At 42.0% G+C, this 1,153,433-nt stretch overlaps 1 protein-coding gene across 5 annotated transcripts; it reads right to left on the reverse strand.

Moving 5' to 3' along the window:
* Positions 1-129,944: 129,944 nt before the first annotated feature.
* Positions 129,945-903,558, reverse strand: PTPRM (protein tyrosine phosphatase receptor type M). Of its 5 annotated transcripts, XM_045527889.1 has the most exons (33): positions 902,460-903,558; positions 734,705-734,827; positions 636,838-637,109; positions 621,482-621,560; positions 607,940-608,055; positions 586,226-586,400; positions 580,581-580,874; positions 449,236-449,544; positions 443,761-443,870; positions 434,786-434,987; positions 431,945-432,047; positions 398,997-399,270; positions 397,962-397,998; positions 369,052-369,184; positions 279,300-279,451; positions 275,326-275,400; positions 275,068-275,094; positions 271,089-271,100; positions 270,178-270,365; positions 231,491-231,578; positions 213,705-213,781; positions 209,707-209,743; positions 188,754-188,851; positions 162,425-162,541; positions 157,381-157,535; positions 156,996-157,131; positions 155,149-155,298; positions 154,108-154,281; positions 153,016-153,147; positions 149,493-149,618; positions 147,095-147,258; positions 141,062-141,197; positions 129,945-130,685 (listed from the first exon to the last, which is right to left on the reverse strand). In XM_045527889.1, the coding sequence occupies exons 1-33, from the start codon at positions 902,530-902,532 to the stop codon at positions 130,632-130,634; spliced, it is 4,398 nt and encodes a 1,465-aa protein (XP_045383845.1). In that variant the 5' UTR covers positions 902,533-903,558; the 3' UTR covers positions 129,945-130,631. The 5 variants fall into 5 exon arrangements, with proteins under 5 accessions (XP_045383845.1, XP_045383847.1, XP_045383846.1 ...); XM_045527891.1 differs by lacking the exon at positions 275,068-275,094 and having other exon boundaries at positions 902,460-902,934; XM_045527890.1 differs by lacking the exon at positions 271,089-271,100 and having other exon boundaries at positions 902,460-902,934.
* Positions 903,559-1,153,433: the final 249,875 nt, after the last annotated feature.

The following is a 1,153,433-nucleotide window of genomic DNA, read 5'->3' on the forward strand; positions in this document are numbered from 1 at the left end:
CGTGCCTCCCTGAGCACTGTTTGGAGGGGTGTGTCTTGGCCACAGGCCTCCCATACACTTGGCGTCCTGCCAGGTCCCTGCTCAGCGACCGTCCAGTTCCCAGCGGACTTCCCTGGCCAGTGTGCCCACGGGGAGAGGCTGGCCCGCTCAGGACGGCTGCAGACGTCAAGCCCCTGGGACTGTCCGCGTGCTAGTGAATAAATAGCATTTTGGCTTTCTCTGTCGACATTTGGTTTTACACCTAGTTAATCTGAGCCTGTCCTTGAGAGAGCGTGTTGTGCTTGGGGATCAGATAAATCAGGCTTCTGATGCTGCGAGGGAGCGCGCCAGTGCCCTGTGTTTGAGGGACGGCGAGTGCGGGGCTGCCAGCACTTCCCCCCGTCCACACATCTGCTTATCTCTGCCCGCCCTCCCCGAGCTGGGAACCTGGGCTGCTCTCCTTGCATTGATGTATCTGATGCTGCTGCGGCTTCCCACACCCATGTCCTTGGTGTCCCAGTCCCTCTGGGCCTGGTCCCTGGTTAGTCCTGGGCCTTGTCCTTCCTCCCACTCCTCCCTCTGATCTGAGCCTTTGCACATGCTAAGCCTTTGCCCGGAAGACTGTCCCCCCTCTCCCCTGCCCCACAACACCAAGCTTTCTATTTTACAAGCATAGACATAAGTGGATTTGAATTCTTAAGTGTTTTTTTTCCATATTAGAAATAAAATAATATTATTATCATCTTATAAATTGTGAACAAAAGCCTCTAGCTTCCAACAGTTTCTGCAGTGAAGGTGTCTTTGGCAATCCAAAACAGTTTTTGGAAATACAGTGGAGGAAACTTTGACAATATGCACGTGAATTCTGCAACAAGGAAAAATCTATTATTATCTGTATTGAGTACATAGTTCGAAGATCATGAAAACAAGACATAAAACAGCTTACTGCAGCATAAAGTGAAACACTCTGACATCAAAAGGCCCATAGACAGCCAACTTAATTAGCAGAGGGCAATGGGCTGTGGGCCCAGAAGAAATTAGGCCAAAGAAAGCCATGCTCTGGGAAAGTAAAAACAATTACTACAAACCAATTATGCCCAACTGCCTGAGCCATAATTAAGGCGTTAACTACACTCCCCCACCCTCGGCTGCAGCCTTTCCCACCAGGCCTGGTGCTGATGTGCACAGCAGCGGGGAAAATGTTGCAACTTACTGACAGTGTGACCTGAAGGTTTTCTTTTTTTCTTTCTTTATTTTATTTTATTTTTTGAGACAGAGTCTCACTCTGTTGCCCAGGCTAGAGTGCCGTGGTGTCAGCCTAGCTCACAGCAACCTCAAACTCCTGGGCTCAAGCAATCCTTCTGCCTCAGCCTCCCAAGTAGCTGGGACTGCAGGCATGCGCCACCATGCCTGGCTAATTTTTCATATATACTTTTAGTTTTCCAGTTAATTTCTTTCTATTTTTTTTTTTTTTTTAGTAGAAACAGAGTCTCGCTCTTGCTCAGGCTGGTCTCGAACTCCTGACCTCGAGCGATCCACTCGCCTCGGCCTTCCAGGGTGCTAGGATTACAGGCGTGAGCCACCGTGCCTGGCCAGTTTTCTTTTTTAAAACATATTTATAGGCCAGGATAAATTAATGAGGTCTCTTATATTTTCAGGACCGATGCCAAACTGAAAGGGTGACTCTTGTAAAAAATAAAAATCAGGAGGTTTGTATCGGTCGATTTAGATCTATTGCTGTTGTTCTTTCTGCAAAGCTCTGAGGCAGTCTAATGCTTTGGATGAGGAAACCTCGCAGGACTTTGAACATGAACTCAAGGCCCTCCTGGAACGGTGCTGGGAAGACGGCAGGCACTTGATAAATACATTGGTGGCTGACTGCAAGGACAACTGTGCTCCTGAAATACACACATTTGAGGACACGGGGTTGACACAGGCCACTCGTAGAGCTGGTGCAGTGCCACGGACTACAGAGGAATGGCTTCTAATGGGGTGGAGACTCTGCAAGTCCCCGGGCAGCCGAGGCATGCAGGCCCCTGGCGCTGTCTGAGTGGGCGTGGTGGAAACTCCTATCCAAGTGTGCTGCGCAGATTGGAAGCAAAGAGGTGAGAGGGGACAGAGACACTTTTTCTAGGCAGCACATTTTCAGGCCACATCAATTAGCAAACAAGTGGAAAAATGAACATGCAGAACCTTTGGAAAGTGGAGAGAATTTGCTGCTCAAATGGCCTCAAAGGTCCCCAGGTCACAGGCAGCTTCTTCCGTGGGTCAGGCTCTGCACTTGATGGTTTCAATTCTCCTCTTTTCCTCCTTTATTTCCTTTTTACTTTAAGTAAGTTTATTATTTTAATCAATGTAATGCATAGTTTTTGTAACAAATACTCAATGTTACAAATAACCAAAACTTTTTTTAATATTCTTAATGTAACAAATACTTAAAGTGATGGATCAAAAGAGAAGGAGAGATAGAGGCAGGGAGAGGGAAGAAAGAGGGGAGGGGTTGATTGCTTATTTAGACCGTCTGGATATACCAGCTGCAGGCAGTATCCATTAATTTCTTGTCTTTGAAGTGGGGATTTAGTGCTCTAACGTCACTTCTCTCCTCATCCTCTCATGCTACATTTTTGGGTTAAAATTACATTAACCGAATTTGGTTAAATTATACAATTTTGGTGTCACTGCCTCTCCTGTCCTGACTTTTTTGCACTCAGCCCTGAAACCCTTGGGCTCCCCACACTTGGTTCGGGTCTTTGTCATTTATTCACTAGTATTCAGCAGGCTTTCTGGGAAGTGTTTTTTCACATTGTATATCTGGGTGAATTTTTTAAATCCACTCAGTCATCGGTCTTTCATTTTTTTCTTCCAGTTGAAGAACAACACTAAACATCAGCATATGGAAACTGGCTTTCCCAAGCCATTTATATGACATTTTAGTCTTAACGGGGCTTCTTTATCACCCCCACCCCCTTGGAAATCATATGATCCAGCCCTGAAGTGGTTCAGAATATGTGAGGTTCTGTGTGTCTTGTTGAGCTATACCCCGTGATTAAACTGCTTAGAATCATAGAACTGCCTTTACTGGCATTATCAGCTCAGGAAGGAACTTAACAAAAATCTCATTCCTTTTTCTCAACCGCCAGCGAAGTCCAGACAGGAAAGGAAGAGCGGACAGTGTTGGTTTCGGTGCCTGAGATCCGCATGTTCCCCATGAAGGGTGGTCCCTGAGGAGCTGTGAAGGGGCCACACGTGGACTCCGCTGCTCCCAGGGCTGAGCTGGCCGGCACGGAGGGCGCCGGATGATGGCGTTGAGACTTTGATGCATATTTTCCACTCTATATCGCAACTCACATTACAATAGTTACCTAACCAAGAATGTCTGCTCTTGCTGCACAAATCTTCAGTGAGAAACAGAATAAGATGGCATCAAACAATTCTCCTGCGTGGAGGAGTCCTGCTGCAGATACTGGTGCTGGTTCAGCCTCTGCTCGTGCATGGCTTTGTCCCACTGTCAAGCACGGTGTGCTCTGCAGGGACACGTGATGGCCATTCCTTGTCCACACTATCTGCCATTGACACTAGGTCAACCTCTACTGCACCCTCCAATAAAGGGATTTTCCAAGTAGTTTTTCTTTCTTGTTCTGAGTATAACCTTTATCATCAACTTTAACACGACTTTTCCTAAGCGTCTCAAGAATCCTGTGACTTGTACCTACTTTTGCTATGGAGAATGTGACTTTAAATGTGATTTCAAAATGTCCTTTATGGTCTCTCTCTTTTTTTTCTTTCATAAACAACAGATTTTTTTTTTTACTGGAAATCATTGTTTTGAGCTTTTTCTAAGGGATTTCATTAAGTTTACCAAAGGGATCACAGAGCCCGAAAAGTGACATGACAGCTTCAGTGGTTTCAGACTTTCCTTTGGCAAAGTGTATGACAGCCCACCACCCAGTCACATTTTTCAGTGCTGGCATCTTAAGCAAAATCATCCAAGTTGGAGAGTCTCTCATTCCAGCACACACAGATTTACTGAAGCTGTGCTTGAATTTTGTGCAACATTGTTCTGAATTGTATCAGTGATGTTAGTTTCAATGTAGTTTTATACTTGATGGGCCACTTTCAGATCACTGCTTCACATTTGTGAACTGTACCTATGAGACATACAATAGAAAGAACAAAAGCTCCAATTTAATAAACAGAAAGAACCCAAATGATGTGAAATTCTGTTAGCAAAACAAGCCATGTATCCAACTATTATGTGCCCATAATAATTGAAAAAACAAAAACAAACAAACAAAAAATACAAGCCATAGACTGATCAGTGAGTTGGCCTGACCATCAATCCTTATAGCCAAGTGATTTTCTAGAATAAATGTGATTTCTTTGACAATTATTATTAATTTTACTTTTGAAATTTGAATATATATAAACAAATTATTTCTTCTATTTTGCTCTCTGAAACTGCCCAGCTGCCCATGGAGTCACTGTCAGCAATCAGAGGACCACATGTTCAGAAATACGCTCTGTGTTGTACAACGCATGTTGTACATGTCTGTCTAGCCCCAGAACCCTCTAAGTTCTGTTCTGCTATGAAGCCTGGAGTCCCCTTGACAATACAGGCCACTTTTTTGGCAGCTACCAAAGGCTCTGACAAGTCCGCTGAAGCATCAGTCAACCAGCAAGAACATATTCTCTCAAAAGAAGCCAGACCTTAGTCTGGGTCAGGAGAATGGACTATGAGCCAGGAGGACCTCACCAGAGACTTCAATCTCTCTGAGCATCAGTTCCCTCACAAAGAAAATGCACACAATAATGTCTCCCTTATTGGACTGTTGGGAAGAATATACTGATTGAGATGTCAACCATCACACACCAAATACAGAGACCAGCACAAAGTAGAGACTCAGTAATCAGTAGTTATAGCTACCTTCCATCTTTTTATGTCCCCATGGCATTTAGAAAGATGGGATATCAAAAGCTGACATACTTACCACAACAGTAATAAACTTAAACTTGGTAATTACAGTCCAGAAGGGCAGAGGAAATACTTAATATTGCCTCCTGAAACAATTCATAAAGGCCTGAGAAACAGCCGTGGCTCATAGGCCATTTGACGTAGAGGTCAAAGAAGTTGGTTCATTGCCTTCAGCTTCAGCATGTCTCTGGGCCTGACAGTTTCAGCATCACCAAAAAGGATGATTGTGCGAGGCCTCAGCTTCCTCATCTGCAGGTGACAAACCGATGTGGACAGCTGTTGCCCTTCCTGACCCACACCTTAAGGATTTGGGGCTGCTGGTTATTTATGGTGCTCATGAGGTTCATGAGTGGAGGGTCCATCAATGGGGAAGAAGGGAAGGATCTGGAAGCAGGAGGAAAGCTGGAGGTGGGAGAAGATGTGGGAGATCGAAGAGAGTCAGCATGGACTGGGAATTTGGGGGATCAGATAGAAATAAGGCTCTGGCAGTTGCTTTGAAATTTGGAATGATGGGGATTTGGATGGATTAAGATTTCTAGGAAATGTTGCTGTTGTGTGTTTTGCAATTTAACATCTCTTTTGGGGGAGTTGGACTTATGTTTGTTTTGGATGTGGCAGTGTGCTGAAACAGGCAGTATGGTAGATTGCAAACATTGCCACAAATTCTCCCCATTCATGCTTGAACACTTTGTAACATAACATTGTGCCTCCTCTATCAAGAGGTGAAGACCATTTTCCCACCTCTTGAAGCTGGGCTTGGCCACGTGAGTTGGTTTGGCCAAGCTTTGTGGAAACAGGAAGTGGATCTGGGGTGGAGTCAACTACTGTCCTCAAAATCAAATAGTGGGATGAATGGGCTTGTCATTCCTTCCTTCCTTTATTCATTCATCAAATATTTACTGAATACTAAGTTCTGGGGGTGCAGTGACCAAAATATGAAAAGTATCTGAACTCATGGAGCTTCTATTCCAGAGGGTGAAATGCCCCCTAGACAGGTTATTACATAACAGAATTTTGAGTGTGTAGGGCAGGGTGAGGGAAGGGAGAGGGTCTGATGCCTCCAGACAACATAGTCAGGGACGGCCTCCCTGAGGAGGCGTCGTTTGAACAGGATCCTGAGTTAAGGGAGGCGCCCTAGGGTGCTGGGTAGAGGATGGAGTCAGGCGGTGAAGGGACGGTCGTGGGCTGCTGTCACACGCAGGGCCTCCGAGGCCGTGGCAGGCACTTTCATTTGGTTTATGGTGAGTGGGGTGGGAAGAGCAGGGAAGTAGCTCGATCCGGTTTTCACCCCTACAGGGTCTTACGGCTGTTGCACGGGGGAGCCTTGGAAACAGAGCTACATCTGGGCACCAGAGCAGAGGCTGCACTACTGGGTGACCGTGACGTGTGGCTTAGCCTCTGTGAGTCTCCGAGTTCTTGTCCATACATTGGTGTCACTAATAATACCGCTTACCTCTTAGCATTGTTGAGGAATTTAACAACTAGTTTTCGAGGACGTGCAGTGAGGCACTGAGCGTGTGGAGGACAGAGTAAGTGACGTTTGGGGGCCCAGCATGCTCCTAACACACAGTAAGTTCAAGAACAGTGACCACACTAATGTCCTTATCATTAGTCAGTGAGTGTCCTGGCCCCGTGGAGGAGGCAGCTCTGGATCTCATGTCAAGAAACACGCCCCCAGGGCAGGGTCTGGCTGGGTCTCTGTCCCTCCTGGAGACTCCACCAAGAGCTACAGCAGCATCCCGCACGGTTCAGCTCATGCTCCTGGCTACCTGCCACCTCACCCCTGAAATTCTACGATTTCTTAAGCGACTTGAATTTATTTGCCTTGCTTTGGCATACCTTATCCTTTATCCCACTAATCTTTGAGTACTTCATTTAGACTTTGTTTTTGGTATAGTGATGATTCCACTGAGTTAAATCTGCTTCCCTGTAGCTTCAAATGTGCAGAAGTAACAGCTGGTCTGCCTTGGTCTCCTCAATGCAAGGGTTGCAAAGGGAGCGATTTGTGTTGCCTTATTGTTTATTGGTTTTGTTATTAACACAACCTCAAAGTCATGTTAAGGAACTCTAGCTTAGAAGGAATATAACTTTTATTTATTTATATTTTTATTTTTAACATGAAATACACACAACACAAAATTTACCATTTTACCCATTTTTAAGTGTACAGTTTAATGGCATTAAATACATTCACATTGTTGTGTAATCATCAACACCATCCATCTCCAGAACTCTATCACCATCTCTATGTACTCTGTACTCATTAAACAATAACTCCCCATTCCCCTCTCCCCAGCCCCTGGCAACCACCTCTCTACTTTCTGTCTGCATGAATCTGACTACTCTAGGTACCTCATATAAATGGAATCATTCAGTATTTGTCCTTTTGTATCTGGCTTCTTTTGCTTAGTATAATGTCCTCAAGGTTCATCCATGTTGTAGCATGTGTCAGAATTTCCTTCCTTTTTAAGGCGGAATACTATTCCATTGCATGTGTATGCCACGTTTTGCTTAGCCATCATTTGTACATTGATGGACACTGGGTTTCTTCCATTTCTTGGCTATTGTGAATAGTGCTGCTATGTCATGGGGATTCAAATATCTCTTCAAGACCCTGCTTTGACTTGTTTAGGAATATACCCAGAAGTGGAATTGCTGGGTCATGTGGTAATTATATTTTTAATTTTTTGAGGAACCACTATGCCATTTTCCATAGTGGCTGGACCATTTTACATTCCTACCAACAGTGCAAAAAGGTTCCAATTTCTCCACTTGTTCACCAACACCTGTTATTTTTTGCTTTGTTTTGTTGATAGTAGCCATCCTAATGGTGTGAGGTGATATCTCAGTGTGGTTTTGATTTGCATTTCCCTAATGGTTAAGGATGTTGAGCATCTTTTCATGTGCTTTTTGGCCATTTATATATCCTTTTTGGAGAAATTTCTATTCAGGTCCTTTGCCTATTTTCTAATTGAGTTGTTTTGTTGTTGTTGTTGTTGAGTTGTAGGTTTTCTTTACATATTCTGGATATTAATCCCTTATCAGATATATAATTTGCAAATATTTTCTATCATTCTATAGGCTGCCTTTCCACGCTGTTGATTGTGTTCTTTGGTGCACAGAACTTTTAAATTTTGATGTAGTCCCATTTCTCTGTTTTTGTTTTGTTGCCTGTATGTTGGTGTCATGGCCAAAAAAGTAGTTTTTAAATTGTTCAATGATGCTATGAGGTAAACGGTAAGATCCAATGTCATAAAAATTTTCTCATATGTTTTCTTCTAAGAACTTTGTAGTTTTAGATTTTACATTTAGGTCTTTGATCAATTTTGAGTTAATTTTTATATATGGTGTAAGGTAAAGGTTCAACTTCATTCTTCTGCATGTGGATATTTGGTTTTTCAGCACCATTTGTTGAAAGGAAATTTTAAACATTGAAAGGTCTTAGCACCCTGGTAGAAAATCATTTGACTTTATACTGTGTGAATTTACTTCTGGGCTCTTTATTTTGTCCCACTGCTCTCCTGTGTCTGTCTCTATGCTGGTAGCACACGGTTGTGATTACTGTAATTTTGTAGTAAAGTTCTGAAATTAGGAAGTGTGAGACCTCCAACTTTGTACTTCTTTTTCAAGATTGTTTTGTCTATTTAGGGTCCCTTGAGATTCTATCTGAATTTTAGGATGGATTTTTCTCTTTCTGCAAAAACCATCATTGGGATTTTCAGTAGAGATTGCATCAAATTTGTAGACTACTTAGTCATATTGGCATCTTAATATTAAGGCATGAACACGTGTTTTTCCATTTATCAGTGCCTTCTTTAATTTCCTTTAGCAACATTTTGTAGCTTTCAGGGTACAAATCATTTGTCTTCTTGGCTAAGTTTATTGCTGTTTTATTCCTCTTACTGCTCTTGTAAATGGAATTGTTTTCATTTCGTTTTTGGACTACTTATTGTTAGTGTATAGAGACACAACTGATTTTTGCATGTTGATTTTGTATTCTGCAACTTTGCTGGATTTGTTTTTTAGTTCTAAAAGGTGCATGTGTGTGTGTGATGGAATATTTTTTAAACACTTCCAAACCACCCTCTTTCCATCTACTAGGAGGCTGCGTGTGAATGCACTTTGCATCTAACGAATACTGAATGCAGGTGTATGGCGATCCCGGCCGCTGCGCACCGAGGCAGCGCAGTTAAGAAAGCAGGTCACGGTTGCTAGTGCGCGTTAAACCCGTCAGTCACACACATTCGAGTTAAGGGGTTGATATTCCAGATTGAAAATGTTGACAGAAGAGAGGAATATTCTATAGATCTTTTTAGATGTTTTCGATTTGCTTAGTGTTAAAATGTGACTTCTGAATAAATTTAAATTGTGCTTATTCCAGCATGTCAGAATTTTTACAGAAAATGTTAAATAACATTTAGTGGAAAATTGCTTTGATTTGTAGGATCTCCTACTACACTGTAGATGAGGTGTAAACAGTTTTCTAACTTAGGAACAACAGTGAGAAGACCTTCCTGCTTGAGAAAGGCAGTTTTACCTGCTCTCCAAGTATCTGAAGCGCCTGACTACAGGTCGGAATACAGAGGTCAGAGACTCTCCGCAATGTCAAATTAGAGCCGCAAGTGGAGGATGTGTGTGTCGGGGCCACGTGTAACTGCGAGGAAAAGGATGTGACTAAAACAGTGAAATAGCTTCAGCTGCTTCCACTGCTCAGGGGCCTTCCCTGGGGCCACTTCGCCCCTCTGCTGGGCCCTGTCCCCCGGGAGGGGACCCACGGAGCAGTGGCTGCCTGCGTGGCCCGGAGCCCAGGTCACCGTCGCCTGGACCCTGGGAGCCTGCGCTCCGTCCCTCTCCGAGACCGGCTTCCCTCGGGACGGGGAGGCCGGGGTCGGCGCAGAGGGGACCCCACGCCGGTGCGGCCCTGCGGCTCGTCACAGGCTGCGCAGGAGGCGTCGGGCTCACAGGTTTGGGAAGTCAAAGCTTTCCGCCCTCTCCTTTGCCCGAGGGACGAATTACCACTGACCTCCTCCCCAGACCCTGCGGCCCTGCCTGTAATTACTGTTCACTTCCATTTCTGGTGCGTCACCTCATTGTGGTCCATTAACATAGTGAGAGGGCCTCGTAGCCTGGCAACCGGGTGAGCAGGTCCCGGGTAGACTCTGACTCACTGTGTCCCCTTGGGTCAAACTCCGGCTGCGACTGCTCCTGGCTCCCCTCACCTCCGGGGCCCCAAGAGCGCAAACTACCGCACGGTTCGGCCCGTGACACTCCCGGCCTCGCGCCCCACCCCAAGCTCTGGCTGGCCTGGAAAGTCTTTCCCGAGCACACGGAAATATGAATGGCTCCTTCTGTAACGCTTGTCCTTCCGGATGACTTCCCCTCTCTTTAGGCAGCAGGTTCCCCTCCCATCAGCACCTCAGCGCTGCCCATTTGACGTCTCCCCCATTTATTTCAGAGCCTTTCTAAACTACCTTATCCCTAGGAAGGGCAACTGATAAATCGTTTCTTCCTGTCTGCTCATCTTGTTTCACTTCTTTTATATTATCATTTTACTTCTCCCTTGTATTATTCTATATCATAAGAAAAACATGGATACCACTTACTGTTATAATTCCCTATTTGAAACTACATAAAATATTAACTGTCCCAATCCCTTTTCCCAAACAAAAACATCCTGTTAATTACGCCAACTGATGCATCTGGAAAGATCATTTTTTGGCCACTTTAGATAACTCCGACTGGCTTCTTTATCCCATTGTTCTGAGTGTAACAAGTTGCTATTGCTATTTCCTAATGTGTTTCTTTTCTTTTGTTTTTTTAAAAAAGCGAAACTTTCAAACTTAAAGGAAAGTGGTAAGTACAGTACACAACTATTTTTTCCTAAACTGTTTGGAAGTTATTTACCCACGTGATGTCCCATCCCCCCACAAATTCTTCAGGTATGTTTTCTACAAGGCTGTCTCCTGCATAACCACACTACAGCCATTCAAATCAGGACGTTTACATGATACATCACAACCGTTTAATCCTCAACCCTGCTTACATTTTGCCAGTTGTCCTAAGCATGTCCTGTACAGCAAAACAACCCAGTCTGAAGTCTTGCACTGCATTCCGTTGTCCATCTCTTTAGTCTTCTTCAGCCTTGAATAATTTCACAGTCTTTCCTTGATTTTCATGTCCCTAACTTTTGAAAATTATAAGGTAATTATTTAGTAGAATGAGCCTCAAAGTTAGACTATGCCCCTTTGTAGGAATCTTACAGAGTGATGCTGTGTTCTCAGTGCGTCCCTTCATGTGGCACATCTCGGTTTGTCTCATTAGAGGTAATGTTCACTTTCACCACTTGGTTAAAGTGGTGTCTGCCAGCTCCCCCTCCGTAAGGTTACTCTTTCCTTCCCTTAGTAAATAACAAGTATTTGGGGGGAGATTCTCTGATACTGTGTAAACATCCCATTCCTCATGAAACTTACTAGTTATTTATTTTCTTATTTATGTCTTGCCTTGGAGAGGATGGTAGAGTTAAAGAAGAGTTAGATAATCCTGCATAATTAAGAACCAGGGAATGTCAATGTCCTCCTGGCAGGTGGGATCTGGGGACCCTGGCATGTGGAGCAGGGGAGAAATGGGAATGGGAGGTAAGAGGGGAGGGTGATACTGGGGGAGAAGGACATGGGGTAGACCTAAGTAAAGACCAACCAATGGACTTTAATGATGTTCCTCAAATAACAATGGCATTTATTAATATCTGTATGTTGCACCTCATAAGTAAAGATCGTCAAGATCATCTGAAAAATATTTGCCTTTCTGCAATAATATATGCTATTGTTATTTAAAAATTCTTACTTTTCAGGTTTTAAAAAAAGTGATTAACACCCGGCATTTATGTATTATTTTATACTTTATAAAAAGTTTTCACACTTAGTATGTCATGGAAAATTGAATTTCTGCATTACCTTTTAAAGTTAAAACAGTCACTTATTTATTTCACTTGAAAAATATCTTTTTTGTGTGTGTGTGGGGAGAGATCAGATAGGTTCCTAACTTTGACAATCTGTATAATGATTTATTCTCATTGTACTAATCATAGCAAGGTCTGTGAGGTCATTGTTGGCAAGGTAGCACCAAGTCATTAAGCATATTCTCATTTAAGTAGGTAAACATGTTCCTCCGTATCAAAATCTATGACTGGTATAGTTTCCCACAACAAATACCCATAGGCTCAAGTTTCCACACCAATAGTTCTAGGAATAATTTCAAGAAATGTTTCAATAAAACAGGAAAGCTCTTGATCTTTTAAGTAAACAAAACTCTTAATTTGATGACAAGATACAAAATCCACATAGATGTAATTTATATTTTACAGTGACTTGCCTGTGAATCCTTCCTAACCTTCTTTCTTATCCATCTTTCAAAATAAAAGATAACAGGTAATGCAGGGCTTTGCCTTCTTAGAATCACTTGTATCTATGGCTTTTCATCCTCTTAAAGTTCCTGCTTAAAGCCAACAAAGAAACAAAAACTTGTGGCTTTTTCCATCAGCTACCTTTTTCATCAAGGCTTGATAAAAACCTTTAGAAATGCTAGGTTGGGAACTCGCACCACAGGGTGAGAAAGAATTCTCCTCTCAAAGATTAGGATAGGTTTGAAGCAAGAAGCTTATTTTACTTTCCAAGAGAAAAAAGGGCACAGCATAAAAGAAGTGCCAGCCCCGAGGATGGGTATCTCGGGCTTTTATTAGGATAAAGGTGTTAGGTCTGGATCCGAGAGAGAGACACTCAAAGCTTCATGTGTAGCAAAACGCTGTTTATTTTGAGCATCTGGGTGCAGATGGGTGGAGGCCAAAAAAAGTGTCCACACTGAGGGAGGAGAGAGCCTGGGGTTTTATAGAGGGTTTTCCAGGGGCAGTGAGCAACTGGGTCAGAACAGCCACTGTAATAAATTCTTTTCAAACAACTGAGAGGGATAAGCCTCATCCTTATCAGGAGGTATAAGAAAAGTAAGTTCCCCTCTTGCATTCCATTCCTTTATCTCCCTAGGGGTCTGGCAAAGGGTACGTGCCTAATATACCCCTAGGAAGGGGACAGCAGTGGGTTTTACAAGAGGTTTGGATGGAAGTTTGGGGAGGATGAATTCTTTAAGCCTAACAAAAGGATAGAGTAGTTATTGTTGCAAAACAATAATAGGAGGTGGTTGTGTTTTTTTTTTCCTTCTCTGCTTTATTGGACTTTTCAGAATATAGTCTGGCAGATGTGGAGGAGTCTGTCTGCTCAGTATGGTTCCAGTTTTACAAAACAAGCTTTTAAAAAACAAGTTAAGCCACAGGTGGTGATGCAAACAAAGAAGTTCTGTGCAGTGATTTTTTCCCTGTTTTAAAAAATGCTAGGTCTGTACTAACAATCCTGTTTTTTCAATACCTCCTTCCTTTGGTTAGAATTGATATTTTTATCAATAGACTTGAAGACTGGGGTGTTTGGATAATGGCCACTTTCTTGGTAACTATTTTTTGTTGACTTAGGGATGTAGAGTTATCTCTGTCTGAGAGTTTAATTGAGATTGTTAAGAGGGAAGGGTTGAAATTAGTGTGGCCAGGCGAGAGTGGTGGGGATGGAGAAGAAGAAGGTGGGGAGAGGAAGGGGAAGTGAAGACAGTGGAGTTAAAGGGTCAGATGGTGGCACTGAAGGAGGTGGTGATATGGGGGCGGGGAATGGGGGAGCCAAAAGAGAAACATCACTTGGCTTAGAGGGGGGTGACAGGAGAGATGTAGAGGTAAGATATAACATATGGCAAGTGGAGCAAAGATACAGATGTCTAGCTCGTTCACAGGAAGTCTGAACGTGGGGAATTTTAGACCATTTGCCGAGCCAGCAACATAAAGTTCCAGTTGTAGAATGGAATTATGATTAAGAGATCCATTTTTGGGCCAAATTTCCTGGTCCTCTAATTTATCAATGTATTGTGGCCAGGCTGTATTGTAATAGAAGATGAAACATTTGGGTTGGAGATTGGTAAGTCCCACAGTTTTTAAATTCTTAAGGAGATATCCCAATGGAGAATCTTTAGGTGGGGACTACTGAACATTGCCTCTGGCAATAACTAGGAGAAAGAAATGAAAAGGAGTCTTTAGGGAAAGTCATACATCAAAGTGTAGAGTCTGAGAGGGGCATCTCTCACTCAGACAACCTTCAGAGTTCTGCTCAGACATCAGGTGTCCCCCAAATCAGAGTCAGACTGGAACCTAGAGATCTGGCCAGACAACAGTTGTCTGAATTTTGACCCAGACTGAAACCTTGAGATCTTTTGCAAAGCCAAGAATCCCTGGGTCTGGATGAAGACCTAGAGGGGTGGTGAGGTAGTCCTGGCACTGGGTTTTCCATACTAGACCAACCAAACAGCTACCACTCCTAGACTCGGGTGTATGACCATTTCCAAAGCCCATGGGACTCACCGAGTTCTGAATGGTATTGAGGGCACTAAGAAGGATGTCCCAGGGGCTGCACAGCAGAGGAGGGAGCAGTTTTGAGACAGAGGCAGAAAAGTGAGTTCCCCAAGACAGAGGTAGAAAAGTGAGTTCCCCATATGTGCCACCAAAATGTTGGGCTGCGATCACATACTGTAGGATGAGAAAGAACTCTGGACTCAAAGATTAGGATAGGTTTGAAGCAAGAAGTTTATTTTACTTTCCAAGAGAGGAAAAGGTGTGGCACAAAAGAAAGAAGTGCCAGCCCCAAGGATGAGTGGCTTGGACTTTTATTGGGATAAAGGATAGAGTCATTATTGTTACAAAATTATAAGAAGAGACAGTTATATGGGTTTTTTTTCCCCTTCTCTGCTCGACTGGCTTTATTGGACTCTCAGAATATGGTCTGACAGATGTAGAGGAGTCTGTCTGCTTAGTACTATTTCAGTTTTATAAAACAACCTCTTAAAAAAACAAGTTAAGCCACAGGTAGTTAAATAAACAAAGGGACAGAAGTGTACAGTGATTTTCCCCTTTTTTGTGCTAGATGACTCACTAACAATGCTGTCCTTTCAAGAAATTCTGTTTTTAATTTTTCCAAGTATCTCATTTAATCCCCACACTAGGGTTGTGTGGCCCGTGACAGAGTCATTACCCGCAAAGATAAGGTGAGGTTTGGTTTGGTCTGGGAAAATGTTGAGACCTAAGACATCTTGATAATGAGTTACTGCTCATTGTAATGAGGGTTGGAACCAGAAACCCATTCTCCTGGCTTTAGAGTCAAACTTCCAATTTTGATAAGTGTAAGCATTAACTGGTTATAATCCCAAAGGGCTGCTACATTGTTTTCATTAAATTTCTACAAATATTTTTTTTGTATTTACCTTCATATTAAACTCAATGTCTATAAAACCTTTTAATCCTAAATATAACTTTGAGAGAAATCAATTCATGGAAAAAATTTAGTTGACATTAATAATTCATAATATTATTTCTGAAATCACCCTGAATAAAATTAATAAGTGGACACAAGTTGGGAGCTGTAGTAGGGGCCTGAAGTCCACAAATCTATAGGCATCATTAAAAAAATAGCCAGCCATTGTTCCCCAGCTTGCTTTCCTATAATTGCTTACTACTCAGGAGTCATGTAACTGACTGTTATAAGATTTGTAGCTTTCTTAATCACTTTTATAAGTAACATTGCTATTGTAAAACCTAAGACTGATCTTTGAGATATTTTCCAGACTCTGCGTTTGGGTGGACTGACAGACACCAACTGGACCACACTTAGGAACTAACTCTACAGATTCTGTGACCCTCTACCTGGGAACTGACTCAGAGCAAGAAGAAAATTTCTGCTTCCCAACCCTATGAGTTCAGCCCCAGCCAATCAGCAGACCTAATTCCTTAACCCTTTGTCTGCCAAACTATCTTTAAAAATCCCAGCCCCCAAATTCTCATGGAGACAGATTTGGGAAATTTCTCCCATCTCCTCACTCAGTGCCCTGTGATATTAAACTCTTTCTCTGTTGCAACCCCTGCTGTCTCAGTGTATTGGCTTCCTTCCGTGCAGTGGGCAATATGACCTAGTTTGGTGGTACCAAATTTTGGGGGCTGATTCAGGATTGCCCTTGTGGGCATTTTCCCACAGTTTGGTGGCCTCTCACCACTGGGTTGGACTTGTAAATGTGCCCTAGTGGCCACTCAATTCTCTGGGACTGAGGGCCATCTCTGACACCGTTCCTACTGGTAGGATGTTGTCAACCCACAGTGCTTGGACCTGTTTGCAGTGGAGGAACAGTTTCTGGAACTAGAAAATGTCTTTGGTGAGTATTCTAAGTGCACCCATCACTCCCTTCCTTCTCCTGATTTGTTGGCCTCACTGGAGGCATTGTGGCTCCCTCACAGGTCTTGGTTGGCTCTCCCTGTATTATAGGAAGGGTCTCATCTTGGGGGGACTGCTCCCCAGCTGGGAGGAGAATAGGGGATCTGTCTGGAAGAACACTCTTGAACTTTTGGTTTGACTTCTTTTTGAAGGCCTTTTGTTCAACTTTTTTGTTTGATTTGATTAATTTAAAAAATATTTATAGGGCTAGTCTTGGGTTGTAGTGACTCTGGTATACTTTTGATATTTTGTGATATAAATTCATATTTTTTAATCCTTTTCCTCACAGAAGTAGTGTTACCCTATTTCTGGGAGAATGAGGGTATCTTTGAGATTGCTTCTTCTCCGGAGAGGCTATTGGACATCATTAAAAATTAATAGCCCTCCAAAATTGGATCCTTTAAATTAAAAAGACCCCTAAATTATTAAAAATGGATTTTAGAGCCCTCTTATTCTAAGAAATTTCTTTATTTGTATTTATGGGAAGATCAAATTAAAAGAAAGACACATAATAATGTCATGATTAGCCTTAAAAATTGTCTTGAAAAAATCGAAGAGCAAACATCTGATCTAAAACAAAAGTAAAAATCCTCTGTACACTGTGGGAATAGCTGCCCCTGTGGGAATGACAAGGCCAATTTACCTTGTGGTTTAATGGTTAAACATCTGTGCTTTCACTTCAGCAGCCTAGGTTTGATTCCTAGTCAGAGAATGAGTCTGTTTTGGCTTGATATTTATGCAACATTTGCCATTTATTGATTCTTTCCCCCTCCATGGACAGTTTTTGATTTCCTGTGCTCTGTGGGAGCACACAGGGCTTTTAAACAGTTACACATGAATGGTGGGGGAACAGCTGAGACCCCAGAGAATACGGGCGACAGAAATGTGGGTTGCACCTGCTTTATGGCTAGCAAAACGTTCCTTTCGTTGAGCTGTGCCTTTTCTGGATCTTGTGAAAATTGCTTTCCACCTTTTTGGGGATACCTCATGCAGCCTCTATTAAGTTCTAACCTTAGATAAAGCTTATTGATTTCACTTAGAAGGGTACCTTTGGGAAAAAAGATATTCAAAGGCAGAAATATTAGCTGTTTGTCCTGGCTAAAGTTTCAGCAAAGCCAATTTTGTAAAAAGCCTATATGGCTGATAATTATTCTTCCTGCACATTATTCAAACAATCAGGGCAAATATGAGACTGAAAATTATTTTGCAAATAAATTGGTCCTACCATGATTTGTCTTTGGCAAAAATGGGAAACTGTGGATAGAAAAAAATTGTTTCAGAAAAAAGTATAGTCTACCGGATAACTAGAGTCTAGCCTTGTCCGTTGTGTTTGAGTTTTTGTTATTTTCCTACAATTTGGGCTGAATCCTGAATTCTTTCCTGGCTATAAGTTTCCATCTCCAAATAATGTTTTCAAATTTTTCTTCCATTGTTCTGACTTGGACTCAATGAACTTGCCACTGCCTTTTCCTGAGGCACTACAAGCAAACCTTGTGATATGCAAACTCCAGGTGAGAAAAATCTGTCAGATTGCCATTGCCTGTGTCCACTGTAACTGAAGATGCTTCAAGTTTAACATCAAGACACTTCAGCTGGATGCCTTCCAGGCTCTAAGGAAACTGTTTTATGAAATGTTCCAAATATTAACCCTTGTTTTTCTGTTTTGAAGCTCATTGGCAATGCCACCTCCTGAAATGGGACACAGCTGTTTAACTAAACAGATTTACCCATAAGACTAAGAGACTGACTAAAAGATATGGGATGATGTATTTAAATTTACCCTTTCCCATTTATCCCAATTTGTTTATTTTTTCCCCACTCTTTTGTTGATCTACCTAATAATCTCTAACCCAAATTTTTCTAAAGCTATCAGCTTGGCTTTTAATATGTGAAACCTTTTTGTTTCAAAGCAGGGACTGAAGGAAATTAGAAATATTTTACCCCAAAATATATTTCTTTGACATATTTTGGGATGGCTTCCACAGAAGTAACCTGCAAAGCTTTTGTGAGGGGAAAATTTTCATCTGTAGACAATCTCTATTAATGCAGTCGAGTCTTTCCTTACCTGAGCTAGGAAAGAGGGTTGCCAGGAAGATACCAGGACACCTGGGGCAAAGCCTGCTGGGAGCACTAGCCCCGAGTTACAGAGTCTGTGCCAACAGAGACGTGATTAAACATCTGCCTGCCACTCTAGGACTGATCACAGAAGAAACTGCAGAGAGCCTTAGGGCTCAGCAAAGATCCTTCAACTCTCTAGCCCAGGTAGTCCCAGGTAATCAGGCAGCACTAGACCTCTTGTTGGCTGAAAAAGGAGGAGTCTGTGCAGTGTTCAACACTATCTGCTGTGTCTATATAAAATACTCCTGAAGTTGAAACCTGAATAGACAAAATTTCCCAGTAAGCTATGTGGCTACAACAAGGCTCTAGTAGTGACCCCATACCTGACTGGTTTGGGAGTTATTCACTTGGATCCCCTAGGACTTCAGGTCAGTTCTGCAGGAACTCCTGAAGCTGGGACTCTCACTCCTTGTTCTAAGGATTATTATTTATCTTATAGTCTGCTGCTCACTTAAGTACTGTGCTAAGACAGTAAATGAGAGTGCTAATGATCTTGTCATGCACACCTTAGGTCTGTAACCAGGCACCCATAAACACTTGCAGACAACTGAAAATGGTTTCATTCCTCTTACCTCAGGCTCAACCCTAATCATGCTCCTTGTCAGCAGGAAAAGCCAGATCGACCATCTGCCCTTTTCCGTCTCATTAGCCCATACCTCAGGGATGAGGTGGGATGAAGCCCAGGCGGAGACTGAAACCACCCTTTATAAAATTAGTAAAGGGCCACAAGGTGGGAACTATGGTAGGGGCCTAAACTCCAAAAAGCTATAGGCATAGTTAAAAAGATAACCAGCCATTGTTCCCTAGCTTGCTTTCCTATAATTGCTTACCACTCAGGAGTCATGTAACTGATTGTCATAAGATTCGTAGCTTTCTTAATTGCTTCCATAGATGTTATCACTACTGTAAAACCTAATACTGGTCTTTGAGATATTTTCCATACTCTGCATTTGGGTAGACTGACTGATGCCAACTGGACCACTGGACCACTGGCCACACTTGGGAACTGACTCAACTGGTCTTGTCAACCTCTACCTGGGACGTGACTCAGTGCAAGAAGACAATTTCTGCTTCCCAACACTACAAGTTCATCACTAGCCAATCAGCAGAGCCAATTCCTTACCCCTTTGTCCGCCAAACTATCTTTAAAAACCCTGGCCCAAAAATTCTCAGGGAGATGGATTTGAGAAATTTCTCCCACCTCCTCACTCAGTGCCTTGTGATATTAAACTCTTTCTCTGCTGCACCCCTGCTGTCTCAGTGTGTCGGCTTCCTTCCATGCAGCGGGTGATACAACCTGGTTGGGCAGTAACATTTCTAACAATATAATTTAAAATACTAATTACTTTAAAAAAACATCAGGGCCCAAATAATTATTTATAAGGAAATATGATTATTTCTAGAAAAAGAAATAAAAACTATTTCTATGCAAAGTTTTGCTAAAGAGGTAAAAGTAGAAACAGAAAAATAGATGTTTCTTCCAAACCCTTACAATATATTTATTCTCTTCGATTTAAAAAAGCATCTCAATTTTGTTGAGCAAATTGTAGTGCTGGAAAGTTGTAGGTAGTGGTGATTTGTATGGGTTTCACTGCCTGTGACCATTGTAGTTTCTTGAGGATAAATTTACCTGCCCTGTGCAAAGGAAGAGAATTGACCTCAATTAAAAAATTACAAGTTAGACAGCTGGGAACTCCCATAGCAAGACATGAATGGCAGTGGGTACCATTTAGGAATGACTATAAATAAGCAGTACCTGAAAGATATTTTGGTTGCTTGCAAAAGCCACCAAAGCGCAGTTAATTATCTTTGTGATAATTGTTAGGTCTGGAGCCAAGAGGGAGACACATGAAGCCTCATATGTAGCAAAATGCTGTTTATTTTGAGTATCTGGGTGCAGATGGGTGGAAGCCAAAGAGCATCCACCTCAAGGGAGGAGAAAGCCTTGTGTTTTATAAACGGTTTCTCCAGCGGGGAGTGAGTAACATCTGCAGAGATAGGGGAGAGGGGGAGGTTTGTCCTTATCAGGGGGGACAGGAATGCCAGAGTCACTGCAGCTGCCTGTGGTCAGAGTTAGATTTCCAACCTCTGGACTCTCCATACTCCTGTGGCTTTTGTCTCACAGGCTTTATGGTCACTACCTAAGTTTTCCATTAACCGCATTCCATCCTATACGACTTTTTGGGTTTGCACCCTAAGCCAACCTAACAATAATAAGGCTTCACTCTGGTTTCAATACATAACTGTTGATACGCTACATTTGAAACACATTATTGCAGTTGTGCTTAGAATTAGATATTTCATCTTCAATTTCATTTCATTAACCAAAAAATTTATAACTGACTGTAAGATTATATTAGTCTAATCAACAAGAAAAAAAGAGGCATGTCCCTCTTTTATTTCTATCTCCAATAGAGTTATAACTAATAAAAGGCATTAAATATGAATTTTCAAAAACTGCTTTCCCTGAATGACACATTGTCATGCTTTATAAATACATATGTCTGTCTTTGAGGGTGATTCCAGTGGTTATGCAGTAATGAAATTGGCTAATTTGTTTCATAGGACTTATTTTGTAAATTTAGAGATCACATATATAATGCCTGACATCTGTTGATTAACTTAATTTAGGAAAAACAAATCAAGCACTCCATCACCTTATAAACAGATTAAATTTCTTTCACATTAACCCATTGATTAGAAATGGGCACAATCTGTGTTCTGGTCCTAAATAAGTACGGCGTATTAGATTATGCAGGAAAAGGGGCTCACTTGTATCACTGTTTTCACTCATTTAATAAATATTTTGTCCATTTATGGTATTTTTTAATTGGAGCTTGACCCTAAATGTGCCTGAGCTGATCCCCCGCCACATTCTCCCCACCCCTCAAGGCAGACTCCTGGAGAACAGTCTACTCTGAGCTCCTGCCACTAACAAACCGTTGCAGGGACCAAGTCTCTCAGCCACTCAAAGTTGCACTGAAACATCACTGACATGAGGTAGATTGATTAATTAGAGAGAAAGGCAGACAAATTTTATTTTAATGTGTATCTGTGGGAGCCTTCAGAATGAAACTCAATCACCCAGTGGGGTTTAGAAGCTTATATGCCTTTCTGGTAAAATGGGTTATGGGAGGGGAAAGCAGGGATTACCAGGGAGGGTGAATGGATAGGAAACAGAGATTAACCGGTAAATAGTTGACTGAATCTGAGAGATGGGACATTGTTGTGCTAAAGAGGCTGTTCAGGTGTGGTTCACCTTCCTGGTCTTGCACGGAGGGGAAGGAAAGAACAATTGTTCTCCTTGGTGAGTCCTGATCTCGGGCAGTTAAAGGAACTTAAATTTTGGGGGGAGAGTTATGAGGGGAGGGAAGGTCAGAAAGACTTGAAGGCATCTTCAGTCAGTCCAGCATGTCAAAATGCCACATTTTGGGGTATTGGTTTCCAAGCCCCAACACCATTCAGTGGTAAAAGGCACCAACCAGTGGCACATGAAAAAGTGGCTGAACTGAATGGCATAGAAATTTCTAGGAGGATTCAGGACTTGTGGTGGACTTCAATCATTTGTCAAATGTCAAAGAAGAAAATATCAGGGGCCAATTCATGGAAGGATTAAGGTAAGGCAGGTGGCAACTGTGTGCGACCACTGTGGCCAGGGACATTAATGGTGTTGCATAAGAAATATGGATCTTCTCGATGTGAAATTCACTGTCAACTGGGTCCTGTATCAATTAGGATCAAATGTCACTATGGATGATAGAAAATTCCCAAATAAAAAATGGCTTAAAAAAGGGCAGAAGTTTGTTTTTGCTCTGGAGTTAGGTAAGCAGGGCCTTCTAAGTCATTATGAGTCAGAGGGTGTCCCACTGAAGGGAGGAAAGCCCCTGAACTCGCCAGCCAAGTGGGTTCTTGGCTTCGCGTGGGAAAGAATTCAAGAGTGAGCCAACTAAAGACGGAAAGCTTATTGAGAGAGAGACAGACAACAGCTCCTACTCCACAGACAGAGCAGGGGTCCTTTCTGGAGCAGGAGGTAATCTCTTATAGGGCAATGGTAACATTTTTAAATGGTCAAAAATCCTGTTGGGAAACAGCTGTACATGACCAACATTGTCTTGAGGTCAGGCCATAAAGGTTAATCATAAACTGCTGTCACAGAAAGGTAAGCACAATAGTTTGTAAGGCATTCAGTATAGTAATCTATCCATCTTGGGTGGTCCTGGGCTGGTGGCTTGCTGGCAACTTCTTTGTTCAGGGTGGTTGGGGTCTGGTATTGGTCACCATGGCTGTACTCAGGCTCTCTCGACCTTCCTTTTCCGCCCTATCCCTACATTAACTGGGGACCAGGTTCCATCTGGTTCTCCTTGAACTCCTGGTCCAAGATCGCTACTGGAGTCCAGCCATTGTATCAATAGTTTAGACAGCAAAAATGAGGAAGGGAGGCTCCCTTTTAAGAGGAGTTTCTGGAAGTCCTACACAACACACTCTCATATCTCAGTGACCCTTGGGCCATATCTCACTGCAAGGGAGGCTAGGAAATGTGGTGTTTTAGTTGGGTGCAAATTCACTCCTAGTGGTGTGCTGGCAAGGCAGCTCTTCTAGAAAGAGAGAGAGAGAGAGAGGGAGAGAGACACCTACTCATAGTATTTGCTAATTTCTGTGGTATAAATTCTACCACCATGGTCAATTTCAAGCTACCAATGGTTTAACAGTTGCTTTACACAATTCCTGAAAATCTAATAACTGGCTCTTGTGAACTGGTAAGAGCTGGCTCTTGTGAACTGGTAAGAGCTGGCTCTAGCAGACCACAGGACTGCAAACAGCATGAGAGTTCTGTTACTAAGGAGAAAGGGTAGAAGGAATGATGGGAAGACACCCAGAAGTCTCTGCCACAGACCCCAAACAGAAAGTAACTATGTATTCTGACCAGAAGTGGGGTTAGAAACACCTGCCCATGATTCTAGCAAAAACAGAACACTGATTTCTGATGAAAAAACCTAAAAGACAGGACAAAACATGGGCTGGCGAAGCTGTTGGTATTTACAGAGTGCTGTAGGGCCAGGAAAACCCATCCCTGCTGTAAACAGATGCCACAAGCAGAACATAATGGAATGAATCCCTTGTGAATGCAAAGACCCAAAATTAAATGATGAAGGAGAACTCCAAGGTGGAGTAACATGGAACAAGGCAGCTGGGATCTCCTGCAGAAGAGTAGAGAAACAGGGTGGTTTGTTTTGTTTAATGATGCATTTTCCCTTTGGACTGTGAGCTTTCTGGAGCTTGGGGCCATGTCTTTCCTGGTCATTGTTTCATTTTTGGTGTGTACCCCAATCCTTGACCCATTCATTCATTCAGCAAACACTTAATGTGCCTTCTCTGTGGCAGGCACTGCTCTGTGTGCTGAGGACATGTTAGTGAACACACCAACAGAAGTCCTTGCTCTCGTGGAGCTTACATTCCACTGGGAGGGCACAGGGAGCAAAGAAACAAAAGGATTTATACTGTGATAAACGCTATACTGTGATAAACAATATCTCTCCTAACTCCTCTTCCCAACAGGGAAAATCAGGCAGAGAAGGAGGATTGGGAGGGTTATAAATGCTCAATAATTTAAGAAAAATGTTTTTTAGCTAAATGGGGCTGTAGGTTGGGTTGCTGAGAAGCAGTCCCTGATTGAGAATTTGCGAGCCAGCGATTGATGAAGGACGTGCTCTGTGGCTCCACAACCTCAGGTTTGAGAGTGAGTATCAGTGATTATCTCAGCCAGGGTCCTCTCGAAAGCAGAGCCATGGCAAGAATTAGAGTTGTGATGTTTTATTTGGGAGGTTCAAGGCCAGAGTAGCGAGAGTGAGGAGAAAAGAGCGGGGGGAATGTGAGGTGGGGCGATGCCTTGCCACGTTGGACCACGTGGGCCGTGAGCTCCGCGGGCTCATCTGGGGTTTGCAGGGGAGACCACACGTGGAGCAGCCCACTGGGGCAGGGGTCTCTCTGCCTAGCTCTCTCCTAACTCCTGTTCCTAACTGGTCAAGACACACTCCGTGGGGAACCACTGCCCGGCCTTCTGAGGGCAGCACCAGCTCTTGCGGGCCTTCTCCAGAGGCCAGATGCCCTGCCTGGTGGAACAGCATTTTACTAGTGCCTGGAAGGGGAACAGCAACTCAGCCGGGGGCTGGAGGCCCCAGGGTTGCCTGCACCAAGAGGAGCAAGAAGAAGGCCGCAGAAGGCAGCGGGAAGGTGCCAAGTCCGTGTCCAGCACGGCAGGCGGGTGGTCCTGGCTTGGCTGCTGACCAGTCTCACAACCCTGGGCAAGTCACCTGGCCTCTCTGAGCGTCAGTCTCCTCAAGAGAGGGCGGGGCGGGGTGGGACAGTCTTCCCAATCCCTTCAGCTGAGACCGCCCGCCTTGCAGCAGCCAGCATCCTGCCACGTTCCTGCCAGCACCCTACCTGCCCTGCCACTTCCGGAAAGCCAGGCTTTCAGCTGCCCCTGCCAGCAGGGAGGAGGCTGCGGGATTTGAGCAGAGATTTTGAAAAAGGGTAGGAGGGAGCTTTCATCCCTCTTCCCAGCCCAGAGGAAGTACTGCTTTCTCCCTGGAGGAGGGGAAGGACGACTGGCTTCAATGATTTCTTCGTCCTCAGACAAATTTGCCACCAACATCTGTTTAGTACTCAGCCCACTCAAATGAGTTTAAGCAAAATTTACAAAATAAATAACTATAGCTAGTTACAAAAGAAATATAATCATATTCTTTAAGACTCCCTCGAGTCAAAATACTGTGATGTGTTCAGATCCGAATGCCAACAAAATATAAGCATGAACTGCACATGGGCATTAGAACAATGGTGACTTCGGGTGGGGTTGGGGAAAATGTGGTCCCGGAAGAAACTGAGTGGTCGCAGCTATTTGATGTGACTGTTCTTGAAGCTGGACTAGGAGAAAACTACTGAAGCGTCGAACCTGTGCATATGGTCTGGAATCACCCTCAGCTCCACCGGTGCCTGAAGGACGGATCCAGGCTGCTCTACAGCGAGTGCCAGTGACTGCCCTGGGCCACATGCCACCTTCCCCAGCAGGAGGCCTCCTTAGCAGTCCAGCCAAGGCGCTGCCTCTCACAACTCTGGGGACATGGTGCAGATGGTAACCAATGCAGGAATTTGTGTCTGCAGGGACAGGGGGCCGTTTGGTTTCCTTTTCCATGTGTGCTTGTGCCATCACATTAGATTTTTGAGAATAGAATACTAAACTGCGTATATGTCATCATCTCAAAGTAGGGTTGTCAGATTTAGCAAATATAAATACAAGTTGCCCAGTTAAGTTTGTATTTCAGATAAAAAGGAATACTTGTTTGTCCCAAATATTGCATGGAGTATATTGAAACATTATTCATTGTTTCTTTGAAATTAAAATTTAACTGAGCATCCTGAATTTTATCTGGCAGCCCTACCTCAAATAATGTATTTTCTGTATACACAAACATTTGTGTCTATAAATATACATATATTTAATTTTTTTCACATACATATCAGCATACTACACACACCATTCTGTGCCTTGATATTGTTATTTAATAATGTATCTTATCAATTATTCTTGTCAGTGTACACATACCTGCCTCATTCTTTTTAATAGCTGCTGAATGGAGGTACCATAGACACTCAGCCATCTATAAATACTTACCCCCAACTCAGCATTTTTGTGGTTGCCAAATGTTATAGAACTCTTTTATTCATGCTTGCTTCTCTGGGGCAAATCTAGGCCTTTGTTGTGCCATCCTATTACCGACAGAAATGTATTGTGGGACTTCGATGTGCATATTATTCGGCATACATTCAGCAGCAATCATAATTGCACACTCGGAGCCCTTCACATTCCGGCTTCGGCACGGACTGGTTGCTGTTCAGGCACAAACAGATAATATTCTGGGTCCTGTCTTCACTGCTACCCTGGGTTGGATCCGTTGTTTCCTGGATTCCATGTCTCCATCTCTCTTGGTTTACACCCTCATTTTATAGGAGGGCACTCTCTAGGAGTTTTCTCAGAATGACAGCTTAAGAAGTAGTATTACAAGTCTTTGCATGTTTGAAAATATTCTATTTTGCTCATGTGTTATTGATAGTTTGGCTGGTTATAGAAATCTAAGTTGCAAATATTTTTGTCTTAGAATTTTGAAGACCTCATTGTATTGCTTTCCAAATTCTAGTGTTACTATTAAGAATCCTGATGCCATTTTGACTTTTGTCCTTTTTAATGTAACTTATGTTTTATTTTGTTTTCCTCTTTGGAAGCTAATAGGATTATTCCTTTCTGGTGATGAGAAATTTTTCGAAAATGTGCCTATGTGTTGGGCTTTTTATTTATGGTTCCAGGTTGATGATGGATCCAGTTATTCCAGAGATTTATATCCTTTAATTAAGGCTCATACTTTGGTATATTTTCAGATAATTTCTTCCCCATAATTTTCTATAGTCTCTCATCTGGAACACCTATTATTAGGATATTAGCATTTTTTGGTTGAATCTGTAATCTTTTCATCTTCTTATCTATTCTACTTTCCAGGAGATTTTCTTCATTTTTATCTCTCAAAACTTTTAATGAATTTTTAAAGTGCTGAATATTTAAATGTTGTGTATTGTGTCAACCATCATAACCTAGGACCCTGAAATGACTCCAAAATCTTAGTGATTTCAAATAAAAAATGTTTGTTTTAGCTCATGCTGCACACTCTTGAGGGTCAACCATAGCTCTGCTTTGCCTTAGTGTCACACTGAGACCCAGGCTGTTGGAACAATTCATATCTGGAACATTGCTGGCCTCCCAGCAGAGGGAAAAAACAGAGCACATGGCAAACCACACTTTGACTCCTAAAGCTGCTGTCAGAACTGACACTCCTGCTATGTTCAATGGCTGAGGCAAGTCACGTGACCAGCTCTGCCATTTATAGGGTGGGGAAGTGTAATCTCGCCCCAGCCAGGGACAGGAAATGTTTGTGAGCAATATAATAGTGCCCCCTTGCCCCTGGGGGATATGTTCCAAGGCCCCCCAGTATCTGCCTGAAACCACAGATAGTACCAAACCCTGTATACACTGTTTTTTCTTATAAGTACATACCTATAATAAAGTTTAATTTATAAATTAGGCAGAGTAAAAGACTAACAGTAATAATAAAATAGAATAATTATAACAATATACTGTGATAAAAATTATGTGAATGTGGTCTCTCAATATTGCATTGTATTCAGCCTTTTCCCTTGTGATGATATGAGATGATAAAATTGCTATGTAATGAGACAAAGTGAGGTGAATGACGTAGGCATTGTGACGTAAATGGAAACATTCCAGAAGTAAACAATCCATAAGTTTTAAATTGCGTGCTATTCTGGGTTGTGTGATAAAATCTCGAGCTGTCAGCTCCTTCCCCCCTGGACTGTCTGTGGTCACTCAGTGGCCCTCCCGGTTCTCACACTGACGGTCTCAGGATCACTGTGCATGTGTTCAAGTGACCCTCATCTTACTTCATAAAGGCCCCAAAGTGCAGGAGCAGAGACGTAATATTTTCAGACCACGGTTGACTGCAGGTAACTGCGTGGAAAGCAAACTGCGGGGAGTGGGGGACTCCTGCAATGCATCCGACCACGTGTCATATTTTTAAATAGACTGTGTTCTTGTTTTTGATTCATCCACTTCTTGATTGATGTGTTCAATGTCCTCTTGTGCCTCTCTTGGGATATTATTTACATTCTAATTTATATTTTAAAAGATTTCTGCCTGCATAGTTTCCACTTCCCTGGTTCCCCTTTCCCCCATGGGCTGTCCCTGTACGTATCATACCCTTGGTTGTCCATTCAGATTGAGGAGTGAGTCACTTAGAAGCAGACTGGAATTGCCCAGAGGCCTCTCTTTTGAGCGGGTGGCAGGTCAATTATTGGTCAGTGGAGGTTGTGTCAGCCCCTGTCCATTCGAGAGATTGAAGGCGAGCTCGGGACAGGGCCCGAGAGAGTTAAATGATGGGACCAGAGCCAGGCTCGGGGCCCAGCATGCTCCATGATTGGCAAGAGTGGGGCCATTACCACCTGAGGCCTGAGACAAGGGAAATTAGAAGTTTCTAGACTCTATGAAAATTTCCTAGCTGTCTGTGGGATGGGGGTTCCTCAGCAGGAACCATTACCATAGTCAGGGGAAGGCAGCCATTGCCAAACTACAGCCTGGCACGAAGAAAAAGGAGGAGCCCAGCAGCACGCACTGCAAAGCCAGAGGGGGAGAGTGCAAGGGCACGGTGTGCTGGGGTCACCTTCTGGGACACAGAGGAGGGTAGAGCAGACCCCAGGGGCACAGGGGAGAATGACCAGCACGGATATCTTTCTCTAGGGGACAGGACACCATCTCCAGGAAGAGTCCTCTGAGGGCCTCTGGGCGTTCTGCAAACAGGGCGAGGGGGCTGTGAGGCCAGCTGCTCTGTGTGCAGCCTGTCACCTCCCCCCTGCCTTCTTCCCCACCCTGCGCCCCTTCTCCAGGGTGTCCGCCGTCCCAGCCTCTGACCATCCTGGGATGGGTACGACAGGCCAGTTCCTTTTCTGCGTGACTCCTGGGCACACACTTCACGCGTGGCTTCCTCTTCTCTGCTAAATCAGTTACCACTTCTCTTCAAGAACCCGTTAAAATTCTTTGGTTCTGTTTGCATTTCACTTTTTTCTTATTCCTCTACTTTATTTTACTAGGAAATAGAATTGCTTAACATTTTAATATGTATTTTAACAGAAGAACATAGATGAATTATTTATAGTTCTTTAACATTATCCATTATGTCCTGTATAGATATAAAATAATTAACTGAAGTAACTTAAAAGTAATACCTTGATATACACCCTCAGTGGAATATATTCTTTTTTTTTTTTTTTTTTTTGAGACAGAATCTTGCTTTATCATCTGAGCTACAGTGCAGTGGCATCATCATAGCTCACTGCAACCTCAAACTCCTGGGCTCAAGCGATCCTCCTGCCTCAGCCTCCCAAGTAGCTGGGACTACAGGCATCTGCCACAGTGCCTGGCTAATTTTTCTATTTTTTAGTAGAGACAGGGATCTTGCTCTTGTTCAGGCTGGTCTCAAACTCCTGACCTCAAGATATCCTCCCACCTCAGCCTCCCAGAGTGCTAGGGATTACAGGTGTGAGCCACTGTGCCCGGCCTCAGTAGAATATATTCTAAGGACAAAGGTTAAAAAAAAGAGGCAAATTTTAACCTTCATATTTGATGTGATCTTTCTAATGGTGTTGGGACTTTAAACTGAAACTGGGGCGGGAACTGTAGATTAGCGCAGGTGAGTGAATACACCCCCCTTTGGGGAGCAGGGCGCTCACTGTCTCACTGTGGCGCAAGGGGACAAGGGAGGCTGTGGAACAACCCTGTGGTGTTGGCCTTGGATCTGTGGCTTCAAATGCAATGACACTGTGTGTTCCTGTTTGGAGCAGTGAGGAGTCCAGAAATTCACCAGATAGTGTTCTCGCCGGAAATGCTTCATCTGAATGTAATCACAAGGAATGGGTCAGACAAACAAGGAAGTGGGATGTTTTGCAGGACTCTTCAAAGGACTCTTCCTCATGGGGAGCAGCGTGAGTGCTGGGATCGTTCTACGTTAGGGAAGAATCACAAGACAGGGCACCGAATGCAAATGTGTGAGCCCGGACTACCTTCCGAGCTAAAAGGAAACCTATAAAGGACACTGAGACAACTGGGGAAATCGTGTCCAGTTCTTTTACTGAATGCGTCTTGGTTTCCTGGCCGGGGACAGAAGTGCTGTGGCTGGTGTCTAGGGGGCCTGTCAGGACACAGGTCCCCACTTTCTGACAGTTCGGGAGAGGGGGGGCGTGTACAGAGAGACAACGCGGCCTGACAAGGCGTCAGCACTTGATAGGTTTGGGGCGAGTTCATTGTATTGTTATTTTGAAAATTCAAAATAAAAAAAATGAATAAAATTTTAAGATGTGTCAAAACCCTTCAAACTTTAGCATTTCAAAAACATTATTGCCAGGACATAACTGTCTTCTTTTATTTAAGTGCCACAACTGGGTTTTCTTTGTGAAATGAATGACCGAGGCTGAAAGATGGAAGGTAAGGAGAGCAAGCTAGAGAAATTGCTCTCGATGCACTCTCCTGCCCGGAGAACCTTTGCTCAAAATGAGAAATGCTTTTTCTCAAGTTTTTCTCAGACCACTTCCAATGGCCAAACACCAAACCCAACCCCTTTCCAGTCCTCAGAAAGATGGGGTTGTCACACTCTCCTCTCCAGGAAGAGGCAGGAATTCTGGGTCACTCCCTTCGTCAGTGGCACAGACCTATCGAGGTCCCATCTTGAGAAAATGCTGACTTGCAAAAACGAAAACTGTCCCCAGGTGCCTGGTGAAAGGCAGGAGCTAAAACCTGGATGACACGGCTTCTCCCCTGCTGGTCACTGAATGGCAGGGGACAGCAAGGCACTCGATCTCCATCTCACGTACGTTTTAGCAGGATCCCAGAGGGGGTGAGAGAAAACATAAGAAAGAGAAACAAGAAGAACCCCGTTAATGCGGGGGCTCTGTAGCTGCCGGGGTGCAAAGTGCAGCCTGCTTTTCTGCACTTACTGTAGCCACAGATTTTTCTTCTACCTGCCTGTGACCTCTCTGGTAAGAGGGCGCTCAGACACCTGGCGCTGCTGAGAATGTGGGACAGGTAGCTTCAAAGTGCCACGGCAGGGGGCAAAGTCACTGGCTTTACTCAGGGATCTAGAATACCCAGGTAGCAGCCAACCTAGGTTGCTTTCCCTTCTGGATAGGTTATAAATACGTACGTATCTGCCACCGAGAGGGAGGCAGTGTACATATACACACGCTAGTACACACAGGCAGGTCCCCTGGCACAGAGAAAGGGTTTGGGGGGGTTGCAGTTGCCCCGGCTCCCCGTGCTGAAGGTGTGCCCGGGCACCTGCCCGCTTGCTTCCTTAGAAGTGGTTGTGATGGGGCAGGTGTAGGCACATGTGCCAATTTGCAGACACAGATATGATTAAAATGTGTATGGTCATGTGTGCACACAGGCTGCATGCAGACAGACACATGTGCATGTGAGTATCATCTGGAACAGCACAGAAAAATACAAGTTCCTAGCTCTTAGGTCTTTGTCTCTTTCTGGGGTTATTTGACTCAGCACTTCCTCCTTCTGATGGTGACAGTCTCAGAGAGCTGCTCACCCTGTCTGAGGTTAGCGGGGAAGGAAGAGGAAATAGGAGAAACCAGAGAGGTAAACAGGAACCCAGGACAGAAGACGACAACTTGTGATTACTCTGCCCTATTGGAACGAGCAGTGGACTCAGTCAAGGCTGGGGGACAAGAGGAGCCAGTCTGAGAAGGGACAATGTGTCCTCCTTTTCTTCAGTTTTTCTTCAATGAGCAGGCCACCCCGGACCTTCTCCTTTGTTGTCTCAGAGTTGAGTCCTCCCAGGAGTCAGGGTGCAGAGCTGTGGGCAGGCACACAGAAGAACTGCTGTGGCTTCTCCTTCAGGAGTGGGTCCCCGCCGGATTCCTGCCACAGCGATTGGATGAGGCCCGTGGATGGGAGGGATGTCCTGGCCCCCAAATAGAAGCAGCACCAGTGATGGGAGTTGAGTGAGCATCAGCAAAGAGGTTTCAAACTGCCACCTGAGAAGAGCAGTGTCCCCTCATGGCTTCCTTCCACGTGCTGCGGGCGGGCTCGGAGTGGCAGGAGGCAACCCAGAACACCCTCCACATCCACGATGACCTTCCTTCATCTGACCAAGAAGGCAACGGGTGTGAAAAGACGGACATCAGAGAGTCCTCCTTGCTCAGAGCAGTCAACGTCCCACAGAGAGATGGGGGGACAAGGAGGGTGTGCCCTTGTAGCAAGGGGCTCCTCTGGAAGTTCATGTGGAAGCTTTGACTTCCTTCATCACTCCTGCTTGTGAAGGCATGAAATTATCCTGAACCTTGTCCTTAAAAAGTGGTCTGCTTCAATGCTTCAAAACATGTTCTGAAAACCTCGCATCCAAGTTCTTTACACACTCTTCCCACACGTTCTAAGAGGAGAAAATGCTGAACAGGGTGACTGACTTAGTACATCTCTGTCTGTAGCTACTGGCAGGGGATCAGACGGTTAAGTCCACAGGACTCCTGAGCAAGAAGTTGCCAGAACAATAGATAAGAGCATTTGTTCTGGATTGTTGACCTGGTCTTCTGTGGAAAACTTTGTTTTTTAGGGTCAAAATACTGCTTTGTCAAGATAGAATATTCTTCCTGCTTCTGCCGTAGCCATCTGCTCTTCTGTTCTCTGGGAGCTGTCTGGACAGGGGTCTTCATGTCATGTGTGCATGGCCCTGGCAGCTACACTTCCTCTGTCTGCAGCGCACGTCCGTGCTGGGCTGGGAGGAGATGTCACATTTCCCCAGGCGGGGACTCTCTTGCCATCTGATGTCTCAATCCTGAGGGAGCTAATGTTCAGAGTGGGAGTTTTTCTAATTTGAGAAGAGAGTTCCCCAGACATTTATGTCTAAGTTTTAAGATAGCTGGTCATTGCTGCTGCGTTTGTATCATAACTTCTTATTTGGCTGGCATATGACTTGCTAAAATTGGACATTTCGGTTTCGCCCTCAGCTTGCTGTGGTTTCTAGAGCTGAGCTGCAAAGGCCGAGCACACTTAAGATTAAAATGTGGAAGAAGAGGGAAAGTCTTCCTTTTAATCATAGCCAATATCTCAAGATTCATCAGGAAAAAACTCGAAATTTAGGGACTTTGTTTTTCAAGAAAGGGACCGCCTTGACTTCTAAGAATGCTTTAATGAAGTTTTTAACACCAGGGAATGCAGAGCAGATCTTGTTTTTTCACACAGGCTAGTCGGATAATTATTAGGCCTGGCTGTTTAGATTGGCCATGTCTAATACAGCAAGGGCCGCAGGCAAACATAGCACAACTCAGAAATGCAGATAAATCCCGCTGCGGTTTGAATATGTGCATCCCTGCAAAATTCATAAGTTGGAACTTAAAGCCCAATGTGATAGTATAAAAAGCTGGGGCCTTTAGGAGGTGATTAAGTCATGACGGCAAAGTCCTCATGAATGGGACTAGTGACTTCATAAAAGGGCTGGCTGGAACCAGCTAGGTCCTTTTTTGCCCTTCCTCCCTTCGCCCTATGAGGACACTGTATTCTTCCACTCTGGAGGACACAGCAACACGGCACTGCCCTGGGCCCTCACCAGACATCCAACTTGCGGCAGCTTGATCTTGGAGTCCCAACCACCAGAACTATGAGAAATGAATTTGTATATTTATAAGTTATCAAGTCTGTTGTATTTTGTTATAGCAGCATAAATGGACTAAGACAAATACATACTACCAAAATATACACCCTTGACGTTTGGAATATTTCCTCCAAAAAAGTCTTGCCTTACTTAGCCTGCATCGATAGCAAGACAGAGAAGTGTTCGGCTCCTGCTGTGGCTGTAACAAATTATGACAAAAGTAGTGGCTTCAAACAACACAAATTTACTCATTGTGTTTTGAGGCCAGAAGTTTGAAATCGGTTTCAGTGGGCTAAAGTCGTGGCATTGGCAGGGCTGGCTCCTTCTGAAGGCTTGAGGCGGGGGGTGGAGGGAATCTGTTTCCTTGACTTTTCCAGCTGCTAGTGACTTTTCCACCTGTATTCTTTAGCTGGTCCCCTTCCTCCATCTCAAAGTGCATCACTCCAAGCTGTGCTTTTACAGTCACAGCCTTCTCCTCTGCCCCTGCATCCTCTTATAAGGATCCGTAATCACATCAGGCACACGTGGATAGTCCAGAGTAACTCCAACATTTCAGGATCCTTCATTTAATCACGTCTGCAAAGCCCTCTTGCCATATAAGGTAACACTCTCAGGTTCCGGGAATCAGGACGCGGCCATGTGTGGAGGAGGGGCCGTTATCCAGCCACCACGGCAGGCAGGTAGGTGGGCAGGTCTATGGAGGACACTGAAAGATACGCCTAAGACTTCGTTACCAGAGGCCCAGCCAGGCTCCTTCCCTGTTGCTGGTCTTCCCACTCCCAGCTCTCGGGTACCATCTTGGATTTACATTATTACTTAATCCACATGTAAATATTCATCTTGTAAAAATGGAAACATTCTTGACAGAGCTGAGTCCTTCAGTCCTGACCTTCCCTCCACCTCCCCTGCCCTCCCCAAAGGTCAACACCACTGTTCCCTTAGTATACACCAGACGTGTCTGTGCATTTACATACATTTATGCCTTCCCATGGAGAGCATAGTCTTGCTTATGGCTTCCCTAAGTGTAAATAGTATTTTAACGGACGTACAATTCCTCCATGTGCTTTTTTCACTCACCAATGTCTTCGAGATCTTTCTATGACAGCACATATAGGTGGACCTCATCCTTCTCAACTGCTGCACAGTGCTCTGTGAAATGAGTATACCACAGTGTACTGGTCTTCTTGGGCTGCTGTAACAAAGCCAGAAACTTGGTGGCTTCAAACAACATAAATTTATCCTCATGCAGCTCTGGAGGCCAGAAGTCCAAAATCCAGGTGCTGGCAGGACTGTGCTTGCTGTGAAGGGCCCAGGGGATGTCCTTGCTTCTTCCTGCTTCTTGTGGCTGCTGGCATTCCTTGATTGTGGATGCATCACTCCAGTCTTTGCTTCCTTCTTCACGTGGTCTTCACCTCATGTGTGTCCCTTTCATCTTTTCCTCTCTTGCAAGGACATTGGCCATTGGAAAAGGACAAAAGTAGAGGGGTATGGTATGCTCCCTCCCTTTAAGGGAATGTCCTAAAAATGGCACCATCTCTTCTCATATCCCACTGGCAGAAACTTGGTCACATGGTCACACTTAGCTTTCGAGAGAGGCTGGGAAGTGTAGTCTTTAGCAGGGCAGTGAGAGATTCTGTTATTACAACGGCAATGGGGACAGACATGGAGATAACTGGTAGACTCTGCCACCATCGGTGTTTCTCTAGTCTAAGTACCTAGAGCAGAATGGCTGTCCCCGAAGGCAGGCTCTGTCTAACTGTGGTGCTGCCAAATCACCCTCCACTTCTGTCACGTAGATCTACGCTCCCACCAGCAGCACTGAGCATGTCCTTCCCCACTCCTTCACCAACCATTAACATAAACACACTTTAAGTTTTTTGTCATTTAAATGGGTAAAAATGGCATCTCCTTCTTTAATGTTTTCATTTCCATGATTCCTAGTGAACGTGAACATTATTTAACATATTTATGGGCCATTTCTAGTTCATCTTCTCTGATTTACCTTTTTCTTTCCCTTGTTCATTTTGTTTCAGCTAAATTGTTTGTCTTTCTTCCAATCGATTAGAAGGCGTTCTTTATAATACTCTCAGTATTGATATTTGTCTGTCATAACTGTTATAAATATTTCCCCCAATTTATCACTTGTCTTTCAATTTTGATTTAGGATGTATTTTGTTGTAACAGAAGTTTTAAATATGTTTTACTTTTATAGTCTAAAAAGTGTTAATTAAAAAAAAAGCCAATGTTATTTATAAGCTTTCTGTTTCTAGGAAGCTGGCAAATTCAGATATGATTGAAAAGAGTCCCATGCCCTCTTCTAAGGAATGGGGACATAAAAAGCCACCTCATAACTCATGGCACCTCCTCACACGTCTCCTTCACATCTGATCCTTCCAGGTTGTCCACCCAGGGCTATTGCCATTAGTCAAACGGCTGACAGAGCTTTCTGGCAACCATGTGCATGCTCTGGAGCCAGGGCAAGGGTGAGGATGAGGTAGATATCAAATGTCAATCAAGCATCATAGTGCAGGGCACACAGTAGGTGGTCAGTGGCTGGAGGTGACTACTGTCATTAGTAGACAATACTCCAGGGACCACGATGGGAGGGTCTGTGAGGTCCCCGAGGAGTGAGCGGGATTTGGGTGGCTGGGTGGAAAACAGAGCACTTCACACAGGAGTATGGCACGAGCAAAGGGTAGCCACGAACCCCAACAGAAGAGACTCGGGTACGTAATCCAGCCTCCTAGTCCCACGACACCGTCTGCAGGGGATGGCAGCTCAGAAGCACCTGCAGCCGCCGCACCTGAGCTCGCTTACTGAGCATGCATCTCCGGAGTCACTATGTAGTCTGTAGGCAGCGTTCCAAGTGCTTAATAAGTCATCTCGTTCAACTCGTACAACAATTATACACAATTTACAGGGAAGAGACCAAGGCTCCAGAGAGGTTACGTTGCCAGCGTGGATATTCCAAGCACGCTCTTCTAACTGCAGAACCTCGTTCTTACCCACTGTGAACGACAGTAGAGACTGAGCCAGCCCTGGGGTTCAGAGAAGGCATTCTGGAGGAAGTGACATCTACGGTGAGATAAGAGAATGAGCAGAAGTTATCCCTGGGAAGGCAGACACTTGCGCCCTGAGGTTCAAAAGCCTGCTAGGGGCGCCGGGGCCAGTGGGGGGGCACCAAGGTCAATGTGGGGGCGCCGGGGTCAGGGGGGGTAACCAGGGTCAGTGTGGGGGCGCCAGGGTCGGTGTGGGGGCACCGGGGTCAGTGTGGGGGCGCCGGGGTCGGTGTGGGGGCACCGGGGTCATTGTGGGGTCACCGGGGTCAATGTCGGTGCACTGGGGTCGGTGCGGGGGCGCTGGGGTCAGTGTGGGGGCGCCGGGGTCGGTGCGGGGGCCGCCGGGGTCGGTGGGGGGGGGTAACCAGGGTCAATGCGGGGGCGCCGGGGTCGGTGCGGGGGGGGGGGGTAACCAGGGTCAGTGTGGGGGCGCCGGGGTCGGTGCGGGAGGGTAACCAGGGTCAGTGTGGGGGCGCCGGGGTCGGTGCGGGGGCACCGGGGTCATTGTGGGGTCACCGGGGTCAATGTCGGTGCACCGGGGTCGGTGCGGGGGCGCCGGGGTCGGCGCGGTCTGGCTGCGGCAGGCGCTGCGGAAACAGGCCGGGAACGAGAGGAGTCAGAGGCTGGAGGGCGGCTGGGGAAGAGCCCTGGAAAGGAGGTTAAGGAGCCTGGAGTTTAGCCCAAGGCAGGGGAGAGCTAGTGAAGAGTTTTGCAGAGGAAGGAGTTCTGTCTTTCAGTTTAGAGTCTGAGACAGCCCTCCGGTCGGCGAGGAAACGGACCGGCCGGGCTGGAGAGAGGAGCCGAGCGCAGGCGGCGTCCCGGGCCGGGGAGCTGGGCGGGTGGACAAGCGAGTGACGCGGGCTGGAGAGAAGGCGGAGGCGAGAGAGAGCAGAGGTGGACTTGGCAGGACACGGGACGGGCTGGATGCGGTGAGGGAAGGGAGGGCGCCGCTGCCCGGGTCCGTCCCCGCGGGAGGAGGAGTGGGGAGCGCGCAGGGAGGCGGGAGGCACCGCCGCGGGCGGGCGCAGCAAACCAACGCGAGCCCCGGCGCTCCTCGCTCCTCCGTGCGTTTGTTGGGCGCCTACTGCCTGCCCCGCGCTGTTCAGAGCGAGGGCAGCTGGGAGGTGTGATTCCATGTCTGGGGCAGTCAGGGTGAAGCTTGGGCGCTGGTGACCCAGGAGTCCAGATCCAGCAAATCCTCCTGCTGAAAAATGTCATTTCACCTTAATTGAAGGAAGAGTTCTGTGGCCATGCCACGGCTGCTCTACACGCATATCAAGGAAAGAAATCTATCACCTAAAGATAACTTTTGGCAAACATACAAGGGTAAAAATGATAAGTAATTTTAGATATCTCTGATTCAATCTCTATTGACAGGCCGGGCTCCCATGTCCAGGGGCTGCTTCCATTCTCCCGCCACCCAAAGTATGCAGGTGCGGCACGTGCAGATGCTGTTTGCTGGGGAGAAGGCATAGCCAATGGCCACACTTTGGTGTTTTTTTTTTTTTTTTTAAAGTTTATTTTACCCTTTTAGGGGAGAGAGAGAGAGAAAGAGAGAGAGAGGATCACACTTTGTTTTAAGAGAAACTTCTGGGCTTTCAGAGGGCCTGACGGTGGACGGAGGAACAAGCACGTGATTACCAGACATCAGGGACTACTCTGCAGTTATCTCTTCTAGGTTCTAGAGAGCCAAATAGGCTTCCTGACATCTCTTGTCCATGAGGCTTCCACTACCAGCACCTCCGAGCTTATCTTCTCAACTGGGATCTCAAATGTGTCTTCTGGCAAGTTCAAGTATGTGTCTTCTGAAAAATCTGAGCATATATCTGCTAACGAAGTTTTGTCTTTATCTTTGTCTTTATTTGTTCAGTGATGACATTTTCAGCCCTCGAATCCTCAGTTCCATTCAGTGGGTCTTGGCCGTGGATGGACTGGCTGACCACGCTAACACGGCCTGGCAGTCCCCAGACTTTGCACGGTTCCTGCATGTTTTCCAGTCCTGAGTCCTCAACCAGTTCCAGGAGGTCTCCTTCTGCAAACAGGGAAGTGGGACTGTGGCTTTGGTGGTTATATTCTAGCACTTTAGGACTGCAACTTTGTGTAGCTGACTTTGAATTTCAGCAGAAACCACACTCTTCTTCCGAGCAAGGAAGTGTGAGTTGGCTGTGAACGATGCACATGGCTTTGTGTGGGAAGGACAGTCTCTGCAGGGCTGGAAACAGCCGTCCACGCCATGTAGCCACAGCAACATCAGAAACCAAGTAAAAATACCGACCTCTGAGGTCCATGCTCTGATAGGTATATGGAGTATATGGGATGAGAAAATGTCGCCTTTTCTTTCCTTGGGAAAGAAATCTTTGTGGCAACGAACTTTTCTACTTCTGTGGTCTGGAGGATGGTTAAGGGCTATCAAATGGGAAGGGCTGGCCTGTGCCTGTTCTAGTCTCTGCAAGGACCACACTCATTGTTTTAATTCTCAGCAGGAATTTGCTTTATTCCATGCTGTATATTTGCTTCATTGCCATGGTTTTGAGGAGCTGGCTTCCTAAACCTGTAATGTCCCTAACATGTATGTCCAAGTCGGAGGGGACGGCAGACTGGATTTCACCCAGGGACTTCAAAAGGGGACAATTAGCACAAGGCCTTCAAGAATGGAGTTGGTTTGAAAAGCACACTTGATGAGTTCAGATTTAATCCATATATTAGAGATCATCACAAAGTGTAAACCGTTAGAAAATTTCATGAGAGGCCAAAATAAAATAACCTAGCAACAGGATCGTTCAAGCCCTCCTTTCTTGTATCTCCTTTCAGTGAGTACTACAAAGGTAAATGGGAAGTATCAGAAATAATATTCTTTATAAAGGACATTAGGGTTCCAGGATCCACATTCTAGAAAGAAAAAATATCCTCAGTTGCACAACAATAATGCTGTACATTGTAAAGCTAAGCTTGTTACAGCTTAAAGGACATTCACCTCCGCAATCTTCATTGATCCTCACACTACCTGGGGGTGGTGAGGGAGCTGTCACCGTCCTCACTCTATAGATCAGACAGTACCTGGAGGAATCAGCTGGCACGTGCACACTCAAAACAGGTAGTTTGAGGAGAGTTTAATAAAGGGACTATTTTTAAATGCATGGGCAGGGTAGGGGGAAGCAACATATAGGAGCTGTTACCCTCCCCCAGCCCGAAGGTGCACAGGGAGGCAGTTAGCAACACCCTGGCTGATCAGAGCCTTCCGCAGAGGGACACAGCCAACCCAGCAATGTGGTCCAAAATATGTATTTTGTCTCCTCTCTGTCCTCTGACCGTGGGGACCCTCCTTTCTTGGCTGAACCTAATCTGAAGCCAGACAGCAAGGGAGTGGGGCACAGAGCAGACGGAGAAGGGGCAGAGGCTGGAGGCAAATGGAGGGTCCTGCACACGTAGGCTAAATGATTTATTTGCTGGGCCCGTGATGAAAACTCCGGTCTTTAGACTTGGTTCAATGCTCTCTCTACACCGATGTGGAGGCATGAATGAGAGCTCAGCAGAGTGTGAGTGCAGCAGAGATTTCTCTTGCTTAAATTCTCTATGAGATGAAAATTACAATGCATTGCTACTAAGGCAATGGTTTTAGGAGTATCTCGACATGGTCATTTAAGCCTCAAGAATTCTAGGTGGAAACTGGCTTTAAGCAAGAGATAAAGAGAATGAACATTTATGCAGCACAATGAGCAAGGAACTGGTCCATCATCTCCCGACCTTTCCTTTTTAGGTTGCCATTAAAAAATTAAAATTTTAGAATACTTAGAAGGAAGTGTTAACTGTATGTATCATTTTTATGGCCAATGGAGGCAATAATTCTGTTAGCTGGGCTTACATCTGTAGAATCTTCCTGCACATGTAAAGATATAATGAAGTCAAAGTCAGCTGCTGCAATTCTGACCTCACCTTAACTGGGGAGGAGGACTTACCCTGAAGTAAAATCTGGGAGTCTGACTATATTTGATTGGTTCCTGAAAACTGAAATTGAGGCCCCATTCTTTTTCAAGGGATTTCTATATATGAGCATATGTTACAAGCGAATGCTGTGCAATTGTCACACCCAGATCAAGGGTGCTCACTGAATGTTGTGTAATTGTCACACCCAGATCAAGGGTGCTCACTGTCAAAGGTTTTAGGAGTATCTGGACACCGTCGTTTAAACTCTTAGAGAAGGTGAGAAGTTGACAAGTGAGAATTTCCTTAATAAAACTCATATAGTATCAACTTAAACATAATTTCATGTAAGAAAAATAGTCAAACCATGAAACAGACATGGGGTATGGCAGACTGGATCCATGGTCCTTGGGAGGCAATTGAGCCATGGAAACAAAAACATAAACCACCAGGCTGAAGGGACGAATCTACTGGGAACTGAGACCAGTTTGGGGAAACCAAAGTCTCCAGGGCAGGAAAGTGAAGCCCATGAGTCCTGGTAACTGGACCTGCCACTGCCTAGCTGGGACATGTCAGGCATGTCATTTGACTAATCCAGGCTTTGTTCTTACCTGTAAAGTGAGGACAATAATTGCTTTTTTGCTTATCTCACTAGTAGTTGTGAAGATAAATGAAGTAATAGATGTGAGAGTGTTATGCAAATTGTTTGGGGCTTACAAAGCTAAGATATTATTTTTTGCTCAACTGAAAACATTTTCCCTAGAAGGTGTAGAAATATATGCTGTAAATCTGAAATATCCCCAAGTTTACTAGTGCGGGTGCAGTTCCAGGGGTGCCCTCAAATAAAAGGTTTCCTGTGATCACGTGTGGCTTAAGCACATGTTTTTGGCATTTAATGTGCAGTTCTTCCTAAATCTAAAATAAGCAGAGGCTTATTGTCTTTTAATGGCCAGTCATTGGGTACCATATTGGGAGCTAGGGTAGACGTCCCAACCCCAGTTCCAGATGACGAAGGAGGCAGAGTACCTTAGAGAGGCTGTTTGCACCCAGAACAGGCAAGGCCTGGAAATCTGGAAAGAAATCTAGACCCGCACATTGGGGTCCACAGTGAGGATTCCAGATGGAAGAGACGGCAGCCTTCACAGTAGATGTGGCTCCAATCTGGTGGACCTTGGATACTCAGCCTTCAGGCACCTTTCTAGCTACAGCCTGTCCTGCTTCCTGGACCAATGCCCCAGCCAGTCTGTTGCTCTGGTAACTGTGTCCCTCATCTGACCCTAACCAGGGACCGAGCCTCGTAGCTCCCGCCTTCACCAGACAGACTGTGTGCCTGAAATGCACACGTGCCCTGGCCTGCCTAGACCTTGGCTACCCACAGGGGACCTTGCTCTTTCTGCTCTTTTAGCCTTATCTTTATTTGAGGAATAGCAAATCTCTCAAACAGAAGCTGTCCCGGAGGTCAGCCCATGAAAAGGCTCAGTTCCAACTCTTTCCATATCTTCTTACATTCTTTCCTTCCCATTTTATTCCTGACACAAATCTTGTTAAGCTCCCAGATACCCTGACTGGCTCACCCTGTTCATCGTCACTTGTGCTTGGCCCTTGCACTCAGAAAACTGGAAAACTCGGGGTGACGCGGAGGTTTGAGTGTGTGGAGGGAGGGTGCTGGGGAGGGGCGGGCGGCTCTGCACCTGCCTCCTTCCTTCAGCAATGGGACAACAGCACAGTCTAAGGGGGGCGGGCAGGCTGGGAGGCTGCTGCCTTTGACCAGGGCAGGGCCAGCTGACACACTGGGATGACAGACTGTGTCCTGCAAGTTAGTTGTGTGGATTTTAAGGATTTAGGTGGCACTGTCTCATACCATGCCAATAATTTAACCCAAGATTTAAAAGGCTGGCTCAAGTGCAATATTATTAATATGCTTTACCTGTCAGTATCATTAATCTAGCACCATATTTTTTTTATTTCAGCATATTATGGGGGTACAAAAGTTTAGGTTATGTATATTGCCCTTGCCTCCCCCCACCGAGTCAGAGCTTCAAGCATGTCCGTCCCACAGACAGTGCACATCGCACTCATTATAAATGTATACACCAATCCCCTCCCTCCCCATCTGCCCGACACCCAATTAAAATTATTCCTATATATAGCACCATATTTTTAACAATAAGTATTATTCATTCTTCTTGGTACAGATTGTTTCAGCCCATGTGACATAAGCATCTGAAGCTGGAGAGCAAACCAAAGGAAAAACTGATCAACAAGACTAGATTAGGAGGAAGAAACAAAATTCAGTTTTTGGTTTATGTGCCTCTGCGCAGAGAGATGCCTCTGGAGTCAACATGCATATGCAAAGCACCTGTGTACACAGGGGGGTGATCCATTCCTCACCCTGAGGTGTCCTTGGAACTGTGGTGCATTGACTAATCACTTCTGCTATACTCATCACTGTTGTCACCATTATTCAAAAGATGGAGCAGAATGAGGGTGAAAAACAGACATGAGATATCGAGACACTGGAGTGAGGATTAGGGGATACTTGCTATTATAATTGGTCTAAATACAGACAATAAACAAAGACGTAACACAACAAATGAAAGCAAGGCTTCTACTAGAAACTCAACAATTGAAAATACTAAGACTCTTGTCCGGCCATGAGTCTGAATTTGTTTTTTACAAGCATTGCCTCCTGTAAGACATCATCCAGCAAGCTAAATTTTAAGCCTGCTATAAATTTACACCTAATATAATAAAACATTTCTTTTCTGCAAAGGAAAATAAAATGACTCAGTCCATGAGTAGATAGAAAAGTGAATTGGACTTTGGCATTCACGTGAACTGAAGTCATAAAATTAATGTGTGGTAGGAGACTGGCCTTTACGGCAGCATATAAGAAAATGCACCAGTAATAAATTTGCTCAAAGGATAAACTATTTTTTTTCTGCCTACAGCCCTTCCGGCTGTCACCTTGAAATGAATATTTATTAAGGGAATAAAATCAAAACATTTTAAGTCTACTAAAGGAATGTGTTTAAATATATATGATGACAAAAATATAATAATAGATGATGAGATGGACTAGATTTTTAAAATAATAGAATAAATCACATTCTTGAGGAAGAATGTGTTAGGAATATATTTTTGACATCTAATAGTTCTTCTTAAATCAAGATGTCAGTGAAGTCAGTGAAGTAAGAGATGAACAATTTCTGGAGATGGGATCTCTGCAGCTACTTCTGCATGACCTCAGCCCATCATCTGTAAATCCTGGTGCCCAGCAAGTTGCCTGGGCTGGAGCCCCGGCTGGGCGGTGTGTTGGAAGTTCCCAGCACAGGCACCATTGCATGTGTGCTGGAGGGCAGGGTCATCTCCCATGTTGCTGCGATACTTCTCCAAACCACTTTCCCTTACTCACTGGGCAGAAACGCCATCACCAGGAAGTAGGGGCACAGAGCTAGGTGACCACTAATGTGCTTTGGAACAAGGGGACTGAGACTCTTCATCTTGCACTTCCTCCCCGGGAGCAGCGTCCACCTCCCAACGCTGTTCATGGAGTAGAACTGGTCGTCCCTGCAGTCCATGGTGGGGGCAACGTTGGTCAGGGGGACCCTGCAGCTTAGGAGCCTCTTCCCTTAACTCTCTTCAACTCCAAATAAGGACAATTTTTCTCTTTTCCTGAGCACCACGGGCAGCTCTGCCATGGAGATGGGAAGTAAGTTCTGGAAGCAGGCAGGACTTCCGTGGGTCATGGGACCCTGGGCATCAGAGACAGAGTGGACCAAGTTGGCCACAGTTTCAAATGGAACTGGATCAGCAACCAGCTGGAACTTCCCCACAGAGAAAACAATGGGGGAAAAGTGTTCACATTATACCATTGGCAGGGACAGAGTAAGAGCCATGACTTCCAACCAAGCACCCCGCCATTTATAGGTCCAGTCACGCACTGCACTATGACGTTTCAGTCGATGATGCACCACACTTGCAATGGAGGCCCCATAAGATTATAACACCATGTTTTTACTGCACCTTCTCGAATTTTAGATATGTTTAGATACACAAATACTGACCATTATAATACAATTGCTACAGAACTCAGGACAGCAACATGCTGTACAGGTTTGTAGCACAGGAACAATAGACCATGCCGTGCAGCCTAGGTGTGAAGGTGCGTAGTAGGCTCTACCACCTAGCTCTGTGTCAGTGCACTCTGTGATGTTCACACAGTGACGAAATCCTTACTGCACACCTAGGCTACATGGCATGACCTGTGGCTCCTGGGCTACAATCACTGTGTGAGCATCATAGAACGTACCTGCACGGACCTAGATGTGTATCACCTAATGGCGAATTTCTCAGAATGCATCTACTTCGTCCAGCTACACGTGACTGTATGTATTTGTTGTTTTTCCAAATAACTCTCCCCTCATGCTGAATTCCAGGCAGCCACCAGGACCACGTGGGACTCCCTCAGACCCTTCTCCCTGCCCCAGTCCTGCCCTAAGTCAGGTCTCAGCCGCAAAATGGTCTCCATTCCTTCAGTCTCTTCCCCTTCTCAAAGACTGCCAGGAATCCCAGGCCACTCCTGTGTCCCACCCCGCACCGTGTGGCTCCCACTGGGCAGGGCACTGTGGACCACCTTCCTCCCCGTTCCCCGCTTGTCAGAAGTCTTAGGCCTGACGGGGCGCTCTCCCCTCGGGGGGAACTTCTCTGGACTTGGACATCATTCTCTTGACTTCTGTTTAGCACGTGTCAGTGAGACCTTTAGGGTTTCTGGGATCAGTTTCTGAACCCAAACCCGTGGTCCAAAGAGCACAGTGTTCCGGGACCTGCCCTGGAGAGTCCGAGGGACGTCACCACCCTGTGACTGTGCCACTCATGGGTTCATCCACCAAACTTGCCAGGAGCCCCGGAGGGCAGGGTGACAGCACCCAGCACCGTCAGGGCGCAGTGGCTGCTGGTGAAAACTTTGCAGGCCTTGCAGGGATATGGGAGCACAAACCAACATCTGTAACTGCTGGAAATTAGCTGACCTCATCGGCCCAGGGTGCACCTTTGTTACTCAGGAGGAACCTGGTCACTCATTTGTTTCTTCTACCATTGCCTGTCATCTTCAATAATTAAATTATTATCCTATAATGGACACCTGTTCACTGCCAGAACCCCTTCCCCTTCCTTCCTGACATCAGCATCTTAAGTTTTTGTTTGTTTTGCTATTTTAAACCACCCCTTCCTCCTTTCTCAGCCATGTGGCTTGGGTGGGACTGACCCCACCTTCAGGTCCAGGGGCCAGTGAGTGTGTTCCTGTCCACCAGCTACAGTGATTGGGAAAGAGCTCGGGGCAGGGTCCGACAGGTCACCCGGCCAGGGTGACTTGCGCAGGGTGGCCCATGATCTCAGCTTCTCTGTCCACAGAGAGCCTCAGGCCCACTCTGGGAACCCTGGTGCTGCTACAGTCTTGCTCGTGGGCTCGGCGCTGTGAGGACAGGAGGGGAGGCTCAGAACTGCTGCGGCCACGGGGCGCTGGGAACTGCGCTGGAGGTTCCCCACAAAGCCCTAGGAGGACGCGGGGCTCAGACATGGGTCCTGCAGGCATCCAGTCTTAGATCAAGCTGTGCCTGAAGCCAGGAATTTTTCCTGGACTCTTCAGTTATAGAAACCAAAAACTCCCCTCACAGGCCTAAGCCAGTTAGAACAAAGTGGTTCTCCATCACTTGCAGCCAGAAGGATCCTGAGTTCCCTCCTGGTAGCCACATCCGTGACTATTTCCCGCTGTCTCCTTGCTTTCTGGAAGGTGAGTCAGCAACGCGCAGCCTTTCTGCCTGGCTCTGTCGTCTCAGTGAGCTGTGCCCCTTCCCTGTGTGCGCACAGGTGCCTGTCTCCTGTCTGCAAAGTTGCTTATCCTCCAACCCAAAGATCCCCTCAAATGTCTCTTCCAATTGGAATCTTTCACAGGAATAAAGGATCTTTCCTTATTTTATGAAACCATAACGTTTCTATTCATACCCACAATAAATCCCACCAAATGAGAAAAACTGGGAGAAAGATATCAGTGAAAGAAAACCAGGAAACTAATTAGTAAACACTTGCCCACTATGTGGCAGGTATGCTCTGGTGCATCTATGTGGGTTCACTACATGGGTCCCCCCTTTAGGAAATCTCTGCCACTCCTGAGTCCCCACCCAAGCCACAGGGTAGAACCCATGACCCAGGCTGGCCAATGAGAATGCTGACATTTGGTTTTTTATTTACTAAGCTTGTGCACTAACACGACATACGCTATAGTGGCTCATGGCCATGCCCAGGTACATAAGGGGAGATATACACAGTAGGACAGAAAGAGGCCAGTGGGTAAAAGAAAGCCAAAGAGCAGAGCCAAGAAATTAAGAGAGAATGAAAGAGACAGACAGGAAGGGGTCTTCATCCATTCAGGCTGCTGTATTGAACACACCATAAACCAGCTGGGCACGGTGGCTCACACTAGTAATCCCAGCACTTTGGGAGGCTGAGACCAGAGGATCGATCACTTGAGGCCAGGAGATGGAGACCAGCCTGGGCAACGTAGCCAGACCAGGCCGTTACAAAATATAAAAAAAATTAGGCATGCATGATGCCTGTAGTCCCAGTTACTCAGGAGGCTGAGGCAGGAGGATGGTTTGAGCCCAGGAGTTTGAGACCAGCCTGGCTGGCAGAGTGAGACTTTGTCTCTAAAAGCAAAACAGACAAAAAACCCTATAAATTGGGTGCCTTATAGGCTTATAAACAGCAGAAATTTATTTCTCATAGTTCCGGAGGCTGGGAAGTCCACGATCAATGTGCTGACAGATTTGGTGTCTTCCTGGGCCCACTTCCTGCTTCTCAGATGGCCTTCTTCTCCCTGTAACGTCACATGGTGAAAGGGCAAGGCACCTCTCTGGGACCTCTCTTGAGGGCACTAATCACAATCGTGAGGACACCACCTTGGGGGCTAGGATTTCAGCATATGAGTTTGGGAGGGATGCAGACATTCAGACCACACACAGCAGGGAGGGAGAGAAAACGGGAGGCAGAAAAAGAAATAGAAATGATTGCTCTATAGCCTCTGGGTCTAGTTAAAACCTCAGTTCTTGCGTGGATTAGTAAAATGTGGTATATGTATACCATGGACTACTACTCAGCCATAAAAAGATGAATTAATACCTTTTGCAACAATCTGGATGGAACTGGAGACCATTCTCCTAAGTGAAGTATCTCAAGAATGGAAAAACAAACACCAGGTATACTCACTATTAAATTGAAACTAACCGATGAGCGCACACGTGCACAGAGGGGCGTAAAACTCAGTGGGAATCAACTGGGGGGAGGCAAGAGGGGCAGAGCAGAAACCAGCTAATGGGTAAGATTAACATTATTTGGGTGGTGGACACACCTTTAGCTGGGAGCCAAGGCATTAAAAAAGTCATCCATGTGATCTAAAACATTTGTATCCCCTTAATATTATGAAATTAAAAAAGTGTGAAAATAAGAAAAATTAAAATAAAAAAAGAACCTCTACACTCCTCAACATTTTTGTTACATGAGCCAGTGAATTTCCCTTTCCATCTAAGCCATTTTAAATCAGTTTTCTGTCACTTGCAACTGAAAGAGTGTTTGCTAATAAATATGCCTCTCATGTCACTTAGGATAGACAGCCCTGGAACTGACAGCTGCTTGTGTCTCAGCCTCTGATTGTGTCTGACGCATTGTCAGTGTGTGACAAATATTCAGTTATAGAAACAACTGTTGTTTAATCACATGCCAAGTCACATGGTTGAAACAACTGAATATTTGGGAGTTTTAACCTAAAAAAAAACCTATTTCTAGGGAAATGATAAGAATACCCGTTACAGCCCTGGCACAGTGGCTCACGCCTGTAGTCCTAGCTTCCTGGGAGGCCGAGGCAGGAGGATAGCTGCAGCTCAGGGGTTCGAGCACAGTGAGACCCCCATCTCTAAAAAAAAAAAAAAATTTTATAAAAAATAATAATAAAGAATACCTGTTATGGTAGCAAGCAACTTTGTTTTTCTGTTTAATTTTCAAAGGTAGGCTCTTTTTTTCTGTTTCATTTTTAAAAAGTAATAAGCAATGCTTCCCCCACCAAAGCACAGGCAACAAAAGACAAAATAGACAAATTGGACTTCGTCAAAACTGAAAACTTTTGTGCATCAGAGGACACCATCAAGAAAGTGAAAAGACACCACACAGAATGGTAGAAAATATTTTCAAATAATGTATTTGATAAGGCATTAATATCTAGAATACATATATTTTAAAAACTACAACCCAACGAAACAAAACCATCTTATCAGAAAATGGGCAAAGGATTTGATGTTCAACCGGTAAGCGTAATGCAAATATTCCAAAATCCAAAAAACTACAATATCTGAAACACTTATTGGCCCAAAGCATTTCAGATAAGGGATAATCAACCTGTCTATACACACAACAGACTTTTATTCAGCTTTAAAAAAATAAATTCTGATACATGCTACAATACAGATGAACCTTGAGGACATTATGCCGAATGAAATAAGCCAGTCACAAAAGGACAAATCCTACGTGATTGCACTCAGAGGAGTACACAGCATAATCAAATTTGTAGAGACAGAAAGTAAAACAGTGGTTGCCAGGGGCTCAGGAGGGGGCGAGTTATTGTTTAATGGATACAGAGTTTCAATTTGGGATGACAAAAAAGCTCTGGAGATAAATGATGGTGACGGTTGCACAACAATGTGAATGTATTTAATGTCCTTGAATTGCACACATAAAAATGGCTAAAATATCAAGTTTTATGTATATTTTACCATCAAATAAAAAGCAATGTTTCTTGAGGCAAATCTGCAGAGACACATAACAGGTTCTGGCTGCCTAGGGCCGGGGGGGTGGGACCGGGGTTAACAATCCGCGGGCACAGGGGTTTCATGGCGGTGATGAAAATGTCCTGAAACTGATTTAGGGTCATGACTGTACCACTTGGTAAATTTTCTAAAATATCATTGAATTCTACACTTGAAATGAGTGAATTATGTGATATGTAAAATATGCTTCAATAAAATTGAGAAAAACCCAGCAATATTTCTAGAAATATTTCTCAGAAGAATCCTAGTTCTACAATGTGTTAATAGGAGAGCCTCAAAGAAGGAGCTGTGCGGTCAGGCGGGGAAGCCTGCAGGTCTCCTGGGGGAGAGATCAAGGCGCGGGGCGCGGGTGTGGGAGTCAGGGGACCTGCTCACCTGTCCTCCGCGGGAGCCCCTGAGTGCGCTCTGCATGCATCCTCCCCTTCCACACCGCCCTGTTTACAGCCCTCCGCTCCCCCGTTCCATGCCACACACTTTAGCCAGTGCTAATCGGGAGTTTAGCAGAAATCACAGCGCTTGGCAGGCAGCTGCATAAGATCATTTTAATTGTTCTGTCTGGGTCGCTGAAGTTGTCTACCTGGTGTGGCCGTGGGTGTAACCAGCTCAGCGAGTGTGAGGAGCACCTGATGCCCACCAGATTGTGCCTGTCCGTGCGGCAAGGCCAGAGTCCACGCTTGTCCCTCCACGGGCAGCAGCAGGAAGAGGGGCACTGACCCGGTCACCACCCAGCGCCACCTCTCACTTCTCTGTCAGTAACGTTATAGCTCTTAGCAGGAAAATACAAATCTTTTTGATAGACGGATTGATGCAAAGTAAAATCCTAGACAGCAACTTCTAAAGGGTCTTGTAAAACTCACCAGGAAGTAAAGAGCACGTATTGAGCACTTACTGTATGCCAGGCACCACCTTCCTAGCATCTCATCTAGCCTCACTGCCAGCCCTTGCGGCAGGTACTATTCCACTCCTGTGCGGGTGGGGAGAATGAGACGCAGAGTTCAAGTGATGTCCTTGCTACCTGGGTCACACAGCGAAGCCGGTGTTCAAATCCAGATTAGGACTCTCTGTGGTCTGTGTTCTACCCATGACACCACAAGTTGGAAAATCTGGCCAAATGCAGCTCAAGAAAGTCATAGACAGTGGAAAACAAGGTGCCGAAGATTGCTTCAACAGGGCACAATTTGGCAGAAGATCCCAGGTAACGTTCACGCAGCCCATTGTGTAGTGAAGGCTGTGAACAGGGGGTTGCAGCCTGGGACACACAGAAACAGAAGGGCCAAGCGGGCAAGCCTACAGCCGGTGGCCTGAGAGCCTGGGCAAGTCCCCACATGAGTCCGGAAGAAGCTGAGAGGCGACTGCAGGCCCTTATCTCCTGGCTCAGTAACTCAGAAGCCAATGATTCACAGAATCATCCGGAACACCCAGAACAGAAAGCAGCGCAGACTGATGTCAGCGTGCACACAGGCCAGGGGAAGGGTGGGGTTTCCTGTTCTGTTCCCCAGGCCAGTCCAGCAGCTGCACTGCCCTGCCGAGGCAGGAGGCCATTAACTACCCACCCTCCCTCCAGGAGGCCGGTTCAAGGTGATCTCGAGACCTGAGTCCAAATGGACCATCCTGTCTCCTGGCTGGCCAAGGCGGCTGGGCTGGGAACCACAACGGCCAGCCCCTGCACAGTCATCCACCTGCACTTGGAGCTGGTCCCTGAGGATGTCCCCAGCCAGTCATGCCGTGATCATTGTCTTGTGACGCTCTGTAAATAATAAAGTCACTAGCACATCAGAGAAGCCACCTCATTTAAGGTAAGCATTGAAACAGCTTCAAAGTAGGTAGCATCGCTCCGTTTATGGAAGCAGAAATGGAAAACACACAGAGATCAAGCAACGTGTCCAAGTCTCAGAGCTAATGGGTGTGCAATTGAACCCAAGCCTCTGAGTGCAAAATCTGTGTTCTGAACAACTTACAGACAGGGCTCAACAAGATTGTGCATTTTTCTTTGTCAAGATGTTAACACAAAATCAAAGGCCAGAGCTCTTAAGTCAATTCTCATCTCTGTCTTGAGAACTGCCCATCCAGCTTTCTGCTTCTGCTTCTGTATGCCTGCTGCTCACCCTGCACGAAGAGGCTGGCTTGTCACCTCTGCGGGTGGGGCCACTTCTTCAGCCTCTTACCTGTCCAAAACCCAGATGCAGTGCTTGGCACATAGCAACTGCTTAATAAATACTTGTTAAATGTCATGTGCTCTCAAAAAGCATCCAAACAGATAAACCAGAAGCAGTAGGTAACTGTCACCAATTGCCACAACTACCTGTCACTAGGTACAAGGAAGCCGTATGGGTCATCTAGTCCTGGGCTGGTCCAGTTTCTCATACCCTTCTCCCTGCCTTGCGTTCTTGCTTTTAGCAGGGGCTCCTGGATGATCCTGCCCAGGGACATGGCTTTTCCACACATCAACAGACTGTTTTGAGGGTATGTAAAAAATACACATATACACATACAAAGTTGACCCTTGAACAGCATGGGTTTGAGCTGTGCAGGTCCACTCACATGCAGCTTTGTTTCAGTAAAAGTCACCCTGAACATGCCTGCCTCTCCTGCCTCCCTTCCACCTCCTCCACCTCTTCTGCCTCTACCACCCCTGAGACAGCAAGGCCAGCCCTCCTCTTCCTCCTCCTCCTCAGTCTGCTCAGTGTGAAAATCAGGGCACGGATGAAGACCTTTATGATGATCCACTTCCACTTAATAAATAAATGTATTTTCTGTTCCTTAGGATTTTCTGTATAACATTTTCTTTTCTCCAGCTTTATTGTAAAAACACAACATGCATACCTGTAACCTACAAAATACATGTCCATCGACTGTTTATGGTATTGGTAAGGCTTCTGGTCAGCAGTAGGTTATTGGTGGTTAAGTTTTTTGTGGAGTCAAGTTGTACTTGGATTTTCAACAGCATGGGGGGTTGGCTCCCCTAACCCCCTCATTGTTCAAGGGTCAACCATAAATATACACTGTATATATAAAACCTCACTATCTTTTTTTGTATTGGAAAAGTAATACCTAATGTTCATGGTTAGAAAAAAAAGAAAGGTAAGTACGAAGAAGAAAATTAATATCACCTGTAATACCACCACTGTGCAATAATTTCGGTTAACTTTGGCTTTATATGCTTAAGTGTTTTCTTAAGTGTTTACACGTAGTTACAAACATGAGCTCACATATTTGTTTTTTTACTTTCTAAATTTTTCATTGTTATGGGTACATAATAGTTGCATATATTTTTAGGGTACATGTGATGTTTTGATACAGGCATGCAATGTGACTTGATCAAATCAGTGTAAGTGGGGCATCCATCACCTCAAGCACTCATCATTTCTTTGTGTTAGGAACATTCCAATTTCATTCTTTTAGTTATTTTAAAGTATACCCTAACTTATTGCTGACTATAGTCACTTTGTTGTGCTGTTAAGTATTGTTCATTCTGTCTAACTATCTAACTATATTTTTGCACCCATTAACAATTCACACTTTATCTCTTCTCCCTACTACCCTTCCCAGCCTCTGGTAACCATCATTCTACTCTCTGTCTCCATGAGATCAATTGTTTTTAACATTTAGCTCCCGCATATGAGTGAGAACTTGCAAGATTTGTCTTTCTGTGCTTGGTTTATTTCACTTAACATAATGTTCTTCAGTTCCATCCACGTTGTTGCAAATGGCAGAATTGCATTCTTTTTTGTGGTTATACAATATTCCATTGCGTATATGTGCCACAATTTCTTTATCTGTTCATCCATTGATGGACACTTAGGTTGATTCCAAATCTTGCCTATTGTGAGTAGTGCTGCAATAAACACGAGAGTGCAGATATCTTTTTGATATACTGAATTCTTTTCTTTGGATGTATACCCAGCAGTGGGATTTCTGGGTCATATGGTATTTCTATTTGCACATAATGTTTTGTAGTCTTTTGTAAAACCTATCTACATACTGAACATTTTTTCATTATATGAAATATTCTTCAACAACCATAATTTTTAAGGTCTGCTTATATTTCACCATCGTAGGTAATCTTTTTTGATGTTTAGTTTGTTTTTACTTTTTCAGTATTATGAAAAATTATTTAATGAACATTCTTATAACAAAATCTGCATGTAAATTTGAATATTTTTAAATAATAAATTACCAAATGAGAAATTCTGGGCTTAAATTTCTTTTTTAAAGTACAATTTACAAAACTTTAAAAAATTATAAAAGCAACACACTCTCATTACATAAAATGTAGAAAATACATGAAAGTTGAAGAGTCACTATTGCCCATTGCGACATCTCTTCCAAAATGACCACAGATAATATTTTATTTCATTTTCTCCCAGTGTTTTGTCTATGCATTCATTTTAAGCAATCAATCGCTTTTTATACTTTTGTGTTCAGCGGTTCACACTTTATATTTTGTATCAGGATAATTCACGTTTGCTCAATATTTTCCCCCATTGTTTGTATATTCCAATTCTCAACCTCAAGGATTTTCCCAGAGGAAGAATGAGAGCTGCTTAAACACTATGGATATTTAAAATAGATAAACAACCTCCCCCCCTGCTCCCCACACTTCTGGGTAGCTTCTGCTGAGTGCTTCGAATGCTCAGGAGGAGGCTGGGCCTTGTGCCTTGGCGGGAGAGCAGGAGCCCTGCCCAGCCTGAAGGGGTCGGTACCCAGATCGCTCAGGCAGGCTGGAGGCTGGCCAGGGGCCTTCCCGCCTTCTCTACGCCTGAGTCCTGAGCCCAACATTGCACGGAGGCTGACAAGCCACGGGGACAGAGGGACAAAGCAGGCTGGGATCCTGAGCATACTGGAGGAAAATATTTACTCGAGAGACATTTCCTGGTGATATGTCCCAGGGGCTGCTCTGGGTGCTGGGAATTCAGTGGTAAACAGGAGGCACAAGGTCCCCTTTTCTCACTGAGCTTATAATCTAGTGGGGGAGACAGAGAATGAAGTGCATGAAAAAGAAACCTGTGACTTGACGAGTGCTCTGTCAGGAACAAAAATCAAGTGACCTCAGTAGAAGAGACTCCCAGGCTGAAGAGTCAGCCCTGGGATGACCCAGAGGAAGGCCATGCGAGACAGAGGCCCAGCTGGGACAAAGGCTAAGGTCTGGCTGAGCTTGGAACACTGGAAGAATAAAACAGAGACACCACCCCCCCCATGGAGAGGACAGTGAAGGGGAGGGGAGGGGAGGGGAGTGGGAGGAAGTTCCTGGGGTCCAGAGCCAGGAGGGCTGCATCAGCGGGGGGTGAGAGGCAGGATGTGCCCCTGGTGACAGGCAACCCTGGGAGGGACATTAGCAGGGATATGGCGCGTCCCGACTTAGTCTTTTAAAAGATGGTTCTGATGCTGTGTGGAGGCTCTGGGAGGCAGATGGAGCAGGAGGGGCTTCAGGAAGGCCAGCTGGGCAGTGGTCCAGGGCCGTGACCGTGAGGGCTCCGGTGGGATGCGGAGGACAAACAGGCTCGGTGGGCTGTGGGGCTCGCTGAGGAAGGGACAGAGGTCAAGGGACGTAGCCTGAGGTCAGACTTAGGCAACTACGTGGGTGGGAGTGTGATTTACTGAGCAGAGAAAAGCTGAGGGAAGAATAGATCATGCCTGGGATGAAATTTCCTGTTAGTCCAGGGAGATGAAGCCTAGATTTGTATTTAATTTCATTCAAGAACATAAAGAAATGGACATTTCTGCTTCCCCATCCCGGAGTTTGTGGAATGGTTCACTCCTCTCTAAGTGTGCAGTGAGCATGTTTGTCATCACCATTATTGTCCAACATACCAGTAAGGGGCTGGAATTGGTTTAAGCATTCTTTGGAATGAGACAAGGTGTAAATTATAAAATATATGACTACTGGACGTTTGATTACTAAACATTTTGATTGTCTTCAATTTTTCATAATAAATAATCACCAAATTGAACATATTTGTGTTCATTTCCTGTGATTCCTGTAATTAAACTTAAGGGTATGTACTCATATACATTGTTGTTTCCAAAGTAATCGAATCCTGTGGTCCCCGAGCCCTGGACCGTGGCCTGTTAGGAACCCGGCCGCACATCACCACCCGAGCACCACCTTCCCTGCTCCCCGCCCCACAGAAAAACTGTCTTCCATGAAACTGGTGCTACAAAGTTTGGGGACCACCGATCTAAACCATCAGCAGAGTACAGAGAATACGGCCCCACTTCTGCCCCCAGCAGCCTGTGGCCCAGGACTAAAGAGGTGGGGTGCAAACAGCCCTTCGCCTGCCTCGAGACCCTGGGCTGGAATCCGCGCTCCAGAGCAGGATCAAGGCCAAGCCACAGTCCTCTGGAGCCACCAGCCTGTGTGGCTCCTCTCCCTTGATACCCTGAGAACTCTCCCTCTGCTTCTGGAGAGTGCAGCCTAAGACAAAGCCTCTTCTCCTTTTCCTTTCTAAGCCTAGATGTCCTCAGAGTCCCGGGGTGAGAGCTCCTCTCTGGCCTCTGCCCAGACTTCCATGTCTGCTCTCACGATGCCCCGTGACATCTGGGGCTACGGCCCTGCGGGTTCCCAGACTCATGTGCTCGGGACAGAGCTCATCACCTTCCTCCCTTCTGGTTTCTTTCAGGCTCAGAACGATGAGGTCGGCCTTCATTCTTCTCTTATATTCCCTCTTTCCTCAGCCCATCAAATCCCTTTGCTCCTCCACTTGGAACAATCCAGTCATCCTATTTTTTCTTTTCTATTCCCACCCGCAGCCCCTACCACTCCACACCTGAGTGGGGATTTTAAAAAAGCCCATAATTCCCGATCCCCTGACCCCCAGCGGCTCCAGATCAGGCCGAGCGGGGGGCACACAGCGGTGGGCAGCCCCTACACCCCAGAGCCTGCTAAACTATCCAAACTAGCCAGTCCCGCCTGCTCACCCATTCCTTCCCACAGAAACCCCAAGAAAAGCTTTCTAGCAATTCTGTCCTTTTCTCTGCCTCCCGACTCGCGCTGGCGATTCCCTGCGTGGTGCTGCGTGGTGTGGCGCAGACCCTCTTCCGGGGAACTGCGAGTGACAAACGATCTTTCCCACAGCAGTCGTGCCCTGATCCCCTGGCCTCGCCATGCCCACATAGAACCAAAATCCCGCGTACATTTTAAAACAATCCATTAATATATTCCAGTCTCACGGTGGTCCTATAAAGGAAAGCATTATTATTCCCATCTTAATAAATGACAGGACAAGTAACCTTCCCAAGGTCACAGAGCTACTAAACGCTGCAGGCAGAATGGGAAGCCGAGGCTGTCTAACTCCACAGCTCGTATTTTCTAACAGCCATTATTGCACATATATAACACAAAGCTGCACTTAGTTAATTTGCTCTATGTGACTCTTAAAAGTGTTTTATGTATATTTGATAGCAAGACTTCAGAGGCAAGTAATACATTTTCTCAAGCCCTATATTTTCAACTTAAAATTAATTCAGCAGAGTAAGAACAAAAATTTCCCTTCTGTATCCATTTCCTATTACTGTGGTAACAAATGCCCGCAAATTTAGTGGTTTGGAACAACACAAATTTATTCTCGTACAGTTTTGAGGTCAGAAGTTCGACATGGGTCTTACTGGGCTAGAATCCAGGTGTTGCCAGGTGTGTGCCTTTCTGGCGGCTCTGGGGAAGCATCATCCCCTTGCCTTTTCCAGTTTTGAGAAACCACCAGCATCCTTTGGCTCGTGGCCCCTTCCTCTGTCTTCAAAGCCAGCAGCATAGTGTCTTCCAGTCTGTCTCAGACTCTGACCCCTGCTTCCCTTGTCACATCTTCTCTCACTCTGATCCTCTTCCTTTCCTCTTATAGGGATCCTATGGTGACATAATCTCCCCATCCCAAGACCCTTAATTTAATAACATTTGCAAAATCCCTTTCACCATGTAAGGTATTAATAATACCTTCACAGGCTCTGGGCATTAGGGCATGGATATCTTAGGGAACCATCATCCTGCCTGCCTACCACATCTTACAAGAAAATAGTTTTTGAACTCCACAATTCTTTCTTAAGCCTAAATTTATCTAGCTTCATTGTCCTGCTTCTTTTTAGTCTTAATCTCACTCCTTGGAAGTATTCTTCCAATAACTTCTTATGCACATCCAAGCATAATTATTTGTCTATTTCTACCAAATGACAGTATATGATACCCACTCTTCTTTAACTTTTTAAAAAATATTAATATATTTTAGAGATTTTTCCATGTCACCACATGTAGATTACCTAATTCTTTTTCACAGTATCCGAGTTTCCATTTCACGGATGCACCGTGGATAGATTTAATCAACCCGTTATTGGTGGATATTTGGGTCCTGTGGTGGGCACTGGTGGCTGCCTTCCTAACATCATTTCTCTCCTACTTTCATCCTGACTTAAGACCAAGTTTGTTCAGTTATTTATCCTCGCCCCTAGCTCCAGAAGGGGAAGCCCATCAGAAATTCACTCGATGTATTTTTGATAGCAGAACTTCAGAGGCAAGTAATATATTTTATCAAACTCTACATTTTCAACTTAAAATTAATTCAGCAGAATAAGAATGAAAATTTCCCTTCTGTATCTGGTGGCAGTTGTTGGTCTGGGAATGTTTACATAACTCAAGCTGATCTTAGACTGAAAGTTAGGGCTTGGAGCTCAGCTTGGGGGGAAGAGCTGTTTTCCCCCTTCTGTCTTCTTCTGCCCTCTGGACAGGCACAAGGGAACATGTGGCTGTCCTGACCCAAGACATGGCAGAGCTGAGCGAGGAAAGACCCAGCTCCTTGATGGCATCTTTGAGTTGCTTCTCATACCACACCTGGGCTTCTCACCTGGGACTCACAGTGACGTGAGACTAACTGTCTCATTTTCTTAAGCTAGTGGGAAGTGCAGTTTCTGAAACTTGTGTATCCTCGTTGATACAGGCTTGTTAGGAGGATGTAATCAGTTTATATTTGCAAAATGCTTAGAATGGTGCTTAGCACATAGTAAGAAACTAAAATAGGCTGAGTGTGTTGGCTCACACCTGTAACCCTAACACTCTGGGAGGCCAAGGCAGGAGGACTGCTTGAGGCCAGGAGTTCAGATCAGCCTGAGCAAGAGTGAGACCCCATCTCTACTAAAAATAGAAAAAATCAGGGGGGCGTGGTGGTGTGCACCTATAGTCCCAGCTACTCGGGAGGCTGAGGCAGGAGGATCACTTGAGCCTGGGGGTTGAAGGTTGCAGTGAGCTATGATGACTACACTGTAGCCAGGGTGACAGAGTGAGGCTCTGTGTCAAAAAAAAAAAAAAAAGAAAGACAGAAAGAAAGAAACTAAAATAATGCTAGTAAGATACTATGCAACAGAAATTGGATGTTATTTTTTTAAAAAGAATATCTGGGTTATTTGCATGAAAAGTATTCTTATTTATACTGGCTTCTGGTAGCTTGTGGGAAGGCCTGGTAATCCCCATTCTGGAGAGAGAGACCATGTATTATTCCGACGGACATAATATGGTGGAGGTTATTTTTGTACAAAGACTAGCAGCAGCACTTCACATCTGCAAAAAAAACCAATCTCAATTTTAAAGCTTCATTTTTCACAGTCACAAATGATTAGTTGAGACTCAGAGTGAGAGGACTTTCCAGAGCTGGAAGCTACTGCGTTGTGTTTTTTAGAGACATGTAATTTGAAAATTAAAATGGTCTTGTTCATTTTCGTTTAGGTAGCAGTTTCAGAAATTAAATTGTTTAGGATGAAAGTGCATGAGTAAGCACCATGTCTTCTTTTTAATCCTATTGTAGCTTCTAAATTTACTTCTAATATACAAAGAAGCTGGAAATTAGCCTGATATCCAATGGGGCAGAAAACTTACTTATCTTGATGAAAAAGAGAAAGAAGCTGGGGAAGCTGCCCAGTTTTACATGAAAAAATGACAGCAACTTGCTACTGTAGGGGTCACGCTGCTGTGGGCTGTGCTCCCTGTCGTTTGAGCTGCCTGCTTTTGTTCTCTGTCCCCACCGTCCCCTGCACACTGGCAAACGTGCCTGAGCTGCTGTTAGGGACCCGCTGAAGAGCTACGAGTAAACTTTTCTAATTCTCTCTTTCAGAAACAGTTGTTTTCTACCATTAACTCTTCCCTTTCGATTCCCAAACGCATTCCACCCCGGAATCAATGTCAAACTGTGTGAAATCGTGTCTACAGTTTCCAGTGGTTTTGCTAGAAAGAGTCTTTCTTTAGAAAACCCTTTCCTTGGGGTCTGGAGTGACTCTAGATCTAACTGGGTCACAGTCCTCGCAGAGGGAGGAATTGCACAGCTGCCTTCGAGCTGGCTTTTAGCTAATAGCTGCGGTGTTGGTTCCAAGGAGACACACTCCACAACTCGAGGGAAAACTCGAGTCGCTTAAGTTTTCACAGGTTTTCTTCTTACGTTGTCCACCCTCCTTTGGAAGAGCTAAGAGAATCGAAATTATCAAGGTCTTTCTTCCCTGCCTGACCACTTCATGTTGGGGCTCCTCAAGGCACAGGCAGCCCGGAATCATCTTCTATTTCCAAACTTTCTTCCCAGATGATCCCCTAAGCGCCCTAGAACTGAAGTACCGTCTTTATGCTGCTGTCTCCCAGATGCACGTATTCCCCCGGCTCTCTCCCCTGAGGTATCAATGGCCAGGTTCAACTTCTGCAGAGACACCATCCTAGACCAGAGAGTTGGGATGAGGCTGACGGGGTGCGGGTGGGGGGACATTTCCCAGAGGAGTAACTTGAGACCCCAAGGGTGTAGTGTCATGTCCATTGGCATTGTCAGACAACCTCCAGTTCTATTTCTCTAAAACACTGCAAAATTAACACGCCTTAAAGCTCTCTCACTGGGCGTGGTGGTGGGCAGCTATAGTCCCAGCTACTTGGGAGGTTGAGGCAGGAGGATCGTTTAAACCCAAGAGTTCAAGTCCAGCCTGGGCAACATTGTGGGACTCTGTCTCAAAAAAAAAATCTCTTGATTTCCTCCCAAACCAGCACTCCACTCCCCAGCTTTCCTCTGACAGGACACAGCACCACGATTCCCCCACTTACATAAGCCAGAAATGAGGAATCATCCTTCATTCCTTACTTCCATGACTAGTTGATCAGCAAGTCCTATCAGTTTTCCTTCTAAAATAAGTCTTGACTTTATCCACTTCCCTCTACAGCCACCACCTCCACCTTGTCCAGGCTACTGTTATCAAGTGCTGGGTGCTACAGCAGCCTCCTTTCAGTCTTGACTTGTTGCAGCCTACTTCCCAAAAGGCTGCAAAAGTGATCATCTTAAAATATAACTTGGAGCACTGTGGGAGGCCGAGGTGGGAGGACTGCTTGAGCTCAGGAGTTCAAGACCAGCCTGAGCAAGAGTGAGACCCCGTCTCTACTAAAAAATACAAAAAATTAGCCAGGAGACTAAAGATAGAAAAAAAATTATCCGGGCGTGGTGGCCCATGTCTGTAGTCCCAGCTACTTGGGAGGCTGAGGCAGGAGGATTGCTTGAGCCCAGGAGTTTGAGGTTGCTGACACCACAGCACTCTAGCCTGGGCAATAGAGTGAGACTCTGTCTCAAAAACAAACAAAAAAAAGGTAACCTGGAACCTGAGAGGACCTAAGAGAGCAGCACCTCAGAGGCTTGGAGCAGAGTTCCTGCTGAGGGAGTCGGCCAGCGCCCTGAGCGTGAAGCTGTGCGTGATGTTCCGTGGCACTGGCCAGCATGTGGGCAGTGGGTGCTGTCCCTCTGTGGTGGCACCAGTGCCGAGGCAGGGTGAGGCTCCTCTTAGCTAGGCAGTGGCCAGCACTACGTCCCTCCTCAGTTCTGTGACCCAAGGCGTAGCCCTGAAGCCCTGAACCTGGAATGACAGTGTAGGAGGGGTGATCACTATGGTCCCTTCCAGCTCTGTCACTCTGTCATCCTGTGACTCTAGACAAGATTCAGCCTGTGTCTTGCTGCACGTCATACCTGGGGCCTTTCCTGACAGCTAGAACATCTGTGAATTAATGCTGTTAGTCCCGCCGAGGCCCTGGCTGGCCTGACGCACACATTTGAGGAGGCGGTTTCTCTTTGACACTCCCTCTCCTTCCTTTTCTCCCCCTCTCCTCCCAGCAGCCTTCGTCCTCCGTGAAGCTGGGGTGTTCAGCCTGCTGCTTGGCTGCCAGAGACCCTGACTTCTGACACCGCTCCCTTACCCCAGGTGGGCAGGAACGAGCAGTGTATAGAGCTGTTGTTTATGAGCCACCCAGTCTACGGTGCTTTGTTACAGCTGCCAGAGCACACTAAGACATCTAGTCAAATTACCAGTCAAGAACACGGGTAGGGGAAAGGGATTTTAGATGCACAAGGTCTCCAATCCACTCTGCATGTACTCTTCAAAGAAAGCTACTGGAAGATGTCCTTCTCCAACATGAGAGAGTGTGCCAAGGTGAGGAAGAAGTGGGTCTACCCAGGGAGGGAGGTGCAGGGATGTCAGGGTGCCAGGGAAGGGGACCAGGTTAGTACAGGCTGGGCCCCCATTTTAAGTGAAAATATGAAACTGATAGATCGTCTGAGGCATTTGAACAGACGGAGAGGAGAGACTTTGGGGATAAATTAACAATAGCTACAAAGAAAACTAAGACAAAAAAAAGTTGTAGGAGAAGGGACATTTAACTATTGTATTAATACCATATATGGCTCAGTTGTGAATAATATTTAATAATAATAATATAAATGTTGCTGTTTGCATGTTTATGTGAGTTGTTTAAAAAATAAAGAGCAACATCTTCATCTTCTTTAACAGGAACCAATAAGCACTATCTAAAAGTTAAAAAAAAAAAAATCAAGAAACAGCAATTTCCACATTTTATTTGGAAATACGGAGGCAAACCCCAGAAGAAAATGCTAAAAGAGTAGCTGCTTTGTAAGGAGTCAGAACTGAGAGTGGGGCAGGTGGAAAGAGCTTTGTTTTTTGTTAAAAGCCTTATAAAACGATTTCAGCTTTTAAACTGCTTATATACGTAAATCTGCACGGGAGGGACGAGAGGAAGAAAGATAGAAGAGGGCGGGAGGGGGAGAGAGGGGGGCTGGAGGGACCTGACAGATGACTTCATATTAAGATAATTACAATCCATAACAGTTTAATGAGTTTCCTTTCCCAAGAGCACTCGCATTTGAAAAGGTGACAAGAAACACCATTTACACTTTAACCCAGAGAAATGATTCAGGCCTTGGAGCGGGTACAAGGGGCGCATGTGTGGAAACCACATCATCCGGGGAGATCCCCGCGCCTTGCAGATCACCCGTGGAAGAATGGGAAGAAGCTGGGGAGCTGGAGAGAAGAAGGGAAGTCATCCCAGAAGGCAGGAGAACAGCACGATGAGGACTGCCTTGTTCAGGGGGAGAATGTCGGAATATGGAGCTGCCCTTGAGCCTGGGAGCGCAGGGAAGGGCCGGGCCCACCAGGGAAGAGCAATGGGGCGCACACAGGAATAAAGTTGGAGACTCTGTGCGTGCTCATTTGTTTAGGGGTGGGAAGCACCTAGCGTGAAAGGCCTGGGATTCAAGCTCAGGACTCTAGCTGCAACACAGCCCTGCCAGAGGGTTTGCTTCCACAGAGGACAGTGCGGTGATTATGTGGTCGGGGGTAGTTCTGGACCCTTAAGGTCATGCACCTTATGTAATGGATATGGGTAGGATCAATCTTCTCAGGTATTGTGGATTGGGGACCTCCCTGTGGGAAGGAACGTGGGGATAGAGGCCTGTGAAAATGTTTATACCCTTTGATGTGGTCACTCTACTTCTGGGCCCAGATCCTTAAGTAAGAATTCTAAATCTAGACATATTCTTGCAGAAAGACTTGAAGTGTCATTTACAATGGCAAAGAATAAGAAACAATCCTAGTTTACATATTTGCTTCTCTTTTGTTTTTTTCAATAATAAGATAAATATATGTTTGTGTATAACTTTTTATCTATATTAGAATTGTGGTATTATTAAAATGATGTTTATAAAGAATTTGGTAACATGAAGATATTATGTTATAATGTTAGTGGGGAAATGAAACAATATATCCATTATTATCACAACCTATATTTTATTTTATTTTTTAATTTTTTTAATTTTAATTTTTTTTAATTTTTTTTTTTTTTGAGACAGAGTTTCACTTTGTTGCCTGGGCTAGAGTGAGTGCCCTGGCATCAGCCTAGCTCACAGCAACCTCAAACTCCTGGGCTTAAGCAATCCTACTGCCTCAGCCTCCTGAGTAGCTGGGACTACAGGCATGTGCCACCATGCCCAGCTAATTTTTTCTATATATATTTTTAGTTGTCCAGATAATTTATTTCTATTTTTAGTAGAGACGGGGTCTCGCTCAGGCTGGTCTCGAACTCCTGACCTCGAGCAATCCACCTGCCTCGGCCTCCCAGAGGGCTAGGATTACAGGCCTGAGCCACCGCGCCCGGCCTATTTTTTAATTTTTTTAAATCTTTAATTATTATGGGTACCTAATAGTTATATATTTAACAACCTATATTTTTAAAAATTACATAAGAAGACAAAAAGAAAACTGAAAATAATATATACGATATTAATAGCAATAAAAATATGAGTAATTTACCTTCTTTTAAAATCTATATGGTTTCAAATTTATATAATGTACATGTATTGCTTTTTAAGGGAAAGTATAATAAATACTTGTAATAAAAAATTCCTATAGGCTGGGCATGGTGGCTCAAGCCTGTAATCCTAGCACTCTGGGAGGCTGAGGTGGGAGGATGGCTTGAGCCCAGGAGTTGGAGGTTGCAGTGAGCTATGATGATACCACTGCAGTCTAGCTGGGGCAATAGAGCGAGACTCTGTTTCCAAAACAAAAACAAAAACAAAACTCCTATGGCATCAATAAACGTATATCACTGAAATCAAATTATTAATATACAGTCTCTTCAAAGATATCCCAAGATGCCAAGTCCCTTCTAAATATTTTGCTACTTTTGTTTCCAAGCACCTATATCAAATATTGAATTTTAAAAAATTAATCAGAAAAATTCAATCATCATAGTATCTATCTACAGAATTATCATGGATCTCCAGGTATCCTTCATATTCTCTGCCACAGATCTCCAGCTTATACCAGGTGTTTCGGAAGTTGCCATACTGTTCCTTTTAAACGATTTGATTTTCTCCAGGGTACCCAGCAGTCATAATTAACAAACCCAGCTGTCATTCAAACTGGAATACATCAAATCAAAAGGCCACAGAGCGTGTTCGCAGACAGCGCCGTGCATGTCTGTCTGAAAGCAAGATAATGCCAGGCGAGAGGGAGCCCTATAAATATTGCATCCTAGAACACTGACATTGACCTACACTGTTTGACAGAAACATTAAAACACGGAGAGATCTGACACATCCTCCTGAAATGTCTTTTCCCAAAGGTAGCCAGGCTGTGGCCTTGAGAATTGTTGAAAACTCCGAAAGGTCTCCTATCTATTGTTCCTGTTTCCTTGTCACATAGAAAAGGCTAGACAGCTTTTTCTCCAGGCCTAGCCAGTAAATTGGTTGTGTAGGACCATGGACAGATGAACATGTTATTCCTTAAGCTGCGGAGATTTCCCAGAGCTCAAGTTCTTGTCAGTTCTAAACCTGCCCTTCCCTTCACCTGTTCTTTCTGAATTACTCACATCCTGCCACCGAGAGGAGTTCTGCGAACACTGACACAGTGCGACCTGAGCACGGGTTTCACTGATTACAAGCAAGGATTTGTCCCCAGCCACGTTTCAGGCGCGCTGCTAGTCCCGCACCGGCCACCAGATGGCTCTGCAGCCCCAGCAAAGCGCGCGGCCGCCCCGGCCCGCCCGAGTGGCAGAGACGCGCCGGGCCTGCGGGGGGCGCTGTGGACGGCGACGACAGTAAGGCCCCATCCGGTCGTGTGCTAGAAGCCGACCTGCTATTTTTCTTTTTCTTTAATGGTTTCTTAATTTGTTACGAGGTGACTTTGCTGTGTTAACAAACAGGACATCAACACTACGGAAAAGGACGTCTGTAAACACATTCGCTACACGGCTAGTCTGAGCGCCACCATTTTTTTCTTATAAACTTTGTTTAAATGGGGAAAAAAATAAGCTGTGCTTAAAATCGTGGAACAATGTCTGTCTTAGAAATCCCCCAGGAGACATTTCTCAGTGCAGTTTTCAAAACGGGCTGGTCTCTGCTATTAGCAGGCGGGAAGCGCCCGCTCCCCGAGCCCGACCCGCGGAGAGCACTCAGGTCCGGCCTCGGGGCAGAGCCAGCCCGGCCCGCTCCGTCGCGTCCGGGGCCAACAGCGTCCCCGGCGCAAACTCGCACGGCGCCGCGGCAACGGAGCGGTCCCGTCCGTGTGCACACCTGGGCACACCTGCTGGGGTCTTCTCTCCACTCACCGCAGTGAGCGCTAACGCAGTCCACCTGGGCCCGGGAAACCCATCAGCGTTAGCAGGGCGTGAAGCATGTCCCTGGGGAGCTTCCGGACTGGGGCGGGAGTGGGTGGTCACCGCTGCAAGTGGGCAGGACGTGAGTTCTGCAAAGCCCCCACCTACCCTCCCCACGACACTGCCCTGGCCCCATCTTCCTCTGCAGGGAGCTGGGAACACATCAGAGTTGCAGCAAACGACTCTGATTTATAGATTCATGATCTGGGCTGAAGACAGATGGTGACAGGTTTGAAAACCCGCAGGTGATTACATCGTGCAGACAGGGTAGAGAGCTGTTGGGTCAATGAGCTAGTGGGAGAGAAAGTGCTAGAGTAAGAAACACACCTGTCACCCTCCCCCCGCACACACAAACTTAGCACCTTGACGGATTATTTGACAAATTGTGCCACAGCACCTTAGTCCCTCCGAAAGGCACCAAGAGCATGAGGATTTGCACTAGTGGCTGGGGCCACTGGAGACAGGGCAAGGGCACGGTAACCACTGGATGAAGTGTTGGCCACGACCAGCCCTGAATGTGGTGTGAAGGAGAGACAGAAACGAAGCCAGGAGTCAGGCGTGCATGTGCCAGGGGCTGCATTTGTGCTACTTCGTTTATTCTCACCACTGTCCTGCAAGGTATCGGCCCATTCATTATAGAGGAAGATACTGAGTGTCATAGTGGTTATCTGCTTTGCCCAGCATCACACAGGAAATAAGTCAAAGGGTAAGGGCTCCACACCATGGACAGCAAGCCCAGGAGGAAGGAAGGAGGAGAAAGTGGCCTGGAAGACAGACCAGGAGCCACCAAGACTGGCATGGACAGAGGGCTCCAGAGCCCAGAGGCACGCGGCATTAGGCTGCACTGCAGCAGAAGCAACTTGACCCTGGAGACCAGCGAGCCCCACCACACCTCACACCTGTGGCCTTTTTTATCATCTCACCTCCATGTCACAGGTGAAGAACCTGGGCTCAGAGAAGTTAAATAACTCTTCCAAGGCCTCATGGTGATAGTAGGGCTGCTGTGTGGCTCCTCCCTCTGAAGCTGTTCCATCTGCCCGCTGGAACCTCTGCTCCGGGCACACTCTCAGTGTGCTCCACCCCCTCCTGCGGCACTCTCTCCACCGCGACACCTGCCACCGTGCCTGGAACCAGGCTGCCCGCAAGGAACGCCCCCAGGATGGCAGGGGCAGCATTCTCCTGCTCCCCAGACCTGTTTCTGAGACATCACCCCCACCCTCACTCACAAACCACTGCTTGCAGCATCTACCATTCGATTTTCTTGTCCCTTGCCACCCCTTCCCTCCCACATGTCTATGCAAGACTGTGTCCCGGGCTTCCACTCCCACCCTCTCTGCCTGTCACAAGTCCCATATCACCTGAGACAGTGACAAGCCAGCTCTCCAGCTCCATGGCTCCCCACACCTCGAGCTCCACTGACCCAGGTCTCTATCCCATGTCGGCCCCCCACATCACCCTGGTCCTTTCTAACACCCCGGTGACTCCAGCTCCAAGTATCTGAAACTCCACTGTTCTCTCTCAGATCCTTTAAGTGAGTGGCTCTCAAACTGTAGGGTACATCAGACTCTCCCCGAGGGCCACACCCCAAAGGCTCTGGTTCAGTAGGTCTGGGTGTGGCCCAGGCATCTGCATTTCCAGGAAATCTGCGGTGCTGCTGCCGCCTCCGCTGTGGGACCGCACTTGGGAGGCTCTGCTCAGACTGCTTGTTCCAATCGGGTCCTCATCTCCTCTAAGGCTCCTCAGCCACGGGCCTGGCATCAGTCATGCCCCCCAGGTGACAGGACCTCCGAGCCTCAGGTGTCCTGTCTGTCAAAAGGGAATGCAGTAAGGATGAGAGACAGTCATATGCCCCGCAAACTCATCTACAGTCTTGTTATTGTTTTGTATTTTATCATTATTTTTTAAATTGGCAAATAAAAATTGTATATATTTGTGATGTACATGTCATTTTGAAATACGTACACATATGCATCACCTCACATACTTATATTTTGTGGTGAGAACACTTAACATCTACTCTCTTTGCAATTTTCAAGTATGTGTTGTCTAGTCACATTGTACAATAGCCCTCTTGAACTTGCTCCTCCTGTCCAGCTGCAATGTCGTGTCCTTTAACGTCTCATTGTGGCTGTGTGCTTGTTGGTTACTCACAGTAGATGTCCCCCTACCAGCTGCACAAATAGCCACCAACCCCTCAATTTCCTGTGTGCCTACCTCCAAGTGTTTATGAAAGTGTCAGGGGAAATATTATGTCCATTTCTCATTCCTGCCTGGGTCTATTAAATATGAACCCTTACCCTTCTGGAAAAATCCAGAAGCTGGGAAGAGGCTCTCTGTTCTCCCCGCCACCTCCCCCCTCGCTCCCATGGTGAGGATTGTTGGGCCCATCCCCTCCTCTCTCTCTCTGTGGTGTTGCTGTCCCTGGGGAACCGAGAGCCCCCTTGGCCACAGGAGCACGTGGCTTTCTCTGCAGCGTGTCCTGGGCCCCAGAGGGAGCTCCACGCTGGGGTCAGGGGAGTGCGCATCCCGGGGAGGGGTTGAGCCGCTCTCTCACCAGCTTCATGGATCTTGGTAAGTCAGGTTTCCAAACCTCTGCCTCCTTGCTTCCCTGTTGCTTCCAAAGAGGAAGGGAAGGAACACAGGGCTGTGATTAATTATCTTCCCCAGCCCCCAGTGGAAGTTGCCCCTTTAAGGCTAAATTCCGGGCTGCGCCCTGCCTCCCACAGCCTCTCTCCTCCATCAATTACCCCTTCTCCCCAAGGCTTGTTCAGCCTCCCTTTTTCTCCCGGCTCTTTCTTGACAGCATTTACGTACGCATTTATATATATATATATATTACATATACTATACTATAATATATATATTTGAGTATTTCCTTCTTGGAGGAAACCCCACCAAATCACAGCTCCTTCAGTAGCCCGTCCCCAGCCTCCTGGTGGCCTGGCAGAGTGCACCTGCTGTCTACACTGCCCCGCCCCCCGCTGCCCTCCCTCTCCATCTGCATCCTGCCGCAGCTCTGTCGTTCAGCTGGGACTGTCCTCCCCAAGGCCACCACTGGCCTCCTTGTAGGCAAGTTTGGTGCTTTTGGTGCTCAGCAATCTGTGGCACTTGACACTGCTGACCAAATCCATTTTCTTGAGTTTCTTCTCTTTTCTGGTTTTCCTTTGGAAGCCTTCTTTTCCTCTTGCTGCCCCTTAAATGCAGGTGTCCCCACGGTGGTGTCTGTCCCCTCTTCCACACACTCCTCACCCTTCCGTTACACAAGCTCAGCCCCTCCCAGGGCCTGATACCACAACTGACGGGCAGCCTGTAACCCCTCCTCCCAGAGAACATTCTGGAGTCCAGGATCCCTCATCCCTCTGCTCTGCGCAGCTCTGCCTGGGGCACTGGCCGAGTCGCAGCCCCCAACCAGCAAACCCCAGCAAGAAACAAAATGCTTCAGAGAGGCCCCACCACCCACATCAGCGTACAGCAGGACCTGAGTGTCCTCATCGCCTGCCATCTGACCAGCTGTGTGGCCTCCTCCAGCCACCCTCACGTGCGCCCTCCTGCCCCAGGAAGGGGGAACCCCTGAGGTTCCCCTACAGGCCGCTGAGCTCTTTGGGCCTGCCGTGCTGTGCTTACGTGGCTTGCTCTGCCTGGTCTGGCCTTCGTCACGCAGCCCAGAGACTCAGCTTGCCACCCACCACTTACTCTATGACGCTTCCCTGGGCCCAACCCTGGCTGGGTTAGGTGTCCCTTAGTATCCCAATAACCAAGGTGCGTGGGGCTAGCAGGTCACTTAAAGCATCCTGTCACAAACTGCTGTTCACAGTGCACTGTAAGCCCCCTGTCCCCACAGAGGCTGGAGGTCCTGGGGATCCTTGGCCTTGGTGGCCCTGCACCCCCCGAGCCCAGCACAGGTCTTGGTACCAGGAAGATGCTCAACAACTCTTTGGTCTCACAAAGGTTCCGGCTCCACTCAAGGGGTCTGATGGGAGTGGTGCACAACCCTGGCTCTGCAACCAGCCACCGGGAGGCCGCAGTCTTCACTTCTGTATCCATAAAACGGGATGGTGATTTTAAAGGAGTTAGTCCTGGTCAAGTGATTAACTGGTGGCCAGCACTCAGTGAACACTATTGTTGGCAGGGTGCAGTCTGCAGTCTGCGAGTAGGGGTGCGTTTGCGAAGCCCTGGTTTGCTCTGTGGGCGCCGGGACGGGAGAGCAAGGGACGAGAGAGGGGAGGGGATACGCTGAACTTCAGGAAAATGGGTGAATAACATATCTTTGTTTAATCAAGAAAAGCAGAAACTCCTGTTTCTTCTTCCCAGTGCCATTGTGTGTGCGTGTGTGTGCATGTGTGTGTGTGTGTGTGTGTGTGTAAATGGCAGTTTGCTCTCTGGGCTATTTGGTAATGGAAATTTGACCGTGAGTCTATACAAGGATATGGCTTGTTATTTAACCACTTTAAAATCTAGATTCCTCATTTATAAGTCTAGGATTATAATGCCTCTTTTATAGAGATACCATAAGAATTAAATTATGGTTTTAAAGATTTTTCTCAACCCCTTTTTGAAAGGTACTGTATAAGGATAAAGCATTACTGCAATACTATCATGAGGCTGCCCTGCAATCCCCCAGCTGTGCATTTTGGTGATTTTTTAATATACATTTTTAATCCTTTTTCTCACTAGCTATCATAGATGCCAAGAGAACTCTCAAACAGAATGAACATGATGAAAATAAAAAGTCATTACATATGGCTCTGCTACAAAATAGATCAGAGATAAAGGTGTGTGGAGTTTATATTTTATTTCATATAATGGTCACTTTGTGAATTATTTTTTTAGACTAAAAATTTCTCAGTCCAATATCAACAAAAAGTAAAAGCAATTTTTTCTCTCTTAGATCTGTTAGACTACCTTGCAACAGACTTGCCTGTCAGATTCAGGATGTAGTCATGGAAGTACTGGACATGTGGTGGCTCACTTCCCTTTGCTTCATGGGATGATTCTATCAGCCACATCCAGCTCCACTCCCTCCTCCATGAGGCCCCCACAGATGGGGCCACCCCCAGCGTCCCACGGGATGGCGTGTCCCATGTCCCCTAGAAAGGTGGGATTTAAGAAGCTGGACAGCTCACCACTCCCAGTAACCGCCCCTGAATCTTTCTCAGACATGACCAAATCTGTGGACTCCTTTGTTTCAATCACAATAGGCAAGACAAGAGTGGAGTGCAACACTGTTTCCAACTCCGTAGTATTTGTGTGTTCATCAGGGGAACACTGATGATGACATTGGCTTCCTTCTTAGGTCCTCAGGGCCATCCTCACTGACCAGGAGAGGAAGAAGTGGGAGTGTTTGGAGCAGAGTGACTTAAGTAAATGGCACAAAGATGCAAAGAGATGACAGGGAAAGAGGAGTGTCGGAGCAGCTCTGCGGTGGCCTGGGGCCAGACCCACGGCCCAGACCAGCTGGTGTGTTGGCCGAGCCAGGGCCCTGACCCAGGCCTTGGTCCCCTCGGGGGCTTCCCGGGTCTGTGCTGTCATCGGCAAAGTTCCCCAACAGTACACTTACCGTGTAGGGTGGGGTCCACCCAGGGAGGCGTTCACTGCCTGTCTGTTTACGCATTCATTCTGTCAACATGCCCGAGTTCTGCCCCACAGGAATTCGCTGGGAAAAAGTAAAATAAAATTCAAACTCTTTGGCTGTTCCAGATAAATCAAAACATACAAAAAAATATGTGTTTTTCCTGGGGCCGTTGGTTTTGTCCTCGCTGCTCTGGCTCTTGCCCTCCGAAGACTCAACCTGGTTTTCCAAGATGATGACAGTGGGCTTGGGGATGCAAGTTATCAAAGCCAGGTGACCCGGCTGCCTGGCCTGCCTAAGTGAAGCTATAACCTCCCATCTCTGAGGAGCTTAATGCTTCCCGTCTTCTGATGACTCTGAAGGAAAACGCCTTCCTGAGCACACGGCTTCACCAGGATTCATCACCTCCCGGAGGCCGGCGCCCGCCGAGGACGGCTGAGCCCGGCTGAAGAACTTGCCAATGAAGGAAGGAGGTTTAAATGGCCTGGCACCATCTTTGTCAGCAAAAACGCTACAAAAAACTCAACACATAGCCCCATCCTCAAAATAAGTGCCCCCTCCTTGCAAGGCCCCCGGGCAGTAGGTCACCGGCCTCCTTCTTTCCCACCCAGCCCACCACTGACGTGGCCCCACGCAGCCGTGTTTCAACAGACGCAAAGCACAAATATCATCTATTCTAAAATGAAGGCTAATTTCCTAATTTCCTATGGAGAAGTGTGTGGCTTTTGTAATTAGAAAAAAATGGCATTACATTTTAATGCAAAAAAACTGAAGAGAAGACTTGCTGACATATCAGAACAGACCAGGACATACTAATTCACCCAGGAACGTGAATGTCCCCTCTAAGAATCTTAAAATTAGCTCACGTTTTTTGGCCAGCTAGCGTCAGCAGACAGACTGTGGTGGCCCATGTGCGGGGCAGGCCTCGATGCCAGCGGGAGGAGAGTTGCGCCCACGCACGGCCCCTGGGGAGGGTGTCAGCTGAGCTGCCAGCAGCCCAGGCTTTTATAAAAGGGCACATTATAGGTTTTCCCTGTGGATCTTCTGGCCCTCAGCGGTGACTGGGCCTCCCGCGCCTTCAAAGTAGCAGTGACTCCTTGGCCCCTTCAGCTCTGCGGACGGGAACCCTCGGGCCTCCAGCGCTGGTCGTGTGAATTACCCGTGTGGTTTCTCCAGAGAGGGTGTGACTTTGCAAGCCTGGCAGGCCCTAGAAGATGGCACGGAGCCACCACAATAGCGATGTTTTTTCCTGTGGGGAAGAATGGGGTTTTTGAAAATCACTGTGGTCCCAATCAATGTTCTTTCAACGATGGGAAAGGGTGGATCTCTTCACACACGCAGACTAGCAGGACTCCCCCCGTGCCAGCCACCACACTGCCACGTGACTCTCCCAACACACCCAAGGAACCGATACCCTCATCTAGATCCACAGATGAGGAAACTGAGCCTTTGAGAAGCTAAGCAGCTGCCCAGTGTTGTGCTGGTGAACTGGAACACAAAAAACAACATAACCCTGATGTGCAGTGTCTGTGGATTTCTGTGGTGTCATCCTCCCTTCCCTGCCCGTTTCAGGCACCAACAGCTCAGCACAGGCTCACAAACTCACGCATATTGAACTGTCAGCTCTCCCAGGCTGACAAAGCCCAGATGGCCCTGGCAGAGGCACGAAGGCATTCAGATCGATCCTTGGACCCACGTACTGCCCTGTTCGTAAGTACACAGGAGCGCGGTGAGCACAGGCCAGTATTTAGAGCAGCTCCCCAGCGGCTGTATGCATGAAGCTTAGAGATTCACTAATTCATACAACAAATATTCATTCTGTTTCTGCAGGTTCACCTCATAACCAAGGCCCACAGGATTCTATTTCCTATGAAAGGGTTTTGTCTCATGGAAGAGTGATACATTTTACTGCCATTGGACAGCGAGTGTCCCACAGCCAGGGGGCTGTCAAGCACAGGGGAGCAGAGGAGACCCACTAAGAAGCCCTGTCTCCTCACTTGGTGTCTTTCCCACCTTCCATCCTGCCATCCCCGTATTCTTTTCTACTTCACCCCGCTAGTGTCATCTCCCAGTGTCTAGAGCTTATCCCTCTGGCTGATCTCCAGTTCTTTGACAGGACTCAGAGAATCAACCCTCTGAGCACCCAGCTCAGCACCCTGTACAAAATACAGGCTCCAAAAAATATTTATGGGCCAATCAAAGTACAGATACTTATTTCCACAAGTGCATTTCCAATTTTGATGGTGCCCCAGATGGTTTGTGATGTTCTCAATTTCCCAGCTAAGAAATATCATGCACAGACAAGCATCTCTTCGTTGTAATTGGAGGCAGATCACAGTGCACAGAGACAATCCTGGCCATAAAAGAGCTTGGGTAGAGGTGACTTTACCAATGTTTGGAGGTCCCCTGCCCAGGCTGGGCCTGGGGCTCAGATGTCCTTCCCTGGGAGCTTCCTGGCATGGCCATAGTCAGTCCCCAGATTAGAGTCGAAGAATTCCTCATTGCAACAGCAGGAAGCAGCATTCTGGAATTTGGGAGAAGGCTGGCACAATGAAGACTATAAAAGCTAGGGAAGAGCAGAGCTTTCTGGATCCTCTGCCAACTGCTAGATCTAATGAGCTTGGTGTCAAGGTGGGAGGCTGCTAAAAACACAATTGCCTGCAGCTGGTCTCCACCGAGATCCTGGAGGGCCCCTGCTGCTGGTGCAGAGGAGCGTGGGAAGAGGGGTGGGCTGATGGAATCGCAAACCCCAACATTGACTCAAGCCCTAATGTGCCTCAATTTCTGCAGCAGAGCCCACGGTGGTTGCATATTGTGGGGTTGATATGTTTCATATTTTGTCTTACATAGAAGATCACGTTCCTCCTTCTGCTCAAATGACAAGGCTGAACCCACTTTGTTCTGGTGGCAGCATCCAGAGTGGTGGCCAGTGGTGCAGAGCTGAGAGCACAGAGCCAAAGGCTCATCTCCATGAGACAGTATGATCTGGGGAAGGTCCCACATACCAGGTGAACTGCACCGCCAGGTAAAAGTGACAGTTCTCCAGACAGAACCTGGCCCTAGATTGGGTGAGGCCTACTCTCTCCCCAACATTTAATTTGCCTGGTAACCCAGCAGACAGAAATGTGAGAAAGACAGGTGTTCAGTTTGCCATTCACACTGAGTCTCCTGGAACTTTAGCACATAGAATGGAGACAGTAGTGTAGGTGAGTCTTCCTTAGAGGAGAGTTAGTGATTGAGGGCAAAGCAGAGCATTTCTTTTCTCCTGATTGTTCTATTTAATGTTTTTGGCCCACCCTGATCCCAACAGAGAGCTAGACTGGGATGAGAAGACTTGCCAAATCAAGTACGAAGGAAAACACAGCTGTGATTTAGTCATTTATCATGAGTATGACCCTCTCTCAAGGTAAGCAGCCTGCCTGTCTCTGTCAGGAAAACCGACTGTGTTTCTGGGACAGCCAACTGGGTGTTTGCTTCTGGAAGCTTCTAGTCCTTTCTGGAGACCTCTGTGAAGGTCAGTCTAAGCTCTTGTTACTCTACCTCTCCACTGGTCGGCATTTGGATCTCACAGAGAAACAAATCATTAGTGCCTTATTTCCAGTCTAGTTTATACCCTCCCTCCCCCTTTAACTTAAAAGAACAAGTTCAGTGAAGAGCACGTCACTTCCTACCAATCTGGACTCACCGCAGTAACACTAACGGCAACACTGGCCAGCCGCGCCAGACTCCTCACTGCTAAGAACAGAACACACTCTCTGCTCCCTGACACCGATCTGCAGGCCTGAAGCCTCGTGAATGGAAAGCTGCCTCACCCCAGGCCGGCGAAGGTGGCTTTCCCCTCCCGGTTCCAGCAGTGTGTGGTGTGTCCAATGTGCACCCTGAGCAGACAACCGCCCTGCGATCCCGAAGAGGCTAGTCCAGCGATAATGCGAGTATCTAGTGTGCTGGGAGGAACCATTTAGTCACTTCTCTGCAGGCTCTTCTTCCACCTGCTGTTCTATTTTACAGTCCACTTACATCCGATTGCAATCGGTACACACATCAGCATGTTCCGCCGCAACCAGGCACGTCGGCAATCCGGGAGGTGGGCTCCCAGAGGTCCCTGGCACGGCGAATGAGGCGGTGGGCCAGCGGGTTCCCATCCGAGGGAGCTCTCCATCTCATTAGCTTCTCCCTGTACGGCACAATGCATGGTCATCTAGGTTACAGCAATCAGGGCAGAATCGCTTGCAATTGTGATGGGAGATGCACTAGATTTCAGAGACTTTAGACAATGCTGTTCTGTGAACTGTGGCATTTTAAAGCAGGGCTACTGCAGAGACGGGAAGTAGGTTTATCCAGCTCAGAGGTTTTGGGTCTCAGTCCTTTGTTCTGAAGGGGAAGCTGAGAGACGCTTCCAGGTGTCAGCCTTAGATCACCAACAATCCCAAGGAAGCTATTCTCGCGGCTGAACAGCAAAACCATAGCACGCTCCAGGAATAAGCAGAAAATGTATTTTGCTCTGCTATGAATCCTAGTAGGGGCTTTAAAAGTCAAATAGGATTTGAAGAGAAGGGCAGTCTTTTTATCTGTGAAGTTAACAAACTGGGCCTGAGACTAAGACGTTGAAATGCGCGGTGTCTGGGCATACGTGCATGGGGAGGGATAAATCGCTTCGTGAGGCCATTATTGATCCTACCATTCATTCAATTTTCAGTAGATCATTCGTTTTCTTAATTGGAAGAAAGCTGGGGAACCAAATGGGTAGGTGACAGTCGGGCTTAGCCTTCACCAACACAGTAATTGAATTCTGTGAATCCCTCAGTTCAGGCCAACACGTTGCGAACGCACTGACTTTCAGCCCCCGTGCTGGGTTTGAGATTGGCCTGACGCTCTGGTGTATGAGTTGGTGGGGGGAAGGGCAGACAGACACTTACACATATAATTTCAGTGTATTATGAAATGTGATGGCAGCGTGCGCAGAGGGCTCCGCCAGCCCGTATTCTGGTCTGGGGACAAGGGAGCACCTCCTGGGTGAAGTGGGTCCTAAGCTGAGTTTCGATCTTTTTTTTTTTTTTTGAGACAGAGTCTCACTCTGTTGCCCGGGTTAGAGTGCTGTGGCGTCAGCCTAGCTCACAGCAACCTCCTGGGCACAAGCAATCCTCCTGCCTCAGCCTCCCGAGTAGCTGGGACTATAGGCACCTGCCACCACACCCGGCTAATTTTTTCTGTATATTTTTAGTTGTCCAGCTAATTTTCTTTCTATTGTTAGTAGAGACAGTGTCTCGCTCTTGCTCAGGCTGGTCTCAAACTCCTGAGCTCAAACGATTCACCTGCCTCGGCCTCCCAGAGTGCTAGGATTACAGGCGTGAGCCACCGCGCCTGGTCCGAGTTTTGATCTTTATCCAGTGCTCCCTGAAGCCTGCGGCTCGCTGTGGAGGGGTATGAACCTGAACAAAACTCAGCATGCACTGGGAAGGTTTTGTTCAGGCTCATACCCCTCCGCAGAGGGCCACAGGCTTCAGGGAGCACTGGCCTCGCTCGCCCAAGGGCCAGTGTGTGCCTCTTGACTGTGACTGGCTGGGACCCCAAGCCCCAGCTCATTGGTAAACAGCACCTCGGCCACAGGGTGACCAGTAAAACTCCAGAGCAAGTTTTCTGGGGCACTTAGGGAAAGGATCGTCCTTGCTCTTAAGGGGGAGCCACATTGACGATGAGCCTCACCCATCTTGTCACATGGGACGGGATTTCCTTCTTTTTAAAGACTGAGTAATATCCCCCGTATGTGTCTGTATCCATCCGTGGTTGGTGGCACGTGGGTGCTTTCCGAATTGTGGCCGGTGTGAACGACGCTGCTGCGGGCTCAGGAGTGCAGACACGGCTTTGGGATCCCAGTTTCAGTTCTCTCGGATGAAGAAGTGGGATTGCCGGTCACGTGGCCGTTCCATGCTGCGTGAAACGAGCCAGTCACAGAAAGACAAACACTGAGTGTTCCCACTGATAGGAGGCGTCTAAAGTGGCCAAACTCGTAGAAGCAGAGGGAAGGGTGAGGGCCTGGCTGGGGGAGGGAACAGGGATTGTTCAGTGGCTGCAAAGCCTCAGGTGAGCTCCGGGGGTCTGCACAGCCTGTGCCTGCAGTTACCCACATTGCCTGGTGCACTCACCTGTTTTTAAGAGGGTAGTTCTCATGTTAAGTGTTCTTACCGCACACCCCCAAAGCAAAACAAAACGAAGAACAATAACCTCCCCCTGAAAGGGGTATGAAGAAACTTTTGGAGGTGACAGATCTGTTTATTACCTTGACTGTGGTGACGGTTACATGGGTGTATTTGTATGTCCAAACTCATCAAATTGTACGCATTTAATACGCGCAGGGATTTTTTTTTTTTTTGGAAGGACAGAAGGAAGGAAGGGAGGGAGGCAGGGAGGAAAGTGAGCCTCAGGAAGGTGTCTTCCCTGGGTACAGGTGCAGGGGAGGGGTGGGGGACACTGAAAGGGCCCGTTGCGCACAGGTGAGGCCCCCACGGGAGGCAGAGCCGAGCCCGGCCCCACTAGACCAGCGCCTGAGCCTCTGCTGCCGGCCAGTAGATCCCAGCTGTTGTTTGAACTCATTTGATGGACTTTTTGCTTCTTGCCCCCGAAGGATCCTAACGGAAAGAAATCATCTTTCCCCTGTCAACAGGCGGGAGCTTCATTCAAGGTGTCACCACCCGACTTACCTGAACCGGCTCCAGGCCGGTCTCCCGGTGCAGCCTCCGCAGCCCCAGCAGGAGGCGCGACACACCCCGCAGGGCTCCCCCTCCGCAACCTCATAACCGTCCATCCGGGCGGGGCAGGCCTGGGCCTCCTTCCAGAGGCCTCTCAATCTGTCCCGGACCACACTAGCTTCCTGTCACCACCTGCTTCCCCCCATCTCTCCCCACCCGGGAAGGCTGGAGTTGAACAGTCTGCAGTTTGTGGTTCACTCATTGCTTTCCCTGGAATCCCCTTCCCACTCTGCCCCTTGTGGGGTAACCAACCATCCGCTTCCCTGGCCGGAGGGTGCTGCCTGGACAAGGAAACTGCAGCGCTTGCAGCCAGGAGAGCCCCGCACACTGGGCTGAGTTGGTCGCCCTGCCTCTGACCTCCCTAACTCCTTCACGGAGCAGACTCAGATGCCACCTCCTCCCTGTAGCCGGGACAGTGGCAGACCTAACATTCAAAAGCTTATCTCCCTGATGCCCCAACTCTTGCTCTGTTTACTGCGTCATGCAACAAATGCCTGGCTCAGCTCTCAGAGTAATGAGGATGAAAGGAGATGCTGGAAGTATATCTATGTTTAGAAAGGAAGATATTCAAAACTCCCTATCATAGACTTAACTGTTGTCTTGCTCAAAATGTTGGTATGATTTTAGCCATATGGTTAAACTTATCCATTTTCTGTTGTGCTAAGGAAAAATGCTATACATTAAAACTAGCAAGGGAACACTGTGGATGCTTTTCCAATTTATATACAGACAACTGTGTGCTTGGATTGAAAGCAGTGGTCTATCCCACAGCTCTAACATCCTTAATAAGCAGAATGGTCATGCCAGACTAGCAAGTGTCCCTTACTGTACCCCAAAATGTGACCCTGATGTAAGTAACAGGTCTATTAAAAAGTGCCATTTCTTAGCCAAGAAAACATAAGAGCATAAACCACGTGCTGCTTAACATGGGAATTGCATGTTAAAAATTTCATATCAAACATGCAAACCTTCCATGCAACCCTCCTCACTGCTCCCACCCCGTGGTGAGGAGAGTGTTTCTGCCTCCCAGCGTGGATCTGCGTCCCTTGGCAGGGGTTGGACATTTGTTTGTCCCGTCCCTCTAAGTGATATAAAAATAATAAAGCCAGTCAATAGTGATTGATTAATTTCAATAATGTAAATAATGGGAGTAATTGCAATTGAAAGGGAAGTGCTTTCCACTTTGATTAATCTGGCCCTCCGGGCTGCCATTAACAGAGGCGCATTAGAATGCTAATCAGGAAATAAACGCAGAGAGACAGACAACTGGCCAGGTGTCCAGCTCTGCCTAGTCTTTCTCAGCGATGGCCCCGGCTCTCCCAGCCAACTCTTCTCTCTTTTGCTCTGTAACCTGGAACATTCCTTTGTCGAATAGGAAACATCACACCTCATCTGCAAAACCTGCTGCTCTCCTGAAACTATTGCCACTAGAGAAACCTCCTGGCTGGGACTTGGAACACCGCCCTTGGTAGTTTTAGAGAACTGTGTGACCACTGTGTGACCATCAGTGGCTCTGTGAGTTGGCTCAGTGGCTAGTTCACTAGCCCCATTTTGCAGATTACTGGGCAGAGACACTGAGAGGTTAGTGTTGTTTCCAGCCAGCCGGCAGGCGGGAAGCAATAATAGAAGCACATGTGTTCCTCCAAATCCCCCGTTCCTGCTGTGTCTCTTGCATGAGCTACTGAAAGCCTGTTGGGTCACCTCCCCTGCTGACCTGCCCTGCTCCTCCGTCTTCCTGGGTCCCCCAGGGCTCCTGGGCCACTTGCTGCCTCCTCTCACCCTCTCCCTCGTCCCTCCTGCCACACCCGCGCCGACAGAGCCCCTGCTTCCGATCAGCCATTGAGATCTCTGCAGTTCCATGTTCCCTTTTCTGTTACAGCGGGCAGATCTTGGAGTCTCGGTGACAGGGACAGAGTCCAGGGCACTGACCGAGGCAAGCCATTCTGATTGCCTGTGGCCCTGGTGGAAACACAGTCACTCTGTCTCTGCTCCCCGTGAAGGCTGGGCCAAAGTGCAAGGTCTCAAGGGAAAGGAGAAGCGGGCAAAATGGGGGTGGGGGTACCTCCACTTGGGTGCCTCCCACCTGCCTCTGCAGCTGCTCTCAAACCCGTTCTCAGAGCTTCTGTCACCAGGCTCTGACAGTGTACTCAATGCCCTGTCCAAGTCCTGTGCTGAAGGGATAGATCTCTCAGTGAGAGCATTCTGGACTGAGCAGGGGAGGGGGCTGTGGAAAGAGAAAGGCAGGATTCTATTTTGAGCATGGAGGAGCAGACTGGGCACCTAGGCTGGCCGACAGGCAGGACTGGGGGACGTCCACTCTGGGGAACACTCCAGGGGCCTCCCGCCTTCCAGTGCCCCTGAGATCCCAGACCCAAACTGGCCTGATCCTGGAAATGCTTTTCCAGGATTTAAAAACACTCTCTGCATAGATTAATTATCAAAACGAGATGCTTAGCTTTTCTTTTTCCAGGAATCCATGCCTGCAACGTCCTCACTTGAGTTCCAGGACTGTTGGGAAACGTGTGGCTTCTTAATCTGTGCACAGAAACTGGGGCCTCTGGGTCCATTTTTAGAAGGATGCAGAGGCCACTGGAAAGCCGAAAAGATCCCTTGCCCAGACAATTGTCTTTACATTTATGCAGTAGTACTATTTCGTCACGTCAAACAAAATTCCTAGGAGGCCATTGGTTTGACGTGTGCTCAGTGCCAAAGTTCCTCGCCACCAAGCTAAAAGCGAGCTCCTCAGCCTTCCGAGAAATCAGGAGGGAGAGATGACAGCCAAGTCCCCAAACAGGCCAGTTTTAGCACCGTGACAAGGACATCCCTTCTGCTTTAACCTCTCCAAGAAAGTAACTGTGAAACAATCAACCCACTTTCTGTTCTCTGTTCCTGCTTTCCTCAGCCCTCTTCTGTCTACAAAACCAGCCTCCTCCGCTCAGTTCATCGGAACACTCACGCTATCTCACAGAATGAGGTGTTGCCATAAAAGCCAATTAAGATCTTTAAACTAAATTTGTTGTAATTTTGTCTTTTGACAGTAGCACTGTGTCAATGTCTAAGCACTCTGTCTTTTTATCAGCAGTCATTGAGAATGTCTTCTTGATCATTTGTTCAAAATTCAGCGCCTTATATGTTCTGGCACCGCCACTGCTGCAGGGAGGCAGACCCTCGCTCCACTCCAGAGGGGCTGGAGCTTTGAGAGCATGTTGCAAAAGGCGGGGCCTCGGAAAGGGCTTTACCCACGACACTGCGGCTGCCCAAGTGCCCCGTTAGGGTCACTCCTATCTTCCCATGCTGGAGAGAGACTTTTGCCACTTCTACGCTTTGAGCTTCAGGCATGAATTGAACGTTTGTTTGTTTTTTTAAACAATACATTCTGACAGTCCTTCTTATGTATGTGTCTGTCTCTGTCTTTCCCTGTCTGCGCCTGAGTGTCCCTCCGCACCTGGGCTCACCTTTTCTCTCTGTCCTTTCTCTTTATTTCCCTTTGTCACTATCCTCTTTTCAGTCACTCTGATCACGATGGAGATGTGAAATTCATTTAAACTTTTTAATTTTATTTCTTTTATTTATTCCTCTTAAGTTACAAAGATGAATGGAATGTTTTTATTCCTCTTTGTGTCTCAGAAAAACCAACCCCCACCCCTGTGACCCCATTACTGAGCTGCAGTGTCAACGACGCACATATGGCCCCTGAGTCTCTACTGGCAGCGAGGCAGTGGCTTTCTGACGCCAGACCCTCCACTTACGGGAGTCTTGAAAAGGTCTAAGATTTTCTCAGCCAACATTATCTTCACCAGGAAGGGAGGTGATGCATAAAGGAAGACGAGCGTGTGTGAGACATTTCCACATTTCGGAGTCGACGGCACCACCTCAGAGCCAGCACAGGACAGAGCGGTCTGCCTCTGGGCCCCGTCCCTGCAAAGTGCCCATTTGCTACCTGATTTCCACCTTTCCACTGAGCAGTTCCGGCCAGCGCTGTCCGCAGTTTACTCTCTTGACAACTGATGCCATTTGGCAAAACTAGGCAAGAATTAGCACCTCCTCCTCCATACTCACACTCCATACTCACACTCCATACTCACACTCCGTGGAGGTGCTGGCAAGCTGCAATGGCACGTTGTGTACTTAACCTTCATATCCAAGAATGTGCTGGCCAACCCCAGAGACTCTCACCGGCATTCACTTCTGCTCTGAGGCTGGAGCGTATTCGGTCAACGACCATTATGATGTCCCCTTTGGAGAATGACAGATGACAGTGACCCTGAGAGGGAGGAATGTGCATGGAAAAGTTTTCAAAGGCTGGAGTTATATTCAGAGATTTGTATCTAGTATTTCTACAGATAAATGAAAACTTTAACATAAAGTACAGTTATTCAAACTTGTTAAATATGGCTTAAGAATGAATGTTTCTGCTTAAAAACAAAACCAGAAAAAGACCCCCTTTTTTTATAATTGGGTAATTCTATCTGTACTTTTTATAAAGAGGCAGAATTTTAAGTATGTCAAGATATGTAATTTACTTTAAATTTAAAATGATTTGGAATCATTTTCTTGCGATAAGTGGCAATCGTGATTTGCCCTGCCCAGTGGGCAGAGTGGCGCCCCCATCAGTTCCTGTTACAAGGCAGAGAAAATGCTAGACCGTTTCCTGCTGCACAGCTGAATTCTCACTAACCGTGGGGAAATGCCTATAGCACTGACGTGATTTTTTTTTTCTTACCATCAAGCCAACAAAAGATAATTTTTCAGGATCACACTTATCTGTGCCTTAGATTTCATGTGTCAAATTGCAGTAATTTCTTAGCAGAGTGAAAAATATTCACTGTTCAAAAATAACATTTGGGAGAGGTTTTTTTCCCTTCCTTTCTAGGCAATCACTAAACTTCAAATAGCCACCAGTGAATAGCCTCCTTCCCTATCCTCCTGTCAGATTAAAAAAAAAAAACAAAAAAAAACCCACTTTCAACTAGCAGGAAATATGACAGCACACACTGCATTTAAATTCGAGGAAAGAGAAAATCTAGATTGTGTGTTTCATTCTGCCCAGGGCTAAGGAAGATACCTTAGCAAATAAATATGCCTTCCATAAACACAGCACTTTTTCTTTCTTTTCCAATATTCTACCCTCTTTGGAAAGGGAAAATGTTCTCCTAAAGTTACAGTATATTAAAAAGAAATAGGGCAGGATATTTTTTTAAGAGAAGTCATTGCAGTGAAAGGACACTCAATTCTTTAGAGCACGGCACTGCTTTGAGGTGATCTAGAACACAAGACGCCCCTCCCCTGCTCCCGTTCCCGAAGCCCTACAAGCAGGAATCTTGAGCAATCGCACATTTCTTACCTGAAAAATAGTTTCCACTGGTCACCTCCACTACCTTGGCAAGGCGTTCTGATTGAAGGAATTGAGGTAAGAATTGCAAGTCTGCTCCATGGCCCCTGAGACGTGTTTCTCCTCAAGGACATGTTCAATACCGCTCAAGGACATGAATGGAGAGGAGACGCCATCCCTTGAGGGCGACTGCTGATTTGGAGAATGCTCTCACTCAGCTCTCGTGGAGTCTTTTTTAGGTCAGAGTATCCCAAACTCTAATGTGCATACAATCGCCCAGGGATCTGATTAAAACGCAGACTCTGATTCCGTAGGTCTGGGGTGGGGTCCGATCATTTGCATTTATGGCAGGCTTCTGGTGATGGTGACGCTGCTGCTGCTGCTGCTGGTTCTCGGACCACTCTTTGAGGAACAAGGTGCTAGAGACGTGAGTGCTACGGGGCACTCCCCGAAGTGCGGTCCGCAGAAGCACTGGGTCAGTGTCACCTGGGAGCTGGTGAGAATGCAGGTGACTGAGCCCTGCCTAGACCTATGGAACTGAGGTCTCCGGGTGTGGGGCCCAGCAAGCCATGTCTCACAAACTATCCGGAGCATTCTCATGTGCGATAAACTTCGAGAAACTGCTCTAGAGCCATGCCACTCCGAGTGTGGTCCTCGGGAGGGCCATGTCTCTGTCCCCAAAAGCTTGCAAGGGATGCAGAATCTCAGGCTCTGCCCCGACATTCTGAATGCAAGCCTGCATTTTCCTAAGATCCCAGAAGACTGGTCTGCACATTCCAGTCTGAGAAGCGTGACCCCAGAGGACTGTTCTAGGAGAGTGAGGACAACCCACAGCATCTGGGGGGGAAACACCTTAAGCCTGAGTGGTGGCTACCATGACGGCGCTCTGACTCCCACCCGCTCAGAACTGGGCATCCCTGCTGGGCAGCGCCAGGCGCGAGAGAGCGCCTGCAGACGGGGCCACCCCCGCCCACCCTGCAGCCCGGGCCAGGGCTCCGTGCAGCTGGCTGGACACCGGGCCTTGCCCTTTGATGCTTTTCCCTCTTTATCTGATTAGAAGAGTAACATATGTCTGCTGTGGGAAATTAAAACGTAAAGAAAAACAGTCCCCCATAATCCCACAATCCAGAGAGCACCAGTATTTAACATTTTGACATATTTTCTTCCAGTCTTTTTTTCAGGTATTGTTAGAATTCCACTTTTTTTCCACTGGATATTGCTTTAGGCTTTAAAAGTGTGCCATAAACATAATTTTAATTCCTATAAATACTCAACTGAAATAGCATAAACTAATAAACTTTGTTGTACTAATGTTAGACATTTGGGTTATTTAGAAATTTTCTTTCTATACGTGCATGGAAGATCTTTATACTCATTTCTTATTTCCTTTGGCTAGAGTCCCACAACTGTAATTACAGTAATTACTGTGCTAAATGGTTTTAATATTTGTAAGGCTTTTGTTACCTATTGACAAGTTTCTTTCCAGAAAGTTTTAAACAGTTGAAGCTCTCACTTGTACATCAGGGGGCCTGTCTCTCCTTACCCTTGCTATCTTTGAGTGCTACTGTTTTCGGAATATTTTGCTAATGAAATGAAAAATAGTATATTGTTGCTTTCATGTTTCTTTATGTGGGCACGGACATTTGTTCACTTGCTTAGCCGATCCTCGCAGGAACAGAACTTGTAAGAGCCACGTCTCCTACGCAACTTGGCTTTTTTCCATGTCTGCTCCTGAAAATCTCTTTCCGCATCTGGGCCACATCCAGTCTTTTTCTGTGGGGTCCCCTGAACCCTTCAGGGCACGCCCTTGGGCAGTCTCAGCTAACCCCAGGCCAGACCCACATCTAGGCTGGCCCCGGTCACAGGCAACTCCTTCCCTGGCCCAGCTGGCTGCTGGCTGGCCCCGTCTCTGCAGCCCGCCACTTACCACTGGTCGTTCGTTTCAGGTGAGGTCAGCAGGGCCTCTGACAGTCCCATAAATCGCATGTGTGCACATTCCAGTGTGCGCACAAATTACAAAAACGTGTGGGGTGTGCGAGCCTTGGTGAGGGGAAAGGGCTTGATTTCAGCTCCCGCCTGCCTGCTGGCCAGGTGACCGCATACGGTGTCAACCCACGCCACTCTGTGAGGTGTCCCCGAGGAGCAAGCTCTCTCTGTGGGTTCTTCATGAAACCTCTCACTAGATCTGAGGAAGGCAAGTACCTCCTCTCTCCCCCAATGCCAGCAATGTCGCTCTACTGGAATCCTTTTCTCTACTCTTCACATTTCAACAACTTTTACCTTGAAGGGGGTATTGAGCTAAGCACCTTCTTTCGGAATGCGGAAGTTACCACACCAGACACTCAAACTCCCTGTTGCGTGTGTTTATTATCTAGTTGCTTGTTTCATTCTAAAGCTAGGTTCGTGACACTGTCTCTGAGTGTCCCCATCCCCTCCGTCCTCTTAGCTGTTGCTGGTGGCCTGGGAGGGGGGAAAGAAGAGGCTGCCCTCCACTCTGAGCCCGAGAGGCAGCACAAGGAGGTGGGGCCACGGGCTTAGGGAAAAGGACAAGTGGTGAAGAGAATCTACGTGTCCTAGAGTAACGACTAGAAAAACGGAGAAGTCACGGGCCATGAGGTCTAAATGACAGTCTCCTGGGAGAGGAATTCGATATCAGGGCTTCTTGCTGGTGTTCAAGATCATTAGACATAAGCAGAGATGACAGCAGTGTCCCTAATCCTGCTGCTGTCATACTGCAGTCTGAGAGGTGAGAGGCGTGCTCTGAGACCACAAGCACCTATCAGTGGTGAGACCTATTCTGCCACCGGTAGGTAAAAAAATGTATAGAAAATTGTTAGGATTATCCTTGGTTCTATAAATTTACTTTCTAAATGAATCACCATGCTGTTTATAATTGTCACCGAAAGTCATATCCTCTCAGTAGCAGCCTAACTTGTCTTCTGCAACGTGCCCCAAGGCAGGGTCCGCTGGACTCCAGCGTGAGAGAAGCTTCCTGGGGTGATCAGAGAACTCACTTCCCTGATCCATTTTGAGTGTTTGCTCCTGTCAGCTTCCTCCCAGAATGACACGAGGCTTAATGATCATATCAGAAGGCTACATGGGAAAAACACCTCTCCACAAACTTCTGCCACCAAACACGAGCAGCTGGCTCAAGCAGCCATGAGTGTGAAACACAAGCACGTGTCTGCAGGAGCTGCCCAGAACAATTCTTGATGACGGAAGGAGCTAAAAACACAACACAAAACAGAGATGCTCTTAATGGAAGTGGGTCAGGTAACAGGGTGATTATTTTGGTCACTGCATGCAAATTTCCTTCTTTACAGGGAGCAACTTGCAATCAAATAAAAAAGATTTGAAGAAACTAATAAAGGTAAACTTCAGGCCCTTTTAGTGGCTGAATCAGGCCTGGACCGGATTTGTGTAGGGTGGATTTCCCGCATAAACCAGCATTCTGTGCAGAGAAAACAGCACTCTAGGAGAGAACTGTTCTTACCAAAAGGTGTTTTCCTTGCAGTTATGTTGCTTTTTTTTTTTCCTTTTTCAAAATTGTCAACACAGTCTTATTTGTGTTTCACATATTGTCAAATTTATGCTTGACAATTGTAATTATTTTGAATCATTCTGTAATTCTCCCTCACCAAAAAAGGACACTAAATATAACACAGATTTATAGTAGAACATAGTAACGCAAACAAGGATGAGAGAGCTATAGGTCACCAAGCCATTTAAACCACCCTCGCTGAAGTGCTTCAGTGTGTGTGGAGGTGTTGGGTGGCCTTTTATGCAAAGCAAAGAGGCCTGGCTGGGAGGACAGGATGACCACCACCTCTGTCCTGAGCCGGTGAGCCCAAATTCACCCACATCAGGGGTATGTCCGGGGAGTTGTGACCTGCAGACCATCATGGCGAATGGGTGTGGAGAAAGGAAGGTGCAACATGCCCTGACAGTGCAGCTCTGCGCGCTGGCTGCAGCTGCACGTCCACCCACAGGGGTGGGAGGGATTTTACAAGGTTCTCCCATGACTGAAAGGACCAGAAATTGGACCCTGCTTTTCATTTGACACGAGGCCAAATTTCACCTATGCAATATGGAAGTCTCAACTGCAGAATGATCAAAGGAACGGGGTGGCAGGATACCCCAGAAGGAAATCACCACATCACAGGTGATATGCATTTCCACCTTGGCCAAATTTAATACCAAGGACTTACACAAAATGACTTTGGATTGTTCGGACATCTAAAGACATCAGCCAATCCTCAAGTCTCTCTGGAACCCTGGAGCAGGGAAGGGACCCTTTTTGGTCCCTAGGCCAACATCACCCCCACAGAGGGAATTTCTGCTGTTTTTTTTTTGGAATTATGGTTTATTGTTCTTACAGAAACCATGGTTGCCTAACACCACAGCCACTTCCTCTTCCTTTCCCTGAGCCACGTTGCTCACTGAAGGTAGAAAACCCCAATGCTTGCCTTTTTGGGTACTTTTGCAGCTAGGAGTGGCCATGTAACCCAGTTCTGGCCAATAGGATGACAGGGGAAGTCTGATGGGAAAGTTTGGTTTCCTCCTGAGTGATGGCTTCTTCCTCCCATCCTCCCACCCTGCATGTGCCTTGGGCAGCCACCTTGTGAACATGAGGCAACACAACATGAAGACAAAAATAAACCTAATGATGGCAGAGCCCAGAGATAGAAAAAGCCTCGGTCACAGTGGCATCATTGAGCACAAAAGCTTCCCATTTCCAATCTTCTTGTTAATGATCAAAATACATTCCTCTTTAACCAGCTGTTCATTAGGAATTCTATTGTTTTTGGTTAAATACACCTATCTAATTCAGTTATTAACCCTCTTGAAATGTGGCCTTTACTTTATATATGTATGTGTCTTTGTACATAGAGAAGTATGTAGAAAGACAGAAATCACGCCAATAATTTTTTAATTTTTAATTATTATGGATACATAATAGTTGTGTATCTTTATACGGTACACGTGATATTTTGATACAGGCATACAGTGTGAATTAATCAAATTGGGGTAATTGGGGCATCCACCACCTCAGGCATTATATCATTTTTTTGTGTTAGGAACATTCCAATTTTACTCTTTTAGTTATTGTTGTGCTATCAAATATTGCTCATTCTATCTAACTATATTTTTGTACCCATTAACCATCCCCACTTTATCCCCCCTCCCTGCTACCCTTCCCAACCTCTGGTAACCATTCTACTCTGTTTCCATGAGATCAGTTGTTTTCATATTTATCTCCCACATATGAGTGAGAACATGTCTTTCTGTGCTTGGCTTATTACACTTAATGTTCTCCGTTTCAATCCATGTTGGTGCAAGTGGCAAGATTTTATTCTTTTTGTGGCTATATAATATTGCATCATATATATGTAGCCCACTTCTTTATCCATTCATCCATTGATGGACACTTAGGTTGACTCCAAATGTTGGCTATTGTGAATAGTGCTGCAATAAACATGGGAGTGTAGATATCTTTTTGATATACTGAATTCTCATCCTTCAGTTATATACCCAGCAGTGGAATTGCTGGGTCATGTGGTAGTTCTAAGCCAAAAATTTGGTTGTATTGTAGGTATAGTGGGAGATCAAATAAGGAGGTGGAAGATAAAACAAAGAAAAAATTCAAACCAATTAAAAGTAAATTTAATAAAAAATTTAAAAAGAAAATAACTTAAAAGGTCATAATTTTGCATATATATGTATTTCATTGTTAACACCATTCATAATGATAAACATTTGGAAATAATTGTTCAGCTAACATGGCTTGATAACTTGCAAAAAATGAAAATCTCTAAAGTCATAAACAAATATTGATGTAAAGGAGTATGTGTGTGGTATACATCTATACATTTATATTTATACTATATATAAACAAATGTATTAGGACGCATCTATTTCTATGTCTGTGTACAGGAAAGCAGCCTGGTTGGATGGATTTGCGCCAAAAATGATTATAGTGGTATCTTGGGTCATTTTCCCCCATATTTATTGTATACTGAAATATTCTAGTTTTTCTGCTTTGACTTGTATTAATTCTATAATATAGGAAAATTAGGAATAAATCAAACACGACTCCCAGGAGAGAGCCTGCTCCCCCAGCAGGGCCAGAGCAGCTCAGGAGGGCGGGGGAGGGGTCGGAGGGGACCCTTCAGCGCTACAGACGTGGTCTCTGGGACACTTCATCACGCAGGTGAGCAGAGGGGGCCCCTGTGGAGACCCCACCCCTACCCAGCACCTACCTGTCAGGGATGGGATGAGATCAATCAGATTTTAAAATTGCCTGGTAAAACTCCATTAGTTCCTTAGAGATATGCGGGACGTAAATTTAAGGTGTTATTACATTATTACGGCTTTTCCATCCTGGCTGGGGCTGCAAAATCAAGACTATTAAATATTATAGGCCTTACGTTCTATTTTTACTATCGGAGTACCGGATAATAAATTTAAATGGGAGCGACAGAACAGTAAGATGACCTCTTTCCTGCCAATTGTTACAGCTGAGAATTCAGCTCTAAACTTTGAGAACCATGTCTCTTTTTCCAAGCGGGGAAAATGACTTAGAAACTTAGATTCATCTACAAAGGTTTCTGCAACCCCTTACAGCCTGTGTGTGGCTCTGATCCCTCCTTAGGAGATGTCACTGAATGAAATCTGAAGTAGGACTTTTTTCCTTGTCTCTTTCCATCAGGGCTAAGTACCTATCTGTCTTTCTCTCAATTATTTCAAAGCATGATTTTAAAATATTGAAGTAATATTGCTTTCCATTATAGATGCTCCTTTCAAGTGAAAACCTAAGGTTTTCTTCTCCTCCGGTATTTAATCCGTAATTTTGTAGGTTAGTCTTCTCATTTGCAGATTTTAGAAAGTGCCTTTTATTCTTCTCTAAGTGTTAAAGCAATTTAGATTAATGGGCTTTGGACTCTTTGATACCCATTTTTAAGGCATTTCAAAATCCGTAGAAGACGATACCCTTTCATATGTGGTAAGTAAAAATCTTGCCAGATGAAAGACTTTTTTTTTTTCTTTTTGTTTTTGCACAAAAGAAATCTTTGCAGCTGCAGAAAAACTGCAGAGGTGAGAGGAAAAATCTTCTTGTTGCAGTTACCCTTGGCAGCCGCTTGCAGGAAATGGGAAAGGACCTGGGTGAGGCCAGCGCCACAGACAGAGGACAAAGGAAGGCGAGGTCCTCATCCTGACCCATGACCGCTCTGCACCTGACGGTCACCACTTTTGCTCCTGAAACCAAATGTGTCCTGAGCCTAATATTCTATGTCATGATTCACCCATCAGCTCATGGCGACTCTGTGGGGACTAATGTTCCCTGACAAACATGGCGACTCTGGCTACGAGGGGCTGGGCCTCTGTGGCCCAGACTCAGGGCTGGAGCCATGAGCTGGGACAATAGTGAGCGGGCTGCTATGGGGCATCAGCTGCCGGTCACTCCTCTTTGACTGGGGACCCTTGAAAGAAAGGTGAGGGGGCCTCCCTAAGCTGCGGTGCATGGTGTCCGCGTGTGTCTGTGCATGTTTTGGCCGATGTGTCCGACTGGTAGAAAGGACGGTTATTAAGGATGATTATCAAGGATGAGGAGAAAAAGCGGTGAGGAAGTTGCGTGGTGTTTTCCTATACTTGACCACTTTCTTTCCCGTGACTGAGCAAATGCCAGGATGTGGTGAATTACAGTTGGGTGCCTACGTGAGGGGAACCCCCCAGCCAAGCACCCCAGGAGGGCTCCATTTAGCAGGGGGTGGGAGGCTTTATTCTGTGTGGCGGGTCTTCTGAGCGGCCATATTTACTTCCCTCGGCTTAGGGCCTGTGACATCCTCCGACAGCTTCACTGTGGTTGTGACCCGAGTCCTGGGATTCCAGAGTCAGAAAAGTGCACTCCAGAGGTTCCTGATATTCACATCACCAGGGACACATTTTATTGTTCTTCCCTCCAAGGGTATCACATTTTGAACGATTCTGTTTATCAAATTGCACATAGTTATACTAGAACTGAAGACAGCTTCCCAAACCCCCCAAAAGTGGAAATTAATTACAATGCATTTACTTTTGCTGGAAGGTTTTTGAATTTTAAAAATCAAGTAAGGCTGGGTGTGGCGGCTCATGTCCATAATCCCAGAACTTTGGGAGGCCAAGGCAGGAGGATCGCTTGAGGGCAGGAGTTTGAGACCAGCCTGAGCAACATAGCAAGACCACGTCTCCACAAAAAATAAAAAAGTAGCTGGGCATGGTGGCATGTGTCTGCAGTCCCAGCTACTCAGGAGGCTGAGGCAGGAGAATCTCTTGAACCCATGAGTTCGAGGCTGCAGTGAGCTGTCATTGAACCACTGCATCCAGCCTGAGTGATAGAGCAAGACACTATCTCTAAAATAAAAAATAAATAAATAAAATTAAAAATTTCTAAAAATCAAGTACATTTTTTCTTTTTATATTAGTAAAAAACATACCAAGCATTCTGGGGAGTTGAAGTCATAGCACCTACATAAACCTGAATCTCCCCACATATCCTCCAAAAATCAATAGAGAACAGGAAGAACAGATGAAGTGACATGAAGCCCATCTCTCAGTGTAACTGAAAGACAGAAAATGTGCAAACTTGAAGCTATTCTGTGAATGGAATAATAAACACCAACTTTCAGCAAGACATTTCTCGTGTCTCGAGACTTGGGAGAGCAAGGGCCGGCTGGGAAACACAGAACAGAGGGGAGAACAGGCCACCTGGCGGTCAGTCTAGGACTGCCCAAGATCACTGCCCACAGGAGAGCCCCCCATGTGCAAAAATACTTAGTGAGCGTGGCTGGAGGGGTGTCTCCAAAGGGCAGGCCTTCTGGAAGAGGAGCTATAATGGAAGGAAGATTCTCTGGAGGACGGGTAGTGAGGGGGGAGTTTTAGGGCTCTCAAGAGCAAGAGAGAAGCAAGAAAGTTCGCACAATCCCTCACCCATGCCCCTCCACAACAAGGTTTCCATAAATGAAACTACACTTCACTTTCCTACGCTGACAGAAGAGGTGCCCTTAAACTAGGAATCTTGTAAGCCATTCTGTACAATGAGTGGGGAAAGCAGACTAAATATGTTTGAAACCAGTGTAACCAAAAGAACCCCACAGCAATGACCACAGAGCAGAAGGAAACTGTAACGTAACACTCCAAATTTAATTAGATACCATCAAGCAAGCATTCTAAGATAGAAAATCCCATCTTGAATCAGAAATTCAAAAGTTAAAACCAGAAACAGACTAACATAGGAAGAAATGGAATAGGAGTAGATTAATCTCAGGAAAGAGAAAGAAGAACAAAATGATCTCAGAAATGAAAAATAAGTTCCAAGGTGCACAAAGGAAAGGAGACTCAAATGAAAATTTAATAAGGAGCATTGAGAAAGGTAGGGAATTCGCCAAAAGAATAAAAATGAGCTAAAGAAAGATGTAAAAAGGTTCAGAGAGAAAGCAATTGAAATGGAAGAGGAAGATGAAAAACAACACGTGTAACTGGAGACCCTGAAGAAGAAAAACAAAACAATGGAACAAAACTAATATATAAAATTACCATATTATAAGAAAACTTTCTGGAAATAAGAGAAAACTTGAAAGGGCCTATTTAGTACCTGGGAAAATTGACTAAGAACAATCAACTCTGAGACATATCCTAGTGAAACCATTAGAATTTAAAGACAAAAAAAAAAAATCCTTAAGGCTTGCAAGCAAAAAGATCAAATCATTTACAAGACAAGAGAATAAGACTGGCATCAGACTTCTCAAAAACAACATATAAATAAGGCAATGATTAAGAAGTATTTTTTTAAAAAGTCATGGAAAATATATGAATCAAAGATTTTATATCAAGCCAAGGTGTTCTTAAAGTGAAAAGGTTATAGAAAAGGAGTTTTAGGCCAGGCGCAATGGCTCACACTTACAATCCTAGCACTTTGGGAGGCTAAAGTGGGAGGATTGCTTGAGTCCAGGAGTTTGGGACCAGTCTGGGCAAAATAGCGAGATTCTGTCTCTTTAAAAGAAAAAATTAGCTGGTGCACACCTGTAGTCCCAGCTACTTGGGTGGCTGAGGTGGGAGGATTATTTGAGCCCAGGAGTTCAAGGTTACAGTGAGCTATGATTATACCATTGCACTCTAGTCTGGATGATAGAGCAAGATTCTGTCTCTAAATTTAAAAAAAAAAAAAAAAAAAAGGAAAGAAAAGAAAAGGCAAGAAAAAGAGTTTTAAACAAGCAAGAATGTAGGGAATTCTCTCTCTGTGAGCCCCTTCTTGAGGAATCAACTATAGGATGAACTTCATTCAACCAGCAACTGAGTGGAAAAACCTCAACAAAAGGACTACTAATGAGTGTTTAAAATATACAATTGTAAATTCATGAATAAAAATAATTCAGAACAAGGGCAGAAGACTATTATGTTACATGTCCTATATTCTATGAAATAATTAAAAATATGTGTATTATATATTGGTCTCTACCCCTGGTTATTGAGACATAGCTCCTAAAACTCTTCTTGGATAGGGGTGTTAGGAGAGTCTTTTGTTCTAATATTTGGTCTTTGACCTTGGTTCCTGACACAGAGCATCTAAATCTCTTGGAATTTCCTGGGTGATAGGAGCACATTTGTTCTACCCACCTGTCCACCAGGTGGCTCTTGGTGGACTCCTGGATGGAGGCTGGTCACCAGAAAGACCAAGCCACGATTGGAAGTGTGGACTTTTCAGTCCCACCTTCCAGCCACTGGGAAATGGAGAGGGGCTGAAGACTGAGTTAACAATCCATCCTGTCTACTCCAATGAAGCTTCCCTGAACAATGGGATTCAGAGAGCTTCAGGGTTGGTGAACACACCTGTATGAGGGAGGGTGTTGTTCTCCATCTACATGAGGACACAGAAGTGTTTAGGACCCTTCCAAACCTCACCCTATGCACCTGTTCATCTGTATCCTTTATCATATCTTTATTACTATAATAGACTGGCAAATATGGTTCTCTGAGTTCCCTGAGCCATCCTAGTACATTCATCAAACCCCAAGAGTAGGTCCCTGATGTACAGCTGGTCAGTCAGAAATATAGGTCACAACCTACTACTTGTGACTGGTGCCTGAAATGGCACCAAACACTCAGTTGGTGTCTGCCAGAGAACTGCTTGATATGTGGGGATCCCCTCTGCCCCAAGATTTTGGTGACCAGAGTGCTCTGTGCTGTGTTGGCTGTGTGAGAGAGGAAAGAGTATTTGTTTTTCTGATAAATATTCTTGCAAAGGATAAACAGTGCAACTAAAAGCAGGAGGAGAAAGGAGCAGAAAAATAAACCACAGTGATCTCACAGATTGCTATAGGGGCACTTGATGGGATAAAAGATACCGCTACAAACTAACAAGGCACAACAAATGGGATCAATCTTGTAGATTAATGTTGAATGGTACAACACACACATTTCAGTGCAGTATTAGATAATTTATAGGGGAAAAAAATCTAACAAGCCACATAATGAAAGATAAAAATAAAATAACAAGGGACTAGTGCATTTAAAAAGTTGTGAGTACACAGATAATCACTAGAACAAAACTTTAAACCTTCTTAAATACCCAAAGAAAATTAAAAACTAAAAAAGCAAAGAAAACTCATCACACAGAAAAATAAACATAGCATCTTCAATTAATATAAAATAATATGACATAGTTGAAACCAAACACAGACTTCCAGCCTCTGGAACTCTGAGAGAATAAATTTCTGTGGTCTTAAGCCACTTTGTGATGTTTTGTTATGGGAGCCCTAGGAAATTAACACAATAACCCATAATCCATAAATCAATATCTCTTTTAAAAAGTAACAAGGTAGACAAATCACCAGGTAACTTAAAATAGAAAAAAATGGGGGGGGGGTAATATATAACACAATATATAGCAATATATAGCACAAATATGTAAACTAACAAATGGCAAAGGGAAAATAACATGACAGAAAAAAATTAACAATCATGAGACCATTTTACAGGCTTCTCTACAAATATATTTGAAAGCTTAGTTGAAATGGATAATTTCCTAAAGAAATATAGTTTACCAAAATTTATTCCACTAGAAACAGAAAACACATAAATGGACCAATTTTTGTAGCAGAAAGAGAGAACGTTATCAAGTAACTCTTGCATAAAAAAGGAACCAGACCCATATGGTTTTATGGGATAATTCTACGAAACCTTCGAAGACCAAGTATTCCCAATGATCCTTAAATTGTTATAGATCATTAATAAAGAAGGAAGACTTTCTAATTCACTTTATGAAACAAGTATAACATTGACACCTAAATCTGATTTTTAAAATTCAAAAAAGAGAAAATAACAGACAAATGTCACTTACAAACATTGATGTGAATTTTTAGATAATATATTATTACAAATCTTATACCATGTTAAGACAATTATGACCAAGTGGGGTTTATTCCAGGAATGCAATGTTGGTTCAACATTAGAAACACATTAATGTAATATACATATTAATAGATCTAGGGAGAAAACCCATATGACGATTAACATAGATGTTGAAAAGTTCTTCAATAAAACTCAATATCCATTACTGATAAAAACATCAAAGAAAGTTGGATTTGATGGCTGCTTTCTTAACTACCAAAATTATGTCCTTAGTCCTAAAATTAGTATCTTAAAGGAGAAATGCTGGAGATATTTCCACTAAGATCGAGAACATTGCAAGGAAGCTTACTATAGCCACTACTTTTCAGCATTGTATTGGAAGCATTGTATTGTATAATTCATAAAATTATACAAAGGAAATAAATTAAAGGTATATGAATTGAAAAAGAAGAATTAAAACTATCTCTATTTTCAGATGACACAAAATATCTGGAAAATTTTAGAGAATCAATGATAAAACTAACAATAAAAAATTTGGTAAAGTAGTAAGATAAAAACTTGCCCTCCACCCGTTTATAAGATCTTCCTTTGTTCCTTCTTTGTGAGCAAACAGGTAAATATCCTTGCGGCCGAGGGCAGAATCCTGACCACAGCCGGGTGGGCTGACTATGGATCTCTGAGGTCTCTTTCAGATCCCAGATTTGTGACCTGTTCATTCTGGCTTTGAGTGGCCAATGTTTCAGAAAGACTGAGGACTCTTGGCAGTTTTCATGCTGAGTTTAATCTGTAAACCTAGCTGTACAGAGCCCATGTGCAATGTGTTTCCAATGTATCCACTTTTCTAACTGGATTATACAGACACATGTCACATGTGATGCTTGCTGGGAGGCCGGTGTGCAGGAGTCAGTCCTCGATTGCCCCCAAAGCATCACTGTCACAGCAGTGCAGGGAACCACAGCACTCAGGCAGGGTTTCTTCCAGGCAGTTCAGCTGGGCTGGGTAGGCCTACAGCTCTCCGGAGCTGGCAGAGCTAACTCTGGGAGGTCAGGCACAAAGGACCCTTGGCTTCAGAACTAAGTGACTCCCATAAGAACTGGGTATCAGTCAGGGTCTAACCAGGAGACAGAAACCATATAGTAATTTGAAAATTTAATATAAAAATTATTAACTACTACAAATACTTGCATAATAGGAGATTGGCTAGTAAGAAGTAAAGAAACTCCAAAGACTGCAGGAATCACAGACATAAGAAGTAGCTGCTACTCCAAGGGCTGAGATGGAACACCTAAGGAAGAGGCCCTCCACCCCTCAGGGCTGAGATCCAGACCTGTTGGGAGGGCACGGTAGTGACTCACTGGTGGACAGAGACGTCGATGTGGCACTGCCCCAACAGAACTTGATGGAAATCTGCCCTGTGAGAAATGGGGGAAGCTGTCCACAGGGAGGAGATGCATGTTAGAAACTTCTGCAAAGCTGCCCTCAGGCGTGCCAGGGAGAGCTCCTCCTGCTGGCCACTGGCCAAGGCCGAAGCCAGTGCTGGAGAAGCCGCACCCTGTGGCAGCCTGGTGAGAGACACACTCTAGGACCAGAGACAGAAAATACCTTCCTTAGCCACGGTCTCTCCGGTGCCCTCTACTGACAAGGGGTAACACTGTGCCAGCTGCAAAGGAGAATTATTTACAGGGCCCAGCTCCATTTTTGCAGAGCAGGCAATGGAATTTGAATTTGGAACTGAGAGGTAACACACTGATAACTGGCAAAACTAAGTTAATTGAGTTCCCATGATTTAAGAAAAGATAGATCATGGGAGAGGTTGAAGCCCCTTTCCTTCCTCTTCCCTCCAGGAACAAGCACCAAAAGAGGAGGCCAAGATTGGTAATGGTATCAGGGCTGCTGTGTGTGGCCACCCGGCAGAGTGCCCCGTAACTCCAGGTGGTCCATTCACAACATTCACCAAGACCTCGTTGTGAGTGCCCCTTGATGTGGTACAGCGCTGCCAGCCCTGATCTGGAGAGGTAATTTGTATATTGCAGATGATCACCAATTGTTCCTAAGGTGGGGATGGAGTTAGTGGCAGAGCATAAACTACAGACCTGGGTTCAACACCACCAGGCCTGCCGGTCGTGAGGACACAGGGGTCGCCTCACTCAGCCCTGGTAAGACTTACTGGCTGTGCGTTCTTGGGAACGTTACTCTCACCAGGCCTGGTTTCTATAACCATAAAAAAGGATGTAGGACTTGATAGTTTTTTAGTCCTTTAAGCTCTAAAATTATATAACTTTGTACCTCATTTATTCATTCACCTACTCATTTATATATTGACTCAGAGGCATATTTACCATGAAGCTAATGAAGTTGAAGCCTTAGGGTCCCTCACAGGGGCCCCTCTCAAAGCCCTGTCTCGTATGCGTCCATAAGTTCCAATGGCCCCCTACGTTGTATAAGCTTCAGGTCCCACAAAACCTGGGTCCCCCCGTGCCCTCCCTGAGCCTTTATGAAGCACCCCTGTTCAGACCCTGCGCTAGGCTCAGGGACGCCTGTGCTAGCTACTGCGTGAGCAGCGGCACCACCTTGAGCAACCGGCTTCTGTCTTTGCTGTCAAGCGCAGGTTGCGAGGATCCCAGGGCAAAGGCGCGAGGCCCTGTGCAGACCCTCCAGCAACCGGAGCTCCGGCTCCGTGCTCGGGGGAAGGGCAGGGCTGCAGGGCTGAGATGTCGAATCAGTGCCTGGCTAACGTGTGAAAGGGTCCTGGGATTAACAGAGGGTGAGAGAGGGTGGATATGGGGCTCTGGGTACCCTCAGTTGAGGGTAGCAGAAGATTTTGAGCAGGAAATTCTGCAGAAGCTAAGATTTGCTGCTGAGAGAGGGTGGAGGGAATTCTGGAGGGAGGAATAGAAGGTGGGAGATGGGACACCCTACTAAGGTGAAGAGTAACCCTGAATTGCAATCTCATTGACAACTAACGACAGCCCCACACCTGTCAGGAAAGGGAATGCAGGGAGGTGGTAACTAGAATGAAAAGGAGAGGTCAGGCCAGCAGCAGTTCTTTCTGGGCACAGGGTGGGTCCCAGGGCCATGCTCTTGGGTGTGAGAGGGCCTGAGGAAATTTTGGGGGGTCCTGTCTATATGGATAATTTGATTAAATGTATTTAAACATTCATGGACCCATGTGAGGTCTAGTAGTTGATTGATGATGACTTAGAATCATGGGTAGAGAAGTGGTACTTACCTATTTATTTATTGTCTGGTTGGTGCACATGCAGGTTCTCTGTGGTGTGCAGGTGCTGTCTGTCTGTGGTCTCTGTTGTCAAGTGCACTGTCCCTGGCCAAGGCTTTTCTCTCTGTGAGAGAAAAGCAGAAATGCACTCAGCACGCCCTGGCTCTTGGGAACCTGTCTGAACAGAAAGGCTATAGCCCTGGGACTGCTCAGGTAATGCTGGCTACCTCATCACTCCTGGGGCTGCAGCATCTGCCCACTGTCATGTGCTATGAGTTCAGTTGTGTCCCCGCAAAGATGTAACTTCTTTGAAGATAGGGTCTTTACCAAGCTAAAATGAAGTCATTAGGTTAGGCCCTAATCTACTAGGACTGGTGTCTTCATCAAAAGGGGAAATTTGGAGACAGACTGATATATAGGTAGAACATCAGGTGAACATGAAGATGTTCTACTTGTCTCTGTGACCTTGGGTAAGTTACTCAGTAATAAAGTTTGGATATTTGTCTCCTCCAAACCTCATGGTGAAATTTGATCCTCAGTGTTGGAGGTGGGGCCTAAATGGAGGTGTCTGGGTCATGGGTGGAGACCCCTCATGACTGGCTTGGCAACATCCTGGTGGGAGTAAGTGAGTTCCCATAAGAGCTGCTTGTTAAAAAGAGCCTGCACCTCCCCCGCCTTGCTTCCTCTCCCGCCGTGTGATCTCTGCACAGGCCAGCTCTCCTTCCCCTTCCGCCAGGGCTGGGCACAGCCAGAGGCTCTCACCAGGTGCCGGTGCCATCAGCCTGCAGAACTGCGAGATAAATAAATCTCTTTTCTTTGTGAATTACCCAGCCTCAGTTATTCCTTTAGAGCAACATGAACGTACCAAGACTCTCAGTCTCTCTGAACTTCAGCTTCCTAATGTGTAAAGCCAAGAGGAATCATCGAACCGTTTAGTACTACTGGGGGCTAAGAGTGCACCTCCTGAGTCTGAACTCTGCTGTCACCTGCGGTCTATGACATACTGACAGGTGACCTTGCCTTTCCATGTCTCAGTTTCCTCATCTATAAAGTGAGGATGACAATAGCACCTGTGTAATATGGGGTGTGAGGATTCAACAGTCAGTACGAGTGAAGAATCAGACGCATAGCACACAGCAAGCGCTCGCTCAGACGGGGTCAGCGATGGTTACTGTCACATTGGGTCATTGGTGGGGTGAGGACTCCAGGCTTTCTGCACCCAGGCACTGGATGTGGTGCCTGGACATGGTGGACACCCAAAGCTCAGCCTGAAAGGGCCTCTCAGCACCCCCCTGTCCAGCCCAGTCTACTTCCACATGGGCTGGAGGAAAGACCAGACCGGACTGTCCCCTCAGCTCAGCAGGGACCACGTGGGAGGCTGTGAGTGGCCACACATGGCCTCCCTTCCCAAACAGCCAGATGAGGACCACAAGGCCCCTTCTCATCCCAACATGCTACACTGTCTTTCGATTCCATCCTCCCACCGTGAATGCAAAAGCCAGACCCTGTTGGACAAGCCCCTCAAAAAACAACAGGTCTCCAAGCGAGCCTCCCAGGGAAGGCTATCGGAAAAGCCAGGAAAGACAAAACAAGTGGGGGAAAAGTAGGTGAAGAACAGAAATAGATGCCAGGAACGGCCACAGGAGGAAGAAGCATCTATAATGTGTCACACTAGTTAACAGAGCGGGAGGAGACAGACGAGGAGACAAAGAATGAAGAGGCGGGAAACCCAGAATGGCAGGAGCGAGGGAGCTGGGATAGGGAGGACAGGATCGCAGGGAGCAGTCGCCTGCCCACTGGGAAGGGGCTCCACACCCGAGTTCCATTTTCTGTCCTGTCTGGGAGCTTCTATTAAGGCCCCTTCTCCGGTGCCCTCCTGAGGCTCCAGGAGACAGGCCACCCAGCAACTGGCACTTCAGAGAGAACCTAGAAGGTTCCTGGGCTGGGCCCTGCCAGGAGGATATAGGATGCATATTCGTACATGCACATGGGGGAAAGTGAGGCTCTTCTTTCCTGGGAGTCACGGCAGGGAGGAGAAGGCTGGATGGAAACAGGGGTTGGCATTGCTCCTGACACCCAGGCCCACTCCAGAAGGAAAAGTATATTCCTGCTTCCTTCCTTCTTTTGTGTCATTTCCAATATAATAATATGAGCAAATACATAACGCCAGGCACAGTTCTAAACACTTTACACGTGTTAATCTGGTCAATCCCCTCAACCGTATGCAGTAGACGGTGGTCATCCGCCTGCCCAGAGGAACCCGCGGCACAGAGAGATATGTGCCTGGCCGAGGTCACCCAGTAGGTGGCAGAGCTAGAGTCCTGCGCCAGCCTACGGCGGGAGGCCATCCCAGGGCACCGGCCTTTGGCTTTGCTATTGCTGTTTTTAAAAAATTGTATTAGCAGTTAATTTATTTTATAATACAATAAACTTCCACTACTTGATGAGCAGGGAAAAGGGATTTCTGTACCTCTGCAGTTTAGAACGATTACTTGTTTGGTAGAGATTTAATGAGTAGAAATAAAAAACACTTCCAGTGTATATACATTATCAGGTAATATATATTCAAAACAGGGTATTCAAAGTTAAACATCTGCTAAGATACATTAATTTGTGTGGGCGCGTTACTGCCTCATTCTGATATAAATTTACTGACAAAATCCATCACTCCATATTTACAAATTGGCTTTGATGTTCTGGGCAGGGACCTCCCCTCGGAATTGATGAAATGTGTTATGTGGCATCAGTGGCCTAAAACGCCATTAACCACGAGGAAGATATGAATTGCAGCGGAGCCCTGGGTACAATGACAAAGTCGTAAGCACGTTTTCTGCTTGTTGATGGAAGAATTTATATTGGCAACCCGTCCTTCACAGCCAGCCCCGCTCCCTCTCTGCCAGCTGAAGCTCCCCCCACCCCTGCACCCCCCACTCCAGCTGCTCCCCCCACTCTGAGGAATTGGGTTTCAAGTCACACCGTTGTGACAACTTGGTGCATACAGAGCGTGCTGCTGTAATTGGTCTAGCAAATCAGCACATTCACGGTGGAGGAGGGGTCACCCTCTACACACCCCCAAGACTGCAGGCCCAGGCTGGGAGGGGGCCAGGTGACCCCTGTGCCCCAAAGGAAGCAGCCACACGCCCGGCCTGACTGGTGGAGACACAGAGCCCTCTGCCGTCCACGGCTTATCTCGACCTCGCAGGGAGCACGTGAAGCCATGGGAGGGTAAAGAAGGAAGCTTGGGGGCTGTTCCCATCTTCCTTCCAACAGAGCACCGCCAAGGCCAGAAAAGGAAGGCTCAGAAGTGGGTCCTCAGCCTCTGCTTTCATGGGGACACACTCCCCCAGGAAGATCGACTGGGCTGACAGCTCCTTGCTCTGGAACGTGAAGGCCCAGGCTCCTGCACCCACAGCGAGGGCGCGCGGCCCGGCTCGGAGTCTGGCAGGTTCCCTGGCACCACAGAGCTTTATGGAGGAACAGCAGCCTCGCTCCTCTTCCTCATACTTAATTAATTTAAGGTAGAGTGGAGAGATGTGGTTTGGAGTCAATACTTTACATTCCTAAAGGAATTTGCCCTGAGTTACTTGGAACATGGAAACAGGAAGTGTGGTTGGGGTTGGGGGGAAGCTATGGGTTATGTGGCAGTGACGTTCTGGCAAGGCCCCAGAACAAGGCACAGAGCCCCGTGTGCTGCTGCAGAGCAGGGTCCCTCTGAGTAACAGACATGTTGCTCCAGCAAACTCAGGAGGGAGGCGGGAGGGGGCCCAGCCTCCTTTATAGCATATAAACACTCGCGTTGATAACAATAGCTACTATTTATTGAGTACTTGTTAAGTGCTTTCCTTACTGGATTGGCGAGAATGCTTTGGGTTGCAAATGACAGAAAAGATGCTTGAAACATGTTTGAATCAAAGGAATTTCATGGCGCACATACGTGAGGCATTAGAGGGCTCGGATGTCTCATGGGGGTCCTGGCTCAGTCTTTCCCTCTCTCCCCCATCCTCCTCCGCGGTCAGCTCTTCTCCAGGCTGGCTTCTCAGCAGCCAAGAGCTCTCAGGGACTCAGGGCTACAGGCCTCACAGAGACAGTCGGCGCTCTGAGCTGCAGGTTCCACACCCGCAGATCCAACAGAGGATTGAAAATATTCAGAAAAAAATAACAATACTGCAATAAAAATAGTACAAATTAAAAACCAATGTGGTACAACAACTATTTACATAGCATTTACATTGCATTAGGTATTATAAGTAATATAGGAATGATTTTAAATATAGGGAAGGATGTTTGTAGATTATACGCCAGTACCGCACTGCCTTATATCACAGACTTGAGCACTGGCAGATTTAGGTATCTTTGGGCGTCCTGGAACCCATGCCCAGTGGATACTGAGGGATGACTGCACTATGTCACCAGGGCAAAAAGGAAGTTCTCTTCTCCAGAGCATCCTAGATAAGAACTGAGCTTTACTTTGATTGGATCAGCCTAGGTCACATGCCCAAGGTCACATGATTAGGATTAAGCCAATCAAGGCCTGACCTGGTCTGTCCCACCCAAGCTCCATAGTTGCAAAGGATGGCAGGAGGGCGACTATAATTAAGAGGGTCTGCAATGCACATATTGTCTTCATTTAATCCTCCAACAACCCCGAGATATAGTCATTTGTTTTCTTCCCTTCCAAGGCTGACAGGCAAAGCAAAGTAATATGTCCAAAGTCACCCGCTTACGAGTGAGAGATCGTGGCATGAACCCCTCTGTGACCCTCCAGCTCGTGCTTCCCAGTCCCTGTGTCTCTGCCTCCCAGGACTGAGACGAGCAAGTGCACGGCCAACTGGAACCAGAGCATCCACTTGGCAGTGTGTGGAGGAAACAGGCTGGACTTACGTGGAAAGAGGCTCTTCCAAAAACAGAAATGCAGAAGAGAGAATGAGGGTCGGCCCGGGAGAGGAGAACCGCAGGACCCCATCGGGGTGGGGTGGCGAGAAGGGCGGCCTCAGAGAACCTGTCAGTGAGCAGGGAGGGCTTGGGGAGAGGACAGAGCCCAGCTGGGCTCAGATGGCCACGCAGCTGAGTGCTGGGAATTAGACCTAGTGGCAAAACATATTCACAGAAACGAAGAAACCATCAATTCTGAGATGCACCCATTTTGTGGATCACTAGGTAAGAAAAGTGCTGCCAATAAAATTGGCATAATGCTTTTATATCACTCCAAATGTTTCTTTACATTTATTGAAGAGTATCTTCCGGACTTCGTAGGCATGGGTCTTACCCTAAGTCACTCTTGTGCTTACATGAAACTGAACAAATAACTGAGATACGCTGGTTAAGATATTTCTCCCATCCAAGTACCAATCAGGCCCGACCCTGCTTAGCTTCCGAGATCAGATGGTTAAGGTATTTCTGAAACTTCTCCTCATTCAGCATCTACATCCAACTATGTGGCATCCCTTTTGCGCTCAGAGTATGGGTCTGTGATTCCCGTGGTGACCAGACCACAAATGGCTGTAGCCACCTAACATCTCTTAGAAAGGTGTTTCTGGCATTTGGTGATTTCTTGGCCTTTGGGTTGCATTTCTAGGTGTGAGATGGCATTTATTTCCCATATATTACTATTTGTGGTGTCTTTGCCAGGTGCTATAAAGCACTTGGCTGTTACTTTGCAAAAAAGCCATGAAATTGCGGTGAGAAGTATTTGCTTCGCTGACATCAAATTCACACCCCAATGCTCTGTGTCCCTGCACATCACATACACAATATTTTTTCATTTCAAGGCCAAATCATAGTGTAATATTTTGGGGGAAATTTAAAAATAGCAATTAAACTCTCCATGTGTAGTACCAATAATGCCCGTTAAAGTGACAACCATATGAACTACTTTGATCGAATAAGCGCATGCATAGTTAACAGCAGCTGCGGCAGGTTGTCATACCTGTCACCTGCCTGACAGTGATTGTAAGAAACATCCCTATCAGAATCCTAAAATGTACATCTTACAATTGACTCAATATGGCAGTAACCGGCCTTGCATGTGATCAAGCACGTATTTACCAAGGACGGGAGGGGGCTCCATGGACGGGAAAGAGGAAGAGACCACCAGCAGGTCTAGCCTGCACACTGGAATCACTTGGGGACCAATGCCCAGGCCACGTCCCCAGAGATCCTTATAACAACAGGTCTGGAATGGGCTTCCCCGAGTCAGAATGTTTTAAAAGCTCCCCAGGTGATTTTAATGTGCCACAGAATTAGGCACCAGTGGGCCGTGAGGTTCCAAGGTTTTGGGAAGGGGAAGAGCGCCCCCATTGGGCTGCCCCTGACCGAGCACTGCGTCCCCACTCCCGTGCTGCAGCAAAACCTCGAAGGGAGCAAAGTGGCTGTGGCCCCTCAGGATTCCCTGACCAAGGAAGAAAGAAGATTGTCCCTGTACCTTGCTCTGTGGACCACCTGGGCATAGTGCCTGCCACAGGTGTCCCAGTGCAGAGGCCCCGGACAAGAGGGCTTTAGGTTTTGTTCTGAAGCCCTGCCCTCCAGGGGGACCAGATGGCAGGCATTGTGCAGTCCTGGTCTATTCCCCCCCCGCCCACTTCACCCCTCTACACACACACACGTGTGCACGTACACAACACAAGCCTCTACCCCCAGGTGTGCACACCTGAAAGCATGTGTCTCCCAGGTAAATCATTTACTGTAAAGATGCCTGGATGTCAGCGCACAATTCCTCCGCACACCACTGCTTATTGGCACCCCAGCTGAGGTTCAGCCACCAGTTACATCCAGTGTGACTTGTATTTAATATTTCCTGCTCAGACGTGGCAAATTGGTCCACACACTCCCCATCCTCAGTAGGCAATTCTGATTGATCCTGGTGCTCTCACAGCTGAGGTTGGGTGACAGCAGCCACCATGGCCTGTGCAATGGAACTGCCCTCAGGAAGAAGTGCAGGCCACACACATTGATGTGCAGTTACTTTGGGGACCAGGGCCTCCTGCCCACCGGCAGATCCCCTGTGCTGGGAGAGGGTGTGTGCTTAGGTGGTGGTCAGGGTGGGGTGGTGGCTGGATGCCAGCCGTCAGCCGGAGGAGGCAGGCACTGGGAGGGCCCCCGTTTCAAGCGAAGAGTCTCTGCCTGCTTCCCCGGCAAGCTCCCCCTGCACGTCTGCCCTGACTAATCCGCTCTGCGTCCAGAATGAGAATCACGCACTCAGCTCCTGACCTCCCCACTCCTTCCAGACCCTGCATGAATGCACAGAGCCATCTTCCCACTGTCATGTTCTGCCTTGGGCAGGTTCCAAACACGGACATCCAGCTTTATGTCATTGTCACACTGGAAGTGATTACGTGCTTTACTCGAGCATTTCAACCATGCTCTTATTTGAAGACTTTTGACTTACAACTTTTTGGGAAGAATTGAATTATCTAGAGCAGAGATAAACCTGTGGTCTAAGAATGGGCTTCAGGGATGTCCATGGAAACTGAAAATGTCACGTTTGTGTGACTGCAGGTACGTTGTTTAAATGAAAGAGAGTTCTCAGATTCTCAAACGGGTTGGTGATCACCCGAATGGTTAAGAACTCTTTCGTATGTAGAAAAGCTCATACTTGATTTTGGAATTTTGTCTCTCATGTTTATGTAGATCTCTTGCTTAGACAGCTTGACAGAATTCACTGAGGGGCCACAGTGGAGTCTAATGTCAATCACTGAGGAGCACAAATTAGAAGGAGATGAGAAAGAAAGAGGATTGGAATAGAAAACAAAACCAAGACACTTGAAGCCAATAGCAGCATTATTCACAGTAGCTCAAAGATGGAAACAACCCAAGTGACCACGGACAGATGAATGGATAAACAACATATCGTATATACACACATTGGAATGTGATTCAGCCTTAAAAAGGAAGGGAATTCTGACACCTGCTACAACACGTAGGAACCTTAGGGACATTATGCTAGGTGAAATAAGCCAGTCACAAAAGGACAAATAATGTATGATTCCACCAACATGAGGCACCTGGAATGGTCAGATTCATAGAGACAGAAAGCAGAGTGGTGGTTGCCAAGGGCTGGAGGGAGAGGGTATGGGGAGCTGTTGTTTATTGGGTGCAAAGTCTCAGTTTGGGAAGATGAAAAAGTTATGGAGACGGACGGTGGTGATAGTTATACAACAATGTGAGTGTACTTTGTGCCACGGAACTGTACACTTAAAATGGTATTTTTTTTCTTTTTCCTTTTATTTCAATAGATTTAGGGAGTACAAGTGTTTTTGTTACATGGATGAATTACATCATGCTGAAGTCAGGGCTTTCAGCGTACCCATTACTAGGCTAGTGCACATTGTACCTGACAGGAATTTTTTTAACCCTCCTCTCTCCCCCTCTCCCTTCTTAGTTTCCTGTGTCCACTACACCACTTTATGACCATATACACCCATCATTTAGCTCCCACTTATTAGTGAGAACATGTGATGTTTGGTTTTCCATTCCCAAGATACTTTACTCAGGATAATGGCCTCTGGTTCTATTCAAGTTGCTGCAAAACACATTATTTCATCCCTTTTTTATGGCTGACTAGTACTCTGTGGTATATATGCCACATTTTCTTTATCCACTCATCCGTTGATAGGCACTTAGGTTGGTTCCATATCTTTGCAACTGTGATAAACATTCGAGTGCAGGTGTCTTTTTGATATAATGACTTCTTTTCCTTTAAAACGGTAAATTTTATGTTGTGTATATTTTACCACAATAAAAAAAGAAAAGAAACGAGATTCCTGAGGCCCCTGTCAGAATAACAGAGCCCTGTCTCCGCGCTACCACAGGGCTCCAAATTAGGCTCTGGGTTTCCAGCAGCCGGGCCTCAGCTCTTTTCTTTGCAGAGCGAGGGGCTTACCTGACTTGCGAAGCAAAATGCTTTGTTACAACGGCCACTTAAGTACCGACAATTAAAACCAATACCTATTACACGGTCACTTAGACATGTGACAATTTGCTAATGCTTTTATCAGCTAATGAGATTGGAAAGAGAAGGTGAATTGCGTTTTAACTGATATATGTAATTTAAAATGAGGGTAATATCCGATAAATTGGTGTTTTATGAAATAGAGATGCTGAGATAGCGTGAGGAAGAGGGTGGGAGCTGGGTGGGTGGACACAGACCCTCATTAAATCACCAGATGAGCAGAAAGCCCAGCATTCCGCCCCGGGTTGCTCACACACGCCCCACATCCACTAGGTCTCCAGCACCAGGAACGTCTCGCTTGCTCAGGGAAGGCACTGCTAACCAGCCAGCAGCTGACCCGTGGCCTGGGAGGGCACAGCAGCCACACGCAGACCTTGAATTGCACCTTGTCTCGCCAGGCGGGAGGGGACCCCCAGGAAAGCCCGTGCGCTGTCCCTGCTGGCAGCGATCTCACAGGTGCCTGGCTCCAGCGCGGTGCCTGGAAGGTGTGAACCCTCTAGCACCTGGGTTGCTAGTACCGTAGTCCTGGCCTCCTGCTGGGGTCACCTTGGGGGGTGGGGGGCAGTTGTAAGTTGATTTCTAATGTTTCTGGCATACACTCCATGGAGGTGGCAGGTGGGCACGAGATACCCTCCCAATGCAGCAATCATCTGCTCCCCCAGGGAGGTCCCAGTTAGGACGATTAAAGGCTGGGTGCTCCCTCATGCCAGCTGCACCCCAGCCCCCACCTCCAGACTGGGCTCAGGCCCTGACTCCGTGGGTGTGTGGGGACAGCCTGTCACAAAACCTGTCCTCAGGTGCTGTGACCAATGCAGAGGAGCTGCATTCTGCTGCCTGTGGTGGCAGGTCCCACCTGTCATTCCTAGAGAGCGTGGGGCCCTCAAGGCATGAGTCAGCTGGAGGGGGCAGGTGAGGAGGGGCCACCCAGGAGGCCTCCTTCCCAGGACTCCCGCAGGGCCACCGCATCTCACCTTTGTCCATCCTTCTCCAAGGCCACGGCGGAGCACGGGGCGAGGAGGGTGCCCCGGCCGGGGTCCCGTGGGCGCAGGCGCGGCCTTCCAAGCCCCGAGGGGCCTCTGCTCTGGTGCTGGCACCGGAGAAGGCAAAGTCGAGTAGCAGGTGAAGCATCACCAGTCTCAGTGCTCCTTCCAGGTGGCCGGGGGCTGGCACCTGTGCCCGTCCCGCACGCGAGGGGCCGTGCTGGCCGCGAGAAGCCCAGGGCAGCTCTGACTGCACTTCCGCCTGGGACGCTGCTGAGTGTCAGGACGATGACGACGACGGTCAGTGTCCCAGGCTGGGAGCGCCAGTCCCTTCCTGCGGTGTCTAAGCTGCTGCCCACCCCCCGCCCCCGGGACCCCTCATCTCCTCCCGGGCTCGCCGACCTGCCCCGCCTGCTCCCCCGTCCTGTGGCTCAGCCGCCCACCTGCCGTCTACGCGAAGGGGTCGTCTCCGTGGAGAAGCCCAGCGCTAAGACCCCAGGGCCACACCAGGCACAAGAAAGACGACAGCAGCTCGTTTTCAATAAGGGGAGAAAAGAAGGAAAGAAAAGAAGCCAGGTACGTCCTCACGATGCGCAGCATGCCAAGAAGCACCTGGCTGAGTGGATCAGATGCAGAAACTGGGACGCAGAGATTACATCACTGATCAAGGCCAAACAGCCCAGGAGCCGCGTGGTGGCTGGGGGGGGGGCTGGGAAGTTGGCTGCAGAGTCCCAGCACCCCCAGGATGGGCCCGAGGGACGCGGGGGCAGCTGCCCTGAGTTCAAATCCTGCATCGGCCCTTTGCAATGGTGCGACCCGCCAGAAGCCACCCACCCCTCAGAAGGTCAGAGTCTTGTCTGTTTCGTGGGGTCATATTGGGGCAGTAAATGGCACAGTCTACCACCGGGCTGGTGACAAGTGGCTCCAAATCCAGTCTTTTCTATACCAGGAATCAGAAGTGTTGTCAGTTGGGTTAGCTGTGGTAATTACAGTTCATTCTATTATTTATATTAACACAGAGGGATAAAAGGCACCTCAATGCTGCTTTAATGAACCAGCAGAGAAACTCCCCAGACCACCACGCGGAGTGCTGGGCCCTGCTGTGGCACTGTCTTTGTCTACGGGGCCCAGCTGGCCATCCTCACCGCCTGGGGCTGGGCACCTGTCTTGCCCATGGAAACAGCCGGAGGTGGCCGAGTCTACACTGGCCTCACCGCCCAGACACAGCAATGACTAGCAGCATCTCCCTATGTCGGCCCATGAAGTCAGTTGTATCAGCTAATATTTCATTTACCACACTTTTTACATCCACATAAAAATCTTTTTATTTATTTATTTATTTATTTTTGAGACAGAGTCTCACTCTCTTGCCCTGGCTAGAGTGCCGTGGCATCAGCCTAGCTCACAGCAACCTCAAACTCTTGGGCTCAAGCAATCCTCCTGCCTCAGCCTCCTGAGTAGCTGAGACTACAGGCATGCGCCACCATGCCCGGCTAATTTTTTTATATTTTTAGTAGAGATGGAATCTCACTCTTGCTCAGGCTGGTCTCGAACTCCTGAGCTCTAGCAATCCCCCCACCTTGGCCTCCCAGAGTGCTAGGATTACAGACGTGAGCCACCGCACCCGGTCTGAAAATCTCTTGGTAGGTATAATTCCTTACATCCGATGCCCATACTGGCTGTACTTTACGTTTGTGTAGCTCTTAATTTTTAACACATCTTCCTACTTCATTTTTTCCCCTACACTACATCCTTGTGGCAGAAATAGAGAGACCTTGCCTTTGCACAGATAGGGAAACTGAGGCAGGGAAGTGACCCCCCCAGTTGGCTGCGTCTGGTTTGGTTTCATATCCATTTGACAGGCGGCCTCAGGGGTCTTTGGAATGTAGTCTGTGGTCTCTCACAGAAAGAGAAAGTGGAGTGAATCGCTCTCCTGTTCTTTTTCCAAATATACTTGTTAAGCACCAAGTGAAACTGAGTTTCCGGGGGTCACCCCATGACTTACATTGTGCACACGGATTCGTACAGCTAGAGAGGGTTGGGGCCAGTGCCATTTCTCCTGCAGCAAAAGGCAGGGGGGTTACAGGCTAGGTCCTCCCCATCACCAGCACACGAGGAGGCGATCGTATTATTAATAGAACTGCTGCCTTGACCCGGACCTTTTCTTTAGCGGGCTCCAGCTTGGCACTAGCACAGCAAACAGAGCTGGAAGTTCAAGGCAGGCTCGGGGACAGAGACCTGGTGCCAGTCCTTTGCTTGCAGAAGCCTCCCGCCCGCTTCTGAGAGACGAGATGGGAAGAGGAGGCTGGCAGAGATGGGAGGGCTGGGGTAGGAGCTCTCGCCCAGGCTCTTCCGGGCTGACGTTGACACGTGCCCCTGACACGGCTGTTTGCTGAAGGGTGAGTCCCACTGAGGCACGGTGTGGGCCAGGGGCGCTGGAGGCTGTGCTGAGATAGAAGGATCCAGAAGTGGTCAGAGGGGCTTAGAGGTTTACAGAGCAAACGCTCAGCCACTGTTCTATGAGTCCTCTGCAGTTACCTCTTCATGCTTCTTAGAAAAGAATACGCACTTCAAATCCTACACCGGCAAACCTAAAACCCAGGGCCGCTACATGCAGAGAGGAAATCCAAGGCTGGGGGTTTTGAACTGTTACCCCCAGAGCCCGAGGGCCCGCTGTGGGGGCACAGGCTGTGATTTGGAGCTGGGCCAGGAGGAGGAGGAGGAGGAGGAGGAGGAGGAGGAGGGATCCGAGAGGCAGCTTCCACCGGTGCAAAGGGCTGTAGGGGGCTGACAGCGAGGAGTGTTCCGTCTTACACTGTGCGGTAAAATACACACGCCAGAAAATGAACCATTTTAACCATTTTAAGTGTCTAGTTCAGTGGCATTAAGGACATTCTCACTGTGCAACCATCACCACCATCCGTCCCAGAACTTTTTCATCTTCCCCAACTGAAAGTCTGTCCCCACTAAATGCCCTAACTGTCCCCAGCCCCAGGCAGCCACCCTTCTACTTCCTCTCCCTAAGAAGTTGACTCCTCCTAGGTGCCTTAGGGAAGTGGGATCAGACAGTGTTTGCTCTTTTGTGTCTGGCGCACGTCACTGTCACTTAGCCTGGCTTCGGTGCTCACCCGAGTTATGGTAGCAGGTGTCAGAACTTCCTTCCTTTCTGAGGCTGGATGACACTGCACGTAGGTACGGACCACAGTCTTTAATCCACTCCCGCACTGACGGACACTCGGCTATTGTGAGTGATGCTGCTGTGAACTCAGTGTACAAACATCTGTTCGAGTCCCTGCTTCAGTTCTTTCGAGCACGTACCCAGGAGTGGTGTGGCTGGATCACACAGCAGTGCTAGGTCATTTTCAAGAGGAACCCGCCGTGTTTCCCACTGCGCCATTGTTCAGTCCCACGCAGCGCAGTTCCCCGACCCCAGCCCCTGCCCGGGCTGCTGCCCCCCAACCCTGCGGAGGCCTCGTCCAATCCCCTGTCTGAACCCGATCTCCGCCCTCCCACGTGCCCCAACCACGACGCTTTCCCCAAGACCCGGAATGCATTCGTTTCTGAGATTTTAGAACTTCTCCCTCAGTGAGTCAGTCTGACAATTCCCTGAGGACGGGGACTGAGACTGTTCGGCTCACGGCTCACTGCTATGTCCCCAGCGCTTAGCACCGACAGGAGCCTCAGATAAAACACAACACACAGGCCCATGATTGAATGAATCTCAGTTAGGAAACATTCAAGTGACCTTGAAAAATTATTCTATCCGAGTTTGTGTTTTGCTGTAAAAAATGGCGATAATATAGGTTTTGTGGGCTTATTGCAAAGGTTAGGGGACAACAAATATGCACAAGTAACCCAGTCTTGACTTTGGTACCAATAGTTGCACAAATGGTAAAAGAAAGAAAACCAGAGTGCTTGCGGGGCACGGCCTCCACGCTTCCTGCATGGGCTTGAGCTCACTCTGCAGAGTAAGGTTGGAAAACTTCCCAATTAGTGTAAGACCCTCATTTTATAGCTGAGGAAACTCTAAGTTAAAAATAAGATGATTCTTTCTTCTTCCAAACTCCTCCTCCACTCTCAGTTTTAATTCTGATCAACCAATCATCCTCTGGTTGAGATTCTGCCCTGATGGCCAAAGGAGGAAGCGGTGGCTCCTGCGGTCTGGTCCAGAGGCTGAAAGCGGGTTTGAGGCCTGTCGCATGAGCCTCAAGCCACACGAGCCAGGACAAGCATTGGTGCCTCCGGACTCCTGCAGCAGTGCTCCGCTGACCTTGATGGAGGGCGGGGCTCTGCTTCCCAATAGGCTTGCTGTCACGGGTTGGAATATGTCCCCTAAAAACGTACGTTGAAGAATAAGCCCAGTACCTGTGAATGTGACCTTATTTGGAAATAGTTAAGATGCGGTCATGCTGAAGTAGGGCGGGCCCTTAATCCAGTGTGACTGGTGTCCTTGCATCCTTGTAAGAAGAGAAGAGACACAGAAACACACAGACACAGGAGGGAAGACTGCCAGCCGTGTGACACAGAGGCAGAGATCGAAGTGCTGCCGCTGCAGACCAGGACTGCAGGGACCGGCTGGAAGCTGGGAAGAGGCAAGGAAGGAGTCTCTCTAGGGGCTTCAGGGAGCCTGGTCCTGTTGACACCCTGCCCTTGGACTTGAGCCTCCAGGGCGAGACAAGTGATCCTGTTGCTTTGAGCCCCCAGTCTCTGGGGCTTTGCTACGGCGGCCCCAGGAGCCTAATCCGTCTGGGTCACAGCCGAGGGCCTCACAGGGGGCAGTTTCCCGCCTTCCCTCGTGCGCTGTTCACACTCAGCACTGCCTGTACCACATTGTCCACAATGTATGTTTTAATTGTCTCACTCTTTAATGTTAAATAAACATATTTCAAAAGGAAGCTGCGTATGTCTTGGTGGGTGACGGATTCATGTTATTAGATAGATCAGGTAATACAATAATACACCAATTTTGAAATGTCAACGTGAATACACAACCTTCAGAGAAATATCATCGACAACTCTGATAGAAAAAACGTTCCAACAGCAACAGAAACAGCACTTTTCCAACATCAGACCAGATTTTAGTCCGTAACACCGTTCTCCAACTAAAAGAAAAAAAGACTTGATAGTTGATTGCATATTTTGGGGAGAGGAAAAAAACATCAGGACAGGTAACACTAAGTATTAAAAATGGAGTAATTAAAAGAAAGCATGAGTTGAACAGAATATGCCTCATTCTTGTTATTTTTAATAACGGAAGAGTGTTGTTCTCTATGGACATCTGGCTTCTTTGGTAAACAGAGTGTTGGGCCAGCGTGAGCAGGAAGGAGTCACTTGAAACCGAGTCAGCCAAAGTCATCCCCGTATGCACAGGAGCGGGGCCACGAGCAAGAATGCGCAAATGGCAAGTGGAAAGTGCCCTAGCTGTTGGCAAGCCTTGCTGATGTCACACAGTGACCAATTCAAGAACATCCAAATGTGTGCTCTGGAATGACAAATTAGCCAAATGTCCTTAAAAGAAGAAAGAGCCAAGCCCAGACTTACTCCCTCTTTTATCAAAGAATGAAATGTCTGGATAACTCTACTAACTATGGAGAGACACTAATAACACATATTCCATGAGCTTCCAATTATGCTGATAGACCAGAATAAAAAAATCAGAATTACTGGGCAATAAGGGGAGGCCACGTACAAATCATAACGACGATTTCATTCCTGGGAAAGATACCAAGTCTCAAAAGTTAACATCATTAAGGAAGACAGGCACTAGAAGCTCCAGGGTATGACAAGCGCAACGTCTTTGTAAGAAAAAGAAACCCTAGAACCAGCGGCTCAGGTGTGAATCAGCTCAGTGTGCACAGCCATGTCCTGATCGAAAGTCAACAGGTCACCAGCCCAACACGGGCCAACGCCTGTTGGGGTCCAGACAATATTCTCTTACTTTGGGGTCTGGTAAAATTTCTAAAGTTCCAGAACGGTATAAAATATCAGTTATTGAGCTTACAGTTACTGAAATCTTAGGACAATGTAAAGCATGTGACATGGGGGCTGTATAAGAATAAGATTGAGGCTCAGAAAAGGAAACAAACTGAACAGTGGTATCCACGTGCTTGTAAGCGCTTTGGGTGTAAGGGCGTTAATCAATTTTGCAATCTTTCATCTTCTTCTGTAGGACCAATTTGCATTTGAAGGGCCTTAGAACATTGAAGGGAATTAATATGTTAGAATTGAGGTTTTAATTAAATGCCTAAAAATACTGGGGTAAGTTTGTAATCTAGGTTTTTATTGATTGGGAAAATTTATATTGTTAAATCCTTAATTTTTTATTTATTAGTTGTAAGTAAGTGTAAACATTTAGGACAATGTTGATTATTTAATATCTCCAAGAATGCTAATTGCCTAATAAATTCCTAAGATTAATAATAGGATATTGCCTAGATTACAATTAGCGGTGAACATTTCTCCCCCCGCACAAATTCCCCTCAGACACGGAGAAATCCATTAGTACTGAAAGTGGAAACCAGCACTTTTCTAATACATAGTAAACTAAATTCAGGGGTGTTATAAAAATAAATATTCATCCATGCACCAGCTATAAGCATCTCATGAATCATACTTTGGGAAATACCCCCTGGGCAGAAGGTTCTAGAACCTAGAACATAATAAAGAGCTTTGACATGCCCTTTTAAATTTCTAGGTTGGAAGTACCTCTTTCTGGAATGTCTTAATGGAGACCAGAATTGGAGCCTAAGTCAGAGGTACAGAATTACCCCCAAATCTTGGCAGCTTAAGATAAAACAAACATGAATCATCTCACACAGTTTCTGAGGGCTGGGAATTGGCGAGGCTCAGGCCAGAGGGTCTGGCTCAGCGGGGCTCACGAGGTTGCAGGCCAGGCACAGGCTGGGGCTTGGGCCTGGGTTGGGGAATCTGCTTCCCAGATCCGCCTGGGACTGTGGTTCCTCACTGGCTGGTGGTCGGGGCCTCAGTTCCTCGTCTGCTGGGCCTCTCCAAAGGGGTGCTTGTCATGGCAGCCAGTCTCAGAGCCAGCGGTCCATGAGGGCCAGGGCGAGCGGGCCACCTCTCCTTTAGGGAGGCCTGCCAGAGAGTTTGTGGCCCTATTTTAGAGCCACCACAGCTCCCCGAAGCATGAGTGCTAGAGCAAGCGAGGGTTGTGATTGTGAACATGGGACACAAGGGACTGTGTAGTGGCTCCTCCCACACTTCAGCTTCCCTTTTTTTTAGAGATAGGGTCTCACTTTGACACTCAGGCTGCAGTGCAGTGACCTGATCAGAGCTCACTGCAGCCTCAAACTCCTGGGCTCAAGCCATCCTCCCACTTTAGCCTCCCAAGTAGCTGGGACTGCAGGCACATGCCACCACATCTGGCTAATTTTTAAATTTTTTTGTTGACTCGAGGTCTTGCTATGTTGCCCAGACTGGTCTCAAACTCCTGGACTCAAGTGATCCTCCCGCCTCATCCTCCCAAACTGCTGGGATTACAGGAGTGAGCTACCACACCCGGTACAGGCTTTTTAAAAAATGCACATGTCATCCAGGTAGGTCTGAGACACCGTATCAGCACAGCCATTTAAACACCATTAGTGAGAATAAAACCAGAGTGACAAGGACATGCTGTCTGCTGATTGCCTGTGTTTTAACTCCTGCTCCCTTAGATCAGGGACACCTCCTTTTGCTTTTGAAAATTTTTTCTTTCTGTCACGACTAAGACCAATATCTTCTTCTTCTTTTTTTTTTGCTTGGGCTTTATAGCAATTTCTCGAGTAAGAGCAAACATTTTTTTTTTCTGGGGTTTCTGAGTTTGCTAAGACCCAGAACAGCTTCTCCAAGTGCGTAGGCCTTGCCCGTGCATACAAAAGGGTTGGCAGCTCGATTATGAGTTGACTCCCGCCCTCCCTCAGTTGCTCTCCCTGTGCCAGTAAACGTGGAGTGGCAGGCGCTGGGCAGGGCTCCTGCCTGTGGAGCTCCCAGCCTGGCAGGTACAGGGACCCTGAGTGTTAGAAAGGAGAGGCAGGGACCTAAGAGACAGAGCCGTCTAGTCTGCAGTGCCGGGGAGGCTTTCTGGGATGAGGCAGGATAGGGTTCCCTTCCTGTTCCCATTGCCCTTTCCCCCTGGAAGCGGGAACTGCAGATGTCTACATCTGGGCCTCTGGGACATTTGTGGGTGGGAGAAGAGCAGAGGTTGCCTATGAGACCCCCCTATCCAGGCGGTTGTTGGGGGTGTCCTCAGTGGGGAGGGAGAGAGACTGGGAGAAGCTGTATGAGCAGGAAGCAGTGTCTAAGGACGGGGGGAGAGTGTGGGCAGGTGCTGTGCACCCATCTGTGGTTGCAACCCTGGGAGGTGGCCAGACCCCAGAGGCTGACCGTGCACTGCACCTGGAGCTCAGGGACCCAGCCACCTGGCCCCCCAGGCTCCCCAAGTGTCCTGTGGTTCAGGCAGCTCCAGGACACAGTGGAGCCTGCAGGTCTGATGACTATAGGGACTGGACAGGGGTTTCCTGCCCGTCACAGACAGAGGCAGACTGATGCACACGGACTGGGCAGTGGGGGCCCCTAACTACATAAGACCCCAGGATTCTGTATGATTTGAGGGCCGGGTAGAGTGAAACCCTCAGGAAACCGGGAGATCTCATAACTCCAGCCTGGCATGACAGGGGCTGGAGTCAGACATAGGTTGATTGGAAGAAGATTTTGAAATGGAGCTTCTCGCATCCTCAGAGTCATCCTGCTACAGGAGGGAGAGCCAGCTGAAGCTGGAGGGTGGGCATGAGGCGGAGGAGGAGAGAGGGCAGAGTTGTGTTCCAGGATGAGGGCAGAGCACGTGCGAGTGATTTGAGGGGGAAAGAGCTCAGATGCGGGGGAACCTGAGGAGGACTGTGGCCTGGAGGAGCAGGCAGGCTGGAGAGGGATGAGGTGACCAGCCATAGGAGGCCAGCTGAAGAGCCGGGGCTTTGTCTTGGAGGCAATGGGGAGGTAGGGAGGGGGCGCAGGGGGTGGCAGGCTCACGTTTGGCTTCCTGAAGGATCACTCTGGGTTCAGCCTGGAGGGTGGACAGGAAGGGCAGGATCACACACTAGGCCAGGTACAGACCAGAGGAATGGGGCATGGAAGTGCTGTCCCAGTCGGGAAGGAGAGAGGAGAATGGATCTGAGAGCTATTTAGGAGGTAGTCTGGAAGTGCTCAGGTTCCCTGATTAGGCACTTGGGGGAATGGGGTGTGACACACAGAGGCAGTGGGGACCTGGGAGTGGGGAGAGAAAGGAAACTCCTGCCCTCCATTTCTGTAGGGCCTCAGGGAAGGTTCCTGCCCTTAGGACCTGCATTTTGAAGGAGGGAAGTGATTATTATTTCTCTGAATTTGGGGAAAAGGAGGTAAGGATGAGTGTGGAGACAGATACATTTATAGATATGAAGATGAAGAGTTTATTTTTCCTATGAAGTAGGAAATAAAGCCATTTCTGTAGCATAGATAGCTTGACTTTGGAGAAGTCTTGGATTATTTGCCTTGAGGATTGGAAAAGGAAAGACGGGTACCATGAATTTACAGCAGCAATAATATATATGCCCATTTGTGTCATTTTTTTTCCTAGCAGCTCTTAGCAGTTTGGTGTATTAAAGAAAGCAGCAGGATGGATTTGTTTCTTTATGTGTAAAGTGGGTTTCTGGCAGGCAGCATACAGTGGGGTCTTGGTTTTTATCCAATCTAACAGTCTCTGACTTTTAATTGGTGTGTTTAGCCCATTTACATTTTAATGTGATTATTGATATAGTTGAGTTTAAATCTATCATCTTGCTCTTTGTTTTCTATTTGTCCCATCTGTTTTATATTCCATTTTCCCTTTTTTTTCTGCCTTCTTTTGGATTGAGTCTTTTTTCTATTCCATTTTATTTCCATTTGACTTAGGAACCATAACTCTTTGCTGTGCTATTGCAGTGGTTGTTCTAGCATGTATGCGCACATTTTCCACTTATAACTGTCTCCCATCTAGTGATAGTATATCATGTCATGTATAGTAGAAGAATCTTAAAACAGAATACTTCCATTTCTCCTTTTTTTCTATTGTTGTCATACCTTTTCCGTCTACATATGTTATAAACTACATACTATATTGTTATTTTTTATGTAAACAGCCAAATTATTTTTTAAAGATATTTAAATAAGAAAACATATTTTATATTTATCCATTTAATTACTCTTTTCAGTGGTCTTCATTCCTTTGTATAGAAGCAGATTTCCATTTGAGATAATTTCCTTTATTTCCTGTATCATGGGGATGAATTCTTTCAACTTTTGTATGTTTGAAAATTTCTTTATTTTTACCTTTGCTTTGGAAAGTTTTTTTTTCTGTATATAGAATTGTAGGTTGATGGCTTTTAAATTTAATTCAGTACGCTGTTGTTCTACTATCTTCTGGCTTTAACATATCTGAAAATAATGTCTGCTGTAATCCTTATCTTTCTCTGCATACAATGAGTCTTTTCTCTGGCTGCTTGTAATGTTTCGTCTTTATCATTGGTTTCAAGCAGTTTGATTATGATGCACCTTGGTATATAGTTTTCTTCATGTTTCTTGTGCTTCTTGGATATGTGGGTTTATAATTTCTACTCAGCTTGGAAAATTTTGGCCATTCTTTTAACAGCTATTTCTTCGGTCCCCTTCTCCCTCACTTTGGGGAGACTCTGACAGTTCACTCATGCTCTGTTCATTTTTTTTCTCAACATTTTCTCTCCGTGTTTAATTTTGGATATATAGTTTCTATTGATGTCTTTTTACTAATTTTTTCTTCTGCAAAGTCTAATCTATTAACCCCATCCTAGTGTATTTTTTTAATCTTAGGCTTTGCAGTTTTCATCTCTTGAAGTTATATTTGGGTCCTTTTTATATCTTCTATGTCTTTGCCAAACATGCCAAATCTTTTCTTTAACTTTGTGATCATCTGGAATACAGGTATAAAGCAACTGCTTGTCTACTAATTCTATAACATGTTATTTCTGGGTCACTTTCAATTGATTGATTTTCTCCTCATTATGTGTCATATTTTCCTGATTCTTTGTGTGCCTGGTAATTTTGTTTGTTTTTTTATTTTAGAATATTACAGGGTTACAAATGCTTTGGTTACATAAATTACCTTTGCATGCCCATGCTATAAGCATGCCCATCCCCCAGACGGTGCACACTGCACCTGTTATATATGCATTTACCCATCCCCTCCTCACTCCTCCCACCTGCCTGATACCCTATGAATGTTACTTCCATATGTTCACATAAGTTTTGATCAATTAGTACTGATTTAATGGTAAGTACATGTGGTGTTTGTTTTTCCATTCATGTGATACTTCACTTAGAATAATGGGCTCTAGCTCCATCCACGATAATACAAAAGGTAGTTCACCATTTTTTTTATGGCTGAGTAGTACTCTATGGTATACATATATTATATTTTATTCATCCACTCATGTATTGTTGGGCACTTGGATTGTTTACACATCTTTGCAATTGTGCTGCTACAAACATTCCAGTGCAGATGTCTTCTTAATAGAATGTCTTTTTTCTCCTGTGGGTAAATACCAGTAGTGGGATTGCTGGATTAAATGGTAGTTCTACTTTTAGTTCTTTGAGGTATCTCCATACTACTTTCCATAGAGGTTATAATATTAATAGTTTTCAGTCCCACCAGAAGTGTATGCGTGTTCCTCTCTCTCTCTGCATCCATGCCAACATTTGTTGTTTTGGGACTTTTTGATAAAAGCCATTCTAACTAGAGTTAAGTGGTATCTCAATGTGGTTTTGATTTGCATTTACCTGATGATTAGAGATGTTGATCATTTTTTCATATGTTTCTTGGCCATTAGTCTATCTTTTGTTGAAAATTTTCTGTTCATGTACTTTGCCCACTTTTTAATGGGGTTGTTTGATTTTTTCTTGTTGACTTTTCTGATTTCTATATAGATTCTAGTTATCAGGCCTTTATCAGATGTATAGCATGCAAATATTTTCTCCCATCATGTAGGTTGTCTATTCACTCTGATTCTTTCCTTGGCTGTGCAGAAGCTTTTTAACTTGATCAGCTCCCATTTATTTATTTTTGTTGATACTGTGATTGCTTTTGGGATCTTCTTCATAAATTCTTTGCCTAGGCTGATGGTTTCATGCCTTAGGTTTAAGTCTGTTATCCATTATGAGTTCATTTTTGTGAAAGGTGAGAGGTGCAGATTGTGTTTCAGTCTTCTACATGTGGCCATCCAATTTTCTAAGCACTATTTATTAAATAAGGATTCTTTCCCCCAGTGTATGTTTTTGTCTGCTTTGTCAAATATCAGATGGCAATATGAGGATGGTTTTATATCTGGGTTCTCAGTCCTGTTCCATTGGTCTATGTCTCTGTTCTTGTGCCAATGCCATGCTGTTTTGGTTACTATAGCCTTGTAGTATAGATTGAAGTCTGATAAATTGCTGCCTTCCAATTTGTTCTTTTTGCTTAAGGTTGCTTTTGGTATACAGGATCTTCTCTGGTTCCATACAAAGCATGGAATTATTTTTTCTAGATCTGCAAAAAGTGATGTTGGTATTTTAATAGGGATTTCTTTGAATCCGTACACCACTTTGGGTACCATAGACATTTTAACAGTGTTGATTCTGCTGATCCATGAGCATGGTATGGTTTTCCATCTGTTTATGTCCTCTGCTATTTCCTACCTTTGTAGTTGTCTCTGTAGAGGTCTTTCACCTCCTTAGTTAAATACATTCCTAGGTATTTACTTTGTTGCTATTGTGTAAGATATTGAGTCTTTGATTTGGTTTCAGCCTGACTGTTGTTGGTGTACATGAATGCTACTGATTTGTGTACACTGATTTTGTAACCGGACTTTGCTGAATTTGTTTCAATTCCACTAGTCTTTTGGCAGAATCCTTGGGTTTTTTTTTAGATATTAGATTATATTGTCAGCAAAGAGCAATAGTTTGACCTCTTCTGCCCCCATCTGGATACACTTGATTTCCTTCTCTTGTCTGATTGCTCTGGCTAGGACTTCTGACACTATGTTGAATAGAAGTGGTGATAGAGGGCAATCTTGTGTGGTTCCAGTTCTAAACGGGAATGCTTTCAATTTTTTCCCCATTCAGTATGATGTTGGCTGTGGGTTTATCATATATGGCTTTTATCGTTTTGAGGTAAGTCCCATCTATGCCTATTTTGTTAAGTGGTCTTATCATAAAAGAGTGCTGAATTTTTTCAAATGCTTTTCCTGTATCTATTGAGAGGACCATATGGTCTTTGTTTTTACCTCTATTTATGTGTTGAATTGCATTTATAGATCTATATATGTTGAATCATCCCTGCATCTCTGGGATGAAGCCCACTTGGTTGTGAGGGATTATTTTTTTGATGAGCAGTTGAATTTGGTTTGCTAGGATTTTACTGAGAATTTTTGCATCTATATTTATAAAGGATATTGGTCTGTAGTTTTCTTTTTTGTTGAGTCCTTTCTTGGCTTTGGTATCAAGGTAATGTTTGCTTCATAAAATGTGTTGGGGAGGATTCCTTCCTTCTTGATGTTGTGGATAATTTCTGTGGGATAGGTACCCGTTTCTCTTTGTAGATCTGGTAAAATTCAGGTGTGAAACCATCTGGTCTGGGACTTTTTTTTTTTTTTTTGGAAGATTTGTTATTGCTGCTTCAGTTTTGGTACTTGATATTCGTCTGTTCAAGAATTCTGTTTCTTCCTAATTGATCTTAGGGAGGCTGTGTGTTTCCAAGAATTTGTCCATTTCCTCCACATTTCCAAGTTTATGTGCATAGAGATTTATATAGCATTCAGAGATGATATTTTGTATTTCCATGGTATCAGTTGTAATTTCTCGTTTTTCATTCCTGATTGAGCTTATTAGAATCCTTTTCTTTTTTCCTGATTCTGGTTAATCTAGTGAGAGGCCTGCCAATTTTGTTTATCTTTTCACAGAACCAACTTTTTGTTTCTTTAATCTTCTGTATAGTTCTTTTATTATTGATTTCATTTAGTTCTACTCTAATCTTGGTTATTTCTTTTCTTCTGCTGGGTTTAGTTCCAGTTCTTTGAGATGATACATTAGATTGTTGATTTGTGATCTTTCTATCTTTTGGATGCCTACGCATTTATGGTTATGAATTTTCCTCTCAGTACTGCTTTAGCAAAGTATAGCAAAATCTGTATCCCACAGATTTTGATAATGTGTGTCCCTTTTATGATTTAGTTCAAAGAATCTTTGATTTCTATCTTAATTTCCTCCTTGACCTGACTATCATTCAGCAGTAGGTTGTTTAGTTTCTATGAGTTTGTGTAGAGATGAGTGTTTCTGTTGGAGTTGATTTCTAATTTTATTCCACTGTGGTCTGAGAAGATACACGGTATATTTCCATTTTTTTTTAGTTTGTTTAGACATGTTTTGTGGCCTACAATGCGGATGAGAAGAACGTATATTCAGTGGTGTGTGGATAGAATGTTCCATAAGTGTCTGTTAGGCCCATTTGTTCTAGTTCTGTTTAAGTCCATTGTTTCTTTCTTTATTTTCTGTTTGGAGGATCTGTCCAGTTCTGTTAGAGGGGTGTTGAAGTCCCTGGCTCTTATGGTGGTACTGTTTATCATTTTTGTTTAGATCAAGTAGGTTTTAATTTATGAATCTGGGCACATCTGTGTTAGATGCATATATATTTAGAATTATTATGTCTTCTTATTAAATTTTTTCCTTTTTCCATTATATAATGACCATCTTTATCTTTCATTACTTTTGTTGATTTGAAGACCATGTTATCTGATATGAGAACTACTACATCAGTTTTCTTTTATTTTCCATTTGCATGGAGTATTGTTTTCCATCCCTTGGCCTTGAGTCTGAATGCATCCTTGTGGGTTATATGTGTTTCCTGGAGATAGCAGATACTTGGCTTGTAGATTTTTATCCATTCAACCAGCCTATGTCCCTTCAGTGGGGAGTTTAAGCCATTCACATTTATTGAAGGAATTGATAGGGTGAATTTCTGTTCATCCTGCTGAGTAGAACTTTGTTGCTTTGTTTTATCTCTGGAGCTACTGTGGTATCTTGCCTTCGACCTTTAGCTTTTGGGTGATTTTACATGGGTGGGTATATAGTGTGCTGGTCCATTATAATGCAGTTCTAAGTACTTCCTGCAGGGCAGCTCTTGTCTTGACAAATTCCCTTAGGGTTTGCTTATATGAGAAAATCTTTATTTCTCCCTCATATATGAAACTTAATTTTGCAGGATACAAAATTCTAGCCTGGCCATTGTTCTGTTTGAGAAGACTGAGAATGGGGCCCAAATCTGCAGTTAGTCTGATAGGTTTTCCTTTGTAAGTTACCTGCTGCTTTCACTTTATGGCTTGTAGGAGCATCTCTTTTGTATTTATTTTGGCCAGTCCAATGACTATGTGTAATGGTGTTTGCCTCTTTGCGATGAATCTCCCAGGAGTCCTTTGAACTGCTTGTACCTGGATATGTAGATTTCTAGCAAGGCCAGGGAAATTTTCCTCAATTATTCCCTCCAGTAAGTTTCCAACCCTTGTGTATTTTCTTCTTCATTCTCAGGGATGCCTGTGATTCTTATGTTAGGCGTCTTTGCATAATTCCATATTTCTTGTAGGCTTTGCTCATTTCACGTATTTCTCTGCTCTATCTCTGTGACTGCTTTGTTTAATTGAAATGTGTTGTCTTCAAGCTCTGAGATTCTTTCTTCTGCCTGATCTAACCTATTCTTAAAACTTTCCACTGTGTTTTATAATTCAGTGAATGAATTTTTTATTTCCAGAGGTTCTGTTAGATTTTTCTTTAATAATTCAATTTCTTTCATGAATTTTTCATTCATTTCCTGCATTGTTTTTGTGGTTTCTTTGTGTTGGTTTTCTATTTTATCTTGTATTTCACTGAGCTTCCTTATAACTCATGTTCAAAATTCTTCATCTGTCATTTCAATATTCTGCATTTGGTTGGGATCCATTCCTAGAGAGCTGGTATTTCCTTTTGGGGATGTTCTTTTGCTCTGATTCTTCATGCTTCTGGAGTTCTTTCACTGATTCCCTCTCATCTGGAGCAGCTATTGCTTCTTACTTTTGGATTTTCTTTTGTTTAGATAATGACATGCCCAGTTTAGTCTCTGAGCCAGTTGTTGGTGGTTGTGGGTGAGAATTGGCCACACCCTGTATGATGAGTCAGTAAATGCAGTACAAGGGTGTGCAAATTGTCCTCCCTGTCATTAGGTGGTGCTTGCTGGAAGGAACAAGCTGCAGTGCTGTTTTTGGGTCCTGTGACTTGCCTGGTAATTTTGGACTGGATGCCAGACATTGTGATTTTTACTTTCTTGGGTGCTATTTTGTATTCCTATAAATATTCTTGACTTTTGTTCTTTGGTGCAGTCAAGTTACTTGGAAACAGTTTGATCCTTCAGTTGTTAGGCAGGACCACAGCTGTACTTAGCCTAGAGATAATTTTGCCCCAATTGCTGAGTTAAAACCCTTCTGGACTCTGTTCAGTGGAAACAGGAACTACTCTGGCCTGTGTGAACTCTAAATATTCTTCCTTCTAGTCTTTTTGGGTGGTTAGTTCTTTGGTCTCAGGTAATTTCCTTCCATGCTCATTCTGATCAGTACTTAGCTGAAGACTTGAAGGGAATATTCTGAAGATCTGTAGAACTCCTTCTGTCTGCAGGTCTCTCATCCCTGATACTCTTCCTTACAAATTTTAGCCACCTTGGCCTTTTTAAGCCCTCAGCTCCATCTCCTCAAATGAGGGAGACCAGTGGGCCCCACCTGGATTCCCCATTGCTACAGCCATCATCTGGAAATTCTCTCCAGGTCATAAGCTGAGGGGAACCCTAGGAGTCCCCTAATTTGTTTCCTGTTTCTTGGAGATCAATGTCCTTCATTGCCTGATGTCCAATATCTTGCATGCCATTTTTTAAAATACAGTTTTTCCAGTTTTTTAGATGTTTCACTGAGGAGGGTAAATCTAGGCTTTGTTACCCTAGACCGTCTGGGATTGAAAGTCCCAGAAGGATTTCTCTAAAGCTGACCATTTGTAGGGTGAATGTGATGGAACTTTAGGGTGTCAAGGGCTTCGAGGGTGTTGGTAAAATGTGGTTGAAGTGATACATTATGGGGCTTGGGTTGTTCTGGGGAGAATGTAAGAAGCAGGTAGCATGGCCTAGAGGTTTTCATAAATTCAAAGAACAAGGACGAAAGAATAAGAGAGAAAGCTAGCAGTTGAAGAGGTTGGGGTCAGAATTTGGCATGTTTATTAAAGGCTATATGCAGTGGCTCAGACCTGGAATCATAGCATTTTGGGAGGCCAAGGGGATGGATTCCTTGAGGCTAGGAGTTCAAGACCAACCTGGACGACATAGCAAGACCTCGTTTGTAAAAAAAAAAAAAAAAAGAAAGAAAAAGAAAGAAAATTAGCTGAGTGTAGTGGTGTGCACCTGTAGTCCCAGCTACTTCGAGGCTGAGGTGGGAGGATCGCTTGAGCCCAGGAATTTTAGGGTGCAATGAGCTATGATCACGCCACTACCACTCCAGCCTGGGTGACAGAGTAAGACCCTGTCTTTAACAAAAAAAAAAAAGAAAAGAAAAAAAGATTTCAGAGGTGAGGCAGTGGCAGTTTAAGGTGACGAGGTGACAAACTGCAGGGTACAGCCATCAGCTCAAGTGGAGTATGAAGGGCGGTTGTTGAAATTGAGGAAATATTTGGGATGTGGAAGAATGAGTTCTTTCTACTTGAGAGAGTTTCAGAGAAGGACATTTCCTTAGGATTTGGGGAAAGAGAGCCTTGTGTTAATCAAGGCTGTGTTAATCGAATTTGTTTACAACAAAATGAGGTTTCCTTAAGGCATACTGCAAATGGCTGGGAGTGTTGTCAGCAGTAGAAGCTGGCAGGACAGGGGAGGACAGTATGGGAGGCCTTGCTGGGCAGGCCAAACCCTCCAGGGACGAGACTTCCCCTGTCCCAGCTGACAGGCCCACACACGCTGAGGTGCAGGCCAATGCGGGAGGTCATGAGCTGCCTGGCAGGTGACAGGTGGCTCCTCCCAGATGGCTCCATGATCCTCTTGTCCTGGTATTTGTGCCCTCCCACATTGACTAGGGCTGACTTTGGAAACTATGAGATATTGTGGCAATGACAGAACATGACTTCCAAGGGTCCTAAGAGGAATTGCAGCTTTTGCCTTGCTACTTTTTGGATCAGTGGGAGAAGCCAGCAGCGTGCTGTGAGGACAGTTAAGCAGTGTGGAGAGGCCACGCGGGGAGAAACTGAGGCCTCCCGCCACAGCCAGTACCACTTTGCTAGGCGTGTGAGCTACCTTAGAAACGTGGTCCCAGCCTTTCAAGCTCTCAGATGGCTGCAGCCCTGACCCAGCACTGTCACAGCCATCTCATGAGTGACCTTTGAGCTGGAGTCACCCAGCTAAACCACGCCTGAATTTCTGACCCATAGAAACTGTGTGAGATAATAAACGTCTATTGTTGTTTTAAGCATCTAACTTTTGGGGCAATCTGCTGTTCAGCCGTAAGCAGCTAATGCACACTTTGGTACCTGGATCTAAGCTGCCTTAACAAAACCTAAAGATACAGGCGTGAGTTTGGAGCCTGTGAGCAGAGGCTGGAAGGACCCCGAGGAGAGTGCTGGGGGCAGCTCCCGCCCTGTCCGCCATCTCCTGGTTCTCCTGGGGGCACAGGGCAGCGGCTGGGCCCACAGCTGCTCCACCTCCCGAGTGTAAAGACAGCGCAGCTGCTGCCCCACAGCTGCCTCTGCATCTGGCACCATGTGAGCGCCGAGGCCCACCCTACCTGGGATATACAGAAGATGGAGCTCTGGAAATGCAGTTCGGTCTAGCCACGCTGGCATGTTATTAACACAAAAGCACCGTGAAGTGCTGTTACGGCGTCGTCTTTGAGAAGGACCCCGGCAGGGGGTCAGGGCAGGACCTTCTGGCTTTCATGGCGGGCAGAGGCATCGCAGTGTCTGGGAGGTTCAGGACGCCACAAGGGGGGCACAGAGCACTGGGAGAAGGCAGGAGGGACTCGTAGCCAAGAGGTTGGCCTCTGCGGTTCGTAAGGGGCAGGGACTTCCGCTGGGCACTGGAAGTTGCAGATCTCAAGCATGTGGCAAGGCCTCTCGGGAAATCAGAAAAAGCCACAAAATGTCCCTTCCCTCTAGCACTACTTCTGCTAAGAAATGAAACAGTGAAAGAAAGATAAAAATCCAAGAGATTCAAAAGTCTAGAGGAAACTACCGGCTTTACAGTGAGATAAGGGTTCGATAATGGAGGGATTGACTGGAAAATGGGTCCTGTCATTAGACTCACAAGTCTCGGATCACTTCAGTGACATACTAAGATGACTTCTCTTTTCACCCAGGCCAAGGCTCACCACACTCCCAGCCGAGGTCCAGCTCGCCCACAGAGAGTCCATGTGTGTTCATCCCGGTTCCCACGTCCTGGAGGAATCACTCGGAGGAGGCACGGACAGAAACAGCAGCGCCTAGCCCGTGGGAGCTTATTGGAAGGAACTGGGTGGGTGGCAAGGGCTGTCCCCTGGGAGGGGCCCCAGTGTGAGGGGCCCAGCGCAGACCCGGAGCCCTTCCTGAGGGGGACAGAGCCACACCCCTTTGAGGAGGGGCCTGGGGAAACTTGCACCAAGCAGGGGTGTGTGGATTGCTCAGAGCGCAGCAAAGTCGCGGAGGCCTACGGTGCAGATGTCCACTTCGGTCCTCTTGGTGACGGCCTCCACTCCTGTCATCCTCGGTCACCAAGATCCCCAGAGCAGGCAGGAATGATGCCCTCAAGCCCCCTCGGCTTTCCACGGTGGGTGGTGGGGCCAGCGTCCCCGTGTCAGCACGTGGGCCTCACTGCACCCCTCCGCTGGCATCGGGTCCAGGGAGGACGCTGGGCTGTCCCTCCACCTCTCGTGGGCTCTGAGGGCATGTGGCAGCCAGTAGCTGGTGCGACTCTGGACAACTTATTTAGTCTTTTCTAAGCTGAGTGTCTTCACTGGTCAGGCGGGATTACTAATTGTACCTGGCTCACACCGAGGACCTGCTGCTGCCCACGGGAAAGCGCCGCGCACCGTGTCTGGCGCGGAGCTGGGGCTCCACAAAGGCTCATCTCCATTAGCTCTTGGTGATCATTCAACGTAGCCTAAACCCTAGTTTAAATTTACACGGTAAGGCCACGGCGCGCCTGCCTTCTGCAACAGAGGCCGGAGCCCAGGGGCGCGGAGCGGCCGCCCCGCCGTGGTCTTTCCCCTATGGCGGGGCTCTCTGTCCTGCTTGCACGCACTCTAACCCTTTAAGAATTGCTCCCTCAGCAAGTGTTGGGTTTGAGTGAGGCAGGGGAAGACAGATACCATCTCCCAGTGACTGCGGTGACACAGGGAAATGAGGAGCTGCTCCCAGGCAGCGGGTCCCCCATGGTGCTTGTCCAGCCGCCACCCCGGCCAGGTCCACGGCAGCTCACGGCACGTTCCCCCAGCACCAGGGCAGGCGGCCGAGCTGGGCCTGGAGCTCTCACTGACTAAAGTTCTCTGTCAAAGATCCCAACTGTGCCTGTCCAGGCAAACGCCCCCGCTGCTCTCTCTCCCCCAGTGTCTGCGGCCTCCACACCTGCGTGCTGGGACGCCAGGAACACGCCACGACTGTCACCGGTCATCGTTTATTGAGTTGAGAATTCACACAAGGTAACATCGTACAGTAAATCATTTCCAGGGCTTCATAAAAATGATTGTCACTCACTGTGCTTCACAAAAATTTCTTTTAATGAATAAATAATTTGATGAAATCAAAAATATTTACAATATAAACAAATGGAAAAGCTTTGGATCCATGAATCTGATCACTGAATTTTGCATTTTTGTAACTGAGTCTTCCCAAGCTTTTCCTTTGGAAACAATACAAATCTGACAGGAACGACTCATACAGCGTATCTCTGTTCAATACACGTCATCTGTTAGTCCTGGAAAGCTACAGAAGCATATGTTATGCAACATATTAAAATACAAATATTACCTAAAATAATATATTATCATAATGCCAGGGAGCATTCTCCACAGAACAAAAACATACACTCAGCTGTGACAATAACGAAGGATCACAGGCCACAAAATAATTCCCCAAAGGTACAAATTCCTTCATAAGAATATAATTGTGCTCTTCGATTGACCAGATGTCTACGCTGCTCCAACAGGCCGGCGACAGGGACACACATCTGACGGCTGTGTGCTGCGCGAGTGGTTCTGCCAGGTGGCGGCATGGCTGGGAATTGGGCAGTGCAAGCAGTTCTAGAAACACTTTCTGGGGCTCTTAAAAAGAGCCAGTTATGCAAAGCAAAATAAGCATATTGAGAAGTCTTCATCTCTTCCGCACAAAGGCCATGGAGCCCTTGGCTCTGCGGGGTGACCGGGAGTGTACGTGGGGCTGTTGTGCCGTCAGCCAGAATTCAAGTATTCCAGGGCCACCTCGTAGCAGAACTTGTACTGATCCTGGGGACAGAAGCAGGGAAATGTCAGCTCTGTGACATCTAAATGCTGTTTCTATCAAAGCCACTATGGTAGATTAGGGTCTGAATGGGAAGGAATCAAACTGGTAAGGGTTTGAATTAGAAACAACTGAGGAAGTCACGGCTCTGAACCCCAATCTCAGCCACTGTGTGTGGATGCTCCCCCAAAAGGCCTGAGGAAAGGCATTCTGAAATCTACACTCATTAGAGTCCCAGGACCGTTCTGGACAGCCGGAACTTCTGTCTGTCCGCATACATTCACTGGTACGTGTCAGCACCCTGAGCTTTGCGCGGGGAAATCCAAAGGAAGAAGAAGGAGGAGGAGAGCCCGAGGGGACGCCTTTGTGACTCGCCCTTGGCACCTACGTGGGGCTCCACTCACGGCCCACTTTGCCTTTGACTTTCACTCTGCAGGATTTCCTCAATTCCATGAGGATTTAGTAAGCACCTCCTGCGTACCAAGCCCCTTGCCCTGGTCCCTGACTTTGAGAAGTCCACGACCCAGGGAGGAGGATGAGACAGGGAACCCGCTGACAACCCATGAGGCAGAATGGTCCCCTCACGTGTGTGGGCTCCGTGCAGGAGAGAGCAGATCTTTCTAGGGAGGACGGCAGCAGGGAGGGGGTAGACAGAACCTCCCCTGGAGGAGAGAACTGTGCGTGCGCTGGGGTAGGTGACTACACGCCTGGGTTTGTCCCAGCCGGTCCTGGCTTCTGCCAGTCGTCCTGGCATAGCTCTGAGTAACACCCTCTGCCACTCTCAAGACTGTCCCGGTTTGGGTGAGAAAGTACGTGGCCGTGCTAACTGGGTTAAACAGGCATTCCTGTAGAGGCAGAAGGACAGAGCAAGGTGGCGACGGGGACACGTTCAAAACCCTCTGGAGCCACAGAGCAGTTCTGAATCAGGCAGCCAATGCCTTTTCTTGAGTACAGCGTTCTCGGGTCAAGTGGCTTGGCCTGAGCAGGCCCCGCATGAGGTCCTGGCCTGGGTGTGGCCCCGGGCGGCAGAGGGGACATTCTGCACCTGAATGTTGTCCGCACGGAGCTGATGGAACCAAGCCTGGGGCGGCCTCTGACCAAGCAGAGTGCCAGGGGGCTTGAGCCCAGCCCCAGACAGGCCTCAGCAACTGTGAGGCTCTCTCCACACTCCAGGAGGGACGAGCTTTTACAACGTGTGACACTCAGCACCAAGGTCTCGCTGCCCACCAGAGCAGCCACAACCAAGGAAATGTACTTTTTGGTTTTGGTTTTACCAAATTAGTTGAAAACAAATTTCTCCTTTTTTTTTTTTTTAATTTGCCTCCTAATTTGTCACTGACATTTCCTTTTCTTCACCTACATTTTGTTCTCTAAATACCCTAGGTAGTCCAAGCTGTTTATTTGAAGACAAGTTTATCCCTCTTGGTATAACGCACCCGTCTGCAGCACAGAACCCCACACGTACTCAAGAGTCAAACGGTGCTGCGTGTATGAGCGATGGCAAACCGTGGGCTCAGCAGCATTTGACTCAACTCAGTAAATGTTTAAGGCTGGAGACGGGGAATTTTAAGACACAGCCTCAGTCCTCTGGGAGCTTACAATCTAGAGGTGAAGACCAAACAGAACATTTCAACACACTGACGGTGCCAGAGGATTGAGAGTCAGCAGCAGTAGCACCCCCTGGGAAAGCTCAGACAGACAGACAGACAGTAAGAAGCGTCAGAGAGGCTGTGCAGAGACCGGAACCCTCATATACTGCTCCTGGGGATGTAAAATGTGCAGCCACTTTGGAAAACAGTCTGGCACCTTCTCAAAAGGTTAAACACAGAGTTGCCATATGACCTAGCAATTCTACTACTAGGTATATACCCAAGAAAACCGAAAACAGATGTCTACACAAAAAGGTGTACAGAAACGTCCATGGTGCGTTATTCGTAATAGCCAAGAAGAATAAACAAATCTCCATGGATTGACATTGGATAAACAAAACGTAGTCTAGACACAAAATGGGACAGTACTTGGCTATGAAAAGGAATGACGTGCTAATACATGCTACAACATGGATGAATTTGAAGCATGAATGAATTTGCTGAGTGAAAGACGTCAGATTTAAAAGGTCACATATTGTATGATTTCATTTACATGAAATGCCCAGGACATGCAAATTTATAACGACCAAAAGTAGACGAACGGTCGCCAGGGGCTGACGAAGGGGGAACGGGGAGTAGCTGCTTAACAGGTCTTGGGTGTCTGCTGGGGCGATGGAAACGCCGTGAATTTAGATCGTGGTGACGGTTGCGGAAGTCTGTGAACGTTCTGAAAACCACTGAACTGGATACTTGAAAAGGCGAAATTTTATGGTATGTGAATTATATCTCAGTAAAACTGTTATTTAAAAAATCACTAGTAGAAAAATACGGCTCATTCCATCTGTGAATCCTGCCTTTAGTGTCAATCAGGGGCTCGCGGGGACTGGGACGGGGCAGATCTGAGACATGAAACAGGATCCCCGTGTTCTTGCTTCCTGTGGGGTCGTGGCCTGAGGGCTGCACACCGACCCAGGACCCTGTTAACTAGCCCGAGAGGTGGCTCCGGTGCCCCTCCAGTTAGGTCGTAGTCACGGTCCCCTCCCAGCTTTGCCAATCTAGGATTCTGTGATTTTAGGAACTAGTTGGCCTTTAAAGCCAGTCTGATGACATATAAGAAGGGATTCTTTTAACTATCTCATCCTGCAAGTAACAAGTACTCTACCAGCCCGCCACGTCCCTCGCCAGCCCACTCTTTCCGTATGCAAAGACGTGCCAGTGAGTGTGTAAGTGGCTTGTTTTTTTAAACTCTTGAACTGAAAAAACTATATACTTTCCCTAACAGAGTTATATTTCTGATGCATATTCTAGTATTTATTATTTCAGGATTTAATACTTTTATTTTCAGAGTATTTGAAAGAAATCATTTGAATTTCAAGATTCTAACAGGCCGTGCTCTCAGATCAGCAGGCTGATGCACTGGCTACGAAGTACTCTGATCACTTCTCCTGCTTGTGAATCAGAGGGACTAAGTTTTCTTTTCATGGAAATATAAGAGATCCAATCCCTTATGGAATAAAAATGATTTGTACAAACCTAATTGTGCAATTAATTTCAGTGACTACTACGAACCATGCTCCTAACACATCCACATTTGTCTAGCGGCTGCGAGGCCTCGGGCCACGGCACAGGCTGGAAACTCAGGAGGGATTTTTGGCTTTGCTATTAGGAGCTGCTACCTGGATGTCACCACAGCTGCCCTGTGTCTCAGGCACGACTGTAATTTTCAAAATGAATTCTCCCTCTTCCATCATATCGCTCCTAAGCAAGCTGCCAATCCCCAGAGATTCTGTGATGACTGGTTTCTGAATCAGAAAAATAAGGGGAAGGAGAAGGAAGACTGAAAATTGCCGTGTCCCCTCCCCCAGCACCTGGGTAAATGCCTGAAATCTTCCTACATTGGAAACTGATTACACTTGATCACCGGGTACAGGCCTGTCTTCTGCAGTTTCCTCTCTCAGCTCACTTGCTTTTGAACAGTATAATTAAGCCGCATGAGCCATCCTGTGCTTCAGGGAAAAAAAAGAGTTTGATGCCTTGGTCCCAAGCTCTCCCAATCTGGGTGACATTAAACTGGCTTCAGACACGAAAAGTACCATGGGCGGGGGCTCGGGTGGGGACCCAGCCTGTCCCCCTCACATCCTCCTGCAGGACCGTAACCAGGGCTACCTGCTAGCCCTGGCCGCGCCCCCTGACATTGTCCCCACTCTGGACCACGCTTCTGGTCCCTACGAAAAGGGAGAAAGCAAGTCCTGAAAGAGGACTTAACACTGAGGTTGCACGTTCAAAGTCCCCGGCCAGCCCAGGGACGGGCCACAGGCCAGCACACCAGGGGCCATGCCGGGAGTGTCCCCGCAGGCTGGGGCTCTGCGCTGTCGGCAGGGACACTTCACACACCCGTCGCCTGCTGGAGAAGATTCAAAGGGAATAGGCTACGCGCTGACCTGGGGCAAAGCCGCCCTCCCCCAAGCACCTGCTTTTTGAAACTGAGACAAGTTTCACAATTTCGGCTGGATCCTGCTTGACAGATCCTTAGGCTGGAAACATCCTCTCACTGATGCCCCGCCAGGAGGGCGGGTGGCCCCGTGTGCTAATCACTGCGGTGGGATCCTTCGGTCCGGTGTTCCCCAGGGTCATGGCAGGTGGCCAGCCACTCTGCGCCAAGGAGACCGATACATCCACATCGCCCCTCAGCCAGACAGCTGCGTGTTTCTGACAACCATGGAACAGTCATTACTTTCATCAGTATCTTTAAAAAATGTGTGTAGAACTTTCTTCACCTCCATGCCCACTTCCCTATTTAGACCCTGTCACACACAGCCACAGCCTTCCCTGGGCTGGAGAGAGCAGCAAGGGGCAGCTCAGCTGGGCCTGGGTCTGGCTGCAGAGAAATGTCCCATCACTCAGCACGTACTTGCGGGACATCCCCTGGGAGCTGGTGCTGAGGGTGGCAGGCAGGTGGGTGCCTCGCCACCCCCCCCCCCCCCCCCCGCCAAGGAGAGCAGAGTCTGGGGGTGGGTGTGGGGCATTAACAACTGTCACTCCAAACCTTCCCGGAGAGTGCAGGGACACTGACCGCAGAGGATGCCAGGTGCCTGGAGCGTGGCCGGCAGGGGCTGCCCGGGGACCCGAGCTCATGTGATTCCCCCCCTGACTCCTACACCCTCCGTCTCAGCACGTGCACACGCACAGCCCGTCCAACGGCCTGTCCACTCCGCATCACTGCACAGGGAGAGCTACAGAGGGGACAGTCCATGCACACAGTTAGCGGATTGTGTTGTCCGCACAAGGGAGATCCGTAGGCCACACACCACACGCCATTTTGCAGGCACATACATCGTGCAGTACGGTATTTTTGTATACTTAGGAGGGAAGTGAGGCCGAGCCTGGGTGGCCAGCTCTAAACCACAGAGGGGCACCTCAAGGCCATGTGGCAGGTCCAGACAGGGGCCTGGCCCTGGAGTGAGCGGGCAGAGGTTGTGGGGTGGTAGGCTGTGGACACAGCAGCAGGGGCAGTGCAGGGAAGGGACAGGCCTGCGGACCCTCTGATGCCAGTTTCTCAGCCCACCTGGCTTGGGCTCTGTGCCCAGAGCCTCTGGCTTAATTGGGCCAGGGCATGGCCTGGGCATCAGTATTTCGGGAAGCTCCTCAGGTGACCTTCATGTGCTACTCAGGTGCTCAGGTCTTACCCTTGCTGCACCTGGGAGTCACCCGGAGGCTTTCACACTCCGCAGCTGAAGCCGAGCCCTGATCAACTGAGTCAGAGTCTCAGGAGGGCCCAGGGACCAGAATGTTTTTCAAGCTCGCAGATGACTTCAGTGGGCAGCCAGGTTTGAGGGCCACTGAGGAGGATGTGCTTGTTTTCTTAATCTTACGAGGCCCGTGGTGGCGGGGCGGGACTGTTCCCACGAAGCCTGGTCTGGTTAAGCGCACACACACTGATCGGGTTTCTGCTCTGTCCCAGGTCCCCTGTGCCCTTTTCCTCCCGGCGTGCGCTCACACTGGCTCACGGCCGTTCCCTGGACTTCTCCCGGGAGCTCCGTGTGCCTGCCAGGCACCCAGGAGCAAACCATCCGGCGAGGATTCCCGGCCATAACCTCCCCATCCCTCCCTTCCCTTTCAGACTCCCACACATGTGATTACATGTGTGGCTACATTCTATTTTTATCATATGGTTTTGTGCCAGTTGTTGACTTTTTCTCCTTGCTTTTTCTACCCATGCCACACCCGAAGAGCCCTGTTCGTGTCCAGCCTCCAAGCTGGGACGACACCCTGGGGTGCTGCTTGTGGGGCGGGTGAAAATCAGTGGGCTCGGAGTTGGAGACGAGGACTCAGAGCTGGATGTGTCTCGCACTCACCACCAACCCCAGCCAGGGTCCCCTGTCTGGAAAGGGGGTGTGACAGCAGGACCTTCCGTCTCCTGTGAAGATGACTCAGCACAACACATGGGACCGTGTTTTGTAAACAGAAAGGCCCTGTAAGCATCGAGGGCCAGTCTGCTCTTTTGTTTTTGATATTACTTTTTAAAAAAACAACAGCTTTGTTGAGATATAATTTGTATACCATAAAATTGACCCTTTTCAAGGCTACAGTCGTTAAATAAAATTCATGGGAGACTGTTGTTTTGGACTGAGCTCCCGCACTAGGCCCAACAGGCCAGAATGGAATCACTCCTGCCAGGTGCCACGTCATCCAACTGAACTCGATGTGGGCAGTTTTCTAAAAAACAGGAGATGCACAGCAACCGACCCACGGGGTCCAGTTTACCTGAGCCAGGTCGATAAGGAAGTCCCTCTGCTTTAACCCTATAGTGGAAGTCACTTTGAAATGACCAATCCGCTTTTTGTTCCCTGTTCCTTCTTTCTCCAGCCTTTTCTGCCTACAAAGCCAAACCCCTCTGCGCAGCTCATTGAACACCCATTCTGTTTTATAGAATGAGTTGCTGCCTGATTCTAGGATCGCAAATAAAAGCCAATTATATCTTTCAACTTGTTGTAATTTTGTCTTTTGACACAGCTCAATGGTTTCCAGTATATTTACAGAACTGTGCACGATCTAAGTTTAGAACGTTCCCGTCACCCCGAAGAGGAACCCCGTGGCTGTCAGCAGGCACTGCCCCCGGCCCCCAGCCCTCGGCAACCACTACTCCACTTCCTGTCTCTGTGGACGCGTCTGTTCTGAACATTCCGTACGCGTGGACTCGTACGTGTGGCCTTTGTGACTGGCTTGATATTCTCATCCCCACTTTAGTGACAGGAAGACTGAGGTTCACGGAGGACTCATGTCTTGCACGCCCAGTGAGTTGCAAGCTCCGAGAGGCAGAGGCCGTGTCTTCTCTTGACCCACCACCACGCCCGCCAGGGCTGCGCGGAGCAGAGGCTGAGGGGTGCGCATGGAACGGAACGGGATGCAGACGCCGGCTGATCATGCCAGTGACATGTTAGTAGGTAAAATTTTAATCTCTTAGCAGCCGAGACCACCGTTTCTCTTAGGTGGGAAATGGTCTTTGCCTGGGAAACTAGCACCGGACTAAGTGGGCTTCGGGGAGGCTGAGATGTCCGAGGGCACGTGTGCTCGCAGCAATGTGTTTTGCTCCTGAGAACGAGCACACAGAGGAGGCGGGGAGGGGAGTCAGCGCGTGGGGAAGGCAGGGGGAGGGTGGCCAAAGGCCTGAGCAGCTGCCCCCGGGGAGGGTGGCCAAAGGGCACTGAAGATGGCGACGCGTGATGTTGCTTCAGGCGTGCCCCAGGGTGCAGACTGTGCCCTGCGTGAGTCGAGGTTTTGGGTGGCGGTGGTGTCTGGTGGGTGCAGGGCAAGGCGTGACTTTCAGGTGTGGGTTCCATGGAGCAGACGCAGGCGTCAATGACCGTGAGTTCCCAGGCCACTCACGGAAACCCTGAGAAGAGCCCTGGACTTCCGCACTGGGGGTTTGGGCCGATCTTACTGGGCCTGCAAGAACTGGGAGGCCCCAGTGGACATGCAGCTCAAAAGCAGAGGATTATTTAAAGTGTGGATTTGCCGGCACAGGCAGCTTTGCCAGACCTGCCGAGGGCATTTGGGTGAAGGAGGACACCAGGTGTCACTTCCTGGGCCAGGCGCTGGGCTGGCGGAGGGGACTCTTCCTGTTTCCAACACCTCCCAGGGGGCGCTACGTTTCTCCAGGCAAGATCCATCTCCAAAGGCCATTTCTCTGCTAAGACTGAGCCCTGGGAACTTCAAAGCCAAATGGGGAAGGCAGAGGTGGGGGCCGCGGGTGTGGAGCAGCCACTCTCTGGCAACCCTGATCGCTTCAAAGGTGCCCAGGCACAGGGGACGCCTGTGACCTGACCAGGCAAGTAGTGGCATCCAGACTGTGCCGTCCTTGTCCACCCTCTGGGGACCCAGCTCTCTGATGGGGACTTGAGGCTGGCTGAGAAGCCGGGCTAAGAAAGGGGTCGGAAATAGCACAGCTGCCCCTGCTGGATACAAAGACTCTAGTCTTGTGTTATGAATTATCTTGCCTCTTGGCAATCTGCTGGCTTTTCTCCAGAGCCCCTAAAACGAAAAATGTAAAGGAATAAATCTTTAGGGCCTCTGGATCTCCCTGGAGAGGGACCTGCTTCAGAATGAACAGATGAATTTTCAAACTCGGAAGCCGTTTAGAAAAAATCAGAGCTGCACAGGGACATGGAGACAGACGTGGCGCGTCCCTGTGCATCCCCCCACCGCGGCAGGGAGGGGACAGCGGTAGCATTTTCATGTTCTGCACAGAAGGAGCCACTGGGGGATTCAGCCTCCCATGTGACGTGTGAGGACTCCCAGCAGGGCCCAGGCCCGGACACGCGCCCCAGGCTGCCTGGCACATGCTCGCCGGGTTTGGAAGACACAGCTAAGACGACTCCATACCCTGCTCTTTCCAGCCGCTGGTACGACACGCTGTGCTTAGGTCTCAGACGGCCTGTTATGCCCAGTAAAACTGTACCAGACTTTATCACCCTGATCTAAGTTAATTAATTCCCTCAGCCAACACACACATGTATGAACACCAAACTAAATAGAAATTGTACTCACAGGCAAAAATAAACAAACCACAAGAGCTATTCAACTCTGGAAGCTTCAAACCCACTGAAAAGAGCACTGTGACATTTTTTCCTCTGGTCACCAGATATTATCCGTTACCATGACATATTTCTCAGACAGTTTTCTCAGGAAACTGCAAAAACTTTCCTACACATTTCTCAGCCACTGACCTTATCCTACAACTGCTGGTGATGTTTGGGGGTCTGGGCATCCAGGGATCTCGTCTTCTCCATTAGAATTTCATACAACCAGGGAGACTCCAAGTCATTACAGAACGGTGGGCTGGGACCTCACGCTGCCTCCTGGTCCAGCCACCTACACTTCCATTAATTTCATGAAAAATCACCCCTGTCCTGCAGTCTGCACCACTGATTTGGAAAAAACCCCATCGTTCCTGCCCATAAAAAATTGGTGAGTGATGGAAGCTGCAGCCAGAGCCATTAGAGGAAAGGCCTGGAAGGGTCTCTCTCTAACGATCTGCTTAATGCGGGCTGCAGCAACTGCGAAATGACATTTTCTATCAAGGTCAGCTTTGCCCAAATACCCACCAAGGGCTGCATATCCGTCCCTAAAACAGTGAAGTTAAGCACCACATGAAGCCACAGTCAGAGTGTTTTAATTTATGCATTTGTTTCCATCCTCTTCCTGGCAGGAGTGTGGGGAGCACAGTGCTTTTTGCTCCTCCCAGAAGCCAGCGTGCTAATGCTGATGGCTCTGAGCGAGTGTGCCTAGCCACGGGGGCGTTCTTCTGCCAAACTCCCAGACCAGCAGACATGCTTCTTGGAAATGGAACAGCTCATCATGCACAAGAGACCCCCAAGTGTGGCTTGTGCTAAGCAGGACTCGGCTGTGTCTAGGCGCTGGCTGACACTGCTGTTAGCAGCCGGCCCAGGGCACTGCTGTCACGACTCCTCAAACTGCAGGTGGGGACCAGGGCTACTTCCTCCACTGCAACATGTATCGTGACTCTCTCATTAGCCCCCTTAGTCTACCTTTTAACTTTAACCCTACCGCTGCGGTGCCGTGGCCCTGGGGTCACTGGCTTTCCGAGCTTGTCTGAATCGGCCGTCTCCTCCTCCCTGTTCCCACCCAGGACACTCTCCCAAGCCTGGGAGTCCTACTGTTCCATCCGGATCCTTCTTCCACGCACAGAGAAATGCAAAAACCTAATCTGAGAGCTTCCTTCTTTAAGCTATTCTACTATTCTTGAGTCATGGTGGTTGGCATTTTAAGAGCACCACATAAAAAGAGATTTCACGAAATACTCTAAGAAAATAATTGCACATAGTCCTTTGTTTCTCAACTGCTTTAATCCTTTTCTCAGATAGGGCCACCATAATTAAATGCAATATTCTGGATGTCAAACTAAAATTCACAGCTTTGATAAATATTAGGCGATTAAGCTATTTATAAAATCTATAATTTGAAAATCTGGCATTTCATGTGCTATGATTATTTCTTCTCTGTGAAGACTGCTTAGCCACGTGGAAGGCACTGCCAGGAAGGGAAATTAATAGGGATGTTCACTTGCGAGTCTCAACCGTTTCCACGTTTCAAATGAGCTGAGACCCAGCCTCCCTGTGAAAGGGCAGAGAGGAGGAGGGAGAAACACAAAGAAGGAAAAAGCCCTCCGGGCAGCGAGGAGATTACGCTTTGAAAGCGCGTCTCCCCGTCTACGCATCAGTCCCGCTCGGTCTGCGCTAAGGGCGGCCCTGGCGGCGCAGGCGGCGACCTACCAGGAGATCCACCATGTTGGGCTTGTTGTTCCGCAGCGTCTTCACAGCGTGGAACACGTCCACGGTCCTCTGGTGCCGCAGCATCTCGCACACGATGCTGATGGCGCAGAAAGTCCCACTGCGGCCTCCTCCGTTCCTGTCGGAGGAGAAACCAGACGGTCAGACCGTACCTCTCGCACGCGCTGTGGAACCCCCAGTGGACCGGTAGTGCCCAAGGCCTCTGGGGCCGGGAGAACCTCCCCCGGGGGCCGAGTCTTCTAATTAAAGCAACTGGAGCAGGTCGGCTGCTGCGTTTGGTCCACGGGGCACCCGAGTGGAGACCCCTTCCCTCAGCCTCAGCCCTCGACTGTGTCATCTGATGCAGAACCTCAGTGATGTTTACGGACAGGGCCCACAGCAGAGAGCGCTCCACCGGCACACCCCTCGCCTGGGGTCTGCCAGGAAAACCGGGGTGATGAGTGGGAATTATGTTCAAAGGCAGACGTGGCCTTTTAAAAAATTCTATTAGTATTTCATTATTCTCCTCCGAAACATAAAGGTTCTTTTTAAATAAAACTTTTTATTTTGAACTCGTTTTGGATGTGCAGAAATGTTGCAAAAATATCATAGAGAGCTCCCTTGTATATCCAACCTCCCTGATGTGAACGTCTCACATAACCACAGCACACTCTGAAAACCTGGAAAGTAACGCTTGGACGATACTCTTGTCCAAACCATCAACCTTACTCAGATCTCACCAGGTTCTCCACTAACGTCCTTTCCTTGGCCCAGGATCCGATCCTGGGAAGGGATTTAGCTGTCCCCTGCATTTAGCTGTCCTATCGCCTTGTTCTCCTCCAGCCTGCAGCAGTTCCTCAGTCGCGCTGGTCAGCATCTTAGAGAATATAAAGCACAGATGGCGGGATGCAGAGGCAGAGCAGCCATGGTCCTCAGCTACAATTTGAGAAGTCACTACGAAATACAGAAGTAGACTGGCCCTCCATTTGGGATTGTCTGATATTTTCTCATGATTGGAAATGAGGTCATACAATTCGGCAGGAAAACCACAGCAGGGGTTCATGGTGTCGATCTGTCTTATCCTGGTGATGTCAGCCTCGCTCACTTGTTAAGACAGGGTCTGCCAGATTTTCTCTGTAGAGTTATTATCTTGTTCTTTGTATTAACAGGTAATAAATATCTTGGGAGAAGATACTTTGGGACTATGCGAATATCTTGTTTCTTCTCAAAGTTTCGCCCACTGACGTTGCATCTGTTGGTGGATCTTGTCTGCAACAATTAATTATCCCTGTGGTGTTTGCCTAGTGGTGACTTTCTACTTCCTGTCTCCTTCAACATTCTGTGGTAAGAAAGAGCTGTGTCTTCCCCCACCCCGCACCATTAAACGACTTGCTTACTCATTTTAACTTATTATTTATTTATATCAGTGCGAACTTATACATATTAATTTTATTCTGTGATCTAAAATCTAATGGTATCAATATTTATCTTGTTGTTCAAATTGTTCCAGCTTTGGTCATTAGGATTTCCATCACGCTGGCTCCTATGCTCTTTTCTGACAAGCCTCTATCCTTTTTGGAGCATTTTCTTACTTTCTGGAACCACACGATATTCCAGGCTCATCCTGTATTTTCCATGCAGCAGGCTCTGCAATCACCCTCTTCTCCAAGGAGACCTTTTTATTTTTTTTTTAAAGTAAACACAGTATCACTATCACACCTAAAATAAATAAACATTACTATTTTAATATAATCAAATTTCTAGTCAGTGTTCCAATCCTAGATTATTTCTCACATTGTTTTTTATTAAAAATCCACATGTAAGCAAAGTCCACATGTTGCCTTTGGTTGGTACATCGTGCAAATTTAATCTCTTAAGTTCCTCTTTGGTTTGTCTTTTTTCTTGGGAATTTATTTGTTTAGGAAACAGGGCCATTTGTCTTGCAGAGAGTCCCACAGTCTAGATTTTTCTCATTCATTGCAACTCTGTGAGAGCATTTAACATGTTGCTCTCTAACCCTGTATTTCCTGTGCATTGGTAGTTAGATCCAGTGCTTGATATGACTTCCGGATTTATTTACTTATTTAGACAAGGATGCCTTATACGTGTACTTCCATTAGGAAAGTGCAAGATATTTGGTTGTCCCTTGTTTTGTGATTTTAATATTGATCATTGTATTCAGATGCCAGCTAGATTGGTCCATTATACAGTTCCAGATCAGCTTTTTAAATAAAGTATAACATACCTACAATAAAGTCCATGAATGGCAAGTAGATAGTTTAGTTTTTACAAATGCACACAGCTTGTAACCACCACTGGGCTCAAGATACAGACCGTGGTCAGCCCACCCAGAGGCCTCCCCGACACCCCTCCTCTAAAACACCATCAGTGCCACCAAAGGGCATCTGTTCTCACTTCTCGCTTCATAGATTTCTTTTGCCTGTTTTTGAACTTTGTATAACTGGAACCATACGACATATATGCTTTTGAGTCTGGCTTATTTCACTCAATATTATCTGTGTGAGAATCACCCATGTTGTTGTATCAGTAGTCTATTCTTTTATACTGCTCAGAAGAATTCTACTGAATGGATATGCTACGGTATAATTTATTTATCCAGTAGGTGACGGATGTTTGGGCTGTTTCTAGGTTTTAGTTACTATGAGTAAACCTGCTATAAGCATGTCTCTCGGTATATGATTCATTTCTGTAGTCATTACCTAAGAACAGGAGCACTCGGAGAGTACGTATATGTTTTGCTTTAGCAGATGCTGCCAAGCAGTTCCTGGCTGTATGACAGTTACTTCCCACCAACAATGTAAGAGAGTTCCAGTTACTACACAGCTCCACTAACGCTTGGTATTACCATTTGTTTGTTTGTTTGTCTTTAACATTTCAGCCATTCTGGTGAGTATGCACTGGCATCTGATACTGGTTTCAGTGTGTATTTTCCTAAAAACGAATGACACTGAGTACCTGTTTTATGCTTACTGGCCATCTTTTTTTTTTTTTTTTTTTTTTTTAATAAAGTACCTGTCTTGTTTTTTGCCCATTAAAAAAATTGGGTTGTCTTTTTCCTATTGACTTACAGTAGTTCTTAGACATTCTGGCTGAGTCCTTTGCCTGACAGATGTGTTGCAAAACTCTCTTCCCACAGTCTTGCTTTCTCCCTCTTGTTGGTGTCTTTTGATGACTAGAAGGGCTTCATTTGAATGAAATTAAATTTATCAATATTTTCCTTTATGGCTAGTTTTCTGTGTCCTGTTGAAAAAAATCTACCTTGAATTATGAAGATTTTCTCCTACATCTTCTAGAAGCTTTCTTGTTTCACTTTTCACCTTCTGGTCTATGACCCACCTGGGAAGGATTTCTGTCTATGGGGTATCCAGACAGCCTTCCCCACTGCCCTGCCAGAGTTGAGATCTTTGTTGTAAACCAGGTGGCACTGAGGTGTGGCTCTGTTCCTGGACAGTCTCTTCTGCGTCTTAGGCTGTTTCCTGTCCTTGCACTAGTGTTACTCCACTTTTCCCATCAGCCTTTCACCGATGCTTTCAGCAGCTGCTGATGACCAGTGTCTAATTCATCATTTCCATAAAGAGTTGCACAATGGTGATATCTTAATTCTATCCATTCAGTCTGGTTTTATTAGCTGGAAGATATGCATAAAGAATAACATTCCCTATTTGTGTACCTGTGGCTCTCAAGGAACCATTCAACTCATAGCACCTGCAGGTCTGGGTCTCGGGCAGGATCTCTGCCCACAGCCATTAGGTGGCGCTACACTATGCTGAATCTCATGCTCTTCCTGCAGAGGAATATCTCAGTGGTTTCAAAGCATCCTTTCCTGGCCAATACTGGAGGATGCCAATTTAAACTAACTTTGTTTCTTACAGCTAAAGAAAACCCTTAGATTTAGATTTATGAATTTAAACAAAAATAAACATGCTCACCAGGCCAGGGTCTCACACCCACCCTGGTGCCAAGAGAGCAAGAGGCAGCCCCATGGAAAGCACGGGGGCTTTGGAGGGCGGGAGAGTGGCTCCCAAGGAAAAGTCAAGTTCTCTCACCACAGAAAGGGGAAGAGATGCTGCACAGGCAGGAGGGAAGGAACAGATGCTCGCTGCGGCTAAAGGACGGCCCACTGCGTTAGCTACCACATGGAACAGCGAGGCAACTGTGCAGAGTCATAGCTGTCTCTTGGAAGAGTCTGTCTAAGGTGTGGTGATTTTGGGGGCCTTTGCGTCTTCCCCTAAGCCTGTCCTGGTGCCTCAACTTCCTCTAGTCACTAGTAATTTAGTCCTGTGGGTTAAAGCATTGGCCCTTGTTAGAAAGCTACTAATCCCAGGGGGTTAGACGCGTTATGTGTCTTGCTCCAGATGCTGGGGGTCTCCAGATGCAGGCAGGGGTATCTGTAAACTATTATTTACTATTTTAGAAAAACATGGCAGATCTAATACAAACTAATTAAAATGTCCATTTTCGGTGCTGGGAGTGCATCATCTCAGTGTGGTGAATCTCTGGTCCTATTCCGATCAGAGGTGGTATCTGGGCTTAGAGAAACGGAAGTGGGGATGTGAACTGTTAATTCTTTGTGGCATTGTCTCGGTAGAGACGTTTCTACTTCACTGGGTCCAGGAGAAGGAAGGAGGAAGTAGTAAGGGGGGAAAGGTTAGGTTAATAAAACACTTTTCAGAAGACAAAGGATTGGGACTTCTGGCTGAGGACAACTGTGAGTAGATTCCTAAGACTCTTCCCAAAGTAATACTAGATTCCTGCGGGATGAGACACCACCATGTTTTGATTTGGTGAGAAGCAGGGCAGAGTCCTGGGCTTCCAGGGAGGCCTTGCAGGCCCTGGGCAGGGGTGGCACTGAGCCAGAGCAGGGCACTCAGTGCAGTGTACCTGTGTCCTTAGCCAAGTTGGCCACTTTAACTAGGGTTGATCTGTCCAGAGTAAAACTTTACGTTGCCTTCAATTTGGGAGAGATTTCATTGTGTGCTTCTAATGACACTCCACTAAAAAGCGACATACGCTTATACTTTAAATTTCCACAAATTCTCTAAACATCCTTCCTAACTGCCATGACTTTTTAATTGTCTGTTCCATTAAGCCGATTCCAGCTGGTTGATTAGCTACATATCATTGCCAATGAGAAAATGCAGGTGATAGTGCTTTGGAAAGCACAGCATTCTCTGCTCAGTGGCTCTCAACTTTATTATCTCAACACATCGAAATCATCTAGGAGATTACAAAAGACGCCCATGTCTACGCCCCACTCCCAGAGATTCAGATTCAACTGGTTTGGGTGTGGCCTTTTTTAAAGCTCTCTAAATGACTGTCAATGTTCGGGTAGGGCTGGGAGCATCTGTAACGGGGGGTTCCCACGTTTCAGCATCTGCTAGAACTGCTGGCCTACAGGCCACACTCTGGGGACTCTGGCTCCAACCAAATCCTAATATACACATTCCCTGGCAAAAATCTCTCCTAAAAACCACAAAGAAAAAAAAAAAAAAAAAAAGACAGTTCCCTTGAAACCTCTGACGTGATTTCTAATAGAATAATCAAGCACCATGATGGTTATACCCAGATCCATCTGGCTGGGCGAGCGAGAGCCCTGATTTGTATTAACAGCATTTGCTGGATTTCATGGTGTAACTACTTCCACCGTGGATGATTTTAAGTTACCAACAGTTTAACATCCAGGTCAGAAAATTCCTGAAATTCACAATTGGCTCTCAAGAGCCAGTAGGAGCCCACTGAACCCACCCAGGTAGTTTTTTTGTTGTTTTTTGGGGGGGAGGAGTCCCAATCACAGGGTCAATGCATATTTTTACAGCAGTGACACACCATCGGAATGCCAAGTGTACACGTCTTGTTTCCTGAAAAGCCACCTAACCCCTGAGTGCACTGATGATCCCTTCACCCAGACCTACTGATTTCTTCCCCATTTATAGTGAAACAGAGACAGGGAAAGAGGAGGCAGGAGCTGAGCGTGGGGCCTGGCCATCCTGCAGCGGAGACCAGGCAAGCACTCACAAGCAGTGCACGACGGTGCGGCCTTCGCCGCCATTGTATTCCTCCTGCCACTTGTCCACTTGGCGAATGAGCTTCAGGAAGGAGCGCTTGGACACCGGTGTGTCCCTGTACATCGGCCAGCCCAGGAACTGGAACTGCTGCACCATCCGATATCCATCTTGGGGCTACAGAGAATCAGGTGACAGTCAGGCTTGGGAAGAAACAGGCATTATTCACTATTGCATCGCAGTCGGCTGATGCCACCTGTTTGACCTTCACGTTATTAAAGGAGAGTCCTGCCTACAAACCGCAAAGGTGGCTTCCACTGGCCTGGAGAGCTGCGATTTCTAATCTTGAGCTGCTACAGAAACGCACGTGTTTTAAATGGTAGGCCAGACAAGAGTGAAGCAGATGCTCGCCATTTTGCAAAAGCCAAGTGAAAAATAACACTGGAGCATTGACCACATTGTGCGTTAAGTGGTAAAACGGCTTCAATTACAGGTCAATTAAAGGTAAAGAATAATTTATAATCTGGAGATGTTTGTGAGCCCAGTGTGATAGATGACGCCGTGTTTCCTGTGAGTGTAATGTGGTTTTGCTTATTGATGTGACTCTTGCTTAGACATCAGTAGTTAATTAATCTTCAGTCATAATTAGATGGAATTGCAGAATTCTAAAGAGTGTTACTCGGCTTACGTTAAAAAAGTGACAACAGCTTTAATTTGGCCGCGGCTAAACCACCGGGGCTGACCCTTCCGTGGCCGTCAGCAGCATGTGACCCAGGTGACCACTTTCTTCTCGACACGTGTTCTCCACTGGCTGTTCCTGAGCCCTCACAGCCTGTCCCGCTCTGCCTCGGTCTCCCCATCCGCTAGAACTCCTGCCCATGGGAGCGCTGGGCTCAGTCTGGGCCCTCCCTCTTCTCTGTCCCCCTTCGACTTCGTTCAGTCCCTCTCTGAGTTTCACTCTCATATATTCAAAGGCTCACCTGATACCCTAACATTTACCCCAAACCCAGCGTGTCTAAAACTGCACTCCCGACCCTGTCTCCCCGCACGCCCTCACCCCAAACGGTCCTGTTACAGTCGCAGCCTTCACATCAGTGGCAGGACCGGCATCCTCGTCCTCAGGACACAAAGTGTGCCAGTCGCCCCGCCTCCCTGGGGTCCTCCTGGCTCTGCCTGCAGATGTCTCAGGCTCTCCCGTTCTCAGTCCTCCACCTGCCCTCCTGCCGACGGCCTCCTGCCGGATCTCTCTTGGAGTCTATTCTCGACACAGGGGTCAGAGTGCTGCTTTAACAATGTGGATTATACCATGTGATTCTACTCAAAACCCTGTAATGACTCCTTATTTCTTTCAAAGCAAAAGCCCAAATGCTAGCAGTGGCTGCGAGGCTCCTGGGAGCCCCCCGGTCCCACCCCTTTCCCTCCTGAACTACTTATGCCACCCTGGACTCGCGCCTTTGTTCTCTGCTCACTGTGCTCCAGCCACACCAGCCTCTGACTGTCCCTGGCGCTCACCAGGCAAGGCCCCCGTGCCGTGGCCCCTCTGCACTGGGTTACCCTGTGTGGGCAGCCGGCTCCCTTCCCCCAGGTCTCGGCTCCCAGGGCACCTCTACTTGGAAGGCAGCCACGCTTCCTCTCCTGTGCGTGGCCCTAGCACTTTCTAAACCCCGCCCCACTTTTCTTCCTATAGCATGTACCACTTTCTAACGTACATTTATTATTCTATCTGTTATATATATTTTTCACTGTCATCTGACAATGATTCTTTGCTTGACCAAACTTTGGTCAGGCCCCTGCACCTTCTCACCCATCGCCTATGCACTTCCTTGTGAAATCCGTTTCAGCGATCCCTGCCAGTCAGCTTAGCAATCCCCCCCGCTCCCCCCCCATATCTGATCACCCCAGAGATCCCATCAGGTTCCTCACACTCCCCACCCCAGGTGGCATCTGGTCACCCTGGCCCGTCTTCAGCAAGAATCCTGTTAGGTGGATTTAGCCAGAGTCCCCAACACCCCTGATGTTTCCTCCTAGTAATTTTCCTTCCGCTGACCCCACCCCACACTCCACAGCTGTAAGTCCCCACCTGCCGGTACTGCACCTGGAGTTGAGCCCAGTCTCTCCCCCTCACAGCAGGACGCTGTGGCAGTGACCCCCAGTCTCTGCACTTATCGGGATGGTCCTGGGTGAAGTCTGCCTTACGTGCTTTAGCAAGTATCACCAAATGATGCTAAAGAAACACGGCTCCCAATAGAAGAGTTGTAAGCTCCACAAGGGCAGGGATCTTTGGTTTTTTGTTCACTGAGGTATTCCAAACTCCTAGACCGGTGACTGACATACCACACGGGGCACTCCAAATATTCAACGAGTGAGAAACTCAGCGAAACCGGAACAAGCACTCCTGGCCCGACTCTTACCCTGGCCGCGTTATAAATACGGAATATCCTGCTGATGATGTCCTCCTCCAAATCGGCAGACACAAACTCCACCTGGATGGGGCCATGTCTGTGTACTCCGTTCTCTGGCCAGTACTGCGGACACAGCTGAATTCAAAACATGCAAACACAAGGTTAATTACAGGAGTAATGAATTTACTCCCACCAGTTTGGAGAAGGTCGGTGTCGACATTCATTAATTCCTAAGACTTCACTAATTTCCTTTGTTTTCTTTCTTTTCCTTGCAGTAAATAAACTTGGACTTTCTTGTTGTCTGGTTCCTCAACTCCACCTGTCCTCCTTCTAGGACTTTATTTTCTCAGAAAACATCTTTTGCCCACAAAAAATTCTGCTTTCCAAGGAGGCCATGCAGATGGCAGTCAACACATCCCTTTGTGAGGCCTCTTCTGCCTGCTGAAAGGAACTCCGCAGGCCCTGGGGAGAGGCAGTCGGTGCCAGCCCAAGAGGGAAGGTACTTAAGGTGGCACACGTACCTGTTAATGCCCAGATCTCTGCCCTCTGCTGGCTGGGCTGGCATGGTGCTTTATAATCACTATTGGGAATAAGGCTATTTGTGACAAGGTGATAATGGTGTTAGGTTGCATTTTCATGTTCTGATCCAACCTCTCCCAGCTCAGATCTAGAAAACCTGGTGCAATAATAAATGCTTTGCTGTTTTACCTGGAGGTGGCTTTAATTAAAATGCGGTTTCCTAGAGTCTAAAACTCCAGGCATTGGTGACACTGAGTAGCTAGAACTTTTGCATGAAAGTATCGCAGGACTCAGAGCGGCAAGAGTGGTGCTGGGTGTGGTGGCTTATGACGAGGCTCTTCCATTGCCACCGCCCCACAAAATTCCTACACCTGCAGATAGTCAGGCGGGAAGAACCCCTGAGATCTTTTCTCTTCAAAAACCATTTTAAAGCCCTGAAACCTTAGTAAGCATTTAAAGTTTGCAGTTAAGCTTCCTTTGGGACTTTGTATTCCAGTGGCTTTTTTTGGAGTACGTCTAACTTTTATCTTTCTGATTCACCTGAGGGCTTGCGGAGAGGCAGGAGGGGAATGACTTCATTATTTTATAGCCTGTTTCTACTGGACCAAGAGCAGATGAAGAACACATCATCCATTTTAAGTAGAATGATGTACCGCATAAGCAGAATCCACTAGTTAAGTTTTTTTTTTTTGGATGACTTTTATTTTACAAAGGATCTAAAATCTCATTGTCAAAGGTTGCAAAGGTTGATATATGTCCAAGATTGTAAGATGGTTTTCAGGTAACAGTGGGCCAACTGAAACAGCAACCTCTCTCTCTGTATTATGAAAAAGTTGAGGGTTAGGACTTCATGATTAAGAATGAAAGTAGGACAATTAAGGGTATGCTAGCTCAGCCAACATTTATAAAATGTATTTTATAAATTGCATTTATTTATTTTTAAATAATGCTCCCATGAAATTTTTCCTTCCTCACCAGCACTTCCTGGTGGCAAGTTATAAAACTGCCTTGTCAAATAATAACATGCCGATGTTTATTTTATTTTTTTTTGATACCCAAGGGTACCTACTGTTAACATTAATAGGCATTATGATGGGAAGCTAAGATGGTAATAAAAGCCGTAACATGAACATTTGAACCATTCTGCCCACTTTTCTACGGACTGAGCTAGCGTGGCTTTCCGCTTGCTCTCTCTGCTGAAGCCCCTGATTAAAAGCTTGTCATTTACACCAAAGAAATATGAACGGCACGGCTGGCGCCTGCCTCCTGGCACACTGCATTCTACACTCTGCCTGAGCAAACCATGTAGAAAATGGCTTAAATGGTGCATAACACGTCCATGAACCGGTCCTATAAATACTTAAAATAGTCGAGTGCTGTTCTTGTACAATTGCAGAACCTTTATGTCCAAATGCACAGTTTAGTGTTCGCTAAAAGACTGAATCCCAGGAGCCTCTTTTCTCTCACTCTGAAAATCAGCTCTGTCTGCTGAATAGAAGTGGAGTCTTTTTGTTCCCTACCACAGTCAGCCAAGGCTTGGTTGGGGTCCAGAGAGTTCGGGTTTAGAATGCAGCTTTAGAATTCAAATGTGGTTGTTCAAAAAGAACTCACTAGAATCAGTGATGTCTCTTGTTCACTAATATGAACAAAAATGGTCTATCACCACATTTCAAGATTCATATTAGGAAAAATACACAATGATTCTAAACAGGGAACAAGTCCCTTATCCTGGAACCGTCTGTGACTAAAGAATCTTGAATTAATGAAATTTCACCCCTGGCACTGGAAGTCAGAAAATCGGGATCCTTGGTTCTATTTTGAGCTGTGTCTTTGAAGCTCCCCAAGCCCCGGCGTCTGCTTGTCTTTATAAATGGCTGCAGCCTAACCTTCTGCGAGCGTCTATGGGGAAGAGCTCTAAAATATTTAAGCTTTTCAAGCCAAAAGGACTGGATGAGAACAAAGATTATCATTATCATTTCATTAATGAGCTTTCAGGCGAGAGCTTTGAAAATATAATGCAATGCTTCGAACATAATTAAAACGTTATAGAATTGAATTAAATGTCCAGGCCATTTATGGCAGATTGATGGCAACAAAACAGGTTTTAGGAAGGAAAATCTTGTCCAGTTTGGATGCTGACATACTTCAGGCCTTTTTTTTTTTTTTTTTAAAGAATTTGCCTCTACTACATAGGAAATTATTTCAGTGCCAGAACAAGTTTATTCTTAAAACACATTAAGTTCAGACTTCCTATAATGTGCCCTGTCAAGGTGGTTACGTCTGTGACTGGTATAGCCGTACCCCAAAACCCTAGAGGGCCACTGTGCTAACACCGCCTGACAACTCCCTTTAAGAAAATGTTTCTACCCCCATTACTGATACTGAGTTCATCACTGTCCAATTCTTCTCTTTCTATGTTTAAGAGGAGCTATGCAAAAGCCCCATTTATCATTCTGAGCTTCTCTTATCTCCAAGTCTCAGTTTTATTTCTTTCTAATATCTATACCCAAGAGTTGACAAGACTAATTGCTGTCCCTCAGAATTGCTTGCCTGTCTCCTCACCCACCAGATGACCATCTCTGCCTGCAGGCTCCAGGTGAGCGGTGCCAGGAGCACACAGCTGCCCCGGGGTGGGGTGGGGGCTGCGTCATGCTGACATCCCTTCTCCACCATCGTCTGGTTGGTTTCAGCTCTGCCGTGGTCAGGGACCTGCTGACCTCTGACTCTGTCTGTGACCTTGGAAACCTCCAGTGGGTATCTCCATCTTTTGGGAACACCCCAACTTCTGACGCTGTCTTGCCCTGTTACTTCTACCATCTATGATTTAGCCTGTCTGTTTGCTTTCAACCAACTTTCTGTTCTAACCCCTAATTCACCGGATTTCTAACATTTGTGTTTAGCGTCCCCAGTTCTCAATTTTCAACTGGCATTTGAGACCTGGCACTGAGGCCTGCACTTCTCAAGTGTGAACAAACTCTACCCAGCTCTAACTACAAGAATTCTTGGTTCTCACCTGGGCAGGATCCACATCATTTAGCATAACGACAGATGTGCAGTGATAATCCAGGACCAGTCTCCAGAAGTCTTTGACTGTGTTTGGCAAAGGATGCTGGGTGACTATAAAAGCTGAAGGCTGTTTATAGCTCTGCAAACACAAACAAGAAAGATCCAAATATACCCGGCAGAATGTGAAGGAAGGAAGTTATTTTGTGCACAAGGAAACTTGTGGCACAAAACACTGAACATATTTAACAGTTGTTGAATTCTATCATTGTCAACACTAAAACAGAGTAAATATAAATTTATCTGCAGAATAACAATGATACAATAGTCTCATTTTGCTACTAAGAAAACTTAATAAGTATCTTAACCAATTTTCTTTTACATTTCTGGTAGAAAAGCAGTATCAAATCTATATAGTTATTTTAATGCAAAAAATTTAACTTTTTAAAAATTATACATAATTAAAATAGTTCTGTGTTTTGTAAAGTGTGTTTGCTTGTCATTTGTACGCGTGACAGTGTTATTTATGCCTGCCATAAAGTGTGCACAAGCTTTTGACAGCTCTGGAGAGCTCTGAACAAGTTTCAGTACCTTTTATGATATCACGCCAATAGAACTGAAATTTCTATATTAGCAGTGAAAATACCCATTCACGTTTCCCATCACTTGAAGAGCAAGAAGTAAACAAACTGACAGTAAGTAATGAGTTGTATCTTTTCCCACGTTAATTACAGCCTAAAGCAGGAGGAAAGGGAACTATAAAAATGCTACAAACCACATTAACCCATTTTCCCGCCATGGTGACTTCATGGCTGTCTCTTGCTCTCCTGCCAGTAGGTTAAAACCAAACGCTCAGAGAGGAACTGCACCACGTTACGTTATCAACACTCCCGACCGCTAGTCTCTGAGAGACCAAGAATGTCGGCCCATGGCACAAAAGCATATGTAGAATCTGAAATCTATTTCTTGTTGAAAAAACAGTTTGCATCTTAAAAAAACGCAAGGGCAGATGCACAGAGCAAGCAGGCCCGTGGCGCGCTGGCCTGGAGGGACGCTTCCCGTCTCCTGCCCGTCTCCTTCGCGGGGAAGGGCAGGGGCTTACGTCCATCAGGGCGGCGTTGATGTAGTTGCTGCTCTCCCCGTCGATGGTGATGAGGAAGGGCAGGCAGCGGTCTGGGGGCAGGATGTCCATGCACCGGTTTTTCTCATGGTTCCTGGGCAGCAGCGCGATGCTGCAGTCTTCCACGCGCAGTGTCGGCGTCACCATGTTTAGGGTCTACATGACAAAAGGAAGGCACGTGGGGAACAGAACTGCTTGACGGTAAATCTGTCTCAAGGTCAGCATTTAAAAGGTGTGTATTTCCTGCAGCTGACTGCAAGATGGCGCCTCCCCCAACCTCCTGCCTCCCCCCACAGTTGGATTTTTATTTCTCTTTTCTCTCCTTAGATTTTGTCCACAGACAGTGCCTATCAGACAGCGGGGCCAGAGGCAGAGGCATAAGGGCCACTGCGGATCCCAAAGATTCAGAGTCATCAAGTCCCACTAGCTGGACACCTGGGGACATGGGAGGTAGGAGGTGGGGGAAGCGTTTGGCCCACAGTCAGATACCTTTAGATAAAACATGAATGTGAGGAATGCAATGAAAACTATGGCCCAGAAAATTTTCTTAATACACATTTCTGTGGCCTGACCACGCCTGTGGTTCCACTGTGGACAAGAAGCCATGGTGCTGGAAGCACATGGTGTCTGCCTTCGAAGGGGAGGGGCGGTGGAAATGGCTCTGTCAGACTAGCAGTCCTCAACCAGGTAATTTTGTCCCCTAAGGGACATCTGGCAACGTCTGCGCCTGCCTGGTGCGGTGGTGACACTACAGACATCCAGCGGGTGGAGCCCAGGAATGGTGCTAAGCATCCTACCGGACAGCCCGACCACAAGGAATTATCCAGCCAAAAATATTCCAAATGAGGAATCCTTGTTTACGGCCATACCACGTCTGATCTCAGAAGCTAAGCAGGGTCGGGCCTGGTTAGTACTTGGATGGGAGGAATCCTGTGTTGGTTCGAGGGTTCAAGCAGTAACTTCTGAGATACTTCTTAAGGAGCAAAGTCACAGTCAACTGCCTCTCCCTTGAGCATAACTTACCCGGAATTCCTCTTTAATCTGGCTTGAATTTGTTTGTGGATCCAGTTTGTTCATGTCATAATACAAAGACCTAACTTGGGAAGCAGGGACAGAGGTGTCTCCACAAAGACAGGCTTCTAGGATGGCGTCATGGATGAACACATACTGCTCCTGGAGAAGAAGGTGGAATTAGTCAGTCATAGAGAAATCAAGGTAATCTTAGAGAACTAGAGGAGGAGGTAAGACAGTATCAGTTTAAGCCCCATGTCAACAAGATACCCCTCCACAGAGAGAGACACATCTACAGACTTGGGCGCTAGGAGCCTGGTGCTCAATGCAGAATACTACACAGCTTGACTAGAACCCCCCAGACCCCGGGCAAAGCACAGCAAGCACTGCAACCCTGCAGCTGTGGCTAAAATACCTCTGCAATTCCCTTCCCACCAATTTGGACCCCAGTATTTCAGATGAGGAATGAGCAGAAGTTTATCTACCTATAATGAATACAGGATGTGCTGACCAAAACAGTAGTGCAGAGAAGGTCTGGGGAAACTTGATGTCACTAGGAAGACAAAGAGTTCTGAATACTGAGAACTTACCTCAAAACATTAATTCATGTGATAATTATGAAGACTCTTACACACAGAAGAGCTCTTGTACGTATGTACAGTAAGTCCATAGTTTTAAAAAATGGAGCCTCTAATTCTGATTTGGCACAGACTTTCCCTACAGTTAATTAGTAGAGTTTTACCATAATTATTATTGATCTTTAATTACATGAGATGTTAAAAAGTCTCTTATTACTGTTAATTTAATCTCTATAAATAACTAGGACTCTTAACTCCCCAAAACATCCTACTCCTACTAGACAACACCTCAAAAAAGAAGACTGAGTGAGAAAATGCGTGTGGCAACGCTGGATCAATTGTAAAATACATTAAAAAATAAATTACTATTATCTTTAAAACACAGTATCCCCTTTCTAAGGAAAAAAGACCATGAAAGCAGCATTTACAGTTTTTGTTATTTTTATGTGAGCTAAACAAAATGGGAGATTAGGTTTTGCAGAGGCTTTTGCAAACTTCCACGCACAACCTGGATGTGAGGGCTTCTTACTGCTCTGCGTGCTACTTCGTGAATCATTTTCCGGGGGTAGGCGTAACGCCTACTTGTGACAATCAGTATTAGTAAAAATATGAAGGCACTAAGAGCAAGATGTAATACTTTTTCTCAAAAAGTTAAATTCCTGATACACCTTGAATTTCAATTTGTGGAATTACCAGTTACCATGAAGTACTTCTACAAAATGGGCAAATTGCCAAGATGCCAGGTCACTGGGCAGAATGTTCAGGGACAGGAGGCTACTGTTCTTCCCAGCACGCTGGAGAAGGGCAGAGCGTACAGAGGTAATCCTAAAGCCGCCTGGCAAATGCCTGGCCGTTCCCAGGGGTGGTCTTGCTCTGGTTACCAGCTAGTTTAAACGCTAATAAAAAGGAATGACACTACACGGAGACTCTTCTTGGTCCCTTGACACAGAAAAACATGCAACTTGAGGCTCTTGGCTATAGATTCTGTTACCTAGAAAGCTCTTGGCTATTTGTTTATGAAATAAAAAGCAAAAAGGAGGGAAGAAGGAATGGAAGGAGAAAGGAAGGAAAGGGTGGAGAAGGTCGGAGGGGGGAGGGGAGGAAAGGGGAGGAGAGGAAGGAAGGGGGAAGGAATGGAAGGAGGGAGGGAGGAAACAGGGGCTTCCAGGTGCACCCCTTGAAGAGACAACTGCCTGGATTTCTTTTGCCCTGGGCTCTGGGCGGTGGGGCGGCAGGAGAGACAGGGGACCAAGGCCAGGGACGGGCGGCGAGCAGCAGTACCTCTGTTTGCACCATGTTCACCCTCCGTGACCGCAGCTCCCGGACGCAGTTGTAGATGTCCACCACCCCTTCCCTTTCGGCCATGTCCAGCATGATATCGATGACGATGAAGCAGCCGGTCCTGCCTGCGCCGGCACTGAATGAAAAGGGGTGTGTCAGTGAAGGAAAAAGGACCACTGTGCTGCTGCTGCTGCTTTTTACAGTTTTTATTAAGGTGAAATTCACATAATATAAAATTAACCCTCTTGAAAGTACGATTCAGTGGCATTTAGTGTGTTCACAATGCTGGGCAACCAAGTTCCAAGACGTGTTCATCGCAGCCTGAGGAGCCCCCGCACCCATGGCCCACGGTGTTTCCTTGGGGAGGGACGGGAGCCCTGCTTACCTGCAGTGCACCACCAACGGGCCCGCGCTGGGCGGGCTCTTGGACTTGACCTGCCGGACAAACCCCAGCAGGCCGGTGGCATGGTAGGGGACCCCATGATCCGGCCAGCCAGTGAAGTGAAACTGTCTGATCTCTCGGATTTCATGAACGCCTCTCTGCGTGAGTCGGTCAGCCACGACACAGAAGAGAACAAGGGAAAATAAGTTAAAAGTTAGAGCAGCCACAGGAGTGGAACGCACCCCTTGTGGTAAGTCTAGGGCCAGAAGCAGATTGCTGGGGAGGAAGGGCATCCTTAGACCCCACACACCATTTGGAAGGCGAAACCCACTCAGGAGGATGTGGGTGTGACAGGGGAGATGATGTTTGGGGGAAATGCTAATTTACATGGACACTTCCAGCAAATGGATGGATCTGTTGGGTTCTTTGAAATTCCTTTGTAAAAAGTAGACTATGTTAAAAGTGTGTGTTACTGGGACCATGAGGTGTGCTTATAAGGTGAGAGTCCACAGAAAAAGGCACAGAACAGGGACCTAAAGGTGTTCAAGGCCATCTGGGTGTCGGTACCAGCCACTGCAGTGAGGACCCTGGCTCTGGCTCCTCTGCATCCTGGTGCGTCTCTGCGCCAGGCACTCGAGCAGCACACACTGGCTGTGCGTGCTCAGATAGCGTGTGCTGGAAGAATGAATGAGGACTGAGGGCTGCTTCCCAACTCGATAGGTCAGAGCACTCGTTTTCATGCCCAGCTCATCTGTGAGGTTTCTCTTTCTGATGTGGGTAAACATTAAACCCATTCCTCCACCCACGAGCAGCCTGAGCGACCACAATGCTCCAGGCTTTGCGGGAGGTGCTGGGCTGCAGCGGCCACACGCCAGTGGCCACACGGGCTGCGGTGGGAACAGGCACGTCAGCCAGATCGACCGTCAGGATGCAGATATTCCTGCTGGATTCTAGGTCGGGGCAGGGAACTGAGGAGGGAGGGCTGCCAGCCCCTCAGCTGAAGGGAAGACGGAAGGAAAGATTTTAGGGTTGTTTTTGTTTTTAATTTACTGTTGTTTTGTGAATAATGAAGTTCATTTATACCCATCAATTTTGTTTTCTAACTATGAGCCTCTGTATTAAGACTGTGATTTAAACCAAAAGAGTGTTTTGAAAACAAAAATTACTTCCAGAATGAAGGCTGCATGTAAATCTGGGATCAGATGTGACTTTCTCCCCTCTCTCATTCCACGGCTGTTTTCTGAGCGCTGTCTCTGCATTACGTTAGGCCTGGGTTTGGTTTTATTATATCTTGAAAGTAAACACTCATTAACCTTATCACATTCCCCATCAATCATCGTTCACACATATTTAGTGAGCAAAGAAGAAATCCAGAATTTTTATGTGCTTTGAAAGACCAGAAGAGGCAAACAATTACAGGTTTAAAGATAAGACTTGTTTGCCATCAATGTGTTAATATGTCTTAGTTTAATAACCCACAAATGCTGAAGCTTTATTTCTCTTTGAAAATGCTATTCTTTACCGGAGTTTAAGCATTAAGAATTAAGCAGTCAGGGATTCACAAATGCAAATCAACATTGTCATCTGCTAAATAGGCTCTTCTGTGATCCTAGAATATTTTTAGGTGGTTAGGAGCCCGTTTCTTATCACTGAAACCACAGTAACATCTGGCTAGTCCCAAAGTCTCCACTGGAAAGACATACAGTGGAGCCTGTGTCCCCCTCCAGACCCCTAGAGAGTTCCCCTGGCTTGTGTGTGGCTACTCGGGCAGGCGTGGTCCCAATTTGGTGGTATGAATCTCATGAGCTGGGAAAGCTTACCAGCAAGAAATATTTATTTACTCCAAAAGGGACGAAAGGGCATTTCTTTCTGCCATATACTAGTCGGTTGTTTTTTATGGGGGGGGGGACTTCTCTTTCTAGCTTTGCTACATTTCCACTCCAGCATCCCCAAGCCCTGAACTAGTTTCTAGCTGATCTAAGAATAATTTTCTGAGCAAGGTAGATGTCAGTTTCTGGAATGCAGAAAACTTTTTCCTAAAATGAACCTCTGCCTCAAATATGTTCACTATTGACAAGATTAACAAAGGAAATTGCTTCTGATCCAATTTCCATTCTTGTTCACTGACATGCAGTTTCTTGTTTTGCTATTTTGTAATATAACACATTTGGGGACAAACATCCATAGATGTGATCAGTGATCATAGCCCCAATACTTCCCAATTTGATATTAATTATATTTTTTCTTTATTTTTATTATAGTAAGCATTAATGCCATATAAAAAAAGCAATAGCCACTTATTTTTCCTACATAATACAATGGGAAGGAAGATCCCATGTCATATGATAAACCTACAAGAAATGTTTACAAAAGTACTAATGATTTACTTTCCTTAAAGATTCTAAAGTAGGTGCTTAATAAATATCTGTGAAATGAATAATCACTAAGTACATGTTCTGTCTTTGAGACAGGAAGATCTTTTCATGCTGTCTCTGGGTCCTAGGCTCCTCCTGGGCAGAGAGGATTCAGTGGTCATTGTCAACTTCGTTTCTGCCAGGATACAGGGATAGATTCACCAAACAGCACAGATCTATGGATACTTTTGAGCTGTCTTTCTCCTGACACAATGGGCACTACACATTATTTAAAACCTGTTTAGTTTAGAATCATCAGAAACGTGGGAAAGGAAAGGCAACAATCCAATGCAAAATAGGAATTCATCAGTTTCAAAGTGCATTATTACAGCTGCTTGTTTTGCAGAGTGGAGCCCCAATCCATTTCACCTTTAGGTCCCTTGATGCAACACACTCTCAAAATAGAATTGGAATTGCAGGAATCTCAAAGTACATGCTTAATTGTTTTTTTTCTTTCCCTTCTAATGAGAAACTTTGAAACCTACAATAAATGTTCTATGAAAGGACTAATGATTTGTTTTCCTTAAAGATTCCAATTGCCCAGTTAGAAAATCACCAACATGTCATTTTGATTTCCCCAAATGCATTAACAAGCTCCTCTTCCTTCTCTTCCCTCCACCACCTCTTCACTGGTTGTCTGATGACTAAAATAACTGGGTATTTCAGAAATATTTCTGTGCAGCTGGGAATGCAGCAAAGTATAATAAGAGGTTAAAAAAATAGCAAAGAAACAAACAAACCCTTCCTCTAGCAACAGAGATGCATTTTCAGCTTATTAGAGAGCTGACTATTGTTCAAAGAACTCCATGTTTAAGTGATGGCTTTTGGATGATTTTTTTCCCAAAGGAAAAAAAAAATATTGCAGGTCTTTTATCACTATCTGTTTTAATGCAGCTATTCATGAGTGCTCTTGCCAAGAGCCATACAAAAATCCTCCATGTGGGTTTTTTTTTTTTTTCCAATCCTTCCTAAGGAGGAAAAAATCGACATCAAAGTATGAGGTTCAGAACTTGAAGAATTGAGTCAACTAGAACTCCACATTCTTTGAAGTCTCCAAGCTTCCTGCCTGCTTATTAAAAAAGACAGGCTAGGGAAAAAATGCTAAACAGTATGAGAAGCAGATTAAAATAAAGTCTTTTCAGACTTCTGATTCTATGACAAATTTGGATGTGCAAACCAGGAAAGGCAGTTCAAAACATCAGGGTCAATTAGCCAATAAGCAGATGCTGCAATTTCCTTGACTTCCTAAAACCGGTCTTGTTAATCTGAGAAGTGTTTGTAGGTGCAGTTAGACTACAAAGAGGAAGACCAAGAGCCACCTGCCCGGTAGTCCGCTTATAACCCATGTCCTCAAAGGGCAGCTGCTTTTTATTTTTGTTTCTAGAAACAAGGCTTTACTCTGTTGCCCAGGCTGGAGTGCAGTGGTGTCATCATAGCTCACTGCAGCCTTGAACTCCTGGGCTCAAGGGATCCTCCTCCCTCAGCCTCCCAAGTGGCTGAGACTATAGGTGTGTACTACCATGAGTGGCTAATTTTTTAATTTTGTGTAGAAACGAGGTCTTGCTATGCTGCCCAGGATGGTCTTGAAGCCTTGGTCTCAAGTGATCCTCCCACCTCAGCCTCCCAAAGTGCTATGATTATAGTTGTGAACCTGGCCTTGGGACCTGCTGTTAAATGAGTGTAAGCAGAACAAATTCACGGCAAAATTGCTAAGTCCAGTGCAGCTGTGCAGGCTCAGTTATGGAGAATCAGCTTTTGATAGGAAAGCCTGTGGACCTTTGGAAGGCAGGGCATTTCTCAGCCAGGTCACCTCCACTTTCCCCACAGCCTACCTGTGACACTTCTCTGGATGGACTGCAGTTTGCTTCACCTCCGGCCCCTCCCTATGTCAGCAGAAAGAGGGGGAATAAGGAAATTCCCTGTTATGCCCTACAGTGCTTTCCAGAGAAGAAGCCCCATCCATGCACATGGGATGAGGCGGAGTAGAACCAAAGCACAGCATTCACTGACCCAACACCAGCAACTACCAAAGGCTAACGTCAGGATGGGAGTGAGCATGAATGAATAACCAGCTTCATGCAAGAATGTCCCAGGACCAATGGACATCAGTCACTTAGGATTCCAGGTAGGTCACTTCCACCTGGAAAACCCATCAGTCCATATTAAACTGGAAGATTGGAAAGCCCCAAGGAAGTGAGGGATTCCAGGAGGAGTTAGGACCTGTGTCTCAACACTGATACTAACTCACTACCAGGAAACCCATATGGACATAAACCATGAAGGAAATTTATCAAACTGGAAGGACATTTATCAAAATTTAACAAACTTTGTTCTGTGAACAAAGAAAGCAAGATGGGCAGAACAATATTTATCAGGTTAACAAGAAAAAGACAATAAACAAATAGACATTATCTGTCGTTTAGTTTAGTTGCAAAATACAGATTCTTATGAAATGGGACTGATTTATTTTGAAGATGGAACTGAGCTATTACAGCATCAAAGGGCAAGATGAAATCTTTAGAAACCACCAGATAGAGCCTACCTGCATTTAGGTATGACCACATATAAATTTTCCTGGTACCTAGTACCACTGGTGTCTGACCATAGCCTTTAAAATTAGTATGAAAACTTACCTTTTCAACAGCAAATGTTCTTATCACATATTCTGCCAGTAGTTCTGTTTCTATTAGGGTAACTTTAATGTCTTTATATATCTCTGTGTCATCTGGCCAGTATTTGCAGCATTTGACCTTTAGAAAACACAAAGGAAATTATGGGTTTAGAATTGGGTTTTTGTTTTTTGGAGTTCTTCCAATAATAGGCCACACCATGATTTATAGGATAAAATTTGCACACAAAAACAACAGTTAACTGTATGTGCAAGAGCAAGGCTTTTTTTTTTTTTTTATATCACCTATGTTTTTTCTCTCCCCAGAACAAAATTTGAGTTATGAGAGAGGAAAAGCCTAAAAAAATGGTCTAAAGTTAACAAATTGTGTTTATACTACAAATATCTCAGTTACAGTAACCATTCATTTCCTGTGCATCTCTACTCAGGGAATGGCTGGAAAAATAAACTATGAAAGGAAGTTTGCAATATTTTAGTTCTTCTGAATTTTATTAGTTCTTTCTAAATTTCCTTCTAGTTTCAGAAATTGAAAAAAATTTGAGGAATGAGCAGAAAATCAGAATCAACACTAAAGAGTTATTTTTTCCTGAAGAAGGAAGTAGCTATGTGGTTTTCTCAAGTTAGAACCACAGATCCATTTTAATCTATGTAAATTCAGTAAACAAAGCTTCATAACATATGAACACTGTCTTTCCATATTATCTGAAGCCTCTAACCTAAGGATTTTTTCAGGTAGAAGCAATTTGTTAGACTTGGCTTCTCCTTGCAAATTGGTTTTCTTAAAAATCTAGTGGCTCTTCCGGACATCAGCGAAAGCGTGGGATGAGAGGAGAGCACGATCAGAGGCTGGGCAGGGACACGTGGACATCTCGAGCCCTGGTTCTTGGCCTCTTCTGCCTCTCTGGGATTCTTGGCAGTTTCATCCATTCCTATCCCTGCCCATCCATGGGTGAATTTCTATTCTGTAACTCTAGCCGTGTTTCTCCATGTGTTGAATTTGATTTTTCTTTCTTTCTTCTTCTTCTTCTTTTTTTTTTTTAGAAACAGGGTCTCATTCTGTCACCCAGGCTGGAGGATAGTGGCATCATCATAGCTTGCTGTATAGCCTTGAACTCCTGGGCTCAAGAGATTCTCCTGCCTCAGCCTCCTGAGTAGCCAGGCCTACAGGCCCGTGCCACCATGCCCAGCTAATTTGTTTGTATTTTGTACAGATGTCATGTTGCCCAGGCTGGTCTCAAACTCCTGGCCTCAGGCCTTCCTCCTGCCTCAGCTTCCCAGAGTGCTGGGATTACAGGCGTGAGCTACCACATGCAGCCTGAATTTGATTTCTAACTTTTTCTTATGGGGCATTACCTTGGAGGTAATGCCAGCACTTCAAAGGCCACATGTCTAGAAAAGAATTCTTTGCCCCACATCCATTGCTCTCTTCCTGACATCCCATGTTAATGCTACGGTTTCCTACAGAGATTTCCTCAGTCACCCAGGCACAAAAAGTGGTGATTCCTTCTCCAAAACCCAACCAGTTGCCACATCTAGGAATGTCTTTGAAATAGCTTTCAAATGTGTTTTCCAACTTTTTATTTCCCCTGCCACATCCTAGTTCAGGCTTTGGAGTCTTCCTGCCTGGGCAGTCTACACACTCCAATATCAGAAAGGCCTTTCCCGGGGTAATCTCTGTGTCGCTGAGCTGCTCTGCTCAAGCATCTCCTATTTCCAACTACTGTCTGTGAAATAAAATAGAAATTTTTTGGCCTGGAATGGAAGAACTTTTTTTTTTTTTTTTTAATATGGCCACAGCAAACATTTTCAGCCTTATCTTTTACTGTTGTCCTTTCTATCCACATAGATTTTACGTCAAGGACAAGTATTATTCCCAATCCCCAAACATACCCCATGATCCAAACTCCTATTCGTGCCATTCCTTCTGTTTAGAATGTTCTCCTCCCACCCATTTCTTCCCAGTTGAAGATTTTCTTCCTATTCTTCAAAGTGCATCTCAAATGGAGCAGCCCTCCTAAGTCTCCTCTGCAGATGTGAACTCTTTCTTTGCTTCCCTGCTGAAACATGCTTGTTCTGAGCCTAGTGTGATGCCCTTCTTACAATGCTTGATATTCATCACTGGCCAGCTTATGTCTGCAACCCCTGAAACACCTGGTCATTGTGTCCTGTACACACTAAATATGCAATAAATACATATAAAACTGAATTTCATGGAGAAAGTCACAGGATCAGTGTAGGAAGGAAAATCCGAGACTGGTAAAGTCACAAAAAGAAATATGAGCAAAGAAGACCAGTCGCACAAGGCCAAACCCCTGCAGTATACGAATGTTTCCAGTGTGGCATGTGGCTGGTCATTATTTCAGTTGCTACTTTATGAAACTTTCTGGCAGCTGATTCAGTGCAGTTCCAGGTAAGCCTCATTACCTTTAGTTGCAAGATGTACACCAGACGCGCTAGGAGTTGGAGATTCAGTGGAGCATGAGACAATGGTTCCTGCCCTCATTAAGTTTTTAGTTCCTCTGGGAATCTTTTTTTTCCCCATCATGGGAACATTATCTGTGACTTTATAAAGCGCTTATCTGTAATACCTCAGAAATTTACATCATCATACCTGTGCAGCATCTCAAATATCCCAGAGTAAGACAATAATTTCTCCTTTCCTAGATGTAAAATCAGCCTGAACATATCATGGATATTTGTAGAGATGTCCAATTTGATGGAAACCATAATTTCATTTATGAAATGTCTAACACTATACTTTCCCAATGCTAATTAGCAAAGATGCTTACATGGGAAATACTGTATTCACCTCTATATCGGGGAACTTACTTTTACCTTTTAGTGACTTCAATTATGCAAGCAGAAGGTAGTGGACAGATATAAAACTATAAATACAGCATGTATGTGCATTTTGAAAATAAAAATTCTCAATGGAATGAATACAATTTAAAAATTCACGTATTTCTCTGAAAATTACCATTGAACAAAACACACAGCCACACCTGCAACCTTTTTATACCAAGTTTATCTTACCTGATAAAAATACCTTGCCTAGATGTACCTTAATAAAAATGAATTTACTGACTATAGGATGCAATTGACGTACGGCATTTTGTATGGTCACTATTATCCTATTTAAACTCCTTTACTCTCTCCATCCTTGAACTTTCACTATGAGTAGGGGGTGCTTCAACGCCTTGAAATCAGGGAAGCCAGAGGCCCCTCGCATGTACAGAAGGCTCAGTTTCTTTTGGGGACTACTGAGAGATGAGCTCCCCCTTGGGCGAGTTTCATAGGGTCCCATCCCAAACCAGAGCCCACCGCGCCCACGCCCCTGCCAGCAGGCCTGATGCCTGGGGCGCCCAGCGGGTGGCCGAGGTCCAGCTGGGTCGCCCAGGCTGTGACCTTCAGCGTGCCCCTGCCCAACAGGTGTCGCCGCTCTCCGAGCCAAGCAAGTGAACAACCGCAAGAAAACTCAGTCTGCTGCCCACTGCTCGGCACGGTGCCTCCTGCTCCTACGAGGCGGGGATTAGGTGGACGGAAGCGGGGCTGGCTCCTTCCAGAATCCGAGCGGGGTGCAGCCCCCGCCCGCGCGGGCACCTGGCTGGGCGGCCCCGCAGAGGCAGCCGAGCCATTTCCAATCCGGTCCTCCCCATCTCATCTCCCAGAATATCCTGAAATGGTTTGTTACATCTGTTTCCAGCCTACTAAAAACCATTCTGAATTGGGTTTCTTTTAGTATCTTTTTAACTGCTTGGACTTGTGTCAAGTTATTATTTTGCATTAAAAAAAAAAAAAAAGGGAAAGGAAGAGAAAGTATGCTTTCTTCTCTCTGGATGAAGGCTTTCCAAGTCAGGAGAGTCTGGGGCTCGCAGCGCCCCCTGTCCCCTAAGGTCTGCGTTGGGAGATGCCAAAACCATTGGTTTTAGGCGCCTTGCTGGAGCCCAGGAGCCGAGAACCGGAAGCTGCCTCCTGCAGCCCAGCCCACCTGCGCGGCCTCCACAAGAGCCGGCACCTCCCACGCATTCTAACCGCGGAAGGCAGCAGCCTGCAGCCCAGAAAGCGAGGGCGACCGGGATCCGCTAATCACCCCAGTGCCCAGCCAGGTTCCACCAGGCCATCAATCAAACAGAGCCTGCCGCCTGCTCATTACCGCCCCAGGGCAGCAGGAGTAGATGATGTGGTCCCTGCTCCAAAGGGGTGATCTTTGTTGGCTTTCAAATTCACAGACATGAAACAGTACAGAAAGCGCTGTAAACGCCAGGATTTCTAACTTCCTGGGAAAAACAATCTTTGAGGTGAGCCATTTTTAACCAGCAGCCCAGATGATCCCGACGCACATTAAAGTCAGAGGATGGGCAGGGGGCTAGAGCCCTAGTTCCCCGGGTGGGCCGCACATTAATGTGACCTGCAGAACACCCTGACGTTGCTGCAGCAGCGGTTCTCAAACTGCAGCAGGCATCAGACTCCCCTGGAGGGATTCGGAACAAATTCAGCAGGTCTGGATTTGTGGGCCGGCCAATGTGCGCTTGGAACAAGCTCCCAGGTGATGCTGCTGGTCTGCGGGCCACACTCGGAGCAGCAAGGACTGAGTTACAACCGGGCTGCAGAGTGTGGCTGGGCCGGGGGGCTGATGTGAGCGTGGGGATGGCGACCTCAGGTGCTCCCTCTGTAAAGAGGGGACAATTATGGCTCCTCTGGCAGAGTGTTCTAAGAGCCAGTCAGCTGTTCCCAAATCTGCCTGCACAGCAGAATCACTTGGTTGCGGGGAGGGAGGTCTTAACAAATTCCAAAACCCAGGCCACACTCCGGGTCAATTCAGTCATGGCGTCTGGGGTGGGGCAGAGGCACCCCAGCAGTAGTTTCTTGAAGCTCTCCAGGAGGTTCCAAAGTGCTGACGAGTTTGAGAACCGCTGGATTAAGTGACATGATGTGATGACAACATTTGGCCATGTGCCCAGTTCATCATAAATGCTCAACGAATGGGAAATTCTTATTACTAAGTGAAAGTTTTGTGGTCTGGACCCTAGGTGACTACAGGGGCTCAGAGGGCCAGGAGCCCACGAAGAGGCAGGAGAGGAGAGGCAGGGCTTCCTGGAGGAGGAGGCACAGAGCCGAGCACTGACAACCTGTATGGTTTGTGAGGGCGGAGGGGAGGCAAAGGAAACTCCCTTGCTGCCTTTATTCCTCTGTCCCTCAACCTGTTCTGAGGACTGAGAGGACGTGAGAGAGGCTGGCACGTCCCCTTTCCCCTTAGTATGCTGTGATTAAGTCCCAACAGAAATTAGGAAATAAGTGCCGTGTTTGGGGGTGGAAGATTCAAGTCAAATAGAGCTGTGAGGAATCCCAGAGACCGTTTCCAAACACTCATTGTCAAGATCATGGCAACTTCCATCCTTACAGTCCCCTGCTGCTTTGAGCTGGACGCACTGGATGGCTCGTGTAGCCACTCAAGGGGGGCACAGGACCTGCCTGTGCAGACAGCCGGCAAGTGCCAGGGCTGGTCTCAGTCCTTTCATTTCTGCTACTTCCTCATGCTCTGAAACGGAGGAGCAAAAGGCTGGCCTAGGGAGGGCGAGGGGCTTGCTCTGGGCAATAAATTGGGTGGTGGCAAAGGAGAGGCCGGAGCCCAAGCCTGGCTCTGACCCCCGCTGCAGGGCTCTCGGGGAGGACGGAACTCGAGGTGCCCTATACTTTGCTCAGTCTTGCGAGGAGGCCTTGCTTCTGCAACAGAAACCAAGCGGGAAGCTTGACATGACTTCAGCCTTGCCTTTTGCAGGGCGGAAGAGGAGCTGGGGTTCGGGGGCTGGGGCAGGCAGAGCAGAACGCACACCCCGAAGGCATCATCAGCCTTTGGCCCTGACCACAAGCTGCTACGTTTCTGCTGGAACCGGAATCACCAACCCTCCCTGCGTCAGGGAGGAGCCTAGGGCAGAACCGAAGTTCTGTTGATGGACACGTGCTTGGGTACAAGGACTCATTTTGCTAAGAAACCCATGATTGGGAAGGATCCTCTTAAGTTGGGGGCACCATAGTATGATCCGATAAACACAACTTTACAGTGGTGGAAAGGAGGAAAAAGAAAAAGACAGCTGTAAGTTTCGACTTGTCAAGAGTTTTCAACAGACTTCTTTCTCTGTTTGTTTTGCTTTATTTTGAAAGAGACATCCCCAGAGAGAGTGACCACACTTCTATTAATAGTTGTGTTGGGGGCCTGCTGAGCACAGCTTTGGTGGAGATATTGGACCCCGAGAGCAAAGCACTGCTATGAAGCCAGTTTATACACACAGAGCCCCAGCCAGGAGCCACTGCCAGCTTTGTTTCCAAGAGAACAGATTTATTGTATCCAAAAACATTTTTTTCAGAGGTCTTACAGGAACAAAAATTTCTCTCATTTAAATATCCTGGAAACAGAGATAGTGCTAGCTAGTCTCAGGGTGACGGAGTAAGATGGACGTGCGTTTGCTTTTCTCCATCTAACTTGTTCTGTTGCCCCAAGTGACTTACATCCCCCCCAGCCTCAGTTTCTCATGCATAATATGGGATAATATCACTGATTTCTTAGGGAGGGTGTGAAGATTAAATGAGATAAAATGTTTACATAAAGGCTTTGTATAAGTACCTGGCTTATAATACGTTTCCTAGTTTCTTCCCTTCCAGACTGGCTTCATTGGTCTGGGGTGGAGGGGTTCCCTTGGGCAACGTCCTTGAACACTATGTCAACGCTGGCACTAAATCAAGAACTACTGGAGGTCTGGATGATTTGAGTTTGGGAAAAATAGCTTCATATCCTAAGTAAATCCCTCTTTCATGGCTTCAGGCTCCTGGCTTTCTGTGGTTTTACAATTGCATCTATTACTTAATATTATTACTTAATGGGCATGCAATAGTTCTAATAAGCACAAACTCACATCCATATCCCTAACACTTGTTTTCATCAGCTATAAAGAAACATGCAGCCTAATGTCTCTTGTGGAATTTTAAGTGTCGTCTTAACAAACCATACGAGAAATCTGTCTTGTTACTTTCCTCTCTTATCTCGTTTGGATGAAAACTTGATCGGAAAGCAACATCATCCCAATGGCAGCCAGACTTTCGGGAGTCACAGCTATTCAGACTGCTTGTTCCCACTTTATTCAAAAGATTCGGCTTTGACTTTTAGCCACTCCCCAAATTTAAGTCCTTCTGCCAAAAGAGGGAGATTTGCCACCATCAAGGGCAATAGAAAGACTGTGTCACATACTCTAAAGATTATTCTGAAATGAGAATTTCAGAAATCTCTTGAGCAATGACAACATTATTAGAATACATATATATGCCCCAGGATACATCAGACAGGATATTTCTGAGAGTGATACGTGATGTATCTGTTGAGAAAAGTCCTATTTTCTCTCATTGTCAGTCTTCACCTGTGCCAGGGTCACAGTGTAGACCTACGACTCTGCACGTCACAGAACCGTTCCAGCCCTCAGTTCCCTTGTGTGCCAAAGAGGATACCAGATTATGTGGTGGTTAAAATGATTCCAACTCCTAAAGTTATCTGATAACATGCCCCTTCATGTTAATTTTGTGGAATGCATATTATTATCCCTATTTTACAAATGTATAATGTGAAATTAGGAGACATAAGAGACAGAAGATTTAAGGAATCAACACCGTGGCAAAGCCTGTGCCTGAACTCAGAGCTGTGTGTCCAGGCTGTCCTGCCAGTCACTCAGACAGCCTCGAAAGCCTGTGACAAGCAGAACCCAGTCCAGGCATTGCTGGGGGTACAGGGAAGAATGAGATACGAGTCTAACATTCAAGAAGAGACAGATGCGTAAATAACAAAGCTAACTCAAGGCAGAATGAAAGGCAAGCCTAGTGGTCAAGAGCATACTCCCTGCAGCCACACTGTCTGGGTCCACAGCCAGGTCCCATTTATTAGCTGTGTGATCTTGGGCAAGTTACCTAACCTCTCTGTGGCTCTATTTTCCCATCTGTAAAATGGCATAATAAGAGAACTGTTATGAAGATTAACTAAATTCTTTTTTTTGTAAAGCACCTAGAATAGGCTTGGTACAAGTAAATATTCTTAACATTTTAAAAATGAAAACTGCTGTTGGAAGTCAGAAGAACGTTAATTCCAAAGGAAGAGATTCAAAACTTCATAAGGGAGACTACGTTACAAATGAGTCCAGAAGGATGAAATGCTGTTTCCATGGGTGGATAGAAGGGGGAGGACATTCCAGATTGAGGAAGTGGGCAGAGGGCATATCTGGGCAGCCTGAGTGGTCCTGAGTCCCTGTCAGTTGGGGGCCCAGAAGGGTGGGATCCTCCAATGGCAGGAAATAGTCCCTGTCTCGTGACACCAGCTACTTCTGATCTGTTCTGGCTGCACTTTTTGGTGCTATGCTTTGAAATAACAGGAATGGTGCTGGGATGGGAAGGATGTATTCAAGAGGAGGGGGAGGGCATGGGGATGGACTTCTGCAGGGCTAGCATTTTTAAAGGGTACCTAGTCCCTTTGTGTGAGTGCACGTAATCACTGGCACCACCCTGGGGCTCTCTGCAGCTGAGCCAGCTGCCCTGCCCAGATCGGCTGCTAAGCGCGAGGTGCAAACGAGCTGCAAGAAGGGATGTGTGAGTGGCTTGGGTATGGGGGGCTAGGAGCAGTGGGTAGTTCAGGTGACTGCTCATGACCGACCATGTGCTAGGCAACTCCATCCCCACTGCCTGCAGAGGGCAGCAGCTTCAGACCTGGGTGTTACCATAACGGATGGATACACTCTAGGTTCTTAGAACTGATGAGTCAGGGACTGGGTCTCCTGTGTCTCCCAAGTTGCAAGGACTTTGGCTTAGTCACAGACCTAGAATGTTCTGGAAACACATGCCTGCACAGGTACACACACACGCACACACACATGCACACACTGTTTTCTTCTAGAGGGATAGAATTTTATTTTTATGGGCCACTGATAATGAAAGTTTTTAGTCTCTCTTAAAAAGAACACTTAATGATGACACAGTGTGGTATAGCAGAAGGAAGACTGGCTGGCAGGCAGGAGGGCCTGGGGCTGTTACAATGTAGCCATGTGATCTTGCGTAAATCACCGAACCATCCCGGTCCTCAGTTTCCTTATTTGCAAAAGAGGATCCTAGACCACACGATTATTAAAAGCATTCTGAGTCCTACAATTATCTGATTATGTGACTCTAGAATGTTGCTCTGTGGAAGACAGAAGTTAGGCGTGTGGGTTCCAGAGTTCAAATCCCGGTCCAAATCAATGTGACCTTGGACCAGTTTCTTAATGTCTTTAAGTCTGTGTATTATCTGGGCTATGACAATGCTGACTATTCCACAGAGTCGCTGTGATGATCTAAAGACCTGCCACGTCAGTGGGCACATTAACAAACGTCCCGTTACTGTCAGCGGCCGTCGGCGTTGGCTGGCGCATCACGCCAGCACTCCTGTCACAGGGAAGGGAACAGCTCTCAGTGCAGAGCTCCGGGTGCCCTAGTTCTTATGACACCTGGTGCTTTGTGTTCTATACCAGGCTTAGGAAGACAAAGAACTTTAATTTCACAGATTCTGATCTGGGCTAAATGCCTGTCAGATAGTCTGGGGTACACACTTGTCCCAGTCATTCTCTTAGGGGAAGTAAATGGCTCGAGGGGTGACAACAGCAAGAGAGAGGAACTTACGAAGGCCTCACTACACTCACCTGTCCTGGTGCCCTCTTCCTTAGTGAGCACAGGGGCTGCTAAACAGAGCGAAAGGCTTTGAAGAATACAGGGACAAGTCTCTGACCGCCTAATTCGTAACGGAACGGCACAGAGTTCTAAGTATGTGAAGTATATGATGCAGCCCGTGGAACGGGTTAAAGCTCCTACACATTCTTGGTTCATTTCGGATTCTCTCCACCTTATGACGTCAGGAAAGAATCTATCTTTGTTGAGACAATGAATGCATCTTATTCTGGAATAAAAAGTTATCTGTTTCATCTGGAATTTTAAGTGATAAGGGTTCTGTTTCTGTTTTACAGTAGACAGTCTGAGGCTAAAAGACATAAATCCAAACAGTGTCATAGTCTGAAACATCTACTTCCGCACACTGTCCCGTCCCCTCTGCGGGCAGCACGCCCCACACACGTCACTGTCACCTGCAGCACTTCTGCCCCAGACTCTGCGTCTTTATGGTAACTCCCGGCAGGGAGCCCCGTGAGGTCCCTGGTGGCCAACTCGTCTCTGTTTCCTCTTCTCGCTATGGCCTAACGCGACCAGTCTGCCTCTGCAACCCACAGCCCCTCCACCGTCAAATAATGTCACCCAAATGCACACTCCCTGATCCCGAGGCCTATAACCTGTGATCCAGGCATAAGGAAGCACCGGCCACACCGTCGTCCTGTCAGCTGGGACGGGGGTTCTCCGAGCGGATGTTACCCGAGAGGTGTGTCCAGAGCTGGTCCCCCTTCTCGCTGCTGGAAACCTGGTCCAAAGACAGGGAGCCGTGGCCTACGCCACAGGCTGGTGTCCCCCTCTGGCCTTAGACGTGTGGCAGACACTTTCAGAGAGAAAATTCTGAGGCAGTGAATTCTGGCTGTCTATAGCCTATTGAATTAAATTCTTCCTTATTTATTTCCTTAATTAGTGACACTAAAGCAGAGGTACTGACGTCTTACCACTTTGTTAATCTGAACCAATGTGTGAAGACTCTCAACCCGTTCACTGGATTATTTTGTCTCTTCGGTCCTGCTCTCCTGGGAGGCCCCAGCGTCACTCGCATGTGTACTGGGCCAGACAACCCTCGCCCTTCAGGGAAAGGGGGGGCGAGGGCTCAGGAGATGAAGGGACATCGGAAAGTAGAGAAGAGAAAGAAGAATTCTGCATTCAAGAAAAGATGTCATTTCCTGCTTTCCAGGCATTGTCCAAGAATAGGATATGCCTGCTGTGCGCAGGGTGGAGGGAAAACTGGCTTTCAAGCACTCACGTGAGCAGAACAGGGGAGAGGGGCATCACAGCTTTCAGACCATCCTGCATCGCGTCCAATGACGGTGCCAAGAAACTCCAGCTGTGCACGCCCGAGCAGGCAGGGAGTGCTGGGGCCACACGGCACAGCTCTCAGGCTGCGCTGCATCTGTCCCGGGCACACTTGTCCGTCTGCCACACACACAGGCACTCTGCCCTCTGAAGCACTTTTTAGACACAAAGGCAGGTGACTGCCTACATGCACCCAGACTATGGCAGTCAAAGCTACAGGTGACTGAGGGAGAAAACAGACGATCCAAGCCCAGGGCAGTAAAATGGCAAAGAGACAAGAAACCCAGAGACAGGTGCAGGTGAGGATTCTTCAGGGTTGGCCAGTTGTGGCAAAGCAGCAACAGTGTCTGCCGAAAGCAAGCGATAGGGCTTGACAATGGTGACCACGGAAGCAGGCGGGAGGCACAGGCGTCTCCAGGCTCGGCAGAGAATGTTAAGGAGCTGATCTGCACACAGCTTGAAGTTACCTGGGGAGCCGGGAGAGCGTGTTCAGAGAAGCACTAGCTATTCAGACCTGCAAATTTGCTTTGATCCTGCAATATCCTGCCACCGTGGCAATATTAGAGATGGCTGACACAAAGTGTCAGATGACTTATAGCACATAAAGAATTGTCTCCAAAGCCTAATTTGTAATTCATTGATATTTGAGTAAAAATGACTTTTGCTTTTTTTAAAGGGACATGATAGATTAGGCTGAATTACCAAGAACTTAATACAGAAGGGTTAATCACGTAGGCTAAATGTAGCTATATTTCTGTCATGGCAAATGGAGCTGCAGTGCACCTCACTCACATCCGTGATGAATACATTACAGAGCCTGTGGCTGCAGGCTCGTCTGTCCTCCCAGCGTAGCAGGCATCTCGGGAAGGAGAGCAGTGAGCAGAGATCCCCTTGTACGGTGATTCTGCACTAGCTTACGTGCTCCTTTGTAATTATTCTCCTGCCTCTCCAAAAAATTCTCTGGATGCTTTCTCTGCGTCCAGCCTTTGGGGATTTACAGAGGAATCACCTGGCCTTTGCCCACAGCAGCCGTGGTCTGGTGGGGGAGGGCGACATGGCAGCACAATGTGTGTTGTTCCTTCCTTTACACAACTTTAACACCTCTCTATGCAGATTGTAAATGTCTTGAAGGATTCTCTCTTTTATTCTCCGGTTTTCACCCGAAGCAGGTTGGGAGGTCACCTGATACCTGCTAGTTAACCAGTTACATGCATGCCAGGGAGAAGAACCAGCAGGAGAGACGAACGAAGACTCCAGGGGGTTAAGGTTTCTGACACTGGCCACAGCAGAGACATAGGAGGTGGGAGAGAAAGATATGAGAATGACCCTCTCTTCCCCACAGGAAATTCATTAATTCACTGGGGCAACTCATTCAGAGTTAAGAAAGAGACACAGTGGTCTGCACTTTGAACAAATAGCTGTTCTCAACAGAGCCAAGAACATTTCTGAGGTTGAGGTGAGGCTGTGGGTGCATGGGAGGCAGAGGGGGGAGAAAGAGATGCATGCATTTGGGAAGAACTTACCAGGTACAGGGAATGTGGAAGCTGGGAAAGAGATCCAGTCTAGTTGCCTATAATAGCTAGGTTTAAACTAAAATGTGTGTGTATATATAAAAATATGTGTGTATGTTTATTTACAGGAATACTATCAGAATAAAGTTTACAGAAGTTGGGGTTAGCATTACAGATATGAAATTTTATATAAGAAACCTCATTGCTTTAAGTTATGAAATCCAGTACTTAGTATTTAAAATACTTAGTAAGCCTTCAATCAGACTGAAGAGTAAAGTCATACGGTTTCTTCCTTGCTTTAGTCTGAGAGTATCTGTTTTCTTTTAGTTTCCTATTTTTCAAAATTACCACCCAATGTAGTAGTCAATGAAGTGTTTCCTAGTTAAGTAAACTTGCTTTGCATTTACGTCTGTTTGTGCATTTTCTTTCTATTACAGTTCACCCTTCAATTGAATGGATGTGCTGTCCTAATTGGATTGACGGACATGGACGTGAAGTGCTAATTCTCTCTGACAGGTGAACGTTTTTGGTAAAATGATGATTCCTGTGCACAAGGAGACCTTCCAGATGCAAAAGTCACACCTGCAGTTACACAGAACACGACGGGGTGTGTGCAGATACCTCTATTAAATGATTGTGAGAGTTCTCCAAAGGAGCCTCGTCCTCTCCTCGCAGGAAACAGATGTGGTTTTGCTGATCGCTGGGTAAAGAAAGAGAAATGTGCTTGCGGGGTACGATTGATTTATTGTGCCAGTGGATAAACCAGGGGATTGTTATAAGCAATTTTGAAAACTTTTGAAAAGAACGTATTCTTTCAAAATCGGAGTTTACTATAGTCAGATTCAATTATTTTCAAAAGAAGGTCTATAAATTAGAGACTGAGCATCTTTTATGGTCTGTATACATTAAAATATAGATTGATGACTGACAGAATTTGTCTCACTGGCACCTAATTATACCGCGACATTCCCTTCCAGACCTACAGGATTCACGTATAACAGTGCAGATGGGACAGGAGTGGACGGCTCTCTCCTGAGGAAGCGACACTCCTCAAATCTTTGTACCGAATCATTCCCTTTAAACAACCCAGACTCAGTGCTTTTCTCCCACTGCTGGTACTCAGACCCGGCACAGTAAATGCCCAGGGTTTGGAAGCCGTGTGGACGACCACAGTCTGAACCACGGATGCTTCTGTCATCCAAATGGATCTCTCTTCACCAACATGCGAACAACAAATAGAAAAATATTCTTCATATGCATATGGAATTTTAGAGTTCATTCGGTCAATTCCCCTTTATTTCAAGGGCGTGAAAACTAAGGCTGGGGGTAAGAACTGGTTTTCAGTTCACCTAGAAATGCTCACAACTCCCCATCCCGCAGAGTTCCAGCCCCTGCAGTTCCCGGAGGACTGCGGCCATCATGGCTGTCCCAGGATCCCAGCCCATCTGCGTCCTGCTGCCGTCACCCGAGTCTTGCTTACATCTGCCCCATCCTCACCGTCTCCCCAGAGCGGAGGCCAGCTCCTCCTCCAGGCTAACCCCTCCCCGTGTCCTCACCGTGTCCCTAGAACAGCTCCTTCCTGGTCCCTCCAGCCTCTCAGCTGCGGCCTTGCTCCTTATGTCACCAGCAAGACCGGTGTTACCAGGAGAGGTGCCGTCTCAAGCTTGTTTATGTTTGGTTCAATTTATTTAAGTCTGTCCACGCCTGTCTCTCTCCGCAAACTCGGAGGAAAAGATGTCATCCCTGTAAGGCTGAAGACCTGTGCCCCGGGTCCCTGCCCTCTTGCTCCTTGGCAAACACCCACCAGCTGCCCACTTCCCAAGATTCCCAATCCCGCCCTCTCTCCTGATTCTCTTCCTTAACACAGATATTGTCAAAGGTCTTTCTCCTGACAAAGGTCCTTTCATTGTAAATGCTCCTCCATTTACAGCCCCGTTTCTCTCTTCCCCTCCCAGCTCAGCTCCAGACAAGTCTAAACTCAGTCTACACATCCTCATCTTCCACTCCCGCCTGCACGCTGCAGGCCGGCTTCAGGGCTTGCCACTCGCAGAGAATGCGTGATTTGGTCCGTCAACATCCATTTCGTCCGTTCATCCTTCCTAATGAGTCCTTGACTTCCTTTTGGGGAATTACTTCTTCCCCAGCGGGTGGCTTGTCAATTAGGGGCCATGCATGGCAGTGGATGAGCACACAAACCACCCCGGGGGTCAGATGCTCTGTCCTTGTTACTGGAACCCTGAGCACCGGGAGAAGGCCACGAGCCCACCCTCCTGGCACCGGCACCCTGCAGCCCGCCCGGCGTGAGACCCACGCGGCTCGCTGGCCCTCTGGAGCCGTGCCGCCTTTCCTGTCTTTTGCAAGTCTTACTCGTCAACACTGTGAGCTCCTACTGTTCTTTTCCCTTTGGCTTAAATTAGCCAGAGCTGGTTTCTGTTGCGTACAGGCAAAGGGCTCCTCCCTCTGCAACCACAGAGGCCAAAGGTTGCTAATGAGCTTCTCCTTGTTTCCTTGTTAAGTCCGATGGCTATTTTCTACCTTTAGACGACCCACTCTGCCTCGGCGGCATCGCCAGTATGTCTCTCTCTGGGCCACTTCCCCGCTGAATCCTTTGGGGCTCTCTGTTGCTCATAAGCTGAAGCCCAGGTCCCCATGGGGCACAGCCGGCTCCCCGCGGCACGGCCTCCGTTCTCTCCACGCTCATCCTGAACACGTCTGCGGCTTCCCCCAGGGTCCTGCGGCTGCCTCTGCCTGGAACACCCTTCCCTCCTTTCTCGGCCGATTAATTCCCACTTGCTCTCCCACACTCAGCTCCAGGCACTACTTGTTCAGGGAAGCATTTATCGACGACCCCCTCCAACCTCGACGCCAAGTCTGGACGAGGTACCTGTTTTATGAACTACCGCAGCACTCGTGAAATCTTCAGCACAGGATTTAATGACGCTGTCTGACTCCCCATCTCTGCCGACAGGGACACACTTACTTTATCTTTACAGCCCCGGCCTTTTGCGACTGTCCACGTTGACAGCTGTGCATGCAGCACATACCTGCTAACTGAAGGAGTCCCCTCCCACCTCGTTTGTGATTTTCCTGTCTCTTTCCCCCTCTTTTCTTGTACTTTCAGTCTCAGATTCCAATGACATCTTCATTTCAGACTCTCAGTTATGCTTGTGTCTACCCTATCACCACACACACACACACACACACACTATAACTACTGCTGCCTCTCCTAGGGGCATCTCTCTCCCTCGACTCACTTCTCCAAGAACAAGCTACGGCTGCGTCTTTGCCACACACTTAGCCACTATTCCACTGCCGGCGAGTTCCTGGTTCCATCAGCCCATGGAAACCTGGGGCGAACCAGAGACCTCTCCGGTGTGCATGGGGAGGCGCCATGGGGTGCTGGAGCCAGCACGAGACTGGACAGACCGTGATGTCAATTCTAGCTCTGTGCCCTTGGCCAAATTATTGAACCTCACTCAGCCTCAGTTTCTTAATTCTGAAAATAGGAGTCGTTCCATGTAGTGGCAGGGTTGAGGTATGGGCAGTGAGGCCGTGGGAACACTGAGCGGGATGCCTGGCTCTGTGCGTTTTATCTACTGTCTGCGCCCTGTCCCTGGTTCCCTGGCCTCCTGGCTGGGAACACACTGGTCCCTCTCTCCTCCCTGCCAACACCCTATCCTCTCTCAGTTCTCATGACTCTGGGTCTCCTAGCTCTTGCCTGTATCTCCTGCTTTCCTTTTCCAACCATTCCCAGCTCTCCTTCCCCTGACTGTGCTGGAAACGGTCTCCCGAGCTCTGTCGTGAGCCCGTCTCTCCTCTCGCCACCCGCCCGGGATTGCTGTGCCTCCCACAGCGGCTCTCACCTCGCAGTGCGCTTTTTTTGGGTGCCTGTCTTTTGTCCCTCAGACTGTGTCTTGCTCTCCCCAGTCTAGCCCGAAGCCCCGCACCCAGAAGATGCTTGTAATGAAGGAGGAATCTGAAATTTCATCGTTTGTTTCTAGGTCTGCAGCTCACATCTCTCTCTTGAGCTTTGCAGAAATCCCACACTGTAGTTCATTCAGCTTCTCAAAGTCAGCGTGTCCAGAATGAATCACGTTTCCTCTCCTTGCGCCTACTCTTCTTGTGGGGTGGGGTGGAAAGGGATGCTTTCTTGGTTACCAGCCCTTGTATCAAGCAAGCCACAATGGCTGGAACCCTGGTTCATAGACAAACCTCCTTTCCCCTTATTAGCACCCCTAACAAATGACATCCAAACTGCAAGTCTCCCATAAACCCTCCAAACTACTGCCCAAACTCAAGCCCACATTGTCCCTCACCTGGAGCTTGTCCTAACCTGCTAGCTCAGCTGTCTCCACAGCCCTTCTCAACCTTTCCTTACTGGGTACCAGAATCTTGCGTCTCAGCAACACCAGTTAGCAAGTGTGACTCACCCCCTCCATGCCTTCCAGAAACACTTTCTACTACTTTCCCCTCCTTCCCAGAAAGGCATTTCACACCCTCGTGGCCAGCCGGGAACTGGCTTCCCAGCCTCAGCATCCTGTCCCCCCGAAGGCCACTCGCCCTTTCTCAATCTGCCACTGCTCCCTTTTTCCTTCCTTGTGCTGCTGAAGTGGTCCCTGTCTCCCTCCTGCCATTCAAAATCCTTCCTCCTGTGAAGGTCCAGCTCCTTACCACATGGTCCATGAGGTCCCACGTCCCCGCAGGCAGAATGAACCCCTTTGTTAATACTGTCACATGCTGACTCACGTGTGTCAGTGAGTTGTTCACACACAGTTCTCTATCACCACGTGATGTCCCTTGAGGACACGCGAATATAAACATTTTTGGATCTCTTGGTGCCATAGATACAGTAAGTATGTCACTAAATGTTGGATTAAATTGTGCTGACAAAGGATTAGTGAGCCTATCTTTGGGCTAATTGGTGAACAAGACAAATCGAGCTCTTCGGTTAATATTCTAACTTTTTACAGAAGGGAACTGAGATCTTTGGGCAGCGAAAACCTCTAGGTCCAGCGGGGCCGCTGGGGAATCTTTCCTGGAGGAGCTGGCTGGCACGGAGGGGTCTGCAGAAGGTCTAAAGGACAGCCGGACACTGTGTCCCCTTCCTCCACGGATACGCTGGGGAGACGTGGCGTGAAGTGTGGCAGTGCCTGGACGGGAATCACCCCAGGCTACTGCTGACTTCCTCTTTCACTCCTGGTTTTCTGTCAAAGTTATTATAATGCTGGTTCAGGAAGTCCTGCTATTTCCAGCAGAAACAGGTAATTTGTGACCCACAGAATGGAAGGAAAGCTGTGACCTCCACTATCTCTGCCGAATTTAGGGAAAGGGTTCTTGACCAACTGCTTCTACTGGCCTAGCCGGAAGGACCGTCACGTGGTGGTCGCGCACAGGAGCGGCTGAGAAGGTCAGCTTGCAAAAGCGGAGAAAAGCACAACAGACGCTCAATTCAGTTTTTAATCCTCACAGTGACCCCGTGAAATAGGAAGGTGCGTGTCAGTGTATCATTCCCATCCCGTCTGGGGCTCAGAGACAGACGTCACTGGAAGCCAAACTGTGACCCAAGGGTTTCTGATTCCTTGACTTTCTACAAACTGGGAAGGGCAGAGTCGGCTAAAACTCATACTGAAGGACAGAATATGCCGAGAGACAGAAAAAAGGGATGTCGATGAGCTAGAGAAAACAGATGATTGGCGAATAAAGAAAGGTTTCTTTCTTAGAAAGCATGGAACTTTAAATTAGTATTGAAAGAGGGGCCCTATTTAAGCAGGCAGAGGGAAGAAGGCAAGGGCCTGCTCTGTCACTGCACTGTCCAAAACAAAAGCCACTAGTCACATGTGGACATTTAAATTTAAATTAATACAAATTACATAAGCCTCAGAAGTCGATCTCTCAGTCCCATCAGCCAGAGGGGCCAGAGCCTGCTGTGCACGGAGCACACAGCACCAAAGGCACGAGGAACAGAGTAAAGGGTGTGTTTGGCAAATGGCAAATACTTTGCCTGGCATTTTTTTTTCTTTTTAATAACATACTTTTATTTTATTTTTTTAATTTCAGAGTATTACAGGGTACAAACACTTTGGTTAAATTGTTGTTGCACCACCTGACAAGTGTGCCCATCCCCCAGACAGCATGGTACTGGCACAAGAACAGAGACACAGACCAACGGAACAGAACTGAGAACCCAGATATAAAACCATCCTCATATTGCCTGGCATTTTTAACACCGGTAAGAGAATGGTAAGAAGTAAGTTAGACTGTGGTCGATTGCAGCTAAAATGTGAAGGGTATAGACTACACCACACTGAGGTTTGCACTTTACTCTGGATTCAACAGGAATCACTGGAGGATTTTGAACAGATGAATGGCACGTCACGTTTATAAAAATTAATGAGCAGCATGTATAGAACGGTGGTAGCAGACAGCATGAAACTGGGGTGGCCAGCGTGGACGTCGCTGCCAGGGCTCTCGTGAAAGACTGTGGATTCTTGAGCCTTGGTGACGGCCCCATGAGAGCAGGAGGCAGACACGTTGCTCACATGGTATTTATATGGCTCAGCACTGGACTGGGAGGAGCACAAAATGAAGTTCCTTTTCAAGCTTGTGTGATAAGGACAGGTAGTAGGGAGCAGGGGTCTGAGAATGAATGACAAGTTTAGTTTCCGAGGCGCTTTCTGGCAGTCACAGGACACGCAGGTGGAGACTGGCCAGTGGGCAGTCAGAGATTCAAGATGAGGTGCGGGAGGGAGGTAAGGCTTGGAGCGGCTTCATCCCTACCACAGCCGAAAGAGGGACAGTAGGTAAGAATGGGGAGGAGTGTTTGTTGAATGAGCATAAATTAATCAAAGGCTAAAACTGTAATTACACAGGTCACAAAATATCAATCTTAAGAATCCAGTTTGTTTAAAAAGATCTATGAAGGTAACAGTGAGAGCTCAAGACAACACTTGCAGAAACGTCTATAAAAACAACTTGCCTCCGAGGTCTTTAGAGTGTGGTAAAAAAATAAATAAATAAAAATAAAAACAATTTGCCTCTTCCCTTTCCTGTATGAGTTGGATGTCCTGGAACAACTTGAGAAATTTTATAGCAAAAAGTATTACTATTATTTTGTATTGTTAGGCATTGCCTAAGTTCTTGCTATTTAAGCAATACTTGCACATTTTTTTTTATAAAAGGGCAACCGTGTCTCTCTCTAGCTCCTTCCATTTATCCTGGATCTGGTAGCTGTTGCAGAAAAGCAGGTGTTTTGTTTTGTGTGTGGCAGGGGTGGCAGTTGGAATCTTAATATGCCTTCTTTGAATGTGAACTAGAAAGTTCTGATGTCTAGTGTTCATCTTAAACTTTTTTCTTTTGTTACTCTTTTAGTGACAAATATTGAGAAAGGAATTTGAGGTCAGGCTCTTTGGGTAGATAACACTCTTTAAAGCACCCACGTAGGCAGTTCCCTGTCCTCCCCTGTTGTGACAGAGGTTAGCAGCTCCGGTCCCTGCTTCTCTCAGCTCCAAACATTTCATCATTTGTTATCAGAACCACTCACAGTGACTCAATAATAATTTTGCTAAATGACTGCGAGACCTCATTTGGATTTTTAATAAACAGTTACATTTTAATGAGGTCTTCATAAAACCGACTAAATATGTTTAGAAATCATTAGCTTAAATTACCGGTGCAAAAATCTCCTGTGGGAGTCCTGCAGATTTGGTTATGAGACTCTGGCAGATGGATTAGTTCAACACCACAACAGAGTTTTTGCATCTCCACACAAACGGTGGAAATGGGAATGCCTGGGAAACAGGCAACTAGATAAAAACGAAATGTCCCTCAGGTGGGTTCATTAAAGCGGGGAAATAATCACAGCACACTCCAGCGCCATTTCCATGCCAGGTGTACAGCCATCGGCAGGTGCCAGGAAAACCAACAAGGGTCCCTTCCCAGAACACAAGGGCTAAAAGGGGATGCGCGGTGGTGACAAGGAAGTATTAGATAATGACAGGTCCTGGCAGATGTACCGGGGTCCCTGCTGGAGGGAAGTGGAGTGTCTATGTCTTCTGCACCAGGTGCTGCGACAGGGAAGGCCCCCCAGCGGCTCCAGCGCGGCAATTAAAGCCACCTAATGCAGAGTGCTTCGGGCAAAGTGGGGGACAGGTCTGCGGCTCTGCCTTAATGAATCGGCAGCAAGTCTGTGTAAACAAACTCACATCCACCCAGCTCATGCTTAATTCAGGAAGGACACACCGCGTGTGGTGCACATGTTAAGTAGGTAGCTGTTGCCCTTAAAAACCATGTCATTTTGATTTCTTGGGTGGTTTGTTGCTGTTTTTTAAGCATGGAAAATGGGGAAGTCATCTCTAAACGAATGTGCAGCATTAACAACGGGAAACAGCCTGGAACAAGGTGAGTGCTTTTTCCTGGAGGGAATATGACCTCTTGTCAAAATCCCGAAATCATGCCAGACATTTCAAGGACAGATGCCATTAATTTCATTCCTAATTGAAGTCAGACCGATCCAAGGGGCTGATGGCCGGGGGGTGGGGGGGGGGAGGTCTCTTCAGAGCTCAACCATGTCCCCACAAACCTGGAAAGGTGTGCAGCGTTTTCAAAAGAAATTAACTTGTCACAACTAAAATTACTGAGTTACTTTAAGCCTATGGCCTTAGATTTGTGGGTAAACTAGAAACCTAGTAATCATCTCCCCCCTTCAGCTACACCCTGTTGGCTGAAATTTCCACAGCTGTTTGTTAGGAGGAATAGTTGCCACCACAAAAATCAACAGTGAGTGCCCTGGATATGACAGGGCCAAGTGCCTGATGGACAAAAATAGTGACCACTACTGCATGGAAGTTTTATTTTTGATTTTTCTAAAGCTAGGCCACTCGAAATAAAACCTGGCTCCCTGCGAAATGTGCCATGTCCAGCAGACAGTGGGCTTTAGTGTTTGATTATTATTTGTTTTTACCATAATAATTTTGCAGCATACTCTTCATTTTTCAACCAAAGATTATGCTGTCCTCATCTTTCCTTAGAGTAAAAGGTGTATCATATGACAGTGACTTAACCTCGGAAGCCACTGAGTCCAGATACGGTGGTACACTTTGGAAGTTCACTTAAGAAAAAAATATATATGTGCCTTTATTTTTTAAAAAAAATCCTGTACTAGTTTTTATTTACAATTATCTACTTTTCAAAATAATTTACCTTAGGATTCTCTTGTAAGCAAGCTCCAAATACTTAAGCAAATACTTAAAATCTGGGAGGGTGAATAACTTTCTGGGAATGCAGTTATTATGAAGTTATTGTGCAGTTATTGTAAAGTACCTCGAAAATGGTCTCTAGATACCTCTTTCTTCCCACATGTGGGGAGTCAACAAATATTTGTGAAATGAATGAAGGATTCAGATTTGAGGATACATCTGGGGGGAAGAAACACAAGTGCATGAAAACAGGTAAAGTATTTAGCTTGGCTATGTGACAGTCTAGTGTATGCTAATAGATCTGTGACACTGCGTTGGAGCGTTCTCGTGCATTCGCATTTGCCGAGTGCCAGGCAGCGTGCCGGGAGGGAGAGGCCGATGAGTGAGGCTGTCTCTTCCCTTGTGGGAGCTGAGCTTGCTTGCCGGTGGAGCTGACAATTTTTTTCAATAGTCATTATTGCTTTCATAGCAAAAGCAGGTAGACTTGGTGTAGGGGGAAAAGAGGTAATTATGTATACTACTGCAGGTCTTAGGTTTGTTGGTGGAAACATGAAATTTATACCAATACCTACATTTATTGAGTACTCAGAATGGGCAGAAACTTCTCTAATTACCTGATTTGTGGAAAGTCATTCAGTCTTTGCAAGAATGCCATGAAGCAAGTTGTTATGGACCGAATATTTGTGTACCACCAAAATCCATATGTTGAAGCCCTAACCCCCAAGTGTGGCTGTATTTGGAGATGGGGCCTCTGAATACATAATTAAGGTTAAATAAGGTCCTAAGAGTGGGGCCTTGATCCAACAGGATTAGTGTCCTTATAAGAAGAGACACCAGAGAGCTTGCTCTGTCTCTGCCGCATGAGGTCACAGAGAAGGTGACCACGTGAAAGCCAGGAAGAGATCCCTCACCAGACAGTGATTCCTGCCAGACCCTGATCTGGACTTTATAGCCTCCAGAACTGTAAGAAAATAAATGTCTATCGTTTAAGCCTCCCAGCCTGTAGTGTTTCGTTACAGCAGCCTGGGCTGGTGGATACATAGGTACTACTATGTCCCCACTGTCCTGAGAAAGGCTGGTGACAGGAGAGGCTCTGCAACCTCCCCCAGGCTGGGCAGGTGGTGCGTACCTGCCGCGGCGAGCTCTGCGCCAGCCTACCTGCCCTCCCACGCTGGCTCCCAGCAGAGACGTAAGTGAAAGAAAAAAAATGGTTTCTGTATTTTTAGCACATAAAATACTGCTCTGTAAGTTTTTATGTTTTACATAATGGTCCCATAGTATCTCCCCACTTGTCTTGTCACTTTACTTATTATATCCTTTGTCATACAGAAAATTTTACATTTTAATATCAACAAACTTTCCGATCCTTTTCTTAACGTGTTGGGCTTTTAGTGTCTTTGAAACATCCTTAACAAAACAAATGTCTTCGATATTTTCTCTCATATTTTCATCTAAAACTTTTAAAGCTTTATTTGTTACATTGGGGTGTTGATCTGATATTCATTGTTGGATGTTTTACAAAAGAGGGACTCTTTTGTGGGTCCACGTGGATAAGCAAATGTCTCAGCTGGCTTCACTGGAAAGCTCACACATTCCCCACTAATTACATGTCCTTCCACTTGTGCTTAAAGTCAACACCTGGCCTCTCTGTTTTAACCTACTGCTCAATTCCTGTCTCCCTAGCAATTTGTGGCACCTGTAATTTTCCCTTTTCCTATAGTCCTTGTTCAGTTTTGATATCAAGGTTATACTGGCCTCTTAAAATGAAATGGGGGAGCAGTCTTTCTTTTTCTTAGTCTCTTAGAGTAATTTTTATATTTATAAAATTTATGAAATTTATATATTTATAAAACTCATAATATTTAAATTACCCATCCTTGAATATTTACTATCTATAAATACATTTGGGTCTGGTGCATTTCCATGGTTCAATTTTCAGCCATAATTCAATTTTTTGTTTTTTTTTTTAAAGACAGGATCCCACTCTTTCTCCCCAGGTAGAGTGCAGTGGCATCATTATAGCTCACTGCAAGCTCACACTCCTGGGCTCAAGTGATCCTCCTGCCTCAGCCTCCCGAGTAGCTGGGACTACAGGTGAGCACCACTATGCCTGGATAATTTTTCTATTTTTTGTAGAGATAAGGTCTCGTTCTTGCTCAGGCTGGTCTTGAACTCCTGGCATAAAGTGATCCTCCCAACTTGGCTTCCCAAAGTGCTAGGATTAGAGGCGTGAGCCACTACCACACCTGGCCAATTTTTAAATAATTATTGTCTAGTCAGAATTTCTGTTTCTTTTTGAGTCAGTTTGGAAAATGATATTTTTCTAGAAAATAACCTATTTCATCAAACTTCTTGTTGTTCATATTATTCTATTGTGATAAAAATACCTATTCTATTCCTAACATTCTTTATGTGTGGTTTTCTTCCTTTATTTCTGATCTGTTTTCAGAGGTTTGTCTGTTTCATTAACCTTTTCACAAAACCAGCTTTTTATGTTGTTGACTTTTTTTATTGTTTCTGTGCCTTTTATTTAATAAGTTTCTACTCGTGTTTATTATTTCCTTTTTTCCTTTTTTGGATTTACTCAGTTCTTCGTCTGTCTTCTTGAATTAGGTGCTTATTTGGTCTTTCTTTTCTAATAACAACATTTAAAAACATGTATGTCCTTTTAGGTACCATTTTATTTATATTTGATGAGTTTAAGACTAGATGGTACTTTACAAATCTCAGTTGTAAGTATTTTCAGATTTTATTAGGTGTTTCACTTTAGTGGTGAGTTAGCGGAAGTGCTGTTTCACCCGGACCTAAGTGAAGGTGGCCTAACTTCCTTGTCATCTCCCTGGGCTGGCCGGTGCTCCTCTTCCTTCTCCCTCACTCCCTCTCTCCCCATTTCCCTAGTCTGCCCTCTCTCTGAATGTCTACCCTTTGTGGGTTTTGGTTTCATGTGGCCGTCTCTGTCCAAATTCTTAGCATTGCATTGCATAGGTCTAAGATGTCATGTCTTGTCCTTGGTGGGCTTAAAACCCAAGGTCCAAGATCGCCAAGACTGAAGCTGCCCACCCTCCGCCCCAAGACTCACACAGACGCCCCTGCCCAGCCTGCTGAGGACAGGTGTGAGGTTCTCTCTCTAGGATCTCCAGTCCTAATTTTATATCTAGTCTCCAGTAGTCTGTTTTTTGAGGGCTAAGCTAAATATTTTTAATGTATACATTTATATGTATGTGTGATACATAAATACATTAAAATATGTATTTATATTTTTATCTAGAATTTCTAGATGTTTATAGGAAGGTTTTCAGATTAATCTACCATCTTTGCTAGAATTATGTGTATCTCCCACTTACTGAATGTTCTCATTATGAGAGAACTGTAATATCTGTCTTCTTGGTTTGTGCCTCCTGAAACCTTCTGAGAATCTTAAGAGAAAACCACTTATGGTTTATGCCCCAATATTTCAATTCTAGGCTAACCTCCAGGCTGCCTTTGCTGAGGGTAAATCTTATGATGCCAACTTCTCTTAAGTTGAGCATAACCATGGAATTATAAATAAGGCAATTGCACCTTGTGTGTTTGCTCATTTTAAAATTTCACTTTGGAAGTAATCCTATAGCATATCACTACTGAGAATACAACTACTTACGAATTTCCTGGTTAAATAAAAATAGTGTTCCAACATCATCATAATCATCATCATCATAATATATATAGTTATAACGTGAGGGAAAGCATACATTTTAATGGATTTTTAAAAAATGATAGAGTATGACACCAGATTCCTCCTCCACGGGGGTCTTTGAAATTATTTTCAAGTCAGTCTTTCTCAAATACCTGTTTGTACAGATACAAAATAGATCTTAGCATAGAGTAAATTCTCAGTATTTGTTGATTAACTTGTAGACTATACTCCATGATTATATCAGTTGAAAACTGACTGCAATTCAATTAGTGCAATTGGCATAAAGTACGTTTCTGGTTCTGCTACACAGAATTAGGATAGTCTTATGTTCTTCATTTTCTTTGATATTGTTTTGTGATTGTTTTCCAGAGAAATAAATACCACAGTATCCTCAAAAACAAAACCAGTGCTCATAAACAGTTACTACAGAGAAAGTGAGGCAAGGCCTTTGGATTAGATTATGATTTCTATTGTACAGGTTAGGAAACTGAGGCACCAGGAAGTCAAATGTCAGCAAGCAAAGATGCTGGAATTCTAACCTAAGGATTGAATCCAGTGCTGCACACTGTTTTTAGAGCCAATTCTCCTGAGTTGGGGAATGCAGTCACGTCTAATGCAGCACCCATTGAGTTTTGACACCCAACAATCAGCATTCATGCTCAGAGGTATTTTTGTACACTCAATATAGCCTGATAACAACTGCTTTTAAATCTTGAGTGCCTCTCCTGTCTGTTGCTATCGCAACAAATGAAAGCAATTCAGGCTCTGTTTACTGATAATTTATAAGCAAGTGCAGCAAGCAATAGGAGGAGGTGTAGTAGTTAATGTTTTTTGGAGTACACACAGTACTTCAAAAGCTTGGCGTGTGCCTTACTTTCTATTCCCAGCTAAGCAAGGAATGAAACAGCCATTTGTGGGTGACAGCCCACTTACCCTTCCCACTTCCACCAGGTTGGTCACCATGATGATGCTTGCCGTGTTTTCATGCCACACCATCCTCCAGAAGTCATAGATGGTCTCCTGCATTGGCCCTGCAGCAAAACAGAACAGACTTTTTCTTTCTTGCAAGTTTCAACTGAAAAGTTTCTGGGGCTTGCAAATCAATCTATTATGACCCACAGCCAATTCCCTCGCTTTTATAGATGGACATAGCTCTCTGTGTCAATGCAGAAAGTACTCTTTCTGAAACTGCACCTATAGAAATAGCAAATTTTCATTCATGGTTGAGTTTTCTCATGTCATCAAACATATCTGCATTTGAGCTCTTTTTACCCCTCTTAAGCTACTACCATGAAAAAAAGTTATTTCTCCATCATTTAGCTATTTATCTCCATAATACTCAAGAGTGAAATTTAAAAAAATGGATAACATTACTCTTTCTGCTAACAATTGGCAGATATCCCAAGGAAGTGGTATATAGAATGAAATGAACCTCTATAGGAAAAATGGCCTTTTCTTGTTTCTAATATTTTTCTTATTCTGTGCTATCTGTCAAATTAATCCATTTTTTTCTGCCTGACTTTGTATGAGAGAGAGAGAAGTTAAGAGTTTTAAGCAGTCGCACTGCCTCTCACTCAGCATAAAGATTCCTGGCAGAACACGAGCAGCCATCTAATTCCTTAGCTCTTGGGATCTGAGCATTAAAGAGCTCTTTCCCATGGATTGGAAAGAAAAAAAAAAAGAAGGGAAAATATGTATTACAAAAGGCCAGTGCCACAGGTACTATCAGGTGCAGAACGTTGGAATTTAAAATATCTTTTAATCCACATTAAAAAAAAAACCCTCTACTTTATGCCCATGCATATTTGAGGGTATAAATGTAACAGTATAAATCTTTATAAGTAGGCTAAAAAATGAGAGAACTATAACTTCAATGGCTTGGAGAGTCACATGATATATGTGAAATCATACAAATATTCAGGCACATTCAGGACCTGAACCCAACTGTACTACAGTATCTTGACATTACAGATCGCTGATTTGGAGATCCAATATTTGGATTTGAGATTTGCTTCTGCCTTTCACTGGCTGTGTGAAAAGGGCAAGTTACTTAGCCACTGTGAGCTTCAGTGTCTTCTTTCTTTACTATGGATCCCAGCAACACCTCTCAGGGTTATTGTGAAGATTCTTGGAATTAATGGACACTCAGGCATTTTATAAATAGCAAAGCAATAGAAGGAAAACAAAGCACATTTAAAGGTATGTATTAATGGTCATCCTTTTGCTGAGGCCTGGGCACTGAGGAACAGTGGCACACCCAGGGGGCCTTCAGACACTGTCCATTCCTCTTGGTCAATTAGCAATTGGTTCTTGTATAATTTTTCTTTTTCCTTCCTGTTGAGGCTCCTTCCCTTCCCTCCACAACACTGACTTCTATCCTTCCTCCTTTGCTGCTTCTGACTACACTCTGACTCTCCCCGTAGGAGCTGACTTGGTTTCCAATCCCTTTGGGGTAGTACCGTGTATGCCACCTCCCATGAAGCTCCACCGGCCATTTCAGCCCCTGTCCCTTGGCATGTGCGTGCCATTCTCCTGATGTATAGGCTGAAGATTTCAGTGACTTTAATGTAAGGTTACAGAGGGGACAAGTAAACATCGGATTCCATCAATCACTACAGTTCTGGCTTGCAGAGAGGCACACTCATTGTGTACTTAACAGCTTGTTACTTATTCACAAGGAAAAAAATGTACTGAGTCCATCTTTGTGCAGTCTTCCCGATGTGACCCCTGAAACAAAGGGGTGACATTCACTAGGTACACAGGCCTGCACTACCTGCCCTGAAATGTCCAGAAATGTTATAATAATAGTCCTGATGCCAACAGCTACAGTGGATGAGTCAGGGGTTCTAGCATCACCGACAGCATGCGCCTGCAGGAAGAAAAGCCACCTCCTTTCAGTGGCCAACAGGAGTCTCCGGAGACATTCCAGGCTGGGGGCCCATTTCTGTGCTTCTAAAGTGCTTCTCACTTATCCTTTCTTAGCAGTGGCCTCCCTGTGACTGATTAGTTCCAGTCGCCCCTGAAGGGGAGCACAGCCCTCTTGGTTTACTGCTATTTCCTCAGTGCCTTGTGGAAGGGCTGACACACAGGAGCTCAATGAGCAAATGAACGAGTGAGTGTGCATGCACGGGTAAGCTGTATTGTTATCAAGATGTTATGCTGAACATACACTGTGTTAAATAACATTAATATGTAATATTTGCATGATTCCCTTTCTCAGCTTGTATTTCTAAGATTATCTGTAGAAGCTTGAAAACACAATGGCTTTACTCCTTTTCAGTTCATGGAAAGAGGAGCATCTTTTGCAAGGATGTCTTCACAAGGAGTGCGATTATCACCGTCCTCAGGCGCTGCCTTGGAGCCCTGGAACTGGACTGCTGCTCCCAAGCTCTAAGCAGACTGCCCCTCTAGCCTTCGCTGCCCCAAGGCTTTGCTTCCAAACTCAGCTCAGTCCGTCACCCTGGGTGCAATCCTAGCTTCGCTGTAGCTGTTCTCAAAAGAGGGCAGTAGTCCTCAATTCTAGCTACATATTACAATTATGGTGGAGCTTTTAAAAAATCCGGATGTCTTAACCCAAGAGACTGATTTAATTGGCCTTGGGGGGGAGTTGGGTCTGGGCATGTTTTCAAATCTCTCCTGCTCTACAGCATCAATGGCATCAGTTCCACCTTCCAATCTAACCACCGGGTGGTCTCCTACGGAGTTTAACTGTGAAACACCAAAGATTTGTCTGTTGATTGTTATAAATCTACTGATTAGTCTAACTCTGTCTACAAGCTCTGTGAATTAAGGAATCCCATTTTGCTCTGATTTAGAAGGAACTTCACTCATAAAATGTCATCTAGGAATGTGGCTGTGCCACCTCACCGCGGGAGCTAAGCACCAGCTAAGGTGGCATGTGTTTTTCAATGTTCACTTAACTAAATTTGCATCGTCTTTAAAATAAAGGGAGTTTATAAGCATTAGCAGCACATTCAGCTCAAGACATAGACTTCAGTCTTCATGATTTTCTTACCCATTGACCTGCACTAAAAAAGATTAGGATAGAAAGAGATATTAGGTGAAGTTCTTTTCAGAGTTAAAATTAGGTACAAGTATCCAGAAGAACTAAAAGAATTTGGTGTTAAAATCTAAAAATAAAATTGAACATGAAGATTATTGTAAATTGATCCAAGAAAAAAAAGAGCAAGCAAAGGCAGCCCATCTCCTCCTGCATTTGCCTTGTTCCCTCCTGCCTCTGCTCCCCTCACGAGTGTGGCACGTGCCACCAACACCTGGCAGCAGTCTCCTCCAGCCGTATGTGTGGCCTCTTGCTGGCCTGGTCACCGTGGCAGTTCAACAGTAAAACTGCTCAGGGATGGGCACTGGAGATTCTTGGTTGATGATTCAAGATATTTTCTCAAATGTTCATTCAAATAATTTTTTTTGGAGGGTGGAAAATGGAAGAAGAAGGTACCCAAATGTTAGGCTTTTAATGCAAAATGTGTCAATCTTGTTTTTCTTTCTCTTCCCAAGATCTGAATAAATTATTACTCAGAGATACATGGCTCTTGGCAAAATAAAAAAATTCTGCTGGAGGACAGGAGGGGGGTGGACTCTACTGTCACCGAGAGCTACTCCAGCAGCCTGGTGGGGTCTGAGTGGCTACGACCATCCTGAGGAAACATCAAGAGTCTATGGACATGTGCCCTGAACACAAGGAGTTCCTCTCAGCACCCGCGCTCCCAGGACTGCAATGCAGGGGGGAACACCATGGGAGGGCACCTCTGCCTTGACCTCCAACTCCCAGGGTCACTGGAGATTGCTCACAGAATGGACAAACTGAATTCCCAAGACAGGGAACCCAGAACAGCAGGAAAGGACTCTGAGAAAGCCCCCTCCCTCGAGGTATGAACAGGTGCAGCCGGCAGCCCAGGAATCTGATATCCACAGTCCCAGCGGCTGGGTGGGAGCTGCTGTAATTGCTGGGTCCGTCCATTTACAGATGTTTGCACAATAGGCAAGAAGGTTATTCTCAGCAGTTGTCCCCCTGTGGGGCTGTGGTGCTTGAAAATAAGGTCCAGAAATTTCAATAATATCAGGCCAGTAATACGTTCCATTTCCTTCACAATAGCTGGTGCACACAGACCCCTGCTGAGAAGGAAATGTGCAGAGGGGCCATTCTTGCCACCAACAAGGCCCGGAGGAATAAAAAATAGGGCAGAAAGAACTAGAGTTCAAAAAATAAAAAATTAAAAGCAATGAAAAGCGTTAAGGGGAAGACATTCAATGACGGGCTCTATTGTGTAAGATGAGTTCAAGGGAAGCAAGAGATATTACAAATTATCATTTTGAACCTTGATAGATGACTTGTACTCCTTCTCTTCACATTCAAATTTCTCTGCAGCATGTTTTTTTATGTTAACGAGGGCTGCTGAGAAGTCAAGGTCCCTTAAGCTCGAAGTGGCATATTCAAGTGTTTTGAAGTGAGAAAAGATAGTAGAAATACGAATTGGTATTCCATCAGAAACAGAGTAATCCCTAACATCCTTTGAACACTTATGATTTCCCAGGTCCTGTTTGAAGCAGTTTACATGTATTATCTTATTAAATTGAAAACTCACCATCCTATGAAACAGGTACTATTGGTCTCCCCCATTTTGCTGATAGGAGACTGAGGCACAGAGAAGTCAAGGAAGTTGTCCAAGGTCACACAGCTAGTGAGTTGTGAACAGGGGGTCTGACTCCATTATGCCACACTGCTTCACGTGAACGTCAAGAGCAACATAGAAGGGTTCCACTAGCTGGGTGTGTACTGTACAACGCTCACAATCCCGGCAAGAAGAAAAGAGAGGAAAACCCACGGCAACTACATGGCAATAATCCCTTTAAAAGTGTTTTTGTGTCAGGTCACTTCCCTCCTTTAACATTGCCAAGGGCCTCCTACCAGTACAGAATAAAATCCAACTTTTCGAGCACAGCCGACCCCAGGCTTCTCCGCCCGCCCCCATGAGTATTTGGAAACAGCACACCCGGTTTTCCTCCCCTCCGTTCCCCCTGCTCAGAGCCCCGGCCACAGTGACCGCGCTTGAGTTGCCACAGCAGCCTAACGCAGCTCCCAGCACCCAGGTGGGGGCCTCCCCCACTCGGTCCCCTCGGCCAGGGCTCACCTCTGAAAACTGCAGGCCCCATCGTGTCACCTTCCTGCGTAAATCTTGCCAGGGCTTTCCGCTGCCCTCGGAGTGAAACCCAGGTTCTTTCAGCAGGCACGTGTGGCCCTGCCCAGCCTGCGCCTGCCCCTCCCTGACCACCTGTCTCACCTCAGGACCCGCCCCGGGGCCCCTCCTGCTGGTGGGTCAATTAGAGCCCACCCCTCTGCCGTCTCAGCTTGGCAGTCTCAGAGCACTTCCTCAGGCCACTTTCCCAAGACGCACGGGGAGGCTCCCCGTGTCTTCATGGCCTGAGTGTCAGCTGCGGGGCCAGTGTGTCTCCGATGCACATTGTCCTCGGCGGTCTGCGAACACGGCCTCACACCCAGCTCGCTCCCCTCGTCCGTGCCACCTTCCCGGCCCAGCGGGCATGCGTGCCATCCCGCACGCAGTCGTCAGGCACGAGCCTAGCGTTAAATTCTGGCCATTCTGTACTAGAGATTGTAAGGGGTGCAAAGGCAAATAGTGTAAATATGGTCCCTACTTTCCAGAAGCTTAAAATTTCCTAAGGTGGAGGTAAGGCAAGAACACACTCCTCTCTCCCACGTCCAGGCGGTGGGAAGTCTGGAATCCACAGGACAGCAGCAATTTGGCTCCGGGTGCTGTCTCGCCGTGGGCAGCACGTCAGCCTGGGGACAGGATGGTCATAGCAGCGTCGGGCAAGGTGGCAAGCCACCAGCTGGCCTCGCGTGGCTGGCATGGCCAGGTGGGACCCAGGCTTCCTGGTGCAGGGACAAGGCTCAGGTGGGCTTCAGGGCTTAGCCACGCTGGCTCAGGAACCAGGTGGCAGACAGGCTTCCAGCTGAAGCAGACTGGGGAAGCCCAGGGCTGCCCTTGGAGGACGGTTTTCAAACCAAAGGGGACTCTTGCTGTCCCTAGTGCTTTGTCAGGACTCAAAGAATCCAAGGGCTCTGGGCTGGAATGAGGGCTGGAAAGTAAGGGGCACCCAGGCCAAGGGTGGTGAACAGCCCAGTGAGGTACAAACGTAGGTAACTGCACAGGCAGGTGCCGAGAGCCACCTTCATGCGCAGTCTCACTCATTCACCTCTGGCGGCAGGAGGCAGGGACCATTATTAGCAACGCGGCCAGTGCGCGGCAAAGCTGGGATTCCAACCCAGGCCACCCAGCCACGCTGTTCCGATTTCAGCATGAACCGAACGCTAACGACGTGATGTGACTGGTGCTGGCCTGGGTCTGGGATCTGATGGAGGGCGTGTGTGACAGGGGCACGCACCCAATGGGGAAGTACAGAGGGGAGGGGAGGGGCCCCGAGGCCAGGTAGCTGCAGACGAGCAAGGTCCTTACTTGGGCTGTGGCCTGGGTACAGTCCTTCCAAGTCCTCCAGCACCCAGCTGCCTCCACAAGAACTGAGGACCACTGAAGGTGCAATGAGAACGTGGAAAAAGATGAGCTTGGGATTTATGCATTTATTTTAAAGCTTTTGCTACATAATAAAAGGGGCCCTAAATTTCTGATCCATTATTGTTACTGTTGCTGCCGGCGATACTCCATAATAAGTATTATGAAGTCCGTTATTCAACACTTAGAGAATGTGAAGTCCCTTCAGTGGCTTTCTGGGTAAGTTTTTATTACAAAACTTGATGTGATTTTTCAATATGATCCTTCCATAACATTTACGTCTATGACTTCACATTTAGTAGCTTTTCATTTTTGCAGCAGTGAAATGTGAAAGGTAAAATATGCCACCATGCTTTACGGGCTGAGTCTGCCTGTGTGTCACAAAGGCGATAATGGTGACACAAAACAGTTGGCTTCTGCATTAATAATCCTTAACATCACTTATTTGATAGATGTCTTTGCTCTCCCCTGGGGCTACTGATGTTAAAACCATGGAATTTTTATGAATAATTTTTGATTTCAGCTGCAGAATAAGGACGCATCCCGAGTGCACGGGATATGATTTGCTTATTTTCCTGAATGGCTAAGAACATCTCAAGAAAATTACCATTTAAAAGAAACAATAAAAATCAACTAATGAATTAGAAGCAAACACACAGAAGATTGTTTTGTGATAGGAAAAACCTGGGAATAGTCTATTTAACCTAAATTCAAAAATATAACTGGCAGCACGTTAAAATAGCATTTTCTAAGGATAGCTCTCACGTCAAGCACTCTTTATGTCTGGAACCACAGGGTTAGAAACGTTCACTAGTCCATTGAAATTTTAATTTAGTGACAGTAAAAGAAAAGAAAATAGGCATTGGAGCCATAATAAAATGCACCTTTTTAGAAGCAGTGTCAAAAGCAATGACTTAAATAGTAACGTTAAATAGTATTTTCAGTTAATAAATTTCAGCGGTTCCCACACAATGACAAAGCCCTTCCCTTCAACTGGAGTAGGGTTTCCTACTGCGTGGGTCTTTTCCCTTCACTGGCTCACTCTGGTTAGCAGGTACGTGCCATTTGCCCTATTTGTTCTGAATTGACTGGCAGGTGTGTGCTCTTCTTAAACCTAACATTAGGCACACGCTGGCCGCTGTATGGGGGAATAGCATTTCCTCTGGAACCCACATGTTGATGTTTACATGTCATTCATGCCATTCCCCAAAATTCTTCTTTCAGACTGTCATTAGAAAGTGTGACAATATTAAGTGTGCAGATATTTGTATCTTTCTCTACATAATTAGTTTCATGGAATGTTTGTCTAGGTGTACTAATAGAACATGTGAAATCCTGATGGAACACCAAAAGGTTATGTCAAATTTAATTGGGAGAATGTTGGGGTAAACCAAACATTAATGGACAGAATGCATATAAACACTAGAACAGCCTGGGAAGTATTGGTAGATAATATCAGCTACCAGCTTGCAACCATTATATCTTTTTTGGTTAATACTCTTTCATTTTAGTCATATATTTAGTTAAAAAATTATGAAATATTTAAAAATACAAAAAGAATAAAGAATTGCATAGTAGATATTATTTAATTTACTTTAATAGAGATAAATTTAATCAGTAGCCATTTTCTTCCTAAGAAATACAAAGAACTTAATGTTTCAATTCTAATTTTTACCATTTTCAAATTACTATTGTCCAGTATCTTATGTATTACTTTATCTGGTTTTGATTAGTCATGATTACAATTCCTTCATTTTCTAAGCTTTTATCTACCTTCATGGCTTCTATTTAGGTTTTCCTGTATTTATCTTTACCAGGATAAAGTTCATGCATTTCTACGCTACTATTAAATATGTCTCAAGTCACAGCAGAAACAGACAAAGAATTTGTAGAAAATGGTAAATTGAGAACAAAATGACTCAAACTTTCTGAGTACTTTCTTCCTTTCTCTACCCAGAGTTCCAAGATCTTTAAACAATAAAATGAATGAAAATAGTGGCTTTGAGACCTAAGTCTGTCATACTTTTAAAGTTTTCTTTTTTCTTAAAAGCTACATGTGTTAAAATTTGCATGAAGCATTTCAAAATAAAAATCTGTAAGCCTTAAAAAATTATTTCTGATACACACACAAATATAGACCTAATCATTTATTAAATACATATATGTGCTAATAAAATGCCAAATAAAGATGAAAAAATAAAAAGTAATTTAAAAGGTAGCTTTAGTTGTCTCATACCACATATGCCCTATGACGATTTAAATCACAATCATGGGTTTTGGTAAAAAAAATTCTTATTTATAACAACTCTCGTCACACAAACTCAAAACTAAAAGGTTCTTTAAAGTGATATAAATGTTCTAAATATTAAGACAACTTAAAAAATATTTTCTATTTGTAAAATAGAAGCAGAGCTTACTGGTCTGATTGTGTTGCTTGGTTGCTAGGGAATTTGTTTTAGAAACTTGTTAATATAAATTATTGGTGAAAATTCTTTTTTTTTTTTTTTTGAGATAGGGTCTTGCTCTGTTGCCCAGGCTGGAGTGCAGTGGCCTGATCATAGCTCACAGCAGCATTGAACTCCTGGGCTCAACTGATCCTCCTGCCTCAGCCTCCCCAGAACCTTGGACTACAGGAATGTGCCACCACGTCATGCTGATTTTTAAAAAAATTTTTTTATGGATACAGGGTCTTGCTCTGTTGCCCAGGCTGGTTGTGAACTCCTGAACTCCTGGCCTCAAGTGATCCTCCTTCCTCAGCCTCCCACAGTGTTGGGATTATAGGCATGAACCAGCTGGTGAACATTACCATTTTGCCTTCCTCTGTGTGAGCAGTGAGACTTTGGGTGTGGGTCAGGGTGGGGAGTCACCAGCAAGTCCTCAAAGCCACGGGCACGATTACTTACTGTGTAATGTCTACGTTTGACTGCCTGCGTGTAAATATTTCACCGGGTTATTCCTTTTTTCTTTTTTAAGGATATAACAACCATACTGTTACATCACTTCAAAAAGAACTATGTTCCTTAAAATCATCAAAACCCAACTGTTGGCTCTATGGTCCTCTTCCTAAGCGTTGTGCGGTGGTTGGCTGCACACACGTTTCACCACGTGAAGCTGCTCCCCCGAGCAGCCCTGTGGAGGCACCTAGAGCTCAGCCCACTCCACCTCCTGCCTTCTTGGTACATATCACACCTGGCCACTTCAGGCATCTGGTCAACCTCTAGCCAAGCAAAAGATGGCACCTGCTAAGCCAGCCCCACGTTGTAGGCAAGAGCACATAACCTTTCCCTCTGTCTCCTGCTTGGCTCCTGTGTCATTATCATTCTTTTTTCCAGAAGATAATGCCTCAGCCTTCTTCTGTTCTCTAGTGGCTTCTTAGCGTTCCAAAGCTCTTCTCTAAAACATCCCTGTGTAATTCTTATCTCAGAAATTGCTTTCAATGAAGCCTGTTGGGAAGGAACTTGTCTCGTCTTTGGAATTAAGCTGTTTTTGCTTACACCAAGTCTGACTTAAGTGTGCACCGGGGAAACCTTCCCAACACCAAGACGCGGAGCTGTTGTCCTCTGCGGCTATCAGAGCTGCCCAATTGCTGCAAGACTGCAGGAGCTGATGGCAAGTACGCTTCTTCCAGCTTACGATATGGCTTATTGTCTTTCCAACCCATGTTTGTCTTGTTTAAAAGTTAACAATGACAACAATCTTTCACCACAGGATGGCGGTGAAAACCTCAGCAGTTCCCTTTGATATGTCCTTCTGGAAGGAAGCATTAACAAGTAGAATGTGTTGGATTTATGAAAACTATGTAAGTATAGAGTATACTTGGGTTTTAGACTGAATTGCCTCTCTGCTACTGAGAGATGTGTCTTTTGGAACCCATAATATCATAATGATAATAATAAGAACTAGAGCTAGTATTTATTGAGAGGTTGTTTGCAGAGCTGGTGTCTGAGCCCAGGAAGGCTAACTTTAGAGACTGTGCTTTAATGAACCACTCGCCTATTGTCTCTTGGGGGTGAAGATGGGGGTCTTGGCCTAGTTATGGACACAAAACACGTTTGTGTTTGGAAGGAATTTTAAGGCCAAGTTTCAAAGATCTGACTGTGACCATGTTGCATCAAGCAAAGAAATATTTATGAGCAAAACCAATAATGGGGCAACTCCTAGCATGAGTTTCTATTGGAACTGAAATGTTCCAAGGCATTTCTGGAAACCCCAGAATAAACCATTATTTCGATTTTGTTCTTTTTAGACAATATTCAGTCTTCCTCTAGAATCATGCCTCCCTTGCAGTTACCTAAACATTTTCGGCTGGCAGTGGTACCACTGAGTGGGAATTCAAAGGTTTCTATTATTCTCGACATGGGAAGCAGGTTGATAAAGGTGGATTTGAGTGATGAAGGGTAAAAAGCAGGTCTCCAAAGACAAACTCTAAAATGGGAAAGAATACAAGGCTTGGTAAGTAGTGTGTGGCAACAGTATGCTCTACGATGCACAGAGACACCACTTCTGGAGGGACCACTGGTCCCTGATCCCTGGGACAGCATGTATGGCACTGTGCGTGGGAAGCTGAAAAGAGAGGCAGGAGAAAGTGTCTGTGGCCTCAGAAGGGAGGAACCTGACAGATGTCCACACACAGAGCATCCTGCTGGCTGGGCACAGAGCATTTGTCAGTGTCCGTCTCCAAAGAGAACCGTCAGAAACAGAGCCTGGTACATGTGCACGCTGTGAAGAGGGAACGGAGAGAGGCAATCAAGGGGAGAAAAGAGAAAGGCAGCCTTCAGAATGGAGGGGCTTGGTGACCCAGAGGACCTGCTGCCTTCTGTCAAGGAGAAGTGAAGTGAAGGGGAAATGCTATATTCATATGCTTCAGGGGCTGCTGCCAGAGAAATAAAAGCTTTCATTAGTCTCTATCTTCTTTAATTAAGCTTTTCTCAGTACACAAGTGGGATCCTCTTTTATTTAAGGAAAAAGAGAATAAATCTAATAAATGAATAATATAGAGATAAATTGACTCCCTAGACGTAGCTCAGGGCAGGCAATCTCAGATTGTCAGTAGCGGTGCAGGGCGTTTCATCAGGAACTTTTCAGCAGCTTCCTTTGTGAGTGAGAAGGCAAGAAACAAAAGTCACTTGCAATGGCCAGAAACTTCCTAAACTTTTTGCTGCCTTGACAAACTTGTCCTGAACTGTGCCCGTGAGTGAAAAAGGAACCCCGTGCTCAGGGTCAGGAAAAGTGGTTCTAGGTCTGCACTGAAGAAGTTCCCCAGTCTGTTGTTGCATCAAAATCATCGTCTAGTGATAGTGGCTGTCATTTACATACACCTCCACACTGCAGCTCTGAGGCCGCGGCTGTATTCCTGATCCTATGCGGGGTCTGCCCCTTGCTAGGTACGCAGGAACCTTAGTTCAGTTTTGAATGAACCAGGTCAGAAAGGAGAAGCTTTGCTTTGCAAGAGGCCAAGGTGCACCCAGCACCATGGAAAGCACTTGGCTATTTAGTGACAGTTCTAGCCTTTCAAAGAGTTGACCCTGGAAGAAAGAAGTGACTTTGTAATTTTTCCTCCTGTTGAACAAAAAAGGCCATTTGGGGGAACAGATCTGTTTTAACATATTAGGTAGGTGTCTGCTAGGTTGAACATTGTACACACTCTATTAAAATATGAACATTAGTACAGTTTGCAAATACTTTTGCATACATGACTCATTTGAACTTATATGAAGTCACTTAAATCTATTTCTGCTTTCAGCTTCAACTGTTTCAATTATAAAATAAGAAAGGTGGACTGTGAGCTTTTTAAAGTTTCGACCAGATTCTACAATTTTCTACTTCAAATGAGAATCACCTCTAAATTCCTCTTAAAGATTTAAAATGCATTTAAGATGACCTAAAATTGGGTGCATGCTTAACAACAGGACATCATTTATCTTCAAGTCATTCTTTGTTAACTTAGCTTTTATTATCTGGGGGATACATTTCCCTTATAGCATCTGTAACAAGGTATGCGGATGTTACCTAACATGACCTATTTTTGGCTTCCTGTTTTAAATTTCAATGTCTTGAAATGTTCTCACTGCTAATGAGCAAGTTTGTTTAGAGCACAGCGTGAGAGATCTCTTTGAAACTGACCATTTGGTTAAGTGGCCAGTATCTTCTGAAGTTAATCTGTTGAAGAGAAACTATTGTTTAAAAAGAGGTTTCTGGATAAGCTACTAATTGCAATTGCTCAATCTCTCTTGGAAAACCACAGATGGTTGGTGAAACATGGGCAGGTCTTGCATGAACTTGGCCCCGGGTAGCTGGAATATTTAGGCCTCGTGAGGGGTCACTGTCTGTCTATGCATAAATCACATTTTCTCAAAGCCTCCCTATTGAAATTTGGAAACCAGAGAATATTCCATTTCACTAGGTAATACTTTTAAATCAACCTTAAATAGGACATAACAAATGAATCTAAAACATAACCTACAACCCACTGACAATGTAGGAACAACTCAGCAGAGAGGCACAGTGTCAGCTAACACAGAATCTGTACTGGAACTTCAAGGTGCACTGGTGCTTGGAAGAATAAAAACAAAAGTTTACTGAAGGCTGACCTTTTGATTTAAAAAAAGATTCTTTTAATTCTACCGAGAAATAATTTCAAGTGTTCATCTCCATCTGGAGGCCAGAATGCAGGAGACAAAAGCTTCTTTACAGAGAGTGCAGAACTTGCATTGATGCTCCCGAGAGCTCTTCCACACAAGAACGCCTTGCCCAGCAAAGCTAAGTGCACTACTCAAAGCACTATTATTTACTGCTTCGGAGGCCTGATGGGGAATGTTAAGCTGGAAAAACATAAAACCATATTTATCTCTTTGAAAATCCTCATTAAAAATGTTCACACCACACAGGGTACTGAAGAAAGGTGAAACAAAAACATTAACAGCAAACAGAACAAAGTCACTATAGCAAAGTTTCAACTGCAGTATAGTGATTGAGGTTCTGTAAATATTTCCACTATAAATCTTCACTCCCTACATTTTTTTATTATTTTCACAAAAAAGTTTGTTCCTATCTGAAAGTCTCTGGAGGAAACTTTTTAGGCTTCCTGTTTTCAAATTATGGGCAAATTACAATTACAGACAAAGCTGATTATTTAAAGTTTATGAGGGGGTTTGCATAAACAGGGTCAACATGAAGATAAGCAAAATTAGTTTCACGAGATGGACTATCTCCAAAGACAAGTGCATTGATTTACTGACTCCTACAGAAAGTGTTCCTAAGAATAGGAGCTGACCAGCCTTTAACTTGAAATAGAAACAGTCACAGATGTTGCAGATAATGATCCCAAAATCTGCCCCAGGAAATAAATGCTTTGTCAGGCCAACACGAGACATCCTTTCCACCTGGCTGGAATATTCTACCACGTAGCTGGCGTCTGGCACACAGTAACTCTCAGTTCGTTCATTCGTTCACTCACTCACTCATTCTTGTATTTTTCCTGAGCATCTGCCTCGTGCCAGCTCTGCCAGGCAGCGGGTATAGACTAGTTAAATGGATGAACGAGCTCTGCAACCCTTTCTTCTGATGCCCTGGTCATGAAGCACCCTGCAGCCCAGGCATCTTCCTCATCGCGCAGAACACCCCTGCCAGGCTGTGGGCAGCTCTGTCTGACGGAGAGTTCTGTTTCTCACTGTAAATGACTATTTGGTATGTGGTTTTGTGTATCAGTTCCTGTGGTCTTTGCCAAACAATGTGACTTGGCGTCCTCAAGTACGACACTGAGCATCTGGAGCCTGAGTGCACGAGGCAGACGGTGATAAGGTCAATAGCCCGTGGCGGCTCTGTCTGGACAGCCAGTCCTCCACAGGGCACAGTCTCCACGAATCGTTCCAACTTCTGAAGAACGTACAGCTTAGGTTCATTCACAGGTGAGAAATGAAAGCCCACGTCGCCAGTTACACAAGACCACCTACGTGCTGAAATGTGAGCAGATGTAATTACTAAGACCTACTCTGTGTTGTCTGATACATTTTCAAGGTCAGTGAAGGACAAGACACTGTCTCACGTGCTTTAGCAGTGTCAACTCTTTCGATCTGTATGGCAGCCCTGCGAGGGAGACTATTATCCTCATTTATGAGGAGCCCAGAGATGGTAACTTGTCCACGGCCACACATGTCATCAACAGAGGAGCCAGGGTTTGAGCTCTGAGTCCATGCTCCTAGTCACTAAGCTACATTCTCTCAAAAATGTAACAGCGGCTCACACACACGTGGCATTTGCTCCACGCCAGGCCCTGCTCTAAGCACTTGGATGTATCTGAGTCACTTCAATCCGGGCCGTTGCCTACAGGAGGCAGCACAGTGAGGTGAGGATGAGCTGACACAAATTCTAGAGCTTCCCAGGGCTGTCACTCTGAGCACATTGTTTCTAGTCTCTGCCTCAGTTTTCTCATCTATAAATTGGGGACATTAATAATACCTACTCCCGTATTTGTGGTAAAGATGAAATGCGTTACTATTGTAATATATATGTAAGTGCTGGGAACATTGCCTGGCACAGAGTGAGTCCTGTCCTGATTACTGTGACTATTTACCAAACTAGGACTCTGCTTTAAATGAATTTAGGAAGTTCAAATAACTTTTCTGTGGCAGCAAAAGAATTCGGACCCAGGCCTTCTGACTGTGGCACATGTGTTATTTCCACTATATTCTGCTTTTAACAAATAAACATCAGCTATGGGACCTGCCACTCCAGTCTCTTGTCATTGAGAGTGAGTGTTTTCTAATATAAATGCTAAAATCATCGAAGAGTGCGTGAAGGCTTTTCAGGCACAAATGCAAAATAAAAACATATAGGCAGAAAAACCAGCTTCAAACAAACAATAAAGCCCAGGCCACAGCTGATCATGATTCAAAATCCTAAAGATTGTAACAATACCCAGGGCTTTCAGTAAGAGGTTAAGCTACTAAACATTTTAGTAATAATTTGTTCAAATTAGTAAAAAATTTTGATGATTTCAGGAATGCATGTCATATACTTACAAATAATCTATGACATATTTTAATCCCTAATAAGTACGGTTTCTTTTAAAAGGCAGATTAATTAAGTCTGTGCTTTCTGCCTTACCCCTAAAAAGCTTCAGCATTTCTGACCAGAGTGAAGTTCGTAACCTGAGGTCCACAGAACCTGACATAATTCAGGAATGGGATTTGGGGGGAGGGGAAGCCCTTGAACCACCTTAAATTATATAAAACGTAGCATACATGTATGTGCACATACGAAATTTTCTTTCTGGGGTGAGGATCTCCAGATATCATCGGTTTTGGAAGAGGTTCTGTGTCTCCCAAAGGCGAAATCACTGGGCCGGAGCACACCAGGCTGGGTGGCCCTGGTAGAGAGTGTGGGGTGGGAGAGAGACAAGGTTCTGCCTGTTGTCACACGGGCTTCTGGGCACCTGTGGCACACCCTCCCTCCAGTCCAGAACTCCATGAGGGTGCTGCACAGAGCTAATGCTGATGGAGACCGAAACTTTGCAAGGCAAAATCAAGGTTAGATCAGAACCCCAATTAGGTAGACGACTGTCAAATTGGCATAATTCAGAAAAAAAGAAATGATGAAGTGGGCATCCAGGCACCTGTACTGAGGAAGAGCAACATGTACATCTCCACAATCGATAGCTCAGGTTACAACATCTAAGGCAACTTCAATTAAGAGGTATTTTCAGGTATGACTACATTACAGACAATTTGCTTTTTTATTGTGTTGTTGTGAGATGCACCATGACGTAGTAGGAAGGGGCGGGATCTTAGATTCAGTTTATTAATAAAATTGTGTGGTTCTGAGGGGTGAGCACGCAGTTCTGGGGAAAGAGAGCATCGGGCCCGAGCCTGTTTCCCAGGGGTCCTCCAGCTGCAGGTGGCTCTGGAAAATGCTTGCTCGGGAGCGAGGAAGTGGGCTCACGGCCAGGCAAGCCATGTCTGCAACGTCAGACTTGCGGTGTTTTCTTCAATAACTGCCTTGTGCTGTCTTTCCCTGAGTTGTCCAGAGCAGGACTTTAAAAATAAAACTGGACAACAATCAGAACACCTCTCCAGGGCCCCATGGCTGCCCAGCACGAGGCCGGCAGGTGCCATCTCCAACCACCTGGGGGCGGGGGGCGCAGTTCTCGCTGGCTCCAACCAGCGTTCAGCCCATTCGGACTCTATGGGGTGTTTCCGTTGTGAAATATGATCCGTTCCGGGCAATCCTACCCACCTGCACACTCTTCTGCCCCTCGTGCTGAGCCCTGCTTTTGAAATCCCAACTCTGCCCTGGCTCTAAGTACAAGCACGCAGTAGCAGACGTGACCTCCTGTCCTTTGATCCCGTGGTTTGCTAAATCACAGATATTGAATGTTATAACTGCATTCATGTCTGATCAGTCAGATGTGATAAAGTTCATATAGGGCCATCAACATATTAGCTGCCGACAGGAAACAAACAAGGGGAGACGGGAAGAACACACTTAAAAAGCAACAGATCTGACCTGAACGTGATCTCTTCAATTTGCAGAAACATTACCATTATCATCAAAGGTCAAAGTCAGTTACTGGTAGAAAAATCAATATAGTTGCGGGGGGCGGGGGAGAAACCTAATACACAAATTCATAATATGTTCTCTGTATTGCAGGAACTGGGTGGAGATCTGTGTATTACTAACTCTTGAAAATAAAACCGGTTGTCAGCAAATTGGACCCTTCATGTAGTTTCATAGGTTCCTGCTGTGAATATATTTTAAAGAATTATATCAGTGCAAAACAGAGAGGAAAAACAGCGCAAGGAGAGATTTTAAAATTGCATCTGCCTGTTAGTCTTTATCACCCATTTTGTTGGCTTCTTAGAGTGAGGTGTTGATGTTTTTCATTTTTAATGAAGGTGATCTGCTAACAGGTTCTCCACGCCTATGCCAATTCCTGCAGATCATCGGCGCTCTTGGTTACTGGCAATCTGAGGCCAATAATTACATTATGCTTGTGGCATGAACTAGAAAGAAGATTCTAGCTTTCTCACCCGGACATGGTGGTCTGAACGTGTTACTCTTCATGTGATATGTACAGTCTTGAGTGAATGTTAGATTAAAAATATTCATTCATTTCCTGCCCCCCCTGCGCCACCAGCACTCTGCTGTAAGTACTGACATTTTGAGAAGTCCAATCTGCAGCCCAGTCTGCACTGGGGAAAGGCTGCCATGCCCTGGTGAACGCGGCATCAGGCAGTGCCCTTCTCTATCAAGGGCGGGTCACTTGTCTGCTACAAACTGATTGCATCTGCCATTTCTTAGCTTCCTGCAAAGATATTTGCTCATTAACACTTGATCAGCTGCACACTGTTGGACAGGTCTACTGAGCTATGAAGTATCATTCACACTAATTCTGCAAAAAGTGACTTCTCTAATTGTGTTTTTCCTCAAAGAATGACCTCCCTCAGGGAGAGAGGAGCAGCGAGACTGGACAAAGGGTAGCCGGGTGGGGGGACCACACCTAGACTTTTGGGGTTTCAATCTCTGCGTTAGCTGGCTGTTTAGTCATATTAATCTAGAGGTCCTGGATCTAAATAAGATTTAGCTTTATGTCCTTGCTATCTATGAAAACATAGGTTGCTAATCAAGTCAGTGGATAGATAAGCAGCTTGGGAGTACTGTGGATATTTTACAGTCAAATTCTCACAGGAGTCAGAATTACTTTTATTAAAAAGTCTGAAAACAATAGATGCTGGCATGGATGCACAGGGAAAGGAATGCTTATACACTGTTGGTGGGACTGCAAGTTAGTACAACTTCCATGGACTACAGTATGGAGATTCCTCAAAGAACTAAAAGTAGACCTACCATTTGATCCAGCAATCCCACTACTGGGTATCTACCCAAAGGAAAATAAGTCATTTTATCAAAAAGACACCTGAACTCAAATGTTCACTGCAGCACAATTCACAATTGCAAAGATGTGGAATCAATCCAAGTGCCCATCAATTCATGAGTGGTTTAACAAAATGTGGTATATGTACACCATGGAATACTACTTAGCCATGAAGAAGGATGACTTAATGCCCTTTGGAATAATTTGGATGGAACTGGAGACCATTATCCTAAATGAAGTATCTAAAGAATGGAGAAACAACCATCATATGTACTTGCTATCAAATTGGAACTAACCAATGAGCAGACATGTGCACAAAGGGAAGTAAATCTCACAGAAAATCAAGCGGGGTGGGGAGGGGATGCGCTAAAACCTATCTAATAGATACAATGGATACTAACGGGGTGACGGGCACACTTTTAACCCTGACTTGGCATTACAAAAGCGATCCATGTAACTAAAAACATTGGTACCCTCATAACACTTTGAAATAAGAAAAAATTCTCACATGAATTTATAAAAACTGCTAATTTCAAATTATCTTCAAATTTATTAAATCAGATGTTATGACACTTTAGAACATTCTGAGTGTCATTAGAATGAATTTCAAAGAACTAACAGTGGGTTCCTCTAAAGGTGTTGATCAATTCAGTTTGGAAGCAGCATGGTCTAGGTGAAAGTGCCCAGGACTGGACCTGGAGGTCCCGGTCACGTGTCCTTGTTCTGTCCCACATATAAGAGCCTGAGCTGGGTGTTGGTTTCCTAAGGCCCTGGCAAGTCCTGCGCAGGGCCCTGCTTTGTGCCAGGTTCATGTCAGGCACTTTGCAGACGACGTTGCTGGCTAGCAGAGCGACCCTGGAAGGAGCCATTACTGACTTCACGTCCCAGAGAAGGAAGACACTTGAAGTCAAACAGGCCTTAGACCTGGGTGCAGAGTGCCCACTGGTGACATGCGGCTGTGGGCTCTGCGCGTGGTGCCGCTGGGGCTCTCAGTGGGCATTAGGCAGGAGGGGGGTCCACACTGGCCCCTTTGTAGCCACACCTAGAGCTTTTCCACCCCAGAGTATCTCTGTCCAACGAGACCACAGGGAATAGCCAAATGTAGTTACTTATATCAATATTAAAATCTACAATTCAGTTCTTCATTTACACTAGCTACATGTCAAGTACTCGGGAGCCACATGTGGCTAGAGGCTACCATGCTGGACAATGCAGGCAGAGAATGTTCCCTCCACCGCAGGCAATTCCACTGGACGGTGCTGCTCGAAGTGTTGAAATTCTGTTCCCTGGCTACACCTGCCTCTTCTCTTAGCTCTGACTCATCACCTGAACCTGGCCTCTGTCCGTGAGCTCCTTCCCTCTGCCCAGGGTCCACCGGACACCTCTGGTCTCCCCCCCTTCCAAGCCTAGACTTTCCAGCCACAGTTTTCTTGGCATCCTTGATTCCCTTGCGCCTCGGCTTTCTGCCGTGTACCCCCTGCCAGTGCCTCGCCTGGCAGCTCGCACCCTTGAGATTGCCCTGCTCCTGTTTCTGGGACACGGTACGTTCCTGGAAATAACAGTAAAGCACAAAACGGAGAGAACACACGCTCTCCAGGCTTAACTGGGCCTTCTCTGCTTCTCAGCACTTCTTCAGTTCATCTTGCGTCAGCTCACAGCCTCAGCCCTTGGGACACCTGGTCCCCTACAACCTCAGCCCTCTCGTGACCCTCACTCTCCGCAGATGACCTGCCTCAGAGTCGGTGGGGGGAGCATACGACCACCATCGCCACTTGCGCACATTGCCTCTGCCTTTCTCTTGGTTTCCTTTAGCCGGGTGACCCGCCGTCCGCTTTCTGCCGAGGACTACTAATTTCCTGCTTCTGGGTCTTTGCTCGTGATGCCTTCCCATGTAAAAGTCCTCCTCCAATCTCACCTCTGCCGCAAAGCTGTTTTTGGATCATCCCGCCTGAACATAACCTCTTCCTGCTCCAAATGTCCCTAACATTTTATCTGTACTTTGCACAGATGTTACCTGGTGCTGCACCTGCTAAAGCACCCACAGGTCACCTTGTGTCTCCCCCACGGGACGTAACCACTGGGAGAAGGGGGTGATCTGGATTCAGCGTGGCTCCCGGCAGCGACCAGCACAGTCCTTTGTACAGAGAGTCGCCAGTGCATATTTATTGAGTGCTTATCTATATATCTATTTTTGCAAATGTCAGACTAATTCCTAAGGTAGACAGATTTGGCTCAATAATGAATTGATGAATGCATTTTTCCTAATGATCTCAACACGAAGTTCCAACTAAACAATTACATCATCACAACTTCTCATGGGAAAACAAGAGCATACATGCTCATGGCTACAACTGCAACAAACGGTGCCACACGTGTGCAACGTCTTCCTGAGAGAGGGTGGGTGGGTATGAAATGGTAGAGAATGGGCTGAAACCAAAGAAAGATATCAAAGCGGAAATAAACTTACCTTGCGTAGCAATGTAATGATTGGGTCGATGATAACCCTAAAAATAAATGAGAAAGAATATTTGATAAACTTAAAATCAACAGGCAGCACAGAAGTCACGTGCTACATTTGCCAAGATGAATGCATATACAGAGACCAACAATTGCATCACCTGAAGGTTAAATTGAGAGACCTGGTACCATTGAGTTTCCCTTAATAAGCAAAGATGCATCCAATGTAACAGCTCTGAGGCTTGCACAGAAGGTGTGGGGAACTTAATCACACACCAGCTAGGAGATGATGGACGAGCAATAAACACTAACAACTTATGGATTCTCTGAAATAACATGGCCATGACTCGTAGAAAGTTCAAACAGGCTGGGGATGTGTAACAGAATTTCATTTGTGTTTGGGATGTTATTGGCAATGTGCCAAGGGTTTAAAACATATTCTGTTATATCAGTATAGACAGTTATATCAATAATGATACTCAAAACCATCCTTAAATACAGCTAAAACCATGACATGATACTGTAGCAAGAGCCAGGAATTTAAAGAGGTAGAAATTGTGCAAGTCTCCTTCCCTTTGTCACGACCCTATAAGAAACAAGGAAGATAAAAATTGGTACCAAAGAAGAGAACAAAGAAGTTGTAGGTAAGTATCTGGGAAAAACAGAGCCAGGTCAGGGAAACCACACCCCGGTAACATACTAACTATATCACCATGGACCTTAACACTCTCCATTTCTGTCCCCTGAGATTACCGGAAAGACTGTGCCCAGATCATGCTGGAAAAAAAAACCTGAGGAGGAAATACAGATTTCTCAGACAACTTAAATGCACCTCTGTTAGACTAGTTCTTTGCTCTCAAAAACAAGTGGACAACAAAGAACAACAAAAGCAAATGCATTCTTTTATACAACTGACCTGCTGTCCGTCTCAAATTATAGGATCGTGAGCAACATCACACAAGATTCTTTAGGCAAGCCCCCACTTCCCGTCAGCTGGTGAGTTCCGCAAGGACAAGGGCTCTGTCTGGCTCAATCCCTCTGTGTGTCTGGGGCCTGGCAAGGTGCCAAGTGGACAGGAGGGACTTGTCTGATAAACTGAAGTCGGCCACACGGTTCACAAATGGCCTGTTTTGCCAACCACCACGGTCGTTTCTCAGTCTCCCCTTAGAATCTTTTCTTCCCTAGGTTCTGGGACATGACACTCTCCAGGTTTCTTTCTGCCTCCCTGGCCACTGGTTTCATCCCCTTCCTTTGATGCTGGAACCCCCAGTCCTGGACGCTCCCCTCTGTCCACATTCACTCTCCTGGCGATCTCGTCCAGCCTCACGGCCTTCAATTCTGTCTGTTTACTGAAGAACCCTATTCTCATTTCTGGCCCAGACCTTCTCCTGGAAATCTTGATGTGTCTCCACTGGCTGCTCGACACCTCCACTTGGAGGTCTAACACATACTGAATTCAAGTTGAACACATTTAAGACCAAACTCCTCATTTCCCCCCTAGTGCCTGCCCAAACCTGTTCCACCCACGGCCTTCCTCTCAGCACCTGTGGCCCCTCCCTCCCTCCTACATCCACAGCCAATCTGACAGCACATCCCACGGGCTCTCCCTTCAACGCGAATCCAGGATCCTGCCATGTCTCACTGCCACTGCTGCCGCCGGGCCAGGCCACCGCCATGTCTCCAACGACTGCCACAGCCACCTGGCAGGCTTTCCTGCTCCACTCCCGCCCAAGTTCATTCCCTTCTCAGAGACCAGATGGCATCATGTCACTGCTCAAACCCCTCTAATGACTGTCTCACTCACAGTGAAAGCCAGCTGTGTACCTCACCTGCTGGCCCACGACTCCCATCACCTACAACTCCCTGGACCCCTTCACACCATGCCACTGACACTCGCCCACTGGTTTTTCTTCCACTTTTCCAGGCAAGCTGCACAGCAAGGCCTTTGCTCAGGCTGGTTCTCAGCCCGGAAGGCTCTTCTCCCAGGTATCCAGTGCTCAGTCCCTCATCTTCTTTGCTCACACATCACTTTCTCAGTGGAACCGATTCTACTCACTCCATTTAAAGCTGTGATCCCCATCTCAGACGTGCACTCTACTCCCCACTACGGCTTTAGTTTTCTCCATAGTACATGCTACTTTCTAACATGCCACATAGAATTAACTTTTTAATTTATTGTCCATTTCTTCCACTTAGAATTTCAGCTCCATTAGGTCTAAGGTTTTTTGGTTTTGGCCTGAATTGGTCACAGTTATAATTCTAGTCCCTAGAACAATAGTAACTGACACATAGTAGGTGCACAGTAAGATCTTATTGACTAAGTGAATACAGGGGCCCTGAGTGTTGTCTCTTCTCTATGTTAAAATAAAATGCAATCTCATTAATCTGCTATTTTCATTATTTTACAGCCTTGCTTATGTTATTTCCTTGAGCTGGAAGGTCTCCTCTCCTCTATATCTCTACTGACCCACTGTCTAAAGCTCAGTTCAAATGCCCTCCTCTCCACTGACTAATCTAATCACAATCACTCCTTCAGTTGATGATTCATCAAACACGTACTCAGTGCTCACTATATTCAGGCATAAGCCAGGCAAGGGGGCTACAGAGATGAGTAGGACACTGTCCCTGTGCTCAAAGACCCAGCAGGGATTGCAGAGGCTGGGACTGGAGTGTGACCCTGGAACCTCCCAAGGGAAGGTGTGTCATAGATGACCTGGAGGTAGCAGGGACTGGAGAAGACATTTCATATTTCAGCTGCTAAACGGGGAGGCTGGGGAGGGAGAAGACAACAGGTCTGGGACCCCTCTGAGTACTCCCATGAGGCACGCACTGAACATCTGCTGAATGAAGGAGCAAATGCAATGCACCTTATGAAGAAACCCTGCTTTAATAATAATAATAATTAAAAAAATCAAACCTGGAGTGGGTATGTTTTTGACCATCATCAAATGGTGTAGGGGTCTTCACCAGATGAATGAGATATGAACTATTCTCTAAATAATCGCCTCCAGTCCTCACCCACAAATTTATAACTAAAAAAGCCACACATTTCCAATTAGCACTAAAAATAATATTCTTATAGTTATTTTTCAATAACTCTTTCCTAGAGGTTGTGATGCTAGTTAACTTTACAGCATCTGAGTAATACTCAACCCAGAAAATAAAACAATCCCAACACACGGATAAAGCCTGCCTATGGAAGTCGTGCCAGACTGAGAAACAATGTGCCAGCCATGCACAGAGTGCGCCTTGGGAACCACAAGGGAGCAGAAATCTGTTTCACAGAAACTCAGGCCTTGGAGGCAACAGCAACTTTCCCTTGATTTTTCGGTCCACTTTTGATTTCATTCATTCTTTCAACTGAAAACATCCTGTCTCCAAAAGAACTTATTCTAATGTAAAACATTAAGTTAACATGATGCAGAATGAACAAAGAAGCAGTCTTCAATAATTAAACAGCCTACATATTTAATGGCATGTCTTGCTTGCATTAGAAGTCCCGGTGAACAGCTGCAGACTACTTTGAAGGCAACTTAAAAGTGCAGCGATGACAAGGGATTGCAAAGCACTGTATTAGCAATTAGAGAGTTTTGTCTCATTAATATGCAAACAGATTTTTAAAAAGTGTCGAATAATACAAGCTGTTGACAAAAACTGGAAATAGCATTTTCTTAGTCCACATAAGCATGGGATGGCAAAGAAGGCATAGAGTGTTACGGAGTTTCCCCCACGAATAGGCCGACTCGAGAAAAGGCGTGCCGCATCTTCGCCGCTAGCTCTGCGGTGTACGGAGCAACAGTAACGTGTTTGCTTTTGGATCGAGCCCAGTGCGTATCCACCCATCTTACAGCCGACACCAGGTCTGGTATGTGTCAGAACGGCTGTGTTTATTGACAGTTTCATACCTTGATTTGATCATTACACATTGTATACACGTATCAAGCTATCAGTATAGCCCTAAATCTGTAGAGCTATAATAAATCTATAAAGACAGGAAAAAATACATACATCGATATAATTTCCATTGATATAGTCTGAGTTAATGTCTCCTTCTATTGTCTGTAGTCTCACCCGGGAATGATCATCTGCAAAGGAAAAAGAAAAGAAAACAATTAACAAAAGCAATCTGTTAGGCTGCTCCAAGCCCCAAACTGTAGGCACATTACAGAGAATCACCCATGTACATGCTGCTTTAAAGATAAACAAAGAGTTAAATTCTACACACCTTCTTCATATTTTGCTATGGAGCCTGGGAAGGATTTATAACTCTTTACATTTTACACTAAATCTCATTAACTTATTTTTTTATCACTGACAGATGTAAAGCAATGCCAAAGGTTTAAGACTTTTACATACAGTCCTGTGAACCACAACAGAACTATTTCTTGGACTGGAAGTTTGAGCAACTTCACTACATCCTGTACAAACCCTGAGACGTTGAAGGTTGCCTATGACGTTCACCTTGACAAATGATGGCTATAAACCGCAGCCCGGCCTTCTGGGATGTGCAGACGTGATCCTAACCTTGGTCGTTGTCTGGGATGTCCCTAAGCTCTCCCTCTGTACCTGAGGGTGTCAGCAGACAAGACCAAGCTGCCACCATCAGGTGCGTGACCCCAGGCCAGGCAATGATGCCACCAAGCTGCAGCCTCCTCATCTGGGGAAGGGCAGGGCTTTCCTGTTTTGATCACTGCTCTATCCCAGGCCCCTAGATTAGTGCCTGGAGCATAGCAGGTTCCCCCAAATAGTTTTTGAATAAATGAAAAGTGAACTTTTTGTTTTTTGAAAAAAAATGTCTTCTAAAAAATTATTTTCCTAAACTGACATTCCTTTTAGTAGAGGAACCTTTCCTTCCAATGAAAGCACACACTGAAACTGCATAGTTAGAACAGATAAAAGCTGGCTGTCCTGAAAAGGAGGCAAAGAAGAGGCCTGATAAGGATATTTTGCAAAACTTCACTTCCAGTGTTGCTGGAGCAGCAGAGAGCCTGCTTCCGAGCGGCTGTGGCTTCCTTCTGATGCCAGCCTTACCAGCATTGCACCCAGGTCAGCGGGCGAGAAACGAAGCCCACAGCTTGACGTGGGGGCCAGGAGGGCTACAGGCCCCAGAGCATTTTACCCCCAGGCACTAGACCCAGTGTTGACGGGGACCCTCTCCTTGGTTTGAAATGCTAACGGGTGAAAGTCAAAATTTCATACTGGGTCCTAAAGTTTGACAAATGTTTTGTTTGTTGTCAATAGTGCAGGCAGAAGGAAATCCGTGTCAATATTTGAACCTTCCTTCCTGATGGGGCTTTTCAGTCCATGACAGGTCGTCATATTACTTCACGTTGGCGCCTCCCGATTAGTCAGGGCACAATAAATTTATCTGCAGTGTGGTGACAGACTGGGCCAGACAAGGAGAAAACCTAGGGGAAGTTGTGTCTTCCTGCTCTGCTTGAAAGAGCATATGGGAGAGGGGTTACATGTGCGAGTTCTGGGTCAGGTATGTGGGTTAGAATCCTCTACTTGTGACCTGGGGCAAGTTACTTAATCTTTCTCTGCTTCAGTCCCCTTATCTGTAAAATGGAGATGAACACGGCCCATCTCATGAGTTTATTCTGAGCATTAAAACAGTACACATAAAGGGCAGGCACAGTGGCTCACACTTGTAATCCCAGCACTTTGGGAGGCCAAGGCAGGAGGATCGCTTGAGCCCAAGGAGTTCGAGGCCAGCCTGGGCAACACAGCAAGACCTGTCTCTAGAATAAACTGAAAAATTACTCAGGTACGGTTGTGCATGTCTGTAATCCTAGCTACTCAGGAAACTGAGACTGGGGGATCGCTTGAGCTCAGGAGTTGGAGGTTGCAGTGAATTATGATTGTACCACTGCACTCCACAGCCTGGGCAACAGAGCAAGAATCTGTCTCAAAAAATCAAAAACAAACAAAAGATAAAATAATACACATAAAGAGATAAGAAAAACCATGGTATATAGTAAGTGACGGATAAACACCAGTTATTGTTATCATGTGCTATGTGATACACACCCACACTTTTCTTCTGTCTCTATAGCTGATGCCCAAACAGATACTAGCGACCGCAGAAATGGAGCCACCTGCACTCAGAGTGCTTCCTCACAGTGACCCACTTTAAGAACTAGTTTCCCAGGACACAGTTTGCTTAAACCAGTGGGTCCCTATAAACATTTTGCCCGTGTGGGCGCTGTGGGGCGGTGGGTTGGTGCGCTGGCTGTGCATGCACTACTGTGACTTTTGTATTTGTCGGAGAGCCAGTGCCCACACACAGCTGTCACACAGAGTGGAGTCAAGCAGTTTTGCTGGGAGAGCTGTGCACGCTTCCTGAGGGAAAGATGCTACCCTGGAACTGCGTCACGGCCACTCCACACACATCAGGCTCGCAGTCAGCTCCTCCGGGGGTCAGGCTCAGCTTCCTGTGCACTTGGACTCGCCCTGGGCAGTTTTTCAAAAGGCAGACAACCGCCATAGAGCCTTGCAATCTCTGGAAGCAGCCTGCCGTAAGGATATATTGTACCCCCCTTGTCAGATTCCCTTCTATTTCACACTTTATTTAAAACCTCAGGATGAATGCTGCCCATTCTCTGTGATTTACCACCCTTGAGCTTCTCGGTTGGTTTCGGAATGTTCTCTTTAGGAACCTCAACCTCTGACAAGACTAAATTCCCGTCCCCTATATACAAAGCATTTGAAATGAAGAGTTCCCTCATCTCCTACAGTTCAATTCACTCCTACCCCAAAATCTAACTTGGCTGCTACTTCTCCGAATCTAATTGCTCTCACTCTTCTCGCAATGGAGAAACCCGTAACACACATACATAGCATGTTTCCTAAGCAAAACGAGATTGTTTTTGTCTTTATATGCACAACAGTACCTTTTCTTCTCTTAGAACACTGATTCAACTAGACTATAATGTCTTACGGTAAAAGATCATGTCGTATGTATTCCGACTACCCCTAAGAGCCTTTCCCAAGGCCACAGTGCCCAACCCCAGGGAGCTCTGTTGGCAGCAAGTGGCCCTGCCCAGCACACACAGGTGCGCAAAAGGTATCTCACTCTTCCCCACGCTAACGAATAGCCAGTGGTCCAAGGGCATCCAAGATGCCTGGACTGTGTCCCCAATGCCTTTTTAAATTTCAGTTTTAACACAGGCTCGCCTAATGTTGTCAGAGCAGTGAACTGTCTCATTTTCTAGAAATCTCTCTTACCTATCCATTTCTGCCCATTTCTAACTGTCCAAATTTTGCCTGTTTTTCAAGCTCCAACTCAAATGGCTCCTCTTCAATAAGGTCTTGTTTACTGAATAACTTTCTGAGTACCGGCTATTTGCCAAACACCATGCTAAGTGTTGGAGATACGGTGGTGATCAATTTACACACAAGGTCCTTGAATTCAGGGGACTTAAAGTAATGGAAAAGACACCAAACAGTAATTGCATAATAATGATTTAAATACAATTTTGGTAAGTGCTAAGTTGGAAAGGACAGAGAGCTACCGGAGTACACAGCACGGGACCTGACCCACTCCGAAGAGCCTGCAAACAACTCCCTAATAAAGGGACATTTAGGCTGAAACCACACAAGTAGTTACTAAATTCCAGGCCCTGGAAGTAGCATGTATTCAGGCCATGAGGTAGGAAGGACCTAGCATGTTCTGGAAACCAAATGAAGGGTGGTGGTGTGGGGGACACACTGTCAGATGTTGGGGAGAAGAGAAGTGGGAAATGTGAGCAGACAGGAGGGAAGGGGCAGATCACGAGGACTTTTGTCCTGAGCACAATGGGATGCCACAGAATCTACAAGGGATGCCACGGAAGCCACGTGGAGCATTTGGAACAGGGGAGGGGCTTGCAGCCTTTTATCAGACCCCTCCTGCACTGTTGTTGAGGAGGGCCTGACAGGGGTCCTGTGGGTGTGGGGAGACGGCAGGGGGCCTGCAGCGGCAGTCCTGGGGACAGCCGATGGCAGCTCAGCGCAGGGAGGGCCAGTGGGCAGCTCTGGGGGTGTTTAGGAGGTCAGACTGACTACAATAACCAGTTCATGTCACTTGAGAAGAGGTGTCATGAACAACTTCTAGGACTCTGATGTGAGATATGGTGGAGGACAGTGCCATTCACTGAGCCGTGGAGCACAGCGTGGGGCATATTTAACCTGAGCTGTTTGCCACTGAGCAGAGACACAGAGTGGGGGCCGGGCGTGTGTTTTCCTTCCTGAAACCTCACTAGTTCTTTGATTTTGCTCCTTGCCACTCTTACATACAGCTTTCTGTGTAATGTCTTCTTTTTCCTATGGATCAAAACTACTTAGACTAGGATCTATGTCTTACATACCTCTTTACCTGTGTGCATGTTCTAGGGAGCATAATCAATATATACTTGTTATTTTCATGAGTAAGTGAGAAAAGCCCAGCTCACAATGAGATACCACCACAGACCCCCTAGAAAGACAAATGTTAAGTCTGACAATACCAAGTGTTGGCGAGAACATGGAATAACATGAACTCACAGATGTTGCTGGTGGAAATGGAAATTAGCACAACCACTATAGAAAACAATTTGCTATTACCTAGTAAAACTGAAGACACCCATTCCCTGTTATCCAGCGGTGGAGATGCTGTGTGTATTTTGATAAATATACAAGAACATGGATAGCAACATTATTCACAATTGACAAAACTATAAACAGTCCAAATGTCCATCAACAGGAGGGAGATATAAATTGTGTTATATTAATAAAGTGGAATGCTATTTAGTAATGAAAATGAACAACCTATAGCTATATACAACAACTTGGACTAATTATACAAACTTATTATGGAACAACAAAAAAAGTAATACACAGAAGTGTATGTACCAATGCTGTCCAGCAGGACTCTGTGTTGGTGGAAATGTCCTATTTTCTGTGCTTTCCAGAACAACGGTCACTGTTTATCACACACATGAAATGTGGCTGGAGTAACTAAGGAATTTTTAATTTTATTTAATTTTAATGAATTTAAGTTTAAACAGTCATATGTAGCTAGTGGTTATACCATTGAGTAACACAGATGTACTATATAATTTCATTTATAAAAAGTTCAAAACCGGGTAAAACTATGTTCTCTAGAGCTGCACTGTCCAATATGGTAGCTCCTTGCCACGTGTGGTTGATCCTAATTGTGCTGTAAGTGCAAGGTACACACCAACTTTGGAAGATTTAGTATGATAAAAAGAATGTAAAATATCTCATTTGTAATTTTTATATTATTACATGTTTAAATGTTAATGTTTATGATATACTGGATTAAAAATTATAGTATTACAATTAATTTCACTTACTTTTCTGTCATTTAATAGGGTTAATAAAATTTTTTTTTAGGAAATTTAAAATTCTGTGTGGCTCATGGTTATAGTTCACACTTTATTTCCACTGGACCATGCTGCTAGGAGACACAGAAAACAGAAAAAACAAGCATAATTATTACTCTAACAGTCCTGATCACACTATTCCAATGCAGGGAGGGGGAGCCGTGAGCAGGACGAGGTGTGCTGGGGCCCTCTGGGCTGCTGGCAGTGGTCTAGCTGTAGACTTGGTGGTTTTATGGGTATTTGTTTTACGACAATCTATGGATTTTTATATCATTTTCTATACATATACTTCACTATTTAAAAATGAGTCCACTTTGAAGACAGATACAGAATGAACAGATGGACAAATACTATCTGGTTCCACTTACGAGGTACCTAGAGTAGTCAAATGCCTAGAGACACAAACAGAATGCTAGTTACTTAGGCTGGGTTGAGAGAGGATGGGAAGTTGTTTAATGGGTACAGAGTTTCAGTTTTGAGAGATGAAAAGAATTCTGGAGACAGATGATTGTGATGGCTGCACAGCAACGTGAATGTACTGTTGAATCAAAGTAAATTTGGCCTAAGGCTGCCTCCATATCTACCCGTAGGGACTGCAACCTAATTTAGTATGTAAACAAACTGGAAGCCTAACTTTGTACATTCTTGTGACAAATATCTGAGTCTCGGCCAGTCACAAGCAGGTAGTTTCAGCCAGTTGCAGGCAGCCAACTCATCACACCATGCTCAAGTGAGGCGGTGCCTCACTGCAGCAAATCAGCTGATCACTCCTCTTCTGTGTCTGCCTCAGACAGTCACACCGCTGGGGCACGCTCTGGACATCTCTTCTATTCTGAGGACTGCCCAGTTCATGAACTGTTCTTTGCTCAGATAAAGTCTGTTAAATTCAATCTTGTTAGACAGATTTGTTTTAATAGTACTTAATGCCACTGAACTGTACACTTAAAAATGGTTAAGATGGTATACTTTATGTTATATGAATTTTACCACAATTAAAAAAAAAGTCAAATTTTCCCATTCCTGCCTTGTATCACAGCTCCTCATGTTCCATTCGAACCGCCAATATCCCGGGAAACAGCACTTCCCAGGACGGGCTTGCAGTCTTACAGCCCCGTGGATTCCTTGCTAGGCAGACTCTCTGAGATGGGCTAGTTCCCTCTCTCTGATGAGACCAAGGTGGTGGTGACAGTGACTGTACAGCTTGTTAGCAGAGGTCAACAGCCATATATGATTCATGTGTACTCAGTAGATATGTTTAAGGATTACTGAAGTGAAGATTATGAAGTAGTCTTCCTTTCAGTGACAAAATAAGTGTGACTACTAATGCGTGAATCTGCCTTAAGCGGGGAGATGCCCGTGTCAGCACTGAGAGTGGGCTGAGTCTCCAGAAACCCGGCTGCAGAGGAGAACACAGGTGTGTGTTTCGCCCACGGAGAGCAGGCTGGTCATCACATCACTGCGTTTCTGCACTGTAAGGGGTCAGCACTTCCCAAGTCCGTCCCTCTGCCCCAATACATTAAATGGGAAAGTAGCACCATCGCCCACACTGACTGCTAACAGTGAAAGAAGCCAAGCGATGAGCCCTCCAGCCCGAGTCCACCTGTTGCTTGGACGTCTAAGAATGACTCGGCACAGAAACTGCAGATTCTCGTGTGTCCTCTTTTAAGTCAAGCTCTCGGTTGGCCATAAAAACAACAGACATAGACTGTTGGGGACAAATAAATCGGTATATGGAAGCTCATCACCATATTTTCTTGAAATCTCATTCACCTTGAATCACAGCCAATTAAGAAGATGAATGTATATCAACCATTCTTTTAGGAAAACTCAGCTATTCTCTGGGGACGCTGTTGAGGCTAAATCGTACCAAATTTCTATGAGGAAATGCCTAAAGGACATGGGAATTATTCAAACAATCCAAAGAAATGCCAGCTGCCCCCTGACTGAGCCCTGTGCCGCCATTTGCTTTGCAGCCCGGCAGCCGGGAGGGGCCGTGGCCAGTGTCTGTTCGGGCTGTAAGGAGGAAGCCTGGAAAACTCAACCACTCAGGTACAAGATTTGGGAATTCCAGTGGAATTTGTGGTCAACAACAGGTCAATAACTGAAAATGGAAGTCACAAGGTGAAGACCGCAGGGACTTAGTATTTCTGGGGCACACAGCCTGGTAAGTCTGAGAAGACGTGAGCTGTAGGGTCATTAATTACCATCTGCATCTCTCTCATGGCATGGCTGTTTTTTTTTTTTTTTTTTTTTTTTTCTCTTTGTTGTTCCAAAGCCATTTCATGTTCAAATTCTGCAGTAAAATGAAAATAACAGGGGCTTTGGCATCCTGGACACCCTGATTTGCATGCTGGCTCTATGACTCATGGGAATTGTGGACTTGAACTTTGAATTTAGCTGAGCTTCTTCTGTGAAAAGGGGTGACAACAGGCTACTTTCATAGGAATGCTGTGATGACCAAGTGAGACAATACACAGTATGGCCAAGTGCCTGGAACACATACAGTTAGTTCCCCTTAAAAAGAAATGACCCCTCTCATGTGAATAAAAGCAACGTCCTTGTTGAAGTTTAACTGTAAGGTCCTCAGAGCGCCCAGAGCCAGTGTGCTTGTTTGGGGAACAGCATAACACAGTCGAACTGGAAACATGAAGCAGCTAATCTTTGGGGAAGAGAAGTTTGAGCTAGTTTTAAACAGGAAACAGGGAAAAGGTTTGGAAACAGGCTGAATACTCTTTATCTCCTACGTCTGAATCCCCTGGCACCTACCAACGACTGTTCTTTCCTACCCCTCTTTCTAGTCGTGTCATACAGAGGCTAAGCTCCCAGGCCCTGGAGCCACAATCCCTGTTTGAATCCAGGTCCTGTCACCTCTGGTTATGCAACCTTGGACAAGCTACTTAACATCTCTGTACCTCAGTTTCCCCAACTGTAAAATCAGAATAATAATAGTGCCTACATTATGGAGTTTTGTGAGGATTAGGTGAGTCAACCTAAGGAATACATTAGTAAGTGTCTGGTACATGATCAGAAATAGAAAATAAGTTAGCTATTGCTTATTTCATTACTGCCAAGGACTTGATTCAAGACCTGATAATTTTTCATCTGCACTACTTCATTTTTGCCTCCACATTCCTCTCTCTCCAGTGAATCCATGCCGAAGGCTGCTTTTCTACAACAGATTTTTTTCCTTCTATTACCACCTTGTTTAAACCATTCAGAGATATAAACAGGAAACTGATCAACAGTGGTCATACAAAGAAATCTGGTATAATCATTAGAAGAGATTACTATGGCTTTAATTTACCTACCTCGAATGATATCTGTAACATCTTACAGCGTAATGAAGAGCAAGTTACAAAGTAGCGTGTCTCATAAAAGCCTATTTACTGAAATAATCTAATGCACTTGTGTATGCGTAGGTAGGCACGGTGGGATAACTGGAAGAATGAGGTTTCTGCTGGGGACAAAAGGTGTATCTTCATCTTTATGATTTTAAGTCCTACTTTGACCATCTACATGGTTTATACTGTCTTTGTAGTCAGACCGAAAACAACACATCTATTCTCACTAAAAAATAAAGCCAAGAAAAACTAGAAAATGAAAAAATAAAGCCAATAACTTCATTGCATAGGAAAAAAAAAAACACTGGAATGAAACAGAAAAAAATGTTCGCAGGGTTTGAATTAGGATGGTGAGGTTCTGGGTAATGTTCCCCAACTTTTCTTTACTGTACAAATTTTCTTTAATGTGTATGAAGTGCTTTTGTAATTAGAGAAAAAGAAACCTATTTGCCGTGCATGACTGGAATATGATCAAAATAAAACCAATGTTTATATCATAATCTCAACCCAATGTCACCCCAACACAAAATGTAACTAACTCTGCCACTTTGAGAAACTCCATCTACCTAAAGGACTATTTGTTTTTCCTCTCAGATCTTTCAGCAAGGCCTTTACTAGATGAAATAGGGCAAACCTGATATTTTTGGCTAGGAAACAGGCACATAAAGACCTGGTCATAACAAACCATTGCTCGCTGCTGAAAAATGACAACCTGCTGAGGCTTTCCCCTCATGTGCATGCGTGCCTTGCAGGTGGGCTGACGTGGGATTTAAGTCCCTAAAAGATGATACTTATGCCGTTTCCATCAAGTAACATTATGTTTAAAAGTACCTCTAAGTACCTTCAAATATTTTAACACTTCCACATTAAACATAATGGATATTGGTAACAGCCTTGCAGTTTTAACATGTGAGATCAGATATTCCCATAGTGGCTGAAATGGAGTGTGTCATTGATAATCTTTTGCCTCTAAACAATTCTTTTTCTCTGCTAAATATTGATGAAATATTTAAGGTAAATTGGGACACAATGATCTAAGTAACATTTGGCCTCTGAGAGAAGGCTGGAAATTAATTTTGATTACAATCGATTTCTGCAAATAATGGCTTCGCTCCTCCTGTGGTTACGCCCTCGCCAAGGGCTGCCACTGGGCTCGCACAAGCTGGAGAGCCACGTGACCTTAACCACAACCTGGCATCGAACCCTGCCAGACCCTCCTCTGGTCCCGTGTCCCTGCTGGTTTCCACCTGGGGTCTCCCGCCGTGCCTTGCAGGCTCTGAGCAAGAAGCAAACGAGCAGCCCCTCAGTGTGATGACAGTGGCTCTGCACGAACTCTGCTCTTGCTGTTGGTTTTTGTGTCGTGCCTTGATTCCGGCTCTCTTTTTATCTGTGGCAGAGACTCTTCCTGGACACACTTCAGAATCCTGGCAAAATAATCCTGACTATTATTTTTGCCTGGTTTTTCTAGATGTTTTACCCTATGCCTTCCTAAACACATTGTATCAACCTGCTTCTCCCTTCCTGTCATCCACCTGAATATCAGGCCAAAATCTCTTCCTGCCGGTCCACACTTACCCCCTTCCCACTGCCCTGGCTTTTACAGCTAAGCTGGATCATGACATTCATAGATTCCTCAAAAATAAATAAATGATGACATGGTTGGAGTCACTCAGTCAGCAGAGAGAAGCACATTGCTGCAAAACAAAATCCTGGAAAAGTGAAGCCTTCAACACGGGCCATCAGATTGGGGTATTTGTTAAAAGAAGCTGGTGGGTTGGGGCAGGTCCAAAGTTCCAGTCACCTGGCAGTCACCTCGCTGCTAGAACGTGGAGTAGGAGAGCACAGGCAGCACCCCTGCAGGTGCCCCCTCCCTCCCCTTCATGGCTCCCGTCTACACTTGCTGTCACGTCCTCACCACTACATCAGAGTCTCCACTGCACTAGATCTACCAACAGGACACTCCTGACACCCCTTTCTCCATGACACGGTGCTCCTTTGTACCAGCCGGGCACTTCTGTCTCAGTATTGCCCGTGATTAAAGTCCTTCCAGTTGGGTCCCAGGCTCCCTGCACCCTCTAGGCGCCCTCCGCAGACTGTCTCCTTATGCCAGAGTCTTTAACCACCACTGATGTGCCCCATGCCCCCCTAATTTATAGTCAGGCCCAGACCCCTCTCTTTTGGATTCCAGAACAGTCTATAGAACTTCCCACTTGGCATCTCATTTGAATGTTTCAAAAGCATCTCCGTATGTCCCCAAATTAAACTCGTAAATTTTCTATGTTCCTGCCAACCTCATGCCCACCCCTGACATCTCTCCACATCCGAGTTCCCCACAAGCCCTGCCCGTCTGAGTAAATGGCCCATCCTAGCATCTCTGTCCAACTGTCTGACATCCATCAGTCTTCCGTCTACCCATCCTCCTGCACGTTAGAAATACAGGAGTCATCTCTGGCTTCTGTCTTCCTTATCCAACATCCTATCTGTCTTTCAGTTTGGCCAATCCCTTCTCCCGAATTCATCTTCTTTCTAGCCCACATCATCTTCACTTCTCACCTGGGCTACTGAGAATCTCTTCACTAGCATCCCCTTCCGATCCATTTTCTACTCTGCAGTCAGATCAAAATTCTCCAATGCAAATTTGATTAACATCATCCAAAAACGCCTCCTTTAATGAGGTTTCCTTGTTCTTGTAACAGAGACTAAACTCCTTTGTCTGCCCTAGAAGGCTCTGCAGGTCTGGCTTCCACCTCCCTCCCTCCCTCTCTAGCCTAACGCTCCCCACCCCAACCCCCAGCTCCAGCCACCCAGCTTTCCTTCCTCAGTGACAAGGTCGTTTGCATGACCTCCCATCTGCAGCACCCTCCGTGCTCTACCCCTCTATTTAGTCGTCTTCCACTCCGTCCTCAGGGAGGCCTTACCACACCTCTGGAATCAGGCAAGTTCTCACAGTACCACGTGCCTCTTTTTGTGCCCTGAACTTGAAATTCATTTCTGTATGTACTCATTTATTCATGCCCCGTTCCCCAGGACTGTGGGCTTCATGGGGGCGGGGGCTCTGTGTCCCCCTAGGGTCTCTGTGCCTCCCACCTCTCCCGTAGCTCCAGCTGCACTGGCTTCCTTGCTGTCCTGCCTCCCTTGGGCCTCTGCCTGCAAAGTCCCCTTCCTCACCTGCTCCCAGTGCTGGCTCCCGTCTTATCTGTTTTCTCCCCACAGGAGGCCTTCCTTGACCACAGTCTACACTCTGCAACGCCTGCCCCACCCACCTCCCCGGACTGCTTCATTTTCTCTGCTGCATGCATCTTCTCGTTCCAACACAGATGCTATACCATGCACCTAGGGATCGTTTCTGTCTCCCCCATAAGAAGATTACGCACTATGCCAGCAAAGCATTCTGTCTGCTTTGTTCCCTTGCTCTAATCGCTGACACCTAGAATAGTGTCTGGCGTATGACAGACACTCAATAAATATCTGCTGAAAGAATGACTTCGGTTTGGCACAGTGCCTGGCACAGGGCAGATCGATACATATTTGTTAAACGGACGACAGAAAAGAGGGAAAGGGAGCCCAGGGAGCCCCTGTGGACGTTGGCTCTCTATCCCCAACGCTAGAAAGACGGGCGGCTGCAGGGGGGCTGCCTCGTTAGCCGGGAGATTTGCTGTGTGCCTGACGCTGGGAGCTTATTACAATTAGGAACTGTTGAGAGTATTAGGAGGGCTATACTCGCCTGTGTGGGGGTGGTAATGGTCGATGGGGTGTTAGTTTATATTTGGAAGGAGCTAGCTCAGCAAATTTGTAGTGTAAATAAGGAAAAAGTTAACTTACTTAAGAGTAAAAGCCCATAAATGGTTTTTAAGCACCATTAAAACCATTTTATATGCAAACACTGTTGGAAAACAATGAATGCGATCATTACGCCGCATCTTATGTTCTTTCTAACACACTAACGAGGATCTCTGAGATGTGCAGACCGAGCCCCCAGTTCCTCATCCTAGTTGCTGGTGTCATCCGATGCCCGGGCTCTGGGAAGCAGACCGCCTGGTAAGTGACACAGACGTTTCTACAAGTTCGTCATCTTCTAGGGGAGGACGGTAATGCCATTCTCCACGTCCATGAAGAGAGAACAATCATGTGCGAGTGGGCACAGGAAACAACAGCAAACTAGAGGAAAAGATGGCACGGATGCATGGGAAAAGGCTTCGGGATGGCACAGAGGGGAGGAGGAAGGTGACTGGACAGAGAAGTCTCTATGAAGTTGTCCCTAGAAAGGTAACACAAAACCAGGCGACACGATAAAGAAACGCTGAAAGAGCCAGGAGGGATGGGATGGAGGGTGGGTGAGGGCTAGAAAACGCAGCCCCGGAGGTCAGGGCTGCAGGGACAGCCCCGCACACACCCAGACCAGAGCCAGGCCGCTGTGCACAGAGCTGCTGGCCACGTGGCTGCTGTAATTATCTACCAGCTCATCGTTTGGAAACCAAGACCTCAAAATGCTGATTTTTTTCATTTTAAATGAAGTACTGAGTCTGCTAAACTCAAGAGGGGTAACATAAGAGGAATGAAGAAGGGAAGATGTGATTTTTTTTCAGGTAACAACAATCTATGTTGTTTTCATGTGGCATTTCAGTTCATTTCCATAATAGGCGACATGCTCAGGAAATTACAGTACTGGGAAGGTTCACGGCTTACCCAAGGACACTGGGGCTAGTGCGCGGTGGAACAATCTCTCCTAACTCCCAGACCTATGTCCTCTTTTGCCCAAATTGTCTTTCCTGATCAATCCACCCCTCACCCACTCATCCGTCTGCTACATGTCCCCACGGTGCCTCCACAATACATTTTCCACTGATTTGTAGACCCGAGATCTATCATTTCATGCATGTTTTAGCCAGGTCTGGCCTACAGATTGTAAATTTATGAGGATAGGAGGTAGATATGAACCTGTTTTGCTTCTAACAACATCGTCCCAGATGCACAGACCACAGTCAGTACCGGCATGTGGGGTGACGAAAAATCGGCCCTAAGTGCAGGGTCCTGAGAGTTGAAGATGATCTCGGTGGTGGTAGAAATGTGCCCTGGGGACTGGAGATGAAAAGATCCCCCCACGGGAGCTATTTCCCACTAAACCTGGAATCAGCCAACTCCAGCCTGTACCAATCTCAGCCCATTGCCTGGCTTTGGAAAGAAGTTTTACTAGAACACAGGCCCATTCATTTCTGTATTGTCCTTGGATGCTTTTGCATAAAAACAGCAGAGCTGAGAAGCTGATCTGAGACTGGCTGGCCTGTAAAGGCTGAAATATTTACTACTGGGTCCTCTACAGGAAAAGTGTGCGAAACCCTGCCCTGGACTGCAACTGCTAGGAGGGCAGTATCTGTGTCTGTTTAATCATCTTTTTGTAGCAGTGCCTTGCACAGTCTGGCAAACAGTAATCGATCAATAAATATCTGATGAATGAAGAGATGGATTATTGGGTCTATTTATGCACATACTCTCTGCCCAGCTGTGATGAGAAGTCAGGTAGAGGAGTGGGACGCAATGTTCACAGCTGCACACCAAGTGCCCAGAAGGGCAAGGTAGGCGGGAAGCTGGGTAAGAACTTGAAAGGAGAGAACCCACTTGTGGGGCCGCGGGGAGCCTGAAACTTCATAGGGCCACCCCATGTTTGCCTGCAGGGACTATGCCTCCATCAGGGTCCCTAAAAGAAAATTTTTCTAAATAATTAGAGAATCAGAAGAAGAAGGAAATTTTGTCATTTGCAGAAACATGGATAGATCTGGAGGACATTATTTTAAGTGAAATAAACCAGGCACAGAAAGACAAATATTTCATTTTCACACTGAAATATGGGACCTAAAAAAAAATTGATCTCAAGGAAGTAGTGAATAGAATGGTGGCTACTAGAGATTGATCTGGGTGGTGGGATGGGGTAATGAAGAGATGTTGGTGAAGGGGTAATTCTGTTTAATAGAAGGAAGAAGCTCTGGTGTTCAGTGGTACAATGGAGCAACTACAGTTGATGATAGTTTACTGTATTTCAGAATAGCTAGAAGTTTTCAAATGCTCCCAACATAAAGCAATGATGAATGTTTCAGGTGAATCTTGTCCCAGTTACCCTGATTTGATCATTGTACGTTGTGTGCTTGTTTCAAGATTTAACATGTAATCCTTGAATATGTACAATTATTATGTATCAATAAAAAATAATTAGAGAAACAGTTTTTTCGTATCAGGAAGGGACAACTACCTACTTATGTGATCATGGGCAAGCCACTTCATCTCTCCATGTGTCAACTTGAAAATGAGGATGGTACTTGGCAATGTCAAAATATTTTCTATTTGTATAGTATTTGCAGTTTTTAAATGTCTTCACAAAAAAAGATGGTGTACATTTTTATTGATTTCCCAGTGCATATCCAACTGTGCCACCCAGGCCCCTCGGTCAGCCATCCACCTTCCCGGAGCAGGCAGGACACAGGCAGGCCCCTCCCGCTCCTCTCTGTGCCCATCCTGAGCAAGGTGACAATCAGTGATAACAGGTTAACAATTAAACATAAATTAGACCCCGTCCCCACTGTTCTTCTTAGGCAATAGCCATGAAGCCATCAGAACAGAACTTCTGCGGGAAGCACCTAACCCTAACAGTGGCTGCTCCAGAATTTCTCTACAGGGGCCTTGGGGGCCAGCTGAGGGGAGAGGACTTACCTTGGAGCTACCTTTGAGTGCACCGCTTTCACTCAAGTTGTATGTTATTTGGGGAGGCCCGGGGAGATGAAGGATGGAGAGGAAGGGGCTAATGTCACCTTCCTGCCTCTCGTCCCTGACACTGGCCGGTGAAGATCATGATGCAGTGGTTATAAAAAATGCTCCTGGGTTGGAATCCTGCCTCCCCATCTTACTAACTGTGTAACCATTTTACCCTCTTTATGCCTCAATTTCCTCACCTGTAAAATAGATACAATAATATTATATATTACCTATTTTGTGGTGTCGTTATAGGGAGTGAGGTGAGTTAATATGTGAAAAGTGCTTAGAGTGGTGTCCAGCACACCATTCGTAAGTGCTCAGCAAATGATAAAGTTTATTATTTTTTCACTAATTATTCAAAATGATTTGTCACGTGTCTACCAAGAGCAGATATTAAACTGTGCACTAGGAAGAAGCAGACTCAGAGGCATACTGGGCAAAGGCCAGCTGGATCTCGGAGCACAGCTAAGACCTGGTCCCTGTGCTCAGCACGAGGCCCACGTTGGTGTTGTTACAGCGACTGCAGGACAGAGGCTCATCGATGTCCCCTTCCACTTGGTATGTGAAGGGAAGTCCTCACTTTACCTCTGTGAATCTCTGTGAGTTTGCTGTAGAGTTGAAGGAACTCCTGGAAAGGATCCTGTAAGCCATTAGGAGAAATCTGGATTCTTCTAATAGGGCAAGGCTTTAGTGGGCTCCCAGAGAACACTAAGGAACTTGGAAGGGTCTGTATAGATCAAGAAATCGCGTTCTCCTTCTCTGAGCCTCCAGAGCACTGTATACACAGCTCCGACAGAGCCCCGTGTCATCACGCTGGACTGCAGCCACCTGACATCTGTCCGGGCTGCTCTGTCCTGGCGGCAGTGACAACATTTCATCTCCATGACCTCTGCATCCTCAGTGTCCAGTACCAAGAAAAGGGCCCACAAATGCTGACGGCATTCACCAAGGGGCAATCAACCCTTGACCTCAGGGCAGCGTCTCCTATCTACAAAGGACCACTCAAGCACTAAGTAAATACAGCATGCTTTCAAGCCAACCAACAGAACACATGACGCTAGCATTTGTACCCTGCAAAACTGATGGTCTGGGTTTCTTGGTGGTCAAAGGTAAAACAGAACATGCTCAGTTGGAACATTTTATATTATATGTAAGCTCCCCCTCTTTTCTTTTTCTAAAACACACTGTAATCTACTTAAACTCAAAATAATTAGAACTAAATAAAATTGAAAATTCAGTTCCCCTGTCATATCCGCCACATTCCACGTGCTCAGCAGCCTCCTGTGGCTGGTGGCTACTGTACGGGACAGCACGGGTGCAGAACATGTCTGCAATCAAAGGGAATTCTGTGGAGCAGCCCTGCTACAGGATCTGCACTGTCACACTAAGCAATGTTAACTCAGGCAAATGAAATGTAACAGCACTTTCACAATCAATAAAGCTAACATATTGCTCCCCTGGAATATCCAAACCTTCCAAGTTTGTTCTCTCATAAGTAATAAGACACAATGAGCTAGATGTTCTCTAGGCCCAATCCACATTGTTTCTGTTGTTGTTGTTTTAAATTTACATATCTTTATAAATAGTACTAAGTCTGTTAGGCTACGGCAGTGGGCCTTTCAGTACCCTGATGCAGTCATGCATGACTTAGAGCAGTTTAACTCGGGGGATGAGTGGGGTGAGCCCGGGAGAAGGGGGTGCATCAATCTCCCACGCCTTGCAGCATTGTTATGGAACATTAATGAGCTTGGGCTGGACGTAAAACCCATCCACGGCATTATGGATTGGTAACATTCAGTTTCACAGGCACTGGGAATTTCTGAGCTATAATCTTAGTTCTTTTGCTAATGAGTGTTGTGATATGGGGACCATCATTTAACTTCTGAGTTTCAGTTGCCTGTCCTTAAAATGGGGCTGTTCCTGACCTGCCTAACCCGGCGTCCAGAGGATTAATGAGTTAATGTTGGCAGAGCACCCCGAGCCCCTTGCACTAAGGCGTGCTGTGCAGCATGATTTCCATTCATCCTCATGGAGCAGCTGGGAAGCATTAGGACTATTATGTTTACTCCACCTAAAACGCATTTTCCTTCCCAGCATTTTACATTACCTATGTCACCCAAACCTGAAATCTAAAGTAAAACAAGGCCCACAGCAAGAGCACAGTGGCGAAGTGTGGATATTCACATGATTTTTCCTTTCTTTAGCACAAGCGTAACACCAGCTCTTCCAGCAGGAGGGAGACAGTAATTGCACTGTAAATTCTCACTTCACAGGCCTGGTGGTCAATCTTATGAGATGTGAAGAGAAAGCTCTGCAATGGCACAGTGACACCGTTGACACTTACATGCAATGATATTCCCGTATCTGTTCTTCATTCTGTTCTCGTCTTTCTTAGCCGAGTCCCACGGTGCAGACTGCCCTTCAAAGAAGCTCTAGAAGGAAGAGAAAGTGACACTAAGAATTACAATTTTGTGCAGTAAACAGAGGGATGGTAACAATGGAGGACATTCTTTAAAAAATTGTAGAGCAAGGGTCAAGAAGAAAACAATGTCCTCGGGAATGAGATAAGGGATTATTGAACTACTTTACACCTTTTTTTTTTTCTTTTTTTGTCTATGTTGAACCAACCTTGCATCTTGGGGATGAAGCCCACTTGGTCATGGTGGATTATTTTTTTGATGTGCTGTTGAATTCGGTTTGCTATTATTTTATTGAGGATTTTTGCATCTATATTCATAAGGGATATTGGTCTGTAGTTTTCTTTTTTTGTTGTGTCCTTTCCTAGCTTTGGTTACTTTACATCTTAGATATTTCATTTAGCTTTTTCTAAACTTTGTTTTCCTTTAGTTACTATCTTACAAACACAGGGATGAAGGACGAAGAGCGAACCCATGACTGATCTGTACAATCGAGTGAAAACGGTCACTTGCTCACCCCTATCCTACCTGAATATTCAATACAGAAAAATTAACATTCTCTCAGTTTCTTGTATTACCATTCTCAATATTCTTATAAGAGATATAAAGATATCTTTTTCTCCCCTAATTGCTAACTGAAAGAAGGTTATTTTTGGTTAAAACTGTGAAAGTAGGTAAGCTAAGACTTTATGACTCCAAGGCTAAAATCCTGTAATATCCTCTGCCAGAGTTTTCTCTTCATTTTTAAAGGAGCTTCAGTGTTCATTTATTTAAGGATTTGGCATTATTACGCCTGGGGTCTTTAATCTTCAGGTTATTAGATGTTTTTTTTCTGTTGAAGTTATAATGAAAATGTCCTCTATCAGTGGACAGGTAAAAAAAAGAAAAAAATACCTGGGACTTTTACTTCCACTTCAGTCCATGTTATGTTTTACCTTTCTGTAGTCACCTACATGAGGGGGTTACAGGAAAAGGGCGGTCACAAGCAGGAGTCAATCAAACTGATTTCTTATCTTTGCCACATTAATACTTCTCAGAGGAATCCACCGGGAAAGAGGAGGAGAAGGGAAGGAAGAAGCGATAAAGAAAGAAGAGAAGAACCAAAGCACCATTCTGGAATGTGTTAGGGTCAGAGAATGTGGCATCAGGGACGTCAGACACGCCCCAGGGTGGCTTTCCAGGTTCTCTCTTCAGGACTGCAACTCTTCTTACTCCCCAATCTCGAGCCTTCCTGGCCACTTCCACCACTTACAGTATTCTGTGATTTGCCTGTGGTTCGACAGAACGTATTTATTCCTTTTTATGGGTGCAGCTCTCTGTCGTTAGGTAAATTGCTCCTCAGCACTGCTGCAGCAGGACTAACTGCTCGCCAGTGTGGGGGTCTCCGCGCTCCACTCTGCCTGCCTGCACGTGTCCGGCACCCTGACCGTGCAGTGGACGGTGCTGGGCACCCTCTGTTGTTTCTGTCTCTGTCCCTGCCACCAGGCTGTGCACTCCTGAGAGCGGGGACTGCACGTTCATCATTTTTGTTTACCTCGCACCTATGCCTCATGGTAGAAATCCAATAATTAATCATTGAATGAATAAAAAAACTGCAGGGTGTGGTTACAGTATGCTTTGGTTTTGACCTCCAAATCAAGCTTTATTTCTGCAGCTTAAGTGTGTGAAGCATTCTAAGACTTGGAAAACCTGCTTGTCCACAGTTTGCAGGTTTCATTCCAGTGTAGTTTGTAAAGTCCGTGTCTTTTGTATGTGACCTGCTGGGGACTGATACCACCATTACCACAGGGTCCGGCTCTCAGCACAGACTGGCTGTAAGAGCCCAATCCCAGGTCTGTCCTGCTCTTGGGCTTCGGATCTTGTCCTTAGTACGTCCCCAAACAAAGCAGCAGGAGCAGACACCATTCTCCAGCATGTAAGAGTGAAAAGGTAACACAGCAAACCTAACAGCTAAGAGGTTTACATTGCCCATCTTAATGTCCCTTAGTTGTGATCACAGTTGACACTTTATTATCATAATAATTTTTACACTATATTCATCATTTGAAAAAACATGGGGACAGAGCAGGATCAGACATACTATACAGATTAGAATATATGTAGAATATTAATAGATTCATACTATGCATTGCTACTTCAAGAGTAAAATAATGTTTGATGTAGGACAAATACAAATAAAACATTTTCGGGTCATTAATAAATTAAGTCAATAAAAACACTAGCAGTGAAAGTCACTCGTTAATTCCATCCAGAACAAGGCCTGTATATAATCAGGGGATTTATTCAAACATGTAACTTCTATTCTGCTACACAATATACATTTAAAAATAGCTTTAGGGACTTTAAAGTCAGATACTCTTTTTCTGAATAGTGTCTTTGTTACTCTATGAATGACAATCATTTTACAGTTGAGTAATAACTATTATTTGACTTTCAACAATTTAATTCTACTTTGAGTTTGTCATGAATTTAATTACCAATTTTACTTCCTTCTGCCTCATCCACCCATTTAAAAAGTTCTTGTTTTTTGCAGGAAAAGGGAAGAAGGTAATTGACTTTGAGAGAGACCCTGCAGTCTTCCAGTAAACCCACAGCTTCAAGTCACAGAGAAAACGCTCCACGATCACCCAAGCCAGAGCCCTTCCCACTCCGGACAGAGGATTTTATTGTTTTCATTTAATTGGCGACCAGGAAACAGACATAATCGACAAGTGAAATAATAACCCCTCTCATTTCATCTGAGCACAACAGGTCCCAGGGTGTTTTCACAAGGGTGGTGCCCAAGTGTTATCTATTTCTGAGCACTAATTATGATGCTGCACATAATGAGCTGTAGTGGGCCTCAACAAGTGTCTGCAGATGACCGAACTGTCATCTCAACTGGTCCTCACTAGTGCAGAGCTGGGCACGGAGGGAGGGATGACCTTCCCACTCTCCAGCTGAGGGACACGAGATGGAGACGGACACCTCCACAGCTCCGAACACAGCCCGGGTCAGACCTCGATGCTTTCTGACTCATAATCCACTGCTCTTTCTCTACCACCTCGATCCTGACAATGACTCTGAGGAGAAAACAGCATTAAAGCTACTTGAATACACATGGCCAACAATTGATTTCCAGACCTAGGTCCTATCTTCTTGTCTCTAAATAAAGGTTTACAGCAGAATATAAAAGATGTCAAGTAAACTTTAACTATTGATTACTTGTATAAAAGAGGAATTTTTCTTCTGATAATGTGTTAATTGCATGGACAAAGCAATCGTAGGAGCAGCTGGAGTTTTTGCAATGAGCCTCCCGGTTTTCTGTCCAGGAAGTATGTGAATAGTGAATGGCAAATGTATTTTTTTTTTTTTAGACAAAAGCAAAACAAGAGGTGCTCTGAGAGAAACATCAGATAGCTAGCACCTTCACAGATGAATGCCACAGTCTCCTGACTCCCCACGGATATGGTGACCGTGTCCTTCATTTTCTGGAAGTTTTGTTTCCAATTATATAGCCAATCTGCTCATGAACACATTTGCATTATTAAGACCAGGTGTTCCTATCCTTGGCTTGGAAAATAAGTAATATACTTATGGGAGCCCAGAGAAAGAAGGGAAGGCCTTTCTAGGTTGTTTGCCTTGGCTTTTGTTTCCTTTTGTTATGAAGATTTAAAAAAAAATTTTTTTTTTCTAAGATGGATCCAGTTTAAAATGTTATGGCTTTTTGATAGTATACACTTTCAAAATATTTCAGAAAATATTTACCTTAGAATTTATATTCCCTCTTATGCTTAAAGTAGGAAAAACATCAACTGTTTAAATTTCTAGTTAGAAAATACACAGTGTGTCTATAGCTCTAGAGCCGTTGGGTACTCAGAGAAGCCATGACATGATGCATGGATCTTTCACTTTGTGTCTGCCTGGCTGTTCTTCTGGTTGGAATTCTCAGAGCAAGCATAGTAACTGGGGCAGAAACACAGGTCTGCAATACCGGAGAATACTATTTCATACCTGGCATGGACGTGCGACTCCAGGGGTGGCAGACATACTTCATTCTTCCTTCCCTGGAGAGACTGAGGCTTCCCTGATGACCCTGTAAATCCACCCCTCCCCTTTTATTTTTCAGACCAAGATATGGGCAGATACGCACTAATAAACCCACCAGCAAAATATGCCCGAGGAAAGTCTGGTTCCTTGGGTTATCTGTAATTTTGCTGTGCAATTATTACTCTATTATGTCCCTTTTCACATACTTTCTGGCTTTTAAATATCTTTTAATAAATTAAGCAAAGTCAATGCACATTTTATGAGATTTTCTCCAGTGCATTTTTCTCTGGGCAAGAACAAAAGGTTCTTCAGCGATCATTTTTTATTTGTAAGAGGTCAAAAGTTATACATGTTCCTTTAAAATTACATAAATTGAATTATTAAATGCTTTGAGAAGAATTCTACTCTGAACCAATATTCTTGGGAAATAAGTAATCACCACATAATTTATGTCATGTCTAGAGAAGAATGGTTATTATCAAATTTGTTGAAAGTAAGGCCAACCAGGTTTTGAATCCTCCTGGTGCAGAGACAGAAAAAATTTTGTTCCTTGAAGGAGTCAGGATTTTCTGAGCACATGCCAACGACTGGCTTCTGGGCTCTCAGGGGAAACTGTGCTCATTTGCTCCTCGTATCTTTCTGTGCCTGAGACAAACCCTTAAGGTCAAGTTTAAGCGCAACCTCCAACTCCTCCTCTACCTCTCACCTCAAGAGTTTTTCCTTGACACACTTACAAGCAGGCTCACTAAAATCAAATTCAACCAAAGCTCAGGCATCATTGTGAAAAAGAGGCCCAGTGAGGGGGAACAAAAGGATGGCTGAGGGAGCCAGGGCTAAAATCATCATTTAGCATCTGAGGACTTCCCGTCCTGGGAGCAGCAACTTAAGGACAAGCTTGGGAGGCAGATGATGATGGCCTGTGCTCCCAGTACACTTTTCATAGGAGGAATTTTGAATACAGAATGCACATTTAGGCAATATTTAGTGTTTAGGGCAGATTTTTAATATGTAGGTACAATTTAGCACACCAACTACGGACTTTCTATTATGAAAAAAACACTTTATGTATTTTTGGGATTTAAGTTAATGGTCTCACTGCACCTTCTGTTAGAATTTTCATAAATATACTTATGCTTTTATTCTACTTAAAATGTAATTAAAGTGTTTCCTCTGACTGCCTTAGCTCATATATACTGAGAGAAGGCAGCAGACCTGGGAACCACTCTGAAAGAGTAATAAGTCTCTGAAACAATAAAAATGCAACCAGGCAAGCTCCAGTGAATACCAATGACTTCCCCACTTCAAGACGCTACACTCTCCATGGGCTCAGAGCAGAAGGAAATTGAACATCCTGCACACTGTCATTTTTTTCCTGAATAGGAAACATGGTTTTGTGATTCAACAACCTCCTCCCCCACCCCTCATACCACCATCATTTTCCACAGGATATAATTATAGATCTCAGTTGCCCACCTCAAGAGAACGTTACTCCAAAATGATGCAGTCTGTTAAAAATGCCAAAGCTCCCAGATATTAAAAAAGGAGGGAAAAAAAAAAACCCTATTCAACAGAAAAGCTGCTGGAGTGACAGGGACGCAGGTCAAGGCTGCACATAATGTGCAGTACGTTTTGAGGCACTGCAGGTTCAAGTGTTTTAGAAGCTTCTGAACTTGAATTTTTCCTCCCTTTCTCATATGAATAAAATTGTGCATGTAAAGTGACTACAATCATCTCCCTGAAAGAAGGAAGATGAACTCACTAGGGCATGCAGAGTCTCCGAACTTTCTTTGTTTTCTGCTCAGACTTCTCTTCTGGTTCTTTGAAGCACTGCATTTTATTAGGTCCATATAAACTATTTATTGCTACAGCACTAAAGCAAGGGAGACACTTCACATTACCGCATGGGCCATAGAGTAGTAGAATGCCCCAGAAGTTCAGGCACAGTGGCCGCAGTGGTCACTGGTCACTGTCATTCTCCAGTGCCCTGGACAGAGGCAGCCAAAGGGAGCACGTGATGCTTCAAGGACAAGAGACTCGGGGATCGGGTGCAAACAAGAATCTAGACGCACGAACTGTGTTATTTCTGAACAAACTGAAATCTAAATGTGAACACTTATTGATCCTTTTCAAGAGTTGCTCATCTCTGAACTCTTCAAATGGCCACTTTTTACTGCAACTAATCCAATTGGAAATTTTGCAGGATTCAAAAGGGTGATGATCTTGGCAATAAATGTCATATAATTGCCTTTACCTATAACAACATCTCTTTCTCTTTTCATAATGGAATTGATGTTTGCATCCTAATATATATATATATGTATATATATATATATATTTGTGCACCTATATGTGTATCTCTATATATCCTATGCATATGTATATATGTGATGTTTTAGTGCCTAGAACAGGCCCCCTGATGTTCAGGGGGTTCCCCAGTGAGTTCATCTTGCTCGTTCAGGGAGACGATTTTAGTCATTTTATGTGCACAATTTTATTCATATGAGAAAGGGAAGAAAAATTCAACTTCAGAAGCTTCTAAAAAACTTGACCCTGCAGTGCCTGAAAACGCACCGTACATTATGTACAGCCTTGACCTGTGTGTGTCCCTGTCATGCTGGCATTCTGAGCTTTGGGACATGTTTTTTATTCTACTGAACATCACTCTGAATGAGGGATTTTATAAGTGATTTTTCACAGAAACGTCATATATTTCCTATTGATTAAGAGATGTTTTTGAAGCTCTCTCAGGTGAACATTTTGAATCTTGTTGCATAGATGAGGAAATTCAGGATCAAAGACACCGAGTGGCTCCTGAAATCACACAGCTGCTAAGCGGAAGAGCTGGGACCTGAGCCAAGGCCATTCCACTCTGAACTCAGTGCTCCTCCCACCTGGCCGCAAAGCTGGCCGACAACCGTGGCTCTGAGCCCGCTGCAGTGCAGTGTGCACGCGGCATTCTGGTTACCCTGGATGTGGGTCCTAAGCCACCGAGCATCTCTGGTTGCCACTTTTTATGGGACGAGCCAGTTCAGGGACACAGTCCTATCAACCATCTGCACAGTGATTCTTCCGGGCGATGCGAGAGGATATGCACCCTGGAGGGACCCTCAGTCGATCTGCTTTGCTTTCTCGTTAAATTTGCCCAATTTCCAAAGCCCTGTTTCTTCCCACCTTCAGAATCACTGTGGGGTCAGCCCCTGCTAATGACGTGGCACGTCCCTCAGGGGCAGTGAAGCAGGAACAAGTGGAGAACCACTGATCAAGTGGCAAGAGAGAAACACCCTTCAAGTGGGTGACGCAGGAAAAAGTCAGGAAAACGGTAACTGTGGAGCTTTCACGGCCGCCGAACGTTCCATGGACAAGGCCAATATTCCCCGGGATTACAGAGACTGACACAGAGTGAGGCGGCTTTAAAAAGGGGATGATTTCAACGTAACTGGGGTGAGTGTCAGTGAGGCATTAATTGCAAGAAGCAGAGGGCAGCTATTAGGGGATATTCACCCCTCTCTTGGCCTTTGTACCCCAGAAAACAGCTTAATAACGGAGACCACAACTGCAGCAGTGCCTGGGGCTCCCTTTTGTCCGGGTGTCTTCTCAGGGCTGACGTTTCTGTCTTCCCACAGGTGTGATGAAGTTCTCAGCTTAGAGTTTTGGGGAGTCCCTGGTGCCCTGGCACCTGCTTGTGAAGGAGGCTCTCAAGGACTTGTGACAAGGAGGATATTCACGTGTTTGAAGGTCAAAGCTGTCATTTGTAGATTCTTTCTTCCTGGTAGGGTCTCTGCTGCTGATTATGGAATGCGAACAGGTGTAGGGGAGCAGCTGGCCCACACGGGTTTGTAAGTGTTTATATTCATTATATAAAACTCGGTCAGAGCTTACTTTTTTAAGTTGGGCTTGAGTTGGGCATTGCCTGTCTCTTGATTATGGTGTACATCAATGAGATAATCCATCTTTGAAGATTCTGGAACTTGCATCTGCCCCTGTCCTCATGGCATTACCCTGGCAACCCCGAGGGGGTCACGGGAACTAGGTGGAGATGTCAATGAGCTCCCTGTCACAGGTCCCCCCCAAAGGACTGCTCTGTTTCAAAGGCAGTTGAGAGGCTCTGATTCAATTGCTTTGCAGTTTCCATAAGTCACGCCAGGCTTAAGTCCTGCCTCCAGGATTGCCACGCACATTTCACAGAGAAAGCAATTTCATTGCCCCCACCCCAGATATTGCCAGAGTTTGGGATGCTAACACTAGTTGAGAGCTGTAATTTCCTCCCTCTGCACCTGACGCGAAACAATGATTTGTCAGTGAGCTGGCACAAAAGGCGCCCAGATCTTTACAGACAGCAAGAGGCACCTCCTTGGAAAAATTCATTCCACAAACATCCAGAGAGAAAATGGATATTTTTGTGAAAATCCTTCCTTCAGAGAGCAGCCAGGAAAGCTGAGTCCCTACTAATCTCTGGCCGGCACTGTCGCAGTAGCTTCCTAACTGGTTTCTTTGCTGTTCTCCAGTTTATACACCTGTACTGGAGTGAGCTGTTATAAACACACCAGGGCACCTGTCACTTTCCTATTTGAAAACTGAGTGGGTCTCGCTGTTGACAACACAAGCCGCACACTCAGTATGCAGTAAGTGCTCCACCCAGGCTGCCCATTACTATTCCTGTTCTAAGATTAAAGCTTGAGACCTTGATGACAATACATCCTTACTGACTTTGCTGCCAGTTTTTGTCCCCCTGACAATTTTTTCCAATGTTTTCCTCCAGTAGCTCTATGATGTTCCTTCATGGGTCTGTACTGTATTTATAAGTGGGGTAGTTGTCTTATTCTTGCCCCTCTGTTTTTTTAAAGCAGACATCATTTTCGTGTTACTTCTTGGAGAGCTGTGAGTTTTTAAATATCCTCACCTCAGAAATCAGAGCACATAAGCTCCGTCAAATATGATTGAAAATCTAAGAATACTTTTTTAGAGATGACAGGCTTAGAAATGAATAACTGTAGCAGAAAAAGGAATTTTAATGTGAAATTTGTGACTCTCGTTTTGACATCTATTAATTTATAAAACCCATCAGCACAATTCTCAGGCTCTTCCTGAAATACCTAAGTCACAATGATTAAAGATCAAAATTTAGAAAAGAGAATTATTTTAGAAATTTAGAAAACAGGGTCAGAAATACCTCTTCAAACAGTTTAGTGAAAAATAATTACATCTCAATTTACTCTGTCAGAAAGTTCAATGTCTACTTTTAAAAGCAAACATTTTTTATGGAAAATTATAACCCAAAGTTATTTCTAGAGTCATAGAGGCTCTCCTTTTATTGACTGATTTGTAGCCAAATGTCATATCTTATTGAAGATTATGGAGACCATCACTTTCAAGTTACACATACTCCTTTCTGGGAGGAAGGTCTTGGCATTCAGCCTTAGCCTATGGGCATGAGAAGGAGACTCCAAACTAAGTCAAAACAATGAGGCTGCACCGGGAACAGGGCAGAAATCCTGGCACAGCGGAAGTTTCCACGTGTTGCTGGTCACATCTGTAGAGTCGGAGGTAGTTACAGCCTCCCTTGGGAATCCTGAAGTAACCAATTCCTCTCTCAAGACAGAGAGAACATCTTACCGCAGACCTGGGGTAGAACGCCTTAGTCACCTGCATGCACTCCCTGGAAACTATCATTCATTTGTGAATGTGCTTTGGTGTTGGCAAAAGAGGAAACCAGACCCCACGGAGGCCAGGCACAGCCACAGTGAGCAGGGATCCGCAGCTCTTCACGGGGGCTTTCCATGTTCTCGCCACGTGTGCACCCGCTCTCCCTTTCCCTTGGCCCCTCCCCACTGCTAAGTCATTTAACGCTGTAACTCTTGTACATTTCAATACATTTACAGCACCTGCAAATGGCACTTTACATCATTACAAGAAATGGAAAGCTGGTAACTCCCACCTCGGGTAAAGATAACAGAAAAAGTAGATACAATGAAAATGAAACCACAGTATTAAATTCTAGCCTGACAGTACTGCTTGGCCTTGTTGAGCCTAAGCCCTCTTCTTTAGGTTAGAGAGACGCAAAGGACGCTTGCCCCAAACCAAGGTTCACTGATGAATCAAAAGGACTGAAAAACGACTAACTGAAAGGCCATCACTGTCTCGCCCTGGAATTCAGCACTGCTGGTTCCTTATGAGTGGACCTCCTAAAATCACATTGGATGTCATCAGCTGTTAGCATCTCACATGTGGGGAAAACCGAATTCACCATCCATCTTGCTTGGCTCACAACACAAGGTGTTGAAGAGTGAAAAGAATAGGATCTAGGATCAGAAGATTAGGGTTTAAATCCCAGCTCTGACTGATTCCTAACTCTGTGACCATGGGTAAAGGTACTGAATTTGTTTTTTGATTTTTACAATAGGATTGCTACAATTAAATTATTTCATGAGATTGCTTTTTGTATTAAAACCAATGAATGTCAGTGAAAAAAACCACGCAGAACTTATACATATAAAGTGCCACTGAATTTATATGTTATTATTATAATGTGTATAACTTGTATAACGTCTGTGGAATTGCACAGGGCATCATAGCCACAAATATCTATGTCCCCCCAGACTATCAGCTCCACAAGAGGAGGACTCAAGTCTCTCTGCAAATCCTTGGCACCTAGCATCTACCTGGAACATATACGGAGCTCTGTAAGTATTCATGAATAAATAAATGAAAATTATAAATCAGAAGATTCATATGTCATAAATGTATTTCAATTTAATATTTTTGAGGCCTGGTTCTTTAAAAAAATTATATACTCATATGTAGTTTTAAATAAATTACTATCATGTTTGAGAAAGTAATACAGAAAAGGCACATTTTACATGAAGGACATTGGACTCAGAATTTAAAAATCCTTCTAATATTCTATAGTATAGTTTTTTTTTCCCCTTCAGAATCAAAATCTGCTGAAAGGATAACAATTAGTTTAAGTGAACCAAGGTCAGATGCTAAAAGAAAGTAGCCAAAACTTGTATTTAGAATCTGCTGATGCTTTAAAAAATGAAGAGTTGGCCCCAATTCAAGGAACCAGATATTAGATTAAAACCTTGGGGCACATGGTTCAATTTTTTATTTAGAACTACAAGGTTTCAGATTAAACTAAAAATAAGATGCTTCATGCTATTAGATGTACTGCCTTAAAACATTTTAGAGAAGGCAACAGAAATGAAAGTAAATGAAAGTAAACTTGAGGGTCAATTTTGAAATGTAAACAACAAAGATCTAATGCCCTCGGAGGACCCACATTACCATCTCCATCCTAAAACAGAATGAACTTTCACACACTATCTAGAGACTGTTGTTCCAGGAAAGAAAATTCCTGAAAGGGAATTTGAATTTTTGCCAAGAAGTATAATAAGGAAAAAGTTTGGCTCAAAAGATTTTGATTATGTAAGAATTCTTTTAGTGAAATCATAATAAACTATCAATTCAGTAGTATTAATAAGGACAGATAACATTAATAATAACATAAGATAACAGTACAACACATTCACTATGTTCCAAATTCTGTGCTAAGTGTTTTACCCCAAATATCTCATGGATGTCAGCTTGTTAACTGATATGAATCCTTCACTCATTTTCTCATTACAGCTGTAACTTATGTTTGTGAAAAAAGACCCCAGCATCTTTTTAAATTAAGGTTAACCTTATCATTATCATCACCAGTGAGTTAAGGAATTGTAATGTTGGTAACCAGTAACTTTGAAATAAATTTTAAATTATACCAAAGAAAATTAGATAACCACATGTAGAAGAAACATAAACCCTATCTCTCATCACTCACAAAAATTAATTCAAGGTGGATAAAAGACTTAGATCTAAGGCATAAAACCATAAGAATTCTAGAGAAAAATTGTAGGAAAAACTCATCTAGATATAAGCCTCGGCAAAGAATTTATGAAAAAAAAAAAACGAACAAACCCAATGGCAATCATGGCAACAACAAAAATTTAAAAATGGGGTTAAATTAAACTAAAAAGCTTCTGCACATCTAAAGAAACAATCAACAGAGCAAACAGACAACCTACAGAATGGGAGAAAATATTTGCAAGCTACACATCTGATAAAGGATTAATAACCAGAATTTACAGAGAACTGAAACAAATCAGCAAGAAAAAATGAAACAACCCTATTAAAAAGTGGGCAAAAGACATGAACATAAGCTTCTCAAAAGAAGAAAGACAAATGGCCAATAAACGTATGAAAAAATGCTCAACATCACTAATCATCAGGGAAATGCAAACTAAAATCACAATTAGGTATCACTTTACACCAGTTAGAATGACATTTATTAAAAAGTCCACAAACAATAGATGCTGGCGTAGATGCAGAGAGAAAGGAATGCTTATACACTGTTGGTGGGACTGCAAATTAGTACAATCTCTATGGAAAACAGTATGGAGATTCCTCAAAGAACTAAAAGTAGACCTACCATTTGATCCAGCAATCCCACTACTGTGTATTTATCCAAAGGAAAATAAGTCATTTTATCAAAAAGATACCTGCACTGAAATGTTTATCGCAACACAATTCACAATTGTAAAGATGTGGAATCAACCCAAGTGCCCATCAGTACGTGAATGGATTAATAAAATGTGGTATATGTACACCATGGAGTACTACTCAGCCATAAAAAGATGAAATAATACCTTTTGCAACAATCTGGATGGAACTGGAGACCATTCTTTTAAGTATCACAAAAATGGAAAAACAAATACCACATGTACTCACCGTTAAATTGGAACTAACCAATGAGCATACCATGTGCACAGAGGGAAGTAAGTCTCAGTGGAAATCAACCGGGGGGGGGGGGGGGGAATAAACCAACCCAATGGGTACTATGGACATTATCTGGGTGATGGGTACACCTATAGCTAGGACTTAAGCATTACAGAAATGATCCATGTAACCTAAAACATTTGTACCCCCTTAATATTTTGAAATTAAATAGCTTTTTAAAAACTTATTTTGAAGTAATTATAGAGTCACAGGAAGCTGCAAAGATAGTATGCAGAAGTTCCATGTGTTCTTCAGTTTTCCCCAATGACTGCACCTTGCATAACTGTAAACTAGGAAACTGAAATTGGTAGTGTGGTTATAGTTCCAGACCATTTTATCTCAAGTGCAGATTTTTATAGCTACCACCCCACTCAAATGCAGAAGTATCCCATTACCACCAAGAACTCCAGCATCCACTAGTCTGTTCTTCATCTCTGTAATTTCTATACTACTTAAAGAAGTTTCTATAAATCAAATCATGAAGTATTGGCTTTTTTTCTGAGCACAATGACCTTCAGATCCATCCAAATTTTTTCATGTAGCAATAGTTTGCTCCTTTTAATGGCTGAGTAACATTCCTCAGTCTGGATGTACTACAGTTTGTTTATCTATTCCCTGACGGAAGAACAATTTGACTGTCTCCAGTTTTTGGCTATTAAAAATAAAGCTGTTAGGGATATTTATTTACAGAGTTTTGTGGGGATGCAAGTTTTCACTTCTCTGGGATAAGTGCGCAGGACTGCTACTGCTGGGTCATATGGTAAATCTATGTTGAGTGTTTTAAGAACTGCCAGACTCTTTTCCACGGTGACGGTATCAATTCATAATCCCACCAGCAGTTTATGAGAGATCCAGTTTCTCTGCATCCTCACCAGCATTTGATATTGTTCCTACTTTTGTTTTAGTTGTTCTAATGTGTGTATAATGATACCTCATTGTGGTTACAATTTGCATTATCCTAATGGCTAATGATGTGTTTATTCTCTATTCAAATATCTTCTTTGGTGAAGTCTCTTTCAAGTCTTTGCCCATTTTCTAATTGGATCATTTTTGCTAAGTTTTTAGAGTTCTTTGTATTTTTTAGATATCAGTCCTTTGTCAGATATGTGGTTGCAAAATATTTTCCCCTTTCTTTAGCTTGTCTTTTCATCCTCTTAAGAGTTTCTTTCACAGCAAAAGTTTTAAATTTTGATGAGGTCCAATTTCTTGATCTTTTTTTCTTTTATGGGTTGTGCTTTTAGTGTGATGGCTAAGAACTCTTCATCAAGCCTGAGATCCTGAAAAAATAACTTTTATTTGATTTAAAGCCTGCAAAAGTCTGTAATGTCACATAATTAAATTACTAAATTGAATAGTAACTGATACTGAATAATCAACACTGACTCAGTGATCGCGGCATCAGTATCAGTACTCAGCAAGTCAGGAGATGCCTTCTTAAATGCTCCTGTGGACCCCCAGCAGGCAGGCTCCTCCAGGCGACCCTTAGTGTCCTCTTTCCCACTTTGCTTCTACCTCTAACTGAACAAACTGGGAGGTGGCACCATTTCCCAGGGTCACTGAAAGCTTCCTGTATCCCCTAGAGAAAGGTCAGTGTTGCTGAAAGGGCTGAGGCAAAGAGGCTGCTGATTCCCAGCTTACGGAGCAGTCAAGCTCCGTGAACAGCCCACAGGGGTCCCAGCCACTTAGAAGGTGCTCAAGAGCCATAAGCAGCCATCCTTTTGGATGGCATGGGTGTCTGTTGCTATAGGACAGCCTGCTGAACGGATTTGGTAGTCGGTAAAGTAATTCCTGCAACAAGCATCCTACTGTAGGGGGAGGAGGAGAGGGCAGGAACTAAACAGTTCTAGGGGAAGACAGCAGAGTAGAGGAGACCTTTGTGGATCTGCCTGGATGTGCAGGAGCCCAAGGCGGTACCGATGAATAAACAGGAAAGGCTGAGAAAGAGCAAGAGAAGCTAAGAAGTCAAAAGGAGAGCATGAAAGCATGGATGTTCCTGTATGTCCCAGATAAAGGGCTTGATGACAGCTGTCTTCGACGCCTGCCATGTTCCAGCTTCTGTGGGATATCACGCTCCTCGAGCAGGGGGACCCTTCCTTCGCCTGCCTTGCCAAGTTGATCTATTATAACTCACTGAAATGTACCTCTTCCATGTATTTTCTTCTCTAGTTTACATTCCTCTTTTTTCCCTCCAAAATTCAATTGTAGCTATTAGTAATGCCACTTAAGTTTTCTTCACATATCTGACATGCAAGATTTTATATTTATTGGCAAAATTAGATTATGTGTTGCCTGATGAGAGGACCCATGTCCTTATTTTTAACTTCTGCAGCACAGGGCTGGGCACAAAGCAGGCAGCTGTAGGGTGCTTGCTGCAGGGACTACTTTGATGACTCCCAGAGCTATTGCACATGGCCCCTCCAGAACACGAACAGTAATGGCAATGACTGCATTGACAGAAATGTTCTCCATCTGCACTGTCCAATACAACGGCCACTAGGCCACTTGTGACTGCTGAGCATTTGCAATGAGGCTAGGATGACTAAGGAACTGGATTTTAACTTTCATTTAAATTAATTAAATTTAAATAGACACATGTGGCTAGCAGCTACCATTTTGGACAGCTCAAGCTGTGATAAAAGGGGCCTGCAAACGGGGCTGACACACTGCCCAGCTCAACCTCTCAGGGAAGGCCCCTGGGTTGGGTCTCAAATTACAAGATCTCTTAGCCTTTCTGAATGAGAAATATGCTCTCCTTAGTATTATGGGCTGAACTGTGTCCCCCCTAAAATTCATGTGTCTTAAGTCTTCACCTCTAGTACCTTAGAATGTGATTGTATTTGGAGATCAGGCCTTTAAAGAAGTAATTAAGTTAAACTGAAGTCATTAGGGTGAGTCCTCATCCAATATGAACAGTGTCCCTTTAAGAGGAGGAGATTAGGGCACACAGAAACACCAGGGACATGCGTGCACAGAGATGACCATTTGAAAGCCGAAGTGAGAGGAGAGGAAACCAACCCTGCTGGCACCCTGATCTTGGACTTCTAGCCTCCAGACTGTGAGGACAAACATTTCTGTTGTTTAACACAATAACTGCCATGTGAGTTGCATTTAACTCATGTTAGTTTGAGCCCGGGGCCTCGTGAAGCATATGTAACTGCAGTTGGTTCATGAAAATCTTACTTGTTGATGTTCTTATTGTTATAATTAATATTAACAATTTAATTGCATATAACTCATGCACAGAAAATAAAAAATGACAAATTTTTCATTAACTTAGAAAGGATGACTTTGTTTTTGAAGTTTTTATTCTATTTTCATAATAAAACACCATGGCCCCAAGGAAAATGACTTTTTCTCTAGTGTGGCAGTCAGTGTGTTAAGCCGCCCACCCAGCCTGTGGCCCTTTGCCGTGGCAGCCCCGGCAAACAGGCACATGAGCACGCCAAGGGAGAACTGTTTCCAGTTACGGTGCACACACATTAAGCCAAAGCGACTCTGAGGTAGAACCTGAATGTTGTCGTACTGATCTAAAACGGGGACATTTCCTTTCCAAGTGCTCAGCATGCCCACTGTGCCCCAGGAGGTGACACTACCTAGAAAGCCAGGTGGTTGAGCTAAGGCTGCTTGGTGAACACAGGGTAGAAGCAAGCGCAGAATGCTTTAGGGGATGTCACCGCAGTGCCAGGAAGCTAGGAACAACTGGCTCAGGGAAGTATGGTTCTTCTCTGCAGGCCAGAGTCATGGCTGGGTGCACACAAACAATTTCTGCCTCTCTGAACAGCCTTTCCATAGTGAACACTCATATTCTTTATTTTCTTTAGAGGTGTCATTATCGCTGAGCGGGGAGACATACTACAGGCCTGTGATGTGCTGATTAAAACAGACCCACTCTCAGAGGCAGACCCACCCCACCGACAGACCCTTCAGGACGCACCGGCAAATGAAAGGAACTGCAGTCCATGGGCCTACCGTGGCTATTAACCCGCTCCTTACGCAGGGTTACAACACTAATGACACAGTGTGGGCTCCTCCGGCAGCTAGAATTAATTAAGAGCTATATGGGGATGCTGAAGAGCCAGCAGCAATCTGCAGAGTCCTGGCAGTTAATTAAGGGTCAGAAAAGGGCCTTCCTTCTCTCTCCAGCCCTGCCTGCTCTGTCGGGCCTCAGTGCTATGAAGTCTCGCACAGATGCTTCATGCCTTTTCCATTTCACGTTCCCAGCCACGGAAGACGACCTTAAGGGAGGGCATTATTGCATCCTCATCCTTTCAAGATGCTCACATTTAGTTCATCCTCGACAGATGAGAACATCTTCCAGGATATGTAATCTTTGAAAAAGGGGATTTCACAACCCTCCTAAAGAACTTGTCAATTCAGACACGCTTTCAAAGAGGTGGTCACAGAACCTCTTTGAAAAACAAGTAAACAGTGCATGTTATGTACATAAATACACCTCTGGCTGGAAAAACAGGTCAAGACAAAGGGTGAACATTTCAATAGGTGGGAGAGTTTGGGGTGGACTGGGATACGCAGATTTGTACACCAGCACTCCTGGCGATCCTCTTCTTGCCCCCTGCACCCTGTACATGTGAGAATTAGATTCTGAGTTCACATGGATGCTACGTGCCATGGCCCCTTTCTTCTTTCCAGCAGCTACATGCAATTTTGCATGTCCCCAAGAACTTCAAACGAACTTCTAAGCAATTACATTTCTGCTGAAATGTATAATGTGATCGGGTCTTTCATTTATTTATTTTTTCATTTTGTCTCTGCTCTCACTGACGACTGCAGCAATCCCTCAATCAGAAGCAAAGGGTGAGGTTTAATGACTTCATGTATAATTTAGTTTTCTGCAATATGCTTCTTCACTTTCTGTTTTGCATAAGCTTAGGAAAGTATGGCAGTTTATCAGATCTACAAGGACACCAAAGATTTATATACACTTCGGCTCTACCTCTTTATCCTACAACTTCTTTCATTAGAATTGTGCACCTGAGTTAAATTAGCTGCTGTAAAATATTACAAAAGTTCAGCCAACGAGACAGCAGATGCTTTAATATTTTGCATTGCTCCCCAACTAAGAACTGTAAAGCAACTTTGGCTGCTGTATAGATATTATTTTTACAAACATGCCAGGCATGGCTTTTTCATTAGATCCATTTGAGATCAATTTAGGTAGTTCCTTAGATGATATGCACAACATGTATAGAGAAGTAGCTTATATAGGGTTTGGCTAAAAAAGACCTAAAGAAACAGTATGCGCCACCCATTCATGACACAGAAATGAAATAATATTATATATTGAGAAACAAAAATCCTACTTTGTATACATGCTTGTATTTTTCCATAGTTTTTTTTTCTTCCAATTCACTATGTCAAGAGAACTTCAAACACACTGAAACACATAAAGCTCACACACACACATGCACCAAAAGCAAGGTTTTAAAAATCTTGATCATTTGTCTTTGCCTTTACTCTGTAAGATTTTTAATTAGATTCTGAAAGTTTGTATGTTTGTGTAAGTGAACATTAACTTTTTGAATTATGTTTATTTCTACATATCGAACATTGACAGACAATTTCAATGTCTCTTCTCTATGGCTCCTCTATGTGATCACCCATATTGCACTTATTGCAAAAAAGTATTACAATGTTTTAAGCACAATATGGCCTTGCTCTGGTGGCCAGCACCAAAGGCAAAATACACTTTGCTTTTGTGGGGCCGCCTTCTGCAATGGCTTTGCAGCGCTGCCTGGGGCAAGTCTACACTCCAGTCCGACTCAACACTAGTTCAGTCTGACTTCCACTACAGTCCAAGTTGTACAAATAACCCCATTTTACATAAAGAAAGTTCTAACATCAACAACATACAGTCACATAGTCAATACACTTAATTTCCAACATTTCTATCATTTCTTTATATTGGGAAAAAAAAAAGATTATGGTGTGACAAATCTCTACAAACTGTGTTATTTCTGTCACTCATGATCAGGAGAAAGTGGTCTGGTCTGTGACGTACACAGAATCTCTGTTCCGACCGTTCTCCCTTGTTCTCCACACAGCAGGTTTCAGGGGCCCAGAGTACAGGGAAGATGGGAACGGAGCTTCTACTTTGTCATTATACCCAGAGAACGGCACAGGCCCTGGAGTGAGTCTGGGGTTCAAATTCCAGTATCCCTCATGAGCTTGGTGACATGGCTGAGAGCCTGAGCTCTCTAAGCCTCAGCTTCCTCGTGTCTAAAGTGGGGAGGCTGTGGGGACCCTGAGTGAGATAACACAGACGTGCTCAGCTCAGCACCTGGCGCATGGCTGATGCTCAATAACGTTAGCTGCTATTATGATACAAACGTTGGTTTCTCTTACTACCACCATGAAGAAGTCCACTACATGGTACTAAAAATTTTCAAAACCAAGAAGTTATGACCAGTTGTTAAACTTCAGCATTACCAGCCTGTAGTGACCTATCCTGAGACAGTTCATAAGGAGCTCCTTGTCCGGTCAACCCTCGTACCTACTAGGTGTTGAGCATAGCGCCACGTGCTGTGGAGACCACAGCAAAGAATCGAAGGCCTCCGACTTGGACAAGGTGCAGTCTAGTCGGAACACTTGTGAAGCAGACAGCAAATGGCAGAGAGCGGTAGTGAACAGAGGCTAAACGACACTGTGGGGACTCCAGTGTGCAGTGAAGGTTTAGAGACAGGAGAAATCAGTGAGGGCTTGATGGGTTGGGTAGGGAAGACTTCAGGAAGGTGGGACCTGAGCTGGTCATGGTAGGACCAGAAGGACTTGCAAAGCAAGAGGCCAGAGATGGGCTCAAAGTAGATGCAAGTGACGCCTGCAGCAAAGACAGAGCCGTGGAAGTGAGGGAACATGAGGATGTGACTGGACTTGAGTGAGAGATTTCTGTCACCGAACAAAAAGGACACAAGGAGAGGTGGGATGGAGTGCACTGGTGAGGGGTCATAACCACTCAGTGCTTTAGGCACTGTGGGATTCCGAGCATAGGGGAGCAAGTAATATTTCAATGTGACCAAAGAAAGCACAACTGGTGGGGGTACAATGACTGAATCGATCGGAGACATTGGCTTGATGGCTCCAATAGTGATCAGGAATGAAGGGGCCTGGTTCTGGAGCACAGTGAAAACATTTATCTTTATCTTTATGCATACACATAGACGTATACACAAAATATCCTCCCAACAGTGGTGGCCACAAATCCTTTTTTCTAAAGGAGGATCTGGAGGTTGAGAGGTTCACGAGCAGGCAAACCACGTAGCAGAGTGTGCCCTCCTGGCCAGTAGCATGAGGACGCCAGGAAATGGCCTGAGATTTTAAGGCTTTCTGACCTGATTCATGCCTGGCTTAAACAACAGAACAATTCCTTTACGTACCTGCAAAGCTCTCAACACAAGAGAGTCTTGGAACCATCGTTGTCTTTATGTTTCCCTTATTAGCCTCCTCATAAATCAAACAGACAGAGCTGAAAAAGGGATGCTTTGATTTTTATAATCCTTTTAATCATAATTTTAAAATCTAGTACTATTTTTTTTTTTATGCAGTCACTTTCTTACAGCACCTACCAGTTGCAGGTTGCAGGAGACACGTCTCCTACAATGACTGTGGGCTGAAGGCTAATCATACATGTCCCATAAATTAGGGTAAAACCTCGCTCGTGATCCTTCAACATGTGATGCTGGAATGATGTCTGATGTCAATCAAAATCCCAGTGAGCTCTTCCTTGATTAATTATGTATGCAAGCTCTTGACAAGGACATTGGAGGAATGTTTCCTGAGGACAGAGAATTCTGCCTCTTATCCACCCTGGCTCAAAAGTTTTTGAACTTTGCTTAACGGGGTTCTGTCACTGATAGCAGTGCAAAGGGCTACGTCTCTAAGCCTCTGCATGTCTAACAGTACTTCCGAGAGTACTTGTGGAAGAGAGTTTACAGGCCTAACTATTTAACAAGTGCTTAGAGGGATGTCATTCTGAAAAATGGTCTACCAAGAGCAATGGTAGCACAGCTCAAGCACTGATTAAATTGTCTTGACATAATTGCCAGTTCACAAGAATCATGACAGCCACTACTCAAACAATTTTGGAGCGAAAACTATTGGAAAGAGTCACACGGGAAAAACGTTGGAAAAGCAATTATGAAGAATCATTTATTTATTTTATGGGAACACTGACATCAAATATTGGCATTTTTTTAAAAAAAGGATTAAAGTTATCTGATCCATGTAGTAGTCATAGGTAGAACTCGAAACACATAAATTAAAACACTTTAGTGCAAAATAGATCAAGTTCCACGTTCTGCAGTCTATCTGAGGCTCTTTAAAATGGTTAAAGAGGTAAATAATATTAATGAGCTCACTGCAAAGCTATAAACAAGAAGTCTGACGTGGAAATTGGACATCAGGACCCTAAACAAAGCATAACCCACTGAAGACTCCACGAAAGATTTACTCCCCACAAACAAAACACGGGATGGCATGACAGTGAGGGAGCAATTCTGGTCAGCTCCGTCCATGGGGAGAAGTGCCAGTGCCACCAGTGCTCCTGAGCACAGTGACAAGGGTGTTGAGTGCACTGGTAGCAGATCAGGCACCTCCCCACGGCACAGGAGCGGCAGGATTGAAATGAAAACATTACGGGGCTACGTGCTGACAGTCAGAACTAACGTTCAGAGGAATTTCAAAAGGGCAGAGGAGAGTGGGCAAACCATGGGGGATTTTTCAGCAAACGACTTTTCCATCAGTTTCAAATTATTTGTCCAGCTGCATTTCCTCCTCCTTTCTGCTCATCGGACTTACAGGACAAGTTTGTACTGTTTCTAAATGCTGGCAGTGCTGAATTGCAATACAGCTATAAAGACCCATACAGACCAAGTATTATTACTTTACCTCCTGAGCACCCCGACCTCTGATGACTGAGAAGATGTTTTTACCAGCAAGATCTTCTTTAAATATTAGAGCTTTTAGACAAAGCTCTGAAGCAGAAGGGAGAGGAGAAGGCATAGGAGCTGCAGAAGAAGGTGCACGGGCCTGACTGAAGTCCAGACGTGGGGAGTGACAGGGGAGAGAGGGAGATGAATGATGAGCCCTGGGCAGGGTGAAAGAAGAGGTAACTGAGCAGACGGAGTGAGATATGTAATCCCATCTCTTGGAACCACTGCAATTCAAAGCAGAAATGAACCAGCCAGGGGCTCATGTGAATGATCAAGACTAGAGAGGTAGATGGAATAAAATTAGAGATGTTCACTCCATTTCACATCAACAACTTGTGTGGAAAGGCAGGTAGCAAAACTGGAAAGCAGGCACAGCAGAAGGGGGTCTACTATCAGCTGAGAGAAACGCAACAACTGGCTGCTGATAGAAAGCATCTCCCATACCTGGAGGAATGGATGGTGGTATCTGGAGTGACAACTGCTATCAGTAACGGACAGCAAACGCCAGCAGAGACAATGTTCCAAGAGAAGCATGGCCAACAGTGGTACAAGCCTGCAACCACTGGAACTATGTGCCATCCAGGTGGAAAGCATGGTTTTAGGATGGTAAGAAAGATATGCAATCTTTGGTAGTTTTCTAATTGCTCCCACAGGAGAGAATAAAAGGGGTGGTGTTAAGGACAAAGACCAAAATTCATTGATCTTTTTAATCATATGGTCTAGCTTAAGATGGTCCTAGGCAAACATCTGTCAAATGCATGAATGAGCAGATCAAATACAATTTTGTAGATACTACAAATCCCAGGGAATCCTTGTTATCAGGAGAACCTCCTTATCAGGAGATATTTAAAAGAGAAAGAAACATATATATTAATATTAGGAGAAACTTAAGCAATTAATTCTAGAGCTTAAACTTAAATATACATGCTAACATTTCTCTGCTGACTAGCAAGAGAAAAGAGAATGTATAATTTCCAAATTAGTGGAAGAAAAAATAGAATGAGACAAACAAAAATGCAATTAATCAAAAAATGGGCAAGAAAAGGTGAGGTGAGAGGAGAAGCATAAGAAGAAAATGGAACAAACATACAGAATAAGGTGACAGAAATATATTCAAATATATCAATAATCACAATAAATTAAAAATGTGCTAAGTGGACTTGAATGAAATAACAAAATGTAGCTATATGTTATTTACAAGAGACATAACTAAAACAGGTTGAAAATATATTCCAGAGAAACATTAATTAGAGGGAAACTGGCAGTTATATGGAAATTAGACAAAATAAATTGTAAAGCAAAAACATTACTAAAGACAATGGTATCACTGCCTAATGATAAAATGTTCAACTCACTCAAAGAGAAAATTCTTAACTTGTATTTACCTAGTAACTGAGCTTCAAAATATATGATCTCTTCTAACACACCTCTTTTAGTAACTGACAGATGAAATAAACAAAAAGTCAGTAAGTATATAGAAAATCTGAACAAAATTAAAAAGCCTGATCTAAAGAATATATAAAACACTCTACTCAATACTTCAATACTGTTGTTAAGAAGACATAAAATATTTAAGAAAACTGACCATACATAAGGCCTTAAATAATATCCACAAATTTCAATGAACTTTCTATGATTACAATGCAATCAAGTTGGAACTCATTAATAAAAAGATAACCAAAGATCACCCTTGCACTGAGAAATAAAACACATACTCAATGTACTCAGCATGCTTCTAAATACTTTTTGGGTCAAAGAAATCATAATGAAAATTTAAAAATATTTAATAGTCAATGATAATAGAAATACTGTCTATCAAAACTTATTGGGTGCAGGACAACTGTAACTTAGAGGGAAAATCAATACTTCTAAATAAATGTTTATATAAGAAAAATGCAAATTAATGCATTTGTTACCCCATTAAAGAGTAAGAATAGAACAAACTCAAAGAAAGTAGAAGAAAATTAATAAAGAGCAGAAATAATAGAAATTAAAAAAAATTTAGTATTAAAGATCAACAAAGACAAAAGTTATTACTTTGAAAAGCCTAAGAAAACTGACAAACCTCTGGCAAGAATGTTTAAGAAAAAAAAAGGCACAAATAAACAACATTAATGATGAATAAAGGAAAAAATAAACACACATGAAGATAAATTAAAAAGAAGATATTAACAAATATATGCCTGTAAATAAAAAAAGACAAAATGTACAAATTCCTATGAAAATATTAACTAACAAAATTAATTCAAGAAAACTAGAAATCCAGAATTGTCTTAAAATTATTGAAAAATGAGGATGGAAAAACATGCACCAGTCATGTACATGCACCACATGTACTCGCCATCAAATTGGTACCAACTGACCAACATTACAGAGTTCACATGGTAGTAATACTCATTGGGTGCCAGTTGGAGGAGGATGGGGGGTAAACCCATAACTAATGGAAGTGGAACACACTGTATGGGGGAGGAACATGCTTATAGCCCTAGCATGGGTTGGGCAAATGCATTGCATGTAACCAAAATGTTTGTACTCCCATAATATCCTGTATAAAAAAAATTATGGAAAAAAAATTATGGAAAAACTTAGTACTTAAAAATTTTAGCATGAGGAAAATGCCAGATCTAGCCAGTTATACAGATGACTTTATCTAAACACTTAAGAGAAAGATAATTCAAATCCTACACGAATTCTAAGGGAATAGAAAATACAGAATGCTATTCCATTCACTTTAAGAAGTGGATACAATTTTCATTCAAAATCAGAAGATGAAAATAAAAGAAGGATAATTAACAGAGTAGACTCACTTATTAGATTTATCCCAGGAATGAAGGATTGGCTTATTGGTATATAAAAAGAATATAAATTATATATATATATAAAATATTAACTTGGCATACTAACATATTAAAGAAATCAAATAATTATTTGTATCTCAACAAATGCTAAAAATTATTCTATCAAATCCAATATCTATCCTTGGGAAATAATATTAACAAACCAGGAATAGAAGGGAATTTCCTTAATTGATTAGCTGATTGTTAATCAATCAAGGATGCTTGTCAACCTAAGTTTTTTTTAATATCATATACATATATATATAGTGGAATGTATAACTTATTTTTGTATGTTGACTTTGTATCCTGCAACTGTACTGAATAATTTATAAGTTCTAACAGTTTTTTGGTAGAGCCCTGAGGGTTTTCTCCATATAAGACTATGTCATATGCAAACAGAGACAATTTTACCTCTTCCTTTCCAGTTTGGATGCCTTTTATTTCTTGTTTTTGCCTAATTGCTCTGGTCAGGACTTCAGTATTATGCTGAATAGAAGTGGTAAGAACGGGCACCTTTGTCCTGTTAGTGATGTTAGAGGAAAAGCTTTCAGCTTCTCACTGTTGAGTATGATGTTAGCTGTGGACTTTTCAGATGCGGCCTTTCATATATGTTGAGGTATATTCCTTCTATACACAATTTGTTGAGAGTTTTTATCATGAAGGATATTGAATTTTGTCAAATGCAACTTAACTTCCATTGTATAGAAAAGCTCTACACTTTTACTTCTTCCTCCCTTCACATTTTAGGTTACTGATGTTACAATTTACATATTTTTTATATTGTGTATCCAATACCACATTATTGTATTCATACTTACTTCTAATGTTTGTTTTTAAACTTTTATACCAGAGTTGAAAGTCATTTATGCACCACTATTATAATATGAGACAATTCTGACATTGACTATATATTTACCTTTACTGATGAGTTTTACACATTCATATGTTTCACGTTCTTTATTAGTATCCTTTCATTTAGCATGAAGAACTCCTTTTAGCATATCTTATAAGGCAGTTAAAATGGTGATGAACTCCCTCAGCTTTTGTTTGTTTCAGAAAATCTTTAACTCTTTCTTTCATTTCTGAAGAACTGCTTTGCTTGGTATATTCTTGGTTGGCAGGTTTTTTTTTTTTCCCAGTGTTTTGAATGTATCATCTCACTCTCTCCTGGTTTGCGAGATATCTGCTGACAGCTTTATGTGGCTCCCTTGTATGTGATGAGTCACTTTTCTGCTTTTGAAATTCTGTCCTTGACTTTTGACAATGTAATTATTATGTGTCTTGGTGTAGACCTTTTTGAGTTCAACATATTTGAAAACTTTTGGGCCTCATGAATCTGTATGTCCATTTCTTTCCCAAAATTTGAGAAGTTTTCAGCAATTATTACTTTAAATAGACTTTCTGTCCCTTTGTTTCTATCTTCTCCTTCTAGGATTCCAGTAATGAGTATATTGTTTCACTTGATGGTATCCTATAAATCCTATGGTTTTCTGCACTGTTTTTCATTCTTTTTTCTTTTTGCTCTCTGACTGGACAATTTCAAGTGACCTTTGAGTTCACTGTCTCTTCTGCTTTGACTGAGTCTGCCACTGAAGCACTGTATTCAAATTTTCAATTCAGTCATGGTATTCTTGATCTCTACAATTTCTGACTTAATTTTTTAAGGTTTCTACTTCTTTGTTCTACTTCTCATTTTGTATACATATTGTTTTCCTAATTTTATATAGTAATCTGTGTTTTTTTTTTTTTTTGCAGTTCACTGAACTTCTTTAAGAGGATTATTCTGAATTCTTTATCAGTGAGTTCTTAGATCTCCATTTATTTAAGGTCAGTTATTAGAGCTTTATTCATTTCCTTTGATGTCATGCTTCCCTTATTCTTCATTATCCTTTTATCCTTTCACTGGGGGCTGCACATTTCAGGAGGGAGCTGCCTTTTTCAGATCTTACAGGTTCACTTTGGCAGGGACAGACCTTCTTCAGTGAGTCTAGCCTGGGGATGCTCTCAGGCCAGCTGGTAGCATCCAAAGACAGATGCCTTGATGCTGGGTTCTCTAGTTGGGTAGGGCCACTGCCCATCTTCTGAGGTCAGGTGAGTGTGCTGGCTAGGCTCTGTGATCAGGCAGGGCTGCTGATTGGCTCTGCATTCAGGCAGGGCCTCAGGCTGTACTCTGAGGCTAGATGGGGATGTTGACTGAGCTCTGCAATCACTTCTGGTCAGATGTCATTGCAAGCTAAGCTCCCTGGCTGGGCAGTGCCACTGGCTGGACTCTACAACTGGGCAGGGCCACAGGCTAGGCTCTGCACTCAGACAGGCCCTCGGGTTGTGCTCTGCAGTTGTACAGGGCCACAAGCTAGGCTATGCATTCAGGCAGATCCATAAACTATGCCCTGTGATTAGGCAGGGTCACTGGCTGTGTTTCCCTTCTGGGTGAGGCCACTGGCTTTGCTCTGTAGTCCACTGAGTGACTAGTGGGCTTGCGGCTTGAGTGGGGCTGCAGGATATGCTCTGTAGTTGGGCAGGGCTGTAGGCTGGGCTGTGATCAGGCAGGGCCAGTAGCTATGCTATGTGCCAACCTAAGTTGTATTTAACATTGTAATGGAAGTGCTAGTTAATTTTGTCACGAAGAAAAAAACAGATAAAATGTGGAAGTGCTAGTTAATTTTGTCACGAAGAAAAAAATAGATAAAATGTGTAAAGACTAAAAAGATGCAAAACTGTCAATAATGAGAATTGACTTGATTTCTCCATAGAAAATCCTAAAATAATCTACAAATGATTGAAATAAAAACTACTGAACAAGGTTTCTGGACAAAGAGCAATATACAATTCTTTGAATTTACCTGCATTATTTTCTAAAGATATATTTTAAGAGGTGGAATTACTGGTTCAAAGTATATAAAATGCTTAAGATTCATTGCATATGGGTATATTGACAACTTGCTTCCATCAAAGTTTGCACCAATTTACGTTTCTATCAACACTCTGTAAGAATGGTTACTTCAATTCACCATCACTAAAATGATGTTAATCTTTTTTTAATCTTTGCCAGTTTTAATCTATATATCCCCCATATATATAAACACACCCATACACCTCTATATATTTTTATATAAATACCTATATACCTCTCTATATTTCTCTTTCCCTTCTATAAAACTGCAATAAAAAGAAAATGTAACTTTTAAAAAATACGACTGCCATAACAAAAAAGTACACGTAACTAAAAGATATGTAGGATTTTATGAAGATTTTGAAACTTGATTGAGAAATATTAAAGATGATCCAAATAAATGGAGACATTAACTATATTAATGGATAGGAAGATCCAATATTGCCAAAAAGACAATTCTCCCAAGCTTTATACTGGATCCTATGCAATTCCAAACAAAATTACATAGAGATTTTCATGAAGCTGACTGTTTAAATCATCCATGTTCCACAAGGACTAGGTGATTCTAAAATTACAGAAATACAAACACTAAGGATTATCAACATGTTTCTAAAAAAGGAGAGCAAAGTAGGCCATAAAAGAGCTTATACAAATCATTAAGAGATAACTAACACTCTGGTAGACAAAGGTGCAAGGGGTATGAACAATTCACAAAAGAAAAATTTCACACGGCTTATAAACGCATGCAGACATGCCTAGTTTCAAATGGAACAATGACGAGATAATCTTTTTTTTACCACCAAACTGGCCAAGGTTAACAAAAAAAAGACTAATCATCATTTTAGTGACGGTGAATTGAAGTACCATTCTTACAGAGTGTTGATAGAAATGTAAATTGGCGCAACCTTTGATGAAAGCAAGTTGTCAATATACCCGTATGCAATGAATCTTAAGCATTTTATATACTTTGAACCAGTCATTCCACCACTTGAAATCTATCTTTAGAAAATAATGGAGGTAAATTCAAAGACTTATTTATAGCAGTGCTCATGACAAAGATATAGGAAACATCTGGGATATAATATTAAGTAGGAAAATAGGATATGAAACTGTTTAGATTAAGATTCTAATGCCTTAAAAATGTTAGATACAATTTACTGAAAATTGATAGTGAGTTTATGGTGATTTTTCTTTTCTTTTTTTTTCTTTATACTTGTCTTAAAATTTCCAAATTTCTTTCAAAAATTATCTTTGGTTTTTAAAAGAAAGCAACACTAAAATTGGGCTTGGAAAGCTTTATAAACAAATTAAGTACTCCATATCCTTACAACTGTTTTTCATCATTAAAATAGAGAAGAAAAATAAAAGCAAGCATTCTCTTTAGGCAGATAAATTATGTTAATTGGATTTATAGTATGTTCTCTTCATGTTTCAAGAAGTAAGCTTAAAATACACTTAGTAATCAGCCAAGTAAAATATTTTGGTCATAAAATTGGCAAGGAAATCAATGCATAATTACCTAAAGCACATAAATACAATACATATAAAAACATATGCTGCATATTTATAATTAACACTGAATACATTATAATTATTCAGTATCTCTTATATAATTTCCCTGAAGTAAACAGATAAAAGGTTTTCCATGTCTCCCTAAAGGGCAACAAGAGAAGATAAAGAGACTGAAGAAGTTTTTTAAATCTATAGGATAATGAATCATGTGGGTGAATTCTAAACTTTACTATATTTCTATCATGAACATAAAACTACTTTATTTCAGAAGATACCATGGAAGAAACTGGAAAAGTTACCATGTTCCCTTTCTTTTCAGTGAAATGACAGGTCAAAAATATTATGGGCTGTAATTCAGTATTGTTTTGGCTAGAGCAGGGGAGGAGTGGCATTGAGGTGACCTCGCCACGGAGCTGAGCACCAAGCGGGATTAACGTGCAGCACCTGCAGCTGCTGAGCTGCTGAGCGCACGGAGCTGCCAGCGGGGCCCCAGGGCCGGACGGGTCCTCTGCCAAAGCAACACGCTGTTCAAAGCAAACACAACAGTAGAGAGGAAAAGCAACACTCCTGTCATGAAATCACAAGTCAAATCAATAAAACCACAAGGTTAATTTCCATAGGTCTGCATCTCCACAGGGTTGCATAGGGAAGTGATGCCGTTTAGTGGAAAGAACACAGCTTCAGAGTCCACAGATGATGCAATAACTCCTGCTACTCTACAGGGGCATGGCCTGGGGAAAGATACTTAAATTCTGAGTTATTTTCTCATCTGGAAAATGGGTATGATAATAATGTAATAGCATTGTGGTTAGAAATATTAATACACATGCGTGTGTTAGACAAAGGCAGACATGGCCAACATCATCAATGATCTACAGCCAAGCAAGACTTAAGAAGAGTCCACCCCTCAAAACCTCACTTTCCCCTGAAATACTTCCATGACAACACAAACTACCTTCACCAATGGTGGAACTGTGCATGATAACATAGAGTTCTTTCTCAGAATAGTTATATTATAAAATGCACTGAGGTCTCAACTAAATAATTAGACATTGTTTCTACTAGGGCTTTGGAAGAGAGAGGAGAAACCAAACTGCTTTTCCTTCTCTCAGGCACTGGACACAGCACAGAACACATCTGTGACCACGTGTGGAATTTTTCTGCACTAAGCAGTTCTCCAGTGGACATCAACTGGGTGTCGTACCATTCTACTCCATTCAATTCTGACACTTCCTACCTGGAGTTAGAGTCAGATCCCACAGGTTGAGGGCTCAGTTCCATAAGACTGTCCCCAACTTCAGCTGCCAATCACAAGCAGTAGGTTGTCATCTATACTTCCACCCGACCAGCTATACATCAGGGCTCCCAGGGCCCCTCCTTAGGTTTAATTAATGTGCTAGTTTGGCTCGTAGAACTCAGGGAAACACTTCCTTGCACTGACTGGTTTATCAATACAGGATGCTATAAAGGATACAGATGGGCAGCCGGGTGAAGAGGTACACAGGACTCGGTATGGGCAGAGGGCCAGGAGGCTTCCACACCCTCCCTGGACGCACCACCTCCCAGCACCTCCACCCACGGGTGCAGCAACCCAGGAGCTCGTCTTCTCTTGTTGTTCAAGAGTTTTTATAGAGCTTAATCTCCAGATGCCCCTAGCCTTCTTTCCCGGAGGTTGGTGGCTGAGGCTGAAATTTCTGAGATCATTTTAAAATGATCAGTATTGGTCAGGTTCAAGTTGGTCAGCATGCACTTTCTGATTGGATGCCGCCAGCCCCGCTGGTCTTATATGATGTACCATTTTGAGCTTGTATATATTTTTTTAGCAGTTCCATCCATCTTTATCATTTCCCCACGTAGAGGTGTATGTGTTTAAATACATAGAAATCAATTCAGCAAATATAAAGTACAAAGTATAAATACAGAGAAATCAATTCAGCAAATATTTAGCAGTGTTTGTTAAATATCTACTGAATAAATCAATTACTATATTGCCTATGGTAGTATCAATTAATATATTGCCTCCTACATTATTCAAACACAGAGCTATGAGGCTGTAGGGGAATGGCTGCTTCTGACTGCGACGAGTGGGAACAGCTTCAGGTGGTGTCACACCTGAGCTGGATCTGAAGGGGTCTGGCACGTGGAGGAGGAGCTTGGAAGTCACTGCAGGCAGAGGCCACGATGGCCAGCAGGGCCCAGAGCCACAGAGGCTGCAGGCTCAGGTGTGAGATGGCGAGAGACGCAGCAGCGCTGGAGCTCAGCGTGCACAGCGGAAAGTGGCTAGAGTTAAAATGAAAGCCTGGACGACGGGCTGAGGTCTGAGTTTCCTATTTTTGGAAAGAATCCACAGCAGAGTTTTCAGCACCAAACATGCTAACATCTATGTCTCACAAAGAAAACTGGTTGCAGAGTTGGGGGCCGTTTTCCAGGGGAGAGACTGGAGGTAGGGAGGTACGTTGGGGTGCTCTTCCGACAGTCGGGCCGTGATGGCTAGCCCGTGCAGGAGGGGAAGAGGGATGTGACTGCAAAACAGGGAGGAGGACAGTAGTTGGCATTTGTGACCTGCTGGTGTGGAGCTGCAGGAGAGGGAGGGGCAAGGACAACTGTGAACAATCTGGTTTGACCACATTAGTGGGTGGTGACAGCATCAAACTAATCAAAAGCGGGGACTGATACCAGATACCCGCAAAGTCTGCAGCAGGGGATGTACAGGCACGCGTCCGTCCCCTCTGGGCCAGGGCCTCCGCGAAGGCACTTGTGGCTAATGGCATCTGACACTAAAAGCCTGTTAACAAGGGGAAAAATTGCTTAACTTCTCTCAGGTTAGATAAAGAAAATTCTAATAACCAGCTTCAAGATGGAAACCAGACCGCTGCCTAGAAGTGCTTGAAACAAATTGGAAAATGTCGACTGCCATGAATTATCATCAGAGGGAGTGCAGAGAGCTGTAGGAAATAACAATTTTTAATCTCATTTTCTCAAGTGTGAGCATGCACATGACGTCATCAGAGGCCAGGGCAAAGCCAACTGCATTAAAACATCAGCTAACGTGCAAGAGGCCCTGAAAGCAGGCAGGACAGAGAGAGAGGCACACGCAGCAAATTAAACAGACACTTTTATGTTGGTGCTTTAGAAAAAATAAACCAAGTATTGACAGTAAAACCAACTCTCTCTACTGCATTATTTAAAAATATGCACAAACTTTAATCCACTAAGAAAGCATCCATAAACCCACACACCTGACTTGCCCAAATAGCTCGAAGCCTCTCAAAATTTCAGAGAGAAGTTTTTATCATTTTCTTGTGGACCTGGATCACCATCACCATAATAATTACAGGAAAAAAACAAAACAAAACATGTCACAAATCACTTGGCTGTTTGAGCCACTGGAGGCGCAGCTGTTGTGATTCTCGATGCGTTTGCAGTGCCTGCCAATGCCTCCCCCACCCCCGCTCCTGTCCTTAGCTTTCAGTGGCTCATGGCTTTGTTTTGTTTGTTTTGTATCCTGTGGGATGGAAAACAACCTGCACTGATTGTGCCAACTGATTGACTCAGCTGGTGCCTCCGAATATGAAATGCGAACAGAAAAGCGCATCTGAGAAGCGTGTGGGCTGGAGGTGAGGGACCGGGCCCTCCCACTCTGGACTGTGCCCGGAGCCGGCGAAGCAGCTGCGCCCAGGCAGCGGTTCCATCAGCTGAGTAACACGAGTGCCTTTCACTCCACCTGCTCCTGCCTCTGTTTTCAAAAACCCAACCACGGGGCTGCTGTGCACCAATCTTAAAATGCTTCCACCAGTATGTGCAGTGCTCTGCCAACCAGCCCAACAAGGGAGAGGCTGGTGCCCGGGGTGCTCTCTTCCCACACCCCGGGGAACTGTCTTCCCCACCTAAGGACATCTGACATTAGGGAATGAGAACTGCAACCTTGGCAGAGAGCAGGGGGTCTGCTGGGAGTGTTTTGTTTTGTTTGTTTGTTTGTTTTTGGTAGGAGATATTGGCGCTATGGTTGGGCCTGGTAGGGGGAAGGTTTGGGTCATGGGGTGAGTCCCTCATAAATGCCTTGTGCCCGTCTCAAGGAGTGCGTGAGTTCTCGCTCTGGCAAGACTGGATTGGTCCCCGTTGTCATAAAGCAAGGTTCCCCTCATGTTCAGTCCTCTCCCTTCACAAGTGTTTGCTCCCCCTTTGACCTTCACCATGTTTTGACCCTCACCAGAAGCTGAGCAGATGCTGGTGGCATGGTGCCATGCTTCCCGTACCCCCCAGCCTACAGACCCTCTTCTCTTTACAAATAACCAGCCTCAGGTATGCTGTTACAGCCACGCTGCACAGACTAAGTCGGCTGGCTTCTCTGGGGTGCGAGGCAGGTAAATGAAAAAACAGTGAGAATTTGGAGGGCAGGTGAGACATTTTAACAATAATCCTTTCTTACCTTGCTTCCACTTTGCCAAACATAGACACAGGCATCAAATAATACATTGTGCTTGTATTTAACAAAATCCGCTGTTTTACTTAGAAAACAGGGGGAAGGATAAGAGAGGGAAGATAAACAACCCATATGTTTAAAAAAGATCTACAAGGAGCTACAAGAAGAAAGACATGTTTAAAGAAAATCCAGATTCTGCAGAAAACGTCACAGGCTGCACCTAATCCTGAAGATTTTCGCATAATGTCTTCAATTCCCCAGTTTAAACTAAGCTAAAAAACAATCTCTATGTTCAATTATAAAATTAATCACCAGTATTTGTGCCCTAGAGAGATACATATGAGAAAAGTTGGTGGGATAAGGATAATGTTTTCCTAAATATATTTACATATGCATGTACACAGACATGTGTCTATATATAAATATATCCTGAAGAGCAGGGTGCAAAGAGTTACTTAGGTTTCTGATAAGTTTCATCTCTAGTAGCTGGAAAATACATTTTTGTGCCCCAGAGTGATGTTATTAACTAATGAAATAGTGTCGTCTGTGTTTTTCAGGATGTCCTGTCTGGAAGTAGTTTTCAATTGCTGTCCTTTATTTTAATTTTAAAGATATAGAAAAACATGTTTCAGAATAACATGCCTATTTTCCTACTTAAGGTTAATGTCTTTCTGCTTGGATTCCCAAAGGGACTTAGTTCAGAAATCGAGGTATAAACAAGGCCCTTTGGGGGTGACAAAGGGGACAGCCTCACTCCCCACATGCTCAGGGTCACAACCCCTGGGGCCTGGCATGGTCTTGAACACCTTGCAGCTCTCAGCCTGGGGCAGGAGGAACAGGAGGGGGTGCGCACAGCACACCTGTCTGGGGCAGGTCTACTGGTTCAGGGCAGAGCTGCGGAGTCAGGGCAAACCTCTCTTTTTGACTCCAGCTGAGAAAGGCCCAGATGTCCGCAGGGCAGGGTGGCTAAGTCCTAGCTGTCCCTCTTTAGTGCAGTGATCTCCCCCCAGAGGCTTAGACTGACTGCCCTTCGCTTGTTAGCAGGAAGAATCATCTCGTCTCCTCTTTTGCAGCAACACAAACAGACTTCACTTTTCCGCTGGGTCTTTCTCCTGAGATCCCTGCACCACTCTCTGTTGACAACATGCCATTTTCTGTTCAATTCAGCATGTTTACTTCTTTATTGTGATTCATGTCTGAGTTTCTTTTGAATCAAATTATTGCATCTCCCTGGTGAGATGTGCCATATGACTATCTTGTTAGAACAAAATCAAATAAAAAATTTGCACTGAGCACTACTCCATCACATCCCCACCACATGTTTGCCTCTTGTTTGGACGCACTTCTGTCGGCTACTCGATCAGTAATGAATCCTTCCAGCGCTTGCGCCAATTTTCAGACATTGCTGTCTTGGAAAAGATAAAGAGGAACTGGTTGAAATGGGTTCAACAGAGAGAACGTCCCCACTTCAGAAATATTTTACAACCCAGATGACTTGTTTTTCCTGCTACCCACAGATTGAAGAAGACCGGAAAGACCGAGTGGACGATTACACAGAGTCACAGCAGCAACCAGAGCCGTCCTTTAGGTTTCATCCCCAAAGATGCTTTAGCACCAAAGTAGCTCACTGCTCCAGCAAGTCCTGAAGCCAAGCGTTCCACGGCATTTTTGAACAGGGATGGAGCAATATCCTTCCCATTACACTTTGCACTGAATACATCTTCCCTCTCCCCTTTACTAGTAATATTTTGGGTACTGATTATTACCTTTTAAGCAATTCTTGTGGGTTCATATAAAAAAACATTTTAAAAATGAGCTGTTCCTACTAAACAGATCTCCATGCAAGTACAGGAATGAGACTCACGATGCATCCTTCTTCTCTTCTCATTGCTCCCAGAATGCCACCCGAACTTCCCAGTGTGACACTCGAGGCCCTTCGTGATCAGAGCCCTCACACCGCGGGACTCAGGCATACAGGACTCCTGCTGTCTCCCCAGCACACCCCATGCTCCTGCTTTTGTGTTGCCCTGGACGGCCTCCCTCTCTCCCCTTCTGCCAACTCTCACTCATCTTTAGCGAAAAAAGTGATTCTTACCCCAAGCTGGCTCAGGGGCCCCCACTGGCCTTCAGAGCACCCCTGCACGTCTCTCCTGGGGCATGTGGGGTCACTCCCTGGCTGCTTGCTCCTGCCCCGTCAGCTTCCTGGGGGCCGGGAGATGCGTTTCTCCTCTGTATCCCTGGCACCGAGCACAGCGTATAACCTGTTAAATCAAATTCTCCCTCAAATCCTATTTGCCAAAGACACCAATGCAACCTTTTTTTTTTTTTTTTTAAAGAGGATTCTTTGGTCTACAGTTACTCATAGGCTTTCCTAGCTTAGATAGGACAACACTATTTTAGTAATAAAAGGTGATGGCACGTATTTTAAGATACTTACTTTCTCAGTTCTTGAACTCTTAATCTACAAAATCAAACCTACCTATTTATTTTTAAGTTACCATGATATATGGTAAGGAAGTTACAGTCCTGTAGATGAAGCAAAAAGTACTAACCTCTTTCCATAAAGAGAGCAGCCCACTCTGTCCTCAGACTGTCTTACATGAGAGGCCACAGAGATGCACTGAAACCTCCACGTAACACAGCTTCCCTAAAAAGGACGTGGTGTGCACTTCTGCTCCTGGATCTTATTATAAGTTACTATTGTTTTCTTCTACTAGCTAGCACTTCCAGTGGACGCTTGCCACATGCCCGGCATCATTCCGCACTCGTGCTGCGTCAGTGAGTCACCCTCACAACAGCCTTGTTAGGTGGATACTATAATTTTTTTTTTTTGAGGTAGCGTCTCGCTGTGCTGCCCAGGCTAGACTGTGGTGGTCTGATCATAGTCCTGATTTCCTCTCTAACGTATGTTCTTTTCTCATTTTTACCTTATCACTTCTTTCCTTCTTTTTGTTTTTTTTTAATTGAAAATGGTTTGGAGTTTAAAGTATTTACTTTTTAGTAGTCTTCTCTGATCAACTGAATAGCTAAAATGAAAAGACATTTTTTGAAATGTAATTAATATTTTATTTTGGGAACTCAATGAATTCTCAGTCATACTATATTTAAGTATAAAATACTTTAGTTTACACTTATAAATCATATTTCTTCAGGAGATCTGAGTGGATGATAATTTTTTGCATCTTTGAAGTATGCATTGTCATGGTATATTATAAAAAGTCACAAGATAGGTATTTTTACATAGTCCATTAAAAAGTGGACTCAGGTTATTTTATGAATTGTTATTTGAGCCTAAAATTAATCTCTTTGACATTAACATCTTTAATAAACATTTGAGCAATACCTGCATTCAGAATATTGGATAGAAATAAGATATCATCTCTATTCATTAGGCTTATATTTTCTCAATAACCTAATTTTGCCTTTTCATAAGATATTAATACTTTTGGAAGTCTTACTCTTAATCCTATTAATTCCTAAGCTATCCTTTAAAAGTGCATAAGGAAATATGCAAAGTCAGTCAATTTCACTGAATTATACATTGAATCACTAAAGGTAAATCTAAGAATATCAGGGTTGCTAAAATGCAGAACTTCATTTGAAAATATTTTCTGGACTTAAATCAAACTCGGAGGCATGGTTTGGATCGGTTTCTTTGGATTTACAGCTTCTGAACTGAGGTCACTGGCAACACACCCAGCTGTGCATGTTAGCAACGCAAAGCTTGTCCACTTGTCCGCTCGGGACAAAGACTCACTCTTACAAGAAGCGCAGCACTGGCCCAGCCAGCAGTGGCACCGTGTGTTGCTTTGAATGCTGTGTTGAATCTTTGCTGATCAGCTTGGAAAGATAGCTAACCCCAAGACAAGGTGGCATCTGGGCATAAAATGAAGTGTCGTGAGTGTACCCACAAGGGGAGGAAGAAGCAGAAGTAGAAATTCGCAGGCCACAGAGGTGGCAGGAACTGATTTTAACAATGCTCTAATTCCCGGCAAGATGTTTCCCAACTATGAGCTTGTTAGGTAAACATGGACCAGAACCACATTCTAAGATTTAAAAAGCCACATAGCTACAAAATTCTATTATTATACTGAGTAAGCATGTTACTTTATCTTCATCAATGACTATAAACTGATTTTAATAACATAAAAAAAGCAATCCAACCTTCCTGCCTCGCCAGCCCCCACCCCCACATGCCTGTACTTCTTTGAATCACGTATCTTCAAGTCCTTTAATTCTCTTCAGTTTTTGAATGACCTTCCAACAGAATTAGCTAATGGCACAGGCTGGGAGAGAGGTAAGCCCTACATTTTATATATAGTAGGTGAGTATCACCATTCCCGGAAATGCCCCTGACAGCTGTCCTCAAAATTGCCCAGGACAGCAACATGCTCTCTGCGCTAGCCGGACAGTAACAGCTGTCACAACCGTGACAATAGCCAGTCCCTGTACTGCTGTCTGATCTCTACTACATGACATTGCTGGTTGGTCTATAATTGCTCTAAGTGGATAGTTTCTTCCTGAGGTAACAACTATAAAATTATTAGGATTTAATATCATACTTAATTACAGGAAAAGCCAAGGAAGGTAATCAAGAATGGGGAGGGAGACATGAACTAAAACTTAATTCTGACAGAGAAGAAAAAAAGAGATAAAAATTAAAAAGCATGGGGAGGGGAAGACAGCCTGGTAGGTCTCTGTTTTCATTACATATTTATGCAAAATGAAGCAAAACATAGAGCGTTCTTCCTTTTTCCAGGTAACAAATGTGAACTTCTTCATAAGTACCACCAAACAGAAATGGATCCATGGATGTAATACAGTTGGCCCTTTGTACCTGAACGTTCCACATCATGTATTCTACCACACACGGATGAAAAATACAGTATTCTTGGGATGCAAACCCATGGATATGGAGGGCCAAATTTTTGTATCCTCGGTTCTGCAGGACTCACTGAGAGACTTGAACATGCATGGATTTTGGTATCCACCGGGGTCCTGCAACCAATCTCCAGAGAACACTGAGGGATGACTGTACCTGGTCCCTCTCTGGCATCTCTCGGGGGTTTGTCTGGCCTACAGAAGGAGCTGGGAGCATGATAGCTGGTGCAGTGTCCAAGAAGGAACCAGGAAGGAGCCCTGGCACGGAGCTGGTGCTCACCTCGTATTCCTCCTTGAAGCCGTAGCCCTCGGCACACTTCATCTGCGTGATGTGCTGGAGCAGGTCTGCCACGCGGATGGCGGGGTGGAGCTGCCCGGTCTGGTAGGGCACGTCGGCGGGCTCGCGCTTCTTGTAAGTGTGGGACTGCACCAGGCTGCTGGTATCGCTGGCCATCGTGTGGGTTTCATCTAGGAAAAGAAGGTCAGGGAGAAAATGAGAGAGGGCCAGGGAACTAAGTCGCATCACTGAGAATGCTAAGCAGCTGGCCGCTGACATCCCCTCAACCTATGGCTGCAAAATTCCCTACGATGGCTCAGCAAAAAAGAAAAGTTAAATGTTTAGAAATTTAAATGGGGTTGGCAATACTGATAGGAATGTGCAGAAATCTTTGTTTTTACAAAGCAGTCCAAACGATATATTGCTTCCAAAGAGCTAATTGATAAGGGCCCTTTAGGCTTTCGGTGCTAAGGTTTGTGAAAGTTTCAATCTGAAACTTCACCAAGACCTGGTGCAAAGCCAGTCTTGTATTCTTCCAAACATTAGTTAACTAGTTTGTATGATGATGTAAACAAACTCTGCACAAATGTTCTGTGAGCAAAATAAAAGTGCACAAAATGGTTTGGCTTAGAAAGCTAACAATGGAAATGTGGACTTAACACATGAAATCAAAGAGAAGAAAAATAAAAGGGAACTAGGTTTGGGGATAACGTTTTGATGAGTCACTTTGCATGCTCCAGTATCGGAAAGCTTGACAAAATATTGTGGAGCAACACATCACACATGGAATGTTCTACAACAGCAAACATGCAGGCCAGCAGAGCCGTACCAGCTGGCTTCGTCAGAATCTACCGGTAAGACACACACTCCCACTCCCTCCGCAACTTTTCCATGGGGCGAATTGGGGAACTTACCATTTATTGGCACTTTTAAGAAGATACATATCAGGAGAAAAAAGGAGGAGAAAAAGGAAACAGGGCATAAGCAATAGTACTGTGTGAATAATTACAGGTAGTTTTTATTTTGTGCTTTAATTTTCCAGTTAAGTTTTCTATTGAGAGGTGGTCAGAGGGCAAAGCCTCCATTCTCTCATCACGTTAGGATGGAGGTGTTTAATTTAAGTACTCAATAACAAAAAGGAGGTTAAAATTAGTATTATAATTGCCTTTCATCCCCCATGAACCAAGTAATGACTAAATAAGTCTTATTTGTATTCAACACATTTTCTCCTTTAAATTTCTTGAACAAGTCAACCAAATTGTACTACAAAATTAATGCCAAAATTTGGTCACATAAGCCTAAAGAGGCTATATTTTAACAGAAGACTACTAGTAAATTGGGTTAATGAACTGCAGAAATGGTAGCTATTAAAAATGTCTTATGCAAGAAAGTGCTAATAGAATAAGAATTCCACATTCTACAGGTTAACTCATTATAACGTTGAACCCCTTTAGCTGTTTTATGATTGAGGATGGGTATTGGCAAAATATAATGCTAAAGTTACTTAAGATGAGAATATTATATCAAAATTGATTCCTGATATAAAGAATTAAAACATATGAAGGATATATTCAATTTTTAAAAATTACTAGTTTATCAATAGGGAATTCAGCTATAGTTAATTATTATTATTATTATTATTTTTTACTGAGAAGTTCAGCACCAAAGGAAATTTAGTCCGAGGGTGCTTGGTTAGCAGGGCCTGGTTGGAAACCTCACTTCTATCTGCATCGCAAAGCACCTGGGGATGCATGGCATGAAAGGTGGTACACAAGTGTGTAGCTATGTTGCTGTTGCTGAAATGGCACCTGGATCACTACAAGGTGGCTAAAGACACAAAGACAAAATAAAAAAGGGTGGTAAGTTGATTTTATGATTTTTTTTTCATTTGGATTTGCTTTGAAATTTAGCAATTCATTATGTTCCCACTTTATTTTAACAGTCACAAATAAACCTAGAAATTTTCACATCAGATTTGTTCACTGGCAGCTGCCAAGCTTCATAAACAGGGATACAGGAACCCTGCTGAAGTACTGAATCCCTTGAGCTTATAGTTACTACAGCAGCAAGTTCTGTTCTTTATAGTAAAATAAATGGAACATTAATTAGTTTCCCCTCTGTGCCTCTCTCATTCTCGCAGTTTTGTACCTTGTGGGATGAACATAATTAATATGCCCTCCATTGTGGGTCGATCTTCTCAACTCCCCCTAACTGATTTGGGCCTTTCACGTGGATACACCAGCAACCTGGCAATGCTCTGATCCCAGGGCTGGGTATTCTTGGAAGTTTTAAATCCACAGAGATACAACCACTGTCACTGTTGTATATAATCATCCTGCACAGCATTATGCCATCTTGGCCTCATTACTAACATGGAACATGTCTTTAAAGCATGTAAACACTACCAGGTCCATCTAAGAAAACAGTGCTATTACCTAGTACATGCGTATGGTAGAGGTAATAGGTTTCTCCTTCTATACTACTAGAAATTCTTGATTCCACTAAAATTAGTGATTAATCAGTTTTCTGTGACTTCTTAAAAAAGAATTATTGCTGATAAAACATGTCATTTGTCATTAATTTCCTTTATGTGTTAAAAAAAATCACCCACCAGTAATTTTTTAATTAAAAATAACGCCTACGAGGAAATCAGAAATAAAGCTGCTCCCTAACAGTTCAGATCATTTTCTAAGAACTGAAAATTAATTCTGCCTATATTCTTTAATGAATTCTCTTAAATTTTTGACAAACCAATTGAAAAACTAAATTGAAATTAAAGCTATAATTTGAGGTGGGGGACGTTCTGTCTATCTGTCCATCCACCCATCTATCTATATTTTTGCAAGCAAATGAGCTACAGGTATCTCTATACCTTAGAGCCGAGCACCTCAATGAGAGGTGAAGGTACTAGAAGACTTGACTGTGTTGAGCTCTGATGCACAACAAAACATTTCTTCTTGTCTTACTGTCAGTTATAAGTGCTACCACCCTCTAGGAGTGCTAGAATAGCTGTACAGCTCATCTTCTGCCCATGGTTTCAAGTGACAGCCTTGCCAGTCCTTACTATGCGACATACAGATTCACCTTTGCACTGAGTAATATGTCAGGAACAGAGTCTCCAAGCACTGCCATTGGTGACGCTGGTTCCTGCACAAGCTATACATGTAACAGTTATTTGTCTATCTGGCTGACTTCTTCTTCCACAGTGTGCATCACTTTTGCTACTTGAATTGTCTGTGCAAGTGATTCTGTCTTGGTAAAAAGCCTAACCAACTTTAAAAGATGTCATTAATGTTCATAACAAAGCAGCGACTTTAAAAAAATGATATTTGTTTAATAAGCTTATCTTAATCCTGCTGTGAAATCTGAACATTTTCTTTCCTTCTGACAATGCATGTCTTATGCCTCCCCACTCACAGCTCCCCGAGGTCAGAATATCTACTGGAGGAACCTCAAATGAATGCCACAGCACACAAAGAAATCACAAATCTTTGCCTATCAAAAGATTCTGCAAATGTCATTTGCATGTAGATTACATTGTTCTGGGGCCTAAGATTAGCCTGTGCCCCTCACTTATGAAAATAATAAAAATGCAGCTTTCTTTTCCTTATAGTTTATAGTGAAAGGCTGGGGCAGGGGATTTAGTGGGCTTTGTTAGCCCTCAAAATGATGCAAAATTCAAAAATTCTCTTTTAGATCCATTCCTAAAACTTCTAGCTTCGTTCATTTTTTTCCACAGGCAAAAAACTTGCTTAAGCCCAGAGAAAAGGAAAATAAAAATTACCCTCTATACAAATATCGTAACAACTTAGAGAAAAGAGAAGCACAGGGGAAAAAATTATGTTGCAAAGATATAAACCCTTGTAAAGAGAATTAGGAAGGACAAGTCGAACAACTGAGGATGGAATTCTTGCTACAATGAATTGTTATATACCTTGAAGTCGTTTTTGTTGTGCTCCTTTTCGGTAAGGTTAGTAGTAGAAAGAGAACACAGCCGTGATACGCTCGGGTTATTTTTGCGTCTCAAATGCAACAGCAGCTCATGCTTGTTTGGTTATCACAGCCCAGGTAATGCCATTTTTCTCCTCACCCTTCTTAAATTGAACAAACAGGATTTTTTTCTGTAACCCCCTGCTGGGAATATTTCATACTTTAAATGCATTCTGCCCCAGTGGGCTAACATTTTAGTTCCTTTCTATGACATCTGACACATAATAAACCATATGATTATAAAGTGCCATCTTGTCATTTCACTGTGCAGATCTTCAGCTCCTTTGAAATTCCACTCTGTGACAGACGCTTTGGAATGCTGGGAGGGTGCTGTGAGCGGCACTGAGGATGGGTAGGGGGCCAGAATTCTACCGTGATCATTTTTCTGCATAACATTAGGCATAATTAGAAAAATGCTATTTTTGAAATTGAAGTTTTTAGTGCTTAGCAATAAGTGAAAATAATGAGAAGCTATTTTCACTTTTATGACTATCATATTTGACAGAATACAACTCTTGGAAGTCCACAGCTAGGTGATGACATGGTTCTTTCCCTTGGGATCAGACCTAACCTTAAATTCTGAACACAGAAAGGGAGAAGAGCTGGGATTGTTCCTTTGAACCTTTGGTATCATCCCCAACACGCATGCAGCAAACCCTTCTTATTTCAAGAATGTCTTTTTCAAGAATGTCTTTTTCAAGAATGACTATTTCAAGAGTGACTATTTCAAGAATGTCTTTTTCTCATCTAACCCTGCCCACCGCCCCAGGGCCACCCACCACTCCCATGTCCTGCTTATAATCACTGCAACATACAGAATTAAAGCTGCAATTTCCTACTGAGTGGCCACTGACTTTCTAAATTACTCCTGCAATAAACCCTGGTAAAGGGAAATGTTCTCACCTAAAATTGCAGTTGGCACAAATGGGTCTGTCACACATCGAAAGCAGGTCAATGCAGAGAAAAGTAAAAAGAGAAAGAACAGTAAATGATTGATGAACGGTCCCCAACTTCTGCACAGAAAGTCGTAGAAAGCATTGGGTTACAACATCTCAAACATCGTAAGCTCCGAAAGCATCACGGATAGCAGAGTGAGTGAGGGCTGACTGATTCTGATGGCTAAGGGGGTGTGAGGGATGAAACAATGGAAAAATCTGTTACCTGGGTAATAGGAATTAGGAACCGATGTGCTCAGGGTGTTTGTTTTCATTGTAAAGGATGATGGTGAAGACACAGCTGTAAATAAAAGAAAGGCAGGTCAGCAGCTGTAGAGAGGTAATCACACTGGGAACACGGCACTCTGAGGTCACCGCAGCGACTCCGTGCTGGGGTGGAATGCTGACAGGAAGAAATCTCCCAGATGCACTGACACCTGCGTGGTAAATACCACCATTCCCAGTTGTTTCTGGGTAGCTACTTGTCCTTTAGAAAATGACCACCTTTTTACCACTCCAGGTCTTTTGCCCCACCAATGAAGGGAAAACACACAACCACAGCCAGCGTTTTGGATAGAGAAACTCATCAGACTCCTGTTTTGACTTCTAGCCTTTGTTGATGGAATTCTGCTAGCAGGCTGAGCTGAATTTTACAACAAAAAGTAGAAGAATGTGTCTACACATGGCTTTTGGAGAATATTCTAAAAGTCAGTATTTATGTAGTTTGCTAAATCCTCTCCCTCCTTACAGTTTGGTTCTGCAGAGAACACTCCACAATGCTATGATATGACCTGGTTTATGAAAAACAAAGGTGATGTTCCATGTGTGCTATATTTAGGTGAAAGCCTCATGCCTTCATATTGTTCTACTGGTCTTTTAAATACTTATAAAGGTGCTCATTTTTTTGAAATATTCCTCTGAAACACTCAAGATTGAACTATTACACCTTCTATTCCTCCCCGTTATCAAGAGGGAAAGTCAATCCCATCTAATTTACCTGATTTCATTGAAAATGGATCTTCCCTATTTTAAGAGACATTTTAAACTCTCTCCAAATGTCTTAATTGATTAGTGTTTTAAAAACACTTTAATTAAAGTATAAAGATTTGAATGTGCTCAGCTGGTGAAACTTAAGTCTAAATCTTAACTCCTCTGATGTAGCTGTATGATCCACATGCTGCCGATTTCCTGATTAAGACACTACTACTATGCAATTATGGGAAGCACAACCAGTCCTGTGGACATGGTATAATTATTCTGATGACATGTTAACACATTTAAACTCTCCAGGAGCGGTTCCTTTAGGATAGTGCCTTTACCTGTGTTTATATTTTTAATGTGTAGAATTAGTAAGTGACAGAACAAGGACCAGAACCCAGGCTGTCATTTTTAAGATATTTTTCTAAAATAGAGAAGTATCACATGTATATTGTATGTTTATGGTAAGTTGCCAGGAAAAAAGAGAACCGATGAAAACAAGAATGAAAAAAAAAAAATGAGTACCAATGGGATATGCCAGGGTCAACAAGAATAATGCCTCTTCATTACCTGCACTTTTATATGGCTGGTAAAAATGTGCAGAGCAGATATAAAATAACTATATTTATTTTCACCTTTTTGTTAAAATACACTTTTTTTTTTTGAGACGGAGTCTCGCTCTGTTGCCCAGGCTAGAGTGCCATGGCATCAGCCTAGCTCACAGCAACCTCAAACTATCCTCCTGCCTCAGCCTCCCAAGTAGGTGGGACTACAGGCATGCGCCATCATGCCCGGCTAAATTTTTAATATATATATTTAGTTGTCCAGCTAATTTCTTTCTATTATTTTTAGTAGAGACAGGGTCTTGCTCTTGCTCAGGCTGGTCTCGAACTCCTGACCTCAAGTGATCCTCCTACCTCAGCCTCCCAGAGTGCTAGGATTACAGGCATGAGCCACCACACCTGGCAAAATAAAATATTTTAAAACACTTTCATCTTTGAGCATAAAAATTAAACCCATCCCCATTACCCTTATCTATTTTCCCTTTGATGGTACATTAAAGGGGACGGTAGAACTCTTAATTGCTTTGGTGGACAGGTTATTTCCCACTCTTATAAATGTGTTCATGCTTATTTTTAAATTCTCTAATTTCATTTTCTGCACTGTCTCATTTCTAAAAGTGACTCACCTCACAACTTCTAGTACTTTCTCCCAAGCCTAAAAGATCTCACAGGTAGGTACCCATGCTTGTCGTAGGTATGGTGCTGGCAGCCTCGGGGTCTAATGAACCCTTTTCCTGCAAGTCTCCTCCCCGGGAACTGTGCTCTTACTTTAAAGGCATTAAGAGAGCCCTAGGATGACGTTTACCTTCAGGGCCACCCTCATGGATGAGATTTGATGAGACCTGCTCAAGGAGTGGGGGGAACGTGGAGAGTCCACCGTGGTGTTTCTTCTGTGGGCTTTATTAACAGGGGGAGACATGAAATTATGCCTAATAGCCGATCAACTGGGGCAGCTAACTGACGTCGGCTTCTTCAGCAGTCCTTTCTGCATGAACATTTTTGGATTCCCACAGATACATTCGCTTTTTAAAAAGTAACTGCCAAATTAAACTTCCTGTCCAGAGGCGAATATTCCCTGTTGTTCACACTTCAAATGCCTAGAAACTACTGATACAGGTTCCTGCTCTTTGGGTGAGTAATTCCAAGTAAATTTATTCGAGAGGAATTTCACCATGAAATAGAAAGTCTGGAACATTAATGGGTTATTCCAAAGTGAGAACATATATCTCTGTGGTCCTTTTCATACTGACATTCAAGAAATAGCGGCTGCTACAAAAATTCTAACCTTGTATGTGGTCAAAAGTGCTCCTCGGACCCCAGCCCAGAACAGAAGCATCACAGGTTGCTTTATTTTGACAGGTAAATGCATTATAAATGTATTTTTAAATAAATAATATAATATCTGCTACAAAAAAAGCAGAGAGAATTCTATGAAAAAATGGCAAGTTGTTTGTGGTGTACTGAGATACCACGGCTTCTGTTACCTACCCTGGAAGTGACATGAAAGGGGAAGGAGCGAAGGCGGAGGACGGAAACACAGCGGAGCGGCCTTGTGTGCTGGCGCCGAAGCAGCGCGGGACGCACGTGCGCCACTGGGCCGGGAGCACGTGAGAAACAAAGGAATACAGGAGGATAAGGCTGAACAATGGGCCACTACAAAATGAGACTGAATTCTATGCAGCCTAGCAGAGCTTGTGAGGAATGCAAGGCTCGGGCCCGCGCTGTCCAAGCTGCTGTCACCCCCTCCAGATACCATTTCTGCCTTCCTTCCAGTTACACCCCCCCACCTCCAGACTTTACGTGCACTTTTTTGGCGGGGGGCACCATTAATCGCTGCACTTTGATTCCACCCCCATGCTGGCCAGCATCCTGATTATGTAGCTGAGGTCAGCAGTGGTCTGTGGCACAGATTTCACACAGTAAAGAAACCCCCAACCTTGAACTCGATGAGTGTGTGCCCTGAACCGCAGTGTCAGGCACGTACCCCTGGAGCTACCTCTGGTCTCTGAGAAGATCACCAGGGACAAAAACAACTGCTCCTTTTGTGCTTCCTATAATCAATCTAATTGCTAGTTTCCTAAAATAATGCCATTTACCTGGATTACAGGTGGCAGTACAGGGAGGTATTAGCTGATCTCGGTTTACCCACCTGGTGCAAAGTGTGAGACTTGTGAAGTTGAATTACAGTTTAATTTATTAATTGCCACTAATAGCCCTATAATAAAGGCAGAAGCTGTCAGCTAAACAAATAAACAATTAACTTGTTACTGCCATTTAGTGAACTGTTTTATAAAAGGCTTCCTTTGTGTAATTCCACACCTGGCTAGCTTACAAATGGGATCTAAACAACAAAAGAGATGATGAGAAACAGGTGTCTTCTTCCTCAAGCAGAGGAAGGGCTTCATGTCACTGCTCTCAATCTTTACAGAAACTTCACTGTGGTTTCCTTGCTCTCTGGCCTGGTACTATCACCTTTAGAACAACATCTCTGCTAAGCAACCCACGGCACGTAAGAGCCTTCAGGATCATTAAAAATGACTGGAGAAACCGACATGGCGTAAGAATCCTTTAGGAAGAATTCTTTTTGTGTTTTAATCCCCGAGTACTAGCTGGAATCCTGGGATAGCAGAGATGTAGCAAGAGAAACATGTGCACTTACATCTCCCATTCAGGTTGTGCGTGTCCATGAACGAGAACGCCTCGTCGCAGTTTGTGCCTTGCTCGGCATAGCTCTTGTCCATCGAGTTCACCATCACAGTCATCTCCTGCCGGGTGCTGCTCAGGGTCTCCTTCCGCTTCTTGGCCAGTTTCCTTAAGACAAAGAGTTCAACTATGTAGACACCGTAGACATGCATCAGAACAGAATGCGGACCTTTGGCATGTGTATTGACTGATGTTCAGAAATAACTTCTCCTGGATTAAACATATTCATTCACAAATTAGTGTGTGGGACTTTCTATACATCAGGTCCTCTGCCAGGCTGCAGACACAGAGGTGAAAAACCTCTGCTGCCTATTCTCAACCAAACCACAGCCTCAAACATTATGTTTCTCCTACTACAAGCTAAATTAAAATGACCAGTGATCCTAGAACAACGCAAAAATAATCTGCTTACTGACATGCTCCTAGAGGTATTAACTTTTACTAAATTATTGTCTACATTGCCATACACGATGTTAAAGAGAAGATTCACCCTAGTAAATATTTGTCAAGCAAAACTGAAATAATCCAAGGATGAATCTAAAAGGCACATTGTAAACCTAAAGAAAAGAACTAGGGAGGAGTGAAGAACGCACAGGAGCGGAAGTGCAGAGAGGGTGCAGGATCTGACCAGGGCGTACAGAGGACAGAGGAGCTCAGGCCACGGAGGAATCGGAGGAGCATGTAGTGAATTCTCAGGGGGCTGTGACGCCTCCCCAAATCCCAAATGAACCCAAATTATCTCCCCATCAAAGTGTCGACTCCCACAGAGCGGAAGGTAGACAATGTCACGTTGCTGGGTTCCCTGGCAAGTGTAGCAGGAGTAACTCCTTCCTGTTCCCTCCCTGGTGTAAGAGAATGCAAAAACATTGAGGACCGAACAGAGATTTCCAATTCTTTTGGAGACATGGATTAATCCTGGCTTCTGTGTCCTGTTCAGTGACCACCAAAAACTTGTCAGCTAAAATTATAGATACCTGTACAAAAGCCATAAGAACCAAAGCAAAACTAACATGAACAAACAGATAAAACAAAGTTTTACAGATCTTACTACCAGAGGTGGTTGTATGCACCCAAGGCAGGCAAGAATAGTATTAGAGATGCTTAAGGAGAAGGTATAAAATGACAAGGTTTAAGACCACAGCACCATAATACCAAAGATACTATGCCATAAAATGTTTGAATTCTGCCCAAGCACCTAGCAGCATCTACAAAATAAAATGGCAGCTATTTCTAGTAAATCATCTTGACACTGATTGACCTCGGACACAGCAGAATTTAAAATGAGCCACGTAATCAAAATCACACCCGTATTAGGTGATTGCTGATGCAATGTAAGGCACTGACAACATGAGACCATATGGATAATCTTTATTATCATTTCTAAATGACACATAATCCAAATGCTTCCTTGCCTGTAGTTATAATAATCTTTTAATTTCATACTTTGAAGGCAGAAGGGTTTCATTAACGAGTTGACTTTTTTATTGCTAAAAGTTGTTGGAAAAAAGATATATTTTTAAACCAAAAAATGAAAATCACCTGCAACATCTCTGACAGTGTTAAAGTTAAAAAAATTTTGAAAGGTAAGCCAGTGTGACTTTCTCACCTCATGTCAGTCACGATCGTCTCCTCCAGACCTGACCCAGCCCTGAGCCAGCCATGCTAGCGCGCGGGCCAGCGCCGGGCCTGGGTGTTCTCAGCATGTGTTCTGGTCAGAGCCAGCACCAGGCCCCCTCTCTGCAGCTGCACTCATGATAATACATGTTCTCTCCACTTCTGAATCTGCCAGCTCGCTGGAATAACATTCGTAGGCCAGGTCTCCCCAGGAGCCCTGATATGGAGGATTGAGATAATTAGCTCCATAATTCAAGCAAAATGCCCACTTTTTGCTTGAATTTCTTTGATTTACTTTGGACTGATTTATGCAGCTAATTGCCTCAATGTTCTTTTTTGTTCTGCCTATAAAGAGAGGCCTAGTGAACTTTGCCAGACTCCCCTCTTTGCCTTTTCTTGCTTGAATCCCTCTAATCCTAAAGGTTAGGAGATGACAGCTAACACCTTCTCGTGTGGTTGGTGGGGGCAGGGAGGGATGTATGCTCTAGTAAAAGCTATGCCTGTCCTGGAAACAATTTGTCTCCTTTCTAATCCTCCACATGCATGAACTAATTTCACTGATGTCACACTAATCACTCCATAGCTGATCTTCTTTAAGCACAAAAGAACTGCAATAAGGACTCGTGAGAGCATGCTCGTACACAACAGAGGTTCAGTCAGAGACCCGCAGATTTAAGCTCATATTCACCAGCACGTACTCTATGTCCGTGAACTTCCTCTGAACCCAGCTCCCAATGTCCTCAGCAAGGCTTCCTGCATTAACCCTACACTTTAACCACAATTTTTACTCTCATCAGATGTCACAAACACAAATGTCTCACTGGGGCCAGGCAAGTAATGTAAGGGAGGGAACCGTTGTAAGACAATAGGAGTGGTGCAGACTGGTGAGATGGAGGGGACAGTGACTCAGCTCCTGAAGCCCCATGGAGGCCCCCATCCTTGCAAGGTTCAGGAGAAACCAGAAATCTACATTTTATGCTGACTCTTAATTTTTAACTATTCTCAAATAATTCAAATTTAAAATAAAAACACCATGTGGCCCACATAAAGCATGTCTGGGGCACTTCTGCTCTCCACAAACAGCAGCACTTAGAAGTGTCATTGTACGGGAATGGAAGGAAGTGGGGACCAAGATACAGTGTGCAACTACTGTATGTCAGCACTCTAGAGGCCTTATCACATTTAATCCTAGTAAGTGTGCAGGAATCATTCTTATTTCCTGCTTCACAGATGAAGGGACTGAGTTTCAGAGAAGTAACTTGTCCATATGGTGGAGCTGGATTGGACCCCACATCTCTCTGACCCCAAAGGTGCTGATGAGAGCAATGTGCTCTCTCTAGTAAGGTAGCTCATTAATTTACATTTCCTTACAAGTTACATCATAATTATCACCAAACTGCTTTCAAGTATGAATCATCTATTGCCCCCAAACTAAATAAGCTTTGAAAAAGTTTACTAGAGGAGTGGGAAAAGAGGCCTTAAGGTCACATGTGGCCTTCTAGGTCCTTAAGTGCAGCCTTTTGACTAAATCCAAATTTTACAGAATAAATCCTTTTATTAAAAGGGATGAAACTTTTCTTGCCTTCTTTGGTGCTTAAAAAAGAACAATCTTGAAATCAGAAGGCTGCAGGTTCCCCACCCCTGCATGCTTTACACAAATCTAGTGGCATCTAGTATGCTTATTAAGTGAATTAATCACCACTATACCAAAGCATTACTAAGGAGAGTTTTTAGAAAACTCATCTATCAAAAGCAGCTTGCTTGGTTATGGAGGTTTTGAGTCATCGTTTGGGATTTTCATCTGTTTGTATATACAGGCATAAGTCAGAGACACTGTGGGTTTGGTTCCAAATCACCGCAATGAAGTGAGTATCACAGTGAAGAGAGTCACACACAGTTTTTTTGTTTCCCAGTGCATATAAAAGTTATGTTTACAGTATAGTCTATTGAGTGTATAATAGGATTATGTCTAAAAAACAATGTACATACCTTAATTAAAAATACTTTATTGGTAAAAAATGCTGATGATCATCTGAGTCTTTAGTGAGTCTTAACCTCTTTGCTGGTGGAGGGTCTGGCCTCAATGTTGGTAGCTGCTGACTGATTAGGGTGGTGGTTACTGTAGGCTGGGGTTGCTGTGGTAATTTCTTAAAATAAGAAAAAATAAACTTTGCCACATCAGTTGACTGTTCTTGTCACGAAACAGTTCTCCGTAGCACGTGATGTTCCTTGACAGCATTTAACTCACAAACTTCTATCCAAATTGGAATCAGTCTTCTCAAAGTCTGCTGCTGCTTTACAGCTAAGTTTAAGTAATATTCTAAATCCTTTGTTGTCATTTCAACAGTGTTCACAGCATTTCACCAGGAGTAGATTCCATCTTAAAAAACCACTTTCTCTGCTCATCCATAAGAAGCAACTCCTCATCTGTTCAGTTTGATCATAAGACTGCAGCAATTCAGTCCCATCTTTAGGCTCTTCTTCTAATTTTAGTTATTTTCTATTTCCACCACATCTGCCTTTATTGTGTCCACTGAAATCTTAAATTCATAGTCATCAATGAGGGTTGGAATCAACTCCTTCCAAACTCTTGTAACTGTTGACATTTTGACATCTTTTGATGAATCCTATGTTTTTAATGGTATCGAGAATAATGACTCCTTTCCAGAGGTTTTCAATTGACTTTGTCCAGGTCTAACAGAGAAATACTTTCTATTGCAGCTATAGCCTTATGAAATTATTTATTAAATAATAAGACTTGAAAGTTGGAATTACTCATTGATCTATGGGCTACAAAATGTATTATGTGTTATCAGGCATGAAAACATTAATCTCCTTGTACATCTCCATCAGAGCTCTTGGGTGACCATGTGCATTGACAATGAGCAGTAATATTTTCAAAGGAATCTTTTTTTTTTTTTTCTGAGCAGTAGGTCTCAACAGTGTCCTTAAAATATTCAGGAAACCACGCAAACAAAGCCTGGATGACAAATGTGTTATCATCCAGGCTTTATTGTTCCACTTCTAGAGCACAGGTAGAGTAGACTTAGCATCATTCTTAAGGGACCTAGGGTTTTCAGGATGGTAAATAAGCACTGGCTTCAACTTAAAGTCACCAGCTGCATTAGCCCCTAACAGGAGAGTCGGCCAGTCCTTTGAAGCTTTGAAGCCAGGCATTGATTTCTCCTCTAGCTATGAAAATCCTAGGTGGCATCTTCTTCCAATAGAGGGCTGTTTCATCTACAGTGAAAACCTGTTGTTTAGCACAGTCACTTTCATCCATGATCTTAGCTAGGTCTTCTGGGTATCTTGCTGTAGTTTCTCCATCAGAACTTGTTGCTTCACCTTGCACTTTTATGTTATGGAGATGACCACCCTCCTTCAACCTCATGAACCAACCTCTGCTACAATCAAACTTTCCTTTTTCAGCTTCCTCACCCCACTCAGGCTTCACAGAACTGAAGAGAGTTAGGGCCTTGCTCTGGATGAGGCTTTAGCTCTGGGGAATGTTGTGGCTGGTTTGATCTTCTATCCAGAGCATTCAAACTTTCTCCGTATCAGCCATAAAGTTGTTTTGCTTATCATTCATGTGTTCACTGGAGTAGCACTTTTAATTTCCTTTAAGAACTTTTTCTTTGCATTCACAACTTGGCTACCTGGCATAAGAGGCCTTGCTTTCAGCCTGTCTCGGCATATGATATGCCTTCCTCACTAAGCTCAATCATTTTTAGGTTTAGATTTAAAAGTGAGAGACATGTGACTGTTCCTTTCACTTGAACACTTAGAGCCCATTGTAAGGGTATTAACTGGCCTAATTTCAACATTGTTATGATTCAGGGAATAGGGAGGCTCAAGCCGAGGGAGAGAAATGGGGGAATAGCCAGTCGGTGGAGCAGTCAGAACACATACATTAGTAGGCTCGCTGCACCCTGAAACAATTACAATAGTAACGTCAAAGATCACTGATAACAGATCACCATAACAGATATAATAATATGGCAAGAATTACCAAAATGTGACACAGAGACATGAGGTGAGCACATGCTGTTGGGAAAATTGCTCTGATAGACTTATTTGCCCCAGGGTTGCCACAAACCTTCAATTTGTAAAAAACGGAATATCTGAGAAGTGTAGTATAGTGAAGCACAATAAAAGAAGATATGGCTGCACAGCTCAAATGCTCTTGTCCGTAATTACACATGGTTGAATAAGGTTAGATTTAGAATTGAGGCCGTTAGGACTGCAGATAAAATGGAATTTATTTCTCTTTTTTTCTTTCTCTCTTTTGAGACTTGTGTTTAGATCTGTACTTTTTTTTCAAGTGAAAACTATCAGAAACACTTTGAGAACTTAATGAAATAAAGTCTTTGGTGCAGAGAAACTCCTAAAGTTGAAATAATTTTCTTTGCAATCTTATCTAAGGACACAAGTAAAGTTATTTTCCATTTTGATTTGTAACAAATGGTTTGCCTGAAATATTTTAATCTCCAATCTCCAAAGTTGCACTGCATGAATCTCAAAGGCCCTTAGTAATTAAAAAGAGGTTCTGATCAACATCTATAAATAGATCATAAAAATTAGAGAAAGTATTTGGTAGTTTCCAGTCTGGCACAAAAGGAGCTTGGAAGTCATTGCTCTGTCCTAACAGCAAATAAAAGCCAGGAAAACTGAAAATCAACAACTTTTCTTAGTCCTGTCAGAGAATGCAGGTCGCAGGGCAGACCCCTGCCCTGCAAAACTGGAGAGACCAAAAGGCTAATACAGAGAATCACAGCATTCCAAAGCCAAAGCACATGAGCAGAAACCTCTGTAAGGACCAGTTCATGGTCAGGAAAATCTAAACTGCATTGAAAAATTGCTGGAGGCTCAGTGTGAACAAGTCTCAGGGTTAAAAACTCCAGGGGGGATTAATCTTAAAACTCCACATTTTTGTGAGTTTTGCCTCCAGGAGCCCTACCAGGTTTTCACAGTGAAGACCATGGACAAATCCCCTCATGCTTCCAGCAGGAAGAGGAGGAAAGAAGCCACTTTAAAATATGTCAGAATATTCTTTTGTAAACAAAGCCTGCCTTCAAGAGAAATTACTTTACCAGAGCCTAACCTGCAAAGAGTTCTATCAGACCTAACTGGGGGGAAGGGAAAATACCCGACCCAGGCCACTGTAGCCGTCCTGTCCTGACTAAGGCGGGGAGGGGTTCCTAAGAAGCGTGTTTGAAGTTCACAGTCCAGAGCTGCAGGTTCACTAAAACCTAACACCTAATCACATGACTACACAACGCCTCCCCGCCCACCTTATTACCACATTACTACAGATCTATTTATCACAGTTTTCTGCCCAGTACATCATGTCCAGCTATCAAGAAAAGAAGAAAAAACCCACAGAGGACGCATCAGAACCAGAGTCTGATATGGCAGAGATATTGGAATTAAAAGACTGGGACTTTAAAACAAGCATGATCAATATGCTAAGAGCTCTAATGGATGAAGGAGACATGCAAGAAGAGATGGGCAATATAAGCAGAGAGACAGAAATTCTAATAAAGAACCAAAAAAGAAATGCCACAGATCAAAAACACTGACACAGAAATGAACAATGCCTCTGATTGCTCTTAAGCAGACTGGATACAGCTGAGAAAAGAATCTCGGAGCTTGAAGACAACTAACTCAGTAGAAACCTCTGAAACTGAAAAGCAAAGAGAAAAAAGACTGGAAAGAAAAAAAAAAACACAACAGAATGGCCAAAAGCTGTGGATAAATCTGAAAGGTGTAACTTACGTGTAGTGGGAATACTGGAAGGAGAAGAAAGAAAGGAACAGTAGAAATATCTGAAGCAATAATATCTGAATATTTCCTAAAACTAATGTCAGACACCAAACCACAGATCAGGAAGCTCAGAGAACACCAACCAGGAACATGCCAAAATATTAAATATCTACCCCTAGGCATGCCATGTTCAAACTGCAAGCAATCAAATAAAGAAAAAGTCTTGAAAGAAGTCAGAGGGAAAAAAAACACCTTACCTCTAGAAGAGCTAGGATAAGAACTACATCAGACTTCTCTTTACAAACTATGCAAGTAAGAAGAGAGTGGAGTGAAATATACAATGTGTTGAAAAATAAAGCTACCAACCTAGAATTCTGTGTCCTGTGAAATTATCCCTCAAAAGTGACTTTCTCAGACAAATAAATAAAGACTTTCTCAGACAAATAAAAATTGAGAGAATTTGTTGCCAGTAGACCTGCCTTTCAAGAAATATTAAAAGAAGTTCTTCAGAGAGAAGAAAAATGATATATATCAGACAATTGGATTTACCTAGAGAAAGGAAAAGCATTAGAGAAGGAATTAGTGAAAATAAAATAAAAACTTTTATTTTTTATTCTTAATTGACCTAGCAAATAACAACGTGTTCAAAATAATAAATAGAAACAAACTATTTGATTATTACAGCTATAGAGAAGTGAAATGAGTAATAGCAATGATACAAGTGATGTGAGAAGAGAAAGGAACACTTTGTTATTATAAGAACTTTCACTACCAGTGAAATGGTAAAGTGTTATTTGAAGGTGAAGTTGAATTGGTTGTCAATGTATATTGCAAACTCTAGGGAAACCACTAAAAAAAAGTAAGAAAAAAACAACAAGGTAAAAAAGGAAAGAAAATGGAATAGTATAAAATGCTCCATTAAAACCAGAAAAGGCATAAAAAGAGCAGGAGACAAAAATAGGAATAAAGAAAGAATAAGGGCAACAAATAGAAAACAGTAAAAAATAAAAAAGGCAGGTATTAATCCAATTTTACCAATAATTACTTTAAATGTCAATAGTTTACATGTAACAATTAAAAGACAGAGATTGTCAGACCAAAAAAGAAGACCTTCCTGCCTATAATCCCAGAGACTCAGGAGGCTGAGACAGGAGGATTGCTTGAGCCCAGGAGTTTGGGGCCAGCCTGAGCCACATAGCAAGACATCATCACTTGAAAGAAAGAAAAAGAAAGAAAGAAAAAAAAGAAAGAAAGAAAGAGAAAGAAAAATTAGTTGGGCCTAGAGGTGGGCACCTGTTGTCTCAGATACTCAGGAGCACCTGATGAAGGAGGACCTCTTGAGCCCAAGAGTTCGAGGATACAGTGAGCTATGATCGCACCACTGCACTCTAGGTTGGGCAACAAAGCGTCGAGACCTCATCTCTTAACAACAACAAAAGATCCAATTATATATTATCTACAAGAAACTTAGTTTAAATATAAAGACTATATAGATTAAAAGTAAAGGGATAGAGAAAGATGTACACTAATCAAAAGAAAGCTGGAAAAAACTTTATTAAATTGAGACAGAGCAGATTTCAGATCAAGGAAAATTATCAGGGATAAAGAGGGGCATTACATATGATAAAAGTGTCAATTCTCCGAGAAGACATAAAAATTCTTAATGTGTATACACCTATAACTGAGTGTCAAAATATACAAAGCAAAAAGTCATAGGACTGCAAGGAGAAATAGATGAACCCACTATTATAGTTGGAGACTTCAGTAACCCTTTATCAGTAATGGACAGATCCAGCAGGCAGAAAATCAGTAAGGACAGAGTTGAACTCAAGAACACCATCAATCAACTGGATATAAATGACATCTTTAAAATACTTTATCTAACACCAGCAGAATACACATTATTCTCAAGTTCACAGGGAACAGTCACCAGGACAGACCATATTACGAACCATAAAACACACCTTAACAAATTAAAAGAATACAAATCATACAATGTCTGCTCTTAGATCACAATAGAATTAAATAAGAAATCAATAACAGAAAGATAGCTGGAAATTCCAAATTATTTGAAAGATAAACAATGCACTTTAAATAACACATGGGTCAAAGAAAAAAATCTCAAGAGAAATTTAAAAAATATTTTGAACTAAATGAAAATTGAAATATAACTTATAAAGGCTGTAAGATAGAGCAAAGGAAGTGCTTAGAGGGAAATTTATAATATTGAATGCATACATTAGAAAAGAAGATCTAAAATCAATAATCTAATATCCTACCTAAGAAAACTAGAAAAAAAAGAGAAAATTAAATCTAAAGGAAGAAGAAAAATAGTAAAAATTAGTACAGAAATCAATGAAATGGAAAATAGGAAATCAACAGAGAAAAATAAATAAAATGAAAAGCTGGATCTTTGAAAAGATCAATAAAATTGATAAGCCTCTAGCCAGGCTAAGAAAAAAAGAGAGAAGACAGAAATCACTCATATTAGAAATGAAAAAGCGGGCATCATTACAGATCCCACACACATTAAAAGGATAAAGAATACTATGAACAGTTCTATGCCTACAAATTTGATAACCTGGTTGAAATGGTCTGATTCCTTGAAAGACAAAATCTGCCAAAACTCATATTAGAAGAAATAGACAATCTGAGTATGACTATATCTATTTTAAAATTAAGTAATAACCTTTCAAAACTGAAAGCAGCATGCTCAGATGGGTTCAGTGCTGAAGTCTACCAAACATATAAGGAATAAATTATACCATTTTTCTACAATCAAATATTTTTTCAATCAAATATTTCCTAACTCATACTATGAGGCCAGCATTACCTTAATTCCAAAATCAGACACTACAAAAAAAGAAAGACACAGAACAATATCTCTCATAAGCATAAATGTAAAAATCTTCAAAAAAAATTAGCAAATCAAGTCTAACAATTTATAAAAAGAATTATACACCATGACCAAGTATGATTTATTTCAGGTATGCAAGACTGGTTCATCATTTGAAACTCAATAAGTTAAAAATCCATCACATTGACAGGCTACAGAAGAAAAATCAAATGATCATATCAACACAAGTGCAGGGACACAGACCAGTGGAACAGAACAGAAAATCCAAATATAAAACCATCCTCATACAGCCATCTAATCTTTGACAAAGCAGACAAAAACATACTCTGGGGAAAAGATTCCTTATTTAATAAATGGTGCTGGGAAAACTGGATAGCCACATGTAGAAGACTGAAACAGGACCCACAGCTTTCACCTCTCACAAAAATCAAATCACAGTGGATAACAGACTTAAACCTTAGGTGGGAAACTATTAGAATTCTAGAAGAAAATGTAGGAAAGACTCTTACAGACATTGGCCTAGGCAAAGAATTTATGAAGAAGACCCCTAAGGCAATCACAGCAACAACAAAAATAAATAAATGGGACCTGATCAAATTAAAAAGCTTCTGCACAGCCAAAGAAACAATCATGAGAGTAAACAGACAACCTACAGAATGGGAAAAAATTTTCACATACTACACATCAGATAAAGGACTGACAGCAAGAATATATTTAGAACTCAGGAAAATCAGTAAGAAAAAATCGAACAACCCTATCAAAAAGTGGGCAAAGGACATGAATAGAAATTTTTCAAAAGAAGATATAAAAATGGCTAACAAACATATGAAAAAATGTTCAACATCTCTAATCATCAGGGAAATGCAAATCAAAACCACAATGAGATATCACTTAACTCCAGTGAGAATGGCCTTTATCAAAAAGTCCCAAAACAATACATGTTGGCATGGATGCGGAGAGACAGGAACACTCATACACTGCTGGTGGGACTGTAAACTAGTGCAACCCCTGTGGAAAACAATATGGAGATACCTTAAACAGATTGAAGTAGACCTACCATTCGATCCAGCAATCCCATTATTGGGCATCTACCCAGAAAAACAAAAGTCATTCTATAAAAAAGACACCTGCACCCGAATGTTTATAGCAGCACAATTCACAATTGCAAAGATGTGGAAACAACCCAAATGCCCATCAATTCACGAATGGATTAGTAAATTGTGGTATATGTGTACCATGGAGTATTACTCAGCTATAAGAAATAATGGTGATACAACATCTCTTTGGTTCTCCTGGAGAGAGGTGGAACCCATTATATTAAGTGAAGTATCCCAAGAATGGAAAAACAAGCATCACATGTACTCACCAGAAAATTGGTTTCCCTGATCATCACCTAAATGCACGCTAGAGAATGATACCAACTGGATATTAGACTGAGGCGGGGGGGTGGGGGGAGGGGATGGGTGTATGCCTACATGATGAGTGCATTGCGCACCATCTGGGGAATGGCCATGTTTGAAGGTGCTGAGTCAGGGAAGTGGGGGGTGGGGGGAGGGGATGGAGGTATGACTACATGGTGAGTGCCAGGCGCACTGTCTGGGGAATGGACACGCTTGAGGCTCTGACTCAGGGGGATGGACGGAACATGGGCAATATATATAACCTGAGCTTTTGTACTCCCATAATAAGTTGCAATAAAAAAAAGAAAAAAAAACATATGTAGAAAAAACATTTTACAAAATACAACATCCATTCATGATAAAAACTTTCAGCAAACTAGGAATAGAGAGAACTTTCTCAACTTGATACAGAATATCTACCAAATCCCCATAGCTAACATTATGCCTAATGCTGAGAAACTAAGAACTTTCCCTCTAAGATCAGAAACAAGGCAAGGATGTTCCATCTCAACAATGCTTTTCAATAATCTATTGGAAGTCTTAGGTAGTGCAATAAGACAAGAAATTGAAAAAATATATATACAGATTTAGGAAGAAATGAATAAAACTGCCTTTGTTCACAGATGATACCATTGGCTATGTAGAAAATCTGAAAGAATCAACAAAATAAGCTCCTAGAACTAATAAGCAAATGTAGCAAGTTCACAGGATACAAGGTTAGTATACAAAAGTCAATCACTTTCCTGTATACCAACAATGAACAATTGGAATTTGAGGTTAAAAACATAATATCATTTACATTAGCACCTCCAAAAGTGAAATAATTAGGTATAAATCTAACAAATATATATAAAAAGTGTATGAGAAAAACTACAAAACTCTGATGAAAGAAATCAAAGAATTAAATAAATGGAATATATGTTAGTCCTTCCCAACTTGATTTATAGATTTGATGCAATCCTAATAATTTATGTAGATATCAACAAACTGATTCTAAAGTTTATATAGAAAGGCAAAAGACCCAGAATAGCCAACCCAATATCAAAGTAGAACAAAGTCGGAGGATTGACACCACCCAACTTTCCAGACTTACTATAAAGCCATAGTGGTCAAAACGGTGTAGTAGTGGTGACGTGCAAGACAAACAGATCACTTGGACAGAACAGAGAGACCAGAAACCTACGTAAATACAGTCAACTGATCTTTGACAAAGGAGCAAAGGTACTACAGAGGACGAATAGTGGTGGAACAATTAGACATACACATACAAAAAAATGAATCTAGACACAGGCCTTACATCCTTTAAAAAATTAACTCAAAATGGATTATAGACCTGGATGTAAAATATAAAACTATAAAATTCTCCGAAGATAATATAGGAGAAAATCTAGGTTACCTTGGGCATGGCAATGACTTTTTAGATAAAATATCAAAGGCATAATCCATGAAAGACAGAACTGATAAGGAAGACTTCATTAAAATTAAAAACTTCTGTGAGAGACACTGTCAAGAGAATGGGAAGATAAGTCAGAGACTGGGAGAAAATATTGATAAAAGACATATCTGATAAAGAACTGGCATCCATAATATACAAAGAACTCTTAAAACTAAAGAATAAGAACACGAACAACAGGAAATGGGCCAAAGACCTTAGCTCACCAAATATATACAGACGGCAAATAAGCATATGAACAGATGTTCCACATCATACGTTATCAGGGAAATGCAAATTAAAACACAGAGATACCACTACACATCTATTATAATGACCAAAATCCAAAACACTGACAATACCAAACACTGACAATACCAAATCCTGGAATAAGAGGAACTCTCATTCATCGCTGGCAGGAAGGCAAAATGGTACAACCACCTTGGAAGACAGTTTGGTAGTTTTTTACAAAACTAAGATACTCAGCCGGGCAAGGTAGCTCATGCCTGTAGTCCTAGTGCTCTGGGAGACCGAGGCAGGAGGATCACTTGAGGTCAGGAGTTCGAGACCAGCCTGAGCAAGAGCGAGACCCCGTCTCTACTAAAAATAGAAAAAATTAGCCAGGCCAGTGGCACGTGCCTGCAATTCCAGCTACTGGGGAAGCTGAGGCAGGAGGATTGCTTGAGTGCGGGAGTTTGAGGTTGTTCTAAGCTAGGCTGATGCCATAGCACTCTAGCCCGGGCAATAGAGCAAGACTCTGTCTCCAAAAAAAAAAAAAAAAAACAACTAGGATACTCTTCCCATAAGATCTGGCAAGCAATTGTGCTCCTTGCTATTTAACCAAAGAAGCTGAAAACTTGCACACAGATATTCATAGAAGCTTTATGCATAATTGCCTAAGCTTGGAAGCAACAGCATGTCCTTTAGTAGGTGAAAAGCTAAATAAACCGTGATACATCTAGACAATGGAATATTATTCACTGCTAAAAAGGAATTAGTTATCAAGCCATGAAAGAACATGGAAGAACTGTAAATGCATGTTACTAAGTGAAAGAAGCCAATCTGAAAAGGCTGCAGACTATATGATTTCAATTACATGACATTCGGGAAAAGGCAAAACTATGGGGACAGTAAAAAGATTAGTGATTGTCAGGGGGTAGGGGAAGGTAGGGATCAACAGGCAGAGCACAGAGGATTTTTAGGCAGTCTACCTATTCTATACCATACTATAAAGGAGGATACATGTCACTGTAGAGTTGTCAAAACCCATAGAGTATCTAACACCAAGAATGAACCCTAATGTGAACTTTGGCCTTTGGGTGATCATGTTGTGTCAATGCAGGTTCATGAATTATAGTAAATGTTCCAGGGGATATATAGGAACTCTGTATTTTCTGTTCAATTTTGTTGTGACTCTAAAGCTGCTCTAAAAAATAAAGCCTATTGAATAATTGCATTATTATTTAAAAAGGAAAATTAGAAGGAGAAAAAATTGTCATAGCTTTACAACTGCAAACTAAAGGTAGGAAAAGAGAGAAATGTGGGATGAATTCAAATTAAAGGAATGGTTATCACACTTCATGCTTATTGTACTGTAATATTTTTCTTCTATTTCTTTCCTAGAGTAAAAATTTTAAAAAGCATAAAGTGAGGGTAAGATAAGTGGAAGAAAACTTCTTGGCACGTTACGTACGTGATAGGCATGAACCACAGCCGACAAAGAGGACATGGTGAAGGATGGACTCTTTAGCGATGTGTCCTTGGGAGAGCTGAGGACACATGGCTGCCAATCAGGAGAGCAGAGTGCAGCCTGGCAGGAAGGAACAAGAAATCGCTCCTCTTGTGATTTCCCACCCTGAAACTGGACTGGGTGGGAACTGTGAGAAGAGCAGGATGGAAAGGCACATCTGCCTTGGGTACCAGCGGATTCCAGGGGAATAATTCAAGGGCCAACCTCAACGTGGACACTCCTCATGCTCCTGGTTTGTTGGTACGTGGGCTTCCAGGCCGGGCTTCACCACTGACACCGAGTGTCCCACCCGCTCCGTGACAGTCCCTGCCACGTTGGGTTACGCTGACAAAGACTGCCACTGGGAAAGATCAGCTGACCTGAAGATCAGCACTGGCCACAGAAAAGATATCTCCTTTTTCAAATAATCTTTCTTTTAACTACTACAGGGATGACAAAATGTAGGGAAATGTAAATTTCATATAGACTAAGAATGAAACGGCAAACGGCTTTCTGGTCCTGGCTTCTACAATTAAGTGTGTGCTTAGACGTAATTAAGGGCTGTGGTAGTCGCTGGGACCAAGAAGAAGTGTTTAATTTTTCTCACAGTAGGGATGAAATTGTCATTGGTTTAGTCAACAATGCGTACATTATACCAAATTGCCAAGATCCAGTTGAATAAACCTCAGCGAATAAGAGGCTGTCACCTTAAAGATAGATCTGGAGAATTACCAGATAATGTTGCTCTAAAAGTAAAATTTTAAGAAAAAAACCCACAGAGGTCTGACATTTATTCATTTCAACTCAAAAGAACTAGCACTACAACAGCCGACAGAAATACAATATGAAAATAATAATTACAAGAACTTAAGCCAGGCACTTTATGCTCATTAATTCTTTTAATTTCTACAACAGTCCAGTGAGGAAATTACTATGATTATTCCTATCTTAAAGAGAAGTAAACCGAGGCACAGTAGTGTTAAGCTGCCCAAAGCCACGTGGCCAGGGAAGAACGTTAGACATTTGGCGTTGGCTTCCCATGTTGGGATAAAATCTGTGAAACCATCATTGGCATCACTACCAAGCTTTATTGGTTGCTTAAGTTGGATGCTATAAATAAATTTGCCAGCTGGGAATTTATAGTTGCTGCCCGGGGTAAAAGTGTTCTTCTAACATCACCAACTGTATCATCACTTAAATCTACCCTCTTCCAGGCAACGCGCTGCGGAAGGCACTCATTACCTACCCAGCTGCTTTCTCTCTTCCCTGACCAGTTAACAGACGTGTGTTTGTGACAGAGAACACAGTTTAATTTTAAGGCAAGATTTTTATCTTTGTTGGGCCTCTGTTGTAGAGTTAATCTCTTCACCATGTGATGAGATAAAATGATGGGCTGATAGGCTCTCTGGCAGGCTGGGATGGCTCTAGGAAGACTAGACAGGACGTAGATATTTGTCTTCCCACCCTGCCAACTAGAAGTAGGTACAGATTTCATTCACCCATCACTTTAGGCTACAGCTTTATTTTGGATGACCCAGTGATAAAGACGCCACATAATGCTTCACAGGCAAGTCAGGGTGTCTGCAAATGAACACATACCAGGCAAAAGCAGCAAAGAACCGTGTGGATCTCTTTGGCAAGTGTCTGTCAGGATCTCTGTGGGTACACGTGTGTACACACATGTGTGACCACGTGTACCATGTGTATTTTATGTTGAAGAGGCTCAAACAATAGAGTGATATGATACATATTTAATAAAAATTAGTCTTTCTCCAACTTACAAGTTGAAAATGAAATATTTGGAAATGGTTGGCTTTCTTCTAAAACAAGTTGAAATGACATATATTACAATCTATGATCACTTCAATATCATGACATGAATATCTTGTATGACTCTGAGATACAGTCATTATTATCATAAGTTATAATAAAGGAATCATGATTGTGTGTTTTATTGCAATAAAATTCATGAAATCGTAAGTAAACATTGTGAGAAAAAAATAAGTCCGATAACCTCATATATTAAATAACTTTTATTTTTGGAGCTACAAAAATTAAGAGTAGAGCCTGCTATTTTCTGGAGGGAGTACGTATACCTCAAGTTTTCTGACAGTAGAGTGACTGATTAAAAGGAAACTTTTCCTCACCCTTTAATTTCAAAGGACTCTTTGAAATTTCAAAGCTTCATCCTTATATGGCTTGGAAGCCATTGTTTTCATCCTCCGCCAGCAGGTATTTCCCTGCGCTCTAGGCGAACAGCACGTGTCAGCTGTGCCAGGGCGGGGCCCTGTGCCTCCAGTCCATCTTCCATCCCCTGTTAGAACAGTGCCTGGCACGTGGCAGGTGCTCAACAAACATTTCAGTTGTTCCCATTCTGATTACCAGATTAATCCTCACACCTCATTTCCAGATCATAAAAAATACACGATAAACACAACTGTGTCAGAGAGAGGCTCGGCAGGCAGGTGACGGTCAGACACTGACCGATGCAGGTGTAAGGACTGAGGGTTCTGGCTCGGTGCTTGGTGACTCGCACACATTACATCGCTGAATCCCATGGTCTACCGCTTTTCAAGTTGTTGAAAGAAAAAGATCCTGGAAGTGGAAAACACCTAACCATTTCATGGGTGTATGTATTTTATCTTTGAATTTTTCTAAGGGATAAATAAAAATAAAAAAAAAAAAAACTTTTTTTTTGGTAACCTGAATTTAACATTATTCATATAACAGCCTTGGAAGAAAAGCCTTTGGGTCAATCCCGAAATGCACTTAATTATCACTCTGCGTCATCACCTAGCTGCTTGGGCACCTTCCTTACTTCCCTCGGTTATCTTTCCTACCAGGGAAAAACTCCTTGCCAGCCCAGCACCTGGTATTTTCCTCCTCCTTGTGTATCTGGCCCTTGTGCCTGGAGGGTGAGCACTCCCGCTGTGTGACAGCGAGACGGCGTTCACGCTGGGATCTTGTGGACGCTGCACCAGGACCAGCAAATCCCACACGTCTGCCCTGCAGGATCCACCGAAGATACCCCCTCCCTCCCGAAAAACATCCTCCGTTTGGGAGTAACTCACAGCTCATATGAGCAACTTATGTAAATTCCCTAAACCAGCTGAAGATTTTTAAACACTTAAATAAAAGTCAGCCATAAAAATAATAGATCCAGTATCTATCATCCTTAGTAATATTTTGTTTAGTTTTATTTTTCACATTGGGGCAACAGGAATCCAAAAGGAGCGGAACTGGCAATGGTGCAAGAAACACAAAACGGGTACAATCCACAGTAGCGACAAACAGGAACAGAGTGACATTAGTGATAGTGGGTCCCCACTCACAGTCAACTCATGCTGCTGAATTCCATGTATGCACATTATCTTGAAATTTAACAGTTTCAAAAATGTCACTGTGCAGGAGGATTAAATTGGTCTACTGTTGATCCTCTATCAGATCATAAATACAGTGAGAAAGAGGAATTTTTAATGTATGTTTTATTGGAATAGTACCTCCATTTTTCTCTTGATGATGTTTGTTAACCTCACTAAAAAAATCTTGGAATGCTTCTACCTAATAAAAATAAGGCAAGCCACTGGTGTTAGCACATAAGGAAAACAGACGCCTGATAAAATTGTGTATTCTAGATCCTAATGTAAGCATTATTATAAAATCCAGGTGACCCCTCACATGTGCAGAACTAAGTATCCAAGAACCACATAAACATACAGGATTGAAATTTTTTTTTTTTTTTTTTTTTTGAGACAGAGTCTCGCTCTGTTGCCCGGGCTAGAGTGAGTGCCGTGGCATCAGCCTGGCTCACAGCAACCTCAGACTCCTGGGCTTAAGCGATCCTACTGCCTCAGCCTCCCGAGTAGCTGGGACTACAGGCATGAGCCACCATGCCCGGCTAATTTTTTGTATATATATTTTTAGTTGGCCAGATAATTTCTTTCTATTTTTAGTAGAGACGGGGTCTCACTCTTGCTCAGGCTGGTCTCGAACTCCTGACCTCGAGCGATCCACCCGCCTCGGCCTCCCAGAGCTAGGATTACAGGCGTGAGCCACCGCGCCCGGCAGGATTGAAATTTTGAAAAAGATATCATTCTATTGCAAGTTAAAAAGATGGCTTTTGGATAATTTATGTGGGAGCAAATACCACCTGCTTCTTAAGTAAGGGGGCCTGGTAACTGGCATGGGACACGATAACTAAGGGGACTGCTCCAGGTGCACTAACTTTAGCCCAGAGAGGGATGTCCCTCTCTCTACCTCCTAATCTCGGAACCTGTGAATACCTGTTATATTACATGGAAAAATGGAATTAAAATTGCAGCTGGAATTGAGGTTGCTAGTAAGCTAACCTTAAGACAGGGAGATTATCCTAAGCTATCCGAGTAAACCAACGTAATCCCATGACATCTTAAGAGGCAGAATAGTAGGTCAGAGTGACAGGGTAGGAGAAGCATGAAGATAGGAAGGGGCCATAGGCCAAGGAATGTGGGTGGTCTTCAGAAGAGAAAAAAGGCAAGGAAATGGATTCTCCCCTGGAGTCTCCAGAAAGGAACACAGCCCCCTGACACCTTGATTTTAGCCAAGCCAGACCTGTGTCCGACTTCTATCCTATTGGACTATAAGATAATTGTGTTGTTTTGAGCCACTGGATTTGTAACAGCAGCCATAGGAAACTAATACAATGGCATATAATCAATATTCAGAATTTTAACATTTGATCACTTACAGGCATTCCTATGGTCATTTGACCAGCCATTCAGTCTTCCTAAAACACCTATTTATCTATCACCAATTCGTTCCAACACAGGCCTATAATTTCTTATTAACTTATCCTAAGCAATTGTCACTTAATTGTAAAAAATACATTTTTCTCCTAGGAAAAACATAAAAATCACACTTTAAAAACCTTTAGCTCTGATTCTTAATTTATAAGTGTCTCTCTCTCTCTTTGTTTTTTACAAATATAGGTCTCAGAGCAAACTAGATTTATTTTAGTACTTTGGTACACTGGTAGTGAAAACAAACAGGCAGTGAAAAATGTGAAAAGTAAACAATTAAGCCTTTACATGCTATTTATTTATTGTGTGTTCAATGATCACCCCTCACGGTCAGAGTGTGGTCCCTGAATGCTGTTTTCCACTCAAAGAAACCAGGGTTTCTTGGAGAAATGGCTGATTCCCATACAATGTACAAGATGAGCTGAGAATACTTTGTTGTTCCAGAAGTTCTTCAAAAGTTCTGGAATCATGTGAAGAAAACACAAGAGACAACTTGAAGGGACTATATTGGCCAAAGATGAGATGGTCTGAACATCCAAACACTAATTACTATAAAATATTCAAACACATCACCTACATTATAATCCTCAGTTTATAATGACACTATATTGGTCATATTACATAGTCCTATGGCACCAATTCATTCTGAAATGGCTAAATAAGGAGAATGAATTTCAAACATTAACCTTCAATTTCCTATACGAACTGCATTTTACAGTAACCAAACAGTTGAGCAGAGAACGGCACTTAATAACTATAGAAAGAATGACAAAATTAAGATGTCACTGTTTTGAAACCCTTAATAAAATAATGGATCTAGGCAATCATCATCAGTAGATTAAAAAACCATTAAGTGAAAAGCTGATGTGGAACTTTTTAATGGATGGATGAGGTTGGCCAACCCATAACCTGCTAATCAATCTCAGCATGCTGTTCCTGATGGAATGCAACAGGAAGTATAAAACACTACCTATGAAAAATTCTTAACAAAATAAGAAACCTGAATCTGACGAAGCCCCTAGTTCTAGTCCCAGTTCACAGGAAGTACAGATAACCAGGGGACATGTTAAATGACACTACAAGAAGGCATTAGCCCAGTTCAGAATGTGGGGAATTGTTCAGGGTGAATGGTTTATTCAACACATAAACGAGGTAGGGATGGATCGTATTAGTCCACATGACAAATAAGGAATCATGTATGAAATAGAGGGGACTTGCCCTGGGTCACATATAAACCAGGTGTGGGATCAGAACAAAAATCCAGGTCTCCAGTACTTTTATTCATTTTCTCTAGTACATTCTGATCAAGACCTCTGGTTTGACAAGCTTAGAGTCAGAATCAACTTTCAAATGGGCAATCTGGTTTTTTCAAGTTTCAGTGGGAAATTTGTAGAGAAATGAACTGAGATGCACGTGCCATACGAAGCCACTGGAGAGCCTATTCCAAATGTATAGTTCAAAAAGTAACAATAAGGCTGATGTTTGAAAATAGAAAAATACCTTTACTTTTAATCAAGTGTTTCATCCTGAAAGAGGGGTCTCCTTTCCTCATTGACTATCTTTCCCCTTTTCTTGTGATTGAAGAGTCACGTGATTTAAATAAAAAGACAGAGACTGAGCCTACTCAGGTGATAGCTGTATGATTCTTAGGCGGAAATGACACAGACACAAACATATGTCAACATACTTTCACATTATCCTTCTGTAACTAATCAGCATTTTAGAAAAATGGGGTTTCATCATTAGAGAAGCCATCTGCTAATCTGGGAGCTGTCTGGCCAATAGCGCTGGCAACTTTCAGGGAACATGTACCCAGCAGGTATTGCACTTCCTTTGACTTCTGAAGTGAAGAGACTCTACTATCCCTCTCCCCAACCCAAGGAATTTAGACATAATGACCCCGTCTGTGTCATGAGATGCTCTTCACTCAGAGTTGAGAGAGAACAAAAGCCAGCTGGAAGGTATGTGAAAGCTCTCCTTGCATATACTATATATACGGAGAGGAAATTTATAGCTTTGCTTAATTTATAGAACACCTGCTCCCCTAACCCCCGTATTAAATGGCATGACAGCAGACACATATCAGCATTCGACATGCATCACAGTCCCTGGATGGTGTGAGGTGTCGTCTTGAGCAGTTTGAACAGATCAGACTCCTGTGTGGAGGTGGAGAGATGAGCCCACATCATCTTCAATCAGATGCAAATTTCTCTCTCAATCACGTAACTTCAGGTCGCCTTGGCGGCGGGGCACAGGCGTGCCGTGCTGTGGAAGGATCTGTCTGCTCACCGCATCACTGGGAGAATGCGCAACATTTCATTCTGCTCGGGATGTTTGGAAGACTAATTCTTTGAAAATAATTCTTAATAATCTTTGAAAATAAATAATTCTTTGAAAAATATCTGTAATATTTGAGACTGACTTAGATTAAGATTAATAGGGTCGAAAACCTTGCTCTAAACTCTCCAACTCTAGGCCATCGACTTGAAGCCTCCTTAACGTTTCATTCTGATAAGATACAAGAATTAACTCTTAAAATTACTATCACAGGGCTATGCATTTCAGAATTTACTGATAATTAGTCAATGAATTTTTAGAAAAACACATAAAGTATGAGCTGCCTGTAGTGAAAGCCTGATGTCACCCTGCGGCAGGTACAGCTGAGAAGCAGGTACATAATTCTTAGACAGGAAAGTCATGCTGAGCAGGAGACTAACATGACAGAGACTACCTTTTAGGAGAACCAATTTTCCATTTTCTCTTATCTCCTCCTACCTCCATTAGGCCCTCCCTGCTCCCTTTCAGATGAAAACTTCTTATTTCACTGAGTAAATAAATGGCAGCGACCAGACAAGATTTTGCCCCCGCCCCCACACTCTGCCAGTTCTGGCCTTCCCTATGTAAGACACTGAAGCTTTGCTAAATCCTGATTTCCTCATATGGATGATGGGGAAAGCATATCACCTACTTTGTAGGGTGATTAGGAGGGTTAAATGAGAATATATGTACAGCACAGTCCCTGATACTTGGTAAGGATTCAATAGACAGGAGGGCAAAATCAGACAGCAACCTTCTCTAACAGCTTCATGTTGTTTTAAACAACATTGCAGCTTCTTCTTGCATTTCTGGATACCCACGAAAGATATCTCTCATTCTTTTCCAGTAGTCATTCATTCAGCATTTCATAAGCACCCGCTGTGAGCTCAGCATTGTGCTAGGGGCTTGGGATGCAGCCCTTGCCTCTGAGGAGCTCATGTTACTTGGACAGACACAAGCGAAACCAACCACAGCAGCCACCACGGTGACAACAAAATGCATCGTAACAAAGGCTCTGAATGAGGGAACACAGAGAAATGAACGAAGAAACTCTGGATTATAATTTGGATAATGCTTTTCTCCTTGCTATCCTACGCTCCCATGATAAATTCCTCCAATTGTGGTTTGCAAATTAAACACCCTCTCAAATCTGCAATAGCTCATGGGGGGAAAACAGGGGGAAAAAGTTCAAGTCTAAGCTGTGCCAAAGGGCAATCATTTGACTATTATTTCACCTGATTACTCTCATTTTGTTCATTGGGAGCTTATCTCATAAGCTTTGCTCAGTGTGTTGATGCATAAACTACCCTCACTCTAATGGTTCTCATTAATGATTACAAAGGAGAGGTAGTGTTTGATTAACATCCATTAGCACACAAATGCTTACATTCAGTCCAAAGAAAACTTAGGTATTAAGAACATTGATGATCTTGGGATAAGCAGCTCAAAGAAAACACCTCTATTATTAAGTAAACCAGCAATTACAGTCACAGGAGTCAAAACAGATACCCAAGAGTTAGACTAAGCCTTGGCTCTTATCCTCAAAAGAGTCTTGTTCAGGAGAAACCACTGCTTTCCTAACAACTGCCCGGTGAGCTTTCCTCATTTAGTGGACCATCCACTACATGCTGTGCTTTTCCTGATTCTCTCTTGACAACTGGCTCTATGCGGGACAGGTACATGCCTCAACCCTGCCAAGGGGAGCATCTAGTATAAATTCCTTAGCCTTTCCAAAACAGCAAAAGAAAGGTGAATCTCTTTGTGGGCTGCATGTGTGTATGGTTGTATGTGTGTGTGTGTGGTGTATGTGTGTGTTGAAAAGACTGTTCTGTTGTACCTAAATGAATTCCGATAAATGGCTTGCATTATGTAATGTCTGCACGCTAAAAAAAGCAAGTTGGTATGCAATTTGAAGGACATAAATTCAGAACTACTAAAAATACTTTGAAGTTTCTGAAATCATCACTCACAGTTTCCACATTTTTGGGTCTTGTTTTTCCCTTCCTCTCTAATCTTTGATCTCTGTTCCCTGTAACTCTCACTATGTTTCTTTAACAATTTCACATTAAATTTTGCTATTCTTCTTGATAATAATCGAATGATTGTCCCCATGTAATGCTTCCTCAGTGCATTCCATGGCGAGTATCAGACGATCAGAACTTGTGTAAATACTGAGACCAGCACACCTCCCCCCCACCAGCAAGGGTGACTGTGTGACTATGTGGGACTAGGACAAGGAACCCCACCCACACTCAGCACTCCCCAGGAGGAAATCTGGCTATGATCGTTTATGGAGAGTTTTTATCTTCCCGAGTTCTAACAACCAAGAGTCACACTATTCTTCCCAAGAACAGGTTCTGAAACAGCAGCCACGGCAACCTACATCCAACTTGCTCTTTGGAGGGCAGCACACCACTGTTCCATGCAAGAACCGCCAAAAGAAAACCAACCAACGCAGGCGCTGTTCTCTGTCAACCTGCAGAAGGCTCTGACAACCATTCCCACCGCTTCATGCACAAAACCAGCAAAAGGACAAATGAGAATCAAAAATGTTTCTTTCCATTGTGCACCACAGTGTCCCTTTCCCATGGCTCCCCACATCCCCACAAAAGTGCAACAGTTAATCTGCTGTTTATTCAAAACCGCCTACGGAAGTTAATAGACAGTTATAAACTAATTGAGTGCCTCTGCGGGGCTGCCTCCCCATTCATCTTGCTTATTCAATTTCACTCCCTCAGTCGTCCATAAGGCACCGTGTCCCTGCTGCTCAGAACAGTCGCTTGCTGCAAGGAAGGCCCTAGAACAACAGGAAGCTAATAGTTTAACCGTTCCTCTAAATTTGTTTGACAAAACTGACATTTAGTGCATTATGTCACATTGTTGGTAATCTGCAATTTACCTCTGGGTGTGCAGTGGATGCTCGTTTTATTTACCTCTCATAGTTAAAAGCGTAATTAATATTCCACTCTGTAACGAAGATTAGAGATTTGACAAACATTGTAATTTAAATTCTCCATTATAGCAAACATTAAAATCAAACATCTTCCACACGCCCCACTGCATAAAGGACACGTGTAGCTGTAATTTAACTTTTTAGTTTTTAATACCACAAACTAATTTCTGCTGTCAGTTTAATGAGCTGGAAAACACAAATCTTGTTGCTCTCCGTGTGGGCACGGGCTGGGGGAGCAGAACTGAAGGGAAACAGCACGCTGGATTCTTTCAAGACGTATGTCTGCATGTGCCACCCAAATTGTATAATGTGAGATCTGGTAAGTTCAGTGTGATCCTACGGATTCCTTAAATCATTTTAAAGCTTAAAAAAGTAAGCGCAAAAATAAAACATTTCAAGAGAGAGACAATGAAATTAATCTGGTATTTTCTCAAGTAAAGGTGTGCACGTGTGGTGATACATGGGAACATACGAATACTGACCACAAACACACAAATCCACACAAAGCCTCCCAGTGCTCCTGAGACTCAGTAATGAGCAAGGTGGTCGTTAGGAGGCTCATTAGTGACAGGGAGCCATTTCTAGGGCACTAAAGGTGGAGTAAGGTGGCCGGCCTGCCAAGGAGTCATCAAAGCAACAGTACCACTATTCTAGTTCGTGCTCATTTTCACTGGAACCTCAGCTTCATAAATTTTATGTGACTGATTAAAATTGTTGTTATGTAGAATACCTTTAGGCAGCTAAGATGGCTCGTTAAACAAGGGCGCTAGCTGGGAATTATCAGCAATGTAACAAATCTGTATACTGTGAATTTGATGTCTTTAGAAAGAATGTAGATGGAATATTTGTGCTTAAATCACCCTCCCCCACTGGAGCTGGATGCAGGAGGGAAGAAGAAAGAAACGCAGATCTCGGAGAGGCTCTGGTTCCTCCGCTCTTCCTCCTTGATGTGCAGAAACCCACCGACTTGCCGACTTCGGCACAAGACTTCATTAGTCACTGCCAACTTCAATCTGCTTCAGTTATTTTACATTCAGGTCCCAGGAGGAAGCGCACTCTCTGCTGCAATTTCAGGCTAAACCGAAGATAAACTGATTCACTTTAGAAAACGACAAACCAGCATGTTCCAACTTATAGGAACATCTCACAACACAGAGGAAGGTGTACGTAAATATTATTAACCTTGCCACAGTATTAAACAAAAGAGATACATATTTCTAAGGCAGAAGGTTTCAAAAGGGACTGAGAGCCGAACATGCTACACAAAGCAGTTTCCATAAGCAACACATTCCAGAGTTCAGCCCATCCACTTCCTTTCATGTAGTGTATGTGCAAGAGCCTTTCTGGTAGATTCTCCAGAGAGGGAAATCTTGTATTCTTCCAAGACCATCTTAGCTTTACCAGAGGAGTTACCTGATTACTCCTGATGCACATTAATAGTATATTAGCAAACAGCATTTAAAATGAAATTCTTTGCTAAAAGGAGCATCCATTTCTAGGAAATGTCTCAAATTTCCCATAGAATGCTTAGGCATGCCCCACGGAACTAATATGTCACCATATGATTGAGAGATAGTTTATAAACTAGTTGGGGAAAAAATTAAAACAAAACATACCTAGTATTTAAAAAAAAATTTTTTGGAAAACAGAAACCAGATAAGAGATTTTGTCTTTTGGAAAACAAAACAAAAGATAGGAAAAATGATCAAAAACAAACTAAAACAGGTATATTATCACCATAATCACAGTGAATCAGAGAAAAAGAATCATAAAGAAAGAAATTGGCAGAATCTTGTTTTCTTTACCTTACAGGATATTATGAGCTTACAGGATATTATGAACATTGATAACAGGTTTTACATGTCGGAACTGTTATTGTTACATGCAGATATGACAGTCTGTGGTTCTAGAAATGAATAATTTACTATTGTGATTAATTAAAATAGGATGCTATGATCCCTTTCCAACTACAAGTTCTCTTTATTCAAAATTTTAGTGCACATAAATTTATATCTCCACGTATCTGAGTCACTGGGAGACTTTCAGAGAGTTTCAGATACAGAGGAGATACATGGCCAGACAACCCTGCTGGGGACAAGCAAAAAACAAAAAAGAGAGAGAGAGAGACAGACAGACAGAGATATCTGGAGTTAGACACAGAAAACCAAGGTAAAATTAAAGATGAAACAGCAATACAGGTTTTTACAACAAAACCAATCAATATGAAGGGAAATGAGAAGAGAACAGGGAGACAGAACTGCTCTTTTCTGCGAGGAGAAGCCCCTGGCTCCTGCTTTAGCAGGAAGGAATCACAGAGCGGAGGCCACTGAACCCTGGTTACTGATGGGGAGGGGGCTGGGTTACATGAAATAGGTTAAATAAAGGTCACTCCAAGGCTTTCTGCCTTCAAAGCAGCCAAGTTACTCTGTATCTCAGGGAACCAGATAAGAAGAACTAGGTAGAACTTGAAGAAAGAATTAAAGCAGGGAGAGAATAACTGAGTCTTAAAAGCAGAAAGGCTAACCAGGCACAGTGGCTCACGCTTGTAATCCCAGCACTTTGGGAGGCTGAGGCGGGATGAATGCTCAAGGCCGGGAGTTCAAGACCAGCCTGAGCAACATAACTAGACCTTGTCTCTACAAAAAATTAGCCAGTGTGGTAGTATGTGCCTGCAGTCCCAGCAACTCAGAAGCATGAGGCAGGAGGACTGCTTGAGCCCAGAAGCTCAAGGCTGCAGGGAGCTATGACGATGCCACTGTACTCTAGCCCAGGCAACAGTTCAAGACTCTGTCTTAAGAAGAAAAAAAAAAAAAAAGGCTTTGAATAAACATGGGAAAATGGCTCTCACTGGGCATATTTCTAGGAATAGGGAAAATGCTTTTACAAATATCTTCATGAAATTTTGGGAATGGCAGATCCTGAAAATTTCTACCAAGCAAGAGATGGTAAGTGATAATTACTGCATAATATTTGCAAGTACTTTTAAAAAATATGTTTATGCAACTGATGGCCCAATTATAAGGTATGTCAACTTTACTGTATTATGAAAAGGAGATATAACTGTTTCAGGGTTGTCACAGGTGACGTCACCTATTCCTATTGCTTCCTAGGCTTGTTCCTGAACCATGAATTTTCCTGCTCCATGATTTTTCTGAAACCCAGTCTAGAGGTAGGGAAGGTACTTTTATGTAGTATAACTTATATTTCATCCTATTCACTTGGGCTAATAATGTGCCCAACATGGTTCTAACAAAGAAAATCAACCTTGGTCCTACGAAAAATGGATTTAAATCATTAATAAAGATATTCTGAATTTCATGAGAAACACAAACCAACCACTGAAAGTCTAGATTTAAAAGTTCAAAGAGACAGAGTCATTGCAGGTTGAAAAAACCTATCAATCAATAAAGAAAACACACAATGCTATAAAATACAAAATTATCACTTAATGCAATCTAAACTTTCTTTGCCATCAGGGGTAATAACTAAACCCCTTCACAACTTCATAAGTGAAATTGGAAACAATCATTCCTCAAACTTTCAAAGCTGGATTCATAAACTGCTACCTAATGTCATATTGACTAATGACTAATACTGCCACTGTGTGTTATAGACACAACAGCAAACAGAACCAGACTCTTTCTTATGGAATCTGGGGGTCAAAATTCCATCCAGTGACCACAGTAAGACCTCCTTTTTGTTCCCGTCAGAGTGTTTATGTGCCCTTCCAGAAGGGCTATGCCTGTAGGGTCCTGGCTCCTGATGTACTTACCACTGTCACCACCAGAAGCCTCCTGTGGGTGAGGCCTGGAATTTCAACTGTGGGAGAATCCCAGCAGCTTTGAGAATGCTTTCATTCTCCATCATTTTCTGGGCTTGAATTTATAGCATGATATAACTCACTCCCATCCCAAAGTTTAACTCAACACAAAGTAATACAAACTTGGGTGATGGTTAAATATCGGAATCCCAGGACTCTCCTGTTGATGGCCTCTGCCATCCGTGAAATGTCAAAGGAATGCTGACAAGGGATCCGTTGACAATATCCCCTGACAGGGGCCTGGCACAGAAGGTGTGCTTAATGAATGCTAGGTGAGCCTGAGCCTGACCCTCCTGAATATTTCATGCTGAACACAGCCTCACGGATGTGAAAGCGTGTTGCTTTTGTATGCCGCAATTGGGGTACCAACCATCAGGAGGGCTTGATGCCTCCTCGATTTTGGCGTCCAATGTGATGTTACCTAAAACTATTGCCTACAGCAATAGTCTCATCTTGTTTTTTTTCTACCATGACACTTCTTAGGGTTGGTCACATTTTTATCAGCAAAAATAGGTCACGATGGCAGTGATTGTTAACTCAAGGTAGAATAGAGAGGACTGTCCTACTTTATAAACATTCAGATTCTTAGAGAGAGGGAAATCTAGTTTGAAGAGGCTCCCAAGGTGATTCTTACACCCCGCCTCAGGCAGTGATGTGACCAGGTTCAGTACTGGCAGCTCTGGAGGTGGGGCCTTCTCCCTGCCCGGAGTGAGAGTGAGCATCTGACTCCTCCTCTCCCTGCACATCAAGTCCAACTACAACTACAGTTTGTGTCCCAAACTGCCCTGGGTGCCCCACTTGGCTACATCTCCACTATTCCCAGCTGAGCCCAAGGCCCTGCCTGCCACCAACCTAGAGCGATTGCCTCTAGTGGCCCCCAGTCACTGCCCACACATGCTGTCCACAGAAGACAAGATGAGCTCTGAAGAATGTAAAGCATTTCAGGTCACTTCTGTGGAAACAGGAGATTACCTCTCCTTTACAGAGGTAATCAAGCTAAAATGAGGTCATTAGGGTGAAACACTTCTGTGGTTTCTATGGTACTTAGGACAAAGTCCAGATTCTACACTGCAGCCGAGGAAGCCCTGCGATCTAGCTCTTGCCTGCCTTTCAGAATCATTCCCCACCACTGTTCTTCCCACTTCCAGTGATCAAGATACACTGACCTTTGGCTTTTTATCTCCCTTGAGCACAACAAGCTTATTCCCCTCCTAGTGCCTCTCTGCTGTCCTCCCCAACTGCATGGGCTGGTTCCTTCTCGTCACTCAGATCATGGTTTAACTCCCAGTCCCTCCAGGGGACTTCCCTGGTCACCCACCCAGAGTACTCATCAATCATTCTATCATCTCAATTTCCTACATAGCACATGCTGCCATCTTAAATTTCTTTTATATATTCATTTCTTTTAAATTGTCCTCCCTCACTAGAATGTAAGTTCATCTGTCTTATTCACTACTATAGCCCCAGCCCCTGCAACAGTAGAGGATTCAATAAGCATTACTGAATAAATGAATAATGGGAAGGTGCACTCTGACAGCCCTCTCTCCCTCGGTGCTTTCTCTAATCTTTCATCTTATCTTTTACCACGGTCTTACCAACAGATTCTTCCACACAGTCGCTGCGAACATGCCACTTTTGGAGACTGTGCTCCGAGAGAGCACCTGCTCCCTTTGCTGCCCCTACATGTGCTTCTCCCCAGGAAGGCGTGTTCAGCCTCCTTTTCCAATAGCACTTCTCTTGTCCGAAGGGTTTTTGATAAGCGGGATTTCTCTGGGTTTACAGTTAGTCACGGATGGTGCTGACCAGGCCCAGTGTCCATTCCCGTCTTGGGTGTGAGCTTCCAGAACACTGCAGTCAGCATGCCGCAAGTCCTAGAGGACTCGCCCGCATTTCGATTGCATTCTGCAGCCTGCTGACCTTCACGATGCTGGGGCCTTGCCGTGTTATGTCATGCCATTAAGCGTCAGCACTTAGGAATGCTTTCATGTGTAAGAATTATCCTCACAGAATAGTCTCAGCATAAGCGACCTCCGCTATCTTTGTGATTAACCATCCATACCAAAAAACTTAAAGCCCCATGGTGAAATGGCATGAGTCACAGCCAAGTGGACAGGGTGCCAAGTCAGGCAGGGTACGAAGCTCCATCACACCATTCTTGACAGTGCTGAGTGTTATTTGCCCAAACTAAACATGCTAGAGCTTGAGATTTTCAAGTCTGCTTTCTGAAATATTGGCAGATGGAAGAGCATGAAGTTCAGAAGATGAGGACTTGCCCGGAAAGTGGCTAGGAAGGATGTTCATGAGATCTGAAGAAGGAAGTCAGGATGAAGGTGGTTGGTAGGCAGAGGGGGAAGAGAAACCATGCACTTTTGTTTTTTAAGATGTACACAGTACTTAATAAATTTTAAAATATATATACTTTTGTAATGACTTTTTACATATATACATACATAATTTATATGTGTATATGCATATGCACATTGGGGAGTGACACAGAAGCACTAACTTTGCAATAAGAAACACAATAATTACTGCTAATAATCCTGGATAGTGAGGAGGGCAGTTTCCAGGTCTGTCGACAAGTACGTTGCCTGCGATGGCACCTGCACTGCCACCCCTGGGGTTGGCCTAGGCACATGGTGGTCTTTCCTTGCTCCTGCCCATCTGCCCAACTTCCACTCACTCTAAGATTTCCTCGGAAGCCTTCCCACCCGGAGTTGGTGCCCAGTCCTCTTTTAGAGCCCTGACTTGAACTGTTTGAGATGACAGTTTCTTTTTCACCTTTGCCCATTCATTCTCCAAGGCCCTGACATCTCCTGTCCTGGCCTCTCTTCTCACCCACCTCACACCCCATGGCCACTCACGCCAAGCACTCCCTTACACAGCCCTCAATTTCAAGCTCCCCCTCACCCCTGGTCACAGCCCTGCAGAGCCCTCTGTCCTTGGCTCGTGTCCATGCTTGTGAGTATGGCTGGGGAGACGCATGGCCAGGTGTACGAGTATGTGTTGCTACCTCAACAGGCCCTTCGTGCTTCCTGGCAGTCTCACTGCTCCCCCTGAACCATCTGCCCTCCTTCACGTCTCCCCTCAAATCTCCCACTCTGCATCCTCACTCTCAGCTGATGACCCTGCTTCCTGTTTCACTGAGGAAACTGAGGCAATCGGAAGAGAACTACACAAGCTCCCCCCATGTCCTCTGTCCTCCACCCTGATGCATGAGACGGCTGTGCCCGAGACGGGCCTCCCCGGGTGCCACATCCCTTCCCCTCCTGTTAAGCAAAGAGACTGCCTTACAACCCTCCTCTCTCTTCCTTCATGCCCACTTCTTCTGTTATGAAATCCATTCCAATTAGGACTTTGATCCTATCTGAAATCATTAGTCAAGATTTCTTGTGATCTCCACATTGCTAAATCCAATGGTCACTGCTTAGTCCTCATCTTATATAACGTTTCACTAGCTTTTGGTCAAGATGAACATCATTCCTTTCTTCTCTCTTTTTTTTTTTTGGCAGGTTCTTGTTCTGTCACCCAGGTTGGAGTGCAATGGCCTGATCATAGCTCACTATAGCCTCAAACTCTTGGGCTCAAGTGATCCTCCTACCTCAGCCGCCTAAGTAGCTGGGACTACAGGTGTGTACCACCACGACCGGCTAATTTTTCTATTTTTTTTATAGACTTGGGGTCTTGCTATGTTGTCCAGGCTGGTCTTGAACTCCTGGCTTCAAGTGATCATCCCGCCTTGGCCTCTGGAAGTACTGGGATTACAGGCATGAGCCACCGTGCCTGGCCTCCTTTCTCCCTAAAACATCACATTTACCTGGGAACCATCCTTCCTGGTTCTCTTCCTGCAGCACTAGTGACACTTTCAGTGTGTTGTGCTTGTTCTTCCTCATCTCCCAAACCTTTCAAAGCTACAGTTCCCCCAGGACTCAACTTACATACACCCCCTGTGCCATTCTCAGCTAGTCTTATTGTTTTAAATATCACCTAGTAATAACTCCAAATTTTATATCGCTAGCCCAAATCTCTCCTTTGAACTCCACAGTTTCATATCCAACCATCAATTCCACTTTTGCACTGGGATACTGTGCTAGTTTCCTGGGGCTACCCTAACAAAGTACCACAGACTGGGTGGCTTAGCCCAACAGAAATGCATTGTCTCTCAGTTCCAGAGGCCAGAAGCCTAAAATGCAGGTGTTGGCAGGGCCGTGCTGCCTCCGACACCTGCAGGGGAAGGATCCTTCCCCGTCTCTTCCAGCTTCTGGTGGCCCAGGTGTTTCTCAGCTTGTCACGGCACCCTCCGATCTCTGCCTCCATCTCCATGTGGCCTTCCCCTGTGTCTCTTCATATCCTCTTGCCCCTCTGTGTCAAATTTTCCCCTTTTATAAGGATATGAGTCATACTGTATTAGGGCCCACCCTAATGACCTCATTTTCAGTTGATTACCTGCATAAAGACCCTATTTCCAAAAAGGTCACATTCTGAGGTGCTGGGGTAAAGTTCAGCATCTTTTTTGGGGGGACACAATTAAATACATAATAGACGTCAAATAGACATTTCAAATTTATCATCTCCAGACAGATTCCTAACTCTTCATTTCTCCTCTTCTCCCTTCTAGACCTCCTTTCCCTACAGTCTTTCTCAGAAAGTGGCAAATCCGTCCTCCCAGTTGCTCATGCTGACATCCCTGATTCCTCACTTTCTCTCACTCTCCACACTTCAATCTGTCAGCAGACCCCGTTGGTCAGAATCTATCTGCGATCCAACCATTCCTCACCGCCGGGGCCACTGTGGGCCCCCAGCACCTACCGCTCCCTGCGCTGCTGGGCAGCCTCCCTCCCGCCTCGCAGTCCCCGCCTGACACGGCAGCCACGTTCAGTCCTTGAAAAGGAACTGGAGACAGGCATGGAAAACCCTTCTGTTCTACAACAGAAATCAGCCCGTGTCACTCCTTTTCTCAGACTCTTCCAGTGGGATTCCACTTCATGCAGAATAAGAGCTTGTCTGACAACTGCTCTGCCCTGTCTGATTTCACCAGCTGCCCCACAGCCTCAGACCTGGCCCCCCAGCCCCTGCCCCTTGCTCACTCTGCTCCAGCCAGGCTGGCGCTGTGACGTCCCTCCCTAGCAGGCAGGCTCTCCTGCAAGCTTTCCCTGGGGGCTCCCTCTGCCTGGAGTCTCTTCCCTGGATACCTGCAGGGCTTCCACCCTCTCCTTTATCAACCCTGTCCTCAAAGTAAGGCTTGGCCACTCTACCTGTGTGTCTAACTTCTTCCCCCACTCCTTATCTACCTTCCCAGCTTTACTTTTCCTCCAGAGCACAAATAAGCTACTTATTTTCTTTATGGTCTATCTCCTCCCATCAGAAAGCAAGCTCCACGAGAGAAGAAATTTTGTTAATTTTGTTCTCCAGAGCTTAGAACTTTGGCTGGCTTATAACAGTTGCTCATTTGGTATTTGTTAAAGGAATGAAGAAATACATATTCAGCATCTACATATGGACTAGCCAATGGCAAGGTGTTTACTGGAGGATTTAAATAACTCACCTGCACTGAAATCAACCGTGTAGCAGGTGAAGTGACTGCACACGGGGGCACACATCAGGCCTAGCCCAGTAGGAGTCTGGACAGACCTCGGCTTCCAATGATGGCAGTTGACTGCGCCTTTCATTTCTTGTTCCCGTAGGTTCTAGACATTTTGCTCATGAACTCAGCACTTTCTGTTTCTTCTACTATAAAGAATGCTTACTTTGTTTTTAAACATAACACAAATACATTTCTCTCAAATTGCCAAACATTTGTCTTAGCTTTACAACACATCAACACACATCATACATACCAACAGACATACCTACACACATACGTGATACACACATATTTTTATTCAGGAACTTCATTTCCTTAGCTGGCCCAGTAATAACATTGGCATTTTACTGATTTATAAAATCGTCTCTTGGGAACCTTACCCTACCTATCTTATTTGTCCTGTCTCAGTAAGTTGTTATAATAACGAGAGTTTAATATAATTTTTCTAAAAATAATTCATTTCATTGTATAAAATATAAAAAATATAGAGAAGATCAAAGAAAATACAAACCAACCATAATTTTACTACTCAGGATAACTGCTAACACTGTAGAATATTTTTATTGTCTTTTTTATGCATATTTATTTTAAATTAAATTTGGCTTTTACTATTTCATGGTTTCCCCATGTCATTAAAATTTGTCTGAAAACAGGTTTTAATGACTAAAAGTACTTAACCAAATCGGTGTACCATCATTTATTCATGTCATTATTGTTGCAAATTAAGATAGTATTGAAATTTTTTACTGTCATATGTAATCCTGAGCCCATCATCCTTATCTGTAACTCTCTACCGCATCTGGAAATTCTCTTAGAAGAAATTCTAAGTGGTATTGGATTAACTGGTAGTCAAATTTAAAAGAGTAGTGATGCAAACTATAAATTGCTTTCCCAAAAAACTGTATGAATTTCTACTCTCACCAGAAAATACATGAGGACCCCCTTTTCACTGTACTCTAACTGGACTTTAAAAGTAGTTATCAATTTGATGTGAAAAATAAACAGTATTTTATTTTTAAAATTTGCATTTCATTGCTTGTTAATGAAGTGGAGCAGCTTTTGGGGCATATATGGATCATTTGCATTTCCTCTTCTATAAATTGGCAGTTGACATCCTTCACCCATCTACTGAAATCTTAGTGCACCACTCGTGGATTTGAACAGATTACTTTAGCAACATCAGCCATTTGTTGCTTACCAAACGTTCAGCCTTGATTTGTCTTTTTGTGCCTCTGCCCTTCTCTCTGCATCCACCCCACTCTGCACGCGCCCCTACTTCCACTACAACAATTCTTGCCCATCCTTCAAGTCTTGGTTTTCTGACACAAATCTTCTCTGTTGGTCCATGGTAAACTCTCTTCTCTCTGCACTCCAAAGCAATCACTACACTCACCTCATCCTGCCTTTTTAATTAATTACCCTTCAATATGTATAATGTCTTATGACATTCATGAGGTCAGAAATCGTTTCTCACACTTCACAGGCCTAGCACGTTACCACCAAACAACAGTGATCCTAATCACTGGGCACTCCAAATACATCATAACGCCAAAACATTAGCCCTGACTTTAAATATGTTAGCAATTTTCCTCTCACTGAAATACATGTTCTCTAAGAAGGAAATGCCATCAAATACAAATAACTCTTAAATAATAGAGATTCATTATGCATCTAGATAAGATTATTTTATATTACATAGTGCAAGCTGACATTATGTCCTGAGATGAACAAGTAAGTAATTATGTATGAAAGCTAGCAGTGTGTAAATGGAAATATTTTTGGCAGGCATGATACCCACTGAACATGTGTTATTGGTAGTGGATGTGTCAAATTATTTTTCTTATTCAAGCATAACGTATCCATTCCAAATATAACTATATGTGGATTACAGCAGTACAGCATATTGTTGTACTCTGAAATGCCAAAATATTGAAAATTATAAAGCACATGATCAATTAAACATACAATAAAGAGATAAAGAGAACAAACCCAAAGAACTTAGTATAGTTTATTCTTAGTAATGAAAATCATATGCATTTTTGGTATACATTTCCAAAAATGAAATCATATAAATATAACCTAAGGCCATGCACTCATGTAGGAATAACAGGGATGTATGTTTGGATTGGAGAAACCACACAATACTCTAATGGATTTTTTTTTTGGAGGAAGAAATGAAGAGTTAAACTTGATATATTTCCCTTCTTTGGGCAGGAATAGAATTTACAGAAGTGAGAAATGACTGTTTCTTTGCATATTAAATGAACAGTTCTTAAAGCTTTCCACTAACTAAATGGTTTAATATTTCAGCTTTGAACTTTAGATCACATTCTTAATTTTTTTATTATGAACATATTTGGTTCCAAAGACTAGAATGATTGTCTAATTGTCAAGAAAATTAGATAAACTGAAATCATTTAGCCACATAATATTTTGTCTAACTGTGTAAGAGAAACTCTACAAAGAAAATCTAAGCATGCAGAGGCAACTTAAACAGTCGAATATCATTTTATGTTTACAAAAGCACATAAAGCAACGGAATATGGCACATGCTGATAACCCTAACTCTTTCCACACTCCAACCAGAAGAATCATAAATCCGGATACACTAGAGAGAAAACATGAGGATGTAAATCCCCAAAACAATTTTGTATTACGGTGAGAAGTATTAGGTGTTTTTCCTTAGTTACCATATAAGGATTACTTATGAAGAACGGCTCTCACCGCAGTCATTTTCTGCATCTGGTCCAAATGCAGTTTCTGACAACTCGTAAGTGAAGCAAAGTATGGAAACATGGCCCTCCCGGCTCGGGGCTTCCCGTCCCTCACGGCAGCGGTGCTGCGTGCGGAGGGCTGTCCGCCGTGGCCATTGCCCTTCATTTCTGAATCAGGATTCTCCCTCAAAGCTCTGACATCGAGGTACAGTCTTCATTTTTTTTCCTTTTTTTTTTTTTTTGCATTTTCCAAGATGGCCTTGTGTTTTTAAAACTACTCTCTCTTCCATTTATATTTCAATTTTATAAAAAACCCACTGAAGTGCTCCACTAAGCTACTAAAGGGATTTAAAAAGAAAACAAGCCTATTTTACTTCACAATGTCAAGACTCAATTCACCTCCCCACACAATTCAACACACACAAACATAAGAGGATAAAATATATCTCGAAGTATGGTAAGTGATGACAAACAAAAAGTGTCACTTTGTAGGGGCTGGGCTGTGACTAAGGACACTGCGAGGAGGAAGAGGTAACAAGGATGACGGCAGCTTGTCTCCCCATCTCATTCTTCTCACAAGCAGAGGAACCACACTGCAGAAGCTGGCAACCCTTCCTAGATCCTGCGACATCAAGTGATTTAAATTTCTTGGGTTTATTTTCCCCTAAGAGAAAGGCCTTTTGCAGCTTTGCATGTGGTCTAGCTGAATTCTGCACACACAGAACAAGTGACTCTGTGAAGGACACTGGCCAACACCCTCAGGATGCCTTTCCCACCCCACTCCTCGACAGGCAAGGGCTTCAGTGGGTTTGCCTCTCCCACCGCCCACTCCCCTTTAGTTTTCCTGACAGAGTATAAGAAAAACCTTTTATTTGTTATTAGGAAAGCTAACTTAGAAACTTATCTCTTGCTAACTTAGAAGAAATAAGAAATGACAAGGGTGAATTTTTGCAACTTATATTTTTCTCTCTATATGTATATCTGAATGTGTATATATATACACATATATACTACATATATATCACTTATTTTCCCAAACCATTTTAAAGTTGAAGACATTTTGACAATTTGCCGCTTATACTTTAGCATGTGTCACCTAACCAACAAGGAATTCTTCCATATAACCACAGTATTATTATTACTCTCACGCAACATAACATTGATACAATATCATCTCAGATACATGCATATTCAAATCTTCTAAATTGTCCCAATAATGTCCTTTATAGGTTTTGCTTTCACACTGCATTAAGTTGTCATGTTTCCTTAGTCTCTTTAATCTAAAACAGTTCCCTGAATTTCTTTCTTTCATGACATTGACCTTTTTGAGGAATAAAAGCCAGTTGTTTCATAAAAACTTCCTGAAACTTATGTTATTTCTTAAAAATACGACATATGTCCAGGAATTCACTCCATAATAGATTGTACCATGCATCTCTGAGTTCCAGCTATTTTAAATAGCAAAGGAACTCTATCAGTGTCAATATATACAACACCAGTTACATCGTGTTATCCTCAAAACCTAGAATGCTGCCCTCCTAGAGCTGTACCATATAACTGAACTAGACAGGAGTCCCTCCCTGCATTTCCCAGGAAAAATCTAAACCAGCAGTAATACACAGATACACAAATTAAAGCACAAAGTCATTTTTGGGGGTGAAGGATGGAAAAGCAATCACAGCTGTGTGCTGCCTGAGCCGAGGCTGGCAGGTCCTTCACGGAGGTCCTGCAGGGACCGGGGCGCTGGCAGGCAGGTCAGCAGGAGAGCGTGGCCAGGAGGCTGTTCAAACAGAACGGAAGGTCTGCTGCCACCGTGTGCAGCTTTAATGACATTTTATTAAGATAAGGTAACTGCCGAGGAGGCGAGAGAGAACAGGACAGCTGAGACAGAGTCAAGGGGAAAAATACTTAAAATAATAGGATGACAGTCTGCATCTGCGAGGAAATAAGAAGCTGTGATGAGATAAGGGACTGAGACGCCGGGCAGGTTACAAGGATTATCAGCCGTGCGCTAAGGCAGTCAGCCGGTCCAGTGCGAAGTGTGCCAATTTCCTATCACTTCCAAAAAATACGAAAAGAACTAATATGCCAGGCATGGTGGCTCAGGCCTGTAATCCCAGCACTCTGGGAGGCCGAGGCGGGAGGATCCTTTGAGCTCAGGAGTTTGAGACCAGCCTGAGCAAGAGTGAGATCTCGTCTCTACTAAAAAAAATAGAAAGAAATTATATGGACAGCTAAAAATATATATATAAAAAATTAGCCGGGCATGGTGGCGCATGCCTGTAGTCCCAGCTACTCGGGAGGCTGAGGCAGGAGGATTGCTCGAGCCCAGGAGTTTGAGGTTGCTGTGAGCTAGGCTGATGCCACAGCACTCTAGCCAGGGTGACAGAGCAGGACTCTGCCTCAAAAAAAAAAAAAAAAAAAAAAAAAACAAAAAACAAACTAATGGAAGTGGGAAGGAAGAATTAAAAATTTGACTGAAACCAGACAGAAGTATCTTAAAGGACAGGGTTACACTAGATACACAACAAATCTGTGGGTTCTCTTTTTCTTTCTTTTTGTATTATTTGCATATAGACAAATTTCTGCCTGAGGCAGGTGACAAGAAATGCACTACCGGGCTTCGTCTCCTTCGGGCCCACACTGGGCACAGAAGGAACAGAACTATGGTGCGTAGAACGCCGCGGGGAGGCCCTCTGCTCTCCAGCGCCACTTCCAAGTACGTCTATTTACCGTAAAATGAGCTGTGTAATATTCTAAAATATGACCATTAGGTGCTGCCATGGAAGGGCTGGGAAAACGGGATTTGTCTTCTGGCTTATCTCTATTTTCTACTCTCTTCCCTCAAAATAATGGTGGCATGAGATCTCGTAACAATCCAGTCTGAGAAACCTGAAGCTCTTCCAGGTCTGCAGACATGACCGTCAAGCCCATCCCGTACCCTCCCCTGAAATTCAAGCTCCAGTGTAAAACGTAAATATCCAATTCAATATTCAGAGTACTTTTTCCGAAATGCTGTTTTACGTTGGGCAGGGGGAGGGAAACTGTGAAAAGCAAGATGCGGCACAAGGTGCTGAGGAGAAGAAATGCAGTGTGACCTTTCCGGTGAGGGTTCACCGCCCTTTCAACAGCCACACACATTGAAGACGCATCACATGCTTGAGGGTGTCACCCAGTCATGTCACGGCGAAGACAGTAGGGCGCTACGGTCTGAAATGTGTCTCTCCAGAATTCACAGGTTGAACTCCTTCCCCCAGAGTGACTATGTTTACAGATGGGGTCTCTAGTAGGGAACTGGGGTTCAATGAGGTCATTAGGGTGGGCTCTAATCCAACAGGACTGGTGTCCTTATAAGTCAAAGAAGAGAGCTCTCTCCCCCACGTGAGGGCACAGGGAGAAGGCGGCCATCTGCACACCAGGGAGAGCCCCCCCCCAGCAAGGGAGTTGGTCGGCACTGCGATCTCAGACTTCCAGCCTCCTGAAATGTGAGAAAGGTACGTGTGCTGTTTAAGCCACCCAGTCTGCGGTATTTTGTTATGGCAGCCTGAGCAGACTAATAAAAGGGGAGATAATAACACCATGAACTTATTTTGGTGTGGTATTCATAAATGCATTTTAAAAGGACATGAGTAATGACATGAGCCATTCACAGATTTTAAAAAATGGTCACCTTGAAAAGAAATAGTCATCGGTATGTATGTGAAACAAAAGATTATATTTTTTAAAAAAAAATCTTGATATTTCTCTAATCTCCATGCTATAGTATTATTAATAATATGAATTAATAGAAGAAGAAAAACTTACTTTACTGTTTAAATAGAATAACATAAATATACCATATCAAATTATTTAAAATTATAATTTCTATATTACAGTTATATAAAGGAATGTATGTATTATTTTTTAGGAATTGAAGTATTTAGGAATAAAAAGGCATTGCGTTTATGACTTTCTCACAATTACATACAAACACACGAATACAAAATTTTAACAATTGAGGAATCTGGGTAAAAGGTATATGGGAATTTTTGGTATTATTCTGGTAACTTTTTGTGAGTTTGAAATTATTAGAAAAAATAACAATTCACAAGATTTGTAAAAGTTAACGTTAGTCACTTGAGCTAGTGAGTACTGCTTGCCAATCTTTGCCCGCCATGGCTGCAGCACAGGCCAGGTGGGCCATGGTGTATTCAATTCCAAGTTCCCTCCTTCTAGCACTTAGGAAAGAACAACTGAATGGAGTGAAAAGGCATCACAAAGACGGCCTTGAACCTGACAGATGAAAACAAGTAAAGTGCATTTGAAAAAAGCACCTTATTACCAGTTGCCAGTCACCTGCACCCGCCTGGGGTGGACCCACACAGCAGAGCCCCCACCCTGGTTTTGCCCACACGGCTGCCGTGGCACAGCCAACTCGCTGCCCCCGGGGTCTCATGGGGGCACAGTGACGGGATCATAAAGTGGCCCCTACATTATAGCAGTGATGTCTGCCACCCCAGACAGTGCTTTTGGAAGTCCCCAATCTTGCTCTATTTTGGAACTTCTTACGGTCCTGTGACTACACAAGTTTATATTCAGTCCCGAGGACACTGCTAGGTGGTGAGTTTCAGGGCCTCCCCAAAGCTTCGTGAATAGCACTTAGCACAGGACAGCCGTAAAGTCTCCTCTGGGGCATGAACAGCAATATTTACCATAAGTGACAAAATATTATTTAAAGCCAATAAGTTTTTTTTGTTTGTTTGGAATTGGGTTTTTAACTCAGGATACTGGGATATAGTGTTATTTCTTCTCCTTTTAATGTTATTCAAAACCACAGTGGCAATAAAGACCGGATGAACCACAGGTAAGAGAACCTCATTAAAGGAGGGAACAAAATGCACTCTTTGACTATCTAGGCGTTTGGCAAATGCAAAAATGAATCAATCACTGCTCCCTCTCCAGGGAGAATTTGGAGGATTTATCTGGGCTCACTGTTTTACTGTAGGACGATGCTCACTGTTTTACTGTAGGACGATGGGAAATGAAATATCTTCCCTTCAATGACTCTTGTCCCTGTGATGTATTACTTATATAAATAATAAATGAATCTTCCTGGGCAGCTAAGCTGTGGGGAAAAACAGAAACACACGGTGTGTATTTTTCTTGAGGAAATGGAGAACATTACCTATCTTTTGCTACAGAGTTGCACTGACCTTGCTTAGGAGCCTCCTGTCATCAAAGGGTGCTGCTAACTGGCAGACCAAAACACTACCCTTGGTGTTCCTCAGGCTAGACTTTCTCTTCTTCCCAAGATCTATGATACCTGCAGCAGGATATGAGTTATGGGCACAGGGCCCTGCGGTCAAACTGCCTGGTTGCGAGTCCCTGCTCTTCCACTCACAACTTCTGTGACCTCAGGCAGGTTACTGACTCTGCGCCTTGGTTTCCTTAGCTGTAACACAAGGATAACAGTAGGGTCTCCCTCACTGCGTTGGGATGAGGATGAAGTAAGTTCAGGCATATCGTGGCATAAATAGCTCACACGTAGAATACTGCCAGCACTCAAGGAATTTTAGTGTTACTACTATTAAAAAATCCCGAGGATTACGCACATGGGGGAGAGAGAGAAGATGAAATCCCTAGAACTGGAGCAGGCGCGATCTGATCCCTCTGTCCTGAAGCTGTTGTACGTACGTCTGAGGAGCATAGGACTGGCCTCCGCCTCCTCCGGGCACACGTCCCAGATCCTCTTTTGCCGTTATCACTACACAACTCTGGCTGCCCAGTATAACTGGTAACTCGGACAGGTCAGCCCAGCCAGCCCATTTAAATACCCCATCTTAATGATTTACTTATTTGACTTATTCTGGATTCTGGCATTCTGCGGGGCTGTCAGTATTCCAGCCTGTCTAATTCCACACATCCAGAGAAACAGAGCGTACACGGAAGCAGGGAATCCGACTGGTTGTAGGCACAGGGACTAGGGAAAGAATGACAGATGCAACCCTTTAGGGTACTTCGTGTTTAGAACATTCCTCTCCCCACTACAGAACCAGCACTAAGCAGAGTGCCAAGCACAGGGGGGTTGCTCAGTAAATACCTGTTGGAGTGATGATCACATCTGATTTATTTTCTTATAAATATGGAGGCATGTCTTTAGTTAAAAAAGATACAACTTCAGTTTAAAATTATGATGCAGTTTCTAACAATCAATGGCAAAATTTTATGTTAGTGAAATGAATGCACACGTCTTCCCAGTTCACCGTCTAGGCCAAAGGAACACTTGATCTTCCAACAGATATCCAGTTAGTAAAAATTCCAGAGGCAGGGTGTACACACAGAAAAATGTGGCAAAGAACAGGGATGACCTGTTTCTACCCACAGACTCAGAACATTCTCATTCCACCAGCTTGTCAGTGGTCCCTCAGAGGCTGGAATTCCTGGAATGAGCTTTTAAGGATTGGTGAAGTCCTGCCTGGAGTTTCAATGACAATTAGTTTCAATGACAAAGGTCTTGGCTCTATTTTCCTATCGTACACTTAGAGCACATTATCTTGTTCACCAACCATAACAGAAAAGCTAAACTTCGTCTTTCACTACGTCTGAACATTTGCCTGTTAGGACTGCTTACGCGCTGTTCTGTAAGGCTTTTTGTGTGTGGTGTGAAAGAGAAAACGCTGATGTTACTGAGAACTATATTAGTGAAGCTGCAGGACAGTATGTGGCCTGATTAATCTTATGAACTCAGCACTAACATACTGCTGGAACATAATGCAGATTATAAATTTATGAATGTACAATACTGACTCCCAATAAACAGAAAAGCTTACTCCTAAGCAGCCTCTTAATGCTATTTCTCTTAACCTTGTCCTATGAACAGAGAGTTCAAAACTAGTGACTCATCAAATTTCACAGGGTGATAAAAAGTAACATTTTTTTAGTTTTCCCATTCTTTCATTGTAAATAGGTCCTTCCAACAATTTAAATGTTGATCACATTGAAATTCATATGTAATAGTCAATTGAGTGATTATCAATGATGCTTCACAGATGCTTAGGTTAGTGCCACAGCATCTGTGTAACACATTATTTTCCATAACAACATACGCTGAGTAAACAGCAACATTATTACCTAAAATAACCTTATAGTAACCTTAAATAATTTACCTTATTACATAGAATACTAGCCTAAAACTCATTAAGACCATGACTACAATGTTATTTAATATCTTGCTATTCACTCAAATACTCAACAAATATTTTTGAACACTTACTATGTGTAGAAATTATCTTAGTCTCTCAAAACAAACTAGAACCAAATATTGTCCTTACCTCGAAGTGCTTTAAATGAGCATTTATTTGACTTTCTACTTAATACACTCCCAGTGGGTGACTCAGAGGCAATCAAAACTCAGAGTTCTTCGTGGCTCTCCAGGTTGCCTGTTGGATACCCTCACGTCTGTGTGACTCAGCTCTACGAGGGCTGTTTCCATCCCAACACACACTTCACGTGATTTTGAAGAATTTCGAGTGCCAACAGACTGCTCTAAAGTAACAGTATGTTTCAGAAGAACAGTGGCTTCTAACCCAAGCGCATGAAAGGGGAGGTGAGGGCCCTATGGTGGCAGTATGGGAACATGGCAACATCACCTGCCACTTAGAAACATCAGTGCCGGAGGCCCTCCCAGTGCAAAATGTTTCTCCAAACTGCTTTTTGATATAATCTAATGGTCTTTCTTAAACTAGTTGGTATACAAGTGAAAAATAATCTGAAAGCCAACTACAATGAGTCTTTTTCTGCCAACCCTTTTACTGGGCACTAATCCTAGACAGTTGAATATTTTAGGCAAATATTACATGCAAGTAGGACAGTTTCTGAGTTTTGCAAAACCGGAATGCTGACACATTATGTACCTGCAGGATATTTCCTTGTACTGACAGTACTTTTCTTGGAGGAGGACACAGTGCTCATTCCACTCCCTGCTACACCCATCTCTAACACCAACAGCACTAAGGAACAGAGGTGCGTGACTTCACCTGAAAACAACAGCAGGCAGATGACAGCTTTTGTCACATCTGTAGTGAAGACCTGTTACTGACCTAGGACAGCTCAAGGCAGGCTTACCTGGCACTCCTGGAAAGGACTGACGTGACGGGCCCTAACCCCAGAGTTCTTAAGAAATGCTGGCACAACTTAATCCCACAAACCTCCCCGACTGCCAGCTATATCCAACCCAAACTATGGCTCACACTCTAGAGGACGCCTCATTCAACACAAGCAGATGCTCAGTAATTTTAGTTCTTCAAGACCTTTCTACAAGACTGCCAGCACCAGCTGGTCAACATGCTCAACTGGAAAAAGACTAACTGATAACAAGAATACTACCCAAGCTTCGGTAAGGATTCAAGTGTGTCCTTTTAGTTTTTTTCTCATAGGATGTCAGGATTGATTTAATATTTCTTTTTTACTGTTTCTTTGCTTATTCACAAGGCATGACTGCTGAGTGCTGGCTGCGTCCACACGGTAGTTGTTAACTTTGTTAAAGGCAGCTACCACCGTAACAACCTTACAGCAATTTCGTGTGAGACGGAACCACAGAGCAAACGTGTTTAGGCCGGAGGTCAGAATTAGCTAATGAAGCCCACGTGGAAGGCCTCTGTAACTGGCTTTCCTGGAACAGTAAAAAAAAAAAAAATGAAATTCTAGGAGTTGAGAATCTTGACTCAGTTCCACCCTGGCTATTTCCCAGTCCCCTGGCCAGATTGTGGATAGCAATACTGCAGCTCTTGAGAGTTTCTGTGCAGAAGTGCCACTGTCAAGATGAAGTCTCTCACCTGGCGAGTCCTGCCCCAGGGGAGGCTGAGCTCTCCGGTGTGCCTGGGAAGCAGCTTCTCAGGGGAGCCTTCTTTGACTCCTGAGAGGAAAGATTTGCACGCCCGAGCCTTACGGCAGTAAAAAGGGCAATCGCAGCTCAGACCTGACAAAACAGAGACAACGACCAGGCCCTGGGCTGACTGGCACTGTATCACTCTAAGTATATGACATTCCCAGACAGGAGTACTGAACAACGTAGTATTTCAAAAGCAAGAAAAATAAAAAAGCTGCACAAAAATGTCATTGAGAAGTGGATTTCTACATTTCCTTTGAACAGACAGGATATGCTGGATGTATACAGCTGTGGCTGTGCTATTTCCTGATCATATTATTTCCAGACTGCCTATGCCATAAATCACTCTGATCTGCAATCACAACACATAAATAAGGCCTAATGAATGAGTGTCCGCAGCTACCACAGATGGAGCAGAAAGTGCCCATTCATGGAGGAGTCTGCTTGTTCCCAGGCTGCAGTCCGGCAGGCTCCCCAGTTCCCTGCACTGCCCCCGAACTATGGGTGCCATTCCACAGACAGAACTTTCTAGAGACAGATAGAACCGTAATATTTTAATGCTCCTTGTTTTCCACATGTTATCTCTTGGTTTTGAACACCTCACTCATAATTTCTTTCCCACCAATCTCAAGACTCAGTTGGCTAAAACAACCGGCATGCTCGTCTCCCACAGCTTACTGCGTTTACTGCGTGACCATTAGGGACACAACGAGCTTTTGAATCAGGGAAGTTGCCAAGGAAGAGGGTGGGGGTGAGGGCAGAAATGCGAGGAAGAGGAGACAGCACAGAAGTTTTAGTACCAAACTGAAGATTCTAAGCATATTTTGGACTGTGGTATTTAGACACATAAAAGAAGGGGAGAAAGATGAAAGGATGAATGACTGGAAATAAAACTTGGTTTCAAAATGGACTTTCAAGGCTCCCTTTATAACAGGGAGGCTTTTCACAGGATTGTGACCTTACAGAGAGTCACTAAGAGGAAGCAGTCAACGTCAATACAAACCAGTCATGTCAGATTCATAAGACCTGGTGCTTTTCTTAATATGGCATCTATGGGAACTCAAAATTTAAGACCCAGTGTGTCTGAAACAATGTAGAAAACCCACAGCACTTTAGTAAGACAGGCCAAGGTTCAGTAACACCTAGCAGAGCAGCCCAGGCCCAGGGCACTGTCCCTACAGCCACTGTGCTTGGAACGTAGACGGGGCAGCTCCCTCCCTGTCAACACTGGCCTGGGCCCGTGTCTCTGACCCAGGAAGCCTTGGGTCCCCCATGGCATTCCGCGTCTGGCCAAAGCAGAGACTGCCAGCTGCACACACGCTGTTCTCTGCCTCTCCGCTCCCCGCGCTAGGCCCTGGGGACTTGCACACCCTGAGTCTGCGCGACAGGACCCCTGGGGAGGGCAGCTGGCCACGCGCTGGCTCATTACAGCCCACCAAAACCCACTGCGGGAAGGAAGCCCTTACGCGGTCAGTTAATCATACTGTTTAAAGAACTTTTGGAGTTACAGACATTTTGTTGACTTAACTTTTATACTGGAAAGTATAAAACTGGAAAGAAGGGTAAAAATAACACAAAATCAATTTATAAGCATCTGGGAGAGAAAACGCAGCTGTATTTCTGTACTCGACAGCTTTCTTCCCCACAACTTTTTATCTTGAAAATCCTCAATTCTGCAGTAAAGGCAAAAGAACAGTAGCCTCTACATGTGAATACCTCTTACCTGGATTTGGCAATTGGTAACATTTGCTTTCCCTTGTCTTTCTCGATACCTGTATATCTGTACCTTACATAGCTTCATTTCATGAACCATTTGAAAGTAGGTTTTAGATGTTATTTCTATCTCTAAATACTACTTCAGCATGGATCTCATATGCAGGGTGTCCCAAAAGTCACCATACATAGGGAAAATGGGCAATTGTAGGTAAATGTACCTCCATTTAAAAATATTCATTACAAGATTTTACCCTTTGTATGGAGACTCTTGAGACACCATGTACAACCACAACGTTATCACAACTAAGAAAAAGAATGAGTCTACAATACCATTTACTATGAAGTCTGTATTCAGTACGCCCAATTGTCCCCCAAATGCTTTTCATAGCTGCTTTTTTCCCCCTGCATCCCAGTTCAAACATTGCATTTGGTTATGCCTTCTTAAATCTAGAATAGTCCACTTGCACTTTTTCCCCCCCTTAACAACATTTTTTGGAGAGTCTAGGACAGTGGTCTTGTAGACTATCTCACATTCTAAATATTTCTGATTGTTTCTGGGTTAAACATTTATGTCACACATATAACACGAGTGCATCTGCAGCCTTCCAGTTGTCTCACACTGGGAGGACATGGGAAGTTGTGCCAGGGCTGACTTTGCTACATTTGATGAATAAGGTGTTGACTACCAGATCCTTCCATTGTAAAGGTTCAGTTTCCCTTTATGGAATCTGCAGGTGACACTTAAGATTGCGGGACTATTCTGACCCCCAGAATCTCTCTCACTCAGTGGTTTTAGCAAGCACTGATGGTTATTAGCATCATCAGCTCGCATACTGGGCTTTGTGAAATGGCGATTTTCTAAATATCTTATTTCTACATTTACTTCCTGGTATTGTAGTATTCTGTAAAGAAAACAGCCCCTGCTTCTTCCATTTATTTCTTTTTAATATTTTTGATTTTTAAGAGTTCACCATAGATGCATGAATTTAAAAAAATCAATTGTTATAATCAATTACAGTCATTATTCTTTGGATGATCATATTGTCCCAAATTTGGCCTGTGGGAGCCCTTTTGAGATGGCTCTTGTGTCCTTTTGACATAGTCTCACTAGTCTTTGAGCACAACCTTGCTCTCTCACATAAGATGCTATAGACTAACCTGGTTTATCCCTGACCTATATCTAGAATTAATTAGTAATTTCTTTAGTAAGCCCTGGTTTCTTTTATTGGGGACTGGTATTCAGAAAGCAAGATCTAGGTGTACTATATGCTCACTGCAACTGAAGTTTCATAGTTTCAGGCTCATTTCAATGAACAGAGCTTAGGAAATCATATATATGTATATATATGTATGATATGTATTTATTTAAATCATGACTTCATATTGATATGACTTTGTGCTGATATTTCCAATTCAAATTTAATATTACAGAGATTTTCCTTACTTTTTTTTCTTAAGTATTTGCATCTTTTCTCTTAAAGTGAAAACTTAGCTTCCTAATGACACTAATACATTGGCTTATTTACTTTACCCTACTATATGTAAAATAATTTTAGAATAACACAATACCAATATTATCATTCACAATAAATCTACTAAATAAACCATACCCTACTAAGAATACATAGGAAAAGAGTTGTGTTCAGAAATTACTTGAAATCATTTTTTCCCCTGGGTGATAATATGATCAATTTGATACACAGTTAGATTTATTTGTTTCCCTCTATATCCACTCTCAGGGTTAGCCTGTTTCATATTTTTTATTTAATTTTATTTTGGAGATATGAAAAATATTTGGTTTGAAAGTCCAAACTATATTAAAGAGCACAGAGACATCTCATGTTCATCTCTTGCCCCTGTTCCCTTCACCCATCCCCCTCCCCCACTCACCCCTTCCCCACTGGTAACCATTTTTAGCTATTTTGTGTTTATCCCTCCTTCAGTTCTCTTTGTGAAAATAACGTGTGTACGTGTGTGTGTACAAGCACACATATATACTCATCCCCTGGCTTTCTTACACAAAAGGCATCTCTCCATATGTCATTTTCACCTTATATATTTCACTGGCCTTTGCAAAATGCTGGCTTCCGAGTCCCACTGGCCCTTCCACGCTTATTAGCTGGCATCCTTCTATAAAGAAGAGATGTTTCTTCTGCCTTTACCTCCCTCTGGAAATCATTCCTGTTCAGAGAAGTCCTATTCCACCTGTTTTGTAGCTGTGCAGTACTCTAGTGTGTTCCATAGGCTGTTCAGACATGCCTCCTATGTTCCACCAACCTCTGCCATAAACTAAGTGCCCAACAACAGAGCCTGCGTTAAGAGTGCAACCCAGACAGCAGCCACCCAAGGCCAAGGCTGCAGGTGCACTCGGGGTGGACATCCAGGGCTGGCCCACAAAGCTGCAAAACGGGCTCTGCCTGGCCATAGCCTCTCTCGCCCATCCTGCCAACCTCCTCTTGCCCTCCCCTCCTCCATGTGCCCCACTCCCCCAACCCCTTCTTCCTGGTGACTCGTCTTTGGGCAAACAGAATTCTCCAGAGGCCCACCCACATTTCCTAACTCTGCTCTTAGCAGGCTTCCAGCTATTAAGATATTAATTAATCTTTTCTCTGGAAGTCTGTAACTATTAAAGTATGACCCATCCCATATGACATTCCTCTATCTCCATACATTGTTTTCAGTAAGAGGAAATTCAGTCTAGTTATATTGTCAGGAAAAAAAATGGTCATGACAAAATAGTTTTCTATATTTTTCCACATGTATTCACTGAGTTACAATGATCTTAGCTCAATAAAATAATCATCTTATATATTACTTTTAACATCTATGTATTTGAAATTCAATTTATCTATTAAATTAACTCTATTTTGTATGAAATTGCTACAGATAAACAGTAGACCATGAATTTATTATTTTCAAACAGTCTGGAATAAAACATAAAATATTCAAATAAAATTTATTTAGTTACTCCTCAAACACATTGTGTTATATCTGTCTTTTGGAAAGGCAAAGAAGACTAGAACAATCACTAGAAAAATCATGTTAGCAGCTGTAACTGTGCTATCATTTAGAAAAATGGGATAAACTGAAGGAAATCCTGTCATTTGTGACAATATGGGTAAACCCAGAGGACATTATGCTAAGTGAAATAAGCCAGGCACAGAAAGACAAATGCTGCACAATCTCACTTATATGTAGAATCTAAAACACTCAGACTCACAGAAGCAGAGAGTAGAAGGGGAGTTACCAGAGGCCGGAGGTGGGAGGGAGGTTGGTTAAAGGACACAAAATTTCATTTAGAATTTTGAAGAGGAAGTTCAACGATCTATTGTATAACATGGTGATTACAATTCATAACAATGTACTGTATATTTGAAAGTTGCTGAGAATAGATTGTAAGTGTTCTCACCACAAAAACTGAGCAAGGCAATGCAAATGTTAGCTTGATTTAGCCATTCCACAACGTACACATATATCAAAACATCCTACTATATAACACTACAAATACATACAGTTGTTATTTATCATTAAAAAAATTTTTTAAATACTATGCAAATTGAAAAAAAGTCAACCTAGTCTTACAGGGTTGGTATTGAATGTGTGTTTAAAATATGGTAATGTTAATTTTAATTTTTAAGCAAATAATTAAAAGTAAAAAAAAGGCGACTACAAAGAAAGATTGACATATTCCTAAGAATTTAAAATACAACACATTTATATGCCAATAAAATAAATCTACTAACGCTATGTTGTTGTATCTTAAAAGACGATTCTTTAAAGTCTCTGGGTGACGGGTAACCCCATGGTCACCTGGGTCTGGTATCGAGATGGCGACCTTCCCTGGACATGCCAGGCCAGCGGAGAAGGGTGACCTGGGGAGTGTGTACCTCGCTCCTCACCAGGTGGGCCACCGTCCCCTCCACTCCACTCCAGGAGAACGAACTCACAAAGACCTCACACGTCAGCTCTGAAGGATGCCAATCCCAGGCACAGATAAACAGTTCTCAAAATTTTCTACGTCATTATCTTACTTTGGGCTGCAGGAACATTTTGCTTTCGTAAAGAGGAAAGGGCTGGTAGGGCTCTTGGCCACAGAGAGGCAGCGTGGACAGAGGCTGTGGCTCAGGACACCCTTCCTTGGCCACTGAGAAATAGCAGCAACCCCTGTGAGCTCATCACTCCAAAAACAGGGGCTGTTTTCTTCATTTACCTTTCAAGCCTGAGATCCTTGAATGAATAACACACAAAAATTATTTATATTCAGCAATCTTCAGAAAGGCATTTTGTGAAAAACTGGTTGAATGTGGCTACTACTGTTGTCTTATTAATCCACTGGCTTTTAACTGGAAGTGGTGTAACTTTTATTCATTTTATAAATATTTAAAATATTCACACTTTTACATCATCCTTGGAGACTCTAGGTAGGTCTGGGTAGAGTCTGAAGCTCTGTATTAAACACAAAAGCCAAAAAAACTCTGTAGGTTCTTCTAATGCACACCCCCCTCATTTTGAGAAAATTGTGTTTTGTCCATTAAACTAGTTACAGTGACACTAAGAAAAATTTCACAATAAGACCATCAACTTAGCAGTCTTCATTGTTAAGTCACTTGCTGCTTACCAAATTTAAATAAATAGAGCGTTACTCAGTCACTGTCTTTTAGGGCTGAGTGCAAGCAGTATGTCCGAATGCAAACACCATGTGCCACCATCCTGGCGTGGGACTAGTACGTAAGACGAGCATTTTCTCTGACATTGTGGTAATGCACCGCCTGTTATGCCTGTTATATGCAGGCAGTGTTTGGCACATACTTTGTTATACAACAGCATTATTCACTTAAATATTTCCTCAGAGTTTGCTGCACAATTAGGGGTTGGCTCAGTGTTATAGAACGCAGAAAAAATGTTGGCTGCTGCCACAATGAAGGACTCAAAGTTCCAGCTGTGCACATCCTTTGTATACAGCTCAGGAGGAACCTTCCCTCTGACTGCATGGGATTCAAATTTTATGCACAACCATGGCTAGTCTTATGTTGAATTATGTGCCTCTGGGGTTTTTGCTTTGTTTTGTTTCACCTTTTAAAAACGAGACACTCTACTGAACATTTTTTCTTCTTCTTCATAAATATATGAGAAATAACTAATATAAGCAAGTTTAATTCATTTTTTGGATTTTGGAACCTCTAATTTCTGACACAGTTTCTTCTGTTTATGGAATGAAATACATTTTTAGCTTGTGGGAATGAAAAGCTTGCATGCTTTTAAGAATGACTGGAAAGAGAAAGAAAAAATATGATGTTAAATATGAGCATTTGCAATTGCCATATGCATACAAATGTCCAAAAGGCAAATGGAATAAAGTGTGACGTATTATTCGAGGTACACAGCAGAGCTGCTCTTCAAGGGTAAAGCAACTCATAAAAAAATGCGTACGAATCTCATGACAGCCAACCTGAAGCTTATGCACTCTACAGGTGGGCCAAGGTTCCACACCTGCGGCCAATGTCACTGCCATTCCTCCTGTACAGCTGGCTCACCTTAACCGTCTGCTAGCCAAGTCCTGTTAATTTTACCTCTCCAATCTCCATCTCCTCTGTTGCCAACTTGGCTTAGGCTCCCACTTTCTCTTGCAATCATATTCCGGCAGATCTCTCTGAAGCCACCCTGGTCCCCAGGCTGTCCACATTGTCACCAGTGAATGCTTTGAAAACACAAATCTGATCACATGATGCCCTTACTTAAAATGCAATAGAGGTTTGTACTCAGGATGACAATGAAACTCTCCCACCTGACCTAAGGCAGCAGGCGGTCGGGGCCCAGCCTGCATCTGTAGCCTCTTGTCTGCCAGACTCTGCCCTGTGCTCCCAGTGGCCTTTCTCTCGCCGGCCTTTCTCCAGCCCCTGTATGCACCATATTCCCTCCCACCGCAGGCCTGCAGCAGATGTTTCTCCCAACCTTAGAATGCCCCACCTCCAACTTCATCTCATTAACTCCTTTCAACCTGTAGATCTCAGTGAGTCCTATCCCACAACAGGGGGCCCTCCTTGACGGCTCTAAGTCAATCTATTAGGAGGTTGTGTACAGAAGCACACACCCCGCCTCTCTGTTACACATGTGTATTTATTTTTGTGATTATTTTATTAGTACCTGTCTTCTCAAGTATAAGGCCCATGAGGGCAGGGATGTCTCTGCCTCAGTTTTTCCCTATATGTCACCTGGCACTGTGCCTGACCCACTGAGTACAGCACTATGGCTAAATAGGCATTTTGGAGTCCCCTGGCCTCCATTCAAACTTTGCACCACCATATGTTAACAGTGTGTGACTTTGGGAAGTTACTTAATCATCTGGCACCTAAGTTTCTTTATCCATAAAATGGAATAAAAACATATTTAGGTTGGTGCAAAAGTAATTGTGGTTTTAGCATTGGTGAAATTTGTTGTTTGATATTGGAACACTTTCTTAAATAAATGTGGCTATGTTATACATCATTTTAATGAGCATTTCTTGCTTTATCTTTTTTTTTGCTAAGGACTTGTTACTTCCAGTTTATTTTATATTTATTTTAGACTATGGAAATGATGTTAGACAAAAAGCAAATCTGAGTGATTTTCTTATTTGAGTTCAAAATGGGTCAGAAAGCAGCGGAGACAACTCACAACATCAACAACGCATTTTGCCCAGGAACTGCTAACGCATGTACTGTGCAGCAATGGTTCAAGAAATTTTGCAAAGGAGATGAGAGCCTTGAAGATGAGGAGCCTTGAAGACGAGGCCGGCCATCAGAAGTTGACAATAACCAAATGAGATCATCAAAACTGATCCTCTTACAACTACACAAGAAGTTGCTGAAGAACTCAAGGTCGACCATTCCACGGTCATTCGGTATTTGAAGCAAATTGGAAAGGTGAAAAAGCTCGATATGTAGGTGCCTCATGAGCTGAACAAAAATCAAAAATATCATCATTTTGAAGTGTCGTTTTCTCGTATGCAATAACAGCAGACCATTTCTCGGATTGTGATGTGTGACAAAAAGTGGATTTTATACAACAACCTGCTCAGTGGTTGGACCGAGAGGAACCTTCAAAGCACTTCCCAAAGCCAAACTTGCACCAAAAAAAGGTCATGGTCACTGTTTGGTGGTCTGCTGCCGGTCTGATCCACTACAGCTTTCTGAATCCCACGGAAACTATGACATCTGAGACCTATGCTCAGCAAATCGATGAGATGCACCGAAAACTGCAATGACTGCAGCCAGCATTGGTCAACAGAAAGGGCCCAACTGTTATCCACAACAATACCCGACTGCACGTTGCACAACCAATGCTTCCAAAGTTGAATGAATTGGGCTACGAAGTTTTGCCTCATCTGCCGTATTCACCTGACCTGTCACCAACTGACTGCCACTTCTTCAAGCATCTTGACAACTTTTTGCAGGGAAGACACTTCCACAACCAGCAGGATGCAGAAAATGCCTTCCAAGAGTTCGCTGAATCCTGAAGCATGGATTTTTATGCTACAGGATAAACAAACTTATTTCTCTTTGGCAAAAATATGTTGATTATAATGGTTCCTTTTTTGATTGATAAAGATGTGTTTGAGCCTACCTATAATCATTTAAAATTCATGGTCCAAAACCACAATTACTTTTGCAACAACCTATAATAGCTATAGGGATTAAATAAGTTAATTATGTAAAGGGGTTAGAAGGGAGCCTGGCAATGACCTTACATGAATGTTACTGCTGTCACTGCCACTACTACTGCCACTGTCACTATTATTCTTAAGGGCACTAAAAACAGTGAATGAATGAATGATTTTCTAGGGAATACTCAAAGACCACAGAATATACTTTGGATCATAATCCTGTGGAGGACAAATGTCAGTGCCTGGAAAAGGGGTTCAGAGCTGTCTGCGGAGAACAGCTTTGAGGGACACACACAAGAGTGTCCAGGCAACTGCTGCAGTGAAAGCAAAAGAAAATCCTGGAAATCATCTGCATTTTCACTCCGAAAGGAATGTTAAAATACTAAGCAATGGTTCAAAGGAATAAGGTAAGTCAATATATCCTGGTTAACATGGAAAGGGACCCTCAAACATATCAAGCTAAATCAAAAGTCATAGACTATCAGTATGGAATGATTTAATTTACATAAAAGCAAACAAAACACAAAAAACTTTGTTTATATATAAATATGCAGGAAATACACCAAATTCTTACATGCCTTCTGAGTTCTCTTTTTACAAATTAGATATCCTGCATAATATTTCCTCCCTACTTTTTCACAAAATGTCCAACAAGTAACAAGTGGCAATGAGTATACTTTCCTTTTCAGATTTAGGAACCAGCTTCCTCTTCCAGGGAATGGGGCTGAGTAGAGAGGGGGAAAGGGAGCAACATGGGGAGATGCCTCATATTCTTACTTTGTGTCTGTACTCATTGATTATTATTATTATTGCTCACAAATGAACCCATATTCACACATTAGCTGGAATTATCACATATTTAGTGACCGGTTTTTTTTTTTTTTTTAGACAGAGTCTCACTCTCTTGCCTGGACTAGAGTGCCGTGGCATCAGCCTAGCTCACAGCAACCTCAAACTCCTGGGCTCAAGCGATCCTCCTGCCTCAGCCTCCTGGGTAGCTGGGACTATAGACATGCGCCACCATGCCCAGCTAATTTTTTCTATTTTTAGTTGTTTGGCTAATTTCTTTCTCTTTTTAGTAGAGACGAGGTCTCGCTCTTGCTCAGGCTGGTCTCGAACTCCTGAGCTCAAGCGATCCTCCCACCTCAGCCTCCCAGAGTGCTAGGATTACAGGTGTGAGCCAGACTTTTTTTTTTTTTTTAATGTTATTCTGATCCCTGATGAAGCTATGCTTCATGTTCTTTGGCTGATGAAAACAACAAAAAAGCAGCTAATGATTATTCAATTTATATGTTAACACAGTCCCTACGTATTTTATATATTTTGCTCTGCTCTACCCAAGAATCTTATCTCTTTGGATGAAGGCCTGCTCCCAAGTGGTCAAATATTTTTACCTTCTCTTCCATAAAGCTGTCCAGAGAAATTTTGCAAAAGGAACCTATGATTGTATGTAACTCAGATACTCCCTGGGAAATATCTCTCAGGAAGACATATGTAGACCGAGCCCAGAGATGCATAGCTCTGTATGACAGCCACAGACCCAGAGCCACTGAGGCCATCTGTGCCGTAGAGTGCTGACCTCGCCTGCAAGCAAGTAAAAGTCTAGCAACAAACATAAATAGGTTGATAACTACCAGGAAGAAAGTAGGTAAGACCAGAGGCCTGGACACCAAGCTTCCTGGCTTGCATCCCCAGTCCTGCGTTTCCTAGTTAGAGGACCCTGGATGAGTTATTCAGTTCTGTGCCTCAGTTTATACATGTATACTGTGGGGATTAAGCAGTCCCTCCTGGTGGGGCTCCTGGGAGGGCTGGTGAAGGCCTGCAGAGCACAGGGCGCAAGAACACCGGCACACCCTGGAGGGCAGAGAGCTGGACACACAGCACAGGTCCTGACCTACCGGGGAGATGGATGTCCACACGGTAACATATGAATTTTAGAAGTATTTGACCATGGGTAGAAACTAGTTTTTTGTTTGTTTGTTTTTATTTTAGCTTACTAGAAATAAAGTGAAATTAATGCTTTTTATTCTATGTGTAAAATACACCATTGTCCACTCACTGGAGAAGAACATGTATGCTGTAAAGTTACTATATCTCAGAACTGCATCTCCTAGCTTCTTACTCTGGGAAAAAGCCAGCAAGACTATTAGGTTACACTTGGTGAAAGAAAACAATATGCTTTTACTGTCTGCATTACAATTCAAGGCCCAGGGCAAGACTCTCTCAGGTGTCTCCCCTGGGCAGCTAGCTGTCTGTGAGGCTCACCTGAACTAGAGAACTAGGGGAAAAAGGGACCATCTCACCCAACACTCTTTACTAATACTTACATACTGAGCTTCAACACATGTGTTAGTTGACAAATTTTTAAAATTAAGAGCTGATAAAACTCTTTAAAAACAAAATAAAAATAAACAGCAAAAATAAATCCTAAATATACGGGATAAATTTTCAATAGAACTTTTTCCTTAAAATGATATTTATTCAGATTAGATTGTCTATGACCACTTTAGGCCAGTGTGATAGATTTAGACAAACTTTCTGTCCTAGCTTCTTGGTATATGTTAAAGTCAAGTCAGTCATTAACTCTTTTTGTCACTTACTCTTAGCATCACATTAATGGCCCAGGCTCCCTCCTCCCCTCCACCCCAGGGCCCCAGCTGGGTCTGCGCAACCTCCTTCCTCTATCTTGGTCCTGAAGGCTCAGAGGGGGGTCACGCTGTGCTGCCCCTGGGGTGGCAGCCATGCCTCTCAGGACAGACATTTTTAATGGACTTATTAAAGTCAGTGGGACTTGAACTGCTGACTTCCTGAAGCAGCACTTCCCGCTTTCCTTTTACAGAGCTGCGGCAGGATAACACACACCAAACCGAACTGCGAAACACAGGAGATGAAACAACTTTGAAACCGGTTTCCTCAGGCTCTGGAATGGCAAAATGCTAGAGTTCAAGCTGGACAGGCCATGAACTTGCCGCTTGCTTGAACACCGTGTCTGCGCAAAGCTGTGGAGGTAGCAGGTGACAGGGCAGAGGACAGTCCGGTTGGGGTGGAAGTGTGGCATGGACGTGGGCAGGGACTCTGGGAGGAGGAAGCAGAACAGGGAAATTCTAGGCCAAAGGGGTTGCTTGGTCATTCTCGATCTGTACTATCTCGGAAGGTGGGCGTGAAGACAGGGGACAGAAGAGAGAGGTCTGGACTGTCCTTCTGAGACCCAGAGTTAAGCAGAAGTCCAACAGTAACCCTCAGCGGACTCCCATTCATGGGCGAGAAACAGGCAGGTGCTGCCACCCTGCCTCTCCTGCGCTGCCCACCTTGCCTCTCCTGCGCTGCCCACCCTGCCTCTCCTGCGCTGCCCACCCTGCCTCTCCTGCGCTGCCACCGTGCCTCTCCTGCGCTGCCACCTTGCCTCTCCTGCGCTGCCCACCTTGCCTCTCCTGCGCTGCCCACCCTGCCTCTCCTGCGCTGCCCACCTTGCCTCCTGCGCTGCCACCCTGCCTCTCCTGCGCTGCCCACCCTGCCTCTCCTGCGCTGCCCACCCTGCCTCTCCTGCGCTGCCACCGTGCCTCTCCTGCGCTGCCACCTTGCCTCTCCTGCGCTGCCACCCTGCCTCTCCTGTGCTGCCCACCTTGCCTCTCCTGCGCTGCCACCTTGCCTCTCCTGCGCTGCCCACCTTGCCTCTCCTGCGCTGCCCACCCTGCCTCTCCTGCGCTGCCACCTTGCCTCTCCTGCGCTGCCACCTTGCCTCCTGCGCTGCCCACCCTGCCTCTCCTGCGCTGCCCACCCTGCCTCTCCTCCGCTGCCCACCCTGCCTCTCCTGCGCTGCCCACCCTGCCTCTCCTGCGCTGCCCACCCTGCCTCTCCTGCGCTGCCACCGTGCCTCTCCTGCGCTGCCACCTTGCCTCTCCTGCGCTGCCACCCTGCCTCTCCTGTGCTGCCCACCTTGCCTCTCCTGCGCTGCCACCTTGCCTCTCCTGCGCTGCCCACCTTGCCTCTCCTGCGCTGCCCACCCTGCCTCTCCTGCGCTGCCACCTTGCCTCTCCTGCGCTGCCACCTTGCCTCCTGCGCTGCCCACCCTGCCTCTCCTGCGCTGCCCACCCTGCCTCTCCTCCCCTGCCCACCCTGCCTCTCCTGCGCTGCCACCTTGCCTCTCCTGCGCTGCCACCTTGCCTCTCCTGCGCTGCCACCTTGCCTCTCCTGCGCTGCCACCTTGCCTCCTGCGCTGCCACCTTGCCTCCTGCGCTGCCCACCCTGCCTCTCCTGCGCTGCCACCTTGCCTCCTGCGCTGCCCACCCTGCCTCTCCTGCGCTGCCCACCCTGCCTCTCCTGCGCTGCCCACCTTGCCTCTCCTGCGCTGCCCAGAGAGGGCGGGGCCCAGGGGCAGGCGGCTCTGAGAATGAGGATGCGAGCAACACAGAATATACCCTCTGTTTACTTGTTCGTTCTCAATCTCCCTAAAACTGAGAGCTCTGTGAGGGTGGCGACCTCGTCATTTTATTCCTTCCATTGCTTAACCCGGGGCCTGGAGCGGAGCGCGCACTCAGTGCGCATGCTCCTGCTGGACGGCTGCGGGGACTCTCCACAGAGGGCCCTGCGGGAGGAACGAGGGCAGAGAGGGGCGAAGAAAGGAGGGACAGCAGCCAGGAAACCTTTGTTAAAGACAAAGGAAGCCGAGATATCTCAGGACAAACGGCCCAGGATGCTCAGCTCTTCTCCCTTTACGTGATCACAGCTTCACAATGGTCCTGCCACTTTTTTTGTCTTAGAAGCAGCAACAGTAATTCTGATGTCACTATGTCACATCTTTAGAAATAATATGAAAAATTAAGATTTGAGCCATACCAGAATTTAGCCATATTTAAAGAACTTGGAGAGGTTACAAAAATTTTTTTTAATCAAGAAGAAAAACTACTTATTTTAGAACACTTTTAATGTTTAAAACCATTTAGAAGCTATGGTTGTTTTTTTTTTTTCCCAGGTTTTAGAAATGAGAAAGCCAGTAACTTACACTGAGAGCAAAGAAAGTTTTGAAAGAAATATAACTTTTTTTTAATTTCAAAATTTTTATGGGGGTACAGTAATATGGAGATACCTCAAAGAACTAGAAGTAGAAATACAGATTTATCTAATTGTAAGGACTGTGTGACCACAAACTTAATTGTAGCTGAGTCTGAGGAGATTATGTATCAGTATTACATTGTAAATATAACTCTTAGCATGACAAGATGTTTGTGACACACTGGTGAAAAAACGAGCTATGGAATACCACATAGAGCACCGTGTCCCTTACACAGGGTGTGCAGAGACACACACATGTGTGCACACCATGGCGACATATGGAAGAACGGTCACCAGAATAGTCACAGAACTAGTGCAGGGGAAGATAATTGCTTTACTTTTTTATTGGCACTTTTCTGCTATGACTGAAGATTTTATAGGAAACATGTACTAGCTTTCCAAAGATAAGAAAGCTATCATTTATCAAAGTGATTCTATAGCTGTAGCATGTACTTTTGAGTAGAGTACAAAGTATTAATAGTTCCTGAATAGGAACTATGGGGTTTTTTAAAAATAGAGATTCCTGGTTATTCTCTACCTGGGGTAATTTAGAGTGAGGGCTAGACATCCGTGTATCTAAAAAGTCCTTTAGGTCACTCTGATTTGGAAATTTAGCAACAAGGAAGTTCAAGATAAAAGGCTACTGTAACTGTTACAACGTTCATAACAGGTCACTTTAATTTAAAAATATTTAAATATTTAAAATGCACTGAATCTTAGCTGAAGCAATATCTTGACTACTTTACAGCAAATGAGATCCTTTAATATATTCAGCAACTGCAAATATATTCACACTCCTGTTCAATTCTTCTCTACAGTGAACAATGTGGTGGTCTTCTGGGGGCAGGGGGGTTCCTTTCATAATGTAATAATGGCACAAGGAAAAAAATAGTTAAATTAGAACAAGAGCTGAAATATCTAAAGCAGGTCCTCAAGCCAGCGAGAGGCCCAGTGTAAACAGAGCCCCCAAACAGATGCTACCATTTGCATCTTAAAATTGAACCAAGACATTTAAAAGAACAGGCTTCCTTTAAGTGCCATTTTTTCTTTTTTAACAAGTATTTTCTTTTTTTAAGTATCAACAGGCTGAATATTTGAAGTTGTCGAGAACTATCTCTGTGACGTTGCCAGCACGGATGAAGGAAAGCGGGTTCTGAACTGTCAACCTGGAGAAAACTCGATGCGGATTCATCCTTCCCTCGGAGACCTTTGTCTAATTCAACTGAGTGTCATGCGAGGTCACACGTGGAGATACTTCATAATACGATGTCATTCTTCAACGATACACCAGCGGCCGAAAAGGCTATTCCCTCAGGCCGAAGCACCGCTGCCGGACAGGCAGCCTTCTGGCACGCGGTCATCTGCCCGATGCGCGCGGTCCTCCCGTCCCCGCGGTCTCGGGATGCTCGGCGCCTACACTTCCACCGCAGACCCACACGTGCGGCTCCGACACTCACGTTGCGCAGCAGTCGCTGTCTTCTGCTGCGGGTTGGGGTGAGGAGCCGCCCCACGCGCCCAAAGCCTTGATTCCTGGCTCGTTCTCCCAGCCCTGCAGACGCTGCCTCCAGCAATCGCCATCCATGCCCGCGTTTAGCAGATTGTGTTAATTTCACGAACATTCACCCAAATAAAGGAGACTGGGGCACACGTGGAGAAAGATGTTAGTACTCCAACTCTCACCTTCTCCGCCTCCACGGCTGCTCACAGAGTGGAATTTCTGACCTACCTTTCAAATCTCCAGAAGGGCAAGGTTTGTTTGTTCCTTTCCTGCTGTATTCGCAATGGCCAGAAGGCGTCGGACATGCAGCGGTGCAAACTAAATTGGCCTGAAGACGCCTCCGCACTTGCGTCCTTTCCCCACCAACTGCAGCCGAACTCAGCAGTACAGTAACCGAACGCCTAATTTAGGAATATGATTTTGTAACAGACACCTGAGTCTTGGTCAATCCCGGGCCGCCAACTGACCAGACCATGTCCAAATGAGGGCAAGGCGGAGCTGTAACCAGCCCAGCTGTTCTGCACTTCCCGTCCCTCTCGTCCCTCCCGTCCCCAAATGCTCCTTACCTGCATCAAAGAGCGCAGCTCTCTGAACCTCTGCTGGTTCTGAGGGCTGTCTGGTTCTCGAATCATTCTTTGCTCAATCAAACTCTGTTACATTTAATTTGTCTAATGTTTTTAACAGTACTTTCTCAAAAACGTGGTGGATGAATGAGTAAACAAAGAGGCGTGGAAAACTATAATTGCTAAAGAAACTACTTACTGTATTGGTTAGATGATGGATTGAGAAAGTATACACTGTGAGTCTAAGAAACGCTTTCCATACTTTCAAAAAGGTTAAAAAAAACTTAATCATTTAGCTTATTCCAAAGGGTATCAGTATTTAAGCCAGAATAAGAAAGCATATCCCCTGAAAAAGGCAAGGAAAAATGGGGTTGATAGAAAAAATACAAAAAGAAGTAAAAAATAATTAAGAAATCAGTGCACATTAAAAAGGGAGAAACAAAAGGAAGGGTAAAAACAAAAGATGGAAAAGAAGATATATTTCTGTTCAATCTGATCCACAAATAATTAGAACTAAAAGTGTTCCCAAGGCTTCCAAGCCACGGTGAAGGAGATTATTCACCAACTCTGCACAGGTTTGGAGTACTGATACAGAGTGGCAGCCTCTGTTTATTGCTGAGGCTAACTTCCTTTTTGGAAGGTTACTGACCTTGATCTTTTTTCCCTGACTGGCCTTTGATCCTTTGCTAATCAGAGCAATATCCTTCTTGATACCCACTGGGTATGTCTGGAGTTAATCCTCCTGTGAGCTTTCTCTCAGCCCCTCCTGCAACAGTCATTTGAATGGTCAAAATACATCACAAATTACCACCCTGTCAGTGATCATGTGCCCTTTGGTTCCCTTTATTAACAGAGAGAACTCTTTGGGGCTAAGCTCAATAACTGATAGCAATGTTCTATAATGGAGATACTGAATCCCATATATATATAGATGGCTTTTTTCCACACAGTGAAATTCTGAATAATGAAAATCACATTGTCTGTGTTTATATTTGCATGAATAATTATGGGAAGGAACTTAAGAAGTCACCAGATCCAACTCCCTGCCTCCAGGCATGTCACTTTGAAATTACTGAAGATAGATGGTTATTCGACCTATTTTTAGAGATTGCAACAGATAAAGATTACACAGACTCCCTTGTTAACTTGTTTCCAAAAAGAACTTGCGGATGATGTCTGAATGTGCTCTCTCTCTTACACTGCCATATAACAAGCAATTCATTAATCGCTCAAAATACTGGATGAATTTTCCCTAGGGAAACTATTAACAATACAAGCTCATACATTTTTAAATTTCCCAGTTTGACCCAAGATGGACTAAATCTTTAATTTTTAATACTTTGTGAATATTGCTTCTTTTAATTAACATGCAAAGCCCTTAACTCTTAAAATGCTATTTTCCAAAACCTATTTTAGTCATGAGAACACATGCTTGTCCTTTCGTCTTCAGCACCTAAGGAATGAGAGACTAGTAAGAAAACGCGCAGCAGCAAGAGGCAGACAGTTCACAAAGAAATCTTTACATTTTCAGTGAGCAAACCGAACTCTCTGTGCCTGTGAGACAATTCTCATGCTAAAACATGGAATGTTGCAAAGTAGAAATCCTTGCAATTCTAATTCTAAACTATGTGCAATCAACAAAATTACCTTCAAGACACCAATTTGACTCAGCATGCTAGGCCAGGCCCCCCACTTAAGGCTGTTTCCTTCACATGAGCGGAATATAACCAGTTAGAGTTCATTGGCTTTAAACATTTGGCTTAAGGATTCATAAGTGAAGACTTTAAAAACAAGAAAATTATATACTGTCTAATTAAACTCCCATTGTAAATGCTGAAAGTTGAAAAGTGGGTATTTATAGACTGCCAGTGTGATTATACTATATAGAATTGGCATATTAAAAGCAGTACCTCTGGAACAAAACAAAAATAAAAACAAAGTAATTACACATTAAAGCTCCTATAGGAATTCTGAAGTCTTTTTTTTTGCCTAAAATTTCAAATATACGGCTTTTAACTTTAATTTCCTTGTGGCGTGAATACTTATTAACTCCAGTTGTAGAAGTCTTTCTTATGCACAAACATCACTTCCTTATTTTAGATTACCACAGGTCACTGAAAAGCCGAATAATAATATTACAAATTAATTTTTCTTGACTATGGTATAACAACCATAATTAGCAGCAAATCCTCTTGCTTTATTTGCATGTGCTGAATTTTCCTTAATTAGTCTGCAGTCTAATTATGGAGCTCAATCTAGAGAAGAACTCACAAAAGCCAGTGATGCAGAAGGCAGAAGATGGCATATTCCACCTCCTGGATTTACTGCTCTGGAATGCCACAGTAAACCAGTGGGAACAGACTCTATTTGTGAAGGCTTAGCATGTAAACAGTGTCAGCGAGAAGACGCATGGCAGTGACTGGCCATGCTAATGGAAAGTGATATTGAGTTTACTAAGTCAGATAAGGGTGCACGGATTGCCTTTTCTCCAAAGCACAAGGACTGTAGGAGAGACAAATGTGTGGCCCATGTTGCAATTAATTTGATTCTTGTTCTTTTAAGGCTCTACTTGTAGATTTAATTAAAGCTTCCACACACTGGGCACATTCAGGAAGTATGTGAGTTTAATGGCTTCTTTTGAGTAAAGCAGCAGTGGAAGTTATGATTCAAACAGTAACAGGCACTCATAAGACAAAGATTTGTTAACAGAAAGCATTCTCATTCCTACTCAGGTAGCAAGGCATTTTTTATTTTAATAAGAGACAGCAAATTGCACTTTCTCTATAGATTTCCCTCTCCTCTTCCTCTGTTACTATTATTATTTCTGAGCTCAATACTCTTCCACACTTGGTCAATATTGCGCTTATACTATTTTTGATCATTCTTTCATCTAATTAACCATAACATATCACCAATTCTTAGGATGTGAAACCCCAAACCCATCTGTCTTTGCTTTGATCTTTAAATTTACTTCTGAAGTCATACTTAATCTTTTATTTGCTTTATAAATGGACTAATATCCTTCATCTGAAAGCAGCACTTCTCTGACCTGGCCTGTTTATACTATTCAACATATGACTTACGTGACATGAGCAAACTGGGTGCTCCTACTACACTCTGACTCTTGAGATCCTTGGGTTAGTCTGACATTTATTGTCTCCACAGCACCCAGCTTAATGCTTTGAATAAGCAGGCATCTCAAATATTCATTGAAGAATAATGCATGTATCACTCCTGATCTCTGAACTGAGCACAGTCCTTTGTTAAGAAGCAAGAAACCTTAAATATATCACAAATTAAGGGAAAAAAAACTATGTGTTTGTGTGCATACATAAATATACGCACACAGTGTGCCTTGTTCTGTGCATCATCATATTCCGGTGCAATTCATCACTGTGCCAGGTGAGTTAGTTCACCTGGGATCCATTCAGGACATTCCAGGGTTTGCTGTGTGATAGTCCCACAGCACCAGCAGAATCAATGTCACAGATTTAGGTTCCCTTGAAATTTTCCTTCTGCTTCAAATAAGCTGTCCTGAGGTTAAGTAGAAGTGTTTTGTTCTTGTGTTTATGCCAACATTCTACGGTTAAGAACCTTCCTCACAATTAGGATCCTGTTAGACATAAAGGAATGTCAGCAGCTGGCCCAACCCTCTGGGACAGCGGTTCTCAAACACCAGTAGGGCCTACTGTCACGTGGGGGACTTGTACAGATTCCTCCTGCCCCACATTCTGACTCATTATGCCTGGGGGTATGATCAAGAAGTAGTTACTGTCATGAGCACCCCAGATGATTCTGAGACAGAGGGTCCTCTGACTACACACTGAGGAACATAGTTCTGTGTCTTGAAACAGCTCTGTCCTGCACAAAGATGAATTTTCCAGTGCACTGAAGACAGAGCTACTAATGGGCTAGGAATAGCAGCAGGACCATAAAACAAGGCTGGGATGATCTACGCCGCGAATGTGTTGCAGTAAATGGGTTAGTCAGTCTATAAAGTAAAAAAAAAAAAAAAAGGTCAAAGCTTAAAATATTATGCAGGAATAGTCAGGCTTATTTCTACCCTTGCCATCTTTCATCTGTCATATAAATCTGAGTAACAAGAGGGCAAATGTCTAAAAATATATTTTTCAACTTTTTGTTTATAAATTCATACTTTTCCTTTAAGGCAATATAATGATGTGTATGATATTGGGGCAACAGTAAGCCCGTATTGCTCTAAAGGGAGTAGCTGAGAGCAAGATCAGATGCATTAGAGAATACAAACAATAAGTTTCAAACTTTATTTGTAGTCATCATGTGGAATACAATATAATGAGGAACAAATGTCCCTATTAATTTAAGGATACTGATTTGACAGGTTGGAATGAGTGTCATGGAAACAAACAAATCAAATAATTGAATAAGAGTTCTCATAGAAGTAATTCAAGTTTTAGTTTACCCAGCTTATTTGTTGTAAAGATTAGAGTTGGTAACATACTCATGTGTCATTTAACAACTGAGACATATTCTGAAAAATTCATCCTGAGGCGATTTCATCATTGTGTGAACATCACAGAGTGTACAAACCTAGACGGTAGAGCCTACTTCACGCCTAGGCTGTGTGGCATGGTCCATTGCTCTTAGGCTACAAATCTATACAGCACGTTACTGCACTGAATACTGTAGGCAACTGTAACACATGGTATTTTTGTATCTAAACATTGAAAAGGTACAGTAAAAATGTGGTATAAAAGATTAAAAAAATGGCTGGCTGAGTCAGTGAATGAGTGATGAGTGAATGTGAAGGCCTAGGACATTACTGTGCACAACTGCAGAATTCATAAAGACTGTACACTTAGGCTACACTGAATTTATAAAAATGGCATCTCTTCTTCAATAATAAATTAACCTCAGCTTATTGTAATATTTTACTTTATAAAGTTTAAAATTTTTTTAAACTTTTTGACTCTTATAATAATGCTTAGCTTAAAACAGAAATACATTGTACAGCTGCACAAAAATATTTTCCTTCTTTATATCCTTATTCTATAAGTTTTTTTCTATTAAATTTTTTTTAATTTGTAAACTTGCTTATTAAAAACTAAGACACAAACATACACATTAGCTTAGGCCTACACAGGGTCAGGATGATCCATATCACTGTCTTCCACCTGCACATCTGTCCCACTGGCAGGTCTTCAGGGGCAGTGACACACAGGGGCTGTCATCTCCTATGACAACAATGCCTCTCCTGGGTACCTCCGGAAGCACCCTCTGAGGCCTGAGGCTGTTTCACAACTAACTTTCTTTTAGTAAGTGGAAAGAGTACACTCTAAAATAACATAAAAAGTATAGTACAATAAATACCTAAGCCACTAACAGTTGTTTGTTATCATTATTGGGTATCATGTACTGTACACAGTTGTACTTTTATACTTTTACACAACTGACCATACAGTCTACTTACACTGGCATCACCACGAATATGAGCGTAATGCATTGTGCTATGACATTACAAGGGCCACCACTTCACTAGGAGATAGGAATTTTCTAGTTCCATTATAATCTTAGGGGATCTATCATATATGCGGTCTGTTGTTGACCAATATGACATTATATAGCACATGACTGTATTAGAATCAGACATCAATAGTGCTAAGGAACCTTAAGCATTATCTTGCAGCTTTCGAATTGATCAAACAAGAGTGGCCAAGGGAGGTGCCCATGACTTGCAAAAGGTCACCTGCCAAAGTGTCTATGCTAGGGCTGTAACCCCGGCCCTTGGATACAGTCCAAGGCCTATTCTTCTAAATCAGGATAAGCCTAACCTTTTGTCAGAAGCATCTTAACACTTCTACACCACTAGGATTCTCTTGAATGATCTGGAGGAAATAAATACTGTCCTATAAAATGGGCACAAATAAATATGTACAGAGAAGTCACTGTGGTTTTCACTGGGAACATGACAAGAAGAACTATCTCCTTCCTTTACCTTTCAACTTCTTTCTTTTCTATGATCAACTGCTAAGTATCGGCCCAGGACAAGATGTAATTATATAAGCAAGGTTTCCAACTATGTTATCCACTTCTATCCAGAAGTATTTAGAGAAAAATGACAACTTTCAGTTTCACATGTTTAAAAGCTAATCCAGGTTATGCTACACAATTAGTTATCTAGATAGAGAACCTCTCTAGATAGAGAATCTTCCCATGGAATCCCTATGCACTGAACTATTCATTTTTATACTCACAATTTTTGCTTTAATTGGCAAGAAGATCTGTATACTTAACACAGAACTATTGCCAGGTTGCTCGCTGTGTCTGGCATGTGATCATCTGCTGAGTGCTCTTAGGTACTGGTCAGGATTGTCAAAAACAAGAAGGTATTTTAAAATGAGACAACTAGAAATACATTTTAAAATGCCAACTTTTAAAACTTTATGCAAAATAAATGAGATGTCAAAAAAAAGTGTTTTTAGTTGCAGTAACTGCTTGCAGAGAAGAGGAAGTATCTCTCTAACAATACGTTTCCTCCCTAAGAATTTGAATTCGCAAGTTGTATTTTTTTCAGAAATGACTATTGTCCTGGTCATAATAATGGTAATGATTTAAAAAAGGAGTAGTCTTAACTGTTAGGAGAGTCTAATTGTCAAGACTCTCAAAATGACATGCAAGAATTTTATTCTGAAGAGATTTTTTTTTCCCTTGCAAAAATCTTCTAGATCCTCATGTCAGTTTTTCTGATAATATCACTGAAAATGAGAATACAGCAAAAGCAAATCCAGTGGAATTACAGACAGTCCCTAACTTACAATAGTTTGACTTACGAGTTTTCAACTTTATGATTATGCAAAATATACACACATTCAGTAGAAACCACACTTCGAGTATCCGTACAACTATTCTGCTTTTCACTTTTGCTATAGTATTCAATAAACTACATGAAATACACAACATTTTGTGATAAAATAGGCTTTGTATTAGATGATCTTCCCTAACTGTAGGCTAAATATGAGTGTTCTGAGCACATTTCCTAGGCTAAGCTATGATGTTTGATAGGCTAGGTGTAGTAAATGCATTTTTGACTTATGATATTTTCAACTTATGGTGGGTTGATCAGAATATAACCCCATCAAAAGTTGAGGAGCATCTGCATGGGGTTATTCAGAGGATTAACACTGTGTAACAATAAAGACCCGGGAAAACCCCAACCTCTACTACCCACTTCTGGATTTAGGTAATTTTTCTGGGTAACTAAAAGGGTCCCAGGCTAGACCAGCCTCCCACGTTAAATCAGCACAGGACACAGAACCAAACTCATTTATCCCCAAACTGCCACGTTTTCTCTTGGCTGTGATTCTCTTCCATTAAGGACCCAACTTTTTTCTCCTACTTGCAGAGGTCTGAGCTGTTTACAGAGTGACATTTCTTCATTTCTCATAGTCCCACATCTATGGCAGACCAGTGGCATCTGGTTCAATATTTCATTAAATCCTCCTGAAAACTAACAGTTCAATCTATTAGAAAACTACAGTTCCTGAGCAACATAAATTACCTAGCAGGCTATGGCTGTGGCACACCGCACAGCCCATTTGCTGTTGAGACATTTATAGCTGTAGAGTTTCTACACATTCTGGATGCAAGAAGCATAACCTTTTTAAGCCTCCCTCAGACAGTAAACAGGGAAATTTAAAACAAAAGTTCTTTAGCAAGAAAAGGTTATTTAGGTCTAGAATGAATGATTTTTGTGTTCTGCCTTAATTATCCATGAAGTTAATGTAGACTCTTTCCTTGGGAATATTTTAGTTTTTAGCCACTCCTATAGCCTGAGGATCTTCCCCCTCCTTCTCTTACCCCTTGACTAAAGAACATGCCTTCACACGATGGCCTCATCAGAAGGCTGTGCTCAACAGAAAATTTAAAGCTAATTTATTTTTGCTGCAGGGCATCTGCAAGTTATATGGCAGAAGTAAGTATGGATGAACAGTTTCATTTTGGACTAGTTTTGACAATCAGTGGTCAGTCCACAACAACGTCAAATGTAGTTGTCACTTCAAAAGTAATAGAAGCTGGTCACCTCTGATGGCTCTCAGAAGGGATAGAGAGGCTATGATCCCATGGCCTCCTACTCAGTTACAATGCTAATGCCAGGGCAAGACACAATTAAAGTGCCTAGACTGGCTCAAAGACTGATTCTTCAGGAATGTCCCTGTAATTTGTCCCTTTTGTGAGTTTCTCCTCCTACCCCAGGCCATGAGTCTGAATTTTCATTGTAGTAATACAAAGGTAGGCTAATCTTTGTATATTACTTTTAAGGGCCCCAAAGAGATTAACTATAGGCCTGATACTACCTATCTATAATTTGAGGACTGCTTTTTTTCTTCCTAGAGTACAATGTTAATGCTTGTTGCACAAAGAGAATGGTAAAATGGAGCTTTAATAACAACAAATGCTCAGCTCATTTACAAATTTACTGCTTGATAGTTTGAGAGAGCAAAGACTGTAACTGACTGTAATTGGGTGTGCGGCACAGCAATCAATCATGCTGGGGCCTCTTCTGGGCTGAGCACTTTCTCCAGGATTCTGAGACCTCTCACAGATTAAGACTTCTCACTTAGAGGAGCTCACCTAGCTATACTGGAAAAATACAGACATTCTCAAATTAATTGGGTGGTCCTTGCATTGTCACTGGCATGTCATGAAATTAGCATAGCTGACATCACTCAGTTAAGCAGTCATCAGAAGAGTCATATTAAAGCAGTGTGTGTAGAAACTGTAAATTAGGCTTCACCGCTGTGGATTTTCCCCTCCCTCGACAAAAGCATTTAACTTCTCTGGGCTTCTATTTTTTCATCTATAAAATGAAAGGTTAGCAAGAGATGAACTCCAAGACTCTTTCTAGCTCTTGAAATTCTATGCATTATTTAGTTTGAACAATCTTGTGCATCAAATGCATTCCAAAAGACAAGAGTATAAAGTGAATACTTGCATACTAAATCATGTTTCCAAATTACTTACACTGTTGTTTCAGGAATGAGTACTTACAGAAAAAAAATGGACCCAATATAAAAAAAAAAAATCACCTTTCAGGGAATTTGTATCCATTCAGCATATATGAATACATAGGCTTGGCAGGGAAAAAAAGGTCACAGCCATCAATCCGTGTGATTCCCGAAGACTGAACAAAAAGTGTACACATATACCATGCTTAATTCCTGCCTCAGGTGAAATTTTTACCAATTCTATGAATTACATGGAATTTCATACTAAGTGTCAATTAGACTGTTAAGATATTTTCTTCCTTGTTGATAATGCTGTTTCTTTGTCTAAATCACTGCTATCTGAAAAAGTTGCAAGGAGGTACACTTTATGAAGTATTCAGAGAATTCACTCAGCAATGGGAGTAGTTTTATAGACATGTCACTTTTATTCCCCTCTACCCCCCAAAAAAAATACCAAAAAAGTCTTTGTCTTAATAATTTTATAAGATATTTTTAGCCTGATTCAAAGTGATATTTTTGAAGATGTAACTTTGGGGGCAGCCATTGCTAATGTGCATCTGTGACACACTGCAATGAGTTTCTAAACTCACTTTTCAAGGGGAAAGGAGAGAAAATGAATATAAAACAGTAGGAGAAAATAGGACCCTCATCTCCTCTCACTAGGTGTGGTGTTTCCCATTGTGATACATTGAAGACATTTATCCTTTTCCATCTTCACTTTCCTTCCATATACTCACAAGATTTCTTATCTAAGGAAACTATCTCTTAGGGGCTTGGTATGATATTTATAGAGAAATTTAATTCCACAGTCAAACAGGGAGGCAATATATTTAATTTAACTTCGTCAATTGAGTCTAGGTAGAGCTTATATGTATGATATTACAGTGAATCTGGATTATGGGTGAGCAAATGTTCCTCTTCATAAACTGTCTATTGTGACAGGCAGCCTGTGCTACAGGGAAGGCTGGGCACACTGTGGCAAGGCCCAGTGAGGGGAATCCACTGCAGTGACACTTGTCACTATGTAGGTTTGTGCCACTTAAATCCTGCTCCATAAAATTTACAGTAGCAGAGGAGTAGATGGTCCATAAATCAGCTCTGTTCCACAAAATTCAGCACTTTTTCACTATTTAAACAATTTGCAATTATCTCTTGTTTTATCTGGATCTCTTCTCTCCTCCAGTAACATAAATAATTGAGTAATAATTCTACTTATAAAGGGAACTTTAGAAAATAGTTGTTTTAAGAAAAATGAATATGAAACTAACTTATTTTTCTCATGAATGAAGAAGAAACAGTCTGCAGATTATTAAATTTGCTAGTGAGAAAAAAACCGAGAATACTGCAGGGACTAAATGTAGTTGATGCATTTATTTTTGTTAAGTTTAATTTTACATATTTATGATAATACTTCAAATTATACTTTGTAAGAATTACAAAAGATGTTATAAAGGCCTTACCATAGTTTCCTATGACTTAGTCTTGGTGATACAGTGGTCAGAGCTGCAGGGTTTACTGTGAAAGTCAAATGGTTTGGCATAAAACTGAGATTAGCTGTGATCAACAATGAAAATATGGCCTTGTCAAATTTATTTAAAAATATTTAACATCTCTCAGGAAATACCTTTCAGACTAATACCAATACTGTAAAATAATTTTGAAATACACGAAGAAAAGCATACTAATGCCAGGAAATATTTTTAACTGAGTGCTAGAAATATACTCAGTGTTGGCCACAGTTGAGAAGCAGAGACCATTTCCTGCTCACAGAAGATAATACTAAGGGAAAATGCTTAGGATTGGGAATAACAAGCCGGCAAGGGCAGAAGCCGGTGTGACAGTCAGCTTAGAGCCCTGACGCCAGCCGCACTGGCAAGGTGTAAATCACGGTGAAGGCCTCGCATGCCATTTCCCTACATCACCGGAAGCGAATACTTATCTTAGCATCAGATGCTAGACTATCTCATCATGGACACAAAGTAAGAGCTGTCATATCTCGTTCATCTTACCCAACTCTTCCATTCTCAGAACCACATTCCAACCCTGTCTGCTCCTGGTGGAAGGGTTCACGAGCCCAGCTGAGAGCTGGTTCGGCTTGCTACAGTCCAGCCCTCATGCTGCCTGGCACCTTCCCTCTCCAGAGTCGAGAATTCTCACGTCTGAACCACAGATGCCTCCATCAACACGAGCAGGTGACACCTCCTCATGGCTCTGCAGAGGTACGGCAGGGATGAAGAGGGTGCCCAAGTCTGCTCCATCTACACCCTGGCCACCTTGCTTCTCTCAGAATCTAAGAAATAAAAAGAACTCGGCAGGAGTTCATGTCCCAGTCATTACTGTGGTTACTGTGGGCTGGAAGCAGGGTGTTGACCGTGGACTCCTGAGTCACAAGGTGAGCAGAGCTGACGAGGGCCATGCTGAGGAGCATGGAGCCTGGACCCAGGGACAACGCAGTGTCCACATGGCAAGAACAGGCTTTGTCTGCTGGAGCCTCTGGCCTGATGCCATATGGCGCCGGAAAGGAGGGGGAGAGAAGAGACACTGCATTTGGGTACAAGAGGCGGCCGTACAAATTAGGATTGTACAACGTGTATACCATAGGGCTGGAAAACTACTTGAGCATGAAGGTGGCCATTCATATGTGGCATATTTCCAGCCTGCTAGATGCTTGACATGTCAAAGACTTCTAAAGGAGCAAGAGGTACCCAGGTCTCCTCTCTGCTGCCTGACTTGAGTTGAGCAGAGCCCAAGCCAAGGGGCAGCTTGGAGACTGCACACCTGGCTCTGCAGGCTGCATCTTTCACATGGGGTATAATTTTCTTCTTTCATTAAATAACCTGTCAGGTGAGAAATACCGGAATACTGTTATAGTATAGGTCATAGGATTTTCTGGTAGTTTCTTTCCAGCTCAGTAGGTAGATATTATGTCTATCTTTTCCTAGGTCTATTCCCAGAAAGACTTAGAAAAAGAGGAACTATATTCTCCTATCATATTAGAACATTATGGTTCTAAGGAAACTACCTCTTAGGGGCTTGATATAATATTTATACAGAAATTTTAATTGCAAAGTCAAACAGGAAGGCAATAAATATATTTAACTTCTTTCATTGAATCTAGGCAGAGCTATGTGTATGATATTATAGTGAATCTGGATTATGGGTGAGCAAATGTTCCTCTTCATAAACTACCTATTGTGACAGGCAGTCTGTGCTAAAGGACCATTGTGGCCCAGAATGGCAGCTCTGGAAACTAGCAGCCTGGCCTCACCTCTTGGTTCTGTTGCTTACCAACTGTAACTTTAAACAATTTACTTTTCTATGTCTCGGTTTCTTTGAGTGTAAGAGAGGGCAACAGGATATATGTTACAGAGTGGTCGTACAAAGCCTAACTGTGATAATACCCATAAAAAACATACAAGAGTGTGTAGTCTGAGGCAGATGCCTAGTGCTTAGCATATACTGGTTATCATCCTCATCATGAAACAAGTAGCAAGTAACACAAATGGCACGGGTGTGTTACTAGTAATTGAGATCATTCAAGGTAAGCCTTGCCTTTATCCTTTATTTAGTCATTATCGTCTTCCCTGGTTAATAAACCTGTTTGGAGGAAGGATGGGGCTCTGTAAGAAGTTTCTTTCAAATGTCACAGTAATAAATGCAAACATACAGGCCCCAAAATAGGGTAGCCAAGCAAAATCCCATTACGGGGCACTGGCTTCTTCCTGTGACTTCATGACAGAGAGGAGGCTGCAGCCCAGGGAGAGGGGCTTGCAGGAAGAAGTGAGAAGCAAGAACAGGGTTTGCTCCTTGTCCCAGTAACAACACAACGCAAACAGACTGGAGTCAGCCAAGCCTCCTCCTGGAGTCGGGGGAGAAACTGCACAGCAGGCAGAGCACCAGGGGCCTCGCTGGTCTATGCAGCAGCTCAGCACACACTGACCAAGAGCCCAGCGTACGTTAGGGAGGGGAGGCACCGATGACGGAGCACGGTGCCCTCAGTTTCCAGTCGTCTGAGAGCCACCAAGTGTGCTCTACATAGAAAGGCTACTTGGAAACAAGGAAACCAGAGAATAACTCAAGATCCACAACGAAAACTTCATTCCACTGAGAGGAAGCCCAGCCCTAAGTTTTAGGTAGCATACACTGCATTTATTTTCTTCCTTTTTATCAACCCCCTAATAAGGAAACTGCACAATTCTGGGGCCTGCACGTGGATTTGATGTGAATTACTGTGCACATGCATATTCTGTCTGCAGATGATCTGTGCCACCCTCACTGTTACTAGCAAAGAAAACAGAAAACCGACGGCTGTGGAAGCGACAGGCCTAACACTGCCTATATTTCACTTTCTAGTGTCTAAAAACGACGCAATAAACATATCGCTTCCTTCACCTGTGACTGCAATCACAGGGCGTGTGAGCCCACATGTGTGACTGGTCCAGGCTGCTGGCCGTCCTGCCTAGCTCTAGGCTATCGTGGTAATGATTCAAGAGGTGCTTTTCGAAGGCAGTCTGGCTTTCTCTCTGTCACCACTGTCAGTAACGATGCTGGAATAATGGGGTGGGCATGCTTCAAACGCAGCTTCGTGCATTGTCTATGGCCTCAGGTAAAACATGTCCCAATCATACAAATATTCTCTTGCTGTCAGCGTGACAGAGTAGCTGTCCTAGCAATCCCAGGCCTAACAGTCCAGAGGGAAACACTCAATGACAAGCCCAGCGTATGACTACCCAGTGTGGTCTGACGTTGCCAGGCTGACCATTGATTAGAAAGGTAGGGCAGTGCCGAGAATTCAAAACTTGCCTAAATATCGTTATGCCTACCAATATGAAAACGTTGTCTATTGTGATAAAATATATATAACATAAAATTGGCCACTTTGACCATTTTTATGTACACAATTCAGTGGCATTAAGTACATTCATGCAGTTGTGCACCTTTCACCACTAACTACCCTGAAGACTTTTTCATCATCCCAAACTGAAATTCTGTACCCAATAAACAATAATCCTCATTCCCTCCGTCCCTGGTGGCCACCATCTACTATCTGTGTCTATAAATCTGACCACTCTAGATACCTCATATGAGTAGAGTCATACAGCATCTGTCCTTTTGTAACTGGCTTAGTTCACACAGCATATTGTCCTCAAGGTTCACCCATGTTGCAGTATGTGTCAGAATTCCCTTCCATTTTAAAGCTGAGTGACATTCCACTGTATGTAAACACGACATTTCCTTTATCCATTCATCTGTCAAAGGACTCTTGGATTGTTTCTACCTTTTGGCTACTGTGAATAATGCTATGTACACAGGTATGCAAATATTTGTTCAAATCCTTATTTTAAGTTCTTTTGGACATAAGCTTAGAAAGACATTTGGCTGCATTTCTAGGTTCCAGTGTAACACCTTTTCCATTGGACATACACCTAAAAAAGGGTTCACATGCTGCTAGAGAAGTAAGTTCAACACACCGTGTTTGCCAAATCACAAAATTAACTAAGTGAGAAACTTCTTGGCTGAAACAGCCTCATCCAGTGGAGTTCTCAAGTTATGATAATAAACAATATTTTAGATTCCAATAATCTATTTTAATTTGTTTTTCTATATTCTGCTTAGTTTCTCTCTTAATTTATGGATTGTACATTATGGCTATTTCATTTACCTTAGCTTAACTTGATTTGTTATTTGTTCAAAGCTTCAGTTTAATGGTTATAAGTTCTTCACATATTACCACTAAAATTATAATAGAAGTGTAACATTTGCAAGAGAAATGATTGCTGTGTGCCCTCAATTTAACTAAAAAATGCTAAAGTGAATGCACTGGTCAGGACAGTAGTTAAAGATGTTTTCGAGAATTCAAAATTCTGTAAGTCATAGCACACGTGGTATTTAAAAAATTTTTGGTAATGTCCTTTACCTCTTGTGTTAGGGAAAGTACCTGGAAGTCAATGAAAAGTGCTACCCTATACACAGTCAGATCTGCAATTTTGACCTTTGAAACCGTGAACTTGTTAATGGTGCTCATTAATCAACCACCCTCTTCCCAGAGTCTATTTCTACCTTCACAGAATGAATTATCATTTCACTTAGCTACTTATAACTTCAGTTAAACTTTGTTGCTATTGTTGTTCTTTACATCAGTGTTGGTCATAAAAGTAAAAAAGGTACTCGGGATTAGAACCACTTACTTACGCTGCGTTCCTTTGGTAAGATAGCGTCCAGGCTCTGCGCCTGGCAGACTTCCCCTGGGAGCCATTGCTAGCAACCTGGGTACGGGCCTCGCAGGGCAGAGGACACTCACTGCAGGCTAATTACACGGGGACGGAGCCTGGACCTCGCCACTGGCAGGCTGAGGACTGACCAGTGTGTCGTTCTTTGAGGGGACATTCAACAGGCCTGACTTAATCCAGAGTGAGGCAAAGCTGTGACAATCAGGCTAGCACCCAGGTTAAAAAAAGGTCACAATTTTAGAATTTAGGGAGAAGTTTTGGGACAAGAGTTAGAGGTGTTTTGAACATCCTGAGGGAGGGTCATTTAAGTCCAGGCACCAGCACAATTAGGACAGCAGAAAATTAATTTGATCCTGAAACTGAGCTGCTCCCACTCAGGGACCCGGACAACTGCCTACTAAGGAGTGCAGGTGGGCTGGCCTGGTCGTCGGGAGCAAGCTGCGGGGGGCCGTGGGGCATGTGCACAGTGGGTGCAGGGAGGTGCTGGAGCCAGCTGAGGCAGGGTACAGGGCCGGGGCTGTGTTAGATGTGCCTCGACAGCTCCAATATCTGCTGCAGCCAAAAGCAGCAGAATATTTCTATAACTGCAGCTTGATGTCAAGACCAAGTGGGGCCACGAGGCTATGGACTACACACTGGGCAGCTCAGAAACCACAGGGCCCTGAAGATTATTGAATCTGTACTCTCTTCCTTAAAGACAGGCCATAAAGATGGGCGTGTGGGGGGGGAGGGTGCGGTGATGGATATATAGGGAAATATACAATCTCATTCTCAGATTACAGTGCTTGAGAAATCTTCCTTCTCAAATCCAGCATAAAAGGTACATAAATAAAACAGTAGCCACATGTTAGCAAGAGCCCTGTTCCTTGAGAGCCTGAGGCTGGAGGATCACCTAAGGTTAGGAGTTCAACACCAGCTTGAGCAAGAGTGAGATCCCGTCTCTACAAAAAATGGAAAAATTAGCCGGGCATGGTGGCACATGCCTGTAGTCCCAGCTACTCGGGAGGCTGAGGCAGGAGGATCGCTTGAGCCCAGGAATTTGAGGTTACAGTGAGCTATGATGATGCCACTGCATTCTAGCCTGGGTGACACAGTGAAACTCTGTCTGAAGAAAGAAAAAAAAAAAAAAAGAGCCCTGTTCTCGTATGATCTCCAGGCCTCTTGTTTTCATCGCCTGGGCGGGATGAGGCACACTCAGGGCTCAGGAAGGAGCGAGAGCCTCTTGGGGGTGGGCTGGCTTCCCTCCCGGGAACCATCTGCAGATGTGAGCATTGCCATTGCCAGGGGCAGCCCATTCCTCTCTGCCACACTGGGGGGATTGTTTTTGGTGACCAGAAAGGTGATTCATGTGAACAGAATTTAAGAAATTCAACTTGAATTTTTTGAGTGAAAGTGCGCTAATAGATGTTAGTATCTGAGGCTCATCGAGATTCCCGGGCTGGATTAGGGAGAGATACAGGAGTCAGTAGCAGTTCCAACTGCACATCACGGGGATGAGCTCTAATTATAAACTGGAGGGGAACTTATTCCGAACCATCTAGCCCTATCACCTACAGATAAGATAACTGACACGTAAGTTTTCTTGCATTTTCAAGTAGGAGTCCCCTATTCACCAGGAGGTTACAGGCCACTTTTACCATTTGCGAGCATCACAGGGTACGGACGAGTGCACGGGCAGACAGGAGGTACGGACAAGGAGACGGTCGTTGCCTTTCCTGGTATAAGACAAACCTATAGCCAGGAACACGCAGGTGATGAAATACTTTTAAAATGGGGTGATTTACATGTCTCCTGCCTGGTATTTCTTAAAATAGAGCTAAGAATCACAAACTGGTGACCAGACACCTACTTTATTTGGCCAACACAGCATTAAAAAACCGATTAGTTGCCAACAAGAAAAATTAGAAGATTTTATAAAAGAAATCCAGATTTCTCCCTTCCCCTGGGGGGAGAGGAAGATCTGTGACACTGTAATATCAGGGACTCACCTGTCCTCTCCTGGGTCACCTCTACTGGCCCCTGTAGGCAGTTATGATTGTGACCATTAAGCTATACCTTCTGTGACCTTTAGGACCAGAACTCTGAGTCAACCTTAACTTGACAAATTATAAAAGAAAAATCTTGACTACTGTGACTACAAAACTATGCAATCAACAGGTGCAATTGCAGTCAAGCAATTCTCAGCAAAGACACCCTCAGGCATTCATTCCCAAGTGTCCTCTAAGAGGGTAACACCACTCTGGCAGGATGGCTACTGAGTTAAGATTTCCCGTTAAAGCTATGTCAGCTCTTCATTTTAAAGATCTTAACACATTTCTGAGATTTTTCCTCCCTTCCCTTCGAGTAAAAGTCAGGACCACACCTAAGAATTCAGGTACTGACAGCCAACCAATTCTCTTTAAAAAGAGTAGCCAATTCCTTCAACTACAGACTGCTGACTCCAAACCCACAACCCATGTTTTTAGAAAAGCCAGGTAGAAGGATTGAGGGCATTTTGAGAGCTCTCCATAACTACACACTAACACTAAGCATTTCCATGAAAGGCCTTACTTATCCTGAATTTGTTCCTATTAATGTCTGTGTTCTGACATAGGGTCAATGAACCAATGTTATCACAAATACTTATCAAACACCCTTGAGGGAGTGACACCACCCAAGGATGCACTGCGGGAGCCGGTGAACAGCAGAAGGGCTGCCGGGGAGGGGGTCCTGGCTGAATCACTCAGAGCTCCAGCACAGCTGCTGAGATGGGTCCTGCCGTTTCCACTGCAAACTCACCGACCAGGTGACTTTAAAAACTGGATATTCTAACTTATTGAGGACTAATGCCCATACTATATAAAAAAAAATTCATCCTGAGGTGGATTATTCATTTTTTGAATATAAGAGTTTTTAATCTAAATTGATGTTGCTTGTAAAAAAAATGCAATAGAGTACACAATTTATAAAAAATATTTCAAAGGTGATCTAAAAATACAGAATAATAGCCAGCAAACATATAAAAAATGTTCAACATTTCTAATCATTAGGGAAATGCAAATCAAAACCACAATGAGATATCACCTAAGTCTAGTGAGAATGGCTTTTATCAAAAAGTCCCCAAACAACAAATGCTAGCGAGGATGCGGAGAGACAGGAACACTCTTACACTGCTGGTGGGATTGCAAATTAATACAACCTCTGTGAAAAATAATTTGGAGATGCCTCAAAGAGCTAAAAATAGAAGTACCATTTGATCCAGCAATAGCACTATTAAGCATCTACACAAAGGAACAAAAGATATCTGCACAATGTTTATGGCAGCACAATTCACTATTGCAAGGATGTGGAAACAACCCAGTGCCCGTCAATCCATGAGTGGCTTAATCAAACATGGTATATGTATACCATAGAATACTACTCATTTACAAAAAACAATGGTGATCTAGCACCTCTTGTATTTTCCTGGGTAGAGCTTCAGCCCATCCTCCAAAGTGAGGTATCACAAGAATGGAAGAACAGGCTCCACATGTACTCACCATCAAACTGGGACTAACTGATCAACACTGAGGTGCTCACACAGTAGTAATATTCACTGGGGGTTGGGGGGATGAGGGTGGGTAAACTCACAATTAATGGATGCGGTGAGCATTGTATGGGGGAAGGGCACACTTCCAGTCCTGGCTTGGGTGAGGCAAAGTCATAACATGTAACCAAAATGTATGTACCCCCCATAATATCTTGAAATAAAAATAAATAAATAAATTGATGTTGCTTGTAAAAAAATGCAACGGAGTACACAATTTATAAAAAATAATTCAAAGGTAACCTAAAAATAAATGATAGTTTAAATAAATGACAGTGATGAGCCTTTCTTTTAATTAAGCTGTATCTGAATTTAAATATACTCCTATTTATTTCAACTATTTTAATATATTACATTAAAAATCCAAAGAATTATTATTCCAACTTTAAAAAAATCATACCATTTTAAACAGGGAGTCTGTCCACCAGAATATCTACACCACAGAAAAATACATAAAATATCTTACAGTATTACAAAAACTTACATCCCCCCCCCCCCAAAAAAGAGCTGAAGCTATTCAAAGTCCAGTGTTACCCTGAGGAGCTTACATTAAAGTGCCTTTTTACTCTGCATGTCTACTGCAGGCAAGCACGCTGCTAGCTGTGAGAATGGGGTGTCGATTAGAAAGGGTCGGCTCGTAGCCCTTAATATGCCATAATCTAATAGAAGAGACAGCTGGTACCCAAACAATTCAAGAGCCTGAACGTGGGGAGAGTGTCCCGTCCGCGCTATTACGCAGGAAGAGTAAGGAAAGTGCTAAATCCCAGGTGTCCCAGCGGAATTCTGGAATTCAGGCAGGTGCTGCTGTGAGTCATGGCAGACGCAGAACGTACCCGGGAAAGCCATGCCTGCACCTGCGTGTGCGGGAGAGAGAACATGGACCAGTCTTGGGTAAGATGACCTGGGCTACATTCCTGCCAATGTTTTGTTTTGTCTTTTAGAAAGAAGTAGAAGTACACTGGAATTTAAAAGTGAGCCAAGTTTTACTTGCATTTAAAAGCCACAAAATAGCTTTACTTGAGTCCTACATAGCACTGCCAGTCAGGAAACAGCAGATATGAATAGAACAATGATAAAAACTTCTTCCAGTTGATGTAGTGAAGCTTTATTCACTTTAAAAAGCACACGCTGTGAGACCTGGGCAAAAACAAGCCTTTCCTGTTCAAGGAAATATATTATTCAACAGAGTGTTACATTTGATAATGCTGAAATCTGTCAACGAAAAAATTCTCTCCAAATTAAAACACTGGGTACTTCCTTATCTTTTTAAAAAATTAATTTTGTGTAATTTTCTACAAATGAATCTAAATTTAAAATTCCAGATATAACTGCTTTCCCTGTTAAAAACAAATTTAGGTTTATGTTAGAAGAAGAGGGATCATGAATCTTGCCCAAAGAAGTCAGGTTAGAAATTGACCTATTTTTTCTTAATGTATAATTTTTTTCTTACATTCTTTACTGTTTTACTTATTATTACAAAACAAAACTGGGAAGAGTTGAAGACATGATATTATTAAGCTTGAATTCTTGGATTCACTAACCAAGATACAGGTTTAAATAATCCTCCCAAGAAAAATGTGCTCAGTATTCAAGCTATATTTCCCACTCTGCAAACTTGAGTGTGAAGTCATGTCAATATGGATTGAGACTCATAACTTCTGACGAACATGGAGCGCTTGGGTAGAGGGGGCTGGGAGTGCCAACACACCACCTGGAGACATCTGCTAGGAAGAGTGACCGATTTTAGTAGCAATTATGCAGCCCTTTCTTAACACCCTTCTACGAACTCTAGGGCTTCAGTTTCAGCGGTAGGATACACAGAAAGAACAAGTTTTATTGAGCTGTGTTGGAAAGTTATCATGCACTAAAATTAAGAATCAGTAGGACAATGTGCCCTGAGGTGGCTGGAGAGAAATTCAGCTCTGCTGAAACGTGGCACAAGTTCAGGGCAGGTGCCCGGCCACCAGGCCACAGGGCACACGGTCCAGCTGTTCAGGAGGAGGCCTCATTGTAGAATTGTGGTAGACAGCAGTGCTAAGAGAGGCTCAGGGAGTCCACACAGATGTATGCCAGGCCCTCAAGCAAAGTGAAGAGAGTGACTGTGTCCTTCCGTCCCTACCCCGGGAGGCAGACCACTTGGCACCTTGTTAGGTCTTGGTCTGACAGGTTTTAATACCCAAAGTATTTGCTTTTAATGCCAAGGCCATGCCCACTCAGAATTATTTGGAGCTTAGAGGATGTTCCTCAGGCAAGGCCGAGGACCTTTGGTTTACTTCTCTGCAGAAAGCATTTTTTCCATAATCCAGCTCTGCATAAGGAATACTAGTGGGTGGGTATGGCTGAAGAATAATTTTATAATACCTTGTGCTTTTAGCCGTAGCACCTTCAACAAGGTGTGGCCTTAAGGTAAGGGGACAGTGAGCTGTCTCATTCCTGCCGGCTGTGTTCCCAGCAAAATTTATAATTAAAGATGCATCCTCTGTGCATCCTTGGGTGCAAAGGAATGGTGCTCTCCGTGGGCAAAAGAGGGGCGTCCCCTCTAACGGAGAGATGGCTCCTTATTTCCAGACACAGGAGCTTGCGGACTTGGCGGCACTCGCGTGATGGGTATTGACACTAGAGAGGCAGCTACGGCTTGGATACGGGCATATTATATACATTATCAATGTAGTTAATATTTATTGGGGGCCAGTACTTTAAAGATGTTAACTTGTTTTTTTCTCATAACACTTTATGAAGTAAGTATTATTATTACGCCCTTGGTATAGCTGGGGGAAACTGAGGGACACTAACTAGGTGGCTTGCCCAAGGTCACAAAGCCAGCAAGCCACAGAACAAGGTGTGGGCACAAGGCCGCTGTCCCACAGTCCCTGCTCTTACCCTGGAAGCGCCCAGCCACCAGTGTTTGTCTCCGAGGAGGGAAGGGTGCGTACGAAACTTAACAAATTTCCCTCATCCACTAAACCAGACCAAAGGATATAGCATGCTCACTAGTGTGAGTTATCAGAAATAAACTTATAAATCAACAAATGACACAAAATACACCTATTCAAAAGGATTTTTAAAACACTTCTGTAAAGGAGGAAGTAGGAAAGCTTTTATTTAGCTATTTTCCAATGATGGCTCAAACAGATGACTAAGACATGCTGGTAGAATTTTAAATATTTGTAGACTTAAAGCACTGGCAAATTATAACAAGCTGATAACTCTGCTGTGTTTTCAGCTAATGATCACACAGAATACTTGAGTTTTATAGAGAAAGATGCATATTTGAGTTTTACTCAAACGAGCTCAAGCAGCAGAGTAGTTCAGCGTTACACACTTGGGTTCAGCTCAGGCTCCGCCGCACGCAACCTACATGCCTGTGACAAGTTCAACTGCTGGGCTCTTAAGCTATTATTTATCAAACATAAACCAGGTTCATACATTATCTCATTTAATCTTCCCCGCTTCCTCCATGGAGTATACACTATCATCATTACCACTGCAAAATAGTTCAGAGAGGTTAGGTAACTCATTTAAATTTACACTTCTATAAAGTAGAGGGCTGGGGTGTGAATCTAAGTTTGTAAAATTCTAAATAATTCTTATTATTCTCTGACACTTTTCTCCTATAAGATAAAAAACTGGTGCCTACATTCTGTACTCTTCTTTTTAAAATAAAATTTTCTCTATAGAGAACTACCATTATGTTAAGTCCAGAAATAGGAACTATATAGGAGCTAGCAAAGTAATCCCATAAAGTCCGGTTTGGAAGAGGCCTTTACAGAGGTTGATTTGTTCAACTCACTCTTGTACCACAAGCCTATTCAGCTATCATCTGGAAATCTGAAGGATGGCAGCTGACTGACAGACAGGTAAAGTGTCCATACGTGTTCACGTGCACACATCCTGTTTCATGCATGCCAAAGTATGTGGTTCTATTTATATGACTGCATATTAAGTCCACAGATTTTAAATAATAATCATGAAATATCTACATATGACCGCCTAATGGATCTCAGGAAAGGGGATTTTGAAACAGGACTTTAAATAAAGCATCTACACCTAAGACATTTTCCACATACAAGTCACACTTAGCTATAGCGGGAGTGAAACCCTGTCTTGTATGTAAACGGGTGGGGCAGGGGAACTATAGTTAATGTCAACTGGCCTCCGGCCACACGCTGCAGGCATCTCTTTGAGAACAAGGCTTTCATCAAATTTTCCCTCTCATCTTTTCTGTTTCATGATGTCTTCAGAAAAACTTCCCATTTTTATTGCCATTTTCTTCTTGGGAGGACTAGTAGCATTTCAGTATAATAGAATGTGTGGTAAATATTTAATAATACACGCTTCATTTACAAAATGTACATCTGTTAAAATGTGTTACAGAAAGGAGATAGAAAGTGTTTCAGAATTAAAATAGTTTTATTTACCTGTAATAGGTGTTCATGTAATAGAATAGTTACCACTTGCTATTTTGCCCTAGAACACACTTCTCTTTAATTATTTTCAAATAGCCATAACTTCTGTGATTTCTATGTACCACAATGGCTGAGACAGGGATATTACTGTAATTAATACAAATGTTTTCCAACTTCTGAAAGATCTATAGCAATTTTAGAAACACTTGTAAATATAATTAATCATGGTAAAATTGATGGTGCTTATATGCTAAATTCTGTCAAACATGTTATTGAGATAAATTATTCCCTATAAAAATGTTGAAAATGAAGGTATTTTCATTTATACAAATATATTTCATTATACATGGATGAAACATAGTAAAAAAATGAATATCTCCTACTCAAGTTGTTTTATATCAATTCTCAGAGTATATTGTCACGTGGCTCTGTGTGGAACTTTTATTTTGTAGATCTTCACCTCACACACTTTCTTAACATTTGCTGCAACAGAATGTCAAACCCTTAAGAGAGCACATAATTTTCAGAGAGGGAAAATAAGAAGAAATTGCTTTGCTTATGGGATAAAATTAAATGTATAGATTTTACAAAAGTTTTTTAAAGAAGGTTTCAGATTCTGTTAGTCCAGGCAAAGGCCAAATGGATTAATTAATGCTCATAAACAAAAACCAACTAGTCATTCATTTGTGACAGATTCGTAGAACGTTTAGTCAAATAAAATGGACGGCCATGGCAGTTTTTATTCATTATTACCTATTTTTCAAAGAAAGAGTTAGTATGAGGTGACAGAGTTTACATTTTCTGTTAGAGGCCCATGCTCAGCAACTCTTTTTTCTAGACAGCCCACCCTTCAGAGGACAAAACGATGTCCACTCAGCTAATAACTGACAACGCCCCCATACAGCGTCAAGCAACTCTCCAGTGCTGGCATTTGTGGCCGTCCCCTTCAGACCTGCCAGGCGCAGCCAGCCCGCCGCACTGCCCAGCACAGAAGGCAACGCCTGGCTCATCCTGGGCAGCACAGACATCCCATTGTATTTCCAGAAAGGCCCATGAATAGTTCACCCACACTTTCTCTTGGGCCCAGCCTGTCTTTAGGACCAGTGGCATCTATGTGAGTTGGCTGACTCAGGATGCTGCGGGCTGAGGAGACACAGGCTGACTAGCCCATACAGGAACACGCTCGAAGTTTGAAAGCACTAGGTTCTAACTGATAAAAATGACAAATGATACACTGAAATCCACACCGGAGGTGGTTCTCTTCCATCCCTCCCCTGTGAAGGTGGGAACACGAGGCTGGGAGAGGAACGACTCGCAAACCAACACCTCTGGGCCTGAACTGAACAAGGAGGGCCTGGGCAGACCCAGTGGGCGGGTGTCAACAGTGACCACAGTGACAAGCACTCACTGCACTTTCAAACAGCCGCTGTGTCGCTGTGTGTGATGCCACCACAGGCTGCCACCTGACAGGGAACCCGACACTGGGTAACTGGGAGAGCTACGGAGATCTTCTGGATCAACTTTTGCAACTAATTAATACAAATGAGGAACCTAAGACCCAGAAAAGTTCAGAATAACAAAATCAGTTCAACTACAGATCTGGGAATTCCAAATCTAAATGCAGTGCTTTTCTAACCAAACGATGTTGGTGAGAAAAAGAATGTGCTTATCAATAACACTGCAGCAACTTATCTATGATTAATATGTTGTAACTGCTCTGCTTAAAAATACTACTTTCACAATTTACCCTTGAATTTTGGTTGCAAACCCTGAACAATTAGAAGTTTTAAGAATTTCTATGAAACATGACAGTTTGTACCACATGACCGACTATTCAGGTCTAAATTTTACAAGTTTTGTATTACTAGGCATAGTATATCGGCTAATTTGCCTGACGGAGAACACATTCTATATTTCAGAAAAAGTAAATGCAAAAGTGGCACATGCCATGAAGATATAACCCTTTTAAGATTGTTATCTAGTAAATAATCATGTAAATCTGACAAAACTTATTGGTGTTTAGTGTAAAGTTGATCAAGGCCATATGCTACCGTAGGCAATCTCTTCCAGTGCATAATTTATAACATAGCCTCAGCGACCACCTGAGAGTCCCTGGTAGCATAATGAATTAATCCAGCAGAAACAGACCCTTGGAGGATTAGTTGACATTTAGCTAAGGTCACAAGGGCAAGTGGATTAGCAGTTTCAGGCTATGCCTCACAGAGAGCTTGCCAGACGACACAAAAATCCAACATATTCCCAGAATTTAAAGTAAACTAAACCAAAATGTTTAGTTTGGATATCCAGGCATGGAGGGGCCTAATGTTGCTTAGGATTTATATTGGGTCATATTTTTTTTAAAAAGTACAAACCACTCGTGCCAACAATAAGCTATCGCCATAAACATCAAGGTGGGGAACAGGCGAAGAACATCCAGGAAAATACTATGAGAGATGAGAGATAAGGAAAAAAGGGAGACAAAACAAAGAAATATGGGGAAAAAAGGGAAATAAAGACATAAATAGGTGAAGAAAAAGAAGAAGGGTAAAAAAAGATGAGGTACAGAGAAACAGAATGAAAAGGAACAAAGAATGGACAGTGAAGAGAGAATAAAATGATGGAAGACAAAGAGAAAAAGGGTTAAAGGACATATGACAAGTGGAAAGGAAGAGCTGAAAGCCTCGTGGTGCCCCCAGCTGTTTGTCCTGGTGCCTGACCGGGGCGAAAGCACACGCGGAGGAAGATCAGGGAAGGAGGACGTGTCGGTGTGTGCATTTGGATATTAACTCTCCCCTGAAACACTGCTGCTACCCTGGCTTTCATCTTCCCTCTCCACGTTCCTCCTCCTCACTCCGTAGTCGCTGAGTGACCTCACCCAGACCATGGCTTCGCCTCCAGAAATGCTGGCGACTCCCAGACCATGGAAATCATCACCCCTAGGCCACAAGGGCATTGCCAACTGCTTGGTGAGCGTCTTCACTTGATTTTAAAGGAATATTGAACTGAAAACCTGCAAAGCTGAACTCTCCATCTTTACTCCCCAAAAGTGTTTGAGCTCCCACAGTCCACGCTCTGGTGAACGGGGATATCGCCACTCACTGACCGAAACCAGTCACCACAGCAGGTTCTTACTAGGTTGTCCCTCCTTCCTCCAAATGGCTACTAAAATTTACCTCCTAAATATTTCTAAAGTTACCCCTTCTTTTTATCTAAGAGGTCTCCCGACTCAAGCTCCCTTCCCTCCTCACTGTGCCTTCCTGCAATAAAAATCAGAGCATGTTACTACCTGTTCAAAGGCCACCAGCAGTTTCAGGACCAAGTGCAACCTCCTTCCATGACCAGAGACGACATTCAAGTCCCACCCTGCTGACCTGCTATCACCCGAGACCTCACTCCCACTCCATGCCTGTAACCGTGTTCAAACAACAGAGAAAAGGAACAAGATCCATGCATTCCCTCTGGGAAAATTTATCCTATCACTTATTCCTATCATTTATTCCCATCTGTATTTTTATGTGAATTTTTATATAGAAGGAAGACTTTATCATTAAGCAAGTTCTTACTAGTTTCCACAAAACAAGACATTGCGTATCTTTCAGACATGGGCGGTGGGGACTGCTTATTAAAGCCATTTCTGTGTTTCTCCTCCCCCAGACTATCCTGTGGCCACACAGGGCAATCTTAACCCACTCAAACTGCTCTGCGATCTGTTCTGAGACATGCGGATCGAGGCCCTGCGTTTTTCTGTCGGGCTCCTCTGAGATTCTCTCTCGTAGGGTGTTGTGCTGATGACCCGCCCGAGCACGGTGCCTGTGCAGAACACGGGCTCAATTAATTCTGTCATCATCATTTTCATCAAAATGACAAGAAAAAGTCATCTTCCTCATCTCCAGGAGAATACCAAATGTCCCAGTGTGTTAGCAGTAACTACTAAACATTTCCTGGTGAATAAATGGCTTTTACGATTTTGCAGAGCTTTCTGTACCACCCTGTGGGAAGACACAGGATTCTGACGTTATTCTGTATATTCACAAAATCATAGCCATTTACTCTAAATTTCTGTCCCACAAGCTTCAGTGCCACGTGATGAAAAATGTTAACAATCACAGAGTCGCAGATGTGATTTGGACATCAAAGCCAGCGCAGTCACTGCGTATCTTTGCACACAAGAAGCACCCTGCAAACAACGGGATATAACCATGTCTTCGGCAACACGAGGAGCTCACCTTTTGTTCATTACCAACACAACTCCGAGAAATATAATAACAAACAGCAAGATGCCCGCAATGACTCCAGCAATTTTGACTGTATGGTCTGTCTGTTTCTCGGGTTCTGGGACTGGTTTTGGAGTGGCAGCTCCTGAAGATGAAAGGAAATCAAAAAGGAGAGAGAGTGAGTGAGAGAGAATAAAGATGTCACATTTTAAAAAATTTCGCTGCATTTAACAGTAATAAGACTTATCAGAGCCAGCAGACAGACAAGCTTTGATTTTTTTTAAACAGCTTTCATATGCACTGAAAGGAGTATAATTGTGCACGTTGTTCTTCAGTATTTTACGGAACCGCAACACAAGCTGGATAGCACACCCACGCCTGACCCTCTTATAGGAGACTCTTCTCCAACAGTTTGTAAAAAATATTTTTGTTATCTCTACTGGCTCCTGTTCTTTCTGCCATTTAAAAACTTAGTCACAACACAATAGCTATCCTTAAGCCTTTATCCAAATTTGATTTGTTGGAACATTTTCTTCGATAATTTTTCATAAATGAAGCAGTAATTCCATAACATATTAGCCCAAACACCTGGAAAAGTGAGATAAGCTCATTTACCATGCATTTTACCAGCAATTGTTTTTTAACACAATAGAGTATTTTCCCCCTGTCTTTGGAAATCTAAATCTAGGTCACATCTGGTAGGCAAAGACTCCTTCTAAGCAATTTATTCACAAAGTGGGAAGCAGCTGATGATCACACCACTGGCACCCCCATTTAATTTCTGTTTAAATGAGATAACCAGGCGCTCACGGTGGCGGTGGCCGTGGTGGGGGCCTCAGCTCTCCTGCTTTCTCACAGCCAAACCGCGAGACGTGTTCGTCCTGCTCACCGTATAATGTGATGGAATGTCAAATCCATGTCTGAGGAAATATCCATTTCCTCTGCTCAATGCATTTAGGATGAAAAACACTAAGAATGCAATGCTCAATTCCCTAAACAGAATCCATTTTTTAAGGGTTTCTCCTTTTTTCATCAGGATGTGACGATGTTCACCATCTGAGCCATCACACCACACTCACGGGTAGACATCACTCCCAACAGAGGAGTTTCACATCCAAATTTCTCACCTTAGAATTTTCTTTTTGTTTATGTCAGTAAAAATGTAATGAGATTGAATGTTTGCAAACCAGTTTTTTGCCCTCTCACTAGGTTTTCCACTTATGTGTCCCCTGATTTTTGATAAACGTAACTATCACTGTGTCTGTACCCTGTGCGGCCTGACGGGCAGATTCTATGACGAGTCGTCACTGAGAGAGAGAGAGTGCCAAGCTACCACTTTCCATCTGTTTCTCTGTGTCCTTTTGGAACATATAAATAACATTTCTTTCCAAAGTTATTCATATGAAAAATTCATGCAAGAGATTCCGCATCCTAAACATTGCAGGAGCCATCAGACCCACCCAGCTGAGTGAATCGAGATGTGGGGAGAAACTCGAGGCAAAGATCGGGGGCCGAGCTCCTTGGAGTTTCCCCTGCAAACGCACATGCCAATTAAGCGAACCTGTCCGGACAGCCGTGGTGATGTACAAAGCACACCTCATTAAATAAAACCTTCTGGAGAAACCTTCACAGGTCAGTTTTACTTCTGACAACTTCAAGAGGACATCTTGATGATATTTTGTTTGAATGAATGAATAGCCCTCAAACTAGTTGTCTAGTGAATCTTAAAAGTATTAACGTTAATGGCATTTTTATGTCAATTACGTCTGAAATATACCACTGCAATACACCACTGGAGCACACAACCTGATGGTCCATTAGGAGGAAACTGTTACATTAAATAAATTGCTAAGAAAAACCTGAAGATAAATGGTGTATGTAATAAAAAGATGAAATAAAAAATTAAAAGAAAGCAATCCATATATAAAGAAATAACATCTCAAATTCACAAAACTGAAAAAAGTTCAATGTTTTCCAATTTTGATTTTGTATCCAATTGAAAAAACTTAACTTTTTAAAAACAAAATCAGATTGGTGTTATTGTTCCAAATGTTGACATACTGGAAGCCATTCAATTTATCTCAGTAGTTACAGATTGTTAGTTCTCCAGGTATACCAGGTATATTTTCTAAACAAATGATTTAAGTTTTTTTTTTTTTTTTTTTGGTAACTAAATTATGTCAGTACATGTAACACTTGGGAAAGAAAATGCTTAGAAAAACTTAACTTAAAAAATTTAAATATAAAAAATACCACAGATGCAACACGTAAGTTGTAAGAGAAGAGTCTGGCCCTGTGCGCCTAGGCTCTTTGAGAACTGGCCAATGACTGCATTTTGCTTCAGGCCAAGGAGAGGCTGTCGCCTGCAGCCTTCTGTCCCCTTAGAGGCAGGCTAGCACACTGCTCGGTATTATCATTCTTTAGCGCTTACTTTTAACTCATTCACATTGCAGGTCGAGAAAGGTCGAGAAAACGAAACGTTCCATCTCTGCACGACACAGTTGCAGTGTGATTATGGCAGCAATCATGCAAAACGGGACAACAAGCCTGAGAGGGAAGGAGGGCTGCCTGGGCCTGACCTTCCGGCCCAGTGGGATGTTAGGGTTTAGGAGAAGCATCAATACAAAGTCTGGCTGAAACAAGTGGCTGCCTCAGGTAAACTGATGGGTAGGTGTCACTGATTCTGGGTCCTCCCACCCCCGCACGCACTGTCCCTGCTTCGTCCTCTGGCCCTTCCTGAACCAGGCATCTCTAGGCTGTGCTTAGACAGGATGCTCCTCCTTCCACTTTTATTTCTTTGGAAATGTGGCTGTGGTTTTGAGCTGTCAGTCGGCCTTGGACAGAGAATAATTTGTGACAGAGTATGGTTGTAACTGATGGCTGGTTCTTTTTCCCCCTCACCTAAATCTATGAATTTAACAACACAATTTACAAACTGCTTGGCAAAGAGTTGTTTTCATAATATTTTCCCCTCTGTCTTGTTATTTTCTTGCCAGATTTCTAATGGTATAAACTTTTATTGCTTTTTTTGTGTAAATTTTAATTGTTCGCGGAAAGGCATTTTCTCCCCTCCTCGTGTGCGTTCTGTTTAGAAAGTGGTGCATGTTTAGCTCCTTTCAAAAAGAATAAACTTACATGTGTGCATTTTACAGTGGGCATTATCTAGCCTTGCCTATATTCATTAAAATGATGAAAAAGCTAAATATTACAGGGAGACTGAGGATGAGAGGCTGCTAAAATCACAGGGGATAATCCTCACAGATGCCTGTCTACCGACTCCTAGTAATAGCGCTGGTTATTTTTTTTAATGACAAAATAAAATCCAGTCAAACTGCAGTGTTTAAGATTTCAGATATAACTTCTAGTGTAAAAAAAAGTCTTAAAAGAAATGGAACGATTATCCAACGCAGTATTTGGTTGGTTCTCAACTTGGCAGAAAACAGTCAATTTTGGCCCAGTGTTCAGTGTTAAATTAAATAACAGCAGCAAGCCAGCCCAAGAACACGACGTACTCAGCCACTGGCTTGAGGTCTGGCCGAATTCTGACTACTGAATTGGCCGCACAGAGTTTCTCAAAGGAGCCGAGGGAGTGAGCCCAGATGGCCATGAAGCTACCACTGATGCCCAGAGCTACTGACTGCGCCACGCACAGCATCGGGGCTGGTCTCACCTGGAGAGAACAGGAAGCCTTCTGAGAGGGAGGGGAGAGGCAAGGTTAGGAAGGGCCGAGGGGACAGCTCTGCTTAACAGTGGCTAGTGCTAGGCTGACCTTGAATGGGGAGGAAAAAAAATTCAGCAAAATTCTTCATTTATTCACCAAGTTCTTATTGAACACCTATGTGCCAAGCACTATTTTAGGAATAAAGTAGTGAAAAGATGGGCAAAACAAAAACCTCTGTCCTGGTGGAACTTGAATTCTTGTAGGGACAAACACGATGCAACCCAGTCCCGCAGGCAGTGTGGTAGGCGGTGCGTGGGGCTGGCTGCAGAAAGCCGTGGAGGGGGGCGGGCCAGGGAGTGTGAGACCTGGGTGGGTGCTAAGATCAGGGATCAATGAAGGGATAACTGGGAAAATAACATCTGGGCAGAGACCTCAAGAGGAAAGGGAAGGAGGCAGGCTGATATACAGGGAGGGGAAAAGCGAAAGGTACGAGATGAGACAGAAGTTCTGAGTGTGACTGCAGGGCAGGGGGCTGGGAGGGCGTGGGGCACAACATCGGAGGGCGGTGCCTCTGCAGATCCCTCTGCTTGACATCCCCTACAAGTGGACCCTGAGCACAAGAGGGATATGATCTGGCTTAAATGTAACAGGATTGTACCAGCAGCCGTGTATACAACAAGTCGTCGGGGGACCACGTGGGGACGGGGATATTGTTCTGTGGCTCTGACCCAAGCGAGGGGCTGTGATGGTTTGGAATAAGACAGCAGCATTGGAGGTGGAAAGATGCGGTCACACTTGAGATACGATCTGCCAAGGAACTGGATGTAGGGTTGTTAGGATCACACTGGTTTTTGGCAGGCGTCACTGAGACAGGCAGCTGCCATTTACAGGTGTGTAAGCACTGCAGGAGGGGCAGGTCTGGAGGGATGGGCACACGAGGAGCTTGGCTTGGGACCAGTGAGGTTGGAGATATTAGGCATCCAAAGGAGACAGCAAGTAGGCAGGTGGACATACAGGTGAGAGATCTGGGTCTGGAACATAAATTTAGGAGTTGTCATCAAAAAGATGGTATTTACAGATGTGAGCTGCACAGGAAAATTTAGGAAGTGAACAGAAGGAAAGGGTGGGTTGTAGGGAGCAGCCCCCTGCGGGAGGATGGACACCAGGGAGGAGGAGGAGGGGGAGGAGGGGGAGGAGGGGGAGGAGGAGGAGGAGGAGGAGGAGGGTGGACACAGAGGAGGAGGCAGCATCTACACAGAGCAGCCAGAGAGGAATGTGGCATCACAAAGTGGTCTTCTTTTCTCTTTTTTCCTCTGGAGATGGGAGAAATGACAGCATCTCTGAATGCTGATGCTAACGACCCAACATGAGGGGAAGCTGATGATGCAGGACACAGAGGGAAGCCTGCTGGGAAATGTCCTCGCAGAGGCTGGGGCTGGCGGGGCTGGCGGCAGAGGAGCAGGGGCCCCGCACTGGCACAAGGCCCCTCAGAAACAGGCGTGCTGGCCCGGGAGTGGGGCACTGCCGTGGTCTCATTTCCCAGTGAGAAAGGGAGCAAGAGGACCCCGGGGACTCAGGGCAGGGAGGTGTGGGAAATCGGAGGCTCGAGGAGAAGCGCTGAAGAGTCACCTGGAAGAGGGAGAGCAGGGATGTCCTAGGCTGGGGACGGGTGGAATCTGCTGGTGGCCAGGCTGGGAGTTCCAAGGAGGGGTGGAGAGAGGAGGAGCCATGACTGGCCAGAGCTGTAAGGGGCTGAGGTATGAGGGGACGCGGAGCTGGGTGCAATGAGGTCACTCCCGAAGGCAGGCAGCAATGGTGAGATGGGAGGGTTGGGGACAGGGACGGTGGCTTTGTCTAGGAGCACAGGGAGCCCTGGGACCTTCTCTTCAATGCTCATAACTAGGATGAAAACAGGGAAGAGGAGGAGGAACAGGCAGAGGGTGATGCCTACTCAGAGTTGCGCCCCACAGGTGGGGGGAGCGAGCAGTGGGCTGACTAGTGGCAGCGACGCTCCTCTGGGCCACGCGGACCTTAGCCTTCATGTTTCAGGGGCGCGGGGATGGACGTGGCGATGGGCGTGGGCTAGAGCATCCTACTCATATGCTCCGGCCAGCCTTGCCCTCGGCTGCACAGCTCCCTGGTCAGGACCTTCACGCTCCAGGGGCCGTAACGGGGCTCTGCGAGGGAGAGAGATGGGGAAGACCGGGCCCTGCCCGCAGGGAGCTGGCCACACTGAATGACACCGGAAGCCACGACATGGGCCACAGCGCGCGGCAGAACCTGACGGCGGAGCAACGGAGGGGAGATCCGGAAGGCTCCCTGTCACGAAGGGGCCGGAAGGATGGGGATTTCGACAGAAGCTGGGAAGGACGCCTCAGAAGCTGAGACAGAGCTCGGGTCGGGCCCAGGCCCCAGGGCTGGGAGTAGCGAGGAGAGGGCTTGGGGCTGAGGCTTTATGGTGTGACAGGCATTCCCCACTGGTAGGACAGGCCAGACTACATTTAATAAACGAGGAACCACAGAGAACAACTGGGTGGCACCTTAAGAATGACTGGGCAGCAACACGCAGGCTCACTGAGGAAGGGAAGGTTAGAAATTCAGGGAGCGGCGGGAAGGCCAGGAGCCCCCCAGTCTGCACTAAGGACCGACGGCGCGCAGGGACTCCCAGAGGCACAGCTGCTGCACAGGTGGCAGCCCCCACGGGGGTGCTCAGGCTCACAGTGCTGGGGACCAGGGGAAACCTGGGGCCATTAAGGGAATGTGTGACCAGCCTCCTGCAGGAGGGTAACTGTGTCTGGGTTCAATGTTTGAACTGAACCCAAGCAACAAACTACCTCATCTTCATAATATGCACAAAGTTTCAGTGGCAAACTGAATACCACAATACTACTCCTGGTATCTGGAGGAGAAAAAGAGGAAAAAGGGTTTGAGGACAGTGGCAGTGGGAACTACTGAACAGAGAAACCAAGGAGGCTGAGAAACCTTATGAGATGAGACAGAAGTAAGAGCTAAAAGTAGAAGATAAAATGGAAGCCCTGGAAATTTGTAAAAACATTGTTTCTCCAAGAGTGTCTCAGAGAGCACTGGTCCCAAAACATATTCTAAAATTTCAATTGCGTACTCAGTCACTTGGTGCTAGCATTTTTATGACTTTTATGGAATAGAGAATCTATTGTAATTAATTTTAATAGGTTTTTAAAAAATCTTTGCAGAGGTAAATTTATGTTCTTTTTCTTAAAAATAGCAACATCTTGGGTTGAAAGATTCTTGAGAGACAGTTCATTCATGTCTTGTTGCTCAGAGAATTAGAGTTCCTTGCAGTCTGGTTTAGTTTTTTTTTTCAATTGTACCTTCACATTATACATAATCACAAAACACCTCCAAGATTTTTCATTTAAATTACATATCACTGTTTTCCTTCCTGGGAATGCAAAGTCAATCACTGCTGCTGGAATAATCTACATTCACTTTCTTCTTTGCAATCTGATTAGGCTTTTGAATTTATAACATTTTCTTTGTCCCTAATTTCAACTGTAGGGCAAACAGAGCATACACAACTTACAAGTGATAATCAGAAACATAATTTTTCATATAAAACTGAGATACTGGATTGTTTGATATATACCTTCTCTAAAAAAATTAATCTACTTTTTTATTTTTGCTCTAATTTCACAGCAGTCATTGCTCTCGTTTATTGATGTGGCTGACACCCCACCAATAAGATGATCTATCAAAGCCTCATCACTTATTATCTGGACACTAAAAGTTCCCAGAGAATTATTAGTGCTGTTACTGTTCTGATGAAATAGTTTTATTTTTTCCATTTGAATTTCTCAAATCACGGTTAGGTAATAAAATAAGGAAACAAATTGTCAATAATAAGTTATGAACCATGTGCACCTTTCACATAAAGTGAATTGTCAATAAAAGAAATGTGAGTAGCTGCTTCTGAAACAGATGGTTTTCGAGGGTGACTTAGTTAGGAGTGGAAGTTTCCAACAATTCGTTTGAAACTAAACTTCGAAGGCATTGAAATAGAAATCTACTGTCCCGCAAATTTTCTTCCAGACTTTGTGGTAATTCAGGTCATAGTCCAGCTTGTGTTTACCTCTTAAAATTGTTACCTGTGGGAGAAGAATCAACGCAGCTTCCTGCACAAAGTAGGGACTGACTGTTTGCAAAAACCCTTTAAAGCTTTGTCTGCTGCCTGAAATTTGTCATTCACCATCTTATTAAAAAGTAAGCACTCTGGGAGGCCGAGGCAGGCGTATTGTTTGAGCTTAGGAGTTCGAGACCAGCCTGAGCCAGAGCGAGACCCTGTCTCTACTAAAAATAGAAATTATACGGACAGCTAAAAACATATATATGTATAAAAAAAAAATTAGCCAGGTATGGTGGTACATGCCTGTAGTCCCAGCTACTCGGGAGGCTGAGGCAGGAGGATTGCTTGAGCTCAGGAGTTTGAGGCTGCTGTGAGCTAGGCTGACGGCACAGGACTCTAGCCCGGGCAACAGAGTGAGACTCTGTCTCAAAAAAAAAAAAAAAAAAAGTAAGTATACCTAATCAATTCTATATGCTTTCTAGAAAGTATCAATATTTCTGAGGCTCAAAAAATGTACAAAAAGACCAGGTGCAGTGGCTCACGCCTGTAATCCTTGTTCTTTAGGAGACCAAGGTGGGATGAGACAGGAAGGAGTGGAAGGATTCACACTCCGAACCCAGGTGTGTCTGACCACAAAGCCCACTCTTACTTCATCGCGCCCCCAGTTCCCCAGTGTAATACAGAAAAGTCAGGTGACTGCTGCTAACACTACGGAAGACAAGACTCAAGTGTAAATGGATCTTGATTGGTTGTAAAGATGAGAGCCTAACAAAAGAATGGAAAAAACAGTGTACAACAATGTAATAAGGAACTAAACATCCTGAAATAAAAGTAAGATCAATATGTGAGGACAAAGGAGTTCTTGGGCAAAATGCAGAAAAGCCTCAGTAATACGGTCAAGGTGATTCTGAAACGCATGAGCGGAATGGCAGGCGCACAATCCCTCTGCAGTCCAACATGCCGGGCAAGGCGGAGACGCTGAAAAGAATCAAAGAAGAGAAACACAAATGACTGACAGAGTAGAAAAGAAGGACCATGAAGAAGGAAAAAGGAATTAAGGTCATGTAATTAACCCAGGAGAAAGCAGGCAGGTGCCTTGCCACTGCCTGCCACTGGGGCTTCTCAGGAGTAAGGACCGGTTCTTACCACCTTTGATTTCCAGGGCTTAACACAGTCTCTAACGTGCTGGTCACCCGACAAGCCTCCACTGAATGAATGTCTTAAAACACACGGGAAGCATTTGTAAAGAGAACAATGGCCATGTGTGATCTGTGTATGGATATGGAAAAATATTTTTGAACTCTTGCTTATATGTTCAAAAAATATAGAAAAATATTTTTGCAGGAGTTTAAGTTCTTACAGAGAAAGGCTAAGGGAGGCTTTTCCCTCTCTCTGCATAACACAGTATGGACTCAATAGAAGTCAGAGCTAGACCAGCCTGAGCAAGAGCGAGACCCGGTCTCTACAAAAAATAGAAAAATTAGCCGGGTGTGGTGTTGGACACCTGTAGTCCCAGCTACTCGGGAGGCTGAGGCAGGAGGATCACTTTAGCCCAGGAGGCTGAGGTTGCAGTGAGCTATGATGACACCACTGTACTCTAGCCGGGGCCACAGAGTAAGACTCTGTCTCAGAATTTAAAAAAAAAAAAAAAGTCAGCGCAAGTACATGAACTTTGGTTGTACAAAAAGGACATTTTGATCTGTGGTACATAAAATAAATTACAAAGGAGGTTAATTCTATCCTTGGGTTGAAGAACAGTCACCTGAAATAGAATGGTCAGTTTCCACTGTCTTGTTCAACCTCTAATGAGTCAAAAATTACTATATTTTTCTTTTCTTCATCTTTTCTCCATTGCCACTACCACAACTCTGGTCTCCTTCTCTTCTGGACTTCTATACTTGACTCCCAAGTGGACATCTATCCAGTCCCTTGGACATACTGCAGCCACATGGACCTCCCTAAATAACAGCTCTACTCAGGTCACTTTCACTTAAAGAACCAAAACCAAAACTGAGAGGTCCCTAATGTATATTTCCAAAGGCAATCAAGGCCTTTCATGAGTTCGCTCCAATCCCCTTTCCTAACATTATGCCTCCCCTCTTTCTGGAATGAACCAAACGGAAATGGTCCAGTTTTCCCCATGTCCCCAGCGTTTCCCCTTCTCAAGGCCTTTGCTCCTATTGCTCCTTCTCCACAAAAGCTTTCGCCACTCACTTTTTATAGGTTCAAATCCTACCCACCCTTCAAAGGCCACCCAGCTCAGATACTGCTCCTGATCGCTTTTCAGGAAGCATTCTCTCTCGTTCTGAACTCCTGCAGCACCTTGCTGCACCCCTCTCGCACAGAACTTACTACTTTCTACCTTGAGTTCACTTATTCTGGTAAATCCTTTATGTCATATACTAAACCCTAAGTTCCTTGGGACAGAACTGGTCTTACTCATCTTTGGGGCTCTCACAAGACCTGGCCTGTATCTTATTACATGTCCACAGTACCTGTGAGAACATGTTTGCTGAATGAAAGATCTCTTAATCTTCACTTTAATTTTCCCATCTCTTTCATTTGCACTTTTGTTCATAGCCTAACTATTCTTTTTTCTATTTACTTAAAGTCCTCAGACATTGGGCAATGGGCATACTTGGGAAACGAAAAGGAGGAAAAAGTAGAAGTGAAAAGTAAAGACAATAGGTCCTATTTCATGGTCTCTCTTCCATAGATCCCCAGTATTTGGAGAGAGATTTATTAAGAGAGGCATCTGCAGCTCATCTTTGGAGAATCTTACTTGAGGGTCAAGACAACATGCTAAGAAAGATGTCTGAACATGGGCTCCACTGACTATGCCAAGAGATGGCCAGTGCAGGGAAGAAGGGTTTTTATCAGTACAGATGACAGATGAAAGTCTACTATGCTTTGAATGTCCTTTCCAAAACTCATGTTGAAGTTTAGTTGCCATTGTTACAGTATTAAGAGGTGGGGCCTTTAGGAAGTGATTAAGTCATGGGGCCAGAACTCTCAGGAATGGATTAATGCCATTATTAAAGGCGTGGCTTACTGATAAAGGATGAATTTGGCCCTATTTCCACTCTCTGATTCACACACTGACTTCTGCCTTCCATCATGGGACAAGCCTCACCGGATGCCAGTGCCATGCTCTTGGATGTCCCAGCCTCCAGAACCATAAAATAAGTAAACTTTTATGTTTATATATTACCCAGTCTGTGGTATCCTGTTGTAGCAGCAGAAAACAGATGAAGACAAAGCCCTTACCAGGAGATTGCATCAGTGATAAAATGAGATTAACAGAAAGTAAGAGCACAGAAATAAATACTAGTGGCAAAATGTTATATTTTTAGCACTCAAATCAGTGAAATATATGTCCACCAATGATGAGAAAGTTAACTGGGTACATATGAGAGTGGCAGGAAATGAGTATCTGTCAAGAATAAAGTGTTATGAACTCAATAACTCAATATTTGTAATGATTAAGAGGACATAGATCATTTTTCATGATCATATATGGAATTTGTTTTAGAAGCCTTTAAACTAGCCTAAATTTCTGCTGAAAAGTAATTACAATGGTCTGGGACTTTTTAGGAAGTAAAAAACAGAGAAACATCTAATAAGATAATACTGATAGGCTCAAACTATTAAAAATAATTTTATTCAATAAAATGGTTACCTCATTTCTATAGTCATGCATTTTCTAATTTTTTTCTTACTCATAGAAAAAATAAGGCAGAAACATGAATAATTCCCTTTATCAGGCCCCTAAACTGTCTTAAAGACACATGTAACTGACTCTCATGTGGTTGTTGCCCATATGCATGTGTGTGCATGTGTCCAGAAACATACACCAGGCCGGGTGTGGTGGTGCACACCTGTAATCCCAGCATTTTGGAAGGCTGAGGTGGGAGGATCACTTGAAGCCAGGAGTTTAAGAACAGCCAGGGCTATTACAAGACCGTGTCTCTACAAACAAACAAACAAACAAACAAACAAAAAAAGGAAACCAAAAACAAAACAAAAGCAGCCAGGTATGGTGGCATGGACTTGTAGTCCCAGCTAGTTGGGAGGCTGAGGCAGGAGGATTGCTTGAGCCCAGGAGTTTGAGGTTGTGGTCAGCTATGATGACACCACTGTACTCCAGGCTGGGCAACAGAGTAAGACCTTGTCTCAAGGAAAAAAAAAAAAAGGAATATTTAAAAAAAAAAAGAAATATACCAACATCTAAAGAATTATTAGGAGACATATAAGGAGAACCCATCAAATTGGTAATATTATCACAAAGATACTTTTGTTTTCATCATGTTTACATATTTACATCTTGAGTAAAACGGATAAAACTAAATCACAGTAAGGACAACACCTACATAAAATCTCAGACAAAAGCTTCTATGCCAATGTGTTTTGAGCAAGAGCTCCAACTTGTTTATAATTAATAACCCACAATCAATAATTGCATCATTAGCAATACCAATAAGTAAATTACACATATTAAACTGAACATCAATTACATTGCTCGAGCGATGTACTGCCTGACTATGTACTAGGGTAAACGTGAAGCTCATCAGGGATACTGACGCATGTGCTGAGCAGATGCCATTTATTAACTCCAAGGCAGGTGTCAGGTTTATTTTCAAGTATTATTTCTCAGCCATAGTTATTTACTCTTCTAAAGACGAAAACAGCATGCTGAAGAAAACTCGTGGCTCAGCCCTACTTCTGAGTCAGTCTTGTCATTCCCTTACACACTGCTTTGCATTTGTCCACCATCATACCTCCTATCTGAAAAAGTTATTAAATGAGATAATCTATAATCCACCTTAACAGAGTTCTATGAAAGGACATCTTCTCCTGTGCTCTTGAGAATTAATGTTACTGAAGGATAAAGGCAAAGAAAGGTGTCCACATTTAAGCCAAGGACACTGAGGGACAAAGGAACCTCAAATGGCCGACAAAGGGAACCTGGTATTTTATCCAGGGTGCTCGGCTACGGGAAGGACAGAATAGGTTATACAATGCTTTGGGCCATTACTGCTTGAAACAAAGTATTTGAAAATGTGGTAACTTTTCATCATTATCATCATTGCCATCATTGCCAGCAGCAAGATAACAGCCTGGGTCACCTGATGCTGTTACATCCCAGTGACAGGTGAATGGAGAATGCCATCAGTGGGGACTCGCTGCAGGTCTTGACACATGAGAGGAGAATAATGCTCTGCTCATGCTCTGGTGCTCCTGGAGACCACAGCATCCATGTGGTATTCATGTCAACAATACGCCACACACCAACACGAATCCACTCATTCTCCCAGAAGCTCAATTTCGATCCTCTCTAAAGGGCTGCAGTGTCACACACTTGGACTGGCAGCAGCCAGATTAATTACCAAGTTTTCTTGAGAGCCTCAAGGGCCAGAAAACAATCCTATATTAGAATAACAGTAACAGGCCCCAGTGGTGGCTCAGGCCTGTAATCCTGGCACTCTGGGAGGCCCAGGCAGGAAGATCCCTTGAGGTCAGGAGTTTTCAAGACCAGCCTGAGCAAGAGCAAGACCCTGTCTCTACTAAAAATAGAAAAAATTGGCCAGGAGTGGTGGCGTGTGCCTGTAGTCCCAGCTACTCAGGAGGATGAGGCAGGAGGACTGCTTGAGCCCAGGACTCTGAGGTTGCTGTGAGCTATGCTGACGCCACGACACTACAGCTCAAGCTCGGGTGACAGAGCGAGACTCTGTCTCAGGAAAAAAAAAAAAGAATAATAACAACAAAGCCACAGAAGAAGCACCAGCAACTGCCGTTTCCTCTGAGCCAGCTTCATGCTCAACTTTACATACGTTATTGTGTTCCATGCCCACAGCCCACGATGAGGTTAAGAGAGCATTCTCCCTGTTTTACAGAAATGGAAACAGATTTCGAGAGTATGAGAGATTTGTCCAAGAAGCCTGGACGTGAACCCACTGCCTTCTTTCTAAGGCGCATGCTTTCTAACCGATGTGCGCTGGGTCCAGAGCTCCTGTGTGAGCTCTTGTTAAGATCCGGGGCAGAGAACTGTTAGGTTCAGATTCCTACCTGACATGTTTGAAAACTGCCCTAGGAAGTGGGCCACACGGGTCTGAAAATGATTCCGATTCTGCCCCCGAGGACTCTCACCTGTTCTGTGACTCTCACACTTCTCCATCATTTTTACCAGTGTGGGCAGGAGAGAGAACAAGTACCAACAGGAAACTTGCCTTTGCCCTGAACGGCCTACTGCAAGCTTGAAATTTTGTTGGTCTTTTGATCTCTTTAAATAAAGCATGAAAATGTTGCATTTTATCCCTGAATACATCAATTTTTAATAGAAATTATGTTTTGCATTATTTATGATCGAGAAAAGTGATGTTCCCAGAAGATGCACTACGCCTGGTCTCGAGTCTTGGCGGACCCGGGCTTTCCAGCTGACCAGCATGTGAGGCGGGACGGCAGCCTGACCAGGGCTGCAGTTCAACAATGCAGAGCGACCTCTCTCCTCCCCCTTCCCTCAGGACAACCTCCCCAACAGAGAAAAGTTATTTGATGAAGAATATTTGGTAGCTAAGCTAGAAGAGCCACAACTTGAGAAAGAATCGGATATCAAAGCCAAACACGAGAATCTCTCCTACTAAAAACAACAATGACAATTCTGTAGAAAAGTAATATGTGTGTGCCACAGACTGGGGAGGGAGGTGATATTTTTAACGTACTAGAATTTTAGACGTCAATTTTTAGAAGACTTTGGGTCTCACAGCCCATTGGAGATGTCAATGAACAAGTTTCGACACTAATATTGTTGAAAAGGCAAATGGAGCACTTCTGCTAGAAGACTGTTATTTTTCTCCTTTCATTCATCAAGGTCAGTAAAGCATTTAAAATAAATTCTTTCTTCAATAAGGAGTGTTGTTTAGGCTAAATCTACCCTTGATACTTTCTCAGTCCACTGCCTCTCTACATCTTGTTGTCTTGAGATAAAGAAGGAAATTCTGACCTCCTTTCTATTCTGATTAAATATATTGGATCACATCCATAAATATTTTCAAAGAACTCTCACAAATACAAGGTATTTTACAGTGATCCAAAAATACTTATTTAAAAGAGAGACTACATCTAAAGTCAACCAAAAAGTTAATCACATAGCACACAACACAGCCCACTGCCTACAAATTCTGAGGGAAATCTCTGGGATTCTTAGACATAAAACTGTCAGAATTAATTTTGATGCTTTGTATGTTAAATTGTGCTAGTAATTTTCTAAAGCAAGTCAAAGGATGAAAATCAAAACATCACAATTGGTATCTATGAACAGCAGCTAGTGAACAGCGTCTGTGTGTCCGGTTCGACACTCGCCACTGGAGTAAAGGGGAAGACCAAGTGAAGCAGATACTGTCACTCAGTTTGATAAATGTTTTTAAAATATCCAGGCCTTTTCCACTTTTATTAATATCAAGGATGAACTGATTTAATTTTACTATAAAATTGAAATATTTCCTTATAGAAAAGGCAAGAATAACTGAACTATCAATATAAAATCTTTCATGCAAAAATCTTAAAACTATTTTTTAAACTGCAGGCACTTTTTCATAGTATTTTGTACCTTTTACCAAAATCTTTGCTTATTTTGAGCTCAAAACTTTATTTCAGCATTCTTTTTGGGCATGTGTAATGTACCAGATTAATATAAAAATTAAAGGTGGGTTTCCTAAAATATAAAATTTCAATGTATGCTTTTCAAGCCAGAAAGCTCTACGCCTTACGCAAATAAAAGACGGTTAAATACGTTGTTTTGTTTTCCTTTATCGCAATGTTGACGGAAAGGAAAAACACAAAATGATATTGAAAAATTAAATTGTTTTACACACTGAAAATCTTTTACATAGAAATTCTTAAGTTTATGTAATAAAAATAGAAAACAATACTATTTTAGTATAAGATACAGCTTTTAAAATATATCATTTCTGAAATCAAACACTTGATATTTGACTCAGTATTTCATTCCAAAAAATGACAGGAAGAAAGGAACAGAAGCCCCCATAGTACGCCTGTATCCTCTCCCCAATTTCTTATAACTATACCGTTTTATAGATGAAACTGCCATAGCAAAATGACAAATATAACACATAAAAGAACAAAAAAGGGCAATAAATCAACAGTGACACTACAGCCCATTAAAATGCAGTCAGCTGGCATTGCAGGAAGAATAAAATTTTCCCCTCATTTTGCATTCTTTTCAGCTGAAAAGGAAATTTCAGAATCCTCAAGCTGCCCTTGTAAGAGATGCTGAAAATGCAACCAAATTCTCCCCACACTGACAGTCCACAAAACACACAGCGCTGCTGTCCCCTCCACCACCTGACAGGGGAGGCCCAGACAGGGCACAGGGGTTGTTCCTTAGCCATGCCGACATGATGCTGCATTTGGCAAAAAACAAGATCCCTCGTTAGGTGGAAAATGCTGGCTCTATTTCAGCCACTATTTCCAATCAATTCAGCCACGATTTCAAATCAGTTGATTACTGGTTTCAATGAAGAGTTTGACCATTTTTATTTATAGGGAAGCCTAAAGCAGAAATTTTCTTCCCTCCATTTTTACCCTAAATTCTCTCCTATGGTTAAATTGAAGCTTCTAACACTGAAAATAACTCCAGTGCCATACAGATATTATGTTTTAGAGTATAACACAATATGTGTTAACTTATTTCATTACCCACTTCTCATTATCACTAATAGTTCAAGGTATTGGTAAATTCGTGAAGTGGGATATTTATTGAACTGTGTATGTCAGTCTTAAAACAAAGGCCATAGACATAAGTTCCTGGAGAGCAAAGGGCACATGTTACACTCCTGTGTATGTTTCTCATCTCTGAACGCAGAGCTAGGTACACAGCAAGCTCTTTGAGGGCGGGGGGAGAAGCTCTGCTATGCGGAGGATGCATGAATGAATGCTTCCCTGGGAAAGCAGCGGGCGGTGCTCACAGCTTCCTAAGCTCATGGCAGGGACTGGAAGCTGCAATTTTAGTTTCTGCTAGAGATGAACTGTGTGCACTTCCGACACTGTCTGAAGGGAGGCTCAGCAGTGGTGGTCTATGTAACTTTCAGTCCCGTTGCACCTCCTGAAATGTTGACTGCAGTCACAACTGGAAGATCCTCTGCGCTGGGAATATTATTTAAAAATTTAAAAACTGGTAGGGAAATTAATTCATGCCTTGAATGGTTTCATCCTTTACAAATGACTTCATTCCATCAAAAAATAATAGCTGGTCTCTGAATGCCTTTCATGTGCCTGGCAGGTTGTGGAAAGTTTCAAGACACATAAAATATGGTCCCCATAATAGTAGATAAAAATATTTCCATGTATTTGTATACATGCTTTATAGTAAATGCAATTAACAGTCTCCTGTGATACAACCCTTCAGAAGTCTAATGACTGAACTCTTGAAAGAGCAAAATATAACTGTTGCAGCTAACGTCGGTGTGATTTTATCTCAGTGCCCATATATTCAGACAATATTGCTGAGTTCCATTATCCTTTATAGTTTTGATTCATACAGATACCCTAGTAAATATCTCTCAAAAGAAATGAAGTGGGTATCTCAGGCAGTGGCTGAATTAAGCCATTCCATTTAGGAGGGATTCAAATATCACTAGTTCCTTTGATGTGTTTGATAATGTCCCTTATATTCCCGATCATGTGCTCTTCCATGCTGACTGCAGCTGATCCGTTACTCATGGCCAGTACTTACTGTATTAATTTCCTGGCATTTAGGTCTTCTAGTCACATCTATTTACTCTCCTTTTTTCTAGTTTTGGATGGTCTTCCATTTCTTAGAGTCTTACTTTCGGTCTTTGGTCCTTTTTCATCTCTCCTATAATGTCTCCAAGGTGGTTGGAGTACAGTGCAAACCTGATCCTGTCTGCCCCTCCTGAAAACACTTCAACTGCTTCCTATTGCTCCTGGCATCAAGACCAAAGTCCTTAATGTAACTTACAAGGTCAAAGTCAGCCTCTGTCTGCCTGCACAACCTTACTGCTCACTCACACATCTGTCTTGCTCTCTAGCCATGAAGACCGTTTTGCCATTCTTCACATTTGCCCAGGCTTCCTTCTACCACAGGACATTTGCATCTGCTGTTCCTGCTACTAACTGAGTTAAAGTTCAGTGAACAATCCCACAATCTTCAAGCCACATCCAATCCTCCCAGCAACTCAATGTGGCTAAGGTCTGATTTCAGTTATGTCTTCATCTTACAAACAGAAACTTGGGTCCACAGAAGGATGAACATTATCTATCTGTATCTTAGCCCTGCCATGGTTTTTTGCACATGAAGAACACTGGATATGACAGGTGGGAGGCAGAGAAGAGAACTGACACAGTATGAGGAGTGGGAGTAAAACAGATGATGTTGGTGTAAGTGGGTGGGACATTCTCTAAAAATATTTAAATTAAACCTTATGTTTCTTGCTAAAAGAAATGGCTGATTAAAATTATGCTTTTGTAAATGGTTGAAAAGCCATTGGTTTGTTTTATTTGCAATGGAAGGGGCTATTGAATTAAAAAAAATATACCGTAAAGAAGAGATATTTTGCAACTAAGTAACATAAAATCAGTAAAAAGATGGCAAAATAAACCAATTTCAAAACACTCCCGCCCTCAATCAAAATCTGTTCAAAACTTACTTACAAAAGTGATAAAAGCTATGAAATACCTAGGAATAAATTTAGCAAGAAAGATCATCAACTGTTATTCATTCAGTCATTTGGCAAATAATTTGAAACACCTGCTGGGTGCCTGCAGCATGGGATACACTGGGAACAAGACAGACAGACAAAGCTTTGTTATGCTTTTGCTAGTGAGTTGAAAAATCATTGATTTGTTTTATTTGCAATGGAAAAGGCTCCTGAATTAAAAAAATATAAATCATTCTCCACAGCATCTCTGAGTTGGCTGGGTTACTAAATCATAAACAGAAATACCTTAACATAAAATAAATAGCCTAGACATATTTATAAAACAAAAAATTCTTAAAGAGAAATTTCTAGTCTGCATAGCTTTCCATTTTCTTCCCAAAGCAGCTCTATATTATGAACAATGAATCACAAGATAAAGGAAGAAAGTAAATACTAGAAGCATCTCAATTTTCTAGAACTTGCTCTGTGTGCACTCTTTAGAGTAGGAGTTCTGAAGTAGACAGAACCTCATTCCAATCAGACATTCTGCTCCCTCTGCTGTCCCCTAAATCTAGTTAGATTTTTAGCAAAGTGGTGGGAACCTGTGGCCTTGGGGCCCCATGTGGCCTTCTGGATCCTTGACTGTGGCCTTTTGACTGAATCCGAATTTTACAGAACAAATTGTTTTATTAAAAGAAGGCACAGCAGAAAAAGATGAAGCTTTTCATGCCTCCTTTGGTACTTAAAAAAGAACAATCTTGAAATCAGAAGGCTAGAAAAAAATCAGAGGGCATCTTATGTAGTGAGAAGTGTTGGCAGTATGGTTTCTAAAACTTTTGTTCCAGTTAAACTTATGGGTATGTACATGTATGTATATAGCACTGGGTGATGATGTATTTCTTATTGTTGACTGAGGTCAAAATATCTAAGAAATGTGCCCAAGTGTAATAACAGGACTGCTTATGAAACACACTAGCATTCTACAGTCAGAGCCCTTTCTTGGAACTCTCCTGACATCTGCGCCATTCATTTAACTAATTCAACCAAGAAATATTTATGAGCACTTTTTATCATGCTAGGTGCTGGGGTCAAAGCACCAGGGTGCTTGTTTTCTTTGGTGTTAGACAAGAGAGGGAGGCCCCACCTATACCAAGGGGGAACCTCAGCAGCACGTACTGTATTCTGGGACAAAAGGGACAATGATGCAAAGGAGTCACGATCTTACACTCGTTTGCTCGTGCAAGTATAGCATCAAATAGGATTTGCAGGGGCAAGATGTCAGCACAGTTAAAATGAAACGAACAAAGAGCTGAAGGCACTTCAGAATATATTCCTCCTGTATCTCCTGTTGGCTTCTGGAAGGGACAGGATCAATCTATTAAACAAAACTACAACTGTTCAATGGTCACAGATGTAAAATGTTTAGAGCTGTCCCTCTGACCATTGCCTAAGCTGTCCAACATGACGAGAAAGGTTTCGAAATACGTGTCCTTTTGTTCCCATCAGTTATAAAACTGCTGTCTTTTCTTAGCTTTGCTAAATGACAAGTATACTAATAATTTTTCAATCATAGGAGTAGGTGTGTATGCAGGTTCTGAGGTTACTAATGCAAATATACCTGACGCCAAGACGTCTGGGCAACCGTACAAAGTCAAACTTTTTATAAGTGTTAGTAGATCCATACCTGGCACACAGAAGGTGCTCAATAAATGTCAAATAAGTGATTGAATGAATTAAGTCTCAGCCTTGCAGTCTGACTCATGATAAATCTCTTAAAAAAGACAGTGTTACTGCTATCAAAATTGATGGCTGATGCAAATGGAAAATGCAAAAGAAATATTACTTCAGTGTGAACTTATCTGGTTAAGGTTAACCATCATTAAAACCAGTGGTAAATACCGAAGAAAGAACAAGAGTAGGTATTTTAATGGTTTTTGCAGCTTATTCTGACACTCCATCATTTTAATCCCTAATAAACCAAAGTAAATGAGGTAGATCACCTGCAGCCTTTTAGAGGAACGGCAGCGATACGCTGCTGCCGTGTGCATGTCCTTCACAGACCAGCTCCGAAGCGCCCACACGCACTGGGCCTGAAAGCCCTACGGAGGAGGCTGCTTTATGAGGTACCTTCTGAATCATGCAAGCTTTACAGAGAAAGCCACGTTCAGAAGCTTTGCTTGCTTCATTCCTAGCAAACCACATGCTTCACTTGAAGTTCGTGGATTATAGGTAAAGCCTGAGAAAGGGACGATTTAACTATAATTCCCGTAAGTACTCATTTTATGATGGTGAGGCCAACCTATTTTTAATGATTTGGGGACAAGTCTGGTGCCAGCTCAGATACGGGTGGTCAGACTTGCTGAGTGAGCGCCTACAACCTTCAAGACGGACCCCCAGCCCTATACAGAGAGCTCAGGGCCAGTTCTCAAGCACGACACTTTTACTGGAAACTTCACAAGTTCAGGATAAGGAAGAGTAACAAGTGGAACTTCAAGCAGTAAAAGAAATGTACTTAAAAGAAATTTGATAGCAAGGGAAACAGAAGTGTCAGTAAATTTTTAGCCTTTAGGTCCTGAAATACAGAATTCAAAATATGTATAGAATTACAGTGGAGAAAGAAATAGAATTATTCCAAATTTCTTTACATTATAAAATCCGTCTACAATTATCCTGAGTCTCAGCTGCTTTATTTTCCAAAACAATAAGCTCACAGAACAACTTACACATTTATGATTTCTTACCATGAGTTAAGCTTTACCATTTTCTTAAATGTTAGGGAATATTCCCTAGTTTCACACACAAAAAACAATTGCTGGAGTGGAAATTATATGAAAAGCAGTTGTGTGTTTCTTACTTGACTTTAATCATAACTAAACTACTTGCAGGTCCTTCTGAAACCAGAATTTTGAGTCCTGCCCATGTATAATAATTATGTTTGAAATCCTGACAATGAATTGCTTTTGTTGCAGGACAAAAAGTTTGTCTTTGGGAATTCACTAACTACTCACCTTCCATCTGGAGTAACTTACTGGACTCTTTTCCTATATGAATTTATAGAGCTGTCCATACACCTTTAGAGGCAGTAAGAGAAAAAGCTAATTTCTCTTGGAGTAAAGCAGCACGTGGTTCAACTCCATGACGCTAAGCCACTCAATTTTTCTAAACTTTCCTAAAATTATTCAATGCATTTGACTTGCAGATATGCCACTGCATATTTTATATAAATGCTTTGCTTTGAAACAAGTATCTATAAAGAATGCAAACAGCTTCACAATTGTATGTACATGAAAAGCTATTAGAACAGCGTCACCCTAAACTGCTTTGGGTGGCTTCATTTAATTATACTGGCAGACAAGACTGTGTACTGCTCAATGTATGTGCAAACTAGACCCTGTAAGGTGAAAAATAAACCTCACTCACCCTCAAGTCTCTACATCTTTTCAGATTAACTTGGAAAACTGGAAATACATCTTTGTGCATTTTGTTTAAAATCCTGTTTGATGTTATTGCTATTCAAGTCCAGCAAATTTCATTTCTCTATAACATTAGGCTAGAAAGAAACATACCAACAGACCAAACACACAATGAAAACATGCAGTGGAGTTGTACTTAATGCATGGATATAAATGTGCACACAGAAGAGGCCAAGCATATCACTTAATTTAATGCGAGCAAAGGTCTGTACCGAGGGTCTGAAACATCGTAAACAGGCCTTAAGCAAAGGAGGAGATGTAGAGGGGAAACAAAGCTGAGAAAAATGAGCAGGAAATGGGCAAGATGACTCATCTATACTTGAACATCTGACCTGTTAGTTGGCCGTCGCCTGCCGCGGGGGCGATGCGAATGTAAGGTGTTGTAAGCTGAGTCACGATTATCGCAGCTAAGGCAAAGGAGGATTTCCAGGTCAGCATGCATGAGGGAAAAAAAAGCCAGACTGAAGCTAGGCTAGCAAGAAGAATCCCCATCAGTATATCAAATCGTCTCAACTTTGTTCCAACAACAACAAAAAGAAAAGGAAAAAAAATTTAAAAAAAAAACACAGCAATGTGTTGAATTTTCTGAATTCTCTTCTCTTAAACAAGCTCTAGTTAGGTAGCTGGAATTCTAACTATAACACAGTTGTAAGCTTTGGCTGAGATCTTGGATAGATCAACTGAAGAACAAAAAAGTAAAGGTGAACCAAAAACATTAGTCTTAATAAAGCTGAAGAGTGAATAGTGTTTCCAATTTCAATTGAGTGTGATATATACAGATTCATTGTTAATTCTGATGATCCAAACTATGGGCTTTTAAAACTTATTAGGTTATTTAAAACTCTGTTGCTTAAGTCACAATATTTTCTTGCTAAAATCACCTTTGTAAAGAATACTGCCCTCTTTCACTAAAAACATTTATATGCAGAAAAATTTCTCCGATAACTAAATTTCATACAGATTTCCATTTAGGAATCTTATTTCTTCACATTAGGAGAATAAGAAATGCATCTCAAAGTATTAGTTAAAGAAAAAAAAAAGAAACTACTAATTGCCTTTGCTATAGTTGTCATGATTAACATGTGACCAAAGAGATGATTAAGATTCTTGAAGCAGACCAGGCTGGCTTCTTGGTTTGCCTGCCCAGCTCAGCAGTTGTGTTTAAGTGGTTAACATTAATGACACACAGATATTTAAAAAAAAAATAGAAAATTAAAACATCAGTTCTAACATGATACAGCTGGAAAATGATGCAAAGAAAAAATATTGGAAAATTAAGGACAGGCTTACATGAAAGATTACTAATTTACATGGAACAGCCTGGGTGCTATTAGAAATGTGGCAGCGAGTGAGGAAAATAGATCATCTACCATCTGCAGACAATTAAATCCAAAACTGCTGCTGCATAATATTTTGAAATATCCCTTTGTACCACTCAAACAGTGCTGCTTACAACTAGACAACTGCAGCAACTGAGTTCAAAATGGTGTAACAGTCTCTCACACATTATTAATGAAAATATTCTAGTTTTACTAAGTGAGAGTAAAACACTAACAGTTTGATCAGAGAATGGAGAGTTCCCAATGCATTACAAAGATAATTTCCTCGATATGACGTATCATGCAACTTTGTATACTGATATAGTAAGTTGTACACAGTAAAATGTTATTTCTAAGACTTGTTGCAAAGTTGGTACCAATTCCCAAGGTTTATATACCTAACATTTTTGCTTCGTCATAGACTACTGTTGTTCAACCAATATTCCTGTGCAGTTCTGCATTACCTACAGGAAAATACGACATTCTTTACTTTTGAGAAAAATGATATTGTTTTATAGAAAAACAGAGCACCTATCTGACATCCAAAAAGCTAAACAAAGGGAACAAAATGTTATTTGAAAATAGCTATGTTGAGCAGCCATGTATTCACAAATACAAAGAAATTCAAACCACAATCATAGGCTAAGACTATCATGTAAAAATACATTATAAATATCAGGAAGGATTTTTATATGATCTCTATGTTCTTCTTTGTAAAGTGTTTAACTTGTGACTATTATTTTTAGTTACAAGGAAAAAAACTTGATTATGTTACAAATTACCCTAAACGGGCTAGTAGACCCACCACCTGCTTTTGCAAATAAAGTTTTATTGAAACATGGCCATGCTCAATTGTTTACATATTGCCTATGGCTGCTCTTGCCCAGCAATGGCAGAGCTGAGTAGCTATAACAGAAACCATATGGCCCACAAAACCTAAAATATTATCTGGCCATTAACATAAAAAGTTTGCTGACCGTTACCTTAAAATATCAACAAGAATGCATTATAAAAAAGATATCACTAAATTTGGTAAAACAATGTCAATTCCAATTGATGAAAATAAATTCTAATCCCATACTTTGGTGAAAATATCTAGTACTGATAAATTTAGGCTCCCTTTTAAGCATGGAGGTATGCCTGGAAGAGTAAACAGTGCATCAAGTGGCTCAGACTTCTAAACTCGCATTTCAGTTGCATGTGGTGGGATCTTCTGGAACTTGCTGAACCAGCCTTTACCAAACTGTGTTTTGCATGACTCTAGTGTTCCTTGAAAACTGACTTTGAGTCAAATAAATATGGGAAGCATATAGCTTTTCAGGTTTCTTTTCTTTAGAAATTCTTTAGGAATTTCTCAGGGGAACTTAATGTACTCATGTACATTATAAAGACAAAATAAGAAGAAAACATACTTTCCCTATAAAATGATGAATGGTGTATATATTCCTATTTCTAAATCAATAGCCTAAATATAGTAGATTAGCATATATAATTGTCTTGCTATATAACATGTTTTCTCATGTATTGAATATGAGTAATTAAAAGCAATCTTAATTCACTTTACTTCTCAACAGACATTCTTTTCAGTTCCTTTATCAGCGCCCTTTCATTCTGTAGCATTATAGCCTAGAAAGGATGGTATTTCTTGGAACAAAACAGTGAACAGAAAAACAGTCTGGAGAAACTTCTCAAAGAGTCTAGTGATTAAAAAAAGAAATGTTCAAATTTGTGAATACAGTGAGAAATTGTATTAGAACAATGAAAATCCTTCAAAATTTCCTCAAGGTCTTCCAGCAGAGCATATTCCCATTCCAGTTCAAATTTAAGTTAAATAAAATACTAAACTTACAAACACTGAAGATATTTTTCATAGAAAATTCACTTTAAAATATAACGTTGGAATAATGGTTTGCCTTATTTTTGTTTAAGGTTTATAAATCTGACTTTTCTAATACTTTTAGAAAGAATGTAGTATGTGTTTTCATTTCTAGCTACACTTCTGTTAGCCAAATCACAGCAAGGAGATGAACAAATTAACATATATGGTTACTCTCTATACACCAAAAACAAAACAAAAGCCCCCAAATTTTTGTGAACTTAAAATCTTCAAAATTAGAAGTTGATATATTTATCTATCTGTACTTGGAAGTCTTACAGATTACTCTATGCCTAACATAGAGTAGGCACTCAAATAATTTTTAAAATAAATGGACAACAGGAAAGCTTCCAAATGGCTATATTGTAAAGGACAAACATAAGTGGCATCATATTTATTTTATGGAAGATTACACTTATTGTTATATCAACTAAAATGAATATACCTAATTTAATATAAGAAATCTAATTTATTAGTAAGACAGATGTTGATTTTTCAGCGTGCACTGTCAGTTTAGAATTGATCATCAACAAAGCCTTCCAAAAGTAGCATAAAAAGAGTTTCTATCCTATTAATTACCATAAGACAGCCATAATAAATACGTAAGTTAAAGAAAACACATATGCTAATTACTAAGACACAGTTGGACCAAATGGTCATGAAAATAATCCAACTATAAAAATGTGAATGTGATTAAAACACAAAATAAAATTTTGAAGATTCTAAGAATAGTTAAAAGGTATTCTATTCAGTCCACCATACAGATTAAAAAGAATCCTTTGAATTGGAAGGGTAACATACAAACATCATATATACCCTATTGTATGGTCCCTTTACCTATAAACTGAAGAGAGAATATTCTGTGATGAGTTTGTCTACAGTCAACAATCAAACTATGGTCACATACAGTTATGGGGAAATCTAGATGCATAAGTTAAAGGAGGATGCATAAAAACATAGGCAATCCCCCACACATATGTAGATATGTAATAACACATCTTAGGGTTTTCCCTGTCTAACTTTTATAGGCTTTATATTTAAGATGATGAGTGTCAAAATATACCTTTGGAATATGATTAAAAATAATCACAATATTAAATTTATAAATAGTATGAAATATATTTTTAAGAGACATACCCTTTCTTGAAATTACAAACCAGCTCTTTGTAAAAACAAATCCACCTCCATACTTTCTCTATAAAGATACTTGTCAACAGTTGTTTCAGGAGAACATTGAAACCTTTACAAATTCAAAACGTTGTTTAGGAAGGCAGTTTAGTATCTGAAAATTAAATTGAGCCACTACTCTATGAGTAATATGTGGCAAAACATATGCAGGGTGTTTGAACTCTAAAATTTTAAACATCTTTACTATATGGTACCAAAAAAGCTCTAGCTCTTCCTGTTTCTCTGTTTTGGTTAAGTAGTCAAGATGGAATGGCTTCGTGTGCTGCAGAAAGAATTTTAAGTATGAATAAGGAAAACTTTTCTGATTATAAAGGTGGTGAAACAGTACACTGCGCTGTACAGTAGGGTTGCTGAATCTGTCCATGTAGAACTTAATAAAATAGCACAAAACAGCATAGTTTTGCCTGGGGGGAGAATGTTTCCCAAGGTTTCCTCTTGTGCTATCATTTTATGAAACAGAAACGACAATGTTATGCAGTGAATATTAAAATTTGTTTCCCTCTTTCCCCAAAAGAGGTTATTTGGATAGAGTTTGTTGCTGTATAAATGTCTGCAAATGACTCAGAAAATATGAGTGGGGGATATTTAGTCAATCAGGTCATCTGATTGCCTAACCATCATTTAGTGAATTGAAAAACAAATTACAATATTGATGAAATTTAGCTGATGGAAGAAAATGACCCAAATCACTATCTAATTCAATCTACTGTGAAAACAGCAAACTTGTCAGGTTTCCACATTTACTAGTGTGTTATTTATATAATTATTTAACAACGTAAATGAGCATGATGACAGATATTTCACTGTTTTCACAGTAAATTGGGCAGTGACTCAATTCTAATGGTGGAGGTCAGATGCTTCTACTACACAATACTATAGTTGGCCAGAGTTTCTGCTGAGTGAAAAGCCATGAAATACAGTGAAAGAAACACTGGCTGTAGGGGTCCAAATGGGTGGGATCAAGCCTTGCCCCAAGATTATTAGCTGAGTGACCTTGGTAAGTCAATTCATCTCCAAAAATATGCATTTTCTTCACCTTAAAAATAAGAGTAGCAGTAGTACCTGTTTCCTTTTTCACAGTAATGGTGAAGAAATAAATGAGAACACATGTCTGACAGAGATTCAAAATGTCCAGCTGTGATATTAAATATAAGGCATTATAAATTACACACCCTGAAACTAGATTTACTTTTTTCAGACTTTAAGGGTAAATGGAGTGTAATAAAGCAATACTTTGAAAGCATTGTTCTTGAACATGGACCATAACATGGAAAACTAAAAGCATGAAATAAACACCTGGTTCAAGCGCTTCATAATACTGTGATAATTAATACCTGATAGCGTGTGGCAGCTTAGGAAATATATAAACTGTTCTACTTTCATTTAATATTAATTTATTTCTATAAATAAAAGCACTCAATCAGGTAGAATATGACATGAAGAATTGAGTATTTTAAAATCAATATAAACAGATTCTTAGAAATAGGACAAAAACAAAATACAAATGAGATGAGTCCCTCACACAATGCCTGGGACAAAACATGCAACCAAGAGATGTTTGTTGAGCTAAGACTAAATAAAAAAGTCATGTATCTTCATGAAGAATTCAAGGAGAGCTCTGAAAATGCACATATACATTCATGTTATATTCAAAGTATAGTATGTCACCTGAAACTTAAACAACAGCAAGAAAAAGATATTTCATCCAACAGAACTCATTAAGTATGACCTGATGAAATCTCGGGCCACGGACCCAATGATGCCTTTCACCATCATTTTAAAATGAAATCACGCAGAGCTTCCCATTGTACTCATGGTTATGCTAATGGTCTGAAAGAGGGTATTTAATTACAAGTGTTAATTTATAATGCCTCATTTTAATACAGCATTTTAAATATCTCAAAGCATTTCCTCATACACTTCCCCATGTGATGGTTAAAACAACACTGTAAGGTTGACAAGCTACTTCAGCTCATGTTCACAAACACACATCTGCACTTTCTTCTTTAGGAGGTGCTGTGTGGGGAGCTTATGGTGACTCACCCTACCCACTTCTACAGCTCATGCTTAATCCCATTTTCTCAGGATTTTCACCAGGCCTGGGAAATAGAAATTCCGCATAACATCACCTGGTTAGTGGGTTTACAGAGCCACGCATCATCAGTGAAAAAAACCCACGTAGACTCCACTTTATAATGCTATTATAACTAGGATCGCTACTTAAAAATAGCAGGTAATATTTTGCTCATTGTATATGAAGATTCACTTGATGTAGGACTATCACTATGGTACTATAATTTTAAAAATGAGTACTGAGATCATATAAAAATTAATTTTATCTTAAAATAATTTTGAAAAAGATAACCATTGAGAACTGTTTGGAACACAGCAGTATGGCTTCTTATTTTAAAAAGTATCTACATGAAATATAGCTGATCGATGCTAACTGCTCTATGATCCTAATATATACATGCATACATTCCTATATTAAATATTATATTTGTATATGTAAATATACACATACATACTTATTTCAATGAGGTTGCATTTCAAGAAGTTTTGAAACACAGTCTAAAATAAATTTCAAGGGACATAATCTAGGAGAACATCCCACAATGTCAACCTACCTTTTGTGGCCACTCGGACACAGTCTATTTTGGTTTCCTGTGTCAAACAAAAAGAGAGAAAAAATCATTATTCATGTTTTATTTAAAACAAATAGAAATATCCATATTTCTATTTAAATAACACTGATTAGGAAAGAGCCACTGTCCCAAGTGTGGCTTTAATCACACAGTGATTACTCTTCGAACAATACTCAGATACATTTTCTGACTCCAGTGTTTGTGGTGCTTGGCATTTCTGGACCAGATAATGAGCTGGGAGTTACACACAAAATGTCTCTGTCTGGTGGCCCCAGACCTCCTTCCCCAGCCCTGTAATTGCTCCTGTGCAAACAGTGTTGGAGAAGAACTCTGCATCTGAGATATTCCCCCCTCTTCAATGGCAAAAGTCAAGTCTACTGTGATACCTAAACTTAAGCTGTGGAGGAGGGAAACCACCATGGTATCTGGAAAACATTTCCTTCTAAGGAGACTTTAAAATCTCATCAGAGTTCTGGATTGGTCTGAATAGGGAAGGGAAAGAAATTGAGAAATGACTCAATGATAGTTTTTATTTTGTTTCCATCTCATCTTTCTAAAGCTGTTTTCACTTAGAAAAAAAGATATCTAATTTAGTCACAGCTATAGGAAGCATAAACTCTCATGGAACTAAGGAAATGGGACAGAATGTGCTGAAAAGACAGATGCCGTGAATCTCACAAAATTGTAAATGAGCTGAATGTATGTGTTGTGGCTATACCATTTTCCTGTAAAATAGTAAGCTAAGAAGAACTACTAGCCAACTTTTGCAACAAGAAAGAAGTGAAAATAAAACCTCTCATGATGATGATATACTCTGCTAACCAAAAAAAAAAAAAGAAAAAAAAAGATGAATTATTCTCTGAATGAAATTAATTTTAGAAAGAAAAAACCCACATTTGTTTACAAGTAAAAATACACAAAAGCATGACTTCATTTTTTACTACTATTTTACTTAATCCATGTTCACATTAACAACCCAAAAATAGCCTAAGTAAACAGTCATCTAAAAAAACTTACCCCATTGGCTCTACTAGCAGCTTGGAAATAAATTCTGTAGCTTTTATGGGGGAGGAGGGGAGTGTTCCAGTATCCACTGTATGTCTTATTATCACCAATAGTAAACGGCTTGGCAGCTTGGAGGCTGTCTGCTGGAAATTCCGCAGCAAAGTAGTACTGTGAGTTCAGGATGGATGCATTCTGGAAGTGAATCGGTACTGGGTAGCACTTTAAGATTTCTGTTGTCTTTTTAGTTCTCCGAGGACGTTCTTCCTCAACAACTATTTGATAGACACTAAAAAAGAAATTAAAAAAGAGAGTATCATCAATGATAGTTTATGATAACTGAGCTGATCCCCTCTGGCATTAACCTCATGGCCTCACAGAATATTAAAAATAAAGAACACACTGGACACGGTCAACAATAGGTGTTTGGTATATAACAGACCCTTGCTTGACACTTGCTTAATGAAAGAGAGAGAAGGTGCCTAAGACCTTCCTCAGAACTCGCCCACACAAAATAAAACAATTTATGGAGAAAAACAAAATTCACCCTTAATCAAAAAAAATTTTATACCTGATAAACAAAATTAAATGAAATGATATCAACTGTAAGTTTATTTTAAAAAGCAATGTGTTATTTTCTTCAATGACATCTGTATGAATGCATGTGAAGTTTTAACAATTCACAAAACACATTGTGTGGTGATTCATATTAGTTCAGGTTTATCTTCCCACAGGTCTTATATTCCTTTGCCCTTCTCCACACTCGGTCAGTGGAAAGAGAGGGCATAAGAAAAGCAGAGACAAGGAATTGCAGCTTCAAAAGCCAAGGCCTTGGGGTTATTTGAACAAGGCCCCACGAATCCCTCGTAAAGGGGAGGTGGGCAGGGGGCCTCTGAAGATGCTCGCAAGGATGATGCCCCCCCAAGGGCTGGCCTCTGGCACCTGCCCACCCTCTTCCTAGGGGAGAAACCCTGAACCGATGGACTTTTAGAAAATTAAGATATTTACATTTGCTAGAATGATAAATGTTTCCTGCTGTTTTGTTGAAAAAAACAGTTTCTAATGCTGAGAAAAACTCTTTTAAAAATGGAATTTGGGTAAGATTGTAAGTCCTTCTGGCAGGGAGAGCTATCTTTTCCTTCCTGTATCAGAAAAGCAACCCTGATTCCCTGAAACAACACTGGAATAATCCAAGAGCTGCTCAGTACTGGTACCCATCAATCAGTGCCAAGAAGAAATCACAGAGGAGGGGTGCCTGCCACCCCACCTCCCAGCGAGTGCCAAAGGGTCCCTCTTTACACTCCCAGGTGTGTGAGCTCTGAGTCCGTGCTCAGTAAAACCACCTGTGTCTGTGGGGACAACCACGCAGCACACTCTGTCACAGTAATGAAATGTGTGCCACCTTTCAGTTGGTAATTCTGTCTAAACAAAAGTCAACTGTTTTAGAATATCACAGTGATTGTTCAGTAGACAGGTAGAGTGAATTTTGACCAGTGATGTCAACTTAAAAAAAAATACAACTTTTACTTCTTAATATCAGAGACTTTCTGTTGGGTCTAGTCATGTGAAATGCTCCACCAAATCTGGTAGAATTCTCCCTGCACAATAGATCCAACACAAAAAAGAGCACTTAGGAAGGAATCCAGAGCAAGGACACAAACACACAAAGAGGTAAAGTGGACTTTGATTTCTCTCCCCTTCTCCCGAACTTCTTACTGCTACAAACACAAAGATGTGGTGATTTAAAAACCTAAGTATAATATAAAAACTCTTACCTGTACAATTATATCAATACACATGAGTGATGATAAATATGGACACATTTTTCTTGCATTTACAAATTGAAGGCATTATCCTGTACTAGGAACATCTACTGTACTGTATGTGTAAGTTGACAATTTATATAAAAATCAAATCTGTAACATTCACAGAGTAACAGTACTCAACAGCAACCTTTGTTAATACGTTTTCTTACCTTTTTGAGAAATTCATGATTCCGGTTAGAATATATAAACTTTTCTATGTAAAATGCTACTGGATTTATAAACAACTACTTTAGTGTGTTGCTGACTTCACCACTTTGATTTCAGGTAGGGATAAGTACTTTTTGTCATTTAATAAAATTATTTCATTAAAAAAATATATCTGCCCAGTCTCTGACACTTCAAGAGGTGGGCTGCCCATCTTAGTGATTCAAATGCAACCAATGGAAAGTAGCAGAAGGGGCACCTGGTACCTGCATCTTACACCTTCTTGGGAAGTTTGCTCCTGGAGACGTCAGCCATGGAGTAAGGGGTCCAATGACCCCGGACCTGCCGTGCTGGAGAGGCCACGTGTAGGCACAGTCTCGCAGGGCCCCAGCCCCCAGGCACCCTCACAGCTGGCAAAATGCAGAGGCTGTTTTAAACCTCTGAGTTTGGAGTAGTTTGATACGTAGCAAATACTAAGGTGCATATCAGATCACAGAACAGCAAGAGTAAAGGGTCCAGGCAAAAGCAGAAGACTGAGAGCTCCCTGCCCCAGTGACAGCTGCGGAAGAAGCCTGACCCAAATTCTGCTAACAGAATTAGGTTTTAAATTATTTTCTTTGGGTCTTATTTCTTCCTATGAAATGAAAGAATTATATGGATCTCTAACGTGTATTCTACGCATCTAGTATTTTTATTCAACATACAAGAACAGCTCTCACAAAAAAAGGATAAACTATAAAAATAATTACTTGCTTTGCAAAGTAATTTAATAAAACAACTTTTAACATCGGCTTCCTTCAGTCAGCTTTTCCACTTCATTTGCTATATGACATGATTTTCAAAATTTCAATTTAAAAACAACTTGTGGGAAACCCATACACTAGACATAGCAGAAAAATGAAGATACATATGAAGAAAAAAAGGTTGCAGAAATTATTCCACACAGGAAGCACCAGACGAGGTGTCTCGCACACGGAGGTTTTATTTTGCTCACTTTCCTAATGTGGAAGCTGAGGTCTAGAGGTGAGGTGTCACTCTGCCTGGGCACTCGCTGAAGCCCCACGTTCAAACTGTGGTGGACAGGCGGTGCTGGTGTTCCTTGCCACCAAGTCCCAGTTAAGGCACAGAAGGGAACCGTCCGCCCTGAGGGGAGCTGTCACTTGCTCCTGCAGACACAACCAACACACAAGCCAGCCTCCATCTACTTTCACAATCAATTTATTTTGAGTATCGGGTAAAGATTCTCTCTCTCTTTTATGTCATCAAGGGAGCCACAGATGGCAACGCTACCTCTGACCTCAATTCCCTCAGCCATCTGCATCTGAGTCATTGATGACTTCCAGGGGACACACTCTCCTGGGCTCCGAGGTGGCTCCAGCACCTGGCTGGGGTCCTCCGAGCACCACGATCTTCCCTCCTCCCTCAATCCACAAGGCACTTCCTCCTGATTCTAACCCGGCTAGATAAAAAAGCAGCACAGCCGCTTCTGGACTTTCCAAGTCCCTAGATCCTGGATTCTCCTACCACAAACAAACACCTTTGCCTCTGCTCCTTCCCCCTGGCCTAGACTCAGGCCGGCTACTCAAATGCGGCTCTCCCCAGTGCAAGGGACTCTGGGTCACTCCCAGCAGATCTCCACGTGGCAAAGCACCGAGACCCTCGATGACCCTCTCCCAGGGGCTGACAGTCTGTTCTCTCATTTTCATCTACTAGTACTCTGCTCCAAACTCACAAAAACTATCATTATTTTCAAAAGTCCTATAAGCTCATGGAGGAGGAGGGCTATGATTTAGTCATTTTTGTGTCTCGTGACACTTAGGATGAAGAAGGCCATGAAGCATGTACTTGTGAAGACACACTATGACCCAGAAGTTACTTCCATTTCATTTGGGTGCATATTAACACACATGCGCTAGTGGGGAGGAAACACACTGATATTCACAACTATGCTGTGCTTTACTAAAATTTAATATAATATTAAGTTTATTTTGTATTCATTTCCCAAATAACTAAGAGCTAAAAGAGGACAAATTTACCAATAAAAAGGTTTTGTGATAAGAGAATACTGGTTAGATTTTAAGTTTATCCTGAATAACCCACAATTAAATAATGAACCCTGAGGGAATTAAAAGACGCATCTCTGTTTTCTCTAAGACCATTCCCTCTGTCTCTCACTTCCCATTTTTCTTTCCCCCAACCTTGCTAGTATGTGTGATGTGTGAGTGTGTTCACTGGGTTATTAATTCAATAAAAGCTGTTCTGAGTTCCCACTAGGTGCCAGGCACTGCCCTACTTTACCTCAAACAGTACAATGTTTGACATTCCCTAATGAAACAAAATTTTGTATTGTAATGTAAATACCATCTAAGTGAATACAGATTAAAAAATAGTTTTTTCCAATTAGGAGGAGCAATTTTAGGAGGACTGGGTGAAAATTTGAGAATTCAGTGGTCATTTGATGCGCCTCCGTTACAGCCAGCTGGTGTTGGCGACATTATACACTCTACTCCAGACATATTGCTTTCTAAATGGCTACCATCTACTCATTCTGGATATATTAAAGGAAGAACTAAGTTGACTAGAGCAATTTCAAACCCAAAATGTCTTTTCATCCTTGCTCCACAAGACAAATTAGATTTGCAAGCATCCAGACCTCAAATCTATTTGCTCTTTAATAATTTAAGCACTGAAAGGTCAAGCAGCTCTTTTCTATTCCGCTTTATCAAAGTCCAAGTGCTAATGAAAAATAGCTAAATCCTACCTGCTGCCCAGTCGCCATAATTTGCTGTCTCCCTGATGGAAATTAACACATTATTAGCACCCAGGTCAATGGTACCTTGACAGAACTTTATAGCTGACGTGTTTTTCATCTGTACAAGTAACATAATTTCACTAATGAACTTCATGAATTCTTTCCATCCACAATCATAATCTCAAAGCTAGCTCTGAAAATATCACTGTGTGAATGGTTTTTCTTAAAAGATTTAAAAAAAAGCAAATTTGCAAGGATGGAAAACTGATCAGAAGTTTCCAGCTTGATGTGAATTACAATTCTATTATGCTTTTAATGGATTACTCATGCTCTCTTTGTTTACTGGAGTTGCACTGTTCTAGCACTGTCCTACCACTATTCTGGAATTTAAAGTAACATAAAATCTTCCTATGGCATTTGCAATATTAAAGCACAATTCATACTGAAGATGAATCTGCCAAAAATGTGACATCACTATATCAGAACTTTCCTATGGACCAAGATTTAATTTAAAGTTTAATTTATGCTAGGCATTTCTACAACAAAACTCTAAGGCCTTTACAAGGAGAATAAGAAATCTGCATTTATATGGAATAGGACATGAAGTATAACCTAGAAAAGAACATCTGAACATCTTTCATGTTCTTTTTTAAACCTGAAAGTTCAGAAGTGATAAAATGTTTTTAGTTTTTTCCTAACTTTGAGGTCTTGGAGAGGAGGGCTGATATAGATCTGAAATTGACCTAAAATTTTTTGTCCTAATTCATTTCAAGATTAAATCCTTAGTTGTAAGTCTATTTTTCTTATTCATTTATTCTATTTCTTATCAGCATACTATGTTAGAGGGTTTTCCCACTGGGTAACAGAAGATGGGGAGGCAAGCAGGAGAGAGACGGAGGAAAGTTGTGACTCCTTCATTGCTGCTTTTGTTAATATTTTAAAACAGATACTTCTGATCATGTCAAGGACTTAGAATACTGCTCATCATTTCATAATACCGAATAATGACTTTTGGATTGATTTGCAATTTTTGGTACAAATCATCCCATCCTATATGTATAAAAAAGAAGAGAGATTAATATTGGAATCTTTCTGAAGACTAATTTTTTGGGGGAAAATACTAATTACATGTAAAATAAATGTATAACTAAGGTTTACTGCCATGCAACCACACTGAATTCATTTTCTTCCTGTTCTTCATTCAGCCATACTCTTTTCCTAAATCTATCAGCATTTACTGAAATGACACCCTTATCTACCAAACAACCAGGTAAAATTGAACTAAGTTTTTAAAAGTATGTCGCTAGTTTAAAATCAGGGGGAAGAAAAAGGTCAGAATCCAGTGTTTGTCATCATGGCTAGGACTCCTTAGAGGCCTGTGTGTAACATTGAGAGTAGCTGACCTAACACAGTCCTGCTTATTAAATTATAAATGCTAACTGGTAACTACATAGACAACACACTGCACAGCATGAACAGACCCGGGGGGCTGAATATTCTGTGTTAGCAACCTTAATTTCTCTTTGTCCTGCTCTGATCTAGATAAGACTGGCCATAAATTGCTGTAGAATATGTGCGGGGCACACAAGCATTTTTTATGTTCTCTCAGTCATAACTCATAACAAGGAGCTTGCCTGGCACCATAAGTTACTACTGTTCTGCGTGCGTGTCTGTGAGCATGCATGAGCACACAGTTCACTACCCCGCTGCTCTGCTAGTTAGTGATAAAATCTGATATAATAAAATATTAATTACAGCTGAAAGGTTGGGTGAGAAATACGAACTCAATTACAGTCCCATATTGTGAACAAAGGGCAGGGTGAAAAAAATTCTTTAGTTATGGAGGTTTGGGATAATAAAAAGAACTAGAACATTAGACTCAGGCTGAGAAGCTCTGTAAAAGGCCACCTGTCATTAATCTTCACAACAGGCACCACATTTGGAGTAAATTAGTCCTAGATGGAACGTCTTTAGGAGTGATTTCTCCTCCTTTTAACAAGGGAAGATATTTTCCTTTGCATTTCCTATATCACCTAAGTTTATCATAATTTAATCTTTACAATTTCAAAACAAACACGTGACTACAAAAATTATAATTCAAGGTCAGTTACTATTATGAAATTATGTTCTCTTAAATAACCCTAGTGATTGAAATAAAAATAGAAATATTAATAGAATACTGTCAAAGCCATACCAAATATCTTCATTCTTGTGCATTTGTTTTATATCCACTTCAGAATGTTTCAGTCCCAAAAGGTTTTAGTGCTGGGGAACAGGTGAATAGAAACATGACTATCCAAGAGAGGCAGGGCAACCGGGTTGCCGTGGAGACAGCCTTGGGTGGGAGGTGCCATCTGTAGATTACGGGCTCCAGCTTTGCCCCTAAATCACCAGCTGACCACTAAGGTCTTTCCAAGCTCTCAAGTTTCATCACTCCCAGTACAAGACCAGGCAAGTTATGACATCAACACATGAGAAGAAAATTATTTCATTCCTGCTTCCTCCATCCCTTCTTTCCACAATATTCATCATGTACCAGGCCTGTGCCAGGCACAGGAGAAGAATAAAAGGAGGAATTAGGCACGGACTATCCCTGTCCTTGGAAAGCCCAGTCTAAGGGTATTGGAAATAGCTCACACCAACAAAGAACCACCATGACAAGGATCTGATAAGGTTTGTACAAGGTACAAAGTTATAGGACCTCTTGTAGCAGCAACTGCATTGAAGGCATCTGGCCTGAACCTAGTGTCCAAACATTCTCCCCTGCTGATCATACCTGACGACTGTTCTGGTAACAAGTACAGTCACCAACATTCTCGTGAAAGTAAAAATAATGTAACAGCAACAAACACAAAAGCCAATGTCTTTAGATTCCTAGTGTCGTCTCCCTGCACTCCAGCCACCTGTGAAAACCCTTCATCAGACGTGGATGGTAAACAGCTGGGCCCCACCTCAGACATCTGCCCCGAGAGTCCCCAGAGTGGCCCCAAGAGCCACCCAACAGTGGCAGCGTTTCCTCATGCAATTCCCATACTGCTGGGCTCCCGGCAGAACGAGACCGCAGGTGTGAGAAGCAGGGTTGGTGGTCTTGACTCCTACAGGCGCCCAGGCCGCCCGAGGTGGGGAACCAGGCGGAGGCACTCGGGTGGGAGAGGAGCTGCAGACAGGCTGGGTCTGGTCTTAGTCCCCTCTGCCTCTCTCCAAGTCACTGTCAGGCATATTTGGAACTACTTTAAGTCGATAATCACTCTTCAGATTACAAGAACCATAATTTCTCCATTTTAGTATTTCATTTGATATCCATTTTCATCATTAAGGTTAAATCAAAACAGTATGTAAGTGTTTTGGGGTTGGGGGGTGGAATTTGGCACCAAGAGCTATTCCCGGGCTCCCCTGTCTGCAGGCAGACCCTGCCCGCCTCCCCCACAGGAGGCCTGGGCCTGCTGCCCCTAGGTGGGGCCGGAGCTCCTGGTGCCCCTGGTAACAGGACTTGAGGTGTGATCTAACGCACAGAATCCTTCAGAGGCGGTTATGCTGGGAAAAGAAAATTCAAAAAGAAGGCGAGGGAAGCTATGCAGAATATTTTCATGCACACAAGCAAGTTTGAAATGGAGTTTGAAAGAAAGTTAAATTAAGTTTCATTGTATAAATGCTCGAGTACATCTACTCTATTATTATTATATTCCCCTGCCATTTTAAAGCTTCTTTTGAAAGGTTCTTGAAGAACAAACTTAGTTTCCAAAATGAATTTTCAAAGAGATGACTGACATTGTCATCCTAGAAGCGACATTAATAAAAATGATCTTTGTTTCCTAGCAGTAAAGGGATCCAGGGTACTAATTTTTAATACAATAAAACTCACCTAACAGCAGGTGAGGGTGGTGGCAGTGAGAGATTTGGCACCTCTGTAATGCACACTGTAGCAATTCAGCAACAGTCAGTAATAGTAACAACAAGCTGTATAAAAACGGGAATATAAAAGCTGAACTTTTACCATTGATTGACATTTGGATCTTTGTGATTATGTGTACCCTAATGAAAATTATTAGGTGGAATGTCAGAGTTCCTTCCCTTAAAGAATTTTAGCAATGGATAGAACCTTTTCAAAAGGTCAAGAACTGTGATAAAAAAGCATTTAGTCCAAAAGGTTTAAGATGCTCCTGCAGTTTAGGTTTCTTCAATAAATAAAAGGGAATAATTAAAAAAACTACTTGTAAGTGTCTCAAACTGGCCTTTCTTGATTCTCTGGAGAGTATTAAAATGGTAAAAGGAAAAAGAACATACATAACCAACAAAAAAGGACTGATTAATTTGATTAAAATGGTCCAATACTCCAAAACAATTTTGTTTAATCTAAGTTATTTAAGTTCTCAAAATTACGTGGCTAAAATTTAGCAGGTTGTAATGGAACTTGGCATGACCCCCTAAAAACTTTTAGTGTAAATATAATAATGAAGAAATAACAAGGAAAACAAGAACATTGCTTCTAAGAGTTAAACAATAGCAGTAAAGCCCCCAAATTCCAATGATCATAATCTAGAAACAAAGGTGTAATATATTTTCTTAATAGAGGCATAACTAGTTTTATTGCACTTCACTTTATTGTGCTTCACAGATATTACAGTTTTTTAGCAACTGAAGGTTTCTGGAAACCAGCGTCCAGCAAGTCTATTGCTGCTGCAGTTTTTCCAACAGCATGCACTCACTTTCTGTGTCACTTTTTGGTAATTCTCATACTATTTCAAACACTTTCATTATTACAATATCCACTCTGGTGATCTATAATATGATCAGTAATCTTTAATGTTAACATTGTCACTGTTTTGGGGTGCCATGAAACACACCCATATAAGAAAGCAAACTTAATTTAAAAGTGTTGTGTATGTTCTGACTGCTCCACTGACCAGCCGGCCACGCCCTCTTCTCTCTTCCTCTCTTCTGGCCTCCCTGTTCCTTGTGACACAACTATATTGAAATTAGGCCAGTTAATAACCCTAGAATGGTCTCTCAGTATTCAAGAGAAAGGAAATGTCATACATCCTTCAGTTTTATTCAAAAGCTAAAAATGATTAAGCTTAGTGAGGAAGGCATGTCATAAGCCAAGACAGGCTGAAAGCTAGGATTCTTGTACCAAACAAGGCAAGTTGTGAATGTAAAGTAAAAGTTCTTGAAGGAAATTAAAAGTGGTACTGCAGTGAACACATAAATGATAAGAAAGTGCAAAAGCCTTATTGCTAATATGGAGAAAATTTTTGTGGTTTGGATAGAAGATTAAACCACTCATAACACTCCCTTAGCCAAAACCTAATCCAGAGTAAGACTCTAACTATCTTCAATTCTATGAAGGCTGAGAGAGGTGAGGAAGCTGCAGAAGGAAAGTTTGAAGCCAGCAGAGGTTGGCTCATGAAGTTTAAGGAAAGAAACCATCTCCATAACATAAAAGGTCAAGGTGAAGCAGCAGGTGCTGATGGAGAAGCTGCAGCAAGTTATACAGAAGATCTAGCTAAGATCATTGATAAAGGTGGTTACACTGAACAAGTGTAGATGGAATAGCCTTCTATTGGAAGAAGATGCCATCTAGGACTTTTATAGCTAGAAAGGAGAGGTGAATGCCTGGCTTCAAAGCTTCAAAGGACTGGCTGACTCTGTTACCAGGGACTCATGCAGCTGGGGACTTTAAGTGGAAGCCAATGACCAAAAACCCCTAGGGCCCTTAAGAATGATGCTTAAATCAACTCTGCCTGTGCTCTATAAATGGAACAACAAAACCTGAATGACAGCATATCTGTTTACAGCACAGTCTACTGAATATTTTAAGCCCACTGTTGAGACCTGCTGCTCAGAAAAAAAATTCCTTTCAAAATATTACTGCTCATTGACAATTCACCAGGTCACCCAAGAGCTCTGATGGAGATGTACAAGGATATTAATGTTGTTTTAATGCCTGCTAACACAATATCCATTCTGTAGTAATTTCAACTTTCAAGTCTTATTATTTAATAAATACATTTCATAAGGCTGTAGATACCATAGATAGTAATTCCTCTGATGGATCTGGACAAAGTCAATTGAAAACCTTCGTGGAAGAATTCATCATTCTAGATGCCATTAAGAAGAGTACTCATGATTCATGGGGAAAGGTCCAATTATCAGCATTAACAGGAGTTTTGAAGAAGTTGATTCTAACCCTCATGGATGACTTTGAGGGGTTCAAGACTTCAATGTACAAAGCCACCGTAGATGTGGGTAGAAATAGCAAGAGAGCTGGAATTAGGAGTGGAGCCTGAAGATGTGGATGAATTGTTGCAATTTCATGATAAAACTTGAATGGATGAGGAGCTGCTTCTTATGACCAAAGAAAGTGGTATCTTGAGATGGAATCTACTCCAGGTGAAGATGTTGTTGAAATGACAACAAAGGATTTAGAATATTACATAAACTTAGTAGCAGCAGCAAGGTTTGAGAGGATTTGACTCCAATTTTGAAAAAAAAATTCTACTATGGATAAAACGCTATCAAATAGCATCTGTGTTAGATGCTTCCCTGACTGCTTAGCTTACCTGTCATTAATTCTGTGAGGCAGACATTATTATTCCCCATAACCAATTCATGCAAAGAATGAGACTCAGAAAAGTTACACAATCTGCTCAAGGTTACAAGGCAAATAAGAGCTAAGATTTAAACCTAGGACCATCAAACTCCATGCTGTGGTTCTTAACATCTTTGCATCTTCCTTCCTAGAAAGACCTGTTACCTGTAAGTACTCCAACCAGCGATGCCTTCTCTTATTGATGGGGTGTTCTGATGGAACAAGAGGTCTTGTAAAACATTTGTGACTTTACTGAATGAATGCAAAATACTAATACCAAACATATGTTTCTTACAACGTCTGTAAATTTATTGTCAAATATGAGGTATTAATAGAACATAGATCCTGTCTAAGTGATAATCACAGTATATTACCATAAAAGTTAAAGGGTAGTCATGATTAGAAATTTTAAGCATATTGCTAAAAGCAGAGAATAAATGGAATAAAGACTAAAGAGCAATCTAGTCAACATGTTTCTCAAGCAAATCATGATATTTTAACTTTTACTCTCTTTTAGCACTTCAGTTTGCAAAGAATTTTCCCCTGCATCCATCCTCATGATCGTGTTATGAGACAGGCCGGGAGCACATATGATGTCAATTTTGCAAAAGAAGAAACAGACTCAAAGAGTTCACAGGGTGACCCAAGGTCACACAATTAGAGTAAATGACACAGCCTAAATGCAAGCCCAAGTCTTCTGAGTCTGTGCCAAGTGTTCTTTTAATTTGTGATCCGACCTTCCAAAAGATTAAGTTGTATGGATTGTTTACCACAGAGAGATTAGATGTCACTTATTCTAAGTGACATTCCAGTCATTTGCAGACAACTCAGAGACAGCACCGCGGAGCGCCCGCCAGCCTCCTCCCAGCCAGGAGTCCCTGAGTTTGGTAGGAGGCAGAGCTCCGAAGCATCCACCCAGAAAAACCCATTAACTTTCAATCTGGAAGCCACATGGGCCCATTTGTTTCCTCCATGTTCCTGTCCAAGTAACTGATCTAATATGCAAACCCAGTCTGATTCTTGCACCAGTAAAGAGCTTTCTATAATTCAATCATTTATTTAAAAACAGAAAACAAAGCACGAAATAGTTATCGAGGGCTGTGCTGGGCACAGAACCAGGAATGGAAATGCAGAGGTAAAAACACAGAGGACAGACCTTGTCCTGAAGTTGCTGGCAGCTGGCCAAGACGAGCAGTCACCGGCCAGTGTGGTGAGTCTAGGCTGAGCTTGGTTGGGAGAGCCCACGACCCAGAAGGGCAGCGAGCCCAGGGAAGGCTCTGCAAGGAAGCAGACATCAGGGCCATGCCTTGGAGGGGAGTGGAAATAAGCAAGTGGGGGCGAGAGGGAGAGTGTGTGTGTAGAGGTGGGGGGAGGGAGGAGGCAGGACAGAGGAGGGAAGAAAAAAGAGAGAAGATTCCATGAAGGATGCATCAAATGCAAAATAAACCAACAAAATGGCACCGAAGCACCCAGGATATTCTTAGAACTGTGTGTGTCTTTTCCTGGGCTCAAGCCGGAAGGGAGGCTGCCCCAGGAAGTGACCAGAAGCCGGAGCCTCCCAGGGAGAGGAAGTCTGGACTTAAGCTGAGGGCGCTGGTGAGACCTCGGGGTTACTGAGGGGAGAGGAGAGCACTGTAGCCACAGCGTGGGGCGCAACTGCAGATCTGAGAAGGCCAAAGTGCAAGTGGATGGAAGGTGAAGAAAGAAAAGCCAGGGCGGGAGTCCTTAGAGGGGAGAAGCAAGACTAGTTTTCGAAGGAGTCAGAGTCAGTACAGGCAGGCAAGTTAGGGTGACCTTCCTGGGTGGATGTGAATTTGTAGCAATGACTTATTTGAAGTAATCTGACGCAATTTCTCTTCTCATTGCAAAAAAAAAAAAAAATAACTGACTGATTCAAAGGGATAGGCAGGTGCTCTTTTATGTTTCTGCACACTGTGGAAGGGTCATGGTATTTAAATTTTATTTAGGGGGGAACATAGAATTTAAAACTCTGCTTGTTCCTGATATGTGTCTAAGTAGCTAAATGGAGATCTCTGGCCTTCTTAGCTACAGAAGTTTCAGGTGATAATGACTTCTGCTGGCAAGAAAAAGATGAGGTTTGAAATTCAATAAACACTTGAGGTATTGAATGACATTCAAAAACTAAATTATAAAAAATCATTTTGTGATCATTTTGCATTCCCTATTACATTTACAGACATTTTACATGACGTTTAGCCAGGAAAATGCTCATTCTCAGCATTAAATACAGCTGAGAGTCACTGAACAACAGGGATAAGTTCTGAGAAATGTGTCCTTAGGTGATTTCGTCACTGTGCAAACATCAGAGGGCACTGACACAGATCTAGATGGTGTAGCCTGCGGCACACCTGGGCCTCATGGCACAGCCTCCTGCTCCCGGGCTGCACACCTGCTGCGCGTTCCTGTCCTGAGTACTGCAGGCAGCTGGGACGCTACGGGAAATATCTGTGTATCTAAGCATAGGGAGAGGTACGTAAAAATACGCTATTATAATCCCATGGGCCCGCTGTCGTCACGTGGTCTTCCCTTGTTACGCTGCCCGTGACTGTACATCAATCTAACGCTCCCAAGTGACAGTCAAATGTCATGTGTGTGTTTTTAATTTTATTGACTCAAATGATCACTGTTTACATCTCTTTAACTTCTTTTATCGTAGGCTTTTCTATACGTTGCTCGTCTACTTGGTGAACCTACACCTGTGCTGCAGTCCCCTGATCAGCCACTTCCTAATTCCCCTTGAGGTTTCAGTTTAAATGTCACATTCTTGGGAGGATCCTCTGATTCGTGGGTTGAGATTCCATCCTTCTGTCTTGGAGTACTCTGGACTTTTCTAAACAGCATTTATCGTAATCCTCACATGATGACTTGGAGGTAAGTGCTCAGTAGATGTCTGGTTAACGAATGAAGAATGACAGAACAACAGCTGAATGTCAACTCTAAAATTTCCTATAACACTTCAGCGTTATGAAGGGCAAGGATTTTAACTAGGTACCGATATCTGGAAAGGGCTCTTATCACTTCTCATTGAGCAGAAGGTACACTGACGCAGGATGGGAAAACACTTAGTAGGTAAGAAGAGCGGAGATGTGAAGGAACTGGGACATATGTACGTGTTAAAAGGGCCATGAGGATATGGGGGAAAAAAAAACTAGCACCACTCCCTAATGTTTCTACTATCTAACAGGTTGAACAATTGAATCTTAATTTAAGTAGCTGAAAACCAAATACTGGTGAGCATCACAAGCATAATGTAACAGTAATAATCACTTAACAAAACAGTTTTTGATGAAACAAGGTATATTAGCAGTTTTGTGTACTTCAGCTTTCTCATGATAAACAGTTACATTATGTGTATTTATTACAGTGTGGTCGATATAGCGTCCTGCTGAAGAGTGATATGAAACAGAGTTCATTACGTATCTGTAATACCCCCTTTCCCCCCACAAATAGGTGCGAGAAGCTCTGGAACATGAGGAAGCACCCGGATCCTCGGAGTTGCTCCAGGGCACTAAGCACTGCAGGGGTCCCCAACCTTTTTGGCACCAGGGACCCATTTCATGGAAGACAATTTTTCCACAGACATTGGGGGTGGAGGTGGGGGTTTCAGGGTGATTGAAGCACATTACACTTATTGTAGTCAAACCTCTCTGCTAATGATAATCTGCATTTGCAGCTACTCCCCAGCACTAGCATCATCACCTCAGCTCCACCTCAGATCATCAGGCATTAGATTCTCATAAGGAGCCACAACCTAGATCCCTCGCATGTGGTTTTTACAGTAGGGTTCCTGCTCCTACAAGAATCTGATGCCACTGCTGATCTGACAGGAGGTGGAGCTCAGGGGTGATGCGAGTGATGGGGAGCGGCTGTAAATACAGGTGAAGCTTTGCTGGCCTGCCGGCTGCTCACCTCCTGCTGTGCTGCCTGGTTCCTAACAGGCCACAGATGGGTACAGGTCCACAGCCTGGGGATTGGGGACCGCAGTCGTACTGGGTTAGCTGTCACTTTTGCCCCATACATGACTTTATCAGCCTCTTAGAACCTGCAATCTCTTCTCACATATACATGTGATTTTTAACACTTAAAAAAGGGAAAGTGAGGCATATCTAGTTAAATCAGTCTCTGTCAAAATTTCTAAGATCTTCTCTCACAAAAGCTAGCAGCCTTAGCTTGGAATACTTCTAAAAATTCATCCCTTAAACTCCCTGCAACTGATCATCACGATTAAGAAGACCCAGTAGTTCCTGAAAGCAAACAGTGTAGCAGCTTTGTGATTCATTAGGCAACATGTTCAATGTGGGCCATGTGCAACCTTTTGGCACTCTGGGTTGATAACTGAAACTATTTCTAAACTAGTCCACTGTTAATATAATGGTCCAGAGAGATGGGGGGCGGGGCCGGGAGAAAGCCTACAACTTTCTCGACTGTCCATAGAAAGTGAGATCGACTCTTACGTGAGTGACCTCTGGGCAGATGGTCAGTACGGGGCAAGTGCTCAACATGGCCAGGAACATGCCGTGTGTGGCCTCCACTGCAAATAGACACTCAAGAGCTTTCATGGAATCTGTAGGTCCAATCTCAGATATGTATCTTTTTAGAAACAAGCATAGGTTCCTTGGGAGATCGCAAGAATGAGAAGCAGCATAGCAGGACGATTAGAAACTGCAGACATCCCTGGCTCTAGCCAAGAATGAGCCGCAGTCATCCACTCGGCACACCACCGGCACTGCTTCTGAGGCTGAGCGAAGCCTTCATCCCAGCCTTCCAGTGGACAGACGCGCCATCCACCGTCCACTCAGCGGGCACTGCAGACACACCCAACGCACAGTCGTCACACAGAAATGGCTGGCACAGGCTCGGGGCAAGGGGTGAGGGTGGTGCAGTGAGGGAGAGAAAGCAACAGCAGAGAGACTCAGAGGGCTCTTCCAAACAGGACGGACTAACAGTGCTACAAGTTTTCACTACTTGAGAAAATTGGGATTTAAAGATATTCATACAATTAGTGATTTCCAGTAAATTATCAGAGGGTCATTTCAATTTCTAGTGTTCTAGGATTCACTTTAACAATACTGCAAACAATATTGCTATCACCGATTGCTTTGATTAGTCAATACATTCTCTTTTTTCTTCTGAAAAGGACTAAGTGTTTTTGATTTCTCTAAATCCTATTTCTAAGGAAAAATCAGCTTGTGGCATTTATGAGACCCCTTTCCTTCATGCCCTAAGGGTTAGCTGCACCTTAACTGGACCCAGCACAGCCTCCAGCCTTGTCACCTCCTGTGTCTTTCCCAAGGCCCCACACCCTCCAACCCGTCCTGCCCGCTCCTCTTCCTTACGTGTTTTTCTTTACCTAAACCCCTTCAGTGCCTACTCTTCGCTGTGGAGCACAAGGTCATCCAATCCAGCCCCCATTTCCCTTCCCACCACTCTCTGATTACAACACACTTCCCATTCTCAGATCAAGCCTACCTACTCAGTCCTCCCTGTCCTCCTGGAACTTACCCGTGTCTCATTTTTTATTCCCTCTCACATGCCTGACCTTCCAGGCAACACAGCTGGGTATCACATGCATCCCCTGAACAATACCCTCCAAGATTCAGCTATACGGCCCCGAGTTATCCCCTCTCTGACGTCTCAGCTGGTCCTCCCCTCTGCTGACCACTCCCCGATCAGGCTGTTGTCCCTGTCCTCATCCTTGCTGCAGGAGACCAGAGCACACATTAGTCTCTGTCCCATCTCGACTGCTAGCCCCTGGAGAAGAGGGCCCTAACCAGTCTCCTGTGCATCCTCCGTGCTTAGCACAGTGCCTTGAACCTCGTATTTCATAAATGTAATCCTAACACCACTCTATGAGATTAAGGGGTATTATCCTTGCTTTGGAAAGATAAGGAAGCTGAGGTTCAGAGATGTTAAGACATTTATAGCAGTCACATAATTACTCATGGAAATAGCTTGGGTGTGAAACCACATTTATCTGATTCCAGAGTATGTCCTTTCCCTATGTCATGGGGCACATTTAAAAGTATGGTTGCCACAGTGGAAGCTGGTGCTGGGGGATATTCATTTGGATTGGTGGGCTCATCCCCAGGCTATTGGATGCTGTTGCCAGGGCTGGGCAAGTCCCTCTCCATGGAGGTGGGTGGAGTGCCCTGGGCCAGTGTTTGGGCATGTTTCAGAACCTTGGCAGGCACCTGGACGTATCTCGGGACTGCAGCCAGCAGCAGGGTGGGTGGTGGGACCTTTGTGGGCACGTGGGCAGGTCGTGGGATGTTGGTGGGCACCCGACGGGTTGGGGGGCCTTGGCCAGCACATGGGTGAAGGCTATGACCTTGGCTAGTGCCTCTGCGCGTTGCAGGACCTAGGCCAGTGTCTGGCCATGTTGTGGAGCCTTGGTGGGTGCCTGGGTATGTCACGGGACTACAACCAGTGGTGCGGTGGGTTGTAGGACTTTGGTGGGTCACTGGGTGCATTGTGGGACTGCAGCCAGTGGCAAGATGGGTTGCAGGAACTTCACAGTGCCTGCCGAGTTGTGGGACTTTGGTCGGTGCCTGCACAGGTCGTGAGAATGAGCCCGGCAGCAGGGTGGCTTGTTGGGCTGCAGTGGCTGGGCCACCCATGGCTGGTGGGGCTGGGGAGATTTTCTGTGCCCCACTGGGGAGTTGCAGTGGCCTGGGCTCTCCCTCTGTCCTGGTCTGACTGTGGCAGCTGCTCAAGTGCTACTCAGGTGGCAATGGTGGCTCAGTCAAGATGGCGAGATGACTGCAGCAGATGCTGAGGGCCAGTGGGTGGCTGCTCTGCTCACATCCCTGGGAGGCAGCCAGTGTAGGGGCCGGGTGGTGGTGGTGGTGGTGTACCGCACGTGAGAGGCCCACCGTTCTGCTCCCTCCCTGTCCCGGCAGGGGTAATGGGGAGGCAGCTGCAGTGGAGCCAACCCCTCTGCAGACTGGGCACTCGGAGGCTGGGAGCAGAGTGCCCTCTGCTCTAACAACCTGAGACCAGAAGCTGGCGGGACCGGCCGAACCGCTTTCCAGTGCAATGCTGCCCACAGTCTCCAAGCAGCCACTGTACCGCCTGGGAGGCCCGCTGCGGTGGGGGGTGGGGGGGCCCCTTTACAGCTCAGGTTGCAGTGTCTCTCCCCGGACTCGTCCCCACGTGTAGACATGCCCCCCAGGTGCCTTCTGATGTTGCCCGCAGATCACCCTACTTCTCCCTTCCTCAGTTTGGATGTCTCCAGTGGCTTCTCTGGTGCTCCGCAATGCTCTATTCCAGACGGTCCATCTGTGAGTGGACCTCTAGCCACAAACTCTGATCCTCGTCTTGAGGGCGGCGCGTGCAGGCCAGTTCTAGTCTGCCATCGCGGCCGGGGGGCGCCAGAATCTTTAAAGCTTAAGGTAAACTATGAATCGTGAGGATTTACATTATAGGTTTTTTACTTCTCAAAATAGTATTGCCATTCTAGTAGGAAAATATAATAAAGGGATAAACTTTTTATGAATAAATAATACAAAATATTTTCAAATCAATATTTAACTGGCTCCTCAAAGCCAGGATCAAACTCTTGAACAAAATTATTCTGATTGAAAAGACAAAATCTAGAATCTGGGGGGTATATTCTAATATAATCATAAGGACTGAATGATCATTACATGGCACTTGAATCACAAATATCTTTCTTTTAATAAAATGGAAGGAGAATTAGATTCTTAAGGGGTCAGTAGAACATTAGGCTTCACTGAGTCGTGTGAGTTAACAGGCCTCACTGGCTCTTCACGGGTTTGCCACATGGTCAATTTCACCGTGTTGCAGAGTAATCTTCCAGAGTGGTTATAAACAGAAGATGAGTTTCGTTTGTCTTATGGCTAAGTTAATGCAGTTGAGCTGATAAGAACCATAATTAGGTAATGATTCATGGATCAAAAGGAAAATACCTACCTTTCCTTAAGAGCTGTTGTATGGAGTTGGGGTCAGGGGTGATTTCACTACTTATTTCTAAGATGAGTCCTGAAAACTTGCAAACGCAGAAATAGACATGTAGCCATATGCAATCAAATTTAAAATGCATTAGCGAAATCAGAATTTATAGGAATTCTATCTATGATTTTGTTGATAGAGGTAATCATTAAATCCTTAATTTAGTTTTCATGTAAAATTAGATTTTTCATGATATCATATTTGAATAAAATGCAACAAAGGAAAAGCTGGAGGGTGAGGAGGGCTGGTCTTATGAACAGAAACAACACAAACTACTTTCCTCTGTGGTTCCAGGAGCCACAGCCAGAGCAAACGCTGGCACGGCATGGAGGGTGTGCAAAGCACGGTTTGAAGTGTTTTAAAAAACATTAACCCATTTAATCTTCACAAGAGCCCCATGATGTTGGCATCTTCCAAGGCTCCTTGCACGAAGAAAAACATGAGATGTCGAAGAAGGTGGTATTAATGAAATAAATGTCTCTCTCCTTGATATTATAGGCAGGGAAATAAACAATTGGGCTGCTGATGCTTTTAAATTTTTTTTTAAAAGTAACTGTTTCATACTTCATAATCTCGACCTACTAAACCATAATCAATTGTATCCCGACAACTATAATTTCTAATATAGTAAACTTCTTAAAACAAAATGCATGGTTATCTCCTGTCCTTCATTAATTATAATAATCACCTCTCTCCTGTGTCACCCCCCACTCTGAGGTGACTCACACTCATGGACACTCTTCTGCTGCATCCCCTGAACAACAGTGGCTGTGAGCGGCTGGGGACGTGTGCACAGGCTGATGGCCCACAAGGAGGCAGTCTCATTCCCCATAGAGCTCCACGATCAAATCGAACAGTTTTTAGAAGGTATTATATAACACATTTTTGGAAAAAAAATATAACTGTTTTATTACCTATTTTTCCTCAATGAAAACTTGTCCTTCACCTAGTTCCAAGAATACAGCATGGAAAGTGAGTTGGCTAATGAGAAATACAGCATCTTTAACACATTTTAAATGTTCTGTCAAATTTGTCACAAAAGAATATTTGATGAGTAGTTTGAGTAAATCAGGAAATATTAATAAATTTAACAATGAGGTTTTAATATCTGTGCACATTTCCTAAGTTAACTACGTAAGGCAAAGCAGATAAAAAATGAGAGAGAGGGGTAAATGAAAATAGTAGACATTTGCAAAGTCCAGTATGATAATGAATTCAAGGCACAGCCAATTTAATAAAAATCTGGACATACATAAATAAATAAATTCCTGATTTATATGTGAAACTGGAGTTGTTGTTCTATGATACAAGTTTTTTTTTCCTTAATTAGAAGTGGTATGGATGAATAAAACATTTACACTTTCCTTTGAGTAACAGGAAATATTTCCTATCTTATTTGAAATCTTACCTACCCAGGACACATCCTTAAAAACATAGTAAGACAAGGTTTTTCTCTCATTCCTTATGCCTTCATCTCTTCTCCCTTCATGACGTAGTGAATTTTTAATTAGCTTTAAGATTTTACACCTGATCCTCAAAAGAGAAACTGTTCACCCATTGATTGGAAATAAAAGTGTTAAGGAAGCATTCAATTGCAAGGCTGATCATAGTATCAAAAGTTGTCAATGACAACAAAAGCGCAACATTAAAATAATTGGAGATGCCATTATTAGAAAACCAAAGTGGCGGCCATACATTAAAATTATATGCACGTGCTTAGGAATCAGTTTAATGCTCTAGCTGCTGACGGGATTATTGTTCACCTTCCCATCCCCAGAGACAGACAACTATAATAGATGTTTTTCACACTCAATAGTTTCTCCTGAATGCATGAATCAAAGAATGTGTGCTTAGAACGGTACTCTTAAAATTTCACTGAAATGAATACCAAAACATTTAATTAACACATTAAAACACAGAGTTTTGACTAAGAAGACATATAGCTCCAAAACATTTATGAACGAATTAAAACAACAATGCCTAAAGAACAAAAATGAGAGTCATTTGAAAACACCATCACCTAATGCAGGAAAATGTGATTGACTCTTAGGCTGTAGAACATTAGAAGGTATACAATATAATTAATAAGTGATATTGCACATGGTAGATTGTGCGTGTGTGTTTATAAAGACTAAAATCAGCATTTTTGTTAGTGCAAGAAGCACAGCAGTCTGTGTAAAACTCATCCTTTATTTAGAGTTGTTCTGTTACTGCCAAATCACAAGAGTTTTCTCTGTTAGATTGTGTCTGCATATAATGAACAGTGGAGAGGCGAAGAGAGAAATGAGGTGACTCTAAATGAGTCAAAGAAAATTAAGCTTTTCCCTGTCTTATTACAGAAAAAAATTTGAATCCATGAACAGACATTAAAATTCCGTCCTAGCTTACTGGCTAGAAATATGGAATTTGTGTTCTTTTTGGCCATTTTAGGATTGAAATAATTTTATGTGACAGAGTTGATGTGTTCATCAATAAAAAGACAACAATCATTTACATTGAGAGTTTAGTGCAATTTCAAGAACCCGCATCAACCAACCTGGGTGTTCGTAGTGAAATCAATACACAACCACCTTCCTAGTGAAGTGCGTAAATGAAGTATGACTGAATTTTCAACATCAATGCATACAGATTAAAGAAAAATCAAATCAATTGAAAGAATGGGTTTAGGAAATCACACAATGGCAGTATTTTTGAGCACACAATACTGTGCAAAATCCAGGAAAGCTAACAGATGTTCACTTTCATTTCCCCTCTTTCCTCTAGTATTTATCTTATCATTTGGGAAAAGCTTTCTTGTATTGCAGTTTGATTACATGTGCATTTTGCAAATTTCCAGATGTGTTCAAATGTTTTCATCTATATTATGGCTTTATATTTTAGGTCCATATGATTCCCTAATCAGAGTTCTTATTTGTCTAAACATTACATGAAATTGAGAATTTTAATATGCCCCATTTAGTTTGAGGGTACTATAGATATTTTTTTCTAAACTAGTCTTTCTTGCTATATTGGTCTTCCATCTATTCAATAGATAATGAGTACCACTATGTTGTACTGTGTAATGAATCCCTGGAACAGAACATTCACTTTTCTGCAAAAAAAAAAAAAAACAAAAAACGAAAAAAGAGAAACAAACAAACCAAAAAAAAAATCTTTCTGACAGGTGAGGTTGAGATAATTTCCTCTCAAATTTGTGCCAAGATAATTCATCCATTTAATACAGACAACCTTCCAGTAAAGGTGATATCTATGGTAGATTTCACTGTAATGCTTACTGAATGCTGTCCTGTAAGAATCAATCATGATGCTACTATTGTGGATTTGGATAATGAAGAGAGACAGTAAATTTATTAATTTCAAGATGTTAACACTAGGTAAGAAGGTATAATAGAGACTGAATGCAAAGTGGACCCTGGCAAATCCAGGGAGCTTTCAGTCAATAATGAGATGATTCAATCAAAGCATTAACAGTGTTAAACTAGGAAAGCAGGCTTACGACAACTTGAAGGAGGGGGTGACAACATAAGAGGAAATCTTTGCAGACTTAGAGGGCAGGGTCTGATGAAATGTAAAGTCTGTTGTGAAAGCTATGTATTTTGAACTCTGACAATTCAAGTGTTTGAATCTACATTTTTATGTACCTAACAGAAAGTCTGAAAACATCTACAACTAACTAGTATGGTCCCCAAGTCTCCAAAAACAACTAGAAATGTGTAAAAGTAAACAACAAAAAAATAATGTCTTAGCAAGGTATACGATAGAAAAAAATGAACAGTAGTTTGCAATGTGCCTGGCACTTTCAAAAGATAAGCAACGGGCTGGGGAGCAGGCAGAGGGAGCTCGGCCAAAGGGGTATTATTTCCAAACTCAGGTGTGGGAAGAGCTCTAGAAAGATGTGGATGGAAATCTGACCGAATAGAACAGTCTATTCTATGCAACAAGAATAGAAATGTGTAAGAGAAGCTCCTATAAAAACAAAGTAGAACAGGGACTAACTGGCTGCTTTTGAAAAATGGTGAAGATTTCAGCTTCCTTCAGTTTGGAGGCACTGAAACCGAGTGCACTCCAGCCTTTCATTTTACCATGATGCTTCACAGTAAAACACCAACTCCCATCTTAATGACCCATTATTGCTAAGTCTCAGCATCTGTTAAGTTGCTCAGAAACAAATGATGCTCCCAAGGCCATGGTCAGAGCATAAATTTTCATTTAATAAAAATTCAGCTTTTGAAATGAAAAAAGTCTGACCCAGGGCCATAGGTACACTTGAGTCTTGGACAGCATCTAAGGAATGTGTGCCTTGGGTCCATCAGATTAGTACAATTCCTGAGCACCACTTACAGATCAACCCAGAGGGCCCGGGCAGTGTCGACAGTATCACTTGAAATGCAGCAGGAACATGATCTTCAGTTTGGAATGGAGCTTTTATATATTTCATAGTGTTCTCGCAAACCACATCTATGAACAGCTAGAATAAATTCCTAACATGAACTACTATGTTGTACAATTCAACAGAATAAACTAAAAATTTTTCATAAAATTTTATAGATTTTCAAATAAAAAATTCTGTGATTCTTCCCTAATCTGATTTTACTATCAATTAATACTATTGTGTTTTGACTTCTGACTTTATGAACTGAGACTTCTATATATTTTATCAAATAGAAGTCCAACTGATTGCTCTATGATACTGCAGTGAGAATGTGATCAAATATAGCCAGGTTTCAAAAGGTTAATGAAATAAAATTCTACAAAGGGAACACAGAAACAAACTCTATATAGCCTTAATTGTGAATGTAAATGTTTCCTCAGAGTATGCTACTCAAAGTAATAGATTATTCTGAAGAGAATATATTCTGATAATACAAAGGTAAAATATCTAATCCCTTTGAAACAAGTAGAAATTTCATTTATATAGATTAATGACCTTATGACAAGTTCATACTCTAGAGTTACTCAGGCATTCCTTTGCTCCAAACTGGAAAGATTAAATTTATTTTATTCATTCACTGTAAAAGTTATATTTTTCAATTTCTTAGATACATAAATCATCATGGAATAAGACACAGGGCCTAGATGCTGGTAATAAACTTAAATCTGTTCAAATAAAGACTTCACAATGTTCTTCTGTTTCTTTAAAAAAAATATATATATATATCACATATTCAATTGTGAAATTAGCCAATTTACTAAAAGTTAAATGACATAAAACCAAAATTAAACAAACAAAAACCACAAAGTTCCATTTAAAGAACAGAGCTCAGGAGGAAGGGCAGAGCAAGACGACCAAATAGAAACCTCTAGCAATTGTCCCACTGGACAAACACCAAATTCAACAACTATCCATGCACAAAAGCTCCTTCAGAAGAACAAAAAGATCAGGTGAGTGATCATACTACCTGGTTTTAACATTATAGTAAGGAAAGAGGCATTGAAGAGGGCAGAAAGACAATGCTGCGTTGCCTATGCCACCCACCCCTATCGTCAGCACTGCCATGCCAGCACCCTGAGTGGAAAGAGAATTTGTGTGCCCAGGGGAAGGAGAGTAAAGTGATTGTGGAAACTATGCATTGAAACCCAGGGCCTCCCTGGCACAGGGGAACACAGCACAGGGCAGAATGCTGCTGATGCCAAGGAGGGAGCATTTAGATCAGCCCAGCAAGGGAGAGATCCTCTGCCCTGAAGCCTGAGTTCCAGCTAGCCCCACTGCTGGCTCATAAAAAGCAGCCTGGGAAATGGATTAAATTCCTAAAGCAGACAGGCCACAAAGGCTGCAGTCTTTGGGTAATTCCTATGGCTGTGCTGGCTCAGAGCTAGTGGACTTGGGGTGTACATGACCCAGTGAGACACCAGTAGCGATGGCCAAGCCAGTTCATGTGTCACCCCACTCTCCGACTATAGGCAGTATGGCTCAGGGAGAGTCTTTTCCCACTTGGAGAAAGGAAAGTGAAAGTTCAGAGGACTTTGTTTTGCAACTCGAGTACCAGCTCAGCTACAGCAAAATAAAGTACCAAGCAGACTCTTGAAGACCCACAGTATTTCTGGACCCACCACGGGCAAGAAGGAAACATGCTGCCCTGAAGGGAAGGACCCAGTTCTGGCAGGATTCACCATCTCCTAACTAAAAAGACCTGAGCTTTGAATAAGCATCCGAGGTAATCAGACAAAAGTCACCACAGGCTTTGGGTGAGACTGGGTTGGCTTCAGGTGTGACTTGGTGCTGGTGGCCATGACGGAGCACCCACATCACTCCTCCCCCAACTGCAGCAGCCCAGCACAGAGAGTGAGGAAAGAAAGTGAGAGACTCTGCCTGATAATCCAGGGAACTCTCCCGTATCTCCCACCAGGAGTCTGCAAGAGTCACAGCATTATTGGGCTTGGGGCAACTTTAGTGCTGATATGACTGCAGTTATTAAAGACTTAGATCACAGCACACAATTCCCTTTTAGTATCTGGAAGGCCATGTCAAGAAGCATGCTTTCAAACAAGCCCAGACTGCAAAGATTAGAATAAATACCTAACTCTTCAAAGCCCAGACATTAGTGAACATCCACAAGCATCAAGAACACCCAGGAAAACATGATGTCACCAAATGAACTAAATAAGGTACCAGTGACCAATCTTGGAGTGATGGAGACATGTGACCTTTCAGACACAAATTCAAAATAGATGTCCTGAAGGAGCTCAATGAAATAAAAGAAATCATGGAGAAGGAATTCAGAAGCCTATCAGAGAAATTTAACAAAGAGCTTGAAATAATAAAAAAAAATTCAAGCAGAAATTCTGGAGCTTAAGAATTCAGTTGATAAACTGAGAAATACATCAAAGTCTCTCAACGGCAAAAGTGACCAAGAAGAAGAAAGAATTAGTGAGCTTGAAGACAGGCTATTTGAAAATATAGTCAGACGAAAAAAGAATAAAAAGGAATGAAACATGCCTGTAAGATCTAGAGAATAGCCTCAAAAGGGTAGATCTAAGAGTTATTGGCCTTAAAGAGTAGGTAGGGAGACTGGGGTAGAAACTTTATTAAAATAAATAATAACAGAGACTTTTCCAAACCTAGAGAAAGATATCAATATGCAATTACAAGAAGGTCAAGAACACCAGGCAGATTTAACCCAAACAAGACTATTTCAAGGCACATAATAATAAAGATCCCAAAGGTCATGGATAAAGAAAAGGTCCAAAGGGAAGCAAGAAAACAGAAAAAAAAAAAACACATAAAAAAGCTGTCATACATCTGGCAGCAGAATTCTTGGTGAAAACCTTACAGGCCAGGAGAGAGTGGCATGACATATTCAAAGTGCTGAAGCTCAAAAAACTTAATCCTAGAATATTATATTCTGTAAATATATCCTTCAAACATGAGGGAGAAATAAGACTTTCATAGACAAACAAAAGCTGAGGGATTTCATCAACAAGACCTGTCCCATAAGAAATGTTAAAAGGAGTTCTTCAATCTGAAAGAAAAGTATATTAATGAAAAATCAGAAATCATCTGAATGTATACAACTAACTGGTAACACTAGGTACACAAATACAGAATACCCTATAGATGGAATTAAAGTGTAAAAAAACACATCTTGAGTAGGAAGAACAAAAGACAAACCTATCAAAAATAACTACAACTTTTTGATAGACAGTATAAAAAGATATGGATGAGAACAACAAAAAGTTAAAAAGCAGGGGGAAGGATGTAGTTAAAGGGTAGAATTTCTGTTAGATTTCTCCTTGCTTGTTTCTCTGTGTGTAAAGTATGTTTAAAATAATTGGTTATAAAATGTTTTTGTAAGACCCATGGTGACCTCAAATCAAAAAACCTACAACCGATACACTAAGAATAAAAGCAAGAAATTAAAACACAACACCAGAGAAAAATCACTTTTAACCAAGGAACACAGGAAGGAAGGAAGAAAGAAAGAGAGGACCAAAAAAAAAACAAACAAAACAGAAATCAAATAATATTAGTAACATGGCAGTAGAAAGTCCTTAGTGATCAATAATAACATTGAATGTGGGTGGACTAAACTGTCCAATCAAAAGACATAGAGTGGCTGAATGGATAAAAAACAAGAGCAAGAAACACACTTCATCTACAATGACACACAAAGACTGAAAATAAAGGGATGGAAAAAGATATTCCATGCAAATGAAAACTATAAAGGAAGGGAAGTACCTATAGTTCTATCAGATAAAATAGATTTCAAGACAAAAACTGTAAAAAGAGATAAAGAAGGTCATTATATAATGATAAAGGAGTCAATTCTGCAAGAGGATATAACAATTCTAAATATATGTGCACCCAACACTGGAACACCAAGATATAAAAAACAAATACCATGAGAGCTAAAGAGAGGGAAATCCCAATACAATAATTGTTACAGAATTCAACAGTCCACTTTCAGCACTAGGCAGATCATCCAGACAGAAAATCAACAAATCCTAGACTTAACCTGCACGATATACCAAAGGAACCTAATAGATATTTACAAAACATTTCACCAACAGCTGTAGAATACACATTCTTCTCCTCAGCTCATGGACCATTCTCAAGAATGTATCCATATTTTAGGTCACAAAACAATCTGTAAAAAACCAAAAAAACTGATATCATACTGGTATTTTCTCTGACCACAAAACTAGAAATCAATAACAAGAGGAACATTGGAAAATATACAAACACATGAAAATTAATATGCTCCTGAGTAAACAGTAGGTCACTGAAGAAATTAAGAAGGAAATTAAAAAAAATTCTCAAAACAAATGAAAATGAAAACACAACATATCAAAACCTGTGGGGTACACAAAAAGCAGTAATAAGAGGAAAGTTTAGAGCAATAAGTGTCTACATCAAAAAAGTAGAAAACCTTCAAACAAACAACCTAATGATGCATCTCAAAGGACTAGAAAAAATAAGAGCAAACTAAACCCAAAATTAGTAAAAGAAAATAATAATAAAGATCAGAGCAAATGGTAAGTCTACTTGTATCTGTTTAAGGTATCTCCATATTGCTTTCCACAGAGGTTGCACTAGTTTGCAGTCCCACCAGCAGTGTATGAGTGTTCCTGTCTCTCTGCATCCACGCCAACATTTGTTGTTATGGGACTTTTTGATAAAGGCCATTCTCACTGGAGTTAAGTGATATCTCATTGTGGTTTTGATTTGCATTTCCCTGATGATTAGAGATGTTGAGCATTTTTTCATATATCTGTTGGCCATTCTTCTGTCTTCTTTTGAAAAATTTCTTTTCATGTCTTTTGCCCACTTTTTGAGAGGGTTGTTTGATTTTTTCTGGCTGATTTTCCTGAGTTCTAAATAGATTCTAGTTATCAGTCCTTTGTCAGCAATCCCATTATTGGGCATCTACCCAAAAGAACAAAAGACATTCTATGACAAAGATACCTGCACCCGAATGTTTATAGCAGCACGATTCACAATTGCAAAGATGTGGAAACAACCCAAGTGTCCATCAATACATGAGTGGATTAATAAAATGTGGTATATGTATACCATGGAGTACTACTCAGCTGTAAGAAACAATGGGGATATAGAATCTCTTATGTTCTCCTGGATAGAGGTGGAACCCATTCTACTAAGTGAAGTAGCCCAAGAATGGAAAAATAAGCACCACATGTACTCACCATCAAATTGGTTTCACTGAGCACATTTAGGGATAACATTGATTGGGTGTCGGGCAGATATGGGTGGGGGAGGGGATGGGTGTATATATACATAATGAGTGTGATGCACACCATCTAGGGGATGGACACATTTGAAGTTCTGATTCAGGGGGGTGGGAGGGCAAGGGAAATATACGTAACCTAAACTTTTGTACTCCCACAACATGCTGAAATAAGAATAAAAAAATACAAAAAATGAAACAAAGAAGGAGAAAAAAAAAAGATCAGAGCAGACATAAACAAAATTGAAACCAAAATAAAATACAAAAGATAAATGAAATGAGAAGTTGGTTTTTTGAGAGGATACACAAAATTGACATACAATGTTAGCCACACTAAGGAAAAAAGATAGAAGACTGAAGTAAATAAAATCAGAGATGAAAAGGAGACATTACAACTGATACTGCAGACATCCAAAGAATTATTAGAGATTGCTATTAGCAACTATACACCAATAAACTTGAAGACTTAGCAGAAATGGATAAATTCCTAGATACATACATACCAAGATTGAACCATGAAGAAATCCAAAACCTGAATAAACCAATAACAAATAATGAGACAGATGTAGTAATAAAAATTCTCCCAACAAAGAAAAACCTAGGACTCGCTGGCTTCACATCTGAATTCTACCAAGCATTTGAAGAATTAATACCAATCCTATTTAAACTATTCCAAAAAATCAAGGAGGAAATACTCCCCAACTCATTCTATGAGGTCTATATTGCCCTGATACCAAAACAAGACAAAGACACAACAACAACAAAAAAAGAAAACTATAGGCCAATATCTCTGATGAAGATAGATGCAAAAATCCTCAACAAAATACTAGCAAGTCAAATTCAATAACTCATTAAAAAGACTATTCATCCCGATCAAGTGGGATTCATTCCAGGAATGCAAGGATGGTTCAACATACAGAAATCAGTCAATGAGATACATCACATCAACAGAGTGAAGGACAAAAACCATATGATCATTTCAATTGATGCTGGAAAAGCATTCAATAAAATTCAACATCCCTTCATGATAACAACTCTCAAAAAATTGAGTATAGAAAGAACTTACTGCAACATGATAAAAACCCTATATGACAGACCTACAGGGAAAATCATGTTGAACGGGAAAAAAATGAAACTCCCTCCTCTAACATCTGGAACAAGACAAGAATGCCCACTTTCACCACTGTTATTCAACATAGTACTGGAAATTCTAGCTAGAGCAATCAGACAAGACAAACAAAGTGTATCCAGACTGGAAAGGAAGAAGCCAGATTATCCTTGTTTGCAGATAATGATCTTATATTTAGAGAAATCTAAAGGCTCCACCAAAAAACACTATTAAAACTGATAAGCAAATTCAGTAAAGTTGCTGGATACAGAATCAATACACGAAAATCAGTGGCATTCCTATAGGCCAATAGTAAACAATCTGAAAAAGAAACCAAGAAAGTAATTCCATTTATAATACCTATCAATAAAATAAAATACCTAGGAATAAATTTAACCAAAGAAATGAAAGATCTCTATAATGAAAATTAGAAAATACTGATGAAAGAAATTGGAGAAGACACAAAAAATGGAAAGGTATTCCACGCTTGTGGATTGGAACCATCAATATTGTTAAAATGTTCACACTACTCAAAGCAATATACAGATTCAATGCAATTCCCATCAAAATAGCAATGATTTTTCAAAGAAATATAAAAAAAATCCTAAAATTTATATGGAACCAACAAAGACCCAGAATTTCCAAAGCTATCCTGAGCAAAAAGAACAAAACTGGAAGAATCACATTACCTGACTTCAACTTATACTACAGAGCTGTAGTAACCAAAACAGTATGTTAGTGGCATAAAAACAGAAACATTCACCAATGGAACAGAATAGAGAACCCTGAAATAATTCCAGACATCACAGTGAACTTATTTTTGACAAAGATGCCAAGAACATATAGTAGAGAAAGGACAGTCTCTTCAATAAATGGTGCTGGGTAAACTGGATATCTACATGCGGAAGAATGAAACTAGAACCTTATCTCTTCCCATATACAAAAATCAAATAAAATGGATTAAAGACTTAAATCTAAAGCCTGACACTATGAAACTACTAAAAGAAAACATTGGGGAAACGCTTCAGGACATTGATCTGGGAAAGGACTTCTTGAGTAGTACCCCCAAACCACAGGTAACCAAAGCAAAAATGGACAAATGGCATCAAATCAATCAAAAAAGCTTCTGCACAGCAAAGGAAACAATCAACAAAGTGAAGAGGCAACCCACAGAATGGGAGAAAATATTTGCGAACTACCCATTCTACAAGGGATTAATAACTAGAATATATAAGGAGCTCCAACAACTCAATAGGAAGAAATCAAATAATCTGATTAAAAATGGGCAAATCATTTGAACAGACATTTCTCAAAGGAAGACACACAGATGGCCAACAGATAGGTGAAAAAATGCTCAACATCATTAGTCATCAGAGAAATGAAAATGAAAACTACAATGGGATATCATCTCACCCCATTTAAAATGTTGGGGTTTTTTTTGTTTTTGTTTTTTTATTTCAGCTCATCATGGGGGTACAAAAGCTCAGGTTATATACATTGTCCATGTCCCGCCCATCCCCAAGTCAGAGCCTCAAGCGTGTCCATTCTCCAGACAGTGCGCCTGGCACTCACCATGCAGTCATACCTCCATCCCCTCCCCCCATCCCCCCTCCCCGAGTCAGCACCTTCAAGCATGACCATTCCCCAGATGGTATGCAACGCACTCATCATGTAGGCATACAAAAGACAGGCAATAAATGCTGGCGAGGAAGTAGAGAAAAGAGAACTCTCATACACTGTTGGTATTATAAATTAGTCCAACCATGAGGAGAACACGACAGAGGTTCCTCAAAAAAGTACAAATAGAACTACCATATGACCCAGCAATCCTGCTGCTTGGTATATATCCAAAGGATGGGAATTTAGTGTATCAAAAAGGTATCTGCAGTCCCATGTTTATTGCAGCACTATTCACAATAGCCAAGATATAGTGTCCCTCAACAGATGAATGGATAAAGAAATTGTGGCACATATACACAGTGGAATATTATTAATATATAGCCACAAAAAAGAGTTAAATCCTGCCCTTCGCGACAACATAGATGGAACTGGAGAATGTTATATTAGATGAAATAAGCCTAGCACAGAAAGACAAATCTCACATATTCTCACTCATATGTGGGAGCTAAATATTAGAAACAATTGATCTCATGGTGACAGAGAATAGAATGATGGTTACCAGAGTCTGGGAAGGGTAGCAGGGCATGGGGCATAAGGTGGGGATGGTTAATGGGTACAAAAATATAGATAGTTAGATAGCATGAACAGTATTTGATATCACAACAAAGTGACAATAATCAACAGTAAGTTAAGGTATAGTTTAAAATAACTAAAATAGGGGAACGGGAATGCCCGCAACACAAGGAAATGATACATGCCCGAGGTGATGGATACCCCAATTGCCCTGATTTGATTAGCCCACATTGTATGTCTATATCAAAAGATCACATATAAAGATATACACCCTATAAAGATATACAACAATTATGTGTCCATAATTATTAAAATTAAAAAAATAAAAGAATAGAGCTCAGGACAAAAATGTCATCTGCCCTTGGGTAACTAAATTGCAGCCAACAATTACCTTTTAGAAGCAAAGCCATTTCATCAACAGACTGGGCTTTGTTCCTTATCTTCAAAAGACCAACTCACTTGCATCAGAATAAAACCCTTTAAATAATACTTGATCACCTTACATCAAAGCCCTTTCATTTTCCTCAGTCATTTCTTTTAATTAGAGCTAATAAAGATACGGATTTACATGCTGACTGAGGTTTGTAGCAAATCCCTAGGAAACACATCGGAAAAATTAATCAACTTGGTTTTAGTTTTCTTCCCTCTAGAGTCAGCCCACCCCTTCGCTTCGTACCTGACAGGTGCACCTCTGCTGTGTGCAGGTTTCAGCAAGACTGTCACCGTATTGTCAGTTTGATTCAAAGGTGTCTCAAGTTCATATGCTGGCATGGAGGGTGCTGGGGAAAAAGGTGTACAATGGGAGACTCATTATTTCTGGTTTATCTTCTCGGTTTACTTTCCACCTTCTTTCACAAGAACATTAAGAACATAGTGCACTTACTTTAAGTTGCAGGTATAACTGACCATGAATAAGCTTTATATATATTCCCTACACAAAATAACAGGGATAGCTGCTTAAACTAGCACATAGTGACCACCTGGATCTTGAGTTGAAGCTGGGAGAGGGTATGAGGTGTCAGGTGATCTTCTATTCCTTGATTTGGATTCTGGCTAAATGGGTGTAGTTGGCTTGTAAAAATTCATCGAGTTATATACTTATAATTTGTGCATTTTTCTATATATAAGATTTTTAATAAAATGTTTATGTTAAAGGCATATTTAAGAAACAATCACTGGGATCATAAACCTGGACTTTACAGTTCTGCCATCTAAGTCAAGGTTTTTCATGTACTAATGACCCATTTGGGGATTTAAGGAGGACACAGGGGAGCCAGAGACTTGTTGGAATTAGTGACAACTTCTGGGCTCTCAGGAAAGCATGACTGTGGAAAATACATGGGAATTGAAGGAAGAAAGGCTTAGGTTTAACTTTTTTGTTGTGTTTTGTTTTAGCCAGCATAAGAGCTTAATTATCTCTGGAACTTCAGTTTATACACCTCTCAAAACGGGGGAAAGTACCCTCTAAGGTTAACACAATTCAAAGAGACAATAAAGAGAGAGTGCTAGGCAAACATAATTCTACAAATGTTAGTTCTCCTCCCAATGTGAATCCTATTTCCAAGGTCATTTCCTGGCATTCTTTCTTCTCTAGACTGGAAGTCTTATTGTGATAGGAGAACAACAGAGCTCCAGACAAATCATTACATACAGCTGTGATGTGAAAGGGTGTAACATCTTTGCACAACCGACAGGTCCCTAGAAAGCTAGAGATCACTTCTTGAAAATAGTTTTTAAAACCGTTTTACATATAAAAAAAGCTTCTATGTAACAGACATGGGTTATTTCTCAGTTCCATTTCGTGAATTTTCTCAGTATTAAAAGTTAATTTCTATTCTATTTCAAATAACTACAATTCAAAACACAGAATTACATTTTGTATATGAGAATAGTTTCCTATCTTAAGTCCATGAAAATAGAAAATAGGGCGCCTAAATGTAACTTTCAAAAAACCATAAAATTCAAATAGTTATTCTTGATGAGCTCACATAGGCTCACTGAAATGTCAAGTTTCTTTGCTTTTGGGTAGATTTAAGTGAACTTGGTATGCTAAGAGTGGTCAAAAACATACTGACTGAAATTTTTATTTAATAAAAATGGGAAAAGTGAATTTTTTTCCAAAGAATACCTTCAGATAACAATCTATGAAATATGGTTTCAATAGGGGCAAATTTTAAGAATTGGAGGTACACATATTGGCATATATTTCCTCTTTAATCCCCATGATAAATTTACTCACTGGGTAATGTCATCTTAATTTATATGCATGGGTAAATTTACTTGATCAAAATCAGAGAGAAAGTACATGGAAAAATCATAACTAGAACCCAGATTTTCTGATTCTAAGTCCAGTGGTCTTTCTGCCCACCCATTTGTACAACCTAGGTCAATTTTCTAATCTCTCATTTTTCTAACCTCCCAAGAACTTCTTCCTCTTTTCCAACTCTCCATATTGTTCCTATAACCTAACTCTATATATAGAATATCAAATGTATATTAAATCTGAAGTCAAGTTTTCACTCATAAACAAAATGTTACAAAATGAAAAATTATCCTTTTAAGTTTATACTCACTTAAAAACAAAATCCCAAACCTCTTCACCTCAAAACCTAGCAGAATGTTTATAATACTCTAGTTGTGAATATTCCTTTCCTTCAACTTCAAACAAAAACTTATAAAACTAGGAATGAAGGACAAAAGATATAAAAGCCAGGCTAAATATTATTGATCTAACTCTGTCTGATAAAAAGTTACTTCCCTCCCCCAGATCCATCCCATCTACCCCCAACCAAAATAGTTAAAGCCAAAACTCAAACGCTTCCTCACTCATACCCACAGGGGGGAAAAATGAAAAAAGAAAATGTCCATGGAATTTTGTTTATTGCTGTTACATATCCCATACCAGATGGCAACTTAATTTCCTCTAGTCTGAAGTACAAAGGCATTTTCTGCACAGTTGAACATGCCTAGAAATTATTTCTCAGATTATGTCTTTTGTTGGATGGCATAATTGGGTCTCTAAAAGCGAAAAGCTGGAGACCCTCAGTGCCTGGTACCACCCGGTATGTTGCCTCTCTCTTCAGGATGGGAAACAACTAATAGTAAAGGTCCCAAGGAAGGCTGATGCTTCTGGAAGTGGACTCCGTGTGACGCTGCCTTTCTGCTGAGCTCCCAATTGTTCATGGCTCATTACAGAGATTTTTCCATCACTGCTGCTCCAGTAACTTGGGATTGCCAAGGGAATGAGAGTGCCGTAACAGAACCTTCTGCCCCATGTCCAAGTCCTCCGAGGCAAACAGCTAAAACAGAGGACACTTCCTAACACAGGAGGATCTTAAGCTCCCAAAAAATAAACATTTGTAGCATTTCATTTAATTCCATGAGTCTGAGTTTCAGGCATCCAGAGGTATTCATTTGGATAACATGTGCGAGCGAGCTTTGCATACTTAACAACAGGAATGGAAAAGTACAAAAATGCTACTTCTGATAAAAGACACAACTGGTGAATGTATAGTACCTGATATTTTGGTGGTGAACTGGTTTGTTGCTGGAGGCCCAAAACCTTTGGCTGTGCTTGCTCGGATGGTAAAGGAGTATGTGGTCCCCGGATACAGTCCAAAAAACAGAAAATGGGTTTCATTTCCCAGTTTTGAAACTCTTCCACTTTGATTGGATAAATCTATTTCTGGGTCAAAGGAACTGACTGCTTTGTAGGTGATCTGCAAAAGAATAAGAAAGTGATAAAAATATCTGGAGCAGATGGACTCAGATTACCTCTTTATCCAATAAACCCTTCTGATGTATGCACTGTCAGATACTTTACGATAAGCTCTCCCTCTCAAAGACTCTTCAAATCCTGAATCCAGGGAAGGGGCGCAGGAACTCAGCCCAAACTGCTGTGAGTTATTACTTTTATAGACAGGGGAACTTAGAGCCAATAGATTAGAACATAAAGGATGAGTTCAGGTTTAAACTAATACCTTGAAGTTGTTTGCTTGCAAAATGTCATTTTGTAAAAGTACATTACAATAGATAAGTTTGGGAAAAAATAACAAAATGTACAACTATAAGACACTGATAAGGATAAGGCCTCATCTCTGATCTAATGGCCATAATTTAATTGAGCACTGAATGGGATTATTTTCTGTTGGGAACAAGGACACCTTTAAATGTTTTCATCAATATGGGCAAAGATATATGCTCTGAAAGTAAATCCCAGACATGTGCCAGTAGTTCCTGAAGCTATGAGTGGAGTGCTTGTTATGGGTCATATTCATTTCTTTTCTTTAGAGCAATGCTATCCAACAGAACTTTCTGTAATGAAGGAAATGTTCTATTCTGCACTGTTCAATATGGTAGCAGTCACCAGCCACACGTGCCTACTGAGCTCATGAAATGTGGCTAGTGAAGACTGAGGAACTGGAAATTTAATTTTATTTAATTAACTGAAATCTGAATCTAAATTACCATGTGTAACTAGTAAGCTGTCATATCAGATAGTACAGCTCTAGGAGTTTTCATGATATTTGCTACATAACAGATATTCAAAGCATGTTGGATGAGTCTGAAATGTTTGAAAATAAATATAACATAGGTGCCTTTAAATTTTGCCCTTTGCAATGATTTTTTAAAGAATTTCACTGAGAAGTAGTTCATCAACTATTTAAGAACATGCACTTTAGAGGTGATTACTAACTTGTACTGGTTGTAATGACATAATTTTAAAATGTGGCATATTCAAAAGTTTTAAATTGCAAAACTGAGCACTTTTCTCGCTTTTAAATAGGTAAACTTACTTATAATTTATGTGCATGAACACTAACACTGTTATTATACGGAGTGATAATTGACATTCTTTCTTTTTATATTTATACCATGTCATTACAATTAAGAAGACCTCTCTGAAAGAATATTTAGATTGAATCAACTAAGCTTTGGCAAGAAAATGTTTGCTGCATATAGTAATCAATGCAGTGCATGACACTATCAGAGTCAGGCCGAGTATGTGGTTAATCCTCTAACAGACTCCCTCATGACACTGAGGAAGTCTGGAGGAGACAAGACCAGATCGAGCATCCCACTGCTGAGGGGGGCCGTATGCTCGCTTGCTTGCCTGGTCTTCTGTTTTGATGCTCCCAGAAAAAAGAGCAGCCGAGAGGAGGCAGATCTAAGCCCAGACAGCACAGCTGCTCCCAGGGTTTATTTATTCATTCGTTCACATGTTCAGAACATACTCATTGAGCACCTCTTGGGTACCAAGCTCTTTCTGATCTGGGGTCTCATATGGCGATTCAGGCACTGTACCTGCCCTGAAGGAGGTCACAGGCTGGTGGGGCAAAGGGAGAAGCAATCCAACAGCTATGACACCATGTAATTCAAATGACGAGGAACACTGCCTGCCAGGGCTAGCTTAGTCTCAGGGCTCATTTTATTGCCTAATAAGTTTGCATATGGGACCAAGTCCAACTATCTTAGTTTCATGTTTCAGACCTGATTTCACCTTCATCTCCAAACTTATTTCTGAACTTGCTACACCACAACATTAGGTTACCTTCTGTTCTGGTTAGAGATAGAGCTCTACTGCCCCACGAACACTGACGGGGCTTTCCTGACACCATTTTTTGCTCATAAACTTTCACCTGCCTGGAACATGATAGAAGTATCTCTGTCCCATTTCTCTACCTATTCAGATTCATTTATTCAATTCAAATATTGATTAAACACTGACACTCTGCATGCACTGTAGTCAGCAGGTAGACACAGGCCCTGACTTGAGGTAGCTAAGAATCTGGACTGGGTAGGGTAGGGCTGGGGAGACATGTAACACAATATACACATTAATAATCTTAAAACACGAAGTTCCACGGAAGAAACCAACAGGGTAGAGTCTTCAGATAAAGAGTATCACAGGGGGAGAGAGGTTCATACACAGCCTTCTGGAAGGCCGGGGAAGGGCCCGCTGAGATGTCGCTTAAGCCAAGAAGACCTGACCTTTGCGAAGGAGCCAGCCAGGCCAAGAGTTGGGGAAGAACAGCACAGACTGAGGCCATGAAACAGGAGTGAGCTGGGCCCAGTCAGTGAATAGGGAGGAGCCCTGTGTGGTCCCTGGGGGGCTGGAGAAGCAGGCAGGGCAATAGCACGCGGCGCTCCCTACCCCAAGATACGACATTTGATTTCATACAACAGGAAGGCAGTCCTTGAATGCTTTTCAGTGTGAAAATAAAATGATCTGATTCCTTTTATAAAAAGTTCACCTTGGCTGTGGGTGGGAGATTGATTTTATTGGGGGGGATGTAAAGATAGTAGGGAGGCCAGTAGGAACCACTGCGGAGTCCGGGGCCTGGAGCTACTGCACGGGGGAGAGAATGCAGTGGCCCTGACAAAGGTGGGGGGTGGAGACAGCAGGGGATGAAAAGAACCGGTGTGTTTTAGAGACAAAATGAAGAGCGCCCAATGATGGATAAGACACAAGGCAAAGGGGGAGGAATAAAGGATAGGTAGTATGTTTGGGGCTTGAGCAAAAGATGGTCCCACTTACTGAAATGAGATGGAATGCAGGAGGAGAAACTGACACTTGGATGTGGACATATCAAGTTGGAAATGCCCATGACAGCCAAGTGGACATATGTGTGTGACATAAAGCTGGGGTCTGAGAGAGGACTGGGCTGGAAATGGAGATCTGGGGGTGACTGGCATTGAAATGATGTTGGGAATGGACAAGATCACTGGAGAAGGGAGTCTAGAGAGGAAAAAAGAAGAAAGCCCATTACCACGCCCTAATGAACACTGATATTTAATAAAGGATAGAGGAGGAGAAGCCAGTAATATAAGAGAAACACAAATGCACAAAAGAGAGAGAACTGTCATGAAAGCAAACAAAAAGGAAGGAGGAAAAGAAGGAAAGAAGGGAGGAAGGGAATGTTTTCAAAGATGAGATTGAGACCAAAAAAGTGCCTATCCACGTCTCAAGCCTGAGTTCCAGTTGTGCTGACCTGTGAAGCCTTCCTAAATCTGGCCCAACCATCAGTACATCAGCTGAATGCTCACCATTGTGACTGTGTTCATACAATTCATTTGGCAATGAATCACGGAGTGCTGTAAAAATCTCTTGTTTAGTCTTCAATCATGATTTAAATATGCCAGAGGAATTGGAACATTTCAAGTAATTGTAGCATCTTTCTGAGGAGTGACTGATGTCTTATTCGTCTTTCTGATTCCATCGTGATCAGTAAATATTTGGCACTCAATATGTATTTTCCTAAAAAACACTCCTGGGGAGAGCAGGTGTGTGCACGTGCTCATGTAAACACTCGCACCATGCAAGCAGGATCCGTGCTCCACAGCACAGACCAAGCACCAAATGCTTTACTGAAGGACGTGCTCATCCACTGGGGCTTATGGGTTTGTACCTGCCAACAGCCACGGAGTTGCAGCATAAACTACACTGAGGGCTCTTCACTGTCTTCCAGTCACGGCTCTTGGACAATTTGGTAAAAATTGGAGATCCTCTCTCCCCTACCCCTAAAAATGCACATTATACATGAATTCATGCACTCCTAAAAAGCATGAATCTTCCCCATCCCTAACAAACAAGCGTGTTGTGCACATGTGTGTACACAAATGTCAGAAGGTTCATGGACCACCCCACTCCTTAAACCCATCCACAGAGCCATAGAGTCTGAATAGTAGGAATGAAAAAAGCTTCTCAGTAACGGGCAATCTAACTCTGTAATTCCACCGCCTGCCACGGAGCTGCCACCCAGTGAGCGTTTACCAACCTGAGCAGCTGCTGTAAAGGGCACCAGAAAGTACCTCCACACTTAAACTCAAGTGCTCGTATCTCTTTGGCATTCATTTTTTCATTTGTCCATTCAACACATGTTTATTAAGTGCCTATTAAGTATTCACTAAGTACTTAAGTACAGCAGGGAACTCCCAACAGGAAAGTTGGGGAAAGCTTTTACACTTGCACTGCATCGCTGGCTGAGGGTCCAGGATATTTTAATGAAGCCTCTATAAAGAATACTGATGTTCCAGCATTGGATGTAGGTAATTTTACAGAATGCCCATAAAATTTTATGGGTCAAAAGCAAACCGAGATCCCCAAAACATGTGTGGTTTCAGATTTAGGTGAGACAGAATAAACTGTTGCTTCTATTGGATGATTTCTGATTTGCAATGAAGTGCTTGAAATCTTCTAAAATTATCTTCTGCTTCTCTACTCAAGCTCTCAAATTCTAAACTGAGAGATTTCTGGAGAACCAAGACGGAATAACATGCAGCCTTTGAGCACGAGGGGATCACAGTCTCCTAGGGAGTGTGAGCGGGTGGTAACTGTAGCCAGCGTAAAACAGTCTTTAACCTGAGGTCCAGGCACTTTCTCTGTGAGCATAAAGGGACGAGTAATTAAATCTGATTTCAGGGGAGGAAAGGACCTGGGATACTTCAAGGAAAAGTAAAGTACTTGAATAAAATGCTGAAAAATAAGCAGAAGTACTATAGGAGGAGAACGGAGGGGACAGCAGAGGAGGAAAGTGGAATGCAAGCAAAAGCACAGTGCTGCTGGAATTCAGAAGGTTCTGCGAGAAAAGAAAATTCCCTACACACAGCTCATTGAATTCCAGGAAATAAATAGCAGGCGATGAAGTAATAAATATAAATTGGGATTAGATCACAAAAGACCTTGAATATTGCAAGCAAACTTCCTCACACAGCCTCTGAATTCTCCTCCCCCTACGCTGTCACCCATCTCAGTCGGTGGTCATCCAGCCCCAGGATCTCGGGGTGTCTTCAACTCTAGAGTTGCCGATGCCCCGTCATCTGGCATGTCCAGACCGCTCTGCCTGGCTCTGTGCCAGCAAAACTGCACAGGGTGCTCTGTCCACACGCCGCACTCAGTGCCCGAGTTGGGCACTTCATTGTTTTCCATAGTTAGCTGCCAGCAGGACAGTGACATATAGTAGAGAAGGGACATTACCTTTTCTACTTTTGTTTTCTTCCAATACCTAACACATAGTAAATGTTTAAAAAAGTCTATTGATGTGTTACTCTCATGAGCAGAAGTCTGGCATTTACTCACTAGGCAATGGAGAGATATTACTATATAAAGTAAGTGAGGGACAATAAAAACACTTGGACATACATCCTTGTGCATTTGGAAGTATTCCTGACTGATAAACTTCTAGAAATAGGTTTGATATGCAATGTTCAGATTTTGATTGATGTTCCCATTTGCGTACAAAAGAGGTTGCAAAATGTATATTCCCGTCAATGGACCCTGATTAACATTTGATATTATGGAAATTTAAACTTTTTGTAGCACTTGTTTTACTTCATTTCTTAATCATTAGTCAGGCTGGGTACCTTACTGTATGCTTCCATGCTAGCTGGTTTTTTCTGAGTTACCTTCTCTTATTCTCCATTTTTTTCCTAATGGGGTGTTTTGTCTTTTTCTTATTAATCTGTATCAAGACTCTGTATATTATAGACACCAACCCGCTGACTGCCATACCTGTTGCAATTAATTTACCTAAGTGTTCTATTTGTATTTAGAAACTTCCTTCATGGTACCTTTCATCATCCAGAATCTTATATATCTTATCATATATATGTATGTGTATGTATATGTATCTTAAAATCTTATATAACCAAATCTCTCAATCTTTTCTTAATGACTACTGTGTTTTATGTCAAGCTTAGAAAAATATAGTATAAAAACATCCTCCTATATTTTTCCTATAGTGTTCTTGCAAGTTTAAGTTTTGTGTTTGGATCATGAATCTATCTGGAATTTACTTTTGTTTGACATGAGGTGGTGGTTTCACATGGCATATTATTTTTGTAATAAAATGCTGGGTTTGCTAACATTTATTACATTGCATCTATTTTATATTCATAAATGAACTTGCACTATAGTTTCTACCCTGTAAAATTTTGGAAGGATATGTATCTACTTGTTAATAGTAGTTACCTTTGAAAAACAAAACTAGGAAGCAAAGATATTTTATCGTGAATATTTCCGTACTGAAAATATTCTTTCAGAGACCAGTGTTATATTTACAACTCAATAAAAAATGAAAGATTTGACAGGTATTGAGTAAAGGTGTAATTCTCAGACGTAGGTTTTAGGAAGATAACCCTGATGAAATTAAATGGCAGCAGTGGGAGGTGTGGTATGAGAAGGCTAAGAGCCAGGACAGAGAGGGAGAACAGGAAGGCAAAGCTAGTTTCCGGAAGGCTGAGGGTGGGAGTCAGAGGAGTATGCATAAAGGAGAGGGCAAAGAGTAAAACCAGAGGAGGCTGTGATGCTGTCAACTGCCATAACTCCTGGAAAAAATGATGCTGTTAGCCGTTTCAATCATTAATGCTTTTGTATATCTTTCATATTAGGCAAAGAGAGAACTTGAGAATAACCTAAACCTGTAGCATATTAATTTCAGCAACATTCAATCTGTTATTTCCTTCTTTCCTTCAAAAACCACCCAAGTGTGCTACCTACCCTAAAGAAACACCTGTGTCATTTATTACCAAATTTTTTTCCAACCATGGTAATTCATCTCACCTTTCAGTTTCTACCTGTATTCAAATGTGATTCCATGACAGAATACAGTGTTCCAATGGTCCCTGCTTCTTTAGGACCAAGTATTTGATTTCCTTTTCCTGTCCTAAAAGACTGTGATCCTCCAGAGAGGGGACAAAGTCTGGTTCAATGTCAATCTTTGGCTCAGGTAGGAAGCTGTGCCTATTGTAAACTCTGGCACAGGCTGGGTGAATCACAACACCAGGTGCATCTCAGCTAAAGAAGAGCTCCTGAGATTCTACCTAAGACCTACCTTAGTGATAGGAACCAGGGAACTCCCTTCCTTTCTACTTCTAGAAAAGTAGAAGGAGAAAAGAGAAAAAGATTTGGTGGCCAGAAAACTTGTATTTAATCACTTCAGCCTGATTCACACATTTGACATTTCCTCTTTGGTCCCTAGAAAAATGAACCAACCTATTCTACTTACACATATCTGATTTTTAAAACCTGATTTATGACACAGCCACAATCCCCACTGCACTAGCATTTAGATAAGTGTTCAACTGGGGGACCCTGGCTGCTGACTCGGAGAGATTAATGGGTTCTTCCTTTGAATTATTATTCCTGTTGTTTTCATGTTAAAGTTACTTATCACACAAAGACATATGGCCCATGGAATTAGGAAGAAAGAATCTCGCTGTTGTTTTCTGTCTGTCTAGATAGCAATATGTGGCTTTTAGGACAGGTGAACTTACTGCTTGGAACTTAAAGTTGACTTCAAAAAAATTTTTTTTACTAGAAAAGTTGATCTTTTCCAGTTAAAAAAAAAATCCCTCTACTCTTATGTAAGAATCTCTAAAACTGGGACCTGGAAGTAGTCATGGGGCCAAAAATATTAACTAGAAGATTCTCATCACTGAGCAAAAAATATGAACTTATTTGATTTGTTTATAACACTTAGCTCTATAAAAGCTGAGCCATGAATTTTCATAACACTCAGTTCTTTCATGATGAGGCAGCCAAGGAATAGCATCAATAACTGTACAGAAATCAACTTTTTCCTTTTATTTTTCTTCATTTAGCTTTCAGTTAAGTTTTTTTTGTTTTTTTTTTTTTTGCATTTCAACACCAATTTTCAAAAGTTATAAGGAAACATAAATGTGAGGCTAGTTGGATCGGGGAAGGGGTTTACTGGTGATTACTGTCTGACAGCTAACCTGCACAGGCTTTTGTCAGCAGTTCTGAAAGGTATTCAAGCAGAGCTTCCATATGAGGATCTGCCACAATTTCTAGAAACCTTACAACATATAATTTTGTTGAATTTGCATTCAAATAAATGCTAGCTTAAAAAAACACACCTGCTTGTTTCTATGACAATAGGCATAGTGAAATGATGCTCACACAGATGTGATGATGAATGTCACCATGTTATTGCTGTTATTTTTTTCCTTGAACAATTCATCAAATTCTTCTCTGCTATCTATCATTCAACCATTTGATATGCCTCAGTAGACAAAACTATGTCACAGGAGTCTAAAGGATGTTTTGCTAATACTAAGAAACCAAGACACTATTATATTGTTACCCCTGAGACAATTTTTATTGACTTTGCTAATTGGATAATCAGTGTTTCTTCTATAATTCAGTAGTAAAATATTTCATAGCTAAGCAAGAATAGAATTCTGTGGTTGCCTCTTAATCAATGTATGTTTCAAAATACCTATTGTTTTTAATGTTATGCTGGGTATTAACATATAATAACATATAATCTGGAAGCATGTATCCTGAAATTCTACGCAATTTAAAAACTTAACTTTAAATTTTTGCTTCTATGCAATAATCATATAACTATTGAAAACATTAACTTCTTAAAAGGCATTATATGCCATCATGTATTTTTAAAAACTACATAGCCTTGATTTCCATAAGAAATTATAGTAAAAAATTAAATTACTAACAAATGTATACACTACCTCATATAAAGTAATTACACCATATGTTTGAGTTGGTTCTCTCCATTGAAGAAATATCTTCTCTTCAAAGGTACTTCCTTGGATGGATTCAGTAGGAACAGCACCTGGGACTAAAGGAGAATAGGAGATGAATGAGAAATAAACCAAAAAAAAAAAAAATCAAAGTAGAGTTTTCTAGACTTGGTAGGTTTTAACCTTCTACTGAGGCACATGATTTTAACAGTCTATGCATACATTCAAGTTTTCTTTTAAAAATCTAAAATCTAAAACTATTTTAGCTACATCATTCTTATTTTTTAAAAACAGAATTTCAACATTTTTTTAAAAAAAAGTTTGAATCAATTAGAGCTCAGTAAGCACCTTCTAAATAAACGTTTTCATTCTTTGAAAAGAAATGAAGAAGGATATGAATCAATGAGAATTCTTACATACTGCTTATGGGAGTGTAACTTGGTAAGGCCACTTGGGAAAATAATTTGGCAGTATTGAGTAAAGCTGAAGATGCACAGACCATACGACCCAATGACCCTCTCGCCAGGTTCCCTAGTAAAATTCTTGCATACATGTAGCAAAGGACATATACAAGAATGTTCATATAGCAGTGCTTTTAATAATAACCATAGTAATAACAAACTGGAAACAAACCAATTGGTTTAAATAAACTGTGTTATGGTCACATGATAAAATACTGAAAAGACTGAAAATAAATGACGATTATATACATCTTCGTGGATGCATTTTATAACCATAATATTGAATAACAAAAGTATGTCAAAGAATATGTATGAACTACTGTACTAATATATTAAAAGTACATACAGAATAGAAATTGCTTTAGATGAAATAACAATACAGTTTTTTAAAATTATATTTTATTTGTTAATAATATTAAGATTTGGAAAAATGCCATTTTTTCAAAACTTAAAATATGCAATGCCTTCTTATAAGGGAAGATGGAAATTTACTTGCCAATTTTCTGTGAAATAATATTTAATATTATTATTATTTATTTCATCATCATTGTAAATTCAGTTTTTGAGTATGCTTTATATTATATAGAATTCAGTGTATCCTATTTATAGGATAGCTACACTTTATCAATAAATATACATTTGGGGGTATGGGATCAAATTGTTTGGTGATAGAGGAGTGATCAATAATCAGTTGGTAAAGACTCATGTCCTGATTTCAAAACTTACTGCGAAGCTACAGTAATTAAGACAGTGTGGTATTGGCATAGGACAGATATATATCAATGGAGTAGAACTGAGAATCCCAGAAATAAACCCTTACATTTGCAGTCAATTGACTTTCAATAAGAGTGCCAGGAAAATTCAATGAGGAGAGAATAATCTTTTCAACAAATGGTGCTGACACAACTGGATATCCACATGCAAAAGAATGAAGCTGGATTTCTATCTCACACCACACATAAAAATTAAATCAAAATAGATTAAAGACTTAATTGTAAGAACTCAAACTATAAAACCCTTAGAAGAAAGCACAAGTGTAAATCTTCATGACGTTGGATTAGGCAATGGTTTGTTAGATGTGACACCAAAGGCAACAAAAGAAAATATAGATAAACTGCACGTCATCAAAATGGAAAGCTTTTATGATTCAAATGGTGCTGCTAAAAAAAAGACAAGACACAGAATGGGAGATGTTTCTGCGTGTCATAATCATGATAAGAAACTTGTATCTAGAATACAAAAGGAACTATGAAAACCCAATAATAAGAAAACAGCCCATTTAGAAATGGGCAAAGGATCTGAATAAACAGTTCTCCAAAGAAGATAAACAAATGGCCAATAAGCACATGAAAAGATGCTCAACATCACTAGTCAGCAGGAGACTGCAAATCAAAAGCACAATGAGATATCACCTCATATCCACTGGAATTGCCCTAATCAAAAGACAGATACTAGTAAGTGCTGGCAAGAATGTAGAGAAATCAGAACTCTCATACTCTGCTAGAGGGAATGTAAAATCATACAGCTACTTTGAAAACAGTCTGACCGTTCTTCAGTTGATTCAATATGGGTAGATTTACATCATGACCTAGCAATTCCACTCCTAGGTACGTACCCACAAGAACTAAAAACACGTCAACTCAAAAACTTGTGTATGAATATTCACAGCAGCATTATTCATAATAGCCAAAAAGTGGAAACAATCCAAATGCTCACCAGGTGATGAAAGGGCAAACATATCTCAAGAAAGGTTAAAACTGTGGGAAGACACACATAGCTTTTAATGGTTGCTAACACTGGCACAGGTTGGAAAGATTGCCTAGAATTTCAAAAGGACTCATAGGCAGTGTGAGTTTTTGAGTTGAGTGGTTACTTATAGGTAAATGTAGGACATCTGTAGTTATTTCAAATACAGTCAAGTATTGTTTAACAAACAAACGAACAAATAAATGACTGATTCAAATGGGAAGCCTGGGTTCTAATTTAAGACTCTCTAATAATTAAACTGTGTAATTTAGACATCATTGAACCTCCTTGCGTCTCAGCTACCTCATTTCTAAAATGAAGAAGTCATATTGTGTTGATTTCTAATGTCTGAATCCTAAATAATATAGCAATATGAAATTAATTGTTATTCTTAGGTTGAAGAAATCTATATGAGGCTGCATCAAAGCAAAGAAAAACAAGGTATTTAAGAAGTGATGACACTGGTGAGTTCCAAGAAAATCTGAATTCCAGACTTTGAGACTAAAATGTTCATCATAATCAGAAGTTGAACTGAAATAGGCTGTGCCTGAGAAAACTCTATTAAGCTTTTTCTTTACCTTGAAAGTGTTTATTATGACATCATCATCAGGTTTCTTACAGTATCAAGATAATGATGATGAGTGGCTCTGTTATTTTGTGATGACGTTTCTTGTTTGAGAGTATTTATTAATCCATGTAGAAAAAACAAACTTTCAGTTTCATTCAAGTAAATACTATAAAAGAGAATAAAATACTAATATAAAAAGGGAGATATTCAAAATTATGTTAATCAGAGTATATCTTAAAAGGATAAACTTATTAAAATGTACTGGTGGAGGCCCTGTAATTGATGACATCATGGAAATGTTGCCAAGAAAACCTAAGTGCGATTTGTATATTTATTTTAATGTCAGGAACAGATAAAATGAATTTTTAAAAAAACACCATAAGATTAATTAAATTAGGGAAGATAGTACCCCATAGGAACTTAGGTCAGTACTTGTTTTTAGAGGTTCTAGGAGTTCAGGATTTGGGATATATAGCGATAATATCTAAGTCTGTATAATTTAGCCCTATACTGTCTAGTGACACTCTTAACAGTAATAGGTAAATTTTTTCCACATGCTTTCTGTTTAAATAAGCACTATTTTCATAAAAATATTATCCTACAATAAAAATCACAATGTTCAATGAATTGTAATCTTTGTTAATAGATAAACAAAGTGATCCATTTCCCATTCTTTTTTCTTCAAACTGTATATTCTTTGTCAATTATTCTATTTCTTTCTTCTGTATTTTCCAAAGTCTTTTTGTTTTGGGTTAGGACTCTCCAATAATTAAACCGTGTGATCTGGACATCATTGAACCTCCTTGGGTCTTACATCTTGAATGATGAATTTGAGGTTCAGAGATTTAAGGATCTTATTGAGTGCAAATCAGGTCAGAAGGGTGTGAGTAGCATGGGCTGGAAGAGTTGGACAGCTTTCTGAAGGACCTGAAACTTGAGAAGAACTGGAGGTGGAACTGAGGAGCAGAGGGTGGAAAAGCATTGGCAGAAGGGAACAGACAGGCAGCGAGGAGGCACCCAGGATGTGTGCTCGGAGGGTGGCACAGGGACCAGTGCTGAGAGACACTTCTGCAGAACGAGCTGCTGCACAGGAGAAGTTACTACTTCTAGAGTATGAGCCAAGAACACAGAAGACCTTGAGCAAGCCGAGGCTTTGGATGAAAGATAAAGAGCCACTGAAGGTTCTTGCAGAGAGACTGACACGATGAAAACGTATTTTAAAGATTAGTTTAGTGAGTGAGTTGGGGGGGCATAAGAATGAACAAAGGCTGAAACCACAAAGAAAGGTTAGAGACAATTATAGAAATCGCAGCATAAAATAATAAGAATCTGAATATAGGCAGTGGAAGTTGAGAGAAAAGAACAGTATAAAACTCTGGAAGTATAAACGACAGAAGTTAGGACCAGAATAAATATAGAAACACAAGGGAGGAAGGGGCCAGCGATGACTCGCTGACAAAGCGACACCCTCTTTCTTCCTTCCCAGGGGACGAGGGAGAGTTGGAAGAAACAGACACAGGGTTCTGGTCTCAGTCTTCACTGAGTGGCTTGCATCAGGCTAAGGCTCCCACCAGAAACAACTGTACCAAAATGGTGTTCGAGAGGAACCAACACAAGCAGGGCTGGAGACGTGACAAGAGAGGAAAGTGAGGATGTGAGGGGAGCTCTTCACGTACTCTGGCGGCTGCCACGTTTTTCGTCTACAGCAACATGCATGGTGGTGGGCAGGCAAAGGCACCCACACATACTTTGATAGCTCTTTAAAGGAAACAATAAAGTACCATCACAAACATTTAATTTGTGATTTAATCAATGGTTAAAATTATGTAATCACTTGCACGAAGAAACAAAAAGTTAAACACCTATTTTCCCGAGGAATAGGGTTTATTCATTTACTGGGTTTCCCAAGTTCTTTGCCACTTATTTTTATGCCAAAAAAAGGAATTTTATGTCAAACTAAATATAAAAAACACCACACCTGTATTTCATGTACCATATGAATGCATTATTGTATGCAAGGGTACCCTGTAAAATCAGTGTAAAAGCACATTTATACCCATGGTATGGAATTCAAGGAATGATTTTATTATTTTAAATTATTTTAGAAGTCTACTGCAGCTGTGTATTTGCTATTTTATTGGTGAGTTGCTGGTGACGTGCATGGTTTATTTGTTAAATATTTGTTTATTAAGGTAATATCCAGTTTCAACATTGTTCTTGTGGGAAAAAATGTTCTATTTCACAACCACCAACTTGATACAGTTTCTCAGCACTGTATTGAAAAGTAAGGGCAGCCTCTATTTTGTGCTGAATTTTTATCCAAACTATGAAAGATGTTTCAGAATGCCATTTAAATATATTTAAACAAGCATTTCATATAAATAGTCTAATACCAAAACCACAATTTTTCAGTCCAATATAATAAAACTTGTATGAAGAACCATTTAGAGCAATATGAAAGGATTATAGACAGCAAAGTAACTATATGACTAATAAAGAATAGAAATAAATTTCTACATCTTTATTCCCATTATCCTTTCTAAATCCGTGCTTAAGAACACAGATACACATGTGTATTATTCAATAAAGTTGGCAATTCTTTCTTCTGTTTCAAGATAATGATCTGAAAAGAAACAAAAGTTGCCTTTTAAAAGAACATTTTTCACATAATCATTTAAAAGTACTCACGATCTTCATCTGTCTGTACTATGATTTCTTGACTTTCCTTCCGTCCCTCAGGATTCATGAGGATGAGTTTCACACTAACATTGGTATACGGTGACAGGTTAGTGATTGTGTGCTGAGGGTGTGAATTTTCTGTGTCCCAGCTTACTTCTTCTCGTACTTGTTCTTGTCCTCCAACTTGGTAACAGTAGTGGACAGTGAGATTATAACTATGGCAACGAGTTACATTATATCCAAATGGCTCCCAGCGGATAGTGATTTGTCGAGATTTGACTTCCACTACTTCCAGTTTCCTCGGGCCACGCATGGGATCTGTTTAGAAAAGAAAAGGAGAAAAAAGAAAACATAAGAGAAAAGAATTATAAAAGCCCTAGTGAAGCTCAAATGTCACAGATATTCCTACTTGTCCCCAACATCTGGTCTTCTCTTCTTCCTGAATAATCCCTGAATTTGAGCTAGGCATGAAGCCACCCAGAATAAAAACTACAGTTTCCCTTCTCTTCTGTAGCAAGATGTGGCCCTGTGTCTAAGTTCTGATGAATGGCACATAAGATGAAATGTCAAGAACAGTTTCTGGGAGGTGTTCTTAAAGGGAACACCATCTTTGTTCCTTCTTCATTCCCATTAGCTGGATGAAGGATATGATATTTGGAACTCACTCAGACATGATGAAACTTGAAGTACTTAAATGTTAAGAATCCAAAGCAATGATGAAGGAGAAGCTCGAGTTCCTGATAACCACTGAGTTACCACATCAGCCACAAACCTCCTACTTTCAAACTTTTCATTAGGAAAAATTATATGTGATTATTTGTTTATTATTTACTTATTTATTTATTTTGACACAGAGTCCAGCTAGAATGCAGTGGTGTTACACAGCGCATTGCAACCTCAAGCTCCTGGGCTCCAGTGATCCTCCTGCCTCAGCCTTCTAAGTAGCTGGGACTATGGGAATGCCACCAAGCCTAGCTAATTTTTCTATTTTTTGTAGAGACGGGATCTCAATCTTATTCAAGCTGGTCTTGAACTCCTAGCCTCAAGTGATCCTTCCACCTCAGCCTCCTAGCATGCTAGGATTATAGGAGTGAGACATTGCACTCAGCCTAAATGCTATCTTATTTAAGCCTCTTTTCCTTTGGATCTCTGATCCAAGTAACCAATCTTGATACTGACACATATGCTTTAAACATGAATTTATAATTATATAATTGAAAAACATAAGCATAATAGCTTGTGAATTCAGCATGGAATACTATAATGAATGATGAGAGAACATAAACTTCTGAGCAGAACTCCAGGCCTTTTGGGGTTTTGATTTGCACAGAATTCCATATAATCAATGCTAAAGTAGTTCTTGCCTATTCTCAACAATGTCTTATCCATCATTTAGGATCTAGAAAGAACTTAGAACCACTCCCTTTACCTGTGACCTCCAACAAAGGAAAATGTTTAAAGTGAAATGATGTTTTGGTTTTATATATGCAAGATAGGATTAGATATCTGCTCAAATTATAACATGAGGTTAATAATGATCATTCATTCTACTCTATCCTGTAATAACTCTAGGAACCATGGACAGGCAAGATGAAAACTCCTCCAAGGAATCTTGAGTGGCATTCTCATGGAAACGTTCCTTATTACTACATTAACTTTTTATATTTAAATTACTAATATAGGGAAAATATCACAAGTAAGTTATTTAGAAATAACATTGAATATTTTTCCCCATTAGTGATTTTTTTTTACAATTTAAAGGAAATGTCTAATTTTATATAATGCTTCATTAGTTGAATGTTCATAAAAACTTTTAATAAGCTCCAGATTGCATATACATAAATAGATTAATGTGTCTCTTTGCCCTTTTCCTTATTAATAACAGTTCTCCACAAGGACTGTTCTAAAGCATTTTCCTAAGGTTTGCATCAATTTTACTGATTAACAAAATGACTAAAGGCTTCAGATATTAGTTTAAACAAGCAGAGCAGTTCTAACTTAATTTCAATGGAAAACTATTTCCCACTGCATAAATAAGTCTGCATCATTTCAGTATTGCTTAGCCAAGAAAATACATACTTAAACTAAGCCCCAGGCTTAAAAACAAAGGGCTCAGTCTGCCTACTGGGCGAGTGTTTCTGAAATGCAAGCTCCCTCCCTCTTTGTTAGTACCTCTTAGATTCCATTTGGGTAAAACTGTGTCTCAAACTTCCCATACATTTGCCAAGTATTAATAAAATAGCCAAGCTTCACATAAAACAATCATCTCTATGACCAAGGCTCCAAAGTCCCCACTGGCAGGAGTGATAATTAACAGACTAGAAACAGACACTGTATGAAGTCTAAACCTTAGATGAAAAGAGCCTTGAGCTCACTGGCTTGTATCTGCAAGTTCCAGGTTAACCAAGGCAAAGCTACCTTACAGAACCTTTTACAGAGTATTTCCTTTTGTGCTTTTAACTATGGTGTATGGTTCTCTTGTGTCTATAATATGTTGATATCAACACGGCAGGGTCAGTATCAGTGGGGGTAGGGATGAAGGATATTTTGATTCCTAAACACTCTTCCCATCTGTCAAAAACTTAAGAGAGAAGTTGAATCAGCACCATGGCACAGGGGACAGGGATTGCCTCAGATAGAGCACTGTCATTTTCTTTTGCCATGGCTCAAAGGCTAAGTGAAGTGAATTGGGGAAGGCTAGCAAAACGCAGATACATACAACTGAAATGCTGTGTGCTACCACGTACCTGTGATAGCAGCCTCCTTTAAGGGTAGTATTGACAGGCTACCTCCAATGACTAAGGAAAGCTGGCAATTCTTTCCACTCATCCGCAGCACACTGCCTGATTTCAATGCTTTTTTTTCCTTTTCTTCTGCCATTCATCAAAATTGAGTTCTGACCAGCAATGGATTTATGATTACACCTAAGTTAGTGTTTTAGAGTACCTTTATTTTCAGTGTTTCTGCAGAACCATTTCTATTAATGTGCTGCTAACTATGAATGAGGCATTCCACAGGGATATTTACTCTAGTGAGTTATACTGGTGATCACTGAAGACTTTGATTTTTTTTTTTTTTTCCTTTTAGAGACAGGGTCTCACTCTGTCACCTAGGCTAGAGTGCAGTGGTGTGATCATAGCTCACTGGCGCTTTGAACTCCTGGGCTCAAGCGATCCTCCTGCCTCAGCCTTGTAAGCAATTGGGACTATAGGTGCATGCCACCACCCCTGGCTAATTTTTTTTTAATTTTTTTGGTAGAGACAGGGCCCCACTCTGTCACCTAGAGTGCAGTGGAGTGATCATAGCTCAGTGCAGCCTCAAACTCCTGGGCTTAAGCAATCTTCCTGCCTCAGCCTCCCAAGTAGCTGGAACTACAGGTGTGTGCCACCATGCCTGGCTAATTTTTCTTATTTTTTGTAGAGACAAGGTTTCACTGTGTTAACCAGGCTGGTTTTGAACTCTTGGCCTCAAATGATCCTCCTGTTTCAGCCTCACAAAATGCCATGATTACAGGTGTGAGCCACAGGGCCAGACCGTCACTGGAGACTTTTCAAGGGTATCACTGTAAAAATACATCACACTGTAGAAAAAAAATAGCAACTTCATAACCAGAAATGTGTAATTTTGGTAGGTTAACTGCAATTCACACTGCATTTCTGGAAGTAGAATACAAACACTGCCCAAAAAATCTTGGCATACCATTACTACCATTCTACTTGCACAATATAAATCTCTCACAGTTAGATACCAGGGTAATGAATTATATCCATAGGACCACTAGCTGTAGGATATCTGTTCCTCTTGACTCACAATCTGGAAGAAGCTATTGAGGACAGGAATTGATTCCAAGGCCATTTCTCTTCACACTCATATCCTTGGACCACACTGATGCATCCCCCATCCCCAGAATGAGTATCGTGACAGGCCCCATTGACCCATGACGAGAGACTAGAATGGGCTGCCTACAGAGTGCACTGGCCGTCACACAGGAAGCTTAGTCAGGGAGCTCTTATACCAATTCCCCTGCTGGTGCCTGTCGCATTTTTCATTCTGTTCTCTTTCTGCCAGTTTGAGCCAGGTTTCAAACAGAGAAGGCTGACAGTTGCAGTCCTGACCTAAGGAACCTGCAAGCCCAGTTCTAGCCTCCAGCACTTCAGCATCCCATTTAATCAGCGATCCTGGCTACTTCCACATTCGGTCCTGTTTTTCCACGAGTAAGGGCAAAAACTGACTGATAGGATCAATTTCCATTGCAGGTTCAATTCGCAGCTCATTTCTCTGGAACTCTGCACTTTACTTTCCATCACTACTGCAGCGCTTTTTCAGAAACTCAATTTCAGAACCGGTGAGAGATATTTGGGTGTAATTTTAGGATCCTGTCATTGATAATCAAAAACCTAGATTACAACCAATGCTCCTGCTACCAGGTTTCTCTTTGCCACCTCTCCGTGAGCTCTACAGAGGCCTATTACAACAAAGGGGGAACAGCCAGAAAGGCGCGGTGGGGCCCTTCGGAGCCTTCAGCTGCTGTATTTCTGCCTCACCAGTCACACAAGAGGGTGACAACAATAAAGCGATAGCTTCGTTTACTTTACTATCCAGTTACATCAGAGCGAAGGCCTGATTAACTAATATTATGGTTAATGTTACCCAATAATTCAATATTCCTAAGCAGTAAAGATTCTAGGGACAAGGAATTGTTTTCAAGTGAAAAAGCAATAGTTTCTGAATTAGTCAGTGCTCTCCAGAGTTAAAAAAGAATCTTTGTCAGTCAAGTTGAAAATTCTGAAATACATCAGTCTTTAATCTGCACTACCCTACAAGCATCCATATACCTGTGATGTATCAGAATAAATTAAAACTTATAAAAATTATATAAATTTGAGTAGTCTCTTCTACCAGAATACTTTCCATATATATTACATTGTTTTCACATTTTATTGTAATTAGACTCAAGAAATGCCCTTAAAAACAATGTTTTTCTTAAATATGTCAAAAAATCCTATATAAAGGAAGAATAGTATCTTCATGAAAAACAAGCTGAATTTCATAAACATTACTAATTTAAGAGATGAAACAAAGTCTTAGAGAGTAAATTAAGGAAAGTGCAGCAATGCCAAACTCTACATGAAATCAAACATTTGACTTTATTTCTTGGTTTAAGATGGACACAGTCTCACAATGTCCTTCATGTTTTCTGTATGCTGGTATGAACTTGGCCTAAATTGTAAAGGTAAGTAACCTACTACCCATGTTGCTGAGAAATGGACTATTCACATGCCAATTACATTGATTATATTTATTTCAGTTTCATTAGAAAGCTGGAATTCCTATTCACATTTTAGGGGAAATGTGAAGGACCATCTTTCACAATAAAATGTCTAAGACATACCCTTATGGTAAGAACACAAATCCTCTCAGGCAAGAGGCCTAAAGGCTTCATAACACTCTAAACATGTCACCATTGACTACCTAGAAGGAGCATTCTCTAACCGTGTCAGGTAACCCTGAAAGAGCAGTGTGTACAATCTTGGTTTGGTTTGTACATTTATAAAATAAAGTAAAAGACTATATATTATATCATGGTTTAGTCACTGAAGGTACCTGGTTTCAGGATAATTTCACCATGTCTTTCAGGATAAATTTTTTAAAGAATTTTTTAAGTTTGAAATTTTAAGTAAAAAGTTTGTTGAATAGAGTTTGGAAAAAAGAGTGGGTAAAAATGTGCTGTTGACACCTTCCAAAATAAAGAACCGTGGGTACTGATAAAACCCACATTAGTGATAATACCCACAATGACAATAACATTACTCAGATTTTATTCTGCCTGAATTAACTGTACAAAATAAGACTAGCTGTGTTAAAAGGGTTGAAAGATGTTTTTATTTTAAACATTTTATTGTTAATGTTTAAGGTTTTTGAAGTTTTAATAATCAAACCTTTAAAACACACTGAAAAATACAAAACAAAACAACCACCTGTGTACCTATTAATATTAAATGTTAACATTTTGTGTTTTGCTTTGGGTCACTTTTTATTAAACAAATAAAATATTACTGATATAAAATTTTGCCACCTTCCTACTCACTATCCGAAGGTTATTATATATCATTCCTGGACATGTTTTTGTACTTTTATTACACACATCTAGGATTCTTAAAAATTCACAAAAATGCTACCATTCTTTACAACCTGAACTTTCATTTGATGTACCCAAGTTCAAGCATTTAGATCTAGTTATCACTTTAACTGGTGCATAAAATCCCATTAAATAAATAAGCCACAGTTTTCTTATCCATTTCCCTATTGAGGAACAAATGGTTGAGTCTACTTTTTCTTTATCTCAATCAGAGCTACAATGAGCATCCCTGTATACATGTTCTCTTGGCCACAGTCTACCTTGGTGAACACAAAAAGTGGGGACTGTTGGCTTATAGAGTTTTCCTATCTCCAGGTATACTAAATAAGGCCAAGTTTCTCTTCAAAAATAAACAATGTTCAGATGTTCCATTTTCCACAAAGAGATTGTATTTCAAGGCTATGAACTAATGCCAGTTCCCAAAGACAGATCTTGTGTTATTGGTATGGGTTCTAGTTAAATGTAAATCAGCAAAGCCTAATGTGGGACCATTTTATGAGTTGCATTATTTATTTATTTGATATAATTTCTGAAATAAAAATTTACAATGTATATAACTATTTCTGTCTTTGGCTATAGTAACTGTTTGACAAATGTTTATATTAAATTATATTAAAACTCTCTCCCAATAACCACTCATTATATCATATCATTATATATGTTGGTGTGAAAGCAAAATAAAATATTCAAACTCATCAAATAGAGAATTAGATAAATTAATAAGTTGATGAATAATGCATCGATAAAATAATTATTAAAATTTCTGGTTACAACAAAATGGCATATCATTTACTCTGAAGGACTTACCCACTTTAATATAACTAGATCTAGCATAAGAAAACTTCTTTTTTATTGTACAAGGTACAGTGTGTCTTCTGTGACACATTAAACCATGTCCTTGTACAAAAGAAAGCAAATGGCAGTTGCCTATATCAGCTCTGCAGTCTCTTAAAGGGTAAGCCTTGGGCGAGGGGCAGGGTAGGGAAGCCAACTCTGATGTTCCCAGGCTAATCTCATATGATTAGCAGTGGGTAAAGCATCAAAATTCAGTATTATTTCCTGGATCCCAGCAAACACAAGCACAAATCTTCTATGAACTAAATTATCCTTGAATTGGGCCTCCTATTTTCAAAGATAAAGCTCAGTAACATAGATTACCAAAAACACCAGAATAAAAACTACCATGAGTGAGAATCAGCAGAAATATAACACAACAGATTTAGATCACCCAAATTATCAGATGCAAAATATAAAATTTGAGCAACACTTTAAAATTTGAAAACATAATCACAGGCCAAGTGCAGTGGCTCACACCTATAATTCCAGCACTTTCAAAGGCTGAGGCAGGAGGACTGCCTGAGGCCAGGAGTTCAAGACCAGCCTGAATAACACAGTGAGACCCCCCTCATCTCTACAAAAATAAATAATAATAATAATCACAAAAAAGAACATGCAATAAGTCGCTATGAAAATGATCCAATTTTAAAACAACTAATATAACTTTTAGAAATAAAAGTATTGTTGAAATAAAACAAAAACTCAATAGATGGATTAAATAGCAAGATTAGACATAGCTTAAGAGAATTAATAAACTAGAAGGTAGGTCAGAGGAAATTATCTAGAATGCAGTACAGAGAAATAGAAATAGGAAAATAAAAATAGAAAACAGGAAAGAAAGATGCAGGGCAAAATTAGAGGGTCTACCTATGTCTACTTTGCACTCCAGAAGTATAAGAGAGAGAATAGAGGTGAGGAACTAACTGAAGCTACAATGTTTAAGAAATCTCCAGAACTGACAAAAGATATCAATCAAAAGATACAGAAAGTATAACATATACAAAAAAAGGAAAACTGAAAATTAAGTTCAATCAAAAGATACAGAAAGTATAACATATACAAAAAAAGGAAAACTGAAAATTAAGTTCACACATTTAGACATAATATAGTTAAAGTACAGACCTCAAAATCAAAAAGAAGATCTTAAAAGCATCTGGAGAGGCAAAGCACATCACCTACAAAGTAATGGCAATTAGACTGACAGAAGAGTTCTCAACTGCAACAGTGGATGGCAGAAAACAAGGGAACAGTATACTCCAAGTGCTGAGAGAAAAGGTATCAACTTAGAATTATATATGTAGCGAAACCATCTTTCAAGGATCAAGATAAAATAAAGATGATTTCAAAAATTTACTATCAATGAACCTATCTGCTATGAAGGATCAAATTCAAAAAGAACAAAAATAATATCTGAAATAAAGTCTGAGATGCTAGAAGAAACAATAAACATCTAAATTTATGTTTATAAAATAATAATGTCTAATTTTAGAGCTTTTAAAAAACAATACAGAATAAAATAAAACAAGAGCATATTAGCAGGTAAGACAATGCTCACAGTTAGAATGTTACAAGATCTTTACATCACTGGGAAGGGAGGTTTAAGATATTAAATACAGACATTGTTACATAGGCATGACAAATTTTCTGGTGTAACCAATATATGCATAGCAGTAAAATGATACTTTTAGCAAAGTAAACAGATCAAAAGCTGAAAACGTAACCCATCTAAAGAATAATAGTACCTTCAGTCAATTATGGGGAAGAAAAAGAAAAGAAAAAGAAAAAGGAAAAGAGGGGGAAGAGTATAGAAAAAGAAGTAAAAACTAGTAAGCAAATAGAAAAGTGGGAGAAATAAGTCCAAATATAACAGTAATGACAATGTATGTAAAGGGAATCTTGCCAATTAAAAGACCCAGAGAATTATACTCAATATAAGATCAATATCCTGCCATATTCTGTTTACAAGAAATGAATCTAAGCCATGTGTACACAGAAAGTTGAAAGTAAACAAATGCAAAAAAAAGCCATAATTGGCAAATATTAACCTAAAGAGACTGAGTAGTTGCATTAAAGGACACAGAGAATCATCACATAATGTTAAAAAGATCAGTTCATCAAGAAGATATAACAATTGTAAATTTTTATGTACCCTATAGAAAGCCCTAGAATATGTCAAGAAGTTGGTATCTTAACACCAAAACCGAAAAAGGTTATGTGTGTGAGCAATGTACTTCACTCATGAGCATAGATGTGAACATTCTAAACAAAATATGCAAATTCAGGCATATACATATAAAACACTGCATGATCGAGTTAGATTAATTATAATAATTTAGTATTAAAATATATAAATGTAATTCATCACATTAATAAATTAAAGAAGAAAACCATATGATCATTTCAATAGATTCAAAAAGAACATGTGTTGAAATATCCATTCATAGTAAGAAAAACTTTTAACAAATTAAGAATAGAATGACATTTCACAATCCTGATAAGCAAACATTCTTAATGTTAACACATTAAGGTGCAACATAAGCTGCACACTGTTTCTATTTGACATTTTCCTGGAGGTTATATTCAGCGCAGTAAAAAAATAAAAGGTATAAGAAAGGAAAAAGAAGAAACAAAACTTTAATTATATACAAGGTGACTGTCCAGCTGTTGCACTCTTAAGTATATTTCTTTATATTTCTTAGAACAGAACTTTTAAACTTCTTTAATGAGAAGAATAACCTGGCATACTTTTGAAAGGCAGTCATGAATCACTTAACGACAGGGATAGGTTATGAGAAATGAGTCATTAGGCAATTCTGACCTTGTATGAACATCACAGCGTGTACTTACACAAACCTAGACAGCATAGCCTACTACACACCTGGGCTATAAGGTATAGCCTATTGCTCCCAGGCTACAAACCTGCACAGCATGTTACTGTACTGAATACCTTAGAGAACTGTAACACAGTGGTATTTGTGTATCTAAATATATCTAAGCACAGAAAAGGTTCAGTAAAAACACGGTAGTATTATAATCTTACGAGACCACAGTTGACTCAAATGTCATTATGCAGCACGTGACTATGTGAAACTTTCTAGGCCTAGTCCTGAGATTCATTAAAATTTGTTGGGACTGTAATGAGGCCCCAGAATTTGCATCTTTAAGAAGCAGCCAGCTGATTCTTGTCACCAGAGAAATTTGGGAAACAGCCTAGAGCCCTGCTACTCAAAGTACTGCTGCTTCTCACACCAGCAGCAGTGGCCACCCCTGGAAGCTGATTAGGAAGGCAAATAGTCAGGCCCCACCCCTGGCCTCCTAAAGCTGAATCTTCACTTACACCTTAAAGTTTGGGAAGCTCTGGCTTGGAGGAAAGTTTTTCAGAGGCAGGATGGGTCCCTAGGTCAAATAGTCACACCAGCATTAGTTTTAAAGAGAGAATAGAAAAAGAAACATGAGAATACATAAGTCAAAAGATGAGGATTATACTATGCAGTAAATGGGTCGCAATGTAAAATATATTTCATGCTGCATCAAAAGAGTTCGGAAGACACATTCCTGGAGCACAGGAAACATGTGCAGAAATGTCTTTAGAAGCACTGTTGTCAAAAGATTAAGAAAGAAAAGCATGGAAACAACCTAAATATTTACTGAGTAGAAAACAGATCGATATTCCCACAATGGAAACTTATACTACAGTGAAAATGAATAAACTATAGCTATAAGCAATAATGCATTTTAGAGACACAGTATTGAATGAAAAAAGGCAAGTGCCAGAAGACTACTAGGATGCAATTTTATAAAATTGAGAAACACACAAAAGGGATTATTTAAAAATATATACATGTGTGATAGAAACTATTTTAATAACAAAGTAAGAGCAAAGGAAAAATTTACACAAAAACTCAAGATAATGGTTACCTCTGTCCTGGAAGAACAGGGATAGAATGGGGAAGAAAAGCATACAGTTAGATCGAAAGGTTCTAGGGAAATTCTGTTTTCCTGCTGGGGAGCTGATTACTGCTATGCTGCACAATTTATGTGGGTTACATATATCCCTTTGTTTATATCAAATATTATGTAATAATTTCAAAAAAAGATTATTATAGGGAAGGCATGAATATACCAAAAACATTGTTGGCTCTTTGAGATTTCCTGCCTAGAGAATAATCTCTCTCTGGTTCTTCTGAGAGTAGAAAGATGAGGATTATGTTGTGCAATAACTGGGTCACAATGTAAATGATATTTTATGCTGCATCGAAAGAGTATGATGGTTACTACCAGGCCAACTTAAAGGAACCCAAAGCATATGTCATTAAAGATATTGATACAATGGTGCTGGGGATACAACCCTGGGATGGGGGCCTCTGACTTGAAAGCATTCCAGAGCCCTCTCCTCATCAGACACAATAGGTTTCACACCAATAACATTCTCATCCCTGAAACTAGATCTTGTGTCCTGAAAGCTGAGTCTTGGGCCTGGTGCACAGCCTGGCTCTGACACTTAGGGTGCAGTTGTGCTCCCCTTTCCCTGTCCCAAACTTCTGAATCTTATTCTCTTTCATTCTTGAATACTTACGCTAGATCCAAAACGAACCTCAGGACTGTCATCACTTCAGGAGGGAGAGAGCAGCCAGGCAGGTCCAAGGCTATGGCCAGCCCATGTGGTACCTTTGTGCAAATTAGAAAGAGAGCCCCTCCCTCAAGACACTTATTATCATCTGTTGGAAAACTGCCACAAAAAATATACAAATCTATGAGGTTTATATTAAATGAAGGGGCACCATATATTTATGCAATGCACAACCCACACAACTCTATGCAGTGGCCCCGTTTAAGTGTGTATATATATGTACGTGTGTGTGTCTGTTTGGGTGCTGTTTGAGGACTAAACTATGATCTTTTTCTTTTGCCCAAATTCCTTTCTAAAGGGGCCTGGTGAGCCATGCCTACAAATGATAAAATCTCAGTAAACAGATTTTTATGATGTGGTTTACTTCCCAATCTGATGCCAGTATAGCATCACATGAAAGATAGAAGACGCTTATCTTAATTCAAGCATTCCTTCCCACTGCTTCCTGGTCTTTTGGACAAAGCCTAACTCTTTCAGCTAAATGTCAACCAAAGAATCCTTAAATCCGCCTCTGACTTGCAAGCCCCCGCTTTGAGGTGTCCTGCCTTAATCCCTAAACCTATGACTTGTAAGCCCCTGCTTTGAGATGGCCTGCCTTTTCAGGCCAAAACAATGTATGCCTTCCATGTATTGATTTATGACTGTACCTCTAATTCCTGTCTCCCTGAAATGTATAAAAACCAAACTGTAACCCAACCACAGTGAGTCCACTTGCTCAAGGCTTCTTGGGCATGGCTCCAGGACATGGTCCTCAAATCTGGCTCAGAATAAACCTCTTCAAATTATTTTACACTGTTTGGCTTCTTTTCCATTGACGTGTTCAAAATGTAAGTTACATGATCAAATGGTATGGTTTCTACTTGTGATATACACACACACATACACAGCACACTACTAAAAGTCCTTAGAGAACATATTTGTAACTAATAATTTCAAAACTTATAATAAACCAGGCCTGCAGAAGCGACTATATTGTGAGGTATGCATGTTGACAGAAGTATATGGATTTCTTTTTTCAGGAAACTAATACCATTTACTCTTGACCAGATTCTAATATTCACACTTAAACTGCATTTTCTCAAATGTTCCAATTCTAGCTATTCCTCCCTAATCTTATCTGTCATACCACTGCTAGAATCACTTCTTCATGTGACAGTTCATCTGCATCAGTCCAGGGATTTCTAATTGATCCTGTCTTATCATCTGACCCAAATAAAAAATGTTCCCATTAGTAAGTCACAGCTATCAAAGCAATCACATAACCCTTCTTGCTTTCCATACTAGTCAGGCAAGTCTGTCTGCTGAACTTCAAACACAGTTCCCCCTCCAAAATTAATATCTCTGCTCAGACTGACACATACACATGCACTGATATTACCTTTTTTCCCCAGAGTATTATAGGGGTACAAACGTTTTGGTTACATGAATTGCTTTTGTACAGTTTGAATCAAAGATATAAATGTTCCCACTACCCAGATAATGTACATTGTACCCGTTAAGTGTGAATTTACCCATCCCCCCCACCTGCTTGGTTTCCACTGAGTTTTACTTTCATATGTGCACGTAATTGTTGATTGATTAGTTCAAATTGAATAATGTGTACATATGGTATTTTTTTAATCCATTCTAGAAACACTTCACTTAGAAGAATGGTCTCCAGTTCTATCTAGGCTGTTTCAAAAGGTATTCACCTTTTTGTTTATGGCTGAGTAGTACTGCATGGTGTACATATACCACATTTTATTACTCCACTCATGTACCGATGGGCACTTGGGTTGATTCCACATTCTTTGCGACTATGAATTGTGCTGCAGTAAACATTCGAGTCCAAGTGTCTTTTTGATAAAATGATTGTTTTTCCTTTGGGCAAAACCCCAGTGGCAGGATTGATGGATCAAATGGTTTGAGACAGTCACATTTTTTATCTGCCAAAAAGTAGCCTTCAATTTCTTTCAACCTTGGTTCAAAATTAAACTCCTTTATGATTATTCTTGGTTGCAGTACAAAATGAGAGACATTCACAAACTCGCACACTCAAAATCCCAGCGCACGTATGTTGACTGTGCTTCTCTATGTCTTGCTGTATCCTGGAACAATCAAGTTACATATCTCATCCCACATTTTATACAACATTTACCCCAGAAAATGCCTATATTTGTCAATCAGCACTTTTGATAAAAGGATACTAATGCAGAATAATAAACAATGAGCATCTACCTCTGTTCCTTTGTTTTCATAAGTTAATTCAGGAAACATCTCCATTTCTACAGTATCTATCTATTTTTTATGAAAATTCTTCTCAAGTTTCTATGTTATAACTCACATCTCTGTTTTGCTTTTCTGCTTCAAAGAAGTTGCACAGGCACTATAAACATGGCTTCTACTAACCACTGGAATAGCAGTTTTTGCCTGTGCTCCTTGGTGACATTTCCAAAGTGTAAAGTTCATCCTTACAGAAGGAACACTACTGCTACACTCAAAATTAGAATCTTGACTTGTTTTGATGCCCTGCAACAGACACACTGCAATTCATCCTATAGGTGAACTTTACAAGAAAACTCTTGTATGAAATAAAAATGAGTCTTCAGTAAGAGACTTCCTTTGTATTTATTTCAGACTATATGAAACAGGAGGAGGCAAATGATTTTTACGGAGTTTTTCAGAACTGTCAAAAATTGGTTTGGAACGTTTTTTTTGTTTGTTTGTTTGAGACAGAGTCTCACTTTGTTGCCCAGGCTAGAGTGAGTGCCGTGGCATCAGACTAGCTCACAGCAACCTCAAACTCCTGGGCTTAAGCGATCCTCCTGCCTCAGCCTCCCGAGTAGCTGGGACTACAGGCATGCGCCACCATGCCCGGCTAATTTTTTCTATACATATTTTTAGTTGTCCAGATAATTTTTTTTATTTCTATTTTTAGTAGAGACGAGGTCTCGCTCAGGCTGGTCTCGAACTCCTGACCTCCAGTGATCCACCCGCCTCGGCCTCCCAGAGGGCTAGGATTACAGGCGTGAGCCACCGCACCCAGCCTGGAACAGGTTTTGACCTTTTCTAACCCTCATAAAAGCTGTGATGCCCACAGAAGGCCCTGGAAGTTTGGAACTTATATTTTACCTAGAGCAAAAGAGAACCCAAACCATTTACTCTTTGTTACATAAGTAATGCAATTGGCGATGGGAAAAAGTCAATCAAATAAGATTTGAGTTTTACCTACATGTAACCATTTTCTCTAGTTAACACTAAGCAGATAAATGTTTATTTAAAATATTTTGATTTATTTGGAGCCTCCTATTTTGGTATTTACGATCTTTTTATGATTACATAGTTTTCTGTTTGAAGTTGTTTACGCGTCTGCGCAAACGGTTTCACAAAAAGACCACACTCCACTCTGCTAGATTGATGGCTATACTGTAATTATTCTTCTGTGTTTTCATCAACAACTTGTTTAAAAAAGATTTCTCCAATTTAAATAGCATATGATTGATAAGTTAGTTCTTACTTAAAACCTAGGATTCCCATCCTGCTAATCCTAGGGAAGCTTGGAGAATGAGAGGGTGGAAAACTCGGGGCTGGCGGGAGAGTATTTGTCAGCACCTGCCACACAGGAGGAGCTAGGGCCTGTGGAAGAAATGAACCTGGCTCTTTTATTTAAAAACAAACAAACAGGAAGAAGGCAAACAAAAGTTCTGACTTGAAATTATTTCTGTTTCCCCAAACAAAACAATTCTAAAAAAAAAGGCTTGTTACCCTAATAAAGAGCAGTTTATCTCTCTGATGAATTATCTCCACATTTTGCTATCAAATTAGTGCCAACTAATTTCTGAACTTTTAGTGTCAGTTTTGCCTAAAAGCAGTTTTTGTATGGGATCAATTCCATTTTCCCACCAAAGTCAAAATATTTTGCAATGTTACTTTTCTATCGCTTTCAAGTCAAAGGTAATATGAGAAAGCTCGATTTTCTCATTTAAAGAAAGCAAAGGCAATGTGGATTTTTTATTGTTGTTGTTTTCCTGGAAGCCAGGAAACCAATCAAATATTTATTGAAGATGGACTGATTCATACTCACTTATTCCAACACTCTTGGAGGCCTATCATCTGCTTCATATCCCTCCCAGAGTAGTCTATTACATTTATTTATGAAGGGCCATCCCAAACTTCTCTTTCAAATTAACTTTGGTCTACCGATTTTACAGCACTCAAGTGGAAAAAGTTCCAGACATCCCTGGAGTCTATCTCATCCTCTGTCTCATGGCGATGAACTGTCACGCCAGTGCACAGTGGTGGTGGGGTTGCACAGCCCCTAGGAGTCCCTTGCCACTTCATCCACGTACCTCACCTGTCCTACTCCCTAGACTCTGACTGTTAGCTATTCTGGCGGGAGGATGGGGGTAATGTTAGGGATCAGAGTGATGGAGAGTTTTATAAAGCTCCTCAGGTGATGTTGAGACCACCCTCATCCCACCTAGGCAGGAATCTCTGAATTGCAAACATGTATACACATACACTGTACCACTAATTTAACCTGGAGAAAGTGTGCTGTGTGACTGCTATAATATAGCACACTTTTGTTCTTAGGTTGTTTGGTGATATCCTTTTTTTTTAAAACTTGCTGTTTTTCCAGATATCATTTTCTTGAATAAAGTAACAATGGAACTATCACAAAATAAGGATTATTGTACAGCTAATTCCTCACTGAATTTCTGAAAACGAATCGCAGTTCACTGATGTACATTTCCTTCATTTTAAATTCTGTTTATTTGCCATAGAAACCTTTTTGTTATTCCTAACAAGTATGCATCCTTAAATATTGCTTAGAAGTGTCTTAAAAACTATGTAACATATTGAATAATCTAATAAGGTAGAGCATTCACTTTCCATCTAGTGTTCAGTTTAGTTTAAAATATTCATGATTCTTAGCATGTCGAAAATTAACTAAAATTTTTCATGAGGATCTACAGATAATAATTCTAATGGGTTACTGATATATTAAACTGTAAAAAAAAAATAACAAAAACACTTAGCTTTTTTCATCCTTTCTTTAGCTGAATTCTTAATGAAAATGTCAAGTCTTCCAAAAGTGTAAACAACCTTCCTTTGGTCTGGTGATCACTTGAATTTCCAGACACTTTCTCACTTATTAATACCTTGTGGCAAGAGCACATGGTGGGCAGATGTACAAGGGGAACACACCTGAGCGGCGAGGGGAGGAGGTGATGCTTAGCCTTGACTTGGATGTCCAGGAATAGGAACCTTGAGGAGAGCCATGTCATATGACCACACCTATGCTCTGGATGATGAGCCTGGACAAAGTCAACGTGACCATGTTGGGAGTACTGGGAGGAGTACTGGGCCCTGAAATTAGATCTTCCCGCGGGGCAAAGGCAGGAAGAATAGTGGTGTCCATGGCAAATAATAACAGATTAAAGCAAGGAAACCACACCAGGGAGGACCAATAGACATATATGTTGGGCCCCGTGGGAGGAAGTGGTGACAAATAATCACCTTCTTCCTCGACTGCCCTCCCTCCAAGTTGGAAACCAATTGGGAAGAATAAATACAAGAGTGTTGATACCAAATGCATACAAAAGATAGAAAATAGATGCGAGATACAAGATAAGTGACATTTTCAGCTATGCATTAATAGGCTGAAGCTTTAGGAGGTAAATAAATAATAATCTGTCTTCTTCAGGTTCTCCACTGAGAGATGGATACGCACTGATATAGACAAGTGAAGATCATGTTGGATTTACCACTGACAAAAGTGATTGACGAAAAAGGCTTAGATCTAGGGAAGCTTCATATCACAGTCATTCTTATTTTTCCTCATTTAAGTCCTTTTTATCAATATCATTTTGAGCTATAATTCATATGTCATAAAATCCGCCCTTTTAAAGTGTGTAATTCAATGGTTTTAGTATGTTCACAGAGCTGTGACAATCACCACAATCTAAATTTGGAACATTTTCATCACCTCAAACAGAGACCCCATATCCATGAGTAGCCACTCCCCATCCCACCACCACCACCACTCCCAGCCCTGGGCAACCACCTATCATCTTCCTACCTCTGCAGAATTGCCTATTCTGGACATTTCACAGAACTGAAACCATACAATATGTGGTCAATTGTAACTGGCTTCCTTTTACTTAGCACAATGTTCCCAAAGTTCATCCATGTTGTAGCATGTATTCGACTTCACTCCTTTTTATTAACAGATAATATTCCACTGGGTAGATAGATGTATCACATTTTTTTTAAATCCATCCATCAGTTGATGGGAACTGGAGGTTGGTCCTACTTTTGGCTATTATGAATAATTCTATGACCATTAATGTACAAGTTTTGTGTGGACATATGGTTTCATATGTGCTAGGTATATTCTTGGGCTATATAGTTAGGAATGGAATTACTAGGTCAGATGATAATTCTATGTTTAACCATTTAAGGAACTATCAGACTGCTTATCAAACTAGCTATACTATTTTACATTCCCACCAATAATGTATGAGGGATCCAATTTCTCTATGTTCTTGCTAACATTTGTTATTTCCCATGGTTTTTAACTTTTTTAAATAGCAATCCTAGTGGGTCTGAAGTTGTACCTCATGGTTTTTATTTTCATTTTTCTAATGGCTACAGATATTAAGCATATTTTCTTGTGCTTTTTGACCATTTATATATCTCCTTAGAAAAATGTCTGCCCACCTTCTTATTACTGAGTTGTAAGAGTTCTTTATATATTCTAGATACCAATACTTTACCTCATATATAAGTTGCAATATTTTTTTCCATTCTTTGGGTTTTCTTTTAATTTTGACAGTTCCCTTTGAAGAACAAACATTTTAAATTTAATTATATTCAGTTTATGTATTTTTATTTTTGTCACTTGTGCTTTTGGTGTCATATCTAAGAAACCACTGCCTCATCCAAGGTCATAAAGATTTCCACCTATGTTTTCTTCTATAAGGTTTATAATTTTAGCTCTTACATTTAGGTCTCTGATCCATTTTGAGTTACTTTTTGTATATGGTGTGAGGTAGGGGCCCAACTTTATTCTTTAGCATGTGGGTATCCAGTTGTTTCGGCATCACTTTTTTGAAAAGACTATATTTTCACCACTGAATGGTCTTGACACCTTTGCTAAAGATAACTGACCACAAATGTAGTAAGGGTTTATTTCTAAACTCTCAGTTCTATTCCGTGGATGCATATGTCTATCCCTATGCCAGTACCACATTGTCTTGATTACACAATTGTGTAGTGAATCTGCTCTTGAATTATATTAGCACACCCTCCATTCCCTGGGAGATCCAAGCACTCCTCACCCTCACCGAGGGCAGATTAATTTACCTCTAGTAGCAGAAAAGAGCATTTGTGTCCTGAGAACAATGCGCAGAAGTTCTTGATAAAACGTCCTCAGTTCCTTTTCCAAATGTCATCAATCCAGCGAGTCACTGCTCTTCACGTGGGAAACAGTGAGCACTGACAAAGATCCTGCCCTCAACCAGACGCTATACAGCTCCTTGCAGCCCTTCTGGACTAGGCCTCAGCCTTGGACTACAAAGACTTGAGCAAATACTAACATAGTTTCTAACAGCTCAATGCCTCACCCTGGCCCCTCTTCAAGTGCCTGCTTGAGAAAACTCAAGGCCACAAGAACCTGCTGGTGTTCCAGCCATCCCTGAAGATAGGGCCCCTGTTTCCCAATCTCTGTGGGAGGGTGGGAGCCGAACTTCAACAAGCACCAGCTAACAAACCAGCTCTACTGAGCCCTCACTTGCCACCCTCCCCACTCCCTCATTCTCCTTTTAAAATGCCCAGTCACCTTGGCACAGATCAAAGCTGAGTTTAGTTCATGCTAAACTTCCATTTCCATTGCAATAGTTACTATATTACTGATTAAAATCTTCCCTTACCACTTTAAGTAGTGTCCAGCTTTGTTTATCTTTGATAGACAGCAGGAGAGGGAGGGGTGGGAAGGAGTTCCTTTCTTCTCTATGGAAGCAACAGGAGTGTAGGATAAGCATTCCTCCCAATGCAAATAATGTGAAAAAGAAGTAAAAAAGATACCTAACTAAATAGTATAACTAAAAAAAAAAAAAAAAAAATCAACATTAGCACACACAAATCTTGTTTTTAAAGTAAACTCAGAATAGCAAGCATGTATTATACAGACATTACCATAGGACCAAATGATAGAAAGAGGGAGAAATTCCAGGCAGAGTGGACAGTATCTGTGAAGACACCATGTCGGGTCCCCCAGAGCATGGCTATTCAGCAGACTAAAACAGTGGCTTAAGGTTAACATTAGGAAATTCTACCCGTGGCTAGGAAGGCCCTAGGCATGGAATAGAATACAGGGCATATATTAGGCACATTATTAAGAAAGAGGGTCCAGTACTGCAATAGACAGGACTCTGTCTACCTGGTATGACTATAATTTAGGATCTGATCTGTTCATTCATCACTGGGATAAAACAGGTTGTAAGGGAACCAGAAGCAAGGCCACTAGGTTCTGAGCCACATGTGCTCTTTAAATCTCCCGTGCATGAGGTCAGCAGGGGGCCTGGAGACAGTCTAGGATTACCCCTGCCTGTGGGGCCAAGCGGGCCCAGCCGTGGGGAGACGAGGGTCTGGGTAGTAGACACAGGGACCAGCCTGCGGGGAGCAGACATGGATGGGATCGGGGGAGCCTGCAGAAAAGCGGGGGGGGGGGAGTTGGAGGGTCACACAGGAGAACTGTCTCAGCAACTGGTACTTGAAGCCTATACCAGGACAATGACAACATCAGAAACAAACTGTAGGATGCAGTCAATTAGATGGGCAGGGGTAAGATAGAAGGTGGGACAGGGACAGGAAAAGGACAACTAAAAACCAATTCAAGCTGAAGGTAGTCTTGCCAAGACAGGAACCAGGGGAGAAGAGCTCAGGCTGAGATGGAGCCGACTGCTCGACGCTCGTGAGATACCCACGTAAGGACACCAGCGTGTCACTTACACTAGAGCCAATGACTGAGGTTAGGGGCAGAGCATTTAGAGGTCATGCGATCGCTCAAGTCACCAACTAAATAAAGATTCCAAGGAAAAGAATTTAAAAAGAAGAGAGCAATCATGAAAGATACTAAATTAGATGTTCTTCAATTTATTTTTATTTTATTTTTCTTTTAGGATACTTTGAGACATCTGCCCTTGCATATGAAACTGACAGTAATAAGCCATTAAGAGTTATAATTTTTAAACCATTCATTCTTTGATATATGCCATTTTCAACATATTATTTTACAATGGGTTTTGCTTAAATTTTAAAAGAAGATAAGTCTTTAGTCAAGTGAAAAATTTTCAACTCTGAACTAAAGCCAACTGGTATTCAGATTTCTTACGTTTGGTACATACTTAATAGTTATACATTTTAGAGAATGCCTCATTTAAACTCTAATGTATTTTAATAAGCAATGACAGAAAATATCACCCAGTATATTTTTTTTCTTAAATTACCCCTAGTGCTTGATTACTCCTCCACAATCAAAATCATGTCTTAAATATGAATGATACAAAACAAGACTACAGCTTGAATGTCTAACAGAGAGATTTTAGCTGCTTGTTTAAGATGACATACCTAGCTATTCAGTAATCACTTTATAATAACCCCTTTCACTTCCAAATCTACTTAGCCATCAGGCAGCAGTGAGGAAAAAGCTGGCAGCAGTTTTTACAACTGCACATTAGTTTTACATTTCATGACAAGCTAATTCTAGAGAGTTCTAAAGAGAGACAAGCATGGGTCCTTGTGATTTTCTTTCCTTTGCATGAAGGAAACATGTGTCTAGCTGATAAATGAAAGATAAAAGAGTACAGACATATACTTTGCACTTCACCCTGTGTCAGTGACAGTTTGCCCCATTGCACCCCAGGTGCCCTGGTGCAGATTTAAGTCAACAAAAAGTAACCAGGTTTGACAATTGCTCATCGACTCAAGCCAGAGTTCTACTGCAGGGCTTTCAATCCCAACCACAAGAGGACTTAATCACAGTATGATGGCTCACTATTCATAAGACGTCCTGGGTTTAAATCCTGTAGAAACATACTGCAGAACATTGCTTACACATTTTTAAGACGGAAAACATGACCACACTGTTAGAAATGAGAAATACGCTTGGCCATTTTTTGGGGGGAGGGTCATACAAAGTGAATGTCAATGTAGACTCACTCAAAGTCACGACTTTAATGATGCTGCAATTAAATTCAAAACTCCATCAAATGTCAGGTGTGTGTCTATAGAGAACCAAAGAGCTGAAAGAGTAAAATGGCTTTCAAGGCACTATTTAGTCCAATCCACACTTGATCTTAGCCAAAAGGCTGATAAGTGATTATTTAGTCCAATCCATGATCCACACCTGAGCAATACTTTAAGCTCTTGGTTTATGCTTTTAAGGCTGCCATGAAAATTACCTGGTAAAATGATAAACCATTGTATAAATCTTTGCAGATTTTAGCACCTCCATCCTTGCCAGCAAAGTCAGGCACAGATGTTGTTTATAATGTCGTACAAAAATAAATGGGATGTACTATTTCATACATCAGTCTGAAGAAGACATAGCAGGACGTTCTTGTGATCACTGCAGTGTATTGCTGCTGACAAACTGCATTAATTCAAAGTCATTATCATCAACAACGTTCACTAAATGGAGAATTTGAGACAAGACTTTACTTAACCCAAGTGACAAGACTGCATGGTCATATAAATCTGTGCTAAAGAAATGTTATCTTAATGCTACATGGTTATACAGCAGAGTTAATTTTTTCTAAACAGATACATTCTGATAAGTGTAATCAACCCAAGCCAAGGAATGCAGAATGAAATCAATTTTGGCAAGTTAACTCTCAAATGCAGGAATTGATAAATGAACAATATTCTCCAGATCAACTGGTGAAATAAGCTGAGAACAGCTCAGTGCATTCAGGCCCAGAATGAGCAGAAATAGCTCTCTCACCAAGCAATCATGCCTTAACCATTTCAAACATCTGGCAACAAGACAAAATAGAACACATATGTGAAAAATGAAAAACCTGAGATGAAAAGGTAACAAATGAAAAGAAATTCACTTAGTTTTTGACTGAACCTTTTTTTTTTAGTTCGTTACATAAAAATACATATCACTATTGTCAAACCTATGATTCTGTTCTTTAAATCCTACCACCATCAATGACCTTGAACTATATCTTATTCCTTTCACGTCAAGTCAGCTTTTGGCTGACTTGTTACATGATTTTAATAATAGCACACATACAACTAGCCTAGTGCAACCTTACCCTTAATTGGACCAATCAGACTGTGGAAAGCAGGATTAGCTGGCTCTGGACCAGGGTAATCACCAAAATACAAACATAGTTCTGAATGAGACCACTGCTCAGGTGTGGATGAGAACAGCAAGCTTTGTGCTTGGCTGCCACATATCAAACTGGGCGGCACATATTCAGAGAAAGCATGGCAGCCGGCCCCTCCTCACCTTCCACGTGCTAAGTGCCCTGCACCCAGAGGTCCCACACTGGATGCATCCCATCCTCCTCTTATGGGGAAATCACCCACTAAGGGTTTCATTTCTTCCACCTCATAAAAATGACCACTTCGTCAGTAAAGCCAGGAATGAAAAACATCTTAAATTACTAACCTTAACTTATTCTTTTGGTTTGCAATATGTCCACTTTACAGTTTATCTGAGAAGGTTTTCAATTTTTTAATTGAGGTCTTCTATTATTATCTTTGGCCAGGGTTCTTGGTATCTAGCACTATGAAAGTCCTTTTAATAATCTCAAAGACTCGAGAACTTCTCCGGCCTTATCTAAATTACCTGTCAGCTCTAAAAATCTTCTATCCCGGTAAATAATAAATACGGATCTACAATTTCAGTTAGACATGAAGAATAACTTCAACAGAGACTATCATTAATACCAAAGTATTTTATATCTGAAAATAACTAAGAAAGTAGATTTTAAGTGTTCTCACCCCCCAAAAATGATGTTTGTGAGGCAGTGTATATGTTATTTAGCTAGATTTAGCCAATCCATGATATATACACATTTTACAACATCATGTTGTACACCATAAATATATATAATTTTTATTTGTCGATTTAAAAATATTTTAAAACTATAAAAAATATTAATCTTATCATGCACCAAACACCATATTTTAAATAGTAAAGATAACATCCACCATTTCTTGAATACATATTACCTGTATTCCCCAACCCCCAGGATGCGGACCGGTACCCATCCATGGCCTGTTAGGAACCGGGCGGCACAGGAGGAGGTGAGAGGCAGGCAAGCAAGTGAAGCTTCATCTCTACTTACAGCCGCTCCCCATAGTTCACATCACCGCTTCCTGATCAGTGCAGGCATTAGATTCTCATAGGGGCACAAACTCTACTGTGAACTGCGCATGGAAGGATCTAGGTTGCGGCTCCTTATGAGAATCTAATGGCTGATGATCTGAGGTGGAGCTGAGGCGGTGACGCTAGTACTGGGGAGCAGCTACAAATACAGACTATCACACAATAAATGTAATGTGCTTGAATCATCCCCAAACCATCTCCCCCACCCCAGTCCATGGAAAATCTGCCTTCTGTGAAACCGGTCCCTGGTACCAACAAGGTTGGGGACCACTACATATTCCATATCAAGCTGTATTCTAAGCAGGTATACATATGTACTTTTAAGAAAAACTATTAATTAAATATAAAGCAGGGTGGGTGAGATGGCTCATGCCTGTCATCTCAGCACTTTGGGAGGCCAAGGTGGGAGGATCCCTTGAGACTAGAAATTCAAGATCAGCCTGGGAAACATAATGAGACCCTATGGATTATATAGGAATGATTTTATATATGAAAGAAATGATTCCAAACTTACATTTAAAACTTTGTGAAAATATAAGATTAAGATAAAACCTCTTTAAATAAATTAAAAGACAGAACTGAATAAGTATCATATTGTTACACAGAGAAATATAGCAATCTATAAAAGTTCCCAGAACTTCTTATGAAGCTTCATTTCCTCATGAATGGTTTATATGCAAACAAAATAATATACAAGATATAACAGGTATTTGCAACTCTGACAACTGCATTTTATTAACTTCAAAGGCTGGTTTTAGATAATAAATCTGCTGTATTCTAATAATGTAGGTATTAAAAATCTGCTACTTATAGAATTATGAATTTGGTAATTACTTCTGAGTTACACAAAATCATAAAATGTATCAGGTTTTCTCTAACATAATTCTGGCAAAAAAATAAACTAAAGAAGTAGTTCCAGTTATTTATTAATATTAAGACGCGTTCAAGATGTTACAAAGACATTTTTACCATGGATTATGTTCCTAGAACTAACTCTAGCAAATATCCTAATTTATATATGGATCATTTTGCAGTTTCTGGAATTAAAACTGGGGAAGGGAGAGGTGGTCAGAGACTTGCATGATAAAAATCAAGAGGCTGACTAAATAGCTACTGGAAATACTACTCACATTATAAGATGGTTAGACATGTGGTTATCTGCTAAAAACCCAAAGAGCTAACTGAAGAAAAAAAACAAAAACCAGAAAGCTGGTGTACAGAGAATTTTTAAAACTGTGCAGAATCCTTTCTTCCTCCTCTCCTTTTAGCTGGTTACCTCCTGCTAAAAATGATGAAAATGTGATTAATGTGACAATAAACTTTGTTCTAAATTCCAGAGATATAATCCATTTCCAGGGTAAACTTGGCAACAGTCTGGCAGAAGACAGAGGTAGTCATGTGTCTCTAGCCTAAAAGATTCACAAGTAGTATCTGGGGAAGAAATCTTCATTCATTCAACAAACAATAATTGAGTATGTGTCATAAATTAAGAGGAGATATAAATATGAAAAAGACAAGTAGCTCAGACTCTATTACATCAGTCATACATAAATAATTTTAATACAGTATAAAAATTGGAAAAGTAGAACCATGTTCAAGGTCCAATGATGACAAATAAAGAGGAGGAAAAACAAAAGTATTACCCTAACAGATAAATGTCGGTGATCTGGAGCTAACAGACAGCAAAGCAGCTCCACTCTGCCCCCTTCCAGCCGCCTTCTGGGCATGTGGGTTTCTCCACTAGTCCAACACTCTCCCAGACCTCCTCTTCCTCAGATTAGAAGAATTGGCCCAATTCACACTCAGCCTTTACAGAGTACCTCACAATTAACTTAAGAAAAATCAACTAAAGTGTTACAAATCTGAATTGGATTGAGAAAAAAAAAGTAATCAGAGAATTAGAACCTAAAAGATTTATGAAACTATTAATATTAGAGAAAGTATACTTACAAGGTAGGGAGCTCAGATTGTTTTATTCACGTATACACTTGACTCATTTCTCAAAATGAGAAATTTAGTACCTCAAGAGAAATGGGTATTTTTCAATAATGGCAGTTAACTAAATATAGGCTTCTCTTTTTAACTTAAGATGTTGAATCAGCAATAGAAAAATGACAGTATGCTGCCTCAGTAATTAAACAGTAAAATCATGTCTAAAAGGGAGAACTTTTCAAACATCTAAAGAAGCTATTATCTGAGGCACAAAATATTTTTCCTCATAAGTACATTTCTGAGAGCTTGCAAAATTAGTAAAGATGTATGAAATTTATTTTTTGTTAAGTCGATAAGGTAGTGATGTGATAATTCTAACTAATGAAGTTATTAAGTGTGGGAGGGGTGCAAAGCGACTACAAAAAAGCACAGGGACTTTGAAGAAGCCTTTATCTATTCTGAGAAGACAGCCCTAAAAATGGGACTTTTTCCCTTATCCTAGATGTTTTATTCAACTTCATACATTACTTATGCACAATGCTCATACTTTATCCAGATCATTCATTTCTGGCTGAGAGACTCACTCTCTTTAAGGAATGATTTCTTTCATAAAACAAGGAGCTCATAATCTCAGTTCAGAAGCAGAGAAAATTCATTAAGCACAAACCGTAGAATTGGTAAACACCCAGTAAAAGCAACTTTCCTCCAGTTATGCCACTGTAGACATGAGAACTATATTTACACTACCAGCTGTAAATATGGCAATCTTTGAGCTGGGACAGGACATACCCAATCTATACCCACATTAAATGTGCACTCAGGTGAGGCATTCAAAAAACTCTTCAACATTGCTGGAGCTCCAGTAACCATGGAGGAAATAAGCAAAAGTCAGATGGTGCCTAAGAGATACATCAGGTTCTCTAGTGGGAACTGGTCTTAAATCAAACCACTGTTAACAATATCTCTGAGAAAGCATAACTTTTAATGTGTATATAGCTGAGTGCTCACACACTATATTCTGTCCACTGAAATTCATTGTGTGCAGCACTCAAAATAATAAAGTCACTTAGGAACAAAGTACTTTCCATTTCCCACTTTTGCACCTTAGCCAATCTTCCTCCCTTGAGGAACTTACACAGCTAGAGAGACTCAATACAAAAGAAAGCCTTCAACTTACAGCCTCGATTCCCACTGTTTTACTGTTAAAAAGGAATTAAGGACAATTTAGTACAACTTTCTATTCAATGTGTAAACCCCTCTAAAACATCTCTAAAGGGTGACTCTCCTTCTGTCTCAGCATGCACTGCCTTGGGGCAGCCGGTTTCTGTTTGGGACAAATGAAGTATAGAACATTTTTTCTATTGTGCCAGAATGGCCTTCTTCAATCTACCAACTTTCAACTGAAGCCAAACAAAATAATTGCGATCCTTCTGCCACCCAGAGGTATCCTGACACATGTGAGGGGCTGTCATGACCCACAAGTCTTCCTTTCTCATAGTAAATACCACTGGTTGATCCAACCTTCAGCACGATGTTGCTATTCAACCTGAAACTATCCTTTTTTGCTGTATTTCAATAATACGTGGATATTTATTTCACTTTAATGCTTCATTCCTACTGAGACGTGGACGCTTTCTCAAATATACACAAGTTATATACTAAGGCATAATAAATACACCAGGTCAAGATTCTAAAATCATTTCAAGTAGCTTGGTTATTTCCTTAGTTACCTTGAACTGAAATTTCCTTTCTTAAAAACACCATTACAAAAGTATAATTGAGATACCAAAAAACTGCATGTATTAAATGTATACAATTTGACGAGTTTGGGCATATGCACATACCCGTGTACCACAATCAAGGTAACAAAAATATCCATCACTTCCAAAAGTTTCCTCATGTCTTTTTGCTTTTTTTTTTTCTTTATGGTAAGACCACTTAACATGAGACCTACCCTCTTTTTATAGGTACGGTCACCCTCCATAACTGTGGGTTCTGCATCTGTTATTCAACCAACCTCGGATCGAAAATATTCGGGGGGAGGAGAACTCCAAAAAATAACAACAACAAAAAGTAAAACAAATAAAAAATTACAATGTTATAACTATTTATATGGCATTTACACAGTATTAGGTATTATAAGTGTTCTAGAGGCGATTTAACCTATATGGGAGGATATGTGTAGATTACATGCAAACACTAGGCCATTTTGTATCAGGGACCTGAGCACCCTCAGATTTTGGTACCCTGGAGTGTGGGGTCCTGGAACCTCTATCCTGTGGATACTGATGGATGACTGTACTTTCTCTGCATGATTTGCAGGTTATTTTTCTCGACAGAGAAAACCAATCTAAAAGTTGAACTTTCTGTTATCTCTTAATTTCATACTGTTTATTCCAAGCAGATATGCAACTCATTTGTTCTACTTTCTTACACATACTTTCTAAGTCTCTTTGTGTGTTCCTGCTTATGCGTACAGTCCAGAAGGCATATTATGACAACATGTGAAAGAGCAGGGATTCCAATCAGAAGATCTTGGCTCTAAAGACAGGCTTCGCTGATTTCTAATTGGGTGACATTGGGCACAGGGCAATGTCTCCAAATTCTAGTTTCTTTTTCTCCAAAGTGAGCTTGTAACTCCTACGAGAGGGATACTTTAAGTATTAAATGAGCTAAAGCACTTAGTACTGCCAGTATAATACCCAGCACATAGAAAGCTATAATTATTCCTAGATATCTAACTTTGTATGTTGTTATCAAAACAATACAAAGTCATCATGCCAAATTTTGAAATACAGATGTGCAAACAGAGAAAAGGAGGAAATGGGAACCACCTAAAATCCTATTGTTCCCATATACTGAATTTAATATTTAATATTTGGGGGTATATCATCTATTCTTGTTCTGTGTGTGTATAATTATCCAAAATTGGAATCATTCATTCTAAATCACATATCTAAATCACACAAAGCCTAATTTTTTGTAATTATACATAAAAATTTTTTGTCATCAAATATTTAAAAGACTATCTTTTCAAACAGTTGCACCAGTATTCTACCGAATATACACACCACAATTTATTTAACCAATTATCTATTGGTGAGCACAGAAGCATTTACAATGTTTATAATATAAAATTTATTATAGGAAATATTCTTGAAGTTCTCTTTCCCAGCATGCATTGTTTCCTCCCACACTGACTTAGGTTATATTTCTAGGAATAAAAATGCTGGTCAAAGGATAGTAAATGTCTAAGAATTTCACTATGAATTGCCAATTTATCCTCTCCAGAAAATCGTTCCAATTTATCCTTCTGTTAACAATGTATGACAGTATCTTTTCTCTAATAGTAGGTACTGCATTGGATTGAATAGTGGCCCCCAAATAGATAGGTCCATGTCCCAGAACCTGTGATTGTGACCTAATTTGGAAAAGGGGTCTGTCTTTGCAAATTTAATTAGGAATCTTCAGATGAAGAGATCTTACAAGAAGACACACAGGGAAGTTTGACAAGATAGAGCAGAGTACCACCACGTGGGGATGGAGGCAGAACTGGAGTGAAATGGCCACAAGCCTGTAGCTGGAAGAGGTGTAGAATCTCCCTTAGCGCCTCTAGAGGGAGCACAGCCCTGCAAACACCTTGATTTTGGACTTTGCACCCCCAGAACTATTGTGTTAAGCCACCAAGCTTGTGGTAATCTATTACAGCAGCCAATGGGAACACAGAATGCTACTGTGACAAATACCTAAAAATGTGGACCTGGCTATGGAATTGGGTAGTGGGCAGAGGCTGAAACATTTCTGAGGCACAGGACAGACAAAGGCTAGATTGCCTCAAACAGACTGTTAGAAATATGGATATTAAAGACGTTGCTGGTGAGACCATAGACGTAAATAAGGAAGATGTTATTTGAAACTGGAGCAAAGGCAATCCTTGTGATACACTGGCAGAGAACGCGGTAGAATTGTATTCTGCAGTTGTGCGCAAAGCAGAACTTGTGAGTGATAAACTTGGAAATTTAGCTGAGATTTTCAAGCCAAATTTTCAAGGTGACACTTGGTTTCTCGTTGCCACTTATAATAAAACACAAGAGGAATAAAACACAAACTGAGGAAGGAACTGTGAAGCCAAAAGAACCAGCACTTGGTAATCTGGAAGATCTCAGCCTATCCAGATTGCAAAGGATGCTAAAATTAGGCTATTCACTGTTAGGAAAGGTGATCAGGAGAGAGGGCCAAGGGAACGGCTGGACAACTTTTTGCTGAAGAGATTATGTGTGTGACTCATGGATCCAATCAACCATCTCAGCAGAAGCCAGGAATAAGAAGGGTTAGCCATGAAAATTCCATGGAGGATTCTCTTGTCTAATGGCCTGGATCCTGTGACGTACCCCGGAGACGCAGAAGGTTTTTGCAAAAGTTCTATCAGCAGATGCACTGGCAGCCTGGACAGAATGGGAACAGAGATAGGATGAAAGAAGGTTGTAAGACTTCTGGAATTCTACAGATAGAACACAGGCTGACAGAGCTATTATAGTTGGCTGAAAACAACAACTACCCTTCAGAGTAAAGGAAAACAATCCCTAGGGCGGAGAACTGTGGGCCCAGAGTGAAGCATTGGCCCATCAAGAATTATTCTCAGGCCTTAAAATATAATAAAATTTTCTGTTGAATTTCAAACTTGCTTGGGACTTGTGACCCCTTTTGTTCCTCCCAATTTCTCATTCTTGGCATATCTATTCTATTGTCCCATCGCTGAATTTCGGAAGCAGACAATTTATTCGTTAGTTTCATAAGTCTATAGACAAAAAGGGATTTTGCCCCCAGAGTTTCAGCTGTACCTGATTCAGATGAATCGGGTGATGAAATTTGGGACTTTTGGGCTGATGATATTTAAATAAGATTTGAGGCTTAGATTTAACACTGTAATGGGCTGAGACTCTGGGGGATGTTGGCATAGAGTGTATTTTGCACATGGGAGGGGCATGGATGTTTTGAGATCAAAGGGTGAACTGAGTGGTGGCCCCACAAAGATATGTCAGCATCCCAGAACCTGTGAGTGTGACTGATCTAGTTTGGGGAAAAAGTCTTTGCAGATGTAATTAATTTAAAGATCTAGAGATGAAGAGATCATGCTAGATTATGTTGGTGGGCCCTAAATCCAGTAATCAGTATCTTTAGAGGAGATTCACAAGGGAGATGTGACAAACAGATGGGGAGAAGTCTACGTGAAGATGGAGGCAGAGATTGGAGTGATGCAGCCACAAGCCAAGAAATGATGACAGCCATCAGAACCTGGAGGATGCAAGGAGTAGAATCTCCCCCAAAAGCCTATGAAGGGAGCACAGTCCTACCCACACCTGATTTCAGACTTCTGACCTTCAGACTGTCAGAGAATAAATTCCTGTTGCTGTAAGTTACAAAGTTTGTAGTAATTTGTTATGATAATCATTATCAGGTTACCATCCCACAGTACAGGTAACATCATTTTTTTTTAACTTGGCAATTTGATGTACACTGAAAAATATATACAGTCATGCACCACATAATGACATTTTGGTCAATGATGGAACAAATATACAACAGTGGTCCCATAAGATTATAATACTGTATTTTAACTATAACCTTCCTATGTTTAGATACACAACAACTTACCATTGCATTACAATTGCCTACCATATTCAGGACAGTAACATGCTGTCCAGATTTGTAGCCTAGGAGCAACAGGCTAAACTACATAGCCTAGGTGTGTAGTAGGGTATACCATCTACGTTTGTGTAAGTACATTCAGCTGGCCCAATGACAAAATCGCCAAAGACATTTCTCAGAGCATATCCCTATCATTAGGAGACATTGACTGTATATTATTTAAATCTGTGTTTTTATTCTATTTAGAACTGGTGCTGACTTTTAAAAGATGTTTAATAGCTATTCTTACTTCTGTTTTCATAAATTGCCTATTGCAGTCCTTTGCTCACTTTTACATTATCATACTCATTTTTTTCTTATTAAATTTTAAGAGCTCATACTATATTGGAGATATTATTCCCTTTTACTTCAAGTTTCAAATATTTTCTCTAGGTTGCCATTTGCCTTTCTTTTCTTATAATTTTTGTGTGAATGGACTTAAAATTAATGTAGTCAAATCTGGTAATGTTTTCTTTAATGTTTTTAACTTTTGAGTTCATGCTGAGAAGAATCTCATGGTCCTCAATGCCCAAGATACAAATGTATTTGCCTCTCTTATTTTTTTAGTACTTCAAAGGCTTCACCTTTTTCAGTTAAACCTTAATCTATCTTAAATTTATATTGTTATAAGAGGTTAAACATCTAACTGTATTTTTTTTCCAGTTGATAATTCTCCTGTCCCAAAACCACTTATTAAATAAATGACTCACTTATTAAATAACTCATTTTTGTTCACAGAGATTTGAAATACTTCTATAAATTTAATATGCTTGTACTTTATATTTTTATCCTATTAAACTATAATATTTTTCTAAACATAACTATATAATGCGTTTAAGTGTATGATAGGGCAGATCACCTGAGTGCTTCTGTTTCAATTTATTTTTTATTAGTTTCACATGCCTATAATCCTCCAAATAAACTTTTAAAATATTTTGCAAGTCTTCATAGTTCTTATTGGGATTTTAACTGAAATTATATTAAATTCATAGATTACTTTTAGGAGAACTGGCATCTTTAAAATATGAAGATTTCCTTCATTTACTGTAGTATTTCTTATTAGGTTTCATCCTAGGTATTGTATACTTTTTTTTTGCTATTGTAAATGGAATCTTCTTAATTACATTTTCCATAAAGATTGTAAGAACGCTAGGAATGGCAATGAAAGCAATAGCGAGCAAACACCTGCAGTGGGCTTACCACGTAGCGGATACTGTTGCAAGGCTTTACAGACCTCAATTCATCTCAGTCTCATAACAATCCTGCTTGTTACAGATGAGGAGATTGAGGCACAAACGTTAAGTGGCTTGTCCAAGTTTACACAACCGATAGGTGGTAGAGCAAGAATTTAATTAAGGCAATGTGGCTCAAAAGTTATTGATTTTTACCTATTTTACTTTGTGACTCTGTATTTTACTAGACTCTTATAACAATTTTAATCAATTTCAGTGTATTCTATATATTTCAAGAATTGAATACCATGAACAAAAATGATTAATAATTTTTAATTATTAATTAATAATTGTCCCCTTTATTCAACATACTTTATTTTTCCCCTAAATTGACAAAAAGTTCCCTAATATTGAATAACTGAATCCTGTTTTACTTTAGCACGCTGATGGTTATTGCGTTTGGTAGCTGCCTTTCATGTCATAAACGTTGTCTCTACTCAGTTATCCCCTGCTCCTTCTACCTTCTTGGCTGACTCAGGCCTTAACTATCCTTCACCAACTCCAAAATGAGGCCAAGCTTGACTGGCCTAGAAAAGATTGCTGATGTGCTTAGGCTCAGCAACTTCCAAATCCAAGCACAACACTCTGTCACACCGTTCTCCTCGAGTCCACACTTCTGCCGGACACTGGGGGAGTCCCTTGGAACAGGGCGGCAGGCTTCCCCCACTCCTCTGCCTGCTTTCTCCCTGCATGGCAGACATGATGGTGCTGCAAATGTGCCTTCCTTTTGACTGTATCACACTGTCCTGCTGTCTGTAATGCATTCACTTAGGATGCAAGAGGAAGACACATTTTTGCCCTAGGTTTTTTGCAGAACTAGCTTGCTGTCCAGACTGCTTTGTTTCTGGCATTTTCATTAATTCTACGCATATTGCATCTGACAGAATTACTGCTGTGTTTGTTGACAGGACCCTCTGGCCTCCAAATATCAAACACATGATGTCCCTATCAAACTTGACACCTGTTTTTCATTTCCAGACATTGATTTTCCACCCACTAGCCAACATATTTCATAGAAAAAGCTGTTAGCACTATCTGCAAAGTATTGATTGCGGTAACACTGAAATCCCTACCTGAAAATTTACAGCCTTAATTTCCAGTAGGTTACATCAGTTACCTTCAAGTGGGTGAAGATTTAAGAGCGTGATCAGCATGTGCTAATGAAAATGTTTACTACCGAAACTTACAACAAAATTGGAAAGACAGAAATAAATATTAAGCAACTGGTTAAGTTTCTCAAAGATCAGATGAATGGCCAACTGTTTTCCAAGGAAAGTGTCAAAATATATACGAAGCACATACTCTTTCAAAAAGAAAAAAGGATCCAAAGTAGAAAGAAAATGCAAGTATTCAGTGGTGCAATTTAGGGGAAAAAAGATAGAGTAGTACACAGATTAATTTATTCTACCATTAAGAGTAGAAAGTCTTGTCTTTTGCAAGATTTTGTGACACAAAATTTATCACTTTTAAAAAATCACATACATAGAGTCTCTCTGAAATTTAATTACTATCTCATTCATTAGTCAATAATTATATATTAAAGACCTACTATGTCCTAGTTACTGTATAAGAATTTCATTTGAATCAATTCATGTTGTCGTCACATTCTTTGTAAGGTTGGTACTATTTTCCATACTTTTTGAGACAAGGCCATCTCACTTAGGCATTCCATCTGTGCTCTACACAGAGCAGACAGAGAAAAAGTTTTCAATAATGGAATTGAAAGGACTTAATATTTCAAAATGTACTACGTTAAAATACACAGATGAACTTCAAAATAACCCCAGGGTCAGCATACTACCCTACTACAATGAGAACATGCACTTATAGAAACACCACGAACACAGAAACTTTGAAATAGTATTCCTTAGATGTGGTTTTGAATAAATTGTCACACTAAGGGAACATGGCAAGGGAAGAACTATTGGACACCTAACTGAAGTTACTTTGGGAAACCAGCGTACCAGGGTCTGGACTCCCAAATCACCTTCTATTCCATTCTACCTGCAGCAACAATTACTTGTTTCCCCACCATAAGGCCCCACACTGTATGTAGTGTTGCTGACAATACAAAAGAAGTATAAGGTGTCACTCTTATCCTCAAAACACCTGTTCAGCTGTGGTGGGCACGAATCCAGTATACATGGACTATGCGAATGAAGATGGCGTAAAATGTCCACAGTGTATTGTACAAAGCATGTGCTGTGTCTTCTTTGAAGGCTCGGACATACCACAGGCTGAGTTTATGAAGATGGGGCTCCTAGGCACCTACTTAAAGAAAGGGATGGTCTATACCATTGACTAGGCAGGGAGAAAGAAGGAAGGCATTCTGGGCAAGGCTGACATCACTAGCACAGGCCTGCATCTGGCTCATGGGGCCACGTCATGTGGACAGGCTGGCTCAGTCCAGGGGAGGTCAGATCACACAGGGTGGCAGGAAAGTTTCAATTTCATCCTGTGGCCCTCAGGAAGACATAAGAAGGAAAACACTCGATTCAATAAGTATTTAACTGAGGGTTCACTGTGTGCCAGGTACTATATTGATGCTGGAGACAGAAAACTGATTAAGGGAGTAAGACACACGTAAGGCTGGTGGTGGGCTATTCTCCTCTCCCTAATGAAAAAGAAGCAGCTCCTCCTATTCCTCAAATACCTGCCCTAAACTGTAACAAAGAAATTCCTCACTCTTCCTGCCGAAACCTTCCTTCCAGAAAAACTCCCACCCCCCAGCCCTAAAGAACTATATAAACCCACCCACACTTCTGGGCGGCGTGACTTCCCGGGTCTCTCTCTCTCTCTGGGGGGCCCGTGAACCTTGCCCAGGAGCACCCCAATAAAGCCTCGTTGCTTACCCCTTTCTTTCTCTGGTGCCGGCCTATTCAAAAACCTTACAACACAATCCCTACTCTCAAGAAGCTCTCATTGGTGGTGAAGACTGACATATAAACTGCTAAGAATTACAAACATTTATCAAGACAATAACAGAAGTACCTACAAGGTACAAAGAGCACAGGGAAGGAAGGAATAAATTTGCAGTGGGGAATGTGGGGGAATACAGTGGCAGGGAGCCAGTGCAGGGAGGTTTCCCAAAGGAAGTGACTGGGACTAGAGGAGATGAGGACCAGGCAGGCATGGGGGAGGGGCGCCCTGGCAGGGCAGGTGTGGGGGAGGGGTACCCAGGCAGGGCAGGTGTGGGGGAGGGGCACCCAGGCAGGGCAGGTGTGGGGGGAGGGGCACCCTGGCAGGGCAGGTGTGGGGGGAGGGGCACTCAGGCAGGGCAGGTGTGGGGGGAGGGGCACCCTGGCAGGGCAGGTGTGGGGGGAGGAGCGCCCTGGCAGGGCAGGTGTGGGGGAGGGGCGCCCTGGCAGGGCAGGTGTGGGGGAGGGGCACCCAGGCAGGGCAGGTGTGGGGGAGGGGCACCCTGGCAGGGCAGGTGTGGGGGAGGGGCGCCCAGGCAGGGCAGGTGTGGGGGAGGGGCGCCCTGGCAGGGCAGGTGTGGGGGAGGGGCACCCAGGTAGGGCAGGTGTGGGGGGAGGGGCACCCTGGCAGGGCAGGTGTGGGGGAGGGGCGCCCAGGCAGGGCAGGTGTGGGGGAGGGGCGCCCAGGTAGGGCAGGTGTGGGGGGAGGGGCACCCTGGCAGGGCAGGTGTGGGGGAGGGGCGCCCAGGCAGGGCAGGTGTGGGGGAGGGACACCCAGGCAGGGCAGGTGTGGGGTGAGGGGCACCCAGGCAGGGCAGGTGTGGGGTGAGGGGCACCCAGGCAGGGCAGGTGTGGGGGGAGGGGCACCCAGGCAGGGCAGGTGTGGGGGAGGGACGCCCAGGCAGGGCAGGTGTGGGGTGAGGGGCACCCAGGCAGGGCAGGTGTGGGGGGAGGGGCACCCAGGCAGGGCAGGTGTGGGGGAGGGACGCCCAGGCAGGGCAGGTGTGGGGGAGGGACGCCCAGGCAGGGCAGGTGTGGGGGAGGGACGCCCAGGCAGGGCAGGTGTGGGGGAGGGACGCCCAGGCAGGGCAGGTGTGGGGGAGGGACGCCCAGGCAGGGCAGGTGTGGGGGAGGGACGCCCAGGCAGGGCAGGTGTGGGGGGAGGGGCACCCAGGCAGGGCAGGTGTGGGGGGAGGGGCGCCCCGGCAGGGCAGGCATGTCAGGGAAGCCAAATGGATTTGAAGTGAGGAAACCCACATGAATGAAAGCAGATAGGAAGTTAATACAGACTCCATACATAGAAGAATACACTGCATAAGGAAGGCCCAGCTCAGAGTGTTGGGGAAAAAGAGACTAAAGGACCTACGTTTTCATTGCCTGGGGAATTTGTCTGGATTACAATGCTCTACAACTAAAAATCAAAGTACGTGTATTAAAGTGTATTGATCTTGCCAGCATTTGAGATGTTATTGCCAAATTATTAAAAGGCACAGTGGTAAAGGGGACACTTTCAAGACTAGATTCATGATCTTCTTTGCACACTCTGTCTTCTTCATCAGACCCTCTAGGTAAATACTACTGCCATTCAATCAGCTGACGTACTGGAAATGCAGAAGTCATCTCTGATACCTCACTCGTGTCCCTCTCTCCTCCCCAGTTATGCAATTCCTCGTCAAGTTCTGTGTGTTTTGTTTCCTAAACATCCCTTGAATTAATCAATTTTTCACCATGTCCATTTCCAATGTCATAAGCTGTCATCTTTTACCAAGACTACTCCAGTGTCTCATGCAGCATGTACTCTGGGAGGCAGCACAGACACTATTACACATATGGTTTTAATGGATAAGTTTTGGATAATAATTCATACTGCTCATGTCCATGAATTAAAAACATGCTGAAGGCACTGCATCTTGGCCTTCTGGCTACAATCAAGGCAAAAACATGCAGAAGGTACTATCACCAAATCAAAAAATACACATATTGTATTTACATTTAGTTAATAAATTTTCCTGGAGTAACACTAAGGGGCTAAGCATTATGCTAGAATCGACCCGATCCTCTCCAAGAAGAAAAATCAGGTTATTGGATTAGGTATTCATATTCCTACGAGTGATAATCAGGATGGATAATCAAGAGTGGAAGGTGTTTAGAAAGAAAGAGCGAATGGCCACATGTATATAGACAACCAATCAGAGAGAGCAGAGAAGACAAGAGAAGAGGAAGAGGGTGGGGGGGGAGACGAGGGAGGTGGGGCTAGAGATGGAGGAAGCAGAGGACAGGTGGAAAGGGACCCAAAGATAGATTCTATTTTTTTATTTACAATTTTTAAAAATTGATGTGTCTAGTCAATCATTTTTCTAGAACTGCAGGAAACCTATCATTTTTCACTTGGTTCTCCATTTTCTAGTCTTCCACACTAATTCAGAAATTATGGTCTTTTAAAACAGAACTTTAATAGGCTAAGCTCCTTCCTGTTTTATGTTGGTTTTCTTTTATTTTGCTATGTGGGAAGTCTCTTCAATGTCTGACTAATAAATAGGTATTTTATACATGTATATATTTGGCTATGAAATATGTTGGCAGAAGTGGGCAGAATCTGATTAAATAAAAATTCAAAATGACTTACAAAGGTTATTACCTCATAAGTGTACAGATTTCCATACAAAATAGATTCCAGAGGAATGTAAAATTCTAATAACTTTCATATGCTAAAGCAGCAAGGACTTCCATTTTCTTAAGGGATAAATTTCTCATTCTAGAATAAGAATTAAATATCAGGCCACCTCTCTAAGTAAAAATGGAATGCAACTAGGAACAGAAAATAATCATCCAACATTTACATTAAGATAATAAAAAGACTGAATTATATATCACTCAAATTCTGAAAGACTAATCCTTAAATGGATAAACTCAGACTTAATTAACTCTAACAGTATTTTATAGTGTTTTGTTAGAAGGGAATTTTGTTTTTTCATAAAGAAATGAGTATTATCAAACTCAGGCAAATGCTCTTTATTTCATAAACATAATAATGAAAAATATAAACTGGTATCAATGGATATCTATCTGTGTGGTAATATCAATAATTAGGGGTATCTGACATCTGGATTTTAAAAAGATTCTTTAACAGGGGAAAAAGTTTGTTTATGAATATACCACTAGTGTCAAAACTTAGTGCTTTATAATACAAGACAGTGAGTATCAAATGAGAGTCATATTTTTTAAATGACATGCTTTGATCTATTTTAACCATACCAATATTTGGAAATATGAGAATAACTGAAATATTGATTAAATAATATGCCACATATTAGGAAGTCAACATGAAGTTAAGTAGACATAACTGCTTTATTGTTCACTGTACTTCTCTTGAGACTCTTAAATACCATGTGTGATTCTGGATCCCAATTTCTTGTACTGACCACATTCATATGTCACTATGCCATACTCACAAGTATCATTTTAATTCCTCTATTCACCTTGGAACTTCTAACCCACGTCAAAGGATTCATGGCCTTGGACTTGGTCTAAGCAAATGGAAAAGAAGGTGGTGTTTGATACCATCTACTTCCACTTCTCTAAAATTTTCCTGACAGCCAGGGCACCCTCAGATTCTATCATCCAAGGAGGCAAAGAAAAAAAAATCTTGTAAACTTGCAACCCCAAGGTAAGCTAAGATAGATACCCTGCCTCCGCAATACAAACGAGAATGTCTTCAACTCTGCACATTGGTCTGAGGGTGCCCTGCATCTGAGCCCAGCAATTTCTCTAAGGATTTTTGAGTAGGTGGGAATACATTTGCTCCTTCCCTCCTACTGTGAGTCCTGGCTCAGTTGTTTCTTAGATGAATCTTGTGACTGTTCAAGTGCACCAGGACTTCACACACATTCACTGAAAAAGCACCTTTCTCCCTTTGCTATCCCTTGAAAATCTCTCTGACACAGGCATTTGTATGTGCAGACATAGTACTGAAGTTCTCAGGGAGCAGACAGGAAGGACTTCATCACAGACCTATGTAGCTGATGACTAAATACTGAAAAGAATCCCTTGGACATTTTTTTTTCTAAAGCTCAGCCCTACTCATCCCATCTTCAAGTCCCTGTCTTATCTGGAATGGTTTAGCTACCTTTGTTTTCTTCTCACCTGAAAACCCACAGCCTCAGGTTCTAAGTTATACCAAGAACTTACCAAGATACTTTTCCAAACAAAGTTCCTTCCCTAATCTGGTACCAGCTGTTGAAATAATTAATTTCTTATGTTTTTAATATTGCAAAATACTTTATATTACATGAAATACAGATGTAGCATATAAACACACCAGAAATAATTGTTAAATGAATCAATGAATACCTTCCTTGAGTATATTTACCTTTTCAAGAAGCTTTAAAGACAAGAAAGAGATTAACACAAAGAAGAAATCTCCTCTGTACCAAATCAGGCAGATTTTCAAGAGATGGGAAGGTCTTCCCCACCCCTCCAGCCATGACCTTTATGTGTCTGTTAGGGAAAGGAACAGCAATAGGCTGTCCACATGTTTACAGAACAGAGTTCATCAGCTTTTCTCACCTCTAAAATCTAAGGTCATTTAAGTCAGCTCTTTTCAAACATTTATACAAAAGTACAACCAGCAGTGGAAGAGAGAATAGAGAGGTCTGGGGATGCTAGAATAAGCAACTTTCAGCAAACACGATATTTCTCTAAAGACCCAAAATTTTGTCTTAAAATATTCAGAGATTGATTGGTTCATGTACCATAAAAGTATGTTTATCTAACACAAAAAAGCACCAATCACTATTTATCACTGATTAAAATTGCTATGCTAGGTAGGTGCCACTTCTACTAGATTACTTCTGCATATTAACATATGACACAGGTTTCCTGGCTGGAGAAGTGCAGGTTTAGGTGAGAGATGGATTTGCTGAAACATGGACAATTTAAGACTTTGAACTACAAAATGGCTGCTTATAAGTAGAGTGCCCCTGTGTCCCAGTTAGCAGTGGGTTTAAGCCTGCTGTCCTGGCATCATTAATACCCCAAAGTACCCTGGTTTGGATGACACATTACATGGTCACCCTGATACGCCATGAAATTGCCACTACATTCTCAACTCACAGTCCTCTCTGACAGAAATGCCCACAGCCATGGGGCGGTAAGAGTGACAGCCCAAACTGCAAATAATCAATAAGGCCCCAAGCGAAACTAACGCTAGAGATCAACCAAATGATATGGCTGCCAGAAATCTGACATCTCAATTACCAGTTACCTGAAATAAAAGAAAAAATCAACTAGCAATGCTCAGATCAACAAATACGATTAGTAATACTAAAAGGGGCAGAAATTAAAAACAAAGAAATAAACAACAAAAACAGAGCTCATCTCTACCAGATATGAAAAAAAATCACTTCTGCCCTCATAATACACAGACCAATGTGAAATTTCCTAAGAGCAAGTATAGCCTCCGCCATGTTCTTTTCCCCAATGAATTCACAGTGCCAGCACGAAGGTGTGCATCTAGCCCAGGATCATGAGTATGTAAGTCGAAACAGTCAGACTCGTTACTGACTTAGCTCTCTTACGATTGATTAAAACACATATTAGAAAAATGCCTTCATTGAGGACAGGATAAACCTAAAGCCAGAGATGTGTGCATGTGTGTACTTTGATAATTTACCATTATAAATTGGTAAAGAATTATTAATTATTCATGTTGTGCATTATCCATAGCAACTATTAAAATGTTCAATTCCAGTTGGCTTCTATAATTTTTAAAATTTTTCTTCTGATTGAAAACATGAGCTTCTCAAAAATTGCTTAACACAGAACTTTTGCATTTAATTTTTTAAGACTCTCCTCACATCACTCAGTCCAATTCTAAGGAAAAACAACAGAACACTCTAAAACTGTTTCTTTGTACAGCAATTAACTGCAGTGAACTTTAAAAATCAAATTTAGTTAGTTCTTGAAATGAAATCCTTTATGCCAAGTTATGAATACAAACTCGCATATGCCAATTTTACTTGAAAATGAAAACTATAGCTATTATTATTCTAAGTTAAACATAGATAATAAGACCAGTATGGTCTGTTTTGAAACCAATCAGAATACACACACAAACACACTACATCTCTCTTACTTTAGTACATGATTTCAACAACCCGTGCTCTTGAGAACATACAAGTAATTCATTATTAGCTGGGACTAAGGTCCTCTCCAATTCCACCGACTCTTCCATTTCCATTAGTTTATCCATTTCTTCCAGCTATCAGCCCCTTTTCTCCCTGACTTTTCCGTCTTTTCTTCCCCAGCTGGGGTGGCCTGGTTTATTCCATCAATAATTCCTGCTGTCACCTATAACCCCTGGACTCTTGTCCTTTCCTTCCCTCCACAGGCTGGACCCCACCCTCCTGCATTAGAGGGCGAATCTTATGTCTGGCTTCTCACTCTTACATGGGGCACTTTGTGGACTGCGGTCTGACTCTAGTAAGGGGACAGCGCTACATCAGACTGATGATGTCCAATCTTCCTGGGGCACAGGCATCAGTAGAAGGCTTCCACTTCTCTTCTGATCTCTCCCACTTCCTCAGAAGCTTGTCCAGTTTCTATTCCAAATGTTTGCAGACCAGTGAAACAGAACAGAAAACCCAAATATAAAACCATCCTCATATAACCATCTAATCTTTGACAAAATAGACAAAAACATACTCTGGGGACAAGAGTCCCTATTCAATAAATGGTGCTGGGAAAACTGGATAGCCACATGTAGAAGACTGAAACAGGACCCAAAGATTTCACCTCTCACAAAAATCAAATCACGGTGGATAACAGATTTAAACCTTAAATGGGAAACGATTAGAATTCTAGAAGAAAATGTAGGAAAGACTCTTGCAGACATTGGTCTAGGCAAAGAATTTATGAAGAAAACCCCTAAGGCAATCGCAGCAACAACAAAAATAAATGAATGGGACCTGATTAAATTCAAAAGCTTCTGCACAGCCAAAGAAACAGTCATGAAAATAAACAGACAGCCTACAGAATGGGAAAAAATTTTCGCATACTACACATCAGATAAAAGACTGATAACAAGAATCTATTTAGAACTCAGGAAAATCAGCAAGAAAAAATCAAACAATCCTATCAAAAAATGGGCAAATGATATGAATAGAAATTTTTCAAAAGAAGACATAAGAATGGCTAAAAAACGTATGAAAAAATGCTCAACATCCCTAATCATCAGGGAAATGCAAATCAAAACCACAATGAGATACCACTTAACTCCGGTGAGAATGGCCTTTATCAAAAATCCCAAAACAATACATGTTGGCGTGGATGCGGAGAGACAGGAACACTCATACAACACTGCTGGTGGGACTGCAAACTAGTGCAACCCCTGTGGAAAGCAATATGGAGATACCTTAAACAGATTCAAGTAGACCTACCATTTGATCCAGCAATCCCTTTATTGGGCATATACCCAGAAGAACAAAAGTCATTCTTTAACAAAGATACCTGTACCCGAATGTTTATAGCAGCACAATTCACAATCACAAAGATGTGGAAACAACCCAAGTGCCCATCAATCCACAAATGGATTAGTAAACTGTGGTATATGTATACCATGGAGTACTACTCAGCTATAAGAAATAATGATGATACGACATCTCTTTGGTTCTCCTGGAGAGAGCTGGAACCCATTATATTAAGTGAAGTATCCAAAGAATGGAAAAACAAGCATCACATGTACTCACCAGAAAACTGGTTTCCCTGATCATCACCTAAATGCACATCGGGGAAGGATACCAATTGGATATCAGACTGGGATGGGGGGTGGGGGGAGGGGATGGGTATATGCCTACATGACGAGTGTGTTGCACACCCTCTGGGGAATGGTCATGCTTGAAGGTGCAGACTCGGGGAGGTGGGGGGTGGGGGGAGGGGATGGGTGTATGCCTACATGACGAGTGCGTTGCGCACCGTCTGGGGAATGGTCATGCTTGAAGGTGCAGACTCGGGGAGGTGGGGGGGATGGAGGTATGACTACATGGTGAGTGCCAGGCGCACTGTCTGGAGAATGAGAACGGACGCGCTTGGGACTCTGACTCGGGGGAATGGGCGGGACATGGACAATGTATATGACCTGAACTTATGTACCCCCATGATGAGCTGAAATAAAAAAAATAAATAAATAAAGTTTTACGTCTATAGCACTTACATGATACCCAGTAAACGTGAAGCATTTACGTATCTTTAAGTGAATGACAGAGTGTCTTCTTTCACATAAATGAATTGGAAGGTCACAGCTAAAGATGGGACTATACTGCATCGCTCCAGAGAGAAAATGTGCACCTTGGAAGGAGGCTGCAGAGAGACAGACTTTGGAGGAATAAGAGTGGAACTAGGAGCTGTCTGTCCGTCCCTAACTCTGTAAGCCTGCGTTTCCTAACCATGCCTGTGCTCCAGTAATGGTGGGTGGACACCTGTTATGGTTTTTGTCCAGGTGACTGTGGCTGAGGCGAGAAGATGATCTTTGGAAGTCCCTTTAAGATTCAGATGCAAGACTAATGTCCCATGAGCTGTGAAATGATAAGATTGTGTATGAAGAGTAATGAGCAAAAAATTAAGAGTTGTAGAACAGAATTAGAAAATGCTTCCTAAGCGTCTCTGTGTGCTCTGCACGGAACACCCTAAACAGCTCAGCGCTACGCTCTTACCTGTGCATGGAGGTAACAGGGCAGAAGAGAACTATCAGGAGAAACAGTCACCATCTGACTGATGGGCTTCAAGTGTTTTTGCCAAGTTCACAATGAGTCTTCTGAACTGGTCCTCTCATGTATAGAAGTAAATCCCAGGGGCAATTTATTCCAAGTGTCTCTGTCCCTGGGGGCACAATTTGGGAGCCATGAACACCTCTGGATGCCCCAAGGCCTACAGCGAGGAGATGACAGCCCTCAGAGAGAAGAAAACATGAAGGAGGCAGAGAGTGAGACAGAGAACGGGCTAAAGCCCCAGGCAGGGCTCCCCGTCCTCCATCAGGCCTCTCCATGAGGCAGGCCTGTATTCTTATTTTCTACGTCTCTTTTATGCTTAAGCACGTATCACTTGGTGTCTGTTACTTGGAACCAAAGAAGTCTAAATAATATGCCACAGCGCCTACAGGACTGTTTGAGGCAGCCACCCCATGTCAACACATGCCTGGCTCAGAAAGGCTTAATTGTCACCAAGTACACAAAGTATTTTCGAAACATTATTTCCCAACATAGCACACGGCAGGAGAGCCACCAGGTACTGCTACTCCGAAGACCCCCAGGCTCTAACAACTTTGCTTGAAGCCCTCTGACAGGTATTTCCAGACAGGATCCCACACATTTATTGTCAGAGTTTATCTGGTTACAACCCAGTCCCATTACTGCAGTGGAAACAAAAGGCTTGGACAATGGCACTGGAACTGTGTCCAGGAAGCTCTGGCAGGTCCCAAGTCCCACACAGAACTACCACAAACCCTACTTTGCTGAGCACATTCAGATTCGGTGTTCATCTCTGCCACACAGACACCACGGCAAAATGGTTTTCACTGTGTTGGGTAGTTGGCATGTTTTCCTTTCAATATCACTGAAGAATGAAACTGTCAAACAAAGGTGGAAAAGAACAGTGTGCAGCACAATATAAATATACCATAACTGGGCTGTACACACACTAAAACCAAATAGTGATTCAGCTGAATAAGCAAAGACACCCGAAACCCCACAGTAGCACAGAGAACACTTTATGTTTAAATATATTTTTAAAAATTCTCATGGATGTATAAGTCTTTGAAAAGTATTTAAAAAAAAACTCAATTAAAAAAGAAAATCTTAGGCTGGGCACAGTGGCTCGCACCTGTAAACCCAGCACTTTGGGAGGCTGAAGCTGTAGGATCACTTGAGGCCAGGAGTTTGAGACCAGCCAGGGCAACATAGTGAGACCCCATCTCCACACAAAATAAAAATAAAAAAAAAATTGCTAGGCATGGTGATTCATGTCTGTGTTTTCAGCTACTCCGTAGACTGAGGCAGGAGGATCGCATGAATCTGGGAGTTCAAGGCTGCAATGAGCTATGATTGTGCCATTGCATTCCAGCCTGGGTGACCCTGGCCCTTAAGAAATAAAACAAACAACAATGTGGAACATTGCAGAAATCTTATATTCTTTCCCCTCAAACTTTAAATATTGACAGGAGCAGGAAAATTCTTCTTGATCATATGCATCATCCTTCAGATATACAATTTGCTGTACTGCTGAAAAGCCCATGCCTTGACTCCCTCTCTCCCTTCATTCCATACAGACGTGAACCTAAAGACACTGAGAATCTCACCAATGTGATTCCAATTAAATGAATGGTTATGTGGACAGAGGGATGGGCGTGACCTTAAACCTCTGCCATACACAAGAACAAAATGGTGTAGGGGTACAGTTTTATTCAAGTAGTAAGAACAAATACTCCAGATACTCTTTGCCATGAATATTTAAATAAAAACAGATAATGAGGATTAATGCCAACAGTTCACTATAAAAGATTCATATAGGCTGTTAATAAAATCAAGGCTTCTCCTTGGCAGTAAGACTGTTTAAGCATGAACACTTGTTTCCCCATATTACTGGAAAAAAGTAACAGAGCCTCCCTTTTAAATAACAAACAGGTTTCTCAGGAGGATCTTTTCCTCGGTGACTCTGGGTTGGCAGGCACTTAACTCATGAGAGCCATCTCAACAGGTCAACATCGGTATCTATAATGAACTTCAAGTCCACCCCTAATCTTCCTTGTTTCATTCCACAATAGTCAACAAAGGATAAGAAATAGGAGAGAAATAAAAGGTGTGTTCTTTTCCACTGCTGCATAGTTTAAAAGTACTGAATAAAGACTAGAGAGATGGGGAAATTATGAGAAATAATGACCAAGTTAGAAATATTACCAAAAAATCCTATGGTCTACCATACCATTTTGTCAATTACATAAGAGAATGTTGCTTTTCATATGTTTCTACATGGCCCAAAACAAAAAGAGAGAAATTTAGGTACGATTTTCTAATTGTGAATGAATTAACTTATGTCATTTAGTTCTTACAAGTCTGAGTTATGTATGTTATTTGTACTTACATATGATGAAACAGATTCAGTGAAATTAAGTACAATAACTTGCCCAAAGTCACACAAATAATGAATGACAAAGTCACTCCAAAGTCAACCCACTCTGCTGGGGCCTTCCTCCTTTACTGGCCGCCTTTACAGTGGGATTTCCACTGCACAGTGGAGTTTCAATGTGGTCCTTCCTTGAAGAACGAAGAGAACAGATGATACACTCTCTGGAAGGTTTTTCTGCTACTTTTTTTTATTCAGTACTTTTCTAAGTAGTCTAAAGCCTGTCACAGATATTACCTCACTAATCTTTACCATTTATCTGGGTACACTGGTTTTGGATGTTATTACTGTTGTTATTACAGATGGGAAAATTAACGTGGGCAGTGGTGAGCACAAACGTCAGCAAGTGAGTGGCAGTTTGGACTGGAAGTCTTGCCACCTAATATATAATGCCAGGGCCCTCGCCACTAAATCTTGCTTTTTGTGATATGGTAAAACACACAAGGCCATGCTATTAATCTTTAATGAAACTGAATGTCAAATATACTATTCAGAATCATCATTCAGTTTCTAGAATAATATTCAGTATATACTCAATCTTAAGACCACACATTCATATATAAAGGTTCAAAGAAAATTCAATTTACTTTCTATGATTACATAAATTATTTTTAACATGTCACAACAATTTTACGTGAGAAAGGGAAATTAACCTACCCATCAGTTTATACTTCAATATTTTTCCTCTCTTTAAGGAATTGATCTCCTATTATTGTGGATTGATTATTTTTCCTTTCCTTAAAGAATTCTTAAAAATAACAAGTCATTCTGATAAATGTTTCATTTCCTGTCCATTAGTAGCAGATACCTCATGTGTGCAGGGGACAAGTCTAATGTTCTATGACAAGGAGGGGAACGTAACAACCAACCTTAAGCAACCTGGGTCTCTGCTCAAGCTCAGTTCACTGTGCTGTTTCTTCCTTTAACAAATGCACAGCAAATACAACTGCCATTTTATAAAGTTCCTACAGGCTTCCCCCAAATCCCTAATGTTCTTATTGTTTTTAAGAGGTGGGTCTTGCTGTCTTGCCCAGACTGGGATACAGTAGCTATTCACAAGTGCCATCATTGCTCACTGTAGCCTTCAACTCCTAGGATCAAGGGATCTGCCTGCCTCAGCCTCCCAAGAAGCTGGGAATACAGGTACATGCTACCACACCTGGCTAAAATCCCTAATATTATTAATAATCAGGTTCTTGTTTTACTTGGATCTTGACCAAAAAATTATCTGTTTTGTGGCCCCTTTAGCAAATATAAAAATAATGCCAGAAAAATAAACACTATCAAGGTCAGGCTATAAGCCGCCAATATATGACACTTCCATTTCACTTAATGGATTTACCTGGATGGTTTAAAATTAAATTTTCTTTTCGAAAAACAGTGCTTTCACCCCTCTGTCTCTCCATGAATGCCATTCCTTCAGCCTGGAACACTCCCTACCCTCTTTACGCAGCACAGTCTTTGTTGGCCTTCAAGGCTGGGCAGAGAGACTGTCTCCTTAGCTCAGCCTTTGCTGACACACTATGGGCTTAAGCACTGGCTCCTCTTAGGTCACGTAACATTTTAGTGCTTCCTCCACTAAGCAAGCATTTCCCATTTGCCACCTAATAGCTTCTATGTCCATCCTTTCTAAGATGGTGAGCTTGAGAGGTGGGGCCAGGCCTGTCTTATCTCTGTGCTTCCCTAGCACATTTCCCTATTTCTGTCTCAGGTTTTCCACGAATGTTTGGTGAATGTAGTGCAGGGACCCCCTGAGCTATCAAGTTTTGGGGTCTAGTTCAGGTGATACCACCTATCTCAGCAACCTTACCTATAAAGTGGACTGATAATGCTTGCTCCTGGGAACCTGTTTTCCCAACCCCAAAATATAACTGAAAATATGCTTTGTAAATTGGTTTTTGTTACGCAATTAGAAAGTGTTATACCCATATGTGTGTGTGTGTGTGTGGTGTGTGTATTTTTTAAGGATAAAGTGTCACATACTGTGTAAAACACTTGAAATAATGAATATATGGTTTATATAATAACATATTTGATCCACTTCAATTAAAAACCTGCTTAAATGAATACTCTCAGGAATCAGCAAGAAATAGAGCTACCCCACTGGTTCTAATTTATAGATGAATGTAGCAAAAAAAATCTGTATCTATCAGTTTATATAATGAACATCCAAACACTTTACCATAGCTACTATAATTTCACATAAATATGGGCAACAGAGGAGCAACTGAACCCTATCCATGCGTGAGTGTTGGGCAGCTACACGACACATGAAAATGAAGAGAGCCAGAGCCACTACCTCAAGCCCTCTCTTATGCGGTTTCTTTGGAACCTGTGATCATATCCAGGTTATTTGCATGGACAGACAGATGTTCTTTCAAACATCCGCGCTGCATTTCTAGCGATTAGATGGAACCAACAGTGATACTGATCATACGTTTATCTTATGTAACTCTGTTGCCAGCTCTCCTCCTGCCCTCTGGCTTCTGTTTTGTCTTATACCAATCTGAATGCACAGATCTGTTCCATTTGGCTGTACCAGAAAGAATGTGTTTATACAAAAAATTGATGACCCTCTAATATTTTTCTTAAGATTGCTTTTTATTAATAGGTAAGGTAAATTAGGTCACTTATATCAAATACTCAGGAGCAAAACCCTAATTACCCATTGTGTCATCCATCAGCCAGCAGGAGTTCTGGGTTTTTATTCTTCCTGTCCACCCACCCACCCCTTTTACCAATTACATCTTTTTCTACCAACATAGCATTTCAGGGACCATCTCAAGTTTACTGCAAAATTTCATTGCAATACTTAAACAGAAAAAGCGATCCCAGTTAACAGGCTATACTTCTCAGAAGACATTTTAGGCACCATCTTTTGTTATTTGATGATACCTTGAAGTCACATACATCTCAGGAGTGTTTCCAACTAACTTTATTATTCACGCCAAGATTAATTCTGGTAAATGCAATTTTTTTTCCTATCTCTAGGTATCTAAAAAGTTGGAGGGTTTTTTTGGGGGGTGGGGAGTGGCATTTTCAATTATAATTCCAATTTTAAATGGCTTTAAAATTGATATATCTTCAGTTCTACACTTACCTTAAAAATAATTAGCAATAATCCTCTTTCAAAGCTTAGGAGAAATTATTTCCTTCTCTGACACTTAAGTATGTAACCATTATTGTCACAGATTCCTCGGAAGGTTTTGCTCTAAGTTAATTTTAAAACTACCACACTAAGTCAAGTAAATACTACCAAAGTAAGCTAGGTTACCAATTACAGTGGCTGGCCTGACAGAGATTCAAGTCCCCAAGTGTTATTCAAAGAGTTAGGTACATTTCTCTTTGTTGGATTTGAAGCTATGTTTCATACTCTGAATTGAGTATAAACAGCTTTAAATGAGAAGATGACTTCATTTAATCCAAAAAAGCCAGGGGTTTAAGAAGCATATTTAGTCTTTGACATCTTTAAAATAAAATGAAATAGAAAACATAACTACAGAAGTACTATGAGCAGCAGGTTTTCATTTTGTCATGTGCCTGTTCTCCGGAGAGGACTCCGTGTGAGGGCACAGACAGGTGTTGGTGGTGGACAATCTGTGCCCCTGGTATTTGTGGTCATGTAGACCTAGTATTTGTGGTCACGTAGACATGGGATGCTATTTCTTGCTATTACTGAGTCACAACAAGGTCACTAAGCTGCGTGCACGAGGCGCAGGGTCACTGAGAGAAGCCATTTCTGAGATTCGGTGAGCCTATCAGAATGAATTCTGCTAATGAAACCAAATGACACTCCCAGACATGAAAAGTGGGGAGATGAGCGAGACCCTTTTCTCTGAATCACCAGGTAACCACAAGAACATGAGAAAAATTCTGTAATTGACAATGTCCTCTGGATTCACAGCAACACATTACTGAAACACAGCAGAATGAGCTACACAAAGGGTAAATTTCATTCGTTTTACCACCACAAATTTTTGACACTAAGTATAGAGTGATTTCAGTGTATCTGGTGTGTGTGTATGTATTAATATATCTGATATGCACACATGTGCAAACATTTGTGTGTATATACTTAATTTATTCTTATTAATTTAGACCCATCTACAAATTTTCATACAGAACACAATTTCCCTTGTATTTAGATCTACTTTCTACATTATTCCTTAGTCTAATATATATACTTTTACATTTCATTTAGCAGTAAACAACTGAAGCATAATGTATGCATAAAAGGCAATTATCCTAACAGTTCTAATTATCTTCTAACACTTGCACTTTTTTCCTTCAGTGTGTGAGTATACAAATGTTTGCTTTCTTCAATAAAGAAAAAAAATCATAGAAAGGATGTTCTTTTTAATAATTTGCTAATCCAGGAAAATGTCACATCTTCAAAGATAAACAAAAAAAATCTTTGAAATAACAAAATATGAAAAATAAAATTTCCAGGCAAAAGATTGCTTAATTATCATGAAAAACAAAATGATGTGCTTAAAAAAGGCTTTCTAAGTGAAAAAAATACATGTATATATAAAAATTAACTTGTATTAACTTTCACGTTTTTAAAATTTAATTGACTAAATTCCTGGTGATATTTTTTTTTCAAAAAATTGGCCTAATGTTAATTTCTTATATTCTAAGAGTCAGAAGAAAAGCTACCTGATTTCCTGAAAATCTAATTAAATAATCTAAACTAATATCACCTGTGTTCAAGAAGACGAAAAATGAAAACTGATACTAAAAACCTTATTTTTCCCCCATTTTAACTTGAACTTGTTTATGATGAAATCTTGAATTTTAGGATGATATGCTTAGATATAATTTTCACTAATGGATGTAAAAGAACTGTGAACCTAAAACATGTATTCATACTTTTCTCTTGAAAGGTCTAAATTTTTAATGCTAAGAAGTATAATCTCTATAAGTAGAGTTTTATAACTCCCACAGCTTGATATTTTTGAAACTACAAAAAAACTTCTGGAAGCCCAAATGGATTTTCTCCCCACAGTAAGTAGGTGGCCATTTCAAATCATCCCTGTTATGCTTGAATTAATGGCATTCCTCTTTCACAGGGGCCAACAGAGGGGCTGCCTGAGGGGGAAGCACCTTTGACCCTAGAATGACAAGGGTTTGAAATGTGCAGGTCACTTACATGTACATTTTCTTCTACCTCTGCTGCCTCAGAGACAGCAAGACCAATTCCTCCTCTTCCTCCGCCTCCTCAGCCTACTCAAGGTGAAGATAAGGATGAAGACCTTTGTGATGATCTACTTCCACTTAATAAGCGAATAGTAAATACATTCTCTCTTCCTTATGATTTCCTTAGTAACATTTTCTTTTCTCTAGCTTACTTTAATTGTAATACAGTATATAAAACATAAAACATACAAAATATGTGTTAATGGACTTTTATGTTATTGTTAATGCTTTATTACATTGTCCATGTTAAAGAAGAGGAAAAACTGAAACTGATACTGAAAACCTTAGGGTTTTCTTTTCATTTTAAGTTGAATTTATTGTTTATGATGAACTCTTGAATTTCAAGATGATATGTTTAGATATAATTTTCACTAATGGACATAAATCAGTCAATAGTAGGCTATTAGTAGTTAAGTTTTTGGAAAGCCAAAAGTTACATGCAGATGTTTGACTATGATGGCCCTAATCCCTGCATTGTTCAGGGATCAAATGTATTTCCTGAACTAAAAGCAATTTGTGGTTGCTACTAACTGAAAATTTCTGTTATTGAATATTATTTTCATACCAAAGGTTTTTATGTTGCTGAAAACTGAATCTTCCTTATAAACATGAATTTACAAAGAAACAATTCTTAGTTTGTAGCAAGATGAGATACCCAGATACAGTCCCAGGATGGCTTCCCCTCCCTTCTTGACAGGACCATCCCTGCAGCTGGTGAATGGCCTTTTGCTACCACTCTTCCTCCTCCACCCTCCCGACCCCCAGGGGCAGCTGGAGGCATCCACTATTCATACTTGGATGGTCTAGCAGTCTAGCTCTTTTGTGTGTTTCACGCTAGTCTATACTCTGGGAAAACAAAACAAAACAAAACAAAACAAAACATCATATACTTTCTCTGAAATATAGAAATTCAATGAATCATGATTCCCTTTGTTAAGAGAGAGCATTTCAAAATGACAGATGCTCACACAAAGAACAAAGATAATATACAGTCATGCGTCCTGTAACGACAGACTGCATGTCAAATGGTGGTCCCAAAGGATGTATCTTAATTTTACTGTACCTCTTGTATGTTTAGATAAGTTTAGATACACAAATACTAACCACTGTGTCACGACTGCCTCCAGTATTCAGCACAGCAACATGCTGTACAGTCTGCAGCCCAGCAGCCACAGGCTGGCCCACGGTGGGCCCCAGGCTATACGACCTCGGTTTGTGCAAGTGCACGGCAATGTTCACACAGCACTGAACTCACCTAATGGTGCATTTCTCAGAATGCAGCCCCATCATTCAGCGACACGTGACTGTAATTAGAAGGCTGGGGAATGCCAGTGGAGGTCTTGGGAGAAGCAGTCACCATGCTAGAGAAATCTCCACAGGTCATCCATCTATCACAGAGATGGATTATCCTTTAGAGTCTCAGGAAACAAAAAAGTGGCATTTCTAAAATAAACTCTAAAAGTCCCACTTGCCTCTGCCTCCCAGTGAGCAGGTCCTGTTGCAGAGATTCAGAACATCAGCATTTCAGCCGTAGTTTTCCACTGCCAACATTTGACTCAAATCTATCTTTCAACCTGAGCCGAATATGATCTACTCTCTTCTACCACTCCTTGTATAATTTCAACCCAAATCAAATCCTTTTCTGCTCTCTGGGCCCCAATATTCCCCTAGCACTTTCTGGAAACCCTGTTATTTTGGGAGTAGACACTTCCTTTATTTCAATCTGGATTTTCCTAAAGCACAATGCCTTCCTCTTCCTAAATATCCTGAATTATAGAAAAGGATCTTGGGTTGGACTCTTCAATGTCTTTTGTGGGTCTTTTTCTTGTTTTATTTTTACACCACACTCAAGAAGATACTGTTGCCAAATTACCTCCATGAATCTAACCTCCAGCTCACAGCTTTCTCCTGCCCCTCATCTCGCACTGTCTATAATCTTTGTATCTAAATGAGTCACATTAAAAAAAAGGTGAATCTGGCTCAAAGAACCCCACAACCATTCCCTGCCTCTTCTTTTGACCTCTGGTTTCAAAGACACCTTCAGCCTCAAAGTATGCTTCCTCTGGCATCTTACAGTTAGATCTCACGCTCCCTGACCTCAGCCTCCTACCTGCAAGGTTTTCTCCTCTCCCTGTCTTCACTGAGTCCGTAAGCTCTTTGAACCTCCTTAATCTGCCCACCCCATTCTGGTGCTCCCACCTAGCCTAGGCAGAACCCATCATGACATTCTAATATCTCCTTCTCAACTCTTGCTCTTTCCAACACAGTGCATCCTCTTTCTTGAGCTGTGTTGCTCATAATGGAGGTTTGGCAAGGCTGTGAGACCGATGACAACAAAACCACAATGGCGGGGAAAACAGGGCTTTTTTAAGGTCTATGAGTTAATCATGCTGGTGGGAAGAGAAATTTCATAAAAGAAAACAGAGGAAACACTTTTAAGAAATGTAAGTTTAAGAAGTAAGAAGGGGAAGCTGGACAAAGGAAGACTAATACTTCTGTACTTATCCTGGGGACAGAGCGTTACTGAAGGCCTTTGACAAAGGAAATGACTTGACCAACGAGGTTTTAGGAAAATTAATTTGGTTAATAGTATCAGAAAAAAGGAACAAACAGGAGTTAACTTATCAATCATGAAGTGACCCTAAAAGTCACTTAGTTTAGAATGTCCTCCTGTCTGTGTATGACACAGACCATTATAAGCATCACAACTACCTTAAGATACTTCTAAAAATAGACATTCTTGACTTCCTACTTCATTTATTTCAGGGTAGAACAGATACTTACATGTAAGAAATACCCAGCCAATTCTAATCTGTGTATCTCTCCTTAAAATTTGATTCCTAAATAATTTAGTGTCTTACTATTACTAGGAAAGTAAAGTAAGTTTATACTGAAGTAGGTGTTATAGTTTAAATATAACTCAGGAAAAAAATAGCAACATAGTTTAACTCTATTGTCTCCAGTTTTAGTTTCCCTCACTTATTACAGCAAAATGAATTTACTATATTTCAAAACGGAAGGTATACCAGATATCACTTAGTCCAACGGATGTCCTTTACATGGAAGGAAACTGAGGCATAAAGCAAAAGGCGATTTATTTAATTTCTTAGCTACCTGGTGGCAAAACTGGGACTCTAACTTAAGTACATAATTGGCTCTTTCAGGCTTCTAGGATTTAAAGAAAAAAAGTTATAGAAGCCAAGGAAGTACAACCACCTTATTCATTGTCTCATGCTGCCTCATCTGTTAACCATCTCCTCCAGAATGACAGCTGGTGTCACCCGAGCACCTGACTTACTGTGCCAGGCACTGCTCCCCATGCTCCGCAGACTGCACGGGGGATTCTCACCCAGCGCACAAGATCCATTTCTGAATGAAGGCTGTCGTAGAAGCTCCTTTGTGTGAAATGTCATTGCTCTCTCCTCTCCACCTATCTAAGGATTGCCTGCCCTCCAACACTCAGCCTAGGGTTCCGGCCATCTGTGACACCTCTCCTGTGGCCACTGATAGCTGAAGCATCTCCTCTGACAGGCTTGAGCATAAACCGTCTGCAGGACAGCACATTGAGCCACCAGATTTGAAGCCTCCTTACAACGTTAGTAAGCATTTATTATTTACTCTTGGTTTCTCCTTCTAGACTCTAAACTCTGAGTGGGCAGGACTTGCTCTTGTATCTTTTCACATTCCTAGTCCCTGATGAATGCACAAAATTACGGCAGTTGGAGGGAGGGAGGCCCACGTGTGTGTTTCCACGGAGTGAAGGACTAAAGGAGTCAGGGCTTCACGCAACAGCACTTTTCTTCCAGCGGGAACCTCCAAAAGTTTAGAGAAAAAGAAAAACAACATTCACATCCTGAGCTACAGGAACTCAAAGAGAACAATTCATTATTTTTTCTCTGTCAGCCAACCACATTATTAAACCCCACATCACCCAAAATACAAAGAGATGACATTGCTAGTTATTTAAGTTTTGAACCCAGGCATTCAAGCACTAGGATGGGAAAACACTTTTTTCTCTCATTCTTTAATTATCTATTAGTAAAACAATAAGTAAAGATCTTTTATTTAAAAATATAGAACATAGAAGGGGCTTTTTCTTTTAAGATTTAAGCTAAAAGATCAAACCTTTCCCCAACCTTCTTCGTCAGCCTTTAATTTACCCATAGTTAGTCTTGTCAGCTGCTGTTTATTGATTTCCCAGTGATTTATTCTGTATTGTGCAGAGCTGAACTGCCGACCTCCTACTGCACACATCTGATCCTCTGCAATTTCAGGGTAAGCAGGAGGAGGATTTGATATTGGCTGGTAGCAGTGCGGCTACATTAGCATGTGATTAAGCAGCCACTACCTCTAACGCAATGCCACTTCAGTTGATTTTCCATTCTTCAAACAACAGCCAAAGTGCAAATCCTTAATATGTATTTCAGGAATAATTTTCACAGAAATATTGTTTAGGTCTTAAATGGACCGCAAGGGACAGGCAAAGATGTGCTGTCACTTTAAAAATGAAGACAGCAACACAAGCAGGAAGACCCCTTGCAGCCCAGACAGGAGGGCAGATACTGAGAGGAATTCAAATGAATGAAAAGATCAATTCCTCTCCTAACATCTTTTAACTATGAGATACGAATCTACCACCAGGAACATTTCACAATGTAGGAAATAATTTAATACACGGTTTTCCATTTAATGTTAACATTTCCAGTTTTAGAGCTAGACCTTGCGTGGTCAGTGGCAGATTTAGTATTCAATCTCAAATACAGGCACCCAACCACTGCTCTATCCCATCAGCCATCTTCACTCTTCATCACAGTGTATCTCAACCACCATGTCCCAAACATTTGATCAATTCCAGCTTTTTTCCATTTGTTAAATGGGGATGAGTACTGGTCAGGACATCCCCTCTGGGATCTATTCCCACCTTAATAGCTTGTTGGGTATCCTCAGGCAAGTCACTTGACTTTGCCCTGTTTTCATTTCATTTGAAAAAGAAATCAAGTATTTGCTATGACTCATTCAAGAACGTTTCCTAATTATAAAAATAACTCGCTTTGTAGTTTGCAAAGGGTTTTAGCAAATAAATGAGGCTTTCTGAATTGCTTTCTGGATTTTTGGAAGGGACATGATCTGATCCAGATGATTCTTTTAGCTGCCCGTAAAAATGAAAATAATAATAAAATTTTTTTCTGATATTAGAGAGAGAATGCAAGTAGCAAGTGCTTTGAGAAGCATAAGTTGGTTGGAAAAATTAAAAGTAGTATTTATGTGACAAATATTTGTTCAAGAAACCAGTTCCATGACCCAAACTTGTCTGATCACAATAATCACTGGTACTTGTGAACATGCAGATTCCTAGGTCCCACCCCCGATCCAGAATCAGCAAAGCAGAGTCAGTCTAGGCAGGTAACTGAGCAGGGGAGAGTCAGCCAGTTGGACCTGTGTTTACCCTGGGAGGGAGGGGCTCACATCCAGCTTTTCCTTTTGGGTGAACTTGACAAGTTCACTACAGAAAATTGAAATGAAAATTAAACTCTTAAGCATTTTGATAACAAAATAATATTTGTTATCTAATTAAGGTAGATTTCCTAAAATAAGACTTCAGAGAATCTCAAATGGAATCAAATGACTTCTGAAAAGACATCCACATTAAAATCCACACCAAGGTGCAGTTCTTGCAAGAACTGAAACAAAAGGCACTCTTGCCTGTCCATCTTTTGCAGACCTACATAAGTGTTCTAGATGATGCTAAGGAAGATAAAGAACCAAGACTGTGGCACTGTTTAGTGTGACTCAGGAGGCCAGGTACTTCAGTGACAAGGGACTCAGCACAGTACGGCACTTCTAAAATCCTGAATCTGTCTGGGGTTGCCATGGTTTTAGGAATACTAGATCCTCCCAGTTGTAGCACTGATCCGCTGGAGGCAGGGCCAGACACATGCCCCCTTCCACTACTGGGAAACACCAGAAGAGGACAGAGAGAGGTCGGGGGGAGGAAGCCTGCCCCCATCTGGGCTATTTTGTCCTATACTCACAAGGATGTTTTTTGACGCAAGCACTTTGTAACTAACTTTGTGATTAATTATACAGGAAGGCCAGAAAGGAAGCCTCATAATGTAATAGGCAAATGCTTTCTGCTAAGCATTCATTATGCCAACAGGACTGCAGTAACTCACGTGGATCTCACTCACAGAAACACTGATCACAGCTGCGTGTTTTTCCTGCATAACTTGCATGCCTGTTATTTTTAAAATAAAGTATTATAAAGAAATTTAGATTTCACTGAGATGTCTTCAAAGTATTTATAAATGTGTACTTGGGACAGAGAACATGAGCTAGTAATCACAGAGCAGCAGCTATTAGCAATGCAAAAATAGATTTATCTTAATTAGTAACCAAAACACACATCAACCCTGTGCTGGCAGGCAGCCGCCTAACAGGAGCGAGTTGGAGGGTCTCAAGTTCACTGGCTCCAAAAGCCCTCAGGAAGGCTCCAACAGCCACTGGAAGAAAAAGAGATCGTGACTCCTCCTTCCACCTCATGCTCCTCTAAGTCACCCTAAGGCCAAATAAATTAGGTTCCCATTTATATGTGGAGCTCCAGATCACCGTGATTCAGGGGATTTTCTGAAGGATGTCCCCATCTCCAATAAAGCTCCTAAAATTACTTTTAATAAGGAAAAAAGGCCCCTAATTCCACAATTAGAAATTAAAAGGCTTAAAATACAAAAGACAGATGGAGGCAATGCTTAAGTATAAATGCATTTCAGCTGTGTAATAAGAACAATTAAAAGTGACTACTGAGAACTGCGATCAGAGGAGAGGGAGAATGTGGGCAGCCCTGTGGAGCTCCGGGCTCCTGAAGTAGGAGAGGTCACCCTGCGGGGATAAAAAGTCACTGGAGCTAGGGCCAGGAGTCTTGGGTATGAACCTGTGTTCTGCTATTCACTTGATGTACTAATTAAGGAGTCTTCAATATGCTGAGCCACAGTTTACCCATCTATAAAATGGGAATATGTCAATCTCAACCATTGATCTGGGAATTATATGGGATGATTTATGTGAAAGTATTTTGCAAAAGATAAAGCTATGTAATGAAATGAAGCATTATTTCTGCATCAAAAGGCTAGGGCCAGAAAATAAAAACTTCCCAGAGACATGACTTTGCGGGGAACCTGTTTGCTTTTAACAGGATAAAGACCAACAAGAGGTAATACGTGAAGGTATTTTGGTTATGCAAGTATAAGATCAAGCGGCTCTACTTGAGAGGACTTAGGAATCATTTGGTTTGTTTGTAACACAGTTGACTTGATTATCAAAAGGCATTCGCTAATTGAGATACAACTTTTCACAGCTTTGTCGCCCTGCCTTTAAGTATTTCCATGCAACCATTCACCGGACATGCCCAAAGGACCATTCTTTAAATAAGCTCTGAAATGAATTTAACACTTAGCCATACAAGCTGCAAACATGCTTTTGGAAAATACAATACAGCGTATGCTCATCATTTACATAACCAGACAGCTGGAGTCTACAGAAATGCAAATTCTGTCATCACTTACATGCACTGAAAACATATTTTCTTCACTGAAATGTACAGGCAAGAGGGAACCATTTGAGGGAAAACAGCAACAAATCCAAACCTTAAGTAAATAAAAAACAAATTCAAATTTTCTGTAAAAGTAGGGTAGGGGGTGGTTTCCTTTATATGATGCAGTGTTTATTCCGTCTTTTCCAGGAGCCACACGGCTCCCCAGGAGCTTGCCTTACAGCTCCCTGCAGCTCCGCGCAGTCTACGTATGCAGTGGCTGTGGGAGCATCTCTCCGTTCCCTGAGGCTATCGGCTTCTCCTGTTACATGTTTTCCCTCCTGCCAGAGGTCAGTCATCTTCTGACCTGAATTGACTGGGGGCTGCAAGCGATACTGACTTAGGCCCACCCTGTCTTTGCGAACTCACTTCCAGGCCTGTTAGAACATTTTCTTTTGTTTTAAAGTTCACTAGATAGGCAGGCAAACAGCCAGTCAAAATATGCTAACTTGTGCCAAATGTTATCAATTTGAATTGTCTGAGCAATTTTTCTATCCATTCCTTATAAGACAGACACCACTCACATGGCACTTGTGTACACATGCACCACAATTTACATAAAAACACAGGAAAAATCCACAAACTACAAAATTACAGTGACTCTGTGGATCTCTTTCATTATTGTAAAACAAGGGGCTTATCTAGCGTGCCACCTCTCAGCCTTCACTTTCAGTAAATGCCTGCTTTCATTTAAAGCCCAAATCACTTTTAGCCTTCAAAACAATCTTCTGTTCACTCTCGAATCGGAGGAAGTGATTTGGATTCGAGAGATTCAGTGCACAGTCTAGATTGCCCCTCTGTCACGCTCTCTTGGGGCCCACGGGGTTCACGAAGGTTAATAGGTCAGTCCTCAAAGAAAGAATTTCCATTTCTTTTGAGAGGCCGAGGACTTCAGCACAGTCAACACTGGTCCATCAGAAAAGTTAAAGTGCTTTTCAAGGCTGGAAGAATGCACTCAGCTCCCATTATTGGACTCTCAGAGCTTCTGGCAGGAATTGAGTGGCTGAACTTGGTGCTCCTATGGCAAAGAAAATGAAAGTGAATATTTCCCTTCCTTCTTCCCTAAATCTCTTTAAATGGAATGGTCACAGGCAGAAGACCAAGAGGTAGCACAAGGACAGCATAAGTAGAAGCTGTTGAACTAATGGTGCAATTATACAGATGCAAAGAAATACACAGTCTCTTAAAAGCTGTAATGTCCATAATGTAACTAACTCCCAGAATTTTAGTTTAGGATTTTCAGCCACAGCAATGACTTTATTTTTGCAGAAGTTAAAATTCTTGCTTTGCCTAATAATCTTCAAGCTGGCATGAGGGCAGTGGCTGATAGGTACTTCATTCAGCAGATGGGATAAGTGCCAAAACCACCTTCTGCAAGTGCAGAAACCAGGTGCTTTGCCCAAGGAACTGTCTTCTCTCTTTCTCCTCTGGAGAACAGTTCTGTCCTCTATACTGAAAATGAGATGCCCGCATTTGCCAACTATCCTTCTTAGCCATGGCAACGTGCGAAGCACTCTGTGCAATACAGCACAAAAGCAAATGCCAGACTGTTTTCTGTATTTCTTTTTTTTTGGGGGGGGGGTCCTAATACAGAAATTTTAGAGGATTTTTTGATATTTCAGTTTTTAATCAAAAAGACAAATCTGGAATTGAAAACAACACCTCCAAAACCTGTTAGTCCCTGAGTTGCTTGTCCAGTTGGTAAGTAGAGATGTCTCAGCATTTCTCATCCCTCACCTTAGCCTGAGAATTACAATCATGGAAAGATGTTCAGTGAAATGACCTGACCTGACCTCTCTTGGGGGATGATCCCTTATTGGTTCTCAAACTTTAGAACACATCAGAATCACCTGAAGGACTTGTTAAAACAAGATTTCTGGGCCCCACCACCCAGCGTTTCTGATTCCATCCATCTGACCTGGAGCCTGAGAATTTGCATTTCTAGCAAGTTCTCACAGGAGGCTGATGCTTGCTGGTGCAGAGTCCAGCCTTTGAGAATCACCAACATAACAGAATGAGTAGGGCTGGTCCTCAAAGACTGAGAAACAAAAATCCCCAGCTTCTCCCAGATGCACGGATCTTCCTTGCCAGCATCTCTCACCCCACACCAGGCATCCAATGACTTGATACCGTGTCTTTTCCGCCAATGGCTCTGACTTTTACCTTGTGCCGGGTCTTGCTTACTTCTAACCTAATCAACAATGGATACTGGTTGGTCACTGATGCATATTATTCGGGTCAAATTGTGCCTGGTAAGGAATTACTTGCTCTATTACCTGGATGTATTGCCCTAATGGCAGGAAATTCATCCCCTTTTGAACATTTGGTTTTTAGTATTATCGAGATTTTTAGAAATAAAGCTCAAATTTAAAAAAACAGGACAGCAGCTATGCATATATACATCTACTCAGCATCCAGACACCTAAATGTCTATTAGCCACCCTTTCCAGGGGTATGGTTTTCCTGCCTTGGGAGAAGACTCCATAAATCTAATTATAGCACGAATGTGAGTGGATGAATTATCCACAATTTTTCTATTATCTCATCTCACATGGTCCTCCAATGTCTAAAATAATCAGGAGCAGTTTTCAACATTTAACAATAACTCTTTTTGAGTTCTGAAACTTAATGACAGTAGCTGAGGCAGAACTGTTCACAGAAACCAAAGGGAAACATCAATTAGAACACACTGCAGGTACTGACAGTGAGCTTTGTGCTGGAAGCCATAAATCTCTGTCTTAACATCAGAATATTGTTTGTTCAGTGAGGCCAGTCTTAAGTCTTCCTTCTGCTTGCAGGCTTTCCTAATGCCTGAGGTAGTTACCTGACATTATTCCACCTCACCAGGCCAATTTGGTGCTGGAATTCAGCAAAGAAGGGCAACCAACATGGTACTCCTGGCTTTTTAAGGAGAAAGATCAGTGCAGAGAATGGGACATGAGGTTTATGAGCCATGAAGACTTGGCTGCTGAATTCCTGGGATCATTTCATAATTATTCCTAATTTGGAATATATATACCTGCAGCTAGCTCTACGAAGTCACAAAAGCCAGTGTGCGTGTAAGCTGGTAGAGAGGCACATCAAAACCTAAGCCTTTTATTCAGCCTTCTAGCACCAGAAAACCTTTAGCCTTGTGGAAGTCCAATCTCTCAGCAGCTTTGGTTAAATTCTGGTAGAGCTACCAGTAAACCTTTTGAGCCAGGCATACATACATCCACTCACACACGTCGGATTTCACTTCTCAGAGTAAACCGTAACCGGCCAGTGACTCAAGCCACACAAAACTGAGTAGGTGGCAGTAGTTATCCCAGCAATTCTGTCAGCAAGGGCCCCAGCACCCACAGGCCTAGCCATGGCTCCTTCTTTGACTTTCTGAGAGGTCTGCCACCTATGCCCAGCAGAGGACGCAGGAAAGAAACGGGCCAGCCCTGCTCAGCAAAGACTTGCAGTGATTGCAGACACCTGGCCGACCCTGTCCAGAGGGAGTGAGAGGTGGGTGCGGCTGCCCGGCCCACGGTTCTAAGCACAAGCTGCAACCCGCACGTCACTCTGCTCTCTTTCAAAGCTGCAGTTGCTCACTCTTCTGCCTGTCCTCTGACCAGACATTTCCCATTTGCTCTAAAATGCTATTTTCACAAAACATTTTGTAAATGGTGCTCTCTTGCCTCGGTGCCACTCTGATTCACCCATTGACCCCCCCACCCCCACCACCATTCTTCATAGGCCATTAAGTTATCTGACATGTTTCCAATTGAGTCGTTTGCTCAAGTGCCTGCCACCGTGGAAGCCGGGCATGAATAAGTCTCTGGAAAAGCACAAAGAAACATTAGCAATTGCGAAAGCCAACTCCTTTGTTGACTTCCTGTAAAGGAATGTTTCGCCCACGTTGCCTGCCATCCAGAACTGATCCCTTCTCTTTTCTCGTGACTTCATGATATATGGTATGAAGTGACTGAGGGAGTCCCCATAAGGTGCAACTCTATGTTTCTATCAAACTTGGTCTAAAAAGGTAGGTCTAATGATGCTACTTTAGACTAGTGTCCATTAACACGAATATTTATCCCTAAGGGTCCTATTTCCAGCTTGATTTTACTGGGTGCTTACTTCTTTGCATAACTAAGGCCATGCCAACGATTTATCTTTGCATAAAAATATGAATTGAGGCTGGGCCCTCACAAGAAAGGAGAACTCTGTTATTCAAATATACTTGTAGAAATCCAAACATATTATTTCACATACTCACTTATCAACACATAGTAAGACCATCATGAATCAAAAAGATAGCGGCATAAATTGATACGATTACCAATAGATGTGCCACTTTAATAAATGCATTTACTAATGGTTTATCTCATTATGGACTTTTGCTTAAATAAAGCACAAGTTTTAGCTGTCTACAAATTAAATTTCTGGCATTCATAACTGTAATGGTTGATTTTATGTGTCAACATGACAGGGTCACAGGGTGCCTTGACGTTCTGTGAAGGATTATTCTGGGTGTGTCTGCGGGGTGTCCATGGATGAGGTTAACATCCGCGTCAGCTGCTGGGAAAGCCGACCACCCTCCCTCCTGTGGGTGGGCCTCGTCTAATCCGTCGGAGGACTACACAGGACAAAACGCTGACCAACCGTGAGCAAGGGGGAGCTCCCCCCGCCTGACTGCCTTTGAGATGGGGAATTACTTTTTTCTAGACTTCAGACATGAACTGAAACATCAGCTGTTCCTGGGTTTTGAGCCTGCTGACTTTCTACACACTCTGCTGGTTGTTCCTCTGGAGAATCCTAACTAATCCAATAGTTTTCCCACACGTGACCATTGCTCTTGGAGCCTTCTCTATTACTACTCCTTTGCAAAACCAAGGTCCTATTAGAATCAACCTATTGTATCTTACACCACAGTCTCCTAAGCTGTGTACAGTCCCTGCTGCAAACTGTTGGTGCTGTCCTCTGTGCCGAGAATACCATCCTGCTCTCCTCTGCCCAGAGAGGAATGTTACTTTCATTCTGGAAAGCACAGCTCAAGGTTTACTTTCTCAGTGGAGTCACCCAAATCACCCAGCTGGCACTGACACTACTGTCTATACCACTGACTTGGTCCTTATTGCAAGAACTTGTTATACAACAGGTCCTCAAATAACATTGTTTCATCCAAGTCATCCCATTATAATGTTGATGAGACAAAAAATCAATTCCTGGCCAGGCCCACTGTCTACATGGAGTTCACGTATCCTCCGCATGTCTGCATGGGTTTTCTCTGGCTACGTGGTTTCTTCCCATGTCCTAACGATGTGCATGATAGGATCACTGGCATGTCTAACGTGTCCCAACACGAGTGAGAGAGTGTGTGTGTGTGAGTGAGAGACAGTGAGAAGACAGAGAGAGTATGCTCTGCAATGAAATGCACCCTGTGTAGGGTCAGTTCCCACCTTGTGCCCTGAGCCGACAATATCCAGGATCTGGCTACCTGCAACCCTGAAGAGAATGGGTAAATAAATGGGTAAATAAATATAAATTATTATAAAATAAAATTTGTAAGCTCTACGGCAACCATACAAATTCACAACAATAAATGATGTAGTACAAATCACTCAGGGAGTCCCCTATATTTGTTATTTCTTTTTCACTATATGAATATTCTTTTTTTACTTAGAATATTTAATGGGTTTTTAGTTTTTACTCTACATAATCTTCTTTAGGTAGGAATGTGGCAGTTTCAAGAGTATTATTTTTCTTATTTTTTAAAATTGATACATAAGAATTGTACATATTTATGGGGTACATGTTATATTTTGATATATGCATACTAGGCATAATGATTAAATCAGTGTAACTGGGGTATCCAACATGTCAAACATTTATCATGTCTTTGTGTTGAAAATATTCCAAATCTTCTCTTCTAGTTATTTTGAAATATACAATAAATTATTGATAACTACATTCACCCTACTGTGCTACTGAACACTAGAAGTAATTCCTTCTGACTATATTTTTGTCCCCATTAACCAATCTCTTTATCTCCCCAAACTTCCTACCCTTCCCACCCCCTGGTACCCACAATTCTACTCTCTCCCTCCATATGATCAGCATTTTTAGCTCTGACATGTAAGTAAGAACATGTAATATTTGTCTTTCTATGCTTGGTTTATTTCGCTTAATGTCCTCCAGGCTCATTTATGATGCTGCAAGTGACAACACTGCATTCTTTTTGTGGCTGAATAATATTCCATTATGTATATATACCACATTTTATTGATTCATTCATCCACTGATGGACACTTAAGTTGATTCCATATCTTGGCTATTGTGAATAGAGCTGCAATAAACACGAGAGTATAGATATCCCTTTGATATAATGATTTCTTTCCTTTTGGATATATGCTCAGCAGTGGGATTTCTGGATCACATAGTAGTTTTATGTTTAGTTCTTTGAGAAACCTGCATACTGTTTTTCACATGGCTGTACTAATTTACATTCCTACCAACATTGTACGATGGTAGGAATGATGGCATATCCAGTTTTCCCAGTTACCTTTTTCACATCCTTGCTAGCATCTGTTATTTTTTGTCTTTTTGATAATAGCAACATTAACTGGGGTAAGATGATATCTCATTGTGGTTTTGATTTGCATTTCTCTGATATTAGTGATATTGAGTATTTTTTCATACACCTGCTCACCATTTGTATGTCTTTTGAGAAATGTCTATTGATATCATTTGCATATTTAACTGGATTATTTTTTTGCTGTTGAGTTCCTCAGATACTGTAGTTAAAAAATCCCTTGTCTAATGGGGAAATTGCAATTATTCTCTCCTGTTCTGCAGGTTGTATCTTCTTGTTGATTGTTTTCTTTGCTGTGCAGAAGCTTTTTACTTTGATATACTACATGTACTACCATTTGTCTATTTTTGCTTTTGTTGCCTGTGATTTTTTTTTTCTCTTCTTCATCCATGTTGAGAATGCTGCCTGTGCTTTTGAGGTCTTAATAAGAAATCTTTGCCCAGACCAATGTACCAAAGCATTTCCCCTATGTTGTCTTCTAGTAGTTTCATAGTTTCAGGTCTTAAAGTTTTCTTTAATCCATTTTGATTTGATTTTTATTTATGGTGATAGACATGGGGTCTAGTTTTATTATTCCGCATGTGCATATCCAGCTTTCCCAGCACCATTTATTGAAGAGACTGTCATTTCCCCAACATACGTTTTTGGTGCCTTTATTGAAAATGAGTTGGCTGTAAACACATGGATTTATTACTGAATTCTCTATCCGGTTCCATTGGTCTACACGTCTGCTTTTCTACAAGCACCATGCTGTTTTGGTTACTATAGCTTTGTAGTGTATTTTGAAATCAAGTAGTGAAATGCCTCCAGCTTTGTTCTTTTTGCCAAGATTGCTTCAACTATTTGGGGTCTTATGCAGTTCTATGTGAATTTTAAGGTTATTTTTTCTATTTCTGTGAAGAATGTCACTGGTGTTTTGTTAGGCATTGCACTGAATCTGTAGATTGCTTTAGGCAGTATAGACATTTTAAGAATATTAATTTTTCCAATCCAGACACATGGGATATCTTTCCAAATTTTTTGTGTCCTCTTGAATTTCTTTCATCACTGTTTTATAGTTTTCATTGTAGAGATCTTTCATTAATTTGGTTAAATTTGTTCCTTGATTTATTTTTTATAGCTATGGTGAATGGAATAGCTTTCTTGATTTCATTTTCATATTGTTTGCTATTGAGGTATAGAAATGCTTCTGATTTTATTATATTTATGTTGATTTTGTATCCTGTAACTTTACTAAAATCATTTACCAGTTCTAATAGTTTTTTGCTGGATTCTTTAGAAATTTCTAAATATAAGATCATGTCCTCTGAAAATACAGATAATTTGACTTCTTCATTTCCACTTTGGATACCCTTTCTTTCTTTAACCAAATTGCTCTGCCTAAGACTTCCATTATTATGTTGAATAAAAGTGGGAAAAGTGAGCATTTTGTCTTGTTCTGGATTCTTAAAGGCTTTAATTTTTTCCACATTCAGTATGATGTTAGCTGAATTTCATATATGGCCTTTATTGTTTTGAGGTATGTTTCTTCTACATCTAGTTTGTTGAGAGATTTTATCATGAGGGGAAGATGAATTTTATCAAATGCTTTTCCTACATCTATTAAGATGATCATATGATTTTTGTCCTTTATTCTGTTGATGTGATGCATCACATTTATTGATTTGTATATATTAAACCATCCTTGCATCCCTGAGATAAATCCCACTTGATCATGGTGTATTATATTTTTGATGGGTTGTTGCAATCAGTTTGCTAGTATTTTGTAGAGGATTTTTACATTCATATTCATCAGGGATATTAGCTTGTAGGGTTTTTTGTTGTTGTGCTGTTTTGTTTTCTTATACCCTAGTCTGGTTTTAGCATCAGAGTAACGCTTAACTAGTACAATGAATGAGGAAGAATTCTTTCCTCTTAAATTTTTTGGAATAGTTTGAGAAGAACTTGTGTTAGTTCTTCTTTATATGTTTGGTAAAATTCAGCAGTTAGGCCATTCAATCCTGGGACTATTTTTTTTGGAGACTGTTTATTACTGATTTATCTTGTTACTCACTATTGGTCTGTTCAAGTTTTCTATTTCTTCCTGGTTCAATCTTGGTAGGTTACATATGTCCATAAGTTTTTCCATTCCTTCTAGGTTTTCAAATTTGTTGGTATATAGTTGTTCAGAACAGTCTCTAATAATTCTTTGTCTTTCTGTAGTATCAGTTGTAATGTCTCCTTTTTCACTTTTGATTTTACCTGGGTCTTGTTTTTTTCATAGTCTAGCTAAAGGTTTGTCGAGTTTGTTTATCTTTCAAAAAACAACTTTTTGATTTTTTTACCTTTTGTATTCTTTTTAGTCTCTATTCTATTTAGTTCTGCTCTGATATTTATTATTTCTTTCCTTCTAATAATTCTGGTTTTGATTTTTTCTTGCTTTTCTAATTCCAGGGGGTACATCATTAGGTTGTTTATTTGAAGTCTTTCTACTTTATTAATGTAGGTATTTTTTGCTATAAATTTCCCTCTTAGCCCTGTTTTTGTGGTATCTGATAGGCTTTGGTATGTTGTATTTCCATTTTCATTTGTTTCAAGAAATGTGTTTCCCTATTAATTTCTTCATTGACCCAGTGGTTGCTCACAAGCATGTTATTTAATTTCCATGTATTTGTTACAGGTTCCTGTGTCTCTTGTTAGTGATTTCTAGTTTTATTCCCTTGTGATCTAAGAATATACTTGTGATTTTGATTTTTGTATGTTTGTTGAAATGTGTTTTGTAGCCTAACATGTGGTCTACTCTGGAGAATGTTCCATATACTGATGAGAAGATATATATTCTCTGCAGCTGTTGGATGAAATGTTCTATAAATGTCTGTTAAGTCCATTTGGTATATGATGCAACTAAATACAATGTTTCTTTGTTATTTTTCTGTCTGGATAATCTATCTCATGCTGAAAGTGGAATATTAAAGCTCTCAAATTTTATTATGCTGCTGGGGTCTATCTCTTCCTTTAGTTCCAATAATATTTGCTTTATACATCTGTGTGCTTCAGTGTTGATATACATCTGTGTGTGTATGTACATGTGTGTATATACACACACACCCATAATAACCTTCATTGTCTCTTATTATGTTTTTTGATTTAAATATTTTGTAAGTATATACAGTCCTGCATGCTTTTATCCCTTCACTTTCAGTCTATGTGTGTTTGTAAAGGAGAAGTGAGTTTCTTGTAGGCACCATATGGGTGAGTCTTATTTTTTTTTATCCATTTAGGCAGTCTATACATTTTAAATATGGAATATAAACTGTTTATATTCAAGGTTGTTATTGATAGGCAAGAACTTACTCCTATCATTTTGTTAATTGTTTTCTGTTTGTTTTACATATCCTTTGCTTCTTTTTTCCTCTCAAATTGCTTATCTTTGTGATTTGGTTGCTGGCTTTCTGTAGTGATAATGTTTGATTCCTTTCTCGTTCTCTTTTGTGTATCTCCTCTCCCAGTAAGTTTTAGACTTTAGTGTGTTTTCATCATGGTGGATATTTTCCGTTCAATTCCAGATGTAGGTCTCCCTTAAGCATTTCTTGTAGACTAAGTCTAGTGGTGAGAAATTCTATCAGTTTTTGTTTATCTTGGAAATACTTTATTTCTCCTTTATTTCTGAAGAATAGCATTGCTGGATTCTTGGTTAAGAATTTTTTTTTTCCTTTCAGCACTTTGAATTTATCACCCCATTTTCTCCTGGCCTGTAAGGTTTCTTCTGAGAAATCTGTTATTAATCTCATGGAAATTCCCTTACATGTGACTTGATGCTTTTATTTTGCTATTTTTAGAATTCTCTGTTTATCTTTAACTTTTGACAGTTTGACTATAATGTGCCTCAGAGAACACCTTTTTTTGGGTTAAATATATTTGGGGATCTGTAAGTTTCTTGTATCTGGATGCCTCTATCTCTTTCAAGACTTGGGAATTTTTCAGTTATGGTTTCATTGAATAGGTTTTCTATGCTTTTTTCTATCTCTTCTACTTTTGGTACTCCAAAAATTTGAATATTTGTTACCTTGATGGTGTCCTATATGCCACACAGACTTTCTTCATTCTTTATTTTCTAGAGACAGGGTCTTATTCTATCTAACAGGCTGGAGTGCAGTGGCATGATCAGACGTCACTGCAACCTTGAACTCCTGGCCTCAAGCGATCCTCCCGCCTCAGTTTACCTGGTAGCTGGGCCTATAGGAACATGCCACCACTCCTGGATAATTATTTTTTATTTTTGTTGGGACAGTGTCTCACTGCATTGCCCAGGCTGGTCTCAAACTTCTGGTCTCAAGCAATCCTCCCTCCTCAGCCAGACAAAGTGCCATTTAAAAAAAAAAGTTGTTTTTCTTTTTTGTCTGACTGGGTTATTTCAAAAGAGCTGTCTTCAACTTTAGTAATTCTTCTGGTTGATCTAGTGTACTGTTGAAGTGATTATAGTTTTTATTTCATTCATTAAATTCTTCAGTTCCAGGAATTCTTTTTGGTTCTTTATGTGACTGTTTGTTTTTGAAGTGTGTGGTGGTAGGAGGTGCTCCTTACAAACTTTTGCTATGCAAATACGTATCCTTTGATTTGGCCTACTGCCCCTAAAACTCCCATTACTCAGTGATTAACCAAAAATTGGAGAAATAATTACCTTCCTTGTTTTTATTAATCTTTCTTAAATGTATGCATAGCTCACATTTCAGTGTTTAATATTAGAAGTATTTTAGTCTTTATTTTGAATATTGGTGATGTTTTTGTGACCAGAAATATCCTACAGTTACTTAATCCCTGTTCGTATCATTTAGCCTATGGTAAAATTGACTTTGTTATATGTTGTTTCTCTTAAAGTTGCAGTTTCTGAGAACTTATCAATGATGTACATGAAGACTTACTGTACTGCACTAGCAGTATTTCTTTGTGTATATGTTCTGTTTCTCAAGTCAATTGCAAATTCATATGTATCTCTGTATACTCTGTGTTCCCTGGATATACTGCCCATCTGTCAGTGTTTACTGATGACAGTGGGGAGGCAGAGGAGATGCCAGCAAATGTGAAGCTGGTCTTCTAACTTCTGCCATTTAAGCATAGAAAGGAAGTACTTCTGAACCTTATAGAAGCTCTGAGTGAAAAATTAATGCTTTGGCACATCATCTCATAAAGTCCTGTGGTTAAATCTTCTCTAATGAAGCAACTATTTGCTTGCTGTAAGAAGCTTTTTGCTGCCTCCATGCTCAATAAAGTGAATGCTTCAGGCTAGTAGTTCAAAAACAAATTATACTTTTATAGTCAAAGTATTTTGTTAAATAAGTTCATACCCAGAACCCCAAAAGATAAAATAGCTCTTAGTGCAGCAGCAAGAATGGAATCATAAGAACTCCCTCTCTTTCCTGTCCACTTAGGGCAGGGTACTAAGGAAAATACACATAGGATTTAAGCAAAGTATCTCTCTCCCCTAAACAGATGCAGAGATCCTTCCCTTTTTTTGCCCAACATTTTTTCCCTCACCATATCTCTTTTTTTCTGTAGACTAATCAATTTCTTTTATAAAAAAAGCTTTTCCCATCCCCAGCATCTTAATGGAAAACACTTCTAAATACTTTGTTTATCTCCTGAGAATCTGAAACATCATCCATATATCTCATGGGTTCTTGCCTACATGATTTCTCTAAGTAATAGCTTCTATCCACACCCCATAAGTTATGCGCATTTACAACATTCACTGCTCATTTTCTCTGGGAATCAGGAACCATGTGGACATCACCAAAACCCTTCATGTCAATTACTAATGGGAACAAGTTCTCCTGGGTCAGGCAGCTAACATTTTATTAGTTTAAAACTAAACCAAACCAAAGATGTTCATAAAGTTGCTAGATTGGGTTGCTACTAAAAAATATAAATCTGCTTGATGAAGCTGGTTCCTTTCTTTCAACAAAATTATTTGTTGCAAGAATGTTAATGAAATTAGACCCTGGGATTACATTATGTGTTACTGCCTTGCAAACAAATATTTCTGTTTTACTTTACTACTTCGAAAGATTGCCTTAGATTTGCCTGTGTCTTTTGCCTCCTTCTTTCCCTTCCTCCCCTCTTTCTTTCATCTTTCCTATTCTCCTTTCCTCCCTTCCTTCTAGTCATGAGTCATTTTCTGGTCACAAAGAACAATAATTCCATTCCTGTTACTGCTAAGGTCACCACAATACTCAATTGGTTAAAGGCCTGGTGTCCCCAGAATAAAACAACCTCTACATCCCCTATTTTGCATTATTTCTCACTTTAGCATGGTTACCAATATAAATCATGTTTAACAGTGAGTGGGATAAGAAGAATTTTACAGAGATTTTTTTTTTCTTTTTTCTCTTAAGTTTCCCCAGTGCTTCCATGAAATTGTTCCTCAGGTCAGGGCAGAAGCAGAAAAGCAAATTAAGAATTTCATTCATGGTTTCTTCATTGTCAAGCATACACTGATATTAACCGTAAGAATATAAATTCACTGATTCCACTGAATTACACTCAATTATACTGGGTCAGTAAGCTTAAAGCAAACCAGAAGCTTAATCTGAATCATTTTCACAAGGCCTCCATTAGTTACAATAATCATTCACGTAAGAAACCATTACAACACCCCGTCGCCTATAAAATGCGGCACAATGAGACAAGTTTGCTGAAATCCACCCATCCCCCATCCCTCAAGCTCCACCGTCATATATACACAGAGAACTAGGCTGACATAAACACAGAGTGTATTCTTGAGAGGAAAAAAAAAAAACAACTTATAAAAAGGCAGCGTGGAGGGAGAAGATCTGTCTCTGACTTAGTGATGAGTGTAGACTGATCTATACTGATGTACACAGCACAGTGTCCACATGTGAACTCTGTTTATCCCTCAAGGGCAGAAGGCTAAGAGCTCCATCTCCCTGAATCAGTGCCAGTCAGCACTCTCTTTCTGGGAAGAACTCCTAAATCCTGAAAATAACCCAGTTGAGGCTTTTAATCCTAAAATATTTTGGTTCAATATGGAATGATTTTTATATTCATATTTTTAAAGCTTACAAGTAGTTATCACTCAAAAATACTATCATTGAAACCATTCGCTACATAGCAATCTATGTGTGACATTATCCAAAGGAAGTCAACATGGTCCCTCCTTGTTAGGAAAATATAATCTAAGATAAACTGGCTGCAATGAAAGGTCTAGAGAATTGAACTACAGAACACACTTAGCATACACAAGAACACACACATACACAACTCTTTACACTGCAAAAATACAAAGGCACTGCATTTGAATCATGGTTAGTGTTAGGATAGATGCAAAGGGTACATATTCCGAAAAGGTAAGATCAAGAGAAAATACCATCCTGAAAATCAAAGAAAGTATTGAAGAGCTTCATGAAGGGCGAGAAAAAAGATGAGGCCTGTGGGAGGTGAGGTGAGAAGTATGAGAGCAGACAGTGGCCAGCAAATAATATAGGAATGCAGTTTTCCTATTCTGGGCATAAAATAGAATCTTATAGAAAGTTTATGGATGCAAATGAATTCAACATTAGAAATGCTGACCAGCAAGAACTCAATGGATATGGTAGAAAAATTAAAGTCAACAAGGGGATAGGAAGTTAACCAACAGGATGCACTGAAGGAATGCCATATACATAACGGGTGGCCAGGAACCCTGCAGATCCTTGCTTGGAAGTAAGAAGTTACAGAGTGCTTCTTCCCAGGCTTAGAAGTCCTGCTCAAGGAGTCACAGCTACATTTTAATGAGTGTTAAGAATTCAACACTGATATGTGATGTAAAGAAAGTACTACGTTAAGATGAACCACGAAGAGAGGTCTGGGAATAATAATAGTGGTATGTAAGCAAGATGTGTATAGATTTTGGTGGAATCCATAGCCTCTGACATACTGCCCATGGTTCAGTACACTAGTGCCAAATGGCATTACTAGAAGGCATTTATTTTTCCTGTTACTTTGCTTGCAATTAGGATAAATTAGCCACACCCATAAACACTGCTCTTTTGGGTTTATGTTAATAGTAATTATATTAAACTCAATAACCACAAACAAATATAGAATGAACTTTCAACTCATTTAAATCCAACAAATAATAATTGAATATATATTAATATAATGGGCAAGGTACTTATAAATAAGAACCTAAATAAAGGTGCCATATTTTCTTAACTTAGCAATAGATATTACTCTGTAGATGGTTTTCCCCATGCTTATCTCCAACCAAAATTTTGTGGGGACTAAATTTAACTTCTATCAGAATCCCTTAGAACTTGAACAGATATTTTACATATATGTTCATAGCAGCGTTATCCACAATAACCAAAAGGTGGAAGTGACTCAAATACCTATCTCCAGATAAATGGATAAACAAAATGTGACATTATCCATACAATGGAATATGAGTCAGCCATAAAAAGGAAAGAAATTTCAATACATGCTACAACATGAATGAACCTTGAAAATGTCATGCTTAGTGAACTGATCAGGACACAAGGACATATATTTTATGATTCCACTAATATGAGATACTTAGAATAGGCAAATTCACAGAGATAGAAAATAGTAAAAAAGTTAGCAAAAGCTAATAGGAGAGGAAAAGTAGAGATTGTCATTTAGTAGGTATAGAGTTTTAGTTAGGGATGATAAAAATGCTTTGGGGGTAGATATTTGTGATGGTTACAAAATATTGTGAAAGTATTTAATGTCCATGAATTATACACTTACAAAGGGTTAAAATAATAAATATTGTTATGTATACTTTAATAAAATTTTTAAAAAGATGTTTTAATTTCTTTTAATCAAAACTAAATAAATAAAAAAAGCATAAGAAAAACAAATGAAAAAAACTAAAAATGATCTATTCATTCTATTAAAAGAAAAAACTAATGAAAGAATCATGTTTATTTTACCATAAATTTCAGATCATTGAAAGTGTTTCTAAATCTTTTTCATTTTCAAATACATACTTGTTTTGCAGGATATCAAAAAAGAATGAAATGTTTTTGTTTACTTAAAATTTCAAGATAAATCAATAAGGACTGTAAACAAAAGTGAATCACAATTTTGACTCTGAAAAGCATTTTTAATCTTTGATATTGTTTTTAAAATTAGATAATGTGATATTTACGTGAGTATTAAATCTACTTGCTTTTCATGGGTTTTCTATACGAGGTAAAATAAAAATCAAAACATCACTGAACTCAATTTCAACATCAGCCCCAGCTATGCCCTGCAGTGCAGGGTCAACAGTCCCATCCCTCTGTCCCCTGAGAGTAACTGCCACAGGCACGTGCCGCAGGTTTGCCTTCCACTCACTGCGAACTGTTCACCAAGTAGAACGACAAGAGTCTGCCAGGAATTACGACCCACCTTCCCCCAATCACGGATTGTTCACGTCTGTTATATATTAAGTATTTTGAAGGGAGAGCTTATGTTATTAATAATTTAAGAACAATTAAAGATAATAAACACTTCTCCACTTGCTCCTTTACCAGTGGCTTAGCCAGCTTCAAATAACTCACATAAGCATAACCAAGTCAACCTCCCTCTAGTTATAAGAATAATCCTTATAAAACCATATTTAACCACAACTGAACAGGGGTTTACATAAACTTTTATGCATAGTTCTCAAGGGGCATATTGTGGGGAACATGGCCATAAAGAGAGATTTTGGACTCCAGTTATAGCTTAAAAGAACTGTGTTTAACAGTCTCCGTGTTAGAGTTACTAGTTGTACTCTGTCCTCACAAGGTCTTCCCTCTGTACAATGTCTGTGTTCTAAACTCCTCATTTTATAAGGACACCAGTCAGGCTGGATTAGACTATGAACTTGGGGGGAACATAATTCATCCCCTAACACCAACTCAGGACACCACTGTAAGTTACTGTGTGTAAAGATATTTTCTAAGCTTAAAAATGTTTGCTAAATGTAAACTATTTCAGTTCACAATCTTACCGCTGCAGTTGCTTACTGATGCTGGCCAACTCCAGCGCCAGCCACTGCTGCTGGACCGCTAACAAAGCACGGCACCTTCATTCTCTGGTGCCCGCTGCTCTCCGTGTCAGGAGCAGGCTTCCGATCTCCACCAAAACAATGCCGGCTCTTTCTGGCACCAACAGGCAATGGGAAATGCTGTCCAAGCAACAGCTGGTAGTTACAGATTTAAATAAGGTCCATTGTGTTTCTCTGTGTTGCTCTAAGAGTGGACCAGAACCACAGAATTGAAAATATTCCTAGGTGACCAGGTACATAAAAGTAAGGAATCTGCTTTTCTCTTTCCTGAGAAAATGAAACACATTTCAAAACCGTACAAAAGGCTTTGATTCCCGAATATGTTAGGCTGAGCTAAGCTGCTTTAAGCCCTGTTACACAGTACTAAGGACTTGAACTATAGGAGATCTGTTATCACATTCATTTCATATTCTGATAAGCTCTCCAGAAATTTTTTTAAAATGTTTTTAGTCCATCTATTTGAGCATTGGGCCTTAGACAGCTCTCCTTTTATCTTCAAACTTCAAAGTATAATTTTGAAATAAAGGTTTACTTTTTTGTGGAAGTCTGAAAATTCCACCCTGTCAGGGACAATGGGCTGGAGTTTTAGAAATGGATCCCAGACTCTGAAAGAGCTTCCTCTGCATTCCACATCCTCCCTCTTAGACAGTGGCTAGGACTGCTCAAAGTAGGGACTGTGTACACACTCAATTCTACAACTATTCTGGAGTCCACAAATCCTCTAGACAGTACCTAATGTTTACTCTTTGAATATTAATCATGAAAGTAGATTTTATAAACATTTCATACAATTGTATCGATTTGAAATTTTTAGTTCCCTGGCAATGAAGTAGCTATGCTGTAACAGAAAGAACCCGATGTGGAGTCAGACACGTGCAGAATTGTGTCTGAGCTTGGTGTCCCCTGCGAATATCACTTAACCTCTCTGAACCTCAACTTCCCGACTTGGAAAATGAAGACACTGTCATTTACCTCACAGTCGTGACAGGGATTAGGTAAGAAAGTGGATGTGGTCGTACCTTGTAAACTATAATGCCCTAATGAAGGTACCGGTGGCGGCAGTTTTCTTGACTCTCCCATGACAATGATTCCTAATCCACAGACATCACTGCCCCCACTCTGTCCAGAAACACCAGGTGGCTTCGAAGCCTGAGGCTGCTTCATATCCTGACCTCATTTTGAGACCATTACATAAAGAACAGTGAAACACACTGCTTTCCGGAACATACTATATTCTAACAATTTACATTTTTATTCATCAAGTTAACAATATTTCAAGGCAAATTGATCAGCTACCAACCTTGATAACATCAATTTACTATTATGGATGAAAATCTCAAATGTCTCATGCTCTTTAGCATTAAATATTGAGTGGAAGTGGAGCTTTTATTGACAGCTTTATTGCTTTATTTTACTACCACACATTTTTATGTGACAGTAAAGCAGCTAAACACACATTAAATAAGTGCTGAGATAACTTGATAATGACCTTTCACAGATTATTTTCTCACAGAAGGTTAGCAGCAAAGACGATGGCAAATACACTGGCAAGTAGAAAGTAGCCTGACCTAGGCAGAACTAGGAGCAGGAGTTACTCAAATGTTCAAAATATTTCCCGGCCCCTCGTGTATGCATGGCACTGGTGCACAAGAGATAAAAACAAATAAAGGCTTTACACAGGCTAATGATGAAGCTCGGGACAGAAAACATATGTATACATATAGCATATGAGACAAATGCCTATATGCAACGTGTTATGGCAACACAGGGGACAGGGTGTTGATTTCATCTGGCAAATAAGACAAGGCTTCCCAGCTCCTTTATACTAAAGAAGTATATGTGTTTGACAAGCAGAAGAGAGGAGGAAAAGGCATTTCTGAGACAGGGAACAGCACATGAAAAGGCACAGAGGAATAAAAGGGAATGCCAGAATCATGTGGTTAGACAAGTTCAAAAGTGCTGAAGTGACTGAAATAGAAGCTATTTGGAAGGCTTGGTCAGGGGTGCTGAGCCCTGAATTGCAGGCCTCTCAGGCCTTGTAGAAGCCTCCTGACTTTCAATGACCCTCAGAGAACTACATGCAGTCATGCAGTGCAAAACGATGTTCTGGTCAACAAGTAACCACATATATGACAGTGATCCCATACTATTATAATGGAGCTGAAAAATTCCTATCACCTACTGGTGTCACAGCCACCCTAACATCACAGCAAGACACGTTACTCGGGTGCTAGTGTGATGCCAGTATAAACAAACCTACTGCACTGCCAGTTGTATACATAGCACATACAGTCATGTATAGTGCATGATACTTAACCATGATAATGAACAACTACGTTACTGGTTTATGTATTTACTGTACTATACTTTGCATCATTAATTTATCATAGGAGATGACAGCTGCATGTGTGTTATTGCCCCTGAAGACCCTCCAGTGAGACAAGATGTGAATGTGGAAGACAGTGATATTGGTGATGCTGATCCTGTGTAGGCCTAGACTAATGTGTGTGTTTGTGCCTTAGTTTTTAACAAAAAAAGTTTAAAAAGTAAGAAGAAAATTTTAAAAATAGAAAAGAGCTTATAGAATAAGGATATAAAGAAAATATTTTTGTAGGGCTGTACAATGTGTGTGTGTTGTAAGCTAAGTGTTCCTAAAGTGTTTAAAGTAAGAAATTTAAAGTAAGCTAAAGTTAATTTATTATTGAAGAAAGAAAAAATTTTTTTTCTGTTTTATTTCAGAATATTATGGGGGTACAAATGTTTTGGTTCTATGGATTGCTTTTGCACTGCTTGAGTCAAAGTCATAAGTGTGCCCACCACCCAGATAGTGTACACTGTACCTATTAGGTATGATTTCACCCAACTCCTCCTCCCCCCTCCCACCTGCTTGATTTCCACTGAGTTTTACTTCCATTTGTGCACATGAGTGCTGATTGGTTAGTTTCAATTTAAAAGTTAGTGCATGTGTTGTTTGTTTTTCCATTCTTGTTTTACTTCACTTAGGAGAATGGTCTGTTTTCAATAAATTTAGTGTAGCCTAAGTGTATAATATTTGTAAAATCTACAGTAGTGTACAGTGATGTCCTAGGCCTTCACATTCACTCACCACTCACCCACTAACTCACCCACAGCAAGTTCCAGTCCTGCAAGCTCCATTCATGGTAAGTGCCCTAATACAGCTGTACCATGTTTATCTTTTATGTCATATTTCTACTGTACCTTTTCTACGTTCAGATACACAAATACTTACCCTTGTGTTACAGCTGCCTACGGTACTGAGTGCAGTGACATGCCATACAGGCCTGTAGCCTGGGAACAGCAGGCTGTGCCATGTAGCCTAAGCTATGCCATCCAGGTTTGTGTAAGTACACTCTGTGATGTCTGCACAATGAAATCACCCCATTGTTAAGTGATACATGACTGTATATGTTTAATACTCCTATATACCTCAGTCCTATCATATGCCAGCCAGCCCTCCAGAGTGAGGGTGGGAGCCAGCCAGAGAGCTTCAGCTGGCAGATCACCGGGTGGGGGGAGGGGGACTGAGAAGTAGGGGTGGGGTGGGGATTACAGTGACCACCTTTCACTTCAACTGATGTAACTGGCTCCATGGAAGGAAAAAAATGATCATTCACAGCTTACTACGTGCTAATCCAGACTGAATGACATAGATTCATTCTCCAAAATATCTGTTAAAAGCCCACACTGGGCTAGGTGCTCTGTGTGCATCAGTGGACAAGATACACAAGATTCCTGAAGACTCAAGGCTTCCAGGGTAGCAGAGACATAAGAAGTATGAGAAATAATTGTAAGGGAATGCATGGCTCCCTGGTCCAGAGATTGCTTAGGGCACACCTCCCTGAAGAGGGGGCATCTGAGCAGAGAGTGAAGTGGAGGGTCAGAGGGACAGGAGTGGGAGAGCATTGGTCTGGGGGAAAGGAGGTCACGGTGCCTCTTAGGCAGGAAGGAACAGCCTGATCTCACAAAAATGAAAGCAGTAATAAAGTTAAAGCTGAGAAAGCAAAGGGTAAAACATGGGCAGCTGATGGAGAGGGAACATGAGCCAACCTTTCATTCCCATTCCCCGAGGGCCTTCGATGGCCCAGGGACGGCAAACAAGACAGATAGAGGCCCTGCCCTCCCCAGCTCATGCTCCAGGGCAGGGAGACAGATCACAGGAAATCAGCATCTAGTAGAGAACCTCTGGAGGGGAGCAAAAGCAGCTTGGGGAGATGAGCTAGAAGGGCGCATAGCAAGCGACCGCAGGCGGCTGAGGCTAGGCTAGCGGCATTGCACAGGAACCTCCCCAGCACCCAGACATCCGGGAAGGAGAATGGGTGGGGCTGATTTGGTGTAGGAGGAGGCACAGTGGAAAGAGTCAAGGGCGACTCATAGGTTTCTGGCCAGGACAAGTGGGCAGTTCGTAGAATTACTTCATCAGCTAAGAGCCATTGGCAGAAAAAAGTATTTATTTTGGCTGGCTGGGGAAGAGAGGGAAGGCAGTGGGGAAGGAGTAAGATGCTCGGTTGCATTTTAGCAGTGATGAGTTAGAGGTGCCCAGGGAGTCCACGTGGGGGTGTCCATGAGACAGCACGCTCGGAGGCAGTGGCAAGAGCTGGGGTGAGGACAGAGCTGTGGAGGTGCCGGCACCCAAGAGGGACCAACGCAGGGCAGGGATGAGCTGGCTCCTGGCCCTGCAGTCCTTCTTAGTCGGAATGAGGAACTGCGTCCAAAGCTGCTTCGACGGAAATGCCAGTGCAGCCTGTTCCCCAGCCTCCTAGCACCCATCTCAGCCTTCGCCTATGTCCACGCCTCTGCCAGCCAACTGCAAGGTGACAAGGGATCACTTATCCCATCACCAGGACATCAGAGCCTGTGCTTTTGTATTCTCATTTTTGACTTTGTATTTCATTTCTGCTATGACTGATTGAAAATGATGTCATTTTCTGAGAATAAACTGCTGGAAAAAGTAATGCAAATATATATTACGACCTCTATACTATCTTTAGGAAAAGGGGGTTTAACTTAAATATTTTTCACTTGTAACATGTTAACTATTTGTCTCAAATGAAACACCTTAGATTCACAATCTTCCCAAAAGATATACTTAGCTCTACCTTTCTAAAGATGTTTCCAGAGGCATCTAACTGATGAACTTATCTGGAGGAATTATAAATCACCAATGATTGGAATTCCCACATTCCAAATCCTCAATGATTTTATATACATAGTAACCTACATTGCTCGTCTCTTTAGAAGTCATTCTTAGAAACTCCAGGATTCTTTCCTAGAATGGAACGTTTCTGTGCTTTATATACTTAGACAGGGTCAGACAAAGGTGGCCAGGACAAAGGACCCTACGATGGTGGGTCAGTGATTTCCTCTGTCGGCTGGATACAGATCATCTGCAGAAATCATCTCTCTGCCCTCACTTTTGTTTTCAGACACTTTGGCAACAGCTATAGCTTCAGTGTAGCCAGCAATGAAATTAAAGACCCAGCTTATAGACAGGGTCACCCAGGCAACATTCAATTTTCTTTGCCAGGAGCCTACAGCTCAGTGAAAACACAGGTGGAAAGCCCAGAGCCAGGTTCTGTCAGCTTCCACATTGAAGCATTGTTTTTTAAAGGTCGCTATAGGCAATTCTGATGGTGGATTGATGCGTCTGTGTTTTCAAAAAACAATCATGAAACAGTATTGGAATTCACGTAGAAGAATACTCTGTCACATGCTCACAGACCCTTCATAATGTTTAATATCCTAACCTTAATATTATGATATAAACATTTTTAATAATTAAAAAGTTGAGACTGATCACTATGTGATAGGGATCAGGTATAATATTGATAAAGTAAAGAACAAGAGTTATGATTTCACAATACGACAAAGAAATTCTTTTTTAAAATAAAAAGATATATGCTAATGTGTCAAACAGAGAAAGTGTCACTAATTACACCTCCTAAGTTAGCATGACAGACCCCCTAACATGAGACAAAACCTGCAGACAAAACATTTACTGCCACCACCTCACTACGTCTATATAACCTTTGGGCCAGAAGGCATCTTTAATACTTAGTGGTAAGATAGAGTCCCATTTTATAATTTAAATTGTTACCCACCCTTACAGAATTGTACCAATAAGCAAACTGAAAATTAAAAGAGAAGATCAACTAATCTTACATTCTGGTTCTTAGGAGAGATGCAGCTAAATGGACCCAGCAGATATATAATAAATATCTCTTAAGTGTTGAATAACCCTGTCGGGTTATATCTATACCTTATATATAACTAACCACGCCACTTAGTTTATGTCAGTTTTATCTGGTTCTGTCTTGAAATGAGAGATTCTTATTGTCTAATCACATATTTAAATCAATCCTACACCAGGGCTGCAGGGTTTACTCACAGAAGCCGGTTTTGTAGGGAAGAAGAGTAATGTGCACAGTGAGCAGCAAGTAGCGGTTCTCATAGGAGCCTCTGCAGCACAGATGCGCCGCACACTTGTGCAAACAGACGTGCTGCGTACTCGTGTAAGTCGCTTCAGTGATCCATGCCTCAGCTTCCCAGTCAACAAAATTTAGGAGTTAGGTGAAGTTATTTAGAAGTTAATCTTTTTGCTTTCAAATGTATTCAAAGAACTGTGATAGGTCTGAGATTTTCATCAACTTTCAAGCCTACAAGTTAGCCAGCCACCATTTTATGCATACTTGCAAAAGACAGAAGACTCCTGGGTCAGAGACAAAGGACTGTATTACTGACTACACAGCAAGTAGCCTGAGCTTCATGTTCTTGTTGTTTCCAAAGCCCATGTGGCAACTCAGAGCAGTCCGAGTGGATGCTACACATGAACTCAGTTTGTATCGTAGCTGAAGAACCCAAATCATAGGGAACTCAAGTCTTCTATTATGGGCAGTAAGCAAACCTACCTGTGCTTTGCTGCAGAGGGAAACTATATCTCTTATATTGGACAGTAAGAAAGCTTGTCCTATCCTCCAGGGAGAGACAGTATCTCTGTCTCCCAAGGCTGTTCACTAGCCCAGAACAAAGGCCATCAGTGCCTCTGCTTGCAAAAGGTACACAAGTCTGAGAGACCCATGGAGAAGTGCATCCCAACAATCTCTAAACAATTCAGGTATTATAAATTTCTCTCCTTATAACTGGATTAAAGTTAGATCCGTGCTGAGTATGAGGAATGGATTCCAATTAGATTACCATAGTCAAATCTAATATCCCTGTTACAATCAAGCTTAAAAAAATTAAAAGCATGTTTCTTTGCAGATCTCAATTTTGATTGACACTACTTAATAAACTTTAATGAATTTACTCAAGATCAGAAATAAATCTTGCCCAACTTTTAATAGTCATTTCACTATAAATATTATATTCAATTCATACCAATTTATATACTGGGCACTGTCAGTTGTTTGCCCAGCATTTATTCTCTCTTCCTTCCCAGAATTCCCCAAGCACTTGATTTTCTTCAGCTTCTTAGTCCTCTACACCTTGTGGCTCAGGAATGACTCATCACATCCCTAGACCCAAGTCTAACTCTCACTTTTTTGGTAAATAGACTTTTTTCTTGTAGAATAGTTTTAGGTTTACAGCAAAATTGAGGGGAAGGTGCAGAGATTTGCCTCCCTGTGCCACCCCTGTGCCCATGCATGCATAGCCTCACATGTACCACACCGGAGTGGTATACTTGTTACAAATAATGAACCTACATTATCACCCAAAGTCCACAGTGTACATTGGAGTTCACTTCTGGTATTGTATATTCTGTGGGTTTGGACAATTGTATAATGACATGTTTCCACCACTACAGTATCATACAGAATAATTTCACTGCCCAAAAACTACTCTGTGCTCTGCCTGCTCATCCCTGCCTCCCTGCTAACCTCCAGCAACCACTGATGTTTTTACCATTTCCAATAGTTTTGCCTTTTCCAGAATATCATATGTAGTTTTGCATCACTTAATGTCAGGGACACGTTCTGAGAAATGAGTCATTAGGTGACTTTGTCATTGTGCAAACATCATAGAGTATACTTATACGAACCTAGATGGTATGCCTACTACATGTCTAGGCTACATGGTATAGCTTATTGCTCCTAGGCTATAAATCTACACAGTGTGTTCCTGTACTGAATACTGAAGGCAACTGTAACACATTAGTATTTTGTATCTAAACAATTTTAAATACAGAAAAGGTAATGTGTTGCACTATGACATTATGATGGCTATGACATCACTAGGCAATAGTACTTTTTCAGCTCCACTTTAATCTTATGGCACCACCTTCACATATGTGGTCTGTCACTGACTAGGCACCATTATGTGGCATGTGACTGTAGCTGAAATCATACAGTATGTAGCATTTTGAGATAGGCATCTTTCACATCTCAATATCCATTTAAGTTTCCTCCATGTCTTTTCATGGCTTGATAACCTCATTTCTTTTTTTTTTTTTTTAACATGGAATAATATTCCATTGTCTGGATATGTCACAGTTTATCCAGTCACCCACTGAAGGACTTCTTGGTTGCTTACACGTTTTAGCAATTATGAACAAAGCTTCTAGAAACATTGGAGTGCAGGTTTTTGGGTGGACACAGTTTTCAACTCCTTTGGATAAACAGCAAAGGGAGCAATTGCTAGATTGTATGGTAAGAGTTTGTTAAGTTTTTCCAGAAACTACCAAATTGTCTGTATCATTTTGCATTCTCACCAGCAATGTGAGTGAGTTCCTGGGGCTCCACATTATCACTAGCATTGGAAGTGTCACTGTGATGGATTTTAGCCATTCTAACAGGTGTATGGTACAAGGGTTCATCCTTATTAATCCAAATGAGTATTTCTCAATAAGCAACATCAGAATCACTTGGGAATTTGTTAGAAATGTGAATTTCTGAGCCAAACACTAAACCTACTGCATCGTAAACTCTGCGGTAGGAGCTAGCCATCTGTCTTTAACAAGCCCTCCCAGTGATTCTCATGTACATCACCATTATGGTACGTTAAGGCAATCAGTTCATGAACATGTACTAATTGCTACTATTGGTCCTTAATTGACCTAAAAGATTGAAAGAAAGGAGTTATAGTCTCATTCTTGTCTCCCCTCTGATAGATGTGAGCAAAGCATGTTTCTCTAGTTGCTTCTATACACCACCTATCACCATGAAGAGAATCAATTTGGGGTTGAAGCCCATGGAGCAGACATTTGGAAAGAACCCATGTCCCTGCTAAAAATCACTGAGTCACTAAATCAACAAACTGTAAAGTGTGACTTATCTATGGACTTCCTTTTAACATAATTCCTTATTGTTATCCTATATGGGTGGGTTTATGTTACTTTCAGCCCCAAACACCCTGATTAAAACAATTTGTGATGCTCCCGTCTGCCCTCGTGTTTATGTTAACTTTTAGAATCTCTTCTCTACAGCTGCTGAGAATCTCTGCAAGCTTTGCTTCATGTAAATATTATATGTGCATGCACTGCAAACCAATGGAGAACTTTACAAATTAAAAAGCTATGTCAGCCGGGCACAGTGGCTCATGCCTATAATCCTGGCATTCTGGGAGGCTGAGGCGGGCGGATTGTTCGAGCTCAGGAGTTCAAGACCAGCCTGAGCAAGAGCGAGAACCCATCTCTACTAAAAACGTAGAAAGAAATTAGCTGGACAACTAAAAATATATGGAAAAATTAGCTGGGCATGGTGGTGCATGCCTGTAGTCCCAGCTACTCGGGAGGCTGAGGCAGTAGGATTGCTTGAGCCCAGGAGTTTGAGGTTGCTGTGAGCTGGGCTGATGCCACGGCACTCTAGCCCACGCAACAGAGTGAGATTCTGTCTCAAAAACAAAAAACAAACAAACAAACAAAATCTATGTCCATGATGGCAGGGTACTCATTTGTTTTTACTACCACTATCTCAAAGCCTAGGAGAGTAGCTATCAAATAATAGATTCTTAAAATATTGGACTGGATTAATAAACAAATAAACAAATGAAGCCAAATGAAGCCAACCAAAATGAGGTATGGAGGGCATTTTAATTCAGTCGTGTCCACTCTACTTTCGTAGTGGCTGCCTTTTTAGCTCATTTCCCTGCAGTCACATGATGCCAGTCACATTCTGAGACAGCATATCGCACTTCCGAAGGTGAGAAAGGACCCCTCTCCTTGTACATCATTAAAGGGTAAGGAACCTTCCCTGGGAGTCTCCCTGGCCCTGCGGTCTTCCCAAGTCTTTGACCAAAATGTCACGGGTTAAATACCTAAGTATACAAATGAACTCCAAAAAATATTCAGCAAAAATGTAAAAAAAAAAAAACACTTTCTCAAACAAGACTGAAAAGCAAGAAGCTACTACGAAGAAACAATGGTTTAATTAGCAAATGTAATTGCATATCTGTCTAGAATAAATTAACATATGTTTGGGCTGACTTAAATTCCAGTGATACTTTTATCATATAACACGTATGAGAAGCCCTAAAAGATAAGATTGATTAACTATGTAAAACATAAAAATTTCTTTATAACAAAATAAACCATGAGTAAAGTCAAAGGCAAATGGTAAATGAGAAATATTTAGAAAATGTGACAAATGGCAATAACCTTACTACATACGATACCCCTATAAATTGAAAAGGAAAAGATCAGAAAAGCATCCTGAACAATTTGCTGAAGAAAAATTTAAACAATTCATGCATGAAAAATGAAATGAACATTAAAGTAGTAACATACAATTTTTAAAACCAATAAACTAATAATAAAAAGTTTTAAAAGATCATTAATAGTCAATACTCAAAAGTGTATCCGGAAACTAACATTCTCACATCTTGCTGGCAGAGTAGACCTTATAGATCCTTCTGGAAAGCAATCTGACAGCACCTACCTACTAAAATGTTAAATGCACATATCTTTGGACCAGCAATTCTACCTTAAAACTGTAACTGCATAGAGATAAAAATATTTGAATAAGAAAAAATATATTTATAGATATGTATTGAAATATTACTTTCAGTAAGGAAACAAACACCTGACTATCCATCGAGAGAGGAAGGGCTAAATAACTTAGATTATTTATATTGCAGAATAATAAATAGCTACTAATAAGAACTTGATACACACACACACACACACACACACACACACACACACACAACATATATATATATATTTTGCACCAAATTCTAGCAACTAGAAAAATGTTCCAAGAATACTGACAGATGTGAAATCAAGTTGCAGAATAACATGTACAATACAATATAATCCCATTTTGTTGGAAATAGTAAGGGAAGGACTGAGGACATATATTGATACTTTTAGAGCATAGATACAGATGTGGAAGGATAAACATAAAAGTATTAACCATGATTAGCTCTGGAAAGGGGCTGAGAGAAAGATGAGGGAATCTATTACCTCTTCATCATATACTCCTATATTTTTTGCCTTCTTATATGACAACTATGACTTCAGTAATAAAAATAGGCCATTAATAAGACATAAATCTTAATAAATAAAATGTTATTTATGATGAATTCAATGATCCAAATTAGGAGCAATATAGCCTAGCTAAAGAATAGTGAAATAGTAATGCATAATATTTAGCAGAAATATATTTTAACATTTTTATCTTTATTTCTTAAAAAAAACCCTTTAGAAAGGGCTTTCAATGCCAATTATAAATATGTGTCACTTGTCTTGATCTGTAAGAAAGAAATATTGCTATTTGGTCAATAGAAATATTTTACCTGAATAGTTATATTACTTGTATTATTCATTCTACAAGGGTAATAACATGGATGAAAGATCAGCAATTTTGATATCAAGCAGTTCTATTATCTTTCTTATTTTAATAATAGGTATAACCATGTTTCCTAATAAAATTTCTTGTATTTATAATTTAAATTTCATTTATATGCATTATTCATTTTTAAAGCCTTCTATTCACTTACAATTTATTCTGATAGGTAAAGCAATTACCAGTTCTTTATATTCTTAAAATTAATTTATAAAAAATGTTACACAAAGGAACATGGCTAACCCTCATAAACTAAAATTTTGACATAGAATCAAGCTTTCATAATCTGTTGTATTACTACACAAGTTTTAGCTCTCACTTATTTTACTTCTTATTAATTTAGTTTTCAAAAGCACGAACACCATTATCCTTACTGATGAAGATGCCAAGTTTGAATTGGAGTCTAAATGCCATTGAGTATGTCCCAATGAGCCACATTTTAATGGGGACGAATAAACTGAGAGCTGTTTTGATAAGAGGATGTATCTGGGCATGCTGGGAGGAGAATGGAGAGAAAGCAGCACATAGGACATGTGAGGTCAAGATAAAATCCACCTGTTTCCCAATGCATGACATTGGTTTTAAACGAATATGCTGCATTTGAGGTTCCAGGCACAACATGTATATTAATATATAGCTGGTAAGTCAAGAGTGAGTCAACTTTCCTTAAAATGTTCCCACAACAAAGGCCATCCTAAGACCACCTCTTCCTGCCCTCGGGTCAGGGGCACAGAATCCAGGAAAGCCTGGCTCCGAAGCAGGCTCACAGTGGAAGATCTTACCTGTGTGGTTCAATTCCTTAAATCCACGGCATCCAAGACTCCATCTCCAATCTCATTCAGTAAGGGTCCTCTACCTTCCTGAGGTCTGTGTGTAAATGATCAAAAGGAAAAATGTGGCCCCAGGACACCGCTGCCTTGCCACTCTAACCAAACTGTCCTCAAGCTTTGTGCATTCTGGGCAAACTTGGAGGTGTTAAGAGTTTAGAGCAGAACATTTCCGGGGGTTAAAAATGTCAAAAACACTCATTATGTCACTAATAACAGTAATATATCCACACTCACAATAACAATGTCTCACATGTAAATAAAGCATTCACAGTTATTCTATTTTCTTTGTCACCTTTCAGTACAGTGACTTGGGGTCACTGTGCTGTTTTCTATCTTGACAACACTTGAAAGAGTCAAAATAAAAAGTTCTCCCAGGTTCCAGTGAACATGTGATCATTTCTTTGGCACTAGCTTGATGACACACATGTAACTTTTACTTAAACCAAACTGCAATTTGATGTGTGTGTGTGTCAAATGAAACCCAACCCATTCAGCCTAAAGGTCCTACTGGAAGATTTTTACCATAGTAGTATGGATCCTATGTTGTAACAAAACCTGATTTTATAGATTGATCAGAATTTAGCAGTAAGCCTTCTTACGATTCAGGGGCCACTAGGGGACCAAAACTAGTTTTCCTGCCTATTAGCATACATAATTTTCCTAGCAGCATTATGAAGAAGATGCTAGTATTGGTTTTTAAAAAATTGACTACCTGAAGAAACTAAGTGAAGGAAGGTGAAACAATTTGTTGGGGATTTTTAGCCACTACTGTCAGAACCAGCACGAACACCAAGTCAAACTGTAAAGTGAAAGACGTTTCTCCCAAAGGAACATTGTCTTCTCTGAATGTTCACAAAGGCAGTGACAAAAGTACAAGCCTCTGTGATAATTTAAAACAGTCAATTATGCTCAAAGTCCTTTCAAAAAACGTAAGTATGCAGCACATGTTGATTATGCATGGACCCCCAGAGTACTGTAAATGCTAACATAAAGACCATAAAACACATCCCACTGTGCCATAAATGTGATAAAGAACTAAGGCATTTGCTCTAATAAAAGATTAATCATTTCATTATCAATACTTTTTTTCTTGCTAAATATATGAGATATGGGGAAATTTTTATATGGCCCAATGTCTCTCTAAAAATTGTCCAAAGAGGATGTAGTAGATGTCTTCCTTCTTCTGGGAGAACTTCCACAGGAAGCAGAGGCATCCTGCAACATGCGGGTGGCTCTAGGCCACACTCAACGGACTGTAGTCAGTGCTCACTCAACGACCGACACTAACGACAAACATGTTGTTCCCAGAGCAAACCCCTCTGACAGAGATGTGTGGAATCAAGTCAAGCCCCTGACTGACAAACGTACAATGTGTGGCCTGGCACAGTTTTGCGATCCTTTCCAGTGTGAGACGGCTCATCCGAGGGACAGCTGGGCCAGGCAACAGGCCACTATCCGTCTCCAGCTTCTTTGCTTGACTTTCTCCACCTTCTCAGCTCATTCAAAGCTACACCAGGAAGCTGTCTATAAAGATTCAAAAACGAGCCTAGAGGAAGCTAAGTACTGTTAACATGCTCATTTTTCACAGCGGGCCTGCTTGACACCTTCCAGAGAACTATCACAACGCTTTAAGAGTCACGGGATGACTCTAAGAACAACCACCCCATTCATGCTCACTTCACAAGGAGCTTCCAGCCTCTCACGCAGCATTGCTCAAGCAGTTCTGTTCTAGCGCCCACTGTCACTGCTTTTGGCTCCAACACATGGAGTGCTCAATCAATGTTTAAAGGCAACAGAATTTGAGGTTTAGATATTAATTGCAAAGCTTCTGGGGCCTAAACACTTGTAAGGAAGGGACTGAATATATTACAATAAAAAAAGCACTGCATCACTAATATGTTCCTGTCCCATGCAAGTGTGATGTGATGCAAAGCATTTACCTCTGTGCTCTAACAGGGAAGATACTTCTTATGCCCTTTTAATGTTTATCATTTAAAAAGGTTCTTAATGGTTTAATGTGTTAAAAATGCATTAAAAACATGTTGCCCTTTGCCACAGCCGTTTTAGAATTAGAATACTTTTAATTTCTTTCCCGGTAAATAAATTTGAATTAAAAACAAATTATGTTCCATTCAATTAGATCTTTGGCCTTTATTCCTTCTGAACAGTAGCCATTGTTAGATCAGTTCCCACCAGTCCCTGAGACCCCATGGGCCACCAAGTAAATGCAAATATTTATTGTAATACAGGTGACAGTTTTGTACAGAAAAGAAAAATGTGACCATCCTTGATTTAGGAGGAAAAAAAATCAGGTTTTGGCATGGTTTAACGTCAGATCAGCCCCATTCCAACCAAAATGTTTCTTTTTCTCCCATAAGAAAAAACTAAGAATAATAAACAAATAGCGGAGAGGCTGGCCTTCAGTTAAAATACAGGCATCATACAATTTGGACTTCATGCAATGCCCCTTTGTCAAGAAAACTATCACTACTCATTTACAATATGATAATCTCACTCAGGTGGATTTAAAATGAGTAACTCCAGTGTCACATTTAGGCAAACATGATGAATTAATATTTCAAAGTTAATATTAACCTAAATCCCACTACATTTAGACTGGACCTGATACGACAGAGCGTGCTGCTACATAAATCATACCGAGAGACGGTCTCAGGGCATTATGATAAAAGAAAGCAGCATTTTAGTACAAAATCCCCACAGTCAGGAATGCTAGGTCCTTATTCTTAAGGACCATTGGCCCCTTGTTCATATGTGTTATTTGCTCATCAAAGGACATCGGAAGGACACAAGGGAGTCACACGAAATATATCTGTTCCAGTGCAACAATACAACCAGCATCACAAAGGTAAGAGATACAAAAATGCAAACGACAGTGTGGTAAGCAGACACTCAATTTCTCACAGACCAAAGAACACTGAAAGGTAAAATGACTCAGAAGAGTGAAAAGTATGTGCAGTATCTTATGTCACTGAAAATACCACAGATATGATAGCTATAACTCCATGTCATCAAAGCATCTGAGTAGAACAAAAATGAATTTTAAGGAATACATATTCAGTTTTTATTAGTTATGTAAAAGGCTCTAAGTAGGCATATATAAAGCAAATAAATATAAGCCTCTATGCAGATAGGTATAAAAACTCACCCTTCTTTATTAGTTTAAAAGAATGGTAGGTTATAAAAACACTCTAACTTCTTATACATCACTCTTTATTCTCAAAACCAGAAGGCTGAAATTCAATGGGGCGGCTCTGCCACTGTGACGTAGCACTTCTGGGATACTGTTTGCACCTGGACTCCTTAGAAACACAGCAGTACATGCTTTACTGGTTAAAATGTCCACAAGTCCTAAAGGTGATACATTTTTAAATTTTGAGAATTACAAATTTAATTGAAAGCTAACAGTGAGTACTTAAAGTCTCAAAGTAGTTCACAAAGAATCACCTTAAGTATGCACAATATAATTATTAGAGTAATTAAAAAGGCACAACCACACATGCTACGGCATGGATGACCGTGGAGGCCACGATGCTCAGCGAAGTCCGTCAGCCTCTAAAGGACAAACACCGTGTAACTCCACTCACATGAGATATCCAGAACAGTCAAGTTCATAGAGAAAGGAAGGAGAATCGTGGTTGCCAAGGGTTGTGGGAAGGCGGAATGCGGAATTAGTGTGTAATGGGTATAGAATTTTAGTTTGGGAAGATGAAAAAGTCCTGGAGATTGGTTGAATGCACTTAATACCACTGAAGTGTGCACTTATAACTGGTTAAGATGGTAAATTTTGTTATGTATATTTTACCATGATAAAAAATAATAAAAAATACCATCTCCTGCCTCTCCACTCTCTACCCCTTTCTCTGTTTTTCTTCATAGCATTGACAATTACCTGGCATTGTATTATATATGCATGCAAATATATTTATATATTGCCTATACACTCCCTCCCTCCAATACCCCCAAATATACAAGCACTGAAGGCAGAATTCTTGTCTTGTTGCTCTACCCTAAGGGCTTGGAACAGTGCCTGGCAAACATGGCACTCAATAAATATATTATGAATAATTTCTTTTAAAAGGTACAATTTTTTCAAAGATTTCTAGTTATATTAATTCTAAGGAACACATTTCAGTTCAGCATTTTTTAGTCTCACCAGTCTTAAATTGTTATCAGTTTATAATTATCCTTTGTTAACTCCTGGGTCCAGTTATTAGCAAGTCACTTAACCACAATTAACCAATAACCAGGATACATAAAAAGCAGTATCCTCAAATAAAACACATAAAAAGTCCACTGTGAAAATTAATCTAACAAAATCACCCATTTCTATGTTTCAAATAGCTATCATTTAATGGCTTGTGATATACAGGCTGCACATAATTGTAAGAACACAAGATATAATAGAAATCACAAACTAAATTGCATTTTGTTTAACTGAATGCTAAAGTAATTTTAACTCTCTGAAGTTACCCAACTATAGCTGAACTGCAAAGTTGAAAATAATTAGATATGTATATAAATCTTGGAGATAGCTCCTAACAATAATCTTTTTTTTTATAATAACCCAGACAGGCAGAATATTTTATCATTTTAAAATGTCTTTACAGATGAGATCTAACCTTATCTTCAAAAACACCTCTGATACAGTCAGGGCAGGTGTCACTGCCCCTATTTAGAGATGAAGATGTGGAATGAGACAAGCTAAGAAACTGGATCAAGGTCTCATGTGGAGAACCTGTGCATATAATTGAAAATAATCTTCAGAAGTCTAAGTAGCAAGAGTTCTGGAAATGTGTTACAATACAATTCTTGCAGAAATCTGACCAGGTAATGAGATTGCATCTACCAGCCACACAGGAAAATCAATTCTACTGCACAGAGGACAGGCAATAAATAGTGATCTTGCCATTTTAATACAAGAAGCTAAATACAGTTTCATGAATGTCACCAAGAAATGACAGAGCAGATCTCTTTGATGCAACACGGAAATGAAAACATGGAGTCTGGCCAAAACAAACAGATTTAGCAGATGAGAGAATGATGTCTGTCACAAATGTACTGCTCAACTGCAGGGAATTCTATGAACCTATGATATTAAACCATAGTTCTCAGATTTTAGACTTCCCAGGTAAGCAATATTTCTAAAACATCTAGGGTAATGAAATCAGATCACCAGTGTCTAATTCTTCTGAATGAAAATGTTAAAAGATAAAACATTTTTAAATGGCAGTTAACTTTGACTATCTGCTTATGTAAGGCTCTGTTTTCTAGGCATTAGCTCTTTAAGGCTTCATGACAAAACTATGAAATAAGTATTACTACTGTCATCAGTCCTGTTTTATAGATAAGGCAACGGAAGCCCAGAGAAGGTCAGCAGTTTTCCTCCAGTCCCTGGTCTAGCTCCAGGCAGAGCCAGAACTCAAACCTAGGCAGTTGGTCCCACAGCCTGTGTTCTTGACTACCAGCTCTGGCTCTAGCACCCACCAGCACTACCATTCATGAACGAAGTGGTATTTTAGCACAAACTGTAGGCAGCAAATCTCAGAGTTAGAGTCAGTCCTTCAAATTTATTCTATTTAACTATAATGAAAACTCATATCCTCCCACCCCTTTGCTCAGATTTTTGGAAGGGTCATAACAGACTTCCCCTGGCCTGCAGAACAGTATGTGATAAGCATGATTACAGAGCATCTGGACAAGGATGAAATAAAAGTGAAATGGAAAGGCTTTCAGGGTAGAAATATATGGTGGATCATCTCATGAGAAAGAAAACATGAAATGAATCACAGAATTTCATATTGGAGAGATCTTCAAGGTCAGTCAGTTCAATCCTCTTCTGAATGCAGAAGTCACTTTCTACAATGTCAGGTTCTGCCTGGACAAATCAGCCACAAGAAACTCCCTATTCATGACTCAGCTCTTGTCAAATGTGCACAGGTACCCTGTTCCTCCCCATCTCCTTTCTCAGTTCCTTCCACTCTTCCTCACTGGTCGAGGAAGGTTCCACAAGCTTTCCTATTCTGATTGTTCTCCTGATGGGCACAATCTATTTTGTGCTGTCTCTGTTAAAATTCAGGAACTAGAAATAAATGCAATAATTATGGGGAGCCTAAATAGCACTGATGGGATAAAGTTATCACCTCCTTCAAAATGGGCATTTACTTTACTAATGCAACCTATGATTATATTAGGGTTTTTGTTTGTTTGTTTGTTTTTTTCAGCATATTATGAGGGTACAAAAGTTTAGGTTATGTACATTGCCCTTGCCTCCCCCTGCCCCTGCCCCGGGTCAGAGCCCCAAGCATGTCCAACCCCCAGACGGTGCGCATCGTACTCATTATGTATGTATACACCCATCCCCTCTCCCGCTCCCATCTGCCTGACACCCGATTAGTGTTATGCCTATATGTGCTCTTACGTGTTGATCAGTGAAACCGATTTGATGGTGAGTACATGTGGTGCTTATTTTTCCATTCTTGGGATACTTCACTTAGTAGAATGGGTTCCAGCTCTATCCAGGAAAATACAAGAGGTACTAGATCACCATTGTTTCTTATAGCTGAGTAGTACTCCATGGTAAACATATACCACATTTTATTAATCCACTCATGTATTGATGGGCACCAGGGTTGTTTCCACATCTTTGCAATTGTGAATTGTGCTGTTATAAACATACGAGTGCAGATGTCTTTTTTTATAGATTCTCTTTTGTTCATTTGGGTAGATGCCCAGTAATGGGATTGCTGGATCAAATGGTAGTTCTACTTGTAGATCTTTGAGGTATTTCCCTATTGCTTTGCACAGAGGTTGTACTAGTTTGCAGTCCCACATCAGAGCTTTCTGATCTCAACTGGCTTTCTAGGTAAAGAACAAATATTTGGCAGACAAAAAGAGAAAGGCAAAGTGTTTGATTCATTCTTCAGACATTTCCTGAGTGCCAGTTATGTGTGATCTCCCCGGCCAGGTCACTGCTACCTTACCAGGGCACACTATGTGCTGGTCTCTTAATAGATATTATCTCATGAAACACTCACGACCACTCTATGAGGGACACACAGCTGTATCCCCATTTTACAGAGGAGGAAACTGAAGTTCAGAGAGTCAAGTGGCTCACCCCAAATCCCCAAAGATGGCAAGTGGTAGGGCCAGCCTGCTTCAGAGGTGGCCTGACCCCGGCTGCACTCTGTGACTTGGCTGCACTCTCCACCAAGGGTCTGCTGAGCCCCGCACCCTGCTGCACTAGAAGTCACTCAACTGAAGGACTTGCTTCCTGGGCAGAGCACCACACGTGCCTACAGGGAGGGAAATGGCTTTCTGGGCTGTCCCACCCCGGGGCCTGGCTGGGGCCCTCAGCTCCTCAGATCCCCTGAGCAGGTTCCCTGCCCCACCAGGCATGGCCGTGTGCACTGCAGCTCCCTCCAGGCGCTCTGCACACCTCTGGGCGCCAGGGGGCTCTGCTCACAGCGCCAGCCTCAGCCTGTGCTCTGCCAGCGGGGAGCTGAGGGCTCTGGCCTGACTGCATCCGTCAAGACTCTAAAAGGTGGTCACAGCTTCCAATAGCGCCCATTCCTCCCCAGCATCCTCCTTGGGGAAGCCCTCTCGAAGCCCCAGCCCGCAGGCAGCGCCCTCGGAACAGCCTGGCTGTCCCCTACCATGTCCTAGTGTCGTTCACTCCTCAGGTCTGAGTTCAGGATATGTCTTCTCTTCCTCCTCAAGCCACAAGTCCTTCACCTTCTGAAGCAGGAATGTGGCTGTTTTCACCTTTGAGTTCCCCACAGTCTCCAGCCAAGAGCTGGGCTCATAGAAAGTGCTTAATAAAAAAAACAAAGCACTGAATAAATATTGGTGATGAATGAATGAGTACATAAATAGCCTCATGAAAGAATTTCTTTCTTTTTTTTTTTTTTTTTGAGACAGAGTCTGACTCTGTTGCCCAGGCTAGAGTGCTGTGGCATCAGCCCAACTCACGGCAACCTCAGACTCCTGGGCTCAAGCGATCCTCCTGCCTCAGCCTCTCGAGTAGCTGGGATTATAGGCATGCACCACCATGCCCAGCTAACTTTTTCTATATGTTTTTAGTTTTCCAGCTAATTTCTTTCTATTTTTAGTAGAGACAGGGTCTCACTCTTGCTCAGGCTGGTCTTGAACCCCTGAGCTCAAACGATCCTCCCGCCTTGGCCTCCCAGAGTGCTAGGGTTACAGGAGTGAGCCACTGTACCCAGCCAAGAATTTCAAAATGAACAGACCGACATACAGTCTGACTCCTGTTGAAGGCCCTGGCTGGTGAATGGCTGAATGTTCTGGCTTTCGGTGAAAACACTGGAAAATCTGCATTTGTGAATGAGCTCTGCCTTGACCAGTTTTGGTCCCAGCTTAGATGAATCACAAACCCAGGTTTCCTCAGCTGCAAAAAATTAGACATAATGGAACAGTCCCACCCTCCTCACAGGGCTGGAGGGAAGGAGAGCCGTGTGGACAGTGTGGAGAGCAGTCCCCTACCCACCCTTCACCCGCAGCCTGCTACCACGACGGACGCCTGGCAGCAAGAGAGGGCCTCGCCCAAGGCCCCTCAACCCAAGCTAGACATAGCAGGACTTTTCCTCCACTGGCCCAAGAGGGAGCCAAACATTTACAAAAGGGATTTGAAATTCTGTGTCTCACCCTATCCTAGAAGTCTGCCTTCTTTCCCAGAAGACTTGCTCCCTTCTGATAGGTCTGAGGCAGGGGAAGGATAAGAGATCTTCTAGCTTGGGTGACAGGTGCCTGCCAGGGGACATTTAAGTCTGGACAGTGGCCTGCCAGCCAAGTGCAAGGCTCTGAGGTCGTTTCCCCTGATATGAGAGACTTGGCACGCTTGGTGGGGTGGAATGTGAGGAATGCCCCAGATCCGACGCCCCACACCCTGGCGCCTGGGCAAGAGGCCGGGGAGGAGCGGACTGCCCTAGAGTGCCCATGGCAAGAGCAGGTTCCGGGAAGGCCAGGCCACTGGAGAGGGCACTGAGTGGCCCAGCCCCCACCTATGTCCTGCTAGGCTGACCTTGGGCTCAAGGGCACTTAAGGGGAATGGAAACAGCAAACCCCTTCTGAAGACCTCAGAATCTCTGAAGTGGGGTCCCGCCTTGCTCTGTCAGCACCTTTATTGTTGATGCAACCAACAGTTGCTAAGAGACGAAGCAGGCATTGCAGGAGCTGGCAAGAGGGGACCTCAGGGCGCTGTGCAGAGCCTGGCCCCTGGCAGCTCCCTGGGGCTCTGCCCACATCCTCCGTCCTCCGCACAGGCCAGAGGTCTCAGCCAGCCTTCGCCGGGAAAGCGCTTGCTTGGAGCAACGCAGGCTGCACCGGCAGTCCTCAGAGAGCAGGCGATGGCTGGTGAGGAGGACACGGGATCAGGCTGCAAAGTCTGGTAACCTCTTTGTACTTCAGTTCCTTCTCAATAAAATGAGGGTAGTTAGACAACATAGACTGACCTCCCAGACAGATTGTTAGGATTAAAAGAGATGATGGCTGGAGAGGGCCTAGTGAGCTGTGAAGTAGAGTTCAATGTCAGTCATTGTCATTATAAATAAAAGAACTGGGGTTATAGCACCTGGGAAAGGAGAAGACAGGCCCATCCTCCACTTGGCCAAATAAAGCTTACCAACTTATGTCTAGAGTGGGTTCGTATCCCACTCTCTTATAAATATGTAAATACATATATTATAAAATGATGTTCAAAAAATTACAAAATAGAATATTTTCAATGATATATATTTTATTAAATATACTCTGTATAATATATAAAGAAACTATATGAATAAATTTATTGTATCATATTTAGTCTGGAAGATTATTCACTATCTGTTAAGAACCAACTCATCGGCTGGGCAAGGTGGCTCACGCCTGTAATCCTAGCACTTTCAGAGGCCAAGGTGGGAGGATCGCTTGAGCGCAGGAGTTGGAAACCAGCCTGAGCAAGAGTGAGACCCCTTTTCTACAAAAAATATAAAAAATTAGCTTGGCTTGGTGGCTCATGTCTGTACTCCTGGCAACTGAGGAGGCTGAGGGAGGAGGATCATTTTTCATAGCCTGAGAGTTTGAGGTTACAGTGAGCTATTATGACGCCAATGCCCTCATTGCCCAGGCAAGAGAGTTATACTCTGCCTCAAAATAATAATAATAATAATAATAATAACCACCTCATAAAGAGGGGATTATGGGTGGTTATTCTTTTTGCTATCTTTTCTGCAATGATTGATCACTTGAGTGTTTTTTATAAACAAACAAAGGGGGTTCTGCCCCCTAGCTCTGTAGAGGGGACAACTTCAGCACTGGCCCCTCCTAGGAGGGTGGGAAGACCAAGCTTTTCCAAACTCCTCCAACCCGAATGCCCCAGGGCTGCTGAGGTGGCCTCCGTGAAGTTGTTGTTTTACAGCAACGCCCCCTCCCGCTTGTTGTTTTAAAGAAACCTCACTGGGAAGCACACTGCAGAAACAGGAGAGGAGGAGCCTGTGCATGGAAGGGTCTAGGAAACCAGAGAGACGGAGCTATGTGGCCTCAGGCCCCCATCTCTTTATCTGTAAAATGGGACCCTAATGCTTGCCCCAGTGGGAGGTTACAGTGGCGGAACTCAGTGTCATCTCTCTGTAAGCAGCGTCTGGCACATCCAAATGCCCATATATTCTTGGCAATTATTTCACACATTTTTTTAAGGAAATAAAGAAAAGCAGAACTGTCTGGTTCCAAGGGTGTGGCACTTCCCTGACTCTCTGCAGTAGCCCTGAAGGGACTCAACTTCCAGGGAACTCTGCGCTGGGGTTGGAGGTCAAAGGCCCAGGCCAGGCTGGGGGCTGGCAGGCTGCTTGGCCGTGGCCGGATCACTTTCTCTGTGCCTGGATTTATCTGCAAACCACACATCAGTGGTTCTAACTGGGAGGTTTGAAAACTTTGGTGTGAGGGGAGGGGCAGATTTTGGCTTCTCACAATGATCGCTGAATGGTTTCTCTTGGCCTGACTTTCAACTGCTTCTCCAGTCTTCTAGATTAAGCAGCTGTTAGTCATTTTCTGTTTAATCATCCATTTTACATACATTTTATATGTTTACATATCAACATTAAACATTTTTCTGTTTTATTTATTTGTTCAAAATATTAACGGGGCACAAATGTTTTTGGTTACATGGATCATTTTTGTAATCCTTGAGTCAAAATGGCTACAGGTGTGCCCATGACCCAAATAGTATTTACTGTACCCATTAGATAGGTTTTTGCACCTTTCCTCCTGCCCCCCTTCTCCCTTGATTTCCACTGAGTTTTACTTCCCTCTGTGAACATGTGTACTCAATAGTTAGTTCCAATTTAATAATGAATATATGTGGTATTTTATTTTCCAATCTTGAGATACTTCCCTTAGGAGAATGGTCTCTGGTTCCATCCAAATTGTTTCAAAAGGCATTAATTCATCCTTTTTGTGGCTGAGTAGAACTCCATGGTGTAAATATGCCACATTTTATTAATCCACTCATGAATTCATGGGCACTTAGGTTGATTCCACATCTTTGCAATTGTGAATTGTGCTGCAATAAACATTCAAGTGCAGGTGTCTTTTAGATAGGAAGACGTCTTTTCCTGTGGTTAGATACCCAGGAGTGGGATTGCTGGATTGAATGGTAGGTCTACTTTCAGTTCTCTGAGGACTCTTTATACTGTTTTCCACAGAGGTTGCACTAGTTTGCAGTCCCACCCATGGTGTATGAGCGTTCCTCTATTTTTGCAGTTTTACTTGTACTGCATTTTCTACGATTGCAACTAAGATGTGTTGTTTGGTTCAATATTTTACCAAGAGATTTCAGAAAATCAAACTACCAGCAACAACATAGCTTATTGTATTTTACTCCTCAAAACATCACTTTACAAAAAAACAAAAGAAGCAGGTGGGTGTGATGGCTCATGTCTGTAATCCCAGCACCTTGAGAGGCCGAGGAGGGAGGATTGCTTGAGCCTAGTAGTTTGAGAGCAGCCTGGGCAACATAAAAAGACCTCGTCTCTACAAAAAATGTATAAAACATTAGCTGGGCATGGTGGTGTACACCTGTAATCCCAGCTACTGGAAAGGCTGAGGTGGGAGGACTGCTTGAGCCCAGGAGTTCAAGGCTTCAATGAGCTAAGATTATGCCACTACCCTCTAGGTTGGGTGACAGAACTAGACACTGCCTCCAAAAAAAAAAAAAAAAAACCCAAAAATTGAAAAATAAATAAGAGCATATTATTTTCAGTTATGTTATTATAAACTGCTCTTCTTCCACATATGTAATACATGTAGGTCAGCTATGTTATGTGTACTTTTTTCCATATGATCCACCAGATCCAAAGTTATGTGTACATTTTTTCAGAATAGTAAAGGGAGCTTTCAAAATATTTATTATAAAAATGGGACATACCCCCTTCCTTTTTCTCCCTCTCCCCTCTAACACTTTTGAGGAAAAAACAAGGGAGGGACATTGATAGTTATATGAAATTGTGGGAGGGGACTGAAAGGGGGCGGTGGTGGTGGGATTGAGAGCTGAGTACCTCAGCTGAGAGTCAAGTTCTGGATTTCAGAGCCTGACTCCATCCTGCCTTCCTGGTTGTTGGGGGGGGTCAGGAGCCCTCCTCTCACACAGACCTTGTGGGGAGGGCCGGGTCAGGTCCAACAGCACCACCCAGGAACCTCTCAAGTCTGAGGCTCCAAAATCAAATGAGACTTAGCAGCTGAGAAAATCCCCTATTTAACTTCAACGGACACACTGCAGCAGGAGCCTCCTGGGGACACTAGCCCCCGTGGCTTCCCGGCAGCCTCACAGCCTAAACTGAGGCAAGAAGGGGAGAGGTCTCTACAGCATCTGAAGGGCATCCCTCGAGTTCTGGTTGCCAGGGAAACCTTGGCTGCTGGAGCTCTGACCTCACAGGCCATCCAGAATCCCCCCTGGAGATCACTCTCCAGGACACAGGGTCTCAAAAGTCAGTCCCCACCTGTGGCCTGAGGGCAGTGAGAGCTCTGGGGCCACCATGTACATAGATGAATGTAGAATGGCGGAGACTCCTTTCTTTGACACCATCCTTAATTCTCAGATCACGACTCTTCTGTTGTTTTGTGTGTTAATATGACCTCTAATGAAGTATCAGGGATGTAGAGGAGTTGGGTTGTTTTGGAAAATACCCGTTTACTTGGCAAAATGGTTAGCGACCCTCTTTGATGCCTCCTTCTGTCTCTCTCTCTCACAGCCTGAAACCCAAAAGTCTTCAAAGGAAAAGACATGAAAACAGACCACGTTCCCAAAGTGCTGCAGGAGCTGCTGCAGCCACCCAAACCTAGCCCAGTGAGGTCACAGATAACAGGTGTGGCTACCTTCACCTGGGAAAACCTCACAAAGTTGCTGATGGTTTTGCACCAAGTCTTGAACCACCGGGCCTCCTGCTGGGCAGTTGGGGGGCGGTGGAGGCAGGAAGGTGAGGGACGGAGGTGGAGACATGAGGCAAGGACATGCCAGCCTGGCCAGTTTACGATGTGGCAGTCACAGTGTCTTGCAGGAGAGGGGCTGTGTCAGACAATGAGGCCACAGAAGCCAGTGGAGGCCACGTGATGGCAGGCCTTGGGGCGATGAGGAGCTAAGACCAAGGATCACCAGGCTCTACACTGGTGCCCGCACACTGGAATGTGTACTGCTTCGGATATGACATTCCAAACTGGACATAAGGAGGTGGGTGAGTCAGGAGCTACGATAGTGACCCAAAGCCCAGAGGCACCTAAGCTGGCCTTCCCCAGATGGCAGGAAGGGGCTTTCGGGGCTGAGGCACCTAAGCTGGACTTTACCAGACTGTGGCAGAGATGCTGGGAACCAGAGGCACCTAAGCTGCCCTTCCCCTAGACGGTGGGGGAAAACTCTGAGGCCCTGAGCCATCTGAGCTGGCCTTTCCTGGGGGGGGGAGGGCAGGGTGGAGACTCTGAGTGCAAGATGAACCTAAGCTGCATTTCCCCAAGTGGCAGGGGGGCTGGGCAGGGAACTCTTGAAGCCTTATGTAACTAAGTTGGCCTTCCCCAGAGGGCAGCAGGGAACAATGTGGGCTGGATGCACCTAGCTGGCTGGCACTACAAAATGGCGTCTCACTCGTGGGCCACATGCACCTATAATGGCCGTCCCAAAAGGGTGGCAAGGACCGATGAGAGATGGATGCACCTAAACTTGCCTGACCCTAAGGGACAACAGTTGAAGGCTTGGGCCAGATGAATCAAACATGGCCATTCACAAAAGGGCACAGAGGATTCTGAGGGCTGCATGAACATATGCTGGATTTCCCAAGTGGTGGTGGGGACTACTGCAATGGGATGCACCTAAGTTGGGCATCCTGTGACAGCAGAGGGGGCCTATGAGGACCAGAGGCACACAACCTGGCATTACTAAACAAAGGGTCATAGACTCTCTGGGCCAGATGAAGCAAAGCTGGCCTTTCCACAAGGCGGTAGGGGGGGACACAGTTGGACAGATGCACGCACGCTGGACTTCCCCAGGTGGCGGTGGGGGACTCTTGAAGCCAGAAGCACCTAAGATGGCCTTCTCCAGATGGCGGCTTGTGATTCTGAGGGCCATGGCACGCAAGTTGGGTTAGTGCAGAAGATGGTCCTTGATTCCGTTAGTGCACGGAAGGTGGCCATAAATTACGTGAGGGTGGTTGAGTGTGTGGGCTGGATGCTCAGAAGCCAGGCTTACTAGAAGGGGGCGAGGGACACTCCTGGCTGCATTAACTGACGCTGGACTTCCTCAAGTAGCAGCATGGGACAATGGGGGCCACATGCACCTGGCTGCCTGCAGTAAACAATGGCGGTGGAGTCTGTGGGCCAGATGCCCGGATCCTGGCCTTCCCCATGTGGTGGCAGGGAAGGCTGAAACTCGAAGCACCTGAACTGGCATTACCCTAGAAGACGACAGTTGACTGTGGGGACCGGAAGCACCAAACCTGGCCGTCCACAGAATGCCGCAGAGGGCTCTGAGGGCCCCATGCACATACGGTGGATTTACCCAAGTGGTGGACGGGAATCTAAAGGCCAACTGCACCTAACCTGGCTTTCCGCAGAAGGCGCCATGGGATTCTGAAGGCCGGATGCACACATGCTGGACTTCCCCAAGTAGTGGCAGGGGATTCTTGATGCCAATGCACGTAACCTGACTTTCCCCAGAAGGCAGCTGGGGATTTTGAAGGCCGGATGCATCTGTGCTGGACTTCCCCAAGTGGCGGCAGGGGACCCTTGCAGGCAGATGCACCTAACCTCGCTTTCCCCAGAAGGCAGCAGGGAATTCTGAAGGCCGGATGCAACTATGCTGGACTTCCCCAAATACCGGCAGGGGATTCTTGCAGCTGATGCAACTAAACTGGCTTTCCCCAGAAGGCGGCTGGGGATTCTGATACCGCATGCACCTAAGCTGTATTTCCCCAAGTGGTGGCGGCAAACTCTTACAGGTGTATGCACCTATCTTGGCTTTCCCTACAAGGCGGCAGGAGATTCTAAAGGCCTGATGCCCCTATGTTGGACTTCTCCAACAGGCGGTGGATGACCCTTGCAACCGGATGCACCTAAGATGGCAGACAAAGAAAGCTGCCGGCAACTGTGAGAGCCATGCACTCACGTTGGGTTAGTGAAGATAATAGTCCTTGAGTAGGCCGGGTGCACAGAAGGTGGTATTAAATTACATGAGGGTGGTTGAGTGTGTGGGCTGGATGCTCAGAAGCCGGGCTTACTAAAACACAGTAAGTGACACTGCGGGCTGGATTAACTGAAGCTGAACTTCCCCAAGTGGCGGCCTGAGACAATGTGGGCCACACGCACCTGGCTGCCTGCAGTAGACAATGGCGGTGGAACTGTGGGCCAGATGACCGGAACTTGGCCTTCCCCATGTAGCGGCAGGGAAGGCTGAAACTCGGACGCACCTGAACTAGCATTACCCTAGAAGACGGCAGTTCACTGTGGGGGCCAAAAGCACCAAACCTGGCCTTCCACAGAATGCCGCAGGGGGCTCTGAGGGCCCCAAGCACATACAGTGGATTTACCCAAGTGGCGGTGGGGGAATCTAAAGGCGCACTGCACCTAACCTGGCTTTCCCCAGAAGACGGCATGTGATTCTGAAGGCCGGATGCACACATGCTGGACTTCCCCAAGTAGTGGCAGGGGATTCTTGATGGCGATGCACCTAATCTGACTTTTCCCAGAAGGCGACAGGGGATTCTGAAGGCCGGATGCAACTATGCTGGACTTCCGCAAGCAGTGGGAGGGGATTCTTGCAGCCCATGCACCAAACGTGGGTTTCCCAAGAAGGCGGCTGTGGATTCTGATGCCGGATGCATCTAAGCTGCACTTACCCAAGTGGCGCTGGGGGACTCTTGCAGGCGGCTGCACATAACCTGGCTTTCCCCAGAAGGCGGATGGGATTCTGAAGGCCGGATGCACATATGCTGGACTTTCCCAAGTAGTTGTAGGGGATTCTTGATGCCGTGGCACCTAACCTGACTTTCCCAAGAATGCAGCAGGGGATTCTGACCACCGGATGCACCTATGTTGGACTTCCACAAGTGGTGGCGGGGGACTCTTACACATGGATGCACCTAACCTCGCTGTCCCCAAAGGGCGGCAACAGATTCTCAAGGCTGGAGGCATCAATGCTGGACTTCCCCAAGTGGCGGTCAGAAACTCTTGCAGGTGGATGCACCTAACCTGCCTTTCCCTAGAAGGTAGCAGGGGATTCTGAACACCAATTGCATCTGTGCTGGACTTCCTCAAGTGGTGGCGGGGGACTCATGCAGGCAGATGTACCTAACCTTGCTTTCCCTGAGGGCACCAGGGGATTCTCAAGGTTGGATGCAACTATGCTGCACTTCCCAAAGTTGTGGCAGGGGATTCTTGCAGCCTATGCACCAAACCTGGCTATCCCCAGAAGGCGGCAGAGGATTGCGAAGCCAGATGAACCTAAGCTGAATCACCCCAAGTGGCGGTGGGGGACTTTTGCACGCGCATGCACCTAACCTGGCTTTCCCTAGAAGGTGACAGGGGATTCTAAAGGCCCGATGCACCTATGCTGGACTTCTCCAAGAGGCAGCGGGAAACTCTTGCATGCCGATGCACCGAACCTGGCTTTGTCCAGAAGGCGGCTGGGGATTCTGATGACAGATGAACCTGAGCTGCATTTCTCCAAGTGGCAGTGGGGGACTTTTGCACACGCATGCACCTAACCTGGCTTTCCCTAGAAGGTGACAGGGGACTCTAAAGGCCGGATTTACCTATGCTAGACTTCTCCAAGAGGCGGCGGGAAACTCTTGCACATGGATGCACCTAACCTGGCTTTCCCCAGAAGGCGGCACGGGATTCTGAAGTGGGGAGGCACCTATGCTGGACTTCCCAAAGTGGCGGCGGGGGACTCTTGCAACCGGATGCACATAAGATGGCCTTCAGAGAAAGTGGCCTGCGACTGTGAGGGCCATGCAACCAAGTTGGGTAAGTGCAGAGAATAGTCCTTGACTAGCCCGGGTGCGCAGAAGGTGGCATTAAATTACATAAGGGTGGTTGAGTGTGTGGGCTGGATGTTTGGAAGCTCGGCTTACTAGAAGGCGGTGAGGGGCACTCTGGCTGCATTAACTGACGCTGGACTTCCCCAAGTGGCAGCATGGGACAATGGGGGCCACATGTACCTAGCTGCCTTCAGTAGACAAAGGCTGTGGAGTCTGTGGGACAGATGCCCGGGTCCTGGCCTTCCCCATGTGGCTGCAGGGAATGCTGAAACTCGGACGCACCTGAACTGGACTTACCCTAGAAGACCGCAGTTGACTGTGGGGGCTGGAAATCCCAAACCTGGCCTTCCACAGAATGCCGCAGGGGGCTCTGAGGACTCCACGCATCTAGGGTGGATTTACCCAAGTGGCGCTGGGGGAATCTAAAGGCCAACTGCACCTAAATTGTCTTTCCGCAGAAGGCGCCATGGCATTCTGAAGGCCGGATGCACACGTGCTGGACTTCCCCAAGTAGTGGCAGGGGATTCTTGATGCCAATGCACCTAACCTGACTTTCCCCAGAAGGCGGCTAGGGATTCTAAAGGCCGGATGCATCTGTGCTGGACTTCCCAAGTGGCAGCAGGGGACGCATGCAGGCAGATGCACATAACCTGGCTACCCCGGGAAGGTGACAGGGGATACTGTAGGCCGGATGCATCTGTTCTGCATTTTCCCAAGTGGTGGCAGGGGACTCTTGCAGGCAGATGCACCTAACCTCACTTTACCCAGAAGCCAACAAGGAAATCTGAAGGCTGGATGAAACTATGCTACACTTCCCAAAGTACGGGCAGGGAATTCCTACAGCTCATGTAACTAATCTGGCTTTCCCCAGAGGGCGGCAGGCGATTCTCAAGGCCAGATGCACCAATACTGGACTTCCCCAAGAGACGGCGGGGACTCTTGCACTCGGATGCACCTAACCTGGCTCTCACCAGAGGGCGGCCACGGATTCTGAAGGCCAAAGGCACCAATGCTAGGACTTACCCAAAAGACGGCCGGGACTCCTACAGGGGCATGAAGCTAACCTCGCTTTTCCCAGAAGGCAGCAGGGGATTCTGAAAGCCGGATGCAACCCTGCTGGACTTCCCTAAGTACTGCCAGGGGATCCTTGCAGCCGATGCAACTCACCTGGCTTTCCCCAGAAGGCGTCTGGGGATTCTGATGCCAGATGCACCTAAGCTGCACTTCCCAAAGTGGCGGCCTGAAACTCTTGCAGGCGGATGCACCTAACCTGCCTTTCTCTAGAAGGTGGCAGGGGTTTCTAAGGAACTACGTTGGACTTCTCGAAGTGGCGGTCGGGCATTCTTGCACGCGGATGCACCTAACCTGGCTATCCCCAGAAGGCGGAAGGGCATTCTGAAGGCCGGATGCATCTGTGCTGGATTTCCCCAAGTGGTGGCAGGGGACTCATGCAGGCAGATGCACCTAACCTTTCTTTCCCCAGAGGGCAGCAGGGGATTCTCAAGGCCGGATGCCACTATGCTGTAATTCCCAAAGTAGTGGCAGGGAACTCTTTCAGCCCATGCACTGAACCTGGCTTTCCCCAGAAGGCGGCTGGGGAATCTGATGCCAGATGCACCTGAGCTGCATTTCCCCAAGTGGCGGTGGGGCACTTTTGCACGTGCATGCACCTAACCTGGCTTTCCCTAGAAGGTGACAGGGGACTCTAAAGGCCCAACGCAACTATGCTGGACTTCTCCAAGAGGCGGCGGGAAACTCTTGCACGCGGATGCACCTAACCTGGCTTTCCTCGGAAGGCGGCAGGGGATTCTGAAGGCCGGAGGCACCTATGCTGGACTTCCCCAAGTAGCGGCGGGGGACTCTTGCAACCAGATGCACCTAAGATGGCCCTCAAAAAAAGCGGCAGGCAACTGTGAGAACCATGCACCCAAGTTGGGTTAGTGCAGAGAATGGTCCTTGACTAGCCCGGGTGCACAGAAGGTGGCATTAAATTAAATAAGGGTGGTTGAGTGTGTGGACCGGATACTCGGAAGCTGGACTAAGTACAAGGCAGTCAGGGACACTGCTGGCTGGATTAACTGATGGTGGAGTTCCCCAAGTGGTGGCCTGGGACAATGTGGGCCACATGCACCTGGCTGCCTGCAGTACACAATGGTGGTGGAGTCTGTGGGCCAGATGCCAGGGTCCTGGCCTTCTCCATGTGGCGGCAGGGAAGGCTGAAACTCAAAGCACCTGAACTGGCATTACCCTAGTAGTAGTCAGTTGACTGCGGGGGCCGGAAGCACCAGACCTGGCCTTCCACAGAATGCCGCAGAGGGCTCTGAGGACCCCATGCACATACGGTGGATTTACCCACATGGCGGTGGGGGAATCTAAAGACCAAATGCACCTAACCTGGCTTTCCCCAGAAGATGGCATGTGATTCTGAAGGCCGGATGCACACATGCTGGACTTCCCCAAGTAGTGGCAGGGGATTCTTGATGGCGATGCACCTAACCTGACCCTTCGAAGAACGTGGCAGGGGATTCTGACCGCCGGATGCACCTATGCTGGACTTCCCCAAGTGGCGGCGGGGGACTCTTGCAGGAGGATGCACCTAACCGAGCTCTCCCCAGACTGCAGCAACAGATTCGGAAGCCCGGAGGCACCAATGCTAGGACTTACCGACTTGGCGGCCGGGGACTACTACAGGGGCATGCAGCTAACCTCGCCTTCCCCAGAAGGCAGCAAGGGATTCTGAAGGTCGAATTCAACTCCGTTGGACTTCCCCAATTACTGGCAGGGGATGCTTCCAGCCGATGAACCTAACCTGGCTTTCCCCAGAAGGCGGCATGGGATTCTGAAGGCCGGATGCACCTAAGCTGCACTTCCCCAAGTGGCCGTGGGGGACTCTTGCAGGAGGATGTACCTTACATGGCTTTCCCCAGAGGGCGGCAGGGGATTCTCAAGGCCAGAGGCAACAATACTTGACTTCCCCACGAGACAGCGGCGGACTCTTGCACGTGGATGCACCTAACCTGGCTCTCCCCAGAGGGCGGCCACGGATTCTGAAGGCCAGAGGCACCAATGTTGGACTTCCCCAGGGGCGGCCGGGGACTCCTACAAATGCTTGCAGCTAACCTCGCTTTCCCCAGAAGGCAGCAGGGGATTCTGAAGGCCGGATGGAACTCTGTTGGACTTATCCAAGTACTGGCAGGGGATCCTTGCAGCCGATGCAACTAACCTGGCTTTCCCCAGAAGGCGGCTGGGGATTATCATGCCAGATGCACCTAAGCTGCACCTCCCCATGTGGCGGCCAGAAACTCTTGCAGGCCGATGCACCTAACCTGGCTTTCCCTAGAAGGAGGCAGGGGATTCTAAAGGCCAGATTCACCTACGCTGGACTTCTACAAGTGGCAGTGGGGGACTCTTGCACACGGATGCACCTAACTTGGCTATCCCCAGAAGGCGGCAGGGGATTCTGAAGGCCGGATGCATATTTGTGGGACTTCCCCAAGTGGTGGTGGGGGACTCCTGCTGGCAGATGCACCTAATCTTGCTTTCCCCTGAAGGCAGCAGGGGATTCTCAAGGCCCGATGCAACTATGCCGCACTTCCTGAAGAAGTGGCAGGGGATTCTTGCAGCCTATGCACCGAACCTGACTCTCTCCAGAAGGCGGCTGGGGAGTCTGATGCCAGATGCACCTGAGGAACATTTCCCCAAGTGGTGGTCAGGGACGTTTGCAAGCACATGCACCTAACCTGGCTTTCCCTAGAAGGTGGAAGGGGATTCTGAAGGCCGGATGCAACCATGCTTTACTTCCCGAAGTAGTGGCAGGGGATTCTTGCAGCCCGTGCACCAAACCTGGCTTTCCCGATAAGGCGGCTGGGGATTCTGATGCCGGATACACCTAAGCTGCACTTCCTCAAGTGGCCGTGGGGGACTCTTGCAGGAGGATGCACCTTACCTGGCTTTCCCCAGAAGACGGCATGGGATTCTGAAGGCCGGATGCACATATGCTGGACTTCACCAAGTAGTTGCAGGGGATTCTTGATGCCGATGAACCTAACCAGACTTTCCCAAGAATGCGGCAGGGGTTTCTAACCACCGGATGCACCTATGTTGGACTTCCTCAAGTGGCGGCGGGGGACTCTTACAGGAGGATGCACTTTACCTGGCTTTCCCCAGAGGGCGGGAGGGGATTCTCAAGGCTGCAGGCAGCAATACTGGACTGCCCCAAGAGACGGCGGGGGACTCTTGCACGCGGATGCACCTAACCTGGCTCTCCCCAGGGGGTGGCCACGGATTCTGAAGGCCAGAGGCACCAATGCTAGGACTTCCCCGGGGGTGGCCAGGGACTCCTACAGGGGCTTGCAGCTAACCTCGCTTTCCTCAGAAGGCAGCAGGGGATTCTGAAGGTCGAATTCAACTCTGTTGGACTTTCCCAATTACTGGCAGGGGATCCTTCCAACAAATGCAACTAACCTGGCTTTCCCCAGAAGGCGTCTGGGGATTCTGATGCCAGATGCACCTAAGCTGCACTTCCCCAAGTGGCGGCCAGAAACTCTTGCAGGTGGATGCACCTAACCTGCCTTTCTCTAGAAGGTGGCAGGGGTTTCTAAGGAACTACGTTGGACTTCTCGAAGTGGCGGTCGGGCATTCTTGCACGCGGATGCACCTAACCTGGCTATCCCCAGAAGGCGGCAGGGCATTCTGAAGGCCCGATGCATCTGTGCTGGACTTCCCCAAGTGGTGGCAGGGGATTCTTGATCCCGATGCACCTAACTTGACCTTGCCAAGAATGCAGCAGGAAATTCTGACCACTAGATGTACCTATGCTGGACTTCCCCAAGTGGTGGTAGGGGACTCATGCAGGCAGATGCACCTAACCTTTCTTTCCCCAGAGAGCAGCACGGGATTCTCAAGGCCGGATGCGACTATGCTGTAATTCCCGAAGTAGTGGCAGGGAACTCTTGCAGCCCATGCACTGAACCTGGCTTTCCCCAGAAGGCAGATGGGGAATCTGATGCCAGATGTACCTGAGCTGCATTTCCCCAAGTGGCGGTTGGGGACTTTTGCACGCGCATGCACCTAACCTGGCTTTCCCTAGAAGGTGACAGGGGATTCCAAAGGCCCGATGCAACCATGCTGGACTTCTCCAAGAGGCGGCGGGAAACACTTGCACACAGATGCGCCAAACCTGGCTTTCCTCAGAAGGCAGCCGGGGATTCTGAAGGCCAGAGGCACCTATGCTGGACTTCCCCAAATGGTGGCGCGGGACTCTTGCAACCAGATGCACATAAGATGGCCTTCAAAGAAAGCGGCCAGCGACTGTGAGTGCCATGCACCCAAGTTGGGTTAGTGCAGAGAATGGTCCTTGACTATGCCGGGTACACAGAGGGTGGCATTAAATTACATGAGGGTGGTTGAGTGCGTGGGCTGGATGCTTGGAAGCTGGGCTAACTACAAGGCAGTCAGAGACACTGCTGGCTGCATTAACTGATGGTGGAGTTCCCCAAGTGGCGACATGGGACAATGTGGGCCACATGGACCTGGCTGCCTGCAGTAGACAATGGCGGTGGAGTCTGTGGGCCAGATTCCCGCATCCTTGCCTTCCCCATGTGGCGGCAGGGAAGTCTGAAACTTGGACGCACCTCAATTGGCATTACCCTAGAAGACAGCAGTTGACTGTGGGGGCCGGTAACCCCAACCTGGCCTTCCACAGAATGCCTCAAGGGGCTCTGAGGACTCCATGAATCTAGGGTGGATTTACCCAAGTGGCAGTGGGGGAATCTAAAGGCCAACTGCACCTAAACGGGCTTTTTGCAAAAGGCGGCAGGGGATTCTGAAGGCCAGATGCAACTATGCTGGACTTCCCCAAGTACTGGCAGGGGTTGCTTGCAGCTCATGCAACTAACCTGGCTTTCCGGAGGGCAGCAGGGGATTCTCAAGGCCAGAGGCAGCAATACTGGAATTCACCAAGAGACGGCGGGGGACTCTTGCCCGCGGATGCACCTAACTTGGCTCTCCCCAGAGGGTGGCCACGGATTCTGAAGGCCAGAGGCACGAATCTTAGGACTTACCCAAAAGGGGGCCGGGGATCCTACAGGGGCATGAAGCTAACCTCGCTTCCCCAGAAGGCAGCAGGGGATTCTGAAGGCCAGATTCAACTCTGTTGGACTTCCCCAAGTACTGGCAGGGGATCCTTCCAGCCGATGCAACTAACCTGGCTTTCCCCAGAAGGCAGCTGAGGATTCTGATGCCATATGCACCTAAGCTGCACTTCCTGAAGTGGCGGCCAGAAACTCTTGCAGGCGGATGCACCAAACCTGCCTTTTCCTAGAAGGAGGCAGTAGATTCTAAAGGCTGGATACACCTACGTTGGACTTCTCCAAGTGGCGGTGGGGGACTCTTGCACGCGGATGCACCTAACCTGGCTATCCCCAGAAGGCAGCTGGGGATTCTGATGCCACATGCACCTGAGCTGCATTTCCCCAAGTGGTGGTGGGGGACTTTTTCAGGCGCATGCACCTAACCTGGCTTTCCCTAGAAGGTGACAGGGGACTCTAAAGGCCCAACGCAACTATGCTGGACTTCTCCAAGAGGCGGCGGGAAACTCTTACACGCGGATGCACCTAACCTGGCTTTCCTCGGAAGGCGGCAGGGGATTCTGAAGGCCGGAGGCACCTATGCTGGACTTCCCCAAGTGGCGGCGGTGGACTCTTGCAACCAGATGCACCTAAGATGGCCTTCAAAGAAAGCGGCCGGCGACTGTGAGGACCATGCACCCAAGTTGGGTTAGTGCAGAGAATGGTCCTTGACTAGCCCGGGTGCACAGAAGGTGGCATTAAATTACATAAGGGTGGTTGAGTGTGTGGACCGGGTACTCGGAAGCTGGACTAAGTACAAGGCAGTCAGGGACACTGCTGGCTGGATTAACTTATGGTTGAGTACCCCAAGTGGCGGCCTGGGAAAATGTGGGCCACATGCACCTGGCTGCCTGCAGTACACAATGGTGGTGGAGTCTGTGGGCCAGATGCCAGGGTCCTGGCCTTCTCCATGTGGTGGCAGGGAAGGCTGAAACTCAAAGCACCTGAACTGGCATTACCCTAGTAGTAGTCAGTTGACTGCGGGGGCCGGAAGCACCAGACCTGGCCTTCCACAGAATGCCGCAGAGGGCTCTGAGGACCCCATGCACATACGGTGGATTTACCCACATGGCGGTGGGGGAATCTAAAGACCAAATGCACCTAACCTGGCTTTCCCCAAAGACGGCATGTGATTCTGAAGGCCGGATGCACACATGCTGGACTTCCCCAAGTAGTGGCAGGGGATTCTTGATGGTGATGCACCTAACCTGACCCTTCGAAGAACGTGGCAGGGGATTCTGATCACCGGATGCACCTATGCTGGACTTCCCCAAGTGGCGGCGGGGGACTCTTGCAGGAGGATGCACCTAACCGAGCTCTCCCCAGACTGCAGCAACAGATTCGGAAGCCCGGAGGCACCAATGCTAGGACTTATCGACTTGGCGGCCGGGGACTACTACAGGGGCATGCAGCTAACCTCGCTTTCCCCAGAAGGCAGCAGGGGATTCTGAAGGTCGAATTCAACTCCGTTGGACTTCCCCAATTACTGGCAGGGGATGCTTCCAGCCGATGAAACTAACCTGGCTTTCCCCAGAAGGCAGCATGGGATTCTGAAGGCTGGATGCACACATGCTGGACTTCCCCAAGTAGTGGCAGGGGATTCTTGATGGCTATGCACCTAACCTGACTTTTTCCAGAAGGCGGCCGGGGATTCTGAAGGCCGGATGCACACATGCTGGACTTCCCCAAGTAGTGGCAGGGGATTCTTGATGGCTATGCACCTAACCTGACTTTTCCCAGAAGGCGGCCGGGGATTCTGAAGGCCGGATGCAACTATGCTGGACTTCCCAAAGTAGTGGCAGGGGATTCTTGCAGCCCATGCACCAAACCTGACTTTCCGAGAAGGCGGCTGGGGATTCTGATGGGGGATGCCCCTAAGCTGCACTTCCCCAAGTGGCCGTGGGGGACTCTTGCAGGAGGATGTACCTTACATGGCTTTCCCCAGAGGGCGGCAGGGGATTCTCAAGGCCAGAGGCAACAATACTGGACTTCCCCAAGAGAAGGCGGGGGACTCTTGCACGCGGATGCACCTAACCTGGCTCTCCCCAGAGGGCAGCCACAGATTCTGAAGGCCAGAGGCACCAATGTTGGACTTCCCCAGGGGCGGCCGGGGACTCCTACAAGGGCTTGCAGCTAACCTCGCTTTCCCCAGAAGGCAGCAGGGGATTCTGAAGGCCGGATGGAACTCTGCTGGACTTCCCCAAATACTGGCAGGGGATCCTTGCAGCCGATGCAACTAACCTGGCTTTCCCCAGAAGGCGGCTGGGGATTATCATGCCAGATGCACCTAAGCTGCACCTCCCCATGTGGCGGCCAGAAACTCTTGCAGGCCGATGCACCTAACCTGGCTTTCCCTAGAAGGAGGCAGGGGATTCTAAAGGCCAGATTCACCTACGCTGGACTTCTACAAGTGGCAGTGGGGGACTCTTGCACACGGATGCACCTAACTTGGCTATCCCCAGAAGGCGGCAGGGGATTCTGAAGGCCGGATGCATATTTGTGGGACTTCCCCAAGTGGTGGTGGGGGACTCCTGCTGGCAGATGCACCTAATCTTGCTTTCCCCTGAAGGCAGCAGGGGATTCTCAAGGCCCGATGCAACTATGCCGCACTTCCTGAAGAAGTGGCAGGGGATTCTTGCAGCCTATGCACCGAACCTGGCTCTCTCCAGAAGGCGGCTGGGGAGTCTGATGCCAGATGCACCTGAGGAACATTTCCCCAAGTGGTGGTCAGGGACGTTTGCAAGCACATGCACCTAACTTGGCTTTCCCTAGAAGGTGGAAGGGGATTCTGAAGGCCGGATGCAACCATGCTTTACTTCCCGAAGTAGTGGCAGGGGATTCTTGCAGCCCGTGCACCAAACCTGGCTTTCCCGATAAGGCGGCTGGGGATTCTGATGCCGGATGCACCTATGCTGCACTTCCTCAAGTGGCCGTGGGGGACTCTTGCAGGAGGATGCACCCTACCTGGCTTTCCCCAGAATACGGCATGGGATTCTGAAGGCCTGATGCACATGTGCTGGACTTCCCCAAGTATTTGCAGGGGATTCTTGATGCCGATGAACCTAACCAGACTTTCCCAAGAATGCAGCAGGGGATTCTGACCACCGGATGCACCTATGTTGGACTTCCTCAAGTGGCGGAGGGGGACTCTTGCAGGAGGATGCACCTTACCTGGCTTTCCCCAGAGGGCGGCAGGGGATTCTCAAGGCTGCAGGCAGCAATACTGGACTTCCCCAAGAGACGGCGGGGGACTCTTGCACGCGGATGCACCTAACCTGGCTCTCCCCAGAGGGCGGCCATGGATTCTGAAGGCCAGAGGCAGCAATGCTAGGACTTCCCTGGGGGCGGCCAGGGACTCCTACAGGGGCATGCAGCTAACCTCGTTTTCCCCAGAAGGCAGCAGGGGATTCTGAAGGCCGGATGCAACTCTGCTAGACTTCCCCAAGTAGTGACAGGGGATCCTTTCAACTGATGCAACTAACCTGGCCTTCCCCAGAAGGCATCTGAGGATTCTGATGGCAGATGCACCTAAGCTGCACTTCCCCAAGCGGCAGCCAGAAACTCTTGCAGGCCGATGCACCTAACCTGGCTTTCCCTAGAAGGTGACAGGGGACTCTAAAGGCCGGATGCACCTATGCTGGAATTCTCCAAGAGGCGGCGGGAAACTCTTGCACGTGGATGCGCCTAACCTGGCTTTCCCCAGAAGGCGGCAGGGGATTATGAAGGCCTGAGGCATGTATGCTGGACTTCCCCAGGTTGCGGCAGGGGACTCTTGCAACCAGATGCACCTAAGATGGCCTTCAAAGAAAGCGGCCGGCGACTGTGAGGGCCATGCACCCAAGTTGGGTTAGTGCAGAGAATGGTCTTTGACTATGCCGGGTGCACATAAGGTGGCATTAAATTACATGAAGGTGGTTGAGTGTGTCGGCTGGATGATCAGAAGCTGGTCTAACTATAATACAGTCAGGGACACTGCTGGATGGAGTAACTGAAGCTGGAATTCCCCAAGTGGCAGCCTGGGACAATAGGGGCCACATGCACCTGGCTTCCTCCATTAGACATTGGTGGTGGAACTGTGGGCCAGATGCCCGGGTCCTGGCCTTCCCCATGTAGCGGCAGGGAAGGCTGAAACTCGGACGCACCTGAACTGGCATTACCGTAGAAGACGGCAGTTGACTGTGTGGGCCAGAAGCACCAAACCTGGCCGTCCACAGAATGACGCAGAGGGCTCTGAGGGCCCCATGCACATACGGTGGATTTACGCACTTGGCGGTGGGGGAATCTAAAGACCAACTGCACCTAACCTGGCTTTCCCCAGAAGGTGGCATGAGATTCTGAAGGCAGGATACACACATGCTGGACTTCCCCAAGTAGTGGCAGGGGATTCTTGATGCCGATGCACCTAATCTGACCTTCCAAAGAATGCGGCAGGGGATTCTGACTGCAGGAAGCACCTATGTTGGACTTCCCCAAGTGGCGGTAGAGGACTCTTGCAGGAGGATTCACCTTACCTGGCATTCCCCAGAGGGTGGCAGGGGATTCTGAAGGCCGGATGCACCAATGCTGGACTTCACTAAGTCGCGGAGGGGGACTCCTACAGGGGCATGCAGCTAACCTCGCATTCCCCAGAAGTCAGCAGGTGCTTCTGAAGGCCGGATGCAACTAACCTGGCTTTCCCCAGAAGGCAGCTGGGGATTCTGATGCCAGACACACCTAAGCCTCATTTCCCCATGTGGCAGTGGGGGATATTTGCTCGGGCATGCACCTAACCTGGCTTTCCCTGGAAGGCGACTGGGGATTCTAAAGGCCCGATGCACCTATGCTGGACTTCTCCAAGAGGCGGCAGGAAACTCTTGCACGGGGATGCACCTAACCTCGCTTTCCCCAGAAGGCGGCATGGGATTCTGAAGGCCAGATACACATATGCCGGACTTCCCCAAGTAGTGGCAGGGGATTCTTGAGGCTGATGCACCTAACCTGACATTCCTAAGAATGCGACAGGGGATTCTGACTGCCAGATGCACCTATGCTAGAATTCCCCAAGTGGCGGCGGGGGACTATTCCAGGAGGATGCACCTTACCTGGCTCTCCCCAGAGGGCGGCAGAGGATACTAAGGCCAGAGGCACCAATACTGGACTTCCCTAAGAGAGGGCGGGGACTCTTGCACGCGGATGCACCTAACCTGGCTCTCCCCAGAGGGTGGCCACGCATTCTGAAGGCCAGAGGCACCAATGCTGGACTTCCCCAAGGGGCGGCCGGGGCCGTCTACAGGGGCATGAAGTTAACCTCGCTTCCCCAGAAGGCAGCAGGGGATTCTGAAAGCCGGATGCAACTCTGCTGGACTTCCCCAAGTACTGGCAGGGGATCCTTGCAGCCGATGCAACTCACCTGGCTTTCCCCAGAAGGCGTCTGGGGATTCTGATGCCAGATGCACCTAAGCTGCACTTCCCCAAGTGGCGGCCAGAAACTCTTACAGGTGGATGCACCTAACCTGGCTTACCCTAGAAGGTGGCAGGGGATTCTAAAGGCTGCATGCACCTACGCTGGACTTCTCCAAGTCGCGGTGGGGGACACATGCAGGAAGATGTACCTAATTGGCTGTCCCCAGAATGCGTCAGGGGATTCTGAAGTCCGGATGCATATTTGAGGGACTTTCCCAAGTGGTGGCGGGGAACTCATGCAGGCAGATGCACCTACCCTTGCTTTCCCCAGAGGGCAGCAGGGGATTCCCAAGGCTGATGCAATTATGCTGCACTTCCCAAAGTAGTGGCAGGGGATTCTTGCAGCCTATGCACCGAACGTGGCTTTCCCCAGAAGCCAGCTGGGGATTCTGATGCCAGATGCACCTGAGCTGCATTTCCCCAAGTGGCAGTGGGGGACTTTTGCACGTGCATGCACCTAACCTGGCTTTCCCTAGAACGTGACAGGGGATTCCAAAGGCCCAATGCACCTATGCTGGACTTCAAGAGGCGGCGGGAAACTCTTGCACGCGGATGTACTTAACCTGGCTTTCCCCAGAAAGCGGCAGGGGATTCTGCAGGCCGGAGGCACCTATGCTGGACTTCCCCAAATGGCGGCGGGGGACTCTTGCATCCAGATGCACATAAGATGGCCTTCAAAGAAAGCAGCCGGCGACTGTGAGTGCCATGCACCCAAGTTGGGTTAGTGCAGAGAATGGTCCTTGACTAGCCCAGGTGCACAGAGGGTGGCATTAAATTACATGAGGGTGGTTGAGTGTGTGGGCTGGATGCTTAGAAGCTGGGCTAACTACAAGGCAGTCAGGGACACTGCTGGCTGCATTAACTGAGGGTGGAGTTCCCCAAGTGGCGACATGGGATAGTGTGGGCCACATGGACCTGGATGCCTGCAGTAGACAATGGTGGTGGAGTCTGTGGGCCAGATGCCCGCATAGTGCCCTTCCCCATGTGGCAGCAGGCAAGGCTGAAACTCGCACGCACCTGATCCGGCATTACCCTACAAGATGGTAGTTGACTGCGGGGGCCGGAGGCACCAGACCTGGCCTTCCACAGAATGCCACAGAGAGCTCTGAGGGCCCCATGCACATACGGTGGATTTATGCACTTGGCGGTGGGGGAATCTAAAGGCCAACTGCACCTAACCTGGCTTTCCCCAGAAGGCGGCATGGGATTCTGAAGGCCGGATGCAGACATGCTGGACTTCCCCAAGTAGTGGCAGGGGATTCTTGATGGCGATAAACCTCACCTGACTTTTCTCAGAAGGCGGCATGGGATTCTGAAGGCCAGATACACATATGCTGGACTTCCCCAACTAATTGCAGGGGATTCTTGACACCGATGCACCTAACCTGACATTCCTAAGAATGCGACAGCGGATTCTGACTGCCAGATGCACCTAAGCTAGAATTCCCCAAGTGGTGGCGGGGGACTCTTGCAGGAGGATGCACCTTACCTGGCTTTCCCCAGAGGGCGGCAGAGGATACTAAGGCCAGAGGCACCAATACTGGACTTCCCTAAGAGACGGCGGGGACTCTTGCACGAGGATGCACCTAACCTGGCTCTCCCCAGAGGGTGGCCACGCATTCTGAAGGCCAGAGGCACCAATGCTGGACTTCCCCAAGTGGCGGCCGGGGCCGTCTACAGGGGCATGAAGCTAACCTCGCTTCCCCAGAAGGCAGCAGGGGATTCTGAAAGCCGGATGCAACTCTGCTGGACTTCCCCAAGTACTGGCAGGGGATCCTTGCAGCCGATGCAACTCACCTGGCTTTCCCCAGAAGGCGTCTGGGGATTCTGATGCCAGATGCACCTAAGCTGCACTTCCCCAAGTGGCGGCCAGAAACTCTTACAGGTGGATGCACCTAACCTGGCTTTCCCTAGAAGGTGGCAGGGGATTTTAAAGGCCGCATGCACCTACGCTGGACTTCTCCAAGTGGCGGTGGGGGACACATGCACGAGGATGCACCTAATTGGCTATCCCCAGAAGGCGTCAGGGGATTCTGAATGCCGGATGCATATTTGCGGGACTTTCCCAAGTGGTGGCGGGGGACTCATGAAGGCAGATGCACCTAATCTTGCTTTCCCCAGAGGGCAGCAGGGGATTCTCAAGGCCAGATGCAACTATGCCACACTTCCCAAAAAATTGTCAGGGGATTCTTGCAGCCTATGCACTGAAACTGACTCCCCCCAAAGGCGGCTGGGGATTCTGATGCCAGATGCAGCTGAGCAACATTTCCCCAAGTGGCAGTGAGGGACTTTTGCAAGCGCATGCATCTAACCTGGCTTTCCGTAGAAGGCGGCAGGGGATTCTGAAGTCCGGATGCAAGTATGCTAGACTTCCCCAAGTAGTTGCAGGGGATTCTTGATCCCGATGCACCTAACCTGACCTTGTCAAGAATGCAGCAGGGGATTCTGACCACCGGATGCACCTATGCTGCACTTCACCAAGTGGCGGCAGGGGACTCTTGCAGGAGGATGCACCTAACCTGGCTCTCCCCAGAGGGTGGCAATGGATTCTGAAGGCCAGAGGCACCAATGCTAGGCCTTACACAAGTGGCAGCCGGGGACTCCTACAGGGGCTTGCAGTTAACCTCGCTTTCCCCAGAAGGCAGCAGGGGATTCTGAAGGTCTAATTCAACTCTGTTGGACTTTCCAAGTACTGGCAGGGGATCCTTCCAACTGATGCAACTAACCTGGCCTTCCCCAGAAGGCATCTGGGGATTCTGATGCCAGATGCACCTAAGCTGCACTTCCCCAAGTGGCGGCCAGAAACTCTTGCAGGCGGATGCACCTAACCTGCCTTTCTCGAGAAGGTGGCAGGGCATTCTGAAGGCTGGATGCATCTGTGCTGGACTTCCCCAAGTGGTGGCAGGGGACTCATGCAGGCAGATGCACCTAACTTTTCTTTCCCCAGAGGGCAGCAGGGGATTCTCAAGGCCGGATGCGACTATGCTGTAGTTCCCGAAGTAGCGGCAGGGAACTCTTTCAGCCCATGCACTGAACCTGGCTTTCCCCAGAAGGCGGCTGGGGAATCTGATGCCAGATGCACCTGAGCTGCATTTCCCCAAGTGGCGGTGGGGGACTTTTGCACATGCATGCACCTAACCTGGCTTTCCCTAGAAGGTGACAGGGGACTCTAAAGGCCCAACGCAACTATGCTGGACTTCTCCAAGAGGCGGCGGGAAACTCTTACACGCGGATGCACCTAACCTGGCTTTCCTCGGAAGGCGGCAGGGGATTCTGAAGGCCAGAGGCACCTATGCTGGACTTCCCCAAGTAGCGGCGGGGGACACTTGCAACCAGATGCACATAAGATGGCCTTCAAAGAAAGCGGCCGGCGACTGTGAGGACCATGCACCCAAGTTGGGTTAGTGCAGAGAATGGTCCTTGACTAGCCCGGGTGCACAGAAGGTGGCATTAAATTACATAAGGGTGGTTGAGTGTGTGGACCGGATACTCGGAAGCTGGACTAAGTACAAGGCAGTCAGGGACACTGCTGGCTGGATTAACTTATGGTTGAGTACCCCAAGTGGCGGCCTGGGAAAATGTGGGCCACATGCACCTGGCTGCCTGCAGTGCACAATGGTGGTGGAGTCTGTGGGCCAGATGCCAGGGTCCTGGCCTTCTCCATGTGGCGGCAGGGAAGGCTGAAACTCAAAGCACCTGAACTGGCATTACCCTAGTAGTAGTCAGTTGACTGCGGGGGCCGGAAGCACCAGACCTGGCCTTCCACAGAATGCCGCAGAGGGCTCTGAGGACCCCATGCACATACGGTGGATTTACCCACATGGCGGTGGGGAATCTAAAGACCAAATGCACCTAACCTGGCTTTCCCCAAAGACGGCATGTGATTCTGAAGGCCGGATGCACACATGCTGGACTTCCCCAAGTAGTGGCAGGGGATTCTTGATGGTGGTGCACCTAACCTGACCCTTCGAAGAACGTGGCAGGGGATTCTGACCGCCGGATGCACCTATGCTGGACTTCCCCAAGTGGCGGCGGGGGACTCTTGCAGGAGGATGCACCTAACCGAGCTCTCCCCAGACTGCAGCAACAGATTCGGAAGCCCGGAGGCACCAATGCTAGGACTTATCGACTTGGCGGCCGGGGACTACTACAGGGGCATGCAGCTAACCTCGCTTTCCCCAGAAGGCAGCAGGGGATTCTGAAGGTCGAATTCAACTCCCTTGGACTTCCCCAATTACTGGCAGGGGATGCTTCCAGCCGATGAACGTAACCTGGCTTTCCCCAGAAGTCGGTATGGGATTCTGAAGGCCGGATGCACACATGCTGGACTTCCCCAAGTAGTGGCAGGGGATTCTTGATGGCTATGCACCTAACCTGACTTTTTCCAGAAGGCGGCCGGGGATTCTGAAGGCCGGATGCACACATGCTGGACTTCCCCAAGTAGTGGCAGGGGATTCTTGCAGCCCATGCACCAAACCTGACTTTCCGAGAAGGCGGCTGGGGATTCTGATAGGGGATGCCCCTAAGCTGCACTTCCCCAAGTGGCCGTGGGGGACTCTTGCAGGAGGATGTACCTTACATGGCTTTCCCCAGAGGGCGGCAGGGGATTCTCAAGGCCAGAGGCAACAATACTGGACTTCCCCAAGAGAGGGCGGGGGACTCTTGCACGCGGATGCACCTAACCTGGCTCTCCCCAGAGGGCAGCCACAGATTCTGAAGGCCAGAGACACCAATGTTGGACTTCCCCAGGGGCGGCCGGGGACTCCTACAAGGGCTTGCAGCTAACCTCGCTTTCCCCAGAAGGCAGCAGGGGATTCTGAAGGCCGGATGGAACTCTGCTGGACTTCCCCAAGTACTGGCAGGGGATCCTTGCAGCCGATGCAACTAACCTGGCTTTCCCCAGAAGGCGGCTGGGGATTATCATGCCAGATGCACCTAAGCTGCACCTCCCCATGTGGCGGCCAGAAACTCTTGCAGGCCGATGCACCTAACCTGGCTTTCCCTAGAAGGAGGCAGGGGATTCTAAAGGCCAGATTCACCTACGCTGGACTTCTACAAGTGGCAGTGGGGGACTCTTGCACACGGATGCACCTAACTTGGCTATCCCCAGAAGGCGGCAGGGGATTCTGAAGGCCGGATGCATATTTGTGGGACTTCCCCAAGTGGTGGTGGGGGACTCCTGCTGGCAGATGCACCTAATCTTGCTTTCCCCTGAAGGCAGCAGGGGATTCTCAAGGCCCGATGTAACTATGCCGCACTTCCTGAAGAAGTGGCAGGGGATTCTTGCAGCCTATGCACCGAACCTGACTCTCTCCAGAAGGCGGCTGGGGAGTCTGATGCCAGATGCACCTAACCCTCATTTCCCCATGTGGCAGTGGGGTATTTTTGCTCAGGCATGCACCTAACCTGGCCTTCCCTGGAAGGCGACTGGGGATTCTAAAGGCCCGATATACCTATGCTGGACTTCTCCAAGAGGCGGCAGGAAACTCTTGCACGCGGATGCACCTAACCTGGCTTTCCCCAGAAGGCGACATGGGATTCTGAAGGCCAGATACACATATGCCGGACTTCCCCAACTAGTTGCAGGGGATTCTTGACGCCGATGCACCTAACCTGACATTCCTAAGAATGCGACAGGGGATTCTGACTGCCAGATGCACCTATGCTAGAATTCCCCAAGTGGCGGCGGGGGACTGTTGCAGGAGGATGCACCTTACCTGGCTTTCCCCAGAGGGCGGCAGAAGATACTAAGGCCAGAGGCACCAATACTGAACTTCCCTAAGAGACGGCGGGGACTCTTGCACAAGGATGCACCTAACCTGGCTTTCCCCAGAGGGTGGCCACGCATTCTGAAGGCCAGAGGCACCAATGCTGGACTTCCCAAGGGGCGGCCGGGGCCGTCTACAGGGCCATGAAGCTAACCTCGCTTCCCCAGAAGGCAGCAGGGGATTCTGAAAGCCAGATGCAACTCTGCTGGACTTCCCCAAATACTGGCAGGGGATCCTTGCAGCCGATGCAACTCACCTGGCTTTCCCCAGAAGGCGTCTGGGGATTCTGATGCCAGATGCACCTAAGCTGCACTTCCCCAAGTGGCGGCCAGAAACTCTTACAGGTGGATGCACCTAACCTGGCTTTCCCTAGAAGGTGGCAGGGGATTCTAAAGGCTGCATGCACCTACGCTGGACTTCTCCAAGTGGCGGTGGGGGACACATGCACGAAGATGCACCTAATTGGCTATCCCTAGAATGCGTAAGGGGATTCTGAATGCGGGATGCATATTTGCGGGACTTTCCCAAGTGGTGGCGGGGAACTCATGCAGGCAGATGCACCTACCCTTGCTTTCCCCAGAGGGCAGCAGGGGATTCCCAAGCCTGATGCAATTATGCTGCACTTTCCGAAGTAGTGGCAGGGGATTCTTGCAGCCTATGCACCGAACGTGGCTTTCCCCAGAAGCCAGCTGGGGATTCTGATGCCAGATGCACCTGAGCTGCATTTCCCCAAGTGGCAGTGGGGGACTTTTGCAAGTGCATGCACCTAACCTGGCTTTCCCTAGAACGTGACAGGGGACTCCAAAGGCCCAATGCACCTATGCTGGACTTCAAGAGGCGGCGGGAAACTCTTGCACGCGGATGTACTTAACCTGGTTTTCCCCAGAAAGCGGCAGGGGATTCTGCAGGCCGGAGGCACCTATGCTGGACTTCCCCAAGTGGCGGCAGAGGACTCTTGGAACCAGATGCACATAACATAACCTTCAAAGAAAGCGGCCGGCGATTTTGAGGGCCATGCACCCAAGTTGGGTTAGTGCAGAGAATGGTCCTTGACTAGCCCGGGTGCACAGAAGGTGGCATTAAATTACATGAGTGTGGTTGAGTGTGTGGGCTGCGTGCTCGGAAGCTGGACTAACTACAAGGCAGTCAGGGACACTGCTGGCTGGATTAACTGAAGCTGAACTTCCCCAATGGCGGCCTGAGACAATGTGGGCCACATGCACCTGGCTGCCTGCAGTAGACAATGGCGGAGGAGTCTGTGGGCCAGATGCCCGGATCCTTGCCTTCCCCATGTGGCGGCAGGGAAGTCTGAAACTTGGACGCACCTCAATTGGCATTACCCTAGAAGACAGCAGTTGACTGTGGGGGCCGGTAACCCCAACCTGGCCTTCCACAGAATGCCTCAAGGGGCTCTGAGGACTCCATGCATCTAGGGTGGATTTACCCAAGTGGCAGTGCGGGAATCTAAAGGCCAACTGCACCTAAACTGGCTTTCTGCAAAATGCGGCAGGGGATTCTGAAAGCCAGATGCAACTATGCTGGACTTCCCCAAGTACTGGCAGGGGTTGCTTGCAGCTCATGCAACTAACCTGGCTTTCCGGAGGGCAGCAGGGGATTCTCAAGGCCAGAGGCAGCAATACTGGAATTCACCAAGAGACGGCGGGGGACTCTTGCCCGCGGATGCACCTAACTTGGCTCTCCCCAGAGGGTGGCCACGGATTCTGAAGGCCAGAGGCACCAATCTTAGGACTTACCCAAAAGGGGGCCGGGGATCCTACAGGGGCATGAAGCTAACCTCGCTTCCCCAGAAGGCAGCAGGGGATTCTGAAGGCCAGATTCAACTCTGTTGGACTTCCCCAAGTACTGGCAGGGGATCCTTCCAGCCGATGCAACTAACCTGGCTTTCCCCAGAAGGCAGCTGAGGATTCTGATGCCATATGCACCTAAGCTGCACTTCCTGAAGTGGCGGCCAGAAACTCTTGCAGGCGGATGCACCAAACCTGCCTTTTCCTAGAAGGAGGCAGTAGATTCTAAAGGCTGGATACACCTACGTTGGACTTCTCCAAGTGGCGGTGGGGGACTCTTGCACGCGGATGCACCTAACCTGGCTATCCCCAGAAGGCAGCTGGGGATTCTGATGCCACATGCACCTGAGCTGCATTTCCCCAAGTGGTGGTGGGGGACTTTTTCAGGCGCATGCACCTAACCTGGCTTTCCCTAGAAGGTGACAGGGGACTCTAAAGGCCCAACGCAACTATGCTGGACTTCTCCAAGAGGCGGCGGGAAACTCTTACACGCGGATGCACCTAACCTGGCTTTCCTCGGAAGGCGGCAGGGGATTCTGAAGGCCGGAGGCACCTATGCTGGACTTCCCCAAGTGGCGGCGGTGGACTCTTGCAACCAGATGCACCTAAGATGGCCTTCAAAGAAAGCGGCCGGCGACTGTGAGGACCATGCACCCAAGTTGGGTTAGTGCAGAGAATGGTCTTTGACTATGCTGGGTGCACATAAGGTGGCATTAAATTACATGAAGGTGGTTGAGTGTGTCGGCTGGATGATCAGAAGCTGGTCTAACTACAATACAGTCAGGGACACTGCTGGATGGAGTAACTGAAGCTGGAATTCCCCAAGTGGCAGCCTGGGACAATAGGGGCCACATGCACCTGGCTTCCTCCATTAGACATTGGTGGTGGAACTGTGGGCCAGATGCCCGGGTCCTGGCCTTCCCCATGTGGCGGCAGGGAAGGCTGAAACTGGGACGCACCGGAACTGGCATTACCGTAGAAGACGGCAGTTGACTGTGTGGGCCAGAAGCACCAAACCTGGCCGTCCACAGAATGACGCAGAGGGCTCTGAGGGCCCCATGCACATACGGTGGATTTACACACTTGGCGGTGGGGGAATCTAAAGACCAACTGCACCTAACCTGGCTTTCCCCAGAAGGTGGCATAAGATTCTGAAGGCAGGATACACACATGCTGGACTTCCCCAAGTAGTGGCAGGGGATTCTTGATGCCGATGCACCTAACCTGACCTTCCAAAGAATGCGGCAGGGGATTCTGACCACAGGAAGCACCTATGTTGGACTTCCCCAAGTGGCGGCAGGGGACTCTTGCAGGAGGAATCACCTTACCTGGCATTCCCCAGAGGGTGGCAGGGGATTCTGAAGGCCAGATGCACCAATGCTGGACTCCACTAAGTCGCGGAGGGGGACTCCTACAGGGTCATGCAGCTAACCTCGCATTCCCCAGAGGTCAGCAGGTGCTTCTGAAGGCCGGATGCAATTAACCTGGCTTTCCCCAGAAGGCGGCTGGGGATTCTAATACCAGACACACCTAAGCCTCATTTCCCCATGTGGGGGTGGGGGATTTTTGCTCGGGCATGCACCTAACCTGGCTTTCCCCAGAAGGCGGCATGGGATTCTGAAGGCCAGATGCACACATGCTGGACTTCCCCAAGTAGTGGCAGGGGATTCTTGATGGCGATGCACCTAACCTGACTTTTCCCCGAAGGCGGCAGGGGATTCTCAAGGCCGGAGACAACTATGCTGGTCTTTCCCAATGGCGGCCGGGGACTCCTACAGGGGCATGCAGCTAACCTGGCTTTCCCCAGAAGGCAGCAGGGGATTCTGAAGGCCGGATCGAACTATACCGGACTTCCCCAAGTACTGGCAGGGGATCCTTGCTTCCGATGCAACTAACCTGGCTTTCCCCAGAAGGCGGCTGGGGATTCTGATGCCAGATGCACCTAAGCTGCTCTTCCCCTAGTGTTGGCCGGAAACTCTTACAGGCGGATGCACCTAACTTGGGTATCCCCAGAAGGCGGCAGGGCATTCTGAAGGCCGGATGCATCTGTGCTGGACTTCCCCAAGTGGTGGCGGGGGACTCCTGCTGGCAGATGCACCTAACCTTGCTTTCCCCTGAGGGCAGCAGGGGATTCTCAAGGCCGGATGCAACTATGCTGCACTTCCCGAAGTAGTGGCAGGGGATTCTTGCAGCCTATGCACCAAACCTGGCTTTCCCCAGAAGGCAGCTGAGGATTCTGATGCCAGATGCACCTGAGCTGCATTTCCCCAACAGGCGGTGGAGGACTTTTGCAGGCGCATGCACCTAAGCTGGCTCTCCCTAGAAGGCAGCTGGGGATTCTGATGCCAGATGCACCTAAGATGTAGGTCTCCAAGTGTCGGTGGGGAACTTTTACACGCGCATGCACCTAACCTGGCTCTCCCTAGAAGGCGACAGGGGATTGTAAATGCCCAATGCACCTAGGCTGGACTTCTCCAAGAGGTGGCAGGAAACTGTTGCACATGGATGCACCTAACCTGGCTTTCTCCAGAAGGCGGCCGGGGATTCTGAAGGCCAGATGCACCTATGCTGGACTTCCCCAAGGGGTGGCCTGGGACAATGTGGGCCACATGCACCTGGCTGCCTGCAGTAGACAATGGCGGTGGAGTCTGTGGGCCAGATGTCCGGATCCTGGCCTTTCTAATGTGGCAGCAGAGAAGGCTGAAACTCAGACACACCTGAACTGGCGTTACCCTAGAAGACGGGAGTTGACTGTGGGGGCCAGAAGCACCAAACCTGGTCTTCCAAAGAATGCCGCAGGGGGCTCTGAGGGCCCCATGTACCTAGGGTGGATTTACCCAAGTGGTGGTGGGGGGAATCTCCAGGCCCACTGCACCTAACCTGGCTTTCCCCTGAAAACAGCAGGGGATCCTGAAGGCTGGATGCACATATGGTAGACTTCTCCATGTAGTGGCAGGGGATTCTTGATGGCGATGCACCTAACCTGACTTTTCCCAGAAGGCAGCAGGGGATTCTCACAGCCTGATGCACCTATGCTGGACTTCCCTAAGTGGTGGCGGGGGACTCTTGCAGGTGGATGCACCTAAGATGGCCTTGTCCAGATGGCGGCCCGCAACTGTGAGGGCCGGATGCATCTATCCTGGAGTTGCTACAGACAATGGCTTTTGACACTGTGGGTCGCATGCATGGAGGCCGGCATTCCCCACATTGTGGCAGTTGACTGTGAGGGCAGGATGCACTGAAGCTGGCATTAACCTAGAGGATGGCGGTGGGTTGTGTGGGTGGGGTGTATGCAAGCGGCTTATAAGATTCATGACTGTTTCTCTACGAACTCTAAATGTTCACAAACCATCTGAATTACAGTTTGGGACCAATATCAAATTTTTCTGTCTACAATTTGTAGTATCTTCCTTCTGCCCTCTAACTGGGTCCTACTTCACACAGTTCAATACCGATCATAAAGTGTGATTACGAATATTGCTTGCAGATTTTCTCCAAAGCCTCAGGTCAGATGATTGTGAACGACATTTCTTCCCACAGTAAAGTCTCGTTGGACTTCACTTTCCTCACCCACCTAACAGGTCTACCTCTATTATTTCTAAATTTGACTCTCTCTAACATTCTTCTATTTCCTATAAGGCTCACTTGCTCAACTACAACTTTTTCAAAACTACTCAATGCCAGCGTGTGGCACCCCAGGAATACGTACCAGGAACTGTGCCAACTGCTGGGTTATAGGAAAGGGTGCTTTATCACCAGGCTGCCTTGCCCAGGTGAGGTTTAAAACTGCAAGGCACAAAGTTAGCGTACAAACATCAATTCGAAATTGGTTTCCTTTCTTGAAAAGCAGTGTCAATCTGTTAGAAAAGATAGTCTGTCCCTTTGAGAGTTGTACATTACATCACGCAGCAGTATCAAAAGGCTTGCTGAAAACAGACACACATGCATTATAATGAGGAGAAATATATACAGCAACATGCCAGTCGCTGAAATGTACAGGCACAAAACCAATAGACAGGACAAGAACACGTAAAAAAGAACAAGACTTGGAACATTAAGTAGATGACGCTACTAGTGACTAGAATGATACGGATCACGTTCTCTCCACAATTTAAACAATGATATTCCAACCGTCTTTCATGGAAAGAGAGAAATTATATATTTCCATGCCCAAAAGGATTTTTTAAGAAAACACTAAAGAGAAATATCACTAACATTATTTTTTACAGAGAGGGACCAATTAAGAGGTGGACAGCAGCTCACATGGGCTTCACTTTCCTGTCTCTACTATGGGGATCACAGTGCCTGCCCTGGGGACTTCACAGGCAGGTGTAAAATAAATAACAGATCTGAAAGCAATTCCTACATTGTAAAATGATACAGGCCATGTTATACATAGTTTTTGTTTGGATTACAACAGATGATAAAATAATATAAAAATATTTAACGAAAAGGAAGGAATTTACTCAACTGAAGAGAGGAGATGATGAGGTTTAGAGAAGAAAGGAAGAGAAAGGATTAGCAAACTCCGCCAGACACCGCCAGACAGGGCTGTGTGAATCACCACCCAGAACAGCAGTTCTCATTCCGGGGACTCTGTGCGGAGGTGCCAGGAGGGTGCAGGTGTGGGGTCTGGGAACCAGACGCAAGATGACACAGTAGCAACGCACAGTCTGCTCACACAGGCCAGTCGCTGTACCCAACAGCACATATCCCCAGCAGAAAAAAGTACCTGTTCCCTTTTCTAACAAAAAATCTTTTTCTCTTTAAACAGAATTTTCCCATGAGTATTGAACTTACGGAAACAATATAATACTACAACTGCTAAGGTTTAATAACTTCTTCTACTCTTACTAGATAGGGCCAGACTGTGCTAAGTATTTTTAAAACATATTAATAAATGACTTCTTAAATGTTATCTGAAGAATTAACTAACTCCATAAAGATTTATGGAATCTTGTCATTGCAGCATATAATTCAATGCAGAAATTCTTCATTTAGATGATAAAGTAGCACTTCAGCATCCCAATATACTATTTTGCTCTACTTCCTACCAGAGAGCAGCCATATAGAAACAACACATAACCTCTCATGGGAGCTTTCTTCAGGTTCTGATTTTTGTAAGACTTTACATTTCTCTCTCCATGAACCCTACTTTTATTTAAGCTTAAGAATGGGTTTAACACAATTAGAAATTTATAATCTAAGAACCTAAAGACTGCATCTAGCCCACACATCACTCTTGCTTATGTTACAAGTGGCCCAAGTCATTGGCCAGCAGACCCTGCATTTAACGTCCATCAGTAAAAACACAGCTTTAAAGGTCCAAGATGGAATCTATTATCCCACAGCACCCGCAGGCTACAAGCACAGTAACGGTGAACATAAAACAAAGGGACCAGAACAGAATAAGGTCTGACCTATTAGAGGACATCATTAAAGGAGATCATTTCTGTGAACATTAGGGACAATTCCTGTATGAACTGTGTGGTACCCGAGTCACATGCAAATTAAGAATATGGAAAAAGGGGTGGAGGCACGGTGAAAGATATTATGCCCAAGGTCACTGCTCCTAAAGATCACAAGCTGTCAGTCGACTGTTCACATGGGGATTTTTCTGTTCACTTACAGGATGTAGACAGAGCAGGGGGGAAGTGTGTTAGCCATCTGATCAACCTCAATGCTGATAGTCAACGCCCAGAAAGACAATGACACTTAGCTGCAGGTTCCTCACACTTACCGGCACACTTTGTTCTTGTCCGGAGAGCTGGTCCAGGAGATCCAGTGCCGCCCTCCCCAGGCCTGGTGAGGAGCACACTAATCTCATACTCGGTATCCGGGTCGAGGTGTCCAATTTTGTAGCTTGTGGAATCCACCGGCTGCCTGTCATTCCAGCTCCCACTGGCCGTGCAGTATTCCACTTCTCGGGCGACAATGGGCCCATCCCCATTGATGGAGTTGGCATTGAGCTGTATCCAAAGGTAGGTCGCTCCCACGGAGGCAAGCTGAGGGGGAGCAATGGGAACAGGGGGCTCTGAAAGGCAAACCAGAAAGCCGTCTTTCAGATGCTTAACATGCATAAATTATTAAAATGCAGAAGACATTAAAATTTCAGGAATGAATTGACGAGGATGGTTTTGTTCAGCTTATTAAGAAAAAGCATACTCCCAAATTTGTGTATCATCATTGAACAGAAACTTTTCAAAAGAAAACAGAATAATGGCCAGCAAACATGTAAAAAAGTGCTCAATATCTCTAATCATTAGGGAAATGCAAATCAAAACCACAATGAGATATCACCTAACTCCAGTGAGAATGGCCTTTATCAAAAAGTCCCAAAACAACAAATGCTGGTGTGGATATGGAGAGACTGGAACACTCCTTCAATGCTGATGGGACTGCAAACTATTAATAGTACAACCTCTATGGAAAGTACTATGCAGATACCTCAAAGAACTGAAAGTGGAACTAGCATTTGATCCAGCTATCCCACTACTAGGCATCTACCCAAAGGAAAAAAAGGTATTCTATAATAAAGACATCTGCAGTTGAATGTTTATGGCAGCACAATTCACAACTGCAAAGATGTGGAAACAACCCAAGTGTCCATCAATACATGAGTGGATTAACAAAATGTGGTATATATATACCATGGAGTACTACTACGCTACAAAAAACAATGGTGAACTAGCACCTCTTATATTATCCTGGATAGAGATTGAGCCCATCCTTCCAAGTAAGGTGTCACAAGGATGGAGAAACAAGCACCACACGTACTTGCCATCAAATTGGTACTAACTGATCAATGTGTTAGTACTCAAGATGCTCACATGGTAGTTATATTCACTGGGTGCCAGTCAGGTGGGAGGCGGGTGGTGGAGGTGGGTAAACTCACAACTAATGGATGTGGAGCGTACTGTGTGTAGCCCTGGCTTGGGCGAGGCAAAGGCATTTTATGTAACCAAAATGTTTGTACCCCCATATATCCTGAAATAAAAAATAAAATAAAATAAAATAAATATCAATACACACCTAATAGAATGGCTGAAATACAAAAATTTGACAATACCACCTTTTGGCCAGGAAGCAGAACAACAGGAGCTCTTACTCATTGCTGGTGGGAATGCAAAATGCTACAACTTTGGAAGACTGTTTGATGGTTTTTTTTAATGAATCTAAACACAGTCTTAACATATGATCCAGTAATCACACTCCTATTTACCCAACTGACTGGAAAACTTATGTTCATACAAAAGGCTGCACGCAAATATTTATGTCAACTGTATTCATAATCACCAAAAACTGGAAGCAACCAAGATGTCCTTCACTAAGTGAATGAATAAAAAATACGTGGTACATTCAAAAAAAAAGAAAAGAAATGAAGAAAAAACATACTGATAAAGGTTTCCACAACATTCGAAGTTGTGAAATAAACCACCTTTGAACACCTAAGTTTATTCAAGTAGGTTTATCCCTAATTTGTTTTAGGCCACAACCTATTTTGCATAGAATATGCAAATTAGCATAGCTGGTACTTTTCTTAATGGGGAATTAATACAGAAAATATCCTCAGGACAAAAATGCATTAAAGTCATGTCTATTTTAGGATACTAGTAACAATATCCTCAATGAATCCGTGTACTCATTTGAGTGAGTCAATTACACAGATATCAGAGAACTTTTTTTCCTCACTAAAAGTAACTAGGGAAAGCTCTCCAAGGGGTAGTATTTAAGCTCTAGGAAGCATTCCATTGTCAATCTCCTTCTTGAGAATGTCTTCAAAATCAAAGGTACTACTAGTTTCCTACATCACTGAATTCAGTTTCCTTATATTTATATTCCAAAGATATCATCACCTTAAAACCATGGCTGAAATTACAGTTTATTTCATCACAAATACATTTTCTAGGATGACTCGCTTCCTAAAAGACTATCACTATCACAATGGACACATTCAGCCGCAGGAGAATCAAGCATTCTGGCTAATAAAGTCTACCGTTACTGTCATTCAGACAACTTCCAGTAATAAGTCTTATTAAAGTACTGAATAGAAAGTGAAGTTCCGAAGCAAAGAACAAGCTAGGCCTAGCTTGATAAAAATCTAAGAAATCAATAGCAAACACTCTTTAGAACCCAAAGTCTCTCTCATTTAAAAGTTGAGACTGACTCTTTCTACATCATTGTCAATCTCAACAAAAAATAGTTTTTCCAGTACATTAATGAGATGCTAACTGAAAGGCCCTCCAGGCACCAAATGAAGGTATTCCATATGCTAATGTCACTGTGAGTGGTATCACACATGATAAATAAGATCACTGTACAAAACAACATACTTCTACCTCAATGAATTGCCATCTCAGAAAAACATAAGATCTAGTTACTTTTTTCAAGAATGTTTCTACAGGTGGTTTGGTGCCCTTTTTGATGTATTTTATTTTTTAACTCCTCATTTTGCTTATACAAATGCACAGAAAATAGAGCATGCTTGCTTCCCGCGGCTTCTCCTGCCCTCTCGCATGGCAGCCATAGCCAATAGGATCACAGCCGTGATTCCTACTGAACAGGGCCTCAAAAAACTAGCACCACTTGAGAGGACACCAGGTTGATTCCTAGAGCAACTAATAAACCAGCAACATTGGTTCCCTCTGTTGGATTGGGGTGTCTATTCTTTTTTATATTTCAAGGTGTAATAAATCATATGGGCTTTTTTAAATAGCTGGAGAAATTGCATTAGACTAAGTCAAAATAAAACACCAAATTTTGAATGGATTTTATTTGAGGGACTACAAACATAATGGGCATTTACGAAAACATTGTTCCTACTATTTGTAAGCTGAAACTTTGTGCTGGTTCTTAATTTATTTAAATAGTGCTGACTTAACTCACAATGATTTAACATCAATTTATATCATTAGGTGATTCCTTGAACTGAAACACGAAATGGGCCTTTTATAGGACGTCCTAAGGCATTTCTGCAGCCAGGCTGAAAGAGCAGTTAATTATTTGCAAGTTGCAAATGTGAGCAAGGGTTGTTGAACTGCCATTCAAAATACAAGTCAGGGGCAAGGTCACAAAGGGTCTTGAGTATACTCACTCATTTAAGATACTGTCACTAGTATCCTAAACTAGACATGGATTTAATGCATTTTTGTCCTGAGAATATTTTCTATATTAATTCCTCATGAAGAAAAGTACCAGATATGCCAAATCAAATGAAAGATTCAACTAAAACCTAGAAACAATTGGGACAGGCATTCAAAAGGACTTTTGGTTTATGGAAGAATCAGCACAAGAAAAAGGCAGTACTTAAATTTTGAACAAATTTTCCCAAAGGGAGGGAGGGGAAGAAGGGAGGGAAAGGAGGGAGGGAGGGGAAGGAGGGAGGGAGGGGAAGGAGGGAGGGAGGGAGGGAGGGAGGGGAAGGAGGGAGGGAGGGAGGGAGGGAGGGGAAGGAGGGAGGGAGGGAGGGAGGGAGGGGAAGGAGGGAGGGAGGGAGGGAGGGAGGGGAAGGAGGGAGGGAGGGAGGGAGGGAGGGGAAGGAGGGAGGGAGGGAGGGAGGGAGGGGAAGGAGGGAGGGAGGGAGCAATGGAGGGAAGGAGGGAGGGAGGGAGGAAGGAAGGGAGGGAGGGAGGAAGGAAGGAAGGGAGGGAGGGAGGAAGGGAGGGTTCTCAATCTATACAAAGTGATAAACAGCAATTTAAAATATCTCTTAATTCAAGTCAAAGTGAAATGACACCCTAAACTAATCCTAAATCAAGCCAGTAACTTGTCGGTGAACTAGCATTCATTTTATACATTGTGACTCTTCACTTCCCTTCGACACTGTAGGGTATGTACAACTATGAAGAATTTTAATTTTGTTATAGACATTAAACCTAAACTCAAATATTAGTCAAATTTGAAGCTAGTTCAAGTTTCACCACAAATGAAAACACAAAAGAATATGATGTGGCAAAATATATTATTCAAGTAGATATTTCAGTGTGCACTTCCTTATACTGACCATTAGTCACTGCTACAGATGAGTAATTCTCGACCTAGGCTCATAGGTAAGCATTTTCTCCCATAAGCTACATGCGCCTGATATTGGCAGCAGTGATCTCACAACAGAAGCATATGCCCAACTCACTTACAGGTTTTATAACAGGGCTACATCCCTTGAGATCCTAATTCAATGTGGGTAGTGGTGGGAGGCAGGAGGGGAGAATAGGCGGGCAGTCATTTATATATTTTTTTTTAATTTGGAAAGGTAGTTCTGACACGTATTTCCCCAGTGAAGACCAGTGATATACTAGATCAGAGAGAAGATCATCCCCCACTGTCGTCCTCCTCCCCCAGCATAGCCCTGACAAGTGGCAGGTGCACCCTACGTACACCGTTCTCAGTGCCACACACACGTTTTGCATTTGATCCTCCTTGTGCCCTATAAGGTAAGATAACATTATTATATCTACTCTACACACAAGGAAACAGAAGCACAGAGAGGGCAAGCCGCCGGCCCGTGCCCACAGAGCTAGTTCTTGGATTTGAACCTAGCAGTCTTTAAAACTGCCTGCACAAGAAGTTTGCTGATAAAAGAAATATCCCATCTAAAAGAGATCAATTTTATGCTTCACATTTTAAAAATGCAGGGAAAAAATTTTAAAAGTAGACATCATTCTGTTCTCCTAGGAAAAACGGCAATGGCTGCCACAAGTTGCGTAAAAATGCCTCCAGGTATACCTCCAAGTTCAAATTATTCTGTTTGGGACCAAAAATTGCCTTAGCAGCTTAACACTATAAACTCCTCAGCCCACAAAAATGCATTAAAACAGCGAAAGGAAACCTATTTCCCCCTCTCTATTTTCCCTCATCTCCCCACCTTCTTAAATCTAAAGACTCAATTTTTCAGTCATGCAAAATATAGTAATAGAACCTAACTGGAACATTATGAATGTTAGCACAGCATTATCAATATGGCTTGTATGATATGACTGAGCACTTTTATACTGACACTGCTTCATTTTATTAACCACCCTGCTATCATAAACACACTGGCTGGTGAATATTTGCATTTTAAGTGATTTTCTATCAGTAAAAAGTTTTATTCCTTAAAAAAATTTATAGGTTGTAATCTCCGTATATAGAGTTGGCAGAAGACCTTGCCAGGAGCACATTCATTGCTTTGTACGCAGCTAAATCAACATAAATAAATACGGTTTTCAAAAATATTGTGCACGTGCAACATTTGTACTTAAAATGTGATCCATCAAAATAGCTTGTCACCAAACCACTGTTCAGAAACAGACAAGGATAAGCTTGAGGTTTAAAAAAATAATGAGCTAAAAACCATCTAGCATATCTATTTTAATAGATTATTTTGGGGTGTGAAAACACATTAAATACCTTTAACTACCAATTCTGCATAGTTTGATATTCCAACACCTCCTTCTGTGCGAATCATGCAGCGGTACTTTCCAGCATCGCGTTTTGTTGTATTCACAACATTAAATGAAGCTATGAATCGTCGGGAGCTGGTCACCTTTATTTCCTTCAGAGGAGCATCTCGTACATCAATGCCCTGTATCATCAGGGGTGGGGAGGACAGAAAGAAACAATATCAGCTGTCACTTCAAAACAGACATCTCATGGCAAACTGTCAATGTTATTTTCATGCAGATCTTGGTTCAGTTGTTTATTACCCATGGGCAGTTGTTCCATGAGAACAGCTGGCCAGGAAACTGAAATTCTGCTATCATCAACACTTTAAAGACTGAGGGATGCAAAATTAAATACGCAGACATTTCTTGCTTTTGCCCCTTCAAGATATTAATTATGTTAAATTAGTGCAACAGGGGGAGAAAAAGCTATGGAAAAATTCTTTATCTTGCTCCCAAACTATCAACATTTGGTCTTTTCATAACACTTTTTTATTTTTTTATGTTTGGCTAGGAAACCAAATTAACTCACCCACTACCGTATTACTAACCTGATTTTATATATGAGCTAATAAACAACTTATTACGAATAACATTAAAATGTAAGTTAGGTTTTAGAGTATTCCCTATTGAACGGGCCTGGAAGGCCAGTTCAACCTCTATGATGTTCTTCCTGGGTATACCAAAATCAAGTTAAAGTAGATATTTAATTGCAATTGACACTGAAATGTAGCAAGAGAAGTTCTTTTCTACATCCCACATCCCCAGGACCACACAAAGCAGGTTCCAGTGCTGGGGCAGTTTTGTCTTTGATCATCCGCATACAGTAATACTAAGTAGGCCTTTTATGCATACTTGGAAATCCATTCTTTGCTTCTCATAGTTTAAAGCCTTAAAAGGAGGCTAGAGATTTCAGTTCTATCTATCTATATTTTACAATTATCAGGAAAGAGGCTATCTTAAACATGTTATTTGTAAGTATTAGTAGAAAACTATGGACAAAGACCTCAAGGCTAATACATGATGCCAAGTAGCACATCCATTATTCATCCAGCAACCGTTCTTGGGGTGCTATCACTGTCAAGACATTGTGCACAGATGGGGAACAAAATAAAAGTGGTTACTGTGTTTATGGAGCTTCAGGTGGCTGGGGAGCACAGGCTTGAAATGAATATGATCACAAATCATGGCCAGGGTGGTGGTGAAGGGAAAAACCAGACGGCTAACAGAAATCACATCCTGCCCCAACTACAGATGTGGTGGCCTTGGGAGGCCGGTTTGAGGAAGTGCCACGTGAGCTGAGATCTGAAGGGGGAGTAGGAGCTAGCTAGGCACAGGGGAAGGGTGTGAGGGGAAAAGCATTCTAGTAATAGAAAACAGTGCAGGAAGCCCAGGACGGTTAGAAAGAGCTGCGGCTTTGGAGGAAGTTAGGACAGCCAGGGGAACTGGGGGAGGTGGGCAAGCACCTGTGCATTCAGGGATTGCAGGCTGTATTACAATGTCTGCATTTATAGCTATGAAAATGCTAGGCTATAGAGGAATAAAACTCATCTGTACTACTCAGTGATTTATGTGCAAAGTCCTTTAAAATTTTTTATCTGTGATAATTTCTTTGGCAGCATGTGCTCATGGACACAAGTTTGGGAGTTAGCCTGAGCAAGGTGCCAACCTAATGTGATCACGCAGTGATTTAACCTTTGGAGAGTCTCACTTTCCTCAGCTGTGAGGAGGAGTCGCTATAACTCACTTTTCAGGGCTGTTGTGAGAACTTACAGATATACGCAAGGACACTGCCATAGTGACTGGCACCATGCATCCCCACCCAAGATTTGGACCACCTGAGAGATGAGTTCAAAAAGAAAGGCAGACAAACTGTCAAAATACCATCTTCGTTACTAACAACCTGAGACTGCAGCATACAGCTTAGGTGTGCAGGAACAATGAGCTTGATAATGCTGAAGCGCAGAACTAAACAGACTTACCCACCCAGTCACAGCTGCACTACAAAACCACAAGGCCTCCTATATGTTGGGTGCTGCTGTAAAACTCACAGGATGGAGGAGCAGGGTTCCCACAGGCAGTTAGTTCCCCACGGAAAGGGCTGGCCTATGCGTGCTCAGCACGTCCTCCCAGCAGCCCCTGCCCTGGTTGAGAATGCAGCCAGGAGTGCTTCGAGAGTAGAGTTCCTGCCACTGGGAGGGAAACATCAGGAGTAGGGAAGAATAGTTCCACCAGCATTATCTTTAGTATTACCTGTAAAAAGTCTTGTTTATACCTTAAAAAGTCATATATAAGAGTATGAAGTCCCAAATATGTCTTGTGTGTGTTTTTCACCAAATGCCCGAAATTTGATCTGACAGACAGCACCAACAAGTTAAAAAACAAAATTCAGCATTGTTAATTAATGTGATCAGAGAAGTGTTCCCGTCTGTACTCCATATTCAGTTGGTCTCCAATCCTCACCCTGCCCCAAAATAAATAATCAAATTCTATTACTAGGGGTAACCTTAGACTTACTACTCCATAAGATTAAATTTCTCTTTTTTTAAACTGAAAAAAAAAAAATCTAATCTCTGCTTTTTTAGTAGAAAAAAATTAAACCCTCAGGAAAGTCAGATTTCATATCTGAAAGTATTTGTTTTGTTTATTAACAACAACAAAAAGGCTAGAGGGCTATCTATTTATTTATTTACTTGAAGCACAAATCCTGTAAGAATATACTTTTATAGTAATATTCTAATATTTTTCTAACAGAAGCAGTGTCTTTCTAAACAATGTTTATTCAAAAGAATTTTAAAGTATGCACTTACTGACCCCTCACACAACTATTCAAGGTTGTACTGAGGGCACTCAAGTGTAAGAGAGCCGCCTTTTTGGAGTTAGACATATGCGGACAGGAGTATCACTTAGACTTGCTGTCTTTGTGCCACAGACTTCGTGCCCTATAAAATAAACAGCCTCAGAGTAGGAACTCTACACAACTCTAAAATTCATGTACTTAATCACAGAGAAAGTTAGATTCAGCTTCTTCATGAGAAATAGTACATAGGGAGGAGAAACCAAGTACTAACTAGCAACCATTTTAGCTTAGGATCCACACAGGAATAGCAAACCACATGTCTTGCTCAAATTTGCAGGTCATTTTGTATTAAATCATTCACATATGCATGGACTCAAGCATTCATTCAACCAATACTTGGTAAATATCTTTTATGAGGCTCACACTCTATCATATGCGACAGCATGGAGTTAAAAGAGCAATCCCGTTGTACCTAATCGAATTTACAGTCTGGTTCGAGTAACAGACAAATTAAGCAATAAGTACAATACAGACCAATGCACTGCCTGCCACAACACACAGAGGAAAATAAGTTTATTTCTTACAGTAATAGAGGCTGAGAAGCCCAAGGTCAAGAGGCAGCATCTGATGAAGGCCTTCTTGTTGGAGGGCACTCTCTGCAGAGTCCCAGGGTGGCACAGGGCATCACATGGCAAGGGAGCTGAGTGTGCTGGCTCAGGTCTCTCTTCTCTTCTTACAAAACCACCAGTCCCACTCCCATGATAACCATTAACCCATGAATGGATTAATCTATTCATGAGGGCAGATCCCTCATGACTCAGTCACCTCTTAATCACCTCAATACAGCCACTTTGGGGTTTAAAATTTCAATGGAGGGGACAAATACTCAAACCATAGCACTGGGGATGGCGTTTGTGCAGGCTTTCTAGGAAGCACTGCTTGAGCCCAGGCTTGGAGATGCACAGCAATTTCTCAGTCAGAGAAAAAAGAGGAACAGAGTCCAGGGAGTGAGAGGAGCTCTGCCAGAGTCAGAAGCCAGGAGAGAGCCCAGAACTCCAGGGGAAGTATTATTTATTCTGTGCGGCTAGGACAGAAGTGCTTCCAGGGATGGCAAGTGAAAAGGCTGGAAGGAGAAGCACAACACAGACCACACCAAGGAGTATGACATGTTGAGGGTTATCCAGTTCATCCAGAGGCCTGGAACGGAAGGGTTTTAGGCAAAGGGGTGACATGAACACATCTGCAGGTACAGTAACAACTGAAGGAAACAGTGTGTGAGCCCAACTGGTATCAAGAAAGATTTGGTAAAATTTTTTCAGAAATCATAGTAACAAATGAAAAAACAAGAGGAATGACAGAGACGAAGAGAAGAATTCTAAATATATTTAGGAAACAAAATCAACAAAACTTGTATTATACTGCAGTAACATCTCTCTCCTCTAGCAGACCACAAGGTCCTTAAGGTCAGAGGTCATTTCTTATTCCTTTTGTGTTCTCAGGCAAACTAACAATCAATAGGACTCAATAAATATTGGCTGACTCTAGGAATCACAGCTTCAGTGGAATAAATGATCCAGAGGTAAAAGAAAAAATGAGGTTCTGTTAAATTAACTGATTTATACCCCAAATCCTAGAATTACACAATTTATCTCTATTTACAAGGGAGACTAATATGGAAAAAAAATGGGTATTTTAGAGGTTCTGTGTGTCCGTCATCGCCCAGACTCATCATGACTCCAGTAGGCAGAGTAAGGGTCCCCAAAGAGGTCTGTGTCCCAGAACCTGTGACTACGTTACCTTACATGCCAAAAGGGAGTTTGTAGGTATGATTACAATGAGGATCTGGAGATAGGATGATTATGCTGGATTATCTGGGTGTCCCCAATGTAATCATGAGGGTCCTTATAAGAGGAAGGCAAGAGAGTCAAATGCAAAAGGAGGAGATACGGTAACAGAAGCAACTGTTGGGGTGATATGCTTTGAAGATGGAGGAGGGGACTGTGAGCCGAGAAACAAAGGGGGTATCTAGAAGCTGGAAAAGGCAAGAACAGATCATCCTCCAGAGCCTTCAGAAGGATCCAACCCTGGATCCACCTTATTTTAGGACTTCTGACCTCCAGAACTGTAAGATAATGAAGCCACTAAATTTGTGGAAATTTGTTACAGCAGCAAAAGGACACTAATACAACAACCATCCAGGAAACAAAAAAAGTCTATGGCTTTTTGAAGACATACAGTAGTTGTGTATCTTGATTTGTCAGAGCTACACAGCAAATCTTTAAGGTTGTGTTGGGTCTTATGTACTATTAAGAGTTCTATTCAAAAGCTACTACTGTAGCTACAACAAAAGAATAAAGTTGGAGGACTCATGCTTCTGAACTTCAAACCTTACTAGAAAGCTACAGTAATCAAAAGGACAGTGTAGTACTGGCCTACAGACAGACATAGACCAATGGACTCAAACAGAGAACCCGAAGATAACCTCATAAATAAGGCCCACTCATCTTCAACAAGGAAATATGATCATTCAATGGCAAAAGGGCAGTGTTTTCCAACAAATGGTAATGGTAAAAATTTGATATCCACATGTAAAAGAATACAGTTGGACCTCTAACTTATACCTTATGTAAAAATTAACTCAATGTATCAAATACCTAAACTCAAGAGCTAAAACTATAAATCTCTTAGAAGAAAACAAAGGGAAAATTCTTCATGATCCTGGATTTGGAATTGATTTATTAAATATGATGTAAGCAACGATAACAAAAAATAAATTAGACTTCATCAAAATTAAAATGTAAAAATTTTTGTGCAAATAACACTACCACGAGAGTGAAAAGATAACCAACAGAATGGGAGAAAATATTTCAAAATCATGTATCTGATAATGGATTATGATCCAGATTATATTAAGAAGTCCTACTAATCATCAGGGAAATGCAAATTAAGACCACAATGAGATATCACCTTACTCCCATTAGAATAACTTCTATTAAAAGTCCAAAAACAATAGATGCTGGCATGGATGCAGCGAGAAAGGAATGCTTATACACTCTTACTGGGACTGCAAATTAGTGCACCCTCTATGGAAAACAGTATGGAGATTCCTTAAAGAACTAAAAATAGACCTACCATTTGATTGAGCAATCCCACTACTAGGTATCTTCCCAAAAGAAAAGAAGGCTTTCCATCAAAAAGATATCTGCACTTGAATGTTTATTGCAGTATAATTCACAACTGCAAAGATGTGGAATCGATCCAAGTGCCCATCAATTCATGAGCAGATTAATAAAATGCAGTATATGTATATCATGGAATACTACTCAGCCATGAAGAAGGATGACTTAATGCCTTTTACAGCAATTTGGAGGAAACTAGAGACCATTCTCCTAAGCAAAGTATCTGAAGATTAGAAAAACAAATACCACATGTACTCATTATTCAACTGGAATTAACCAATGAGCACACATGTGCAGAGGGAAGTAAAACTCACTGGAAATAATGCAGGGGAAGTGGGGAGGAGGAGGGGTAAAAACCTACCTAATGGGTACAATGAACATTATTTGGGTAATGGGCACACTTACAGCTGTGACTCAAGTATTTCAAAGTGATCCATGTAACCAAAAACATTTGTACCTCCTTAATATTTTGAAATAAAATAATACCATAATATTATTAGGAAAATAAAGAAGTCCTACAACTCAACAACAAAAAGACCTAATTAAAATGGGCAAAGGATTTAGACATTTCTCAAAAAAAGATATAAAAATGGCCAATAAGCACACAAAAAGATGCTCAATATCATTAGTCATTAGGGTAACACAAATCAAAACCACAATGAGTACTTTACACCTAGTAGGACAGCTATTATCAAAAATAATGAAAAATAATATTGGCAAGGATGTAAAGAAATTGGAACTCTTGTGCATTGCTGGTGGGAATGATACAGCCATTGTGGAAAACAGTTTAGTAATTCCTCCAAAAGTTTAACATGGAATTTTATTCTACCCAGATGTTCTACTACATACCATCCAAAGGAATTGAAAACAGGGGCTCAAACAAATACAGTACGTATACACTAATGTTCATGGCACCATTATTATGATTGCCAAAAGGTAGATAACAACCCAACTTTCTAACAACAGAAGAATGGAGAAACCAAATGTCACAAATACATTTAATAGACTATTATTCAGCCCAAATGCCCAGACATGAAAGAGAGAGGCATCATTCCACGGGAAAAACAATCTGTACCTTGAAGGACATTATTTAATTTTTTCCTTTTAAATCTCAACACTTATAGTTTAATACAAGTCTCCTTGTTTCTTCATGTGGAAAACTTTTTCAGGTCCAACAGCAACTTCAGATTCTATATTAGCTCTATTATTGTCACAGAGGGAATGAATGGCCTGAAAAAATGGCAAAAATATTTTCTGTCTCTTTAAAATATCCTCCACTCCTTTTTGAGAACTAAAGCCTGCATCCCTGCCTTGGTCCAGTGGTTGGGAGGGGCAGCGTCAGTCTTTTGTTATTTGTGCTAAACGAAATGGCCTAGCCCAGACCTGGTACAGGGAGGTCCTGGGTGAAGGTCAGGGGGATTGTCTTCAGCAGAGATGGGACAATCAGAATCATCAACTGCAGTTGAACAGTAATTGCCTGAAGCTGAGAACCCATCCTTTAAAAGCTCTGTTTTTCTGCTTATTATTAGGATGATGGCATTTCAGACAGGAGTCTCCATCCTCCTCCTTTGCCGGCAAAGTATTAAAACTTCTCTTTCCTCCTCCCCAAACCATTTGTCCTTATTCTTCTGATTCTCTTCTGATTCGGCCTCGTGGAGAAGTGCTGAGCTTTCAGTAACATTATCAAATGACATGCAAAATTGAGCAATCCACATCTGAGGTAATGCAGTCCACATCTGGGTCAATGGAGGAGAAATAAGGAGAAAGCCCTTCCAAAGTACTTGGGATAAGGGGTGGGGAGAAGGGGAGAGAGAGATCTCATCCATTATTTTGTTAGTGTTGATGCAGTTCAGGAAAAGCTACCCCAAAACATGACACCTTGTCATACTGAGCATTTCAAGCCAAAAGAAATTTAAAAAACACAGAAGCAGTAAGGTCATTCTTTGTCCTTCTCCTACCTCCTCCCTCCCCTACAAACCCTCATATGACAGGTGTCCTGCCCTACACCTGGAGGTAGGGAGTGTCACACACAGAGGCCAAGAAGAATCTGAACAAACAAGCCTTGCTAAGTTTCCCCAGTATATCACCACTAGATCAGACCCTTTTGTCCTCCAACCACACTTTTGTGTGATTGTCCATAAAAATACACAGTTTTCCCATAGTCTTTGGGCCTTCACTTAAGGCTCCTGTGTCATGTAAAATATTATATTAAATACATTTTTATGCTTTTTTTTCTCTTGTTAATCTGTTTTTTGGTATAGGGGTTTTAGCCGTGAACCTTGCAGTGGGCGAGGAGAGGCTAACACTCTTTCTCCTCTACAGTGTCAAATCCTGTTTCCTGGGCCATTAGGAAATGAGGCGGACGCAGCGTTCAGAGTACTTGCCAAGCACCATGCAGCATCCCCTAGGGAGCTCTGCGGACACAGGCAGAGCAGTATGGGATAAACACCAGGAAGCTCAGGTGGACTAGAAACGAGGGAATGACCAGAGCCGCAGCTGCTTGTCGGCATCAGTGCTGACGTCTGTTTCTGGTGCCTCGTCCGCGACTTCCCCAGCAGACTTATCCATCCCTTTGATAAAGTCATAGATGGGCTTATCAAATGCAGAGGTGACAACGAACGAGCACATGAATGGACAAAAAGGGATAAAAAAAGATATCTACAAAGGCAAACAATGAATTTAAACTAAGAAGATAAGCATCGATCAAAATAAATGTAAATCCTGTACTTCCTTACAAAATGAGACTTCATGAGCGGATAACTGCAGATACGACTTTGGAGAATCTCCATCATTAAAAAACATATAAAGATTGTGAAGTAGATTTTTTAAAAACCTCATTCAACATTCAGATGTATTAACAGAAATAAAGTGTCTGGAGAAGTGGTAGCTCTAACTCCTGTGCTGAAAAAACCCAGCACACAGCACTTCCTCCTGGGCCCTGTGTCTTCCTCCTCCTGAAATGCTCTCCCCACCGTAGCTAACTCCCCTCCCTCCTTCCAGTGACTGCTAAACTCTCTTCTCACTAATGCCTAACCTGACCCCTAAATTTAAAACTGAAACATTCTCCTGTGTGGCACTGTCTAGCTGCTCCTTTTTGAATACCACTGACCCCTTCCTAACACACTACATAATTCACTTCCTTGTTGCGGTCCCTGTCTATCTCCCCAACTGGAATGCACGTCCCCTGAAGGAGGGATCTTTGCCACGCTTTGACTCCTGTATCTCTAGCACACAAACCATGCCTGACACCTCCCAGGGAGGTGAGGTGGTGATACTAACAGGGATTTAGGCGTTGAACAAGTGACTAAATTAGTTGATTTTAAGAAGCCTGTTGGTCATATTCCCTTCCTCAACTGGAATTAAACTGGGACGTGCAGGGAATAGTGACCACCCCGATTCCTCTGATGCAGGACAAGGGCAGAAAGATGAAAGTCCTTTTCCCTGTTGTCCTCTCTCCATGACAGCGATGCTCAGAAAGGACAATATGTTCAGAACCTCGGGTACTACTGAGCAGCTAGGAGCCTATGGGGAACCTTTAGAGGAACAAAATGATGAAAATGTACATCAGGTAGAGATAGCAAATTTCCCAGCCAGATTTCTCCCAATTTTTACAGAGTTAGGAAGAGAAAGCCCTGCCAAGCACGAGAGCTCTACATTCTTAATAGCAGGACAGAAGAATCAGGAGAAATGACCAAGGACAAAGGCTGGGCACCCAGGCTGTTCTTTGCCATGTGAAAGCTCACAAGGAGAGAGAGCCCAGAACACAACTGTTAGGGACAAAAACCTCAGACTCCACACAAAGTATGACAATGGAATGCCCAGGGCTGTTAAAGAAATTATTGACCCATCCTTTGTTAATTTAATGAAACCAGCATAATGACGATGCCTGAGAGATGATCTTACTAGGTTAAATACAGCTCTTCATAAAAGCAAGATTATCTTTAAACATGCATGTATTTCAATTTGAGCAAGGCAGAAAAAAGTACTGATAGTTATTTAAATTAGACTTACAACCTTTTTTTATGCAATGGACTAACTCTAGGACTTCTAAATGAGCAGTAATTTACCAGCAAAAAGATACATATTAAGTCTTTCAGAAATAGTTTCACAATAATCAGAGCAATGATTGAAAGAAATTGCGGTCTGGGAAGTTAGCAGCACTTGCAGCAAATTAATCAATCTCAGGCATTTTGGAGCTGCTTGGAGTGCACAGGCTTAGAGCAGATATGAGCCAGTCCCTCTTTCTCAGCCACACAGGTGGAGATTAAACTGCATTTTCATTACTTCAATAGCAAAAATAGCCCGTATTATCCCACTTTCAAATATGCCCATTTGTAAAATCCCGATTGAAACTCTTACTACCATCAAGATCACTAATAACATTAGCAGGGCCTGCAGTAATTTTATCTGAAACATCTCATAAGCTAAATCCAATATTAATTGATTACCTCACCAAATCTACACTTTCTACAGCCCATGTATCTTATTTTAACTATTAAGATAGTGGTGACCTTTAGTTTCTAGGCCACAGCCTCGCTAACCCAAATATCAATTTAGAATACTGTAATAGAACCAGAAGTTCTTACTCATAGCATCAAATACTACCAATATATATTGACAAGCATACTTTAAACTGACTAATGAATATACAGATAGCCAAAGTTATATACAGATACGCAAAAGAATATTGTATTATTTGAGCATCTTATAGGCATGTTCAAGTAGAAGTTGATCGTGGAGATTTAGAACCTCATTCTGTTATCAGACACAGTTTATTTCATCATATATTTGTATTATCTGATTAATGTTATTTACCAAACCTCTGTTTAAATATTATTTAGAAGTTCATCCAAATAATGCAGGATATACATAATAAATCTAGTAATGAGAAAGAACAATGAAATTAGAAATTCTTTAGTCTTAAAATCAAATATCCAACTGTTGACAGGATTAACTCAGCCAAATCAAACTAAGGAGCTCGACGCTAATATTTTCTTAGTATTTAAAGGCTAAGACGCAAGCCCACTCACTCCCAAACTGTACCTGTGGCACTCCAGCATGGGGAAGGTGGCAGTGCCCGTGCTTCCCACTGAACATAATCTCAAAGACCAGGCTAGCCATTATCACGGCTGAGAAAGAGCCAGAATGCCCTGGAGAAATGGCTAATTCTGGGTCTGAGGTGGAAAATCGAAAACATAAACCCAGAACACGTTATCACACCAGAAAGCAAAGCAGCTATCTGGGACAGCTCACGTCAGGAGTCATCCACTCTCAGTAAGCCCCACTGCGGTGGATGGGGCAAGATTTGAGCAGCAATAAAGACAACTGTAATGGATTCAAACACATGGAAAGTGTTTAAATCCACAAGTTGATAATGATGACAACAACGACAGTAATAACAATAACCACCATGGTCACTTTTAGGTGATGCCAGTGAGCCACCTCATTAATTTGAAAATTTGCTTAAAAAAAAGACAAAGTATTAAGCATTTACACCATCTTCCCTTTATTATCATTCACTATCAAGGTAACCAAATAGTCGATATGGAAGAGCCTTTCTTTTTAGAAGTATTCCACCTACTAAACAATGAAAGTGATAGAATTGGACCATTCTGCAACCCCTAATAGATTACCAAACTGAGGCAATGATCATCAATGGCTGATAATGTCACAAAAAGAGACACAGTTTGCTAGAAATAATAGAATACTTTAAATAAGGACAGGAAGGCGACAAGCAAAACCCCAAATATGGGAAAGGACAGGACAGTTTCCACAGCAATCACGATGGCCACAAAACAGGGAAGAATGGGTGGAGAAGATAAATACGAGAAGGATTAAGAGACTCCACATCCAATTGCAAAGTGTAAACTTTATTGCAATCACAATTCAAACAAGCTGCTAGGAGAAATAAAGTTATAAAATAGTCAAGGAAAGCTGAATACTGATTATTTTTCTAGGGCTTACACGTGTTTACATAGTCGTCATCATCAACTTGTGAATTTACACTACTTATACAGTGATTATTTTTTTAGGGGCTTTTATCTTTTAGAACAGGGGTCAAAAATGCTAAATTTGGCCCGTTACCTGTTTTGCAGAGTTTGAAAGCTAAGAATGGTCTCTACATTTTTAAATGGTTGAAAAAAAAAATTAGAATAACATTTTGCAACAATTAAAATTACACAAAATCCAAATTTCACTGTCCATTAAAAAAAGTCGCATTGAAGAGTGCCATGCTTGTTCTTTTACAGTGTCCATCTCTGACTGCTCTGGTGTGACAATAGCAGAGTTGAGTAGTTGCAGCCCCGTGGCCTGCAGAATTTACTATCTGACCCTTTACCGAAAAAGCATGCCAACCTTTGTTTTAGAAAAACATTTACAGTTATTGCTTTGAAATAATCAGAGGAGAGCAGGTGAAAATACAGATGAGACATTTGGTCACATATTGTTAGTTGTTGAAGCTGGAGGTTGAGTATATTAAGTTCATTATACTATTCTCTTTATCTCTGTTTAAGTTTACAATTTCTACAATAAAATTAAAAATAAAACCTTCATCAAAGGAGCAATTAGAAACTAATCTCCCATTTTTGCACATTTGATGGACTATTTTAACCATCACTATTTTCCCAAGAAAACAGACAGTTTTGCAGCTGGCTTATCAATATCCTAATGCTATAGGAATCAAAGAGCCATTTTATCTAAGTGTTACTCACTTTGTGCAAAAGAACAGGGCCATTATATGGTAAAGGTCCCTCGACAACACAAGAGAAAATTCAGTTTGGTGGAAGGGAGCCGTATCCAAGTGGCAGCAGCCCTGCTGAGCCACAACCTTTGCACAACTAATAACCACACCCCTAGACACAGAAAGTGTGGAATATAACTTTCTGAAATAAAGGTTATAATTGGTCTATAAATCTCAAGAATAAACAGAAACTTCACTAACTTGTCACTTATCCTTGTGTTTAGTGGACATCAATTCTTAGAGGAAAACTACACTTAAACTTGTATTCGGACAATAGCTGATTCCCTTTCCTTTGGAAGAAGGGAGTGAAGGACGGCAATGCACAAGTAGGAGAGTGTGGTGGAGAATAATGACCCGCTTTATGACTTCAGAGCTCACCCTCTGCTGGAGCTGCCTGGCTGCTGCTGTGTGCCAGTCAGAGATGCCTACAGCCTTGCCCCAAACCGTGCTGTGCCGGGACTGCAAGCACAAAGTTTGCTCTACGTCCCCCATCTATGGTCCTACAGACATTTCCGAAATTAAAATCCCTCAAAAGTTGTCAAATTTTCTTTCTATCTCAAGGAAGGAGCTAAGTAAACCTTTCTCCCTCTTTTCCAGGTACACAATTCCAGATTACCAGACTGAAAATCTTCAAGGGCGTTCAGGGCCACCTAAAACAGATACATAAATCTTCTAGCTAAAATTCTTTCCCTTTTTTCCGCCCCTTCCAAAAATGACAGACAGAAGAGGGAAAAACTAGAGACATTAACAGTGTCCAGAGTCTCTAGGATCCTCATTCCCAGGCCTGTATTGCTGACAGAAGAGACAAATGATCTCAGATTCAGAGCCCTCACTCGCGCAATTCCAGGGGGGCCATGGTCACCTCTGCCTTCCCTTTTCATGGGATGGCCTTGGACGCTCAGAAACAAGTAAGCCAGTGAACCTTCCAACGAATATGAGAAAAGAAAGAGAAGAAAGACTTTCACAGGATTTATGACTCATAGGTCCAAAGGGAGCAGCCCTTAAAATTAGTGGCTGATGCCTTTTTGTTCTGCCCTCCAGAAAAAAAAAAAACAAACATCTTGACCTGTAGTTTCCAAAGTCCAATTTCAAGTCCTGGCCAGGATACCTTGTGGTTGGTTGCTGGGGAGAAGAAAGCTGCCCTGGCTGTTCCTGCTGCATCCTGGCTGAAGTGCCAGCTGCTTGCATCTTTTTTTTTTTTTTTGACTAAGGTAATATCACAAAGTGAAATTTATTAATTTCTTCTAGAATCTCCCTAGATAAGTCATACTGTTTTATCAATATAAAAGAAAGCTTTACCTTTAAATTAAAGTAATCCAAAACCATATTAAGTTAAAACATACGCTGTATGCTTGACGGCTTTCAGTGGTTCCAATCTGAACATTTAATATTATATTATATAGACATAGATATTTAACTGACTAAAACAATAATGGATGTGATTTTAACCACTCAAAATTTTAGAGAGCAAATGGTTCCTATAGCAACTGAAGACAGTCCTCTTTGTGCATTTCTGGTATTTTCTATGATGCTAAGTGATGTTAAATTTATGCTTTAATATATATGGTATAAAATACCCAAGTTAAGCTTGCCAAGGTAACCATAATTTTACTTCTTTTCAAATCATTTTGTGGCTTTTATATATAACAAAATTGTTCTGAAAAACAGTTATGATTTTTTCCCTCATAATCTATAAATGAAGCTAAAAGGCACCATGAAAGGTTGACCACACATACACATCACTTAACAAAAAGCCAAGGCAAAACCGCGTACACAAAAAATTTTAATTTTAAATTCTGATAAAAGCTATCATTTAGATTATTACATGTTGTTTATGAATTCATGAGAAAATGTTTAGGTTCTTCTCTGTACTACACAAGAGACATTATGGTTCAGGACATAGATTTTGAACATAGATGGCCTGGGTTGAAATCACAGTTCTTGTTATTAGCAATGTACCATTGGAAAAATCATTAAAACTTTCTGAGCCTCAGTTTCTTCTTCCATAAATGGGCACATAATAAAGTTCTTATAGGGATCAAGGACAAAAATGCCTGAACATCACCTGGTACCTAGCACACAGCAGTACTTAGCAAATGTAGTTATAATTATCTCATTTCAAATACATCTGTTGAAGTCAGTAATGTAAATACTATTCATACAACTTATAATTTCTTCATAAGCCAAATTCTATAGTAGGTCAGAGAACCTGTTCCTATAAGAATCATTGTAAGTTACAAAAAGAATCTCAAGATTTCCCTTTTTTCCTCAGGAAATAAAAGGTCCAAAATTATCTGAGCTCAGAAAAAGAACATGAGAAATTTATTAGACTGGTGAGAAATACTTTTTTCACAATTGAGTAACTCATACTCAGCTAAGTGGAATTATATGTCAAACTCTCAAAAAAATATATCTTTCTGTAGGCCAACTGCTAAAAAGAGTAAAAAAGTTTTAACTCCAGGTTTTTTTTTTTTAAGAAAATTAAACTACCCAAATTAAGAGCTCATATTGAATTACATTCCTTACAAAAGGTAGAGCAGGTAGGTTTAATTCATCTGTTACTATACACAGGTGTTGTCATTGTGCAAACTCAAATGGAATAATTTCCTTATTAAAGGTATATTTCTATTACTTTTAATTGAGGTGCTATGGCAAGACTTAAAAAATTTTTATGATAGAGAATAAAAAAGCCTAGGGAAAGAGTACAATAAATGACAGTTTTGGAAAGATGATATATTGACAATATTTGCTTCTAAAATTACTCTAACATATGCCTGTTTCTCTTAATCAGTGTTTGCAACTCTGCATGGTATTTGCTGTATAATCTGAAACAGCAGAAGAGATGCCACCAGGTTCCACATATCCCTCCTCTCCATCTCTCTGGACAGGAACTGTGGGCCTAAAGCAAGCATCCCAGAAGGACAGAAACCGCCCTCTCTGCCTGTTTGCCTGCTCCAACTCTGAACCTGCCTAGGAGGAAACACATGATTTGTCCCAGTAGTCAGTAAGATCCACGCACTGGTAGTTATATTCGCTGAGCATTTGCAATGCCACAGGCACTATTCCAGGTGCTGGGTTGTGCCAGTGTGTTTAACAGTTGTCCCCCCTTAACCACAGGACATACATTTCAAGACCCCCCTAGAGATGCCTGAAATCATGGATAGCACCAAACCTGACCGCTGTCAATCAGAACACATTTCTGTTCATTTCTCCCACCCACAAATTTGATGCTTTTTCCTTCTTAACTAAGCACTTATCACACTCTGGCTGTAACTTTTGCAGTTTGAAGTGCAACATAAAAACTAGAATGAATTTCTTTTTCCTTCCTCACAATTTCAGGGATACAAGATTCATTCTTATCGTAGATCTCAGCTAGCTCAGCATATACTTTTTTTTTCTTTCCTTAAGTTGAGCACTTTTTCACTTAAAGGAAGCACTTTATGTCTTCTCTTTGGCATATCTGAATTGCCAGCGTCTTTGACTCTTGAGCTTTTGTGACACAATTAAGTAAAATAAGGATGCTGTGAACACTGGACTGTGATTCCATGACAGCTGATCTAAGAACGGAGACAGCTCCTGAGTCACTAACTAGTGGTGAACGGACAGCAACTACAGCGTGGATCTGCTGGACAAAGGTCTGATTCACGTCCCGAGCGGGACAGGGTAGGACAGCAAGAGATTTCACCACGCTACTCAGAACAGCATGCAATTTAAATCTTATGAATTGTTTATTTCTAAAATTTTCCATTTAATGTTTTCAGACTGCAGTTGAGCACAGGTGACTGAAAGAGTGGAAAGTGAAACCTCAGATGGCTGGGGGAGGGCTACAGTACTTTACAGTAACATCCTGTGATTACCTTTTCTATTTATATGAACTGATGCATATTGTGAAATCATTTTAAAAGGCTATTTTGGTACCTAACTTATAATAAACTGAAGCTCTGTTTGCAAAAGAGTAAAACTCTCAATTATGTTGTGCTATGATGGATTCTAAAGTTCTAAAGTTTAACACAGATATTTCCACAGTAAGTCTGAGACTATCTGATTAAAAGGCTAATATTATTTGAAATGCAAGATCACTCAGTGCAGAAAAATGTTCAATTGACAAAGTTCACTATTTTGTAAATAAATTAAGTTATACATACAGATATATACATACAAACATAAATGTATTATATATTTAAAACTGAGTTTCACTAATAAAATGTAGTTACCTGTAATAAATATAAAAGCTGAACATATCACTGTGCGTCTTCTACCTTTTCTGGGACTCTGTTTTCTTGTTAATAAAATTAAGAATTTAATCTGAAGATGGTCCCAATTTCAGAGGCCACATAATTATGTAATTCTAAAAGTTAAGTCATTTAAAAATGGTCGGAACCTCTAAGATCTATTAAGAGAAAACGGTTCTTTTTCAAGTTTTCTTTGCCATTCACTCAACACACACACATCAACCCCGGGCCTGACCGAAGTTTCCACTCGGCCACTGTCGAAAAGGCATCTCTACCAGCCTCCGTGCTTTCTGCGTGGAGGCTGAACCTTTTTATTTCCTACCCACTCTGAGTAGGATGTGGTAACTACGTAAGAAGTGTAAGGAATGGGAGAGTCTCCAACAATGATCAGAAATGAATTAAAGAGTTATAAAAATACCAAATCAGGACCAGAAGCAGGAGAAGAGGAGGGTTTATTAACAAAATAAACGTGCCGGGAACTGTGTGGTGGACTCACCTGCAGATGTATGAACAGCAACACTAGCTAGCTTTTGTCACCACCTTCCTTTACTGAAAAGCTCAAATACGTATTATAAGTATGAATTCCCAAGACAAACAAGCAAATGTAGGAAAATAATAAAAATTTGAAATACTAAAGAAAGTAGTTTTAATACAATTAAACATGGTTTAAAGGTCAATGACTACATAAAAAATTTGCAACTCAGAAGTTGCCCATCAGCAAACAAAAGTATTTAAAAAAGCATAAAAGGAAGATAATAAAATTCCATTTTCTCTTCTAATTTTTATATATGTGTGCATATATACACAATGTATATGTATACAGACATACATACTGAGATATTAATAGTTTCAAAATGTAGGCTTCAAATGTTACAAGTGATTGAAAAATTGATAACAACAAGAAATATACTCTTATTTTAGGGGCTTGAACAGTTTTCACAGATACATTTTAGTATCTCACAATGTTACAGCCCATGTTTGTACGTATAGATTGCCGTATCTAACAGCATACAGCAAGCATCTTCAAGGCCTTCGTTGCATATCCATTTTGTACTATAAGAAAAGAGTTCTACAGATGCTGTCTTCCTAGTGTAGATTTTCTGGAAGGTTTTAAGTACTTTGCAGCTGTAATGATGGTTGCTCATGTACTGGGTTTAATTCTGTTGTTCAGAATTCTAGAAAAACTGATCTCACATTGCAATAACCTGTGTGGTCCACAGACGAGATGAAGAAAATACAAACAGATGGTACACATCTGTTAATCATAAACATTTCTTCATTAGTGTCATCAGATTTATTTGTGTTATGTTTTTGTAAAAGACTCTGACAGGGATTATATTTAATCTATATTTTAAACAATCAAAACCTTGGACATTTTTTATAGGTGTGGATCAATATGACATGTAATACATGTGAACATTTTTCAGTATAGTCAGGATGGCTCCTTGATATTAATCCTGTAATGTTGGTCACATCCAAATTCTTCTAACAAAGTGTAAGTGCACACGCCTAGTCACCTACCTTCCAGATATGAGAACACAGCATAGCATAGCAGAATTAATCAGTGGTAGAGGAAAAGCAAAGAAACACGGTTGTACTATCCCCAACTATGCCATTTACCTTTTGATCTAGGACAATCCTGAACCTCACACTCATCTACAAAACAGATATAACACAATGGAAACACCCATGAAACTCTGTGTAAAACACCTCTGGTGGGGCTCAAAGGATTGCAACACAAGTAACAAAAATGACTATAAATGATTACACTCAAAAACACTGATGTCCACCAAATAAAAGATGTGCTATTAATTTCTAAATCTTGACTTACTCTTGGGGAGATTCCAATCGTAGAAAAACCTATGAATATTTTTTCCTTCAATTTTCTGCCTGGATCTCAGAATTACTTTGAGGATCCATGTGAGTTTACACAAAGAAAGGCATTTTTGAAACTGTTACAGCATTAAAGTATTATACTTCTGGATCAGAGAGACCTGGTTTGTGTCTCCCCACAACCTCTAAGCAATGGCCTGAGGCAAGAGGGCGGAATAGCTCTGCAAAACCGGCACCTGCTGGAAATCCTCGTCACTACGGGCAACCTCTTGGCACACACAGAGACTAACAGAGACCATCCTTGCAAGTGAAGGGCACTGGTCTCATTTCATAAGCTATTAATAAAATAACCACCTCCCCACACAATGCCTACCCAAGCGGGGGAAATAAATTATTTAACAGTAAAATTATTCTAACATCACAAAGATTCACAACTAAATAGCATCTGAGTCCAGGACAAACTAAATTTTACTTAAAAATTCAAAGTCATAACAGTTCTGTGTCATCCCCTCCTCTGCAGTGCAGTGTAGAGAGCTGCCGGGCAATGAGCAGTCACTGGTGACAAGAAGGGCAAGGAAAAGACTGGACAAGAGAAAAGAAAGGCGCTAGTGGACTGTGAAAACAATGACCAACACTGGAATTCAAATCCAATAGAAAAAAAAAAAAACCAAACCTAATACACGGGAAATTCAACATGACAGTCGTACGAGGCTACGGAATACAGGGACCAGTTATATACCTTATGTGTGCCTTTTTTCTTTCCTGATTTTAAACATGTGTTGCATTTTGCATCACAGACTAGTGATTTCCAACTCTGGTATATACTGGAATCAGCTGGGAAGCCTTTAATAAAATATCGAATGCTGGGCCCCACCCCAGACGAGTTAAATCAGAATCTGGGAATAGGCTAGACATGTAAAACAAAATAAAACAAAACAAAAACCACCTCCCAAGTGATTCTACAGTAGAGTCAGGAATGAGAACTCTGCATTTAGATCCTTTTTTCAAAAATAACAACTAGCTTTCTCCACACACATGACAAATTCTCTTTAAAAAAAAAGTTCCCGACTATAATGGGAAGTAGTGAAAGATTCCCAACCCCAAATAAGTGCTCAAGTTTAAGCAGGGATATACCAAGCCCAGGACATTTGCAAAAACAAAAACAGCAAATAGTGTCCTCAACATACCTGTAAATTCTTGGGAATACATAACATATTCTAAGATATCCAAGTCTAAGAGAGCTTACACTTTATATTGTATTCTCTCAAGTAATATTATCAAAAATATTAGAAGTAAAAGATATTCTTCCTTGAATAAGTAAGATTTCTAGAGATAAAGATGAAAAGAATAATTTCATTTTTATCAGGTGCTTAATGCTTTGTGGAAAATGTCCACAGAAGATGTCTGTCTCATCATTAATTACCACAGACAGCCAATCTTGATCGTGTTTAATACCAAACAACCACTAGCTGGGAAAACAATTCTGAATCCTAATATCAAGAATTTAAAACAACTGAGAACTGGGATAAAAAGAAAAAATGTTCAATACTGAAGACAATTTTCATGATGCAAAAAGCTCTTAAAGTAGCAATTACAAAACTTTCAGAGACAAGGAAAAAAGTAAAGATGAATTTGGAACATACAATTTCAGTCCTCTGCACACATTCCTCCTCCCTGGCTAGGGAAGTCTCTAACAGGGACAGTCAGATACGAAACAAGAGCAGCAGAGGACCCAATCCTTTTTGAGAAGTCTTCTCTCTAGAACATATTCCCCAGCAAACAACCCAGTGCTGAGTAACCTTGGGATAGTACCTTTGCACGTCTCCCAACTTCCCCAGAAACAGAGGAATAAAAAGACCATTGATTTACATTGTGATGATTAACAGGGATAAGGGATTTAAAAACTATAGTGTCACACAGAAGTGACACATCACAATCATAACCATACTGCAGAAGGAGAGGCGTGATAGAGGTGGAGAGGCGACAGGTGCAGAGGAAGCCAACATGTGTGAAGAGGTGGAAGCCCACGTGGAATGTGAAACTCAACAGTCTACACAGGAAGACTGAAATAGGAAGGTCAGTACAGCTCAGTAGCAAACTAAAAATAAGTCATATTTTTTTTTTAAAAAAGCCCACACAAAAGAAAACAAGGAAAGAAATGGAAAAAAATCAACACCAGTCAAGATGAAGAATGAGCAGCCTGCAGATTAAGGCTTAAAAGGAAGAAACAAAAATGAAGTGGGAGAATACTAAGGGAGAAAAAAAAAACCCAAAACCTAGAGCCTAAAGAAGTGGGTGGCATTCTGGTTTGAGGGGACAGGCAATTTAATCCCACTCATTTTGTCAGCATTCCTAAGACCATAGATCTATCCATGAAATGTTCTGCCATGCAAAATACACATGGTGGAATTTCAAAAATTTTAAAATAAGTCACACAATCTGCAATTACACTAAAAAATTTATACTTTAAATGCTCAAAAGTAAAAGATTATTAATTTCAAAGTTTAGGCTTATTGCTTGGAAATTCAAATCACAAAATGTCTATACACTGTGTGTGTGTATGTGTGTGATTCTTTAGATTTTTCACCAGAAGAGCAGGGGAAGAGTATTATATTTTGTATTTAATACTTTAATATACTCCTCTAAAAGTAATTTGACAACCAGATCTCCCAAGCAAGATGGCTAAGCAAAAGCAAAAGAGAAAAAACTAAATTATAAAAAGGTGTGTGAAGAAAATAATTAGCTTATATAGAATGTTTAGTAATCTGGCCACTTGTTAATAAAAGGAAAAGCCTCACTGGGGACCTGACGCTGGCTGTGTTTCTCCACGTTCCTCTCCCAGGGCAGATCCATTCCTTCCCCTGGACTCCCACTTAGCTGGTGGAGTAAGTTACCGTACCTGTAGCCAGAGCCTGTCTCCTGCCACGGTCCTGCCGATGGCGCTGCACTGGAAGGTGGCGAACTGGCCGGCATTGACTTCCACGTTCTGAATCCGCAGGAAGTGGGGGGTTCTGGCTACATGAGGAAAAAGAACGAAAGACATGAAAAGGGGAGATCTATAATGAATATGTGTCGTTTTCAATCTATCTTCAATTTGGGGCCTTTTCATTTTGTTTACCTTGGGAGAAAATAATGCTTTTGCTTACATGAGCTTTAAAGGTTTCACTAGAATTGTAAAAGACACCATGAAAGGTTTTGGTGTGCTCTGTAAAAGAATAAAATAAAGCCAAGCATTCTGGGATAGAATCAAACAGAAAGAAGATATTTTATTGTTCCTGCTGTGCAAATTATCATAGCTCAGCAGTCTGCTTGTAATAACAGATCTGTATTAATAAAGATTATACTGAAGCCTAATTGATGTTTTGAACAAAAACATATTAGATATTTATACTAGCAACATGAAAAGAACAGTAAGAAGTTAAATGATGTTGTCAAGGAAACTTTTTAACCAAAGTACAGAGCTGTGCATAATATATATTTTAACACAACTAATTGGTATGCAACATTATTTATGTAATAATTTTCAGCTACCAAAAATACTATCCCTATAGACGTACTCTGTGAAATGATGCTGGAACTGCAACAGCATGGCAATTTTTGCTGATTCTTATTTCTAATTCAAGAAGAAGGATTTCAAATTCTAAATAGCACTGTCTCATAATGTGCATTGTCCATATGGGACAGCTGTTTAAATAAGGGATTATTCTATCTGATCTGAGAAGTGCAGACCAATTTCTGTATCACACTGAAAACAGGTGTCCAGGAACTGAAATGATAGGTCAGGACTTAAATTTTATGACAACTTCTACTTTCAGGAAAACATTCTCTTATCACAACAATGATAGAGTAAAAGAGTTGCAAAGCGGGGGAGGGTGGGCAGTAGAAAAGGATGAGAATAAGATGATAGTACTTTCTGGAAGGGACACATAAATCTGGATAATAACTAGAATACATTTGTTATGCCTTGCCAGCTTTTCCTCATTGCCAGTGTGTCTTTAGGCCGTGTCTAGACACTTACAAAAAATGGTGCCCCACTGCTGGGTGCACAAGATTACAAAGCAGTGCTCACATTGGCCTGAGCAGAACATAATTAGGAATGAAAGTAGGTTACTGCCAAATAACAAAGAAAAATGCATTTTAATATCAATAACACACAGGAAAACCCCATTACTAATTTGGAGGCTGCTAATAATTCAGACAATGTATTCATGATGCTCAGCATACAAAATGTTCTCAATGCCTTCCAACAAGGCAGCATAACTAGGGACCATGGTTTCTTAATACTAATATATTAGTGTACAACTCCATGAACTCTATTTTTCACTGACTTAATCAAATTACCCCTTGGCTCAAGAGTAACACAATTCTTTGGTTTTTAAAAATTGCCATAAAAAGTCCCTAAATCGAATTTCTCTTCTACTCTTGGTTCCTGAAAAACTAAAAGACCCATTGTTTTTAGAAAATGGAAAAAGGTAACATTTATTGAGTAATTACGTGCCAGAAACTTTTCCACTGAGTACTCATAAATGTTCTGTGAGGGAGATGGTTTCTCCCTTTCTCTGATGGGAGCAATCTGTGGGTACTTGACTAGTGAGTATCAGAAGCAGGAAGTAAACTCAGGACTATCCAGTGCCAAAGCCCAGATTTGGTCCAGGAAGCCACAAGGCCTCCCCCTGACTTCCCACCGCCTCTACCTTTCCTCACGCTCTTAATCCTGCTTGGAGGACCCCCGTCTGCCTGTTGGCATTTTAGCTTCTTTCAAGGCCCTTCTGAATGCTATTCCCTCCATAAAGCTTTGTGGATTATCTCATCTTGCTGCTAGACCTTCTAATATCACAATAGCAATAGCACTTGATGTTAATGCCTTACACATAGCAAACACTCAGTACCATTAAAGTTAATTCATATTACTTAAAATTAGTAAAACCACATACACATCCTTAAAAACTCTTGAGATTACAAATTCTGTAGAATTCTACTCTCCTACCTTACCTCTCATACAAGTGAAATTTTTACCACATAAAAAACTTCATAACCATTCTGATTTTAGGTCTACCTAAATCCCCCAACATGAAGAGACATCATTAAGAACCCTGAGAGTCAAATAAATGAATAAGAATACATTAGAAGCCGAAAAGCTGTTTTCTTGTCAATCTCTATCAAAACACCAATGACATTCTTCACAGAAATAAAAAAAAAATTCCTAAAATTTATACAGAACCACAAAAGAGTCTGAATACCTAAAGCACTCCTGAACAAAGGGAACAAAGCTAGAAGCATCATACTACCTGACGTCAAAATTTACTGCAAAGCTATAATAAGCAAATCATCATGGCACTGGCATAAAAACAGACACAAAGACCAATGCAACAGAATGGAGAACCCAGATATAAATCCACACATTTACAGCCAACTCATTTTTGACAAAGGTGTCAAAAACATACAAAGGAGAAAGGACTGTCTCCTCAATAAGTGGTGCTGAGAAAACTGGACAGCCACATGCAAAAGAATGAAACCAGACCCCTAAATGCATCAAAGATTTAAATCGAAGACCTGAAACTATAAAAGTACTAGAAGAAAGCATTGGGGAAATGTGCAGTCCCCAGTCCCTGGGCCACAGCCAGGTACCAGTCAGTGGCCTGTTAGGAACCTTGAGCCCTGCATCACTGCCTTAGCCCCACCACGGTCTGTGGGAAAACTGTCAGGCTGCACAGCAGGAGGTGAGCGATGGGCTAGCGAGGGAACCTTCATCTGTATTTACAGCCACTCCCCATCGCTCGCATCACTGCCTGAACTCTGGCTCCTTTCAGATCTGTGGCATCATTAGAGTCTGCATTATGGTGAGCTGCATAATTATTTCATTATATATTACAATGTAATAATAGAAATAAAGTATACAACAAATGCAATGCGCTTGAATCATCCCCAAACTATCTCCCCTTCACCCCTGGAAGATGGAAAAATTTATATTCCGTGAAACCAGTCCCTGGTGCCGAAAAGGTGGGGGACTGCTGTTCTACAGCACTGCAGGGTGACTATAGTTAAAAATAAATTTATTGTGTATTTTTAAATAGCTAGAAGAGAGGCCTTGGAATGTTCTCAGCACAAAGCAATGATACATATTTGATGTGACAAATATGCTAATTACCATGATTTGATCATTACACATTGTATATATGTATGAAAAATAACTTTGTATGCCATAAATATGTACAATTATTACATGTCAATTAAAAATAAAATCGTTTTTTTGTAAAGAAAGGACTCCAGAGAACTCTCTTATCCTGTTTGCCACGTGAGGACACAGCAAGAAAGACAGCAGTTTGTAACCCAGAAGAGGGCCCTTGACATAACAAGACCATGACGGCATGCTGATCTCAGACTTCTAGGTTCAAAAACTGTAAGAAATAAATTCCTGTTGGTTATTAAAAAAAATACTAAGTATTAAGTTCTGTAATCTTTCTTAGGAAACTTACAAAATGCATGCACTGTGCCCTATCAGCAAACTTAATAAAATATTTGAATATCAGGATTGTCACCAGTTCTGCTAAATGTCTGTTTATCCATAGCAAGCCTAGCTTTGGAAGATTGCTTTCTTAAGGGCCATATTTTGAGCATGGTAATACTCATTTAAAAATGCAATCTGCTAATACAGTTGGCCCTCCAGATACATGGATTCCACATCTATGGCTTCAACCAACTGAGGATCAAAACTATTTGAGGAAAAAAAACACATAAATTAACAATACAATAATAAAAATAGCACAAAAATATATTTAACAACTATTTACATAGCATTTACATTGTATTAGATATTGTAAGTAATCTAGAGATGGTTTAAGGCAGCGGTCTGTCTCCAACCTTTTTGGCACCAGGGAATGGTTTCATGGAAGATAATTTTTCCAAGGACTGGGTGGCAGGAGGGATGGTTTGGGGATGATTCAACTGCATTGCATTTATTGTGCAGTGAAATCTCTCTGCTAGTGATAATCTGTATTTGCAGCCTCTCCCCAGTGCTAGAATCACCACCTCAGCTTCACCTCAGTTCAGCAGGCATTAGATTCTCTTAAGGAGCACATAACCAAGATCCCTAGCATATGCGGTTTATAGTAGGGTTCACGCTCCTAGAAGAATCTAATGCCACTGCTGATCTGACAGGAGGCAGAGCTTATTTGGTGAAGTGAATGATGGGGAGCGGCTGTGAACACAGATGAAGCTTTGCTGGCTTGCTCGCCTGCCACTCACCTCCTGCTGTGTGGCCCAGTTCCCAACAGGCACAGACCAGTACCTGTCTGTGGACCGAGGTCTGGGGATCGCAGGTTTAAGGTACACAGGGGGATGTTCACCATTTTACATAAGGGACTTGAGCACCTGCAGATTTCAGTATGGGGGGAGGTGTCCTGGAACCAATGCCCCTCTGACACCTAGGAATGGCTACACTAACTGTCCTCAGGGGGTTGTCCGTTAGAATACAACTGACGCTTTTAATTAGGGGGTCAAAGATACAACTGTGTGATATCCAGCCTTTCTTTGTTTACCCATCCTTAATAAAGATATGTCGTACAGAATGACAGTTATCACTTCTCCTTTACAATTATTCTGATCCTCAACAGGGCTTTCTCAAAGACTATCTGTACATATTACTCCCATGGTAAGGTTATGGGTCTAAGGAATTTATGCCTCTGTTCAAATTATATTTTAGGAGAGGCCTTTCCCTGGAACCAATTGATTGCCTTTGGCTTAGGAAATAATGTTGTTTGGTTAAGAAAAAGACTACTAGAAAAATATCATCTGGCTAAGATAACAAAGCCACATCTCAAATGGAAACCAGAAGACATATAATGCTATTAAGTGTAAACATTTTCATAAGCAAATGATCCTTTTCAAATGAAAGACAACCTGAATGGAAAATAGTGACTCATCCATTGGGATGAATAAGACAAAGGGACTGTGGAACTCTATCTCCATATCATATTTCTCCAAGAAAATGAAAGTCAAACTTTCTGCTAATGATGTAAGTTTTTTCAATAAACATTAAAGATTTATATAATCTTCCAAAGTTTTAAGTTGCCTGGATTCTTCTTGTCTAGTGCTATAAATCCTAGAACCATTTTCAGGTAGCAAGCAGTTTAAGGCTAACACTATTTTAAGATTTGGATTTCAGCACATGTGTTCAAGCATGAATACTTCATTCAGCCCTTTACTATTTCAGAATACATGCAAAAGTTCCTACACCTAAGCCTTAGCAGAATTTTTTTTAAATATATAAAACAGATTTTTTTTAAGTACCTATTTCATAGGTGTGGTATCAAAATTAAACAAGATGATGCAGGCAAAGCATTTTATGTGCCTGATACCTGGCCCTCAAAAATGTTCTGTATTACTTGAAATAACTGATCTATCACTGGAAACTGGAAAAGTGCCCAAGAAAAAGAGCTCTACAGCCATAAAAATTTAGATTCCATGCTGAGGTGGATGCTCTGAATCTTGCCAAACTACTTTAATTGTATACCACCTTTAGAAAGGAAAATTTCAATCTATCTCATATTCAAAAAGAAAAATTCTTTCCCTCTCTCCAAATTTATAGGCCATTTGTCTCCTGGATACTTTTTCAAATGCTATGCCAGCTTTCTTCTAAAATCTGTAGGAGTTCTAAAAACTAAATATCTTCTATGAATAACAAACGGGTTCTTGGTACAACTCTCCTATTTTCTCATCCTGCCATATTGTTGCCTCTTGCTAAGAAAGAATAGAGGTTTTGGGGTATTAATTGATCTCAAATCAGCCTTTGATCCCAAAGCCAAGAATTAACATTGACCAAGATGCAAATCTTTTTGTAGATGTTTCATTATTATTGATTCTTCAAAGCCTGCATCAAAATACTTAGCAACAAAATCAGAGATGAGAAATTTGCAAGATCAAAGTGCAAACTGAAGTGGAACAAGAGGACTCTCTCCTAACCCCTTCTATTTTAATTTACATTTTGATGTAATGGCATAAGTTGAAATGCACTGGATGCATGCCCAACTGCCAGAATAAACAGTTAATGTTTCCCTCTATTTGTGTAACATATCATCATAAACACAGAGCTAACTGCTGCCAAAAAGAACAGGCTAGTACTGCCTACTCTAACACTGAAAACCAATATATTTTGCAAATAATTTTTTGAATTTTAAAATGAACACAACTAAATTCCCCCATCTAAGAAATCAATCACTTTAGCTATTTAGTTTTATGATTTGCAGCTAATTCTATGAGTCTACCAAGATATAGTACCTGATAATAATAACAAATAATACTAATAGCTAATAAGCTCTTTGTGCTAAGCATGGTTGTAAGTTCCTTTTGTATACTAACTAATCTAACCTCTACACTTACCCTATGAGGAAAACATTATTATTGCCATTCTCATTGTATGAATATATTTATAGGTCTAAAAAGGCCAAGTAACTCTGGTGACAGAAGCAATAAATTTTAATCTTAACATGTTTAGGTCAAAATTATTTTTGTTCTGCTTGCAAGTTAAGAATCAGTCTTGGCCAGGTGCAGTGACTCACACCTGTAACTCCAGCACTGGGAGGCTGAGGCAAGAGGATCACTTGAGGCCAGGAGTTCCAGAACAGCCTGAGCAACATAGCCAGACCCCATCTCTGCAGAAGATAAAAAAATTAATGGGACATTAGTGGCTTACGCCTGTAGTCCCAGCTACTTGGGAGACTGAGACAGGAGGATGGCTTGAGTTCAGGAGTTTGAGGCTGCTGTGAGGTATGATAGCGCCAATGCACTTCAGCCTGGGCAACAGAGCGAGACTGTGTCTCAAAAAATAAAAATAAAAAAATAGGTCTTAATGGAAGAATTACTCAATTGAAGAAACAGATTCAACATTTTTACTAGAAAACAATCAGTGGGCACTATATGTAAATAACTTTTGGAAGTTAACTATGTCTTGAAGAACGATAGTCCGTTGGAGAAAAATCCAAGTTAAGGTCCTACATGGTTAAAACAAAACATCAATTCTGAGTCCTATACATCTCTCAGCCAAAGCATATGGTTCTATCTTTATTCAGCAGAACATAATTCCAAAAACAATTCCAATTTGTACTCTGTCCCTATTATTCTCATTTTAATTGCACTAGTTAATAAGTCTTCATAAAACAATCAAAATTTGGAAGTAGGCAAACAATGTATGACTATGCAAATTAATAAGTGAATAAAAAACATTTAAAAAAAATAAGATTAATTTTCAACTTAGGATGCCATATTGTGAACTTGGGATTTCCAAATGTTTAAAGAAACTACTGACTTATTTCATATTGTCCAACTAGTAACACAGAATAGTCTTGGATTTCGTATTACATTTATCCAACATATAGCACAAAGTTTATAAGGGCTTTATGTTAAATATGTTTCCCTTTATTTTGTATTTTTAAATTGGCAGCAAAATAATGCGGCATGATTAGGTACAATTAGAAGACTTCAGAATTCAAAGTATCATACATGTAAATAACTTTGCATTTAATGTATCAAAATGGCAACATATAAAGAGATTATATACCATGTCTAAGTGGATTTATCCTAGGAATGCTAGGTTGGTTTAACATCCAAATATTAATCCATGTAACACACTACACCAATAGAATATAGGACAGAAACCACATGATAATCTGATAGACAAAGAAAAAGGATTTGCTATAATAAAACCTAAAACCCTTAATGATAAAACATTTAACAAACTAGGAATAAAAAGGAACTTCCTTCCTGAAAACAAGCATCTGCCAAAAAGCCACAGCTAACACCATGCTGAAAGACTGAAAGCTTTCCTCCTAATATTAGTAACAAAACCAGCACTCTGCTCTTTCCATTGCTATTCAAGGTTATACTGGAGGTTCTAGCCATGGCAAATAGACAAGGAAAGGAATGAAAGGCATCTAGATTTAAAAAATAGGAATCTGGATACTCTACTTGAAGATGACATGATATAAAAGCCTAAGGAGCTACAAAAAAAAAAAAAAGTAGAGCAAATAAGCAAGTTCAGCAAGGATATGATATATAAGGTCTCAAGATCAATGTACAAAATCAATTGTATTTCTACAAGTTAGCAAATGAACAATCCAAAAATGAAATTTAAAAAATATAATTCCCCTTTTCCACTTACAATAACATCAGAATACAATACTTAGGAACAATTTTGCAAAAGAAGCATTTAAGGCAAACAATTCTCTGAAAACAACAAACACTACTAAAGGAAATTTTAAAAGACCTCAAAAAAAGGAAAGACATCATAAGTTCATAGATTAGTAAACCTAATATTGTTAAGATGGCAATATCCCCTCACCCAAAGTAATCTACAGATTCATCACAATCCCTATCAATATCCCAGCTGCTATTTTTTGGCTGAAATTCATAAGTTGATGTTTAAATTCATGTGAAAATACAAGGGATTCAGAACAAGCAAGACCATATGAAAAAAGGAACAAAGTTCCAGGATTCACAGATCCCAATATCAAAATATACTACAAAGTTACAGTAATTAAAAACAGTGTGGTTTATGTAGAAGGATGATCATATAGATCAACTGAATTGAACTGAGGGTCCAGAATTAAACATTTATATTAATGGTTAGTTGATTTTCAACAAAGGTGATGGATAACCATAGGCAAAAAGAATGAATTTGCACCACTTTCTTACGGCATACATAAATATTAACTCAGAATATCTCATATACCTGTATGTTAGAACTGAAACTGTAAAACTCTTAGGAGAAAACACAGGATTAACCTTTGTGATCTTGGATTAAGCAAAACATTCTTAGATATAACATCAAATAATACAATTGGCACAGGCGAGAAAAGAAAAAATAGAAAACTGGACTTCATCAAAATTTAAAACTTTTGTGCTACAAAGGATGCCATCAAGAAAATAAAAAGACAATCCACACATTGAGGGGAAATATTTTCAAACTATATGTCTAACAAGGAATTTGTATCTAGTTATATAAAAAATTCTTACAACTAAATAATATAAAGATAAATAATTCAATTAAAAATGGGGAAAGGAGCTGAACAGACATTTCTCCCAAAAAGATACACAAATAGCCAATAAGCACATGGAAAGATGCTTATCATTAGCCATTATGTAATCCAAACCACACAGAGATACCACTTCAAATACAAGCGATAGCTGTGATAAGAAAAAAAAAGGCATAAATATTGACAAGAATCTGGAGAAATTGGATTTTTCATATATTGCTCTTTGGAATGTGAAACTATAGTCAATTTTAAAATAATTTCATATTTCCTCAAATGTTAAACATAGAGTTACAATGTGACCCAGCAATTCCACTCCTAAGTATACAGCCAAGAGAATTGAAAACAAATGTCTACACAAAAACCTGTACATAAATGTTAACAACAGCATTATTCACAATATCCAAGGGTGAAAACAACCTGAATGTCCATCAACTGATGAATAATTAAATAAAATGTATATATCCATACAATGGAATATTACTTGACTTTAAAAGGACATGAGGTATTGATAAATGCTACAACATGGATACACTTTGATATATTATGCTAAGTGAAAGAAACCAGACACAAAGACCATATACTACATGATTGCATTTAAATGAAATGTGTAGAACAAGCAAATCTATAGAGACAGAAAGTAAATTAATGATTGCCTAGGGCTGAGATTAGGGGACAGAGGAAGTGGAGAGTGACCGTTAATAGGTACAGGGTGTATCTCGGGGGAGGGGTTAAAAATGTTTTAAAATTAATTATGGTGTTAGTTCCACAACTCTGTGAATATATTAGAAACCACTGAATTATACCTTTTAAATGGGTAAATTCTATGACATGTGAATTATATCTCAATAAACCTGTTAAAATTCTATTGGGATTATAAGATATAAAAATACATAACAGCACCACAAGGTAATAATAGAAATACCCATATATGCAAAGCTCACAATGTATTTAGAAACAGGAGACATTATGAAGTTGATAAAATGCTTCTTCAGTTTTTCCTACCAGGAATATTGAACCAAATTCACAATATATTTTTAGCATGCATACCAAATACAAGAATTATCTGTGTTTATTAGAAGTGGTCTTAAGCTGGAGAGCTGCTGAATCTGCACAGCCATCTCCACATTTCAAGCTGATCCTGCATCTTATTGTCACTACATTAAAATCAACTTTATGAGCAACTGTATACTTGTATCAGAACAGCTACTATTAAAAAATGTTGTAATGCTTACTCATAAACCCATATGAATCCAAATAGGAGCCTTTACAGTGAAGTAAATGGGATTCAGCAATTCCGCATCCATTCGGAAAGCATAGTTTTAGAAATGAAATATTTATGCTCCTTTAGGATTTAAATTTAATGAGCATCAAAATTTCAGAATAATTGATTATTATTAAGCAATCTTGTTAGGAAATCTCATAAAATATTACCCATAAAGCTTTCCATTTTAAGACCAAACTATTGCCTTCCTTAAAATCTTTATTTGCATGTTTCCCCCATAAACTTAGAGATTCAGGAAAAAAATAACTACAGAAGGGCTATCATCAAAACCATTTAAGGCTTACAGTTCAAAATGCTGTTGTACTATACATCACCTTGGTAGGGAGCCTGTTTTGCAATTCTGTGCCTCCTAACAGCAGTTCGCAAAGCCAATTAGGTATTAGCACATGTATTCTCCAAAGGAGAGAACGTAAACACCGTTTGTATGGCTATAGGAAGCTGGCTCCTAAGGGAAGAATGAAACTGCAGGAGACACATTTTAGGAGTGGTCTGATAGAAGGGTAAGTCTTTATGACTTTGCGAACACAATGACCGAAATCCAGTGGAATGGAAGGGGGTACCTTTTAGGAGATACTATGTTGGCCAGTAGCCAGATGCAGAAGAAAGAACCGAGAATACTTAACAGGAAGCTCTGTACAATCTTGGCTGCCCCACCATACCTGCACTCAGTGCAACATCTGCCTTACAGTGAAATCTGCTCTGAGAAACAGGTATATAGCATATGTCAACAGAGCGCTCAGAACTTAGCAGGGATGCAGGCTCTTATTTTTTTAACCTCCTAGTAAGAGGTGGATCAGAGGCCATGGACATTAGTGTTCCTATCCTTTAGATGATCCTATAGCACTTGTCTAGCCAGAGGCTATTCCTCTGAGAATTTGGCCAAGTTCCAACTCAGGTAATTGTATTCTGCTTCCTAAATTTGCCTTGCTGTTTCAATTAGGTACAGCCTTGATCATTTTCCTGCCTTTTCAGGAAAGGAAGAGGGAGTAGAAATTCTTCTTGAATGCCCCATTCTTGCTGATACAGAAGAAAAGGTAAATGTAATGATACAAAAGTAACATCTGCCTTAGTAACAAATGAGAAGATTGCTGTGAGTTAACTTCCATGTTTGCCAAGCTTTAGAACACCAAATAAACATATCAGAGAGCAAAACCCCTTTAGATAGAATTAGACAACTGTGTCATGACACCCCCCACAGATGAACAACCACATGGGTCTTCTCTATAACTACAAAAAGTGACCTAATGATCTATTCAAAGCCAAGCAAGAAAAAGCTGAGACATTCCTGCAAGTGTTTATATTTCTAATACTATAGATATAACCATGCTCTCATTATGTGGGTAGGAGCCATCAGCAGAGATCCATGAAATGTATGAAGTAGCCAGTCTCTCTTTAATGCTAGAGATCCTAAAAATAAAGCAGGCTGCCATCCCTCAGATGGCCAAAAATTTAAAGTCTGACAATATCAATTTTGGGCAAAGATATAGGAAAAATAAAACTATCATGCAGTGCTGGTGGGAATATAAACTGGTTCAGACACTTTTCATAGCAATTTGGCAACATCTAATAAAACTAAAAATGTGTCTACCCTACATCCCAGCAATTCAACTTCTAAGAATATACTCCACTGAGGTTCTCGCATATTGTACCAAGAGGCACATCCACGAACGTTCACTGCAGCAATGTTTTTATAGAGGAAAACTAGGGGGAACACACTAAATGCTCATAAAAGACAGTTTAAAATGCAGTATATTCATATGATAGAATATCATAGATTGACCTAAAAAATGTAATACTAAGTGGGGAAAAAAAAACAAGAGAAATGTATACAGTTTGTTACCATTCATTAGAATACATAAAAGGCAAACCTTACTTTTTTGCTTTTATGAATACACAGTGATTGTGGGAAACATAGCACACATGTGCACACACAGGCATTTGCACTGTTTGACATTTAGCACCTTATGTTTCTTGGTAAAAGTCAAGGCCTAGTTACCATGAAAGAGCAGAAAAGCCAACACCTTGCTTCCCAAGATCACTCCAATTGCTAGAAAGAAAGGAACACACAATCTAATAATAGCTTGCCCGCCATGACAATCCCACCTGGGGCTTCGCACTGAAGAACAAAGATGCAAAGGCCCCGAGTCAGTGAAGAATGTCCAGCTACAGGAGGCTAAGGTCACCTTGCAAGGGTAAGGCAGGCAGAGGCATGGCACCAGCTCCCCATGTCCTCATGGCTGGCTCTCCTGCCACAGTGGTCACTGTGGTCTCCCAGCATAGCCTCACTCTGGGGACCTGCTCGTTATCTGTGCCTAGATCACCAGTATTCGCAGGGATTCTATTAGCCATCCAATTCTCTTTCAACAGAATGCCTTTTCAGCTTAAAGCAGCTACAGTCTGCTGCTGCGGCATGTGCACTAGAGACTCCACAGATGGAGGTACAGTGAGCTTACCACTGTGGCGGCCCCCGGGGTGGTGGCAACAAATAGGGCCAGAAATCTGTACTATTTATTTAAGCACAAAGGCTCACATGCAAATATGACAAACTATTAAGAGTTGCTTGTTCTGGATATTAAATAAGTGTGCATTTATCACCCATTGTACTTTTTAAAAGTACTGATTTTTAAAAGAGGAAGAAAAGGCCATTTCTAGGGTCCCCAGGTAGTTCAGATAGGTGTCCTATATTTGACAGATCCTAGCCCTGTTTAGGGCTGTGTTGCTTGAAACTATGTGATCACTACTAAGGAACTGTGCCAAAAATATACTGGATTTAAAACAAAATGCACAAATTCTCAATATTTAACCTTGTGCTACTATTCAAAGGTGAAATCCAAAGATCATGGCAAAGAATAAACAGGCTCTTTTCCAAGGATGTCCGAGCATACCCAAAAATTCCTTTATTTCTCTTTCCTCATTTTCATTTTAAGATACTTAGAGACATACAAACCATGACATTTCCAAATGAAATACAGGTTTTTGGATTTCTGGATGGCAAACCAACACATGAGATCTGTCAGGGAACTCTCTCGGCAGGATGACTTCTCCCCAGGTTTTAGTCCCTTCTCTTAACCTTTAATATAAATATGCCCCCAAAGATGTACCCGCACATTTAAAAGTAGAGACAACTTACTACATGGATGTCCTAACACCTTCACTTCATCAATAGCGAGGTAGCCTTGGTGTCCAGAAGTTATGACTTCAAAAACCACCTGGAAAATTGAGAAAGATTTACATTATTCACTCATTCTGTTAGACTTTTCCCAAATATCTCCCATATAAAAAACGCAGAGTTTGACTCATTCATGTGCCCAACATCCTCTAGTCAATGGTCCAGGTTCTAGAGGACAGAGATAAATAAATAAGACCCCACTCCAGTCTGCGGGGAGGTCAGTGCATAGTGGGTGAGCTGGACAGCACCTGTCTCAAGGACTCACCTGGTAGGGCAGAGGGGGGCTGTGGCTGACAGTGAATATTTATAAGACAGAGGCTTGGAGTCATGTACAGGGGGCTGGAGATACAGCAGGGAGCAAAGTATCAAGGTCATTAAGATCACAGAACTTAAATTTTGGAGAGAAGACAATCAAATGATCTCACAAAAATAATATTGTAATAATGATTCACCAAATCAGAGGGTGGGCAATTACCCTGAGAAAACCTACAATGAAAGGGTACTTTGTAGGGCTGGTGGGGAGCAATAGGTACACTGTACGAAAGGCAAGGAAGTGCAGAGAGGGAGGACCAGGCAGAGACAGCAGCGTGTTGGTGAGTAAACTACCCAGATGGGAGCTGGGGGCATGCAGGCAGAAGAGTCTTTGTGGCTACATGTCCAACACTTTCAGAAAATGGAAAGGATTCCCTACGCAGAGGCACAGTCAGGTTTGTGAGAGACACTGAGCGTGAGAGAAAAGTCTAAGGACTTTATAATATTTTATTGTATGGAAAACATATCCCCCATACACATTTAGGTTTTCTTCCCTCAAGGGGTGATGTTAAGATTTAGGTAACAATTCTGAAGGGGGCTCTCTGACTAGATTGAGACATGTGGGGTCCTGGGTTTTATACAGCTAAAAAACAAAATACAGTGTTATGGAAACAAAGTACAGACTACCTGAAGGCCTCCCAGGAGGAGGTGAGATGTGAGCTAACAGCTGAAGGGTGAGAATGAGCTGAGAGTGAGCAGGGTACCGCCCATTCCAGAGCATGTCTGAGGGCCCTGAGGTGGGCGTGGCCATGGAGAGGAAGAGGAGAATCGGGACCCAAGGAGGTACAGGTGAGCTGTGGCCAGGTAAGACTCCGCTTGCAGGGCAGAGAGACCAGGAAAGATGCCCTATTAACAACACAGAGACTGAGCTAACTGAAATTCAGATGGCAGAGGTATGAATTAAAGGAAGTATGGTATAAAAATTTTCACATTGCTGAAATCAAGAGGGCATTAGCAATTCCTTTAACATTGGAAAAGCAAGACAGGAGGAAAAGGGCAATATTCCTTAAGGTTCTAAGAATGATGGACTTTTCTGAGATAAGGGTGCCACTTCATAGAAACTGAGTCTAAAAAAAGAACCACCAGTAAGAGGGCAATCAATTTTCTTAACTTGACTAATTGCCTAAAGGTGTCAGCTGTCAGGCTATTAAAGATCCATATGAAAATTATTGTAACTTTCATTTATACACAGAAAGAAACCATGATACCAGGGGGACCATGACTCATAATAGGAAGACTGTAAGTCTTAAAACACAGCCCAGCAATTGTACCCTTAGAGATTTACCCCAGAGAAATGAAAAGTTTCATTCATATAAAAACCTGCACACAAATGTTTATAGAGGCTTTATTCATAATAGCCAAACAATGGAACCCAGATATCCTTCACCTGGTAAATGATTAAAAACACTGTGGTCCATCTATACCATGGATTACTTCTCAGCAATAAAAAGCACCCAACTATTGATGTACCCCACAATTTGGATGAAGCTCCAGAGAATTATGCTGAGTGAAAAAAGCCAATCCCAAAAGATCACATACTCTATGATTCCATTTATGTAACATTATGTAACAGTTATGTCCATTTATGCGTCATTTTGTAATGCCATGATATTAGAAACGGAGGACAGATTAGTGGTTGCTAAGGGTTAGGGAGGAAGGAAGACGGGGCAGGAGGGAGATGGGTTTGCTTACAAAAGGACAATCTCAATGATCCTTGTGTTGTTGGAACTGTTCAGCATCTACACTACGGTGGTGGATACACAAACCTACTCAGGTAAAGAAACCACACAGAACTAAAAACACATGCGTGCGTGAGTATAAGTAAAACTGGGGAAATGTGAATAAGCTCTGTAGATTGTAACAATGTCAATATCCTGGTTGTGATATCATACTATAGTGTTGCAAAATGTTACCATTTGGGGAAACTGGGTAACATGGACACAGGAACATCCCTATTATTCTTTACTACTGCATGTAACTCTACAATTTTTTCCACAAAAATTTCAATTTATAAAAGTAATTATAAATTTATCATTTGCTAAGCACATGCTGCATGCACTATAAAGATATTACTCCTTCATACAAAAATTCCTCAAGGATTGCATATTTCAAAAAATGAAAAGCTTCAGATACAAAGTAAATGTCAAAAAAATGGAATGAGTGTAGTGTAGATATAATCTTTAAACTCAATCCTTCTCACTCTAAATATGTCTTTGCTTCTACACATTGCCCCAGCAAAAACTTAAATCTTACGGACTGCATCATTTACGTTTACGTGATGGATGCAAAACCAGGGGAAGCATTTGGCGGAGTCCAACATGGAAAAAGCTCAGGCTTCCTAGACCACAGGTACAAGAAGTCATTCCAGAAACTCTTCCTAGGCTAGGCGACACTGTGCCACAATGCTATCACAATAAAATATAAAACACACAGGGGAGAGAAGAGGCACAACAGAAAAACAAAAATGACATCAAACTTGGTCTTATTCATAAGCTTAATATATTTTGTTCACTGACAATACAAGAGAAAGGAAGAAATACATGGATATTCCTGCAATGGGACCCTGCTAATTTATCTTTCTACTACTGAAGTCTATAAGAGGACAATGGGGAGTACAAAAAGAAGATGGATATTGAGAGCAAGTATAGGAAAAAGCATCCAGAGGCCCTCAAAACAGGGCCCCCAGATAACAGTCCTAAGGGGGAACAGCAACAGCTGGCACCGCAGGAATCCGTAAGCTGCTCTGATACAATGGCCACTGCAGGGACAGCCAAGGGGTGGCTGCTGATACCACTGCCACCAGCTATCTAAAAGCACATTGCTCTGGTCATAAATTTTGAAAGCCAAACTCAGAATGTCCATCAGACCTTCCTACATTCCATCTGTCATCTCTGCATTCCTCCCTTCCTCCCTCTTATTCACTCACTCATTCAACTCAAGGCTCTACTGAGTGTCACCTCCCTTCCAGGCACTGTGATAAGCATTTGAAATATATCATGAACAGAACAAATAAAGATCCCTTTCCTCATCAAAACTGTCCGTCTTCTTGTAGAAATTATGATTTACCTTATCAACTATAAGGGATGAAGCTTCTAATAAAAATAGGATTATCCTTATTCTTTGAAGGGATGCATTAATTTTTAAAATACAGTGTTCATACAAAACGTGCTCATGTGTATCTATTTTAAGTTGATCTGTATGTGTAAATTTAATCCATAATATTTTATTTGAACTAATAGAGGGCCATGGCCCTTTCAAAGAAAAGGAGAACGAAAGGAAGCAAAGAAAATTATAGTCCTAGAAAAGCCACCTTAGCTTCTCTGAATCTCTTCTTTTCATCCATCAACATCAAAGAATGGATGACCCTTAGAAGTTTTACACAAAAATTTCTGAGTCCTTTAGTCCAAATATTTATAGAATATTTACTACATGCTCTGGAGGATCTAAAAAAAATTAGACAGTTTTATAAAATTTAAGCTTTAGTTAGAGAAAAAATAAGGAACATGAATGATGAAAGAACAGAACTAGACAACAATAAACAACAGCCAAATGACAGATTCAAGCAATAAGGTGCTCATAGAAATGTGGCGCTTCTCTGCCACAGAACCATACTTCCTCCATGCCACACAAGCCAGGAAGCCTATGACCCAACATCACCTTTAGTACAAAGTTGTGGCCTGCTGGTATCAACCATGGATGTCCCAGCAAGTATTTGTCCTTCATCCCTACTCCTACTACATCAGAGGCAAAGAGGTTCAGCTACAAGCCAATGCCTTCCACGTTTCCCAGCCAGATGACCTGTTAACAAGGCCACAACAACAGAATTAAACTCATGCTTTTCTCTGCAACTTTATTTGGCCTCCTTAGTCTTTTTTCCAACTAGAAAATCAAGAGGCAAAGAAAGACAGAATTTGATCATAAATACACTCAAAGAACAATGGCCTGCCCCTTTCAGTTAATTAGAAACTTTTGAAAGTAAACATCTCAAAATTGGTAGGTTCCAGCACTGACCGACTTAGAGCTAATTGTAGAGACAAGAAGAGGAAAACCTCTTTTGTGGATATGTTTATGTGTGCATGTCTACATAATTAATATATAATGTGTAAATAAAAGTTTCTTATGCCACATATTTAAGTGTTTATACATAAGAAGGTTGATTCTGCATTATAAGATAGAAGCAATAACTTTAATGTTTCTTTAAAAATTGAAGCAAGTTTTTCAAAAAACCATTTTATAGCTCTTAATAAACTCGTAAGTGACTTATGAATACAAGTTTTATTAGCTGCTTCATCAAGTTTACAATTCAGTATATAACACTTTCAATACATACCACAAAGTAGCTATGATTTGTACTGAAAAGTTTCCTGTTTTGAAATAAATATGATTAAATGAAGATATCTGAATTCAGATGCTATATACAGAGCAGTCTTAGATTGACTACTACCTTTATTTTAAACACATGATCATTTAGAAATTTTTTTTCTTAATAACAAACAAGGGTTAAAACATGCGGCTCAAAAGATGAGGCCCATCTTAACCTAGCTTCTTAAAAATACATTTTAGAATTCCCTTAAAGGTTTCGTTGTCGTGAATTCATGTTATCTGGCAAGTTTTCCATCTTGTCTTCCTTTCAAGCCAGTGCCCCTACGATGAAGGCTTCAAAGCAAAAATAATATTTTTGTCTCTTTTTGTCAAATAAGGAACTACCTACTGATGGAACTACTGATCCAGTGAAGCGTAGAAGTGTATGCGAACCCAGTGGGAAGCAAAGGAATGTTTATAAATGCCAGCATCCAGGTCCAAAAAGATTGAGGTCAGAGGAAACAGTAACATGAGAGCAGCAATGGTACCATTGGAATAAGAGAAAAGAAAGGTGTAAGAAATTGATTTGGGGATGTGCCATGTTTATTTTTATCAAACAGAACAGTATATTGAAAATCTTCTATATTAGATGTAAGGCTTGGGTTTTAGGGAGCCACACACTAAATCTTTTTTTAAAAAAGAATAATTAAGTAATCTAAAAAATATTTATTTATTTGTATACTTTCATGTCCCAGGTATCTTTTGTATATTTTATCTAATTTTCCCCAGTTATACATGGTAAATCGTATTAACTCTCTTTTAGGGATAAGTAGGTTGACTCAGAATGGTTAAGTAATTTTTCTGAGGTCACACGGTACTTAAAGAGTTGGGTTGTAAACTTAGGTCTATTTTACTTCCAAGTCTGGACTCTTCACATGTTACCAAACAGCCTCAACTAGCAAGTATGAGAGACTATATACGTATAAGATGCATACATACTTACACACACACACAAAATACATAACTATGTATATATACACCTACACATCTGTCCTTTAATGTGTAGATATAGATGTTCTAAAATTTTTACTTCCAGATTTAAGGAAGGGATGGAGTAATCATCTATTTGACCTAGAAACATAGATGCAAGGAAGAGCGATATGACATAGTTTTAACAACATCAAGTTTAAGACAAGAGTTGGCAAACTACAACCCATGAGCCAAAGCTCTTCTAACACCTGCTTTTGTATTCCTCACAAGCTAAAGATTTTTTTTATAGTTTTCACCACTAGGAAAAAAATAAAAGAAGTATATTTTGTGATAATGAGAATTATACAAAATTCAATTTTCAATGCCTATGAGTAAAGTTTTATTGAAACCCATCCATGCTCATTCATTTACACATTGGCTATGGTGACTTTCTTACAACAGTAGCAGAGCTAAGTATTATAGTTGCCACAGAGAGCATCTGGCCTGTAAAGCTTGAAATATTTACTACATAGCCTCCTGTTTTTAGAGAAAACTTTCCTGCTTGGCTCACCAATACAATGTCATTACTCTGGTTAACAAGAAAGCATGTGTCAAAAGCAATACTTTATCACAGTCAAGTACAATATGCCTTACACTCCATGTGGGAGCCTCATATTCCAGAAATGGCGGAGAGAAGACCCTGCCCCTGGCTTGACTTGTTTTCAATTATACTAAATGTGTAGTATTTGAAATGCTCACGTAAGCTTATAATATCATTACAAAATGTTTTTAAATAATATATAATTACAATATACCAAAAGAAAGCCATAAAAAACTCATTGCTTTGTAGACCCCCAAACACTGTGCAAAATAAAATGAAATAAAAATCAATTCATTTAGAAGTCAGATCTTCTATAAAGACATTGTACTACTGAGAACTTGTAGTTAATTTAACGTTAAAATCTGACCCCTAGATCTCATCTGACCTTTTATTGTCTTTGTTGTATTTGGACTAAATGCTTTTGTTTATTTTCACCAAAACACAGTTTGTTTGTTTTTAAAAAAAGTCTTTGCCTTCTAGCCTATCCTAAATTGTGATTATTTGCAAAGTTGTGTATCAGTATGCCAGAATCACAGAGCTATCCTTTCTTATTTTTGAATAATTTTGTCACAACACAGAACTTCACTTTATGTCAGCTTTGTTTTCTTTTTGGACTTAGCTTAACAGAAAATCGAGTCAATTCTCATTATTCACAGATTCTGTATTTGTGAATTTGCCTACTCCTTAAAATTTATTTGTAACCCCCAAATCAATACTTGCAAAGCTGTCATGGTCATTTGTAGACATGTGCAGAGCAGCAAAAATTTGAGTCACTCAAGGCACATGTTCCCAGACGAGGTCAAACAAGGCAATGCTCTGTCTTCTTGTTTCAGCTTTCATATTATAAAAAAAAGTATCCTTTATTGTGGTCTATTTAATGCCATGTTTTTCACGGTTTTTGTGCTTTTTATTGGTGATTTTGCTTTTTAAAATGGCCCCAAATGTAGCGCCTAAGTCTAGTGCTTCTAAGTGCAAGGAGGCTGCCTTGAGTCTTAAACAGAAAATACGAGTGTTGGAGAAGCTCCTCCAGGCATGGACTATCGTGCTGCTGGCCATGGGGTCACTGTTAATGAATCAACACCATGAATCACATAAGGCATCTTTAAACAGACACACACATAAAACAAGGTTAGATATTGAGCGGTTGACAAAAATTGTGACCAGAGGAACCTAACCCCTTATTTCCCATAGAAGCAAAGTCCAGTATTCATTAATTCAGCATTCTCTGTGACTTCATAGAACATGACTATAGAAAATAACTGAGAATCAACTCTATTAGTGTGTTTGGTTCACTTTGAATCCCCATTTCTATCAAAGTACTGTTTTGCTGATGCCTCCCACATATTATTTGCAGCCATGGGATGTAAGAAAATGTAGAATAGAGAGAATCCATCTTCATTCAACCCCTCAACTAATAACATCTCAGGAGACAAGATGCTGTTTCCCTATAGCCTTTGAAGACTCTGGGAGAAGCCATTTGCTCTCAGATAGGAAACTGCCAGTTAAACCACTGACTGGTGCTCTCATTTGCTCATGAAAAGCCATCCTGGATGCTGGCCTGTGAGAGGTTTGACATCAGGCAATCCTTTAGGCGCCTGCCAAACAGGAGATGGGGACGCAGTTTAACATCGCAGCATCTCTGATCCTCCCTGCTTCAGTGAAGAGCAAAATTAGCTTTCCTTGCTGCCACTTTTCCCTGCTATGTGTGAGCAAAGAAAAGGGATTTGCTTACCAACACAGACACCAGCCAAGGAAAATGTACTGGTGGAAGTCATTAGTCAATTCCCCAGAACAAAGGGGATTAAATGGTATATGTCTGTCCTCTCACACGTTACCTAGTAGATCCTTCAGGTCTTGATTTAAATAAAAAGCAAACTTGGGTCCTATCCCTTTATAAAAACTTGATGTTGTTTTTGTCAAATGAGTTAAACAAAAAAAATGTATGAAGAAAAGTGTCTAAAATATTAAACAGCCAAAGCTAAGCCACAAAATATGTCACGTTGAGAAATCAGGAGCAAAATATTCCAGCATTTGTTTTTGTTGACGTTTTATCAGAAAATAAAATAAAAACCTACTCTTGGAAAGGTAATGGCACTCAAAGGACAGAAAAATTTGCAATGAAGCTAATTATTAGAGCTTGTCAGGCCTATTCTTAAATGACTTTACCTGTTTTTCCCACTAATAAACATGACTTTCCTCACTTTTCCTTTTGTTTCCCCTTCGTGTTTAGAAAAGAATGTGATAAGGTCACAGCTCACATACTCATTCCATAAAACAGGATGCAGACAAAAATTAAGGTAGAGGGGAAGAAAACCCCACAGCTTCTAAGTTAAAAGGGGCAATGCTGATATGCAAGAGGCAGTAGACCACACGGAGATTCAGCAGATGCTCAACAACAGAAGAAGAACTTGTCCTTGATAATCAAACAATAAGTACAAGTTGAGAATGAAATTTAGAGATGTGGTAAGTTTCTAAAAATAAACAAAAATACGATCTTTGAGGATAAAAAGAACATCACACAAATTGTTCTACTTCCTAAATGCAGCTGTGTCAATATTAAAGTCACAACCTACTGTGTCCCCGGTGGTTTCTTAAAACATACTGTCTTTTTTAAGCACAAAAGGCAGAGTATGGGGCAGCTGTTTAGACTAGTTTTCCTGCCTGCGAGAGAGTTGTATTCTCACTGCCACATCAAATTCCCCACCTCGTCTAGAGGCATGAAGCAATTCACTTGTCCGGCACTTGGAATAAGGGCCATAGTCAAGGAATTTATCGAGTCAAGGTATGCTCTATTTTCAATTGGTACATATCAGTATTTCCCAAGTGTACTTCAGGGAACACCAGACGCAAGAGCTACTCTGTAAAAGCCCTAACTGATGCCCAGACCCCAGCTAGGCACCCACACTTGCCATGTGTCCATCCTGGAGATTCAGAAACATACTCAGGCTCACGAATGGCCTGCAGAACAGAATCTGTTCAACTTTGCCTTCATCAGTGCTTCTTCCTCTTTGGTCAAATAATGCCTCCTAACATTCTCTGGATTTGTGGAACACAATCTGGAAAACACTCACCACTTCAGCTCTGAAACACAGTCTCTAAGCAGCATATGTACTCGGGCCTGCTGCCGCTTTATGTGGCTTCCTAGAAAATTAGTGGGCTGGATGCAAATACATGAAAAAAACAGGCGCCAGGGCAGTCGTGCAGGCAACGAAGGTTGGAGCTAAAAATGAAGGGATGGGTAAGATCAAGTCACTCCTATTCCCTCAACTCTTCATTTTCCAGGAAAGATGTCAGACCTACAAAGGGCAAATTTTGGTTTTAGGCCCCCCTCCTCCGCCACCTCCCCCAAAGTGCAAGCTCCTCTGTGTTCTTCTTGCACAAAAAATGTAGAGCTGGAATCCACTCAGCATCTCCTCCTGGGACTCTTTGGCATATCTAAGGAATTTGTTTTAACAAGGAGGTTCTAGGAAGCCAACAAGACTCTCATGTTTGATGACTTTATCCCCAAATCCCCCTTGGGCCTGCCTAGGCCCACCAGGCCCACCATCGCCATCCTTCATGGAGAGGCAGTGGGGAGGGGGTTTGCAGGCTACCTGTGCATTCTTCTCTTTTCAAAGTGACATTTATATTAAAGGTCACTCCCTCCCCGGCTTCTGAGTGGACTCAGAATTGCTGTCTTCTGAAAGCAGAGAGAAAGGCTATGCGGGTGAGCTTCCAGAAGCTTTCGTGGGTGCACTCACGATTAGAACCCAGAGAAATCAGTCGTGGCTCCTTTGCTTCAGGGGTGTGAGGGCGGGAGAGAGGAAAGAGGAGGGGTGGCAGAATCAAAGCCAAGTTCTTTTTTGTTTTTTATCAGCACAATAAACCAACAGGGTGAATGTGAGAGGAAAATATTATTCTTCCAATGGCAGGAAGTCAATGTCTAAATCAAAGGAAGCAGGTGCCTGAGGAGGGCAGGTGGCCTGCACCTCCCTGCTGTTCCCAGCCACGGAAGGGCAGGTCTAAGTCGCAGCAATTAGGACAAACATTAATTAAGGAATTAAATATCTGTCAATCGCCGAATACTTGACAATTTATGTTTTAACGAACAGTAATTAACCTGCAATAGCTGTATTCCGTGCAGGTTACCACTGTGATGTGTACCTGTGGAACACTATTCTACCACAGATAGTAAAAGCTACATAAAATGACTACCGTGGCAAGGACATGGTTGTTAGTGCTCGGGGGAAAGACTGTGACAACAGGAGATGCCCAAGAAGACCTACTATGTTTATCAAAAACACAGGGTAGTTGTTCTAGCTTGATTGAAAAGTTCCCAAATCCAACAACTGCAAAGCCCTGATTCTGACCAAGATGAAATATGGCTCCATATTTTGCAGCCAAAACTATGTGAGAAATGGACATTCTTGGCAAAGGCCTAGGAGGCAAAGGGAAACAGGGACCCAAGGAGCCCAACACAGCACACTCGGTGCTCAAGAAGTAGTCAAACAAGTCCAGGGATGGGTGATAGCAGTTCTGGAATGTTCTGACAGAAAGGAACTTGGTTCACTTTGCCTCACCCAGTGTTACACAGAAGGATTTGTTCCTGGAACCCTTTCTCATTTAACATCTTAGCAGAGAGAAAGCATTCAACTATTAACTGTTTCCATTTTTACTGTCTTCCATAAATCTCAGCAGTCTTAATAGTGGCTAAACAAACCGCCATCATTAACTGAGAGGCCAGCATGTCCCAAACAAGCTTTTTCTTCCATCTTCACACCCTGCACAGCCATCACCTTCAGCCCCATAACTCGGAACGAGAGCCTCATGATGTTTCAGCTGCCCACGCTTATCAGTGGGCAGGGCCCACTTCCGTGCAACCCATTTTCACACAATTTATAAGAAATTCCTTTAAAAGCATTCATTTATCCATCTTAACTCATATCAAAACTACTTACTAATATAAAAAGAATAGAAATAAACTATTTTAATATACTAATATTTCAAGTACATGTTAACCTTACATTACTTTTTTAGATCTCTATAATGTATCTTGCAGCCTACATAATAATATAAAGGTGCTATCTGGGGAAGCTGACTCCCTGTACCCTGAGAGAGGATCCCTCGAGGGTACCATCTCCTTTAGAGGCCCAGGCCCTATTATCTTGTCTTCAGCCTTCAGGCCCAGAAACAGCCTATCTGCATCGAAAGAATGCACCATTTCGATATTGATTCTTATATACCATGTTCACAAAAGAAAACGACACACAAGCATGTATGTACACATAATACCAGAAAAATATTATTTTATATTTTACAACTAGAAATATAGTAGTCACAAACCACAGTCACATCTTCAAGCCAGTACAGAACTCCTTGTAAAGAAATCTGTACGAGAAATCACATCACAAGCAGATGGGCTCTTGCACGATTCCTATTTCTAAGAGCATCAGGATACAACAGCTGTCTCCTCGGTAAGGGTGCGCTGCCCCATGGGCTGGGGAGTGGATCTGCAGCCCCAAGAAACCCTCTCCTGGCAGAACCTGACAGCTTACTGTTCTAGCTTTTTCTTTTTGCCCTGGGCATTTTTTAATGACCATCTCCAGTTATGCTGACACCTTAGGCTGGGGGTGGAAATAGGATGTGGTATGTGTTTTCCTTTTACTTCACATCTGTTAATACAGCTTGTCCTTCTCATCCCAACTGGGAAACATCATTCAGGTCTTATATGGTGATTTTGAAGCCTATGGCTCGGTGTTTGGGAAGTTTCCTGCTGACATCCCTCTCACAGAATCCACAATGTGCCATTTACTTAATAGCTCATGTTGCTATTAGGGTGATGACTTCAGTATGTTTATTACCCAGCACATAAAGGGGAAATGAGAGGAAGGTACTACCTTAGCTCTGCCTTTAAAATTTCAAAGGCTGATGCTGGGTTGGAGTGCTCGGGAATTAAATGAACACGTGGTTTTTCAGTAGATCTATACCTTTTACATGTGTTGATCAGTAGGTTCTTAAAAACTTAGCAACATGGTATTAAAGAACCTCTACAAATCCACCTTTAAATTCAACGTATGAAGCTAACCTAATGAATCAATCAGTGCTATGAACTGAATATTTGTGTGCCCTCCAAAATTCATACTGATACCCTAACCCTCCCCAGTGTGATGGCATTAGGAGGTGGGGCCTTTGGGAGGTGATAAGGCCGTGAGGGTGGAGCCCTCCTGATGGGATTAGAGCCCTTATACGAAGCAGCATGAGAGAGCTTGCATTTCCAGCCTGCCCTCACCCCCCTCCACTTTACTCCACCCACCCTCTACCATGTGAGGACACAGCGAGAAGACGGCCATCTGCAAACCAGAAAAGGAGCTTTCACCAGAATGTGACTACGCTTGCAACCTGATCTCAGACTTCCCAAACTCAAGAAGTATGAGAAATAAATGTCTGTTATTTAAGCCACCCAGTCTATACTATTTTGTTACTGTAGCCCAGTAGACTAAGACACTAGAGAAGCAATAAACTTTAAAGTGTATCAAAAAAGCGAATGAGAATACAGTTTTGATTGAATTTGGTAAATCATGCACTACTCAAGTCATGTGTGAGAGATCACAGTGAAAAGTAGGGAGGCTTGGGGGTTAGGATCAGAGGTTCACAATTGAGACAGCAAAACATTTTATCCAAAGGTGCTCAAGAAAGTAAGAATTCACTGAGAATGATGATGGTCTGATATATAGGACCATCCTACTTTCAATGTAGTTTGATAATTCCTTTTTAAAGTCTGGTCTCCCAAGACTGTTTATAAATCAAACCATTCCTTTAATGCACTTGACTCTCTAAGCTAGGTAGGTAAAAGGCAAATAGAAATTCCAGATCTGACTGCCAATGTCATGCTAAATCAGTGCCTTGTGACTTTGGAGGCTGTGAAGGGTCTCAAGAGAGCTCACACTAGGTTTTTTTGTGGGCACTGATAAGGCCAAAGAGAAGAACATCAGGGCATCGAGGAGTAGAACACAGTTTCCAAACTTGTCCAGGAGTGTGTCCCACTGGCCCCATGCTGGTAGACACCTGGAGGCTAAAGAAGAGCCTAGAATTGGTCCCAGAGGGACACTGCAAACATTCCAGATCTTGATCTTCTCTACTTTGGGAAGGTCTCCTCCAAAAGAAGTTTGTAATCACACTCAGCTTCTTAGCCTGGGACACCATACAGAAACCTCTGGAGGCCTAGCCTGGCCAAACCGCACCTCCCCTGCTTGCTTTTTAATTCTATGAAAGAGGAAACTCTGTCCCCAAGGCCATATTCTTCACTTAAACTACTGATTGGTTACTAGCACATTTATATAAAAAGAAGGTAGTGGTTAAATGGAGTGTTTTCCTTCCGGAGGAAAAACTAATTTTTACTCTTTTTTGTTTTATAAACAAGAACAGTATACATGTACTGGGGAAAACTGAGACTATGACAGATGGCAGAAAGAAAAAAATCTAATCACCTGTTATCCCACTAGCTATAGAGATACCAGTTTTTTATGTATTTATTTCAAAATATTTTAGTCTTTATTATATATTTTTTAAATTTAAAAGTGGAATTTAACAAATTATTTATACCTGTTTTATCCATTTAATAACATAAGTTTAAGTGCATTACTAAATTTTCTTCTATAACATTATTCTTAATGGCTGCAAAATGAATTTTTGTTTTCAGGTAGCATAAATTAACAAAGCCTCTATTGTTGGAAATAATACTGTTTCTGATTTTTCTTTATTATAAATAAGCTGTTATAAATATCCTTGTAAATAATTATTTGCAATCATTCCCCATTATTTCTTTAGGATAAATTCTTAATAGTGGATTGCTAATTTAGAAACATCTAAGTTTTTAACACTTTTAAAACTTATTGCCAAAGTATACTCTTAAAGATCTTAACAATTTACATATGTTACTAACAGAGCTTCACTCCCTCTTTACTTCCATTCAAAAAACATTTATTTATCACTCATCAAAGGCCAGAAATTGTTGTAGGTGCATGGGTACAAAGATAATTTAAGCAAGGAATTTACAGCCCATTTAGTCATCATTCCAAGGGTAGAGGAACTGGGATTGATGGATCTTAACTAATAAAACAGCAAACCTGCCGCACGGATTCCTGGATGCCATTCATGCCCATTCTGAAGAGAAGCAGCCCTTGAAAGACCCAGTTTTCCCATCCCTGAGTCTAGCCAAGCACCTAAATCAAACATGAAAAATGATCTTAGATGCATGTTCCAGTTGGCTCCTTCCTGGGCCAAAGGAATTAAGAGAGAGAAAGGCAAAATACTACAATCCTCTTCGTGCCTTCTCTTAGCCGGAAAGTAACTGAGTATTCTCAATATCAAGCTATTTTTAAAAGGTTCTGTGCACAAAAGGCAAAAGCTCCTCAAACGCCCACTGTCACTAATTTCCCACCTTTGATCCAAAGTCAGGATGCTCTTGTGTTCAGGCATCCCCATAGAAGGGCAGTGACATCAGGATTACTTTTGCACGACTTCGTCACTGCCCCTGGCCTCTGCCCCTCAGCAACTTTAAATAGGAACTCAAAGTGGGTATTATGGGTCTCAAAGATCCTCCAAAATAACAGGACGGGACTTGCAGCAGCCGCTCCATGACAAGGACTCAGTCTGCATATGGTATTTTCTTCCCATTTCTTATGTGGGTGGGTGGAAGCAGAAACCTGCACCTCACCAGCTCATCTCCACAAGGGCTCATTTCTTAATGACTCATGTACTCCTGAGACCATTAACAGAAGAAGGGACATTTTCTTTAGACTCAAGTGCTATGTCTCCTTGGGTCAGATACAGCTTACTTAATATAGAAAGTAAAATGTCCTTGCAGAGAGCACTTCTTGCCCTGCTGCAGGTTACTGCTTTTATTTTCCTAAAACAATATATGCTAGGCATAAACAAATTTTGAACCATGCTTTTTTCTTTTCCTTTTTCTTTTTTTTTACTAATTTCACAAAGCCTTAAGACACTCCTTATCAAATAGTGTAGGTTTTTCTTACACTGGTATATAAAAAAATAACATTTCTTACACCCTCTCTGATTATACTGATATAAGAAATTTATATTTTTAGAAATTAGAGGATGCTTCAAACCATGGAATAAAAAGAAAAGTGCATACCTGATAAAAGTTAGGCCAGAAAGTACTAATGGCCAGTTCTGCCCTGTTCCATGTACGTGTCGGGTCTCCAGATATGTTCCAGATAGGATTCCCCAAAGGCCCATTATTGACCTTCACGTAGACATTGAGTAACCCAGGAGCAGAATTACTCTTGCTGGATACAAAATAGTGAAAATCGATGCAGTGCGTGTCATTCTCTTTAAGCTGGGGTAAGAGCAGGTGGGCTCTTTGCCCCTCAGATCTCCCCGATGCATTCACCAGCATGAAGGATCCTGCGAAAACAAAATCAAAGTACAATCACAACCCTAAACACCACTTTCTGGTCACCTCTGAAAAGCCACCATCGTTATGAGGGTTTGGCACTGCAATTCCACATTAGTTACTTAGGCTTAAACTGCCATTTCTCTCATACCTTTCCTCCTCCTAATACCCCCAATGTGTTTGCAAGAGTCAGTGAATTGAACATACCCTGGCTGTAACTGTAATTAGTCTCCTAAATAACAAAAATGTAGCATAATGTTTATAGACCTGCCCTGATCAATCTGGTAGTCACCAGTCACATGTGGTGGTTATTTAAGTTAAAATGAACTAAAATTCCTCAATATTAAATATTCAGGACCTCAATCACCCCAGCCACATTTCAAGTACTCAATAGCCACACATGAGGTGCTACCACATTGGGCAGCACCAATACCGAAAGTCTCCATCCAACAGAAAGTTCTACTAGACAGCACTATCCTATAATGGTACCGCCACTTGGTAATCACTTGGTATAACCTAGAGAAAGACAACAGAGTAGTCTGGTTGATGAAATCTTAGCCCTGTGATGCTTCCTTGTGGTCAATGCAATATGACCCTCTTGCCGTTGGGCACCAGTATCCCTCTCCCATTTCTGGAACAGCTGACTTCTCCTTGACAGTGGGGGTGTTGTCCCAACAGGTGATAACTGATGCAGTCACTACCCCAAGTGGAGGATGGTCACTCTCAGAAGTCTCCGTGAGTTCCCTGTATCTTGACACCCACGGCACTAACCTACCCCTGAGTGCTGAAGAGCTTCCAGACGGAGCCAAGTTTTCCAGACACCCATCCTCATGTCTAAGATCAACAAAAACAGCAATTTTAAAAATTACATGAATTTCGTATTTCACATAAAAAAGATAAAAGCAAAATGTTCTACGGTAAAAAGGAAATAGGCTATCATAAGTCCTTTTTAGAAAGGAACAAATGTACTGAAACTCTGAGGAGGAAGTGCACCTACTCCAGGAGTAAAAATATGAAAACAATACTATCCAGGTGAGGTTCTCTCATTGTGAATTACAATGTTCAAAGTGTGCTTACGTATGTTTGTGTTTACATACACTTTATTGTGCACCCAAAACTATCCATAAACTTACATACACAATGCTAGAATTTCTAGCTTGGTTACATGCTGTGATTTTCTAAACAGCAAAACAGGAAGGCCACCTTTCCAAAAGAATTATTATAATGACCAAATACAAACTACAAATGTAGATATCCTTTATAAATCAATAGGCTACTGTTAGAGGATCAATATCATAGTATGTTTGCTTATGGCTGTTACCTTTACAGTGCCCCTACATGAGATGCGCTAGTGTTAACACCATTAAAGATAACCAGAAATTGGGTCACAGAGGTTAGGAAGCAGCTTATCCAGGTTTTAGGATGAGTTAGTGGCAAAACCAGAACTTTAAGCCTCTGAGTTTCCAGCCCATTACTCATCATGGCACACTCCAATAACCCCATGTTTCTTCAAGTACCATTTGAACATATATGAGAAAAACAAACCCTTCCACGACAGTGAAGGAAAATTATAGTAGCTATTTTAAAATAGAGCAATTTTTCAAGAGATGAATGTTATGCACCTGGAAATATAAAAGCCAAGCAACATGGGAAGGATTATCTATAGAACATACAGTTTAGCAGTAAGAACTTCAAATCCAATTTAAGAAAGAGTTGGGGGCAGAGAAAAGAATAAGAGGAAAGAAAATATCATTGAAATAATTTGAGTTAGTTATTGTTTACAAAATGAAAACAAAAAAATTCAAAACATGCAGCATGGGCCAACCCCATCACAAATCTAAAGCAAGTTATTGGTGTTTTTTACATGAGATAAAGATTGCATTTTTCTGCTCTAAATGAAATATAAGATGATTTATTCCATATTTTATCATTTGGGGGCTCTGTCATCTGCAAACCAGTTACCACATACATTCCTACCAGTGGAGCTGAGGCATGACATGACCTTGAGGGCACCTTTCACACCTTCGGTATCGCCACACTGCCAAGAATAGTTTCTCACCTTGCTCATGTCAGTTGAACTTGGGCAACCATAGGTGGTTAAGCATGGTGACACACAAAGGACAGCAAAAATGCACCTTGTCCATATCCTGGGAAACATGCCTGGGTGAAGCTGAAACAGAGGAGTCTCTTTCCATATGTTTACATAAGCCAGGTACCTTTCTACCAGTTCAGCAAATCACCTAGGTTTCCTAAAATACTATTTTCCTGCCTACGCAGCCTTGTCCTCCAACGCTTAGTCCACTGTGCTCCATTCCAGCACAAAATGCTCTTACCATCGGCTTTTTGAGCTGTCTAAAGAACACAGGCAGCTTTATGTTAAGAACCAGCTGAAATTCAGGTATAATCTGTCACAAATACTCAAATGATCCTAATGTTATAGTTCTTTCTCCTTTTTTGTTTCCTGTTTGAGTCAGAATGCAGTCAGTGGTGCTACAAGGCATAATTCTATAATGCAGAATAGCTCAAACAGGATTAGCAAATAGGGAAGTGCATGCCTGCAGCAGCAGTCCCTTTGGTTCACATGCTATTTTTTGCAGGACTTCAATGTTCTGAAGTGATCAGGGGCAGATTTTCCCTAAAAGAAAGGGGAAGATTTATCAATGTCTCATGGCCTTTAAACAAAGCTTAAAATTCCTGCAAAAGTGCCTTCCTTTAGTGCAAGAAGTAGCAACAAGGGATTCAGTGGTTTCAAGGCCATTCCTCTTTCCACTGTGTTAAACTGTCCAGGAAACTGCAAGAACAGATGAAGAAACTGTGAGGCCTCTTCTCCCTTCCTCTGTGTTTAAAAAGGAAAAAAAGAAATGATTGATGAAGACAAACTGCAGATCATATTTTTAAGCTGGCAAGAGGTGGTCTCTATTAGAAGGGGATGGACTTCAAGGCCTCTGCAGAGAGGGAAGGGCTAAGGACTGGCTCACCAGGATCCCAAGCTTGGCGGGGTTCAGAGGGCTGGTGTTTTTATTATGGTTGTAACTTTTTTGGTTAGTTCTTTGGCTACAAAGCTGCATAGGTTTTGAGGGGTCAGCCCCAACGTCGTTCTTCTGATAAGATCTGTTTTTTTCCACTTACGATTTTGTGAAATTAGTAGGAGGATTCTTAAGGCAGGCGAGTGGTGTTGTGCAAACACCAGCTCTATGCGCACTATCTTCGTCTGGCACGTGCTCTGGCCTCAGGAGGTAATTGCGTCTGGACTGTCCCCTCGGTCACCAGCCAAGACAGTCTTCACTTAAACAGTCCAGAAGCCAGTTGAGCAGTACTCTAATTTCAACACACCTAATTTTTTAGAGGAAAAGTCTCTTTCCCTGGGGCAGGGGTGGGGAAACCTTTCATGTTGGAAGGCCACATTAATTTAGCTGTAATCAAATAAGGCTGCATTCAAAAAAACTTCAATTAGATATATTAAAAAATGTACATTATTTTGTAAAAATCTAACTACTATATACTTAATAATTTGAAAAAATGAAAACTATGTGTTAATTTTAAAGTTAACTAACCTTTAATGACTTGGTTGTGTCTGCTTTTTGCTGGAAAGCATTTGAATATTTGGTTGTAGCATGGAGGTCTGCAGTTTCAGTTGATCGATCCTCTAGATGGGTATCGCTAATTTGTGACCTTAATGTCATCTTGATGTGGGTTAGGTAGGAGAATGTAGATTTACAGCAAAAAGTGGTTGAAAGCAAAAAAGCATTTTGGGAGCATGTTGCCAAAGGCGTGGGTATTCTACTGCATTTTTCCACATTTCAACTGGATCTTTCTTAGCATCGAACAATGACTTTAAAATGTCATCTACTGAGAGTCAATCAATTCCATCTGCAGTTCTTTAGGTGCCTTTGCGGTATCAACTAGGTGAAGTTAAAATGCTAATTTGAGTATTATGCCATGATTCTCAAAGTCAGTGAAACTCTCATTGTATTCTCCAATTAAAATGTCTATAACAGCTGTCTATTCATCAAATGATTCACATATATCATCCTCCTCATCAATGACCTTTGCTAACTGGGGAAAATGTTCATCCAAAATTTCCTTTTTAAGAAGAAATGTTTTGAAAAAAGATAGCTTTTTTCAAAATGCTTTGATTTTTTGCCACATATCATATATAGACTAGCTTTTCCTTGCAAAGAAATATTCAAGTTGTTTTGACTTGACACGATATCACACAGAAATGGTACCTTCATATAGAAATCTTCTTTCAATAATTCACATTGCTGATTCTGTTCTTCATATAATTTAACTATCTGTTCTCACAGAGATAAAATTTTGGCTGACACCTGTCCCTGCAATAGCCAACGAACTTTAGAATGATATGGCAAATCCACAGGGAATACCTCATCTTTCAAATTTACCATGTTACCAAACTGATGATGCCATGTTGCATTTGCAATACTTATAACTTGTTGCAAAGTCTCACTTAATATAGTAGCTTTACTACAGAGACTTTGCTGATGTAAGATACTATGAAAAGAAATGAGAGCATGTGGATCTGCTAATACTTTTTTTATCTGTGCAATAAACCCTTCATGTTTTCCTGTCATGGAAGGCACACCATCTGTACATACACTCACTAAATTTACCAAATTCAGTCCAACTTCATGAAATTTATCTTGAAAGTTGTTGAAGATATCTGTTCCCTATGTTCTGTTCACAAAAGTGCCCAAAGTGAATAACTCTTTGTAGCAAAGAAAATCTTCTGTTATGATCTGAATGAAGTATAAAACCTGCACCAAGGCAGTAGTATCAGGTGATTCATCCAAAGCAATTGTATAATATATTTTTTCCTTTTGAAATATGCATGAAGTGGTTCCATTAAGTTGAAGGCTAATTCATGCTGCCGATAAACTATGATTCTCCTTGAAAGAGGCAGTTGTTTTTACTTAGAAATGTTACTGGAGTCTAAGCATCCTACAACCTCAAGAATGCATTCTTTCATAATTTCTATATCACTGAATGGCTTCCCTTTTTTCCCCAAGTATACAAACTACTTTATAAGTTGCTTCAGTGGCATTATTTCCAGGTCTTCTTGCTGTTTGCAAGAATTGTCTTTGCTTTTTCTTTTCATCTTTTAATTTCTACAATACAACTTTCTGCGCCTCTCCCTCTAATTTAAAATATTTGTGGTCTTTATGAGTGTTATAATGCTGATAACACTGCATTTATTTAATGTTGATATTGTAGTATTACAAAGCAAGCAAATCATCTTATCTTTAGCAGAAACAAGATAATATTGCAATTCCCAATTCTCATTAAAAAATCTGTTTTCTTCCTTCACGGTTCTCTTGGTCTTCTTTGACATGATGGGTTGTTAAGCAGATGGAATTATGACCTATGTAGCTATTCACAAATTCCACTTCAAACAGAAACACAGTGCAAAGCTGAAAACATACTGGCATACTCCACTCCCACAAACTTGTCAACCAGCCTTGTGTGGTAGCGGCATCAGTCAGGTAGGGGAAGCTAGAACTAAACCATGAGTGTAGCAGCGTCGATTTAGCCCTTATGGCTTAATAATGTTATAATTGTGCCAGTCAATCTGGGGGGATTACTTTGTTGATACTTATTTTATTCTTTGGTATTTTAAATACATTCATTTTAAAAATAAAATATAAAAGATGAACAAAATGTAGTAATAAAAATAAAAGGATTTGTTCTGTAAAATTTGGATTCAGTCAAAAGGCTGCACTTAAAGACCTAAAAGGCAACATGTGGCCTTAAGGCCGCAGGTTCCCCACCCCCGCCCTGGGGTATACTCCAGAGTGGCTCCCTTTTCTTCTTCCTCCAGAGTCTCCCAATTGGTGTTCCTATACAGCCCCCACAATTAATCATGAATGCATATGAAGGCGCCGAGGGCAAAGTTTGCCAGGGAGCACAAGCCCAACAAATGCTGGTGAATTTCATTATGATGACATTGCTTCCTCAAACTTCCTAAATGCATCACTTCTTCAAATTACGCGGAATTCTTCACCATTTATCTCTATCCACCTGCACGTGCGCGCGCGCGCACGCACGCGCACACACACACACACACACACACACACACACACACACACACACTGTTCACCTCACAATTCTTCTGGTCCTACTCTAATTTACCTAAGTGGTAATTTTTAAGTTTCCTTTCTTTATGAGAAAAGAACATTAGTATTGAGATAATATAAAATCTTCAACTCAGTTAATCTTGCCCTTGCATTTTTGTGAAGAATATCTCTATTTCAGTGTGTGACCATCAGGACTTAACTCATGGCTTTAAAGTACAAAAGGTGGCCTTTCCACCCACACAAGTGTTCCTGACAGCCCTGCACTACTGTCTTCCAGTGAGTTTATGGAAGCAAGTGTGAACATTTATGTTTAACAAAGTTTAGCAATTCAGATCCTGTGGGTGATATCACAGTTGTGCATAAAAAGAAAGCAGGAGGGAGGGAAGAGACGTTTTTTAGTTGGTTGAATTTATCACCTATCTGCCATGAAAGTAAATTCACCTCACCAACCAATGTTTAAAGAATTAAAGAATTCAAAGCATTTATAGTCAATTTGAGACTATTAAGTCTGTTTTTTAAACTATTCCTATATGGCTGGATGTTTAATTTTCACCTTCTACTTCAATGTTTTGACTGTGAGGAAATGCATTTTCAAAGAGTAATTGGGTCTCCCTCTGTAGTTACTTCCTTACCTCAATTTTTTTCCTCTACAAAAAGCACTCCAACTGGGTAAATAAATAAAAGAAATCATAATTCAAATTAGCATAGAAATTCTGGTTCTGTTCAGATAACAAAACACCCTTAAGTCACTAGGATATAAGTAGAGAATATAATGCTGCAGGCAGATGAAATGAGCTCTGCGGGATGGAGTCATCTTCAAAAGGAGCAGTCCTTAGATGCAGACCTCAAATGTTTTTAAGAATAATTATTTTGGTTTCCCCAAAAAGGAAAACTCTCTTATGATAACATGCAATATTCACATTCTCATATCTTTGGGTGAATTAAATTTAGCTAATCATATCCATTGGCGAACGCTTTTGATTAGACCATCTTCCATCATTGTTTGTGACAGCAGTAATAACTACATAGAATTAGTTATTCCTTTCTAACCCATCATTAAAATTTGCATTGACATGGTGGAGGCTCTACATTTGATAAAGCTGAAGAAACTGTATGAATTCTCTTCCTACATTTGAGAAACTTTGTGCAAAAAAACAAAAAGAAGGAATATTTTCCATTACCTAGGAGGAAGAAAGAATTTTGTCTGTTATTCCACACTTTGGCTGACCAGAGAAGCAGCATTTTATGAACTTTAAAGGCATGATAAAATTCACTTTTTAAGCTTCCCAGTTTTAGTAAAAGTACACAGATCATTTGTCTTTCTCTTTCTTTGATTGTTTTGCCTTCATTTTTTCCTGTATGTCCATGCCTTCGAATTTGTGGATTTAGGATCCAAAAGCTACATAAAATGTTTACAAGTTCCAACACTGCAAACATATCTCCTAACTCTGGTTTATGTGGCCATTTGTGCTTCTTCTGACCTGTTCAGCTATAACCAGTTATGACAACTCAGTTCATTAGAGCAGTGCTTCTCACATAATCTATGATGAAGAACCAGTTTTTTAAAAAAATTTCTAATGCATCATAGACCAATTTATATAAAATACAATAAACATGAATTTCTGAAAAAATTAAATGAAAAGAGATATAACATGCAAGCCCCAAATTTGTTATTATTTAATGAAATAAACTTAAAATTACTCTGTCAAATTCCTATAAAAATATTCTGAATTTCCGTGCTGGTCAAGGACCAGGAACAAACAATGTGCAGACCAGCTCTGACCCAAAGAGAACACTGCATAGCACAGGCTTAAAGTTAAAGTACAAAAGTAAAGCATCCTGGGGACCCAAATATACATTTTACTTCAACAGTCGATGGAACAAATGGAAAGAAAGGAATGAAAAAAAGAGAAATTCACTGGTTTCTTAAACCAAAGGTAACAGTTATAAAAGCCAGGCCCTATGAATATGAAAGAACACTGTAGGAGAAAATGAGGAGGAAGACTGGGAAGCAAGTGGACAAAGCAAAGACAAACATGGCCATGGTGGACGGAAAGGCCGCAGGGACACTCTAAATACAGAAAAGAACTGCTTCACGGCAAGGAGAAAATGAGAAGCGCCCGGTAGGCCATGGCCTATGGAATCATAACATATGATGTTAAGAGGAAGGGAAGATGGCAGAGAAGTCAAATGTGCCACCCTGTGCACAGGCCAGGTACTCTGGATACTTGATCTCATTAAATCCTCATGACAGGCTGGGCATTGTGGCTCACACCCGTAATCCCAGCACTTAGGGAGGCTGAGGTGGGAGGATTGCTTGAGGCCAGGAGTTCAAGACCAGCCTGGGCAACACAGCGAGACTCCAGTCTCTACATAAAATTAAAAAATAAGCCAGGTATGGTAGTGTGCACCTATCATCCAAGGTACTTGGGAGGCTGAGGCAGGAGATCGCTTGAGCCCAGGAGTTCGAGGTTGCAGGGAGCTACAATCATGCCACTGCACTCCAGCCTGGACAATAGAAACCCTGTCTTGAAAAAATAAACAAATAAAATCCTTACAACAATGAAGGCTCAAAGAAACAGAGAACAGAGTGAACCAACTAAAGAAGCCCAGAGAGAATATCTGATAGAGCCAGAAGAAACTTAAAGTTTTTACCTCTAAGCTCCAAAGGCAATGCTCTAAGACCAGTATTTTTCAAACACTTTATGTTTAACTCATATTACAAAATATACTGTACCTTGTAACCCAGTATACATACATAAAGCTATGTGTCTCTTCATACATTTATCTATGTACACATATACTCAAGGCACAAAACTTTCATTAAAAAATGTGTGTCGCTCTGTTTCTGACCATGTGTGTATGTGTTTTGCATGCACATTTTCTATCCTAACTCCATTTCTTTTTACTAAATAAATGAGTCAATGCTGGCTACAACCCACAATTGACTTCCCAGCCCACGAATGCTTTAAGACCCAAGCCATACCGCAGCCCCTCCCCAATAACCAAAACCACTGTGCTCTGCCTCCTCAGTAAGAAAGCTTTTTATTTTTAACTTGCCCTTTAAATTTTGATCTCATTCCCCAAGGCCCCTAAAGACTGTGTCTTCTCTGATGAGAAACCTGAAATGAGGAAGAGGAGAGCCTGTGGAGAAATAAATGAACTCAGGGGCAAAGCTCAAAGGAAACAAAGCCTCTATGGGAGGTACCACCATCACTTTAAAAATGCTTATTAGCACCCATTTCAGCTGACAAAACAGTGGTCTCCACAGCCACAGCCATTTTCTGCAGACCAGATGTCATGCATCCTTCTTAAGGTACTGCCACTTCTATGCCCCCTTCAAAAATCCACCCCCCTACAAACATGAACTACTTCTTTCTCAGTCTCTAGAGAGTAAGACAAGAGTTAAAAAATGACACATCTCCTTTTCTGGCTGCTCTCTGTCCTTGCCCTCCTTGTGGATTCTCACCAATTAATGAACAAGATCATTTGTTAATAAGTGCATTAATTCTGCCAGTTCCTCATATGCTCCTGAAAATATAGTAAGATGGCAAAGAAGTAACACTATAGCACAGGGAAGCCCATGCAAAACTCTCTAATCAATTGCACAGCCTCTTTACTCCCTCACGGGGACAGAAGCTGGTGGTCTCATCCTGGCATGGGCCATTCCTACAAGTCACACCACTTGGTACATGGCACCCTGTTCTCTTTGAGGGGGAACATCAATCTAGGTGCTATAAAATTAATAGTAGGCATAGCTCCTATACCTCAAATATGCATGCAGCACTTGCTTTAAGACATTTATATTAAATATCCAAAAGATACAATTGTCAATTAGTGATTCACAGCACATATGAATGGCTGTTTTTATTGTTATTCATGAAAATACTGAGCTGACCAAAATACATTCTTTCACCTTAATAGTCACTTTTAGCCATGGCAGGATTCATTTGAGCATCCATTATGTATTGGGGCATTTAGAGAACTACAGTCAATCAAAACTTGGATTCATTCCCCAGTAAGAACTTCATATCTTAGCTGTATATCATATTTTAAATTTTTTATATTCAGTACAGAAAGAAAAAAAATGAACAGAATTAACAAATCAGACCCATTAAGTTCACCAACATTTTCAGAGATAATCACCCGACACAGCTGTAAATTCTGTGGATAGAGGACTATCAATCAATCTTAAAAACGAGTTTTAAGACACAGTTCTCATAAGAGACAAGGAAGCATTTGAAGAGGTTCGTGGCGAAGGGAAGAACCCTGGGGGCTCCATATGAAGAGGTAATGTGCTCTCCTTTTATATGAAAAGTGAAGCTTTAATGAGAACTAAATTATATTACACTGTGTCATTTAGACAAACCGCTTCAGTGACTTAGCTAGAAAATACTAGGTGTGAGCTTTATAATTTATAAGGAAAAAACAAACACTGAGTAAAGCAAACACAACCTTTTAGCTATCTGATGACGCTAATGACTATATCTCAGGAAATAAGCCACAAGTACAACAATTGAGCAGTGACAGGTAGACTATTTAGAATGTTCTTAAGAGACTGCTTAATTTCCCATACGTCAAACTTTTTGTTGATTGACATCTTTAGAAATGGGTTCGTTTTTGTTCTTAATCTCAGAATGACACAAGCCATCACAATATAAGCTTCCGCTTATTTTTTCCCCCAAATTACTGTTGATTCAGAGATCATTTTTTCCACATGTGCATCTGGTGATAGTCTACCAGCTTAACTATGACTTGCTTTAAGAAGAAACTGGGCAGTTAGCTTTTATATAAAATGCAGACTAAATTTAAATATTTAAAAACTGCATTGTCTTTGACACATTCAGCATAACAAACACATGATAGTGGTGCTCAAAAAAGAGCTTGCTAAATCATCCTTTGTCATACTTAAGGGTTCAACAAACTCCAAGAGTTCTGTCAACATCTTTCATGCAGAGTTCCCCATATCTAAGAGGAAACCAAAGGATGTTTCATTAGACCAGGCAGGGTCAGAACCCATGGATTTGCACTGTTTGAACAGAGGGTAGAAAGAAGGCATTTTCAAAATGTAACACAGTTAGAGGAATTAAATGGGTCTCCACATTAAACTGATGATACAATATCAAATTTATAAATTATCAAAAGTCTGGAATTTAAGGAATCAGCAAAAGCATCAAGACACCAATAAATAATTAGCCAATGATATGAAAAAGCTATTTGCGTTAGCAGAAATACAATTATTGCTGAGATGCCTGGGAAATTATTTCTCTTTACCAAGAAATTTAAATTAAAGCAAATGTTGGGCATAATTTCAACATGAATAAATTTTAAAAATATGTAACAATTTCGATAGCACATGCTTGTGAGGTTCTGGTGAAGTTCCTGCACAGGAAGGAGGCAGGGTAATTTATTACAGCATTCCAGGAGCAGAGGCCATGAAGAAAGTCATGCTCTTTGCCCCTCTTAAGCAGGGTAGACACATCTCACCTACAAAATTACTAGCTCTGTGACCTTATGAAAATCACTCTCGACCTGAGTCAATTAATCTATAAAATCAAAAACAAATAGGACCTACTTTGAAAGACTTGGACGAAGGCAAAGTACTCCTTGCCCTGCTGGGCAGGGTGTGAGGAGGGCTCTCTGAGCTGGATGGGAAAAGTGGGCTCTGTAGTCAAACAGCCTGTAACATTTGGACCTTGACTCAGCCACTTGCTGTGTGTCCTTGAGCTAGTTAGTTAACTTTTCTGTGCCTTGGTTTCCTAATCTATGAAATGAAGTAAGACTAGACCCATGGCAAAGAGGTTGCTGAGTGAATTACATGAGATAATTTATATAAAAGCCTTCTTAAAAGAGTGGCTGATCCAGAGCACAGATGTGCCAAAGCTCAGCCTTGGTCCCAGTTTTTACCCAAACATATCTGAACTTAGCCTAGGAAGATGGAATAGCTGAATATCTATGTCAAGGTAATTTCTGGCACCCCTGAATTTATGTGTGTCAATAATCATGTGATTACACAGGTTACCACCACCCATATTTAATCAGTATAACAAGGTCAGTAATACAAACCAGGTATATACTATTTGGATTTATCATCAATACCTAAACATTAATTTTCAAATACAAATAATCAGCCTAGATGTAACTTGGAGTGAAAAATCTCTTAATGTGGTTTAAATGTTCAAATGTCATCAAATCTTTTAAATTATAAATATGTGATTTTTAATCACAATAATAAAATGCTATAATAATTAATAGTGACTATGAAAGTTTCCAATGTTTTTGTTTGGTTGGTTTGTTTTGTTTTAAGAGACAGGGTCTTGTTCCGTTGCCCAGGCATGAGGGCAGTTGCATGATCATAGCTCACTGTAGCCTCAAACTCCTGGGCTCAAGCGATCCTCCTTGCCTTAGCCTCTCAAGCTGCTGGGACTACAGGTGCATGCCACCATGCCCAGGTAATTTTTCTATTTTTTGTAGAGACAGGGTCTTACTAAATTGCTCAGGCCGTTCTCAAACTCCTGACGTCAAGTGATCCTCCTGCCTTGGCCTCCCAAAGTGCTAGGATTACAAGCATGAGCCACTGTACTCAGCCTAGAAAGCTGCTAATTGTATTTACAAAACACATTATTAAGAACTTTCAAATAGTTAAATAGATAACTATATTAACTATTAATATGAGGAGCAATAATAGCTAATATTTATATAATATTTAGTACGTGCCAGGCATTCTTCCAAGTGCTTTCCATATATTAACTCTTTTAATCCTTACAGACAAGGAGGAAACTGAAGCATACAGGAGTTGAGTAACTTGCTCAAGAGGATGCAAATAGTAAGTGGAAAAGATGAGGTATGAACCCCAGGCAAACATGCTATAGAGTCTCTGCTCTTAAGCATGACACTATGCTGCCTCTCAGTTTATGGGCAGCACATTGGTTAGAGAACTCTAGGAATAACATTATATCCTTTTGAGCATATATTAATAAAGTCTAATTCTGATAAATAAACCTAAGACACCAGAGAAGGGACAAACACGTCAACATGCTCACTCCCATAGGAAAAAGTGCAGGCTAGCCTGCTGGGAACGGGAAACCAGGTAGAGCAGAGGCCAGCCTTCTCAGCTCTGACCTGACAGCTGATGCAGATACATGAGAGCCGGCCCAGATCAGCCACACGTGGCCCAGGTCAGCCACACGTGGCCCAGGTCAGCTGGACCGTTCAGCTGACCCCAGCCCAAATCACTGACCCAAAGAATCGCTGGCTATAGATGCTGCTTTAAGACACCAAGCTAGAGGGTGGAACTGGGTGATAGACATACAAGGTTCACAGAGCTAAGCTCTCTACCCATGTGTGTTTTGAACATTTGTATTCATCATTTGTATGTGTATTTTCATAATTAAAGTTTTAAGTGATCAGAAAACGTTTTAAGAAAGCTAACAATACCTAAATGGGCTGAATTTTAGATGATGTTATATCATTGAGAATGCACTACAGAAAATTAATGTGTCTTTCCTGGGCATTCAATTGGATATATGATTCAAGAAAAGGATAACTGATTTGGAAATTTATCTTGACTAATTTTTAAAAAATCATTTAATAATGGGTTTATATCAGTAGGAACTGAATAACACACATGTACACACGCACACACATATACAGTCATGCACTACATAAGGACATTTTGATCAAAGACGGACCATATATACGATGGTAGTCCCATAAGATTATGATATGGTATTTTTACTGTACCCTTTTTAAGTTTAGATATACAAATACTTAGCATTGTGTTCAAATTGTCTATAGTATTCAGGACAATAACATGCTGTACAGGTTTGTAGCCCACACCATAGCACAGATGTATAGCAGGCTCTACCGTCTAGTTTTGCCTAAGTGCACTCTATGCTGTTCACACAATGAGGGAATCACCTAAGGACACATTTCTCAGAATGTATCCCTGTCGTTAAGTAATGCATGACTGTGTTATACGTATATATACGTAAATACACAGGGATAGAGAGCAACAGAGATAAAGAAAGAAAAGAAGAGAGGGAGAAAGAATGGATTTTACAAACAAATTTACTGGAAAACCAAAGAGTAAAGATGGAAAAGCTCAGACTTTTGGCAAGAATGGTACATGTTACCAAGAATATTCCACTTATACCCTTAGTATCCTTGGATATACCATAATATATTTAACTGTTGGGAATTTTACATATCATTTATGAAGAATTTCTGAATGAAGCTTTTGGTTTTCTCTTTCTCCTAATGTTTTCAGCTCCTTGCCATAGGAGCTATAGGTTAATTAAAATAGTTTAATTCAGTGCATCTTGATTTATTCTTTTTGGTAGGTGATCCACAAACATATTCAGATATATATTTCTGTCACTATATGTCTAAGCTTGGTTGGATAGAAAGCTACTTTTATTGAGTCCACTATTTAGTTTTCAGTTGTTTTATTCCTCAGAACTCAGTATAACTTCTTATATTTCTAATAAAACCTAACATTTTAAAACTCATCTTTCATGGAGTTCTAACGAGTTTTTTTTTTTCTGTCTCTAGCACAGCCACTTTGAATTTAAAATCTACTCACTTGATGATAAATTGATCTGTTTACAGGGGAAATAACTGTATACTTGGGAAAATTCCAGGGAAAATTCTTTATATTAGCTCTTAGAATAGCAAAAGACTAGATAGCCAAATCTTAGATATCCTTGCAAAATGTTTTCTGTTTACACATAGGCCCAATTCTTTCTTTCCATTTTAACTTTTTCCTTTACTTTAAAAAAAATTTAAAACAGTGTCATTATAAAATGTCAAAAAGTAAAGTGTTTCAAAGGAGAAATTAACCACTTATTCCTGGCTCTCACACAAACAAGCAGAAAATTATCTCATTGCCATACTGCAATGACAGTAGTATATTTCCTTCAGAACCCTTCTTTCTACGCATATGAACATACATACACATAGATGAAAGGTTTATTTTTAGCCTTTTCCTATTTTTTTCAAAGAACAGATATATATGTTTTAAATTTTCTCGTGTTTTGATTTATTGAATATAAATATTAAACAATTGTTCCAGATATGCAAATAGTCAATTTTCCTTCATTAATGATCACAGTCAGTGGTTTATGTAAAGTGGCCCTATTATTTCAGAGGACAGAAGACTGGCTCATGTGGGAGCGAGTTGGGGCCCAAAAGCAGCTGTCTCTTGGCCTTCCCTGTTCCAAGCACAGGTGGTCACCACCTCCTCTCCACTTGGTTATTCTTGCCACTGCTGTTGCTATTGCTGCTGCTGCTCTTGCTGAACACACACTCAGTAGTTGCTACGTGTCAGTCACTCTGCTAAGCACTTTGTATCCATTCTTTCTCTTGGTCCCTTCAATAACCCATTGAGAGGAATACTGTCATTTTACATTCCAAAAGGTTAAAAAACACTTCCCTAAGGTCACACAGAAAACCAAAATTTTAATCCAGTCAGTCTGATTCTTGGGCTGGTATTTTAACCCAACACATAATCAAGATTTCATAGCACATCTCAGAGTCAGACAACCAAATATTGTGGTATATGCTCTCTGAAGAAAATTTAAAATAGAGGAAGAAAAAAAGGTACTAGAAGCTTTACAGTCATCTTCAGCTTTGAGTTGCAACTCTTGAAAAATACAATTAGTCAATTCTCAAATTACATGAGCTATTCTCTTGTTGAAAAACAAAAATTAAAACCCACCATGCTTATGATGACACTATAGAGCCAAAACTTGTTCTATTATTTTTTCAAGTAAACAAAAGAATTTGTGACAGAATACAAGATAAGCAGATGAAAATTAAATCTATTATTTTTAAAACTACCAAGGTTCACTGAAAAATATGAATTTTAAATAAGACATTTAATATAGTATAAACAATTAAATCAACCCCTGGATCTCCTCAGAAGCCCAGAGGATACTGTTTATTCTTATTGCTTCCTAATGCAATAAAATGATACAATAACACTCATGTGGCTTTACTTAAAAATGTGATTTAAGGTCAAATTATTCAAAACAGATGTCCAATTCCCTTAGCTTACACAACCCTAGAGAAGACAAACATTATCTACTAAGTGCTAAAAGAGTCTGAAGGTCAGAAACATATTTGTGATGAATCATAGAGCACTCGATGCTAAGTACACTCCATCTTCTACCTCAATAGAGTTGCCCTTCACAGGTTTGTCAGGAGACAGCACAAGAGTCATTGCCAATGTCTGTTACTGTACAAATTATACTTTCATTCTTGCTGATAATGCAATGGGAAGAAATGTATGAGTTAATAATATTGACTGTCTTAGGTACTTTTATTCAAGGCTAATTTCTCTTTCATTTAGCCAATGCTTTTGCAAATAACTCATACAAGGAATTGCTCTTAATCCAGGTACAAAAACAAACCATACACACATAAACACATTGGATGGAATCACAAAGCAATATGAATGTAAGTGCACAGTAATATAATTTTTTGTTAATACGGAGGGAAAATATTAGCTTGGAATAGTACACCAATGGTAATCCAGGGTGGTGATACTGGGTACGTGGGGAAGGATAAATGGGATATTTTGAGTTATAATCAAATGACTGTATATCTAAATGGATATTGAGAGGCTGGATAACTGATAGTGTCCAAAATGATTCTCAGCCCAATAATGTAAGAGAACAGTGATTCTATATTATGCTGACAATTGAATATTATGTGACAAAAAAAAGTAAATTTTATACTCCTATACCACCAACCTTGCATATTATCTGAGATATGGCAGGCACTCAATTAGTTGTAGAATTAACTACCCCAGTGCATTATGAGTAAGAAATGGTAATGGATGCATCTTAAAATTATTTTATGGGCCAGGTGCAGTGGCTCACACCTGTAATCCCAGCACTTTAGGAGGCCAAAGCAGGAGGATCACCTGAGGCCAGGAATTTGATAGCAGTTTGTGTAACATAGTAAGACCCCATCTCTACAAAAAAAATTTTAAAAAGTGGCTGGGCATGGTGATGGGTGCCTATAGTCCCAGCTACTCAGGAGGCTGAGGTGGGAGGATCGTTTGAGCCCAGGAATTTCAGGTTACAGTGAGCTATGATCGTGTCACTGCACTCCAGCCTAAGTGACAGAGTGAGACCCTGTCTCTAAAACAAAAAAAAATTAAATTAAATCACTCTATGTATCTTACCGGTAGAAATATTTATCCCTTAATTTTTCTCCTTTATCATTTATACAATTAACATACTAGGAAGAAACAGAAAACTTTAAATATTTCACAAGTACCTTCACAATACATTCCAAATTTCTGAGCAAGGCCTTCGAGGTCTTACCAGTCTATAATTATAACCTTCTCTTCAATCATTCCTTAAATCTACTATGCACATGTGCTGAGTAACTGCTGTCCAGGCAACTGTGCCAAACACAACTGGTTCAAAGCTGAGTATGACTCGAGCCCCATTCTCAAGTCAGACGTGGTAGGAAGATAATGACGTTACAATGCTGTGAACAGGGAGACAGTCCAACATTCGCTGAGGGCACACAGGGAAGGGGCACTGAAGCCAGCTCAGGGAGGTGGGGTGCTAGTAGTGATGGCTCTTTAGACGAAGGGATCTCTGAGACGAATACTCTAGGGTGAGCCAGGCCAGAGACGAGAGCAGACAGGAGAACAGCATGAGGAAGACATGTCCATGGCCCTTCTGAAGCTTCAAGTCCAACAGGGCAAGCACCTATGTAATCAAATAATTAGAATACCAAGTTATAAGTGTTATGTCAGAGACATGCTGAAAGCCCCAGGTGGAAGAGAGGCACAGCAGAAAACACTGGCTAATGCAATTTTAGGATTATTGCCAGGGTAAACTAGGAACTAAAGTGGACCATCACTGAGAATGGAAAAGCACACACAAACACAAATCACAAACCTCAACGTCCTGGGAGATGGAGGCATACTTGTGCTTCACTTTATTCACGGTGCAGACTTTAGGAGGATTAACCAGCGCTCAACAGCTAGAATCAAGATGTGATTTAACCACAGGAGGAACAGTATTTCCACAGCTGTTTTGGGAATCACAGCATGACTATCCAGGAAAGCAACTGGGCCCTTCCAAAAGTAATAGCAGTTCACATTAAAATGTTTTGTTCTTTAGAGCTTGGTGTTTGGCTTTTATAAAACTTCTTTCAAGAGCTACATCATTGCCTTAAGTGGTATTCTAGGGAGTTAAACTCCCACCTGGCACACAAACAGGTCAGTTACTTCAAAAATAACCATTATTGTTAGGGGTTTGAAAGCTATGAACCCCCATGAGAGTTAACTGCCAGAGAGGCAGTTCTTTTGGAGAGTATTTTAGAGCACATCTTTAAACTTTTTCATTAGGCATAATTACTTCCACAGAGTATATATGAGACCCAGAAGAGAAAACTGACATAAAGGAAACAAATATTTAAAAATTTTTGAGGAAAGAAAATGCTAAGTAGTTTTATAATATTTCAAATAAAAATCATTCAGTTGATGTAATATTTAAAATTACCTACTAAGACTTTATATTGTTTGGTAGCCAGTGAAATTAAGAGATGAGAGGATGGGATACCTTCTATTTAGAATTATCTATCAGCTACATGGAAAATTAAGTCCTGGAGAGTAAGTATATCAAAACAAAAACAGATGTCTTCAAATCCATGCCTTTATTCCAATGACTCAGAGCCTATAACTCAACCATATACACAGAACTATGTTATCTGGTTTCTGCACCTTCAAAAATGCACAAGAAAGGAAGAGACTGCTAAAGAAGACACCCAGACAACAATAAGAAAACTGAGTTGTCCAGAGGAAAGACATTATGAAATATAAAAAACAGCCACGACACGTTCAGACACAGCAGCTGGGGTAGTCAGGAGCATAAGTAAGCCGCTAAGCTGCAGCAAGTCGGTGGGGAAACGTTTGTGTTCTTAACGACGCCCTTAGCTTAACACAAACAGGTTAGTTTACGTTCAGTAAGGCAGGGAGTTTCTGATACAGAGTTTAGAGTGATTTTTGCCTAAAAGCAGTAAATTAAGTCCTGGTACAAAGGGGTGGCAGATTGTCAGCCATCTTGAAAATTCAGCTCTTTGGAACAACTTCATCTGCTGAGGACTGAGACAGCCACACCAGGGCACAAATTTCAACTTCAGTTTCACTCTTCATTTCAGAACCATGAGCTTTCATGATAAGGTTACAAAGACCCAGCATATAGCCCAATCTCTAGCCTTGGGGAAGACACTGGGGCCTTCAGCTTTAGGATATTCCTGACACATGTGCTAGTTAGGAGATTACAGAAGAAGAACTCTGAGTCAACTGGTCAGACTTCCAGGGAGCTGATACTCACGGCCCCATAGGAAGCATCCAATAATCACTTGCATTGGAACATGCTCAGATAAATCAGCACTCCTAAGAAAAGCCCTCAGTTTAACAATGGCCACTTAACTGGCCGCTACAGTAAGAAAAGATGTTTTCATTTCTTTCTTTGTGAAGCTAAAAATCTAAAACACTTAAATTCTCACCATTCACCTACGCACATGAAACTGCCAAACCCCAGATCAATTAAATCAAACCCACAGTTTATATTACATTCTTATACTTAAAAAAAAAAAGACGCAAGCACTTAAGCAAAAAAGGACGGTGAAATTATGAGAACTAATCCTATTATCAAACTTTTTCCCACTCTAAACCTACCAGCAGAAAGCTAAGAATGACTACAGGAAGAAGTATGGTTTCCATAGAAATCTCCCTTGACAGGTACATGAATATCTCATTTCTTTGTGGCCACAGTTTCTACTGTGACTGCTGACAACTTAATCAACACACAGAGGTCGTAGCATCCCCAGATAACTTACCCGGGCAGGCTGGACACCAAGGCCTGTGGCTGGGGATATCAGGATTCAGTATTAATGATTAAGAGGAGTCATTTCCTCTTTTGATTCAAATGAAGATGAAATTACTCAGAGCTTTGGTCACATTCCTTGAGTCACTATACTTAGTCTATTTGATATCATAGGGGCCACATTCACAGTCTCAGCATAATGAGTCCCAGCAAAAGTGTCAGGTTTGTTTTCCACCTTCCTTCTTCCCGTTTTACTTTTCTTACCCTCCATCTCCTTGCCCCTCCATTCATTTGCTTAAGAATTTCTTCAACTAAATCAGAGCAATCCTTGGGAAGGGTCCCTGGATAAAATTTAAGGGGACCATGAACTTGGATGAGAACAAAATTACATTTTAATTTGCAATACCTTCTAACCGAATTCTGCATTTCTTTCAAATATAATGTAGGCAACAAACCACAAAAGTGTTAGCAGTACTTGTGACTTGGTCATCACTAAAACTGACAGATTTTTCGTGTCATTTTAGGGTGGTGCGTTCACTACTTTAAAATTACCAGAGTGAACAGACCTACTGCTAGAGCTCATTACTAGTGCAACTGATAAATAAAGACATTTATTAGTACATCACAAATTTGGTTTTATTTTTAAGATTCGGATGCCTTAATTTTGATTTAATTGGTTCCACGGTAATCTCACGAATTTTACAATATGCATTTAGAAACATCATTCTGACAAGAGGCAAGATTGTGAGTGAAAGGTAGAAGACATGTACACTAAGTTGTGTCTTAAGCCCACCCAAACAGACCTGATACCTAGGAAGAGAATCAATCAAAACCTCAACATTTGAGTTAGTTTAACAGAAGCCTTCAAAGGCTGATGGTTTTTAGACTTGTTTTAGGTATATTCTGTAGAGTTTTTAGGTTCATTTCAATTTACCCAAAATAAGTTGTGGAAAATGCTGATTAGGTGCAAGTATAAATATTTTAAAATATTATGCTGTCACTTGCAAGGCTCTGCTGCAATAAGCCAGATTGCATTCAAATATTAAAGACGTGAAAATCCTCAGTGAGTAATTGTTAGCCTCACTTAGTTTTCATATTGCTATAAATACTGGGTTGTGTTTCATTTTAATCATTATTCTGTTTACTTTATAAGCAGAAACTTAAAAGTACAAAGCATAAATTTTTTAAGGGGATTTACAGAACTGTAAACCTCTAGTTTAAAAACAAAACAAAACCTTGCAGGGCAGGCAAGAGAGGCTAAGAAATCCTACGTTCAACCACGTAGAACAGATTTATTAAAGGTCTAGATGTGGAGCCAAGAGCCCAGGAGCCCGGATTCAAAAACGAAGAGGATATGGACCGGGCTTGGGGCAGCTCACAGGCTCGTCCTATGGGGGGTGCAGATGGAACTAAGAAGACAGCCTGGCTGCAGAAGTACAAAGGCAGCACAAAGGACAGAGGGACTAAGGAGAAATGGAATAGGGAGGTAGGATCAGAAGTGGCTTTCTTTTCCAAGGAAAAATTTTTAAAGGATGCACTCGCCATCTGTGCCTGGGAATAACTGGGATACAGATTGAAATAGCAGGCGCTTGAGAGCACTGGTCAGCATGATTCCTTTGAAATGGGAGGGGTAGGAACCAGGGGCAGGAGATGGCCTGTAAAATAAAGACTTTAGAAGGCTGAGATAAAGAGTGGGCCTCTACCATGTTCAAGAGCATCACAAGCTGGGTGAGGTGGCTTACCCACCCAGCACTTTGCAAGGTCAAGGCAGGAAGACAGCTTGAGCCCAGGAGTTTGAGGTTACAGGGAGCTATGATTGCACCACTGCACTCCAGCGTGGGTGACAGAGAGAGACCCTGTATTTTAAAAAAAAAAAAAAGCATCACCATCCCTGTGCAAATATAGTGCAAATCACAGATCCTTCCACCTTCGCTTTTGCTTGGGTTCCCTGAAAAGGGGGCCTGAGAAAACACTTCCTGGCTGATGTGTAAATGGTAATTAGGGAGGGTGAATAGGAATCGGTTAGTGACTGACCTGGCTGCAGTTTTCAAGACCCAATAGATCAAAGTAGCTGTAAAAACCCCTGAATCTGCACACAGTCTGCCATGGGGGAAAATGCATTCACCAGCTCTGGTCTCCAATGGTCAAAGTTTGCCTCACAGGCACCAACCCCCCATATTTCTGATTGGTGCCCTGGTATCAGAAGCCTGAGTCCCCCCACTGGAGTGGCGTCTGCTGTGCAGGCCAGGGTTACAGGTGCACCAGTGGGCATGTTTGTGCCAAAGGTGCCTGCGGGGGGGCGGTGTGGGGAAGGAAACCGAAACTCAGAAGCTCACTGAAACTCCAGAGCACCAGGCTGGAGCGCTGGTTCGCTAGATCTTGATCACAAGCGACATCAGTGGTGGGGGACGAATGTAACGGGCCTGGCTGGCCCATCAGAGGTGTCATGACTACCTGGCTGCCACCACGATGGATCTAGGTAGAGACCTGCCCTCTGTGTTTAAAGAATGTAGTGGGCACCAAGGAATCTCCTTGGAGGGGGTCAGGGAAATAGAGCAGAAAACGATGGCCAAGATCCTGGAAATGCATAAACTGGGCCCATCACTACGCATACACCAATGTATGTATCACAGACATCTATACCTGTACATGTATCCGACATATATTAAATACCTGGCTTCAGCTTTCCATGGAACTCATTTTGCAGAGGCTTACACAAAACGGGGTAACATCAGTGGAAAGCAGAATCAGTGAAACTGCTCAAATCTCATTTATATGTTTGGATTTCATGTTTCCTGCACTTTGGGGCAAGACTTCAGAATTCACTGTCTGAGAAACTCTGTTCTGCAATCAGTGGACACAGTACTTTTTAGATAGTCATATGATTAAAGTAACAGGTAAATTAAATCATGAATTGTTCTCTTTATTGATTGACTGGCTAATCAGTCGTCCACTGGAAGGTCAACTCCAGGAGAACTTGTTTATAGATACCCTCAGTGTCAGCATGCTATCTGGAACTTAACAGGTGCTTCATAAATAGTGTCACCTTCTTTATCTAGTATATGGAATCCAAGGAGATGGCCTACAAGGATCACAGGGCCGTCTGTTTATAAGAGCTCTAGCTCTTATCCTTAACTCAAGATTTCTCTCCGAAGCATTTCCAAGAACTATGCTAAGTATTTTACATATAACACATTATGATTATATTAAATCAAATTACATCATACTGGTAACTCCCATCACAATAATAGAGTTTGGCCCCAGAACTCACTTTTTAATAAACAGAAACATAATTGCAGTTTATCAGTGCCACATTCCAAACAAACATTGGTAAAGTAATGCTATACTCTTTCAAAATGGGACCTTCCCTTGTGTATCACTTTTATTTATCCTACTTGATAAGAAAATTAAAATACATGTGAAGATTTAAATCCTTCATAAGATCTAAGATGAACCTAAACTTAGTGGGCTTTGATTTACTTGCTGAAAATACTTAGGGCCCAGCAGAAGCAGCCTTTACAACCCAAGAAAGTGGAAAGATTCAAATGAAGATTTGTGTTCTCTCCCTCTTCTATTAGGAGTTAAGAAGAAAGCGCTTAAAAAAAAAGTAAGCCCTTTTTTTCTTCTTTGCTTTACTTTTTTAAGGATCCCATCATCTGCCTCTTCATCTTTGCCAACAGCTCCAAGGAATGAATATTATGATGAATCTCAGCTTGATTCCCACCCACACCTCAATTCAGTATTCAAGGGCTTTGTTCTAGTTCTGTATTGATACAGAAAAGTTGACTGTAGGAACTGGCTGCAAACAAGCCAGACAACAGGCTCCTTCTGGTAATGGCCGAAAGCACCTGTGACAGAGTCCCCAGTGCAGGGTGAATGAATGGCCTTGAGGAGGGAGGCCACAGTCCTCCCGCAGGGAGGATGCTCCAAGGGCTTACAGAGAGAGAGGCAGAACTGCCCTGCCAAAGGCACGTTTTTCTTGCCATAGAAATCCCACAGTGAAACATAAACACAGGTATGTTCTCATGTCTCTTTCTGCAAATCACCGTGCAGTTGTTGCAAGAATTTTTTCCTGTAATTTTCAGCCTTTGTGTGAAGATTTCCTTCATGCAGAATCCCTGAAGCCAGTGTTCCAGATGCAGAGTAAGGCTACCCGTCAGCACTTTATCAGATTTCAGTGCCAACCAGACCACAGGATGCTTATTTTAAAAAAATTTTAATAATTTTCATCTAGTTACTTTATCTCAAGGTTTAACAATCTAGTCTCCCAGTTGCTTATGAAATAAAGCCCAGCGTCTTTAGCATGACACAAAGGAAGCTTCAACTGAGCTCAGCCTACCTATTAAATGTGACCATCTGTCAACCCACCCTTCGTGTGTCCCACTGTACCACCCCTCAGTCACAGAGACCATCCTCAGATTTCCCACAGCAGAGAAAAGCCAGCAACTAAGTCTTCAGGAGTCAAGAAGCACTTCCCAGAAGAGAGGGCAGGTGATCTTGAAAGGTGACAGGGAAAGTACAAGGAGAGGGAGTGGGAAAGTATTCAGAATCCTCAGGTTCTCTGAAAACTAGTTTCAGGGGCAAGGCAAGAGAAGGCTACCAGGAGATAATGCTCCTACCTGTGAGTCTTTTTTTTTTTTTTTTTTTTTTTCAGAGAGAGACAGGGTCTCACTCTGTCACCCAGGCTAGAGAACAATGGTGTTATCATAGCTGTAACCTCAAACTCCTGGGCTCAAGTGATCCTCTTCCCTCAGCCTCCCCAGTAGCTGGGACTACAGGTGTCCACTACCATGCCCGGCTATTTTTTTTTTCTTTTGAGACGGGAGTCTTGCTATGTTGTCCAGGCTAGTCTTGAACTCCTGGCCTCAAGCAATCCTCCCACCCCAGCTTCTCAAAGTGCTGGGATTACAGGTGTGAGCCATCACCCCAATCAGTGAGTCACTTATAAGTCAGATGTTTTTGAAATGAGTATTGCCTCCATAGAAGCACCGAGAATACAGATATTGCTTGTCACCCGAATATACACCAACTATCTACAACTTCGATATGGAAATGACTACAGCGTCATTCAAAGCAGGCACACTCTCAGGACCTTTGCAACTGGTCCAATACTTAGGGACGTCAACATAAAAAACAGAGAGATGAATCTCTAAGTAAAATTTGTGCTCACTTGGGCATTATTCAAAATATTTTTTAAATTCCTGTGTTAGAACTGGTACAGTAGTCACATTGCATGTCTGTGAGTATGTCTGTAGAAAATGTGACTGTGTCTTGTTTATAAACCTCTTTGTGATCAGGACAATTAACTATAGTTTTTAAGGCCAGCATGATATAAACAAGCATAGATAAGAACAGAATAGGCATCAGAAAACTTTTCCATTCTCATGGAAAGTAGAAGGGAATCCAGGATATTGAATCATTAACTTCACTAATTACAGATCAGCCGTGGCTCAATATTTTAAAGGGGGAGCATGAAGAAACCTTGGATCTTTGGGGCTTTTTCACACTGAATTGCCTCGTAATTAAACCAAGCCAATGAGTGAGCATTATTATACTCATCTTGCAGAAGCTGTGAAACAGCAACTTACCCTAGGTGTGTGCTTATCAGGTCTGTTTTTTCTACCTGGGCCTACTCACCACAGGGATGCTGCTTTCTGCCACGTTCCGGACAATGTTAAGCATTCAAATGATGCCAATACTTCTCCTTACTCTGATTCTGTGTTCACTAAGATACATATATGTCTCTCCAGGCAGTTCATGTGCTAGCCAGAGGAAATAGGTCCTCTCAGATGGATGATTATATTTTTCCATTGCAAAACAATAAATTGGAATTTAACTTCATGTAAGTCTTTTGGGAGCTTAGTTACCAAGAAGCTGATCCATCCTCCACGTACTGACAAAAAGCTTCCTTAGTTCTAACAAACTACAAGGTTCAGTTCAGTACTATTCTTTCCATTTTACAAATAAAGATTTATGATTTAGTGAGAGGCAGAGATGGGATCCTAAGGCAGGTCAGTTTCCAAGTCTTTGCAGCTAGGACTGTGTCACTGCCTTCTTCCTTCCTTGTGCAGGTCCCGCCCCCCAAGCACGGAAGGCAGGAAAGAAAAGGAGCCTCAGGAAGCTCTGTGGCTGGGGAACAATCCCAGTAGACAGAGGAGTGTTAAGGGGAGATGGGAATGGGGCAGCATTTCCCAAGCCACAAGGCCTGCTGAGCGGCATGCCCACGCCAGCGTCTCTACATGAGACCACGCCTCAGTAATCACCGTATGCCAGGCATGTCACGTAACGTCTGGGACACTGCATAGCATTCTAACAATTTAAGAGGAGATGTACACAGAGGAATCATAAGTGACATTATAGCATGAGTCACTCAAAATAGATATACTCAAGAACATTCTTATGGTAAATAAAGCTGTAAATTCTCCCCCGGGAACTTTTAAATATAAAATGTTCATTTGCTAGGGGCAGTTAGTTGGCATGTTCATGGCTGAGGGCAGGAGATAACGCTACCTGACCTCCAAGGATATGTACGTAAAATGGTTACTTATTTAAAATTCCTTTCTTGGAAACAAATCTGTCAAAGCTCAAAAGTCTGGGTCTGCTGGATGAAGCAATAAGAAGTGAAGCTTCTTTTCCACCCCCTTTTATATTACAATGTAATGTTTACACAGAAAACTTCCAGGTCATTAAAAATCCCTTCTTAAAAATATATGTCAGTATAAAAAATCCTAACATTTTAAAAGTTTAAAAAGTAAAGATAAGCAGTCTCCCACTCTCTCAACCCTTTAATTTCACGCCTCAGAGGTGACCAACTGCTAACAATCTGGTGTGTGCACTTCCACATATTAGATTCATCTTTAAATAGTATTTTAAGGTTAAGGAGAAAGCCAAAGAATATTCTGTTCTGGTACCTGCATTTTCAATACTCACCAGTACCTTACACTACAAACTTTCATTCTGTAATGGAGTTTCAAGTAAAATGAAATTAGGCTCCATTACATTTTTCACGCTAAGTTTTTTTGACAAGACCTGTCAAGATTTTATATAAAAAATTGACTTGATTCTTATGAAAGTTAAAAATCTTTGGGACAATATACCACATCCTCCTTATTTCTATTTTAGCCAAAAGAGGTAAAAAGAAGCATAAGACCAGAATTGGAAGTTCAAAAAATTCTTTCTCTAATGTGCTCTTATTTCGTCTATCTTTCCGCAATCAAAATAAGAGGTCACATGGTAAAAGAAGAATGACAATTACTGGAAAATAGTAGACAACAATTTCTTTAAAAGCAACTACTTCCATCATTTCCTTTGGCCAAAGGAATTATTTTCTTTCATCCTCTTATGGTACATAAAAACTAATATTGCTGTTTAAATTTTCTGTTTTGTGAAACTTTAGGGGGAAATCCTGAAATGCATCCTAACAAATGGCCAATTCAGCAACTCTCAATTCAGCAGTCTAGGTCCAACAGATAGAGAGATAATTTTATGCCTCATTTTCTCTCCAACACCTGCTCTCATTAGCTCGGCTTCTTTGAATGAAAAGACAACCAGACTGAAAACGTAATTCCACTGACTAACAATTTACAAAATCAGTTTTCATTGAAGTTCAAAGCTGTAAACCTGATTAGAAAAAAGTGCTCCCTGATTGAAGCTGTTTATCTTGGTGGACAACAGCAGTTCCAAAGAGAATCAGCTTGGTATAGAATATTATTTTAAGCACTTTCAAGGATAGGTTTTTTGCACATTCTATTTCTCCCTTCCAAAGGCACGTGTATATCTCCATCACTTCTAATCAATGGGGTTGCTCTCATCAGTCAATGAATAACTGGTATATGGAAAACAAAATGAAGAGAGGATTCAGAAACCCGGTGCAACTTTCTTGACGCTCAAATTTTGATGCATTCGGTAAAATAGCAACGAATGAGGGAAGGTGGGATTCTCACTCCTCTTGGCATGCTTTCACCCAGTGTACTCTGGTAAGACTTCCTCTAACAGCATAAAAGCAAACAGCCTTACTACCAATTCTTGACTTTACTTGAAGCTCCCTGGCGGTGGTGGTGCGCGTGGTAGGGACTCAGCATCAACTTCCACCTGCAAAATGTAGAATAAGTCTCTTCTTTCCTACCTCAAGCTGGGCCTTAAATTTCTATTTCCTTAACTAGATAATTGATATAGTGGTAACATAAAATATCAACTTCCTTTGAAAGGGACTGAGGAAAGGAACGGCATGGTCTGGAATTTGAAAGCTGCACAAAAAAGGAATAGCTATCAATATTTTTCCAATGCCCTCAAGGCTGTCTGTTCTGCCTTTTGCAAATGCTAGTCTTTGCGGTCAAACTACTGGACTATTAGGCAATATGCTGCTTTTTACATATTTGAGGTCATGCTATTAGGTAGAGAACATTTAGAAGGGGTATATTTTCCTGTTAAATTGAACCTTTTATCAATGTAAAGTTTCCTACTTATTGCTATTAAGCTTCTTACCGTAAGTCAACTTTCTAAACTTTTAGTTCAGCTACACCAGCTTTTGTTTAGGCTACGTAACCTTTTATTACACCCTTTATAAATCTTCATGTTTAAGATATGTCTCTTGTAGGCAGAAGATAGACTTTTTACTATCCTTTCCTATCTGAACTGAAAGTCTGTCTTTGAAGAGGAAACTATCATATTTTGTGTACATTTACTATAATAAATATATTTGGGTTTGAACTTTCTATCAAGCCACCTATTCTTTGTTCTTTTTTCTCCCCTTCACTGCCCTCTTCTGCATTGGGTCTTTTTATTATTATAATTCCCATTAAGCTTCTTGCCATAAGTCAAATTCCTAAAAGTTCAGTTCAGTTACACCAGCTTTTCTTTTGTTTAGGCTACATAACCTTTTATTACACACTTTCCACATCGTCACATGAGAAGCTTGTTCTTCACATATTCTTTCTCTGTTCTTGTGATTGCTGTAGAGATTACCATCTGGCTCCCTGAATTACAACACCAATTTGTACTTATGCCACGTCCTGAAAAACTCAAGAAGCTTAAAACCCTAAACCCATTTTCTTTTTCATATGTGCTATTGCTCTCAAGCATTTTAAATATCTATGAGATCTCAAAATCCACTATTATTTTTGGTATTTACAATCAATTTTTATTCAGATTTATCCCAACATTCCTTCTTGCCATCCATCACTCCTCATTCCATCTTGCACCATCGTGCTTTATCTAGGATCACTTCTTTCTGCCTAAATAATTCCCTTTGGCATTTCCTTTAGTGCAAATGTGCTGGTAATTAATTTCCTCAGTTTTGTTTTATTGCTATGAAAATAACTTTACTTCCTGTTCATTAGAAGCAGAATTCAGGTTGGTAGATACTTTCTTTCAGTACTTTGCAGATGTGAATCCACTGCCTTGTAGCTTCCATAATTTCAGCTGAGAGGTGGCTGTCAGTCTTACATTGCTCTTTGAAAGGTGGGATGTCTCTTCTTCTCTGGCTACTTTTAATACTTTATCTTGTCTTTGGTTTCTAGCAGTTTGATACAGTAAGCCTAAACATTCTTTGCATTTATCATGTTTGGGTTCATAACTCTTCCTTACATTTGTGGCTTGATGTTGTTTGTCAGTTTTGGAAAACATTCAGTGATTATCTCTTCAACTATTGCTTCTGCCCTTTGCAAGTCTGCTTTCCTTCAGAGGCTCCGATTATGGATGCTAGACCTTGCATATCAGATGGATTGTACATTCTCTCCTGTGTTTTCCATTCCTTTATCCCTCTCTGTATTTCAGGCTAAATTTTTTTTGTCCAAATTTTGGTTAATGAACTCTCCATCAGCTGTGTAGAATCTTCTGTTAAACCAACCCACCAGGTTTTTAACTTATTGTAGATTTTCATTCTAGAATCTCCATTTGATGCTTTATAGGATTAGTTCTCTGTGAAAATTTTCCATCTTGTCATTTAATTCTCTAAATATTTTAATTATTGTTATATTAAAGTCCTTTGATTACTGTTATATTAAAGTTAACTGTAATATCTGGATCACCTATGGGTTTCTATTTTTATGCTTTTTGCCCTATTGAAGTTTGGTCAAGTGCTTTGTTTTGGGGTTCCTAGTTATTTGTATTTGAATAACAGTGTAACTAAAAAGTCATGGAGAAAATTTGAGGCTTCAGTTGATGTTGCCTTCCTCTAGAGAGTATTTACTTTTGCAGCTGTCACAGGGACAGGTTAGGAACAGATTACTTTATTCCAGTGCTGGAGTGGTCAGAAGCTGGGATTCAGTCACTAGGAGAACTTGGTTTTCAGATTCATTCTTATTCCTATGGTGTAACTCTTTGGGGTCCCAGTGAAAAGCTTGGGCTGTTTACCAGGGCTCCTCCTCCTTGACATAACATGAATTGCAAAGCTCTTTGTGTCTTCCAAAACCTCAAGTCAGCTTTTCAGTTTACCAGATAAAATTTTTAATTTAGCAAATGCCTGAATGGGAAAAGCTGTACCAAATGCTAGACTCGTTTTCTGGGCTACCTTACCTCTGGAATATGAGCCCCACAAACTCTTGCTGTCTTACAGATCTCAATACTTTCAAATACTGAAAAGATACTGATATCCCTTGCCCCTTCCAGATTTTTCTATTTGCTCTAAATGAAGAATAGTCTGAAACAAATAAATTGGCCACTGCTTGGAATGGAATTCCTATATTGTTATTTAAAAGCTCAAGAACAAAGCCTTGAATCTTAAGGCCCCATTTCATTTTCTCCCAAATTACATATATTTGCAAATATACTTAGGGACAAAATTGTTGTAAACATGCACATACAAAAAACTTCTTATTCAAAACTTATGCATTGGTACATGTATTACCCACATCTAACGATTGCCTAGATCCAAATGTTGGCCATTAGACCTTGGATAAGTTACTCAACTTTTGCATCTATTTCAATATTTGTGAATGAGAAATAATTTTACCACCTATGTTATAGGTAGCTATGAGAATATAAATAAAACACAAGAATGTACTTAGGAAAATACATACTACTACATGTAATAAAAATTCAATCAATGTTAGCAAACTATTGTGATTACTAGTATTAAAATAAATATTAATGTAAGTAGCATTTTTCATATCATGTTTCCCTAAAGACAGTCCCATAGTTTACACTGGAAATTTGTCCCTTGAGTTTGTCACTTCTGGTGACTCTGCCTCTCCCTCCCTTATTTTACTGTCAGACTTTGCTAAGTAACGACACATCTCATTGCTAATTTCTACAGCATGATTGGTCTATTCTTTTAAGTTACTTCCCCATCGTTCTCACTGGTACCTCATTATTTTAAAGTACTTCCAAAAAGTCTAAATATCACACATATTAACAGACAACCTGATTCCATTCAATTCATTTAAAATGAAAACACAGACTGAAAAAAAACTCTTTTAAAAACGTCTTATAGTTAGTACCAGCATGCCCAGAAAAAATGCATCAGCATCTGTTCTTCATTCCCCATTCGAGAACTGGAGCTAGAGTTACATCTATCTCTTAGAGATTTACCTTAATCTGAATATTCCAGGTACACTTCTTTAGGTCTAAAACTCTCTGATTCACCTAGGATTCATTCTCCTTGCTAAAGCTTACTGGGGCAGGGAGCGAGCATGGGATGGGGGGAGGAGGTTTGGGGGAACATCACTGAAATACACACCAGCCTTCTCCAGGAGAATAACACTTTCTTGATAACCTGAAACACTCTGAACCTCAACTGAAATCTGAGGCTTTTCACCTACAATCATAGACATGAATTTAATCCAGAGTGAAATGAGCAAAGCATCACAGTTGGCCACTAGAGGAAAATCCATTTCACAGGTAAAAGGAAAAGCCAGAATCATTTTGGGTGCAATACATTCTACCAAAAAAAAAAAAAACACACACACATTAATGAGGCCAAGGCAGATGTCCTCTCAGATCAGGGCAAATCAGCCATGTGCTCCCCGGTGGTAGGGGAAAGGAAAAGAGCTAAGAACTTTCAAATACCTAAACCACAATCAAGGCTGAAACATAGTTGCTAGTTTGTGTAAAAGGAAATTTACTATATTTACACTGAAACCTATTTAACTTCCTGAAATTGATGTGCTACTTTATACAATAAATTACCAATGGTTTTAAAAGAAAATGAAGGTATTTCCTTTTAGAAACAGTGGCCTTATCAGCTTGAGGTTGTCATTAGACATCTCTCATGCCATAAGGAGAAACTTTGCCGGAGAGTGAAGCCACACCATTGGGGGAAGCGAGCCAAGCTCTGGAAAGCAAGACAGCCTGGTTGGCATTGTTTGAGCCTCTGGATCCAGCTATGTCTGAAGCCAAACTCTAGTCCTCTAGTACCAATTATATAAGCCAATACATTCCCGTTTATGATTAAATTAAATTCATGTTTCAGAAAATACAACCAAGCAACTAGAGTACACCACCATTCTACGTCCAACAGTTAAACAATGTTCTTTGTCAGTCAAGAAGCAATTACTGGATAACTAGCTACAAACTAAATTCTAAGGGACCTTCCAAAGATTCCTAATTTAAATCTGCTTGGTTGCTGTATCCTTATAAATTAAGTGACACTCTTAAATAGGCAGAGAGATCAAATACACGGTGGGTACCCAGGAAGTCTCAGAGATAAGATTTAATGTAGTAAAAATAAGAAGAAAGGCAAGGGGGGCAAACATCAAGAACAGGTCCAGAAACCCTGCTATGATTAGGTATTAGAATTAGAAGAAGGTAGCAACCACACAAGACAGCTGAGCAAAATTCCAAAGACAAGGAACAAAGCAAAGCAATACCTATGACGGGGAAGGCAGGCAGGAGTCAGTTCCCTAAGCATTTAATAAGTGTCTCTCAGTGCTGTGTACTTCACTAGACAAATGAGATAAGATTAATAAAACATTGTCCCAGCCTTCCAATCCATTGTGGGACACAAGAATATAAACCAATAACGATCTTGTAAGGATAATAATAATGCTATGCATAGGTTCCTGTTACAGAAGCACAGGAGAGGCCCACCAAGCCCAGGCCAAAGCATGAGGAAATAACAGTACCCTAACAGCCCAGAGGGAAACAATTTTTGCTAGTTGTAGGCAACATAGGAAAATAGGCAGAAGTGTTTGAAATTGCCTACAATTCTTTTGAAATGAAAGTCACTGTTTTATTCATTGTACAGTAACATAAAAATTTTCCTTTATTTAGAAAAGAAAACAAATCAACCAAAAACACCATTGCTATATCTAATGAGTGATCTAGAACTACCACATACACGTTACTTGTCTTGCCTCCCCCACCTCACTGTGTTTCACATGTGTGGAGTGGATGCTGTGATGTGCTGCCTTCTCCTGCTGCAGGACTGACTGACTTCCCAGCTGCAGTGAACACTGCTGGCCATAAGCCGCCAGCCTCTAACTGCCTTGGATGAAGAGAGTTCTCTTGCCCAGGGTAATCCATACCCAGTGACCGGTTAACACTGGGTTATAAAGACTCAACCTCCTTACCCTGACTCAAGGCAACTCTGAAAGGTCATCAAAGCTTCACATCTTTCAAGTAGGGTCAGCTGAGGCCTTTGCTGAGCCTGTGTCCCAGATTGGGTAGGAGGAGAAGTAGGGCTGCTTCCTTCCCTTCCCCAGACAATGATCCCAAGAGACGCCCTGCATGCTAACCTGCACCTCACAGTTGGCTTCCCAGGAAATCTACCCTGCAAACGTGTGCTCTATCTACAGACAGAGGGGACAACCACAGAGATTCTAGAAAGAGAAGCAAGTCTTATTTCTAAATTTCCTCTATTGAAAGATGATGGGGAAAAATAAAGGGGCACCACCAAACTCAGAATAAGGGGAATTTTGTCTATAACTATAAAAAAGAGAAATCAATAGAAAAAATGTTAATCAGACTGTTTCGTTTATCCTATAGGATATGTAGGTTTCAGTGGATTGAAAACTTTTCACAAAAAAGCTTTGATCCTAAGAAAATCCTGCAAGACTGGTGTGGTCATGAGAAGGTGAGATGCTTTTCGCGTGAGTGTGCATACTGGGATCATTACATTGCTTCACAAAGAAAGCGACTGAACACACAACCTCATTTATGTAAAGCATATAGATCTGGAAATCTTTCAGGTTTTCATGAAGTTTTCAAAGGCATCATACATTAAATACAGAACTTACCAAATGTAAGCTCATGAAATACAACAATTTTTAACACAATTGGCCATATGCTAATTGTTGTTTCACCAAAAAGTAATTTCAGAATCCCTATTTTAGTTTCATGCTCGTTTAAGATGGATAATAATGAATTCCACTGAAAAATCAACTCTTCCTCATGAAGCTGAGGGTACACTATAAAACCCTTTAATAAAATCTCAGAAAGATGTTAGTAGATGCCTCTGGGAACTGTTCAATCAGATAAAAGTCTACGGATCTTACGGGCATGCCTTATAGATCCTGTTTATTAAAAAGTACTGTCTCTAAAAATCTTAAGGGGGTAATATCTCAGCAAAAGCCCAAGGGCAAATCTCAAAGAGATTTATAGGTGCACCTTTTGTCTAATAAAGTGAACCTCAATAAGATTCACAAGAGACCCACAAAATTTTTAAGAGAATTAGTCTGACAGAAACTTTGCCAGTTCAGACTAAAATGGACAGAGACAGTTCTAATGAAAAAGGGCCTTTGGGCTACACAGAGGCTGAAAGTACCACAGGCCGGAATCACGCTGGCAAAGCTACTCAGCAAAACTGGCCGTTCTCACAGAAAAGGAAGAATGACTCAGACAGAAGTTAAGAATTATGGAGAATTATTCCTAGGCAGTGAGACTGAGTCCTAATCAAATAACTGCATCATATGTCAGGTGTTTTTTCAGAATGTATATGAAGCAGTGACTCCTACATGCCTTCTGTTTCCACTCTTTCAGAATAGGAGGTGCCATGTGGCAGTTCTCCTCTGCCTGTCCTACCAGTGTATGCTGAGAGGGCAAGGGAGGTCACATAACTTGTCACATGTCTTCAGACTAAGATCTGTACCTGAGGATCTATTCAAAACCACACTGAAAACATCTCTTCTGCCCCTGAAACTGACATAAGTGCTGAAATCTGATCTGATGTCCTAGTGAGATGAGACTGCTATGAGATCTTGGGGGAGGAAGCAAGTATATTTTACATGTGGGAGGGATGTGATGTGAATTCTTGTGGTCAGAGGACATTGGGTGGACTGTGTTTCCCAATAATGGCCACACCAATGTTTATATTCTGTCACTCATGCTCTTCCTAAAAGGTGATGTTGACACTCCTCTACTGAGTGGTGGGGTCTATTTTTCAACTTGAACTTGGGAGGGAGGTTTGCAAATTCAGTGTAAATAATGTTGGATGATGCCCAAGGCTGGGTCATAAAAGGCGGTGTAGCATCCACCTGCCCTCTTGCCTTTGGAACTGCGTCACCATGTTGGGAGAAATCCCAGAGCACATGACGAGGCCGTATATGTGTACTCCCACCAGCAGTATGGTCCCCTGCTGAGAGTCAGCATCAGCTTCTAGATTCCCAGGCCCTGGCCTTTGAGACCTCCTGCTGAAGCCCCACTCACAATGGAGTGGAGACAATCCATCGTCACTGTGCTCTGTTTGAATCCCTGACAACAGAAACTGTGAGGCATAACAATGGTTCTTTTGAGCCACGCAGTAATAGATAACTAATACATATTTCATCTCTCTGTGCCTCACAATACTAATCTTGTATATAAATTCCATATTCTATTATAATATAAAAATGAAAGTTTTAATGTTTATGCAACAGCTCATTCTAGCAGGTTTCATAAACACTAGCCTATACTGTCATGTCTAAATTAGTACCAACTAATGATGACTATGATAATTTATTGGTAGGCTTAAAGTAGGTCTTCCCCCCTGAAACACCTATCAGAAATTTTGAAAATGCACAGGGATATTCCTTCATATGTCCTGAATAAATTCTATAAGGTCAACTGAAGAATGCTTAGTCTCTACCAGAAATGCCTGTATCCCAGGTAATAGTGATACAAAATAATCACAAATGCTTTGCTTGATGATCACAAGTTAAAGAAAACTGTCAGTTAACAATGAAGACTCTCAGAAGAGAGAGAGCCAGTTGAAACAAAAATCACATAGGCTTTTTATCGATGTTTTGGTTTTGTTTTTAAGAGGCAATAAAACTTAAGTAAAGAGCTTGAGCCCTAGAGTCCAAAAATCTAAGTTCAAATCTCCTGTTTGCCAGTTATGAACTGTGGGGCTTTAGCTAAGTTAATTAACCTGTCTATGCCTTTGTTTCATCTATAAAATACAGACTCCATACATCAGGGTTTTCCAGATAAACAGAAACACACACACACACACACACACACACACACACACACTCACACACACACACACACGGAGGGAGGAAAGAAGGGGAGAGGGGAGAGATTGAGATTTTAAGAAATTTTCTCATTCACTTGTCAGGGCTGGCAAGTCCAAATTCTGCAGGCCAGTAGGCTTGAAACTCGGGCAGAGCTTCTATGTTACAGTCTTAAGAATTCCTTCTTTAGGAAACCTCAAGTTTCTTCTCTAAAGGCTTTCAATCGATTAGATGAGGCTCAGGTACATAATGGTGTGAAATTTGCTTTACTCAAAGTATACTTAAATGCTAATCTTTACTCAAACTCTACTGATTTAAGTGTTAACCACTTCTAAAAATACCTTCACAGCAACCTCTAGATTGGTGTATGACCAAACAATGGGGCACCATAACTTTGCCAAGTGGACACATAATATTAACCATCAGAAGGATAAAAAAAATAGTGCCTACACCTCACTGGCTGGTTGTATGGTTTGAGTGAGATAATGCCCATAGGTGGTTAGCATGATGCTAGGCGAGGAGTAAACGCTCAAAGCATGTTAATTATTACTGGGATGGCCCTGGCTTATACCTATTGTTCTTGCATAATTATTCATAGCACACTCATGTCCCTTAGTTATTACTTACAAATTAACCTTGCAACCAGAAGATCACTTAGCCTCATGCTTCATCTCCCCTTCTTGTCAAAGTGGCTAGAAAGGAAAAAGCAAACAGATGTGCCGGATGTTTCTAAGAACACAGGTCCAGGGCATTATCTTCTTCAGCTCCAGGTGCCCTCACCTGCTCAAGGAACTGGACGTAGAGTCACACTCCATCACAGTAACCAAGTCTCTGAGTTATGAGTCAACAAGAAAAGCCAATTATGGTTATCATATCTCTATTTTGAGCATCAGAGAGTACATAATTCATTTTAGAAACAAAATTCACTTAAAGCAAAGCTAAATTCAAAACAATGGTACTTAATGTGTTTAAATACTTATTATAGCAATTCCTTTCTCAGATTCTAGAATGCATAGGTATTATATACTCTGGTAGCCCCAGAAACAGTTTAAATTAACCTAGGTTTTTTTTGGTTTGGTTTTGTTTTGTTTGAGACAGGGTCTTGTTCTGTCTCCCAGGCTAGAGTGCAGTGGTGTGATCATAGCTCACTATAGCCTTGAACTCTTGGGCTCAATCAATCCTCCTGCCTTAGCCTCAGGAGTAGCTGGGACCACAGGCGCATGCTACCATGCCCAGCCAACCTATGGTACTAACGGAAAAACAAAAAGCAAAATAATGCAAAATCTCATCTTTATATGCCCAAAAGACAAGAATTTTGAAGTGTAAGTTACATAGTTTTTTTTTTTGTTCCACTGTTTTTGCATGCCCTACTCCCAAGTGAAGGGGCTCACCTTATAAATTTTCTGAACCTACAGATTGTACTGGCATCATACAGAATGCTCAAATAACCTGGAAAAGGCCAGTCAAAGCTTCAACTGCATCAGTCATTTTGTTTTCTAGATAACTGGCTATTTTCATGATTATGCTAATGTCAGAGTATTTTAAGCAATGCTGGTACTGAGTAACCTACAAAATACTGAATAATCAAGTGCTAATCATCCCTTACATTAAGCAATGATTTGAGCCAAAAATGCCCAAATCTTTCTAATCTGAAGTTAGAAATACAACCATTCTATTCCTGTAAGGAAGGGAGGCTCCATAATAGCCTCTATATCTTTTCTGAATTATACAATTTGGGGTTCTATTATGATCACTTATAATCCACCAAGAGCTCAGTGTTGCTAGAAATTCCTGTATATGATCTGCTTTTCAGTTCGAGGAACTTAAACAATGCCATATGACTATGAAATAATGAGCCTGATTTTTTGCACATAACTTCTCCAATTACTTTCATGATACTTTACAAATTACATCTTGTTCTTTCATTTCAGATCAATTTGGAACACACACACCAAAAGAAGTACAGCTTGTCTTACACAACAAAAGTCCCACTACAATTTATAGTAGTTTTAATACAACAAACACATTGACCAAGGCATCTTGGATTTTCAAGGGCATGTCAAAGCCAAATAGTAGCAGCTTCTAAAGTTACAACAACACAAACAAATTCTGCAGCCAACTGTTGTACCATATGCTTCTAATGGCTTTTATTCTACATAAAGCCAATTCATTGTTTGAACAAACACAACATCACAGAGGCTCGTCACTGAAGGTACATTTCTGACCATTTGTCAGTTTCTTATTACACCAAGCTCTGAAGTCTGAACAGGAAGCTGAATCTTGATTGAAAATAACAGACAACGTGCCAATGGCTTTTCCAGCACAGACCCTGCCAAAACAGTGAGAAACCTGGATTACTTGCACTGTGAATTTCTGGAAGTAGATCTATGTGGTGATTCTTACAACACCCAGGTATCTTCCCCAAGAGCTTCAAAATATGATACCTTCAGAGGAAGAATTTGCCTAATCACTGTGTATGTCCTCTAGTAAGTAATTTATTTCTCAACTCATTACATGTATATCTTTCCTTGAAAATTATCTAGAACAAAATTTAAAACTCAGAGGGTTTTTCTCTGCCAGTCAGTGATCCTGCCTGGAATGTTAATTGGAATGCTCAAAATTTATTTTTGTATTTCAGTAAGACCAACATACTAAGGAAGGTAGAGTTGCTCCTCAAGGGATTTGTTTCAAAGTAAAATATAAATAACCTTTGATAATATTAAGACCATTGCTCTACTTCTCAGTAAAGATAATCAATAGTTGACAAATATGATCTAGCCCTTGTTGAAAACAAAAAAGTGAACGTATTTTCCTCAAAAACTAAGTGTAGTAAGATTGTGATTGTCCAGAACTTTCAAAAATCTTAAATTCTTACCACCTTATCCCACAATCCTGCCTAAACACAATTCTGGGACATCACAGAATACATTCGACCCCATCTCTTACAAAGCATTATCACTGTACTCAAAATTTTTAAGTAGTAAGATGAGCAATTCAGGATAAACTCCACACCCTACCATAAAAAAACAAAATGCAGAGTCTATTCTGTTAAGTGATGACAGAAAATTCAAATCAAACTAGGCTAATCCAAAAGGGAACTAGATAGGCTCATGTAGCAAATAGGTACAGGCGTGAAAATGTGTTCAGGTGCTTAGTGAAGGAGAGATACAAAAGATGCCTCTGACATATCTCCATCCTTCAGCTCTGCCCTCCACCGGCTGCCTTCATTTTATACAGGATGACTGGCAGCTTCAATGGGCCTATATCCTACCTATTCAAGGTCCTTGGGAAATAGAACATACCTCTTCCTAGCAACCGTGACATAAATTTCATGATTCACTCTGATTGGATGAACTCAGTCTCTACATAAGTACAGTCATGCACTGCATAACGACTCTTCAGTCAATGACAGATGACAGACTGCATATATGATGGTGGCTGGAACAACAAGCTATACCATATGTCCTAGGTACGTAGTAGGCTATACCATCTAGGCTTGTGTAAGTACACTATGTTCACACAACAACAAAATCACCTAAGGACAAATTTCTCAGAATATGTTCCTGCTGTTAAGTGGTGCATGACTAATTGTGGACATAGGGAGATCAAATTACATGGACTTGCAATATCTAAGTCAGATCCCCACTTAGGAATCAAATATTATGGCTGGTGGAAACTGAGGCTCTGATTGGCCAGGCTTAAGTGGCATGTTTCACTCCTACAGCTGGGGGTTGGGCTCCACCTGAAAAACACAGCCGGCAATAACAGGGGTGGGGCCTGAAGGAAATGTGGGTTTGATACTGAAAGGGAGGGAAAGAACCTGGGGAACACAACATTGCTACATTCTGCTATATTAAATTTATCAGAACAATAACATGTTCTGAACTATGTCAAAGAGATTTTAACTCACAAGAGTTGAAAGAAAGGAAAAGCCTCATTTAGCTCCAAGATAACCAGAGCATTCATTCCATAAAGTGCAACATTTGTTAAATGATTTTATTATTACCTGACCATAAAAATTAGGATGATTAATATTCAAATATTGAAATGTTTGATACCAAAATAGAAGGACAAAAGTAAATAAATAAGCAAACAAATAAATAGAAAGAGAGAAGAATGGAAAGAAGGAGAGTGGAACTTCCCAAGGAAGGAGGACCCAGGTTAGGAAATTGTTTTCCAAAAAGGAGCAATCTCGTTTCCACTACAAATAGAAACATTTTAGAAGTACCACATGGAGTCTTGCTATGACCAAATGAAAGAATTCTACCTCCTGAGATTCACAATTACATATACTAACAGGTCTTGTAAATCATCTTTCAGATCCTTTACAATACTCCGTGAGATTTACATGCCACCCTGACTTAAGATATCTTTAAGCAATCTCGTACCTATGATGTTAAAATTTCAGTAACACACAAACCTATGTTTTGTTTACTCATACATATAATTTTTCAAAGGATATTCTACATACATACAAATCCAGGATATAACAATGCCACCGTAAAGTAGCAACCTAGTTTCACCCACCTCTGGAATACAAATACACTGATTAGCTAGGGTAGAATATTCTAGTATTTTCCTGGATATAAAATGTGCATCTATTATTATCTTGAATGTGAAGAGAGTATCATCTTGAATTCTAAGGCAGGCAAATATGTAATTATTATGTATACAGATACAGGTTTACTGAAAATATTATGCACAAAAGCGTCTTCAACATTTATGTATATTATTTTGTTTGTTCCTCATAACACAGAAGTGCTTTGAACCATAAAAATATTGTCACAAAGGTATCACTATTATCATCCTTGTTCAGGTTTCTATTATTTATGATAAAAATGGTACAGATAATCCAAATGGCAGATTATCTGAAAATCATTTCATTTTTATTTCAAAATAGAATTTGGTATTTCAGAAAATGCACATCATTGATATTGTGGGAATTAACAGTACTGAATGTGAACTACTGGAACTCACTAGGGATCAGAGAAATAAAAAGAGAAGAAAAGTGGTTCTTTATTGTAATATTTATATAATGCCATCATTTATTTGTGTAGCCATTTTTATCTTTTAAAAATATTTTTTCATACCTATTCATTTATCATTTCAAACATACTACGTAAGCAGCACAGATACTATATCAACTGTAGTCCCAGCAGAGCTGGTTCTATATTCCAGTTTTCCTAGGTAACTTCGAGACATGGTTTCTCCATTGGACTAGAATAATCCCTTTCACCATAGTTCTTTCCTACTTCTTATTCCAGTCTAGAAAATAAAGCGCCCTTCCAAACAGACGTGCGGCACAGAACACACCCCCACACTCAACCCAGCTGACCATCACTCATGAGTTAAGTGCCTCCCAGGCATCAGGTACAATGAAGGTGGGACATTTTGGCTTCTGCTGTACAAAGACAGCAACTGTGCCAAACTAAGATCACTGATGGGCTGGAGCAAGACTCTCACAGGAAGAAGACACAAACATTTATTAAACACTCACTATTTCCCAAGGGTAAAAAGACACATAAACCCTAGTCCCTAAACTCAAATAATGTGCTCTCAAGAGAAGGGGAAAGAGGCTTGTAAACCAGGGTACAGCTGTGGGAAGTGATATGGAGCCTGTTTTTCTTTTGCCTCTACCATGAGGTGTAGAAAATTGAGAAGGGCCACAAGGCCAAGGCTATCTTTAACGAAATCAATTCCACAGCTGCAAGAAGTAAAAGAAGGGGTAGAAGGCAGACTGGAGAGAGATATGTGGTTGTGGGAAGGTACTGGGTTTGTTTAGGATTAGACAGAGAATCGTTTGTCTTTCTTTATACCTATATTAACAGGAAACATATGTTTATTCTACTTTGCTCCAAAGCACAATCACAATGCCCTGCACACAATCCATATATAATAATTATTTATTAAAGAAACGGAAGTATGTCTATGCCTAGAAAAAGATGAAAAGAAAATACATCAAAAAGTAAGGAGTTGTTTTCTATGGATAATATGTTAGTTACTTTTGTTTTATATTTTTCTGTATTTTCCATGATGAACAAGTATTACTTTCATTATTGGGAAAGAGAATAACAACACAAACTTTTTTGTTTCATGGAAATTTCACTTGCCATAACCATCAAATACTCAATAATTCAATGTTTAACTTTGTAGTTTCTGCTTTTCGAGGAAAAAAGTGAGCCCTGCAAAAAATGGAAAGAAACCATTTTACTATGTCCAGTTCATATTTTCAAAGGAACAGCGCCTGGCATCCCTGGATAACACAACTACCGAGCAAGCCACTCTTGATTATGATCAGAAGCGAGTTTGGGTGGCAGCCCCAGTGTCACGCCCACCCCGCATGCCACACTGGATGGGCAAGCACTAGAAAGGCACCCTAACAGGCTTATCATTTTGCTGCTGTGGCTTCCACTGAGTATAAGTACGTCATGAAATGTATGTTTTATGAAATACAAATCTCACACTTGGAGGTGAGGATGTGGCAGGACAAAAGTTTTCTTCAACAGTGTGCAGCTTTCCATGAGCTCATACGGAGCAGGCTCACGGCCCCAGCAGAGCCCGCCTCAGTGACACACAGAGGTTCCTCTACCTGAGCTCTGTAGCTGACATCGGGGTGATGGGATGTAGTCTAATGAGGACGAATAGCAAAGTGGTGTGACAGTCACCCTTACACCAGACATGTGTAAATGGCAGTAATAATTATCCTTATGGAATAAATGGTGAGAGGACTGAATGAGTTAATATATGCTAAGCTGCTAGAACAATGCCTCACACATAAGAAGCACCAATAATATCCTATCAAATATTATTCCAGAAAAACATAAGCTTCGAGGCATCAGAGGTTTCCACCTGTTGTGCTTTCTGCTACCTCTCCATCTCCAAGCATGTAGACAGTGCCCAGTAAATATTTAGTGAGTAAATAAATACTGGGGTAAGAACAGAGGCAAATGCTCAGTCTGAGGGGCTGAGGTAGGGTAAGGAATAGGAGCGTCAGGGCTCGCATGTCAGAGGTTACATAATAAGCCACCAGCACACAGCACTGCAGAGATCTGTGGCTACCAGCCAACCTCCACACCTTGCAAACTAGAGTCATTTTAGCCCAATTATTCAGCTTCCAAATCTGTTTTCTTCTCCTTTCTCACACCCATTCATGTCTATCCTTCATCCCTCACAAATGCCTGGCTATATCCCCAGCTTTTAGAGGATCTTCAGTTCCCTTAGAGCAAGTTTCCAGACTTTACTGTTGCACAGTGCTACCTTTCAGTGATTTTTTTCATGTTGCCCCTAGGACAAAAGAAAGACCTCTCTGTTCAGTTTACTAAATAGCAAAGTCAAAATAACATCCTAGTAGTCCTTTGCATGGTGTCCAGCTGATATTGCTGTGTCTCTTGTACATTCACAACACTGTGAATTTGTTCCCGCGCTCGCAGGTACCTTGGCACAAAGTTTGGGAATCAGGGTCTTAGCAATTTCCTGTCTTCTCTCTAGGACAACTGCAACTAAATTTCTAATGCTATTTAATTCAGCATCCTGGCTCCCAGCCACTTCTTCCCAGCCAATTTCCTCTTTTAATAGCTGGAGAGGAACTCTGGTCCCAGTAGTACTCACGGCCACTGCTTGTGAAATGCAGCCAGCCTTACTTACACCAACTGAAGCAAGAAGACCAATATCTCCAAATCTTAAAAACAAACAGACAGACACTTTGAAGCATTAGGTACAGATCCACGAAGACAAGCTAAAGTCTGGAAAACACAATAGAGATTCCATTCGTCCCAGGAGCTCCAGCAAGTAACCAGCACCATCCTAGGTAGCACTGCCCCGGGAGAGCTGCTCGGGGCAGAGGTCACTCACTGAGGGCTGGGACTTGATGTGGCCACACATCAGCTCAGGCAAAGCACACGGGGAGAGGGAGCGCTTTCTCCTTTCACTGCATTCTGAGAGAGAAAGTCATATTTTAACCATAGTTCAGATGGCATTTTGTTTTATTATAAATGGAAAAGCAAAGCTTTTAATCTTAGTAATTGGACAAGAAAAGAGAAAGTACAACTGTATTAAAAAGGTACCTTGCTGACGGCAATAGTCTACTAGCTACTGAGAGGAAAAGAAAAAAAATAAGAAAAGGAGGAGAGAAAAAGATAGAAGAAAACCCTTAAAGTTATGAAGAAAAAGTGGGCAATAAAAGTGAATTTTTTTTAGTACTAAAGGATCTTTTCTCACAAAGAGAATGTGACTGAGCAAAAAGCAAAACCAAACCACCAGCAGCCACAAACAAACCACCACATCCGGCTGCTCTTGGGCTGGCTGGTGCACTGAGACCCTCTCGGAACTGTTCCCTGTGCCCTCGCTGGGAGTGGTGAGGAGCTGTCTAGACTGCCATCACCCTGTGGGACAGTGAGAAATCCAACGTCCTCCAGAGGCTTCCTCTAAAAAGGAGCGTTACAAATGTAAGTGCCACCCAGGAAAGTGGGGCCAGCCCATGACAGGGTCCAGGTAACGCTCAGAGAAGAACAAGGATGCTCTGACCTGGGGGAAAAAGACTGGGGGCGGGCACTGTGAGGCCCAGATGGAGACCCAGCTTTTATCTGCAAGGTAACAGTGTGAGTGGCCCGGGAGTGGAGCTGGAGGAAGGAGAAGGGGACGCTCATTGCTGTGGCTCTCATGAAGCCAGTGCAAGAAGCCAATACAGACAGACCCAGCCGGCAGGCCTGACTGGTGCACCAGGGCTCAAGGCCCCTCTCGTCCCAGGTTGAATTTGTAACTGCTGCTGGGCACCCCCTCCCATGGGCGCCTTCTGCTCATGGAACTGAGCATGTGTGAAACACTGTCATTCCCTCTCCCCTTGTCCCCCACACACCATCTTTCTGTTTCCTTAGCCTGGACTCATGCCATCTCCAAATTAATTGCCTTTCACCCAGGTAAACACAACAGTGTCAGCTTCCTCTACTCTGTGTCCCTGCAGGGAGGGAGGCAAGAGGGTTTCTGCACAGGGAGAGCTTTGTAAGAATCCTGGGGCCACCAAAATATTCAAGCCTAAGGAGAATGGATACCACAAACGTGAGAAACGTCAGGGCGGTGGTTCTCAACCAGGGGTTTTGTCCCCCAGAGGACATGTGGCAATGCCTAGACACATTTCTGACTGTCACGAGGGGGATGAATCTAGAGATAGCCAGTGGGTAGAGGCCAGGAATGCTGCTGAACATCCTACACTGCACAGGACATCACAGAGACTCTACACAACAAGTGTTCCCTGTAAGCCGAGCATGGTCCATAGCACTCAGCTGCTATGGGAAAGAAAGTATGACAGGTAATGTGACAACAAGGGAAGGTTGCCAAGGGCACACTCACAAGCATGTGATGCCAGGGAAGCCACGAGAGGCTGAGCGTTTCAGGGGGCAGAAATTGAGAACTAAAAGAGGACACAGTTGAATTTGGCCATTTATGTACATCCATTTCAGTCCAAAGGGGATTCGAGGCAGTTGGATTTGGTTTGAGGTCCATGGCCGCCTTGAGGGATTTCTAAGACTTGGCTCATTTAAAAAAAATGACAAGCTCACATTCAGTGGCTCACACCTGTACTCCCAGGACTTTGGGAGGCCGAGGCAGGAGGGTCACTTGAGGTCTGGGCAACAGTGAGACCTCATCTTTACAAAATATAAAAAAATTAGCTGGGTGTGGTGGCCTGTTCCTGTAGTCCCAGATACTCAGGAGGCTGAGGGAAGAGGATCACTTCAGTTGCAGTGAGCTATGATCACACCATTGCACTCCAGCCTGTGTGACAGAACGAGACCCTGTCTCATTTAAAACACAAACAAAAAAACCAATAAAGAACAAGCTAGAGATAACATTTCTATACTTCTATCCCATACACAGATCACATCAAACAAACAGCCTAAGGTACTTAAACCACCTTAGAAATCATCTGTGTTATTTATTTATTCATTTATTTATTTATTTATTTTTGAGAAACGATCTTGCTCTGTCACCCAGGCTAGAGTATAGTGGTGTCAGAACTCACGGCACTGGATTCAAGTGATCCTCCTGCCTCAGCCTCTGAGTAGCTGGGACTACAGGCATATGTTACCGCACCAGGCTAATTTTCCTATTTTTTTGTAAGATGGGGTCTCGCTATGTTGCTCAGGCTTGTCTCGAACTCCTGGCCTCAAGTGATCCTCCGGCTTGGCCTCCCAAAGTGCCAGCATTATAGGCATGAGTCACTGCACCCAGCCTCTTCATTTTATGTGCAATGTTCTTTGGCTAATCTACCTATTGGCAAAATTATAAGTGCATAGTATATAAACTACCAATGAGAACAGAAACTCTCAAGCCAAATACAAATCAATGAATTCTATCCCTAATGTTGCTTTTTTTTAAAGTCACTACAAACAAAAATGTTATAGGTCGAGATTATTATGACTCAAACAAATCACAATGGGAGGAAAGAAATTTTCCACATTATAGCCCATGCTGGGCATTATGAAATACACTAGATATTTTAGAGTTTGACTCAATAGCTCTGAATAAACATACACCTCCAATAAAACTGGAAGGGAAAAAAAAAAGTGTTGAAGGTCAGAGAGAGGGAAAGTGTCATTTGAAAGTACAGGTCTGGGGCAGGTTGTTGTCAACAAATATAAATGAAACAAATTACTTGGTGAAGGAAGGAAATATAACTATAATTGGAATCGCATCTCAACCCAATATATTTACAAAATGGTAACACAGTAGTCCCCACTTCTCTGTAACTTCCCTTTCGGAGGTGTCAGTTACCCATGGTCCACTGTGGTCCAAATCTATCACTTGGAAAATTCCAGAAATAAACAATTCTTATGTTTTACATTGTTCACTGCTTTCAGTATCGTGATGAAATCTCGTGCCGCCCCACTCTGTCCTGCCCAGGATGTGAAGCATCCCCTTATCCAGCCAATCTACACTGTGGACGCTACCAACCTGAGTCGCTTTAGCTCAGTTATCAGATCTACTGCTGTGGTATCAGTATTGTAGTGCATGTGTTCAAGTAACCCTTATTTTACTTCATAATGTCCCCAAAGTGCAAGAGTAGTGATATCCTGGACATACTGTTATAATTGTTCCATTTTATAATTATTGTTGTTAATTTCTTCCTGTGCCTAATTTATAAATTAAACTTTATCATAGGTATGCATGTATAGGAAAGAACATAGTGTATATAGTGCTCAGTACTATCCTAGGTTTCAGGGATCCACTAGGGGTCTTGGAAGTATCCCCTGGGGATAGAGGAGAACTAGCTTTTCTGTCATATTTCAAAGGGCTACTTTACATACGCTGCTCTAAGACATTAACCCATTAGGTAACAAAAATATCTTCATGTTTCACAGTGATATTTTTCTAAATTCTAGATGGAGAAGACTGAAAAGCAACTGTCCCTGCTTGGCACAGCCTACCTTGTGCTACACTGTTCATATGCTAAACAACAAGGAGTTGTTTAATTCCAAGGAATCCAGACTGTGGGAAGTGCGTCCATGATAGACTGTTATGGAATTGCCTTGATGGGGCCACGCAGCCAGACCAATGTCCTGGGGCAGGGAGGGTGAGTACCACCAGATGGGTTTTCTGCCCATCACTGACACTGAGGTCAGTGCCAGGAGGGAACAAAGAGGTGGGATTTAGCCTGGGTTCACAGAACTTCCTCTTCCTCCTCCAGTCAGTAGCCCCCCTTGGTCTGGGGCTCACAGTTCTGGGAGGCAGGCTGGATAGAGCGAGCAGAATCAAGGGGCAGGGAGAAGGGAGCAGCCAAAGAGAGACCCCTTACTTTCTGCCCTCAAGCCACAGTGGTGCTGGCAGCAGAAGTCACCCACAGAAGGTGGCTGTGCCCAGCGGATCATCAGCCTGGCAACATAACAGCCTGGAGTCTTCTGAGGAAACGTTTCTGAACCAGAGAGGTCAGGGGTCCCCAGGGAACAAACTCTCAGACCTAGCCTGGGGTGGGGGGTTCCTTGAAGGGGCCGGTTTCCAGCAGTAAAGCCGTCACAAAGGGGCCTCTGTCATAATTTCCTCAACATTCAAGATTAGTGTCTGCTGCCTCTGTTGCTGACAGACTCTAAGTGTTCTTCCCTCAGGAATCACACGAAAAATAAAGGCAAAGCAAGTTTAACTGTGTGAAAGTGCATAGATTTGGGGGTTACTGTCCAAAGGCTTAAAGAGGCCGCATTCTAAGATAACTATCTTTGATTTGGCTGAGGCACCTGCTGACCAGAACGAGCCGGGCAGCTTGGACCCAGGTATCTGCCGAGCTTCTGAGCAGAGCAGACCCACGCCAGTGGGACCCCCGGCAGCGCAGCAGGCAGGAGCCCCCCACCTCTGGGGAGAAAGCTCCTGCTTCCGTCCAGCACAGCCCCTGGACAGGAGTGGACGTGGCTGACGTGGAGAGGAGTGCAGTGCTGTCAGTCTTTTCCCAGGTGGTCCTGCATAATCTCACCCTAGTTGAAGGTAAAGTGCTAAGTATTAATACAAATCAGCAATGTACCTCACAAACAGGGGCTGGTGACTGCACAAGCTGATAAGTGACCATCACTGTCCCCCTGACAAATCCCCTCAGGGCTCCTGGCTGCCTCCTAGGGACAGGCCCTTCATGGAGGGGCCTGCTCCCTCCCCGGGGCTCTCCCCCCTTCTCGAGTGTCACAGGGCACAAGCATGAAACCACGTAAAATCCCTCAAGCCTATTATCTCTACCATACTGACCATGGAGAGAATTTGATACTCTTTCCTCAAATCACTGCTCAGGCCGTATCTCCCCCAGGAAACTTCCTCAAGCCTAACCTTAAAAATAATTAAACTCTTCACTCCTGAGCCGCCGTGGGTTCCTTCTGTAATCCTCTCCACCAGTCTGTACTCTCACAGTGCAGTCCGCGTGCCTGGCTCCTCCGGGCGCGGATTCCCTGCGGGCAGGAGCTGTGTTCAGGCTCCTGGACTCCAGCACGGAATCCGCACGCCTGCACTCACTCACGCATCTGCGCGTTTACTCTTCCAGTAACAGTAATAATGGCACTTACTGCAAATGACGCACTTCACAGGCACCTGCACAGAGTAAGTGTTTTATAGACATTTAATTTTAACCACAACTCTGTGATGTAGGGCTTATTATTATTTCCATTTTGGGGATATAAAAACTAGGACCAGAGACGGAGGTAGCTGCCCCCAAGATATCATAGCTACTAAGTGTAAGCGTGGATTAAACACTGTTCAAGTGCTCAGGGCAGTTCTTTATTTAATCTCTCCCGGAATTCACTGTGCACCAGGTTCTGGAGTAGATACAGAGAGGAATACAACTTCAGAGTCCAGCGGGAGGAGGTGAGACACGGAAGGCACCAGGAAGTGTTACAGGCGCTAGGATGTCGGTCTATACCTGGTAGGAGGAGGGACAAAGGAGGGAGGGGTTAGTCTCACCTAAACCGTTCCTGAGTGACTGAACGAAGTAAAGAAGTGAACGTGGTTAGATATATTTTAAAGTTCTCATGGATAGGCAATAATACCAGATTTAGCCAAGGAAATTTATAACAGTTTCTTAACTATTAAGCTACTTTTCAGCTCAAGTCTCTTTAAAACAAACAAACTTAGTTTAGTAGAAAAAGTACTACTGTATAAAATCATATTCCCTAGAAATTAAATGATATTGTTCCTTAACAACTTTAGTGAAAAGCTTCCTCCAAAGAGGATGTTGGCCAAGATAAAAGGAAACTAACTTGACTCTGGGGGACGGAGGTGAGAAACTTGCAAAATCCACAGGCAGATCTGACTCAGGAAGTGAGGTTAAGGACAGACACCACTTTCAGTGTATACCATCTGCCTTGCAGAGCTTTCCTTGCTGGCTTGAAACATTTTTCAGAAAATGAAAGTTTCTGAAAGCTCAGAAAGAAAGGTCAGTAACCTCAGTGCCTACCAGGCTCCAGGAGCCTGACTCCAAGTAAAGACCCGCAGTCCAAGTAATATGACACACAGTAGCAACAGGCTACCCGGGATCTGTACTCAAATTCCCGGACTTCTGAGAATCACATGGTGCAAACGTAAGTCCAGTTTTTACGATTTGACCCCAATTATCCTACCAGAGATAGTTCTATCCATCATACTGTTACAAGAAAACAGAACAGCCAAAGTTCATCCCTACACAAGTATGCATTATTTCATGGAGTAGATATGAAAAAAAAGCATGGAAACCATTCCATAAATTAAATCATTTAAAATCTTCATCAAACTAGGACCTCTTTTGTAATAATAAAAACCGTATCTTTTATTTTATCCACCAAGTAAGTTTATAGTGGTGTATTATTACTAGGAAAGAGAAGTAGTTCAATAACTCCCAAATGGTACCTAATATTTCACTGTATTTCTATCAACTTATTTCATACAGTACAAAAATATTTTAGGAGTTCCCACTCTATCTTTCCTTAATGTCAAGTTTACGTGGGATTACCAATATGATCTACCAAACTTGGTCTTATTTTAGCAATAAATTTTCATCACCTATAGGTAAATAAATTAACTAGAAAAATTAAAAGACCTTCAGTTATTATGTTTAATTATTTATGTGTCTCTAATATATCTATTAATATGTTGTTCAAATCAATTGTGTGCTACTGATAATTGTAATGACAACTAAATACAGAAGAATTTAATTTTGTAACAGAAATTTATGGTGATAGGAGACTTTTTAAAGTATTATTTTAATTTAGGTGTTTTAGATGTAGATAAATATAATAAGGTTCCCATCAAAGTGTTAAGGAAGCAAATACATGACATTATAATTAAATTCAATGTGGGAAGTGGAATAAAAATGTGACTCCAAGAAGAAAAAGGAATGATGTAAAATTTCTAAATGTTAAAGAAGAACTTGTTCATGATGTAAAATGAAGTAACAGGCCTCAAATTGCTATGGTACTTAGATTCCAGGTGATATATTTAAAAGAATAATTATTATCATTTTATTTTTAAATGCCAATATTTACAATTCATTGAAAATAAATCTTTCACTCATATTGCAATTTATGATACAAAACTTTGCATGTCAATTTACAAGTGTGTGAGGAAAATACATTATTGTTTTAAAAAATTCTTCTAGGCAATACGCAAGGAAGACTTGAGGACAACCGGTTGGAAGGTCTGTATGCCAACTGTTTATGCCATGCCAACTCTGAGACTCTAGCTCATAAGGACTACCCCATCAGAGAAATATTCATTAACCAACAGAACACAACTTTCCAGTGGCATTTTGCAAAGGCAATGCAAGTCCAATCAGACACTCTTTGGAGAAAGGGCTCTGTCTTGAAAACCTGAAAGAACACTGCAATGGGGATTCTACATGCAACAAATGGAGGCCAGATTCATCGTCCCATGTCAAACAAATAAAATACAGACAAATTATATAAAACAACAGCTTACAAGACACTGGATCTCAGGCAATGAAGGATAATAGTCCTTGAAAGATAGGAAACAAATGAGGTAAACCGTCAATTACTCCAGCTAGATCCATTGAGAGAGTCTCCAGGTGGTGGCCCAGGTAGGGGGAATTCATGCAGAGCCCAGCAGATCCCCAGTGTTGAAGACACAATGCAGAGAGAGTTTGGAGAGACCAAGGAGGCTAGAGTTTGCAAGACAAAGTACTGAGAAAAGAGAACCACAGGGAGAGAGAAAGATTCCTGGAGATCTGCAGAGCCTCCCCTTAGAGTATTCAGTTGAGTGCTAATCCCCACAAGCATGTAGAAAACTACCAGGTTCTGCAGAAAGACTCCTTAGAGGTAACAATGTCAACACTTGGCTGGGCACAGTGCAGATTCCCACCAGCCAGAATGAAAAACCTTATAATTCACAGAGCATAGTGTACAGCAGCGGTCCCCAACCTTTTTGGCACTAGGGACAGGTTTCATGGAGGACAGTTCTTCCACGGGGTGGAGTTCAGGCAGTGATGCAAGCGATGGGGAAAGGCCGTTTAATACAGATGAAGCTTCCCTGGCTGGCCCACTGCTCACTTTCTGCTGTACGGCCTGGTTTGAAGTTTCATGCTAAGTTTCACGAAAGATAATTTTTCCACCAGCAGGTGGGGTAAGGGAGAAGCGGAGCTCTGGCCTGGTTGGTAACAGGCCCTGGACTGGTACCTGTCCATGGCCCCAGGGGTTGGGGACTGTGGTGTAGAGGACTCAGAAAAGTCTTGACTTACTAGTGGGGAATAATTAACTCTATACTGCACACTGCTCCGGTTCCACCTAACAGATTTTAAAAGCAAGATAAAAAACATATTAAACTGTTTCCAAATAACTTAACACATCCCAGAACAAAGTTCAAGAATACTTACAGGAAAACAAATATATGTGGTACCCAACAATGCAAAGTTCACAATGTCTGGCATCTAATCAAGTGGCCAATCATCCAAACAAACTGGAAAACATGACCCATAATAAGGTAAGTCAATCACTGTGAACCCAGAACTTACATAGATATTGGAATTAGTAGATAAGGGCATATTCAAAAACCAGCAGAGACCTGGAAGACATTAAAAAACCTCAAATATATTAATAATTTCTAGAGATGAAACCCACAATGTGTGAGATGAAAACTACAGTAGATTGGAATAACTACAGATTGACATTACTACAGGCTAAAAGATAGTACATTTGAAAACACAGCAATAGAAATTATCCAACATAAAACACAGAGAGAAAGGAGAATTTAAGTAAAAATGAAAGTATAAGTGGTCTGTGGAATACCTTCAAGAGGCATAATAAATATATAATTAGAGTCCCCCAAAGAAAGAAGAGAAAGAGGGGTAGACAGGAAAATTATTTGAAGAAATTATGACCAAAATTAGTCACATTTGATGAAAACTATAAACCAACAGACCCAAGAAGCTCGTTTACCTCAACACAATAAACCTAAAGAAAACTATACCAAGGTATATTCATAATTAAATTGCTCCAAACCAGGTATATCATAATCAAAATATTCCAAACCAAAGATAAACAGAATAATCTTAAAAGCATCCTGGGAGGGCGCAGGGGGAGACATATTATATACAGAGGAACATTAATAAGATAAAAGTTGATTTCTCACCAAATACAAGATGGAATAGCAACATCTTGAAAAGAAAAACTGTCAAACTGGAATTCTATATCCAGCAAAAATCTCTTTCAACAATAAAGGCAAAAGGAAAACATCTGTAGACATACAAATGACAAAAGAACTCATTACCCACAGATACTCTTCTGAAGGAAGTCCTTTATGCAGAAAAAAAATTAATGATACCATATAGAAACATGCATCTACACACAGGATTAAAGAGCAACAGAAATGGTAACTATATGGGTAAATATTTAAGATTATTCCCATTATTTATATTTCTTTACAAGGAAATTATATTAACAAAAGTAATAACAATGTATTGTGGGGTTTATAAAAGATGTAAAAATAAAATGTATGATGATGGGAGCAGAAAGACTGGGATAGAGAAATGAAATTTCACCACTGAATATTCTTATAATGCACTTAAAGTGGTATAACATTACTTGAAGGTAGACACTGATAAATTAAATATGTATATTAATGAATAACATTAAAGTTAAGCCAACAAAGGAGATAAAATAGAATCATAAAAAATACTCTAAAAGAAGGCAGGAAAAGAGAAAAAAGACAACAAAAAAAGATAGGCCAAATAGAAAACTAACAGCAAAGTTTAAACTTAAACATGTATGTGCCAACTAAAATGCAGAGAGTGCCAGATTAGATAGAAAAACAAGTCCGAACTATATGCTGCTCATGAGAAACGCACTTCAAGTACAAAGATTCAAGTAGGTTAAAAGTAAAAGGGTGGAGAAAATATACCTAATATTAATCACAAAAAAGCTAGAATAGCTATAAGACAAAGCAGATTTCAGAGTATAAACTATTACCAGGGATAAAGGAGGTTATTTTATAATGACAAAATGGTCAACTCATCAAGTGACTATAACCATCCCAAATGTTTATGCAACTAATAATAGAGCTTTGAAATACATGAAGCAAAAACTGGTGGATCTACAAGGAGAAATAAACAAATCCACAATAATGGTCAGAAATTCCAATACCACTTGCTCAATAATTGATAGAACAAGTAGACAGAAAAGCAGTACTGATACATAAGATTTGAAAAACACTATTAACCAAGCTGATCTAATTGACATGTATAGGACACTATACCCAATAACAGCAAATACACAATCTTTTCAAGTGCACACAGAACATTTGCCAAGAGAGAACATATTATGGGCCACAAATAAATCTCAATAAATTTAAAAGGATTCATACAATACCAAAGATTGTTTTATGGAGTTAAATTAGAAATCAATAACATAAAGATATCTGGAAAATCTCCAAATATTTAGAAACTAACACACTTTAAAGTAACCCCTGGGCCAAAGAAATCAAGAAAGATGAAGCCAGGTATGGTGGCCTGTGCCTGTAATCCTACCAACTTGAGAGGCTGAGGCAAGAGGATCCTTTGAGCCTAGGAGTTTGAGACCAGCCTGGACAACATAGTGAGACCCCCATCTCAAGAAGAAAATGAAATCATAAGGCATTTTGAACAATGAAAATCAAAACACACATATCAAAATTTATGGGATGCCATCAAAGCAGCACTTAGTGTGGAAGCTTTGTTAAGCCCTAGAGTAAAGGGACTGTCAAGCTTATTTCATCACAGAATTCTTCAGTTTTGATAAAGCTTTAGATCTTCCAGAACATAACTTGGAACCCAAAAGTACATATCACTTGGCACTCAGTGATATACTAGTTATCATTACTGAATTTTTCATTCAGACATGTCTTATGTCGTCTATTAAATTAGAATCTCTTCAATGGGAGAGGACATAAGTTGGCATCCTTCAAACAGTGTGGGACTCCTGGTCGATGTATTAATACAAGGGGCAGCTGTTCCCTTACCTTTAGGAGTTCCACTACTTTTATACAAGGACCTTATTATGCCTCTCTTTATTGATTTTCCCTCCAAATATTAAATCCATCCCCATACTTTATAATCTCTCCAAATCTGTTTCTTTCACCCTAAACTTTCCCTCAAACACTAGACCTTTATTTCTGATTGTGTACTGGCCATCACTAGGAGGAAAACTTCCTATAACTAAGAAAGAAATATGTCCCAAACCACATATATTACTTTACCCCACAATCAATCTTCCTGCCTCACAGAACAAAGTATAAATTAATGGATATATTGCTAATGACTGTGAAAAGCATGGCAGATATGAGAAGAGAGAAAAGTGGACAGATTGAGAGAGATTCAGGAGGAAGGAAGTCCGGGAACTGCTAGTTTCCTGGATGAAGGGAAGGAAAAAGCAGCTGGGACCAGTCCCCAATTTCTAATTTAAGCAACTAGATGGATGGATGGATGGGTGGATGGTGCTCAACACAGATAAGTGCCCAGCTGATTTCATTTGCTATTTTGCTATCATCCCTCTCCAATGAACTGGAGGATGCAGGTTTCCCAGAACCTGTTTTCCATGCCACCTGTCCTTTTGTTCATTCAGTTGCCTGGACTGCAACTACACTCCCTCATCACCTCCTGTTGATATCTCATCCATTCTTCCAGGCCCATCTCAGTATACTCCAGAAAGCTTTTCTTATTCCCTGAAGTTCAATGTAATCTGCTCACTTTTTGATGTTCCCACAAAGCCATAATTTTAACATGGCACTTATTTTACCACCCATGTGCTCCAGAAGATAAACCCTGCCTAGCACAGCATGTACACACAAGCAAGTCCGAGCGAGTTTGCTGTAGGAGGCTGCTGAGACACTGGGGGAACGGAGATCCCCAAAGCAACCACCAAACACCCCTCTCAGCACCCATATCCCACAACCTCTGAAGAAAAGTAGCTGAAAACAAATACAGCCTCACAAACTGAGTAATATCATACCTCAAGTACAGAGATGTGCACACAACCACAGACTGCTAAACATTTGAAGAAAATAAACACCAAGAAAGACAAGCAGCAAATACAACAAACAGCATAGGTAACACTTTAGTAAACAGGTATGAGAGCACAGAAGAGATTTAAAAAGGGGTCTGGATAGAAATAGACTGCCATGTTAATAATAATTTTTAAAAGGTGATTGTAAAAATTTTTTAAAGATTTTTAGGATGAGAAACATAATATTTGGTCTAAATAGAAGAAAGGATACAGCTGAAGACTTAGTAATCTGGAAGAAAGAGCCAAAGAATTAATCTACAAGGCAACTCTCTCCCACACAATACAAACACACACACACACACACACACACACACACACACAAGACGAAAAAATGTGAAAGACGAGTTAAGACAACCAAGAACTCTGATGCTTTAAAGAATATTTAATGGTAAGAATATTTAAAGGTAATATTTAAAAGAAGAAAACATATATAAAGTAATAGAGGAGGCTAAAGAAATAACAGAAGAAAGATAACCAGCACTGAAGGCACACATTCTTAGTCCAGAGGGCTCACAAAGTTCCAAGCAGGATGAAGGGAAAGATGGCCCACGTCTGGATAAGAAGCCCCGCTGGAGCCAGGTCTTCTGTCTTAAACACTTCAGCATTTCTTATAGGGCTAAGGGATATTCAATATTTGAACATGGAAGGGAGAGTGCAGAAATGAATACCCAATTCTGTCTTTGAGAAATAGTCTCGCTGGCTACTGAATCCAAGCTTTTGCTCTTTCTCAATCCTAGCAAAGATTCTGTAGCAAAATTCTCCTTTGAGATCGCAACACACTAATATGCTTTTACTGTACCTTTACATTCACTTGCATCCTCTTCTCTGCCTCTCCCCCTACTCCTTACTCCCTCCTACTTTCATTTCCATTTTAAAACATGAGACCCTAGCCTTAGCATATCTTTATCTTTTGAGGAAGGAAAGTAAGAGACCCTCTAGAAAGTAAATATCAAAGTAGGCATAATCTACAATCACACAGAAGTCATAGGGAGAAATTCATCTGCATAATATTCATAGAGTGAGAGGGGCTGAGACGTTGTTAGGTACAAATAAGCAGCACAAATAAGCTAGGCTAGGTTTTAGAAATACCCTGCTCCCTGCCTGAGTTCAACCTCAGACTGACAAGTGTGCGCTCCTGCTGCTCTGGCCACATCTTTTCAAGCCCTATTCACAGACTGTGTAGTGGCACCTAATGTTCATTCTTCAAAGAGCTGGGCCACCTACACTCGATTTCTCCTTCATAAGCAAGTACACTTTCAACAAGTACCACTGTCAAAGAGGGAAAAAAAACTCCGCAAGTGTCAGTTTTCAATATTCAGTGGTAAAGTTGGCAACTGGATATTTTAAATTCCAGACTGATTACACAGCTCTCCAGTGCTGCTTTGTAGAGTTTTATTTTCATACAGTGCTATGACAATTCTTCATACTCTGTCCCCTAAGGGAAGAGAAAAGAGTCCACCTTTTTATGAATAGCTGCAGGAGATTCCTGGAGCAGATCATGCCCCTACTGTGCTAAACCCAGGGAGCTTAAGACCTAAGAGGCTCACTTCCTGCTGTAAAATACCGTTCACCTTCAGTCCCACAAACGCAAATGGGGCTGCCTCCAGGTAGCTAGACTAGAAAGAGAAAAGCAGCTTATAAAATATGCTCTGCTTATGGCAGGGGAGAGATAAAACGAAGAGCAATAGCAGCACACAACACACCTAGAAAAACCTAAATTTGAAATTTTTAAAAACGTCAAAAGTCACTTGAAGAGCTGAAATAAGGAAAAAAGCAAGACTTAAACGAAGTGAATGATGGACAGAGAAGAGCTGGGAATTTGAGGAATAAGTGGCCGTCACTCGATAATGTCTCCTTTATCCAATATTGTTATCAGAGATAGGGTTGGTAATAAAAATACATTAAACTGAACATGGATTTAATTCATTTTTACTTGATTATGAATCAGTGGACAGGGCCTTGATGGACATAACTATCATATAAAAGGTTTCAGAACCAGGGTTCAAATTCACCCCAATGACATACACTGGACCTTAATTTTACAGAAAGTAATCCCAGATATTAATCTATCCAGGGTCTCTCATAAACAGAGGTTACCTAATATGTGCAAACATCACCCTAAACCCTGGTTACACTAACTCCTTTGAGTGTTGAGAATATGATTATGATTGCCTGACAGTACTTCCTACATGTCATTCTGAGGGATCTGCACGCCTGTATGACAGCGCTACAGAGAAAACCAGCCCCTTGTGCCCTCTCAGGAATACCAAAGAGCAGACAGCAAATCCTCCTCCCTCCGGCTCTCAGCTCACAGACTGCAGCTTGGGACTGGCTACAGCTGCAGTGCAGACATGGTGACATCGAGTCTTCCAAGCATCCTCCACAAAGCCGATGCAAAGCGCCTGGTGGGGATGTGCACTCTGGGAGAAACCCTCCCACAACACAGGATGCCAGGGAAACTCGCCCTGTGCTGGGTAAGGGGTGGCTCCAGTGGAAACCCTTTCAGGGCCTGCTGTCACGGGCTATTGCCACTTTATTAAATCACACTTGCCTTTCCTCTGCTCCTTCTGGAAACTGGTCCAGGAAGCCTTGCTGATTGTTGCATATTTTATTTCCTATAGGATTGTTTCACGAGGCACACTGCTTGCCTATGTTGCAACAGGACTGGTGGGCACTGGCCTCATATTAGTTGGAAAAAAAAGAAATCACTGGACAAAAGGTAGAATACAAGTATTCAATTGTTCAGAAAAAATATGTAAAGTGTGGATGTGCTGATTGTATTAATTTAAAATGAAGTTAAATTAATAGTTTTATTAAAAATATTCACTTTGGCCTGGCACCAAGTATAAAAGGTATTAAAAATGGAGTTTTGGTAAAAATAATATATTTCAAATAGGAAGAAGAACTGCTAAGGGCAATAAGCCTCTAGTTGAAGCCTATTTCATATATAAATTCGTAAATTCATTTATATATGAAATAGGTTTGATAAATACAATGCATTTTATGAAGGTATACACGAGACACTTTGCTTCAATAGATCCACAGATTTTATGCCCCCCACCAAATGCCAGAGATAGAACCTTCCAAATCTTTGTTCAAATCTTTGTCCCTCCCTTCCCACCTCCCCCCCAAACAAACACGTGCACATACAAGCTACTAAATAGGTGCCTCTCAGGAGACTTGGGCTCACAATATTTCCACTGCCAACTCGAATGCCGTATGAATCAAGCACAAATGCATACATCCACTGCTTACAAACAGGCTTTGCTCAAGAAATTCATTTGTAAGCAGACTATGTAGAAATCCTAATGAATGTTCTTATGGGAAACTGTGTACTTCTAGTAATTTGTGTCCCCAGGCTATTCATAATGAATCAAGGTAACACACTGTATCTCCCACAGCACTGTAACACGCTACTGCCGAACTAAACTACCAGATTACAGGCTATCGGGGGAAAATTCAGTTTTGTCTTACATTTGAGGACCAATCTACATCCATTCCTCAGCCCCAACATGCCAAAGGGCATTTCCTGAGGCCCAAAAGAACAGGAACAGGGCTGGAGCTGAGGTAAGGTGGGAGGGGGTGAGAAAGGGAGTGGGGAGACAGGAGGGGGCTTTTGCTAACGCAGATCCCTAAGAATAGATATTTCTGATTCCAGCTGGTTCTCTACTTGCCTTTCCCCCCATCCCACCCCCAGACTCCACCTCCCTCCTATTATTAAAGCTACCACATCCTGCAGAGGCTCAGGGCTAATCACTTTCTCTGGACAATTCACTGCTGAAGAAGGTAAGCACAGATGAGCCCCCCAAAACAGGCACATCCCTTGAAGTTTTCTTAGGGATTTTTTTTTTTTTTTTAGACAGAGTCTCGCTCTGTTCCCGGGCTAGAGTGAGCGCCGTGGAGTCAGCCTAGCTCACAGCAACCTCAAACTCCTGGGCTTAAACGATCCTACTGCCTCAGCCTCCCAAGTAGCTGGGACTACAGGCATGTGCCGCCATGCCCCGCTAATTTTTTTCTATATATATTTTAGTTGGCCAGATAATTTTTCTATTTTTAGTAGAGACGGGGTCTCGCTCTTGCTCAGGCTGGTCTCCAACTCCTGACCTCGAGCGATCCACCCGCCTCGGCCTCCCAGAGTGCTAGGATTACAGGCGTGAGCCGCCTCATACAGCCTTCTTAGGGATTTTATTGCTCCTACCCTTAGGGTGCTTCTGACTTCTGCTCCCAACCCTTTTTTATTTTCTCATTCTTTCCTCCCTAGTCTGCCACCTGCCCCTTCTCATCTCAAACTAAGAGAATGACAAAAGTCACAGGGAGGGCTCTAGTAAAAGTTATCATCACCGCAGACTTGAAATGGGCTCAGGTTATCCGGAGCATTTAATCATCAGAGGGCTGGGTTCAGCCTGGGCAGTTAGGCAGCGAATGCAGAGAAGGAACGGGCTGGGGCCTGAGTAGAGGTGTGGAGGACAGGAGGAGAGGTCGTGGCCATGTGGGGACGGGGCTACGGAGGCAGAGTTATCCCCTTCTCTGTACCTGCCCTGGAAAGGCCAACACAGGAGAGCACAACTGGGCCAGAGCAGGAGGGGCATGGGTGGGGCAGGCCAGGGGGGAGGAGCCTTCCAGCAGCTGTCCACGGAAGGGGTGGGAGGGGACGAGGGAGGGGAGTCCTACGACATAGTGAACCTGCCAAGGGTCTGGTTACTCTTTGAAGCTGTCTTTGTGAGCTAACGCATGGAGCCCTCCCCATGAGCTAGGTGCCCTTACTCACAGGCAGGAAATGGGGCACAGAGAAGCAGAGAGACTTGCCCACAGCCTGGAGCAGAAAGCCAGACCCAGGCTCTCCTCGGAGTTTACTCTCCTACCCGCCTCCTCCTGTGGGCATCCCAGAGAATACCAGGCCGTCCAGAAGGCTGAAGACAGAGAAAGCCAGGCTAGAAGCCTCTAGAACATTCACCAGCTCCAATGAGACTAGTTACCGAACCTCCTTAAGTCCCGGGTCCTTAACGGTCAAATGTGGGTAATGACAGCTGAGAATTAAATGCACTGGGAAAGCTTAACACGGCATCTTACCGAGAGCAGATCCTCCATAATTGGCAGCTGTTATTACTATTGTTGTTATTAAAATCTAGGAGCGTCTGTATTGCTTATATTTCTTCCAATAGGGAATATACTACAAATCAGAAGTGAATATCTTTATAGTCACTGCATGTTCACTTTGAATAATACAGAATATTAGAGATTTATATTTTGAGGAAACATAGTAGACACAATACTAAAAAAAAAAACTAATATAATATTCTTTTAGTCAAAGAAATTTCTCATATTTAGAGTTTAACTTCCTATCCAACTCATCAAAAACTTTCTTCAAGATTAGCTGAAATCGTTTGATACTTCATATGTAATTTCAACAATTCAACCTCAGTCCTTTGTCAAACAGTAAGATTAAGCATGACAAGAAAAAAGTCTCAAGTATGTCACCAAATTCAGGCTCGTTTTCTATTACTTGAATCCAATGAAGAATTAGAAGTTAGGGCAACTCTTTGCTTGAATCCTCATAAGAGTTTATGAGAGGCAGAGTTTTCTTAAGAGAGACAGGCTATGTTTTCTACTTGTGGTTAGGTTCATCCATTTGAATAACACACATTGTGTCTCAGGAATCACTGCCCAGAATCTCACAATGAGTGAGCTCTACGCTCCCCGCTGTTACTACCACATCCAAATTACCTCTTCATGGTGGGCACCCCCTGCCCCAGCCAGCTCCCACCTTCTGCTTCTAGCAGAGCACATCTCTAATTATCCAGGGGAGTGTGAGAAGACACAAAAAGGGAAAATTAAATTCCACTCTGTCAGTTTTGTTTCTAGTTCACAGATTTGATGAAACAGAAATGAAGACAGAAATATATTGGCAAATATATGGATTGGGGACTGCCTTTCACAAACTGCCTCGAGCTCTATCTATTGCTCATGACCGACAGAGTTCAGCATGTTATGAATATGCATAAGATGCCAGGACACAGAACACACAGCTTCCCCTAGGACAGCAGGAAGGATTTACTACTTTATTTTTAAAGTTAGAAAAGAGTGTGAAGAATCTGAGGATAAAAAAATAACAGGTTATGTCTGTACCTCCAGAGTAAATTATGTGAGGCAAAACATATACCCACTTAATAAATGGTAAAATTGTATAGACCCTGCAGACACTGAGTCAAATATTATGAAGTGAAAAATCACATATTCAAATATTACATATATCTATTTCCTCAAACACAGAAAAACCACCAATGCCAATCCATGATCAGAGTCTTGGCAGGTGTAGGAAAACAGCCTGTCGCATGGCAAGAGTGGTACCATCTTGAAACAAAACCACAATGACTGATGTTTGACCCCTGCACACCAAGGTATTCTCCAGCAAGGTCTGTAAACAATGCCGATAGCATAAACAACCCCTCACAAAGATGCTTAACTCACCTCCCCAGTGGTCACGAGTTGCCCAAGAAAATCTGAGATGTGACCAGCTATATGTTTTACCAAAAGAAACTTGCTATATGTAAAGGATACTTTCTGGAAGGCAGGTGTGGGATCCACTGTCTCTTGGCCACCTGAGACATCATCTCTGTTCATAAATCCCTGTTAAATGTTTCTTTCTGAGCAAGTGGATTAGTCAGCCTCTGTCTCCCCCCTCTCAGCTCCCTCAGTCTGCACACACCTGCTCACCTGGGAACAGCAGATTATGTTCCATCTCCCAATCTAGTACTGTGCTTGTTCATTCACTTGGGGACTTCTTGGGTGTTAAAGCCACAAAAAGTAACTTAGATTACAATAAAAAAAGAAGAAATGTCAGCAGTCACTTTACAGGCACATCATTTTCCCCTCTGACTTTTTGATATTTAAATAATTTTTAATTAAACGTCCAGAAATCCTTGACAGTGGGACACATAAGTGGGGGAGGGGAGAGTTGGATAAAGAGATGAATACATGAGTGGACAAACAGGCTTCTTAAAAACCTATACATATCAGTTGTTTTTAACTGAACGTGATGTGTCAAAAACTGCCTAACATCCTGTATTTGAATAAACTTTAGTCAAGTTACAAAAATTTACTTTCTCTGTTTTCTACATTTGCTGCCATCGCTCCACATGCAGTATGAAAGGAAACACTCTCTCCTACAGGCGACCTTTCAGCAGACATCTCTCTACTACTCTATGGCAGCACTACAAGAAAAATAACGACCTCAACAATTCCAACTTTGAAAACTGGACTCTGTGAAGAAACATGAACACTTGGAAGCAGACCCAGGTTTAGCAAAGGAGAAAAATCTGGGAATACGGAAAGAAAATCACTCATCTCATGGCAGGCATGACTGCCCACAGCCAGACTCGCAAGAAGCAGCACTGCCCAGGTGCCTCAGATGAATGAGGTATCACCTGCAGCTACCTCCACGGGAGGCGGGGAGGAGGGGAGGAGGGGGCAGGCCACAGACACCTGGCAGAGAACACACTGCAGTCAGGGAAAAGAGGAACAGAAAACAAAGTTCTGTCCTCTAGAGAGCAACCTGGTTTCATATAGGCTCTCTCCCTTCCACCCCTGGGACAATTTTAGGCATCCTATAACTTTACCAATACAGTGAACTATACCTTGTTCTTCACGAACAATGATTATAACCGCACCTCCAGTTGCATACACAGGCAACAAAAAAAAAAAAAGCCACCTAAATTTAAAAAAAGAGGGGGCACATAAACAATGAATGCATATTCACCGGAGCTCCATCTCTCCCTGGTGCAGCCGCAGTCTGTGGCCACGGCCCAGCTCTGCCAATGCAACACCGAATGCCGTCTTGGGTCCACCTTCCAGCACACCGATTCTCTCTTTGCTATGTGGTTCACTCTTAATCTGTTGAATATTTTAAATTTTTTAATTGCTATATTTTTATGCCTAGATTCTCCTTCCCTCAAATGAGTCTGCAATTTATTTTTAAAGTCCTTATTGTTCTTTGCAGATCCTATTCCTTTATTATCTGTAATTGATTAGTTTGATCTTGTTTGTCGTGTCTGCTAACTATATCTCAGTGAATTTTCCAATATGCTTGTCATATTTGTCGGTGAGCTCATAATAATTCAGACTCCTTCATCCCCATGGAGTGACCTGGGTTGTGGGGTTGTCCCTGATGAGGTCATCTGGGGTTCCCTAATGTGCAAACCAAATTTTACATTAGTTTCTGAGCTTGGGCCTTCCACACAATGACAACTTGGCTTATCAAACAAGAAAGGGTAAGCTAGGGATCCAATCTCCACTGTGGATTCAGTTCAGAGTTTTTCCAGTGGGACTGCCCTGCCCAAGGCTCGACCCATTTCCAGAGTGTCACCTGGTTTGAGGCCTGCAGCCTCTGATTAAAACCCTAGACCTTACTGCAGAAATCTTCTCAAGTTATGCCCCTTGCCATTCAATGTTGTGGCCTCCCTCTTCATTTCTGACACCTGAAGAATTCCCTTTCTTGGCTCTAAGCTTGAGTATGTATTTTAAAAATATTTTAATATTAAAAATTTGATGTTTTTCCAGTCTTTCCTTTGATTTAGGAGTAGAGGGCACTATCTACTTTTAATGGATTCTGCCTTTCTGAAGAAAAGTCAACGTTCTCACCTAACTTCAAAGTTCTCTTTTATCATATTCATAGTAAACATATTAAGCCTTTTATAAACATATGTAACCTTTTATAAAGATTAGTACACAACAGCAGGAGGATTGCCTGAGGTCACAAGTTCAAGAACAGCCTGAGCAACATAGCCAGACCCTGTCTCTAAATACAATTTTAAAAATCAGTGGGGCACAGTGGCACATGCCTATAGTCCCAGCTACTCAGGAGGCTGAGGCAGGAGGATCACTTGAGGCCAGGAGTTCAAGACCAGCCTGGGCAATGTAGTGAGACTCCTTCACAAAAAAAAAAAAAAAAAAAATTAGTATTCACTTCTGTATATACTTTGTATAGAAAAGCACAAACCATGCCTTCTTCCGTCCAAGAAGTTGAAATCCTGACTAAAAGATAAGACAGTTGCACATGGAACCAATAAGTATCAAGTAAATAATGCAATTACTAAGGGTGAAGAAGTTCAGAAAAATCGCTTCTCAACAGGCTGTCAAAAGCAGGAGTGGGACACAAGCTCAACTCTCAAAACTCGTCCAGCTTTAATAGTGTTTTAGAAAGGTTTTATCTCAACTGTACCAAGACTGACGTGAAAGAGCTAACAGACAGAAGCACAGCAGGTTACTGAAGAGGTTCAGAAATCTCATAAGGAACAAAACCGTTGGTAGCAATCATTCTGGAAAGAAATGAGTAGAAACTGTGAGGGAAGAAATGACGAGCTGTGGTGAGGGTATGAATACGGGGAGCGAGTCCAGCAGAGACACTGGGGATAATGAGGTCGGTTTTAGAAAAAAGCCCACAAAACTGTGTTGATCAACAGCCAAGTGTTAAAGACAAAGCTGGAAATACGGAAGTAGAGAAAGGCGTCAGATTTGGAGATGTGCTTCGGCGAGTCATCTGCAGAGAGATGTTGGGAAGCCTGAGCAGGGAGGGCAGGACCTGGGAGCAGAAGACCAAGACAGAGAGTGATTTCAAGTGTTTCTGTCACCTTTAACATAAAAAAAGCCAATCAGAGAAATAACTACACTCTAATATAATTTCCATTGGCTCAATCTGAAAATTATGCCCTTAAAAAAAAGAGATGTCCCATTTTCAAATGTTAAGGCACAAATGACAGAAATGCTGGGAGCAGAATGTCATTACATACTCAATGGAGAAGGAATACGGACTGATTCTAACGAACATCTGTATTTTAATGAAGATAATGTGATGGAAAAGGATTTACTGGAAGTGAGATTAAATCTGCTGACAAAGACCGAAAGAGACAGTCAGTTGCTCAAGGGGAAAAAGTGATCTAAAATACAAGCATGATTTTATTTCATTGTTATATAAAGTTTAATTAAATATTTCCATTTTCAAAGTCAGGCAAATGATGTCAATTACGAAAAGCCTTTGTGCTGATTTGAAATGATAATGTAACAGAACATAGACATGTACATCTTCAGGTTTCAATCCAGGTCCATCGGTAGAGAACAATCAGAGAACGACAATATGATAGATTTCAGATCCATACTAATGAAAACACACGACAAATTTAAACAATGCTCCATTTGAACAGTTCTAATTGAATTTTGGTTACAAAGTTCAGAGCCAAACTCTCAAAACATACTGTTACTTTCAGAGCAAGTGTTCAGTATTGCCTAAAATAGCATAGTAGTTAACTATTACTCTGGCCTGCCCAATTCTTGGATCGCATCTCCCTGGCTGCAGGGACTGGTTCAGGAATGGGCACATGACTCAAGGTGGTTTCCTGAGACTCAACCCTAGGACTTCTACATAAACTACTGCTGCCCCTTCTCCCTTGGTGTTGGGCTGTCTGATCCAGCAGGGAAACAGCACAGTGCTGTTCTTGGGCATCTTATCTCCACAAGGGAAGAGCCCACCCTGACTGATAATGACGCCAACACAGAGGAAAGCAGGGATGGCTTATTTCAGCCTATAGACCCAGCTACACCTGAGAGATTACACTTGCAATTTTCACTTACACAAACCAATAAATCACACTTTATGAGTTTGGGTCCACCTACAATGGGTATTCGCCAGATAAAAAGAGTCCTAATCCAAATGTTGGTCAATATTTTGAACAGTATGCCATTAAACTCTTTTCAGAATTGCATTTTTGGTGTTCTGCCTACCTATAGGAACATTTGCTTTTTTCCCTTACTATCTCATATTTTAGATTATACTCTGGACCTAATGAACTTAGAATTATCAATGTATAGTCAGTGAAGTAGACATGTGTTTCAGTTAAGAGCCTCCAAGTACAGGTAAAGGGAGTTTTCAATAACTCAGATCTAATTATTTCACTCTTTAATGGTTCCTCATTTTCTTTAGGATGAAATTCAATCATATCTTCTCCTGACTTCCTTCCTTAGCCCTTTCCTTGCCATTTGCTTCCCATCATGGGCTAAGCTCTCAGACATGTTGAATTTCTTTCAACTCTTCAGACATGAAGAGCTGTGATTTTTCTGCTGTGATATAAAGAGTAATGCCTCTCCCAACAGTGTTCTTGTCTTAATCCCCAGAACCCATGAATATGTTAAAGTACACAGAAAAGAGAAATTAAGGTTGTTAATCAGTTCACCTGGAGACGGAGATGATCCAGGTGGGCTCACTGTAATCACAGGAGTCCTTACAAGTGGAAGAGGAAGGCAGGAGGTCAGAGATAGAGATTTGAAGATGCCAGGCTGCTGGCTTTGAATAAGGAAGGAGGAACCACAAGCCAAGGAAAGCAGGCAGCCTCTAGAAGTAGGAAAAAGCAAGCAGGAATGCAGCCCTGCCGACACCTTGATTTTAGCCCAGTGAGATACATTCTCCAGAAGTGTAAGATAAAATTTTTTTTCTTATTTTAAGCCACAAAGTGTTTGGTAATTTGTTACAGCAGCAATAAGAAGCTCATATATTTGTCTAAAACATTCTTCCTTTCTCCATCCTCCCACCATCAATCTTTACAGTCCCTGAGGTCTCAGATTAAACACCATTCCCTTTCTGTAGCATTGCGTCATCACTCAGGTTCCCTTCTTCCATGCTTCCAAAACACCCTGTGTTATCGGCGTTGGTTTTCCATAACTGTAATTGCCATAATACAATTAGAATTATACTCTATTCTTGTCTATATCCCCAATAAATCGTAATTTCCTTAAGAGTTTGTTTACTGTTGAATAGGCACTACCCAGCAGAGTGCCTGAAACATAATAGTTTTTCAATAATTATTTATTGAGTGAATGAAACAATCCATGAATCAATCAATAAAGAGATGTCACACTTTGTGTAGAACTGAAATAGTCTAGCTTTCTTATTGTAGGCAAAATTCAATTTACTAGGAGCCTGAGTTCAAAAGTGATGTGATCACTTGCTCAGATTACTCTGAGTCTTTTCAAATTACAATACAGATTATTTATTATTCTTGCACATTTGTAATAGCAGTGGGCTGTCACATAGAAGTGACAGAAAACAGTGCAGAAATAGCAAACTAAATTTCCCTTAAACACTGATGCTGAAGAGTACCTGGTGCCCTCTGTCTCCAGTGCTCACCTTTGTCCCTGTCATCCCAGTGGTAACTCTCACTGGCCAACAGCATGTCCAACCTTTGTAGTCCCAACAACCTCACCTGTCTGACATGAGTTATCTCCTCTGTCCCTATGCCCTTAACTTTGAAAGCTCTGAAATCTTTTACTGGCTTAAATAATGCAATTTCTTCACCCAGTGGTGGCCCTCTGGAAAGAGACGGCACATCCAATGCTTTCCCAGGTGACACCAGGAAGCAGCAGCAGGATCCCAAGCAAGCAGAGCCAGAATGTGAAAGGACTGGCCAGAGCAGACTGCCCAAGGCAAGGGATCCCCAGGGAACAGGGGCCAGCAAATGAAGCTCAGGAGCTGCCTCAAACTGAGAAAGGTAGAAGAAAGCCTCAGAGAAGGAAAAAGGGGAGAAAGAAAAAGTTCTTTTGTCTAAAGGCTGCCCGAGTAAGAGAAGGAATGGAGGATATTTCTAAACGTGGTTTCTCTACAGCACCCTCTGATACAGTGACCATTAGCTACATCTGCCTATCTAAATTAAAAATTTATTAATTAAAATTAAAACTTGAGTTGCTCAGTGGTGCAAGCCAGATTTCAAATGTTCAATAGCCACACAGGGCTAGTGGCTACCATATTGGACAGCACAAACATACAGTCATGAGCTGCATAATTACATTTCATTCAACAATGGACTATAAATACAAGGATAGTCCCATAAGATTTTAATGGAGCTGAAAAATTCCTATCACCTTGTGACATCTTAGTCATCATAACGTTATAGCACAATGCATAACTCACCTGTTGATGGTGATGCTGGTGTACACACACCTACCGTGCTGCCATTTATATAAAAGTATTGGCCAGGAGCAATGACTCACACATGTAATCCCAGAACCTTGGGAGGCCAAGGTGGGAGGATCACCTGAGGCCAGGAGTTTTAGACTAGCCTGGGCAACATCACAAGACCCCATTTATACAAAAATATTTTTAAAATTAGCCAGGTACGGTGGTGGGTGCCTACAGTCCCAGCTATTCACAAGGCAGAGGCAGGAGGATCACTTGAACCAAGGAGTTCAAGGCTCCAGTGAGCTATGATTGTTCCACTGAACTCCAGCCTGGGTGACAGAGTGAGAACATGTCTCCCCAAAAAAAAAAAAAATACAGCATATACACTGATGTACAGTACAGTCATAACAAATGACTATGTTACAGGTGTATGTATTTACTATACTGTACTTTTCATTGCTATTTTAGAGTATACTTTTTGTACTTACTGAAAAAGGCAAAAATTAACTGTAAAATATCCTAAGGCAGGCCCTTCAGGAGGTATTCCAGAAGAAGGCATTGTTGTCATAGGAGATGACAGCTCCATGCATGTTACTGCCCCTGAAGACCTTCTAGTGGGATAAGATGCAGAGGTGAAGACAGTGATTTGATGATGCTGACCCTGTGCAGGCCTAGACTAATGTGTGTGTTTGTGTCTTAGTTTTTAACAAAGTTTAAAAAGTAAAGAATAAAAATCGTCTAACAATACATTTCTTAGAACACATCCTCGTCATTAAGTAATCCATGACTGTATTACCAACCCTGATCTTTACAATAAAAAAGTAAGTTGGACAGACTAAAACTTGGATTACTTCTGATAACTCTTGTTTAATTATTTGATTTGTTAATTTCCATAACACTTACTCTAACTTTCAAACTGGTAGACTTAAATTAATAGGGAAACTTGTTTCCTGTTTTACTATAGCCACATGATGACTACAAGTAAAGCTTGAAACTTATTAACTATATTCTCAGATCCATCTGATCAGCTACTCTCTTTAGAATAATATGGTCTTAACTGTTGCCCCAATAGCATGCATATCATTCCATTGCCTTAAAGAAAAAATATGAATTTATAAACAAAGGATTGATCATTTATAGACATTTCTCAGACTATATCCCCATCATTAAGTGATATCTGACTCTAAACATTTTCAGCATCACAGAAAGCTCCACTGGGGAGCACTGTAATAGCATCAGTATGTGCTTTGGGGCTCACCTGGCTATTTAATATATCTGCTATCAACTAAAGGGGAGAGATTTAATGCTTTCAATGTTCATACTAATATTAGGTATAATTAATTTGGGCACTGGGACAACTTTATTGCTTAGGACTAATATTAGACTAATATTTCTAGGATGCCAAAATCCAAATATCCCACAACACTTAATAGATTTAGGGCAGGGTGGTATCCTCTTACTTTCACAGGTACTTCCAATAACATACACCCCAATCAAAAGTAAGTACTGATCGGTGTAATGAATGATTAATGATGCTTCATTGAAATCTTTCCTTTTAAGGTCAGGAACAAGACAAGAATTCTATTTATATTTTTAAAATCCAAAAGATTATACAGAAAAACCTTTTATAATTCATAATTGAATTTAACAAGGTAGATGGACACAAAGTGAACATATGAATGTGGAATATATTTATTTCCATGCACCAGCAATGGTTAAACAGTGAATTTTTTAAAGATAACATTTAAAACAGCCTGAAAAATATTAAGTATTAAGAACAAATCTACCCAAAACTGTTCAAAGACTCTATAAGGTATGTAGATATATACGGACACACACACATATTTTCTTGCTTCACTGAGCAAAAACAAAGAAGATTTAAATAAATGGAGATATCATGTTCACTGAGTAAAAGGCATGATGTACCTAAGATACTAAATCTCTCCCAAACTGATCTACAAATTTAATACAATCAGAATCAAATTCTTACTTGACACTCTGGCTTTAAAATATGTATGGAAATGCAAACAGCATCTGCCATGATTTGAATGTATGTGTCCTTCCAAAATTCATATGTTGGAACTTAACCCCCAAGGTGATGGTATTAAGAAGTAGGGCCCTTGGGAGTGATTAGGTCCTGAGAGCTCTGCCCTCACTGATAAGATTAATGCCATCATAAAAGAGGCTTCAGAGGGCTGCATCCCCCTTTTTGCCCTTTGTCCCCTGCCTGAGGCCTGTGAGGATGCAGCAACAAGATGCCATCTTGGAAGCAGAATGTGAGTCTTCACGGGAAATCTGCCAATGCATTGATTTTGGACTTCCCAGCCTCCAGAACTATGAAAAATAATTTGGATTATTTCTAAATTACCCAGTCTCTGGTATTTTGTTACAGCAGCACAAATAGACTAAGACATATCTAATACACTCTTAAAGAACACAAAAAAGGACAAGGTGGAACTTGATCTAGCAGATACGAAAACACGGGATACAACCACAGTTGTCAAGACTGTGTAGTTATTGGTGCAGGGATGGACAAATTGACCAATGGAACAGAATAGAGAATACAAGTACATAACTACACATACATATATATTTATGTATTTACGATGATTTATGACAAAGGTGGCCTGTAGAACAGAGAAGAAAGAATGGTGTTTTAAATAATGGTGTTGGGGAAAGTGAGTTTCCATATTGAAAATTAGCAGGAAGAAAGGAAGGGAGGTAGGGAGAGAAAAAAGGGGATAGAGAGGGAGAAATAAAGGAAGAGAAAAAAAGAATTTGACCCTTGTTTCAAATCATGCACAAAAATAAAGTCTAAGTAGACTAAATATAGAGAAAAACACATAAACATTCTATATAGAAGAATATCTTCCAAAGCTTGGTGTACAATATTTCTTAAATAACATGCAAAAAGTCTAAACCATAAAAAAGAAATAATCTGACTAAAGTAAGAATGCTATTGAAGAGAGTGCAAAACAAGTCACAGAATGGGAGAAGACAGCTAACACATAACTAACAAGAATAAGGAATAAATATAATTAAAGAATTAGTTAAAAAAAAGAAAGAGAGAGAGAAAGAAGAGTTTCACAAAAGGGAAACTCCAAATGGCCATAAGCATGAAAATGTGTTCAACTTTATTAATATAGTGAAATACAATTTTTAACCACAATGAGATTCTGTTGCCTACCTCTCAGGTTTGTAATTTAAACTGATAATTTAAATTGACAATACTCAGCATTGAAAAGATGTGGGACAAGAGTAACTCTCACACTTTGTTACTGGGAATGTAAATTAGTACAATCATCCTAGAAAAAATTTGTCAGTACCAAAAATAAGGTAGAAGTTACACATACTCTATACTCAATTCATCTTTGCATAGTTATGTTCACTAGGATACATGTACAAGAACATTCACAGCAGCAATGCTTCATGGCAGCCTAAAAACAGAAATAAGGAAAATGTCCATTAAGAGTAGAATGGATAAACAAAATGAGGTATATACAGACAGGAATATCACCAAGCAATGTAAATGACTGATTGCAGTTACACACAACATTCTTGAATTTTAAATAATACTGAGAAAAAGAACTTAGATAAGGTAATATAGCGTGCATGATTTGATTTAGAAAAAGTTAAAAAGCAGGCAAAACTAAAATAGAGTGTAGTGTATGCATAGGTGTTAAAATTATTTTAGAAAAGCAACAAAGATATTAATATAAAACTCAAGATGGTGGTTGCCTCTGGGGAGAGGAAGGCAGCTGTGACGGGGAGAGGCTAACTGGGTGCTTCTTAGATATGGGCAGGGTCTGTTTCTTGACCTGGGTGATCATTAAACAGATATCAACCATATAACTATTTAACTGTACATTCATATTTTATTCATTTTACTATATTTCACAATAAAAGTGTTTTATAAAAACTAAAATTACAGTGGACCACATAAATATGGAAGATACTATATAAAGGCACCTTGAACATTACATACTTTTTCCTTGACTTTCTTTAAAAATGTAAAGTAATTAAAATATACATAAAATAGCAATAATAAGAGCAATATTAGCACATGGTCAAGAAGTGACTGAAGGGCAGGGTCTTTACATGGGCACAAAAAGTGGATATATAGAAAGGATCAACTATAATCTTATCATTATCACCAAGTATTATGTGGGGAAAAATAATTCACATTAGAACAAGGCACATTATCATTTAAATTAGCCTAAGACAAGCATGATTCTTATTTGTTTAATGCTAAGATGTGTCACAGAATCTGAGAATACCTACAATAAGCTTAAAGAGAAATGATGGATACAGGAAGTTTTAGACTAAAATAGATGTTTTCTTCTTAAATATATCTCTGAAAAGATGTTACATTCTCCATCATGACAAGATAAAGGGATCATTTAATGGGTTTTACATTAGTTTTTCTTTTAATTTAATCATTTGCCAGATTCAATATTATGGTATAAATCACATAGTCAGAGGCTCTTTCTCTACAGTCACAAAAGAACAGGAAACATGAGCATTGAAATCACTCTGCCACATAATGACCTTTAAAATATCTAGTCCAACTCTCTTATTTTACTGCTTGGTTGAGTCATCTACTTTCCTCTGGGAATTACATGAGTTGAGCTAATCTATACATCTATTTTAAAAATGTTTTTAAAAATTCAAACAGTGATTTTTGCCACAAATGTATCTGCAATATTTTCATTTTCAAACTGGGCAATGAATTTTTTTCTAAGATAATTAAAAGAATATTAATATATTTTACTTGGATTTTCAAAATACTATAAAGTCTATTAGTGCTAATTAAGATAACAAATAAACCTTTATTTCTTATTTAAGCAAATGTTCACACAATCAGAAAATAAGAATCTATAGAAAAATCATAAAGAAAAAGATCATAAAAAACTATCATTGTAAACACCTTGGTTATATTACTTCTAAACACTGTGTGTGGTTCTGTATTTTGACAGAATGCAATCATATCATACAATTTTTAATCTGACTTTTCCTTTAGTTATTATTATTGTATAAACCATTTTCAATGTCAACAAATGTACATCTACAGCTCCCTTTAAGGCTTTAGGGTATTCTAACAGAAGGACACCCCAAAGTTTAATCAGTTCTATATTGTTAGATATTTATATATTACATTTATTATTATTTATATATTAAGACTTTTTGAAAATTGCAATTCCCTCATATAGGGAACAGATTCAATTATCTGAAGACTAATTTAAATTTTATTTCAAAAATAATACTATCCATTTATATGAAATATCCAGAATAGGAAAATCCAGAGAGACAGAAAACAGAGGAGTGGTTGTCCATGCTAGGGAAGGGGAATAATTAAAAGTGACTGCTTAATGGGTAAGGGGTTTCCATTTGGAGCAATGAGAATCTTCTAGAAGTAAATCATGGTATAATGGTTATACACCATTGTGAAGGTATTTTACCACAATTTAAAAAATTAATATTTGAACCTAAACACAAGCAAAAAAATTCTAAAAATAAAAATCACTAAGCAAAATATATTACCAATATTCTAAGGTTCACCCACATTACTATAATTTTATGAATCAAAACCAAAAATGGGTACTTGAGATAATAATTTTTAACTATAATACACTGTTGTCTGTTTTCAATAAATTTATTAAAAACTGGAAAATACAAATCAGGAACACAAATTCAGTATTGAACATCCTGAGTTTGAAGTATCTGTCTGGTGGGCTACTAAAAAATATAAGTGTGATTGCAAAGAGAAACATAGCCTAAATATTTATAACTAAAGCTAGAACATTACTGGCGGTAAAAGAACAATGAAGAATATTTATGAAATATTACATTATTTGGGGAATTCTTACTATAACAATATAAAACAACACGATTATTATGAGCAAATGGCACAAAAATTAACTTTTTAAATGGATATTGAGTTTGGAGAAGCATCTTCTATCATATTGCAATGACTGATAAATGTGTTGCTGTATCCTAATTCATTAAACGTGGGAAAGAGAAGAGACTTTGAGGTGATTAAAAAAATTTTTCTGTTTGTAAATATGATAAAATATACATAAAATTTACCATCTTAACCATTTTTAAGGGTTCAGTGTTGTTAAGTATATTCACAGTATTGTGCTACCAATCTCCATGATTTTTTTTAAACTACCTACCTTCATGGACATTTTATTTCCCCTTTCTTACTGATAAGCTCACTCATCTCTGTCACTCAAGTAGGAGACGACTTCTAATCCTAGGGTACCTACAACCAGCAGACAACAGGATCACCCTTTCCTGCATCTCATTAGAGAGTCCTAGCTTGAATGAGTGAGTCCTCCCCCTGCTTCAATGAAAGCAGCATAGGGACATCTGAGGTCAAGGCAGATACCAAGGTCAAAAACAAACCCCAGCAGCGAGGGGGATTCCTCAGGGAGAGGGAGTGACCATCAGGGATGGCAGCAGCAGCTGTAGACCTTGAATTTGAGATTAGCTGCCCCCAAGGCTGTGGCTAAAGAACTCACGGGATTTCCCAGAATATTGCAGGAGCCACCCAGGCCCTTACCAGGAAAAAGGCAGGCTTCCAGGAGCTCAACATCCCGGGGATTCTGCTGCTGCTGAGATAACAGCACATTCTCTTGGTGGTGCTCTCCCAGATTTGGAGGCCAGAGGAAGAGGGCATTATGCTCAGTTAAGTACTTTCACAGGAATTGGACAATAGCCTAAAGGCCCACAATAGTTCCCATGCATCTAACTAGCTGGGAGCCACACTGGACAATCTGCATAATTAACTCTTTTCAAGGCTGTCATCTTCAAGCATAGAAGACCAGTGCAATGTTAAACAAAGTAAAGAGCCAAAGACAAGGCTACTTTGAGTGCAGGAGCATCCTGTGTCCTGGGGAGAGACCAGCATCGGCTGTGTGAATGTTAAGTACAACAGAGAAATAAAGGCAGTGCTGTAGAAATCTGCACAGAAAGCAGTGGGAGCACAGAGCACAAAAAACAAATGTCTGCTGGGCCTCAGGAGAGAAGGAGGAGGCTTCGCAGGTCAGTGTCACACACAGCAAAGGCAGGCAGGGCAGGCAGGGGAGGCCAGGCACCTGCACGTACTTCAGGACAGCAGAGCGAGGTGAGGGAGGGTCAGGCCACATGCACTGACTAGGGCCCAGCTCCAGGCACTCAACTTGAGTAGGCATGTGTTCCATCTTCATTTTAGGGAACCTAGTAACCTAGTGACTCAGAGAGATGAGTGGAGGTGATTCTGTCCTTGACACTTGGCATGACAAAGCTCTGAACTCATACCTGGCAATTCCCAGAAGATGATGCAGCCATTGCAGAGGAGGAGGACTGAAGCCTTTGTATTCACACACACATCACAGATGTGAAATACAGGAATAGAGATCATGTTCATAGTCATCCTGTCATGATAGTAATAATTGTTTGACCCCTAAAAGTTACATGTGTACTATACCATGCATCTAGAGGGGAAAAACAAGAAAATTCCTCTTGCAGCTGGCATTCTCAGGCTCAATGTACCATGTGACAAGGGTCTCTTGAGATGGTCACCAGATGACTAAATTAGGCTTAAAATTATGAATTATGAATTGTGTTATGGTGATTAGGTGTTGGTGTGAATTTGAACACTTTGATCCAACTGGAGACTGACAACTGGTATCTGTTCTCTGATCTGCTCAGACTCTACTGAAATAAGGGCAATGACACCTATGTAGCCTCAGGAGAGGCAGTGGCCTTCGAGCCTTCTCCTGGCAATGGCCTAGTGTATCAGGGACACTCCATTGGGTGGGTGATGCCACAGTCCCCTGCTGGGACCTGCTGGGGTGCAATGAGCTCTGACTCCCCTACCCCTGGATTAGTCGGCCCAGGCAAAGGCAGGCTAAGAGGCATATCCACGCCTTTCTGCCCACCCTTTCTGAGCCACATGGTCTAACCCTGCACTTAGTGCAAGTCTTTTTTTTTCCCCTCAGTCTTATGGTTATGGATATATATGTTTCTTTTCCTCAAAACTCAAAGTTAAGGGATCTGTACTCCGATCTGCAACTCTGCCTGTGACTTGAGTGAGGACGAGAAGCGCCACTGTCCACAAGCCCTGGTCTGGGCAAGTCCAGCAAAGTTGCCAGTTCACGTCAGTTGACTCGTGTTTACGTCACTGGCTTGTTACTAATCACATCTGTTAAATCTATCGTCTTTGTGGCTGCTACGTGGTGTTTTGGTCCAAATTCACAAAAACAAATCCTCACTTCAAAAGTGGTTTGTTAAAATAAAAAGTGACAAAAATAATAAGAAATTTTATAGTTCACAATGATATCTTGGTAAATAAAACCTGCAAATATACACTGTAAACTGGTATGTGCTGGTTTAAAAACATCTTGAAGAATGATGGTTTCATACATTTCACCAAAATAAACTACAAAGAGGAGGGCAGATGATGAATATATGAAGGTCAGATTTGACCTGACCTGCAACGCATCTGCCCTGAGTTCGCAGTAAGCTCACCATCATAAAACTTTCATGAACAATGGCATGATGAAAAGTTTACCAAATTCTCAAAATATCATTTCTGGGTAATCCAATAGGGGTTTTCCAGAACAAGCACATTAATTTCCTCTATAAACCTAATGAATGTTGTTAGGAAAGAAAAAGAACCCAGAATTATAGAGGCACAATTCAATATTGTTCTCTTCAAAGGAAAAAAATGTATAAATTACACTTTGAGTAGCTCCTAAAACCAGCTGCAAGGCTGATGGACCACATTATGCTCAGAGATAAAGTAGAGGAGTCTGCTGGCAGAATTTCTACATCAAATGACACTGCTGGCCACCAATCAAATACCAAAATACAAAGGCAACAGAAAATCAAAGGCACTCGATGGAGGACAATTACTATCTACAATACCTGCCAGCAGATAAGCCACTGAGTGCAGGCTGTGAGTCAGCTATTGGTGCACATGGGGGTCACACGGGGAACTGCTCTGCAACTCCGGCCTTTAGACAGGTAAAGAGCACTTTTTAAACTATGTGAGGCTTGCTTTGTAAAAGCCATGATGTAGACTGAGAAAAATGCTCTGAGGTCGTTCCTACTGGAGCACTGGCCAGCTTCCCATCGAGGGAGGTCAGAGCTGTACCTGGCTGTGACTCCAGGAGTGATTTTTCCCAGGGAATAGTTGGCACAGGGCAACTCAGGGTCAAAGAGTCCCATGGCAATGCTATTTTGAGGTCCCTGGCACATCAAAAAAAAAAAAAAATGAAAGGACACCGTGAGTTTTAAATGGTGTTATTTTAAATGTTTAACATATTAACACCTTAAACACTAAAAACTATAATGCAATATAGTTATGTAATTCACAATGTAATGAAATACACTAAAAGTACTAATTCATGATACACTGTCAGCTGCATGATCCAACAGTGAGACATAGGTTTGGTCACATGATGAATACATTCTAGTTTTAATCCGGTTCACGTATCTCTATGCCTTAAAGATTTGACGGTAAACTAGTGCAACTCCTGTGGAAAGCAATATGGAGATACCTTAAACAGATTCAAGTAGACCTACCATTAGATCCAGCAATCCCATTATTGGGCATCTACCCAGAAGAACAAAAGTCATTCTATAAAAAAGACACCTGCACCCGAATGTTTATAGCAGCACAATTCACAACTGCAAAGATGTGGAAACAACCCAAATGCCCATCAATTCATGAATGGATTAGCAAAATGTGGTATATGTATACCATGGAATATTACTCAGCTATAAGAAATAATGGTGATATGGCATCTCTTTGGTTCTCCTGGAGAGAATTGGAACCCATTCTATTAAGTGAAGTATCCCAAGAATGGAAAAATAAGCACCACATGTACTCACCAGCAAACTGGTTTCCCTGATCATCACCTAAGTGCACATTTGGGAATAACACCAATTGGGCATCGGACAGAGGTGGGGGCTGGGGGGAAGGGATGGGTGCATACCTATGTGATGAGTGCGACGAGCACTGTCTAGGGAATGGACATGCTTGAAGCTCAGACTTGGGGGGATGGGGGGGCATGGACAATATATATAACCTGAATTTTTGTACCCCCATAATGAGCTGAAATAAAAATAAATAAATAAATAAAAATAAATAAATAAAAGATTTTCCATTTCTGAAGGTAACGTTAAGAGTCTAAGTATGAGGCTTGGGGCCTATGGTGCTCTTGTCCTCCACCCTCACCCCATGACACACCCAGGTAGAATTCAACAACCTAAGCCCTCAATCTTGATTCACTGTTGGAGAAAACAGTGAGAATGGGGGAAATGCCAAATTTTACCTATATTTCTAAATGACCACATTTCCAGCACACTGAGAATGGAGGAGGAAAACTGCTTTGCTACAATGGAACATTGTCATTTAGATGTCACTTAGAATGAAAGTAAAACTTTTCAGAGAGCACATAAAAGAAAGTGCTAATTGTTAGATACCATAAAAGCATTAACCATAAAAGAAGAAAAAAATTAAACTCTGCATAAGATGTGGTTCTAAGTATACATTCTTTCATTTTCTTCTTACAACAATATTATGATGTGAGTCATGTTCTATCCATTTTACAGATGAAGAAACTAAGGCTCAGAGAAGTCAAGTAACTTGAACAAGATCACACAGTTAGAAGGTACCAAAGACAGGGAGCGCTTAACAACTATGCTAATAGCTACCTTCTTACTGGGCATATGACACAGTGTAATTGGAAAACACACACTAATACTTCAAAAGAATCTCAAAAAATAAAATTTCTAAAGCTGAATGTAATCAAATTGTGGTCTAGGAATCTATTATTATTTCCAAGTTGAAGTATCCAAATTTCCAGCTTTCACTTGTGGAACATTCCTTAAATTTGGTCCTTGCATAGTCTGTAAATCTCAAGGGCCATCTATGTAGATAAGTTGATAATAAATTTTTTTAAAAAATTATTTCACTGGAAATAACATTTTTACTTATGGCAATTTAAAATACAATCTTTCAAAAATTATTTTAAAATTTGTGATTGACCTTGTAAAAATTAATATGTGACAGTCATATAAATAGCCAAAGTTTGAGAAATATAAGCCCATATAACAAGAGGTCTGAACCTCAGGAAGCTGAGAAGATGTTTTCAGAGGGATGTTAGACGGGAGAAAGGCAAAACCATCCAGCACTAAATAGAGCAAAACAGAAGGGAAGAAATCACAAGAGCCATGAGTTCTTCATGCACCTTCTGGTGTTTTCCCCTGTGGAAAGAGAAGCCAGACTAGTTTTTACATGTACCTCTAAAATAAATCACATCTCCTGGGCACAAAGTTACAACTGAATTAGATATAGCACACAAGACTACTATGAAGAATAATCTACAAAAGTTATGATGATGTCATCCTTAAGTACCTAGTGGTATCTCAATAGCTTTAAATTATGAGATGGCATTTTGGTTTATTAGGAAGCTCCTTTAGATATATTAAAAATCTGTTTACTTTTAGTATTGATTTTTTGATAAATATATTATCCAGAGAGGCCATATGCAGTGATTTCCCTGGAAAAGTTGGCATTTATTCAATAGTATTTGCTTTACTGAATTAAGTAGCAATATATGCTCATATATCTTTGCTATATCTGGGAAATTGTCTTATCAGAGTGAAGGTAAGAGCATGTTTATTTTATAGAAATATTAGGGAATGGTTTAATAATATAAAGCTTAGGAAAGGATCCAGCTGTATACTATCTAGTCAATATGGCTTAATTCTTCACTAACATAAAAAATCATGAAGTTAACTTTAAAAACATTATTTTAGTCAATTAATTGGATTTTTTTAAAAAGGTGGTAATCCTTCATAAGACACAAAGGTAATCGTTATATTCAATTTTAAGTAATTTTCTCCTGTAACAATTTGCCAGGACCATTTTATTAAGTAAACTCCTCTAAGGCCAAGTGTGGCAGAGGCTGCCAGCTGCTCATCAAACGTTCTTTTCTTCTTCCTCCTGTGCATCCTACTAAACTTACACTCCCAGCTGCCATTCTATCCACTTCCAGACTTGGCCCACAAAAACCTCACACACGGATCCCCCAGGGACTTTCCTCCTGTGCCATCCTGATGTCCACTTGAGGGCAATCTTGGAAAACACATGTTGAAGCTGGCAGAGTCCTTTGCGACCTGGATATCAGTGTGGAACAGGGCTCCCAACCCAAGTGCCCCCAACCTGGGACCACACTGGATTATTATACGTAAGAATGAAAAATAAATGTCTACAGTGTTAAGGTACTGACATTTTGAAATTTATTTGTAACAGCAGCTAATATTACACTGAGACATTTCTGTATTCTATAAATTCTTAGCAAAAAACAAAGAGTTTCATTTTCTTTAGAAAGCTCTTTAATCTTAAAATATGGACCTAGACCATAGGGCCTATTGAATTTCGATGTGTCCAATCATCAGAACTCTTTCAATAAGTCAATAGACATTATGAAATAATCATCTCATTTGCTCTTACAAAGACTCTCGAGGTAAGTGAAAATGTCTTACGTGAATGTAATTCATTATTTAGCTTGGAAAAGAAAACATTTGTAAATTGAATCTTCAGTAGAAAAACATGAGGAACTACCAACTCCCTTAAAGAGCAAAGCCTTCGGTCACAATTCATTTTTTATTTATTTGCTTGGCTGGCGAGTTGTTGGTGTATATTTTTTCTTAACTAACTTTCATCTCCAATTCTTAAGAGTTAGCAACTACTCCCATGAATTCCCTCAGAAGGTTACCTTTTTTTTCTTTTTAATTTACTGAAGGGAAGTTCATCAGCTTGGAAAGCATCGACATAAAAATTTGAAAACCACTAATTATTCCCCAGTGATTTGTAGAAATAGCAAGAAAGGCAAGAAATTCAACAAATGGCGAGACTCTAAAGGATTTCATACCACTTAATATTTTTGAAAGGTTTTATTGAATTTGTCAAAGATGAAGTCTTAGAGATCTCTTCTTCAACACACTTGAACTAATAATATAAGTGAATCAGGGAGGAAAGAAAAAAAATCACTTGAATCAGAAGAACCCCTTGAAAGTTAGGCTGTTTCAAAATTCCTTTCTCTTTGTGTCAGTGGGTATGCAAGGAGGCAAATGAGGATAGCCTCTCTCTGCTCCCTATGCTGACCTCAGAAATGTGTGACCAAAGTTTACCCTAGTGGCTGAAAAAAAGATCTGACCCCTGGGATTTACTCTAAATCAAAACATGGGCAGGATGTTGCCTGTGAAAGGCTCACATGGGGTTTTAAACCTGCTCCTGCGGAGCTCAGAGGATCCTCTGTTCTGTGTTTTGCCGTGAGTATGCCATTAATGAAAATATTGTTCTTGTCTAAGAGGGAAGGTCACTAATGATAGAGACCTTATGAAACAGAGGAGTAACTAAGAACTCTTAGCTGGGCCAAAAAGAGGAGGGAAAGAAGTGCAGGAGGGCATATTCATTAGCTCATCTGCAAAGCCTAAGGCTGCACCTGAACTAGAAGTCAAGCAAAGTCACCTGGGGCAGGAAGCAGAGGCCCCATTAAAGGAGTGAAGAGCTACACGTCTCCACCTGCTGGGGGACTTCAGGAATTACCCACATTTGAAAATGTGACTTGGTTTAATGCTTATCAAAATTCTTATTCAAGATAAATTAAATGAGAAAAGAAAACACTACCTCATTTCATTTCAGGGGTAAGAAAATGTGATTGCTCATACTAATCACAACTATAGACTACTATTACTTAAAGGTTGAAATGAAACAAATAGCATGCCATTTCTCTTTTCAGTGTCAGGGTCAACAATATATGAACCAAATACAGGCATTTTATAAAGATATATTGTCTCTCAGTGAAGGCAACCCCTCCCTGCACAAATACAATTATACTTGGGAAAGCAGAATGATACATCTTCAGCTTCCTGAAGATGCCAACCAGAGCAAATGGGCAGATGGTGACTTCTGGCTGTCTTGATTACATCTCTTTAGTGTTCTCAGCCTGCTAGGGACTCCAGATAACAGGCCCTTTCTAAAGTGAGTCCCAGGCTTAGAAAGCCACAATAATGGGTAGCCAATTAGTAGAGGAAATTAATCCTTAGTGAGTCTATGCCACTACATGAATTTAATTTCCTTTGCTTCCATTCAGTACATTATTCTATTTCAGTACTTGATCTTCTGTCAAGTAAAGCATTGGCCTCCTATGCTGAGCTCAGAAATCTATGACCTTAGAAATCTTGTGTTTAAGTCCTCCGATACATTCTTTTTCTCATAGAATACAAAAACAGAGCCTGTCCACAGGAGGTACTGCCTAAGTATTTACTGAAAAGGAGGATCAAAGAGCTAGAAAGGTCATTTGCTATGTCTTCTTCCTCCAGCTTAAATATTAACTACCTATAATAGCTGGACAAATCTATAAAGATCAGTAGAGTCCCCTGGTAACCCTTTCCATGGCTATATTAACATAAAACTTGGAAAATATTTATGTATCATGCCTTTAAATATTAGCAAATTCTGTTAGAACTCATATCTTTGGAAATAAATGTGTTACCTTACATAATCAGGCTATTGATGAAAGGCATGTGACCGGTAAATTCACCTGTGGGATTTGTTACCCATTCATATGAAATTTCCATCAATTGCAATTTCCAAGTCTCCCTGAAACATGTTTAGCCATCTTTATATCACTCTGTCACCATACACTTCATAATAAAAGGGGTAGAAATTATTTTATTATGACCATATACACACACACACATATATATATATATACACATATATATATGAATGACAGTTCCACACTTTAAAATCTCAGAAGCAGCACCACTGAATAAATTTAGGTAGGCTCACTCATATATGAATAAGTTTAAATAATTCACTTTATCCAACCCTCTATCTTCCAGAAAGGCTACACCCAATTTCAAGTATATGAATATTAATCGTATTTTCAATTTTTCTAGAGCAAAAGATTTCATAAACTCTACCTTCATAGAATTAATAATATTCACATAGAATTATGTGGCTTCATACAAGGTAATTTTATGTGTATTATTTCATTTGATACTCTAGTGAAATGGGTATTTGTTAGTGTAAAGAAGGACTACCCGCAATAACAGAACGTTATTGAAAATGTGAATTATAACGTTCACGGATATCCTTTTGCAATGCTTCCAAAATCTTTTTCCCTTCTTTCTTTTCCTTCTCAACCCCCTGAGCCTTTAAATCACCAAGATAGGCATAGCACTTAGGATGGCCTAGGTCAGTGGTTCTCAAAGTGTCTTCCAGGGACCCTGGAAGTCACTGAGACTTACTGAGGGAGGCCACATGCTCAAAACTATTTTCATGATAACAATAAGACATTATTTGACTTTATTATCCCCATTTCACTCTCAACTGCTCACAGGTATACCTAAGCCCAGTGGAATGGATGCTTATGTACTCTTGTGTTTTCAAATGTTCTCAGTTTTAATTTCTAATCCAGAAAACATTAATAGATATTACCCACATATAAAGGGGTCCTAAAACCAAAGAGATAACAATTCAACAACAACAAAAAAAAAAAACTCTAAAATCTCAGTGGCTTAACACAACAAAGTGTATTTCTCACTCAGGTACCTGCCCATTGCAGTCATCTGAGTGTGTGTGCATGTGGGGGTGCGGGGGAGTCATTCCTACATCTCCCTTACTCAGGTAGCAAAGCTAAAAGCATCTCATTGCTCCCACAGTCACCAAGGCAGAGAAGAAAACACAGTAACTCTCATCCTGATTCTAGAAACTTCTGCCTGAAAGTGGCACAGGTCACCTCCATTCATATTTCACCAGCCAAAGCAGGTGGGGTAACATCTAAATCAAAGGCAACAGAGATGCACAAACTTCCCACGTTTCTAGAAGGTAAAAGCTGAAAGCAGCTACTGAACAACACTACTCACTACCACAAGGGCTATCTCTTATATAAGGCAGCTAATTTCCTCCTGGCATCTTTTCCAGAAGTTATTCACCCTCCTGACTCTTCATGGGGCCTCACAAAACACATATCAGAAAACATGTGGGGAGAGACTAGTTAAATATGATACAAGCTCACTTGATTTTTTTTCAAAACAATTGAGAAACATCAAGTGTAAACAAAATATATTATGGTGAATACTTGCTAGTGTATAATGCTATTGTGTAAAACAGGCACTCTAAAAGCCTTTGACGTGTAAAACCAATTATTTATAATAATTTGTGCCATCAACAAATGTCCAACACCTTTTTATAAGAGCAGGACCCAGATCAATTCAAATAAATTAACATTCCTATCTGAACTGACTCCTCCAGCCCAAGTAACAAATTCACATGTCAATGGAGGATTGACCTAATGACCCATCTGCTAAAAAATACAAACTGTATCATTTTGTTTTCCAAATAACAAGCATTGATTGCAGTGTTAAAAAGGTCACTTGTCATCAGCTCAGCTGCTGACCTACTGGTAAATTGCAGCCTGTCACTCCACGGCAAGCCAGGACCACCACAGGACTAAGAGATGTTTTGTTTATAGAGTACAATTAGGGAGGTGACACCATTTCCACAAGGTGTGCATCTAACAGGACAAGCTGTAAATTCAGAAGGAATGGAAAGAGGAAGTATCATGAAAAGGAACACAAGGGATTGCATAATTTCCCAAGATGTCTACCAGAAGTCTCATTGATTTATGTTTACTTTAAAAAGCACTGCATCGAACCCAATCTGTACCTTCAAGTCTTATGCCAAGTATTTCAATATTTTATATATTTTCTACAGATAACAGAATAAATATAAAAGATACCTTTTTCAAGTTTCTTAGAAGGAACAAGGAAATATACCATTAAGAAACAACCCCATATTAGAGAACCTGAAGCACACTAATAAGGACTGGTCATTTGAAAAACAAATTTTCAGTGACATCCTCTCTAAAAGTGCCACTTTATTAATATGCTACCCCACATATCAAGCTCAGACACTTTACTGCTGCATAATCAGTTGTTTCAATTTGTCCGCCCACCAGATACGGGCATTACAATTGTCCAGCAGACAATTAATTAAATAGCCATATTTATTTCTCTATCAACCACTTAAGCTTTTAAATACCACTTTAAGATATAATTCATCACAATCTCCTAGAATAAATATCAGTTAACTATGTATTAAAGGCCACTTATTTAAAATAATGAGTTGAACAACCATTTAGTGGAGTCTGCCAAGAAATTCTTATAAATTTTTTCTGTATTCAGCCCATATTATGGATAGGATACAAATGAATGCAAGCACATATCCAAAAATAAAATTTAATAATTCCTTATGCCTCTTCCCACAAAGTTTCAGTTAACCACCAAAATATCTACCAATAGGATAATGATCTTTATATATGAGACACCCCCTGAAGCATAAAGCATTTTCCTATTTTAGAAAGTCCTAAAATTATATCCCTTAAAGTTAGTGACTCCAAATGGTGTTACACAAGTCTATCAGCTCTGCTAAACCTCTCCAGTAATATCAATGATCATCACAATATGCTCAGAAAGTGAAGATGTGGTTCAACCTGAGTTTTTTAAATAAACGTATTTTCAATGCAATTTGACAAGGTAATATTTTGCCTAAAATGCACTAATAGATAAAAATCGCCTTGGCATGGCATTAAGTCAGTGTACCTCAATTATGCCTTTGTTGCCCCACATTTATGCTGCAAATTTTGCTTAGCTTCAAAAGTATGGAAAATTTGAAAAAGTAATATAATAAATACACACTTCATCTAGACTTAATCATTAACATCTTACCGCATTTGTACATGCTCTGTCTCTAAACATACACACACACTTTTTTTCTATACAGACATCCTAACGCTTATATCTTTCAACATATTGGCCTGAATCTCCCAAGAACAGGGGGTTCTCCCACATATTCATATTTTGTGGTACTTATCTACTAACCACATTTCCTTATTACATCTTTTCTTGATATACTCTTACCAGAAATTTTGAGTTTTCCTCTACATATACTCAGTTAAATATTTTATTTTCTCCTCCTTTGCCAGAAATCAGCCATCAAATCACTCTTTTCCTTCATATCCTTCACTAGTGAGCCTTGAAGATAGTCTTTTCTCCAGCACCTTGTCTCTTCCTCTTCCCATTCTACGTGGTTGGTAGTTCCCTGAATTACATGCAGCTTCCCAGGCAGCCTAATGCACACCTGTGCTCCCTCCCCACCCCTTACTGCCTTTGGACAGGATGTTCCTCTGCCTGGTGTTCCCACCGGCCTAGGCCTCACTCCTCAAGTTCTTGTGCCCCATCTTGGGTGCCACTGCCTCCTGGAAGCCCTCCACTTGCTCTCAACCCCACTGGCATCCACCTGGGTAGCAGCCTCATCAGGCTCAGAGCAGCCAAATGGAGCACTCACGTACCACGCCACTTCCACATGTCCTGAAGACTGCGGGCTGCTAAATCACCACATCCCCAGTGCCTGCAACGGTGCCTCTGGCACAAAGCAGTGTCCAAGTCAAAATAACAATGTAGAAATGAGTCTCTAAATTTAACATTCTATTTGGGAAGAAAGAATTGCAATTTGGGGCATACATGCAGATCCCTATATCTAAAGAACAAAGAGAAGGATGGAGGTTTTATAAAAAAAGAGAAATGTTACATTTTGCTCTTTGAGAGAGTTCTTTGGCACCAGTAACGTTCTGGGGAGCTGAGAGCTCTAAGAGTTCTGATTGGTGAGCTATGGCAGTGAGTAAAAGCTTAAAGTCTTAAGTTACAACAGGTCATTTCAGCAAGTATTAGATAAAACCGGTTTCAGGTTACAGAAAGCAGTTTCAGCAGCCAGGCTTGCAGAGAATTATGATTTTGGGAGCAACATTATGTGTCCTGAGTGCCTTTTCCCCCCAACTTCTTGACTGTTTTAGTTGGTTATGACAAGAATGACCTAACATGTATGATCAACTTTCACAGTAGGAAGGAACTTCCATTTCTTCCTGGTCTTAAGGTAAAAAGAATAATCTGGACCTAATGATTTTTTATATAAATTTATTCAGGGCTTCGATTTCTTGGACCATGGAAAGTCCAGGAGGTGAGTAAGGGGGATCCTGTGATGATCTGGTCTGACGTAGGAAGAACAAGAACGTGGTGAACCAGAACCCTCAGGCCACGCAGCATCTCCATCCTGAATCAGTGGGAGGGATCCTCTAAGGCCACCGTTCACCTGTCAGTGCGCCTGCCAGCCAGCACAGAACAGCCCACTCCACACCCTCGTGACGCCAAAGATCCCACACCACGTGAAGACAGGCTATTGTCCAACGGCCCTGGACCCAAGTGCCAAGTCTTTCCAGGCCTTGGGCTTTTTGGTCTTTAGAGAAACTGTTTTCAAATCAGCCCCATCCCCACCCGCAGCCCCCTCTGCAGTCTTATCAGGAATCTGCACTCCAAAGACTGAGCGACTGTCTCTGAATATCACATCAGAACTCCTTGTCCCTTTTCCTGACTCTTATTGCCAAGGTGGGCTCCTTCATTCCAATAACCTGGCCCTGCTCAGCACGAATGCCCTGCGCTGTGGAGCCCAGCACGTGGAACACACGGGACGTGAGGGCTGACCACATCCTCAGCGCAATGGTGTTGGGCTGGGTGTAGTCACCACCCCATCACCAATCGCCCTGGTCCTCACCTCTCCCACCTTTCACCCCATCCTCTACTCAGAGGCTAGTGACTGGCCTATATATTTATTCCATTACTTGGCTTCACATAGCCCTTATCATGTCATCTGGTACATTTTTTTACAGGAAATAAAGAAATAAAACTATTAAAACACATTTTTATATACACAGGCTAATCTGTAAACTTTTTAACAAATATTTAAAAAACAGCTAGTCACTATTCTTATGTTTTGTAAGTTTTCAATTAGCCATCAGAAATTTTCAACAAATTTAAAGGAAAACATTTGTTGAACACTAAATATAAATAACTGAAATAAGTGGTCATACATAATACAATGGCTTACATTGGCCACCTTAAAATAGTGAGATATTAAAAATCAAAACACTTTTTAAAGAATGACTGCCTTAATCTCTGAAAGTCTTTGCACAGAAAAACTGAATCACTAAAAACATTCTGCTCAGTGAAACAAGCCAGACACAAAAGAACAACCCTGTGTGACTCCACTTATAAAAGGTACCTAGAGTGGCAAATTCACAGAAACGGAAAGCGGAGCGGTGGTTGCCAGGGGCTGGAGGGATGCAGGGCTGTTGTTTAACGGATGCAGAGTTCCAGGGCTGGAGGGATGCAGGGCTGTTGTTTAACGGATGCAGAGTTCCAGGGCTGGAGGGATGCAGGGCTGTTGTTTAACGGACGCAGAGTTCCAGCTGAGGGAAGACGCAGAAGTTCTGGAGACGGATGGTGGTGATGGCGGCACAGCAATGTGAAGGTACATAACTCACTGAACTGTACACTTAAAAATGGTTAAATTTTACACTACGTATATTTTACCACAATTTTTTTAAATGGGGCAAGAAAACAAAACAAAACAAAAACCTGGATAATTCAATAACTAAAATCCTTGTTTCTTTCCTCATTCACGTGACATGAGTGCCATCACGTTCAGTCCATCACTGAGCATGTGGCGCCGTGGTGGCCCTCACACCCACGTGTGCTCCCAGCACAGTGAGGGCCACTGTGCGGCGTGCATTTGTTCACACGCATGTGGAAACCAGGCTATGTAGCCTGGTGGTGTGTAAGAGTTTCCCACAGATCACTGATCTGAAATGGTTTGTTGTTTTCATTATCATCAAAAGTTGTTATAATTTTGTAACTTGAAACTGCTGACAGAATACAACTCCAGTCCAATTTCTTTCACTGTGTCTCCTCATTCACAGTTTAAAAGCTAACTGGAAACTCATTCTAAGCCTCGCTAAGGTGATTTGAGTAAGATCGAGGGAGGGCGAATGTTCATTAGTGATTATGTTACATCTGGACGTCAGGCAGGGACCTCAGCATGGAAAAAACTTCAGTCAGATATTCAACGAAGGACAAGAAAACTGTTTTCATTTCATGGGTTCAGTGACTGAAAATATTCAGAATCAAGTAAAATAATGCCAAACACGAGGCCCACCACCAAATCATTTTACGTGCTAATTTTTATTATAAAGGTAAAGGAAATGCGGCAGATAGAAACAGAACCATTACCTCAAAGCCTACCATCCTGATAAAAATATTGTTAGTATTTTAATGGGCTTCTTTTGGTTTGTGTTTGTTTTTTAATCCACTCAAAAATTATATGAAGATCTATATTCCTATTTCATATCTGGTATCATTTAGAAGAAAAAATAGGAATCTGGCATAAACTGCCCACTTCGTGGAGAGTCAAAATTAAGCTAAGAGATCAATTCATACCAAATTTCCCCTGAAAAATTACTAAATAATAACAGGAGTATATTTATTGAACATTGTGCTTGGCCGGGTACGAGGCTTAGCTCCTGATGTGAATTATTGGGTCTCATCTGGTCAACAACCCTATGAGGTAGGTTCTAAGCATCTCCCTGTGGCTTTCAGGGTGCTACATGATATGACCCCACTCCCTCCAGCACAGCACAGCCCTCCTTAGGGCTCTGCTCCTGCCCTTCTCTCCCCAGGATCACTCAGCCTCCGTGGCCCCCTGGCTCTGCCCAGAGTCAGGTCTTTGTTCAAAGACAGCCTCCTCGGAAAAGCTGTCTGCCATACCCATTGCTCTCTAAGCCCTTATCTTGATTTAGTTTATCTTTATGGCTCCTTGCACTGCCCACTATTACAGTATATTCTCTCTGTTTTTCAGCACAATGCCTCTTCCTCTGTGGAATTTAATCTTTAAGAGGATAGAAACTCTACCATGGTCCTAGCTATAGCAGTAGTCACTCCACAAACATAAAGAACTATAATATCTTACAGATGAGAAGACTGTAAAACCGAGAGCTTCAGAACTTGCCCCAGGTCAACAGCTACACGGCAGTGGTAGAGCCTGCAGCTGACCCCAGCAGGGCATGCAGCCCCCATGGTAGACAGTCTGCATGTCCATTTGAGAAGATCCAAATGGATGTACTTGGATTAAAGCTGGCCCCTTCATCATCTAGATGCATGCACTCACATGGGAAGATCGCTCAAGAATACTCAGAACAAAAGTGGAGGCTGCCTTCCTCACCTATAAGCCTGGGTCAAGTTTTCCTTGTCCTATGGTGTAAAATGAGGATAATGCCACCCAATCTCCCAGAACCACCATGAGGATCAAATTATATACAGCAAAAAAGCAAATGTTGTCAATTGCTCAATGTCATTTATATACAAGATTACTTATTTCATAAGGCAGACTGGTCACGAAGTACTGAGTGGCTACTTACCTACAATTTAGATTTTTTTTTTTTTTGAGACAGGGTCTCATTCTGTCACCCAGGTTAGAGTACAGTGGCATCATCATAGCTCACTGCAACCTCACACTCCTGGGCCCCTGCAATGCTCTTGCCCCAGCCTCCTAAGCAGCTGGGACTACAGGTGTACACCACCACATCTGGATAATTTTTCTGGTTTTTGGCAGAGACTGGGTCTTGCTTGTGCTCAGGCTGGTCTCAAACTCATGGCTTGAAGTGATCCTCTTGCCTCAGCCTCCCAAAGTGCTAGGATTACAGGTGTAAGCCACTGCACTCAGACTTTTTGCTGTTGCTTTTGTTTTACTTTTTTAAGGGACAAAGCATATAGAAAAGCTAAATGTGATGCTTTGGTGTACTGGGTCTGATCAGGTGGATTTTGGATTACCTTTTAAATATTCACCACCAGAAACATTAATAAATGAGGGAAAACATGGTATTATAGCATATAATCTTTTGCCCATCTGAGAAGGATCTTATCAGACTGAGAATGTGAGGTGCACTGAGGAGGGCATCTTTATTAGTTTCTCTCAATGAAGAATCTCGAGCATCTATAACAATACCTAGCACACAGCAGGTGTTTAATAAATATCCATTGATGTTGCCTGATTGAAAGAATGAATGAGATAATTAGACAACTGTCTGAATATTCTGTACCAAAAATATTTCTCCCTGGATACACACTGCAATTTAGGGGGTAAAATGTCTTTTCAAGCCCATAGTCATCTTCTCTTCCTTACTCACTAAGCCCTGCATAAGCCCTGAAGTGTGAATAAATAGGGAAGGTTTCCCTAGCACCGGGAAAATATGCCTGATAAATGCACCCAAAGGAAAACTTCAATTACTCTGTCTGTCAATCCGTCTTCTATCCCAAATGTGAAATTGACTCTAAACAAATATACGTAGTCATTTTTCTATTTTCTGGGTCATCACACTAAGAGTACACACTGTTGCTCCATCCCGGAACGCCTGCCTCTCTGCCTTGCATGTAGGCACCGACAGACATGATTCAATTCTTAGTCACAGCCTCTCCATGAAAATCAGCAACACCATTCTCAATTCCCAACATGGAAAACTAAGACATGGAAAGCTAAATGAATCCTACATAGTCGCATGCTATTCTACCTGGAAAAGTATGAAGAGAGTTATGTTTTCCCAACACTGGGATACGATTTCACTTAATTACAGCCTTTTTAGAGGTATGGTTTAACTTAAGGGAACAACATGGGGTATAAATAAATGTCAATTCTATGAGTATCAAATAGCTATGGTTATAAGCTACCTATATGTTGTCAATACCATGGACAAGACAGTGTTTAATGTTTTCTTTCTTTTTTATAAAACAGGGTCATATTTTTATACTTAAGATATAGAATGTATTAAATATATATGAATTTTATACAACTGTACTATGAAGGTACAAATATTACACAGTAACAAAATATTTAAAAATCTACCGTTGTCAAATCATATAGTTGTTCTTACATCATAAAACACTTCTTCATCTGTGTGATAATTATACAATGTACCAGGTTAGTATTTGGATTCTTAATCAAGAATCTTGTGCTCAAAGTAGTATTCCTATGATAAAGTTTAAGAAATTGCCCCATTGCTAATGGAGAAGATCAACTGATATGAAATAAACCACACATTTAACCAATAAAAGAGAAACCAGGTTTAGCATAGTTTCACCATCAAGAAAATTGTTAGAGTTCAGAGCTAGCTGCAAAAGTTTAAACTACTGTAAGTGTTGACTTGAAATACAAAAATTTAAATGGCATTTGGCATTTATTTGCCCTAAATATATATTTCCAGAGCTAACATCACAGCCTCAGAGTAGTGATCAAGCAGCTTGCATAAGGTTCCAAACAGTATTTAAATTTTAAAAATGTGGTTAAAAATAACCTCACACATGAAGACACGGAGAAACAAATACTACACACTGGACCACTGACTGAAAAAAGGACACAGAATAAGTAAAAAGCTAGAAATTGGAGTAAAAATTTTAGTCTCCCACTGTCATAACTTTTAAATTCATCTTGATAGATTATTTGCTTATCAGAATTACAGTAGTATGACAAAGATTTTGGTATAAAAAATAAAGAAAATCACAATGCTTTTTCAACAGATAGCAAATTTAAGGGAAAGATAGAGAAAATCCCTAATCATGTTCTTTTTTCTTAAGGATTTTAGTAGCCCAATTATTTGGAAAACACACAATCTGAAAATGAAATAAAATGTGAAATGCTTGTGTATTAATAAACATAAATACAGGAAATAACAATATAAACCAAGAGTCCAAAACAACAATTATATGCTGATGCCAAAATGGTCTAAGACAAGGATTGGCAACATTTTTTATAAAGGGCCAAAGAGCAAATATCTTAGACTTTGTGGACCAAATGGTCTCTGTCACTATTCAACTCTGCCTGTAGCTTGAAACTAGCCACAGACAATATTTAAATAAATGGGTATGGCTGTGTACCAATAAAACTTTGTTTATGGCCAGGCATGGTGGCTCACACCTGTAATCCTAGCACTCTGGGAGGCTGAGGTGGGAAGATTGCTTGAGGCCAGGAGTTCAAGACCAGCCTGAGCAAGAGCAAGACCCTCTCTCTACTAAAAATAGAAAAATTAGCTGGATGTGGTGGCATGCATCTGTAGTCCCAGCTACTCAGGAGGCTGAGCCAGGAGAATCTCTTGAGCCCAGGAGTTTGAGGTTGCTGTGAGCTATGACACCACTGCATTCTAGCCAGGCAACTCAGCAAGACTCTGTCTCAAACAAAACTAAGCAAACAAAGCAAAACAAAACACAACTTTGTTTGTGGACACTGCAATTTGAATTTCATGTGTAACAAAATATTATAATTCTTTTGGGGTTTTTCCAACCATTTAAAAATGTAAAAAACATTCTTAACTTATAAGCCACACAAAACCTGGCAGCAAACTAGACTTGACCAGTGGGACATAGTTTGCCAACTCTTGATCTAAGGCATTACAGGACCACATATTCAGGCACATGCAAGAACAAATCCAGTGATATAGTAAAGATTTAAAAAAATCAACCCTCAGAAAGCTATGGTTCTATCTGATTTTGTCACACATTCACCCTGAGAAATTCATAAAATTAATTTCTGTTTTAGCATGAGAGGACCAGCTTTGGAATCTGTTTTTGAAAGGAATAAGTCACGTTGCACACATTGATGGAAAAGGAAGAAGATGAAATGGATAAGAAAAAGAAGGAAAAGGAGAAAACTCTTGAAACTAAGTAGTATTTTAAAACACATGGTTGTGTTTGTATATACATGGGTGTATATATACATATATGTGAGAAACTCAGTTTTAAAATCCCTATTTTAGAATAGTATATGTAAGATTATAATATGATATTTCCCTATTTCTAACAATATTGCACTGAGAATTTAACTTCTCACTTTGGACAGATAAGTCAGCTGGGCACAACTCTACATCCTTTTATAATGTATTGGGCTAACACTAAGAAAAGGGCTCATAGAACATTTCCAGTCTATACCACACTTAATTATGTATCATTTTCTTATAGATTGTTCACTAACTGTATTTCTGTAACTTTTTCCCAAGTAGGTAAAAGTTCATAAAGAGAAAATCATTTCTTATAATCCTTCATCTCTGAAAGTAATTAGCATGATGTTTAGCATATCTAAGGCTCAAAAAATTTTTAAGACTAAAGTTCGTTTAATGAGTAATAGAAAAAGAAATACCAGTATTTGCAGTTCTCTATTATGACAAAAAATTTCGTCCGATGGAACAACTATCAATTTTCAGAAATCTCATCTGCACCCATGCACATAAGGATAGTCAGAGGGTAGGGGACTGCGGAGCCTTCCCTTTCCTCACTGACATGCTACACCCAAACCACCCACATGGCCAACAATGAGTGTGTGTGGGGGGGGGGCAGGGCATACCTTTTGTAGCTATCAGAAAACAGATGGACCTGACAAAAGTGTTAGAAGATGCAACATATAGAGACCTTAAGCTATAAAGGCCAAATATTAATCACCATGTATTCTATTAGTCAACAGAAGCAGAAAAAATTAAAGCAAAACATGTGCATAGCCCCACTTCATTCTTCCCAAGCCAGAAGAGCCTTCAAAAGCCATATATTTGCAAAACCAATCCCCTTTGTTCCTTCAATTACTTAACCGGTTGCTCCAGGATACTCCTGGGCTCTGAGCTTGATCACCGTTGTTTTAATGGCCTCTGCTAGAAACCCATCCTCTCTCTATTTTAAAAGTGGACAACTTAGTCTGAGATGGTAGTATGAGACATGACAAAGCAGCAAAGGACAGGGTGACAAGAAGGGATTCCTCTGGCCTCCTTTATCAAGGGAGGTGGATTATCTTGTGCCAAAAATAGAATCAGCAGAGGCTAAAGAAGATTCTGCAATACTTGGGCTTCTTTTTAAAAATTAATTTTTCCAAGTCGTGCTTCAATCTAAAGATAATCAATAATAAAATCAACTACCTAATGTGAAAAATTACAAATTTTTCATCAAATAAGATGATATACAAAGTAAGAATGAGTGAGTGCTTGTGGAGAAATCCATCGGGACTAATTCTAAGGGCCCTCCCCACTCCCAGGGCCTGAGCCAGCCCAGCCTTTCTGGACAGGCTGGATACTCTTAAGATGGCAGGAGAAGACCAAAAAGCCTCCAGAGTGAAAAACCTGTTTGGGAAAAGGGACAGCACGATGGGAGCACAGCACGGCTGTGTTCTCCTCCCTGTCCCCATCACTGACAAGAATGGAAGAAGGAACTGGAAATTGGAAAACCAACTAAAATGTACTGATGATTCAAACACAGGCATATTCAAAAGCACACGCACATACAAGAGAACAGGAGAGACAACAAAGGAGAATGTGAGCTGTAGGGAAATAACCAAGAGCTGGAAAGGTTTTGAAGTCTGGTAAAGCCATAGCGCTAAAGAGCTCAATGCTCCCTTCTTTGAAGTCAAAGGAGTTAATCGTGGGAAAGAGAGGGCAGGAGCACAGTGGGCATCACAACTGCTAAAGCTTAGTGAGAACAACGCTTAACTCTATGTCATGTTTAAAAGCTACCTTTAGGAGAGTACTTACTAAATGTAATTATTCCCACAATTAGGGGCATTAATGAAAACCTTTATAGTCATAAAACTGTAAAAGTTATTTTATTTAAAATCCAAATCAGAACAACATGTTTTAAAGTTTGAATCCTGAATGGGGCACACTCATCATCCCGTGTGTACAACAAATCTACAGATATAAAATTTGAAAGGGAGGCCCAACAGCACAACCTGAAATGAGGGTCCATTGAAATGCTCAAATTCCAATGTGATTAGAGTTCACTCATCACCATCTTCCTACTATTCCCTCCAAATGAGTAAAATTCTTGCTGGCGTGCAACAGAACACATGTCTTTCACTCATCAGGAAATTCACTAAGCTCTTCTACAGTGGAAAAAATATCCACATATATGCATCACCATTTTATATTCAGAACACTTTCAAGATCACTGGACATCCTCCTAGATCTCCCAGGTGCCAAGTGAGCCCCTGAGGGAGAAAGGTTAAGCCACCTCCTATCCGGGACAGATGGAGACTGTTATTTGTATTCTTCAACCAGAGTTCCAGCCATTACACACATTTGCCGGAAGAGACATCAATCAACTTCCAATATCTGCTGCTCAGAGAAGAATCAATTGGCCAATGCCCATTAATCTAGCTAAGGTGTACCCAAAGACAGAGTAAACTTAGGCTTCAAAGGGATCGTAGTTAAAACTCCTATAACCAGTCCTCTTCACTGTATCACCCTCACCGGCAAACCCTACTTTGACTGACACACTCAAACACCAATCAATACCTTCACTCATCCAACCAATATCCAGTGAACATGGAATGAACAAGACCCTTGTGTGCCTTTTATTTTAAAAAGAAGACTTAAAACTAAAAGCAAACCTGATGGCATCCATGGATCAGAAGTTGGTTTGGTCAAGGTGTTCACCTGCTCCCAATTGAAGTCATCATCTTCAGCTTGACTATATCCACATGTGCTGTATGGCTCATCAAAGAGGCAACCACCTAAAATGTAAAAAAAATGAAAAGTAACGTAAATAAAAAACAAACTTCTAGAATAAGCTGCAATGCCTGCAGGAAAACTATACCTACTTGATGCCAAACTACATTTGATTGGACCTTTCTGCTCAGGAACTGTGGACCTGACTCTCGCTGGGTGCTACTGGTCATGCCTTATCCACACCGCTGTGTTATGCAGTTCTCCAAAAGGAATCTAATGTTGGCAGAAGCCATAGAAAGTAAGACCTAAGCAAATTTAAAATTCCTATTTTCCAGATGTACAGGATTTTGAAAAATTGATCTTATATTTGAAACTTTAACAGAACTGCCTTAAGTGTACAATGTGTTTTCAATAGGAAAAAAAATTACAATCTGTCCAAAAAAATCTAACATAGAAACAGGTTTCACTTTTAATACTTTGGAGATTTGAGGTCTCAAAATTAAAAGAGAGACAAATTCACTTACAGTCCACACAAGTTTTAAAGGCAAAAATAAATTCAAAAGTAAATGTGGTAAACATCTGCTTAATTTTGGTAGTAGAAATGAAACTCCTTAAACAAAGAAACAAAGAATACAAAATGCCAGTATCTATGCAGCAATTCTGCTGTCCTAGCACCACCAGCATTCAGCGTGGTCATGATTTTAAGTCCCACCCACATCCTCTTAAATGTCTCCTGTTACTCTTTATAGCATCAGATCTTTTCCCCAATGCTTCACATGGGGAAAGTGAGTGGATTGTACTGATCATGTTAGTTATTATGAAAATGCTACTATCCATTCTATAATGCTATTAATTTTTAAAATTATAATTGCCTCCCAATGATGAGAATTATGAGTTGTCATCAAGAAAACACCAATTCAATGATATTTTTACACAATAGCTGCAATGTATGCCCTGGTGGCAAGAAGATAAGTAAAACAGCCATTGTACAACCTCAGAGGGATAACAGATATTAGAGGTTCAACTTCCATTCAAATGCTTCCACTCTGCAGCCTCCTGCCTGGCCAGCCAGCCTCTCAACAGATAAGCACTCAGAATTCTGTAAAGCATCCCTACACCATGTAGAAGACTCCACCTTAAAAAGCCCTGAACTCTACTTCTTGCAATGTATACCCATTTATCTTAGCTCTATGCTATGAAGAAATGGTAAAATAATATCAGCTCTTGCACAGGAAAGCTGATTATTTGAAAAGAGCTGTCATGTTTTAAGTCTTCACTTTTCCAAGCAAAACATGCTTTGCTCCCCTCCCTCAAATTCCTCCTGCTAGAAGGTTTTCAACGTTTTTACCACCCTAGTAGATGTTCAGAATTCAACAGACCCTTGACCATGTTGTCCTCTTTTCAAAAGTCCAGGCAGGATGCTGATCCATTCAAAGCTTTCAGTGAGTCTGAAATCCCATAGGTGTTTTTCATACCACTGCCATCGAGCCACTGCCCTGCTTTTGTAATAAGGTAAGTGACTTTCCAAATCCAAATCAGGACTGTTTGTCCTAAATCCCATCTTGTGTTTTTAGTTCATCACTCCAGCCCATTACCCTGGTCATTTAGATAGTAGTCATCCTACCTAGATTTGTGTTATTTGTAACTTTGATGAGCATGATTTCTACATCTGCATCTAAGTCACTGATAAAACAGAAACAAAAATAAAAACAAACAAACAAAAAAAACATCAAACAGGTTTGAGACCAGCCCAGGCAACATGTGAGACTCTGTCTCAAAAAAACATGTTAAACATAGTAGAGTCAAAGAAACTCAGACTGTGTTAAATACTCTCTCCCGGCTTTCTAGCTTTTCTTAGTCATTAGCTCCAGGCCTGACAATGAAATTAGTGGCCCTGGACACTGTCTTCTGTAACACTTTTAGTAGTACTCATTTCAATTAAACTTTCCACTGGGAACAAAAAGTCATAATAAAAGATCTAGCACTAACTCAATATTTCATCTTGACAACAACTGGTTGTTTATATTTCCCTCTTACTGAATTTTAACAAGTTCAGAAACAAAGTGGATTTGTTTAAAGTGCATAATACTAACAACTTTCCAATTTGGGATAGGAAATGTTAGAAGACTATGCAAACATTTATGAGAAATATTTTCACTTGGTTGCAAACTCTAATTTTGATGTAGAAAATAGCTTCAGAACTATAGGAATAAGCCCAAACAGCAGTAGTACTAATAATACCCGAAAAAATGAAATCATCAATTTTGACAGAATAGGGTCCCCCAGTGGAAACAGAGATAGCACCCTCATGACAGTCCTGTAGTGCAATCTTAAACAGTGAGAAACAGTGACAAGCATCCACAGAACAACTTAAGGCTGGTTAAAGAACTGGTTTACAAAGCAACTGCTGGCACTGAAGACAACCAACTATGAAGGCGAGTGCTTGCACGCATGGCTGAGAGCAAAGCCAGAAGAGGGTTGTAATTTTCCCATTATACAAAGCTGTTTTTATCACTTGAAATGAAACATATAAAGTATGGTATGGTTCTTTCTGGGCCCATGAAGGATTATTGAGCCACTGGAAAATGGGACAGACTATGAATTTCCTATTGCCCAACTAGGATATATCCCCCTAAACACCAATATTCAGATCCACTGCTGGCCTTCATCCAATAATTATGGGCCCCCCAAAAGACCAACAGTGGTTTACTGAGCTAAAATAAGATGAGATTAAAGTAAACGACCATCAGAATTGAAATAACTGATAAAAAGAGAGGACGACTAAGTGTTTACTTTTCAAGGCAGCTTTGGGTAATAGCAAAGTGTGCAGGTTCCGAGGTCAAACACTGACACAACCCAGTTCTTCTACTGCCAGTGTTGTGATTTTAGAGAAATCACTTAACCTCTCTCAACCCTAGATTCTTTATCTAAAAAATGGAGATACTGCGTGCCTCATGTAGCTATTTCTGATGATTAAATTAGGCAGCAAATACAGAGTTAGTATAACTGAGTCAGGCAGTAAATATAGTTAGTATAACAGAGTCAGCATAGTTATTAGTTCTTAAAACCTTCTCACCATGTAGACCTCATACAACAATTACTCTCAGGAGTTCATTTCATTGCAACTAGTTGGAATTTATAATTGAAAATTAGAAAGTGAATTTTTTAAGAAGGTATAGAGTTGTGAGCATTGGTGCAGGTAGCACCCTTGTACCACTTTCGAATATGGATGTGCAAAGAACAGGCGGTTAGCTAGGTTTTTCAGGTCAATACTTTGGGGGCCAATGAAAAACTACGATAAGGAAGCATTTCCAAAGACACCGTCTTCTTGATTTTCTGAAAAATACAGACAATGTTGCCATCATGTACAAGAATGTGGCCCACAATAGACTTCCCAAGGTCTCTCCCCAACTGTCATAAGTGAACTGTCTCCCAACAGCCCAGGGCTGTATTAATACATTCTACTGTCAAATCAAAGCAAATGATTTCTCTTTTGTGGAGGGGAGTTGGGACTAAACCAAAAGTCATATAGGAGATGGAGAAAAGGTGGTGCAAGCTGGGTGGGGTGGTGCTCCACATCATTCATATGCTCTCTCTCATGCAGACACACAGGTGCACACACGCACCCACGTCTCCATCGTACCTGAAGAAAGGCTTTTCCATAGGAACTATGAATACAATACACAACATGTGCTGGGTGAAGAATGAGTTATCACGCAAAAGCAAGTGTCAATGGATGGCAACTACTTAGGCAGTTGACAATGATGATGATTTCGGTACTGTGTGGCCTATTCCAAGACATACAGTGCAACAACAGTCACATAAATTAAATTAATAAAATTGTTTTAAATTATAAGCTAAAAGGTGAGGTAAGTAGAGCAAAGAAAAGAATAAGATGACACCAGAAATATGGCTAGAATTCGACCCACTCATCCACCACAAATAATAAAAATGTCACTAGGTTTGTACACTAGAAGTTATCCATAGATTTCACTTTAAGTTTTGGGATAGCTAGTTCAAAGAGGGAAATGTGATTGATTATACAATTCACAGTCACTATCTATAAAACAATAATAAAATAATATTAATACTAAAACATAGGGACTAACATTTGCTGAGAACTTGTACATTCCTCACACCAACTCTATAAGGTAAACACTATAATCCTCATTTTGCAGATTTAGAAACCAAGTCATAGAGCATTTCACAGCCTGCCAAGGTCTCAAAGCTGCAAGGTGGTGAAGCAGAGATTGGAACCCAGGCATCCTGTCTTGGGGGCCCTACATTCTTAACACTATGATATGATAGTATGTCCCAAAGTGGAAACCCAAAAGAGACGCAACTACTCCTAATCCTAAATTCACAGAGAACTATCTTCCCAGAACCCTGGTAAGAAGGAACTGATGTAAGTTAATAAACACAGTTCTCAACAGCATCTGTCAGAACAGAGCAATGAATTTCAGGGCCTATTCAGTAACGTGATAGCATGTGACCAAACTCCAATTCCACAAACTTGATTTTGTGGGAGCTCAGTGCATTCTAGATTAAAGCTGAAATATTCCTTAAAATTATCATTATGGAGACTTTCTCTCAACAATGTCTTAGTGGGCGTCATGAGTTTGTGTATTTACTCCCCAACTAAAAATTGCAACTAGTCTGTGCTTTTATTGAACCGCAGACCCATGTGCTGTAGAAATCAGATGACATAAAGTTAGGCCTGATACTTTTTCATGAAAACTATAGATTTTAAGAACAGGTATCTGAAAGCCTATAAGACAGGGTAGGAATTCTGCTCGAAAGCAGAATATTGATTATAACAGTATCTTAGTCATCATGGTATTCCCTATAGCTGGTTATGGTAGGCACCCAAAAAATGATTTTTAAAAGAATGGATAATGAATCCCCCAAAATTCTATGTAGAATCTGGCTGCAATTTTGCTGGGAATTTTTAAAACAAGTGTAATATAATATCAATCTAAACAATGAAAACAATCTTAACACACCCCACAAAACATTCAGCCCTGTCCTGGTATATCTCAAGATGAATCATCTGCAAAAGGTGACTAAATCACTGAACACGTTTGGTTTTTTATTATGGTTGAAAACTGTAAGCCAGTTAATCATTAATGAAGTCTCTACAAATTATGGCTTTTGATTTAGAAAAGTTGGACTTTTTTTCCCCCTGGAAATTACTAAATACAAGACCAGTTGTCTATAAAGATCTTTCTTGATTTATGAAAATAAAATATTGTTATTTGCATATTGGAGGGAATTTATCTTTCTTCTGTCTTTGGAGTAGCAGAGAATGATTCAGTTAATCTGAGAATAGTATGAAATCGTTAAAGTATAAGCTATAAAGGAGAAGATGGTCCACTTTTACCCCAAAGGAATCCTAATAAGGTCTTTCCTGTGGTCATTCTACATCCTACTAAAGCTCCGGGCCTGGAGACAAAAGAAATTGACAAGTTTTAGAGCCCATCACTTGGAGCAGTATTAAAAAATTGTTTTTGATTATGACCCATAGTCATGACATCTTGATTCAGCACAGGTAAATACACATTTTACAAGCCAAATTTGTCTCTACTGAGATACACAACTACTTTTCATTCTGTTCTACAAGGAAACTCTGTATCCACTAAATTGATTTCAGGATCCTTCAAAGGTTGCTACTTGTAGTCTTTAAAGTTTTGGGATGCGAGAGATTGCCTAGGACTGTTTATTTAGCTTGAAGTTATTAATCAACACTATTGTGTGAGAGCACTACTAACACAAAGTGCAACCTGTGAGCTACAAACTTCTCTAGTATTAACAGCTACCATTTCATGAACATGGACCAGGTACCAGCCAGATTCTACCTAAGTCAAGATACAGTTATTATTTTATTTAATCTTCACAATCAGTATAAGACTTTTGTCTCAATATGTCTGATTCAAAGAACTTGCTACATAACAAAAACCGCGCAAATATTTACATGTATTATTATCTCATTTAATTTTCTTAAGAACTCTAGAGGCAAGCATCAATATCCCCTGTACCAGTTATCAATGTATTACACCTCTCAGTTCTAAATCCACTTTCCATTGCTTGCTCTGCCAAAATGTATTCAGACCCCTTAACTACGTTGTGGTTCCCAGTGGGCAAGAAGTCAACCTTGTCAGTAGAGGGCACCAGAGAGACCCTGCAGGAAGAAGGGGCAGCCTCGCTGAGCTCCCTGGCAGGTACCCGAGCACACAGTGCAGGGGCCTTCCCTGTGCTTGGCTCCCCTGAGACAGCAGCTTGCCCCTGCACTCTGCTCCAGTGGTGCTGTAGTGGAGTGCCTCCAGGGGAACCCCCATGAACAGCTTCTGCTGCCACCCAGAGGGCACATTACCTCCCAATCGTAGACTTCTCTGCCATGCACTGTGCCACATCCCTGCACCGGATCTCAGCCCTGGAAGGGGCTCATCTGTGGAGCGCTATCTCTACCCGGGGGTGGTGTCTGCTCCATATATCTGCTATTCCTTTATTCTTTGCATCAGTCCCCAACCTTTTTGGCACCAGGGACAGGTTTCGTGGAAGACAATTTTTCCACAGACATGGGGGAGGTAGGGACGGGAGGTGGGGGGACGGTGGCGGAATTCAGGCGGTGATGTGAGCGATGGGGAGCCGCTGCAAATGCGCTCGCCCGCACTCCCCTCCTGCGGTGCGGCCCCCTGGTTGCTAAATTTTCTGGAAGCTAATTTTTCCACGGATAGCGCGGTGAGGGGGGAGGGAGTTGGGAGAGCGGGAGGGGACGGGCAGAGCTCTTCAGCCTGGTCCCTATCAGGCCACATACCCGCACCCATCCGCATCCATGCCCTGGGACCGGGGACTGCAGCTTTAGAGCAATCGTTAGGTTGTACTAGCCAATCTCTCACATCCCAATACCCTGTGATAGTTCATTATTCTTTACATTAAATTTTCCCTACTCAAATTACTGTGTTGCTCCTTTCTCCTGACTGAATTCTAATTGATACATTCTTATTTTCACAAATGGCAGTTTAGAGTGGTCAAATGTCTTGCCCAAAGTCACTCAGACTTCAGCACAGGGCTAGCAGTTCAACCAAGGTCCTTATCCAAAGTTCCTGTTATTTCCAGTCTGCACATTTCACCCACCTCTATAATGAAAATTAAAAAAAAAAAAGTAAACAACAAAAGTAGTATTTATATATGGATTAAGTGTACTGCACTGTAAATAAGCTCCTGAAAGTGCTGTTTTTAAGAAGCCAGTGCAAATAGACAAACTACAGAATGGCAGAAAATATTTGCAAGCTATACATCCAACAAAGGAGTAATAACCAAAATCTATAAAGAACTCAAGCAAATCAGCAAGGAAAAAAAAATATTGAAAAGTGGGCAAAAGACATGAGTAAAGCTTCTCAAAAGATAGACAAATGACCAATAAACATGAAAAAATGCTCTATGTCACTAATGATCAGGGAAATGCAAATCAAAACCACAATGAGATATCACCTTACCTCAGTCAGAATGGCTTGTATTAAAAAGTCCAAAAACAGTGGATGGTGGCATGGATACAGAGAGAAAGAAATGCTTATACACTGTTGGTGAGACTGCAAATTAGTACAACCCAAAACAGTATGGAGATTCCTCAAGGAACTAACAGTTGACCTACCATTTGATCCATCAATCCCACTACAGGGTATTTACCCAAAGGAAAAGAAGTCATCTTATCAAAAATGCACCTGCACTCAAATGTTTATTGCAGCACAATTCACAATTGTAAAAATGTAGACTCAACCCAAGTGCCCATCAATTCATGAGATTAACAAAATGTGGTACGTGTACACCATGGAATACTACTCAGCCATGAAGAAGAATGACTTAATGCCTTCTGCAACAATTTGGATGGAACTGGAGACCATTATCCCAAGTGAAATACATAAAGATTGGAAAAACAAACACCACATGTACTCACTATTAAACTGGAACTAACTAATGAGCACACGTGTGCACAGAGAGAAGTGAATCTCAAAAAGAAATCAAGCAGGTGGGAGAAGGGAGAAGGAGATGGGCTAAAATCTACCTAACAGATACAATGAACACTATCTGTGTGATGGGCACACTTTTAACACCAAAATCAGCAGTACAAAACCGATCCATGTAACCAAAAATATTTGTACTTCCATAATACTTTGAAATAATAATTTTAAAAAATCCAATGTAAAAAAAAAAGCCAGTGGAGAACAATCAAATGTTAATTTCATAAACTTATAACATATTTTGAAATGTTCTGCCTTTAACAGGTTAAATTGATTTATACACTCTAGCAATCATTCTTCTTATTATAATTATAGTCCATTTAAAGTTATTTTGTAAAACGACCAATACTCCTTGAGGAGTTTTCTGGAACATTTTTCTCATTTATTCTAAATACAGAATGACCCCATTTAAGGCAGCCTTTATCAAATGCATAAGTGTTAAATGGATCTCTCTACAGAGAAGGCAGATCAAAAAATAGTGCTAAAGTACCCCCCAAAAGAATTAATGTTATATGTTCTATTTTCCTAAAATAACACAAAATCTCAGATGGTTCTATTTATTTCAAATGTAAAACTATGTAAGATAAATGACTATAAACTATATAATCCAAAGGATAAATAGAAAGATATAACAGACATAATTATTTTAAGAGTTTAAAAAAAAAAATCCTCCACCAACATGGCAGAGCCCCTGCATTCTTTTTGTAAATCACAGTGACACCGACATTTAATTGCCTGCCAAACAATAAAAGTATATCATGCCTCTTAAACTTTGAGTGCGTCACTGATGTTTAGTGAATCAGACACTAAGCATTATAGAAATACTTTTACATAATTTAATATAGCAAGCAGATTTTACACATTGCACAGGCATTTAAAGGGCTAATGCTATGCTCTATTGTAAGAAGTGCTATTTGTCAATGGATAAATTTTATATAATACAAAAGAAATGAGTCGTCTTGTTCTTGAAGCTTCTATGATTTATTACATTTACGACATAGTTCACATTTCATCTCAATCTATCGATTGCTAATTTTTTTAAATGCTGGATTGCAACAAACAAACATGTATTTTTCTTACTGATCTTAAAATATATATTTTTTTAATGGGCAATGGTGTTATTTTCATTCCTAATTATTATTATATAGATCCAGCCAAATTATTAAAGACTTGACTATCTCAATTTTTCCATATACAAATAAGTACCTCATAGAGCTGCTACTGGATTTAATTAAACCATTTGAATTCCATAAGTCAATCTGAATCCACCTGAATATAACACTGGTATCTATACCACAATAGTGAAAACTACAGTGAAAAAAAAGTTGTCTGCCTCTACCACAGAAATGGGAGTTAGAAATGAAAAAAGAATGATAAAATATCTGCCAGAAATGTCTAGGACAGAAGACAATCAAACTAGATCAGTCTTTATCACCTGCTCTCTGGACTTGCTTGTGTCCTGAGTCCCAAACTAGAGCAGTGATTCTCAAAGCTGGGGCCCTGGACCAGCTGCATCACCTGGGACCTCTTTAGAAATACAAATTCTCAGGCCTCATCCAAGACCTACTGAATCAGAAACTCTGGGGTGAGGCCCAGCAACCTGCTTTAACAACCCTCCAGGTGACTCTGATGCATACTAATGTTTGGTAATCACTATTCTAGACCAACCTATTTAGCTAGAATCTTCTGGGAGCAGCCCCAGGAATCTGTGGTTTTAAAAAAAGGTCCTGGAATAACCTAATCATTAACCTATTTCAGAAAGAGTGCTCTAGAGATCAGTAGTTTCAAATATTTTTAAGAAGACATCAGTTTTTTAAAGGCACAAATAGCCTATGTTTGTCTATTTATAAATTATATACATGTTCTACTCTGCATATGCTGTTATACACATGCATGTAATTGGCCTTTTAAACTGTTACTAGAAAATATAAATATGTTGAAATTCAAATATTTTCTTCCATACATCAATGGATTGTACTATATTCCTTAAAAAGGGTGTGAAGAAAGCGATTTGGAGATCACAGCTCTAAACAACTCTTTTTAGTCATAAATACCTCTCAGGTGAATACGGACAACAGAAAAGCAGCTGGATCGAAGTGTTTAATGCTAAGAAACCTCTGATCTGTAATTTTTCTCCTAAGTGGAACTACTCAACAAGAAGAGATATCCTAGGTAGAAAATGATCCTGGTTACTGGTCAGAGATACCCAGAAAATTAATAAAAAGTAGAATTTCATTTCATGCCCAGTAGCGCTCCTGTCAGTTTAGTATGATGTACAATCCACCTCTTGATGATTTTGGTAACATAAAATCATTATCTGGGGCAGCTGATAAAATAAACTTTTGAACTCACCAATATGCAGTACAGCCAAGCCACGTTATTTATGCATTCAGCTTAAAATATCCATTTTCACTGGGTGTTGATTAACCTAAACTCAACTAAATGTACTTCCTCCATGAACTTTATTTCTATGCATTACATTCCTTGGGTAGAATCGAATTATAGGGATAAAGTAAATATAGTTTCATATATCCTCTTGGTAAAAATTCATTCCAATTTCCTATCATTAGGAGTACTTGTTCTAACATAAAAACAGGTAACTTGTATGGCTGACTGAACTGAACTGGGATCACAGACCTGGTATGCATTGAGTCTTCCTACTTAAAACTATTCATCAGCTCCTCCCTGCCTAGGGGACAATATTCAAATTTTATCAAGTGACATATGTTGTTTTTCTGATTTGACCCCTACCTACCTCTTTACCTTCATTCCTTGCCAGGGCTTCCCTTTAACTTTATGCCCTAGTAATCTCCAAGCATCTGTAGATTCACCCCCATGACTGTGCCACCCACGTGGTACTGCTCTGCTCATGCAGTCCCTGCACCTGTTGAGCACTCCCCCACCCCCACCCCCGAGTCTGCCTGGAAAACTCCTGGGTACTGTTCAAATCCCAGCTCGAAGGCTACCTCTCCTAGATACCTGTTGCTGATGCCTTCTCACAGATAAAATGATCACTCCTTCACATGTAATAGCCATCACTGCAAAATACATATAGGCCTTCTTGATGTCTTTCTCATACTGTATGGCAATATAACAGTGGACAAGCTTGTCTTCTCTACTACACTGTGAGCGCCTGGGACTAGGATGATGTTCTGTTCATATCTGCTTCTCCAGTCCTAGACAGAGGCTTCCTACCCATTAAATACTTGCTGGATTTAGTAGAATTTGTAAAGTTTTTTTGTAAGAAAGTTAAGAACAAAAAAACCATTTATTGCTCTGTATTTATTAGAAAGGAACACCAAAGAAAATATATCTAATGGACTCTATTCACAGAACACTCTGGCTACACCAAAGGAAGAAATCCTAATTCTAGAGTTCTTGCCTTCATGGTATGTCCCTCCCTCCCTGTCACCCCTACTCCTACTCTTGCCTTCTTGCTCTGCCTGATTCTAGAGTTCTTGCCTTCATGGTATCTCCCTCCCTCCCTGTCACCCTTACTCCTCCTAACTAGGGACTTCCATGTCAGACATTAAGTCAGGCGCTAGAGAGGAAAAGGGCGGGGATAAGAGAGAACAGACACAGGATGAAAAAGAAATCCCTGTCCTCAAGGAAGACAACTTGGGGAACAAAGAGGAGTTAAAAAGGAGAGATATGAAAAATGCCGTAGAAGCCAAGAGAAAGAACAAAAACTCATCCTGAAGGTCTCCTTTTCCTAAGTGGTCCAGATAAAAAAGAAAACCAAAGAGTCAGCAACTAGATGTGAGAATCCACTAAGATATCAACGGCCTATTATTCTAAGGCACTGCATAAAAAGGCCGTAATTTGGCAGACCTCAGCATAAGTCAACAAAACTGCAGGGATTTTATGTGTGTCATACTGGAACTCTGGTTTAATGCCTCAGTCAGTTGTGTTTGGTTTCTTGTTTTAAACATAAAAAGAATGTCAATGATTACATATTACATATCTTTCAAACTTATGAAACATAAAAGCAGATAATACTTATTTGTTGTCAAATTTCAATACTCAGACCATAAAAAAGCATGCTTTGAAGAAAGATAATTCATTATGTAATTTTAAAAGTCAGGATGCTGGATTCTATGCAAAATTTCCCAAGCTAAGAGCAATACTTAGCATAAAAATTGTTGTGAATCAGCTTTCTTTCCAGTCATTTTACATGACCAATTAGTTGCTAAAATATAGGGAACTAAGAACATTTATCCTTCTTAAGGTCAACTACAGCTAGAGTGTCTTTTCTTTTTCTAATTGAGTGGTTTACTCAATATTCTATTTACTTTTTAGCATGTATTATTTTACCACTAACTAAAGAGAACAGGTGGGCTGAGAGAACAAGCCTGGATCAAGAAGCAGATGATGTGTGTTCCAGTCCTACCCCTGCCTGTGGGTGCCTCTGGACAGGGCAACCATCCAGCAGAGTGGAGATCCGACAGAAATAAGGTAGATTTGCCACCAGAAAGAGCCAAGGTGAGTCCCAAACCTATCAACTTAAAAAGCATCCTCATCTATTCATCTATAAAACCATCCATCTTCTAGAATGTCAAAAGACTAAATTAGTTTTATATTTTTGGTGTGTGTGTTTACATATATCTTATACTATTCATCTCTCTACTTACTTACCTGCTGATCTACCTACCTAGCCACTTACCTATCTAGCTAACAAATAGGCAAACACTGGCTCTCTTTCTTTTCTGGGTCTCAGCATCCTGCCTACAAAATAGCATGGATGAATCAGATCACTGCTTTTTCAAACTGTGATTCTGGGACCCCTCAGACTCTCCCAGATCCTGAAGGGTAAGCCCATTGCAGGCCCTTCTGGAACCCTGTTTCAACCACAATATTCAACTTTCATTTACTTTAAACGTTGGGATTCCATGGGCAACAAAAGAGTTGGACCACAAAAAATATAATATTTAACAGTATTTGACTACTTCAGGCCCAGATTACCTCTAAGGTCATATTCTATTATGTTTCTCTCTCTCTCTCCCTGATACAGGTCTCTCTCTGTCGCCTGGGCTAGAGTGCAGTGACATCATCATAGCTCACAGCAACCTCAAACTCCTGGGCTCAAGTGATTCTCCTGCCTCAGCCTCCCAGGTAGCTGGGACTACAGGTTCACACCACTACGTTCAGCTAATGTTCCTTTTTTTTGTAGAAATGGGGTCTCATTCTTGCTCAGGCTGATCTCAAACTGCTGGTCTCCAACGATCCTCCTGCCTCAGCCTCCCAGAATGCTAGGATTACAGGCATGAGCCACTGCATCTGGCCTCTCTTAAGTACAATAATTCCTTGTCACTGACATAACAGAGGTTAAAAAGTGGTGTTGTATATCAGGTGGATTGTTGAGGGAGAAGTCATTATAACATAAAAACTAAATGAAATAAATGTTAAATAACACAAGCAAAAACGATGGCTGAGCTCAATGTTAAAGTAAGAGGAGAAGGTTTAGGGGGAGGTTTGGAGGGAGTAGAAGAGACCCTCGTGTTATGAAGGTGGGTGCTAGGGCTGGCCAGGCTCCTGAGCAATGAAAAAGCAAGAAGCACAAGGTCACAGGACAAGGCATCCAGTACTCTCAATTCTACGTAGGCTGGGACCCATTTGGGGTGATTGTTCCTATCCCAATTAGTTCAAAACGATCAAGTCGTATTTGCTAAAAGGAACATTTAAGAACATGGAAAGTATAATTTCGGTAGGACTCTCCTTAACCCACGCCCCTTTCAGCATCTGCTTTCTAATGTCTAAAATTATTTGGGTAAGTTTATATTTTTCAGTCTACAATACAAAGAGGCTCAAAACCTAAAATTCAAAAAGCACTGTATAAATGTGGATTTATACAGCCAGTCCTCTAACCATATCTACTCCAAAAATTATTTATTTAGACTTATTGTGCATAGTCACACACAAATAATCCACAAGTACAAATAACTAGATATTTATTTTGATAAACATTACATAAGGACATTAGACATAGGAAAAATGGGTGGGAAATATATTCAAAACAGAAGATAATATCAAATTCAGTGACTTCATAATATGCCTGGGACGAGCCCTATTTGCTTCCAGAAACTATTCATTAGGATATGTTTAATGTAAAACCAGGAAAATGAAGAGTTCTGTTTCTCATGAAGCTTTTTATTTTTCATATGACTGACTTCTTGTAAGAAGCTATGGTCGCTGGGATAAGTTAACCAAAATGTCACCATCTAATTGGTTTCAATAGTCTGAGTGTATAATTTTATACTTGATTATTATGTGGCTTGGATCTCTCTTTCTTATGGAATGCTCTGTAAGTAAGCTTATTATTGGCTCTTGGCCATATTGGACACTTAACTTTAACAATATCTAACCTAGTCCTGGGCATGTTGTGAATAGAGAATAAACCCTTAGTGGATCAATATAGTATTGACTGGGCTTAAGAAATAGTAACCCTTCATGGGGCTAGAAATTTGCCTAGAGGAAGCTTCATAGACTAGCTCAATTCCTGTGATCCTTAAACCAATGCTCTAATGTGGCACTTTGGTAGCCACGACCCCCTGCTAAGAACAGGCTGCAGTTATCAACTGATAGCTCTGCTTCAGCCATCACTGGAAAACAAATCCCTGATCACAAAGTCCCTCCACTGGAGTCACTACATCCTATCTGATGCACTGAATTTGCCAGTAGAAACAACATGGTCATTTTACCCTGGAAAGAACAAGGGAGTGTACACCCCTTTCCAGCAGTATACTTCACTGATGCAAAAATGCTTGGGGTTGGTAGTAAAAACCAAATTGCATCAATCTCAGTTTTTTTCCCACATGCTGTATAAATTTCGGAGAGTTGTTGGTCATAGAAGTGCAGTCATGACCTTAACCATAGGAGAGCAAATGTTGCACCATTAACAGATAATTCTCAGTAAAGATCTTCATCCTACTAAACTTTAATATATTGTTAACTTCAGAATTAAAAAATAAAACCCAGGGGAAATCAGAAGATTTAATTAGGTCAGGAAAAAAATGTGGACTTGAATTGTTTAGAAAAAAACCTATTATAGACAAACTGTTAAATCACTAGATCCACTAAACGCTACATCTCCTTTAAACACTGAGATATTAACAAAAACAAATCCCAATTTACAAACTGGGCAGTAAGCCTTTACTTCCCTAATGTGTTTCCAGCAGGGCCCCTGAAAACACCAACTCTTCCTATCATATAAAATGTGTCTTTAAAAGTTACAGATCTCTAGTATTCCTGCCCTGGTACTATTCTCATTCATGGTTTACATGCTTTTGTCCTTGCCCACTGATTCTGCAATGTTGGGGAGTTTATGAATCTCTTTGAGGACCTGCACAGAGCTATCCATGATCTGTCTCCCCAGGAAAAATGCACATCGGTGTAAATTTTATAATTCCTTAGGTTACAAAGCTCTTAGGGACAATTCAACACATACTCAAAAGTATGGAACACTGGCCACCTATGTCAGAAGACTAGGATAATTTATTAAAACACAAATCCTTGAGCCTCACTCTAAATTTACAGAATCAGAATTGTTGGGAGTGGGGTTGGGGCTCTGAATTTTAGGACGCTTCCGGGTGATTGTGCTACTGGTTGACGGGCAGGTAAGATCCTCTGCTATGGCCATTTTTCTATCCTCTCATGCCATCAGCTGGTTCTGAAATAGATTCTCAGGCACCCACCTACTCAACTCTCTCTAGGATCTCAAGCTCTGTTACCTCCACCTGACTAAAGGGCATCTCCACCAGCATCCTCTGCATCCCCACCCACTCTCCACACCGGGCCGGGAGACACCCACACAACCACTCCTCTGCTCCCCTGCATATCAGGTTCTTGGACTCTTCTGGACATTTACCTGGAGGCATTCCCACCCAACATCCCAGCAAACTCTTGCTCACTCATCCATTACGACCCATTGTCACAGAACGTACTAGCTCCCCTCTCTATTCCTGGGCTATCAGCTCGCCACTTAATCCCTACAATTCTCATGTATACGGCAGTGTCACTTTACCACTCTGCATGGTGTGTTGTTTGTACAGGCGGCTTCCCAACAACATGGGCACACTGTTGACTTACTGCAGAAGCAGCACCTGCTGCCTGCCACCCAGCGGGGTCCCTCTTCACTGGTTATAATAAGACGGAAGGACGTCCAACTCCATTTCCATGCAGAAACACAGAATCATGTCATCCTCTATGGGTGAAGCTGAAAGGGACCTCAGGGATCACCCCAGTATTAAGCAAATAAGGAAACCAAGACTGGGGGTTTTCCTGATTTATCAAAGGCAATCCAGTGGACATCTGAAAACTCCTGATCCGTACAAGAGCAATGGTGAGTGTGGTAGGAGACACCAAAACACAGGATCCTGACCCTCAATTTTAACTGAGTTACGAACACAGGCACATACATAACTCACTTATAATTCAGCATTGTGACCAGAAAGTGATAAGGTATCAGTGATTGCTAAGAGGCTATTTCCGATTAGGAAGAAAAAGGCAGAATTCACAAGGGAGAAGCCATTCAAAGTGTAGCTGGGAAGCTGGGTGAAGTTTTGCGGGGCATGTCCAGAGAGCAGGAGCACCAAGAGAGGGTGGCGCATGGTACGAAGGCTAATACGTGTGCATGAAATAAAAGTTCACTGCAGCACAAATCATATAAAGGAATGGCTGAAGACCAGGCTATAAGGATAGATGGGAGCAGTACAGTGCCAGGCTGGGGCCACGGTGGGCAGGAATGGGATTGTCCCACCGCCAATTCGTGATTCCACATGGCTATCCATAACAGCCTGTGACAAAGAAGGCCAGAATGTTCACCTCCTTACAGACAAGGGAGGCCAGCAGAAGGATGTGACTCGCCTACAAGCCCAGAGGTAAGTAACATCAGAGGTGGAACCTGAGCCTTGGTTTCCTAACCCTTAAGAAGTATGTTTTCTTTACAGTATAATCATAATATGTAATCACAGTAGGATGACTATTCCATGGATGCTCCTTGCATATGTACTACATAAGTAAACTGTAGCTTTAATAAAATGGACACAGTAGATGTCATCCTTGGATTGCACAGCCAAACAGCACTGACAATGCCACTGAAGATCCTTTAGACTTACTAAGATTTGATGGTAACAGAAACTAATGTTTAAAAGGCACAGAGAAGTAAAATTTCTTCAAATGGATACTAGAAAAAATTCACTCCTAGAATCAACTATCAATAATTCTGCCAAACAAATCAATGCTTTACAAACTAAAGCATGTTAATTAAGCAAGAACACTTTGAGAGGCAATACATTGCACTAGGCATGTTTACAGAAGAATAAGGGAAGCACAGAATTAACTGCTTGTTTGCTTTTCAATTTGCATCAGAAATCTAACTGAAGAAACCTAACACTGAAAGCAACCACAATGAACTATCAAGAAAACACAGACACATGGCAAGGGTGCTCAGAGATCAAAATCTCTCTTTGAAATTGAAAAGCAATGCTAATGTACTCCAGCTTGGAACTGCTGTACTGGAAAGGAAATTAATATCAAAGCTGGAACAGCATCTACTGTTCCATGCAGCAGCATGAAAACAATGGTGTTTGGCTCAAAAGTATAAGGAAATATAGGAATCTGATAGAACAGAGGAAATGAAGACAAATCTTTCAAAGAATCAAAATGGAACAAAGTCGCGCAACTTATCCCTGTGTAAGTGAAACACTAGAGGGAGAACAAGTTTTGTGTTGAAAAGAATATGACCACATGGGAGGCTGAAGCAGTAGGATCACTTGAGCTCAGGAGTTTGAGGTTGCTATGAGCTAGGCTGACCCCACGGCACTCTAGCCTGGGCAACAGAGTGAGACTCTGTCTCAAAAAAAAAAAAAAAAAAAAGAACATGACCACAGCAGCCTCTCAGCTTAAAACTCCATATTCTTCAAACTTTTACCTTAGCCTCCCACACAGGAAAGGAACCAGTGCAAAATTAAAAAAAAAAAAAAAAAATTGTAGGAGAACACAAATATAATTAGTGTAACCTATCACTTTTTGAAAGGCAGGATTTTCTACATAAAAGGATTGACTATACCTTGAGACAATGATACTTAAGTTAGGCAACAAGGAGATGACAGCAGATTGTTGTTTTCATTTTATTTTGAAGCATCTTAAAAGACAAATGACTCATACAACACAAAATAAGTTTTTGTTTGTTTGTTTGTTTTGAGACAGAGTGCCATGGTGTCAGCCTAGCTCACAGCAACCTCCAACTCCTGGGCTCAAGTGATCCTCCTGCCTCAGCCTCTTGAGTAGCTAGGACTACAGACACATGCCACCACACCCAGCTATTTTTTTCTATTTTTAGTAGAGACAAGATCTCACTCTTATTCAGGCTGGTCTTGATCTCCTGAGCTCAAGCAATCCTCCTACCTCGGCCTCCCAGAGTGCTAAGATTACAGGAATGAGCCACCATGCCCAGTCCAAAATAAAATTCTTATACGTGTTCAAATCCTGTTTTTGCTGTAGACCCAAACACAGTCAGCTACCAAGCATTTCAGTTACTCTTCCACAGGGCCAGGCGTGCCCCTCCTCGGCTGTAGCAGCAAGAGCATGCTGATCCATACCCCAAAAGGCTGTGTTGCCATTTTCTCAGGCCTCTTCTTCTCAGTTCTGGTTTTCCTTCATACTATATAAAAAGCCATGCTGATTGAACAGACCACAACATCCAACTCCTCAAAGGATAAAATAAAATAAAAGCCAAGGTTGCTTTCTTCTTTGTGAAGTCCTCTTTCAGCCCAGCTCGCCATACTCACCTCTAACAGCACCTCTCTTGGATCTTACTGGCCAGTCTTTTTTTCAGGCAATCTCAGCCTGTCTGTGTTTTCACTGATGATTCCATTCCTTCCTGCAGGGCTACGTGTCCCTCCACTACCACCATTTATTTGATTTGTCTGATTATTATCTGCAGATTCTTTGCTCCAAGTATCACAAAGTGTACCCTGCTAACTTTAAATAGAAGAGCCCGTCATGAGAAGGGCTGATAAGTGGTAAGGTCAGAGAGAACCACGCTCGAGCAGGGGCCTGAAGAGAAGAGACACGGACAGGGTCGGGCCACAGAAGCAGTCTGCTCAGGAACACCGGATGTTTACAGCCACTCGTCCAGCCCGTGCCCTCTGCAAAAGCCTCACAACAAATCATCTCTAACTAGTTTAAAGTTCAAATTCCCTGCACTAAACTTTGAATTGGCTGCACGGAGTCACAGATCCATATTCCAGCAGCCAGGGAGCAGATACAGGGACTATCCAGCTCCCTTTGGCCTCCTCAGAGCGGAGAGTTCAGCCTCCCCTTTGTCTTGGGATCCCCCAAACCATTGCTATCCACTCTTGCTGCTTATATCTTTATAGAACAGACTATGGAAAGAATTAAGCAACACTGCTGCAAAGATGCGATCACAGGGAGTTGTTACCTCATTTTCAAGTGGCACAACTCTCTGGCAATTATTCTAGACAATACGAAAAGGAGGCTGACATGTCAACACTCACAGACCATGAAGACAGGCAGGGAGGTAACACCTTGGGAGCGAGGAGGCTGGTCCACAGCACACGATGCTCACATCTATTTGTTTACTATTCACACACTCACTCATGATTCAACTATTTTCTTAGACTCTGTGTCCATATTTGTTATAGATTTAAGTACCTAGAAGATCTATTGGAAATTCTGCTGGTAATAAGCACACAGGAAACGTTGGGTAATTGCACAGTCTCTTTAAACTGCCTGGTACAAGAACCAACACAGGGCTACGCACATTAGGATTCTTCACTATCTGTCACTGATGACAAATTCTGTGAGGTACAGCATGGAAAGGGTAAAGAAACAGAAAACCAAAACACAACTATGCAACACTGTATAAAATTTAAAAAGTCAACTGACCTATATTCAACAAGGAGGTCTAAAGCATTTTCACAAACTGGAAGTATAAGCTTGTCATTTTGAAAAATAAAAAAGGAATAAAAAGGAATACTGCTCCAGTAAGGATGTGTGGGGCAGACTTCCAGCATACACGTGAGCAGTTATGGTAGCGGCACCAAAATAAAATCAGAGATGGGCCAAATGTGGACCGGGGGAAGGTGAGTGAAGCCAAAAATCCAACAGTGTAACGGGTAATAGTATGAATACAGCCAAAAAAAATAGAATTATAGATGAAGCCAACAGAGAATGGTATGATTCCACCAAAAACATTAGCAAATACAGCCAAAACAAAATGATATGAACCAAGATAAAAATCCTATTTTAAAGAGAAGCAAATTTAACCATTTAAAACTTCTTAAAGGTATCATAGCAAAAGTTAGTTTGCAGTTATATATGAACTCTGTCTCTATGAAACACAGACAATGAGAATGGAATTTGATACTTACTGATCACCTACTATGTAGCATTTGCTTAACCTAACTCACTTAATACTCATACCCAGCAACTCTATCATATAGGAAGTATTGTGCTCATTTGCTCATTTAACTGATGAGCAAACTAAAGCTTAGAGACATAAAAAGTTTCTCACAATTACATAAGCAAGTTAATGACAGTAAATGGCACTCAAATCAAGATATGCCTGCTTTCAAAGCTTATTTTCTCTTGTACAACATGCTGCTTCCTCTTAAAATTTAGAAAAGGATATATATATACATATATATATATATATATCTCAGTTTGACTTTACTTTCTGTCAAAATAAAACATCTACCTCTATACAATCAAAATAATACAGACTCACATGGAAAAAGGGAAACCTTATCCACCTCAATCTTTTTCTTCCACAAATATTGGATGACATAGAGATCACTGGCTAGCTCTCAATGGATGGTTTACAAAATTACTAATTTTTCTGAACACGTTCAATCAAATTTATGTGGCTATAATCTGTATCCCCTTCCAAACTGTCTTCAAGACTCTACTTAACCAAAGATTGGGAAGACCATTCTCCCGTATCCTATTCATCATAACATTTCCAGACTCCGCCCCTCCTCCCAAATCATTAAATGCCTGAGTGACTTTTTCCTTTAAAGAGAAGTTAGAAAATTAAGAATTCTTACCAAAAAAATAAACAAAAAATGTTTTTAAGGCTGGGCGCGGTGGCTCACGCCTGTAATCCTAGCACTCTGGGAGGCAGAGGCCGGTGGATCGCTCGAGGTCAGGAGTTTGAGACCAGCCTGAGCAAGAGCGAGACCCCGTCTCTACTAAAAATAGAAGCAAATTAGCTGGCCAACTAAAATATATATAAAAAAAATTAGCCGGGCATGGTGGCGCATGCCTGTAGTCCCAGCTACTCGGGAGGCTGAGGCAGTAGGATCGCTTAAGCCCAGGAGTTTGAGGTTGCTGTGAGCTAGGCTGACGCCACGGCACTCACTCTAGCCAGGGCAACAAAGTGACACTCTGTCTCGAAAGAAAAAAAATGTTTTTAAGCCAACAGTATCCATCAAATAACTAATAAACTTAGAAAACACATTCTTTTCCAAGTGCCCATAACAAACAAGCCAAAGGACATCTAAGCTGCGCAGGTATTTTTCTCTGAGTATGGCTTCTGTGACATACAAGTCCACGTCTAACATTAACAAAACCTAAAATTAACCATTACTGTCATGTTTCCTACCTTTAGAAAACCCAGAAATTAAATATACATATATATATATATATATATATATATATATATATATATATATATATATGTACTCAAGGCCTATTGTATGTACTTTTCTAGAATGTCATATAGTCCAAGCATAAACGATGTTCAAAATCACACCTCAAAGATTTATAAGATCCTGAACATACAAAAATGCATTCAGTAGAATTCAACTTGGTTTATTAACTTAGGCAGGAAATTTGGCTAATCCATAAAAGATGAGATTTTCCAATAAGAATTGAAACCAAAAAACATTTGATTAATTCATTTGATTATAAATGTATATGAGTGTGAGCTGGAGGGAAAACAGGAGGGAGAAGAAAAATCAAAAAGGTACTATGAGGCTTAGTAAATGCCAGATGGAAGAGTCACTTGGCCAACAAATACGCACAGGCAGTGCACCTGTGCCAGGCTGTGTGCTGACTCTGGGAACATGATGGGGGACAAGCTGGAAGCAGCATTGGCTGTGTGGAGCTCAATGGTTAATTTTAAGAATCAATCGGCCAGTGGACAAGACTGGCCTACCCTCTAAAGGTCAGAAATGAAGCACACTTAGTGTCTGTGTTTGGAAAGTTATAATCTTTGTGAAATAACCCAAGATGTAACAGAGAGATGGTGCTCTGGCCAAAGGATAATGCAAGACAAGGAGTTGAAAGATGGAGAGAACACTGCCACCTCCCTCCACTCCCCTCTGCAGGCAGCCAGGCTGCCCTTCACTGCCTTAGCCTAGGTCAGAGGTGTTGATCTAGGGCTTCAGCATTCCTCTGAGCACCCCTCCTCCTAGAATAGTCTTAAAACCTCTCATCACAGAGCAAACTCCTACCACCTGTAGGTCTCAGCTCACGCATCACTTGCTCAGCGACGGCTTCTCTCATCAGCCCAACTGGCCCCAGTGGAAGGTCTCCCTACGTCCCCATAAAACTTACGCACATACTGGCAGCACTCAATACACGGCCATTATTTATTCAGTGTAAAAGTAGTAACAAAAATGGAGAAAGACATTACTAATAGCTAGAGAGGAATTTGAGAGGAACTTTTTCACAGAGGAAGACGCGTGCACTGGCGAGTGGAGAGCAGGCTGCGGCCTCTGAGGCGATGTGGGCGGCCAGAGGCGCCAGGTGCCTGCGCTGGGCAGGTCACACTGCAGGGACGGACCCCAGTTAATCCCCACAGCAGTTACGCTGGGCAAGAGCTGCACACACCTCACAAATGAAACTGGGATTTGGAGAGAATATGTGTTCTGCCCAAAGTAACACAACATTTTGTCTTTTTCTGGTTTTTAGAGACAGAGTCTCCCTCTATCTCCCAGGCTAGAGTGCAGTGGGCAATCATGGCTCACTGCAGCCTCGGACTCCTAGCTCAAGCGATCCTCCCACCTGGGATTACAGGGCCCAGTCTCAAAGTCACACAACTTGTATGTGAAAAAACTGGCTTTCCAGATACAGCTCTAACTCCAAAATTACATGTAAAAATCATGATTCCCAACACCTCTGCTGTCAGATGAGAGACTCAAGACCCCAGGGCATGCGATCGTTTACCTGGAGCAGCACAGTCCATAAAGGCAGATTATGGCAGTGACAACATATTGAAAAGGACAGAAGTGAATGTCAATGGGAATGAAAATCCAACCAAGTTAAATGTAAGGGCAGAGGGATAAAGAAAAGACAAACGAGATTCCCAGCTATTTACAATAGCTAGATGAGTCAGGGCAGTGTCCAGTGGGAGATGACAGGAGACACATCCAGCAGACAAGTAGAAATGTCAGATTCACCTCAAATGTGTGTGAGAAAAAGTACGAGTCAGAGGGAATGGGCATTCTTGGGGTCTGTAGATCAGGATAGACAAATAAGCTGGAACAAGGTGATAATGGCCTTGAATGTCAGGCAAGGGCTTCTTTGTCCTCAAGGCTGGCACTTGCAGCCTTCCTCATGCCACAGCACACACAGAAAACAAGTATCTGTACATCTCACGGGGGTCATGGGTATCAAGCCCAGTGTCTGTCCTGCTGGGGCAGGGGTTCACACGGAAGCACACAGAGCTCTGCTCTGCCAGGCACTAAGATGACACTGTCCTTGTTCCTACCTAGGGAACTTGCTTCCAACTTGATCATTCTGGCCTTCGATGCTCAACTCTAGGATGTTTAAAGGCACAGTCACACTGGGAGTTCAGTTTTGTTGAAGACGGAGGCTGTGAAAGAGGCAATTCTAGATGGGTGTCTACTCATCCAATAATGAAGAAATCAGTGAAGGAAACTGTGGTGATAAGACAGCACACATTTTATCCATACTTGTGGGGAAAAGAACTGTGCTAAAAGTGACCAACAGGTAGGGAGGATAGAGCAGGGGTGTGGCAGAAGAGGGGTGTAATGTCAGCTTGTGCATTACTGCAGGGCCTTAAACGTAAAACAGAAAAGTTTTATTGGCTAGAATGGCCAATAAAGAGCCATTCTGAACACCTCAGTAGAGACTTCCCAGAGGAATGTTATTCTATTTGCATCTGCACAGTATGTATCAGAACAAAAAGAGACTAGGCATAGCCTATAAGCACAAAGGTGATTTCAAAATCAGGGGAAAGTGTTAATTCCACAAGTAGTCTAGAGGAAGATTTAGCAATGTAAAAGCTATTATGAAAATGCCTGCAATAAGCTTGTTTTACTAAGTGATTTAGAATTCATTTGAATGTTCTTTTAGGAAAAAAAACACAACAGAATTTAAAAGTGAACAAAGAATATAAATTTAAATTTAGCTTATCAGAACTAAACTTATCCCTGTGGTATTTCCTTTTACAGTTATGAAACTGATAACAGAGAAAAATATCCTTTAGTCACAAAACTATCCTGTAATTCCAATTTTCCTACCAAAACCAAGATATTATGTATTGGGGAATTTATATGAAAACCATTATCAAGCATTTAAGGCCTTATACCAGGCCTTAAAACCTAATGTGAATAAGGACTTTGCTTAAGAAATAAAAAAAGTAACAGCTAACCAACATTATCTGTCATTATAACAGCAGATAGCAGGCTTCTTAAGCCATCTGCAAATACAGTCTTTTATCCAACTTGCTTTAAATGAATTTTTTAAAAGCTTGACAAAGCAGAGACAGGTTCTGGCCTTGGGAGGCAAACAATTTCACTCAAAAACAGAATTATTTAACTCTAGGGATTTCTGCAACGATTTGGGGGGTTTTAATATCCCTAATGTGGAGATTAAGAATATATATCTATTCTTTATGAACTACAAAGCACTAGATTCAGGTAAATTGTCATTAAAGTGAGTGAATCTACCAGCAAGCCCCTTCTTTCTGCCTGTGACCCTGTAAGCACAAACCACACACCGTCTCGTTACCACAGCTCAGGCTGTTAGGAGCAAATGGGGTCAGACTGTAATTACGCGTACACAGGGCTCCAAGTCCTGCCGTGGTCAGGACACGCACTTCCCACATGGCCCCAAGGAATATTTTTTTAAAACACACCCATAATCTCACTTCAAATAAAAATATTATTGGCTCACATCTCTGGCTATTCCAAAGCATACAAGGAGACCAGGAAGGTTCTGGGTTGTAGGGAGAAAGGCAATTAATGAGCTATTACTATTTAAAGACCAAATCCCTGTCAAAACAGCTTGACAAAAAAAATGGGGGTTTTTAACACACACAGCTTGCAGTAGTGCCGCCAACAAAAACAGCGGGCGGTAACTGCCAGCTAAAAGGGTGCTGCAGTGGGGCTGGGGTGAGAAGAGCGACTCTGTCCCCTGCCCATGCCCTTTCCAGCAGCGCCCGACTAGGCTGCCTCCCAGTCCTGCTCCTGCAGGGCCCCCTGGTTCTTCATAAGGACATTTGGGATGCATTCTGGGCAAGTAATCAGAGCAGCTAGAAGACCTTTAAAACACATCACACGTAAGTGAAATTGCTCCTCAAATGCAGTCGTCTCATCCTAAGAAACTTAGACCATTTAAGTTGTAATCAAGAAATATCAACAGAAGAATTCTAAAATTATCGTAGAGTTAAACACCGGCAAATTGGTCTAAACTTTTTATAGAAGAAAAATTTTCATGACATCTAGTCATTGGTGCTTACTCCTATTTTGGGGGGGGGTCCTTATGACCCCCTCTCCAGTAATGGGAATGGGAATGACTTAGGTGGGTTCCTAAGTCAACAACCCTGACTCTTGTTTTTCAAGATGTTTAAGGGTGGCAATGAGGATTTTTGATGTTATAAAATTTTAATCTATTGTCATCACTAATGATGTTGGGTTTTTCTGCCTCCTATATTAATTAGGATTAGATTAGCCAAAGAGGGTGGGAAAACACAAATGACAGTGGGTTGGACAAGATATTATAACAGAATATTTTTCTAATATTTTCCTAACATATTAAGTTTGTGTAAGTAGCATGGAGCTGATACAGCAAGTCTGCTCCACAATGTCCTCAAAGACCCCAACCCCCTCCAGCCCACAGTCCATGGTCCCCATGGCGCAGCCCTCATCCTCACTGTCAGACGGGGCTCCAGCCAGCCTGTCCACATCCCGTGCAGAAGGACGAAGGGTGCACTCCCTCCTTGAAAGGCGCTTGGTGGGTGTGGTGCAGGCACGTCCAAATTTACACATTTATAACCAGCTGTCTGCTGCTGTGCTGTTCAGTACAGGGCTACAAGCCACCTATGACTATTTACATCTCAACCTAAAGTAGGTAAACCTAACTACAATTAAACATTCATTCCTTAAAGACACAAACCACATTTCAAGTGCTCTGCAGCCTCATGTGCCTAATGGCCAGTGCCTAATGGCCAACTCCATCATCACAGAAAGTTCTATTGGACAGTTCTGATCTAGAGCCTAAGTCAACCCATGGCCACACCTACTGCAAGAGGGGCCTAGAATGGTAGTCTTTCTGGTGGGGAACCATGTGCCCAAATGAAATCAGAGGATCGCTTCCTGGAGAAGAAGAGAAGAATATATGGGGGTGGACAGAACTGCAGTCTCTCAAACACTCTCCTGAAAGCTCGAAGGTGTCAAAGAAACAGAGACAGTCCTCAAATACAGGCTTGTAAAACTTTCGTACATTCCTTACATAACAAGAACCCTCTTGGAAATCCCAAATGTTATGGTTCAAATTGTGTATCCCCCTCAAAATTTATATGTTGAAGTCCTAACCCCTCAGGACCTCAGAATTTGGCCTCATTAAGAAATAGGTCATTGCAGATTTGTATTAATAATTATTTCAGATGAAGTCATACAGGAGTAGGGTGGATCCTTAATACAATGTAACTTGTGCTCTTATAAAAGGGAAAATTCTGAGACAGAGACCACACACAGGGAGAATGCCACATAAACATGAAGACAGATACAGGGATGATGCATCTACAAGCCAAGGAACGGCAAAGATTGCTGGAAAACCACCGGAAGCCAGGACAGGGGCATGGAATAGATTTTCCCTCACAGCCCTCAGAAGTAATCAACCATGCCAACACCTTGATCTTGGACTGCTTTTTCCAGAACTATGAGACAATCGATTTATGCTATTGAAGCCACCGGGTCTATGGCACTTAGTCACGGCAGCCCGAGCTCACTAACACGCCACCTAAGATGACTAGCATATAAAACAGGAGCTCTCTGAGGCTCCCTCCCCTTCTCCTCCTAGGCCTGGTCTGGGGTGAACTTGAACTAGACATTTAGCCATGTCTAGGATGCAGCTGAGCCCTACTTCAGTATTCTAGACACCCCCATGTGCTCCAGTAATGCAGATGTTTAGGAGGGGTGTTTTGGCCCCTTCCATGTTTCATACCATTATATTAAAATGATTAATTGCTAGAACAAAAGCAAAACTTTAAAGAGATTGTGTTCCTTGTTCTAAAATATAAAAAAATAAAAACACAATGTAGTCAGAGAAAAGCTACGAGATTGGAATTCCAAAGGCAGCCAAAAATCATGGTCACAAACAACAGAAAGCAGAAAGAAAACACCCTGGAACAAGAAAGGAGGTAAAAGTTTTCACCCACAGTGAGAAACAGCCTTGAAGAGTTCATGCCTGGGAGAGACGCCAGAGTGGCAGAGGTCTGCTCTACCTCCTCGTAGCCCCTACCCTGAAATGTCCATGTATAGCCCTGACACTCTTCCACCTCCCTTGGTGAAACAAGCTGGCCACAGAACCAATCGCCATTGAGCCACTGACCAGCTGCTCAAGAAACGTGGAAAGGAGGGCCTCATCCTTCTGTCAAGGCTATGGTGGGATGAAAAGGTAGGGGGAATAGGCGTTCCAGATACCGCAAGTTGGAACTATGAGCACATGATTCAACAGAAAGATCGCTATATAAGGTGGTGAGGTTCTGCTGATTTAAAATACAGTATTTGGGTTTATTTAGGGGTTCTAAAGAATTCAGTAGGCTGATAAAATTTTATATGTCTGAAAATACCTGAATTATATCCACACTTTTGAAAGACATAAGAATTCTACATTGGTAGAATTCTCCCAGGACTTCAAAAGTATCATGTCATTGTCTTCTGGATTCCTTTGTTTCTGTGGAGAAATCAACTAAAAATCTAATCGTTGCTTCTTTGAAGATTATATGTGGTCTTTTCTTTTTTTGGCTATTCTAGCATTTCCTCTTTGATTTTTAGCAATTTGACCATGAAGTGCATAGATATATTGTGTTTTGTGTTTATCTTACTGACATTTGTAATTTTCCCAAATCTCTGTCTGATGTCTTTTATTAATTTTGGAAATTTTCAGAGATCATATTTTCAGACATTAGCTTTATACCATTATTCTCTCCTTTTTTTCTGGGGCCCACTTCCATGCTAGGTTATATTCACCATGTCTATACGTCTCTTAGCCTTTTTCCTGTATATTCCATCGTTTGTCTCTCTTTGGTTTAATCTGGATATTTCATACTTTTGCTACTTTTATCTTTATTTATGTCTAATCTGCTGTGAAAGTCATTTTTAAATTTTAGCTATTGTAATTTACAATTTTAGAAATTCTACTAATGGGTATCAAAACTCTCAACCTGTCTTCAATTCCTTTACCATGTTAATGATGGTTATTTTAAAGCACATACCTCTCAACTCCTGTTTCTAGATACCCTGTAAATCTGTTTCTACTGTCTGTATTTTGTCTTGGTTCTTGGCCACTGGTCTACCATCTCTTCATACGCCTGGTTATTTGTGAATGGCTTCTGACAAGCAGAGAGGCCTGGGCGCAAGCAAGTCCAGATCACATTAATCTAATCAGTGACTGAGATGAGTCAAGCTGGTCTACTTTCCATTTGCCCTAACACATCCTAGAATGTGACCTTTGGAGTCCCAAAGCCTGAGGTGTTTGCCTCCTCCTTGGTAGGCAATTAAACTTCAATTTAGTTGCCTCACCCCCAGCCCTTTGAGAGCTCTGCTCTTTGATATCTCCTGGAAGTTAGCAAAGCACAGGCTGAGAGGCTGAGATATTGAGTCTTGAGGAGAAAAGTAACCCCAAATGCAGGGCTCACCACTCTGGACCTTCAGGATCATGGATCTCCTCTTTAGAAGTCCTCTGATGACTTGAAATAGATGGCTGTGTATATAGTCCCGTATTCCAATTGTTCTCAGCAGAAGGGTTGGCCTAAAACAACTTTTGCCATTGACTGATGAGCTGATAAGCTCTTATTTCAATTATCTTATTTAACCCTTACAACGTCTCTAAAAAGTACTACCTATTATTAAACTTTTATAGCAGAGAAGATAGATGTTTAGAGAATTTGGGTAACTTACTCAAGTTCAACAGCTAACAAAAGACTAAGGATTTGAACCCAGTTCAATAAAACTTCAAACTTGAATTTCTTAAACACTATATATATTATACTTTCTCTAATTTTATCCTTTATGCAACCTAAGTGATAGAAAGACTCAGAAAATGGCACCTGGGGTTCAGAGCTAGTATTCTGATTTCAAAATCCCATCCCTTTGATGGTATATCTACTAGAGTTTGGAATCTAAATACATTTAGCTTTTGTTTTTTCCTATGAGCATATATATCAAACTTTAAACAAATGACATTTTGAGACATAGCCCCATCTCAGTCGAAAATAAGATAATGTCTATGATCACAATTATCCTCCTAGTAGCTCTGGGAAAATGTTGGGGGGGATGTCCAATATAGTTCTCATTTTTTGGAAAAATAAACTGAGGGCCTCAAAGATGAAGAACCTAGCCTTTGGTTCATGTATTTACTCAGTAAATATTTATTTATTACCTACTACATGCCAGGTACTGTCCTAGGCACTTGGGATATATTTTAATAAGTGAGAAGATATAAACAATAAACATATCAAATAAACCACTTATACAGGTCTTAAGTCCTATGAGTGGAAAAGCAGAGCCCTTCAAAATGTACTGGAGTGCAGGGCAGGTCACAGTATTTTACTTTTACATAAGACTTTCTAAAATATAGTTGATAATTACTCCACCTCACTCCCACTCTATTCTTCATGAAGACATGCTTCTTTACAGCATAATTGAACCCTTTTTTCACCTGCCAATTCAGTTTCCTAGATTCTACCACCTTCCAATGCCCTAGCACTCAGTATTCATTCTGAGTAACTAGCTTGCCTTTATGACTTGCAGGAAAACAAACACTCTAATCATTCTCTAGTAACAGAATCCAGTATTCTCCACACTGTGGCCTTATTCTCCACACTGTGGCCTTTTTGAGGCCCAAATCCGCAGACATATGTGGTCTGACTTTTTCAAACCTGATTTTACACGTTTTTCACAAGACCTTTTTAAGAAGCTCTACTGAGTAATTCTTGAAAATGTATAGTCTGGTTTAGGCTTTAAAAAGGATTTCCCCAGTCAGTCTAAATAACATAAATCCACATGTGATGCTTTCCCACTAATTGCAGAAAAATCTAAGTCAGAAGCCTGATTTCATGGTAATCATTCCCATTTGTTTGATGAATTTCGCAGTTATTTCAGAATACTCATGAAGCCTCTCAGATAAGCACACACTAAGCCCAGAATAAGAGCTACTAAATAATGCATTCCTACTTTTATATAAACAAAAGTATTATTAATTTTGATAGCTTCTACGGATAGTCTTAATCTACGGTTTAAAAGACAAGCATAGGTTTCTCTATAAACCAGTAACAGATCAAAACATATATAAGAGATAATTACACTATATAGATAGTTCCCCTTTTTTGTTGTACATCCTAAGCATTCAAGGAAAACTCACTGACATTAGCCAACTATGTACTCAATCCTATAGTGGTAAAGCCCTGTGTCTACTTCTTAAATAAAGCAGGAATTCCATTGGTCTAGTTTGTTAAAATACCAGTTTTTAGCGAGTCTTTCCCTTTCTACTTCAAAAATATAATAGTATTCAAAATTTGTCATGTAATTGTCTCTATTTCCACCACTTATGTATTTCACAATAATAGCCCAGTAAACACTTAGGAAAAAATTGACAACTCACTGACATTAGCTAGGATGGAAGAATTTCTTAGACTGTTGTGAAAGATTCCATTTAAAATGCAGTAGACTAAGTATATTAACTTTGATTTATAGAACATAATACATTGCAGCAAGCATTTTCACACACATTATTCCATGACATCCTTACAACACTGTATTAAACTGGATAAGACAGGCATTAAAATTCCCACTGTTGTAGCTGATAAAAATTAGGCAAAGAGAAGTTAAGTGATGATTATTCGCCACACAGCAATTGGTAGACCTGGATGCTTGGAACATTTTTTCTTTTTATTCAGAACAATTTAAAGATTAAACACTGGACTCTAATCAATTCAGACTAAGATCTGAACTCTCCTTGGTTAGTTGACAATTGCACATGTTACTTAACGTCTTTGGCCCTCTCTTTTCTCATCAGACAGGAATATGATCACTTCTTTTATAGCACTGTTATGAAAGTAAAATCAGATAAAACACATACAAGGGCTGTCCAGAAAGTATCCAGCCGTTGCTAACTTAACGAGCACAGAGTGCACAGCTGGATACTTTCCGGACAGCCCTCGTACACTGCCCATGTAACAGGCACATAATCTCCTATGAAAATTAGTCCAATTTAATTTCTGATTTTAAAGTTAAAATTTTATGAACAATTTCATAAATTTAGGCTTACCACAACCTACCTCTGGCTATTTCTCATACTTCTGGCTGGGGGGGTTCAAGTTTGCTTTGGAGTCTTTGTTCAGAGCCAGAACTCTGATCTGCTGCATAAGATTCCAGAGGCTCCTTCGAACTCCACAAGGAGTTCTTTAAAAAAATAAAACTACATTTCTCAAATACACATTTTTTTAATCCAATTGCCTGGCAGGTACTATACTTGAAATATAAACAGCGAATAGATGGCTGGGTGCATGGCTGGAGGAGTGGGTGCATGGACACTTGTGGAAGGAGAGGAAAAGCCAGTGCCTCCATTATTTTGCACAATCATATTGAGAAAATCCCAGGAGCCTACGCACCATATAAGAAAATGAACGGAAAGCCCATTTTTGTATCCATTTATACAAAATTCTGTGTTGGATTACTTTTTAACATTACTAGAAATCACCAACATTTGTTTCACTGTGTAACTTAAAATAATTCTGCTTTAAATGTAAATAGAGGCTTAAAAATGGAAAGATGAAAATTCTACGTAGAATTCCTTTATATTATGCTATCTATCATATACCACTTTTTCCCAGGTAATTCCAATGTTTGACTATCTAAATACATCTATCACACACCTCCATCTTGTCTTCCTTCCAATTCTAGGAAACTTGGAAACTTAGGTGGGGAACAATGTGTTAATGGCATAAGTAAGTAGGTTCTCAAAGATGTCAAGTTCTTTATAGGACTGGAAGGAATAGAGGTGGCACATCAGAATAACAATAGCTCTTGACAAATGGCTGCACAGCCATTCCTATAAACAGGAACTTCCCTGCAGGAAAACTTCCTCCCCTGGGATCTATAATTTGGCTGTTGCCTTAGAGAACTGATGAAAGCAATTATAGGACAAAGAGGCTGATTTCACTCACATCTGCTGCGGTAAAACCAGTGACAGGTTTCATTTATACTAAAGGAATTCATAGTTTCCTTCAAATTGGAATACTCCTGGAAAGATGAAACTAATCTCATCAGAGACACAGCCACCTCCTTTCAGATGAAAACTTCTTAAAATTTAGTAGCCCAGCCTTTAAAACTTAGGCAACTTATTAAGAGTTATAACAATTTTGCCAAAAATGACCACAGTCCGTGCTTCACAGAAGTCATGAGGAAAACAAAGTGCAATTCCTATGTGTTTTCATTAACTGAAAATATTGGTGACCGGCAAATACAAAGTTTTACTAAAACTCATGAAGAAAACCGGGCTTGGGAAAATAAATTCCTTGTTGCCAATGTTTTAAAATGATCCTGTCTGCGGATTACACTGCCAGTCATTTTGGCCATTGCTCACTGGCAAAGACAAAAGTTTCAGAGTGGAATCTGCTCTCCTCCCTCCTCAGTGAAACCACAGCCACCCTCAGGCTACAGACCCAGGCGGCTGCCAGCTTCTTTGCTGCACCCCAGCTGCCACCAGGGTGGCAAGGTGTGCATTCTCAGGCATGATGCCCACCTGGTGCACAACACAGACAGAATATCCACTGAACACTTATTATATGGCTACTGCAATGCTAAGAACTTTTCATGAGGTATCTCACTTTGAACTCAGACCAATGAGTTATACACATTATGACTGTTTCCATTTGCCCATTAAAAAAACTGAGGCTAAGATAGCTTACTTAGTACTTGCTCCAGTACACAAGACCAAGCAGTTAAAGTCCAACTGCCTAGTGGTACACACTCACCACTACCCCACACCGCTTCCTCTGCAATGCCACCCACTAAAAATTGGGATGGTCACAGACATGCTTCACGCTTGGAGCTGAGGGGTGGGAGGGGTGGGCCTCAGACCTGAGAGGAACCCAGTTCCACAGAACTTCCTCTGATGATAGAAATGTTTCAAAATTAATACTTGCAATAACAACCAAACATTTCAATTGAGAACCTCTATGTTTAAGAATAAGCTAGTATTTTCATACCATTGTATCCTAAGAATACATTTCCATTACTATACTGCTAAGCTGATATTCATTCGTATTGTTAAGAATAAAACTTGGGGCCAGGCGTGGTGGCTCATGCCTGTAATCCTAGCCCTCTGGGAGGCCGAGGCGGATGGATCGCTGGAGGTCAGGAGTTTGAGACCAGCCTGAGCGAGACCCCGTCTCTACTAAAAATAGAAATAAAAATTATCTGGCCAACTAAAAATATATATAGTAAAAATTAGCCAGGCATGGTGGCGCATGCCTATAGTCCCAGCTACTCAGAAGGCTGAGGCAGTAGGATCGCTTAAGGCCAGGAGTTTGAGGTTGCTGTGAGCTAGGCTGATGCCATGGCACTCACTATAGCTCGGGCAACAAAGTGAGACTCTGTCTCAAAAAAAAAAAAAAGAATAAAACTTGGGAGGAATTAAGGGCCATAAAGACTTTGAAAAGAATTTACTAGATATTAAATGTTCCAGAACAAGTTTCAAAATATTTTAAATTGATAAACAGAAAGCAACAGCTTGATGAAGAAGTACTATTCCCTTTTAGAGTGGGTAAAGCCTGTAACATAAAAGATGTTAAATACAATTTAATTCACTCTGGAGTACAGTTAAAGAGATATGATGGATGGCAGGTTGTCTTGATCTTTTCCATCAGTTAAATTATGATAGATGAGTGATGTTTGCTGCTGAATTTCCAGGCAGAGTCTGTGTTTGAACTCCTTGTCTTTATCAAGAGTTTCCAATCAACAATTGTTCTAAATCCATCTCCATCAGACCATTGTGACACTCGGCAATTATGATAAAGGGGAAGGCCAGTGAACCTTACACAATAAGTCCCTCGGTATTGTGTGATGTGAAGTGCAATCAACATGTCAGGGAAGCAAAACTGTCTCAAAAACTCTGCAGTATTTTGTACTCTGAAGTAAGCTTTTTAAGCAACTCTCTCCCCACCAAAGGAAAAAAAAATGTTTCTGGCTCCATAATTACTTTTGCTTTAGGGAAGGAATTTATTGGTATAGAAATTTCACACTTCATGTTTCCTGAGCAATACAACAATCATAGATAAATGACTTTTAATTACCTTTTGTAAATTTGAATGAAAAGTGATACAGACCAGTGAAACTGTGGATAATCCAAGAATAATCGTTTGGCCTTTGGATAACAATACAGGTGTTTGTTTGTTGAGTGCTGTGTGCATTCTGCACGTGTATGTTTCTAATTATGAGTCGTTGAAGGTAATACAGACACTTCTCTGCTGCCTCATGAAAACACTAACTTATACCTTGGATAGGCATCCTACAAATTCTAAAAGTACAAGAAGACATCCTTGTGAGAACATAGAAATGACTGGCCATTTAACACTCAGATAGTTTAAGACAGTAATATATGTGCCAAATTTCTAAATAAGTTCTTAGTTCTCAACAGAGAAAAAGTGAACATGGCATAGCTGATTTTCAGTGTCAATCATCCTATGGTGACATCCCCTCAAAAATCTGAGACTAAAGATTTGTTAACATTATCATGTGTTGTAGCATAATGTTGAGAGTCCACTTTCACTTACAAGGGCCCAGTTGGCCCTTATAAGACAAATTTTATTACATAAGTGCCAAATATTTATAATAACGTGACCCTCCACAACCCAAAGACAATATTACAATGAAGATCCAGGCATAATAAAGATTTAGCATCAAAGCAGAATTTTTTTCCATAAATATTTGATAATTGCAAAGTATTTCATATAAGCATTAAAGTACATGTAGAATACACCAGAGACAACTTCAACAACATATACTATCCAAAAGCTTGATTTTAACTCATTAATAAAAATGAGACTAACATTTAAATTTATGTTAGCTTTATATGGTTCTATATGATTAGATTTTTTAAATCCTAGAGGTTTTAAAAAATCAAAGTAGCTAATGAGGATAACAACTGAAGTAATAAACTTAAATATGTGTTTTGGAATGATAAGGAAAAAACACCTGTGAGTGGCTCTAGGCCTTACAATACAGCAAGTAAAATGAAGAGTCCCAAGGCCGTTTTTAATTGTGCTACTTAAATGAATGCTACCATTTCCTTTTGACATAAACTCTATCTTGACTATATTCTTTTAAGTGTTCTGTACTGTTTTTTTTTTCTTTCAGCTTTACTACAAAATAAATGATATTTAAAATACACTATAAGTTCCACCTGTAGCAAAAAATGTAAAGAATTGCAAAGAAGAAATAGGACCGGCCTAGGGCACAATTGTATAATCTATCCTGAGAAGATCATCTACTTCACCACCCAAAGGGGGATTCCATTAGCCTTGACTCAGGGACACACAAGCACCTTTGCAAAGTCCTTGGTTAAAAAAAAAAAATTAAGCAATAAGTAAAGACCATTTATTTATTACTTTGACGTACAACAGAGGCCAAGGCATTTCATTCAGGAACACCTCACATAAAAAGATGGAGAAAATTATTTTCCAAAACATTAGTAGCTAGATTCTTGATGATCCTTCAGTTTTTTAATTATGAAAATACATTTATATTGAGGGAGAGTTCACAAATAGTGTTAAAGCACAGATCAATAATTCCTGTCTCTATCAATTAAAATAGAGAAAGGCTGCTATTTTGGATTTTAGAACATTATGGAAAACTGGAATAATTAAATACACTGGAAATTAAGTATGAATAAAGTCATATTCTTAAATATCAAAACATCTGAGTTACTTATCATCTTGTATTATGGTACAAAATAATTGAAACTGGAGGAACTTGGAGAAGCCTTCAAAGAACAGGCCTGAGACTGGAGACAAGAAGATTTGGGTTCTAATCCCAAATTTATTACTCATATTTACTTATTCTGTGGCCTAAAGCAAATTACCTTAAACTGTGATGCCTTCGATTTTAGTGCCTGTAACATAGAAATGGTTGTAATACTACCGTGCTATTTCAGGGATTATATGAGATAACATTTGTAAAACACCTGGCCTAGTGCCTGGCACACAGGAGATGATCCCAAGTAATAGATGTTTTTCAACCACTTAACATAATTCTTTGTGGTTAGATTTCTCACATTTGGACTTGCTGCAAAATTGCAAATGTTTAACGCGGCACATAGGAAAACCTATTTATCCGTTCTCAAGTTATTCTAGAAATAAAAGCCAAACACATACTCACTTTCCCACATCCAAATTTGGGAGAAATGATAATTTGGCTGTTTATTTGGACTTCTATGTCTGCAAAATAGCTTTCCAACACAAATTCCAACTTGACATGCCATTGGCTTGCCACAAAAAAATCAGTTACTTGGCTGTCTCTCAAAAGACTTTACTAAATACAGCTGTGAAACTTAACAAGAAAAAAAGTGGGAATATACAACTAAGGAAAAATTTATCTGAGTTTACACTTAAAATCATTAACAATTAATACTAAAGACAGCATATTTTCCTTAGAAGCTAAAATAATTTAGTAAAGAATAAAAGCAATCTTTTGAGGTTAAAAGTATCTTCTTGATGAGAAAATATATTGAAAATGTAATCTCAGTGCACACATATACAAAACACTATCCTATTCTCATAAGTATCTTGGCATATAATAGAATTAGAGGTGAAAGAAGCTGGTCTCACGAGTTAGTCATAATCCCTCCCTTCAAGAGTCCCTTCTTACCATATTCCTGATCACTGTTCACTTGGCCTCTACTTACATACTGTCAATGACGGGGAAGTCATTACTTTTCAAATCACCCATTCCATTATTTCACAGCTCTAATTGATAGGAAGCTCTTCATTAAAAATAAAACCATCAGGAAATTCCAAACAACAGGAAAACAAACAAAATATCGCCCTACCACTGATATATATATAATGAGTTAACTTAAAAAGCCCAGGTCTAAAAATATGAACTGCTGTCGAGGCTGGTATCCTATATTTTTCACTTATGTACTTTATGTGACTTTGATCTACTAATCCAAGATGGAATATAACAACAGTTACAGTCCATTATTTGTAAAAGAAAAAATAATAGGAATAACAGAGTTGCATTAAAAAGTCATGAAACCTTAGGTTGAATAAATAGAAACATAGTATCAAGTTCAAAGGCGCTGACAGCCCCAGTGTACCCAAAATAGGGATGCCACATTAGAATCCAAATTGCAACCCCATTCTGCAAAAGAGTACAATGGCAAATCAGCTGACTTCCAAAGAATGGCCATTTCCATTCTTGAGATACTGAGAGATGGCAAAATATGAGACTCAACTGAGGACCTAAGTAAATTCAGCTTGGTTAGTAGGCTGAGTAGCTAGGTAAATATACATAATTCATTTACTCATAAACCTCTCCTGAAGACCTTCTAGGTAACAGCATTGTACAGGTCAAAGAGTAGTCATCCTTATATTTGAAAGGCTTTAACAGCTAAAAAATTAAAAATAAAATGATATTATCTACAACCCACAGAATGGGAGAAAATATTTGTAAATTATGCCTGATAAGATTTATAACCAGAATATATAAAGAAATTTTAGGCCAGGCGTGGTGGCTCATGCCTGTAATCCTAGCACTCTGGGAGGCCGAAGCAGGTGGATCGCTCGAGGTCAGGAGTTGGAGACCAGCCTGAGCAAGAGGGAGACCCCATCTCTACTAAAAATAGAAAGAAATTATCTGGACAGCTCAAAATATATATAGAAAAAATTAGCCAGGCATGGTGGCACATGCTTGTAGTCCCAGCTACTCGGGAGGCTGAGGCAGAAGGATAGCTTGAACCCAGGAGTTTGAGGTTGCTGTGAGCTAGGCTGACACCACAGCACTCTAGCCCGGGCAACAGAGCAAGACTCTTATCTCAAAAAAAAAAAGAAAGAAATTTTAAAATTCAGTAAGAAATAAATCACCCAACTGAAAATAGGCAAAAGATCTGAAGAGACAGTTCTCAAAAGAAGATATACAAATGGCCAAAAACACATTAAAAGATGCCCAACATCATCAGTCATCATTAGGGAAATGTAACTCAAATCCACAAAGAGCACCACTGCACACCCATTAGGACAGGGAGAATTAAAAACATGGACAATAACAAGCCTTGGCAAGCATATGGAGAAATGGAACCCTCATACATTGTTGGTAGACATGAAAACCGTGCAGCTTCTTTGGAAAAGTCTGACAGTTCAAAGTGATAAATATAAACTTACTATATGGCCCAGGAATTCCACTTCTATGCAGATACACAAAAGAAATGAAACCATATATCCACATAAAATCTTGTACACAAATGTTCATAGCAGCATTATTCATTAATAACCCAAAATGGAAGCCAGCTGTCCATAAACTGATAAATGAATAAATAAAACACAGTATATCCACAAAATAGAATATTATTAAGCCATAATATGGAATGAAGTACCAATACATGCTACAACAGGGACAAACTTTGAAAACACTATGCTAAGTGAAAGAAGCCAATCACAAAAGACCATGTGTCATATAATTCCATTTACGTGAAATGTCCAGAATAAGCAAATCTGTATAGACAGAGAATATATTAGTAGTTGCCTAGGGGTCGGGTTGTGGGGCAGAAATGGGCATTGATTGATAATGAGTACAAAGTTTCTTTTGGGGGTGATGAAAAGGCTCTAAAATTAGATTGTGATGATGGTTGTACAATTCTTTGAATACACAAAAACCACTGAACTGCACACTTTAAGTCTGTGAATTGTACGGTGTATAGATTCCATTTAAAAAGTTGCTAAAAAAGAAGAAAAAAAAAGTGACTCTATCTTTTCAGCAGGAAGACATAAATATCAATGCTTAGAAGAATGAGAAAGTTATATTTAGGGAATAAAGTATGACAGTCATTAAGATGTGGCCAATAACCATAATGAGCTGCCTCACCAGTGAAGACCCTTGATCACTGCAAGTTTAGGGGAAGCTGAATAAGTTTCTGAATTAGCTACCATAGAAGGAATGCCTGCAGTTGAGAGAAATCATTTGGAGCTGTTGATTTATAAGGCCAAATACAACTCTAAGATACTACCAGGCTATGTAACTGATAAATGTATGAAGAAAATGAGCCTAAACATTTTAATTGCAACACTTACTTTTCAATAAAAAGAACACTACTATAACAGTAAACAGTTTAAAGTTTAAAAAAGAGCCAGAGTTATATCACCATATAAATTTTAACATTCATTTTGAATGTATGTATGTATTAGGAAGAGCCAACAAATCTTTAATACTGCTTTCTTAATCTCTGCTAATCTCTCTGTCTTGGATTGAACAGTGAGCTGCCGTCAGTCTTCCTGCTAAATATATTTGAGTGTATACCCTCTGACCACTGGGAATTGTATACATACTATGTACCTATAATATGGTTAAAACAATAATAACAGGCTCACAGCTAGATTCTGAAAAGTCTTTCCAGGGAAGGTCAAACAATTGACCCTTGTGGAAAACCAATATCGTAGGAATAATGCTATATACCAGCAGTCTACAGGTGTGCTAATGGTATAAATGAATCAGTCTTCTTTTTAGGATAGTCACTACTTGTCAAGAGCCAGATTTCTCATAGACTTGGTCTAATTTAAATCAAGTTTTACTGGGTCCATGTTGCTGATTTTTTATTGTAAAATTAGAAGTGGGGAAAAAATAAAGTCATTTTTCCAACAATAGAAACTATCATGATTGTCTTTGTATCTGCAATTCCTAACATGATAGTTGACTAAAACAGAAAATATAAGAAGAAAGAAGCTTTATAAATATCACAATAGTGTACAGGAGAATTTTGGGACAAAAATTAGAAAAGTGTTACTATTTTCCATTCAACAGACACGTACTGACAACTGGTATGCAAGGCACAGCACCTGAGCCTGGAGGATCACACTTTTTGAAGTTTACACCATACAGTAAAAAAAAAGGAAGGAAATTACTACAGTACATAGAAGATACATTAGAGTTAAGTTTCATGAAATGGAAAATCATTAGGAATTCAGAGTAGGTCACTTTCAGAGGGTGTTGGGAACAGTGCCCTGAGGCACAGCACACTAAATTTCAATTTCAATCACTAAAAGATATTTTTCAGGAAGCTTCAGAAGCAGAATTTGTAACAGGGAAATGAATGCAAGTTGTTTATTTGGGAAATGCAGGGAGTACATACAGAAGGTGAGAAAGTGACATAGGAGGGCAAGGCAGCCAAGAGTGGGCGCTTCCAATGAGCCTGCCCCCTAGTGGACAGGGGCGTACAATCCTAAAGGAAAATGCTGAAAATGGTGCAAGAAACATGCCTCCAAACCATCCAGCAACACAAGAGTCAATGCTTGAGTGTTTCTTCTGGGGAATGTTAATTTTCAGGCATTTCCAGCCTACATGCAGGCTGACAGGCAGAGAAAATTTCCAAGGTCCTAGGGGAAAAATTCCCAAGCACATGGAAAGGTGTGGAGCACAGTGAACAATCAGAGGGCAGTGATGGGCGCTCAGAGTCATAGAGGTAATTCTGTTGAATATTGCCCGATCTTCCTCCACGTGGGCAAGATCATCCTGTACTCACACCAGCAATGTTTGTGAGGGTCCTTTTCACCACAGCTTTGCCAACAGAATTCATCAAGATTTTGAATTTTGCCTGTCTATTAATAGTAGGTGAATAGTATCTCAGTACAAGTGCCATTTTAATTTACATTTCTCTTACCATAAATGAACTTGAATATCTTCAGTTAGGTCTAAGAGCCATTTGCATAACCACTAACATGAATTCTCTGTTCATGTCTTTTATTCCTTTTTCTCCTGAGTTTTTTTATCTTCTTTCCTTTCAGTTTTAAGAATTCTTTAATATTAGGTAGATTATATCTTTATATGTGATATGTTGCAAATTTTTTTCCCATTTTGTGATTTGTCTTTTGATTTTGCTTATGGTAGTTTTTTTCATGTAACAGTTTTTAAAGTTTTTATGCTGTTATTGATAAACTTATCAATCTTTTCTTTTATTCCATCTGGATTTTGAGTCATAGAAAACCTTTACATTCAGTTGATAAGTGAATTTACTCATGTTTTATTTTGGTATTTATCTATCTTCATTTTTTCCATGGTTTTTCTTTTCTTTTCTTTTTCCTACAGTTAGATCTCTGGCCCATTTTGAGTTTATGATGGTATATGCTATGAGGTATGACTCCTATTTTATATTTACCAAATGATTATCCAGTCATCCCAACATCACTTATTGAAAGTCTATCTTTTCCAATCAAAAGAAACGAGCTATCAAGCCACCAAAAGACATAGAGTAACATTAAATGCATATTTCTAAGTGAAAGAGGCCAATCTGAAAAGGCTACACACTATGATTCCAACCATATGACACTCTAGAAAAGCCAAAACTATGGAGACAGCAAAAACATCAGGGATTTCCAGGTGTGGGGACAAAAAGATGAATAGGCAGAGCACAGAGGACTTTTAGAGCAGTGAAACTATTATTCTGTGTGATACTGTAGTGCTAGACACATCATTATACGCTTGTCAAAGCCCATATTTACAATACAGTAAATCCTAATGCAAACTATGCACTTTAGTTAATAGTAACCTATCAATATTGCTTCATCAATCATAATAAATATACCACACACATGCAAGATTTTAAAAATAGGGGAAATTGGTGGGGAGAAGGAATATATGGGAACTCTCTGTACTTTTCACTTAATTTTTCATATAAACCTAAAACTACCCAAGAAATAAAATCACACCAAAACAATGTGGTATTCACCTAAACATAGACACATAGAACAATGCAATAGAATAGAGAACCCATACATAAACCCTTACATACATATATGATCAAATGATAGAATTCTGACAAGAGTGTCAAGAACATTCAGTGGTGAAAGAAGAGCCTTTCCACGAATGATGCTGGACATACAAAAGAATGAAGTTGGATCCTAGCCTTATACCATATACAAAAATTAAAATGGGTCAAAAACCTAAATGAAATAGCTAAACCTATAATAACACTCTTAAAAGAAAGCTTTATGACACTGGATTTGACAATGATTTCTAAGACATGACACTAAAAGCAACAAAAAAAATGTAGATAAAATGGATTACATCAAAATATTATATAAAATTTCTATGCATCAAAAGATACAATAAAACAGACCAAAAATGCAACCCACAGAATGAGAGAAAATATTTACAAATCATATATATAATAAGGAGTTAACATACAGAATATAAAAAGAACTGCTAAAATTCAACAATAAAAATCTCAATTATAAAATAGTCAGAGGACTTAAACAGACATTTCTCCAACGATGATATACAAATGGCCAATAAAGAACATAAAACTATGCCTAACATCTCTAATCATTAGAGAAATGCAAATCAAAACCACAATAAAATACCACACCTCATGCCATTAAGATTGCTACTATCAAAAATACAGAAAGTGTTAATGATGTGGAGAAAATGGAACCCTGTATACTACAGGTGAGAATGTAAGGTTTTTAGTAACAATATGGTAGTTCCTAATAAAAATTCAGAATAGAATTATATGATCCAGCAACTCCACTTCTGAGTATATATCCAAAAGAATTGAAAGTAGGTTCTCAATGAGATATTTCTATGCCCATACTCATTGTAGCATTAGCCATAACAGCCAAAAAGTGGAAGCAACCCAAGTTCCCACTGATAGATGAATACACAAACAAAATGTGGTATTATACATACAATGGAACATTATTCAGCCTTAAAAAGGAAGAATATTCTGACACATGCTACAGGTATGGACCTTAAATTAGACTAAGTGAAATAAGCTGGTCACAAAAATACAAATATTGTATGATTCCACTTATGTAAGATACCAAGAGTAGTAACAATCAGAGACACAAAGTAGAATAATGATTTCCAGGGGCTGGGGGGAGAGAGAGAATGGAGAATTATCATTTAATGGGTACAGAGTCAGTTTAGCAAGATGAAAAGAGTTCTGGAGAATAATTTCACAACAGTGTGACACTTGACACTAATGAACTGTATACCTAAAAATTGGTAAAGATGGTAAATTTTATGTTACATGTATTTTACCAAAATTAAACATGAAGTCTATTAACTTTTTTGAAAGTCTATCTCTTCCCAGTAATTTGAGAAGCCACTTTGATTACACTTAATTTCCATGTGTTCTTGCGTCTATTTCTAGATTTTTTTCCCCTGGTGCCCAGTTGGTCTACCAGCACACACTATTTCATTACAGAGGCTCTAGAGTGTGGACATTGGAAAAAGCAAATCCTCCATTATTCTTCCCCTTTCAGGTTTTCCTAGATATTTTTGCATGTTTATTTTCTATATGAATATTAGGATCAAACTGTCAAATTCCAAGTAAAAACTTGTCTTTCATTAGTATTATATTAAATTTATTAATTTGAAGCTAGTTGACATCTTTATGATGGTGAGTCACCCTATCCAAGAACAAGTTATGTCTATCCATTTATTGAAATCTACTTGTGGCCCCTCCAGGAGCGGTTTCGAGTTTTCCTTACATTTTTTTAAGAGACAGGGTTTCACTGTGTTGTCCAGGCTGGACTCAAACTCCTGGGGGCTCAAACGATCCTCCTGCCTCAGTCTCCCAAGTAGCTGGGACACGGCATGCACCACTGTTCCCGGCTTTTGATTTTTGTATGTTAATTTCATATCCTGATATCTTACTGAATTCTTCTGTTGTTCGTTTTCTCATTGATTCTTTGTATTTTCTAGGTATCATCTGCAAAGACATAGTTTCACTTCCTTTTGTGTAAATCTTAAGCCTCTAATTATTTTGTCTTTGTCTGATTTAAGTGACTCTTATCTCCAATATAAAATTAAACAGCAACAAATATAGTGTGATCCTTGCCTTCTTTGGGGGCTTAGTGAGAATCTCTCTCTTATTTCACCATTAAGTAATATGCTGACCTTATTTCTGCAGTCTAAATATTTTACCTAATGTTAAAAAACTGTTCACCAATTGCTATTTTATTGAGTGCTTTTTTAAAGTCAGGGATGGGTGTAGAATTTTGTCAAAGGCCTTTTTAGCATCTATGAAAAGAATTACAATAAATGCCTTAACCGTGATCCCACAAACTCCATGAAGGCAGAGACCTTGAAGGCATTTTTCAACATTCCTAAAATCATTTAGTACTATTTTTGATAAATGGTTAAATGAACAATTTTTAGCTCCTAATACTTCTATATAAAATATTCATTATTATGTCATTTTCTATTGTTTATAACACAGTGGGTACATTATAACTGTGAGAGTATTCATACTTGCTCATCTGATAAGTGGACTCAAGAAATAAAGAAAAATTAGCTGTGGGGGTTAGACTCCACTTGTGTAATATAAGCTTTAAAGCATTTGATAAAAATTCCATCTCTGTACTAAGAAGCTTGTTTCTTTTCTCTCCCTGGAGGTCAAGAGCAGCAAAAGAGAGCTAATCTAAGCCTATTTTAAATAATCTACATCAGTTTCAACATTCATTATGCTCTCATTGTAAAATGTTCAGGTGAAAAGCTGAGGGCACACAACAGCAGGGTGAAGGCTTTAATTCAGTGGGAGGAGGGGACACCACAAGCCAATAGTATAAAAAGCCTTTTTAACAAAGGATGTCATTCTCTTAAAGTAGTAATCTATAGCAAATTACACAGAAAGAGCTTGATTATAGTTTTCAGTCTTTTTAGAAAAGAATAATTTAATATGAAGTTAAAAGCTGATTCATTTTTGCAAGGGGTTTACTAGCTGTCAATTATACTCTTTATGAGTCGTCCACTGAGTTGATGCATAGTTAAATGCCAACTGGAAAACATTATTTGGTTACAATTAAAGCTCCTCTCAATTTGATATTGTAAAAGTTGGATATGCTACCAAAAATATATATTCCTGAACCCACTTATGTTTCTAAAGTCTAGATATTCACTTTATTTTTTTTTTAAAGAAACCATTCTGTATGCTTTCTAAAAGCTAATTCATGAGCTGAATAAAGCAGTCTGGTATAAATAATCAAAAACACTTTTAAATAGCACATTCTGCAATATCCTAGTGCTAAAGTAACTCTTGGTAGAATATTGGAAAGAGTAAATAAATAGGATATCAACTTTTGGGATCATTGTGTCTGAACACAGAAATGGAATATCGTAGTAGCAAAGACGCTGAAGATCACCTACCAATAAAATCAGCCCTCTCCCATAATAGAGAAAAAATTGAGCTCAAGAAGGTTAAGTGATTTTTTACGCCACACATCCAGTTACTGGTAAAACCAGAACTAGTTTTAGGCTTCCCAGTCATGTATTAATGCCACTTTATCTGCTTTTCTCCCTAAACCACAGCTGACACAGAGAATATGGACGCATCTTATAAAGAATTACACAGCATATTTTTAGATAGCTGGCATTGTATGTCGAATTATATTTTGCTTAAAGATATAGAGGTAAAGCTCCCTTAACTCATTTAAAAAGAGCCTAAAGGTGATTAATAATTTTCTCTCTTCCATGATTTTGACTTGTATAATAAAAAGTTAAGAGGGTAGAGCCTCAAGTAATCAATAAAGCTTTATATTTTCCTATAAGGAGATTCCTAAAAGTTCTCTTATACATGAGGTATGTTTCTAAAGCTGATTCCTTAATTATCTCCAATAAGGAATCCAGGCATCAAGAGTCACTAAATATCAATGTTCTAAAAATTACTGCCTTAAAAGTCAATTTTTGTATTTGTTCCATGTCCACTCCCTCCCCCCACCCCACAATCTTGAAGCATTTTTATATGACTAGCCTCAAAAATTTTTTTTCTCCTAGTAAAGGTTAAAAAGCCAAAGGGCTAATGTAATTTATACTTCCTTTCCGTAATATTTTTTGCTTTAAATGATAACTCATCTCTAATACTCTCAAGATTCTCTATATGTACTGTATCTATGTTCAGGCTAATTCCCCATTACATAGGTAGAATCAATTTTCTTACTGGTAAGAAGAGGGTGTAGTTTCCATTGTGTTCCAGTGGGACGGTCTGCCCCTCCATCCAGATTCTTGGCCTCCAATACCTTTTAAATTATTTTCTTATTTGAAAAAGGCACGTGTTTTGAGCTATTTAAAAATCTCAATGAGAAATAAAAAAAAAAAAAACTGTCCCCTACCCAAAAAACCTTCTTTATTGTTTCTTTCTTGACATCTCTCACACCCTGTATGACCCCTATGTCATTCTCAGATGATCTGGACCCAAAGCAATGTTACTTTGTTGTCTACAAAGAAAAACACATATAAAAAGGTTTGTAAGAGTAGATAATCATAGAACTATTTTTAAAGATAACATAAATAAGATTCACACTGTATACAGTTATATATATATAAATAATCAATATTATATTCTTTTATCTTTTGAGTTATTAAAGAAAACTTAAGAAAAACAGTGATAACTATTTAGTGGAATAGAAAATGTAGAAATAATTTCATCTTAGAGCTGGGCATGGTGGCGTGCACCTATAGTGCCAGGTACTCAGGAGCCTGAGTAGGGAGGATCACTTGAGCCCAGGAATTAGAGGCCAGCATGGCAACATAGCAAGACCCCATCTCTAAAAAGAAAACAAGAAAAAAACAAGAAATAACTTTATTTTAATGCTTAAAATCACTGAAAAAAATATAAGCCAGACACAGTTGACTGGATTCTGTCAATCGCCATTACTATAAAGCTACTGCATATGTTAAGTACTACATTGTAATGCTTACAATGGTTTCTTTGTGTTTCCCCAATGTGAGGTTTCTTTTCTTCTTCTAAAACATTATAATCTAATTTTGGAAAAATAATAAAGACAACGAAGAAAAATATTTTATTAACACAGAATATTAATACCTAATTATAACTACTGTTAAAATTTTGAAATACTGAAATAGGGAGGTAGGTAGATATGAAGATATAAAATAATAGAGATATTGATATATTTTCAAATATTTTAAGTATAAATGATTATTTGCTTTTATAAAAATAGATCATGCTATTCACAATTTATATTTGTTTTTCTTTTAGTATATTAATTTCATTTACCATATTTTTCTCATCAAATGCCATGTTACTGAAATGTGGTTTCTACTGACTATATAGTAATTATACTATAGAGACTTAATAATTTATTTTACCAATTACCCCATGTTGGACATTTACTTTATTTTCAACTTTGAGCTCTTAAAACACTGGAATGAACAACTTGGTAGCTAAATACTCAAACATTATTTCCTAGAATATATTACATAAGTTAAACTGCAGTTTCAAAGATCTTTTCATTCTCTAAAAACTGTGTAATGTAAACCTACGAGCTAAGTGTGAGATTGTTGTATTTCCCAAGATCCTTGTCAATATGATTGTGTACAGTGTTTTTCAATCTCTCTCAATTTGATGGATTGAAATAAGTAAATAATTATTACTTAAATTTTATGTCTGTAATTATCATTAGAGTTATTTGTGTTCATTGCCTATTTATATATATTTCTCTTAAAAATTGTCCCATATTTCTGTTCATGTCTAAAAGATGTATCAATTTCATTTCTTAATCCTGAGTGATAATTTAGCTTGATATAAAATAGGTTAACACTTATTTTATCTTAGTACTTTAAATTTCATTGTCTTCCGTCACCTAATGTTACTGATGAAAAGGCTGAAGTCAGCCCATCATTTTTTGGTACGTTACCTGCCTATTTTCTTTGAAAGCTCTTAATATTCTCCCTCCCTCCTTAATGTGTTTCATAAATTTTTACCATGAGCTTGTCTTCACTAGAAAGTATCCTCTTCAGTGAGCCTTGGAGACATTCTTTTGGAATAATTTTATGGTTGCCTCTACCTCCACCCAATGTGATTAAGGGTACTTTGATCAGATTTTATGTTGGCTTCTCAGTCCAGGGCTTCCCTAGAATAATTAGGGAATGCTAATTATGCTAACGCTTTCCAAACACATGCATTGCACAGTCCAGGAGATCCAGTGGCCCATAATTTGTCTTGTTCACATCCACTGCCTAGTACTCCAGTTTCTATGTCTCATCCGTTAGCCAGCAGGCAGAGTTCTGCCAACCAAGTCATCCTTTCCTGCCTACTGAATTTATACAGGGTGCCTAATTCCTGCTTATACTCCTTGGCTCTACAAGGCATTAAAACCTCAGCACACAAAGGGTTCATCTGGTCCAGTTACCTTATAATCCATGTGGATTCAGTCCCTCTCACCATTGAGAGTATTCACTTGACTCTTGGCATCTAGAGATTTTCTTTGCTTATTTTTGATCTCAGATATATATTTATAAAATACTTTATCATTTTCATGTTGGAATGCAAAGAGAGGGAGTTCCACATCAATTCACTCTGATAGCACATTCTAATCCATTCATTTTTCAGAAACAAAACTGTGACACATACAAACTTCTTTAAGTGCTCATTATAGTATCCCATTACAAAGACAAAATGATAGAGTGATTTATGGCAACAGTGACCTTGTAGTGCAACAGGGTGTAGAGCAAAAGGATGCTCTTTTCAATAAATGGTGCTGGATCAACTGGGTGGCCATATGGAAAAAAGGTAGCGTGACCCTACCTCATGCAATTCATGAAAACCAATCCCAGATGGAATGCAAATGTAAATATGAAAAATAAAATGTTTATAGAAAACAAATAAAAGAATGTGTTGGAAACTTTGGCATAGGCCAAAAAATCTTAAACAGGTCACAGAAAATGTTAACTATTAAAGGAACAACTATAAATTACACTCCATTAAAATAGCTTTTGTTGGCCAGGCGTGGTGGCTCACGCCTGTAATGCTGGTAATCTGGGAAGCTGAGGTGGGAGGATCGCTTGAACTCAAGAGTTGGAGACCAGTCTGAGCAAGAACGAGACCCCATCTCTACTAAAAATAGAAAAAATTAGCCGCGCGTGGTGGCGCATAATTGTAGTCCCACCTACTTGGGACGCTGAGTCAGGAGGATCCCCCCTTTTTTTTTAATACCATTGGTACATTAACAATTCTAAAACTTAAGTTTATTTTCTCTCTACCATATTTGCTTTGGGAAAAAACCGTGACATTCTGCTATTTATATGAACACCAGTTTATCTTACCAAGGTCCCATTGATGCTGCTTTGAAATTTTGTTTTACTTATTTCATTTTTATTTAATTTTAATATAAAAAATAGCTTAAACACAAAAGATTATCTGATACATAATCCACATAAAGTTTAAAGCACAAGAACACAGGTACTACTACTTATATAATTGTCCAGAAGATATCTCTCCCCAATCACATTTCCTTCCTTCAGGAGGATCCCTTGATCCCAGGAGTTTGAGGTTGCTGTTGAGCTAAGCTGACACCATGGCACTCTAGCCAGGGCAACAGAATAACAGAATGAGACTCTGTCTTAAAAAAAACAAACAAACAAACAAAACAAACAAACAAAAAAAAAACTTTATCAAAAGACATCATTAAAAGAGTACAAATGCTATCCAGCAAGAGGAAAAATATATTTGCAATAAATATATCTCACAAAGGACTTAATTCTAGAATATAGAAGAACTACCACAGTGAGTATTTAAAAGACAGGATACCCAGTGAAAATACGCAAAAAAGACTTGAATGGATCCTTCACACAAAGATATCCAAAAAGCTAACAATATAAGAAAAGGTGCTTAACTTCAATAGCTATCAGGGAATTGCAAACCAGCACCACAGTGTGACTATATCACACAGCTACCAGACTGGATAAAACGAAAATGACAGACCCAGTGTTGGTAACATGTGCATAAACCAAAATACTCTTACACTGTTGAGGGAATGTAAATTGGTAAGACCACACTAGGAAACTGATTGTGTTATTGAAGTTAAGCAAATGAATACTCTTAAGATCTATTAATTCCACTTCTAGATATATACTCAGAAAATAATGATGGTACTAAGATCTTAGAAGCCTGATACAGCTAACATATTTTACAGGCAATTTTCCCATGAAATGATTAAAATAAAAGTATTTGTACATAAAGAGGTAGGTTTCAATCATCCAAGAAAATTTTATTCATGTGATATGTCTCCTTCTTTTTATCATAATACTTGATAGAGAAGGTATAATTACATAAATTATGAGATGTTTACTAAACGGAACTAGGTAAAATATGAGAATTCTAGGATTAGGATGATGAGTCATCTGAGCCAAAAGTAATTTTTCTGAAAAGCTGTTAGGGGCAGGGGGGAAACAACCACCAAGCAAAGGAAGCTTCACCTGCAGGGCCATTTAGGAGTAAGGGTGGACTTATACTGTGTTCTCCCGGAGCAGGATTTGGAAATGGAATACCAGTACAGGGTTAAGAAACAATAGACCACATGCAGGAGTTTGGTGGTGGTCTGCTATTGTTTCAAGGGGAGTTGATGCGATTTGGTTGTAGACAACTTAAGTTTGCCCAATGAGAACTTTAAACCACTCATCTCTTCCACAGTGTCCCCTCTGTCCTTGCATGTTACCTCTGTGTACAATTCATGCACTATTTGTGACATTTTTTGTTAACACATCAGTCTTCTTGACTACAAAAGAACCAAGCGATGGCAACGTTTTTATTCACCTTTCAGTTTTTAGCACTTGGAAGTGACTGGAGCAAAGGAGAAACTCTAGGAGCATTTTCTGGGCAATACTTTTTTCTCCATTCTATCAAAAACTATCCTAGCACAATTTTTGAAGATCTACCAGTTCCACTTCCATTTCTGTGTACAGAATATATACTGATAATGACATACTCTACTTGTGCCTAATGAGGACAACATTTAGCATGCCAGGCTGGAGTAGCCACTCTAGATTATTCTGTAAATAAAACAAACTTCAACATTATTAGAACTATAGTATTCATAAGCACTGAACCTCTTATATTTTGATAAGGACCAACCTGCTAGCTTAAGACTCTATTCAACTATGAAGCTTTCTTCTAAGAAAAAGAGTGAATGATTACTCAGTACTTCTTCAAGAAATTTGACAATCACACCACAGTGCTCTTTCATCACCCTACTGTACAAGATCCCTACAGAATTCAGGTGTGTGTGCCAAGTTTTCAGCAAGATTGAACATACAGTAGGCCCTCAATTAATATCTAATACCTTGTTTGCTTGTTAATAATAACCTTCAATTCTTTATAGGATTCAGAGAGCATTAAAAAAAAGAATTCAATGGGACTATTATGAAGGGGTACATTTTAATTCAGACAAGATCAAATAACTAGGTATCGAGGTAACTAGAAACCTTCCAGATGGGTGATGGGTACAATTTTGAAAATCTCTACCAAACTGCTTCATCGAGCTAATCTAAAATCAGCTCTGGGAAGATAATGTGTTAGTAGTGATCCTTTGCTGGGTTTTGTTCATTTACCTTCATAGTAACACACCCCAACATTCAACATTGATAAAACGGCACATATGGATAATGCTGTTTGGTATACGCTAACAATCTTGGCAGGTTTCCCTTTAATAAACCACTCCAGATGTTAGTTTCAGTAATTATGCCTGACATCATTCAGCTTTAGGAATGAAATACTGCTGCTTCAATTCTATGGATCATCTGCAAACATAAAGCCTGCACAGCAAAGACAGCCCCATCAACGGGCTCCACATAAAAACGTGCATAAACAAATACCCAGCAATAGGATGATTGGCATGAACCGGAAACTATGAAAAAACAGTTTTCTATTAGAAGTTTTCAGATCATTCTTATATGGTACATTTGCACCTCTATAGCTAATGAAACTACACATTCTTATGTATGACTATTTCAAAATACACCAGAAAAGTGACAAATCTGATTCAAACAATTATCTGTGATACAAATACAATAGGGTATCATACACAAAGACAAATATAAGCTGGAAACCTGTTTCTAGGAAAATTAAAATTTAGATGTCATGTGCTAAGTTTTAAGTGTACTGTTAGAATCAGAAAAACATAAGATTGTTTTCATTTTCCAAAGGCCTAATTTGCAAAAAAGTCTTTTAAAGATCTTACTAAGTGATAAAATAAGTCAAAATAGATCTATAACTCAGTGTCAGGACAGTCAGTTATAATGATTTGATTTAAAGAAAAAATCCTGAAAAGGCATATCTGATAGTACAAGCGAGCCATTTTCTTGACTTTAAAATGAATCTACTTGATGAGAAATAATCATCAACCCAATCTTTTGGGACATTTAAATGATCATGCTAAAATACTGACATTAATCATTAAAAGGATTAAATTAATATCAAATGATTGCTGACAGTAGAATGTTGAAGGTATTAATAATTGCTGCCACTGTCATCTATGGCACCAAGAAAGAAACTTTCATAAGAATTAAATTTACATTAAAGAATTTAAGCAACTTTTTAACCTGTTTATCTTTAAACATATCATGAAGCAATGTCAATATTCCTGTCAAAACCCAGTTGCTTCAATGAAGATATACACTGAAGACTGCGCTTTGATGGGAGGTTGCCATAAACTGGGCCATACCACTTAAACTACCTTAATAAGCAGCATGGCACTAAACACCATTCTTCCTATTAACTTTGCAGAAGCCCACAGAGCAGCTAATTCTAAATAAAAGCCCTCTGAGGTAGATGAAATCTAAATAAGAAATACCAAGTAAATCAAAAATGAACAACGATATGTCAAAGGCAGACAAGAGCATTTTTAAAGCTCTAAAACTACAGAATGATACACAGAAAGATCAAGGAAATTGTTGTAAACTTACTGAATAGCACGTGTTGCTTTACACACTTAAAACTTTAAGAAATGACTGCAAGACAGTACACGCCAACATTCCCAGCACACCCATCTAAGCAGTAAGTGGTCAACTGATCAGCACACGTTGCAATAGCACTAATGATTGTGTGGCAGCCCATCTCTACTGACTCAAAGGAACCCAAGCCACAGTCTTCCTTGTGTTCATATAGATGCAAGCAACAACCAAAAGGAATGAAGTATTATCAAAACCAGTCTGACATTTAAAACATATCTTTTTATATCAAGAGTAACACAATTGTTTCACATAATCATGCAAAATAAAAATGTTGGCAGGTTCATAATAATGCCATTATAGCGATACATTTTCTGTTCCGATTAAAATGTTCTGCTATCCACACTCTGACTTGTTTTTGGGGGGAAACGAGGTTCCCTACGTAGCCCTGGCTAGAGTACAGTGGCATCATCATAGATAACTGTAACCTCAAACTCCTGGGCTCGAGTCACCCTCCTGCCTCAGCCTCCCAAGTAGCTGGAACTATAGGCACATGCTACCATACCCAGCTAATTTTTCTACTTTTTGTAGAGACGGGGTTTCTCTTCTTGTTCAGGCTGGTCTCGAACTCCTTAGTTGAAGCCATCCTCCCACCTTGGCCTCCCAGAGTGCTAGGATTACAGGGATGAGCCATCATGCCCAGCCCCACACTCTGACTTTTTAAAGGGATTCAGTATCCTCAGACTTGATCAAAGGCACCATCATAGATTTTAATATATAATTGCGACTGTATGAGATATAGTATACCAGAAAGAGAAGGCACAAAAAATACTTAAAGTGGTCTTTAATATGCTCAAGTCAATTTTTCATAATTCATTCATACCACAAACATTGGTAGTTCCCATTATGTATGTGCCAAACTCCGTGAGAATCACCTGGGATGTACGAAAATGAAGACACAGTCTCTCTTCAAGGGACTCACAGTCAGAAAGGGGTCTAGTCTAACAGATTTAAATCTCAAAATATAAACATATAACATGACTCAAGTCTTTATTTAAAGCACTGCTCACAAATTTTCAAGTTGTTCCTGTATGTTTAACACAAACATTTTAGAACTTTTGCTTCTAATATTTGCAAACACAAAAGCACTCTGATTTTCATATTTTTCCCTATAAAGTTAGTTAGAATAATTGGAGGTCTGAAAAATACAAAAAAGTAAAATCAAAACATTTACTGCACAATTCTTTTTAAAAAATTACTTATTCGAGATGTAACATCTAAGAAATATTCGCCCCCAACGTGAAAAAAATGCAAATATTTTTCTGGGTCATAGAACTAGGCTTTGGAGATCCATTGTAATGGCATTATTCACATTCCATTAGAATTCCAAAAAGCAAAGAATTCAACATATGTGTAATACTAATTTAATTTCCCTTTGAATCAGAAAAGAATTATAGACTTAAAGACAGCCTGTCCTAAAGCCCGGTTCTCTTTATTTCTGATCACCGTGTAGCTGAAGAAATGTTAGGTTCTCCCTGAAGGGTTTTATCAAGGCAGTAAGAGTTAATGAAGTTTATGTAACCGCCATAATTTTAAAATACTGAACTATATCACTTGTAGACATTCTTCAAGTTACATATGCCAGGAATATTTCCTGACTTTTAAACTTGAAATTCTGAATAGACTTCTCTCTTGTAAACAATTATACATATTGTTCTCTAAAACCTATTAAATGCCATATTTTCATTCACTGAAAAAAATACTTCATAAACCATTATGTGCCAAGAATAGGCCTGAGCACTTTCTAAAACACACCATCCCTGATTATAAGGCACTCTCAGCCCAAAAAGCAATCCCAACAAAAATAAGCAAGTTTATGCAATATTATATAATAATATAAATAATATACAAGGTAGAAAAATACAAAGTGGTTAAATATGCACTTTGGAAGCTGAACCTAATTAACTACAGTTTAAAATATGGCTTTCTTTTACGAACGCCATTCCAAACAACCAACTAACAAATTACCTTACAGAAATGAGGCTTAGGCCCCACGCTACAGACCACCTGTGACCAGAAGGCCCTCATGAAGCTCTGTGTATTTACATGTGCTCTTCCAGGCAGGAATAATAAGAGCAATAATGTCTGGCCTCCTACAGCTTCTGTGATATAGAGCTTGTCTATTACATTTCAGGGTCTGCTACTGAGTGAGATTAATTTCTATAGCTATTAATAAAAGGTCTTGATTGTATCCCATTTGGCAAATGGCTCCCTCTCTTTGATTTCTGATAATACTCGATCAAAAAACAAAATGTTGATACAACAGTCTCTTCATACAGTATAGATGCCTAACATACCTGCATATGAAGATAATGTAAATAGAGCTATTTGACAATTATTTAATTGGGCTCTCTGCAATGCAATGAATGATAAAGGGTAATGATTTATCACCTTTTAGGAAGGTACATTATTCAGTAAAAACAATGAATGTAAACTACCAATATGAACTAAGAATATTTTTAAAAAACTTAAAGGTACTTACTACTCATTACAACTTTAATAAGTGTAATAAATAAGAGTAAAGCCAGTGACATCAATACACAAGGAAAGTCAATTAACAGAGAAATTATTACTTGTTGCTTATTTTCTGACATTGGTCTGTAAAATTTTTCAGTAGATCATTGTCAAATTTCAAGTTCACATTCCTCCTGCTCACTCTCCTAGGGAAAACAGTACACATGAGCAACCTGGGTACTTTCAGATCTAAGATCAAGTCAATAAAAGAATGAGCAGGAGCCCATAGGGAGGCTGCCGAGACCGCAGCCCTAGAGGATCCCTTCCCTCTCTGTGGAATAAGGCTCCCTCTGGGGACCCACAAGCTCTGACAGAAGGGGCTGTATCTCTAAGTGTGAGGCAATGAAACAGTCTGAGAAAGAGAAAGAATCAATCCTGCCCCTCAGCTGCCCAGAAAAAAGCCAGAGGTAGGTCTTCAAAAGTGCTACCAGGCTGAGACGCAGCTTACACCAGAGTAAATGTGAGACTCACAAAATACGACACTGCCAGCTCAGCCTGCCTCCATGATGGCACTTCTGGGTAATTTTTTAAAATCTTACAGCTCCTTATTTATGCTACACACAAACATAGAAGGACATGTGGTAAAAAGTAATCTTAGTCCATCTCCATTACTCTAAAATACGAAGCACAATATTGCTGTCCATTAAGGAAATCATCATTCTACATAAACATAAACATCTTCTGTTGCCAATACATACTTTATAGTGTTGAGATGTGCATTTTAATGGAAAGTTAAATTATTTTAGGGAATAAAATTATCATTAGGAAGGTTTCCTAAAGCAACTAGGGTAGCAGTGGATTTTTAAATTATCATCTAACAGGCTGCCAATATCAGTTAAATTAGAGTAAATCCAAATAAGATTAAATGTGTAAATAATGTATTGCTTCAATCTCGCTATAGGTGTAAGTCATTATGTGGAAGGGTTTTTATTTAAAATTGAGTACATTCACCAAAATTATCATTTTTTAATTTCCCTGGTGGTTTTATGCCATTATTTTATTTCCTTGCCAGAACACAATTAAATCTTAAATTTTATCTCACTTACCAACAAAATCCTTTTTGCCCATTTATCCATTTAGAAATCTCATATTTTAAGTACAAAAATTCTGTGCTATCAAAAGTAATGATTTGCTCTTGTCAAAACTGCATTATCAATATTTAAAACATTTTTTGCAATCTAATAGTAAAACTGGTCAGTGTAATTCCCAAGGTACACATCAAAATTTTATTTTCAAAAATTTATTACAAGATTAGTTGAGGTTATAAACTAGGAAAAAAATCATTTTGAATAAGTCAGAAGCAATAACTTTATTTTACACCAATTCTACAGCAGCTTCTATTTGTTTTATAAAATAGTCAAAATCTTTGTGAAACTATTACTTCTTTCAGGAGCTGTCTCTTTGATGTCATTAACTTTGGCCTCTTTCTTTTTATCTTCAATCTTAAATTAATTCCCTGGGAAGCTTGTAGCTTGTTGGCTGGTTGGAGGGATTAAATATAAGGGTTTATAAAGAAAAGCAGCTTTTGATACAATGCTATTACAACATGATCACTTACCCATAAATTGTTAGATACTGAGGGTTTTTTCATGTTAGACACAAATGTTGTTCATTTTAAAAGCTATTATCATGCAACAAATAGAATGGGGATTATTTTTGTAGGTTGTATTCACATTATAAGTAAATAATCAGCTAACATGACTCCAGGACAATAAACGATGCTTTTTTGCCCCTGTGTATTTGCTTGCAGATTTTTTTTGGCAGTTTTCATTATGATATGCTAAATGGACCCCTTCTTACACACCTAGTCAAAGGATTTCATTGATAGGATGCAAATAAGAATATGCCTGAAATGTTCTAACTTAACACTAGCTTTGGAGGTGGGCGGCTTTTGAGTTTCTATGATTTAAGACAGCAGTTGCATAGCAAAACAATGACTATTGTTTAAGGCAAAAGTATGTTTTTAAAATTACCATTCAATACAATTTTTAGAATAGTTTTTGAAAAAACAATTTTCAGTAGGAAAGGATTCTAGAGTAAACACCAGTTTTTTATTTTAGGGTTTTCCCTACCATCTATTTGCTCCTTGCTTGGAAACAACATCCCAAATCCCTTTGAGGGATTTATCCCTGCACTGGATGCTGATTTGGGGTCCTCGTCCCATTGGACCTTTCCCCAGAAGGACTTTGGGTCTTGACTGGTGTTGTCCAAGGACACAGAAATGATTCCATCTCGTTCCCTGCAGCATGCCCTGAGAAGACCGGGCCATAGTGACATAGTGGATTCTGCTCCCTAAAACTACACTGTCTCTCTCTTGATCTTTACTCTGAGACCAGCTTCCTGACCTGTCGCTAGATTCTGTGAGCTTCCCAATGTCTTTACAATAAATACCTTCCCTTCTTGCAACCAAAGAACCCTTACTGATACAGGTGTCCTTTTGTGAGATTATCTCTTTGATAGAGTAATGACTATTGACTCCATTTTAAACGTCAGGTGCTCTTTCTACACATGAGTTATTCCCTGACCTTGCCTAGTGGCTCTCAGAAGTCCTTAGGGGGTAAAGCTTAAAAAAAAAATCAATAGCCTTAGTTTTGCTCTTGCTGTGTCATTCTAGGAGCTGGTAACTGATCAACATGGTGATGCTACATTTGCCCATATATATGATGTACCTTCTAATCTATAACCTATAATCTCAATTATATTTGCAGAAATCCCAGTGACCCAGCTCCACAGACCCACTCGCAAAATAAAATAAGCAATGAACTCACCCATAATATGTCTTTGCCTCACCTATAAGATGCATTAAGAGTCTGGATATAAATAGTTCTAAAAGCTTAAACAGTATCTGCTTCTTTTCTAATGTATTTACTTTAGGAATCTCTAACATCCTTTAGGGCATCAAGATATAATGATCATACTTTAGCTGAAATTTCTGCCCACAAATTCCTTAAAATCAAATGAAATTTGCCATCACTACTAAAATAGGATGTTCACCAGGCCAGCAAATAATGATATAGGCTTGGGCTTGTTCCATCAGGGTTCAGATGGGGCCAAGGGCACTTGGAATCATTCTGAGATATCCCTGGTGGTGGGTCTAAAAATTCTAAAATGCACTTAGATTTCACACTCTATAGAATGTGATGAGGTATCACTTCTGTGATTGTATTTTATGATTATGCCTATCCTCATAAGCATAATTATGATTATGATAACAAGATTATGCCATGTTGTTAGATGGTACAGTTGACCATAAGAGTGGGAGATTCTCACTGGAACCCTTGTGCACTGCTGGTGGGAATGTAAATTGCTACAGCCATTATGTAAGACAGTATAGAGGTTCCTCAAAAAGTTAAAAAGAGAACTACCATACCATCCAGCAATCCCAATTCCGGGTATTTATCCAAAAAAATTGAAATCAGGATCTCAAAGAGATATTATCACTACCACGTTTATTTCAGGATTATTCACAAAAGCCATGATGTAGAAACAAACTAAATGTCCAATGACAGATGAATGGAAAGGAAAATGTGGCATATACATACAATGAGAGTATTATTCATCCTTAAAAGAGAAAGAAATTCTGCAATATGTATCCTAACTGAAATAAGGCAGACACAAAAGCACAAATGGCATAGGATTCCATTTATACAAAGTATCAAAAATATTCAGACTCATGGAAGCAAAGAATAGATTTGTGGTTGCCCTGGAGATGGAGGGATCACAGGAAAAGGAATGCAGGTTCCAGAAGCTGCGAACAACCCTCTGCTGACTAGTGAGGAAGCAGGAACCCAGACTGACCGCCACAAGCAACTGGATCCCACCAGCAACCTGAATAAGCCTTGCAGTGAATTCTTCCCCAGTGCCTCCAGGTAAGAGCTCAGCCAGCAGACACCTTGATCTGGGCTTTCTTATACCTATAGCAATGCAAGCCAGCCTAGACTTCCATAACTGCAAGCTAATAAATGGGTATTCTTTTAATTAGCTAAATTTGCAGCAACTTATTATGCAACAACAGAAAACAAATACATCCTTCAATCAAGAAATTCTCGGTCAGCTCAATTTACTTCCTACATCAGGGCTTCTAGGTCTCTCCCCATGGGGGAAAAAATGTGTCTTTTGGAAACCATTCTCCAATTTCCTCTGCCAACCTCCCATGTCCAGTAAGACCCTCTACTTGTCACTGAAGGGGAAGAAAGAAAAAGGAAATTATGGCAACACTTAAGAATGCCCATCCAGCACCAAGGATTTCCTGGGCAGTCTTCATTTAAGGTGTGCAACCATCCTGAAAGCAGTTTATCCACATGTTGTTGAAACGGCAAGGGGGTTTCAGCCTAGTCCAGTTGCTCAGCATCCAAATATCCAGTTACTGAGACAATGAGGACTGCCAAGGAAGAAAAGAATTTTAACATGAAAGCTGTCTTGTCCAGAGAATGGGAGAAGCTGCCCTGACCAACAGAGATAGATCATGGGCTTTTAAAAGAGGGGCCATGTGCCTTGGGGCAGTTCGTGGTGTGACTAACCAGGGGCTCGTGCCTTAGGGCCAGGTTGTGGGGGATGGTGAGTCTGGGTGTCAGGAAGTCTGCCCAGTGGCCTTCACAATCTCAACTCCTGTGTCTTGTAGAAAATCCACCTTTTCTAGGAAAACAACTCAAAAAGTCAAGTAGTTAAGGAAAAGGATCATAAAAAACATATAGGAGTCACTGAAATTTTTTCATAGAGCCAGTTACACTTATTTTATACATGAAGAAACTAGGCCTCGTGTAGGTTACCTCAAATAGAAAGGTCAGAGTTAGTGACACAGCAGCAGGTAAAAGGGAATGAGGAACAGGCTGCTCTTATAAACTGGGTTTTTACTCTTAAATTTACATTCCCCTAAAACCACTGCAGGATGCCAAACCACAAGGACACTTTTAAAAAACCAAAGAATAGGCCTTGCTCTCGGGGCCTGGTGGCCAACATGACTCGCACCCCGGCAATGCCTAAGGCAGAGAGGAAAGAGGCAGCACCACAGTGCCATTTAAAATAACAAATCTAAACGACTTCCCCCAAGCCAACTTAAGCAAATTATTGTGATTAAAAAATTGTGATTTCTTACAAATAAATAATGCCTAATTTTTAAGATGAATTTTAAAACTATCTTAAAGAGATCATAAATTTCGGCAACCCTATGGCTATAACACAATGGATCTCATTTTTGGCATCTCTAACAAAGAAATTTAAATACTTTCTAGTGTCAAATACAAACTAAATGGGCACTGTACCAATCCTACAACAATTGTCCCGTACCCTGAGAAACCTAGAATAAATCAGGTATAACCTAATAAAAGTTAGGGAGGAGAACTGAGTGAAAGTAAAGATGCTAGCTGCTTCTTTATTCCTTTTTTCCCCCAAGAAAATTTATAATCTTGAAGAAATGGAATCCACAGCCAAATGATCCTAAATAAAATTGCCAGTTAGTATGTTTTCTAATGCTTTCTTAATGAAGATGCTTCATATGCCTTCTTAGATATTCCTTTGAAATAGCTTTATTCCCAAGCTATTTACTGGGATACCTTCCAACCAGAATATTTAAATACACATGAACCAGGATAAGGCTTAAATCTAATCTACAGGTTCAGAACTGAGCCTCAAGAATCTGACCAACTAAACTGAAATCCATCTCTGCAACTTACTAGCTGTGTTGCTTTGAGACCAACACAGAATCTCAGCTTCCTCTTCTGAAACATGGAGACCATAGTATTATTAATAATAGTACCAATCCCATAGGGTTGTAGAGGTGAAATGAATTAACACATACAAAGCACTAACATAGTGCCTTCTCGGGTGTCAGGCTCTGCTATAATCACAGTCTCCTATCGCAGCATTGTTAGTACATGTGATGCATCCAGGAAAGGCGTGTGGGTACTTCTCTTCCAGGGGTCCCCATCCCTACATCCACACAATTAAACCACAAATATACTTATCTCCAGCCATAAGTATGAAAGGACCACACTTTGAATTATACATGAAAAAGTTAATGTAAAATAAATGTAAAAACGTCAAAGTTGTTATTAAAGGAAAAACCACAGAGAATCGAGTGAGCACTGTGGCTTAGTGAAGTGTCTGCAGCTATCTGGAAGGAAGTGCAAATGAACATTTGGTAATTGCACCCGCAATGTATTTGGGAACCATTTCTGAAGAAAAATAAGGATTTTTTTTTAAGGAATGCAACACAACTTTAAATCCACAACATAGAAAGTGAGAGACTACTAGACAAAGATAAGCATCACCAAACTGATGCTAAAAACATGGTAAGGAGAGAACTCACAATGGCCTGTGTCACAGCCCAGATGTTAATCAGGCTCCACCTGCCCCAAAACCAACAATTACAAATCTGCTCATTAAGAAAAATGCTTTAAGCAAAGTCCTATACAGTGTGGGTTGTATAAGATGACAGACCCTCTACTCTCTAGCTGTGCTTAACCTTGGCAAGCTATTATACTTTAAACTTCACTAAATCTCAATTTATCCAACATCAAAAAAGGATAACATGAGTACCTTCTTAAAGTTCTGTGAGATAATGCAAAACAGTACTAAGAAGGGCTCATTGAGTTTATCCATCATTATTATTATTCAGGCAGTTCTGAGATTCGTATTAAAAGTGAACTGCATCACAGAAGAAAAAAACAAATCTGAAGACAAATTACTTCTTTTCCACAGACGTTAACCTTTAAAAAGTTGAGGGTTTCTCATGGCATTAAACCTTTCCTTGGAGCTCCAGGATGACCCCTGCACCCTGGCCACCCACCTTTCCACCTTGACATGAGCAAACTTCCCACCCCTCATTACAAGATCCAAACAGGACTGCAGCTGTCAGAGAACGTGGGGAATGGTGACCTCACAGAAGCTGGGCAGGGTCAGCATTGAGAGTGGCATGCCACACCAGTGATACACACCAGGTGTGGACACAGTCGGGGAAAGAAGAGTGATACCCCCACCTGCACAGCCCACCATGAGATGAGGCCATGGCCGGTCCAGGTTTGGGGACTGAAGAGAATGATATATTTCATGATTTTCTGAAAGTACTTTCACCATAATGCCGAAAAACAATAAATATCTGGCCATATCTTTTTTCTCCTCCAATTTTCCTATCCAAGCCAAATGACCAATTTCCAGGTAAAACAGTAAAGGGGCACTTCCCACATGCATCAGTCCCTTGTCCATGTGCAATCACAGAGAGGAAGTACACAATTGCAGCATGTGGAAACAGTTTTCTTATGTCTACTCGAAATGTCACTCATCGCAAACATGAGGCGCTATAACACAATTCCCCTCATCACTACATGATGAAAATATATTTTTATTTTGTGCTGCAATGTTTCCAGCATCAATCAATGAAGTTTTCACAATACACTAAGGCCCTTGGAGATGGAAACCTGCCACCTTGAATATGGCATGCTGCTGTAAGCAAGCTGCTATTCACATCATTGCCTTTGGTTGAAGGGCCAGAGATGCCATTATCACACTGCACAGAATCACATCTGGAACCACTGCTCCTTAACCTGCCCCCTACATCACATACCATCCTTCAGATTCAAAATATTTAGCATTTAACACTTCCATTATATTTCAATAAATGAACAAATAAAGCCTATTGTCAAAGTTTAAAATTACATGACAAGTTAATGGAGCACAGTCTTCCATATTGATTCAGACACACAAAATCTACTAGAGACCATCATAAGCCACCATTTGTGTGCAAAAATTTTACATAAAGATCTCAGAGAGAATTAAAGTAGTCCCAATTATAAGCCCTGATCTGAAAGGTCCTTATTAGCCATACTTACAAATCAAACCTGGAAATATGTGCAATAAGTGATAAAACATGACATAGGAAGATGAGTTTGATTATTTAAAAATTTAAACATATACCTTCCTAGTGGGCTGAATTTTACTTAATGATTGCCAGCAGTTAGTAAACGCTCTGGATCTTGGAGACACAGAATGCAACAAAACACGTGACTATATGATAAAATACAGACTAAAAAATGTAGGGCAAATGGGAAAGATAATCTCAGTTTTACCTGACAGATTGGAAAAATATAAAAATATTTGAGTATCCACTGCTGGTCAAGGTGTGAGAAAATGGCATTGCTGCAGGAAGAATGAATTGTACCTCTTTTGGGAAAGTACCTGGTGATAACTTTTTAAAATGAAAAATGCACACGCCCTTTGACTCAGCAATCCCCTTCTTAGCATCAGCATTTAAAAACAGATGCATACAAATATTTTCTATTAAAAAAAAGGATTTGAAATAGCAAAAAATGGAAATAGCCTGAAAGTACATCAACAGTGGCATGACTGAATAAATCAAATATATTCATCTATAGAATATTATGCTGCAATTAAAAGGAATGAAGGAGATCAATATGTATTGATCAGCAAAGATGTTCTGAAGCACTAAGTATAAAATACTTTGGTAAGTGTTGGGTATGACAATAACATTTCTGAAAAATAAAACAGGTGGACTTCCTATATATGTAGAAATTTATATTTATATACCCTTGTATAATATTTGGAGAAAGAAACTAAATTAACATCAGAAAGCTCAAGATGGGTAGGTTCAAAAGAAAAGAAATACTTAACTCTTCTAATATCAAGCTTATTTTATTTTGTTTTTTTTAAAAGAGATAGGGTCTCCCTCTGTCACCCAGGCTGGAGTGCAGTGGTGTGATCACTTCTCAAAGTAGTCTTGAACTCCTGGACTCAAGCGATCCCCCTGCCTCAGCCTTTCGAGTAGCTGGGACTAAAACTGTGTGCCACCAAGGCAGGATAATTTTATTTTTATTTTTTTGTAGAGACAGGGTCTGGTTATGTTGCCCGAGGCTGATCTTGAACTCCTGGCCTTAAATGATCCTCCCACCTGGGCCTCCCAAAGTGCTGGTGTTACAGGCGTGTTACAGCTACCTAACAGGCCAGGTGCTAAGTCCCACAGAGGACACCAAGGCAGGGTAGGGACATAGTAAATGTGAGCGGAGGGAGTGGGCACTGCTCTTCAGGTGGGGTGGGCTGGCCTCCTTGATGAGGCAGCATCTGGCAGAGGTCTAAGGAAAGGGTGCCGAGCATTTCAGGCAGCACAAATGGCAGGAAAGGGCTCAGAGGAGGAGAACGGTGCTCAAGGAGTGAGCAAGAGGGAAAGTGTGGGCCTGATCATGCAGAAGAAATGAGCCTGGTCACAGGTACCAAGAGCCCAGCCACATGGAGGCAAGAGCAGAGCAGCCCCTGCCATATGGAGGGGGGACAGTGAGACACTGATCCACCAGAGAGACACAGGCCTTCTGAGGAAGGCAGTCCTCATCAACTCCCCTTTAAACTGCAGCCCTTCCGCTTCTCTTGCTCAAGGTAAGAAGGGAGAAGAACCCTTGTTCTGGAGGCCTGCCATCACCACAGGTAAGAAACTTTTTGTTATGCTGTGTCTGCTGAAACACACAGCTGTTAAACCAGTAATCACTTGTCAGTTTTGGTCGCAAACATCCAATATCATTGCTGAAAAAGTAAAGTAATTCCCTTACACAATGCACTTGTTAAATCTCCAAACAATTCCAAAAGCTCATATTCAGAAAGCATCTGGTAGGGCCTCCTACCCTGTAAGAAGTGTGTCTATCATCAGGTGCCCCAGAGCAACTCTAGAAACAACATGCAGGTTTTACACAACTGTTTTATCAGATTTGGAAGAAGAAGATCTTAGGATGAAAAAAGAGAAAGGTGATTGGAAGGAATAGGATAGTAAATTCTGTTTGCCTACAAAGTGTCAGCTATAATAAAAGTAAGAGAATGCCATTTTTAAATCCTGAATTTAAATTCCCAAATAATTTTTAGGGCTAAAAGACCTAGTCTTGGTTTATCAGCGACTTCACTGGCAAAACTGCAAAGTACAGGTAATTAATATTAATTCAGACTTCTAAGTGCCTGTCAATGAACTAAAAAAGTACTTATCTTTTAAAAAATATTTTCATATTCTCAGAACTTAACAAAAAACATCTCTTATATTATTCTAGTTTTTAAATAATCTGGCATATTCAGATCAATAACACATTTGTCAGTAAGACCTGTGCAGTTAGATCTTTAGATTTGGGTGTTCTAACACTCTCATACTACACACACATACACACTACGCTGAATCTTCCAGCTGATGTAAAACCTGCCCAGGTGGGACATCAACCAACCATTTGTCCTCAGAAAGGTATCTGAGACATGAAATTTTGGTGAGAGTTAGCAGCGGGTGGGAGGATGGGGGACATGACAGCTGAGTTATAAAGATCAGTAATATTGATTTCGGCCTCATGCTATTCCTTTACAGCTGTCCTTTGCAAGCTAGACACAAGTCAGGCCAAAGGACAAGGATCAGAGAGAGAGCAAGTTAAAGATCAGTAAAACAATTAAAGAGGAGACAATTACACCCCACAGGTGGAACTGATCACCAGTCACCAAACTTTTCTTTCCTTAATGCCGGGGCTTCAAAGTGACCAAGAGATGGGTGATGAATGATTTTTTCTAACAATTTCAACAATAAATAATATACATTTTCTAATAGCCAAAATTACTGTGGAAACACTGAAAAAAAGCCAGCCAGGAAAAAATGTCTATGCTTCCCTGGGCTTCTAAAAGCTTAGAATACACGTCTTGAGCACAAGAGCCAAGTCTGAATTGTGTCTTCATCCCTTGGTACCTAGCTCAGTACCATCCATATAACAATTTCACAATTAAAAAAAAAAATGTTGAGGGAAAGAGCAAACAAAATTTCTTCCACCAACGGCCAAGTTTACTATGCTGCTGAATATCTACAAAAGTTACTGTCTGAGAAATGGTCCGAGGCCAGGTAAACAAGTGCCTGGAGATCCCAACCACGTGTGTGTAGTGTCTCAAAAGAAACTTCTGAAAACATGCCCCTAGCAATCAGTGTTTACTCTGTCCTCTCCGCCTCAATGAAAAGAAGCTGGTGACCTTAGTGAACTTCCAGAGATGTTTCAGATGGCCCCCTTTAGACTTAACTTTTGTGTACACTTTTGTTTTCACCAAATGCACGGGCTCTCAGTGGGCTCTTGGTGAAGGTAAGCCCCAGTGCTCCTGCAGTGTGCTCAAGGACGAGGGCTCTCACACAGCGAAGGCTCTTCAGTTCTCCAAGATGTCACAATGTCCTCAGCATCAACTGCAGTTTCCAGCAAGTTATATGAGATGATTTAAAATGCAAACTACCTGCACAACTGAAGTAGCGTTTTTGAAATACTAAAAGAAGGAAGGCTCTAACAAAAATAAAAAGCTCTAATCTAAGGACTCTGCCTACAACACCCGAAAGGAAGAATAGGATTCTCTTTCCAATGTTTACAGCAGGGTTACTTTACTCAAACTCATTTACTTTGTGTTTTCTTCCAAGTTGATTCAAATTGTATTTCAAGATACAGCTTGAGTAAGCACATTGTTTCAAGTCTTGGTTATTACCATGTCAACGCACGACACCCTTTGTGTGAATCGCAGGCCAGATCCTGAACAAAAGCTCCACTTGATGCAAGGAGTCAGTGCCCTTAGCACTTCCTACTGGTGTTTTTGAACCACTAGGACTGAAAGTTGTTTCTTTCCCATTTAACTGAGCAGAACCATAGTGTCTGGCTTCATTTCTATGTATCCGCAGAAACACAATGAAGAGCCTACCAAAGAAAAGCTCGACAGAATTTGATCTAATACATTATATTTATTTATTTATCTTACTTCTACCAGTGTCTGATTCTCCATATTGTATCCAAAATAAGAAAAACTCATAAGTAACTAACTACTCTTTGGTAGAAAACTTACTAGTTCCCTCATCCATATTCCACCTTCTCTATAGCTAGGAAAGAAAAGGAACTGTCCCCATAAAATTATGATCTCAAACTTCAGCCCTTTCCACACTGCCTGCCCATCTTCCTCCCTATCCCTGGCCCTTCAAGAGAAAACAGAAGCAGGGAAATCCTCCAGCTCCCATCTAACAAACCCACAAGTCTATCTGAAAGTGCTTCCAACAAATTTCCCCAAGCTACAAAGGAAAAGGAAACCCTACTTTCCTAAGCATAGGTGGAGGTGGATAATCCCTCCACCTATGCTTAGGAACAAATTCCCTCCCATCTTCTTTGGACCTTGCTTCATCTCTTATGAGAATGGTTTTCAAATTCAGTGACCTTGTAGAATCACCTGGGCAGCGTTATAAACCTCAACACCAGCCAGGCCCAACACAAATGACACAGGAACACAGGAATCTCCGTGAGCAGGGCCCACCTTCAGTATTTTCTTAAAGATTTCAAGCAGTTCCCATGTGGGGCCAAGGCTGAGAAGCCCCTCCTCTATCTTCACACTCTCTGAGGGTATTTAAGTATTGGCACGTCTCACCCAGTGTTAAAAAGCAGAGCCTCCCTCAGTCCCACCTCCCCCTCCAGGTGGGTCCATATCTCCCTCAGCTTCTGCAGCAGGAAGTGCTCAAAAGATGCGTCTGTGCTCCAGTCCACGCCCTTACTGCCACTCACTGCTCCACCTGGTCCCCTCCCGCCTGCCCCACAAGGTCTCACGTGAAGGTGTCCCTGACCTTCAGCAGACTCAGCTCGGCGTCCCCCGGTGCTGTGCTCCTGACGTCCCTGACCGCTGCACAGGCTTTGCTCAGCACACATCTCGGGATTTCTTGCTTTTGACCTGCACATATACGTCTTTATTTTTTATCAGTAAAGCTTCTTCCTTTTATGCCTTTGAATGTTTTTTGTTTTCATTTTTTATTCTCATCCTTTGGAAAAACAAGTAAATACATGGTGAATAACCCTTTTGTCTTTCCTGTGTATCATCTTCAGAGAAACCCTTTTTATCTCATCTTTTTCCGCTTTGTTTTGTGGGAGTTTCTCAAGTCTGTTTATCCTGTATTTTTATTTGTGTTTATTACATTTGGCCGCTTCCAATGTGACTTTCATCTCTCTAATGGTTTTATTTTTATTTATTGGGATTAATCAGCTCACTTTCCATCTCCTTTATTTCCTCTTTTCTTTCATCATAACTATCTTTTCTTTAAACCCTCTTTTTAGAAAACGTAGTTTTCATTATTCCTTTAAGGCCATGAAGTACTATGATTCTGAATTTTCCTCTCTTCTGGTTGTAAGATAATTTGCCTTCTAATGCATATTCTTCATCTATCTTGTTCTGCTTGTTCTGTAGTGCTCTGCGTTCTTTTCTCCTGGGAAGCTGCACTCTATGCGGAGGTGTGATAGAACCAGGACGCTTCATGCCGGAACACAGACAGCCAGCTACTTGCTGAAGAACAGTGTAGGAAGGGCAGCAAGTGTCAAGTCCAGCATTCATCTCTAACATTCTCTCCACCTCAGTCAAGTCCAGTACCCTGGGAGTATTCACATGCAGGTTTTTGGTGTGACCTCCTTCAATTTAAGCAGAGAGTCGATGTAGGTTAGAAAGAAGCCTCCCACGTGGCAGGCTCTCCTGACCCTTCTTCCAGCCTCACTTTGAGGAGTCCCCAACTCTCAGGAAGCTGCACTAGATATTAAGATGGTATTCAGTCACCACAGTGGCTAAAATAGGACATAGGGTGGGCAGTGACTCCAGGGGACTGCACTCAGTAGACTTTGATGTTGATACAACCCTTAAAGTTGTTCAGTTCACAACCTGCCCAACCCTACCCAGTGCCTCTTCTCTATCAGCTCCTCGTCCTCCAGTTTTCTGTGGTGCACAACTAAGCGCACCAGAGAGTACCCACCTCTACTGTCTTACTACTTTAGTGAAGCCATTTAATTTTTATAGGCCTGACTCCTTGAAAAAACTATATTCTACCCAAAATTTGAGTACTGTGAAAGCTCACAGCATCCTCTCTCCTTTGGTCCAAATTTCACTATATTTGGACCAAAGGTCTGAGGTTTAGAGTTTGTGGTTTGAGGTTGTAGTTATTTAATGGAAGACAGTATTTTCTTCTTTTTCAGTTTTTGTTCATTTTGTTCCTTCTGAGCTTCCAGGCAGAAAAAAAAAATAGAATTTAAAAAATGCCTTATTTCACCATCTTTAGGCTTTGTTTCATTTCTAAATAGTTTAATATAAGGCAAATAAACATCTTTCTTTTAGTAAAGAAAAGCAAATGTTAACTATCTCAAAAGTTTTAAGTTGATTAAATTACAAAAAAAAGTTTACTGAAATTTACTATTCTGAGTATTTCCAAAGACTGTAATCATTTCTAATAGACAAATTATTATTTTTGCTAAATTCTACTGTTATGTCATATGCAACTCATACACACACACACACACACACACACACACACACACACACACACACACACACACACACACACTTTGCTTTTGGCCGATTAGCAATCCCCACCAGGAAGCATGCCACCCATTTCACTGAATATGGATTCCAGCATTTGTTAAGAGCTTGTGAACTTCATTTTAAAAAATGAGATGCTTGCAAATTATAATTCCTACCAATGCCACAGATTATCTTTCATTTAACTTAATCCTAAATAAATTCAGGCTGAGTGCTTTGAGGAGGGAGGTTCTCCCCTAAGAAATTATATTTCAAAGTTAATAATGTTTATTCTAGATGACCACCTTCCTCTCTTACCCTTGCCAAGTAGGAATGACCCCCTCTTTTTTGGTACAACATCCAAAAAAGAGATTACCATATAAAATTCAAATCTTGTCTCCATTTATGCTTTAAGTTTTTTATTTGCTTCTTATTTAAATTAAGAATACTATAAAACTGAAATAATCATATGGGCTTTGAAAAGTCTGGCTTTCTCCCCGCCTCCCATGAGCTATCACAACCCCAAATGCAAAATCAAAATCAAGTACAATGACCAATTATATATTTAACTGACTTACAAATGAATCGCTAATTTTCTCTAAATCCAATTACTTACTTTTGAAAGAATACTTCATATTGTTATACATTCCATATTATTATATTCCATTTACACAACTAATGAAACATTCCTCTACTTTATAATTTAAATATTTTCTTCATAAAAAGACAGTTGTCTGGGCATAAAGCAAATAAAAATTATAGTTTTTTCTAATTGAAAGTGACAAAATTAATAACTGCTAGATTGTGACCCCTGAGAAGCTAGAGTTATACAGTCAGGAGGAGGAAGAAAGGGGAGAGGCCGGGAAAAGTGTCTCCCAGGACCAAAGCACATATCCTGGTAATGGAGGCAACTGCAGTAAATGCAACCTGACAAGTATTCAGAGACTGCAGCAATATTCCATCAAGCATTTTTAAATTCAGTTCCGCACAAGTCAACTCAGTTTTGCCTGGAGATTTTGCCAGACATTTAGCTGGTGTGTATATAATTACTTGTCTCTCTGAATTGAGGCTGGGGAGTAGAAAACAGCACAAGGAGATGCATGGTGTTTAAAGAAAGCAATAAACTAAAGACCAGATGTGAAAGAGAGCTGAAACCCAGGGATTCATTCCACAACAAAAATTTTTATATTCATTTTAACATCTTTAAGCAATAATTTTTTTGTTTCAAATCTATAGGTCATCACCTTTGTTCTTCGCAGAAAGTTAAAAACAAAAATGTAATACTATTTATTCCTAATTCCAACAGCAACCTTCATCATCTTATTATCACAGGTATCAAAGACCACTGTAGGATTCTCAGCATGCATTACAACTTCCAGTCATCCTTTGTAGTTAATCAAGTTACACTTACCACACCATAAGCACCCCTAGAATATTAACTTCTGGATTCATTTGGGTGATTAGCAGCTAAAATTCCCTGGAAGAAGCCCAAGATATAACTTCTTTATATAAGTTTCAGCCAAGTATTGAAATGATAATAATTTTGCATTATACAAAAGAATGACAGTGTATGAATTCTTAAGCCAAACCTCTACAACGTCTCATGTTAGCAAAATAAAAACACGTAGCAGTCTGTTACACATATGTTTACATAGCTCTCAGTGCCTATCTCCTCTGCTTCTACTGGATATATCTTTGCTCCTTAATTCACCAGTTACTAAGAAGGAAATAAAATAGCTGGATCTAATAATTATGTTCATGATCCTCTACACAATAATATACATTTTCTTTCTGTATTCCACAGTCTGACTTTGTAATATCAATCATGCTACAACATAATTTACAGACTGAAACAAACTTTTTTAACAAAGAGAGAGAAGAGAATCTACATATAGTAACCTTTTTATCTTATCACAGAACTATTTATGCCTGCACTGTCTAACTGAGTAGCCACATATGGGCTACTGAGCACATGAAAAGCAGCTAGTCCAATCTGAGATATAAGTATAAAATGCACCTCAAATTTTGAAAGCTTAGTTTAAAAAAAGTAAAATATGTCATTAATAGACTATATTGATGACATTAAAATATTTTAAATATGTTAAGTTAAATGAATTAAAATATATTAAAATTTTTACTTTTTTAAATGTATTAGAAAATATTAACTTAGAATTGTAGTTCACATTATATTTCTACTGAATAGTGTAATTTGATAGATTAATGTTGTAATTGTCTATGAGGCAGTTCAAAGATCTCTTAGATGAAAATTAAGGTATAAGAAAAAAAATTAAGGTACGAGATAACATGCATTCTCTCCCTACCTTCTCTCACCATGTGTGCCTTGCAGGGAAAGGGGAATAGCAGTTATCCATCAGGAAGGTTACTGAAACAAAAGATTCAGCTCATTGCCTTTAGCCTCATCCCTGACATTTAACTCTTCCAGAAATTTCCTCTGCTCTACTGCTTCCTGCTGCAAAAAATTTTCCAAGCAAACCATGACCCCAACCTCCCAGGATGTAAGTGCATGCTTTACAAATCAGTTGAGCTATGGCAATTACTGCTACTCTAGAAACTGAGTCCCCAAAAGGTACACAAATAGACAGACAACTGCAGGAGTTCACGAAACTCTCTAAGTTAAACCCAAGCAGGGGTTTAACTTCAATACAAATCAGGTCACCAGCTCAACACCAAAGTCACGTGTGGCCTCCTCATATTATCGCATATTTTCCAAATGACTGCTAACCAAGAAGGGGTGGGGGGACGGATTGCATGCTGTGAGCAGCAGGTTCCCCCTAGGCGCACTAAAGTTCTCCACTGATTCAATCACTTCGCATCTTCCTACCCTTCCTCCCCTAGGTTTCAAGGACTATTGGAAACTCATGTTGGTCACTGAGCAGTCACAGCATGGTATTTGGGTGCTCTGTAACAGACCTTGGGGGTGGGAGCAGCAGATTTAGTGTTTTCAGGAAAGAGTTTCAAGATATTCATTCATTCAATAAGTATTTACAGAGCTCCTACTATGTACCAGGCATGGTTCTAAGGCATCTGGCACACATCACTGAACAAAAGAGTCAAAGATCCCCTGTTCAAGCAGACAGAAAAATAAACAACAAATATAATAAAATGGTCATTTATGTAGTGTTCTAGGATGTGGTAAGTGCTAAGCAAAAATAAGAGCAGCTCAGGGTAAGGAAGTTCTGGGGCTCTGGGTGCAGGAGCAGCAGTTCTGTGGAGCATCCAGGTTGGGCCTTGCAGAGAAGGTGAGACCTAGGCTCTGAGGAGGGTGAAGAAGCCAGCCGTGCTGGCTCCAGGCAGGGGAGCTAACGGCAGCCGAGACCCCAGGTTGGGAACACATGGCTGTCCCCCACAAAGGAAGGAGGCCCGAGTGGCAGGAGTAGCCAGGCGAGAGACAGAGAAAGGTCACAGAGGAAAGAGGCCAGACCACGGCAGGACTCAGAGGCCATCGTGAAGACCGCAGCTTTTACTGTGAGAGGAGAACCTGCTGGAATGGCTGAAGCCGAGGAATGACCTGCTGTGCCTTCTGTTTTGAAAGAATCACCTGCCTGTTGTGAGGCTAGACTGTAGGGGCCAAGTGGAGAAGCAGTGAGTATTTAGCTAAAATGTGTAAACTGCTGTTGGTGCAGCTGAAGAATAAACAGCAACAATTAAGACAAAGAAGGGTAAGAATAATGGTTTCTGCTTTGGAGTCAGGGAGGAAAGGCTGTGGGTGAGTGAGAGAAGCAGGGAAAACGACCCTTATTACCAAGACCTAAGACGCTGTGGTCCTGAGGCCTCCTGCCAGAGCAGCCGTGGAGGACACGAAGCAGCAGCTGGGGGCATGACCGCCAGGTGGCTCCTCACTGAGCCTGTCCCTTGAAAAGGGGACGCTGCAGCCAGAGTTTGACTTTCCCTCTTATGTGCAAAAGGGAATTCAAATACATGAGGACAACAATAACAAAAACATACAAGGGGGAACACAATTAACCCTGGGACTTCCAACCTGATTCAACATTTAGTCAGAACATGTGGCAGGTGTGTGGATTGCCTTTAGATTACCTCCACTAGCGGGAAAATGTGAGCATGTAAAGGAAAAAAATGATCAGTATAAATAAACATTAATACAGAACTAATTTTCTTAGTTCTCATTTCACTGAATAATTATACCTTTGGGCTAACATGAATAATGTATTAAGTAGCATGCAGTTTATATGTAGCCTTGCAACTTTTTGCCCTCATTATGCAATCATTTGAAATCGTTCAGAGGCAAACCATGGCTGAAAAGTGACTTTCCATGCAAATGTCCTTTTTCTATCAGTCTAAGGATAGTTTACTAAGTGTCTGCTTAGGTTAACAAGAGCTATTCAAAAAGCTATTTAAAAATCTTCTTTCTGAAATATGTTCAATAATTCATTAAATTTCTAAAATGCCAAACTCTCTTTTTTTTTAGTGTATTATACCTACTGATCCTTAACTCAATTTAGCTTTTAAGAAATGTAAAACCATATATTGGCTTCCTGGTTTCTTCACCGTTATCAAAAGTAACCTATACACTTCAACTAGAACCACTGTTAAAATATTATCCTCATAAAATAATCCCATGTTGGTGCTTTGGGACCTGCAGGCTCTAGGGAGTTCCACTTCACATTAAAATTGTCTCCATTTTACCTGTTATAATAAGCAACCAAATGTAACGAAGCATCAATACATTAATCCTTAGAGTTGACCTGTTTTGAGCACAGAAGAACACTGATTATATAGACCTGAGTGGTCCTCCCCATTTTTCCTGCTTCTTCACAATTACATTGTATCATCATAAAATGGTAATCTAATTACTAAAACTATTAATTATGCTCATGATTAATTTGAAATACCTGACACAAAATGTAAATGGTACGGTGAGAGACAACAGTCTTAATGAAATTCCAACACCTGAAACTGTTTGGCATCATTATCAGTCAAGTAACTGTGCTTAATTTCCTCTCAGCTGGGCAGAGTTGGTCCCTAGTATTATTTACAGAAAGTCTGTTTCAAGACAAAACAATCAGTGTGCACCTGAACTGTGGCCTGGAGCTGCAGACTCACTTCCAGCATCAGCCTTCCAGGCCAACCCTAATGCAAAATCATTAACCCCTGCTTTTGACCTCCTCTTAATACTTCTCCACCCACCATGCCACACACCTGGTCCCCTCAAAAAGTGTACTGATGTTCTTGGAACTCCCTAATATAATAAGGCTTACAAGCCTTTTGTAAACTGCCATGTAAACTGTTCATGTCAGAAGTAGTGGGGAAAATGCTGGTTGAAAAGAATAAATAAAAACAAGACTGCTTAGCTAAAAATACCAGGGCCTTAGACTGAAGACTGTATTGCTGATATATGTATGGGACTGAGAAGTAGAGATCAGAACAGGATGAGGTATTGGGTTTCCAGAAGACTTAGCCTAACACTACTGGGGGTGGAACTAAATCTTTGTAATTGCCCTCAGTGTTGGGACAAAGTGCTGTGACATCTTCAGGCACTGGAGCCTTTCCCTTAATTAAACTAAACAAAACTGTTAACCAAGGCATCAGGCTGCCCCAGTGTTAATTCTAGTGACAGTGCCCTGGCAACTCTCAGATTCAGTTAGTGTGGGAGGTTGGAGTAACACAAATGTTAGTGTTATTATCGATATAACTTGCATTTTACCTTCCATCTGCTTTACAGTCACCCCTTTGCAAGCAAGTACCTAGGTCTTTGCTCTGGGAAGAGGAGGCAAAGGAAGGGAAGAGAGGAACAGAGAGAAAGGAAGGGACTAAATAGAGTTTTAAAGAGGAAAATGTTCATGGAAGAAACATGGTTTCTTCCTTAAGCCTCAGGTTTAAGGAATGTTGAATGTAGAAATAAAGTGCTTTTTAAGCAAATTTTCATTAATAGCTTTGCCTCTTAAGTTTTTTAATGGAAACATTCTTTATTAAATGAACTGTACTTTTACTTTATATCTTTTAAATATTTTATGATGGCATGTCTATGTCCTAAGATCAAACACATCCCGTCACTGGCCATCAATCATTTTCTCATTGTTTGAATCTGATAGAAAATTCACCGCTTATGACTCATAGACTATTAACAAAACAGTGTATCTATTCTATAAGACCCTGATTCAAGTATAGGTAGGATCCAAAGAATAACTCCAAATGTCCTGATTTAAATGCTGTTTTAAATTATGATACCTTTAAGTAGAATCAAATCACTGGAAGACAGAGGAGGAATAATTTGGCCTTCCAATATTTGAAGCACAATTTAAACTGGAACCTGAATTCTACATAGTATGCCTGAAAAATTTACAAGGTAATAAATAAAATGCATACAAAATATCTATTTAAATGAAAATGTGAACATCTTCAAAATCTAGATAAGCTAAGAAAAAGCCATAAACTGTACAACATCACAAAGAACATATCATGGCTGAGATTTCTAGGATGCAAAATACACATACATAAGTGTACAGGAACACACAAACACACTAGTTAAAAGCAAAACTGGCTGACTGAATGTCATGTCTATACAAATATATAAATTGAAGAAGTGTGATAACAACACCTACTTAATCAGTCTAAATGTAAAAGAAATCTCTCACACTCAATGGCAAATTAATTGCATGCCTCAGTGGAACTCAGTAAGTACATTCACTCTCTTATTGATCTCATGGTGATAATACCTAAATTTCTATCGCCAACCTAAACCTCTTCCATGGACACCAACCTATAGGTCCAATTGCATACATGACATCTTCACTAAGGTATCTATATGACATCTCAAATCTAAAATGTCCCAAACTATTTTTTTTTGAGACAGGGTTTTGCTCCGTCACCCAGGCTGGACTGCAGTGGCATGATCATAGCTCACTACAGCCACGAACTCCTGGGCTCAAGTGATCCTCCTGCCTTAGCCTCCCAAGTAGCTGGGACTACAGGTGCACGCCACCACATCCAGCTAATTTTTGTGTGTTTGTGTAGAGATGGTGTCTCACTATGTTGCCCAGACTGGTCTCAAACTCTTGGCCTCAAGTGACCCTCCCACCTTGGCCTCCCAAAATGCTGGGAATACAGGCGAGAGCCATGTCACCTGGCCCCAGACTCTTGACCTTCCCCATCACACTCCATCTCCCAAACTGCTCCTCCCACTGACTTCTACATCTCAGTTAATGGCATCTCATGTCCTGAGCATCCCCATCTCACATGCCATCTTATGATGGCTGATTACATATTCTAAAAATATAGCTCCAACAATATGTCCAGATACCTGTATATTCTCCCTTTGAACTTGGGTGGGCATTTGTGATGGCCTCAACAAAAAAAGTATGTTGGAAGTGACCCTATGATTACCATAGCTAGTCCCCAAATGCAATCAGCTTCTGCCTGGCTCTCCTTAGAACCCAGCTCATTCTTAGAACCCAGCCACCATGCTGCGGGAGGGCCAAGCCACATGAAGAGCCATAGGAAGAGGCCTGTATGGAGAAAAACTGATCCTGAGATGCCTGGGCTGAGCTCCTGCCATAGTTGGTACCATCCTGCTGGCCATGGGAGGGAGCCACCTGGAAGTACCTCCTCCAGCTTAGGGCCAGGATGTGGGAGCAATGCAGTCACCAGGTCCCTGTGCTCACAGGAGCTTACCCATGGGGTTAATGCTCTGCGGTCATGATCTTAACATTCCTAGCAACTGTATCTGTGAATGTGTGCTCTACTGCAAGTGAAGCCCAATGGAACAACGGGGCACGGGCTGTGGACCTGCAGCCTCAGGTCCTGCACAATCCCTCCCACCTCCTGGGGACAGCTTCTTAACCACCCACTTCCCAGCAGCCCTCTGCCTCCCTGCACACACAGACTGATGCCTCATATGCCCCAGCAGAGAGACATAGAGAGGGTTGGGTGCACGTGCCTATGGTGATTCAGAGTGTGGCATGGCTGTCCCACCTGGGCTAAGACCAGCCTGATATATGACAGGTGACTCTGTATGGGCAAACCCTTACCCACTCCCAATCTAGCCACCGAGCATGTCCAGCATGTAAGTTGCAATCTCTCAAGGGTCACCCATGGGATGGAGTGGTGGGCCCAAGAGAGGAGGAGAATTCTGGCTTGACTTCCCTACCCACAGCTAGGGTGTTGGTCATCTCTCCCAGGGCAGGTCGGAGGGGGGCCTGGCAGCTGGCAGGCTGTATGAACTGAGGCAGGACCCCCAGGTGCCTGTGAGGGTCTGCACTGCTCATCAAGTATCCCCATACCCAAAGGAACCCATCATTACGAAGCAAATGCAAAACACCATGACACATCAAGAAAGAGAACACGGAAGGAAGAAAACACATTTTCTGTTTCAGTAACCTTAATGGTACTTTTTCCCTGCTTTTTGAACAAAAGTCTCCTCTTCTTCATCGTGCATGGGCCCTGCTCCTGCATTAAGCTGATGCCACATAAAGCAGAGAGGAGGCTTCCCCACTGACCCCTGACCCAAACTGCATATCTATGAGCAAAAAAAAATGGCTGCTATTTTCTTTTAAGTCACTAGGTCTGGGGTTGGCTTGTGTTGTGCAGCAAAAGACAGTCGGAACATTTACTTAGGTGTTTATTTTCTGACCCCCAACCCCCAGACACACATGTGCTTAACTAAAGCTCCATGAAGGCAGTGATGCTGAGGGTGTTTTGTTCACTGCTGCATCCTCAGTACCTAGAACACTGCCTCGCCCATCATAGTCACCCAATAAATATTTGTTCAATGAACTAAAGTCCCATTTTGAAGAAACTTTATCTTTAGGTAAGGCTACAACTAAATGGTCTCCAGTATAGGAAAGCTTTACTAGTTGAAAATGCTGAGTAAACAGCTGGGAAGCGTGCAATGAGTGCCTGCCGATGGCCAGTGAGTGTATATGGTAAGGGTGTAATCTTTCCCCACATCCATGCTCTGGTGGTTCTGGGAAGAGGGCACCGAGTTAGGACTACACAGACAGGCCTGCCCTTCCCACTCCTGGCCAGTCACTCACCCCTCAGAGTCAACATCCTTGCCGAGGACCACATGCTACCACACAGGCCTGCCATGAGGAGCAGAGAAGGTAATGTATTTATTTTGCAAACATGGATGGAACACATACTAGATTCAAAGAAGTATTCTGGGCAATTAAAGGAGGTACAGACATCACCAAGACATGGTCCTTAGCATTAATCCTTGATCAAGATCATATATGTGAACACACTGACAAACTATATTGCCACTAGAAAATAGGATCATTAATGGTAGTAACGACTATTACCCAGGTTTAGTCCGGTGTTCTTTCCATGATATCACATTGCCCTCCACCCTCAGGTGTCATTCAATACTTACTCAACCAGGACAATAAAGGTATACACCAGGCGTCTATTAGGAGTATTATATGCTCGCAGTGCAAGTGGTTTCCCACATGGCAGAAGCTCCAAGTCTGCAGCAGAATCATGCTCTCCTCTGCACAAGATTACTAGGTCTTTCCATACCAGCCAGATCATTTTTATCCATGACTTAATTTTTGAATGGTTGGATGAAAGACATTCTTCTGACCCACTATGGATTATATTTCCATTTACTAGTCTGGAAATTGGCGAGAGACAGTCTTCTCCCTCTCCTTGGCACACTGTCACTGCCTTCCCAAGGATTCCTCCCAATCTTTCCCAATGGAGAACTCAGTCACAACCAAGGTGTTTAGAACAGCAAATTCAACGGCAAAAATCTCACATGAGCACTGTAAATGGGTCACAGATCCAGCTGACACAAGAAACAGAACCACCTGCAGGTCTCTGGTCTTCTTAGTGGAATTCAGAAGTTTAACCACACTTGTAATGCGAGCTTCTAAAAGCCACATCAGTGCCACATTAGCTGATATTGTGAGTATTCTGAGTGTCAGAAAACTAAATGAGGATCCTAAATGTCATTGTGCATAAGAAAAACGGCTTTAAAAAAAAATCTGTTACAGATGAATCGATGGTTTCTTGAAAAGATCTTCACCTTGCCTCTTCATCACTTTGCCCTGTGCAAAGACAGTCCTGTTCTTTAAGAACACATTTCCCTTGTTGCCTTGAGAGATTCGCCCTGTCATCAAGTTGGTTTTGGCATGTTAGAAAATGGTGTTACGTATCATGGTGTTACGAAAGCCAGTGCACTCCTGTTGAGGGTATGACAGAGCAGCAGGCCCCCCTCACGTCCCGGTACCTAGTGCGGATAGGTCGCCTCACAGTGCTTGGTTAAAGTGATCTAAGTGTTATGATTAAGAATCCTGCCTGTCCCTGCACGTCTCCACTGAAGACTCCTGCTTCTCCCTCTAAGCCTCCCTCTGTGGACTCTCGGGTTGTCTGTTCTCTTCGTAAGCAAATGTAGCACCTTCTTGGGACCACTTTTCCCCTCCAGAAGGCTGGGTGGAGAGGAACTGTTCAAGCCAAACTGTCCACAGAGCCCTCTGAACCCCACAGAATGAGAACACATGACAGACCACTTTGAAATGAGGCACAACAGTCAGTCATTGATCTTCTGGAAAAAAACCTACAGCTTCTCCACTAGATTAAGGTAGTCTACAAAGACTGGGCCGTTTCCTTTGGCACCAGGCTTCTCACTAACATATCCACACTTCATTGTCAGGGGCATCCCAAGGTCAAAGAAAATACATGTGTCACACATGTGAAACAGATACATTCAGTGGAAGACAGGAAGCAGGAAGAAGAGGCCCTTCACTGATCCAGCGGTTACTTAGCATTTTCTATCTGCCAAGCACTGTCCTAGGTGCTGGAATGTCAGGTAAATAAGGTAGGCCAGGCCTTTCCTCACTTGGAGTCTACTTTGTGCTTGGGGAAAGGAGAGATAGATGATAATTAAAGGAACAAATAAATGAACTTAGATTGTGGTTAAGTGCTTATACTGTGGGAGAAGGATGATGTAAATAGGGTGGCCAGGGATGGCCACCATCCATTGACTTGTTCGATAAATATTTATTAACTTCCTAAGTGCCAGGCATTGTTCTAGACACTGGGAATATAGAAGGGAATTCAGAGCAGAGAAATTCCTGAATTCATGGGCTCACATTCTAGTAGAAGATAGACAAAAAAGAACACATGTAGTATGTAAGATGGAGGAACAATCTGTAAAAAAATAAAGCAGGGGAGGAAGATTGCATGCATGTGTTTACTTGGAATTTTAAACGAGGTCATCAAATAAGACCTCATTAGCAAGGAGGGGCCACCTGAATGGAGATTTGGATATGGAAATGCTGGTGCTCTGAAGAACTGGGGAGCTCCAAGCAGAGGGACAGTGACTGTAGAAGGCCTCGAGGCAGAAGCAATATTGGCAAGTTAAAAGACTGGAAATGTCCTCAGTGTGACTAAAGCAAAGAATGAGGATGACTGGGGAATGGGATGAGGTGACCAATGCAAAAGCACTAAAGCACTTCCGGAAACCAAAACAAGGTGGCCAAGGAGTAAGAAGAAACAGTTTCTACTGATACTCACCCGTCTATTTACCAGAAAAACTTCACTGGAGATAAACAGCACATTCACATGTCCCTGGCTGTTTATAAATCAATCAAACATTAAACTGAAGAACTATTTGATTAAGATACTGTGTGCTGCACTTTTTCTGAATATCTTGTTGGACTTTAGGTCTAACCTCCCATCCTACCATCAAAATGTCTTTACAAAGAGGAGAAAGCAAGCACTCAAAATAGAACAAACAGCCTCAGACGCAATCTCTGATACAACTGTGACTGCCTGGCTAGGACGGAAACAAGGAAGTAGAGAGGCCAGTGGATTCCATCTAAGTCTGAAGCTGAAATCCTTGAAAAATGTCTGCATCAATCAAGCACCAAGCATTCTGCTACCTCTTGCACTAAACTTGTTAATTTTTTAAGTAGTTATTTTTTTAAAAAAACCTACCTTTATTTTAGGAAGTAACATGGTTTTAGGTAGGTTCTCAGGCTTTCTAGGGATCATGCTGGGGAAAAAGAGGCAAATTCTGCGTAGCTGCCACAGCTGAGTCACCCTGGACCTCACAACAGCATTTAAGAATGAACAGATTGGGAGATGTTGGGCAAAGGGCACAAAGTTTCCTGTATGCAGGATGAATAAATCCTGGGGGTCTAATGTACAGCATGGAGACCACAGTCAATGATACTGCAATGTATACTTGCAATCTGCTGAGAAAATAGATCTTAAATGTCCTCACCACAAAAAAAAAAAAAGGTAACTCCATGAAGTGCTGGGTGGTAATCATTTCACAATGTATACATATATCGCAACATCATGCTGTACACCTTAAATATATACAATTTTATATGCCAATTATACCTCAGTAAAGTTGGGGGAGGTGGCGAGAATGAACAGGTGACAACATTGTTCCCCTAGAAATATGCTTAAAGATCCTCACTGTGCCCTGGGAAAGCGGCTTCCTAATAAACAAGGCGAGCTGAAGCCAGCATGAGCAGATCACAAACGAAACACCTTTTCATTTCACTGCTGCTGTTTTGAGCAGCAACGCTTCATGAAAATTCCAGTCCAACTTGAACGGTGCCCTGCACAAGGCCAGCGCACAATTAAAATCGTATGCCCCTTTCATAGCTCAGCGCGTGTAAAACTACTGTGTAATTTGAGTAGAATGCAGCATATAAAATGAGTAATGGAGCTTGTATGTGTATTCTGTCATTCTGCATTACCACTGTGTACAGAAAATAAGATGCAAACAGTTAGTGATGAGCGAGGTGAAGGAGGGAAATGAAAATGTCAAGAGCAGGAGGAAACTGTTAAATGGCACCAACCGCCTGGGCAAGGTGTGTGTCTACTCATGTGCTGCTTGTCTCCCTCAATCTATCATCAGAAAGGACAAGCCACCTCAGGAGGAATGACTGTCCTAAGTTGGCAGGATGGAGAGGCCCTCGTCTCGGACTGCCCACGGCAACAGCACGCTCGCCCTAAACTGTCAGTTTACGGGCTTCACTGTAATCTGGCTGCTGTCAATGGGAGATCCAGAAATAGCATCCCACAGGGCCTCCAGGCCTTCAAACCCTGCTGACAATTTGGCAAACTATAAACTCAGACGGGAAGTATGGTGATTGGAAGCATCTTTTAAAGGAACAGTTGAGGGACAGGGAGGGACACAACTATCCTCTCTCAATTTTTTGTTCAACCAAGAATCTAAATTTTAGCTAAAAGGGTCACTGCATGTCAGAAATGCAGGGCTAGTCAGAACCAAAAAGATTCCAAAGAGAAATGCGAGGAAAATGGGGTTAACTCAGCTTCTTGCGCATCCACGCTGGCCTTAAAGCAGTGAAAGGGAGAAAGAGTGGGGAGAGGACAATGAAAGTAAGACGACAGGACTCCACAAAATAAAGCTGCTGCTAATGCAAGCTGGCCGCACCTTGTCAGGATGAGGAGAAATTTTAAGGTTTAAGAGAAGAGAAAAAAAACTACTTGCACAAATGAATCCCCTCCATGAATAAGCAAAACAATGAAAACTTTTCCTAGTTCTCTCAGAGAACAAGAAATATCAAAGTACAGCCTACCATCCCCTAAAAGGGGGCGGGGGGCAACCAAATGGGGCGCTGAGAAAGAAGGAGCCCACCTCCAAGAAGGTTCTTCATGCATGTCCTTCTCTGAGCACTTTAGCTAAAGACAAGGCCTTTGTTCTCTGTCCATTGTTGCTCTGGAGTTTTTAATGTGCACATCTGTGGCAATCGTGGCGGGGGGGAGGGTAAATGAAGAGAGAATGTTTAAGACACACTCACACTAATGCTTTGGTTATCTCAAGGAGTTGATCTTATCCAAACTATTTCTCCTATGTGAGTTATTTAAAAAAAACTAGCTCACTTATACTAATTATATTTGGTTCTTTAGCTCCAAAGGTTTCTTTGTCCTTTTATGTTTTCATGAATACACTTTATTTTTCAGAGCTGGTTTAGGTTTACAGAAAAACTAAGCAAAAAGTCCAGGGAGCTCCCATATATTCCCTCCCCCACCCTCAGTTTCCCCTATCATTCATAGCTTGGTGTGGTACGTTTGTTACAACTGACTAGAGAATATTGACACAGTATTGTTAACCAAGCCCACGGACTGCACTAGGGCTCACTCTGTCTGTTGTACAGTTCTGTGGGTGTTGTCCAATGCATAATGTCATGTATCCACCATTACAGTGTCATACAGAATAATTTCACTGCCCTGAAAACCCCTTGTGTTCTGCCTAATATCCCCTCCCCCACCCACAGCCCCTGATAACCACTGATCTTTTCTTTTTCTGTAAATCATGATAAAATATACATAACCTAAAATTTACCATCTTAAGTACATTCACATTATTGTGCAACCATCACCACAAAAATTCTTTTCATCTTGCAAAACGGAAACACCACACTGATTAAATAAACCGCCCCCACTCCCTTCCTTCCCTATCGCAATCCCCTGGTAAGCACAATTCTACTTTCTGTCTCTATGAATTTGACTAATCTAGGTACCTGACATAAGTGGTATCATACAGGACTTGCATTTTAGGCTTAATTCACTTAGCACAATATCCTTATGTTTCATCCAGGTCTCGGAATTTTCTTCTGTTCCATCCCATGCATATACTGCATTTTGTTTATTCTTTCATCCATTAATGGACACTTAGAATTACTTCTATTAATACCTTTTGCCTATTGTAAATAATGCTGTAATGAACAAAGGTGTACAAATTTCATTTCAAGGCCCTGATTTCAGTTCTCTCCGGTATATACCCGTACGTGGTAGGTTGGATCAAATGTTGGATTATTCTTTTTTTTTTTTTTTTTGAGGAACTGCCATACTGTTTTCTGTAGTGGCTGAACCATTTTACATTCCCTGCAACAATGCACAAGGGTTCTGATCTCCCCACAGCCTCACCAACACTTGTTTTTTTCTTTCTTAATGGGTGTGAGGTAGTAATTATCTTTTTACTGTCACTATAGTTTTGCTTTTCCAAAATGTCATATAGTCAGAATCAGACAGTCAGAATCATATGGTATACAGACTCTTCAAACTGTCTTCTTTCCCTCAGTAATATGCATTTAAGGTTCCTCAATGTCTTCTGTGGCTTGAAAGCTCATTTCTTTTTAGCACTGAATAATATTCCATTGTCTGGATATATCACAGTTTCTTTATCCATTCACCTATTGAAGAACATCTTGGTTGCATACAAATTTTGGCAATTATGAATAAAGCTGCTATAAACGTGTGCAGGTTGTGGTGTGACTATGTTTTCAACTCAAACCTACGAGCACAATTACTGAATCATATCAAGACTATGGTTAGCTTTGTAAGAAACGGCCAGACTCTCTTCCAAAGTGGCTGTACCATTTGCCATTCCCATGAGCAATGAATGGGAGCTCCTGTTGTTCCACATCCTTACCAACATTTGGCATTGTCACTGTTTTGGACTTTAGCCATTCTAATATGTATGTAGCGGTATCTCTGTAGTTCCAATTTGCAATTCCCTAATGACATATATTGCTCAAGCAAGCATCTTTTTATAAGCTTATTTGCCATATTCTTTGGTGAGGTATCTATTCAGATCTTTTGTCCATTTTTAAATTGGGTTGTTTTCTTATTGTTGAGTTTTAAGAGTTCTTTGTAAACTTCGGATAGCAGTCTTTTATCAGATGTGTTTTGCCAACATTTTCCCCTAGTCTGTGGCTTGTCTTTTCATTTTCTTAAGAGTGTCCTTTGCAGAGCAGAAGTTTTTAATTTTAATGAGGTTAAACACAGCAGTGTTTTCTTTCATGGATCAAGCTTTTGGTGTTATATCTAAAAACATATTGAAAAACCCAAAGTTACTTATGTTATTCTCTGGTTTTATCTTCACATTTTACAAAGATATGATCCATTTTGAGTTAATTTTTATGATAGGTGTAAGATCAATTCACTTTTTCTTCATGTGGATGTCCAGCTGACACCATTTGTTGAAAAGACTCATGTGTGTTTTATAATATTCCTCCACCCATTTCTACTGACAAATGTCGAATAAACCAAGAGGATGCTATAGGGTGTTTCGGTCTGGTCTGGATCATGAATCTCTGTATCACTGTGATACTACCTGCAACAAGTCTTCCTTCTAGTAGTAACAATGTATGGGGTTGGTCACATAGATCAGAGTAAAGAAAAATACTGTCATCTATTTCAGATAAGCTTTTAAGGTTCTTTAACCCCAAAATTAAATATTTTAAACTAATATATCATAGCTTCCTATCAATTTTTAAGTCTTCTTGCCCAAAACTACAATAAATTATGGTGTGAAGGAATTAGAAAGTTCTATGTTGTTTCCATGAGATACAGAATATACAAATGAGAAGTTTTTTCATTAGGAATTTCATGATCAAGTGAAATGGTCATTGGCTTCAGACACAGTGAGTGATTTGTTTTAAATGCTTATCTTTTTTTTCATGAAAAATTATAGGGCTGGTTAAAATCCATTTTTAATCCTAAGAATACAGTCATCCCTTGGTATCAATGGGGAGTGGTTCAAGGACCCCCCCATAAATACCAAAACCCACAAATGCTAAAGTCCTATAGTCCAGCCTGAGGAAACAATGAATACAAAAAGTCAGCCCTCCATATCTACAGATTCTACATTCCAAGAATACTATATCAGCAAACCTTGGAGATACCGTGGGATTGGTCCTATACAAACTCAATAAAGTGAATATTGCAATAAAATGAGTCATGTGAATTTTTGGTTTTTCCCAGTACATATATAAATTATACTTACACTACACTGTACTCTATTAAATGTGCAATAGCATTCTGTCTTAAAAAATGAACATATCTTAATTTAAAAATACTATATTGCTAAAAAATGCTAACAATCATCTGAGCCTCCAGCAAGTCATAATCTTTTTGCTGGTGGAAGTCTTATCTTAGTGTTGATGGCTACTAACAGATCAGGGTGGCGGCTGCCAAAAGCTGGGGTGGCTGTGACAATTTCTTAAATTAAGACAATAATAAAGTTTCCTGCATCAATTAACTCTTCCTTTCATGAAAGATTTCTCTGCAGCATTTGATGTTGTGATAGCATTTTACACACAGTAGAACTTTTGAAATTGGAGTCGATCCATTCAAATCCTGTTTCTTCTTTATCAACTAAGTTTATGTAATATTCTAAATACTTTGCTGTCATTTCAACAATGTTCACAGCATCATCACCAAGGGTAGATCCATCTCAAGAAACCATTTTCTTTGCTCAAGAAGCAATTCCTCGTCTGTTAAAGTGTTATCATCAGATTACAGCAGTTCAGTCACATCTTAAGGCTCCACTTCTAATTCTAGTTCTCTTGCTATTTTTACCACATCTGTAATTACTTCCTCCACTAAAGTCTTGAGCCCCTCAAAGTTATCCATGAAGGTTAAAATCAACTTCTTCCAAGCTCCTGTTACTGCTGATATTTTGACTGCCTCTCATGAATCAAGAATGTTCTTAATGGTATCTAGAATGGTGAATCCTTTCCAGAAAGTTTTCAATTTATTTTGCCTAGATCCATCAGAGGAATCACTATCTATGACAACTATAACCGTATGAAATGTATTTCTTAAATAAAAGGAGTTGAAAGTTGAAATTACTCCTTGATCCATGGGCTGCAGAGTGGATGTTGTGTTAGCAGGAATGAAAACAACATGAATCTCCTTGTACATCTCCATCAGGGCTCGTGGGTAACCAGGTGCCTTGTCAATGAGCAGTAATATTTTGAAAGGAATCTTTTCTTCTGAGCAGTAGGTCTCAACAGTGGACTTAAAATAGTCGGTAAACTATGCTATAAACCGATGTGCTGTCATCCAAGCTGTGTTTTTCCATTTATAGAGCACACACACAGTAGATTTAGCATAATACTTGAGGGACTTAGCAGTTTCAGAATGGTAAATGATCACTGGCTTCAACTTAAAGTCACCAGCTGCATTAGCCCCTACAAGAGAGCCAGTCTGTCTTTCAAAGCTTTGTATCCAGGCATTGATTTCTCCTAACTATGAAAGCCCTAGATGGCATCTTTTTCCAATAGAAGGCTGGTCCATCTACACTGAAAATCTGCTGTTTAGCACAGCCACCTTGATCAATGATCTTAGCTAGATCTCAGATCTTCTGGATAACTTGTTGTAGCTTCTCCATCAAAACTTCCTATTTTGTCTTACACTTTCACGTTCTGAAAATGGCTTTTTCCCCTCAAACCTCATAAATCAACCTTTGCTAGCTTCAAACTTTTCCTTTGCAGCTTTCTCAACTCCCTCAGGCTTCACAAAATTGGAGAGAGTTAGGGCCTTGCTCTGGCTTAGGTTTTGGCTTAAGAAAATGTGGTGGCTGGTTTGATCTTCTATCAAGACCAATCACTTTCTCCATATCAGCATTAGAGCTATTTTGTTTTCCTATCATGTGGGTGCTCACTTTAAATTTCCTTCAAAAACTTTTCCTTTGTATTCACAGCTTGGCTCACTGGAACAAGCCTAGCTTTTGGTCTGTCTGGACTTTCAACATGCCTTTTTCACAAAGCTTAATCATTCCTAGCTTTGTACCACTGTAGGGTTATTAGCTGGCCTAATGTTGCTGTGTCTCAAGGAACCCAAGGACAGGGAGAGAGAAGAATGGACAGGTAGTTGGTGGAATCATGAGAACACACACCTTTATCTATGAAGTTCACCACTTTATATAGACACAGTTCATGGCACCCCAAAACAACTACAATAGCAACATCAAAGACTACTGATCGTAAATCACCATAACAGATATAATAATGAAAAAGTTTGAAATAGTGCACGAATTACCAAAATGTAGCACAGGGACATGAAGTGAGCACGTATTGTTGAAACAATGATGATAATGGACTTGCTCAATGCAGGGTTGCCATAAACCTTTAATTTGTAAAAAGCACAATAAAGGAAAGTACATTAAAACGAGGTATGTCTATCTACCAATGGTTCTCCAAGTGTGGTCCACAGACCAGCAGCGTATGTATTACCTCAGAATCTGTTAGAAATGCAAATTATAAGGCCACACCCCAATTTCTGGCATGGAGCTCAACTGTGTTCTCACAAGCCCTCCTGGTGGGCGATTCTGATGTACTATAATGTTTGTGAACCACTGATCTATATGACCAAGTCAACAACCCTCTGAAGTCAATAAAGTGGGTGTCACTAATCACCATTTGCCAAATTCCAGTCTGTTAGGAGACAGGCTCAAAGAGAGCTGGCTTTGAGCATGACCAGGACACACCAGGATAGCCTTACAAATGTAGGGCATTTCTGACTGTATCATATTTCCTTATGGAGCTAAAATTAAAGTAGAACAAAAATTGCAACATCTTATAGAAAACTCTATCTTCAGTTCAGATATTTTCTCACTGTCCATAAAGTATATAAATTATCTGGAATGCTACCCATAGGCAATAATAATTGACCTAAAAACTTTCTCACTCTTTTACAAGAAGAGAAAGGCCCAAAACTATCAGTATATTAGTGAGAGAGAATGTTAAAAAAAAAAAAAAATCTAACTAAAGATTTTTAGACCAGATTTTATTTCAATACATCACAGAAATAATCTGAATTTGCCCTTGTGAGATTGAGTTTTTCTATGGAATTTTTGCACATGACAGGAGAATATTGATTCACATTTCATCAGAGTTTTGCTTGGATGCTTTATGGATAAATCTTTACCCTCAGTGTGCATCTTAAAACTATTTTTCATTAATAGGTTAATATGTAAGAAAATGGTACCCTAAATTCACTTTGCCCATCCCTGGTGTCACCATAACATGTCTCAAACCATGTTGCTTAAGATAAAAAGGACTACAGTAACCTCAGAATATGCTAACGATGCATGGCAAAAGATGGCAAAGGACACAAAATGCTACAGATAATGTCTTAAAGGATAAACAGAAATCCATTTTTCCTGTATCTCTGCCATTCTCCCCTTCCACCATCCCCCCTACTGCCCCTAAATATATACAGAGACCTCCCCAAAACTTTCCAACTTGGAAGACACAAGGATGAAGTAAACACAAGCCAGTCTGGAAGGGCTCTCATTTTCAAAAAGGATGCTCAAATAACTGCCACGGGATGACAGTGGTCAGTGCCACCTAGGATCATGAACATCGTGCTCTGGACACACCACAGGAGCTGCTGGCAGTCCCTGCCCAGGTCAGATAGGTGCAGGGCCTTCAAGGAAAGGTCAGATTTTGGCACAGGAGAGCAGAGGCAGGCCCTGGAGCACAGTGATGGGTATAATGAAATGCAAAGCTGGGTAATGAAAATCACACACCTGCTGGGATTCCCAGCTTCCTGTGGGAAAAGCAGGTCATCCAGGGAGCAAGTAAGAAACACAGCTGGGGCAAGACTGGGAAGATCCTTGAAGGGGAGAGAGAGGAGGAAGTTGACATTTACCTCCAAGACTCTTAAACATTATGTTACATGAGCTTTTCAACAAGCCTGAAAAACACTGTAACCTCTCATTTTGCAGATTAAGAAACTGGTACTAAAGAACGTAATAAACAGTGCCACTATGCAATTTCAAGTTTGTCTAATCCTGGATAAAAGTTAAATGATTCTTTTTGAGTTTCCAGTAAAAAAAAAAAAAAAATGAGCCTTTATTTTCTGGGTAATAAAGGGCCACTCAAGTCTGTTACAAAAAAGCAATATACAGTCAACTCTGTATTTGAAAACAATCACTCCAGCAGCAGCATGGGGGAAGGACCGGAGGAGAGAATTGGAAGACAGAGAGGATATGACATTGTCTACCAAACGGAGGATGAAGGCTAACCAAGGTATAACTGTAGACAGAGATCTGGAAGGTGCAGGATAAATAAGACTGCCATCTGAAAGTGGCACAAGTAAACACCATAGATCTAAAAGATATGCAAAGTGAGCTTTACAAAAGACACATCAAAGGAAAGTCCGTGTTTATCTATTGATATCATCTCATCATCAATGGTGATGGATCCTCCAAGGCAAACACCAGTGATGTCTATCAAAGCCCAGAGGCAAGGGAGGGTGCCCTGGCCCACAGGCTGGACCCGGCTGGCTGGGAGACACAGGTGTGCCCTACTCTGCAATGGCTGCATAAGGCCACGCTAAGAAGGATTCCAGGTGCAGCCTCTAGAAGTAAAGCTCTGTGAGGACAGCAATCCTGCCTGCATAGCTTATCAGTATAGGCAGGACACAGCCCGTGGACGAGAATGCATTATTGTTAATGTTGCCAAGAATGCTTTAAACGCTGAGCATGTGTTTACAAAAAAGCAAAACCAAAAAACCCGACTTCTTCCAGTGCATTCCATTCCCTGCTTCCAGGCTCACCAAGAAAAATTTCATTATAATGAATTCCTCACAGAGCTTGCCAGAAAGACAGACTGTCCTGGCTGGCTAAAGGTTGTGGGTGCCCAATTCCTCTAGGCCTGTCTTATTTTCTCATTATAAATTATTAAAATACCAATATGACTCTGTTTTTAGAGAGATTCAATCCTAGTGGACTGAAAACTCGGCTACTGCCTCTTAAAAGACCAAGGGACAGACACTGGATCTTAAGACTGGCAAATTCACAAAAGAGACGCCACCCTCTGACGATTATCTGGGCTGCTACATGGTCTATTCCTCTGCAACGTCACTCACTAGATGGGCTTTTTCCTGTAATTTCCCCAGGTGTTATAAATTCAGAAGAGAATCACACCATGGGCTGGTCTTTATCTGTGCTATATATTGAATTATTATTGGTCTGACAGCCAAAATGAGCAGCATTCCATAGTGGCAGAGAAGACAGCTCACGCATTTATTGCCTTCGAGACTACACAGTTTATATTAGCATTTGTGCTTTTAATGCTTTGCAACACCCAAGGTGCATTTCGGCAGCCTCCCACTAAAACGGCTTTAAGCTTTATTTTTATGTGCTTTCTCAAAATGACTTTTATTTTTTTAATGATTAGAAGGGATCCAAACCAAACAGCAGGTTTACCATTTTGATAAAATAGGCGGGTCATGAATCAATTTCACTTCCAAACATTATTTTCTAGGAATCATTGAAATGGTCACATAAAGAGAATGGAAACATGATTAAATCATAGGCATGAAAATATGCCTGATATCAAACTACTCGCCTAATAAAAAGTGTCAAATGAGGTTGGTTATTTAAAATTAGTTTTATATAATTAAAAGCTGGCTTTTATTTTAATAAAATATTTAATATTTAATCATTTGCTGGATTTCAGTTAAACTATAAAACTACTCCAAAGTCTAATTATACAAGTTTTTGTAGAGTTTTAGGGAGAAACACATTATTTTTCTATTTAACTACTTTAATATGACAGAAAATACCTGTTTGAAATAGCTGACAAAAGTTTTATGTAGACATATTAACTGAAATCTATAAAGCAAACATATATTGAATATTTCATAATAACCCTTAGAGTAGAATGTCTCTTGTTCAACCTTGAGGAATGATTAGTTGTTTAGTTAATTGGAAAGATAATGTTTCAAAATGATAATTGACAAATAATCATTTATTTTGAACCTAAACTATGTAAGTGTATATCATTCTCTAATCTTCTCATGTATGGCCATGGCCTTTTCTCACAATATAGGTGTGCTGATTAACGTTTCTAACTCATCTGTTTTAAATAAACGTCAACCATTTGTGCTTTCTCTGATTTCCAGTTTAGGTTTCCTCTACTTCTTTTCTAATTTTTTTTTTTCAGCTGGCTTACTTACCCTAGTGCAAAACATTTTTTTTTCTTTAAAGCAGCTCACTTTTAGTTCTTTCCAAAGAATTCATCTAAGTTTTTATAGAACAACTCTCTTTCTATCCCTCTACTCACATTTATTTAATTTCCATAAGACAATTTTATGAATTAAATTACAAATACAACTGGCATAAACAAGGTTGAGAACATGTATAACTGACTCTTGTAGACATACAAGCCCACTGTGTTTGGCATGGTGGACACATCAATTAGCATGCTCTAGGGAAGTAACGCAGACACTAGTCGAGTGTGTTAGTTAAAAATGTTTCCACAGTACATAAAGATTTTCTGATTTGAAAATAAAATAAATACAACTGTCTTTCACTTTAAGAAAAGGTAATACAGTATTATAACAATCTAAATTTATAAACACAAATAACAGAGTGTTTATTTTAAAAACTCATTCCTCATTTTGCAAAAGAATTCAGAGCACCTTTAGTAAGTAAAAACCCCAAAGTATTATAAAATATTCTATCTGTGGCATTTCAATTCATATGTAACTTTTAAGAGAAAAATATTATAATACTAGTATGCAAGGAATTTGTTTGACAATAGAAAACATTCCTATAGAACCATTAAATTTAAATATGTGCTGCCCAGTTATCACACATTTTCTCTCCTTGTAACTTTTTTTTAAACTCGATTTCATCAATATTAAATGTTTTAATAGAATGATGTTTTGAAATTAATCAGATTATCCATTCATAAATTATGTAGATATGCACAAACACAAATGAATAAAAAGAAAGAAAAAGATAATCTGAATAAAAATTAACAACTTTGGGGGGGGCTGCTAAAATCAGTTGATTTTAAATTGCATCTTTGCTTCACTATTTAAAGAAACAGTAATTTGGATTTCACAGTTCATTAAAATAACTTGAAAAACATGGATTCACATTAAAAATACAGAAATGTAGCTTTGAGCCTTGTTAAGAAACAGAGTTTTTCAAATAATGAGTTTTATTACATGCCATGTCTATATGTAGAATTTTATTTTATCAAGTCTTAGACTAGGAGAAAACAAAGCACAAGTAATTGAAAGGCATTGCCCAGCCAATTCCCAGGAGAGGACATATGTTTTTAGTCATGAACACCGCCATCTTATCAAAGAATCTTATGTTTTTGCTCTTGTAATAGAGCATAAAGAATATCTATTTTAAGAGAATAAGACTAAATTTTATAAAATACTAAATATGTTCCTAAATATTGTTAAGAAATAAGTTTTATAAAACCAGCAAGTGAAGTTAACCCTTCCATATATTATCACCCCAAATATGGAAAAGTTATAAACATATCATTATTAAAAGATAAATAATACAAAGATGAAATTTTTTTTTAAAGTAAAGGCTATTGCTTAAGTCTCAGGCCCCTTTGCCTTTTAAATATGTTCAGGTTGATGTGGCTACAGGTAATGAAGCCAGAAGGGTGAAAACCACTCGCAATCTTCACAACAAACATTAGAGCAAGCACAGCAAATGACCACATGAACATCACCACAGCTTTTCACAAATAAAGTCAACACTTAAACTTTCTATAATCCACATGTGAAGCTGCTATAAAGGAGGAAGTACAAACTGGAAAAAGAAAAAGGGGGAAAAACACACAAAACAGAGTCTTGATGCAGTCTTTTATTTCCCACATTGTGGAATAATTTTTTCCATTCCCAAGATGATTTAAGTTGACAAATTGGTTCTTCTGGTTGCTTAGCTTCCTGACCTCAAAAAGTCCATTTTCTAACTTCTGTCTCATCCAGCTGTTGACAGGCTAATGCCACCAACCAATGTAATAAAACCTCCACGGGGTTTAGGATTAGGGTAGGAAATTGTAACGACAGTAAGAAGAATTAGATGTGAAGTCTGCCCAACTTTTAAGACCAAATCTTGTCTCTAAAAGAGAACAAACAGTTCTCTGGAAGGAGGTTAATGTATGTTCCATTCCTCCCAGGGCACAATGCAGTAAAGCATTTCCTGAGAAAAAACTGGAAATTCTTCTTGCCTAAAACACTTTTCAAAAGTTGATACAATTTAAGGGCACTCTCTACTTTGGCACAATGCTTCTCAGACACAAGTATTCAATTTTCTTTTCCTCACAGAACGATGAGTCAATAACCTAGTATAGCCACTTGCTTTATCGATCCTGAGATATTTGGGGCAATATCTGCCATGGGTGCAGGCAGAACACAGGGTGGTTCAGAGGTCAGATGTCTACCCTTCCATTCACAGCCGTGTGTGTACAAGTCCTCCACAACCTTCAGAGCACCCAAGAGCACAGGGTCAAACCTGGATCCGCCTTAGATCACTCGCTTAACCTCTGCAAGCCTCAGTTTCCTCATTGTAAAGTGAATCAGTATTTGCAATAGTACACGCCTCACAGGTGAAAGGGAAGATTAATTGGAATGTATGTAAAGCACAACACTGGACCTAGAGTAAGTATTCAATAAAATTTTCACTTATTCTTTACTGCCCTAGTCTCTGATAACAAATTAATACCTATAAATAAAAGTCTTCCATTTTAAAATTACCTTTGATTAATTGCTATGTTCTCAGTATCATATCAATTCCTATAAGAAAGGTCAGTGACTGTAGTCACCTATCAGAGACAGAAGTACAACTTTAGGTAATTGTCTACTTCATAAGATTCATGTCATGCCCCTGGTCTTACACATGGGGTATGATTATAGTGTACATATCTGTGTTACTACTATCTGGAAGATGTGCATTTCTTTGTGAGAATTTAAACATTATGTTATTACATGATAGCAATCATATCTCAATATATTACGCAGTTTTTATAACTAAGTATTTTCCCCTCTCTCTGTTTCGTCCCTAATATTATGTATATTTCTGACCACATGTTTAACAACTAAGAATAATTAGGAAAAATTATATGTAAAATTTATTTATTTATTTTTAGAGACAGGGTCTCACTATGTTGACCAACCTGGTCTCAAATCCCCGGGCTCAAGTGATCTTCATCCCTCAGCCTCCCAAGTAGCTGAGATTATAGGCATGAGCTACCACACAGGACAAAATGTGAAATTTAAATACACACACATACAAACACACAAATTTACTGAATACTTTTAATATTAAAATACAAATTAAATCTACTGGCTGTGATGAAAAGGTCTCTGGAGAAGGAAGACATGAGTTGGTTAGAGTATGTACATCCAAGCAGGACGCACAGCCAGGTCCTGAAAACAGGGTGTTAGCTCTGAGTCGAGGGGAGCAAAAAGCTGAAAAGATCTGTGTTGAACAGATCATGGTTACATGCTCTCAGGACTTATTTCCATTATCATTGGAAAAAAAAAAACCCTAACTATGGCAATTGGCCCCAGCATTCCTGACTCCAAATCCATTCCTAGACTTCCTAGTCATATAAATATATAAATATATAAAAATAAGTTTATTCAAATAAGTTTCAGTTGGGGAATCTGTCACTTGCAACTAAAAGCATCCTAATACACAAAGACCTATAAAAAGTAAACTTCCTTGGACCTCATTTTCCTCATTATCACAAAATTGCCTCCCAATTAGATGATCTCTAAAGCTCCTTCCATATAATTATTTGTTTCAAATTATATAATTATCAGATAATTTGGAATGACATAGGTATTTGTAATGAATTGATTCCTTCAGGTGGGTACTGGAAGTTTCTTTCTGCAGAAAATTCTAGTTTTCTAACTGCCTACCTGTACTGGTGCAGGAGAGATACCCCAAACGCTAATCACCAGCATAATAAAGTGTATAATATTTTTACTGATCTTCTAAGATACAGGAAACTCAATATCTGTCACTGCCAATCATTTTTCTATTCTACCTTTTTTCTTTTTTTTTTTTTGAACAGAATCTTGCTCTGTCACCCTGGGTGGAGTGCACTGGCATCATCATAGCTCACAGTAACCTCAAACTCCCGAGTTCAAGTAATCCTTTTGTCTCAGCCTCCCAAGCAGCCAGGGCTACAGGCCCGCACCACAACGCCCAGCTAATTTTTCTATTTTTAGTAGAGACTGGATCTTGCTCTTGTTCATGCTGGTCTCAAATTCCTGAGCTCAAGCAATCCTCCCGCTTTACCCTCCCAGAGTGCTAGGATTATAGGTGTGCACCTAGCCTTCTACCATTTATTTTTTAACAGAAAATTTCTACCCCCAATGCTCCTACCAAATAAATTATTTGGAAAAGACTGGTTATACAATTCCTCTGAATGACTTAGAACTTGGAATTAGTAACAAGTAAAATAAAACATAATTACAAGGCTGCTTTCTTCTTTATTAATCTACTTAAGATGTGGTAGCCTTCTTTGGGTAAATCTTCAAGCACAGATATAGTCTAACTAGAAATGAAAACTTATGTAAAGACATAGTCTATAGCTCACTGCAAATGAGCCAATGAAAACAAAGCAAGAAATCATGTGCTCTACAATATAAGGACAGTATCTGCTCACTCAACATATATAGAAAGTAAAAACATGTAGAATAGTATAAGTCAATCAAATCAGAGAAAATGCTGAAGATGAAAGTGAGATACCTGGTTTAAATTCATCACCCAAAATGAAGACAATTTGTAAGGTAAAACACTACAGCTCCAGAAATGAACATGGTTAACATTATTTAAGATGACTAACTTTTCCACTGTGAGGAAAAGTGTTTATAATCATATTTAATTTAATTAGATTTAGAAGCACACCAAATATTAAATCAAAAGAAAATCATTTTCTAAAAGACCATAAGAAATGCATCTTACATTCCTGACTACATAAATTGCTGAATCAAGGGTAAAAATTATTAATTGGCATATTGGTAAGTAAATCTAAAATTACCATAAGAATCAACTTAATAATCCTCAAACAACAAATGCATTAAAACTGTAATTCTAATTTAATTAACTTAATACTATAACATAGTACTTTATGATTTTGCCTCAGAAGATGACAGTCTCTACCATTAAAAATGAACTTAAAATCCTTAAAAGACTAGTGTAGACACAAAACATGGATGCTTTCAATACATATCATTAAAATCAGTTATGTTTCAGAAATTATAAGCCACTGAGAGATTTATACAACACAAGGCAGGCAGAAACATGGAAGGTTCTTTTTATGACAGAGTTTGAAATCTTTTTTTTTTTTTTTTTTTTTTTTTTGAGGCAGAGTCTCACTCTGTTGCCCGGGCTAGAGTGCCATGGCATCAGCCTAGCTCACAGCAACCTCAAACTCCTGGGCTAAAGCGATCCTAATGCCTCAGCCTCCCGAGTAGCTGGGACTACAAGCATGTGCCACAATGCCCAGCTAATTTATATATATATATATCTTTAGCTGTCCAAAACATTTATTTCTATTTTTAGTAGAGACGGGGTCTTGCTCTTGCTCAGGCTGGTCTCAAACTCCTGACCTCGAGCGATCTTCCCGCCTCGGCCTCCCAGAGTGCTAGGATTACAGGCGTGAGCCACCGCGCCCAGCCTGAAATCTTAATCAGACTCATACAAGGGATCTCTCTACTGACAAAACCTTGAGCCCTGGACCAAAATACTATATTAACAAGTATAAATTTTACAATGAAATTGGATTTATCACATAAAGTCAAAATTAATTAATCTTTGACTTCTCCAAGAGTCTCCTCTTATAATCTCTCCATCAGATATTTTATTCTGGACCTCTTTCTATGATCTGATTCATCTGTGGAATTATTTCTTAAATTAATGCAAAGCACCAAAAAAATTTCTAAAGTAGTAAATGTATTCTGTTCTAATGAAGCACCATGAAACATAGTACTTAACATTTGCACTCAAGTCTAAAGCTACAATGGCACTTTCAACAAGTCCTTCTTATTCATCAACGCCTGAATACCCTTCTGAGATTTTTCAATATGCATTCACTTGATGAATAGTAAGAACCTACTATATCCTCCAAAGAAATTTTAGTAAACTAAGAGAAAGAAAAAGAATATAAACCATGCCATAGGCATGCAAACACAATTTAAAGACACTAGACAGTTGCCAGCACATAGTAGATGCCTAATAAGTATTTGTTGAATGAGCAAACAAATGAATGAGGTGCTTCCAGTGCTAGCAGGCAAAAGGCAGGTGATGCTGTCTAACAACATGAAATGATGATTTCCTTTTTTATCTCGATTATGAAGAATCCCAATGCTTAAAAGAAATGAAAAAGTAGGAAAAAAACCTGAACAAAGCAAAACTTTATTGTGAAATATTTCCCGTACCAAAATGAGATAAAGGGGGAAAATCAAATTTATCTTAAATTTGACAAAATGTTGTTTTACTTAGACAAATACACATGTGCAAATGAATTAAACTTTTAATTAGCATAAATTTATTGATATGACCATACAATTCAATACAATTACTATGCCTATTGCTTTCTTTTACTTCAATGTCCTCATTCTAAATCTCCAACCAAGTCTACTTCTTTAAATCCAAGATCTCCTTCAAGGTCTTGCTCAAAATGCAACTTCTCTGAAGTCCTTTGGATTTCTCCAAACTGTACAGAATGTTTTCCTCCTCTTAAGGCCCTCAACGTGTGACATCTCTTCTATCCTGTACTGACACCCACATCAGCAGGTCTCATCTCCCCCGTTAGGCTGCAAGCTTCTCAAGGGGCCCACCTTGTTTATATTTTAGTTCCACTTACTGCCCAATAGAAGGCCTTACAATTCTAAGATACACAGTAGTTTTGAACCATTGTCAGAATGAATAAAATTAATGCAATCATGACAAAGAAGACTGGTTTTACTTGGAAGCAAATGGTATGACGACGTACGGTCAGTTCCATTCACTGATCTGAAAATGGCTTAACCTTCAGGCAAAACACCAAGCCTTGGGAGACCAAGCAAGGCTTGGAATTGAGCCATCTCCAAAAAGTCCTATATCCTCCACCTGGAATACTGTCTCTTCCAGTTCGTCATCCATCCATCCAAGCAGTCCTTGAATGCCTACTAGATTCCAAGCACTGCAATTGTTAATGGGTAGACTAAAAAATACACATTATAGGCAAGGTTCCAGCTCTCAGAAATTGGCACCTCTCAGTTCAGTGCTCAGCACCCCTGCAGATGCTTTCTGAGAGGCTCCCTTTCTCCCACGTGACTGCACAGTCAGAAAGCAGAAGCAGTTGTCTACCCTGCAGTCTCCCATTCTCTCCATGCCTCCTCCTACCTTTCTCAAATAAATAGAAGCCAAATTAGTCATTTACCATAAATAAACTGAGTAACTGATCTTAACCAAATGGGTAACTCTATCAAATTTAGTTGAAGTGGGCATTCTATGGGTTTTACAGTGCCTTAGAGGTCTCTGAACACTATAATGCATCCCCTGTTAATTTAGTAGAACTGCCTCAGCAAGGAAGCCGTAGACAGGCAAATGTGACTTCTAGTGGTTCCCCAGGGACTCCTTCTGTCTCCAGTAGCTTTTCTGGGATCATTTAAGGCATTAACTTGTCTGTACTCAGAAGTTTCCACCATGTTTGGGCTCAGTATTATGGAACTTCAAAGCTTCTTAAATTTTAAAACAATGTTCACAAGTTAATTATTTATTCAGTGGATAAATAATTAATTAATCCCTTAAAATGTATAGAATTCTCTACAATCTTAAAGTATACTTAGCTAGAAAAGATATATAAAAATATTACAAGGCAATATATGATGAATGACAAGCCAAGAAGGAAAAGAGAAGGTCACTTTCTGAATAATGGAAGCTAACATTTATTGAGCACGAACTACATATCAAGCATACAGTACTGTGCTAAGCACTTTAAGAAAATATTACTGCATTAAATTATGAAGTACTACTTATCTGGTGGGAGAATAGGAAGGAAATGAGTTTTGGGCCCTGCATTATAAAATTTCCCTAGCCATTACTATCAGAAGCATTTTAAATGTGGGAATATAAAATAAATGTTGATTAAACAATGAACACAGGTCCATTCTTTCTGTTTTACTATACTTTTATAAAAATATTTTAAACTCCAACATATATGGAGTGCACATTCAAATACATGGCATAATTTTAGAGGGCACAATGCAAATCTAAGTGGGTTTTTGTTTCGTTTTGTGGGAGGGGTTACTTTTTTTTTTTTTTTTTTGAGACAGAGTCTCACTCTGTTGCCCAGGCTAGAGTGCCATGGTGTCAGCCTAGCTCACAGCAACCTCAGCCTCCTGGGCTCAAGCAATCCTTCTGCCTCAGCCTCCCGAGTAGCTGGGACTACAGGCATGTGCCACCATGCCCAGCTAATTTTTTCTATATATTTTTAGTTGTCCAGCTAATTTCTTTCTATTTTTAGTAGAGGTGGGGTCTCGCTCTTGCTCAGGCTGGTCTTGAACTCCTGAGCTCAAACGATCCATCCGTCTGGGCCTCCCAGAGTGTTAGGATTACAGGTGTGAGCCACCACGCCCGGCCGGGAGGGGTTACTTTTTAACTAGTGATCTCTATCTAGGTAAAAATACTCACTTCCCCTAGAAACCCGAAGACACACTGTGAGCTTTCAGTAAGACAAATTTAGTTTTGTTTTCACATTTTAAAAAAATGAAATAAAATACATGCCTGTGGTACATTAATAATTCATTGTTTATTATCTTAGGGACATTTAATATGAAAGTAACACATTCTAATTTGTTATCATATGCATGTTATTTCTTGTTCATGTAAATAATTCATACAAGAGAAAATAATAAAAGCTTTCCACACTAATTGAGATCATTTGAAATATGAACTTAGAGCTGTTTCTATTTGTAAATAAGTTGGGTAAACACAGTGTACAAGGTGATAACTAACGATGCAACAATCAAGTTAAAATGAAAAGAAATCCATCACTGAGGATTTTACAAGGATGACAAAGGAGAAAGATGTTCACAAATAACTTATAAAGGCAAAGTGTGATAAATGCTATTTAAGTGGTAGCAAATTTCAGAGGAAAGAGGGATACATCTTTATGGAAGAAATCTAAGATATTTTTCTATGGATGGCAATCCATTTGGGCATTAAAGATAAGGAATAGATCTTTAACAAGCAAAAATGAGGAAAGAGCTTTTCAGCATGTGCTACGTTCATAGCCTGGGAACAAAGACATAGCCAAGGTATACCTGGGGCCAGGGACTAGGTGTAGTTAGGGTTCCTATGAGTATGCAAACTGTAATGGCCTAAAGACAGAACTGGCATCGTGGAGAAGACCAAATGCCATAATAAGGAGTTTGAACTTTATTTTATAGGTCTGCATTTCTCCAACTGAAGAGGGGAGCTAGGGGTCAGAGGGGATGGAGATGGCAGAAAATAAAATGGGGGGAGCCAGTTCTTTACAGAGTGAACATTCTCATAGAGGATATAGACGACTAAAACAAAACCAACAACAACAAAAGCCATAGCATTTTGATGTATACCCTGAGGGTAAGTATTTAATATGGGGTGACATTTGACCTGAGGGATGCTGGGGGCACAGTCCTCCAGACAGGGGGACAGCAGGAAGGTGCTCCAGGGAGGACACGTGCATGTGTGTCTGAGGAGCAGCCAGGCCGGGAGCAGGGACAAAGGGAAGAGCTGCAGGAGGTGAGCGCAGAAGAGCGTCAGGAACACATCATACAACGTGTGGAGGGTCTTGACAAAGATTCTGTATTTTGGCAAGTAAAACTGAAAGCCACTAGAGGTTCTGTGACCTGGTTCATATTTTGAAACTATCAGAGTAGACCATTAAGGGGCCATGCTGAAAGCTTTCCTGCTTTCAGGAAATGCAGTAGTCCCAGGGAAGAGCCAAGCCAGTGAAGGCTGCGTAAGGGCAGGGAAGGTGGTTGGGAATATTCTGAAGATAGAATCAACATGATGCGCTGACAGGTTGAACGTGGGTGTGACAGAAACAGAGGAAATAAGGATGACTCCAAGCTTTTTGGCCTGAGAACTCAAAGACATTGTTGTTTCCTGAGATGAGGAGGGTGCAGGAGCATTTGGAAGGAAAGGAAGAAAGAAAGATGGGGGTAGCCAATGGTTCCAGGTGAGCAGTACCCAGCCACTCGGCCAGGATGATACTGAAAACAGGTCCGATTTGCAAGGAGATCTGCCAAACTCCAACAACTACATGGCCTACACACAGGGGACAGTACAGCGATTCTAGGAGGAGTGAAAGGAGGGGGCAGAGTTGCCACGAGGCTAAGAACGTGGAAACTGAACAGAAGGCAATGCTCCCTGCCAGGAACAAGGGTAAGGAAAGGCCCTTGGGGACATGAAGAAACCACAACAGATGTGAAGTATCTGCTAAGTGATTGATGGACCCATCCAAAGATGAATTCGAGGAAGAACAAGAGCATGGTGACTGCTCCTAAGAATAGATAACATGACCACAGAATATATGAAAGAGCCTATTTCACTAAGCCATGGCTGTACAATCTGAACTCCTTTGAATTTAGCAGCAACACGTTTCTCTCCAGGAGGCGCTTGGAATCTCTTGTATTTGCAACATTTCATCAATACAACCAGAAAGCACACTCACACACCTACAAAGAGTTTAAGAGTTCATGATACACAGACTGCCACCTAGCCATGGCCTGTTTTACATGGCACTTTGAATTGAATGAAGAAAAGGAACACATCGCGGCTCTCAAAGAATCACTGTGTCACTGTTTTTCTACTTCAACATGCTGTCTCAACACCACTGCTGTAATGACACACTGTAGTGTGATGCACCAGTGGCTAATCCTGAGGATTCTCTATTATCTCCTGCATTAGGATGTGCAGCATCAGAAATCTGATGGATTAATGAAAGACTGTTACTGCTAATTGCTGACATAAGACTATTTAGGGCAGAGAGGCAACTGTTGGATTTTTTTAGGCATTTTCACAGCTTCTCAGAGCTGTACTAATCAGGCACATTAATTCCTACAGTAAACAGCACGTAGCTTTGCTGCGAGACCATTATAACTCTCCTTCATCATTTCATTCCAAATACTGTCCCTAAATCCAGATCATTTGCCTTAGATCATTTATCAGCTGTAACATGCAGTCTATCCAGATCCAGGCACAGCTGATGGCTGGAATTTTACACTTCCCCAATTAAAACAGATGTGGCCAGCTCAGGGAGCCTTTTTCAGCCACCTAGATGCATATAGCATCTCAGCAAGCTGAGCAACCAGAAGCTCAGCTCATGGTAAGGACACCAAGCACTGAGGCTGGGAGGTTTCTTGGAGATGATTTGCATCACTGAAGACCTGTGGGCCACTCAAATCTTAACAGAGAAGCACAAAGAGTAGAAACACAGCCTTTGGAACTAAACATGAGCTCCAATTATAGTTCAGGCCTTACTATCTGTGTGAACTCTTAGGCCAATTACACATCTCTGAGCCTGACTTTTCTCATCTATAAAATGGGCATATCACGTCATCTTTGCATATAAAAATATCTAGTGGAGCACTGCCAGAAACCCAGCATAGCCACTGATTCAGAAAACACTAAGGTTTGGTTCTTGTCATAGGTGTGTCACTACAGTGAAATGGATACACTAAGCAAACAGCTTGAGGATAACTGGCCATTGACATCATTCAAGCAACTCCCCTTGTGCTGATTCCATACTCAGCCAACTTTCTAAGTTGGCTTCACACTTAGATAGTTTAGTTTGAGTACAATGTGCCCAGCATAGAATGCTATTAATATATCACAGTTCTCACTGTAAACTGACAGATGAGCATTTGGATTTCTACACATCTGCACCTTGTGGTATTATTTAACTTGAGTGAGGATGATCAGAACAGGACACATTGACAATCAAATTTCATGACATCCATAGTTAGCATTACTAACTATGCATTACCCCTGATGGATCTGTAGTGCTAGCTTAATTATAAGAAATATCTCGGAGATATGGTTGTCCTCAGCAAGAGAGGGTAGTATTAAGGAAACCATCTATCTGGGAAATAGTCTAATTCCTAAACTGGACTCTTTAATCCTCAGGAGCAACCCCTCCCCCCAATTAATCCCCTGGTATATTGTGAAATTAAACAGTCAGCCTTATATTAGTTAACTCCCTGTCATTCTGAACACAAATGTGCTATCACAGCAAAGTTAATGGGAAGAAAGGTGTCTTATCACAGTTACTAATGCTGAGATCATTGCTATAGAAAATCAAGTTTATTGATTCTTTAAGAAAGGAAGGTTAAAAACAAAGAAAGAAATTAACACAGGTTTTGATGAGACTGGGTAATATTTTCTCAGTGGGATTCAGTTTCAATTTAAAGCTGAAAGAACATTTTGAGCTTAAAGATATTGGGTGATCTGGTTAAAATTCCAGAGGATTGGATTCAAGATTACTTTGTAATCTCATGACTTTAAAACCTTCTTAATTAAAGACTTACATTTGTTTTAAATAAAACAGGACATAGATGTGTTGAATAGAAAAGCAAATCAGAACTGGAGAAAATGTTTCTGGCCAGTAGTCCCCAAGGACTCTGAATTTAATGTGATACTCGATTAAAGAGGAAAATCAGCTCCTGGGCACGGACTCTCGCTTTTACAGGGCACATAAAGTGAGCTATCCTAAGGGCCCCTGAGTACAAAACCACCGGCTCCTATGAACACTACACTATACTCTGCAACCATCCCCCTGCTCAGATAACAAGGCAAAATGCAGTATTAATGGTGGGCGTGTTTATCTTATCTCAAAGAGAGAAAAACAAAGCTTTAGCTTTGAAAAAATTGCTTCACAAGGGCTTACTTGTGTAAAAAACTGACAATGTAAATCCATCATCCTCTCCAAGATTTCTTCAGAGTTCATAACAGAAAACATGTTAAAATAGCAAAGATGAAACTGTAAAAGCATTGCTCCAAATTTTTTTCTTTAATTCTTTCACTTACAACTGTAAAATAAATCAGCAAATAGCCCAAAAGGCTACTCCATCTTTTAAAAATGTTTAAAAATCTCCTTTCCCCATTCCCTGTGAACAACTGTCCTACATCTGTGCTCCTCTTCATAATCTAATTCCTCAGGAGAGGTCTCCATAATGGCTCTGCCCTCTCTGGTCCGTGGACCCTAACTCACTGCAGCCTCCGTCTCTGCACCTGAACAGCTCTCGCTAAAGGCACAGAGACCCCAGGCCATTGCATCCAAGGTTATTTTCTCAGGTCCCATCTTTCTTACTTTCTTGACTACTTCACCATCTGGAAACACCCTCTTCCTGGAGCTCCATGGTGACACCCACTGCCCTGGCTGTCCTCCTCCTCCTCCAGGCCTTCAGTGTCGGGAGTTCTTGCTCTCAGCCCTGGATGCCCTAGTAACACTCTTCTTGCTCCCTATACAATTTCATCCACCCCCTTAGCTTTAACTCTCTTGATCTTTCCTCCCGATCTCCAGTTTGGCAAATCCAACCACCCAACAGAATTCTCAGAGTGGCTATCTCAGGGGCCTTAAATTCCATACATTTAAAAAATTCCCAGAAACCTGCTCTGCCACCAGGGTTCTTTGGATGAGTAATTGGCATCACTCTCCACCCTTAGTGCCGCACTTGCCCGTACCACATTATCCAGTCTATCATCAAGTCCAGCTGATTTTAGGTTCCAAATGCCTCATTTCCCATTGCCACTCACCTGTAATGCTTCAATAGTCTATTACGCAACCTATGGCCACCCACTCTTGCCCTCCTCCATCCACACTTTTAAATCCATTCCTTTACAGCTTGAGTGAGCTCTAAAAATATTATGTGTATTTTGGGTGTGTGCACACATTTACACAAACACACAATCTTGTTACCCTGTGTGGCTCTAGGCTAAAATGCAATTCCCGATTGCACTTAAGACCTTTAACGTGGGTCAGCAGAATCTCTGATTTCTGGCCCACATCTGTGTTTCCACTTTTTTCTTTAATAAAATTGCTGTTCACTCTCGAGTGTAACTGCAAATTTGGCCTTTCAGTTTCTAAAATATTCCATTTGCTCTCCTCAACAAAGGGCTTTTGTACATCTGTGAGCTCTGCTGTACCCTACCACACTCTACCTAGCAAATGAGTCATCTATGATGTTGATTAAAAAATCAGATATTCAGGCCCCACCCTGAATCTAATGAACAAACCATCTCAGGGCAGCCAGAACACATCCTTTCAACAAGCAGCTGGATCATTCTGATGAGCAGGTTTGGGAGCCTGATACCAACAATCAGTCGTCCATCTAACACCTAAGTCCCCTCAACCCACAAGTCCAAGATCCCCAGCCACAACTCGGCATTTAATGCGGCAATCCATCCCTCCTGCAGACAGGTCAGACAGCTAGCTCCTCCTTACGCTGACCTGAACCTTGCCTCCTGAACCGTGTACCCACTGATCCTAGTCAGAAATTCCTCACAATTGCTCCCATGGGACAGGACTAGCACCCTCACCATCTTGACTTTCCTCTGGGGATGCTTCCATGTATCCATTCCCATTCTGAAGCATAGATCCTAATGCCAAATCTAAGTGGTTCCAGGACAATTCCTCATCAAAGCTAACTCAATGGCTCAGGAGGTCTCTAAAGAGATCAGCATCAGGGCAGATGGAGGTGAGCTGGAAACTGCGAACCTTACCGAGTCCTAGCTTCCTCATTTGTTAAACTGGGATAATACCACTGCCCTCCTCTTTGGGCTGATACATGCATGGAAAGAATACAGACTAGTAGTGCCTGTCTCGTAGAAAGTACATAAATAGAATGTGAGGTCCCTGAAGACAGGGTTTTGTGTCTACTTTGTTTATCACCATTATTAATAGCATTTAGAACAGTGCCGACACAGAGAGGGCACTCAACTATCTGCTGAATGACTGAACTGTTAACAATCATGGACAAAACTAGAATTGAAAAAATTTAAAATTTTTGAATGTAGGGGAAAAAATAAATGGAAATGAATTCCAGTTTAGTTTTGCTCTTAGTTTAAATTAAAGCACATTCTTTAAGTGACTCTTAAAATGCCAACTAATGGTTTTGACAGACCATACGATAACTTAAATATCTCATTCTTTTAAATAAAATGGCATAAGACATGTATGATTTAGAATTGTGTTTCTGTACCCTAGCTGCAATTTTCACAAAGTTATATTATCTTTTTAAGCTCTCATTTCAAAGACAATAACTACTGTGCAACAATAGTACACTGGGGAATAACAAAAATACATTAGTTGCATTAATTTTAAGTACAATCATTAAACTACTTGTCATTTTTTGTTGCTGAATTATTTTAATGCTTTGATATTAAAGTGAAAAATAGTGAATGTTTCAGACACTTTTAAAAATCCATTCTGGTATAAAGAAACTAAGAGTGGCCCATAGAATATGTATCCTGACATATACACATATTTTTATATTACTTATTAAAATATATTTGTCATATGGCCACCTGAAAACTCTTCAAATTATTTTAGGAAAGATAAGGTAGCTGTTTTGTTTTCAAAGAGAGGTAAGCAGAGTTGCACACACCAGGACTCCCATTTGCACAAGGTCTCTCGTTTGGGGTAAGTGGAACTCTAGTCACTGTGGCACCCCCACAATACCCTGCTTCCTAACCAGTTTCCACTATTGGTCTCTTTGCTGTTCCTTTTAGAGGTCATTCAGTCAGGGAAAAATCACTGAGTTAAAGTTCAGTTCTACTCTCTACCACAAACCCCCACCTGAAATATGTAAGGAGGTACTTCAGGTAAGCACAGCCCAAGAACCCCCACTGCTGTGGCTCCAGTGCCCACCCTAATGGTCTCGTCTTCACGCTCCCTTAGCACAGGGCCTGCAGAGTGCTTCCCAAATATCTGCGGGAATGAACAGAGCCTCACCACAGGCCGCTGGGCATTCTGTGTCCCAAACGCTCCCTTTCCATGTAGCCCAAGGCTGAAAGTCTGGCCCTGACCTTCACCCAAAAGATAGGTGGTCACTGGAAAGGGTCAGCACTCTGGGAAGAAAGGAGCTCATGCCAGAGCTGGGGAGGCCGAGAACAGAATGGTTTTAGGACACAGGCCTCAGGAGAATGAAGAGTCGGCTGCCTACCTGCCTGGTCCCTGGACTAAACCAGGAAGGAGGGAGCTGTAACCCTGCAAAGGGAAAGAAAGGCCCAGGTCTGAGGCTCAAAAGGACTGAAATGTTTGGTGGCCAAAAACTGAAAAGGGAAAATGTCCTGCCCAGAGTAAAGGCAGCAAAGCTGGTCATGCAAGCCCGTGGGGTCAGGAGGTGAGTGGGAATGGCAGGGACGGAAACAACCACTTCCACGGGAATCCCAATTCTGTCAATATTTTAATGTGAGTCATCCCAGAACCTTGAGAAGAGGAAGGAGACCAGGAAGTCCCTCTGCATGGGGGAAGGACACTAAGCCACCTGCACAGTGGGTAATAGGGTCTGGAGGCCCCTGTCTGGGTAAGGGACAGCTGAGTACGATGAATCCCCCGAGGAGCGGGGATACGACTCGATAGAGCACAAAAGAATGTCAAAATCTCACAACTTATAACCCAGCCAATCCCAGCATGGAACCCGGAGTAACACAGGTCAGCCTTAGACCCTGAGCAAGGGGACCCAGGGTTGTACACAAGACAACCTCACTCCAGCCTGGCCCCTTATGTTCACGAAGCCACCAGCTGTATTCCTGGGAGAGAGGAGGGCATCTGTATGCCCCTTCCCTCTAAGGAGTCTGCTAAAGTCCAAAGACTGTGAATCCCTTTTAAATGGGGGTGGGGAAAACAGTCTTTGCCAAACTCAAGTGCATGTCTCACAGAGAGTATGGCATTTCCTATGTCATATTACCTGACTGGACAGTATAAGAAAATAACCTAGTTTAAAACAAACCTAGAATGAAGTCCTGCTTTGGAACATTAAGGTTTGAGAGTGGGTTTATGCAGCCCTTTCTTTCCCCAGTGAACATCAGAGGGAAAGGCGCTAAAATTACGAGAGCCTCACATTAGACGCTTTCACAAATGTTAACTCATTCATGCCTCATAGTAGGAAGTATTGTCTCTACTTTTCAGAAAAATGAAGCTGAGAGACATGAGTGACCAGTTTCAACTGGACACTGTGGACCTGGGTTTCAAACCCAGGCTCGTGACCGCCAAGGTCACACACACTGACTGCCAGTGTTGGTCTCACTGCAACTTTGCAGATGATAACAAAGACAGAGTGAATGCATCTTGATGATTCTCCAACACCCTGCAAACTCCCAACCTTTTCATTCAAGAAAGCATGGAGGGGATTGTAATGGAAAGCTTTACTTTCTATCCTCTTACCTGGCAATATAATTTCACCACAGGGCAGGGATTAGGCCATGTTCTTTCTTCATTTTTAAGCCAAAAATAACAAACCCAATCAAGCAGTGTGGGAAACTAGATTTTTTAAAACAGACATTTTATTCAATTTGATAAGAGTTGCCAAATCACTAGTAAGTGAAAGCATATCAGGAAATCTGGAAATCTTTGACTTATTGATAAACTATTAGATTGTTTCTTTTTGTTTTGTTTTAACCACTTTCATATCAAAAAACAAAGGAAAACATTCAAGATGACATTCTAGTGCCTGCTTAAAAAGACCTTTGAACCTAGAGTCTTAGCCTTTTAAAAGCTTTTTTCACAAAAGCTTTTATCTTATTACTCTCCTTAAATATATATGCTTAAAGACAACTATAGGTACATTTCAAGCTCTTGTGGAGTTTCTGTAAATTTTATTAGAGGCAAAAAATGATTCCTTCAAGGTCCTTGAAAATTGTAACTAATGGAGGGACCTGGGGAAGAAATGGTGCCTGGTTACTCAAACAGCAGCAGGTGACATGCACACAAGGCTCGCCACACACCCAGCACTGTTCTAGGAGCTCTGCACAGCGCATCCATGTAGCCCTCACAGCAACCCCATGCAGTAGATCCTGCTGTTGTCTCCATTTACAGAAGAGGAAACTGAGACACAGAGAAGATAAGTAACTTGCTCAGGCTACACAGCAGAAAACAGCACAGCTAGGATTCAAATCTAGCCAGTCTACAGTATTGCCATACTTGTAGTTCAATAGATACTGGTTTCAAAGTAGATAATTTTGGGGTGATGTTCCTTTATGAATGTAGTCTGACCTCATTATGAATAGAGAATTAGCACCTCTAGTCTCCATTCTTTAGGAAGCCTGTAGAGTCCAGCACAGCAGAAAGAACATGGAAGACCAGCTGCTGGGTGTTATGGTCCCACTCACAGCTATGAATATTTAGTTGTATGGCCTTAGGCAAATCACTTTACTTCTGGAGACCTCATTTTTTAAGATGTAAAATTCCAGAAGCTGAGAAAAGAAGATTTGTATGATAGTTTCCAGTCTGCACCTATCTGATCTGGGTTCAGATCCACCAGCATGGGCAGATATTAATATTTGTTTAATAATAACAGCTTTCTCCCATACAATTTTCAATAGTCCTTCTCTCATAATTTGGTCCCACAGTGCTCTCCATGTGTGCCCAAGCCAGAATAGAGGAGCGGTGAAGAGTTGGGGCCAAGTCCCAAAAGTCCCGTGTCTACCTCCATGGCCAACAAGCTGCAGGCACCAGTTTCTTTTTTTTTGGGGGGGGGCAATGCCACCTACCTCACATGGTTGTTCTGGGGGTAAGCAAAGTATCTAGTGCCTGTCACATGGGAAGGGCTTGTGACTAGGAGTTATTTTTAATACTCTAGGCCTTAATCATCTCTCACATAAACTATTAAGCGTCATAAAAACATGGAAGCAAAGATGTTCAATGTAGCATTATTAACAGTGAAAGACTGTTAGCAACCTAAATGCCCAAAATGCAAAAAGACTATATAAAGTATGGAATAGTATCAAAGTATTAAATTAAATACTATTTAAATGTATGCAGCTATTAAAATCGTATTTTCCAACACTATTTCCCCACATGAAAAAAGATGATCATTAAAAAAGGCAGGATATAAAAACTGCATATATAGCATATTCTCGCTATTATACACAAAAGTTAAGTATACATGTATAATGCATATATGAGGGCTGTCCAGAAAGTATCCAGCCATTGTCAATATAATGAGAACGGTTACATGGCTGGATACTTTCCAGACAGCCCCTGTATACTTGCATGGAAATCTGGAAAAATACAAAAAAAACATTTGTTAATAGTGCTTCTCTGAGCAATTGGATTATATTTGAATCTCCTTTTAATACTTTCTGGTATTTTCTATTTCTTCCTACAACAATAATACAGGGCCCTTATAACCAGAAAAAGGGTTAAAAACTGATTTTGACAAAGAACAAATACAATTTTTTTTCAAATAAAGGTAAGATTTAAAATAAAAGCAAAATCATTTTATGTAACTAAATTGTAAAATATTAATATCACCCTGCAAGAAATTACCTTACACCAACAAGAAAAATAGAAAAATTATAATTTCTAAAAATTCAAATTAAAATAAGCAAGATTAATATGCTGAGGATTTATGAATAAAAAAAGTATCATAAAAATTTTACACAAATTTGACTGCCCAGAATCACAGAAAAATCAGAAATGGAAAGTTTAAGAAAATGATTTTTCCTCTTAATGCCTGGAAAGAAATCTTGGAGGGATTATGGGTTCAGATGAGAACTTGGCTGAACTTTGGCTTGTTTCAACAATCCCATTTTTGGTCTCTTTCTCTCTCTTTAACACAGATACATACACACACAAAGCCAGGCCCAGTCAAGTATTTCATTCTTGACTTGAGCCTAGTTTCCCCTAGTAGCCTCATGTTGATGGGTAGTAAAGTTCTTTTTGCCTGTCCCCTCTTCTCTGACCCCTCCACCCTGGCAGGAGGGCCCCCCAGCCTGACTTGGGGCTTGCCTCTGTGCAGCCACCCTATTTCCCCAGGACCCTGCCACAGGCAGCCCACAGTGATGCAGCACCCACGCCTGCTCAGCTGCATCTGTGCCCCTTAGGGTTCCACATGACAGCACCTCTAGGTGACTGACAAATCTCAGGCACTGTCCCAAGATTCTTCTCTAGAGTGTCTCTCCCTCTAATTGTTTTCATTCTACAGAACACAGCCCCATCAACAGCTCTTTTTCAAAGGACAAAACAGATAAAATAGGGAGCCTAGGATAGACCACTGGGAACCCCATGTAGACCATTGGGAGCCCAGTATCAATTCCTCTCATGGCAACTTGAGAGGTCTGACCCCCACCATGAACCATGGGCTGCAAGGGTAAGGGGGCCTGGGGAGGTGAAGGTAGTAGCTAGAAATTTGAAAGATAAAGCAATAATGCATATACACAGTACATATTTTAGAATTCTTGAACCGAAAAAAGAACCATAAACTACATATTTCAAAAAATTCATAAAATAATTTCTAAATTATTATTTATAAAAATTCAGTTCTTAGACTGCTCTTCTCATACACCTATTAGAATGGTCAAAATCCAGAACACTGATACTTTCAAATGCTGGTTAGGATGTGGAGCAACAGGAACCTTAATTCATTGATGCTGGAAATACAAAATGGCTTGGCCACTTCGGAACAGAGTTTGACAGTTTCTTACAAAACTAAACATACTCTTACCATATGATCCAGCAATCGCAGTACTTGGTATTTACCCATAGAAGCTGAAAACTTATGTCCACACAAAAACTTGCATATGAATGTTTACAGAAGCTTTATTCATAATTACCAAAACTTGGAAGCAACCAAGATATCCTTCAACAGGTGACTGGATAAGTAAACCATGGTAAATCAGAAAATGAAGTATTATTCAGCACTAAAAATAAATGAGCTATCAAGCCACAAAAAGACATCGGTAAACTTAAATGCATATTACTAAGTGAAAGAAGCCAACCTGAAAAGGCTGCATATTGTGATTCCAACTATATGACATTCTGGAAAAGGCAAAACTATGGAGACAATAAAAAGATCAGTGGTTGCCAGGGGTTGGAGTCAGAGGATGGATGTATAAGTGGAGCACAGAGGATTCTCAGGGCAGAGAATAGTATCTGCCTGATATTATAATAGTGGATACATGCCATTATATATTTATTCAAACCCACAGAAAGTACAACACCAAGTGTGAACCCTAATTACTGTAAACTCTCTCTGGGTGATAATGATGTGTCAGTGCAGGTTTATCAGTTGTGACAATGTATCACTCTTTGGAGATGTTGATATGGGGGAAGCTGTGCATGTGCAGGGGGAAGGGTGTATCTGGGAACTCTCTGTACCTACTTCTTAATTTTACTGTGAAGCTAAACCTGTTCTAAAAAAAAGTGTTAAAAAAAAAAAGAATACTCTTTTCATCTTCATTTAACAGAGTTTCAAAGATTGGTTCTTTAGAGAAAGGATTCTACAACCAAATTTCAGTTTACCACTTATTAGCTCTGTGATCTTGGGCAAGTTTCTTAACTTTTCTGTCCCTCTGCTGCCTCATCTGATTACCTATTCATAATGTTATGAGGATTAAATGCACTAATAAACTTAAAGGACTTAGAACAATGGAGCATACAGTAAGCACTATATCAGTTTTAGCTACTATTATTTTATTATTATTTATTCAAACGGGCCTTGTATAGTTTCAAATATCATTTGAACAATGTCTATTTAATTATACTCAAAAGTCATGTGATAATGCAGGGCAAAGAGTATTCACTTTGGAGTCAGAGGACCTTTGAAGCTGGTTCAGTGATGCAATGGCCATGTGGATGATCTGAGTGTATTACTTATCTTCTCTTAGCCTCAACTCCCCATCAATAAAATGCACATATCTCCAAACTCCCAGGGCTTTGTGAAGAGTAAAGAACATTTGTGAAAAGCACATTTTATAATGCACTGAGATACATCTGAAGACAGTAGGTCTAGAATGTACCCCGCCACACCCCCAGCTCTGGCACCGTGAAAGTATCATGGATCTCCCTTGCTTGGCAATTACAGTGACCACTTTCGTCAACTTTAGGCCATAGGGTTTTCCTTTTCTGTGGCAGAGAAGATGATGTCAGGGGCTCCAGTCACTTGGAATCATGTATCTGAAGGAGAAAAGTTGCTTTCCACTTTTCATTAACATAAAATTGAGAGTTCACCCCAAGAAACCATCCAAAGGAATAAAAACAGACTTAGTCAGTAGAAGGAAGAAGAGAAAGAATGTTGGAATGACCTGAGAGACAGAAAGAAACCAAAGAGAAGGGCTATTGCCTGGTCCAGCTGTTCTTGTTTAGCAGCGGACTGCTTGGTTTGTCCATCCCTCATCACATAACCATAGGGACTTCTCAGCCTAAGGTAAGGAAATACCAATGGGCCTCTCGAGCACACTTCTCCTCAAAAAGAATCTAGCACTTTATGGGTTCTATTAGCCAGGGCAGGATGCGTTACGCTACAGTAACAATCACAAAATATCAACAATCACAAAATATCAACAAATGCATCAGTTCTTGCTCATACTCCACACCCACTGTCTGTCAGCTGGGGCTCTTTTCCAAATCATCCTCCTCCAGGGGCCAAAGTATTCCAAGTTGTCAGGGCACAGGATGTGGTTAAACAAGCACCGACTTCAATGCTTCTGCCCAGAAGGGACATTTAATTGCCCAAAGCAAGTCAGATGGCCACACCCATGCCCAAAAGTGCAATCCTGCTCTATGCCCAGGAGGAGAGTCAGAATATTTGTAAATATCTATACATACCATAGTTCCTGACACCTGCTTGCACACCTGCACATTAGAGAACACGTTCGGGAAACATCTTTACTAAGGTCCAAAACAGATGGCAAGAACATGAAGCAGAAGCTTCAACTGGCACCACTAGATAATCTGTGACTGCTTCTCCCCTACGTCTTCAACTAGTGATTTCCGAAAGCTTAACCGTTAAATGGTACAGAGTTTAAACGGTTACTTAAGACCCTAAGTAATCATCACCATCCTGCAATTTAAACACACACACACACACACACACGTACAGAAGCATAACTGCTGCCAACCATCTGTACTGAAAATAAAATATTCTTTGTTTTATGAATAACACTTCCAAGATTGGAGTCCCCAGTGAAATGTTGCTTTACAAAGCTCAGTCAATCCCAAGTGAAAGTTCTTTCTTTCTTAGAAAATGTCATCATCTGTAAATGTTCCCTGGGGCCATGCTCAAGTAGGCGCCCGAGTTTCTCCCAGAAATAAACCTTCCGTGAATCAAGCTTTTAGATACTCTCAACACTCCTAACATCCAGACATTCATACAACCCTGAATTATTTATTCACCAATCTTTTGCACAACTTCCTAAACACCAATGGAGACCGGGATGGTTTCAGCTATTTGATGTTACATCTTCTCAAGTGGCTAAAGAGGCTATAAAGCACCCCATTGCTTAAGCCTGCCATCTCAGTTCCATTAGCAGTAAAGACCTCTCTATTCAAACTGCTAAGTAAATCCTCCGAGAGCCCGGGGACTGTTTCATGCTTGAAAGCAACTGTTAAGAATTTGACAACAACCAAACTGTTCCTATTTAATCCCTCTCCCAAGGTAAAAAGAATTATAGGTAAACATATGCCTTCATTATTTGCTTTGCTGCATTTCAATACCCAATCCCACACAAAATTGCCAGCCAAGGATTTAATGCAATCACTTCTGTATTTCAGAGCTCTTGCCTTTGCAGAATGGAAAAAGCTTAACAAGGGTTATGGAGCTGGTTAGCCAGGAACCATCCTTTGTGAAGCACACATCTTAAATGCCACAGGGGTGAGGGGTGAAGTTAAAAACCATCACCAATCAAAGGGTACACCAAACTATAAAAAGAAGAATGCACAAAGCTGTTGCAGAACTGAAATTCTTATTATTTGTTTTTGAAAGATAGTACATATGGGGCAAAAGGGTTTGGGGATTAATTTGGGTTGTTTTTTTTTTTTTCTTTCAAGTTTTTTGTATGGTTTTGTTTTGTTTTTAGCTTTTAGTAATTTATATGCTTGTCACATCCTCAATTTACTACTAAACTGATTTTATTACTACATTAAATAGAAGTGAAGCTGATTTTATTAATACATTAGATAGAAGTTCCAAAATGTGATAAATCTGAGAGAAATAAATACTCTTTAAAAATGTATTATTCAAGAAGAATAAATAATCAGTATTTCAGAATAAGGGAAGTGGCAGTAATGAGAACAAGGAAAAGGAAGAAAGGCATGAAAACTTGACTACAATATCTTTCTAAGTGGGTTAAGCCACGTCATTTCCCTTAGGGAAGGAAAGAATTAACATTTTGTTGATCATAGTGTTTTATTCAACTGTCTGTGAAATGTGCACTATTAAGTAATCACTTTCAGAAAAGTTTTTTTTTTTTTTTTTTTTGAGGGGGGAATGTTTTGCTTCAGGATTCTTGGCTACATAATCAACAAGTTGCATGGGAAAATAAAACATTCGTATTAACAGTGAACTAATATTTCCAATATGGGGCTATCATTAACAAGTCAGACTCAAGGCAGTATCTTAGAGAACAGATTCCAGTCCACTTCTTATGAGCACAGTCTCTGAAGCTCCTAATTCCAACAGCTACTTCTAGCATTATTTGTCCTCCTCAGAGCCAATTCACACAGAACCGAAAGTCCAGGGCACAGCTCCAGATCTCCCAGACCCAGAGTAGGTAAACCAAATTGAAACCAGAAATGCTCACAATTTATTCAACAATGCAGCATTCCTAAACCTCCCACTTTCCCGACATTCCGCCACACTAACTCATGTGGCTAAGGATTATTCTCTTCTCACGGAAGGTTTGCACGTAGGGAGGAGGGAAGAAATATATATATTAATGCTACATAAATACATACATAGATATATATCTCCCCCAGTGTTCAAACTTGGTGCAAACCCTCTTAAAATTAAGCATTTTGATTAAGGCTTATGTTTTTTTCAATTAGGCAAATAATTTCTAAATTTACTCAAGAAAATTATGTTTTTCCCAAACACAGAAAGAAAAAGACATTATCTGATTTAATTCAATAAATCTTTTTTTTTTTTTTTGAGACAGGGTCTTACTCTGTTGCCTGGGCTAGAGTGCAGTGGCATCGTCATAGTTCACAGCAACCTCAAATTCCTGGGCTTAAGCGATCCTCCTGCCTCAGCCTCCCGAGTAGCTGGGACTACAGGCATGCGCCACCATGCCCAGCTAATTTTTTCTATATATATTTTTAGTTGGCCAGATAATTTCTTTCTATTTTTAGTAGAGATGGGGTCTCGCTCTTGCTCAAGCTGGTCTCGAACTCCTGAGCTCAAATGATCCACCTGCCTTGGCCTCCCAGAGTGCTAGGATTACAGGCGTGAGCCACCGCGCCTGGCCCAATTCAATAAATCTTTATTGAGTGTATAATATTTGCTCCAGAAAAATAAAATGAAAAAAAGGGAAGGTATGCCTTTAAAGAGCTTACAGATTAAAAGAGGGGAAAGGCATTTAAACAAATAACTATAACTTCTGCAACGTATTAATATAGGGGTCATATCTTTCAGGCACTAGCAAATCACCAAGCAGGGAACACTGAAGCAAGGACTTGAACACCGAGGAGAATTCTGATTATTCAACCTACAAATAGAAATATTTGTCCCATTGCTTCACGCTTCCCAAGTTTCCCTTTTCAAACTTCACTTAAAACTATAAACTCCCCTTTGAAAAATTTCCTGCGCTCAGGCCGGGCATGGTGGCTCACGCCTGGGCGCGGTGGCTCACGCCTGTAATCCTAGCACTCTGGGAGGCCGAGGCGGGTGGATTGCTCGAGGTCAGGAGTTGGAGACCAGCCTGAGCAAGAGCGAGACCCCGTCTCTACTAAAAATAGAAAGAAATTAGCTGGCCAACTAAAAATTTATATAGAAACAATTAGCCAGGCATGGTGGCGCATGCCTGTAATCCCAGCTACTCGGGAGGCTGAGGCAGTAGGATCGCTTAAGCCCAGGAGTTTGAGGTTGCTGTGAGCTAGGCTGACGCCATGGCACTCTAGCCAGGCAACAGAGCGAGATTCTGTCTCAAAAAAAAAAAAAAAACAAAAGAAAAAAGAAAAATTTCCTGTGCTCAGAATAACAATCTCGGCACTTACACGGGCACGGGGCCGGGTGCCTTTCCAACATGCTGCACTGCGGTACAGCATCCTAATTGTCTCGCACTGCAAAGAGGCCACTCCGCTGTGAATTCTAGTTCTAAGGTATCTACTCAAATATATTATTTTTAATACTCTTCTGCTTTTTGTGAACACAGAACCTCCCTCTCTGCACTTCTTTTGATCACAGAGGTGCTGATGGTGAGAACAATGTCAACTGACCCAGCACAGCCACTCACATGTGGAAACACTAAGAAACCACATCTTGGGCACCGGCCAGGAAAGCAGGCCAGACAAATGAGAGACAGCAGGATCAACTTGGCCGTGGGAGTGAGAACAGGCAGATCTCCTTAGACTCCCACCAGTGCGGCCTCACAGCAGAAGCCAGCACCGGCTGGGAAGGCCAGGCAGGAAGGGGACCAGAGCAGCAGCACCCAAGGACCAGGCTTTCCTCACAAGCACAAGCTGGCTGCCACCTCCCTCGAGGTGTTCCTCCAGGAAACCAGGCCCAGGGTAGGAGGCAAAGTGGAAAGGGCCCATGAGTGGGGATGCCCGGCTGGTACTGGCAGAAGGACCCAGGCTCTGCAGAGTCACACAGGGCCTTCGTCAGGACTGGAGTTAATGGCAGCCACGCCCAGCTAAGGAGCCTCAACCCCCCAAAAGGAGCCAATAACACCCAAGGCTATGAGCTGTTCCTCTGCCCAGCTGTCTGTGGAGATCCGTGGCAGGGCACTGCTACATGTGGCGGGAGCACAGGCAGCATCCCCAGCAGGAATCCAAGGGGGCTTTCCTGATGTCCCCTCATGAAGGGAGGGAAGGATTCCTCAAGAGCACACAGAAGCGTCACCACCTCCTTCCTGCTGCTTCCGTACCAGAGATAGCAGGTGAAGGCCTCTTGCAGGACACAGGTAGCTGCTCAGGGTCACCCAGAGGCGCCACCATCTCTGCCAAGGGTCAACTTCACTGAGGTAACAAGATTCGGATCCTGACGTGACTTCTGGCCCCAGTCCAAAAGTTTGCTACTTTTGATTATACAAAGTCTTTCTTTCTTTGTCTCCATGTTCCATCCAAGCACACGTCGGACTCTGGAAAGGGCCTGGCAGACCCCACTTCCCCGAGCCGGCGGCAGGCCCTGTTACTCTGTCACCCCGACACATTCCCAGGTGTATCCCGCAGGGCACCAGCCACTCCAGAGGCTCCTCGAAAACAGGCCTGCATGGATGAACACATTTAGGATATCCTGTAAACCTCGGCAATCTTGGTGGATCAGGTGCACATTCAGCAACCAGAAGGCATTCAATAAATACACTTATTATCTCTGTTTAACCTCACATTTCAAAAACATCTTTAAAAACAACAATTAACCCTTTTCTCAGTAAAACCCACTACTATACCCCACAGAATGTATTAATGACAGGAACATACCCACCCCACTGATGGGCCGACTGTGCAGCAACAAAACTTCTTCACCTGCAAGGCACAGAACCCCCCTTCCCCGCCACCTTCCTCCACCAAACCCAGCTGTTTCTCTAAAGACAAGTAGACCCCCTAAGTGGCTGCCTTCAAAACTCTGAGGGACAATCATGTCTCCTAATAGTTTTGGTTGTGGTGGTGGTGGCTTTTCTTTTGTGCTATCCTATATGTAATTTCACTGAAAAGAGCCTCTTCAGGACAGAGACTTTCCTGGTATATATTGTGTCAAGTCTTTAGTAAACTGCATTTTTATATTGCTAATGAAGTAAAGGGACAAGGCATTAAGAATGAAGGCTGACGCTAAGAACATCGAGTCATCTCAAACTACTTCATGCTCCCCTAAATGTGCAGTCTGTGGAGAGTCTGTTCACTGGGGAAGAGCACAGATACTTCAAAGGGAGGTCCCTACACTACAGGGGAGGGAGGCAGTCAAAGCGTTTCTGGAAAGTTCTCCAAGATGGACAGGCGAATCTGTTTCCAGGATCTTGGCTTATGGGGTGCTCTTCCTAGGATGGCCTGCAGCCTGTCCACCCCCGTCCCACCCCCTGGCCACACCCCTCACAGCGTCCTCAGCCCACCCAGCAGCCCCCATTCAGCTCTTACTTCGTAATGGTGCCAGCTCCCCATCGCCCCCACCTGCGTGAAAACTGGGGGTGCCCCCTCCCACAGGACCCTCAGTGCAGTGTAAAGGAAAGGGGCCTTCAGAGACACAGGAGGAAAAGGGCAGAAAACTCCTACCCATCTCCATGCCTCGTTTTCTACTTCAGAATTAAAATGCAGACAGGAGAGGGCTGCCAGAGGGACACCTATTAACACCCATCTATGGTTTGAAAAATAAAGTCAGGTCTCTTCTGAATGAAATTAAGTCTTATTTGGCTACTTGGTTAGATGATGAGGACTTGCTTTGACAATTAGATCATGCAGCTCCAAGGTTTTGAAAGAAAACACGTGTAAATCAAGTATCAACAGCCAGGTAACTTTTTAGACACACAGTTAAAATTTTTTTACAAGTCAAGATGCTGTAATGTCAAAACAAATTTCTGAAAGGCACTGTCCTAGGATGTACATCACCACCATGCAGAGAGAGAGTGATGAGCTCTCCGTGTCCCCAGTGGTTCTGTGCTATCTGCGCCTCCTCTCCTCAACACTGAGGAAAGGGCAGCCCCGCCACCAGCAGGCCATCGCCCCTGCACCACAGGTGAGGGGGCATCACAGACAACACACAGGGCCAGGGCCTCTATCCCTCTTCCCTCTACAGCCCACAGCTAAATGCTTTATAGCTACACAAATACACCTGAAGGGTAGAGCATACAAAACAAACCATGCTTCCAAAAAACCAGACTGAAAATAAAGGAATGATGATAGCACTGTTATTTGTAATAAGATCATGGGTGACTTTTTTCCTGTTATGGTTCCCAAATTTTGTCTACTGTTACAGTACAATTATAACTAAAAATAAATGTATTGAAATAATGAGGGTTTTGTTTCTGCTTTTAGCAAAATCAAACCAGTTGCCTATGTTGAAAAATTATCTGGGTTAAGCAACAAAAAATTTGGGGAAAATAATCCTCCTAAAAATTCTCAACTTTAACATTTTGAAACATCAACTTAAAATTGTAAAACAGAGAAAGAATCCACCTGTTAAATGTTATAATTTTGCATGCTTTGGCCAGGAGATGCACAAGAAGGATCAGAGTAAAATCTCAGCTCCAATCTTAACCTGAAGAGTAAAACAGTTAAAAACTGATCATCCCTCTTAAAAACTTGATGAATCTTGCTAAAAGTGGTTGTTATAATGAAGTTTATATATACCTTGTCTGGAGTGAAAAACAACTCTTTAAACTAAGCCCATGCTTTAAGAAGCCACATTACAAGATAAACACACTTGTGCTAAAGACTGATGGCATATTGATCCCGTGTCAAACTCATTACCTGTTTGTCAACAGCAGCTGACAATTTCTTAATGAAAAATGAGAGGTATACTGAACTAGTATTTCACGTCAGGCAGGGGAAGGCAAGAAAATTCATCCAGGTGATTTGGTTGCAGCTGATAAAATTCAGATTATTAACCAGATCGGCTGCCAATTTTCTCTAAAGAAAAAGACATCTTGTCAGAGTTACAAAAAGCTATTTTGTTCTTTTTATGATCACTTATTATTAGCTCCCCACTTCGAAGCATACAAGAAGCACTAATCACCTCAAACACAACATTCCCAGATTCCTTAATATTCCTTCAGCTCTTTAGCTTCTACATGATCTTTGATCACACAAAATCAAACTTCTAGCATCTTTTTCAGTTTCTGAAACTGGCATTCCAGATGTGCTACTGCCTTCCATATACCACGGGCACATACCCGGTGTGTACTTAATTACTAAGGTAACACTAATTTGGCCTTGTGTTTGTGCTGTTTAATGCTGAGTCAGAGGTTTATGTAAATTTCTACAATAACCTTTAAATTATTTGCACAACTAGTAAGTTTGATTTGGATTCTATGTAACACATGTTCCATGGTTCTGCTTCTTAACCTATTCTGGAGATGGTGAGGGAAAAAGTCTTTTCCTACCTGTGATGTATGTACTGTCTGCAGAACCCATTGCCTAAATGAGGCAAATCAGCAATCTCCCACTAAATCATGAATGTGTCATCCTATTTTTTCCAATAACTATCAAGTAGCCCAAATAAAACTGTATATGTTACCAGGGAAAACTCAGATTTACACTCAACAGAGTATTTTCCATCTAAGCAACATTACAACTTATCTACCTGGTTCAAATTTTTAAAATTATCAGTTAGACCTACTGGAACAGACAATAGTAATCAGCTGACTCCAGAAGATTAATATTCAAATGGGGTCATCTCTTTGTTGCACTGGAATCAATCAAGCATTTGTTTTCAGACAGATAATGGCATGGGCAACATGGGCCCAGCTCTCAGGGTATTTTCAATTTCTTTCAAGAGACAAGGTAAGATAGGTCAGCAGCAACTGCAAGCACTATTTCTTGAGTGCCTACTGTAATATATGAAACAAAGTGACTATGACAAAATAAAATTAAGGGTTAAATTGTGTAGAGTAGTTCAAAGGAAATGACCAGGGGAGGGTTTTTAACTCAACAATCTTCAACATCTCCATGGAACACTCTTATAGGATTGTCGGATGCATGGTGTTGTATTTGAATTAACCACAGGGACACAAGTTTGAAAACTCCCCAATTGCCCTTTGGGGCCATAAGGAAGGCCATCTTCCTGTGCACATATGGTGATATCTGCCTTCAAGAGGATAAACATTATGGAACCAAGCAAATCATAGACATAACACATAGACAATCAATTTGTGTCACCCTCCAGCCTCCAGGTCTTGCTCTCCTGAGTATGGACTCTTCATGGATACAGACGGAGGCAGATACTTGAAGGGAACCCTCTCTTCTACTTAGTTGGAGCTAAGTATGATATATTCCTCTTTATAAGCCCCATCAGTTGCATGTTATTTTATAAAGCTTTCTTGCAGTGGTCCAGCTTCACCTAAACAATGCTACAAGAAATTAAAACTCCCCTGAGGTCAAGATGAAAGGGACAGTGGAAATAATTGTGAATGCTAAGGAGAAGGGCATTTCAGCATTTCTTCCTCACATATCCAAATTTGGGGGACATGGCTAGAATTTACAATTTCATGACAGCTTCATTCCCATTCACTGAAGAGCTACGACTTGCTCCAAACATTAGGTTGGGATTTAGATGGATGAGGGAGGAGACATTTTAAATAAGGGGTTTAATATGAATCAAAGTTCCAAGGCATACAGTATCAAAGTGAATTTGTGCAGCAGTCCAGAGACAGGCCTGACCAACCTGGTTAAGAGGTATCAGGAAAAAGCAAAAAGCGCAATGAACTAGTAAGAAGAAATCAGCATGAGGAAACCCCAGAACCTAGATGTAAATTATCTGATGCAGTTAAGAGAATCAGGGGAGAGTTCTCTAGTAGAATAAGGATCACCTGTCCTTAAAGGCATCTGAAAATGTGACCAGCACTTAACAGATTCCTTATACATTTTGGACATTTACTCAGAAAAGAAAGCAAATGTAAACTGTAGCAAGGTAACAGTGAACGCCCAGCCATACACACATGCATACACACACAATGCACACACACAACACCCACAGTGGCTCACTTTCTTTCCCTTATGAAAAAAGAGACAAAGAAAATAACATGTTATTCCAAACACATGAGAAAAATTCATGTAACTTCTTAACTTACAGTCCTTTGTTACTTAATGACAAGGATACATTCTGAGAGATGGATCATTAGGTGATTTCATCATGGTGCAAACATCACAGAATACTTACACAAACCTAGATGGCAGGACCTACTACATACCTAGGCTGTTTGGTATAGCCTATTGCTCCTAGACTACAAACATGTATAGCATGTTACTGTACTGAATACTGTAGACCTGCGGTCCCCAACCCCCAGGCAGTGACCGGTTCCAGTCCATGACCTGTTAGGAACCAGGCCACACACCACACAGCAGGAAGTGAGCGAGGGACAAGCAAGCGAAGCTTCATCTGTATTTAAAGCTGCTCCCCATCATTCACATCACTGCCTGAGCTTCACCCCGCCCATGGAAAAATTGTCTTCCATGAAACCGGTCCCTGGTACCAAAAAGGTTGGGGACTGCTGCTATAGACAACGGTAACATAGCAGTAAGTAATTACATGTCTAAACATAGAAAAGATATAGTAAAAATACAGTGTATCTGAATATGTTCTCGGCCCATTTTTTAGTGGGATTTTTTTTTTATTGTTGACTTGTTTGAGTTCCTTGTATATACTGGATATTAGTCCCTTGTTGGATAAATAGTTTGCAAATATTTTCTCCCATTCAACAGGTTGTCTCTTAACTCTATAGACTGTTTCCCTTGCTTTGCAGAAGCTTTTTAATTTAACATAGTCCCATTTGTCTTTTGTATTATAACTATCCGTGCTTTTAATATCTTAGCCATGAAATCTTTGCCTAGACTGATGTCTTGAAGTGTTTTCCCTATTTTTTCCCTAATAGTTCTATAGTTTCAGGTCTTACATTTAAGTGTTTAATCCATCTTGAGTTGATTTTTGTATATGGGGATAGAGAGGGATCCAGTTTCATTCTTCTGCATATGGATATCCAATTTTCCCAGCATCATTTATTAAAGAGGGAGTCCTTTCCCAAGTGTATATTCTTGGCATCTTTATCCAGAAATAAGTTGGCTATAAATTTGGATTTATTTCTGGACTCTCTATTCTGTTCCATTGGTCTATGTGTCTGTTTTTATACCAGTACCATGCTGTTTTTGTTCCTATAGCCTTGTAATATATTTTGAAGTCAGGTAGTGTGATGCTTCCAGCTTTGTTCTTTTTGCTCAGGATTGCTTTGGCTATTCAGGTGATTAAAAATGGCACATCTGGCAGTGGTCCCCAATGTTTTTGGCAACAAGGACCAGTTTCATGGAAGACAATTTTCCATGGACCGGGGGAGGGGGGTCATTTCAAGATAATTCAAGTGCATTACATTTATTGTGCACTTTATTTTTATTACACTGTAATATATAAAGAAATAATTATACAACTCACCATAATGCAGAATCAGTGAGAGCCCTGAGGTTGTTTTCCTGCAACTAATGCTGCCACTGATCTGACAGAAGGCAGAGCTCAGTGATGGGGAGCTGCTATAAATACAGATGAAGCTTTGCTCACTTGCCCTGCTGCTCACCTCCTGCTGTGTGGCCCAGTTCCTAACAGGCCACCAACCGGTACCTGTCCACAGCCCAGGGGTTGGGGACCGCAGCTGTATAGGACACTTAACCATGAGTGGAGCTTGCAGGAGTGGAAGTTTCTCTGGGTGAGTCAACAAGTAGTGAGTGAATATGAAGGCCTAAGACATTACTGTACACTGCTGTAGACTTTACAAACAATGTACACTTAGGCTACACTAAATTTATGGAAAAAATTCTTTCTCCAATAATAAATTAACCTTAGCTTACTGTAACTGTTTTGCTTTATAAACTTTTTGACTCTCTTGTAATAACACTTAGCTTAAACACATTATACAGCTTATAAAAATATTTTTCTTTCTTAATATCTTTATTCTATAAGTTTTCTATTTTTAATGTTTTCTCTTTTTAAACATTTTTGTTAAAAACTAAGACACAGCACACACATTAGCCTAAGCCTACAAAGGGTCTGGATTATCAATAATACTGTCTTCTACCTCTATATCTTGTCCCGCTGGAAAGTCTTCAGGGACAATGACAACCATGGAGCTGTCATATCCTATGATAACAATGCCTTCTTCTGGAATACCTTCTGAAGGACCTGCCTGAGGCTGTCTTACAGTTAACTTTTTTTTTTAATAAGTAGAAGGAGTACACTGTAAAGTAATGATAAGAAGTATATTAAATATATAAATCAGTGGCAGTCGTTTATTATCAAGTACATAATTGTATGTGCAATACTTTTGTACAACCAGCAGCACAGTAGGTTTGTTTATGCCAGCACCACCACAAACACACGAGTAATGCATTGCACTAAGATGTTGCAAAGACTATGACATCACTAGGCAATAGGCATTTTTCAGCTCCATTATAATCTTATGGGACCACGATATCATGTATGCCATCCACTGCTGACCAAAATATTGTTATGCAGTGCATGAATATACCTCAATATGTCTCTAAGTCTGTATTTCTCAAACTTGAATAAAGTTCTGAAAATTTGAGGAAAAATAATTGCCACAAATGTCTTATTTAAGCATTCTAGGAGACCTTGGTTTGAGAAAAAATGACTTAAAACTAGAAAAACTTAAATTAAAAAGAAGACTTGATAACTGATTAAAAAAACACTTTAACACCTCCAGATTAAAAAGTTAAAAAATTATATAAAACTCACGTTGACTGAGAATAATCACAGGAATCCAAGTTTCAGAACCTCATTAGAACCACTGTACAAAACCCAGCAATTTCTATCAAACGAGCTATTCCTGTCAGTTTGCCCTAATTTTTAGGTTAGTACACAAGAAGTGTTCTAGTTCAAGCAGTCTTTATGAAACCTTTCTTAAAATGACCATTTACCTTATCAGGTTTTCAAACTCCCTAATAGAGTTTGTCTTGGTCTTTTCTATCTGCTATATCTAATGGATCTCCCTGCTGATATGTGTAATAGAATTGTCACTTTTATAAAAATGCCTCCCAATCCCCAATACTAACATAATAGTTTAAGTCATTTGTTTAGGACCTCCCCAGAGAAACAAAATTGACACAACTCTTATCACCAACAATACAGGAAATGACCCTCATTAGCAGTTGTCATTAGTAAAATTCTCACCATCTGGTGAGGTCAGTTCCCCCTGAACCATTAGGAATCCACTGGAACTATCTTTTCACCTCTGTGGAAACAGTCTCCCTAACTGAAGACTAATCATCATAGCAGGGCAGTAATCAGAAATCCAAGCACTAACAGAATTTGGGGGATCTTCTAATTTTAGTAGATCAAAAACTGTGTTTGTCCCTCAATTGAAGGCATGGGGGGGGGAACAAGAGGAAATGAAGGGGAGGTTAAGTGGAATGGTTGTCACTCCCATGTACAATATATACGTTTTCTAAACTTAGGCTCCATATAAAATTGTTTGAAGATTTTTTAAAACAGGAGTGGGATAGTTGTTGGAATGCACTGCTGTTCCATGATCTCATTTTACATAAGAGAACCCTGGTTCTCTGAAAGGGGAAATGACATCCCAAAGCACCCGGCAGCCAACGGCAGCATCTGCAGCAGAGCACCTAGGCCTGTCCCCCAGGCCACACTTCACCACAGGACCTGCCTACACCACTGTCCCTACACACAGGTTGTGGCTCTTTAGTGAACTAGGAACTGTGTCTCATCATCAAGAATCCCCCACCATTTACAGCCATGCAAAGAAAGACCATGAGGGCAAAACTCGCTACAATGTTAGAAGACCAAAATCTCAGAAGAAAGAAAGAGGGTTGGGCAGAAAAATCTCAGGAACTCTAATTAAGGACCACAGACTTATTTTTAGCTTTAAATGACATTAGCGAGAAAGTATACACTAGGAAGGAATGAACAAGCATGTGTAATCATTTAATAATAGCACAAACATGCCCTAGGGAAGAAAACAGGAATTATGAAGGGCATCCCAGATAGCTAACCTTGACATCTGCCTCCATTGCCTCTGATCAGTTGACCTCACAGGACGCACAGGGACAAGTCTGCACTTGCAGAGCTTCCCAGATGTTTCTGGAGTTGCTGTCTTTCTCAGCTTCTTACATCTGTTCTAACTGGGAAAGGCTACTCTCTCATCAGATCTTCTCCCACCCCACACCCCACATCCAGCCTTGCTCCCCAGAGAGTTTTTCTAAAATTCTCTAGGCTGTTCCAGAGCAGACAATACTATTCCAATTCTTTACCTCCCCAAGACAGTTGAGGGCTGTTGGATATGGCTGCTCCAGTTCCTCCCCAATCAGCATGGCTCAAGAATGGGAATGTATTCTTGCACACATGGGAAAAAAATCAACGCCTTTGCCTCAAGGCATTAAATGAAAAATCCCCGGGAAATCTGACTCCACAGAAAGCCATACACCAACTTCATTCAACTTCTCAAGGTTGAAAGAGAGCCAGGTGCTTCCCATTCTCATTTTAAAGACCTCAAAAGCTCACTGACATTAATTCCAGAGATCAACGTAGAGCTTCAAAGGAAAGGGGAAAGCAAATCAGATAACCAATATAATGGTTTCTTAATGTGATCTCACAGAACAACAGGACTTCTACTTGGAACTCTGAGAATTTTTCATAAAAGTGGAATGCAAAAAATCAGTAGAAACCTTCTTTGTTCTGGACAAGCTCTATTTAAATTGGTAACAAGTCAAGACTGTGCAGAAACATGCTAGCCTGAAATAAAACCAGAATCAGAAAAAAGTATTCTTTGTCTCTCCAGTGCTTTGCTTTCCCATATCATCTCACTACTCTCAAGGTATTTCTATCCTGCCATCTCTAAAACAGCCTACTTGGAAGGAAAGGGAATGTACGTTCCTTTGATGTGAGTATCAGTCAACGTGATGCCTCTCCCAGGAGCGTCTGCCCTCCTGGCATCTTCTCCAACTAGGGAATGAAGAGCCTTAAGGTTTCACTCATTACTGCAACAGGTGGGAGAGGCTCCTGTAGAACAGGAGGGTCTGAAGCCCCTAAAAGGCTATACCAGGGGCAGCTGGTAAGACTAGAACTGTAATAAACTGGCTACGGAGCTGCTCCCCACCCTCCACCCCCACGCCACTTGAGATTAAATATCAGACGGCTGGACAGAAGGAAATCATGCTCAGTGTGGGGGGGTTTTGATATATGTGGAGAGGATGATCAGTGCTCTGAGGAAGGCAGAGCAAGGAATGAGCAGCTTACCTATGGCATCCGGGATTCTTATTTTAGGAAAGTTACATCTTAACACTCAGCAGGCAGTTGCAACTTGAAACTGAACAGACTAGAGCATAGCACAGAGAAGGCCCACAAGCCTGTCCTCCCCCAGATCACACTGGCACATACAAGAGAAATCTTTACTCTGATGGGAAGAAAGGACACAACTGGTTGTAGTGAGAATTTCTGTAGTAAATACACTTAAGATATCTCCATTCCTCGTGGCTCCAAATCTCAGTTTCTCATCGTTAAAGTGGTGATAATAGCAGCATCTCCCTTTAGGAGCTGGTGTGAACGTTTAATGAATGACACCTGCAACACTGTGCCCAGGGCCTGGCACACACAGAATACTGAAAAAACGTCAGTTCCTTCTCCACCTTTCTGAAGGCATTTGTGAAGTTCACATGAAAACCTCCCAGGTAAGGAAGCTGAGTGTCTACAAGCAGAAGGGAAAGTGTGAGGGCACGAGTAAAATTCGGGGAGCCCCTGGGTGCACTGGGGGGTCAGGAGACCACCAACAGAGCAGTTTCAATCAAAATAGAGTAAGGGGAGTACACGGGAAAACCAAGGCCAAGAAGGAAAAACAAATCTGCTTTTTAGGGAATCCAGGGACCTGAAACTAACAGTTGAGCTTCCTCCAGCATCTGTAAGGCAGACTAGAAAACAAAAGACATTTCTCCCCTCCCATTCAACCAAAGCCAGGATCTGTGTCTGGAGAAAAAGTTTATGAACTAGAAAGGTAATTAAGGGCAAGAGAGCCTGAGCAGCCTGGTTATCCTTTAAACAAATACAAACTACCCAAATAACATGAAGCCACCTTGCTAACCTCCACTAAATAGGAACTGTAATATGCCATCCTACCTTTCCAGAGCATAGTAGACACCACGGTGTGCTTATGGCACACGTGGTATCCAGAGGAATCCTACACCTTGGACGAATCCAACAATTCAAAGTCAGCCATGAAAAAAATAAAAAATGATTTTTACCTTCTCTGCTGACTTCAAAACCCAGCCATGGGAAAAGATGCTCTGCAACTGCACATCTGATCTCTGGAAGGGGGAGAAAGAAGCCAAGTCCCTGCTGTCCCCTCCCCATCTGGCCCTACCTATCCAAGATCAGAGCCTAAGAGGACAGAGTTCACCTGCATCCTTCACGGAGGGCGGACAATGGACCCCAGAACCAAGTATGGCAAAATGACACATCTTTCTGCAGCTGTGCAGACCCTAAGGGTCCCCTAAATCACTGATTCCCAGGTAATGAGGGGTGGTGACTACTTGATTATTTAGCTTTAAATCATTAGACAGAGGCATCTTCCCTCAAACATCCAATGCAGGCAACTAGATCCTCGGAAGCATGAAAAATGGTCTCAATCTAGAGAGAGCAAAGGTAGCCAAACGCAGAGCAGCCACCCCCACGTCAACCATGGGAAGGGGCTCAGGGCCACCACCCCCTTCCCAGTCTGCCCAGCCCAGAGGACAAGTGAAGGCTGCTTTGAGGGGGAGTCCAGAAAAGCTTTCTGCCTTCCTCATTTCCCAGGTCCTGTGCTCAGACCCACAAACAATTCCCAGGTTTCAAAGCCTCTCCTTGTCTACTGTGCCCTACAATGTCTTATCCCAAGGCGAGAACCAGACCACACACCACTTAACCCCATATCATCTCTCGGTCTGTGCCTAAGCAGGTGAGGAGCATTAACCTTGGAGAGCTGGATGTGGAGGGTTGGGCTGGCAACACAACAGAACCCTCCCCAAATCACTACCATAAGCCTAAGGCCTGCAGTATGATGGCCCATACCTCACACCCCAAACAAAACAGAAGCTGTCCAGAACAGGTGACATACACATGAGCGGTGCATGGTTAACATCAACTCACGCCATACAACTGAAACTCTGCAAAGTAACCGAGGAACTAATCCTTAAAATAACTGAGTAGAGTTTGGCTTGATCCACTACAAGAGACTGGAATAGACAGCTGATTTTCACCTTGCCTCCCTCTGACTTTTATCAGAGAAAAGAATGTCAATGTGTTATGAACAAGAATATCCTTTCTTTCCTAAAACTTTTTGCTATGAAGTATGCTACCAAAAAGGGGAGTGGTGGGTGTAACATTTTAGCTTATTTCTAAAAAAAAAAAAAAAAAAATGATAGAAATTACCCTAAGACTTTATCATTGAAATTTTATATAAGTAGTGCCTTTCTGCTTCACAATATTTATTAATATTCTAGTGAGTAAAACTGACTAGTTGATCACATCAAAAATTTATCTGTGTTGTGCTGGAAGTTCTTCCTCAATATTCCAAATAGTACCAAAGTGTCCGTACCAAAAGAGAAAAGCCAAAATTCTGTTTTGTGCCTATAACAGCTTTAGTATCAGGTAAATTGAAAATTACTGCGTACTACCGCTGAAAAATATGAGTGCATTAGAACTCTTTTATCATTCCATCCAAAAGTAAATTAGAAAAAATAGCCCTCTTCCCGCCAGCCAGAAGTACACCTGTCTGGCTGCTGCACTCACTCTCCACATTTCTGTGGGAGTATGGCACCAGGTGAACAGGGTACCTCCCGGACACCTTTCAGGAACCAAATCCTCTATGGCACCTTTGGTTTACAGTTACTGCTAACCATGCATTGTACAGGATGGTAATGTCAAAATGAAACTTAAAATCCACTTGATTCCTTCTCCTGAGTACATGCATTCCTTCCATATTCATAATTTGGCATCACCATCAACACTTAAAATTCCTGAAACAAACACCACTTGCAAATTTCCCCATGCAGCCCTTACAGGGCCCACTTCAGACTCATTTGAATTGAAATGACTATTTCCAGGTGCTATCACTAATGCCAAGATTTCACAGATTTCCCACACCAGAGAATCTCCATTTTCTAGATTTTAGCACATATTCCACAGGAACCAAGTTTTTGCTGTTGGTGGGGTTTTTGTTGTTGTTGTTGTTTTTAAACAGAGTAGCAGCTATGTCCAAACCTCCAGCCTTACCTCCTGCATCTGGCATGTGGCCAAGCAGCCACTGTGTCTCACTCTTAACCCTCTGGATCCTAAATCTGTCTCCTGAGCTCCCAAATTTAGCATAAAGCCTTGCTTGGCATGAAAAGAATTGGAACAACTCATTCACAACCTGGATCATATGAAGAGAGACACGATTTTAACAAACGTCAAATAAAAGAATAAATAGATCAGATTCAATTTCCAGTAACTAGACTGATCGATACAGCAAATGAAAATCATGTCTTAGAAGAAAAAACTGCACGTCTGATGTAATGTGATGATTTTATAAATAATTATATTGGCATCAAAAGCCTATCTCCACTTTATACAGAATGGGGTTAGGAAGATGCAAGCCCCCAATATTACTATTAATACAAACTAAAGTAAGCGTATTGGATCTAAAACCGCACTGAAACTCAGTTCTGGCCCGAGCACGTGTGTGCTGCAGAGGCCAGGGCGCCACACAGCCTCAGGGATCAATGCTCCATTGTGAATCAGGCCTAACTGACTCCACAGGCTACTATGTATTCCACATTAAGACCCCTGAAAGGATAAAAATCACTAATTCTGAGCCAGGAGAGCAGGAGGTTTGCCCATTTTAAAGCCAAAGCTACCAACCGGCAGTTATAGAAATGGGGCTGGAGGAACAGAGAGAATCAGCAGGCCTCAGACAAACAGATACTCCTGCAGCAGAGCAGAGAGGGAGAGGAACGGGAGGCCTGCCACGGCCTGCCCACCAGACTGTCCCTGTGGAGGGCTTCTGGCCTCACGCAGACCCTGCAGACCCCAGCCCCAGGTTAGGAAGAAGAGCCAAGAGGCAGGACAGGCAGAGGCCTGGCAGATGTTAACCGGCAGGGGCCCTAAGCAAACATTAGCTTAACATCCAAATCAAACATGCTCCAGGAAGGTTCAAAATGAATCTCCTAAAATGGAGCTTGCAAAGTATTCTCAGGGTTTTGCAATGAATCTCAACAAAACAAATTCTACAGTTAAAACACCAATTATTTCTTTACCAAAAAGTTAAATGATAACATGAACAAAGATTATAAAAATGATTCCAAAGACATTGTTATTATTATTTTTTTTTATTTCAGCTCATCATGGGGGTACATAAGTTCAGGTTATATACATTGTCCATGTCTCGCCTCACATTGCTATTTTTAAGGTACGATGGTCACAGTGCAAGGGGAAATGGGACTAACTGAATAATAGTATCATTTAACATTTGTATAATGCTTTATTGTTCATACAGTGCTTTTTATAAAAGCATTGCCACAATTGAATTTCTCAGATAACTCAAACATCTAATGTTAAATTCAACCTCATCCAACCAAGTCTTTGTCCAAAGCTTCTCCCTAGTCTCTTGATTTTAGCCTCCCTATTAATTCCCCCATAGTCCTCTTGCTGTGCTAGACTGAGTAAAGCTCATAGAAGTGGACTAATTTGCCCTTGGTCTTACCAACAAGTTAGTGGTAGAAACCATGACACCAAAGCACCTGCCCAGCCCTGACTCTATGCTACCTTTCTGCAATCTTGACCACCTTGAAGGGCACAGACCCCGATGATGATCACAAGGAGTTCACTGCAGACCCTGCCACCAACTTGCTAAGCAGCCCATGGCAAGTTACTTAAGTGTCCCATGCCTCAGTCACCTCACCAGTGAAGTGGAGATAATGGTGGCACCTTTCTCCCAGGCCAGTGTAAATTGTTGCATGTCACAGTATCTGGCACACCTAAGGGCTCAAGAAACTATACTACCTCTATAGTTACTATTCTCTCTTCCCCAAATATGAAAAATTCCTAGCACCAACCAGATAACCAAAGTTAACTGACACAAGATTATTTTATAAAATTGTAATGATGCAACTGACATATGATAATATAAACTACTGTTACCAGGTGTAGTAGGTTGAGTAATGGCCACCCAAAGTCACCGAGTCTTAACCCTTGGAACTTGTAAAATGTTATCTTACTTGGGAACAGGGTCTTTCAGATATGATGAAGGATCTTAAGATGAGGAGATAATCCTGGATTATCCAGGTAGGCTCTAAATCCAATGACAAGGATCCTTGAAAGAGACACACAGAAGAGAAGAAACTCAGAGAGAAGGTGACGTGAAGACGAAGGCAGAAATTGGAGTCATGCAGCTACAAGCCAAGGAGTGCCAAGGAAGCTCAGCAGCCAGCAGGGACCAGGACAGTGGCAGCGAATGGACTGTTCCCAGAGTCTCAGGAGGGAACGCAGCCTGCCGACACCTTGATTTCAGACTTCTATCCTCCACAACTGTCAGAGAATAAATTTCTGTTGTTTTAAGCCAGCAACTGTGTAGCAATTCATTACAGCAGCCCCAGGAAACTAATACCAGGGGGTAAGTAGTCATTCATAGACCGAGAAATAAAAGGGGTCAGGGAAGTGACCACAGCCAGGACTGTACTTCTTACAGAAACTGCTGGGGGGAGGTGGGGAGAAAACCTAAGTGAAACTTGAAACTAAGATCCAAGAAACTATTTAGAAACTGTAGTCTAGAAAAACAATCTTCTGGACACTACAACCAGTTTTCTCTCTCCTAAAAGGCAGGCATCTGTTCCCCTTCAGGGTGGAGCACGTCTTTTGTCCTGGGAAAGCCACAGCACAGGACCAGCCACTTGTGCAGCCCTAAGGCAGAGTCTCTAATCTACAGAGGCGCTCTGGCTCAATCAGGTAAAGGTGGCCTTTGGAGGACTGCTATCTTCTCCAAATACGAAGTTAGATTCTGTGTTTCCCAGGAGGTGAGTTTGTTCTCAGTCCAGCAGTGCTCTCTGTAGATACAGAAGCAGTTTCTTCTGAGACCCCAGTGGAACCTGGAGGCCCAGGTAGAAGCAAGTGCAGCACAGGGGAGCCGAGGGTCACGGTGCTTCCTCCAGGTCCCTCACAGATATGTATCCTAGGTAGAGACAGCAATGGCGCACAGTGGGCACAGCCAGCAGCAGCAACACCCTGCTCCTTCCTGCAGCTAGCAGGGAACCAGAAGGAGGGCAGGGCCGGGGCAGAGAGACTGCTTTCTAGGGAAGGAAACTAAGTCCTTCAGGTACAGGCACAAGATGGTGGCCACAAGGACATGGACTTTGAATCAGGGATGTCAATGTGATATATTTTTTTTGCCACAGAGTGCTGAGGTCTGATGACACTGAAATCAGGAAATGTACTTGCAAGTAAAGTCAGTTCAACTCAATCAACATTTGTGGGGCAGTCTGAAGAGTGAGGGGTGTGGTAGGTGCTGAAGTGGAAGGGGAGACAAGATTGCCGCCCTCCAGGTTTCTGGGTCTGGGGAACTCTGTAGAATGATGATGAAAATGCCAATGTTGGAGACCGTAAAGATGGCAATAGCTGACCTTCACTTCATGCTAAGTACTTAACAGTTACTGTTCTAAACCCTAGACGTTCATTACCTCATTTGGTCCTCGCAACAAACTCTGAGGTAGTCACTATTCTCCCCACTCTGCACATTAGACCTATGGGGCCCAGAGAGGTTAAGTAACTTAACTTTTGTCCAACAGCTAGAACAAGAGGAACCCGGTTTCAAATCCAGATGCCTAGGCCCCAGAGTCCTGCTCTCTTAACCTCTGTAATAAGTCTGAGAAGAGACAAGAGATTTGGGTAAAACATTATAAGGACAGCTAAGACAGCGACTGACTTCACACCAAAGTAGGGTACATTATAGGAAAACAGTACAGTGCCTAGTGACATGAAACTCGACGGTGAAAGGTGAGTAGAAGATCCCCAGAGGGAGGTGGGTGGACTTCACCCAGCACCCAGGCAAGAGAACAAAGGTGAAAGGTCAAAGTCATATGTGCTTCAGAAATACCAAATGCATGAGGGGGAGTCCTCGGCTCGGGAGGGTACCATGTGAAGGGAGGCCTTTATATTACCTGGGTGGCTTTTTTAAAGAGCAGATTCTCTTGGGCCCCATGGCAGCCTCTGGAATCAAAAACATTCAGCATGGTGCTGCTCTTTAGCAAGCACCCCCAGATGATCCTGTGAACCCTGGGATGGAGAAACTCTGCTATGGTACATGGGATTGTTCACAGATTTCAGCTAGAGAATGAAATGCTGAGAGCTTTTAGGAGCTTCCACTGAAGGAGGGAGATGAGTTAGAGGTTACAGCAATGGACCAGACAAAAGATGGGAGCATCTCTATGAGACAGGGGAGTTTTCATACGGGACTTTTTATTAAACTTGCAGACATAGACAAATTAAAGAATTATTTGAGATTATTTGGACCTGCATTAATTCTCATAGTACAATCCACATTCTAACTTTAGCAGTTCAGCTGTGAATTACACAATTGACCTGTCTAGGGGTAGTGAGCCATTTTTTATTTTAAGCTTGAAAACTGCCCTATAGTAATTTAAAAATATTTTAGCTATACCTGTAAACATAAAGCACAATGAGCACATCTTATTTTCTAATCAAGACTTCAAAGTTCTCTTTTATTTTAACTGTTTTTTAACAATAACATACTTTAAAAACCATAGCAGTGACTAAAGAAGTACCTCTTCTCAGCAATAGCTGGGTTAAACTCCTCTAATGTGGCTGCAGCCAAGAAATTCTAAACACTTGATTAAACTATTCATGCCACAGAAGGCCACAGTGTGTGTTTGGGAATGGCAAAAATGAGAATGAAAGAATATATTTGGTCTAAAATGTGATATTAATGTTTTAAACATTTTCAGAGTTCTTCAAAGGGTCCCTACAAGGAATATAGTTTATTCCCTTAAAAAATGAGACTTTAAGTGGGTATAAATCATCTTAAATTGGCTACTGTACCAAGGGACACACAGTTGCTTGTTTACTCTATGTTGCTTTAAAAAAAAAAAAAGTTCAAAACTGAATTCTCAGGCCAAAAAGCCAGTCAACAAAAAACAAATGCTAAGATAACAGCAATGTTTAGCAGAAAAAAAATCTAACATGAGGCAAAAGTTGAATAAGCAAAAAACACTTCTCAGAAAGTGCTGACATCAACAATGCTATTAATACAGCAAAATTCAACTATGGTTGGAAACTCTTCTGTAAAAGGACACCAGATCAGTACTATATAAAGATAATGTTACTTAGTTCTAAAAAATTCTAAGTACCTAACTTCTGTCCCTGCATCCCAAAGAACTAAGCACTGAATTGAACACAAAGTAGATGATCAGTAAACACTATAGCCATGCCTAGTAGAGTTTAATAAATACCAAACATATTTACCTTAACCTCAGCATTACGCTTTTTGTGTTCATTCCTATGAAAGTATGTCTAACTTCAAATACAATCACAAGCACTTAACTCAGATTTCAGTTATATAAACATAGGATCATAATTCTGAGCCACACTGTTTACTAGAAGATATTACTTAGCTACTGGCAATAAACATTGTGAGTTTTGGGAAACCAAAGATTTTCTGGGTAATTTTAAGCTCTAGAACAAGAAATACCAACCAATATATATTTGGATTAAGTTAAACACTTTTTTTCATTTTGTTGTACTTTTAAATAAGTAGAATTTTTTTTTAATTTGCCTTTGTTTTATTCAAGAATCTGATCTAAAGTTATACCTAAAACTCACTATTTTCAAGAGAATTCTTTCTATATAGGCCATTTTTAAAAATGCAAAATATACCATTCTTGGATATGCAATTCAGTTTTAAAATGCATTGTTCCAGGTCTGGAACATTTCACCATTTATTAATGCTAATATGAGTTATTTATAAATGTTCTGACATAGGATCCTAAATTGCCCATATCTGCATAGTTTTAGGGAAGAATCTTTTCACCTATCAGTTACATTTTTATTACCGTTACAAATTCGTACTCTCTTTCAAATAGTGTGGTTTCTGAAGTCTCTGAAGAAAATCTAATGCATACATACATCTAAACTAGCACCTTCCATAAAATCTGCAATGCAGGTCATTAATGGATACTTGAGCTATGTATCTAGACCCACTGGATGTACCATAATCCACTCTATGATTCTCCCCCCTTCAGGCCTAACCAGCTTAGTGTAGCTGAGGGGAACAGATGGAGGGAGGGGACACAAACATCAGTACCAAAAATGACTTTTTTAAAAACCACAGCTGACCTCAAGCTGTGAAAGTGGCTAGCTACCTATGTCTAATTTCATCCTACTCAGATAAAACACCGAAATTCCTATGCAAAAAAGAGTAATAACGCTGACTCTAGTAAGTCAGTAATCTGTCTGTTTGGGGGAAGAATCACCTCCAACGACAACACTGATGGGATGGCTAAAGAAACGATTAGCATCTGAGCTGAGACAGAGCAAGTGGACGAGGACAGAACAAGACAGAGAGCAGCTCCCTTCCAGGTCCACCTTACACCTCCCGAGATCGCCATGTGACTCAAGGCCTCTACTGCTAATCATAAATACAGTTAGTCATTCGCCTTTATGACACATGCGCAGAGTGAAGCTTCTCTGTTACAAAAATGCTATGAATTGAAAGATAAATGAATAAAGTAGGGAAGAATATTGTGAGGGAAAAGGATTGGTGACATTTCTACAAAGAGTTTTAACAAAACAATAAATCAAATGACTCCAGTAGGAAAAAAGCAAAGGAAAAGTCAATAAATATACATAGTGCCCCCTCATCCACAGGGATAGGTTCCAAGCCCCCCAGTGGATGCCTGACACTATGGATAATACCAAACCCTACATATACTATGTGTTTTCCTATGCATGCATACCTATGATAAATTTATAACTTTAGTGTGCCTAACTTATAAATTAGGCACATTAAAAGATTAAAAACAATAACTAATAGAACAATTATAACAATATACTGTAGTAAAAGTTACGTGAATGTGGTCTCTCTCTTTCTCTCTCTCTCTCAAAACATCTTACACTGGTACACTTCCTCCTTGTGATGATGTGAGATGATACACTGCCTGTGGTATGAGATGCATTCAGGTGCAGGGATAGGCACTGTGACATAAATGGAAAATTCCAGGAAAAGACAACTCATAAGTTTTAAATTTTGCACGTTTCTGACTAGCGTGATAAAATCTCCTTCAGTCCTGCCAGGGGTGTGAATTGTCCCTTTGTCCACACTGTCTATGCTCCACGCCCGTGAGTCACTCAGAAGCCATCTCAGTTCTCAAATCGACTGTCACAGTATTGCAGTGCTGCGTTCAAATGAGCCTTATTGTTTCATAATGGCCCCAAAGCTCAAGAGCAAAGATGTTATATTTTAGGGTAACTGAAACCTCAGAAAGCAAAACCATAGATAAGGGGGGACCTATTGTACACAAATGCCAGAAATACTTACCAATATTTTTTCAATATATTTTCAAAGAAAATCATCTTTTGTCAAACAACTAGGCAAAGACTGAAATAATTCTTATGTGTCCTGGAGTGTATAAATACGTACTTTTCTGGGAGGCAGTTTGTCAGAAATTCACTAATACACTTCAAGTGATTTGTCCTACGTAAATAATCAGGATGTGCATGACTCAATTGGCTTCAGCACAGAAATTGTGCTCAAATTCAAATATTCACAGATGAACAGCAGAGCAGGGCAAAGATGCAAAAATGGGACCAAAAGTATTTCATTATATAATCAATATGAAGATCACCATCTATTACTCATAGTAAACATATTAAAATGCAGACAGAGTGACATTTTATTCCAGTCTCTGCGCCAGCACTTTCTTCTTTTAATGCAGCCACCTGAGACTTCACCGGAGAATAAAATGTATTTGACATGCTGGGACTCCGTTGCAATGCTAAGTCTCCTAGGATGACATTATCATAAAGCAATGTTACCAAACAAACTTCATCTAATTATTGTCCCCCTAAAAATGGCTCAACATTAACTATGCCAGAATAAAATCACTGCTTGATAGACATTCCTCAACACTTAAGTAGCCAATAAAAAAGCTATTGCATCCTCAGGTCAATGTTTCATTATCTAGAGGTGCCTGTTGCAGCCAGTTCCTCCTCAGAGGCACATCAGGAAGACACCAACGTTGCTTAGATTTTGATACTTCATAAGCACCTTTCTGAGGTTCTCCTACAGCCATGGTGGCTCCCTGGGCAATACCTGCTCCAAAATACTCCAGGCAAAACGCATCCCTGCCATCTCAACAGTGAGGAGCTCTGGGATTACAACCAAGCTCTGTCTGAGCCTGAAGAGAATGGTTTGGCTCCTGCTGACATCCAGCCTGGCCCGTCATTGAAGGAGCCATTCAAGGAGTGACTCATTGAATGCCAAAGCACTTGCACGACATCCTTAGCTGGAAAGACCCTAGAACTGCAAGATGCTTTGGGAGAACTGCTGTTATCCCCTTGTCAAAATTCAGTCCAGGGAAGTGGGCTTTGAGGATGATCCTTTAAAAGAAACAAGTTATTTTTCACCCTGTTAGGTATGCCGATTTCTATCTCCAGCTCAAATCAGATATACGTCATCTTTGCCTCCTGTACAGCTGCCTTCACTAAATTGCTTTCAAGTTATTCCTTCAATTTGGAGGTCAGGTTAAAAAAACAAATAGCTGTACACATTCTGCTGCCACAATGACAATAGGTGATGTTAATGAGGAGAACATAATCTATTGCATTGCTCAACCTGAGGACATAAAAAACCCTGGGTAGAAATCTCAAAGCAGCGACCAGGAAAATGGTCTCCCTTGGAGACAAAGACTCCCTGCATTTCCCTCTGCAGGACTGCCGGAGAGCTTAAAACCAGTATCTAATGGTACACACGCCTTTCTTTTTCACTCTGATGTAAGTCAGTTTCTTATCTTTTTATGATCCACTTATATAAGTTAAATGGAACTGACTTTACTATTTCCTGTATAAATTTGAATTTTTTTCTCTTCCCAATCAAAAATGTCTGTTTTCCCTAACATCATCAGGCACTAGATGGGGAAAAAGAGCGGGGGACTGTATAGACAGACTAAGTTTCTTAATTCTATCCTTCAGGAGCTCTGTAATCCATTTAGGAAAAAGAGTATACATCTGACCTACGAAGTTCTTGGTTCAAATCCAAGCCCTACCACTCACTTCTGATGAAACCTTAGATAAGCCACACAGGGTTTCTGAATTTTAGTCTCCCCATTTGTAAACTGCAGGTGTAGGGCCTTCTTCACCAAGCCTTTGAGATTCAGAAAAGGCAGAGTAGCGAAAGTCAAGTTAAAATCTGCAAAGCATTCTATCTGAGTAAGCGCTTTATGTCATTAATCCAGAGGTTCAAGGTTAAAGGCCTGCAAAGTAGAATTCCTGCAATGCCCATTTCCTCAAGCAGGGAACCAGCGGGTAGAAAGTGGACGTAAGTGATTGCCAGTGCATTAATGACTGACATGTGGCAGCAACAATGAGACACACAGATGCGATCTGACATTAATGGAGAGATTTGCCTGTGGCCATGTGCATGGGGGGAAGCGCCCCTGCCTCTTGCCTTTAACGTGGGTATGAAATCAAACGTCAGCCAAGATTAATTAGAAGCCTGGAGTTTCATTCTACTCTGTTGATAGGAAAAGTACATTTCCATAATGTGAGGAAGCGTTTATGCGGGACGCAAATCTGGCTGACATTGAGGGAAGGGCTGCTTTATTGTGAATGCTGCCTGTGTGGTGCTTGTCAGGACAATTACTTTCCACTCAAGTGGCTTGCTTTTTAACATTTTATTATCTTAACAACAAAAAACCCTGCAAGCAATAATTATTTATTATGTTAATTCTTTAGCTTTCTTCCTGAAATTTCGGTAAGACCATTAAAAACTAGCTGTGCCCTTGAAACAAACCATGAGTTTATTAATACTCAACCAATTAAGGGGGGAAAAGCAAAGTAAGAAAATGCGCCACACCAGCAATTATTAACTAAGCAGTCCGTTTGCACAGTCTCCTTGCCACGGATTTTATTCAAGGAAACATCCTACATATTTAACTGACTGGAAAACAATGTGAAATGTGTTTAAATCATTACAAGGACCTAGAAAATCTGAAAGGAACAGAAAGAACCTGCTGCACATGTGTGGAAATTTTTCAAATTCAGGTTATAATGGAGGCCATATTCCTTTTCACCTCTCACAAATGTGGATAGAACCTTTCAGTCAGAATCTTCCCAGTCTTTCTTCAACCCACGTGGAAGACCTCAAACGCAAAGGGCTATTTACCTTCTCAGTTTTACTCTCTTTCCCCAACGCTTAAAAGCACATACATGCGTGCACATGCATGTGCGCACACACATACACATGCTTGCCTTTGCATTTATTAAACCTTAGCAGTATTGCTCTTTCCTGAACACTTTCTCTGTCAATATCACCCCTTTTTTATAACACACTCCTCTTTTAATTCCCTAACTCTAGGACCCTATTGATTGTAACGATCACATTGATCTATCATAAACAGCCCAGAGCAAGGGGAAAGTTACTAAGGAACCACTTCCTCTAGCGTCTCTGAGACAGCACCAGGAAGCTCTGCACCATGTTTCCAGGGGCAGCCCCTGTAGAGACGACTGATTCTCCCCCACTGCAAGTGGGCAGTGGCCTGGCAGCTTGGGAGCAGACGCCCAGAGAAAGAGTGGTAGAGGACAGCAAAGCATTTGGGGACACCCTTGGGCATCCCCATGATCTTCTGACCCAGTGGGCGGACTACATGAGGAGCTGGAGCTCCCAGAGCACTTGAAAAGGAGCGCCTACTCCTCTTTCCTTTTTGTTCCATTTGCCCTATTTTTACCCTCCAAGCCCATGTCACCTGTGAAAACATGGATTATGTAAAACTTCAAAAATTAATTATAGCCTTTTTTTTTTATCTTCCAGGTGGCTCTTAAAACCTCCAGGACCATTCAATTTAAAACAACAGTGACGACAAGAAAAACACTCTGAGGTATAGTGAAGCTATTAAGAAAGTAAAAAGTCTGACTGCTTCTGGGTTTGAACTATTTTCCATTCCTAACAGTTCCGTATTTCTTCAAAAATGCTAAAATACATTATGCAATGAATAATTTTTAAATTAAGCAACAGGTTACTAAATGTTTTACTGGGCATTCCATTACTACTGCAATACTGCTGAGTAATAAACTTTAAGCTTTTCTGGGAAAGGAATATCAATAGGTGTATAGAAGCAACAGGACAGATGGGGAGACAGCGTCCAGAGGTTAGTATTAATGTCTTCATCCCCACTTCTCAACAGCACAGTTGGCATTCTCAGGCGCTGAATTCGCCTCCCTTACATGCAAAAGAAGGCAGCTGTCAACCACAGTTTTTAAAAATCAGTATATTTCAGGCATTATCTTTAGTTTTCAAAATAGACACACTTCAATTGTATTTTCTGAAATTGTGTCCCTCTCTTTCTTTAAGCACAGAATACCTGTAGCCTGGTGTCTATATATAAACACAAGCAATCAGAATTAAAAATCTAGCATTCTTGAGATTTTGTTAATTCTCGCTCATTACTTTTCCCTCAAATAAAAGTAAATCCTGACAGAAATCTAAATAAAAAAAAAAAGTTGGCTTGTGTTTGGTTATTCTCTCTCTCTCTCTCAAAGCATTTAAATATACAATAAGGAAACTGCTGTCTGTGCTTTGGGATATTTCTGAACTTCTCTGGGAATGGGGTTTTCAGTCCGTGTGGTTTATTTTGGGGGGCAGGGGAGTGGGGTGTCTCAACCAGCGTCCAGATTCCCTTGTTAGCCTGGCCTTTCTCCTTCCTTCCCTCCCCGTGACCACTGGCAAGCTGCTTCCCCAAGCGCTCTGATCTAATTCTGCACAAATGCTTAATAAGGTTGTAGAGATTTAATACAATCAGGAGTGTTGCTCACAAATTAACCAATCCATTAACACTCCAGCAAAGAAACAATTCCAGAGGAAAAGTCAGCCAAATGAGAATTAGAAGGCTACTGGCTAAGGGTACAATCTATTGTAAAACATACATTGGGATGTATTTTCACATTACATTGTGTATGTTTTATGTTTTATACATTTCAGAGCAAAGGCAAATGGAGGTAAGTTTTGTCATATGGAAATTTCCTCTTTCACTGTTTGGCTTCTAGAAGTGGGCAATGAGCATCATTCTTTGCCAGTCATACATACTCAGAAAATCATCACAGCTCTTTCTTTATTGAGTTAAATGCTCATGGATTGAACTCTCATATAATAACTATTTTAAATAACTATCCAATTTTAAGACAGATACATAAACACACTAAAGGAAGCCTGGTAAATACAGAAAAGTTAGAAGAAAGCAAAAATACCAATAAATTCACTCTCTGGCAATAACCACTATTAATACTGTGACTTGTATACATTTCCACAGGCTTTTCAATATGTTAAATAATTAAATAAAACTGGATATATCCTATACACATGATTTTGTCACTAGTTTTTTGTCCCACATCACTATATTGTAATTATTTCACATCCTTAAATATTCTTCTTTGTCATCATTCTTAGTGGACCATTTAATCTATTTTCTGTTACTGGATATTTAAGGTTGTTACCAATTTTTTTTTTTTTTACTTCTCCAAATAATGCCTTATCTCCTTAGAATAAATTTATCATATTTGAATAAAGTTCCACTATTTTCTTTGTGCATCCCAATGGATCATCGTTCTACCCCCAGGTGAGTGCACCTTGGAAACCTCTGTTTTAGATGATCCATCACCCTGGAAATAGCCACTGATCAACGGACTGACCTCAGGTAACCCAGCACATTACCATCTTCCTCAATCCAACTCAAAGCACATTATTAATGTCCTTATTATGAAAATTACTAAAATACTTGTTAGATGCCAGTGTTGTATTTCCTGAAGAAAAATTAAAGGAGAAACTTGACTTAATATTAGTAAAAGGGCTGAGTGTCTATTCCCTGTGCTTCTTCACGTTCCGAAGTAGTGCCTTCGAAGAGCTTTGCCACCACTCTGTAGACCTCACGGGAAACCTGAGCTCTTGCTTTCTCTAGGGCCTGAAACAACCATTTAACCTGTGTTTCAAGATCCATATAATAAGATAACAACACCCACCTGCTTCCCATTAGAGAAACATTGGAAAGACCACACAAAACAAAGAGGTAAATCTCAAGTAGTAGGTGGCCTGACGACATTTTAAGGACATTTTAAGCACCCCTACAGCTGTGTGTGCTTCTGTTCTTTCAAAGTTCTGCTTCCTGGAATGAGGTGAGAATTCAACTGGAAACTATCAACTGTTCAAAAGATTTTATTACATAATGGGAAACTAATTGTTTTGCAAGATTATTTCAGGTCAAATGAGGAATTTATGCTAGTGTTTAGTTTTCATCTCATTATTAATGACTCGTAAGCTAAGTTTTAACATCTAAATCTTTAAGTCAGAATTACCTGCTTTGATTTCAGAGGGGTAGTTGAGGCACAAAGACCAAAACTGAGTTACTATATTGTAAACCAGAATTCACCAGCTTGATTTCTGCCTCGGGGGGGGGGGGGGGGGGGGGGGGGTAGTGTATGTCACACTTTCAAGTGTTAAGATCTCTATCTAGGAAGATCAAGGCTACAAACCCCATAGCCCTATGGCCCTGTTCCCTCATCTCCAGTGTGAGTGTGAAAGTCCTAACAAGCCACTCTGCAGCTACAGAAAATTCAGGGGTACACTGCACAGACAGGCCTTAGGGCACCAATTTCCATGCTAGGATCAGGTAGGTTCTCCTTTCCTGTCTGCCCTTTCTCAACAGACCTCACACCTTCCAAGAGGAAGGCACACCCCTTACCTGTAAACACATCCATGTGTCTCCACCAAAGAAAGAATGTGACCTATAACTCTCAGGGAAGCATTTTTCAATGATTAATCAAACACCAGACACTCACTGTAGGGCTTCTTATCCTTCTCTGTTATATCCATATTTCACTTAAGAGTAAAACAATGTGCTAGAGATAGAGTATTTTAGTCATAGTGGGATGTTATAAAATGAGATATATTACACAATTTAACAACCACACATCTTCCTTTGACCACAGTCAAAAGATGCATTTCACAGCAGAACTAGTGACATTAAGGCAAAAATAACATTGGTAAATATTAAACACAAAAAGTTACTTTGAAGTGTTTCTAAATGTAATGATTCTTTTTTGTGAGTATATATACTCACACTCAAATATGACATTAGCTGTCAAAAAAGAACCTTCAAACAACTACAAGTGTGGAGATTCCTGATACTGATTTATTTTAAGTATAACTGCAATGCTTTCCAAATTTGTCAAATTATACAACAAAAATTCAAAAATATATGAGATTTGCTTTAAATTCAGTATGCATTATACTGTAAGATAGTTAAAATCTATTTCATCAAATATTTATTTAGTAATTTTTCCAATGATAGTCAGTCAATCCTCATGAATTGTTTAATATTTTCTACCTCTTATTAACAAAAATATGCTAAGCTGCTATGACAATTTAATTTTAGCAGTATATTCCTCTGTTTTATTAAATACATAGGAATTAAACATAAAGTTGGATCCTAAAGTCTTTGGAAATTAATGTAGTTATTTCTGAAAGTATACACACGATTCTTATTTAATTATTCCCAGAAGTCAAACACCAGAGTTCAATATACACATTCACACACATTTACCAGAAAAACAGCATGCTTTTTAATTGTAATCCTCTCTTTATAATGGCTCATAATTTTAGGTGTCCACTATATGGGACTCCTATAAATAAGAAACAAAATATATTCATCATGGTTTTATAACTTAATAAAAAAATATAATTAATTCTATTAAGTCTATACTGTTTTAAAATTGATGAAACTGCTTTTAGTAATCTGTCATATCATTTCTTTTTAATGTTTTTGAAATTTTCCTCAAAATGCAAATTAAAATTTAGCTGAACTGAAAAACTATGTTAGACCTTTTCTGATAGAAAGTACAGCTGATTTGACTGACAGCTTTGGTGAGGACTGCTTTGCTAACTGGATCATATGATAGACATTGTTCATTCATTCACTGATTAGCCTAAATCTTCATCTCTTAAGGTTTAACACTATGTGTATGTATATTTATTTATATATGTATATTTAAAGCAAGCATTGGCTAAAGTATATTGAAACTAACATTATTTTTGTTTTCAAAAACATCTCTGGATATTTCTGGGTTAAATAAGGTGCCTTTAAGTTAAAAAAAATGACAGGTGTAATTAACAGCCATTGGTGAATCTTGGCAAAGCCTCTTGGTCTACTTCCCGGCAAATAAGAAAGCACATGACTGGAAAACAAATCCTTCTGATACTAGTTGGTTTCCCATTTTTGGCTTTCAACAATCTTGAGAATGAGCCCAATCAAACTGTCAGTTAATAGGCCATTAAAAATAATTCTTCATGCTAGATCACGATGTGAATCTTGGCATGTAACTTGAAAAGAATTCAAAGAAGTGGCATTGCTGTAACAAAAATCCTTCTAACCCTATCTATATGAACAGTGTTTCTCAGCACATGTTTATAAAAACGAAAAAAATGGAAATAGAATTGGTGTTTAACCCAGCTTAACTCTAGCAGTAATGCCGATCCACAGATACATGAACTAATTTCTTTAAAGCCCAGTTGATTTCTGAAAGATTTTTCCAATGAATTTTACCAATGGTTCAGATGTACACTAATCATTTTAGTTATATTTCAACTAGACAAAATCTAGTACTTACAGTTTTATGCTCTCATAAAATTAATGATAAAATTAAAATTTCAATTTTACACATATCTTTGCTATAGAGAAGTTTGATAAGTAATCAGTAAGAGACTTTTAAGCTTAAACATGTTATAATAAGGTAAGATTCTATGGGAAAATAAAATGGAAATACCAATTCAAGGAGAAATATTAAGGAGGTAAAATTTTTCTCAAGTAAATAAAATCTTGTTTGTGTATTTTTAAATGGACAATGGAGGGTATCAAATTCCTTTGGTACTTGGCTTCTCTTTCTGACAGCTACCCTTAAAAGATGCTTGTAAAAGTTTTATTTTTAAAATGTCAGTATTTACCATAGGGCATAAATTCCCTCCTTTTCAACTGTATAAACGTATCATGCAAAATTTCAGATGTGAGCTTATCAATGTGCAAGGAAGTACCCAGCTTTTAAAAATTCTTTTATTAAATACACAAGCATAAAAGTCAGAAAACTACCCAGAGTCAATGCCCCACAGATCTTGGAACTTAGCAGTATTGGCTTCCTGCTCAGGAAAACCATTTACTAGCAAGATCCCATAAAGTAGTATCTAGCCTTTGTCTTGCCCCTAACCCTAACAGTTTGGCTAGTATTGTCACAACTTAATCTCCAGAATGACCAAACCTATCTGTGGGCTCTGTTTTGAAAGTCATCTTCCAAAATAAAGAGACCAACCTGATTAAGTGTCCTGAAAGATGATGTTCTCCCAGGTCCTTAGTCCTGCCACCCAGGTGCCAATGCACCCGAATTACACTTACACCTGAGCTGCCCATCTACCTTTACTGGACTCCTGACTAACCAATCAAAAGGGAAGCATACAAAAGGATGCTGGATCTCAAAACAGAAGCATGTTAAGTTCCTGGTGTTTGCAGAGTGAGTCTAAGTCTGTCTGACACAGACAAAGAATGATGTACTGTGGTTTAGTGCTACAGTCCCCAGCCCCCAGGGTGGATTGGTACCAGTCTGTGGCCTGTTGGGAACCAGGCTGCACAGCAGGAGGTGAGCAGCAGGGGAGCAAGTGAAGCTTCATCTGTATTTACAGCCACTCCCCATAGCTCACATCACTGCCTGAGCTGCTCTTTTTCTCCCCCCCTACCCTGCGCCCCTGGTCCCATGGAAAAATTGTCTTCCATGAAATTGGTCATTGGTGCCAAAAAGGTTGGGGACCACTGGTTTAGTGGCTTCAAGAGTCAGAATGATGAAGTTCAAATCTTAGCTTTGCCCCTTACAATTTGCCTGATCTTGGCCACTTTGCTTAGCCTCTGAGCTCATTTCCAGGCCTGTAAAATCGGGGTAATTTAGGTTGTTGTGAGTATTAAATCAGGTAAGACATATAAAAAAGCACTTAAGACAATGACTAGAAATTTTAAGTATTCAATTAGTATCAGCTGTCCTCTTGTTACATTATTATACTTTTACACATAAGTACTGCTGTGCTGATTAGAAATAAAGAAGATAAAGCACTAACCATCGTCTGACCAGGCATGGTACTGGTTATGCTTTCACTTACCAATTCACTCTACTGGACCAACACTCACTTCCTGTCCATATCCTGCAGAAGAGAAATTTGATGACAAGTGGCCAGTCCACTGATAATGCCACAAGAGGCAGAGCAATGGTCCAGTGGGATACAGATAGCTGGCTGGTTTACCACTTTCTTTTAAAACCCACCTATTACACAAAATAGAAATAAAGGAGGGAAAAGAGGGAAAGAAAAAGAGAAAAGAGAAAGAAAGCCTAGGACCTTGATATCAGTCATGGGAATAAAAAAGCAGCCAAGTTTTTTACTCATCAATCTTCCCCAATACTCAACACTTTCCCAACTTCTGGCCAAATTTCAATCCCGCACAAAGCCACCGCTTAAAAACAGCAGCAAATACGATCTGCCTGGGACAAAAGGGAAAGGTGCCAAGCCACCAACAACATGATCTTCCATTTAAAAAAAAAAAAAAAAGGCGAGGAGTTGGGGGGAGCGACTATTCAAAGTTTGTTCCTCTCTGCAATTTCTCAGATCTTTTCCTTTCTGCCTCTGGATGATCACCACCAAGAGGCATCCCATTTTTAGAGGGAAAAAATGTAAAGAATCTATTTAAAAGTTTATTCTCTCCCTTCCCTCTGAATAGGACCTGAATAGTGCCCACAGCCTCACAGGCAGCTCCTAATATCCACGGACAAGCTACAAACCTCCTGGCTGTGTGGCTGCGGCCACTGCACAGCCATCCCTCCAGTTTTCTCATGGGTCTTCCTTCCTGTAGACTTGGCCTCAAGCTTCCTTGCCAAGCCAGCCCTAGCGAGGGAGCTGTCTCTTCTCTCCCTCCCTAATTTCCACACTCTCTATTTCTATTTAGAAACAGAAGGCATAGAAGGTTCACCTGACCTGGGTGGCCCTTGAGTTTTTCTGTGAGCTCCTTAAGTTTAAACCCTCATCTTGGACACCCCTATACACTCAACATCCAGCACAGGCTGGGCCCCCAGGGCCTCAGCACAGATGTTTTAAGAAGGCACAGGCCCCTCTTACGGCAGAAAGATTTCATCCTACCTCATTTCACTGAGTCCTAGGTAAGTACTATTTGGGGAAAAAATATGCCTTACTAACAGTTCTCCAATATTCTTCCAATCATTAAGGATTTCTCACCAGCGTGTTCACTTTTAGCTTATAAAACCGAGGCATGAAAGAGTAATCTTGGGTAGGAAGGGATGTCCAGAATAGAATAAATATGCATTCAGAAAGCATCCCAAGAGGGAACAAAATGCCAACTTGATTGCAGTTTCCCATTTATAAAGAAATAGAGAACAACCACCTGGTGGCAAGCAGCATCTTTATTTTGTAATAACTAAAAGCAGGCCCCGGGAGACGGGTGGAGCAGCAGAAGTCGCAGCACACGTGCCGACTGGACGTTGAAACCCTAAGCAGCAGAGCCGAGGGACGGTGCGCACAGCCTGGGCAGGTCACACGTAGCCAGTACTCTACAGCGGCAAAGCCAACTTTTAACATTATTTCATATGATCTTCATAATCTTCTTAGGTACACAAAGTATTATTACAATATCCATTTTACTCTAATAAGATTGAGTCCTGATAAAGAGAACTGACCAAATCACATGCTACATAGTACCAGGGCCAAGTATTAGAACTCAGGTCTCCTAAGTTCCAGTCCTGGGATCTTTCTCATACTTAACAAGGAACCTCATTTGATCTCCATCTGGTCAGGAATATTTCTAAAATAAGTATTTCCATATAAATTTGTATCTGTTGTCGATGACCATCATTTCATAAATCACTCTGACAAAAAGTTTAAATCCATAGCTTTTCAAAAATCACTCTGAAAAAAATCTAATATTCTCTTATATTCATTCTACTTCTGTTAACGCACAGTTGATTTTAATGTAATTATCCCCAATGGCACTGCAAAATGCGATCTAAATAGGCAAAGTACATAAGCATCGGAGACTTATTGCATACCAAACCATTCTTCCCATGGTGAATACGATGAGACTCTACTCACTGGCTTAGTTTAAATCCTTCAAATACAGATCTACATGTTTTCTTTACCTTTGTCAAGCCTCAAAAGACAATGCAATTTGTTCTAAAAAAAAGTAATTAATGGCAGTCTCCTAAGGCCGGCCCACCTCCACTTGCAGTGAAAGGTCTTAAAATAGATTATTGCGGAACTCAGTGGCCTTTCCCCCGAGATCACTAAGGCACACAGAGGAGAGATTTACAAAGGATTTTACACCTTTCACCTTAATCAGATATTCAGATAGAAAATATAAGAAATTACAAATATACAATTCTACCTAGAGGATTTGAAACCACTGAGAAGACAACATTCTTCCCTTCCCTGCTCGTGAAAAACATGAATAATTCTTTAGTAAATTAATTTCATTCGAGTTTCTAAGAAGCTAAGTACTTTTCCTTCTAATTTACTATTTCAGAGGCTGTAAAATAGCAAGTACATTGCATTTCTGGGCTGCACTAATTTTACAATTGTTTTTAACATCAAAATGAGAAATTATACCAAACACTTAAACTGTATTTGAAAATTACAACATATGCTTTGGGCCCAAGAGGCAGGGACAAGAAAAAAGGCTTTGGGCTCAAGAGGCCAGAGGGAAAGGAGCACTTTGGGATATAAATCAGTTGTACCCACTGTCTATGGGACATCCTGAAATGTGTTGGGCCCTCAGTTCCACAAACCCTAAAATACCAGCGCTGCCATTTCACCTCATAGGATTGCTTTGGAGAGTAAATAAGCGATAGGTAAAGAACCCAGCACCTAGGTGGCATGCCACTGTCATATTTCTTTTTCCCTTGCTTCCTGGAAACCAGAAGAGATAGCAAATTTATGAATCAGGATCACAAATGGAAGAAAAAATGGGGCTGAGGAAAACCATACCCTTTGGGGTTTGCAGACATAAAGAACAAATACAAGGCAAGGACTCAGGGTTGTTCTGCAGTCACAGGGCTCCAACAGTAACAGCAGCTATCCTAGACTGGGCACTGTGTTTTCCACGGAATGACCAAGGAGGCAGATACCCTCCCCTTTTCGCAGATGAAGAAATGGCCTGGAGAGGTGACATGACTCTCACAGCCGGTGAATGCCACAGCTAGGATGAGACCTCAGGTTGAATCAGGCTATCATCACCTTCAGAACACACCCAGAGACAGAAGGGTTTGGAAAAGTCATATTATTTGATCTCTGAAGCAAACCCATTAATCAGTATGCCATTGATTGACCCTATTTGTAGATAAGGAACAGAGTTCACTGAGGTTAATAACGTCCCCCTACAGATGACAGTATGTGACAAGGGTAGCCCTTGAATGCAAGTCTTTCAACCCCAAATTCCTTTTTCTTATGCTGCCAGTGATTTCCCAACTGTTCTCCAAAGCAAAGGTGCCTTGGGTCAGATGCGCTGTGTCCTAGCAGGCCCACGTGCGGGGCCCAAACCTTCACCTCTCCTTGTATCTGCACTCTTCACCATGTGGCCCTGCAGCCCCACATACCAAGGAGTGAGGTCTGTTTCCCCACCCTTGGTTCTATGCTGGCCTTGTGCCTGGCTTTGGCCAGAAGCACAGGTGAAAGTGATGACCTGCCCTTCCTAGGCATCAGCAGAGAGGCCTGGGTGCACTTCTGCTCTCTTTGGACACTGCCGGCTGGAGAATGAAAGACCACATAAGGGAGAGTCCACTCATCCCGGCTGAGGCTATCCTAGACCAGCCTACAGCCAGCCAACCCCAAAATTTCAAGAGAGCCCAGCCAAGATCAGCTGAGTAGAGACATATACACAAAGCACCCTAAGCCCGGCTTAGATCAGCAGAGCCATCCATGAAACATGAAGAATAGTAAATGGTGGTTGTTTTAAGCCATTAAGTTTGGAGGTGGTTTGTTAAACAGCAATAGCTAACCAATATATCTTGTCTCCCAGTTTGGAGAGCCTTTGTTTTTTTAATTTGTATACACAAAATTTGGTTTAACTGAAAGATTTTTATGCATTTCTACTTATGTAAAATTTTGCTTAATGAAAAGACTTTGATGCTTTAATAGATAAATTTGAGAACTACTAAACTAATCATAACCTCCACACCATCTTCCCACTTTTGTGTTCTTCACCTTTAGTGAGCTATGAATATATCATTAAGAAATAAAAGAAACACACACACAAAAGCTGCATTTGGAACACTGATTCAAATGCTGAGATTTGAAACTCATTTATTTTCTGCCACCACCACCTAGTCCCAAAAAGATTTAATGCTTGTATAACAATACATAAAATACAGCAATGTAAATTAAAAGGAGGTGAGAAAAGTGAAGAAGAGACTAAGAATCAGGCCAGCAAAAGGACTCAGAAACAAGGATCCACTGCACAGAAGGCTGCTCTGGGCGTTTCACTGCTTTTTGCCCAGGTACTATCCACTCTTCAACAGGTAACAGAACCTATTTTTTCTTGGAGCCCAAACACAGGAGTGATTTGTACCACTGAGGAAGAGAATCTTTCTTTCCACTGGGCTTGGAGCCAGAGGGATTGAGCCTGTAAGTCCTTAGAAACATCACATATAAAAGATGCTTAGATAGGAAGCTTGTCATCCCGACAACCATGTGGAGCCCCCAGAACCAGCCACGCCCACCTTTGGCCTTCTCTGTTACAAAAGCCAACAAGTTTCCTGTTTAATGTAGACCAGCTTTAACTGAGGTTTCCTGCTCAATAAAAAAGTTTTAACTACTACAGAACTTGCATTTGAATCTGGCTTTTTAGCAGCCAACAAAGAGAGGGAAACTTTGATGGGTTATATAATTCACAAGGTCCACGAGAAGAAACTAAGTGCACAGAAGAATCACACTTTTTTCCTGTAACTAAGGCCCAGAAAGGAATCTCCCCAGGTCACCATACAGATTTTATAGCATGTAATACAACATCACTCAATATCTTTCTAACAGACACAACACTACATTTGAAATGCTTTTTCTTAAAACACACTTCAATACAGGTGGAGAGCATTAAAACAAAGCATAAATCAGGCAGAGGCAACTGTATGTGTGTATTGGGAGGGAGATACAACATGATGCACAGTCCCTATGCTCAGACGACCTGGCTGGGTTAGCAGTGAAGACTTTACTTCCTAAAGTCTCCATTGATTCTCACAGCCAGGCTTCTATTAGCTAATGGGCAGCACTAAGTTTGAGAGTATCATACTCTCTCAGCACAGTACCTAGCACATAGTGCTCAATATATGGTTATCACTTACTACTACCAATGCTAAGCCCCTGAAATAAGGCTTATCTATGTTGTCAATATTTAAGCAGAAAATCACAGACCTTAACAGTCTAGTTGGTGCAGAGCCTTTGGTGGCCCCCGTGAATGGTAGCTACACTCTCAAGTACAAAGGGAAAAAGTGAACTTCTCTTATGCTAAGTGCATATCTTAGCAGACAAAGCCTACGGCAAATCTGCAAAGCATCTAAAATCCATCAGACAGCCCTTTAATGCCCACTTCCTATTAGCAAGCAACCTCATTGCTATATTGAGCACTGTCTCAGATGGGACCCAATGGTCTAGACACTTCTCCCATGCTCACCCATCAAAAAAGTGACCCAGTGATCCAGGTACCATTGTCTTATACCAGTGCTATCTGACAAACTAATCTGAACTAAGATGTAAGTAGATGACTATCCTCAGACTTGTTAAGTTGACTGGAGATACCTTATAGATCCTTGAATCAAATGTCATTTTACAGATGAGAAATCTGAATCTAAGGATGTCAATTTATCGAGGTAACAGCTAGAGATGTCATATTTGAGATAAGTTAATGAGCCACCTCTCCCAGAGACTACATTTTGACAAGCACCTTTCTTCCTTGGCCACAGTGACATGCTAGCAGAAATTCCAAGTGATTTAACAAAATAGTATGTCCATTTTAAGGTTTGTGAGACTTTTAAGAACCACTACAATCAAAATGCCAAGCTTTTGCCCCATGCTTATGAGACTCCTAAGACAAATTATTCTACAGTGTCCATATGCTTGAATGAACTCAGAGTAAAAGAATAAGTGGTAGAAAATAATTCTCCCAAAATACTTCGCAGATCATCTTGTCTCATGATCTTCCCTGAATGAGTCATTTCAAAATGAAGCTCAAATCTGCAAATTTAGAGATCTGAAATCATCTGTGTTTTGATTACTCTGAAATGTCTTTATTTTTTCACTATATGCTAAAAAGTTCCAGAGTGATGTCACATTTACTAGAGTTTACCAAGTTGGAAGATGGGTACGAAGCAGATGAGTTTGTATAAAATGGTTTGTTTCAGAACTTATATTCTCTTCAGACACAGAAAGCTTCTGCTTCATAAAAGAAATGCTCTCTGGTCAATTATGGCTTGGTATGTAAAAATTCACATAGTGATCCTCAGATGCTTTCTTAACACTGGTCAGAGACGATGTGATAAATTCTGTACAAGGGCAGGGTCTCTGAGTCACTGTTACTCTCCTTCCAGTAGCTCTTTAATGAGCATCAAAGTCATCTGAGGTGTTCCTTTACAATTTCTGTGGCCCCACTCTGGCTATTCTGATTTAATAGGTCTGTGAGAGCCAAGAACCTGCATTTTCAGCAAGAGATTCAGGTGACCCCAATGCAGGCATCCAACACTGGCTCCCCAGCATTGAGTAGTGCTGGCTTCTCATGGCGCCAATTCAGAGGCAATCACTTTGCTAATTTCAGGGGGCTTTTTTCTTTTCAAACATATTGGCCGTATGTTTATAACATACATACATATACAAGCATATATACATACTTACATGTCACTTATACAGTCTCCTGGCACCACAACTATCAAAGCCTCAGACCCAGAAAGGGAATGTGTTAACTTTGAATCATGAAATTGTCAATATGCAACCCTTTTTGACTTACAAAAACAGAGTCCATACACTTTCACCTATAACGTGCATGGAAGATAACAGAACACACTGATGGATCCCTTCTTCTCTTGACCATTACGCACACATTAGGCCCTGTCACCTCCAGAGACCCCCTAACATCACACCATGGGTTCTCCAATGTAGTCTTTACAAGAATCCTGCAAGGTATTTTTTCCAGAAAAGACTGAGGATCAGTAAAATGAAATATTAATAATATGCCCGAGGCCACAGGCTATTCAGAGGTGGAAACAGAATTCAAAGTCAGGAAGACCTGATCTGACCAGAGGCTTCTGTCCACACCTCAGGGACCCTGTGGCTGACATTACTGCCTTAAATCCCCACGGCCCCCTGTCCCTCTGCCTGGGGAGGCTGCACTCCAAACCTATGAGGATGCTCAAACCAGTTGCCTGCCGAGGGCCCTGCCCACTGGGCAGTGCTAGAAAGAAGAGGGGAGGCTCTTTAAAAAGCCACACAATGGGATGAAAACAGTGGTGCACACAGAGACTAGGGAAGCCCCGCAGCACACACAGAACACAATGCCAAGGGCTACCAATACCCTGGCTCGTTGTGGAAATTTCACACCACATTCGGTGGCCAAAACAGCAGAAGTTGAGGACGTAGGAAACATAGTTTATGAGATTGCCATCGAAGTAGCCTCTTTTTATTATGTTTTATCACTTGAGAGTATACCACACTGAATGAAAAAGGAACGAGAGCATGCCTGCTATAATGAAGATGAGCCTGATGTTATCATGACGCAGCCCGAACTCTGTGTAGGTATAATTAGTTTCATTCTATATCAGAAATAAAAGGCAGCAGAGATAATATATATTACTCCCTGTCGTGGAACCTTCCTACTGGTGATACCATGGTTCATTTAATATACCAGTGACTAAATCAAATCCCCCTAGAGTCATGATAAATCTACCCCACAGTAAATTTCATTTTTTAGTGATCAGTAGTACATCAAAATTCTACTTTATAACAATAACTGATTTATAAAATTTTATTATACATGATAAAACTGTAGGCTTATATTATACATTTAATTAACAAAAGGTAACACTTTTTCCTTTAAAGTTAGCAACTGAATCTCTATGCACTTATAAATTGCTAATGGCACCAGGCTCTAAACCACACAGTCTGGTTCTATTGTTTAAGGTTATTCGAAATGCTTAAAAAAGTCAAACTTGATAGGAAGGAAAAACAAAACAAAACAGAAAAAAAAAACAGAAAGCATAAGTAATTTGATTTTCTCTTCTCCTAGGGAAATGCATTCAATATTTGTTGAGTGACTACTATGTGCTAAAACTATTCAGTAACTTGGTTTTATACATTATCAGTATTTAAAAGGAATGGTTTAAAGTACTTTATAATTGTATGTCTAGATAGAATATGACACTGAGTCAATTTCAAGCATGTTGTTATTACAAGATGTAAAGTACCTCAAGCTCCTCAAACAGAGAAGAAAGATCAAATAGTATTTACCAGAAACAGATTGATTGTTTCCATCAAAAACAGATTACAGGCAGTGCCCAAGTTACAGACAACCCAACTAGTGGTGTTCCGTACTTATGAACAGGCTACCAAGGCTCCCCACAGGATAATTTATAATTAAATAATTAATAATTCGGGAACTAGTTTCTTCTGCACACTTATAAACAAACCCACATGGCGTAAGCAGTTTGTTGGTGCAGCATCTTTCCACTAGTAACTAGTCTCAGATAAACAGCTCATAGAAACACAAAAACACAAAGAATCAGAAGATCCACAGCCAAGAAAGTTTACGACAAAAGAATCAGCCGAAGCCTTTCATCTCACTCAAGCAGGATTTGCTAAGCTTGAGGAGCAAGATCCTCATAGTGAGCAGTTTACAAAGGTTTACTCTGTGTAGTTGAGAACATCACCTGCTACCGTTTAGGGTGGAAATCCTAGTAGGTGCTCACGGTGTGGATGGAGAAAGATTTGTCATGCAGAGATTAGGATACATGTAAAAGTTAAAAGTTTATTTTAATTTCTTAGAGGGGAGAGAGTGATAGAATGGAAGAGGGAGGGGAAGGTGGGGGAGTGGCATCCCAAAGAAAGAGACGGGGGTACCAGCAGTGAGGCCAAGTGGCTTGCTGATTTTATGGGGACAAAGAGGAAAAAAAATAGTGATGGCTGTCAGTTGATAACAAAAGTGGCAGCAGTATGTCAAAGTCCAAGAGTCGGTTTCCGCGCTTTTCCTTGGAGATGGGGATTATTATCACAGGAGATGTGCCTGTCCCCTGGAGATACGGTTGAGGCTATAGCTCATTCTCCTGCTGTTCACTCAGGAACTCTGTAGAAGCAGATTCTTAAAAAACAATTCTGAAGGAGAGAGATTTACATCTCTTCTCTGTCTATTCAGCTCTTTTCAGAAGTTGTGCAAAACAGAACTCCTGCAGGGTACCTGTTAGTGAGAGAACTCATGGGCCTGCTCTTTAACTGTCACTGGGGAAATTGTGGGATTAGGTATTTTCCTGTTATTTTCACAAGGCCACCCCTGTCAGCTACAAGCCCATGTATGATGAAAAAACTAAAAACGCTGTGCAAAAAAGCCTAGATACCTTTTTCAAGAAAAGCTCCCCTCCTCCAGCAACAGAATCAAATCCTGACTCTCTAGCACCCACTCCATCCTCTCCAGCACCATCTCTATCATCTTCTGATGAACGTTAGCTACGTTCCTGCCTCAAAAATGCCACTTCCAGTAAGCAAGGCATTGACACAACACTAGGTGAATGTTAACCCTTAATATTCTTTTTCAAAATTTCTCCTATCTCCTACCTCAATTTTTGTATGAATTTGCTTTTATGTTCTGTTTGTTTGAATTAAAAGAAAGAACACCATAGTTTCTGTAACTTATTATTATAACATAGGATTATTACTATTATTACAGCAATACACTGTATTACCATGTGAGCCCATTATAGTATTATTATCATTTATACGCTGTTCATTAGGGATCTGAGTTACATACAAATCCAACCTAAAGACGTTCTCGGGAATGTATCTCGTCTACAACCCTGGGACAGTCTGCATACAAAAAACAGATCATTCAATCCCTTTTCACCAGTCATAAGCCCACCTGTGAATCTATGTTAACTCCACAGCTGAAAGCAGGAGAGAAGTAATGGGGCTTCTGACTTCTACAGTAACCCAAACTAATTCTTTCCATTGTATGCAGTAAGTCTGCTTTTGACATATTGAATAGGAAAGAGATTAAGATGAATATTCACCCATCCGAAAACAAACTTATGCCCTATAAGCTTTTATGCTTTGCAGCCCATAAAAAGTAAATGCTTTGCTTCTGCTTAGGCTGTTGCATGTTGAAATAAAGCATTCTGTTAAACAGTGGCCTTTTCCTCCACGGTAGATTTTAAAACCTTCTGAGTTTTGACAAGTCTGACTCCTCCACTGTCATTCATCTCTCCTCTGTGTCCTACAGCCATCACTCTTTTAGTCCTCCAGGTCATTTCCTACCCCCATAACCCCCAGTTTCCAAGGTAAGCCACGCAGCCTTCTTTAATCAGATCCTCCACCCTCCTGTGACCTCGAACCCAGGGCCTAATACCCGTGCTTTGTATAAAAAGTTTTTAATGGCTCATCAGTCTTCTGAGTTTTAAACAGGAAAAGTGACTGAATCGGATTTGCATGCAAATTTTAATGACTTCTTGAATTATATACCTAAACCCTCAACTTTGTAGAAGTAATCTCTTACAGATGTAAGCAAAGTATAGACAAGCCACTCCCTAAAAATATTACACACCTACACAGAGCCATCCACTCCACTGCTTTTATAGTCTACTACAAGAAAGCCCCCAAGGTTAACATTAACTCTTAGTTGGCAAATATATACTACTTCTTCCAGTTTCATTGCTACACATATACTAGCAGCAACATACCACACAGCAGAAAAGTAAGATTATCATAGACAGTCTAAAGTTGTCTTTGGGTCAATGCTGAATTATAAGATAAACTATATCTAGCACAAGTGGAACTACAACTTACATTAAAGAATTTAATTTTACAATAAAGTTTTAGAGATACACATACAAGCGGATAAAAATCCACTAACTATGATGCCTTTCTTTATAGCTGTAAGCGAATCAAGTCCAGGAAGCCTTCCTCGGGTAAGACCGGGCCTTTCCTGGCTCAGGCAGGTGGGTTTAGGGATGTAGCTACACCTAGTGATCAGCTGCGGATCGCAGCGGGAGGAACAGGCAGCAGGAGGCCAGCCAGCTTCCTAGAAGCACTCCTCAGCTGATTCCCAGAAAGGCTGGTTGACAACGTGTTCAAATAAATCTGTCAAATGGCATCACCATTACCTTTACTTACCTGGAGTGTTAAATGACAGAGATGCCATGATTGTCTTTGGGGGCTAAGAAAAAAAATTAGGCTCTATTTTAGGATACACAATTACTTTAAATAGATGTCTAATGAAAATCTTTATTTTATATTGAGTTTATTTCCAAAGTCAAAATTTCCCCTTTTTCTTTCCAGTTTAGATTTTGAAACTTTTACTAGATTAACAACTTTTCAAAGTATGGTTAACTATATCTTCCTTATCTTTGCTCATTTCCACCCCACAAAGTGGCCTTATAAACAGTAAATCCTCAATATTTACTTGAATTACATATTTTAATAAGCATTATTTTAATGAGCACATTGGGCTACATGCTTATTACAACAAGTCAACAATTATCTTCTATGTGAAATATCAACCCAGGGTAATTTCCAATGCCTAACCATTACAGCAAAATTTAATTAAAATGTTACATTGTGGTAAGTAAAATTATAGAAAACTTTTTTCACTTGAGTTTAACCAGTGGCTGGATCCAGTATCGTCCCCAGATAAGACTTTCATTTGAAGTACCACACTGGTGCTCAGAGAGTCACAGCACAATCACGGCACCGTGTTCACAGCTTCCACCGTGTTAATCAAGAGGCTAGAAACTGAATGAACGTGCCTTGTATTTCTACCCCCAGTTCTGTTTCAGCTCTTGTCCATGGAGGCTGACAATGCAGGATGAGGATCCCAGTTCTTCTGGAGCAGTGGTTTGAATTTGTGGCACACCAAAATCCCGCAGAGGACTTGTCACACAGATCGCTAAGTTCCATCCCCAGTTTCTGACTCAGGACCAAGAGTCTGCATGTTTAAAAACTTCCAGAGTAAAGCAGATGCTGCCAGCCCAAGGACAACACTTCAAAAACTCCTCTTTTAGGACAATGTTTCTCCAAAGGGTAGCTGGAAACCACCTGGGAATGCTGTGGGCCTCTCCTCCACCGACCTTCGACATCAAAATCACCATGGCTGGACCCTAGGAAGCAGCATTTAGGAGGAGAACACCAAGTGATCCTTGTGCACACTAAGTTTTGAGAAGCACAAGTTTAAATGTAGCTCATGTCAACACCTGCCCAATATCCCAGGCCCTCCCCAGAGCTACCTAAAATCCCTGAGGGGTAAGATGTCACCATGATCTACCTGCACAATTGTCACTCTTGATGGCCTTCCCTCAACTTTCCATATTTCCCACCTTATCCACAGAGGGCGTAAAGCAGCAACCCTCCCCCGCTAGGATATCCAGAGCTTGCCATGCCCCACGCCTAAGCACAACCCTTTTCTTCTCATCCTGTTTCCTTTCTCTCTCACTCCCAGCCCCTTAATTATGCCCTGCCCTTGCCAGCCACACCACCAGTAGGAGGGAAAGGGTGGGGGGGACTACAGACTAAGAAGCTTGGTGACTAAATCCTTCCTTCTCCCCACCCATGCAGCCCAACTTAGTTTTCTCTGCTGGGTTTTTCTGAGCTACAGTGTAAACTCAGGCTTTCTGATGACTAAACTGAAAACCACCCCAGTATTTTAGGAACCAGAGAGAAGCTGCATCCTCTTATAATGGAAGGCTTGTAATATATTTTGTATCTTTTTTAAATATTTCATTTGTGAGCTTGAAAGACTTCCCACACTTATAAAATAAGCCTACTAACATGTAGTATGTTGTATTTATAGATAGTAAGCACACTAAAATGTGAAATTGTCTGTGGGAAAGTTGGTTTTCAAAGAGAGGAATCTTAGAATTAAAGTAAAATGCATGGTGATACCACCCTTAAGAAAAATGTTACGCTGTTGAAAAAGCATATAACTCATTAAAATTCTTGACCCCCAAATGAAAACTATGTCTTAGGATATTTAAATAATAATACATGCTTATTCTTGAAAACTTAATGAAATCTAAAACAAAAATTTAAAGGAAAAATACCTAATCTAAAACATAGTTCCTTTACCAAAATAGATATACTGTATAGAGCCTCAATTCCTAGAATGTATTCAATAGTTAGGCAGCTATGAAAATTTAAACAAAGCCACTAATTTTATAGAATTGTCACAGAAATACTTAAATTCTAAAACCAATTTTTCACAAATGTAAAGGCTATGCTTCATTCATATAGGGTTTATATAATCTAAAGATAATTCAAATCACTTGTTTGTTAAGGAAAGTTGATTTAGAATTACTCAAATTATATATACAACCTTATCCATATATCACTATATGTCAGTAGCTTCTTTTCTGAAAAAATCTGTAAAATAACCTTTTGAAAATATGAGAAACTAAAACCTATAATTTTCTTGATCAGAACAATTTATTATGCTCAAGCAATTCTTTACATACACATAACACTAGGAATGTTATAGTAATTTCTTGGCATATTTCTTTCATGCTTAGTGATTTAAATTTGAAGTATTTTCTTCATATCTATTATCAATACAGTGAAAGCACCATGAAAAATGGAAAATGCTATAACTATAATTATCTGAAAAAGAAAAAGTAAATCTAACTGATAAACAAATATATTCCCTTTCTTTATAAAGGGTACTTTAAAAGTGTGTATTTTTGACTTATAGAAGAATAGCAAAAACAGTAGAAAGAGTTCAAGTACACCCTTCACCCAGCTTCCCCTAATGTTAACATCTTACATAAGCAGAGTAGAATTACCAAAACTAAGAAATTAACATTGTTATGACAATATTAACTACACACTTTTTCAAATTTCAGCAGTTTTCCCACAAACATCCTAAAAAATTTTTTTAAAAAAATTTCTTCACAAGAATCCCAAATTCACAGGGTTACATTAAGGTTTAATGTATTCCAAATACTCCTGTAGTTGAAACAAAGGGCCAACTCTGTATTTCTATTTCTGCAAACCAAAGCTTACTTAACAGAATATAACATATCAGAATGACTGTAATGTAGAACTAAACACTTCACTGTATAATATATGTTACAACTCAGCTTTTAAGAAATTGGGTCAGGCCGAGTGCGGTGGCTCACGCCTGTAATCCTAGCCCTCTGGGAGGCCGAGGTGGGTGGATCGCTCAAGGTCAGGAGTTCGAGACCAGCCTGAACGAGACCCTGTCTCTACTAAAAATAGAAATAAATTATCTGGACAACTAAAAATATATATAGAAAAAATTAGCCGGGCATGGTGGTACATGCCTATTGTCCCAGCTACTCGGGAGGCTGAGGCAGGAGGATCGCTTAAGCCCAGGAGTTTGAGGTTGCTGTGAGCTAGGCTGACGCCACGGCACTCACTCTAGCCCGGGCAACAAAGTGAGACTCTGTCTCAGAAAAAAAAAAAAAAAAAAATTGGGTCAAAGAGGAATGACTTGCCAACTCTTTGGTTTCTCACCCTGGAAAAGAGATTTTCAAGCAAAAATAAAATGACTTAACATTCTTCCTCATATCTTACTTATGTACCTTCTTATCGAAGTTATTTTTAGTGAACATTAAAAAGCCTAGAAGACAGAAAGTGAAACTCCACTATTTTGCCTAACAATTTAGAAACTGTAAAGATGAAAAACAATTTTTTTAATGAAATGGTCACAGTAAATAAAGTCCTCATGGGCCAAAATCCTAATTCTTTTCTCCTCCAGTTAAGTTTAGCACTCTATTTCTGATACTTGCTAACCAAATTATGTGTAGTCCCACCTCCAGAAATGATTAACAATCTTAATTCCAAACCCATTCCAAAAGAGGACAGGAGAGTACTGCAGAAGGGGAATAGCACAGTGTCTTCCATATAAATCTTAGTTACACAAAAAACCTCCTCTGATTACAGAAACCCTCATGATTTACTCCGTTGGGTGGCCTACAGAGAACCTGGCCTAGAAAACGCAAGCCAAGACCTCACTTTTAACAATCATTCCTCTCCCTCCCTTTCCTATAAGTCGGTTCACACACAATTGGAATGTTTGAAATGATCAGAATTCACAGTAGTAATTTATTCAACAAATAGTGAGTGCCTATTAGGTCTAAGGCTCTACATTAAGTGTATTTTGAGGAATCAAGAAGGAAAAAAAATGACTTTGGCCTCAAGCATCTTACAATCTAGCACCTCTACCTCTAAAATTTATTCCCAAGGCAGGTGAAAAGCAGTCAATTATTACAATTTCTGGTAGACTCTTAAAAAGAATTAAATGTCAGTGTCATTCCTAGCATCAGAACTAATTTTCCCAACATACCAAAAAAAAAAAAACCCTGAGTTTTACAAGGCATTAAGTGCTTCGCACACCCGTACTACCTAAAATGCAAGGTGGAGAGAAAAAAATGTAACAAAGTGCAACATATCTGATCCTTGCACACATGAAATTTGCCAAATTCAAACTTTTAAAATTTCAACATTTTTAAGCAATCACTTGGATACTGCCCTTCATTTCCCCTTTACCCACTAACATACCAGGATAATGCTTTTTTTCTTAAAAAAGAAAACATACTTCAGTTAATGGTATCATAACTCAAATAGAAAGACATATTTCCTACAAAAGAAAAATTATGCTAAATTTTAGTAAACGTTGGTTTGACTGACCATTTAAATCAGCCTTAACAAGGACATGGGTCAGTACTACTGAGGCTGAAATCGTTTTTTAGTGATAAGGGACTCATGGTTTAAATATTTGTTCCCACCTGCCTTGCACACAATTTAAAAATCCATCCAAACAATATTTAACACAGCTTAACTTTAAACCAATCCAAGGAGGAAGTTTTTATGGGTCTTAATAAAGAGAAAACCATCACTAAGACCCTCATACTTGGCTTCTAATACTAATGAGTTACAAGGCTCTCAAACTGGTGAATGCTACTCTATTTTTCACTAATAAGAACGCAGGCCAAAATCTGCATCAATTTTATATCAGAAAGCAGTGCATCATTATGTTAAACCTTCTGGAACACACGTAATTACCAGTCGGTTAAGGAAATATTAAACTTGGGGAAAGGGTATTTCTCTACTGAAGTTGATGGTTCGAGTTTCAAAGCACAGAACAATCAGAATAACTAACAGCTCCACTCCATCCCTGAGGCCAACCGTGGTCAAGGGTCCTGCAGATCAGCAACACACAAGACACACCCTCTGTGCCCTCTGTGTGTACAGAGGACCAACAGCCAATAGTCCTTAACTCCAAGAAAATAAAAATTTGTTTCCACATCCCAGGGGGCCAAACGTCTTTAATGTTTAATATGTGCTCTTTACTATTAATGTCTCCTTTATCAAATAAAAAACATTGTTTAAAAAAAAAAAAAAACTTACTCATTCCTCCCGAATAAACATAGGAACCTATTTGGCAAACCAAGTTTAGAACCAAATAGCAAGATTTTTTAATTAAAAGAAAAAGATGAAAGCCCACCGTCACCAACGTATGTGGACCTTAATGAAACTAACACAAGAAAGAAGCTGTGCAAAGGTGCCAGCATTTGCCACCCATCCACGTGTGTCCTCCAGGTAATGAAGGAGATCCCGGAGGTAAACCCGGTGACACCGTGCTGGGTTCGGCCCATGCCTGACCCCCGACTCCGCTCCCCACAGCCCCTGCCGAGCGCGGGCAGGTACACGCGCGCACACTCGCACTGGCTCACTCACACTGCCCGTCCCCCTCCTTCCCACCTGGGACCCCGACAGCCAGGCTGGGTTAACAAGTTGCCGCCGGCCGCGCCGCTCCGCTAGGGGGCGGAGAGTGGGGAAGGGGACCCCGCGGGGCGCAGGGCCGCGGCGGCCCCGGGCCCGTGGGCCGGCCCGGTCTCTCCGTGGCCGCCGACTCCTCCCGCTGGGACCGCCGAGGAACGTCCGCCTGGCCTCTCCGGACACGCCGTGCGGCCGTGGGGACCTCCGAGGTCGCCCGCTGCGCCGGGCAGGGGGCAGCAGGGAGGGCAGGGCACCGGGAGATCGCCACCGCCGGAGCTGCCGCCAGGTCCTGGCGATCGCTGCGGGCACAGCCGAATACCGGCGGCCTCGACCTGGCCGTTGATCGGGGTCGGAGGGGACCGTGCAGCGCCTACGCCCGGCGGCTGCAGCCAAGAACTTCAGGCAAACTTTTCTGTTCCTTTTGAAACCGGCCAGGGACTTGGGAGCAGCAGCTGCCCAACCCCGAGCACAAGCCCAGGCCGCGGAGGGACAGGGGCCGCGGTGGGGGGTCCCCGCTGAGGGGCCCTCCCGCGAGGCCCGTCCGCTCCGCCGGCCCGAGTACTCAGCACCTGCCTCCCCTCCGGCCCCTTGCCCAGCGCCCGGCTCGGCTGACGGGCAGGCGCGGTGTCTGGCCCGCCGCGCCCCCCGCCTGGCCCCGACGCCCGCCTCGGGCTCTCCTACCCAGGAGCTGCCGGCGTCCCGGACGCCCTGCTCCTGCCCTATCGCCCTGGGGCGGCAGAGACTGCCCGCTTACCTGAAAACGTCTCGCCAGCTGCAGTTAGCAAAAGTCCGGCCAAAGTCGCCAGGCAAGTCCCAAGTCCCCTCATGGTGCTGAGTGTGCGCCGGGCCGCTCCCCGGCGGCGGCGGGTGGGCGCGCGAGGGCAGAGTGGGGACGGGAGCTTTGGTTTCAAGGCAGTGAGGAAGAAGGGGAAACGGCGCAGCACTGACCCAAGCCCCAAAGTGCCAACAGTTGCAGAAGTCCGAACTCCGGCGGCTCTCGGGGCGCGGGGACAGGGTTCTTGGTCCTCCTCCCCGGCCCCTGGCCCCACTCGGCGTTTGGCGCCGCTGCGAGAGGGAGCGGAGGGCGCGCCCGCGGAGCCAAAATCCTCCCTCGGTTCCGGCGGCTGAGCCCGCCGCCGCTTGCCTTCCCCTGCCCGGGCCCCGAGCCGCTGGCCGTGGCGGTGGCCGCGGCCGCGCGCGTCCAGCCCGCCGCCTCTCCACAGGCAGCCCCGAGCCCAGCCCCGGGCGGCGGCCTGCCTTTGGCCGAGCCCGCGCCGGCTGCGCGCGGGGCTCTTGCTCCCCGACTGACTGGCGGTGCCCTGCAGGCCGGCTGAAGGGAGCGCCCACGTCACGGCCGCCCGGCGCCGCCGCGGCCCGCTAGAGGGCGTGAGCGCCCGCGCCCCGCCAGCCCGTGCCCCGGCGCTCGGCCGCCGGCGCCCCCAGGAGCTTGGTTGGGGGCGGCCCCGCGGCCACCGCCACCGCCGCCGCCGCCGCGGGTGCAGGCGTCCGCCGCGCGGGGATGAGCGGCCACACGGGTTGCCAGCCTCCCCCCTCCTCGGCCCGGCCGCGTCTTCTATTTTGGTGGCTGGCTTGGGGGAGGGTGACTGTGGAAGGGGTTGCGCCTTAGCCAGAAGTTTGTCCCGGGTCACGAGCCGAGAGTAGTTTGTGAGAGCAGCGGGGCGGGACCAGCGGCCTAGGGCCAGGCGGCTCCGTGACCGCCGCCCGGCGCCTGACGGCAGTGTCACCGAGCAGGGCCAGCTGCACCCAGAGTCACACGGCCCGCGCTCCCCAGCGGCTGAGGGAAAAGCGAGCGAGGCTGTCGCGGAGGCTCCGAAGGGCTGCGGGCTTCCCTGCGCCGCGGGCGGAGCGAAGTTGGCGGGCGCCCGGAGATGGAGCGGGAGCCGGGAGCGCGACACCGGCCGAGCGCGGGCTGGCCCCGCGGGGCAGGCGCGCCGCTGTCCCCGAGCCCCGGAGCCTCCGGCACGCGGAAAGCGGGCATGCTTGTGCCGCTTCATCTTGCCTCTGTGCCCCGCGTGGGCCCGGAGCGAGCCGAGGGCAGCGCACGGAAGGCGACGGTCGCACCAGAACCAGGGTTTGGACACAACCCGTCATTTCTGTATTTGGTGCAAAGGGCTGGGAAACGGAAGAAGGAGAAGTGAGAAGTGCGTCAAATAAAATAATGCCTTGAAATATTTTAATTTACTATTTGAGGTCTGAAATAACTATGTTATAAAGTGAATTAAAAAAACTTAAAAGTGCTTCAGTAAAAAGTAAATTTTTAAAAAATTTTAAGTTTAAATATTTTTTTACATCATCTTTCCATCTCCCTGGGAATAAGCACATTGAGCTGGCACCAACCAGACAGCTGTAGGCTCCTGGCCTAGCTAACTGAAGACAATAGAAGGCTGGGGAAGAGGTTAAATTAGAAACCAAACCAACTGAGTAACAGGGTGTTCTAGCAATAATACCGCCCCCTAAGAAGGCAAATCCATGATGCAACGGTGCCCCGGAGCTCTCCTGCACACCTTCCACCAGAGGGGTCCTCTGCTCAGCTCTTCAGTGCTTTATAATGCTTATGAAGACCTAAGAAATAAGTTGATTCCGTGCCCATTGTGACCCTGCCTCCAGGTGAGCCCAGAACCAACAGACAAACTTTACAGCTGTCATCTTCCCAGGGCAAATTTGGGGACTAGTGGACTTTGCTTTTGATGTAGCAACCAATACCCTCTCTCTCTTCAGGAACTCCACTTATTAGATCCTTATTAGACCTGCTGTTTAAAAGTCTATATTAATCATTTACTTCTTAATATGACCTTATATCATCATGTTACTTCTCCCAATTATGTACTTGTTGAGCCTTATCTTTAATTGCAAAATGAAAATTTGAAGTCTCAGAGAGGAAGGGGAGCCTCATCCTTCAAAAGGATCAACAGGTGAGGACGGTCCAGTGTACAACCTGAGCTTTCCACTTTGATGAAATTGTGCACTATACAGAGCTCAAATTTGTGGCTTTTTTTAAATGGCAGTAGGCTTGCCAATGGAGCTTTTATGCTAGTGGAAGTATTGAGTAGGAAGATAACGAGATAAAAGTCAGTTAGTCACTTTTCTTCTGAGTAATTTCTTTAATTGGGTGAAGAAGTTAAGATTAGGTAGGATTTCATTTGCAAAAAATATTAATTCTTTAGGCAAGTATACATTAAGGCTATACCATATGTCAGGCACTGTGCTAAGTGCTGGCAGTTGTCTTAGGCTGGGCTCCCTCAGAAACAGATCTTGAGGTTAGGATTTAAGTAAAAGTGGTTTTGAATTGGAAAAGTGATCCCAGGAAGCACTGCAAAGAGAGTGAGAAAGCGAGACAGAGAGAAGGAAAAGACGTTGTGTTAATATAGGGTGTATTCATGAGCAGGTTACCATCGCTCATGTGGCACTCCCTTAGGGCTAGAACACCCAGGGATGAGGAAATGTGGAAGGCTAAGGCTGTCGGGGTGGGGGGTCTGCACTTCTGGCCTGCCACTGTGGCAGTGGAGCAAATACCCTGTGGTTACTGCAACTGCTGCTGCCGCAAGACTACCACCCCCGCCTCCCAACCTATAGATACCCTGCCTCCTCCTCTCCTTACTTAAAGCTTAGAGGGAGAGTCTGCGAATTTCAGTTATCCCTGTTCTCTACCCTTTACAATGTTAAGCTGCCTCTACCCTTTGTAGGCTTCCAACCACATTTCATAGGATGATGGGGTTTTTGCCTTCAGCTCCTTCCCCTACAATTCATGACAACTACTGCTGATTTACTCCCTCTTACAGGTAATTGGTCTAAGCAGCCTTTGAGCCTCAGTGGAAGTCCTCTGTTGAATTGATTAGGCTTCCTCTAAGGAAGGGATGCTGTAGGAATCCTCCCAGTGGGACATTTGCTTTGACTTTTTTTTTTTTTTTTTTTAGCAGTGGAGATTTAGTCTAACTACATGTCACTCCTGGCTCACTGAGGACAATAGTGGGACATTTGCAGAATGGCTGGTCAGAGTTAGGGGTCCAGGCCAGCCCCTAACATTGGTGGGCTTGGGCAAGAGTACAAATGCAGCCCAACTTACCATACGTCTAAATATTTCAAAGTTATTAAGCAAGCAAACTACTAAATGTTATATCTTTCTACCTTGACAATTATAACAACCAAATTGAAAGATAAGAAAAATCTATAGTTTTTACATGACAAAAAGTTAGAAAAATGTCAAAGATAACTGAATTATGCATATCCTCTAGATATTATGCTTATCTAGATTTTCTGTTGATAAGCTATATGGATAAATAGTAAAAAATATATACATAATTCATATATTATAGATTTGTTCCATAAAATTGATGTTTCCCTTTATTGTAATAAAATCACTATGTTGTTATAATCAAGATTTTCACATAATTTGTGTTCCATTGACAGCAAAGATCCAAACCTATGCTGTTCTGTGTGGCAGCACCTAGCCAAGTTTCAGTTGTTTTTTCCCTCAGTGGTACTAGCTACATATCAAGTGTTCAGTAGCCACATGTGGCTAGAGCTACTGTATTAGACACCATACATAGAGAATATTTCCATCATCCCAGAAAGTGCTGTTGGACAACATTGATCTAAAGGATTAATGTATTCAAATCATATAAAATTTGAATATATATTTTCCTCCAAAATGTAAATTAATTTTTTATTTCAAAAAATTAGAATTAATTTCCTATAGTTGTCAAAAATTACATTCTTCAAAGGATTCAAAGTTACCTATTAGAATTAAAATCTAAAACACAAATTATTACTATGAATATCAGCATTGAAATAAAATTCTTTTTAAGAAGCTTAAAATTTTTATTTAATATTTGAAAATTTAATTATACCTTATGAATTTGAAAATAAAACAAACTTCTTAGCAATTCTAACATTCAGTGTTCACATGGTTGCTGACATAAAGAATGTCATGTTTCACATGTTATAACTACATATCTACCATTTTAACAGTAATATATATTAAGTTTACAAAATATTACTCAATGGCCATATTCAACTGCATGCAAATACTATACTAATGTGTGACTTCCTCCAGGACCATGAACTGGAACACAAAGAAAAGCAAGAAAATGGGTGTTTGGCACTATTGGGAAACAATACTCATTATCTAAGACTGTAGCATACGCTTGCTGTCTGAAAGGAAGGATCTGACAGTTTAGTTCATGTGACTTTTCTTTTAATCAAGTACTTCTACTATTACATGATCCGTGTACCTAGGAGTGTTCGTCTTCCCTGTCAGCAGCAGTACATCCTGCAAATCTTTGAGGTGCAGGGTGCAGTCACCTTTTGTTTCAGTGATATGGGGCAATAGTGGATAAGTGTTTCTCTGGGGCCTGAACAGTGTTGGTTTTGAAAGCAGGTGTTTAGGGTTATGTTTTATGCTCTCTCAGCATTGAGCACCAGACTCCTATTGACAGAGGTGACTATGTGTTGCTTAATAAATTTACCTTTATAGGTTCGTGATACCCAGGGCAAGAGCCCATCCTGCCAGGCCAGTGGGCAGAATTGCTGGCTGTGCTTGTACAGCGACTGATGGTGCCTTTGGCAGTAGTAACTTTTCCTGAGATTTGTCCAAACCCCATTAATGTCAAAATGTAAATATTAAAAATGAAAACTGATCTGACCATAACCTACCCCTACTTATCTGAAATATTATGTTGAATTTGGAGGTTAGCCCTATGTGGAAAGCTCCTAAGCCATCCAAAGTATCACCTCACCTGCCAAAAAGCATAGACAAAATGATCATTTAAATACCTCTCAAGGTCGCTTAATAGTGACGCACTGGAAAAGGAAAAGATTGTCATTGTTTTCATTGCTCATGCTTTCTTTTCTAGATCTTGCTGAAATGATTACCTCCCATTTTTAGATGCACATTGGGATCATGAAAGAGTATTTTAAGTTGAATAGAAAATGTAAATAAGCACCCCTGCATAGGTTTCCACAATGATGTGTTCTCTTTTGTTTATCAAGGATAGCATGTGGGAGGAAGGAAGGAAGGGAGGGAGGGAGGGAAGGAAAGAGGGAAGGAGAAAGGGATAGAAGGAAAGAGAAACAGAGCTAGCTGTAAATTTGGAGTCCAGTTTGATTTGGATCCGAATTGTGTGCATTAAATGAGTTCATTTCCACTTCCTGACTTGTAGAAATGGTATTATATGTGAAAACTGTGTAAATTCTGAGGCACTGAGCACACTTGGCTATTTATTATGTCAGTCTCTGATTAAGCAAAGCTCTGAGTGGTGCCTCCTCCCACTCCCTGCCCCCCTCACTCCCATTCTCCTTGGCCTCTGAGAAAGGTGTGAGCCACACACAGCAGCTGAGACTCCACTGTGGTATGCAGATCCCTGTACTCAGGCACACTCACCATGTGCGTCTACTGAGCTTCAGACAGGAGAAGAGCAAATAGAGCTTTTCACCCAGTAGTGACTTCGTTTCACAGCTTCCCTTACCTTTTAAATGTGTATACGTGAAACCAGAGAGAATGGGATGAAAGTGAAAAACACATCATTAGTTTTTCACAGGGGTCAGAAGAAACCAGGTCATTTAAACTTTCACCAGTGAAGCCCTGTTCTCACCTGAGCAGATGAACAAATGAGAGCAGGTGCCCTTTTTTTGTGGCTGTTCATATCCTACCTAAGGTCAGAACCTGCCACTGACAAAAGGCAAAGCCCATCCAAGCATAGTTCAAAGTCACTTTGGTATAAAGCCTTAAACCACGAGGATGAATTTTCAGATGCCCCAGGAATTCCTTCTCATGGCCTGATTAAAAGGGGAGAGGTAATAGGTTTTAGTTCTTTGCTTTGTCCACATTACCCTCAGAATATAAATCAGTCTCCTACAATGTTGGTACTGGGGCAGTGCATTGCACATTCTTTGTAAAAATCTCAACTGTCACACTGTTATCCTGTGTGACACTGGGCAAGTCACTTAACCTCTCTGTGCTTCAGTTGCCTTATCTGTAAAACAAAGATAATCATTGTACCTACTTCACAGAGCTGTTGTGAGGATTAAACATTAATGTAAAGTCCTTGTAGCAGTTCCTGGAACATCATTCATGATATATAAGTTGATATTCTTAACCAACAATTTCTAAATCAAATACTACAGAGAGTCTACCATGCACAAAGTTCTATGCTGGAGTTCTATACAGAAGCAGATGGGATAGAAATATCTAACTGACCCCAGTTACCATTTAGATGGAAAGACCTTCCAACAGATGTTCCAGTACTTCCTCATAACACTGTTCTTCCTGGGCATAATAAGGTTATATCAGCTGCCAGACCCGGCAACAGACTATATCCAGTAGAAGCACATGGTTTCTCATGGCAGGCCCTTTGTCTTTCCCCATCTACAAAATAAAAATACTAATTCCTGCCCTGTCCACCCCCATTGTGTTGTAAAAGAGTCAATGGTAGTGTGTGTGAAACTTCTTTATAAACAGGGAAATCCTAGGCAAATGAAGGCAGTGTACTGAGCCCTCAGTTACTTGACTTTGATTGATAAATGATGATGACCTTAGGTCATTCTGTGACAGAGTTTATCATAAAGCTCTTTAATTTTACCAGGTAAGACTGAAAGTTCACAATTTGCAAGCAGGTCATATTTTTATAAAGATCTTTTTCTGATTGGAACTTTCGCTTATTTGCTATTTTAGGTAGGTTGATATTCTCTAAAAATTCTCTTAGTCATGGGATCAGTAGCAGAGCAGATTCTACAAGGTGATCTCAATATACTGTACCAAAAATGTATGATTATTTCAGCTATGTCTGAACCTGTATTCTTAGGACCAGTAGATTCAGAAAGTGACCTGCTGAGCAGTCCCTGGCACCATCTGATCCCCTCTGAGAATGGCTTTGTATACTCTTCGTAGAACCACACAGGTTTCCCCTGATCCAAGTGTGGGCAGAACACAAGGGCTGCCTTTACCCCAAGGGGCCTTCTGAGGAAACAGGTCATGCTGTACCCTTTCCTTCCTCTCCTGCATCCTGGACTAGGGGAAACAACTGCCTACACAAAAGCGACCCTCTGATCAGAATAGCCCGTCTGCTCTGTTCCCCTGGGACAGGAGAGGCCCGGGGCAGGCTTTTTCCTGTCCGGAAGCAGGAGTAGTCTGCATGACCAGGGCAGTAGCAACAGCGTAGACATAGTAACCACTGGCCCACACACATATCCATGATAGTTTTCAGGCTGGTTAATCATATATGGAGAAAGAAAAGTAAAAAAGCTAATTTATGAAGAGTTTATCAGAGACCTCTGGAGGTCACTGTACAGTCTCTCCACTTCTTTTGTTCAAGTTGCCCAGAAGTCCTAGAAGAAAATTCTTTCTGCAAATTTTTAGAGCTGGGAAGTTTTCAAGATCTGCTGGCTCACTCAAAGAGTGTGAAATGACACTTCACTGAATCACAGTCAGTTCAAAGGCACAGGCAGCAGCTCACCAAGCAGCATCTACTTTCCACGTGGGGGTTCATTAAAGGAGAGAGTGTCTGTCTTTGTGTCTCCCTTTTTGCCCAGAGGCTTTGAACTAACGTTTCGTATTAGTTCTTGTGCCTTTGTATGAGACAACTGTTTTTCCCAGAACACAGTTTGGAGGTTAGTCAGATTTTCCAAAACTCAGGGTGGAAATTATGGTTCTTTATCATGTTCCCATGGATTCTTATTTTCTTTTTATTTCACTTTCTTTTAAACAAATCCTTTGAAGTCGATAGGTATAGTCCTTAAAGCTCAGCTTGACTAATACTATTAAGAAACTCTGTGCTAACAATGTCAGTCTTATCTCAGATTAAATTATTGCAACAATGGTGTCCTAGGTCCTGTGATCTGTAATAAGGCTGGGTTTCCAACAGAATATGAAAAAAAAAAAAATTCAGTGCTAACATCAAAGAAAAGATCATCTTTACTCTCTCTTCATCTTTGATATTTTAAAGTTTCCAAATGTTGCAGTTTGAATTGACAATTTCTCGACAGTCATTACTGTCAAGATGAGACAAGCTGTGGAGGAAAACATTCAAACTTATCTCAGTATGTTTTTTAAGCTAACATTTACTGAACTCTTACTATGAACAAAGCATTTTGCTTGGGCATTAAGACTCTGAAAGACATGCATGGTTGTTATGCCTATTTCAGAGATGAGGAAACTGAGGCTAAAAGATAGAATGATGTAGATATTATAAAGATAAGTCAGCGTAATTAGGCCATGATCACTCAGCTGGTAGTAACTGGTAGAGCTGTGTGTGGTTTGTAGGGAGATACTCAAATTTCCAGAGCTCCCCTTCCTGTCCACTCTGCTGTATTCTTCATCTTCATCGTTGTCACTTTTCCTACCATAAATTCTTCATCAAGTTGTTGTCTAATTTGCCATGCTTGGGCCACACACCACACTGATCTACTTTATATAATGATCTAAAAGCTCCCATCTAAATTTTATTCACCCCTCAACGGTGTGTAAAGTAGGATTGAGATTATTGTGGGTAACAGAAAACCCAGCCAACACTAGCATGTAGAACAATGGTTCAGGGCGTGCTGCCTGTGTTCACAGTCCTGCCTCTACACTCACTGAGTAACTTGGGGAAATTATTCAACCTTTCCATGCCTCAACTTCCTTATCTAAAGATTGGACTAACAATGGTGGTCACTTGTTAATGTTCTTATGAGAATTAACTAGGAATTCATGTAAACTGCTTAGAAAGTGCTAAAAAAAAACTTGCTGTTATTATTTAAAACAAATGAGTTTAGTTTCTCACATTAAAAAAAATATATATCTGGAAGGAGGCAGTCCAAGTAGTACAGCCATATCATGAAGCCATTTAGGAACCAGGTTCCCTCTTCTCCTTGCTCAGCCATTTCCTGTATGTCAGTTTTGTTCTTAGGTTTACAAAATGTAATTTCTTCCTTTTGCATTCCAGACAGAAGAAAGGAAAGGCAAGGGACAAAATGACTTCTTCATGGGAACTTTTGGCTTTTATTCCAGAAAGAATAGGCCTCCTAAAGGGTTTCTCCTACAGATTATCAGCCAAAATGATGTCATCTGGCTGTGCCTCACTTCGGTGGAGGGTGGCAATTTCAGTCCTTCATCTTCCTCGCCAGTGGAGGAAGGCAGGGGAGGACGGGTTGGGAATGGTGTTGAGTAAACTGACGGTGGATCATACCACCCAATGGACCCAGCTCACATCCCACCTATTTGTCTTCCCCAGTTACCAACATTACCTACACCATTCCTTTGGCACTAATATGTGGTTCTCTCTGCCTGGGCACCCTAATTTTGCATGGCTGGTGTCTTCTCATCCTTTAGGTTCCAGTTAACGTCTTCTCCTCAGACAGGAATTCTCTATCCCATTTGAATGCATGTGCTGCCTCTTATTCTCTTTCTTAGCACCCTGTTTATTTCCTTCATAATGCTTCATTCAATTTTCCAGGTTAGAGAGACAATATTTTTTGTATTCCCAGTAAGCAGGGCAGTCTCCCTGCCATGGACATACAACTGTGGCCCTCATAAGAAGACAGGATACTGTCACCTGAGGAAGGTAGAGGACGTACTGTGGAAGTTTATGTGGAAGAGGAGATGGAAGACCATCTCCTTCCTTCTGAAGTGGAACACTGGAAAAGGAGACCAGAGCTAGGGGTGAGACAGCAAGGCAGAGACACCCAAGAATATTGGGGCTAATGGTCCACCTCCAGAGAATAGTCTGAGAATATGGCACACCTCTCAAGAAATCCCAAGTTCAACAAGGCACTAACCAGGTCAGGCACAGTAACTCCATAGCTGCACAGGAAAGTAGCTAGCTTTTGTTGAATGAATGAATGATTCTGAAAGTTATATTTTGATAGGATATGACTATCCCATATTTTGATGGGAAGTGGAATCTTGGCCTTATGTATAGCTACAATGTGATGTTTTGCTTCCTACAAAAGATGATGACTTCTTAAGGCAAAAACTGCCTTTTTCTTCTTTGCCCTTCTAGGCCCCCTACCATGGGTATGTGATAATTGATTGAATAGGGGATAAAGATTAAAATGACAGAATTAGGAAGAAGCAAAGGACTGTAAGTCCCAAGGTTGCCTGTATTTTTCTTCAGAGTGGGATTTATACCTCAGCAGAAAAGAGAGATACCAGCAAATAGTAAAGGCAGATATTATCTGCTCACTTCTATATTGCAGTGCTACTTTAGGATGGAAAAGTAACCATGAAGGTACAATGTGTCCACAGAGGACATCTAAGACAAGAAAATCAGTATTTAACCTTAAGAAATAGGGTTTTGTGCTTAAATCATGACTTGTGTCATACACGCCCTTACCTGGGAATCAAAATTGATGTCTTGAAATCTTGATTAAACTCCTAGGTTTCATTCTGTGTCCCTAACTATAGATTTATCTGGATTTTTAGAAAGCTGTTTCCCTGGTAGAAATTTAGATCTTTTATTTATGCTTACTACTCTCATTTTTGTCAAATTATATAGACATTCAGTCGGCAACCAGAATCATCTCTAGTGCTCTCTTGTTCTACTTGTCTTCCGTACCTTCAAATAGCTCTATTAGGCCACATGGTTCGCAGATGCTTATTTTGGGAATTCACAGCCCCTATTCCACCCCTTGCTGGCACTGACCTCAGGACACATATGAACCTCTCTGATCCTCAGTTTCCACCTAGGTTAAAGGGACTAACAATTCCTGCACTAGCTGATTTATAAAAGAATCAGAAGGATGAAATGAGATGTATGTGAAACACTTGCTATACTGTAAGATCCTATATAGATGGAAATAACATCTTATAAATAATGTTAGACTATATTTCATTCCCTTTTTGCAGGAAAAGATACTGAGAGCAGAAAAGTCAAATAATTTATCATGGCTTTGGGTTAAAGATGGCAGATTGAACCCACACTTTTGCCTTTGCCTCATCCCAAAAGCCCAAAATAATGACAACAAAGGGTTGGGGTCGGGGTAGGGGGAAAGGAATTAAGCCACAAAAACAAAGAATGGGAGAGGAAGCAACAGCAACAGATTTTTAAAAGTAGAAAAGCAGGAGGAAAAAAAGAGTGGCAAGTGACTTAACAGAGCAAGGAAACATTAATCCTTAAGTCAGCGTTTGAGAGACCCGAGAAGCACCCTGAGCTGCGCCACAGAAGTCCCAAAGGCCTCAGGAATTGGGCGTCAAAGTGGGCTGCAACCAGGAGGAGCAGTTAAAAGTTTGTTTAAAATATAGTGAACTGCCCCCTCCTCCGAATCATTCCCTCTCCACTTAGCTGAGGTGAGCTGAGGCCTCTCATGGACTCTAGCTGAAGATGAGAGGTCAGTGCTGTGTCAAAGTTAGAACAGAAGGTGTCTGCACGCTCACACACACTGAGGGTGAGCATGCCATGTGGAAAATGAGCTTAAGTGACAGTGTAAATAGTGAATGTTGAAACATCTCAACCCTTTTTTCCCCACTCAGCTCTCAGAATATTGACAGCCAAGCTTTTACCCTCCAGATAGATGGAAAGAATCTTCTCTGAGGAATCTGACCAGCCCAAAAGAAAAGACCTTAATTTTGACATAGAGAGTCCCCCAATAAAACTGTTCAGTAGCTGACTAGAGTTGACAGGCTACACCCACATGCTTGGAACTTCCTCTACATTTAAAATAAATCTCACTTTCAAATATGAGTAGAAAACCACAGACCACCATGAAACAGAGAAAAATCTCTAATAGGAAGCAAATAAATAATAAACAGAAAAACACCACCACCAAAGATTGGACAGATATCTGAAAACTTCAAAAAAATCTATCAGTAACAGTCTCAGAGCAAAGAGATGGAACATCTTTAAAATAAGAAGAGGATGCTGTAGAAAAGGAATATTCAGAGAACAAAAAGAATTCTTGGAAATTAAAAACATAATAGCACATATTAAAGATTCAATATAAAGCATAAAAAATAAAGTTGATGAATTCTCTCCAAAAGGAGAATGAAAAGACAAGGAGATGAAATAAAGGGGGAAAAAATGAGAAAATTAGATTAGGCCAGGAGCATTTATTATCCAGAAACATTTATTATTATCAAATGCAGTTCCAATGGGAAAGAAAAGAGTGGGAAGAAATAGTCAAGGAAATAAACCAAGAAAATGCCCCAGAAATGAAGGGCATGGGTCTCCAGATTGAAAGGGCCCTGTGAGTGTTCAGCATAAAAGATGAATATAGACCCAGACCATAGCACATTGTCATGAAATCTCAGAACAAAGGAAAGCTACTGCAGGCTTCCAAAGAGGGGAAAAATGGTTCCATAAAATGGATTGTGAAGTAGAATCTTCAGATCTCTCAATAGCACTCAGGAGTCAAAAACAATCAAGCAAAGCCTTCAAAATTCTAAACGAAAATTATTTCCCCTCTGGAATTGTATTCTCAGCCATACCACATCAAAGTGTCAGTACAATAAAATAAAACACTGATTTACAGTAAAGATAAACATGCTCCAATATATAAAGCTTCAGAAAAAGTAACCCCGTCTAAGGAAACTACTGACAGATATTCTGCCAAATGAGGGAATAAATCAAGAATTAAAAAGGCTTTGGGATACAAGGAATTCAACACAATTGAGACAAAGAGAATTCTCAGGATTATGATATAGGGAGATCCCAGGATGACAGCTGTGCACAAAAGTCAGATTGGATTGGATCAGAAGGTCCGTGAGAGATGTCTTCAAGAAGATGAAAGTGATGGACTATTCAATATGCTTAAACATACTAAGAGGAGATTTAGATATTTGTGGGTAGAGTTTAGAGTGAATTGGTGATAGAAAATAGATGATTGGAAAATTAAGCCAGCAAAAACCAAGTCTATTATTAACTCTTAAGAAGTTGGTAGGGAAAGAAAATGTGACCATAGTAAACAATGTGTCTCAGCTGTAAGTAGCCATAATAATGGTTGCCATAATAATGTTAGCAATAAATATGTATCTGGCCAAAAGTGTGATAGAACTATATTGAGAGGACAGGAGGACAGAAGTGTGGTGTTGCTGCAGTATAGGGGTGGGAGGGGTAGTGGTGAGAAGGAGTGGTAGAAAAAAGAGACTAAATCCTCATTTCCCAGGACAGGATTCAATGGCAAAGTCTTTGATTAATTGTATAAACATGATAGTTAGAAATGTGAACGTCAATTACAAAACAAATAGCCAGCAGAATTGCAAGTGACTTCCTCTAAGAATGGGAAATATATATGTGTGTAGGTGGTGGGTGGTGCATCCATTATGAGAGATTTTGTGCATATGTAACTTCAATACAACTATAAACTAAATTTCTTACAAGGTCAACCAAATTGCTAAACTACAGTTTTGATATAAGGGACAAAATTATAGTTTCTCATCTCTAATTTTTTCTTTTTTCATTGGATTATACAACTTGCCCCACTTCTAAGCACCTCAGATACTGAATATGTTACTGAGCAATGAGCAGGCTCCCTGCCTTATGTGCATAGAAGCCAAGACCATGGCGCTGGCCTTTGAGAAAAGAGAATCTTTGCTACAAGTTGACTGGCAAGGAGACAGGAGGAAATACCCAACTCTGTCTCCCAGACCTGAGGGCTGGGTTGAGTTTTATAAGCGCAGGGTAATGAGGGATGATCTGATTGGATCTTGTAATGAGGTAATACTGGGAGACATGATCTGACTGGATGCTGCCATGAGGTGATGCCAAGGTTTGATCTAATTGCATCCTGGATTCTGCTATGTGGTGTCCACTTCTTAATTCCATCCCTGCTCCTTGTTCCCAGCACTTAGGTTCCACCCATGATTGCATGCTTGGTTCATGCGGGCATACTCAGGTTATGTGACCTTCAACCTGGCAGTCCATGGCAACTGAAAAACAACTCACAACTTCGTTAGATAAAAGTTGGGCCAGATTGGTCTGGTGTGGTTACAAATATATAAGTGGGCAATGCCAAGAACATACATAAAAATAGAACTTTGGCCCACAATCTGCAGCAACCAACTCAAGAAGCCAAATCATTATCTACAGTAACCAGTTCATGAAGCCAGTGTGCTATACGTCAGACCTATAGGAAATCAGACTACCCGCTAGCAACCTGTCCAGAAAATCAATGCTACCCCTGTAGCATTCAACCCCAAAAGGCCAGAACTTGATTAGTAACTGACAGTTTTCCTAATTTTTGTCCCTGCTTCCAACTTAGGACCAATCAGAGAAAGCCAAATACTCCCTAACCAATCACATGGGATGCACTGCTCCTGTTTAGCCTCCTATAGCTTCCCCAGGCCAACAGCTTCCAATCAGAACACATCTGAAGCCTTCCTTTTGTCCACTATGAAGCCTTCCCACTCCTCTGCCTGCCTTTGAGTCTCAGCAAAATCCAAGTGATCATGGCTGACTCCCCTGCTATAGCAAGCTATGAATTGCTTGTTCTCATTTAGTTGGTGTTTATTTCTTTCCAAACACTATTTTGAGGCATTGCAAATTTTCAAAGATTAAAAACCACTTTGTCGGCCGGGCGTGGTGGCTCAGGCCTGTAATCCTAGCACTCTGGGAGACCGAGGCAGGTGGATCGCTTGAGGTCAGGAGTTGGAGACCAGCCTGAGCAAGAGCGAGACCCTGTCTCTACTAAAAATAGAAAGAAATTATCTGGCCAACTAAAAATATATAAAGAAAAAATTAGCTGGGCATGGTGGCACATGCCTGTAGTCCCAGCTACTCGGGAGGCTGAGGCAGGAGGATCACTTAAGCCCAGGAGTTTGAGGTTGCTGTGAGCTAGGCTGACGCCATGGCACTCACTCTAGCCAGGGCAACAGAGCGAGACTCTGTCTCAATAAAAAAAAAAAAAAAAAAAAAAAACACTTTGTCAAGAATTTATGCCCGCTAAACCGATGATCCAAGTTCAAGGAGATTTAATAATTTCTTGAAAAAAAATCCTTACATTTATTCACTCACATGTTGTACTGTATTTCCATGTACAAAGTGCTACAGTGACTATTATGGAAAATACAAAGATAAATGAGATAATTCGAGTATTATACTTAATTGCATTTAATAATTTTAGAGTTTTTTAAATTCAGATAATCAAAGTCATCTTAAGTTTAGATAACTCAAAGCTGTATTCATACTTTTAAGAAAATGAACATAATTTTAAAAAGCAAGTTGCCAAAAAGATCAAGTTATACTTTCATAGTTTTCATTTTACATTTTCTCTCAAATGGCCCAATTTAAATTTTCTTGCTTAGCTATCTTGGCATATGACTTAAATTTGCTTTTTCACTCTTGAAATCTCCTCTTATGTTTACTACTACAAATATAAATGTTAACTGTATTTCATTCACTCACATCTTCCCTTTTGTGCTTTAGAACTAAATTGCAGATGTCCTATGAAGGGGCACATATATGATTATGGAAAATTATTCTATTGAAAATAACAGTACATTTATAATGATGTAAATCTGAGCAAAAGAAAGTGAAGTTGGAAAAACAGATGTATTCAATAAAAAAAAAACTACTGTGTGCACGTGGTAAACTAGTCTTTAACTTGATTCAAATAATGCAATCAGTAGGAATTTGACGGGCCTGTGGAGTTGTCAAAGGCATGGGATGTTCAAATAATAGCTAGAAATTTGTTGTGGACACGAGGCTATTAAGCCTGTCTCCTGCTGCATTCAATATGGTAGTAAAAACTATTATTAAATAACTGATTTTATAGCAACTGGTAAAATTATTTGGCCGAAGTATAAATTAAACCTTGTGATGGATGCAAATGTACGTCTTAAAGTATATAATACTAATTTAAGTTCCTTTCCCATTTTAAAATAACTACTCAGTTGCAAGAACAGTGATCACCAAAATAAGAGGGAGTTAATAAGGCTGCCAGGAAGACTTCTCAAAACGGTGAAACATTACATGTGCCTTTACTTTTCAAACACAGAATATCCCACAATTATCAGAGGTCTCATCCCTAGCTGAGTGCACATAACTCCCATTAGCAGTAATGGAGATGACGCACATGAAATCCTGAGAAACAATTAAGGTGCACAAATGATGGGTCTGATTTTCTGGAGCCTTCAGTGTCACATGTTGACACCCCCTGCACCTGGGAGGTAGCATTGTAACTGATTAACCAACTAATGTTGGTTAACCTTTCTGGCCTTTGTTTCTACCTGCATCATTTCTTCCCTTGCAGTCCTTGAAATGAAACTTGGCAATTTGTAAAAGACAAAATTTTTTAGTAAATGAAATGTCTCTTATGTAGGGACAAGATAGCTTTTCTGGTGCAGGGATAGGGACTGATCCCATTTTATCTCCTTAGTCTGTCTCTTACATCAGAGTGATTTTAAAACTTGGAAATCCTTTTATCATTGAAGCTTTTTAGAAATGACAGATTCCTAGGCCCTGCCCTGTATTTACAGAATGTCTGAAGCTGGGTGTTGGGCATTATATTTCCTAAAGATCCTTAAGCGATGGGGACTGGGGGACTGAGTGGGGTTTAAGAAGTAGTAGCACTATCCTGTAATATCTAACTCTGTATTCAGCAAAAAGTAAGCACAAAATATATATTTGAGAATAGAACAATTTAAGGAAGATTTAAAATATATAGGAGGTCTGTCCGGAAATTATCCAGCCATGCAATCTGAAAAATAGAGACATTGAAGAAGATACAAGATGCAAGAAACATTGTACATAGGACAATGACACCTCAGTCCCCTTCAAAGTAGGTGCCTTGGGACCCCAAACAGTTCTCCCAGTGTCTCTTAACCTAAGCATACACATTCAGCATTTTCAGGTGTTCTGCTTGTTTCATGCCTTCCAGAACGTGAATCACTTTCAACAGATTCTCAACCATCTTTGAAGCATTTGTGCCACAGTTTTATTTGTGTTGCACTCATTGCATCATCTCTGAAATCCTTCTGAATCATCCAAATACTTTCCATGGTGGAATATTCAAGCTTAACGCAAAATTGGATGCAAATTTGTTGCTCTACTCGCTCAGTCATTTTGAATGCAATAGCCACACAGTACATGTGCTCACTCAACAGCATATAGCGCCCCACCGATTAGCACAGTGAAGTCATCACTGTTCATACATGCGCATCCCAGTCCCCTCTCCTTGGCTGCCAGGGTACGTCTATGTCACACAAACCGTTCTCGTTATATTAACAATGGCTGGATACTTTCCGGACAGACCTTGTATGTATTTTATACATATATTATGTATTACACATTATATATACAAGTTACAAATAATATACATTAGATATATTAGATATATATACATTACTTATGCATAATTATGTATATTATGTTACATATATATATTTCCCTGAAAATCTCAACTTGACTGTACCTTCAACTCAATGTAAATATTCCTTAAATGTATACACGGGCAATCTAGAGCATTAGTTTTAAATAGAAAATATCCAAAGTCCCTAAGATTATGAATGGACCCAATGTAAAGACACACATACAAAATTTGGAAAGTGAAAATTTTTAGGAGCATAAAATGATTTGGAAGCCACTCTAGAAGTCATATAATCTAGGATTTAAAAAATAATCTGTCCAATCATCATAATCACCTGAGAAGATTTTTAAAAGGCGAGATTACTAAAATTTCCTCCCTAACTACTGAATCTAAATTTCTGAGATGGGGCCTGGGACTCTGTATGGTTTAAAATTTTGAAAACACATCCTATAACTCATATGGGAATTCTAATTTTTAATCCTAAGAATCCTTGTTCTTCCAGATGGCATGGCTTGCTGCCATCCATCATCTGGTCACTGTCCTTTGACAGACTGCCTGGTTCCCATGGAAAGCACCGTGGCCAGTGTGGAGCTACAGGCATGATCACTACAGGTGGGTGTGCCTGGGTTTTGGACTTTGTTGGTCTGCCAGAGAGCCATGAGCCAGATAACTCTTTTGGCAACTTTTTCACATTTTTTGGTTCATATTGATCAAGCAATTAACCAAAAACGTTAAGTTGTTTTTTTTAAAGTACTATTAAGTTATAGTTTCCCCATCTTAGATTTGTGAAGTTAAATATTAACCTAGTATAGCAGCCACTTAAGGTTGTTCTTGTTAAATTCAGTTCAAGACCCAGGTTGCCAGGTTCATTTTGGATTTCATTTTTCAATATATTAATCTGTGTCTCTCCCAGCTCCTGTCGTGCTTGGATTTGATAAACAAGCCACTCTGGCCTTACTGAAGTTATTAAAAAACACATTAAATGAAAGAGTGCTGTGGGCAGATCTCCTAAAGACCTCTTTCTAGATGAGCATTGCTCATCACCCCCTTCAATCGAGTTTTTACCTGGTAACACACCTGCCACGTGTCTAACCATTCAGCCCAGGTTCCCCCATCTTGTTAATAGAAAACCCCATAAGAAACGTCTTAAAAGCTGCCTTCTTGAAAATTAAATCTTGAAACCTACATTGTTTCATGTTACCCCAAATCTCTGTATCTGCCACATATATTTTACTTAATATGCTTTAGTTGTCAGTAGGTGCATTCCTGATTTTACAACCTCTTTTTACATTTTCTCTTCATAGAAACAACTTTACCAATGTGAAATTTCTTATGATTCCTTTTTCTAAACTTCCACTAACATACACTGTCTCCTCTGATGACGAGATTCTAGCAGTCCAAAGGCTACAATGTCTGACAGTAATTCACTGAGATACCACATTTCAATTGCTTCAGCACATTTCAATTAGGATACCTTTGAGGTGAGAAAGAAAAAGAAATAGAGTGAGAGCCAGGTGATGCTGAAAGAAAAACAACATGAAAGGTCAGGATAAGAAACATCTCTGGACAATAGAAAAAGGAAAAAAAAAACTAACAAGAATTCTCAGGAACAACTTGACTCTATCTTCGGCTCAAAGTAAATGTTCATAAAATGCACATATGGGTATTCCAGAGCATTGAGTTTAAGTAGAAAATTTGCAAAGTCTCTAAGATTATGAATGGACCCAATGTGAGATATTTTTCCCAGAAGTAATAGTCTAATAGTGGAGATGTAATTTATACTAGTCTTTCTGTTGGCAAAAATTAAAAAAAACAAACAAACAAAAAAAAAAAAACGGCGTATGCAAGAAGGGAATTTACTGGCTTACATAATTTATAGTCCCAAGGCTGGCCTTACTTCAAGTCTGGCTGAATCTTACAATGATGTCACCAGGCCCGTTTCTCTCTGTCCTTCCTGGTCTACTTTGTCCCTCTGCTGTTGCCGTTTTCAGACAGGTAGTCATCTATTCATGGCGAGATGTCCGCAGGCTCACATGCTCAGAGCCCAAGTCCAGAATAAAAGAGATAATATTTCCTCTCATTATTTCTGCCCAGGTGTAGTGGGATAGTGGTCACCCAAAGACAGCAAGTTCTAATCCTAGAACTAGCAAATGCTACTTTATAAAATAGTAGGGATCTTCGAAGGTGAGATTACTTTAAGAATCTCAATGAGAAGATTTAGCCTGGATTTTGCAGGTGTCCCCCAAATGCTATCACAAGTGTCTTTATAAGAGAGAGGCTCCGCACACAGAGGAGGAAGAGACAATGTAACCATCAAGGCAGAGATAGGCATGATGGGCCACCAGTCAAGGAATGCCACCAGCCACGAGAATCTGGAATTGACGAAGAACACATTCTCCCCTAGAGCCTCCAGAGGGAGTCTGGCCCTTCTGACACCCTGACTTTGGCTCAGTGAATCAGATTTCTGTTTATGCCACCAAGTTTATGGTAATTTGTTACAGCAGCCACAGGAAACTAATACACCAGGTAACGTGGATGGCTCTGACTTGGCCAACTGAGTCACGAGGCCGACTCAGAGCCAATCACTGCACATTGTCAGGGCAGCCTGGGTTAGGGCAGGAGGGGGAGTTTCCCCACAAGGATGTATAACTGGAAACAGACGCCGGTGGGATGAGGGGGCAAAAAGCCAGCATATGTTCATTTCATGCTTGAAAGAAGACAGAAGGGAGGTGCAGAGTTAACATGTATGTGCAAGAATGTTATATATATGGTTATTAGTGCACTTGAGCTTTTTGTGTTGCTATGATGCTGTCGTTAAGTGGCATATCCTCGGGATGCCCTGAGTTGAACACGGACCACTTGCTAAAAGCAGATTTGTTTTCATTGCTGATTGCTGGACTGCCTCCAACTCTGACATGTCTTGTTTTGGTAAAGTTGTATATTAAGATCACATATATTATTCTAAATATAAATGCACTATGGTATTAGGAAAGGATAATATTTTGTATTTATTTTCTAACATTCTTCTCAATTATGTCTAAAAAAGATCGTGTTAGCAACACTTGCCATAGTTAGAGCTGTGCCGGAGTTCACAAGGCGATGTCTGTACTACTTCCCATGTCTCTGTGCTCTGGACGACTCTGCCTCTTATGAGCTCTTTGTAAATTACACTTTCCACATGTCAGTTTCTTCATATGTAAAATTAGGATAAATAATTTCACAGCATTTGTTTTGAGGATCATCTAAAAAAATATGTGTGAAAGCATCTAGTAGGGTGCCCAGCACAAAGTAAGATGTTAATAATGTCCCCTTATGGACCCATAATCCAATAAGCAGGTTAGCTCCTCATTCCTTACATTTGTCGTCTTACTCCTGCCCACACTGAAGCTCTTGCAATGACTCGTTTCTGCTTCAAAAGATCTACTTGTTTCCATCCGGCTCAGCATGGTGGTTAGCAGAGGAGCCTGATGTCAAGTTTACACTGGATGTTTTAGCATATTCTTTCCCTTTCGAACCTTTGTAAAATTTGAAATAAGATCAGTGTCAGTGCTGAATGACTTAGGACTAACCTGCTTATTGATTCCAAAACTTTTTTTAATGCTGATAAGAGTTCTGTGACGGGACCAAATATCACAGCCCACTTCCCCCACCTGAGATGGCTCATTTGCCTTTGTTGTGAAGCTGTCAGATTTTATTTTGAAGGTTCAAAATAATTAGATGTGTTAGTTTTTTCTCAGCTTTTTCATTATCTACTCTTTAAAAACTCTAGTAGATAAGTGAGGCATAATTTCCCTTTATGGACATTTTGCTGGAGGGAAGAGGAAAGCTAGCATTATTTGATCCACAGGGAAGAGCAGTCCCAATTAGGGGGCACGTTAGCCTCCCATTCCTCTGAGCCAGTGAGCTGCCTCTAGACCACTCAGCAACACAACAGCTGCTCTGAGTTCCCCAGGGATGTTTGGGAAATCTGTGGCCAGGTTAAATCGGTTTTAGGGGTTTGTATTACTCCATCTTTGCCCAAGAAATTTTAGGACTCAGTTGCAGGGCTCTCAAAAGCATGTGATTGCCAGCATTTGTTATTTAATGAATATCTGCATATTTGCAGGGTAGTTGTCATTCCAAACATTATAAACCACATCTAAAATAAATTTTACTGGGCTTTAGGGACTTAGGGAGGTACAGAAATGAAATACAGAGAGATGACTTTTATAGATATAATTTAAACGTTTGCTAAAATTTAAATAACAGCAGCTTACTATTTAATGAGGAATTTTATCCACTTTGTATCCATAATTTATATCTTGTTGAATATCACAAGATTTCTCTCATCCTACAGGAATACTCTGCCTTCTGGAACTAGGTATGCCAAAACCCCAAAACATAAGAGAGTGGTGGGATCATGAACAATTTTTCATTAATTTTTTTCTTTGGCACATTTCCTAAAAATTCTATATTTAACATATGTCATATTCCTAATATGAAATATTTTTATTAATATTTTAAAAAACAAAGAACTTTAAAACAGAAATAACAATCAGGAATATGCATTATGGTGTTGGTTTTTATAGGTTAAACCTAGAGATATGTCTAATAACTTTAATTATTCAATTAAAGTTTCATATCCATATAGAAGAATGCAATTATCCCTTACTTAATAAGTATTTGGATTCCTTTTAGGTGGGGAGGAAACACCACTTTAAAAATTTACACCAGTTTTCCCAATTATCTATTTTTTTCACTTTTGGTCAATAAGCTATCCTTTTGACTCAATTCATCTTCACCAAAAGCTGTTGTACTCTGGTACCCAGATGGAAGGTTTACATAATGAGAAGCAACAATGATGTTAATTAAAAGAACATCAATTTACATTTTCACTGGTCTCTTCTGGGAAGTCTGACATTACTACTAACGGCCAATTTGAGACTTAGATGAAAGGGTCCTTTAAATGGTGTGGAATTGATATTGTGGAGGTAGGGACATTCACAATACAGCCGAAAGTGTCTGAAATTCACAAATCAACGTGAGCAGGAGAGGGTAGAATTTTCACAAGTATTTTAACTCTAGGGTTAGATAATAAAAATAGGATTACAATAAAAAATAGGCAAAATTATCGTAGGTTAAAAATCAATTGTGTCAAGCCCTGTGAATAATTGTGAAATATGGGAACTCGGGATTTAGCAAAGCAATTCCTGTGGTTAAGTCCATTTCTCATGAATGAGTGCTACACTCATGTGGGTGCCAAGTGAGCAACCTGAGTAGCAGGAGAGGATTGCTGCCATGGAGGGATCTCCTCAGGTTGTTGTCCTCTTAGCTGGGTAGAGTAATGCCAGGCCCTAGAAAAGAAAATACCCAGTGTGGTGGGAATCCAAGACCAGGACTACAGCAACAAGATCAGTCAGTTGCAAGGCACAGATAAGGGACTATCCATGGTAATTAAAGTTAACAGATAATATAGGCTTTGTTACTTGAAGGCATAATAGACCAAAGTGGCAACTGTTTATACCCTATCTCCTAAACTCTTCAAATACTACACATAATGAGTGGGCAGAACCAAAAAGTTAACTGAGCGTAGATAGGACCTGTGCTTAGTGGAATATTTATTTCCTACTTAGCCCTGATATGAAAATTAAAGTTATATTAAATGTAGTGACACAAGTCCAAGTTTAATGGTTATAAATTTTACTTTGCCTCAGTATAAGTATTTTTTAATGTTTCCCATATTTTATCCCATTTTTATACCAAGAACCTAAAGATAGCTATATATATTTATGTCATTATTTTCATAGAGTAATATATATACAAAAAGATCACCATTAGATGTATCACATGCATATTCTTGCCTTTTCCTAGCTGTCCCCACCTGAAAAATCTAATCATTGATCTATGTAACCAAAATTAGGCCTCATCACTCACCCAAGGAGAGTCTGGGCTGAATATCAGAAATGGAGTGTAGTTAATCTCTCTTGTTTTATCAGCATGGTCTCTAAGCCAGCCAGCCCCTTAGGAAGGGATCTAAGTAATTCATTCTCTGTGATCTTTTTAATCAAAACTAAAAGACTCAGGCTTAAAGAGACTGGCACAGAATTTTTAACCCACTCTAGCTATTCTTTACATTGTTCTTACAACCTGTATACCCTAACTCAGAATCCTTGGTGACTCCCTGGGGAGGGACTGTGATTCCAGATAAGCGTATGTGATACACCTAGGGAGTGATGACCACAGACTTCTATTTCTCATTAGTGAAATGGAAATTACAGAGTGTATTAACCATGTCTTTTTAATCTATATTTTTGATACTTTGACAGCTTGGGGACATGCTGACACTGCAGGTACTGCCTCTCCAAGGGCTGGCCAATTCCTAGAGATAGTAAATGACTAACCTGCAAAAATATCTTTCATATGCAAACCAGCCAATCCAGAATCTACACAATCCAGAGTCTCTATGCCCAACACCTCCTTTATCAGATTTTACACTCTGGGTTACTATTCCCCTGTCCTAATCACCCCATGGCCAGGTACCAGACAACTAGGGACAGCCTGTAATGCCCCAGAGGCCTGAAATTATTCAAACTAGCTAATTCCAAAGCTACTTACCCTGACTGGCCTGTTCCTTCCCGCAGAAATATCTGTAAAGGCTCTTGCCCATGTATTCTCTTCACTCCCTTTACCTCCTTACTAACCCTTGTGCTTCCCCATGTGGCCCTACATGAGGTGTCATGCCTCCTGCTTCTAGGGGACTATGAGTATACACTTCTCTCTTTGTGGTAGTCATTTCCATGTCTGTGTGTTTTACCATACCTAATTAAAACAAATTACAGATACTACCTTAAAGCAAAGAACCACTGGATCCAAAGAGACCAGGGGGAGGGGACCTCTGGAGAGGTAGAGTGAGGACCTCCACAAATCCATCCATCCATAAAAGCAATAAAAATAATGGCAAAATTGTCAAACCCAAATTTTTCAGAACTCTAGAAATTCAATAATCTGAGGTCTCTTTATTCAAGAAAATCTATAGAACTATGGTAAAAACAGAAGGATTTGTGGCTTTTAAACTTGACCTCATCCCATTCATCTCCCCAACTCCACAGTAACCATGAAAGTTAGCTACCTTGAAGCCACCAGAGGAGGTAGACTGGGTTTGGAGTCCTTCATAAAGTCTCATTTCTGTAGCTTTGTCACTATTTGCCCTATCTCTCAGCTACCTGGAAAGTCCCCATTCACAGAGCATTGTCGTTATTTGACCTGACTCAGAACCTCCAAGTGTTTAAAAAAAATCAGCAGCAGTTGTTTTCTGTCACCTTTGCCTGAAGCTGTACTAACAATTGAGGCAAACAAGAGCCAAAAAGTTAAAAGCAAGATCTGGGGAACAAAATGTCCAAAGGGGCTTTGAAAAGCTTTGTCATATTCCTGTGGCTCTTGAAGGTCACACACATGGACAGGGCTGTGTGCATGTTCAAAAGAGATCTGAATGGGCTACAGTCTCTAACCTCTGACTGATCTTGAGGCCCTGCACAAGTAGCAGGTGAATGGTAAGGCAGGATTTTAAATTGCCTGAATGTCGAATGTGTTCCGCAAACACATGCACACAAAGCCCCTCAGCAAAGGGTGGAAGACTTATTGATTCAAATCACTTAAGAAAGTCTCTGACTAACATTAGCTGAGTGCTAAACTAACCAAGTAGAGACTGTAGTGGCTGCAGACTTCAAGGAATAGACATTAAAGAATTAGTTCAGTAACCAAACAAAAAAAGTAGCAAAACAACGCTATAAACAAAAACCCAGCAACAGCAATAAACTCTGCAAAAGAGGGGTGGTAATCGCATTTCTAGAGTAACCACATTATATTATCTAAATTTCCAGTTTTCAAAACAAATTACAAGACATGCAAAGAAACAGGAAGTGTGAACATACACAGGAAATAAAGCAATCAGTAGAAATGTCCTTGAGGGATCCTAGATGTAGATCATACTAGACAAAGACTTTAAATTGGTTTAAATAATATTCAAAGGACTAAAGTGCACAGTGCCCAAACAGCTGAATAAAAGTATGGCAACATATCTCAATAAATAGAGAATATCAATAAAGAGATAGAAGTTATAAAAATATCCAATAGAAACTCTAGAGTTGAAAAGTATAATAAATGAAATGAAAAATTTACTAGAAAATCTCAGCAACAAATATAAAGTAGGAAAAAAATCAGCAAACTTGAGACTGTGTCCCTTGAGGTTGTACAGTATAAGAAAAAGAAAAATAACAAATAAAAATGGACAGAGCCTCAGAGACCTGGGAAACAGCAAGAAATGGATCAATGTATGTGTTACAGGAGTTCCAAAAGGAGAGGAGAGAGAGAAAGAAGCAGAAAGAATATTTGAAGAAATCAAGGCTCAAAACTTCTTACATGTGATTTTTAAAAACCCATATTAGGGCTGGGCATGGGGGTGGCTCACACCTATAATGCTAGCACTTTGGGAGGCTGAGGTAGGAGGATTGCTTGAGGCCAGGAGTTCAAGACCAGCCTGGGCAACATGGTGAGACTCCATCTCTACAAAAAATTTAAAAAATTAGTTGGGTATCATGGCATACACCTGTAGTCCCAGCTGCTTGGGAGGCTGAGTTGGAAGAATCACTTAAGCCCAGGAATTCGAGGTTATGGCAGTGAGCTATGATCATGTCACTGCACTCCAGCCTGGGTGACAGAGAAAAACGCTGTCTCTAAATAAAACAAAATAAAACAAAGACAAACCCACATTAATCTTCACAGTCATGAAGCTCGATGAACTTGAAGTAGCTAAATTCAAGGTGATTCATACATAGGTACATCATGGTTAAATTGTTGAAGCATAAAGACAAAGAGAAAATCTTGAAAGCAGCAAAATAAAAATTACTCATGATATGCAAAAGATCCTTAGTGAAATTAATAGCTGACTTCTCATCAGAAACCACAGAAACCAGAAGGAAATTGGAAAAATGTATTTAGATGCTGAAAGAAAGTGCTGGTTGCAAGTATCAACCAAGAATTCTATATACAGTGAAACTATCCATTGAAAATGAAGGCAAAATTAAAACATCCCCAGGTAAACAAAAACTAGGAATTTGTTGATGGCAAATTCTTACCCTGCAGGAAATGCTAATGGAAATCATACAGGCTGAAATGAAAGGGCACTAGACAGTTACCTGAATCCATATGAAGAAATGAAGAGCATCAGTAAAGGTAACTATAGGTAAGTAGATAAATATAAACAGATAAATAAAAAAGACAATATAAATGTATTTTTGTTACTCTTCTATTATATGATTCAATGGAAAATGAATAAAGCAACACTTACAAAATTATATTGATGGTCTTACAATGTATAAAGATGTAATTTATATGATAATTATAGCACAAAGAAGAAGAAAGAGAATGGAGATATATTGGAGCAAGTGTCTGTATTCTGTTGAAATTGAGTTAGTATTAAACCAAACTAAGTTTTTTTAATTTAAAATTCTAATTGTAATTCCCCAGGCAACCACTAAGAAAATAACTTTTTTAAGAAACATGGTAAAATAAATAGCAATGGAATTAAAATAAGACACTAAAAATATCTATTTACAAAAGTAGGCAATAATGGAGAAATAGAGGAATAAAAACATAAAATAACAAATAGAAAAATGGCAGACATAAAATCCCACCTTATCAGTAATTATTATAAAAAGATTAAACATTCTAATTATAAAGCAGAGATAGACATAATGGATAAAAAATTGTGATCCAACTCTAAACTGCCCACAAGAGACACATTTTAAATTCAAAGTCACAAATAGGCTGAGTGTAAAAGAATAAAAATATATATACCAGGCAAACAGTAGCCAAAACAGTGCTGGACTATCTATGTCTATACTGATAGCAGACCGAATAGACGTTAAGTCAAAAACCATTACTTAAGACAAAGCAGTTTGTTTCATAATGATAAAAGGATTAACATATTAGAAAATATAACAATCACAAATATATACCTAAAACAGCCCCCAAATCTGATATAATTGAAGACATAGTGGTTGGAAACTTCACCATCCCACTTTTGATAATGAACAAAACAATTAGGCAGATGATTAACAAGGAAATAAAATACTTGAGCAATATTATAAGCCAACTTGACTTAAAAGACATTGATAGGACATTCCACCCAACTAAAGGAGGGTACAAGTTCTTCTCAAGTGCACATGTAACATTCTCCAGGTAGACCATAAGTTAGGCTATAAAACAAGCATCAATAAATTTAAATGGATTGAAATTATACATAGCATATTTTCTGATCACAGTGGAATCATGTCCAAAATCAATAACAGAAGGAAATCTGGGAAATTCACAAACATGTAAAAATTAAATGATATATTCCTAAATAATCAATGGATCATAGAAGAAATCACATGAGAAATTAGAGTTTCCATGAATGACACTGAATTTTTCATTCAATTGAAAAATTATTTGAATGAAAGTTAAATCACAACATTCAAAAATTTATGGCCTTCAGCTAAATTGCTTAAAGATAAATTTATGACTATAAATCTGCATGTTTAAAACAAAAAATATCTCAAGACAATAACCTAAACTTCCACTTTAAGAAACTAGAAAAAGAAGAGAAAATTAAATCCAAAGCAAGTAGAAGAAATAAAATAGTAAAGATTAAAGCAAAAATGAATGAACAGGGAATAAAAAAAAAATAGGGAAATAATCAACAAACCCAAAATTTGTTTCTTTGGAAAAAAATCAACAAAATTGACAAACTTATTGGTAGGCTGACCAACATTAAAAAAAGAAGAGAAAAAGAAAGAAAGAAGACTAAAATTACTAAAATCAGGAATGAAATTAAGGATATCTCTACTGTCCTTACAGAAATAGAAAGGATTGTAAGGGAGTACTATGAAGCCATATGTCAAAGGAACCACTGAGTGAGTGACAATGGATGAGTCAATGGGACCCAGTGTGGACAGAATTAATGGTAAGAGGGATCCTTCTCTCCACATACACACGTGCACACTTTAACACAGTAATTTAGGTAGAATTACCTGCTGGACAGGGCTTGTGCTTTGAGTCTATGTTAGGCTAAGTAACAGGAAATAAAGAATTATGATATTTCTCCCACATTTGAGACTTATGCCTACTCCATTATTTCAACAGATGGAAATTATAGAAGATCTCAGAGATAAAGATCACTTCTAATGGTAACATCAAGAGAGAGAGCCATTATTACTATTACAGAGTGTCTACTTCTCTATTTACATGTAGTGTGTAGAAATCTCAGATATACAAGAAATGTAATTTTATTTTCCTTCATTCAACTTAATTCTTATTTCTAACTCTCAGTATGCTGGTAGTAAAAATGAATCTCAGTCAATTCATGATTTCCCCCTGGCCCTGAGCTTGCATGGCTTTACACTCCTACTCGCCACATTTTCAGTTTCTGATCCATGCAGGATTTCCATTCACACCATCTTTCCAGGTCTGGCTCTCTCTCAGGAACCCTGGGCGGGTTGCCTGTGTTGCTCTGGAGTCATGGAAACCTCTTATAGTCTAAGTTCTTTCACCCCAACTGTGCTGTACTCAAGGACAGGAAATTATGCTCCCTACTGACCACTGGACCATCAGGAATTTGGCCTGGATTCCCCATCCAGATGTTTCTTCTGCTTCTGCACTTATTGAACGTGGAGTAAATCTGAGCCCTTTCTTGTTCATCCACCTTTGGTCCTGACTTGTGGACATAGGTCCCCTATGATGTCAGATCTCCAAACTATCTAGGAGTTTTATCATAAAACATTACTTCATTGTATGAAAGAAGTATAATTTATTTAACCATTCTCTTCTTGTATAGTTAGATTATATTAATCCTTTACTATCATATGTTATGCTATTTCAAACATCTTTGTAATGAAAGCTTTATCTGTATCCATTATTATGTCTTTAAGAGAAATTCCTAGAGGGCAATTTATTTGTCAAAGAATATGCATATTTTAGGCTTTTCTATATGTTGTTAAATCACCCTCCAGAAGTGTAACAATTTACCTCTCAGCAGCAGTGCATAAGAATTCTCACATCCCCACATGGTAGAAGATTTAGCAATAAATTAGTTACGCAGGTCATAGCCTTACTATATATTTGTGTACAATTTCTTTACACTGTTCATGATTCCATAATAAAAAAAATATGCTTTGATAATTTGTAAAGTAACCAGTAGAGAAACACTCACATAGTTAAGGGTTAGAATGCTTTTTTTCAAAAAGCCAAAAAATGAGGCCACTCATGAAACATGTCACTAAGAGATCACTTTTTGGCAAGATTTCCACAGGTTAATGATCAGCTCTTTTTTCTACTGTTCATTGAGTATAGAATTTTTTTAAAAAGTCTATAACAATAATAATTGTTGACTTTGATGTATAGAATGGCCCCCCAAAGAAGCTCATACTCTGATTTCTGGATTCTATGAGTATGTTACATTCAATGGCAAAACAGACTTTGCAGAAATAATTAAGTCTAGGGATGTAAAGTTAGGGTGGGCCCTATTCTGAATTATCCAGGTAATGCGAAGTCAGAGAGATTCCAAGTGTGAGAAGGGTAAATGCCCTATTGTTGGCTCTTCTATGTAGAGGCCCACATGTAAGGACTAGAGAGGAGCATCTAGGAGCTTGGGGCAGCCTCCAGCTGGAAGCCAGAAAAGAAATGAGGGCTTCAGCCTTACAACCATGAGGGCTATGGTTGGATTCTGCCAACAGCCTGATAGGCTTCCAAGTGGATTCTTTCCAGAGTCTTCAGCTAACAGCCCAGCTTGCTGATACTTTGATTTCCACCTGTACTTCTGACCTACCTAACTGAGACAATACATTTGTGTTGTTTAAGCTACTAAGTTTGTGGTATTGATTACTACAATAGGAAACAATTACATTGGCTGAATATATAAATGAAAGCAATAAAATAAATAAATAAACACTTTAATTTTTTCTATGTCAAAACAAATTCATTTTTCCAACTTAAAACGTTAGAAAATCAGCATCCTGCCTAGAAGATATGGCTCCTTCAGCAGTGATATTAGGGATCAGATTCCATTGAAAAATGGAGTATACAGTTCAGTTTTTATTTTTAAAAAGCATTAGTATATGTTTGAACCATCTTTTTCTTTTGTTTTTAGTTCTCTGTATCAGGAATACCCTTATCCTTATGTTGGATCATCTTGTTCTCTCTTCCATGTCTACTACCTTCTCTCTAGTTGCTTTTATTATATCCAGATTCTGTAATTATCATTGTTAACTCTTGCCATCTGTATATCTCTCATCTTAGATATTTCTTTTCCTAGAAATTCTAATTGAGAAATAAATGGCACTTAGCTTCACAGAGAAGTCAAAATGCTCAGACCCAGAATCCAAGTTTCCCTAACTCATCATTTATTATAATAATAAAGGTGGTGCTACTCAGTCAGAAATTATCTATGATCTTTAAGTCATGCCACCCACATTCTCATAACATTTTTCTACTTGGAGACATAAATCATGTACATGAACCATTTCAATAGGCAGGTTGATAGATGATTTATGTAAAATGATATATACAGAGAGATGCTATGGTATGGATATAGGTATCAATTACATACAAAAGTTAGTGGTAGAGACAATAAATATTTTAGGAGTTAAGAAAGTGGGGAGCTCAGCTTGTGCTTAATTCAAGCATTCAGCAATTCCAAGCATATAGGTGATTTCCTTGCTCATAATTTTGTCTTTTCCTTGTAGACACCACTTGCTCAATCTTTTCCATCTCTGTATGTATAAATCTTCTCCACCTCTATGACCCAGCACGTGCACACTTTCTAGGAAGCCTTCCCTGGAACCCCCATCTTTAAGTAATCTGTCCTTCCTCTCATCTCGCATGGCAACTCACGGCTACTTTTCTTATGATGTAGAGGCATGAAAGTAAATTAGATATGTTTAGAAAAGTGCAGGGATGGACTTTAAAAACCAGTTGTTCAATTAATGAGGTAAGTTTAGATTTACATAAAAGAAAGAACAGAAAGAACATTTTAGATATGGTGAGAATGATTAGAGAAGATGAACAAAGGCAGAGAGGCTAGAAATCAGAGGACGGGCTTTCTGGAAATAGAGGATTCATAGTGAAAATGGCAGAAAGCAAAATGTTAAAAAGTAGTTGGGGAGCAGATGGTGTAGGACCTTTCCACAATGCCTCAGGGATGAAGAGTTTGGACTTCATCCTGAAAGCAACGGGGAGCCATCGGAATGCATTGTTAAAGTAGGCATTTAGGAAGATTAATTTGGCAGCAATATGTAAGATAGATGCAGGGAGCTTATTAAAAAGATATTTTGGTAATATGAGGGTAGCAGGTACAAATTTTAAAGGCCCTACTCAAGTGTGCAACAGCACAAATAAAACCTATAACTGTCTTATAATTCATTTTAATATCTGGTGCTAAGTTTCCATTGTATTTGCTGTGGAAAATTTAGTGTAGTCACTTCCAGGTAAAATAAGTCCAATTCTATGTCTTCTCAGAGTTTTGAGCTCCATCAGTTCAATCAATTCAAGAGAGTGGAGGGGGCAGGAAAGTGGAGGCGGGAGACCTTCATTTCCACCTTCATGCTATGGTGGAGCTCATTCCTCATGGCACACATCTTGTTTGTCCTCCATGTGGGCATGGCATGGTGGTCCCTCAAACACTGGGAGCAGAGGTTGTCCACACAAAATACTCCTTAGGAGAAGTTTCCTCATGCAGACTATGGACTGTGAGACCCCTCACAGGTCCCCCTCTTACATAATTCTGTCCACACCACCGCAGCCCAGAGGACGCTAGGTGAATTGTCTCCAGCTGTCAGGCAAATGTGGGCCCCACACCACCATCTCACCTGCAGCTTCTTCCCAAAGATGGCAGGAGGGTGAGTGGGAGGCAGGGAGGCTGGGGTGGGGGGTTTCTCTTCCTGTTTTGCTGTCAGCTGTCTTTCAGCCCCACCTCATCAGAAGAACTTCCTTTCCATGGGTCCCTAACCTTCACTGAGGGGATCTATTATGTCCTCTTCTCAGGACTCATCCTGAGGAGGCACAAGGCAGGCATGAGCTCCCCACACTCACACTGAACTTGATTTCTTTTCCTCTGCCAGCCCATCCCCTCACCTCCCTCTTTTCCAGCTTTTAAATCTTTTAGTATTACCCCAAGACCAGAGGGTTTTGAATTTGGGAATCAGGCATTGGTTGCTTTTTCCACCTTCTGTTGCTTTCTGGTTCGAAGAAGAGTTTCCACAGGGACCATGGTCCCACTGGCTGATATGGGGAGAGGTCTTAGGGAAGAAAATGAGTGATGCAGGTGAGCACAGACGTGGACATGGGTAATCACATCGATTAGGACTTTGAAACACTTGTCTCCACGTAAATTACAGTGTCCTCAGGGCGTACCCTACACCCAGGTAGAAGAAAGGATAAGAAGGAAAAATCCATCGAACTTGATTGGAATATTAAGAATGAAATATAGATAGAGAATTTCGAAGGAAGTTTTTAAGATTTTGAGCCTGAGTAAATGGGAAATGAATGACGTTGAGGGGCTAAAATGAGTATGCGAGAGACTAACTGGTGCTTATGTCTGGGGCTCGATGATGCACCAGAACCCGGAGGAGAGCAGCACGTCGAGCAACACAACACTGTGTAGACTGTACATTACTTTCATTAGTGATTGAAGATGAGCAGGCTCTAAAGGATCAGTTCACTTGATCCAACTCACTAAGAATGGTCTGGAAATGAGCATATCCATTCATGAATTTACCCTGGGGGTTATAACTAACAGGACGCTGTTAGTGGTCATTTGCAGATGACCACAGGGCCACTGAGATGGGAGATTGGGCCTGACCAGCAGTTAGATAAGGAGGTTGATCAGTGAACATAGAATAAGAACAGATAGGTTCAGTTGTAATTACGTGCTGTCCAACTATGGAGTAAAGATGAATTACCCTTCTTAGTCTTAGAAATATTTCTAAGACATGTAGAAATCTTTAGAATCAGAGCATTTCCTTCCCTAGAAGACTGTGAGGACACACTGACAAATTCTACTATACTATTCATCTTCTATATTCTTTATCTGTCATCCAAAACCTCTGTCATTTCCTTATGACAGTTTGCAATTTCTTAAATTACTGCTAATCTTCTACTACCTACATTTTAAATTGACAACTTCCCTTTTAGCGAAGCATGCTAGACCCCTTGGTGAGACTTAGAAAGCACCCTCAAATTGCTAGCAATATGCTTGTGAATCATCTCTTGGGTGGCTTATTTCCTGGGATGGTTTCTGCAGATGGCTAATCTTACACATTTTATGTTGATTTCTGCTAGCTCTAACCTCTAAGCATGGCAATATCCGACTGTCCTAATTTTAGGTTATACTTTTTGTTATTTTCTTTAGCCTTCCTTTCTAAAATTTCGTATTTCTGGCATTTGCCAGATTTTAGAAAGGAAAGTGATAGGGTAGTGCTGATTTCAATGTGGGATATATTGAGAATTTTATATATATTCTACATTGAGCGAATTAGAATAGAAATATGTTAGTTGTAGAGGCTTTAGGTGGTCAATACATAACACCATTTTTTTCTTTCTCCATTTTTTTCTTCCCCAATGAAGAATTAAGACCCAGAAATCAGTCAAATAGAGATGAAAATAACAGCTTAATGACTCTGTCCCAAGTGCTTAAAACATAATTGGTATTTAATACATATTTGGTAGATGAACAAATGAATAAAAAGCTAGATTGAAGCAAGTAGCTGAATGTCTTAATACAATCTAATTGGCTTCCTAATACTTCACTCCAGAGTTAAACTAACCCACCCCGTTCTGGGCAGATCTGGACAACCCCAGACCTCTTCTGTGGCGGTGGAAAGACTTCCTTCCATAACTGCAGCCTCCGGTGGCAGGCTGGTGCTGGGGGAGCACGTGAGAGCTCCCTGGGGAGCCACTTCTCCTCTCCTGGGAAAGAGAGAAATGGGAGAGAGGCCAGGAATGCAAGTCCTCTCATGGAACAAAAGACTATGGGATGAGGTTTCCTTGTAACATTCCCAGATTTGGGCTCTTTTAAATCATTGAAACTAATAGTTAATGTATTATCAAACAGAAACTGCCCAACTTTGGGAAACACAGTTAAAGGAATTAACAGTTTTTTCCCCCAACTTTTTTATTGTGGTAAAATATACATAGCATAAAATGACCATCATAACCATTTTTAAGTATACAGTTCGGTGGTATTAAGTACATTTATTTTGTTGTGCAACTATCACCACCATCCATCTCTGGAATACTTTTCATATTGCAAATGTAAGACTCTGTACCCATGAAACAATAGCTCCCAACTCCTCCCTCCCCCCAACCCCTGGCAACCACCATTCTACTTTCTGCCTCTATGAATTTAACTATGACAGAAGGAGATTTTTAAAAATCAACATTATCACAAATAAATGCTGGATTGAAGGACAAAGCTTAGATGTGTGGCCACAATAAGCTTCTTATCTCTAAATAGCCCCAGAATTAAGCTCACTCAAGTATTTGCCCACCACAGCTTCCTCCCCTCTCACCTGCCCTTCTCACAGCGACCAACTGCCCAGGAAACCTGGGTGGTGTTAGACCACTGCCTGGGCAGGCAGACCCCAGGGAGATGCCCAGAAGGGTCTGCCCCACACACGCTCAGCCTCCTCTCAAACTCTCCAGGGTGTGACAACTCTTCCTATAAGAAGGAGGAAATGGGATCAAGGTGGGAGGAGCCAGGAGCCTCCCTCTGATGGAAGTCGCTTCATGGGGACATAGGTCAAAGAATGTCAGAAAATGTGGAAAGAAAGCCTAGCAATTTAATCTCACTCTCACACTAATCACTGTCCAACTCAGAAAGAAGGAAGCCAAAGCTATGACAAGTTGGGAGGATAGTGGCAATTAGCTGGGAGTTCTATCACTATATCATCAAGTTTATCCACCTAAGATTATAAATAAAAGAAACTGACTTCCTTAGGAGTTTATTACTGACAACTTCATTTTATATGTTTGTATCTAAGTTGATTTTTTTTTGGTATTACAGAAAGAGTGACTAACAATCCTACAATCACAGACTAAAGAGATTATTATCCCCAAGAGATCACTTTGTCAACCCAAAGTGAATCATTGGCCTGTCTCAGCTGCTGTCTAGATAAACTGTGTTAAGACATTTCTAGAAATCTGAGACAGAGCTGGGAGACAGAGAAGGAATAAGCCCAGTGGCTTTCTCTTTTACTATTAGAACTTGCAGGCATTTCTTTCCTTGCAAGAATGAGTCCTTTTTTGTCTCAGGGTACTGGTGCTTCCTAGAACTTCTTTTCTCTCAAAGTTGTTCAAAATTTTGGCTGAAGCTAAAGCCAACAAAACATGCACCAGTAAAGGGCACTTGGTGTGGGCTCTGTGAAATAGAAAATTGACAAGGCATTTTCACTGCAAGCAGCTTATCTCTTTGCCTTAGAAAAAAACTCTGCTGTTACCAACAAACACACCAAGAACAACAGATAACCCAGGCATTTGGGTTTTGGTTAACTTTAACTGGCTGTGATTTTTTTTTTTCCGAACACCTTCAGAGTTTTAAAGATTTTTTTTTATACTTGCATAAGTTGGAATTAAGGAATAAGGTTGGAAATCTGAGAGGCTAGCAGTTTGGATGGCTGGGTTTCCTGAGAAAATGCCAGGTGACCCCAAATCTCTCAGACGATACGTTCACAGGTACTTCATCAGGTCTCCCAGGTTTTGCTTCCCTCTTCTCAGAAGACTACCTTATGTTGGGCATTCCAAGAATCTTAAAAAGAACAGGTATGTTGGCTGGGCATGGAGGCTTGCACCTATAATCCTAGCACTCTGGGAGGCCGAGGCGGGAGGACCACTTGAGGTCAAGAGTTCAAGACCAGCTGAGAAAGAGTGAGACCCCCATCTCTACAAAAAATAGAAAAATTAGCCAGCCATGGTGGTGCCCACCTGTAGTCCCAGCTACTCAGGAGCCTGAGGCAGGAGGATGGCTTGAGCCCAGGAGTCTGAGGTTGCAGTGAGCTATGATGATGCCATTGCACTCCAGCCTGGGTGACAGAGAAAGACCCTGTCTCAAAAAACAAACAAACAAAAAACAGGTATGTTGTTCAAGCGATGAGGTAAAAAAAATATTTTGCGTATAAGGAAAGCGGCTCCAGTGAAATCCACTCTTACAGGCCACCCATGGTTTCTCACTCACACACACACACACACACACACACACACACACACACACACACACACACACACACACACAATGTCTGACAGGTGGCCCTTAAACACAGTTCTTATACTATTCTATAGAAACATACAATATTTTTTCTTTAAACAGAAACCAGCACTTACACATCGAACACTAGCCTGGGACAATAAGAGTTCTTGCCCAAGACCTATTTTAGGAAGAACCAAGTAGAATTTGAAGCTTCTCTGCTCTTAGATGCAGGTTCTGTTCTCTTCCCTGAGCACGACAGTGCTCTATGTGACTCTCGGTTCATTTCTCAGGACTGGGCAGGAGGAGAGAACAAACCCAAGTAAGGAAGGCCCTCCTGGGTATCCCTTCTCCCATCCTAAAAACAGTGTCCTACTTCCTGTCACCTCCCTTATTCTCCCAGCCTTAGGGCTGACTTATTGTCCTTTGAGTCATTCTTAAGAAAACTCTAGAAAATTGTGAGGGAGCTAACACAGTGGACCCCACGGGCAGATGCGTGTTGCCTCTGAAGGGATGAATTTCAGAAATCTCAAAGGCAAATCTTGTTAAGCATTTTATTCTCCATAAAAGTACTGACACATTTTGTACAATTGCCCTTCTGAAAGAGGTTATTTCACCATTAATGGACTTTTTAAGCTGATCTGCAATTCAGCTAAATAAATAAGTGGTGAAGAAATGTCTGCTCAAAACGCATTACTCTTGACAGGAATCAAATTAATTCTTTGAAAATTTCAGCTTTTGGGAGGGTGGTCTTTGCATTTGCTAGGTCTACTAAGCTGAGACCTAGAATCATAAATAAATTGCAGCAATACATTCTGAACATTGTTTCAATTGCAGATGTATTTTTTTCTAGCTTGGATGTGTTTCTTCTTTTGCTTGTAGTTAAAAGTTTCCATTTAGTGTGAATATCACACTCAGAGTATTTATGTACTGGGGTCTAGGCAAATGTCTGTTAATCTTTGAGGAGGTAGGTGACCTTTAGCTATGGTAAGGTGGAGTAGCACGGACTCTAAGTAAAAAGAATAGCAAATTTTTGTAAGTTTACATGGTTTCTGTGAATATCACTTTCCTTATGTCTAAAGGGGGGGAAGCAATATATCACAAATAATTTAAAAATTAAATGGTATAGTATGTGGAAAAGCAGTTACCTTAATACATAAGAGAATCCAATAAATATTGAATTTACCCTGAATTGGGAGTTAGTTTTCCTGTCCTAGTGCCACTCCACCACTTCCTCCAGCGTGACCTTGGGATGGCTACTTATACATTTTAAGCCTCAGTTTTCTCATCTGCAAAATAGAAATACAGAAATGAGGTATTGTTATATAGAATGTTTAGTGCTGTGTTGAGCTCATGGTATATTTTTTTAAAAATGGTTTATTGAGATGCATACAATTCACTCATTTAAAGTGTACAATTCAATGGTTTTAGGTATGTACTCAGATATGTACAACCCTCAATATGGTCAATTTTAGAATATTTGCATCACCTCAAAAAGAAAACCTGTACCCTTTAGCTTTCACTCCTCTATACCCGACATCCCCAACCCCCAGTCTAAGCAAGCCCTAATCTATTAAATACTTCCCATCTCTATAGATTTCCATATTCTGGACATTTCATATGAAAGAAATCATATAATATGTGGTCTTTGTGTATGTGTGTTCTTTCACTTAACATGTTATCACGATTCATCCATACTATAGCATGTATCAATACTTTAATCCTTTTCTGGCCAAATAATATTCCATTATAAGGATATAGCACTTTTTAATTTTTTTTATTTTTATAGATCTAGGGAGTACAAGTGCACTTTTGTTATGTGGCTATATTGTGTAGTGGTGAAGTCTGGGCTTTGAGTGCACCCAACACCCAAATAGTGTACATTGTACCTGATAGGTAATTTTTCATTCCTCACTTCCCATCTACCTTCCCACCTTTTGGAGTCTCTGATGTCTATTATTCTACTCTGTGTGTCCATGTGTATCAGTTGTTTAGCTCCCACTTATAAGTGAGAACATGTAGTATTTGACTTTCTGTTTCTGAGTTATTTCGCTTAAGATAATGGCCTCCAGTTTCATCCATGTTGGGGAAAAAGACATGATTTCATTCTTTTTTATTGGTGAGTATTATTCCACAGTATATATACTACATTTTCTTTATCCAATCATCCGTTGACGGACACTTAAGTTGATTCCATAACTTAGCTATTGTGAATAATGCTGCAATAAATATATGAGTGCAGGTATATAATGATTTATTTTCCATTAGGTAGATAACCAGTAGTGAGATTGCTGGATGGAATAGCAGTTCTATTTTTAGTTCTTTGAGAGATCTCCATACTATTATCAATAGAGGTTGTATTAATTTACGTTCCCATCATCAGTGTATAAGTGTTCCCTTTTCTCTGCATCCTTACCAACAACTGTTGTTTTCTGACTTTTTATTAATAGCCAGTAGCCATTTTGACTCATGTAAGATGGTATCTCATTGTGGTTTTAATTTGCATTTCTCTGATAATTGGTGATGTTGGGCATTTTTTCATACGTTTGTTGGCCTCTCATATACCTCCTCTTGAAAAATGTTTGTTAATGTCCTTTGTCCACTTTTTAATGGGGTTATTTGTTTGTTTTGTCTGTTGAGTTGTTTGAGTTCCTTATAGATTCTGGATACTAGCCCTTTGTTAGATGCATAGTTTGCAAATATTTTCTCACATTCTGTAGGTTGTCTGTTTACTCTGCTGATTATTTCTTTTGTTGTGCAGGAGCTTTTTAGTTTAATTAAGTCCCATTTATTTATTTTTGGTTTTGTAGCATTTGCTTTTGAGGACTTAGTCATAAATCCTTTGCCTAGGCCAATGTCCAGAAGAGTTTTTCCTAGGTTTTCGTATAGGATTTTTATATTTTCAAATCTGACATTTAAGTCTTTAATCCATCTTGAGTTAATTTTTATATATAGTGAAAGATATGGATCCAGTTTCATTCTTCTCCATATGGCTAACAAGTTTTCCCAGCACCCTTTATTGAATAGAGGGTCCTTTTCCCAGGGGTGTATTTTTGTTGACTTTGTCAAAGATCAGTTGGTTGCAGGTATGTGGCTTTGTTTCTGGGTTTTCTATTCTTTCCATGGATCTGTGTGGCTATTTTTATATCAGTACCATGCTGTTTTGGTTACTGTGGCCGTGTAGTATAATTTGAAGTTGGGCAATGTGATGTCACCAGCTTTGTTCTTTTTGCTTATGATTGTTTTGGCTATTCAGGCTCCTTTTTGGTTCCATATAAATTTTTAGATTTTTTTAAAAAAAATTCTGTGAAAACTGACATTGGTAATTCCATAGGAGTTATGTTGACTCTATAAATTGCTTTGGGCACTACGGTCATTTTAAAGATATTGGTTCTTCTAATCCTGGAGCATGGAATGTTTTTCCATTTGTTTCTGTCATGTATGATTTCTTTCATTGATGTTTTATAGTTCTCCTTGTAGAGATCTTTCGCCTCTTTAGTTAAATGTATTCCTATGTACTTTTTTTGTAGCTATTGTAAATGGGACTGAGTTCTTGATTAGGTTCTCATCTTGATTGTTGTTCTGTGAAAGGGTCGGATATGCAAAGAGACCCCCATACCATGAAGGAGCTGAGAAACCAAAGAATGAGGCAGACAAATCCAATTTGTCAGTATAGGATGATTTATTAGGAGGACTTATGGACAGAAGCATGGTCTCGGGTGGCCACGAGAGAGGTAAATCTCTGCACATCAACCCCCCAGACCCAAGGCTTATATCCAGAGGAAAAGTATACATGCTCTAAAAGGAACATATAGGTCACTGACAGAATGCTGCTGGTGTCACAGTGCACCAGCATCAAGGGCTGTTTTGGAGGTAAGGTGAAACTTATAGTGAATAGGTTTTCCTACATAAATTACTCTTTATCAAGTAGACATTTGGGAGGCAATCCTAGATGTGAGGTTAATCAGGCAGATTAGCATTTAAAAGTAAAATCACTCTTAGCCCCACAATTGTTATTGGTATCTAGAAATGCTACTGATTTTTGTACACTGATTTTGTATCCTGAAACTTTACTGAAGTTGTTTATCAAATCTAGGAGTCTTTTGGAGGAATCTTTAGGGTTTTCTAGGTGTAAGATCATATCATCAGTGAACAGAGATAATTTGACTTCTTTTATTGAAATTTGGATGCCTTTCATTTCTTTCTCTTCCCTGATTGCTCTGGCTAGGACTTCCAGTACTAGTTGAACAGGAATGGTGAAAGTGGGCATCTTGCTTTGTTCCAGTTCTTAGGGGGAATGCTTTCAACTTTTTCCCATTCAGTATGATATATGGCTTTTATTATTTTGAGGTGTGTATGTTCGTTTGATACCTAGTTTGTTGATGGTTTTTTTTTTGTTTAATCATGAAGGGATGCTAAAATATATTGAATGCTTTTCTACATCTATTAAGATCATATGGTTTTTGTTTTTAACTGTTTATTTGGTGAATCACATTTATTTATTTATTATTTATTTATTTTGAGACAGAATCTCACTCTGTTGCCTGGGCTAGAGGGCCATGGCATCAGCCTAGCTCACAGCAACCTCAAACTCCTGGGCTCAGGCAATCCTTCTGTCTCAGCCTCCTGAGTAGCTGAGACTACAGGCATGTGCCACCACGCCTGGCTAATTTTTTCTATATATTTTTAGTTGTTAAGCTAATTTCTTTCTATTTTTAGTAGAGATGGGGTCTTGCTCTTGCTCAGGCTGGTCTCGAACTCCTGAGCTCAAAGAATCCTCCCATCTCAGCCTCCCAGAGTACTAGGATTACAGGTGTGAGCCAGCACACCTGGCCCACATTTATTAATTTGCCTATGTTGACCCACCCTTGCATCTCTGGTGCACCACTTTTTGTTTATCTATTCTCCATGTATCCATTCAAATGTTGATGGACATTTGGATTGTTCCTACCTTTTTATTATATTCTTTTCATCCTATGATGAATAATACTGGCTATAAACATTCATGTAAACATTTTGTTTGAACATGTTTTCATCTCTCTTGGATATATACCTAGAAGTGAAATTGTTATGTTATAGGGTCACTGTATATAACAGTTTAAAGAACTTCCACACTGTTTTTCAAAGTGACTGCACCATTTAACATTCTCACCAGTGTGAGATCAAGGGTTCTCTACTTTCTCTACATCTTTGTTATGACTTGTTATCTTTTTGTTTCTAGCTAGCCTTGTATATTTAAAGTGGTATCTCATAATCTTTTTTTTTTTTTTTGAGACAGAGTCTCACTCTGTTGCCTGGGCTAGAGTGAGTGCCGTGGTGTCAGCCTAGCTCACAGCAACCTCAAACTCCTGGGCTCAAGCGATCCTACTGCCTCAGCCTCCCGAGTAGCTGGGACTACAGGCGTGCGCCACCATGCCCAGCTAATTTTTTCTATATATATTTTTAGTTGTCCATATAATTTCTTTCTTTCTTTTTTTTTTTTTTTAGTAGAGATGGGGTCTTGCTCTTGCTCAGGCTGGTCTCAAACTCCTGACCTTGAGCGATCCACCGGCCTCAGCCTCCCAGAGTGCTAGGATTACAGCCGTGAGCCACCGTGCCCGGCTGGTATCTTATAATCTTGATTTGCAATTCCCTGATGATTGTGCTTATTGTCCATTCCTCCTTGAAGAAATGTCTATTCAGATCCTTTTCCCATTTTAGCATTTGGTTATTTGTCTTTTCATTGTTGAATTGTAAGAAGTCTTTCTATATTCTGGATACAAATTCCTTATTAGATATATACTTTTTGCAACTATTTTCTTCCATTCTATTGGTTGTCTTTTCAATTTATTGACAGTGTCCTTTGAAACACAAAAGTTCTTAATTTTGATGAAGCCCAGTTGATCTATTTTTCTTGGTGGCTCATGCTTTTGGTGTCATATCTAAGAATCCTTTGCCAAACCCAAGGTCATGCAGATTTATCTGTATGTTTTCTTCTAAGAGTTTTATAGTTTTAGCTCTTACATTTAGGTCTTTGATCCATTTTGAATTAATTTTTGTATATGGTATGAGGTAAGGATCCAACCTCATTCTTTACCATGTGAATATGTATTTTTTTCCAGCACTATATGTTGAAAGACTTTTCTTCCCCATTGGATTGTCTTGGCACCCTTGTTGGAAATCAGTTGACAATAAATATATGGGTTTATTTCTGGACTCTCATTTTTTTTCTGCAGAGACAAGGTCTTGCTCTGTTGCCCCGGCTAGAGGGCAGTGGCATCATCATAGCTCACTGCAACTCCAATTGCTGGGCTCAAACGATCTTCCTGCCTCAGCCTCCTGAGTAGCTGGGACTACAGGCGCATGCCACCACACCTGGCTAATTTTTTCTATTTTTTGTGTAGACGAGGTCTCACCCTTGCTCAGGCTGGTCTTGAACTCCTGACCTCAAGCAATCTTCTCCCCTTAGCCTCCTAAAGTGCCAGGACTACAGGTGTGAGCCACTGTGCCCTGCCTGGACTCTCATTTCTATTCCACTAATCTATATGTCTACCCACACTGGCTTTGTTAATGTCGATTTGTAGTAAGTTTTGAAATTACTTACTGTAATATACCTGATTATTCCTACTTTGTTCTTTTTTTTTCGTGATTGTTTTTGCTATTCTGAGTCCCCTATGCAATTCCATATGAATTTTAGAATCAGCTTGCCAATTTCTACAAAAAAAGTCAAAAGTCAGCTGGAATTCTGATTGGGATTACAGTGAATTTATAGATCAGTTTAGGGAGTACCATCACCTTAACAATGTTAAGTCTTCCAATCCATGAACAAAGATGTTTTTCTAATTATTTAGACCATCTTTAATTTCTTTCAACATTTAGTAGTTTTTCAAAGTATAACTTTTGCACTTCTTTTGTTTATTTATTACTAAATATTTTATACTTTATGATGCTATAGCATATGAAATTGCTTTTTAAATTTCATTTTCTGATTGTTCAAGTATATAGAAATACAACTAATGTTTTACATTAATCTTGTATTATGCAACCTTGTGGAACTTGTTTACGAGTTCAAATCGTTTTTTGTAGTGGATTCCTTAGGATTTTCTACATACACGATCATGTTACCTGTGAATAAAGATGATTTTATTTCTTCCTTTCCAATGTGGGTGCCTTTTATTTCTTTTTCTTGCCTGATTTCCTTGGCTAGAACTAAGTACAGTTTGACTAGAAGTGGCGAGAGCAGTCATCCTGGTCTTGTTCCTGATCTTAGGGGGAAAAGCATCCAGTCTCTTTCACCATTAAGTTTGACATTAGATGTGGGTTTTACCTATATGGACTTTATTATGTTGAAAGAAAATTCCCTTCTCTTCCTTGTTTTATTTTTATTTATTTATTTATTTTTGAGACAGAGTCTGGCTTCATCACCTGGGATAGAGTGCCATGCTGTCATCATAGCTCACAGCAACCTCAAACTCCTGGGCTCAAGTGATCCTGTTCCTCCTGCCTCAGCCTCCCTGGTAGCTGGGACTACAGCCATGCACCACTATCCCCAGCTAATTTTTTTACTATTTTTAGTAGAGACGGGGGTCTCGCTCTTGCTCAGGCTGGTCTCGAACTCCTGAGCTCAAGGGATCCTCCTGCCTCGGCCTCCCAGAGTGCTAGGATTACAGGCGTGAGCCACTGTGCCTGGCCTCTCTTCCTTATTTATTATTTTTATCATGAAAGGGTGTTAAATTTTGTCACATGTTTTTCTGTATCTACTTAAATGATTATGTGATTTTTGTTTTTATTCTATTTATATGTGGTATTACGTTATTTGATTTTCTGATAGTGAACCAATTTTGTATCTTTAGGATAAATCCTGCTTGGTCGTGGTTTATAATTCTTTCTGTATGTCCTTGTATTCAATTTGCTAGTGTTTTCTTGAGGATGTTTGTGTCCATATTAGTAAGAGACATTGGTCTGTGGTTTTCTTTTCTTGTGATATTTTTGTATGGTTTTGGTATCAGGGTAATACTGGCATTATAAAATGAGTTGTGAAGTGTCCCTTCTATGTTTTGGAAGAGTTTGTGAAGAATTGGTATTGATTTTTCTTTAAATGTTTGGTAGAATTCAGCAGCAAGTCTATCTATGTCTGAGTTTTTATTTATGAATAGTTTCTTGATTACTAATTCAATCCCTTCACTTTTTGATTTATTGAGAATGTATATTTCTTCTTGAATCTGTTTGTGTCTTTCTAGCAATTTGTCCATTTCATCCAGTTTATCTAATATGTTGGTTTACAATTGTTTATAATATTACTTTATTATCCTTTCTATTAATATTTCTGTAATGTCAGTAGTAAGGCCCTCTTTTATTTCTGATTCTAATAATTTGAATCTTCGTTCTTTTTTTTCTTGGTTGATCTATGTAAAAAATTTGTCAATTTTGTTAATCTTTTCAAAGAACTAGCTTTTTGTTTCATTGATTTTTCTCTTTATTTTGGCTCTTTTTTTTCCAGTGTCATAAAATGGAAAGTTTTTCTTCTTTCTTTCTTCCTTTTCTTTTTTTTTAGAGCTAGGGTCTTGCTCTATCACTCAGGCTGGAGTGCAATGGCACAATCATAGCTCACTACTGCCTTAAACTCCTATGCTCAAGGGATCTTCCTGCCTCAATCTCCCCAGTAGTTAGGACTATAGGAATGTGCCACCATGCCTGGCTAGTTTTTACAATTTTTTTTAGAGATGGGGTCTTGCTATGTTGCCCAGGCTGGTCTCAACCTCCTGGCCTCAAGTGATCCTCCTGCCTTGGCCTCCCACAGTGCTGGGATCAAGTGTGAGCTACCACATTCAGCCTCTTCTTTCTTAATAAAGACATTTACAACTATAAATTTCCCTCTAAGCTCTGCTTTTGCTTCATCCCATAAGTTTTGATATGTTATGTCTTCATTTTCATTCATCTCAGAATGTTTTCTGATTTCCCTTGTGATTTCTTCTTTGACCCATTAATTTTTTGGAGTATGTTGCTTAATTTTCACATTTTATAAATTTCCTGAATTTTTTCCTACCAATTTCTAATTTTATTTCATGGTGGTTGGAGAACATACTTTCCATTATTTCTATCCTTTTAAATTTATTGAGGTCTGCTTTGTGGCCTAGCTTGTAGTTTATCCTGGGGAATGTCCCACTCACACTTGGGAATAATGTACAGTACTCTCTGTTGGTATTGGGTGGAGTGTTCTATAGATGTCTATTAGGTCCAGTTGGTTTATAGTGCTGTTCAAGTCCTTATTTCCTTGATGATATTCTTCATAGTTGTTTTAGCCATTATTGAAAGTGGAATACTAATTCTCCCACTATTATTGTTGAATTGTCTATTCCTCTCTTCAATTATGGCAGCTTTTGCTTCATGTAGTTTGGGTGTCTGTTTTAGATACATATATGTATATAACTGTTATATCTTCCAGCTTGTATATACATAGTAAAATCTCTATGGTTACCTCTAGCAAATTGTTTTTAAAAGTCTATTTTGACTTATATCAGTATAGCCACTCTAGCTTTCTTATATTGCTGTTTACATGATATATCGTTTTCTTTCCTTTTATATTAATCTATTTGTACCTTTAAGTTTAAAGTTTGTTTCCTGTAGACAGGACCTAGTTTGGTCTTGCTTTCTCCTCCAAGTCTGACAATCTCTTCTTTTTTATTATATTTTTTCTATCCATTTACATTTAATATTATTATTGATATAGTTGAATTTATATCTGCCATTTTTCTTTTTGTTTTCTGTCTCATGCACTGCTTCCTTTTATAATAAACAAATATTTTCTAGTGTAGCACTTTAATATCTTTTAATTTATTGAATTTCACTATATTTTGGAGGGTCCTTTTTAGTGGTTTATCATGTACGTCTTAACTTATAAAATGGCACTAGGTTGACAGTGGTTCTGGTACGGCTCTATTTCTTTTTCCCTAACCATACCTAGCTGTTAAACTCTAGTAACTGCTGGCTTGTTACTCTATTGTTTTCAGCGTAACAATTTAGCCTGTATGTTGAATCTCCTCTCAATTGCCTCACCACAGTGTCTCCTATTGTTGAGAGCACCCTTAGACTTGAACTTCTTCGTGCTCTACTGCAAAGGAAATCAGTTCCTTTGGGAAGAGGTTAAGAGCTATCTGTATTATAGCATGCTTCTTCTCCCAGGCAAAGTCTCTAAGCCACGACTCTGGAGCTGGGAGTGGAACAATGCAGCCTCTGATACCCCTGCTCTACGAGCTGAATGCTTGGTGGAGTGAGGCCGGGGAAGGAAGCAGAGAGAGAGCAGCCTGGGAGTCTCTAGTCTTAACTCTCCTAGCATGGAACCGCTGCCTCACCCGGCAGGGCAGGGGTTACTAGGGCCCCAGTATTATCAGCGTGCTGTGCCTGAGGCAGAGCCTGGGTCCCACGGGTCAGGGCCGGGCAGAAGAAGGGAGCCCCCACCTCTTGACTGGGCTTGCCTAGGACCTGCCCTCAGCAACAGGCAGCTACGGGCAAGATGAGAAACGCTGACATCCTGTTCTTCCTGGGAAGAAAATCTCCTACTGAGAGCTGATGGGAAAGAGAACCCTGTGTTCTTGGCTGCAGCAGGGTGGAGTGGACTCCCGCCTTGCAGGGAGCAGGGAAGAGAAACAATAGTCTTGGCTCCAATACCACAGACTCTCACATTTCTTACCAAATTTTGATAGATTTCTCTTGAGTAGATTTTTTTTTTATTTGCTCTTTGTTCTCAGGACCATTTCCAGAGGCTTCAAATGGTTGTCTTTTAACGGTAAGTACTTAATAAATGTTAGTAAACCTTCCCTGCACATTTATTCCCTCACATAAGGCTGGGGGTATCTCTAAGGTATCCTCTAGCCCACAATTTTTACTTTAGTGTTTTATAATCATTCACTGCCCTAGAAAGAAGTCTTTGATCACACTCTTTTTTTTTTTTTATGCACTTAGCTTAGGGATCAGCTTCTCTCTGCATAGCAGGTGGAATCATAGAATATGATCCGTGGTGCAAGAAAACCATAGTGATCCAGAACTTTTACAATCCTGTAAGTCTTTATATTTTGTCCAGATCCTTAGTGTATTTCTAAATAAATAATGGCTTAGTTTTGCCCCTGGGTCCTGTCAAGAGCCATACTGGTCGGTTATTTATTTATAACGACAAATTCTCAAGAACCTTTGTGAACCATAATAACTTTCCCTAAGCACCTTCTGCCTATTCCATCAACTGTCAGAGTCTTTTACGACAGTGCAATTAGCGCAAGTCCTTCCTCATCATGCAGGAGTTCTGTTGCCGTCTTACCCACATCTCCAAGTTATACTGTGGTGTGTTCAGGGTGCCAATACAATTTTCCTGCACTGGGGGTTAGTGGTTTTGAGTTCTAGTCAGAGTCTCATCACATCTCTGCTCTCTGCATCATTATGTGATCATCCCTCACTCCGAACAACAGTACAGCCCATGTAAAATTCTGTGGAGAAGCTTCTCTTGGTTCCTACAAAGCGCTTTGAAGTCTACAAGAGTCCAAACTGGGCTGTTTGTATTACCTTTCTTACTTCTAGATCTAACAATTTGCCAGATTTTTACCTCAGAATATCATGAAGGCTACCTGAGATTGTGGACCGTGAATCTTATCTCCCAAAGGATTATAATCACAGGACACATTATGACCAAAAAAGGGGAAAAACATAGAAAATACATATACTTTATAGAGATACAGTCCTATAAACAAATGGGATTCAGAGAATGAAAAAGGAGAGGAGAAAACTCATGAAGGAAAAGAGAGAGAAAATACTACATCAGCTGAAAAGCTAAAATTAAAAGCAAAAAACCTCTGAAATTTTGTGATAATTTTTACAATACTGCAAAGCAATACCCTCTGCCACATCAAAGTGAAATCCCTTGTAATATATGCTGCCTGGTTGCTGATCTCTGTTTATGACATTTATCTTTGTGAATTCACTGAGTTCATAAGGGAGAAAGGCTAAAATCGTATAGGCATTATCTTGCTTCTCTCCAGGAAGAGAAATGTCAATGTCATAATAAAGATAAGGTATTTTTTACAGATTTTATATTACATTATGAAATTATAAATTTTAAAAATCAGCTTAGTTTTAAAAATGTCCTGATTAATAAAAAGACAAGGAAAAATGTCTTCATTTTTATTGAAAGATAATAGAGTTTTGGATATTCAAAAATATTCCTGTTTGGCTTTGGAAAATAAATTTTGGACTGCAATATGAATTTGGATGTATTTGTTATTCAGGGAATTCATATCGAGTGAAATACTGAGGCCATGTTGTGCAGATCCATTCAGGAGGAATTAATAAAATCTCCCTATCTTCCCTTTGCTTCCGAGATCAGCTCTAGTCTGCAATTCATTCCGTATTTGCAAAAGTTGCCATCACCTTTCAGTCTTAGGCAAAGCGCATTTGCCTTTCTAAACTTGCTTGTCTGTCAAGCTCTCAGCTTCCCTGGGGTTAGAAGAGATAAATAAGTGTTTTTTTGTTTTGTTTTGAAAAGATTTTTCTGGTTGGGAGTAAGAACCTGGAATATCTTTCCTGCTACATTCTGCAGGCTGCATATGTAATCAGGGAAGGTGACAAGTCGATAAAGGAGTTCAGAGAACAGAGAACCACTGCGAGAGAGGATCACTGTTCCCAAAACTGGTTTGTGACATGTGTTAGACTGTTATTATGTACACTCAAATCCACGTTTCTGGTTCTGTGTCCGTTTCTGCCCATCATATAGTTTATGCCATATGCAGTGGTGGATACTCCTCATGACAGTGAGAGAAAGAGACAGATGGATAGGTTGGGCGCAGTGGCTCACGCCTGTAACCCTAGCACTCTGGGAGGCCGAGGTGGGCGGATTGTTTGAGCTCAGGAGTTCAAGACCAGCCTAAGCAAGAGCGAGACACCGTCTCTACTAAAAAAATAGAAAGAAATTAGCTGGACAACTAAAAATATATATAGAAAAAATTAGCCAGGCATGGTGGTGCATGCCTGTAGTCCCAGCTACTTGGGAGGCTGAGACAGGAGCATTGCTTAAGCCCAGGAGTTTGAGGTTGCTGTGAGCTAGGCTGACGCCATGGCACTCTAGCCTGGGCAACAGAGTGAGACCCTGTCTCAAAAAAAAAAAAGAAAAAAAGAAACAGATGGATATAGACACGAGTGACCGCATAGAATGGCAGAGTCCTTCACCATGGGGGCCGACTTTCTAGAGGCAGTCTCGCTGGAGAGCTGAATCCTTCACTGCTTGTTAATAACCAAAACCAAAGATATTTCCCATTTGTTTGAGACACACTCAAAATTAGTACATAAATCCAAACATTGTATCAAGGATACATTCTGCTATTCTGCCAAAAGCTAAGTATTGTTATGATTTCAAAACAATAAGAATACCATTATTGAGTTTTCCCTTCCTACTGATGGGTATCTTACCATATTTTTCCAGGTTATTTCTCCCAAACACATGCTTTTCATTTGGATCGGAAGTTCTCTCATTAAGATGATCACGTCCAGTGTTCACTGCAGCTGGTATTAAACAACAGACCCCCAGACTAACTGCACGAGTAAGGTTTCACCCAGGCAGAAAGATGATTTTTCTTCCTTTGCTTTTGTGACTTAAAGAGGGAAACAGTGATATACAGCTTATATGTTCCCAGTGATTTGAAATTGAAGCACATAACACAGACAGAAGCTGCGTATGATAACAGTGACAAGGGTCTATGAAGCACAAAAGGATCAAAGGAAAATGTCAATGGGAAATAGATTGAAAATAAAGAAGAAAGGGAAGATATGGGCAGAAGAAGAGGCTGAACAGGACAGTGGAGCAACCTACCTACAGCGGAGGAGGGCGGAGCGTGGGGCCAGAGGGCAGAGTGACAGGAGGTTCACTGGGGACATGCAGCCACCCAACAGAGGCTGAGGGTAACAGGCCGCTATTTTATTTTAGGAGTCCATTGAGCAAAAGTTCATTGAATTAGACTTGCAAAATGAACACCATATATCATATTGTAATAAGGGCAAAAATGAATGTATGAAAACTAAGACTGGATTCACAAGATGAAGGAGGAAATGCTTAATATTGTAAAGATCTAGATAGCTCAGAGGGATGGAGCATGAATCAGTGTTTCCTGACTTTGTCACTTTCAGAACTTGGCCACATGAAGTCAAGATGGTAAACATTTTATCTCCTAACAAATGTGGGGAAGTGATTTACCAACTTCAGTTCCTGAGAACAGATGGTCATGTATCATACCCAGCGGGCATTATCAGGAGATAAAGAGGTACCCACATAGCTCAGTTTGAGGACAAAATGGATACCTTATTTCAAAATACCGGCTGACCTGAAGACATTCTGTTCTTAGAGCTTTACTACTTGGCTTCATGACGTATTTCTCTTTGCTGTTAGCAGGAATTGATTGACAGTCTACTAGAATAAAGTACTACATAGCAAGGCGGGAGGAGGGGAAATGAGAAGAATCCACTTAGGAAAGTACAGAGAGTTTCCTAGGACTTAGGAAGGGTTCCAGGTGTTAAACATTTTCCTACTATCCTTAACTGGAATAGCATCATCACTATCTTTCTCTTAATGAATATTTTATAGAAAAACCGGGGAAGTTTCTCAATTAGGGCTATCCCTCCCCCAATATCTCTCTCTCTCTGTCTCTCTCTCTCTCTTACACACACACACACACACACACACACACACGAAATATTTGGCAAAGCCTGGCCACATTATTGGCTGTGACACTGGGAAGGTGGTGCTACTGGCATCCAGCGTGTTGAGGCCAGGGATGCTGCTAAGCAACCAACAGTGCAGGGGACAGCCCCCGTGAGAAAGAATTGTCCAGCCTAAAATATCAAAAGTGCCTAGGTTGAGAAACACGGTCATATGAATGAATGACAGATGGTTCCAGCTTGATCATCCATTCTCTCAGTGGCAAACCATTAGAGAGCCCCTCCCATGTTCAAGACAATGTGCTAGGTGCTAGGATACAGCGAGGAGATACACCCTACTCGGGAGGCTGAGGCAGTAAGATTGCTTGAGCCTGGAAGTTTGAGGTTGCTGTGAGCTGGGCTGACGCCACGGCACTCTAGCCCGGGCAACAGAGTAAGACTCTGTCTCAAAAAAAAAAAAAGATTTTGCCACTTTCAGCAAGAAAAACACCATATGTGATATAAACATTCAAAGCAAAGCCAGGTTACTCCCAGGTGTGCGATCAGAGAGAGCTTCGAGAAAGAGCAGTGCTTAAATGCACTGGTGACAGCCGTGCCCAGGAGGGGAGGGGCGGAGGGTGGCTGAGGTACCCTGGCAGAACCGAAAGGGATGAGCAACTGACTGTGCAGAACAAGAGGCAAACCCGTGGGTGGGGCAGGATAGAACAGGCTGCAGTGGAGAGGGTGAAAGGTCATACTGGAAGGGCAAATGCAGCCAGGCTGTGCGGTGTCTAGTAAGCCAGGCTACGACGGTTTTGTTGCTGCTTGTCTGTCTGTTTTTCCTGCATGTTTTAGAAAAACGAATCCAAGAAAGTTTTTTGAGGCAGAAATGCCATGTTCAGAGACAGGAAGCTGAGACATTTTCCTGGCAGACCGTGTGTGAACGGTGGCACCAACACTCCCTGCACCTGCCACCTGGCGAAGCAGGAGGAGCACACGGTGTGTTCGCAGCCTCGGGTCCAACAGTCCCGTCACCTGCCCTGTAAGCCCAGCCTGCCTCCCAGACACCGCTTGCTGCCTGTCTCCCATCTCCCTTCTTTCCTCACTCACTGTTAGGGTTTCATCTTTATTACCAGTTCCTGAGCTATGACTCTAGGTTCTCCTAATGACCGTTAATTTTGTTGCTCACACAAGAGCTTCAGAATCGCCTGGGGATGGCAAGCTGGGGAGACGGGAGGGACGGGCTACCCGGGGGTGCTGGAGATGGTCATTGTCTTGACTGTGGTGATGGTTTTACAGTGTGTGTGCATATGTCAAAAATTAGCACATTGTGTATTTTAAATAGGTGCAATTTACTGTACCTCAATTATACTTCAATAAAGCTGTTTTAAAAAGGAAGAATCACCTGTAGAGCTTTATATAACATAATGTTTCTGATTATGTAGATTTGGGGTAAGGCTTGAGATTTTGCTTTTTTTTTTTTTCTTGAGACAGGGTCTTGCTCTATCACCCAGGCTGAAGTGCAGTGGTGTGATCACAGCTCACTGCAGCCTTGAACTCCTGGGCTAAAGTGATCTCCTGCCTCAGCCTCCCAAAGTGCTAGGATCGCAGGTGTGAGCCACCATGCCCAGCCAAGATTTTGCATTTCTAACACACTTTGAGAAGCACTGCTCTATACCAACCTCACATAAGCCAATTCCCTTCCACTTTGTATGGTTTCCAGATTTTCCTGTCAAGATTCTTCTTGAAGGGATCTTGGGCACATGCTGACCTTACCCATCACCGGCTATTTCTCTCTGGTCAGTGCAGTTTCTGCCTTCTACCACTTGAACAAAATTGCTCCTTTAAGGACCATAGATGATAATGATCATCAGCATTTATATAGTGCTTACGTGCCAGCTTTGTTCTAAATACTTTTCATGCATTTTAACTCCTGAATCCTCATAACAAGCCAATGACATAGATGCTATTGTAATCTCCACGCTGGCTCCAGAGTCATGTTCTTAATTGCTACTTGTCCTAGCTGCAGTATCAATGGCCTCTGTTTCTTTGGCCACTGAGAATGGAGAAAAGAGCGGCCCCTGCCATGCAGAAGCTGGGTCTGTTATTTTCTTAATAGAAATAAACAGCCTCGCAGAACACCAACCTCAGGTGAGGCTACCCCAAGACTATGGTAAAGTGAGTCAAGCAAGGCCAGTTCATCATATGGACTAAAACAGACAAAAGCAAGGTCACTGTGCCACCCACAAAAACCCCTCTCCCAGACAAAATGAGTGACTGCTATTCCTTTACCAATTACAATTTTACCCTCTTTCTAGTTCTCTCTCCCTATACATAAGATTTGTTGAGCTACCCAATCGTAGAATCATCCCATTCTGACAATGTACAATTCTGAGTGAGCCCCTGCTTCCTTTGATTGCCCCCAAATCACCCAACCAAAGCCCAGATCCTCTTATAGGTTCATCATCATTTTACGAGACACCCTGTGATTCCCGGTGGTGTGTGCCTTCCCTCCCTGCAACAAGTAGTAACTTGTTCACCATGTTCTGCGCCACATATAACTTCCCGCTGCTCGAAGTCCTCTTCTTCCTTGGCTCTAGACACCATCCTCTCCTGATTCTCCTCCTGTTTTGTAACAACTTCCTATGATCTCCACCTCCCGGTATTTATGTTCTGTGTAATCCCTTCCTCGTGAGTGTAGGCGGGACCTAGTGTCTTGCTTCAAAGAACAGAATACACCAAAAACGACAGAATGTCCGGCACGCTTACCCGTGCTGGATTCCTAACCTACAGAAACTGTAAGGAAGTAAATTTTTGTGACGTCTCTGAATCTTGGAATAATTTGTTAAGTAGTCATAGGTAATGATTACAGACTTCCATAATGGAAAGATGAATTTTTCCATAGCATAGACCTACTTGTGTCATTGGTATAGACTCTTTCATGGCTGACGACTGCCTCTAGGGTAAAGAAAGGCTCACAATCTGATCTGAGCTGTGATAGATCCTTCGCTTTAGCCACAATAAACTGCTCATCGGTTCCAGAACATGCCAGGTACATTCCATGACTTTGATTATGCTGTTGATTTTCCCTGGATTTGAAGTCTTCCTAAGAGTTACCACACTGGGATTAATTGTTCTTCCTTTGCGGTTCCAAAGCCCAGAAAAACAGTTAGAAACAGAGGCAGGAAAGGTAGAAAAAGCACACAGAAATGAGAAAGAAATGTAAATATAATAACAAAAGAGATGGCAGCTAGAAGAATGATAGCAAAATTCATTGGCTCCAAAGAGAAGGGACTGTGCACTGTGGCAAAATGTGCACTTGCCCACCAAGGGGAGGACGGAAGACCTGCTTTGTGAGAGGACAGGTCTGATCCTTAGGTCGGAGCTACGGTTGGAGCTGGGGGGAGTGGTGCTGGAAGCCTTGGGTGGTTGGAGCTGGAGGGAGTGGTGCTGGAAGCCTTGGGTGAAAGAAGGCTGTTGCTATTTTTGCCCAATCAACATAAGCAGCCCGAGGCAAAGGCAGATGCCTAGGGCCCTGCTCCCGAGTGGGTGCCCATCATGAGATAGCCTCTGGGTACATTTACAAATGTTATTTTTAGCTGTCATTTTGGCTCTCAGAACTTTTGGCTATCAGAGTTACTTTACTCTCCACCCTTAAATTAGATTCCTTCCCTGCGGAATGTCAGGGGTTCTCTGATGAAACCAGATCAACTCTGCTCAAAACTGCTATTAAAGCTTCTTTTCAGAATGTTGTTTTCATTTTTCCTGCAAGGGGTGGCCATTTGGTCTAAGAAAGTGAGTAAGGGGGGAAAGAAACCTTTGCTAAAGGCAGCAAAGATGGGAAATATTTAACAGTATGCAAATCAAGCAGCGGCTGCTCCACTGAAAGTGAAGGGACCGGGGCCTGTTCTACTCTTAAAGAGCAGAAATGTATTAAAACACAGTCATTAACTGGGGAGGTGTCCTGGAGCTGGCAGCCAGCTAGTGGGATCCGGGGAGGAGTTTCTCCCAGGGTATAACAAACTTGTACATCCTCAAAGGGAAAGAAAAGAGGAAGACTTGGAGCCCTGGCTGGGATCTTAGCAGAAGGGAGAGACAGGAAAAGAAAAGCCTTCTTCCTTCTCTGGCACTTTTTCCAACAAGGTGGGAAAGGTTGCCTGGGGCAGAGACAGACAGGCAGGAGTTGTTAACAGCAGGGACAGCAGTTCTGCAGGGGCTAGCCAGGGGCCATGTGTTACTCATTTACCCTGCAAGAGTGTTGACTTGCCTGGTAAATTTTAAAGGCACACTCTCATCACTGTTTAGGACTGTGAGTGGTTAGAGAGATAATACATCGACAGAGAATAAGATTTCTTCCTTATTACATCCATGCATCTTGCTGTCACCGAACCACAGATTTTTAGGACCCTGAAGAGGCCTTCGCACTGATAATGTTTCTTTCTTTGATCGTCTAAGGTCATGAAGAGCCTTTTTAATATGAAAAGCATGCTAATATCTTATGTGGTTTATGAATTTCTCAAACTAATATATGTTAACACAGAGTTGCCATTTTAACTTTTATTCATATTGCTTGCCCGTTGCCTGCCTGCTTTTCCCTCTCTCTCTCCTCCTTTCCATTTCTTCCTCTGCAGGCTAGAAACCCCGCCAGGAATGAGGCAGGGCCTGCTCTCAAGGAGCAGCTGCCCAGAGGGGACGCCAGCACCACCAGCCCCGGAGAGGTTCACGGCGACCTGCTCCTGTGCATCAGCGCAGGACAAGTCAGTCTCCCCTCCCACTGCCTCGGCGCCTCGGCCCGCACGGAGCTCGGCGACCTGAGTCCAGCTTCCCGCCCCCCCAGTCCCCCACCTCCCTGGCTGCCTTGCTCACCATCAGAAGTCCAAGCCTCCATATCACCATCATTGGCTGGGTTTTTCTGCATATCCCCTAATCTAACCTCAGCCTCCACCCTTCTCCATCCTCCCAAGTCATTCCAAAAGGTCCCTTTGAAATTCACTGTCCCTCATCAACAAAGTCCCAGCATGTCTTCAACCTCTTGCCTAAATATTCCTCTTCTTGCTCTAACTCGGGAGCTGACAAACATTTTCAGATAAAAAAAATTTAAGCATTACAGGCCATGTAGTCTCTGTGGCAATTGCCTAACTTTGCCTTTCTAGTGCAAAAGCACCCACAGAAAATATGTGAACAAATGAGTGTGGCTGTGTCCCAATAAAACTTTATTTACAAAATCTGGGGGCAGGCCAGACTTGGCCCAGGGGTGACAGCTTCCTGATCCTGCTCTAATGGAAACCTGGATACCCCTCTGTGGAGTCAGCTTCCTGCAGTATTCAGGTGAAGGTTGTTTTTCCCTCTTAGAACCTTCCTAGATCAGAGCTATCAATTACCAATCTCTCTGTTATGTCCTCTTGTTCTTTGATGAATTGAACACTTGAGTCACTTCGCTTTCAACGCTGCCATCATTCTCAGAGACTTCAGAATTTAATAAATGGTCCATTCAACACCTTGGTCCTTCAGTTCCTTAATCTTTTAGAAGCAATAATCTCTTATTCTGCCTTTCTTCAGCTGCCTACTCACAATGCCATACCCTAGACCTCGTGATCACCAAGTGCATTTCTAGTATTGTGAGTGCAAACATCTCTCCTCCAGCACATCCGGTAAGCCCACCCCCGAGTCCCCTGAATTTCACAGGCCTTGAGTGCCCTGGCCATACCTCTGCTTCACACACTGTGTCCTCCGTGTCCTCACTGCTCTCCTGGACTTGGTGCCAGCTCCATAACCACTCCCCATAAAACACACAGTGCCCTCTTGTCCCTCTGCCTCCTCATCACACCCCAACCCCAGCGAAGCCCAAATATCACCTCAATCTGAACCTGCTGCAGAGCAATTCAGAGCGGTAGGAAAGACTCACATGGGCACGCTGATTGGACCCACTGGGGACAAAGCACAGCAGTGAACAAAACAGACCAAAATCCCCGTCCTGGTGGAGCTATCATTCTAGTGAGAGAAAAAAAGGCAATAAACAAGAGAAATAATTAAAATATTTAGTAAGTTAAAGGACAATAATTGCTAAGGAGAGAAAAATAAAGGAAGGAAGTTATGCAGGGAGAGGAGGATGTGAAATTTTAGATAAGGTGGTCAGGGAAGCCTGCTGGTGAGATGGCTTTTGGATGAAAACCAGAAGTGAGTGAGGACAAAACTGTGTGTACATGTTGGAGAAGAACATCCCAAGCTGAGGGAACACAGCAACGCAAAGGCCTTGTGGTGGGTGTGTGCCCCACAACAGAGAGGCCTGTGGGGCACAGGGAGAGGGGGCAAAGGGAAGAGTAGAAGGAGATGTGGCCAGAGGACACCCATTTATTACCCTAATTTCTTTAGCACAGGGTCCTCTGCTCAGGCCTTAGGCTGCAATCGAGGTGTTGGTTGGGCGGCAGTCTCATCTGGAAGCTCAACTAGGGAGGGATCCTTGTCCAGGCTCATTCAGGTTGTTTGCAGAATTCACTTCCTTGCAGCTGTAGGACTGAGAACTTTAGCATTGTTTTGCTAAGAATCAGCCAGAGGCCACCTTCAGCTTCTAGAGGCTGGAGAGAATTCCCTGCCACATGGCCCACTCCATGGGCAGATCACAACATGAGGCCAGTAGGAGAGTGAGAGTGAGTCTTTTAGCCAGGGAATGTGACATGCTGTAATGTAAGCACAGGAGTGATGTCCAGCACGTTGCTGTATCCTGTGGTCAGAAGGCATCACAGAGCCCGCCCATGCCCAAAAGAGGAGATCAGACAGAGGCAGGGACACCAGGAGGGAGGATCCTGGGACCTCCTTGGGGTCTGTCTGCTGCAGGACTCAAGTCACATAAGGATATAGAGGCCCTTGAAGGACTTTGGCTTTTTCTCTGAGGTGGGGAGGCATTGAGAGGTTTGAACAGAAGAATGAGGTGCTATGAGAGAACAGCTTCTGGGGGGCCGAGGACAGAAGCAGGGGAGCAATTAGGATGATATTGCAATAGTCCAGGCGAAAGCGGATGGGGTAGGTTTGGGGAGGTGTCCATGTGGAAGGAGAGACCATGTTCTGGATGTGTTGTTAAGGCAGAGCCAACATAATTTGCTAACAAGTCCAATGTAGAATGAGAGTAAAAAAGAGGAGTTTTTGACCTGAGCAACTGGAAGGGTAGAGTTGCATTAACTCTGATGGGGAATACTGAGGGAAAGCAGGTTTGAGGGAGAGTATTGGGGCTCTATTTTGGATATGTTTGAGCTGCCAGCCATTTAATGGCAGGTCAATTACACTGCACACACTCAGCCCTGGAAGGAGGAGTGATTTGTCCTTATTGGAACTGCCATCTATGCCAGATTTGGGTTTGCATTCCACACCTGCAGCACATCTGCAGGCGTTATTGTCTGAGTACTAACAGGGTGCTTCACGTACAGGCGTCAGATCCTGAATAACACTATCTTGCATCAAAGGGCCTGTTTTATGGCAAAGGGAGCATGACAGTGGGCACATGACCATGGGATACAGTGGGTCCCCCTATACATCCCATTATGTGGAAGCAGTAAGAATGTTGGAATGATTTAGCAAAGGTCCCAAAAAGGCATGAGCTCGGGGATGCTGCCCTTCAGGATGGAGGCTGTGCGTGGAGCTACTGGCTATACAGAGTGCTGTGTCTCTGATAGCTCAATGTCATGGGCCCTTTCACCATCACTCCCAGTGACTCACCCATCCTGCAACTCTAAGCTCGAAGGGATTGAAACTTCTGGTTCTCAGTAGATTTCTTTGACCTGGGCAAAGTATCCGTGGAAGCTAAAGCAAGTCTGCACCCCACTCAATCTGGTGTCTTCAAGATGGGATACTAGCAGGCAAGGAAAGGAGTTCCTGTACAAGCAGGGCTAATCAATTCTGACTATCATGAAGAGCTACTTACTGTTGCTGCTTCAATGTGACCAGAGGGAGCATATCTGGAACTCAGGGAATTCATGGGGGACATCTCATAAGTGCTCCAGGACTGATTAGTATGTGACAAAGTGGACCCAATAGGGACAAGAGTAGATCTGAGATCTGCAAGTCATTGACCAGCAGACGTGTGTGGTGCCCACGTCACACCCTGCCACTGACCTCTGATTTCAGCTGCAACTGTGGTGGACAGTTCTTGTGTTTGCTGCAGTGTCTGGCCTCCAGTGCCTCCGCAACCCTGATTCTCTACCCCAGAACTTTCTCTGAATCTGCACTAGCACACCCAGCTGAGGACATGTAGCTGGGAAGATCAAGGGATTTAGTGTCTTCAGGAGCAACCCAAGGGCAATAGGTGGTGGGACTGATGGAGAATGTCCAGCCTCCTATCTTTTGGAGGGATGGTTTTCTGTGTGGGTCCTACAAGGTCACTTTCTGAATGGGTCCTCAGGGTCACTTTCTGCATGAGTCTTTAGGAGTTTTCCAGGGGAACTGAGCCTCAGGTGCCCAGAGCAGCAACTGGCCCAATAACACACCCTATATTGGCTTTTACGCCTTTCATTCCTCACATTTTCCCTCCTCAACTTCTGCTTCTCAGGCTCACCACCCAGATCCAGCTTAGGCACGAGTTCCCTGGGCCAGTGGTGTGTGACACGCTGGCCGTGCTGCCCAGCTGACCCCAGGGGAGGGGCCTGTGCTACGTGGGTCTGCACTAATGGAGGAGCCCTGAAGTCTCTGAGTCTGCAGGACAGGTCAGGGCGGTCCCCCAGGGCAAGCCTAGGGCTTCTGTTGACAACAAAGCCCAGGGATCTGACCCTCTCTAAAGTCCAGTCTCTTCCTTATCTCTAAGAAGCTCCTTTTTCACAGATAGTCATTTCAAATTATAGCTGTTGTTTTAGGTATGCAGTTCGGTAGAAATCTGTATTGATTAGAGAGAGTTTAAGACTTCTTCCTGACCAGAATTGAAATTGTACCCCCAACATTCCTAGTCCTACCCAGGATAGGCTATTATTCATAATCTTTATCTTTAAATCACTTTTGACTTGAGTTTGACGTAAATAAGGCGCTGCATATTCATGCATTGGCTTATTGCTGTTATGAAGTTCCTGTTTCATTTACATGATTTCCACTAAGAATGGACATCTCCTCAAAGACAGGAAGTAAGTTTGGGTAAGTCTTTTATTATGCAATTAGGTGTTTAATACTATATATATATATATATATATATATATATATATATATGCTACTGGTGAAATTGTTTGTTTACTTGAGGATGGGCACTCCTTCTTCTGTCCGTTCAGTTAGGACTATGGATAAATACATCATGCATGGAAAAGAAATGTTTTAAAATTATACACATCCTTTCTTATCTAAATCAGTTCAGAACTATCATTTTGACAAATGTCCTAAAGTCTTAACAGACCTAATTTCCCAGAGGTCAAAATGTGGCAGGAAGAGGAATGAGATGGAGGACATTTGGGTAATGGCTTGCCAGGCTCGAGTGGGAAAGTAGAGTGCGTCATATACAACGGTGACATAGAGGCGCCCATCTCGCCATCCTTCATCCCAGCTCAGATACCATAAAAAGTGCCGGCTTTTATCAGCCCTCTAATGGATTGTTAGTAGTCCAGGCAAGAAAGTCTCACTTGTTCTTCCTTTCAAAGAGTACGTGTCTTTTCTTTCTACCTAATTGTGCTCCATAGTAAGAAGGAAACTGGTTTATAGAGCAGCGTGTCCCCAGATCAAAATGAAATTAATAAAGATTCAGAGGATTTTCCCCGGGGCCTTCCAACAGCCTCTCCAGCTAAAGCTACTCCTCTGATAACTGACAGGGACCACAGGACTTGATCAGAGTCCTCTGTTCTAGTTCAGCTTTTCATCTCGTGTCTTGGCGACGTCCTGCCGGGGTGCTGGACGTCAGAGGGGAGAGTAGCACCAGGCTTCGTATCCAAACAATCCTTTTGTCCACTTAGGAGCACAGATTATCTGAATTAAGGGTTTCACACAGCTATTAGAAATGTGTTTTCCTTACCATGCAACACCCCAATTGGGGTAATTAAAAGCCAACTATTAAAAGTACTGTTTCAAATTCTTCCCCCTAATTTAATGGCACATATTTATTATTTAGCAGCCATATATATGAAACAAATATTAGGATCATTTGTCAATCAGTAGAAGGATGTGCTATTGGGCTTTTCTTAGCTTTGGCTGCTACTCACATTTGAAAACAAAGATTAAGGCAATGAAAAAAGGCACCGTTTTTTTTCTTTGTTTCTTTTTCTTTTTTTTTTTTTTTAGTGTAAATATCAGAGCTGATGACTGGAGTTTCTCTGAGCAACAGAGGAAAATCTGATGTGAAATGAGGGGCTCTTACTGACGAGGTCCCATTTGCCCTGGATAGAAGGTCTCACCCTGGAGTGACAAGAGAGAATGCTCCAGCGTCGCCTGTGTTCCTCCTCCAGCAGGTGAGGTCCTCGCCTCCCTGAGATGGCAGATTAAATTACAAAATTTGCCTTCACTCTTTTTCATTGCATCTCTCCCTAAACCACTCTCACATATCTTCATTCTCCCTTTTCCAAACGTTTAAACAGTTGTTCTCCCTAGCATCCTTTATATCCTGTATATGACACTTAATCAATTGCTATTTTGTATTATTTAACAGTTCATGCATTTGTGTCTCATTTCTTTGGTCCAACTTGTAAGCTCTTAAGAAATCACGTCTTATCTACTGATCCCAGGCCTGGGAAAATAGCAAAAACTCAACAGTAAATGTTTGAATGGATAAATGAATAAGGAAAGGATGAATACATGAGACCAAGAAATGGGATGGCATCACTGTGAGGTGATTTGGCCAGTTCAAGAACATTTCTTCTCAGTGAGTTACCTTGAAAATGACTGGGAGGACTTTGTATTTTGAGGCCATTGGCAGTTAGGAAGATGACACCCAGGAGATGGCATATTGCCCTGTTATGATATTAAAGAGACCTGCATTCACTGGGCACAGTGGTTCACTCCTGTAATCCCAGTGACTTGGAAGGCTGAGGTGGGAGGATCATTTGAGGCCAGCAGTTTGAGACCAGCGTGAGCAACACAGTGAGATTTCATCTCCATAAAAAATAAATTAGCCAGATGTGGTGGCACATGCCTATAGTCCCAGCTACTCAGGAGGCTGAGGCAGGAGGATCACTTGAGCCCTGGATTTTGAGGCTGCAGGGAGCTATGATCATGCCATTGCACTCCTGCTGGGGCAACAGAACAAAACCTTGTCTCCAAAAGAAAAACTTACCTTGAATAACATTGAATAACAGCACTTCACTATGTTACCCCTATTTCAATAGGGTCTTACCTAGCCTTGGCCATTCACATTCATTCTGTCTCAGGGATCCATACACTACAGCCCACAGGCCAAATCTGGCTACTGTCTGTTTTTGTGTGGCACATGAGCTAAGAACAACTTTTATATTTTTTAATTGTTTTTTAAAAATCCAGTGCATGATATTTTGTGATACAGAAAACTCAAACTTATGTTTCTGTAAATAAAGTTTTATTGGAATACGGTCATGGTTATGTGTTTATATATTGTCTATGGCAGCTTTCATACTATAGTACAGAGTTGAGTAATTGCAACAGAGGCCATATGGCCCAAAAAGCCAGAAATATTTAGTATCTGGCCCTTCAGAAGTTTGACAACTCCGGTTGTATTCTGTTACTTTTTTTTTCTTTGAGACAGAGTCTTCCTCTGTTGCCCGGGCTAGAGTACAGTGGCATCATCATAGCTCACTGCAACCTCAAACTCCTGGGCTCAAGTGATCTTCCCACCTCAATATCCCACGTAGCTGGGACTACAGGTATGCCACCATGCCTGGCTAAGTTTTCTATTTTTTTGTAGAAATGGGGTCTTGCTATGTTGCTCAGGCTGGTCTCAAACTCCTGGCCTCAAGCAATCCTCCTGCCTCAGCCTTCCAGAGTGCTAGGATTACAGATGTGACACAATGCACCCGACTCTGTTTACCTTTTTTTATGCAGAGATAATCCTATCTACCTAACCCTGGTTTGCCAACACCTAGTGTTAGTTACCTCTAAGCCTGAGCTCAGCTCCTAACACTCTGTGAAGCTTTTGTTCACATTGTAAGTCCTTTTCTTAATGCCAATAAACCCATCCACAAACAGATGAACTATAACATGGGACTTGGGGTAACCAGCCCTTATGATGGCCCCAGTGTACTAGGGTTGGCGTTTGCGACCAGAAGAATGTGGTGAAAGTGCTTGTCATTCTCTGAGATTGCATTATAAAAGATACTGACTGTTACTTTCATTTTGGTCTTTCTCGCAGGGTCATGCTGAGATCACTCTGCTTGGGATACCACGCTGTGAGCAACCCTGCCCAGAGGCCTGTGGGGAGAGGAAGCCCCCTGCCAATGCCACGTGGGGATCCTCCAGCCCGAGTCACTAACGCAGCAACCACGGCCCTGGCCAACAGCTTGGCTGTAACCTCAGGAACGTCCGGCTGAGTTACCCCAGCCCCTGGCTCCCAGAAGTATATGACAAAATCAACATTTGCACTTTTAAGCAGCTAATTTTGTGGCGATGTGTTATGCAGCAGTAGATAACCGATACAGAACTCAGAAAGTCTAGTATTGTCCGCCATGGCACTACCTTTTTTCCCCACCTTGATACCTAGTCTGTTTCTGGTCTTTTTTGAAGTGTGATTTTTTTTCTTCTTCTTTAAGGCCTTGCCTCATCTGTGGGACTTGATGTTCGAAAATGTTTTCTTGACTTTGAACTTTTGCTTTTCTCTCTCAGTTAGACTCCAGCCTCTCCTGTTGGCTGCCGCCTTCCCCGGCTGTGGCTCCGCAGTGCGGTGCAGACTCCTCGGTGCTCTCCAGCCCCGGGACGGGGATCAAGTCTAGCCTGTTGATTTCAAATGTCAACTAGTCATTGATATCAAGGTGCCTCAATTAATTTTTTTTTTTTTTTTGAGACAGAGTCTCACTCTGTTGCCCGGGCTAGAGTGAGTGCCGTGGCGTCAGCCTAGCTCACAGCAACCTCAAACTCCTGGGCTCAAGCGATCCTCCTGCCTCAGCCTCCCGAGTAGCTGGGACTACAGGCATGAGCCACCATGCCTGGCTAATTTTTTCTATATATATTTTTAGTTGTCCAGATAATTTCTTTCTATTATTAATAGAGATGGAATCTCGCTCAGGCTGGTCTCGAACTCCTGACCTCGAGCGATCCACCCGCCTCGGCCTCCCAGAGGGCTAGGATTACAGGCGTGAGCCACCGCGCCTGGCCTCAATTAATATTTTAAGTAGAAAAACAGGGCAAAAAGTTCCCCAAGGGAAAGCACTTGCTATGTCTTTTCTGAATATTCTCTCTCATATCATTGTCAGATTTTAACTTTGCACTTGAGGAAAGTAAGAAACATAAAAGACTTTAGAATCATGGAGGAAATTTAGAAATAGTATAATCTGACTATCTGATTTATACAGGATGAAAATGAGGCCCCTGAGGTTATGAGACATCCCCAAGGTCACTCAGCCAGTTAGTGGGCCCCTTAATGCCATGCGAGATCATTTACGTGGAACAAGTCTATAAAGGGTAATTGAAATCAGGCCTTTGGGGGAGCGGGGGTGCGGTTTCTCTGAGGATGGCTGTCATGCGTTTCTGTAGGAGTGAGTCCTAGTTCAGTTCCCAGAGGCTGAGCACCGAATGCAATGAACCCGTTTTCATGTTTTTAGTGTAACTTGTAGGTATGACCAAGTCAGGGTCAAATAGCAGCTATTCGATCTGAGTATCTAGTCTCCGTGGAAAGATGTAAGACTCTTTTCTCTTTTTCTACTAATGCTTAACTGTATGTTTGAGTGTGTGGATCTGCATTTCTTCTAGCGCTATACAAACAGAGAAAATAAGGCCTAATCAAGTCTTGAGAGGAAAAATTCCAAATAGTCTGAAAGAACGGCCAGGAATTGGACTGAAAATGTACGCAGTAAAAGGTTTGGATGTGAAATAGTGGCAGAGAGAGGTGAGAGGATGCCTTAGTGTCTTATTCAACATAATTCTATATTTGAGATCTTTTAAAATAAGAATGTATTTGGGCCTTTCTTATACAATTTTACTCGATTTTTATGAATTTTTACCAGAAAAGTAATCTTACTGGTCGTAGCATTTTAGAAATTAAGTTTGAAAGTGGAATTTGGGAATGTGTGTGGCATCCAGGTAACTCAAATAATTGCTCCTACCAGACAAATAAAGACAGGTGGATTACTGCTATCAGACAGGGAAAAGCCAAACAGCCTAGAAATCAAGCACACGCCTTGATAGAAGTGAAAGTCAAAGGCAATAGATTCAAACACAACTGATCCCATGAGAAGAAATGGGTTGAGTTATGGCCTAAGAGATTTGAATTAACTGTAATGAAGGGTTTCTTTATGGTAGAGCTGTTAAGAGCAGGAAAGAAATTTAGTAACAGATTATTCAGGCAAACTGGGACTCTTTTCCCTTGCATATTTTACAAATGAAAGTTAAAAGCACTTGTTTCTGACTAATTAGAAATCGTTCAGCTTGCAGGTTGAATTAGTCAACATCTTCTCTATTTGGTTATAGAGAAGAAAACTAATAGCAACTTTGCTAGTCACACTCAACGTGCAATTATTTAAAAAAAATAAATTTGGAGCGATAAATCCATGTGTTCTAACTGCCTAAATCTTGGAAAATGAACTCAGATTTAATTGGACTATCCCCTGTGAATGTCTCTCCTTTGTGACCTATGCTTCAAGCTCAGATCTCCACATCTTTTACATGTTTTAAAACTTAACTATATTTAAAAATTTTTTATAATAATGGACACTTTTTTTTGAGAGGGGGCTCTTATTGTATTGCCCAGGCTGGATTCAAACTCACGGGGTCAAGTGATCTATCCTCCTGCCTTGGCCTCCCAAGTAGATGGGACTAAAGTGCATGACACTGTGCCCAAGGACACATTTTTGTGTGATGGAAAAAGATAGAAAATGACAAAGGTAAAAGGGAGCAGATATCCTAGAAAGCTTCATACAGTCAAATCTCATTATTTTGGACTAGTTCAGAGAAAAAGCAAAATATTTCATTTAAAATTATTTTAATATCTTAAGGTAAACATTATGCATAACATAAACTAGGATAAAATGGTTGTGTTTAATGAGCAAATAAGAGATATCTGACTTCAAAAATATGTCAGGCAAGCTTGTTATTATGAACATATTAAGCATTATGTCTTTTTAAAAATTTTTTTTATTTTTATTTCAGCATATTGTGGGGGTACAAAAGTTTAGGTTACTTATATTGCCCTTGCCCACACCCCCAAGTCAGAGCTTCAAACGTGTCCATCCCCTGGACGGTGCACATCGCACTCATTATGTATGTTACACCCATCCCCTCCCCCACCCACATCTGCCAGACACCTGATCAATGTTATTCCTAAATGTGCTCTTAGGTGATGATCAGTGAAACCAATTTGATGGTGAGTACATGTGGTCAAGCATTTTATCTTCATTAAGCTATTAATTCATACTAGCAGTAAAAGAAGAACAACTTGTTTAAGAAAATCAACCCCTGTCTACACTTAGTCACATTTTTTCAAATAGTGGAATCTGTACTACTGTGGTTTTGTTAATACTTACTTGTCTTTTTTCTCCCTGTGAAGTGACAATCTTAATTTCTGATTGTTGAATTAAAAAGGCCCAGACAAAGAAAGGAACCAGAGCAAACATTGTGCATAACTTATGCAACAAGAGCAACAAACCAAAATGCCAGCAATTAAACACTGAGACTAGTTTCACACATGATAAATTATTTGGCATAGTTGATTTGCTTTAAAATTCATCCCTCAAGGAGTATATTTATCACTTCCCAAATGCTTGTATCCCAGTCAAGAAAAACTACTGGGTTGAGGAAACGTAAGTTAATCCAAATAGCATACTGAAATCCCGCTTTATAAAAGAATATTAGAAATTATTTAAAATAATGACTGTATTCATTTGAGATATTTTCCAATCCCTTTTTTGTACTGTGATTTTTAGACGTGGTATTAGCTTTCCTATTTAATTTGCTTTCATTTATTTTAAATTATTAGCTCAGTAGCCATAGTAATATTTAAGGATTAAACGGTTATATAAATGGTAGGATTACAAGTATTTAAAATTTTCTTTTTATCTTTTTATCTTTTATACTTTTATATGTTTTCTGACTTTCTAAAAAAGTAAGGAGCATCTGTTACTTTTCTAATAAGAAAGAACCTCCGTGTTACGGGTTAAAAAAAGAATATTGATCCAGAAACTTAATGCCTTTTCAGGACAGGGAAGTCACTAGCTGTGCCACACTGAAATCCTATGTTGAGAGGGAATTGGAGGAGGGTTCTGTCCAGCCATCTCCCCCAAAACATGATGTAACCAAACAGGCTGGAAAGGCTCTAGAGAAGAATGAGCCCCTACCCTTTTAAGGGTATGACTTGGAAAGCCAGAGATCACTCCTCCATTTCTCAGCAACTCCATGGGCTGGTCAAGTATTGCCACCGTTGTCTCCTCCTCCTCCTCCTCTTCCTCTTCTTGTTCTTCTTCTTCATGAGAAAATGAGTATAATTTTTAAAAATCCCATTAGAAAAGGAATGTAAGCACAAAAACCTATAAGTGTATATCCAACCATCCATCCATCCATCCACCTCTACTGGCTGCCTCCAGGGAAGGCAACTGATTGGTGTCTGGGAAGGAAGGGATACTTACTTTCCACCATGTACATTTTTGTACCTTTTGACATTTCTGCCATGTACATGCAATACCTATTCAAATAAAATAATTACATGAGGGAAATTAAAGCATGAGAGAAAATTTTTTTTTCAGAATAACAGCATCAGAAAATCAGCTAAGATAAAGGTATACGTAAATACATAAGGGCACTACACCAAGATGTTTAATTATCTCCAGGTAAAGAAATTGAGATGAGTTTTCTTTTTCTTTCTGCTTAGTTGAAATCTATCATTTTTTCCCAAAATGTACCTATTTTGTTTGTATTATTAAATCAAAGTGGAGAACGTAAACACAAGAGCACCATGGTGAGCACTCCCGTCACACACGTAGATTTATTTCATCCCACCAGGTAGGTACTAGGAGCAGCGTCTCCACTGTACAAACAGGAAATGGCAGAAACTAAGTATCTGCCCGGGTCCCGGCGTGAGTGTGGTGGCCCCGGGCAGTGGGCACGAGAGCCTGTGCTCTTACCCACTCTTCATCCTGCTTCTCACAAATATACTTTAGCAATTGATATTTAAAAATTATATAAGAAGAAGAAAAAAACCAGATAAGATGATTTTACATAAATGATTGTATTAAGGCTTATAAAATAGACCAGACAAATCTTTTTTGAAACAGGAGGAAAAGCCCAAAATGTCCTTCTTTACTAAAAGAGAGGGAAAGTTTTTCTTTTACTGATGGTATTGATTTTGTAAAAATGGCACATGACTACTGCAGACGATTCAAATTATGTGGAAAAAGTATGAAAGTAAAATTTAAAACACTACCTTAAATCCTAACACCAAAAATAATCCTAAATGGCCTTCAGCGAACCTTCTTGCAGACATTTGCCCATACAGGTATTCAGAGTGGTGACTTGATAGAAAAGCAGGGAGTAGACAGAATATTCTTATTTTTAATAAAAGTATTACTCTAAATTTTACCTGAACTGAACAGAAAAAAAAAGCAACTGAAGTAAAATTGAAAAGAATTTTTGACTTTTCTATAAATATGTCCTTACCTTGAGATACATTATTTTGTAATATTTTCCTCTGGAATTAAGAAAAGTAATTAGGACAATCATTAGGCATTATTATACTATTAAAAATGACCTGTTTCCAATGTGGATAGTATCAACAGACTGTAGAAGGCTGTGGATGCCAGCGCTCTCACACCACCTCTGTGCCTGCTCCCATCTCCTAATACTTGTTACGAATTGTGTCATTTTTATATTGTCCACGTTTTCTGCCTTGTGGTTCACAGCTGTGGCCGCCACGGCTCTGTGCCACCCATGCTCTTGTGAGTGGATTAATGCTCATGTCCCACTCCTCTATCCCGGCTCCTCCACTCCCGAGTTCTTTAATTTGATTCAAAACCATTTCATCACCAGGTCGTTTTTTCAAGAAGGCTCACCCATGTCTTCCCAGCAGTCATTTCCACTATTCTTCACCAGAAACAGAAAAGATTTATGATACTATCTGCTTCTCTCCAGAGTTGGAGACATTCATGTGACTTTTCAGGAATTTGCTGACTTTTCCAGTATAGTTTTGGGACACAAGACTAGTCCTAGAAGCCACATTGCACCTCTCTACCTTTCTCCTCTGGCCAGCAGGAGCATTGCATTGTACCTAATAATAGCTATTAAAAACAATGATGCGATGGTCAATTCTATACAAAAATCTTGGCATATACATGTCAACGTTTGTGTAGGGGAGTGTCCTAGGCATGGAAATGCTACATTAGAGAATATGCACATTTAAAATGTACACCCCCACACCCTTACACACAATTTTATTATTTCGAAACTAGTTGTAGCTCTTTCCCAAATTGCATAAGTATGACCGTTTCTCTCGTGACTCTGGTCAATACTTTTATATTTTAACCACTGAATAAACCAAAATTTATCAATTTCTATTAGACATTAGCCTTCTCAACAAACACTCAAAAACCAGAGTTGCTCACAAGCAGTAAAATTGACTTACGAATGATTTACCTAAAGGTTTCTACTGACAACTGAATAATAGTGTTAGTAGCTAATGAAATCTTCAATGGCAAGTTACCCAGACAGATGGAGAAGGATGAAGGACAATGGGTGACAACGTGCCACTAACACATTCATACTACAGTTTGCCAAGGACACTGGAACTGCCATCGTTCATGTGCTCTATTGTGCCACATGCCTCTCTCCCATGGCCCTTATCGCTGGTTTAGCTTTTTTGCTTGTGTGGGTGATTCCTTGATTTGTGAGCCTCAGAGCCTGAATATCTGTCTCTTCCACTGGAGTGTGATCTCCATGAAGGCAGAGCCATTCTGATTTTATTCGTCATCTTATCCTATGAGCTGCCCTAGGGGCGGTCACAGGACTGGACAACAGGTGGATAAAAGAGTTTCAACTTTATTCTGTGTATCAGTGAAAGGTTTTTTTGTTGCACATGCAGAAGTAACCTCCATGATGGACAGTTACATGGCACATAGTTTGAAAAAAAGTTAGAGTCTGAGCACATTAGGACCTTCAGGTTTTACTCTCCTTGGTTGGACAAATGCTACGATCTCTTTGGCTCATGTGTTTATCAGCACTTAAGCTGACTACCCCGTATGCGACACCACAGAACACTTCACAGTGGTGTAATCCTTTGCCATGATCAGCTATTCTTATAAGTTACTATAACCAAAAAATCCATTGCCTTTCATCACTGCTCCCTTCCTGACACCCACGTTTTGTGGGTATAAACTGTGAGCCTGGCAGTCAGTCAAAGAAATGGAGGGAAATAGTCTGCTTGCTTCTGGCTGGCGAACACCCCCCTTCCCTTCAGTGTTTAGCTATTAGCAAATGGCCAAATCTTACTTTAAACTTTGAGTCTGTGATTTGTTTTCCCCCCAAAACATAGGTGCTATGGTTTGAATGTGTCCTCAGAATTCATGTGTTGGAAACGTAACCCCCAGTGTGACAATGTTGGGAGGTGGGGTGTAATAGGCGGTACTGAGTCACGAGGGCATGAGGTCACTGAGTAGAGTAAGGGCATTTTAACCAGGGCTGGCGGAACTGGGTGTGCTCTCTCCTGCGCTCTTGCCTTTCTGCCTTCTGCCATGTGCGGATGCGGCAAGAGGACCCTAACTAGAAGCCGACACCCTCACCTTGGACTCCTCAGCCTTCAGAACTGTGAGCCAACAAATTTCTGTTCATTATAAATTACCCAATCTCAGGTTTTCTGTTATAGCAGCACAAAATGGACGAAGAAAACAAGTAATAGAAAACCCAACCCACACTGGCTAAAATATGAGAATTAATTGCAACATATATCCCTGCTGTGAAGGAGGGGTGGGGGACAAGGATTTCTACTAATCCTGGGAAAAGGAGACTTTTCTTACTTGTACCAAAACATGAAGGTTTTCTTTCAGGGGCTACCCCAGGAGTTAGAGGTAAAATCATCACCACTGAAACCACCTACTTGTGGCCCAATATTAGCTTAACAGTTTGCACATGTTATTTTGCTTAATCATTACAGCAAACCTGACACATAGGTGTTACCATCCCCATTTGAAATATGTCCAAAATTGTACAATTAATAGTGGACTAGCAGTTCAGAGATATACTCAGGACTCTCATATGGAGTCCATGATCAAAACAACCTCACTGCAAGGTAAGTAAGCTACGGATGTGTAAAGCAGTGATTTAGGTCCCTCAAGCCCATCCCATTAGACCTCCAGATAAACCACCTAATTCCCTCGCATCACCAGCCAAACCACATTTACACCCCTGCAATGTGTTTCTCTCCACCCTTCCACATCACCTCTCTACCCCCTACCTGCAAACAAGCATTTAAAAGTATTTAAAGTATTAAACTTTTTCATCATAATTGGCAACAAGAACCATTAGATATAAATTCAATTTAGTTAAAATGGAGAGAAAGTACATATAACATCCAAAGACTCATTGTTAACCTGAAACACCAAGCAGAACCTCAATAATGCCTCAAATTAGAACATATAATTGGCTTATTTAACACACCCTCCAGTGAGCCTCTGGATCCTGTTGCCTCCTGCCTATTCAGGGAGTTTTTTCCTGTAATTGCTTCTTGTTTCTCTTGTATTGTTGGTTTCCCCCCTCTATGAGATCATTCCCATCAGCATAAAAGAATGCTACAATTTCCTCCCATTAAAAAAGTCCCTTAAACTCTACATCTTTCCCAGGAAATGACCCCTTTCTCTGCTTCACTTTACAGCAAAATGCCTTGATAGAGTTCTCTCTTCAACCTGGTGCCAACAGACTTTAGTCTTCCCACTCCTTGGGGCTCATCTGATGAGGGTCACCAATGTCCTGCCGGTGCCACACCCAATGATCTGCTGTCAGTTCTCATTTGCTGGACCTTTCAGAGACATATGACACAGTGATCAGTGTCCTGCTTGAATCATATTCTTCACTTGGCCTCCAGGAAACCACATTCTTAGGTCTTCTCCAGTTCCTTTTCTCAGGTTCCTTTACCCCTTCCTCCTCATCGTCTTGACCTCTAAAGGTAGACTACCCTGGAGCTCCAACTGACCTCAGACTCTTCTTTATAGATTCATTCTCTGAGTGGTCTTGTTCACTCCCACAGCTTTGAATACTATAGGCTGGTGTCTTAGTACATACGGGTTACTATAACAAATATAGTTTAATAAATATACCTTAGACTGGGTAATTTGTGAATAATAGAAATTTACTGCTCACAGTTCTGGAGACTGGGAAGTCCAAGATCAAGGCACTGGCAGATTCTGCTCCTGGTGAAGACTCACTCTCTGGTTCATAGAAAGTGTCATCTCACTACATCATCATGTAGTGGAAAGGGCACACAAGCCCCCAGGACCCCTTTTATAAGGGCATGAATCCCATTCATGAGGGTGGAGCACTCATGACCCAATCACCTCCTAAAGGCCCCACCTCTTAATACTATTGTATTGGGGATTAAGTTGCAACACATGAATTGGGGGTGAGGGGCAGTGTGCACAAACATTCAGATCACATGCTCTGGCAACTCCACATTTATGTCTTCAACTGGTACCTTCTCCCTGGACTCTAGATACCATATCCAACTCTTACCCGACATCTCCGCTTGGATGTGTGATGGGCATCTTTAACTTTATGTGTCCCAGAAAGAACTCTTGGTTTTCTTCCCGCCCTCAGACCTGCTTCTTCCAGAGTAATCCACAACTCATTTCTTTAAGTTTCTCAGAAAACTCAGGGTCATTTTTGATCCCTATCTTCCTCTCACACCTCGACTAAAATCCATTGGTAAATCTTGCCAGTTTTAGCTCCCAAACACACTCCAGATATGGCCCTTCTCACTACCTCCCCTGCTGTCATCCTAGTCCAAGCCATGCCATTCCTGCCTGGTCTCCTGGAACAAATTTCTCTGGACTCTAAGCTTCTATTATTCCTCCCTTACAGTCTATGCCTCATGTAAGAGCTAGAATAAATATTTTTAAATGGCACTCCTATGCTTAGAATGCTCCTGCAGCTTCCTCATTTCACCCAGAATTAAGCCACAGTATTTATGTGGTGTATGAGGACAGTGTGATTTGGCCCCTCCACCCAGCCCCATGTGCTGACCCTTGCTCATCCTTCTCCAGCCTCAGTGGCTCCCCTGTTGGGAAAAGACACGTCAGTCACACTCCTACTTCCTGTGTCTGCAGTTACCATTGTCCCTCCTAAATACTCTGCCCCGGATGTTCTCAAGGTTGCTTCCTCCCTTTACTCAGATTCTGCGTGACTGTCACCTTATCAGAGTGGCCTTCTGCTCACTCTAACTGAAATAGCAATGTCCATTCCCCGGCCTCTGTCCCTCTTTACCCATCACCCAGTTCTCTTTTCTTCACCTGATGTAACCTATGGTGTCTTATTTGCTTGTTGTCTGTCTCCCCCAATAGCATTTAAGTCCCATGAGAGCAGGGACTTCTGTGTTCAGGAGCCTAGAATGGTGTCTGCTACCTGGTGGGTATTTAATATGTATTTGCTGAATGAATGAACGAATGAATGGATGAGGGATTTGGCACTTATCCTCCTTTGCTTTCCGCGTCCACCCAGTCACCAGTATCTGTACGTTCCTCGTAAAGCCTTCCTTGCCTCCTCCTTCCTTTCATTTTCATGACCATAGCCCCAGTGAATCTTCCACCTGGAGACAGATCTCCAATCTCTAGTACCTACTCGTTCCCCCTTGCAAATTCACCCTGAGCACTGATGTCAGTTAATATTCTTAAAACCACTTTTACCTACAGCTGAACTAGGAAAGAATTTAGGCTTGTTCTCTCTCTATAGTGCAGTCCAGTATTTGAAAAGCCAGGTTACTCCCTGTTGATTTTAATATAAGTACAAATTCCTTCCCTCAATTTTAAATAGACTTCAAATTATGGTATTAAAATATTTTCAAACTTTGTTACTAATTTTTCTCCTAAATGAACCTCTCCTTCCACTGTCTTTGGACTACTCCAGTCCCATTCTTAGCTACAGATCCGTGCTCACATTCTTGACCCAGCCTCTCCAAATTTGGCCTAAGTTACAAGGCTCAGCTCAAAGTCCACCTTCTTTTGTCAGTCCTTGCTCCGGCCCTGCACCCTGCCCACTGACACCCCTCTGAAACTGGAGCCTTTCCTCTCTGTATCACTCACTTTTTACCTAATCAGATGATACAGCCTCAAGAAATTTTTCTTAAGTATTTTTAAAAAAATTATTGCTCCACTTTCCCAATTCCTATTATCTTTTTATTAGGGGGGCTGGTTATTTTGTGTTTAATTGACCTATAATTATTGTACATATTTATGGAGTACAGTGTGATGTTTGGATACATGTATACATTATGTAATAATCAAATCAGGATAATTAGTGTATCTAGCCCTCACCTCAAAGACTTGTCATTTCTTTGTAGTGAGAACATTCAAAATCTTCTCTTTTAGCTGTTTTGAAATATATCAATACAACTATATTGTTAATTATAGTTGTATTTGTTGTATATTGTTACAACAATATAGTTGTATTGTTGTATACAACTATAGTTGTACTGTACAACAATATAGTTGTATTGTTGTATACAACTACAACTACGTATACAACTATAGTTGTATAGTTGTATATTGTTACAACTATATTGTTAATTATAGTCACCCTACTGTGAAAAAGGATGGAATAACGTATTCCTCCTATCTAACTAAGTTTTTGCCCGTTTGCTAACCCTTCCCCTTCTCCAATTCTCCTGTACCCTCCCCAGCCTCTGGTAACCAACATTATACTCTACTTCTGTGAGATCAGCTTTTTTAGGTTCTCCATGTGAGTTAGATGATTTGGTATTTGTTCTTCTGTGCTTGGCTTATTTCACTTAACATAATGTCCTCTAGGTTCACCCAAGTTGTTGCAAATGACAGAAATTAATTCTTTTTATGGCTGAATATTATTCCATTGTGTATATATACCACATTTTTTAATCCATTTATCTGTTAATAGAACTTAGGTGGATTCCATGTCTTGGCTATAGTGAATAATGCTGCAGTAAACATGAGAGTGCAGATATCTCCTCAACATACTGATTTCATTTCCTTTGGATGTATAGCCAGTAGTGGGATTGTTGGATTGTATGGTAGTTCCATTTTTAATTTGGGGGGGAAACTCCACACTATTGGTGTTCATAGTGACTGTACTAATTTACATTCCCACCACAGTGTATAAGGCTTTTCTTTTCTCCAGATCCTTGCCAGCATTTGTTATGTTTTGTCTTTTTGATAATAGCCATTCTAACTGGGGTGAGGTGGTATCTCATTGTGGTTTTGATTTGCATTTCTCCAATGTTTAGTGATGTTGAGCGTTTTTTCATATGCCTGTTGGCCATTTGTATGTCTTCTTCTGAGAAATGTCTATTCAGACTTTTTGCCCATTTGTAAATCAGATTATATGTGTTTTTGCTATTGAGTTGTTTGAGCTCATTATATATTCTAGATATAAACCCCTTGTCGGATGCACAGTTTGAGACTATTTTCTCCCATTCTGTAAGTTGTCTCTTCATTTTGTTGATTGTTTCCTTTGCTGTGCAGAAACTTTTTAGTTTGATGTAATCCCATTTGTCTATTTTTGCTTTTGTTGCCTGTGCTTTTGAGATCTTATCCAAAAAATCCTTGCCCAGACCAATGTCATGAAGCATTTCCTTTATGTTTTCTTCTAGTAGTTTTATAGTTTCAGGTCTTAGATTTAAGTCCTTAGTCCATTTTGAGTTTATTTGTGTAGTGGTGAGAGATAGGGGTCTAGTTTCATTCTTCCTCATATGGATATCCAGTTTTCCCAGCACCATTTATTGAAAACATTGTCTTTTCACCAATGTGTGTTTTTAGCACCTTTGTCAAAAATCAGTTGGCTGTAAATGTGTGAACTTATTTCTGGGTTCTCTGTTTTGTTTCCAATGGAACAGTTTGTGTGCCTGTTTTTATACCAATACCCTGCTGTTTTGATTACTATAACTTTGAAGTATATTTTGAAGTCAGGTAGTGTGATGCCACCAGCTTTGTTCTTATTGCTTTATATTGCTTTGGCTATTAAGGGTCTTTTATAGTTACTTATGAATTTTAGAATTATTTTTGTGTATTTCTATAAAGAATGACATTGGAATTTTGATAGGGATTGCACCGAATCTGTAGATGGTTTTGGGCAGTATAAACATTTTATTAATAACAATATTAATTCTTCCAATCCATGAACAAGGGTTATCTTTCCATTTATTTGTTTCTACTTCAGTTTCTTTAATCAATGTTTTATGATTTTAATTGTAGAGTTCTTTCACTTCCTTGGTTAACTTTATTTCTAGGGCTTTTTTTTTTGGTAGCTATTATAAATGGGATTACTTTCTGTATTTCTTTTTTCAGATAGTTTGCTGTTAGCATATAGAAGTGCTACTGATTTTTGTATGTTGATTTTGCATCCTACAACTTTACTGATTTGTTTACTAGTTCTAGTGGTTTTCTTGGTGGAATCTGTAGGGTTTTCACATATAAGACCATCTTGTCGGCAACCAGGGACAATTTGACTTCCTCCTTTCCAATTTGGATGCCCTTTATTTCCACCGCCAGTTATCTCTTAATTTGCTTTTGTTATGTTTCTCCCAGGTGGTAATAAATTGTGTTATTTGTCAACTAAGTCATTCAATATGAACATTAGTCGGGATAGAGTAGGTTATACTACAGTAGCTAAGGAACCCCCAGATCTCAGTGGTTTAACACAGCACAGGTTTGTTTCTCATTTGTGCCACTCACCCAGTGTAGATTGGTGGGGAGCTTGCACATCACTGTCCCTCAGAGGGACAGGTCGACAGATGCTGCAACATCTCATATGAACACCCTGTGGTCACTGCAGGGAGGAGGTAAGAGGGTGGAGAGCTGATTCCAGAGTTTTAGCTCCTCAGATCAGATGTAACTCTCATGACTCCCACTCACAGCCTTTGACCAGAGACACTCCCATGGCTCCGCTGAACTATAATGGGGCTGCAGAATGGGAGAGCACATTTTGTTATTATATGAAGCAAAAATTTTATACCATGAATAGCACAAGAGATATTTACACAAATTGGTGGATGTTACCTAGGATGGACCAGAAAGTAGATAAATTTTAAGCTGCATGACTGTTTCATACAGCTGAGAGATGCCATATAATTTATTTGTGTATTGGGAATAAGTATCTCCTTACTGTGATTTCATTTAAGGTGAAAGCTCAATTCTTTGCAAACCATAACAAGCTTATTTTTATGCCTTGGTGTTAAGAATCAACTTGTGTTGATTCTTGTGTACACAAAGCCACCATTTTTAAAACTTATTTGCAAAGTCTTAGAAGATTTTCATATATCCTAAGATGGCCATAGAAATCATCTCCTTATTTAATATGTAGCTGATGCCTAGTTTGAAAGAAATGTTACTTTCTTAGCATCTCTTACTGGCAGTTGAATGGAAATTGTAACATTTGTCACTCAATCTCTGCAGAAGGATTTTTGGGTCAGAAGTGCACTGCTCAGTCCCCATACTGAAGCGACAAGATCTATATAATCAGTTAATGAAATGTTTTTGGGAATCATCACTAGGGTATTTTACTCAACTGTAACTGAAATAGCACAGCCTATTCTGGCTTAAAAAGATAAAGCTGTGTGCAAACTTATTATGCAATAAAGAATAGCTTCATGTTCATTACGTTTTAACCACGCTTGGTAGACTTGCATTTGGATAAGTCAGTCAGAGTAATGGCTGGGTTAACTTTAAGATGTAGATTACTGGGACATAAGGCAGACTTTTGGGAGGCACTGCTAAAGTCCCATAGCTGTTGTCTGCTATGTATCAAACAATATTGCTACTGCCTTTTAAAGCCATATTTCTAATTGCAACTTTCAAAATAATTTTTCTCACCATATAAGTAAGACTTTAAAATGAATCTCCATAATTTGCATGTGTGGCAGATATCTGTAGTATCCAGCACTCTATTTCTTCTTCCCTCCTTCCTCTTCTTCTTCCTCCTCTTCTCCTCTCTTTTTTTTGTCTTTTGCTTTAGGCATAGAGCGTTGACTTAAGCATTAAGCATTAATATTCACGGACATTATTATCAGTAGTTCATGTAAAGCTTCTCTCATATTTGTTAGTGAGTGAGTTTGTTTTTATAGTAATCTCTTTAACCAGCATATTTCACTATCCTTTCTACCTCACTATTACAAGCAAATGTTTAAATTTGATATGCATCTTTGTATTTGCATGGCTTCTTACAAAATGCATATTTTTGTAGGCATCTTTATTTTTTAAAAATAGCATTTTAACATTCATTCTAGTTCCTACCACATTTCTTGGGTCTATAGATGTTGATATGTGAACGCCCATTGATTCTAATTGTTGCATGGTATACCACAGTGTCCATCTGACATGGGTCACTTTCCCAGAGATGGAAACCAGGTTACCGCCTGCCACCATAGACAGTTCCTCCATGTCCTAATGTATGTTCCCTGCCGGGCATGCCTGAGACCTTGCACGGCATTTGCACCACAGTGAAAGATCTGGATCACATAGGGTTTAGTCCTGTCATACTCCTCTCTGGAGTGTCTGTCCAGAGTCGCTGCACTATGACTTGACCCTCTGCAGTCTCATGAATGCCGAGATGCTGTAGGAGCCATCGTGTGGGCATGATCTGACCTTGCCTCCTGGCCTCAGTTGTTTGACCGGGAGTCACCACAGGCTTCATGCTGGGCCAGCGAGTTTAATCCCAGGGTGGCAGGGCTCAGGAAAGGAGGGGCTGATTGCAGGAAGAAGGGACTTTGGTGTAAGTCAGGGCTCCAAGACAAAAGCCCAGCTATGTGAAGAGAAGACTCTTACAGAAAATTAGGCGGAGGGGGAGGGAAGGATGAAGGGGGGGTGGAAATTGGGGGAAAGCTGCAATGTGATGGATGGGGGGCTGCCCAGGGCTCAGTGGATTTCTAGCTTAGGGGGTGTAGACAGGCCAGACCCACTTAGAACCCCCCTGTGCCTTAGCAGTCGGTGCCAGAGTCATGTGGTGAGCAATGATCTGGTTTCAGCAAAACATCATCATCTCTCCCATTAAATTAATGATGTTAATTTGAATGTTATTGCTTTTGTAGTTTTGCTTGTAATTAATTTGTAAATTTGTTTTGCTTTTATAACTGTAAATGAGCCATGATCATAAGGAGTTTATACCTAATTTTATGTTTCTTTATATATATTTAAGTAGAAATGTGATAAAACATTTCAAATCAATCCTGAGAGGGTCCCTTTGTTTCTTAAAAGTTTCTTAAAAGTATTTTCCAACTCAGGTTGGAGAAGTATTGCTCAAGTCTGATCTCATGGTGTTGGCTTTTGAGTCCAGCTTTGGGCACACATGTACATCTGTTTGATATCATGTTATTTGGTCCAGTTCAGCAAGATTTGAAAAGCAGGCAGCCGAGCAATGTTCTTAGTCAGAAGCACCAAAGCCGGCTCTGGCTGATAGATATAAGCAGAGAAGTAACTGATTGCAAAGGGTTTGGGTGGCTGATAGGAGCTCTGGGAAGGCCACAGGACCTTGAGTGAGGCAGGAGGAGGTAGTCTGAGCAGTGGAAAACAACATGGCAAACCACTCCCAGAACCAGCCTGTGGCGGACGTCGCTGCTCCCGGCCCCTGGACGGCGCCGCCTGCTCGGTGTCTGGCCCTGGACTGTGCACAGAGACCCTGTGGTGGTGCCAGTGCTGCCCCGGAAACCCAGAGCTGCTGTTGCTCCCATCTCCCCCACCACGTGCCTGGGTGTGTTTTCTGAGTTCCCATCCTCCAGGAGGTCACCTACCCACACCCTAGCTGCAAGGAAGGCTGAAACCCCGAGTATCTGGCACTTTCAGAAGCTATTTTTGGAGGTGAGCTCTGCTTCCCATCAGGGCTTATTATGTAAGCAATTCTCCAAACACAGGAGGAGATTCAGATGCTGGGAGGGGAAAGAATTTATACTCTCCGTGCCTGTAATGTCTTTATCCAAGCAATTGTTAAACATGTAGAATAGGACCAGGATGAGGACAGCTAGAGCTGGCAAGAGACCTTCTCTTGTCACTCTGCCCATCTGCGTGACTAGCAGACAGGTCCACAGGGTGGCGCGAGGCGAAGTTTGTCCCTGTTCTCTGCATCATCTGCAAACCATATATTCTCCCCAAATCCACATTCCTGAAGAGAGGAGGAGGGAGGACACAGGAGGAGAATCATGTTAATTCTTGTTTTGTTTGTGTTCTTTCATCTGGGTAGATGCATTTCCAGAACCATGGAAATCAATGGATTTTTTTCATTACTGCAATAAAATTTGTCTTTGTACCTGACTCCCCAAGGAGTCGAACATAAACAGAGCTTCCACAATTCTCACTTCACCCCACTCAGGCACAATGCCTTTGTTAAGACTGTCTTTGATCATTTCACTTTTGATCTGCCTGTTTGCTGGGAAGAGCCCCCGGAGTCTGCAGCAAACCCTCCAGGCCTCGCAGCACCCACACCGGTCCTGATGTTAATTGTATGTGTCAACTTGACCGGGGTAAGGGATGCCCCAGGAGAGCTGGCAAAACATTTCTGGGTGTGTCTGTGAGGGTGTTTCTGGAAGAGATTAGTGTTTGAATTGGTAGGCTGAGTAAAGATTGCCCTCAACAATGCCAGTGGGGGCAGATACCATGTGATCTGCCGAGGGCCCTAGTAGAACAAAAAAGCAGAGGAAAGGGGGATTCATTCTCTCCTTTCATTCTCTCTCCATCTCAGAAGATGGAGCTGGGACCTCCCATCCCCTGTTTGGACTGGGACTTACATGTCCCCGCCCCCGACCAGATTCTCAGGCCTTTGAAGTGGTAAGGAGGAGGGTGAGAGGCGGGGGCAGGTGAGGGTGAGATTATGTCAGCAATCCCAGGTGGCCAGTAGCTGGCCAGCGAGAGCCAAGTTATTTTTTCCTGTGGACCAGAGCAAGAGAAAGGGAGCGCTGGTTTGCCGGGTGCTGTCTTCCTTCACCTTCGGGAGTGAATGCTCATGTGCGAGATGTAAAGGGAAACCAAAAAATGTTAATCAAATAAATGCATCTAAATAAGTGGGGTTTTTTTAAAAAAACAAACACTGTTAGATCAATGAAACTATCAGCAACTGCAAGTCCAGGCGGCCCTGTGCTTTCACATGGAATGAGTTATAAATGCTCCTGAGTTATAGATGCCAAAGTCTAAATGCAGTGGGGGAGAATCCCAAGAGAGCTATATCACAAAAATGCTTGAATTATAGCTCCTTAGGGGCTGCTTACCCAGCAGCTCTGTGGGCCATCAAGAGGCTTCATGTTTTTGGAGGCAGCTTCCCGCACCCAGGGGAACCAGCTGGGCAACCCCTTACCAAGGAGGCTGTGCTGACCTCCCACCACGCCCCTGGGGCTGACATGCAGGGCTGGGTGCCTCACAGCCGCCCGCCTGCACGCTGGGATGTGCCAGGTCCCAAACACTGGGGTAAGGGGAGGGGTTAGCCCTCTCTCTACCCCGACCACTTCTACCCCACCTGGAGAGGAGAGCCGGGTCCACACAGGTTCATTCTGTGGACACCTAAGGCTGAGATGAGGTGGACCAAAATATGGAGAGAGATGCCCAGCCAACTGTTAGGATTGAATTCATTTTGAATGTTAAAATGTTGCCCCAAACATTGTTTCTTAATTATTTTTGTGTAGAAACTGTATTAGGATCAGGCCTTCAAATGTGGATAGAGGCTTCGCTAGAAAATTCCTGGCCTTTTAAGCTAGACACAAAGGCAGCTCAGTGTTTGTTTGCTGCACTCACCATCAAATACTGAGGTACTTTGATAAGGAAGCCTTTCATCTGTCCTGGTTAAATAGAATTGGAAGCAAAGAGATAGGAGAGCCAAGCCTATTCAGGGTCACAACTATCTGGTGTCAGAACACTTGGACAATTAGAATGATTAGTATTAAATACACTAAGGCAAATTAATCTTGTGCAGGTGAAAACACATTTATTCTCTCTTCAGAGGGAGCAGAATGGAAAAGGTTGACGTGAGATAGTAAGAAGGAGCCAGGCCAGAATTCCTTCCTCCCGGTCAGTCATGTGGACCTTCTGTCTGGGTCTTTGCGTGTGTCCTAATGACATGACTGATTCCCATGCGTCCTAAGCAGTGGAGACACAGCCCAGAAGGGCTCTTCCCGTGCAGGGTTGATGAGATCTGGGTCCCAATCCCTGCTTTTTTCTCAACTCTACCACCGACTTGCAATTAGGACATTTACCTCTCTCTCTATAGGCTTTCTAGAGTGTGGTTAAGCACTCAGCCTTGGACTGGAGTCCTGGCTATCACGGAGTGGCTGTGCATCCTGGAAAAGGTGGCCTCCACATTTCCTCTCCTGTATAATGAAAATAGAAACAGTACCTACCCCACAGTTTGTTAAATCATTAGAGAATCTACCTAAAACACTAGTATGGCACATACTAAATTCTCAATCAACATCATTTATTATTATTTAAATAACCTTCCCTGATTGTACCCCTTATTTGGGAAAATGGTTGAGAAGACATAGTTATATTAATGATCATGCATTTTGTTACAAATATGAAAGGAGGGCAGTCTCAGATGTTTGAGAAGAAGAATGCGCAGTGCTGTTTTACATGCCTCAACGCAGGGATGAGGAACCTATTCTTGAAAGCAGCGGACATCAGATGGTTTCTATCGGAGCACGTGTTTGGAGGGACTCTACAATCGCATTTGTGTGGGAGACTCATTTTGGGTTCTGCTACTTCAACTAAGCAGCAGTTTCATACTTCCCAGATAGCTCTCATGTCCTCTGTCTGGGTCACTACAGTCTGGATCTTCAAATTTTGATTCTGAAACATTTATTTTTCTTTCTTTATTAAGTCTGATACCATGATAATTCTGAGTGGGACGTTGTCTTATTTATAGTTTAGTAGGAATTTTTTTTAATTTGAAAATACCCTTTAACAAAACAAACTATACATTTTGACAACACTAAAACAAATAGAAAAAGGATGGAAGTGTTTTGAGGGGTGAGATGCTTTTACTTTTGCTAATATATTCCTCTGTAAAGAGACAGCTTCCAATTATGCTTAGTGTGGGAATGGTGAGAACTTTGTTAATGTGACAGTTTTAGAAACTTTCAATATTTTTTTAACAACAGCAAAACTTTCTGCTTAAAAACAAAGTGATAGGTTTTCATTTTTCAGTCTTTAGAACATCTGAGTTTGTAACTTCAGGCACGGAAATTTCTTTTAGTCTTTATTCTTCATACTCCAGAAATACAAGTCTACCAAATTTCCCAATCTAGGGCCAAGTCTGTTTAAAAGCACAAACCTTTGTAAGGATATCTTCCTAACAGATGGCTTTTCTTAGTAGGGAGTTTACATTATGCATTTTCATAATGTATTTGAAGGTTTTGGGGTTCTGCAAACATATTTCCTTCAATTAATAAAATAATGTATTTCAATTGTAATTTACTCCTAAAAGTATTTTGGTGGCTTCCAAAAAGCTTTTATTAGAGGTGCAATCAGGAAAGAGAAAGGAATACTATAAGATTCAGCCCACCTGTTGACTGAGCCTCCTCATAGTGAAAACAAAGAAAATGAGGTTAGTTACACAGTTGCTTACGAGGAAAACATTTTTTCCTGGCCTCAGGTCCTGAGAGAAATTTTTTCCCAGTGCGTCTCTTAAAAAGAAAACTACATAATACAATTTTAAAAGTTCAAAAGGTCCCTAAAAGAAATGCAATGCTGAATTTCATATGAATGACCTCACATAAGCAGAGGACAGGATGCAAAACCACAAGTCAATAAAAGCAATCGCACAAAAGGCCAAAGCAGAGATGAGCAACCTAGGACCCGCGGGCCGTGTGAGGCCTGCCCTCGTGCATCATGGACCAAAGTCTAATTCCAGGAAGCCCTCGCAGGTAAGGAAAAGGATCCCTAAAAAGGGAGATGACTTGCCCCGATCCATAGCAGGTTGGTGACAGCCAGAACGAGATAGGGCCTCTGTGCATCAGGCTGACCTAGCAGAGCTCAGCCCAGCACTCGTCAGCTGCAGGATCTGTGATTCCTTCTAGGGCAGCGCTGCCCACGGGAACTTTCCGCAGGGATGGAAATCTAAACTCTGTGCCGTCCAGTGTGGTAGCCACTAGCCACATGTGACCGTTTGGCATACGAGACTGAGGGACTGAATTTTAAATTTTATTTACATTTAATGAATTTCAATTCAAAAAGCCACATGTGGCTAGTGGCTGCTTTATCAGACATCACAGCTCTTGAGCACCACGAGGTGGACAACAAACTGGACGTGTCCCTGCTCTGCCTCTGGGCCGCCTGTGCTGCTGGGGGGCTTCCACTGGCCGGGGCCGGCAGACGGAGGCAGAGCCAAACACTGCGATTGTCCGAATGGCAGCGGGAGCGGGAGGAACGCTGGGTGTGGGGGCCAGATGCTCTATGTGGCCCAGAGCCTGCAGCAGTCAGGGAGTCACTGAGAGCAGTCAGACGCCTCTGCACCTACCTTGGTGGCCACACCTGGGGACAGGTAACGTGGAGATCATGCCGGGGTGTACGGTGGTGACAAGATCGGGCCCAACAGTGTGTTTATTTCCTTTCACTCTTCTCAGGCATGAGGTGTGGAGGGCCCCCAACCCGGGAGCCACGGTGCCAGTGAATAATAATGTCATGAACTCATTTCAGTTATACTGCTTAGAATGCAAGTCCTAAGTTTAAAATTAGAAAAAAAGAGTTTTAAAAAAAGAATTCAATAGTAAGAAGCAATAAGAAACAAACCTCATTTCACAATACAGGTCCCATTAAGGAAAGTAAATATAAACCAGATTCCACAGTGTCTTACAACAACAAAATGTGTTTAAAGGGCAAACTATGACAAGTTGTTCCAGCATGTTCCAGTAATTTCTGAAATTTTAACCCCCAAAAGGATACTCTTGTGTGATACATTTATAATAAGATAATATATTAGAACAATAGCAGATTATTGCACTCATGATTTAAAAATGTATAATTTTAAAATTAAAAAAATGATGTTTGTAACATTTTATTATTTTTTTCAAAACTATTTTTTCTTGTGCAGAAAAAATTACATGATCAGAAATGGGCCAGTGCAATTCAGTTCAAGTAAAAAGCTTCTATACACTGGCTTAAACCAAGAATTTCCCTAAATACGATTGTGATTTTTCATAATGATCATAAATATTAAGGCAAATAAGAAACCATTACTCTCTCTTTTGTGCTAATATATGGCACTAGCTATAGAAAGTGATGTCAGATTCAAGTTTAATTACTTCTATTTCATTTCTGCTATTTTTCTACCCACTTTGTTTTGTTATCTGAGCTTCCAACCATTTCTTAAAAGATGCAATATTTCTTTATCAAGTAGCAACAGAAATGATGTAAATAAATAATTCCTTACAAATTAAATGAAGTGAGGCATAAGAGTAGGGTGAAACAAATTATTGCTCTCTTCTAACAGCAAGCTTATGGGGTAAGTAAAAAGATGTATTAAACATCCCTTGAATATTAAGTGTACTTTACCCATGGATACTTGGCACCCCTGTGCATACCACATTAGTGTGGCATGTTCAGCCTTCAAAAGTTAAAAGCAAAATGCTCATATTTTAGCCCATGAGGATGAGGAAGAGGCTAAGTAAGTGCAAGTTATATGTTCATTCCTTGGGTCCTGGTGGAAGCTAATGCAGACATTGACAGGACCATTTTCACTTCCGCTGTGACAAATGGAAGCCAAGATCAAGAAAGAAAGGTCAAAATAGGTGACAGGGGAGAGTCAACAGGAGCAAATGTAAAGCAACTGCAATATTACCTAGAGTCCTGCTGCTAGCATTGCGTTTCCAAAGGCTTCACAACAGTGTTGTAACTGTTGTCATCATTGTTCATAATAGCAAACATTCACTGAGACTGTATAATGGACCATATGATGCTTTACTTATGTTCCATCACTTCTTTGTTCAAAACAATTTAGTGAGTTAGAGACATCTTATAGCTGAAGAAACTAAGCCTCACAGTGTCTAAAAAGCTTGTTCAACAAGCAGAGGGATAAGATGCAAACTCAGGTCTTTCTGATTCCAAGTCCTCCTTTTGTTGACCACACTCTCACATGGGAAATAGGTTTTCATGGTAGTAGATTCCTAAAAGTGTCCAAACAATTCGAATCTGTTTACATTTCCTGCCGCTCTCTCCTGTCTGGGTAAGAATTGCACAGCTTTGTCATAGACTGTTGCAATCCCTTATTTTATAGCTTATTTGTTCTCAAGTTTCAAAGTGCATCAACTTCATCCATAGTACTCACAATATTAAAGACTATATTTACGAAGTTTTTAATTCATATTTTCTTTCCTATATGGAGAGTCCCAATCCTTTCTGTTTTAATTCTGGGTGGGTCTCTGTTCTCTGACATTTTCTTGAATAACTGGAACATTGGAGAAATAGAGATTTGGAAAATATTTTTATACAAAGAAGTCTCAGCTTTGTGAGGTGACCGGCAAGAACTGTTTGCACAATAGTTTGGTAGGTGCCAGGTTAATTTTTATAATCAGTGAGTATAAGACTTGTTGCTGGACAGACCTGAATTTGAATCCTGTTCTTGCCACTTTGGGAAGTTGCTTAACTCTTGCTCTGCTCTGGATTTCTGGTGTGAAAATGGGTCTAAGTATCTATCTCATAAATGAAGGTGCGAGGTTTTCTTTAGATAGGAGGTGAAAAGCCGTGGCCCAGGGAACTCAGTAAATGACAGCCCTGTGATCTACAGCTGAAATTATGTCATGAACACCCTAGGGGACCAGAAACAGCACACAGAAAACATGGTCTCCCTGACTCCATGCAATTCCCAGTAGACTAGTTCAGGAAGTGATAGCTGGGCAGCTCCAGTTCCCTTAGGTTCTTGCCTAGCTAAGAATGTCAGTTGCCTTTACACAAGAAGGGCACCCTGGCCTCTTCCGCAGTGCTGTGTCGTGCTCTCTCTGTCAACACGCCCAGGCACTGTCCCACTGTGCTGTGGCTCTGACAGTCGAGGAAAAGTGATGCTAGCCTGGCTCACTCCTCCCCCTGCCTTCATGAGGTATTTATCTTCTGTCTAGATGTCCACGGGAGTCTTCCTTTGGGTTGGAGCTTGTGTAAATTTAACAAAATGTGTCTGGTGTTGACCATTCTGTATCACTTTCTCCCAGGACACAGATTTATTGAATGAATTCATTCATTCAGCAAATACACATTAAGTAGCCACCATATGTCAGTCAGGTGCTATTTGGAGTACTGTGTTTATATCAGTGAACAAAACAGACAAAAGCTTTGCCCTTATGGAGACGGAGACTGTATTCTAATGCGGGAGATGGTCAGGAAGCACACTATAAAGAGGAAGCTACGTGGTGGTTTGGGCAGGGGTGGGGACCTGCAGGATAGAGGTGGGTTGCAGTTTTAATTGGGGTGGTTTGGGGAGGACTCTCTTGGAAGGTGACATTTGAGTCGAGAGTTGAAGGAGGTGAGGGTGGGAGCCACAGGGAGGGTGCTGCGGGCCACAGCTGAAGGCAGGGAGGAGGGACAGGGGAGGCCAGAGGGTGCAGAGGGCTCAGTAGAGCAGGCCCCTGTACCCGCCGTGGGGCTCCGGCTTTCTCTGAGTAACCTGGGAGCCACTGTAAGGTTCAAGCAGAGGAGAGACCTGCTCTGATTGGTGCTGTCAAAGGAGCATTCTGGCAGCTGTGTTAAGAATACACTAGGGTGGGGGAAGATCCAGGTCTTCATTTTTGTCATAAACACTTTTTCTTTATAAATCTATATAAATCTATTGTATTTTTTATTTCTTTTGTTCAGTTTACTCGGGTATTTTCTCTAGAAACAAGAATGGCAAACATCTTGGGTCTCTTGGTCAGTATCTCACCTCTGTCATTCTTAACAGACTTTCCTATCATATTGGTAAGATTTCCCCAAATGTGTTCTCCACGTACTTATTCATTCAACAGATAGTGACCGGGGCCTTTTGTGTGCTGATGGCTGCTCCACAATGGAAGGTGCGGCAGGGAGCAGGGAGATGAGGCTCTGTTTGGAAGAGGCTTCCGTGCCAGCAGGGAGACAGACGCACGTGATGATGCCCATGGCAACAGCGCTGGGAAGAGTGTAAGTGGGGCTGATGTTCTAGAAACTGATGGAGGGGGAGCTTTAGATACTGGGGTCAAAGGAGGAGTCTCTGAGTGCTCTCCGAGCTGAGACCCGAGTGCCAGGAAGACACTGGCCATGTCCCTACTCAGCCAGCGCAGCCCGGTGTGGGCAGCAGGAAGCGCTGAGCCCCCAGAGCTGGAAATGAGCTTGGAGTGACTGAGGAATGAAGGGAAGGTGGGCGCAGGGCGAGTGAGGGAAGCGGTGTCAGTGCAAGGTCAGAGGAGTCGGCAAGGACGGAAATTGGATTTTATTTTCAGGGCAAAGGGAATCGTTAGTGGGCTTTGAGCAGGACATGGATGTCGTCTGATTTACATTGCTGACAGGTCACGGCAGGGCAGGATTTCATAAACAAGACATAAAAAGCAAATCACAAAGGAGATTTATAAATCTTACTTTTTTATTGTTAAACTAAAAAATTCTATTACCAAAAAACAAATTTAAAAAGTGAAGGGACAAACAACCATAAAACCAACCAATGATTACTATCCAGAATATATATTTTAAAAAAATCCCTACAAATCAAGAGGAAGGAAATAATTTAATAGAAAAATTGTTTGAAGATATCAGTAGAAAAATGAAATTCAATAAGCATGAAAAAGATGTTCAATAGGACTGGCGTTCCAGGACATGCAGATTTTAAAAGCCACCAGAAAAGATTTCACATCTATCGGATTGTTAAAAATTAACATATTTACAATATAAAGTGTTGGAAACAACGTGGAGGAATAGGAAGCCGCCCCGCTGCTGTGGGAGGGAGAGTGGTAAAGAGTATTGTGGAGAATGGTTTGCGCTATCAAGAAAACCTGAACCTACTCATTCTCTTCAACCCAGAAATTACACCACAGAATATATGTCTTAGATAAATTCTTATGCACATTTGCAAGGAGACAGTTCAGATGTGTTCATAGTAGGTAGCATTGTTTGTAATAACAAAAAAGAAACAAAGTATCAACAGGAAATGGATAAATTATTTTATACAATTGGAATATAATATAGCTGTTAAAAATGGATGAGTAAGAGTCAGAGATATCAAAGTAGATCAATCTCACAAACATACTGCGGAGTGAAGGAAAGTTGTAGAAAAATACACTTCGTATGATATCCATAAATAAAGCTTAAAACATACAAACATTATATATATTGCTTAGAAATCAAGCACAAGGATAAAAGAATACAGAAATGAATGGAAATGAGAAGCCAATTACAGATGAGTGCTCACCTTTCCTAAGAAGGAAAGGGCATCTGATTAGGGAGGACCACTCAGGGGGCTTGCCCCAGTGTTTGTGGTGTTTTCTTAGGCTGCATTGTTGGCATATGGGTTATACACTTGGGGATTTTTGGTTGTTATTTTTATATTACAAAATGTTATAGTGAAATATTTACAGTCTAGAAATAGGTATAAAGAAAAGATCTCTTAAGCTGTTTGTGGAAAATAGCAGGCAAGCGTGAAAGCCGAGACACCCAGTGGAGAGGTGACGAGCGGATTAATTCAGTCAAGAAATGGTGCAGTTGGAGAAGAGTCGGGACTGTGCCAGCAGCGCCTGGTGATGAGTTAGCTGTGGGTGAGTTAAAGAGAGGAATTAGGATATGGACTTGAGAAAATGAATGAATGAATTTAGGACCACTTATGAGATGAAGAAGACCAGGAGATAAGAGATGATGAAGTTCAGTTCAGAACACATTGTATTTGAGATGCCTAGTGGGCATCCAAGTCAAAATGTCAGGTTGACACTTAGATACGAGCCAAGAGCTCAAGGGAAGAAATCAGTGCTGAAGATTTGAATTTAGAAGCCAACAACATGTAGGAGCCATTCTGTGTAATTCCACCACAGAATATATATCTTAGATGAATTCTTATGCACATATGCAAGGAAACACCTCAGATATGTTCATAGCAGGCAGCATTGTTTGTAATAACAAAAAGAAACAAACTAAGTATCAATAGGAAATGGATATATTATTTTATATATTTGGAATATGATACAGCTGTTAAAAAATGGATGAATAAGAGTCAGAGGTATTCAATTAGATCAATCTGTAATTTGGCTTATCATTCCCATTCATTTCTCCATATTTTTATCCTTGTGCTTGATTTTTAAACAACATATATAATGTTCGTATGCTTTAAACTATATTAAGGATATTATACTAAGTGTATGCAAATACCTGGAGAGAGATGATAGCTAGAGTAGAAGATGCCCGTGAATGATTGCTGGGGATTCTGTTACTGGCTGAGATGGAGCTAACACAGAAACCTGAAAAGGAGCTAAGTGACTTCAGAAGCCAAGGATGGGATGATATTGAAATGAAGGGAGGGGTTAATCCTGCTGAAGTCAGGTAAAATGTGGACAGAGAAGCATCAGTATGGAAGTTATGGAATATTTTGACTAGAGATATTTCAGTGTCATGGTTGGGGCCAAAAAAAAAAAGAAATACAGACTGGATTGAACTCAAGAGTAAATGGGAGGGGAAAATGGAGGTAGACTAACCAATCTACAGAAAATAAACAAAATACAATTGCAACTGAGCTGCCCCCCAATCTTTTTTTTTTTTTTTTTTGAGACAGTGTCTCACTCTATTGCCTAGGCTAAAGTACAGTGGCATCACTGCAACCTAAACTTCAGGGCTCAAGCGATCCTCCTGCCTCAGCCTCCCAAGTAACTGGGACCATAGGTGAGTTCCACTATACCCTGCTAATTTTTAAATTTTTTTGTAAAGACAGGGTCTCACTGTGTTGCCCAGGCTGGTCTTGAACTCCTGGCCTCAAGTACTCCTCCCATCTCTGCCTCCCAAGGTTCTGGGACTACAGGGGTGAACCACCACACCTAACCAATATTAACCATTTTAAATGGGAAATCAAAGTAATAAAACCTTTAAATTTTTATAACATTTTTGGGCACAAATTGATAACTGATATTGGGAACCCATAAGATGCGAATGGGAACCAGATTCCAGAATGTAGAAACCATGAAATCATAGACTCTAAGGAACCTCATCTTTGAGAGGCACCTCAAGTGACATCTTATCTAGTCACTAGATAACATCAGACTCAGACAGGGAATCCATTCAAATGTCAAGCATCTGTTAAGCATGCAGCATTTCCCAGACATCTTTCAATCACGGAAATCAATCAACTTAGGACACTCACAGCATGTTAGGAAGCTACTGTTCCTTAGAGTGTGGGATGCTGGCTTGGAGTGCTGTACGAGCAGAAGCCAAGCACGGCATTTCGGGCAGCCATTTTCTAAGTTCCTGGGACAGATGCTGCCTCACATTGATGACACAGTATAAGAAGGCCTTGGTCAAGAACTCACGAGGTTCAGAGTTAGCTTAGGTGAGGTGTTAGTCCTCTTCTGACCTGATATCTTGTTTTTTTTTGCTAGGTTTCTGACTAAATAATACCTTGTACCCTTCTTTCCAGTAATCGGGTTCCTTGACTTTATATATATTACTCGCAACCCCCACTTGAGGTACTGGGGTACCCTCAGTATTCCAGGCCGTCTATGCAGACCTCCTGTCCACTATCCCAGATATCACTTGCCCACCTGCTCAGCTTCCTCCTTTTGCCTTCAGTGTGTCCTGGCTACCCTCTGTCTGCCCCATACTGCAGTTCTATCCATTCAACAGATATTTGTTGAGTTCCTACTGAAAGTTGTTTAGACTGAAATTAACAAGAAACACTCACAGAAGAGGTGGATTCTGAGCTGATGGATGATGAGGATGAGGAGTGTGGGAGTGATGAGGGGGTGTTCCAGGCTAAAGAAATACCGTTAGCAATAGGACCCCACCTCTGGAATGGACAAGGCATAATAAGTTATTTAAAGGCAAATGAGATGGCCAGGGACAGGTACCAAAAGGGCAGACCCAGTTCCAGATGCTACCAAAAGACATTGGTGTAACAGGCTAGCATGTGTCCGTGGAGTAGCTGCAACAAGGGCAATCAATGCAAATGGTGCCCAGGTGAGGGGAGTGTGGATTTAGGATGATATAGATGACATAGCAATGGGTCCCACGAGCCAGGAGAAGAACAGCAACAGTGGGGTACAGGATGGCAACACTCAAGAAGGCAAGGCAGGACAGCCAGTGGCACCAGGCAGGGAGCACCAGGCAGGGAGCACAGGGAGCACCGTGGTGAGGGAGCACTTCCAGCCACCGCGCTGGGGCTCACGAAAGACTTAGAGGTGCAGGGCCTGGAAATGGAGGTGGGGGAGTAAAATGGAGGCCCAGGAATTGGAGGGGTTGAGGCATCTTACCAGGAGTCTTATGTATATCTAAGTATAAGAGTGGGGGGCACAGAAAGGCTTGGGAAGGATGACCTCAGCGTTAGCACCTGGCAGGAGTAGTGTCAGTGTGCAGCCCCTAAGATTGACTTATTTACCCTTTTAGATTTGGTCTGGTCCAGGGAGCACGAGGCCGGCCTCACCTGCAGCTGGGGTGGGGGTGTCGTGGCTGAAATGAGTCAAGGGGTACAATGGGGAATGACTGCACCCTGGGGGCTCCCAGACCTACACCCAGCCCTCAGTCCTGCCCGTGCAGGGAGGTATGTTTGGAGTTCAGAGAAGCAGTAAAAGGAATGAATGTGAGTAAGAGCACATATGTTGGTAAATATGACTAATGGTGGCTAAATATTAATAGAACGTTTTAGAAGCCAAATTATTTTTTTAAACAGTGTACAATGTTTATATACACTGCCACAATCTTATGGCTGCTTTCCAATTATTGTGCTTTGGTTAAAGTAGACCCAAGTGTGAATCATATGTTGTACTTCTCAAAACATCCAAGAGGAGAAATTCCATAGGATTTGCTGACCACTGCACAAATGGAGGGGCATCCTGGCAAGTTCTTTGTTGGTGCTGGCCTGCCATGCTGCCTTGCTCAGAGAGTTCAAGATTTTAATGGACCTTAGAGTAAACTAAAGTGAGAGCTTACTAAAAAAAAGCTAACTAAAGAAATATTGTCTATGGGTTAGACAGGCTGCAGACTTCTTGGAGATTCTGACAGCTTCTTTCACCAGCACCCTCAGAAAGGCTGGAAGAAGTGCCACACCAGACAGGGTGGTGTTTGCTGGGGACTATCTTGGAATAGGGCTTTGGGCATAGATGAGTCCCTTTGCTCCTCTCTACAATTCAGTGCCTTTAAATAATGATAGTAATTATAGTCTATGGTAATAAGTCTAGACAGCAACTTTCCTCCCGAATGACGAGAACTGTGGAAGCCCTCTGACCCGTGTCCTCACCCTGCCCCTAGAAATAAGAGGGAACACTGGTGGCAGCTCAGAGGCGTTCACATCCTCCGTGGGTGAGGCAGGGAGGTGCATGTGGGGTCCGGATGCCGTGAACTGGTGACACCAGGTGGTGCGTTGGCCCAGATACTTGTCTGCATCTACAAAGTGGCAGTATTTTATTAATTCTGGATGACACCAATTGTAGGATGCACCATTATTTTATGTACAGCTAATTTAAACAGTTGCTACCAATCCCAGTTGTAAAACACCATCAACCCTAAGGCATATCCTGATTTCAGAGATGTGAGCATGTGAAAATAGGAAGCAGTGGAAATGTATCTGACAACCCATGAAAAATACTGTTTCTGCTTTTCTGTGGAGACGACTCCTGGGAGAAAATGGACTGGAACCTTTATTTTTAAAGACAAAAATAAAAATTTCAGGAAAAGTCACATTTCGGTAAAAGCCCGAGGGTGGACTCTCAGAAGGATGCAGGAGTCTGGGGATGGGCCCTAAGAAGGCCTGAGGGTCGCGCCGGGTCTGCTGCTGCCCCGGATGAGCATGTGCGGACCCAGAGGGCTATCCCTGGGGCTGGGGGCAGGGAGGGGAGGGATGCAATCTTCATGTTGTCTTAGAGCCAACGCCCCCTGGGCAGAGGTGCGAGGCCGCATATTTGAGAACCTTGGAAGTGTTCAGGTGAGTGACTCCCCACCCCAAGAGAAACTGAGATTCTTTGCTGGAAGGCAGATACAGACTTTGTAATTTGAGGCAATGTGTAAATCCAACCTCATTTCTGCTGTAAGAGGCGAGGATGAGCACAGAACAGTCCCATTCTGATAAAGGAGGCGCTACGGGGATGAGCTTTCTGGTGTTCGGTAGACCCGGGGGCACAGGCAAGGACAGCAGGGAAGGAGTTCAGCCTGCAGCGATGGACCACACGAGGTTTAGGGTTGCTGAGGGGGGTGTCTTTGTCCCTTTGTGCCGCTGCTCTCACGAATACCTGAGACTAGGTAATCTGTAAAGAACAGAGATTTATTTCTTACAGTTTGGGAGAGGATTCTGGGAAGTCCACGGTCAAGGGACCCAATCTGGTGAGCGCTGTGCCATCTGATAGGGAAGGCGGACGGGGTGGGGAAGAGGAGGAGGGGGGAGAGGGAGAGTCCAAACTCATCCTTTTGTCAGGATCCCGCTCCCATGATAACCACATCAATCCATTCCCGAGGACAGAGCCCTCATGACCTAATCGGCTCTTAAAGGTCCCACCTCTCGACACTGTCACATTGGGGATTAAGTTCCCAACACATGAGCTTTGGGGGACACAGTCAAACCACAACAGGGAACGACTGAAAAGCCCCTCTGGTTCTGTCCCAAAGCTGCCGGCAGAGGGAGAGTCGTCTCACGCAGTGGCAGCGTCACCAAGCTCAGGGGGTCTGCCTTCCCTCAGCGGCTTGCCACGGTGCCTAGCGTCCCGATGCCACGGTGGCTAGCGTCCTGATGCGCTTCGTGCTGTGAAATTAAGTTCATTTGCGCTCCTGCTCGTACAGAGAGCTCAGAGGTCTGAGGATTAGAGAGAAAGCAGCTGCCCTGGGGGCAGTGTCCACTAGTGCTTAGCTGTGGGGTCTCTGGGGCAGAGCTCAGGGGACGGAGGGGTGAGCACCATGTCTGAGGGACATCCCAGGGGAGTTCCAGAAGGAGGTAATGGAGAAAATGGGGGAGAGGCAATATATGAAAAATTAATGACTGAGACGTTCTCAGAACTGATAAAGCTGAATAGGAATTAGGATGTATAATTACCAAACTAATAGAGAGACAAAAATAAAATGAGGGGGAGGGAGAATACTCTCAAACAACACAAAAGAAGACCAGAAAGAGAAAAAAAAGCAGCAATTTTTTTAGAATTAGCAATTAGAAAATCGAGACAAACAGAATGCACAAAATACAATGGTACCAATGCATCCAAATACACAAGTATTCGCAATAAATTGTGCATATACTAAATTTCTTCTAGGAAAAAAAAACCCCTAGCTATGTGTTGTTTATAAATCCCAAGCTACAAGACAAGGCTTCAGAAAGTGAACACAGCCCCGGGTGGGCAAGGTTAGGCCAGGTGTGCCCGTTTGTAGGGAGCAGACCTGGTTATGCTGAAACTGTGTTTCCCAAAAGGCTCTTTAGACCATGGGACCATGGCTTTGAATTTTTAGGTGCCCTATTTTTTTTTCCTGTAGCCCTGTGCTAATTTTAAACATTAACTTAAATCTGTAGGTGAGCAGGATGAGATCTCTGTCGGTTTCTAGATACCACTGAGATTTCTGCGTCCTTCTAAGGACTTGAGCCAGCAGGCATCGTGCTGCCCGAGGGAGACAGGGAAGGATTTGTACCTGTTTCCAATGTCATGTGGGGAGTGAAAGGCCAATGGTTAAAACACAGCTTTCCTTTGTGCTTTCTGCCCAGGAGGGCGATGCTCGATGTCTAGGCGCTCCTTCACCCCTTGTGTCATGTGATCTTCTCCCCTGAAGTCTGTCTGTGCCTGTCCATCTGGTCCCAGACACTCAACTCCAGCTGTTCCTCTGCAGCCGCTGCCCTCGCTTTGCTCTGAGATGTGCCGGCCCTGTCTCCTCTCTCCAGGGGCAACATGGGAACTGGTAAAGGGGTACACTCCAAACATCATAGTTTTCTTAAGGAAACAACATTTCCCCAACTAGGAAACAGCAACTCAATACATTTTGGTTGAGAATCTACTCTGTACAAAACCACATGCTAGATGTCAATGATTCAAAAATAAATCAGACACTCTAATCTTTGAGCCCAATGGATGGGACAAACAACTAAACATGACTTGAGGATCATCTGTTTATCATAACAGTGGAGGAGTCAAGGCGTCCCAGTGGGGGGCAAGGAAGGTTTATGGAAGAAATACTGCCTGAGAAGGGCTCCGAAGGGTGAATAGGAGTTAGGCTGGGACGGAGGGCATCTCACACAGGTAAGTTAGTGGAACAGAACACAGAGGAATAAACCAACGTGAGTCGTTTGGGAGACTGCATGCCTATTGGTGTTACGCAGCGTGACATGCAAAGGAGGTGGCTGAGAGCTGGTTTTGCAGCCCTTGACCCTTGCCTTCTTGAGGGTGTGAAAGGTTTGGAGTAGAAATAACCAAGAGCTGGCCTTGGAGAGAGGTTGTTTTTCAAGTGTGTTGCTGGTGTGAGTCCTCCTGTGCTCCTTTGGAGAGGAGACAGGTGCCTCCTCCTCACTTCAAACCCAGAGGAACAAGCTGCATTGAAACTCTCTGGACAACTTAATCTGTGTCTCTGGAACTTGGGTGCACAGTTGGTTGGTGTCTGACTTAGGCCTGAAAGCCCTGAAAGGGTGAGAGGCTGTGGCTGGCAGAGCCGGGTGGGTGACTGCCCTGGGCATGTCCTTGTGCAGCTGCAAGCCCAGAGTTTGCCAGGTCCAGAAGTGCATGAGGGTTTCCCTTGAACCACATGTGAGGGCTGGCGGTGAGGGAAAGAGACAGCTAGAGAGAAAGCGGGAGCAGGTGCCCTCACCTGGGGTTGTCTGTCTTGGAGCATGCCCAGAGGGCTTCCTGGAGAGGTGATGCCAGCCCAGCAGGGATGCTGAAGATGCCCAAAGGCCCAGCCCTGGTTACCTGCAGGTGAGAGGTGAGTGCTTTCCTCCAGCGCTGCTGCAGGGAGGTGCTCTGAACAACCGATGAGAATTCCCGGTGAAAGAGCATGAGCTGCTACAGCTGCCCAGCCCACACAGCAGCCCTGCTGGCTCTGGTGAGAGGCGAGACCTCTCCTGCCCCTTCTCTGCTTCCTCCTCCCTCCTCTGCTTCCGAATCCTGGGAGGGGGACTGCGGTCAGCAGCTGAGGGGGAGAGAAGGAGTGCAGTGTGGGGAGGAGAAAAAGCCCGCCAAGGCCCCCTCACTGCAGGGGACCACCTGCAGCAGGCCCAGGGTGGGCACAGGGAGAAGCTCCGACAGAAGTGCAGGTCCAGGACGTTGGAGTCACGGGCACACACTGCTTTGTACCTATGACCACAAGCGGCTGAAGGACCAGTTAGCTGCCTCTTAAGAATGAGCAGAGAAGTCATGAAACTTGCTCTTTTGGATCCAATAGGCAAGAAGAAACCCTAGGCATTACCAAGGAAACTAGAATGAGCATTTTGATTATGTCCATTTAAGGGTTATATTTGCATGCATCACACTCTACTGAAATCGCCTTAATCTTAGCACTGCTCGGGCACAGGATCCAGGGAGTTGGATTCTGCTCTCTGTTCCTCCACGTATTCACCATTTGACCTTTGGTAAGTTACTTGATTTCTCTCAACCCCATTTTATACATAAATTAAGATAAGATGAATTTTTCTTTGTAAAAGGTTTAGATCTGCCCTGTCCCATAGGGTGGCCATTTGCCATGTGTGGCTACTGAGCACCTGGAATGTGACTTTTCTGAATTGAGATGTGCTATAAGCCTATAATGCAAACCAGATTTCAAAGACTTATGCTGAAGTGACAATATTTTAGATAAATTGGGTTAAATAAAATATATTATTAAAAATAATTTCACCTGTTACTTTTACTTAATGTGCCTATTAGAAAATAGAAAATCACATATGTGGCTTGCATTATATTTTTATGGGACAGCAATAGCTACACAGTGCTCAACTCTGAAACATTCAATAAATGTTAACTCTGATCATGCTTTAAGAAACTTCATGAAGGCAAGGAATACAAATGTTTAGTGCTGTTTCTTGAGTAACTAAGAATGTCTGGCACATAAGTAAAATGTAAATGTTCGATAAATTGGTTGATGGCTCCAATGCAGATGGATATGTGTGCTGCTTGTTTCCGGCCAGCATTTGTTCTATCCTGTTGTCTGAGGCCGATGTCACCTCTTAAATATCCTCAGTCTCACTCTCAGCTGGTGGAATCCATTTGGCCAGCTGGTATGTTCCTTCCTCCAGGAACCTACTGTATTCTCGGTCTCCTCCCTATTATCTCTCCCATCACAAGCCTTCTCTCCCTCTTATAAATTCATACAATATTTTGGAAAAATATTTCTCACAAGACTTAGCCCAGCTTACAGCTCATAGCTCCTCTGACATTTTGATGTAAGTTCCTCTAGAGCTTTGCTGCACCTGTCTTTAGGATATTGCTTAGAGCAGAGCAGGTGCTCAATGTGGGTGTGTTGAATTGAATTACGGTAATGCTTCCTTGGCACCTGTCTTGTATCCTTCTTTGCAAAACTTAGCATCAGGCTGGCCGTTTAAGAGCCCAGTAAATACGTGCTGAATAAACAGACCAGTGGGACTGACCCACAAAGGGGAGGAATGGGAACACCTCTCTCACCATCAAAGGCATTGTAATGGTGGCCTAGGTTGTAATCTCTCCCCCAGAGGACTGCTGACTTGAGTGACCTTATCCGTGGCCTTCCTTATGCAGGCACTATCCGTTCTCATCAAGCAATAAGCCCTGGACAAGGCCATGGCTCACTATTTAGTCAATGCCTGAAATTGGTCAAAACAAACAGAACCAAACCAAACCAAGATAGATTTCAATGCAGAAAAGACAGTCCAACTCCACTCATAATGATTTAGAGCATCTTTTGGAAAAACATCCAACCCCAACCAACAAACTACCCAAGCCCCCCTGCCCCCAAAATAAAATCCCTGGACTCTTTTTCCACTGCACACTTTCTCTGGAGGCAGCAGTGTAAATGCCCCAGGAGAGAATGGGAAGGCACCGTAACCCCCAGGAGCAAGGGCGGGTGCAGCAGTTCAGAGCCCTGGCCTTGGGGTCAGAAAGGCTGGGCTTCAGATCTGAACTCTGCTACCTGCTCCCTGGGTATTTCTTGGCAGGTTTCTTAATCTCTCTGAAGCCCAGTTTCCCTTTCTGTAGTGACAATAGATAACGTATTCTGAGAGCTGACTGTGTGCCGGCCCTGTGCTAAGTGAGATGGGTTTCATCAAAGCCTAGGGTGCAAGTATTACTACCACCCTCATTTTGCAGATGGAGAACTGAGGCACAGAGAAGGTGAATTGCTTCCCACGCGGTCCGTGTGCCTCTGCATTGTCCTCTCCAGCACACCGGGCCCTTGTGAGATAGATAATAAAGTGCCTGGCACCCAGAAGCACTCAGCATGCAGTGGCAGTGACCCCCCCCACCTAAAGCTGTCCCCACCCCCACTAGTGGCCATTCCCTTCTCGAGATCGATGGTGGCGTTTGCATGACTCTGTGAGCACTGATAAACAGGGGAGCTTCCTCTTGCTTATCCACAATGAATCAAGGGTGTCACTGGTCTGGGGTAATGCAGTTTAGATTCCATTTAAACAGCTGAAAATTAAGCATCGTGGAGCTGTTCACAGCTGCACTCTCACTTGTATGGACAAAAAGTTATTAATTTCCTAATCCTGTCTGGTACCTCAAATGCTGAGTATAGCTATGTTGCCCATATAGAAAGCAACTCCGAAAGACAAGCATTTCTTTCTTCCGATGTGAGAAGATGCTCTATTTTGTCTTTTAAAATGACTGTCCCGACGAGAGTCTCTTTGGAGGGTATTGTGCAGTGAAGCCAGGTAGCAGCCAGACAGTCAGTCAGGGGAATTAACTGTCAAAATACAATCCAAGTATTATTCATACTCTCTTTCTTTCCCTCTTTTGTCTTCATACTATTCCAAATTTAGACCAGATCAGGAAAACTAAAATGGAGATGGTGGTATAAAGCAGTCCGTAAAAGAAATCTTCTGTCCTGTCCATTACTGAACATTTTGAAACTCTTGAAACCCTGCTGCAAACGACACGCTGATCACATCCGAGCCCCTGCCTCCGGCTACCTGCTGGGGCCTCAGCACTCAGCTAACCGAAGCTGCCATTCTCCATGGCAAGGGGTCATTTCCAAGCCCAGCCCAAACCCAAGTCCCTCACTAGGCACACTGCAAATGTCCTGGCCTGAGAGTGAACTCTGCTCAAGGGCATTACCACAGAACGCGAATCGCTGTGATTCCCCAAGTGGCAAAGATGCGCTTCACTCAGTTGTCTAGAGAAAACTGAATTGGCTTAGCCACGTGCCTTTCGTCTGACAACATGTCATACCAATTTTATCTAATTATTCAAATATTAATCATTTGTTGAATTTAAAAAATTTTAAACAGATCCTAAAAAGACACCATTATCCAATACATTTATTATTAGTATTATATATAGGAAAAAAAGAAAATTTAGAATATGCTGCAATAATGTAGGTCACAACCACATAGTTTTAGAAAATATATGCTTTGTTTTGTATTCAAACTCTTTTTCCAAAATGCAAGTCCCTGCTCTACCTGCTGGATACATGGACAGAAACTTCCTCAGTAGAGCAATACCTGGTCAGAGAACAAATGAAATATCAAGTCACAGGGTTTCAGATCAAAAGGATTTATGGGCCAGCCTGGTTGGATGGTAAAGATGACAATGCCCTCTTCAAACCTTTAACAGTTGAAGATGCTAACAGAAGTTGAAAAGCCCCTCTTCCTTTTGAAAGGCGCCTGCCAAAGCCAAGTTTCCAAACCTTTGGTTCCCTTGTCCCCAAACAAATAAAAGTTACTTTGCCTTGCAAGGCAACAAACAAGCGAGCTCCAGAAAAGAAAGATTCCTCCTGTAATCCAGTTTCCTGTGTCCCCAAACAAACAAAAGTTACTTTGCCTTGCAAGGCAACAAACAAGCGAGCTCCAGAAAAGAAGGATTCCTCCTGTAATCCAGTTTTTGCCTACTCTTTTTCCCATACCATAGAATAGAAAACAAAAGGTTACAGCAAACTCCCCACCCCATGAAGAACATTCTACCCGCTTCCTGCCCCGGCACCGACCCCTGAGTATCACTTAGTTTTATCTCATCCTGTTTGCATAAAATGTGTTCTGTTTCCACGTGTGTGCATTTCCATACCCACTGCAGATGAGCACCAGAGATTCCTCTGAGCACACAGATTCCTTCAAAGGAGACAGAGAAACAAGTCTTGCACAGATATGGGAGGGCACCCCCTTCTGACCACGTGGGATTGAGAACCTGTTTACAACTGAAATCCGTGCAGAGCATTCTTTTATTGTGGAGAAAACAGCCAGCATGATGCTCTTGGTGTTCACAAAGCCAAATATGAAGAGGATTGTAAAGAAAGAGACGGTCACATCGGATAGAGATGTGATCCTGCTCTCACTTTGTTCCTTTTGGTATAACTGTGCATGTTTTATAAGCCGGGGTCGTGGTAGGGAGGCTGATGGGGGGGAGGGAATCCTAATAAAAGCCCCATCCATGCTGTTTTAGAAACTCCGAATAATGGCATGTCTGAGACTTTTTTCTAACATTTTTCCGTAGTTGAATGCAGTCTGTATTATTATGTCTTTCAACCCATTCTAAACACAACTCCAAACTGACTTTGCAAACATCTAACTTTCACTCTTGCAAAGTGTTCCAAAACTTGTCTTTATTTCTCTCTTTTCTAAAACACAGTCTGAATGTCTTTGTAGGAACTTTAGTATTTTGGGTCTGGGCTGAAGCAGAAAGAAACGGCATCATGCTGGCTAGAGTTCAGCATTTAACATTTTAGAAAAGTCTTTAGATAGAGCGCGGCTGAAATAGACAGGAGTCTACATTCATGTGGCCATCAAAGGAACAGGGGCGGCCTCAGAAGAAACACCAGCGCTCCGCAGGGATATTGGCAGGGCCAGAGAGAAAGAAAAGCTTTCTTGGGGCTACTGTTTTAGAATTTTTCACCCATGTACAAAAGGACAAGAGAAGTTGATCTCTGACAAGGACACTGCTACATCAAACCCAGCTTTCCAGAGACTGCTTAAAGTGGGTCTCTGCGGCTCCTTAAACGCCCTGATTTACATGCAGGGGTGGGAAGGGAGCCGTGGAGATGGCTCCAGCCCAGCGCCTGGCCTGCAGGGCTGCAACAGAGCAAGTAATAGATTTCTAAGCCCTTGGAAAGGAAAACCGTGCCTACGTGGTGTATGTCAATGAAACGCCAGGACGGCCTGGCACGCAGAGAGCCGTCAGCGAATAGAGGGAAGAGCGCTATCAAGCTGCCACCGGCTGCTGGGCTGCTGAGACCTGTTCACCTGTTGCCTGTCCACGGAAGGGCAGGTTTTCGAGCTCTCTTGCTCTGAAAAGGCTAGTAATGAGGAGCCATCCTCCCTGGAGCGGTGGTACTGATGTCTGTCCCAGGCCTGGGGCCGCCGTGCTTAGGAAGGGCACAGAGGTTGCAGGCTGATTGTGCAGGGAACTGTGAGCTCCAGCACTTCGGTGCGAGGGGAGTGCGGCGAGGCAGGAACAAACACAGCCCACGAGCAGAAGGATAAACGCAGAGGCTGCCAGCGAAGGAGAAGGTGCTCCTGTTCCCAGTGGGGCAATTTCCAGCTACAGAGAACAGTGGCTGCCTCAACACCAGAGAAGAACAATTTTGCTGATGGCCAGAGAAAAGACTTGACAATTCTTGGCAAGTAACTAAACATTAAAGAAATAGTGGATTTAAATATCAATGATTTTAAAAGGTAAAATTAGCTGACCTCTTGGAAAAGAATTGAGATGAGATAGGAAGATGCCTACCTATTTAGAGAATTTGCTGAAGGAGATTTCAAAGGGTTTTTGTTGTGTTTTTGTTTCCAGTAATAACAGCTCTATCAGAAGCAATGTAAACTATGAATAGAAATAATAATATTTAGTAATCCAATCACAAGGAGAACTGTCGAGAGCTCATAGTCCTATTTCTTTTTGGTCCAATTTTAGATTTTTCCTATAAAAGAGAAATAACAACGATTGTGGTAAAAACTCTTTTTCTCCCCTCTTTTGAAAAATACTTGTCCATAATTAGAAGCAATTTTCGATTCCATACTAATGAAGTGATATGGACGCAGGGATATTTGGAATCCACAGCTAATTCATAAATATTATCTAGCCAAGAATTTCAGCCTCTCCTCCCATGGACCTTGTAGAGAGCCCTGCGAGTAAGCAACCCGTTTTCACCCTAGGCGTTGTGGCTTCCTTGTGCCTAGCGTTGGGTGAACTGACACACAGGCAAAGCCAGCTGTTCTTGTTTAAGCTGGAGCCTCACTGAGGGACTTACTCTGGATGTCAGGAGACATCAGGAGCGTGTTAGCAGAAGAAACTGAGTCTTGTTCCAGCTGGTAGAAATTCTGGGAGTGCGGAGCTGTGATTCATCTGAAGAGGTTGGCAAAATTCTAATTCAATTCTAGTAAGGACCCATTTCCAAAGGAGGTTGTATCAGAAGGGGAAAGGGCTCAGTGTGGATAGCAGGTTAAACTATATTTTCCATAGTCTTGATTCTCTGCCATTTGGGGCTTTGATGTTAGAGGGACTGCCCCGGCCAGGGCTAGCTAATTCCCGGAGATGGCAAACAAGTCCCTGGTGAGCCAGCCTTTCACAAACCAACCAACCAGGTCACAGCCCACACCCTCAACCGCCTCTTTTATCAAACTCTCACACACCAGACCAATATTCCCTTGTCCTAAGCCTCCCCGGGGCCAGGTACCAGACAGCTGGGGACCAGCCCTGTAGCACTGAGCCTGCCAACATGATTTAACTACCCAATTCTAAGCTGACTCAGTGTATCTACCCTGCCTCACCTAGTCCTTCCTTCCTGGGTCCCAGTAAAGACCCGGGCCGGGCTCTGCCCTCCTCCTCTCCTGCCCCTTGACTGACCTTGGGCCTCTCCCGTGTGGTCCTGCATGGCGGGGCCTAACATCCTCCTCCTTTAGGGATCTGTGAGTATAAACGCCTTCCCTCATAACAGTCATTTCTGTGTTAGCTGTCCCTGACATGAAGACAAAGCCCAGGTACGTATTTAGCACAGCAGGGTATGGCCGTGGGAAGCTGGATGGTGGTCATGAACCCTGTTCCCGGGCATGTTGCCCCTGGAGGGGTTAGCTACGCACACCTTTCAGCTGCAGCTCCAGAGATGGGGTGAGGGGACTAGGAATCTGTGTTTCTAAAGGCACCTCCATGATTTCTGCTCACGGTGGTCTGAGTATCAGAACTGACACACCCAGGACTCAGAGAATCTGGTAGAAGCAAGCCAAGAAGGGAGCCCCCACTTTAAAACTTACTTTTGGATGTGGCAATTCCAATTCTAGAAAGTTTCCACAACTAGATATACACACTTATGCTTCGAAATCTTTTTATATTGTATATAATTTATAGTAAAAAAAAGAAATCATCCAAAAGAGACAGTGTCAGATTTAAGTATGTAATGATAGTCACATAATGTACTACTTAACAGTCATCTGGCATAATGTTAATGTCATGTGAAAATAATATACTGTTAATTTAAAAAATCAGTTAATAAAACAGTATTATGATATAATCTTTTTTCATAAAATATACATAGATATGTATATGGAGGTCAAAACCTGGGGTTATCTCTGGGTCATGTCATTATAATTGTTATCTATACGTGTTTATTTTTCTACATTTTCCAAATTCTGTACAGTGGACATGTATAATACATTAATTTCATTATTTTCCAGTACATAGGCTGGTTTCTCCCTAGGGCAGAATGGAGAAACCCTAAGTACCCAGAAGATTGCTGTAGAAGGAATTTGGACAATCAGATACTCGTCCCCAAAGGTCGAGAAGCTCCACACCTAGGGCTTTGTAAATAATGAGGGTTCAATAACCCTGAGCAGTTTGGCTTTAGGACAAAGCATGATAGAATTTGCTTTCGAGGCTCCCCTTGCTATGGTGAGAGCTCCTCACACCCAGCGGGGCTGGGCCCACTGGCTCTAAGGTGAGGCCTGGTGGCTCCAGGTGACCGAAGGCTCACTTGGCAAGAGGGGTGTTATTAGATCTGAGCAGGGACTGAAGATGCTGTGGTTATGCTACAGTTGGTGTAGAGAGTTCATAATTAGCAACAGCGGGATCACAAAGCAAGGGGCCAGAAAGAAACATAAGGGAGAAGAAATAACCTACCAGGAAAGGGCAAAAATAATCCACTCATGAGATCATGAATCCTTTAATAACCAAGCGAAGATAGTACTTACATTAAATACACTTTAAAAGGAATCAGTGCAAAGACTAGGATAAATAAAATAATTTGTGAAAAGGATAAACATTAAGCATATACAGTAATTAACACAGCTACAAGGAAGGAAAATCAATACTGGTCAATTCATTTCAAGATCTCTCGTTTATCAGGAAACCATTATTTCTTTCTCAGATTTAAGGACGATGCTAACAGTGCCTGTCACTTTTCAATCCCTCAAGGATGCCCAGAGGAACAATGAAAAGTAAATAAACCTTGGAAACTCAGATGTGTTTGAAATGAATGCTCTGAAAATACTCATTGCATGTAATTGAGTATTTTTTTTAATTACAAAGAATTGTTATTAAAGCATGGGCACCCCAAATTTTAAGTCTGCTATATTCACGAGGCAGCTGCTTTCTGACAAATAACCTGTGGCAATTTCATAATATAGGGTTCAGAAACCTCATTAGGCTACATGCGTGGTGCAGCTGAAGCTCTCAATGGTTTCCAAGGGTTTGTGAAAATGCAATTAGGCGAACCACAGGCATCTGCAAATGCGGTGCTTTTGCTCCAGATGGGTGGAAGCTCAGGGCGCCCCAGAGCTTTCACAGGGACGATTTCTTTCAGTGTCAGCGACTTGAACACACACCTAAGATGGCCTTTTTGCTCTTGCAGGAGAAATTGTTGCCAAATGGGTAGATTAAACAATGAAAGGCTGCCAGGTTTGGCTACATCTTTGTGTGTGCCATCAATTGCTGATGGGAGATGGGACATTTTTCTGGCTATAAATGGGTGCGTGATCCTGATCACTGGTGCATGGCACTGCGCCATATGTCTGTAGGGTCGGCTATGGGCACCAAGCACAGAGGAGCATCTGATCCCTGCAGAGCCAGACCCACTGTCCCACCCCATGTGGGCAAACCTCCTCCCTGGACTCCAGGTGTTGGTATTCTGATGGCATCAGTGCTGAGTGCTTCAGTGGATGTGAGATCTTCAAGCTGGTGATGCAGACGATGACAGGAAGCAGAGAGGAGGTGCCAACACTCTCTCTGGAAGTATTTCTGGAGGGAAAACGTCTTGTCTAGGGAACTGCTGGAATGTGCCATGGTGGAAAATACATAGGCTCTGGAATCCGACCGATCAGAGGTTGGGCCCTGGATACACCACCTACCACCTTTGTGATCTTTGGCACAGTATTTAGTATCTTGGAGCCTCAGTTTTCCCTTCTGTAAAATTAGGGCAATAATATTTTTATGCGATTTAAAGGAGTAGAGATGAAGGATTCTGCTCAACATCCTACTGTGCACAGGACAGCTGACCCCAACAAAGAATTTTAATAGTGCTGAGATAAGAAACCCTGCTACAGATCAGGATTTGCACCCCCAGTTTTATGTTAGAATAATGTAGAAAAGGGAACTTTATCAAAACATATAGGCTCTGGCCTCTGAAATTCTGATGAATTGTTCCAAGGTGGGACCCCTAAGATTTTTTTCTTTTATTTTATTTTTGAGAGACAGGGTCTCACTATGTTACCCAGGCTGGAGTGCAGTGGCTCAATCATAGTTCACATAGTTAACCTCAACTTCCTGGGCTCAAGCAGTCTTCCTGCCTCAGCATCCCGAGTAGCTGGGACTACAGGTGCATGCCACCATGTCTGTCTAATTTTTTTTAGTTTTTGTAGAGATGGGGTCTCACTATGTTGCCCAGGCTGGTCTCAAACTCCTGGTCTCAAGCTATCCTACTACCTCAGCCTCCCAAAGTGCTGAGATTATAGGCATGAGCCACTGTGCCCACCTCCTGTAGTTTTTAAACCTCTCTAGTTGGTTCTACTATACATTCAAGATTGAGAATCTCGGATCTAGACTTCCCAGGCCTGTCAGAGAGTGAGCTGAGTGGAGACTCTGCCTGCTCCCGTGGCTAAACCCCTGGTGTGGGGAAAGGAGACCAGAGCAGCACAGCATCGCCCCCAGCAGAGGGAGGGGAAGTGTCACCGAGTCTCTAGATCACCTGCAAGACTGGGGAGTGGTGAGAGAGAAACAGGATCCTTTGTCCCTTTTTAGGATGATGAAGATTCATTAGGAAGAAAATCTGTGACTACGGTTTGAAGTATTCACTGATGTGTTGCCCCAAACACACACTCCTTATTAAATGATGACTCTCACCCATTTCATGCACTCAGGCCCCTGGATATGAGGCCTCCAGTGCCCTAGGAGGGAGCAGAACTCTAGGACAACAAAGTTCAATTCTTGCTTTTAATTTAAAAATGAATAAACATTGTGCAATGAAGACAAGGTTTTTAGAAGAACATCACTTTACCTCCTCTTGCCACCAGATGAAACTCCTCTGAGCTGCATGGTGGGGGACACATCGGGGAAAAAACAAGGGAGTTGTTGGAGATGCACTAGTGGCATGGTGGTGGCAGTGAGGGAACAGACGATCTGGGACCCACGGGCAGAGGGGGCCTGGGCTCCCCGTGTGGAGAGGCAGAGGAAGCCACCAAGCCCCTGGTCCCCTCTGCACCTCCTGCCCCTGGGGTGGGGGCAGCCGTAGGGTTCAAACTGTGGGGGGGCAGGTCTGGGTGCAGAGGACCCAAGACAGCCCCCTGACTCTTCTGTGCCCCCAGACAGGTGACTCTTTGGAAAGTGTTTCCTGCCCCAGAGAGGGGACAGGCCGAGAGAGGGCAGTGGGATCCCAGAAATGCTGGGGGGAAGGCCAGTGCGACACATCAGAGAGGGTTCAACAGGCAGGCACGTCTGTGGCCGCCTGCTGCCCCAGAGGGAAAGGTGGGCCGGGAGGGAATTTTATGCCTGAAATGATGGAGAAACCCTGTAATTGCCTACGATGACATTTTCTGCCATCAGGCAGAATGGGGCTTGAAATGGTGATTGAGCTCTAGAAAAATGAAACGTGCTATAATGTCATGCAGACTTGAGTAAATGGCAAGAAAAGGCAAACCTTCTACCTATTCACCGTGCTTCGCAGAGCCTCAGTGAACGACCGCGACCGTCACTGTGTAAACCGAATCGCTGTGGCCCCAGCCCTGTCAGCCTGATTGCTAGAAACTGGCCTCTCAAAGTGTTCTGTAGGGACGTGAGGGGTCCCTGGGGACATGGCCCAGGCTCCGACACAGTACTGTCACCTCCACGTCCACTGGTGCTCCACACATGTGGGTGGCTGGTATCGCATCTCCCACGGGGGCAGGGCGGCCCTTTCACCCCCACAAGACAGCGCCCCTGAAGAGGATGTGAATTTTATAGTCACAAAGTCAAGTGTGTAAGTATGAAACTTTATAACTGCCCTCCCTTCTGCTGATGGCAGAAATCTGGTTGTAGCCAATTGAATATAAACGATGTCACTAAGTGTTTCTCGCTCCACTTTGGGTAAGAAGTTCAGGATGTTTTCCTTTCCCTTCTCATGACCTCTCCGCGTGGGTCATCGAAGGAGCAGCCAGGCGGCCGTGGACGGGAGCTTCTGCTTACTCCTTAGCGGGCTCCGTGCAGGGCTGCATCCGTGGCCCATGGAACAGCATTTGCTCGTTTTTTCCACTGAGTGCTACTGAGCTTCTTCTCCTGAAATTTCCGTGTTCCTACTGCGTTTTGGTCTTCAGGTCTACCTAGGCCACTCTGTGTCCCCTTAGCCCTGTCCGTAACCACAATGCCTCCTCAAGGGCCCTGCCCGTCGCTCCTTCACTGTCCTTCTTGGGGACTTGGCAGTGCATCACATATTTCCTTCTTCCAGTTTATTAAGGCAACATAAACCTGGGCCCTAGAATCTCAATGGCTTACAATAATAAAGGTTTATTTCTCACTCACATGTCTGCTGTGCCTTTGTTCAATGTCCTCTTATCACTGGGATCCAGGAAGAAGGGGCGGTTTCTATGGGGAGAAAATATTTTGTGCAAATAATACACTCAACCGTACTGCGACATTCTGCAGGGGGGAGAGACTCGGGGCAGGCAGGAGGTGGATGTTCAGTTCCTTTCTGCTGAAAACGCCACGCTCCTGCTTCTGCAAGCTGCACCCTGTGAGCAGGCTGGCTGGGGGTGGCCTTCACCTACCTCACCTCCCAGAGTGGCCAAGCATCGGCGCCTCCTCCGAACATCAACCCACTCCCGGCTCCAGAGAGATGAAGACTTTTTCTCCTTCTAGTCCAATGTGTACTTCCCCAGCTTCCCCAGACCTCACTTGCCGCCAGCACAGGCCCGTTCAGCATGAATGACAGTGAGACCGTAGCTCCCATCAGTGGAGACCCCACCTCCCCCAGCACCCCCACGCCCCCAGCCTCCCCGCCCCGCGCTCTGACAAATCGTTCACACTGATCTGATAGAAGTGCCGGTGCCAAAGTCCGGGTCATTAAGTCTTAAATAACAGCCTGGTCTACTTTGGCTGCACAATGCTCAGATTGGTTCCTTCTGGGTCTTTCTTCATCAGCATTTCAATACAACTCAGAATCTAATCTCACCCAGGGTTGTTTTGTTGTAATTTGTGTAAGTTTGGTGGCCATAGACCCACTGTCACTCCTGTCATTTAGCATCTCACCTGCTGTGTTTCCTCTTCCCCCAAAAGGTTCCATCTTTTTCCCAAGCAGATTTCCGGCGTGGTGCTACCTGACCGATTTCGGGATGACGTAGGTGTGCTGGCCTCTGCTGGGGTTCCCCAGGCCGGGCAGCCCTGCACTTCCGTCAAGTCCTGACCATGCTTCATAAAACCCCTGAATATTTTCCTTTCTCTGTCCTAAAACAATGCAACTAAGACATAATTAGTGGAAAATCAGCCAAGCAAGTGACTGCGGGGGCTGAGCATAAGTTTTCTGTCCTTGTGGCTCCAAACAGCAATTGAATAAGAACGGTACCAAACATCATCCTGGAGGGGCCACATCCTTAGGAACAGGAACCCGAAGGCAACATCTGATGGCTGGACGGCTACTGATGGCCTGCCTGCCACTGCACCCCAGAAGCTGACAGCGGATGTGACAGTACCTAACTCCTGCCCAAGGATTCTGCAAGAAATAGCCAATTTTCTTCGTAATGGCGTGACTGTCACTGGCATGCTCGTGCAGTCTCATGAGGCACACCCCGTTACTACCAGCTCACCTGCATGCAAACCCACTGTATGGAGGCACACAGGCTTTTTGTTTTTAAGCACAAGCAAGATGCACCTTATCTATAATTATTTATAGATTCAAGTAAGGGTATTTTTGTTATATTCTAATAGCATCAGTTGTTGTGCTGAAAGTCCAGTGAAGCCTTTGGAAATGGACAAAAAGTAATAATAATCAGCTATTGTTAGCTTACTTTATTTCTTTGTAGAGTGCTTCTTTCCGGAACAGTGACAGCTGATCTTGGATGGGCCCGCTCTCCTGGTCTACACAGAGGAAATGAATGTCAAGTGTGACAGCTGATCTATGGGCCATTCAGTTTTTAATATTCTACAAGTGTAATAATTTCTCAAGATTCTATTCATAAAGATGATTTTAGAGTGCTGATGTCCATGTAATTTTTATAGGCTAATGGTTACTTTTCAATTTAATAACACCTTACATTTGAACTGGCTTTGGTAGTCTTTAAAGTGCTGTCACTCAGCGGTCTCTCATCTGTTCCTGTAACATTCCTGTGGCAGGTGTCCTTTCTGCCACACGGCTGAGCAACACAGAGCTGAGTCACAGACAGTGTAAGTGCTTGTGTGGCTGGTTAAGGACCAGAACCCTCACTAGAACTCAGCTCTTTGAGGTATAGTCCACTCACCTTATCACACAGCCTGGAAAGCACAGGGGATTTGGAGTCAGAAGACTGGGCTGTAAACCTGGATATGCTACTTGCTGTGGCTTGAATGTGTGCCATCTCCAAAATTCATGTTGAAACTTAATCCCCATTGTGGTGGTACTATGAGGGGAAGCTTTTGGGAAAATGATTAAGTGGGGAAGGCCCCACCCTTGTGAATGGATTAGTGCCTTATGGAAGGGTGGGAGGGAGGCAGCTTAGGCCCTTTATGTCCTTCTGCCTTCCCCATGTGCAGGCACAGTGTTCATCCCTCTGCCACGTGAGGATGCAGCAAGAAGTCCCTCACCAGACACTGAACCTGCTGGCACCTTGATCTTGAACTTCCCAGCCTCCAGAACTGTGAGCAATACATTTCTCTTCTTTTTAAACTACCCCATCTTAGGTTGTAGCTACAGAAATGGACTTAGACACTACTTACTACATTTGGGGCCACTTCCTTCACTGGGTTGTTGTGAAGCTGAAGTGAGGACATGAATGTGAAAATGTCACACAAATGTGGACTCCTCTCCCGCTTGTGCACCTAGACAGTCTGGTCACATCGAGGGCACAAGAGGACTTCCTTCCACTTGGGAGATGATTTCGTAAAGTTCCATTGTGGTTCCCCAGCTCAGGGGTCCTCAACTAGGGAGGGGTAATGTTACAATGTCTGAAGAGGCTCCTGGTTGTCACAAATGAGCAGGGAGATCGCTACTGGCATCTACTGGGGACAGGCCAGATACAGCTACATGTCCTACAATGCACAGGACAGACTCATAGTAAAGAGTTTTCCAGCCCCAAATGTCAACAGTGCCAAGGTTGAGAACCTCTGCTCTAGGGGAACCATGGATGCTTGGATGGGCTGTGAGGATCTGGGAACCCACCCTGAAAAATTATATGGTCTACGTGGGGCAAAGGGACGTTTTTCTGTGGTGAGTGTTCATGACTCACAATAGATTCTCATAGAGACCTGTAGTTCCAGAGAGTCTATGATCCCTGCTCTAGCCCTGTCTTAAAGCCCAGTGAAACTACTGCTTACACAAAGGTTTGCATCTTCAAATCCCTTTGGGGAGTAGGAATGACATGTCATATAAATAAAATAAAATTATTGACCTCAAGTAAGTAATGAGCATAACAAAGAAAGATGCTCTGGAAGAATCTAGCAGATGACGGGCCACATGGCTGGGACCTGGCAGTGCGTGGGTGGCACTGGGAGAGAAAAATTATTCCCATTCTCAATTCTTGTGCACTTTGTCCAGAGGGAGTCAGGATGAGGCTTGGGGGTGTCTCTGACAGTGACCTGCTCACCAGGGGAGGGAAATATATTTTTTAGGGCAACAGCAGGCTACTATTAAATACATTCCTTCTATGCTTGAGAAATTTATTTATGTCACCTCATTTGAGATTATGTTACTCCTACAGTGGATGTAGCTTATTCACCCCCAGATCTACATCCGACTCACTCACTAGAAGTTGGAAGCCCCGCTGGAATCTGAACATCACGTTCAGACATCCTGGCTAAAGGACTAGCAAGAAGACGTTGCCATGGTGTGAAAGAGTCAACCCTCTGCTAGTGCAATGGTGTATATTATACATAAACTCTTTAAATTATAACTATCTATGTGAATTTGATGAAGTTGTAAACCACCCTTCAGAAAACTGTTCATGAACTCCAAACACACCTAATATTTTCCTTTTCAAAATGGCAAGAGTTCATATTCTCTGCGATACACAAACAATTACATGTTGCTTAGAGCATGCAAGTGTTTCTTTGTCTCTGTATTCTGGAAAATTTATTCCATAAAGTCTTGAATCAACTCTAGCCCTTCTCTGATTGAACTTTCTAAATTACCCTCCTAGATTTTTTGGCAGTTGGGGCAAAAAAAGATAGAGGACACTAGTTCGGGCCAACTTTTAGACAGAATACTTTAGTGGTTATGGACTGTTAAATTGTAATACATTTCTTGTCTCTAATTTCTATGCATTGAACATGTCCAAAATACAAATAGTTATTGCTGGTGTTACTGCCCAGTTCATATTGTTTCCAGTGTTGCATGAATTCTGTGGGTGAAAATAACCCATTCTTCTTTGTCTATATCTGACTATTACTCAAAAAGCCCTGGAGGTAGATTATAATCCTTACTTTTAATATTATTCTGGATTATTTAGCTCCGAGTCCAAGCCTCATTCCCAGAACATAAATGAAGTTTACTGCAAATGAGACAGTTATAAAACTTAAAAAAAGACAATCTTAATGTGAAGGTAACCCTTTAGGAAAAAATAAAAACTAAGCAAACCCTCATATGGAAAGTGGATAAAGCAGAGACGCATTCATGGGTTACAGAGTTTATCACCTGCAGCTCACGTGGTCCAATCCTATCACAGCTGAAAGTAATCACATTGTTTTATAATCACTCTGTTGCCTGTACCACCTCAGTCTAGCCCCTAATTCAAGTGCCCATGCTACAAAAGCTATCTTCAGCCATCACTGGCTCAGGACGGAGCAGTCAGAAGGGCTGGGCTATTCCCCCTTTCTTTGAGTGAGTACTTTAAGGTCAAGTTTGGGCTCAGTAGTTGTAAAGGAGTGGGGCAGGTGAACCATGAGAACCTGACCACACAGTCCCCTTGTGAGCACCAATGGAAGAAACTTGTTTCTTCAGAGGTTTCAATACAGCATCTATCTTCAGAGCCAGACTCATTCAAAGACACAGGAAGAAAAGCAACATATCATCCACTGGTGCAAGTTGGTAATCCAGGTGAGAGTAATAACTGCCCATGGTATGGAAAATATGGCCATATCTTGAAGTCTATTGCTAGTTGCATTTAAGGCTAATTGCATTTTAAAAGGCTCACTTTTTCAGATGGACCAACTCAAACTTTGCTGGCAGATTCAGATGCAGAAAGCTAAAAGGGACAGACAGGGAAGAACTGGAAATCTTTTTTTTAAGTTTTTTATTTTTAATTATTATAGGTATATAATAATTATAGTAATATATCTTTATAGGGTGCATGCAACGTTTTGATACAGGCATACAATATGAATTAATCAAATCAGGGTAATTGAGGTATCCATCACCTCGGGCACTTAACATTTCTTTGTGTTAGGAACATTCCAGGTCCACTCTTTCAGTTATTTTAAAGTATACCCTAACTTATTGTTGATTATAGCCACTTTGTTGTGCTATCAAATATTGTTCATTCTGTCTAACTATATTTTTGCACCCATTAACCACCTACACTTTATTTCCCCTCCCTGCTATTCTGAGGCTCTGGTAACCATCATTCTACTCTCTGTCTCCATGAGATCAACTGTTTTTAACATTTACCTCCCACATATGAGTGAGAACATGTGAGATTTTTCTTTCCGTGCAAGGCTTATTACACTTAACATAATGTTCTCCAGTTCCATTCATGTTGTTGCAAATGGCAGGATTTCATTCTTTTTGTGGCTATATAATAATATTCCATTGTGTATATGTACCACAATTTCCTTATCCATTCATCCATTTATGGACATTTAGGTTGATTCCAAATCTCGGCTATTGTGAATAATGTTGCAATAAACATGGGAGTGCAGATATCTTTTCTATATACCAAATTCCCATCCTTTGGATATATAACCACCAATGGGATTTCTAGGTCATATGGTAGTTCTAATTTTAGTTTTTTTAGGAACCTCCATACCGTTCCCCATAGTAGCTGCAGTAATTTACGTTCCCATCAACAGTGTATGAATGGTCCCCTTTCTATACATCCTCACCAACATTCGTTGTTACCTGTCTTTTTGATAAAAGCCATTTTAACTTGGGTGAGATGATATGTCATTGTAGTTTTGATTTGCGTTTCTCTGATGACTAATGATGTTGACCATTTTTTCATATACCTGTTGGCCGTTTGCATGTCTTCGTCGGAGAAATGTCTATTCAGATCCAAAGCCCATTTTTCAACTGGATTATTTGATTTTTTGCTATTAAGTTGTTGGAGTTCCTTATATATTAATCTCTTATTATATGGGTAGTTTGCAAATATTTTCTCCCATTCTGTGGGTTGTCCCTTCACCTTGTTGATTGTTTGCATTGCTGGACAGAAGTATTTTAGCTTGATATGATCCCATTTGTCCAATTTTGCTTGGGTTGCCTGTGCTTTGGGGTAAGAAATGCAAATCTTAAAGGCAATATTTTTGAAGTGTCAGAACAATTATAACAAAATGTTCCAGAAGCAGGCCAAACCAGGAGTTTGGCCATGAAATATTTAGAACAGAGTAAGGTTGGTTATGTTTTAATGTACAATAAGTATAAAATAATGACTCTCTAAAATAGTGAGAGTCAGTATACATGTGATTAATAATCCATACTGTGTAAACAGATGACTAGGATTTGAATTCTGAGTCTTTCACTTCTGGATGTATGATCTAGAGCAAATTATTTAACTTCTCTGTGACTAGTTTTCTCATCTGTAATTGGGGGGTGCACAGTATGCATTATTTGAGTTATTGAGATTTAAGTGAAATAACATATGTAACGTATTAGAGCCTGTGACAGTGCTTGAAAGAAACATTCATTCAAGAAGTATTTATTGAGTGTTACCTATGGGCCAGGTGCTGTTCTCAGCACTTGGGGTACAGCAATGGATCAAAGAGACAAAAATCACACACACACAAAAAAAAAATCACAAAAACTCCTGGAGTTCACAATTTATAGTAGGCACTCAGTAAAGACGAGTGATTATTAGTGCTAAGAAAAATCTGATTAATTTTGTCATCATGAATAGAGCCTGCATTCTAGGAAGCTAAATCCTGTTTACCCAGGCACATTGCTCAGAAAATGTGATTGCCTCAGGAGAAATCTCCTGGTTTTCTAATTAACTCCCTCTCTTCTTCCTTGACATTTTAAATGTTTCTTAAAATATGGCATCACCCATAGCCAATGAACTGGAGAACTGATCAGCCACAGTGGGCAGAGATTATGTATAGAACCTAATAGCCCACAAGGCCTTTAGGGACTCCCGTCAGGGCAGGGGCATCTCTGCAGGGGACAGATCCCCAGCCTGCATGGGTAATCCAACCTGACTCTTACAGTTGTGCCAGGTACAAGTTTTTGGCTTCAGTATGACACTTGAGCCTGTCTGTCTTGATAGCTACAGTCTCTCGTGCCCTTTGGTGTGCCTTTGCCCCTACTTAGCGTCTGGAAGCGGTGAACAAAGGCATTGTTGGTGCCTGTGCTTGTCCGACTTGGGACAGCCTGGCTGATGCTGGCTCTCCCCATTGTCTGTCTCCAGCAAATCGCAAAGGTAAGAGATGTTAGTTAAAGGGAACTGACACCTGAGATAGTGCCTCCCTTGTCCCATGGGTAATGGACCAACCAAAGTGGCTGACCCCTCTTCCGGTATGTTCCAGCTCACTACAATTAATCTTTTCCATAGATAGCATGCCCAGCTACGCCAATTAGCAGAGGCTTGTAAGCTCAGGATTTGGAAGAAATTGAACTAATCTAAAATGATAACATGAAGGAAACGACAAATAAGAACTTACCTAAAAATGTAGAATATACTCCACAGCCCTAGGGCAATAGTTCTGCTTACCAAAAAGAACTGGTAAAAAAAAAATTATGCTTAAAATGCCTTTGCATGGAAGATAGTTTTTAATCTACCTGTAAGGTAGCAATATTACATAATTATAAAATATATATCCTTTATATATAAGATGTAATACATATATCTGTATGTACATATATAAATACATATACATACCTTTGTGAGTTACTGAAATGATATATAACTTTGCTGCATGGGCTTAGTCTGTATTAATATGAACCACTGTTAAAAATAAAATCTTCATGGTTAGCTTTGTAGGATGAGCTTTGGAGGATGAGATATATGAGGATCATATATCTGTGATAACTTTTAAATAAATGATGAGTTGGGCATGGTGGCTCATGTCTGTAATCTCAGCACTTTGGGAAGCTGAAGTAGGAGGATCATTTGAGGCCAGAAGTTTGAGACCAGCCTGGGCAACATAGCAGAGACCCCATCTCTACAAAAAAAAGGTAGCTGGGCACTTGTAGTCTCAGCTACTTGGGAGACTGAGGTGGGAAGCTCTTACCTGGGTGACAGAGTGAGACTCCATCTCTACAAAACAAAACAAAATAAATAAATAAGATGATGAACAAATAAAATCTATAGTTTTATACAGCTAAAATGTAAATCAAATAATTATCAGTTTGGTTCAGGTTCAGAAATTATTTGCATGTTCTAAATTGTGATTAGAAATTATTCGTTTGTTTGCAGTTAAAATATATTTTCTCAACAGGTCTTTTTAAATTCAACGAGTTTTACATATTCAACAAGTCTTTGGGCTGTTGAATAGATTAAATTTTAAAAATTACATCGCTTAGTTTAGTTCACACTAGGGCTCTGAAAAACTCGTGTGACTTCTTTTGGTTCCACTAAAGTTGCTGCCCCAAATACACACATTTCATTCTCATTAACAGATTTCAGTTTTCTTCCATATATATATATACATTTTTTTTTTCTTTTTCTTTTTTCGAGACAGAGTCTCACTCTGTTGCCCGGGCTAGAGTGCCATGGTGTCAGCCTAGCTCACAGCAACCTCAAACTCCTGGGCTCAAGCAATCCTTTTGCCTCAGCCTCCCGAGTAGCTAGGACTACAGGCATGCGCCACCATGCCCGGCTAATTATTTTTTTCTATATATATATATTTTAGTTGTCTGGCTAATTTCTTTCAATTTTTTTTTGTTTGTTTTTTGCAGAGACGAGGTCTTGCTCTTGCTCAGGCTAGTCTCAAACTCCTGAGCTCAAATGATCCACCCGCCTCGGCCTCCCAGAGTGCTAAGATTACAGGCATGAGCCACCTCCCCCGGCCTTCCATCAGATATTTTATCAGACTAATAATAAGATGTAAAGTGGACTCATTTGAGTTTTCACTTGAGGTACCTGAAGGTAATAATAAAGAGAAAAGAAAGTGATGTCATCCGCAGACTGGATCAGAAGGCCTCAAGTAGCTGAGAGTTGAATGTTTGTAAGATTCATGTCTCCAAACTTAGAAACTATGTAAAGATTGGAAGAAAACATAAAATTATCTTTGAAAAAACAGAAAAGTGTTTTTGGTGATATTTTTTCTTATTAAAAGAAGGCAGGTATTATAATCTCAGTTGTAACCTTAGTTATAACCCAACATGAGACAGTATTACAACTGCCTAAATGAGTAACCTGTTTGGAATAGGATATTCTGAAAGGGCTCAAATCATTTTCTGTTGGCCAGGTGCGGTGGCTCACACCTGTAATCCTCGCACTCTGGGAGGCCACGGTGGGAGGATCGCTTGAGTTCAGGAATTCAAGACCAGCCTGAGCAAGAGCAAGACCCCATCTCTACTAAAAAGAGAAAAATTAGCCGGGCCTGGTGGTGTGCACCTGTAGTCCCAGCTACTCGGGAGGCTGAAGCAGGAGGATCACTTGAGCCCAGGAGTTTGAGGTTGCAGTGAGCTACGCTGACGTCACTGAACTCTAGCCCGGGCAACAGAGAGAGACTCTATCTCAAAAAAAAAAAAAAGAAAATCATTTTCTATTTTCCTTCTAGTTTCTAAAATAAGTCTGAGAAAATTTTAATTTTTTGTATTAATTGGTTTCAAAAACCCCTTTAAATAAAAGTGGCTCAGGAGTTGAGTTAAAATATTGCAATCTTTTTTTTTTAAAAAGTGAACCTAATACTTCTTTGAGGAAGATGGTATTTTTCAGCAAGATAGAGACATTAATGTTGTTTACCTTTTTTTTTTGTTGTTGTTGAGACAGAGTCTCACTTTGTTGCCCGGGCTAGAGTGAGTGCCATGGCGTCAGCCCAGCTCACAGCAACCTCAAACTCCTGGGCTTAAGCAATCCTACTGCCTCAGCCTCCGGAGTAGCTAGGACTACAGGCATGTGCCACCATGCCCGGCTAATTTTTTCTATATATATTTTTAGTTGGCCAGATAATTTCTTTCTGTTTTTAGTAGAGACGGGGTCTCGCTCAGGCTGGTCTCGAACTCCTGACCTTGAGCGATCCACCCGCCTCGGCCTCCCAGAGTGGTAGGATTACAGGCGTGAGCCACCGCTCCCGGCCTAATGTTGTTTACTTTTTATGCATTTGCCTCCTAATTTTCAAAGTCAGATCACAGCAACAGACCATTAAAATAAAGGTTAGAAAGAGCCAGGAAACGCAATTGAACTAATGATTGTGCCAGACAACCCAAGTTAATGGATCATTTCTGCAAGAGAGATTGAGTCATCAAGTATTTCTTTAACAAATTTTCACTTCTCAGTTTTCATTCCAATTTGCTTAACCTGACTTAAAACAACCCACATTCACTGGTGTTTTAAAGATCTTTACAGCTAAACATGAATTTGTAGGCCTGGGAAGGGGCTTTAGAGAAGATTCAGTCCTATGCACATCTCACTGCACAGGTGAAGAGAAGAGACCGGGGAAGCCGAATCCTTGGTCTGAAATGATACAGGTAGAAACCACCTGACCTCCACAGTGTCCTCTGCACCCCGACACACACACTATGCTATACTTCTGGTCACGCACCATAGTGACTTCTAGGTGTCAGATTTACATTAACATGAAGACAAGCAATTAGTCACGTCCAATGTGCCTGGGAGGAGAGGGAGGATGTGCCCCATCTCCCCACTGAATCCTTTTCTCAAATGCTCAGCACCACGGCTTGCCCTCAACCCCACCTGACTCTACCTGGCATCAGGAATATGGAAAAGACAATGAATTTGGACATCTTCCCTAACCTTTTATAAATTAGTACGTACTTGTGAACAACATAGAGACTGGAAGTTCTTTCAATGTAACTCTAAAAGTTCTTTGCATCCATGCAGCCAACTTTCACTCTTCCCCAGAAGTGGAAACAAATTTCTGGCTTCAAACAAACAAACAAACAAATAAAAAATGAAGGGAAAACAGGGAGAGGGTGCCCATGCAGCAGGTGGAGGGAGGGACGGGCTGCAGAGGGCAGGAGGAGTCTTCCAGGGGTGACAGGAATGTGCTGAATCTGAGTTGTGATGGTGGCTTCCCAGGTGTGATGACTGTCAGAACTTTGGAATCACACACTTTCAATGGATTCAGTTTTTGTACATAAATAATTTCCCAATAAAGTTGATATGATGGGAATCTGATGATAAAAGTTTCTAAGTTATTATTTTTCTTGTCATCTAGTGAATAAGATAGACCCTATTATTGTTTCATGTAGTTTTAATGAGATTATCATAAGGTAATTTTAAGAAAGTAAAACTACCTACCTTTATGAGATAGAAAATGAAAGATTTCTGAGTATCAATACATTTTAAACTATAAGTGAATTTAATTGAATTTAATTGAAGGCTCTTCCCTTTCCTACTCAGGAAAGGACTGGAAACTGATCTTTGTGAATGTGAGAAATAAGAAGCCTTATCTTTTTACCTCTTTGCTGATTGGAGTGTCTACCTCAGTCCACAGGGAAAAAAGAAATTTTTTTTTTTTGAAAAGCTTACTACTTTCCTCTACTTATTTTTCGTTTGACCTGATATCTAAAAATACGCAGCTATGCAATAGGCTCTGTATCTCCCGCATAGCAGATAATTAATCTGCAGTTCCGGTCAACTATCTGAAGTTGGCCAATTAACTTCTGTCTTTAAGCATGCCATTTCACATGGCCTCTCCCACAGTCTCCGGGGAGAACGTCTAAATGCAGTGCCCTATTTTCATGCAACCTAATGCTCTTAAACCTGATACTATCTCTTGGACCTTGGGTCAGGCTTAATGTGGAAGGCACAGAGTTAAAGCAGCAGGAAAGGCCTGAAAAGCTCCCATGCAAAGCAGTGGAAAGAGCGCCTCCCTCGTGGTGTGTGGCGTTTCTCTGTTCCTAAGATAGGAAATGAAAGAATTACAGGCTGAATGCATCCAATGGGGGGAAATTTGCATGGCAGATAGTAAGTAAAATCTATTATGCACTTTGCCAAAGCTGTTGGGTCTTTAAATAACAGAGCAGAGTGTCCTCTGGGGAAGACGCTGTCTGCAGCAGTAACAGATGCATCCCGGGATGGCCAGGAAGAGGCCCCTGCTCCCCGGCACGTGCTAGCCAGGGTACCCATCCCCTGTGCCCCGGCTCCCTCAGAGCCTCTGCTGCTCTCAGCTTTCTTCCTTCTACCCTCGCTGGCCTCTTCTCCCTTAGAAGCTCTTCTCTTTACAAGCGTGACTCAGGAGAATTCAGAACGATAAGTAATTTAATGACCAGAAATTAGGAAAACAAGCTAGATTTTTCTCTCTCTGAAGCCCTTCCCCTAGGGTTATCATTGATTCTTTGTGTAATTTTCCCCCTTTGATCTGTTATATTTCTGTAAAATAAGGCAACGTTTTCTGCAATTTTTTTCCCTACAGATACATATTTCATCTATGTGCATAAAGAAACGAAAGTAAGTAGGGACGCGCCTGAGGGTGGAATGCAGATCAGTAAGTGGGCAAACAGCGTCACCGCCCAGCATTCTATTTTGGTGCTGGTGTTTCAGAGAGGCACAGGGACGCTGAGCAAAGCCCGTGGGGTCTGAAGCCAGCCTTGCAGGAATGCAAATCCAGCTCTGCTCCCTACCTGTTGGGTGAGCTTGGGCACACCGGCTGGCTTTGCAGGGAAGAAGGACGCCTGCCTTGCAAAGGTGTTAAGACAATATAATGCATGGGAAGCTCAGAGTCAATAAACAATGAGGTAGAAGTATCGTTAACAGGAAAATCACTGGGTTGACATTTCAGAGTAGGACTTCTAGAGACACTTTCCACTTTTAAATTTCGTCATTCTGCTAGTCTGAAGAAGAGTTTCTTCTTTTATTACGGGAATCAATATATCACACTGGGGACATGAATAAAGGCCCTTGTGGGACTTGCGAAGTTTTGCTCAAGGGAGGCATTGGAGCCGGGAGGACATAGCACAGATTTGGAGTCAAAAGACCTGGTTATGGCAAAAAGCATCACCATATTAGCAATGTGACCCTGGAAAAAAAAGTTTTTGCTTTGTGTTGTTTTTAATAATAAAATTATGTGTTCCTAACCCTCTCTGTAAAAAAACAGAATTTTGATGTGCAGGTTTGGTTTTAAGAAACCACTGCTGCTGAACTACACAAGAATAGCTATTTACTATTCCATGACATTTCAATTGACAACAAATTAGAATCAGGAGCTCACATCTGAAAGTGCAAAGAGGTATGGAAATGTCATAGGGTTGGAACATCAGAGATTTAAGTTAGAGGAGAAGAAAAGAAGTAGGGACATGCTTATCACAGAAAGGAAAAGTGACTGTGTGTGAGGCATCTGTATTAAAAGGCTGGGTTAAGCAGACAAGGATCTGTCACAGGAAAAAAAAAGGTGTGTGGTTGACACAGGACAATGGTGAAGCCTGTGGAGCTGCACCCAGTGACACAACTGGTGAAATTGACTAATAGGAGGCATTTTTCTTATTCACTAGAAAAAAAGTCAGCAAATTGGCTGAAAATTTGGAATTCTAAATTTTTGCTTCACAATTGAAAAATTAAACCCAATAATACTTTGTGATTGCAACTAGGTCCCAGTGGACCCCAAATGAATGAACAAGGGAGAGACATACACAGTAGAAATACTCAGAAAACAGCCACTCAGCTCAAAGAGCGCCGTTTGCTTCAGGGAGCTTGCTGCGCTCAGGATGGTCGTTTTGTATTAACTACACATCACTTAGTCCCGTTTTTCTGCTAAGAGGCACTGTAATAGTTAACATTTATTGAGTGTTTACTGTGTGTCTTGCGCTGGGCACAGCAAAAGTTTATTTAATCCTCACAATAACCCAAAGTTATGGTTCAAGTTTCATTCCCATTTTAAAGAGGAGTATGTTGAGTGGCAGAGTGACCAATAATGCAACCAAAGTCACACAAGTAGAAGGTGTTTGGGATTCGAGCTCATCGCCAAACTAGAGATGATGATGCCAGTGTTCTCTAATTCACAGGGGCTTTTTTGGGAGAATCGAATAAAAGGAGATATGTGAAGATGGAGCATAAAACATAAGCGACTTTACCAGTGTGCATCGCCAGCTAAGCACTAATTACATGCTAGCTGAAAACAATCCGAAACCTTTTGCAGATTCATACCTATTATCATTTTAAAATATTAATTAAAATATTTCAATATATTTTTATAGACACAGTCAAACAAATAATTAACATTGTTAAAGTGCGAACATTTACCAATGTGGATGGATCTCAAAAACACACTGTTGAGCAAAAAAAGAAAAAAGAAAAAAGCAAGTAGTGGAATGCTATGTACCATATTTTGCTGTTTGTTGAAATGTTTGAAATACAAAGTAGTACTATGTATTATATATGAATAAACACACACTTAGTAAAATTATAAACCCATGAAAAGCATGTTGAAATTTATATAACAACAGCTGCTCTAACAGATAAGTACTGAAATTTTAATAGCTTTAACACAATAAATGCTTATTTATTCTCAATTACATCACAGTCTACTGTGGAAGGTTCTGACTCCACGTGGAACTCCAAGGACCCTGGCGTTTCTGTCATGTGGTCCTTGGTCCCTCTCTCTTCATGTGGCGGGTGGGCAGAAGGACGAGGAAGACGCACATCCACTTCATCACTGCTGGGACAGAGAAGTGACATTATTTATTTCCTCCCAGGTGCCTGTGGCCGGAACACAGCGACACGGCCACCTAACTGCACGGAAGACTGGGAACTGCAGTCTAACTTCAGGCCCAAGAAGAAAAGGTCACTGATTTTAGTGACTTGCCAGCTAAGGACGCACAAGGACTTCTGCACAGTCGCTGCGTGTTGTCGGGGAAAGAGGAAAGCTACAGTAGATACGCGAAACTTGGCATTTTTTGAAGCTGGATGAAGGATACATGGGTATTATGTTACTCTCTGTACTTTACTTTGTGTTTGAATATTTAAGTTTTTAAAAAGCCAAAAGGCTGGAAACATGAAGCTTCTCTTAGTACAATATATGAATCTGCCTGTGACCACTGGCTAAAACTGGGCTGGCAGGCGAAGGTCCACAGGGCAAGAAGGCCGGTTTTTACATTTTTAAAGGATTGTAATAATAAACAAACAAACAAACAACAGAGACTGTGTATGGCCTACAAAGCCTAAAATATTTACTGCTGGCCCCTCTGCAGAAAAAGTTTGACACTCGTTGTGTCAGAACAAAAGAAAATATGATTTACTGTCTTAAAAACGTAAGTTAAAACTCACTGTTTGCTGCCAGGCACTGAACTTACACATGAATTAAAAATAAAAATTTAACCCTTACAACAACACTATCAAACAGGTAAAACAGGAAATTGAGGCACATAGAGGTTAAGTAACCTGCACAAGGTCACACAGCTATTCAAACCCTAGCGGTCTGATTCCAGAGCCCGTGTTCTTCACTATCATATTTTTCTTTCTTCCTAATTTACTTTTTAACTTTTCAAATTTAAAAGTATTTTCTGAAGAAAAGGGTATTTTCTGAATCATAATAATGAACTGATGAAATTAGTTTCTAGTCACATTTATTTGACATTTACATATATATATATATGCATGTATAGACACACATATATATTTGCATTTTCAGCAAATGAATCTTGTAGAAGGCAGTGATATTATCTATGAATTTCACTTCAGGGTGGCAAAGGGAACATTATGAAATAGTCGTTGTTAAGAAGTGGTGCTACCATGAAAGATAACACAAGACTGAGGACATGTCACAGACTGGTGGGGACTAAGGAGAAATAACACCCGAAGGCAGGTGAGGTTCTGGGACAGGGAAGGGACATTGGTAGAAAAAGTGGTAAGTTGAGTTAATGATATTGCATCACTGTTACCTTCCTAATCTTGTTAATTAGACTGAGGTTATGAAATATGCTAACATTAGGGGAAGTGGCCTGAGGAATATAAGGGAATTCTTTGCACTATTTTTTGCAATTTTTCTTTCAATATAAAAAAGAAACACGAGTGCTTCTGAAAGACTCATAGTAAATACGATGCCGTAAACATTTGTTGAATACACACACACACACACACACACACACACACACACACACACAAAGAAGGGATGTCAGGCCGGGTGGCACCGCTAACAGCCAAGCACAGCCTGTGGCTGTCCTGGGTGAGCAGAACCTCCTTCGAATACCCCACTGAGAAGGTTCCCGCGGCTGAGGCAATTCTCTGGAGAAGGGCCCTCGGCAGTGCATTCGGGAAGCACCTGGAGGCTGGGGTACAACCTGATGATAGGGGGTCTGGGGGACATCCCAGGTTACCATGGCATCAGCTGTAGCCCCAAAGGCTACTAAGGCAGAGACTGGAAGAGGTCAGTGGAGTTGTCACACACGAGGTTAAGCCGAGATAAGTGTGGCCAAAGCAGTCCCTGAGGAGGTGCAGGGACAGAAGTAAGGCTGAAAATGGGGGTGGGGACAGCAAGTGTAGGCCACTCTTAACAAACTTGGATGGCAAAGGGAATCTGAAAAATAGAATGTCAGCTAGAGGGACTCATGAAGGAAGAGCTATTCTCCTCTGAATACCTGCTACGCCAGAGCCTGGTCCGAGTGGTCCTTTACCTGCAGGTTGCCATGTTTTGTCCCAGCTCAGGCCACAGCTAATTCGATCTGGAATGGGCTGGTGTCTAATCCGTATAAGCAGTCGATGCCTGGCAAGAGAGTCTTGCCGATGGCACAGATGGTGACTGGCCAAATCAATCCAATCATTCTTTTAGGGAGCTACAACGTGAGGCTGACTCTGTGGGAGGGACGTGCAGCTGAGCCTGAGCTGGCACTGGAGCTGCTCTTGGGCCATCACGGCTGGTTGAGTCATGGGAGGTCCTGCTGCCCACCAGTGAGCTGAAGCCTCCCGGCTCTCCTGGGCTTATCTGGGAGCTCCCAGGAGCATTCCCTCTTGCTGTCTGTGAAGCCTCATATTACATCCTCATTAACTAAATATCCAAAGGGGGAATATTTTCTGACCATCTCAAAGAACCTAACTCAAGGCAAGTGGTATGAGGGGGCACAGGAGGACTTTGCATTGTATTGTGTCAAATCTAAAGTGGCATCAATTGTAAGGCACACTGCTGTTTTATGCAGCAAGAAGAAAAAACCTTTGCAGAAAAATTGTAAGGCACTGTATCACTCCTTTTGCATTGCAGTAAGGGAATACCTGAGTCTGGGTAGGTTATAAAGAAAAGAGTTTTCTTTGGCTCGCACTTCTCTGCAAGCTGTGTAAGAAGCACAGCACCAGCATCTGCTTCTGCTGGGGGCCTCAGGCTGTGTCCACTCACAGCAGAAGGTGAAGGGAGCCGGCATGTGCAGAGATCACACGGCAGGAGAGGAAGCAAGAGAGAGAAAAAGAGAGAGAGAGAGAAGGAGAGAGAGAGAAAGTGCCAGGCAGTTTCTAACCACCAGCACTTTTGGGAACTAACAGAGCGAGAACTCACTCATTACCTCAAGGACGGCACCAAGCCCTTCATAAGGGATCTGCCCTCATGGCCCAAACACCTCCCACCAGGCCCCACTTCTAACATTGGGGATCATATTTCAGCGTGAGATTTGGAGGGTCCAACAAGCCAAATAATAGCAGGAGCTTGGTTGTAAGAAACATCCTGATTTCAGAGATGGTCAATGTGAAAAATGTATGTCTTAGAATTGATGAAATAAAGGTACATTCAGAAAGTGAGAGTTTGGGGAAGTTTATAGACTGACTGGAAGACACGGTTAGGCAGACAGAAGAGGGAGAAATAATACTACAGGGAGGAAGACTGGGATGAAGAATGGGGCGAGATCCCTGCAGAAGCAGGAAGGACCCAGCTCAAGGTCACAGAGGAAAGTCTCCGTCCCCATCAACTGTACGGTGGGCTCTGCAGATGTGGAGGAAATAAATCGGTGAGAGAAGAAATGTTTAGGAAGTTGAGGCCTTGGGGCCTCTCTTTTCACAGCGATTAGGAGGCAATTTTGTATTTCATTTTGGAATTATTTCAGGACCTTTATTTTTATGAGTTCTTTTATGAGCTCTGACTTGGGTTTTCGAGTTTTAACTGTATTTTACCAGTGATTCTACAAGATGGCTGAGAGGGTAAGGATGTAGGATTTAGTGTTTAATACAGGACAAACAAGCTTCAATATGAGTGCTGTTCCTGTGCTCATGCTTTATTTCAGCAGAATTGCAAACAATAAATTTCGCATGATAATACCAGATGACGTGATCTCAGATTATGATGTTTAATGAAAATACTGCAAGCTCAAAAGCACGATGTTAGAAAAGCTGGAGCACACGTAGGGTGTTTACTACACCTAGAAAGGGCCTGGAAGTTCAGCTGAGCCTACTATTTGATTCACAGGTGAGAAAATGAGGCCAGCAGGTGACGGGATTTGCCCAGAGTCACACAGAGAGCATGAGGCTCCAGGACCTCAGAGCTTCTTGTCCCTGATAAGGGAATTTCCTCTACGTGCTCCACCACTCACTTGGCAGATTTCATAAGTTCTTCTTCAAATTAAATGTTTTAATTCATTTTTAACAAAGTTATATGTGTTTCTGGTTTGCTGTCCACAAAGATAGCCATATGCCTAACATCCAGCTCTAGGTGAAGAGATTCCTGAGTTGCTAAGACTGTGACGGTCAGCGCACCAATGCCACGCTGGTAGTAGTCATTATTCTGATTTATTCTCGCTGGCTGTGAGCTCACCGAGGGTGGTGGCTGCCGGGCTCTCTGCCCCACCCGGCGCTGTGCCTGTGCTTTCACCTCATCTTCGTGCTGCTAATATTTACAGAGGGCTAAACGTACGCATGTCCCATCATGTCAGGGAGGACCAACCTCCCCAGCCCAGCGTGCGAGGACCCTATAATTGGACAGCCATGGAGCCGCTAGCCGTGTTCCCCACCAGGCCACACCCCACGCTCAGGTCACTCTGACCGTTTGTTTCCCTCAAGCTCCCATCACAGAGACCTCTGCGTCTCGGTTCGTGCTGACCCCACAGCCTGAGAGCATCTCTACCTGCGACCTCTCCAGATGCTTTTCCAGCCACGGTACTCCCCAGCCCTTCGCAAATGCCTACCGCTTGCAGGTGGCGAGGCAGGCAGGCCTGGGCCTCCCACGGTGCGTGAAAAAGACCTGGTCTCTGCCCTCAGAGGGTTTCCAGTCCAGTGGGAGGGAAATATAGCAAACACACAAGCACACAGAAATATGCACATCATCGCCAAGAGCGGTAACTGCTCTGAAGCCAAGTACCAAAATGCTGAGCTCAAACAGGACAGGAACTGGACGTAGATGGCATGGAGGTCTGGAAAGGCTCCTCGGAGAAAGTGACATTTGGGATGAAGCCTGAAAAACATTTAACCTGTAGCAACATCAATATGTTTATCATTTCCAGCAAGAAGCACGGTGTTTTCTGCCTGGGCCTTTTGTTCTCCATGTTCCCTTGGTCTAGAACTTCCTTGACTCAAACACACTACCTACCATGTTCTTGTATTTCCTGTTTCATCTGACCTCTTCCTACACATACTCCAGTGCTCAGCTTCACTGTAATTTCCTCAGAAACACTTTCCTCTGCCTCCCGCTCTTGCCAGTTGGCTCTGGCATCTGCTTTAAGAGCCCAGGGAACCTCATTATACCACCTGTTACGTCATACTGACGTCGTCTGGCTTGGGCAGCCACCACCTCCCCAACTAAATTCTTCAAGGGCAGGGAACAAATCATCCTTGCAGACCCAGACTGTAAAGCAGTGTATAGCACATAGTAGGCACGTTGTGAATGCTCTTGAAGATCCTTTGTTGACTTAGCCAAAGGTTCTGAAGCATATTGGAAAGTCAGGGTTCTCATTTGTTGAAAAATACAGCTATAGGAGAAATCTGTGAGCCCACAGAATCTTTTCGTTTTAGTACCTCCAAGATGCAAAACACTAAAAAATGTATGGTTTTTATCTTTTGGTTGAATTTTGATAGCCATTAGGCAAATAACCAAGTGAGTCAATAAGCCTGGGAAAGTACCAGGGATGGGAAGGGCCATGTCATTCATTTAGATGTTGATTTTTTAAAATCTTATTTTGACATATTTAAGAACCATGCTTAATAATAATAAATACTATTTAAATTTAAAAATGCAGCAAAAGCCAGAAGGAGCATCAGAGAGGACCTAAGGAGAGCATTTCAAACTGGGTTCCTTGGAGCCCCAGTTCAGTGGAAATGTCTCAGGGAGGGGCCCTAGGGTATCTGGGACTTCGGTGTCACTGCTGTGGTCCCATCTAAGTTCCTCCAGCCTTCTGTGTGTCCCAAGCACCTCAGGGCCCATAATAGACTTTCTTGGAAATGGCCCCTTCCTGGTCTTAAGTGCCCTCATGACTTGAGTCAGCTTGTGCATTTCCTGGCCATTCCAGTGGATTTGTTCAGAGGTCTGGCTACCTGAACACGCATTGCAGAATGCTGGCTGCCTACTTTCCTTATTACCCTCATCTGTGTCCCTCAGGCTCTGTCCCTGTCCTGCAGGGACCCTCCATGTCTTCATTTCACACAAGTGTTTTCTGCTAGGTCAACATTCTGCAGGCTTGGAGGGCTCTGGCGCTGTGTTCAATGGAAGCTCCACACCTGAACTGCCTTCTAAGCTGACAACGGCCAGGGCGTGGTGTGGGCACGTCCCCAGCCGGCCCTGCATAGGGCTGGCCCCTGTTAAACCACACCCGGCCAAGTGTCTTGGAGGCCACAGAAAGACACACGACCATTATTCAATTCATTAAGTAGGAATTCAGCTACATTTATTTTTCTAAAATTAAATGCAGTTAGCTTGAGAGTTTTAGTAAATGTTAAGTATGTATAATTAATGGCAAATATTTTGCTCAGGGGTTCTCAACAGATCATTTGTGATTAATCAGTTGATTCTGAAGGTTAATCAAGTACAAGGCGTAGTAGCCATGTTTGCCTAGACTAGACCCTCAAAACCCATTCACTCCCACACAATCGCGCAGACACACACAGACATGTGCACTAACACACACACACGTGCACACACTGGCATTGTACATATTAGGCCCCAAGGAGGGTGATTTCCTCTTGGGTTTGCCACTTCAAATCTTCCTTAAAATCATAGTTCATTTCTCACTGCTCAGTTTTCCATTTCCTGTTACCAAATTCCCCATCTCTCCTCTTATCAAGCATCAAAAATAAATAGTTATGAAAATACAATTTTATGTCAGAAGCAGCTTTTACCTACCACATGCACATTGCCATCAGTCTGTGTCAGATCTCAACGTACAGATATTTTCAGCCACGACACACAGTGTTCTTGTTGGGGCTGAAAGCAGGCTGTGTGGTGGTCGAGAGAATCAAATGCACCAATTAGACGCCAATGTTTGGGTGACTAACATAATAGGATCTATTCTGAGATCCCTGTTTTTGCTATCCGATGGACATAAACTCACAGCCCTGAGATTATTTTACTAATGCATTAGCCTGAGAAAGAAAAATGACTAACTCTGTCTTTTAACTTTAACTTTACAGGCTGAGGAAAGTTCAGAAACTCTAAGTGAAAGTCTTTTTAAAGAAATGGCTTCATGGCAAAATTAGTGCTTTTAATCCCTCAAATAGTTGGTAATCACCTGTCTACCAAACTTACCGGTTCTTCCTGAGGGTCCAACAAGATAATGGATAGACAAGTACCTGTGTGTTGTGGAAGGGTACACAAATGTAGACAGCTCTTTCCACTATTACAGTTATTATTGTCGTATTTGTTATCATTGGTGCGAGCCTATTATAAGTCAGAGAATCTTCTGGAAGAAATAATAGACCACCATTTAGGACTGAATTCAATTTCTCTTGGTGCCTTTCTGAGGTTTTTCAGGGGCCTGACTGTCACACGGCACAGGGCTTCTTTGAGTGCCATTTGACCACTCTAGAGCCTGACTTAAATCCTACCAGGCAGAAAGGCTATGGCAAATACTGCTCAGAAATTCATTCAGTAAACATCACTGGCTGGCTGCCTGTGGGCTAGGCCCAGATACACATGAATAAAACACAAAAATCTCTGCCATTGTGAAATTTACAATCTAGTGGGGATTGACTATAACCTAGATAGATTAAAACTAAGTAAACTAAAACTAAGCCTGTTAGAAAATGATAAGTAGGTATAAATAAAGAAAAACAAAGAACAGACGGAGGAGGACTGGGAGTATGTGTGTGTGTGTGTGCACCGGTGGTGGGGGTAGGGGTGTTGCCATTTCAAATAGGATGACGAGGATAGGCCTAATTGAGCTGGCGACACTTGAGCAAAGACTAGAGGGTAGCCACACAGGGTCCAGGTAGAAGCACAGCCCATGCAAAGGGTCTGGGGTGAGCAACTGTGCAGCCTGCTTGAAGAGCAGCCACAAGGCCAATTTAGCTGGAAGCAAATGAGTGAGCCAGAGAGTACAAAGAGATATAATGTCAGAGAGGCTGCCCTGGATAAGGTGCAGTGTGGCCAGACCTTGAGGGCTTTATAAGCCATCATAAGGACTTGCCTTTTTCTCTTAATGAGTTGGGAAACTTTAGAGATGCAGGGAGGGAGTGGCATGATCCAGTTTGTCCTTTAGAAGGATCCTCTTGATTTTAGCACTAAAAATAAATATGGGAGCACGTGCACAATTTCAGAAGCAGAGCAACCAGTTAGAAGCACATTGCAATAATCTAGGTGAGAGGTAATAGTACCTGGAGCCGTGTGGTGGAGAAGGAGTTGTCAGGAGTAGGTGCAGCTCTGGAAGTAGTGTGCAGTTAGAACTAACGTGAATTCCTTTCAGACCGGATGTGGCCTGTGACACAGAGGCGTCAGGGACCACGCCAAGCTGCTAGGACAGTTCGCTTTTCTTAGATGTGGCTTCTTGGAAGTGTGGTCCAGTGATTAAAATCTTTAAGTTATTTTGTTAAAGTGTCCTTCAGAAATTGTATCAATTTGCACTCCCACCAACTGTTGTTACTTGTGTTTCTTTAACTAGTACTGCGTTTGGACCCTTAAAATACACTTATTGGTCATTTGCTCTTCTTTATCCTAAAATCAAATTTTTTCCCACTGATACAAATGTCAGCTTGATAATATACTAACTTCCCATGTATCCTGGGTTTTCATTTGAGCCTTTTGTTCTGTTTATCCCCAATCCGTGACTACATTGTAATTATTATAGTTTTATAACACATTTTCATACCAGATAGAGCATGTCCCCAATCATTGCCTCTTATTTTTAGGACTTTCACTGTTACTCTCACATGCTTATTCTTTCACATAAAATGTGCATTGTTGGTTGGGAGCCTGGCGTCACTTACCAAGTCAGTGCAACAGCAGATGCATTTCAGTCTTGCTTTCAGTGGCTCCTGCTTGTTAAATTAATTATTAAAAGTAACTAACTATGGACAAAATGCCGTGTAAGGAGATTCAAAATATCATGTATTAAGTTTAATTTTAAATTTCAGATCCTTCTGAAGACATACGATGGCTGGCAGCAAAAGCTGAATATTGCAGCTTTGCAACATAAACTAGCAAACAAAATGAAATCCACTTTGGGATTTAGATATAGTGGCCGATAATTAGAGTTCCTGGTAAGATGACAAAAGCGGAGACATGCTCCACTCAAATCCACACTGGAAAAGGCCAGTAACCAGGAGCCACTTGACATGACTTCGCTTTTCAAATATAGATATTTAATCAGAAAATTCAGGTAGTAAAATAGTGAGTTGCTTAGCATTATATTATTGCTTTATCTTTCAATGTCAAAAAAAAAAGAAAAAAGAAAAAGAAATCTCTTAGAGATATATTTCTGTAAGAGGAAACCAAATTAAATTTATTATTAATTAATTAGTTGATCGATTATTGTGTGATTAATTAGATCTGCTTTGAGGCTCCAGTTTTGATTAAAGAAAATGAGCAAATCCAAGCAAGGTTGTCAAAGAGCCCGTTCACCTGCCGTCCCCAGCCCACCAGGCCTGTCCCCACAGCGTGGGGGTCCTGCCTTGGTTTGGGGGTCCCGCCAACCCAACCCTCACTCTCAACTGCTTTTCGCCCAACGTCTCCCAACGTGCACACTCAGGTTTTGATACTACTCGTGCAAGATGATCTGACCTTTGGCCCATCTGCCTTTTCCTAGAAACCCTCATTTTGTGAACTTTTGAACCCCTCACTGGACTTCCTTGCTGGTCTTTATAGAGGAAACCAGGGCAGTCGCTCAGTGCAGAAATACACAGGCCGATGGGGGAGGGGCGAGGGTGAAGGGGATCTCAGGTTCTACTTAAAAACGGCATCTCAATATTTATAAGGCCAGAAAATGAATTCAATTTTTCAACCCTGAATCTTAAAAGCTGATCAAGACAAAGAGGAAAGGCTGCGTAGCCCTCAAGGTCCCCGGCTTCATGCATATATGCAGGTCTGCAGTTTACAGCAAATCTTTGCAGAAATGGGCCACCTATCATATTACCCACGTGCAACCGCAAACTTTGTTTACCAGATGCGGTAAAACTATCCCCTCCTCCACCAGAAAATATGTATTTTCTATCTTCCAACTCTAAATAATCTTTGTGAAGCCTCTTGTCTGAGGATTTCCTCAGCATTCTTCGCGTACAGTAAATCACTCCCTTCTCTGCTGCCTGACGTTTTCTAATAAGAACTTCCCTTAGGCCTCCCGATGACTCTCGCGGTGAGGAGTCGTGACACATCTATTCATCTTCTGTCTTTCTGGAGTCTCGGGAACACCAGGTTTTCTGTAAGGGGTGTGTGTCTTGCGCTTTCTGTCTCAACCCAAAGTGACACAATGAAAAGGGCTGGGAAATGCCGTGAGCACAGTTCTAGCAGTTGTAGGTCTGAGGGCGTCACAGGATGAAAGAGATAAACCTCTCCAGGCCTGTGGTCTCAGACAGGGAGCATCTCACAGCTGGCTGCTGACGTGGGAAAGTCCTCTGCAATATAAAGAAGACACTTTTTACGGTGTTTGGGTGTTGTTGGGCTTCCCTGGGCACCATGTTGAGGGATAGATGCTTCCTCCTTCCCACTCTGCCCTGCTGTCTCTCTCTCTCTCTCCTTCCCGCCCCACCTCCTTCGCCCCCCACGTCTCCATCCTCCTTCTTTCCTTTGCTGCCTCCATCCGGTGTTCACAAGTGCCCCCTCCGTGCCAGGCCCTGAGCTAGGCTCTTTGGGTTCAATCTACTCCCATGGAGCTTCCAGTCTAGCGAAGGAATAGAAATGAACAAATAATTACATGCATAAAAATAAAATTACAGACATGATACCTGCCGAGAAAATAGATACAGAGAGCTGTGTGCGACCCAGACTGGGGAATCCAGGGAGATTTCCCTCGAAGGTCCAATTTGAAGTAAGACCATAAGAAATGGAGAGAAATTAAGCAAGGAAAGAAGGGAGTGGGGAAGAGCGTCCGAGGCAGAGGGCCCGGCCTGCATGAAGGGCCGAGGTGAGAGGAGGTGAGATTAACGGCAGCGGAGAAGAGCCTGAAGGTAGGCAGGGCCGGTCACCAGGACTCCGAGACCACGTGGAAGATAATGAGAAACTACAGAAGGGTTCTGTTTGGGGGCAGGAGGTTGACAGGATCAGGTTAGCGTTTTTAAAGGTCACTCTTGCTGCTACGTGGGGGATGGATTAGGGAAGAGCAAGCACGGGGGTGGGAGGCCAGTTTGGGGCCCACTGGAAGGTTCTGGGTGGCTTGGCCTGGGCTGACAGTAGTGGAAATGGAGAGGAGGGGCTGGATTTGAATGGCATTTCAAATGCAAAGTTGATAGTACTTGGTAATAGATCAGTTATGGGGGAACAAGAGAAAAAGGAGATGTCAAAGATGACTCCTAAGTTTCTGGCCCGCACAAGTGGATGAATGGTCATGTTATTCACCGGGAGAGGCAACTACAAGAAGATAGATTTTAGCGTGCTCGTTTTGGACATACTGAATTTCAAGTGCTTTTGAGACATCCAAAGAGGGACAGAGAATAGAAGATCAGATGCCTCCGTGTGGGACAAGAGAAGAGGCCTGGCCTGGGACACACAACTGACAGTCACCGGTGCAAGTTGCTGCTGAAGCCACGGGTGTGACTGAGGCTGCCCAGGGGGAGAAAACAGAGAGAGAGGAGGAGGAGTCAGCCCTGAGCTCGCGCACTAGCAGCTGGGAGATGGAAGGCGAGTGCGCAGTGTGGTGTCATGAGGGCCAAAGGATGGAGGGGATGGTCCAGACTGGAAAATGCAGGTGACAAGCCAAGTGAACTGAATCAAAACATCCCCTGGATTTATTAGCATGGAAATAACTGAGGACCTTGGCAAGCTTTGTAGCCTTCAGCTCACACAGAAGTATAAACGTACAGATTGCCCCACTGGCCACCAAGCAAAACAGGTCCCGAGGAGGGACTGAGAGACTTCAGGTAATTTACTAACGGTCTATATCTGAGGTCCCCAACCCCCAGGCCATGGACAGGTAGTGTACGTGCCTGTTAGGAACCAGCCACACAGCAGGAGGTGGGCGGTGGCAGCAAAGCGTCATGTGTATTTACAGCCGCTCCCCATCCCTCATGTCACCGCCTGAGCTCCGCCTCCTGTCAGGTCAGCGGCAGCATTAGAGTCTGCATCACAGTGAGTTGCATAATTACTTCGTTATATATTACAATATAATAATAATAGCAATAAAGCACACAATAAATGTAATGGGCTTGAATCATCCTGAAATCACCCCCCACCCCCAGTCCATGGAAAAATTGTCTTCCATGAAACTGGCCCCTGGTGTCAAAAAAGTTGGGGACGGCCAGTCTGTATCACAACTACTTCTTGATACAAAACAAAATAAATAATTTAAAAAAGCTAAAACAATTGGAATCTGGAGAGATATAACTGCAAATATATATATTTTTGTGTCTGTCATATATTTTGTTTCATAATAAGATACTATTTTTTTCCCTAGCAAAGACATTAAAGAGCCCCAAAATCTAAGGATCTTGTTGAGAACTGTAGCAGAACAAATTCAGCAGTAGCTACAAACCAAGAGAACAGTTTTCAAAGGTGTGAGTTAAAAGAGATTCTGGTCAGTGGCTAGTGTTTTTCAGCCAAAATAATCCAGGTGGTTGTCAACCAGTTTGAAAGGAGTATATTTTAACAATGCAGAGAAGCATGTTCCTAGTGACTTGAGGTTCCTGCCCAAAGATATTTTTCCCTAAAAGCAATTGATGAGGTCTCATTTCTCCCATTTGCAGACGGAAAGGATTTTCAATGAACATTATTCCCTCATCCATTATGCTTGGACCTAGGCATGCTGTTTAGTCGATACCTTCAAATGTTGAATCAATTCTTGCCCACATACCCTCTCACCTAAGGTGACCCTATCAGACAAGTTCTAAAACTGTACTTCCCATGAAACGAGTGAATCCTCCATTTCCATGTTCATCTCTAAATGAACCTCCAGGGAGATTTTTCTGTACTGGAGACATGGCCAGTAATGGTGGGATTCTTCTAGAACAGGGACTGGCAAACTGTGGCCTGTGGGCCGGTCTAGTCTGCTACTGCTTTTGTATGGCCCACCAATTAAAAATGTTTTTTTGCAGTTTTAAATGCTTGAAAAAAATAAAGCGAAAAATAACATTTTGTGATGTGAACATTGTATGAAATTCAGATTCCAGTAAGCGTAAATAAAGTCCTGTTGGATACAGCCATGCTCATTTATTTCTGTATCACCTATGGCTGCTGCCCTGCTACAACGGCAGAGCTGAGTAATATGACAGAGTTTGTATGGCTCACAAAGCCTAAAACATTTACCCCCTGGTCCCCTACAGGAAGCGTTTGGTGAACCTACTCTGGGCAGTGATCATTTCAGGATCTGACTCCCTTGACTGTTGAGTTGGTGTGGGTAAGGACGATCCTAGTGCCACTTCTCATTTGCCAAGAGTTCTACAGTCCAAAGTGTTTCATGTTCACAATGCCTTTGAGGCAGGAAGGGTGGGCATTATTAACTCCATTTTACAGATAAATAAATTCAGCCCCAGAAATATTGCCCAGCTTGAGTTTGCAAGAACCCTGTAAACAGGTACTATTGTTTCCATTTTAAAGATGGGAAGATACAGACTCAGAGAGGTTAAGTAACTTGCACAAGGTCACCCACTGGGGCAGAAGGAGTTGAACTTGGACCTGCCGATCCTGAGAAAGTTCCTTCCCCGTTTCACCGCTTGGCTACGCCCTGGATGGAGCATCTGGCTGGTTTCTGAGCTGTCATTTTTGCAGGGAGAGTTATCTTTGGCTTTAATACCGACACCACCCCCGAACAGGAAGTCCTTTGTTCTTGGTCCTAATCAAGTTGAGGCCAGGAAGCAGTGGAGCCCATTTGAGGTTTCCTCCCATCCCCTGTGTAGCCCCTGGGTGACCCTTGTTTCAGTAGCTACTCCCAGGTGGCAGCCTGGGAGAAGCGGAGAGAACGATGGCCCCAGGGCACGGAAATCGTGGCTAAGCTGAGCGGCCCTGGCACTTGGGAGCTTCCATTTCTCTGTTACTTCCCAGTCCCTCTCTGGCTGTCTTTTGTCCTCTTCCTCTTCTTTATTTGTTATTCTCCTTTCTTTCCTTCTTCTTGTCTTTCCCTGCCCACTTTCTAGGTTCGAGCACCTTACCAGTGGCAGCAAAAAGGAACAGGGCCATTTTAAATTCATGCACTACCAATGTTGAAGTAATGTACAGTTTCATTCTGACACTGAGCTTCATCCGGCTGGAGTGTTGCTGTGAGACTCTGGGCTGCCCTTCCCGTGGCCAGAAAGGCCCTCCAGGCTCATCCCTACTCCCTTATTCCTGGCCTCTTTCTGATCTTCGGGATCCAGAAGCTGGTTCCCTATTCTAGGAATTCTCACTGCAAGACCAACTTCTTGTCATCTGCGAGGCCTTGCCCGACAGCCGCCTCTGCAGAAGCCAGCGAGGCCCTCCCTGGCCTCTCAGTCTAGGACACCGCGCCCTCCTCCCTGCGCTCTGCGGAAGCGCCAGTTTGTCTTGTTGACAGCACTGCTCGCGCTGTGTCATCTGTCTTCTCGCCACACAGAATGGACTCGAACACAGGCTCATCACAGCGCTGGGCACAAAGTAGGCATCACGAATATTTGGGGAACGTTATATTAAGTGAAATAAACCAGGCACAGAAAAAATAAATACTGCATGATACTACTTATATGTGAAATCCAAAAAAAAGTACAACTCACAGAAGCAGAGAATAAAATGGTAGTTACCAGAGGCTGGGGTGGGAGGGACGGGACAGGGGAGATGTTGGTCAAAGGGCTCAAAATATCAGTCAGGGAGGAGGAATAGGTGCGAGATCTGTTGTACATCATGATGACTACAGTTAATAACAATAGACTGGATATTTGAAAACTGCTCACAGAGTAGATTTTAAGCATTCTTATCATAAAAAGGATAAGTATGTGAGGTGATAAAATATTTTAAGTAAGCTAATTTAGCTATTCCACAATGAATACTAATGTGAAAACATCATGGTGTGCACCATAATGCACACCAATTGCATACAATTTTAAATTGTCAAGTAAAAAATTAAAACTTTTTTGGATAATGAATAAAATTTTCAGAAAATGAATTCCACAAAATTAAAATTATTTTGATTTGCAATTCAATATAAGTCCCAAGTTTTTTATACACACATACACACAACACAGATGCTCCTGGACATCTGTATGGGGTTATATCCTATAAATACATCATAAGTTGAAAATATTATAAGTAGAAAGTGCAATTTATGATATTTTCAACTTACAATATTTTTAACTTATGACGGGTTTATCCGGACATAGCTCCATTGTAAGTCTAGGAGCATACAGAATGCCTATTGCTTTCACACCATTGTAAAGTTGAAAAATCATAAGTCAAACCATCATAAGTCAGGGACCATCTGTGTGTGTGTGTATATACATATATACACACATATATATTTAAAATTTATCTTAGAAATAAAAAAGTACTGAGAACTTTCAGTTGTAAGGTTAGGATAGCCCCGTTTCTCTCTCATTCTGCCATCCTCACTCCTATAACTTAACAACCCTCGACATAACACAACAAACAAACATAGGAAGACTCTGAAAGGTATAAAAAGGAAGAATGGCTGGGGAACTTGACACTTGAGCAACAAGGCTGCCTGAGTCCCCTGGGTTTTCCTTCTGCCTCCCATATGTCCAGAAAGGATGTTAAATTTGTAACCGAGAATTGCCAATAGGCACAGACACAGGAAACTCAAGAAAAGCTTCCTCTTTCTAACCAAGGGACTGGGAAAAGGGCAGCTTAGCAGAACAGAAAACCTTCTTGATAATACTTGTCCCATTCCAGCCAATCACCTAAGGAAAATCTGCACTCCCCCACCCCATGTGGTCAGTAGGGCCAAGCGGGAAGCTGGATTTCCAGCCCTACCTGGCAGCAGCAAGGCAGGCAGGTTGACACTCTCTTGCCTCCATCAAGACAGTCTCAGTGAGATGGAACAGGGAGCCGAGCTTCCCCTGCACCAGTGGCAATGAGATGTAATGAGGCAGTGCACAGTGGTGCTGGTTGGCATCCACTTCTACCCTCTCCCCCTGGTGTCAGGAGGCCCAGTGGGGACCCGAACATCCACCCCCACCTAGACCTGTACAATACACCTAAATAGGGTGAATTTTTGCAAAAAAAAAAATGAAACAAAACAAAAAGATTAAATCACAACATAATACCCCAAATGCCTACGATACAACAGAAAATGACTGATCATACAAGAACCAGGAAAATCTCAACTTGAATGAGAAATGGCAATCAACAGATGCCAACATAAAGATGACACAGATATTAGAATTATCAATAAGGATTTTAAAACAACCATCACAGAAATGCTTCAATGAGCAATTATAAGCACTGTTGAAACAAATGAGTAAATAGAAAGTCTTGGCAAAGAAATAGGAGATATAAAGAACCAAATGGGAATTTTAAAACTGAAAAACATAATAACCAAAATAAAATTCACTGGATGGGCTCCACAGTAGACAGAAGAAAGAATTGGTGAACTTGAAGACAGAATGTTAGAAATTATCCAATTTGGACAACAAAGAAAAAATAGACTGAAAAGAAGTGAGCAGAGACTTAGAGGAGTATGGGACAATAACCAAAGATCTAATATTTATGTCACTGGAGTTCCAGAAGGAGAGGAGAAAGAAAAGGCATTTGAAGAAATAAGGGCTTAAAATTTCCCAAACTTGGCAAAAGATATAAGCCTACAAATGTAGGAAACTGAGAAAACCCTAAATCAAGATAAATCCAAAGAAATTTAAGCCAAGGCACATCATAATCAAACTTCTGAAAACTAAAGAAAAAGAAAAAATATCCTCAAACATAAAGGAAATGATAAAATAAGAAAATATGGGCCGGGCATGGTGGCTCACGCCTGTAATCCTAGCACTCTGGGAGGCCGAGGCAGGAGGATCGCTCAAGGTCAGCAGTTCAAGACCAGCCTGAGCAAGAGTGAGACCCCCGTCTCTACTAAAAATAGAAAGAAATTAGCTAGACACCTAAAAATATATAGAAAAAATTAGCCGGGCATGGTGACACATGTCTGTAGTTCCAGCTACATGGGGTGCTGAGGCAGAAGGATTGTTTGAGCCTAGGAGTTTGAGGTTGCTGTGAGCTAGCCTGATGCCATGGCCCTCTACCCCAGGCAACAGAGCAAGACTCTGTCTCAAAAAAAAAAAAAAGCAAGCAAGAAAGAAAATATGGAGTATTAGGAATGAAGAAAGAACAATAGAAAAAGTAAAAACAAGGATAAATATAATAGATTATCCTCATCTTGAGTTGTACAAATTATGTTAGATGATTTAAACAAAAATTATAACATTGTCTGATGTGGTTCTCAATATATCAATATGTACAGGAAATATTTAAGTTAATTATATTATAATGGAGGGTAGAGCAAATGGACCTAAATAGAGGCAAGGTTTCTATACTTTACTCAAACTTATAAAATGTTGATACCAGTGGATAAGTTATGTATGTACAATGTAATGCCTAGAGCAACCACTGAAATATCTATGCTAAAAGATCCACTCAAAAACTTTACCAGAATGGAGTTCTAAAAATGTTCAAATAACCCCCAGAAAGGCAGAAGAAATAATATAAAACAAATAAAAGAAAAAGAAAATGAGGACAAACATAAGATAAACAATAAAATGATAGAATTAAGCTTTAACATAGTATTAATTAAATTAAATGTAAATTTAATTTATCTAAATACACCAATTAAAAGACAGAAATTAGATGACTGAATTTTTAAAATTGGCCCAAATATACGCTGTCTAAAAGACACTCACATCAAATATAATATGTTTGAGTGTAGGAAGGTTGAAAGAAAAAATATGGAAAATGACATATCATGTAGTATAAATTAAAAGAAATCAGGAATGACTATATTAACATCAGATAAAATCGACATTAGAGCAAAGAAAATTACAAAGAATAAGGTAGGGGATATTACCTACTAATAAAAAGAATAATCAGCCCAGAAGGCATGGTAATGCTAAATGTCCATGCATCAAACAATAGATCTTCAAAATACATAAAGCAAAAATTGTTAGAAGTGACATAAATAGACAAATACACAGTTATAGTTGGAGTCTTAATCACCCTTCTGTTCACAATTGACTGACAGACAATTAGCTAGGATACAGAATAATTTAACCAGATCATCACCCAACAGGATCTAATTGATATTTATAGAGCTTTCCACCAATAATAGAACACATATTCTTGGCCAGGCACGGTGGCTCACGCCTGTAATCCTAGCACTCTAGGAGGCCAAGGCGGGAGGATTGTTTGAGCTCAAGAGTTCGAGACCAGCCTGAGCAAGAGTGAGACCCTGTCTCTACTAAAAATAGAAAGAAATTATATGGACAACTAAAAATATATATAGAAAATATTAGTCAGGCATGGTGGCGCATGCCTGCAGTCCCAGCTACTCGGGAGGCTGAGGCAAGAGGATTGCTTGAGCCCAGGAGTTTGGGGTTGCTGTGAGCTAGGCTGATGCCACAGCACTCACTCTAGTCCAGGCAACAGAGTGAGACTCTGTCTCAAAAAGAAAAAAAAAAAAAAGAATACATATTCTTTATAACCGAGAAATATTCATCAAGATAAAGCACGTCCTGTTAAAAGAATTGAAATCATACAGAAATGTGTTTTCTGGGCACAAATGAATCAAACTAGACATCGACAACAGAAAGATAATGGGAAAATTTCTAAATATTTGGAAGTTAAACAACATAATTCTCAATAACCTATGTATCAAAGAAGAAAGCTCAAGGAAAAATTTAAAAAACACTTTGAGTGAAATGAAAATGAAAAAGCAACTTATTAAAAGTGGTGGAATGCAGCTAAAACAATACCAAAAGGAATATTTATAGTACTAAATGTTTACATTAGAAAAAAGGAAAGATTTTAAGTTAATAATTTAAATTTCTACCTTAAAAATAGAAAAAAAAGAACCACATAAATTCAAAACAAGCAGTAGAAAGGAAATAATAAATGTAAGAACAGAAATCAATGAAGTTGAAAACAGAAAAGCAATAGGGAAGATCAGTGAGACAAAAAGCTGGTTCTTTGAAAAGATCAATGAAATTGACAAACCTCTAGCTATATTGATGAAGAAAAAAAGACAGCAGTAAAAGTAAAAATAGACAAATGCAATTAAATCAAACTGAAAAGCTTCTGCACAGCAAAGGAAATAACCATCAAAGTAAAGAGAAAACCTACAGAACAGGAGAAAACATTTGCAATCCATATACATGTTAAGAGGTTAATGTCGAAAGTTTATAAGGAATTCAAACATCTCAATTGCAAGAAAACAAATAACCTGATTAAAAAATGGACAAAGGACTTGAATAACATTTCTCAAAAGAAGACATACAAAGGGCCAACTGGTATAAGAAAAAATGTTCGACGTCACTAATCATCAGGGAAATGCAAATCAAAACCATAATGAGATATCACCTCATACATATTATAATGCCTATTATAAGAAAGATAAAAGATAACAAGTGTTGGCCAGAATGTGGAGAAAATGGAACCCTTGCCTACTGTTTGGGGGGAACGTAAATTAGTACAGCCATTATGGAAAACAGCATGGAGACTCCTCAAAAAATTAAAAATAGAAATACCAGATGACCCAGCAATCCCACTACTGGGTATATATCCAAGGATTTGAAATAAGTATGTTGAAGAGATAGCTGCACTTCTGCATTCCTAGCAACATTATTCACAAGAGCCAAGATGTGCAATCAACCTAAGCATCCATCAATAAATGAATACAGAAAATGTGGTATAAATACACGTGGAATACTAGTCAGCCTTAAAAAAGAAGGAAATTCTGTCATTTCAGACAATACGGATGAACGTGGAGGAAATTATGCTAAGTGAAATAAGCCAGGCACAGCAAGACAAACACTGCAACATCTCGTTTATATGTTGAATCTAAAAAAGTTGAACTCATAGAAGCAGAGGGTAGATTGCTGGCTACCAGGGGCTAGAGGTGGGGGGCGGAGAAGTTGGAGAGATGTTGATCAAAAGATACAAAATTTCAATTAGGAAGAATAAATTCAAGTTATTGATTGTACAACATGGTGACTATAGCTAATAACATTTGTTTTCTTCAAAATTGTGAAGAGAGTAGATTTTAAGTGTTGTCACCCCAAAAAATAAGTATGTGTGTGATACATATGTAACTTAGATTGGTTTAGCTGTTCTATAATGTACACAGTTTAAAACATCATGTTGTACATGATAAATATATACAATTTTGATTTGTCTATTAAAAAATAAGTTTAAAAAAGAAAGAAGACACAAACTAAATAAAATGGGTAATTTTAGTACATACTTTACATACACTGAAAGAATATTAAGGGAAAACTACAAACACTCTATACATATATGAAGGCTGTCCAAAAAATATCCAGCCATGTACTATGTTCTCCTTACAGTAACAATGGCTGGATACTTTCTGGACAGTCCTCATACATTCAGCAACTGAGATAAAATGGACCAATTCCTCCAAAAGCACAAGCTACCCAAATTCACTCAATATGAAGTAGATAATTTAAGTATCTTTATAACCGTTAAAGAAGTTCAATTTACAATTGAAAAACTCTCAACAAAAAGATGGCTTCACTGGACAATTTCACCAAATATAATAATTAAAGAAGAATTAGAACCAATTCTACACACTCTCTTCCAGAAAATAGAAGAGAACACATTCCAACTTATCTTCTGAGGTCAGTAGTACTCTGATACCCAAACCTGAAAAAAAATATTATATAAAAAAGAAAACTACAGACCAATATCTTGCTTGACGCTAGATAAGAAGAAACCCTCAACAATATATTAGCAAGTATAATTTGACAATATGTAAAAAGAATTATAACCAAGTGGAAATCAATCTATCTAATCCACCATATTAACAGGCCAAATAATAAAGATCATATGATAATATCAATTGAGATATTGATATTAAAAGAGAATTTGACAAAATTCAACACTCACTTATGATAAAAACTCTCAGCAAACTAGGAATATGTGAGAAATTCCTCAACATGATGAAGATCATCAACAAAAAAACCTAGAACAGCATAGTATGTAATGGCAAAAGACTGAATGCTTTCTTGCTAAAATTGGAAACAAGGTAAAAATGTCTGCTGTCACCACCCTTGTTCAGCATAGAACTAGAAGCCCTACCTAGCATAATATGACGGGAAAATGAAATAAAAGATACAAAGATTAAAACAGAAAAATGAAACTTTCCCTATTTGTCGATAAAATTCCAAAGAATTTAAAACAAAATAAAAACCTGATAATAAAATGAGTTTGGTAGGGTTACAGAAGACAAGATGAAAATACAAAAGTCAATTGCATTTTTATTTATTTATTTATTTATTTATTTATTTATTTATTTATTTATTTATTTCAGCTCATCATGGGGGTACATAAGTTCAGGTTATATATATTGACCATGTCCCACCCATCCCCCTGAGTCAGAGCCTCAAGCGTGTCCATTCTCCAGACAGTGCACCTGGCACTCACCATGTAGTCATACCTCCATCCCTTCCCCCCACCCCCCATCTCCCCGAGTCAGCACCTTCAAACATGACCGTTCCCCAGATGGTGCGCAACTCGATGTGCATTTAGGTGATGATCAGGGAAACCAATTATTTGGTGAGTACATGTGATGCTTGTTTTTCCATTCTTCGGGTACTTCACTTAATATAATGTGTTCCAATTCTCTCCAGGAGAACCAAAGAGATGTCGTATTATCGTTATTTCTTATAGCTGAGTAATACTCCATGGTATACATATACCACAGTTTACTAATCCATTCGTGGATCGATGGGCATTTGGGTCGTTTCCACATCTTTGCAATTGTGAATTGTGCTACTATAAACATTCGGGTACAGGTGTCTTTGTTGTAGAATGACTTTTGTTCTTCTGGGTAGATGCCCAATAATGGGATTGCTGGATCGAATGGTAGGTCTACCTGAATCTGTTTAAGGTATCTCCATAATGCTTTCCACAGGGGTTGCACTAGTTTGCAGTCCCACCAGCAGTGTATGAGTGTTCCTGTCTCTCCGCATCCACGCCAACATGTGTTGTTTTGGGACTTTTTGATAAAGGCCATTCTCACTGGAGTTAAGTGATATCTCATTGTGGTTTTGATTTGCATTTCCCTGATGATTAGGGATGTTGAGCATTTTTTCATATGTTTGTTAGCCATTCTTATATCTTCTTTTGAAAAATTTCTATTCATGTCCCTTGCCCACTTTTTGATAGGGCTGTTTGATTTTTTCTTGCTGATTTTCCTGAGTTCTAAATAGATTCTTGTTATCAGACCTTTATCTGATGTGTAGTATGCGAAAGTTTTTTCCCATTCTGTAGGCTGTCTGTTTATTTTCGTGACTGTTTCTTTGGCTGTGCAGAAGCTTTTTAATTTAATCAGGTCCCATTCATTTATTTTTGTTGTTGCTGTGATTGCCTTAGGGGTTTTCTTCATAAATTCTTTGCCTAGACCAATGTCTGTAAGAGTCTTTCCTACATTTTCTTCTAGAATTCTAATAGTTTCCCACCTAAGATTTAAGGCTGTTAGCCACTGTGATTTGATTTTTGTGAGAGGTGAAAGCTGTGGGTCCTGTTTTAGTCTTCTACATGTGGCTATCCAGTTTTCCCAGCACCATTTATTAAATAAGGAATCTTTTCCCCAGAGTATGTTTTTGTCTGCTTTGTCAAAGATTAGATGGCTATATGAGGATGGTTTTATATTTGGATTTTCTGTTCTGTTCCATTGGTCTGTGTCCCTGCACTTGTGCCAATACCGAGCAGTTTTAATAATCACAGCTTTGTAGTATAGTTTGAAGTCTGGTAAATTAATACCTCCCATTTTGTTTTTGTTGCTTAAAATTGCTTTTGCTAAACGGGGTCTTCTCTGGTTCCACACAAAGTGTAGAATTATTCTTTCTATATCTGTGAAGAATGATGTTGGTAATTTAATAGGGATTGCATTGAATCTGTAGATAACTTTGGGCAGTATAGTCATTTTAACAATGTTCATTCTTCTGATCCACGAGCATGGTATGGTTTTCCACATATTTATATGTTCTGCGATTTCCTTCCTCAGTGTTTCGTAGTTCTCCCTATAGAGGTCCTTTACCTCCTTAGTTAAATATATTCCTAGGTATTTTATTTTCTTTGTTGCTATTTTGAAGGGTATTGAGTCCTTAATTTGGTTCTCCGTTTGACTGTTATTGGCATATATGAATGCCTCTGATTTGTGTGTGTTGATTTTGTATCCCGAGACTTTACTGAATTCATTGATCAATTCCAGGAGTCTCTTGGTTGAATCCTTGGGGTTTTCTAGATATAACATCATATCATCAGCAAAGAGTGAGAGTTTGATCTCTTCTTTCCCTCTTTGGACTCCCTTGATTCTGCTCTCTTGCCTGATAGCTCTCGTAAGGACTTCCAATACTATGTTGAAAAGTAATGGGGACAGTGGGCAGCCTTGTCTGGTCCCAGTTCAAAGTGGGAATGCTTTCAGTTTTTCCCCATTCAGTATGATGGTGGCTGTGGGTTTGTCATATATGGCTTGTACATACAAGCAATGAACATGGGGAAACCAAAAGGAAAAACAATACCATTTACAGTAGTTAAAAGAAAGAAACAAAGGAAGGAAGAAAGGAAAAAAGGAGGAAAGGAAGGCAGGCAGGCAGGAAAGTTCAGATATGAATCTAAGAAAACATGTACAGAACTTCTATGCTAAAAAATACAAAATGATGATAAAAGAAATTAAAGATCTAAATAAATGAAGATACATACCATGTTTATAGATTGGAATACTCAATATAACAAAGATATCATTCCTCCCCAAATTAATCTATAGGCTTAAAGCAATTCATATCAAAATCCCAGCAACATTATTTAGAGATATAGACCAACTTATTCCAAAGTATATATGGAAAGACAATGGAATTAGAATTGCAAAAACAATTTTGAAAAAGAAGAACAAGTGGTAAGAATCATCCTACCTGATTATAAAACTTACTATTGTCACAGTAATCGATATAGTGAGGTATTGGTGAAAGGATGGACATGTAGAACCCAGAAATAAACTCACAAGTATAACTAATTGATGTTTTTTTTTAAGAGATGGGGTATTGCTGTGTTGCCCAGCTTAAAGTGCAGCAGCCATTCACAAGCATGATCATAGCATGCTGAAGACTCAAACTCTGGGGCTCAAGTGATTCAGCCTCCTGCTTTAGCCTCTGGAGTAACTGGGATTCCAGGTGTGCACCATCACTTCCTACTCAGCTAAATGATTTGGACAAAGGTGCAAAAGCAATTCAGTGGAGGAAGGATTCTTTTTCAACAAGTGGTGCTGGAGCAGTTGGACATCCACAGGCAAAAAAAAAAAAAAAAAAGAATCTTACCGAACCTTACACAAAATTTAACTCAAAAAATGGATCATAGATTTAAGTGTAAAATGTAAAACTATAGCACTTTTAGATAACATAGAAAATCTTTGGGACCTAGGGCTTGATAAAGAGTTCTTAGATATGATAAGAAAAGTGAGACCCATTAAAAAAAATCAGTTAGATTTCATCAAAATAAAGACTCGCTCAGTGGAACATCTTGTTCAGTGGATAAAAGAAGAAACTACAGACCAGGAGAAAACATTTGGAAACTGCTATCTGACAAAGACATACACATAGATTATATTTTATATAAAGAACTCTCAAAATTTAACAGTAAAAATGAAACAGTTCAGTTAGATATAATAGACACTTCATCATAGACGATATCCAGACGGCAAATAAGCACATGAAATTATGTTCAACATCATTAACCATTAGGGAAATGCAAATTAAAACCAGGATGAGATATCACTATATACACTACCTGCTAGAACAGCTAAAAAGAAAATAGTGACAATCCCAAATGCTGATGAGGACTCAGCGCAAATGAATCTCTCACTCACTGCTGGCGGTAATGTGAAATGGCACAGCCACTCTGGAAGATGGTTTGGCAAATTCTTTAAAAACTAAACACACTTACCATATGAACCAGCAATCACATTCCTGAGCATTTATCCGAGACAAATGAACACTTATGTCCACACAAAAATATGTTCATGAAAGTTCATAGCAACTCTACTTGTAATAGTCAAAATTTGGAAATAATCCAAATGTCCTACAATGGGTGCATGTCCAAACAATCTGTGGGACAGTCGTACCATGGAACAGCACTCAGCAATACAAAGGAACAACTTCAAAAGATACCAGTGTGGGCGGATCTTTGTGGTGGTGAAATTGTGATAGCAGTTTCATACATCTACACGTGATAACATTGCATAGCACTATGCATGTGCACACACACAAAGAAGTGCATGTAAAACTGGAGAAATCTATATGAGGTCTGCAGGTTGTAACAATGCCAATGTTCTGGTTTGGATATATGTTGTCCTATAATTACGTTACTGTTGATGTTACCATTGGAGGGACTGGGTGGAGGGGACATGGGACCTCTCTGCACTATTTTCACAACTTCCTGTGAATCTAGAATTATTCTAAAACAAACAAGAAGAAATACAAACAAGCAAAAATAATAAAATAAAAATTATTTATCTTCCTTAATACTCAGCTCTCAATACTACTTTGTTTTTTTATTTATTCATCTTTTTCTTTGTGTATAGGTATAAATGTATTTACTAAAAGGGCTTACAATGTTCACACTTCTTGGTTACCATTTTAAAATTTAACAATATGTCCTTAGCAGGTTTCCATATTTTAAACTTTTTTCTATAATATCCTTTAATGTCTTGTTAATTCTAAATAGATTAAAATAACCCAGTTGTGTTCAAACTCCTTTAAGTAACCGAACACCTCTTTCTTAAACCCTGTTAGTATGAGAGAGAGAAGCGTGGAGCGGCTCCTTTTAGATTGGGAGCAGAAAGCCCGATGACCATCTGTTTGTCCCCAGTTGTTCCCTATAATGGTCCCTGTCATGTCTCTAGCAGACCTTCAGGCTCTGGGGATGCAAGTTGAAAATTGTATCCATTTGAAAAAACTGTGACAAAAATGCTGCGTCAAATATGTTCAATGCTAAATTTTTAATTGTACTTAATTCCATCCTTATGGTATCCAGATGTGGGAATCACCTTGGTTTCATAAGAAAATGAAAAATAAATGTTTGGGATGCGTCGCTGTGGTAAACCGGCAGGGGAATGGCCTTGCTGACCTTTTCTGTTTCTTCCAGAACTTTTCATTTAAAATGCCTACTTTTCTAAGCTGTGGCAGGATAGACCCAAACCTTCTATCTTGACAGCTGAGTTTTATACAGCCATACATTTTCATCTATAGGAATTAGTTATTGGTATAAAACTCTTAGCAATGCTGAGTTTTTCTTACTGAAATTGAAAACATGTCAAGGCTTTCAGAATCATTCTGGCAGTAATTAACCTAAACATGCCCTATAAGGTTTTTGCTAGTTTAGATAATTTGTAAGTATGGCACAGTTTCTTTAAAAGTTAAAGCATTTAATAAAATAGTCACCTATGATGTATAGATACAGCTACATAAAATGCCTCTTACAAATGCATGTGTTAACAATTATATTTAGACTACGGCTTCCCAAGAAAACAATTAATGCACCATATTGAGTAACACATACTTTCTGCTAAAACTGAACAAAAAGGCAATGTTCTCTCAGTGAGACACGCCTTTGGCAATTCATTCCATTTCCAGAAGTCTCAGGTGCCAAATTTGCTGCTAATCAGGTTTTCTATCTCAGCTGACAGTCCTGGTGGATTGCCACACTTTTATTTTCTTGTGCTATTTAATGTCACGATTCAGAACTCTGGAGAAAGTGTGATTGTCTCTACATGGTGCACAATGTAAAAGACAACCAGGTTTTCAATGTCCCATGTTTTCTGAAGAAAACAACTATGGATACAGCCTTTAAAAATTGCTCCCAGAGGACTCCAACAATCATGCAAATTTTTAGGGTATACTCACTCCAAGGATCTTCCTTCCTGCAGTGTCCTTTACCTGCAAGCACCCATCTCACACCATTAATTGTGCAAAGCTCAATTACCTTACCGCCGGGATTCAAATGCAGTTCCAGGGACCCAAACATCCCAAGATGTGCAAAAGCATCTCAGGCTCATTAGTATGATCCATTCATTGGGATCAGTTTCAAGAACTATCACAGATGCTTTCTGAAAGGCAGCCCAATTAAGCAATTTACAAAACTGAAGCTTGAACTCAACGTATCTCTTCGAGATCTTGATTGGTGAAAGCAAGTGAGGTAGGAAGGAGATCGGGTGAGGAGAACAATGTCTATGTGGCTGCGTTTGGCTGGACTTCCCACTACCCTTGTTTCTTCTCGTGCGGGGATGATCCGTTTCTCTGTGAAGATGCTGGGAAGAGACATCATAGTCTTCTGCACAGAGTTTACTCACGTTGTATTTGAAGTTTACCTCTTCGTGCCGTGGGACCTTCATGTCCTTATAAGGCAGGCAGCTAATGGAGCAGTTTTTCACTTGTGAGATTAAGGTTCTTAGTGCACAGTTTGATTCATAAGCAAGACTCATGGCCAAGCTGAAAGAGAATCTGTGTGTTCTTAGTGAAACCAAGAAACAGATGCTGTTCTGGGTAGTTTGGGTTGTGCTAGGATGCCCTGACCACTCAGGCTGGGATGTGCATGTGGGGGCCAGGCCGTATAATAATGATGCACATGGCTGTCCCCTTCTTCTGAGCTTCCCAGGATCTACAATATAGGGCTATCAATTTACAACCAGCACATCATGTATTCTGAGCAGTTCACACTGGCTGCAACACAAAGCACATACTTATTAGCGACATAAATCAAGAGTTTCTGAGCCTGAATAAAGATGAATCTGTAACCCATCCCCAGGAAAAGGAGCAGTGGGAAGCAACACTGGCCATCCCTACGGTAAACCAGTCCCTCCCGCCCCTGCACGCAGGCCGTGCAGCGTGAATTCTGTTTCCACGGGAAGAAAGGGCAAACAGCAGAGTCTGCCGGTGCTTTAAATCAGGTAGGACCTCAGAGGCCCCGAGATGCGAGAGCTTTTTTTCCTTAACGGTGATACATTTTCATGATGGAGAAGAAAGGCTGGGAGAGGAAGTGTGACTAGCATAAAAGATAACACGGGGGCCTTACGTACAAATAAAACCCTTCTATCCGACAGATCTTTTCCGGTGAGAGGGTGAACTGTGATTTGCCTCTGCAAGAGACAGGCATGACCCAGGTGAGACACTTTGGCTTGAAAATGGTTCCCTCCTGGGCAGCAAATGGGGTAACGAAAGGTGAAATGATTTTTAAGGCCCAGAGTGGGTGAACTAGAATCTGGACACCAAATGTTCACCCAGGGGAAGTGAATAAACGCTCCCAGGGCATCTGGACAGCATGTGGGTTCCTGGGAGCGGCAGGGGGAAGGTGTTAGAGGAGGCAGGAGAGCGATGCTCCCACTACTGCCTGCGGCCCCTCGGCTGGGCGGGCGGCTGAGCAGGCCCGGCCCCGGGAAGGTGGCAGGAGACTCCGCCGGCACTGGCCGTGCTGTGGACCATGCGCCCAGGGCACGCATGCTGTCGGCTGCACCTGCAGGGGCAGCGGGGACAGTTCTATGGGGAGGACAAGCCTGTCATAGCACTGTACAGACAGCTCGGGGGCCGGCCCTGCCGAATGTCGGGGGTGGCCTTTACGTGCCGTGGGAGCACTTTGCGATTCCTCCTCAGGCTCAGAATCCCATCACTGCCACGAAGGCCACCCCACCCAGGTGGAGGATTGTTACAAACAGGAAAAAAAAAATATATAAGTGTCCTTAGGGCACTGTTTGACAGCTGATGAATAAATTGCCTTTATTTATAAGAAGAGAGCAGGGGACATGTCATTGCGACTGGCACATAAAAACTGCAAGGTCAAAAGAATAAGCTGTTGAGCGAAGGTGTCCCAGTCTCAGGAACATAACTCCCAAGGCTGTGATCTGTCAGGGATTTGCGAGGTTAAGAGTGTTAAGTGCAGAGGGTGTGTGTGCGTGTGTGTGTGCGTGTGTGTGTGTGTGTGTGTGTGTGTGTGTGCAGGCGCATCCCCCTCCTGAACCACTTGCTGAGGACTCCCTCGGAGGCTATCAAGCCTTTCCTGATGCAGTCAAATGCTGAATCCACATTTTGTGTGTGTGAGATTTTTCTTTTCCTATTTTACCTTTAGGATACTCTGGGAAGTAACTAACTTTTTGCTTTTAGAAGAAGCATCAAAATGTTTACTGTTACCACATTCAGTTCTTTCTCTTCCCACGTACGTTTGTTCCCTTGGTGGTGTGAGCAGTTTAATTAGGATCATACTCCTCCAGTTTATATGACTATAATTTTGAGGGAACATCACTTTCTTCCCACTTCCTTCTTTCACAATACCATGCCAACATAAAAAAGGAGATGGAGGAGTCTCTTTCACTTCACATGAATCAAATTGTTGTCTCCTATGCAGCTAAGACCATCCAAGTCAGCCTCAGGTAAGAGAACAGGCTTCCAGCTCGACACCATTGCACTGAGAAAACAGAAGCTGTGGGGACACTTCCAGTGCTCCCACCACCATGTCCCCACAATGACCAGCATCTGCACCCAGGCCCTCCCCCCATTACTGTGTTTCTTAGTCTGTTTGGACTTCTGTAATAAAATAGCACAGGCAGGGTAACTTATAAACAGTGGAAATGTATTTCTTATAGTTCTGGAGGCTAGCAAGTCCAAGAACAAAACATCCGCAGGTTCTATGCCTGGTGAGGGCCGAGTTCTAGGTCATGTAGATGGTGCCTTCTCCCTGTGTCCTCACATGGTGGACGGGGAGCAGCTAGCTCTCTGGGGTCTGTTTTGTAAAAGGGCCCTAATCCCATTCATGGCCTAATTACCTCCAAAAGGCCCCACCCTCTAATACTGTCACATTGGGGATTAGATTTCTTTCTTTCTTTCTTTCTTTTTTTTTTTTTTGAGACAGAGTCTCGCTCTTTTGCCCTGGCTAGAGTGCGGTGGCGTCAGCCTAGCTCACAGCAACCTCAAACTCCTGAGCTTAAGCGATCCTACTGCCTCAGCCTCCCGACTAGCTGGGACTACAGGCATGTGCCACCATGCCCGGCTAATTTTTTTCTATATATATTTTTAGCTGTCTAAATCATTTCTTTCTATTTTTAGTAGAGACAAGGTCTCGCTCTTGCTCAGGCTGGTCTCGAACTCCTGACCTTGAGCAATCCTCCCGCCTCGGCCTCCCAGAGTGCTAGGATTACAGGTGTGAGCCACTGTGCCCGGCCTGGGGATTAGATTTCGATATATTAGTTTTGGGGAAACACCACCATTCAGACCACAGAACTATGATTGAACTGTCCATGCTGAAAAATCTATTGATCCCATTCCAGGTTCTACTTCATTTCTGTGTTTTACAGCAATGAACAAATGTATATGGGAACAGAAAGAACTGAATGTGGTAACAGTAAACATTTTGATGCTTCTTGTTTCCCTGAGAAGCCACAGGAGAGGCAGGGTAGACAGGTTTAGGATTGGCTAGCTAGATTCATTTCAGCAGGCTCTGGGGTAAAAGAGTTGTTCCTAGTTCTCTGGCATCTGGGCCTGGCGTGATGAGAGCAGGTGGATAGTGGCTCAGAGTATGAGAGCCTGGTAGGGGAGATGCTTGGGGCATGCACTCTGGATTTGTTGGTTTGCATTCGAGAGGCTTGTTTACCTCCTCTAGGAATTGGCTAACCCTAGGAGGAGCAGCCCCTCCAGGGCCAGCCAGGCCCCAGATGTCAAAGCCTCAGCACACAAACAATAAAAGACACCACAGTTATTACAATAGCATTTAAAGTTATGAGCGTGGATGAGATCATCAAGGGCACTCCAGGCAGGAGGTCAGCGAGATGAGAAGGACCCAGCAAAAAAGACTGAGAAAATCGGGAGGAAAGCAGAGAATATAAAGGAAAACCAGGATAATGTGGTCTCCCCCAAATCAAGTGCATTGTTTCCAGGAGGGAGTGAGAAACTGTGCCGAGTGCTACTGACAGTCTGAGCAAACAACATGGGGGTCATTGGTGACTTTTGCAAGAGCAATTTTGATGAGGTGTTGAGATCCAAAGCTCAAATGAATCAGATAAGAGAGAATGTGGGCAGGAGGATTTGAGACAGAGTATCAACCACTCTTTTGAGATGTTCTGCTGTAAACCACAGAGATGCAGTAGAATCTGGAGTAGGGTCAATAGAGTTTTTTTTTTTTTTAAGATGGGAGGAAAACTGAGCAAATGAACAGGAGAAGGAAGAACTTGGAGAGATGCCCCTGAGTAGACAAGAGGGGCCCAAGAGGAGGGTCCAGCCTTAGACAGGCATGTGGACAGTTCAACCCTAGTGCTGCGGTCCGAATGGTAGTGTCCCCCCAAAGTTCATATGGCTCTTGCTCACAATTTCCCTCTCTCTGCCTCCCATCTCCCCTTGGTGCTTCCCCATGTAGCCCTGTTTGGTGTGCCCTGCCTCCAGTATCTAGGAAACTATGAGTATAATAAATTTCTTCCTTCATGATAGTTGTGTCCATGTCTGCATGTTCTACCAGACCTGATTTAAAAAAATCCGGGGTACCCTTAAAATAACTATAAGCGTGCGCGCGCGCACACACACACACACACACACACACACGCACACACTCCAGACTTATGTTTCTATCCCAGACTTCAGTAAACTCCTGGCTCATACATCCATCTGCCTTTGGAACATCTCCACTAGATGTCAAATAGTATCTCAAACTTCATATATCCAGTCCCTAATCTATTATTCCTGCCAAAACTCCTCCTCCCACAGTCTTCCTCTTATCAGTTAATGATAATTCAGTCCTTCCTGTTGCTCAGGCCAAAACCTGTGCTGTCATCATTTACTCCTCTCTTTCTCTTGTGCCTCACTGCAATCCAGCAGCACGTTTCGTTGGCTCTACCTTCAAGTGATGTCTAGAACCTATCCTTCTTTTACAGTGCCATGCTGAAATATAGCCCTCTGCTACTACGGCACTCTTACCTGGAACACAGTACATGCTCAATAAACATTTATTGGATGACTTTCATAGTAAGTGTATCTACTTATTTTATGATCTGATTCATTAAGTGATAAATTAATGTACGTCCTACTTTGTTACAAGTGGGATAATATTATACTTTATTTCAATCTTACTGGACTCAAAAAAAGATTAAAATATATTTCCCTGATGTTAGCTGAGCCCTTGAGATTAAGATGAGATTGCTTCAAGTTCAATTCTCAGAAGCTTTTCCAAAGATTTCCATGAATTCCGAAGGACGTGATTCTCGTGATCACCTCTGACTCTGGCTTCCATGGAAATGGTCAAGTCTACAGATTGTCTCACCGTCCTGTGCCTTTTGATTCTTTCTATGACATAGAACTTGACACCTCCTTCATTTTCACTTTCATGAATCATTTTGAGTATAGCAAAACATACTGAATAATTGTGTTTCACAGAGAAGGGATTTATATTTCAGAAACACAAATAATTTCAAATTGAACACTACAAGTCATTGCTCTTCGGTCACTTACACCGGGGGTTTTTAAACAGCCGCTTCACTGCATACAGTCCTCAGCCTCCTTAGCTCCTTCTCTCCCGCCGCCCCCATCTCTGTCTTCCTGAACTGCTGCTCCAGCCCCTTTTCGAGTTCCTCTCATTCTTTTTAGAAGCAGAATAAATGGGCCTTCCATGTTACAAGACTTTCCTCCAGAAGATGGTAGTTGTGGGTTTGTTTGTTTTTATTATGAACTCCTTTTTCTTATGCAAAATTTCAAACATATAAAAATATAAAGACCAGAACAATGAACACCCACGTATCACACCATCCAGATCTAGTAATATTAATATTTTGTCATGTTTGCTTCATCTACATTTTTAGCTGAATGATTTTAATGAAACTTATAGATATTATGACACTTCGTACCTTTAGCACCATCTTCAAAGAATGAGGACATTCTCTTACATAATCACAATGCATTTTCCACAGCTAACATTTTGACAATATTTCTTAGTGTCATCTAACATTTAGTGCATTTTCAAATCTCTCCCCTTGCACCAAAACAGTCGTGGTTTTGAAATAGCAATTTTTTTTTCTCAGTCAAACCTGTATTTAAAACAGCATCTTCCTGTTGTGAAGCGTCTTAATATGGTTGCATGCTTTTCCTAACGCTCCTCTTTGTACAAAGGGGAGACAAATATCAGTGGCCAAGTGCTCTTTATTAAATTACCTGTTGGAGTAAACCAATGCCATTAAAGTGGGGTCTCTATTTTACGCAGCTGTTTAATGGCATGAGATGGATGAACTCATTTGTTAAATTGGGATCTGTAAACAAAAACAAATGGGAGGAAGAGCAGAGAGACAATGAGTAATGGAAACACAGTTTCCAGATTGCAGAAGCCAGGGCTCTAGCAGAAATATCCGCAGCCCTGAGGAAAGGCTTGCCGGGGTCCCTGTGACTGTTACCTAGCAACAAGCCCATCACACAGGGGCACATTGGAGTCCAGCTTAACAAGGCTCAGGAAGAACATGTGGGTTACAGGACCAAATTTCTTCTTTTATACTATGTTAATAACTCAGGTCCACGACAGTCTTTTACAGGGGCTAGTGTCTGAAGAAATCATCCCTGAATAATGCTTTCCCCATGTTAAGTCCCTAAAGGAGGAAAATGGCTTTAGCTAATTTACTGTGCACATGTCATTACTTATTTGTCTGTATATCCATCTGATAAGAGCTAAATATACCATATGAAAAAGAAAATCATCCAAGCTCAAATTAGTTTTGATTCATGGTGCAAGGCTCTAAGACCCATCCAAATTCATTCCTAATAGGAAATGAAGTCTGTATCACAGATTTACTATTATTAAATTTTTTTGCTTTAAAAATTGCTTTTAAGTAAATTACTGCACTTTTTCAGATTTGCCCTCTTTCTTCTATTAGGGTGTTAATCTGAGCTGACTGGATTGCTTTTTTATCATCTTTTTTTGCTTAAAATTTGTCAGGGAAAAAGATTTGTTTGCATAGTGCAATATTTTAATAATGCAATTATGCCATTGGCCTTTAATAACAATACTGCCCTTTTTAAAAAAAAAATGCTCAAAGTGCTTTTGTAATTTTGTTTCTCACTTATCTTTTAACTAAGTCAAGCTAAGGTATACATTGGCCAGAGTCAGTACAGAAACCCAAACTTCCTATCTCTGGTCTAGGTTTTCAGGTTTATTGAGGTTGTAGAAACTCATTTTGCCTGGTATTGAGCCTTGAAATCCCAAAGTTCTGCAGACAATGAAAGTGGGACTTAAAACTTACTTAAAAGGCAATTTTTGCCCCACATGGGTGTATTTCCATTGTTTGGAAAAATAATTCCTCTTGCCATGGAGGAGACTCTGAGATTCCATATTAATAACAAACTTTTATATTAGGCTTACTGTTCTCTCACTCTTCTAAATGCTTTGAGTGAGTTGTCATTTAATCCTCAAAATTGCCCTATGAGATGGAGACTATTGTCTCATCTTATATTAGATAAATACGGAAACAGGCCCAGAGAGTTTAAATAACTTGCTCAAGTTCATGGAGCTAATCAAGGACAGAGGTGGGATTTGAACCTGAGCAACACAGCTCCCAAGTCCATGCTCTTAACACCTGTGCCATCCTGTGCCTTTACATTGGTTGTTTATTCATTCATTTGTCCAATAAATCTTTGTTGCAAGCACTGGGAATTCAGTGGCAAGCAAGGTAGACATTGTCCTTGCCTTTATCGGCTTATCCTCAAGTCTGATAGATATAACAGCAAATGCCATAATGTTGTTGCTGTCCTTTGTCGCCCTGGTCATATCAAAATATTATAAACCTCCAGGTAACTCACTGCCAAGTTTTCAAAGACCAGATTTTTATTAGAGACATGACTCATCACCCATCCACTGATTCATTTTTCAAACATTTACTGAGTGCACTTATTTTGTGCCAAATGCTGGGTCAGGATATGTTTTAGATACAGGGATGCACAAAAATATTCACCCACATGATAAAGACTAGTTTCATGAAACTCTAAAAGCACCCGGGGATGCTCAGGGTGTTTGGAGAGCATGGAAGTTTCTCCAGCTAGTGGGTTAAGAAGGAGAACTGCTGTCAGGAAAGGACCATCATCTTCTTCTGCATGTCTGCCTGTGTAGGAATATGCATGCAACTGGCATATGGATTGTTTTGGTTTCGGTTGTGGGACCTATAGGAATACTGCACAGGAACACTTTTGCTCAAAACTCCTCTCAGGCAAGGCCCTCACCTCCATGGACCACTCAGCTACTAGTATACCCCATCAGCATAACTCAGGGCCACCCTTTAGAATCATCACTAGCCAAAGAACCACATGACTCTAAGTGTCATTTGATGTTATCGTAATATAGACATTAGAGGCCCTGAGGGGTCCCAGAAACCTGTGGCAGGACTGTCAGTGCCCCACCCACATCCTCTTGCCCTCACCACACTGGAGCACTGGATTCCAGCTGCCAGCACCCACGTTCCTTCTCCTAAAGGTGTTCTTCAGCCTCCAGAGTGGGCTTTGTCCACCCAGGGAAGAAGCCAAAGTGCCATGGGATCCATGACTCCTGGGGCTGTCAGCCAATAACGGGTGGTGGACTCCTGGGAAGTGCATTGTCTAGACTGGCTCTTGGATTTCCACAGTGGGATGGAGCCCTTGATACCCACAGTGGTAACTCACTTGACAACCGTTTCTTGGCTTCTTTCCTTTTCTGTCTTGCTTACTGTCCTACAGGTACTTTCTTGACCTCATATCAAGTAAACTAACTGCACTTAAATCCTTGTCCTGGGAGTAATTTCTGGGGTGCTGAAACTAAGGCAGAGTCACAGTGTAAGTACTCCTGTCCTAGCAGCTTGACAGGGTCGTTGAGCGGTTTTCATCAGCCCTGTTCTCCCACATGTGTGTCGCAGGCATAGCTGCTCCGTGAAAGATATTCGTGCAGAAAGCATCATGCCTTACTTTAAACAAAGACCAAGAATCTTAAGCAGATGCAGATTTGCCTTTTAGAAGCTTTCATTCTCAATTACTTCCAACATGACATGGCCTTCCTATGTGTTCATTAACTCGTTTGCTCTTGATGCCTTGTTCTGAGAGTCTGGTGTGTGCTGGTCAGGAAGGTGCTCAGTGGGTATTTTCAGGGTTCCTGGTCTTCGGGTTACAACAGCTTGGGAGGCAAGGCCATTAATTGTGTCATTGCTTTGTGACTTCACCACTAATGAAATCTGTCCTGAGATGCTTGGTGGTCTTGGGATGCATTTGTCCCTATATGTCTACACATCTTTTCTGATGGGGAAAATTCTGCAGGGTTTAGGGAGTGACATTGTAACATCCCAGGACACACTGATATATTTGTGAACCAGCATGGTGTCAATCTCGAGAAGAAGTGGGATATACTACGTTAGTAAATCAAGAAAGAAGGCAGGCATCTGAAGACAGAAATGATTGAAAGCTGGTGGTGGGAGGCAAAGTTTGCAGAGAGTAAGAGGAAAGTTGACAAATAGGGGGAGGAGAGAGACAAACAGGAAACAGGACAAAAACCAAAACCAAAACAAACCACAACCAGACAAGCTTTCTCCTCTGCCGTGCAGCTCTACCTTTGAACTCTCTGCTTGGAAAACAAAAGGGAAAGAGGAAAAAACATAGACAATCAAACGCCCCCAATGCCAGGGTGGATGGCAGTCCTAGGCTCTGCAGAGCCTTGCGATCGTTCCTCCAGCACGTCCAGTGTTACAACAAGTGCTGCCCCAACAGCTGCACTGTGGTTTTTGTTTCTCATCACATTCCACACAAATTGATAATGTTAAAATTAGAGACTGTTTTAGACTCTGGGTTTATTAAGTGGCTGCTTGAGGGTTTCTTAGGAAATGGGAGGTAGCCGAGACCAGCATTTGAGTTCTCTTTTACAATTGCATTATTTTACATATTTTGTTACCACCCTCCCCCTTTTCCTCCTCAGGGCTGTAAAATGATAAAATGAGTTTTATGCCCCTACCTCTCTGAATACTATTTAACCAAAAAGCAAATTGTAGCAAAGCAAATGCTTCCTGTTTTCGAATGTGCAGGCATCCTACCATCAAAGGAAGTCAATTTCATCTGCCTGGTGGGAAAGCACCACATCCTTCTTAAATGGAATTGTCCCCGCTGAAACCAAAGCTTCAGAGAAGCAAATGACTAACGGAGCTAGCGCTGGTGCAGAATTAAAGATGACGATCCTATCTTGTGTTTCTACCACCCCTTATCATCCCTAAGTCATCAATATACACCAACCACTTGGTCTTCGTCTGATTCCAGTCTCTTTGGGGTGCGAGACTGATGGCCACAGACACAAATCACTCACAGCTCACTGCACGTCGGTCAGAGAGGAAACATCCAGCCGGAGCCTGGAATAAACTCTGCCATGCAGAAGTCGTCCTGAGACATTAAATGTCCACAAGGAACAGATGGGAGCCCTGCTTCTCAGAGGTCCCATTCCAAAGACCCTTCTGCTCCCAGGGGCAGGGGATTAGCAGGGACTCCCTCTGAAGGAGGAAAGGCTGAGTTGATTTTGTTTCTGCCCAGTCTGAGGTTTTGACTCAGAAGGGTGGGAAGCGGCCTGAGTGGGAATAAAAAATGTTCTATGCACAGTCCGCCACTGGTGGGGGCTGCCTTTTCACCCTCTGCATCTCGCTCTCCATCTGTGAAATGGGGCGAGGACGCGACCTCCAATTATGCTGCAGATTGAATTTCTGTGTGCAGGGCTTTGGAGTCGAGAACAAAAGGTGTAATTTGAACATAAAGTGTTGTTATTGTTTCTCACCCACTTCTGCCAGCATCCTATTGTTCCCTGCTACAGAGTCTTCTCCAGCATTTTGTTCAGAAACTGGCTGCTGTGTGACAACACCCACTCCGCCCACCCTCCGGCTTCAGTGTCTTTCGGAGGGTGGCTGCCCCTATAGCCTGGGGACAGTGCATTTAGCAGCTCTGATATTTTTGTTCATTAATTAAATGAAAACTTGAAAACACACAAAGATAGGGATCTCCCATCAATACTGAGACACTTTCTGCTTTAGAAAGAAAGCAAAAGACCTCTTGCACTTTGCATTCCGTGACAATGTATGCATGCTGGTCATTTCACCTTCTGTAGGGAACCCAAGGGACAGAGGGGCCGGAGGCTGTGCTGCTCCCAGTGGCTCCGGTGCTCCGTGTTGATGAGGTTGGAAAGCTGTCAGCTATTCAGCACCACAGAGCCCGGGGCCGACGACGGGAAGGGAGTCTCTGTACTATTACCTCCCGCACATTGCCTCCATAAATTTCTTTTTTTATTATTATTTCTGCTGTTTGTAGATTTAGTTTATGGATGTGGTTAATGCGGCATCTGAACGTTAAGGGAATTATTATCCTTGTTAAGATTCTGACCTATTGGGGAGATTTGCTTTTCCTGCAATAAGCACATCTGGTGGATGGCAAGGGGCTTATTTTTCCCCTGGACACCTCGGTGAGTGTTGGGGGGGAGTGAGTTTTAAGCACCAGAGAGGGCGTCCCCTCAAACATTGAACGCGCTCTGATGTCGGCTGAGGGAGGTGATCAGCCCTGCCTGTGCGTTCCGGGGAGGAAGGAGCCTGCTGGCGCGGCCGGGCTGTTTCTGTGTAGCCGTCCCCCAAGAACAATGACAGAGCAGCAGAGACACGGCGGAGAGGGGCCGTGCCGAGGGGGCGCATGCCACCCCTCACAAAGCCACTCTCAGCGCCCATCGCCTACCGAGTGATGGCCACGTCCTCCTCCTGTCCCAGGAGGCTGGCCTCTGCTCAGAGTGCTCAGTGACTGCAGGCGATAGCTGCACTGCGCTCGGGTCAGCGTGGTCTGGGGTGAGGTGTGGGGTCAGAGACTGGATCCCGAGAGAGGTGGATCTAATCCTTTGGGCACTGTCAGTCATTTGAAGAGGTGGCTCTGGAAGGAAGAGGTACTCACCTCGTAACCAAAGTAACAGATGACTCTCCCAAGGCCCTTAGTAACAGCATTTCACAGAGTCACAGGGACAGAGGCAGAGCGTGGGAGCAAGCATGTGTGTGCCCGTGTCTGTGTGTGTGTGTGTGATTTCTCAGCCCGTGTCCTCTCCTGCCTGTCAGAGCCACATGTCCCCTGGTCTACAGCTCTTCTCTACTGGGATGTCGTAGGCACCTTCAGCACGACATCCTCAAAACCCATCCCCTATTGTTTTCCTTCAAATCTGTTATTCTTTCTTTTCTCTTATTTAAGAAAGCCATCTGCTTATTTGTCCAAACCAGAAACATTGGGGTTTGCCTTCTTCTCCCCTTTCCCACAACCCAAATCCATTAAATCACCATGTCATTTTGATTGTGATTTGTAAATATCCTCTGAAATCCTTCCACTGGGCTCCATTGCCACTGCCAGCAGGCGACCATTCCCTCCTCACCTGCGTTCCTGCAAAGGCCTGGTAATGAGCATGCCTGTCTCCAACGTGGCCCCCCCAGCCCCTTCTCATGCAATAAAGAGTGGTGCTTAGCATCATGTCACCTTCAGTAGCTTCCCGTTACCTTCGAATAAGGGTCAGATGCATTACGTGACCTAGAAGGAACATGGTGGTCTGTTTCCTCTTACTGTCCCCTGGAGGCTCCAATGCTGTAGCCACTGCGTGCAGTTATCAGACCACCATCTCTCTTCTTTCTCTCTCTCCCTGTGCCTAAGTCTAATGCAGCACTCAGCTCTTGGCTTAGATGCCACTTCCTTCAGGAAGCTACTTCTGCCCAAAGATTGGACAAAACGCCCCTCCAGTGGACTCTGGCACATTTACTCCTGCTCTATATGGCGTTACGGCATCACCCTATTGTGCTGTGCTATGATGGCTTGTGGACCGGCAAGTCACCCATCCAAGATGATGAGCTCCTTGAAAGTAGCAGACGCCACATTTTGTTCATTATTTTATTCCCAGCATAAAGTTCCAAGCAGCTAATCAGCATTCACATACTTGTTTTGTAAAAACATACATGAGTCTTTTATACCCGGTTCAATGGTTTTTAACTATGCTGTGGTTTCCTTTCTGCTATTTTTCGTATGTTATTTCAAATTCTATATTTTGCGGTTCCATTCAATGCATATGCATAGCCCTGCAGCGTTGTACCCTACACAAAACCGTGGTTCATCTCACCCAGCTAGAAAACAGGTTGCAAATGCAGCTGGAGCAGAAATGGTGACAACAGCGGGAGCCCACATTTATTCAGTACTTGCTGTGTGCCCTGCACTGGTTATCTTAATGTCACCAGAACGCTATGGAGGAGGTGCCTTCATCCCAAAGATAAGGTAGCCAAGGTTTAGAGGGGTGAAGTTTATTCAACAATTAGAAAGTGCTAGAGTCAGGATGAAAGCCCAGGAAGGCTGCCTTTAAAGTCCAGCCTTTTAATCAATAAGCTATGTTAAGTTGAAATTGAGCTAAAATATGGTATTATGAATGTTTTCTCCTGGCATTTTTTTCTTTTTCTTTCTTTTTTTTTTTTTTTTTTTGGTGACAACCAAATAGTCCACCTGGAATTGCATTATTAGCAATGCATAGGACTGACTGAATTTCAGGGGTTCCTTCCTCTTGGGGAAATTTTCACTTTCCTCCAAGGACTCTGGAACTGAGGGCCAGGTGTGTCGCTTGAACACTTTTGTGGTCCTTTCTGGATGGGTGTCAGCCCTGGAGGGAAGGGTTTTAGGAAAAGTCTTCATTTGTAGGGGGTCCCTTACTCTTCTAGCCACAATCCTTTTGATCAACCCTTTTGATCCCTGGTTCAGGAGAACTGTGTGAGTTTTATAAGTATAGATTATTAGGTATGACGATTAGAAGGGAAAACTTTATCTCTGTTTACTGCCAAACAGAGATGGCAGAGAATGGCATTAATTCAACATATTAAGCACAAGTAGGGTGTGAGACAGTGGCCTGAGAAAAACTGCCTGAAATGCTCAGTGACCAGGTGTGGGGACAGGCGGGGTGACTCCAGGCAGAGATGGAGAAGGCGTAACAATTAGTCCAGTCTTCTGGCCACCACCGCTCACGTCACAGCTAAACTCGCCTGAGGGTGCAGAGCCTTGAGCAGGCCACTCCAACAGGGAGCTGCTCCACCTGTGGCTTCTACCTAGGGATTGCCGGGAGTCCTGCTGCCTGCCCTCCTGCCCGTGCACTGAAAGCCTTGCTCAGAGATGTCCTGCCTCCCATAAGAGTCCCTTGCTTCATCAACAAGCCAGGCAGTAGCAAACAAACTGCTCCCTCTCTTCCTCCTCCTCCCTGTCTTTCTGCAGCTCTCAGAGACATCAGGCACGAGAAAAGGAGGAAGGAATGGGGCTTGTGGAAGAAGTTTCCATCCTCTGCCGGTGCTCAAGGTTCAGACCTTTTTACTCTTAAGGTAACAACTCTGACTGCTTTGGAGGAAAGATTAAAAGCCTTGATTGTAGCCTCACAATTTGAACCAATGGGCCAGGCTTAAATAGAAATCACCAGGCTGATTTCTGCTGCTTTAAATGCCAAAGTGTTGGGCCAACATTTCTACCAGGGAGAGATGGTTTCCAGATGAGGCATCTGGCATCTGAGCTCACATGAGCATATGTGTACACTGTGTCCAGATAAGTCAACAATTTCGTTAAGCACCTACCCTGTGCCCAGAACTGGACTGAATCACCCCTGAGTGTTTGGCAGCAGCAATACACATGTTTGCTTTTAGCCTAGTGACAGCAGAACAACAGAAGGGAAGAGAAGGAGGTCACGAGAGAAGTGCGAGTACTGAAGTTTTCTTCCACTGTGGACACTTTGACGGCTTATCGGGGAAGCTGCTTCCTTAGGTGTATTTTCATGGCAAGTGTTACTTCTGCCCCCTCTGCAGGTTAGCCAGGTGAGACTGATAAAACCGTGCAGATGGGCCACAGGAAGACTGGGAGGGAGAAGTCACAAGGAGGCAGCCCTTGGACCTACAGCTGGCAGAAATGTACTTATCTATTTTTAAAATTATCGATATACACGGCACTTATTATGTGTCTAGTCCCTGTTCAATGTTAAACATATATTCATTTTCACTCATAACAACTCCATGGAGTTCTATTATTAGTATTCCCGTTTGACAGATACAGGAAACGGAGGCACAGGGAGGTTCAGTAGCCTGCCTGAGGTTACACAGATAGCAACTTTATTTGGCCTGCAACATGGGTCAAATTCATTTGCCAATACTTACAAATTGGGAGATTTTGCACTAAGATCCAGATTTGCATTGTTTCTTTAAAAACTGGAAGGTCTGATGACACTGGGCTCTAAGGCAAGCAGAACCAAGCTGTAAAATATAAACATTTATTAGCAAGCGGGCATAAAAAGTTACACAACCTGTTCGTGCCTCCTGTGACGTCCCCGCTCGTCTCTGCAGTTGCTCTGAAAAACAATGGTTTATGGAAGACCCACTCTGAGACAAAAACGAGACAGCGTTCTAATAGCAGATTCAACTTCCCTTTCGGTGGGATTAGGTAATATTGTCATCCAATAAATGGTGAGACAAAAAAAACAAACAGAGCTTGAGTCTAGAGGGGTTACTCTTAGGGTGCTGGGCACTGAGCTTGCAGAACTCTAAAATGCCATTCATGCAAGGGTGGAAGTGCATGAATAAAATGTACTCATTGCACTAATAAGAAGTTATTTCTAAGAACTCTTATGATCAGGGTAGCTTACAATTTACTGTCTAAACTAGGACACTTGTAAGCATGAAAGTGGGTGTTCCATTTCTCAGTTCATTACATCTCGTCTACAAATGCACCCTTCATTGCCTGCTCTGCTATAATACAAAGGAGCCCTGCAAATATTCTCCTTTGCCCGCTGGAATGCAGTGATGCCTTATCAGTAGAGGATGCTGGAGGGACACTGGAGGAGGAAGGGGTTTCTCTTCCTGATTCTGGTGTGCTCCTCTCCGGGCTTTGGCAACTTGTGACTTCTCTGGCACTTGGCTCTGGATGCATATGGCAGCTGGCAATGCCCAGTAACCAGCAGCTGCCCCCAGAACTCCCTTGAGCAGCTTTGCAGCTGAATCCCACCAGGGAGGCACCTCTCTGTGAACAGCTCCCCCTGAAGCCCCCTGTGGCTTTGCAGTAAAATGCTGAGGCACAGCACCGCCCCGGGGACAGATTTCTCCAGCACTCTAGAAGACAGAGTCCACCCGCACAGCACTACAGCAATTGACTTCTCTGCCACCTGGAGAACCACAGCCACTTACTCTCCGAGGAAGCCTAGAATCCAAGCCTGAGGGGCCAGGCTTGAGGGTTTTCCCTGGGTTCTTTATCTCAGTCTTGGAGATAGGGGTTGCTTAGATCTGCAGTTCTGTAATTCTTTAGAATTCTCTTTAAGTCTCATCAGTCAATTCCCCATTGCATTGCTCCCATCTCCTGTGACTAATTCTTTATATTAACAATTCTCTGTACAATTTACTGTGTGTGTTCTCTGTCCCCTGATTGGACCCTGACTGAAGGGACCTACAGTGGCCCCAGAAGATGGGTTTGCAAAGATGGGATTTGGGAACTGGTTTGGTGGTGCGTTTTGGTTTGAGCCAGTTACGATGGGAAATGGAGTGCCAGCAAGCCAGGGCATGGGGGGCACCACAGTTAATCAGGCCGGTACCTGTGGTGCACGGTGATGAAGCACCAACATAAAAATGTGCTTTGGGATCTCAAGGGGATGCTCACTTATCCATTCTGATACCAATACTTGCTCTAAGACCCATGGTGTGGGATGGATTCCTTTGAGTGCACATTAGCACATATAGAAAGCAAATGACAAGCCCAGGTCCTTTAACTCTCAGCTCAAGTCATAGTCTGAGAGCTGGAGAGCATCCATGCCAGCCCTAAAAGAATCTCTTATTTCTTGTTGCCATAGCACTCACATTACTGATGATTAAACACAAAATTTAATTGCATTGGTTGCTCAATTATAGCAGTTGAACTCACAATCTTTCCAAGTTTCTTATGTAAAAGCCAGGGCATTGATTGGGGAAAAAATATGCGCCCGAGATGGAATGAGAACGTCTGGTTGGGTAGATTGTCAGATGAAACTAACACCCGAGTCTCACCAGTAGATGTGGCTTGCCCTCCAGTCTCGGGGGAGACTAGGTTCGAAAGCTCTGTGACAGCCTCCCCTGGGTGAGGTGCCTTGACAGCACATGACTGTTCTCCTCCAGACCCTCCATGACCACCGTGTTGCTGCCAGACCCTTGACGAGGCTCTAATCTCAGGGGTGCAGGTTCACTTTATGGCCCAGGAAATAATAAGTTACACACCAAAAAGATTATGAGCCTTTGCTAATGCGTATCCACAGAAACCTGGGGAACATTTGTGAGAGTGGATTCTAGGAGTACTGGCCCAGGGAGGGAGAAATGAAACAGCAGGTTGGGCCAAATTCCTCGGTGCACATTTGCTGGGGATTCTGGATTCTGCATGTCAGCTTGTGCCACTGGACGTGGCTCTAAGAGTTTACTTGTTTGCTTGACTAAAACTGGAGCTTGACAGTGGCCCACATGGGGTGCAGTTGAGACACCTGAGTTTCCCTGCCTAACGGAGAGGAGGGAATCCAAGGATTTAGGGAGACAGGAATTTGTAACTGGATTTTCCATGTGTGACCTGCATATCCTCACTGCACAGCCATCACAGGAAGGTCCTGAGACACTCCCCTTGCTAAGCCAGTGAGAACCAGATTAAGCAGGGGGCCCCTGCACCCGTGGGGAGCTCTGTGGGTGCTGTCTTTGGCAGGCCAGGTCTGACTGTCGGGATTTGGGCATTCCAGTGGCTGCCTGATTCCAGGGGGCTGACGGGATGCTGGTGTTGCAGAGGCCAAGTGGCGGCACTTACCTGAAAGACAAGGTGGGCACACCTGCTGTGCTTGAGTGTACCTGGACAGGGGTGTTAACCAGAGACACCACGAGTCACCCTTCTTGGGACTGTGAATGACCACTTATGGCAGACGCAGAGAGCAGCATTTGACATGTTTGTTTGGCATACAGACCTCTAATTAGGATCCCTCCAATAGTCACTGACCTGGAGTGTGGACTTCTAATTTGAAGAGTACTTCAAACGTTAACTGACTGCACCTAGGGAGTAGATTAAAATCAAATTATATGTACATAACATATGTATAACACACAATGTGCTGAAGTGCTTTAAAGCAAATTAGATGCTGTATAATCAACTGCCTTTCTCTCGCGATGCTGATCAGCTGCAGTGAGCGGGGTCACCTCCCTCAGGTGAGGCTCGCCTGCTCCACTGCCCACCACACCCAGACCTCCCTGCAGGAGCACCAGCTGCCATTGATCATCATGTCTGCTCTGCCATGTTTTTCATAGATGTGTAAAAAGGAAAGTGGAATATTTATTGTACTATGTCTCCCCCAAAAACAGGAAAATCAAAAATAGAACTGGAAGTGTTGTGTATCTCAAAGAAAAAAAAATAGCAGAGAGTATAGCTATTATTTGTAAAGGATATGTTTATGCAATTAGTATGCAAAGCAAAGTGAATCCATGTGGAAAGAATACAACCGAAGGCATGGGGACATATTGTCTTTCCAAAGGTGACTCCTACTCCATGTGCTCTGCTGTGATGTGACCAGCTGCCCCACAGTGACAGGAAGGGTTCACAGGGAGGAAACAGAGGCAAGGTGTCATACTCAGAGGCCATCAGGCCCCAGGCCCACTTCTCGCTTCCGGTACAGAGCTCATAGGAGAGTTGGCTGAGCACAGGGGGGCCTGGAAGGCGGCTCCATGCCTAGGGCAATGCCTGGTGGGTGAGGGAAAGCTTGGGGTGGAGGAAAGAGGCACACTGAATCGGTGTTCAAATTAGAAGGGCAGATTGGAGATAAAGGTAAAAAGATCTGATGTAAGAATGTACCAAATAAGAAACAAAGATACTTGAATCTGGGCTGATCTTAGTGATTGGCTTGAGCAATGAAATGGTGGAGGTTAACGTTTTGGGACTTCAGGGGCTAGGTCCTGTAACAGAGGAATGGCTTGGAAAAAATGGCAAAAAATACCTTCTGTCTCTAAGGCCTGCGTCCCTGCCTCAGGCCAGTGGCTGGGAGGGGCAGGGTAAAGCTTTATTTGTGCAACAAGAGAGGGCCCAGCCCAACCTGGTAAAGGGAGAACCTGTGTGGAGGTTATGAGATTGTCTACAGCAGAGACGGGATGATCAGAATTATCAACTGTAATTGCCTGAAGCTGAGAACTGGTCTTTTAAAAGCTCTGTATTTCTGTGAATGTTCTGGAAAATTTGAGATTTTGAGACAAGAAGGTCTGCCATTTTTCCTCCTTTGCCGGCAAAGCAAACTCTCTTTCCTTCCTCCTCAAAATTCTTGTCCTCGTTCTTCTTCAGCCTTGTGGGCAAGTGCTGAGCTTTTAGTGACAGTCCCATTTAAGGAGTCAAGTCAACCCACAGATGCAGAGATGGTAATAAACTGCTGTGGGACGGGCATGGTTTGTCATGCAGCAATGAATAATCAAAGCAGACTCCACTGTGCAACAATACTGCTTTTCACCTATTGCTTTTCTGCCTGGACCCTGCAGGTTGTGAGCCTGAGGCCTCCCACCTTACAGCTTTATCATTGTTTGTCATGTGCCTACTTCACCCAGCACTTACTTATCCATCATGAATATTCATGGTACATAAACACACATTCGGCTGCTTTCTGCTGATCAAACCTTTTGTTCTTGGGGGAAGAACAATCTCTAGCCCTTCCTAACCTTTCTCCCCTCCCAGGGGGGCCCTCCAGGCGCCCCTCCAGGGGGTGTGCAATTGACACTTAGGCATGGTAGTTCAGTTTTTTCACTTTAACAACTAGATTTGCTTCCTGTTTCTAAAAAACTTTCAAAAGAAGTTAAATGATGCTATTTCACATCAGGATTTCCAAGGGATACAGTGGCCTCACCATGGCCTTACGTGGTGGGGTAGCATCTAAGTGCCTGTCACCCCAGGGACCCACCAAGAGCCCTCACGCTGCCAACACGTGTCTCCCAGCCCTGCACCCTCTCTGACGGCCTCTGCCTTCATTCCTTCCTCCCTGCATCCTTGCATTTGGTCTTGTCTTCTTCCCCAGTCTGCCCTTTTGAATCTGATCACCAGTTCACTTCCTCTCGTTCTCCAAGCCAGCCCTCACCCGCCAGGCGCCTCCCTGGGAACAGAGCCAGCCCCTGGGAGCCCTGGTTGCTCCGTTTACTATTCTACGATCCCTGCATGGGGAGTTGGAAGAACAGGGCCTGGGCCTGGTGGTGTCACCAATGCGTTGCATGGCCTTGGAGCAAGACACCCCTCTGTTGCCTCATCTGGAGAACTAAGGAGGGGCCTGATTCCTGGGCTCCGTCCAGCTCCACATTCCATCTCCCACATCTGCCTCCCTGGCTCCACCTGGGCTTGCCCGGCAGGCGACGCGTTTCTCCCTCACGCCAGCCAGCCGGTTCTGCCGGGGCCTCCTACACGCACCTCCTTGTGCAAGTGCAGCCCGGGGTTCCACCTCGGATATAGTTTATTCTTTTCTTCTTAATATTCTACTTGCACTTTGCCTTTAACTGTTTCAGAAATCCCAGGGAATAGCTGCAAAGATTAAGTAAGCCCAAGCTTGCTGTAATTTTGGTATTTCAAAAAAGGAATTGCTTCATCCATCATTTAGCGCCGTTCCACCCTAATCGGATCAAGATCACATAATAACCTTTTTCATAACTCGACAAAACAGTTGAGTTCAAATAATGCCTTTACCAAGACCCTTATCTATTGTTCCAAACAATTAAATAGCATTCCTATCAGAGAAGGCCATCTTTTTCCTGCCCAGGCCCAGGGGCCCCTCCTTGGGGGAGAGGCACACAGACAGGAAACCGCGCCGCTTCCCCTTCCTCCACCTGGCCTCGCTGCCAGGACTTGGCTGGGGAGAAGGCCTCGGTGGTCCCGGGTGCTCTGGTCTCTGCTAGGTGGGCCCTTGGGGTGGCCAGTGCAGAGCTGCCGGGTCCCTGAGGTGTGGCCGGTCCCCGATCAGGGGCCCTCCGCCTGGGGGGTTGATCTCATTCTTTGTCCTGAGACCCAGCCCGGCAGCACAGAGCTGTCAGCATTCTACTTCTCCCCTGCAGATATGCATGGGAACGACTTCTGAATATAAAGACTTTAAACAATGAACATTGTTTGAGATAGAATTAGGACTAAGGCCCAAGCAAACAGCTGGACCAAATACATCTTTATCTGCCACTGTCTCTGATTTAAACAAGGCATAAGATGTTTGTTCAAAACACTGCCTGGATCCGGCTGCGTCTGCCCGTTTGGATTCCTCCCCCCACCCCCGTCAGCAGCTGGGGGAAATGACGTCTTTTCCTGAAAGTGGATGACTTGTCTCCCCTTCTCAGGAGGCTCTCCCACCATCGGCAGCACCAGGTGGATTTCCGAGGGCGGTCACTGCCTCCTGCTCACTTTGTCCTGGCCGGTCACAGCGCCGGTTTGGGGTGGCACAGGTGGGGGTGTTGCTTTCTCCCAGGCAGGAGAATTTGGCAGTAGCTGCCTGTCTGCCCAGGCCTCTCTGATCTCTGCTTCCGTTTTAATTGAATCCTTTGCAGAATATGCTGGGAAAAAATTACAAGGAGAAAGTCATCAGTGTGATATTTACATGTCATTAATAAGGCGAGTGAGGGCTGGCGGGGAAGCCCCACAAGGACAGGAAGGGGAGCAGCTCAGGGCAGGTCCAGGGGTGTGAGCTGGAGGGGCTGAGACACCCCGGGGGGCAGGGGAGGCTGGTGGGTCTTTGAGGGTGCAAGTTCCTCTACAACACCTCCTTTGTCTCGCACCCACCCCTGGTGTCATGAGCCTCCCGGAGCCCTCCGACCTTCCTGAACACTTCCTTGTGCCCCCCAGCTGAAGAGAGAAGGCGGCCTGGCTTGTGTGCAGATGCATTTGCCTGGCATCCTCGTGGCCATGTCCCTGCACCCAGATCAATGCTGCACTGAAAAGGTGGTCTAACAGCCACTGTGCACCTCTCCAGGGGAGCCATACCCCACGGCGTCTGAAAAACCTACCACACCTCAAAATGAGTGAGAAGCAGTGCAGCATGAACCAGACAAATAAGGGACAGTGGCTTGATGCCCGCTGGGTGTCCTTTTTCAGTTTGGCTCTAGCAGTCTTGTGGACAAAGCGTGTCTTCTTCAGCACCAGTGTGCAAATGTAGCAGACGGAATTGCCTGAAAAAATGGCAAAAATATTTTCTGTCTTTTTAAAGCATCCTTCACTCCTTTTTGTGAACTAAAACCTGCATTCCTGCCCAGGCCAGTGGTTGGGAGGGGCAGCGTCAGTCTTTTTTTATTTGTGCTAAAGGAAATGGCCCAGCCCAGACCTGGTACAGGGAGGTCCTGGGTGGAAGTCATGAGATTGTCTTCAGCAGAGATGGGACGATCAGAATCATCAACTGCAGTTGAACAGTAATTGCCTGAAGCTGAGAACCCATCCTTTAAAAACTCTGTGTTTCTGCTTATTACTAGGACGATGGCATATCAGACAGGAGTCTCCATCCTCCTCCTTTGCAGGCAAAGTATTAAAACCTCTCTTTCCTCCTCCCCATACCCCGCGTTTTCATTCTTCTGATGTGGTGTTGAGAACAACTGTTGAGCTTTTGGTAACTGAAGTCCTGAGAAGTGTAGCAGAGTAGCTCCCACACACTGGGACGGAGGAGGGTGCAGCCTTTTCTGGGGGTTGCTTTCCAGAGAGGTAAAGGAACCCAGCTGTGCTCTAGCTTTTTTTGTGTGTGTGTGTACTGATTGAAAAATACTTCAGGGAAATGGAGTTTGAGCAGTGGCACAGAGTAACAAGTGTATAAATAATAAGGGACCTAAGATGTGGGTGCTGTAAATACACCACGTGTCCCTTCACCTCTAGTGACTTACCGGCTTTTCTGCCTGTCGTGGTAACTGGACTTGATGAGCAGGCCCTGAGTAGGGCCCCTGTTCTGCTTTCCTGCTAGGGGCGGCTGTGTGGCCCTGCACAAGTGGCTGTAACCATCAAGTACCCTGATCACAACCTAGTGGTGCAGCAGGAATATTCATGTTCCATTCAGCGAGCACCCTGAAAACCACTGCACTGCTAATTATAAACGTAGGCCGCCAAAACCCCAGCTTCCTTCCATTCTTCTTACATCCTGCAGGTGGCCAAACTTAGGAACTAGTCATCAGATTCCCCTGCAGTGGCAGCTGGTGGGTGGATAAGCCAGTGTTTGGCGTCTGGGCTGTGGTAGAATCTGTGAGAGACTGATTCCCTAATCACAGCGTGGGTTTTATCTCTAAGTGTTCAGGGCAGCATGGCACGTCCCTCTGGCCTTGGCAAGAAAGAGAGTACATCTCTGTTTTGTCACAGAGCCCCACTCTGGAGCAGGTAGACAAATACGTAGCCCTTTTTGCTCCTTGCAGATCCCTAGCTCTGCTTTGGTTTTGTCCTAAAGGACTGGCCCTCCTTTAAATGTGACTCCCCAGGATTGGGAGGGCTGTTTAGAAATTGTATGGGCTTATCATTTCATCAACCCAGAGGCAAGATTAGGTATAAGTATGTGGACTTGATCTAGAGCAGTCCTTTTCAAAAGTAGAGCTTGAGATCAACTTTTAAGAAATATGGTGATTGGCTCCCTCTCAGGTACACGGTGACAGCTCAGCCTCTCCCCGCTGGGTACAAGGCATTGAAACTGCGCCCTTCCTAGCCCTGGGGAACGTAGGTGGTTAATGGGTCTGGAGTTTTTTTTCGTTATTATTTTTAATATGGCTGGAAATCTGGCAGGCTGTATGTATCCAGCAGAGAATCAAAATGAGAAAACGTATAACACTATTGGTCCAGGTGCCTGAGAGCAGAGGGAAGGTCAGGAACTTGGAGTCAAGGACATGCATGAGAAGTCACTCTGCCCCCCTTGGCTGTGCAGCCTCGGGCAGGTCCCCTAATCCCTCTGGGCTTCAGCTCTTACATCCTGTAAAATGAAGCACGAATTTGGTGCTTTTCCAACCACTAATATTAAATATTAAATCATTTAACAGTTATCGGTTGTCCACTCATGGCAGGCGACATGCCGGTTGTTGGAGACAACGCAGCAGGGTCCCTTTCCTGGTGGGCTTACGCCGCTGGACGGTGCACAGCCGGGACTGTGAGCAGACAGCGCTGTCCTGCAGCATGGCAGATGCGGGGATGCGCCGCCCGGGTCCCCTCGGGAAAGAGCCTGCAGACAGCCAGGGAGCTGCGGCCGCCACCCCCGCCAGGGAGGCAGAAAGGCCCGGCCGTCTCACCGCTTCGGCCCCACACAGGACAGCTCAAAGGCAGTATTTGCTCCGGAGCGTCCCACGTCTGGGCCGCAATTGCATTTGGACTTCCCCCACCCGGCCCGCTGCGCCTTCCCCTTTTGAAAACAGGTGCCCCTTAGTAATCCATATCTGCCCTCCGAACTCTGAATCAGCATGTCCTTCCAGAAGGGTCTGAGCAGGTGGAGGCGCCCAGGGAGCGGCGTGGAGTACCCCGCGGGTGCTGCTCCTGTCTGGGGGTGGCCGCACCCTGAATTCCGCCTGTCTTCCTTTGGTTCCCCCGCAGGAAACGAGGACTTGAGCGCAGGCAGGTCATTCATTCATCAGGTACGGCCGGGGGGCCAGAGTAAGGGGCGGGGAGGGGGCGAGAGAAGCCACGCAGGGCACTGCCACGGGACCTGCAGACCGTGCCTCCGGGTTTTCCTCTGTTTCCCTCTACCCGCTGGCTCCCAGCCCTTAGTGGCAGAGATAACCTCCCCTGTCCCCCGCACTTCCCGGCTGAGCGAGCTCTGACGACTTTGGGGGAAGACCTGAGACTCACAGAGTAGAAGATGCAGCGGGCATTTGCAGTGGCCCCGCGGGCAGCATGACAACGGCTGCCTCCCACAGCGGCAGCTGAAATGAGGGGGCCGGGGGGTGTGGCTTGGGGCCCGCAGGTCCCCACAGCCTGGCCTGTCGGGTCTTGCCCCTTCCTTGAGCTGCTGCCAAGAACTGCCCTATTCCGTGGCTCCCTAATCGTCCCATGGGGACACGACGGCAGGCCGGGCTGGGCCGCCTCACCCTGGCCTTAGGGTCTACAGGCTCAGGCCTCTGGTGCAGGGTTCCAGGCCTGGCAGTGCTGCGGCCCTGTGCGCAGACTCAGGGGACAACCGGTGGGTTCAGATCCTGACCTTGTGGCTTGCTAGCTGCGAGCCCTCAGGTTAGTTACTCGCCCTGTCTCCTCATCTGTAGCATGGGACAGTCACAGGGCTTACCCTGGAGGGGGGCTGTGAGGCTCCCATGAAGTCATACCCAGAAAGCTCCCTGCTGAGGGCCAGCAGGGAGACTGAGGCAAGACTTGGTAGTGGTCAGAATTGTTAAATATACCTTTCACTGAGAATGTTTCTCGCAATCCAAGAGTGAACACTGTGCTTCCTTCCCCCACGCTACAGCTGCACGGATCGCTCTATTGTCCATTTTAGTAACCCACAATGCAAGCACGGGAACTCGGGGCAGTTGTGAGAAGTCGCTCTGGAAGTATTTCCCTCTCTATTGTGTAAAGGGCAAAAGAGGCATTGTTGACAGGAAGAATAGGCTGCACCCCTTCCCCACCGCAAGCCTCTTTGGCAGGGTCCGTTGCTAACTCAGTGCCTCGCTGAGGTCACTTAGGTCTATAATTGCTTCAGGATAACTGTTTTAATGCTTGCACCAAAATCACCCTTTATGCTCCATGAAACAAACTGCTTTAAAGTCATTTTTCAGCAGCTTTATTTTGTGTTTACTAAATTACTTATTCTACAATAAACCTGATGAGAGGCATGCTTCATTATTCTTGAGTTCTACTCTAGCAGAAATATAATAAATGTGGATTCAAGCACTTCTGGGTTGCTTGTACATTTCATTCATCCTTTAATTCCTTCCCTCCCTCTCAGCATCTTGCTTTTCCCTGGATGCTGGCACCTCTGGTCCTGCTGCGACCGAGGTCGGTTTGTAGGAGGAGGTAACACTCCCTTGTCTGGGTGGCTTTCATCAACACTCTGAAGGATACAAAGTCAGAACAATAGAAAAGCAAACAGTAGTACAAAACAGTTAAAACCAAGGACTCTGAACTCAGGCTATGGTTCAAGGACTGACTATGCCACTTGAGAAGGAATGTCATTATCTCTCCACTGTGTAAAGCATCTACCACAATGCCGGGCACAGACTAAGCTAAAACACAAGTCGTGTTTCAACTATAGCGTGGCGTACTGGGACTAACAAAGGTTTTGAGTTTAGCACACGTGGTTGAAATCCCAGATAGAACCATGTCTAGCATGTCTTGGGTTTGAATTTCAAAACCTGAATTAAAGATTTTAAACTTTTCTTCCTCACAGGTATCAGCCCCAACCCAAGGATACTTAAGGGTGAATCTGGAACATGATGAAACGCCACGGCCTTTTAAAATATTGTTTAATGTTTATTGCTGTTATTGTTAATGGCTATGTCCAGGCACAATGAGGGGGCGCAGAAGAGAATTGTATATGCTGGGCGGGGTGGGGTGGCACGGAGGGAGGTGCCCACAGCTCCCCTGCTGTCTCGGGGTTGGTGTTGGTGATGAAAAGAACCTTCCCCAGAAGAATGGAAACCCTGAGCAGCTCTCTGAGCACAGGGCAGATGAACAGAGATGCTCCTCAAAAACAAAGCAAAACAGGCAAAGAAAAAATGAATTTAGAAGTAGTTTGTGAAGATACTCCAGCGTAGAGTGGCTTGCTCAAGGGTGGTATCGGCTCAGTTGAGTTTAGCCGTCATCAGGTAAAAGCCAGACACTTGGAACGCTGGCTGTAGGAGTGCACAGGCCCTCAGTCTGTGATGCTGCTCTGTGCCCCCCATTTATTCACAGAACCAGCCAGCATGACTTCTCTGAGCCTGGGACCACTGCCTTGACATGTTTCTTCCTTGGAGCATCATTTAAGGTAGATGAGGTTACGGTGTGTGGGTCAGGTGGTTTTCAAGGACAGCAACCCTCCCGAGTTCATCCGTGAATGACAATTCAGGGGGTGGGCTCCTGTCATCGTGTGCCCCGTCATCACTGAGTCCTTTGGTTTTAGCTTCTCAAATGGCAAAGAGGACAGAGAGCAAGAAAGATATTTTATGACCAGCCTGGAAGGGGAAGATTTCGTTCTGCCCACATCTGTCAGCCAGAACTCAGTCATACGGTCCTGTCCCCACTGCAAGGCGGGCTGGAAGATGGAGTTTTCCTGAGTGCAGGACAAGTGAGGACTGGTACTGGTGCACATCTGGCCAGTCTCTGACACCCTTCGTATCAGAGAAAACCATTTTCCTTTGCTAATTCTCTGCAATGATCTCAGGCAGCTTGCAAAGGTGAATTTATGCTTAGAGGAATTAAGGGAAATATTCAAGCTCACAGAGTTCATTAAAAAGGCAGAACTCTATAGTTTTTCCAATGCCCAACTGTATTAGTCAGAACAGGCTAGGTCGTGCTACAGCAACAACCTCCAAATCGCAGTGGCTTAAGATACGAAGTTTTACGATTTCTCAGTCCAAAGCCCGCCGTGATCTGGCTCCTCCTTTCAGGCTGCTTTGCTCTTTGGGCCCCACACTGTCACCATAGGAATCCTTTGTGATTGGGGTGGGGGGAAGGGAGTGTGGGAAATCGCATGCCGACCCTCAAATTCTACTCTTGAGTGACCCACGTCACTTCTCACATGTCCTTGCTCAGAGCAAGCCACTCGGCCACATCTCACTCAAGGGGCAGGGAGTGTGATCTTCCAGATGCCCAGGAAGGGGAGGAGGGCCTGGGTGAGCACTAATGTCTCCCGTCCTCACAGCGGCGGAGAGAAGAGGCTCATGAACGCAGTCAGGCCTGATTGCAGAGGACTACTCACACTGCTTCTGATTCCTGTCACCATTTTTCTTCAGAATACAGAACCTTGAAAGCCTCTCAGGCCCTAGGACATCTGAAGCTCTTCACCCACCGGTACCTTCTTTTTGCTTCTGACCCCCTTCTTCTCTCACTCCCTGTGGTTCTGGTGTGATTGTCCATTGTCAGATCTCACATTTGCAAAATGCAAAGCGCCTGTAGATTTTAAGGCAGGGCAGGAGTTAGTTCCTATAGGGTCATGAACGGAGAGGAGAGGGGCTTGAGCTGTCCAGGACAACTTTCCCCAGCCTGTGGAGTCAGCCTGTCCATGGTGGGACAGAATGAGGACCAAGGGCAGGGGGATGGGGACAAAGCTACAATAGACAGACATACATGTGCGTGCACAGACACACAGGAGCACACACGGGGCGCTGCTGGGACCCTGGATCCAGCCACATCTGATCCAGCCTAACCTTGGCCATCAGAGTGACAGGACCCAACAAAGCCCCAGCCCGTACCAGTTTATCCTTGAGCTGGTTTGAGTCAAGTTTCCTTTGCTTACAAATGAAAAAACAAATCTGATTAATGTGCTCATATCCATGAAATACTTCTGGTGAAATGCAGCTCTGGCCCCTGGAGGCAGGAGCAAGCAGGTGCACTGCGGTCCACAGGAGAAAGAAGCTGGAGCTCTGGTCCCAGCCTCCGGAGACATCAAGAAATAGACTCGATCCAGATCTTTGGCTAAGAGCCAGGGGGGATTAGGAGCTGGAGGACTGGGTGCTGTAGTTCTCTGGAGAGGCTAAAACTGATTAGGCAGAGGTAGCTGAGGGGATGCACCCAGGAGTCTCAAGTTTAAGCAGTTAGAGATGACTTAAGGAGCTTGGCATCAGAAGGATTATTTTCTATTCCCTCTCGGGCAGAAGGCATCATTTAGGATATTTCTATCCCATGTAACTAAATCTGTACAGTGCATTAATCTTAATTTAGTTTTTATTCTGATTTTTACAGTCAATTTTTTAAAAACCAAGGAGACTCTTTTTGAAAATAGGTGTTAGGATGCAATCATGCACTCCTCCCTGCCCCTCTGACGCTGGGGTGGGGAAGTAATCAGTCTTATCTGTGTGTGAACGGGACTCCCACAAGGAGCAATCAGAGGAACAAAGGAAACAAGGAAGCGAACCTGTATTTAGTATCTTCTCTGCCCTGGCTGTCTGCTTTCTGCATGTGTAAGAGTTTTAATCCTATAAGATCCTGAAAAGAAGTTCACTTTATAAAGGAGATTTAGGCTGAGAAGGGGTAAGTCCTGGCCACTGTCTCACCACTAGCATGGAGCAGAGCTGGGATGGGGCTGGCCTTGTCCGATTCCACATCCCTCCACTTTTCAGGGCACAATGTTGCCAGGCCAAAGACACCCTCCTCCCACCCCTACTCCCACTTGCAGACCTCTGAAGTTCTAGGATAGAACCTTAAACACTAAAGGCTTTAATTTCTGTTAAAAAGCAAAATCTTTTAGATTATGAGTGAAAGAGTCCAGACATCGGGAAAGCTTGTGTTCCTGGTGACAAACTTCATTCATTCCATTACTTTGTGGCTGGTGGCAGCAGGTCACGAGGTCAAGGGCCAGGGACCAGTGCAGCTGGGAGCTCAGCAGCCCTGCTGGTAGGAACAGGCTGAACTGAATGCAAATGATCGAATGATAATAGGAATCAGGGCTTCTAGGGAAAACCATTTCCATTTCCTTTCTACCTTTATGTATAGCATGATACAGACGGAGGAGGAGATAATGGTGGATAAAGAAAAAGGTAATATACCGCAGCAGAGGCAACATGCACTGAACAATATTTCGGAAAATTAACATTCAAAAAGGTATTTCCTCTTTTGAAATGTTCCCGAATTATGAGAGTGGAAATGGGGGGGGGGGGCGGGGAAACTGAACACCTACTGGCTTCCTTCAGGAAAATAAATGTGGGAAATGAATTTTCAAGGACAAGTTGAATGGGAACTCATACAATGGAATACTATACAGTGGTAAAAAAATTGACTAGAGCTACAAGTACCCATGTGGATAAATCTCAAAAATATAATATAATGTTGTTGCTATTTTGGAGGAAGGGGCAGAGCGAGATGGCTGAATACAAATCTCCAGCCATCGTCCCTCTGCAGGAACCCCAAACTCAACAACTGTCCATGCAAGCAAGCACCTTCAGGAGAACCAAAAATCAGGTGAGCCATCGTACTACCTGGTTTTGACATTGTATCAAGGAAAATGCACTGAAGAGGGCAGGAAAGACAATCTTGCATTGCCTACGCTGCCCTGCCCACACACTCTGGCAGGGCAGAGCCAGCACGCTGAGTGGAGAGAGAATCCGTGTGCTTGGGGAGGGAGAGTGAAGTGATTGTGGGACTTTGCATTGACACTCAGGGCTGCCCTGAACACAGCACAGGGCAGAATTCTGCCTGTGCCCATTGAAGGGGCACTTAGACCAGCCCAGCCAGAAGGAAATCCTCTGCCCCGAAACCTGAGTTCCAGCTATTCCCACCATTGGATGACAAAAAAAAAGCCTGTGGCTTGCTCTAAATTTGTAAGGCAGTCTGGCCACATAGACTGCAGACCTTGGGCAATTCCTGCAGCTGTGCTGACTTGGAGCTAGTGGACTTCAGGTGCAGTGAGATACCAGTGAGATACCAGCAGTGGCAGCCAAGCCAGTGCCTGTGGCACTCCTCCCCGAACTCCAGGCGGTGTGGCTCAGGGATCATTTTCTTCTACTTGGGGAAAGGAAAAGGAAGAGTTCAGAGGACTTTGTTTTGCAACTTGGGTACCAGCTGAGCCACAGTAAAATAAAGTTTCAAGGAGACTCCTAAAGCCCCTAAGTCCAGGCCTTAGTTCCTGGAAGGCATTTCTAGACCTACCACGGGCCAGAAGGAAACATGCTACCTTTAAAGAAAGGACCTAGTCCTGGCATCTGCTGACCAAGGAGCCCTTGGGCTTTGAATAAGCATCAGAGGTAGACAGGCAATAGTTACCATGGACTATAGGTGAGACTGGGCTGGCTTCAGGTGTGACCTGGTGGTGGTGGCCACAAGGGAGTGCCCACATCACTCCTCCCCCAGCTCCAGCAGCCCAGCACAGAAAGTGAGGGAGAAGAGTGAGAAACTTTGTCTGATAATCCAGGGAATTCTCCTATATCTTACCGAAGCCCATGAAGGTGGTACCAGCAGGAGTCTATAGGAGTCACTGCATTACTGGGCTTGGGGCACCCCCAGTGCTGATAGGGTTGCAGTGACCAAAGATTTGGATCACCACACTCAATTGCCTTTGAATACCTGGAAAGCCTTATAAAGAAGGATTGGTTCAAACAAGGCCAGACTGCGAAGATGAAAATAAATATCTAACTCTTCAATGCCCGGAAATTGATGATCATCCACAAACATCAAGAACATCCAGGAAAACGTGACCTCACCAAATGAACTAAATTAAAGTACCAGTGACCAATCATGGAGTCACGGAGATATGTGACCTCTCAGACAAATAATTTAAATTGCTACCCTCAAAAAGCTCAATGAACTTCAAGATGATACAGAGAAAGAATTCAGAAGCCTATCAGAGAAATTTAACAAAAGAGATTGAAATAATAATAAAAAAAAATCAAGCAGAAATTCTGGAGCTTAAGAATTCAATTGACAAACTGAGAAATGCATCAAAGTCTCTCAACAACAGAATTGACCAAGCAGAAGAAAGAATTAGTGAGCTTGAAGACAAGCTATATGAAAATACACAGTCAGCCAGCCTGAGCAAGAATGAGAGCCCATCTCTACTAAAAATAGAAAGAAATTATATGGACAACTAAAAATACACATAGAAAAAATTAGCTGGGCATGGTGGCACATGCCTGTAGTCCCAGCTACTCAGGAGGCTGAGGCAGAAGGATCACTTGAGCCCAGGAGTTTGAGGTTGCTGTGAGCTAGGCTGACGCCATGGCACTTTAGCCTGAGCAACAGAGTCAGACTCTGTCTCAAAAAAAAAAAAAAAAAGAAAAGAAAAGAAAAAGAAAAAAATAAAATACACAGTCAGAAGAGAAAAAAGAATAAAAAAAGAATGAAACATGCCTACAAGAGCTAGGCAATAGACTCAAAAGGGCAAATCTAATAGTTATTGTCCTTAAAGATGAGGTAGAGAGATTGGGTTAGAAAGTTTATTCAAAGAAATAATAATAGAACTTTGCAAACCTGGAGAAAGATATCAATTCAGGTACAAGGCGAGGTAGCTCATGCCTGTAATCCTAGCACTCTGGGAGGCCAAGGAGGGAGGATCACTTGAGGTCAGGAGTTTGAGACCAGCCTGAGCAAGAGTGAGACCCCCATCTCTACCAAAAATAGAAAGAAATGATCTGGACAGCTAAAAATATATATAGAAAAAATTAGCTGGGCATGGTGGTGCATGCCTGTAGTCCCAGCTACTCAGGAGGCTGAGGCAGAAGGATTGCTTAAGCCCAGGAGTTTGAGGTTGCTGTAAGCTTGACACCATGACACTCTAGCCTGGGCAACAGAGTGAGACTCTGTCTCAAAAAAAAGAAAACAAAACAAACAAAAAAAAACAGGTACAAGAGGGTCATAGAACACCAAGCAGATTTAACTCAAATAAGACTACTTCAGAGTATTTAATAATCAAGGTCCAAAGTTCCCAGATAAAGAAAAGGTCCTAAAGGAAGCAAGAAAAAGGAAAAAAACAATATATAAAGGAGCTCCAATACATCTGGCAGCAGACTTCTCAGTGGAAACCCTACAGGCCAGTAGAGAGTGGCATGACATATTCAAAGTTCTAAAGGAAAACAATTTTAACCCTAGAATATTATATTCAGTAAAAATATCCTTCAAACATGAAGGAGAAATAAAGACTTTCCCAGATAAACAAAAGCTGAGGCATTTCATCAACACTAGAACTGTCCTATAAGAAATGCTGAAAGGAGTTCTTCAACCTGAAAGAAAAGGATTTTAATTAACAGTAAGGAATCATCTGAAGGTATACAACTCACCGGTAATAGTGGGTATACAAATACAGAATATTCCATTGCTGTAATTGCGGTGTCTAAACCACTTATATCTTGAGTAGAAAGACTAAAAGGCAAACCTACAAAAAAATAACAACTTTTTGAGAGATAGAGAGTATAAAAAGATATAGATGGAAATAACAAAAAGTTAAAAAGTGGGGAGGAGGATGGCGGTAAAGGGCAAAATTTCTGTTAGATTTCTCTTTGCTTATTTCTTTGTGGCAGAGTTGTAATATGTTTAAAATAATTGGTTATAAAATTTTTTGCAAGCTTCATAGTAATCTCACACCAAAAAAAATGTACAACATATATACAAAAAAGTGAAAAGCAAGAAATTAAAACACACTAACAGATAAAATCACTTTTAACAAAGGAAGACAGGAAGGAAGAAAGAAAGCAGGGACCACAAAACAACCACAAATCAAATAACAACATGGCAGTAGTAAGTCTTTACTTATCAATAATAACATCAAATGTGGAAGGACTAAACTCTCCAATCAAAAGACATGCAGTGGCTGAATAGGTTGAAAAACAAAAACCAACTATCTGTTGTCTGCAGGAAACCCACTTCACCTATAAAGATACACATATACTGAAAAGAAAGGAATGGAAAGTGATATTCCATGCAAATAGAAACCAAAAAATAGTAGGAGTGGCTATATGAGGAAAGAATCCAGCCATGTAATATGAAAAATGTAATATGAAATGGCTGGATACTTTTAAGACAGACCTTGTACTTCTATCAGATAAAATTGATTTCCATACAAAAACTGTAAAAAGAGACAAAGAAGGTCATTATGTAATCAGAAAGGGATCAATTCAACAAGGGGATATAATAATTCTAAATATATATGTACCCAACACTGGAGCACCCAGATAAATAAAGCAAATATTATCAGAGTTTAAGAGAGAGATAGACCCCAATACAATAATTGTTGGAGACCTCAACACCACACTTTCAGCATTGGACAGATCATCCAGACAGAAAATCAACAAAGAAACATTGGCCTTAATATGCACTATAGACCAAATACACCTAATAGATATTTACAGATCCAACAGCTGCAGAATTCAAATTATTCTCCTCAACTCATAGATAATTCTCAAGGATAGACCATATGTTAAGCTTCAAAACAAGTCTTATAAAATTCAAAAAAATTGAAATCATACCAAGTATTTTCTCTGACCACAGTGGAATAAAACTAGAAATCAATAACAAGAGGAACACTGGAAAATATACAAACATATGGAAATTAAACAATATGCTCCTGAATGACCAGTGGGTCAAGAAAGATTCAGGAAGAAATTAATAAATTTCTTAAAACAAATGAAAATGAAAACACAACATATCAAAACATATGGAATACAGAAAAAGCAGTAATAAGAGGAAAGTTCAAAGCAATAAGTGCCTACATCAAAAAAGTAGAAAAGCTTCAAATAAACAACCTAAAGATGCATCTCAAAGAACTAGAAAAACAAGAGCAAACTAAACACAAAATTAGTAGAAGAAAATAAATAATAAATATCAGAGCAGAAATAAAAGAAATTGGAGCAAAAAATTGTTTTTTTAAATGATAAAGAAAATTGACATATCTTTAGCCAGACTAAGAAAAAAAATGGAAAGACTCAAATAAATAAAATCAGAGACGAAAAAGGAGACATTACAACTGATACTGCAGAAATCTAAAGAATCATTAGAGACTACTATAAGCCAATAAACTGGAAAACCAGAAGAAATGAGTAAATTCCTAGACACATGCAACCTATCAAGATTCAACCAGGAAGAGATCAAAAACTTAATAAACCAATAACATGTAACAAGATAGAAGCAGTAATAAAAAGTCTCCCATCAAAGAAAAGCCTGGGACCTGATAGCTTCACTGCTGTCAGCCGAATTCTATCAAGCATTCAAAGAAGAACTAATACCAATCCTACTTAAACTATTCCAAAAACTTGAGGAGGGAAACACTCCCAAACTCATTCTACAAGGCCTGCATCACTCTGATACAAAAACTAGACAAAGACTAACAAAAAAAAAAAAAAGAAAATTATAGGCCAATATCTCTGATGAATATAGATAGAAAAATCCTTAACAGAATACTAGCAAACTGAATTCAACAACACAAAAATATTATTCAATATGATCAAGTGGAATTTATCTCAGGGATGCAAAGATGGGTCAACATACTCAGATCAATCAATGTGATATATCATATCAACAGAACGAAGGACAAAAATCATATGATCACTTCAACTGATACTGAAAAAGCATTCAATAAAATTCATTATCCCTTCATGATAAAGACTCTCAAAAAAACTGGATATAGAAGGAACTTATGTCAATGAGATAAAAGCCATATATGACAGACCCATAGCTAGTATCATACTGAATGGAGAAAAACTGAAGGCCTTTCTTCTACAATCCAGAGCAAGACAAGGATGCCCACTTTCACCACTTTTATTCAATATAGTACTGGAAATTCTAACTAGAGCAACAAGACAAGAGAAATAAATGAAAGGCATCAAAACTGGAAAAGAGGTGGTCAAATTATCCTCGTTTGCAGATGATATGATCTTATATCTATAGAAACCTAAAGACTCCACCAAAAAACTCTTAGAATTGGTAAAGTCAGTAAAGTTGCTGGATACAAAATCAAAATACAAAAATCAATAGCATTTTTTTATACCAACAGACAATCTGAAAAAGAAACCAAGAAAATAATCTCATTTACAATACCTACAAATAGAATAAAATACCTAGGGATAAACTTAACCAAAGAAGTGAAAGATCTCTATAATAGAAATATAAAATATCAATGAAAAAAGTTGAACAGGACACAAAAAAAATGGAAAGATATTCCATGCTCATGGAATAAAAGAATCAATATTGTTAAAATGTCCATACTACCCAAAGCCATCTACAAAGTCAATGAAATCTCCATCAAAATACCAATGACATTCTTCAGAGCAATAGAAAAAATAATTCTAAAATTCACATGGAACCACAAAAGATCCACAATAGTCAAAACCATCCTGAGCAAAAAGAAAAAACTAGAGGAATCACCTGACTTCAAATTATGCTACAGAGCTGTTGTAAACAAAACAGCATGATACTGGCATAAAAACAAACACACAGACCAGTGGAACAGAATAGAGAGCCCAGAAATAAATCCACACATCTATAGTGAACTGACCTTCAAGAAAGGTGTCAAAAACATACAGTGGGGAAAGAACAGTCTCTTCAATAAATGGTGCTGGAAAAAGTGGATATCCATATGCAGAAGAATAAAACTAGATCATTATTCTCTTGCCATATACAAAAATCAAATCAAAATGGATTAAAGACTTAAATCTAAGACCTGAAACTATGAAACTACTAAAGGAAAACATTGGGGAAACATTTTAGGACGTTGGTCTGGGCAAGGACTTCTTGAATAATACCTCCAAAGCACAGGCAACCAAAGCACAATTGGACAAATGGGACCACATCAAGCTATTATAAAAAGCTTCTGCACAGCAAAGGAAACAATCAACAAAGTGAAGAGACAACCCACCAAATGGGAGAAAATATTTGCCGACTACTGGTCTGACAAGCGATTAATAACTAGAATATATAAGAAACTCCAACAACTCAGTAGGAATTAGATAATTCAATTTAAAATGGGCAAGGATCTGAATAGACATTTCTCAAAAAAGACATGCAAATGGCTAATAGTTATGTGAAAAATGCTCAACATCATTAGTCATCAAAAAAATGCAAATCAAAACTACAATGACATATCATCTCACCCCAGTTAAAATGGCTTTTATCAAAAAGACAGGCAATAACCAATGCTGGTGAGGATATGGAGAAAGAAGAATCCTTATACACTATTGGTGGGAATGTACATTAGTACAACCACTATGGAGAACAGTATGGAGGTGCCTCAAAAAAACTAAAAAATAGAACTACCACATGACCCAGCAATCCCACTGCTGGGTATATAGCCAAAGGATGGGAATTCAGTATATTGAAAGAATATCTTCACTCTAATGTTTATTGCAGCACTATTCACAATAGCCAAGACTTGGAATCCACCTAAGTGTCCATCAATGGATGACTGGATAAAGAAATTGTGGTACATCTATACAATGAAATATAGCCACAAAAAAGAATGCAATTCTGCTATTTGCAACAACATGGATGGAACTGAAGAACATTATGTTAAGTGAAATAAACCAAACACAGGAAGACAAATCTTGCAAGTTCTCACTCATATGTGGGAGCTAAATATTAAAAACAATTGATTTCATGGAGACAGAGAGTAGAATGATGGTTACCAGAGGCTGGGAAGGGGAGTGGGGAGTGGAGATAAAGTGGGGATGGTTAATGGGTGCAAAAATATAATTAGATAGTTAGATAGAACCAACAGTATTTGACAGTATAACAAAGTAACTATAATCAGTAGTAAGTTAGGATATACTTTAAAATAACTAAAATAGTCAGATTGGAGTGTTTCTAACACAGAGAAATGATAAATGCCTAAGGCGATGGATACCTTAACTACCCTGATTTGATTATTTCATATTGTATACCTGTATCAAAATATCACATGTACCCTATAAAGGTATACAACTATTATGTACCCATAATTGAAAATTTTAAAAAAGAAAACAAATATAATGTTGAACAAAAGTTATATGTTGTATTTTTTCATTTACATAAATTTAAACATGCAAACCAGTTAGTTCTACATATTGTTAAGAGGTGTATGCACACATAACATAAGAATGAAGTTATGCATAATACCACTGAATACCAAATCCAGGACTGCAGTTATCTCTGGACAAGGAGGGAACAGTGTCTATAGGACAGGGAACAATGCATGAAGTTTCCACTGCTTTTGTGATATTCAGTGGTTGATTGAGCTGGGTAGGGACAAACTGATATTGGCTAAATTCTTCTCTACATTTTTTGGTGTCTGAAATATTTCCTAACAAAGAAGAGCAAATTGGCAATAAAGATTAATTTAGCAGAGAAAACAGTCTGGCAACGGAACGTAAGGGGACAGGAGCCGCAGGGCTGAGGAAGGATTCTAAGTTTCTCTTAGAATGGTTTGTCCAAAGTGTGGGTCCTGCTGTAGTGTATATTTGGCTAACAGTAAACAACAGCTTAAATGTGACATTTAGAAATTGTTTTTGCTGATGAATCAAACCAGCATATGTCTTAACTTCTCACTTTATGCAAATACAATGCCAGTCACACAGTAGAAAAATCTCCTGTGAGTGATTCATTATAAGAAACTGATATGTTTTCTTTTCTAGCCTTTTTAACTTGGCCAAATTATAAATATTTAAAATGTCAAAAAAGAGGAAGAAGAATGCCACATGCAATCCTTTAGGGGGAAACAGCAAATTCAGCAACAGAGAGCAGCATTCAGGATGAACAGAGAGAAGTATTGCATTCCGTTGTAGCCAATCTCTACCCTGACAAATTCACAAAATAAGAAACGTGTATTATTATAAAATAAGAAAATTGATCCCCTCTTATTTATTTCTTTGGACTTTTTATTGATTAAAATGTTATTATAGCTTTTACTATATAAAGAGCTTTTGGCCGGGCACGGTGGTTCATGTCTGTAATCCCAGCACTCTGGGAGGTTGAGGTGGGGGGATTGCTTGAGCTCAGAAGTTCGAGACCAGTCTGAGTAAGAGTAAAACCTCTGTCTCCACAAAAAAAAAAAAAAATAGAAAAAATTAGCCTGGTGTGGTGGTACGCACCTGTAGTCCTAGTTACTAGGGAGGCTGAGGCAGGAGGATCACTTGAGCCCAGGAGTTTGAGGTTGCAGTGAACCGTGATGACACAACTGCACTCTAGCCAGGGCAACAGAGCAAGACTCTGTCTCAAAAAAACAAAACAAAACAAAACTTTCATAAATCCAAAGGAAGGCAAAACCTGAAAAGAAAAGTGGACAATTTACAGAAAAAAAAAAAAAAAAGATGACCAAAGACATATTATAATGTTTAATTTATTAACGGTCAAAGATATACAAGGCAAACAGATTAAGGTCCCATTTCCACTTTTAATCTATCAAATAGCAAAGATTAGAAAAATTTATAAGTACACTTGCATATCATATTATTAGTGGGTGCTGTAATATACTGTTTTCCTTAGGACAAGAACCACTTCTGTGTGGAGAGGGAAGTATGTCTGCCTTCTCAGTTGTCTTTGTAGTATGACTTAAAGTGTACCATAAAATGTATGCAAAATATCTCCAAATTAGCCTAATACTGTATAGGTAATTACATTTCTTCCCCTGCTCAGTCTGCAGAGAAGATGTTCAAGGAATTTGTCAATGCAGAGTGTTATCTGGGTGTGGCAAGTCCTTAGCCATTATCAACTATTATGTCCATTTCTAAAATTAGTTTATCGGGTTAGCTACTGGAGTAGCCACTAACAAACTCTATTTCTTCTAATTTTTTTATAGTTTTGAGCAGAAAATACAACTGCAATAGCAGAAACCCATAATACATATACAATAAATTATGACATATATGTATTATATACATATAATGCAACATTGTAGAAATTTATTAACTTTAGATCTCTCTCATAATAAATACTGCTCTATATTTTTTTGTAATGACATGAAAATTGTAGCAAAGTTAATTTGGCATAGTCAATGAGATATATGGTTATTATCGTACCATACAGTCTTCAGGTGTAAGTGATGGGAAGCCCTAAAATAAGACAAATAAAAATTTTGGTTTCTTCCTTTCTTAGTTTGTCAGTTTCAAATATCTATAATCAAGCACCAAGTCAACATATTTCCCTAATGCAATCGATGAGAGAATATTTGCTCTTCATACACATAATGTCACTCATTCTTGCTGAGAAACAAAGGTTTTCAGTGAGACATCCCAACCCTGCCCAGTTCCCTGGCTTTTGATAAAGGCCTGGAAGCAGGTACTCAACATTCCTAGGTGTCCGGGGTGTGGGAGAGCTTGACACACAGGTAATCTTGGCTTGCAAAGCTATGGGTTGTAGAATTAGGGGTGCTAGGAAGATCTAAATAAGGATTGGCAGCTTGGAAGAGAAAGAACACAGGGAGAAGAAAGTCTGAAGCCTCGGAAAGAATGAATCCACAGGTATGAAAGATGGGAAGGATGCTCTAGAAAGGGGAAGAGGAGCTGACGGACTGACAGTGGCAGCCTCCTGCTCCTGCTGGCTCAGCCTAGGAAGGCTGCAACACATTCACATCCAAGGCTGAGTTTAGGTGTCATGTGGTCCCAGCGCAAGCAAAAGCCACATCACTCCATACCCGTCTGCCCACGGGCCAGATGTGCCTTAGCTGTAGGCGAAGCCTTCCATTCCACAAGTAAAGTGAAGAGGATTCAATACACAAGTAAATAAAAGAGTATTCACTTTGTGAGAATGACAGTCAAATTATAATCTGTGCACTGTCACAGTCTTTTTGGAGGACAGATGGGAGGATATAAAAAGTGGTGGGGAAGGTGGTCAGGAAAGCAGAGCAAGTTCCTGCAGAAATACCCATATCCCACTTCACACACAGAGCTATGATGAATAAAATACATTTTAAATATACATTTGCTTAAAAAAATTAAAGACAGTTAAAACACAGTATTCAAAAAACAACATAATCATCTATACGGACCAGAAATAGAACGGGAACACAGATCCGTGACCAAGGATCAAGTGTCAGGCCTGCTGGAAACCGGGATCAAAAAGAGGCAGGAGTGGCCAGGGGTTCTACTCTACGGAGAGAAAGGGGATGAAAAGGTCCCCATGGACAACCAGGTGGGGATGCTCTGGTCTCCCTGCAAAAGAACATAGTCTGAAAGTAGGTACAGTTGTGGTAGAAAGACAGCTTCTTGCTTGGGTGGAAGAAAAGAGCAGAAGTAGCCCTGCAGTATGGAGCTAGGCCTACCCGTGTGCTGGCAAAGGGACTGGGTTTGCATGGGTGGGTTTATGCTGTCAACAAAATGCTTGGTTCCAGCTGCAGACTGCAGTGCTGGTAGGTGCAACCTCAAAAGACCAGACATGAAAAGCTGGACGTGAGGAGAAGGAGTGGAAGACAAAGAGCTCACACTCACAATTTCAAAACAGCTGAGAAAAATTAGTCCTAAAAAGTAGCCAAAAGCCCTCAACAACTGAAGAATTCATTCCTTAAGAAATGAAAATAATAGAGTAATCTGGAAGGATTTAAAATAGGGATGGCAGTATCTTCAAAAGTATAAAGAAAGGAAAAACTGTATTCACCAAATCACAGAATTGGCAGACATTAATCACTCACAGGTAGATATGAAAAAACATCAATTAGCAGCCTGGGGAGGAAAAATATAGTTATTGAAATAAAAAATAGTAACTCCTAGATGCTATCAAATCGATATAAGACCCAGTCACAGAGAAGATGTAGTAAAGTGAATCATGTGTTGAGGAATCCACCCAAAATATAACACTAAGACATCAAGAGATTAAAGAAAATGTTAGACACTGAGAGACATGGAAGACAGAGGAGGATCCATCATATATCTGTCAGGATTTCCAGAAGTAGACGAGAGAAGAAATGGTGGGGAGGCAATATTTAAAGAGATAGTGGCTGAGAACGTCCAGAATAAAGAAAGATACAAGTCTGCAGACTGAAAAAGTGCACTGAGCACACACACTTTTCATCAGGAACAACAGGAACCAGAAGACAATAGAATAACATCATCTGCATGTTGATGGAAAACGCTGTCAACCCAGAATTCCACATAGAACCAAATTATCATTCAAGAGTGAGGGAAAAATAACTTCAACGCTACAAAGACAAAGGATATACATCATTAAAAAGACAAACAAGTCCGCAAGGAAGCGGTGAGGTGCACTGAGCAATGGTCACTATAAATAATGCAACAAAAGCCAAATTTTAACGTTGAACAGCTAATATCCCAGGAAAAAGCTCAACATGTGACATGGCCCACTGGGATTAAATTAAACATAGAAACATGGTAGTTGAAAATAAAAATCAACCTCTAATTAAGCAAACTTCATTACTCTGTAAGGAATGAAGGGAGGCAGGAAGAGGTGAAGGAAAGGAAAGATAGCGGCAGAGAGGAAGGAAGGAAGGGAGGGATGTTTTCCTGCCTGCCCCTAGATTTCTCAGGAAGTGGAGAAGGGAGATGCCCTAGAAGAGATGTAATTGGATGTGTGAGCCAGAGGGAGGTGGGGCCTGCTGTGTTTACCTCCATGCCTGGGGTGTGTGCAGGGTAGAGCTGGGAAACACATGGGAAGTGTGAGCCAAGGTGTTTCTGACCACATAGGCAGGTGTTCATCCCCTTGACAAGAGCTCTGCTGAGACAACAGCAGCAGGGCGGCTCCCTGGGAAGGACAGCCTAGAGAATGGGGCAGGGCTGGCACCTCGGTGGGGATCAGATAGAGAGTCCCCAGAGAAGGAGGAGGAGGGCATAGAGGTCAGAAGGTCTTATTCTGCACCAAGCCAGGCTGCATTAGCAGGCACTCTTTAGCTTTGGTGTCTATTCATTCGTGCTGCTATAACAAACTAGCTGAGACTGGCTCATTTATGAAGAACAGAAATTTATTTCTTACAGTTCTGGAGGCTGGGAAGTCCAAGACCAAGGCACTAGCAGATTCAGTGTCTGGTGAGGGCACTGTTGGCTTCCAAGACAGTGCCTTGTCGCTATGTCCTGACATGATGAAAGGGCAACAAGGGATTAGCTAGTTCCTTGGAGCCCTTTCATAAGGACACTAATCCCTTCATGAGGACAGAACCCTAACCATCTCCTGTATTATCACCTTGGTGTTTAAGTTCCAACATATGAATGTTGGAGGGGCACAGACATTCAGTCCACAACACTTGGTGGGAAGTTCAAGTGTAGCTATCTGCCCCACCCCGATCCCTGTTAGACCTTGAGAAGCCAACTGGAGCAGCTGCTACACTCTAACGAGCAGGGCTTTGGGGAGAGACATTGTAAAGACAATTTTACCAACCTGTTCAAATTTGTGAATGAAACCTCTTCTTGGTCCTTTTTGAAATATTATTAATATTTTAAAATTTTTGATATCATAATGATGTTTCTTTTGGCTGTGATGCTGTACTGAGAACTTATAGGTTTGTCCTCATTTGGATTGCACATATCAAATGTTACTCCTTCCTCTTTGGTGGGGGAGAAATGAGCCTGAATTCTTCCAGCTTCTTTTGGCCTGTCTATCCACAGAGGCTGGAAGCTGCCATCCCAGGACCACTGGGCTCAGAGGGCCAGGTGCTGAGACAACCATAACCAGAGAGCTGCCACAGCGCCCCAGCATTTCACATATTCTGGACTTTCTCCCCAGGCTTCTCCTGTGCACAGGAATTTCCCCCGTGGGAACCACATTCTTCAGCCACCAAGAGCATAGCATGCAGCAGAACCAGGTTGGAGGCCTGTCCTCACAAGGGCCTGAGCACTCACTTGTCACGTAGCACTAAAATTCAACCTCCACCATGGGAAGGGCTCTTTCATGGGGCCGTATTCCCAACACCTGGAATAGTGCCTACATAACTGTTGAATGAAAGCACATGGACAGGGAGCTATCCCTTGACGTGACCAGTCTTTACGTAGGCTCTTTTATAATTACATTGAAAAATGTGCATTACTTCATAATAGAGACAAAAAGTTGGGGTCAACTAACCTGAATGTTGCAAAGGACATAGATGGGCCAGAAAATAAATGACTTAGAGAAAAAACAGGTTCCTGGGAGCATTTGAAGTGGAAGAAGAAAGGAATCAGCGCTGTCTGCTGCCTGAGAGATTTGGTCTAAGAAATATTGCTGTGCTATGAAATTAATTACTATCAGAAAAGAAAGCCTCCAGGGATTTAAATTATATTGCATGTATGTATGTAGTATATTATAGTACATTAAAAAAGGTAAAGCAAATTAAAAGCCCTAAAAATAATCTACATATTATTTAAAGATCCTTGTGGCGTATTAATCATGCCGCCTTCTCTATTCATTTTGTCTCTTTTTGTAAATAAAAGCAGTCTCAGACCGAAGCCACTTGACTAATAAGTAGTCCTGGTGTGGAAACAACACTGACCCTCTGTCCCTGTACCCTACCACAGGAGTGGCTGTCACCAAAGGTCCTGGTTGCCTGTCACCCTGCCAATGCCCCAGCATCACTGCTCATGGAGACCCCAGTGAATTTCTGATTTCAACTTCTCCACTTTATCCCTTAAGCCTTCCAGAACTCAGGTTTGGGGACACTCTTAGCAGAATTCCAGCTGTGTTATGATGACTTAGGCTTCCGAGGCTAGCCTGAGAACCTGACCACCTCTCAGAACATATGGGTCAGCGGTGAGTCAGTACAGCATAATTATTTATTAAGAATGTGGATTCTGGAATGGGCAGACCACTGGCATTAGTTCCAGACCCTGACATTTATTAAGGGTGGACCTTGGACAGTTTGGCCACTCTTTGCCTCAGTTTGCTCATCTGTAAAATGAGAACAATAATTATAACCAGCCTTATACGTACTATTATGGGCTGAATTGTGCTCCCCACCCCCAAAATTCAATTGTTGAAGCCTTAACCCCGAGGACCTCAGAAAGTGACTGTAGTTGGAGACAGGGCCTTTAAAGAGGCAACTGAGTGAAAATGAGGTCATTAGTGTGGGCCCTAATTCAGCTTGCCTGGTGTCCTTATAAAAGAGGGGATTAGAACACACACACAGAGATCATGTGAAGATGCCAGGAGAAGACAGGGAGAGGAGAGAGGCCTCAGTAGAAACCAACACCTTGATCTCGGACTTCTAGCCTTCAAAATTGTGAGAAAATACATTTTGTTGTTTAAGTCACCCAGTTTGTGGTACTTTATGGCACCCCTAGCAAACTAATGTGGGCACTTCTGAAGATTCCATGAGATGCTGCATGCCAAGTGCCAAGCACAGTAAGCATGCAATCAGCTTTTGCTATCATTATTATGTAGGAAAATACGTTGCTAATTCTAAATAATTTTCTTAAGAATTAAGATTTAGACCACAACTTGTTCATAATGTGGGTATTATCAGGTATTAGGATTACCTTGAACATTGTCGTCTTTACATTAAACATTCATTTGTCCATTCATTCATAAAATAAACATGTATTCACTGCTGACATTGAGCCAGGAACTTTTTGGTGCCAGTACAGGATGGCTAGCACACAGATTGTAGCTTCCTTGAGGAGCTTGGAGTGTCTGGAAATGGTCCAACGTGGTTCTTGGCATCATTAGAGAGACAGAGTGGTGGCTGGAGGCTGGTAGGGTTAAACACTGCAATAAAGTGGAATGATTGTCCGTCTGCAGGGCAGGCGGATGAAGGACTCTCCAGACACGTTGAAATCCAGCCCAGCTCTTATGTTGTGTGAGTTTTCTAGGGAAGTTCTACAGTCACCTGGAGCTGACCTGCAACATCCAGAGAAAGATGGCTCTGTCTGAGCACAACATCCATGCTGGGCTTGAGGTTAAAAGGTTGCAGACAAAGACTAGCTCTGCTCATGAAATTATAGGCCGTGCACAAGGTTCTGGCAGGTGTGGAATCTAACAGACAAAGTGCTGATGCAGACCCTTCTGCCCAGCCACACGCTCTAGAAGAGGAGAACTGGAGTCATCACTAACGTTCCCTAGGAAGGCTGCTGGCATAGCTAGGTCAGATTTCTTTCAAATTACAATGCCAGTAGTGAGTTTCACAATTTCTCTATGTTTTAAACCACTTTTTCAGGTATAATTGACATACAATAAAAATATACATATTTAAGCTGTAAAATTTGGCGTGTTACACCAGTGAAATGTGTACCACAGTCAAATTGGGAAACATGGCCATTGTCCCCAGTCTCTTGTCCCTTACTGATCCCTTCTTCCTGCAGGCAACTGCTGATCTGCTTTCTGTTACTCTAAGCTAGCTGGCATTTCCTAGACTGTTCTATACATTGACTCATACAATATGTACTCTTTCATCTGGCTTTTTTTTGAATCCTGAGATTCATTCATGTTGTCGCTGTGTATCAGTAGTTTCTTCCCTTTTGTTGCTGAGTATACTCCACTGCATGAATATACTGCAATTTGTTTATCTAGTCACCTGCTGATAGACATGTGGGTTGTTTCCTGTTTGGGCTTTTGCAAATAAAGGTGCTATGAACGTTTGTGTACAGGTCTCTGTGTGGATATATATGCTTTCTTTTCTCTTGGGTAAATACCTAGGAGTGGAATGGTTGAATCAGATGGTAGGTATATGCACACCTTTTTAAGAAACTGCAAACTATTTTCTAAAGTGGTTGTATCATTTTACATTCCTAGAAATGGATGAGATTTCTAGTTCCTTCACATCCTCATCTATATGTTCAGTCTTTTCTAATTTTAGTCATTTTAATAGGTGTGTAGTGGTATATCATTGTGGTTTTTAGTTGCATTGCTCTGATGACTAATGATGAAATGGTTGTTCAAATCTTTTGCTGGTTTTTATGGGTTGCTGGTTTTCTTATCATGTTTGTAGGGATCCAAATATTTTCTAGATATAAGTCTTTTATCAGACATATGCTTTGTACATATTTTCTCTCAGTCTGTGGCTTGCCTTTTCATTCTCTAAACAGTATAATTTGAAGAACAGACTTTTTAATTTTAATGAAGACTAATTAATCAATTTGTTCTTTTATGGCTCATGCTTTTGGTGTCATAGCTAAGAAATCTTTGCCTCGCTCAAGTCTACAATTTTTCTCCTATCTTTTTTATAGAATTTGTATAGCCTTAGCTTTCACTTTTAGACATATGATGTACTTTGTCTTAATATCAATTAGGCCAAGTTGGTACATAGTTGTATTCGGGTCTTCTATATCCTTGCTGATTTCCTAGTCAATTGTCCTATCAATTATTGAGAGGTGTTCTGAAATCTTTCATATGCTGTGGATTTGTCTATTTTTCCCTGCACTTCTATCAGTTGTTGCATTATGTATTTTGAAGGCCTATTATTAGACACATATTGAGGATCATTCTGCCTTATTCATGAATTGACCACTTTCTTATTATGAAATGACCTTCTTTACCCCTGGTAATATTCTTTGCTCTGAAATCTACTTTGTCTGAAATTAAACAGCCACTAGAACTTTCCTTTGATTACTGTTAGCATGGAATATATTTTTCATTCATTTATTTTTAATCTATTTGTGTCTTTTTTTTTTTTTTTTTTTTTGAGACAGAGTCTCGCTATGTTGGCTGGGCTAGAGTACCATGGCATCAGCATAGCTCACAGCAACCTCAAACTCTGGGTCTCCAGCAATCCTCCTGCCTCAGCCTCCCAAGTAGCTGGGACTACAGACATGTGCCACCATGCCCAGCTAATTTTTCTATATATGTTTTTTTAGTTGTCCAGATAAATTCTTTTTATTTTTAGTAGAGATGGGGTCTTGCTCTTGTTCAGGCTGGTCTCGAACTCCTGACCTTGAGCGATCCTCCCACCTCAGCCTCCCAGAGTGCTAGGATTATAGGCGTGAGCCACTGCGCCTGGCCCTATTTGTGTCTTTATATTTAAATTTGTGGTATTCATAGGCATCATATAATCCTTTTTCATTCAATCTGACAATTTCAAATTTTTAATTGGGATATTTAGACCATTAACATTTGCCATGAATATGGATATGCTTAGGTTTAAATCTACTGTCTTGCTATTTTCTATTAATATTTGCCCCTTGTGGGAACCTGCAGCCTCAAGGCCACATGTAGCCCTCCAGATCCCCAAGCACGGACCGTTGACTGAATCCAAAGGATTTGTTCTGTAAAATTTGGATTCAGTCAAAAGTCCATACTCAAGGATCCAGAAGGCCACATGTGGCCCCAAGGCTGCAGGTTCCCCACTCCTTCTTCCTGCCAGCCTTTGTGATATTGTTGTCATATATTTTACTTTTACATATGTTGTAAACCCGGCAATATATTATTATGTTTGTTTGAACATTCAATTATCTTTTAAACGTATTTAAGTAATAAGAAAAAGTAATTGGATATTTAATCATTAGTTATCATTTCTGGTGCTCGTCATTTCTTTGTGTAGATCCCGATTTCCATCTGTCATCACTTTCCTTCTGTCTGAGGACTTTCTTGAACATTTTTTATAGTATGAGTGTGCTGTGTTGATAAATTCCTACAGATTTTGTATGTCTAAAAATATTTTTATTTTGCTTTCGTTGTTGAAAGATATTTTCACTGGGTATAAAACTAGGTTGACTTTCTTTTTCCTTTAATGATGTTTGCCCATTGTCTTCTCTGTTACATTGCTTCTGATGAGAAATATGCCATCATCCTTAACTATGGTCCTCTGGACGTATGTCTGTTTCTCTAGCTGATTTTTAAATTTTAGTTATCATTGGTTTGAGCTGCTTTAGTTTGATTTTCCCTAATTTAGTTTTATTATGGTTTCTTGTGCTTGAAGCTCAGTGAACTTCTTGGGACTCTGGATTTATTGTTTTCATAAATTTTGGAAAATTGTTGGCCATTATTCCTTCAATATTTTTTTCTTTCCCTCTTTCCTTTGGGGACTCCAATGCCATGTATATTAAGGCGTTTGAAATTGTCTCACAGTTCACTGATGTTCTTTTCATTTAAAAAGAAATATTTATTTGTTTGTGTGAGTAGTTTCTATTGCTCTGTCTTCAAGTTCACTGATCTTTTCTTCTGCAATGTCCAAGCTGCCATTAATACTGATATTCAGTGTATTTTCATTGCTTATATTTTAGTTTTCATCTCTAGAAGCTGGAGTTGGTTATTTTATACTTCTTTTTCTCTACTTAAATTTATGGACATATGGAATAAATTTATAATAATAACTATCTTAATGCCTTGCCTTCTAATTCTCATATGTGTCATTTCTGGGTCAATTTCAATTTGAATAATTTTTCTTTTCATCATGAGTCATATTTTTATGCTATTTTGAATGCCTGGTAAATTTTTATTGGATGCATGATATTGTAAAATTTTACCTTTTGGGGTGCTGAATAGTTTTGAATTGTTATAAATATTCTTGAGCTTTGTTCTGGGACATAATTAAGATTTTTCAAAATAGTTTGGTCCTTCAAGTATTGCATTTAAGATTTGTTAGGTAGGATAAGAGCAGGGCCAATTATCATCCACTGCTGAGACAACATCCTTCTGAATGCTCTGCCCAATGCTCTGTGTCTGGCTGATGGGAACAGGCACTATTCCTGACTCTGTTAGTATTGGATGAGCATTTGGTACTATTCCTTCTTATCCTTTAAGATAAGAAATGGTGATTCTATCCCCATACTTATGTTGTTTTCCTCACACACTTGTACTGATCTTTACGCATCTGGATCTCTGGGGTCTCTCTCTTGGTGTAGCTTTTTCCTTTCTAATACGTCGTCTCAAAAACTCCAGTTACTTTCTTCTTCCTGGACTCTCAGCCCTGTCTTCTCAACCTAGAGAGTCTGCCCTTCCTGTACTGTGTTCTGGGAACTCTTGCAAGGCAGCAGAGTCAGGTAGTTGTAGGGCTCACATCATTTGCTGCCCATCTCTCAGCAATCGCTGGTCTTCATGACTGATTTCCAGTGTCTTGAAAACCAGTATGTCATATATCTTATTCACAGAAAGTACATCTTTTATGACCTAGCCTCAGAAGTCACACTTCGTCATTTCTATAAGATTCTACTGGTTAGAGAAGATAGTCTTCTCTAATATGTGTGTTTGGGGGTGGAGAGGAAGTAGGAGAGATTACACAAGAGCATAAAGATCTGAAAGCAAGAATCACTGGAGGCTGGCCACCACACACAGGCAGTAAACACACCAACCTGGAGAATGGGAATTAGATTGGGCAGGCAGAGAGAAGCCTGATAATAGTGCATAAGAAAGAGTTGATAGCCACCAGAAAGAGCTGGGACAGAAATAATTCCTTGCTACTCTCTGTGTTGTATAAACACCTCTGTGTCGATTGAGTTCTCATCACACTATTTCACTACTATTTAAGTGCTAGTCTCCTCTGTAAATTGAGAATTCCTAGAAGGCATAAACTAACTCTTATTCATATTGGGTCTCCCAAGCTTCTAGTATCATACCTATATTATAGTAGGAGCTCAAGCATGATCTCCCAAACTGGATCAAATCAATTGGTCTGGAACAATAAGTTTACCAATATCTATCACATGGCACTAAATGCTGAGATGTGCTAAGCTGGTAGCAACGTAATAAAATAATGGTGTTTTAGGCAGGCTGACTAGAACCATGCATTAGGGACAGAGGCCAAGAAAGTCTCTGGCAAGGCTGAGGCTGATGTGCAAATTCAGGCATGAAATGGTAAAACTTGGAATATACAGAAGTAAGAGGTCAGAATAAAGTGGAAAGCAAATTCCAGGCCATCTGAAGAAAATAATTGATAGGACTTTATCAAAAATTGAGCTTGAAGGGAAGGAAGGGCCAAGATGACTCCAGGGTTTCAAGCTAAGGAGACCTAAAAATTGTGGTGTCACCAACAAATTAAGTCAATGCTCAGACTGAATACATCACTTCCCTTCCAAAGTTGTTCTTCCTTTATTTCCTATCTTAGTGACCTAAGCTAGAAATCTTAGAACATGAATTTTTCCTCTTCCTTATCTATGAATCAAGTTGGTTACTCTAGCACCTTGGGTTTCCCAAGAAGCTGACTCAGACGGAATTTGGTGTGCAGCATGTTTATTAGGGTGTGCTCCTGGGATCACCCCTGTGGCGGGAAGGAAATTGAGGCAGGATTAGACAGAGAGAGAAGTCGAGCTCATGCAGACACAACAACAGCCTTGAGTGGTTCCACAGGGAGCACTAGAGCTAGACAGAACCTTCAGAGTGTCCCCACATTGGACCACGCTGGCCAAGTTTTCATGCCCTCATATCACTGTTGTTGGGCCACCTTGGGGTGGGAAGTGGCCTTCGGCAAACGACTGTGAAACTCAGTCAATCCCTGATGGGGCTGGCAGCTGAAGACTCTCTGCTCACAGCATTCCCAGTAACTGGGGCAATGAGTCCTTCACTGATGGGCATCTGGGTGGCAGGTCATGGTGTGCACATTAATACCATCCTCAAGTCTCACCAGGTTAGTTATTTGAGCTTCCCATCACTTTTTTCCTGAATTGCTACAACAGGGTCCTAGCTTGTCTTCCTGCATACTGTCTTTACCTTTCTTTAATCCATTTCCCACTCTACTGCTGTGACAATCTTTCTAAACACAGCTATAAGCATGCCATTCTTCTCCTTAAAACCATTCAAGGGCTTCTCATTGCCCATGGGATTCACAATCTGGACCTCACCCCAGCTGCACTCTGGCCCTGACAAGCTACTTGCAGTTGGTGCTGGACTTTCACATGTCTTCTGGCTTCTTAGCTGACAGATGTCTTCTCTCTTCCACCTGTTTGCTTAGCTAACTCCTCCTGCCTTGTCCTTCCAGACTCCACTCCTTTATGAAGTCTCCATGACTCTGCTAGCCTAGGTTAAGTGGCATTTCAATATACTATTATAGGCCCTGTTGTGTGACTTTTTGTAGCATTTCTTACATGATGCTCCAGATGTCTACTACCAGAGATTCATCTTATTGAGAGGACAGACAGGCAGCTTTCTCTCTGTAACCCAGCACAATAGCATGTGGCCTTGGCACATAGGGGCTTTCAAATGTTTGGACAGTAAATGAGTTAGTCAAATAATAGTTTAAAAACTGTATTTGGCCAATTTTATTCTCCTGATTCTCAGCCACCCTCTTTGGTCATCTGGAACGGTTTTTAGGAGCAGGAATTAGTCTTTGAAATGAGGCTTATTTATGGATCAGGTCTGAACTTTTCAGTAAAAGTATTGCAGTCTAGGAAGTTTAGCCTAGGAGCTACTTTGGCTCATTACTGAAGATCTTCTCTGTGGTTGCCATTAAGGTGCTTAGAGAAAGAAATTGCTGACTGTTCGGATTAGCTCTCTGCCCTCTTCCTCTCACACCCATGGGGCAAATCCCAGGAGCAGCAGTGGGAGGCCATGTGCATTCTCCCCCACAGGGGATGCAGAGCTGTGTGCATGTCCTCTTCTGCCACTGCTTTCTGGGTTCCAGATGTCCAGATTGGGTGAGGAGAGACGGTTACACTTGGAGGATCCTCCCTTTCCCCAGCCCAGCCCAGTACTGCCCAACCCCACCCCTCACCTGGCTTCCTCTCTGAAGTGAGAAAGAATCTAGCAGCAAGACAGAGACTCCTCCCAGCCACTCATTCTTGGTGACAGACACTTAGTGTCCACCCACCTGCAAACCACCTGTTCTAGATGGAGGTTTACACTGTTCACTAGAGGAAATCTCGCCCACATGGAGCCTTCTAGCTTTCTGCAGACACCTACACGCGGAAGCGTAGAATCAGTTGTGTGGATGACCATAATCTTCCAATAAGTTTCCACACCTTATTCATCTGTATTCACTTAGGATTACTTCTAAGAGAACCCTTAAACAGAATCTCATACTGCTTCAGATACCACTGGGTTTTTGGAAGTCACAGACACTCTTTGGGAAACTTTAAATAATTTATTTTACAAGGCCATCTCCTGTCCTGGGAGGTTTTCATGTTGAATTCTATTAACAGCTTTTGTCTTCTGTTATAATGCATATATTAACAATTAAAAGCCATTTAAAATAATTGATTCAATTCACTAAAGCCAACAAATTAATTAACTGATGCATAATTAATCAGAGCAGCAAGGCATCCATTCTTCAGGGACCAGATAGGAAAGCTGTGATTTGTGTGCTCATGAATAGCGTGGATACAGTCAGCTGTGCTCTTGAACCAGACACTGATTCAATCGGGGTTGTAATTTAAGGGTTGAAGGCTGGTCAGTTCACAGAAGGAGCTCTTGGCCTTGGCTACTCTGCCAGTCACGAGGGAGTATTACACTATTGTATTAGACAGCTCGGGCTGCCATGGCAAACAAAATACCTGGCTTAAATGACAGACATTTATTTCTCATCATTCTGAAGGCTGAAAAATCCAGTATCTATGTGCTGGCAGACTCAATTCCTGGTGAAGGCTCTCTTCCTGGGTTGCAGGTGGCCACCTTCTTGCTGTGTCCTCACAAGCAGGGGGAGAGAGAAGAGAGAGGGCATTCTGGTCTCTCTTCTTCTTATAAGGATACTACTCCCATCACGGAGCCCCACCCTTATGACCTCATCTACCTCCCAAAGACCTCATCTCCAAATACTATCCCATTGGGGGTTAAGGTTTCAACATATGAATTTTGCAGGGACACAAACATTGAGTTCATACCAATTATGCTCCGGCCAGGTCTGAAGATAGACACAGAGTTATTGGATGTCAGAGCTGGAGGATCCATAGAGACCATCCTGGTCCATTGCTCAACACATACAGGATGAGAGTTCCTTCTCCAAAATGCCTGGGACCAGAAGAGTTTTGGATTTTTTCAGATTTTGGAATATTTGCATATACATAAGGAGATACCTTGGGGATGGGAGCCAAGTCTAAACATGAAATTAATTTGTTTCATAGACACTTTATGCATGTAGCTTGAAGATAATTTTATATATTTTTAATAATTTTGTGCATGAAACAAAATTTTGTCTGCATTTTGACTGTGACCTGGCACATGAGGTCAGCTGAGGAATTTTCTACTTGCGGTGTCACATCAGTGCTCAAAAAGTTTCAGATTTTGGATTTCCAGATTAGGGGTGCTCAACCTGTACCAGTGTACTCCAACTGTGGTCTCTGGAAGGTGCCAGTCTGCAGTTTGTTCCTGGTCCATGAGTCCAGAAATTGACAGTAAGCATTTAAAAACTTTGATAGCAATTTGACAGAGTAATTTTATGTCACTGAAACTCCTATTCAAAATTTGGGGCTTATAATTTTTATGCTTTTTTTATTAAATCATTCTCATAATTAATTTTTATTATAGTTAAAATAAGTATCAGTATGTAATAGATTATAAATTATAAAAAAAAGAAGCAAAGCAAAAACAAACTGGTTCTTTACTACAGATATTTCTTGGATTATTCCAGAAATCTTTAAGCCCAAACCTTGCAAAATACTGTCTTAGCCTGAGCATGTTCTAGGGGAGATAACATGGGCTCTAATATCCCTGTGCAGCTGTGTCAGAAAAGGGGATTTGAGAAGCTTCGCATTTGCCTCCGGAGGTGCTACTGTGCTCTGCAGAGTTCAATGCTGTCTAGAGAGTAAGACGAACAAAGTCTTATCAAAACCGTGTAAGCTGTAAATAACATAGCTGCACTTATACTCATTTGGAACATGTGCCTACTGAGCGGGTCACGAGTTAGCTGTGAAAGGTCACGTTATTGTACAATCACCAGCCACGGCTGCACATTAGAGTGCATTAGAGTACACCATGGTGAGTTAATGTACTAACTCAGGTAACAAGAGTGGCAGGCACTGAGGACATACACCTTGGGGGTTTTAGGGAGAAAACAACAGAAAAGAAACCTGAGTCATTGTTTGGGACAGTGAGATGTTGATGAACAGGTTAGGACAGAGATAGTTTGCCCTATCTAGCACTTTACTAATAAAAATGGAGAGAGTTCAGCCATTGTTCTGACTTGAAGTGGAATGGACACTTGCTGGGGCCTGACTACAAGTTGTCCTTGGGTTGTGGTGATGATATTATTATACCTTCCAGCAAGTTTGCATGAAGACTTTTTGTTCTATAGAAGCTGTAATAGCTTTTGTAGCCCCTTGGATGGGATTTAAGGTTGGCCTGTCTTGGAGATTTATAGGTCATCATATATGTACAGGTAGACCACATGGGATGAGTCTGCACAAATCTATACATCACCTCTCTCCTTCCTTGAACTCTTACTATGTACAAGAGCCTTGACTTGGGAGCGAAAAGAGCTATGATTCTACTTTTGTGCATGAGCGATCTTAGAAATATGATCTCAAGATTTTAAAAAGTAAAACTGCTATTCTGAAAATAAAAGTTGCTTATTGCGAAAGGGCTACCATATTGCCTTATCATAACAGAAGAGAAAAATCACTCACCTGAGACTGCACATGGAATTCATTTAGTCATATGAATAGGGACAAATCTAATGTACTTCGTCGGGAATATTATATTTCCAAAAACCAAGGAAACCACTTGGTTTAACATACCTGATACTTTTGAAATGACCCAAATAGCAATGCAGAATATCAGTAGTGAAGATCAGATAGATCTGGGTTCTAATCCTAACTTCCCCTCTTTCTAGCTGCAAAATCGCAGACACTTTATATAGCCTGAGACTCAGTTTCCAAATCTGTAAAGTGGAGAAAATAATACCTATCCTAAAAGGTTAAATGAATGGGGCTAACATTTATAGAATATTTCTTACGTACTAGTCCCTATTTTAAATATTTACAATATGTTCTCTCACTTAACCTCACAGCCAACATTTAAAGTTATACACTATGATAACCTGGTGCCCAAACTCAAGCATTCAGCCACCACAGCTTTAGAGATCAAGTATGTGAAGGACTTAGCATAATGTCTGGCACTTAGTAGGCTCTTAATAAATGGAGTCATTGCTATTATTATTGCTATTATTATGCAGGGAGACAAGAGCAACACTGGAAGTGAAAATGCACACAGATGGCCTTTTCCCTGGATTGTCCCCTCTGTTGGAAGAGTCTGTGGCTGCTCTGCCTTAAGGGTGCAGGGAGGTGGCCCGAGCTCCAGATCCCTCGGGCTGCAGCCTAGCCCCAAGCATGGGTTTTTCTATAATTATAGAATACTTCTTACATACTAGTCCCTATGCTAAATATTTACAATATGTTCTCTCACTTAACCTCACAGCCAACATTTAAAGTTACACACTATGATAACCTGATACCCAAACTCAAGCACTCAGCCAACTTTTAAAAATGTGGTCAGCAAGTCCTCAGCAGTCTTCCCTCCAGGCCCTCCCAGCCTCCAGGCCGTCGGGACCAAGTCTGAAAGAAAGTGTCAGGCCGGGCGCGGTGGCTCATGCCTGTAATTCTAGCACTTAGGGAGGCCAAGGCGGGCGGATCGCTCGAGGTCAGGAGTTCGAGACCAGTCTGAGCAAGAGCGAGACCCAGTCTCTACTAAAAACATAGAAAGAAATTAGCTGGACAACTAAAAATATATACAAAAAAATAGCTGGGCATGATGGCGCATGCCTATAGTCCCAGCTACTCAGGAGGCTGAGGCAGGAGGATCGCTTGAGCCCAGGAGTTTGAGGTTGCTGTGAGCTAGGCTGATGCCAAGGCACTCTAGCCCAGGCAACAGAGTGAGACTCTGTATCAAAAAAAGAAAGAAATAAATAAAGAAAGAAAGAGTCTGAGATTTGATGAGAGCAAAAATAAAAACAGCAACCAGAATCACTCTCTCTCCCGTGTCCCCCACCCCTGGCTCCCACTTGTTCCCCTGCCCAGGAGATAGCCAGGCAGGCACTGGGGACCCTAGGGGGCCTGGTGAGGCTGAGAGGGACTCAGAGAAAAGAACCAGGCAGAGCCCTTGTCATCAGCCCTCCCCAGTGCCATGCCATGGAAGCCTTCCAAAGGAAGCCCGAATGCCATTCCTGTCCCTCCCCATCTCCTGGTGAGCCTCGTGGCCCTCAGATTCAGTGGCCCTCGGGTGGTTGCAGCGGTGACCGCCAGGCCTGTGAGCCACAGGGAACGGCCGCGCAGTCAGGCCAGCGTCCTAAGCTGCGGCCACTCTGCACAGAGGCCGCCGTCCTGCTCTGCCCTGTGCCCATCCCACTCCGGCTGTGCCTGTCTCCCCCCATGGACTACAGCGTTTTCCACTGGGCATGTTTTGTCCACAAGGGAAATGGTCATTCTTTAAAAAGATTACACAGTTTCAAAATGTTTCCATTCTGCTTAGCACAGATTCAAACCGGGGACTCATCTCTTTTACAGGGACATGGGTCCTTTCAGACACAAACCAGTGGAGCAGGGGAGAGGGTTCCCATTGTCACACACTCTCCATGACCTGGGGAGTCACCTCCTCAGCGGAATTATATTTCCTGAGCCTCAGTTTGCTTATCTGCACACTGAACTGTCACTGCCTTATGACAGTTTACTTCATATGAATATTAATGAGGTTGCCATTCTTTTCCAGGTCTCTCTAGGCATCCCTCACAGCATGTCCCCCCAACACACCCCAAGAAAATGGGAAACTGAGAGCTTTAGCTTCTGGGGCCACACATAGGCTGGAACCATCTGATGGCAAAACCAGTGTAAGGTAATTCAATAAATACACTGTTACATGCAGTCAATAAAAAATATTTTTAAAAGCCTGTGGAAGCATCACACAGCCAACAGTTGCCTGCCGAGCACCCACTGGGTGCTAGGGCTCCCTGGAGAAACTGAGTTCTTATCCTGGCTCTGTAGGAATTTACAGTACGTTATGGGAGGACATGCAAGAATCCAAGTTCTAATTCAAGGACATGGAGGCTCTTGAGCTTAAAAGCCAAAAGTTTGCTGTCTTTGTTCTCTGGTTCTGCGATGGCAACTTTCCCCTAAGACAGTGATGAATCATTGCTGGCTGCCTGGCTGGAGGAAGGCCCTGGGGCCCAGCAGAGAAATTGACTGGAAAGAGAACACATGGCTTAATATCCTCCAGCCCTCCTCGCTTGGCACTCCTCCATCGGCAGGTACCACAGCTCCAGGGACACAGCAAAAGCAGCATTTCCAGGCACAGCCTCCATCAACCACGTGACACCGCACAGGAGACTTCATTTGTCTCACTCCACCAGGCTCTTGGATGGGTAAATATGGGCCATAGGTATGGAACTTTTAAAAATCCATTTCTCATCACCAGTCATTGAAATTACATTAAAATACACAGTGTAAAGCAGCATCTCCTCCAGCTCTCTATAGACCTGTGGGTTACAGTGGGAAATCAGGAAAGGGGTCAGTGTGAAGAGGAATGTCATGGAACGTGTGTGTTTGACCTGGAGAGAACAATATCCCCTTCTATACTGGGACACAATAAGACACAGTGAAAAATAGCATTGCTTTCCCACACTTATATTTAAGAGTAAACAGCACCGAGCATGTACCCAGCACTGAAGCGTCTACCTCATGTGGTCTTGTAATTGCCAAGATAACGATCTCTCTTTAGCCCTCTGTCACCTCCTGCCCTGTCCTTACAGTGAAGACCTTGCTTCCAGTCCCCCTGGGGAACTTGCACGCGCTCCCTCTGCCCGCACCGCGTCCTCCGTGCCCTTCCCGTCACCCCGGAGCAGCTGCCGCTCCGAACGGACCCCGTCCCTTCCCCTCCTTAGCGGTTCCTTCATGCAGTCAGTTCTCCCAGCAGTTAATTCGCTTTCCTGTCTTGTCAAAGTCTCCCTTTCTACTGTTTCTTCCTCATCAGAAGAGTAAATTTGATTTTCTCCTTCCATGTCAAAGGGGGCGAAGAAACCCTCTGTGGACTTTGCTTTTCCTCCACGACCACTTGTTTTCTCTGCCTCCCAATCAGCAAAACCCCTGCAGAGAGTGGCCTGTCCTCACCTCCTCTGCTCTCTCATTAACTCGCTCCAGTCGGCTTTGTGGCACCGGCGCCCGGAAGCCCCGGCTGCCGAAGCTCCCAGCCGGCACCTGCTGCCCAGCGCTGTGCGTCACTCTGTCCTTCCCGACGGGCTTTCTCCACTCGGCATCCAGAATCCAGCAAGCTCTTCTCTTCCTCCCGTGCCTTCTCGGTCTCCTGCCTCGGGACATGGCAGCGCCTTTGGGTGTGTTCTTGTCTCTATCTTGGAGAGCTCAGCTGGTTGCAGGACTTTAAATGCTCCTCTGTGCTGAGGACGCCCCAAATGTGTGTGTCCAGCCTGGGTGGCCCCCCTGGACTTCAGACTTACGTATATGTCTGCCCACTTGGTATCTACCTGGACACCTGCAGACGTCTGAAACCGAAAAAGTCTAAAAGTGAGCTCCTGACCCCCTACCCCTCACCACCTCGAGCCTGCTCCCTACGCTTCACCCTGCTGGTTGATGAGGCCAGACGTAGGGAGTAATTCTTGACTCCTTCTCTCATCATCTACCTGTGGTCCATCAGCGGTTTCTGTCAGTTTTACATTCAACGTTTTTCCAAAGTCTGAACACTTCTCACTTTCCCTACCGTCACCGCCCTAGCCAGCTGCCATCCTGTTGCTGGCACTGCCCCAGGGTCATCCCAGCACGCGGGGTCCCTTCATAACCCTTGTTAGACAAACAGCTCTTGCACATTTGGTCTCAGAACACTTTATTTCCTTAGAAGTGATTGAGGACCCCAAAAAGCTCTTGCCTATGATCATAATATTAAATCCATTTAAAAATAATAGTAAATCTATTGCATTTTAATGTAAATTAAATAATTTCATGTAAAATAGCTTTAGTTTCCAAAATGAAAAAAAAGTAGCTGTATACATTTTGAAAAGTACATTTTGCAAATCTCTGTAACATCTGGCTTAATACAATATAGACGGATTCTCCCATCTGCTTCCGCTTTGAATCTGTTGCGATATGTCATGTAGCCTCTAGAAAACTCCCCTGTATAGTTGTGAGAGAATGAGAATGAAAAGGGAGAATTCTGTCCTATATTACTAGGAAAACAGTTTTGACTTCATGGGGGTCTCTGAAAAGGCCTTGGGGGCTCCTAGGAGTCCCCAGACCATACTTGGAAAAATGCTGGATTAAACCAAATCACACCTTTGCTCAAAAACCCCGCAATGGCTTCCTGACATAGGACAAATCAGAGCCAAAGTCCTGACAGTGGTCTCCAAGGACATGCATGGTCAGTCCCTTCCCTCACTCTGCCCCTTCCAGACTATTGGTCCTTGCTGGTGCTCAGACATTCCAGGCCTGCTCCTGGCCTCAGGACCTTTGCACTTCCTGTTTCCTCAGCCCAGACTGCTCTCCTCCTGATATTGTCACCCCCTCATCTCATTTCAGGGCTCTACTCAAATGTCACCTCTTTGGTGAGGTCTTACCTAGCTGCCTCTCTAAAATGGCAATGCTGGCCCCTGTCCCACTGCTCCTGTGATGCTTCCTGTCTCTGCCCCCTGTCACCAACTATATTTTCTGCCTTAGCATTTATCTCCATCAGCTTACAACTTATTTTACAATTTATTTTTATTTACTTCTCCTCCACCTCCAATCACATCTCCACCAGAATGGGCACTAGAACAGCATGTCACATAGTGGGCATTCAATAAAATTTGAAGCGTGATGAATGAATGAGAGAGTGAATGAATGAATAACCCTGTGACTATGATGTCTGTATTCCATCTGAGGAAGCAGGAACTTAGTGAGGGTCAGACTTCCTCTGAGTTACAAAGCCACTGAATAATAAAGCAAGTCTTGAAGGCTGGTCTGCTGACCTGCCGACTCTACCGTCTGTGCTCTCTCAACTGCACGGCCAAAAACCTGTACACGCGTCACTCTCAATCCAACGACCAAGGTCAGGCCGACTTGGGGGTCAGAGTGCTTTCAGGTTCTAAATGTGCACTCCTCTCTGGGTTGGCCCTGGGGTTGATGGAACCTAAATGCCTTCATTCTACAGGTGCTCACAGTGGCCCAGAGCTGTGACCGGCCTGCCTAGAGTCCCAGGCCCCAGGGCAGGAATGAGAACCATGTGGGGCTTCCCATCCCAGAGCTCCAAGGATGCAAGGATATTGGTCGTGAGAGTCTCGATTTAACCAACAGTGGTCTGGTTAGACAGTCTGTCTTTGGATCAGTTCCTAGTTCATTTCCTCAGGTTTGCTTGGGTTGACGATGTCCACTCACACTGACTGGTGTGGTTTTGCTGCAGAGACTTGCGAGAGGGTATTTATTTTCCTGGCGTGGTGGCGAGTGAGGAGGCATACGCACCGCAGCGCTGCAGCGAGCCCAGCCGGCTTCCTCGGGCACCAGGCCGGGGCTGCCGGGCTCAGGCGCAAAGCATCTCCGCGCACCTGCGTAGCGCTTCAGCCATGCATGGGAGCTCCCGCGTTGTCAGCGCAGCCCCGTGAGCTGGTTATGATGATTCCAACTCAGGAAGGCTAACTAATTTGGTAAACTTTGGAAAGGTAGTAAGTGGGAAAGCCAAAGGGGAACATACATCTTTCTGATTCCAAAGTTCCTCGTAAAGTAGGTTTCACACGCCTGCCACTCCAGGTTCATAGGAAAAGCAGGGAGCCAGGGCTTGACCCTCCCCCATGCAGCGCCCCTGGAGGGAGTCGGGGTTAGACAAAGGAGAGGAAGGGAGTAGGCCTTATGTGGTGGCCTTTCTTACATTTCTCTTCCTGTGTCTTAGAAAGAGTTTAGAAAGTGTCAGATTTGCTTTAAAATATTCCAGGGGAACAAAAGGGGGTGTGTGTGTGTGCGTTGGGGAGGGCAGGTAGCTGAAACAAAATTGACAAAATATTGATGATTTTGAAGCTAGATAATGGAGACAGGATTTCATTATCTTTATTTGCGTACATTCAAAATTTTCTATAATACAAAGAAAAAAGGAAAAAAGATTCAGCTGAAAGAATGCTCATCGTATTGTTGTTTATAATCATGAGATACAGGAACTATTCTAATACCTAACAATAAGGGATAAGTCGAATAAAAAATGTTGTGTCTGATCTGTACATTTATGTATCTGTAACGATGCAGATGTTATTTGTCGATGTGGACAATATCCACCATGTGCTAACTACAAACAATAAGAATTTCTAGGAAAAGATGTATATTAAAATCACATTTTTATTTTAAGTGCATATTTCCATTTTTATGTTTCTGTTTATATCTGCATTGGAAGAAATCTGGAAATACCAGCTCTTTTGCTGAAGACAACTTTATGTACTTAGCTAATATATAAATTTTTCGGAATAAAGATGTATCACTATTGCAATTAAAATCTTTTACATTTTTAAAAGCAGGTCACAAATCATGTATAATATATGCACATATTAATTTTTTTAAAAAAGAAAGCCGGGCGGGGTGGCTCACGCCTGTAATCCTAGCACTCTGGGAGGCCAAGGCGGGTGGTGGATCACTCGAGGTCAGGAGTTCGAGACCAGCCTGAGCAAGAGTGAGACCCCCCCCCCCCGTCTCTACTAAAAATAGAAAGAAATTATCTGGCCAACTAAAAATATATATAGAAAAAAATTAGCCAGGCATGGGACATGCCTGTAGTCCCAGCTACTCGGGAGGCTGAGGCAGTAGGATCGCTTAAGCCCAGGTGTTTGAGGTTGCTGTGAGCTAGGCTGACGCCACGGCATTCACTGTAGCCTGGGCAACAGAGAGACTCTGTCTCAAAAAAAAAAAAAAGAAAGAAAGAAAGAAACTAGCCAGAGCATGGACATAAAATGTGGACCAGAGCAAATCAGCTGGGGCAATGCTGGGAGGGAAACCTTGGACCCGGACACGCTGCGGGTCTCGCAGGACACAGAACACGAGCTCGCCCCCATCCCCGGAACTGGGAAGGGGGGTTTAGTGCCCAGGGCTGCTCAGGGCTCAGCTAATACTTAGTACATTTACTAAGCTCCTCAATACTATGCTCTGCGAATGTGCATTCCCAGAACAGAGGGGAGAATTGAGTTCATTATTTCTTAGATTGGAAAGTTCTGATGAAAGGAGATCGCCTTTGAAGACAGAAAGGCAGCAGTGAGCAGAACAGCAGGAGGATGGCGGCTCCCGAGAGCACCGCGTGCATCTGTCTCTTTGACAGCTCTACCAAGTAAGGGGGTGCAGCACCTTCCAGGGGCGAGGGAGCCGGGTGCTGCCGATGCACTTTTACTCCAAGGAAAGCCAGAGTATAAAGTAAACAACTGCATTAGAATACCGCTAGCACTCAAGGGGGTTGTAATCGTAGACATAATTGTAGCAGCAGATTCATGGTGTCCAGCTAAATGGAAAATCTGTAATTCAGACCATGAAGTAGGCAGCTGGGTTTGTTGCTTTAGATAACATAAATCTAAGGTCAGAAATCTTACCCTGGATGTGCTACAGTGCGAAGCTCCCAACCGTATCCTTTTGCCATCAAGTATGAAGATAAGCTAATATGTCAATGCAATCCTAATGGGACTCCATGGATTCTATTACTCAAGTGTCTCCAATCAATTAGAGGTTTTAACTTAGTCATACCAACATAAATATCCTTTAATACCAATGAAGGCCACTGTTCATCATCATGATGGCTTTATCATGGTATATGGGCTTTTTTTTTTTCTCTCTCTCTTTTTTTTTTGCTGCTGAAATTTTAACAGGGAGGAAGACAAGACATGCTGGACTGAGTGTAAGATTTCCTGGTCCCTTGGCCCACACTGGTGTCAGGGAAGAATGATGGCTCCTGTGCTGTGGGTGTTCCGCACTCATGTGCTCGCTGAGCTGGGGGCGGGGGGGCCTTCCAGGAGACAAATATTTTTCAATAATCTATTTTGAGTGAGGAACTCTGCTAGGACCTGGATTTTGTTTGTTACACTGAATAAATAAATAAATTGAAAGCCCATCAGTTTCTGATAGAGTTTTCAAAGTTAAATGGCATGTTGATCAGTATTAAAAATTACAACCTCTGATTTAGGATTGAATTGAATTTATGACAAGGAGAAAAATCAACTCCAGAATCACATTCTCACTGGTCCCACTGCCACAACCTTTCCCTTCTTTCCCATAAAAAAATCTGCAGCAGGGGACTTTTCTGTTCCAGCTGTCCTGCAATGACATAATCCTGCCACATGAACCAGCATAATCGGTAAATATGATTTGAAGTATAAAATGCTTTCAAGCACCTTGAATTACACTAGGTGATAAAAACTTCTCGAAAACATTTCCCCTGTATCTATTTAAGCCCTGGTTCCTTACCTCGTTGAGGTACATAGAGTGCAATTTCGGGAAGTTCTCAGAATCCCTGACACCCATGAGAGGACCCCAGACTAAAGTAAGTATAAGCAAGTGCTGTCCACCCACCCATCCATCCATCCCATCCATCCTCCCATCCAGTCATCCACCTGCTCATCTATGAAATTCATTTTTACCCATGTCATGAAGAGGAAATTGCTCTGAGACAAGGAAGAGCAGGTGGTAAATTGCAACTGACATCATACATGTATTTAAATATTTATTAATACTCATTCAGAAGTTATATGCAATTTAGATGCTATATATAAATATTCAGACCAGCACTTTCCAAATATTTGTATTGTATAACCCACCACATATTTTAAGCATCCTCAATATATCTAAATATATTCTACATATTTAGATATACATATATTTACATGCTAATATGTTATGCACATTATAAAATATACATAAAACATAAATTTTTAAAGGATGACTTTAAGTGAAATAGAAAGTTCTTAAATTTTCTCCCCTGGATGCTGGAGAGTCCCCTGGGCTTGTCCCAGAGGACCAAGTGGGTTCTTGACTTCGTGCAGGAAAGAACTCAGGAGCCAGCCAGCACCATATAGCAAAAGCAGATTCACTGAAACAAGAAGAAGAGGCTACTCTGTTGTCAAAGCAGCAGTCGTAACTTGTTGACTGGCTGTGTTTATGGCCATTTCTTAATTGTATGTTAATAAACAGGTGGGTTATTCATGGATTTTCCAGGAAAGGGGTGGAGAGTTCCTGGAATTGAGGGTTCCTCCTGTTTTTAAACCATATAAGGCAACTTTCAGTTGTTGTTGCCATGGCTATTGTAGACTGTCATAGTGCTGGTGGGAGGGCTTATGCTAATATATTATAATTAATGTATAATGGGCTGCAAGGTCAGGCCGTGGTTGTTCTCCCCTCTGTCTTGGGCTCAGTTGGTTTCAGCCAGTTCTTCCCTATCCTGTTGTTTGTTTCTAGAACTATGTAACTTTTGTCCTGGGAAATGGTCCTGCTGAATCCCTATCTCACCCTCACCCTAATGACCTCTCATATGTCTTGTGTGTACACATCCCACCATAGAGGAAGTGGGCTGGATGTTACTTTTAGCTGCCTGATTGTGAGAATAGCTAATCTCATTCCATGCTTGAGGAGATGTAAGCAATAAATAGCTCTATTTTCTCATGGACTCTTTTTGGGGAAATGATATTTTCTTTGTCCTTTCTTTCATATGAGCAGAGAGTGTTTTCTTGAAATGCATGGGGTGGTCAACCTCTTTGTCCTCATAGTTTAGTTTAACAGGACTGGAGACATTGTGGTCAATAGGACAACATCCCCAGCGCTCACAGAGCAGAGGATTATCAAGGAGACACAGATGCAAACAGATAGTTACTGCAGTGTGCCGAGGGCTGACGGACGAGGGTGCTGCAGGCCTTCCACCCCTACCCTGTCCTTCACGCAGATTGGTGAGACCCAACCCCGACGTGCAGTCAACCTGCCTCTACAACTGTGGCTTCTTCATAAACCTCAGTGAAATTCCAAATTAGACTTCAACACCGGAACTCCTATGTTGCATTCTTTGGCCATCTTGAGAGAAAAACAAGCATATACAAATAGAATGACACCTCCACTGCACTGTTCCTACAATTCTTCTGTCCACACACTTAACTGTTATCAGTGCTACAATCAACAAGCCACCTCTTTCCACAGTGGGTATCGCCAGCCTTACACTGTTGTATCAATCAAAAAAAGAGGAATGGAGACCACCAGTGACTTGTGAGAAAGCAGTGTGTGGGTGCTTTTGTTCTCTCCTGGAGAGGTACGAGTGGCTCGTTGTGCTGCCCCTCACCCTGCACAGTGCCTGGCACCTGACAGGATTTCTCCCAATGCCGAAGGAAAGTATGTGGATGCTAGTGGGTCTCCTGGATGCAAATTAGCTTCTAGGGCAGAAGTGAAAAATTAGGCTGGGAAATCTAGAGACAGTGAGAGAGCCTGACGTACCAAACTGAAGATAAGTCATGGGGCTAAATTTTTGAAGCAAATGTGGGATATAATGAAAATTGCTTTTGAGAAAGATAATGGTAAGATTATCAGCTGCCCCCACTGGGTGCTTACCATGCCCCAAGCACTGTGCTAATTGCTTCATCTTGATTATTGCAATTGATCTTCACAGCCACCTTGCTAATTGGGCACTTTCATTTTCATTCCTTTGTAGGGGGGAAACCAAGGCACAATGAGGATGAGTTAGTAGGACACTAACAACGGCAGAGCACTCTGCTACCCCAGCTCCCAAACCCTGCCTGCTGCGTTAATCCTCGCATCTGGGATGGATCAAGGCAGCTAGTGCCTGTCTCCAAAAACCCAAGGAAAGAGACAGAGGACATTCATGGGCTCCTGGGTCACTGGGATACTGGGGAAATAGAGAACGTGAGGAGGGGAGTGGCAGGAAACCGCAAGAGAGCCCAGCAGTTGCCCTTTCTGCCTGACCATTTGCTGAAGCAGTCTTTGTGCAGGTTCTCGCGGATGCTCCGCACATCGCCGGGGAATCAGGCCAGCATAGACACAGCAAATTCCACTCCACGCCGCATGCATGCAAAGTAAACCCACAAATCCGGGCCCACTGCATTTCCCTAGAAGGCTGCAGCCGCAGGACAGCCAGCCAGGACAGCCGGCCGTGTCACTCCTGTAAGATGTTTTGAATACAAAACAATCTGATCGTATCTAAATATGTTTTATCCAATTTGACCTTAGCAGTTTTCAGTGGTAGAAACATTTGCAGGTGCTGAATGACAGAGCAAACAGTCTATTTGGAGAGCAAGCCAATCATTCCTGCTCTCAGGAGGTTTTATTCGCCTTCCGTGTTTCCGCAGTGGATCAACACGGATTTTTACAGCTGCTGATGGGTTGATTTGGAATCACCTTTGCATGCCAGTTTAAACACCAGTGGGGACTTTCTTTATTTTTGAAAAAATGAAAACAACCTAAATCTTTTTTTTTTCCTGTCCAGGGGCTCTTAGGTCTGCAACTGGCTTCTTTTGGTTTTATTTCTTCACTTTGTGATTCCCACGAGAACATAATGGATGGCCGCACTGGGTCTTCAGACCTTGGGTGAAAGTGCCCAGTGCACATCTAAAGGACCGGGACCCGCCAGCCTTCCTCAAGCCCACGCCTGCAGTAGCTCAGGGAAGGGCTTGCAGAAACGGTTAAAGAGCCGAGTAACCCAGTCATCTGAGATCCGGGTGCTGGCGGTGCTTCTTTCCCATGATCACCCCTGCCCCTCCGCCCCATGAGTCTCTGCTGCTTCCATTCACCACAGTTTCCCAGGGTGGTGTCACCCTCCTGCAGAACAGATGGGACTTGTCCCCCAGAGAGTCAGACCATACGGTTACAGTGTTGAGAGCAAGGACTACGGACAAAGACCTGGTTCCATCCCAGCTCTGACACCTGTCAGTGTGGGGTCCTGGGCAAGTCACTCGGCCTCTCCGAACCTCAGCTCCTTCATCTGTCAAGTGAGGAAGATGATAATTACCCCCGTGTTAGTCAGGCCCCTTTTGCTGCATGTGACAGAGACTCCACTCAAAATTGCTCAAGCAGAAACGGGGCATTGGGCTCATGTACCACAAGGTCAGGGGTGCAGCTGAGGACACACAGACCCGGGTTTGAGTCTCTGTGCTCGTCATGCTGCCTCCTTCTCTCTGCCTGGGTCTCGCACACCAAGGCCTCAGAGAGCTCCACATCCTGGCAGCTCCGGGCTTGGGGGGCGGAACGGACCTGCTGCTGCCAGGGCCAGACAGAAGGTGCCCAGAGGGAGGCTCTGATCGGTCTGACTCAGGCCCTAAGCCCATCTCTGGACCGAGCACTGGGTCCTTGGCATAATCTGATGGGGCCAGACTCCCCCAGGGGACAGGGAGGAAGGTGCACTTCTGGTGAGTCAACAGAGATAAGAGCCACCGGTCACCTCGCCGGGTCCTGGTCAGGGTAGAGTGCAGGTGTAGAGAATGCACCCAGGCCTACTGCCTGGTGCAGAGCCACTCAAGGATTGGAACCGTGATTCAGGAGGCAGGACCGGGCCCAGGGCTGCTGCTGCGGAGAACCTGAGCCCCAAGCCAGGACTTGTGGTTGGTTGGAGGGAGTGGCAGAGGGGGCTGCCTGAAAACGGTCTTGAACAGATGCTGAAGCTGTGCCTGGGCCTTTATGGGACTGACTGCTCTGGGAATGCACAGACATACACACACACTCACACTTTGCACGCACATCTGCACACTCTCTTGCACAGGGTCATAAACATACTCCCTTGCAGGCACGCTTACATGCCCATATACATTCATGTATACACACTTGCACACGTGCTTAGGAGAGCAAAGGGAGAATACCAGCACCAAACCCACAGGGAGTGCTTCGGGGGACGAATGGGAGCCTCTCCCAACAGCGCCCAGGATCAGAGAGATGTCACAATGCCATCAGCATCTACTCTCAGGACCCCAGAGATGCAGCTAGCTCGGCAGACTGAACCCCCCCAACCCCTACCACAAGGTCAAGATTTAGAGGCAAGAGCCCAATTGTTTGAATCCTCTGCAGTGTGACTTTGGGCCAAGCCGACGGACCTTTAGTAATCTCAGTTGCTTTCTATGAAATGGGGCTAATCCCACCTCATAGGATTAGTGTAAGGATTTAGATAACACACAAAGCTCCCAGGATGGTGCTGGTGGATGTTCACTACACTGTAGCCATTATTATTAGGTTTAAAGGGAAGCTACTTGGCTAGTAAAACCACATTGAACATTTTCATGACTTCAAAGATGCAAGGGAAACCTTCCTCTGTGGCCTAATACACAAGCGCTCTCCCTTTAGGTTTTGACCATAGATTTAGCACCTGACGGGGGGGTATCTGAAACTATGCCACTAACTCTATCCCACTAACTCTATTCTCTCCTATTTCCACCACAAGCACAGAACTCCTTGGTGCTTTTTTGTTCTAATGTGAAGCACTCACTGGTAGTCCATCGTGAATATAGTAATGTAAATATGGAATCACAGAGTTATAGAATTTCGAGCTGGAAGGAGCCCTAGTGATTGCTTTATCAGTCTCCCATTGGCAATGAAACAGAGGCTGGTAGGAGTTGAAGGTGTGTGCAGACAGCCCAGAGCGGTGCTCGGTGCTCTCCTGCCCTGATGCTCTTCCCTTACAGACCTCACAGTGCAGGGCCTCTCATCTCTGTTCTAGAGCAATGTTGTGGCCTGGCTGTCCATCAAGAATAACTTGGCTATCTTACTTTGGCATTAAACTGGAGATTAACTTACTCTGCTTTATGGCTTAAGGCTATTGTTCAAGATTACCTAATTTAGGAAATTCTTTTATCATCCTTTAACTCAATAGCTCTACTCTTTGGAGAAGCTGGGAGGTTCTCCCCTATTTGAGGGGTACATTACCCCACCTTTTTCTTAAACCAAATAGGGAAATTCCACTGACCTCTGATCCCACTCTCCCACCCCAGGCTGGGGCATATACATTTGTAAAATAAATATATTGGAAAAATTTTCAGAGATTTGTGACACTTTGAAAAAACAGATGAATTACACAGCCTAGAGATAGCAAAAAAATTTTTTTTAAAGTTGGGTATATTGTGAATGCATAAAATGTATGTAGATACTAGTCTATGTTATCATTCACTACCATAAAATATAAACAAATCTGTTATAAAAAAGTTTAAATTTATTAAAACGCATATGCACAGACCATACATGGTGCCATTTGCAACCAAGAGAAATGTAAACAAACGTAAAGATTAAATCATAACTGCATAAAGTCAACTGTGGTACAGACTGTGCTACTGTGCTAATTCTGTGGACATATCCTGTTGCTATTGCAGTGAGCTCAAGTGATATGAGTTCCTCCTTAAAACACCACTCGACCCTAGTCATCTCCATGTGAGCCGCGAGCAGTTCGTCTCTCCCATAAGTTGTGTATTAATATCTCAGTAAAGGCCGGGTGAGGTGGCTCACGCCTGTAATCCTAGCACTCTGGGAGGCCGAGGCGGGTATATCGCTCGAGGTCAGGAGTTCGAGACCAGCCTGAGCAAGAGTGAGACCCCATCTCTACTAAAAAAAAAAAATAGAAAGAAATTATCTGGACAACAAAATATATATACAAAAAATTAGCCGGGCATGGTGGCGCATGCCTGTAGTCCCAGCTACTCGGGAGGCTGAGGCAGTAGGATCGCTTGAGCCCAGGAGTTTGAGGTTGCTGTGAGCTAGGCTGACGCCACGGCACTCACTCTAGCCCGGGCAACAGAGTGAGACTCTGTCTCAAAAAAAAAAAAAAAAAAAAAAAAATCTCAGTAAAAAGTGATCTCTCACAGTTCTTTCATAGTTCCCGTCGTGTTTAGTGCAATACCATAAACCTTGAATAACTCCATGGGACCCATGCAACGTGTCACTAGTGAGGCTGGAAGTGCTCACAGGACATGGAGAAGTCATGACATTACAAGAAAAAGTTGAACTGCTTGGTACGTACCACAGGTTGAGGTCTGCAGCTGCAGTTGTCCAACATTTGGAGAAAAATGAATCCAGTGTAAGGGCTGTTGTAAAAAAAGAAAAAGAAATTTGTGAATCTGTTGCTGCAGCTACGTCAGCAGGTACAAAAAGCTTGCACTATTTTGTGAAATATCTTTTTATCCCATTGAAAATGCAGCTTTTATGCAGGTGGGAGATTGGTGTAAGAAAGACATACCCATAGACTCTAATTAATGATTTGAAAAAAAGTGAGGTCATTATATGACAACTTAAAGCAGCAGGAATATGAAAGACCTAAAGCTAGAGAATTTAATGCCAGCAAAGGATGGTTTGATAATTTTAGAAACAAGTTTGTCTTAAAAGATGTCAAGATAACAGGAGAAGGAGCTTCTGCTGAACAGGAGGCAACAGACCAGTTCCAAGACGTCATTGAGAAAAATCATTGAGGAGAAAGGATTTCTGCATGAACAGGTCTTTAAAGCAGACAAAAGTATCCCATTCTGGAGGAAAAAGTGCCACAAAGGATATTTATTAATAAGGAAGAGAAGTGAGTCCTAGGATTTAATGCAGGAAGGGATGGACTAACTTTACTGTTTTGTGCAAATGCATTTGGGCTAACGGTCAAGATTGTCGTTGTCTATAAATCTGCTAAACCCTGAGCCTTGAAGAGAAAAGATAAACACCAGCTGCCAGTCTTTTGGGTGTAGAACAAGAAGGCCTGGACAAGGAGAAATCATTTTCTGAAATGGCTCCATCGATACTTTGTGCCTGAAGTCAGGAAGTAGCTTGCCAGTAAGAGATTGCCTTTTGAAGTTCTCCTGACACTGGGCAATGCCCCATGTCATAGGCCACTTAGAACCCTATGAGTTCAACACCAAAGGCATCGAAGTGGTTGACTCGCCTCCAAACACAATGTCTTTAACTCAGCTTCTAGATCAGGAGATCATAAGGACCTTTAAGGCTCATCACACACAGTTCTCTATGGAAAGGATTGTCAACTCTATGGAAGAGAATCCCAATAGAGAGAACATCATCAAAGTCTGGGGGATTATACCATTGAAGATGCCATTGTTGTTATAGAGAAAACCATAAAAAGTATCAAGCCCCAAACAATAAACTTCTACTGGAGAAAACTGTGTCCAGATGTTGTACATGACTTCAAGGATTTACAACAGGGCCAACAAAGGAAATTGGGAAAAAGACGGTGGATATGGACAAAAAGGTAGGGGTGGGGGGAGCAGGGTGAAGGGTTTCAAGATATGGAACTTTGAGGAATTCAAGAGCTAATAGACACCATAGCAGAGGAATTAGCAAAAGATGACTTGATGGAGATGAGGGTTCCTAACCAGGGCCAGAACGTAAGGAAGAAGGCATAGCAGAAACAGTGCCAGAAAACAAACTGGCATGAGGCAGTCTGGCAGAAGTGTTCTGCTTATTCAAGACTGCTTTTGACTTCTTTTATGATGTGGGCCCTTCTATGATACAGGCACTGAAACTAAAGCAAATGCTGGAAGGAGTCGTACTGCATAGAAACATTTCTGGAGAAATAAAAAAGCAAAAAAGTAAGACAAATATTATGATGTATTTCCATAAAGTTACCCCAGGTGTGCCTGCCTCTCCTGCCTCCCCGCCACCTTCCCCACCTCCTCCCCCACCTCCTCCTCCTCTGCCACCCCCGAGACAGCAAGACGAGCCCTCTTCCTCCTCCTCTTCAGCCTGCTCAATGTGAAAAAGAGCACAAGGATGAAAAACTTTATGATGATCCACTTCCACTTAATGAACAGTAAATATATTTTCTCTTTCTTATGATATTCTTAATAATGTTGTCTTTTCTCTAGCTTACTTTATTATAAGAATACACCATATAATACATATAACGTACCAAATATCTGTTAACTGACTGTGTTATTGGTAAGGCTCCCAGTGAAAGTAGGCTCTTAGTCATTAAGTTTTGGGGGAGTCAAAAGTTATGCGCAGATTTTTGACTATGCAGAGGATCGGCGTCCCTAATACTCACATTTTCAAGGGTCGATTGTAATTCTTTTTCCCTGGTCAGTTATTGGCTCAGAAGTGAACAAGCCTACACCAAGCTGGGCTAATGAGAAGCGAGGGGACTTCAGCAGGGGAGCACCTGGGAAGAGCTTCCTCCCTGCTAAGGGGTGGGAGGTGGGCTTAGTAAGTCCCCTGGCAGCCATTTACCGCCTTGTAGGATTCCAGGCTTGGGATGAAATCAATGCTGAAACGGCCAAGTGTCAGAGAGATTTCATCGTATTGTTGAGCTGCTGAATCAACCAGCCCTGACCTTGGGCATATCTCCGGACTTCCTGTTATGTGAGATGATAAATTTCCTTATTGTTAAAGGCATATTTTTTCTTGAGTACAAGGTATTTTTGCTTGTAACCAAAAGCGTCCCAAATGTCTGGTGCTGTTCTCTCTGCCTTCCCGGCACTTATCATCATGGTCAGAGTCCCTTTTGCAGCCGGGCCATCTCCATCTGTCTTAATTTTGAACAGCAGGCTGCCTCACACACGAATTGCTCTGGACTTCTCTTTGTGTCCTTCTTAGTCCCCGCGATGGTTAATTTTAGGTGTCAACAGTACTGGATTAAGGAGCACCTAGGGAACTGGTAAAGCATTACCTCTGGGTGTGTCCACGAGGCTGGTGTGGGAGTCAGTGAAGCGAGTGGGGAAGGTCCGCCCTCCGTGCAGGACGGCTCCGTCCACTCGGCTGGAAGCCCGGATGGAACAAAAAAGGAGAGAAAAGAATGGTCTCTTTCTCTCTCCTGGAGCAGGAACATGCTCCACCTCCTGCCCTGGGACATCATAACTCCAGGTGCTTCAGCGTTGGGACTCCAGGACCAGCACCAGCAGCCCCCTGGGACCTCAGGCCTTGGACTGAGAGTTACACCATTGGCTTCCCAGGTTCTGCAGCTGTGGAGTTAGTCTGAGCCACGCTGCCAGCATCCCAGGGTCCCCAACTTGCAGATGACCTATCATGGAATTTCTCAGCTCCATAATAGTGTGACCAATTGCCTTAACAAACCCCATCCCCTCTCTGTCTATCTATCCATCTATAATCTTATTCTATCATTTCCATCTCCCTGGAGAACCCTGACTAATACAGCACCTGTCACCATTTTCAATTACATTATCTGTTGCTTGCTCACTGTTGTTTCTCCCACTGGATGTACACTCCATAAGGATAGACACTGTCTCCTGTTCACTGCTATATCTCACCCACTAAAACAGTGACAGGCACACAGTAGGTACTCAATAAATATTGGTTGGGTCTTTTCTAAATAAATACTCTTTGGTGAGCAGTGGACTCTGCCCGGGGCTCCATGTAGACCAGGACATGAAAGAATACACGAAACCTGGGAGGTATTTCTTACAGATTCTGGAGGACACTCGGAAGGTTGATTGGATGTTTAATAAATATTTGCTGAAAACAAGTACAAATATAGAACAGTGGGCAATACAATGTTTTCAATGTACGTATTAGTGTTTCTTAAACTTTAAACCAATATTTCTTTTAATTAACATAGAAATCTTCCAGCACTGCCCACCTCTGGGAAGATTCTACCAAACTCTGGGGGTTTGGGCCCTTCCTGAAACCTCTCTTGCACATTCCACCAGGATCTAAGAAGTTCTCTCGAGGTTTACTTTTGTTTGCTTGCATTGGGAATCTTATAGGGACACCCTTCACTCTCTTTCCCTTACCTTGCTCCGGATGTATAATTGGATTAAGAACTACTGTTTTTCAAGCAAGCAGAGGTTTGTGTATGTTCCAGCAATAATGTCATTTTCCAGTTTGGTTCAGGATCCAAATTGCCTTAGCCTCCCCAGAGAATGTTGTCATCCAGTGCTAGAATGACTGTGACCTGTTGTAGAGAGCTTATGATGTGCCAGGCACTGTGCATAGCTCTTTAACTGCTTGATCCAATTTCATCTTTGTCTTAGTCTGTTCGGGCTGCTATAGCACAGTGTTGTAGACAGAGGCTTATAAACAACAGGAATCTATTTCCCACAGTTCTGGAGGCTGGAAGTCCAAGATCAAGAGCCTGCGTGCTCAGGTTCTGGTGAGGGCTCTATTTCGGGCTATAGACTGTCGTCTTCTTGCTGTATCTTCACATGGTGGAAAGAGGGCCAAAGAGCTCCCTGGGGTTCCTTCTATAAGGGCCCTAGTCCTGTCCATGAGGGTTCTAGCCTCATGACCTAACTACCTCCCAAAGGCCCCACCTCCTAAGACCACTGCGTTGGAGGTTAGGATTTCAACATACACATTTGCAGGGGGAATGAACATTCAGTTCATAACAATCCTCCGAAGAATCAGTGAAGTGAGTAACAATATTCTCCCTGAGGATGTCAGGCTTAGACAGATGCTAACTTGGCCAAGGCCATGCCTGTCCAAGTCCTAAACTGCATTCTGAATCATTTCTCTGTTGCCCGGGTGGCCTCTGTGTCCCCCTGGGACAGGGCAGAACCTCTCTCTGGAGGGGAAGGAGCGACTGGGGATCACACCCCATCTCAGGCCGCCCCGCAGCCCTTCTCAGGAGGCTGCGGCAGCCGGCAGCATCGCGGGCCTGCGGTGAGGGGTCTCCAGGGAGCCGTGCGGAAGGCCCCTGCGAGGGTGACAGCGGGATAGTTGAGATAAGAAATAATGCAAGTCTCCAGGCAGAGCCGCAGTCTTCCAGCCCACATAAATGATTCCTTTAGTGATTTAGCCAAGGATTATGTGTTATGTGTGCTTGGGGAGCCAACACAGCCCGAGAAACCGTCAATATTTCTGGAGATGGGCGCGTGTAATCAGTCAGGCATTCCGGAAAAAATGTAGTCAATGATTTTAACAGCAAGTGGTTCTGACTATGAAAAGATTCACTATAGCTTTTTTTTTTTCTTCTTCCCCGAGAATCACCCTGAGCAATTTCTTAAAGAATTAAAATGAAATGTTTCGGGGGTAACAAATCACGCAGTCTTATGGCTCAGAGCGTCATCGCTCTCTGGCTAATGGGTCTGAAGAGGGATTTTGGAAGATTCTCGAGACTGCCATAGAGACTTTGCAGCCAGGAAGAAGCACAGGGAGCGGCTGTAAGGACAGAACTGTTTGGGGGACAAGTTAGAAACAGCAAGGAGACAACTAATGGGGCAGAGGACGGGAGGGCAGGGGCAGTTTGGTCACAGTGGAGTGCAGAGCCCAGAAGCTCCCATGGGCAAGCTCGCTGGCTGGGGCTGCAGGCAGGGTGTGGGCATGGCCGGGCACTTCCTTCAACCATTCACTGACATCTCCCTCTGTTATTCAAGATCTGGTCTGGTTTATATAGTGGCTGTCTCAGTCTGGTGCCATTCATCATTTTATGAAGAGCCAAAAGCAGATATCTGCCCTGGAAGTGAAATTTTCTTTGGAAATCAGGGTGTAATGATTTACCACCAGGTTACTGAATTTTGGAAACTGGCTTAAATTTGTCATCCTAGAGGAAACATTACTGACAGAGCCTTGCCAGTTTCTGAAAAACGTCCATTCATGCCGTTGTTATGGGAATCACCTTTGAGGGAGAGGGAAGAGAAGGGTAACCAAGGCTAAGAACAGAGCCAGGTGACGCCTTCCAGGACTGAAAGAAAGTTACTACAAACTCACCACGTTTTGGAACATGGCTTTGATCTTGATAGAGCCAGCTCAGGCATCCCCGAGAAGGTTGCTCACTGTGAGCTGGGCTGGGGTGGGTTCTGGCTTCCATGGCTTCACCGAGACCTGCATCTCTCCTGCATTCATTCTGGGCCCTGACACACCTGTCACAGCTCACCCCAGAAATCAGCACCTGGCTCCCAGTCCCTACCCTCCTGTGGCACCTAGGTTCTCACACAAGGAGAATACAGACTCCTATGTGCCACTTTCCCTGTGCCCCAGCCCCCAAGCTCTCTCCAGCCTCTCCTTCCCAAGTCTGCCCAGATCCCATGGTGAATTATATACCGACTCCTTCACCAAGACACTCCACCCCTTGCACCCTGCCTTGCAGAGCTCCAATCCTAGAGCAGCCCCACACTCCATGTTCCCTACTTTGTCAGTTGAGGTTACACTTGGCTGACATCCATGGCTTAATCAAGTGGAGCTTTTATTTTTTTACCCCATAAAAGAAATCTGCAGGGCAGATAAGTAAATGTAGAATGCCCCCAACAGGCTCTTTCTCTTTACTGAGTCTTTGTTAGCATGTGGCTTTTGTCTTCATGCTTTTTGCCTCATGGTCACAATATAGCTGCTCTAGCTCTAGCACTGCATCTGCAGTCCAGAAGAAGGGGAAGGATAAGGACAAAGGACTTGTGCCAGTTGAGTGTGCCCACAAACAAACAAAAAAATTAAAAAAAAAAAACTTTCCTGAAAGGACTACTTAGGTACTTCTGCTTCTACCTCATTGGCCAGAACTCAGGACAAAGGCCACTCCTGGATGCAAGGGAGGCTGATACACATAAATGTTTTTGTTAATGACATTGCCCCTCCGAACAGCACGGGGCTCTGTTAGTAAGGGAAGAGGGAGAGCCCATCTGGGAGAGACAACAGGCCACCTCTGTGCTGCTCCCCTCCCGGGCTGCTGCAGGGAGGAGCCACTACACACACGCTGTCCCCTGCCCTCAGAGGCTGTCCCACTCCAATACTGGCCTCAGGCCCTCTGCCTAAGCCCACCCTCCTTGCCCCTCTTTGGACAAGAACATCCAACCACCAGGCAAGGCTCCACATGTGCGAACACACTGGCATCTTCTTTTCCTAAGTCTCAGCCGATGAGTTCTCCTCGCCACCGGCCCTGCCACCCAGCTCTGCTGCAGCTGTGCTTCCACACCCCACCTCCTCCTGGACTGTGCCCCCCTCCTGACCCCCGGCACGCCCATCCTCACCTTCCTCCAACCACTGGCTGTATCCTGACCCCCGGCACGCCCATCCTCACCTTCCTCCAACCACTGGCTGTATCCTGACCCACGGCATGCCCCCTCACCTTCCTCCAACCACTGGCTGTATCCTGACCCCCGGCACGCCCATCCTCACCTTCCTCCAATCACTAGTTGTATCCTGACCCCCGGCACGCCCATCCTCACCTTCCTCCAATCACTAGTTGTATCCTGACCCCGGCACGCCCATCCTCACCTTCCTCCAATCACTAGTTGTATCCTGACCCCCGGCACGCCCATCCTCACCTTCCTCCAACCACTGGCTGTATCCTGACCCACGGCATGCCCATCCTCACCTTCCTCCTCTCACTGGCTGTTTTCCCATAGCCTGTCAGCATGGTAATAGAATCTGTATCTTGAGGATTACCTGAATGAACAGGTGTCCGATGCTCAGAATGGTGACTGACCCATGGAAACAGCTCTGTAAGGATCCGTGTTACGATGATAGTTATTCTAAAAAAATGAAGCAAAACACTAAAAACACCCTTTGACTCTTTGTATGTGCACCTGCTTGTGGGATCCAGTCACGTGAACATCCCAGAACCACCCCAGTTTTAACACACCCTAAACCAAGGTCATCCTCCTCCTTGGGCTCGTCCACTGTCTTGGCAAATGGAACCAACATCCAGTTACTCAAACCAGGACCCAGGGCCTGTCCTCGGGTCCTCCCTCTCCCCCTCTGTCCCCCCCAGAAGCCAGGAGCTCAGTCCAGTAAATCTAAAGATTTTGGAGCTTTCTCCTTCCCCTGCGTCTCTTTGCTCCCAGCCCAGGTGGGCCCAGCTTCCTGCGTGATCTCTCTGGCCTGGGGCACGTTCCCCTCAAAGCCCCTCTGACCGCTGCCCGGCACGAGTAAAGCTCAGACCCGCTCAGGTCGCCCCACACAGCGGCACCGAGGAGGTGCAGTAGAGGGCTAGTGGGCATTTCTCCCAGAAAGCGTACTTTCACAGTAGCTAAGTAAAGTTTAAGTAAGAATTTTAATTTTTAAAACTGCTTTTTTGTTTACACGGGAAAGCATAAAAGCAGAACTCCCTTCTCCCTTGTGGTTCTAAAGGGCAGAATCGGGTTCTGGAATACAGTGCCCGGTCTGTCTGGGGTGCGGAAGGGTGCTGCTGGGGGCGGGCCGCGGTCGCCTCCCCGCCCTCTGCCCCTTCTTCCCCGGCCGCAGCTGGCCCTGCCTCGTCTGCACGGACAAGACGATGATAAGCGCTGCGCGGTCCGGGCAGAGCCACACAGTCAGAACGGAGACTCAGGATAGTTGTAAATCGTTGTTAATCCAGGAATCATCCTCGTAAGGATAAGGAGAAAGCCTGTCTTTAAGTGGGAACTTTTTGTCAAGGAGCTTAAAGCTTTCTGATTTCAAGTCACTTTGCTAAAGTCCGTATTAGGTCTGCTGGAAAGGAGCAGAGGTAGCAGGGAGGAAGGCTGGTAGTTCCCCGCAGTGCTGGATCCGAAGGATTTGGGCCAGATCGGATCCCCACACTATAATCTCCTCCTGGTAAAATGTGGCTTGCCGTGGATCTGCAAGGGTGGGGGCAGGCTGTGGCGTGGGCATGCCGTCAAATTAAGAAGGCTTTTAGGGCTGGAGGGGAGAAAACAGGAGGAGGAGGAAAGCTGTAATATAGAAGACAGCTTCTTCCAGCTCTAAAAGCACTGTCTGACAACTCCCTATCTTTCCGTTTGTGATCTTATTGCTTCTATCAATTTACCTAATATAACATCTTTACATTCACCTGGAGGAAGCACACTTGGTTCGTAGGCTTTCAGGAGGAAATGGGGTTCTGAGGTGAGGGCTGAGCACCAAACTCCTCTGGCAGTCAGCACCCGGCCGCAGGCCCAGCCCTGCGCAGTGCCTTCTTGTTCCTGGGGAGGAGGAGAGAGGACAGGTGACAGATTGTGCTCTACAGAGCCCAGGAGCTAGGTGGGGTGATGCAACTGGAGGCATATAGGTGACAAATGGAACAATTATCCTGGAACCACAGTGTTTCCCTATTATGATCTAAAATCCTAAAATTTAAAAACCAGAGAAAAATTATCTGGATATGAGGCCCCTGCAGTTTGGTCACTGTTTATATCCTCATCCTTGCCTTCTACATGCTTTCCCCAGGGAATCCTCTCTCTCCAACCAACGAAGCTACCCTCCAGGCACCCCACTCTCGTAGGCTTCTGCTCTCTACTCTGCTATCCCCACTTCCCAGAACACTCTTCACTGCCTTCTCTACCTGCTTTGCAAGATTTCATTTTTCAGAACAGCAGAGTATCTGCTTCTCTGTAAAAGCAATGAGAACACTTGCAAGAACTATCAAAATCAATTTTATTAGAATTCTGGATATTAATTAAAGGCTTGCAACAGTCTGAAGAGGGTTTATTTAAAAAAATAAAAACAGCACAATCTCAGTGAGAACGGTGGAGTATGTGGCATCTTTACTTGCCCTAATCTCAAGCCCCTTGTACAACCAGAAGCCGAGCAGCCACTAGCAGAGGCAGAACAGGCTTGGAGCCCCCCTAGAGAGCTGTCGTTATTTGACCTGTCTGGCGAATCACTGGAAAGCCCCATTTTCAGGACTTGTCTTTATTTCACCTGACTCATAGGTCTGTCTGTATGAAAAGTACTATCTCTAGGTGATTTGCTGAAAACACTCAGCAGCAATTGTTTAATACTGGAGCTTCCCGAGGCATTGTTAGCAGTTGGGGCTAATGAGATGCTGCCAGAAGGTTAAAAGGAAAAACTGGGGAATGGAGGGTCTGTGGTGGGCTGTGAAAAGTTCCAACATATCCCTAGGAACCAAGAAGGCAATGTGCACGTGCAGGGCTGTACACCTGCCCCAGAGAAGGATGAAGCCCTAAACTTTCACTTCTAGTTGACCTTGAGACTCTGCACAAACAGGAAGTGAAGGCTAAGTCACAGCTGTAAGTGCTGGATCATTGAAGGCATGCCTCAACCTGCGTACGGAGCCCCGCAGCAAAGACTGAGGGAACATACTGGCAGAACATACAGGTTCGAGGCATTCAGGGAAATCTCTGTCTAATCACTAGCTGATTGCTAAGCTAACCAGGCAGAGAATTCAGTACCCACACAAAACAAAGAATACAAACTTTAAAGAATTAGTCCAAAAAGTCATTAGGCGGCCAGGCACGGTGGCTCATGCCTGTAATCCTAGCACTCTAGGAGACCGAGGTGGGCGGATTCTTTGAACTCAGGAGTTCAAGACCAGCCAGAGCAAGAGGGAGACCCCGTTTCTACTGAAAAAATAGAAAGAAATTATCTGGACAACTAAAAATATATAGAAAAATTAGCCCGGCATGGTGGCACATGCCCTGTAGTCTCAGCTACTCAGGTGGCTAAGGCAGTAGGATGGCTTGAGCCCAGGTGTTTGAGGTTGCTGTGAGCTAGGCTGACACCACTGCACTCTAGCCAGGGCAACAGAGTGAGACTCTGTCTCAAAAAAAAAAAAAAAAAAAAAAAAAAAAAAAAAAAAAAAAGTCATTAGGCAAACAAACAGCAACAGCTGCAACAATAAAATCTGGTGAAAAGTGAGGGATCTAATTTACAGAGTTGCCACATTGTATTATTTTAAACATCCAGTTTTCAACAAAACAACAACAACAAATGAAACAGACAAAAGTTGGAATGTATGGCTCATACATAGGTGAAAAAGCAGTCAATACAAACTTTTCCTGAGGAAGCACAGACAACAGATTTACTAGACAAAGACTTTCGATTAGCTATTACAAATAGGTTCAAAAACTAAAAGAAGCTACATTAAAAAAATTAAAGGAATGTATGAGAATCATATCTCACCAAATAGATAATATCAATAAATAGAAAGAAATTTTTAAAAAGAACCAAATAGAAATTCTGGATTGAAAAGCAAAATAACTGAAATGAAAAATTTATTATCACATTCAACAGTAGGTTTCAGCTGGCAAAAGAATCAGTAACCTTGAAGACAGGTCAATTGAGATTATCCAGGCTGAGAAACAGAAACAGAAGAGAAAAGGAATCGAAATAAACAGAGTCTCAGAGACCTAGAGTACATCATCAAAGATACCAATATATGAATACTGGGAGTCTCAGAAGAAGAGAAGAAAGAAAAGGGGGCAGAAAGAATATTTAAAGAAATAGACTGAAAAATTCCCAAATTTGATTAAAAATATCAATCTACATATTCAAGAATCTCAATGAATGCCAAGTAAAATAAACCCAAAGAGATCCACACCTGGATGCATCATAGTCAAACTCTCAAAAGCTATAACTAGGACACAAATGTTCATATCAACATCATTCACAAAAGCCAAAAAGTGGAAACAACTCGAATGTCTGTTAATGGATAAACAGATAAACAAAATGGGGTACATCCATACCATGGAATATTATTCAGCCTTGAGAAGGAAGAAAATTCTGATGCATACTATAACATGGATAAATCTTGAAAATATTATGCTAAATGAAATAAACCAAGTACAAAAGGAAAAATATATAATTCCATTTATATGAGTGCCTAGAATAGCCAAATTTATGGAGACAGGGAAATGGTGGTTACCAGGTGCTGATGAGGTGGGAAGTGTGAAATTATTATTTAATAGGTTTCAAGTTTTAGTTTAGGAAGACAAAAAAGTTCTGGAGATGGATGATAGTGATGATTGCACAGCAATGTGAAGGTACTTAATGTGAAGTACCTTCTGATGTGTACTTAATGTAAGTGCCACAGACTTGTATACTTAGAAATGATTAAAATGGTAAATTTTATGTATATTTTACCACAAACAAACAGAAAAACAAAGAATGAATCTTCAATGCAGCAAGAGAGAAGTGATTCATCATGTACAAGGGATCCACAAAAGTTTAACAGCTGATTTCTCATCAGAAAACATAGAAATAAAAAAGCAATAGGGTGATATATACAAGTACCAAAAGAAAAACTGTCAACCAAGAACTCTCTCTCCAGCAAAACTATACTTTTAAAACAAATGAGAAATTAGGACACACAAAGAAAAACAAAAATGAGAAAATTTGTTACTAATAGACCTGCTCTGCACAGAATACTAAATGGAATTCTTCTGATTGAAATGAAAGGACACTAGAGAGTAACTCAAATCTACATAAAGAGGCTGGGCACTGTGGCTCACGCCTGTAATCCTAACACTCTGGGAGGCCAAGGCAGGCGAATTGTTTGAGCTCAGGAGTTCGAGACCAGCCTGAGCAAGAGCAAGACCTCGTCTCTACTAAAAATAGAAAGGAAATTATACGGACAGCTAAAAACATATATATATATTGAAAAAATTAGCCGGACATGGTGGTACATGCCTGTAGTCCCAGCTACTCGAGAGGCTGAGGCAGGAGGATTGCTCGAGCCCAGAAGTTTGAGGTTGCTGTGAGCTAGGCTGATGCCATGGCACTCTAGCCCGGGCAACAGAGTGAGACTCTGTCTCAAAAAAAAAAGAAAAAAATCTACGTAAAGAAACAAAAAGCACTGGTAAAAATAAAGACCTAGGTAAATGTAAAAGACAGTATAAATTTAATTTTGTTTGTAAATTTTTACTCCTATTTGATTTAAAAAAACACTGCTGAAAGCAATAATTATAAAACTGTGAATGGGTTTATAAATTACAAATATGTAATTTGTATGACAATAATAATGAAAAGTAAAGGGGAAGGGGATAGAGTTATATCAGAAAAAATTTTGGATACTATTAAAATTAAGTTGGTATTAATGTGAGCTAGAAGGTATTAAGTCATAATGTTACTTGTAATCCCCAGAGCAACCACTAAGAAAATAATTCAAAAGCATATAGAAAAAGAAACAGTGAGCAAATCCAAGTGGTTTGCTAGAAAATATTTATTTAATTCAAAGAAGGCAGTAGTAGAGGAACAAAAAGACATAAGATATACAAAAACAAATAGCATAATGGCAGGCATAAGTCCTATTTTATAATAATTACATTAAATATAAATGGAATAAGCACTCCAGTTAAAAGGCAGAGACTGGCAAAATGAAAATAAAAAGCCTGATCCAACTATATGCTCTCTATAAGAGATATACTTTAGATGAAAATCACAAACAGGTTGAAGTAAAAGGTTGGAAAAGTGTATACCATAATACCATAATACAGTACCAAAAAGAGAGCTGGAATGAAGCTAATATCAGACAAAATATACTTTAAGAAAAAAAATTTAATACAAAACAAGGAGGAAATGATAAAACAGTTAATTTACCTGGAATAAATAACATTTATAAACATATGTATATCTAACAAGAGAGCCCCCAAAATACATGAAGCCAAAACTGACAAAATCAAAGAGAAAAAAAGATAATTCAATAATAGTTCAAGACTTCAATATCCCATTTTCAATAATGGATACAAAAATAGGAAGAAGATTAACAAGGAAATAGAAGACTGAAACAACATTATAAAGCAACTAGAGTAACAGACATTTATAGAACACTGCACCCACCTACAACAGGATTCACATTCTTGTCAAGTGCACGTGAAACATTCCATAAGATAGGCCATGTGGTAGGCTATAAAACAAGCCTCATAAATTTAAAATATTGAAATCATAAAGTATGTTTTTCAACTGCAATGGAATGAAATTAGAAATCATTTAATAGAAGGAAATTTGGGGATTTCATGACTCTAAGGAAATTAAATAATGTAATTCTAACAATGATAGGTCAAAGAAGAAATCATAAGAGAAATCAGAAAGTACTTTGACAGGAATGAAAATGAAAGCAGTATACCACAGTTAATGGAACGCAGTGAAAGCAGTGTGAAAAGGGAAATTTATAGCTGTAAATGGCTCCACTAAAAAAGAAGAAAGCTCTTAGATCTTTAAATAAAACCTCTACCTTAAAAATCAGGGGAAAAAAAGAACAAACTAAATCCAATGCAAGCAGAAAAGAGGGAATAATAAAGATTAAAGACAAATAAAATAGAGAATAAAAAAATAGGATGAGTCAATAAAACCAAAAATTGCTTCTTTGGAAAAACTCAACAAAATCGACAAACCTTTAGCTAGACTGACAGATTAAATGAGAGAGAAGACTTAAATTACTAAAATCAAGAATTAAAGAGGGATATTAATAGCAATCTTACAAAAATAAAAAGTTATAAGGGAATACTATGGGCAATAGTATGCCAATAAATTAGATAACCTAGATGAAATGGAAAACCCCTAGAAAGACATAGACCACCAAAACTGACTCAAGAAGAAACAGAAGATCTTAATATAGCTAAAAGAAGTAAAAATATTGAATTTGTAATAAAAAAATGTTCCCATAAAGAAAATGCTGGCTGGGCGCAGTGGCTCATGCCTATAATCCTAGCACTCTGGGAGGTCGAGGTGGGAGGATCTCTCGAGGTCAGGAGTTGAAGACCAGCCTGAGCAAGAGCGAGACCCCATCTCTACTAAAAAATAGAAAGAAATTAACTGGACAACTAAAAAATACATAGAAAAAGTTAGCCAGGCATGGTGGCGCATGCCTGTAGTCCCAGCTGCTCTGGAGGCTGAGGCAGGAGGATCGCTTGAGCCCAGGAGTTTGACGTTGCTGTGAGGTAGGCTGATGCCATGGCACTCTAGCCTGGACAACAGAGTGAGACTCTATCTCAAAAAAAAAAAAAAAAAAAAAAAAAAGAAAAGAAAATGCCAGGCCAGATGGCTTCACTGTTGAATTCTACCAAACATTTAAAGAAGACTAAACACTAACCCTTCACAAACATTTTTAAAAATAGGAGAAGACTGAGACATCTCAATTCATGATGTGAGGCCAGTTTTACCCTTATTCAATGCATACACAGACATTGTAAGAAAAGAAAACTATAGACCAATATACTTTATGAATAGAGATGCAAAAATCCTCAATAAAATACTAGCAAATCTAATCTAGCAATATATAAAAAGGAGTTTGCACCATAACCAAGAGAGGTTTATTCTAGCAATGAAGGTTGAATCAACACACAAAAATCAATCAGTGTAATGCATCATGTAATTAGAATAAGAGACAAAAAACATGATAATATCAATAGATGCAGAAATATTTTTAAAAACCCAACAATGCTTTCATGTTAAAAACATCAACCAATTAAGAATAAAAGGGAACTTCCTCAACCAGATAAAAACTCACAGCTAACATCACAATTATGAAAGACCAAATGCTCCCTGCTCCCCATACCCCCAGGATTAGGAAAAAGATACGAATGTCCACTCTCACGCATTCTATCCAGGAGTGAGAGTGGACATTGTACTTGAGTTCTAGCCAGAGATGGTAGATGAGAAAAAAAATAAGAAGCATTAAGATTGGACAAGTATCTCTATTCACTGATGACATGATCTTGTGTATAGAAAATATTCAAGAATCCATGAGAAAATCTATCAGAACTAATAAAACACATTCTGCATGGTTGCAGATACAAGATCAATACACAAAAGTTAACTGTATTTCTATATACTTGCAATGAGGAATTCAAAAGTGAAATTAAGAAAACAACTGTGTTTCCCATAGCATCAAAAAGAATACATTTAACTAATGAAATACAAGACTTGTACACTGAAAAGTATAAAATATTATCCAAAGGAATTTAAGAATACCTAAATAAATGGATAGAAATCCCATGTTTATGAATCGGAAGACATAATATTGACAAGATAGCAATAATTCCCAAAATGACCTGCAGATTCAAGACAGTTCCAATCAAAACTCCAAATAACTTTTTGCAGAAATTGACAAGCTGATCCTAAAATTCTTAAGGAAATGCACAGAACCCAAAATAACCAAAAAACAATCTTGTAAAAGAACAAAGTTTGAAGACTCACATTTCCCAGTTTCAAACTTACTATAAAGTTACAATAATCAAGATATAAGGTATTGGCACAAAAATAAACACATAGATCATTGGAATATAATTGAGAGTCTAGAAATAAACCCAAATATCTATGGTCAATTAATTTTTGATAAGGTTGAAAAGAATGCAAAAGAATGAATTTGCACCACTATCTTACACCACATACAAAAATTAACTTGAAATGTATAACAGAACTGTATGTAAAAGCTAAAACTGTAAAACTCTTAGAAAGAAACATAGGCATAAATCTTTGTGACTTTGGATTAGGCAATGGTTTCTTAGATATCACACCAAAAGCATAAGCAACAAAAGAAAAAAAATAGATAAATTGGACATCATTAAAATAAAAAACTTTTGGCTTCAAATGACACCATCAAGAAAGTGAAAAGAGAATCCATAGAAAGTGACAAAATACCTGCAAATCATATATTTAATAAGGCACTTGTGTATATAAAAAGCTCTCACAACTCAAACATGAAAAGATAAATAACCCAATTAAAAAATGGGCCAAGGATTTGAATAGACATTTCTCCAAAGAAGATATAAAATGGCCATCAAGCACATGACAAAAAGCTCAACACCATTAGTCATCAGGGAAATGTAAATCAAAACCACAATGAGATACCATTTCACACCCACTAGGGTGGCTAGAATAAAAGAAAAAAAATAAGAAAATAACAAGTATGAAATATCCAGAATAGGTAAAGACATGGAAACAGAAAGTAAATTACTGGAGGACTTGTGTTCAGGATGAGGAGTGACAGCTAACGCATACACATTTTGGGAAGGGGTGATGAAATTGTTCTGGGAATAGATAGTGGTCATGGTGGTACCAAAATCACTGAGTTGGACACTTGAAAATTATGGATTTTATGGTATGTCAATTATATCTCAATAAAGCTGTTATATATATATTTTTTTTAAAAAAAATGAAATTCCTTGCAAACAAGCCTCATGTCTTTCTTCTAATTCTCTTTTTCACTTTTCCCAGGCTCAACTGTCAAACATACCTCCCATCTCCAGGGTCCTGTGCTTCTCTCTCTCATTTGTCCCAGTGGATTATAATTGTTAAGTCACTTCTCTGTCTTTATTTTGAGCCACCAGCCTCTCATACAGTGACCAGCATGGCATAATGAATAATCATTTTGGGAGATGTGAATGACCCTTACACTAATGCTCAGATTGTTTTCCAAGTGAGCTAACCAGCCCCCCCACCAACTGTGAGAAATGACTCCTCTGTAAGGAAGTCTGATGATAATGCCAATATTGTGAATAGGCTGGTTGCCTAGCTCCTCCCCACAGCCTAGGAAGATGCAGGGTCCTGGGTCACCGGCTTGGGTTGGGCTTTGGGATCTGGGCTGTCTGAGGGGAACATGCCCCTGAGTGTGGGGTGGGCATCCCAGACAGAGCCAAGGGTTTGAGGGGACGGTGGGAAGCAGAACCTGCAGAGAATTCCTGAGCGGCTGGACGCTGTCTGGGGGGCCTGAGAGAGCCGCTGTGACGGGAAGAAGCAGTCACTCACGGTTCCACGCTGGCTGAGTTACGGGTGTCCTAGGGGCAGCCAGAGCCCTCATGGGTGAGAGGGGTGGAAGAGTCTTCAAGAAATGGCCCGTGCCCCTGTAGAAAATGAGGGCAGAGAGGGAAGGAAATAGCGTGGCTCTGTTGGCCGCTGGAGGCCAGAGGGAGAGGGGTAGGAAGCAACTGGAGGCGAGATATGCAGATAAAGGCATCATTCCAACTTCCCCAGGGGAGGAAGCTTCAGAGGGATGATGAATGTGGATAGCAGCGCAATTCACAGTTGCAAAGATGTGGAAACAACCCAAGTGCCCATCAATACATGAGTGGATTAATGCAATGTGGTATATGTATGCCATGGAGTACTACTCAGGCACAAGAAACAATGGTGAACTAGCACCTCTCGTATTATCCTGGATGGAGCTGGAGCCCATTCTACTAAGTGAAGTATCACAAGAATGGAAAAACAAGCACCACATGTACTTACCATCAACTTGGTACTAATTCATCAACACTTATGTGCACATAGGGAAGTAACATTCATCGGGTGCTGGGCAGCTGGGAGAGGGGAGGGCGATGGGTAATGGGTGCAGGGCACACTGTCTGAGGATGGGCACGCTTGTAGCCCCGACTCGGGCAGTGCAAAGGCAATTTATGTAACCTGAACGTTTGTACCACCAAAATATTTTGAAAAAATAATATATATATATATATATGTATATATATATATATATATAAACAAGAGGGATGATAAAGGATGACGAGAGAGGGCTGGCCATGTGCCTGGCATGGCTGTAGGCACGTTCTAAGGAGTTCTCACTTAAGTCCTATAACAACCCTATAAGACAGGTGCAATTATGTCATGGTGTTAGAGCTGAGAAAACTGAAGCCAAGGGAGGGGAATGTAGTTGCCCTGCTTCTGTCAACTGGTAGGAGCAGAGCTGGGAGATGCAGGCCAAGTGCCACTGGCCACTGCCACTCGGAGAGCGAGGACTCTGCCGGGCCCCTGCGGTGCGGGGGGGACTCTCCTCCTGCTCTGGCCTGAGAAGCACGAGGGTAGACGGAAAAGTCACTGAAACCTCGCTCAATAACATTTTTGGGTCTCAATCTTGCAAATTCCTGCCGTAAGCTCCAGATTTGGGAGGTTCAGAGAGGAGATAGGCTGAAGAGGGAGTGGCAGCGGGTCCGTCTTTTGTGTCACTGTGATTAAGAACAGAAAATAATAGCCTGTGAGAATTCTGTTTTGAAAACTCAAAGTGCTTGCCCATCCAGAAAGACGGAGCTTTGAAATCCAAAACAAGAAGTTGAATTAAATGTGTTTTAGAGCCAAAACAGAGAAAAATAATCAGCTTATAATACGATGTATTGCAAGGCACCTGCAGTCTGAAAAGGAAGGGGAAAAAAATCCATGGATAGAATTGACCCTAAATCTCCTGTGATTCTGATAGATGTGTATTTTCTGAAGGAATGCTTGGGGGTGGGGTAGGTTTTGCTGAGAGAGAGAGGAGAGAGAGAAAGGAGTCCTGAGCTGGTTCAAAGCCATTTGGGATGTGAGTTGTGAGTCGGGGTCCCTTTTCCTCGTGCTCTTGTGTGTATCTCCCCAACGTCCACATGGGTGATACGGCAGGGGCTGGTTGTGGGGAGGGCTTAAGTGATTTCTTTATAATCATCCTAAAAGCATGTATCAGTGTTCATGTTATCAAACTAAAGCATGTAATCCTTTCTCTATTGATATTTATATTAAAAGAACCACAATATGAGGACTAATGTGGTTGGGATACGTGACTCGATGATTAAATGATATGGATTTCACAGTGGAGAATTTATTTTCAGATTCTAATTAGAACCCAAATGAGCCCTGTGGATTCTTGTTAACTCACATGGATTATCTTGTACATTACAATATTAATAAAACTCTTTTTCCATGTCATTTCCAAAGGAGCCAGAAAGCCAGACTGGGCAATCGGGTTGCCTGGCTTTCTCCTGTGAATTCCCAGCCCCCGAAGCCTGGGCACAGGCCCGTGGCTGAAGCAAACACAGCGTGGGGACCCTCACTGAAGGTCGCCAGAGATGTTCACAGGATGCTGGGATGGGATTCAGGCTTCTGATGGGGCTGGGCAGATGGCCTTCAGTTCCCTTAGGCCCCTGATCCTGGGAATCTATTGTCCTTGAAGAGGTCATTCTGTGGCCCTTCTCCAAGGACAGCTTCCTGAACCACAGGCTGGGGAGAGACAGGACTTGCTGTTTCTGCCTAAAGAGAGGATCCTTTCTTGGCATTAGAAATATGCAGTCATCTGAATTGCTATTTACTTAGTAATCTTCATCCCAGTGACAGAGATTCTGGCTTGCTATTGGAACAGTTTTATTCAAGCTCTTAGATCAAATACCTTTGTGTGAAAACAAACCAGTCTCAGCTAATTGAGCCCACAGATTTCACCAACGTACCTGAGTCGTCAGCACTAACCAGTTTCACCTCCTCTCAGGCTCCCGCCTATGCAGAAGCGAGAAGCATATGAGAATCAGCCACGAGTCTGTCCCCACCCAGGTCACCGTCAGACTCTGAGCAAGACATAAGCTGCTTCAGGAAGAGGAGAGAGGGAAGTAGTACAGATCTTTTGTTGTCTAGTGAGGCCCTACGCTGCTTCTATTGTATATATGTCCTTTCATTTAGCTCTCACGAAATCCCCAAAGGTGAACGTTGGCATCTCCACTTTGCAGATGAAGAAACTGAGCCCAGGGAGGTTACGCAGTGGCCCGTGGTCACACTGCATGAGCTGAATCGGAGACTGAGGCCTCTGTACGGGGCTGTCTGTGGTCATGAGTCTCCCGTCTGTCCCGAGGAAGGTGGTGCCCCAAGTCCTAAGGAGGAGGCCGCTCGCGTTCTGCTGCAGAAAAAAGCTCCAGCCCAAAGAAGCCAAGGCGGAAGGCCAGGAATTGGGCAGCTGGCAGCCCCGGGCCTCCCCCACCCCACCCTAGAATGTAAATAAATAATTGAGAAAACAAACATTTTCTCCCGCAGTTTGTTTGGTTTCCTGTTTCTAGAAACTGTGAGAGCATGTTCATTGTTCTCTGCTCAAGACAGTTTTCATATAAATAAGGGATTCACTGTGACTCCTTTCATCGAAGTTAAAATCCCATTTAAAAGTAAATTGACTTCCTGAAATATATGTATTGGCAACAGTGGCTACCACAGCTGGTATTACATTTTACATTTAACATAGCGCTGTTTGCCTTGACAGATTCCAGACTTTTTCCTACATAAATCAATAGAGTAATGTTTGAAGAGCTCAAATCTATCTTTCATCCTTCCCCCCTCCTCCAACCCTGCATTCTGAATCCCATAAAGAAGGACCTTTCTAGCAGGTGTCATTTAGTTGGAGAGTATTATTTGCAGCATTCGACTGTAACACTGTCTGTAAATGTAAACTCAAACAGCAAATGCTTGGAGAAAGAGCCAGGAATTTGCTTCTGAAAGGAAGCATTCTAATAATTTTTATTAATAAAAGTGTGTGTATGTGTGCATATGTGGGCATGTGTGCATGCATGTGTACACATGTTCATATGTGTGTATGGGCATGCATGTGTGTGCATTTGGGTGTGCACAAGTGTGTGTGTGCGTGCACCTGCATGTGTGTGCGTGTGTGTGTGTGTGTGTGTACTATAAGACCAATTCTGTATAATTTTTTCATGACTCCTCTGACCTGGCCCTAGTGACGTGTGTCTGGCAAGCAGCAGTCAGCTGAGACAACAGCCACCAGGATCCGGCTGAAGGGGCTGGGCAAAGGCAGGGACTGAGCAGTGGTGGGAATGGGAGAGCAGGGCTCCCAGGAGGTGTGAGTGCCACCTTTCAGGAAGGGAAGAAGCCATCCTGCATGTAAGCCACGCTCCATGGAAGCTTGTGCAGAGAAATGAGAGTCTTGCTGGTCCCATTCTTTTTAATGTAACCAGAAGGTAAAACTTAGGCTAGAATATTCTTTTAAGACTAATGACCCATCATTTATTGCTACCATAGAATGGCATGACTTGCAGCCTTATTTTCTACAATTGGCTGATAGATTTAAAACTCATGGTAAGTAAAGAACCCTCTTGGGACCTTTTACTACTTGACATTTTAGGGGAAGAGAGAGTTGCTGAGTCATGCCAGTGCTCACAGAGGGCTGTCACTGAGAGCGAGGGCAGGAAGGAGAGAGAGTGGATATTCTGAGCTGGGAGCTGACCCAGTTCTTCTTGTTTGCATGGCCCAAAGGACAAAGCCAAGTACAGAGCCATTGCAATAATTCTGATATTTCAGGATGTCTTCATTATTCCCTTCCCCAACTTGCTTTTGAAGAAAAGATTTTTTTTCCTTTTATTTAAATCTGAAACATTCAGGTTTTTATCAAAAAGTCCCAAAACAATAGATAGATGCTGGCATGGATGTGGAAGGAAAGGAACACTTATACACTGCTGGTGGGACTGCAAACTAGTACAATTTCTATGGAAACAGTATGGAGATACCTCAAAAAACTACAAGTAGAACTACCATTTGATCCAGCAACCCCACTATTGGGCATCTACCCAAAGGAAAAAAAGTCATTTTATAAAAAAGACACTTGCACTAGAATGTTTATTGCAGCACAATTCACAATTGCGAAGATGTGGAATCAACCCAAATGCCCATCAGTACATGAGTGGATTAATAAAATGTGGTGCATGTGTACCCTGGAGTACTACTCAGCCATAAAAAGATGGGGAACTGGCTGGGCACGGTGGCCCAAGCCTGTAATCCTAGCACTCTGGGAGGCCGAGGTGGGCGGATCGTTTGAGCTCAGGGGTTCAAGACCAGCCTGAGCAAGAGTGAGACCCCATCTCTACTAAAAATAGAAAGAAATTAGCTGGACAGCTAAAAATATATACAGAAAAAATTAGCCAGGCATGGTGGCACATGCCTGTAGTCCCAGCTACTTAGGAGGCTGAAACAGTAGGATCGCTTGAACCCAGGAGTTTGAGGTTGCTGTGAGCGAGGCTGACGCCATGGCACTCTAGCCTGGACAACAGAGTGAGACTCTGTCTCAAAAAAGAAAAAAAAAAAAAAAAGATGGGGAACTAATACCTTTTGTAACAACCTGGATGGAAATGAAGACCATTCTTTTAGGTGAAGTATCACAAGAATGGAAGAACAAATACCACATGTACTCACTATTAAACTGGAACTAATTGATCAACATGTATATGCACATATGGAAGTAAAACTCAATGGAAATCAAGCAGGTGGAAGCAGGAGGAGGGGTTGAGTAAATTCACACCTAATGGGTACAGTGTACACTACCTGGGTGATAGACACACTTACAACGTTGACTCAAATTGTACAAAAGTAATACATGTAACCAAAATATTTGTACCTCCATAATATTCTGAAATAAAAAGAGAAAGATATGATTGAATGAACTATGACATACTAATAACATGGAATGCTATATAGCCATTAAAAATAATAATAATAAAAATAAGCCCGAAACATTCTGATTGTTTACATTGACAAAAATTCATGGAATATTTTCTCTCTTTCTGTGATGGTTAATTTTGTGTGCCCTCTTGACTGAGTTAAGGGATGCCCAGGTAGCTGCTGAAACATTATTTCTGGGTGTGTCTGTGAGGGTGTAATTGGCTCCATGAACAAACTCCAAATGACACCCCCATATATGTTTTCCCTGCAGCTTTCTTATGCTTTGGATTCCCAGACCAGTAGGGCTCAATGACCACAACATTATAATCTTTCTGTTTAACTAACCCTTTTACCTTTTGAGTCATCTCCCCAAAATGGCAGACTCTTTGCAGGATGACAATGCCAAGACTCACCATCCATCACCAACCTGTGACTCCTGAGTAAGACCTCCTAAACACATTGCTTTCAGTCTAACCTGCCCCAATACACGTAGCCATCTTCCAGAACCCCTTATAAAAACCCCTGCACTCACTTGGTTGGGGAGACAGATCTGAGGCAATTCTCCTGTCCCTTGGGTGACATATTCTGTAATAAATTCCCTTTCTTCCTTGGCAGTGCTCATTGTCTCAGTAACTGGCTTTCTGTGCCGGAAGCAGACAGACCTAGGCCAGAACCCCCTTGTGGATTCGGTAACCAAGGTGTTTCTGGAAGAGGTTGGCATTTGAATCAGTGGACTGAGGAAAGAAGATCCACCCTTACCAAGGTGGGTGGGCATCGTCCAATCCACAGAGGGCCCAAGTGGAACAAAATGGTAAAGGGCGATTTGCTGTGTCTCTTCTTGAGCTGGGACCGCCATGTTCTCCTGTCCTTGGACATTGGAGCTCCTGATTCTCAGGGCCTTCAGACCCCTAAAATTACACAAGCACCCCAATCCTCCCCACTGCTGCCCGGTTCTCAGGCCTCTGGGAATCAGACCCAGTTGCCCCACTGGCATTCCTGGTTCCCCAGCTTGCAGGTGGCAGACGGTAGGACTTCTCAGCCTTCGTGACCACGTGAGCCAATTGCCATGATAAATCTCCTCTTATCTCTCTCTATATTCCCTATTCGTTCTGTTTCTCTGGAGAACCCTGACTAACCCACTGTCCCTGGTCTTTGTAGTGTCTAGATTTTCACATGATTTATTCTTTTCAATAAGTGATATTCATTAGAAAGAGAATTATTTGAGGTTTAAATTTGGGAAAAGAAAAGTAGCTCAGAGCAGAGAGACCTGAGCAGGGGACTTCAGTCATGCCCCACTGCACCCCCTCGCCACCCCAGCACCCACGTCTGGGGGCAGTTGTTTAAAGTCCTTTTGTTCCTGAGTAGCTGCCTTGCCCATAAATTGGTGATACAAAGAACAATAGATAGCCTATCAATATCTTACATTATTTTGATGTAAATTATTTGTAAACAACTCAGGAACTATCTCTTCTTTTCCTTTACAAATCTACTTGTAACTTCTGCTAATTTATAAATATCCTAAACCTTGTTACTGTATTTTATATTTCTCTATTCTTTCCACAGAGCCTATTACAGTGCCTTGAACATAACATGTGCTCATATATTATTAATGGATTTTTAAATGAATAGTCTAAAAGCCTGGGAATGGGAAAACCTGCTTGGATTTTTTTGGTTAAAAAAAGTAAAACCAGCTTCTCAAATCTTCATCTACAAGGCTGCTCCTGAATAGCCATCACAGCTTCCTTTGACACCTTCCTGGCACTATTACTCCTACCTACCCATTTTAAACTACAGTTAAATTAGTTAGAAAGTAATCCAGTTTTGGATAGAATGTTCATCCATTCAAAACACACATTTTCCCACTTTTAACACTGAAATCAGAGTACATTTTTTTTTTTTTTTTGAGACTGAGTTTCACTCTGTTGCCTGGGCTAGAGTGAGTGCCGTGGCATCAGCCTAACTCACAGCAACCTCAAACTCTTGGGCTTAAGCGATCCTACTGCCTCAGCCTCCCGAGTAGCTGGGACTATAGACGTGCGCCACCATGCCCGGCTAATTTTTTGTATATATATTTTTAGTTGGCCAGATAATTTATTTCTATTTTTAGTAGAGACGGGGTCTCGCTCTTGCTCAGGCTGGTCTCCAACTCCTGACCTCGAGCGATCCACCCACCTCGGACTCCCAGAGTGCTAGGATTACAGGCGTGAGCCACCGCGCCCAGCCAGTACATTTTTAATTGATGGCTCTTATAATAACCAGCATTATTTTCCTTAGAGTTCTGTAAAATGGTGGTACATCTTACAATCAATAGTGACTTAAAGCTGATGAAATACGATGTGTTTACATCCATCATTTATTATATGCCTATCTAGAAATTCATCTAGACTTCATGCAGTGGCCTTTACTTGATGAATGAATATGGAAGGAGTCCATAACTTACATCATAAGGGGACAGTCTTCCACCCTGCTCCCTCCCCCAGCTGCCACTGTCAGTTGTGTTCTTGGGCATCCCCTGAGAGCTTGTAGGATGCTGGTGGACTCAGAAGTGGGGAAAGAGAAGTTTACATAAACAGAAGAAATAGTGAGGAAAATGTCTAGAGGAAGATGCCCAGGCACAGTTGGATCCAGGCAAAGCTTCTTGGCTTGTCATTTCTACATCAATTTTATCCCCCATTTATTATTTCTTTATGTTTATGCTGCCTGAAATTTCACCAACCTGTGATTTATTGAAATGTTGGGGGTTGAAATCATCATCTGCTTCAAAACTGCAAGGTCTAAGTTAGCGACTTAACCTTAGTGTCTCTCTCTCTATTCTTCTTACAAGTCAGCTGAAATCCGCAGCGCCAGTGGGGGGTAGTGCTATGGTTTGCACGGTTTGTTTGTCCCCATCAAAACTCATGCTGTGATTTGGTCCCCAGTGTGGCAGTGTTGGGAGGTGTCTGGGCTGTGGGGGTGGATCTCTCACGAATGTTCTCCAGGTAGTGAGTTCTTGTTCCCAAGGGCATGGGTCAGTTTCCCTGAGAGTGGGTAGTGTAAAGCCTGGCTGTCCCTTGGGTTTGTCCCTCTTCCGTGTGTCTGCTTCCCCTTTGACCTTTTCTGCCACATTAGGGTGCAGCTCAAAAGTCCTTGCCAATAGCCAGGGCTGTGCCCTTCCTTGAACTCCTCAGCCTGCAGAACTGTGAGCTAAATAAATAAACCTTTTTCTTTATAAATTACTCAGGCTCAGGTATTCTTTTACAGCAACACAAAATGGACTAAGACAAGGATGGTGGAAGAGAGGAACAGGTGGCACGAAGTACTCTGGAGACTTGGACGGGTTATTTGGCACCAGGTCTTCAAAATGGGTGTTTCCATGTGGACCGCTTTGGCCTCAGTGAAAGCATGGGGGGGCCTGAAAGGAGGACGGGGAGGCTGGAGGTTGACAGGCTGGCCTGACACAAGGCTTCTTTCTATAGCACAGGTGTGGTGAGTGGACTGCTGTACCTGGCTGTTCAGCATTCATCTGCCTTTGCTTTTTCTTCTTCTTTCACGTACTGACCCATTTCCCCCTACAGTCCAGGAGTTTTAGGGGAAGATTATACCTCCCCCATTCTCTGATTGGATTAAGGCAACGAGCATCTCTCATCCCAGAGAAACTGTTTAAAATGGACATATGACACAATTTTGGGACAACGAGCGAGATGAGGTGTGTCTGAGAAAGAACCTTCTCTCTGCTTCTAAGACAGCCAGTACAAGAAACACTTGCTTTGGGCGTTGTGGTGTAAGGCTGTGATATGTCATTCTCTTTTAGGGTTATATAGATTTTTGTAGGCTGACCCGGAAACCTAACCAACATGTACATCATTTTTATAATAGAAAATTTTCATCTTGGGAAAACCAGTTGACTTCAAACTTTTGGACACTAGCCTGTTTATTAATTGGAGAGTAATAGTGGCAATTTGTGAGTAATAAGAGTCATTGATATGTACCAAAGAAGTAAAGAATATTTTTTATAATATTTCAGAAATTTTAAAATGTCAGTGTGTCCTGTGGTGATATATTAGAATTGAAGGGAATATGACACCCTGATTTAAAAATGCAAGAAACTGAAGTAATTTATGAAGTGCTGGCAGCTAGCTTCACGTTAACTCTCACTGTGTAGGCTCCAAATTACTTTGGAGGCTTTGGTAAGAGGCTTTAGTGTAATATATTGTGTTATGAAAGTGTGAGGTTTGGGGTCTAACAGTAGAAAGTGACCTCTGGCCCAGCTCTTGGGAAGAAGGTCTCCCAGCCCATGACTGGCACATGTGGACAGTAAGTCGGCTTCAGCCCGATCTGTCCCAGGAGGGGACCCTAGGACAGTTGAAGGTTAAGAAGATCCATTTGGATCCAGGATGGTCCTGAAGGGTTTGCTTTAGCTGTGGGTAATCTTCACACTCACATAGTAAAGAAATAAAATAATAATAGCAGCCAACAGTTTTAGAGGACTTCACAGTTTGCAAAATGCTTTTACATGCTTATCTCATTTGCGACAAGTAGGGCCCGTGTTCCAGACAGCAGTGAGCAGGTAAGGGACCTTCACACGGAGTACTCAGGGGCTCGCAGCAGAACGGGGACCGACAGGGTTTCCTGACTCCCAAACATGAAACTCGATTTTATAAACTAATCCAGGTGCTTCTACTATATCTTGCCTTAAGCTTTACCAAGAAAATTAAGATCACCAGGTGTGAGTTCCCTTGTTTTCTGTCTTGTACATTTTAATGTATCCTTGCAATCATCTGTACTCTCTCCATTTTCTCTGGTCTCAACTGAAAGGAAAGACACCCCTTCCCATCTAAAGCTGTAACAATAAGTTTGCCTGTGTCAGCTCCCCCTCTGCACTTCCCTAGGTCATCTCTTTGTTCTCGTCTCCTGCCTCCTCCCCTTTGTCTATGAATGTGTTGACCTCTGCCCTGTGCTAACAAAGCTCTTGTCAGCAGTCACTAGGCTTAGCCTTTTTCTTCCTTCTCTCCCTCCTTTTTAGAAAAAGCAATATGCAGCCTCAGCTCACAGCCTTCCCCATCCCCACACGTCCAGACTCTCACCCACAGTTGTCGGTGCTACTTTGGTTGTGGCTCTAGATTTATTTCTTCTTTGTCATGCCCCAGAAAGCCATCCTAATTCAAGCTTTTACTACCTTTTTATGGGCTGAAATGTGTCCTCCACCCCCTAAATTCAAATGTTGAAGTCCTAACCCCAAAACCTCAGAAGGTGGGCGTATTTGCAGACAGGGCCTATAAAGAGGTAATTAATATAAAACGAGGTCCTATGGGTGGGCCCTGATCCACCATGACTGGTGACCTTATAAGAAGAAGAGGTTAGGACACAGACACACACACAGGAAAGACAATGAGGACACAGGGTGAAGGTGACCATCCGCAAGCTGAGGGGAGATGCCTCAGAAGAAACAATGCCACCAGCACCTTGATCTCAGACTGCCAGCCTCCAAAACCATGAGACAATAATTTCTGTTGTTTAAGGCTGGGGTCCCCAACCCTCAGTCTGTGGCCTACTACGGACTGGGCCACAGAACTCTGCCACTGCCCCCACAGCCCATCCATGTAAACATTGTCTTCCATGAAACGTAGGAAACAGGGAGTGGGGGGCACAGCAGGAGGTGAGCGGTGGGTGGTGGGCGAGCTTCATCTGTATTTGCAGCCACCCCCCATCCCCAGCACTCACATCAGCACCTGAGCTCCGCCTCCTCCCTCCCCGCCAGTCTGTGGAAAAATTGTCTTCCGTAAAACCCGTCCCTGGTGCCAAAAAGGTTGAGAATCGCTGGTTTAAGGCACCCAGTCTGTGGTACTTTGTTATGGCAGCCCTAGCAAACTAACACATCCTCCAGCATCTGATTTAGCTTGCTAGCTGATTTCTATACTCTCAGCTTCTTCCTTTCCAACGACAATATTCTTCTGCTTGACCAAGGACAAGAATAATTTTCCAGAATCACCATGTTGACTATGGAATTTCCCATCTCAAAAAATTCTGGTGGCCCCTTCTCACCTGCAAAATCTCAAAAAGCTTCACTCGGAAGCTCCCACAATGTTGGTACCATTGCCCTTTCCAGCTTCATCTTCCTCGACTTCCTCCCTGAACTTTCTGCCTCTTTCATACTCAACCGCACTTCTGTACATAGCCCATCCCTGGCACCCCTGAGCATCACCTTAATGGAATCCTATCCACATTTCAAGGCCAAAGCCAATGACACCTCTAAAAAGTCTTGTCTTAATTTCTTTTTCTTCTAAATTATGGAGGAAAACAGTATGCATTTAATTCATAGGGTATGTAACCCACTTTGCCTAATTTTATAGTTACCTGTACCCTGGACATAACTCATGAAATAGACTCTAATCATCTGGAGGAAAAGGGTCAATATTTTATGCTTTTTCCTTTTTGTATTCTCTCTACTTCTTGCCAAAATGTTTTATATTAATGCATAGCACTTATCAGTAACTATTGGTAATAAATTAATAAAATTAAAATACAGGTTTAACTGAGTATCTATTATTCTTTCCCCCGAGGTAAGGATACAAATAATATTTTGGGGGATATTGACATGTGAGATCCAGCTCAATTTTCTACAATGGTTCTTATTTATTTTCATGTGCCTATTGTCCTGGTTTTTGTTATATTTATCTGTCTCCTGTGTCTTGCCTATGGATTGTTT

This window comes from Lemur catta, chromosome 16, assembly GCF_020740605.2.
Source record: "Lemur catta isolate mLemCat1 chromosome 16, mLemCat1.pri, whole genome shotgun sequence".
Taxonomy (NCBI): Eukaryota; Metazoa; Chordata; class Mammalia; order Primates; family Lemuridae; genus Lemur; species Lemur catta.

What these genes read in the sequence shown, in the direction of transcription:
- PTPRM (XM_045527889.1), bottom strand. Translation starts at nt 902,532, where the DNA reads ATGAGGGGACTTGGGACTTGCCTGGCGACTTTGGCCGGACTTTTGCTA. An exon ending in AGCTGGCGAGACGTTTTCAG is followed by an intron (nt 734,828 to 902,459) that starts GTAAGCGGGCAG and finishes TTTACATTTTAG; the next exon opens with GTGGTTGCCTCTTTGATGAG. An exon ending in TCAATGGAAATTATATCGAT is followed by an intron (nt 209,744 to 213,704) that starts GTATGTATTTTT and finishes ATTTATTTTTAG; the next exon opens with GGTTATCATCGACCCAATCA.